The sequence below is a fragment of the Lissotriton vulgaris genome, chromosome 6, assembly GCF_964263255.1.
Source record: "Lissotriton vulgaris chromosome 6, aLisVul1.2, whole genome shotgun sequence".
NCBI classification, from domain to species: Eukaryota; Metazoa; Chordata; class Amphibia; order Caudata; family Salamandridae; genus Lissotriton; species Lissotriton vulgaris.
Window position 1 is genome coordinate 499109138 of NC_141694.1, and position 1153433 is coordinate 500262570.

At 44.5% G+C, this 1153433-nt stretch overlaps 1 protein-coding gene across 1 annotated transcript; it reads right to left on the minus strand.

Annotated features, from left to right (window-relative positions):
• Window positions 1-33993: 33993 nt before the first annotated feature.
• LOC147707490 (CD109 antigen-like) lies at window positions 33994-945066 on the minus strand. The gene is made up of 33 exons (XM_086926507.1): window positions 944752-945066; window positions 845679-845839; window positions 725492-725520; window positions 656253-656483; window positions 655982-656107; window positions 648554-648593; window positions 640242-640326; window positions 611364-611460; window positions 609286-609421; window positions 606681-606790; window positions 581880-582101; window positions 563551-563652; window positions 548900-548962; window positions 537997-538173; window positions 537252-537404; window positions 531858-531929; window positions 480287-480359; window positions 443818-443992; window positions 413380-413497; window positions 327134-327247; window positions 322155-322373; window positions 293324-293468; window positions 254283-254459; window positions 240260-240341; window positions 224487-224715; window positions 203540-203705; window positions 175616-175806; window positions 132197-132352; window positions 132031-132096; window positions 81569-81711; window positions 68544-68700; window positions 62590-62692; window positions 33994-34957 (listed from the first exon to the last, which is right to left on the minus strand). Exons 1-33 carry the CDS (start codon window positions 944814-944816, stop codon window positions 34788-34790), a joined length of 4353 nt encoding a protein of 1450 aa, XP_086782633.1. The 5' UTR covers window positions 944817-945066; the 3' UTR covers window positions 33994-34787.
• Between the last annotated feature and the right edge of the window lie 208367 nt (window positions 945067-1153433).

Genomic DNA, 1153433 nt, shown 5'->3' on the forward strand with positions numbered 1-1153433 from the left:
CTAAAGATGGAACATTGTGGCCGCCGTGACAAACCATCTTGGGCCTGGTAGCTTTATTTGCTATTCTGGCGGCCAGAAAGGGAGTGCTGTGTTGATAGCTGACACCTGGGAGATCAACAAATATAAGGTACCACAGTTATGTCCACTCTTTGTAGTCTGTGTGTCTACCCTGTTGTATTATTGGGATTCATACATTTACAATACTACATTTTTGCTCCCTTCAAGTAGTTTTATGTCCTGTTTTCAACTCGGTTTTGTCTGAATCTATATTTTTTCATCTCTTTATTGTATACCATGTAAGGAACATTTCTTGCCAGCACCTGTTATACTTGTGAGTGCTCTCAACTACTTCCTAAGCCTAGGCCAGTCCGTGTGCAAGAACAGCACGGTTCCTCTGTAGGTAATAAGCAAGATAGATAGAAAGAAAATGTGCAGCCGAGACTGCTGATCGGACAATCATGTAGTTTAGCTTTTTAGAATCTTAAATTAGGAGCACCTTCTTGCCAGAACGCTCAGAGCTTCTTGCTGCATATATGTAGAAAGGATAGAATGGCCTAGAATAAAATGTCCCTGAACTCTAGAACCTGTTTAAACTGTGAAAATCTCAAATACACTTACCCAGGAACTAAATGTGTAATTTCTGTGGTTTAAAAAAGTTAATTAAAAACCATGAACACACTATTTAACCTTGGGCAATTGTGCTTGGTTGCATTTCAACCCTTCTTTTTTCACCCACTGTGCCACACTAGACAGAGATCCCATTATACCCCCACACCCTCACCCCTCACTACCCCACACCCACCCTCACACCCTCTCACCCTCACACACCCTCTCACCCTCACACACACCCTCTCACCCCCTCACCTCACGCCTCACACTGCTGCACGCCACACACTGCTGCACGCCTCACACTGCTGCACGCTGCACTGCTGCATTACTCCTACTGCTGCCCGCCTCACACTGCTGCACACTACTGCAATACTCACACTGCTGCATGCTGCACACTGCTGCACGCCTCACACTGCTGCACGCCTCACACTGCTGCACGCCTCACACTGCTGCACACCTCACACTGCTGCACACCTCACACTGCTGCAAGCCTCACACTGCTGCACGCTGCACACTGCTGCACGCCTCACACTGCTGCATTACTCACACTGCTGCATGCTGGACACTGCTGCATGACACACTGCTGCATGACACACTGCTGCATGCCTCACACTGCTGCATGCCTCACACTGCTGCATGCCTCACACTGCTGCACGCCTCACACTGCTGTATGCCTCACACTGCTGCACGCCTCACACTGCTGCACGCCTCACACTGCTGCACGCCTAACACTGCTGCATGCCTCACACTGCTGAACGCCACACAACACCACCACATCACTCTAGGACACCACCACATCACTCTAGGACACCACCACATCACTCTAGGACACCACCACATCACTCTAAGACACCACCCAATCACTAACATCACTATAGGCACCACCACATCACTCTGGGATACCACCACATCACTCAGGGACACCACCACATCACTCAGGGGCACCACCACATCACTCAGAGACACCACCACATCGCTCTGGAACACCGCCACATCACTCAGGGACACAGCCACATCACTCAGGGTCACCGCCACATCACTCTGGTACACCACCACATCACTCTGGGACACCACCACATCACTCTGTGACACCACCACATCACTCTGGGACACCACCATATCACTCTGGGACACCACCACATCACTCTAATACACCACCACATCACTCAGGGACACCACCACATCACTCGGGGGCACCACCACATCACTCAGGGGCACCACCACATCACTCAGGGACAGCACCACATCACTCAGGGACAGCACCACATCACTCAGGGACAGCACCACATCACTGAGGGACACCACCACATCACTCAGGGACACCACCACATCACTCTAATACACCAGCACATCACTCTAATACACCACCACATCACTCAGCCAAACCACATCATCACTCAGCACCAAAACAGCATCACTCAGCACCCCAACAGCACTGTCCTTGCTTGCTACCAACAAGCATTCCCATAGCCAATAGGACTCGCATTAGGAAAGTGTAAGCTATTGGCTTTGTGAATAACAATGCTATTAATTTTTATTTATTTGTTTTTATCAACCAAACTGTTGGGAGGTTTTGTAATTCTCTGCTGAGGAACGCTGTCATTCTGTGCGCTCGCTTGACGTAAAGTTATAGTCCTATTTTTGTGAAATGTCCCGTTTTTTTCTTTAAAATTCTGGTCACCCTAGCAATGGGGGCACATGTAGTGCCACCCCCGCTGTTACTTCCCCTCTGCATGCACTGTTGCGCGTTCCCTGTGTGCCATGCGTGATATGGTGCATAGTAACAGTGCATGCACCATATCGCGGAGGCATCGCCTTCGGCCTCACATAGGCATGCCCTGCGTGGTTGTCATCGCATAATACAGATGCCGCCGGCTTCACACTACGGTTCTTATTCAGCCCCAAGGTCTCAACACCATGCAGACGTCTAATAACTCAGGAGCATTGCTTATTGTTGTGATTGACAGCCCTGCACTTGGCAACGAGGACTTCTATGTGTTTTTCTACCTCATACGGCCCATTTAATAAATATAATTAGTTCTTACTTAGAGCATCTGCATTGATGATTTTTTATATTTTTTTATTTCTAAGAGCTGTCGTTCACATTGTAAACCTGGGTCTGACAGTTCCTCTGCGCAAGAGACGCACTTTGGACCGCTCTTACCACAGAGGTGATAGTGGTGGAAACAAGTACCTGGCAGAAGGATCCGTAGATATAGTTTGGAGCTTTCAGATTCAAAGTTTGGAAGTTCAAAAACATTTTACACAGGTACGGGATGGACTGCCTTATCCAGTTTGAGGACTTTGTCAATTCCAACGCTTTCAGACTCCTAAACAAGTATTGCACTTCCTGAAACGAGGTCTGTGTGTGGCCGTGTTTGTGTTTATGAAGTCTTCTCCTTGCACTCTGGCTTTAGCTAGTGACATTAAGTGAGTTATGCAGCCTGAAACACCACTATGCCAAGATAAAACAAGCATTGGCCGCGCTGCAGTAAAGCTGCGCGGCCGTGGAAGCCATCATTTGCGGGGCAGCAGCGGAAGGGGGCATGGGCGATTTCCTTTCGGGAGAGTGCGACTATATGGTGCCACCATATGGCGCTGCGCGCTCCCGAAAGGAAATCGCCAAGATGTGCACGCATTGCTTTGCAAGCAAGGCAACACGTGCACTTCTTTGCTGCCAAGGCGCTGCCAATGCCATTAGGTCCCCTCCTAAGCAACGCATGCGCGTTGCGTAGGACGAGACCTAAAAAAGAGCCTATTTTTTCTTACACTTCCTATTTAAAAAAGCGAGACTTGTTGGCGTTGTCAATCCTTGTTATTAAACAGGTTTTACCCCGAACTCCTTGATTTAATGCTTGTTAATTATTCAAGATTGTTCCAGCTAGTTAATATTATTAAATTCGGAAAAACCAGTTTCTATAGTTTAATGGGAATGGAGATACCTTTATAGAAAAATCAATGTCTCTCACTTCCATACACCAACTGTCATTATCTGCCGAAGTCGCTTTCATATTTATACTCTTCACTTTCTAGTTCATTTGATATCCTGAGATGTCACCAAACAGTTTTACTCTATCAAGAATTACCAGGTCTGCAGTTGTTTTATCACTTGAATGAGCCTTTCACCAGCATTCAAAATTATAGTTGCGATGAAATGTTCCCTGCATGGTGTACATGTGTTTTTCCTGTCCCAAGCACCAAATTGTGGTATTTGGTAACCTTCTGTTTGATTTTGGACCCAGTCTGTCACTAATCTGGTGTGTACACAGAAACCTAGGTTTGTCCCTTGACATGAGTGAGGTTCTCTACATGTCCTTTTGATTGGAGGGATGCACCAAGGATGTACTTGTTTGCCTGACATTAGATCATTGCCTTTGGTATGGGTTTAGTGTAGAGAAGACTGGTGGCAGCATATCATGTTTTGAGAATTCGTAGTGTGACCAGACCACTTTATTTGAGTCACTGGAGTGGAGACCTATTGACCCACCTGTGTAAAGGTTCGCTTGTGTACGCTTATCTAGACCCTTGCTCTATCCTTCCATGTGCGTGTTAATCTGTGCAGCCTGTGTACAGATGCATGGCGTGCATGAGTGAGCCAGTGTAAAGGAGGCAAGTGGGATCCATTTTCTATAGCCATGGCCTGGCTGTGCACAAGATGAGTTGAGGGTTGTGTTACCAGACAGTTGAAGTGTATTGCTCACTGAGGCGAGTAGAGACTGGGCTTCTTTAGATATTCAGTGAGGCCTTTTGGTTAGTAAGGAGATGCTGATTGGTCTTCCTCAATACTAAGAATTGGTGCATAGTGGTAGCAGGACTGCAAATTCTGTTCTGCAAGGTTTGTACACCTTCAAGCGAGGCCTACCCTTTTGTCTTTCACTGATCACTCCTTCAGTTAGGCAGAATAAAGCTAGGTGCACAAACATCTCAGCTCTTTGTGCCTCTTTTGTAAGTGCTTCCGGTTAAAAGACACTCTACTGTGAGAAGAATCACTTTACAAACAAGCATTGGCATAGCCAATAGGTCTCGCTTTTGGGATCTTAAGTGTTTATTTAGAAGTCTGTGCTATGTTGTAGAGTATTGTGGTTGATGTTTTTTTTGTTAAAAAATTTGACCTAAAAGTGTTATATGTGGTAGTTAGTTGTATTATGCGTAGTGTATTTATGTTGCTTAGAGATGTTCTAGCTAATTATTGGAATTTCATCAGCTTCATAAAATAAACTTCCTACCTATCTATGTCTGTTGTGGGTTGCCCAAGAAGTCTTATTGCTTGCCAGTCCCATGTGGGATTTTCACAAAGTCTCCATAGAATTCTTCCGTACAGTCAATTTGAACAGCCCGTGAATAAACTAGAAATCTGCATGTATCTGGTGATTGTGGCCAAAAAATTGTTACCACAAATCCAACACACAATTACAAAAGTCTGCTTCAGGAGCTGGTGGGTGGGAATAAATTCCGCTTGAGCCCGAAGGGCGAGGGGGCAATCCTGGTGGGAGCGCGGGAACAAGAGGGCACCTTAGATCTGCTTCCGGGTCAAAGCAGGAGCCAGCACCAATCGGTGGTGGGGCACGCCCGCCACATCATCATGACGCGGCGGAGGGGACGCCCCACCACTGAGGATGCAAGGCGGGGGGGTGAGGGGGACGGCGCACCGCCATACGTGCAGGGGGCCGAGTGGCTCCCCCTTTCCATATGGTCAGGGACTACCGACAATCCCCCTCCCCCCACTTGGGCACCAACACAAATTGAAATACAATTAAAGCAATTGGACATGAGAGGAGTTTTTTTGGAAGGCGGGGGGTCCTGACCCCCCGGCCGTATTTATTAAAACATGAAAAGAAATAAAAAAATGAAAAAAACAATATTTACACACAAGCATTTATGCAGAAAAATGTAGACATTAGATTACAATCAATGTAGACAGGTCATCAAGATGCGGCGTAGGGGCATGCCCCACAACCGAGTGTGCAGGGGGGGCTAGGAGGCCGGCGTTTAAGCATTTATACAGAAAAATGTTGACATTAGATTACAATCTATGTAGACAGGTATCAAAGGGCTAACCTTAACAAATGTCTAATACAGCGTGTTCCTAACCAAATCTAACATCATACTTATAACTTTTTCTGCATATCCTAATTTTGGGTTTACGGCAAGGTCGCTAACCTGTGTCAGATCCTTATTAACCAGCTACGCCCTCACGTCTGAGTGCTCATGCGCAGAGGGCCCGTTTACTGAGAGGGTACTTCCCCCCCCCCCCTCCCGGTTACCCCGTACGCTCCATGAACTCCATTACCCAAAGGGAAGGGCCCTTGCACTCTGCGCCGTTTAATGACGTCCTAGTGCTCCTGGAGTTCTAGGAGAGACCACTTGCCCCCCCCCATTCAAGAATGGTGATGCCCCCTAAGGACCTTAAATTGACTGCTCACCGATCATGACCTTACCGCCACAGGCCAGCATAGTTGACCGACTATCTGGCCCCCCCAATCCTCCTCTCCTGAAAGGTCATGCCCACTTAGAACCCTCCGAGCAATGCCAAAATATTCTCCATAAACAGGTGGAAACCGTCTTGTATGTTCCCCCCAGATGCATCCATGTGGTATATTCTGCAATTGAGGTGACCAGAATAATTTCTCTATCTTGTTGTTGGTCCTCTTTACCGAGTGATTCAACGCCCTGACAGGGCCCCCCCCTCCAACTCAGCCTAGGGATCATCTGAGATCACACTATGATGCAGCCCTGCCGCAATTTGGCTAACCAGTTCATTACTGAGATTATCTCTTCCATCAGGACCCTCCTGCCCAGACTTACCAAATCGTTGCCACCCAGATGTAAAATAACAACTGAGGGCGGTGGGGTGTGTTTCTCGAGCAATTCCGTAAAAAAAACTAAACTGACTGAGCTAAAGACCACCCTTCCTATGAAAGGAAACCTTGAAACCTCCCTGTTCCGCCCTCTGTCTATAATCGCCTGAAAAGAAAACAGATTTAATGTGTTTTACATATGAGTGACCAACCACCCATACCACTTGTGTCTCCTTCCTATGTTCCTGGGTCGGCCGTGATGAAGATGCTTGGTGTCGGTGATCCGTTAATAGTTTCCGCCCTGCTGACAGGCTTGAGAAACTCAAATACAAGCAAACAAGAAGACAGGCATCAGCGTAACTTACTTGGTACCTCACAACATGTGCAGCCGCACAGAACGCTTGTAACAATTGGAAGACCATCTCCCAATCCTTTTTACACTGTTCACATGCAACCCTCTAGCCGTTGCTTCACTGGCTGCCCCTATCCGGAAAGAATGTGTCCCAAAATCTTTTGCATTTAGACCAGCCTTACCAATAGTGATTGCCAGTACTCTTTGGAACTGAAACCTGGTCAATGGGGTACCGTCTGCATGCATAAACAATGCTCCCTCCACTGCGCCAGCACGTTGTTTGATAAAGGCCTCTACATAGAAAACTGGGCAGCAGGGATTAGTCCGTGCACGATGTAGTACCAGACTATCCCCCCGGGCCTCTTGATCAGTTTTGGATTTACGTATGATAACCAACAGCGTATCGCCCAGTATCTTTGTGTGTTCCAGCTGAAGACCCCATAGCATGTCCTGCTTGCTGAAGCCACCAGCTCACTGACCCGTAATGCCCCATAAAAAGCTAATGAAAAGGCGGCTCTGAATAAGAGTAACTCCCCGGGTGAACTACAGGAGTCCGACAAGGCCTTCAATAATGATGCCAGCCGTTCTAGACCTATTGGTTGTCTGGAATCTGTGGCAGTTGCTTGCAGGCACCGCCACCCCCTCAGTGCCTTCCGCACAAGGAAACTATTAGTGGGAACTTTGGCCTCCTTAAGCTGCGCAAAGAAAGATACGGCCGCCATGTGTCTGCTAGCTGTCGCTGCTGAGCGCCCCTCTTTATGCAATGCATCTATGTACTGAGTGAAATTCCCCTTCTGATCCCATTTCTCTGCCCAGTCCTCTCCCAATAAGACTAAAAACGCCCCTTCGTAAGCTGTTCTGGTCCTGGGCGCTAGGCTAGCTGCCACGAGATTCTGTAGCTGGGGGCACCAATCTGCCAGAGTTTTTTTTTGGGGAAGTGTGCAGGAGTCGCCTCTGCGGATGGTAGATGCTCCCTGAATACCTGCATCTTAAAGCGAGAAAGTGCGTCAGCTGTGTTATTCAACACCCCTGGGACGTGTTTGGCCCTAAACTGTAGATTAAGTTTCATGCAAACCAGCACAATCTCTTTCAATAGGTGGAGTATAAACGTACACTGCGCCACCTGCTGGTTGATACATTCAACTACAGTCATGTTATCTGAACAGAAGATCACAGAACGATTACACAACAGATCAGGCCAAACTGTTAATGCCACCCAGATTGGAAATAGCTTCAAGAAGCCGATGTTAGCTGTCAAGCCGCTCTCCTCCCACCTAACCGGCCACCGTTGGGCCACCCACTATTTTCCAAGGATGGCGCCAAACCCCACACTGCCTGCAGGGTCAGTCTATAGGCCTAACTCAGCAGACGTAGTGGGGGGACCGCATCACACTACTCTGACGTTGAAATCCTCCAGGAATGCAATCCATATACGCATGTCCTGGCGAACCTCAGCCGACAATCTAGTGCAATGGTGTTTCTCCCGCAGGCCTATCATGGCCTGCGAGATTGAGCGTGAGAAGGGGCGTGCCATAGGTATTACTCTTAGCACGAAATTCAGCTGGGCCACAGTCTGCTGTAATTGCTGGAGGATCACCTTTTCCCTAACCAAACATTGCCAGAGAGCTGCTCTAAATTTCGTGATTATGTCTTTTGGTAGCCGGAATCACCGTTTTTCCAAGTGCCAGGGGGACCCCAAAAACCTGCATGAGCACGCAAAATTTCCTGCAATGCCCACCCACACTCCTGTGAGCCCGCCGAGCCCAGAAAGAGAAAGTCATCCAGGTAATGCATGACATGGTGGTGTCTCGTTGTTTGCCTGAAAGCCCATTCCAGAAAGGAACTAAATTTCTCAAAGTAGGCGCATGAAACAGAGCAACCCATGGGCATACACATGCCGATATAGAATTTTCCTTGAATAGCAAAACCTAGCAGGTGCTGATCTAGGGGATGGACCGGCAGTAGCCGAAAAGCAGATTAAATGTCTGACTTAGGCAAGCAAGGCTGCAGGTCCGAGAGTCCTCAACATTTCCACTGCCTGGTCAAAAGATGCATACTTAACACTACAAATGTCTTCATTTATAGCGTAGTTTAAAGAGGTGCCCCTAGGTGCTGATAGGTTATGAATGAGCCTGTACTTGACGTCCTCCTTCTTTGGGACCACGCCGAGGGGCGAGCACACAACATTAGGTACATGGATGTCATTAAAGGGACCCGCTATCCTACCCAAGCGCAGCTCTTTAGCAATTTTTGTCGCCACTACCTCTGGGTTGTGCCTAACTGCGAGCTGATTCCTACATTCTGGAGTCCCGGTATATCCCACTGCTGGGATCCTAAAGCCCTGCAAAAAACCTTTTTGCAGCATCCTCGCAGAGGCATGGTCTGGGTACCTGTTCAGCCAAGGAGTCATAACCAGAACATCAATGGGTGAATGAGCTACCAGCCGTCCTCCCCCCTTAATCTTGTTCCCTTCTTCCCCTTTTTCCAGAGGTGTTACCTTTAGAGCGGCAGGCTGTTTCTGGGTGGGAAGGGTGGCCACATATGGAACATGCGTGTTTAAACTTACAAGTGCCTTGTGTCCTGGTGCATGAACGCTTGTTAAAATCCCAGCACACCCCTTTTCGCACACCACTGCTCCCCGTCCTAGTGGCCATGTCACCCCCCCCTGTGTTGGCCAAAAGGACTGCTGGGGTTTGGAGGGGTAGTTTTTGTTCCAACTTGGGCCTACACTCCCTGGCTGCCCGGCCGTGAACTGGCCATACCATGAAATGGAATCCACCCTATCCCAGGATAGCGCTTTGTCAAACTCTTTTGCCTTCCTGAAGGTGATGTCGTACTCCTTCCACCACTCCCCTCCATATTTCTCACTGAAAGTAGTAATCCTATTCTGGTAACATGCCATTTCTGCCTGCAAATTTGCAAAACGCTCGGCTGTAACCGCCATAAACACAGAGAAGGCTCTAATCCAGTTGATCAATGTCTCCTCGGCCCTGAACCTTACCAGTTGTCCCCGCCATTCGCTTGGCAACATCCAGTCCTTCTGCTTCCTAGCATACTCCATTTCCCTGTTATCCGCTAACAGAGAAAAAAATATCGATATATTTTCCCGCCCAGATCAAATCCTTCACTTCTTGTGCTACGTGTTGGGCAAGATTTTCCCTCCTGGAGGGTATTGTGCCTTACCCCAGTACTGGTAATTCAACCTCCTTAACACTTTCTGCAACTGCCGTTGGTCCAACAGTCTTGTCTTTCGCAGAGTCACTTGCCGGACATGCTCCCTGTGGAGTCACAGGCGTGCTTGCCCTCCTGCCCCGCCACCCTGAGCACTCCTGATTCTTGCTACCATTCTTCAGGCCTCTGGAGCAGGGTCCTCTCCTACCTCCTTGGCGCCCACTGAAGGAGGTAACATCCCTCCTATCCCTAGCCAAGGGAGTACCGCCGCTATAAGCGCTGCCAGCTCTGGAGGTACCTGACCAACCACTGAAGGTGCTGAAACTGGTATGGGGGATCCCATGCCGGGTACTGGAATAGGTGTTGGGGTAAACACGGGTACCATCGGGACTAACACTGGAACTACCCGGGGCACTATGCTTGGTGCTGGTGCCGGCAAGGCCGGTGTTACCGGCACCCCAGTCGGGGTTATGGGAGTAGGCATGGAAGCCACCGGTGGCGTAAGCCCTCCCTCAGGGACCACCCCCGGAAGCCCCCCTCTCCCTATGACTTGGGTACCCGACCGCTACCCCTCTTGGCTCTGACCCGCTTGGGCAACGCATCCAAATCCCCCCTGGGCTGCGGGGGCACTATTACCCATTTGGGTCTCCCAGCTGGACCAGCCTGATCATCAAGCCTCTGTCTGAGCTCAGCCATGCTCCTACCTATCTGATCTACTTTCCCCCATCTCGTGTCCATTGTAGTCATCTTGCGCATCATGCCCTGCAGCATATGCTCCATGAGGGAACGCTTAGCGCCTCGCCCACTAGCCATTCTCCTTCTGCCTCGCAACAGGTAACCCACCTACACTTGTGCCCAACCTATTAGCACAATGTGTTCCTGTCCCCACCAGGGCCTGCCTGGCTTTTACATTTACTTAGTTGGGGGTACACAGACTTGCCGTAAGCACCACGCAACTGTGACCGCCAGCTAGCCTGGGTGTTGGGCAAGCACACTCTAACGCACTCTAGCCCGGCGGCCCAACAGAAGCAGTGAAATGCAGGCCTGCCTGTGTCCTCTCACAGCTTGTGTCCACCTCACCACTCTCAGTTGGTTCAGCCCGCAGTGCGCCTCAGTGAATGGCCTACGATGAAAAGGAAGTTAGCATACAGTAGTCGCACTTAAAAGAAATTGCTTCCTTTGCAGCCGAGTCCCCGCACCTCTTGCCTGGGCAGCAGTGCAACAACGCTCACATAAAACGACCATACACCAAGAAACCCTGTTCCTGTTCGCTGTTCCTCGTACACCAGCTCAATTACAAAGCAGGACTTCATTTATTCATGTAGATGGTAAATTCCGTAGCCTTACATGAATAAATGCTGTTCTGCTTTGTAATGGAAATGTTCAAAGCAAGACATATGAAACGTGACTAAAACGTTATAGGACTACTGTTACCAGCATGCAGCATTGTGTTGCAATGTAATGTGGCCAATTGAAGAGCTTTAAAAAGTCATGTGCTGGACATGCCTGCTTTAATAATCTGCCCCATTTCATGCCAATTTGCCTGTGATCAAGGGGACTGGAGCCCCGAAACGCGTAAGGCTACAGAATTTACCATCTACATGAATAAATGCAGTTCAGCTTTGTAATTGAGCTGGTGTACGAGTGCGCTTTCATTCGAAGGATGCTTTTGGACAAAAAAATGTTTTATGCGGCGGCATACCAGCCGCGAAAGCGCTGCCACCTCGTGTTTATGGGGGCCATCTGAAGACATAGGAAATGTTCGAAGTCTCTGGTTGATGGAATACTGGCTGGCTGTGTAAAAGACTGCAAATTCATGTTAAGGGCCCTCTGGAGGGTTACGAAAACAGATGAAATATTGCAATGGGACTGAGCCCACTAAAAGTAACACTGAAAGCAAGACATGTGAAACATGACTAAAACGTTATGGACTACTGTTACCATGCTGCAGCATTGTGTTGCAATTTAATGTGGTCAACTGAAGAGCTTTTAAAAAAGTCACGTGCTGGACATGCCTGCTTTAATAATCTGCCCCATTTCATGTCAATTTGCCTGTGATCAAGGGGACTGGAGCCCCAAAACGCATAAGGCTACGGATTTTACCATCTACATGAATAAATGCAGTTCTGCTTTGTAATTGAGCTGGTGTACGAGTGCGCTTTCATTCGAAGGATGCTTTTGGACAAAAATAAATATATATATATATATATATGTATATATATATATATATATACATACAGATACACACACACATATATATATATAATTTGAAGTTAATAAACATAATTAAAACAACTAAAAACAAGTAAATGTCATTAAAAACAATAAAAATTATTTGAACACAATTATCAACAAGTTTTATTCCATATCAAATAAAAAGGAAAATGTTAACGAAGGTTGGATTTGTTTAAAAATTTCTGAATTAGTTAATACACATTTAATTTGATGAATTAATGTGCGATAACATTTTATTAGTTCTAGATATATAATTTACTTAAAAATATTTGTAATTTTTTTTCCAAAGGATAATAACCTTTAATAATGTTCCCTATACTTTCACAAAGGTAGATCTCCACCACAGTGACAGCGATGGTGACAGAGATCTCCATGTATGTGTGCAAAGTTATTAGAAGTAACTTTATTCTTGCAAATCCTGTTTGTAGAAGGCTCCACCCCTGATTTAAGGAGGTGAAGACATGTAAGTCTTCAATTAGGCGTAGTATTAAATATACATGTGTACATTTAACTTTTCAAATAGGCTCCAAAGTTCCTGTTAGACCCAGTGAGATCTACAAACACTCCCACCAGATTCTTTGTTGTAGGAACCTTCCACTCGAACCCAGAGTGGATCTTAACATCCAGCTGGGGTTTCTTTATGACTACAGAGAAGTGCCCAGGCACTTGGTTGCTTTATAGTCATTCTACCTGGATCCTGACCAACATTTTTTTGTTAGGTGCCTCAGGTGGTCCTTGTATAAATTGTTCATGATGGAGTTTCATCAAGGCAGGCTCAACAGAACCCTTGGAGTCCTGGGAGAACATAGTTCATCTGGTGCTGAACAGTGGTGGGAGCATCCCTGAGCCCAAAATGGCATGACCCTAAACTGGTACAAACCATCTGGTGTGGAGAAAACAGTCTTGTCCTTGGCACTGTGTCCAGCTGTTCTACTAGCCCAGTAGTCTACAAAAAAGTGCAAGTCTGTGAATCCATGCTTTGGACACCAATGCCACTGGACCTTCCAAGTTATTATGAGGAAAGTCATTCACTAAGAAATGCAACATTTTATAAACTTTTATTTTGATGCATTCCTGGACTCATTTTGACATTTTATAAATCTTGCTCTTCACTGACAAGCTATCTCCAGCAAGTGTATCATGCAGGCAGACCAGTGCCAAACTTGGGTCTGAGAGGAGAGTTGGAGAAATCTCCAATCACCTCTCTGTACTCTTCTAGATGATTAGTTGTCAGTTCTGGAGCAAGATTTACCCGTTCCACATTGTATCCTTTTTATCACTGCAATAGGTCTACAAGGGGTAACCTCCTCAACTTCCTCTGTCATTGCTGGGATGTTTACTCTAAAATCTCTTCAAAGGTATGTCTTTAGGCAAGCCTTCTTGCTTGTGTGTGGCACCTATGTCCCCCAAGTAGTTTACCTTAGAAACTATCTGCTCTACTTTGTAGGGCCTAACCACGTGACTACTCAAGTTCTTGGATAAATGGGGTTCAGTACCAACAGCTCCAGATCCACCTGATACCCAGTTAATGTCACTTTCTGGTCATGCCATTCCTTCATCAGCTCTAGGCCTGCCTGAAGGTTTTTCACCACTTGAATTATATAGTCAACTTACTGAGGCCCATCACATATTCCACCCCATCCCACTGGGGTGACTGAAGTCCCTTACTACCCTTCTTTTACTAAGGTGAGTGGGCCACAGACTGTGTGCCTAACAAGAAGGTCAAAGGTTTGAACTCAAATAATTTCTTTGAAATAACTTTGCAGCCAAATAGCAGGGCCGTAGAAGATCCTACTACCGCCTTAGGCTCTCTGGCTCACTATAGACTTAAGTATCATATTAAACATTTCCAAAATCCCATCTTTCTGCATGAGGTATGCTGTACCCCAGCTTACTTCAACATTGCTCTCATACTGATGGCAATAAAGTTTGTCCCCAGTCGTAAATCACAGACTTAGGGAATCCAACCATTGAACAGATCCTCATGATTGCCCTGGCTACTACCCTTATCTTAGAGGTATCCCCCCTGGATATCTGGATGCATGAGCCACCACAGCCAATATGTACTCATGATGGTAGGGGGGGGGTTCAAATGGACCAACACTATGTCTACCAGCTTGAAAAGAACCCTTGCTACTGACACTAGCAGTAACAGTGGCTTGGTCTTACCTGCTTACACAGCAGTCCATTAGCACGTAGGGCAGGCTGCACAGAAGCTATGTGTGTCCCAGCAAATATGTGGCCAATAGAGCAAAAATTCGAACCTATATTGCACATTCTTAATGTCCAAGGAATCTGCTGAAGAAATTTCAAGGGACAGATAGTGCGGGGCATCAAATTGATCAACAATGTTGAAGCCCACCAGCTCTCAGGAAACACACGATCCCGATGGTGACACTAACTCCTATCCATCACTCATTTAGCAAGTAGGTCAGATCAGGTTGTGCAGATGCTCTCTGTTTCTCAGCACATCTCAGGCCAACAAAGCAATAGGTCCAACCAATCCAATGTCTAAGCAGAGTGCTAAAGGATCGGTTTGTGCTGTTGACAACAGGAAATTTGTGTGCGTTAGGTGAATTACTGTCCTTTGATAACACCTGTTACACAAATATAGGGAACCTAAATTGTGCCAGGCTCAATTACTGTATGTCCGCCAGAAGCTAATAAACCTTGCAGCTCTGACCGTGATCCAGACTCCAACACTTGGTCTGTTACAGATGCCTCATTTTCCCCTCCCTCTGAGCAGAGGTGATGGATACCAGAGTCTGGCCTGATCTGCTAACTACCTTTCTCTGGTTTTCCAAATCTGGGAAGATCCCAGTCTCTTCATGCTGGTTGTACTCTAGTTAACTGGTCCTAGGATGCTTGTTGTCAGTCCAGGAAGGACCAGGCCTGGCAGTTTGGGCTAGACTGTTCCCATTGGGCACAGGGTCAAGACTGATTTGCATATGGTTGAGTTCAAACTGGAATGGCATGGAGAGCAAATAAAACGATGGATTTAGGCCCAGATCTCTGTACTGGGGTGAATGTATGACATTGTTCTGTATTCTGTCCATCAATTGTTCTTTTTGCATTTGTCACCCCGAGTGGGACGGGAATGCCCAGACTTGGGTCCCGTGCTCTCCATGCCACTAGAGTCAAGCTATCCTGGCTGATGAGGGCTGAAAACCCAAAACCGGTCCTAGTATGCTTGTTTCCAGTCCAAGGAGGACCTGGCCAGGCAGTTCGGGTTGGACTGTTCCCATTGGGCACAGGGTCAAGACTGATTTGCATATGGCTAGGTTTAAACTGGAATGGCATGGGGAGCAAAAAAACTATGGATTTAGGCCCGGATCTCTGTAAGGGGGTGAATGTATGACAATGTTCTGCATTCTGTCCATCAATGGTTCTTTTTGCATCTGGCTAACATAGCTGGCATGGTCCCAGCCATGCAGGCTAATAGCCCTGGTATTACACTTCGGTCAGTGAACAAATTTTGCAAGACACATTCAGCACTTTGCTTCTCTCTCACCACTATGTCAACCATGGCTGCCTTGCTTTTGATTACAACCTCAAATCGGGCTATTGGGTACTCCATGTTTTCATCAATGGCTACCAAACCTTTGCCATTTGCTAGATGGAAAACATTCCCAGGTTTGAGATACTTGTCCTCAAGCATAGTCCTGTAAATACCTGTATCCTTTGGGGCAGGAGTCTTCCTAGAATGCTTGCAATGCAAATCACATGGTATTTGGATGGGTATTCTTCAGAGCATCTGGTCTCTTTCCCAAATATCCATTGCTAATGGATTGAATGCTATCAGACCTTTTCCGTTCTGCTCAACCAGAGTCAACACACTCGCTGCAATGGGTGTGGCTGGTAAAGGGGCTTCCACCTAAAAGTTCATTTTGTAGTGCCCTACTTGTAACACATATAACCAGTAATAACATTAGGCTCAGAAGAACCTTCATGTCTTCACTTTTCCTTGTGTTCCTGGCTTGGAATACAATTCCCTTTCTGCCTATGTCCTCTCTTGGACAGTTGGGATGTGCCCTACCTTGTGGTTTGGAACCATTCTGCTGAGACTTCCACTCTTCCTTTAGCTTAGAACCAATGTTAGATTTGGGGATCTCTAGTTGGCACAGTTAGGTACTTGTGACAAATAGGGACACTTGCCTCTAGTCAGGGTAAGGGGGTACACTCCTATAAAAAACCCTGCCCACCCCTTGGTAGCTTGGCACGAGCAGAAAGGCTCATCTCAGAGGCAGTGTGTAAAGCATTTGTGAACACCTACAGTAATCAAGTGATAACACTACAGATGGACACCACACAGGTTTTATATCAAACATAAGTATTCTTTATATAGACTTATCACAAGACCGCAAACAACAAAAATCCACAATACCGTACTTAAAATGTTAGTTCTAGCTTAGTTCTCTTTAGTTCTTAAAATGCAACACTTTGAGTCAATGTACCTTAAGATGCGACACGCAGGGCAATGAAAGTGTTGCAAAGATGGAAATGCGGCAAAGATCCGGTGCACAGAAATGAAGACGTCAAGTTCTTCCTGATGCGGCACGCTTTTCTGATGTTGCAAGAAGTCTCGACTCGATGCGTCAGCTGCAGCGGCAACACCCTCGTTCAGAGATGCGACAACAGCGGCTTTGGCGGCGACACTCTTCTCCCTCGATGCGAGACGCTTGCGCTCGTTGTGACATCTGCAGCGGCGACACCCTTGTTCAGTGATGCGACGACAGCGGCTCCGTCGGCGGCACGCTTCTCCGTGGATGCGAGGCGCTTTTCTCGATGCGGTGCAATTCGCAAGCTACAGCGGCGACACCCTTGTTCAGAGATGCGACGGCAGCAGCTGCAACACGCTTCTTCTTCGTTGCGAGAAGCTTCTCTCGATACGGTGCAATTGCCCACCTACAGTGGCGACACCCTTGTTCAGAGATGCAGCGAGGGCGACACGCTTCTTCTTCAGTGCGAGACGGTTCTCTCGATGCGATGCAAAGCGTCAACTACAGCGGCGACACCCTTTTTCAGAGATGCGACGGCACAGGCTGCAACAGGAAGTCGCTTCCTCCTCTTGAGTCACGCTTCCAGCTCCTTGCGACACGCAGTCCCTTAAAAGGCCCAAATCAGCAGCAGGCACTTTCAAAGAACTCTTGGGGAGCTGGTGGTTGAAGTCTGTTGTCCCTTAGACTTCAGCAGGAGGCAAGCTCTTCTCTCAAGCCCTCGGAGCTCCTTCACAAGTTGAACAAAGTGCCCACAAAGTCCTTTCTCCTTTCTTTGGCAGTCAGGCAACCACTGCAGGCCAATCCCCTAAGCATCACTTCAGCTTAGGAATAGTCTTTCCTCAGTTTCTTCAGGTTCCTCTCCTTATCAAAGGTTTCTTCTTGTAGTCCAAAAGTGATCTAAATTCTTGGGATCAGGGTCCCAATATTATACCCCAAAATCCGTTGTCCTCTGAGGACAAAGTGGCCTTTGTCTAGTACAAACCAGTTCTTGGGCACTCTGTTTACATGACACCTTCTTTCCTTTCACAGTGCAGGGCAGAAACATCAGACTCCCAACAGGAGGTGGAGCTAGCATTGTGGAGGAAAGGCACAGCCCTGGAGCACTCTGTTGACAAAGACTGCTTCTCTCCTTTCGCAATTCAGGGCAGAGACATCAAACGCACCACAGGCGGTGGAGCCGGCTTCGTCGAAGGCAGGCACAGTCCTATTCAGGTCCCAGTGCAACTCCTCCCACCCGTCTATATGCAGAGCTCTCTATTCAGCCCTGTGCTGACTCACCCTGTCCCCTGGAATCCCCCAGCTGTGTCACTCTAACTCCAGACAAGGAATACACAACCTAGTAGAGGCAGGCTTGGATAGTTAGACAAGAAAATACTTACTTTCTAAAAGGTATTTTCAAACACAGAATGCTAAAATCAACTTCACTAAAAGATGTATTTTATCATTCTGAGTTCAGGCATACTAAACTCAAATTTCTACCATGTTTCCCGAGTCAGTTAGGATTATAAAATGTAATAATCTAACTGCCCATTCTGGCCTATGGAGAACAGGTAGCCTTGCAATAGTGAAAAACAAAAATGGTTGTAATTCACTATTAGGACATGCCATGCACACCAGGGCATGTCCTACCTTATACTTAACATGCACCCTGCCCTTGGGCCTACCATAGGGGTGTCTGACATGAAAAGGGAGGGTTTAGGGACTGGCAAGTGGGTGCACTTGCCCAGTCAACATGGCAGTACCAGACTGCACACAGGCTCTGCAATGGCAGGCCTTAGACACACTTTTACAGGCTGCTTCTGTGGGTGGCACAGCCAGTGCTGCAAGCCCACTGGCAGCATTTGGATTATCAGCCTTGGGCATTCCTGGTGCACAGTACTAGGGTCTGACAGGTAAACCAAATCAGCCAAACATGGAATCACTAATCCATACATCAATTTACAATAGGGAAAGCATATGCACTTTAGTACTGATCAGCAGTGGTAAAGTGCCCAGAGTCATAAAACAGCCAACAACAGGTCAGAAAAAATAGAGGAGGAAGGCAAAAAGTTCAGGGATGACCCTGCAAAAAGGGCCAAGTCCAACAGCCATGCTGATCCAGCCCTTTGTTTACCATTTTAATTAACACCTTGACAGCCAACACTATGTTTGTCTGGATCCTTCTCTGTCAAATCATACAGGCTTTGTCTCCTACTTAAGTCACCCTTTACTAACAACTAGTGAAGGCCTTGATTAGCTACAGGCATTCTCACAACAACTGCTGTTCCTCCTATGAGCAAGGGATCCTTCAAGAAGCTGCCTTAGGCACATCAGTCAAAGCCTGTGCCTTACAGGCAGTCCTAAAACTGAGACTAATGCAAAATACCCTGGCCTTTCACATACATGTGCACAAGCTCGTTTGGAACCTTGCCAGGTACTTCTGCACACTGGCGTAGGGAAGAATCACCTGTGCCAGATGTAGCCGTCTCTGTTCCGAATTCCTGTGTCATGGAGTCTGTGGCTAGGGTGCAGTGTGAGACTGTTTCGAAGGATGCAGAGGGGTCCAGGAGAATGAGGGCCGCAGTCACTCCCTTGTCGAGGCTGGAGCAGATGTCGAGGCTGGAGCGGGTGAGAAGGGCAGTTTCGGTGCTGTTTTTCCTCCTGAAATGTGATTGGGAGTCGAGGATGTTGTTTTCATCTATGAAGGAGGCAAATTGGCTGTTGATGGCTTTTTAGATGACTTTCGCCTGGTTCGGGATTAAGGAGATCGGTCTGAAGTACTTGAGGTCGGTGGGATCCACATAGGGTTTTTTCAGCAGAGGGTTGATCTTGACGTGTTTCCAGTCATCGGGGAAGGAGGCTGTCTTGAAGAAGTGGGTGATGATTTGTCAAAGCTCGCAGATGTCTGCGGCTCCATGGTAGATGTGGTGGGGGCAGGGGTCTGTGGGGGCCCCAGAATGGATTGATTTCATAATCTTCAGTGTGTCATTGATGGTGAGGGTGGTCCAGTTGTCAAGTGTCGGCTGTCTGGTGTAGGGGACATGGGTATGGGTTCCAAATGTAGTTTGTCATTGTTAAAGTTGTCATAGATGGTCTTTATTTTGTGATGGGAGAAGGCACTGAGTCTGTCCCAGAGGTCCTGGCGGGTGGGATGTCGGCTGTCTCAATGTTGGGTTGGGAGAACTCTTTGTTGCTGTGTGCATGGGTGTTTTCTTCCTTATGGTGTCTGATGAGCTTGTGGTGGACAGCGGCAGCTGCTTTGAAGTTGTTGAGGTCTGCTGTGGGTTTGGAGGTCCTTCATAACTTTTCAAGGCGTCTGGGTGTCGGTGAGGGAGAAGGAGTGGTGGCAGTGTCAGCAGGAGAAGGGTCCGTGGGTGTCGCCAGGTTTATACAGTTTGCAGTTGTTGTTCTTGCCAGCATTGAGTGTGTGGAGGGCCGAGGAGCTGTTGTGCTGGTGGGTAGGAGGACCAGAGTTCCTGGCACTGGTCTCGGTCGGGTCAAGGACGGGCGCAGTAGGGCTTGCCCTTTGCGCCCCAGCGGTTGGCCAGCTGCATGCGTCCACTGCATAGCCGCCATTACGCAGGGGTCCAGGGAGGCCGGGACAGCTGGGAGGCGGAAGCACACAAGAGGAGGGAAGGGCTGTGGGGGCAGTAGTGGCAGGAAAGTGGGCAACAGGCAAAGGTGAAAAAATAAAGGGGAAGGCAAAGGGGAAACAAGGCAAACAGAATGAGGCAGAGGGAAAAATGGCAAACAAGCAAAAGCAAGACAGACAAGAGTGAAACAAGGCAATAGGAGAAAACAAACACACAAGAGGCAAACAAGGCAACAGGAGAAAAGCAAAAAAAGAGAAAGAAAGACAAAAAGGCAGGTCAAGAGCGAAGTGAGGTGCAGGAGCCTCGAACACTGATCATGGCAGCACTGGGGCAGAGGCACTCCCGGCAGAGCTGCGCGACGGGAGAGCAGTTTCCTGACCAAGATGTCATAGGATTTGCTCACTCTGTTGCGCAGTGGCCACCATTAAGTATAGGTCGGGGGAGGGTGGGAAAGCTGGGAGGTTGGAGCACTTGGGAGGGGGAGGGACTGCGGGGGCAGCAGCGGCAGGAAAGCGGGCAACAGGCAAAGGTGAAGAATAAAGGAGAAGGCAAAGGGGAAACAAGGCAAACAGGACAAGGCAAAGAGAACAAGGGCAAACAAGGCAAAAGGCAAGACACAACAGAGGCAAACAAGGCAACAGGAGAAAACAAATAGACAAGAGGCAAACAAGGCAACAGGAGAAAAGTAAAAAAAGAGAAAGAAAGGCAAAAAAGCAGGTCAAGAGCAAAGCGAGGCGCAGGAGCCTCGAACACCGGTTGGAGGCAGCACTGGGGCAGAAGCACTCACGGCAGAGCTGCGCGAGGGAAGAGCAGTTTCCTGACAAGGAGGTCAGAGGTCTTGCTCCTATCCTTTTTATTTCAATTTCTTTACTTGTCTTTTTCCTGGCTCTCTATTTCTTTCTCTTGCATTTCCGTTTCCTGCTTTTCTTTTTCCCTTTCTATTTCTTCTGTCTCACCACTTCTTCTTCTCAGGCTCATTCCTCTTGTTTCTTGCTCCTGGAGAGCTAAAGTTCAACCTCTCAGACTCCCTAACCATCTTTTCTTCCTCAGCTGTATCCTTCTGGAGAATCAACAAAAAGTTCAGGGTCCCATCAGCCTTAACTAACCATAGGGAATGACTACTGGAGTTATTGACACCTGTACCCTTGAGATCAGGGGAGGAGGAGACTGTATTGGGGAAACTGCAGAATTTCTTTTTTTGACACACTTAGGGAGTGTTTGGGGAAAACCAGTGTTAAGAGCCTACTACAGCCTGACACTACAGCATTCCCTCACTGGGTCCCTGTTGGACTTGGCACCATTGGTGTTACTCTCCCTTCCACTTTGTGCTGTTGTCTCATCTGTTTTTGCTGATCTAGATGCTTTGGGCACTTTGCCACTGCTGTTCAGTACCAAAGTGCAAGTTCTCCCTGTGTAAATTATTGTTATGGATTAGTGACTCCATGATTGGTTATTTGATTTACTTGTTAGACCCTAGTACAGTGCACCATGTGTTCGCAGGGCCTGTAAATCAAATGCTGCTAGTGAGCTTGCAGCACTGATTGTGCCACCCAGAGAATATAAACACACTTCAGCTACTCAAAAAAAATTAAGCAAAGGTTATATACACCCCAAACATTGCTCATATTCATCATTCATCCCTAATGCCCTATCATGTTCTATCAACTAGCTCACAGATCGATGTATTAATTGTCCATAACAATTCCTGACTCATTTAATGCTTCCCCCCTACATACCTATATGGCAGTAGGCCTCAAATCGGAAGGTCAACTTTCAGGATCTCTTTCGGGAAACGGCTGAGACTAACAGCCCTGCTCCAATTGCATGACCTTTTATATTCTTTTACATACGTTTGGACTTGTGGAGAAAGGAGAGCACCTTCACAGTTAAACACTGCATGTGGAAGAAGCAGTGTTGTATTATTTCCTTCCACCATCACAGAGCTTTGAAGAAGGTCACAAATGCAAGCAGATTCTTTAGGCATAGTGAAAAGCAAAATGGAAAAATCCCTTCACTAGCTTCCATTATCAAATGCAGCAGAAAATGCACTTGCATAATATGCAGCAATTAAGCACATATGAACCAGATTATCTAACTCAGAAATGTAGCTGTACATCTTATGTTAGCGGAGGTCTGCATCCAACCTAGCGGCCTAATTCACAAACTTGTTTCCTTTAGGCACACAAACGAGACCACATTAACGTATGCCAAGGCCTGTGAATTATATAAAAATATAAAATACATTGAAGAAGTGTGCATACATATATCAATAGCTGTTGGGGACCTAAATATACATAAACTAAAAATTAGTTAAAACCGCAAATCAAACTGGCTGCCTGAAAACTCATCATGATTATGCTTTCGAAACAGCAGACTTTTTATGCATTAAATAGCCTCTATTGTTTCTCGTCTCCAGCTGTCATGATGTTCAATATAAAGAAAAATGTGTGCCACAAACAAATAAGGAAGTACAAGTGCGTTTTTTTATGCCACTGAACTTGATAACATTTATAATTTTCCTACACTGAATTGAAAATGGTGCAAATGTACATGCCTAAATTGGTGAAAAAGGTGTCCTAGCTCACTGTAACATGTAAATGGCTACTCTGCTGTAGAATAACCCTATTCGCTGCTGGTAACAAGTATGAAAATGTGTTGCTTTTCAATGTGTACATGCAATGTGATGCCCAGGTTGAATATGGAGTTGAAATGGGAAAATTTAAGAATGACTTAGATCTATTGTATGAAAAGTACGAATCAGATTTGATTTTGTTGGTAGGAGATTTTAATAATAAACTTAACCCTAATCGGCTTGATTTCATGTATCTGGAAATTTTAGAATCAAACAATATAATGGAAGCAATGTTCCCCAAAAGTTCATGCTCTCTGAATGATGTAAACTTGGGTAACTATCTAGCGACCAAGAGCCTTTTCTGTTTGAATGGTAGGTTCCCACAAGACCGCCCGGCTAAGAAAACTTTTAAACAAGGGTCACAATATTGTCCCATAGATTATGCCAGCATGGAATTTCGATTTAATAAAGGGGTTCAGAGTCAACCATGCAGAAGATAGTGACCACAACACCTTAGAATTGGTGCTGGCCTATTCTAACGTAACTGTCACCGAGAAGGTAATTATACAACAGATGGATTATCCTAGGTGAATTTCAACACAGCTAACTGAAGAAATATATGAAAAGTTAACCAGGCTCCAACAAAAGATACCCCTAGGATTTGCAGCTGGTCTAGACTTGGCCTGGTATGTTGATAAGATAAACCAAGTGGTACAAAGCATTAAGGTTAAACTTAGAACAGACGTAAAGGGCAGCATGAGCAGTCAAATCACACAGGTTAAGAAAGGCAATTGGTTTAATACAGACTGTCTAAATAAGAAAAGAGAAATAAGGAGGGAAGAACGCAGTCTGTGTAAAAAATATGATAAGGCTAGAGCAGAAAGCCTCGCCAAATTAAAGAAAGATTATATATTGCTTCTTAATAGTACAAGAAGAGCCCATAAGATACCTTTTGGGGGAAACTGCTGGAGGCATTAGAATCCAAGAACATACGGCAGTTCTGGAAACTAGTCCGTTCAGTATCAGAGGCCTCAGCCGCTTCAATGATCTGTGTGGTAGAAGAGGGTGCTTGGGAGGTTTACCTGAAAGAACTATACCCAGCGGGGAGAGAAATTAAAGAGGAAGTGCAGGGGAACTGGAGAGGCCTAGTAGACGATCTAAAACCTGACTTCTCAGTAGAAAATTTACTGAATACAATAAAGACCCTTAACTTAACAAGAGCCGCTGGTCCAGATAACCTGCCAGCACTGATAATTTAGTCACGTACACCATGGTGGGCGGAATTTTTCTCTAACATGTTTTCAGTAATTCTAAAATCAGGAATAATACCTAGTAACTGGAAGGATACGATAATTAGACCGATCCATAAAAAAGGAGACGTCAATGCACCAAAGAACTATAGATTAATTAATCTACTCGATATTGGAGAGAACATTTTTGCTAAGATAATATTGGGTAGGTTAAAGATTTGGGCAGAAGAGAGAGCAATCATCCCAGTGGAACAAAGTGGCTTTAAAGAAGGCCACTCTACAATAGATCACTGCTTCGCCCTATGGGCCCTGGCCCAGAAATCGATAGAACAAAATGGGAAGCTACATTGTTGTTTTGTCGATTTTAGGGCAGCGTTTGACTCGATCGAAATAAACTTTGGGAAGATATGTTAAAGTATGGATTAACGGTTGGCTTGTTGGTGATCCTAAAAGAGCTTCACAGTGGAAACTGGGCCCAGGTAATTAGAGATATGCAGGGGGCACTAACTCACAAGATACCAGTAGGGAACGGTCTTAGACAGGGGTGCGTCTTGGCACCCCTGTTATTTTCAATCTTTTTAGCAGATCTCCCCGCGGCACTTGAAGTGGAAAGAAGTGCAAGTCCAAAAATGAATGGCCATAAAGTTCCTTGCCTTCTTTATGCTGATGACTTAGTGATCATGGATCAAACTGAAATAGGACTTCAAAGGAAATTAACTGCTTTTAACACTATTGTGATAGGAAAACACTGACTGTAAATTGGGAAGAGTAAGAAGAATTTCAATTGGTTTTTGGGTGATGACAAACTAGAGGCAGTTAAGGAATATAGATATTTAGGCCTCTGGTTTGATAGTGCACTAAAATGGCGCACCCATTTGGAGGCTCAAAAGGCAAAAGCATTTTCATCCACTTGTGGGCTACAAAAGTTTAACAAAGAATATGGAGACATGACACATAAACCAATGTTAAAGGCATATGAAGCAATGATCCCCCCCCCCAAGTATTGTATGGGGCAGAAGTGTTATACTTGAGCGGTAAATATGCGTGGGATCAGGAAGAGGGAACATTTTTTAAAATGTTATTGTCTTTACCTAATTGTACAATGGTTCAAGCAATTAGAATGGAACTAGGGTTTATTTCTTGGAGTGTACAATCTCAAATGGCCCTAGCAAGATTCTGGAAGCGCCAAGACCTAGGAGTGACACCTAAGGTCTCACAATAGTGTGGAGAGGAAATCCAGACAAGTAATCTTAGCTGGGCAAAGGAGGTGAGAAAGACTCTCCAGAAAGTATCAGGGCTTCTTAACTTGAAATCTACCCAGAACGCCCTGATAGGCGACTTTACAAAGAAAGCACTTAGGGAACAAGGCCAGTCGTTCTCAAGGGCACAGGACCTAGATTACATGCAGGAGAAAAAGTCGGTCCAGTGGCTGAAGATCTCATGGGTAAATAAAGGCTGGTTCCCTTATCTGGAAATATTGCCCAACCAAGGGTTACGACATGAAATACTAAGTACCCGGGTTGGGATCAACCCCTGGAAGATAGATTGGAAATTAAAATCTGTACTGATTGGCCCAGAAGGTAATTGTAATTGTGGGCGTGGACAAAGAAACGATATGCTGCACATATTGCTTGATTGCACATTTGTACAGGATTTAAGGAAATTGTTTTTACGTCCTATATTCCTATCACATAAGACAATTACACATGCCCATGCGGTATGCTTATTAACAGATATGCATTCACTAGAAATTGCAATTGCATTGGGCAAATTCCTGAAGGCCGTAAAAGATTTTGGAAGGGAGATATCAAAGGATGGGCACTGATTTTAAGTTCTTTTAAGCCTTTTTATAAAGTTTAAATCTGTCTTTTTATTCTTCCAGATATGTGAAAAGTTCGGTAAAATTTGGGTTTAATGAATTGTGTATCAGGGGGTGTTACCCTCTTTTAACCTTCTCTTTTTTCTTTTTAACAAGTAGGAATTTTAACTATTTATGATGTAGGAATATTTTGTCTGCTCGTACTTTGTCCGATTCTGTTTGCATTTTGTTTTGTATTGTTTAAAAGACTATGGTCTAAATAAACAAGTTTCTCTCTCTCAACAGATGCAAATACATTTATCAATTTCAAAATACTAATTTACCAATTTATGTTTTTTTATTATTTTTCTTTTTTTCTAATTTTATATCATCAAGAAAAAAGATTCCACCAGATTGGGATGGGAAGGTGGGATAATGATAGCCTTTTTGTCTTTAATGAAATTTAGATTCTCTTTGCGTTTTATTTGGTGAATCACTATTTCATTACAAGACCAAAGACTACCATTATGCATGTTGGTAGCCCTCTAATCAGACGTGTTGAACTGGCATTAGAACAATCTTTTCTCATACTGTCTTCCATACTTCCAACTCTTCAAAAGGTTTGAGTAGCCAAAGAGAATGAGGGTGAACCTTTTGCAAATTAAGACCAGTCTGCTGCATGGAACATTTCACCTATCTTGCGATAGAAACTATGGTAACTGCTTAAAAAGGTTTCAGAAATAAAATAAAAAATGTGTCAACACCATCAGGTCATAACTCACTTATTTGAGAATCATACTCTCATGCAATCCAGTACATACAATTTCTTGCACAAAATCAAACATTGGATAAAGTTATCCTGAATGGGTCACTGCACCTGTTACTTACCTCCAATGCCTAAACATCTGAACCTCAATGACAAGAGTTTAGGCATAAAAAAGAGGCTACTTTCTTAGTAAATATTTCTAATCCAAATATCGTTTACCTGGACATCTAGTAAATAAGAACAAGAACCAAATTGATATCCCACAGGGTTTTATATCTTGGTCTAGGAGGTTTTCTTAAAATGATGCTCTTATGGACTTTGTAAACCAAAACATAATGACCTACAATCTTGTCATTAATCAGACTGTGACCTGCAGAGACTGCTGATCTGTAGCTGCTAAAAGCTCTAAAACTAAGGCCCCTTACAAACTGATCTACCAGGAAGATATCTACTTCAAAGGACCTTCCATGGGATCCACATTCCTTTTATTGCACCAGGGTAACCGAATTCTTCAAATTGTATTATACACTAGTAAAGGGTTTCTGGGCCCTGACATCTGGGAAGGTCTACTAATACTTTTCATCCAAGATAGTTCAAAGCCCCTGACTGTACCAGAGGATGTTACTCTCCATCTACGTCTTTCAACAGACCCTCAATAGCAGGAAGAAGAAAAGTGGAATGTCACAAGTGAGTTCCAAAATCCAAGTCAAAAGCTTTTGTTCGGTTAAATAATCAACCATATAAGCACAGACATAAAAATAACAAATCAAATATACATCCATAATAAGTAAAAATATATGGATTCATTTACTTTAAAAGTGCTAAAATACAAGAATGTGCAAAAAAACTGCAAAACCACATGATGTACAGAATACACATTTTTAATATTATCATAATACATCATACATCCTGTAACAGTTAATCATAAGACACATCATATGGATAACGTGCAAATAAGCTGACCAGTACACTAAACACCCTCAATTATAAACAACAATAGATTTCCTGTCATCAATCGCTTTGAGGGTAAATGATGCTAAGTGAAAACACAATCCAAGATCTGCCAAGGAAATCAGAAACTTCAAAGCACATTTGGTGGTTCTAACCTTATATTTAAAAAAAATATAGGTCTCAAATAAAATTTCCTAAGATAATGGTAACATTTACAAAATCATTTGAAACCCCATTTGAGAAATCCAAGACTGGGTTATCAGTATAAATGAGCATCTCTCTTGTGTCACTTTTTTAAGGACGCTCTCAGTTTTTGGGGAGGGTTGGAATGGAATACTGTTTGTTCCCTTCCAACTCTGAATGAATGCATTCACTGCTAGGGCTCCTGGATCTGGCAACCAACCATAATACTGTTCAGCTGAAATGTCAGTCTGCTTACAAAAAGGGTCTACCTTCAGAGGACCCCATCACAATGCTAATTCCCTGAAACTAACCTTTTGCAGTCTTCACTCGCTGTAATCTCTTAAAATTATCACATTTCAGCCAGCAGATACATTTGCCTTTCCAGATTTTGGGTTCTAAGCCAAAAACTCCAAAGTTTCTTGGATAAACCTGAAAGATCTAAGGATTATGAGGCTCCTTAGCAATTTATATAAGCCACCGCACCAACATAGACCATTCAAAATAATACTGCTCTGCCTTGTAAACAATGTCTGAAACTCCAGAGAGAATAAAGACCTACTGTTAATTCCAAATAGTTTAGATGATACTATCTTTCTGAGTTTCACCATAATCCACAAGTTTTCTGTACACCCATTGCGTGCACCCCAACCAGTTAAACTTGCATCCGATTCCAGAATGAAGTCTGACGAACATCCAAAGACTGCCTGGCTATACCAGGCATCTAAAATCTCTAACCTCCAAACCAGTTCCTCCTTTTCCTTCTGATCTAGAGATATCCTGTCGCCATACAATAAACCTCCCCAAAGGGTTCTTGCCTTATCCTTTGCAAAGCGTAATAGTGTAACAAACCAAAAAATATTGCCTGAATTGAAGCATTTAGTAGATCTAGTAGCCTCACAAGCTCTCTCGAACTTGTAGCCTGAAGCAGAACCATGTTGACTGTACATATTGTGAACCCTAAAAATGTCTAGAGACTGTGAAGGGATGATGATCTATTTCTCTGTGTTCACTATGAACCCCAGACTTACTAGAAGGCTTTCGTCCAATAATTGAGATTGACACTGGGACAAAAACAGAATATCGTCAATTAAGAAAACCATGCCTACGCCCCTTTCTCCCTCAAATAAAGTTGGTGAAGCACCAGGGTGCTGAAGGAAGGCCAAATAGAAGTGAACAAAATTGGTGAAGCCCATTCAGCCTAGTCAACTGAAAATGAGGTTGGTAATCCTTCACAGTGGGGATTGTAAAAATAGGCATCCTTCAAATCCAATTTACCAACTAATTGTCTCTTCATCAACATGGTTCTTAAAAGCCTCCTTGTGTACTACTTTCTGTTTATCTGCATTCCAAACCAACTCCTGTGGAGGTGTATACTGAAATAGGTAGGGTTTCTGAGGCATCTAATCTGAAACCTTGGATGGTTTCTTAAAACCCATGGATCCTGAGTAATGGTTTCCCACACTTGGGTAAAATGTTTTTGGCAACCACCAAGTCTTCCCTGAGAAGAAGAATAATATTGAGAAAACGTAGTACTCTCCCTGTTATCTGGTCTAACCTTGGTCCCTCTCCCAGGGTATTCATCATGTCTTCACCGAAAACACGCTCCTTAGGGTTCTTTGTGGTCTCTTTCTCTGTTAAATCTCTCAACTTGGGGTTGATTTTGTTTAGAGCTGCCTTGTACTTTCAGCCTTTAGTCCTGCGTTGGCATTCCCGAGATAGGTCATAGCAGGCAAGAGCCCAAGCTCTAGCCTCCAAGTCTAATGGAAGCTATAAAAAATATGCCTCTTCGGACATATCAATGATCCTTGTCGGTGGGCCTACAACATCAACTAAGCAATCTTGACATTTGTTTAGGGATTTCGCAAGACCCTTACTGGAGTGCCTGCCGATTGGGTGTTAGACATACTTGTCATGGATGACTGGCTTAGAACATTCTGCCTTGAGGACATTCCCCCCTTCGTTCTCTAGTGGAAATCCAATCCACCTCTCAATGAATTTGCCCACATGTTCAGCCGGCTACTTATAAGTGGATCTGGGATGTTTAATACTGTAGGGCGAGAACATATTCTCTCCTAACGGGTTCCAAAGTTGCTTTGGAGATAGGAGGAACTTGATCTTGATCCCAACGGAAGAGGTCATCTCCATCAACATCCCCTTGGAGGAGATGGAGCAAGGATTCGCATGTAACGCGACTTGCTTGAATTCAGTCCTCTCGACATAAAGTTAATGCGCTAACCAACATGTTTGTCTTATTAATATTGCATTTCACGACATGTTAGGTATCTAGAAGAAGCTTGCTTATGTGTCTCTACTAACCATAATCCGCTTGCACTAAAATGGCCGCTGCTACGCGGGATTTCATACTGCGCATGCGTCTGTCATACTCATGTGACATGACAACTTTCTCGGCTTGGAGGGAAACTTTCACTTCTGCGCACCAGAACTAAGATGGCTGCTCTGTGTTACAGCATGCATGAAGCTTGCACTGCTGCTTTTGCTAAGATGTTCGTTCTGTTTAACTCTAATGCAATAGTTACATATAAAGGAATGGGAATAGAGTAGAGATAAGTGGTATACAGTGCATTTATTTATTCTGTGTTCTAAAACTGTTTCTTTTCTACTTTTCATGTATCGTAATCTTTGGGCCTGGGAGGTGCTATTACTCCATCTTGAAAAACCACACCGCACATGTCAAACTCCAGAAGGAGCTATGTCATTCGTCATTGAATCACAGCCAAGCTTACAGTACACTAGAAGATGTGCCTCGGAGCGTGAACTTTCAACCCCAGGAGAGGAAGCTGGACTGTTCAATACTGAACGCTATTGTTACTGATTGATACATTCATTGCCGGGTGGAATAAAAGTGCATGGGAAAATAAAGTAATGGCGGGAACGTTAATTTTAATATCATCAAGAAAAGTTTCATTTTGGTATGGTGTGATGACCTCTCCTCTCTTCTTGTCCAATCAAAATTGGGGATCCTTACAATTGCAACATTGGGGGGTGGTACACTGACCTGAAAAATAGTATAACTAGGGTAGAATTAGTTAGTTAATTTGTCCGATTTGTCCGAATAGCTGACCTGTCACTGACCCAACGCACTCAATAGGTGATCGGGAGCAGAGGTGCTGGCAGAGCCCTCTGTCAGAAGGTTTGAAACCCAGATCAGGGTTTGAGAGCTGAAGTGCTGGCGAAGCACTTTGTCTGAGAGATCAATAACTCTTACCGGGTTCTGGCTGTTAGCTGCAGAGAGGGAGTAACGCAGGCATTGTGGGTGCCGGTCTTAGCCTGTGGTGGTCCTGTCCTGATCCAATTTGGCTTTACCTGATTCTGATCTGCACCTGCTTGCTTTATGGTGCCTGCACTTTTGGGGTTCTGTCCTTTAAACTGACCCGTGGCCAGGGTTAGTTCTTCACACCATTCTAGGTAAATATTTAATGTGGGTATGTCATTGTATTGTTTCCTTCTCTCTTCCCACCCTTAAATGTTAAATGTGTAAAGATGACTTTATAAAAATTCTGCATATTTTCATTCTCATCGTTATTTTCCTAATTGAGAATTTTCTATTGTTCAATGTTTGGATTATGGCATTTAAAGCTTTTAGATAAAGAGTTTAAACCTTTCCCGAGTTGTGGTTATTTTAGGAGTGCAAATGTTCTATTTCTACCAATTATGCTAACACCCTGATCCATTAGGTTTTCAGGTACCGGTGACTAGGATTGGTAAGTCCAATGGTATAGGTCCTGAATGGTTAACACTTTTTGATATGAGTGTAAGTTTTACATGTTCAAATTGAATATGTATATATATGGGCCTAGGTGAGTATGGGAAAAAACGGGCAGGTGAACCTGCACTCTAGCAGAGGTTGCGTACATACTCCTCATAAAGTGCATCATCTCTGGAGCACCTCCTCCCCATACTCAATTTCTTGAATGCCCATGTCTTGTGTGTCGCTTAGGACACCCACCACCATTGTATTCATGTCTTGCGTGTCATTCATGACACTCATCTCCATTGGGCCGTATCAAACACCTTTGTGCCGCATAGAACACCATTCTTCCATTGTTCCGCATTGGACACCTCTTTTTTTCGTGCGACATAGGACACCATTCCTCTATTGTGCCTTATCGGACACTTCTCTTTTTCATGCCGCATAGGACACCATTCCTCCATTGACTCCCTCTAAAATTGACCATCATTCACTGTCAAAACCGCTCTTAGCTTTCTTCCTGAGCAGTATTTGCCAATGGTTTCGCATACACAGATACACTTCTCATGTTGGAATAATGACTTCAAGATCTCCTCATTAACTTTCTGCTCTGGGATCACAGGAATTGCCCTTTCCTTCTCGGGCATACTATAAATAAGGAGTAAGCTGATAGACTGTCCTTCTCTGGCATAATGTAAATAAGGTGCACATTTATAAAAAATAGGCTCAAGGCATAGGTTTAAGGTAAACCTAAATGAATAAACACTCCAACATAGAAAGGGGTTTTAACTTAAAGCTTAAAAGGATTAAGCCCTGTAACTTGGCTTTAATGAATATCTATGCACCATATCTAATCACCAATTTACTCTATGGAAGTAAAGAGAGATTAATCCCCTAGTGAAACAAATTTTCAGGTTGTCATCTGCGATGCTGCAGGATGATTAGCTACTTGCCGGAATTTCTGAAAGCTATGATTTTAAGGCACGTTTTTGGGTTTCCCAAGCTTTTCAGGTAATAGGTAAACATACGCTGTTGGAAGGTCACATATATCGGTCTATATTCGTAATTACACAAATAACTATTTCTCTAGCACTTACTAATAATTACTTATTAAAATATAAAGGAACAATTTTAGCAAATTTAGAATAAATAAAGATTAAAGAAAAAACGGTATGTTTCTACTTTTAAGCATTATAGTTTGCATGCAGATTTTTCATGCTGGTTCAGAACTTACTGAGCCATATTACAAGATTTATAACTTTTGACCAATAGGTAACACACAAATCTCTTCAGCAAAAGTTGCAGGCCACTGAGCTGTCTACATAAAATACAAATCTTTGACCTGCATGTTGCACATTGTGCTTTGTAATAGGCACATTAATGCTCAATGTTTATGTAATACCAAACCTACTGGCAATATAAATACCAAGATGACTTAGATTGTAGTTTTCATAGTTTGGAAACCACAGTAATGTTAAACCAATATGAAAAGCTTGTTAAGATAATGAATTACTAATCTGAGCAAGGAGCTACATTTAAAAGAGGAAGATTGTTCAGCCAATGGACTGCTAATACTGTGTGGATGTTCTATTCTAGATTGATTTTGTTTTATGATGTAATGTTTTTTCAGGTGCTATGTGGAGTGGCATTAAAGGATTAATGCATAATGATATGCCTCTGGTCTTGTAACGAAATGTGTATATTACCTAGCAAACCAAAACCTAACTATAAAATGCTTGCATTAGAACACATATTGTAAATATGAGCACATGGCAACAGCAAAAACTGCTCATACAAATCTGATGTTGCCACAATTTCTTGTCAAATTACATTACAGGTTCTCTGGAAAGCTCTATAGCATTGTTGTTGTGTATTCAGAAAGTAGTTCTAGGAACTAGGGCATTTACCTTGAGATCTAATGACACAGTGCCGCAGGATTTATTCGGTCTGGTTTCTATACATTGTGGTTCTCTCCAATATATGTCTAGAAACTACTGAGACTAAAATGTTTGAGATAATTTCTTCACTTATCAGTACACAGGTAGTACAGGTAGTTGTCAGATCACAATCGCCAAGTGTTGATATTGATGGCTTAGCCATTGTTCAAATGGTGGGTTGTGGTGGGGGCGTCACCCGTGTTGCAAGAAGATACTCATACCAGTTCTCGTAAGAAGCGCACAATCAAAGGTCTACCACATGCTCTAATTCACACGATAAACTTTACTAAAACCTTCTTCTGGATAACATCTAATTTCAATTATCTATTGTGTTCTTTTGTATCTATTTCCGACCATGAAATATATATTAAACTTATTTTACTGCACCATTAACAACTTTGTATACTTTTCGTTTTTCATAAAAATGCATACAACCATTCCTGCATCTGATAATAGCATTGCTTTTTTAGAGGGCTGACCAATTTATACTGCTCTTGCTGTAGAAACAACCATGGGTTCACTAGGCAGAGAATCCACAGAGCTGCTTTTTAATATCAGGCAATAATTTCGAGTGAGAACAAGGTATATATATTGATGGTCTGCATAGTTTAATAGCAGTATATTATGATTTATATAGAGGTGAAGAAATATATTTTTGTAGGTACCAGGATGTTTTTTTTGTAGATACGCTAAACACAAGTTTGACACACCCCTTATTAGCTCCCTTGAGCCATGACAAGGAAACTACATTACAGATGGAGAGACAATGAGGTGTACCTGACTTGATTCTTGATTTATTTGTATCAAGCATTATAGTCCATGGTTGATATATGATGTTGATTGTAGTGAGCATACAGAGTCTAACTCTATTGGGTACAGAGGTTTGAATAGACGATAATAATGAGTGGGGCAACATGGTACCTACCGAAAGAGTGTTGTTGTGGAGTCATTTCACATGTAACGGGAGAATCAGTTCAGTGACAAAAAAACAAAATTACAGACTGACATATGTATTCTACAATACCTTACATAACATTACATCATTTTATATTGTTATGGACTTTTATCTAATGCTATGTCATTTTGTGTTAAGATATGCGAACCTATTTTTTCCTAAATTAATAAAATGATACGCAGACACAGTTTAGATAAAATGTGTGTTATTATATCAATTTGAGGAATTAATGTGACCTTGTCTTCTCATTGAAGGTGTACTGTCTCTGCTATGTAACACTGTATTTTTTGTGTCTTATTTACAAAAAATAAAAATATTCTTTCACAGGATTTGAGGTTTTCAATAAACAAGGCAGCCCATCAAACCAAGGCAAGCTACAGATATCTTTTTTTAATCTAGCATAAAAACAATCTCCTAACAGTCACATTCACTATAAAAGGAAATGTATTACAAACAAGCTGATGAATAAACCAAGTAGTGGTGAATGATGAAGCAATTGAATGGAAATGTTTGAACAAAAATCACAGTCCTTTTTACAGAACACGCAGGGTGATAGATTCTGCATCACCTTTGAATTATAGCTTCTTGATGCTCTTCTTTCTGTTCAAAGAATAACACAACACATTTGGTAAGTACTGGCTTAATGCTAAGATTATTAAAACATGACATGGTTCCTAAAGTGAGCATTCATATACAGCATTGTTATTTTACTAATTCTCACTTCTAAACATCTTTAATTCCACTGTGTTAGTAAAGACTATACAGAGTAACAATACAAACTTTTCTGTCATACAACAATGCAGCACATATGTTCAAATACTATTTTCTGTTCTAATTCCAAGAAATTATCACAACTAATTCGGGACTGATTATCGGTGGAAAACATGTTCACTACAATATATCGATATATGAACATTCTTACTTTCCCATATAGACATATTTAGAAAGTACCTATCAGTATTTCCATACTACTCAAAACCCTTCATTTGGGACAAAGACTCACAATTAATTCAATATATTGAAATAATATGAAATTTTACAATTACATTAGTATTCAATGTATGCAAATCTTTGTCAAGTAATTAATAATAAGCATTACTAAAGTGCTGGCGTGGTAAAAAGTAAAGGAACATTTAACTGAAGATGATTTTAGCATCAAAGAATGCTTGTAAATTACATTAAAAGTATACATGTAATCAAGATGGAGATTTACCAACAATACAAGTAATTGGATAATTAAGCTATGTTCATATCTTGAAGTGTCTCATTTCTTCTATGAAAGCATCAAATACCAGAAACAGTAAAGGCTAATAGTTCCTGCATTAGTGCCCCGAGTGGTCTAAGGGACCTCACCCCAATTTACTGAAAAAATGGTATAAGACATGATGGAGATATAAGGAAGTAATCTTTTCCTGAAGTGCACAATTCACAGAACTAAGCTATGATTTTTTTTCTATAAATATAGAGAATAGCAAGGTACATAGCCTCATTTGTATTGCTGTCTCGCTAGGCAGCATTGTATGCTGTATCTTTCCATCCACTTTAGGCTCTGTGATTGGCTGTCTTTGTCATTGGTTGCCAATGTTCTACTTTCGATTTGCTGCTATGCTCACTACTGGAATTTTGACCCACCATTGGAGCATAGCTCGATCTCCGATGCCTTTACAGAGTGAAAGTGTATTCTTACACAGGTGTCATGCTGGGACTATTTTCTTTCTTCTTGCATTGCAGCTTTTTTCAATTATTACATTTACTGCATTTGTTCTCATTCCAAAGTATATGTTACACAATTTTGAATTTCAAATTTATGGAGATGATTTTGTGGTGAAAAGGGGATTAAAACAATAGTTTTCAGGATTGAAATGTGCTCCCAAGTCCCTGGACCATGCTGGTTGCCATTCATCTGTTTACTGTGTTCACTTACGACAAGACCATATAACATTGCACATAGGCACAGCAACGCCATTAATTTAGTCTGGTATGAAGAGCAGTACGCTTATGTTTATGTTCTTGTTTTCGAGTGCCTCGTATTAGCTAAGCTGTGTATGTCTGTCCCAGTTCCCACTTCCCATTCAAAGGTGCGCATAGCCCTTGCAAATAGACAAATCCCTGCTATATGGAGCATAAGCTGCGTCTACGAATGGACACTTCAGCAGGGCTAAACAGTGCCCAAATAAGCTCTTCAATATGTTTTTCATGACAGTCAACTGAATATAGAACAACAAAAGAGTACCAGAGGGTCTGAGAGAAAAGTAAGTTAACGGTGTGCAGGGAACAGGCAAACAACGGGAGACCCCTAAGCTGACCAATAAAGCATGGTAAACAATGACAACCCGATAGATGGTCAGAGTTACCCATCAGTCACCACTCGGAAAAGCCCTTCATCATTTGGGATTTGTCAAAACCATCTATGCAGATATGTTTTCCCAGACAGTAGGAGATCAGAATGTAGATAGATCTCCTCCGCTGAGCGAACAATAGTATGGTCTACCACTTCTTAAGAATGATGAGTGGTGAAGCGTGGTGTGACTGAGGGAGTGCAGTGCAAAAAAGGCTTTAGCGTGAAAAAGTAAAAATAAAGAAGTGTATATAAAATTGTATAAGGGGGCATAGAAAAAACTTTATTCGGGTGATGCTCGCTTCGCCAATGTTAAAAATTTGTTAAAGACAGTTTAAAAAATACGCTGTCTAGCGATGGAACCAGGTCGACATGTTTCAGCAATGGGTGGACATAGTTGTCCTTGCTTTCTTCAGGACCTCATAACAAATGAATGCTACTGCAAATGTAAAATAAATGATAAGTGACGACTAAAAAACAAAAGTGACAGACAAGTACACAAATCACCTGCAGTCTCCAGGTGAAGAGTCTCATCTTAAGCTTACAGCTAATGTCGTTCACATAGCTTGTAAGACGTGAAGACCTCACCTCACCTGGCAGTGGCTCAGGAGTAGAGTGAAGCACCGCTCTAACCGTCGATACTCCTTAGCTGGCGTCTGAACTGAGTTGGTTCAGACGCCGGCTAAGGAGTACTGACGGTTAGAGCGGTGCTTCACTCTACTCCTGAGCCACTGCCAGGTGGGGTGAGGTCTTCACGTCTTACAAGCTATGTGAACGACATTAGCTGTAAGCTTAAGACGAGACTCTTCACCTGGAGACTGCAGGTGATTTGTGTACTTGTCTGTCACTTTTGTTTTTTAGTCGTCATTTGTTATGAGGTCCTGAAGAAATCAAGGACAACTATGTCCACCCATTGCTGAAACATGTCGACCTGGTTCCATCTCTAGGCAGCGCATTTTTTAAACTGTCTTTAAATTTTTTTTAACATTGGCGAAGCGAGAATCACCCGAATAAAGTTTGTTCTATGCCCCCTTGTCCAATTTCATATACACTTCTTTATTTTTACTTTTTCACGCTAAAGCCTTTTTTGCACTGCACTCCCTCAGTCACACCACGCTTTACCACTCATCAGTCTTAAGGAGTGATAGACCATACTATTGTTCGCTCAGCGGAGGAGATCTATCTACATCCTGGTCTCCTACTGTCTGGGAAAACATATCTGCATAATTGGTTTTGACAAATCCCAAATGATGAAGGGCGGTTCCGAGTGGTGACTGATGGGTAACTCTGACCGTATATCGGGTTGTCATTGTTTACCATGCTTTATTGGTCAGCTTAGGGGTCTCCCGTTGTTTGCCTGTTCCCTGCACACCGTTAACTTACTTTTCTCTCAGACCCTCTGGTACTCTTTTGTTGTTCTGTATCTGTGGGGGCTGTTCCCAGAGACTGGTCTTTAAATATTCCCCCAGGTCCTACCTCACCATAGTGGTTTGGTTAGTCAACTGAATATATCCTAACCCAGATCAATGAATCTAGATTTGTAATATTTGCCATTCACCTCTTCCGCAAAATCAATGCCACCAAGACCAAGATAATAAACTCACTCCTTCTCTGAACACTATGCCAACTTACTCTGGCCAATCACACACATCTAAATGGTGTGACTTCACAGGTATAACTGCCTACTCAGTTAAGAAAGTGGTTGCTGGAAACAGACCTGCGCTTGACTTAGACAATATTATTACTATACATATTGAAAGCACATACATTGAGGGCCTCCCAGCGATAACATTATAAATACCTCCATTGAACAAAATGCGGTTTCCTGTCTTATAATAATAGGTCATATTCATCCATTACTAAAGAAACTGGATGTAGGACAATCACTAGTTGCCCATGACTTGCCAATTTGTTTGCAACATGTGTTGTGATTTATCCTAAGAGTGCATTGACAGAGTGCAAATCTTGACCCCTTTCATATCTAGCTTTTGGTTTTAGAAAGGTTGATGACACCCTTAATTTCTTTTTGACCATATCCCATAGCTTCCGCTGCTACTCAAAAAATTCCCCTGACAATACTACATGATGTGTGTAAAAAGGACAGTTCCTCCTCTGAGCTCTTTACAAAACCCTTTGCAGTTCCATGAGGCTCAAATCTGAACCCCTGTTTTTCAATCAACACGTTGAGCCATTAGATGAACCTCAACATAAACTTGCAGTATTGATCCAAAAATACATGTACAACATTCAGTTATATGTGAAATGATATAGAATGAATAACATCCATAACTTAACAACATATATATCTACGGTTCAATCATGGATATGATATATGAATCTGAACCCATAAAAAGCTAACTTTATGATCCTCTCTTCTAAATCTAGTATCCAGCATCTTCCAGAATGAGTAGCCATTCTGAATAAGATAGGCATCTCTCCAAAGATAGTTACTACAACTAAACCTCTTGGCATCACTCTGGACTCAAAACTTGAATTAGAAGGATATTACATTCTATAGCGAAGTCTGGTAACTACCACCTGAGGAGCATTAGGAAAACAGACGTTTCCAACAAATAGCAGACAAGAAGGCCATTGTAAATCAAGTGTGATTGTATTTATTTAACATTATCTCCCATATATTTGATGTCCAGTTGTGTGTCCAGTTGTGAAGTGCCATGCCGCTGAGAATGGGGTTTAAAAAGTACTATACCATGCTCTACATAAAAGCAATCTAAATAAAAACAAAACAGAAAGTATTACTGTTTTCATGACTCAAAAAATGCTGTGCACTAGAAAAAAGACTTAACACCAGTATTAAGTACTGTGTAGTCGGACTGATTACATATGACCATCCTAAGAAAATAAAAAGAGTATAAATGTCAATAAGGAGCATGGATTTACTTCACCAATACATGATTTAAGTCGCTGATTTGTTTTAGCGTATCAGCATGTTTCTGTATTACTAAAATTCCCAGGGCCAGGTTTATTTTTGAAAGGCAAAACTGAATGACCCTTAAGGAGTTGCGTATGAGGGGTTGGGCGGGGTTCCACCCAAGTTCCCAAATGCTATCTGAAACTACTGTTCTGCTTTTCTGCCCCATTACCAACCTTCAAAAGTAAGTATTGAATGTTCAACCTTGTTATCCCGAAATATTTATATCCTAAAAAGGACGAATGTGGCAGATCAGGGAGGTTTATGTAGTCATGTTGGGGTTCAACTTGCTACAAGGAGAGCGTAGATAAATCAGAGTTCCAGAGTTCATGGTGAACTGGCATGACGATACATAATAACAATGGGGTTGTTTACTATCAGGGAGGTTCAAGCAACAATGCAGACGAGAGAAAAGCTCAAATTGTCTGTGGTGTCACGTAGAAAATAATCCTTGGTTGATGTCTACTCGTCTACAATGTTTTGTTTCATATGGTGTCTCACCAGCCCTCATCCCTTTGATGAACCTGCACAAAGGTAAAGGAGTTCATGGAAGATGCATACATAATATAGTCCTCCCACAAAAATATATCTCTTTCCGGAACTCTTCTCTGGTCAATTCTCCCTCTAAACACTTTCCCACCTTTAATATGTGAAATAGTTAGCCAATAACCTGCTACATCCTCCATCTCACTTTGGACTTCTCTCTTGCTCCTTCCCTGTGATGGTAGCAGGCATCATTATTAGCAGACCAGATGTCGAATAAAGAGAAACAGGGAGACTGTTTGATAGGCCAGAGGTGACTCAACGTCATAACACATTAGCAAAGTCAAAGTAGACCCGTTAAGTGGTGAAATAGAAAGTTTAGCCTGATTACAATATTTTAGCTTCCGCAAAGAAGGGACCGAGTTCTTGAAAATATAGTGCAATATAACGACGCACGGCGGCAGGTGTATTTATATCAATGGCAAAATACGGAAACATCCCTGGCTGTGCTTTCATTGTAATACACATTTAAATGCAGTTGAATGGCTTGACACATTGAAAACATCCAAGACAACGAGCGCCCTGAAAGAGGATACAATAGCTCAAAAATTCAAATTATGAAGGACAAATACCTGGACTGAGGGAGAGATGATGAAGATGAGACAGGAGAAACTGAAATTAGAGAAGAGCGAATGGATCAAGACGAACAGAATGGCTAAAGAGGACTGTATAAACATGAAAAAGAGGGAATGGAGGACACAGTACAGAAAGAGTATGAAAAAGAGGCAAATGAGAGAAAGAAGGGCAGGTAGAACTAAAGAAAGAGGAAAAGAGAGAAGGAAGTTCTGACCAATTGAGGTATCCTGTCTCTAAGCACTTAAAACTATGTAACCCACACAGGTGTGTAATATGGCGGTGCTTTCGTATGATAATAATGCATGTTGGATGCAAGAAAGGTCTACCTGCACGTACCCAAGGCAGCATTTAATATTAAAGAATGTATGTTTAGACACACAGCCTAAAAATATGGACTGCTGAATGATACAGCCAACAAAAGTGTGCTCAATGACCATTGTTTCAGTTGAAAATCTCAATTTTCCCTGACACCATTCAAACTAACAAAGACAGAAAAGGGAAGCCTTTCCGTTTCTCTGGCACATACGTGGCAACTGCAGCTCTAGGGTAAGATGACCTCACAGAGATATGTCGGGGAATGAAGAAGGAAAAGTAGCATTAGCTTCCATATGCTTTGGCAACGGGGCATTGTTTGCTTCTTTTTGTAGCAAAGCAGGAGCTGAGCCTGAGTCACTAAGATAACACTGCATCAATCTATAAAACTCTTTTAGCCCCAAAAATATATGGTGTTCTAGTGAAGGTTCAGGGTTACATACAGGGACTAGTTTAAGAGAGGAGATGTAAAATGTCTGATTTCCGCCTACTGCTTAAGGTGTGCAGGGAACTATACATGATTTGGCATAATGGCCAAACTACTTAACAGTAAACTTCATTAGTCCGAGTCCAGATCTTCCAGTCACTGTCCTTACAAAGTAAGCATTAGTCTGCTTCACAGGACCATATTACCCAGCCAATCTTAAAAGTTCCTCCAAGATGGTCACCATATTCCAGGATGTAAAAAAGGAGGAACTTGATATGAAAACGTATCAATATCTCAACATATAAAAGAGAAACGTAATAACAAAGAATCTATCGCCCCTAGAATGGGTAGGGAGGGAGGGGCTTAGAACTCAGGACTATAACAAGTAGGCCTAGACTCGGAGTAATTAAGATTATCGTAACTGGGCCACTACCTTTTTGTCCGTCTTCCTGTCCCAGTCCTTATGAAGTAGGCCGATACCCAAGATAATGGTACTTGATTATTAATGTTCTACTCAAAGTCAAAATGAGATTTCGAACATACAATTCTGATGCTACTCCCAAGAATGTAATAACAGTTTGAAACAAACAGAGGTGATGAGAGAAAGACAGCTGGCAATGCACCCCCACCTCCCAAATTGGAGTCGATAATGTGACATAAAAGTATGTGATGAAGCCCTGGTGTCAGCACAACGAATGTCTTCAAATCTTCATCCCAGAGTCTCACCAGAAATATTTACAATTTGATTTCAAGGGTAATCCATTCACCTTCCCTCACCTCCAGTTTTCCCCATGCTTTTGGCTCCTAGTGAATATTTTTAATTCCGGAGGAATACAAGTATACCTATAATTTGATGACCGGCAAATTGCTTCTTCTTTTTGTAAGGCAAAAGAGCACGTTCAGCAAGTCGAGGTCCTGTTAAAGCAAAGATTTCTCCTGAATTACAAAAAATCCAATCTTCATGTGTTGCAATCACTGCAGTTCATCAGATCAGTGTTCTGAACAGACCTAGGAGCAGGTATTTCAGAGGAAAGGAAATTCAAGTTGGCATCCCATCCCTCCGGTTAAATGGCCTTGACATTTCTAATTCTTCTTTGTAGTTGCCTCCACCTTTATACTCGGTGCCTGGGTACACCTTACAGGTAATTAGTTGCACCACACAAATCTATATAACATAACAAAACAGTACAACGCCTTTTTTGACAGTGGGATCCAATGTCTCAGGATTATGAGGCAATGGTTCCCATTACTCTGGAGACTGGTCTGGGGGGTCCAGTGGTGGCTGCTTCCTGAAGTCATTAAAAGGGGTATCATCTGGTTCCTCCTCTGGTCACAATCATAACAGACTCCAGCAGCACTAGATTGGGTGGTTTGGGTGGATTTGAAAGCCCAAGGTATATGGGCCATGCTTGAGAGTTCTCAGTCAACCAACGAAGAGTGATGACAGAAAATCAGGCAGAATGGTCTGTGCCATCACCATTTTAAAAGATTTGTGCAGTATGTACTAGTTTACGCCATTGAGATATAAGGCAGGGCTAAAGTCTCTAGATGATTTCTGCATTAGAAAAAAAGGTGGAATTAAAACCTCAATGCCTCTGGTTGGGAGGGACAGGAAAGATTGCTGACTTTTGCAGATAGGCTGTATTCCCTGAGAAGTGCCTTTCAATTAAGAAGATCCCTTGGATGGATAAGTGTAACACGCTGCGATACATTGCTATGGATACGTCAGAAACCGCTGCTGAGGGACATACATGATCAGGAGACATCTGATAAAAATTAGACTCCTTAGTTACATTGTAGACAGTAAAGCAGAAATATCCACCCCTTCATTCATTGGAGTCTGCAAGAGTTCGAAAAATCCTTTGAAAGGGATTGAACCGTATACATCACATAGGGATTAGTTCTCACAGAAAGATTTGTCACAGCATATGCTCTTGTCACTGCTCCCTCCAGCTTTTAATCTGTCTCATCAGCGGGAAGGGCAACCCTTCTGGCAACAACTTACCCTGCAAGGATAATCTTCCAATGAGGTTGTGCACATTTACCATGTGCGGAAATCCCCCGGAAATTCCTTCCAGTGGATATCTTTTAGGCAGGAATCCAGGAAAGGATACCTTAACAATATCTTTCCATTCATGAACAAGTACACGGTGTATGGCGCTGTGCAGCAGTAAGGAGTTCAGATCCACCTGTTGGTACTGGGTGAAGAAATCATCTTCTTCAGCACTGAAAGGAGGAGGACGAAAGTCCAGATTGCCTCTCAGGTGTTGAAAACCTCAGAGAACACCACATCTTGCAAAAAATGGCCTTAGAACTGTACTGGTAGAGGCACCGACTCTAAAAGCCCTTGCTCTAAAAGCAGCCTCAGCTGCAGGCTGGTGTATGTGCTGCAGAGCTGCAATTGTAGTATACAAAAAAGTGAAGGATGGAATGCTTGATTTAATCTCCGCCACTTGTAATCACTCTGGGCCGCATCCCAGTCCATTGTTATTTTGCACAACATGACACCTCAGTTTGGATCCAGCCATATGCAAATCAGTCTTGATCCTGCTCCAATGTGAACAGTCCAGCCAGAACTGTCAAGCCATGTACGCCCTGAACCGAAACATAAGCAACTCTGGACCAGTTTCGTCCTGGTTAGTGCTCATCAGCCAGGTATAGCTTAATTCCAACTGCATAGTGTGTATGGGACCAAATTGAAGCCATTTCTGAGTAGGGGCCAGGCTGTATGTGCATTCTCTGATGTTTGCTCAAATCCATACTCTGGTAGAGTCAAGGACACTGCTAGCTTCCTTGTATTTCTAGAGACCAAAGTCATGTTGCTTCAAAATATCGCTGGAGCTGCCATTATGAAGTTAGTCGTTTTCCCCACTAACATAATATCGAGCTCACCCGAATCAGTAAATGTGTTAAAGAACACTCGCTGCTCATACCACCTCAAAATAGACTTAGTGCAGTGCTCCTCTAACTTAAAAATAGACCGCTTAGCAAATAAAACACCATACTGAACTCAGTCTTGTCTGCTTGGCAAGGCAGAGCAACCAATGCTAGATACTGAGGCTGCTCAATCAAGTCTCTGAAGGAGAGAAACCATCAAAATAAAAATAAACATTTAATATATCAAAAGTACAATTTTACTTAACTGAGATTCAGGAAGGCAATGGATCCATTCTGCAGAAAGTAATGAACAGGAAGTTGTTCTATCAAGTTCCTTATTTTCCTATATACTGGGATATACTGGCCATCTGGGATGAACTGTTAAGATTGGCTGGGTAATAGGGTTCTGAAACGCAGAACACTGCTCACTTCGTAAGGACTGGGAGAGGAAGAAGGATGAGAAGATAATAAAGCTTGAACATCTACTACAACCATTTAGGTTGGATGACTGCAATGGGATAGTTAATAGATGAATTGGGTAGCGAATAGACTGGTAAATTAGGATTACTAATGAAATAGGACTTGGGCTTTCTGAAACTTTCATCTAATTTGCATATTATGCGCTGAGTTGTTCCTAATGATTGTGATCATGCTGATCCACCCGCCATGTAGACACTGCATAACAAATAGTTATATAACTGGATTATCAATCACTCTGTGCATGTATTTATTTGGGGCATACGGGCGGGTTTCTACTTCACGTGCAGAGAAGAGCTTCTCTGAATGGATTGGCCCAACACTCCATAACTTGATATCGGTGGATTGAAAGACCCTGCCAGTTCTGCTTTTCTCTACAAAAGGTGTGAAAATATCAATGTGTCTGGCCTTTGAGGGCCCAGGACCCCCACAAATAAGTGGTAGACAAATCTAACCAGACATGCGCAGGGTTTTTTACGATCCTCATCAGTGAAAAGAAATACATCCCCTTATTCAACTCACGATTGTTAGGCGTTGTTGGATTTCTTACTGTGAATATGGATTCCTGCAGCATCAGTTGCTGCTGGGGCTTGGTTGCAGATGGTTGAATAAAGCTGTTTTCGACTTACCCGAGAGTCCTCTTAATTTCACTGCCAATAAGATGCCACCAGCACCAACCCTATCCTGTTGAATCGTATTGGATTTAATGGAGGTTAAATTCTTTGGGGAGAATTTCATAGCAGCTGTCCATTTTGTGCCTCCATGGTGGTAAGCTATGCCATCCTACCACTGAGTGCTTTCTCCTGACCCTTATTTTCTTGTTTGTGGCAATCATCTGGTATTGGCATTCAGTGGGTAGTTGCATGCACATCTCATATCAAAACAGGTCTACACATTTTCCATACAAGCCCCACTGCCTGTAGATAGTGGAATGTGTGACATTTTATAGTGGCCATTTTGAAGGGTAGAGATTTATCTCCAACTGACCACAGACCCTTCACATTGATGACGTTACTAGTGGCCATCTTAAGAATTGGGAAGTACTCCATTACTCATCATCGGAGGGCATGTTAAGTATGATCATTGATTTTACTTTGTCTGCAATGTCAATGACAGGCACCCCTGTACCAACAAATGAAAGTTTGCATTTCAAGACTCCACTTGTGGTGACAGACACTTCTCTCTAACCAATCAAGACTGTACTTTAAGTCTGCACACTTTAACAACAAACACAGTTTGTGACCACGTCTGGTAACTGGACACAATTTGTGACACACACACACACACACAGAATTTGATATATTCTTCTTCTGTGAGCGCAGCTTCTCACCCCCACAGGGCCACACCAAATAGAGACTCCTCCACTATTTTTTCCTGTTCCAAGCACCTCCCCACTAAATTGTGAACAGGGAAGTCTCTGAGGCTTATTTAAAAACAATTGATGGACAAACCTATGCTACCAAAAAGAAAAAAAGCACTTTAAGTATACCAACTGGGTCTGAAAGTTGGATGTATCTTGAAAACCCTTTTTTTCGAAGTAGTCATTGTCCACACTGCTATGGGTGAGAATGGTGACACTATGGATGTTATAGGTGAATACTCATCGATTATCAAAACTCTGCACAAAAGATTTAATCCTAGAAAGGATACCATTTTAGAGTGTCATACATTTTTACAACATTCCAAACTTCCTGGACAATTTCGGTGCTCCCTAATGGTCATTTGCGGACACATGCAATTTTTATTGGGATTTTAAAGCTCAAATGATTTGTGACCAACTGATAAAGAGGATCAACAATATGAAAATTCAGGAAAGACTTATCAACAGAGGGTCTAGATTTGCAAACTGCATTGGCGTTAGTGAGAGGCATTTAGGGCCAGATGTATCAAAGGGTTTTGCCCATTCTGTGTCAATGGGAAAAAGTGTTCAAGATTAAGCAAACTTCAAAATAGCCTCAAAGACAGTCAGCAAAAGTCGAAAGCAAAAAATAGTCCTTCTAACATTAAAGCCAGTCGTGAAAACAATGACCTGTTTTGTTTGCGCTCTGGAAGTAAATACCACTTAGGCAATTTGACATTTTTCACAGCTCTCAATCAAAATAGTTTTAAGTGTGGTAAAAAAGTATTTTTGCATGTGTGCACCCCAGGATTAACCCCTCGTAGTTTACAGGTTGTAAAGTAAATTGAAGAAGATGGTAACTCTCAGCATGATAATAATTGTATCCTAATGTTGTCTTCCTTTGAACTAGGTTGGGGTAAAGTAGTTGAAATATCTTCTGTGAATGGTCTTTGTTAAAGGTCTTCTGCCACTCCAAAGTGAAATCACAGTAAATAGTAAAGTGATGACATGTATTGTGGACTTAGGGTCTCCTTTCACAGTAATTAATAAAAAGTATTCCCTTAAATTTGAAGCTACACAATTAAACAAACCTCATATTGGAATTTTTGCATATGGTGGAGTAGAGGAAGATTCCTTGTCGCATTAGAATTTGAGGATAGTTTCACCATCTGACCTGTATATGTTGTTAAAGATGGTTACAACCTGTTAGCGTGGAACAAATAAGGCGAACTAAATATTGTAATGGGCTCAAATCATCCCGAAATGTTGGTGTCAAGACAGGATTTTCATTTACCCAATGGTGTGCACTCATGTGGCACACACATAAGTAATTAGTCCCACACATTTTTTGAGATTTTCAAAGAAAGGCTGGGCAAACTGAAAGGTTTCCAACATTGTATTGTATTAAAAGACAATGGCAGTCATACATTATCCACACAGGGTACTCTTGGGTTTATGTAGCAAATTAGGAACTGGAAACACTGTATTTTGGGAATAACTTAACCTTGATAAGTTTCAAAATGGTCTGTTCCTGTGGTATTGGTGAGCAAATCAGATAAATCATTAAGATTGTGTGTAGGTTTAAGGGATCTTAGTTCCAATATTTGGATTAATCGCTAACCATTACCCAAAATAAACACAATGTTAATAATACCCAAGAGAGCAGTGTTTTTTACATCTTTAGATAGGTCTGCGGCCTGAAATTAGGTTGAGTTGTGTCAGGAGTGAAGACATCATGACAGATGTAGGACATCATGTGTCTAGAAGAGGTGTTAAACCCAAAATCAAGATCTTGGAAGCGATATAAAGAGCACCTAAACCCACAGATAAGGATCAGCACTAATCTTGCATGGATTTAGTGGAGTATTAAGCCATGTTCATGAGACAGTTTGCTGGTGAGACAACATTTTTTTGTAAATGAATAAAAAAAAACACAAAGTATGTGGGAGAGGAAGAGTATCATAAAGAGTTTGAATCAATCAAATGTGAAACTATGTCTACTCACCCTCTCAAAGGTTTTGACAAAGGTGACTTGTTTATTATTTCCACTGATGAAAGCACTATGAGCCTAGGTGCTGTACTAATGTAAAGAAGAAGTAATGGGTGTGAGGAAGAGGTTAGAGACGTCTGAAGGCCACATATTCCACTGTAGAAAGGGAGGGTCTTGGCTTGTGGTGGAGAGTTCCGTATTTTAGAAAGTTTGTGTAGGGTAATAGGTTTGTATTGAGAGCAGACCACAGATCGTTGGTGGACTTGTTGATGAGTGGAGGAGGAAGGTAGCTACTGATGTTGCCATGAATTGAGCTTTGTCTGATGTTGAGTGGATAGGAGGATTAGCAGGTGACAGTGAAATACAAGATGTTTTAAATGTTGGTACCAGTAATTGAAATAATACCAAAAACATTCCGAAGAAGTGAAGCCCTTATGAAAAAAAGAACACCTGAGGAGTTATCTACTATAGATGGTATTGTGCGAAGATGTATCGAGTCTTTGTAGCAAAGTGTTGAATTTGGCTAAGGACAGTCATACGATGAAGCTCAGAGTGAAAGAATATTTTGGTGGGCTGGTATAGACATGACAGTGGAGTATTTCGTACTGGATTGTTGCACATGCCTCCTCAGTTACAAAACCCATGTGACATGCCTCAGTCTCTTCACTCTGATAGTCACAAATAACTCACCATGATGTAAATTCACACTTGACATTTCTGTGCAAACACAGGGAGATGATGGACGGAGTGCTGAACCTTTTCAGACACTCATGACCAGTCACAGATCTGGGTTGAAGCCATCATTGTTCTTTAGCTCACTACGCCACCCCAGTTCAGACCCAGCCATAAGAAAAACAGTCTTGAACCTTTCAGTCCAGTTGAAACTGCCAAGCCAGGTCTTCCCTGGACCGAAAACAAGCATCCTGGGACCGGTTTTGGGGTAACATCCCTCAAAACCGGCTAGCTTGAATCCAGTGGCAAAGTGAACAAGGGACCCACATCTGTGAATACCCTGCCAACTTAGGGCATTGAGGGCCTTACTGCTAAAGGTGCTGCGGTAGCATAAACACTTTTGTCTATTTCCTAAATAGTGAGAGTAGACTCTTAAAGCACTAGTAAGCAATCCCTGGATGTGGCCACCAGTGAATGGGGAATAACCCAGACCACATTACAAGGAAGAAGGTGGAACAGGGATTTGCCAGATAAAGACTAGAGCCCCGACCTTAAGGGGATTGATTTATTGTTCATGAATGCCCTGATACGTCTTTGAATGCACAGTTAGAAATGAAAGACTTCTTTTTAATATAAAAAAGTATCTGACTGGACGTGGATTAATTAATGAGTGAGTGAGCTTTGAGTCATGAGTCATGTTTACTCACTTGTATCTAAACTTTCCCCTTGAGACAGCTTTTGATTGCTCTTCCACAGCTACCACTGAGAGTTAAGTGCAAAAGTGATACTTTGCCCATGTGCTTGAGTTTCACAGCAGGTTGGGCCCCGGGCCATCAGGGGAAAAAAGTCTCAACCTTCTACGCCGATGACACCCAGCTGATCCTCTCCCTCATCAATGAACCCACAACTGCCAGACCAACTTCTATAGTGGAATGAAGGCCGTCGCCACCTGGATGAAAGACAGCTGCCTCAAGCTCAACTCAGAGAAGATCGAAGTACTCATCCTGGGTCCCACCCCTTCAGCCTGGGACAACTCCTGGTGGCCAGCTGATCTGGGACACCCTCCCCTTGGCACCATACTGAACTCATCGCTCTCAATGACCCACCAAATCAATTCAGTTTCCTCAGCCTGCTTCTACACACTCCCCCTGCTTCAAAAGACATTCAGATTTATCCCAACAGAATACAGAAAGACTGCCACCCAAGCACTTATCACCAGCAGACTTGACTACGGCAACACACTCAATGATGGCATCACCAAGAAACCTCCCAAGAAACTACAGAACATTCAAAACACTGCCGCCAGATTGATCTTCCAACAACTCTACTGGCTCCCAGTAAATAAGAGAATCACCTTCAAGCTCCTCACACATGCCTACAAAGCTCTCCACAACATAGGACCAGCAACCTGAACCACAGCCTCGCATTCCACATACCCGCCAGCCAACTCTGTTCCGCCCATCGCACCCTTGTCTCCATGCCCAGGATTCACAAGCCCAGAACCAGAGGAAGTTCCTTCTCCTACCTCACCGGCAAGACCTGGAACACCCTGACTCCACCTCAGGCAAACCGCATCGCTGACCCAATTCAAGAAGGACCTCAAGACCTGGCTCTTCGAATGATCCTCCACACTCAGAAGGACCAGCATCCCCCCAAGCGGGTGAGTAGTCACACTTTACAAACCCCTGATTGATTGATTGAACCACCATAATTGGGCCCAGTAGCTCCAACGTACCCCTTGGCACTCTGAAGGGGTTCCGATACTTGGCAGCAAGTGGTGGGCGTCTAACCTTTAGGAATCTGAATACAGATGTGGGTGGCAGTGACCATTTCCAATCTGTGCTAGTACAGCAATAAGTCATTTTATTTTCTTCTACGGAGAAGTTCGACACGCATATGCAATGGAGAAGAGGGTTGAGAATTAATCTCACATCCATGTCTATTAATCAGATGAAGGATTAATGTAGGGACAGAGGGTGAAAGATTCCCAGGAGTAAGGACAGAGAGGTCCTTGCTAATTTCAGGAGGGACCAGTTTGAGACACTGTGTGAAAGGGATGATGCTGTAGTTGACTTTAGGTAAGCAACCATGGTGGAAACCCAGGAAGAGAGCCCTGTGGAGTCAGGCTCTAGGCTCCCTTTAACCAGATATATCCTAGACACATGCAGAGGAGAAGCAGAAGGAAAAGGAAAGTGAACTGGAAAGGGATAAAAAAAAGTCCTTGAGAGAGAGAAACTTAATATGGCAGAAATGACAACTCCATCTGGGATGAGTCTATCTGGAATAGACCCATCTGGGATCAGTGACTATATCCAGTTCAGGCCAAGTTGTGGCATTCCACATACCCGCTGGCCAACTCTGTTCCACCCATCGCACCCTTGCCTCCATGCCCAGGATTCACAAGCCCAGAACCAGAGGAAGTTCCTTCTCCTACCTCATCGGCAAGACCTGGAACACCCTGACTCCACCTCAGGCAAACCGCATCGCTGACCCAATTCAAGAAGGACCTCAAGACCTGGCTCTTCGAATGATCCCCCACACCTAGAAGTACCAGCATCCCCCCCAAGCGGGTGAGTAGTCACACTTTACAAACCTCTGATTGATTGATTGCTCCAACGTACCCCTTGGTCCTCTTAAGGGGTTCCGATACTTGGCAGCAAGTGGTGGGGCATCTAACCTTTAGGAATCTGAATACAGAGGTGGGTGGCAGTGACCATTTCCAATCTGTACCAGTACAGCAATAAGTCATTTTGTTTTCTTCTACCGAGAAGTTCGACGTGCATATACAATGGAGAAAAGAGGGTTGGGAATTGATCTCACATCCATGTCCATTAATCAGATGAAGGGTTAATGTAGGGACAGAAGGTGAAAGATTCCCAGGAGTAAGGACAGAGAGGTCCTTGCTAATTTCAGGAGGGACCAGTTTGAGACACTGTCTGAAAGGGATGATGCTGTAGTTGACTTTAGGTAAACAACCATGGTAAAAACCCAGGAAGAGAGACCTGTGGAGTCAAGCTCTAGGCTCCCTTTAACCAGATATATCCTATAGACATGCAGAGGAGAAACAGAAGGAAAAGCACAGTGAACTGGAAAGGGATAAAAAGAAGTCCTTGAGAGAGAGTAACTTAAGATGGCAGAAATGACAACTCCATCTGGGATAAGTCCATCTGGAATAGGCCCATCTGGGATCTTTAACTATATCCAGTTCAGGCCAAGTTGTGGCCAACGTTTCAAAAGATCTTGTGCATGCGTATGTTGAAGGGCGGTATATTTTGGAATGGTTTATGTGCTGGTAAGGCGCATGTCTCAAATGAGGTATCTAAGGCAGCTGCCTCCAAGGGGTGCATGCCATTGGAAGGGACAAAATTGCAAAAAACACAGTTGATGGACAGAATGCAGAAAAATGTCTTACATTCACCCCAGTACAAAGATCTGGGCCTAAATCTATCTTTTTTTGCACTCCACACCACCCTGGGTTAGACAATGGCTATATGCAAATCAGCCTTGACCCTGTGCCTCGTGGGAACAGTCCAGCCCGAACTACCAAGCCATGTCTTTCCTAGACCGGAATCAAGCATCCAAGGACCGGTTTCTGGCTATCAGCCTTCTTCAGCCTGGATAGCTTGACTCCAGTGATGTGGAGAGCCTGGGACTCACGTCTGAGCATATCCAGCCCACTCGGGGTGAAAATTGCAAAAAACACAGTTGATGGACAGAATGCAGAACAATGTCTTACATTCACCCCAGTACAAAGATCTGGGCCTAAATCCATCGTTTTTTTGCACTCCACACCACCCTAGGTCAGACAATGGCTATATGCAAATCAGCCTTGACCCTGTGCCTCATGGGAACAGTCCAGCCGGAACTACCAAGCCATGTCTTTCCTAGACCGGAATCAAGCATCCAAGGACCGGTTTCTGGCTATCAGCCTTCCTCAGCCTGGATAGCTTGACTCCAGTGATGTGGAGAGCCTGGGACTCACGTCTGAGCATACCCAGCCCACTCGGGGTGAAAATTGCAAAAAACACAGTTGATGGACAAAATGCAGAACAATGTCTTACATTCACCCCAGTAGAAAGATCTGGGCCTAAATCCATCGTTTTTTGCACTCCACACCGCCCTAGGTCAGACAATGGCTATATGCAAATCAGCCTTGACCCTGTGCCTCATGGGAACAGTCCAGCCCGAACTACCAAGCCATGTCTTTCCTAGACCGGAATCAAGCATCCAAGGACCGGTTTCTGGCTATTAGCCTTCTTCAGCCTGGATAGCTTGACTCCAGTGATGTGGAGAGCCTGGGACTCACGTCTAGCATACCCAGCCCACTCGGGGTGAAAATTGCAAAAAACACAGTTGATGGACAGAATGCAGAACAATGTCTTACATTCACCCCAGTACAAAGATCTGGGCCTAAATCCATCGTTTTTTTGCACTCCACACCACCCTAGGTCAGACAATGGCTATATGCAAATCAGCCTTGACCCTTTGCCTCATGGGAACAGTCCAGCCCGAACTACCAAGCCATGTCTTTCCTAGACCGGAATCAAGCATCCAAGGACCGGTTTCTGGCTATCAGCCTTCTTCAGCCTGGATAGCTTGACTCCAGTGATGTGGAGAGCCTGGGACTCACGTCTGAGCATACCCAGCCCATGTGGGGTGAAAATTGCAAAAAACACAGTTGATGGACAGAATGCAATACAATGTCTTACATTCACCCCAGTACAAAGATCTGGCCCTAAATCCATCGTTTTTTTGCACTCCACACCACCCTAGGTCAGACAATGGCTATATGCAAATCAGCCTTGACCCTGTGCCTCATGGGAACCACTCGATTCAAGCAAACCGGGCTGAAGACGGCTGGAATGCCAGAAACCAGTCCTCGGAAGCTTGTTTCCGGTCCAGGGAAGGCATGGCTTGGAAGTTTGGGCTGAACTGTTCCCATGAGGCACAGGGTCAGACTGATTTGCATATGGCCATGTCTGAACTGGGGTGGTGTGGAGTGCAAAAAAACGATGGATTTAGGCCCAGATCTCTGTACTGGGGTGAATGTACGACATTGTTCTGCATTCTGTCCATCAGCTGTGGTTTTTGCATTTCTCACCCCGAGTGGGATAGGTATGCTTAGACGTGAGTCCCATGCTCTCCACACCACTGAATTCAAGCAAACCGGGCAGAAGACGGCTGGAATGCCAGAAACCGGTCCTCGGAAGCTTGTTTCCGGTCCAGGGAAGGCATGGCTTGGCAGTTCGAGCTGAACTGCTCCCATGAGGCACAGGGTCAGACTGATTTGCATATGGCCATGTCTGAACTGGGGTGGTGTGGAGTGCAAAATAACGATGGATTTAGGCCCAGATCTCTGTACTGGGGTGAATGTATGACATTGTTCTGCATTCTGTCGATCAGCTGTGGTTTTTGCATTTGTCACCCCGAGTGGGATGGGTATGCTCAGACGTGAGTCCCATGCTCTCCACACCACTGGATTCAAGCAAACCGGGCTGAAGAGGGCTGGAATGCCAGAAACCGGTCCTCGGAAGCTTGTTTCCGGTCCAGGGAAGGCATGGCTTGGCAGTTTGGGCTGAACTGTTCCCATGAGGCACAGGGTCTGACTGATTTGGATATGGCCATGTCAGAACTGGGGTGGGGTGGTGTGGAGTGCAAAAAAACGATGGATTTAGGCCCAGATCTCTGTAGTGGGGTGAATGTATGACATTGTTCTGCATTCTGTCCATCAGCTGTGGTTTTTGCATTGGAAGGGACAGTCATCATTGGGAGGATGCCTGTGACAGGCCAGATGGTCTATGAGTGAAAAAGGAAGCTCTCCTTAGGTGGTTTGGGCTGAAGCCAGCTCAATAACTGAAGAGATTCCATGACTGCAAGAGAGTGTATGGCGTTCCATTTAATTTTGGATTCATGTGGTATTGCTCGATTGGAACAAGTGTGCAAGTGTGATGGAGGCTATGGATTTTCAGTCCCTTAACAGGTTGATAGTGACAGAGTAACTCAAGAAGTAGTGCTCTACACCACTTAGGCAGTATATGTGTGATCGGACAGAGAGGGATCCAACAAAAACGTACATTGTTAGCTGTTAAGTGATTGGCTACCATGGTTCACAAAGGGTGGAGCAGCACAGTTCTAAGCTGAATGGGGGAAGAACACTCCACAGACTGGTTCCAAACTGGAGGGTAAGGGCCAGGGTAATTCTCATGAGATTCGAGTAGGGCCAGTGTAATATGGTAATGGTGTATCCTGGAAACAGCATCCTAAGAAGGGGAGGCAAGGAAGCCCTTTCAAGTCCATGTTGGTGACTATTTTTAAGTGCCACAAGGTGGGACATTTTAAAAGAGATTGTCAAGAGAAGAAACTTGACCAAGAGACATCTGTGATAGCAAGTATGTTACATGTGGGTGAATATACCAGAGAGTGACCGGTTGAGCTTAACCTAGTAGCTATGGACAATGGGGAATGGGACCCAGATGCTCTGAAGCACATTCATCCTAACAAAATTAGATTTCTGCAGGAATTAATTATCAATGGGAGGAAAGTGTCTGTCCTGAGGACTACATAAGCCTACCACCCTATGGTTGTGAGGAAGTATCCTAAGTCTAAAGCGATACTCCCTGGAACCAAGGATACATATATGGTAGCTAGTTTAGAGGACATGGAGCATCTGCTTGCCAGGGTTGAGATTGAGCTCAAATGGCAAGGTGGCCATAGTTGATGGTGTACAGAAAAAGCAAGGAGCTGGATGTCTCCTGGGCAATAATTTGATTGTACTCCTAGATATGGCAGGATGCACTCGGATTTGCTCCAAAGATTTCAATCAATTTTATCATGCTCAGAGGTGATAGATTTGGGGTGCAAAACCCCCAATATTGTGCTCTGTCCTAGCGGGTGAAGAATTTGTAAAACAAGAAAGCTGAAACCTAGGTAGATATTCAGTCCCGAGATGCACTACCTTGATAAGGAATTTCATGTACTAAACTATTTTGACTTTCTTTTGACAGTTTCCTCCATGCTTTTATTCCAATATCACAAACACAAGGAGATGATGGACAGAGCACTGAAATTTTTCAGATACTCACCCCAGTCACAGATCTGGCTTTAATCCATCATTGTTCTTTAGCTCCCTTTGCCACCCCATTTCGGACCCGTCCATGTACTAGTATAAAATTATTCACATGCACATTACATGAAATGAAGTGAATGTCCCTTGAATTCAAAATGTGCTTCATGCTAAAGAAGCTCCTTAGTGTGTTGTTGATCAACCGCTAAACTAAAAAACACTTAATTGACTCACCGAGGTTGAAAGCACCAAGACTCATTAGTCCATCGTAATGATTCAATTAGTTAAAATGCATGACAAGCGGTTTTAAACAATGCTAGTCAGTTGATCTATAACACAACGATAAAGCAGGTAGAGAGTTGGTAGCCTTCAGTGGTAGGGGATTACTACCCAAAGAGCAGAAGAGGGCAGTTATTGAAAAGGAGTGCTTTGCCATAGAGTGGGACTTGCATACGTTCTGCCTATATTTGTTTGGCACTAAGTTTGTGGTGGAAGCAGATTATAAGCCACTGAAATGGTTTATGGCTATAAATCTCAAGTTGTTGAGCTGGCCTATTTCTTTGAAGGGACTAGTTTTTTGTGGTGGAGCACAAAACCGGATTGAGTCACAGAAATGCTGATGAACTTTCCCACCGGTTTTACCGGTCTGACCACCAAATCTTAGGAGTTCTGATCTGAAAGTGGCGTGTGTTGGGATGGAAAAGTCCTCTGCATGGTTTAGGACATGTGCCCTTGTTCTGAGTTCCTAAATGTACTGTTGTCGGACAGTGGTGGGTTCTCAGTGGCCTGGTGTGCGGCAGAGGTGAAATACTTGGAGATTTATTTACACTGGTATAGAGAACAGATACTGCTGCTGAACTACAGCCCAGTGATACACCAGCTTGGCGCCAGGGTGGAGCAGTGGATTCGCCTCCCACTGTCCAAAGCAGGGCACAGAACCATTATCAAAATGGTGGTCTTCACCCAGCTTTTCTATTTGTTCAACAGCATCCCCATTCCCTGTAAATGTAAATGTATTGGCATTTATATAGCGCACTACTTACCCGTAGGGTCCCAAGGCGCTTCGACCGCTGCGAAACCCTTCCTGGCTTCCCTGAGAGATGGTCCCTTAATGGGTATCTCCAGGGTGAGACCAGGCATCCCCGGCGGTCTGGTGGGGCCGTTAGTGAAGATGAGGCAAGCTAATGCCCAGAGTTGCCGAGTGTGATCGCTGATCAGAGTGGGCACCGAGGCGAGAGAATTATCGAGTCCGCTGACCCTGGTCCAGAAACCTGCCGCGCCGGGAATCGAACCCTGGTCCCGGGCCGTCCTCTGCTCTCGGGTCTGCCGCCTCTAACCAGTGAGCCACACTACTTCACTGTTCCCTTGACAAATGCCTTTTTTTGGTCAAATATGCACGATTTTTACATGTCTCATTTTGGGTGGTAAACAGTCTTGTATCAGTTGGAACACTCTCGTCCTTCCCTATGAACAGGAGGTATTTGAAGTTCCGGACATACTACCTAGTGGCACAGTGTAATTACTCACAACACTAATACCACCCGGATGCCAGTATTCTCTATGCCAAGCCGAAGGAGGATCTAGTAGCCCCTATGAAGATGGTGGCCCTTCTGCCAGCTGGACTGCCACAGGACAGGAGTGATGTTAAAACTGTGTCCACTACATGCTGGACATGGACGATATTATTGCGAAAGACAGGTGGCATGCCAATTTATTCATCTGCACTTCCGTTGATGGTAAATCCATGGCTACCCATCACATTATGGATACGGTCTGGTTAGAATGTTCCACGTAAACCAAACTGGTGTCTTATAACCACTGACATAAGCTATTACACTACAAATTCCTGTGGAGAGCAAATACCACCCCTGCAGACTTTGCGCACATGTCCTGGACCTGTGATAGAATTGCTTCACACTGGAACACCATCTTTACAGAACTTGCAAGAATTACAAATTTGCAAATAACAAGTTCCCCACTGGTGGCACTTTTGGGACTGGTTGCCAGTGTACCTAAAGTGTCACACAAGTTTGTGGTAATGGCTCTGCTGCTGGCTAAGAGAAAAAATTGCCTTAAATTGGAGCAGCAAACAGAGTCCCACCTTGGAAAAATGGATCAAAGGCATGATATATTGTGATACTAATAGTGAAATATTTGCAGAATTCCCCCCACGTTTAGACCTAGGGATATATGGCAGCCCCTGCGAGACTACCAGAAGGAGCGTGAGGGCTGATACCCAATGATTAAACATACAATCAGCCTCCCAATGAACAGGGTGTAACACAATGGGAAAAAGGGGGCGTACTCTGAAAGTCACCAAGGATCAACTTGATGCCACATTAGCGCTACCGAATACTAGAACTTTCCACATCAGATTTACTTGTACTAACTGGGACATACTGTAGAACATGCGCAAATTATGTGATATCTCGTCTAAGAACTACTGCTATTTCCATTTCTGTTTTACAAAGTAACATGTATATACGACAGAGGAACGTTAAGCATGAAAAAAGTAAAAAAACAAAAACATCATCGATAAAGACCACTGATGTCCGTCTGAGTGCTCTCCTTGTCAGGGTCAAATCTAACCAAATCCTAATGTAAGTGAACAATATTCTGTCTGACGTTTTCTTAGCGCATCAATGTTATGTTTTATCAATATTTTCTGTTGGTGTACATCGTGGGGCTCCACCGTTTTTTGCCTGATAATTGACTAAGAATGAGTTCAATAAAGTCATGGCTGGTGGAGAAAAAAAAATATGTTCTGTTGTCTGGATCCCTAATGCTTTTGTAGTCATAGGCAAACACAGATCGCCATGACATAGGCCTGTCTCCCAGATTGCAATCTTGTTGGACTGGGAGTGTCACCAAAAGAACTACCCTCATAATGGTGGAAGGCTACTGACTTCACCAGGAGTTAAAAGTCACAAGCGCAGTTGTAGCAGCATACTGTGCAGTGATCAGTATGAGTGAATTGGCCCTTTTCATCATGTGTCACTAGAGCGAGGTCTACAGGCTCACTCATCTTTTAAATGTTATGCTGCTGTGTACTGAACTCACCCTTGGCCTAAGTCCGTTAGGGGTAAAGTGCTGCACAGCGCAACCATGGTAATTCTGCTTTGGATGTATGTGTTTCTTGGAAGGATGCAAACAGGGGTGTAGCTTTAAGGGGGGTGTTTGGGGTGTTAATAATTGTATTTTGTGATGAATAGTTGGGTACAGATGCTTTCAGCCTGGTATGGTGATGCGTCGGATGGATTTCACCTGGTATTTTCGCTTGAACCCATTGATAAAAGCACACACACACACTCTCTCTCATCCTGTTTTGAATGTTCTCAAAATGTTGGTTATTTTACAAATGTTGCGTTTCTCTCATTTAATGCACCTATGAATCCGCATTCATGTCTCCCTTTCCACTGCCCCTTCTGTCCCTCTCATGTGTCCTGATTGTTGTATAATCTATATTAACACTAAATGCCTGCATCATTGTTGGGAAATCTGAACGTCACACCCTCCAAATCTTACTGACAAAGCTAAGCCCCTGGGTGCAATGCAAGGATAGAGCAGTTCTGTGCAGTACATGAATGGTGAGTGCATACTGTGTTGATGTATACCTGCAAGAGGTGCGTTATATGAGGGATGTAGTGCAGTGAGTGCGCAGTGGAAGCAGGTGCTGGATATATATGTGTTTGTGAGAAGTACAACACATGAAGGGTTATTAAGCACACACATGATGATTGTGTGTAGTGGCAGTGTGTGTGTTTTCAATTAGCACGCCATAGTATAATACAGAAAGGCTACAGTACTGAACAGTGCACACAGAATAAATGTGAAGGCTGAATTTATATGTGGCTGTTATGGCACAATGCATGGAGGTAACAGTACTGGATAGTGTATATGATTTGGCCATACACAGCGTGCAAGTGTGCCAGCAATGGTACATTACATGAAGGATACTGTGTTTCATTTTGGAAAGCACAGACCTGTTTGGGGAAGACATGAGGAGTAGAGGAATCCTCCAGACAGATTTGTTTATTACTGAATTCTTGTTAGCGCAGTGGGACATACTGGAAGAAGAGAGGGAGAGAGAGAGGGAGAGAGGGGAGAGAGAGAGAGAGGGAGGGAGAGGGAGAGAGGGGAAAAGAGAGCGAGGGAGAGGGAGAGAGGGGGAGGGAGAGGGGGAGAGAGAGGGAGAAAGAGAGAGGGGGGGAGAGAGAGGGAGAGATAGAGAGAGCTGGAGAGAGAGGGGGAGAGAGACCCCTCCCTGCACATTTTAAAAGGGCTCTCTTTGGCTCATTGATAGGTAACAAGGAAAAGGCTTGGACACATTTCAGGAAGAAGTTGGGGCTGATAAGGGAATCATATGGAGCAAGGCTGGGAGATCACGGTTAAGCTTTTGATGCAGACATCAATGTGTCTGAGATCCATGTGTGAACTCTAGTTACTCCCATGGCCTAGGTTGTGGGACTATCAGCTTCAGAGTCTTTCCTGCTGTGACAGATAGTATTTCAAAAGGAAGAAAATAATAAAAAGTATTCACTTCAAAAGAAGCAGAACCCTAACATAAATCTTTAAAAACCTAGACTTTAAATCACATTTGGTGTCCGGAAATGGACTATAAGAAAGGGAGGTTGAGACCCCAAAATCTGACCAAGCAGCCAGACGGGCTATTTGGGGGCTGATAGCTCTGCAAGACTTCTGCCTGCGACCGGAAATGGGGTCCATGGCCTGCTAGTATCCTCCTGGTTGAAGGGATATCACAAAGGGAAATCAAGACCTGGCCTGGAGCACCAGCACCTGCCTGCTTGCCAAGTCCATGCCATGTGAGGAAGAGGAGAGCTTTGCTGGGAGCGACATTGATGGGAAGCCATGCAGAGAGGAATCCCAGTGCAAGGTATGCGGAGATGGCTGTGCAATGAGTGAATCATTGTCTTTATACAGGGTTGAATTGGTGACCCTGTATGCCAGGAGAGGGCTGCAGTGGACTTAGTTGTGTATCAAGTGCTGTGCAGGGAGTGCAAAGCCTGTACTGCCTCATAGCGGTAACTCCGTATGCCACAGTGATCCTCAGCAGAAGTGACTGAGCTGACAAAGTGGCAAGACTTGTGTGCACCTCAATGCGACCCTGTATGCCGGCGCGGTATAGTAGGCTGCCTAAGAGAGGTAAGCTCTTTCCCAGCGGGTACCGCAGTGGCCAAGTGTGCGAGGAGGGTCTGTTGGTACAGAGCATTGCCAAGTTCGGGCTGTAGGCCAGGAAAATTGGAGCTGCGACCTGCAGGTTTAAGTTGAACACGAAGACCTGCCCCATGGACTCCAGAGGACATTGAGAGGACTTTTCTCTGTCGCTGAGACACATTTGGGAGCACGAAGATCAACTCTCTCCCCAATGTGGGGAAAAGTTGAACCTACCATGCTTCTCAGGAGAAAGCCTGTGCCTGTCAGGTGCTGTCACCGGTCCCGCATGGAAACTGACTGGACCCAGCAGGACTGGAGCATTGCAAGTGCCTGCAGCCAGGGCTCCTGCTGAAATGATTCCATGCTGCTAGAGCAGGTAAGGCTTGATTCGGGCCTGTTGGACCCCTGGAGACTCGCTGTTAAAGGTTCTGCAGCAAAATAGGCACCTTTGACTCTTTCATACAGAGTCAGAGTGGACTTTTGAGTAAGGCCTACTAGTGAGCATTCACCGCATGCGGCCACCAGTGAATGTGAAATAACCCCAATTACATTACGGTAGTTGGTAGGACAGGGATTTGCTAGATAAACAGTAATGGCCTGACCTAAAGGGTATTGTGTTATTGCTTAGGAATGGCATACTACATCTTGAATGCATAAAGTAGCATACTTCTTTTTAATATAAAAACAGGTATTTTACTAAAAATTTATTCATTGCCATTACTGAGTTTGCTTGGAGTTTGAGTCGTGTTCACTAAGCCTTATCTACACTTTTCCCTCTGAGGGACTCTTTGACTACTCGCCCGCAGATGCCACTGAGAGTCAAGTGTAGAAGGGGTAGTTGGTTCAGTTGCTCAGGATCCATAGTAGATCAGGGCCTGCGACAGCTGAAGTAAAAAGCCTCCACCACCACTGGTGGTCCCAGTAGCCCCTGCGTGCACAATGGCCCTCTGAAAGGGGTCCTGATACCACCCATTCATGAGCAAACATGATGTCCACTCCATGATGTATAGATGCATTAATAACAATGCTGTCTGCAGTAGATAGCTAAAGATGTCTGTAGTTAGACTGCAAAAACAATAAGGTAAAGACATTTCATTAAGTTATTTATCATTCGAGAGGTGAGTGTGTAGAGACAGAAATTAAAAGATTTAGAAGACTGACAGAGGATTGAGGAGTAAAAAATAAGGAGATATAGAGAATTCTTTGAGTGAATGCGGTCTAGAGGTACAAGGAAAGTTTAATCACGAATGTGTAATTTTGTGCTTTACCTACTTGATTTGGTGGGAGGGGAGCATAAGTTATGGAATTTTCTAAACAAGCTGGATAAAAACCAAATCAGCATTGTTCACTTAACCTGTATTCCAGGGCGGTTCTGAAGAAACTCTTCCTCGCTTACAGACAGCACAAACATATCATTATGAAATGTGATTCTGGGGCAGAAAATCAGCAGTAATTTCACGAACAGTGATACGATTCCATAACACAGCAGAGGTCTTACGATTTATACTTACTCGGTTCATAGTAGTCAACTACAGACACTGAGGCATCTTGGGTGTACGCCACTTTTGAGTCTCTCACTGCTGGAACGGCCACACAAACCTTTGTTTGATTTAGCTGCGGGAAAATAAACAGCTTAGAATATATACTAAATTCCATATTATTCGCTGTAAACTAGATTCATCGATGGCAGGGTAACAATTTGAAATAGGCACCAACCACCACAGAAGCCAATGTCACACAAAGGAATAGTAGTTTGTTAAATTATGAATTAGAACTCCAGTACATAATTTTTATCTAAAGAAGTTTAATGAAATTAAAATGTGGGCTTTGAGAGGGTGTATTTATGTATGAACGCCTGTGTGTATTAAGGTCTTTAATTGATTTAGGGACACGTGTTAATTTTTTGCATATGGAAGCAAACTGTAGCAGTTAAGTAGTTTTCAAAGGGGATATTCCGGTCGTGGTACAACAGGAGTACTGTACTTTGCTCTTTGACATCCTTAGTGCACTGGTTTTGATATTTTAGGTTTAAGTAAATTCTAGTGGATATTACCTGTCCCTCTCTTTTTACTTATATGCCTTTATAAACAGAGGTGCATGATGCAGAACCATTGAGCGCAATATATTGGTTCTACATGGAAACAGGGCAGTCATCTTAGCAAATAGGTGCTGCTGTGAGATCACTTATATTTTTGCAATTTCTTCTCATGGGCTAAAGGAGGGTTGGTGGCGGATTCAAGCAAGAATGTTCATTTGTCTGGTGGGCATACAAATTGCACTTAGAACACTCTGGTAAGCAATTGCTAAATTTCCTATAACATTTACATAGTTTGTGTCTTCAGAGTTCAAGGCTACTAGAGCTCTGTTGGAGAGCTGAGGCTGCAAATGTGGCTCACTGATCTACAGCAGAGCCCTTAATGTCCATAGTTCAAATCCAGTGGCAGATGATACGTCACGTTAGCAGTGGGATTGACAGCGCACAACAAGTAATACAGTCAAGCAGCATGTAACTCAGGCTTTTGGGGGCGTTGGCTGTGCTGCAGGCTCTGCAGTGTCAATCACAATGCTAGTGTGTGCAACTTGAACTGTGAGACAAATGAGGGAGCATGATTTAGGTAATGAGATGTCGAAGGCAGGAAAAGTGGGCCACATCTTAGTGTTTGATGGTAATTGTGCAGATCAATTAAGTTCTGGTCCAAAGACTATCTAGAAAAAAATAACACATCAACCACAGTATTGTTGGAACCGACGAGTTGCAAGCCTTTTGCAAAACAGCTGACATGGAAATATTTCTAAGTTCTAGGGGGAGTGCGTTCCCTAAGTAGCAAGAAAGTACTGAAAAGAAATGGCATCCATGTCGGGATTTCTTTTAGTGAGGGATCACAAGTTTTAGTGGGCATACCAAAGAGAGTTCTGCTAGGCAGATATGCTATTGGCTTTTTGGCCAAAAAGTTATGCAGCCTGTCCTAATTCCTTTTAGTGCAGAAGACATGATGCTCACATTCTCAGCACTACCTTCATAGTTAGGAGTGGCAGCTAGGTTAATGTAGTGTTGGGGTAAGGGCGTTGGAGGCAATTACAAAAAAATAAGAAAGAAAGAAAGGAACCCTAACTTACCTCCTGGTCGTCACCTCTCCTCTGTCCTCTTTTGTAGTCTCCATGAAGCACACAGGCTTCCAGATTCCCTTACTTAATCATGACGCTGCTGTCACCAGCATGACAGCAGCGGCATGATTGGTCTGAGTGCCCTTGTTCGGCACTAAGGCACGGAGTGGGAGCCTGTGCATGTTCTCCCCCGGCCTTGCAATATAGCCGAGTTGAGAACATGCCGGCCAAACCGTCATACACACTTATAGTGCAGCAACCACTCCTCTTTCCTGTGAGGACTGCCAAACCCAGCCTCACCCTAACCTGGCTCGGGCTCAATACAAAAAAATAAAATAATAACGTAACGTTATTAACGTTGTATCATTATCATTGTATTTTCCCTGTGAACTCAGCGGGGAGACACTACACTGCCTTAGCGGAGAAGCCGCCGCTCTTTATAGTGCAGAGAGAAAATAGATCATATTCCCCCAGATAGGGCATAAAATTCCTCCTACGGTGCTTGCAACATAGGATTTATTTTTAGAGGCCCATCTTGAACTGCTGAGGAACAGCTGTCCAGCAGCTTAAGGCATTTTTGTTTGTAATGGAGGGGAGAAACTCTCCTCTTTCAACCGTACTTCGCCCTAGTCTGCCTGAGAATCCCTGCAGGAGGGCGATTCCCAAGAAAGATCCACCCACTAAGTACCAGGCAGCATTCCCCAAGCACCGTCTATTTTTACCCATAATGTACCCATTCCAGGCCAGTGGGAAGAAAGCCTCAAAAACACCAGGGCTGCTCTGTTTTTAAATCATTAGACTAGTGTGGGGTCTGTCGGAGAATGCACACAAGACAATAGGGGAGGGTTTTATGTGTTTCAACAAAAAAAAATGGAGTCGGGTTACCAGTCCTCACATTGGGCCACATTCACCCTCCTTAGAGCCTAAAAAGTGCCCCCCGGGGTACAACAAACATTTACTCACACTCATTGCGTCCCCAGGCAACTTTGATATTATAGGAGGAGATGCAGATGCTTGCAGGGTTCCATCTATAATAAGGCATACATCTTGTACCAGCACGATCACTAGGCAGTGTTCCCTCATTTGCATAGGGTATGTGAACAACAGAATCGCCCAACCCTCTCCACAAGGGACATCGAAGACCTGATAAGATTTTACAACTTAGAGTCACCCTACTCAGAAGACTCAAGAGGCTCCTCTATCCCTATCGCTATGAGCAGACAGGTGACTAATATTCCCACTAAGTGCATAGGAGACAACCTCAACAATCTCATTGAAGTTCAAACTGTCCCACATCCCAATTCCATGCAGCTTACATACCTGAAGTTACACATTAAACACAATAGTGAGATAGCAGAAATCACAAAATCAGACAACCTAGACCTTCCCTTCAATAGTGTCAAAGAGGGAATACCATATGCTGAATGCCTCTGAATGAGGGGTAATTGCAGTACAGAGGAGGGCCTTAGCAGATCTAATAATGAACTTTTCAGTAGATTGCACAGAAGGGTTTATAAAACAGACACTTGCTAAAGCCAAAACCAAAAGTGAATCAGCTGCCAGGGAAGACCTCCTGTTCAAAGCTATAGAACAAAGCAAGAAAAATACAGCGGGAACCCACGGGACTGATCACAGGTTTCAATGCCTATCACAACACAGTTAGAAAAATACTACACAGACATTGGAATGCAGTCAGGAGTGATCCAATACTAGGCCCGACCTGTCCAAATGCTCCAGCCATAAGCTTTAGAAGAGCGAGGTCCATGCGCCAATAGGTAGTACGCAATGCGCCTGCAAGAGCGAGTAACCAGACTTGGTTAAAATCCCCAAAAGGCTTTAGCAAGTGCAGCAAATGCAAGGCTTGCAAACACGGTATCTGTCAACATGCCATTTAGACAGACACCATACACCATACAGGGGAACTATAACTGCAAGACTGAGTTTGCAGTCTATGTCTTGAGATGCACATGCTCTAAAACCTATGTCGGCAGCACTATCCATCTGGTCCACGTTCGCATCCTCCAACATTTGAGGGCTATAGCGAACGATGACCAGACCTACCCAGTGGCACGTCACATCAATTCGCGCCATGGGGGGTTATGCCCAAGACCTCTCTTATTTTGTCATCGACAATGTGCTCAGGAACCCAAGGGGAGGAAATCGGCAATTGGCATCACGGAGGTTTGAATCGAGATATATCATTCTCTTCAACTCCAAGATCCCACAGGAGATGAATGCCGGTTAAGCGCTGAGTGTCCATCTGTAAAGTCAGTTTTTTTCTTTATTTTTCTTAGCTGGCATCCTCCCGCATGTCTTGTCCTCTCCCCGATAGTGTTACGGTTCTCTCTTTTATAAGTAAACCTTCTTAGTTTTATTTTCCACCCCTTATGTTATGTTTTTCCTTTCAATTACTTATTATATTTAATTTTCTAATTCTTTCGATATTGAAATTGGGGCTGTTCTCCACTATGGAGAATTGGGTATTGCCCACACTGTCTCCCAACTCATAGGAAATCGATATCCGCATGCCCACTTGGGCAGAATTTATGTTTGCGGAATGGCGATAGATAGCTTACATTTTAGTTCGACAGCCTCCCTTTCTTCACCCTTTGTACTTACTACACAAATTTTTCCAAACGATAATTCAGGTCAGTTTGTATTATTGTGGCGCTCCAGGATAACGTGATTTCACTAGTTCCCATGCACATGTATATTATTTTAGAGGAACTTCTATGTCCATTACTTGCAGCACACACAAGGGCAGAGCCAACAGGGACATCAGGACAGTTATTTAATTTAAAAGCCGATTGATCACTAAACTTGAGTGAATACCTTAACTCATGTCTTAGTGCAAAGGAAGACAATCTGCTGATTGTAATTTTACCTGTTTAAATGTTTATTCTTTTCATGCAATGAAAGTTTTCTCTTTTAAAAAATAATATTTTTTGCACTGTCATGGGTATTGAGCACCTTCTATGTCTATGATGTGTTTGGTAACCCAGGCAACGAAAAGGGAAATGGTGGTGGTGTATATATTTGAGTCACTTACAGAACTATTTATGCAGTGATCAAGGCGGTCCTGCCGCCGAAACGCGTCTGTCCTTGTTGAAATAAATGTCTTGTATGCCAAAACTACTCACGGAGTCAGTGCCTGCATGTGGAAGTGACTGTCAGGATGTATATATATATATATATATATATATATATATATATATATATATATATATATATATATATATATATATATATATATATAACTACCTATCTCAATTCATCATCAATGGACCATCCACTATCACTTCCATGCAGATGACCTTAAGCTCTATATGAAAGTATTATTTCCGGAAGACATCACCATAGCCTCACAAATTCTCAACAAGATTCACTCCTGGATGACCTGGCACCACCTCAAGGTAAATCTACTAAAACTGAATTCCTTTTTACCTCACCAACCAATAGCTGCACACCTGTGCTAAAATGACTTGAGGGGAGCTTTCTCCTCAACTGCATGGCAAACATCTTAAACAAACACCCCAGCCTCCAAAATTACTTCAATAACTTGACCTACGGAGCCTATTTCTAATTCAAACTCACACTGTAGGATTAGGTATTTCATTCCAGCCTACAATTTCAAACTAATCATCCAGGCACTTGTCCTTCTGAAATGAGATTATGGTAACTCCCTTCTAACACAGCTTCCCAAAACGCACCTCGCACCCACCAAAGCAATTAAACACCCTGTCACTATATTGATCACAGGATACAGAAAATTCATCCACATCCATTCAAGGTGACTAACTCCCTCTAGGTCATCATGGAAAGAATTTCCAGTCATGAACATTTCACCTACAAATCATTGTTATCAGGTGTGTCAGTCTAAATAGCTGAATAGCAGCAAATCAAGACTACAACACCCAGAATGTATTAGGCTGACACAAAAGCCCAGGACTGGAAATTGTGTCCATAATAATTGAGTGGCACACAGTATTGTAATGAAACATGGGTAAGATTATGCTGGCTTGCTTGGTTGTTACCCAGGGGTCGTGAACGTCATTTACACCTTAATGCCAGCCTGTCAGTAAGTTTATTAAACTGGGGATTTTCAATCTATTAGGCTTCTGTTATTTCATTTTAGGGCCCCCTTGGATCAAGTTTACAGTCTTCCTTAGAGTATTATCTTGGTACATGGATGACAAAGCTTTATTTAAGAGTAAAAGACTTCAGGAATATAGATGTCACTGACAAGAGCTGACAATCATGCAATATGCAAAAATGTATTGGGCATAGTAATCATAGAATCCAACATGTAAAAATGTATTTATTGCAACCCAAGTAATTGTTTTGTCTTCACTTTACTTACAGAATCAAAGTACAGGTTGACAATTCCATTGCCATTTTCCACTTTCTTGATCAAATTGTTCAATGAAACCGAATCAGGAGACGGGGCAAAGCCACTTAGTAAATCCACTTGCATAAGGACCATACCGCTCTCTGGAGATGTGTCTGTTCCTAAAAATCTTGACAGAAATGATAAAGAAACCTTCACATATTGCAGAAATATTATTTAACTCTTAATTTTTAAAGTAGATCACATGAATTCAGTGAACACTATTCAATATTATACCATATGGAGTTTAACAAATTGTAAACTGTATGTTATAAATGACGTGTGTCGATGTAGTATACTCTGCCACAAACTAGAATACCTCAATTCAAACTAGGGTGTTTTCCACCCACGGTAAAAACTATTAATCTGGAGTAGGGCAGTTACTACTTATGGTAAATACTAGCCATTTGGAGTTTGTCATAACAGAATGAGGAAGTTGTGTTTCTCAAACTGAGTACCGCTGAGTGAAATTTTAATTACGTCAGCTAAATTCCAGAATTTAACGTTATATGACATTCCCAACTTTTTTCAAACTTTCCTATTACATTACTTTGTGTAATAGGTGTCCTCTGGAGAATGGTTCAGTCAGAAAAAATTGGGGAGAGAGACATTTTCTGCGCAAACCAGTCTCATGATGGTATCATGTGAGGCTTTTCTACATAAGGTGCGTGTTCACCTGAAAACATCACATTTCAACACAAGAGTCTAATTTCATATAATTTTGTGAAATGTTCTTGAAATTTCACAACACATCATGCAATATTATGTTATAACTTTTATCTATCCAATCTTCCACTAATATATTCCGCCAGGATTTTTCTGGCCTATTTTTGTGGAAGGTCGTGTTTGCAGCAAAACAAAATTTAACTCACCATTTGGAAAGAGTACCAAAAAACTCTAAACTTGTTCGTGATAAATAAGTGATATGAAAGTGTTGGGATCTAGCTAGGATAAGCCTGAACAAAGTACAGTCCCTGGATGGAGTTGTTCAACTTTGACTAATGAACTTCTGTTGACATGAGACATGCTTTTCTGTTCCACAACATGACAACACGTCACAGCATTCGCTTACAATGCTGCAAGTGCATTAAAACATTCTACACAACATCAATCTGCTTTGTGGCATTGACTATTTCATACCAAATGTTCTAGGTTGTAATAAATGCAACACTGCAAGCAAACGTGGTAGATACCTTAATCTGAACAGCACCGGCATTAGTCAAGTTTTGACAATACAAATGCCTGAATCCAAAAACATTTATAGTTATAGGGTTAAAAGGCAATTAATGCATCAGACCGTACAGAAGATCTCAAGTAGCAAATTGCGACACTTGAGAATTGTATTCATTATTCGGAAATCCTGAGTACTTGCCTTTGTAATAGATTGTTCAGCGCAAAACAACCAATCAAATAACCGCAAATGATGTCCAAGACTATGTTATCATTTAAGATAACTGCTTTTTTAGATATATTCCAGGGAAAGAGCACGTAGAGGGGAAATGAGAAGGTTGGTACGAAGCCATTTATATTTTTTGTTAGTAGTCACTATTAGCAGAATATATGGCTACCCCAAGACAATTCTTGTTGCCTCTGTTTACATGTCCACGTGTACAGCTAAGGATATGTGTGCTAATAATGCACGGATGTATGAAACATATTAGAACACTATAACGTTGGAGGTACACTGAAGGCAAAGGAAATGCAGAGGGCAATAACTAATCGTGCAGACATTTGCTCCAATATTCCAATTTTTATCTTTTAGTTTCTCCCTGTACAATTGAGAACATTATACCCTTAGTAGATGAGCTGTTCTAACAGTAGAAGGCTATAATCCTGTAACATTACATATGGGTAAATATCAAAAAGGAATGCTTTCCATTTCCGAGTTCCAAGTGAAATCATACACGACTCAACTTTTCACCCACTGTCTATGCTGGAAACTCCTTGCTGGAAAAAAAATCTTTGTTGATGCTTACCTAAGTACAATTCTTTAGACCGACTACTGACGCCAAGGTAATGTACAACTAGATTTTTTCAGCAGAGGACTGCCAATGATATATAGACTTCTTTTTTTCAATACATTTCCCTATTGAGCATTTAAACACCTTGTACAAAGGATTAATCAAAGTATTGCTGCTGTGGAGTACGGACATAGCAAATCAAGCAGAAGAAACTGAGTTTGAGTAGAAACAAAATCAAATAAAATCCCTGCGGTCCCAGAACATCTGCGGAGATCAGTAGATTTCATCATAATTTATAATCTTGTTTCTTGCAATATCCATGGTCTTAGACAGATTGCCTCTTTGGATGAAAGGCACATTGCTTAAATTGATGGTGACAAAACCGAGGTTTGGATCGTGGGTAGAAACACTCAATCGTGGGGCCCAGAGTACTGACCTGCATCTTTAGGAATTGTTCCTACCCCTTCTACCAAAGTGAAAAGCCTGGGGTTCTTGTTAGATGATGCTTTGCCGATGCTCCCTCAAGCTGCTATAGTAGCATCTACCTGCCTTGCAGTCATGAAATGGGTGAGGAGAATTATTTGGATTATTCCTCACTAGGCACTGAGAATGCTAATTCAGGCCCTTATCCTTTCAAGACTGGATTATGGGAATGTTCTCTATCTGAGCGCTGACAAGGCAGCTGCCTGCCTTCTTCAGGTGGTGCAGAAACCTGCGGCTAGAGTACCTACTCGACTTCTGAGCAGTACCGCAGCCTCCCCCGTTCTCAGAGAGCTGGATTCGCTACCTATCAGTACAAATTAATGCTCCCTGCTTTATGTTTAATGCAAAAGCAGGATTTGGTCCGAACCATGTACAAGAGCTGGTCTCCCCTTATATCCCCTCCCGAGATTTGAGATCTGCCAGCCAGGTCCGATACTGTGTGCCCAGAATACACCGGGCTCACGTTCTTTTGCTTAATCACGGCCGAAACTATGCAACGCTTTGCCTCAGTATGTAAGAAACTGGACTTTGTCAATGCAGTTTTGCAAACTTTTAAAAACATTGCTCTTCTAAATATGGTGTCTTCACGATCTCCTTGCAGTTGCTCAGCTCTGGGAAACCAAATGGGTAGTTGTGCGCTTTACAAATGCAATTAATATTATTTTTAGTACTGCTTATTCCATGCTGTTAACTCTCTCTTTTCATAATGTTTGTAATGTATCTAACTATATTTGCAGAGTTGATGACTGTATCCTCTATTTGTATCATTCTGTGTCTTGGGTTATTCATCTATTGGAAATATGTTCATACTTGCTAAAGGATATAAAACTCACTAGTTTCTAAGCTGTGGCTTTCCAAATATGTTCTTAGAGTTGAAAATGTTAGTCTTGCTTTGATTGACACTTTGCACAGCGCATACTGCAAACTTGATTGCCACCAGAGGTGCTTCAAGCCTTAGAAAAGTATATTTATTAATTCTTTTGTGGGAGTAGAGAGTTGGGGGCTCTTGTAAAAAGCGGATCTAGTAATAGACACAGAAAGTTTGTGTATTCTTCACTCAAAGATCGATCAAAAGGAACACAGTAGCATACTGGCACTTCATTCACTGGAAACTGGTGACCAATCTAAGCACTACGATTACATTCAGGAGAGGTAAAAGATTATAATTGTCCAACTGGTTTTATTTTCTGAAAGGGAAGTAAGGAAGTGTAAATGATTAGTTGTTTTTACATTCTTATCAGAAACGGGATTTACATTGAATTTCAGAATTCCATAGAAGCCTCCAAAAGTAAGGCTATGAAAATTGTACAAGGAGCCTGGAAAGTTAAAATAATTGAAATTATTTTACTTTTACGCAGAGCCCAAAAATGATGTGTGTAAATCTAGGTTACATTTTCCCATAGTAGAATTTAGACAAAGAGTCAGCTTTCATTTCCTGAAGGTGGTCTAGGTATAATTTATTACTAGGTTAAGGTACATATGTGGGGACGGGTATGACAAACAACTCAGTAAGCTAACTCTTTCCAGAAAACAACACAGTTCTGCGAGAATCTCTTCTCACCCCTTGGTAGCTATAGCACAAGCAGCAGCACATTCCCATAACATTGAGTGTAAGGTGTAGCCAGTACCAACAATTTTAAAGTAAAGAATACATCACCAAATAGTTCTCAAATCAATTGGGAAAATTAGGCGAGTATTTAATGAATAAAAATGTCCTATTACTTACCGGTAATCTTCATTACTCCGGGTCCCGTTGTCCTCGTCCCCTTCATTAATAACAAGTGAGATATGTCCATCTCACGACAGAAAAAAGAAAGAAGGAATGCTGGTACGCCCCTCCCTCTCCCTATAGGGAGTACATAAGGGTACAGTACCCAGCATGCCTCCTGAACCACCAAGCCCAAGATGAGAGCCGGAAAGCCCGGGAGGGAGGGAGGGAGGGATGTAATGAAGGGGACGAGGACAACGGGACCCGGAGTAATGAAGATTACCGGTAAGTAATAGGACATTACCCCCAGGTCCTTTTTGTCCTCGTCCCCTTCATTAATAACAAGTGAGAATACCCAAGCAGCAACCGGCCATCATCAAACAACAAACCACCAGGACACAGCAGAACAGCAAAAACCCAGAAATTTATTGAAATAACAGCACAGCACAAAGGAAAACAAGGGGAATCAGGAACATACCGCCCGAAGAACCCCCAAACCAAAGTTAGTGTCATCCCCCAGAACATACTGGATACGGTAATGCGTAACAAAGGTATTAGCAGAAGCCCAAGTGGCGGCCCTACAAATTTCAGAAAGGGACACCCCACGAACCTCCGCCCATGAAGCAGCCATCCCCCTAGTAGAACGCCCCTGAGCCCCAGCCGGGGGAGGGGAACCAGAAAGGGAATAGGCCAGAACAATAACCTGCTTCAACCAACGTCCAATGGAAGAAGAGGAAGCACGGTTACCCCGGCAACCAGCACCAAAAGAGACAAACAGGGAGTCAGAAAGCCGAAAGGCACGGGTCCGCCCCACATAGACCCTCAAAGCCCGGCAAACATCAAGCAGTGACCATGGAAGATCACCCACGTCCACCTGATCAGAAACCAAAGCCGGAAGGACCAGCTCCTGAGAACGATGAAACTGAGAGGAGACCTTAGGCACAAAAAAGGAATCCAAACGAAGAACCACCCCATCAGCAGAAAAGGACAGAAAAGGCTCCCGAGCCATCAGGGCACCCAACTCCCCCAGGCGACGAGCCGAGGTGATAGCAACAAGAAAAACCACCTTCAGGGTGACAAACTTCATATCCACCTCCTCCAACGGCTCAAAGGGAGCAGCCACCAAAACCTTCAAAACCAAGGGAAGATCCCAGAGAGGAAAAGAAGGACGCACCACAGGGCGAGAAATCGCAAAACTGCACAACAAATGAGAAACCAACCCATCAACATCAGGAAGGTTACCCCAAGGCGCTCTAAAAGCCCTGATAGCAGCCCATTGAGCCCGGAGAGTGGAGACAGATAAACGCTTCTGGGAACCCATGCCAAAGGAACTGAAGAACATCCGGCAAAGGACAAACCAAGGGGGACAAAGCCAGGCCAAGACACCAACGCTCAAAGTTACCCCAATGCCTACCATAAGATTGAAGGGTAGAAGGCTTACGAGACCGTTGAATAGCCAAGGCTAAATGTTCAGGGAGGCCCCTATCACGCCACCCCTGCCTCTCAACCGCGAAAACCGACAGCCGAAGCCGACGTAGGGGCAACATCGGAGAGGACCTCAACGAGGATGGAGGGAAGGGGAAGAACCAAGGACCCTGAACGGCCAACAGCCTCAGAGTGGGAAACCACGACCTGCGGGGCCAGAAAGGCGACACCACCACCACCACCTCCCGATCCTCCACCAACAGGCGAGCCAGGAACCGAGAAATCAGAACCAGAGGGGGAAATGCGTAAAGCAGGCGAGCAGGCCACGGAAGGGACAGGGCATCCACCCCCCAACACCCCTCCTGAGGAATCCAGGAGAAGAACCGGGGAAGCTGCACATTGTGCCGGGAAGCAAAGAGGTCCAGAAAGGGATGACCAAACCTCCCGCACACCAGAAGAAAGGCCGCCGGAGTCAAGGCCAACTCCAGGGAGGCAGAAAAAAAACGACTGAGGGCATCCGCCACCCCATTGTCCACCCCCCGGACATGAACAGCCGCCAGGGACAAAAGATGGCCCTCCGCCCAGCAAAACAAGGGGGACACCACCGCGTTCAGGGACCGAGAACGGATACCTCCCTGGTGATTTAAGTAGGCCACCGTCACCGAGTTGTCCGACCGAACCAACACATGCTGGTCCAACAGAAGGAGCCGAAACCCCTGGACAGCCTGACACACAGCAGACAACTCCCGCCAGTTCGAAGACTGATGACCCTCTAAGAGGGACCACCGCCCCTGAAGGCACTCCTACCCCAAAGTCACCCCCCAGCCCAAAGCGCTGGCATCCGTCGTAAGGACCACCGGAGGAGGACACTGCAGAGGCAAGCCCCTGTCCAGACTGGACGGCAGAGTCCACCAGCGCAGGGCCGGAAGGATCGACAGAGACACAGGAACCAAAATGGACAAGTCCCCCGACAAGGAGTTCCACCGGGCCAACAGGTAGGACCAAAGAGGACAAAGATGGAAACGCGCCCAAGGCACCGTGAACACAGTCGCCGCCATCAACCCTAGAAGGCGCAACCAAAGACGGACCGGAAAGGACCGACCCAACAGAAACCGCCGAGCCAGCGCACACAGGGTCCCAGCCCGGGCTACGGGCAGGAACACACGATTCAAATCCGTGCGGAAACGGGCCCCTATGAACTGCAAGACCTGAGAGGGGAGAAGCTGACACTTGGGGATGTTGATCAGGAACCCATGGTCCCGCAAGAGCGCACACACCAACCCCTGATCCACCAACAACTGCTCCGCGGAGGGGGCATGCAGGAGCCAGTTGTCCAGATAAGGATAAACCAACATCCCCTGGAGGTGCAAGAAGGCCACCAATGGAGCCACCACCTTGGTGAACACCCTCGGAGCCGATCTCAGGCCGAAAGGAAGAACAACAAACTGGTAATGGACCCCCAGAAGACAAAAGCGAAGGTAGGGACTGGAGAGAGGATGTACAGGCAGTGGATAATACGCTTCCTGAAGATCCAGAGTGCACATGTAATGACCCTGGAGAACCAAGGGAACAATCCTCTGAAGAGTGTCCATCTTGAACGGAATCCGCGGCACAAATTTGTTCAGGGCCTTGAGATCCAGAACAAGGCGAAACCCCCCAGTCACCTTGGGCACCAGAAAAATGATGGAGTAAAACCCCTGGCCCCACTCCCCCAGAGGAACCACCCGAACCGCCCCTTTGTCCAACAGCGACTGAACCCCCCGAGAAAGTTCCGCACGTTTCGACGGGCAGGATGGCCAAGGAGTCGGACGGACCCCCGAGACTGGAGGCAGGCTTGAGAACTCCACACGGTATCCCAAGCGGATCACGTCCAGGACCCACAAGTCCAAACAGGAGGACATCCAGGCCGGAAGAAACAACCGAAGCCGACCACCTACTAAGGATCCGACCTCGGACCCCAGATAGTCAGGAACGAGGCTTCGCAGAAGGGGACTTCGCCTTCTTGTCCTGACCCCGACCAGGCTGAAAACGGCCACAAACACGGGAAAACTGCCTGTGAGAAGAGGGCCGAAAAAAGGGCTTAGGCTTAGAAAAAGCAGGAGCAGCTGAGGGCATCTTGAAAGAAGAGGAATGTTTCTTCTCCTTAAAAAGACGATGAAGCTTCCCCTCCAACTCCGCCCCAAACAACATGGAACCCTGAAATGGCAGACGCAGGGCAGCAGTCTTCTGGACAGAATCGGTCTTCCAATCCTTGAGGACCACATTCCGACGAGCCGCTATACAAGCACCCCCAGACATTGCAGAGGCACGAACCACATCAAAGGAAATGTCAGACAAAAACTCCACCTGACGTTCGATGTGTGCCAGAATGTCAGCGCAGTCAGTGGTATTATCCATAGAGCCATACAAAGTCTTCAAGTCAGACAGAAGAGACTGCGCCACATAGGTCCCATAAATAAATACCCGCCCTCAGGGCCAAATGGGAGCCAGAATAAACCTTACGAAGAGAGGCGTCAACCCTCTTATCCACAGGGTCACGAACCACAGCATCCTCGGCCAAAGAAGTGCGACCAACCAGACTAGCCACCACAGAATCCACAGGGACCGAGTCCGGCAAGTCCTTCTCCATATCCTGAAGAGGATACAGCTTCGCCATGAAGCGGGGCAGCAGAATGCGATCGGGATCCTTCCACTCCCGATCCAAAACCTCCCTCACACAAGGATGCACAGGCATGACCGCAGGAGCAGAATACTGGAACTGGCGAAGGAGAGAACCACCAGACGTACCAGGGACATCATCCGCAGGAAACCCCATATTCTCCTTGACATGGCTCAGCAAATCCGGTAACATGTCCTTGTCAACATACTTGCCCTTTACCAAATCAGCGTCCAAACCACCATCTTCAGAGCCAGAGGGCGAAGAAGAGGAGGGAGAAGGAGGAGGCACACCCCTGGACCGCGACTTGGACTTAGCCTTAGAACCCCCAGGCCTGGAACCACCCATCTCCAGCAAGGTCTCCTGGATGAGAGCCTTCAACTTTGCATCACCCCTCGAGCGACGCCTGGAGCGCCGGGGATCAGGAGAAGAGGAGGAGGAGGAAGCTGAGGAAGCGGAGGACTCCTCGACATGCTTGCGCTTACGTGAATGTTTCCCCATCTGAGAAAGCCCCAGCAAGCAGGACAAACGAGCAGGCAGGAAAACCAGCAAAAAATGAGGAGCCCAGGCAGCAGCAGGAGAAACAGCAACAAATCGCCTGCAGTAGCACAAACCAGCACAGCGACTGTCTCTCAAGAAAAAGGACGAAATGCAGGGAACAAAGAACACCCAGTCCATTTAAATGCCTCCAAACCGCTATGCGGTACTTACGCCAGGAACCGGCAAACAAGCCTCTCACCGCCCGCAGCCGGGAACCACAAACGCCTGACTTCCGCTTCCAAATCCAGGAAGCGCCCCAGCAACCACGGAGCCGCCGCACCTCCCGGAGCCACACACGAGAATGGCCGCGTCTCGCACAGCCCGGCAGCACAGAGACGCGGCCCGACACTGCCTCCATGCCTCCAGAGCCTCACCCCGCCGGAACAGACCTCGACTTCAACGAGCAGGGACAGAGGCAGCAGACAGCGTCACAGGAGACTCCCCAAGCCCGGCAGGAGGAGTCAGCCCGGAAGATTCAGCACCCACCCGAGGCCAAGCCACAGGTGAGACTCCAGGAGCCCACCGGCTCCTGGACCTAAAAACAGAAAAATGTCATCAGACAGAAAAAAGAACAGGAGGCATGCTGGGTACTGTACCCTTATGTACTCCCTATAGGGAGAGGGAGGGGCGTACCAGCATTCCTTCTTTCTTTTTTCTGTCGTGAGATGGACATATCTCACTTGTTATTAATGAAGGGGACGAGGACAGGAGGGACCTGGGGGTAATACATCAATCTCATTAAAACAGGTTAAGGGTACCGGAGATATGAATTTAACAATTTTTAAAACAAAAAGGGCCAAGAAAAAAGTAAAGCACCAATTATAATTCCCTATTCATAGTTTACCGGGACACAGATATGATTTCAGGTTGACCACAATGGTGTAGGGGTCGCATACACCACAGTGATACCTTTAGAGATCCAAAGAGTGAAAGTTAAAGGCTGTGGCCTGCATGGGCCCCTCGAAGTGGATAGGTAATTGTCGAGCTCCAGCTGAAGCGGTGATTTTTAGTAACCAAACCTCAGAGAAGGACAAGCATGAATTTCGTAGCTAAACTAGTCTTCCACACAACAAAAAGGTCAGAGTGGGATGAACGTATTTTTTCCCCACATCGGGAGCTACTTTCCTGAGCAAAACACCGTGACTTGCCCCAGTTCTCCAGAGAAGGGAAAAATAACTAAGTCCCAATTTCTTGCCAACTGCTGGGAAAGGTATTTCTAGTCAGCTATGCAGCCCACAGCTCCCCAGGACAAATTTCTAGGAACCAGAATACTCTCCAGCCACTAGGAATCCTAGAAGGTCAAGTCCTGTGGGGTCAGCTAGGACCTTCTTGGTGTCAGAACGCCTTCTGTTTTTTGTGTCTCTAAAGCAGGCAAACAGGAGGCCAACCACTTGACCCCTCATGAACAGTTCTAGTAAAAAGTTAGCAGGAGTCTTTCAGTGAGTCCTCTTCTTCAGACAAGAGTCAGGAATCTTCTTCCAGCAGGGCTTACATCTTCAGTTCGGGTCTTCCCAGGCCCATGAATGTTCCGAGGAGGAGGAGAGTTTAGGCTTTAACCTCTGCACTAGCCAGTGATCGAAGGATTCAATCCTAACAATTTTCTCGCAGCTCCCACACCACCTTTTGCAGCAATTCCTGTTTTTGTCTTACTGTTAAATGTTTCAACATGGGAAGACCCTTCTGCGACTGCGCCTATTTTCTACTTCCACATCCCTATTTAAATGAGCTCTCCTGCGATTCAACAAAGTCCAAACTGGTTCTCATGCCATGTGTCACTGCAGTGCATTTAAATTGCAGCCCAGCCATAGCATAGTGGCGCATTTGCAAGACCAATCTGTGATATACATACGTGTGTAGTATAAATAGGCACTACGGTCAACTTATGACATGTAACGTCTACAACCGTAGGTGTATTGTCTGTACCATCCAAATAAACAAAGGTATGGTGGCTTCTGCGATGTTATGTTTTTATCAGTGTTATGGTACAAATCACTGATCACACAGTCATCAAGAGGTATGCAATGCAGCAGGTACACAATACAGGAAGTACTCCTGCATGATGTACTCCTTGATGACTGTGTGACTACAAAGGGTATTGTGCCTCCCTCCTTAGACTGGATGGTGGGTATTACCTTAGTGAGGGTTTACAAGCACTAAGGCTAGGTAGGATTCACTCTGGTTCTTCTAGCGCATGGTTTTAACTTTTTACTATTGACTATTTAAAAGTCTAGGCCTTTAGGGATCCTTAGCCCTGACAAATGCCCCCAACTGATATAGGTGACCAAGAATAAGGTAGAAAAACGTTGGCGATAAGACGATGGCCATTGTGTTCTCATTCCAAAGTAGTAGTTGGCTTTAGATGCACCAGAGATCACCACTAATAAAGTTGAAAACCCGGTTACCTCTAGGTACCTTTAACTATACCTGGATCCCCCTGCTTTGTCCAGGAATTATCTTATTTAAGAACTCCCCCATCAAGTTTACAAGGAGGTTGAGCGCACCCTGGTGGTATTGCCCTACCAGAGTGGGTAGAGGTTGCCTATGATGAAGCATGTGACATTATGTGAGTGAGGCTGCCTCTTCCAATAAGGCTGGTCTTTCTTCTCTTCTTGGGCTTGCCCCTATCCTCACCAGAATCTTGGTAATTTAGATATGTGACTTGTACCATAACATTGATACAAACATCACTGCAGAAGTCACCATACCTTTATGTGTTTTGGCTCTTTACTTTGGGAGGGTGAGTGGTGGCATACACTCCCCCTCTCCTTTTGTGTTTTGAGTTTTCTGCACCACATACAATGGTCATGCAGGCCAGTTAAATAGACAAATTGGATGAGACCAATTTTACTACAACCATTTTAGGGACAGAGTACTTACTGTAGTACTAAATGGTATTGTTAGAGTTCCCTGAGGTCCTAATACCAACAAACATATAGTCCATTTTATTCATTTCAAAGTTCACCTGTTAAATCACCCTACCGAGATTTGCTTTAGAAATAGTATTGCTAGATGCAATTGACCTTTTAGATTTCTCAAATGCCCCTGAAGAAAATCATTAACGGTTATAAAGCAATTATCCTTAAGAAACTGCAGATGGCATCAACCAAATCATACACCTCCACAGGATGAAATGGTGCCAAATGCAGAGAGAAATAATTATACCCTGCGATGGGCAATTAAGCATGAATTCGAACATTTCACGTTTGGATTTCTGTCAACAGAGTTCAAGTTCAAGTTCAAAAATTTGTATAGCGCACTACTCACCCAGAGGGTCTCAAGGCGCTTGAGGGAGGGGGGGAACTTTACTTATCGAATATCCAAGTTTTTAGTTGCTTTCTGAAGGAGAGGTGGTTCTGTGTAAGGCGGAGGTGGGTGGGGAGAGAATTCCAGGTTTTGGCCGCTAAGTAGGAGAAGGATCTTCCCCGCCCCATGGTGGATCTATGGATGCGCGGAATTGCGGTGAGGGCTTGATTGGACAATCGTAGTTGGCGGGTGGGGGTGTAGAAGGACAGTCACGTGTTGAGGCATTCGGGTCCTAGGTCGTAGAGGGCTTTGTGTGCGTGGGTGAGGAGACGGAACGTTATTCTCTTGTTGACAGGGAGCCAGAGGAGGTCTTTCAGGTGACCGGAAATGTGAGCTTGACGGGGGATGTCCAGTATGAGTCTGGCTGAGGCGTTTTGGATGCGTTGGAGTTTTTTCTGTAGTTTGGCTGTGGTTCCGGCGTAAAGGGTGTTTCCGTAATCCAGTCGGCTAGTGACCAGTGCGTGGGTGACCGTCTTTCTTGTTTCGGTGGGGATCCAACGGAAGATTTTTTTGAGCAAGCATAGGATGTTGAAGCATGATGATGAGACGGCGTTGACTTGTCTGGTCATCGAGAGGGAGGAGTCCAGGATGAAGCCAAGGTTACGTGAGTGGTCCGTAGGTATGGGTGCGGTTCCCAGGGCCGGTGGCCACCATGAGTCGTCCCAGGCAGAGGGGGATGAACCTAAGATGAGGACTTCCGTTTTGTCCGAGTTCAGTTTTAAACGGCTGTTCTTCATCCACTCGGCTACTTCTTTCATTCCTTCGTGTAAGTTGGTTGGTTCGTGTAAACCTGACCTTGCTCTCTTGTATTACTAAAACACAAAAAAGCACTTGAGTTCCATTTTACTATTATTATTTGATATATTTATCAACAACTTAAACATTCATGCAGTAATAAAGTGAAAGGGAACCATTTACTCACCTTGTGCATACATTTAAAATCATATGATTAATGTCATTTTTGTTGTCTTGGACAGTAATCTCTAAATAAAAAGCCTCTTCAGTTTTACCAGGCTTGCTCCTCACAGCAATCATTTGTTCTTTTACAGTGTAGAAAATATTCAGCTACACAGAGACAAAAAGCAAAAACGTATTAATATGAAAAGAAATGCTGTTACACCCCTCTACTTTTTTTAGAGAAAGTCCTCTGATATCGTCAAACGTTTAGTGACTTGTAAATATATATTTGTATGGATCACCTTTTTTGGCTTGATTGCATTAAACTACAATAAGAGTTACAACAAATATAAATACAGAAAATTAGACAATGCCACTCAAAGAAAACAGACGACTTTTAGCATTATCAAATATGATCCTGCAAATATTTCTATAATTGTATCATTTTTCAATGTTTTTATTTCTTTTAGCAAATGATGACGGAATGGTCACTAGAACAATTTCATCACTATATGGAGGAATTTCAAACACACAATTACACTAGATTTTGTCAGATGAGATTTCAAGAGATGACAACAGACCTCTCCAAGTTTTTCAATTAGTGTAGCACCTAATTCTCAAAGTTTCTCAAGTGAGAATTTTGGATGGTAATTTTTATAACATCATCGTGCAACACCTATTCATAATTCAGAAACTGAGAACTGCCTAAGTACAGCATGAAGTGCAAGAGCTAAATGTTTGCAATACCTTCACAGTCGTAAGTTACCCATTAGAGACTAGTCCGCCCGCCACCCTAATGGAGATTGGGACCGCCCGCCATAAGGGCGGGGGTCCCATTGTGGGTATTAGGATGTGCCCGCCACAGTGGCGGGCACATCCTATATGTTTTACATTGTGGCGGGCAGTGCTCTCTGCACCGCCCGCCACAATGTAAAACATAAGTTGACGCATTCACACATGCAAAGCGGCAGGCACCGCACGGTGCCTGCCGCTTAGGACATGTACATGTGGGGGGTACCATAGGTACCCCCCCATGTGCCCCCCTGACAGTGGCGTCAACCTGGGGGCCCTGCAGGGGGGCCCCCTCAGCAATCTCCGCATGCCTTTCCTTGGCGGCAATGCCGCCGCGGAAAGGCCCACACATTTTGCCATTGTAATATGGCTGGCGGTGTACATTGGACACCGCCACCATATTCATCTATTACCGCCGGTAAAGTGGCGGATGGTCTTCCCGTCCGCCGCTGTCCCCTCCGCCTTCCTAATCTGGCGGAGGGGAAAACGAGAGTGGTTGTCGGGCGGAGGCAATCCGCCCATTATCCTAATGGACCCCTAAATGTGGATGTTCACAGAAGAGCGAACATCATAACTTTGTGGCTATTCAAAAGCATGGGTAATGCATTTCATGCACTTGTCTGCACATCTAAATTGATACCTAAATTATAAAAGTATACACTGAGTAAAAAATAAGGAAAAGTGCACTAATACCCACTACTTATACTATGAGTTTATTGGAAGACAGTCTCTATGTAAATATATTTTGGGCAACATAAAAAGGAATTAAATATCCTTAATTAGTATTTGACGTTATTTCTTAGCCCCGCACTTGAAATTTCAAAATGTGAAGATTCGTCATATGTAGGTTTAGGCAAACCATGCATATTCTAGAAATATTTTAGGATCTAAAGTACTTGTGGATGTTTACCTATTGAAACATATCTTCCTATACGTGTCTTGCTAGCATAAGTTATAAACCTTTGCAACAAGTACCTCAGGAGAACCTTGGAACTTTCTTTGTGACTTAGTGATTCATGAAGGCCCTATTCACTAAGCAGCTTTACTTCAACTTGGTGCTCCAGTTTCTGGAGAGGTTAAAGCAGAGAAAGGAACTGTTACTTGCCTGTAATCCTAGATCTCCTCAAGGGGAATCTTCATTATAGTCATTAAGACTGAATTGTCCTTCCCACATGAGGGATCCCAGAGCACTTTTTACATCAATATACATAAAATGTTTTTCTTTTGAAAAGCCTATTTTTAGGCTTTTTTAAATGAAAAAAACTAAGTATTTTTAGCAGCCTTTAAAATGGCTATATTGGACAATTTTCACCAACATGTTTTAAAGAACAATTCAATGTTAAATACTGTAAAAGAGTTACTATAAATAACATGGTCAAGAAAATCCTTTCACAGAACTTTTCAAAGGAAGGGTGAGAGGAAATAGGGACAATGTAGCCTAATAAGCTAGAAAAAAACACTGCTCAATTAGGGAATAACATACCACAAGTACTGCCAAGTACAGTTGAGCCAATACTATTTTTATGGGATCAAGGCTAATGATAGGACTAAGATCAGTTTATTTTGGTTGCTTATGACTAAAATGAAAATTCCTCTTGAGGAGAACTAGGATTATCAATATGTAACCATTCCTTCTCCTCCTTGGGATTTTCATTATTAGTAAGAAGCACTAAATAGAATAGCAAGACCATCCCTAACAAAGATGGAAAAAATGGTTTGAAAAATGTACTTCAGCAACCAAACAGATTCTGCAAAGCAATTTGTTCTACTATTTGGCATCAGCTCTGGAATCTGCGAAAACTCAATAATGTCTTGTAAAACTGTTTGTAGACAAGGTAGCCACATAACATATATCAGCAGTGGATATACTCCATAATAAGATATTTTTACTTTGGGGGACCGGGCTAGATGGAGTGATATACGGTGAGATTACCGTGGATTAGGGGCATATCATAGCCCATGTGCACTCTACTGTTGAATAGTACAAGGGCGTATTTTGGCCCTCATTTGTTGACAATCGCTAATATAGTGCTTTTCAACTAACTTTGTTGTTTGAATACAGACACTTCTTTCCCACTTATGGCTTGACAACTATCAGATAACAGTGGTTAACCTAGGAGGGGGAAACCATGGCGGCCGGCTAACGGGCGGGTCGCGGGTGAACTCAAGTGCGTCACAGAAATAGTAAATACAGTGACCATAGGAAAGCGAAACACAATCTGGAATCTGGGATTTGAAAAGTGGAAAATACCTTGAAGCTGATCGGATGTCCATGGGAGAATCGGGGGTTGAGGAGTGTCGCAGCGGCGAAGAGCGGGTGGAGTGTGGTGAGCAGAGCAGGGAGAGCACTGAAGTTTGGTTTTCAGATATATAAAGAGCTCCTGCAAGAGATGGTAAGTGAAGGGAGACAATAAAAGTAAAAGCGGAAAGAAAGAGAAAGCCCTTAAGGGGGGTGCAGGTATTACAGGACCTAGGGGAAAGAGAGTGGTGGAAGCGCCCTGGAGCTGTTTAATCTTGTTTTGGTAGACGAGGAAGGTGAAACAGTGAGGCAAAAAAGAGGTTAAGACCAAAGAAGTAAGCAGGTCTAGATCTACTATAGCTCATAATAAGATTCTAAAGAAGCCCATCCCTGATCATAAGATTGAGGTTACTCCTTCGCTCAGGACATTTTGAAGGTCTTGCCAAAAATTTTAATTTAGGACAAAGCGAAGGGAGGTTTTGAAGAGTTAAATAAAAATCTAGAAGGAGTAAGTGAAAGGATGGAGCAGACTAATATGGGCAACTGGTCCAGGCATTTGAGTCCAATCCGTTATCAGGTTTTGGCACCTGACGTAGATACTAGGACTAAAACAACCGACTTGGCAGGCTCAGGCACTAGTGAGAAAAGAAGCTGAAAGAGAAGCTGGGGGGAGTCTGGGTAATGTGGGGAGGGGAGACCAATCTGACCGGTCTGTAGGCGCACTTCTTACTACCCTCAAGCTTGAAATAAAGAGCAGATTTGAAACCTCAGAGTCTAATCAGAAGGAGATCAGAGCTGCTTGTGAAATTTTGGAAAAGAAAATTGATGACTTAAGTAACAGAACATAGACGTTAGAAGGTGAGGTTAAAGGCCTCAAAGAGATCATTAAAGCTATTATAGTTGAAATTGAGTGTTGCAAAACAAGGGAGAAAGAACTGCAGGAGAGGGTCGAAAGGTTAGAGACTATTCAAAGGAGGAATAACTTTAAGATCTTAAATATTCCGGAGGCCGAAGAAGAAGGTATTAAAACTTTTATAGTAGAGTTAATTAAGAGGGAAATGCAGCTGGAGAAAAGCGAAGAAGAGATTGCAAGAGACATTTAAAGGATTCATAGGGACCCTTACAGACTGAACACAAATCGAACTAAACCAAGGATTATCTTAGTTAATTTCCTAACCAACACACTGAAGGAGAACATCCTGGCCAAGGCATTGAGGAAAGAAAATCGATGGAGGTGGACAGGGCTAGGTTTGAAATTAGCTCTGATTTGTCTAGTGTCAATAGGCAGTGGGAATTGGGAAAAAGAATTGAGGCTTTGGTTCAGCTGAAATTCCCCGCCGTTTTTAAAGTGATGTTTGACAATAGAATGCTCTCTTTTCGATTTGTTGAGGAGGTGGACAAGTTTATTGAACCAATTCTGCCTGGGGGCTAGTGAGATGATATGGAATAAAGGGTCACTGTAGTGTTAAGATAGGTCACTGTAGTGTTAAGATTAAAGATAATTGAGTCCTACATAGTACATGTATAAGTTTTATTTATTTTAAGTTTATTTACTGAGACACACTTTGGGGGATGCCCATAGGGCTTAGGCCATGAAGAATCGGGTAGGGTTTTCCATGGGTGGAGGGTGTAAGGTGCACAGGGTGGGGAGCATACGGGATAAAATAAAAACAAAGTCCTCAGAAGTCTCGTTGATACTATGCCAGTGTGTGGAGTCTGATTTTGGCGATTATGGGTGAGAAAGGAATAAGGGAGATAAAAATTCTTTCATGGAACGTGAATGGGCTTCGGGTGAAAGGTAGGCGGGAGAGAATTTTACTATATCTAAGGGATTGTCCTGCGCAAATAGTTATTTTACAAGAGACACATCTAATGGAGGAAGAATGTAGAGAGATGTTCAAAGCTAGAAGATGGGTTTTTCAGGTTCTCCTTACAAAATAGACTATAGTTACAAAAGGAGCAGCTATCTTGTTTAAACAAGGAATGAATATTTCAGTTGAGAGTAACATCTCAAGTATAGCATGTAGATGGTTGTGGGGTAAAGTAAATACTTTTGCACAGAAACATACACTAGTAGGGTACTATGGTCCGAATCAGGATGATACTGGCCCGTTGGAGGATTTATATACTGAACTTTTACATTTTCCAGATCTAATCATTGAGTCAGGTGAGTTTAATGCAGTTTTAGATCATAAAATAGATACGTCCCTGAACAGCAGAAAAGTAGTTAACCCCAAGATGTCGAAATAAATAAGATTAATTTTGACCCAAATGGGACTTAGCGACATTTGGCGACTTAAGGCAGGAATACAGAAAGGCTTTACGTTTTACAACACAAAATATAGACATCACTCACGTATCGATTACTTTCTGATGGATGATAAATTAACGGATCAAGTTTTAGATGTAAAACATGTAGGAGTGCACCTGTCCGACCATACAGCAATTCTATTACATTTGAAGGGGTGTGAGGGGTCTGTTCAGTCTAGGTGGACATTAGATCATACGATATTACTAGAAGAAGGGGTTTTAGATATTCTGAAGGAAGAGGCAAAGGATTTTTTTTGTAATAATCAGGGTTCATCTATGATAGGGGTAGTATGGGATGCATACAAGGTCTTTCTAAGAGTTAGATTGGGTTCTTTTGCTGCCGAACAAAGGCAGGCATATCATAAAGGGGTGCTAGAGTTAGAGGAGCAAATCCGGAGTTTAGAAAAGAACTTGATTTCTTCATAGACTCCGATGGACCAGGAAAAGATCCTAGGTGAAATAACTAAGATAAAAATAAATCTAACCGGAATTTTGCAGGACAGGGTCAGAAGAAATGGGAGTCTAGTCGATTAGCTCATTTTTTTTGTGTTCAAATCGTTTTTATTAGTGAAAGAAAGAAAAGAAAAGCAAATAGTTATAAATCAATAATACATACAATCATGGTTCTTACATTGTTGAGTCAGATAGAAATAAAAATTAAGTTAAGTCAATATCGAGATTGATCCAGAACCATGCCTTCCTTGGAGGATAGGCAAGCAGTCATGAGGATGGTGCTTACTTGAGAGATGGTAATATATTGCAGTAAATATATTTGAATAGGGTATAAGAGCAAAAACATAGTTCTGTGACACAATATCAGGAAACAGCACCAAAGTGCAACTCGGTGTGGTCTTAAATAATAAGCGTTAATAAAGTATATACAATAAGTAAACAACTGTCGTTCATGCATCTGATTTCCATGGTACAGAAGTGAAACCACAGTGGAGCTCAACACCTACTGTCTAACATCTTGCTAGTAGTGTAGTGTAGTAGGAAAGTATAGCAGCGTACTCATTTGTGACTTGCATCTGGGTGGCTACGTGACTGGCCTTCTAAAGGGCATTCTAAAGGGCTTGGGGAGTATTGGACAGACTACGGTGGATCGAAGGAGAAGGAGGATGTATCAAGAGTGGACCAAAGTTTTTTGTTGGCAACTTGCCAAGGGGAAGAGTGTAGAGCAGGGTTGTCCACTCCTCTGATACAGGATAGCCAGGACAACTTTGCACGCTAGGGTAAGTAGCAGATCAAGGAGTTGGCGATCGTGATCCATTAATAATATCGGATCAATGGCTCCCAGAATTATATAAATAAATTCTCTCTTCGGTTTGATGTTGAATATGTGCTCAATATAGTCAAAGATGTTGGACCAATATTTGTGTAGCATAGGACACTGGAATAGCATGTGTGGCAGGTCGCCATCCGCTAGGGAGCAATTCCAACAAGTGGGGGTGTCTCTTAGTTTAAGTTTAAATAATTTCTGGGGGGTCCAGAATACCCTGTTGAGTATCATGTATTTGGTTTGCGAGAGGATTGGGGATACCTTGTGTGTGAGGGCTGAAGCGTGGATCTTACCCCAGTCAATGTCTATGCCCGTACTGTTAGGTTCTGCCTCCCATTTAAGTTCGTTCCGTCTCAGTGATTTTCCTAATGACAGTGAGAGCAATTTGTATACTTTCGAGACAAAGTGACCTGTAGATTGTAGGCGGGGGAGTGACGATTTTAACCAGGGGTCTGAGAATGTGAACAAGCGCGTGGACAAGGCTGACTTCAGTTTTAGAAATGCATAAAAGTCAATTGGTTGAAGGGAATGTTTAGACTGGATCTAGGAGAACGGTAATGGCATGTGCTCATCGTAAAGGTCCGAAACTATGTTTATGCCTTTATCCGACCAATGTTCCCAAGCAGGGACGTACCTTTGATCTTGATGAGCGGGTTACGCCATAGGGATGAGGAAGCCGACTTCTTCATCTGCAGGCCAGAGTTATGGGTTTGGTCTAGTCTGAGAAGAGCTCTCTTGGTGTTAAGCATAATGTACTTAGAATGTGCAAGGTGTGACAGGTCCATGGTGAGTATCGTTGGGAGAGGAGCTTTGCCTATGATGGATTTCTCTATATTGATCCACAGTGGTGTATAGCCAGAGTCGTCAGTGAACCAGCAAGCCCCCTGTTTGCACAGAAAAGCGGCTTGATAGTTCCTGAAATTGGGTAGGCCCAAACCACCTTTTACTTTTGGGAGTTGCAGTTTTTTCATAGATATTCTGGGTTTCTTCCCTTTTCACAGGAAGTTACTAAGTAACTTGTCCATTTTTTGTAGAAAGTCCTCTGAGAAGGTCATAGGGAGCCTGCTTGCCATATAAATAATTAAGGGGGTGACCATCATCTTTAATGTCTCTGCTCTTCCCCACCACAACAAGAATTTGGGAGACCAACCCTCCAGGAGGTTGTGTACATTCTTTAGAAGTAAATCCTCGTTAATTTTTAGTGTCATAATTAGGTACCTCTCAAACTCCAGGCCCAGGTATTTGAAGCTCTTCGGTTGCCAGGTAAGTCCTGAGTCGCCTCGGATATTTTTATCACTCATATTGTTTAGTATTTAACCTCGGTTTTGTCCTTGTTTAGGGAGGAGCCAGACACGCCAGAGAATTCCTTGATCGTGGAAAGCAAGGCAGGTATGGCTCTATCCGCCTGTTCACTTAGAACCAGAATGTCATCATCGTAGGCTGTGAGTTTAACGATGCAATCGTTAAATGGAATTCCCGGGAGGTTAGCATTCTCCCGAATTTGATACAGGAAGGGTTCGATTGCTAGGAGGAATAGGGATGGGGACAAGGGCATCCCTGTCTGGTGCCCTGTTCCAGTTTGAAAGGTGAGGAGTAAGCTCCACCAGCCCTCACTCTTGCAGTAGGACAGGCATATAGTGACATTACCATTTTAGTAAAGAGAGGACCCAGCTTGAATTTGTGTAGTACAGCTTCCAAGTATATCAAATCCACCTTGTCAAACGCTTTTTCTGCGTCCAGGGTTATCGCGGTGGTGGGCGTGGACAGGAGCTTAGCTTTTTCAATTACGTGGGCTAGGATTCTGGTATTGTCACTTGACAGTCTATTTTTTAGGAAGCCGGCTTGCGAGGGATTGATTAAGGACGGCAGGACTTTCTGGAAACGTTGTGCTAGAATTGAGGCCAAAAGCTTACAGTCTAAGTTTATTAACGAGATGGGTCTATAGTTTTTGGGGAGCTTAGAATCTTTCCCATCCTTTGGTATCACGGCGATCACCGCTTTTGCCAGCGTTCCCTTTACTTCGCCCGTTACACTGATCTCATGAAACATGTTCAGGAGTGGTGGTGTGAGCGTTTGCGCAAAACTTTTATAACATTTTGCCGTGAAGCCGTCTGGACCAGGGGCCTTTCCACATTTAAGTGACTTGATCGCACTTCTGACCTCTGCCTCGGATATTGGTTCGTTTAAGGATTCTTGATCTGAAGGGGTAAGTGCTAGTAATGCACACTTGGAGAGGTAGTCCTCCACTTTCTCCTTTTTCACATTTACATTCTTTGCATACAACTTCTCATAGAAGTCTTTGAATAATTTGGCAATTTTAATGGGGTCCGAATTGGGTGTGCCTTTGTCGGTTCGGTTCGGTTCAAAAAACTTTATTCGATTCGGAAAAGAATCATAAAAGTCAAACATTTTACAGACATGATTTAGAAATGTTTTTTAAAAGACAGTCTTAAAATTAAACATTGAACTGGTAAAGCACATTAATTAATATATTCACAAGTAGAAAAACATTGGAAGGGCGTACTGAAAATAGGGCCCAAACCGTTTACTTTCAATCAACTTATGTTAATTCATAAATTATTCGTACTAGGGTATACATCAGGGGGGGCAAAGGAAAAAAGTCACAATACAACATTATACATGGGCAATGACAGAGGTTCTTTAGGCCAAATTAACCATACCGTTTTCTAATTAAGAGTGACACTCGTATGAAGTTTAACATCGCACAACAAATGCCAGAGGATGACAAAGATAACAAGTAGTCATAACCCTCATTATAATTACATGGTTGCTTCTCCTTCAGAATAGGCTTAATAAACCTAATTCTCGGGTCCTTATATAAGGGACAAAAGAGAACAACATGCATAGTGCTTTGACTAGCTTTGTTGTTACAAGGACAAGGGGGCAGCCTCTCACGCCAACCCCCTTGTTTAGGAAACGCAAAAAGAAAGTGCAAGATGTTTAGCCTAAACCTTGTCAGATAGAATCGCCATTGCACATGAGTTGTGAAGGTTAAATAAAACTGATGCTGTAAATTAACCATAGGACCAAATTGCCTAGCCAGGGAATGTACATGTGAGGATTTCCAATAACTTGATTTAATGACAGTTTTTATGTCTCCCTGTATTTTTTCAGGGTTATCAAAGATGTCACCCAAACCTATTTTATGGAGCATTTCATTGACATATGATAACAAGGGAATCTGTTTCCCATTTTCCAGTTTTAGACAGTCACGGAGAATGTCTCTAGAGAGCTGTAGGTCCTCTGATAGCCATATTTTGCCCCATAATAGTAAGGGAGAAAGACGAATGGTATCGCTCACATAACTCAAACCTATTTCATCATGGGCAAATTTATTTGATGAACCTGATGGAATAGCCAATACACGCTTTATAAATTTGTTCTCCATAATTTGTATCGTGGCAGGGCTTTCAGTCCCCCAAACCCCAGCCCCATAAGTAGCTACCGACAAACATTTTGATTTGTACAGGGTTTTTAGATGTGTGACAGGTTTTTGACCTAGTTTGCCACAGAAGCGAAACAGACCTTCTATAGCTTCATTAACGGGGCCCAACTTAATTTATTATTAAAAAGGTTTCCCAGATAGTTAAAATGTTCTACCTTTTCAGTGGTAGAATTGTTTACTACAAAACTTTCTGGATTTGGTCCCCTTTGGGCCACAGACCATAACAAAGGATTTGGTGAAATTTACCTTCAGATCTAGGTCCAACATGAAGTTGTTAAAGGCATCAAGACAGATCTGCATGCTATTTCCTGTGAGTGTCATAAGTACCGTGTCGTCGGCATAAGAAAGCATTGGTATGCTCCTGCCGTTGACCTTTGGGAAGTCGTGACAATGGTCCAACAGGTACTTTTCCAGGCCATTTGTGTACACAAGGAACAAAAAAGGGGCTAATATGCATCCCTGTCGTACGCCCTCAGTTGAGAGGATAGATTTAGTTTTTTCCCCCCCTGGCCCGAACCTTATGGCTACAGTTGTTGATTCATGCAGTCTACGGAGCAAGGTGACCAAGGGTTCCTCAAAGCCCATATCCCCCATCATTTGCCAGAGCTTGCTCCGACACACAGTGTCGAATGCGCTTGAAAGGTCCATGAAGGCAAGGTGGATGGAGGAATTCCTTGCCTTCATGTACTTTCCAATAATTAGAGCCAAGTTCAGTCATTGTTCGACCGTCCCTTTACCCTTTCTGAACCCATATTGGGAATTCACAATAAGGCCCACCGAATCTGCCCATGTTTCCAGTCTGGCTAAAATGACCCTACCCAATAATTTACAAGATGCATCAATTAGTGAAATTGGGCAATAGCATCGGGGGTCAGATCTATCGCCCTTCTTAAAAATCGGCACCACTACTGCCTCCTTCCATGATGCCGGGATGCGGCCAATAACAACTGCTCTAAACACGTTTAACAGTAAAGGGGCCCAAACCTTGACATTATGCCTGAAGAAATCCAAAGGTACTAAATCGGGGCCGGGGGCTTTTAATAATATGCCTTTCCTCAAGGCATCTTCCACCTCTTGCAAAGTAAGCGATGAGCTCAGGGACAAAGATGTTTGTGAGACCACCAGCTCCCTAGCGTCTCCTGATGATGGTTCCTGGATTAAAATTCCATTTGGGTTAAAAATTTTCACAAAGTGTGATTCCCATGTTTCACCTGTAATCTGCATCACAATGTTATCCTTGCCATTACTCGTGAAGAGGGGACGATTAATGACTTCCCAAAAAAGCCTGCTATCTTTTAATTCCGAGGCCTTCTCTAGATCTTCCCAGGCTAGGTTTTTTAAATCCTGCTTCCTTGTTCTTATGGCCTCTTTATAGGCCAGTCTGGACGTTCTAACCAGCTCTTTATCCCTTGGTTTTTGTTTTAATGCTATTTTCAAGGATTTATGTGATGCAGAGCACGCGGCATCGAACCATCTAGGGCCCATCCATTTATTTTTCCCAATTGGTTTTTTGAGACGCTCAGCTACATGCCCACATAAAGATTCAAAATTCCCTATGACCTTTTCAGGGTTAGCTGTAGGTGTTAGACATGCCTCATATTCGGAACTATATCCATTTAGGATCTCTGCCTCAAGACCAGCAGCGTCTATTTTACCCCATTTGAGAGTAATGCCTTGATTCCTGTTATACTTTATAGATTGCTCCCAGACAAGATGTTTGAGTTTAACAGGACAAAGCAGGGATAACATTAGAGGGTTATGGTCACTGGCAGCATTTGCAATTACCTCCAACTTATCGACATAATGAAAATACCCACTAGACACAATTGCGAAGTCAATAAAACTCATCGTGCCTCTACTTCCCTGAAAGGTTGGTATCGGAGCCGAATTTGGACCAACCCAGGGCTCCACTATACATAGATCATTTAGGATGATGATATTATTTAAAGCATCCCCCTGGAGTGTGTGTTTGAAGTGTGTCAGAGGATGTTCATGGGAGTCTTTCAAACCACACACATTCGAGTCCCCATGGCTGCATAATGAGCAATTGAAATCTCCCACCCAGATGATAAAAAGTAGGGGTTGTTCACGACGTGCCCTGGCTATAGCCTCCTCCAGTTTCGATATTACAGTTGTCTCATTATCATCAAAGATATTATAATACCAATTAATCAATAACAGTGGTTCAGGGAACAAATTGTCCAACATTAGCAATTGAAACCATGGGGTGTCAGCTATCTTAGATGTTACAGGTTTACATAATTTTAGAGAAATCGCTGTCATTATTCCACCTTTTGCCCTACCCGCTTGTGAAGGCACCGCTAGGACGTTAAATGATTGAAAACCATCAATATTCTGAGGAGTTCGGCTCCATGTCTCCTGGAGACACAGAATGTCACGATCACCCACAAATTCTAACCAGGCCTCCTCCTCTAATCTAGTAGCAAGCCCAGCGATGTTCCAAAAAGTAGACACAACCTTAATTCACCTTGTTTGTTTCTGATTGGTTCAGGTATTGCTGCCAAATTTTGCCTTAAGGTAGTTAGATTTGATTCACTTTCTTGGGTAAAGCCAATCTCAGGGTCTTGAGGGTTAGTAGTACGATCGTCACCTACGGAAACAACCTCCAGTAAGTTATCGTTACAACTTTCCCCCTTCTCCCTCTGACTAGGCTCTCCTATTAACAAAACATCACCAGGAAAATTTTGTGATGGTCAATCCAGCTCCTCCATACCCACAAGTGGATCAAAACGATTTCTTAGGGGGATGTTACTAGGGAACCACCCTAGGTAATCATCTCCCTGAAATCTTGGTCTTGGGTCATTGTACGGGGGTTGCAAAAAATTGTTGTTGTTACATGTTGATCCCCTGAAGAAGCCATCACCCTGGTGCCATATTCCCCAGTTGTTTTGATTTGGCCAGGCGGCCATATTTCTCCGAGTCCACCCAGGGTATGTATCACTATGAAAGCTCAGCCCGGGATTCTTATGAAACAAAGTCGAAGGGACAAAATTCAAATTTGGATAAAAATATTCCAAACCTATACATTGGATATCCCCAACTCTAGCAAACCTTGGTTTACGGCAGATCATATCTTTTACCCAGGTGTCACTGAAGTTAATCAGAATACAGTCCCCCTCTAAATCCTTCTCACTTGGGCCCACCCAGGGGACTCTACGCACACTGAGTATTTTTGTTTTAGAATCAGGAGGAAGTGGCCTATTATTATTAAGCCAATATGTTACTTTATTTTTTAGCTCTTGGTTTGATTCCATTTTATTAGGCAAAACTGGGGGTACTCCTGTAAGAATTACCATAAAAGGGACAGAGTCTGGGGGCAAATTTACGGGTGGTAATTTCTTTTTATGTAGTCTGTCACTATCGGCTACAGGTCCCTGCGATGGTATTAGTTTGGGCCCAGAAGTAGCTCCCTGCTTAGAGATAGTTGCTTCCGATGTTAACGCCCGTTACACTGATCTCATGAAACATGTTCAGGAGTGGTGGTGTGAGCGTTTGCGCTAAACTTTTATAACATTTTGCCATGAAGCCGTCTGGACCAGGGGCCTTTCCACATTTAAGTGACTTGATCGCACTTCTGACCTCTGCCTCGGATATTGGTTCGTTTAAGGATTCTTGATCTGAAGGGGTAAGTGCTAGTAATGCACACTTGGAGAGGTAGTCCTCCACTTTCTCCTTTTTCACATTTACATTCTTTGCATATAACTTCTCATAGAAGTCTTTGAATAATTTGGCAATTTTAATTGGGTCCGAATTGGGTGTGCCTTTGTCATCTAGTAGGGAGTTGATCGTGTTTTTTTTTATTTTGAATTTAAGGTAGGCTGCTAGTCCTTTCCCCGCCTTATTAGACTCGCAGGTTTTAAAGCGTTTCCTCCTGTCCAGCCAGACTCCCGCTTTTTCACTTACTAGTTTGTTATAGGTATATTTTTGGTTAGTCAAGTCATTCAGAGATTTTGCACTTCTATTATTCAGGAAGTCGTTTTGGAGTTTGGAAATGTCTTTTTCTAGTTTTAAAAGGGCGGCGTTGTGGTTTTTATTTATTGCAGATGATATTTTTATGAGGAGACCCCTTATGGTGGTCTTCAGAGCTTCCCATCGGACAGAGTCAGAGGTGTCATCCTTTTTATTAATTGTTAAATATTCCTTAAGTGCGCTTTCTATGGTTCTCTGTGCTTCTCATCATTTAGGATGGTGTCATTAAGGCGCCACAATGATTGACGGACTATCGGTTTAACGTTAGATAAAGTCAGTGATATGCATGAATGGTCAGAGACGAGTCTTGGCTCAATGTTTGTGTCTTCTATTCTAGCTACGGCATTCCTAGTTATGAATATATAATCGATTCCTGAAAACGAATCATGTGGGGGGGGGGGGTAGAATGAGTATTCCCTACCATCGGGGTTCTGTATACGCCACGTGTCTATCATGTTAAATATGCTGCATAGTTTAGTGAATTCCTTATGGGCCTTGCCTGGTCGGAAGGTGCATCTAGAGTCCCTATCTAAGGCAGGATCAAATGGGAGGTTGAAATCACCTGCTAATATATGAACCGCTGAGTCTGGAATAGTATCGATCTGTTTCGCAAGTTCTAGCCAGAAAGATGGTTCATGTGTATTGGGGCCGTATATCGTTGTAATGTAAAATTCAGTGTCATCCTTGATTAATTTCACCGAGACCCATCTGCCTTTCGTGTCCACGGAGGAGGAAACAACTTCTACATTGGCCTTCCTTGCAAATAACATCACCACCCCGTTCTTCTTAGATATAGCCTCGGAACCCACCACCTCAGTAAAGAACTTGTTACGTAGGGTATGGAAGTGTTTCGCCTCTAGTTTTGTTTCTTGTAACAGGGCCTTGTCTCCCTTTTGCCTACGGAGGTAATCTAGTATTTTTTGTCGTTTAATCGGCTGGTTCAATCCCTTCACATTCAGTGAGAGTATTTTAAGGTTGTCTATGGTGGTCGTCCCTAATGGAGTGTCTACAGTATGAGCCATCTTGTGTCATGTATATAACATTCCGGTTTACTATTTGGGGCTGAAGCTCTATGAGTCGTCACAATAGGACCTTGGTACGATGGGTGCAGTAGTATGCAGGGCCTAGTGTTAGTGTAGGTAAGAGCAAAATTGGTTTCAAGAAGCACATTCAGTTGCAATATAGGATGTAAATTAAGAAAATTAAAACAGAACAGAACAAAATATGCAAAAACAATCCCCTCCCTCACCCCTTTCAACCTCCCACCACCCACCTCCCTCTGCCACAACCCTCCCCTCCTATCCCAATAGTAGAAAAAGAACATGGCGACTCGGGATCGACTGCGAGGCCGCCTCCAAGCAGCTTACTCAAAACTATTAGACGTATGAGCTGCAAAACACAATTTTGAGCAAAAATGTAACATGAACGTAGGCAAAAAGACACAATAATACTACACCAGTGATCTCTTCAATAGCCTCTAAAGTGTCTGTAACCGTGGAATTGAGTTATGACAATATCAACTAATGTGGTGCCCAATTGGTGTAGAAATCTGACACATGCATTTCAGAGCATAAGTATAACATATACGTCTGTACTGTAACTTAATAATACTAGAACAGTAATCTCTATAGTAGTCTTTACCATATTCTGTATAGTGACTGTAATGCTAGAGTCAAAGCATGGGAATAAAACTGGCGAAGTGCCCAACTGAGTCATTGAGCAAAGCGAGTGAATCATGAACATGCTAGTAGAACAGTAGCACCAAACATTCGTTTTTGGACATTATTAGGTCTCAGCCTGAATTAGAGCCATTGAGTAGATGTTAGGGCCATAGGCTCAAAGCATGTATAACAAAACCTATAGAACCAAGTGCAAAGCGGAACATCCGATAGTGAGGACCATGTTTAGAATGCTGCTGGTCCGCTGGTTGTACTATAAGACATCAGAAAGCAGGGTCAAAATAGTGTTGGGTAAACCCAGGGATCGAAGACAAATGCTCATTTGAAACCGGATGCAGTTGCGCCCATCAGGTCCGGAGGGGAAACTTCCATCTTGCCATCTCCTTGGCTGAATTAGTAGGCGTCGTAGTTTTTGTGGTCAGAAAACACATGGGTTACACCTTGTATTGTTACTTTGAATTTGGTCGGCCCGACAAAGCCGTATAGGTAGCCAAGTGACTTTAACTGTGGTCTCATTGCAAGAAAAGCTTTCCTGGTATCCATGGTTTCTTTACTTAAGTCCTGTGAGATAAAGATTTTGTGACCTTTCCATAACACGTGGTTATGTTTGCGGACGAAGGTGAGTATCTGTTCAGTATGTTAAAAACCTTAGCGGTTTGCAGACTATCGCTCTCGGGCCTTTCTGGTCTTTTGTTATTCTACCCGGAACTCTATGTGGCCTGTCGAACTCTAAAGGCCGTGCGAAGGTTAGATTTGTGGCCTGCGTAAACCATTGCTCGAGGAAGGGTATGCACGAGTCATAGGATTCCTCAGATTTTTCTGGCGTGCCAAAAATTCTTAGGTTTCCTCTTCTATTTCTGTCCTCCAACTCCGCAACTTTCTTTGAAAGACGATCAGAGTAGATGTTGAGGTTCTTGATGGCTTCACAGGTTTTAGTCTCAGAGTCTTCCAGTTTGCTTATCCTATTTTCAGATTCAGTTAGTCTCAAGTTAATATCTCAGATATCTTGTCTGACCACCACTACTTCTTCCTTTGTGGATTTGGCCAGGTTTCTAACCTCCTCTAGTCCGTTTAAAATAGTTTCCATTGCTTCAGCAAATTCTTTTTTCCCTTTAAAAGGAGAGATTGACGCTGGCAGGTCCGATTTCAAACGTTTGGAGGTTTTCCCATTCTCTTTGTCCCCCATTTTGAATGCAGATGTCAGGGGTTAACTAATGACTTTAAGTCTCTTGTGAATAGCTGGACCAAATGTATCTTGCGTCAAGCCTAGATCAATGTAGTGTCCATCAAGCGCGCCACTAATTATTTAGGAACGTTTCCTCAAGGTCTGCAGTGCACAAAGTTGCATTGAAGCCTGACTGGAAGTTGTGGGTATCGATCTGCGCCTTGTTTATGGGCTTGTTAATCTTCCCTGCGCGCTCGGTGCATTGGCGTAGAGAAGAGACAATTCAAAAATTCGTTAGAGTACATATGCTCATCTCTGTATTAATGTCTGTAATAAAAATGCTAGGCTGTATTCTTGAACGTTAGAACCAGTCGCAAAGCAACAGCTGCCGCCATTTTGTTTGTCGCATGGTTCGTGATCTTAACTGCCGTGCGTTGTATACAGAAAGCTACAGATTTCAGTCATTGTGTGTATAAGCCTTGCCTACAAGTATAGAAGGCCTCAGTAGCTTCATATTGGCGGCGCGGATCATAGAATAGGGAGGCAGGGTGCCTCGGGTGCAGTCGGGAGCACGATCATTCCGCCATTTAGACAGCCGTTTCTTCGCGCCTTTTTTTCCTTCTTTATTAGCCAGCATAAACGCGGTTAAGAAAGAGTCTCTTTACTCACGGCTCTGCTGCACTTCGTAACGCTGGATGGCAGTTCTGGGGGTCATTCTCGGCACCGTTTAGGCTCTGTCTTGATCTGCGGTGGAGCGGACCAAGTGTCCCGGGCAGCCGCGTGGTTACAGCCAGCGTCAGGCTCCGTCTCGTCCCGCAGTAATCATCGGTCGGAACGAAGATGTCTTTTTCCTCAGGATTCCGAGCTCGGAATCGGCTCAAATTTTCAGGTCGGGTTGGGATGAGGTTCCGACATTCAAATTTCCCCTTAGTTCGGGAAATTGGGTCGAATAGCAGCCTTGTATAAACAAAAGGGTTCAGCTGCCTGGAGGAATACAGAATTACGCCGCCATACTTCCCGGCGTCCAAGCCACGCCCCCTGAATAGCTCATTTTGAGTATGGGGAAGGTTGTGGCAAGCTGCTGGCCTAAAGGCTAAGAATGACCAAGTCAGGAATTTGATTAAAGGAATTAGGTGTGAACAATCGGGTAACCTTATTGAAGATAGTCAGGGTATCGGATAGTTTTTTTTAGTCAGTTTAAGAAAGTATATCAAGAGGATCTGAATGTGACGGAAGTAGAAGTACTGACTTGGCTAGGTCAAGAGCATTTCAACCCCTTATCAGTGGAAAAGAGGGTACTGCTGAACAATAGGATAAAATGTGCAGAGTTTGAAGAGGCAATTGGGGAGGGCAAGAAAGATAGGGCACCGAGACCAGATGGTCTTCCTCATGAAGTTTATAAAGCCCTAGTTAGTGTATTAAGCCCCGTATTATGCGATCTGTTTAACGCAATATTTCTGACAGATGCAGCAATGCCAGAATCCTGGAAAGAGGCCATTATAACCTTAATTCCCAAACCAGGAAAATGCCCTAAAAAGTGTGATGCTTATAGGCCTATATCACTGCTAAATTGTGACTATAAGCTTTTTGCAAATGTTTTAGCTGAAAGATTGAATGGGGTTGTCACAATTGGTACATGAGGACCAAAAGGGGTTCATTAGTGGCAGATCGTTAAAAGAGCTTACGTACGTTCTTATAGTGTCTATTGACTTGGCCTCTGTTTATGAGCTCCCCTTGGCAGTCATGGCCCTGGATGCTGCCAAGGCATTTGATCGGGTGAATTGGGTTTATTTGCAGGCAGTGGTAAAATCTCTTAATCTGGGCCCTAATGTTTGAAAATTTTTGAGGGGACTATATTCTGCACCCAAAACCAGGATTCTGGTCAATGGGGTATTGACAAAAGCGGTCCAGATTACAAGGGGTACAAGGCAAGGTTGCCCCCTGTCGCCTTTGTTCGATTTGTGCATTGAACCGCTGGACAGGAAAATTAGGAAGAATACGAATATCTCCCGCTTTGAATGTAATGGTTAGAGCAAGAAAGTAGGATTATATGCGGTTGATATTTTAATGTTCACGAACAAATTTAAAAGAATCCCTGAGTTCAGTTTTAACTTTAACAACAAATTTTGGAAAAGTCTCAGGATATGATATAAACAAGGAGAAAACGGAGGTTATGGCCTGGAGGTTGGAGAGACGAAGTGTAAGAAGGAAATGAGATACCTCGGTGTTAAAATTACCCAGGATATCACAAAACTGACTAAAGAAAACTTTAAAAAAGTTAGGAAAGAAGTGACGGGCCGGCTAAAGAGTTGGGCACACTTGCCGTTAACATTGTTTGGTTGAGTTAATCTCATAAAAATAATAATTCTTCTGAAGTTTACTTTCTTGTTTGACTCAATCCCTCTGCTATTTAAGAAAGAGTGGTTTGTCCAGATGCAAGGGCAAATTAGCACTTTTATTTGGGTATCCAAAGGAGCATGGATATCTTGGAAGAAATTTAGAAGGAGGATGTTAAAAGGGGGTGGGCTAGCTTTGCCAGATTTTCTTCTTTACTCCTGGGCTTTCTTACTGAAGAATGGCAGAATGTTACTGAATAGACCTACAAATACAGAGATTGGTCAAATGTTTGCTGTGATGTTAAAGAAAGATAAAGGAGCAGACTGTGGCTTCATGTATAAATATGCAGATCCTAAATATTTCCAAAAAGTCAGGTTGAAGATTTTAAGGGGTATGGCTGAGATATGGTATAAGATTAGCAAGGTAAAAAAACTGCCAGCTATTCAGCCCCTATATGGGAAGCTCCGGGCTCTCCGGAATGGACAAAAGACGTTTCGGCACTGCCATTGAAAGAGGCTGGTATATTGAGATGGAAACATTTATTCAAGGATGGGGACCTGATTACTTGGGAATGGTGTGTACAGGAAACGGCCTAAGACATTTCAAGAGTTCAGTTTTTGCAAATACAATGTTGGTATGAAGCGGAAAATATAAAAATAGGAGAATTCAGCAAATTTGAGGAGAAATTGCTGTTGGGGGTCATACCAAACAAAGAAATTGCAATGTGGCATTGGTTTATGGTGGAGATGGAGGATGTGGCTTTCACCCTGCCACAGGATCTTTGGGAAGGATGCTTGCCGCAGACTATGCTGGAAGACCAATGGCAAGTATCTATGTCTATGTTATACGATGTAGCCAAACCTGCATACCTGCGAAGGAACCATCTCTTTACCATTCATAGGGCTTATTGGATCCCGAAAGGTTATTTAAATTTGGGTCTCGGGTGATGTGGCTTGCCCAAAGTGCAGCAGTAAGAAGGAAGACGACTTGCACATGTTTGTATTGTCCGAAGATTCATCCATTTTGGGAGGCCGTGGGTGATGTGTTAAATGACGCTTTGAACCTACAAGTTAAGGTAAGCGTCTTATTGTTTGGTCCCAAACTACAGCTAATAATGATTATGCTAAACTGATTTTTATGCCATACTTTTGGCGCGTAGAGAGATTTGCAAACAATGGGTATCACAGACTCCTCCAAGCTGTGCTGATTGCTTAAAATCTGTGAAAAATGTGTCCATGTTAGACATCTCAGATAAGGGGAAAAAGAGGTATGAATTTTGGGCTCCCTTCTTACATTGGTGCGAGCAAAAAGTAAGAATGACGATCTAGGGTCCAAGGATTAAGCCTCTCGCCACCATGGCTGGCTCCATTCTTCATCGAGCAGTGAAGCTTGAGTAGTTTGGTGTATATTGGAAGCAAAGGAGGATGGATGTCGCTAACCAAGGGCGCTTTAGTTTCAAATAAAAGAGCGAATCCCATTCTCTTTCCTTTTCCCATATAAATCAGGCTTGGGATATCCAGTTCTGAAAATGTTGGCAGAAAGGTGTAAAGGAGGCAAATGAGGACATAAAAAAAATTGGTTAAACAACATAGATTGAATATTGGAATCTGAATTTACATCTTCTGGAATCCTCCCGGGACCAACCTTGTTTTCACGTGGATCTTTCAAACACATTTCTGCGATCCCGGTACTTTTTAACATAAGGGTCCCTTGAATATCTCATGACAAACTTATATAATGTTCATTATTTAGGATAGCGAGAATCATTAAGGACTTAAGCCTTGAAGAAGTTACAGTAAGTAACAAAACTTGTGTCGGCTACCATCAACCTTTGACACCGAGGAGGCCTCAGGAACAAGACCTCCATCTGTCCAATATTGTTCATCTTACTATGCTGCACTGATTCATACAAATCATTGAGACATGATTTCTTATTGTTAAGTGGAGCATTAACGATTGATAATTAAAACTATTTTGGAATGAATTATTAAGATTGATATTTCTTGTGAGTGACTATATTGCTACTTAGAGGATTATGTCTACTGGCTAAGAATAGAGAAAGGCCATTAAGAGTGCCGAGGCGCAGTGTTTTTCTATTCTCCATAATAATGCTGCAGTAGTGACCCTACATCTCGTTGAATGGATGCAAGGTTGAAAAAAATAAACAGAGAAATTAACTGTTTCCGATGGACTAACCCCACACTTACTGATCCATTGTTTATAAAAGGTGATCATTCTGTCTAATGATTCTTTTTTTCAAGGTAAAAGTTTATAACTCTCTTAACTTTTAGAGAAGGTAAAGCTCTTTCTGCTGGAGCAGGGCGATTCTGGAATAAGGTTGGAAGGGAACTAGTCTGAATGAAATTCTAATCAGAAACAAATTGACGGAGGAAACAGGGATGGGTACTAATCATAATCTTATCTTTGTGAAAAACAGTTTATTGCTCCTCACGGACAATTCCAGTGGGAAGAAGTTAAGCCACTAGAAATGTTGCCTTCATGTCTAATGTGATAAGAGCTAATGGATGTTGGGTAGTCTAGGCCCAGCGAACCAATATTGCAGCTAAGTTAGCGTATGTTGTTGTTCCTCTGGTACTAGGGGGAAACCAGAATTGCGATTAGTTTTACTTGGCTAAACCCAACTGTTATGATTCTTGGGAAGATTTTGTGATCTGCACCTAATAATGATATGGGTTCATAAGAGTCAATATACCTCGTACATATCTTTTTTTTTGTTTGTTTTTTAGAGAAGACCGTAAGTTGTGCATGAATCTAAGGTTCTGTTAGAGGTCCACATGACTCTTTAATTATCAAGAGAAAGAAAGGAACAAGTTCTATAATTAATGTCTGATATATTTCACTACTGGTTTCATCGGTAAGCTTTGCTCTTGGGGGCAATCTTAATCTATAACTTCATTGCAGAAGTACTTACATGCAAAGTTATTCATCTTGGAGTTTAGATAGTTGTGATAGTTTCCTCTACTGCAAGAACCTATTAAATGAGTCCCCCATTGAGTGATTATATTCAGAAGTATATAACTCCTCATAACATTTATACACCTCCTCAACCATGTCACTCTGAGCAATAATCCTTTTACCATCTTTAGTATTCATTGCCATCACAATCTAGGAAGCCCCTTGTTACTGGTTAGTGAAGCCAAAAAGGAGCTGATCTTATCTTCATACTAATAAAGAGTATATTTAGATTTCTGACTTTGACCTGCCTGTACCTTATTACTCGGTGCCTTCATTTGAGCTTTAATTTGCTACATTTTTGCTACATTATCAAGTGTTGAGAATCTGCGATTGCTACAAGTTGCATATTCAGCTGTTCTGCTCCTATCAACCTATCCCTTAGCAGAGTTCTCAGCGGTCATTCACCTAATAAATACTTTTTTCTTGTACGAGCTAGATGTTCTTGGGTAAATCTGCATGTAACAGCCTTTATTGTACCCACACTATGTTTGCAGCTCTGGTCTCCTGGTTAATACTTATAAACTCTTGAAGAAACTTTCTACGTTTTATAATATTCTTTTTATCTTGTAGGACAGCCTGGGGAAATTTCCATATTCTGTTTCTAAGTTGTCCTGGAAGCCCTTGTTGTAGTACTTGAGGTCCATGATCTGATACCCAACTAGGGTTGAATGTGACTTCAGTATCTTGCACCAGACCTTTACTAAGTAATAGTCTATCCTAAATTACTGGTGATACATCACTGAGAGGTATGTGTAGGCCCTTGTTTTAGGATTATGCCACCTTCAAGAATCAATTAGATCGAGGTTATCAGTTGATCATGAGATAACTTTAATAACAGTAAGCATTTGGACTCGGTTTGTAGTGTTAGTAGTATACATCAATAAATATGGAATGCAAATAAAGTCCCCAGAACTTCATAATACCCAGGTAGCTGCAACTGTTTGTCCAGGGCACAAATTGGGGGTACTCGCAGGTACACGGTGTCCACCACTATTTTCACAGGGTGGGCACCGTCCCTCCTGTCAAGGAGTTAGGCCGCACAGAAATATGTTGAACTTGTCCCAGTGTAAGACACCGGGACACGTTCAGCAGCGCCTGTACGTTGTCTGTTTTCCATTCCCAGCAGCAACGTGCAGGCAGCGAGGGAGCCTTTTTTCACCTCCAGCTGGGCCAAAGTTAAGGGGCAATCCAGCCTCCTCTTTTTTTGTATATGCTGACTGGGGGCCGCCTGGAACCGCACACAAATGTAAATGCCACAAAAGGAAACAAAGGCACACAGCTTGCTATCTCTTCACATGTAATTAAGAGAGTATGCTTTTGCCTTTGTTCTGTCCCTGTAAATAAATGCAGACACTGTAAGACTGTCAGATGTCTTAATCTGTCCCAGTATTTACACAAATAATTTAAATGGCACTATTTTATTTATTTATAGTGCTTCGTCGTGACGTCATGATGTCCTTTGCTTTTTATTGTACTTGATCAGTCCCCACACTTCGTTTTATAGGACCTGTGCCCTGGGTGCGTCCCTATCTTCCCAAAATATAGTTGGAACATCTTTTTTATGGCCATAAAAAGAGCAGACATATAAATATACAGTTAACTCAAGTTTGGAGTCCAATTATTATCCACCTCCCAACAGGGTTTGATCGGGTGAAATTAATCAAGAGATTAGAGTGCGTAAGTATTGTGGTACCTTTAATAGAGACTGTGGGTGAGAGTTTGTAAATTTCTCTGGCACCTACATTCTGATTTAAACGTTTATCTTTCTTTAGTATTCTTGTTTCTTGCAAACATGCTATATTAAGCTTTAGACAACCTAGTTATTGTCTAACCCACTTCTGTTTAGCTCTGCAATTCATCCCCTTAACATTTAACCTTATAATTCAGATTGAACTCATGCAGCCTGGTTTGATCATTCTTACTCTTCGACAAGATTCACCTGCCTTTTGCCACAGTTACCTTTTTCTCTTCTCCTACTACCCGGTCCCTCATATCTACCACCCCATTATGGCCCAGATAGCTGTAATGGGGGAGAGTGTTTGACATTGTTCGCCATTCTGTCCATCAGTTATTCTTTTTGCACTTGTCACCCCAAGTGGGATGGGGATACCAAGACGTGGGTCATGTCCTTACCATGCCACTGGAATCAAGCTATCCTGGCTGATGAGGGATGATACTCTAAAAACTGGTCCTAGAATGCCTGCTTCCGGTTCAGGGAGGACCGGACTTGGAAGTGCGCGCTAGGCTGTTCCAATGGGGGAAAGGGGGGGCAGGGTCAAGACTGATTTGCATATGGCTAGGACAAAACTGGAGCAGCGTGGTTAGCAAAAGAACTATGGATTTAGACCCAGATCTCCATACTGGGGGTGAGTGAGTGACATTGTTCAGCATTCAGCCCATAAATTGTTCTTTTTGCATTTGTCATCCCAAGTGAGATGGTGATGCCCAGACATGGGTCCTGTGGTTGTCATGCCACTGGATTCAAGCTATCCTGGCTGATGAGAAGTGTATCCCAAAAATGGTCCTAGGATGCTTGTTTCCTGCCTAGGGAGAACTTGGCTTGGAAGTTCAGAATGGACTGTTCCAATGGGGAGCAGGGTCAAGACTGATTTGCATATGCTAGGTCCAAACTGGGGTGGTGTGGTAAGCAAACAAATATGGATTTAAGCCCAGATCTCTGTAATGGGGGTGAGTGCTTGACATTGTTCCGCAATCCGTCCATCAATTGTTCTATTTGCACCTTGGAGTCATGGCATGGTATAAGAAACCCAAATTGTATATTTAGGAATAGATAGACATCAGATCATGTGGTTCCCAGTCTGGAATACTTATGGGCAAGACTCAACAAGATATAGTTAAGGGTAAGAGAGGCTAACTATGGCAGAAACCTAATAGCAATCCCAGAGATACACAAAAACAGGAGGCTTTGACATTCTCAAGATTGGGAACAGCCAATATCATCAAAATTTCTATTTTTCCTAAAATATATACCTGTTCAGGACTCTGCTAACCAATCTTATAGATATGCTAACCACCACATTTATATGGGAATTAAAACCCAGATGTACTCCTATTCCTATCGGGGTGGGGTTCGGAGGAGATGGGCTCTTCTAAACTTTCAAGGGTATTACTGGCCCACATTATGTCAAACATTTGCAGAGGTAATTCAAGAACAAAATAGGTATGTGCGTTTATCTAGGATAAATAAAACAAACCATCTAATGTACTATTGTTCTATTGCACAAAGCATAACACCCACCAAAAACAGGCCAGAGATAAAGGTCTGGCGGACCTAGGGAGATCATGGTTGAATATTAAAAAATACTTTACTACTCCAAAATCCATGGCCACACAGCACTTAAAGAGTGCTTTAGTAATATTATTTGAAGGATGCCCCTTTGGATAAAATCTGCTTTGCCTAGCTACTTTGGATGGATGATACTCTGAAATCTTAGAGATTATGGGAAGAATTTGGGATCTCTCCAAAATAATTCTTCCAATATCTAGAGTTAGGTCACATTTGATTTCCATGTCTAAAGAAATTATTTCTGAATGTATTCCTAAAATATACATTTTTCGGATTTAATATAGTCCACAGGGGCTATCACAATACTATTTATTATTCATAGAGCAAGGCAAAGATCAGTTAACAACGTGGGCACAGAAATGTGGGATGCAACCAACTCATTAGCCGATATTTAGTGAGTCATCAAAATTCAAGCAATATATAAAGAGGCCTTTAAATTCTGTATTTATCTTGTCACAGTTGCAGATTCAAATGTCAGGCTATGTCTCCTGACAAATTGCGGCATTTTTAATATGGGGATTGGTGTTTATAAACTCCTCTCACTTTGCTGTCAGAGAAAGAAAAGTAAAGTGAGATACAGTACTGGGGTAAAAGTGGTTGAAAGGAATGGCTGTAGGATGTAATTTTTTCTAACACATAAAATGTAAAAACCTGTAAATTAACGGAATACATTCAGCAGTGTCAGTCAGTCAAAAAACTTTTTCCGGCTAAATGAGAGCCATAAAAGAACAGATAAAACATTATTTTAGCAATAATACACATAATACGATTTTTACCAACTCAAATAATGCCCCGCAGTGTTAGGAAAGCCAAATGAAGCGCTGTTTGTTTGTAATTCTGAAGTGTGATGAATACGATTTTAAAAAGATCAAAACAAATCAAGGCACTTGCCTTGGTGGTGCATAAATGATAAATATTCACTGAAACATAATTCCCACACTTTATCATTTGTGTGAACTATAGTCTTATCATTAAATATGTATGTGTGTGCAGATTTAGTGACATTTCACTGGAAAATATGCTGCCCATAAAGGACAGTGCGCTACCACACAATGCTTTAGCTACGTAACAAAAAACACCTGCCTCATGTCAACTAAAGCTAGGTGAGTCGTGAAAGTTTGGTGTTCTACAAAGTGGGTCGTAGTTCTAAAAGGTTTGGGAACCACTGGTCTAGGTAGCTGGGTAATGATTTTCCCAAAGAAACATTTATCCAATCTATAATATGGGGTATTCAATTATTAGGATTGCTTAACTCTTGCTGCAAGATTACCACAATGTGTTGTATTTATGATTTACACCAGCTAAGCTGCATAGTTGAAACTATGATAAAATGCCAAATTATCAATACCCTTCTCATGGAATTGATATGGGTAAGGACCGAAGGAGGGGAGCCTGGCAAAACTACAACTGAAACCGGAGGAGGGGGGAATGCGGGCTCCTGACTTCCGAGCGTATTGCATGGCTAGCCAACTGCAATGGCTGTCGTATTGGCTGGCAGGACGCAATCTAAATGAAATTGGGTACACAACACAAAAATTAGAGTGAGGTACATTACACACACTACTATTGCAGGGCTCAAAATACCACCAGAGACTCCCTCTTTGCTCAATACAGCCCTCCTATACTAGGAGGCAGCCATTGCAATATACCAAACGAACTGGCGCATACTTTCCTAATGTTCCACTATTTGTAATACCTACTGCAACAAGACAAAGGATTTCCCAATGGGCACATGAGGGAGTGACAAAAGTATGAGCCTTATTTATAGATGTCACATTAGTGGACCATGACAATTTAATTCGCAAACAGGGAGTTCCCCACACATTATTTATGATGCACGCTACTATAGTTCATTATACAAAGAAACACTGGTCTCTGAATGGGAATGAACCCCCCACACACAGACTGGTACATGCAATATATCTGATGAGGGAGGGACGTCACCTAATATGCTGGCTGTACAGGGACGTTAGAACACACATTGGGTCCTCTCTAATGCCCTTACGGGAAAAATGGGTCAAGGATCTTAGTAGAGACTTGAAGGACAAAGAGTGAGAGTAGGCCCTCCCCCCCATCCTAGAGCGTTTAAATCTCGGAGTTACCAACAGAGTGTCGCCAGAGGAGCGAAGCTGCCTCCGAGGAAAAATACCAGGCAAACCTTTCTTGTAATGGCTCTGGACCCAATTCATGGATCGCTCTGTACACCAGGCAAAGAGACTTAAAGTGGACCCTTTCCTTGATTGGCAACCAGTGGAGATCTCTCAGGGAGTAAGTGGATGACTAGTTACGTTGCATATTCAGCACCAGTTTTGCTGCTGCGGACTGGACTTTCTGCAGACCCTGAAAGATGTACTGAGGGGCCCCCAGATACAAGGAGTTACAATAGTCCAGTCTGCTCAGTACTGTGCTGCTTACTACCAGGGAACACGTGTCCTTCGGTAGAATTGGAAGTATCCGACGCAGCAAGCGCGACAGACCAAAGCACACACTAGATGTCTTGTTTGCCTGTGACTCCATTTGGAGGTTCTTATCTATTAGGAGCCCCAGATTGCTTATCGTACTGGCCGGAGCTAGCGGATCCTCCTCGGGGGTAATCCTAAACTCCAAAGGAATATGCATAAGCAGCTTTGCCGATGAGCATTATAACACCTCAGTCTTCCCTCCGTTGACCTGCAGGGAATTCCTCCACAGCCAATCTGCGGTCTGTCGCATACACTCTTGGAACATATCCATGGAGACTGCATGTTTTCCTTCCATGGAAAATAAAAATTGCACGTTTGCGGGGATTCTGTTCAAGGATAGGAGGCATAATTCAAGACATGACATGTACCTCCATCTGGGATAGAGCGGATAGATGCCTATTAGGGCTACACTTCCGCCCGGAAAATGTGAGACTACAATACAAATTTGTAGATATGGCGATCCTGATAGCGAAACGAGCCATCACAATGAGGTGGCAATTAGCTTATTCCACATCAATACACACCTGTACACAGAGATGGTCCGATGGGGTGGGGCGGACAGTGCCATCGTCAGAACAAAGGAATTACGCGGAGTATGCAAAATTTCCATATCCATGGAGTGGGACCAGATGTTGGAGACAGAAAAGGCTAAGGACCAGGCGGAGCCCACTGGGTCTTAGCAAGAACCGCCCCCTACTCCACAAGACGCTGAGCCCATGTAACACAGTACCCCTATATAACACTCTATAATATGAGATAGAGGAATAAAACATTAGGTGTGACTAGACAACCCAAAGAGTATCTGTACAATTACACTATACGATGACAAGCAAGAAAGTGAGCCAGATAGGGGGTGGGATAATGGGAAGTTGGGGAAGGTTATTGTGTTCTAAGTTGGTAGCCTTGATTACAGAGTCATCAAAATGCGGCACAACATCTATGAGACTGGATATATTAATGCAAGCGAATGCAAATTGTTTATAGCAAATATAATAGAAGGATCAGTATGTTAATGATTATATTCACAGACAGTACACTGTATAATGTGCGATGAGTTCTGACATATAAAACTTTGCAAATACGGTCTGGATTGTTTATATCAACAAAATCAATAAATTATGTTTTAAAAAAAACTGACAAATTGTCCCAGGTGCAATGATTCAAAGGCGGATTGGGTACATATGTTTGCATCATGTACAGGATTTCAAGTGTTGTGGGAGAAGGTACTACATAACTTCTTCTATTGATTGTAGAATATTGTAGACATACTATCGAGATCACACAAAATTGTGACCATAATATCTAAGAAATAAGGTGCATAAAGGGAGGTCTAGATTTACTCCACGTGTGTATATGAAGGTGTATATATATATATATATATATATATATATATATATATTACCTACTGGCGGTCGCCAGTAGGTATATATAGTTAGGATTTTTTTTCTATGGAACTTTTGAAAATTCTATGTCTAATATCTTTGGCGTTTGTGGACGGAATCGGCTGAAATTTTCAGGAAAATGGCACATTTTGTTTCTGATCAGCCCCTGAAAATTTCGTCAAGGGGGGGCCGAGAAAAAAGGGGGGTTCCAAAACGCGTTTTTCCCATTCATTTTTCCATAGGGCCTTTGGCCTCACTTTGGGCTCGAACGGCTGAATGGATTTACACGAAAGTTGGCAAAATTGTAGGACTGTTAGCCGGATGTGCCTTTGCTGGGTCTCAATATATGTGCTCCAGTGGATTTTGAGAAATTAACGTTTAAAAAAACAGATATATCTGTGACAGCGTCCTAGATAGCGCACCAGATTGCGTACTTTTCGCGTAACGGAGCTTTGCGTAGCGAAGCTGATTGGCTCTCCGGTGTCTGTCAACATTCTAAACAGTCCGGTGCGGCCGCCATCTTGTCTCTCGGTAGGATCGAGAGACAAGAGGAGGAGAAAAACGAAGGGGGAATTTAATGAAAGGGGGCAAGGTAGATCCTTCTTGACCCCCTAGGAATGATGTTGGGGTTATTAAAGGGTCCCGTGGCGCAAATAATTAAAATTTGATTTTTCGCGGTAGAAGCTCTTCTCGGTTCGCGAACCGGGTCGCAAACTGTTAGCGAAACGTGAATTCGCCATTTTGTGTTTCGATTTAATTAAATTACTAGGTATAAGGGGGTACGGGAGACGTATCCTGACTCCTTATGTTTTCTGAGGGTGGCTGAGGAGGCTCATATATGTTGATGCATGTCTTCCAGCGGCTGTGCGTGAGCTTTTTTTTTTTTTGCTGCGTGACGTCTGTTAACGTTCGATTCGATGGAAATTAGGAACTGTTGACCGCCATTTTGTCACTGCGAGTTAATATTTTGTTAAAAATAATTGTTATAAATTATTCCTTATTGATAAACATTGTTTGCGCCATCTTGCCTTTTTTGCAATGCCACACTTTTGTTGAGCACGGCAGCCATTTTAGATGCCTTGACCAGACCTACTCTCTGCACGCCGCCGATCCTCAGCATGGCTCCCCACCCTCGCAAGCATCTCCCCCACGCACTGGTCACCCCCGCTCTCTCTCTCATGCATGGGCCAGAAACCTCCTCCCATCTGCGCTGTTCGTGAGCGTTTTTTTTTTTTGCTGCGTGCACCCCCGCTCTCTCTCTCATGCATGGGCAGAAACCTCCTCCCATCTGCGCTGTTCGTGAGCATTTTTTTTTTTTTTTTGCTGCGTGACGTCTGTTAACATTCGATTCAATGGAAATCAGGAACTGTTGACCGCTATTTTGTCACTGCGATTAAATATTTTGTTAAAAATAATTGTTATAAATTAATCCTTATTGATAAACATTGTCTGCGCCATCTTGCCTTTTTTGCAATGCCACACTTTTGTTGAGCACGGCAGCCATTTTAGATGCCTTGACCAGACCCACTCTCTGCACGCCGCTGATCCTCAGCATGGCTTCCCTCCCTCGCAAGCATCTCCCCCACGCACTGGTCACCCCCGCTCTCTCTCTCATGCATGGCCCAGAAACCTCCTCCCATCTGCGCTGTTCTTCTCTGAGAATCACACCCTGTGCCCGCCCGACACCTCCCTTTCACCCTATTCACTACCACACCCTCTGACACTCCTCTTCCTCTGTGTCCGATTGTCCAGGCCGGTCCCAGGCTATCACCTAGTCCTGCATGTGTAGTTTATGGCCCCAGCTGTAGAGAATCACCCCTCTTCAAAGGAGTTACAGTAGATCAAGGCCCCCACCTCATGAGATCCGTCACACCACATGCGTTCCTACTATCTGATAACCATCCTGTATTGTGCTTGGGGAGGGGATTCTCACTGTGAGGGTGTGTGGGTCCGAGCCTGAAGCGGAAGATTCCTGGGATGCCTTTTTGTACATCAAAGTCTTCACAATTATGTGTCACATTAAAAATATATAGCACTCCAACAAAGTTGTAGGATTATAACACTTTAATAACTTATAAATATTTACAATGCAACAAAAACAGTAAATACATTTAAACATTTTTTTAAAAAAGAAGCAACAATGGTCAGTAGCTGTGTTTTGTGCGAATAGTCCCAAGGCAGCACAACGTGCTGAGTTCTGGACGGCACCCAGGTGATGTTACCTGGGTGCCGCACTGGTTTTTGGTATCCTACAATGCAGCTCCGAAAAACGGCGTGGGGCGTCCCGGGTGGTGCGGGGGGAGGCCTCGTCAGTAGCGGTCTGTTGTGCGAATAGTCCCAAGGCAGCAGAACGCGCTGAGATGTGGATGGCAACCAGGTGATGTCCAGTAAGTTGCCGCACTGGTTTTGGCATCCTACAATGCTGCTCTGAAAAACGGCGTGGGGCGCCCCGGGGGGGGGGGAGGCGGCGTGAACAGGCCTCCCCAGGTGGAGGCTCGTCTGCTGTACTGGGGCGCCCCTTTACCGTTTCAGTTGCCATTCCGCCCGCTTTTGCTACACTGTGCCTCATCCTCCATTCAGCTGGTTATCGCCCGCTCTTGCGGCTACAGCGTCTCGCTCACCATGTAGTTGAGTTGCGCCCACTCTTGCGGTGCAGCGATAGGCGGCTGCCACAGGACTCTTAAAATGGCAGACGGCTCTTCGGATTTGGGCCTGGTCCACTAAAATGGCCCTGGGACACCTTGGAACTCGGATGTCCCCTGAGCCTTGAAGATTTTACAAAAGTCTTGAGGGCCCCCGACTCCTGCAGGCTTCCGGTGGGGAGCGGCTGCCATGATTGCTCGCGGAATGACCACAACGGAGCCACGAGATGGTGGTGCTCTCATGCTGATGCCAGCTTCAGTCTGAAACATCCAGAAACAAGGTTGGGCTTTCATCGTTTGGGAAAAAAAAAATGTTTTAATCCAATGAAAAGTGTTATTTTTAGGTCATATGATCAAGCCTTCTATCATTAGGAAACCAAAAGTAAAATGAACCAATGAAAAGTTTTATAAACAAGTCACATGACCTGTTATGCTTACGTTACGCGCTGGTATAAAAAGCGTAGAAAATCCGTTGGCACGTGAGGCGGCGTCAGTAGCGGACCGATGTGCGAATAGGCCGAAGGCAGCACAACGCGCCAAGATCCGGATGGCACCGAGGTGGTGTTCAGCAAGTTGCCGCACTGGTGTGGCCATCCTACAATGCTGCGCCGAAAGTCGGCGTGGGGCGCCCCGTTGGCCTGTGAGGTCGCGTCAGTCAGTGGGGGCTGTTTGAGAAAGCAATGTGATGCTGTGCGTCGCCCCCAAGATGGAGGCTCCTCGGCTGCAGTGGGGCGCCCCTTGGTGTTTCACTCGCTATCCAGCTGAGTTGCGTCCGCACTTGCGGCTACAGTAGACCGAAGACAGCACAACGCGCCGAGATCTGGATGGCACCGAGGTGGTGTCCAGCAAGTTGCCGCACTGGTGTGGCCATCCTACAATGCTGCGCCGAAAGTCGGCGTGGGGTGCCCCGTTGGCTTATGAGGTGGTGTCAGTAGCGGACCGATGTGTGAATAGGTCGGAACCAGCACAAGGCGCCAAGATCCGGATGGCAAGTCCTGGATGTTGGGTGCCATAGTTGAGAGCCAAGATCCGGATGGCAAGTCCTGGATGTTGGGTGCCATAGTTGAGAGTTCTGAGCAGTGCTTGTAACACTGTCTGAAGCTTATTTGCACCTGCTGCAGCTTCACTATTGCCCTGGTGTGGCTAAAGATCGCCCATGACATAGGCGGCCGGCTCCCATGGTCCGGCGGAACTTTTTTCCTTTTCCTTTCTGCATCTTGTCCCACAATCCGTTTGACCTGAAGACACGACCAGGTCCCTGAATGTGTGCAGGGGGACGCTATTGATTGAATAAAAATGGCGGCTTCACACAAAGCTGACTCAAGCGTTGCTGGTGATGCTATACAGACAAAAAATGGTTTTCAGTTTGTACATTCTTCAGGATTTTTCCATCCAAGTCTGCTTGAGAGTTTGTAGAACAATGGCTTTAGATCTTGCCCTCCCCTCTTTTGACTGTTGGTTCTTGTTGCCTATCTCTTCTGTTGTCATTTAACTGAACCTTTTTTGACTGCCGAAAGGGGTTCTGGTCCGACCGCTGGTTGGTGGAGACATTTTGACTATATCCTGGACCTGCCCGGCCTCGCCCAAAATGGCGCCGGTATAAATGGGACTCGTAACTCCTTGTTGTGTACTGGTTGAACAACCTTGATATCACGAGATACGTATGCAGTTTTGAAGCACATGGCGGGCGGGGACGAGTACTGATTGAACATTTGGACATCCTTATTGATATTAAGTTCTGATGTGTTATTGATTACTGTACTATTGTAAGTTCGAATTAACGTCACCCATGGTACTTGCCCGCAAATGTATATCTAGAAAATGTTATTGTAAGTGGCCCTGTCGTATTTTAATTACAAAATGTACGTCCACCGATTCCGCAACTGTTAGACACCTTAGTTCTTGCAACCTAATGGCCCGCTCGTTACGTTCCTCTACAGTGTAAATGTTTCCTCATCATATACGATTCCAGTTTGCTCCGTGGCCGGCCCACGTGGTTATAGGCCCGTATTTGTATACTGACATTTTCACAATAAAGGTTTTTAAAACAAAACATGGTAGTAGTATTTACATTGGTAAAGTTTTTCATTTTAGTCACTGTTTTCGAATTAGTAAAAGGCAAGTGAAATAAAGCAGTCCAATTATATGACGGATAAAAGGTATAATACGCAGGAACGCAGTTAAGATAAATGGTCAAGGGCTGTTGTGTTTTTTACTCCTGCAACATAAAGTGATTGATAAGAATCTGATATTCAGGCGTATCGGCGACTAAGCCAGCAGGCCGAGCATCTTTTGCTCAACGGCTCCGTCATGGGACGAAGAAACGCCCTTTTGCTAAAAAAGGAATATATTTTACTTGCAGGACAGTTGTAAATTTTCCGGGAAAGTACATTAGCCTGGAACATTATAACATATATGTTTAAGAAAAAATAATGTTCGAAAGCAATAAAAAGCGTAATTTTTAGGTCATATGACCAAGCCTTTCATCATTAGAATAACAAAAGTAAAATGAACCAATGAAAAGTTTTATAAACAAGTCACATGACCTGTTATACTTACGTTACGCGCCGCGCCCCGGATCGCTTCCGGGAAGCTGCGCTTCGCGCACCGGAGCACTTCCGGGTGCGCTAACGCGGCGTGTCATATAACGCATTACGCGACAACGTAGGTCGAGAATATAGTCAAAATGTCTCCACCAACCAGCGGTCGGAACACAACCCCTTTCAGTAGTCTAAAAAGTTCTGTTAAATGACAACAGAAGGGACAGGCAACAAGAACCATCAGTCAAAGAGGGGAGGGCAAGTTCTTCCCTACCGGGTCACGTTGGGGTGCTACCGGAACTGATCGAATTGGTAGTCTACAGTGTTTCTGGATGTTTCAGACTGAAGCTGGCGTTAGCATGAGAGCACCACCATCTCGTAGCTCAGTCGTGGCCATTCCACGAGCAATCATGGCAGCCGCTCCCCACCAGAAGCCTGCGGGAGTCGGGGGCCCCCAAGACTTTTGTAGAATCTTCAAGGCTCAGGGGACGCTTTCGAGAATGGGGCCCAAGCCCTAGCAGACAAGCGTCCGAGTTCCAAGGTGTCCCAGGGCCATTTTAGTGGATCACGCCCAAATCTGAAGAGCCGGCCGCCATTTTGAGAGTCTTGTGGCAGCCGCCTATCGCTGAATCGCAAGAGCGGGAGCAACTCAACTACATGGTGAGCGAGACGCTGTAGTCGCAAGAGCGGGCGGTAAACAGCTGAATGGCGGAAGAGGCACAGTGTAGCAAAAGCGGGCAGAATGGCAACTGAAACGGTAAAGGGGCGCCCCACTACAGCGTGTTTTCAGGTCAAACGGATTGTGGGACAAGGTCCAGAATGGAAGAGTCATCAAAAGGCAAAAAGTTCCGCCGGACCCCGGGAGCCGGCTGCCTATGTCGGGGGCGATCTTAGGCCACACCAGGGCAACACGACTTGGGGAGGGGGCCGGAGCCAAGCGCCCCCTCCCAGTCCGCGCCACCACACTGTATGTTGAAAATCTGAAGCTATCGTTCTACAAACTCTCAACCAGCCTTGGATGGAAAAATATTGATGAATGTACAAACTGAAAACCAGTTTTTGTCTGCATAGCATCAGCAGCAACGCTTGCTATCAGAGTTTATGAGTTTCATACTCGATCGATTGAGCTAGCCGGATCAGGCAACAAAAAGTATAAAATAGTTATGTAAATAGTTATTTAATAAAATGTTTTACCCTGTTACTTTGCTGGTGTGTTGTATATATTTATAATATTTGCATAGAGTTTATCGTTATTTTGGGCGGGGTGGGTGGCGGAGCCGAGCTGTCTTGCAGCCCTCATGGTGTGGAGCTCAGTTCATCTCACTATTTTCGTATTTCTCAAGAAGGGTTGTTCCTAATGTTTCTATTTTAGCGAGGTCAAAAAGAGATCCCATTAGTGTCCTACTGATTTTGCTCGATTACTTTTATTTTTTTACACGATTTTTCACTATCTGCAAACACTAAACAGAGTATTGCGACTTTGTGCTTGTTTGTAAATAGAGAATGAACCAAAGAGAATCAATTGTAAAACAGTAAATGCTTGGATAACAATCAATCAAATGGAGAGACAAGCAGGCACCATGGATTACAACGGGGGTAAAGGCCTGCGTTAACTACCCTTCACTATCTGCAAAGAGAGAGTACTACTAAGAGAAAAGAGGGGAGGGGGGGGCAGCGTTCAAAGCACATCAGCGTGCATAAACACGAAAAAGTTTTTACCTATCACGTACTTGACATTTGACAGCTTTTGATATTTGCTATTAAAAAACCATTGAAATTCACTGAAAAAATTATAGGTTTTAGCCCATATATAGTTAGGGATTAGCATTTACAAAACCTTAATTTACTCGCACAAAACCATAGAAATTCGCATATATAGTTAGATGCAATAACTATATATCGCGCACCCGCAACCCACAGCTGATGATGTCACATATTACATCATTCATGACATGGTCAGTGACATCACTGATGACATCACTGATGACATCTCAAATGACATCATTCATGACATGGTCAGTGACATCACTGATTACATCACTGATAATATTTCAAATGACATCACTTGTAAAATCACTGATAACATCTCATTTGTCATTACTGATCACATCACTGATGATATCATTCATGTGATAATACGATCAACCTCTTCAGACTCTAATATAACCTTAGATACAATCAGTGTAAACAGACTCTCACAGACTGTCACTCATCCATGGAGTTACTCACACACCTAGTCAGTCATGCAAAGAATCAATCACACCTCCATTTCCTCAACTATACAGTTATACACACCTTACTTAATCAAACATATACTAACACATATTTACTCTCTTATACAATCCCCGATACAAGTTCACAATGATCCATACAGTCACTCACACATTCACTGGCTCTTATGCACAGTTATTTATATATGTCAACTCTTACATGTACTGTGTTTTACATATGTTGTTACTTTGACATGTAGCACTGAGATATCCATTCACTCACCAATACACTCATGCACACAGTCAACCGCCCATACAGCTGTTTTCACATGCACTTTTGAACCCATACATCTACTGAATCAACTGCTCACACATCTATGCACAGAGTCACACACCTCTCAGCCACCCCCACACACACACTCAGTCTCCCATACAAATATTTGGACAACCAATCAATAACCCATATAGTTACTCATATAGCTACTGATCAACAAATGCAGCAGTTTACAGAACTACAGTAATAATGATGCACAAATTAAGACAGTTTAGTCACTAACCCATGCACTCAGTGAGACACATTTAATCATTCTCTCATACAGTCAGTCATGCACCTACTAAATCCTTCATCCAAACATTTATACATCCACTCATTCTTCAATATGTAAGACATATTTTAACTTTACAGAAACATACAGTCACTGGATGTTGTCATTTGAGATGTTATCAGTGATGTCATTTGAGATGTCATCAGTGATGTCATCAGTGATGTCACTGACCATGTCATGAATGATGTAATATGTGACATCATCAGCAGTGGGTTGCGGGTGCGCGATATATAGTTATTGCATCTAACTATATATGCGAATTTCTATGGTTTTGTGCGAGTAAATTAAGGTTTTGTAAATGCTAATCCCTAACTATATATGGGCTAAAACCTATGTTTTTTTCAGTGAATATATATATATATATATATATATATATATAGCACACTCCTCCGTTTTGACGAAAGAAATGGGCGCACACTCGCTGCCTTCCACAATTATTTTATTCGATCTGTTTCCAAGCTGTTAAAGATCGAATAAAATAATTGTGGAAGGCAGCGAGTGTGCGCCCATTTCTTTCGTCAAAACGGAGGAGTGTGCTATATTGAACGGCGAGGTTCCGCCGTAGGGAAACGCACCCACATTGAGCGCTCGAAGTGGCTGGGAAAGCAGGAACCGGCGTGTGAAGATATATATATATATATATATATATATATATATATATATATATATATATATATATATATATATATATATATATATACACATATACACATACACAGTGGTTACAGTTGCGGCTCCTCTACTATGGCGATCTAGAATCACCCCCCTGATTTTAAGCAGTGCACATAAAGGAAGCATAAAATGATAATAACTTTGAGTTGTTGCTTTGCGAGTGGGCCGGGCTGCTCTGCTCTTGGAGGTTTGCCCATTGCTAAGGGCACATGACTGTTTGGCCGGCAGTCATGTGCATATTCCCTGTTCTCCACGCAGGCTGCATTACAGCCTGTGTGGAGAACATGCCCAGGCCCCCATTCCCTGGCTGAGCGTCGAAGTATGACGCTCAGACAAAAAAAAAAACGCTGCATTGCAGCGTTGTGATTGGTAAGGGGAGCCTGGCTGTGCTTCCTGTTCCTGGAGACTGACAGAGGAGAGAGCAGGAGCAGAAACGTCGGACCCAGCTGTGCAAGGAAAGTGTTGATTAAAAAAAATATATACATTGCACCCCCCCTCCCATGCCACTGATTGTTAAGTTATAATATGTATGGATTTCGGTGTAGAAAATATATACATACTTACCTGTTGATATTTGGATCTTTGATATTGTGGTCACAATATTGTATGACCTCAATATTCCCTTGGGGTTTTTTTTCCCCAAGGTCCAATGATTACCCTGCTTGGCACCTTTTCTCACGTTTGACTATACCCAATAAAGTTGATATCGGTATAAGATGGATATATGAACGCAGCATGTGTCCCTGACGGTCGTTCCAAAGTAGCTTAGTTGGAGTTTGGCGTCACTTACTGAGGGGCAATTTGGGTGGCTCTTCTCAGAGCCCCTACCAGTCTATCTGTGACGGTAAGTTCATCTCCACATGCTACTAGTTGGTCACCAAGGGCGAAATATGAGGACACCAAAAAAATATATATATATTCCCTTCTGGATATTCTGAAACCACAACAATGGCATTTAATAAGAGGCCTGCAATAAATGTATTTTCTTAGTTGTCCTAGTGTCCCAAAAATGGTGGCATCCCAGCCAAACAGATCCTATGGAGTGTTCCAGCAGGTACTGGATATCCACATTGTCAATAAAGTAATGAATTCAGACAGAATAAGTGGGAGATATAAATAAATATGGGATAACATTCGGACAGTTTTCTGAGGGAACAATGCATTTCCAGGGAAGCACAGGTGGAATGGATAGTCCTGGGACTGGACTTTATTTACTAATGTCACGTTTTTGAAAACTTAATAGGGCTTCTGATTGCAACTTTGCCCTTGATTCCTCACAGATAAGTTGAAATGGGGGATAACATATTTTCAAAGGACCACATTAAGATTGCAAGGGGGAGAAACCTTAAGGGAGAAAACGCTTTCTTAATCCTTTTAAGAAGTCTTTCACTGCTGGGAGTTAGAAAAAATAGGTTTCTAAGGGACTTGTACTATAGACAGCAATAGCTGCCAGATACAACTTTTTAAAAGAAAACTGCAGCCTTAAGTACAGTTTCCTCTCAGCATCTGGTTGGACTACTGTTTTTCTGGATAAACCAAATACAGAATATCTTCCATTTGAAGGAATAAGCTCTTCTAGTGGATGTATGTTTTGCTTCTTTCAGAATTGTCATGTAATCTTGCAGAAAGTTTATGAGAACATATTGCATGAGTTCAGGAACTAAGCTGTCAAGTTTAGTTACAGAAGGCTGGCATGTAGGATCTGGCCCCCAAACTTCGACAGGAGAGTTGGTCTGCTCGGCTGTTTCTTGTGGGGACATGCAGATAGGTGCAGCAGATCAGTGTCCCGTTATAGCTGTGGCGACTTCAGAGCAATAAGGATCATCATTGCTCTGTTGCAAGTTAGTTTGAAGGTTACTGATGGAGTCAGCAGGATTGGAGGAATGTGTAGAAAAGTTTCTTTGACCAACTGATAAAAAGATTTTGCCCCAGACTGCCTAAGTGGAAATACCTGGAAGCATAGTTTCTGCATTTATGAGTCAGTCTGTGTTTGGAAATCCCCATTCGCAAATACCATCGCGTAACATCATCATCGTTTGATGTCCATTTGTGATTCTCCAGTAAGGCTCTGCTAACAGACTCTGCTTCTGCATGTTGTACACCAAGTAGATACACTACGCAATTCCTCACAATTATACATTTCCAAATTGCCTGTGCTCCTAAAGACTGAACTCTGGATCTTGTGATTTCCCCCTTGTTGATAAAATGCATCAACATTTTATTGTCTGTTGGAACAAGTTAGGATAGCCCTCAACTTCAGTGCTGCATAAACTGAATCCGCTGACTCAGCTTTACAAGGTTTGCTTTGACCACCACATGTGACATGAGAGCACATAGTTCAATGCACTACACTTGAATGTGAGAGATAGGTTTTTGTTGGCCCGCAGAACTCCACCCAACACATTGTTGAAGTGGCATCAATGCTTTGGGGTTATTAACAGTCCCTAAACATGGATCCAGTCACACCATAGTGATCAGAATCAACCCTTTTTAATTCTCATCAATCACACACGCAAGATGTGCAATGAGAAAGGCACTTCAACTAAGAAGTGCGTTTTTGCACCCTGCTGCTCAACACATCAAACATACCGACACAGAATACAATTAAAACAGAAGAAATACATATTGTGAACAAAATTAAAAATGTTTTTACATTTCTAACATGGTGAAAATGTCATCTGAAATCCTAACACCCTAAAACCTTTTATCTGTGCGCTACGGTAGTAGAGCATGGAAAGTAGATAACTAGCAGAAATATTTTCTTAGGGAAGATGAGCACAATACATACCTCGTTTACAGCATAATGCTATAATTATCAGGAGTCAGGGAAGTTGTGTTCCCTGAAAAAGATAAACATCATCAACTCCTCCCTGACTCAGTATCAACTTTCAGTACAAAAGTGCTATACAGCAGCTGCATATCTGCCAAGCAGGATCGTCTTCTGGTCTAGCAGTATCTTGTTTGCGATAATCTGGGGCAAAGGACCTCTCCTGACAGGTGGGTCAAGTGACTGTCTTTTTATACTGTATCTTATCTGAGATGGAATTTGCAATGTCACAGTAGAAATTTTTCTTTTAACCAACAAGCATCAAGGTGCTAGTCTAAGATGCATTCCTTTAAACATATAAAGAAATAGTACAACAATTCAGACTACACTATTTTGACTATTCTTTGTTTGACCTTACAATTAAGATAACAAGGCTCCAAACTGATGTTGCATCAGTAGTTCTGTTGATGTCTATATTTAAACGACATGACACTTTTTGGAAAGCTAAGGACAGATGACATCTGTGTCAAAGGCACACATGATGATTTTGCAAAAATGCAGAAAATGTAGATGCTGCATACTTAAAATGGAGTTGGGCCTTATTTCTTTAGGCCATCAGTAGGTTGGTGTGGTGAGTCTCCTGTTCATCAGACTACATTTCCATACCTCGTAGAGAAGCATCCATCACAATGGCTGGTTCAGATGAAAATAAACACCCTATTGGAGATTGGATGAATGGTACAATCAAGGAAGAGACTTGCATGCAACCTGAGAAAGGCATTTTGTTTTCTCAACTGCTTGAGAGCTGTCACTACTCGCATTCCAGGCATCATTGTAACAGTCCTATTTGTCATTAGGCACAGGGTACCAGAAATATGCAGAATGCCATTGAGTCCAGAAGTGATAAGATATGGCGGGCTGTCTGATGGCTCATCGTTCAAAGCCTCTGACACTTCAGATGCATACATCACAGTCTCTCCTCTGAAGGGTGCACAATTGGCACTTTGTGTCTAGAGTCACTCCTAGATAATGGATGATTGGACCAGGACAGCCAAACCATCTGAGTAATTTGCTCAGAGTCCCAAGCAGTAAAGAACGGTGACTTCTGTGTTGTAGTGATGTTGGGATTTCTGAATATCAAAAGCTTTATTAGCAAATTTGCTTGGTTGGGGGAGATGTTTATTTTCATCTTTCTGTGGTGTGACTACTGCTATGCACTTTGAACATGCTTGTAGAGCCGACAGAATACCAAAATGCATGACTCTGTATTGAAAGTTATGATTCCCACCAAAAACGTTATACATTTTCAATGACTTTATATATTGAGTGTGTGAAAAATACATCCTGTAAACATATCGCACACTTCTAATCCTGTTATGCGCTGTCTCCTACTGTAAGGACTCCTAGAATGTCTTCTTGGAGTTAAGGATCTTCTTCCTGTAGCATGGGCATTTCATTGGAACATAGGAGCCTGGAGACTCCTCAGGATGGTCAAAACATCCTGATGTATTCTGAATCCTGTGCACGCTGCACCCTCCTCTTCATCTTGTAGACCCAATGCACAGACAGATAGAAAGACCGACTGGGTGTTGTCTGTTGATGTTGAATGCCTCATCACATCAATGGAGTTTCCAGTGTCGGCTTCCCCTGTTCCTTTCAACAGTGAATGACTTCCTAAGGGGGAATCAGCGGTTGACGGTCAACATGGCTCTACCACTGAATGACTGTGCTCACATTTTTCCTAATGAGAGATTTCTTTGGGTTTCCCTTGCAAGGGGGCTTGGAAACAGTGAAATGAGCTGTAGTATAAGATCACACTCTCCGCATCACTCGGATATTCCTGATGTTGACTTATCACAATTGTGCTGGTCTTTCTGTAGTCCTTGTAAGCAGATTTTCTAGCTGCTCTTCAGCATTGTGTGGACATCTTCTGACAGGAAAAACAGGAGTCAGAATAATGAGAGCTGGTTAGGCACACCGAACAGACTTTAAGGGGCTTGTGTGTGCTTTGTGTCTCCCACAAGAAGGTCAGTACACAAAAAGGGAAACCATTTTGTGAAAAGAAAAATTGGTTTCCTGCTAGGAAACAGAATAAAATACATTATGTCTTTGAAGATGTCGAGTGAAGACGCTTTTTGAAGGGTTAGAAAAGTGTTCCAAGACATAAAAAAATCACAAAAAGCTCTAAATCAGTGCTCTAGGACTCTATCAGCTAAATACTAGCAGAGCTCAACAGATAAAATTATAGCTTCCATCACCAATTATTTTAATTTTATCATAACCAACTTTATTGAAGATTTTGCAACAAGACATATTATAACTGTTCAGGAAAGTTTGTTGTACATGCCCAATAGTACAACAAGCCCAGTCATTCACATTGCAAAACATTACAAGGTCAAATAGACAAACCATAATAGCTACACCATGTCCTGCATATTCAGCTATGCTTCTCAGGGCAGCTCAGGGTCTCAAAAATCATTTTCTTCTGGTGAGCGCACCAGTCCATCCCCATACAACAACAACCAACAGTCTGTGTTTTTGCGGTTTCCAGGCACGAGCTGCGTCCCGTTTGGTGACCAAACAGGCCACCCCTAAAAAGATTTGCTCAGTCCTGGTGCCATGAATCTTCTCCCTCAATCCCAACTGCACAATGCGGGGTGTAATTTCCAGAGTGCGGCCCAGGACAGGAGCAAACACTCATACTAATTATTTCTTAGTGAAAATAAACTAATGAGGGCAAGTTATTGCAACCTTAGTGATAATCGTTGTGTTTTACGCCCCTTTACGCAATGAAGGAAGGCTCTGAGTACCACATACTAGTGATATAGAAGAGGACATACTAGTTATTTTGGGAGGTCCAATTAACTGAATGAATTTATATGGATCACTGGAAGGAATAGTAAAGACTGCGCTTTGAATTTATTTCAGTTTTTGTGTTACACAATGTGTCTTATTATATTGGATATCATTTAACATATTAAATTATGTTCATTTCAGAAATAATTGTTTAATGTAACGGGACATCAAAAAGGTACAGTAAAAATGTCACAAAAGTAATTATGAGTAAATGTACTAGTATTCCTGCAGTCCTTCACATGTCAGAGTGCTTTACAATCGAACTAGTTACATTACATCAGGACTTCGTAAATTTGTACATTATGTAATGAATCACTTTTATTCTAACGCACGCTAAAACCTTTGGATAAGGTCTGCACTACATTAAAATACATGAATGAATAAAAAGGCAAATGAGATCGAAAGCTACAAATGAAGAAGGAGGCGCCCACAGAAGGATACGGGGGGTGGCAGCAGGAGTGAAAAGATTGCACAGAGAGATCGACATAGAGAGGATAGCAATTAGTGGGAGAGAAATGAGAACGTGGGGTTAAGCAAAGGAAGGTAGCTATAAAAGAGAAGGTGCAGTCAAAAGGAAAGGGGGAATTTAGAGACATGAAAAAATCATGTCATCGCGATCGCAGAAGAGCAATGTTTTACTTATGCTGAATGTATTATCTTGCTCTGTCCTCATTTAAGCTCACTGGCTACGCGTCGCCACTTCCAGTGGCTATCCGGTACACTAAACTTGCTATGCGCCGGCACAATCTTCCAGGCTCCAGTGCTCTCAATTTGCACCATAGTGGAGAAAAAGCACACCGTACTGTTCGAATCCTACTTCGCCAATCATAGAGACTCATGATGACTTTGATGGACCTAAAGCACAAAAATCACAGTAGACAAGGGCAGCGTCCAGCGAATGCTGTGTGCGGTGACAGTCAGCCACCATTGTCAAACTAAAAGCACACACACATGGCATACTGAATACATTTTTTTTTTTTAAATGAAAGCGCACCGAAAATGAAAACAAGAAGTGGCTGCTCTTGTAAATTAAAAAACATAAAGACGCATGGCTGCTAAAGTGAAAGCAGACCGTGTTGCAAATTTTAAAAACTCATTAGTAATAATAATATAAAAGTGGGCGATGTGCTGCCCCGTCGTGGGTGGAATAGGGGAAAGATCATTAAATAAAATAGTGCTCACCGATTAAATAAAGCAGGCCGAGTAACACCACAAGAAAAAGGTCCAGTATTCATGGGAGGTTACAAATGAAGACAAGGCGGTACTAAGGAGGGACTAACAAGCCTAATAATGAATGAGAAGCCAGCATTTAAGAAGGGACAATAATACAAGCCAATGACAAATATGTCCGGAGAGTGGGCGGGGCTTCAAGTAGATACTCCAATGAAGCATGGCTTGCAGAGCAGCGCATGCGCTGCCCAATCTAGACCTAAAAACAAGACAGAAGACTGTTTTCATGTATGCATCCTGGATGTGAAACACCATCCACTAGCCCATCAGAAGTGTCCCAGCTCTACTCCAATTTAGGAAAGAGTTGTAGGCACACATCTTTAAAGAACACTATATCACAATGCATTAACAGTCCATAAACCAGCAGCCTCTCTTATCTGCTCGTTGGCGTTATGCTTGTCTTTGACCCTTTTGGCTAGGTTCCAACAAAAGAAATTCCACATACAGACAACCATTCCAGGAAATACATTTTGTAGAATCTCTTAAACAGCACTTGCTTCCATGATGTCATCTTACCTATTTGATACTATTGATGCCACATGTGTAGATATGGAGTGTGAATGCTAGTTTGCTCAGCTATTTATGAAACCCACAAGCTGCATGTGATGGGACCACCGCGCCTTCAGCGCTAATACCACGTTGCCCATCCCGGTCACAACAACAGTACCCTGTTACCCGGACAACCATCACAACCAGGACTCCACCCCTTTCTCTTTTCCTACAGGAGCCAGTCCCGACGCGGAACACACAGGAAGTGCATCCCCGCGACCCCGGAAGTTCCTCCCCCTATCCGGAGGCGGACCACAGAAAAGCAGGAAGAGCCGACAACACTGCGTTCAAGCAGGAAGACTCGTGGCAGGAGACGGCGTGCGAAGAACCCCCGGAGTAAATGTACTAGTATTCCTGCAGTCCTTCACATGCTATTAAATTCCTTTGTGGTTTGTGAATTGGCTATTAAACACCTAAAATGATAATATTCACATACTATTAGTAGACACAGAAAGGAATGTGTTTTCTTTGTACTTTTACAAATAAAGAGTAGGACGTTTTGGAGACAATTCACAAAGGGATTCATGCGTATTTGTAATATTCCTGTAGTAATACTTCACTCATGAACTCCTTTGTGAAACAGCCCCACAATGCTTAGATTATGGCGGGCAATGTTCACGCACCTATGTCTTTACTTTTTAAAATAGTTGAGAGAAAAATTTTACTGGGAGGAACCCTCCAAATGATCACACTGTACTACAGAAGAAGCACCATTAGATAGACATTGCCTACAGGCAGTTTTATCATTCTTTTGTGCAGCTTACAAAATAGCACCAATTGAATAAGGTGATAGATAGTAGACGTTTGGAAGTAATTTAGTTACTTTTTCATACCAAATAGACATGTAGATGACACTTCATAGAAATGTTTACCCATTTCATAATTCCAAACTGGCAAGCTTATATTTTTAGGCTGCAAAAAATCTTTTTTTTAAATCAATTTTTTCCCCAAAAAAAGAATAATAAGAAAAATGTTACTAACACGGATTAACATATATGACCAAAACCACCACCATTTTCTTTACAACCAAAGGAAGCTCACATTCCTAGAACTAAGAAGTTTTTATAATTTGAGTCCGTACAACTCTGATATTAACCACAAGAGCAACTAAAATGTACTCTTTTTTACTTCACTGCAAAAACAGATTGTCTGTGTAAAGGTACTGATTTTCCATTCTCGGCAAAAATACTTTCTCTCAAGACACAATTAAGCCACTATGAATCCATGTATCTACATGGAGCAGTAATCCTTCCAGTTCATTAACCCTTTCACCTTTATAAGTTTGTTTTATGTGTCAGTTTACAAATTTCTAATTATTTAACTGTTTTTCGGGCATTAACTAGCTTTGCACCGTATTACTACCAATAATTAGCTCATTCTAAAACTCTTTACTCTCTGAGAAAATACGAGTTTTTGAACGGTAGTTAACAAAGATTTGAGAAGAAACATGTTCAAGGTGCTTACCATAACACACGAGGACAGTAATCTAGGGCATTCAAGCGCAACAAATGTGTCCTGGTACTGGCTCTTTCTTCTAATGAAAGTGAAACTGTGTATTCCAGAAAGTGAATCCAAAACTGCTATTCAATTGTTTCTTTAAGAAAGCTACTTCAGAACTGCTGACAAGCCCTCCTAATCTCGCATTGGGATGGTGGTAATGATCTGCTCCATCAACCCCCAGACTCCACACTGCCACCTATTAAGAGCCTCCCACACACATCTTATCCCGGGCCTGAAAAAATATGACTGCATCAACCCCATTGTAATGTAACTCAATTGGTTCCCCTTGCCGGCCCGCACCATGTTGAAAACGAGCATCATCATTTACAAAGCCATCACGACAAGAACTTTGTAAAAATGGTCAGCATCTTGCAGATAAGCTGACCACCTCTGGTGGTTCTCGTCTCACCTACAGCCGGGACACCATTAGACTAGACTAAAAAATGAAGAAAAACAGGCAATTGCAATGCAATAGGTCTAGCATTTGTTAGAGTTTGAGCTATTGGCATTGTAAATGACAATGTCTTTTATTTATGTATTTTTAAAAGCTGCAGGCAGATGCGTAAATACGCACATTTGCTGCCAGCCTTGCTTTTCATAAGCGAAGACTATAAGTCCAAAGTGCATGTTTACGCACTGCTTGCAGGTTTTCAAAGCACATAAATAAAAGGCATTGTCATTTACAATGGCAATAGCTCGAAATCTTGCAAATGTGAGACCTATTGCATTGCAAATGCTTTTTGTTTCAGGTTGTAGCAAGTGCAGAGTTTGAGAAACTGCAGATAACAAAAGGCTGTTTCCTGACCAATCGCAAACCACTGTACTATCTCCAAGTTCCCTAGAGCAAGTGAATGACGGGCAGAAACTTTTCTAGCCAATATACTGACATGATGAGGTCCCGCATCCAATCCAGGACCATCACGTTTTCTTCATCATAAAAAGTATATGGTGTTGCTTACTTGACAGGTTGTGAGTACCGTGTCACGCAATGGCTGTTCACCATAGCTTGGAAGCTTGGGAGTACGTTAATGGCAGAACAGCAAAGTTTTGTTATGACTGGATGCATGTGTAATTACTGTATTTTAGTCTGTGCTTATATATAATGATTCCTGTCTATGTGACATTCAATGTGATAGTGCCACCGACAACAGATTATCAAAAGTTGATCATCCCAAGTATCCCCATGTTAGGCATGAGAAACCAAAACATTTCTGGCTTTTACTTGCTTTTGCGTTTTGTCGGTCCTGCTTGTAAAAACAGCAATATTGTTCCCATGCTGCCAGTTAGACATGGATCGATGCGGCCCAAACCTTAGAATACCCCAATATTGAAAAGATCTCATTTTACAATTGCTGTATAAAGTGTCCTAATCAAAAGGTTGGATTTCTTCATAGTAAACCCCACGACGCTTAATGCAATTAGTATAACATCGGAGCTTCTGCATTTTTCCACCTTTAGACTGGGAGGAAGGGCACAGATGTGTGTGAGCGTCCATTATTCTCCGGGGTCGGGGGGAGGAGAATCCCAGCCATCTCCAGCTTGTTTATGGGAGGCACAGGTAAAGGAGCTTCTGGTGACAACGTCCACGACGATCAGAGAAATGACAGATATTGTGATAAACCTCCAGATGAGCCCCCGCCCTCCATACACACACACAATGCTGAAATAACGTGAAGGAAACATCAGCCTTAGTACCCTGAAACGTACACCCTTTATGGATTTGCCACGCATTTCACTACCAAGAAAAGTGCATTTGCAACAATATTTTTTGATTTATGCGTTTTTATATAGCGCTGACTTTACCCGAAGGTGTCAGAGTGCTTTACAATCGAACTAGTTACATTACATCAGGACTTCGTAAATTTGTACATTATGTAATGAATCACTTTTATTCTAACGCACGCTAAAACCTTTGGATAAGGTCTGCACTACATTAAAATACATAAATGAATAAAAAGGCAAATGAGATCGAAAGCTACAAATGAAGAAGGAGGCGCCCACAGAAGGATACGGGGGATGGCAGCAGGAGTGAAAAGATTGCACCGAGAGATCGACATAAAGAGGATAGCAATTAGTGGGAGAGAAATGAGAACGTGGGGTTAAGCAAAGGAAGGTAGATATAAAAGAGAAGGTGCAGTCAAAAGGAAAGGGGGAATTCAGAGACATGAAAAAATAATGTCATCGCGATCGCAGAAGAGCAATGTTTTACTTATGCTGAATGTATTATCTTGTTCTGTCCTGTTTTAAGCTCACTGGCTACGCGTCGCCACTTCCAGTGGCTATCCGGTACACTAAACTCGCTATGCGCCGGCACAATCTTCCAGGCTCCAGTGCTCTCAATTTGCACCATCGCGGAGAAAGCACACCGTACTGTTCGAATCCTACTTCGCCAATCATAGAGACTCATGATGACTTTGATGGACCTCAAGCACAAAAATCACAGTAGACAAGGGCAGCGTCCAGCGAATGCTGTGTGCTGTGTGCGGTGACAGCCACCATTGTCAAACTAAAAGCACACATGGCATACTGAATACATTTTTTATTAAATGAAAGCGCACCGAAATGAAAACAAGAAGTGGCTGCTCTTGTAAATTAAAAAACATAAAGACGCATGGCTGCTAAAGTGAAAGCAGACCGTGTTGCAAATTTAAAAAACTCATTAGTAATAATAATATAAAAATGGGCGGTGTTCTGCCCCGTCGTGGGTGGAATAGGGGAAAGATCATTAAATAAAATAGTGCTCACCGATTAAATAAAGCAGACCGAGTAACACCACAAGAAAAAAGTCCAGTACTCATGAGAGGTTACAAATGAAGACAAGGCGGTACTAAGGAGGGACTAACAAGCCTAATAATGAATGAGAAGCCAGCATTTAAGAAGGGACAATAACACAAGCCAATGACAAATATGTCCGGAGAGTGGGCGGGGCTTCAAGTGGATACTCCAATGAAGCATGGCTTGCAGAGCAGCGCATGCGCTGCCCAATCTAGACCTAAAAACAAGACAGAAGACTGTTTTCATGTATGCATCCTGGATGTGAAACACCATCCACTTGCCCATCAGAAGTGTCCCAGCTCTACTCCAATTTAGGAAAGAGTTGTAGGCACACATCTTTAAAGAACACTATATCACAATGCATTAACAGTCCATAAACCAGCAGCCTCTCTTATCTGCTCGTTGGCGTTATGCTTGTCTTTGACCCTTTTGGCTAGGTTCCAACAAAAGAAATTCCACATACAGACAACCATTCCAGGAAATACATTTTGTAGAATCTCTTCAACAGCACTTTGCTTCCATGAGGTCATCTTACCTATTTGATACTATTGATGCCACATGTGTAGATATGGAGTGTGAATGCTAGTTTGCTCAGCTATTTATGAAACCCACAAGCTGCATCACTGCGCCTGTTCATCTGAGCTGGAGAGCCTACTCCCGCTTAGTTGCTATATTGCAATTGATTGTGGTGTGAGTTACTCTTGCAAATGTATGTGGTAGCCATGGTTATATCAAGAACGTGGTTAAAATGACTTACCTGAAATACTGCCAAACCAACTCCGTGAGCAGACACATTAATTTCCAAAGGCTGTGTAACTTCAATCTATTACAAAATAAAATTACAGTTAAAGATTCATTAGTAAAACGTCAATGTCTTTAAAATCATTGTTGCTAAATATTATTTTTTCAATAACCCACTTCACCTGTTTTTTCTGAAAAAGGAACCGGTTTACATCATCCACTTTAAATCCCACAGTGTTGTTCGGATCTGTTCCACTCACAAAAACACTCATTTCTGTTGTCCCAACTGTTGCCAAAGAGGCTATGGTAGACAACGCCTCCAAAGCCAGTATTGTATCCTATGGACAAAACACAGTGTTAATAAACTTAAGCACGTGTTTTTTTTTTTAAATAATGAGTTATTTGAGGTTTCCAAAACCAAATAGGCAAGTAAAGACTCTGTGCAACTGGAAATGCATTTCCGAGTGCTCTGTGCAGCTAATATGGGGGTGAGATATTGCATTCGGAAGGGTTGGTGGGGCCTACGACTCCTCATAATGTTAATCTGTTACTCAAAATGCTCTCGCCTAAAGTTAAAATTTGATATTCATATTCCGCATAATATTTCAATCAAAAAATATCTATTTCGTCTGAAAAAGACCATAAAAGTGCAAAGAACATAGATACTCAGAGTACACCAATGAAACAAACATTTTATTGATGTATACTCTATGTATAGCAATTGAAACAAACAGGTAAAAATGGTTAAAAATTCAACGAATGCATATATTAATACAAAAATTAAAAACATGCATTAAGTAATGCAATATATAAAAAGTTTATGAACATCCCAAGTATACCTTATTTCTACTTCTACATTAAAATCTGTACACCCATATAAACCTTTTTAGCAGCAATCATAAACCTCCCTATGGCACACAGTATATCTAAGGTCCGCATATCAGTTATAAATTCCATAGCTTGGGGCCGATTTCTAATCTCATATTTTAAGAAGATTGGGCATAAAAACTGTTTCCGCCCAGTTAATACTTTAAAGCAACCCAATTGAATGTGCAATATATTGCTTTTAGTGTTTAGATCCCATGTACAATTTCCCTTCTTATCAATCATGACCATATTTATCTTTTCATTAGCATAATAAAAGTAAATTCCTATTCTTATTCTTAACACTTCTCTTCTCAGATGGCTATCTGGAAGTATATCCACGTACGGGTATCCTACTTCCTTTTTCCATGGATCAGACAAAGGGAACTGATTTTTTCTCATCAAGGTACTTTTTGTCACTGTCTCAGGATAATTCAGAGCCTATAGCTCTTGGCTCACCTTTTGTAGTCTCAATTTGTAGTTCTTCCATTCACAGCTTGATTCTCATCTTGCTTCAAACTTTTACCATAGTTTCCTTAATCTCCACCTTAGCCCATTTTAATTTACTCTGCAGTATTTCCTTTTTACACCACAAAGAGATCTTTTGCTCTTAACTCGAGGTTAGGCGCATCCAGTATGCTTATCAATGCCATACAGGCCATTATATTCCATAAAACCAGTTCCATCTCTGTCCTTATAGACTGGATCATGGACGATTTAGGTAGTGACAGTAAATGTTTTAGACATTTGACCTCTTCAATATCTCATCTGTTTTTTCCACTTAGATATAGCAGTTCACTTCCAAATTGGAATTGTGGTGGGAACATGACTACAAAGGCTTTCAGAGCGGGCCATTCTGACATCTCCCCATAGTCCTTATTACATTTCTTAAAGCCATTAACTGTATCTCAATGATTCCAGATGGGTTTCCCATTTTAGTGACTTATTGAACCAGACCCCTAAATACTTATATTACTTTACAGTCTCCAGTTTGGTGGGGCCTAGGTACCAGCTGAACTTTGTTTTTTATTACCAAAGCACACACCGTTTGTTTTTTCCATATTCACTACCAATTGTTTGTGCTTACAGTATTCCGTAAATCTTTCTAAGTTTCTTTGTAAGCCTATCTAAGTCTTGTCTAGAATTACCAGATCATCTGCATAAAGGAGGCAAGCAACATGTTTGCCATCCATTTTATGGCTGCCACCCTTAGTTTCCCTTAAGATTGATGGCAAATCGGCAATAAACAGGTAGAAGAGAATAGGAGCCAGGACACACCCATGTCTTAGTCCATTTCCAATTAATATTTTTTCTATTAGGGTTCCCTTGGTGTCCCTGATAATTTGTACCCAGTTGGAACTGTGTAGCTCCTCGACTATAGTGAGGAGATACGTTGGGATATGTTTATGTTTATGTTTATGCAATTTTTAAAGCGCACAACTACCCGGAGGTAAATTATAGTGTAGAGAACCAGGTTTTTAATTTTTTCCTAAAGCTGATGAGAGTAGGGGCAGTTTTGATGTGAAGGGGGAGTGTGTTCCAAAGTTTGGCCGTGGAAACTGTAAAGCACCTGTCACCCCAGTCGGCCTTCTTTGTTTGCGGGACTTTAAGAAAGTGAGCAGAGGAGGAGCGAAGAGTTCTAGAATGTACCAGGGGACAGAGGGCTCTTCTAAGGAACTGTGGGCCCAAGTTGTTGACTGCTTTATATGAAATGCAAAGTGCCTTGAATTTTGTCGGGCTCCTGACTGGGAGCCAGTGGAGTTGCCAGATATATGGGGAAATGGATATGAACTTGGGAACTCCCAGTAAAATTCTAGCAGAAGCGTTCTGGACTAGCTGCAGTCTGTTCATGACTTTTTCCTGGGCATTTAGAAGGAGGGCATTACAGTAATCTATTTTGGAAAAGACCAAAGTGCTGATTAGAGTTTTGCCGGCTGAGGAGGGAAGGTATGGCAACAGTTTTTTGATCCTTTTCAGGATAAAAAAAGATGAAGAGACCACGGAGTCGACGTGATGATGAAAGGTCATTTTATCATCAAATATAACTCCCAGGTTGCGAACCTTAGTGACTGGTTGGGGTGGAACTCCCATCTCCGGTGGCCACCATTGAGGGGGCCAAGCAGGTTCCAGTTTCCCGAATGTAATCACCTCTGTTTTGTCAGAGTTTAATTTGAGACAGTTTGATGACATCCAGATACTGATAGCCCGCATTCCCTCTTGGAAATTTGCAGCAACTGAAGTGCCATCACTATGTACAGATAGCACCAGTTGTGTATCGTTAGCGTAAGTTGTGAGGGCAATTCCGTAAGATTTTATTACCCTCGCTAAGTCCGAAACATAAATGTTAAACAGAGTCGGACTTAGCGAGGAGCCCTGTGGGACGCCACATGGAAGAGTGAAGATGTGGGAGGTGAAATGGCCCATTTTTACTGTTTGTGGACGGTCAGCTAGGAAGGATGCGAGAAGTTCTTTCGCTTTGTTCTTAATTCCTATAGCTGAGACACGGTCGATCAAGATAACATGATCGACTGTGTCGAAGGCTGCAGAGAGATCTAATAGTATTAATACAGCTGCTCCTCCTTTGTCCAATGTCATCCTTATTTCATCTGCAGCTTTTAATAACGCAGTCTCTGTTCCATGACCCTGTCTAAACCCAAATTGGGTATCGTCCAGTAGATTATTATTGTCTATAAATTTTGATAGTTGTATGTTCATTGTTTTTTCAAAGATTTTAGCTGGGAACGGGAGACATGCATTGGGTCGGTAACTAGCAGAGAGAAGGGGATCGAGAGTAGGTTTTTTAAGAAGTGGCTTAATGTAAGCCTCCTCCAGACTGAAGGGTAGGTGCCCGTTGTGAACATAGCGTTACAGATGGACGTCAGGGTGGGGGAGATAGCTTCGGGAATAAGATTGAGAATGGCAGGCGGGCAAAGGTCTAAAGGTGATCCTGATTTAGTACCCGAAACAAGTCGATAGACTTGTTCCTCCGTGACAGCTTCGAAGACAGAGAAGCTGGATGTATTAGAATGTGATGGTAGATTGGTAGTGACAGTGGGAGGAGCGTGGGTGAAGGCTGAAAAAATGGCAGTGACTTTATCTTTGAAGAAATTAGCAATAGAATCACAAAGGGATTGAGTTCCATCAAAGCTGGGAGCAGGGGGGTTGGAGAGGTGAGTGACCACCTGGAACAGTTTTTTAGATGAGTTTTTTGCCTGGTTGATTTGGGAGGTATAGTAAGATGTTTTTTCGGCGGTTATAAGATCTTTGTATTTGGAAAGGGCGCTTTTGTACAGTTTTGTCCGTAGGATTATAATAGCGGCGCCAGTGTCTTTCCAAGTTTCTGCAGTGCTGTCTCTGCAGTCGAAGGGATTCCGAGAACCAAGGGGCCGAGGGGAGTTTTCTTCTACGATGGGAGGTTTTGAGGGGAGCTAGGTTGAGACAAGCCGTATTTAGGCTGTTAAGATAGTTAGTGGAGGCCAGTGAAGGGTCCTGTTCGGTAGTAGTAATGCGATCAAGCAGCAAAGCAGCAAGGTGAGGAGGAATAATATTTTTCCAGTCTCTAAAAGTAAAAGAAGAAGAAGATATAGGGGAAAGTGAAAAGGAATTCAGTCTTATGGAAAAGCATACTGCTGAGTGATTGGTCCATATAAGAGGGATCACCTTGGAGACCAGAATGTGGGGGTTGCTGGTAAATAACCCATCTAGGGTGTGTCCGGCTTTATGGGTGGGCTGATTGACAATTTGCTGTAGGCCGGCGGCTGCAAGATCGTTAATTAGTACCACGGTATCAGGGTCACAGATGGCTTCAAGATGGAAATTGAAGTCTCCCAGTATGGTAAAATGTGGCGCTCCTGCTGAGACCTCGATGAGGTTATTAAGAATGTTAAGAAATTTCAATCTGGACCCTGGGGGGCGATAGAGAAGCATGATTGGTTACCGGAGAGGCTGATGGTAAAAGAGAAAGCCTCACACTCAGTGTATTTAGCATCTGCAATTTTGACTTTAAGGTGGTTCTTATAGATAATGGCTATTCCCCCTTCCTTTCTTTTGATTCTATCTAACCTGCATACGCAATAATTTTCTGGGTCAGCTGCTTTAAAATCTGGACCTGAGGAGTCATCACCCCAGGTTTCAGTAATAAACAGAAGGTCTAGGTTGTGTGACTCGATGAGATCTAAGATTTCGGTTTTGTGCTTAGGGACAGAGCGCGCATTGATAAGCGCTGCTAAGACCTGGGGAGTGGGATTGTAAAAGGGTAGCTAGACAACCAGTGACCAAAGACCCTTTTGTGTTGCCCGGCGGTGTCGCCTCTATTACCCACAAAATATTAATTAATGAAGAAGCAGGCGCTGGAGACTGAAAGGCAGGAAACGAGGGTTTATTCTCTCCGGAGGAGAACACATCAATTCGGACAGCAAGTATCGTCACGAGGTGCTCTAACCGCATCTCTGAGGCCTGGCCTCTTATACACAGGTTTATTGCTTTATTACATGAAACACATATTTGTCAATACTTTGATGTTCGGAAAGGCATCCTAGAAATCCCCGCTTCAAGCCTGTTCCCACACGTTTACAGTTGAAATTCCCCACCCGGTCACAACAGGTGATGATTATCGCGCAGCTGGACATTCCGCCGATTCACGGAATGTGTGGAGTTGATCGGATCTCATGGGGTGAAGGGTGTTCGATCGACTCGAGGGTCCTTTGATAGGGGGAAGCTTCCTACTGTACGGGGGTGTGATAAACAGTATTCGTAGGGCCAGGTGGCGGCCTGGGAACAAGGGAGACAAACGGGCACACACAGGAAAAGGGGTTTGTATCAAAGGACTTGGGACCATGAAAGAGATGAAGGGAGGTGTCACGCTGGGGACGGGATGGGATTCCTAGGCAGAGCTGCGCTGAAGAGGGGTTTATGACCCGAGGCATATGAGAGCGAGGGGGGTTGTCAGCATGCGGGGGATGCCTGCGGGGCTAAGAGAGAGAGAGAGACGCGCTGGCTATCAGCGAGGGCAGGGAGGCCATGGTGCTTAAAATGGCTGCCGCTTACGCGCACGACATGTGAGAGCGGGGGTGATCAGTGCGTGGGGGTGCTTGTGAGGGTGAAGAGCCGTGCTGGGGGTCAGGGGTGTGCAGAGGGTGGTTCTGATCAAGGCAGCTAAAGTGGAGGGGGTGTGCGACAAAGAGTGTGGCATCGGGGCAAAGGGAAGATGGCGCAGATAATGTTCACCAAACCGTATTAATTTTCCACAGTCCTCCCTTTAACATTTCTAAGACATCTTGCTGGCCTGTTTCCTATCTATGTCTACTGCGGTGGTCATAAGTAAGGAAGTGAAAAACCCAGGCGAAGGAACTGTACATAAACATCGCATTTTAAAATCTTTTCATCTTAGTGGCGGGCTCATCGTTAAGCTCGTTGCAGGAAAGTCATAGTAATGCAATATCAGACAAAAATTATGTAGTGAGAGCGTTGGGTACAGATCATAGATGCTTATAGTCATAGGAACTGATAGGTTACCACGTAAGTAAGTTCTTTTTGCACTCGGCTGGAGCATAGTCAATTCAATGGCGGTTGGGAGAGAAATGAGACATAGTAAAAACAATAATCAGGGTTTCCAGTGTCTTGTGGTCGTGGACCATTATTAGTGAGTTCTCAGCATTCTTTGTCATCTTCTGTTAGCACTGTTGAGCATCTGCATTACAATTCGTTCTTTAGTAGGAATGTCCATGTGGGTTGAGCCGTTGGAGGTCTGCGGGCAGGAGTGTGTCTTTGTTTTGTTTCGCCAGACCTCGTGGGAGAAATATGTTACGGTTTTTTGGAGCAGGTGCATTTTCTTCCATAATCCAGAGTGTGGCCATTAGAAGGAGACAGAAAAGGATTTGTGGTGAAGGGTGCAATTGTCTTTGAGTTGTGGAGTCTGTCTGTTCTTGGGTCTTTGTGGTGGGTATTTCCTGTTGCTTCCATCATCTTCAAGGTGCTCGGTAGCGGGCAGAACCACATACTTCGTTTAGCTTCTCTTTGGGGTGACCCTTGGTGGTGTTTAGGTTACCGTTCTGAGATTTAACACAGTTCGTGGTCTACTTAGTCGGAGCTCCCTCCCTTTTGACGCAGGAAATACCCTTCTCTGGATGGCACAGTAGGATTTAGAGGATGTTGAAAGTTCAGGTGGAGGGAGGGGGGTGTGCGAGTAGTCCTTATGGTAGGTCGGAGGAGGAGGGGATGGAGCAGGGCCAGATCGGGAACAGACCAGGGGGACGGAAAATTTAGACAGGCGGGTCCATAACCAGGTTCAGAAAGCGGGGACTTTTCGGCACATGTTGATCATAAAGCAGGGGCCTCAGTTCAGCCCTTTCCTTTCATTCTGCCAGAAACAGTGCCTCGTCCTGCGACTCCTTACTGCTGCGGTCTCGCCTTGGCCAATGTCGCTGATGTTCCACGATCTGCAGTCAGGCCGCGTGCTCCCACATCCGGTCTCTTTCTCCTCCGACAGTGGTACCCTTAAATGAATTTGGAAAGACAGTCCTTAGAGATTCGGCAGAGGAAGGTAATCACATAAATCTATTTCTCTCCCAACACTAAGCAACTGGGTAAGCATCCGTTACATTGAGGTTTTTTGCAGCCAACGTATAAATAATTGATGATAGGTTTGCTGGGTTCCCTACAGCTTTCCTTCGTTACTATTTCTTTGGCGTTTTGTTGGTATTACATTCATTGTCGTGGAACGAAGTCTGATACTTATTCATTGCATTTTATCACAGTCACGTCAATTCTTCTGGCAGAGACCCACTTTCCTAGTACGAGTCCTACGAAGCCTATGCCGTTCTTCAGGGCTTTGTATTTTACGAAAAAGTGCAACGTGCTATTCACCATAGTCTGATAGGTATCTTTCTGAGGAATGAACATAGGCTAAACAATTTTTCATTATATCAATGCATCCTATCTTTCGGCTAAACAGTTTACTTTCAACAGGGTTTATTTGCAACAAGTTCTTTCATTTTTGACTTAATTCTAACTTCGCAAACATTATTCTAAATTCTACATAGTTTCTTACAACCTGGCTACTTTATTAAAAAATTCGGGGCTTGCGATGACTATTCAACTCATCCTTGGGGTGAGCGAGGTCTAATGGAAAACAACTAGGAATATAGCGAACTGGGGCAAGGGACATTTTTCAAACTCTCGTCCAGGGCAGCTGATACAAAACTGGGGGCATTTTGGGAAAACGGGGATGTCTCGATCACTTTTACTGTTTGGGTATTGAGATAGTTTCGGGACGGGGAAGGTCGCGTTTACCAGAGACATTTTTATCATGGATGCCACTGACAAGTAGTTCCCTCAATATGGGTCAGATTAGGGAACCTTAGTCGTCTTACCTGTCCCTTTCTTTTCGGCCAATCTAGGTTTCATCAATATTTAGCAGAAAAGGAGAGGTAGCAATGTGGTATCGATGTAATTTTTATTTAGGACAAATTTGTGCAAATAATTGTGGTATTTTGGAGCCAATCAGGTAGTGCACCAGGGGTAGTGGTTCGCCACTTAGGTGCCAGTCGCTAGGAAGAGAGAAAGTGTGGAGGAGAGGGAGAGAGAGAGAGAGAGAGAGAGAGAGTGAGAGAGAGAGAGAGAGAGAGACAGATAGAGAGAGAGAGAGAGAGAGAGAGAGAGAGAGATCAACAATAGGCTAAACAGTACACGTGTGACATGGAGAGTGGCTGTGTACTATTTAGGCTATTCAGTGCATTACCCAACATGAGACATTTTGGGTTTGTGTTAGAATGTAGAAAGCATGCAGTTTGGGACGGAAGAGCATTAGGCCGGGTACATTAAGGACATGCATTGAGATGGGGGTCTTTAGGTGCCATCTTGCAGTGTAGGTCCGTTTCATGTATCAGACATGGCGTGGCTCCAGATCTTTACTATACCCTAGTCGTGATTCCAATTTAACCTGTAGAGGGAGAAAAAGGAAGAAAGGGAGGGGGAACAACATTCGAGCATATCAGATGTACGGGCACGAAAGTTCTTTACTTACCACATACTCGTCTTATCTCCTCGGGATATAATCCCTAGGGTCTTGGTTTCTGAAGTTAAGGGGGGGGGGGGGCAGTGTGATAGGTTGTTCATGGGGGTGGCATTATAGATCGTGTGTAGGGAAACGCTAAAAAGAAATCAGAGGCGCCTAGCGCGAGGTATCTGGTTTGTAGATGTATCTAGCTATCGGGATCCTTAAATCATTCCCAACGCTGTGATGTTCTAAGGCATATCAGTTCTTCGGCCAACCCTGTCCCTTAGTACCTTTGAGCATCATACCTTTATCACACCGCTTCACTTTACCCGTACTCAGAAGTCGAGGTCCTTCTTCATGCGTTAGTTCCTGAGCCTAGTCGCATATTTGGAGGCAGCGTATCATACCTTAGATTCGATCATCAATCTGGGGCCAAACAACCATTTTCTAATAACCTTAAAAAGAGAGCAAAACGGTTGCGCACAGAATAGCCCTCCCGCCAATTCCCACATTTACAAAAGTATGCGATACCTGTTCACAGTTTGGAAAACCTTTATTTGCATAATCGTTCAGTAAGTAAATATGTGAGTGCAATCGTATTTGGCCGGACACGACGATGGCTGAAGCACATACAGTAGGGGGGCTATTTTTGCAGTATTTTAAAAGCATTGAAAAACGTCTACTTAGTTATTTGTAAGAAACTAAAAATGTCTATTAATAATTGAGGGATCAGAGGGTATTTATTTCATAAATTGAAACACAGTCAGACTAATTGCAATCACATTTCCTAGATGTATACCGTGGGCGTGCGTCATAAGCTACGTTATGTATCGGTTACAATAAATATCATAATAAATCGTATATTGAAATCAACATTTTAACGGGATCCTTTCAAATGTTCGCCAAGTGAACCCTCCTCCCTTTTTCGTCAAGTGTACAAAGGTTCACATACATATCTCAGAACATCAAGTCTTGTTAGCTAAAGAACACCACGCGGTGTTCGTAAGTTCCTATTGATACCGGCGCCATTTTGGGCGATGCCGGGTTGGTTGCACCAGAGTCCCTTTCGGCAGTTCAAAAACCTGTGCTAACAGAGGGGCTGGTAATGTGGACCGTCAATCAAAAAGGGGAGGGAGGTAGAATCTTCCTTACCGGGTCACGTTGAGGTTCAGCCGGAACTTACTCAAATCCGTTAGCCCACAATATTTTTGGATGATTCAGACTGAAGCTGGTGCTGACACGAGAGCACCACCATCTTGTGGCTATGTCGTGGTCATTTCATTAGTGATCAAGGCAGTTGTTCCCCACCGGAAGCCTGTAGGGGCCGAGGGCTCCTAGGACTCTGGTAGAATCTTCAAAACTGTGGGGATGTTGTCGGAGGTGGGGGCTCGTGCCCAGGCAGGCAAGCGCCCGAGTTGCAATACCGGACAAAGTTACTCCAGCGGCCTAGACCCGCCTTCCAGGGGGCCCAGACGCCATTTTGAGACCCTGCAGCAGCCGCCCTTCGTCGTGTCTTCAAGAGTGGTAGAGACTTCTCTGGGGCGAGAAAAATGGAGCACCGTGCCGTTGGAGCAGGACATTGGCTCGGGGCGCTAGGATGCAGCTGTGGCGCCTCTACCTGGGGAGGTGAGGGAGACTCGTTCGCGCCGCCTCCCTCTCCCAGTGCACCCCACGCCGTTCCTTCGAATCAGGGGTGTACATGATGACCACCCTACACCCCTGACTCGGTGAGTACTCTGGAGGACCATTCTATGTCCGGTGCTGCGCAGGTATGCCCATCGGACATTGTATGTTCTGCGCTACGGAAATAGGTCCGTCGGACATTGGATGTTCTGTGCTGCGGAAATAGGTCCGTTGGACATTGTATGCTCGGTGCTGCGCAGGTGTATCCGTTGCCCGGCTGGAGGATTTCGGCGCCGGGCCGGGGCTGGGAAACCTCCTACCTGTGGAGGTGGAAGAGGCTCGTCCGCGTCGCCTCTTCCTCCCAGCCCACCCTGCACCAGTTCAGCGGAGGAATTTGCGATGGCCGGACCAGGAGATTCGAGGGAGGGGGTCATCTGCATCCGCCCCCTCCCTACTCGTGGCCCGGGGGACGCCGCCTGTATATTCTCGCCGGCGACCTATTTGGTCTATGGCTGTCGGCAGGCCCCGCCCCACACGTGCTGTGTGTTTCACCTTCCGGATGGGCGGGACCGTTGACCTGTTACATTTTGGGAACTTCCGGAGTGAGCGTAATATGTTTTGTATTGCTCCTATTAGTACAGTTTTACTTGAAAGAATGTTTTACTAGTTTTTCTATTTATCGTTGGTCGTGTGTTATTTTTACCGTAATTAAATCTTAAATTATATAACAGAGATTTGGCTTCCTTGAGTCCTTTTTTTCTAACGGGGCGTTGTCTACGCAGGCCTGTAATTGCTTTTGTTTTTCAGAGTGGGGGGGGGGGGCAGAGAATAATCAGTCCCAGAACTCAAACATGTCGTTGAAATTGGTCTGACGAAATCTGTGCCATTGGGCATAATCAAACGTTGTAGTTCTATCTGTCTTGTCCGTGTTAGTCTGATTCGTCTTTGTCTCGCGCCTTTTCCCTTTCTGCAGGCCTGTTATTTCTGTCGGCCCTCCGCTCTTACCTATGTTCCGTAGAGTCGGGCATTGGGCTTTCCAGTGCCCGAGTCTTTTACAAAAAGCAGATTGGTTCTGCCTTAAGTCTGTTCGTCCTGCGCGTAGTGTCGGGGGGTTACTTTCGGGTCGTTGTGTCTCGGGGTTGTCCTGTCGGTACGTCCCTTTACACTGTTCCCTTTTTGTGCCTAATCCTCGGAACTGTGTCGTCGCTGCCCCTTCCTTTGGCCTACCAGACGCTTGGAAGGTCGCCTGTCGCGTTTCTTTACCTACTCTGACTTCGCCTCTTTCCTTTCGTTGCGTTGCTTCTTTGCGCCACATACCGAGACTGTCGAGCATAATAGGCGTGGTCTTGCTACTACGAAGGGCTATTTCTAACGTTTCTATTTTGTCAAGATCGAAGGATCCTACCAGTGGCCACTGTTTCTCTTGATTTGCTTTGGTATACTTGTGCCATAGCTTGCTGTAGGCTATGGTAATTAATCCATACTTTGTGAACATTTCTTTATTAGGGGTGCCTTCCAGCAGAGCTAGATGGTCCACCTCTAATAAACGGTCCGGGCTGAACCAGCTATCAATCAGTGGGGAGAAGACAGGCATGACGGGTCACAATGGGGACAATAGTCAGCACTACCTATCTTATCACTGTGTGCAAAGACTAGACAGAATATTTCTATTCTACGTTGTTTGCAGGCAGTGAATACCTCAAGAACCAATATCAATCAAAAAATGGTCAATGGGGAGAATAAGTAGGCCCGCAAAAAGGTCTGCGTCACCTACCCTTTCACTATCTGCAAAGAGGGAACCTATTCTTTCCTGTTTGCAGACAGAGAATCTCCAGAAAATAATCCGTAACAGTTAATCAATGGGGGGGGCAATTAATCAGTGGGGGAGAAAGATAGGTACGACGGGTGCGTTACCTATCCTTCACTGTTTGCAAGGGGAGAGCCGGTTGTTTCTCCGTTTGCCGACAGCGAAACTCCAAAGAAATCAACAAAGGGTAATACTAGTATTTTTTTTTTACAATCAATCAAACAATTTCTTAATTCGTCGTGTCTACACGACCTTACCCGGACCGCATGGACAGTTTCTTGTCTTCCGAATCCAGTGCCCGATCGTCCTCTTTTCTTCGTAATCCTCGAGGCACTCCTGATGGTTCCCAGTCAGGACCGTAGATCACTCGAGAGAGGTCTGTTCGGAACCAGTGAAGTTCGGATGATCGGCTGTCAGACGAGGGTCTATCGGACAGGGTACCTCCCGATCGTTGCAGTCGTTCACTCTGTCGTCAGGACCTCTCCCACTGGATCCACGAGTCGCTGATGGGCCCCACGCTTGGGACGCCAATTGTAAAAGGGTAGCTAGACAACCAGTGACCAAAGACCCTTTTGTGTTGCCCGGCGGTGTCGCCTCTATTACCCACAAAATATTAATTAATGAAGAAGCAGGCGCTGGAGACTGAAAGGCAGGAAACGAGGGTTTATTCTCTCCGGAGGAGAACACATCAATTCGGACAGCAAGTATCGTCACGAGGTGCTCTAACCGCATCTCTGAGGCCTGGCCTCTTATACACAGGTTTATTGCTTTATTACATGAAACACATATTTGTCAATACTTTGATGTTCGGAAAGGCATCCTAGGAATCCCCGCTTCAAGCCCGTTCCCACACGTTTACAGTTGAAATTCCCCACCCCGGTCACAACAGGTGATGATTATCGCGCAGCTGGACATTCCGCCGATTCACGGAATGTGTGGAGTTGATCGGATCTCATGGGGTGAAGGGTGTTCGATCGACTCGAGGGTCCTTTGATAGGGGGAAGCTTCCTACTGTACGGGGGTGTGATAAACAGTATTCGTAGGGCCAGGTGGCGGCCAGGGAACAAGGGAGACAAACGGGCACACACAGGAAAAGGGGTTTGTATCAAAGGACTTGGGACCATGAAAGGGATGAAGGGAGGTGTCGCGCTGGCGACGGGATGGGATTCCTAGGCAGAGCTGCGCTGAAGAGGGGTTTATGACCCGAGGCATATGAGAGCGAGGGGGGTTGTCAGCATGCGGGGGATGCCTGCGGGGCTAAGAGAGAGAGAGAGACGCGCTGGCTATCAGCGAGGGCAGGGAGGCCATGGTGCTTAAAATGGCTGCCGCTTACGCGCACGACATGTGAGAGCGGGGGTGATCAGTGCGTGGGGGTGCTTGTGAGGGTGAAGAGCCGTGCTGGGGGTCAGGGGTGTGCAGAGGGTGGTTCTGATCAAGGCAGCTAAAGTGGAGGGGGTGTGCGACAAAGAGTGTGGCATCGGGGCAAAGGGAAGATGGTGCAGATAATGTTCACCAAACCGTATTAATTTTCCACAGGAGTGGTGGGGAGTGTAGAAGCTAAGCATGTAGGACATTTGTGAGGTCCTATGATAGGATTGGCGTATAGCAGATGTGGTAAAGGATGAGGCAGATCTGCTGAGGTGTTCAATTGCCGGAGTTGTTCAGCGGTATATTTGTATGTGCTCGATTTATGAGCAGTGTGTGGCACATCAGAGGCAGGGGGAATCACCCATGGCCTGGCCTCGGCGCGGACGAGCGCAGACGAGCTTGCAATCGTCGCGCCCGCTGCGCTCGTCCGCTGCGCTTCCGGTGAACACACATGTTATATGGAGGAAGAAGGGGAGGTGAAAAAGGGGGGCGTGGCCAGCGCGAGTGGGCGTGTCAGCTGGGCCCGGGATGGCGGCAGGAGTTCCTACCTTATTAAAGTCTAACATAGGTTGTTATGAGCCACCAGATCAAAAGCCACCCGGAAGTCAATGAAACAGCAGTATAGTTCGCCTCCCATTTCCACTGACTTCCGCGCGATGGCTCAATAGGCAAAACAGTGATCAATGGTAGAGTTCCCTTCTTTAAAGCCCATCTGCTCTGGGGGCACGATTTGATGTACTTCTGCCCATTATTTTACTTGTTCCAATATAATATTTAAAAATACTTTTCCCCTACATCCAACAGATTTATTAATTTATAGATCTTGGGAGTGATTATATTACCCCACTTGCGAATGGGTCCAATAATCGCCCCTCTCCAACTTTCCGGTATCTATCCAATCTCAAGTATATCCTTAAACATTTGGGAAAAGAAATCTGCCCACCAATCTGGCTGTGTCTTTATAATTACAGCTGGCAAATTATCTGGTCCCACTGCCCTGGTTAAGGTTACGTTTGCAATGATGCTTCTAATTTTGCTAGTTGTAAATAAGGAACACATTTCTTTATCATTCCAAGAATTAACCCTCTTTATTACAGATTCTCCCCTTATCAAATATATCTCTTCCAGGTGCTCCTCCCAATTTTTTTCTGTCACCTCACAATTGATTGCTCCCTGTAACTTACAAGGACTATTTTCCAAAACTTTTTGGAGTTTTTAGTTTCTATTGCCTCCAGGAGATTACCCCATTTCCCTTTATGATTTCTTTTTTAAACTCTAATTAACTTTTTATATTGTTTCTTTATCCTCTGTAGGCTATTATAATTCCTCAAATCATACCTTAGCTTAAGGCTTCCTTCCCCTTTTCTGATCTGTGATTTGGTTTCCGACATTCCTTATTAAACCAGTCATTTCCTTTAATCTGGGCTCTCTGGTTCCTATTACCACTATTTGTATTCCTTTTTACTTTGCTTCATAGACACTGCACAACCTTTCTGATATTTTCGTCATACCACCCTAAGTTTTTATCAGGGGGGCGGCTTAACCTTTGGCTCTATTGACATCTGGATAATTTTTCCATACTCTCTTCCGACATTCTCGCTGTGAGGCGTCTCAGATAATCCATTTGAACAGGAAGCACTTTTTCTCTTGGTCTCTTTTCCTCCCATTCTAGCTCGAGTTTTAGGGAGAAGTGATCACTTCCCTCAACTTGTACACCTCAAACCTTCTTAATGTATCAAAATTCCAGGCATGCATGAAGATATAATCTATTGGGCAGGGTTGTTGTCCCCTCTTTATGTTCGCCTAGCCGGACAGTCTACCTATAACCTACCATTCAAACAGAATGCCCCCTTGGACCACAAACACTTCCCTAAGGCCATATCTTGGGTGGACAATTTAATATTTGAGAATCTGGTATCATCTATCTCATATGCAATCAGTGTCTCTTTATTCCATAGGTCGACCCTACGCAGGTCCAATTTATGGTTGAAATCCCCCAACAGAATAAACAGCTTGCTGGGGTGTAGGTCACTAAGTTCCTCTATATCCTCTTTGAATTTCCTAACTCAACCCTATATCCTTCTCGCCTCCACCCGCATTTACACATTGACTATAGTCATGAAACAAATTTTGGGCCTGGGTCCAGGAGTTGCACTTTACATGCCACCAGCCAGCTACATTTCACATTTTGCGCTATTACGTTCTTTGTTATTTTGGTGGATGACAGGATTATTTGTCCACCAGATGGGCGCCCCCTGTTGGCTCATCTTAGCTGATCTATTTATCTTGACAAACCCATCAATCCTGAGGGTCTCGCCACACAGCCATGTGTGGCATCCCATCTATCTCACTCAACCACCCATCCTCTGCGTAATCAGGCGGTGCTATGGCTCTATATCTGTTTTCAAGGATTGGCCCACCCTTTTGTTTAATCAATCAATTTGTTCCACTGTGATTTCGAGGCTTTCCTTCTCTCTGTGTTCCTGTTCTATTAACTTAACCTGTCTAGGCCTAATATTTCACAGTCACTTTTACCTGTGCACATATAAGTACTGGGGGTTATGTTGTCTTCCCTTAAAGATGCTTAGAAATTTGATTATGGAAAGTGTTCTTGGCGGGGGCGGAGCTTGCCTGCAACGAAGATGGCCGCTTAGGTTTTTAGCTCCGTAACGCCATCCAATAATTCAACACGAATCCTGCATTAGAGAGGTTCCAGCTTCTGCAGGCTCACTTTCCTAGGGGTCGGAAGTCCGTCCCCACTCATTGGGAGCATTTTCAACTTAGGGGGCACCCGGAGACTGCAGCTATGTGGTGCGCATTTCGCAGCTGAAGGCCACGCTCTGAAGCCTGTGACACTGCTGGAGGAGAAGAACCGCCTAAGGACGTGGACCCGGGGCTGTACTGTCAGGGAGATGGACTCGCGGTTGCTGCAACTTCCCGTGGCTGTACAGGGCATATTAGTGCCGTTTGCCTTGATGCAGCGCTGATGCCGAGCAGCCGGTAAACGGTGGAGTCGCCCTTGGAGGTTTCCTGGTGTCCCCTGAAACTCTGGGCCGGCCGTGAAGCGAAGGCCTGGACGAACTACGGAGACATCCGGATTGCTATTGAGAAGCCACCCGTGAACGGTTAGTGGCTGCTGTGCTATGCCCCACGCTGATTGTGAGTGATCCATAGGACGCCCCTACCTCTGCACAAAGAATAGCTGTCTACCCCACCGCTGCTGCAGCTAGCACTGGGACATTACCCCAACTGAGGCCTACTTGCGGCCTATAAGCCATCCTGCCTAGCCTACTGGGACGTAAGCCCATGCATAGTTGGTGGAAGGCGCAGCTTTGGCGATCTTCCTCTCCGGTTGTGACTCGGATTCCCTGAACACGTAGGAGGCCACCTGGAAGATGGGAGGAACCGGGGCTGCTGCATACTGGTCATGAATGCACATCGTCAGGTGCCACAGCATAGATCCCTGGGGTGGCAGAGTGGGCTAAAAAACGGTGATGGATTAAACCCAGATCTTTTGACTGGGTGTGAGTGTTTGATTGATTCAGATGCTCTGTCCATCACCACCTCCTTTTGTACAGCATAGATCCCGGCACACCGGGGGTCCAAATTCCGCATAACAGACGCAGATACGCGGTGAAGATGAGAACCCCACCGCTGGACTGCAGCGGAGCAGGCATTTCAAGCGCCTACAACTAGTTAAAACCCCCACCCAAGGAAAGAGACAACACGCTGCTATTGCGCTGTCTTAGGGCAGGGGCCTTTTTCCGCAGTCCTACTCCTAGCGGGGGAAGCCCCGCTGAACTGTGCTTGCTGCCAGCCAAGATTCACAACACCTATATTATACTCTACTATGGGGAGGGTTGACAGGAATCAACCATGGCTCACCTTCGATCAGCAGAAGAAGAGCAAGACCAGTGATGACGACCCAGACTGGGCTCATGCGGCAAATGAAGACAGTCCGGAACAGGTGGAGGGTGATATATGAGCCATGCTCACTACCAGCCTACAAGCATGTCTATCTGCCATCGACTCCAAATTAGATTCTCTGTCGTAACGGATGGATATAATGACAGAGAGAATTGACAAGCAAGTGGAGAGGATGGATATGGCAGAGCGCAGAGTAACTGAAGTTGAAGCATTGCAAACGGCACTGGATAGTATGCAGAAATGGAGTAACACAGTGCCGCAAACACTACAGGATAAAGCAGAAGACCTTGAGGCCCGTTCTCGGGGATGCGAGATACGCATCACAGGCCTGCCAGAATCCACGCATGTAGGGAATATGGGTTTTTTTGTTGAAAAACTACTGCATACATTGCTGGGCCCTGAGCAATTTACCCATATGTTTGTAGTTGAAAGAGCCCACTATTCGCTGGGCCCTCGACCTGCCCGGTGTGCTGCACCGCATCCCATCAACTAAACTATAGGGATCGGGACACAGCTTTGAGACCTGCAAGAGAGAAAAAACCTTTACAGTATGAGGGTTCGACGATCTCGCTATACCCGGAATTCACCACCCGAGTGCAAGAAGCCCGCAAGCGAATGGCGCCGCTCAAGAAACCACTGCGTGACCAGAATTTGGACTATGCAATGCTATACCCGGCGAGGCTGCGTGTCAACAGACAGGGTCAATCCAGGATCTTCACTGATCCCAAAGCGCTACAGAGAGCTCTGAGAGAGTGGGCAAAAAAACATTAGCAGAGTCCAGAGCGCGCTGCAGTGGATGGTGCGATGGGAGGCAGCCTAGATGAACAGGACTAACAAGAAGCCCCTTCTTGCTACCAGATAAGATGGGAATATTTGGAGGGTGGCTGTCAGGGAAGATTGTGGTAACATGATATGCTATAAGGCTGGCTCCAAGTGAAGCAAGAGGACGAACTGGTTAGATGGGGCGGTCAGGTGTTATATGCAAGATATAGTTTTGACATATAGATGGCCCTGGGACAAGTGTTATTCAACTAGAAGAGAGGTGGGGATGGGCAGATGCAAGACTCAACACGCTTTACGCTAATATTGAACTGGATGGCGGCCGGTAACTAACGATTACCTTATGATAGATTACGTTTTGCAAGAACAGGCAACATCCGCCCACGTGTGTGCTCCACACTTTGTGTATCATTGCAGTATTACGTTCACAGAGTTGTTTGTTATGATAATCTGGGGGTTTGAGGGGGGATTACAGCCAATGCACAGTTGGGCATAGCTTGGCGTGGGTGGGGGTAGGGATGGCACAGAGATTCACATTGATTGTTTTTGTAGCTTTTGCAAAATATGTAAATGTGTTATGCACGCATAATAGACTGCCGGAACATGCAGTAAGGCAACTGTGTATAGAGCAACATCATGGCAGGTGAGGATAAACCTTGTAGAGTCACTGGCCCTGACACTGTTAGTGCACTTACATGGAACGTACATGGCCTTAATGACCACAGAAAAGTGCGCAAGATTCTGAGATACTTGAATAGGCATGATATTAACCTCGCACTGTTGCAGGAAACGCACTTCCCACTAGATAGTCCTATACTGCCCACTAGAGGACTGCAGGGCAACATCCACACGGCAGGTTTTACTACACATGCAAGAGGCATTCTGACGTGGGTGAATCCTAAAACGCTGCTTATATTGGAGCCTTTGGTGATGGACGAGGAGGGCAGGTTTACGATCATTAGATGTGGAGGAAAGGGTCTGGAGCTGCTTTTGGTTAATGTCTATGGCCAAGACTACGATACCCCAGACTTTTATAGACGGTTGGCTGACATGGTAGGATCGCAAGTGGGCGGACGATTTTTATGGAGAGGTGATTTTATCTTTGTTAGGGACCCCACATTGGACAGGTCAGGGGGACAGGAGGGACGCATTTCAGTGCAGGCAAGAGCTATGGATAGCGCACTAGTGCGCTTTGATCTGTATGATGTCTGGCAGCAGCAACAGCCGAAGCAAGGGGGATACACACACTATTCTGCATATTATGATCTACATGATAAAATTGATTACTGGTTTGTGGCTAGGCAAATGTTCACAAATATAAGTGCATGTAAGATCCTTCCCCGCACGTACTCTGATCATTTCCCATTATTATTGGTACTTGATGCCCCGAAGGCACGTATACCCACCTTTACCTGGAGGTTTCCGCCTTATTCATTGCTAGACACAGTTTTCAGGGAAGAAATGGCTGAAGCTATTGAAGTATTTTTTTAAAAGAATGTGGGTTCCGTTTACTCCTTTCAAACTGTGTGGGACACCTTTAAAGTGTATATACGAGGCGTAGTTATATCTAAACACGTGGGTATTCTTTCGTCAATCCAGATCCAACTTGCATCACTAGAACAAAAATTTGCGACTTTGGAAAAGGCTTTGTTGGCTCGGCTTACTGAAGTGATCTCTCAAGAAATTAAACAGACTTTTAAAGAGTATCATATAGATGCGGAGGTTAAATACTTGGGCAAATACGCTACTGCTCAGGTCTATGGGAGGGGGAACGCCTTGGGGTGGTACTTGCGCAAACTACTCTAACAATGAAGAGACAAGTCTTTAGTCGCGGAACTCACAGCGATAGACTGTGACACTTATTATTATTATTATTATTATGTATCTTATATAGCGCCAGAATCGACCCCCGAAGGGGTATCTCCGCGCTTGCCTTGGGAACCCGTCCTGGCTTTTCCCTGTGAGATAGCCCCTACCGGGCATCCCCAAGGTGAAAGCCAGGCATCCCGCCGCGGGGGGGCTGTTGTGGAGATTAAGCAAGCTTAATGCCCAGAGTTGCAGAGTGTAAACCCATGATTAGGTCAGGCACCGAAGAGAGAATTATCGAGTCCATGGACATTTGAGCTCAAGACCATGCCGCGTCGGGAATCGAACCCTGGTCCCGGGTCTGACCTCTGCATCAGGGTCTGCCTGCTCTAACCAGTGAGCCACACTTCTCCACTCTGATTACTGAGACAGAAGTAGCGGAGCAATTCCGGCAATATTATTCGGAGTCGTATGCCATTTGGGGTGGTAGTACAGAAGAGCACATACTTGACTACCTTGCCCATATGAAGTTACCGTGGCTAACTAACACTTACCGCAAATTTTTGATGCGACCCATTGAACGGGAAGAAATACTACTCGCAATATCCAATATGAAAGCAGGGAGTGGGCCGGGAGGGGATGGCCTAACAGTTGCCTTCTATAAGACATTTCTCGAGTTACTGTTGCCACAGTTGCTCACACTATATGAGGATTTGTGTGTTAGCAAAACAATGCCACCCTCTATGAGGGAAGCAACCATAGTTGCAATCCTAAAACCGGGTAAACCTCCAGACAACTGTGCATCGTATCAACCCCTATCCCTGTTGAACGTAGATACAAAAATGGTTGCAAAAATACTTGCAAACAGACTAATCCCACTGGTGCCTACCTTAGAAGCGCCGGAAGAAGCCAGTTTTATACCGGGCAGGTACCTGGCGTATAACCTCCGGACGGTATTCGCTGCCATACAACATAGTAGGCCGGAGATACCGGCTTGAGCATTTTTGATATGGAGAAGGCATTTGACTCCATCCAATGGCCCTTTTTAAAACAAGTCCTTATTAAGATGGGAGTTGGGTTGTTTTTATATAGTTTATTTATTTATTTATTTATACAGCACTAGAATCGACCCCCGAAGGGGTAACTCTGCGCTTAGGATGGACTGTGAGGATGTGAAGCAGCTCCAGCAAGGTTATCAGGTGCAGAAAAGAGTGGTCTTAAGCAGCTTCCTGAATTGCAGGTGATCTAAACACTGTCTCCAAGACAGGGGGAGCTTTTTCCAGTAATGAGGGGCGAGATGGGAAAGAGCTCTTCCTCCTAATGTTGCCTTTCTTACTCGAGACACCACCAGAAGGTGTTTGGCACTCAAGCGGAGGGATCTCGATGGTACATAGGGCATGAATTTCTCGGAGAGATAGGAAGGACCCAAGTTAAGCAGTGACTTATGAATAGTGCAGCAGATTTTAAATTTGACCCATTGGCGAATAGGGAGCCAGTGCAGCTTCATTAGAAGAGGGCGAGAGGGGGTATAGGAGGGAGCATTAAGGACCAACCATGCCGCCGTGTTCTGAACTACCTGCAGTCTGCTTAGTGAGGCATCATTAGCAGAGACCAGCAGGGCCTTACAGTAGTCCAGATGACTTAATACCAGTGCATGGACTAGAGTTTTCCGGGTAGAGTCAGGGAGCAGAGGGAAAACTCTGCGGAGCAGGCCAATTACATGGAAACAGGATCCAGCTGTCTGAGCAGCGTGCTCCTTCAGAATGAGGGCTTGATCTAGACAGATACCCAGGTCTTTGACTGTAAACTTGGAAGCGGGATGGGGACTTAGGTCAGTCGGCCACCAATCAGGTGTCCATAGGAGGGGGGCCTCTCCTTAGAGCATAATCTCTGTTTTTCCTACATGGGGAAACTGTGTTGAACGCTGTGGATAGGTCCAAAAGCACCAGAATCATAGAGTGGCCCTTATCTCGGGTCATCCTGATGTTATCTGTGACCGCTAGTAATGCTGATTCGGTGCTGTATTTGGGCCTAAAACCAGACTGGGAAGGATCTAAACATCCTGTCAGTTCGATATAGTGGGAGAGGGGAGTATTGACATGTTTTTCCATTTGTTTACTCAGGAACGGGAGGAGTGAAATAGGACGGAGGTTGGAGAGATCCATCCACGGAGTTTTAGTGCTCTTACGAATTGGTCTAACCTGAGCAATTTTCCACTGCAGCTACTTGGGGTGCTGTATTATTCCCCTACTCAGAGACCTAATGCCTCAGTTGGGCGTATTGCATTCCTGCCTCCAGTGGGATACGGAACTCCTCTCTGCATTGAAAAAATGTCTTGAGCTTGCCCCCCTCGTACAGATCGCTGATCACCCTTGCGCCCATTTAGCAAAGGCACGTGTGCGATGTGCCGGAGGGAATAACAGATTCCCTTCCAGTGGGGTATGCGGCGAGGGGAACGTCGTGAGACCTCTGCGCACAGCCACCTTGTCCCATATATCCAGGACCGTTTTAGTGGGCACCGCTATATAAGCGCTTCTGGAGTGTGCCGCCCGGTGGAGCCATGTGAGGTCCCAGATAGTACGCCCAGTCACCATCCAGTCCATATGCAGCCATACCTTCTCACTCTCAGTCGCTGTCCATTCCACCGCAAATCGGAGGTGTGAGGCCCAATAGTGATCCATTAGGTTGGGAGAGGCCAACCCTCCCCTGTCACACGCTAACATGAAGAGCTTGTGAGAAAAACGTGGCCGCCATCCGCCCCATATAAAAGTGGTAAGCTCACGATGGAGGCGTTGTATCTGATGCTGCGGAATAGGTGTGAAGAGGCATTGAAATAGATATAACATTTTAGGGAGGATCGACATCTTAATGGCATTAATTCTGCCCAACCATGACATCGTCAAGGGTTTCCATCCCCGCAGCTCTTCTAGGACAGCCTTCCTACACTCTTGCCAGTTTACTTGAGTCCATCTATCTAAGGAGGGAGTCAACTGAAGGCCGAGATAGCGGATGTGACTAGAGGTCCATTGACATGGGGTAAGCTTCTCCAGGAGTGGTATCTCCTTCTGCGGAATGGTAAGGTTGAGGGCCCAAGATTTGTCGTGATTTTCTGAATCGTTTTGTCCACCATAAGCGTGGAAGGGTATGCTCAGATGTGAGTCCCTTGCTCACTGTACCATCAGGATTCAAGCAAGCCGGGCCGAAGACGGCTGTAATGCCAGAAACCGGTCCCCGGAAGCTTGTTTCCTTTCCAGTAAAAGAATTGGCTTGGTAGTTTGGTCTGCCCTGTTCCCATGATGCACTGGGCCAGGGACAGACTAATTTGCATGTAGCCAGGTTCTGAGCTGGGATGGTGCAGTGAGCTAAAAAACGGTGATGGATCAAGCCCTTATCTGTTGACTGGGTAGGAGTGTTCTGCTTAATTCAGAGACTCTGTCCATCACCACCCCCTTTTCTGAATCGTGATTGATTTTAAGGCCTGAGGCCCGCTCAAAAACCTGTAGCAGAGAGTGAAGTGCTGGGAAGGACACTTGGGGACGCGATAGTGTAAGAATAAGGTCGTCTGCGAAGAGTGCCACCTTATTCTCCCGACCTCCAAGCAAAATACTGTGTATGTCCGTTGACTGACGGATCAGCTCCGCTAGGGGTTCAGCCACAGGGGCGAATAACAAGGGTGAGAGAGGGCAACCCTGTCTAATACCCCTATGGATGGAGAAGGGTTCTGTAAGCTGCCCATTCACCCTAATCTTGGCCTGTGGGGCGAGATATGGCGCCAGGATTCTAGAAACCATATTCTGACCTAGCCCGACTTTTTGCAGTCCAGTCCACACGGTCGAACGCCTTCTCCGCATCAAGCGACAGGAAGCAGGCCGGTATGTTCCAGTGGTGTGCCTTCCCCACCAAGTGTGCAATTCTACGCACATTATCTGCCCCCCTGGCGATTGCGGATGAAGCCAACTTGTCCCGGCTCCACCACTGCAGGCATATGGGGATCCAGACGTTTTGCGAGTAGTTTGGTATAAATTTTCAGGTCAGTATTTAACAGGGCTATGGGTCGGTAGGAAGCGCAAAGCGTGGGGTCCTTGCCCAGCTTTGGTATGAGTGCTTTCTCCCCCATACCAATGGAGGATGTTGGTCCGTCCGTGTCATTAAAGGAGTTGTACAGCCATAAAAGATAAGGCCGGAGTTGTGCTTGAAATATGCGGTAGAAGGACAGGGGCAAGCCGTCCAGGCCCGTCGTCTTCCCAAGAGGAAGGTCCCTTATGGCTGCTGTAAGTTCCTTAGCGGTGAGAGGACCTTCTAAGGTCCTAGCCTGGTGGGGGTGTATCAGAGTCCAGGTGCACTGGTTCAGCACATCCATTATCAGATCCGGCGACGGTGCCTCCGCCAAATAAAGTGCAGCGTAATAGTCCATGAATGCCTCGCTTTTATCCCTCTCTGAGGTAACTCTCGTAGCATCTGGCAGTTTAATATTGGCTATGTGGGCCTTAGATGCCCGTGCCCTCAGACGTCTCGCCAGCAACCTGCCGACCTTATCTCCCCATTCAAAATACTGTTGTTTCAAAGCCAACAGTGACTTTTCAGCCCTATTAGTACGCAGGAGTCGGAGTTGCCCCCGGAGGTTCGCGAGTTGCCGCCGAGGCGCCGGCGAGGATCGTTCCTGGTCCTGTTTTTCGACCAGCTTAATGTCCTTTGAGAGGACGTCTTCCAAGAGCCGGGCCTCCCGCGCCCGCGCAATCGAGAGAGAGGTGGTGTGCCCACGAATCGTAGCCTTGAGGCATCCCACACCACAGGCTATGGCGTCTCCAGAATATCATTACTAGCAAAGTAAGAGTCAATGGCAGCCCGTATGCTTTCCACGTTGGCTGAGTCCCGGAGAATACTCGGCGGCAGGCGCCACCACGTAGCACGGGTGGGGCAAGCGGCCGGGTCCTGCAGGATTAGCCTAACATGGGCATGGTCAGAGAGTGATATGTCAGACATGGAGGCCCCTAGCATGTCCCGTATCAGTGCATGAGTGATAAACAGGTAATCGATACGGGAATATGAGCAGTGTCAGAATCAGATCCCAGACCTGAGGCGGAAGCCGTGTTCTGGAGGTACGCGATTTTTTAAAAATTGTGATATTTTGTTTTTACTGTGTTGACTAATAACCTGCAAAACAGCTGACTGATACTTGCATCCTACCTTCTTGCCACGCAGCCGATTGAGCGCTGTCGCGGTAATTGTTTGCTTCACTTCCAGCGGCCGCCATCGCAGGCGTGCTCGCCAGCCACGCCCCCTTGAGGCCACGCCCCCTGCCCTATATAAAGCGCCGCTCTGAAACACACCTACAGAATCAGATCCCAGACCTGAGGCGGAAGCCGGGTTCTGGAGGTACGCGATCTTTTAAAAATTGTGATATTTTGTTTTTACTGTGTTGACTAATAACCTGCAAAACAGCTGACTGATACTTGCATCCTACCTTCTTGCCACGCAGCCGATTGAGCGCTGTCGCTGTAATTGTTTGCTTCACTTCCAGCGGCCGCCATCGCAGGCGTGCTCGCCAGCCACGCCCCCTTGAGGCCACGCCCCCTGCCCTATATAAAGCGCCGCTCTGAAACACACCTACAGAATCAGATCCCAGACCTGAGGCGGAAGCCGGGTTCTGGAGGTACGCGATCTTTTAAAAATTGTGATATTTTGTTTTTACTGTGTTGACTAATAACCTGCAAAACAGCTGACTGATACTTGCATCCTACCTTCTTGCCACGCAGCCGATTGAGCGCTGTCGCGGTAATTGTTTGCTTCACTTCCAGCGGCCGCCATCGCAGGCGTGCTCGCCAGCCACGCCCCCTTGAGGCCATGCCCCTTCCTCCTCCTTTATTATGTGCCAGGGCAGGAAGCGCAGCGGACGAGCGCAGCGGGAGCGCCGTTTGCGCGCCGAAGGCGCGCCTAAGGCAAGCCCGTCTGCGCCCGTCCGCGCCTGGACGGGCCCAGGGACCAGGCAGAATGATGAAATCATCAGATACTCCTCCCTAGAGTTACACTCTCTGCAAGATCCCGTTCCTCAACCACTCGATCCGTCCACGCACGCTTGCCTAAAGGCAAGTAGCATCCTCGCTCTTCATCACTCACAAGACCCGACTCACACTCTCCCCCTAAACTCAAATAATCTCATTCCCCCTAAACCCAATCTCAGGACTCTTCGCTGTCTCTACCTCAACACCAGATCCCTGGTCAAACACCAACTTGACATATTCCTACTTCTGAAAACGGATAGCCCCGACATACTCTTTGTCACTGAGACATGGCTCACCACAGACTCCTTGCCAGATATACTCTCGGCCTTGCCATCAGACTATTACATCTTGTCTGCAAATAGAAAATCAGGTAAAATTGGGGGAGGCGTGGCCGCTATTATTCATAAAGACCACACTTTTTCCTCCTTACCCCCTCTAGACCTACCAGACTCGGATAACCTAGTTATCAAATCTGACACCGAGACAGGCACCATGGTGCTAGTATTGCTATACCGTCCTCCCACATCCATGCCTTCCTTCCCTGCCTCCCTGTCTGAGCAAATTGCAGGCCTAGCCGTCGACCACGACAAAGTTATGGTCATAGGAGATTTCAATTACTGGTATAATAACGCTGATGCTGGACCTCACGCCACAGAACTGTTTGAACTCCTCTCCAACTTAAACTTCCACCAACATGTCGCGACCCCCACCCATGAAAAGGGACATACCCTAGACCATATTTGGTCTCACAACATCTCTACCTCCTGTCCCACGGCCTCACCATGCATATGGTCCGACCACCACTTACTGCAATTCTCTATTACCACTCAGGGTTATCAAAAAAACCATGCGCACCCTGGAGGATCAGTCAGGAAATGGAGATCTTTAAACCTCCAAGATTTTCTCTCCTCTCTGTCCAACTCCATCCCCACCCAGCTACCAGATATCAATCTGACGGACAAGTCGCATTCCGAGTGGCTCCTCTCCTCATGTAATGAACATGCCCCCCTGACCAAGTTCTCTCGCGCCCGCCGCATGGACGCCCACAAATGGTTCTCTGCTGAATTAAAAGAACAGAAACTAGAACTCCGCCAACTCGAACGGAAGTGGAGACATAGCTACCTAGACACTGACAGAGCACTGTATAAGACAGCCCGCAAAAACTACAAGGACTCAATCTTAGTGGCTAAATCTACCTTCTTTTCAGACAAAATTTCCAACGCCAAAAACAAATCACGGGAAATCTTCAGAGTCGTCAACGACCTTTGCAATGACACCAGAACTGCCCCCTCCCAACCCGCATCTCAAACGCTGTGTAACCAACTCAACAACTTCTTCAAGGAGAAGATTGACAACATAAAAAACAGCATCCAAACCAATCACCCTGCAGACGAGTCGGACATCTGCAGAAATCCCAACACCCTACAAGACTTCCCCCCCATTGACCCACCCAAACTATTGGAATTAATGAACCGAGTAAAATCGGGCTCATCCAACGATCCCTGCCCCCCGCACATTCTGAAAGAGGTCTACACCATACTTCCTCAGAGCATACTCCCCATCCTGAACACCTCCCTATCACAAGGTACAGTACCCGACTCCTTTAAAAACGCCACCCTGGTCCCTCTCATAAAAAAACCAGGCACCGATCCCTCCAACCTCGCTAACTATCGCCCCATCTCCCTCCTTCCCTACTGCGCAAAACTACTGAAAGCCTATGTAACCAGCCACTTATCCAACTTCATTGAGATATCTGACTATTTCGAACCTAACCAAGCTGGATTCCGCCAGGCACATTCCACCGAGGCGGTGATCCTCGCCGTGCAGAACACCCTAAGGACCAATGCCGATAACGGAATCCATCAGGCCCTCGTACTACTCGACCTATCGGCCGCGTTCGACACGGTGGACCACACCATTCTATTACACCGTGTCGAACAAGCCGGCCTCAGTGGCACGGCCCTCTCTTGGGTTAAATCCTTCCTGACGGACAGATATCAGGCGGTAAAGCTGGAGAACTTCACAGCCCCCACTCTCCCAACCACTTGCGGTGTCCCACAGGGCTCATCACTGTCTCCCCTACTTTTTAATCTTTATCTCAAACCCCTCCTGCACTCCTTGAAAAACAGAAAAGTAATCATTTTTAACTACGCTGACGATTTGCAGCTGATATTCCCCCTCAACTCCCCGGATTCCGTTGAGGAATTCCATAAGACCATGCTGCATATCCAGAGCTGGATGGATCGGAACCACCTTAAGCTAAACCCAGGAAAGACTGAGTTAGTACTCCCCTGTGACAGCGCACTCAGCTGGGGACCCCACTTCTGGCCACCTTCCATGGGCACACCCCCATCACCATCCCAGACAGCTAAAAGCCTTGGGGTCACTCTTAGCGCCGATCTCTCTCTGAAAACCCAGGTCGGAACAGTGATCTCCTCCTGCTTCTTTCAACTGAGAAAAATTAAAAAAATCGCTCATCTGTTGTCTCACTCTGCCCTCATCCAGGCAGTACTCGCACTAGTCCTCTCGCGATTAGATTTCTCTAACTCGACCTACCTCGGCCTTCCCCTCACCATCTCTAAACGCCTGCAGATTGTGCAAAATCAAGCTGCCAGATTAATCTTCAAGAGCAATCGCAGGAAGTCAGCCAAACCTCTGTTAGCCTCCCTCCACTGGCTCCCCATCACCCATCGGATCATCTTTAAGACAGGCTGCATAATTTTCAAGGCTCTTCACGGAAAAAGCCCTAGGTTTATCAACCAACTCATTATCAAACATATCCCGCCCCGCGAGCTTCGGTCTGCCCACCTATCCCATCTCAAGGCGCCGACTTTTAAAAAGAAAAGACTCGGCGGATCCAGTTTCGCACACCTCGCCCCAAAGACCTGGAACTCTCTGCCCTTGTCCATCCGGAGCTGCTCCAAGCTGATTGAGTTCAGACGTGCATTGAAGACCTGGCTATTTAAACAAGCGTACTGCTAGAACTCTACATCTTCTGAACCCTCTCTTCTGTTTCTCTAGCGCCATGAAACCCCTGGGTGTCCGCGCGCTTAACAAATTCCGCATAGAAATAGAAAAATAGAAATAGAGTGTACATGGGAATAGTACGATTAATCCCGCACCGCTGGGGAGTGATGCCGCCATGTGTCCAGCAGGCCTAGGCCTGTTATCTGTTTGCGGAGCGCTGAGGACATGGTCCCATCCCACTCAAGGATGCTTTACTACTTCAGGGTCCCATACCAGGTTAAAATCCCCCCCCAAAGATCAGTGAGGGGCTGCGGCACGTGATCCCGCAAGATTGACCGGAGGTAGCTGTCCTGCATCTGATTGGGCGCATATATATTACATAATGTGAAGAGGCGTCTTCCAATCCCAACACTTGCTCTAATAAAGCGTCCATCCCTGCTCCTAAAGGGCTGAGCTTCTCCCCGCCTAATGCCATTCGTGCACAAAATCGCCACCCCTGCCGTTTTGGTGTCCGCTGCAGCCCAAATTTGGAGGGGGTATTTAGGATGCGCCATGCGCTGCACATCAATTTTTAAGAGGTGAGTTTTCTGGAGGAAAATAAAGTCAGGGCTATGCTGGAGAAGATAGCGCCATGTTTGCCCACGCTTATTGGGAGAGTTTAGGCCCTTAACATTAAGAGTTAAGACTTTCAAGGGGCTAGGGAGAGTCGCAGTCATGGTTGAGTCCAAATTATCCCGCTCTGCTGCCCTATACTGTAGCTCAATGAGGGCGCACGAGCACGGGAAGGCCTATCCATTCCGGCCAGGAAAATGCGCCACAGGATCACCCGCCCACCACACCCAAGAGACAAGAAGGAGCAGGAAAGAAAAGCTAGAAAGAGGAGGAGGTAGAGCGAAACAGAGAATAAAATCAAACAGTGGCCAACTGGGCCATGAAATCCTGTTCCAGGCACAGGACATCCTACACCCAAGGTTCGGATAGTCCCAGAGATGTCACTCTCACAAGAACAGTTAGGGGAGATCGGCAACCGTTGACAAGTGCATCCAGGATAGGAGCCCCGGCACCCCCAACATTGCAATTAGGTGGCTAGTACAATGACTGGGTCGGTAATTCAATCCTCCCGCCCGATAGGGGGGGATATCAGCCCCCGAGTCAGGGCAATGAAGGCTATGTGGCTGCATGAGATGTTAATCAAGGGGTTGTTGGACGTTGAGTAGGCCCAGCTGTGTCACCCTCCAAAGACCTGATATGTTCTAAAATGTCCTGCTTGGCCTGCAATGCTGATTGCTCATCAATGGGCGGAGATCGCCGACGACGACGCACAGTAGAACACGCTGGTTTAGCAGGAATCCATGCCGTGGCTGGGGGCCGGGCGGGACTGGCCGGTGGTGAGGACGGAAGTCGGAGCAGTTGAGCCACCTCCCTGTAGGACCGCACCACCCTGCGCTTGGATTCCCACGCTAAGATGAGGGCAAATGGGTACTCCTATTCATAAGGGATGTTCATGCTCTGCAGCTTGTCAGTGACGGGTTTAAAGGCTCGCCTTCTCCCCAGAGTATTGGGTGCCAAATCCTGAAAAATCCTGATCTTGTGTCCATCATATGTGAGGTGCTGCTTGGCACGCACCGCTTTGAGAATGGCTTCCTTTTCTGTGAAAAAGTGGACTCTGGTGAGGATGTCCGGTAAAACTCCCGGCCTCCCAGCGGGCCCGACACCCGATGGGCCAGGTCCAGGGTCGTCAGCGAGGCATCGTCGTCCTCCCAGACTTCATGCAGGAGCTGAGTCACATACGTCAGTATGTCCTTCCCTCCGCTCCGAGAGGAACCCCCCGGATGCGGAGCTTGTTCCGACGACTCCGATTCTCTGGGTCTTCCTGTTGTAGTTGCAGTTCGATATATTGCTCTTCTAAGGTGGCCAAGTGCTTCCAAAGCTGCTCCTGGTCCTCTGTGCAGGCATCAACAGTCTTTTCCAGGCCATCTACCCGGTCACCCAGATCTGTTACTTCCTTTCTTAGCTCTCTGACGCCGGAGTGCACCTCAGAGTGCAGAGAGCCAATTTCCATTTTTAGCTCAGACATAAATGAGGTCATAAATGCTTGTGTGACCTGCGGCGAGTCCCCTCCAGGGGAAGGGCCCACCTCAATCGGAGCAGACGCACTCGTCTTGCCCCACAATGCTACAACTGAGTTGTCCTTGGAAGTCGCACCAGGGCATCCTTGCCCCCTTTAGAGCGTGTCATTATGAGTCAGGAAGCCCCCTGCAGCGTGCCGATGATCCTAAGCAGCTAGGGTCCACAACAGCATCCACAATATTGTTTAGCAAGCCGAAAGGGCTTGGGGTAACCACCTTAGGGGCCACCAGGAGGATTCACAGCATCCGCAGCATCTACTGTCCAGTCTCCCCACTAGGCCCAAACAGTCGTTCTTGCCAGGATTCCACTGCCCAGGGAGGGCACGACCCACCCCGCTCCTGCAAGGGGGGACATGACCGGAGTTCGGAGTCACAGTGGGTGTGCATCAGATCCCCATCACAAAAATGCGCACCACTCTTCCCCCAGGGGCTCAGGGAGCAGGCAGGAGCTCAGTTGTCAGATCCAGGAACCCAAGTACCCCCACGCACGTCACAAAGAGGGTCCACCACCGCTCAGACTGACCCCAGATCAGAGAGGGCCACGCAGCCTCCAAAGCCAGTCCACAACACTCACCGGCAGTGCCTTACCAGCCACCCCCCACCATCAGAGGCAGTCCTCCTTCTCCCCGGTTGGTCTGGTCACACCTGCGCCGAGGGCCTGGCCCCGCCACCCCCGCGGTATTCCAATGCGGCTTCTCTAGGCGTGAGGGCCTCTCCACAATTCCAGCTCACCACCTTCCCACTGCTGCTGCACCCCTGGCCTCTACCCCCCTCCCACCCAGGCCCCCACCAAACACCAGTCACAGTCTTTATGCAGGGAAATTAAGACAGAGCCACAAGTCCAGGATCCCCCCACCCCAAGGGCACAAGATGGCAGGCAGATGCACTCACTTCCCTCTGGGTGCCCTTCTGTCACGTGGATGACCTTACCCGTGACAGTCAGCAACAGGATGCTCAGCTGGCCAGGCCTGAGCAGGGAGTCCACAGGAGGCCCAGCAGCACGCGTCAAGCTGCAGGGCTAAAAAACAGAGGTGCAGTTCCCGCCTCCAGTGCCCCAGCCGAGTTAGGGGCCAGAGAAGTCCCACACAGGCCCAAAATGGCACTTGGGCAAGAAGCCAGCAAGGCAGGCCCGTCTCCGTATACGGCCGTAGCTCCCAGCTGCTCCCGACACCTCGTGTGCAGAGTGCGCCAGGAGATACCTAGAGACCCCCGCAGAATCAGGGCATCAATATCAGCTTTTGACGATGTCCGCCTCTTCTTGACAGCTGCGGCCCAGTGCGGGAAAATGGCTGGCTGCCGCGGCTCGGAGAGAGAAGATGGCGGGCGCGTCCTCAGACAACCAGGACTCCCCCAGCCTGCGTGTCACCCGCGAGCCTCTGTCAACTCCTCAGCCTCCGCCTCCGCACCTCCCGGCCCGGGATGGGCCGTCCGCAGCAGGTCTGCAACGATGCGGTTCGTGGGCTCGGTCGGGTGCCGCAGCTCTCAGCCTGGCCGCAGCCCACGCCTACCTCTGGCAGTGCTGGTCCCGCATCCTGTAGGCCTCCAGGGTGATCGAACCAAGCAATGGTATTCATGCAGCTCTCAAGTGCCGTCTGCGAGGCCCCCAGATGCTGCTGCCTGGAATCCACTGCTCCGTCCCAGCGGGTTTTCCAGAGCACCAGACATGAAATGAAATTAAATGAAATGAAAGCAGTCTTATATTGGGCAACTAAGCCCAATGGGCATCGAGGCGCCTAGCAAGGAAAATCATAAGGACTGGGAACCAGATTACGGGTATGACTTGGCAAAGAGCCATGTCTTTAATGCCTTCCTGAACGTCAGGACGGAGTGTTGAGTTTTGATTTCAGGGGGAAGGGTGTTCCACAATTTAGGGGCCAGAGACGAAAAAGCCCTTCCTCCCCATTTAGCTCTTCGAAAACGGGGAACTAACAGCAAGTTCTTACTGGATGAGTGGAGGTTTCTGCAAGGAGCATAAGGAACCAGCATAGCCTTCACCCCCCCTGCTCAGTCGCCGGACAAGGCCCCATAAGTCAGGCAAAGGGTCTTAAAAGAGATCCTGGCCTTAATCGGGAGCCAGTGCAGGCTCTTCCTAGCAGCTGTAGCGGAAGAGAGCCTAGGAACATCGAGCACAAATTTAGCCACCGCATTCTGGACAGTCTGCAGGCGTTGCACGAGGCCCTTATTTATGCCGGCATAGAAAGCGTTGCAATAGTCGAGCCGCGAGGTGACCAGTGCAACCACAATCTGTTTGCGAGCTTGCAGGGATAGGTAGTGTCTAATTTTCCTAAGGATCTTAATAATACTCCAGCAGGTAGCAACCGTCCTATTTACCTGCTGTGTCATGGAAAGAAAGGGGTCAATCATCACTCCCAGGTTGCGAGCAGAGTCTGTAGGTGTAGGGCAGACTCCTTATTTTCGCCGAAAACAAGGACCTCGGTTTTCTCTCCGTTCAGCTTCAGTGAATTGAGAATCATCCACTGGGAAACTGCCTCCATGCATTTCCTGAAGCTAAGAGCGGAGGTACTGACCGAGTGGGAGAGGGACACCATGATCTGGGTGTCATCAGCGTATGAAACCACCTCCATCCCATAAGATCTTACTAACCTGGCAGGTGGGGCCACATAGATATTGAAGAGGGTCGAGCTTAAAGCCGACCCCTGTGGAACCCCACATTGCACAGGAGTGGACGGAGATAAGTACTCTCCCAATTTGACATTCTGTTCCCTCTGATCAAGGAAGGAGGCGAGGAGACTCAATGCTGAGCCTTCCACCCCTATCTCCCTAAGACGAGATGTTAAAATAGAGGGAGATAGGGTATCAAGGGCGGCTGTCAGTTCGAGCAGAACCAGAAGAGTGGTATGGCCCTGGTCGACCTCAGTGCGGATGTTGTTTAGCACTACCGTGAGAGCTGACTCCGTGCTGTGACACCTCCGAAAGCCAAGTTGGGACAGATCCAAAAGACCCAAAGTGTCCAAGAAAGCCGCCAGATGCTGATTTAGATGAGTCTCTAGCATCTTTGCTGGTGCCGGGAGCAAAGAAATGGGGCGGAAATTCTTGAGAGTTTCAGGGTCTAAGGTTTTTTTTTTTTAGGGGAGGCTTAACCACAGCACTCTTCCAAGAAGATGGAAAAATACCCTCCAATATTGCCCGATTCATAATGTCCAGGAGAGGGGGCAATAGGACTTCCCTACAGTCTTTAAGAACTTAAGGAGGGCATGGATCCAATGGGGATCTCGACCTGGTCTTACTTAAAAGCAAATCCAGTTGCTGTAGGGTAAGAGGCGGAAAATTAGACAAACTCATCGCAGGGTCCGTTGTTCCAGATCCTATAGGAGATGTAATCGAAGGGAGAAGAGAGGGCAGCGATGCCCTTTGCAGTTCAAGGGCTGAGTAAATGTCGGCTATTCTGGAATAGAAGAATTGGGAAATCTTGTCACATAGCTCTTGGGAGCCAACAATGGGATCGGGAATTTTTCAGGGTGCACAGGGAATATACAATTTTGAAGAGTTCCCTGGGAGAAGTAAGAGAGGCAGTTAAGTTAGAAAAATAGGCCTGCTTTTCTTCGATTACCTCTGCTTTGTACCCTTTAAGAAGCAATTTGTGCTTATCCCTCTCTCGATTATCCCAACTCGCCCCCCAAAGCCTTTCCTGCAGCCCTGCCTTAAAAGTCTGAGAGACTCTGAAAACCAGGGGGCCGAAGGTCTTTTCCTGGCAGAATAGCGAGATGAAACAGGGGCCAGGAGATCCACTGCTGTGGCGATGGAACTGGTGAATTAAAGCGCCGCCGTACTAACATCCTTCGCTGCGGTAATTTCGGTATTGGAAATTAGAGGAGCAAGAGTGTCGTTAGAGATCTTCCTATAATTCCGCTTGGGTTCTTGTTTACTAGGACCACTCAACTTGATAGTGGCAGGAGGAACCCGAAGTTCCATGGGGACAGCTAAGTGATCAGACCAAACCAGCGGAATAGGCAAATCTGTCGTTAGCCTATGGTCATTTGAGAACACCTCATCCAGAGTGTGTCCCGCCCGATGAGTGGGGCTATTGACCAGCTGCCAAAGACCACAAGCGGCCAGCGACTCCAAGAGGGAGAGAGTTTCCCTAGAATCTGGGTTTTCAAGATGAAAATTCAGATCTCCCAAAAACGTCAAATGAGAACAGCCAAAATAAGGTTCTAGGATGTTCAGAAGAGTCTGGCTGAAATCAGATCGGGGCCCTGGAGGTCTATAAATTAATATGCCCATAAATGAGGAAGAGAGGGGAGAGGTTATTGAAAAATGTAAGGCCTGAAGAGTATCCTAGGGAGCGGATAGGGTATTAATACGACAGGTGTGGGATACCTTATATAGGATCCCCAACCCTCCAACTCTGCGTCCCACTCGGTCCATCCTAGCTAGCGTATAACCATCGGGTATGGCGTTCACCAGTTCAGGCCCAGAGGAATCAGAGGCCCAAGTTTCTGTAATAAAGCCCCAGGTAGGCTTTCTAACAGACACAAAATCACTGAAAGCAATATTGTTCTTCACCAGCGACCTAGCATAAATGAGGAAACCGTTTTCACTCATGACAGTGGGAGTAGGGAGTAGTTTAGTGGGGGGGGGGGCGCTGATTAGGGGTACGCACTGTTGTTGACGTACAATTCCTAAAATAGCAACAGCAGCGAGGGAGTCCAGAAAAGCATCTGGAGGGCAAGCGAAATGATAGGGTAAACGTAAAGGTCTGAGGGCAGTTAAGTCATAGTATGAGTAAATAAAACTTACATTACTAGCGCCACCACGTTCATATTCCTTCCCACATAACCCGTCCCCTAGCCCGTTCTTAGCGCGGACGTCGCAGACGGGCTGGACTCTGGCGTGACTCCGGCGCAAGTACGGCACGCCCGCTGCGCGCTTGCATTACTGGTTTAAGAAGGGGTCTAGCGTGTCCGCCTGACCACTAGACCGCTAGACCGCTACCCAAAATGGCGCCTGCCAGATGTCCCTTCCTACCCCCAAGATGGCGCCAAGTATCCGGTGCACAACGCTGGGGACCCGCTGAAGCCATGTTGTGCGTGACCTATTACAGTGCAGGTATGCGGGGAATAGGTCAATTAAAAGCAGGGGAAAAGTCTAAATTAAAAATAAACCAAATGCAGCAAAACAGGGTTAAATTTAAAATTGCAGAGTATGACGCGAGTTCAGCAGGAATTGAAGCGCACGATGCTTGAGCGCTTAGCGTAATGATAGTTGCCTTGTCCAAGGCTGACCCACCTGCTTCACCGCCTTTAATACAAATCTAGCGTGTCCACCTGACCACTAGACCGCTACCCAAAATGGCGCCCGCCAGACATCCCTTCCTACCCCCAAGATGGTGCCAAGTATCCGGTACACAACGCTGGGGACCTGCTGAAGCTGCGGTGTGCATGACCTATTACAGTGCAGGTATGCGGGGAATAGGTGAATTAAAAGCAGGGGAAAAGTCTAAATTAAAAATAAACAAATGCAGCAAAACGGGGTTAATTTAAAATTGCTGAGTATGACGCGAGTTCAGCAGGAATTGAAGCGCACAATGCCTGAGCGCTTAGCCCACTCGCACCAGGATGTAGGAGGCCTCGGTCACCAATATGGCGACCAGGGCCCGATAGGGCAGCACACTCGCCCGCTGGTCCCAATTTTGTCACCACTTGCCAGCTCCGGGGGCCAGGAAAGCTCAACTCTGTCTCCCAGGTTCTTCCGACGTTAGGGGAACCCGGTCGTAGCCCCCCCTTCCCCGCCGCTGTTAAGCTGCTAAAATTTGCTAAAGCTGCTGGTGGCGGGCCGCAGCTCCCACGACACGCGTCCTACTGCATTGTCAGTCAGGCCACGCCCCCCTACAATTTCTTTTAATTGACTTACATTACACTGATTGTAATATTTTGTGTAACTCATTATTAACTGCCTTTCGCTAGGTTTAATTTTGCACTACAAATTTTAATTTTGTTGCTCATATCTGAAAACATACCATCTCTTTCATATGATAGTAGGATACCAAGGATTTAATAAGTTTGTGAGAAGGGTGATGGCATAACCATGAATTATAAAGAATTAAATACCATCTGCCATAACACAAAAGGACATTGCAAACTTCTTCGATGTTTCAGGAGAAAATAAAGTAACTTGGCCTTACACCTCGTTTCGCCATATGGTCATGGAACTCCATGGAACAGATAGTAGTACTTTATCCCAAAGATAATGGTCTTTAATAAATAATGACATTCCATCCTCACTTTCCAATTCCCTCATTCTTGTTATTAGTAACAGATTTTGTGCTTCTCCTTGCAAAAGCATAATTACATTAACACTTTCTTAGCAAACTGATCATCAATCCCTTATTTGCTTTCAACAAAACTTTATTTGCCACCCTTAGTGTATCAAGTATTTTGTCTGTGATAGTGCACAGTGGTCATACAGTAGGCTCTCTGAAGTACATGGCAATTTTCTTTTAATGTCGAATCCTTCTGTTTCTCATCTTTCGATATGAAGTTTATCTTATAAAAATTATTCGATTTTATGCTTACCTCGAGCCCCACAATTAATTTACAAAATAGAGCTGTCAGTGCTGATCTCAATGAACTCGACTAGCCTATCCGGCATATAGCTTGTAAAAGGAAAAGCCTTGGAGGAGAGAACTTCTCAAGGTCAGCATCATTAGTTGACCGTTTCTTTGTATGATCATAAACAATTTATATCCATGCTTTATATTTAAGTAAGCAAATATATAAAGGCCTATTAGAGTTTGTTGGCACCAACTCTATATATGATCACATTTCAGACAATATTCTTTGAATAATGAATTTGTGTAATATTGTGCACCGATAGTACGGACAGAAGAACAATCGGCTGGTAAAACAAGAGAGTGGTTAAAAGCTGCAAATATAAAATATAGTGCTTGAAATGTAGCTAGTTCAGGAAATAAGACTGTCAATAATTTCTAATCATTGTTAATGGGTACATACCGAGATCAAAACTGAGCCTCTTAGTTTTGTAATTGTGATCTAACATTAACCAAATGCCCTGCTGGGTAAGCTACAACCCTTAAAACCTTTATGAAGGGGTTAATAAAATTATTACAGCAACTCCCCTGAAATGTGCACCCTGGAAGGTAACTCAAAATATCTTGGATCCCTAGTTGTGTAAGGTGCTCACCAGGAAAACTCCTTGGTCGGACCACATTCAGGCACAGCACAGCCCTTACACGTGCACACAGTTAACCGGTAATTAAAAGGGTAAATCCTAGTGCATAGTGAGGGAGGAGTACTTCGCTGCTTCCCTCTCAGTAACTGGACCTAAGCCACAAAAAATATCCTACATCGACTACAGCGATATGACAGGAGTGCAATGTCTGGAAAGTCCACAGAGTGTGGAGCCATCCTGACATCAAGCTAAGGCACAAAACCCCGTAATATTCTCATATTCTGAGGTAAACATTTAAAATAACATTGTATGCACCATTTTGTATGTATGCCATGATGAGTGTTTCTTGGGTTAAGGAAACTAAAAGCGAAAAAAAAATAGAATTTTCAGAGCATACAAAGGATACCACTAAGCTGAATTATAAAATAATCTGCGGTTGCAGTGGTGATCAGGAAACCTATGGCTCTTTAAACAAAAATACGACTATGTTAAACACTTTACAAAAACTGCAATCAAGTACTGATACGAATGTCACCCATACTGCACTTCATAACATCTCTATTGATAACACTGACAGCACAAGTGTGGGGCATAAGTAGCATACTTCAGGACAACTGGAATAATGTATGGTTCTAATGCAAAAACAAATGAAAATGTAAGGCAATAATACCGTATTTTTGACCTCAAGATAATGACAACCTAGCAATAGATGAGTTTGTACAAAATTATATTCTGCAGTTCTTTCCTCATCATCAAGACAATTCCATACTGCACATATTAAAAAGCGATTTGTCTCTTGTTGAAGGCACGAGGAGAACATTGCAACCTAATAGAGTTGGCACTGCACTTGACCAGAATATCCATTGACGAGGCAACCGACATTCTGGATGAGGTCATTTATGAAGAAACATTTAAAACATGATGGTAATGTAGCAACTCAGTCACTTTTACCAGGGCCGGACAGGGAACCCAAAGCAGCCCTGCTAAAGTTTTGTCAGACCTGCCCCCATTCAGTGCATAGCGATTGAGCGCAGTGAGCGAGGCAGACCACTACAAGCGGGCTTGGAGACTTTCTCCACTAAAGAAAATTTGAAAAAAAAGTGCACACATTTTTCTCATTATATATTCAATTGTATTCGTTTTTAATGTATGGCAAACGATGACCTTACAGTGAATCCAGGATACGACATTTTTTATTGGGGCTCTTCAGTTATTCCCTATTTCTATCATCCTCCAACAGTGCTTCTCATTCTCGAGCCCCCCTCTCTCACACGTGTTCAATTTTTTTTATAGCACTTCTCATAGGAGTGTAGGGTGTCAGATCATTTTACGTCACAGACAGATACAGAGACAATGAATCAAACGTGTGTAAATCAAAGTATAGAAAATGCTACATATGAAAAAGGGGACGACAAGGTGCAGGATTCACATGTCATCCGTTCTTGGAGGCATCTTTTAAGAGTGTTTGATCTGGGCAAGCTCAGACTCGGGATTTAGAACATAACGCAGTGGTTATTTACTAATAAGAATTTGTTTCTGCCCAAACAAATCCTTTTTAGCAAAATTAGGATGATGAAAGAATTTCACAAAAAAACCCATAACTTTCTAACCTAAATTACGAGTGTGAACTGCACAGTAACAAAAGGATCTCTGTGACAAAAGCAGTAACCCATTGAGCTATTCACATAAAATACTGTTCTGTGATTTTCATAGTAGACGCTATTTCCAGTAGGCATATAACCCTATGTGCTACCTTCGATAAGCCAACACTGCCACTAGACAAAACGCCCCTCTCTTATCTTGGCAAATGTATTGATGCCTGAAAAGTGCTGGATATACATGCAACTCTGCAGTGCTTTTAAAACTGCTGCACTGCTACAAACCCAGCCCCCAGTTACAAAAGCAGCCCCCAACCTTTCAGCCTCCCTGGGGTAAATGCCCGATGTCCAGTACAACCACTCTGATCTTGACTTTTACCCAAAATTAAACCAGAAATAACACATCCCAAAATCAACTCCTTTGTACATCAAGCCTCAGCTGCTTACCCTATTCTATCATTTATGACTAGGATGTGTAAAACATTAAATACTAAGGGAAAAAGGCCTACATAGGCAGTCTAACACCTGAAGTGCACCTTGAAGCAATTAGCACTCATTTAGTTGCCATTAACAAAAAAATTGAATCACAGCTGTCTATCATTCGCTGCAATTGCTCTGCTATAATTGATAAGCTGAACCACTTGCAAAGGTGTAAGCATCCACTTCAACACCTTTAGTGAAAGAACTCTTCATAGGTAATCTTTCTCAGGCATTATTATTTTTATCCAGTTTAGCTAGAAACAACTTTTTGTGTGAAATCGGAAAATATTGCAGCTTACACAGCAAATTTCGTGAGTATTTTAGAAAAGCAATAAGTATGTAGTAAATGCTACAGTCTTATATAATTCCATGGCCCTTATCATTGCTCATTGTTTTACTATTTTACTATCTTGCTCCAGCCTAAAGGTTTTTTAATTTCGTTGCCTAAAGTTTGGTCTACGGTCTCTACAAACAGAGTGCAAATACACACTCTCAGGTTTTTTAACCAGACTTTTTTTCTATTGTTACTAAATGACTCAGAGATCTCTGTTCAAGGTATTAATACCTGCAGGACGGGGAGGCAGAAGGAAGGTACATTTTTCGCCACAAGCTGGATATCAATATCACAGTCATAAGCAGGAATAAGGCAAATAAAACTTTCAGACATGTCAAGTGAACATTCTTTTACTGCTGATGTAAATTTTATTCAGAAAAAAAAGATCTCAACGTAGACTTTAGAGAACCATGTGTTTCCAGCTAAATATTTGCTATGCATACCTAGGCCCACATTCCATAGAAAACTTGTGTTATTTCGGATTGGGTTGTCAATAAAATGATGGAAATGTAAAGCTGGACATCCTTACAGAAGTATTAGTACAGCCATGAACCCAGACCTTATGAGTCATACTTTATTATTGCGTCCTATTATGTGTACTGCGAGAAAGAATTTTTTTCAACCACTTTTATCTGAAGCGGCAGGCAAACACAGAATTTCCTTTTTGCTTTGGCGTCAGAGTAAGTGGCCATAGGGACTGCTAGGGAGTGTTCAACTTTGTAAAATGAAGCCAACGTTATAAGCAACTTTAACCATCTCACCTGTCTCATTTAAAAAAGAATATAAAAAATAAATAATGTAAATAAAAAAATGCAAAAACAGATGCACAAAAAGAGGGGCTTTCGGTCAGCCTTCTTCAACCATAGGTCAGTTCACCCATCATTCACATTTCCTTTCCACCAATCACTGCAGATAGATTTTTTTTAATCGTCCTTGAGTGTGCAAAAGTTATATTTGGGTTACAATAATTCAAACTTAATAGTATCTCTTTTTCATGTATTGTATTGTAGAATTTATATAACACTTCTTCGCATTGGTAGAATGCTATGCTGTGCAGGGTGTGTTGTTGGGAGAAAGCTGTCTTAGTATGTAGAGTATGTGGGAAGTGTTTCCATGTTCGGAGTCATGGCCACCAAGGTGTGAACAACGTTTAATGGCAGGCAGCCCTTTGCAGTGTAATGATTGAAAGAAGTGTGTAGTACAGATGTAGGATTTACATTTTGAGATATATACTGGCAGCATAATTTAGGTCCTATGTTCCAACTGTGGCATTTGTAGATATTACAAGGGAGATGCAGCCTTTTATCAGTATTGTCTGCTTCATTAAGGCTGACCACACTTCTATCTTATGAGGCAGGACAGATATTAAGGGGAGGGAAGAGAGCATCAAAGATCTGTTTGGATCGACTGTGATATGGTGTTGCTATGTGATCAGCACAGTATCGACATAAGTGAAGGTCAGAGTATATAGATAGCAGGACCTGCAATGTCATACTCACGTAGAGTCCTCTGTCGAACAGAATTGTCTGACAGATATTTCTATATTATGTCTAGTTTGTAGTCTACCTATCCATGCTATAGGGCGGTTAGTTGTAGAGGTGTGAGAGGCATCAGCTCGTAGGGCTGTTCTAAAGCAATTGTATCTCATGTCTTTCTGTACTAAAATGGGATTGGTGTTTACCAATATAGTCTGTCTTAGTTACAAGTGGCTTGGAGGCCACTTGAGATTTAAAAGAGAAAGTGGAGGCTCCTCTGTTAAGGCGGAGGAGTGTCACCCCACCGCTGCTGTGCAGCAGTAAAAGAAAGGAAAAATAAAATGTTAATAACACAAGGTTATTGTCATTTTATTCTTCTCTGCTGCGGCAGCGTACGGGCTGGGCTGCTCTGCTGACAGAGCAGGGGAGGAGTGGTGGGCACACTAAAGTGCGCATGATGCTTTGACCCGCCCTCTCGGGATGGCCAAACAGTCATGCGCACTTTAGCATGTTCTCTTTGCAGGCTGTATTTGCATGTAGAACATACCGAGACTCCAGTCCCTGTCTGAGCGATGATTTCAGCGCTCAGATTAATCATGGCACTGCATTGCAGCTTTGTGATGGGTTTGGAGAGTTAATCACTGCGCTGGATTGCAGAGTTGTGATTGGCTCAGGGTAGCCTGGCTGCTTCCTGTTCGGCAGAAGAGAGACAACGTGGGTCAGAGAGGCGAGGAGGTAAGTGGATTTGTCTTTTCTTTTACAATTATACCTCGTTACCCCCACTGCCCCGGTCCACCACCCGAGATCCATGCTGAAAAGAAAAGAAAGCTAGAAGAGGGATAAGTGTCCTGGGTGATCAATCCATTTTGAGACAGGTTTGGTTGAAGACTGTAGGCATTAGCAGTTATTATCTGGTGGTTTATGATGTTCCAGGGCGTTGGATTGGCAATTAGGATTGGATATATTGGGAACAGTCAGTATGCTGCAGAACCTGATCGGTAGCGAGTCCAGAATTTGCTGCTTGGACCAAAAGAGAAGCTTCTTCTATAGATTTTGTATTGTAAGGCAGTACGACGATCCGAGGGACCAGTCTGCATGGGAGATGTCCTGTGATGTGCAAAAAAACGACATTGAGCATCTACCTGCTAGTAAGCACCTGTACTTTTTTCCTAAAAGTACTTGCATATATAAAGATTGGTTCAAACTCGTCACACCAGTGAATGCAAGATATTGGGGTATACTTTTGTGCATATGAAAGTGTACAATAAACTTTTCTTTTAACGATTACCAGACCTGAGTAGATGAAAACCCTCCAAGGTGATTTCTTTGCTGACTCAGCCATTTCATGATGGGCAAACCCTCACCAACACGTTTCTGTCGGGCGTGGGAGAGCAAGACATATGCCGCTACTTCAATATCTATAGAACTTGGCTGCCACCCATCAGACAGTTTAGAGGATGCTGTTCTCCAGAATCTCAAATCACCTGTAAATATAAACCACCAATTAGAAACGTCTTTGCTCTGTCAAAGGTTATACATAACAAAGCTTACTGCCACTGCTGCCCATGCACAAGTGGTGGTTGTTCTAGTTTTTTCAACTAGCCTGACTATACGATACGCACAAGTTGATGTATACGCCTGCTACCACAAAGATTAACAGTTATGGAGTAAATATAAGAAATTAATGCATTAGTTCTTCTGTACTTTGAACCTAACGTACAAATTTGATCTTCAATCCAGGATTATTACAATAATCTGAATACTACATTACATATGCTGTTCATTTATCACTGTATATTTCTTTGTGTTGACTACAGATGGCTTTAGCTGTCCGCCTTAGACCTGTTGTTCCCAACGCATCACCTGTGTTTATATTCGGCTTCAGGTCAGCCCATTGCTCATGACTGGATGCCATTGTTTTCTATCTCAGATCTCTGCTCCTGATTTAAAGGCGTTCATCCTTATTCGTGTTTATACTTTCCAGAAACATTAAATATTATTATTATTTATTGGATGAGTTGTCCTTACAATACTCATTGAGGCTTTATATGCCTTTTAGCACCCGGGAGCAAGTGTTTCCTTGTTTCTCCTCAGGTGACTGCACCACCATTCTTCTGTTATGCTTGCTTTGAGAAATTGATTCAGAAAAGGGGGTGGTGATGAACAGAGTGTCTGAATTAAGCAGACCACTCTTACCCAGTCCAAAGATCAGGGCTTGATCCATCACTGTTATTTAGCTCACTACACCATCCCAGCTCAGAACCTGGCAATATGCAAATTAATCTGTCCCTGGCCCAGTGCATCATGGGAACAGGGCAGACCAAACTACCAAGCCAATTCTTCACCAGAAAGGAGACAAGCTTCTGGTGACCAGTTTCTGGCATTTCAGCCGTCGTCGGCCAGGCTTGCTTGAATCCTGATGGTGCAGTGAGCAAGGGACTCATGTCTGAGTATACCCTGCCACACCTATAGTGGCCAAAAACGATTCAGAAAAGGGGGTGGTGATGAACAGAGTGTCTGAATTAAGCAGAACACTCTTACCCAGTCCAAAGATCAGGGCTTGATCCATCACCGTTATTTAGCTAACTACACCATCCCAGCTCAGAACCTGGCTCTATGCAAATTAATCTGTCCCTGGCCCAGTGCATCATGGGAACAGGGCAGACCAAACTACCAAGCCAATTCTTCACCAGAAAGGAGACAAGCTTCCGGGGACCGGTTTCTGGAATTTCAGCCGTCGTCGGCCCGGCTTGCTTGAATCCTGATGGTGCAGTGAGCAAGGGACTCATGTCTGAGTATACCCTGCCACACCTATAGTGGCCAAAAACGATTCAGAAAAGGGGGTGGTGATGAACAGAGTGTCTGAATTAAGCAGACCACTCTTACCCAGTCCAAAGATCAGGGCTTGATCCATCACTGTTATTTAGCTCACTACACCATCCCAGCTCAGAACCTGGCAATATGCAAATTAATCTGTCCCTGGCCCAGTGCATCATGGGAACAGGGCAGACCAAACTACCAAGCCAATTCTTCACCAGAAAGGAGACAAGCTTCTGGTGACCAGTTTCTGGCATTTCAGCCGTCGTCGGCCAGGCTTGCTTGAATCCTGATGGTGCAGTGAGCAAGGGACTCATGTCTGAGTATACCCTGCCACACCTATAGTGGCCAAAAACGATTCAGAAAAGGGGGTGGTGATGAACAGAGTGTCTGAATTAAGCAGAACACTCTTACCCAGTCCAAAGATCAGGGCTTGATCCATCACCGTTATTTAGCTAACTACACCATCCCAGCTCAGAACCTGGCTCTATGCAAATTAATCTGTCCCTGGCCCAGTGCATCATGGGAACAGGGCAGACCAAACTACCAAGCCAATTCTTCACCAGAAAGGAGACAAGCTTCCGGGGACCGGTTTCTGGAATTTCAGCCGTCGTCGGCCCGGCTTGCTTGAATCCTGATGGTGCAGTGAGCAAGGGACTCATGTCTGAGTATACCCTGCCACACCTATAGTGGCCAAAAACGATTCAGAAAAGGGGGTGGTGATGAACAGAGTGTCTGAATTAAGCAGACCACTCTTACCCAGTCCAAAGATCAGGGCTTGATCCATCACTGTTATTTAGCTCACTACACCATCCCAGCTCAGAACCTGGCAATATGCAAATTAATCTGTCCCTGGCCCAGTGCATCATGGGAACAGGGCAGACCAAACTACCAAGCCAATTCTTCACCAGAAAGGAGACAAGCTTCTGGTGACCAGTTTCTGGCATTTCAGCCGTCGTCGGCCAGGCTTGCTTGAATCCTGATGGTGCAGTGAGCAAGGGACTCATGTCTGAGTATACCCTGCCACACCTATAGTGGCCAAAAACGATTCAGAAAAGGGGGTGGTGATGAACAGAGTGTCTGAATTAAGCAGAACACTCTTACCCAGTCCAAAGATCAGGGCTTGATCCATCACCGTTATTTAGCTAACTACACCATCCCAGCTCAGAACCTGGCTCTATGCAAATTAATCTGTCCCTGGCCCAGTGCATCATGGGAACAGGGCAGACCAAACTACCAAGCCAATTCTTCACCAGAAAGGAGACAAGCTTCCGGGGACCGGTTTCTGGAATTTCAGCCGTCGTCGGCCCGGCTTGCTTGAATCCTGATGGTGCAGTGAGCAAGGGACTCATGTCTGAGTATACCCTGCCACACCTATAGTGGCCAAAAACGATTCAGAAAAGGGGGTGGTGATGAACAGAGTGTCTGAATTAAGCAGACCACTCTTACCCAGTCCAAAGATCAGGGCTTGATCCATCACCGTTATTTAGCTAACTACACCATCCCAGCTCAGAACCTGGCTATATGCAAATTAATCTGTCACTGGCCCAGTGCATCATGGGAACAGGGCAGACCAAACTACCAAGCAAATTCTTCACCAGAAAGGAAACAAGCTTCCGGGGACCAGTTTCTGGCATTTCAGCCGTCGTCGGCCCGGCTTGCTTGAATCCTGATGGTACAGTGAGCAAGGGACTCATGTCTGAGTATACCCTGCCACACCTATAGTGGCCAAAAACGATTCAGAAAAGGGGTGGTGATGAACAGAGTGTCTGAATTAAGCAGACCACTCTTACCCAGTCCAAAGATCAGGGCTTGATCCATCACCGTTATTTAGCTAACTACACCATCCCAGCTCAGAACCTGGCTATATGCAAATTAATCTGTCCCTGGCCCAGTGCATCATGGGAACAGATTCAGAAAAGGGGGTGGTGATGAACAGAGTGTCTGAATTAAGCAGACCACTCTTACCCAGTCCAAAGATCAGGGCTTGATCCATCACTGTTATTTAGCTCACTACACCATCCCAGCTCAGAACCTGGCAATATGCAAATTAATCTGTCCCTGGCCCAGTGCATCATGGGAACAGGGCAGACCAAACTACCAAGCCAATTCTTCACCAGAAAGGAGACAAGCTTCTGGTGACCAGTTTCTGGCATTTCAGCCGTCGTCGGCCAGGCTTGCTTGAATCCTGATGGTGCAGTGAGCAAGGGACTCATGTCTGAGTATACCCTGCCACACCTATAGTGGCCAAAAACGATTCAGAAAAGGGGGTGGTGATGAACAGAGTGTCTGAATTAAGCAGAACACTCTTACCCAGTCCAAAGATCAGGGCTTGATCCATCACCGTTATTTAGCTAACTACACCATCCCAGCTCAGAACCTGGCTCTATGCAAATTAATCTGTCCCTGGCCCAGTGCATCATGGGAACAGGGCAGACCAAACTACCAAGCCAATTCTTCACCAGAAAGGAGACAAGCTTCCGGGGACCGGTTTCTGGCATTTCAGCCGTCGTCGGCCCGGCTTGCTTGAATCCTGATGGTACAGTGAGCAAGGGACTCATGTCTGAGTATACCCTGCCACACCTATAGTGGCCAAAAACGATTCAGAAAAGGGGTGGTGATGAACAGAGTGTCTGAATTAAGCAGACCACTCTTACCCAGTCCAAAGATCAGGGCTTGATCCATCACCGTTATTTAGCTAACTACACCATCCCAGCTCAGAACCTGGCTATATGCAAATTAATCTGTCCCTGGCCCAGTGCATCATGGGAACAGATTCAGAAAAGGGGGTGGTGATGAACAGAGTGTCTGAATTAAGCAGACCACTCTTACCCAGTCCAAAGATCAGGGCTTGATCCATCACCGTTATTTAGCTCACTACACCATCCCAGCTCAGAACCTGGCTATATGCAAATTAATCTGTCCCTGGCCCAGTGCATCATGGGAACAGGGCAGACCAATCTACCAAGCCAATTCTTCACCAGAAAGGAGACAAGCTTCCGGGGACCGGTTTCTGGCATTTCAGCCGTCGTCGGCCCGGCTTGCTTGAATCCTGATGGTGCAGTGAGCAAGGGACTCATGTCTGAGTATACCCTGCCACACCTATAGTGGCCAAAAACGATTCAGAAAAGGGGGTGGTGATGAACAGAGTGTCTGAATTAAGCAGACCACTCTTAGCCAGTCCAAAGATCAGGGCTTGATCCATCACCGTTATTTAGCTCACTACACCATCCCAGTTCAGAACCTGGCGATATGCAAATTAATCTGTTCCTGGCCCAGTGCATCATGGGAACAGGGCAGACCAAAGAACCAAGCCAATTCTTCACCAGAAAGGAGACAAGCTTCCGGGGGCCGGTTTCTGGCATTTCAGCCGTCGTCGGCCCGGCTTGCTTGAATCCTGATGGTGCAGTGAGCAAGGGACTCATGTCTGAGTATACCCTGCCACACCTATAGTGGCCAAAAACGATTCAGAAAAGGGGTGGTGATGAACAGAGTGTCTGAATTAAGCAGACCACTCTTACCCAGTCCAAAGATCAGGGCTTGATCCATCACCGTTATTTAGCTCACTACACCATCCCAGCTCAGAACCTGGCTATATGCAAATTAATCTGTCCCTGGCCCAGTGCATCATGGGAACAGGGCAGACCAAACTACCAAGCCAATTCTTCACCAGAAAGGAGACAAGCTTCCGGGGACCGGTTTCTGGCATTTCAACCGTCGGCCCGGCTTGCTTGAATCATGATGGTGCAGTGAGCAAGGGACTCATGTCTGAGTATACCCTGCCACACCTATAGTGGCCAAAAACGATTCAGAAAAGGGGGTGGTGATGAACAGAGTGTCTGAATTAAGCAGACCACTCTTACCCAGTCCAAAGATCAGGGCATGATCCATCACCGTTATTTAGCTCACTACAACATCCCAGCTCAGAACCTGGCTATATGCAAATTAATCTGTCCCTGGCCCAGTGCATCATGGGAACGGGGCAGACCAAACTACCAAGCCAATTCTTCACCAGAAAGGAGACAAGCTTCCGGTGACCGGTTTCTGGCATTTCAGCCGTCGTCGGCCCGGCTTGCTTGAATCCTGATGGTGCAGTGAGCAAGGGACTCATGTCTGAGTATACCCTGCCACACCTATAGTGGCCAAAAACGATTCAGAAAAGGGGGTGGTGATGAACAGAGTGTCTGAATTAAGCAGACCACTCTTACCCAGTCCAAAGATCAGGGCTTGATCCATCACCGTTATTTAGCTAACTACACCATCCAAGCTCAGAACCTGGCTATATGCAAATTAATCTGTCCCTGGCCCAGTGCATCATGGGAACAGGACAGACCAAACTACCAAGCCAATTCTTCACCAGAAAGGAGACAAGCTTCCGGGGACCGGTTTCTGGAATTTCAGCCGTCTTCGGCCCAGCATGCTTGAATCCTGATGGTGCAGTGAGCAAGGGACTCGTGTCTGAGTATACCCTGCCACACCTATAGTGGCCAAAAACGATTCAGAAAAGGGGGTGGTGATGAACAGAGTGTCTGAATTAAGCAGACCACTCTTACCCAGTCCAAAGATAAGGGCTTGATCCATCACCGTTATTTAGCTAACTACACCATCCCAGCTCAGAACCTGGCTATATGCAAATTAATCTGTCCCTGACCCAGTGCATCATGGGAACAGGGCAGACCAAACTACCAAGCCAATTCTTCACCAGAAAGGAGACAAGCTTCCGGGGACCAGTTTCTGGCATTTCAGCCGTCGTCGGCCCGGCTTGCTTGAATCCTGATGGTGCAGTGAGCAAGGGACTCATGTCTGAGTATACCCTGCCACACCTATAGTGGCCAAAAACGATTCAGAAAAGGGGTGGTGATGAACAGAGTGTCTGAATTAAGCAGACCACTCTTACCCAGTCCAAAGATCAGGGCTTGATCCATCACCGTTATTTAGCTCACTACACCATCCCAGCTCAGAACCTGGCTATATGCAAATTAATCTGTCCCTGGCCCAGTGCATCATGGGAACAGATTCCGAAAAGGGGGTGGTGATGAACAGAGTGTCTGAATTAAGCAGACCACTCTTACCCAGTCCAAAGATCAGGGCTTGATCCATCACCGTTATTTAGCTCACTACACCATCCCAGCTCAGAACCTGGCTATATGCAAATTAATCTGTCCCTGGCCCAGTGCATCATGGGAACAGGGCAGACCAATCTACCAAGCCAATTCTTCACCAGAAAGGAGACAAGCTTCCGGGGACCGGTTTCTGGCATTTCAGCCGTCGTCGGCCCGGCTTGCTTGAATCCTGATGGTGCAGTGAGCAAGGGACTCATGTCTGAGTATACCCTGCCACACCTATAGTGGCCAAAAACGATTCAGAAAAGGGGGTGGTGATGAACAGAGTGTCTGAATTAAGCAGACCACTCTTACCCAGTCCAAAGATCAGGGCTTGATCCATCACCGTTATTTAGCTCACTACACCATCCCAGTTCAGAACCTGGCGATATGCAAATTAATCTGTTCCTGGCCCAGTGCATCATGGGAACAGGGCAGACCAAAGTACCAAGCCAATTCTTCACCAGAAAGGAGACAAGCTTCCGGGGACCGGTTTCTGGAATTTCAGCCGTCGTCGGCCCGGCTTGCTTGAATCCTGATGGTGTAGTGAGCAAGGGACTCATGTCTGAGTATACCCTGCCACACCTATAGTGGCCAAAAACGATTCAGAAAAGGGGTGGTGATGAACAGAGTGTCTGAATTAAGCAGACCACTCTTACCCAGTCCAAAGATCAGGGCTTGATCCATCACCGTTATTTAGCTCACTACACCATCCCAGCTCAGAACCTGGCTATATGCAAATTAATCTGTCCCTGGCCCAGTGCATCATGGGAACAGGGCAGACCAAACTACCAAGCCAATTCTTCACCAGAAAGGAGACAAGCTTCCGGGGACCGGTTTCTGGCATTTCAGCCGTCGGCCCGGCTTGCTTGAATCCTGATGGTGCAGTGAGCAAGGGACTCATGTCTGAGTATACCCTGCCACACCCATAGTGGCCAAAAACGATTCAGAAAAGGGGGTGGTGATGAACAGAGTGTCTGAATTAAGCAGACCACTCTTACCCAGTCCAAAGATCAGGGCTTGATCCATCACCGTTATTTAGCTCACTACACCATCCCAGCTCAGAACCTGGCTATATGCAAATTAATCTGTCCCTGGCCCAGTGCATCATGGGAACAGGGCAGACCAATCTACCAAGCCAATTCTTCACCAGAAAGGAGACAAGCTTCCGGGGACCGGTTTCTGGCATTTCAGCCGTCGTCGGCCCGGCTTGCTTGAATCCTGATGGTGCAGTGAGCAAGGGACTCATGTCTGAGTATACCCTGCCACACCTATAGTGGCCAAAAACGATTCAGAAAAGGGGGTGGTGATGAACAGAGTGTCTGAATTAAGCAGACCACTCTTACCCAGTCCAAAGATCAGGGCTTGATCCATCACCGTTATTTAGCTCACTACACCATCCCAGTTCAGAACCTGGCGATATGCAAATTAATCTGTTCCTGGCCCAGTGCATCATGGGAACAGGGCAGACCAAAGTACCAAGCCAATTCTTCACCAGAAAGGAGACAAGCTTCCGGGGACCGGTTTCTGGAATTTCAGCCGTCGTCGGCCCGGCTTGCTTGAATCCTGATGGTGCAGTGAGCAAGGGACTCATGTCTGAGTATACCCTGCCACACCTATAGTGGCCAAAAACGATTCAGAAAAGGGGTGGTGATGAACAGAGTGTCTGAATTAAGCAGACCACTCTTACCCAGTCCAAAGATCAGGGCTTGATCCATCACCGTTATTTAGCTCACTACACCATCCCAGCTCAGAACCTGGCTATATGCAAATTAATCTGTCCCTGGCCCAGTGCATCATGGGAACAGGGCAGACCAAACTACCAAGCCAATTCTTCACCAGAAAGGAGACAAGCTTCCGGGGACCGGTTTCTGGCATTTCAGCCGTCGGCCCGGCTTGCTTGAATCCTGATGGTGCAGTGAGCAAGGGACTCATGTCTGAGTATACCCTGCCACACCCATAGTGGCCAAAAACGATTCAGAAAAGGGGGTGGTGATGAACAGAGTGTCTGAATTAAGCAGACCACTCTTACCCAGTCCAAAGATCAGGGCTTGATCCATCACCGTTATTTAGCTAACTACACCATCCAAGCTCAGAACCTGGCTATATGCAAATTAATCTGTCCCTGGCCCAGTGCATCATGGGAACAGGACAGACCAAACTACCAAGCCAATTCTTCACCAGAAAGGAGACAAGCTTCCGGGGACCGGTTTCTGGAATTTCAGCCGTCGTCGGCCCGGCTTGCTTGAATCCTGATGGTGCAGTGAGCAAGGGACTCGTGTCTGAGTATACCCTGCCACACCTATAGTGGCCAAAAACGGTTCAGAAAAGGGGGTGGTGATGAACAGAGTGTCTGAATTAAGCAGACCACTCTTACCCAGTCCAAAGATCAGGGCTTGATCCATCACCGTTATTTAGCTAACGACACCATCCCAGCTCAGAACCTGGCTATATGCAAATTAATCTATCCCTGGCCCAGTGCATCATGGGAACAGGGCAGACTAAACTACCAAGCCAATTCTTCACCAGAAAGGAGACAAGCTTCCGGGGACAGGTTTCTGGAATTTCAGCCGTCGTCGGCCCGGCTTGCTTGAATCCTGATGGTGCAGTGAGCAAGGGACTCGTGTCTGAGTATACCCTGCCACACCTATAGTGGCCAAAAACGATTCAGAAAAGGGGGTGGTGATGAACAGAGTGTCTGAATTAAGCAGACCACTCTTACCCAGTCCAAAGATCATGGCTTGATCCAACACCGTTATTTAGCTCACTACACCATCCCAGCTCAGAACCTGGCTATATGCAAATTAATCTGTCCCTGGCCCAGTGCATCATGGGAACAGATTCAGAAAAGGGGGTGGTGATGAACAGAGTGTCTGAATTAAGCAGACCACTCTTACCCAGCCCAAAGATCAGGGCTTGATCCAACACCGTTATTTATCTCACTGCACCATCCCAGCTCAGAACCTGGCTATATGCAAATTAATCTGTCCCTGGCCCAGTGCATCATGGGAACAGACTCAGAAAAGGGGGTGGTGATGAACAGAGTGTCTGAATTAAGCAGACCACTCTTACCCAGTCCAAAGATCAGCGCTTGATCCATCAGCGTTATTTATCTCACTGCACCATCCCAGTTCAGAACCTGGCTATATGCAAATCAGTCTGTCCCTGGCCCAGTGCATCATGGGAACAGGGCAGACCAAACTACCAAGTCAATTCTTCACCAGAAGGGAGACAAGCTTCCGGGGACCGGTTTCTGGCATTTCAGCCGTCGTCGGCCCGGCTTGCTTGAATCCTGATGGTGCAGTGAGCAAGGGACTCATGTCTGAGTATACCCTGCCACACCTATAGTGGCCAAAAACGATTCAGAAAAGGGGGGGGTGATGAACAGAGTGTCTGAATTAGCCCTTTCGCTGCTGATGACGAGCTCAGCTCGTCATCACCCACGGGTGTCGTGTGCTGATGACGAGCTGAGCTCGTCATGGTGCCAGCAAAAGTGCAAAATCCAGCACAGGGCAAAAATCCCCGCAGCAGCCATGTGGTTAAGCAGACCACTCTTACCCAGTCCAAAGATCAGGGCTTGATCCATCACCGTTATTTAGCTCACTACACCATCCCAGCTCAGAACCTGGCTATATGCAAATTAATCTGTCCCTGGCCCAGTGCATCATGGGAACAGGGCAGACCAAACTACCAAGCCAATTCTTCACCAGAAAGGAGACAAGCTTCCGGTGACCGGTTTCTGGCATTTCAGCCGTCGTCGGCCCGGCTTGCTTGAATCCTGATGGTGCAGTGAGCAAGGGACTAATGTCTGAGTATACCCTGCCACACCTATAGTGGCCAAAAACGATACAGAAAAGGGGGTGGTGATGAACAAAGTGTCTGAATTAAGCAGACCACTCTTACCCAGTCCAAAGATCAGGGCTTGATCCATCACCGTTATTTAGCTCACTACACCATCCCAGCTCAGAACCTGGCTATATGCAAATTAATCTGTCCCTGGCCCAGTGCATCATGGGAACAGATTCAGAAAAGGGGGTGGTGATGAACAGAGTGTCTGAATTAAGCAGACCACTCTTAGCCAGTCCAAATATCAGGGCTTGATCCATCACCGTTATTTAGCTCACTACACCATCCCAGCTCAGAACCTGGCTATATGCAAATTAATCTGTCCCTGGCCCAGTGCATCATGGGAACAGGGCAGACCAAACTACAAAGCCAATTCTTCACCAGAAAGGAGACAAGCTTCCGGTGACCGGTTTCTGGCATTTCAGCCGTCATCGGCCCGGCTTGCTTGAATCCTGATGGTGCAGTGAGCAAGGGACTCATGTCTGAGTATACCCTGCCACACCTATAGTGGCCAAAAACGATTCAGATAAGGGGGTGGTGATGAACAGAGTGTCTGAATTAAGCAGACCACTCTTACCCAGTCCAAAGATCAGGGCTTGATCCATCACCGTTATTTAGCTCACTACACCATCCCAGCTCAGAACATGCCTATATGCAAATTAATCTGTCCCTGGCCCAGTGCATCATGGGAACAGGGCAGACCAAACTACCAAGCCAATTCTTCACCAGAAAGGAGACAAGCTTCCGGGGACCGGTTTCTGGCATTTCAGCCGTCGTCGGCCCGGCTTGCTTGAATCCTGATGGTGCAGTGAGCAAGGGACTCATGTCTGAGTATACCCTGCCACACCTATAGTGGCCAAAAACGATTCAGAAAAGGGGGTGGTGATGAGAACAGAGTGTCTGAATTAAGCAGACCACTCTTCCCCAGTCCAACGATCAGGGCTTGATCCATCACCGTTATTTAGCTAACTACACCATCCCAGCTCAGAACCTGGCTATATGCAAATTAATCTGTCCCTGGCCCAGTGCATCATGGGAACAGGGCAGACCAAACTACCAAGCCAATTCTTCACCAGAAAGGAGACAAGCTTCCGGGGACCAGTTTCTGGCATTTCAGCCGTCGTCGGCCCGGCTTGCTTGAATCCTGATGGTGCAGTGAGCAAGGGACTCGTGTCTGAGTATACCCTGCCACACCTATAGTGGCCAAAAACGATTCAGAAAAGGGGTGGTGATGAACAGAGTGTCTGAATTAAGCAGACCACTCTTACCCAGTCCAAAGATCAGGGCTTGATCCATTACCGTTATTTAGCTCACTACACCATCCCAGCTCAGAACCTGGCTATATGCAAATTAATCTGTCCCTGGCCCAGTGCATCATGGGAACAGATTCAGAAAAGGGGGTGGTGATGAACAGAGTGTCTGAATTAAGCAGACCACTCTTACCCAGCCCAAAGATCAGGGCTTGATCCAACACCGTTATTTATCTCACTGCACCATCTCAGCTCAGAACCTGGCTATATGCAAATTAATCTGTCCCTGGCCCAGTGCATCATGGGAACAGATTCAGAAAAGGGGGTGGTGATGAACAGAGTGTCTGAATTAAGCAGACCACTCTTACCCAGTCCAAAGATCAGCGCTTGATCCATCACCGGTATTTATCTCACTGCACCATCCCAGTTCAGAACCTGGCTATATGCAAATCAGTCTGTCCCTGGCCCAGTGCATCATGGGAACAGGGCAGTCCAAACTACCAAGTCAATTCTTCACCAGAAAGGAGACAAGCTTCCGGGGACCGGTTTCTGGCATTTCAGCCGTCGTCGGCCCGGCTTGCTTGAATCCTGATGGTGCAGTGAGCAAGGGACTCATGTCTGAGTATACCCTGCCACACCTATAGTGGCCAAAAACGATTCAGAAAAGGGGGTGGTGATGAACAGAGTGTCTGAATTAAGCAGACCACTCTTACCCAGTCCAAAGATCAGGGCTTGATCCATCACCGTTATTTAGCTCACTACACCATCCCAGCTCAGAACCTGGCTATATGCAAATTAATCTGTCCCTGGCCCAGTGCATCATGGGAACAGGGCAGACCAAACTACAAAGCCAATTCTTCACCAGAATGGAGACAAGCTTCCGGTGACCAGTTTCTGGCATTTCAGCCGTCGTCGGCCCGGCTTGCTTGAATCCTGATGGTGCAGTGAGCAAGGGACTCATGTCTGAGTATACCCTGCCACACCTATAGTGGCCAAAAACGATTCAGAAAAGGGGGTGGTGATGAACAGAGTGTCTGAATTAAGCAGACCACTCTTACCCAGTCCAAAGATCAGGGCTTGATCCATCACCGTTATTTAGCTCACTACACCATCCCAGCTCAGAACATGCCTATATGCAAATTAATCTGTCCCTGGCCCAGTGCATCATGGGAACAGGGCAGACCAAACTACCAAGCCAATTCTTCACCAGAAAGGAGACAAGCTTCCGGGGACCGGTTTCTGGCATTTCAGCCGTCGTCGGCCCGGCTTGCTTGAATCCTGATGGTGCAGTGAGCAAGGGACTCATGTCTGAGTATACCCTGCCACACCTATAGTGGCCAAAAACGATTCAGAAAAGGGGGTGGTGATGAACAGAGTGTCTGAATTAAGCAGACCACTCTTACCCAGTCCAAAGTTCAGGGCTTGATCCATCACCGTTATTTAGCTCACTACTCCATCCCAGCTCCGAACCTGGCTATATGCAAATTAATCTGTCCCTGGCCCAGTGCATCATGGGAACAGGACAGACCAAACTACCAAGCCAATTCTTCACCAGAAAGGAGACAAGCTTCCGGGGACCGGTTTCTGGCATTTCAGCCATCGTCGGCCCGGCTTGCTTGAATCCTGATGGTGCAGTGAGCAAGGGACTCATGTCTGAGTAAACCCTGCCACACCTATAGTGGCCAAAAACAATTCAGAAAAGGGGGTGATGATGAACAGAGTGTCTGAATTAAGCAGACCACTCTTAGCCAGTCCAAATATCAGGGCTTAATCCATCACCGTTATTTAGCTCACTACACCATCCCAGCTCAGAACCTGGCTATATGCAAATTAATCTGTCCCTGGCCCAGTGCATCATGGGAACGGGGCAGACCAAACTACCAAGCCAATTCTTCACCAGAAAGGAGACAAGCTTCCGGGGACCGGTTTCTGGCATTTCAGCCGTCGCCGGCCCGGCTTGCTTGAATCCTGATGGTGCAGTGAGCAAGGGACTCATGTCTGAGTATACCCTGCCACACCTATAGTGGCCAAAAACGATTCAGAAAAAGGGGTGGTGATGAACAGAGTGTCTGAATTAGGCAGACCACTCTTACCCAGTCCAAAGATCAGGGCTTGATCCATCACCGTTATTTAGCTCACTACACCATCCCAGCTCAGAACCTGGCTATATGCAAATTAATCTGACCCTGGCCCAGTGCGTCATGGGAACAGGGCAGACCAAACTACCAAGCCAATTCTTCACCAGAAAGGAGACAAGCTTCCGGTGACCGGTTTCTGGCATTTCAGCCGTCGTCGGCCCGGCTTGCTTGAATCCTGATGGTGCAGTGAGCAAGGGACTCATGTCTGAGTATACCCTGCCACACCTATAGTGGCCAAAAACGATTCAGAAAAGGGGGTGGTGATGAACAGAGTGTCTGAATTAAGCAGACCACTCTTACCCAGTCCAAAGTTCAGGGCTTGATCCATCACCGTTATTTAGCTCACTACTCCATCCCAGCTCAGAACCTGGCTATATGCAAATTAATCTGTCCCTGGCCCAGTGCATCATGGGAACAGGACAGACCAAACTACCAAGCCAATTCTTCACCAGAAAGGAGACAAGCTTCCGGGGACCGGTTTCTGGCATTTCAGCCATCGTCGGCCCGGCTTGCTTGAATCCTGATGGTGCAGTGAGCAAGGGACTCATGTCTGAGCAAACCCTGCCACACCTATAGTGGTCAAAAACAATTCAGAAAAGGGGGTGATGATGAACAGAGTGTCTGAATTAAGCAGACCACTCTTAGCCAGTCCAAAGATCAGGGCTTGATCCATCACCGTTATTTAGCTCACTACACCATCCCAGCTCAGAACCTGGCTATATGCAAATTAATCTGTCCCTGGCCCAGTGCATCATGGGAACAGATTCAGAAAAGGGGGTGGTGATGAACAGAGTGTCTGAATTAAGCAGACCACTCTTACCCAGCCCAAAGATCAGGGCTTGATCCAACACCGTTATTTATCTCACTGCACCATCCCAGCTCAGAACCTGGCTATATGCAAATTAATCTGTCCCTGGCCCAGTGCATCATGGGAACAGATTCAGAAAAGGGGGTGGTGATGAACAGAGTGTCTGAATTAAGCAGACCACTCTTACCCAGCCCAAAGATCAGGGCTTGATCCAACACCGTTATTTATCTCACTGCACCATCCCAGCTCAGAACCTGGCTATATGCAAATTAATCTGTCCCTGGCCCAGTGCATCATGGGAACAGATTCAGAAAAGGGGGTGGTGATGAACAGAGTGTCTGAATTAAGCAGACCACTCTTACCCAGTCCAAAGATCAGCGCTTGATCCATCACCGTTATTTATCTCACTGCACCATCCCAGTTCAGAACCTGGCTATATGCAAATCAGTCTGTCCCTGGCCCAGTGCATCATGGGAACAGGGCAGTCCAAACTACCAAGTCAATTCTTCACCAGAAAGGAGACAAGCTTCCGGGGACCGGTTTCTGGCATTTCAGCCGTCGTTGGCCCGGCTTGCTTGAATCCTGATGGTGCAGTGAGCAAGGGACTCATGTCTGAGTATACCCTGCCACACCTATAGTGGCCAAAAACGATTCAGAAAAGGGGGTGGTGATGAACAGAGTGTCTGAATTAAGCAGACCACTCTTACCCAGTCCAAAGATCAGGGCTTGATCCATCACCGTTATTTAGCTCACTACACCATCCCAGCTCAGAACCTGGCTATTTGCAAATTAATCTGTCCCTGGCCCAGTGCATCATGGGAACAGGGCAGACCAAACTACAAAGCCAATTCTTCACCAGAAAGGAGACAAGCTTCCGGTGACCGGTTTCTGGCATTTCAGCCGTCGTCAGCCCGGCTTGCTTGAATCCTGATGGTGCAGTGAGCAAGGGACTCATGTCTGAGTACACCCTGCCACACCTATAGTGGCCAAAAACGATTCAGAAAAGGGGGTGGTGATGAACAGAGTTTCTGAATTAAGCAGACCACTCTTACCCAGTCCAAAGATCAGGGCTTGATCCATCACCGTTATTTAGCTCACTACTCCATCCCAGCTCAGAACATGCCTATATGCAAATTAATCTGTCCCTGGCCCAGTGCATCATGGGAACAGGGCAGACCAAACTACCAAGCCAATTCTTCACCAGAAAGGAGACAAGCTTCGGGGGACCGGTTTCTGGCATTTCAGCCATCGTCGGCCCGGCTTGCTTGAATCCTGATGGTGCAGTGAGCAAGGGACTCATGTCTGAGTAAACCCTGCCACACCTATAGAGGCCAAAAACAATTCAGAAAAGGGGGTGATGATGAACAGAGTGTCTGAATTAAGCAGACCACTCTTAGCCAGTCCAAAGATCAGGGCTTGATCCATCACCGTTATTTAGCTCACTACACCATCCCAGCTCAGAACCTGGCTATATGCAAATTAATCTGTCCCTGGCCCAGTGCATCATGGGAACGGGGCAGACCAAACTACCAAGCCAATTCTTCACCAGAAAGGAGACAAGCTTCCGGGGACCGGTTTCTGGCATTTCAGCCGTCGCCGGCCCGGCTTGCTTGAATCCTGATGGTGCAGTGAGCAAGGGACTCATGTCTGAGTATACCCTGCCACACCTATAGTGGCCAAAAACGATTCAGAAAAAGGGGTGGTGATGAACAGAGTGTCTGAATTAGGCAGACCACTCTTACCCAGTCCAAAGATCAGGGCTTGATCCATCACCATTATTTAGCTCACTACACCATCCCAGCTCAGAACCTGGCTATATGCAAATTAATCTGACCCTGGCCCAGTGCGTCATGGGAACAGGGCAGACCAAACTACCAAGCCAATTCTTCACCAGAAAGGAGACAAGCTTCCGGTGACCGGTTTCTGGCATTTCAGCCGTCGTCGGCCCGGCTTGCTTGAATCCTGATGGTGCAGTGAGCAAGGGACTCATGTCTGAGTATACCCTGCCACACCTATAGTGGCCAAAAACGATTCAGAAAAGGGGGTGGTGATGAACAGAGTGTCTGAATTAAGCAGACCACTCTTACCCAGTCCAAAGTTCAGGGCTTGATCCATCACCGTTATTTAGCTCACTACTCCATCCCAGCTCAGAACCTGGCTATATGCAAATTAATCTGTCCCTGGCCCAGTGCATCATGGGAACAGGACAGACCAAACTACCAAGCCAATTCTTCACCAGAAAGGAGACAAGCTTCCGGGGACCGGTTTCTGGCATTTCAGCCATCGTCGGCCCGGCTTGCTTGAATCCTGATGGTGCAGTGAGCAAGGGACTCATGTCTGAGTAAACCCTGCCACACCTATAGTGGCCAAAAACAATTCAGAAAAGGGGGTGATGATGAACAGAGTGTCTGAATTAAGCAGACCACTCTTAGCCAGTCCAAATATCAGGGCTTAATCCATCACCGTTATTTAGCTCACTACACCATCCCAGCTCAGAACCTGGCTATATGCAAATTAATCTGTCCCTGGCCCAGTGCATCATGGGAACGGGGCAGACCAAACTACCAAGCCAATTCTTCACCAGAAAGGAGACAAGCTTCCGGGGACCGGTTTCTGGCATTTCAGCCGTCGCCGGCCCGGCTTGCTTGAATCCTGATGGTGCAGTGAGCAAGGGACTCATGTCTGAGTATACCCTGCCACACCTATAGTGGCCAAAAACGATTCAGAAAAAGGGGTGGTGATGAACAGAGTGTCTGAATTAGGCAGACCACTCTTACCCAGTCCAAAGATCAGGGCTTGATCCATCACCGTTATTTAGCTCACTACACCATCCCAGCTCAGAACCTGGCTATATGCAAATTAATCTGACCCTGGCCCAGTGCGTCATGGGAACAGGGCAGACCAAACTACCAAGCCAATTCTTCACCAGAAAGGAGACAAGCGTCCGGTGACCGGTTTCTGGCATTTCAGCCGTCGTCGGCCCGGCTTGCTTGAATCCTGATGGTGCAGTGAGCAAGGGACTCATGTCTGAGTATACCCTGCCACACCTATAGTGGCCAAAAACGATTCAGAAAAGGGGGTGGTGATGAACAGAGTGTCTGAATTAAGCAGACCACTCTTACCCAGTCCAAAGTTCAGGGCTTGATCCATCACCGTTATTTAGCTCACTACTCCATCCCAGCTCAGAACCTGGCTATATGCAAATTAATCTGTCCCTGGCCCAGTGCATCATGGGAACAGGACAGACCAAACTACCAAGCCAATTCTTCACCAGAAAGGAGACAAGCTTCCGGGGACCGGTTTCTGGCATTTCAGCCATCGTCGGCCCGGCTTGCTTGAATCCTGATGGTGCAGTGAGCAAGGGACTCATGTCTGAGCAAACCCTGCCACACCTATAGTGGCCAAAAACAATTCAGAAAAGGGGGTGATGATGAACAGAGTGTCTGAATTAAGCAGACCACTCTTAGCCAGTCCAAAGATCAGGGCTTGATCCATCACCGTTATTTAGCTCACTACACCATCCCAGCTCAGAACCTGGCTATATGCAAATTAATCTGTCCCTGGCCCAGTGCATCATGGGAACAGATTCAGAAAAGGGGGTGGTGATGAACAGAGTGTCTGAATTAAGCAGACCACTCTTACCCAGCCCAAAGATCAGGGCTTGATCCAACACCGTTATTTATCTCACTGCACCATCCCAGCTCAGAACCTGGCTATATGCAAATTAATCTGTCCCTGGCCCAGTGCATCATGGGAACAGATTCAGAAAAGGGGGTGGTGATGAACAGAGTGTCTGAATTAAGCAGACCACTCTTACCCAGCCCAAAGATCAGGGCTTGATCCAACACCGTTATTTATCTCACTGCACCATCCCAGCTCAGAACCTGGCTATATGCAAATTAATCTGTCCCTGGCCCAGTGCATCATGGGAACAGATTCAGAAAAGGGGGTGGTGATGAACAGAGTGTCTGAATTAAGCAGACCACTCTTACCCAGTCCAAAGATCAGCGCTTGATCCATCACCGTTATTTATCTCACTGCACCATCCCAGTTCAGAACCTGGCTATATGCAAATCAGTCTGTCCCTGGCCCAGTGCATCATGGGAACAGGGCAGTCCAAACTACCAAGTCAATTCTTCACCAGAAAGGAGACAAGCTTCCGGGGACCGGTTTCTGGCATTTCAGCCGTCGTCAGCCCGGCTTGCTTGAATCCTGATGGTGCAGTGAGCAAGGGACTCATGTCTGAGTACACCCTGCCACACCTATAGTGGCCAAAAACGATTCAGAAAAGGGGGTGGTGATGAACAGAGTTTCTGAATTAAGCAGACCACTCTTACCCAGTCCAAAGATCAGGGCTTGATCCATCACCGTTATTTAGCTCACTACTCCATCCCAGCTCAGAACATGCCTATATGCAAATTAATCTGTCCCTGGCCCAGTGCATCATGGGAACAGGGCAGACCAAACTACCAAGCCAATTCTTCACCAGAAAGGAGACAAGCTTCGGGGGACCGGTTTCTGGCATTTCAGCCATCGTCGGCCCGGCTTGCTTGAATCCTGATGGTGCAGTGAGCAAGGGACTCATGTCTGAGTAAACCCTGCCACACCTATAGAGGCCAAAAACAATTCAGAAAAGGGGGTGATGATGAACAGAGTGTCTGAATTAAGCAGACCACTCTTAGCCAGTCCAAAGATCAGGGCTTGATCCATCACCGTTATTTAGCTCACTACACCATCCCAGCTCAGAACCTGGCTATATGCAAATTATTCTGTCCCTGGCCCAGTGCATCATGGGAACGGGGCAGACCAAACTACCAAGCCAATTCTTCACCAGAAAGGAGACAAGCTTCCGGGGACCGGTTTCTGGCATTTCAGCCGTCGCCGGCCCGGCTTGCTTGAATCCTGATGGTGCAGTGAGCAAGGGACTCATGTCTGAGTATACCCTGCCACACCTATAGTGGCCAAAAACGATTCAGAAAAAGGGGTGGTGATGAACAGAGTGTCTGAATTAGGCAGACCACTCTTACCCAGTCCAAAGATCAGGGCTTGATCCATCACCGTTATTTAGCTCACTACACCATCCCAGCTCAGAACCTGGCTATATGCAAATTAATCTGACCCTGGCCCAGTGCGTCATGGGAACAGGGCAGACCAAACTACCAAGCCAATTCTTCACCAGAAAGGAGACAAGCTTCCGGTGACCGGTTTCTGGCATTTCAGCCGTCGTCGGCCCGGCTTGCTTGAATCCTGATGGTGCAGTGAGCAAGGGACTCATGTCTGAGTATACCCTGCCACACCTATAGTGGCCAAAAACGATTCAGAAAAGGGGGTGGTGATGAACAGAGTGTCTGAATTAAGCAGACCACTCTTACCCAGTCCAAAGTTCAGGGCTTGATCCATCACCGTTATTTAGCTCACTACTCCATCCCAGCTCAGAACCTGGCTATATGCAAATTAATCTGTCCCTGGCCCAGTGCATCATGGGAACAGGACAGACCAAACTACCAAGCCAATTCTTCACCAGAAAGGAGACAAGCTTCCGGGGACCGGTTTCTGGCATTTCAGCCATCGTCGGCCCGGCTTGCTTGAATCCTGATGGTGCAGTGAGCAAGGGACTCATGTCTGAGTAAACCCTGCCACACCTATAGTGGCCAAAAACAATTCAGAAAAGGGGGTGATGATGAACAGAGTGTCTGAATTAAGCAGACCACTCTTAGCCAGTCCAAATATCAGGGCTTAATCCATCACTGTTATTTAGCTCACTACACCATCCCAGCTCAGAACCTGGCTATATGCAAATTAATCTGTCCCTGGCCCAGTGCATCATGGGAACGGGGCAGACCAAACTACCAAGCCAATTCTTCACCAGAAAGGAGACAAGCTTCCGGGGACCGGTTTCTGGCATTTCAGCCGTCGCCGGCCCGGCTTGCTTGAATCCTGATGGTGCAGTGAGCAAGGGACTCATGTCTGAGTATACCCTGCCACACCTATAGTGGCCAAAAACGATTCAGAAAAAGGGGTGGTGATGAACAGAGTGTCTGAATTAGGCAGACCACTCTTACCCAGTCCAAAGATCAGGGCTTGATCCATCACCGTTATTTAGCTCACTACACCATCCCAGCTCAGAACCTGGCTATATGCAAATTAATCTGACCCTGGCCCAGTGCGTCATGGGAACAGGGCAGACCAAACTACCAAGCCAATTCTTCACCAGAAAGGAGACAAGCGTCCGGTGACCGGTTTCTGGCATTTCAGCCGTCGTCGGCCCGGCTTGCTTGAATCCTGATGGAGCAGTGAGCAAGGGACTCATGTCTGAGTATACCCTGCCACACCTATAGTGGCCAAAAACGATTCAGAAAAGGGGGTGGTGATGAACAGAGTGTCTGAATTAAGCAGACCACTCTTACCCAGTCCAAAGTTCAGGGCTTGATCCATCACCGTTATTTAGCTCACTACTCCATCCCAGCTCAGAACCTGGCTATATGCAAATTAATCTGTCCCTGGCCCAGTGCATCATGGGAACAGGACAGACCAAACTACCAAGCCAATTCTTCACCAGAAAGGAGACAAGCTTCCGGGGACCGGTTTCTGGCATTTCAGCCATCGTCGGCCCGGCTTGCTTGAATCCTGATGGTGCAGTGAGCAAGGGACTCATGTCTGAGCAAACCCTGCCACACCTATAGTGGCCAAAAACAATTCAGAAAAGGGGGTGATGATGAACAGAGTGTCTGAATTAAGCAGACCACTCTTAGCCAGTCCAAAGATCAGGGCTTGATCCATCACCGTTATTTAGCTCACTACACCATCCCAGCTCAGAACCTGGCTATATGCAAATTAATCTGTCCCTGGCCCAGTGCATCATGGGAACAGATTCAGAAAAGGGGGTGGTGATGAACAGAGTGTCTGAATTAAGCAGACCACTCTTACCCAGCCCAAAGATCAGGGCTTGATCCAACACCGTTATTTATCTCACTGCACCATCCCAGCTCAGAACCTGGCTATATGCAAATTAATCTGTCCCTGGCCCAGTGCATCATGGGAACAGATTCAGAAAAGGGGGTGGTGATGAACAGAGTGTCTGAATTAAGCAGACCACTCTTACCCAGCCCAAAGATCAGGGCTTGATCCAACACCGTTATTTATCTCACTGCACCATCCCAGCTCAGAACCTGGCTATATGCAAATTAATCTGTCCCTGGCCCAGTGCATCATGGGAACAGATTCAGAAAAGGGGGTGGTGATGAACAGAGTGTCTGAATTAAGCAGACCACTCTTACCCAGTCCAAAGATCAGCGCTTGATCCATCACCGTTATTTATCTCACTGCACCATCCCAGTTCAGAACCTGGCTATATGCAAATCAGTCTGTCCCTGGCCCAGTGCATCATGGGAACAGGGCAGTCCAAACTACCAAGTCAATTCTTCACCAGAAAGGAGACAAGCTTCCGGGGACCGGTTTCTGGCATTTCAGCCGTCGTTGGCCCGGCTTGCTTGAATCCTGATGGTGCAGTGAGCAAGGGACTCATGTCTGAGTATACCCTGCCACACCTATAGTGGCCAAAAACGATTCAGAAAAGGGGGTGGTGATGAACAGAGTGTCTGAATTAAGCAGACCACTCTTACCCAGTCCAAAGATCAGGGCTTGATCCATCACCGTTATTTAGCTCACTACACCATCCCAGCTCAGAACCTGGCTATATGCAAATTAATCTGTCCCTGGCCCAGTGCATCATGGGAACGGGGCAGACCAAACTACCAAGCCAATTCTTCACCAGAAAGGGGACAAGCTTCCGGGGACCGGTTTCTGGCATTTCAGCCGTCGCCGGCCCGGCTTGCTTGAATCCTGATGGTGCAGTGAGCAAGGGACTCATGTCTGAGTATACCCTGCCACACCTATAGTGGCCAAAAACGATTCAGAAAAAGGGGTGGTGATGAACAGAGTGTCTTAATTAGGCAGACCACTCTTACCCAGTCCAAAGATCAGGGCTTGATCCATCACCGTTATTTAGCTCACTACACCATCCCAGCTCAGAACCTGGCTATATGCAAATTAATCTGACCCTGGCCCAGTGCGTCATGGGAACAGGGCAGACCAAACTACCAAGCCAATTCTTCACCAGAAAGGAGACAAGCTTCCGGTGACCGGTTTCTGGCATTTCAGCCGTCGTCGGCCCGGCTTGCTTGAATCCTGATGGTGCAGTGAGCAAGGGACTCATGTCTGAGTATACCCTGCCACACCTATAGTGGCCAAAAACGATTCAGAAAAGGGGGTGGTGATGAACAGAGTGTCTGAATTAAGCAGACCACTCTTACCCAGTCCAAAGTTCAGGGCTTGATCCATCACCGTTATTTAGCTCACTACTCCATCCCAGCTCAGAACCTGGCTATATGCAAATTAATCTGTCCCTGGCCCAGTGCATCATGGGAACAGGACAGACCAAACTACCAAGCCAATTCTTCACCAGAAAGGAGACAAGCTTCCGGGGATCGGTTTCTGGCATTTCAGCCATCGTCGGCCCGGCTTGCTTGAATCCTGATGGTGCAGTGAGGAAGGGACTCATGTCTGAGTAAACCCTGCCACACCTATAGTGGCCAAAAACAATTCAGAAAAGGGGGTGATGATGAACAGAGTGTCTGAATTAAGCAGACCACTCTTAGCCAGTCCAAAGATCAGGGCTTGATCCATCACCGTTATTTAGCTCACTACACCATCCCAGCTCAGAACCTGGCTATATGCAAATTAATCTGTCCCTGGCCCAGTGCATCATGGGAACGGGGCAGACCAAACTACCAAGCCAATTCTTCACCAGAAAGGAGACAAGCTTCCGGAGACCGGTTTCTGGCATTTCATCCGTCGTTGGCCCGGCTTGCTTGAATCCTGATGGTGCAGTGAGCAAGGGACTCATGTCTGAGTATACCCTGCCACACCTATAGTGGCCAAAAACGATTCAGAAAAGGGGGTGGTGATGAACAGAGTGTCTGAATTAAGCAGACCACTCTTACCCAGTCCAAAGATCAGGGCTTGATCCATCACCGTTATTTAGCTCACTACACCACCCCAGCTTAGAACCTGGCTATATGCAAATTAATCTGTCCCTGGCCCAGTGCATCATGGGAACATGGCAGACCAAATTACCAAGCCAATTCTTCATCAGAAAGGAGACAAGCTTCCAGTGACCGGTTTCTGGCATTTCAGCCGTCGTCGGCCCGGCTTGCTTGAATCCTGATGGTGCAGTGAGCAAGGGACTCATGTCTGAGTATACCCTGCCACACCTATAGTCTCCAAAAACGATTCAGAAAAGGGGGTAGTGATGAACAGAGTGTCTGAATTAAGCAGACCACTCTTACCCAGTCCAAAGTTCAGGGCTTGATCCATCACCGTTATTTAGCTCACTACTCCATCCCAGCTCAGAACCTGGCTATATGCAAATTAATCTGTCCCTGGCCCAGTGCATCATGGGAACAGGACAGACCAAACTACCAAGCCAATTCTTCACCAGAAAGGAGACAAGCTTCCGGGGACCGGTTTCTGGCATTTCAGCCATCGTCGGCCCGGCTTGCTTGAATCCTGATGGTGCAGTGAGGAAGGGACTCATGTCTGAGTAAACCCTGCCACACCTATAGTGGCCAAAAACAATTCAGAAAAGGGGGTGATGATGAACAGAGTGTCTGAATTAAGCAGACCACTCTTAGCCAGTCCAAAGATCAGGGCTTGATCCATCACCGTTATTTAGCTCACTACACCATCCCAGCTCAGAACCTGGCTATATGCAAATTAATCTGTCCCTGGCCCAGTGCATCATGGGAACGGGGCAGACCAAACTACCAAGCCAATTCTTCACCAGAAAGGAGACAAGCTTCCGGAGACCGGTTTCTGGCATTTCATCCGTCGTTGGCCCGGCTTGCTTGAATCCTGATGGTGCAGTGAGCAAGGGACTCATGTCTGAGTATACCCTGCCACACCTATAGTGGCCAAAAACGATTCAGAAAAGGGGGTGGTGATGAACAGAGTGTCTGAATTAAGCAGACCACTCTTACCCAGTCCAAAGATCAGGGCTTGATCCATCACCGTTATTTAGCTCACTACACCACCCCAGCTTAGAACCTGGCTATATGCAAATTAATCTGTCCCTGGCCCAGTGCATCATGGGAACATGGCAGACCAAATTACCAAGCCAATTCTTCATCAGAAAGGAGACAAGCTTCCAGTGACCGGTTTCTGGCATTTCAGCCGTCGTCGGCCCGGCTTGCTTGAATCCTGATGGTGCAGTGAGCAAGGGACTCATGTCTGAGTATACCCTGCCACACCTATAGTCTCCAAAAACGATTCAGAAAAGGGGGTAGTGATGAACAGAGTGTCTGAATTAAGCAGACCACTCTTACCCAGTCCAAAGTTCAGGGCTTGATCCATCACAGTTATTTAGCTCACTACACCATCCCAGCTCAGAACCTGGCTATATGCAAATTAATCTGTCCCTGGCCCAGTGCATCATGGGAACAGGGCAGACCAAACTACCAAGCCAATTCTTCACCAGAAAGGAGACAAGCTTCCGGTGACCGGTTTCTGGCATTTCAGCCGTCGTCGGCCCGGCTTGCTTGAATCCTGATGGTGCAGTGAGCAAGGGACTCATGTCTGAGTATACCCTGCCACACCTATAGTGGCCAAAAACGATTCAGAAAAGGGGGTGGTGATGAACAGAGTGTCTGAATTAAGCAGACCACTCTTACCCAGTCCAAAGATCAGGGCTTGATCCATCACCGTTATTTAGCTCACTACACCATCCCAGCTCAGAACCTGGCTATATGCAAATTAATCTGTCCCTGGCCCAGTGCATCATGGGAACAGGGCAGACCAAACTACAAAGACAATTCTTCACCAGAAAGGAGACAAGCTTCCGGTGACCGGTTTCTGGCATTTCAGCCGTCGTCGGCCCGGCTTGCTTGAATCCTGATGGTGCAGTGAGCAAGGGACTTATGTCTGAGTATACCCTGCCACACCTATAGTGGCCAAAAACGATTCAGAAAAGGGGGTGGTGATGAACAGAGTGTCTGAATTAAGCAGACCACTCTTACCCAGTCCAAAGATCAGGGCTTGATCCATCACCGTTATTTAGCTCACTACACCATCCCAGCTCAGAACATGCCTATATGCAAATTAATCTGTCCCTGGCCCAGTGCATCATGGGAACAGGGCAGACCAAACTACCAAGCCAATTCTTCACCAGAAAGGAGACAAGCTTCCGGGGACCGGTTTCTGGCATTTCAGCCGTCGTCGGCCCGGCTTGCTTGAACCCCCTTTTCTGAATAGTTTTGTCCACCATAAGCGTGGTAGGGTATGCTCAGATGTGAGTCCCTTGCTCACTGCACCATCAGGATTCAAGCAAGCCGGGCCGAAGACGGCTGTAATGCCAGAAACCGGTCCCGGAAGCTTGTTTCCTTTCCAGTAAAAGAATTGGCTTGGTAGTTTGGTCTGCCCTGTTCCCGTGATGCACTGGGCCAGGGACAGACTCATTTGCATGTAGCCAGGTTCTGAGCTGGGATGGTGCAGTGAGCTAAAAAACGGTGATGGATCAAGCCCTGATCTGTTGACTGGGTAGGAGTGTTCTGCTTAATTCAGATACTCTGTCCATCACCACCCTCTTTTCTGAATCGTTTTGTCCACCATAAGCGTGGTAGGGTATGCTCCGATGTGAGTCCCTTGCTCACTGCACCATCAGGATTCAAGCAAGCCGGGCCGAAGACGGCTGTAATGCCAGAAACCGGTCCCCGGAAGCTTGTTTCCTTTCCAGTAAAAGAATTGGCTTGGTAGTTTGGTCTGCCCTGTTCCCATGATGCACTGGGCCAGGGACAGACTAATTTGCATGTAGCCAGGTTCTGAGCTGGGATGGTGCAGTGAGCTAAAAAACGGTGATGGATCAAGCCCTGATCTGTTGACTGGGTAGGAGTTTTCTGCTTAATTCAGATACTCTGTACATCACCACCCCCTTTTCTGAATCGTTTTGTCCACCATAAGCGTGGTAGGGTATGCTCATATGTGAGTCCCTTGCTCACTGCACCATCAGGATTCAGGCAAGCCGGGCCGAAGACGGCTGTAATGCCAGAAACCGGTCCCCGGAAGCTTGTTTCCTTTCCAGTAAAAGAATTGGCTTGGTAGTTTGGTCTGCCCCGTTCCCATGATGCACTGGGCCAGGGACAGACTAATTTGCATGTAGCCAGGTTCTGAGCTGGGATGGTGCAGTGAGCTAAAAAACGGTGATGGATCAAGCCCTGATCTGTTGACTGGGTAGGAGTGTTCTGCTTAATTCAGATACTCTGTCCATCACCACCCCCTTTTCTGAATTGCTTTGAGAAATTGGGTTGTTAGCTGAAAGAGGGGTGACCCCTGTTTAAGCAACAGCCACAATCCCTGTCAGGGTGAACCACAAGAGGCACTAAATTAAACTGTGCTTAACACTTTGGTAGCTTGGCACAGAAACAGTCAGGCTGAACTGAGAGGCAATGTGTAAAGTATTTATGCAGCACACAAATAGCAATACAGTGAAAACACTACTTAAGAAAAATCCGACACCAATTTAGAAAAATAGAGTGAATTTTAATAAATGTTTTATGAATTTTTAAGGTAAAAACTAGAGCCAAAAAGATCAAAGTGTCAACCATGGGCATCTAGTTGCATGTGACCGGGTCAAAGTATAAAAATATGACCGACCACGATGGAGGTCGGGTCGGATCCCAAGAAATTGACCAGCTGGTGATCCCCGTTGGATTGAGAGGCGATTCTTGTAGTAGTCATCGTGAAGAGACATTCCATTTTATAATACAACAGGGTGTTTGGCTGGACTATTTCAGTGATCAATAGTCTAGATTGTTTTCTGGACCTCGCTGAAGTCCACCCAGGCAAGCACTTTCCCGACAGCCACAGCGTACACGATGTGCTTCAGCTGTTTTTTTCATCATATTCTGCGCATGGGCTGATGTAAAACATTTGCATTATTTGACATGATATGCAAGTGATGCATAGCTATATAACTATACATAGGACGTCCACTGAGTAAAAATCAAATATATGACAAATGCATGTACATAAGATAAAATATGTTTTTAAAATTAAACCTATTACGAAAACGGAAACTATGGCTTGACTGATGAACTTATAATGTAATGCTTTTAATAGTTAAGTAGCACCTATAAATGGCATTAGTTCTGTTTGTCATTTGAAAAAAAGTTTCACATGCGTGGTGAATTTAATCTAATTATTACCTGTTTTTTCTGCTCTTCTGTTCAAAATGTTCAGTCCCTCTTTAGCTCTTGAGACATCACCCAGCGACAAGGCATATGTCACAATTGCAAGGGTGTAATTGTCTGCAATTCCTTCATCAATTTTACGTTCCAGATAGTGGATAGCATCTCGAAATTGAGAAGAGCCCTGGGAAAAAGCACATTGTCTTGAAACTTAGAGTAATTACATGAAAACAGAAATAACCCAATTGTTCAGACTTTTAGTGAGAAAATAAGTGTTGAAACCCCGTAACAACACAAAGTAAATTGCATGTTGAAGATTTGTATTTCTGCTTGAAAATACTTAGGTCTCTGTTTAGAGATCCTGGTAGAAACAGCACTAAAACCTGGCCTATGCTTCACGTCTCGTCATTCAGGAAAGAGTGCCTCATATGTAAATGTAAATGTAAATGTAGTATACTTGTAAAGCGCACAGCTGCCCCAGCAAAGGGGCATCCCGGCGCTGGATAACGCTGTCAAACCCTTCCTGGCTCTCCCTGTGAGATGCCCCTCCTGGGCACCCCCAAGGTGAAGTCAGGCATCCCAGTGTTGTTGGGGCCGTTGTGGAGATTAAGCAAGCTATTTCCCAGAGTTGCAGCGTGGGACCCATGATTAGAGTAGGCGCTGAGGCGAGAGAATTATTGAGTCTGCGGACATTGAGCTCAAGACCCTGCCGCGTCAGGAATTGAACCCTGGTCCTGGGCCTGATCTCTGCTTCAGGGTCTGCCGCTTCTAACCGGTGAGCCACATTCCTCCACAATATAGAGCTGGCTGCCAAATACCTGCATCTGCCTTGTGAAAGCAGATCTGCGAGGAAGAGTTCTTGCACCTCCAGGAAAGCACATTAGGTAGCAGGCTAGCACCTGTGCAGTGCTGGAGGAAATTACAACTCAGTCACCTCGCTAACGGTATCTCAGGGTGTTACCCAACCACATATGCATGGCTATGTGGAGGGATTTCTCGAGTACTTCATTTACTGGCAGGTTTGCTTGCTTCTCTGCTGCAAGTCCTGTCATCTATCTTTAAATCTTGCAAAGCTAGCTAAGTACATAGTGAAAGCAAACATCTTCTAGCCTATCTGGCAATTGCTCTGCCTGCACCTTGCAGTGTATCATGTGAGACGTTTATGTGCTCACAAAGACATCTTCCTGAAACAATGTATTGTAAATAAGCAATCCTCTGTAGCCAGGTGCAGTGTAGATAAATATAGAAGATTTATTGTTAAGTTAACAACATCAGTAAGTCACTGGAAGATGGTAAGTCCATGTGATGCCCCACCAGGAACAGCCTCTGTCCTGCTCAGCCTGCACACTCCAACTGACACTCACAACCTCACCAGGCACCCATAATTCCATGACATCATCACCCATCCAACATTCCAGACATCTCCAGGCACACCAACACTCATTCTGGCTGAGCAGTAAAGAAGAGATACATAGGCAAGGGGAATACAACAGTAGATTATAACACATCCCCCTCCCTAAGGAAACCAAACACAATAAAAGAATTGAAAGTACATAAGTCAATCAAAATAGTAAATCCATCAGATTATAAAAGATGCATGACAATACATAAGTAAAACAAAAAAGTCTAAAAAGACTCATAACCAGGTAAAACCCAAAGAAGCTTCAAGTCAAACATCCATAAGTAAGAAGCAGAGAAATTCCGCAAGAAAGTGTCTACTCCAACACAGTCTTATCAGGGATGACATTAAAGAGAAACTTACAGGAAAAACCATTCACCCACAAACCAAACAGTGAGTGTGCACGCAGAGAAACTTCATGAGAAGGTATTTTCTCATATGCAGTCCAAACAGCAATAACCAATCACTCACACAATCCAAACAGTGAGTGTGCACGGAGAGAAACTTCATTAGGAAGTGTTTTCTCCCACGCAGTCCAAACAGCAATGACCAAACACTCTTCAAACCATACAGTGAGTGTGCACGCAGAGAAACTTCATTAGAAAGTGTTTTCTCCTACTAATGCCACCCAATAACCACACAAGAGTGATTATAAAACAAACCACAAGTAAGTGGCAACCTAGAGAAGCTTCTTTAGAAGATGTCTTCTCTTCACACACACCAAAACAGTGAGTGTCAACCAAAAACAGTGAGATAAAACCTCTACTCTCACACACTAGGTGACATACTAATGCCAACCAGTAACCACAATAAGGTGATGATAAAACCAAAGGACAAAGAAAAACGAACCCAGTGGAGAATACCCAAATCACAACACAAAAACCACACAAACAACCCACACTCCCCTCCTCCCATTCATGTGGATACAATACAATGACAAATAAAATAAAAGAAGCTAACTTCTCCTAACTGCAACATCCCACCAGACACAGAGCGAGTCAACACATTTGTAGACACCCTCACAAAAAAAAACTTAAATAGACCCCAGTACACACAGACTAGACCAAAAATAAAGCAAAAGTCACCTTCCCTACACAAGGGTAAAAACTAATAAGCCAAAACAAAAGGATAGACTCTCTGTCGTGTGTAAAGTCCCCCCTTATATACAACTAGTGAGGTGAATATACAAGAAAATCAAAAGTCCACAAGAAAATAAAAAGTTAAAACAAAAAACGTAGTCACCGCCGACCATCGTTGGGGTGACATCCGATGACCTTCTTTTAATCGAGTATGACCTTCCTTTAAGCGAGTATGTCCTCACCCGAAATCTCCCAGCATAAAGTCCTCAACACATCCCCCTTCATTAATAAAGTTAGCTCCGGTGAGCGATCTCTCACCCGGATTCCCATCGACATCTCCTCTTGATAGTGACAAACAGCAAAAGTGCAGTGTAGATCGAAGGCTTGAAATGTTCAAAAACTGGATAGTCACAAAAAAACTGTGAAGTGGACAAACGAGTTCCATTTCTCACCAGGGGCTTGTCGCTGACCAACTAACCATGCTCCGTTGTGACGAAATCTTCCCCATCGGCATGCCACTGAAACAGACAAGAGACTGGCACAAAAAGTGTTGTCGTGGTAACTGAGCCGAAAACAAGATGGCCGCGACGTCGAGCGTAGCGGCGTAAACAGTGTGAGAGTCAAGCTTGGCATGTCTTCAGGCGTCACAAGGGTCACAGGAGCGAAGACCTTCACTAACACGCTGATGAATTCCAGCAACGTCATCAATTGGACGCTAGCAGAGGAACTGAGAAGAGCTCTGCTGACCAACCGTCACAAACACAACATACGGTGAGTTGACAAACATTGCAAGAGACATTGGCTCGTTTAAAAATGTAGAGGTTAATTGTTACTGCCAAAACACGCTGTAAGTGCGCAGAACACACTGAAATGTCCTTCACTCACCGGGAAAATACAGTTCGACTTCCACCAAGACGCTAGACATTTCAGAGACCGAGCGAAATACCAAAGTTCGTCTCTCACAAACAGCGCCAATCTCCCAAATTTCAGCAATTGGCGCACGGGCAGACACTTTAGTTCACAGGTCACAGGAAAGTCAACAAATGTCAAACGCTCTGGTCTGCAGGCTGTCCTGTTGACAAAGGACACTGGTGGGGCTTACCAGAGCGTAGTTTTTGTAATCCTCTTTCTTCTTCATGAGTTTCTGTAGTTAGTCAAATCCTTAGTTCCAGGGTAATCCAGGGTAATCCTTCAGCAACACGCAGTTTCTTTTACCTCGTCGCCAGTATTGTAAATAAGCAATCCTCTGTAGCCAGGATTAGTGTAGATAAATATAGAAGATTTATTGTTAAGTTAAGAACATCAGTAAGTCACTGGAAGATGGTAAGTCCATGTGATGCCCTACCAGGAACAGCCTCTGTCCTGCTCAGCCTGCACACTCCAACTGACACTCACAACCTCACCAGGCACCCATCATTCCATGACATCATCACCCATCCAACATTCCAGACATCTCCAGGCACACCAACACTCATTCTGGCTGAGCAGTAAAGAAGAGATACATAGGCAAGGGGAAATGCAACAGTAGATTATAACACAATGCTATTTGTTATTTCAGTGAAACGAAAATATTTCCAGAAGAGGGACGCTTTCATCCACTTAGAAACATTTTCTTTCAATACAATACCACTGAACGTGGGCTTTGGCTGGGTCATGAGAGTGACTCAGCTTAGTCTTGGATTGGGCCTGTTCATCAGCCCTGTCATATTGGACTTCTATGTGGCAACTAAAACAGTTTGATGGTATGGCATGTGAGGAATGTAGCTGGGCAGAACGGTGTCACTTTACGAAAACCACATGCACATATGCCGAGGCACTTCAAATTAGTACATATTGTAGTATAGGTAGTAACCCATGAAGTAATCAAAGGGAGTCCGTAAGATATTCCTTTCTCTTTATTTTTTTTCCCCTCAAAAATCAATATACAAAAACAAACTGGCAGCCAACCCGTGTTTCGTCCAACTTCTACATTTTTCTATTTCTTTATACAGTATCTTTCACAGTAGCATGAATATGGTGGTTTTGTTTTTCTAAGGTGACGCTATCTCACGGAATAGAATTTTCTTCTTTTTGTTACACTCTTTCTTATGGCGCTTGCGTTGTGGTGTTCGGCTGCATTGGGTAATGTCCAATTTTTGGGCATTCTCCAATGGCATTTTTAATTGTACATACATTTGTATAGGAGAGGTTTTAATTGTATAAAAATAGTTTGCAGCCTTGAAGAAGTCCGTTGGATGAAACACGTGTCGGCTGCCAGTGTGTTTTTGAATATGGATTTTTGAGAAGAAAATAAAATAAAGAGAAAGGAATATCTTACGGACTCCCTTTGATTACTACACTTGTTACCACCTATACGACAATATGGACTAATTTGGTGTGCCTCGGCAATTGTCCATGTCATTTGTGAACTCGAATGAGATGTTTTTCCTTAGAGTTTTTTTGTCTCCTGGAGGGTGGAGGGAGACCTATTGCTTTGAGAGCACCACATTGTACTGTACACTAATATTACTTTATGGTTGATTTACTGCAAAGATGTGCATTCGCAAATAGGCACTGCTATATCTGTGTTTCTGTGGAATTGTTTTACGAAACCCCACTGCGGACTTCCTATAGAAAGCACAGCAAGTGCCCATGCTATCTCCCATGTATTGCTAGTGTTGCGAATTACAACAAATCTGTTGTAGCAGATCTCTTCTTCAATGTGCATGTGGAGCCTTTGAGAATCTCGAAAACCTACTTGTACTATTTATATGAGGCCAGGGTGTTGTCTTGCTACAGAGTACCACAGAGTCAGCTAGCAGAATTTGGAAGTCCATAACCATATGGGTCATCTGGAAGGGCATACTGTTTATCAAGAACATATTACAGGTGACAATGCCTCTGGGGGAGGTAAATAGCTTGACCACTTTCAAAAGCTGTGATCTGATTGCAAAATGTAAATTGAAAGACTTAGTGGGACAGGTGCATTTTACTGCTCAATCAACTCAAAGCAAGTTTGTTCTAGACATGCACCTAGACAGAAGCCATGAGTCACAATGCCATCAGTATTTTGATAGAATGTATAGCTAGGCATCAATCTGTGGCAGCTCCATGAGAGCAGAAATGTCCAGGCACAATCCTAATCTATATGTCGCTGACTATATGATCATAGATTCTAGGTCAAGCTGGAATTGGAGCAGGGTGACCATATTCACTAGGAAACCGTTGGGAATACTTTCTTCTTATAAAGGGCAAATCAAGTCATCCTTCACTTTCTACTACATAAAGATGCATCCCCATGAAAGCTTGATGTCAGTGCCTAGACTGACTCACATGCCCACAACTAAAGCTGGGCTTTTGAGAGAAGGGATGGGCTTATCAATCTATACACTTAAACAAAGTACTACTAATTAAATGTGAGGATTGTATTTTTGCAGTAAGTTAAATAGGATTACATGTGGGGTGGGGGAAGAATGCCCGAGAGGTTACAGAACAGGGGATGGAGATATAATAATAAAAGTATAAAGCTTGCTTAATCTCCACAACGGCCCACCGCGGCGGGATGCCTGGCTTTCACCTCGGGGATGCCCTGTAGGGGCTATCCCACAGGGAAAAGCCAGGACGGGTTCCCAAGGCAAGCGCTTAGAGACCCCTGGGTGATAAGCGCTATATAAATCCAATATACAATACAATACAATACAATACAATATAGACACATGAAAGAAAAAAATGACCTTAAGGCAAGAAAAAATAGAAAATGTAAAGGAACAGTGAAAGAGGTATAGAAAATAGGTGATAGGGTGGGGGACAAAAGAGAAAACAAGGTTAGCTCAATAGGGGACTGCCGAAATTGAAGAGGAAGCATAAGAGAGCCGCAACAATCCAGGTTGGGTGGGGGGAAGAGATAGAATATGTACAAATCTAAAATCTAACACTAGTCTACAGTACACCGCTGCTTAGGCATCTTTTGAAACAGACTGCAATGGAGTGTGGTCAAGTACAGTTGGTTGTTTGGACCAGTCAAAGTGTTTACATTTTGTAGGTTGGAAATCTTCAGAGGCCAAGAATGGAAACTGTAGCTGATGTGTTTGCGAGGTGGTACCATATTAACCTTCACAATAGAAAGCTTTTAGCTGGAAAATCTGCAAAGATTAAGCCATTAGTGCTGCTTCTCTTATTAGATAAGACTGGCATCAACTATTATAACTTTGATTTTTAGGATTTCAAAGCATCTTCAAACTTTTAAGTAAGCATTATTAGACACCAATCCATGGCCTAAGTTGCCAGAAGGCTGCCTACAGCTCCACTTCAGCTCTACAGCAATATATCCAGTTACAAATGGTTCCTTGAATTTTCTGTAAAAGCATTTGTTTCCCTTTCTCCAAGGAACTTCCACACTCCACAGGTAGAGGGAAAAGGTTTCTCAGCGAAAAGGCATATTTAACGTCCAGTTGTATCTGGTCCAGTATTTTTTTTCTTGGTAGCCTCTAGTGGAATCGACTTCACTGGAATGCTTGCAGGTAATAAGGAACTTAGAATGCAGGCTAATCCTATACTTCATGTTCTTACAGAAGGGTCTTGCCAGGCAAGCTTTCAAAGCACAACGCTTCTCCCCCCTTTACAAATGACCAATGCATGGGGAAAAATATCAATACATATGAAACATGTTATTTACCTACAAAGATACAAACAAATGGATACCATAGCATCATATTCAAAGATGACACATTATTGATCATTATCTCTGAAGTATGCAGGTGGTTTGTGATTCCTAACACTTCTCAAGGTATTATTCTGGTCACTTGCCACACGAATTTTAAGCAAAGCATCGCCCGCACACCTCAATGGGGCATTACAAGGTCTTTCAAAGGACCTGTTCATATCTCCATCAACCATTAACATGAAATCACTGTTGTCCTGCTCCTCACCAGCCTGAATTTGATCACTTCTTTAGTATAAAGCCACATGTCTGTTATTCAAGCTCTAGCCATTGTCCAAGACCATGGAAAACCAACGAACATGCCCGACTTAGATAGGGACGTCTACATTTTGACAACCCTCCTCCTTGCTGAGCACAACACATCTTCACCCAATCACCCGCTTCAATGCATGGAATATGCTTCTTGTCCTGACTATAATCTTCCCTCTGTCAAAAAACACCTTCCCTCTTATCCAGGCAGAAACGAACTTGGTGCCTGCCAACCTTCCCTTCCTTAGCTCTAAAGGAGTTCTTTGATTGTGATAAGCAGCCACCATGCACATCATCATACCACCAACATCATGTCCTCCAGCAACAGCCATTTGAATTGGGCCTTTGACCATTCTGGTCACCCTATCCACAACACCATTCCTTTGTGGATTTCAAAACGAGATGCAATTATGTACAATGCCACATGACTCCCAAAAACTTTGCATCTCCCCAGGAATGAATTGTGTTACATTATAAGTTATAATGGTACTTGGAACACCTTACTCCAAGAAGACTTCCTTCAACAAAGTAGTGGTAGCCCTAGTGGTAATCTCAGGAATTTACAATTAACCACTACAAATGAACAACCACCACTACCATGGCATATTTCCAATCGCTTCTCAGCTCGGGCATAGGGCCAATAAAATCCCGACAATGTATGCCATGGTTTGCCTGGATCAGATATGTGAGCCATGTCTGATTTTACACCCACCTTTGATCTATTTTCTCCTTCTTTGCACACCTCGCTGTCAGGGGCGGCTGGTGGCATTTCAAAGTGATGGGCGTAAAAGTTGGGGATTCATTTTTTGCGTAGCAAGTGATTCCGGATGGCATAAGGGCATGCAACCCATTCATCATTCATTGAATTCCCCCCAGTAGTTAATCCAAGTTTCAAACATCCACTACATACATGTGTTTAAACATACATCCATCCATCTTTCTAGAGACTCTCCCAATCACTCATCCACCCTCCCATCTATCCATGTATCGATTCACTAGAAAATCATCGATTAATTTGTCCATCATATGGAGCATGCATCCATTCATTTATGTATACATCCACTCATCCTTTTGGACATACTCTCCTGTAATTCTTCGCCCACTCATCCATCTATGTATCCTTTCACCAATGGTGAATCACCAGAGCATCCAATCATCCATCCATCTTGATGAAAGTGGATTTGCTTGCCTGTATTTGAACCACGTTCTCAATCACTCTGTTAGAGTAATATTTTGCAGGCATGAATAATTATCAGGAATTGTCTCCGTCTACATCAAAGCTGGATGATGGAGGTGCCTTTCTTAAGATAAAGTAATTCAGGTTAGCAAGGGACAAATTAAATAGTTTTCTCTTCTTACACCCAGAATAGGTTAAACTTTGTCTGCAAGAGAACGACTGACTGTGATTGAATGCAGACGGTACCTTCTGAGCCTAACGCGGCACTGTGATTAATTCAGTTTTGCAATTAATCCACAGTTTACATTGATTAGATGACACGTGTTTCCTAATCTGCTCAAAAATATGTATGATTGATTTTTGTTGGGTTAGGGAGCACTCCGTTCTGCTATTTTACCTCTGTTGTACACAATGGTGCTACGGTTACTGGGTTTGTCAGTCCCTTGTAAATATAGCCTGTTTATGTTGGGTGGTTGGCCCAACTAACCGTGCACTGTTCACTTGGTGCTACGCACCTAAACTTATTTCATTATTTCAACCAATGATGAGCCTTATATAGTCTCTCTTTTTTCTTTTTATTTAAACTTTTTCATATATCTTTTGCTTATGTATTTTTAACCACCTTATTTTTGTACTGCGGTTATTCACATTGCATATGTTTTCAAATGACAGTCAAAATAACATTAACATTACTATTCATGTATAAATTTACAGTGCCATTAGATGCGCAATTTGTGAAAAAGCCCAATGCATTTCGGCACTACCAAAGTGCCTTCATCAGGGGCGAACCTGTAAAACATAAACAAAATAACCATATAATTGCAATCATGTGTGTGTTAAAGTATATACTATGTTAACTTTCATACCTTAATGCGATGTGCTTAATGCTCTAACCTGTGTAGACAAAAATGCGATATGTGTTGAGCACTCTCTGTCCAAAGTATTGCCAACTATTATTGCCTATTGCCAAGAGACTGTTCAAGTAAAAAAATAATCCATCGGCTTACCGCTGACATAGTAGCTTTAAACGAACTCCCTGAGTAATAAACAAGAATCAAGATCAATGTCCTGCGATACTTTTACTCCTTTAACAACTGCCACTACAAAAGCTTGCTAGAAATATGCGTACCTGATTATCCAGCACTATCTCTGTCTGTAAAATAAACAAACCGCAAATCCATTGTTAAGCACTCTGACCTTATGAACTGCAGAACGAGATTTATCATCTGGAGTAATGCGCTCCCGCATACCTGTTACTTCCAACTGTCAGGCTTTTCTCTCTGCAAAGATCACAAAAACAAAAGACACCCTCAATATCTCACGTTGCTGCCACTTATCCTCACGAAGATTTATTATACTCTATGTTGCTGAAAATGTGAGCTTACCTAGATTGCTGCGCTTTCTCTCCGTATTACAATCTGCTTGTGCTCCCGTACGAGTTACAACCGCTACTGCCGATACCTCTATTACAAACAAATTGCTTCCGCGTTTCAGCTAAAAGTCGCTACCACTGAAGACGGACTACTCTGTCCTTCACCGCAAAGTCACAAGCGCCATCTTAGAACGGTTCAAGCCTGCTTAATGTCCATTGCCTCAATGGAAACTAACAATTAAACGCAAATTCGTCAATGTTTCTGTGGTGTTTAATGTGATGTTAACACAATGTGTGAATGCCCCAGTATTGTATAGTATTCAACCATATCATAGATCACAAAACATAGAAAATTGTAAGTTATCACAGAACATTGTTTTTTGGGATTATCACCAGACATTATTTTTTAGCATGATCTAAACGTTATATTAGATGTAATTTTACTTCATATCAGATGTTCTCAACTGGTATATGCTAATTAATCAGAATATTCCGATTCTGATACAGAACCATTTTTTTACTATAACTCACCCTAAATATCATTGTTAATCTCTCTTTTAAATTCAATGTTCCGGATGTATGGTTTGGATTGCTATTCACTCAGTGACTGCTTGCTTGTCTTTACAGTATAATCATATTAGTGTGCTGAAGTGCCTGTTGGGACCAAATGGTTGTTTATTCTCCGTGTAGATATATCTTTATTTTGAATTATTGATCTCGCTATTATTTATTTGTTATGGTCTTAGTAACTGCGTGTCCAGTTGTACTACCTATATTGAGAAACTTAAAATTCTGTTCATAAGTAACACGATAAGTCGTATTTGTCATTGAGGCCAGTTGGAATTAGTGTTTGCAGAGATTTGATCCAGTATAATTCTCTCTGTAATAGTCTTTGTTGGTTGTTGATTCCTTGTTTTATTTGTACTTGTTCTACCACATAAAATCGTAGTTGAGAAATGGTGTGCGAATTATCCTTCCAGTGAGCTGCTAATGGTGATGTCATGTTCTGATTGCGAATCATGCTCTTATGTTCTGTAATTCGAACCTTAATCTTGCGTTCCGTCTTGCCTATGTAAAGTTTCCTGCAAGGGCATTTTTTAATGCCATATACTACATTTGTTGTCTTGCAGTCACTGTCATGTCTCAGGTTTATGACTTTACCTGTGGTAGGATGAGTGATGGTGTTGCCTGTTATCACGTTGTTACAGTTTGTACAATTCATACATTTACTCATTTTTTTATATTTCGCCATTAATGGTGTGCGTGTTTTCTGCTTCAATCGCTCTCGCAAATTTTGCCCTCTGGTATATGCATGCGTCGGTAATTCTCTAAATATTCCATGAAAGTCTGGTTCGTTCATTAAAAGTTCCCACCTGGTGTTGATTATCTTTTTAATTTCTTTAGATTGGGTGGTATATTTTGTTACAAACACTATTTTTTCTTTAGTTGCTTTATCTTTGGGTTTCAATAGACTTGTTCTGTCTAATGCCAGCACTTTTTCCATGTTCTCCTCAGGTTCCTTGTTAGGATATCCTCTTGCCTCATATTTGGTGACATGTTGCTTGATTGTATTAATACATGTTTGGCTATCTGAACATATTCTTCTGATCCTTATAAATTGGGATTTTGGAAGATTTTTGATCAGACTCCTGGGGTGGAAGCTGGTGTATTCCAAGGCATTGTTCCTATCTGTAGGTTTTGTGTACAGTTGAGTTGAAAAGCCTGATGCTTGTTTTGTTATTCTGACGTCCAAAAAATCTATTGTCTGTGTCTCAATCTTGTGTGTGAATTTGATCCTTGCATTGATTGTATTCAACTCCTGAATTACTGTCTCCAAGTGTTCCTTGGTGCTGTCCCAGATCAAAAAAATATTGTCGATAAAACGACAGTACATTTTCACATGTTTCCAGTCTGCTCTACTCATGATGTTTTCTGCTTTGAATTGGGCCATAAATATATTGGCGTAAGCTGGTGCTCCCGCAAAACCCATTGAGGTGCCAGTCAGCTGGACGTAATGATGTTCTTTCCACAAAAAATAACTGTTATGTAAACAGAACTTTAAGAGTTGTAACAAAAACACATTATGTGTTGTTAGTTCTCCCATTTTCAAGAGAGCCCATTCAGTTGATTCAAGCCCCGCTGCGTGGGGGATCGACGTATAAATAGCCACTACGTCTATAGTGCATAAAATCCATTCTGACTGAAAGCCCTGTTCTGTCCATGTTAATTTATTTAGAAAATCTGTCGTGTCACGTATGTATGAACCCCCGTTTTGTACAAATTGTTGTAAGAAGTGGTCTAGAAACCGGCCGAGGGGATCAAATAATGATCCACACCCCGACACGATTGGTCTAAACGGTGGGGTGGTGAGATGTTTGTGCACCTTGGGAATCATATATAACCTTGGTGTCCTTGGATGTTTGGTTGTCAAATATGCTCTCACTCTCTGGTCAATCCATTGGTTGTCTTCTGCTGTTTGTAAAATCTCCTCTAGCAATTTCTGTAGTTTGAAGATAGGATCAGATGTCAAAAGTAAGTTTCAGAAGCGGAATATTCTGATTAATTAGCATATACCAGTTGAGAACATCTGATATGAAGTAAAATTACATCTAATATAACGTTTAGATCATGCTAAAAAATAATGTCTGGTGATAATCCCAAAAAACAATGTTCTGTGATAACTTACAATTTTCTATGTTTTGTGATCTATGATATGGTTGAATACTATACAATACTGGGGCATTCACACATTGTGTTAACATCACATTAAACACCACAGAAACATTGACGAATTCGCGTTTAATTGTTAGTTTCCATTGAGGCGGATGGACATTAAGCAGGCTTGAACCGTTCTAAGATGGCGCTTGTGACTTTGCGGTGAAGGACAGAGTAGTCCGTCTTCAGTGGTAGCGACTTTTAGCTGAAACGCGGAAGCAATTTGTTTGTAATAGAGGTATCGGCAGTAGCGGTTGTAACTCGTACGGGAGCACAAGCAGATTGTAATACGGAGAGAAAGCGCAGCAATCTAGGTAAGCTCACATTTTCAGCAACATAGAGTATCATAAATCTTCGTGAGGATAAGTGGCGGCAACGTGAGATATTGAGGGTGTCTTTTGTTTTTGTGATCTTTGCAGAGAGAAAAGCGTGACAGTTGGAAGTAACAGGTATGCGGGAGCGCATTACTTCAGATGATAAATCTCGTTCTGCAGTTCATAAGGTCAGAGTGCTTAACAATGGATTTGCGGTTTGTTTATTTTACAGACAGAGATAGTGCTGGATAATCAGGTACGCATATTTCTAGCAAGCTTTTGTAGTGGCAGTTGTTAAAGGAGTAAAAGTATCGCAGGACATTGATCTTGATTCTTGTTTATTACTCAGGGAGTTCGTTTAAAGCTACTATGTCAGCGGTAAGCCGATGGATTATATTTTTACTTGAACAGTCTCTTGGCAATAGGCAATAATAGTTGGCAATACTTTGGACAGAGAGTGCTCAACACATATTGCATTTTTGTCTACACAGGTTAGAGCATTAAGCACATCGCATTAAGGTATGAAAGTTAACATAGTATATACTTTAACACACACATGGGCACCCAATGATTGCAATTATATGGTTATTTTGTTTATGTTTTACAGGTTCGCCCCTGATGAAGGCACTTTGGTAGTGCCGAAATGCATTGGGCTTTTTCACAAATTGCGCATCTAATGGCACTGTAAATTTATACATGAATAGTAATGTTAATGTTATTTTGACTGTCATTTGAAAACATATGCAATGTGAATAACCGCAGTACAAAAATAAGGTGGTAAAAAATACATAAGCAAAAGATATATGAAAAAGTTTAAATAAAAAGAAAAAAGAGAGACTATATAAGGCTCATCATTGGTTGAAATAATGAAATAAGTTTAGGTGCGTAGCACCAAGTGAACAGTGCACGGTTAGTTGGGCCAACCACCCAACATAAACAGGCAATCTAATTGCTCAGAAACAAGCTAACTCAAGCATGCTTGATATTTAACATATGTATACATGCCCAAGTGGATGATAAGAAATAGGTGCCTGTTGGAGGTACATTTCACGTTTTCATTTCCTCAGGTGCTTAGCACTTAAATCATACTGCCCATTAAAAACCGGCTCCCTAGGCAGAGACATTTTAGGAAATGGGAAAAGTGGGCCATGGCCTAGTGCCCCATGCTTTTAGGCGCTCCTAATAGAGGCAACTTGGTTCTGCAAATAGTCTTAACCTGATGACCTTCAATAATTCTAAGATTGTTTTAAATACCGTTTTTATTTAATATATTTTTAATGTGGATGGTGTATGGAATGGGAGGCTGCTGCAGACCGTTTGCAGAGAAATGTTTTATGCAACATTCATAAAGCAAGTTTCTTTGAGATCAAAACAGGACCTCACATTAGAGAATTGTGAGGAAGTCACAGATTCTGTTTCATTTTCACAGTAATTTTTTGCAGTAATATTAATGAGATGCAGCTGTTTCACTGAATATTAGATGTAAATGCATTACAAATTTGGACGAGTGCAACTGTGCATTGTCTGTGACCTGGCCACAGAAGGTACAAAAGAGCTGAAATTGGTTCAAACCTAATCAAAACTGGCGTTTTTTTTTTTTTTTACCTGCAAGTGCATTCTTTTCATTTATCCTGCTTATAGGCCCCCTCCCTCCATAATTCTTAATGACTCAACTTGCCCCCAGGGATATATGCTGACAGCCGTCCTTGAATCCGACCACCTCTGCTGCCTTGCCTTGGCACGGAGGAGGGGTTAGGTGACTTTTCAGACTGTGGCTTGGGCTGTAGCCTCCTTTTTACCTTCACACTGCTGCTCCTCTCACTGAAAGCTGGTTGCTTTTGTCAAGCAGAGATTACTTCGACAGCAAAGCTCTTGTGCACCGAAAATCTCTCTGCTCTTCCTAGAGTAGGGTGGTGTCATGGAGGCTTGTTCCCACCCTACCCTGTGAGGAAGTAGGTGGGCTGCAGCAGTACACAGCCTTGCTGATTGACAAACAGCCATGAAAACCCAGGGCTTTTGCTTAACGCACCCAGGTTGTTTTCAATCAGCAAGGCTGCTGTGCGTCATCAGAGGGCAGTGCCCTACAGTCTTGTACGCTGCCGGAGGCCAGGGCTAAGTTCAGGTAAGCCCTCTAACTCCTGCAACGGCCTTTTGAAAGTGCCTGGTTTTGCCAGACCCTCGCGCAGAGCGAGGGTCACACTCTTTGAAGTTATAATGAAATGAACATTCACAAGTTGGCAGCAATTGATGCAAAAATTGAAGGGAGGTCTGAACCCTTCCACTCTAATCAAGAAACTGTCACTGCTCGCTGTCCTCAACCCATTTATCTGCTTGTTCATCCATCCCAGGCCACCACCAATTCTCTCTCAACTGATTCCTAATTTTGGTTTGCCCAAGGTGCCTCCTGTGTGCCATTTCTTTCAAATGTGCCTGGATACCACCTTCAAATTTCTCCCCTCTCATCAACACCATGTCATCATAAAAAGAGAATTTCTCCAGGACTTTCAAACAGGGTCTGACAGACAATGATACAATACTTTCCCTTCTGCTGTCCAACGCCAACAACTATTTCAGCTCCTTGATTATGGGCCCCAACGCCATCACCTTGACCCATTCATCTTTTGTGATGACGTGCATACCTCCTAGTTCCAAACCATTCTGAATTGAAGCCACTGCACCTTCATTTTCTTTGGTTAAAACTGCCGTCCCATCCATTACCTGTGAATCCACTGACAGCCTGGACAAGAAGTCAACTACATAATTATTTCATCCTTGAATGTGTTCAAGGACATAACATTAATCTTTAAGTGTAGCTGCTAGTCTTGCCAATCTAGCCTATTCATTAGCTGCGCCCCACTCCAAGCAAAACCTTGACCAAAGGTTTGTGATCAGTGCAAAGGAGGATCTTGGTTTCCCACAAGGAAGTACTAAAATACTCTGTACCCCAAGCTTTGCGTTCAATCACTGAGTAATTCCTTTCTGAGGTGGTTAGAGTGTGGGAGGCAACTTCTACTGTATTTTCACCTTTGTTACCAGCATCACAAATATGATTCTAAACCATCTCAAAACTATCCTGTTGTTCCTGCCCCCAATTAAAGGCAATCTCCTTTTTTAACAGAAGCCTAAACACTCTGTTTTGTATGAAAAGTTCTCTACAAACTTGGCATAATACTCGATAATGCCTCGAAAGGACCTTAACATGTCTTTGTCTGTGGGTGAAGGATCCATTTTAATGGCACTCAACAAATTCTCTTTAGGTTTGACTCCACCTTCAGTAATACTCTAACCCAGGTAATCTGCTTGTTCAACTAAGAACTTACATTTCTCTTGGCATAGAGTCAAGTCACGAAAATACTAGTCACTCAGCACAGGGTCTCTTCCCTGAGGCTGAACAGGAGACTGGGTTGGGCTCTCCAACACCCTGTCGTCCCCTCTGGGGTCCTGTACTTTCTACTGTGGAGGTACGCTCAGACTCCAGAACTGTCAGGAAGCTTGAGTCGGCCATCCTGCACAGCTCTCCCACCAGTTCAGGGGTGCTATTCTGCTACTGGTCCCCCCACCTGGTCCCCCTAGGCCAGAGGTCTTCAATCTGTGGGGCGCGACCCCCACGGGGGCCATGGAGTCATGGGAAGGGGTTCGCGCATTCTCAGGCCTCACTTCTACACGGACTATCGAAAAATAAAAACATCCCCAGACAGTTCATTTTGAATTAAAATACTAAAAGCTGAAATTTCATTTAGGGAGTGTTGTCTTGTGATGTGAAACCGGAACTGATCAGACAGCTAAACAAGGTTTCCTTCCAGGAGGCCTGCTTGCCTGAAAGTAATGGAAATATGCGCTGTCAGTTAATCTGAAAATGTAAAAGGCAATTAGCAGCTGTAAAGAATGTTTGGGAGCTGGTACTGGCTTTCATTGATGGAATCACTGGAAGCTTTGTGATGAGCCGGGAAGTACGTGCTTCTGGTTGTAAATATATTTACATAGCACTTACTATCCCTGAGGAGGTATTGAAGGCCAGTAAGGAAGTAAGGAGCAAGATAAACAAGCATTTGCAATGCAATAGGTCTGGCAATTATGCTAGTTTGTTATTGACATAGTAAATACCAATGTATTTTATTTATGTGTTGGTTTTTAAAACTTAAATAAAAGGCATTGTCATTTACAATCCAATAGCTGGAACTCGTTTGAATGCAAGATTTATTGCATTGCAAATCTATTGTAAATTATTGCGCCAATTTTGAAGCACATTTCTGTCCAGGAATTCTCCCTGAGCATTTCGCTTGCCAACTGAAGCAGCTCTTAGAGTTTGAAATACCACATAAGTAAAATAAATAAAAGCACTCCCATTATTTCTGAAATCTGGTTGGGCGGCCAGAGCTATGGGTGGTTTGAAGTCTGCTGTCTAGGCTTAGGAAAGAGATGCGTGGTGTCTTGCATGTCCTCCAGTGCGTCACCCATCTTCTCTGCTCAACGTGGAGCATGGCATTGTGTCAGATGTCACAAATGGGGCGGAGCACTACCATATGTGTCAGTAGCAGGGATGCCTGGCAGTGAAGTTGTGCTCAGAGCTAGTACAACACTAAGGCCAGGGCCACTGGAAGTATGTGCTTATGCGGCAGCGGCGATTTTCATATAATTGTACATTTGCCACATAAGCCATCATCTACTGCATAATATGTAGATTTTAACAAAATTTGTTTTGAGCTCAAACGGTTCAAAAGTTATTAAAAACATAGTAAGAGGTGTTGCTGCGCAGTGGAAGATCCTTTTTAAAGGTTGACTGGTCATAATTCTGTAATTCATGGCTGAGTTTGGGTGTTAAAGTGGTACTAATGAGTTGCAGCTAATGCCCAGACCGTGTTAACAATTTAGAAATGTCAAAATAATGATGTGATACTTTCCCAAAATGTGCTGCATAATTTTCCTTTGCTTGCCACCTACATAATTTATCCAACCCTGCTGCATAATTTGGGCTTTCCCTGCTGCATAATTCCAGAGGCCCTGACTAAGGCCACTGAAAATAGGTGCCTTACGGCCTGCATAAACAAATAACCCAAAAAGAGAACCATTTAAAAAATAGTGTCCTCAAATGCCCTTGTTAGGGACAAATGAGCACTCAAACTGGAAATGTTTATTTTGCGTAGGGCTCCGCAGATCTGTGCAGCAAGGCTCCTTGTGTTTCTCTCAGTAAGGCAGATTTTATAGTCTATGTGTCACAAATACGATATCTGCTATGTAAAATATGAGGCAGATTAAGGGACCATTCACTACTGCTACAACACTGAATCAGTGACCGCCTTTTTACTAGACACGCAAACCTTCAAAATACTGGTTTGTAAACACTTGCAACCCCAGTGGGAGACACACAGTGCACGGGCACGGGAACTGATGAACATTGTATGCACACTGTAAAATTAGGTCTCTCCGAGCTGCCTACAAATTTGCAACCTCCTGCATGTTAAAAACCAAAGCCCAAGTGACTTAAACCACAAAGCTTCACTGCTGATGGTGCAGTAAGGGCTCTTTGCAAAGCGGGACTGGTCTTCGTTTTGTTGCTTATTGCTATATTTGGGTGTTAAACTGGTATTTATAAGGTGCCATTACAGATTGACTGTCCCTCTGGAGACAAACAAGCATACTCATCCCTTTAGATCAGGAAGGTGTTAAGATACAAATAAGTTTTGCCAAAATGTTTTATTTATGAAAAAGTACCATCGTGAATTTTTGGGAAATTCTTTTCGGAAACATTTTGTTTGAACTGTGTAAACATTTTGTTTGAACTGTGTAGTACCCCTCTGATACCAATCCACAGTCACGCACAAATGTTTAGTTTGCTAAACCTGTCTACTATTGTTTCCCCACCATGAAATTGATTTTCCGTGGGTATTGGGGGCGTTTATTGTTGTCGAGGATGAGGAGTACCAGGTTCCAGAAATCTTTGTCAGGAAGGGGTCCTTACAACCAAAAAAGTTTGACAGGAGGGTCTCGGCATCAAAAAGTTTGAAGACCTCTGCCTTAGGCTGAGCCTGTGCCTGGCAAGCCAGGACTTCTAGGGAAGTACAACTACCCCCATGCCCCAAGGGAAACACATACTGTCCCCTGTCCTGACAGAGCATGGAGTCCTCCCTAGCAAGCAGTGCAATCACCAGAGTCAGTCTTAGGATGCTTTGACCTTGGAGCTGGCAACCCCAGACCCATTGGTTCTCCCACTAGAGACTGTGGCACCCTCTCACTCCTCCATCAGGACTTCTGCACACTCCTCATTAGTGTGATGCTGCCAGACACCAGAACTGGTGGGATGATTATGGCAGCTGCCCCTCCCCCTAATTCGACTGACACAAGGGGGCGGCTCCCATCAGTGGATGGTCTACTGGTATAAGCCAGGCTCCCCTGTAGTGCCCCCTCTGAGAGCAATCCACGCATTGGGGCTGGAAATATTGTTTCCTGGGCCTCCGCCCACCCTTCACCCCTCTTCCTACTCTTGGAAAGGGCTACACTGGGACCTGTGTGAGTCACTGCAATCCTCCCTCTCACTCTGAAGTAGAAAACTTAAGCCACTCCCCTTTGGATTACAGGAAACAGGTGCCAGTCTTTTTTCTGTTTTAGGCCCCAGAGTCACCGAATTCTACTTACAAATTATTTTCTATTAGATTGTTGTGTAAAGGTCATGCTTGTTGCAATTAACTGTCCGGATTGTGGTTCTCAGCACCTGTAAGGCATAGGAGGCAGAGGAGGAGGATACTCCTTTTCGAGACATCGTGGAGGCAAAGATGATGGAAGAATCTGGAATTGTATTATCCATGAGAAGAAGGTCGACACCGCATACATTGGTAAGTCTTATTTTTGATTTGTTCGTAATCACTGGGAATGTATCTCTTGGACGTACTTTAGTTAGTCAGATAAGACATGTCTCGCTCACCTTTGCAGACAGACATCCTCTCTCTCTCTCTCTCTCTCTCTCTCTCTCTCTCGTTCTCTCTCTCTCTCTTTCTCTCGACGCATTGATCCGTACATTTCTGCTCATAAACTTACTTTCTAGTGCAAGTACATTTTTCCTTTTCCTGATTGGAACCTTCATTTTGTTCTTCGTCCGATTCTATATTTGCTGGCACCTACAGCTTCAGGAATTTCTAATTTACCCACAACCTTAGCTTAGCATTAGGTAGTTTCCCTTTATGGAAACGAAATATTTTCACTTTGGATATGCTGTCTTTATTAACTTCGATTTGAGACTGTAACTTTACTAACTTGAAAATAAACCTTCATAGTTTTCAAAATTACTTTTCTCTGTCGTTTCTGTGGGGCAAGTTCTGCTTCACTGTCATTTAAATGTTGTTGAACTTATGATTTTAGCCTCAGTACAAAATAAAGAGTCATCCCAGTGGACATAGCAGATATTTGAGTTTACACCGAGTTTGCACAGTGCAAACACCATCCTTATCTGTCAAGCTATCATCTCTGTATTTGCGGTGTATGTGCCAACATGATGTGTTACCAGATAGCTTAAGGTAACTGTGGTAAAATCTAAAAAGATTCTGTCCTTTTGGAGAAGGTCACATGTCCTAGTCTCACAAGTCCCAGGTAAATAGGTTAGTCGTCATTCTCTCAAAGAGGTATGCACTTTAGATGCTCTTCTCAATCTCTGACCACTGCACTGGGGTTTTAATCCAAATAAAAACCAATAACATTGCAAACTGGGCAGGCTCACTAGGAGAAAATGGCAAAAATTACAAAGATGTTGTAATAATGGAATACTGGCAGGGAAGCATGACTCTACAGGTCCCAACAACGCCCAAGGATTTTACGTATCTATCCACCCTTTAAAAGCTGGTCGGATCATAATGTGATACCCATGTTTATTTATACACACAGACACAATATATTCTACTGCAATAAATATTCAATATCAAATGAATGTCAAAGAACAATAATTCTACATCCTGTCCGCTGAAAAGATGTACCTCGTGTCCTGGATACTCCGCAATGGCTAATGTAATGTAGGCTGTGAGAGTGACAGGGCTTTGGTTGCCACCTTTCATTTCAGTGTCCAGCAATCTTCCTGGCTCCCAGAATTCACCATTCTTCTTCTGATGTTGAAAAATCCATGTTATTGTCTTCTGCAACACCGATGGATCAATATTTATAAAGGAACGTGCTTGAAGGAAACATCTTAGGACAAATGCGGACAACCTATGAAAAAAGTCAACAGAAAATATACAAATATATTTATAGAAGGGAAAGTCTATTGCATTGCCTTCTAATCATTTTTCCTGAATATGACCATTAATTTTTGTCCTTGATTTGCAATTTTTAAATATATGAATCTCATTAAATGCACGTGATGTTATTCAGAAACATTTGACCTAAACATGGATGCTTGCAACATAGTCAGCCATAAATCACGTATTACAGTGCAAAGTTTCATCATTCAACGGGTATAACATGAGAAATGTATTAAATGGCTATTGGAACCATTGGAAGGGTGAAACTAGATCTTATGACCGGTACCGTTTCTTTGAAATATTGAGGCCACCATTTCAAAAAAATTATATAGCATGGTTTAGTGGCAATGTGGATAAGCATGGTTTTTCTTCTGCAGCTGCCATTGTTTTGCTCATGGTTTAAGTCAGAAACATCTGAGTTATGTACAGAACTGCATATGCATATTTCTAAAAGAACAACCTATACTACTTCCGAAAAATAAAATGGTTATTTTTTCAAATAAGACAATGAATATTCTAAGCAGTAGTTTGCTTAGGAAGGGAGCGAATTCTTGCATCAGTACCAGATAAAACTTGTGAAGGAGGGGCCTGTTTCCGATGGTGGGTGGCTTCTGCCAACACAAATGGTCCGGCAGCTTGGGGGGATATAAGAATGAAAATATAACATTTACCTGCAGCTCCTGGTCCCGCTGCCGGCCTCCTCAGTGCTCCTTGGCTCTCGGTGGCCACACAAAACAGGCTCCCAGACTCCCCACCCGATCTAGACGCTGCACTCCTGCTATTGCCCAGCATGAGAGCAGCTCCAGGATTGGCCTGAGTGGGCTGGTTTAACACTTACTCAGGCACAGGGAGTCTGTGCCTTTTCTCCACCTGGCTTTACAACACAGCTGGGTTGAAGAAATCTAAGTGCGCATGCCGGTTTGGCCGTCCTAAAACAGCCAGCCAAACCGACATGCACACTTAGTGCCCACCACTGCTTCTCCCTGCTGTCTATGGAGGATGGCCGAGCCCGCCCCAAACCACACTTGCAGCATGGGATCACTCAGTCAGGGAATGAAAGATAAAATGATAATAAAATTGTTTTATTATCATTTTATTTTTCATTTGCTGTTGCTGAGCAGAGGGGCAATGCTCCACCGCCATTACGGAGGAGCAGCAGCTGCTATTTTCAAAGGCATTTTGCAAAATGTAAATTAGTACTCCTATACTGCTGTCATGTGGCTTTGTGCATTGGTCACTAAGCATCTAAAATGGAAAACAATGAATTGAAGCTGAATATTCATAGACAATTGGTAGAAATATAAAAGAATGTGCCCTCTTTGAATATTTACTATAAGGGATCTAGATGTTTCAGGGCGAATTCACAAAAGCATTTAAGACAACAATGTACTACTCATGTTTTCATAAATGCTTTTGTAAGTCAACCACAAATTTGTTTTGGGCTTTAGTAATTCCAGAATTTTGAGCAGAGATGGAACATTTTGCTAAGTAACCCCTGGTCTAAGACAACTAATAAGACTTTTTCAACTGAACGTTTTGTAAGAGAAACAAGTTACTCTGATTTGTATTTAATATTTTGTCAAATTGGATGAAAGTCATTTATTTATTCATTTTAAAAAACGTTTTACATTTTTGAAAAAGTTTAAGAAAAGTTTCATTGTTATAATTAAGTTTATAAATAAAAAAAATCATTATTTATCACTTTAAAATACATGCATGATATTTAATCTCAAACAAATTGTATTTATTAGAATTAGTTCCTTTGGGGTGTTATTTTAATACCCCAACTCCATTGTTTTCTATTAGAGCATGTTGCAGGACCAGTGATTGACCTTGTGCGATTCTTGACTCCAAGGCTGGGTATAATTGACCTTTCTTTAAACTGCAAAAGTCTTACAAAGTATTGCCATGTGTTATGCATTACCATGCCCCTCACAAACCTTTGCCTACATTTCGCAAAACATCTCCCATTTAGTATTAATCTTACACTTTCCCATCACTCCCTCCGGTTTATTTAACATTTACTACTAAAAGGTATATCTGCATGTGTGTAGATGCTCACACAGAAAAGTTACAAGATGCAGAAAGGGAGGGCTCTGGAGGTATGTTTGGAATAGATTTTGTGCTGCATGATTTGTACTACTGCATTACTATTTCACATACTACAAAATGCAGTTTTTGGACTAGGCTCATTGTGTTCAGACCATTTTCTACAGATCTATTTATTCTAGCTGTAAATTACCATTATTTTCATGAATTAAATATTTCCTATTGGAAGGCTATTTTGAGGCCTTCCAATAGAACACTGTATAATTCATATAGATGGCCATTTACCTGGGAATATGAAAATGGGTCATGGTATAAAATAGATCAGTAAGATGAATGAGGTACAGCCCGGAGGTGAGTAAGTAGAAGGAAGACAGTGTCTTCTGGGGTGTAAGGCGCATCAGTGAGGCAATTGTAGTACAAGTAGGACGAGAGGGTGGATTGAAGCACATGGTTCATGAGATATGAGTCAACGTACAAGACGTTTGAGAGAAGAGGATGAAGGTTTACGGTGTAAGTAAGAGGATGAGCACAAGGTGGTTGGACCTGGGCTACAAGCTTCTACATGGAAAAGAACGCCTTTCATAAATATCGATTAGGAGCACCTTAATGCCAGAGACAAGGGACTATACATTTCTATTTTTTTTTTCCGCATTGCATGAATCATCTAGATATGTTTCTGGGAATCAGAGGGACAGCCCAAATATTGATTACTTCATTTTTTACACAACCAAACTCAACAAGTCAAATGTGGCCCCTTCATGCCCAGAACCTGCAACATAATCTATGGTGTCCTCCAAGAGTATCCTCTCTCCCTGATGCTCTTCATCATCTACACTGGCACACAACATTGGAAACCACAACATCAGATTCCACATGTACTCAGATGATACACAGCTCCAGGAGACAGGCACCACGTAGTAGGTTGCCTGAGGCATGCACAGATTCAGATCTCAGAACTAGCCATTTATGAATGAAGAAATGCTGAAGTCTTACTAATGGGACAATCTATCTAAGCCTTTCATCAGCAACTGACCAACAACCTGAAGACCCTGCCAATACCCATCCAAAATTAAAGGTGTGATATTTGATGGAACTGTTTGATCAGGACCTGACTGTTAATGCTCAAGTTAACCAAGTAATCCAAAAAGTATTCCATTGCTTTCATTAGGTCCTTGCACTTCTACAACAACTTATAACTGTACTTATATATTAGTCGCCTGGACAACTGTGATGTTATTGGCATAGCACTATGTTCAGCAACAATTGCAGTTAACTCTATATCATGAAGTCCTTCTTGACTTCTGCTGCAAAGCCCATGCAACAGTCAAAAATAACTCTTATTTGGCTACCAAGTACAAAAGGCCACAGGTCAAGACTGGGCATAGTAAGTAAGTCCCTGCATGGCCAGTCATTAGGATAGATCTTCAAACTAGCCAGACAGTACTAAATGACCCACTGACCCTAATCTGCAACCCGTTACCTCATTTCCGAAAGGCAGTCAGATACAGAGTTCAGAGTAGGTCACAACATGTACTATGCTACAACATATCAAACTCACAGCATCATACCAGGAGACTTGAAGAAAGCAGTTTGCATATCCAAATAGGTCTCAAAATTAATTTGATCATTACTGTCTACAGACCCAGGTCAGCTTGATTACCTCCATGATCAACTCAGTCACCTGCTACAATGACTGCCCCCTTTCCACAGGCCAGTCAAAGCTTAATACTGTCCAGTCTACCTGCAAAAATCCAATGTACAAAATGAGGATGTTTCGCCATCAACAAGACTTTTTCATCATTATTATTATCACCATGAAGATCACACCAAGACTCTTCTGGGTAAAGGGGCTTGAATTCATAATGATACTTCAGAAAAACTGGGGCAGCCCTTGAGAATGACTCTCTCTGTAAAATATAGACTCATGTTAAGTACCTACAAAAGTAGACACTAAAATGCTTAGGGGGACAGGCATTAGTATTTCTTCAGTTGTAGCACAGTGCATGTCCTTGTATGGGACGTTAGTCCTTTCAGTAAAAAGAAAAACAACATTGTCGGTGACATTCATAAAGTCTATCAGGAACAACAGGCTAATTAGAACATACAAAGTTCCACCAGCCCTTTTGAATAGGACCATAAAATTACAAAACCTCAGACATGCAATGATGTTGTACCTGGCTTGCAGAAGCGTATGATTGGAGAAGCTAGTTCTCGCCTTTTCAGGCTTCCTGAAGCAAGATGTTGAGCCTGGACATGTCCGATAAGAGGGAGGAGAGATACGTGCAAGATCTGCTGGCATGCTATCTCTTAGAAGCAAATTGTATAACTCTACTGTGTTTTCCAATATGCCATTTTTTAGAGTTGTTGCACCACAGTTAAGTAGTGTGGATGACAGCATAACTACACACACATGTTCTTAATTGTATGGCATAAAGATTAATCAGTCAAACAATGCTATGCAAAAGACCTTGTGACATTATAACCTTGACGACATCGAAACATTGATATTTAGAGGTGATTCAGCTGACCATGTGTTTTTTAAAAAAAAAGACTCAACAGCTGTGATCTTGAAGCAAGTTTGACAGCACTCATTGTCCAGAATCGGAAAGTTGTGTTTTCTTAGACAGGGAAAAGGCAATCTTACGACAGGAACTTAATTAAGATTGTTGGAAAGTCGATTAGCAGTTGAAAAGGATGTGGGTCATCACCAAGTAATAATTACCATAATTCTGTATGGTCAAGTTAAACCTGAGCTCAACCCTTGATAGCTGTAGCACAGAGCAGACAGGATACACTTAGGAGATGGCAGTAAAGCATTTCTCAGTGCAAAAACCGCTACAGAGTATAAAAGCTACAGGATAAAAAATCCCATTCCAATTTATAAAAACAGAGTACATTTTCATGAGCAAATAGACATCAAAATAACAACAGAGGTTTTTTTTTTACAACAATTCAGTGTAGGGAACTGGAGATATGAGTTTTCAAACTTTTAGGTGTTTCTAGTGCCAAAAGGTGCTATGCGACAACCACTGGTATCTGGTTGCGCTATACTGGGTAAAATTCAAAAGTCAAGGCCGACCGTGATGGAGTGTGGGTCAGATACAAGGACCAGGTTCATACTGTTGGAAACTTTAGCTTCTGATTTAGTCTATTTTCTGGCGAAAATCCTCATTGACGAGATAGCTGGTAGGTCGGTGCCAGCTGGATCTGAAGAGGGAATCATCAACAGCAGCCAGCTGCAGTCCAAGAACTCAGTGGGTATCCTCTGAATTGGCTGGGAGTTTGATGCTCTTCACACTGAAGGTAGGAAAACTTTGTCCAGGCAAAGTCCGAAGATCAGGCCCAGGAAGGTATCGTAGGTGGTAGAGTGCTGCTTGGAGTTGTAACTAGTGGGTTTCTCTATGTTCGGACGTACAAACTTTTCTGGAAGCCAGGATCCTATCGGTGGCGTGAACCAGGTAGTGGAGTCTGACTGGCAGATTGACATCGGGTCGGTGGTAGCCTCTGGACCTTTTTGTGAAATGTTCAGAAAAAGTTTCCAAGTATCCTGCTTCACAACACTGGAGAGAAAAAGAGTACACTCTAACACCAACCAAGGTTCCAGGAACTTTTGGGCCCCATTTTGGGATTAGGACTAAATCTCTCAGAAGCCATCGGCATGGTCCAGGTCAAACTAGCTGGAACTGGTCATATGGGCTCAGCAGAGATTTAGGCATCTTGCAGCTTTGTTGGTCCTGCTGCTGAACAAGAGGCTATGCTGCTAGCCATTGAAGTCCACTCTTCTGTCCTGTATCCAAGTGGAGAGCAGGGCCAACCCTTGGGCCACAAGATAAACAGCAGCTGTAGTCCTTCATCTGTTTTTCTGCAGTTCTGGAGATGTTCTGAAGAGGGAACTGAGGAAGCTACTCTTATACCTAGTGCCAGCCTGTTGGTGAGAGAATTTCATTGCCACTCCCAAACCAATGGGGTAAAAGTTCCCTGGGGTGACCTCACCCTCATTTGCATAACTTGCTTTGCGTTTTACTTAACAGCTATCCTATTGCGCACCCTCTACATAAAATGAATATGGCAAAACTTTTCTTCCTTTGTGCAGAGCTCTGGCCACACTTCTGAGGTGTGTTTTAGAGAAGTCTAACCCCCCCTCTTCTGCAAACCTGTTCTGTACTGGAATAGGCCCCCGCCCCCATGGAGCACACAACTCCTATCTCTCATTGAATGCCCTTTTGTTCCCTTTCATGGGAGTCATTTGCCTCTCCCAACAGGTTGCCAGGTGACAATTGTGGATTAACTCTGAATAGGCTACCAGAGGCTTTATGCAGGAAAATGCCAACTTTCTAAAAGTGGAATTTTCAGAATAGCAACTTAAAATCTGACTTAACTATTTGATTGGATTCTAGATTACTGATAATTTGTGTCCTTAAATCATGGTTCTACCTATTCCCAAACTGAAGTTATGCATTATAATATAACTAGCGTTGGGGGGCGTGGCTTAGCACGCGAAGCAAATGGTCGCCTGCGGGTAGAGCTCCGTGCCGAGTTCCCCTTCCCGGCGCTGTTATCCGGGTCAGTTCTGCCCTGAGACTGCCGAAAACCACCGGCGAGTGCCCCACTAGATCCGACGCGGCGCCTGACCAATTTTGGCGCGGATCGGAATTCTGCAACTGCACCGGGAGGTGCCGGCCGCCCGCGGCCGCGAACGTTGCCACCAGCCCGGGCGCGGACCCAGGAAACCCCGGGGATCCGGCGGACGCGGCAGGCCCGAAAACGGGGCCGACGCTAATCACCAGCGGACCACACATCGATGCACCGGAGGCCACCCACCCCCCACGACGGTGAGGCACTGGGGTGAGGCGACCGCACTAGCTCGGCCGGACGCCGCACGCCCATACTCGGGCGGATCGGCGTGAGCGCCCTGGAACTGGCGGTGTCCGCTGGGCCTAGACGCGTCTCCCCTGCGACGGGAGCTACACAGTCCCACACGCACAGCGGTGCGGAGAGGTGAGCGGCTGGGCCCCGGACACCTGGGGAACGGAAGGTCAGCGGAGGTTGGGGCACGACACTCGGCACTCACCGGCAGCCACGCGAGCCACGACACACGGGACCCTGGTCACCGGCGGCACCCACTGGCTCCACGACGCAGTACGGCCTGCGACCCACCGGAGCCGCCCCGGGCACACACTGTGGGAATAGCGACGGCCTGAGGGAACGAAGACCCGCACCACCTGGGACCCGAAGGAAGCTGGACGCCGAACGGCTGCCACGCGAGCGGAATCAGTCACCACGCTGGCACAGCACACAGCCCACGTGGATCCACACGGAACCTGAGCCTCTTGCCACAAACAGCCGCGTGACTCGCAGGGGGCACATCGTGGAACCGCGCCGCACACCCGGCGACGCCCAGATACACCACACTGCACCGAGGAGCGAGGCGCCCGACAACTGTCTACCCTCCCAGGAGCGAACGAGTGCCACGCAATCACCACACAGGCAGAGTCCACCGACACCTGTTGCCGAGTCCCCACCGGCGGCCGACGACCCTCAACCACCCGCCCGACATTGACCAGGCCGGACAGGACTAAGCCGGCACAAGGAAAGCGGACTCCCCATCGGACGCCGATGTCTGGCGGGACTAGGGCGCGGACCGGCACTGGGGGCGCGAGGCCTAAAGGCGAAATGAATAAAACCGGCAAAACAGCGGACCAGGACCAAACTGCAGCGAAACTCGACACCATGCTAGCAGCCATGGAGCGGCTGGAAGAATCAATTCAGCTCACACGCACCTCCCTGGCCACTAAGATCGACAGTGTGGCCATAGACCTCACGCATCTCCGCGCCGACCACAAAAAGCTCGCTGACCGCACCTCGACGCTGGAGGGCACCGTGAGAGAGCTCCAACCCCAAGCCAGTCAGACACATACCCACATACAGGACTTGCTGAACCGAGTGGAGTTCCTAGAAGACCGGGCCGAGGATGCAGAAGGCAGGGCGCGGAGGAACAATGTACGCCTGGTCGGCGTTCCGGAGAAATGGGAAGGGAGAAAACCGGAGGAACACATGGAAAAATGGCTAACATCCATCCTGCCTGAGGGCTCACTCTCGCCTCAATTCGTGGTGGAGCGCGCCCACAGAGTGCCGACCACACCCCTGGCAACAGGCTCCAACCCAAGACCCATGCTCCTCCGTATCCTGAATTACAGAGACCGGGACTCCATACTGAGAGAAACGCGCAAACTTGGAGAGGTGAGAATCGAAAACGCCAAAGTAATGTTCTTCCCGGACTACACCATACAAGTACAGAGGCAGAGACAATCCTTTCTAGCGGCGAAGAAACGCCTGCGCCAGCAGGGCCTGCAGTACTCCTTACTATTCCCCGCGAAACTCAGAGTGATAGCCGGAGAGAAAACCTATTTCTTTACAGACCCAGATGAAGTGGAAGCATGGCTGGACAGTGGCACAGACACAGCCCCCAGGACCCCGGCAGCCAACACGAATGGACGCCAATCTGGCGGGAATAGGAGACGAAGGCGCCCGAAGCAGCGGACGCAGGGGCGCATGAACGGGCCAAGGAAGGTGTCTCCCCCTGCTGACGCTACGCAGCAAGAAAAATAAGAAGCCCTCCGACTTGTGCGGGAACTCAGCCACTCCCCAGCGCCCAGCGACCCAACTGGCAGCGGCACACAAGACCTCCCAAGCGACGACGAAGCAATCTACGGAATGTCAGACTCTCCTGTGACAGATCCTGGACCGGATGTCACCCCCCAAACGTCGGAATACATCGGCTAACTGTCTCCCAGAACATATCTACCAAGACTCCCACAAGAGCACTCGAAGGGCCATCCGCGAGGAGATCGCGGACCCAGACTGAATACACCTGGCCCGACGGGACCTCTGGAAAACCGAGAGCCACGACTTGCCCTGGTGATGACCCAACGGACGCTGAGCGGCCAGCCCCCCACTCCTGTGGCCAGCCATCCTGCTGCACGCTCATCAAGACACGTAATGTATGGCATTGAATGTTGATTTTACACTTATAACTCTTAAGGTTGAGGCTGCCTTAAGCCTCCACATACCCCCCGGGAAGGGGAGCAACCCCTATACGATGACTCTACAAACACTTAACCAGCTGCTACTGCTAGCACTGCACGGCCGCCCCCAGAACTGAACTAAACTTTGTTACTCTCCTTGAGAGCATGGACGGGAGCACGTTTGCCCACCGACCTTTTGGTATTTCGCATGTTTGCGATGTTCATTGGCTAACTGTTCTATTGGCCAAGTTAACTGCCTGTTTCCCCCCTTCACAATACTGCAATGGCGTGCGGGCCAAGCAACATTCCTCACGAACTGCGGGCGGGCGGGGGGTGGGGCGGGGAGGCCACTCTGGGGAGACCGTAAATGCAAAGCAATGTCTGTGATCAATATATGCACATGGAATGTGAGAGGGATGCACACACCGTCCAGACGGTATCAAATATTCTCATACCTCAAACGCCACAACGTACACATTGCTCTCTTACAGGAGACGCACCTCTGTGCGAAGGAAGTCACTACCTTACGCCGCAGATGGCGTGGTCACCTATATGCCACACACCACTCTTCCTACGCTAGGGGGGCACTGGTATGGATACGCCCGGGCACCCCATGGATAATGCAGGACACCTTGGTGGACCCCGGGGGGAGATATGTAGCGGCCAGGGGCAAGATAGACGGGAACCCAATAGTACTAGCCTCGATATATGCACCCAACACAGGGATACAGGATTTCTTAACACAACTGTCCAACACCCTGGCGCCATGGCATGGCATACAGTGGATACTGGGCGGGGACTATAACTGCACGCTGGACCCTTCCCTAGACCGCTCCCGTCCTCCACTCCCTAATTCCCCAGCTCTCCATGCAGCGCGAGCCCTCCTAGACTGGTCCGTGCAATGGGACCTACAAGACGCATGGCGCAGCCACAACCCAGACGCCAGGGCCTACTCCTTCCACTCGGGGGCACACGACCTGCATGTACGCCTAGATAGGTACATGGTATCTAGGGACCTACTGCCGGCGATAAGAGACACGCAATACATGGGCCGCACGCATTCGGACCATAATCCACACCTCATGACACTCGCCTGGGAACAGCCGAGACCGCCAATCCCCACCTGGCGACTACAACCAGACCTCTTGCTTGACGACACATTCAGAACCTCGATAGGGGCACAAACAGCACAGCACTTCGAAGATAACAACAACACTGCCTCCACACCCCAGCTAGAGTGGGACGCGTTCAAAGTGGTCCTGAGAGGGCTATGCCTCGGCACCCGAGCACACACCCGCCGACAGCTGGAAGCAGACCTGAAACGGCTAGAAAGGGATTTGCTGCACAAGGAACAGGAGGCGGCGGGAGGGGACGATACAGAGCTGCTTGAGGCTAGGACGGAACACGACAGACTGATAGGCAGATTAAAACAAGTCAATTTCACTGCACACTTGGCGCGCACACACCGCTACGGCGACAAGCCGGGCAAATTACTGGCCTGGCTGATAAGGCGAGAAGACCGCTCCGCCCCAGTAACGGCCATAAGCCCTACTGCAGACACCGTAGTATATACCCAGGCGGGCATACATGCAGCCTTCGTGGCACATTACAAGACACTATACCAGTCACAAATGGCCAATCCGCAACCAGACATCCAGGCATACCTGGAGGAACTCACACTCCCCGCCCCGACTGACAGCCAGCGAGATGAACTCGGAGCACCGTTGGTAGCGGAGGAATTACGTGAGGCCATATTTGCCCTCTCTAACGGGAAGGCCCCTGGCCCGGACGGACTGCCTGCAGAATACTACAAAGCATATTCTGACATCCTCATTCCCGAACTGCTCAGAACATATTCGGCAGCTCTAGACGATTCATCCTTACCAGCATCCATGAACGAAGCCATACTGGTATCGCTTCTCAAACCAAACAGGGAAGGGACGCTCCTTGGGTCGTATAGGCCGTTAGCCCTGCTCAACACGGACTACAAAATCCTGGCATCAGCATTGGCTCGCAGACTAGCGGCCCTGGTACCGGCCCTGGTACACAAGGACCAGAATGGGTTTGTCCCAACGAGATGCACCTCCCAGAATATCCGGAGGCTGTTCCGGGTGCAGGAATACGCAGCTCAGACGTGGCCAAGATCGGGCTGCCTGGTGCTGGACCTGGAGAAGGCGTTCGACTCTGTCGAATGGCCCTATTTATCGGCAGTGCTACGTAAGTTTGACCTGGGTGATGACTTTCTAGAACTGGTGGGCCTGCTATATGGGAAGCCTGAGGTGAGAGTGCGCACTGGGAAACTGATCTCAGAGTCCATAAAGGTCAGAAGAGGCACCAGACAAGGTTGCCCACTTTCCCCATTACTATTTTCCCTGGCGATCGAACCACTGGCTGAACGGCTGCGCGCCAGCGGAGCACGGTGGGGCATCCCGCTAGCAGACGGCACGCATGTCGTGTCACTATACGCAGACGACTTACTCTTGTATATCAAAGACCTGGATAATGTGCCGCCGGAACTGTCGGACATCTTCCGCACGTTCGAGTTGATGTCAGGCCTCAAAGTTAACTGGGCCAAGTCAGGGGCATATTCGTTTACCCCCGACGCTCCGGACCCGGTACTCCACATCAATAATGAACGACTGCCTTGGTACCAAACCATGTTCAAGTACCTGGGCATTCACATATACAGGACGCCCCCAGACATACTGGACGGCAACCTGACACGGGCCATAATGTCTGTTCGAACACAGGTCGCCTTCTGGAAAACTCTCCCCATTAATGTGCCAAGCAGGGTAACCTTAACGAAAATGATAATACTCCCCAGGCTCCTGTATTACTTTGCCAACCTCCCACTCTATATCCCTGTCCGCATATTCAGGGAACTGGAGTCCATGCTCAGAGATCTGATCTGGAACACCGGCAGGCCAAGAGTAGCACTGACGAAACTCTACAACCCGGTCACCGAAGGCGGCGCAGCGGTCCCGAACCTAGAGCTCTATTATCTAGCAGCACAGGTGCAATGGGCGGTAGCCTGGATTTCAGGCAGGAATCTCGAGGACACGGCTACGGCCACAGACATCCTTTCCCCACTGCAGGTACATACCCTATTCCACCCACTGACGAGCCCGAGGAAACACTCGCAACTACATGTGGCTGTAGCAACGAAATGTTACGACAGATGCTTACGCCTCACTAGAACCACCATACCGTACGCGCCAGCGTTGCCACTCCTGGGTACCCCCAAGGCCACGTCAGTAGTGACAGAGGCGGCACTGGCACAGTGGACACGCGCAGGCATAGAAACAATGACAGATTTGTACGCGGATGGCGCTTTACTTTCCTTCGAGGCATTGACTGCTGACACGGGGCTACCCGCGGGACAATTCCTGCAACATGCCTCAATACTGCGGACACTCACGCAGAAATGGGGGAACATAGCTGACGAACCGCCCACACACCAGCTAGTGCAGTGCATGCACGTGATGGGCAACGGGACGCATGTGGTGCACTGGCTGACGCAGGCGCTACTCTCGCACACTCAAAACACATTGCAACCTCTCCGGGACAAATGGGCGGTGGACAGAGGGAAGGCGTGGACGGACAAGGAGTGGGCAGCGATACTCTCGGGGCCCCGCAACATCCCCCGCAATGCACGCTTCAAACAGATCCAATTTTATGTCCTACACCGCGCATATCTAGCCCCGGACAAGATAAACTCGTATTTCCCGGGCACGGGAGCCAAATGCCCGAGATGTGACACGGAGGGAGCAGATCTCCTCCACATGCTGTGGCAATGCCCCCAGCTTCAGACATACTGGCACTCGATACTAACACTACTGAAGCGATGCACAGCGATGCCGATCCCATTTTCGTGGGAGGCGTGCCTCCTGGGCCTCTTCCATAGGACCAAACTAAACAGGGTTCCTTCCCGCTTCTGGGACCTTGGCCTCATCACGGCCAAAAGGCTCATTACGAAGCATTGGAAGCGGGCGACACCACCAGCGGCGGAACACTGGCGCGCTTCACTGGACAACTGGGCGAAAGCGGAAAGCATATCATTACATAATGAGGAGACGGCGGGATTGCGTAAATACCCCATAGCGGCGCTCTGGGACGATATGATCCGCTCCTTCCACAATGGACCCCAGGCACCAGGCACTCCTGAGAGACAGATACCCCCAGATGGGGAACATAGCGATGACCAACACACTCCAGGCGCCGCAGACGACAGGCATAACGCCCATACACCTGACCCCTAGGCACCCCCTCTTCTTCCCCCCCTCGGCCACGCTGACACGCCAGGATTACTGCCACCCTCCTGCATCGCCAGCATAGCTTCCGAACATGCAAGTACAGACACGAATCTGCTGAAGCACCATTACCGGGTCCTCCCCCCCTTTCTCCTCGGCCCCCCCCTACCGTAGGCCCCACCAACTGTTGCACCGCACACCGCACGACTCCAAGTTTGATACCCCTTTCCCGTTACGCTTTTATTGAAGTTGCTTGATTGGCAGGATTCAATAACTAAGACAGCATGATCACGCACTGTTTGAACGTTGCCTCCCCCAGCGAAATGTTGTGATATATTCTGCGATCTAATCCATGATCTATGTATGCATTACTTTGACTATTGAATCTTCATACATCGAGACTCAGTATGGCATATGCTTGTATTTTTTTTCTCCTTTGCACTGAATAAAAGATATATTTAAAAAAAAAAAATAATATAACTAGCGTTGTTCTATGGGAAAGCCAGCCTTAGCAAGTCAAAAAAGGACTTTGGAAATTTTTCACTGCCAGGACATGTAAACATGTACACTTGTCCTGCTTTTTAAATACCATGCACCCTGCCCTGTGGCTTATATGAGGGGTGATATGCAAGTATTACAAAACACAGTATAGACCTGCCAAAATATGTCTTTTGCCAGGTATAATATGCAGTTTTGAAAATTGCCTGCAGGGGCCGGACTGAAGAAAAGCTTTACCTTGTTACATTAGTGGTGGCACGATAGATGCTGTAGTTCACTAGTCACATTTAACTTACATGCCCTGGTTACCATATTCTAGGGATTTATAGTCCAGTTAAATGCAGCAATTAGTATTCTAACCAATTCAACATGTTGTTAGTGGTCAGAGCACATGCACAGGGGCCTTGTTAGCAGGGTCCCAGTGTACAGTATGTAAAAAACAAAAGTATTATTTCACACACATATGGGTGATCTTGCAAAAAGAGGCATTTTCTTAGGTCATTTCAAATCATGAGAGATAGACTTCCTCAAGGTACACATCTTCCAACGTCACAAAGCAAGAACAGAGGGAAACCTTGGTTTGTTTTACCTTCAGAGGGGAATGTGACCCATAACAATATGTTTTTTATTGCATATGCAGATTTATTTGAAGTAACCCTTTTCGCCCAGGTTACATCAACCTTCACTGATAAGAACAAGAGTGGTAGGTTAAATGGACAGATGGTATGGCAGTCCTATGCCAATTATGTGACTGCAAAACAAACATGCAAAACAGTTTCTGGTTCATTTGGGATCCTACATCAGGCGTGTTATAATGCACATCAGATGAGGCACAGATGTAGTTCTGGAATACTCTCTACAGGTCTTCAACCTGTTCGAAGATACAAATGCTCTTAGTTTGGTTCTCTGAGCTACAAAGTGCATGAGCAGCTCACTTCCTCCAAGAGACATCATGCAGCTCTTAATCTGCTGGGTATTGCTGTGGATCTTCATGACTTGAGTTTCCTTCTCTGAATGTGGCAGTAAAGCACCTCATTTTTTAAAGTACCAGCCACATGGCTTCAGTTCATTGCATCCATCTGCTGCCATCAGTATTTAGCATGAACACATCATAAAATCCAGGTCTGATGTCACTGACCCAGAGCTGCCTGTACCCTCAAGCTGTGAGATATCCACACATTTGAAGGGATCTGTTAAACAGAAATCGATAGGTAAACTCTGCCGCAACTTTTGATACTGCTGTAGGATCCCGTTTCTATCCTTTATAAATACCATCTTCTATGATCCACAGAGTCTACCCTGGTAGAGTTGCTGTTTCTTAGACAGCTCTTCTACGAGGGTGGCTGCAGGAAATACACTTTTCCAGGCTGAAGCCGTCATGGGTTGTGCATTACTCTGTCAGCACAATTAAACATTCCAAAGATGCTAATCTGGAGCAAAACAGTCCCAAATTATATTTTAAGGTGCGAAAATAGTATACAGCATGATAAGCAGTGTTCACAGAAAGTACATTTTTAAAAGTACATCCAGTGTACATTGTACTAGTGTGCGAACTTGGATGTGTTCAGAAATCACTGTGCAAATAAATATATAAATAAATGTTTAATGAAGTAGGTGTTATGGAAATTACACCAATAACATAATCTGCATTTAATGTCAGACAAAACCATAGGTTGTTGATAACACCTACCATGTGCTTCCAGAAAGGTCCGAGGCTCCAAATGCACTGAAAGAACCATCATCTCTTTGGAAGAGAAGCTCTCTTTGGTAACCTAATTAGAGAAAACAAGCAGGTAAAATGTCTAACCTCCATGGAATATAATGTTTGACTGGAAGGCATTATAATAAACAAGACAGAACATGTTCCTTTTTAACGGATTTATAGTACTCTTATTTCAACCATGTTAGAACTGTCCTAAGCTTCCAGAAACTTGGAGAGTGAGAAAGTTTGTAAGAGAATTGAGCCTTTTTTGTTGACCTAAAATTAGACTACCTGTTTATTCGAATGGGCGTTCGTATGGCACAAACCTAATGAGAGATCAACACATCAACGAACAATGGCAAGAGACCAGAGATCCAATGTAAGATCATTTACAAGAGGTAAATGCTTGTGGGGGGTGATTCATATAATGCAGAAAGATAGTGAACTCTGAAGTGTTGAGTAAAGAGCTCTTTCTGAATTACAAGAGGGTTGGTGCAGTTCTCATTTTGACTTGGATATTGTTTCGGATCCTCGGAGTATAAATTAAGATATAAAAAAAATCAGAAGAGGTAGGTAGAAGCATTTTGCTTGAGAAGCACTCTGCTTCCAATACATAACATGGGGGTGATCACAAGGCGTGCGCCCACACCATTCTCTGTTGATTAGAGTCTCTTCATTAAATTACAGTGATCCCTCTGTGACCACTTTCCAAAGTGTTATGTTTTCATCACTGGCGTACTTGCGGTCAGTTGCATCATCAGTCCTTTTCTCGACCAGGAGGTTGAGTCTCTGCCCTGAGATACATGATGGGATCTGTGCAAGGCAAGTTAATTAAAGTTGCTTACTGTCCCCTGGAGATAGTACTTTTAACTGTCAACAGAAACATAAAAAGGGGAGCAGTTGAAAGGTTAAAAATTAGAGGTATGTGAAATGGACCATTATGTCATCCTACACATTTTTTAATTGATCAAAAATAAGGGGTGGACATGTTCAGCCAACTTGCGACCGTAAGGGTCGGCAGCTTTCTTCAGGACCAAAACATCTCTCAGTTCCCAACTATCCCTAGAGGAACAAATTGTCCCCCTGGTGCTCGGCATTTTAGTGCTTTTTGCGGATTCATCTGGGGTTATTTTATGGTGTTCCCTTGTCAGCCATTGGTGCTCTATTAATTTGTATGTTGTCCCTACTCCGCCATCTAGAGTAGGACTCGGATGTGTCCAAGTTGTTTTTCTTCAAAGAAGTTTTTCGAGTCGCAAGGTATTGGGACTTCTCCTCTTGTTGAAAATACGCAAGGTCATCAACTCCATTGTTATATTGTTTTCCCGCACGGCAGGTGAGGCTGAAGGTGAAGCAAAGTGATTTATAGAAAGAGATGTCCAAGCAAGAGAGAGTATTAGGAAAATAGCATTTACTGAACAGCCACAGGCATCCAGGGAGATGGTTGACCTCATGAGAATCGGGAGATGGGTGACCTCATGAGAATCTACAGCATTACAAGCCATAAACAGATGCTTACAGGGTAAGTAACATTTTCTGTTTTAGGCATGTGTGGCTATAGATACACTTGCTGTGCATAGACTGTAAGCAGTTCTCCCCACAAATGCGATTGCTAGCCTGTGGGTGTTGCAGAGAATTGAAGCATCTTACAGGGTACTGCATTGACAATGCTGGCTTGTTGACCGGACGACACATCCACACAGTAGTGTTTTTTGAAGCTGTGGCTCATGTAACTGGCATACAAATGTTAGTTATGGGAATCTTTCCCAGGAAGACCATAGAGGCCCCCTTCTTTCATGAAGAGTGGGCTCTAAGAGGATTAGGCAAAGCTCTTTTGGCTTTTGCGAAGCATGCTTGGATACATTTGACTATCCATCTGGCTATGACTGATTTAGATAGAGCCTTCCGTTTATGGAGTTCGGAAAAAGCAACAAAGAGTTGCTGCATCTTTCTAAAAGATTTTGTTCTGTCTATTAAGTATATGAGGGCTTGTTTTCTATCTACAGTACGGAGACCCCATTGCACAACTGAGTCAGGTTGAGGAAAGAAAATGGAAGATCAATGGACTGATTCGATTAAAACAAAGAGACCACTTTTGGATGGAATTTAGGGTTGGTGCGGCAGACAACCCTATCGCTGTGTTCTTGAAAGAAAGGTGCTTCCAGTGTTAATGCCTGGAGCTCACTAACAAGCCAGAGTGAAGTGATGGCAACAAGAAAAGCCACCTTCCAGGAGAGATATTGGAGAGGGCAGGAGTGGAGGGGCTTAAAAGGTGGGCCCATAATTCTTGTGAGAACAGTGTTGAGAATCCACGCTGGGGCAGGGGGACCCGAGGTGGGATCTATCTCTTGAGGCGTTCCATGAAAGCCTTAATGACTGGTATTCTGAAGAGGGAGATGTGTTGCCTGTTCTGAAGATCTGCAGCCACTGCTGCTACGTGAATATTAATTGAAGTGAAGGGTAGACCATACATCTGCAGGTGATGCAGATAACAGACTATATCCTGGACCCTGGGTGTTAAAGTGTCGATTTGTTTGGAATGACAATAATGGACAAAATAATAATTCCATTTGTTAAGTGCCTGGTTACACCCAACGATGTGTCCCCATGCTAGGATAAATACCCCCATAGGAGTAGAAAGGAAAGCCTTTACCTAGACTAAGGGGAAATGGGATGATGAGAAAAACATACAGATAATCCTAAACTAGGGATGAAATAGTCAGGTTTTTAGTCCTTTGCAAAAGTTGCTTTGAATAGTGTCAGTGGTAAAGTGTTTCAGTTTTTGGCTGACCGATAGCCAAAAGATCGATCTCCCATCCTGGCTCTTCGGATTTTGGGCACCTTGACCAGGTGGGCTCCCGCAGATCTGAGATTGCGGGCAGGAGTGTAAAAGGTTATCATTGAGCGGAGGTTACTAGGGTATCTATATTCTACAGAATTCTGTGACAACAGCACATAGCTTTGTGGATAATCCTCTTTTTCACTGGCACCAGTGAAGAGTAGACACAGCTTTAGTAGTGGATTTTCTTCTAGGAAGGTTCAAAACCAATCGTGCAGCAGCATTTTGAATACGTTGCAGATTACTGAGGCTTTTTTTTGGAGACTCCTAGATGGAGAATGTTAACATAGTCTATCTGAGATGTGACAAGAGCGTGTACAGGTGTTTTTCTGGCCGCAATAGGTAGTAAATCTAAGAGTTATCTTTAAGAGTCCAGAAAGCATTTTCTGGCCACCTTCCTGATTTGACTCTCAAACGAGAGTTTGATATCAAACCATACTCCCAGATTTTATGTTTCCTCCTTATGGGCAGGAGTTTGCCCCAGGCTGATGACCAAATTGAAGGTGTTTTCCCAACTAGCATTACTTCGGTTTTATTGCCGTCAAGTTTAGGGAAATTGTTGGACATCCATGAGGCGAGCTCCCCTAGACAAGTGGAGAACTGATTAGCTACTGTGCCCGTGTTCTGAGATAGAGTGACAATAAGTTGTTTGTCATCTGCTTATGATACAATGGTTACATTGTATTTTTCTATAATTTCTGCAAACAGGCCAATATAAAGATTGAATAAAGTGGGGCTCAGTATAGAGCTCTGAGGGACCCCCTGCCTGAGAGGGATGCTTTTTAATGTATGCGGTGCTAAGCGACTTGAAAGCTGGAAGTGAGGAGGAAAGAGGTCAACCAACGAAGAGCTGGGCCCCTAACCCCACAAAGCCTTAGTCTTTGAAGAAGTATGTATTCTGATATGATATTGAATGCCATGCTTAAGCCCAACAGGACCATTGTTGCAGTATATCCTGTCAGCACATTTCCTCAAGGTGTCCGTTGCGAGGAGTAGGGCTGACTCCGTTGAGTAGGAGGCTCTAAAACCAGATTGTGAAGGGTGAAATAGATTATTTAGATTGATATGATTTACAAGTTGATTATTCACCACTTTCTCCGCAATAAGTGTTAAACTTAGTCCACTTCCTTTGGGTGATCATCTGATTAGGTTTAAAGAAAAGGGTGGGGAGGACTGCAGAAAGGTGTAGAAAAGGCCACCAAGTGGTGGCCTGATCAGGGAACTATTAGCGGGGTGTCCACTTCAATCTCTGGAAAGTTCGTAAATATCGGGTCTAGGATGCCCTAGTTGGTGGGTGGGGGTGTTCACTTTATGAGTTAAATTTATAGTTATAACTTCCTTACATGGAGATTGGGCTTCTAATATTGGAGTTATTTTCAAAGTGCAAACTAAGGTCACCTAAGATTTTCAGTTTATTATGGCGAAGTATCGGCTGGACAATATTCTCAGGGATACTGTGCCACAGGTCCTGATGGGCGATAGATCAAGAAGCCCACTAAAGAGTAGTCTTCTACTGTGGCAAGGGTGAAAAAGATGGCCTCACAGTTTTCAATGTTAACTCCATTTTATGGTGCATTTTAGGGACAGTATGTAGATTATTGCTTCTTTTAAGAGGGCGGTCCTGATTTAGTATTCTGTAGCCTTGTGGTAAGATAACTAAAATGTTGGGAATTGAAGACTCATAAAGCCAGGTTTCTGTCTGGAACATGGCATCAGGCTGTTTTTCCATGAGAATTTCGTTTTTGTGTTAAAACAGTGATTGGCAGTTATTTAGCTAAGACTGTACTTTGCGCTTGCTAGTGGGCGTCAGCTTTATGTGTTCCGGGTTGTAGTTACAATGAGTACAGTTAAGTGAGTCGGCATCTACAATTAGATTGTGCAAGCATGCTTCAGGGGTCTTCGGAACTAGGTCTCGGAGTTGGTTAGCGGAGTATGTTAAGGTTTGACAGGCAGTAGAACTGGCAGGGGTCCTGGCACCTGGCCCCGGCTGGACGCAGACAGGCGCAGACGGGCTTGCCTTTGGTGCACCTTGGACCGCCCAAAGGCATTTCCATTTGTAAGGTAATAGGCTTGTGTAGTATTCCTGCATACTTAGCTTTTGTCAGGATGCTCATACATTCAGGTGGTAGAGGAAGGTACACAAATTCTAGGACCTGAGGAAGTAGATGACTCTATTAAGTGACCTGGGTGCCTGGTTTCTCCATGGTTCTGCCTGCGAAAGTCTGGCCTGTTGGAGGACCTCTCGTGCAGAACCACCAAGAGTTCCAGCAGAGCCATGAACCAGGACTGGTGGGCCCAAGTGGGAATCACAAACGGAAGGAGTAGGAGAAACGGAAAAGCATAGTGAAGTAGTGTGGCTCACTGGTTAGAGGCGGCAGACCCGAGAGCAGAGGACGGCCCGGGACCAGGGTTCGATTCCCGGCGCGGCAGGTTTCTGGACCAGGGTCAGCGGACTCGATAATTCTCTCACATCGGTGCCCACTCTGATCAGCGATCACACTCGGCAACTCTGGGCATTAGCTTGCCTCATCTTCACTAACGGCCCCACCAGACTGCCGGGGATGCCTGGTTTCACCCTGGAGATACCCATTAAGGGACCATCTCTCAGGGAAGCCAGGAAGGGTTTCGCAGCGGTCGAAGCGCCTTGGGACCCTCCGGGTAAGTAGTGCGCTATATAAATGCCTATACATACATACATACATACATAGGCAAATATCCCGGACCAGTTCATCCATAGTGCGATGCCCATGCAGTTGTGGGTGTGGGCGCCTGGAGGCAAAGCTTGGGCATTTGGCATTTTTTGCAGTGGCGAAGAGGTAACAACATCATTGGAAGTAAAGGAGGAGGACTTCCGGGTGGAGTTCCCACTTGTGGACTTGTAGCTGCATCCTGCTGAGGAGGTTGGCAAAGTAATTGTCCACTCCCGTACTCTGCCAACAGGTGTATCTTGTGGCAGAGAGGCCACCACCAAATACTCTGGGTGAGCAGAGAGAGCTGGGAAGATTAAGTATCACCCTTTTTCCTGAAGGTAGTACATGGCCTTCATGTTGTAGGTCCAAATGAGGATAACCTTGCTGGTCATTCGGGGCAAAAAAAACTTCTGTGCTAGGTGGACGGCTAAGGGTACCATGTAGTTGATGTGGGGAACGGAATGTCTGGGTTCTTTTGGTCTCAGACAGTCAGGTCCTTTGAGTATGCTGACCACCCTGTAAGGGAGGCACTTGTGATGGTCATTTATGGAACTGGGTCGAGAAACAGGTTGTTGGTGTTCAATCAGTGTAGAGAGCCAAGTGTGCGGCCATCGATCAACATAAGATTGTCCCAATGACCTTCAGCGTTAGGCCATCAGTGCACTAAGCACTCCTGCAATGGACACATATGTAACCAGACTGTCCTGACCGTAACCTGTCGATCAGTTTGGAACAGAAGAAGAAAGTGCCTGGAAGGACTGGATTCACTGAGGGTTTGTTTAGGCTTTGCCTATTTCAGAGTTGAGGACTGCCTGTAGGGAAGGTTGGACCTGGAAAGGTGGGATGTGGGATTTGGTCACATTAATCATAAACCCTAGTTTGTGCACAAGGTTTATTGTGATCTGCGTGCATTTGCAACACTGTTTTGGAGTGGTGCTCTTACTCAGTCAATCAATCCAGGTAGGGTAAGACGTGGATGCCCTGTCTGTGCATGTGATTGGCCACAACTGCGAGGCATTAATGAACACTCGAAGTGTGGTAATAACCACCAAGGGAAGCACCTTGAACTGGCAATGTTTTCTGCTAGCCACAAGCCTGAAGCAGCGGTGATGCACCAGGTGGATTGCTTTGTGGAAGTAGGCATCTGTCAGGTCAAGAGCGCCATGAAGTCTCCTTGCTGTAACAGCTGAACAACATCCCGAAGAGTGGCCATGTGTAAGTGCTCTGATAGGATGTCTTCGTTGGGAGGACTGAGGTCTAGAATGAGGTGCAGGGCACCTTTCTTTTTGGGAATTAGGTAGTAAAGCGAGTAGACTCATGTGCCCTGCAGATGGTATGGGCCGAGATCTATGGCCCCTCCGAAGAGGAGAGCTGAAACCTCTACTTTGAGCAGACATTGGTGTTCTGGGCAGAGCCTGTGTTTATGGGATGGTATATTGGAAGGTGTGAAAGCAAGATCCAGACAATTACCATGTTGGATAATATCGAACTCCCACTGATCGGATGTGATATTCTGCCAGGTGGGGATGAAACTTTGTAGACACCTCCTGACAGGAGTTGTGTGAATAGTGGGAAGAGAAGGCAAGTCAGGGCTTAGTCGTTGTGGCGGCCCAGTTACGGCTCCACCTTTGCTGCCCTCAAATATTATGGCATGCCCTCTTTTTTGTGATCATCTGGGAAGTATTGGAGGAATCCTGCCATTTCATGCCCGTTGGCGTGGTCATAATGCAAGAGCAAACCAATGGGATTGGCGATACACCAATCATTAGCTGCCTGCTCTGCAACTCTTTTGCACGCGGCATCAATTCATTTACTCTCCTTACCCAGTGGAGGGCTGTCACTGGTGCCCTGAGAGTTGCGAGCATACAAGCGGTGTGTACCCAAATGTAGATGGGGTACATTTTATCTACCTGAGGAGTGATAACCCTAGCTTTGACTGGGTCCTGGAAGTTGTCAGGAGCTGTGCGTTGTATGCCCTTGAGCAAAGGCAGATATTGGGTAGAGCGGTGGCTGTTTGAGAGGATCTCAAAAAGGGAATCCTCTTCTATGGGGTCGACATGCATATCAACCTTGTGGTATGAGGCTGCCCTGGTTACCAACTCCTGTTGATTTTGAGTCAATGTGAGGGAACAGGTGGGCTGGGTACAAGTCAGGATGAGTGTCTCCTGGAATGTCCACATCCTTTAAATCCGAGGCATCTTCCTGGGGGGTGTTTCTTGAGTATCCCCCTGCATTCCTCTAAAGTGTATATGAGAGGTGGTCGGATGGTGAGTCAGGCGGTGACAGGGAACACTGTGGTCTAGGTGGAGAAGGGGTGGCTGAATGTCCGGCATGGGGCTGGGAGCATTGTCTGCCTTTTTTCTGTGTTTTGCTGGAATAGGGACATTGAGGACTTCTTCAAAGCTCAGCTGGAATTTGAGGGGCTTGTGGAGCATTCACTGGTGGGCAGGTGAGGATCCAGCCTGTGTGTGCATGTAACAAGAGATGCTGAAGCTGAGTGTTGATTTCGTCCTGTTGATTCTGCAGGATCGGTTTTACTGTAGTCGGCGCAGAGGGCTTCAGAGCCAACACAGGAGTCTTTGGGGCTGGTGCCGATTTCAGCTTTGATTTCAAGAGTTTTTGCTCCAATGGCGGATCAGCACCATTGCTGAAACAGGTTATGCAGACTTCGGTGGTCTTCCGCGTCAAGCCAAGGCCATCCTTGCCTCCAACGGGGAGGTTCGGTGCCGACCGTGGCCCAAAGGTAGTGGTAGCCGAGAAGAAGAGCTCTGGACGTCCCTTTGCTGAAGGCTGCTTAACAAGTGAGCAGTGTCGAGGGGATGGGAAAGGGCTGTCTCCCTAAGAACCAATTGGGCCGGAGAAATGTCCTCAATCTCCAACTCGGAGCCAGAGTTGGGGTCGGGCGAAAATACCTCCTCATCAACTGCAAATGGCTGCACATGTTGTACCCCCTTAGGGTTCTGGATGTCAAAGAGGTCTGGGGTGTCTTTTCCACTCCTACGCCACATCTCGAGGTGATGGGCCCTATGGTCGGAGAGGAGTTTCTTGAAAAAGAAAGGAGTGGCAGGAGTTGCAGGCAGCCGTTTGCTGATGGAGATCATCCAGGGGTATTTCACATGACTTTGAGCACAGTATCTGAAGGGCGTCCATTCCATCAAAGTTGAGGCATTCTTGAAAAGTCAGAGGAGACAAGACGGGGTAAGTCCCAAAGGGCAAGACCCCTCATGGGGCTGAGGATGACCAAGGAGTCACTCAGGATGATGAACGCATATGTCGACCCAAGATGGTAGTAGTAGGAACGTGAACAGAAACAATATCGAAGGTGGGAGAGGAACCTGTGAAGCCAGAGAAGATCACTGCAATGGTGTTGATCCAGAGCACAGGAGCACATGTCCAAACCTGACGGCAGAAAGAAAACAATCTACCAATGGAATCGATCCCCATATACATTGCCAACAAGAGGGAAAGTTACAATACATTATGACTTGGAGGACACATCTGGGCCCAACACTAGATGGCAAGAGTATGCACAACAAGTTTAGCTATCTACAGCCACATGCCTGAAACATAGTTTTCTCCTCTGTGGCTATTTCCTCCCCCATCTTTTTCAATAATTATGTGAGATGCCTGACTAACTCTTGCATCTGGTGCCACATAGCCCTATCAGAGTGGAAAATGAGGCAGGCAGAGTTGGCTATCCTCCAGTGGGTGGCAGGCCCTTTTACTGTTACCACCCTCGCCTTAACGGGCTACGTGAAGGGGGATGATTTGAGCATAGAAGGTTCTCTTGGACTTATGGTTTCCACAGGAAATTGTTTTCGTCATGGAGGATATGCATATCTACTTTGTGGAAATAGACCGCCCTTTAATTCACCTCGTGGTATGCTGTGCTGTCATCTGGCGGAGAGGCCCTAACAGGATAGTGATTGAGTGTAGATACCCCGGGGATCAACATCGTAGTTGTCCCATGAGTCATCTGTGGGCATTAGGCGGAGTAGTGCCTCGTAAGGATCGGCAAGACCGAATGGGTTCAATTCCTCATAGGAGGAGTGAGAGGACCCCTCTTGTGGTATTATGAGGCATTGGAGGTGGTGACATAGAAAGTGGTGTTAGTGATTTAGGAGTTGGAGAAGGAGGGGCAATATAAGGGCGAGGGCTGGTGCCTCTGTCTTTGTGTTTCTTATGGGAGGGCTCCAAAGCCAGTTGCTCCTCAAAAGTTAGCTTCCTCTTTTAAGGTAAAGTCTATAAAGGTGTTGTTGGGGGAAGCTTTGTCAAGATTTTGCCCATTTGGGGATGAATGAAAAGTCACTTTTGCCTTGAATTTAGCTCCTCCTGAAAACTCTGTAGGATCGGTTGCTCCAAGTCATTGGAGCCCACAGTCAATGAAATCCCCAGTGCCAATGGTGGCTTCGGCACCGATGGTGGTTTTTGAGAAGACAAAGGCCTGGTGGCAGAGGATGGCCTTGATGCCGGCATTGAAGACAGCTTCGCCATTGAAGATGCCCCAGACTTGTGGATGATTTTATAGCTCGACAGTTAGCAAGGTAGATGCCCAAAGTCAAGAGTGAAGTTGGTTCCAAAGCCTTTGGTCCATTTTGACCGGAGCCCAAAGTCAGCAGAGGCCCTGCAGGCAGTGAAGTGCTCGGAAGGCTAGATGCTTGAACCCCTGGAGAACAGTGCCCTGGCTCAGGGTGGATACCTTCCCGGAGGCTTGGTGTGTGAATCAAAGCAAGCCATGATGTACAACCATTGTAGAGATCTTGGGCGATGTCCGGAAGTTGTCGATGTAAGGAGAACCTCTTGGTCTTCTTCCTCCTGGTCTGACCTGCAGGAAAAGGTCACCTCATGACTGGGAGATGGCAGATTGGACAGAAAGCTTGAAGGGCTAGCGTCCTCAACTTCCCCAAGGTACAGCGGGGCTTGTTCTTCAAAGATGTCAGGGGTGTCGCTGGAGACAAGCCACTTCATCTTCTGATATCCCACCTTCTTTCCCATTGATACCAGAGGATATTCTTCCAGCAGAAGGTGAGCCACGCCTGACATGCATTGTTGTTGTGGTCATGGGAGAGGCAGAGTTCAAAAATCTTGTAGTGGTCAGACCACAGATATTGGGCATTGCACTAAAGACAGTATTGGAAAGGACATCCATTCTATCACCATGACTGCTTTCTTTGCTGGGAATTCTTTGAAAACGAGCGGCGCATGGTCCTGAGGAGGGCCAACGGCCCTAACAGTCAGAAGTCAAGTTTAAGGTCTCTTGAGTTTGTCCTCAAGGGATATGTGAATGACTTGTGCCGAGCGTTCTTGCAAAAACATGTCGAAACTCGAAGCCTTTGTAGTGCACCTCCCAACCTGATGGTGAAAAAAAAACAGTCTAGCATGGTGTTGTTGCCCATGTGCATTGCCAACTAAGGGAGTAGTCACAGTGCACCTCCTGTCTGCAAAGACTTTCTTAGAAGAAAAATATCTTGTGAATGCCTGAGCCTGACACTTGATGGCAGGAGTATGCAGAGCAAGTGTATCTACACTAACAGATGTTTCAAACAATATTATGATTTTTGCTATTAAGAGGTAGATCTTTTTGAGCATTGCAAAATATACATTCTGTTGTAAATGGAGCCTGAGTTGATCCAAACTTTGACATAATTTGGTGATTTGAAAATGTGCCTGAGTTCCTTGACTCTACTGTAATTAGAGAAAAGTTATGTGAAATTTGGGAAATACGATGTCTGTGCCTGAATTTCGCATATTAAGTGTTACAGCTTGTCAGAATTTAGAAGGCATTTCCTCCTCACCCCTAGGTTGTCCTAGTCCTTCCATCATGAGTCAGGCCGCATCCTATAGAAAAACACCTCTGTGCCTACCTAAATGCAGAAAAATATATAACTAATGCTTCTCCAGGTGAGCCTATAAATAACCACATGTACCCTGTGTTGTCTCGCTTCTTTGTGAGATAGACACCATGTGCTTCCTACTGATAGGTAGGAGTTTCTAATTATGTTGCAAGAAATGTTTAGGCTTTTCTGATTGATATTTCTTTCTACCATAATTTATGTTGGTATTTGTGTTGGCTTCCGGGACCCCTCGTGGGCTTGCACCCTGTTTTGAGTGTCCAGCCTTGAAGATACCTTTGCTGGAATACAGGTTAGTGTCTTCCACCTTCTTTCTGTCTGGGATGAGAGCGAAGAGTGGGCCACCCACTGAACTCTCCACCGGGCTTGCAACTTGTAGCATATTGACCTGTTTTCCTGTCTCATACGTATGTGCTATTTCTATATTTCAAACTTAGCTGAATAGCAGTGAAGCAGTGAACAGGGTCAAAGGGGATGATACATCCAACATCCAAAATAACCTGGAAACTACAGTGTATAAGAGGGAGTAGCAGCACTCATTCTTTTGAAACCAACACCACGCATAATGAATTCCTAATGAACAAACTAATTATATGGGTATCACAGGACATATCATTGACAGCAGCTCTTCGAGAAACATTTCTATTGCCTCCTCACTCCATCATCTATCTCCCTCCAAACCGAACAGCACTCGGAGTAGAGTATTTCAAAGATCAGTCATTACACTGCTTTTCTCCAGTTTAAATAAACCTCTCTCAAGACTCATCAATTCTTTCAACCTCACATGCTACAATTATGCTGACAATATCTAGAAATTCCTTAAATGGGATAAAGGAAACAACCTCTGGCATTTCGAAATTATATGACTATCCCAAAGTCACAGACTATGGATGATAGAGGGGTTGACTCAAGCAAAGCCTCAAAAACAGAAATCCTGAAATGTGGGTAAAGGAAAAGTACGGCCCATTAAGTGGACTGAAAACTGGGAATGCCAGCAAAAAACTGCTCTGAGGTACGGAATTTAGCAATTATCATCAATTCACCCCTATCCAAGATCCCACAAGTCAAAAGAAATTCAAATAGAAATTGAAGATGTAACATTTGACATGATATATTTGCACACTGATTCGGAGTTGCTTGTAATTTTCTGATCCCTGCACAAACCAATGTTTGCGTAAGGATCAGAATTCCAAGTTGGGTAAAAATTAACACAACCAGTAATTACTAAGTGTGTTTAATACCTCACACTTCGTTACAATTCCGCAAGTTGAACCTGCCAACATTTCTCAAGGTACCAAGTGAACAGTATTTACAATACTATGATGTTGATTTTGGTGCATATCAGGCGTGATGAATAACACCTATACTCAGAATCCAGGACTTGTGGACAGGGCCTGCCTGGGCTCTTAAGAACGGTTCCACTTTATACAGCAGAGGCTGCTTCACTATGGCGAAGGAGAGTCACCCCCCTCCCCCATCAGAAGCCACAAAACCTGGGAAAAAAATGATATTAACACAGGTTTATTGTCCTTTTAATTATAATACAAACGAATCTTGTAGCGGGGCCAGACAATGACAGGCTGGAGGGGGAGTGTTGGGCACTGCTGTCGGTGTGCTTGCCCGTTTGGCCGGCCATCTCAGGATGGCCAAACCGACAAGTGCACTGCGATGTCTCCAACCCGAGCTGAACCCAGGTTGGAGACAGCAGGCACCGGCTCCCACTTTCTCTGGGAGCGCATATCGACGGTGCTCAGGCCAATCCTGTTGCTGATCTCATGCATGAGATCAGCGTCAGGATTGACTACAGAGAAGTCCGAGAGGCTGAGTAGTGAAGCAGAAGAGCACAGAGATTGTGATGCGCAAGCAGAAGGTAAATAGTTGTATTTAATAGTTTTTTTAGCGCCGTCCGTCGTCCCCGCTCCCCGTCACTCTGGCCTGATAGCAGCCGCCAATTTCTTTATACCTCTATTAAGCTAAAGTCATGTGCATTACAGAAGAAGTAACTTATACAACATTACATAAAACAGACCTGGAACTGAATTTTACGACCCATTTTTAAATTCTCCTATTTTACCCAACTACATGTTTGGTGAATGGGGATGAGAAAGGGGGTGATGTGCAATCAGTTTTGAAGAGAATGCTTTGACATATTCTAATACTTCAGCCTGGCACAGTGTCCAGGAACTTTACTTTTCTACAGCAGCAACGTCTCTATATACTCAAAAGGAAATGGCTCCTACAGAGGTGGCAGATTTTAGAGCTGAGGATGTAGCGCAATCTCAGGTTAAGAATAAGAATGCTACCTACATTTCTTACTGGTGGATTACTAAGGTGATAACCATGGAGTTACGTTTCAGCAAACAAGTTTTTAAGTTTTGCATTGTAAAAGCAGCAAACATATATCTCAATTATTAGACAAGACATATGTTAATACAATTATAATTTGCTTTAAGAATCACCAACACATGGAAGGTTTCAGACTTTCAAATTAAAGCAGTAAAAGGAAATCCTAGCATCACACAGTATGCCAGGAATCTGTGAATTTACAGAAATAACTTTTAGACATGATACACCAGACACATCTAAAAACAGGACATGTAAATCAATGAAATACAGTTCAAGAAAATACCTACCTTCTTTCATAAATAGAATAGATTTTTGCTCAATCTCATTGGTCAGCTGATTTGTTTTAGTTAAGTAGTCCAATATATAAATAATGGGAGCAAAATTGATCATATTCTGTTCACCACAGCCATAAGGCATCTGAATTAATCTCTCCAAACCATTAATAGATGGCCCGAGGATATCGCCTATGGGAAAGAAGAAACATTTATTTTTAAGTTTAAAGAGCGATTTATTAAAATCATAAATGGAATACATTCATTGAAATACATATGAATACAACATTAGGGAATTGGAAAATAAAAAGCTTGATCAATTAAAAATAAAATATATTTATAACGGGGTGGGAGAAGGGAGAAGGACTGAAATACACATGAAACCACACTGTATAATGTCCAATTGCAACTACCAAGAAAAAAGTATAAATATCTAATCAACCGACAACAATAGGATAAGAAAAAACATCACAGATAGAAAGGTATTCAAGGGGGTTTAAAGACTTAAATTGCAGGAGAAAGTATAGGAAATAATTTGGCAGAGTTATCTAAAAACTGAGTAATTGGTGACCACAATTCTGCTGTTTCAAAACCAGAAACAAAAGATGCATGCATGCAGTATCTAATGTATAATTATTACAGACTGCATACCGCCATGCTTTTGACGATAACTGCATAAAATCTTTCCTATGCTTAGTGATTTGTTGAAAAGCAACTGCCAATAACAGTCTATTATGTGTACATTAAATGAAACATTAGCCCACACATCTGATACACTTCCTAGGAAAACTTTTAAAATAGAGTAGGGTATATTTAAACAAAATATGGAATTAATCTGATCCCAAACTTGAAGCCAGAAAGTGGAGACATAGGAACAGGTAAAAAGTAAATGTTTAAGGTCAGTATGTTGTGCAAAGCATGTATCTGGAGTATCGGAATGAATTCTTTGAAGAACAGACATTGTAAAAAGTTTATAATAGACAAAGAAATGGTTTGCGTAGTATTGGCTTCACAAGAAGATTTTCTAATCTTGTTCCAAATCTGTTTCAATTTAGAGACAGATATGGTAACTTGAAGATCAGCTTCCCAAGCAAGTTCGATTGGGGATTTAGGACGATCACTAATAGTATGTTGGAGGAGGGAATTTATAGAAGAGGCCTTTGGATTTGTAAGCAGAAGATTGGTCAAATTGATGGAAGACGATGAGTTAAAAAGAGCAGCCGACTGAAAGGAGTCGTATGCCTGAAATATGACACTTTGAAGAGCAGAAATCTATGAACAGAACCAGATGATAAACCAAACAATGCAGAATCCTCTGAGAAAGAAATAAAGGAATCATTTTCATACAATTGTTTGGCCCAAAATAACTCTAAGTTCTCCAAGAGGGGCATTAGGTAGATCTATCATTTAGTTGTATCAAACAATTATGCCAGGTAGGGAAATCCCAAAAGGTTTACAAGTTTATAGGGTGAGGCGGAATGACTTAACTTAGCAATTTAACTGTTTGGCGACTAATCTGAGTACATAATGCGCACGAACTTGATAAATTCAGGAAAAGGAAATGGAAAGATAAACTCTTTTTTTAAATTATTTTTTTTGTCCTCATTCGCCTTTAACCATAGTTAACAGACCGCCTGTTCATACCCCTACTCAACGACCTGATATGACATAGGCTCTTTTGATGGAATCTCTTGGTGCTTTCAGCCTGTAGGGGTATATTTCAAGACCAAAATGTTTTCACTTCCCCTCAAAATAAGAGGATAGGTTTCACTCCATCTTGATCTGTAAAGACCATATGGACTCTTTCGATGACTCGGGGGAGACGCAGCATAGCGCAAGGAGTATCCAAAAGGCATAATCTTCAGATCCGTCCTACATTATAACATAAATAAAATAAGAATAACAAACCATGGATAAAATGTACGGTTATTTCTTAGGTTATTTCCATTGAAACAGCAGGTCCCAATATGCAATCTTTTTTCTGCTACAAGTCCATCTTCAATGTTTCATATAATTAGGTCAACCAATCCGAATGGTTAGGAGAGACAGGGTCCATCCAATGTTTATATATTTGTCTCCTTGCCAGTAAGATTGAATAGAATAAAAGAGATCTGGTTGGTCCTACAATGTAGCTGTTAAGGCCAAAGATGATTAAAGTCAGTTCCATTTGAATTGGTACTCTCAGGATACTCTCCATCGTTGTCCGCATTTCTACCCAAAATGCACCAATGGAGGGTGTGGGGGGGGGGGTCAGTTTTTAAACATGTGTAAGTCTGAGGCTTCTACCAACCCACACTTTTAACAGTTGACTTTATACCCTTTTCGGATTTTAGATAGCCTGAGGGGGGATAGATACAGTGAATAGATGGTTCCTCTTCAACCATGCAGGTTTAACTAAACTAAAAAGATTTTTAAATGAATCCTGCCATAGGAGATCGTACTGTGCATTTGGCATCTGTTCACTCCATAGCTCGGAAAGATAAACTCTTGTTCCAAGTCAACCCATAATGGAGTGAATAAAGAAGAGGAGGAAATACAATGAAAAGATGGCTTTAAAGAAATGCTTTGTGGTACTTAGCAAATCCGGAACATTTATGTGTCCTGTCATATCAAATGCCCTTTTAATACTTATTATGTACACTACCTTATAATTAAACGTACTCCCGTATGACATTAAGTAATGGCCACAATTCTAGAATACCTGACGTTTGGGTCTTGTTCCAGAAGGTCCTTTTGGTGTCCTAAAGTGTCCACAACACCAATCCAAGGTTCCAGATGCTCTATGTTACTCCTTGGGAAGTTGGGACTACAAGATCCTCAATGCACCTGACCAAATCCTTCAAAGTCCAGGTGAAGCTGGTCAGCTGGGTTCATCTTGGTGGAGACGATGCAGGTATAGCTCTTTTAACGTGTTGCTTTGAGGGAGTCCCCTTCTTAAACCTTCAGAGAAAGTGCAAGTAATTATTTGGGTGAAGCCCAAAGTGTGCAGCAGATGCAATCCTTCAGAGTGCAGCCGTCTTGGTGCAGACCAGGGGTTCAGCAGGGCAGTCATTCTTCTGGTTTATTTTAGTCAGGGATCTGAGTTGACGGGCAGCTCTCCCATATTTATCCAGGTTTCTGCCCTGGCAAGAAGGGGCGTTACCCTGACCAATCGGGTGCAGGGTGCCACCCTCAGTGATGACCACTTCCCCTGAAGTGTGGCATTTTCTTCTCCCAGAAAGCATTGGTCCGCAAAACTCAAGACGGATAGAATCTCTCCTGAAGTTTCCATTCTGGCTAACCCAAACTACAGGTTTGGCTCCCTTTCCCTAACACTCCCATTCCAGACCCTCAGCTAATTCAATGACATGGACTCCCAGCTGGGTGGTGGTGCAGAAAGTGGGGGTGGGTCTTGTTCCTGTCCTGTCTTTCTTCCTTTGAATACCAGTTTTACTACATAGTCCCCTTCCTGCCCTTTTCTCTGCAGCTCTAGTTCTCCTCCCACTAGATGTCTCTTTGTTTCCTTTCAGGTCAATTCGCACCTCATCCGAGCAGTTTGGCTTAGTTTATCCCAGGCTGGCCAATCAGGAGAGGCTGTTAAAGAGCTGGATTCAGGCACATCGGGAAAGCAAGTTCTAGAACGTATTTTCGGTCACAGTTATAAGTCCAACCATGGATTTATTCTAACTTGAATTTTTCAACTTTGAATTATTTTAGCTCACTCCTGTCAATAGGTCGAATTTTTGATAGGTTAGTAAAGCCTTCCTATGTTAGCCTATGGAGCTAACGTATTACACAGGGGACAAAATTACACCCTACCCTTGGGGGACCTAGGGAGACTTCAGGGGTGGCTTAGACATAAGAGTAAGGTAGTTTAAGACTTTGGAAGTGCTTTTAATTTCAGCGTTGGATTTGGACATAGTTCTATTTAAAAAGCAGCCTGCAAGGCAGGGCTGGCTTTTAAACTGGCAGCAGACAGCACAGCAGGGCACTCAAGTTCATTAAATCTACTGGGCCTCTAAACCTACTATCCCTGCCATTACTAAGGGCTAACAGGTAGGACGCCATGCCAATTGAAAATTACTGTATACTTCTTAAACAGAGCACTGGCCGTGTCCTGTTTAATAGGGCACAGGGCATTATCAGTCAGTAACCACCAGTATCAGTCAAACATGAGATGTGATCAGGGCAAAAAGGAGGACTATCACAGTGAGGACATTGGTTTTGACCTTGACAGTTGCAACTGCAAGTGGAGCATTTCAACTGCTTGTCTGATGAGCACAGTGAGTGAGGCTATCTCTTCCATGGAGAACCCAGCACCGTGCAAGATAGTTGCCTCTTGCATGTACAAATACAACTTGTGATCACCATCAACTCGTCATTGCCAAAAACGGGTTGACCTTGAGCAAAATCTGATCCAAAATATTTTTGGAGCTTTGGAGAACGGTTCCTACATAAACAAACTATTTTGTCAGAGTCACAACGAACTGCAGCTGAGACCCTCAGAAAGGTTCTAGGGCACAGCTTCTTCAGAGGTTTAGACGGATCTGCTTCAGAATCGAACAGGACAATAGTTCACCGTCATTTTCCAGTGTCTGCAGCTGCGGGTCGGCATCAACATAGAAGGTACTGGTGTGGATCAAGGTGCTAGACTTTAAGGGGTGGCTTAGACATACAAATAAGATAGTTTAAAACTTTGGAAGTACTTTTAATTCTAAAGTCAAATTTGGATATAGTTTTCTTCAAAAAGCAGCCTGCAAGGCAGGGCTGGCTTTCAAAATGGCAGCAGCCAACACAACATTGTTCACCTAAGTGCATCAAATCTACTGGGCCTCTAAACCCACATGACCTAACATATACAAGGGGCTTACAGGTAGGTTTTCATACCAATTGTATTTACATCAATTACCATATACCTTTTAAACGGAGCATTGGCCCTGGGCCTGGGTAGTAGGGCCCAGGGCACAATCAGAGTCAGTAACCACCAGTATCAGGGAAAATGGATGACTGTCTAACAGTGCTGAACATGATACTTTCCCGTGTGGGGAGCTTAATCAGCAAATCTTTGATATAGCACAGCCTCCTAGAAATGCAAACAGCTGTAGTCATCCCTCACCCTAAGAAAGTGATGTTGTATCTTTATGTGCTTACAAATTAAAATCTAATTTGTAGTCTTTATTTTTTAGCAAGGTGTTGAAAGCTATTGTGTCATTCAACAATTCACACTGAAAAGATTATTCTGCCCTTCACCCTGGACATTAAACCAAATCTACCTTTTTCTACAAGAGACTGGCTGGGGTGAATTAGCCACTAAATTCACAATAATATTCCTGTACGCCACTTTGCATTAAAGGGCTGAAGTTGTTCCTCCGTTAGAATGAGAATAGAGGAGCCACACTGTTGAAGACATGGGCTTTGTCCTGGTGTTTCACCAGCTGAGGTGTTTGTCAGTGTGCTTAGGTACCTGAAGCTCATGGCAACTCTTTGAAAGATTGGCTTCCCTAGTTCTTAGTAACATCCAGGCTTTCCTGTTTTCAGTGTTTATTTTTTGTGGATTTCAATAGTGTTTTTTAGTGTTTTACAAACCTGTTGAAATCAGTGCTGATCAGTGTATTTTCAGCTGTCTAACCCCCAAAACAAGAAACAAATCTGTGTTTTTCCAGTGTGTAGAAGTAAGGTAGGATATGTAGTGACCCAATTGACCAATGGTAGGCTGTTTTAAGTAGGGGTGGGCAACACTCACTGAGTTTTGCTCTGCAGAATTTTGCGAAGTTACATAAAAAGTCTGTGCGATTTCACAGAATTCTGCCCACCCCTAGTTAACATACAGAGAGTGCACTGTACTTTGTGAAGTGGCGTGAATTTAAAGGATGACGAGCAGGTATATAAACTGTTGCAATGTCTAGCCAGAATTTCACGTTTCTGAGCAGCCAGCCAGAGCATGACATATCAAAAGATAATAAAATAAGCTACTGTGCAGCCCCTCATAAATAAACACAGGACTCAACAGCACACCACACTGAGTCAGTAGCAAAGGTTTCACGCCGTGCTGCCCTCATAGAGCAGGAAAGCAGGGCGGGGACTGGGGGTAGGCATATATGTGAATACTTAGTAGCAGGTATCACCATGCTGTACTCGACCTCTTTTAATTTGCTGAACCCTGATCCATCTGGCCTCTGGCTGAGCAAGCATAGTCTGTAAGGCACCTCATTTTGCTGTGTGACCGCTATATAAGAAAACACATTCAGCAACCAACTTAGTTTGATTTCTAAGGCACATTATAATTGGGATAACAGTGAATGAGGCTATCTTCAAAGAGTGTATTTATTTGTCTAGAATAACCCAACAGCTACAGGATCTATATATATATATTGATATATATATGAAAGAAAACCTACAAACTCTACTTGACATACTGACGCCCAGGACCAGAGCTCTACGCCTTGCACGACAAGCAATCAGTCACTTACGTCATGGTCACTCTGATAGTGTCACCAAAACAATATGCACAGAGAGTACTGGGGAAGAGGTACTCATCATTAGATTGGTGGCTATACAGCACCAATGTCTTGGGATGAAAAGAAAGAAAACTGAAGCTCTTAGAGTCCGTGGCAGAGTATGAGAGGGTGGAAATAGACTAAGAGGACAGAAGAAGGGATGTAAAATAAAGGAACCAACAGATTGAAAATAAAAGCCGAGTGCGGATCTAAGCAAAATAAGGCATGAGGGGAATATATGAAAGAATGAGAGAAAAAAAGTTGAAGGTATACCAAGAAAGAAGGGCACGAGGATGTGTGTGGGCACACTAAGAAAACAAGAATGGATCAGATGAGAATGGATGCAATATGAAACTGGGGATCAAATAACGTATTAAAGGAGCACTGCCTACGCCGAGTCTCATCAGTGGTCTTAAGAGCTATAAAAATGACAATGAAAAGGACATGAAAGACCCAACAATCCAATGCCCCTACTGCAGAACCATAACATTGTGGTTCCTACTAGTATTAACAATCACAGCTGTCAACTGCACCTTCAAATACACACCAGCCCATCTGGACATAGGATGGGGTCCCCTGACACAGGACTTACCTCATGTCTCTGAAATCAGGGTCTTATAGTCCCAATAGCCTCTTCACCCTTTTCAACTCTAACAGTAGTTCAAAAACTGAAGGCAAGAGCAACCAATCTGAAAGCTACTCTAATGCCACTAAGCGGCTGGGAGATACTAAGCTGGACCGTCAAACTGATACCAGCAGTGATCAGCACTCCATCGAGCTGGAAGGAGTTTCTGTAGTTAGACAGAAAGAGACAGCCTCAGCTGTCTTAGGCCCACTGGTCGAGGCTACGCTGAGACTCTCTAGAGAGCTGTATATTTGTGCTTGTCTAACATGTTCTATTCTTTTGAAATACGAAACTGTCAGTGCTAACAATTCTGTTCCTTTTGGCTGGACTAAAGTTCTCAAGCATTTGGGCATGGCGCTGACAAATTAATAACATGCAGTCACTGTAAACAGATGTGTCGCAGCGCTTATCCTAAAACCCAACATTGATTGTATGCTTAAACCACGAGTCAGGTGTGCAAGCCTACAGTTCATGTACATACTGTTTTCAGCAACTTTGCTTTAGGAACCACACACAATCCCATCTCAACAGTCCCACACAAAATATCTCTTGGGAACTGGCATTCGGGCAAGGGAGCCTACAAATGTAGGGGTGGGTACGGCCGCCACATAGGAGTTGGTGGAGGTTTTGACGAACTACGCACTACAAGTGGAGCATGCAGTGGCAAAACTCCACAAACTCTGCCAGAGGAGTGGAGTTTACTGCCTACCCCTAGTTTTAATCATGGAAATCTGGGTAGTACACTCTCACTCCCACTATCACCCTTTTGCACATTTCCTTACCTCTCACACTCACTCTGTAAGGACTCAGACTGTTAATTGATTACTAGAGTAAGACTACTCTATTCAAACAAATTTAATAAACACATTTCTGGAAACAGGTGCTGGTCATTTAACTACTTCTTAGTGAAGATTATGACATTGTTGGGGTCGACAACCCGGCCTACAACATACTAGATTGTGAAACCTTTAACATTATGAATTACACCAGACTAATTTGTGGCCACGCTTTCTAAGGCACCTAAAACATGATGCTTTAGACATGATCACCACTGCTTTTCTGAACTATTTGCCTGACTACCTTCAAGTGGGGTTGCTGTTGTTTGGACATTTCCAGTGTCAAAGTGTATCAAAGGCAACTTTCTCACTTTTAGTTAGTCCAGACCTTTTAACAGACATCCCCTTGTATTCTGGGACTTGAAGTGAAGCTGTTCACCATGGGCTCAAAAACCCCAGTATGACCCTCGAGGGTATCTTGGCACTGAGCAGGTGTGTGTGCCTTGCCCTGTCTATGGTAGGTTGGTTAATTGAAAAGCCAGATCTTCATATAGATTCTTGCGATATTCAAGAAGAGAGGATGAGGCTATGATGTAGAGTGGAAAGTCATTCCATGCTTTAGGTGCAATGTAAGGAAATGCCCATTCTCATGGTCGTTTTCTATATATGCGTGGGCTGTGTGCGAGTAGAAGTCCTGCAGAGTGGAGGTATCTGGGTGGTTGGTGGAAGGAGATGCGACTATTCAGATAGGTGGGACCAGAGTTGTGTAATGCCTTGAATGTGTGTGTGAGGAGTTTGAATTATGCGCATTTGTGTATTGGAAACCAGTGTAGTTCCCTGAGGTGTGGTATAATGTGGGTGGTAACTGGGAGCAGCAGCGTAGAAACCATACCATGAGGCCTGGTGCAAGCAAGGAAAATGGCCCATTTGACTTGAGTTGGGGTAGTGAAACAAAGCTATTACAAAAGTTCAAAGGCCCGCTCGATGCACTGTACCTGCAGCACCAATGGTAGCTACGCCATAGTCAGGGAGGTTTGAGAAGGAGTCTGGCTGCTGAGTTATGGATGTTTGTATTCTTATAAGTTATTCTGGTGTAGAGAGTGTTACCATAGACCATCTTGCTGGTGACTAGGGCATGAGTGACAGTTTTTTTAGTGTTGCTGGAAAGCCATTAGACGATCTTCCTCAGCATCTTCTAGGTGTGGAAGCAGGATGCAGTGACAACGTTGATTTGTGCAGTTTTGTCCAGTTTTCTTTTGATGATTATTCTGAGGATCCTGGTGTGGGTTTGGGGTGTGCCTGAGTTCAGTAAGCCACCAGCTGGAGTCCTATGGTGAGGTGTTCTTGCCAAAGATCACTACTTCAATCTTGTCGGTGTTGAGATTGAGACAGTTGGCTTTCATCCAGTTAGCAGCTTCGGTCATGCATGGAGTAAAGTTGTGTCTTGTGGGAGGGATCTTCTCTAGGAGGAAAAGTTCAAGTTGTGGCGGTCTGCGTAGGAGAGGTTGTTGATTTTATGTGCATGGATGACCTTTGCCAGTGGGGTCATGTATGTGTTGTAGAGGATGGGGCTGAGTGTGAGCCTTGAGGCACTCTGCAGATGAATTAGCAGGCTTTCGAGGAGTAAGGTGCCAGGCTGACAACTTGTGTTCTCTCTTTTAAGGAGGAACAGATCCAGCCATGAGCCATGAGCCGGTCCTTGGAAGCCAATTTTGTGCAGATGCCTGATAAGGATGGGGTGTGAGACCATGTCAAATGACACAGAGAGGTCCAAGAGAATGAAGGCTGCCAAGTCTTCTTTAGAAAGAACAAGGTTCACCCACAAAGGCAAAGAAGGAAAGTGTAATCTGCCAAGGATAGGTTCAAAGAGAGTAATAACGTCTCAAATGGATAGAAAAGCGGGATTCTCTGGGTTCAGGGGAGAACCAAATACATGGGATGAACGAAAAAACAAACAAGAATACAAAAAACAGGGGCATATATATATATATATATATATATATATACAAATGATGTAGATCAATTTATTTAAATTTTAAGAAATAATTTACAGAACAAACAACATATATAGCAACAAATTAAAGATATACAAACAAGACAAATATGTCTGGACTGATAAAGATATCTAAATATACAAATGAATGCTCTCTGTACCCACGAAAGAGCTCTAAACAAAAGTTAGGACCTAAAATACAAAAAACATAGACATATATTTCCATCAGTCTTACCATTCATACAATTCACACTCTCACAGTAAACAAAAAAAGTAGATTATATGCTGACAATATATACAGAAGACAGAAATCCGTAAAATGTACAGGGCACTAGTGCACCTAATAAGTGCTATCAGAAGTTGGAAGCCCAAAGGTTTCTCGCTTGCAAGGTGCCAACGCGCGTTTCGGTGCTGGGCTAACAATAGCCATCACCTTCCTCAGGGCACTGAAGACAATGAAAATCTGGGCAAGAGCACTAGGGTGGGAAAAATCAGGCAGAAGGGGAAAAGTTTGACACACTCAGACTGGGTGCAAAGAGTACACTTGTCATAGTGGAGGGGTCCTCGGAGTGCACCCGGCCTCATTTGGATCCACCCTGTTTCTTGGACTTAACGCAGGCGTTAAGATCTGCCTCCACTTTGACCTCTTGGCTATAGACATTGCCCTCTTCCAGGCATCATCAGTCTGTGCGTCTCCGGCATCCTGTTCTGTTCAATTCAATTCAAAATAGTCTTTATTCGATATTTTTCAATCATAAAAGACATTTTACAGTTAAAAAAAAACAAAAAATTTTGTTTTTGATACCCCACCCCCTGCCCCACAATAGAACAAGATCCACATTGAATTAATTTGATCTAAAAGAAAAGAAAAGGAATAAATATCACCCTAACTCATCCTATTTACATTTTTACATATTATCAAGTAAAAACTATTAAAAAGAAGCACAATTTTAAAAGCAGGTATAAAAACTAATTCATCAATGCAAAGATACAAAAATACACATGTTACTAGTACAGTATACGTAGTTGATCATTTGTTAATACAATGTACAAACATAACCAGCAGGAAGCAATAGCTATCCTTTAATTATTCCAGACTCATTTTACGTGCCCGAATTATCCACATCCAGTGGAAAAATTTTGACATGGCTATGACAACGGGCTGTGATGTATCATTTCTTAAAATCCTAACAGCCTCATTTGCAGTTCTAAGGCCTAACTGTACACAAATCGGTTTTAGCCATGATCGCCTGGGGGCACTATATTCGGGACAAGCAAACAACACATGACCAATATTTTCCTTATGATCAGTGCAGAAGGGGCACCTTGAAGTATGACTCTTATGCCATTTCTCAGTTAAAAAGTTTAACGGTAGAGTCCCCACCCTAAATTGGTGATACCTCTTCCGGTCCCCTGGTACAGTGATCCAGTCCCAATAAGGTTCTAGGGCCGGTGAATGTTTGAGTTCTAGAAAATCATAAGTAAAGGATCGAACAATACGATTTCCAAAACACTTGGTCTCAATCATTCTCCAATATAAATCTTGAAGTACCTTTTTGGGTGGAAAAACATTACTTACAGGATCATCCCACAATTGAGATAGTCCCATCGCCCTGTATATAGTTCTTACATCTCTCATCCAGGCTATTTTACAACTTTTATCCTGGGTTCTAACTTCTAAAAAACCTTGGGCATACTGGGAGAGTTCTGGGGTTACCCATAGCCTTCTCCAGTAGGCAACTGATCTATACCTTGCCATGTCCTCAAAGCTGTAGAATCCAAGGTCATAGTTTAAAGGTATCAAGGGGGTTGACATAGGTAAACCAGTAATGTTGCGGAGGAATTTATTCTGAGCTACCGTCAACTTTGTAAGATTACTGGGCCGCCAGAGTTCAGCCCCATATAGGACTGCCGTTCCTACCTTTGCATTGTAGATTTTTATTGCCGGTCTGATTGGTTTAGTATATGATGAGAAAAGTTCCTTGGTAAGGGATCCTGTTAGTTGAGCATGTCTTGTTACTAGCTCATTAGTATGTTGTTTCCAGTCTAGGTTATAGGACAAGTTAATTCCAAGATACTTGAAGACCTGGGTCTGTTCTAACTGGACCCCGTCCATAATAACCTTCCCTCTGATATGTCTTCGTTTGTGCAAAACCATGAATTTTGTTTTGCTTGTGTTAATGACAAGACCGTGGTCTGCGCAAAACGATTCAAAAACGCCAATGGCCCTCTGAAGTCCCTGTTGTGTCTTTGATATCAGCAGGGTATCGTCCGCAAACATCCACAGGGGGATCGGTCTTCCTGCCAACTTTGGGGCGTCTGTAGGTTGATGTTCAAAGTACCTGATCACCCTGTTGATGTATAGCGAAAAGAGCGTTGGAGCTAACACGCATCCTTGGCGTACTCCCTTCGCAATAGGGAATTTATCAGTGACACTACCCTGCTGATTCCACAGAACTTGTGCATAGTTGTTCTCATGCATTCTAATTAATAGGCAAAGAATTTCATTTGGAATACCCTGTTCTTGCAATATATTCCATAACTTGTGGCGGGGGACTAAATCAAAAGCTGATTTTAAGTCGACAAAAGCTGCAAAAAGCATCCCCCCCAAGTAAAACTACGCGCCAGTATAATAAAACAAATCTAAAAACTTGGTCAATGGTACTAGTATGGCTACGAAAGCCTGCCTGCAGAGGTTACAATATGTCCTGTTCGTCTATCCACCCATGGATTCGCTGCAATAGAAGTCTTGCCAATACTTTCTGTATACATGCGATCAGGCTAATAGGCCTATAGTTGCCTGGGTCCAAGCATGCCCCCTTTTTATCGATGGGGATGATCTCGGCTCCCTTCCAAGTCTCAGGGATAGGCGAGCCCTTCGCAATGCCATTGGCAAGCAAGTGAATATAGGTAGCCCATAAATCTTTGTCGGGCATGAATAGGTCTGCAGGGACAGAGTCAGGGCACTGGGCTCTGGCTTTAGGTATGGTATTCAGAGTTTTTAGAACATCAGCTTTGGTGAAGAGTAGGTAGCTCGTCGAAATATCTACTTGTACCAAGCACTCCTCTTCTTCACCATCCTCCGCAGCGAACTGAGTCGCATAATGGGATACCCATGCTTCTGGTGACACATGGTTTATGGGTTCACCTCTTATGGCCCCCCTTCCCCATTTGATAATGTTCCAGAAAGGCGTCATAGATCTTTCCCCACTAGCTTTAAGGAGATCCCTCCAGTAGCCTTCCTCCCAGTCCTTTTTTGCACTTGCTTGAACTATTTTATACATGACACGGGCATCCCTTATCTTGTTTTTATCTCTTGTCTTTACAGCTTCGGACAGTGCCTTGTAGGCAACCCTGCAGGATTTATCGTACCACTGATCTTCCTTTTTTGCTGGCCTACGCTGCTTCTTAGTAACTCTTTTAACAAAAAAAGATTTTAACTTATTAAAAAATTCATCATGGATCCTACTAATTTCAGATACTGAAGTATCCATAGTGGTTATACTCCTTACTTCACTAATGGCCTGAATTGTTAGGTCCCTCATAGCAGATATGCTTTCCTCATTGGCTGCACAAGTTGACCATCTAATACGTCTATTATCATTTGAGAGATTTATCTCAACATTTTCCCTCAGTTCATCTTTTTTCGATAGGTCAAACAGTTTAAATGTCAAGATTAAAGGGTCATGGTCACTTTCCACCCTTGGCTCAATCCACATGTCTACAACACTGGCCCAGTTCTCTTTGTTGACCAAAATGTAATCAATACGACTTTGTGAAGTGTCATTAGAAAAGGTGGGGGCACCCTGTTTATCCGAGCCCGTTCTTCCATTAGTGGCCCGTAACCCTGCCTCAACACACAAAACTTTTAGTTGTAAAGCAGCCTCAGACCATTTTTTGATGGGCAGTAAGGAAAGCTGGGGGATATCCCAGATATAGTCCTCTTCTATCATAAGATCTACATCATGGTTATCTAATGGTTCAAAACAACAATTAAAATCACCACCAACAATAAAATTAGCATTCAGGCAATGTTGTTTTAAGAGGGAATCTACCTGTTCTACAGCCTCGGTGCATTTACCCCCTGGCATAACCCTTGAATAGATATTGAAAATATAAAGGTCCTTACAGAATGGTCGCTGTAACTTAACCAACAATATATCGGGGCTATTAGTGACCAGTTGCAAAGCTGAGTAATCACTATTCTGTTTTACCCAGGTTACCAGGCCACCTTTGGGCCTTCCCCGTGGGCTAGGTGTGGCTTAGACAAAAAAATGTAAGTAACCTTGAACAGGATCTGGATGTAACTGCCAAGTTTCCTGTAAAAGGATTATGTCCTTTGAGTCCAGGAAAAGTTGCCAGTCCTGTGATGGTATTTTGCTTTTCAAACCTGCAATATTCCAGGACATTAAAGTATATTGTGCAAATGCATTATCATTAATAAATTCGATATTACTCGGTTGGCTGACCCTTTGTTGTTGAATGAAATCATTTACTCTTATGTTATTCATATTTGTGGCCATATTTGGCGATACATTTACATTTGAGTCACTAACGTCAGCATAGTCTAGTCGACTAATATGATGATAATCATTGGTTATATCGGCTAGATCACCCTGCATATTACTTACATTTGTCAATAAATCAATTATTACAGTATTTGATTGAACTACCAATTCCCCCGCTAGTTGTTCACCAGTGGGAGTGGTAAAATCAAGATTACTTCTGCCCAGTCAGTCGCAGTCATTTAGCCCTGATAAAGCTTCATATCTATTTCTCAAGCCAATGCCCCATTCATTAGGAGGAACCCTAAATCCTCTGTTGTTTCTTACAGTATCCCACAAAGGTCCCAGAGTATTTGGAAATGTTACATTCTGCTGTTCCCCATAAAAGAATTTAAAAGTGAGAGGAACAACAGACCCAGCTCTTCTTTGCGGGGGGAGGATATGATTTAAAACATTAGGTAGAACGGCTGCATGGCGGAAAGTCACTATAAACCTTTTCGGCCGATTCCCTATCCAAGCAACCCTTTTCGTGGACTTAATATCACATGCAAGCTGATGTTGACCTCTTGGTCCCATTCGCATGTTATTTGTTAACCAGTGCAGTGCTTTGCTAGACAAGGATGCTGGAGATTCCGCTTGTATATCCGTTGGCGGAGGAACGTTGGCCAGAACCAGTACCACTGGGGAAGCTTCTTCAATAAATTGGAGAGGGTCTGTTTCCTGGCGTGTTACTGGCGGGATACTTATTGTCAATGGTACTCCGTCAGTAGCCAGTGGCTGGTTAGTAGAATTTATCCCATTTTGGGCTGGACATACTGAGGCTGTCGGACCACTGTCTTTTTCTATGGAATTCCTCACCTTATTCTCAGCTGACTTTCCCAACTGTGTCACCAGAGTACTTAGCTTATCAACCTCATCCACTGCCTTGGACTGAAGACCACTCATTCTTTTTAGTTCTGCATTCAGTTTGTCAATCTTGGCAACTAGGGGCTTGATGATGGTTTTAATTTTTGAGTCAATGATGTCTGATATCTTCTGGAGCAGATCATCCTCATTGTAGCTTTTATCCAGATAGCTTTTTTCAAGAGCATCATTTTCTCCTTCTTCAATAGATTTTGCCTTATTTTTCCTTATAGGTGTAGCTTTTTTCCTCCTGTTTCCTGAACGTAAAACTGTCCGTTTTTGCTGAACTTTTCTGTCTCTTCTCGCAGGTCGAGTTTCCTGTTCGCGAGATGAAAGTTCGTCAGGTTTATGGGCCAAGATCTCGTGCTCAGGATCAGAGTTAATTTCTAATTCTGGTGGCACTGTATTTGCTTCACTGTCCAGTATGAGACTATTTTGGTCATCTGGATTTTGATTAGAGTGGACCGTAATGTCTATCAGGTCGGTGGTCACATCAGGTGCTATAGAAAACGACTGGTGGGGGCTTTGAGTTGGACTGAGTAGGTGTAAATTGGGCGACTGGCTTAGACCCAATGACTGCCTCCTTTTGTCGTTGATTTTAGTAACCACTTGGACCATATAATTTTCAATAGTCTTTGTATTAGGTGGGGGCTGTTTTCTAGACATATTTTTTGGCATATAAAGGCTGCGTTGTAGATTTCCCCGTTTGGAAGAGAATAATGCACGTAGACCCCTTCTGCACAATCCTATTGAGCCAACTGGGGTCACAGAAGATGGCAAATGAATGGAGTAACTTGTAGAAAAAATGCTTTGACTAGCGCAGTAGTATTCCTATATTTATATCATGCAAGGAAGTTAAGTGACTCCACTAGAAAACAGTCTTAGTAATGCATGGTATTAAAGTACTTTCTTACTTGATTACGGGCAGGTAGTAAGGGGGGTGGCCAAGTCCAGTCCCGGCCAGTCTAGGACTGATTAAGACTGTCCCGCCCTTGTCCCAGGCTTCTCCCGGGCGCTTCCCGCGCGCGACTCGCGAGGCGAGAGGGGGCGTCTCCCTTTCAGCGCCGCCTGGCGCTCCCTCCGCGTCACGAGCGCGTCGCCCCAGGTGCTGCTGGGGGCTGTAGTTCGCTTGTGGTCAGCGCGTTCTCCCGGTACTGCCGTTTACCTCACGGCTATGCTGCCCGATGTCTCTGCGTGTCCTCTCCACTCGGTACGCCCTGAATGCCTCAGAGTAATGGTGCTTGTTGTCCGCGAGGCTCCCGGTGGCGTCTCCCTTTCAGCGCCGCCTGGCGCTCCCTCCGCGTCACGAGTGCGTCGCCCCTGGTGCTGCTGGGGGCTGTAGTTCGCTTGTGGTCAGCGTGTTCTCCCGGTACTGCCGTTTACCTCACGGCTATGCTGCCCGATGTCTCTGCGTGTCCTCTCCACTCGGTACGCCCTGAATGCCTCAGAGTAATGGTGCTTGTTGTCCGCGAGGCTCCCGGCGGCGTCTCCCTTTCAGCGCCGCCTGGCGCTCCCTCCGCATCACGAGCGCGTCGCCCCTGGTGCTGCTGGGGGCTGTAGTTCGCTTGTGGTCAGCGCGTTCTCCCCGTACTGCCGTTTACCTCACGGCTATGCTGCCCGATGGCTCTGCGTGTCCTCTCCACTCGGTACGCCCTGAATGCCTCAGAGTAATGGTGCTTGTTGTCCGCGAGGCTCCCGGCGGCGTCTCCCTTTCAGCGCCGCCTGGCGCTCCCTCCGCGTCACCAGCGCGTCGCCCCTGGTGCTGCTGGGGGCTGTAGTTCGCTTGTGGTCAGCGCGTTCTCCCGGTACTGCCGTTTACCTCACGGCTATGCTGCTCGATGTCTCTGCGTGTCCTCTCCACTCGGTACGCCCTGAATGCCTCAGAGTAATGGTGCTTGTTGTCCGCGAGGCTCCCGGCGGCGTCTCCCTTTCAGCGCCGCCTGGCGCTCCCTCCGCGTCACGAGCGCGTCGCCCCTGGTGCTGCTGGGGGCTGTAGTTCGCTTGTGGTCAGCGCGTTCTCCCGGTACTGCCGTTTACCTCACGGCTATGCTGCCCAATGGCTCTGCGTGTCCTCTCCACTCGGTACGCCCTGAATGCCTCAGAGTAATAGTGCTTGTTGTCCGCGAGGCTCCCGGCGGCGTCTCCCTTTCAGCGCCGCCTGGCGCTCCCTCCGCGTCACGAGCGCGTCGCCCCTGGTGCTGCTGGGGGCTGTAGTCCGCTTGTGGTCAGCGCGTTCTCCCGGTACTGCCGTTTACCTCACGGCTATGCTGCCCGATGGCTCTGTGTGTCCTCTCCACTCGGTATGCCCTGAATGCCTCAGAGTAATGGTGCTTGTTGTCCTCGAGGCTCCCGGCGGCGTCTCCCTTTCAGCGCCGCCTGGCGCTCCCTCCGCGTCACAAGCGCGTCGCCCCTGGTGCTGCTGGGGGCTGTAGTTCGCTTGTGGTCAGCGCGTTCTCCCGGTACTGCCGTTTACCTCACGGCTATGCTGCCCGATGCTCTGCGTGTCCTCTCCACTCGGTACGCCCTGAATGCCTCAGAGTAATGGTGCTTGTTGTCCGCGAGGCTCCCGGCGGCGTCTCCCTTTCAGCGCCGCCTGGCGCTCCCTCCGCGTCACGAGCGCGTCGCCCCTGGTGCTGCTGGGGGCTGTATTTCGCTTGTGGTCAGGGCGTTCTCCCGGTACTGCCGTTTACCTCACGGCTATGCTGCCCGATGGCTCTGCGTGTCCTCTCCACTCGGTACGCCCTGAATGCCTCAGAGTAATGGTGCTTGTTGTCCGCGAGGCTCCCGGCGGCGTCTCCCTTTCAGCGCCGCCTGGCGCTCCCTCCGCGTCACGAGCGCGTCGCCCCTGGTGGTGCTGGGAGCTGTAGTTCGCTTGTGGTCAGCGCGTTCTCCCGGTACTGCCGTTTACCTCACGGCTATGCTGCCCGATGGCTCTGCGTGTCCTCTCCACTCGGTACGCCCTGAATGCCTCAGAGTAATGGTGCTTGTTGTCCGCGAGGCTCCCGGCGGCGTCTCCCTTTCAGCGCCGCCTGGCGCTCCCTCCGCGTCACGAGCGCGTCGCCCCTGGTGCTGCTGGGGGCTGTAGTTCGCTTGTGGTCAGCGCGTTCTCCCGGTACTGCCGTTTACCTCACGGCTATGCTGCCCGATGGCTCTGCGTGTCCTCTCCACTCGGTACGCCCTGAATGCCTCAGAGTAATGGTGCTTGTTGTCCCCTGTTCTTTTTTTCTAATTATTATCATCAGAGTACGGACTGGTGACCGGAACTGCACTTTTACGGAGCTGTTGTCTATGACAAGTGTACTCTTGGCACCCAGTCTGAGTGTCAGTAGAATTCAGATAAACAAGGTCAAAATATCTCAAAGGACGCAACAATGTGCATAGCCGTCACAGTGCAAAAGCTAGCGGGCTGGACTGGTGCAGTACATGGTCCAAAAGGAGTGGGAGGGAAACAACGTTGACCTCCAGAAGCAATGGCAGTATTCTGCATCCAGAACTTCTGCGTAAACGTCGGGCCTCGTCTTCGCAGAATATCGATGATGAAAGGTCATGTCTTCTCTGTGAAGGATCATGTGGATGTTGTCTATTACAGCAATGAGGGCTGTTTCTACACTGTGTTTGAGCTTGAACCTGGACAGCATGGAGTCGTGGAGCTGGTGGTTGCTGAGGTGTTCTATAAGGCATCGGTTGCTTATCATAAGAACTTTCTCGGGTATGGTAGGAGAGATATTTGTCTGTAGCTGGCAAGTGTGGAAGTGTCAGAAGACGGTTTCTTGTGTAGGGGCATGACAGCGGCATGTTTCCACATGTCAAGGAATGTGGGTGAGTCAGTGGAATACCTTAGTTTTCCCAACAGCTCAGAAAGGCAAAACTGGAATTGAGACAACTCGAACAGAAATAGTGAAATTCTTATAACTTGGAAAGCACAATTATTATTTTGGCATATTCTATTACACTTGGCATTTAGTACAGAATCAGTTGCTCAAGATTAACTACCCATTCTAGTAACATTAATGTAGTCATGACTTGAGGCTCAAATGTCAACTGTACCCAACTGAAGCCTCTTTAGTTTGCAAGGCCCAACCATTTGCCCCAGATACGTTTGTACTTGGCCAGGCATCCTCTAACCTCGTACACTGGTTTCTCCTGCATGGCACACCAATCAAGACCTCTACACCAGTGAGATATTGTTGTCTTTCCAGACAGTAGCTATATCTCTTTTCGCCACCATGGTGGCAGTCCCTAGGCAACGTCTGTCGGCCTGGGAGCCACACACACCTTCCATGACTCCCAGGAAAAGAGTCCGGGGGCTCAGGGGGACCTCTCTCCATCCCAGTATAGCAGTGATCGCACTCACCACTGTGGTCCAGTATCAAGTGAGTTCAGTACAGTACAGGACCAAACCATATGATGTTCTAATGCACACCGTGGGCAATTAGGGGGCTGGAAGAAGGCCAGCATGGTGTAATTGGTGGGGGTGAGGTAAGCACAGTGTAAGTAGTCAATCTGGATTAACCGGAGTTTGCCAGAGAGATATTTATCACTCGAGTGGCCATGAGGGTTTCTCTCCAAAATTTCTCCTCCAGGGTGCCCAGCCACTGCTCCCACTGGTCTCTCAGGCAAACCCCCCATCATCAGGGGAGTTGTTCACCAAGGAGGGATAGATTTTGGCTAGCCCTCCTTTCCCTAGATTTGCCATAAGGACTTTGGCTTCCATTGAGCTGAATCTGGAGGTGTGGTACCTGCGAGGAGATGGATGTCTAATGGCGTGACTGAGTTGCAGATACCTGTAAAATTGAGTGAGATGAAGAGAATAAATGTGTTGCAAGCCATGAAAAGAGTGTACGTGTTCCCCAACCATATATACCCCAAGTGTTTGATCCCAATCAGGTCCCATCTTCGAAACCATTCCAGCGCCGTCTGCAGTGTAAGTTTTGCATCCCATTGTGTAAAACGTAGTGCTCTGTCCTACATGAGCAGAACTGCCCGAGTCATCTCCAGGAGGGCCTGAGGCACCCGGGTACTGTAAAGCATCTCCTGGATCCAGGAGAACCCCAATTCTCCAAGCTCTAATCAGTATGCAGGTTGGTCCATCTGCCAGAGAACCAGCCATGTATCACCAGGAGATGGGTGGCTATGTAATACAAGAAGAGATTTGTCATGCCCATCCCTCTGTTGTAGGGGGCTCATTAGCAGTGTGTAAGGGCATGCACGGTCAGGACTTTCCCCAAGTAGAAGCTGTGGTCATTTTATCTAATTCATGGAACCATCTTCATGGGAGATGGAGCAGGAGGTTTTGGAGTATGTAAATGAACCAGGGAGGCACCATCATTTTGAACAGTGCAATTTTCCCCAAAGGATTCAGGGGGAGGGATTGACCCCTGCGAAGTCTTCCTTCATTCACTTTATCAGACAAGTGAGACTGAGTGACCAGATATGTTCTGGAAGGAGCACCACCCAGATTACTAGGTATTTAAAGGTGAGGAGTCGTATGGGGATGTCTGTTTGCCAGTCCACACAGTCTTGTGATGCATGGAGAGGTATATGTGTTGATTTGGCTGAATTTAGGCACAGGCCTGATGCAGCACCAAATAACTGGAGAATCTGGAGGCAACAAGAACTGTCTGTTGCTGGATCTGCAAGGAAAAGCAGGACGTGGCTGCAAAAAGGGCAATGCTGTCCTCATATGATCCCTACCATCGCCAGGCCAGTAATTGTGCATCGCATCTGATGAGCCAGTGAGCGGTTCTATTGTCAGGGCAAAGAGGATGGGAGAAAATGGGCAGCCCTGCCTTGGTCCCCGAAGAATTGGAAAAGGTCTGAGAGTGCACCATTTATTAGGACCCGACCTGAAGGGTTGGAGTAAAGTACTTGCACCAGTTTTTGAAAATATGGGCCAAATGCCGCCACGTCCATCATGCTGCCCAGATACCGCCAGTCAACCATATTGATGGCTTTTTTGAAGTCGATAAATAACAAAGCCCAGGGAGAGGAGGTGGTGATGGGCCAGAGCCATATGAAGGCGTCACAAGCAATGCCTCGTACTACGGTGGGGCATGAATCCACACTGGTCGGGATTTATTAGACAGGCAAGTGTTGGTTTGAGGCATGTAGCTAGGATATTAGTGTAGATTTTAACTTCAGTGTTGATGAGAGCGATCAGACGGTAGTCCAAACATGATGCATATGGGGGGGGGGTGCATTTTGGGATGACCACTACCGTAGCCATGTCGGTTTCGGGAGGGAAGGTGCCTGTCTCCACCACTTTTTCATATAGGGCATGGAGACATGGCACTAAAGTCTCCCAAAATGCAGTATAAAATTCCGCCAGGAAGCCATCTTGGCCTCATGTCTTCACGGACACTATAGACAAGATTGCCTCCTCAACCTCCTCTAAGGTGATAGCCTGGTCTAGTCAGTGTGTCTCCAGCTCAGTCAGTCACGGAAGAGGTGTGGCGCCGCGGCTAGGGCGACTGACTCAGGAATCTGGGGATCACGGTTCGATCCCCGGTGGCAGATTAGCCCAGCACCATGTGACTCTGGGCAATAGCTTACTTAATCTTCCCGACCGCACCCAGCGCCTAGAGACCCTTACGGGTGATTGTGCGCTTTACAAATGTGGATTATTATTTTAAGGGGAACGTCTTGTTAGAACTAGTGGTGGATGTAGTCTGGTCATTGTTCTAACGAATAAAGGGATGTGTAATAGCCTGCGAAGGCCTGTGCAATAGCTGCTGGAGAGTGATGTGTGCATCCTTTCATGTCAAGAATCTTTTGGACAATTCTGTTAGCGAGAGGGCAAGAGGCCAACCAGTGAAGCAACTCACCATTCTTATGGCCCCAACCATAGACCAGCACCATAGAGGACCTCCACATCTGGTTAGCCGACACAAGGGATAGGTGTTGTATTTCTTCCCGAAGTCATTCAAGATGACGACTGTCAGCCTCGTCATTCGCCAGGACCACTCTCTGCTCCAGGCGAAGGCTTGGGGTTCTAATTTGGAAAAGTGCTGTTCTTGCTTCAGGCATTTGCGCTTAAAGTAGGACTTGGCATAGCTCCTGATCGTAGCCTTGCCTGCTGCCCATAGTGTAACCCGAGTCAACTGTCCCCTCGTTGCACAGAAAATATTGCTTGAGTTCTTCCCCTATGACCAGTTTATAGTCAGTGTCCTGGAGAAACCAGGCGTTAAGTCTCCAGATGGGGCGCAAGGTGCACGTATTGCCTCCTATATGCAGGATGAGGGGAGAGTGGTCGGATATACCACAGGTAACAATATGAATATCAGTGACTATGTGACAGTCGGGAGCAGGCATAAATATTAAGTCAAAGCGGGAATGCGTGTAGTGTGTGGTGGAGGAGTGAGTGCATTGGAGCGTTCTGGGATTCCATATTCACCATTCGTCACATAGTCCTAGGTGGGATGTCCAGTCTATAAGGCGTTTAGTGCCAAGTCTCCCCTGGGGGGAGGGTGTCCCAGTTGCATCGGATGTGAAATCGAGGACCACATTAAAGTTGCCCCAAGCACAGTCAGACCCTGTAGAAGGGAAGACAAGAGGTCTTGAACGTCTCGGATGGTGGGCTCGAGGGTTGCCGGAGGCACATAAAGTGAAATTAGACTAAGGGTAGGGTTTCCCATTTTTCCGGGGAGAGCTACGAACCTGCCTGGAGGATCTCTAACCTCACAGGCAATTGTAAAAGGAAGGGAGCAACATAGGAGAATTGCCACCTGACGGGAGCCTCGGGCGAAGCCCGAGTGACAGACCTGTCATAGCCCTGGCACAAAAGAAAGGGACAGTGGTCTCCCAGGAGATGTGTCTCTTGGAGTAGGAGCACATCTGGGGTGAATCTTTGTGAATATTTTAGGACCGCTGTATGTTTGGTCTTATGAAGGAGTTCATTGGCATTCCTAGTGAGGACTCAAGGGGTTCTCCATCATAATATGATGTAGACATATCGGTCAGGTGTAGGTGAGAGGAAGCATCTACGTGTGTTCGTAAGCAGGTTGGGTCCCCTGGGCCTGGGAATGTCTGGAAGCGCCGCACTGTATCAAAGGGGTGACTTGTGTGTGACCCAAACGTAGGGTGCCATGTGGTGCAATTAAGCGTAAGAACTTTAACAACAATAGGCACTTCAGTTCCCACTTTCCCCAACCAACCCCTATACTTCTTGTTAGGAAGCATCTGTCACCCAATCCAAAGAACTGAAACAAGGCTAAACAGTCAAGGCTATTATAATTAGGCAAACTGAGTTAGGGGCAGAGTGGTCGACCCCTCCATAGTAAAGGATTTAGCATCTTTATGGATGAAGGGAAGAGCATGTCAAACAAGGGTGGTGGTTTGGGTGCAACAGCTCGGTGGCCTGTTCCATGACAAACCATGCAGAGAGGCCGTTGACTGGCATCCAGGGTCTGATCCAGGTCTCCACGAAGGCTGCTACTTGAGCTGGTTTTGCTCCTTCAGGGATGCCCATTAGTCGGAGGCTGTTTCGACATGAATGATTCTCTGCATCCTCCACAAGTCTGTGTAGTTCCTTTGTGTGGGACAGGAGTCTTGTGTCCTGATCTTTCATGTGGAGTACGTCATCTTCCACTGTAGACAGACAGGATTCGCTTCTGTTATGCAGGCTGTAGCATTGCAGAGGTCTTGTCGTATAAGGGCCAAGTCCACTCGCACTTCCCCTATTTTATTCACTGCAGAATCTCGTATAGCTTGTAGTATTGCGGCGAGATCGCCCTCAGGGAGGGGGGCCCTGACTGGGGTGGTCTCACCAGCACTGGTTCCACATGTAGTATATTGTTCCATACAGGTTTGCGTTGGGGGTGACTTTGCCCCTTTATCCTTCCTCATATCGAGTAAAAGCTGGGGGCGCTCCGAGCCAGAGGCTATGGTAACTCCGTTACTCCCAGGCGCCCTTTCTCAGAGACTTTCTCAAGGCTTAGTGATAAGATGCTAGGCCACTTCCTCCCTCGCATGCCCCCATCTCGTCCTTCAGGTTCCTAGGATGAACAGGGGGACACCGTACAGCCCATCAGGCTCAACGTGCCATCAACCCACCTGAGGTAGAGTTGGCGCCAACAGTAGATTCATCAGGCTCATCTGTCATTTGGGACAGTATTTCCTTGTGAATCCAGTTCCCATGGAGCTTGCCCAGCACCAGGTCCATTGCCCTCAAAAGTGGGTCGGTGCCAGGGGTGACTCCTTCAGGGATTTTCTTCCGAGTGTCGCATCAGGGTAACCGCAGTCCCAGCTGGGTTAGCAGAGGCATGAACCCTTGTGGCAGTTGATGCCCAAAACCCTTCCCCAGTGTTTCCTGCGATCGCTTCACCCCAACGGTTCATGTCAGATCACTATTGGGCGAGCTGGGTCGAATTGCAGTAGTCAGATACCCAAGAATCACAATGGGGCTTCACATCTAGTTGAGGGGGTAATCTGGTGTCACCTTCACGTACCCGGCTGAGCTCTGCAGCACTGTCCCGCCTCTTAGGTTCCTAGGATATCTCAATGGAGCCGGCCAAGTCCTGTCAGGCTCTGCATCTTCCCTGGTTGCCGGATCTGCCTTGTAGAAAAGGAACACCCTGCAGCAGCGTGCCCACTACTTCCCTATGTTGTTTAAGGCCTCCAGGAGGGTCCAAAGAGATCCTCTATCCATTGATCAATTGATCATCCCGTGCATGGCTGTCCAAGCCAGCCATGCACGGGATGGGATTAAGATAGAGGGCCTGGGCATGGTGAGCTCCTTCAAATTGTCGAGTATGTCCGGCCATTTAGAGGAGGGAGAGATGCTATTCCCGTTCTAGATGTGCTGCAGGCATTCCCAAATTGCCGACTCAGGCAACCTTAAGTGGGCCTCTCTATGCCTTTTCTCCCCCCAGGACGGACACAGCATTGACGGCCAGTTCAGACATGAGGTATCCCAACAGGAGTGCAACAGATTAGTATGGCTTCACTGGGGGGGCCCACCTACTGCACCGCCGATCCACGGCCCGAGCAGCTGATGCCCCCCTCCCCAGCCAGCAGTCCAGGGTACAGCTCTACCGACCTGGTTACTCAATTTCCAGGGAGAGCAGCACCTCTTCTTCACTTATCTGAGGGCTCTTCAATGTAGGCGGTGGGCTTAGCCTCTTGGAGGAGGGAGAAATGTTGTTCGCAGACCAGGTGCTCTGCAGGCCTCACCCCAACCCCAGGTTCGTGCAACCTTCACTGGGCCTCTGTGGTCTTTACCCCTCACCAGGCTGTAGGCAGTAGTGAAGGCCGCTCCGGGTGTGACTTGTGGCAGGTTGAGCCATGCAGCTCAGTCCGTGTCCGCAGGGGGGGCCCCGCCCACAGCACTGCCGATCTGCAGGCCAACTGGCTGACAGCCCTTCCCCATCCCTTGCCAGCTATCTAGGTTACACCTCCACTAACCTGACTACTCCTGTTCTGTGTGTGGGGCAGTCTCTCCTGCCCCTGTCTGGGAAGCTCCTCAACTTAGCCGGTGGGCCCAGTCTGCCGGCAGAAGGAGAGGTGTTTTGCGCGCTCCAGATGCACCACAAGCTCTCCTCTGCTCACCGGCTTATGCAGGTCTCAGTCGGTGTCTCCCCACTGGGCCACAGACAGCCCTTCAAGCCAGCTCAGGTGTGCCCCATGGCAGCAGGAGGGAATCCAGCCAGGACCGGTCTACGGGGGGACCGCCCATCGCACCACCGATGCACGGCCTCAGAGGCTGATGTCCCTGCCCACTCTTCCAGCCAGCAACTCAGGACACAGCTAATCCGGCCACTCTGGTTCCTCAAGAAGAGTCGCTGAGGGGTCTGCATGCCTCACTGGACCTCAAGGGGTACATGGTACACACAACGGGCAACCAGCATAAAGTCTCATCTGGGCACCACCATCTTGTCTGTGCGACGCTCAGGTCTGTCTCAGCAGTTGCCTCAGAGGTATTAGGAGTATCCTGCTCCCACCACCAGGTTAAAGATGAGCCGCTAAATTTCTCCCGGTCTGACTGCTATGTGTCTTGCTGCCAGAGAGTTGGTGGATCACCAGTGGATGACGGAGGGGACTGGAGCACTCAGAGTGCGCCAGCCATCTTGACGCTCTTGGCCACGCAAAATAATTTTTAGACTGCACTGATTAACTATAAGAAACTCATTGTGCAAGCTAAACAATGGTATTATTGGGATAGGATTAGTGATGCACAGAATTCCCAGAGAGTGATTTTCAAGAACATGAGTGACCGATTGTTTTCTGATAGAGGAGGTCAATCATTAGAGGCCACTCAAGCCCACTGTAATGATTTTAATTGGGATTTTTTGTGGACCAGAGGAAGTGTCAGAGGAAGAGGCTACTCTTGCTAATTGTAACCCGCTGAGAGGTGACACATTTTTCAGGCTCCTGAACAAAATGGAATGAGGTTCTCCAAAAGGACCCCATTGTTCCAAGAGTGATAAAATCTTTAGCTCCTACTATGTTGGAGGCTCTCAGTAAGTTGCTTAACACCTCTTTAGACAGATGTTGTTCCAAGCACTTTTAAATAGGTGATGATAGTCACCCTACTAGAAAGAAAATGTGTTAAATGATCTGTTTATACTAAATACCTGTAGGCTATTTCTTTACTCCCTTCTTGTGCTAAATTACTGGAAACAAGAGATATGTAATCATCTTCTAACTGGAAAATGTTTAGATTCTCAACAAGCCGGGTTTAGAACCAAGCACAACACTGAGACGGTTCTTCTATCAGCTGCTGGTGATTTGAGAATGGAACTAGGTGCGGTCTATGCTGCGGCCCTGATAAATGTATATCTGCTGCTTTTGACTCAGTAGATCATGGGCTTCTTCCACAGCATGTGAAAGCAGCAGGGTTCACATGAACAACATATACACAGATCAATTCTTTCCTAGGAGATAGAACTCAAGCTGCTCAATTCCATCCTTTCAAAGCCACTGAAGTAAATATTGACTGTGGAATCCCTCAAGATTCCACCATTTCACCCCATCTCTTTACCATCTATCTGCAACCTCTGATTAAGGAGCTAGTCAGCACAGGATATCAGACATTTAATTATGGTGACCACTCCCAGATCCTTCTCTGCCTGGAGGACCATCATAGATCGAATTCTTTGTTCCAAGAGTGTTTGTGCTTCATTTATGACTAGAAGAGGGCAAACTCTCCGAAGTTGAATGCTGAAAAGACTTACGTGGTCGTCTTTAATGGGAATCCAACAGTCTGGTCAAACCTTTAGTGGTCCACTGAATTAAGTCCTTTTTCTATACCCAACGGGGTAGCAAAAGATTTGACCAACATCTGTCACCGAAAACATGGAATTAACAGCGTGGTTTCTAAAGGAGTTTTCATGCTTTGCATCTTAAAGAAGCTCAATTGATAGCTATATCTTACTGCTGATGTCATGAAATAATCATGTCGGTGGTTATTGGGGGACTTTTAGATTATGTCAACAGCATCTGACTTGAGGCATCTTCAGCTTCTCGAAAATGGGGCAGCGAGGATGATGTATAAGGCTCCCTTAAGGACACACACATGCATGTTATTAGGAAAACTTTACTGACTCCCAGTTGGCCAACATATCCATTTTAAAGTTTGCTGCCTAGTATTCAAGTCCATGCATGGCTTAACACTGGAGTTGTTTGCTAAATGTCTAAAGAGACACACTTCTAAGAGGAATCTGCACTCCTCTAAGGCCCACATGCTGGTTGTCCCTTGGTTCTCGAAATCCATGAGGGGTGGACGCAGGATCTCGGTTCTGGCTCCACGATCATGAAACTCTTCCTGTGCATATCAATCATTGTCATCTTTGGATATTTTTAAGCGCTCATAGGAGATCTTTTGGCTCCGACTCATAGAACTCTGGTTATGTGGCCTTTTCTCATTTGAGTATCAGTGCCATGTTGCCTTCAGGTGATCATGCGCCCTACAAATTCCTAAACCATAAACTCAACTGAGCCAGAACACTCGACATGGTGGCCGCTATGATGGCTTGCTTCTGAGTTAAGTTGGAGGGATCCAATGGCTACAGCTAGCTAAGCAGAGAGTCCCTTGACTCAGACTTGCTCGCTGGAGAGAGATGGTTCCCTAGTCCAGAATATGGTGGGCATAGGTGAAGAGGTAAAACCAGAGTTTTAGCAACACCTGGGCTAGAGCTGAACACTTGTGCGTTCTTCCCATTTGATGCAGGATGGCAGGCCTGCATTAATAAGTAGCTCAGATCGACCATGTTAGAACTGGCTATTTCTGGTTGGCTAAGGCTGATGCCAAAGCTAGGCAGAAACCACCATTCTAGTCAGGGCAAGGGAGTCACACGCCAAGATAACCCCTGCTCACCCCCTTGGTAGCTTGGCACGAGCAGTAACGCTAAACTCTGAGGCAATGTGTAAAGCATTTGCGCCAGCACACAACAGCAACAACATACTAGGCACACCACAAAAGGAACTTCACACAAGGTTATTATAAAATAACGTTTGTATTGTAAAAAACACATCAGATAGTATCAAACAAAATACATGGTGCCAACTGGCACGGGCAATATTCACAAGGGATTATGTACACAAGACAGGGCCACGTGGGTCACTGTCAGAATCAGAAATAGCACTTCTAGAATAAATAATAAAGAATAAAAATCATAGTAGCACAAATTAGCAACTATGGCACACAACCAGTAACCACTGGTAACAGGACCCAGGACCTCACTAGGACCACCTGTAGTAAAAAGAACAACCACCTAAGTATCACACAGCACCTAGGGGTATAAACAAGAACACATTACCCATGATGCATGAAACACATTCAGAGGAGTAATAAAGGAAAAACACATGATGCCTAAAAACATTCAGAGGTGTAAGACAAGGGAAACACATGATGCATAAACCTACACATTCAGCAGTGTTCAGAACAAAGCACATGATGCAATAAAATACATTCAGAGGTGCAGCGCAAGAAGACACATGATGCCTAAAACATTCAGAGGTGCAGCGCAGGGAAAAGGAAGACACATGATGCCTAAAAACATTCAGAGGTGCCAGAACAACACAATAGCGCAAAAACACACAGTAGGCAATTACTATTAAAAACATAGAAATCACATTGCGCAGAAATCACATACCAGCCCCCATCTAACAAAGGGACTAAAAGAGCCCTGTGTCCAGAATGTCAGGGCGCGCTGCCATGCAGCGCCAGTCAGGGGTGCGCCACTGGCGCAAAACCTAAACGTAGCTGGTGCCCACTACTTGCTGGGCACCTGGGAACACTCACAAGGGCCTAAACGCTGCAGCTGCCCACTAATTGCTGGGCAGCTGTGAATCCAAACTGAGACAGGGTTCTCACTAGCCCTCAGGCAGACCCAAAACTGTGCCAGACTGAGCCATCTGGCTCTGTAAATACCTGTAGCACAGGGGAGCCATCTAGGCTCTCAAAACACAAGGGCTGCGCAAAACTGAACCCTCTGGCTCTAGAAACACAAGGCAAAACATGGGGACAAGAACCTGGGCCCTTCAGAGAAATATAGCCCGCGTTGGAGCTATGTGGCTCAAACAGATGTGCCCCCGGAGCCTCACGGGGCTCTAAAACAGTTATGCCCCTCCTAGAGCACTCATGACGCTGTGCCAGCACTGGCACCACAACAATCTATCTGTTCCTCCGTGGAACAAAAACAGAACTGTCCCCGTGAAACCCGGCCTCTCCCTGACTCACCGGGGCAACATGCGGGGCGCTTGCACGAGACTGCTCCTTCACCCGGGGCTTCAGTCATGCAGCGGGCAGGGCTCTCCCTCACGCTGGGGAGCCTCGCTGGTTGCTGCAGCATGTCTGTGCCTTTCAGGGACTTCTTCACACGCAGGGCTCTCACCGGACATGGGAGCCCTGCTTCGCCGGTGCTTCCTCCTCTCCCCGGGGCTCCCTCAGCATATGGGAGCCCGGCAAGCACCAGCAGCCTTCTTTCTTCCTCCTGCGGCCCAAGGGCGGGACTTCTCCTTCCGGGGCTCCCTCTGGTCATTGGATCCCCGCAACACGGCGGCAATCTTCTTCTGGCGGCACCGGGGCTCTCCCTCGCTCATGGGAGCCCCGGGCCGCAGCGACCCTCACTCGGCCAGCTTCTTCCGGGGGTAGTATCTCCGGTCTCCCTCTACACACGGGAGACCGGAAGGCCAGGCAATCGCTTCCCCCACGCCGCGCAGTCCACCACTTCCTCCTCAAAGGCAGGTCCCGCCCTCGTCACGGGCGGGTCTGCCTGACTTCCGCTTTCGCGATCTCTGGCACACAGGCCGTGGCGGTGAATGCGGGGACAAACGAGGGGTAGGCTCCCTCCTCAATTTCAATATAAAGCGGGTGGAGCACCCGCTAGGGCAACCATAAGCAGGGTGGCACCTGCAATTTAAAATATAAAAAAATAAAAGCACTACTAAGCGCTCGGGGGCAAGATAAAGCGCTCCAAGCGCTATAAGCCTCAGGCAGACCCCCAAGGAGCGCTCCCAGCGCTAGGGCAACCAAAGTCCAAAAAAGGGTCCTTCAGGGGTCCAGAACAAATCCATCAGGGGTCCAGGACAAGTCCAGCAGGTATCCAGGGGCTGGGCAGGGCCCAGGGATTCCCCTGGGCCCAAGCAGCAGCACGCCCCTGGTAGGATTCAAGTCAGAAACAAGAACAAATTGGAAGGGGACACAGCCCCTTCTTATACAGAGAAAAGTCTTTGAAGTCTTAGTGCAGGCAGTGTGATAACCAGCTAGAACTGGTTTTAGGGAACTCTTCAGTGTCAGGGACAGAGGTGACAGTCGCCCAGCGGGAGGTGGAGCCAGCATTTGTGGTAAGGCAGGCACAGCCCTAGTCACTCCCAGGTGCCATCTCCTCCCACATCCCTGGCAGCAGATGCAGCCTTTCATCCACGGGCTGACTCAGACAACCTCCTGGGGCTCCCCAGCCCCTGTCATCCTCAAACCAGACAGTCAATCCACAAGCAGGCCCAGGCACTCCTGGACCAGGCTCACCAGCCAATCACACGCCAGACACAAATTATACAAATATGCCAACTTCTAAAAGTGGCACTTCTAGACTAGACACAATCATGCCGCATATATCATTATGCAGCATTCAATCTCACGAGTTCGTACATATCAAACTCGACCCTGCACTCCCTACACATCAGGAACTACCATGGGCATACATATTCCCCATTCATTCCTATGGGAGGGCAGGTCACTCACCACACATACACAGAGAGCTCAAGCAGTTTACACTGTACCACAGTGAAAAAGTGCGCAGAGGCCTAATCACCAACACCAGGTCACAGAAACAGGCTAGGAAAAAGCAAAAAGTCTAGGGGTGAACCTGCCAAAAGGGCTGGGTCCAACACAACCCCCTTCCAGCCAAAACGCAGGGTAGACCAATCACTCCACTGATGGGCTTCCTTGCTTTGGGCGACAAAACACGGACACGGACCCGCACAGCAGGGACACCTTCCAGTTCTACGCCACTCTGAACCCACCTGGTTACCTCCAAACCAGAACTCTCTTCTCCTACCAGATCAGGACCTCACTCCCTCACTGGTCTACCACCTGGAAACTATTTCACTTCTGAGGTACAAAGCACACAGCACAGTTCCTCTTCAAGCAGGTGGGGGGACACAGCACACAGCAAAGTCCCCTTTCTTCTACCTTAGTGGAAACAACAAACTGCAGGTGAGCCCCAGATCACAAAGCAAGGGCAGCCCCCTCAGTCTCTTCAGCTGATCTACTTTGGTAGAGATTCCTCTTGACCTGGAAGCTTCCTAATCTCCCAACCTAGGATCTAAACCCTCAGGTTGCACCTGGGTCAGAAGTACACCATCCCTCTGCACCCCCTTCCAGAGTTCTGCACCCTCCCACCTTGGAGCAGTACCCCTAGAAGCCAAAAACCGGTCAGGACACTGAGTACAGATGCCCTTCCCTCCAGGTCAGGCTGAACCTGAACCTGGCCTCCCCCCTCCTCGGGGAACAACCTCCAGAGGCCCCACAAATGGTCAAGCACTCTAGACGGTCAAATGCTCAGTGAGCCAGGACTTCTGCACCCTCCACTTAGGAGCGGTACTGCCCAACACTAGGACAGCCGGAGTTCTGGTTACAGACACTCCCCGTCCTCTAGACACAGGAAGATCCCCCTCAAGTGACCAATGTACAGCTTAGGCCCCTGACCTGGCGCTCCCTTAGGGAACCCTCCAGGCCCTGAGATAGGGTTTCGGGCCAACATGGGACAAACCGTCCCACACTCACTCCGCCTCCACTGAGACAGGGCGTGAGCCCCTACACCCCTACCATCCTACTAGGACCTAGGTGGGTTATACATGAACCTCTTCCCCTTCACAGGATCATCAGATACACAAGCCACTCCTTTTAGAATCACTCCCTAATGCCTCTGCAAGACATCTAGCACACCGCCAGACATCCACCTTCTTGTCCAGTGCCTCTGCAGGACCTCCTGCACACCACCAGAGGTACACCTCACGTGCAAGCTCCATAAAAAAAAACCTCACACCAACTCCTCCAGTTCAAGACACCACTCATCCACAAACTCCCCCTCCAGACTGGTGAGACAGTTCCTCACTGCCCCTGACTCTCAACCTGTACCCCTCTTACTGAGCACCAGTCACCATACTCTGGGAACTGGGAATGGGACTTCACGCACTGGACACATTTAAGCTGCCACCACAGGATCCTACCATACTGGGGAATCCAGACACACACACACTACACTCAGGGGATAACCACCCTCCAGAGCTAGACATTCCTCCTCCACACCCCCTCTCTTCAATCTACCCACACAGGGACAGGAACAGGAACAGGGATTGGGCACTGGACCCAGCAAGGGATTCCTAATCTATGGGAACCTCCCCCTCTACTGGCGACCCGCCCTGTCAATTTCTCTCATCTGCCACTAAACATAAAGCGCAGAAACACATTTGAAAATGACACTCTTGAGGAAAAAACATAAAAATCAAAAACAATAATCCCAAACATGTGACAATCTAGAAAATGCAGAGTTTTGTAATGTAGCCAGCTGTCGCTGTGGCACTGCCCAAACCCAAGTCCTAATCCACACCGCTGACCAACAATGTTAGAACTGGCTATTTCTGGTTGGCTAAGACTGAAGCCAAAGCTAGGCAGAAACCACCATTCAAGTCAAGGCAAGGGAGTCACACGCCAAGATAACCCCTGCTCACCCCCTTGGTAGCTTGGCACGAGCAGTAAGGCTAAACTCCGAGGCAATGTGTAAAGCATTTGCGCCAGCACACAACAGCAACAACATACTAGGCACACCACAAAAGGAACTCCACACAAGGTTATTATAAAATAACTTTTGTATTGTAAAAAACACATCAGATAGTATCAAACAAAATGCATGGTGCCAACTGGCACGGGCAATATTCACAAGGGATTATGTACACAAGACAGGGCCACGTGGGCCACTGTCAGAATCAGAAATAGCACTTCTAGAATAAATAATAAAAAATAAAAATCATAGTAGCACAAATTAGCAACTATGGCACACAACCAGTAACCACTGGTAACAGGAACCAGGACCTCACTAGGACCACCTGTACTAAAAAGAACCACCACCTACGTATCACACAGCACCTAGGGGTATAAACAAGAGCACATTACCCATGATGCATGAAACACATTCAGAGGAGTAATAAAGGAAAAACACATGATGCCTAAAAACATTCAGAGGTGTAAGACAAGGGAAACACATGATGCATAAACCTACACATTCAGCGGTGTTCAGAACAAAGCACGATGCAATAAAATACATTCAGAGGTGCAGCGCAAGAAGACACATGATGCCTAAAACATTCAGAGGTGCAGCGCAGGGAAAACGAAGACACATGATGCCTAAAAACATTCAGAGGTGCCAGAACAACACAATAGCGCAAAAAACACACAGTAGGCAATTACTATTAAAAACATAGAAATCACATTGCGCAGAAATCACATACCAGCCCCCGTCTAATAAAGGGACTAAAAGAGCCCTGTGTCCAGAATGTCAGGGCGCGCTGCCATGCTGCGCCAGTCAGGGGTGCGCCACTGGCGCAAAACCTAAACGTAGCAGGTGCCCACTACTTGCTGGGCACCTGGGAACACTCACAAGGGCCTAAACGCTGCAGCTGCCCACTAATTGCTGGGCAGCTGTGAATCCAAACTGCGACAGGGTTCTCACTAGCCCTAAGGCAGACCCAAAACTGCACCAGACTGAGCCATCTGGCTCTGTAAATACCTGTAGCACAGGGGAGCCATCTAGGCTCTCAAAACACAAGGGCTGCGCAAAACTGAGCCCTCTGGCTCTAGAAACACAAGGCAAAACATGGGGACAAGAACCTGGGCCCTTCAGAGAAATATAGCCCGCGTTGGAGCCATGTGGCTCAAACAGATGTGCCCCCGGAGCCTCTCGGGGCTCTAAAACAGTTATGCCCCTCCTAGAGCACTCATGACGCTGTGCCAGCACTGGCACCACAACAGTCTATCTGTTCCTCCGTGGAACAAAAACAGAACTGTCCCCGCATAACCCGGCCTCTCCCTGACTCACCGGGGCAACATGCGGGGCGCTTGCACAAGACTGCTCCTTCACCCGGTGCTTCAGCCGTGCCGCGGACGGGGCTTTCTCTCACGATGGGGAGCCTCGCTGGTTGCTGCAGCACCTCTGTGCCTTTCAGGGACTTCTTCACATGCAGGGCTCTCACCGGACACGGGAGCCCTGCTTCGCCGGCGCTTACTCCTCTCCCAGGGGCTCCCTCAGCATACAGGAGCCCTGCAAGCACCAGCAGCCTTCTTTCTTCCTCCTGCGGCCCCGAGGGCGGGACTTCTCCTTCCGGGGCTAACTCTGGTCATTGGAGCCCCGCAACACGGCGGCAATCTTCTTCTGGCGGCCCCGGGGCTCTCCCTCGCTCATGGGAGCCCCGGGCCTCAGCGACCCTCACTGGGCCAGCTTCTTCCAGCGGCAGTATCTCCGGTCTACCTCTACACACGGGAGACCGGAAGACCAGTAATCGCTTCCCCCACACCGCACAGTCCACCACTTCCTCCTCGAAGGCAGGTCCCGCCCCCGTCACGGGCGGGTCTGCCTGACTTCAGCTTTCGCGATCTCTGGCACACGGGCCGCGGCGGTGAATGCGGGGACACATGAGGGGTAGGCTCCCTCCTCAATTTCAATATAAAGCGGGCGGAGCACCCGCTAGGGCAACCATAAGCAGGGTGGCACCTGCAATTTAAAATATCAAAAAATAAAAGCGCTACTAAGCGCTCGGGGGCAAGATAAAGCGCTCCAAGCGCTATAAGCCTCAGGCAGACCCCCAAGGAGCGCTCCTAGCGCTAGGGCAACCAAAGTCCAGAAAAGGGTCCTTCAGGGGTCCAGGACAAATCCATCAGGGGTCCAGGACAAGTCCATCTGGTAGGATTCAAGAACAAGAAGAATTTGGAAGGGGACACAGCCCCTTCTTATACAGAGAAAAGTCTTTGAAGTCTTTGTGCAGGCAGTGTGAGAACCAGCTAGAACTGGTTTTAGGGAACTCTCTTCAGTGTCAGGGACAGAGGTGACAGTCGCCCAGCGGGAGGTGGAGCCAGCATTGTGGTCAGGCAGGCATAGCCCTAGTCACTCCCAGGTGCCATCTCCTCCCACTTCCCTGGCAGCAGATGCAGCCTTTCATCCACGGGCTGACTCAGACAACCTCCTGGGGCTCCCCAGCCCCTGTCATCCTCAAACCAGACAGTCAAACCACAAGCAGGCCCAGGCACTCCTGGACCAGGCTCACCAGCCAATCATACATATTCCCCATTCATTCCTATGGGAGGGCAGGTCACTCACCACACATACACAGAGAGCTCAAGCACTTTACACTGTACCACAGTGAAAAAGTGCGCAGAGGCCTAAAATCACCAACACCAGGTCCCAGAAACAGGCTAGGAAAAAGCAAAAAGTCTCGGGTGAACCTGCCAAAAGATCCGGGTCCAACAGGCCACATGAGTGAAACGTTTTTGGGCTACATGACTTAACCAATCTGGGACAACCATGGCCCATTGTGCCTCATTTCATAGAGGTGGAAGTGAGCTGTGAGCTACAAGAAATTTGCAGAAAAGAGACATAGAACTTGTGCAAACAGGTGTGAGTATAGTCATGCAATGGTGGTATGGTAGATGTACAAACAGACGAGCAGCTGGAGGTCATCCTCATGGTAAATGAGAGATTGGTGAGTGTACATGAGCTAGTGTCCAGTCAATGCTGCACTGGGTAACTGGACCCAAAGGTCATAGTGTGCCTTCTTTGCTTGATCTCACACACTCAACTAAAGATAGGGAAAACTAAGCAATCGAAGGGTGCATTCCTGGTTCTGTAGCTTTCAACAGCAGCAGCAAGTGCAGCTTTATGGACTGCTGAGTGGAAACTGGAATATCTAGACCTGTGGACCCCTGACACCTACTAAAATAAACTTGATTTATTCTTGCTAGCCGGAGGTAAACCTGGGATTACCACTGAAGAGAAAAATCAACACTATGGGCTAAGCCTTGGCCACTGGCATATCGAAACTTGCGGGTCCCCCCTGCAACGTACTTGTAGGGGCCCCCATCTAGACTAATTCAGGAGCTTTATGGACAGAGAACTGTGCTAAAGGGGTGCCCTGGAGCTTGGGCCCAGGCACCATCGGGGCTGCGGGGGCCTGTGTTACGCCACTTGGCTTGGCCTCTTGTGTGTAGATTAGCAGAATCTAGCACATAGGGTAACTGAGACCGAGTTTTAATTGGTGATCCTTCAGCCTCAGACCACAGAGATGACTTACATGAATGGATGCGATTCTTGGAAGAAGATGCTGAAGGGCGTTCTCGCAACAACAACCTTCACATTACAGAACTACAAGAGTGGATTGAAGGACAAATCACAGGGCTCATTCTTGGAAACTGGTGCAGTACTGTGGTCACTCCCAAATGTTGCTCCTACTCGTTCATCATAGAACAGGCACATTGAGTTCTGAAAGCACTGTTGGTTCCTGGTATGCCACCCGACCAGTAGTGGATAGGCTTCTCAAAAGCCCAGATTGAGAACTACTTCTGCAATGGACAAGTAATAATGGAAATAGACTGCGCTAGGCTATCGCTGTTCCTAGTATTCACAGCAGTGATTTAGCAGCACCATAACTCTTGTAAGGCAGAGAGGGTGAAATTTAGTAGAACACACTCACTATTTGCTGATGTTCCCACCCAGCTGAAGCTAGTGAAATCAGATAATGCCATTTTTTTCAGGGACCCCAAATAAGCTTGGAAATAGAGGGAACGATGAACAACGGATAATGGAATGCAGATAAGCCAACACCCCAAGCTTCAGCTTCACAAGAGAATAAGACGGAGAATGGTAATACAAGACAAAGCTACAAAGGATAATATAATCATGGGACAGCAATGAGCATTTGGGTATGCATCCAGTATCATTTTCTTATCGTGCCCACATGGGCACAAACACCCTGGCACAGGAAACCGCGGAGTCTTTTGTTCTTGTCTTTGTTGTGGACCTTAAGTGGTTAAAAGGCAGCCCATTCTTCCACAGGGTTTGGGCTTACCCTGTCGGTAGAGATATACAGTTACAGTGGTGGATCACATTAGGTGTCAACTTCATGAAATTTAAATTACTGTGCAACTTATCAAAGGAGTACGGAATTAGTTCTGCCCTAACAAAATCACCTGTGATGCAAAGCTAGCCATACTGCCTCGTCCATCACACCACCTTTCCAATTCTGTGGTCAAGTGCAGGTTAGAAAAATATTTTTACCCTGTAGTTCATCCATACCCTTCTGTGCCCTTGAAATTGTTTTCCCAATTCTATTCCCCTTTCTGTGATCTCCAATTTTGCAGTACAGGCTGGCATACTTTTCTCGATTTGAGCAGTTCGGTCTTGGTTCCTATAGCTGCACACTCACACTGTACAGGCGTAGTAAGTAGAAGACACTTCTCATGCTCACTGCACATTCGGTGGGTTCTTTTTCAGCCCACGGCTAATGATAATCTGTGAGATATGGGAGACTCAGGGCTTCTCATCACATACTGCGGAGGGCGGACATCACTTCGCGTTGCGCCATTGGTCTACAGTGCTGGTTTGAAATGCCAAAACTACTCTAAAGGCCATTACCACATCTCTGTTCAGTGATATGTTGAGTAAGACTAGTGGCCTTTTATGATTTTGGGTAGAGGGTGTGCATCGCCAACTTCCAATGACCTAAAGGGGAGACATTTAGAGAGGTGCTATCTTCCCTTTTCCCTGTTGGCTTCGAGATCCATAATCTTTTTTTCTCTAATTTATTTTGTAGACATAAATACAAAAATCCACTGTGGTGAAAGAAGGGTGATTTCCATGGCACCTCTTCTTTCACCTGGATTTTGCAGCCTAAACTAGTACACACAGCATTGGCACGATAAACATCCACTGCGGTCGAAGTAAATGAATGATAGGGTTAAAAAGATGACGGACCATGTCTTTGGTGGATGAGCAGCTTTGGGAAATGGTTGCTCGTGGCATACAAAGTTCTGTTTAAAGTGTCCCTGCCTTAGGTTTCGTTATGTGCTGCCCATGTGTATTATCTAATGATGCAAGCATTAGTCAGTGAATATCTGAGTAACCACATTTTGTGTTTTGGATCAAAGAATAAAAATCCATGTGAATGACTGTAGGCTAGCCGTGGTGCAGAGTGATGTGTGTGTAAAGTGCGCCAGTGATAAATGAACATGTATTTGTTGTCAGAATTAAGCAAAGTAAATTCCCTGAAGAAGAAAACGAAAAGCGTTCTTACCAACAACAGCAATGTAGGCATTTTCACTCCCAGTTACTACATTTGAAGGAAATACAAAGTTCAGTGTTTCAGTAAATGAGGACTGTTTACTGGCAGTCAAATCCAAAAGTATGGACCTCGAAAAGAACTGTTCAATTCCTTCTGCCTGTCAAAATAAACATGGATTAGTTTAAATACTGTACAATTGTGGACAAAAAGGTACAAAATAAAGACATTACTCAAAAGCAAAAAGCTAGTGGTAGTCGAAATTCTATGCATGTTGTGCCGCCATTTAGTGTCAGTTGAGCGAGCAGCGCTGAAAATTCTACACAAGGTGGTGATTTTGCTGCCACTGGAGTAGAAAATCTACTTGAGTGACAGCAAATCCAATTGAGAAGCAGCCTTCTGACCACAACTGCGCTAGGGGACACCAAATCTCGCCCACCAGCCTGAATTTCTGGAGCTTGTGGATAAAGAAATACTGCCACTCAGCGATTGGCGGTATTTAGCTAGAACTCCGTATTACACGAGTAACGCAGTGTCAAGTCAAGTCAAGTCATAGAATTTATATAGCGCACTACATACCCAGAGGGTTTCAAGGCGCTTAGGAAGGGGAGGAGGATTACTTGTCAAATATCCACGTTTTAAGTTGCTTTCTGAATGCTAAGTGGTTCTGGGTAAGGCGAAGGTAAGCGGGGAGTGAGTTCCATGTTTTAGCCGCCAGGTATGAAAAGGATCTGCCTCCCATGGTGGTCTTGTTGATGCGAGGTACAGTGGCGAGGGCTTGGCTGGAAGAACGTAGTTGGCGGGAGGGGGTGTAGAAGGACAGTCGTGAGTTGAGGCATTCTGGACCGATGTCGTAGAGTGATTTGTGTGCGTGGGTAAGCAGTCGGAAAGTGATCCTCTTATTGACGGGTAGCCAGTGGAGGTCTTTAAGGTGGCCAGAGATGTGTTCGCTGCGTGGGATGTCTAATATGAGTCTGGCTGAGGCGTTTTGGATTCGTTGGAGTTTCTTCTGGAGTTTTGCGGTAGTACCTGCGTAGAGGGTGTTTCCGTAGTCCAGTCGGCTCGTGACCAGAGCGTGGGTGACTGTTTTCCTTGTTTCGGGGGGGATCCAGCGGAATGTTTTTCTGAGCATGCGAAGAATGTTGAAGCAGGAAGAGGATACGGCGCTGACTTGTCTGTTCATTGAGAGTGAAGAGTCCAGGATGTCGCCTAGGTTCCGTGCGTGGTCTGTCGGGATGGGTGCTTTTCCGAGGGCTTCCGGCCACCAGGAGTCGTCCCATGCGGAGGGGGATGTACCTAAGATGAGGACTTCTGTTTTGTCTGAGTTCAGTTTCAGACAGCTTTGTTTCATCCATTCGGCGACTTCTTTCATTCCTTCGTGTAGGTTAGTTTTGGCGGTGCTGGGGTCATTGGTGAGAGAAAGGATCAGTTGAGTGTCATCCGCGTAAGAGATGATGTTGAGGTTGTGTTGGCGTGCGATGGCCGCGAGGGGGCTCATGTATACGTTGAAGAGGGTGGGACTGAGAGAGGATCCTTGTGGTACGCCGCAGATGACTTCAGAGGCCTCGGACTTAAATGGTGGAAGGCGGACTCTCTGGGTTCTTCCGGAGAGGAACGAGGTGATCCAATCAAGTGCTTTTCCTTGGATTCCGATGTTATTGAGGCGTTGTAGAAGGGTGCTGTGGCAGACTGTGTCGAATGCTGCAGAGAGGTCAAGGAGGATGAGGGCGACTGTGTCTCCATTGTCCAGTAGAGTGCGAATGTCGTCTGTTGCTGCGACGAGGGCGGTCTCAGTGCTGTGTTTTGCTCGGAAGCCAGATTGTGAGGGGTCGAGGGATTTGCTGGCTTCGAGGAAGGCGGCGAGCTGGTTGTTGACTGCTTTCTCGATGACTTTGGCCGGGAATGGAAGCAGCGAGATGGGGCGGTAATTTTTGAGTTCGGTGGGGTCCGCTGTGGGTTTTTTCAGAAGGGCGGTGAGTTCAGCGTGTTTCCAGTCTTCCGGGAAGGTGGCGGAGTTGAAGGAGCAGTTGATGACGTCTCGGAGGTGCGGTGCTATGACGGAGTCTGCTTTGTTGAAGATGTGGTGAGGACATGGGTCTGTGGGGGATCCTGAGTGGATGGAATTCATCAGGCGGATGGTGTCCTCGGTGGAGATTGGGTTCCAGTCGTTGAGGGTGTTCACGGGGGGAAGATGATCAGCAAATGGTAGGGTGGGTTGGTTTCCGGGTTGGTTGTCAAAGCTGTTGTGGATGTCTGCAATCTTGTTGTGGAAAAATGAGGCTAGGGAGTCGCAGAGGGTTTGAGAGGGGGTGATGTCGTTGGAGTTGGCCGAGGGATTGGAAAATTCCTTGATGATGTTGAAAAGTTCCTTGCTGTTGTGAGCGTTGTTGTCAAGTCGATCCTTGAATGCTGTTTTCTTGGCTTTTCGGATTAGTTGGTGGTGAGAGCGGGTGGCGTTTTTGAAGGCGTCCTTGGTGCTGGTGGTTGGGTCTTTTTTCCAGGCCTTTTCAAGGGAGCGGCAGAGTTTCTTGGACTTCTTGAGATCATCGTTGAACCATGAGGCCTTCTTGCTGCCAGGTTTGTTTTGACGTTTTTTCAGTGGTGCTAAGGTGTCAGCGGTGTTGGATAACCAAAGGGTGAGGTTGGTGGCGGCTTCGTTAGCGTTAGAAGAGAGTGCTGGGGTGTTTTGAAGGAGTGATGCGGAGATTTGGTCCGTGGTGATTTTGTTCCAGTTTCTTTGCAGGGTAGGTTGGAGGTGGGTGCTGGGTTTTGGTTTGTTGTAGGAGAAGTGAACGCAGCTGTGGTCAGTCCAGAGGAGGTCCGTAGTGTGGCTGAAGGAGACATGGTTGCTGGATGTGAAGATGGGGTCGAGTGTGTGACCTGCGATGTGAGTGGGGGAAGTGACTAGTTGTTTAAGTCCGAGGTTGGCGAGGTTGTCCACGAGGATGGCGGTGTTGCGGTCGTTGATCTTTTCGAGGTGAAAGTTGAGGTCTCCCAGAAGGATGTAGTCTTTCGAGGGGAGCGCGTGTGGGGTGATGAAGTCCGGGATGTCTTCGCTGAATTTTGCGCGGGGTCCTGGTGGTCTGTAGAGGAGGGTGCCTCTGAGTGTGGTTTTGGGGTCGATGTGGATCTGGAAGTGAAGGTGTTCGGAGTTGGCGAGGTTGGCGTCAGAGCTGGTTGATATGCGGATTGATTTCTTATGGACGATAGCGATTCCTCCTCCTGTGTGGCCGGTACGGTCCTTGCGTGTGATCTTATATTCTTCAGGGATGGCAATGGTGATGTCTGGGGCGGAGGAAGCGTTCATCCATGTTTCCGTAAGGAAGGCGATGTCCGGAGAAATGGTGTCTAGTAGATTCCATAGGTCAATGGCGTGTCTGTGGACCGATCGGGTGTTGAGAAGGATGCATTGTAGGTGGTTGGGGTCGGGAATCTGTGGCGTGGTTGTAGCGGAGATGTTGTCGGTGCCGCTGAATTTGCAGGAGTAGCAGGAGAAAGGTCCATGGGTATGTCCAGGGGCGGCTTGGACGCAGGTGGGGGCGCGACCGGGGTTAAGGGCTAGGAGGGTGGCGGCATCGTAGATAATGCGGGAGGGCTGGGCAGCGCGAGGGGCAGGGGGTCTGGCGCTGGGCGCGGTCCAGGCGCGGACGGGCGTAGACGGGCTTACCTTTGGCGCACCTTCGGCGCGGGTTGGGCGCGAACGCTGCGCGTGAACGCTGCGCGCGGGAACTCCTGTCATATATGGATAGGGGGGGGAGGGGCGAGGGCTGCTCAGCTGGGAGGCGGGGCGGGTGTCCTTTGACCACAACAAACCACAAAATGGCAGCAGAGCGCTGGTGGATACGCGCGAGCACAGCCAAAGTTATAAACAATGCAGATTAAAAGCGGCAATGCAAGATATTACAATCACAAAGCGCTGAATGAGGCAGAATGCAGGCAAAGGCAAAGAGGCGCTGCACACGATACCAGGTGTCGTCAAGACGCTGGTGAGCGACCACTCGGCTCGGGAGAGTAGAGTGAGTCACAGTGTCGACAAAATCCATCCATTCTGCGTAATTCTTAAAATAGCAAGAAATGGAAGTCCAATATTATAGACCTAATTCACATGGAATTACATTTACTGTGCTTTATTCCTCTGGTGAAACTATTTTTTAGGTTTTGGCTACAGACAGCTGTTTGTTGACTGAAATACTATCTCCAATATTTATCATGTAGTTAGTGGCCTTTGGGTTAGCCCTATGGCCATTTCTGGAAACTCTGCTGTCCATCGGTGGTGTCTGCTCTTGATTTTATGTATTTTCTCCCTTTTCTTGGTTTGGTCACATCCAGGAGCATTTCTGTCTCACAGTGTTCTTACTGTATGACTTATATCCTTCTCTCTGCCACCATGAGGCAACTTTTTTTCTGTATGCATCAACACTCCATCAGAGTACATGTGCTTCTCTGCTCTTCAAGTTTCTTTTCTTTTTAATTTAGTTTCATGGAGACCAAGAGCTGCAAACTTCTACATGGCCCCTATGCTGTACACTGTGGTACATTCGTGTCTATAGAATATATTGAAAAGTTGCGGACCAGGGTCTGCAGGCTATAGAACAATGTGTTGTACTAGCATCTCTGGGCTGCAAATGTAGTCATTTAGTACAGTGCAATAAGGTGCAGATGTGTGCAGTATGTTTGATATACTGCCTCTAGAAAGTAGTCTGCTGTTTTAGTATCCATTCCATACAGAGAAGAATGCCTGATTCATGTTCCTATGATGCTGTAAAGTATCAGAATGGAGGGCTAGCATTTCTAGGATGCAGGGTGGTAGACTGTAGACACAGGATGAAGACTTGGAGTCCCTAGACTTTAGGGCAGTGGATTAGTTTCTTTAGCTCCCACGGATGTTTAGGTGGTTAGTGCTTTTGGGATGCAGTGCAGCATGGAGAAAGTCTACAGCAAATTAGTAAATCCTTTATTGTTTCACCTTAGATAAGTCTTACAATAAAAATACAATTTCATAAAAACAAATACATATCAAACATTTAAAAGTAGCTCTTCATTTAATGTGTGCATATTAAACTATTTAAACTGCAGCAATCAGGGTAGTATAAAAAGAAGCCAATAGTCACTTGCCTTACTTGCTTTGGACGACATTGACAGTTTTGGGGTCAGAACCTGCTGCATTTGCGCTGTTCAGCACTAGAGTCCACCTGTGCCCGTTGCTCCCCCCCGCTGCCGCCCAGGAAGATCTCGCGGTCGCCGAGCGGGGGGACTACTGCCCCCAGGCAACCATGCATCATCACCCCGCCCATCTCCGCGCCCAAAAGGCGCTTAAAACATCGGCGCCCCTTTGGTGGAGTGGGAACCTCCAACAGTCACTCGCCTTACTTGCTTTGGACGACATTGACAGTTTTGGGGTCAGAATCTGCTGCATTTGCTCTGTTCAGCGCTAGAGTCCACCTGTGCCCGTCGGTCCCCCCTGCTGCTGCCCAGGAAGATCTCGCGACCGCTGAGCGGGGGAGGGACTACAGCCCCCAATTAACCTTGCATCATCACCCCGCCCATCTCCACCCATCTCCGCGCCCGGAAGGCGCTTAAAACATCGGCGCTTGAAACATCGGCGCTCCTCCCGCGTCGCGGGACGCGCGCTCGACTAGCCGGACTAAGCCCGGACAAAGGGTGGGCCGTCTGTGGCCGTCCGGGGCTGGACGAGGCAGGGCAGGGCCAACTCCATAACATCTGATACCCCAAACATGCTGGTGGCCTGATGTAATCCGTGGGATTCGCAAAACAAAAGAGGACTGAGGACGTTTCACACAAGGTCTGGACTAAGTCTATTGTTACATTGCATATAGCTATCCTAAAATCACTGTTAGTACTATTGTGATCACTGAATAGGCTATACATATCAGTGGTATGGGGAAACGAAAATCCACAGAAGGGGGGGTGGGGATGGTAACCCCCCCAAAACATAGAAAGGGAAGGAAACCCAAAAAAGTGACTAGGTATGCCGCTGCAAATTGTGCAATTGATCGAATTAGTAATCTTGTGGAAGATTGTAGGGAGATTCTTGTGGCCGACCAAGGATACACTAATGGTGAGGATTCCAGGGAGAAGAGTAGAGCTCTATCAAGACCTGTAAATGATGCTATTGAAGTAACAATGAAAGTAGCAGCTGGAAAGCTCCAACGGGTGAGGCTCATGGTGATGAGGGCCACGATATGCTCCTTATCGCTCCTACTGAGAAATGCTCATCTCCCCCTGCCCCTTTGATACCCTGTGGTAATAGATTTGCAGTTTTGGCTGTTATACATGACGAGCCCCCTATCACACAAATGAAGCAGGCAGAAGGGGCTGAAGGGTCCAAAGCTGAAGGGTCATGTACCACCCCTGTGACACAATCTGCAGCCAGTTCGGCTACGGATTCTAATATTAATATTAACAGGGGAAAAATAGCATCTGAAGAAGTTAGTACTTTAATCTAGTTACGCTTTTACGAGACGAAATAAAATCATTAAAGTCACTAATTATAAACTTAACGAATATGATTGGTAGCGTGCCAGAGGGGGGGATCAAACACTCTTCCTAACAAGATACCAACTACACGTAACTTCTTTCCGACAAAACCACGTATAGTTAACAAGGTACACCAAGCACAAGTAGGGGATAAGCGCAGAGATTTAGACCAGGTACCTGCTACTGACAACATGAAAAGTTGCCATTCAGCCCAGAAAGCTTCAACTGATGGGCTATTAACACCAAGATGCAGAGTATTGTGCACCGATTTAGAACCAAGTCAGAAACCTGGTACCTCTAATATAGGAGGGAGAAATACTACACCTAGGGTACCTGTGAGTATGATAGCATCAGATGACAACGCCTCTAGAAAGAGGGGGGATACTTACGCCAATAATTTCTACTGCCCAAATAAAATATACATGACTAATTTCCCTAAATTAGCTAGAGGTACAAGTGGCAACAGAGAGTACGCAGATTCCCTAATTAATAAAGCAATTCACTGGCTGCGCCACGTTAGAGGCTGCCGTTCGGTGATTATGGAAGATATCCTGGAGGCATCAAGGTCAAGTTCCCCACACGATAAATGTGACTATCGAGTTAACTCTGAAGTCAGCGTCTCTTGCGGAAAATCTTTTTGCTTTGGAGTTTAGAACTAGAGCACCGGCACACTCAATGATTCAGCTAAGGAAGTCGTATTCTCCACCCAGCGACGGCCCGTGGAGGGAGTTACGGTGGGGCAGGAGGGCGGGGATGGGGAGGGGCAGGGTGGAGGTTGCTAAAAACCGGCATATGGATAATTGCAGGTAAGTAAACAATTTAATTAATAAAACGAATTTCGTAGCTCGCACTGCATTGCATTTTGCGATGCAAGGCGCACTACGAAATTCGTTTTATTAATTAAATTGTTTACTTACCTGCAATTATCCATATGCCGGTTTTTAGCAACCTCCGCCCTGCCCCTCCCCCTCCCCGCCCTCCTGCCCCACCGTAACTCCCTCCACGGGCCGTCGCTGTCTCCACCTCAGGAGTGTTCTCTTTACAGACTGAGTAGCGTGGGTGGGAGAAAGGGCTCCGGGTTGGATAATAACGATTGACGCACATCAGACCTGAACCAAGGCATTAGTGGTAATATGGCGGCCATCCTCGGGGAGAGAGTGACAGGGGTAATACTGACAGCTGGTGGTGAAACTATGCGTGTTGACTACCCTTCAAATTCTAATACGAAGATAAGTGAGGGAAGTAGGGAGAATCCTCCAACTTATTTATATCCAGGATCTAGTGGTGAGGTAGAGAGGGTGCCATGTAGTATCCCTGCCATTGCCCCTTCCTCAACCACAAATGCCAGCAATAGGGTTGGTGTGGGTAAGCTAATCTCATGGAATATTGCTGGCTTGCACTCTAGACAGCAGTCTCCGGAATGGTTAACATTCATTAACGAATTAGACGTGTGTATTTTCCAGGAGACTTGGCTGTGTGAACCTCATTTTGCCCAGGGCTATTTAAATTACTTTGTCCCGGCAACTAAAGGACCCAAGGGGCGACCAATGGGTGATTTGGTCATATGGGTCCGGCATAGTTTATCACTCCATATCAAAGAGGTAGCCACCAAAAGTAAAGACATCCAACTCATTAGAGCTGACTTGGGTCCCTTGGGATGGCTTGACATTTACATTGTTTATGTTAGGGGTAACAAGGGAGGGAGGTCAGAAGTTTTAGCGGCTTTGGATTCCCTCCTAGAAACTAACTCTGCAGTTACAGCTGGTGATCTAAATCGAACTTTCGAGCCTTTGATTACCTATGATGATTTTCCTGGAGACGAGGAGGATAGGCAATGGGGTGTTCCCAGATTGGATTTGAAACCGGTTATTCGCTGGTCTGAGGATGTTATATGTATAAATGCGATCTGCTATGAAAGGGAACTAAGGGCATTAAACGGGAGTACTGAGAGCGATAAGATAGGGGCAAATACTTTTGACAATGGGCGCTATAGCAGCAAAATTGATTATGTCCTCTGTAGCATGAAATTAAGGAATCTGGTTGGTGACATGAAGGTCAAATAGCGAATTGAATGGGACCATAATCCGCTGTGTGTAGTGCATAAATGGTGGAAATCTGAACAAGTAGAACCGAACCTGGACGTGGAATGCACACCTATAACTGTCCCGACAAAAGACCTGCGCAGGCTAAAATGGGTGCATGTCATTGCCAACCAACAGGTTTTGGATAGTATTGCTGAGGAGGCTGATAAAGCCATATTGGCCATTGAGCAAATGAATATATCTGATCTAGGTTCGGATGATGTAACCAAAATCCATGACAGCCTCTTTTCAAGCATTAGGGATCACTTACTAAAACCAGCTAAGAAGAATATTGGTGTAACCCCCAAGCCGGTTAAGTGGTACAATGCTGAATGTAGGAATGCTAGATTTGCCCTAGGCTCAGCTATCAAGGGGAGGCAATTGGAGACCGTTCACATCACCAGAAAGGAGTGTAGGAAGTGCATAATAAAAGCCAGGAAACTGTGGGACGAGCTCCATTGGCAAGATCTAAAGGAAGCCAGTGATAGAAAAGATTCCAGGTAATTCTGGAATATCGTCAAGTATGGTGGGGGGGTGTATCTGACCCTCCTAATAACAATGTATCACAGGAGGACTGGGTGAATTATTTTAAACCTCAGTACGCCCAAAATCAGCTTGATAACATGATGGATGGCTTCAGGCCTGTCTTTTATAAAGGAAATTCTTTTAGCATTGATGAAGTCACAATGGCTCTTAGCACAATGGCTAGCGGTAGAGCACCGGGTTTAGACGGGGTACCGGCGTACGTCTTTATTCATGATAAAGAGTGCTGGGGCAAGTATATTGTTCTCCTCGCCAATGCAGTGGCTCAGGGTGCTGCTGTCCCGATATCATGGCAGGGCGCTGTGATAATCCCTGTATTTAAGAAAGGAGACAAATCACAGCCTGGAAATTACAGGCCCATAAGCCTTATCGATACTATCCAAAAGGTGGCTGGAAGGATGGTAGTCAACAGGATACTTGATTGGGCCGAGGAGAAAAACGCTTTGTCGCCCTTCCAGGCGGGGTTTCGAAAGTTTACCAGCACGGTAGATCTGGTCTTCCGCTTCACTCTAGTGCAATGGAAGACTGTGTTACTGGGCAAGGGCAGCCTGTACGCGGCATTGGTCGATCTGCGGGCTGCCTTTGACCTAGTCGCTAGGTCTCAGTTGTGGCTAGTTCTGAAGAACCTGGGCCTACCCGTAGAACTGCTAACAATGCTGATGAGGCTCCATGAAGCAAACGTTGCTAAGATACAGTGGGGAGGGCAGGGTATGGTTACCTCAGACTTCCCAGTGCAGCGTGGTGTCCGCCAAGGATGCGCAATGGCTCCCTCGCTTTTTACGCTGTATATTAATGGTGTTGTTGCCCGTATGCTCTCTGCAAATGTGGATGCTCCCTCCTTGGCTGGCATTAAGACACCTATTTTAATGTTTGCAGATGATACTCTGATTTTATCAAAGACCCCGAGTGGCCTACAGAATGCCTTATCCATTTTTGAAAAATTCTGTGGGAATCATGGCTTAGAAGTTAATGTGGCCAAAACTAAGCTCATGATTTTTAACCCTCATTTTAGTTTCAAAAACAAACTTACCATGAATGGTCGCCCTCTAGAGGTGGTTAATGCCTTTGCGTACCTAGGGATTAATGTGGCAAAGGATTTTAGATGGGCCCAACACATAGACACTGCAGTACTAAGACATAGGCAAACAGCAGGAGCGATTGGTATAGAACATAGAAAATCTTTAACTAAACCAATAAAGTCAGCACTTCAGGTCTATGAGGCTAAAGTCCTCAGCTCAGCGCTTTACGGCGCTCAACTGTGGGGTTTTGAGAAATTACAGCCACTTCAAATTTCAGTAAACAAATTTTTCCAATCTATTACTGGTCTTCCCACAAGTACTTCCCTGCTGCCACTTAAGTACGATCTTGGCAGGAAGGCTATTGTAGATTCAGCTAGGCTTCGTCCAATCCTGCATTGGCGTAGGCTTTGGACTACTCCAGAACTTTCGCACTATGCGGTAGGATTCCTAGACATTATCAAGTCTGCCGTTTTCCATAAAGTTAGTTGGTTAAATGTACTCAGAGAAACGCTGGGTGGTCTAGGTCTCCAAATGCTGTGGGAACATCCAGAGACAGCACTATTTCCATCAAAAAAAGTCTTAAAAGATATTTATTGGGAGAAGGGGCCTATCGAAACTGGAGTTTTACCAGCGGCTGGAGGATTTTTAGAAGCAAAGCCCAACCCCAGCTTAAAGCTTTATTGGGATGCTATAACTATACCAAGGGATAGGAAGCTCCTCTTCCAACTTAGAGCAGGTGCCCTACCCCTTAGATATTTGACTGGTAGGTGGGGCGGTCTGTCTACCAGCAATTGTCCGGCATGTGGAGTACATAAGGAAACAACTGGCCTTTACTATTTGCTTGCTCGGCCTATGTAATACCAATACGCATTTGGTTAACTCCACTGTGTAAGTCTTTAGGTACTACTAGTAGTACTGAAGCCTTAAGAATCATACGCACTAGCACTTTACTCCCTATATCAATAGCTACTGCTAAATACTTAGGATGGGCATGGATTGTTAGACAGAAGCTCCTAGATCACTGAATCGGTCTTCTTTCTAAATTATCACTGATCTGGTAAGATAATGTATTACATGAGTATCTGCATTTTATATGTAATTTTTATGATGCAATTATACTATGTTTTTAAATTACTTGCTTGTACATCTAATTTTAACTAGTATTTTACTGTATCATAATGGAATTTCTATGCTGTTATGAGTGAACCTCGAATAAAGCAAATTTGACTTGATAAAAAGAAGGTCACAGATCAGCTAGGTTATCTGTCCCCACCCAAGTCAAGGTTCTGAGCCATGGCAAAAAGCTCCTTGGATAGTGATAAGCTAGATAACAACATTATATTGATACAACTGCTGAATGGAGATTGCCACTGTGTACAGCTGATGGTACAATCATATTAAATTCTTGCCCTGTTTGGTCTCAGATTTTGTAAAATGTGAAGGGAAGTGTCTATAGCTTGGGTGCAGAGTTGGTGGCTTACCATCACCAGTGTAAAGTGAAATGCAGCGGTTCAGCAATCCTCAAGAGCAGCAACATGTTAGTTGATGTTCTTTGGGTGCAGTGCAGCAATTTTGGTTAGCATACTAGGTGTAGGAAATGATAGTAGTTTTTGGGATGTACCGGAAGAATTTTGCCATAACTCATTTTGCTGGCTGTAGAACTTGGTGCTGCTTACTCCTGCTAAGGGGTAAAGTGTGTGTGCTCCCCCTCTCAACATGATGACATTGGCATACCCCTAACTGGCATATTTAACTTACACATAAGTACCTTGTATGTGATACAGAATGTGCCTAGGCCCTGTAAGTTACATGTCACTAGTGGACTGTAGCACCCATCGTCCCATCTACTACAGTGACAGTGCAAACATAACTGTAGGTCTACAACTTGTAGCTAGTTTTTAACTGTAAATTTGACCTGCCAAAGTAAACCCTTTTGACAGGCCCAAACCTTCCTCTTAAATATTAAGTCACTCTTAAGTATGCCTTACTGCCCAATAGCCAGGGTGCATGGTATTTAAAAGTAGGACATTCAAAAGCATAATGTTAAACATGTCCTTACAATGAAAAGCCCAAAAAGCTGTTTTCACTATAGCAAGCTGGCTGTTCAATAGAAAAAAAAAATGGCTTACCTTGTTTGTTTTAATAATCCTAATTTAGGTTAGGAAATAGCTTGAACAACTCGTTTTAATAGTCATTCAAAAGTAAATGTAATGGTAAAATCACATTTTAAATAACTATTAAGGAAAAGGTACATTTAGAAAGTTAACTTTTCCATGCCCAAAGCCTCTGCAGTCCTCTTTACATGAGCTACAATTGTCACCTGGCAGCTGAATAGCCCTCTTAATGAGGGGTGAAAACTGCGCCCAAAGCAAGACAAAGGCTTTGGGTGAGGAGGCAGGTCTTTCTTCCAGCAGGATGACCATGTGGGCTGTGCCCAGAAACTTGATTAGCTATAAAGAGGCCTACGCGGTGACAGGGGCCTCATTTGTTCCTCCAGTCAGGCAGGCACCAATCCCAGTTGGAGAAGAGCTGCCTCCAAAACAAGATTAAACTAACCACAGAGGAGGGGTTACTAATTTCCTTGCCACACCTCTGTGGTGGGTACACAGGTTCTGCACAAGGGGAGAAGGGGTTCATCATCTTGCATTTAGTTAGAGAGGGACACTGTGGGATTGTTTGCTGTAGAACATGCAGGAAGATTAGCAAAAATGGGTATGGGTACCACTGACAACTTTTGCCCTGTTGGTTAAAGGAGGGCCAGGAGTCACCCACAAGCTAGTGCCAGGCATAAACAATACCCTCCTCAGAACGCTACATGTGGAAGATTCGAAGAAGACTCCACCTGCTGTCTGAGACCTGAGAAGAGTCTAGAAAACTGGACCTGGTCTCCCTCTTGTACCCAGGACAAAGAAGCTGACTCCAAGTGTCATATTGCTGACGTCTACGAGACACAGGGACACAACAACTTACGAAAGGCCTTTTCTGGTACTGCCCAGATGGCCAGCTCCATCTGACCTGCCCTGGATCCTGCTGCTGGCCTCTGCTGGAGTGGTTCTTGACTCCAGCTGTGTCAACGTTTATTCCTCCTACTATTTCTTGAAGCCTGGGAATTCTTTTGACTCCGAAGACCTCCAGAGGACTGGGGCCAATCTACAAAGCCAAACCAACAAAGTTGTGTGGCTGCAGGGCTGAAGATTGAGTTTGCTCTCAGTCTGAGAGTTTCCACAGTAGCAAATTCAATTCAGCAAGACCTCAAACAGAATGTATCCAGCCTTGTGGTGCTCTCTTCAGCAACATCCTGCAACCTTGCCTCTCAGAAAGAATCAGAGATTCAGAAAAGTGACTTAAAATAGACATCTTGATCTGTCGAAGGCACCAAAAGTATCAGGCTGGTGAGGTTCCTTTTTTGGGCATTAAAATCAAATTTGATTCTCTCCAAAAACCAAGAGCTTTACCGGGACCTCCTCCAGCAAATGTCTGGACTGGTAGAGCCCTCTTCAAACACAACCTGCTGCCCTGCCCCACTAATCAATCAGAGCATTTATAAAGCGCACCACTCACCTGTGAGGGTTTCAAGGTGCTGGGAGGGGGTAGGGTGCTGATATTGCTTGAACAGCCAGGTACTGAGTAGCCTTCTGAAGGTAATTAGGTCCTGGGTTTGCCGCAGGTGAATGGGGAGGGTATTCCAGGTCTTCGCGGTGAGATGGGAGACCGATCTGCCGCCGGTGGTCGCTCTTCGGATGTGGGGATGGTTGCGAGTGCGAGGTCAGCGGAGCGGAGTTGGTGGTTCGGGGTGTAGAAGGTGAGTCGTCTGTTGAGGTATGCTGGTCCGGTGTTGTGAAGTGCCTTGTGTGCTAGGGTGAGGAGCTTGAAGGTGATCCTCTTGTTGACAGGGAGCCAGTGCAGGTTTCTTAGGTGGGGTGTGATGTGGCTGTGGTGAGAGATGTCGAGGATCAGGCGTGCAGAGGCGTTCTGTATTCGTTGTAGTTGTTTCAGGAGTTTAGCTGAGGTTCCTGCGTAGAGGGCGTTTCCGTAGTCCAGTTGGCTGCTGACGAGGGCCTGGGTAACCGCTCTTCTTGTTCCGATAGGGATCCATCTGTAGGTCTTGCGGAGCATTCAGAGGGTGTTGAAACAGGAGGATGAGACGGAGTTGACTTGCTTGGTCATAGAGAGTGTGGAGTCGAGGATAAACCTCATGTTGCGTGCATGGTCAGTGGGTGTCGGTGCTGCTCCCAGAGAGGTCGGCCACAGGAGTCGTCCCAAGCTGAGGGGATGGAGCCATTGATACGGACCTCCGTCTTGACAGAGTTCAGCTTCAGTCAGCTGTTCTTCATCCATTCGGCGACGGCCTTCATTCCTTTGTGGAGGTTGGTTTTGGCGGTGGCGGGGTCCTTGGTGAGGGAGAGGATCAGCTGGGTGTCGTCGTCTTAGGAGATGATGTTGAGGTTGTGCTGTCGGACTACGTGGCCCAGAGGTGCCATGTAGACATTGAACAGTGTTGGGCTGAGCGAGGATCTCTGCGGTACGCCGCAGATGATCTCAGAGGCCTTGGATAGGAAAGGTGGGAGGCGGACACTCTAGGTTCTGTCGGAGAGGAAGAAGGTGGTCCATTCCAGAGTCTTGTTTCGGATCCCTGCATTGTGGAGGCGGGTGCGTAGGGTGCGGTGGCAAACTGTGTCAAAAGCGGCTGAGTGGTCCAGGAGGATGAGGGCCGCTGTTTCACCATTGTCTAGCAGGGCCCTGATGTCGTCAGTGGCGACTTTTTACTTCCATTTCAGAGACTAAGGGCCTGATTTCGATCTCAGCGGAGGGGTTACTCTGTCATAACAGTGACAGATCTCCTGTTTACCGAGAAAATAAATCCCATTCTATCCTATGTGATTTATATTTCGGTGGACGGGATATCCGTCTCCGTTGTGACAGAGTAACCCTTCGTCGAGATTTAAATCAGCCCATAAGTCTGAAGATGAAGGTTTCAACAAGGTTGAGCCTGGTTGCTGCATCTGCCTCGCGCCCCGTTGCAGTTGATCCGATGTACCAGTCAAGAAAACCATAATTTTTTTTTGTAAGACCTTTATTAACATTAGTTGGTGATACACAGCCACGAGCCTACAGCCCGGGGGCCGGCTGCAACGTATGAGCAGTGAGTTCACAAATGACAATAAATAAAAAATTATTATCAGCATATCAATTTATACCGCCCCCTGTCCAACCTCTTTAGAGCTTGTGGTGTAATGCATTACCTTGAGTCTTACATTTTGTAATTTTGTAGATAGAAACAGTAGAGAAATAACTCAACTTATTGACCTAATATGGAGATCATCAACATAGGGATCTGCGATCATCGCAACTGGCCCGGTCCCCCCCCCCAGTACAATCAAATAGATATGCTCGACCTGTACATGAAGCTATCCTGCACTTGACTGCACTGATAAATAGTCTATACTGTTGTGTCCTCATCCAGTGAATTGATATAGTCTGTTAGGAAGCACCAATAGTTCCTGGGCCTAGATTTTGCAGGGAGGTTTTCCTTGTATGTCATTAGCTTATCTCGACAGACGGACATGTCATGGAGCCATGTAGATTTCTTGGGTACCTTTCTACTGTGCCAGCATTGCGCAACCTGTAGTTTGGCCAATAATAAAGATATCACACAGAATTTACGTTTGAGTGCCCGGAATTGTGGTACAATACCAAGAAGACATGTTTTTATTGTGCATTCCACCTCCGCCTCCAGCATGATAGTGAGCGTGGCAGTAATGTCCACCCAGTAGTCTAATATCTTAGTGCAGTACCAGGCTAGATGCGTAAAGTCCGCACCTTCATTGCTACATCTTTTGCATATATCTTCATCTTGAAGTCCGAATTTAAGCATTTTTGTAGGTGTATAGTATGCCTGGTGAATGAATTTATAGTGTATAATCCTTAAGTTCCCATTAGGGGTGAGTATTTGTGTCAATGCACAGGTCTGTTGCCATTCCACATCCGATGACGGATTCTCTAGTGCCATGTCCCATCGTGTCCTAGCCTTCTCAGGGGTTGGCGCTATCTCTGTCTGTGCTGTTGTGTATAACCTCGACACTAAGTGCGATAAGTCCTGTGTTGTGATGATCAGTTGTAGTGGGGCCAAGCTATCTGGTTCCGTGGGGAATGTGGGATAGTGTTCTTTTAACGTGCGCGTCCATCTATAATATGTGAAACGGAACAGGGGGGTCTTGTTCTGAATATATGTTAAGTGTTCGATGTCCAAAAATGCGCCCTCTTGAAACAGATCCCCCATTTTGTCTATGCCAGCTTTCTGCAGGAGAGACATGCCTACCTTTTCGCCTGTGACTGACAGTGCCTGATGGTGGTGCAAAGGCATTGCTGGTGCATATAACGGGAGCTTGTGGGCCAATTGACCAAGTTTACGCCAGGCTTTCACTGTGGTGTCTATGGTGTTGATGTCTTTCGCATGTAGCGGTGGTCTGGCATGTGATATGATTGCTGTCAAGGGAATGGGATCCGCGTCTCCCTCTTCTATGGCTGTGTGAGTGAGGTATGGTATCTCGTGATACCAATAAGCTGCATACTGCGCTTGAGCGCATAAGTAATACAGGAGAAAATCCGGTACCCCGAATCCTCCACGTATATATGGGAGAGTCAATGTCTGAAGATCTATGCGGGCCTGTTTGCCTGCCCATATTAGTTTCAGTACCAGTGATTTTATAGGGCGAAATATCTCTCCGGAGGGCGTGATGGGAATGTTGTTAAAGAGGTACAACAGTTTGGGTAAGATATTCATAAAATATTCATAAAATTCATATTCATAAAATTCATAAAATATTCATAAAATAAAGCAGGTGCGAGCACCTGCTTTATTTTATCTATTAGAGCTTCCTGTTGAAGCTAACTTAGTAACTATTTTAGGATGGCGCTGGCAGCTTGCCGGCGCCATCGTAAAATAGTTACAAGTTGACAGGCCAGCCAAGCTTCAACGTTTGCCCCCGGAATCCGCCGCTCGCGGACTTGCGAATTCGCGGTAAATTCGCGGGAGTTCGCGGATCGCAAATTTACCAAAAATTCACAAAATCCGCGAGCGGAACAGATTTTGCGCTCACACTTAATAGTTAGATCTTATGACTTCCTCTGGATCCCTATGGTACATGACCCCCAGATATCGAATGGGATCCTGCTGCCATTCCAGTGGGAAGTCAGTGTCAAAGGGGGTGGTGGTATCTGTTAAAGGAATTATAAAAGATTTGGTCCAGTTGATTGCCAGTCCTGAATGTCCACCAAATTTAATGTATTCTCAGAGCAAGCTGTTCAGATGTGTGTTGGGATCGCGCACGTATAGCAGCATATCGTCTGCATACAGCGATATATGCAGTGGTCTTGCCGTGAACCGTAAAGCAGATTGTTTGTAATTTTGCCGCACTATGCAGGCCAGGGGTTCTAGCGCTAGTGCGAAAAGTAACGGTGATAGAGGGCACCCTTGTCTGGTGCCGCGTTCCACGTTAAAGGGCTCAGATACGTAACCATTAATTTGGACTCTAGCGCACGGTTGGGTGTATAGTAGGGAAACCCACTTGACGAAGCGTTTTGGAAAACCCATCTTGTTTAAAATAGTAATCATGTAACTCCATTCAATGGAGTCAAACGCCTTGAAGGCATCAATCATGACCGCCACGGCTTTTACGGATGGCTGAAGGTAGTGGGACAGAGCAAATAAGGACCTCGTATTTTGGGACGTCGATCTAGTGGGGATGAATCCAGTCTGATCTGGAAGGACCAGTTGTGTCATCAGTGGGGATAAACAAACCGCCAGTAATTTCGCGAGTATTTTTGAATCCACATTAATGAGTGATAGTGGTCTGTAGGAGTCACACTCCTCCGAGTCTTTGGAGGGTTTTAAAAGGGCAATGATCATCGCCTCACGGAGTGTAGGTGGGAATATGGACTTCTCGAAGGAGGTACCAAACATGTCTACCATGTAAGGTGCAAGAATATCGGAAAAATGTTTATAGAATTCATTAGTGTACCCTTCGGGACCCGGTGCCTGCCGTTGGGAAGTGATTTAATCACTGCAGTCACCTCTTCCACTGTAATGGGCATCGCTAAATGTTCTCTCTGTTCATCCGACAGCCAGCCTATTGCTACATTCTCCACATATTTAAGAATCTCGTCTGTCGACGCTATGGGTTGTGATTTGTAAAGTGTGCCAAATGTGTCTACGAAGTTATGTAGGATGTCTGCAGATCGTGTCTGCGGCTCACCGTCTTTCGATTTAACGCGAAGTATGGCCGAGTGACCCCTTCCTTCTCGTATTTTCCTTGCCAGAGTCCCCCCTGGTCTGCCCCCTTCCCCAAAGGTTCTAGCAATGTTCTTGCGATCTAAATATTTTATTTCATCGTCCACGAAAGTTTGATGTTCAGTGTGTAAGTGGCGCAACTCTGCTAATAGTGCGAAATCCTGCGTGACTTCAAAAGCCAGTTCTATTTCCCTCATGCGTGTTTCGCAGCGCTTAATCTGACGTCTAATGTCTTTTAAAATTCCTATAGTAGTGCTTATGCATACGCCCCTTGTTGTGGCTTTGAAGGCTTCCCATAATAGGGCTGGGTCCTCAATGACTGGTGAGTTAATTTTGAAATATTCCTTGATCGCCTTTGTTATTGTGTCTGCATAGACAGTATCAGAAAGGGCTCGTGAATTGAACCTCCATTGAAATGGGGGTGGTGTGTAATGTGGTAGTATGAGTTGTAGTAAGACAGGATTGTGGTCTGACAGCGTGCGCGGTAAGACCTGCACTTCCTGTGTCCATAAAGCAATACTATTCGTGCCTAACCAGTAGTCCAGGCGAGACCAACTGCCGTGAATCGCTGAGATGTGAGTGGCACCTGGTGCGTTAGCATCCCGATGCCTCCAAATGTCAGCTAATGACAGATCTTTCAACATATGTCCCAGCATCGTCCTTGCTGTTCCGAGGAATTTGGGGGGCGATCTAGCCCGTCCACCAGAGTCACGTTCCAATCCCCCCCACATATGATATGCATGTTCGTGAATGATTGCAAGTGTCCCATAATTCACGGAAAAACTCAGGTGTATCTGTATTTGGACCATAGACATTAAGGAGTGTTATGTGCTGTCCACGTAATGTGCCGGACACTATCACATATCTGCCATTGGGGTCTTGTACAACTTTATGCGATGTGAAGTTTACTCCCTTACGAATCAGTATGAGTACCCCCCTCGAATAAGAGGAATAGGAAGCCCTATAAGACGATTCCGCCCACCGTGTGCCCATATGTAGGTGTGTGTTAGGTGCAAAGTGAGTCTCCTGCAATAATGCAATATCGATGTCCCATCTGTTTAAATAGGCAAAAACCTGCCGGATTTTCTTTGGTTGAGCGAAGCCCCTAATTTTCCACGTGAGGAAGTTTAGGTGTGTTCTACCTGTATATCCAGTGCCCTGAGTCATCTAAAAGGCCCTAGTGAGCTATCCAGAAGTAAACAATAATCAGAGGTAAAATCTGAACCCATTGCATGGTAATCACATACAACAGAGTTAACAGTCCCCTGCCATAAATGACCTAGTGTCATGACACGTCTCAAGGCTTGTGGTCGCTCTATACAAACAAAACCCTCAGTCCCACCCATCCCACCCACTCCAGCAACCCAAACCTGCCGAAGCCATATTCCCTTTGAAGACATACCCCTCAAACCAGAACTATACAAACCATTACCCATACAATAGAACTTGTGGTGGGTGTTACCCTTGTGGAGGACTGCACGGGGCACAACTCTGCACTCAACGTATCGGGTGTGGGCGACACCCTCAATAGATGTCATAAATGTGTTTAGAGTGTCTGTACACCCGCCACCCCCCACCCCGCCAACAACATCTGTAGCACAGACCGTAAGCAAGTACTATAGCAGTCATCTAGTTTTTGTCACATATACAGTAGTATGTTAAGCAAAACTTGGGGCTACTCTCCAGCGTCAGTGATAAACAGTACATCGCCCCCATAGAGCTAATTATACAACATATATATAGCAACATACATTTTCGGGTGCACAGATGCGCGTGAGTAAATCATGTGATAGAACAGCATATTTCTGTTGCCCTCCTCAGTTGTGCGACTGCGCCCTCTATAACTCACAGTTAAGGCGCGAACAGGGTGCGCCAGTGACCGGATTGAGAATGGGCCCCGAGCATACCATGGCTCTGTACAGTTCAAAAAAGAGGCTAACGATGATTACTAGAGCAGTGCGCCTGGCACTAGTGTTTGTGGCCTGCAATATCAAGTTGAGGTGTGGAATAATGTGCGATACGGTCTCCCGTCAGCCACCCCAAGTCTATATATCTGCAATCTTACTGAAAGTCAGGAGGTGACCCGGGTTGTTGCCCCGGTCATGCAATGTTCGCCGCAGCAGTTAGTTCGTCACACCCTCAAGCATATAACAAACCATAGTCCACTGTTAGCGACGATCCCCAGGATCGCTCACAGCTAGCCCGCAACCATGAAGAGTCTTACCGCAAATCTCTGGTGGGTCTTACCGGTACAGTTAGTCCGAGTCTTGGTGCTGGACCTCATGATCATTGTTTCTTCGTTCTTGTATAACTTTTTTGACGAATTCCTGAGCTGCTTTGGGTGGGTAACAGCACCGCCTTGTCCTTCCATGTAACGCGTAGCCTGGCCCGGTACAGCATGGAATAACTGATGTTAAGATCCCTGAGTTTGGCCTTGACGGACGTGAATTCCTTTCTAGCCTGTTGCACTGCGACGGTATGGTCCGGATAAAATTCCAGAGAGTTACCTTGGTGGGTGATTTTCCCATTTTCACGTGCAAGCCTGAGGATGGTATCTCTGTCGCGATAATTTAATATCCTCGCCACTATTGGCCTTGGCGTCGCTCCAGGTGGTGGACGAGGCGCCAGGGATCTGTGTGCACGTTCTACAATAAATACTGGCGATAGCGCTTCTGCTCCGAAAAGATCCTTGCATAGGTTTTCCACGTAGAGCTCCATACGCCCGGTGTTGGTCGTCTCCGGTAAACCTGTAATGCGCACATTATTGCGCCTCGAGCGCGCTTCCAATTCCTCCTCCTTCGCCTTAATTACCTCTAGGATGCGTTCCATACCGGTACATTTGGTGGTCGAAGTACGTGCTTCATCTTCTACAGCTGATAGGCGTGTTTCGGCTTCGTACAGGCGCTCTCTGTGTTTCACTTGTCTTGCAGCCATACCATCCATTCTGCATGTTAGGTTATCTAGTTTGCCGTTAATGTCTTGTAAATTCGCCTGGATGGCCAACAATATTTTCTCCATGTTGCTGTTCGGTGCCAGATCGGCTGCTCCATCGGTGTTCGCCATGTTCTCTGAAGGTTTGGTTGCTTTCTTGTTGTCAAAAGATAGCTTTTGCTGTTGTTTGTCCGGCTTCCCCATTGCCACTGCCTGAGGGGTAGTTGCCTTCGACGCGGGGCCCGATGCCCTGGTGGTTCTTGCTGCCGCCGCCGCTTTGTCCCCGAGGGTGAAGGACACCGCCGATGTCTCCGTGCGCGTGTGAAATACCAGGTACCTCGAGCTCTTCAGATCAGACGTGCCCGCAATACCCAGTGTCTTCTGTGCTTCGTCTAGAGGGGCACGTTGTTTCTGCAGGTATCCGACCAGTGAAGGAGATGTGAAAGTCACCCCTATGTAGCCCAATGGGGGACCGGGGGGGGCTTGTCGCCTCTAGTGGCTGATCCTGCACAGGAGCGAAGGCAAAGTATGTCCCCAATCCTCCTCACCGTTCCCACAGGGTCAGGGGAGCACAGTCACAAGCGTGATTATTGCCAGTAGTTCGCGCCATTTCGTGCCTGTCCGTTATGTCCCCCGTGTGCTAGCATCCTGCAGCGCCAAACTGTACACTGTGAGTCAGCCGGGATATGTTCGAAACTACTGCAATCGCCGCCAGTGGTGCACAATAGGCAGGCAAGGCACCTCAGCAATTAACTACTCGTGCCCCTAGTATCGCTCGGCGCCAAAGATTGGACTCATCGGGGTTCGGCTCCGTGGGCGCCGCCATCTTGCCTACCGCGCGGCCGGGATCAGCGGGTTAAAAAGAGAATGCCTCCTTCGTTCCAGCTTGCGGGAAAGGACAGTCTGCAGCAGCTGTGTTCGCGTCTTACCACTTCCAGCCCGCACCCCAGCCGCAAGCGATCCAGGGTTCACTCGGCCTCCGCGGATGCAATCAGGTCGGCGATCCGGCATTCCGCCATCTTGTCCGCTGCGCCTGCCCGCCGATGCTCGGTACCCTCCCATACCTGAAAATCAGCTTAGCAGGCGGAATGGGGGGGTTAATAGCGGGGACAGACCATATCGTTTGTCGTTATATGGTGTACAATGTTCCCCAGGAGTACCTCACTGTACTTTGTGCCTGTCCAGGCAAGACAGGCCAGTGGTTCCATTGCCAGGGCAAACAACAGCGGGGAGAGGGGGCATCCCTGTCTTGTACCTCACTCCACACTGCATTGTTCTGGGATGGTGATGCCCATTCTGATCCTAGCCAAAGGGCTTGTGTAGAGCAGCTTGACCCATTTCAAGAAGCCTTGTTTCAGCCGCATTCTTCTCATGACCCCACACAAAAATTCCCATTCAAGGCTATCAAAGGCCTTTTCAATTTCGACAGAAAAGACCACTCCCTCCTCCCCTATCTTGCCATATGCTTCCATAAATGCCAGGAGGCACAATATATTGAGCGCAGTATTTTGGCATAGGACGAATCCTGCTTGATCTGGGTGCATGAGGTCAGTAACTAAAGGCTGGAGCCTAGCTGCTAGTATCCTGCTGAGAATCTTAAAGTCTAGGTTGATCATGGATAGGGGTCTGTAAACCCCACACTCCATGGGTGATTAACCTGGTTTGAGGAGAGGAACAATCAGTACCTCCCAGGTGGTATTGGGGAGGTGATCTTCATCCATTGCCCCTCTAAACAAGTCTGCCAATCTGGGGGACAGTTCCTTGGCATAGGCATAGGCAGCGTAAAACTCTACAGGGAACCCGTCCGTGCCAGGTGTTTTGCCTCCAGCAAGTCCCTTAATAGCTGCTCGTACCTCCTGCATATCTATATCCTAAGGCTTCCGTCTCCTCTGCCCCTAGTGTGGGAAGTGGAATGGCAGCTAAATATTCCCTGATAGTTCCCTCATCCTTACTCAGCCAGCTACTGTAGAGGTTGGCATAGAACTCCACGAATCTCTGGTTTATTTCATCTTGCCAGTATAATATACTTCCTTTTCCATTCCCAACTTCGAGTATTGGGGTACCCCTCCGGGCCGGGTTAGCCAACCAAGCTAGTAAGGATCCTGCACTGTCCCTTTCTGCATGAGTGCCCTTCATGTATTTCTTATAGTCGAAGCGCCTCAGTCATTCTGTATGCTTAGACACTTCTTCCTTGGAATCCAGCTCAGGGTGCCCTGGTCGTTGTACTGGTAGTGTATGGATTGCCTGATCTGCAGTCTCTAGGTTTGTTTCGAGTGAGCGCCTGACTCCCACAGAGGTTGCCATGCATCCCACTCAGTTAGTCTAGATGAGGTCATATTTGCGTTCTCAGCAAAACAGTTTGCAATGTACCCCCCAACATCTTCAATGAATACCAGATCCTCTAATGCTTCAGTTTTAAGTCCCCAGGTTGGTATACGTTGGTGCGAGTGGGCCCTACGGATATGAAGGAGGGCCAGATTGTGTCAGATAGTGTTCGTGTTAAGTGCTCCACAGCATGAGTATTGGCATGAATGTCCGGGGAGCGCTGGAACATGCCTCTGCCATCTAGTCTGGCTGTGATTGCAACGTATCGGCAATCTGGGTCTATCAATTCCCCAGTACTCTGGAATGGGACTCCTGCCCTGATCCAAATTATAACCCCCCAGGCGAATGTAGAATACAATGTATAGTATGCTTGACCTTGCCGTCCCTTCCTTAGTTAATAAGTGGGTCTCCACTCCAGTAGGAGTGCTTTATGAATTCCACATTTATTCAAATGGGAGAACATTTTGTAGCGTTTGGACGTGGTATGCATCCCCCTGAAAGAGGATGCTTTGCTGTGTCGGGTGATAAGCTGGTTGTGGGGCTAGCCGTTAGTGCAGGTTGGGAGTAGTCCAAGGATATCCTCCCAGCATCGTGCTCTCCGTATATCATGGAGAGGGAGTACAGCTTTGTCATCCAGTGTATCGCTTTCTGGCATAGGATGTCTGCATCCCCGGAAATATTAAACCTAAACGATACCAACTCCCCCTCCCAGGACAAGTGAGCAAACCCCCCTCATTCAAATGTATGCAAACAATGCAATAACAGTAAACTCTTGGGGTAGAGCACGCCTCCTTCGCACCGGTATCATCTAGTTCCTACAGCCCCCTTGGCTTCTCATCCATCCAGTGAGTGATTCAGGCTCTAATGATCACATCCCCAAGGGGCCCCTCCTAAGCCCTTCCAGATTCATCTCAGAGTGCCTTTTTGGGAGGCATCCACCCCCCTTCTCTCAGTGCCCCTTTATACTTGCGGAAATGGGATGAAGTTAGATAATCTCATCTTCCATTCTGGGGGTGACAGTTGGCATATCCTGCCTAGGTTTCCCCATCGTGCTAGATCTGGGGTCTGAATCAGAGTCTCTTCCGTCATCCCCTGTGAAAGAGGATGGTTCGCCAGTGTTGGGTGCACTCAGCGATGTAACTGCCACCACCACTCTCTCGGGCCCTGTAGCGTTTCGGCTCCGGAGGGGGCCGCAAGCGATCTGTTTCGGTCTTCACTTCGTTGGGTGCCTCCCCTCTTTCTCTAGTCTAGAGGGGTGCATTCAGTTGATCAATTCAGTCCCATTCCTCCAGGGGCATGCTAAAGAATCTGGTACCAGTTGAGCTAATCACTCTAAGCTGTGCCGGAAAGAGCATCGCATATTGAACTTCAATATGATGTCTTTTTTTATTTACTGCTTGATAAGATGATTGTTGCCGTTGGACCACTCTAAAGAAATCAGGGGAAATTCTGACAGTGCTGTTGTCTTCCATTAGGTGGTCTTTCTGCAGGACCTGTTGAAGTATTAGATCTCTCTCTTTGTAAAATAGAAGGCATGCCGCCACTGGTCTCGACAGGCTTCCGAGCGTGTGGAGGCCTCGCAGGCACCCTATGGGCCCTCTCCAGGGCATAATAGAGGGAAAGGCCTGCCATCGCCATCTCTTCTTTAAGCCTCTTCTCTAGAAAGTCCACCATGCTTTCCCCTTCAAATCTCTCTGGTAGCCCAATCATTTGCACATGGTTGCAGTGGGAGCCGTTTTCAGCATCTTCTGCCCTCATTGCTGTGGCCCTTTTTCCCTATATGGACAACACCTGCTCAGGACTCATATTCAATAAAGTGGGTACTAGATGCCCATATTGGAGCCCCCCGTGAAGGCATAATTGCCAGCAATGTTGGCTCCCGTATTAAAGCAGTGCAGTTCCTTTTTGCTGTTTTCCTCCTCCAGGTGTATAGTCTGCTGTCAAGGCCCCCTCCAGAGTCTTCTGCTCTGTAATCTGGGTGGCTCAGCTATGGTCATCATGCAAATGTTAGCGTGGCGGGCCTTTTGATAGGACTGGCCCTGGTCAGGCTGCTGTATTGTCTTTAGTGGAATACTGCAGTAAATATTCAAGTAAGCATGTACCATGAACTGCATTTACCATAATGCTGAGGGGTGAAGTAGTGTGCTCCCACCCCTTTGTGTTTGAAAAGGCTCCCTTGAGCCATTAAGCTGACGTGCTTGTGGAGATGCACAAGTGCGCCAGTGAGAGTTACTGAGACCTGAAAGGATTGTGGAAGCCTGCTTAACAACCCCGGATTAAATTAGTTTTTATCTCTACTGATGACGGATGATATCCAGAAACACGTGTCTAGAGATTTACAGCACTAACCTGCACCAACTTTGGTGGAATACTCCAGTAAATATTCAAGTAAGCATGTACCATGAACTGCATTTACCACAATGCTAAGGGGCAAACTGTGCTGGGAGGTGAAGCAGTGTGCTCCCACCCTTTCTGTCTGCAAAGGCTCCCTTGAACCATTGAGCTGACAAGCTTGTGGAGATGCACCTGTGCAACTGTGAGAGGTGCAGAGACCTGAAAGGATTGTGGTAGCCTGCTCAGCAACCCCCGATTAAATTGGTTTTTATCTCTACTGATGACGGATGATATCCAGAAACATGTTTCTAGAGATTTACAGCACTAACCTGCACCAACTTTGGTGGACTACTCCAGTAAATATTCAAGTAAGCATGTACCATGAACTCCATTTACTATAATTCAAAATGATGAAAACAGGGTTGGAACAAATACAACCATGTAACCTGTATCAGTAGGTTTTCAAATCCTATCCAGGTCACATCCCCTACGGCTCTGGACAAGCCAGAGGTACCGACGGATAGAGCGGTGCCTCATTTTCCTGAGTTGTTGCCAGGTGAGGTGAGGTGTCTTCCTCACATTATACGGATGCTATCAGCATTCCTTATACAGATGAGGATATGAAAACCTACTGATACAGGTTACATGGTTGTATTTGTTACAACCCTGTTTTTATCATTTTGAATTTCACTTATGGCACATTTTACGCAGTTGCAATATATTTTGTGCATGGTCCTGAAGAAAGCCAAGGATTAATTTAATCCAAGTGGCTGAAACATGTAGACCTGTTTTTATTTCAATTCCTGACAGTTATTATGTTAAAACTGTTACTGCACTGTTTTAAACTCGGGCATTAGGAGATACCCATTATAGTGGTTTTCTCCTTCTGTTCATTTTTAATTGACTCTTTTCACTTTTGTGCACTGCGTCCATCACTCTAACAAAACACCTCTTCACATCTATGATATATCGTGCTATCGCACAATAAGTATTTGTGAAAACATCTGTGAGCTCCCGTTCACATTGAAAGGGTTGTAGCCCTAGGCGCCACTATCATGTCGCTAGGAGGAGACCTAGATGATGAAGCATGTCACCTTGGTGAGCGATGTGAATCCGTCCTCCTGAAAGGATTGTCTAGGTCTGTATACTGGTCATTCTGAACAGTGTCACGTACCTTTAAGCCTAGTGTAGCTCTAAGTCTGACTAGACTTGTGGATACTTTAATACGTCGTCTGTGCTAAGGGACCATCGTTCGCTCCTAGGGTCTTCCTATTTGGGGCAGGCAGCCCGCCGCTCGCCATTCAGGGAGGGAGCCCAGCCCACACCCGGTGCCTCACCTCGGGTTCTTCGCTCCATGCGGTCCATACTGCGTCCTGCAAGCAGTCCAGGATCTCGTTCCAATTTGCTCTGCACCTGCAGGATCGCCAGAGAGGAGTCGGTCCGCTCGCCTCTCAGCTTTTGAGACATAGGTTCTGGTCGCTGCAGTCTTTCTTCACCTTTCCAACGGTAGCTGCCGGTAGTCAGCCTTGTCTGCCCTCTCTATGGCCAGTATTCTGAGGGGATCTCACCACTCACCAGTGGGCTAGGGAGGGTCAACTCTGCAAGGCAGCCACCAGTTTAAGTACCCCCCTAGTTTCATTAGCCGGTGGCAGCCGCCAACTTGATACTGGGCAGCATCTTCTCTCCAGGCACTTGTATTAGTTGTTTTCAGCCTTGTTTTCTGTATTGTGGTGGGTGCTGGGGGAGCAATTGGGACCCCCCGGGTCAGTTTTAATCCGTAGGATGACACTGAATGGGGATTGGCCAGCCGGAGCAACTCGAGAAAGCTTCCTATGCAATCAGCTGTTGGCCACGCCCCATGCTGGAACAGATACTTGTCATTCTTTTTAAGAAATGAAATAAATTATGGAGTAAGAGAGACACAAACGAGGGATGTTTAGAGATGTGACTGGTCATGTGTATGAAGGATTCTCTTCAGGCCCTCTGGTCTAAACCTTTGGCACTGGCTTTTAGCCAAGCCCTTTTGATTTTACTGAAATTATGCATATAACATACATACTTACAGAATATTCTGGCTAACTGTCCTCATCTTTGGTTTGCAATTGTGTCATTGTCATTTTCCATCCACCCACTACAGCATCGGGCAGTGAGTCAACCCATTTCGGTCATTGGCCAACTTCACCGTGAGTGACAGCAGTCTGCTCGTTCACAAGAGTCACATCAACACACAAATTAGTTCCTTTAAGTACCAGTGACTACTATGACAATGTGTGTTTTTGAGAACAAAAAACATTTTTTCTTTTATCCAATTTTCATTTTAGCTTGAAGAGGGCTCAGCAGCGTCCCCAACTATAAAGGTTTGCATACCTAAGATAAACCAAAACAATTAGTGGCTGTGTCAAAAGGCTGGCAACCAACAACAGACCTAACTACTTAGCCAAAGATTGTTTCCAACATGGAAGCACACACTGTTTTTATACCAATCACGAGCCTGCACATTTTTTAAAAGAAGGTTATAGTACAGGAGAGATGTAAGAGTAGTGTTCAGTAAAGTCTGCAGATTTCCATGCATGTTCTTGTTACATCTGGTTCTACAACACATTTTATGATTTGCTTAAAGGAGAAATTTGCTGGTATGTTTTCTGATTTAGTAGGGAAATAATTTTACAGCACAGTATTTTTAAACATTCTAATACATACATTTCTAAAGGCTATGGTAGTTTTAAAATGTGTAAAAAGAAGATAGATTTTTAAAACCACTCTACATTCACTTTTAATACCACTAATGAATGAGACATTGACTGGTACAGAAACAAGTACAGTACCTTAACTATCACTTTCTGTGTTATTGCATCAGAGGCAGTAGCTGATGATGCTTTAACTGTGATTTCAATCTCACCAAGCTGGTTTGGTTTAACTGGGAAAAAGACAGTCCTTCCATCTTCACATGGCAGAGATACAGTGTGGGTGCCTGTTGTAGCACTGATATCGTTTGCGGTATATATAAAATCAAATGCGTCACTCGGGTCAAGGGTTATGGTGACCTATGAATAGATAAGATGGCAAGACATTGCTTTGCTTTAAGGTGAAGGCATCATTGAAATATAATGACACTTAATAAATATATTGTGCTCTATATAATAATAATAACAATAACAAGAGAACAATAATAATAATAATACAATAAATTCAGGGGCAAAGCTTAGTCAGTAAGTTTTGTCGTGGGGGTGAATCTCAAATTTCCCAACAAAAAAAAAGCTGTGGACCACGGGTGAATGGATGAGGTGACCAGGTACTCCATTGAAATGTTGACAAGGTATCCTGTCTGCAAAACTGAAGGTTAACCGTTGGGTGGACCACACATTTTATGTCGACGAGGAACATTTACTCCATTGTTGTAAAACTCCCTTTGATGGCCCAACTGAGTAGGTGCTGTTAGAGGGAAGCTGTCTGACCATTCACCCTATTTAGAGTGGGTGATCAGATGTTTTAATTTTTTACTGTCCTTCGCCGCCAGGTATATCCTAGTAGTGAGGGACTGTACAACAAGAACAATTGCCCCCTACAGCATGTTAAAAAACTCCAGCTTTGAGAATTTGTTTTTGAAAAATAAAAAAACATTGGAAATGTTTGACGGTCAGCTGTTATGTTTAATGGAGTCATCGGCCAAACGTTTGGTACATTAAGAGGATATGATGATGTATAGAGATGTCCATGGGGCTGGTGGACATCTCTAAATTTGGAGGTCAGAGTAAAGTCCTCCACCACCATGTCTGCCTTTACTCCATCAGCCAAACTCTAAATCAGGTACTCTTTCTAAAGTGGCACAATCGGCAAAAAATGATAGTTTGGAATACTAACCCGAGGGATTGTAAGTGGGCAGCTCATTTGCAATTCACTTGTAATCCTGTGAAAATAACGCTCATGAGAATGCTCAGGGAAGATCACATTTTACTGAGGGAATATCTTAATTCATGTAGATGAATACACTTTGCAATTCTCTTTGTTTTATCATGACTATTTTTATTTGAATTTTAGCTGGATAAGAGTGTTTTACTATATTCTGTGACGTTTAGAGGTTTTTGTAACTACTTATAAACATAAACAGTATAACTATGTTAAATATATCCGCAAATTAAATGGACGTGGAACGAAGTTAATGTAAAATTACGTGAGTATGCAAATGTCAAGTGTTCAATAAATTAATCTATATAACATAAAAGAGGTGCCACCTGGCCTTCACACGGGCTTTGATTTGGTGCTGAGCATGGACAGGATGGGAAATGTAAACTTTAGATTTGAAAACATCATGAACTGCAACATGGACTTTGACAACAGTTGTTTGGGGAACTAACTTCCGTGTGGGGAATTGCATTCCATAGTCACAGCTTTTTAAACAATTTCATCTAAACTGACTTCGGCATGTTCATAATCAGGATTTTACCCTTAATCTTTACAGATAGAAACACATTAAACCAGCCTTTAATTGGCTTTCGGCAGAAGCCAGAATCAACTTCAGGTACTGTGCATCACTGATGCAAAATGCAAGCATTCCTTCCATCATTTTGTTGCTTTTGCTTTATTGCTCCTTGCAGAGCCTTCCAGTTGCTCACTTTCAAAAATGTTCACAGCTATGCAGCTACAAAATACATGAAAGTAGTAACTGTGCTATTTAATGCCACTCATGATAGATTATCTAATGAGAGCGGTGCTGACTATACTTGAGACCCAAGAGATATTTGGTAATTAATGTTATTCAGAATTATAATCTTCCTGATTTCAAGTATAAAATGCTGCTGAGTAAGACAAAGACACTAAAGACGATCTGGTACGCACTCCGAATGATCAACCTGTATCTTAACGTTGCATCTGTGAAACTACACATTGAACTTCATAATGAATTTAATTAATTTTTTAATATTGTTTTGGTACTCCTGGAATCATGGTAAGCTAGTAACCGGCGCATTTTACATTTTTTTTTTACCTGTTACTTCTCTGTACTTTTATGGAATAAAGTTTTTCTGAGTCTGAGAGCAGTGCTGACTATACTTTGAGACCCAAGAGATATTTGGTACTTAATTTTACTCTGAATTATAATCTTCCTGATTGCAAGTATAAAATGCTTCTGAGTAAGACAGACACTACTGACGATCTGGCAAGCACTCCGAATGATCATTAAAGGGTAAAATTCCACTCGTAAAAATGTCAATATTACCTGTTTTAATGTTTATGTTTTTTGCTGTTAATTGTTTTCAATAAATTGACCATTTGGTTTCAAGTTGCATTTGCACAATCCACCAGCCTTGCATCAGTCTATTGTGGTTGCTTCTATCAGGATCTGTGGCCTGCACCTACCCTTCTGTGCTCAGTAGGCAGACGAGCAATATAACCAGAACTTTAGGTTTTAATTGTATTCCGACGAAAGGAAGGCTTCCAGTGCACTCTGAATGTTGATGATGCTTTTACAAAAGTATTCTGTCTTGGAAGGCACACTACATAAATCATCTGGCTGTACTTCAGTAAACTACGTTTATCATGAAACCACAGCACTCATGGGGGCGTAATACATTATCACTGTTTGCGCCCGGTGCGCTTGCAAAAGTTGCGCCGGGCGCAACAGTGATAATGCGCCCCATTATGGTGTATGCGCTGCTCCCAGGGTAGCTGCGAACTTGCACTGCTCTGGGGGCAGAGCATTCATGTGAAAAAACAGCCCTCCATGTTTTCACAGTGCTGGCAGCACCTGCCTTCACTTTCAAAGGGGTTCAGAGAAATCCTTGCAGGCAGGTGCAGTCATTGACTGCACCGCGTGCAAGGGGATGTTTGGGGGTCCATGGGACCCCCTTTACCCCTGCAAAGGGCTGCTCTTAGGAGGCGCACTGTCAGTGCGCCACCTTTTAAATGGCGCACTGTCAGTGCTCCTCCTAAGGGCTTCTTTGACCCTCACTTGCATAGGGCATGCCCCTTTGCAAGTGAGGGAACACCCTCTGTTGATAGCGCTGGCCCTTTAAGTGCGCCAGCGCTATCTGTATTATAGAAGGGGAGGAACAAGCGTCTGCGTGCCCTTCTATAATATCAAAGTGCGGGGCGGGGGGGGGGGCGGGGGGGGAAAGTGGGCGCAAACGCCCGTGGCGCCCCCGGGCACCATCTGTAATACGGCCCTTGATGTTGGGGGCAGGCAATTTGAAGTTATCAATTAGAAGTTTCCTCGTGGTCCAGACTGTCCTTACTAGGCAATCAAGATACTTTGTTCTGGCAGCTAAAACTTTGTTATCAAAGTGAGTGAAAACATTTGTGGTTTGTTTTAGTTTTGGAAGCGTGTTTAGAGTCATAGCTGAATACAGATACATTTTTATAGGAATTCAAAAATATTTTGGAAACAAACTTCCATTGTTAAAAGTGCTGTTTCAGGGATATTTTTAATGGAGTACAAACTCATATTTTCTTTTACACTTTTAGGCCCTTATATATCAATGCATTTGGCCTCAGTAAAAAAAAGGGAAAACCCTATTGATACTTTAGGATTTCAGTGCTAAGCTATGAGAGGAACAGGAAGGATTATCATGGTAACAATAACTGTGTAGGTAATTGACTTATTTTGGTGAGGCGGGACTAAGCCCAATGTTATCATACACAAGCAGAACTACCCACCCACATGACATACTCCTATGGCACAGAGGACATGGAAGACTACCTTCTGCCTGCCCACAGGCTGAGATCCTTAGCATCCCCCATGTCCTTTCTAGCGCTATGAGCAAATGAACAGCAGCCATTGGTTGAAAAGTATAAATCACAAAACTTTGCACAAACAAACCGCTGTGAGAAGATGGAGGTAGATGTAATTGATGCTTTGTAATCAAAGACTCTGCAGGGGTCTCCAAACCAGTCCTTGAGGGCCGGATCCATGCCAGATTTTTTGGATATCCCCATTGAGATACATGTAGTTATTTTAAAAATCTGGCATGGATCCGGCCCACCAGGACCGGTTTGGAGACCCCTGCTCTAGGGTATAGTTTGATGAAGAGAGTCATTAGTGTTAAGCAGATATTACACATGTTCTAGTGTCCAACAAATGACCATGGAAAAAAGTGGAATCTTCACAAACACCTTCCATCGGTTGCCACATTTCTAAGGTATCGATAAAATAAAAATTGGAAGGACAGTTAGTTGAAAGGTTGTACAAAAACCTCTTAACAGAATATTGTTTTTAATCAACAATCCTCATTTCTTTCAAGCGCAAAATTTGAATGTACACATCGGAAATGGTTTGTGCATCACCACAATAGTCACAAAGAACATGTATTCTGCGCATGTTTTCAACCTTGTGACCGCAACTTGTGTATAAATAGAGTTTGTATTTAAGAATGTCACCAGGCTTTCACTTTTACATTACAGAAAATGTTAACAAAATTCACAACAGACGCATGTAATATGCGTTAACAGCCTGGAGTGAGGACATGGATATTTTCATTAGAAAACGTTATTTTAACAATATAGGGTGTATATTTTAAAAAACACCAAATACAAATACTGTTACTCCATAACAGATTTTCGCCTTTTCAACTAATATATCGATCCACTGTTTATTTTCCAAGTAGTTGGAAAATTGACGGACACAAGACAGTGAAAGAAATTTCTCAAAAAAAGTAAACTTACAGTTGGTGAATTGTATTTTTCTGTTATGTATATATGCATCTCCTTGAAATTACTTAAATTATTGACACTTGCACAAAGCAGTAGTTCTAGAAGGCAACATTATTACAAGGTATTAAAAGAATGCCAGCGTGTTACTTATTCATATTACCTCAGTAGTTTCTGCCAAGTAATTAAAGATGGTAACTTCCAAAATGAACTGTTCTCCTCTCGTCACAGAGTAGGGGAGATTCAAAGAAATAAAAAATGGCTGGAAGGCTTGTAGCTGAAGAAACACAATTTTAAAGAAGAGCATTTCAAACAGTTGTTCGGCATTAGATTGTAGTTATTACAAATAGCAATACAATGATCAAGAAACTATGCAGAAAATCCTTACTCAAGAGCAGGACCAATAATATATTACAGTGTTATGCTTTTGATCTATTTTAGTACTCATTTTCTATCTGTAAATTCCTGGTTTATTGCCAACATTTGCCATCTGTGTTTCCTTAACTTGCATCCTCATCTGATGGATGCAAGTGGCAGGAGGGTTTCTAAATCAGGCTCCTGATCACTTCCCTTCCACTCTCCACCTTTGCCGGATGTACGTTGTTACAACGCATGCTTTTACCACGCATGCCTTTACAACGCAGGTTTTTTAGCGCAAGTCGTTACAACGACTTGCGTTGGGGGGTGCTGGATAGTGAATAGTTTAATTTACTATTCCAACTCCAGTCCCCGTGGATAGTAGGGAAGGTGTTGGATAGTAAATTAAACTATTACCTATCCTACAGTGCCCCCCAGCGCAATTCGTTGTAATGACTTGCCTTGAAAAACCTGCTTTGTAAAGGCACTGCGTTGTAAAAGTTGTGTCGTAAAGGATGTTTTCCCCTTTGCCTCTTCCCATTGTGTTGAAATGATACACTGGCTCAATTTAAGTAGTAACCAATCAAATATCTGAGGAGCAAGGAAGGACACAACTACCAATCCCAGTGTCCTTCCTTCAACTGCCCCAAGGATCACTCAAGGTTGAACATGAACATTCCACGAAAGCTCACTAGTCAAGCATTCCTGATAACTAAGCAACACAACACATTGCTCTCTGCCATCATGGGGTGTGTGAGGATAGTATGTAGTTGGCTGTCTCTTGGGTAATGCTCGTCTGCTCAGATAGGGATATATTTGGATCAGGAGCATGCCTATGCAATGTGTGTGAAGGTGGTGTACCAAAGGCACACCACTGCCAAGGATGCCTGCGCCCGTCTGTGACTAGGCAGCAAGCGCCTTGCACTAGACACGCTGCCCATGAGCACTCAATGCTCTGCTATGTCCATGACAAACTATTGGCTCTTCAAAACCTCCTAGGGTAAGCTATGTTTTTGCTTATTTTTCGGATAATACATCGCTAGTCTTAACATTAGAAGTGCTCATTGCCAACATGATTAGAATTTTGTTTGTGATTAAATGTGCATTCTCTCCCCCATCATGATACTGAAATTGCCTTATTTATTGATTCTTTCAAGTTTGATATTATATTTTCAGAGGAAACTTGCCTCCATTATTCTTGTGGAACAAGCTTCGCTATGGTTACGGCCCAGGGATATCAAAATATTCAGGCAGGCTTGTTTAGACCATAGGAGCAGCAACCTTGTGATCATTGTCCGATCCATGCCATTTCTATTCGGCCCTGTTTGTCATATTCTCTGACAAGACTCTTCTCTTCTGTATTAATGCATCTCATCCTTATTCTGCTGTGGAGCTCCTCTGAGATCGTTCCCTGAACCAGTCGGTAACATCGGGACAGCCGGCCTGGGAACCAAAACCGGCCCTGGCAAAGCTATGCTGCAAAAACGGCCCTGCAACAAAATCGGCCCCCAGGGGCTCAAAACCGGCACCCACCCTTGCGGCGCACAGGTGGGATTGCCTAATGCCCGCTATGGTCAGTCCGGGCCTGATTAGCTATATTGTCTCTGGTTCCTAAAGGTTCTAATTTACTTGTGCTTGGAAACTCCAATGACTGGTTTTAGACTACTGAGAAGTCTGATGCAACTGTACAATTAGACTCTGGCCCTGATTACGATTAAGTCCGCCCAATGCCGTATCGGTCTGGACATCACCCGACCATAGGTCGGCCGTTCTGACCAAGGAATTAGGATGTGACCACTCATAGGATCATCAGAAACATTCATTTTGCTGTGGCAGCTTGTGCAGCGGGCGGAAAAGGCCCATTGCACAAGCTGCCATAGAAAAATGTATGTTTTTGAACATCCCTGCACCGTGTGACAGGCACCTCGTCCAATAGCCAAGGGCCTGGGGAAGTGGGGGCCCTGCTAGGGGCCCAAAGGGGCGCTTTCCGACAGCCTTGCCATGTCGGAAAGGCCGAATGGAATGGCTGTCAGAAACTGACATCATAATCCCGATGGCGGAGTCACAGTCATTAAGGGATTATGTTGTCTTCCCAACGCACTCACAGGCTCCTTGGGCCTGTCGGATGCGCAGCGGACGGTCCCTCTGCCCGATGCCTCTGCCTGACACATTATGCTATTTCAGATGTTGGTGGGTCCAACACAGAAGTGCTGTCCGTGTCAGACCCACTGACATCATAATCCTGGCCTCTAGGTCACCTTGTAATCTCCCTGACATACAAAGTGGGTCATATTTAGTCTCTCCTCCCTACAGCTTTAACTCATCGCTATATGATGCCATTCTCTCTTCAAGTAAACTCTTTGCTCATTCCTGTCTATCTTGTGGTTAGGAACATGCCTGCACACTGCTCATTGAATGTCACAGTTGCACTGCCCTCTGAGATTCCCTACCTATACTTTGACTAGTTCTGATGTGTGATGCAAAGCAGAGGACTATATTGTTTGTTCCATTGCCTTCTATGATCCTGGAAAGGGAATTCAAAGAAGAGCTATGAGCATACCGAGAAGAGAACAAACTGCTGCACCAAGTTCCAGCAGGTTTCTGACCACTACATGCCACAGATGTTGCTCTCCTAATCATATCTGATGACATCAGTATGTTGCTATATAGAGAAAGCAGTCTGGCTCTGATGTTGCAGCTCCCAATACCATCACCAATCCTAGTCTATCTGCAGATACTTCACATCATAACTGTGATCTAGGTAATCATCCAACCACAGATGGATAATGGCATTTGCCTATATCTGGACCTCTGGAAATAGACCCAACAACGGAATCAGCATATTCAAAACCTGCAACTGTGCACTTGAAAATGCTGTTCCGGCTTTCAAAACTGATAGATTGACTCAATATAGCCCTATGCGCACCCTTCATTTTGCAGATGTTTGCCTATGCAATGGTCTCCAAATTCGTCAGGCAAACCTGAGAAGGCCTGTCATCTCCTATCTCGCTCCCAAATATTGGAACACTCTTTCTTTTCACTTATTTCACGTACCTCAATATCTTTGTTTGGTAAAAAAAAGTTTGAAAACCTGGCTGATCTGTCTCCCTTTCACTACGTTTTCTAACTGCACTTTGTAAGTGACAGGTAGCCAGTTTTGGGTAGCTGTTTCACTTTCTAAATTTCTTTTATAATTATTAGTGTTATTAGAATATACGAGCTTGCAGCAAGAAAATGCCTTCCTTGGTCACTGTTATGCAATCTGTGTTCCCCATCGTATCCATATTGATGTATGTAGGGCAGTGATATCTTAAAAGGGCCTAACTCCCCTCATGCCTTGTCACAGTCTGATAATTCATAGGAGGCTCATATTTCTTTTACTTGAATAGTATTTGGACAAAATACGGAGTTTAAAATATTGTCACACATAAATATCGAGTTTTTACAATGGTAATACACAAATATTGTGAAGCTGAAATATCATTGACAAAAAAATTGATTTTCTAAGGTAAGTAATATCGATGTCAAAAATATCTATGTTGTTAATATCATTTACAAAAATATAGTGGCACAAAATATAGTTTTTTATTATCTTTATGCATATATTTTAAATGTATATATTATAAATTGTATAATTGCTGTCAATGTTTTTAAATATAGTTTTCAAGTTTAGTTGTTTTTAAATGTAATTTAATAAATGTCGTTTTTAGTGTTGCAGCTAGTTCTGCGGTTTGTACGGGTGCAGGGTGGGAAGTAAATTAATTATAAGTAATAATATTAAATGTTAATTACAATTAAATATTTAATTGATAATTATGTAACATGTGTAATTAATATTTCTTTCAAGTTTTACTTTATGTGCCGGTTGTGGGATTTGTAGGGGTAAAGTGTGGGGAATAAATAATTATAAATATTTAATAATTCCTTTTAATTAACGTTAATTGTTTAAATGATAATTATGTAAATTATGTGAACATTATGATTTTTGAGATAACTTTTAGGTGCGGTTTGTTGAGATGTTAAAGGTTCACGATGGGAAGTTATGTTGATTTGTTTGTACAGGAAGAGGGTGGGAAGATAAATACGTAATAATTAATTGCTAATTAATTATTAATTTTAAATTAAATATTTAATTTATTGATACTTTTGTAAAACTATTTTAAAATATTTTATGTTATATATTAGGTGTGTTTTGCTGTGTTTGTAGCAGTCTAGGGTGGGAAGTTGTTGAAGTAATATTAAATACAAAATTATTTATTCATTTATTACAAATCGTTTTAATTATTACTTACCATGTTAATTGTGTTATCATTTTTTACTTCAATTTCATTTTACTTGTTGGTTGTGATGTTTGTGGGAATATAGGGGCCCATTAGGATGTCGGGCGGTGGCACCACCGGGGTGGTGGCGGGGCGGAAAAACAGCTTTTTCCGCCCGCGAGCAGTGGAACTCTTGTCCTCCACATTAGGATAGCAAAACATAGGTCATTTCCCAGAACACTTGGTAACCCAGGTAGGGTGGCGCTCTGCAAGTAAGGGTAAGTGAGGTTCTCAAATATATGCTTTGGTGCTCAAAGGAAGGGTGTGGTCACCAACACCCCACACAACCTACAAGTAGGTCTACTAACACATTGATTCTCCCGAGCACTCACAATTTATACAAAATAAAATAATGGCACAATTTGCAAAAGTCTTTCCAATGTATCCAAAGCAGTTCCAGGTGGGTAATCCCAAAAATTGTATCAGAAAAGTTCTTCAAATCATAAGTCTTTATTTTTACTTCTCTTCAAATAGACCCCTAACGCCGGCTGGGACGCGTTCGTGGATAGACGAACACGGATTGGAACCAAGATCACTGGTAAACTGAAAAGATTGAAAATATAGGAAGACTCCTGTCTTATGGATACTTCTTTAAAAGAAACAGGGGTCTTAGAAATCATTATTTGGAGTACGGAGAAGAGAGATTATTTCGACTTGTGAAATTTCATAAATACTGAAGAATACGCCCTGAGGAAGTCGTTGTGTAGATAGTATACGAGACGAAACACGTGTTGGCTGAATAAATCCTATGATACCTGTACATGGAATGTGGAGAAGCTTTATTTGAAGAGAAGTAAAAATAAAGACTTATGATTTGAAGAACTTTTCTGATACAATTTTTGGGATTACCCACCTGGAACTGCTTTGGATACATTGGAAAGACTTTTGCAAATTGTGCCATTATTTTATTTTGTATAAATTGTGAGTGCTCGGGAGAATCAATGTGATAGGTCATTTCCCGTCCGCCATGGAGCCCCGCGCACCGCCATCAAAGTGCACCCGCCACCGCGGGGGTGTGAGCCAATCGAGACTCTCCGCCGTGCGGAATGACTTCCGACCGCTCAACAAATTAGGATGGTCCAAACAAGTCGACGCACCGCAGCGGAGACACCGCCCAGTTTAGGCAGGCGGAAACTCGACAGCGGAGCAAGATAGCCGAGACCCGGACCCGAACGCCATGAACCCAGCCCTCCATATGCACCCGGTGATTTTCCTCCTACAACACTATCGTCAGATGGGCCGCCGCGGACGCCGCCGCAGGTACTCAACTACACAAATGCAACACACAACACACAGGCCGACACAGGGTCCAATCACCACACAGACAACCTGCTGGGGGTCACAACACATCCACAAGGGCACCCACACATCACCCACCTGACAACATGGCACCCCTCAGCATCCGGGACATACATCGTCCGCCAACCAGCAGCAACGTCCTGCTCCCGGTCACGTCACCGCCGCTGTCGACACATGCGCACTATTCAGAAGGCAGGGCCACTCCTAGGCATGGTCAGGGCACAAACACCACAGGGCCACACCACCACAAACCACACTACAACACACCCTATCAAGTCACAGGCCAGGTGCCCATCCCGTGCATTCCCTTGCACACCAACAAGCACTGCAACAAGCAAGCCCAATACACACCCTGCACCACACAACACACAACCAGGGAGGACAGCCACTGCAGCAGTGGCTGACAAGGAACATACAACACCAGTGCCACACACACTACAGGCTCACAATACATTCCAGCACATACACAGACAAACAAACACATACCCTGGGTGTAGCCACAAACACAACACACACACAGGGATGCCTCAACAAATGCCTGCACAAGAACAACACGTAAACACTACAGAAACACATACTGAACTCCAACTGAAACAGACATACCCTGTACTCCTTACTGGGGAAAAGCAATGGGAGGACAGACACAACAGGAGTACACAACATCATCACTCAGGAACAACATACACACCTCATAACACAAATCACACAAGAATGCATGTGGACAAACACACACTGCCACCTCAAACCTAGCACAGATGTACATCAAACACCAATCAACAAACACCACAAGGCATCAGGGGATGCACATCAGGCAATGCCTAGGCCACATACACACAGCACTGCATGCTCAACAAGCAGTGTGTGCAGAACAAGCAAAACAGCCACACACACACATGATCAACACAACCACATCACACACACCACAATTCACCATTGCACAAATACTACAGCACACCCAGGAACTGAACCAATACCACATCCAACACCAACACATCCAACACAACAACTACACATGCACCACTCCGGGACACAAGAACCAATCTACCTCCACCAGAGCACTGGGCAGCACACACAGCTGACCACCACAGAATGACTAATAGCACAAGGACAGCACACATACACCATTGTGGCAATGTCCAGAGTGGAACAACACTTATGGCCCAAGAACTGCACCACAAAGCACAAGCTCACAAATGAAGTGATGGGGAGGCACACACACATGGAAACAATGGGGACAGCTGACATCAAAGTGAAATACCCTGCATGTCAGTAGCAGACATGTAATGGATGTCCCACACACAAATAGAGGGAGGGAAGACACACAATGGCAATGCACAAGTGGCACACATAGAGGATGGCGTAACACCACACACACCATGCCATACAGGAGGAGAAAAACCACCATGTGCCTGCAATGCAACACAAACACAATGCCAGTGTGGAGCAGCAGGGCCACACAGTCTACACAAACACACCCAAGACACATTGCGAATTACTCAAACACAACACTGATGTGCAACTCACACACTTTGCACACTTCAAACTCACAAAAACAACTAGGAGTAGTCACACACAACTGCATGGACACACCAACACACAGCACAGTGCACTACAAACAGCTCACACAAGTGCATACAATCTTCTACACAGGGCAAGACAAAACAAACAACAGGCATACAACTCCTGGGTGACACATGTGTCTCTCACAATACAGGAGCACACATACATCCACTACAAACTTACACCCTTCACACTGCACACCTCTGCTACACCCAAGACCACGCATCTCATGTAGGCGATGGTACCAGGACTAAGGGCCAACACAAGATGACCATACACATACACGGCTGTGCACACATAAAGGAATCCACACACATACATCATGACATATCCCAACCTGCTCGAAAACCTTAGCACAGCATCCCACCCTGTGCTGGCAGTGTCCCACAACCTGACATGTGAACAGTGTATCCAACAACAGCAAATCACTAAGAAGATAACAGCATGGCAGGTAAAATAGCCATCACAGATTACACCATAATCAGGGACAGAATGGACTGAAGACCCTGTCACCCCTGTATAAAAATATGATGCCTGCAAAGAGCCTTGCAATGTAGATGTGATACATAGAACATGGGGCACAGCCGATCTAATGCAAACTCAAAAAGAACTTTAATCAGCAAGGACACTGACAAAACACACAACAGAAGTAACTGTATTTATTCACATATTGCACATATGTAGCAGTAGAACAATAGTAGACAACAGCAAGGCACAAAATGATGTACACAGTCAAGATAATATGCACAGGTGTAACACGAACAGGAAGGCCAGTGTCCATAGCACAAGCCAGAGTCCAGCACAGCAGAGCAACAGGGCCAGTGTCCGTGGCAGGTGAGAGGCCAACACAGCAGAGCAACAGGGCCAGTGTCCATGGCAGGGGAGAGTATAGCACAGCAGAGCAACAGGGCCAGTGTCCATGGAAGGGGAGAGTACAGCACAGCAGAGCAACAGGGCCAGTGTCCATGGCAGGTGAGAGGCCAACACAGCAGCGCAACGGGGCCAGTGTCCATGGCAGGTGAGCCAGCAAGTACATGAGAGGCTGCATAGGGGAGAGTACAGCGCAGCAGAGCAACAGGGCCAGTGTCCATGGCAGGGGAGAGGCCAACACAGCAGAGCAACAGGGCCAGTGACCATGGCAGGTGAGAGGCCAACACAGCAGAGCAACAGGGCCAGTGTCCATGGCAGGGGAGAGGCCAACACAGCAGAGCAACAGGGCCAGTGCCCATGGCAGGTGAGAGGCCAACACAGCAAAGAGCAACAGGGCCAGTGTCCATGGCAGGGGAGAGTACAGCACAGCAGAGCAACAGGGCCAGTGTCCATGGCAGGGGAGAGTACAGCACAGCAGAGCAACATGGCCAGTGTCCATGGCAGGGGAGAGGCCAACAGGGCCGGTGTCCATGGCAGGGGAGAGTACAGCACAGCAGAGCAACAGGGCCAGTGTCCATGGGAGGGGATAGTACCGCACAGCAGAGCAACAGGGCCAGTGTCCATGGCAGGGGAGAGGCCAACACAGCAGAGCAACAGGGACAGTGTCCATGTCAGGTGAGAGGCCAACACAGCAGATAAACAGGACCAGTGTCCATGGCAGGGGAGAGGCCAACACAGGAGAGCAACAGGGACAGTGTCCATGTCAGGTGAGAGGCCAACACAGCAGAGCAACAGGGCCAGTGTCCATGCCAGGGGAGAGGCCAACACAGCATAGCAACAGGGCCAGTGTCCATGGCAGGGGAGAGGCCAAAACAGCAGAGCAACAGGGCCAGCAACACACCCATATACAAAACAATGTTCAGGACTAGCACACCTGTATGAGGCACAGGCGTATGAGGGGGATGTCAACTCACTCCTGGCTGTCATGCAGACTTGTACCTGGCTGTGTGTTGGGGACAGCAGGCCAACTTGACTGTGTTGACAGAGCCCCAGGTGATGTGGTGCTAACAGTGGCTTTGCAAGCTGGAGGGCTGTGTGGACCAGGTGGCATAGTGGCACGTGGAGGTGGAGTCATGCAGACCTCTGACACAGTGTGGGTGGGAGAGGTGGGAATGGTGCCCTTCCACTTTTTGGGAATATGAAATGGCTTCCCTGTCTTGGGGTTGATCGAAGTGGTGATGACACACCTGGCAAACACCCCAACTGTCCCACATCAGGTGCAGATACTGGCACCACCTCTGGAGATGTGCTGGATCCCGCGGAACACTTAGTCTGGCTACGCCTCTGGACCACCTTCACCTCTTTGCCAGGTGTACCCCCTACAGTGCCCACCTTCGACTTCTTGCCAAGGCTGGTCACTACAGTGCCCTCCTTTGCCTTCTTGCTAGGTGTATCCCCTACAGTGCCCTCCTTTGCCTTCTTGCTAGGTGTATCCCCTACAGTGCCCTCCTTTGCCTTCTTGCTAGGTGTATCCCCTACAGTGCCCATCCTCGACTTCTTGCCAGGGTTGGTCACTACAGTGCCCTCCTTTGCCTTTCTGCCAGGTGTACCCCCTACAGTGCCCTCCTTTGATTTCTTGCCAGGGGTGGTCTCCACAGTGCCCTCCTCCACCTGCAGCAATGGTTGTGGAATTGGAGTAGATGTGGTGGGTGGATGTTGTGCTCTTCCTAGGTGTACACCTGATATGCAACACCTCCTCGGTGGGCACAGACACTGCATGGGTAGGTTTGTGTGAAGTTCTAGTGACAGGAGAGTCTATTGCTGGTGATGGCTCTGCGGCATGTGAGCCTGATGTCTGCCTGATGGCTCTTCTGGCCTTGCTCTTCCCTGACTGGCTCTTGTCTGTGCATTCGGGGGTGGACATGCTCTTCAGTGGGGATGGTGTCTGTGGGCGGGAGTGTTTGGCTTGTGTCTGTTGTGTGCTCCTTGTGCTGTACCTTTTCGTTGACGCAGGCGAACCGTGGTTACTGTCACCTGATGTGGCCACTGACTGGGGGGTGGTCAAAGGCACCTGAGCTACAATGGGAGCATGTGCCTGTTGAAGGGCTGACGTGACTGTGGATGACAACGCCTGGACTGTACGGTGTAGCGTACCCACGTCAGAGTGTATTCCCTCCATGTATGCAACCACCTGGCCTAATTTCTTGTCATGGTCACTGAAGGCACTGAGCAGGGCGATCTGGCCCACACAAAGCTGGCGCAGGAGCTTAACACACTCTGCACTGAGTGCAGCAGGGGGGACAGGTGCAGGGGCAGTGGTGCCAGGTGTGAATGTGACTCGTCCCCTCTTAGTGACACGGATACGGGCAGCCCCAGAGGAAGTGTATGGGAGGCTGGGCAATGGCCGCTGGGTGGTAGATGATGATGCAGACTCCCCATCCCCTGTGCCTGCCAACATGGATGCATCCCCGCTGGCATCAGATGATGTGCTACTCTGTGTCTCAGCCACGGATTCCTCCTGCATACTTCGGTCCCCCTCAGATGCGCTGGTGGGCTCTGTGTCACTTGCCTCCGCTGCAGCTGTAGTGCTACTCTCGCCACCACTGGTTTCTGGCTCATGTTCCTCCATGGTATCTTGTGAATCTGCATGAGAGAGAGATACAGGGTTGTGTAAGTGTCATCATCTGGTCATACAAATTCTAATCAATGCAGTACAGGAGAGGCCCAAATCTACATGGTAACCACCACTCCCTGCAATCTCTGTGCAGCAACACACAACATAGACCACAACAGTGCCTGTAACGCTGAATAACTGCCAGGAGTGAGGCATGTTGATGCCACACAGCACTACACCCTTCCCGTAGATGGAGTGCCAGCCCCCAACTTGACCTGCCCTAGGGACATGATGTGGGTACAACACTTATTACCACTGACAGACCTTCAGGGAACAAGAGTGGACAACACACACACCTATTATGACATTACATGCCACAATGCCAAGTAGGCCATAGCAAGCTCCATGTGGTAATCTCAGACACATTGTTGTCAGATGTGTTGGCCTCAACCATCATGGTGCATGCAGAGTAGGCATACCTGAACTCACACTCATGAAGTTGACACTGCAGTTCACCACAATATAGATTCCCCACACTATCCCAATGATGAATGACCATGTGGAGCCTAACACATCTGGCAATGCGAAAGAACAGCAGGGAGGATCATCTCAGTAAGGCCAGTGTGGCCCAATGCCTCATACAAGCACACATCACAGTAGCTACTCACATCACACAGCACAGCATAGCAACACACGCACATCACATGGGTCACCGCTGCCACAGGCCCTGTACACATGCATCCACTCCCAGCTAAAGTCACCCTCCCCAGATACTCACCACCCCTGTCTTGCTGCTGATGCTCCTTCAGACGTGTATCCAGGTCTGGATGAGTCACTGCCAGTATGCGGCCCATCAGTGGAGTCGTGCCAATTGCCCTGTGCGTGGTAGCATCCCCAAGGTCATCTCTGCCACTTGCTTTGCCAGCCGGCTGATGTCGTCCCACCTCTTGTGACAGTGGGTGCGTCGTCTGTTGGAAACCCCCAGGGCTTGCACCTTTACTGCAATGGCCCTCCACAGGGCCTTACGCTGGTGTACTTTGAGCTGCAGGTATGAGAGAAAAGAAGGGTAAACGAACAGTCACACAATGTGAGATAACAACATCTATCAGTACAGTGGCAAGACCCAGACTCAGGACTCATTGTAACCTCCCTCCCTCCAAAACTGGGTGACCCCTCACAATGGCACTCTGCATGGCCAAAACATTTGTGATTGCCGGCACACATTTGGGCAGGTAGGCTCCATGATAATCTCACAAATGCAGGATGCCTCAACACAATATGCATTGACAGAAAAGTTTAAGTCTGGAAATATACAGGGCACAGATGGGGCATATCTACTATTCAGTGTGAAGGAACAGGAGCATGTGAGTCTGGTGATGTTTTATCGTTTAGGTGGGCAGCCACTGAACCTACTCTGTGCGTCACACTGACTCTGACTACAGGGGCACACTGAAACATTCACACACGCAATTACTGTCCTGGCACCTACATGGCTAACATACGGTGGCTCTGTATGGCTGACAATGTAACACAACCCACTCACACATACAAGTACAGGCATGGAAAAGAGTGAAATTGGGACACACACACACACTCCCTCGCCCTGGAGACAGCTTGTCTGTCGGTGTCGTACACAACCCCTCAGACATAGACTGCAGATGCACAACTACACGTCTGACACCCCCATGCCCTACAGCTACCTTCATGGAGACTTACCACTACATTGGGACCACCAAACAGCCTTGGGTACTGTGCCAGCACCTCGTCCACAAGGACCTCCAGCTCCTCACTTGTAAATGGACTGGCATGGATCTTCTCTGTCCTTGCCATCCCTGTGGACATGGAACACCTGTGGTGAAAGTGATTGGTGAGGGGTCCCAGGCAGCAGGCTCTTCATGCAGCAGCAGGAGAGGGTCCCAGGCAGAAGGCTCTTCAGGCAGCAGCAGGAGAAGGGTCCCAGGCAGCAGGCTTTTCAGGAGAGGGTCCCAGGCAGCAGGCTCTGTGAGCAGTGGATATGTGAGGCTCACTCCCACAGATGTATAGCCCCCTGGGGTAGTTTGGAAGCTGAAAAGCTGCTACAATTGGTTGTCCAGGTCTGCCTCTTTCAAAACCATCCAATGACCGCCTCAGCGGTGGCGGTGCACACCTTCCGCGATTTTCAAATCTGCATCATGCCACCGCGATCATCGCTGCCATTGGCTGTAGGCAATGCTCCATGGTGGAGACGCACCGCGGGTGCCCAGGGTGCGCTGCCACGATGGTGCATCATTCAAATGTATCCAATGACCGCCCCCGCGGTGGCGGTGCACACCTTCCGCGATTTTCAAATCTGCATCATGTCACCGCGATCATCGCTTCCATTGGCTGTAGGTAATGCTCCATGGCGGAGATGCACCGCGGGTGCCCGGGGTGCGCTAACGCGATGGTGCATCATTCACATGTATCCAATGACCGCCTCCGCGGTGGCGGTGCATGCCCACTGCCATCTACACATGTCTCCATGCCAATGGCTACTGCACTTGTGAAGGGGGTGGTGCTTGTGCCACCGCAATCTACACATGTCTCCATGCCAATGGCTACCACACTTGTGAAGGGGTTGGTGCTGGTGTCACACCACCGGGGCCAGGTGGTAGCTACCGCGATTCATGCGACGGAGCATGCCCACTGCAATCTACACATGTCTCCATGCCAATGGCTACCGCACTTGTGAAGGGGCTGGGGCTGATGTCACACCGCCGGGGCCAGGCGGTAGCTACCGCCATTTTCGTTACTTTAAATGACTATGTCCATCGTGAACACTGTATCAGTACCCAGCAGCAACATGGTGAAGGGCACATTCTTGTACACACAATGCCAATCTTCCATGTCATCCACAGGTGGGCGCACGTTCTGTGTGACACGCTTTGGTCTGTGTTCCCTGCCATGTTAATTATGCATTCGATGGTTGATGATGCTTGACACTCTTGAGCTGGTGTCAATGATGTTGAAGAAATCAATGTGTTGTGTGTGGGTCAGTGCTGACCTTGACAAGGCTTGTGTCACTGTATGGTTTCGTACCAGACTGGTGCTTTCACATCAGCTCATGCACACAACTGTAGGTTTTCCTGCTACTGTGATGAATGTGTGGATGGATGTGGGCAAACTTTACATGAGGTATTGATGTGCGACAGGTACAGCATATGGGTATGATACAGTCATGGTAGTTTCAGACACATTAACAGATGTCACAGCACCTGGCGTGCACAAGTGACATGTGTGGTTCAGTATGTGTGCATTCACATTCACCAATGTGTTTGTGGCACTCGTGTATTGTTAGTGTAGAGGTGTGCCCTCTGTGTGTATCAAAAGGCCACCCATGTAACCTGGTGTGCTATGCATCTCTCGGCAGTCTTTGTATTTTCATGACATCGTTGGTGGTATGTGCTGTGGCCATCTCATGATGGTTGTCACTGACCTTTTCAAATTTACATCTCAACTAGGAGGAGGCCAAATCTCCTACGTCACCTGACAGTGCTGGAGGACATGGAGAATGTTGCAATAATTCGGAAATTCCGCCTGGACAGACCAACACTGAAGATCCTGTGTGATCTTTTGGAGCCCCACCTGCAGCCTCGCCATCACTACCCAACTGCATTCACACCCACCTACAAGGTGATGGCAGCCCTATACATTTTTGCAACTGGTTCCTCCCAGAAGACCGTGGCCAGTGCTGGAGGGATGTCACAGCCCATGTTCAGCCAGGTGCTGAGGGATGTTCTTGCAGCCATGATTCTCCATAGGAATCGCTACATTCATTTTCCTAGGGGAGCTGAATTGGCCGGTGTAAAGGGTGACTTCTATCCCCTTGGGCGCATTCCACATGTTGTTGGTGCCATCAATTGCACCCATGTAGATCTGGTGCCACCACAGGCAACAGAGCACATTTATAGAAATCGTAAACATTATCATTCTATCAATGTGCAGGTGGTGTGCCTGGCTCTGCACATGATTCGTACGTCATGAAGAATAGCATGGTGCCCCGGATGATGGAAAATCTGCATCCCGAGCGTGCTTGGATTGTGGGTGAGTATGTCTACTGATGTTGCGTGCTGTGTGTTACCTGCTGCACTCTGGCTGAGCAACATTGCAATTGGTGCTTGTCATTCACAGGTGACTCTGCATATCCCAGTAGGCCATGGCTGTTGAGCCCACTGAGGAATCAACTTTGAGGGCCCCTAGCAGGGCCCCTGGCTAGTTTGCCTCTGCTATGGGGCTTAGCAGGCACATGTGGATCCCCCCCAAACATCAATGGACGCTGTAAATCATGTCTATTTATATTGGAGCTCGTGCTGTGGCCCTTTCTGGGCAGCTGCACAAGCTGCAAAAAAGAACGGGAAGAGTGATTACGGTGATGATGGTGCCCACCCACTGATCATCACCATGAATTTGTATCTTTAGAATGCAATATTTTTGGTTATTTTATAGAGTTTAAATATGTTATTTGATTGATTTTTACCCCTCTGGAGTACAATGCTTTCCTTACTGTTGCACACACTGGAGTGGAATAGTAAACTTTCCTCCTCGTGAGACCAAAGCTTTCCCTACCCTTAAAAAAAAAAAAGTTTAAATATGTTTTACATATTGAAGAATGAGTGGATGTATAAGTGTCTGGATGAAGGATTTAGTAGGTGCGTGACTGACTGTATGAGTGAGTGATGAAATGTGTCTTACTGAATGCATAGGTTAGTGACTAAACTGTGAATGTGTGCACGAGGGATTTCACACACCTGCGCCGGCAGAGGGGAAGACTGCGGCCACGCCCACCACCCTCAGGCCACGCCCCCTCTACAAGGTAAAAAAGACATGTGCTTTCCCCGGAAGCGCAGCGGACGGGCGCAGCGGGCGCGCCGGCTGCGCGCCAAAGGCGCGCCTAAGGCAAGCCCGTCTGCGCCCGTCCGCGACCGCACGGGACCAGGGGCCACAACCCCTGGCCAAAATGAGACTCTGACATGTTGGAGCGCCCAACAACTCCATGACCTATGTCCTGAGTATGCCAAAGCCTGTCTCCACAGCCTGAACGTGGAAGATACCATCAGCTGTAAGGTGTGTCAGTATAACTGGCAAACTAAACCTCCTGCCAGGACTGAACACACTAAGCTTACGTGTGGGCTGCTTAACACCAGATCCATGAGGAAACATTGTCTTGATATTTATGATCTGCTCTCTGACATGAAATTCAATCTACTATTTCTTACGGAGATGTGGCTTGATTCCAATTCAGAGCCAGACATTGTCGCCTCTCTTCCTGCTGGTTATACTCTGGCTCATCTGAACAGACCGCTAGGTAGAGGTGGGGGGATAGGGATAATATCTAAACAGCCATTGAGCTGTCAAATAGAACCTCTCGCTATCGCTGACAGCGAGATAGGAGCTTTCTCCATTAAGGTTAACACGGGGAACACTGTGAATGGCTTACTGATATATCGTCCACCTGGTCCCTCCACCCAGTTTATCTCCAGCCTGACTGAAGGCATTACGGAGACAGCCCTGCGTAGGGATAAGTTTCTGCTCTTGGGTGATCTTAACATCCATCTGGACAATCTAGCAGACAAAGATATTATTGATTTCTACCAGCAACTTCAATCCCTCCAACTATCGATTGTATCTAAAGCCCCTACCCATCTTAAAGGTCATTTGCTGGATCCCATCTTTGCCAATTGGGCAGGTGTAGAAGCCCAGGCTCCAGTACCTCTCCCCTGGTCTGACCACTTTTTAGTACCTTTTACAATAACTATTCCTGCCAGCAATGCCCAAAAGTTTTCCAACACTAAATATCTGAGTCGCAGATGGACTGCTTTCTCTAAGGCTGGGTTTGATTCCGCCCTCACCAATAGTGGCAGCCCAGGAGGGGAGGATGTTGCTACTGCATCCGATAGACTTGATGAGCGCATTACCAACGCCTTAGACAGCATAGCCCCTCTGTGCTACAAGAAACCCGGGAGTAGACCTCTCAAATCTGCCCCTTGGTTTAATGCTGAACTTCGCCTAGCCAAAACTGAATGTAAGCAATTAGAAAGGCAATGGAGGATGGCCTACCTCGACCAAGCTAAATTGAGATATATAGGCAAACGCAGGGAATACCACAATCTAATTAGGCGCGCAAAAACTAACTATTTCTCAGGTAGGATTGGTGAAGCTCATAACTCCACTAAGGAGCTTTTTAAAATCTATAAAGAAATTTCTTTATGCAGCTCATCTGTTGATCCCTCCTTGGTTTCAGTGGAATCCTGTAACCGCATTGCTACCTACTTCTTCGACAAAGTGGCCACTATCTATTCGGCCTTCACAGGGGGAAAGGAGAAGGCAATAGAGTTCAGTGAAAACTCATCATTAGATGAGGGCGTAAATAGGCTAGGCAAATTTGTCACTCCACCATCTAATGAGCTTCAGCAAATCTGCCGCTCGATTAAGTCAGGTTCCCCCCGTGATCCGGCCTCACCGAAACTCCTTGGAGGGAGTATGGAAGCTTTGGAGCCTTACATCAGAGATGCTCTGGATCTTTCTTTTAAAACCAGCACCGTACCCAAAAAGTGGAAGCAAGCGATTGTGCTCCCGCTCCAAAAAAAACCTAATCTCAGTTGGGATAGGCTAGACAATCTTCGGCCTATTTCCCTTCTTCCCTACATGGCCAAAGTGGCAGAGAAGGTGGCCAATCTCCAACTTATGACTTTTGTGGAAGAAGCCAACCTTCTCCATCCGACTCAGTTTGGATTTCGAGCACGCCACTCAACGGAGTCTGCGATGCTTCTGGCAACTGAGACCATTAGGCAAGGAGTAGATGAGGGGCATACCATGGCTCTCATCTTACTCGACCTAAGTGCCGCATTCGACACTGTAGCACACTCCACCTTGCTACAGTGTCTTAACAATGGTGGAGTAAATGGGGTGGCACTCAGTTGGATGCATTCCTTCCTGAGTGAGAGGGGCTTTCAGGTCAGACAGGGAGAACACTACTCCCGTGTGTTCAATCTCGATCAAGGGGTTCCCCAGGGCTCTGCCCTCAGCCCCACCCTGTTTAACCTTTACGCCTCCCCTGTTGCCACCATTGTAGAAAGTTATGGTATCCAACTGGTATCATACGCGGACGACACACAGCTGGTCATCTCTCTGTCACGGGCACCCGAAACCGCGGCACTCAACTTCAGTGCGTGCATGCAGGAGCTTGCCTCCTGGATGTCTAACAACTGCCTGAAGATGAATGGGTCCAAAACGGAAGTGCTCGTGATGGGGGGGGGCCGTCTGTGTGGTCCTCAGCATGGTGGCCTGACTGTCTAGGCTCAACCCCCGTGCCGGGTCAACAGGCGAAAAATCTTGGGGTTCTATTCGACTCTGATCTGTCTTTCGCTCCCCAGGTAAATCGGGTGGTTGGTATGTGTTTCGGCATACTTAAGAGCCTACGAAAGGTCCTTGACCTACTGCCGGTCGGTGCTAGACAAACTCTTGTGCATGCCTTGGTTACATCGAGACTTGACTATGCCAACCTATTATATCTGGGTATTACGGCTAAAAGTCTCAACCGTCTCCAAGTACTGCAAAACGCCACAGCCCGGCTGGTGCTGAGGCTTCCTAGGAGAGCACCCTCTAAAGCCGCCTTGAGGTCCCTTCACTGGCTACCAATCCGTGAAAGGATTACCTTCAAAGCTTTATGCATGTGCCATCGCATCTTTGGAGGTAGAGCACCCGGCTCTTTGAATAGCCTCATCACCCCCTATAGACCAGAGCGGATGCTCAGATCCTCTGGCATGGGTCTGGCTGTTGTCCCCAGAATCCGTAAAGCTCGGATGGGGGGCAGATCTTTCAGGCTCCTTGCAGCCAAGCACTGGAACCTGCTTCCAGCTGAATTGCGCCTCGAACCCTCTGAGACCAAATTTCGTAAAGCCCTCAAAACCCACCTTTTCCGCCTAGCACTACTGTAACTTCCTATCCCTCTTACAGGCTCTCTCTCAGCGCGGGGACACGCCGGAGCGCGTAACCATGCGCTTTACAAAATTCCAAAATAAATAAGTATGTCTGTTGTTGTGTAAGCTGCTGCATGCGTTGATCAGTAGCTATATGAGTGGCTATATGGGTTATTGATTGGTTGCCCAAACATTTGTATGGGAGACTGAGTGTGTGTGAGGCTGAATGGGAGGTGTGTGACTCTGTGCAGATCAATGTGTACTTGTATCAGTGATTGTATAAGAGAGCAAGTATGTGTTAGTATATGTTTGAATAAGTAAGGTGTTGTGTGTATAACTATATAGATGAGGAAATGGAAGTGTGATTGATTCTTTCATGACTGACTAGGCGTGTGAGTAACTCCATGGATGAGTGGCAGTGTGTGAGTGTCTGCATAGGTGTATGAGTGCATATGATAGTGTTGCATTGATGAGTGACTGTATGTATGAGTGATTGTATGGGTGAATGAGTGAATGTGTGAGTAGACCTAGGAATCAGTGAGTGCCTATGTAGTAACTGGTATTGGTGTGTCAATAGTTTCAAGAATGGTAGTCTGTATTTAACACTGGGTGTATCAAAGGTTATATTAGAGTGTGAGGAGGTGCATCGTATTATCACATGAATGATGTAATCAGTGATGTCATCAGTGATGTCATTTGAGATGTCACTGACCATGTCATGAATGATGTGACATCATCAGCAGTGGATTGCGGGTGCGCCATATATAGTTAGTCCAACTAACTATATAGGAGCAATTTCAATGGTTTTTTATATGTTAATTGCTAACTATGTAAGGCCTGAAACCTATGGTTTTTTCAGTGAATTTTCAAGGTTTTTTAAATGCTAATTCCTAACTATATAAGGCCTAAAACCTATGGTTTTTTTCAGTGAATTTCAAAGGTTTTTTAAATGCTAATTCCTAACTATATAAGGCCTGAAACCTATGGTTTTTTAAGTGAATTTACAAGGTTTTTTCAATGCTAATCCCTAACTAAATAACGCCTGAAACCTATGTTTTTTTCAGTGAATTTTCACTCTCTGCAGCTGCATAAAGTGATTGACCCTTTGAGGCTCATGGTTTATGGCAGCAGAAGCCCTTGAGTGAAATATAGCCATGTCTTGCATGACAGATCTCGCATTATCCCCTATTTGGGTATGGATGGACGGATACTAAAACCTGTTTATTCACGCAAGCACAATGTATTTCATCCTCTGCCTCTTAATATTCAGATCCTGTGTTTTGTTTCTTGATCTGACACACTTACGCATGGCTCTTTTTTGTGGCGAAAAACCATGCTCGCACCATTTTCTAAATCCTAATGGGCACTCATGAGGGAGATTATTTGACTATCATTGTACCCTCCTGGTATGGCCTGATGCTCTTCATACTTCACCACTGAACTTCAACCGTAAGCTACGTTTGAAGCGAATTTTAACAGCGTTTACATTGCTTTGAAATGACACGTCAAAAAAATAATTCGGGGACAAAACAAATAGCTTTTGTGCTTTCCCTAATTGCTGTTCTGAGAGATATGTTTCACGTGAGAAACACCCACTTCATTTGCCCATATGTGCACTACGCCAATAATCAATTTAGGCCTGGCGTTTCTGAAGTTGCGAACAATAAATAACTCACGTTCTCTTGACTAAATGTAAGCTCTTGAAATGTTGCCTAACTCATTCACTTGTAATACGTGCACTGGGATTTGTATTTTGAACCCTCGCCTAGCTTTCTTTGTGCTTCCTTGGAAATGGGCACAGGCCCGACCTGTTAGTGTGTTGATGTCAGATTTTAGAGTATGGTTTGATGTGTGAATTTCAGTCTATTATATAGCTTTTATATAGCGATTGTAATGAAAAAAAATCGAAATGGTGAGACTAGCAGATCCTTCCTGTTACCTTTAGTGGTTCACTGGGATAAAATGGTGGGATTGTACCTACTGCTTTAAAAAGGATTGTGATGTGATATGAGAGGTGATTTATAATGCGCGTAGAACTCCCAGGAGTGTCCCCGCGCAGATGGATGACAGTTAGATTTGCGCAAAGAGACAGGTTTTCAGTTTCTTCCTCAACAACAATGACTTACCAACAGAGCGTAGCTCCATCGGGAGCTGGTTCCGTGCTGAGCCGCCCACTAAACTTACAATAAATACAAAAACACTTAAATAGCTGCAATAATGGTGGCATATTACTCTTTCAATACAACTCAGATATTGCAGTTAGCATTTCAATGCTTCATCTGAAAGTACAATCTATTCAAATATTGTTGTCATAGTTCACACTTCTAGTAGCCGCCATTTTGTCCGCCCTGGCAGTGTAACACTAAATGATGCTCCCTCTACAAATTATAGGACGGAACCTCAGATAATCTCGTTTCCAACAGCCAGCACTCAGTGAAACCACACTAAATAAATACCAAGGCATTGAGCAAGAGCACCATCTCTCTTTTCCTTGGCGAACATTGTCCTGCACCGCAAGGGACTACGAACACCTCTGTTCCTGAGGCCATCAAACCATGAACTTCTCAATCTATACATGAAGATAATGCAGAAACAAAAAGGCATACCCTATCTGCAACACAAGCAGTACCCCTTGTGGGTGTGCGCACACGCATGTTGGCTATCAAAGGGGCAGATATTCAATTCCAAATCTGTGTTGTCGCTTATTTTTTATGTTGCCTAATTTGAAGGAATTTTCCAATCGTTAATGGAACTCACCTAATTATCGTTTACAATGAATCGCCTTTCTCTCATGACCACAATACGTCAACAAAATGTGCAACCCCAAACAACATTAAAACAGTATGGTGCCTCTGAACAAACTATTTCACATTAGAGGCTGACTTTAACATTCTACTTTATGGAAACCCAATGCAGCACTACTTTGCAGTAAAGTTCGTGAAATATGGTGTAAACCGGCCTAAAACTGTCTTGAGCACTCCTAATTCGTGATTGCAACGTGATTAGACATTTCTGTAATCGTGACATGACTTTCAATTCAAAGAAGCATACCCTTAGTGGGACCGAAGAGCTTACATTTTTTTTAAAAACACAAGAAACCCGTAGTGATAGGATTTAAGGGGAAAGTGAAGATTTTATTTCTTATATCAATTGCATGACCAGATGTTGCAAGAAATGAAAATATTTTTACATTCTGGCTCTTAACACGGCACTGTTTTCATAAAGTAAATATGTTTTTTTTTCAACATAGACATATTTTTCATGAAAGAGCTACTGCGCTGACTGGAAATGTTTTGCCTGTAGACTGTCTGTTTCTGTGATATTATATATCGTGCTTTATGTAGGTTTTTCATTTATGTGGAGAGTTTTTCTAATCGTCCAGCAGGGAGAGTGCTTATCTTGCTTTCAAGATTTGCACTAACGGTATATGGGGTTAATTACAGCGCATGCAATGTTGACGGTATATGGGGTTAATTACAGCGCATGCAATGTTGTTCATTGACATGTTTTGCAGTACGAAGATGGCGTCGAGGTCAGTTCTAACAGTGCAACGCAGCCTGCCCTATTTTTTAGTAGAGCAGCACAATGTTTTTGACCCCAGACTGTATATATTGTATTCCTATTTGGAGCTGGCAATAAACACAAACCAATGATACATACAGATGCTACACGTGTGCTGCACAAGCGTGCTATGATAATTTATTTAAGTTTTTTCAGTATAGACAAGGTAAACTTAAAAAAAACCACTTTATAAAACCGAAAGTGACTAATTAATGTACTCACAATCTGTATCTGCCTACGAATTGCTTTCTCGCATTAAACTGTTCCTCTATTAACTCGGTAATCAGTGCTAGTTCAGTTCGATGAACCAGAGGCGAATTACATGGCCGTAGGGTGCTTATCAAAATGTGTTTAGCTGAACGTCGCCTAGAAAAACACGCCACTGCTCTCCCAACACCACGGGGGCCCGCTGGCGGCGTCTCCTTTTCTCCCGGGGCTCCCTCAGCACACGGGAGCCCCGCACCAGCCCACACTTCTTCCTCGGGCCAGCATCACCGGTCTCCCCCTCGGCACAGGAGACCGGACATCGAAGGCTTCCCCCAGGCAGGGGGAAGCGGAAACCACGTCCTACCGGCCCCGCCCACAACCAGGCGGCGGCCATCTTCAGGCGGCTCGGGCCGCGGCGGTGATCTTGGGGGGCAAAACGAGGGGTGGGCACCCTCGATATTAAAATAAAAAGATTAAAATAAAAGAGAGAAGCCCCCCAAGGCCCCCCCGCCCCCAATTTTTTTTTCTGAAAAATCGCGGGGTGCGCGCATGGTGCACGCTTACAGATATATAATTTGTTTCTCTTTTTAATTTTCTCCGGAACTACTGGAGGGATTTACACTATTTAACCAAAAGCGTGATCTGCGTACCAGACACTACTATTTTGACAAGTTTGGTGTAATTCCCTTCAGCGGTTCAAGCTGTAGCTGTGTCTAAAGGTCCTATGGAAATTAACATGGGGAAAACACGTTTTGGGACCCCCATTTTTTCTCAGCCCCCACTTGACTAATCCCCCCAAACTTTCAGGGAAGGAGAGGAGCGGAGCGAGCCATCTTCTTTGAGAAATTTGCGAAGATTCATCAACCAGCGCCAATAGAATGTTGGGGATTTCCTATGGAAACTAGGTCCTAACTATATATACCTACTGGCTACCGCCGAGTCGAGCGTTTCCGAGGAGGAGTTACGCTGTGCACCGTTGTAGCCGCTGGACGATAACTTAAGGAGTATAACGAATCCGGCAAGGGCGCCGACGTAAGGAGAGCGCTGGATTGTCTCTGGAGTCCCTGGCGGAAGATGCGCTAGCCAGTGAGCCGATTCGCTTTTCCTTCTTTTACGTATGAGCGTAGAAACAAAGCGGTATTGACAACAGAACGTTCGTAGCACTGAAAGGTTTCAAGGTGTAAGGGAACTATGCACTAAGTTTGCTAAACAATAAACGTGCAACTGCTACAAATAAACAGCATGTTTTCCGATACAGAGCGCATTAATGCAGCAAAAGATATGTTCAAGCGTAAGGGAATGCCCACGCAGGCGGCAACCACAATAACGCCGGAAGAAGCACCACAGGATCGAAAACTGAAAGAGACACTCGCGAAGTTGGAGAGACTCCATGAGCGCGAGGTGCGCAAATGGTGGGAGGCCACAAGCTTAACAAACTACGTGGAAGAGAAGAGAGTACCGAGGGGCCTGAGAGTCCATACGGTACCCTCCTATGAACCTCCGGATCCCCAATTGCTCACGGACTGGTTTGAGCACACTGCCTCCTACTGCGAAGGCACTCTAAAATCCTTGTAAAGTATGCCTGGAGCGACAGGGGGAAAGCGTTGGCAGAAATTGACTTGATTAATGAGGAGCTGGAGAAAGAAGTGGATCCTGGGAAGAAAGTACTAATATCCCAGATGAAAGACCAGATGAAGGCCAGGCTCGCAAAATACGAACATAAAATAAGAACGCGCAAGCAAGAGAAATACGAGCGCGATGCCAACGATTATCACACGGAACGCGTATTAACGTACGCCAAAAAATATGACGCTCCCCGCAAGGCTCTCCAGAAAGTGACTGTGATCACCACCGCAGGTGTAACGCCAGAAACAGAGCCTGCCACCCCAGAGTCTGATCTCACTGAGAATGAGTCTGGAGACGAACAACGAAGACAGAGTGACCCGGAAACTCAAGATGCATTGTTTGCCACACAAGGGGCCGACCCAAGAGAACTCCTTTTCAGGAGGAGTACGAAGTCATCAAAAAGTCCTGGCTGCGTGGCGGCAAGAACAAACCGCCAGATGTAGATGCCACATCGACAGCAACCAGAGGAGGAGGACGAGGAGGGCAGGCGGCGGGAAGAGGAGGCAGAGGGAATGCGAGAACCTCCTGTTGGTCCAACCGCCAGGCGAACAAGAAACAATAAGTATTGACCACCGAGATCCCAGTGGCCAAGCCAGTCTGACAGTAGTCAACCTAACATCTAAGAAATTGACTGATGCAGAAATTGAAGTTCTGAGCCTGGGTCTCACATTCTGTCCAACTAATGATCTTGAATACACACAGACAAGAATAGATCTGTTCCGCTTTACCAGGAAGTTGAAGCTCCATAAACACTTCAAACTACGTCCATATCTCAAAAACAGCAACAAATAAGGCACTAGAGTGACTGAAACAGACTCTCTCAGTAGCAAAGATCTATCAGCTATTGAGATACTTGAAGACCTTCGATTAGAACAAGAACATGATCAAGAACATGACATTGAAAATCTAACTATCGCACAACGAGCTGTCCTCCAAGGAGTTGAGCAAGAAAGAGAGGAAAGCATGTTCAAACCTGTATCAACTTTTGTGCCACAATCACCATGGGACGCTGTGGATGTATTCACAGAGGCCATGAAGAAAGACCTTGTAACATACAGAAAAGCGGAACATCGTACTTCAGCGAGTACCATCACTGAATGCCAACGCCAAGCGCTGAGGGGTTTAATCAACGATAAATCCTTGGTGATCAAGCCCTCTGATAAGGGGGGAAACGTGGTCTTAATGAGCAGAGATCAATACAAAGAAGAAGCATTGAGACAACTTGCAGATAGGAACTTCTATATGGAATGCACAGATGCAGTGTACCAAACTAGTATCACTAAATATGAGACACTAATACAAAAGTGGTACAACCTCAATATGCTTGGTAAAGATGAACATCTCTTCTTAAGAAACCACACTCCCATGATACCCACCTTCTACCATCTCCCCAAGCTACATAAGAACATGGAACACCCCCCTGGCCGTCCAATTATCTCTTCCATCTGCAGTTTAACAGAGAAAATGTCACGTTTTGTTGATAACATTCTGTTCCCTCTGGTGATAAAGTTAAAATCTTACATAAGGGACACCAAAGACTTTTTGACAAAAATACAGGAGTTAATATGGGATCCTGGATATCTGCTGATGGTTTTAGACATTACCAGCCTATACACATGTATAGATCACATGCAAGGTCTAGAAGCTGTTAAGTATGCTTTGGAACAACGCCAAATGAGGTTCGCTAGACATAATGAAATGATCACAGAGTTCATAGAGTTCTGTCTGACGCACAATATTTTCCTCTTTGAGGATCAGCTATATATTCAAACATCAGGGACGACGGCCCCCAGCTATGCGAACTTGTTCGTTGGCTGGTGGGAGGAGCGGGTGTCCAGGAGCTGCACAGTGGGTTCAGACACAGGGCATGTGATATGCTGGTATCGTTATATTGACGATTTGTTTATCGTCTGGAACGGAGGGATGAATACAGCGGAGCAGTTTATCAGAGTTCTTAACATCAATGACCTCAACCTACACTTCTCGGGTTCGGTTAGTCCGGTGGCAGCGGAGTACCTGGATCTGAGGGTGTACGTTGAGGGGAATCATCTCCATACGACCCTGTATAGAAAAGAAACTGCTGGCAATTTGACACTCTTTGCCAGCAGCAGTCACCCTACCCAGCTAAAAAACAGCATTCCCTACGGAGAATTACTAAGACTCCAGAGGAATTGCTCCAAGGACTCTGATTTCGAGGCGGCTGCCTCGGAATGTCTAGCGAGATTTTCCATAAGGGGTTATGGTGATACATTATTGAAAAACACACTCAAGAAGGTGAGAAAGGTACAAAGGACAACACTCTTGGCCACAGAAGATCCTACTGTGGGAAGAGACAAAAAAGCAAACAAAAACAATGGGAAATTCAGACTTATCACCCCATACTCATCGGGTGCCAAGGATCTGAGAACTATGCTGAATAAGAACTGGCATATACTGAAGACGGACAGCGTACCTAAGGATGACTTACCTTCTCATCCTTTAATTACGTTCAGCAGAGCTAGATCACTAGGTGACATGCTGGTCTCCAGTCATCTGGAGAAACCAACTCCCAAAACTAACATTTTGAAACAACTATCGGGGTTCTTTCCTTGTGGGCACTGCAAGGCTTGTACTGGTAGTAGAAGAGTGCTATCATACAATATACCTGACACTGGTAACCAAGTGCCCATCAAGCAGTTCATAACATGCAGTTCCCAGTTTGTAGTTTGTTGCTTGATCTGCCCGTGTGGCTTACGCTACATTGGCAGCACTATCAAGGAACTCAAACTGAGGATCCTGGAACACCTGCGGGCAATCGAGAGAGTAGACATCGCATACCCGGTTGCCCGGCATTTTGCCGAAGTACATGGTAAAGATCGTACCAAACTCCGATTCTTTGGATTGGACATTGTTCCACCCAATGCAAGAGGAGGTGATCGGCTAAGGAGACTCCGTAGGTTGGAATCGAGGTATATTGTAGACCTCTCTACAAAATACCCAGGAGGACTCAATAGTGGAGAGGAACTGTCATGCCATCTAGGTAAATGAAATTACAACTACCATATATTCTCTTATGAGGATCTGCTCGTATACTGTCTTTCAAGTAACATGAATTGTATATATGCCATTTCTGAACACTGTATCTCTTTCCATTGACGTTGGGACAAACTGAGGACATTCCCCTACGCACAATATTCCCTCTCCCCTCTCTACCCTTCCTGAATCCCCTTGTCCATGCCCTTCGTACCCTTCACCCCCCCACACTACCCTCCTAACCCTTTCACTCCAAAGCCTCCCACCCCCCCTTCCCCCTTGTACTATATTCATCACTTATATAGTGCGTGTGGGGCTCACGACATGTAAATATGTATATAGATAGAATCTGTTATCAAGGGACAGTGATTTTGCTTAGCAATTATTTTCAACAGGATTCCAAATAAGTGAAGCTATCTTTGACAAGCCTGATGAATTTTGACATCCCTTTGATATTTCGGACACTCTCTATAATTTGAAAATTTATGACACATGTCAGGACATATCTTTTTGATGAACTGCTTTTTGATGAATTGCTATGCTATTCTTATTCTTTTTCTTTTTGCCTGTATTGGTTTGTTAATTATGCTTTGACCACTTGTACATAGGACACTAGCCGATCCACGGCTTTATTGTAATGTTACACCTTACGGATTTTATATGAATTATATCCTTGTAATGGACAGAACGCCTTTCCAAAATGGCGCCCACAGTGGTACACAGGGGTGAAGTCCTATGACAGTGTCAATGCTTGTCAACAACTATACTTAACTTGCTGTTTGTAAGTCACGAGTGACACACTGACGAAGGCTTACGCCGAAACGCGTCTGTGCTTTCTTGTTTCCCGATTAAATTCACCCTGATACCTTTCAGTCTACGAGTGCTGCCTCTTTCTTGAAAGGTAAGAAGAGTTTCAAGCACAATATATATATATATATATATATATATATATATATATATATATATATATATATATTACCTACTGGCGGTCGCCAGTAGGTATATATAGTTAGGATTTTTTCTCTATGGGATTTTTGAAAATTCTATGTCTAATAACTTTGGCGTTTGTGGACGGAATTGGCTGAAATTTTCAGGAAAATGGAACATTTTGTTTCTGAGCAGCACCTGACAATTTGGGGGGGTTTCATCAAGGGGGGGTTGAGAAAAAAGGGGGGTCCCAAAACGCTTTTTTCCCATGTTAATTTCCATAGGGCGGTTGGCCTCACTTTTAGCTCGAACGGCTGAATGGATTTGCACGAAACTTGGCAAAATTGTAGGGACTGTTAGCCCGATGTGCCTTTGCTAGGTCTCAATATATGTGCTCCAGTGGATTTTGAGTAATTTAGGTTCAAAAAAAGATATATATCTGGGCGGAGCCTAACCACACATCTGATCTGATTGGCTGTCAGCACTTCATCGAAGAAGTGTTGGCAACCATCTTGGGACCAATATACATGATAGCACCTCATTAAAAAGCATTGTAGTTAATAGAGGGTTTTAGGACTTTAGTTACATTATAAATCATTTGTTGATGGTACCATACTCGTTTTAGGAATTGTGGTGGGTTCTAAGGTGATTTTACCATGTGAAAAAACCTTCTGCTGTGATATCATGAATATTGTTTGAAAGAAAACTAATATATCATGATTTTCCCACAGTGGTTTGGAAGGGGATCTATAAGCTAAACTGAAAGCATATTTTCTGTAAATTCACATTATCTTTCTCAGTCATGTGAAAATGAAGTCTGACATTCTCAGTAAAACATGTACATCCAACAAGGACAGAGACTGTCAGTTGATTCCTTTGTGTTCTACTGCAGCCTCCTAGAGTGTTCTAAAGAACAACTAGAGCGCTAACAGTCCTACTTATTACAAAGGTATGGCACACCTGAAGCCATCTTGATTGGAATAAAGTGGTAACTCTTAAAACATTTAATTTAAAAAGAAACAACATGAGGGGGTATATTTTGCCATAGAAAGTATGATTAGTGCTGCAGAATGAAAAATTAGGGCACATTTTGAGTGACTTCTCAAATCCTTTTCTATTTCATTAAAACATTCTGACATGCAGTCTCCCAAAATGGCCACCAGAGACAAAAGAGCCCAAATGTAGCCCAAATATCACCCAGATGTAGCCCAAGTATAGCCCAATGACAGAATGTCCCAGAGTGTTCTAAAGAACAACTAGAGCGCTAACAGTCCTACTTATTACAAAGGTATGGCACACCTGAAGCCATCTTGATTGGAATAAAGTGGTAACTCTTAAAACATTTAATTTAAAGAGAAACAACATGAGGGGGTATATTTTGCCATAGAAAGTATGATTAGTGCTGCAGAATGAAAAATTAGGGCACATTTTGAGTGACTTCTCAAATCCTTTTCTATTTCATTAAAACATTCTGACATGCAGTCTCCCAAAATGGCCACCAGAGACAAAAGAGCCCAAATGTAGCCCAAATATCACCCAGATGTAGCCCAAGTATAGCCCAATGACAGAATGTCCCAGAGTGTTCTAAAGAACAACTAGAGCGCTAACAGTCCTACTTATTACAAAGGTATAGCACACCTGGAGCCATCGTGATGGGAATAAAGTGGTAACTCTTAAAACATTTAATTTAAAAAGGAACAAAATGAGGGGGTATATTATGGAATAGAAGGTATTATTAGTGCTGCAGAAAGAAAAATTAGGGCACATTTTGAGTGACTTTTCAAATCCTCTTCTATTTCATTAAAAAATTCTGACATGCAGTCTCCCAAAATGGCCACCAGAGACAAAAGAGCCCAAATGTAGCCCAAATATCACCCAGATGTAGCCCAAGTATAGCCCAATGACAGAATGTCCCAGAGTGTTCTAAAGAACAACTAGAGCGCTAACAGTCCTACTTATTACAAAGGTATGGCACACCTGAAGCCATCTTGATTGGAATAAAGTGGTAACTCTTAAAACATTTAATTTAAAAAGGAACAAAATGAGGGGGTATATTTTGCCATATGAATTATGATTAGTGCTGCAGAAAGAAAAATTAGGGCACATTTTGAGTGACTTCTCAAACCCTCTTCAATTTCATTAAAAACTTCTGACATACAGTCTCCCAAGATGGCCACCAGAGACAAAAGAGCCTAAATGTAGCCCAAATATCACCCAGATGTACCCCAAGTATAGCCCAATGACAGAATGTCCCAGAGTGTTCTAAAGAACAACTAGAGCGCTAACAGTCTTACTTATGACAAAAGTATGGCACACCAGAAGCCATCTTGATTGGAATGAAGTGGTAAGTCTGAAAACACTCAATTTAAAAAGGAACAACATGAGGGGGTTAATTTTGCCATAGAAAGTATGATTAGTGCTTCAGAAAGAAAAATTAGGGATCATTTTGAGTGACTTCTCAAATCCTCTTCTATTTCATTAAAATAATTCTGACATGCAGACTGAAACATGCACTTTGAATACCAGCAGCAGACGTCCCTGGTGAGCAGTAGCTTTACTACAGTGATCTAATGTGCAACTAGAGTGCTAACATTCAGAATTTATGGCAAATGTGTGACACATCTGAATGCCTTCTTGATGGAACCAAAGTAAACAAGCATTGAAAATGCAATAGATCTCGCCCTCGTTTAAGTTAAAGCCATTCTGTTTGTAATGAGGTGGCTTTTTTGCTTTGCTTTTATTAGTGTTTTTTCAACTTTCATGTAAATAACATGCATCTGTATGCATATAAGTATATGTATGCATGCATTTATGTTTGTATTTATATAGATATACAGATGATATATGTTTATATATGTATGTATATATATATATTCACTGAAAAAACCATAGGCTATAGACCATATATAGTTAGGAATTAGCATTTACAAAACCTTGAAAATTCACTGAAAAAACCATAGGTTATAGACCATATATAGTTAGGAATTAGCATTTACAAAACCTTGAAAATTCACAGAAAAAACCATAGGTTATAGACCATATATACTTAGGAATTCGCATTTACAAAACCTTATTTTACTCACACAAAACCATTGAAATTCCATATATAGTTAGTTGCACTAACTATATATCGCGCACCCGCAATCCAGTGCTGATGATGTCACATATTACATCAATTAATCAAGGGAGGGATTTAGGGATCAGAGTCTCCGTTTCATTCCCCAAGGTTAATTAGTGTTTATCAGACAGAAAAACGGACACTAGTTACACCTTATGACCATTGGCATAAGGAATGAAAATCAAAATAGCCTCAAAAAACTCTATGTTATGGTTGGAAGGTGCGGTATATTTGGTTCATCCGCCCCACATTAGAGTTATGGCAGTTATCATTGGCTACTTCGAAGTTGTGAAAGTGCCAGCCTCACCCGAGGCGCCTCTGGTCTGGGGTGCAGTGTCCAGAGATTATTAGTGAAAAAAGGTGTAAAGAAAAATGTGCAGAAAAAGAGTAAAATTTAAAAAGGGCAAACAATCCTAAAGTTCTTTAATGAGGGTTGTTTTTACCACATTTAAAAGTGGGTGGTACGATCTTTAGACCGAGTTACTGGGTCTGATAGTATAGTAAGTAAAATGCGTCATTTACTTTTACTTACTATACTATCAGACCCAGTAACTCGGTCTAAAGATCGTACCACCCACTTTTAAATGTGGTAAAAACAACCCTCATTAAAGAACTTTAGGATTGTTTGCCCTTTTTAAATTTTACTCTTTTTCTGCACATTTTTCTTTACACCTTTTTTCACTAATAATCTCTGGACACTGCACCCCAGACCAGAGGCGCCTCGGGTGAGGCTGGCACTTTCACAACTTCGAAGTAGCCAATGATAACTGCCATAACTCTAATGTGGGGCGGATGAACCAAATATACCGCACCTTCCAACCATAACATAGAGTTTTTTGAGGCTATTTTGATTTTCATTCCTTATGCCAATGGTCATAAGGTGTAACTAGTGTCCGTTTTTCTGTCTGATAAACACATATTACATCATTCATGACATGGTCAGTGACATCACTGATGACATCACTGATGACATCTCAAATGACATTACGGATGACATCTCAAATGACATCACTGATGACATCACTGATGACATCTCATTTGACATTACTGATCACATCACTGATGATATCATTCATGTGATAATACGATTAACCTCTTCAGACTCTAATATAACCTTAGATACAATCAGTGTAAACAGACACTCACAGACTGTCACTCATCCATGGAGTTACTCACACACCTAGTCAGTCATGCAAAGAATCAATCACACCTCCATTTCCTCAACTATACAGTTATACAAACTTTACTTATTCAAACATATACTAACACATATTTACTCTCTTATACAATCCCTGATACAAGTTCACAATGATCCATACAGCCACTCACACATTCACTGGCTCTTATGCACAGTTATTTATATATGTCAACTCTCACATGTACTGTGTTTTACATATGTACTTACTTTGACATGTAGCACTGAGATATCCATTCACTCACCAATACACTCATGCACACAGTCAACCGCCCATACAGCTGTTTCCACATGCACTTTTGAAACCATACATCTAGTGAATCAACTGCTCACACATCTATGCACAGAGTCATACACCTCCCAGCCACCCACACACACACTCAGTCTCCCATACAAATACTTGGGCAACCAATCAATAACCCATATAGTTACTCATATAGCTACTTATCAACACATGCAACAGTTTACAGAACAACAGACATAATGATGCACAAATTAAGACAGTTTAGTCACTAACCCATGCATTCAGTGAGACACATTTAATCACTCACTCAAACAGTCAGTCATGCACCTACTAAATCCTTCATCCAGACACTTATACATCCACTCATTCTTCAATATATAAGACATATTTTAACTTTACAGAAACATACAGTCACTGGATGTTGTCATCAGTGATGTCATCAGTGATGTCATTTGAGATGTCATCAGTGATGTCATCAGTGATGTCACTGACCATGTCATGAATGATGTAATATGTGACATCATCAGCAGTGGATTGCGGGTGCGCGATATATAGTTAGTGCAACTAACTATATATGGAATTTCAATGGTTTTGTGTGAGTAAAATAAGGTTTTGTAAATGCGAATTCCTAACTATATATGGTCTATAACCTATGGTTTTTTCTGTGAATATATATATATATATATATATATATATATATCTATATATATCTATATATATATATTACCTACTGGCTATCGCCAGTAGGTATATATAGTTAGGATTATTTGTCTATGGAACTTTTGAAAATTCTATGTCTAATAACTTTGGCGTTTGTGGACGGAATCGGCTGAAACTTTCAGGAAAATGGCACATTTTGTTTCTGAGCAGCCCCTGAAAATTTGGTGGGGTTTCGTCAAGGGGGGGCTGAGAAAAAAGGGGGGTCCCAAAACGCGTTTTTAACATTGAGTTTTCCATAGGGCGGTTGGACTCACTTTTAGCTCGAACGGCTGAATGGATTTGCACGAAACTTGGCAAAATTGTAGGGACTGTTAGCCCGATGTGCCTTTGCTAGGTCTCAATATATGTGCTTCAGTGGATTTTGAGAAATTAACGTTTAAATCAAGATATATATCTGTAACAGCGCTCCGGGCAGCGATCCGGTCCGCTTACTTTTCGCGTTTCGGAACTTTGCGCGCAGAAAGCTGATTGGCTCTCCGGTGTCTGTCAACATTCTAAACAGTCCGGAGCGGCCGCCATCTTATCTCTCGGTAGGATCGAGAGAGAAGAAGAGGTGAAAAACGAAGGGGGAATTTAATGAAAGGGGGCAAGGTATTCCCCTCTTGACCCCCTAGGAATGTTGTTGGGGTTATTAAAGGGCCCGTGGGGAAAATAAAAAAAAAAAATGATTTTTCACGGTAGAAGCGCTTCACGGGCCGCGAACTGGGCCGCAAACTGGTAGCGAAACGGGAATTCGCCATTTTGTGCTTCGTTAATTAAATTACTAGGTATAAGGGGGTGCGGGAGACGTATCCTAATCCCCTATGTTTCCTGAGGGTGGCTGAGGAGGCTGATATATGTTGATACATCTCTTCCAGCGGCTGTGCGTGAGCTTTTTTTTTTTTTGCTGCGTGACAGTCCGGAGCGGCCGCCATCTTATCTCTCGGTAGGATCGAGAGAGAAGAAGAGGTGAAAAACGAAGGGGGAATTTAATGAAAGGGGGCAAGGTATCCCCGTCTTGACCCCCTAGGAATGTTGTTGGGGTTATTAAAGGGTCCCGTGGGGAAAATTAAAAAAAAAATGATTTTTCACGGTAGAAGCGCTTCACGGGCCGCGAACTGGGCCGCAAACTGGTAGCGAAACGGGAATTCGCCATTTTGTGCTTCGTTAATTAAATTACTAGGTATAAGGGGGTGCAGGAGATGTATCCTAATCCCCTATGTTTCCTGAGGGTGGGTGAGGAGGCTCATATATGTTGATACATCTCTTCCAGCGGCTGCGCCATCTTGCCTTTTTTCCAATGCCACAATTTTGTCGTGCACGGCAGCCATTTTAGATGCCAGGCTGGTCCCAGGCTATCACCTACCCCTGCGGATGTAGTTTATGGCCCCAGCTGTAGAGAATTCAGACATGCCAACCCTCCCGATTCAGGCGTGAGACTACTGATTTCAGTGCTAGTCTCCCACCTCCCGATTTCTGCAAGCAAAAACCCGGGGGCATATTACGAACAACTAGCGATAATTTTTGTCTCTAACTTGTTTAGAGACAAAAATTATCGCCGCACATCGGCGATTTTTATCGCAGATAAACCTTGCTATTATCGCAGAAAAGTCAGCGATATTCATGTATTATCGAGCAAATGCTCTTAGCCATGTTATCCACCTCCCATTGGATAACATGGCTAAGAACTGCTCAGGGCAGGTGTTAGATTTTGGAGATATTCGCGCTTAGCGCGAATATCTCCAAAAGTTGGTAATAGGAGATAGCGATGTTAGGGACTGTTTCCAGTCGCGAACCTCTTGGCACGCCCACTTTGCATGTCATTAGTGATAAGTATCACTGACATGCAAAGCGGGGCCCAAGATGGTCGCTATCTCCTTTTAGCTGTCACTAACTGGTGTTAGCGACAGCTTGGTAATAGGGAGATAATTTTATCTCCGCTTTCATGGCTTTTAAAGCCAAAAAAGCGGAGATAAACCCCCTTGATAATATGCCCCACGATTCCTTGGGGGTTTCAGCTGACAGGGCTTGGTATTGTGTTACATGGTAATTTTTCCAGGAAACGTCAGAGGGTCGATGCAGGGGTTCTAGAAGAGGTGATAAACCATTTAAGCCTCATGAACAAGCGCATGGTCTTTTAAAGATTTGTGAAGTACTCGGGGCGGCGGTGTGTGTGTGCCCTCTTTCAGGAGCGGGCGGGGGGGCACTGCCAGCAACTTGCCAGGTCAGGTAGTGTTCAACACGTGCATCACCCTTTCTCTGCCTGCTATTGCGCTCCATGCTTCGGAAAGGTAAGAAAAAGAACGTGCATTTGAGTTTGAAATGTCCGATCCTGCAGCAGCACACTTCCAAAGCCCACACATAACAATAACCCGATTCAAGGCCCCATTCACCCGTTTTAAAAAAAATAGATAACACTCCAACAAAGTAAGATTATAAAACTTTATTAACTTTTAACTATAATGAACGGAACAAAAACTGTAAAAACATTTAAACATTTTTCACCCAAAAAAGCAACAATGGTTAGAAGCTGTCTTTTGTGCGAATAGTCCCAAGGCAGCACAACGTGCAGAGTTCTGGACGGCACCCAGGTGATGTCGCCTGGGTGCCGCACTGGTTTTGGGATCCTACAATGCAGCACAGAAAAACAGCGTGGGGCGTCCCGGGTGGTGCGGGGGGAGGCCTCGTCAGTAGCGGTCTGTTGTGCGAATAGTCCCAAGGCAGCAGAACGCGTTGAGATGTTGATGGCACTGTGTCCAGTGTCCCATGGCTGACACAACATGTACGACAGGCACCCAGGTGATGTCCAGTAAACTGCCGCACTGGTTTTGGTATCCTACAATGCTGCTCCGAAAATTGGCGTGCGGCGGCCCGGGGGGGGGGGGGGCGTGGGGGAGGCGGCGTGAACGGGCCTCCCCAGGTGGCGGCCATCCAGCTGAGTTGCGCCCGCTCTTGCGGCTACAGCGTCTCGCTCACCATGTTGTTGAGTTGCTCCCGCTCTTGCAGTGCAGCGATAGGCGGCTGCCACATGACTCTTAAAATGGCGGACGGCTCCTCGGTTTTGGGCCTGGTCCACTGAAATGGCCCTGGGACACCTTGGAACTCGGACGCTTGCCTGCTAGGGCTTGGGCTCCATTCTCGAAAAGCGTCCCCTCAGCCGTGAAGATTCTACAAAAGTCTTGGGGGCCCCCGACTCCCGCAGGCTTCCGGTGGGGAGCGGCTGCCATGATTGCTCGCGGAATGACCACGACGGAGCCACGAGATGGTGGTGCTCTCATGCTGACGCCAGCTTCAGTCTGAATGATCCAGAAACAAGGTGGGGCTTTCATCGTTTGGGAAAAAAAATATTCTAAACCAATGAAAAGTGTTATTTTTAGGTCATATGACCAAGCCTTCCATCTTTAGGAAACCAAAAGTAAAATGAACCAATGAAAAGTTTTATAAACAAGTCACATGACCTGTTATGCAGCATAGGGCTACAAAAAGCGTAGAAAATCCGTTGGCACGTGAGGCGGCGTCAGTAGCGGATGGCACCGAGGTGGTGTCCAGCAAATTGCGGCACTGGTGTGGCCATCCTACAATGCTGCGCCGAAAGACGGCGTGTCCAGCTGAGTTGCGGTCACTGTTGCGGTACAGTGACTCGAACGCGCCGAGATCCGGATGGCACCGAGGTGGTGTCCAGCAAATTGCCGCACTGGTGTGGCCATCCTACAATGCTGCGCCGAAAGACAGCGTGTCCAGCTGAGTTGCGGTCACTGTTGCGGTTCAGTGACTCGAACGCGCCGAGATCTGGATGGCACCGAGGTGGTGTCCAGCAAATTGCCGCACTGGTGTGGCCATCCTACAATGCTGCGCCGAAAGTCGGCGTGGGGTGCCCCGTTGGCTTATGAGGTGATGTTAGTAGTGGACCGATGTGTGAATAGGTCGGAACCAGCACAAGGCGCCAAGATCCAAATGGCAAGTCCTGGATGTTGAGTGCCTCAGTTGAGAGTTCTGAGCAGTGCTTGTAAGACTGTCTGAAGCTTATTTGCACCTGCTGCAGCTTCACTATTGCCCTGGTGTGGCCAAAGGTCGCACATGACATAGGCGGCCGGCTCCCGAGGTCCGGCGGAACTATTTTCCTTTTCCTTTCTGCTTCTTTTCCTACAATCCGTTTCATCTGAAGACACGACCAGGTCCCTGAATGTGTGCAGGGGGACGCTATTGATTGAATGAAAATGGCGGCTTGACACAAAGCTGACTCAAGCGTTACTGTTGATGCTATACAGACAAAAATTGGTTTTCAGTTTGTACATTCTTCAGGATTTTTTTTTCCATCCAAGTCTGATTGAGAGTTTGTAGAAAAATGGCTTCAGATTTTCCACATACTACTCTTCAACATTCTTCCTAAATGTAACAATGTGAAACTCACTAGGAGAACGGCTGTTTCTGTTTCCTTTCAAAATGCTGCCAACAATATTTTCTGAATGGAAGACACCATCTTGTAGCATAAAGGGCCGAAAGGGGTTCTGGTCTGGCCGATGGTTGGTGGAGACATTTTGACTATATCTTGGACCTGCCCGGCCTCGCCCAAAATGGCGCCGGTATAAATGGGACTCGTAACTCCTTGCCCGCAAATGTATATCTAGAAAATGTTATTGTAAGTGGCCCTGTCTTATTTTAATTACAAAATGTACGTCCACCGATTCCGCAACTGTTAGACACCTTTGTTCTTGCAACCTAATGGCCCGCTCGTTACGTTCTTCTACAGTGTAAATGTCTCCTCATCATATACGATTTCAGTTTGCTCCGTGGCCGGCCCACGTGGTTATAGGCCCGTATTTGTATACTGACATTTTCACAATAAAGGTTTTTAAAACAAAACACGGTAGTAGTATTTACATTGGTAAAGTTTTTACTTTTAGTCACTGTTTTCGAATCAGTAAAAGGCAAGTGAAATAAAGCAGTCCAATTACATGACGGATAAAAGGTATAATATGTAGGAACGCAGTAAAGATAAATGGTCAAGGGCAGTTGTGTTTTTCATGTCTGCAACATAAAGTGATCGATAAGAATCTGATAATCAGGCGTATCGGCGACTAAGACAGCAGGCCGAATCTCTTTTACTCAACGGCTCCGTCATGGAAGGAAGAAACGCCCTTTTTCTCGAAAAAGGAATATATTTTACTTGCAAGACAGTTGTAAATTTTCCGGGAAAGTACATTACCCTGGAATATTATAACATATGTTTGAAAAAAAAATATTGTTCGAAAACAATAAAAAGCGTAATTTTTAGGTCATATGACCAAGCTTTTCATCATTAAATTAACAAAAGTAAAATGAACCAATGAAAAGTTTTATTAACAAGTCACATGACCTGTTATGCTTACGTTACGCGCTGCGCGCCGCGCCTCGGATCACTTCCGGGTGCGCTAACGCGGCGTGTCATATAACGCATTACGCGACAACGTAGGTCAAGAATATAGTCAAAATGTCTCCACCAACCAGCGTTCGGAACACAACCCCTTTCAGCAGTCCAAAAAGTTCTGTTAAATGACAACAGAGGGGACAGGCAACAAGAACCATCAGTCAAAGAGGGGAGGGCAAGTTCTTTTCTTCCGGGTCATGTTGGGGCGCTACCGGAACTGATCGAATTGGTAGTCTACAGTGTTTCTGGATGTTTCAGACTAAAGCTGGCGTCAGCATGAGACCACTACCATCTCGTAGCTCCGTCGTGGCCATTCCACGAGCAATCATGGCAGCCGCTCCCCACCAGAAGCCTGCGGGAGTCGGAGGCCCCCAAGACTTTTGTAGAATCTTCACGGCTGAGGGGACGCTTTTCGAGAATGGGACCCAAGCCCTATCAGGGAAGCGTCCGAGTTCAAAGGTGTCCCAGGGCCATTTTAGTGGACCAGGCCCAAAACCGAAGAGCCGGCCGCCATTTTGAGAGTCCTGTGGCAGCCGCCTATCGCTGCACCGCAAGAGCGGGAGCAACTCAACTACATGATGAGCGAGACGCTGTAGCCGCAAGAGCGGGCGGTAAACAGCTGAATGGCGGAAGAGGCACAGTGTAGCAAAAGCGGGCGGAATCACACCGCCCCTCAGGGGCCTCCGTCAAGCTGTTTAGGAAGGTAACATATCACATTGTTTTCTAATGCAGTCAGGTCCACAAACGACACTCACTTACTTTGAGAATAGTGAAGCTGCAGTAGGTGGAAATAAGCTTCAGACAGTGTTACAAGCACTGCTCAGAACTCTTAACTATGTCACCCAACATCCAGAACTTATGCCATTTGAGAATGGCAGTGACATCGAAGCAACTCAGGGACCAAAACCATTAACGTACTTTCACGTATGAAAATCTTACTTGGGGAGGGGGCAGGAGCGAAGCGCCCCCTCCCAGTCAGCGCCACCACACCGTATGTTGAAAATTTGAAGCCATCGTTCTACAAAGTCAACCAAACTTGGATTGAAAAATCTAGAAAAATGTACAAACTGAAAACCAGTTTTGGTCTGCATAGCATCAGTAGCAACGCTTGAGTCAGCTTTGTGTCAAGCCGCCATTTTGATTCAACAAAGCACAGGCATTGAAAAAGGCTCAAACTCAGAACTCTGAACTATGGCACCCAACATCCAGGAGCTTGCCATCCGGATCTTGGAGCCTTGTGCTGCTTTCGACCTATTCACACATCGGTCCACTACTGACATCATCTTATAAACCAACGTTATGTAAATAGTTTTTTAATAAAATGTTTTACCCTGTTTCTTTGCTGGTGTGTTGCATAGGGTTTGTCGTTATTTTGTGCGGGATGGGTGACGGAGCCGAGCTGTCTTGCAGCCCTCATGGTGTGGAGCTCAGTTCATCTCACTATTTTCGTATTTCTCATGAAGGGTTGTTCCTAATATTTCTATTTTAGCGAGGTCAAAAAGAGATCCAATTAGTGGCCTACTGATTTTGCTCGATTACTTTTATTTTTTTACACGATTTTTCACTATCTGCAAAGACTAAACAGAGTATTGCGACTTTGTGCTTGTTTGTAAATAGAGAATGATCCAAAGAGAACCAATTCTAAAACAGTAAATGCTTGGACAACAATCAATCAAATGGAGAGACAAGCAGGCACGACGGATTACAACGGGGGCAAAGGCCTGCGTTAACTACCGTTCACTATCTGCAAAGAGAGAGTACTACTAAGACAAAAGAGGGGAGGGGGGGGGTGCAGCGTTCAAAGCACATCAGCGTGCATAAACACAAAAATGTTTTTATCTATCACGTACTTGACATTTTAAAGCTTTTCATATTTGCTATTAAAAAACCAATGAAATTCACAGAAAAAACCATAGGTTATAGTGGATATATAGTTAGGAATTTGCATTTACAAAACCTTGAAAATTCAATGAAAAAACCATTGGTTTTAGGCCATATATAGTTAGGGATTTGCATTTACAAAACCTTATTTTACTCGCATAAAACCATTGAAATTCCATATATAGTTAGATGCGCTAACTATATATCGTGCACCCGCAATCCACTGCTGATGATGTCACATATTACATCATTCATGACATGGTCAGTGACATCACTGATGACATCACTGATGACATCTCAAATGACATCACTGATGACATCTCAAATGACATCACTGATGACATCACTGATGACATCTCTTTTGACATTACTGATCACATCACTGATGATATCATTCATGTGATAATACGATGAACCTCTTCAGACTCTAATATAACCTTAGATACAATCAGTGTAAACAGACACTCACAGACTGTCACTCATCCATGGAGTTACTCACACACCTAGTCAGTCATGCAAAGAATCAATCACACCTCCATTTCCTCAACTATACAGTTATACAAACTTTACTTATTCAAACATATACTAACACATATTTACTCTCTTATACAATCCCTGATACAAGTTCACAATGATCCATACAGCCACTCACACATTCACTGGCTCTTATGCACAGTTATTTATATATGTCAACTCTCACATGTACTGTGTTTTACATATGTACTTACTTTGACATGTAGCACTGAGATATCCATTCACTCACCAATACACTCATGCATACAGTCAACCGCCCATACAGCTGTTTCCACATGCACTTTTGAAACCATACATCTAGTGAATCAACTGCTCACACATCTATGCACAGAGTCATACACCTCCCAGCCACCCACACACACACTCAGTCTCCCATACAAATACTTGTGCAACCAATCAATAACCCATATAGTTACTCATATAGCTACTTATCAACACATGCAACAGTTTACAGAACAACAGACATAATGATGCACAAATTAAGACAGTTTAGTCACTAACCCATGCACTCAGTGAGACACATTTAATCACTCTCTCATACAGTCAGTCACGCACCTACTAAATCCTTCATCCAGACACTTATACATCCACTCATTCTTCAATATGTAAGACATATTTTAACTTTACAGAAACATACAGTCACTGGGTGTTGTCATCAGTGATGTCATCAGTGATGTCATTTGAGATGTCATCAGTGATGTCATCAGTGATGTCACTGACCATGTCATGAATGATGTAATATGTGACATCATCAGCAGTGGATTACGGGTGCGCGATATATAGTTAGCGCATCTAACTATATATGGAATTTCAATGGTTTTATGCGAGTAAAATAAGGTTTTGTAAATGCAAATCCCTAACTATATATGGCCTAAAACCAATGGTTTTTTCATTGAATTTTCAAGGTTTTGTAAATGCAAATTCCTAACTATATATCCACTATAACCTATGGTTTTTTCTGTGAATATATATATATATATATATATATATATATATATATATCGTTTCCAACTCCTGCATCTCGGCCTTGGATACCAACGTGATGTCACTGACCATGAGTGATGTAATATAGGATATCATCAGCAGTGCATTATGGGCGCACGAGTTATAGTTAGCTCAACTTACTAGAACAGGTGAATTTCTCTTGTTTTTTAGGAGTCAAATGTCCAACTAACTATAACATCCCTGAAACCTATGCTTTTTTGGGGGGAATTTCAAAGGTTTTTTAAATGCTAATTCCCAACTATAACATCTGCAATACCTACGTTTTTTTCAGTGAGTTTCGAAGGTTTTTTAAATGTTAATTTCATATTTTAATATTTATGAAACCTATATTTTTTTCTTTTTCTTGTAATATTTTGGAACTCCATTATCGTTTTTTTTTACTTAAAAAATTATGTAATGTTTAATATCTTCCCCCAAAAATATGTATATCTTTTTTTTTTTTTTGAGAAAGCTGCAGTCCCATACCGGTAGTGTACCAAGCTCCATCACCACGCAAATCTTATCCGCCATATTGCTAAACATGTAAATGATGCACATATTGTATCAGACAGGTTTTTGGCACTGCGTCCCGCGTAACATCATATACTGCGCCAGCTGCTACTTTGGTATCCGACGGGTATGCAGTACCAAGCCACAGGTTACTCATGTACGTATGGGGTCGCGCCCGCTGCGCATTGCGTATGCGACGAGTGCACGCAGCCGAGCCCTGTGTTACGTAATAGACGTATGGTGTCGTACCGGGTACGCCATTCCCTCATTGTTTTTTATTTCTCATAACTATATCTAAATACCTTTAAAGTGTATATGAGAGCAAGTAATAATCTAAAATATTTTAAACATTTATATATTTCTAACTGTAATAAACTTATATTATGATAAATATATTTTCTAAATATCGCGACGGGTGCGGCCTCCTTTGCAGGCTCGGTGTGCAATTGCCATGTGACCTTAAAGAAAGCATTTGATTAGTTTATAACATTTCCCATTATAACAGTTGGAGGGCCTCACCCATTTTAGTCATTCTCTCTGCAGCGTTTGATGAGACACACCCCTTCTGCTTAGAGAGCTTTTTTGAAAAGTTTTTGTTGCTGTGTACACATATCTTATACTAAATACAACATGCAACAATCAACTTGATCAATATTCATGGTCTGTACATTAGCCTTCCACGTGTGATGGCAATGCATCTGAAACATTACATCAAACAAAAAATGTGTGTTACATGATGCCCCTGGTGTGTGTGTGTGTGTGTGCGCATTATTGTGCTGCCTTTCGACCTGGGCATTGGTGGCTCGAAGGGGTATCATCAGCCACAGGCAGAGTGAACATCCTAGATCACATGTGACAAACAGTAAAGAATAATGTGCAGATTTGTGTTGCAGTATGCTCTGTTGTCAGGCTTTGCCAGTATAGTAGTGTGTCATATGTGTGACTTTCAGATTCACGTTTGACATGCATTGCTTGACTGTAATGAGCGTTATCACTATGTATGACGTAGCCTCACTGCTGATCCTCCCTCCATCGAGCACATTCACATGTGTGCGCTTCACGATAGCAACACTTTCAATAGTAACACACACCATTGACATGCGTGTCCGCGCATATCCACAATTTTGACAACGACATGTGATGTTGTCCATTCAATGTTTTCGAACAGCCTCTCATTAGCGATAGTTGCCGCCCTCCTGGTACATGCTACATTATTGTAAATTTCAGATTGTGCGATGTCAAAACTGCAACAGGGACACACACATAAGTACACTTCCTGGCCAGGCAGAAACTGAACAACGCCCTGGTCCCCAGAATAATTATTCACACCCCTAAGCTGGCCTGGCATACGCAAGCCCAGCCCACTTTGAGTACGTATAAATAGGATAACGAAGACGCCACATGTCCCAGTTCTTTCACACATCCTCAGGTGATATGGCCGCATCCACCTCGCATATCACAACGCGCAATGAAAAAAGTAATCCATGAGTTGTACACCATCCCGGCAATCAAAACTCCATCTGAATTGTGAACACTTCTAGACATAGTGTTTGGACACACAACAATGACAGCAGATGAGCAGTGGTACCTGGGTGCACAGGGGCTTCAATTGAGCGTAGTGCTCCAGGAGGGGTGGGGTGCATCAGCCTGGGAGCGCAGATCGAACAAGCGATGTGGCCGTGCGTAATGATGTAATCTCTGAACTCATTCAGTCAGTCAGTCAGTCAAACAAAACTTTATTTGATTTGTTAAAACCTTAAAAGTACATTCCACATTCCGTGATAAGAGAAAGGACAACAGCAAAACATGGTAATATTCAACAAGAAAAAGAGCAGCAGCATAACAAGATAATATTAAAACCACAATTACACCTCAAGATACTTGAAATTAACTTCTCTTGTTCCTTTTAAAACGGAGTATTATAACATTTATTTGTTAAAATCGCTAAAATTTCCTATACATAATTTCTTCAGAATGCAGTTTTTACTACTATTGTCCCTTAGTATCTCTACCTTTATTCAGGGATAAGGGCTACACTATACATGTTCTTCTGCGCATTTGAGGAACCACCTAACTTTATTCATATATTTCCCCAACGCGCAGGCTATATCTAAAGTCTCCATTTCCACCAAAAGAGTGGCAGCTTGCATTTTGTGCGTAATCTTATATTTTTTAAAAATCGGACATAAAAACTCCTTTCGAAGGTCTAAAAATCTCGTACAATCTAATAAAATATGGGACATATCACAGGTGGTTCCTAAAGTGCAAGTGCATTTCCCATTACTTCCTATCATTAAATTCCGAACCCCGTTATTTGCATAGCATGGGTTTATGCCAATTCGCATTTTCAGGACTTCTCGCCTCAGACTATGGCTGGGTAACCGGTCCACGTAAGGGAAGTGTTGACTGCTCTCCCAAGCCACTTTCATGTGTGCTACCGAGGTCTTTTGAGCAAGGTATTCCCGGTCATAACTACGGGACATATTGACCCCCTGAGTCTTTAATTCTTTTTTCCCAAATATTATGGGGTCTTGCGGCAAACATACCTTCAGATCTAGCACCCCATAAGCCTTGCTTATTGAGGCTCTTACCTCTTTTGCCCAGGGGAGCTCACTATTGATAATTTCCTCCTTAGCCCATTGGGAGATTTTAGCAATTTCCCCTACTCCCAACCGCTGCCAGAAGCGTAAAAGGCTCATACAAACTGTAATAGCCCAGGAGGTTATTCCCAGCTCCAGTCGTGCTGCCAGCACCATAGAGGATTTTGGCAGAGCGAATAAGCTTTTTAATATATTTCCCTCTTCACTATCCCAGGAGGTCTTGCCACTGAGATAAATAATCTCGGCTCCATACAGAAATTGTGGGGGGACCATTGCTTGATAAGCTTTTAAGACCGGTCTATCTGACCTTTCACCATAGGTATTATTAAAGCTTTTTAGGCCTTTGACCGATGCCAGTGCCCTTATTTTTAATGCTTGCAGGTGTGTATGCCATTTCAGGTTACCTGAGAACCACATTCCCAAATATCTGTAGTTGGTCACCCTCTCAAGCAAGGTTGTGCCAAGATACCACGAGAACTTCACTTTCCTTCTCCCAAAACATACTATTTTGGTTTTATCCATATTTACCACTAGTTTTTTACTCGTACAGTAATCTTTAAACCTATTGAGTTTTCTCTGGAGGCCTATCTCCGTTTGATCCATTATTACTAGGTCATCGGCATAAAGGAGGCACGATATGTGCCTTCCTCCCAACTTCGGGTTCGCCCCTCTGACATCTCTTAATACTTGGGGTAGGTCTGCTAAAAACAGGGCGAACAGCAGGGGGGCTAGAACGCACCCCTGTCTTAAGCCGTTTCCAATAGGGATTCTCCTGGTCAGTCCTCCATCCGTGTCCAATATTATCTGTGCCCAATTTTCTGTATTTAATGCTTGGACAAGGGCCAGCAGGTCATCCTGTAGTTCATACCCTGTTAGTGTTGACCACAGCTAATCCCTGTCCACAAGATCAAAGGCTGCACGGAAGTCAACGAAACAGCAGAATAGATTACTCCTCTGATCAATTGACTTCCGTGCGATGGACCACAGAGCAAAACAATGGTCAATCGTTGAGGGGCCTTCTTTGAACCCCCCCTGCTCTGGGGGTATTATCTGTTTGTCTTCCACCCACTCCTATAGAATCCCTAGGATTACCTTAGAAAAAACCTTTTCGCCTATATCCAAGAGGTTTATTAAGCGGTAATTTTTAGGGGTGTTTACATCACCCTTTTTATGGATTGGCCTGACAATAGCCCCTTTCCAATTTGCAGGGAATTCACCTGAATTTAGGATCCATAAAAACATATTTGAAAGGAACTCTGCCCACCATTCTATATTTGTTTTTATTATGACAGCTGGCAGGTTGTCAGGGCCTGCTGCCCGTGTTAGGTTTAGTCTAGATATTATGGTTCTAATTTGATCTGGGAGAAAATGGGTTTTTAATTCTTCACTTATTCCTGGCCAGGCATTTACCATTATTCCCTCCCTCATTGGCCATTTCCCGTAAATTTCTTCTAGATAGGCCAGCCACTTGTCCTCTGGTACTGCGCACTGCATGGTCCCTTGTGCTTTCCCCATACAGTCCTGTATTAGCCTCCAAAAGCCTTTCACATTTTTGTCTTCAATTGTCACGAGTAAATTATCCCAACATTTGTCCTTAAAACACCTTTTTTTATCTCTAATAACTGACTTATATTTTAACTTCATTTTTTTGAGATCTGATACCACTTTCTCACTATAGTTACCTCTGAGTCGTCTTTCTTGTTTCCTAATACCGGCCTTTAATTTCCGGCATTCGGCATCAAACCAGTGTTTGTTATTATTAGGGTATAATGTCGCATTATTTACTGGTTTTTGGTTATTGCATTTTAACTTAATCCGGAGGCATTCCACCAATTGCCTTATTATGCCCTCATACCAGGCTATACTTCCTTCTGGTACAAGGTTACCCAAATTCACAGTTAGCTGATATGCACTTAGTTTCTGTATATATTCCTCGGTGATTCGTGTTGTTAACCGCTTGGGGTATTCTACATCTACTGATAACACTTTTTGTCTTTGCGGGTGGCTATTTACCTGAAGTTCAACCTGCAGTGGATAGTGATCACTACCCTCCACCCCCAAAATTTCGAACTGCTTGATAAGGTGGAAATGCCAGGCCTGTATGAATACATAGTCTATGGGGCACATTTGTTGCCCTACCTTAAAGGTACGCTTCGCAGGCCTGTCTGCTTCCTTTCTACCGTTGGTACATACAAATCCCATAACCCCCAATAGTTGCCCGAGCTTATCATCTTTACTTGAGGTTTCACAGCTGGGGAATTGTGCCTGCTCTATTTTATATGCATCCAACAAGTCCTTCAACCAAGAATCCATTGATTTAGGATTCAATTTATGGTTGAAGTCTCCCAATATTACGAGCACATCCTTTGGAAACCGGTTACACACCCCATCTAGGTCAGTTTTTAAGTGTTCCAAGTCTGCCTTATATTCATTTACTTTCCCTTCCTGAATATATACATTTATAATGCATAGGCTTTCACCCCCCAACATGTTGTTTGTTGTTCGCACTCTATTGCCCAGTGCCCAGTTACACTGTAGTTCCAGGGGTTCAATGTCCTTGGCAATCCTTGTAGAAATCAGCGTCATCAAACCCCCTGAAGGTCTACCCACCGTGTTCCTTTTAGCGGCTTTTACATAATGAGTGAAACCTACCATAGCTGGGATTTCGCCACACAGCCAAGTTTCCTGGAGGCAAACGATATCGTTTTTCCTCAAGATATTTTTAAAATCTTCCTGTATCGCTATTCTATTGTACCCATTTATGTTCCAGGTCATTATTGATAGGCTGTGCGGCGCTCCTGCTTCCTAGTCGATCTCACTCATAAAACCATCTTCCTCACTACTCATATATGCCAGCTCTCTGTATCTGTTCCCAGCAAGTACTTCTTCCATGTCCCACCTTTGGTCATTGGGTTTTATCGTGATTTCTAGGGCGTCGTTGGTACCTCTCCCCAGATTGATCATTTTTATTTGTCTGTCCCCTAGAGCTGCGTGATTTCTAAGGAAAGGAGTCCCTAACTTATCCGAGAATACATCCTTCCTTTTTAGTATTCTAATGCCTTCCCTTAGCATCTCGGACTCTGCCTTTTCTATAGCATCCTTTATTAGGGCTGAGTGGAGTAAAACCTTAGTTATTTCCTCCCCCTTACTGTTTACTATGAACCCCACTTCTTTTAGATCTTCAGTGCTAACATTTCTTAGACTGGGGCACTTTCCAAATGAGGATAGTAGCTGGGAGCGATTCAAGGGGTTTAATTTCTTAGTTCTTTTCCCCCCTTTCGCCTGTCCTATTGACTCTACAAATATCCAAGTGTCAGTGGGTAATACTGTCTGTTGATGTTGGCGATTCCCTCCTATTGTTACTCCCCTTGGGTGCCTACTAGCTTCTTCTCCTCCCCCTTTTTTGACCCCTTTCCAGTTACTTGGGTGGGGTCCCTCCGCACTTGGGGACATCTCCCTCTCCCGCTCTACTCTTACACTCTTTTTCACCCCTGGGGGATTTCTCCTATTAACCTTTTTGTTCTCTCCCATATCCCTCCTCATTATCCCCTTACGTTGTACCTCATGTCGGCTGCTATTTGCCCCTTTCTCTACGAAATCTAACTTTTTAGGTCCTTGCCTTGCTATCTTATTTATTGACTTATATATTGGCGTTTCCCCCCCCCCCCCCTGTGATCCTGGTACTTTTTAGGGTAGCAGCTGGGTCGGGCCTTAATCCCTTTCCTTCCCCTTGGTATATTAGACCTTCTATATCTCTCATCCCCATACCTCTTTATAAGCATGGGGCGTAGGATACATATTCTGTTGGTTCATTCTCTGGGGGGCTAGTCACCTCTTCCACTTCTTCCCCCCTATCCACTTTATTATCCTCCTTTGTTTCTACAGGTCTTACAATTGAGGGCATCAAGTTTTTAATCTGTGCTAATTCCCCATTTATGCCCTTAAATTGATCACCATGTCTTTTCAGAATGTCATTATTTAATACTGTAACCTCCAGAATGCCCTGCAGAGTCTTCTGGAGCATTAGCATTACTTCGAGCATGGATTGGCCGTTAGAACCCGTCACCTCCAGGCTACATAAGGATATGCCGGATGCATCTACTCCAACTGTTTTTGGGGATCCTAGACTCTCATGATCCTTTTGACAGTGAGCCTCCCCAGTAATGTTCCCTTCTCCCAAGGAGTCACTACAGACTACTCGTTCTTCATTCACCATATCTGCACCTAAGTCCTGGGTGCAAATCGACTGAAACATCCTTGGGGAAGATGATAGACGCGGTTCCATTGGTATCTCAGCGATATTAAAGTCAGTCTGATTCAAGGCCTCTGTGCTTGATGCGGCCGGATCCTCGATAGATTGCGTGGTCTCAATTTCAATTGTGTCCTTTTCTGTTCTCTCTTTCCCCATAAAATGTTTACGGATAAAATCCTTAATGGTTTTTGATACCACCGACCCCCCTTTTGCGCCTGTTGACCTGGCAGATGCCGGCGCTGGCTGCGGGGTTGTGCTTGAGGAAGGGGTTGCTCTGATGGATATTGTTCTGCCAGCAATTGGTGTTACCATCTCATTATTTACCATCTCATTATTTACGTCGGCCAAGCCTTTGGGTGAGCCGGTCGCGTCCACTGTTCCCGATTTATTTGCAGTTTTTTTTACTATTTCTTACCACTCTGCGTGGTTTAGTTTTCCCTAGGGCCATTGTTTTCCTGTGTTCTTACTTTGCGTTCTTCTTCTCAGCTTCCCGCAGGTTACGGAGGGGTTTCCTTCCCCTTAGGCCTTTCACCACTTATTTGGTGCACAGCAATCCCCACTCCGCATAAGCTTCCCCTGGATAATTATTATTTATATATCTATATGTTTATAAGGGGAAGTACAATGTTAACTTCACTTACCTCTGTTTCTATGAGCCAGCACTCTTTCCTCCTCCTCCCCACTTAGGCTCCCATTGGTTGTTCCATAATGTTGCCAATTTGCAGCAGCAGCAGCTTTATATTAAATCATATGCTCCTCTCTGCTCCACTCTCAGTTCTGGTCCAGACGTTGACCCTTCTTGATGGAGGCACCCAATTACTTTCCTGGATACTGTTCTGGGCACTCTCCTGGGGTCACCACAACTTATACGCGAGTCCTCACGCTGGCCTGGGCCACACACAGCCTCTAGACGGCCGCTGGAGGTGCAGCGCTGCGCTCCCTCGGACCCTCGGCAACCACCTTTCGCAACTCCGAAACTTGCCGCCTCCCGAGGAATCCGACAGTCTGCCAGGGCTCCAGCTGTGCCCCAAATGAACCCAGCACCACTCCAGCACCGGCCGCGGCGACGATGGCGGTCACAGCAGCGGCCGAAAAACGGCTGGTAAACGCGCCCGCGGCAACCCGGAATCGGAAGTCCTGGAGCGCCACCTGCTGGTGATCGGAAGTCCTGGAGCGCCACCTGCTGGTGGCATTCAGTCACATCTGTCTAATTTTGAGGACCGGCTGGACAGTACTGTAGGCCTGAGCCAGCGGGCACCGCTGCCCTACAGACCCGTGGCGTTGGCTTTTGCAACACTGTAGTGAGATAATTACTAAGTGTACATGCACACAGGCTTGCGCCACTGCATTACACGTGCACATTATGCTTCTACCATGCGCTCAGTTCCTTTGTATGTGAACATTGGCATAACATTTTATTATTTAACCTGGTCTATTCTCGTGTTCTCCAACTCCTTTTTTAACCACGATTACTACTAACAGTTGGTAGATCGTACTTCAAGAACAAAAGATGCACTCAACTGGTGTTCTCTATTAAGCTTGAAATAAACCTTCATTTACCTCAAGACGTTTCCAGCATTATATTATTTCTCCCTTTTCAGACACTGAGTTGCTTGTGCCAAAATGGGCGGAGTGGGTGCTCACCCCGTGACGATGCCCTGGGCATTCTGATGCTTTCCATTGTGGTATCAAGACACCGTCCCCGACTGGAGACCTGCTGTGCCACCCTGAGAGAGGCACCCCGGCGTCGGAGCTTGCACCGACACGTCGTTGGACACACTGATGGTGGCAGGTGAACAGTGAAGCCTCGGTGCGCAGGAGCTGAAATTGAGCACAGTGTAGGACGAAGGTGCTGGGGTGCATCAGCCTGGGTGCACAGGTGCAGGCAAGCGATGTTGCTGTAGATGATAATGTAATCTCTGGCCTCATTCATATCTCTGTTTCATTTTAAGGACTTGCTGGACTGCACTCTTTTCCACGGACCCCACCGTCCTAGACACTCAGGTGACAGGAGGTGAACACTGAGGACTGGGTGCAGTAGGCCGACGCTCTGTCTCCTCCTCCCACTTTTCTTTTTACTCTCCCTCCCCTTCTCCCGTCCACCCACTTGCTCTCTGTCCCATTCTCACTTTCTTCCTTTCATTCTGATTACCTTTCTTTTTCTCTTGGACATGGCACACATACTTATGTTTTTTTTGTCTTGCAGGTTTTGTACGCTGCTTCCGAAGGAGTCCCACCCACTTATTTTGTTATACTGTTTGTTCGAAAAAAGTTCTGTTTCCATTTATATGTGTTGGTTTAATAAAGGTTCTTTTTTTAACCAATAAATAAATGAGTGTATGGGTCTTCTTTTGCTGACAATACTTATCTATAGTTGTGAAAATCGGCTGTTTATAGGAGGTTATGAGGGAAAACATTTGTAATTTTGCGGGCCACCTACCAAATATAAACCAACAGACTATTACATAAATGAAGCCTGCGTAATTCTACAACTGCAAGGGTTCGATAAGTGTATCACTTTATAACACCATGAGTGCTGCCCGTGTGATTACAGAACTAATAAGGCATTGCCCAGGGCCACCGAGGCTTCAGGCACTGGCGAGGCCCATCCTGCATATTTAAGTAAAGCCCCGGAGAGTGGTGATCCCCGAACCTGAGTTGGCCTCGAAGCCCCCGAACAATTAGGAAACAATACCCGGGGACGTGGCGATTCCCAAGGCTGCAAAACGTCTGTGCCCTCCTGCGCCTAATTTACATGTGAGATTAAGGTCCCCAGTGCTGCAGAGACCCCGCAATATAATAATAGGATTGGCCTGGAACATTACCCACCAGGGACTCATTTAAATGAAAGGGTGAGACCCCGCGTAATTCTTTTTCCATCCAGATCCGCTCTGTGAAAGCAATAAAAGGTTTTCCTCCTCTCGTTTCAACTAGGCAAACAAGGATTTGCTTTCACAGGGTTGAAGCCATGTACCTGCCCTGTAATAGCAAACATAAATGTCCTGCTGATGCACACCCCAGGACATTGTATGAGCTGCGCCTGGAAAGTGGCGCTCCCTAGAACCATGATGCATTGGTAACTGCATAACTACAGAATTAGTATAAACACATACTAACACTACTTGCACACGTGTAGTACAGTGACCAGAGTGTAGTGAAGAGGCAGAGGAAGCCCAAAATCTAAAAATCTAAATCCTACCAGATGTCGGATGGCATAGTTCAATGAGCCGATGACCCTGGGATGAGTAAAAACAGCTTCATGAACAAAACGGGTCTTCAGCACAATGCAAGCAAGTTCGAAATATTGGTGAGTGCTGCCTCCTTTTTACGTTCTCCCGCTCGTAGCCACATTTATGCAGTGAAGAGGCAGACAGTAGTGGATCTGATAAGTAGATTTATTGCAGGAAAACAAGGCAGCTGAAACAGCCACCAACAAGAGCAGACAGCAACTCAACCATCTTCTCCAGCACCGTGTACAAACTCCTCAAGGTTCCCCTCATGACAGCCCTACATTCTAACATTACATACTTACATTCTACTAGCATTACATACTAACATTTTACTATGACTTACATTAGAATACTACACAGAACACATGACTTTACAGCAATGATCTCATGGTTTCAGCCACGAGTCTAGAAACCGGTAGGGGTGAGTAGTGCGTTTCCCACTCCCTGTATTGTATAAACACCAATTAACACTACTTCCACAGGTATGCTACCCCGCCCAGAGCCCATCCCTTTACAGCAATGGGCTCCCGATTTAGGCTCACAGTTTAATCACCGAGTCTTCAGACCAGTAGGGGTGAGTAGTTCACTTCCCACTCCCTGTATAGTATAAACGCATACTAACACTACTTACACAGTTATACTACAGCGGTCAGTATGCTACAGCACCAGAGCCCATCACTTTACAGCAATCAGCTTTGTTTGATCCTCGAGTCTTCACACCGGTATAGTATACACACACGGTAGGGGTCAGTAGTTCCCTTCCCACTCCCTGTATGGTATGTACGCCTACTAACACTACTTGCACACATATGCTAAAAAGACCAGAGCACATAGAGCACATCACTTTACAGCAATGAGCTCACTGTTTAGGCTCTCGGTTTCATACCCGAGTGTAGCAGCATCTCATCTCAGCACCATGTCACTCTGAGCAACACTGCACTTTCAGACCGGTAGAAGTGACTACTTCGCTTAACACTCCCCCACAGAGGTTAATGTGGTCCTATCCTCCACTTTCCTACTCTTTTCTCCCTTTTTTCCCCTTACCCGTTTCAACGGAATCACAAAATGGCTGCCAACACTTCCTAGTTGCAATCGCTCACACCGCTCGCAGCCAATAAGTAGCAAGCTTGTGCTCATAACGCCTCAACCAATCAGATGGCAGAATTTCCAAATATCGATATCTGTAAATTTTGATATTTCTCCAAAACTACTGAACGGGTTGACACCAAATAAACAAAAGCGTGGACCAAGACCCTTCTCCCTGCTAATTTTGCGGTAATTCCGTTCACCCATTCGACCTGTAGCCTTGTCTAAAGTTTACTATGGAAATTGCATGGAGAAAACATGTTTTGGGACCCCCGTTTTTCTCAGCCTGCCCTTGACGAATCACCCCCAAACTTTCAACATAGGGCCAGATATGAACAAATAATTAGTTTGGAAAATTGCCAAAGTTAAAAGCAAAAAAAAAAATCTTCCAATAGAAACTTGGTCTATAACTACCTACAGGCGACCGCCAGTAAGATGGAGATATATATATATATGGCGGCATGGGATGCAGGGCAGAAACACTAAATAAATAAGCACGAAGAAACTTTGGGTCCGCGTGTCTATCCTAATCCGTTGTGTGCCATTGGATTATTGGTGGATGGAGTACTGCAATATATATATATATATATATATATATATATATATATATATATATATATATATATATATATATATATATATATATATATATATATATATATATATATATATATATATATATATATATATATATATATATATATATATATATATATATATATATATATATATATATATATATATATATATATATATATATATACATATACACGATGGGGAGGCAGAAGCTTCATTTCTGGAGCTTCCACCGCCTGGAATGCCCTGCCCTTGAAGCGAAGCACGGACCTGATGGCCATTATCAATGTGCAATACTATATTCATTAGTGATTTAGCACTTTAGCACTTTCCCGCTAATAAGTATTCAATGTTTTATTAAGCACCATCATGTATTTTTACTAATAGATTTATGCAAATCATTTATGATTAAGTATTATTGATTTACATGAATAATCTCGAGCACTATGCTATAATTTCTTTTCTTGTGTCATCTCGCCATCGAATTTGTTCGAATATTTACTTTGATGCTGGTTTTGTATTCTTGTTCACCCATGCGTCCTGTTTCTTTAGGCGCATGGGCTTTTATTTTCCATCAATTACTCTGCCTACTCCTGACGCGTCATGTGACCAAGCTCCGTCCATGGAGCGAAACGCGTCAGGGAGGGCACTTGCTCTGACACTAACAGAAATAAATTCTGCACTGCTGACACTTCATCGGTGTGATGGCGTTTATGATTTTTGATTAAATCATTTGTGGAGAGGAGGTCTGCGCCCGTTCATGACCGCAGCAAGAGGCGGTCGGGATTCTTTTGATTGATATATATATATACATATATATATATATATATATATATATATATATATATATTCACAGAAAAAACCATAGGTTATAGTGGATATATAGTTAGGAATTTGCATTTACAAAACCTTGAAAATTCAATGAAAAAACCATTGGTTTTAGGCCATATATAGTTAGGGATTTGCATTTACAAAACCTTATTTTACTCGCATAAAACCATTGAAATTCCATATATAGTTATAAGCGCTAACTATATATCGCGCATGTCATTTGAGATGTCATCAGTGATGTCATCAGTGATGTCACTAACCATGTCATGAATGATGTAATATGTGACATCATCAGCAGTGGATTGCGGGTGCGCGATATATAGTTAGCGCTTATAACTATATATGGAATTTCAATGGTTTTATGCGAGTAAAATAAGGTTTTGTAAATGCAAATCCCTAACTATATACCTATGGTTTTTTCTGTGAATTTCATTGGTTTTTTAATAGCAAATATGAAAAGCTTTAAAATGTCAAGTACGTGATAGATAAAAACATTTTCGTATTTATGCACGCTGATGTGCTTTGAACGCTGAACCCCCCCCTCCCCTCTTTTGTCTTAGTAGTACTCTCTCTTTGCAGATACTGAAGGGTAGTTAACGCAGGCCTTTACCCCCGTTGTAATCCGTCGTGCCTGCTTGTCTCTCCATTTGATTGATTGTTGTCCAAGCATTTACTGTTTTAGAATTGGTTCTCTTTGGATCATTCTCTATTTACAAACAAGCACAAAGTCGCAATACTCTGTTTAGTCTTTGCAGATAGTGAAAAATCGTGTAAAAAAATAAAAGTAATCGAGCAAAATCAGTAGGCCACTAATTGGATCTCTTTTTGACCTCGCTAAAATAGAAATATTAGGAACAACCCTTCATGAGAAATACGAAAATAGTGAGATGAACTGAGCTCCACACCATGAGGGCTGCAAGACAGCTCGGCTCCATCACCCATCCCGCACAAAATAACGACAAACCCTATGCAAATATTAAAAATATAGACAACACACCAGCAAAGAAACAGGGTAAAACATTTTATAAAAAAACTATTTACATAACGTTGGTTTATAAGATGATGTCAGTAGTGGACCGATGTGTGAATAGGTCGAAAGCAGCACAAGGCTCCAAGATCCGGATGGCAACCTCCTGGATGTTGGGTGCCATAGTTCAGAGTTCTGAGTTTGAGCCTTTTTCAATGCCTGTGCTTTGTTGAATCAAAATGGCGGCTTGACACAAAGCTGACTCAAGCGTTGCTACTGATGCTATGCAGACCAAAACTGGTTTTCAGTTTGTACATTTTTCTAGATTTTTCAATCCAAGTTTGGTTGACTTTGTAGAACGATGGCTTCAAATTTTCAACATACGGTGTGGTGGCGCTGACTGGGAGGGGGCGCTTCGCTCCTGCCCCCTCCCCAAGTAAGATTTTCATACGTGAAGTACGTTAATGGTTTTGGTCCCTGAGTTGCTTCGATGTCACTGCCATTCTCAAATGGCATAAGTTCTGGATGTTGGGTGCCATAGTTAAGAGTTCTGAGCAGTGCTTGTAACACTGTCTGAAGCTTATTTCCACCTACTGCAGCTTCACTATTCTCAAAGTAAGTGAGTGTCGTTTGTGGACCTGACTGCATTAGAAAACAATGTGATATGTTACCTTCCTAAACAGCTTGACGGAGGCCCCTTAGGGGCGGTGTGATGGCCATGGACTCGGAGAAGACGCTTGGCTCCGACACCCTCCCCAAGTCTTATAGCACTGGTGTAGCCTGAGATCGCCCCCGACATAGGCGGCCGGCAGAACTTTTTGCCTTTTGATGACTCTTCAATTCTGAACCTTGTCCCACAATCCGTTTGACCTGAAGACACGCTGTAGTGGGGCGCCCCTTTACCGTTTCAGTTGCCATTCCACCCGCTTTTGCTACACTGTGCCTCTTCCGCCATTCAGCTGTTTACCGCCCGCTCTTGCGACTACAGCGTCTCGCTCATCATGTAGTTGAGTTGCTCCCGCTCTTGCGGTGCAGCGATAGGCGGCTGCCACAGGACTCTCAAAATGGCGGCCGGCTCTTCGGTTTTGGGCCTGGTCCACTAAAATGGCCCTGGGACACCTTTGAACTCGGACGCTTCCCTGATAGGGCTTGGGTCCCATTCTCGAAAAGCGTCCCCTCAGCCGTGAAGATTCTACAAAAGTCTTGGGGGCCTCCGACTCCCGCAGGCTTCTGGTGGGGAGCGGCTGCCATGATTGCTCGTGGAATGGCCACGACGGAGCTACGAGATGGTAGTGGTCTCATGCTGACGCCAGCTTTAGTCTGAAACATCCAGAAACACTGTAGACTACCAATTCGATCAGTTCCGGTAGCGCCCCAACATGACCCGGAAGAGAAGAACTTGCCCTCCCCTCTTTGACTGATGGTTCTTGTTGCCTGTCCCCTCTGTTGTCATTTAACAGAACTTTTTGGACTGCTGAAAGGGGTTGTGTTCCGAACGCTGGTTGGTGGAGACATTTTGACTATATTCTTGACCTACGTTGTCGCGTAATGCGTTATATGACACGCCGCGTTAGCGCACCCGGAAGTGATCCGAGGCGCGGCGCGCAGCGCGTAACGTAAGCATAACAGGTCATGTGACTTGTTAATAAAACTTTTCATTGGTTCATTTTACTTTTGTTAATTTAATGATAAAAAGCTTGATCATATGACCTAAAAATTACGCTTTTTATTGTTTTCGAACAATATTTTTTTTTCAAACATATGTTATAATATTCCAGGCTAATGTACTTTCCCGGAAAATTTACAACTGTCTTGCAAGTAAAATATATTTCTTTTTCGAGAAAAAGGGCGTTTCTTCCTTCCATGACGGAGCCGTTGAGTAAAAGAGATCCGGCCTGCTGTCTTAGTCGCCGATACGCCTGATTATCAGATTCTTATCGATCACTTTATGTTGCAGACATGAAAAACACAACTGCCCTTGACCATTTATCTTTACTGCGTTCCTACATATTATACCTTTTATCCGTCATGTAATTGGACTGCTTTATTTCACTTGCCTTTTACTGATTCGAAAACAGTGACTAAAAGTAAAAACTTTACCAATGTAAATACTACTACCGTGTTTTGTTTTAAAAACCTTTATTGTGAAAATGTCAGTATACAAATACGGGCCTATAACCACGTGGGCCGGCCACGGAGCAAACTGAAATCGTATATGATGAGGAGACATTTACACTGTAGAAGAACGTAACGAGCGGGCCATTAGGTTGCAAGAACAAAGGTGTCTAACAGTTGCGGAATCGGTGGACGTACATTTTGTAATTAAAATACAACAGGGCCACTTACAATAACATTTTCTAGATATACATTTGCGGGCAAGGAGTTACGAGTCCCATTTATACCGGCGCCATTTTGGGCGAGGCCGGGCAGGTCCAAGATATAGTCAAAATGTCTCCACCAACCATCGGCCAGACCAGAACCCCTTTCGGCCCTTTATGCTACAAGATGGTGTCTTCCATTCAGAAAATATTGTTGGCAGCATTTTGAAAGGAAACAGAAACAGCCGTTCTCCTAGTGAGTTTCACATTGTTACATTTAGGAAGAATGTTGAAGAGTAGTATGTGGAAAATCTGAAGCCATTTTTCTACAAACTCTCAATCAGACTTGGATGGAAAAAAAAAACATGAAGAATGTACAAACTGAAAACCAATTTTTGTCTGTATAGCATCAACAGTAACGCTTGAGTCAGCTTTGTGTCAAGCCGCCATTTTCATTCAATCAATAGCGTCCCCCTACACACATTCAGGGACCTGGTCGTGTCTTCAGATGAAACGGATTGTAGGAAAAGAAGCAGAAAGGAAAAGGAAAAAAGTTCCGCCGGACCTCGGGAGCCGGCCGCCTATGTCATGTGCGACCTTTGGCCACACCAGGGCAATAGTGAAGCTGCAGCAGGTACAAATAAGCTTCAGACAGTCTTACAAGCACTGCTCAGAACTCTCAACTGAGGCACTCAACATCCAGGACTTGCCATTCGGATCTTGGCGCCTTGTGCTGGTTCCGACCTATTCACACATCGGTCCACTACTGACATCACCTCATAAGCCAACGGGGCACCCTACACTGACTTTCGGCGCAGCATTGTAGGATGGCCACACCAGTGCGGCAACTTGCTGGACACGACCTCGGTGCCATCCGGATCTCGGCGCGTTCGAGTCACTGTACCGCAAGAGTGACCGGAACTCAGCTGAACACGCCGTCTTTCGGCGCAGCATTGTAGGATGGCCACACCAGTGCAGCAATTTGCTGGACACCACCTTGGGCAATAGTGAAGCTGCAAAAGGTGCAAATAAGCTTCAGACAGTCTTCAACTTACTCTGATTCTTATAATAAACTTCAGATAGTCTTACAAGCACTGCTCAGAACTCTCAACTATGGCACTCAACATCCAGAACTTGCCATTCGGATCTTGGCGCCTTGTGCTGGTTCCAGCCTATTCACACATCGGTCCACTACTGACATCACCTCATAAGCCAACGGGGCACCCCACGCCGACTTTCGGCGCAGCATTGTAGGATGGCCACACCAGTGCGGCAACTTGCTGGACACAACATCGGGGCCATCCAGATCTCGGCGCGTTCGACTCACTGTACCGCAAGAGTGACCGCAACTCAGCTGGACACGCCATCTTTCGGCGCAGCATTGTAGGATGGCCACACCAGTGCGGCAATTTGCTGGACACCACCTCGGTGCCATCCGGATCTCGGCGCGTTCGAGTCACTGTACCGCAACAGTGACCGCAACTCAGCTGGACACGCCGTCTTTCGGCGCAGCATTGTAGGATGGCCACACCAGTGCGGCAATTTGCTGGACACCACCTCGGTGCCATCCGGATCTCGGCGCGTTCGAGTCACTGTACCGCAACAGTGACCGCAACTCAGCTGGACACGCCGTCTTTCGGCGCAGCATTGTAGGATGGCCACACCAGTGCGGCAATTTGCTGGACACCACCTCGGTGCCATCCGGATCTCGGCGCGTTGTGCTGCCTTCGGCCTATTCGCACATCGGTCCGCTACTGACGCCGCCTCACGTGCCAACGGATTTTCTACGCTTTTTGTAGCCCTATGCCGCATAACAGGTCATGTGACTTGTTTATAAAACTTTTCATTGGTTCATTTTACTTTTGGTTTCCTAAAGATGGAAGTCTTGGTCATATGACCTAAAAATAACACTTTTCATTGGTTTAGAACATTTTTTTTTCCCAAACGATGAAAGCCCCACCTTGTTTCTGGATCATTCAGACTGAAGCTGGCGTCAGCATGAGAGCACCACCATCTCGTGGCTCCGTCGTGGTCATTCCGCGAGCAATCATGGCAGCCGCTCCCCACCGGAAGCCTGCGGGAGTCGGGGGCCCCCAAGACTGTTGTAGAATCTTCACGGCTGAGGGGACGCTTTTCGAGAATGGAGCCCAAGCCCTAACAGGCAAGCGTCCGAGTTCCAAGGTGTCCCAGGGCCATTTCAGTGGACCAGGCCCAAAACCGAGGAGCCGTCCGCCATTTTAAGAGCCATGTGGCAGCCGCCTATCGCTGCACTGCAAGAGTGGGAGCAACTCAACAACATGGTGAGCGAGACGCTGTAGCCGCAAGAGCGGGCGCAACTCAGCTAGATGGCCGCCACCTGGGGAGGCCCGTTCACGCCGCCTCCCCCACGCCCCCCCCCCCCCCCCGGGCCGCCGCACGCCAATTTTCGGAGCAGCATTGTAGGATACCAAAACCAGTGCGGCAGTTTACTGGACATCACCTGGGTGCCTGTCGTACATGTTGTGTCAGCCATGGGACACTGGACACAGTCCCATCAACATCTCAACGCGTTCTGCTGCCTTGGGACTATTCGCACAACAGACCGCTACTGACGAGGCCTCCCCCCGCACCACCCGGGACGCCCCACGCTGTTTTTCTGTGCTGCATTGTAGGATCCCAAAACCAGTGCGGCACCCAGGCGACATCACCTGGGTGCCGTCCAGAACTCTGCACGTTGTGCTGCCTTGGGACTATTCGCACAAAAGACAGCTTCTAACCATTGTTGCTTTTTGAGTTGAAAAATGTTTAAATGTTTTTAGTTTTTGTTCCGTTCATTATAGTTAAAAGTTAATAAAGTTTTATTATCTTACTTTGTTGGAGTGTTATCTATTTTTTTAAAAACGGGTGAATAGGGCCTTGAATCGGGTTATTGTCATGTGTGGGCTTTGGAAGTGTGCTGCTGCAGGATCGGACATTTCAAACTCAAATGCACGTTCTTTTTCTTACCTTTCCGAAGCATGGAGCGCAATAGCAGGCAGAGAAAGGGTGATGCACGTGTTGAACACTACCTGACCTGGCAAGTTGCTGGCAGTCCCCCCCGCCCGCTCCTGAAAGAGGGCACACACACACCGCCGCCCCGAGTACTTCACAAATCTTTAAAAGACCATGTGCTTGTTCATGAGGCTTAAATGGTTTATCACCTCTTCTAGAACCCCTGCATCGACCCTCTGACGTTTCCTGGAAAAATTACCATGTAACACAATACCAAGCCCTGTCAGCTGAAACCCCCAAGGAATCGTGGGGCATATTATCAAGGGGGTTTATCTCCGCTTTTTTGGCTTTAAAAGCCATGAAAGCGGAGATAAAATTATCTCCCTATTACCAAGCTGTCGCTAACACCAGTTAGTGACAGCTAAAAGGAGATAGCGACCATCTTGGGCCCCGCTTTGCATGTCAGTGATACTTATCACTAATGACATGCAAAGTGGCGTGCCAAGATGTTAGCGACTGGAAACAGTCCCTAACATCGCTATCTCCTATTACCAACTTTTGGAGATATTCGCGCTAAGCGCGAATATCTCCAAAATCTAACACCTGCCCTGAGCAGTTCTTAGCCATGTTATCCAATGGGAGGTGGATAACATGGCTAAGAGCATTTGCTCGATAATACATGAATATCGCTGACTTTTCTGCGATAATAGCAAGGTTTATCTGCGATAAAAATCGCCGATGTGCGGCGATAATTTTTGTCTCTAAACAAGTTAGAGACAAAAATTATCGCTAGGTGTTCGTAATATGCCCCCGGGTTTTTGCTTGCAGAAATCGGGAGGCGGGAGACTAGCACTGAAATCAGTAGTCACACGCCTGAATCGGGAGGGTTGGCATGTCTGAATTCTCTACAGCTGGGGCCATAAACTACATCCGCAGGGGTAGGTGATAGCCTGGGACCAGCCTGGCATCTAAAATGGCTGCCGTGCACGACAAAATTGTGGCATTGGAAAAAAGGCAAGATGGCGCAGCCGCTGGAAGAGATGTATCAACATATATCAGCCTCCTCAGCCACCCTCAGGAAACATAGGGGATTAGGATACGTCTCCCGCACCCCCTTATACCTAGTAATTCATTTAACGAAGCACAAAATGGCGAATTCCCGTTTCGCTACCAGTTTGCGGCCCGTGAAGCGCTTCTACCGTGAAAAATCATTTTTTTTTTATTTTCCCCACGGGACCCTTTAATAACCCCAACAACATTCCTAGGGGGTCAAGAGGGTGATACCTTGCCCCCTTTCATTAAATTCCCCCTTCGTTTTTCACCTCTTCTTCTCTCTCGATCCTACCGAGAGACAAGATGGCGGCCGCTCCGGACTGTCACGCAGCAAAAAAAAAAAAAGCTCACGCACAGCCGCTGGAAGAGATGTATCAACATATATCAGCCTCCTCAGCCACCCTCAGGAAACATAGGGGATTAGGATACGTCTCCCGCACCCCCTTATACCTAGTAATTTAATTAACGAAGCACAAAATGGCGAATTCCCGTTTCGCTACCAGTTTGCGGCCCAGTTCGCGGCCCGTGAAGCGCTTCTACCGTGAAAAATCATTTTTTTTTCTTTTCCCCACGGGACCCTTTAATAACCCCAACAACATTCTTAGGGGGTCAAGAGGGGGATACCTTGCCCCCTTTCATTAAATTCCCCCTTCGTTTTTCACCTCTTCTTCTCTCTCGATCCTACCGAGAGACAAGATGGCGGCCGCTCCGGACTGTTTAGAATGTTGACAGACACCGGAGAGCCAATCAGCTTTCTGCGCGCAAAGTTCCGAAACGCGAAAAGTAAGCGGACCGGATCGCTGCCCGGAGCGCTGTTACAGATATATATCTTGATTTAAACGTTAATTTCTCAAAATCCACTGAAGCACATATATTGAGACCTAGCAAAGGCACATCGGGCTAACAGTCCCTACAATTTTGCCAAGTTTCGTGCAAATCCATTCAGCCGTTCGAGCTAAAAGTGAGTCCAACCGCCCTATGGAAATTAACATGGGAAAAACGTGTTTTGGGACCCCCCTTTTTTCTCGGCCCCCCCTTGACGAAACCCCACCAAATTTTCAGGGGCTGCTCAGAAACAAAGTGTGCCATTTTCCTGAACATTTCAGCCGATTCCGTCCACAAACGCCAAAGTTATTAGACATAGAATTTTCAGAAATGCCATAGGGAATTAATCCTAACTATATATACCTACTGGCGATAGCCAGTAGGTAATATATATATATATATATATATATATATATATATATATATATATATATATATATATATATATATAAGCACGATGGGGAGGCAGAAGCTTCATCTCTGTAGTTTCCACTGCCTGGAATGCCCTGCCCTTGGCCTTGAAGCAAAGCACGAACCTCATGGCCTTCAGGAAAAATATTAAAACCTGGCTTTTTGGCCTTTAGAAAACGACTGTCACCTTGGGGAGATATCACTTCAGCGCCAGGACACCGTTCGGTAACAGCGCGCTTTATAAATGGTATAAATAAATAAATAAATAATGTGTGGTTAAACATGTCATAAACTTGTTGATTCTCTTTTTCTCTTTTAATCCCTTGATGTAATATGACAGAACCCTCTTGCTGAATGCGCACGCTTTACACTTACACAGGGATAAAATCCCTTCATATCATTCAGGGATCCCTGTCTAGATGGTAGTTTCTCCAAATGGCTGCTAACAAGGCTATCTCTTAAGGAGCGTGCCTTTCTTTACGTTATTAGTGGGCCTGCTGGAATGTCGGCTCCAATGATATTATCGTTTTTTTGGAATGTGCCAGTTTTTTGCCATGATGTTACTAAGGGTTCCAGCATCCTCGGAATAGGTGGTAATAATTCTAAATTGGACATTTTTCTTATCAGGTTTGTTAGATTTCAATAGATCTTTCCTGGATTGTGTTTTAACTCTAGACAGAGTGCTCTTGAGAACACTAGCATCGTAACCCCTAGCCAGGAATCGATCAATGCTACCCTGAACAGCTGAGTCAAAATCACACTCCCAGGAGCAGTTCTGTTTGAGTATAAGGAACTCTCCGTAGGGGATGCTGTTCACTAATTTTCTTGGGTGCCCGCTAGACGCATGAAGCGTGCTGTTACCAGCGGTCGGTTTTCTGAACAGGGAAGTTGTGAGTTTACCATCAATCACCTCCACCCTCAGGTCCAAATAGTTCGCTGCCACCAAACTAATTCTTCCTGTTAAGTGAAGGTTTACTTCATTCTTATTCAAGAGTGAAACATATTCCTCTGCCTCACTGACGGTGCCCCCCCACACCAGTAACAGGTTGTCTATATATCTGTACCACAACACTACTTTGGCGGTCCATTGCTCGTTCTTTGGGGACCAGGCCACCTGCTCCTCCCACCAGTCCACGAACAAGTTTGCGTAACTGGGGGTGAAGCAGGTGCCCATTGCGGTCCCAGAGACCTGCTGAACAATTCTCCCCAAAAAACAAAAATATTATTAAACAGGCAGAATTCAATGAGTTCTAATAACATGATGTTATGTGTGGCATACTTCAAAGGTCTCTTACTTAAGAAGTACTTTACAGCGTTCAGGCCTTATCTGTGTTCAATGCAGATATATAGACTGGTGATGTCTAAACACACCAAACAGTATGATGACTGCTATTCTAAGGATTCCATGTGCACCATAAAGTCCGTTGTGTCCCTGATGTAGGATTTTAATCCAAGCACAGCGTCAGATAGGAAATGATCCAGAAATCTTGATAGATTCTCTGTTAGGCTCCCCATGGACGAGACAATCGGTCTACCTGGTGGTAAAGTACTGTCTTTGTAGATATATATATATATATATACACATATACAAATTGAAAAAACATAAGTTTTACAGATGTTATATTTAGGAATTAGCATTTTAAAAACCTTTGAAATTCACAAAAAAGACATAGGTTTCAGGGACGTTCTAGTTAGTTGGACATTTGACTCATATAAAACCAGAGAAATTCTCCTGTTACAATTAGTTGAGCTAACAATAACTTGCGCACCCGCAATGCACTGCTGATGTCACATATTACATCACTCATGACATGGTCAGTGACATCAGTGATGTCATTTGAGATGTCATCAGTGACAGCACTGATGACATCTCAAATGACATCACTGATGACATCATCTAGTGAATGTGTGTTTCTGTAAAGTTTAATTTTTTTATATATATCTATGCCAAGGTGTATTGAAGAACGAATGCCTTTACAGGTGTCTAAAGAAATTATTTGGTAGGTGTGTGACTGAATGTATAAGTGAGTGACTGAACGTGTCTTACTGAATGCATGGGTTAGTGACTAAACTGTGTGAAAGTCTGTATTATTCTCTCAGTTGGTGTGTAAGCAACTGCATGGGTTGCTGAATAGCTACATGAGTGTCTATATGGGTTATTGATTTGTTGTCTGAGTATCTGTATGGGTCCCTGTGTGTCTGTGTGGGGGGGTGGGGGGTGTATGAGTCTGTGCATAGATGTCTGAGTGGGTGATTCACTGGTTGTATGGATTAAAACGTGCATCTGGGAACAGTTGTATGGGTGAGTTAGTGTGTGTATGAGTGTATTGGTGAGTGAATTAATGTCTCAGTGGTATATCTGTAACTAACTACATAAGTTTTAAAGCACTATATGGGAGTGTTGGAGTATATAAATGAGTATACATCAGACTAACTTATTTGAAGAGTGGGTGTATAAATAAGTGTCTGCTTCTATCAGAGATTATATAAGACAGTAAATATGTGTTACTATCTATATAAATAAGTGATGTGGTATGTCTAAAAATAACGGAGTTGGTGTGTATAACTGTATACATGAGTAAATGGGTATGTGATTGATTCTATGAATTACTGACTAAGTGTTCGAGTAACTCTATGGATGAGTGACAGAGTGTGACTGCATGTATAGATGTATGAGTGCATATTATAGTCCTGTATCGATGAGTAACTACATGTATAAGTGACAGGATGTGTGTGTAGACATAGGAAATAGTGAGTGGTATATAGTATATGGCATTCTTGTGTGTATCGTTTTAGAAATAGTACTCTACATTTTAGAATGGGTGTATCAAAGTTTATATTAGGGCATCAGTATGTGCATCAGATTATCACGTGGATGATATCATACCAAGCCAGCTTTGCGGGCAAAGGAGTTACCGCCTAGCCTCTGGCGATTGAACTGAGGATTCTGCATTAGCAACTGATCCGATGAACGCAGATGTCGAGAAGGTTTATAGAAGGCACATCGCTTCTGCAAATAGCTAGGACCTAGCCCATACAGAGCGTGATGAACAATAGATAATGTTTTAAATTTAATGCGAGACTCCACAGGGAGCCATTGCAGGGTTCGTAAATGAATACAAACACTCTGTTTAAAAGGCAGTCCCAGTAGCAGTCCAGCGGCCGCATTTTGGACCACATGGAGTTTCCTAGTCAAATAAGCAGGATGCCAACCAAAAGGGCATTGGCATAGTCTAAGCGGGACAAAATCAGCGCCCTGACCACCGTCTCCTTAGCACTGACTGGCAGAAGAGGAAGAAATTTCTTTAACATTTTCAGGGTCCCAAAACATGTCCCTGTCAACTTTTTTTTATCTGAGTTGAGAAATTCAGGTCTTCATCAAACCATACTCCAAGGTTTTTGGCAGAGCCCTTGCTCGCAGTAGGGCGTGGAAAATCTGAAGGCCATATCCTATCCCTGAAATCCTCTGGGAATGAGCCATACAGGAGTACCTCCGATTTTTCTTCATTGCACTTCAACTGTGCGCCTGCCAGCCAATGAAACACAGAGGCTAGGCAATGCTGCACAGCCTCCACCGAGTCCTCTCCCTTCTTCCAAGAGAACAGGACTCGTATGTCATCTCCATAGGCCATCACCTTAGCCCCAGGCACTCCGCAAGGTAAACCAGCGGAGTCACATAGATGTTAAAGAGAAGAGGGCTAAGGGATGACCCCTGCAGAACACCAGTAGACAAATGCATCGGCGCAGACGCACAGGGAGGCAGCCAGACCTGCTGTGATCTGCCCTCCAAAAAAGATCGAATCCAGCTCAGAGCCGAACCCGAGATACCAATTGCCATTAGGCGATCCAGGATTAAAGAATGGGGCACCGAATCGAATGCCGCCGAGAGATCAAGCATAACCAGAGCGACTCCCCGGCCGGCATCCAGGCACTCACGGATCGACTCTGTCACCTCCAAAAGCGCAGACTCCGTGCTATGGGCAGCACGGAACCCCGATTGTGCTGGGGGTAATAGGCCAGCCACCACTACAAAGTTGGTAGCTGAGATGTCACGACCTTCGCACAAACTTTGGCCAAACTTGGCAAGAGCGAGATAGGCCGATAGTTGGCAGGTGACAGTGGATCAAGGGACGGCTTCTTAAGGAGGTGCAGGATTAGTGCTTGCTTCCATGGAAGCGGAACACTGGCCTCGCGAAGCGACTGATTGATCACTAAGTTGACCTCAAAATTAATTGTGTCAGCCACCTCCGCTAGGAGCCTAGCGGCACAAGGGTCTTTCGGCTAGCCTGATTTAAGTGCTTTCAGAATTCTAAGCGACGTACTTAAATCCAGTGGACTAAATACAGAAAAGGTGCCACCCCGCTACTTCTCCTGTAACCCCAAAGGAGCAGCCAAAACTGTCTTGGGCCCATTCAAAAAAGATTGCTGGATACCGGCTATTTTTTCCTGAAAGAAATTAACCAAGGTATTACACCAGGTAACAGAGGATGGTATCACCACCGCCTGGGCACTAGGAGCCACAAAGCTCTGCACAATGGCAAATATTTCTTTGGAGTTATTATTGGCCCGCTCAATACGAGATGAAAAATAACAGCCCTTGGCTCGGCCAATAGATGAATGGTAAAGCTTCTGTTTAGCTCTAAGTGCCTGTTTGGCAATGGGGCAATAGCCACTAGAACACCAGGCTCTTTCAAGGACCTTACAGGCGTGTTTCAGTGTTCTCAACTCCGAGGTAAACCATGGCTTAGATGGAGACTCTCTCCTGAGCTTACTATGCACAGGGATGGAGAGGGCACTGACCGAGTCAGAAATCCAATCAGCAAAACTAGTCACATTCTCTTCCAAGCTGCCCAGAAGGAGAGACCGCCCTGCAGCTAGACAGCCGCTGAGTTGCCCTGCGTCCAGTTTCCTAGCAGTAGGGGGACGATGGTAACTGGCAGCCCGCAACGGGCGTTGCGCCGCCCACTAAAAAAATATGGGGAAATGGTGCGACCAAACGACCTGTAGAGGCTTCACCACAGATATAGGGAAATTAGCGCAGATGGGATCAAGAATATTCCCCCCTTGGTGGGTCGGATGTTCCACCCATTGGGAGAGCTGGGCCATCTGTAGAGTCTCAAGGAAAGCGGCCGAGTCTGGGACATCCAGATGCAAGTTAAAATCTCCCAGAAGCAAGTCATTCGAAAAGCGTAGTGATCTATCTGCCAAAGCGTCCCCATAAGAATCCAGAAAAGCCTTAGCTGGCCCCAGAGGTCGATATAATAAAGATCCCCCTAAAGTGAAATGCAGAGATAATTTCAGGCTAAAGTCAAGAGCCGCACAACCCCCCCACAAGGCGGAGGTTTTGCTGTGCAGAGACCAACAGTCTCTGTATAGGATGGCCAAACCCCCGCCACAACCAAGTGGGCGGTCCAGGCGATGAATTTTATAGCCGGTCGGGGTAGCCAACGCAACAATCGGATTGGAAAAAGTATCGAGCCAGGTCTCCGTGATGAATAGGAGAGCTAACTGATTATCGGTAATCAAGTCTGTTATGTCATTAAAATGCTTCATCATAGATCTTACATTCATGAGACAAGCATTAATGATATCCTGAGAACCCGATACAGTGATCACAGTGTCCGGGGGAAGAATCGTGGTGGGAAGGTACCCACAATCAATACAACCAATGCTGCTGACAGCCCCTAACTGGTTGATCTTATGCGATGGACAAGTGCGAATTCTGTATGACTTGAGCACAGCGCTCGAATACTGGATAAACCTTCTATTACTATTATCGTGGGTAGAACCGGCAGAGTGGCTCGCCCTGAGCCCTGCCTTAGCGCTGACGGGCGCAGACGGGCTTGCCTTAGGCGCGCCCGCTGCGGGTTCTACCTAAGCACATTTATATAGGGTATGGACAATGCTGGTATACTGCGTGAGAACTGGACCGCTGACCGCTAGAGACGCGTGCCATGTCCAAAATGGCCGATGCCCGACTGCAACTGTGCCGGGATACGCAGCAGTGGAGTGGAGTCAGCCCACACGAGGAGCCGTGCAAAAAGTACCCCAACACAACACAATTCCCAAGATTACAGGTAACAATTTCGATTTGATGCCATTTTAAAAAAAATCATTCCCCCCCAATTCCCCATTAAGTACATAAAAGACGCTAAAACATTCAGCATTCGGAGCGTGTTAAAAAAATAACCTTTCACAAGCAGTGTCCGGTCCCAATAGGCTCCGTTAAATACCAAGGTAGCCCAATGCCGGTATGCTGCGTGAGAACAACTGGACCACTGACCGCGAGAAACGCGTGTCACGTCCAAAATGGCCGCTGCCCGACTGCAACTGTGCCGGGATACGCAGCAGTGGCGTGGAGTCAGCCCACACAAGGAGCCGTGCAAAAAGTACCCCAATACAACCCAATTCCCAAGATTACAGGTAACAATTTCGATTTGATGCCAATTCATTCCCCCCCCAATTCCCCATTAAGTACATAAAAGACGCTAAAATATTCAGCATTCGGAGTGTGTTAAAAAAATAACCTTTGACCATCAGCAGTGCATTGCCGGCGTGCGAGTTATAGTAGGCTCAACTAACTAGAACAGGCAAATTTCTCTGGTTTTCTATGAGTCAAATGTCCAAATAACTATAACGTCCCTGAAACCTATTTTTTTAGTGCATTTTAAAGGTTTTTTAAATGCTAATTCCTAACTATAACGTCTGTAAAACCAATGGTTTTTCCAGTGAATTTGAAAGGTTTTTTAAATGTTAATTTCATATTTTAATGTTTATACCACATACAGTTGTCTATTTTGTTTTGTAATATTTTGGAACTCTATTATCCTTCCTTTTTTAACTTTAAAGATGATCTAATGTTTTATATCTTCCCCCAAAAATATGTATATATATATATATATTTTTTTTTTTAGAAAACTGCAGTCCCATACCGTAGTATACCAAGCTCCATCACCAGCAAATCCTATCTGCCATTTTGCTAAACTCGTAAATGATGTGCATTTTGTATCAGACAGGTTCGTGGCACCGCGTCCCTTGTAACGTCATCTACGTATGAGGTCGCGCCAGCTGCTACTTTGGTATCCAACGGGTACGCAATACCAAGCCACGTGTTATGTCATGTAGATATGAGGTCACGCCCGCTGCGCATTGCATATGCGACGAGTACACCCTGCCAGGCCCTGTGTTACGTCATAGACGTATGGTGTCGCGCCGGGTACGCCATTCCCTCATTTTTTTGTCTCAAAACTATATCTAAATAACTTTAAACTGTATATGACAGCAAGTGATAATCAAAAACATTTTAAACATTTATATATTTCTAACTGTAATAAACTGATATTATGATAAATATATTTTCACAAAATCATGTCGGGTACGTCCTCCTTGCGCCCTCGACGCACGATTGCCATGTGACCTTTAAAAAAAAGCATTTGATTGGTTCAAAACATTTCCCATTGTAACAGTTGGAGGACAACACCCATTTTAGTAATTCTCTGTACAGCTTCTGATGAGACACACCCCTTCTGCTTGGAGAGCTTTTTAAAAAGTTTTTTGCTGTGTACACATATCTCATACTACACACAGCATGCAACGATTATCTTGATCAATATTCATGGTCTGTACATTAGCCTTCCACGTGTGATGGCTATGCATCTGAAACGTTACATCAAAAAATAAATGTGTGTTACATAATGCCCCTGGTGTGTGTGTGTGTACACATAATTGTACTGCCTTTCGGCCTGGGTATTGGTGGCTCGAAGGAGTATCATCAGACACAGGCAGAGTGCACATCCTAGATCACATGTGACAAACAGTAAAGAGTAATGTGTACATTTGTGTTGCTGTATGCTCTGTTGTCAGGCTTTACCAGTAGTAGTGAGTCATATGTGAGACTTTCAGATTCACGTTTGACATGCATTGATTGACTGTAATGAACTTTATCACTATGTATGACCTAGCCTCACTGCTGATCCTCCCTCCATTCGAGCACATTCACATGTGGGCGCTTCCCGATAGCAACACTTTCAATAATACCGCACACCAATTACATGCGTGTCTGCGCATATCCACAAGCTTGACAATGACGTGAACAGCATCTCATTAGCGATAGTTACCACCCTCCAGGTACATGCTACATTAATTTAAATTGCGCATTCTGCAACGTCAAAACTGCAACAGGGACACACATAAGTACACTTCCTGGCCAGGCAGGAACTAAACAATGCCCAGTACCACGGAACAATTATTCCCATAATATGCGACGTCATCTGCAGTGCATTGCGGGCGTGCGAGTTATAGTTAGCTGAACTAACTATAACGGGGGAATTTCAATGGTTTTGCACAAGTGAAATTTCCAGCTTACTATAACGCCCCTGAAACCTATGTTTTTTTCAGTGAATTTCTAAGGCTTTTTAAATGCTAATTCCTAACCATAACGTGCCTGAAATCTATGTTTTTTTTCAGTGAATTTCACAGGTTGTTTAAATGCTAATTTCTAACTTTAACATAACTCAAACCTAGTTTCTAACTATGCCTACAGAGGTAGGACATGTGAAGAAAGAAGAAAAAACGCACATAAAGAAAAAAAAGAAAAGCAGAAAGAAGCAACAGAAGTCCTCAAAGATGAAGAAAAGTGCAGGAAGAATCAAGACATGTGCACAAAGAACCAACAGAGGAGCAGAAAGAGGCCTTGTAACAAAACCATCCTGTGCCCACAACTTTTTCAGACGTGCACTGGTGTTAACTGACTCTGACTAACCAGGCCTAGAGCCAGTGGTATGCTAAAAGACACTTCGAATACAGTGAAAACACCTACATACACAAGTGAACACTATGCGTTGGTGTACCCCTGTGATTAGCATGACTTCCTCTGTAAGCCCATAGTACATAATAGGGCAGGGGGATTGAAACTACCTCTTAAAATGCGCCACGGGGTGCGTTTGCACACTGATGGATGGAGGGGGAGAGCCTTAGTTGAAATGTGTGCCCTGTGGGTGTTTTAAGTTGGGGGATGAAGTCCCCTTGAATCCTGAGGGTCCCTGGGGTCCAACCAGCCCACTAGGTACCTCCAGTAAGCACCACAGAGCTGCGTTGCAGAGAGGTGTAAAAAGGGGTACGGCCTAGACCATCTCTCTGCAACGCAGTGCAGTGGTGCTTACTGGAAGCACCTGGTGGGCTAGTTGGCCCCCAGGGTCCCTCAGGATTGAAGTGGAGTTATTTCCCCAACTTCAAATGCGCCACAGGGCGTGTTTGCACATGTTACCTCAGGCCCTGTCCCCTCCCTTCCCCACTGTGTAAACACGCCTTGTGGTCGTTTTAAGTTGGGAGAATAAGTCCCCTTGAATCCTAAGGGTCCCTAGGGGCAAATTAGCCCACTAGGTACCTCCAGTAAGCACCATTGCAGAGAGGTGTAAAAAGGGGCACAGCCTGCACCACCTCTCTGCAACGCAGCGCAGTGGCGCCTACTGGAAGCACCTGTCTGCAACGCAACTTCCTGGCGCATACTGGAGATACCTGTTGGGCTAGTTTGCCCTCTCAGATGTAAGGCTTGCCCCCTGTAACAGCCTGTTATTGACCTGCTTATTTCATTACTTGCTGTGTACCACCTGCCTGTGATTATTGTGACTGTAACTGTTTGGTATTCTTATATGATATTGTTACTGGAGCTGTATTCTCCCTCTCTTCTTGTTGTGTATCACTTGTATGTGATTTTCGTGACAACAACTGTTTTGCATTCTTTACTGGAGTAGTACTCTACCTTTCATCCTTTTGTAAAGCGCTCTGATATCCCTCGGGATCTGGTTTGCGCTATATAAAACTTTAGAAAACAAAATAAAATTAAAAATAATTGTATGTGATAACATCAACCTGCGCTGGGTGCACATTACATCCCTTTCCACTTTCAAAACAAAGATAGAAAGACAAGTAAAAAGATAAACACATGCAGGCCTTTAGAAGGATCAAAGTATCTCATGCGATGGGAAGGCCTTGGATTCCTGTAGGCATCATGCATAGTCCTCTGGCCTTGGGTAAAATATATGCCTCCCATTTTATTCTCCTGGGACATCAGAGACCTTGGTATTCTGACCTCTTGGGCGTCAGTAGCTTTTGTTATCTTCTCGGCATCTGCACGGTCATCACCTTTTCACTGTATGCATTTCTCTCCCTCCTCCTCCGATTCTTTCAAATCTCTCACCCTCACCACTTGTGTAATTCTTTTAACCAGGTATACATTCTGTGTGACAGTCTCAGTACCTCGCTGTACAGTAATCGTTATCTTTATTCTAGTCACCACCCACTCTGACCCTTTATATTGTAGTCTAAACTGGCTGCCTGGGGGTCTGTCCTTAATTAACACATGATCTACATTATGAATACCAGCCCCCATGGAATTCTACTTCCACTTTTGCCTCTGTAAGCTGTGCTTAAGGTCAGTTGGGATAGAACCCATCCTGATGCATTTTGGATAGTCGCTCTGGGGGCTTTACAAATATCTTTAAAAGACGAAAATTACAAAATTCACATTATATACAAACTATTAAAAATGAAAAGAAAACAAGGCGATCAGTTAGACAACCATAATAATACTAGGCATGTACCACATCTTAAACCTCCTAATTCCATCACATATTAAAAAAAAACGCAATATGCAAAACTGTTCACCCCATTTTTCTTACACCGACAGACAGTGTTCTTAGAGGTACCACTCGGTGTGTCGGCCAGTCGAAAGGGAATGTATTAAATGATTTAAACAATAAAATAAGGGAAATGCATTAGCAGGACCTCTTTTGCATAAAATTACGGTATGCTTGCTGAATAAAAATTGTTAATCCTACATTTAAATCTGTATTTTCATAGTTCAGAGCTGCAATGATGGCTTGCCTACAGGTCCGAACACCCAGCCTGTTCCATTCTGCTTTGAGTTTGCACCTGCGTTGGAAATTAAGGGCTGACAAAGGCAGACCACGTGCAACAGAGTTTCAGCTGTCTTGCCGCACCCTCTACAGGTTAGGTTTTTGACCGTACGTCGTCAGGGGGGCAGACCTTGCAAAAATCGCCAATCACCCATTCTAATGGCCATAAGGCTACGTTTTAAATACAGTAAATATGTGCAAGACAGGTAGGTGGCGGGGGCTAACCGTCTGTAAGAATTTACAAGAGTCCAAGCATGGCTGCGTTTGGAAAAGAGGGCTTTGTCCATAATGAGTGAGCTCATTCTCACACATTTTTTAATACCGGTTTTGAACGCTGTCTGGCTGGGGTTAAGGGCCCATAAGTCACTCGCTGACATTTGATGGATAGAGTCCTTAAAAAAGCAACCAAACGCATCTCCTGGGTTTTTCTGGGTGATTTCTAGCCAGACTAAGGATTCTAATGTACCTAAGTCCGCTTGTCTCAGTTTATGACAGAGGTTTAGGTATGCGCCGATGTTAGAGGCCTCATAATTTAATAGGCCCAGCTCTAGTCTTGTCTGGGCTGCAGATGCCGAATTTGGCAGATGGAGAACTTTTTTATAGATTTTAGTCGTATGTTGATTTAAAGCAGTTTTCAGTTTGCCCCTAAATATCTCTATGCCGTACAATAGAGTGGGGCCAATTTTTGCTCTCAGGACTTCCAAAAGTGGCAAGAGAGTTGGGCCAGAGAGATTTTTCGTCAGCTTGGCTAGTGACACCCCAAGGGTCATGGCTTTAACAGCGATCTTGTTGCGCTGTTTGTTGAAATTACCCCAAGAGTCCAAGTGAACACCTAGATATTTGTATCAGTGACCCATAACGAGGCTTGTGTTGTTATATGACAATCCACCACCAACATGTTGTTTCCTTCCAAAGGGGACAACTTGAGTTTTCTTTAAATTAACTTCTAGTTGGTTCGTGATCGTATAGCTAAGTAATTTGTCAAGAAGCCTTTGCAGCCCGACCCTTGTGAGGCTAAAAAGAACCAGGTCATCGGCATATAAAAGGTTACTTAGTGCCGTGCCTCCCACCTTTGGGGGATGACTGTTTGTCTCATCCAGTGTCATAGACAAATCTGCTATAAACAGGTTAAAAAGGAGGGGGGCCAGCACGCATCCCTGTTTCACACCTCTAGTTGTCATGATTTTCCGTGAGAGATGCGTGCCGGACCCCAACTTCACCCGGACCCAGGTACGAGAATGGAGTTGAATAATTGCCTCCAGTGATTTATCAGGGATCCCCATTTTCTTAGCTTTTCCCATAGAGCCGCCCTTGGGACCCTATCACATGCGGCTTTGAAGTCGACAAAGCAACAAAGCACTGACCTAGATGTTGAGAGTGCTTTGTCGACAATAGTTGACAGTGCTAATAGGTTGGTCCTAGTCCCGGAGTTGGCAATAAAACCTGTTTGGTTCATCGGTATCAGTTTGTGTTCCTCTGCCCATATCCTCAACTCCTCCAAGAGGAGACCTGCATAATGCTTAGCCTCAATGTCCAAAAGAGCAATAAGTCTGTAATTGTTGGGGGAGGCACGGGATCCTGATTTATAGATAGGGTGGATTATTGCGCCCCGCCATGAGTCCAGGATTGTTGCAGTTCTTAGAGCATAATTAAAAAGATTTGTTAGCGGCCCTGACCAGAGAGCTATGTCAGATTTAAACAGGCTCTGTGGTAAGCCATTTAGGCCTGGTGCTCCGTCTGATCTTGCTTTTAACACAGCTGAGGCAACCCTGTCTTGCGGCATCTGGACATCATCGCTGACGGAGTGTAAGCACTCGGTGGGAATGCTCCGCATGTTACTTAAATCAGTCTCTATCTCTCTTAGGGGACTGCTTCCTGTGGCTCCTATATTTTCTGGTGACCTAAAATGGTCAGTGAGAAAAGTTACCCAGTCTGATTCTTGAATGTTTGCAGATCCGAAGCTCGATGTACTCGAGTTAGAGTTGTTAATTAGGGCCCACAATTTTCTTGAATTTCGGCTCTTGCTCTCCCACACTAATTTACACCAAAATTGATTTTCGTGCGTCAGTTTGTCTTTAGTAATCGCCAACCTGAGTGACTTTTGGGCCATTTGATAAAGTTTTAGGAGCTCACTGTTCCCTGGAGATTTTGCAAGTAGCCGGAGGGCGTTGTTTCTGCTTTCTTAAGTGACTTTGACTGTTTTGAAAGTGTGAACTGGCGAGGCGGGATTGTCCTTTGAACCTGCTGTTTTGCTGGGAAAAGATTGATCAGGTGTAAGCAAAGCATCATCCATGCCACAGTCGGAGAGGCATCCTGATCGATTCCACCTCTTATAAAGTCCGTGCTTACATGTAGAATAGTCCAACTAATGTTCTCTCTCCATCTGAGGCGCTTTAGATTTTCAGTGTATGTTCCCCTACAGGTTGGAGGTGCAGGTTTATGGGACACTGGGTTTGATATAAGGGATATGACCTAGGGCCGATGGTCACTTTCGGTTCGTGGGCGAATACAAAAGCTGACAAGACAGTGGAGCAGGGCTGAGTTACAGATGGTATAATCCAAATAGGATTGTTTATTACCGTTTGTCCAGGACCAGTTTGGGGGGGTATCGCCCACCGACCTACCGTTCATTACCAGATAGCCTGCACTATAGAACCGCATCACACAAAGTTCGCCCAGACCGCAATGGGCTTGGTTGCGGGGTTTGGTTTGTGTCTTAGCCTCAGTCAAAGAAAATAAGAAAGGCCCTTCGGTTTCCGCTAGTTTTCCTTGGAATAAGTTGGTATTGAAATCCCCCGTGACAATACAATCTGAGTTGGGTTGTTCCGCGGCTAAGTCACTCATAATTTCCGTTAGACGTACCAGGTGATCTTTTTTTGTACGTGTGCTTGGATTGATGTACACGTTTAAGAGGAAAAGTGAACGTTGTTTCCGCCATGAGTTGATTTTGACCCCAAGTAGCCAGTCTTCATCAAAATGTAATCGTGTGATTGGGCCTTTTAGGTTGTTAGATATGTATATTGACAGGCCACCTTTGGAATGACAATAGCGTCTGTCCCTGAGTGCTGGTTTCCATAGTTCAGTAAAACCGATGATAGGGCAGCCTTGTGTGTCCCATGTTTCCTGCAGGGCTATAACTGCATGCTCACATATAAAGGAATAGGTGTCTGGGTCCCTAATTTTATGCTGAAGGCCGCTGATGTTCCAAGAACACATTAAAAAGGTAGAATCTGCTTGTGAATTAAACACAGAAGCTGATGAGGCTACTTGAGGACTTATCTTTGCCAATGATTTGCTGTTTTGGTCCACACACTCTACTCTATGTGGTCATTCTAATTTCTTGGTTGACAGGATAGCTGGGAGCCAGCCCCAGCCTTGACTAATGTCGGCATTGGAGACCACTATTGGAGAGATTGTATTCTGTTCTTCAGATCCTGACTCATTTTTTAAAATTGAGTACGGTCTAATGTAGGGCAGAGATCTGAGCGTTCCTGGTTTTGTGGGTGGTGTTGGCTGGTTTAGTAAAGCTGTGGGGTAACCTGGGGTGGAATATGGATAAACTCGAATGCCCCAATCCCGCAAAGTAGCCTTGTGATCCAGAAATACTCCTGCCCAATAGGCCGTCTTGAATGACACCAGGGTTACCTCAGACAGTTGTGTGCCTCTTGGTGGGAGGAATATGATAGATTCTATATCGTCCCATACCAGACCTGCAAACTCCGGAATACCGTCCACTAGTTTTATTATATTCGATCTGTTAAGGATATCGTGCCAACCTTTTGATTTGTAGTCAGGTGCTAGTAGAATGTCGGAGTGTTGCAAATCACTTTTGATCTCTTTGCTACATAAACTTGGAACAGACTTATTGATTTTATTAGATGATGCGCCTGCATCCAGTTCCTGCTCCTGTTGTGGCGGATATTGGGGGGCCTTCCGCAAACACTGACTATTTTTATGTGAAGTTGTTTTATGATTATAAATTGTTTTTGTGAGGTTCATTCTTGTTATTGGGATGTCCGACCGAGATAAAGTTGAGATTAAGGCTGATTCGGGTTTTACTGAAGTCACTATGGGACCTACTAAGCTTGGTTCGTTGATTTTAGTCCTTGACTTTTCTATGACAGTGCTGGGCTCTTCTGTCGCTATTCCCGCAGATGGCTCAGTAAGATCTTGGTTACTGCCCGGGGTCAGTTGGATAACGGTTACGGATTAGTCCCCATTTGGTTGAATAGCACTGGGGTTTGCTAAGGGCGATGGTGCATCAGTCTCACTTAACACTTTTTTGTTGGTTGCCATTTCAAAAAGGGGAAAGAATTTCGAGGGGACAGCTGTTCCTTTTGCTCTTGTTTTGTTTCTCTGTTTGCGCTGACGTTTGCGCTCTCTCTTACTAGAAAGTGGTAGAGGAACTGACAGCACTTCCAGATTAGAGGGTGCCTGGGCCACTGAACTGTCCACCAGCCCTGCCTCGATGTGGTTGGTACGAATTGTGCACCCGCTTGGAGACCGGGCATCTTTGATCGTTGCTTCAGTCGGCTCCAAAACCGTTGCTGCAAATTGAGGTTGGCCGGATTTTAACTGCTCGCTTGACTGATTTGGACGGGGGACAAATCCCCCACTCAACTTAGTGCCTTTTTTGTGGTAGTCCAGGAATTAGCTGTATCTTGGGTCAAAGTTGGAGATTTTTGTGGTTGCGGGCGGAGAATTGCCTCCCTTTAGCATTTTGACTTCATTTATAACGTCGGATAGAAAAGCTGGAAGCGAAGAAAGTGAGTCTATGATAGGGGAGCAGCAACAAACCGACTGTATGAGCTTTGCGGAGGATTGTGCTCCTAGTATTAAATTGTTCAGTTTGTCCAGTTTGTTGTCGATCCCTGATGTAAACAATGCTAAGGTGTTCAAAAGGTCAACCTGCGCATCCAGTTTGTCCGAATGGTAATTCAAAGCGTTAACTGTTTGTTAGAAGGTTTGAAGGAGTTGAGGCCAAGCGCCAGTTGCTATGGGCTCTTCTTGATTAGACTTTGCGTTTGACAGATGATTAGGGGAGTTTTGAGTGCTTTTGAAGAAAAACGACAAGTCTGCTAAAAGCTGGTCATTTGGGTCTAGTTTTTTGGGCGATTTTTGTGTTGATGTCGTTATTGGTGCTGGAGGTGAAGATGCGATATGCTATGGACTTGACGCGTCCAAATGATCCTTGGGTGTACTTATGGTTTGAGATGAAAGAGAAGTATGTAAAATATTATTGCAAGAGTGAACATTTTGCACGTGAATTTGTGGAAAAGTTAATTGACGATGGGGGACCATTGTAGACTCCTTTGGTGCAGCGAGGTCTTGTCGTAACAATATTGCTGGTGATTCTGGTTTCTGAATTTGGTCTATGAGGGGACTTAAGTTATACGAAGGACTCATTGGAGGGGGTTGCATCAGACATGCTTCTTGCTTGTACGCAGCAGTGGGTGAAAAATGCTGACCTAATTGCAGCTGTGGTAGGTAATTAAATGAAGGGTTTTGTTGGAAGCTTACACCCCCCCGACCAGGCTGGGGTCGGGTCGTTTGCAGATCCAAAAATATAAGCTTCTGGAAATTGAGCCAAGTTTTTAGTTTTCATAGACAACTGTTGTAGAGATAGCGGATTTAAAGGGGGCATACTTGTTTCGACTGTTTGGTCCAAAACGTCAAGCCGGACTGCCTCCGGGGACTGACAATGTGGGAGAGTGTTATTCATAGTTGGGATTTTTTTGAAGTAGTCCAACAGGTTCGAGGATTTTAGGGTATTCAAGGTATCCATGCTCTTGTCATTATGGGTGGGATTGCGATTACCATTTAGCGTTGATTTTGCCGCATTCGCTGTGTCCTGGCAGGCCCGGAGACTCTTATGGCTACCCGGTTGGAGCTTCTCATCGTGTGCCAGCTGTTTTGATTTCCTCCGTTTTGATACCGCTATGGTTTTTCTTACTTTCCCAGATCTCATGATTTCTATTAATTGGAATAATTGTTCGGGGTCAGCTGGTACAGACACCCTCCTTCAGAGACTACACTGGGGTAGCTCTACCAGATCCGTGGGCAGTCTGGAAAGGGTTACGGTAGGCCTTGGAACTCTGATGGTGCTGATGATTCTAATCATGCTGATGTCTCAGGCTGGCTAATATTGTGCTGGTTTTTATGTTCTGCGCTATCTTGAAATTTTGGTTGGTCTTCGCAGAGCTGCCAGGTCTGTTGATGGGTGGCGTTTTAAGAGGCGCTTTTTTAGCGCTTCAATAGTTTGTGTCGGTGCTTTGTCGGTGTCTTAAGTGATGGCACCCCCGCTCTTTTGCTTTCCCAACCCCGATCCTCCTGCTTGCGCATGCTCGCTCGCCGCACTGCTCAGGCCAGAGGCTGGGAGTCAAGATCTCACCTCCGTTTTACCCCCCTAAGGTGTAGTGCCCCCGCCAGATGGGGTCACACAAATGCTAGAATGGTGGGGTGGTAAAGTGGAGTCGCCTGGAGTTGCCTCAACCAATCACCAGTCATCAACCTGAGCAGGCAGCGAGACCAGCGGTCGTTAAGCGGATTCAGGGGGTGCGGGGGGAGCAGCCCCAGAACTAGGTAGAGCCGCCAGGCGCCCCACGTGACTAACCAGTTAGGCAGGTAGGTGGAGTGGAGCGGGGGAAATGGATGAGCCGGACCAAAGGAGAGCACCCTGCAGGCTTACGCGGCAGACACTGGGAATACAGGGGGGTTTAGACAAGCAGCATTAGCGACACCGTGCGATTCAGGGGGATGGGGGGAGGGGGCTAGGCAGAAGGGCAAGGTCTTACACGTCTTCACCCAGCCAGCCGAGTGGAACCTGCCCACTGCCCACTACCAACAGTGGCAGAGACGGCCCCTTACGCCCCCCCTCACTCCTCACCTCCTCACCCTCACACCCGTTTGTCGACTCACCGGTACGCCGATTACGCCGCTGCGGTCCCGATCCTGGTCCCAATGCCGACAATGCAATGGCAAAGCTCTAATGCAGCTCCCTGCACGGCCTGGCTCAACCTTGCTGCGCGGCCTCCGCCCAACTCCGCCTGCCTCCAAACCACACCTGACCCCACTCATCAGCACGTCCGGACGCACAGCAACTCTTCCGTCAATGGGGCGCGGCCTCAGACTTCCGACTCAGGAACTCGTGAAGTGTTCTTGTATGCTGGCAAGAAATTCTGAGTTTCCATTCAATGTTTTCACCCCTCTCCACTGCAATGCCCATTTTCTCATTCAGGGTGCACATGAGGCATTCAACCTCTCCATTTGGCTGTGTCCAATGAGGTGTTATTTTATGATGGTGGATACCAAACGCCTGCAGTTATTTGCTGTAATCTTGGCCACAGAAAGGTGGTTCATTATCAGTCTTGAATAGGGTTGAAGTAAGTCTATTACAATTTTTTTTCCTTGTTTAGGTTTTATTTTGTCAAACATAGTAGACTCCACTGTTTAAACTACAGGGTATTTTAAGCAGTTGTCCATGAGAACAAGCAATCGCTGTCCACCCGGCAGGCTGCAGAGATCTGCACTCTTGCATTGTTCCCTCTGGGCACCTTTTGTCATGATGGTTGCTGGAGAGTGTTGTGCAACTGCTGCTTGCATTGGAATGCATGATAAGATTGCTGATTTGGCGAGCCTGTCCATATGGAGAAACCACACTTTCTCTAGCATGCAGGATTTTTTTCTTTGCTATCCCCTGATGTCCTTGGTTGACTAGCAATATGGAGCAGTTCTGAAGGCCAAAGGGAAAAATGATTTTGCTCCCTTTCAGGAGGGCTAGGAGGGTGGCGTTTTCTGAAAAGCGTAATTTGTTTCTTAATTTCCACAGCTCCGACAGTTTATTTCGGGTGCCTTAATCCCTTGCCTGGTCAGAAAAGAAATGTCTTACACTTCTTCTCCAACATTAATGCCTTTATCAGTTTTAAACACACATTTGCGGCACAACTAATTTAATCGAGGGAGAGGACTTTCAAGCAAGCAGTCTGTGATTTGAGGTGTATATGCTCTTTAGTTGATTTCCTCACTTTAGAGTGCCCTGAAAAGTAATCACCAAATTAGCCAGAAATAAATGAAAAAAAATCTGATTATAGGTAAAAGAAAATCATTATTTTGATCCAAGTTGGATTGAATCACTAAATTCATTTGAGCCTTTCACAGAAATATTTCTAGCTTAAATTATTGTTAGCATACACAAGAGCCAACACAATTACAAGAAAACATCATTAGTGACAAGTTGACCACTACAAATGTATAACACTGAAACAACGCAATGGAAAAACATATATGTGCACTATAATTAGTGATAATTCATCAGAAAAGAAATATTTGGATTACCTTAAAATTCAGACAGTACAGAGAATTTTAGCAAACTGTCCATGTAAATACCACTTCAGTGGTTTGTGTACCAGTTGAGTCTTTTCTATATGCAAAGACAGTACACCATTACTTTCAACAGTTTTTACATTTTTTGACTTGACTTAATCCAAAAAAGAAAAAGAAAGAAAGGGCAGGGAAAGTCCTTATGCAGAAGTGAAGAAGTATTACTCCTTAGTTAAATAGGCTTTACATAGGACATTGGCTGGTGTCCCCGCTTTCCCTTTTACCAGTTGTATTGATGCGTTTTAACCCTCTGTGCTTCTGGTTTCTCCACAGTACAAAGGAGCAGGTACTGGTGATATGGAAATGGAATTACCATTTGGATAACAGTGGGGCCACCCAAGTGCTGATTTTGAGTGTAAAAAGAGGGGAAATGTCCTTCTTTCCCTTGGACGTGATCTACACCCTGCAAAGTATTATGCTGATGACACCCAGCTCTTCTCACTCTCCACCAATGAGATCTCAGAGTCACCCTCACTTCAGCTGGGACTAAACAAGATTGCTGACTGGATGCTTGCTAATAAATAAAAACTAAATGGTGAGAAAACTGAACTCCTCCTTTTTGCGAAAAATAAACACCTTTGGGGCCCCCATCATTGGCCATCTCAAATGGCCGTTCCTCCCCTCCCGTCATAGTCGGCACACAACCTGGGCTTCATCATAGACGACTTATTGTCGATGAAGCAACAAGTTATCAAAGTCGCTTCTACCTATTTCGCTATTCTCAAATGGCTGAGGAAAATTCTTTGGATGCTCCCTCTCCCCACGCAAAAGACTGTCATCCAGACTCTAGTAGTGTCCAGACTGGACTATGGCAATGTGCTTTATCTTGGTGCTTGCAAGGAAGTGCTCCACAAGTTGCAAGTAGTCCAGAACTCTGCAGCTAGACTGCTTTGCCAACTTCCCAGAATGGCCTCCACATCAGGCTCACTCCGGGAATTTCCCTGGCTAAGAATTGACAACTGAGCCAAATTCAAAGCACTCTGCATTATGCACAGAATTAACTCAGGCTTAGCCCCCAAATATCTTTGCTCCTTAGTGCACCATCAATTCCCACCACGTCTACTATGCTCGTCTAATCAATTTAAATTTCAGGTGCCCAGAATTAAACGAGCTAGAATGGGAGGCCGGTCCTTTGCGTATCTGGCTCCCTCCCTCTGGAACTCCCTACCTATTAACTTACGTTTAGAAAATCACTACCTCAATTTTCGCAAGGGCGTAAAAACATGGCTGTTTAACCAATAGTATCTTTTCCCTCTACTTGTATCTCTTGTCTCACGCGTTCACAGGCGCCGGGAAACCTTCGGGTAGCTGCGCGCCATACAAATTTTAAATAACATAACATAACAAAGAGAGGGATTAAGAATAAGTGACAAGTTTGTTTAAGTAGACAACCACTAGACCCGAAAATGGGGTGGGCAAAAGGGCTCTTACCATTTACTTGTCATGGATAACAATGGACACACTCAACTGGGCAAAGTGAGTTTGACATGTCTAACTATCTGTTATATAGTAAACCTGTCATCCCATCAACAAGAGGCAGTGCTAAGGGAGGCTTGTAACTGTAAAATGATTTCCCAAAAATGATAATTTTGGAGTTAACTATTGTTTATAGTGATTATAACTTTGATATTTTTGCTTTGTAATATTAGTTTTCCCTGGGTACATGTGGCCTTGCTAGATGCTTGGATGTCAATATTTTCTAAATTATAAACAAGAGTAAGAAAAAACGGTCCAGGAAAGTACCTTCGCAATTAGCATACCCTTGGGTTTTCATTTATGAGGAAGAAATCCCTCACCCACCATAGTTGGCAGCCCTGTTTACAAAAAATGATGGAGCAAGTGAAAACACAAGCAATCATGTAAAGTGCCCTCAGACAAAGAAAAAAGATTTTCTGAAAGCATTTGCCACAGGTAATGGGGACGGAACAACTCACGAAAAGCAAAATAGGAAAGATTGACCACTTGGAAGAAAGGCTTTGTAAAAGACACTCAAAGAAGCAAGAAAAGCAATGGGTGGGTCATAAGCCCACAAGGAGTATACAACATGTCTCGATGAGACAGTGTAAGTGATGTCTAGGTGAGACCTAAAAAGAAAGTAAGCAACAAAAAGGCAGAATAGGCTCATTCTGTCTTCTAACATGTAATAAAAATAATCCTCCTTCTAGCAACTTTGAAGCAGAGGCTTGTGTTTGGGCTCTATGTACAAATTGTCTGAAGAAAAGTGGAAGTGTGCTTTCAGCAGTAACTCAACTCATCCACTACAAACAAAACTGAATGAGACGAGAGTGGAGGTTTCTGTCTGTCTATAATGAGTATGTTCATGTGAAAAAATCTAAGGAAGCTTAATGAGACAGGACTGAGCTTAGAGATAGCATGCCAAGGTGCTGGTATGGCTTTGTTTGCTGCTTGTTTCAGTTATGTGTATGTGCCTGGCCCCTTCACTAATAGCATAGGTGCTGTGCTTGTCAAAGATTGTAACTAGTGAACGCCCCCATCGTTCCTGCTTCATGCCTTACCTCCATCCTTGACACATTTACCCTGTGACGATTTTACCAAACAGACAAGATTTTACAGGCATTGGACAATCCTCAAGAATAAATGTTTTTACATCCCAGGTAACTGGTAAAGTACAAACTAAGGATCTCAATAACACCATTTCGAGAATAAAATATTTGTTGATTCTTAAGTATCTAATTTAAAAAACAAGTGGTGCCACTGAGAGAGAAGAATCTTTGCTTCTTTTCTCAGCTTTGCGTGCACTAGATGCAGGTGCACCCCCTACCAACTGATGATTGCCACATATTCCCTGCTTTGTACATTTTATCAATCACATTTTATCAGTGTGTAGCTAGGAGATTACAGCTTTGTTATACAACAGAGACATTTTGTTTAAAAGATCTCAAAAGGGATTTAAATAGATAATTTTCACCAAACAAAATGCAATATAAAAATCAGCATGTCAAATACAAAAAAAAAACAATGAGGCACAAACTTATGTAATAATTATGATATAATGTACATCTAGATCCTTTTCAAGAATAATTCTTTATAAAGAGCATAATGCTACTGGGTGCTTCAGGAATTTAAGATGAACTTTAAACAATATACATAACAATATGTCGATAAACAGTTACCTTTGCAGGAGCTTCTGCTATTCCGAGTCCTAAATTTTCTGATATTACAAAAGCGCTTGCTACCCAAGTTGTGATCGTATCAGGAACAGTCACTTCCATAGATGCATCTATTTCACGGCTACAAAAAGGGACAAATCACACAGAATGAACATTTTACATAATAGTAATATCAAAATGTATTAAGACAGTACCCATCATATTGCTACATTTATTGTGTACTCATGTAGACACTTGCTCATCACTTAAATTTTTGGAAAAGAGGTTCCTTCAATCTGAATTGTTCAAGTGTCTTGTTGCACACCGATTAACAATGCATCATTTCCTAACCAATGTGGCAAAACGTCCTGAATTTGTTAAAAAACACAGAGCTGAATCTTATGTTTTGCTATCTTCTCACTATACCCTGCAGCAGCATGTACTACAATTTCCAAGATAGCCACGGAAGAACAATAACCAACAAACAATGGCATATCCAATAGGTCTGGGATCGTCAGCCATTCTTGTACTTTTTGTCATGCCTTATTTTGTAAAACTTTGTTTGGGAAGCTGCTGGGAGTTTGTCAACCTAAAAAAATAATGACTTAAGACAAACATGTTTTTGGGTCTCAAAAAAACATACATTACCAAAGCAATTCCTGGCGAGTACTACTTTGTGTGTGAATGTGAAAGGGCAGCATACTGTAACTCATAGTGAAGTCAGCCAATGGCTTAAGTTGGGTGACATGTTGCCCTTTGGTGCATGCTCAAGTGGGTAGGAGAAAAATGTGAATCACACATCCACAGAAAAAAAATGGATGAAGTGTGACTGAAAACCCCTATATGTAACTATGGACCTATCTTTAGTAAAATCAAATGGTCTTGGCTAACACAGACCTAAACAATTGCATTGTTGTGCCATTGGCTGCCAGCCTCATGCTTTTGAGAAATAAAGAAGGAAAGAAAGAAAAAGAAAGAAAGGAAGGAATAAGGTAAGAAAGAAAGAAAGAAAGAAGGAAAGAAAGGAAGAAGGAAAGGGAGAAAGAAGGTAAGAAGGAAAAAAGAAGGAAGGCAAGAAATAAAGTGAGAAAGACAAGAAAGAAGGAAAGAAAAAAGGCAAGAAAGAAGGAAAGAAGGATAGATAGACCAAAAGAAGGAAGAACAAAATATAGAATAAAGGATAGAAAGAAAGAAGGAAAGAAGGAGAAAAATAAAGAAAGGGAAAGAAAAAGAAAGTGAGAAAGAGGCAAAGTAAAAAAATAAAAAGAATAGAAAATAGAAAAAGAGAGAAGATAAGGAAGAAAAAAGGGAGGAGAGATGGAAGGGGATAAGCAACTAAGAAGTTAAAGTGAGAAAGGAGGAATACAAGTAAGAAAGAAGAAAGGCGTATAAGTCAAAAGAAAGAAGGAAAGAAGGAATGAAGGAATGAAAGAGAAGGAAATCAAGAAAGAAGAAAAGAATTAAGGAAAGAAGGAATGAAAGAGAAAGGAAAATGGGAATGAATAAGGATAGAAGGAAGGAAAGAAAAATGAAAAAAGAAAGCAAGAAAGAAGGAAACAAAGAAAAAAGAAAAAGAAACAAAGAAAGGCAAGACGGAAATAAACAAAAGTGGTACAAGCGATGCAATTAAACATGATAAAGGCTGGTTTTCTTACTGGGCATAATATACTAAAGAACTACAGGTGAAATTGATTCCAGGATAAACATATTCTGAAGAATTGTCTTCACATATATAATATTGAAGTTTTCGATAAGTTAATGCAAAACAGTTTCAAGTGAACATAAACTTTTATGTGGTGAAATACCAACAGTCACATAAAGGACACTCCAAAAAGAATTTTAAAAAGCATTTGCAGGAGAGAGGAGCTGATGAATTACGAAGTAGTGTCCTGCTGTCACATAAGACTCCAAACACAAAGGGAACATCAAGGTAATACATTAAAAACAAAAACACTGCCACAGAAGGGAACTAGCTTGTGTGTGGATGTGCTCCTTGTGAAAGAGCAAAATGCAGTCCCTCAAAGTGAAGTTATCCAGTGACTGAAATGGGCTGTCCCCCTGCTCCGTGCGGTATGCTGTAGTGGGTGGAAAGAAAACGTGCATGACACAGCAACAGACCAATGGATACAGAAAGCAGACTGAAAGCCCCTTTAAATAAGTATAATATACATATTTTTTTAATTGAAAGGACTTTGCCAACGAAAGATATAAAAAACATGTTGGGTAAAAATGATTAATTGCCAGTAAATAAAGCTCATAAAAAGTTTCCTCCAGGGTCAGCCAGTGCTTTTTTTCATTTATAAATTTGGAAAGTCATAAATCGTTAAATGAAGAACAGTATATCAAAAACATTGAGATGGAAAAATAATATGTATTCCAGGGCCACACAATTGTTTTATTACCTTTCAGTCACTAAAGATGATATAAAAGATGCTGCAATTACAGACAATTTTGAGACTAAACAATATGTACACATATCCTGAGGAGGAATAATATTGAGAGAGCGACATGTTACTTTAAGAATTGTAGGGGTGCATTATAATTGTGGGTAGTCAGCACCCGCATATTCAGAGGAAATACTAATATGGGTTTTACAAATATAACAGCAGATTGGGAATTAGTGCAATGTGTAAAGATATATTCATAATGTTGCAGATTAATGTAGAGCCTTATTAGGAGAGTGATGCTTTGTATAACTTAGAAATGCTATTAAACGTGTGTATTGTAGGATTGGTAAACGTGCCATATTAAGAGTTGCACGTGTAGGAGACAAAACGCGATGCTTTAACATGGAAATTAGCTTATTTTTAGAATTGAAATGAATGTTACTTTTGCAATGGGACAGAGTATTGCTTATAATGTAGAATCATTTAGAAATGCATTTAAACGTGTAAAGGCCTGGGAATTAGGGAAGCCAGTAGAAGCCTAAATGTGATTTCATTAGTTGGCTTTGGTTATCCTTGTGAAATGATTTATTGATGGGAAGGGTGCTGTTTTCAGAGAATATTGAATTGTAACTTTGAATGTGCACAAGATTGCTTCTCACGTATTTCAGTTGCAGGTGCAAGGCCACAGACCTAATTAGGTACAATGATCCATTGTTTAGAAGTTAGGCCGGTAGGAGTGCGGACGAGTAAATGCCAGAGGAATGTCCATCTGCAACATTTGGCAGAGAAGGAGCCTGGGAACCAAGGACACCTCAACGGACGCTGGATGGAAGAATATTTCAAATATAACAAATTCCTAGGCAACTAAAACACTGCAGGATGGCAGGTACAACAACACAAAAGATAATAACAGAAGCTACAGTGTACTAAACTAATAACGACAAAATATATAAGAAAATATTATTCATTTATTATTGTTTAAAAATATACATAAAAGAAACAAGTAAAAAACAATCTTGTTGTCAAACATTTAAATGATCACAATACATGCCAGATAATGTGGGGCATGAAATGATAAAAACAATATATAAGGATCAAATATACATTCGATGATAAAATACAATACAAAAAATTGAAACAACAAAGTTATTGGATGCCTAATGATTCTTGAACTGACTTTGCTTTTTATTCTGAGTCGTCTGAGACTCCTTCAGAGGATTATGTTTGTATTAGTGCCAGTTTATTTCTTGAACCTCTTGCTGAGGTGTTTGTATGCCCAATTATTTTTGGCTTTATAATAAATTCCTAAACTTTAGTTCGTAGTCAGTGGTTCTTTAAATTGGATTTGATTGCTGATTTACAAAGCTGTTTTTGCTATGAATTTGGAAACCTCCCCTCTTCACTTCTTAGCAGACAAAAAGGTCCAGTCGACCTGTCCAGGGATTCTAAAGAATGGATTAGGAAAAAAATCTAGATGAGAATCCCAGCTCCTTCAGTTGGTAGAAGAGTGGGATGGTTGTCTCTAGAGTGAGGGGAGATCTAGATTAGGATAAGAGTTTCTAAAGCCCATAGAAATTAGGTGATGATTGCCCAGTGGATTGTCTGCGGAAGACGGCGTTTCATGGAGATCGATGGAGAGTGACGGTGCAGCAAAAGCAGCAGTTCGTGGGAGAGTGAGTATGAATAGGGGTTTATGTTGTTAGATTGCGGCGTTTGTGTTGTGTTGTGATGTCTTGCAGAGTTGCAATGCCTGTTGTATGAAACTGGATCAGGCTGTGAGCGCGCGCAGCCCGGGAAAATCTTAGGCTCAAGGAGTAGCTTAAGTGGGTCGGGTGTACGGTACACCCAGAGTAATTGTCAACCATTGTTAAGGGAATCGGGAGATACAATTGATCGCCCGCTGGACCAAGATAGGGGGATCGAGTGTGTGAGTGGGTGAGTAACTGACGCTGGTCGTGGGTTGCTGAGTGGTTGTAACCTATCAGTTGAGGTGATTGTCCGGTCGTTTTGTGGACAGACAGTTGCCAGTTCGGTGACAATTACGTGAAAGTGGAGGTACAGTCAGACTGTGGACGTACAGTCAGCGAAGTGATTGCTTGGTCGTGAGTGATCATTTCAGTGTGTGAATGGGACATATACGTGAGTGAGAGCGGAGTTGTAAAGGAGGGGAACTGCTGCGAAGGCGAGTGACATCAGAAGGTGCCGCTCTGTGATAGGGCGGTTGGTATAAAGCTGCGCTGGGATTGATGGATTGTCAACAGGAAGTAGAGGAGTGCTGCGAAAAGTTGGTTTTCATCATGAAATGTTTTAAAGTGTTGCGAGAAATGTTGAAAAGAGAAAAGAAATTAGAACCCCGGGGGGGAGAAGACGTTCCACCCGAGGATACTCCAGCTCATTATGTGGCTACGAATGTAGGGTTGCATACTATATTGTGGCTTGAAAATTGGGCTAAGATGACTGATGGAAAGGAAGAATTGACTTTTCCCAGATTCGGAACCTTTAGATTGTAAGGGTTATACCAGTTGAAATTGATTATGGCTTCTTTGCGTCCTTTGCCTAGACCAAAACAGTTCGAAGCATTACATGTATGGATTAGGGCGGCACATGAGCGAAACAGGGACAGGAGGTAGGAAAGAGTAAAACGGTCAGTCAGAGCATTTCAGGATGCAAGGTGGGATGCATTGGCGAAGAGATGGAGAGTAAAGACTATTGAGGGGGACAGGTTGTATCCGCTGTTGCTAAAGACGGAACGGCAAGAAAAATAATTCTGAAGAAGACGATAGTGACACAGATGATAGCTTGATAGAAAGGATGTTATCAGAGAGGCCACCTCCATACAATCCAGAGTCAGAAGGGGAGAAGTCAGCCCTGATAGAAGGAGTTCGAGAACCTCAAGTTCCACCTAGTACGGAAGTAGTGGGAAAGCTCTCATCAGGGGAGATGCAGAATGCATGAGGCATTAGTCCTCAGAGGTTGCCGGATGCCCTTAAGGTACCGGTTACCATTGGTCCCTTAGTGTCAGTGTACAATCCAGAGCCGGTGAGAAATGGAACTCCATCACAGAAGGGAATGGAAGGGAGCATCAGCAATGTAAAGAACGGTGTAGTGGGTGGGTTGAGCCAAATGCCAAGGCCTGTGAAATCGAGTACTCCGCTGCCAGCTACTGCAGATTCGTCCAGAGGACTGATGGATCTGAGGGGCCAAGACAAAAATCTCTTGGCGAATTGAGGCCAGATTTAAGAACATGGACGACTGTCGAAGGGGCTCAAAGCGAGGGGCCAAAAGAGGATTGGGACCAGGGGAGTTCGGTGAACAGCATGGCTTTTAGAGAGACACCCGAAGCGAATAGGTGCTGAGAACAGGACAGTGCTTGCAGGGAATCGAGTAGAGGCACCCTGTCAGCAGCAGTGAAAGTGAAAAGGCTGGACGTAATGCGACTAAAAGCAGAAGTGGATGAGATAATTGAGGGAAATTTACCCTTAGAGAGAGTGGAACTCTTTGAGCCAGATGAGTTGCTGTTTGTAGCAAAGGAGGTGACTCGCAAAGCGAGGTCGATACATGAGAAACTGACTGAATTGGCAAATAAATATGATGTGGTCTTGTCCAGGACAAAAATGTTGCAGGGATATCATAGGTTGCAATATTTATTTATTTATTGGCATTTATAAAGCGCAGCATATACCCGAGGGTGTCTTGGCGCTGATTAATTTGCCAGCTAGATGTTAAGCTTCCTTGCTCAGACCACTATTCTGTACCGGGAACTTATTTATTGAACAGCCAAGTTTTCAATTTTTTGCGTAATTGGAGTAGTGTGGGACATGCTCTGATGTCCTGGGGTAGAGTATTCCACAGTTTGGAAGCTGCTACCACGAACCGTCGGTCTCCCCACATCACAGTTTTGGTGCGGGGTACCATTAGTTGGTTGCTGTTGGTAGAACGCAAAAGGCGTATAGGTTGATAAGGACGTAGATGGTCTTTAAGGAACTGCGGGCCCTGTTTATTTAGTGCTTTGTAAATAATGCACTGTGATTTAAATCTGGCTCTATTCTGAATCGTCAGCCAGTGTAGTTTAGGAATGGCGTCAGAGAGAGGAGCAAACTTAGGAATTCCCAGAATAAGACGTGCTGCTGCATTCTGTACGGTCTGCAGTTTTTTTATAACTCTAGCTTGGGAGTTGATAAAAAGCCCATTGCAGTAGTCTAGGGATGTCAGGACTAGTGAGCTCACCAGAGTTTTAATGGCGGTAGTAGAAAGATAAGGACTTATCTTTCGGATCATGCGTAGTTTGTGATGGGCTATAGAGGCCACTTTGCTAGCATGGTCGATGAAGTTTAGATGGTTATCAAAAAGTATTCCTAAGTTCCTTACTTTAGTCACCGGATTGGGGGGGCCACCAAAAGTTTGGGGCCACCACGAGGCAGGCCATTCTGGTGAGAGTTGTCCAAAAATCATTACCTCGGTTTTTTCCGAGTTAAGTTTTAGGCAATTCGCTGCCATTCACTCACTTAATTCCGTCAGTCCTCTCTGGAATCTTTTAGCTACCTCCTCCCCATCACCTCTTATAGCCATCACCAATTGAGTGTCGTCCGCGTAGGAGGTTAGGCTCATCCCATGTGCCTTGATGACATTGGCCAGGTCCGACACATAGATATTAAAAAGTGTCGGACTCAGGGATGAGCCTTGAGGTACCCCACACGGTTGTGACAGTTTAGCAGATTGGTAAGGGCCAAGAGTGACGGCCTGCGTTCTCTCAGAGAGAAAGGAAGCGAGGAGAGCTCTTGCCGTGGAGGAGATGCCCATTTTCCCGACACAGTCGACCAAAATACTATGGTCGACCGTGTTGAAAGCTGCTGAAAGGTCCAGCAGTACCAACACCGCTGTACCGCCTTGGTCTCTTATTATTCTTATGTCTTCGGATGCTTCAATACACTGATCAAGACTTAAAAGAGAAGAAGGTAATTGGCTTAAAGACCCACATTAAGGAGCTGATTATAGGAATAAGAGCCAGGAGCGGACTCGACAAATGGGAAAAATGGTGGTCAAAGAAAAAGAGTGTCACAAGGAGTGTGGTAGAGACACCCAATACAGGAGGGGGAATGGCAGGAATTGGGGCATACCCTTTACGGGAAGTGGCCAATGGAGGATATGTGCATGTGCCTTGGAGTTTGGGAGATTTGGCAGCATTCACGAACGATTTTCCAAAGTTGAGAGAGAACGCAGTTGAGCGGCACAAGCAGGTTGAGAGGTTTGTTAAGATCTCTAAGGTGTTGTTTGACATTGTGTTTCTGGGAGATTTTTGTTTTGCATGTAAGGTTGCGATTAAATAGCCAACTGCTGAACCAGACCGAGAAGTTGTCACAAACGGGCCATCGCCTTTGGTTATGAGAAAGTACGAACAGGTGATCACATGGCAAAAAGCTAAGGTACCCCCACAGGACGTTCACTGGGTGAAGGTAGATCGGACAGTTCAGGAACCAAAGGAGACAGTGCATGAATATTACGAAAGACTTATGCAAGTCTGTAAGCAGTACAGTGGGTTGGATGCAATGGATCCTAAGGATATGGGACAGTTTGTTTCGAAGTTTGTTTTGGGATTGAAGCCTGATATATGTCTTATGATCCAGCAGCATTCAATTTGTTGGCAGAACAAGCCGTTGGATGAAATCTTGAGGTATGTTAGGTATTGTAGTGATGAAATAGACTTGAAAAACAAAAAGCTTAAGGACAAGTCGATGCTGGTCCAGATGTAGGCGGCTGACAAAGGAGGTCAGGTGCAGTCGGGAGGAGGTACGCTGGGAAGGAAACAGAATGATCAGAACAAGGCAAAGGGAAATGTAGAGGAATCCAAGCCAAGAGTAGGCCTAGCCACGTTGAAAAGGACTACTGCTAGCCACCAGCGACATCAGATTGGACACTGGACACGTGAGTGTTCTTTGAATCCAGCAAATCAGGTCCAGCAGGAGAAGAGGTAGAGCAGGTACAGGTGACTCAGGTGATGATGACCGTGTCCAAGCCAAAAACTGCCAAAGGGGGGGACTTTGGCTCTGCGAGTACAGGTACCCCAGCCACTGAGGATCCCGTCAGGGACTCGGACTTACCAGCAGATGCCTCTTTGATGAGTGATGATTATTACTTAGACCCATTGGCATGATGGTGCCTGAGAGGGGAGGAAGACTGCACTCTTGGGGCAGTCTTGGAGGTAGACAAGAGGGGACCGTTTGTGGAAGCGGAGGTTGATGGTCACCCCACCACCTTTCTGGTTGATACTGGTGCTACCTGTTCTACTGTGAAATCTGCAGTAGTCCCCAACCTACCCCTCTCGGGACAGACAATCAAAGTTGTAGGTGTTGCGAATAGGAAGATGACTAATCCCTTGACAGAACCGATTCCTGTGAAAATAGGATGGTTTTGTGACAGACATCAGTTTGTGGTGTGCAATTTGAATCCTGTTTGTTTACTAGGGAGGAATCTCCTGTGTAAGCTTAATTGTACCATCTATTGTACCCCCAAAGGAGTGGAACTGCAAACAAATGATGATGATGCTACCTTTAAGGTTGCAAATCAGCATGTGTGTAAAGAGATGTATCCTGTTTTGACAGTGGAAGAGCTTCCACTTGACTTAAGAGATTTAGTCTTGCAGGAGGTGTGGGACTTTACTGGAGAAGACATAGGATTGATCAAAGGAGTTGAACCAGTTAAGATTCAGGTTAAGCAGAATGCTAAATTCCCAAGAACGCCTCAATACAATTTGACTCCAGAAACAATTGCAGGGATGAAGCCTGTGATTGAATCCATGATTAAGCAATGAATTCTGAAGGAAGTAATAGGCAGTCCATGTAACTTGCCTATTATGGGATTGCAGAAACCGAGTCAGATGTTCAGGATTGTGCAGGATTTGTGCCGGATCAACAATATAGTTGTTCTCTTTTGTCCAGTGGTACTGAATCCATCTGTGATACTGTTTCAGATTCTGTGTCAAGCTGAGTGGTTTACCATGATTGATCTGTGTCAGGCTTTCTTCTCGATCCCTCTGCATGAAGAGACAATTTATTTTTGCTTTTAAGCTGGAAAACCGTGTCTTAACATGGTGTTGTATCCCTCAAGGGTACACAGAGAGTCCATCAATTTTTAATCAGATCTTGAAGAAGAATCTTGGGAGTCTTGTACTACCGCAGAACTCTGTACTCGTACAGTACATTGACGACCTCCTTGTAGCTTCAGAGACTGAGGATGTATGCAGGATTGATACCATTGCCTTACTGAATCATTTGGCAGAGATTGGACACATGGTGTCGACAAACAAGTTACAGCACTGTTTGAATGAGGTGCAGTACTTGGGTCACCTAATAGAAAAAGGCAAGAGGAAGGTGTCACCTGACAGGATAGAGGCGATCATGGGTATGTTGGTGCCTTCTACTCAGAGAGAGGTTAGGATGTTCCTAGGGATGATTGGCTACTGTCGCCAGTGAATTGCCAACTTCTCCTTGAAGGCAAAGCCTTTGCAGAGACTGACGTACAAGGATGTGAGTGACCCGGTACCATGGGACAATGAATGTATGAAGGCTTTCCTTGAGTTGCGAGAGGATCTCTGTTGTGCTCCGGCACTGGGAATGCCTGATTACAATAAGCTTTTTTCACTATTTTGCTGTGAACGAGAAGGTTGCACTTTAGCAGTCCTAGTGCAGGATCATGGAGGTATCCGTAGACCAGTTGCCTACTTCACAGCTACTTTAGATCCAGTAGCATCAGCATTGACCGGATGTCTCAAATTCATTGCTGCAACAGGTGTCGGCATTGAAAGATGTGAAAGCATTGTCATGGGTCATCAGCTTACGGTACACGTACCACATTCTGTTGAACTTTTGATGACCAGGACCAAGACACAGCACCTGACAAACAATAGGCTCACACGCTACGAGCAGGTCATACTTGCTGTGGATAATGTGACCTTTAAGAGGTGTTCTGTTTTGAATCCTGCTACCTTGATAACGTTGCCAAATACACTTGATGAAGATTGTGCGGTTCATGATTGTCTTGACGTGACTGAACTTTGCACCAAACTGAGACCCGACATTGTTGATGAACCATTTGTTGACCCTGATGAAATTTTCTTCGTTGATGGTTCATGTTTAAGGGACAGTGTTGGTCAATTGAAAGCAGCATTTACTGTATGTACCATTACCGGAGTAGTTGAAGCTGCGTGCCTGGAAGGAGTATACTCCGCTCAGGTGGCTGAGATTATTGCTTTGACTCGTGCCTGCTTAGCAGCAGATCAGATTCGGATTACCATTTACACTGACAGCCAGTATGGGTTTGGTGTGGTTCATGACTTCGGACAGTTATGGTCCCAGAGAGGTTACATGACATTGTCAGGATCACCCATCCGCAATGGGGAGTTCTGAGGTTGCTTCTAGAGGCCTTCCAACATCCCAAAGAAATTGCTGTTGTAAAGTGTAAAGTGCACAGCTCATGGAAAAGGGACAGATTTCGTGTCACTTGGAAACCGCTATGCGGATGAAGTTGCACGATTTTGTGCTGAACAAGGTTATTTCTTCACTGAGAACCATGTTGTAGGGGAAGAAGAAAGAACTGATTTTAACATGATGCTGGCTATGGCAGATACTTCGGAAGTGGAGAAGTGTGGCTCAATGCTTAGAGCGGCAGACCTTGATGCAGAACGCTGGCCAGGGACCAGGGTTCGATTCCCGCCTCGGTGGGTTTCGGGCTTAAATTCCTCTGACCGGTTATTCTCGCCTCAGTGCCGATTCTAAGCATGGGTCCCACGCTGCAACTCTGGGCAATAGCTTGCTTAGTCTCCACAAAGGCCCCCTGATACACAAGGGATGCCTGGTTTCACCATGGGATGCCCAGGAGTGGACACCCCACAAGGAAAAGCCAGGAGGGGTTCCCTTGTGGTAGGAGTACAAGCGCCGGGATGCCTCCGGGTCACTGTTCGCGCTATACAAATATGCCACATTTACATTTACATTTACATTCGGATGAGCTCAAGTGTTTGCAAGAACAGGTGAGAAGAATGTGTGGATTAATTCAGGCTGTGTGAAAGGCGATGTGGACATTTGGGTCTCTGGTGATGGAAGACCAGTGTTGCCGGGTGAGTTGCTGAGTCCGATGGCAAGACAGATTCATGGTGCAGTGCATTTAGGAAGGGATGTGATGGTGCGAGTGTTCCGACAGACATGGTACAATCCACAGTTTTGTGCGGTGGCAGAAGCTGTGTGTCACAGGTGTGTTATGTGCCAACAAATGAATGTCGGAAAGAGGACTGCAGTTACCATGAGTCACATTGGGAGGTCAGGGGGGCCCTTCAACGGAATGCAATCGGATTTCATTGAGAAGCCTAGTTGCAACCGCTTGAGGTACATCTTGGTAGTGGTGTGCATGATTTCAAGGTGGGTGGAGGCATACCCGACCCGCAGGTGCGACACACTCACAGTAGCTAAGCTGTTGTTGAGGGAGCTTGTCCCTCGATTCGGGAATTCAAACCTCTTTGGAATTGGACAGAGGAATGCATTTTCATAGTGAAATCATGAAGATGCTTTGCACAGCACTGAATATTGATCAGAGACTTCACTGTAGTTATCGTCCGGAGGCTTCTGGAATAGTGGAGCAGATCAATGGGACTCTGAAAGCTCGAATGGCGAAAGTGTGTTCATCTACGTCTCTGAAGTGGCCTGATGTTTTGCCCTTGGTGTTGATGTGTATGTGCAGTACCTCAGACAGGAGACCAGGTCTTTCCCCTCATGACGTGCTGATGGGAAGGGTTATGAGGTTGCCAACAGTGCCAGCAGCGGCTTAGATTAATATCACAGACGATTTGATCCTCGATTATTGCAAAGGACTCGCTGATGTCGTCCATTCTGAGTCTCATGAGGTGCAGGCTACTGTGGTCCTGGCATCCAGTGATCTCTGTCACGACCTGAGTCCGGGGGACTGGATGTTGGTTCAGAAGCACGTGCGAAAGAGCTGTTTAGATGTTCGGAGGAGATGCCCTTACCAAGTCATCCTAGTCACGAACACTGCTGTGAAGTGTGGGGGCTGCCACACTGGAAACATGCTTCCCATAGACGTTGAGTTTCAGCACCCTTGGAAGAAACAGCTCCTCTCCCGAATGAAAATCCAGCTGATGTGGCAGGGCCACAGGAGGGGACAAACCAAGCTGTGAGGCGGTCTGATGCAGCTGTTTGCTCACTAGATCAGGTTGAGAAGGGTCACAACAGCAGCGACTCCGAAACCGACTCCGAAAGGGGAAGTTGCTGTGAAAGTGGTCCAGAGTCAAACTCAGCTGAAGAAAGTCATGAGCAGGGCAAGCAAGAAGAAGGAAGAGGAGCCAGCAGAGGAACAGTGGCCGGAGAGACAAAGGCGACTGAACTTGAGACTGGTTTCTGAAAGAGATCTTGCTCCTGTGTCTGAGGAATTTGAATCAGACGAAGGCGAAGAAGGGCAAGCTCGTGGAGGTCTGAGGAGATCAAGACGAACGAGGGTGCCTTGCCGGAGGTACGTGACTCCTGAGTGGACTTACCTTGTGACTGATGCCAGGAGTACTGAGATCGGGGAGGGTGAGAGCAGTGACAGTGATCAGTACCAGTCCTAACATCAAGTTGGATGTGCTGTTGTTGGTACCAGGACTTGAAATTGAAGGTGTACTGACCATCACAGTCCCGAATCCACTGATACTGAGCGCAATTCGTACTCTGATTTTGAGTAGACTGATCTTTTCTACGTTTGGTCCTGAAATACCAATCATGAATCTATTATTCTTCGTCTTGAACTGTTGGAATATGTGCTAGAAACGGTCAGAACAATTCTTATTATGGATGAATGAGACTTTTCCTGTAAATAAATTGAGTTTGACAACCTAGGTCCGAGCGGAAGGAGAAGAAATTTAGGGACTTCCTATAGAGGAAAGAGATGGATTAGGGTTGTCTTTGAAAAACTGTAAATAAGGAACTGAATTGGTTCGAGCAACTAAAGTCGGAGAGAAGAGACTGTGAAAATTGTTGCTGAACAAGAAAAGCTGTAAATTGTTCTGAGACCATGGAGGCTGGAAACCCGAATCGTAGAACTAGGTGCATTGTAGGCACACTCGTAGGAGGAGTGATACTGTTCATTATCCTAGTAGTTGTAGTTTCGTATTTAGTACCACATGAGCAGGCAGTGGAGGTAGAGGGAAAACCTACACCTACTACTCCTAGCAAGAAAGAGGTCGAAATAGGAGACGAAAGAGCTTTGCTACTAGCGGAGAGTCGTAGGTTACATGCAGTTCTGTCTAAAGGCAATTTCAGGCTTAATGCGTATGCGAAGTTGTTGTATGAGTACATTGAGGCCATGGATGCGAAATATTGTTGTGTGTGTATGCAATTGCCTGCTTCTGTAGATGAGGGTATTAGATACCATCACCTTCCATTGACTTATGGAATTTCATGTAGTTTGCTGCTTAGCATTTTCCATGGACTCAATCATTTTGAGTATTTCTTTTCAAATTATGATACTGTACTTCCTGAAGTACCTGCCTATAAGCATTTGAATAAGTATGATTATTACAAATCAGAAGACAGACTTGGGACATATTTTATTCTGACTCAAGAGTTTGATAAGTCTAATGCTCATCGCCATAATCTGACATGTTTGCTGTCAGATACAGAGAAGAAATTCATAGAACAAGTAGAAGATAGGTACCGGAAACAAAAGCAGTTGCGAGATTCAGGACAGGGTAAAGTGGATTGGACAGATGAAGAAAAGCTGCACAAGTCGAAGGGAAGTTATGGTCCAATAGCTCTAGATGAAGTGCAGACAGGGAAGTTGTGCATTCATAGACCACAGACATACTATGAGAATGTGTACATAGGTCATACCACGTGTGAGCATACTTTCACTTTGGAGTATTATGCTAAGGACTTTTTGCAGGGTGTGGTGCTGGTCATTCCGACTGTGTATTTTATTTGTGGGAGGAATGCATATGTGCGACTGCCTGGGAAATGGTATGGAACTTGTTATTTAGCAATCATTTTTCCCAAGATTTACCATACGGAAGATTTTGAACTTTTAGAAGGAGGACAACGTGTGAGAGTGAAGCGAAGTGAAAGTGCAGGAGCCATAGTTGGAGACATTTTTGGAGCAACGATACAGACTTTGGGAATGATCTTGAATGATGTGAAAATTAGAAGATTGGCAACTGTTGTGGATGAGTTGTCAATGAATGCAGCTAAGTCGTTGGGGTTGGTTGAAGGTGAAATGTTATCGATAAGGACTATGGTTTTACAAAATCGTCTTGCTTTAGACGTCCTTCTAGCGAAAGAGGGAGGAGTCTGTAAACTTTTGAAGGTCCAAGAATGTTGTAATTATATACCAGACAACAGCAAAGATCTGGAGAAATATATAAGCAACATTACTGCAATTCATAGTGAGATTGAGAATCTGACTGAGGAAACTGTGTGGGAAAAGGTTAGCAAAGGCTTTGGCAAAGTAGGGAGTTGGTTTGCAAACCTTGGAAAGGGTTTTCTTGGTTTTGTGTTGAAACCCCTTATTATAGTTGTGGCATGTGTGATTGGATTATGGGGTTTGATTAGAGCCTACAAATGGTACAGTTCGAGCAGACTGGAGAGATCGTTGAGAGTGCATGAAAGACGAATGGAGAGACTGCAGGACAGTCAATATCGCAATCATAAGAACATGGAGTTGCTCAAGAGAGGAAAAGTGGCAACAAGCTCTGTTTAACTCCGTTCTTTCCTTAAGGGTGGTGTATTATGTGATGACACAGATCATCAAAGGGGGGAACTGAGATAGCGCCATGTTACATTAAAAATTGTTGGGGTGCATTATAATCGTGGGTAGGTTGGGAATTAGTGCAATGTGTAATGTTATATTCATAACGTTGCAGATTAATGGAGAGCCTTAATAGGAGTGTGATGCTATGTATAACGTAAAAATGCTATTAAACGTGTGTATTGTAGGACTGGTAAACGTGCCATATTAAGAGTTGCACGTGTAGGAGACAAAACGTGATGCTTTAACATGGAAAGGAGCCTACTTTTATAATTGAAATGAATGTTTATTTTGTAATGGGACAGAGCATTGCTTATAATGTAGAATCATTTAGAAATGCATTTAAACGTGTAAAGGCCTAGGACATAGGGAAGCCAGTAGAGGCCTAAATGTGATTTCTTTAGTTAGCTTTGGTTATCCTTGTGAAATAATTTCTTGCTGGGAAGGGTGCTGTTCTCAGAGAATATTGAATTATAACTTTGAATGTGCACAAGATTGCCCCTCACGTATTTCAGTTGCAGGTGCAAGGACACGGACCTCGTTAGGTAGAATGATCCATTGTTTAGAAGTTAGGCCGGTAGGAGTGCGGACGAGTAACCGCCAGAGGAATGTCTATCTGCAACATTTGGCAGAGAAGGTGCCTGGGATCCAAGGACACCTCAACGGACGCTGGATGGAAGAATATTTCAAATATAACAAATTCCTAGGCAACTAAAACCCTGCAGGATGGCAGGTACAACAACACAAAAGATAATAACAGAAGCTACAGTGTACTAAACTAATAACGACAAAATATATAAGAAAATATTATTCATTTATTATTGTTTAAAAATATATATATAAAAGATGGATGGAAGAATGCCATGCTGGAAAAATCCAAGAACCGATACCTGCCCAGAGGGGTGTGCCTTGGGGGGTACCTTCGATTTTGGGAGTTTTGTATTAGAGACAGTACCCGAGGATGGAGAGCAGATTTTGTTAGGAGGTTGCCAGAGCAGGATGTACGAAATCCTAGATAGCACAACAAGCTCAGTAGTTTAGGCTGCTTACCTAAGAAAAGTAAATGTACTTCTTTGGAAGTCTTCACTGCTGACACCTTTACTCTTGCCTGAAGGGAATTGTTAAGTAGGAATGTCACCTTAGAGTTAGTGTAGGGACAGACTAACCACCGGGGAGTTCAGAGAACAGCATGGCTTTTAGAGAGACACCCGAAGCGAATAGGTGCTGAGAACAGGACAGTGCTTGCAGGGAATCGAGTAGAGGTACCCTGTCAGCAGCAGTGAAAGTGAAAAGGCTGGACGTAATGCGACTAAAAGCAGAAGTGGATGAGATAATTGAGGGAAATTTACCCTTAGAGAGAGTGGAACTCTTTGAGCCAGATGAGTTGCTGTTTGTAGCAAAGGAGGTGACTCACAAAGCGAGGTCGATACATGAGAAACTGACTGAATTGGCAAATAAATATGATGTGGTCTTGTCCAGGACAAAAATGTTGCAGGGATATCATAGGTTGCAATACACTGATCATGACCTAAAAGAGAAGAAGGTAATTGGCTTAAAGACCCACATTAAGGGGCTGATTATAGGAATAAGAGCCTGGAGCAAACTCGACAAATGGTAAAAACGGTGGTCAAAGAAAAAGAGTGTCAGAAGGAGTGTGGTAGAGACACCCAATACAGGAGGGGGAATGGCAGGAATTGGGGCATACTAAGCATGGGCGGAAAATCCGTTTCGCTCGCGGATTTTGCGGATTTTCGGTAAATTCGCAATCCGCGAGATTTGCGAATCTCCCGCAAAATCCGCAAATCCGCGAGCAGCGGATTTTGCTCGCACTGTTCGCGTGAGTTTGCGGCTTCCCAGTACAACTTCGCGCCCCGCGAATAAGTGCAAAATTGCAGAAATACGATCTTAGCAAAACTGAAACTACTTACCAGGTTCAAAAGTTCAGGCTCATCATTAGTAGCCATTTCCTGTAGTGCTTCCTGAGGGGCCCCTCCAGAGTTCAGTTGCCAGTTGCAACTATTATGTGACCCTGCTCTGAACCTCAGAATAGTTACACATATGCCACAAAGGTCCTGAATTACAGCTAAGGGAGACAAGCAGGAGCCAGGCTGGAAGTTCAAATCCATTAATCAGCCCCTAATTCATTATTGTCAGTTGGGGCAGGGCAGGTGTTGTAACTAATTTTGCAACAATGAAAGCACTTAGCAAGTGCAAAAGATCACTAATCAGGAAGCACTAAGGAAGCAGGTGCCAGCTAAAAAAATATTCTGTGACACATTAATCAGCCCCAAATTAATTCAGGTCACTTGAGGCAGGGAAGGTGTGCTTGCGTTGCCACAATAATGTACACTGACTGGACAACCAGAGGGTGCTGTGATGAAACAGAGGGTGGCATGGGTGGGCCAGAGGGTGGCATGAGTAGTCAGAGAGTGGCAGTGGTGACAGAGAATGGCAGTGATGAAGAAGAGTGTCCCAAACAGGCTGGACACGTAGAAACAACAAGTTCGCGAAACTTGCGACCCGACAGGTAAGTTCGCAATTTGCGAAATTGTACAAAACCCTCGCGAACTGGCAGAAACCCGCGCAAACACACAAAAAAAAAATCCGCAAATTCGCGAGAATTCGCGGATTTTGCGGATTGCGAGTTCGCACATCCGCAAAATTCGCGAACGCGAGATTCGCAAAATTCGCCCATGCTTAGGGCATACCCTTTACGGGAAGTGGCCAATGGAGGATATGTGCCTTGGAGTCTGGGAGATTTGGCAGCATTCACGAACGATTTTCCAAAGTTGAGAGTGAACGCAGTTGAGCGGTACAAGCAGGTTGAGAGGTTTGTTAAGATCTCTAAGGTGTTGTTTGACATTGTGTTTCTGGGAGATTTTTGTTTTGCATGTAAGGTTGCGATTAAATAGCCAACTGCTGAACCAGACCGAGAAGTTGTCACAAACGGGCCATCGCCTTTGGTTATGAGAAAGTACGAACAGGTGATCACATGGCAAAAAGCTAAGGTACCCCCACAGGACGTTGAGTGGGTGAAGGTAGATCGGACAGTTCAGGAACCAAAGGAGACAGTGCATGAATATTACGAAAGACTTATGCAAGTCTGTAAGCAGTACAGTGGGTTGGATGTAATAGATCCTAAGGATATGGGACAGTTTGTTTCGAAGTTTGTTTTGGGATTGAAGCCTGATATATGTCTTATGATCCCGGAGCATTCAATTTGTTGGCAGAACAAGCCGTTGGATGAAATCTTGAGGTATGCTAGGTATTGTAGTGATGAAATAGACTTGAAAAACAAAAAGCTTAAGGACAAGTCGATGCTGGTCCAGATGCAGGTGGCTGACAAAGGAGGTCAGGTGCAGTCGGGAGGAGGTACGCTGGGAAGGAAACAGAATGATCAGAACAAGACAAAGGGAAATGTAGAGGAATCCAAGCCAAGAGTAGACCTAGCCACGTTGAAAAGGACTACTGCTAGCCACCAGCGACATCAGATTGGACACTGGAGACGTGAGTGTTCTTTGAATCCAGCAAATCAGGTCCAGCAGGAGAAGAGGTAGAGCAGGTACAGGTGACTCAGGTGATGATGACCGTGTCCAAGCCAAAAACTGCCAAAGGGGGGGACTTTGGCTCTGCGAGTACAGGTACCCCAGCCACCGAGGATCCCGTCAGGGACTCGGACTTACCAGCAGATGCCTCTTTTGATGAGTGATGATTGTTACTTAGACCCATTGGCATAATGGTGCCTGAGAGGGGAGGAAGACTGCACTCTTGGGGCAGTCTTGGAGGTAGACAAGAGGGGACCGTTTGTGGAAGCGGATGTTGATGGTCACCCCACCACCTTTCTGGTTGATACTGGTGCTACCTGTTCTACTGTGAAATCTGCAGTAGTCCCCAACCTACCCCTCTCGGGACAGACAATCGAAGTTGTAGGTGTTGCGAATAGGAAGATGACTAATCCCTTGACAGAACCGATTCCTGTGAAAATAGGATTGTTTCGTGACAGACATCAGTTTGTGGTGTGCGATTTGAATCCTGTTTGTTTACTAGGGAGGAATCTCCTGTGTAAGCTTAATTGTACCATCTATTGTACCCCCAAAGGAGTGGAACTGCAAACAAATGGTGATGATGCTACCTTTAAGGTTGCAAATCAGCATGTGTGTAAAGAGATGTATCCTGTTTTGACAGTGGAAGAGATTCCACTTGACTTAAGAGATTTAGTCTTGCAGGAAGTGTGGGACTTTACTGGAGAAGACATAGGATTGATCAAAGGAGTTGAACTAGTTAAGATTCAGGTTAAGCAGAATGCTAAATTCCCAAGAACGCCTCAATACAATTTGACTCCAGAAACAATTGCAGGGATGAAGCCTGTGATTGAATCCATGATTAAGCAATGAATTCTGAAGGAAGTAATAGGCAGTCCATGTAACTTGCCTATTATGGGATTGCAGAAACCGAGTCAGAAGTTCAGGATTGTGCAGGATTTGTGCAATATAGTTGTTCTCTTTTGTCCAGTGGTACTGAATCCATCTGTGATACTGTTTCAGATTCTGTGTCAAGCTGAGTGGTTTACCATGATTGATCTGTGTCAGGCTTTCTTCTCGATCCTTCTGCATGAAGAGAGACAATTTATTTTTGCTTTTAAGCTGGAAAACCGTGTCTTAACATGGTGTCGTATCCCTCAAGGGTACACAATGGAGAGCCTTAATAGGAGTGTGATGCTATGTATAACGTAAAAATGCTATTAAACGTGTGTATTGTAGGACTGGTAAACGTGCCATATTAAGAGTTGCACGTGTAGGAGACAAAACGTGATGCTTTAACATGGAAAGGAGCCTACTTTTATAATTGAAATGAATGTTTATTTTGTAATGGGACAGAGCATTGCTTATAATGTAGAATCATTTAGAAATGCATTTAAACGTGTAAAGGCCTAGGACATAGGGAAGCCAGTAGAGGCCTAAATGTGATTTCTTTAGTTAGCTTTGGTTATCCTTGTGAAATAATTTCTTGCTGGGAAGGGTGCTGTTCTCAGAGAATATTGAATTGTAACTATGAATGTGCACAAGATTGCTCCTCACGTATTTCAGTTGCAGGTGCAAGGACACGGACCTCGTTAGGTAGAATGATCCATTGTTTAGAAGTTAGGCCGGTAGGAGTGCGGACGAGTAACTGCCATAGGAATGTCCATCTGCAACATTTGGCAGAGAAGGTGCCTGGGATCCAAGGACACCTCAACGGACGCTGGATGGAAGAATATTTCAAATATAACAAATTCCTAGGCAACTAAAACACTGCAGGATGGCAGGTACAACAACACAAAAGATAATAACAGAAGCTACAGTGCACTAAACTAATAACGACAAAATATATAAGAAAATATTATTCATTTATTATTGTTTAAAAATATATATAAAAGATGGATGGAAGAATGCCATGCTGGAAAAATCCAAGAACCGATACCTGCCCAGAGGGGTGTGCCTTGAGGGGTACCTTCGATTTTGGGAGTTTTGTATTAGAGACAGTACCCGAGGATGGAGAGCAGATTTTGTTAGGAGGTTGCCAGAGCAGGATGTAGGAAATCCTAGATAGCACAACGAGCTCAGTAGTTTAGGCTGCTTACCTAAGAAAAGTAAATGTACTTCTTTGGAAGTCTTCACTGCTGACACCTTTACTCTTGCCTGAAGGGAATTGTTAAGTAGGAATGTCACCTTAGAGTTAGTGTAGGGACAGACTAACCATTTTCTTTTTCCTTCTGTAAATGCAGTCCAGACTTCAAGTAGGGACTGTTATTGGATGCCTAATGATTCTTGAACTGACTTTGCTTTTTATTCTGAGTTGTCTGAGACTCCTTTGGAGGATTATGTTTGTATTAGTGCCAGTTTATTTCTTGAACCTCTTGCTGAGGTGTTTGTATATCCAATTATTTTTGGCTTTGTAATAAATTCCTAAACTTTAGTTTGTAGTCAGTGGCTCTTTAAATTGGATTTGATTGCTTATTTACAAAGCTGTTTTTGCTATGAATTTGGAAACCTCCCCTCTACACTTCTTAGCAGACAAAAAGGTCCAGTCGACCTGTCCAGGGATTCTGAAGAATTGATAAGGAAAAAAATCCAGATGAGAATCCCAGCTCCTTAAGTATCTGTGTCTGTGTGTCTTTCAAAACTCAGGCCTCTCCATCAAGTTCGTTCTGAAAAAATGCATTTATGTGTGGACTGACATTACTAATAATTTGTGTTAAAACATATACATAACAAACAAAGCAGGGGGAGCCTTGGAGTTCCCAGGCCAATGAGCAACTCAAAGTCAAGCCTTTTTACTATTTCATCACTTACTTGGCACACAGGTTTTGGAAAGATGAGGGCAACACATAATATATTTTCTTAATTAAAAGAAACATTTGGGACAAGAGCAACTATAAAGAGCTGCTGTGCGGCTCTCATACTCCATGAAACAATGTACTGTACACAACTTGGTAACTTGATAATTGACTCACCAAGACTTTATTTTCACTTTTCTGGAATTCTTAAAGGACGCTACTGATAGACGGAGAACCCTACCTGTAATACCCATAACTCTTACTTACCATAATTCTCACATTCAAAACTTATTGAAAGGAAACACAGCTTTCCAGAAAGTAGATTGAGAAGAAAATTAACATTATTAGGTGAGGCCATTAAAGAAATTGAAGACTATGGTAACGTCAAAGGATGACATTTTTTGACAAATGTCCCCTGTTGCACTGGGTTCTGCCCCAGTAGTAAACCCAGATTTCTTGCTTCTCTGATCACCCAGTTTTTGGACATTATGCTGTGGGTGCGCCTCACTACCAGTGTCTCAAACATGGTAGCATTTGGTAAACGGAATGCATGTGTTTACCACCAATGTCCACCCTTTAATGTAAGGCCACTGCAATACATCAAGGGTAAAGGGCACTTGGCTGCTTACACTGGATTTCGTGTGCACATGTGTGTGCAGGCTGTACATGTGAGACTACAGTTGTGCACACCCAGGAAACAAATCACAGGTTGCCTGGCTCAATGGGGACTGTGCAGGGTTAGGTATTCACCTGGGATAAGTTTCATGAGGTGAGTGTACACTATTAGAAAAAGTCTGTGTGCTTCACTGTTCAACTATAGTGACAATTTATTACACGCATAGGGAGGGAACTACCTTAGAATTGTATATTCCTGGCTCAGTTCAGAATCAGTGCCCAGGCCTTGTGTCACCCTGCTGTGCCCAGTAATTGTATATTCTCCAGCAGCAGGAACCAAGGCTGCTTCCATACAAAAGGAGCACCTCTTGCACAAGGGGGAAGACTTTTTCTTGCCTGCAAATTTTCTACCTGCCTCGATGCTGGATCCTGGGACTGCCCTGAAGACCCGGAAGGAGGAACCCCTCACCCCCACTCAGGACTTGAGACTCTGTCCCGTTGACCCCAGGACCAGTGAGGGTGGCCCTTTAATCCCACTAAGGAATAGTTGGGTGAAGCCCTGTAGTTTTCTGGGCCCACTAACAAAGCCACAAAAGGAGAACTGGCACAGGGCGCAAGGAGGACTCGCATTTTGGAAGACAGCACAACTCTGAAGGGGAGAAGGTTTATTGCAACTACCCCTGGTAGATAGAGCTCGCCTCCAGGAGTAAACAAGCCAGGGATCAGACAAATTGGTTCAATTGGACCCAAGTTATGCTCTTTCAAAGTTGGCAACCTTTTCCCTTTCCTCACACAGAGCGGGTGTGGCTCCACCACCATTTGATCAGATTCCCCAGGAGTGGACCAGTGTCCTGTGGACAATGCAAGAATGTTGCCTTGGCAACATTGGAGGAGAGTGCATGCATACAGCCCCCTCCACTTTGTCTCCAACTTGCCCTGTGGCCCGAATCCCCTGTGCGGATTTATGCTTAAGGGGGCCAGGACCCCACCCCTGGACTCCCATGCGCTCCCTGGTGCAAGGAAGCACCGTTGTGCTTCCCTGAGATTCTGAAGATTGGCGGGGCGCCGTCGTGCTTCCCTCCACTGAAGGCATGAGGGGCCCATGACTTCATCCTAGGATGGGCCTATGACTTCATCCTAGGATGGGGAAGTGCCGCGAAACCCCTCGCTTGGGCCACCCTCCTTGTGTCTGAGGGGAGTGGGAGATGATGACAGAAGAGTACACATCTGTCCACAGGAGAAGGTAGACCCCAGGAAAGGCTTCCAGGTTCACTGCAGCTCATGATAGTGCTTCAGGCATGGGAACCTGGTCTGAGCAGCCGGGGGGTGTGCTCTCTGCACTGTCCCCCATTTTTGGTAATATCTGGAGTGCCCGAGTGGGACCAACCCCCATCAAACCCTGACGAAGCACAGCGCATGGCCGCCTTCCCAAAGGAAAACCAAGGCAAAACCTCATGGCGGCTCTCCCCAGCACAGCAGCAAAAATGCTACTTTAATATTCACTACACTAAGAAACTCACCCCATACTACTTTGCAGGGTCTTTTATTAAAAAAGGCAGGTTTGCTCATAATTCAGCCTGCGGTGGTCCTAGGATGATGAGACCACCTCCAACTACTTCAGCACAATGTGGTCTGGCTTTGCAGGTCATCTTCTGGGTCCGCACTTTAAGTTGGGGAGGACCCTAAAATTCATCACCCTTCCCAATGGTAGTACATACTCTCTAGGGGCTGATTGTATGGTTTCATTGCAATGTTTTTGCCCATTATGTTGGTCGATTGCAATGCTCTCTAGGGACTGATTTAACCATTACAGTTTTTGCAAAGTATATAGAGAATAAATGCACAAACACAAAGGTTATTCCTGCTAAAGGTTTTTATTGGGCTTTTATGATGACTGCATATGTTTTATTAATTCATCATTATTGCAATTATGACAATGATTCCTACCAAAGTATTATCTTGTGACAGGTAATGACTGTTGAAACTCACTTGGTATATTGGGATCTCCAGTGATTAAACAATGTCATCTATGGTAGCATTTAGTACTGTGTGTGTACTAAATGTACTTTTACTTTTTCTAAAGAAAAAGTTCTGACTGGACAGTCAGTTGAGTGTTATTATTGCATGTAATTATTGGTGATTCCTAGCCAACAGTATCTCCCTTGAGTAGGACGTAGATAGCTCCGCATCACTACCCTGTGAGAGTCAAGCGCTACAATAGGGTGTTTGGTTCCCACTGAGGACAATTGAGGAATTATTACTTGTGCTGGCCACACAACTAATAAAACAATTTTCAATGTCCCCTCTGGAGTGTTTCATGACCTGCAAATATCCGACATAATCATGGCCTTTGAAATGGCAGTTATGGCCATATTAAATAAAGTACATGCTTTTTTGCAGCAGTAAGTACACTACGGACAGCTGAAGGAAAACTGAGACTCATTGCCATGCCCACAAAGATTAGGCTGATCAGGAAATGTTGTTGTTTTAGGGCCCAAACCTCTCTGTGGAGCAAACATGCCTTTCATCATCATGAAGCTTTGAAGGACTCCAAGAGATCCATGTAATATTCCAGGTCATGAGACTCAGGAATTATTTTATTAGAAATGGATGTTGCTCACAATAAGGATAGGCTAAGAGGAATGAAAATCGTGAAATGAATGAATGAATGAATAAGGTATTTATAGAGCGCACGGTGGCCAAACGGCTTCCTGGCGCTGAGATCTACTGAACAGAACAAACAGGGCCGAGGAAGTTAAGCGGGGTAGGCCTGGGCAAACAAGAATGTTTTTAGCGCTTTACGGAAGTGTGAAAAAATGGGGATAGAGCGCATGGAGAGAGGGAGGGAATTCCAGAAGCGGGGGGCAAGGACAGAGAATCTGGTTCCACCAGTGCGGGATTTACGGAAGCGGGGAACAGTGAGGAGGGCAGAGGAAGATGAACGGAGGGTACGGGCAGGGGTGTGAGAGGAGATCAGGGAAGTGATGAACACCGGAGCAGAGCGATCAACAGCCCGGAAGACTAGGCAACCTAGTTTAAACAGGGATCGCTGCAAAACAGGTAGCCAGATTTGAGGACAGGAGTGATATGGTGAGTTTTGGGAAGGTGGAAAATAAGTCGGGCAGCCTGATTTTGGATTGCTTGAAGGCGACGGGTTTTGTAGGCAGGGATACCCACGAACAAGCTGTTTCCATAATCAAGGCGGGAAGTGATGAGGGCCGAAATAATAATTTTAAGAGAATCAAGGGAAAAGAAACAAAAGATTTTTCGAATAAGACGGAGGGAAAGAAAGCAAGAAGACACCACAGAACTGACCTGGCCGTGCATAGACAGGTCATGGCTGACCTTAATGCCCAACGTTTTGACAGAGGGGACAGGGGTAGGAGGGGGACCAAAAATAGGGGGCCAGAAAGCAGAGGACCAAGGGCTGGATGAGATGCCGGTCAGGACAAGCTCAGTCTTGTCTCGATTGAGCTTGAGGTGATTGCCGCCCATCCACCCCGAAATGAAAACCAGAGTAGAGCGAAAAAAAGATAGAGAATGGGAAGAAGAGGAAAGATCGAAGACGAGCTGGAGGTCATCTGCGTAGTTATACACAGAGACCCCCTGATCGAGAAGAGAGACAATAAGGGGACGAATGTAAAGATTAAAAAGAAGAGGGGAAAGGGAGGAACCCTTGGGAACCCCACAGGACACCGGAAGGGGAGGGGCAGAGAAACCAGGGAGGTGAACAGCTTGTGAGCGTCCCGTAAGAAAGGAAGTGATCCAGGAGAGAGCGGGCCCCCGAATGCCCGCTGCGCTGACACAGTCAAGAAGGATGGTATGATCGACCGTGTCAAACGCAGCGGACAGGTCGAGGAGGAAGTATTTTCTTCTATACGCTCGAAAACAACTGAAAACTTTGTTAGTAGCAGAATGGAGTGAGTAAAATGATGTATTCTCCCTGATGCCAATGCTAAAAAACATATTCTTGAATTCATAATATGGAGACCAGATTCACAGGTGAAGCACAGCTGTGTAAGAGATTACTCACATCTAAATGAGCAATGCAGCAGATCACTCCTTTTAGACAAACCTCTGAAGCCTAAATCTTTAAGCCCCCCTTAATTACCATTACAAGTTGTGAAAGACTTGTGAATTCCTGACACCATGACTGATTGCATTGGTAATTGAATTGTGAAATCAAAACCATATACTATGAACTTGCCTCATTCGAGTCAAGGCTGGAAACAACTGAAAAAAGGCTAGATGCAATTGAAGATAAAATGCTAAATACACCTATGGAGTTTGCATATCAAAGTATGAGACTTTGGGAATAGGAAGAGTAGGGACAATATACACATATTTGGGGCACCTGAAAAGGAGGAAGGTAAAGACCTAGAGGCATTCCTAACTGCATTTATACCAACAATTCTAGAACTTGCAATGCCCCTTCCTCTTGAATTCCAAATGGTCCACACAATTCGCTCCAGGACCTCAAAAGAGCAATGTACCTAGGTCTGCAATTGCATAACTGCTCAGTCACCATCAGGTGAGTATCATCATGCAGTCAGCTAAACGCATTTTCCATAGAAGCATAAGAGCCACAAGATCTCATTCTCAGTTGACTTTTCCTTAGAAACTAATGTCTGCCACAAAACATTCATAACACTTGGAATGCTTCTCAAAAAATGGAACAAATCATTTGGCCTCCTAGAGCCTGCACCCATATTATTTATTAGTGATGGGAACTAAAGAGAATATTATGATCTTGACAATATAGAGAGTTGTCTCACATCATTTTAAGACTAGACAATGAACACAAAGCCCCACCCAAAGTAAACTAGAAAGTTTCTCATTGCGATGCACAAGACTGCTGAAATCTACCTTGACATTGTTCTGTACACAATGGCAATTATATTTCTATAGGGACAATGTGGAGAGAGAGCATGCAAAGGAGGGAGCTACATCATAGGGAAAGGACAAGTCTGGATCCTGACAATATCTCTTGAGGGGGCTCTTGCTGTTTCAAACCAAATAACAGGTGGGCAGCACATTTTACAGTTTAGAGAGAGAAAGACATTAAGGAGGTCCATGTATAAGTGGTTGCCAAATTTGGGTCAGGACAAGACCATGGCAAGGATTTGAGAGATTTTGTGCGAGCAGTAGGCAATGTTAGAAACCCTTTTTGCAGATGTAGATGGTGTAATGCAGTCTTGGAGCGCATGTTTAGGTTGTGTGGTGTCAATTAATGCCCACAAAGAGTACTCACAATTAGTAAGCTTAGAATGACTATCATGCTGGCTGTCACTGTAGAAGTTGATTTGCTAGTAAGCCCCCCAGGGTAGCTGTTAGAACCTACTAAGCTGAGGCACAGGTCTAGACTAAGGACTCCTCATTTTAAGTGTTTCTTGACCAATTGGTAAAGCCCAGGGTACCCATGTCTTTTTTAATGTTTTGATTGTAGGTATTACAGGTGTAATTGGTGGGAGTAGGATTTTTGACAATGTCAGATCTAGAGCGTCTCCCTCCTATACGATGGAGACATTTACCCACCCCTCAGTGGAGGACACTTTGGTAGCGATTAAGTCTTTGAGATCTGGTGCCCCTGGCGATATTTGCCCGGCTCGGGTGTTGGCTTTAGTGGCAGAATCAGTGGCAAGGGAGGTCTTGCAAATAATGGGTCTTTCCTTTAAGACATCTAAGGTTCCCGAGGAATGGAAACAGGCAAAGCTTCTTCCTTTGTTAAAGAAGACTGGAGCTGATCCTGCTGTGCCGGGCAATTATAGACCTATTTCCCTACTTCCAGCCATGGCGAAAATTGGAGAGAAACTTGCTTTTCGTCAGTTGAATGCCTTTGTTGAATCTTCTGAGGCTCTCCACCCTGCTCAGTCCGGTTTTCGTGCAGCACATAGCACGGAGTCAGCTCTGGTGGAGATCACAGAGGCTGTTAGGGAGTGTTTGGACAGTGGCGGCAGAGCGGCTCTAATTTTATTGGACCTCTCTGCCGCGTTTGACACTGTCCCGCACTCTCTCCTTCTGACTCGATTGGCTGAGATAGGTGTGGTGGGTTCAGCACTGGAATGGGCGAAATATTTTCTGTCCGACAGGTCCCAGCAGGTTTGGATCCCGCCTTTTTCTTCCTCGGCTAAGCCTTTTACTAACGGGGTACCTCAGGGGTCTACATTGAGCCCCCTGCTTTTTAATGTTTACCTTACCCCGCTTATAGTGATGGATGAACAAATGGGGGCCAAAATTATAGCGTACGCAGATGATACACAACTATTATTTACATGGCCTGGGACAGAACTAGGCACTGAGGTTATCCGTTACTGTCTTTCTTCGGTTTTCAGCTGGTTAGCAGCGGCACAGCTGAAATGTAACGAAGATAAAACAGAAATTCTATTGTATCGCCAATATCCCCCTAATTTTAGAGAACTCCTGTGGCCTTCGGATTTTCCCCAGCCAAGTTCACTTACCATACCTGCAAAAAATTTGGGAGTTTGGTTTGGGGAGGATCTGAGGTTCGAGGCACACATAAAGAAACTTACAGGGGTGTGCTTCGGGTCTCTTAAGGCTATGAGAAAGTTCTTTCCATATCTCCCTTCTTCGGCAAGAGAATCGATCGCGAGGGCCTTAATACTATCACGGCTCGATTATGCCAACTCTCTTTTCAGCGGAACCCCAGCTTTTCTAGTCGCCAGATTACAGATCATTCAAAATGCGACGGCGAGACTTCTCTGTAATGTGCCCAGTAGAGAGAGTGTACGAATTCATCTGAAAGAACTACATTGGCTGCCAGTATCACAAAGGATTACTTTTAAAATCCTGACACTAGCATTTAAAGCAGTCAATGACCTTGGGCCTTCCTATCTGAAGAAAAGATTTAGCCGCTATACCCCCACTCGATCTCTACGTTCTGCGGATCGTAATTTGTTGAGCGTACCTCGCTTTCGGCGAGTGCGCCTTGAAGGCCAGTCGATTGCTGTCCTTGCGGCTTCTGCTTAGAACACTCTGCCATTGTTTGCAAGATCAATCCAGAATTGTGTACCTTTTAAGAAGGCACTGAAAACTCATCTTTTTAGATCTGCTAACTAGATTTTTTTTTCTGCTTCTCCTTGGCCACCTGCTTGTTTTCTCCTTCCGCGCCAGGATACTCTGGTAGTAACAGAGCGCGTTATAAAACAGCTAAAATAAATAAAATAAATAAATAATTTGCCCAATGTTCAAGTCATTCAGAATTAGGGCACAGCCTGAGATGGTGTGTTGAACAAGGCCAAGGAGAAGTAAGTGAAATAAAGCTAGACACTTCTTGTGTGGGATGATTGGCTACACTTAACAATTGGTCAGTACATGCAATCTGGGTTTTAGACATGTACCAGGGACTGGAATATTAAAAGGGTTTAACAGTCCCCTGTATGCATTTTTACTGTGTGGTCAAGTGAACTGTGTGTGTGGGCTCATATCCATCTTGTTTCTTATAAGGGGCTGACATAATAATCAGCACAGGGTGAAAGATTGTTGTTTGGAATTTGATCTTTGATTTTTTTAAAATGATGATGATGAAGGCAAAGCAGATTGAGATAAGCATTTCAGTTAGGCTGTCATGGTTGCTTACATGAGGAGCCTCCTATTCCCCTGCAATAGCACAGCACCCTACTGAAGTTGCCTAGCTTTAGGAATCATACACCCCATAGGAACTAGATTGTGTAACTGGTCCTTTTTTCCTTCCACAAATCCTGAGGAGGATATTAATGTGATGTATATTTGGGGTACAGGAAGAAGGTTTTTTTGTGTTGATGCAAATTTTTGAGTGGGGGATTTCCTGTATTCCTTTTTCCTCTAAGCTCCTTTTTTGAAGTAATGGGAAGTAGATGGTGACAAGCACAAGGTAAGTGCTTTAACTCATGACCTGCTTGGATCGGAAATATTAGAAAGTCATTGGATGAGCTATGAGTCTTCTTGAGCGGGACATGAATCAAAAAAGACTGCAGCAATCTTACCTCCTCTACCTTGGTCTCAATTTTTTTGTCATAATGTAGGATAGAAGTTCGGGGAAATTTGACTGGTTACATTTGGAGCTGAATATTTATTGAACTAAGTCTCTGTGCAGACCAGTGAGAAGAAGCCATTTAGCGGACCATAACCAAGTAAAATCCAAGTTACAGGAAAGTGCTCATGAAAGTGAGTGATGAATTTTCTATAGCATTTGAAAATAATTATGCTAACAATATTGCACAACAAATCTTGACAGAAAGTATAGGACTCTGGGAAATATGGGCAAAGCAGATAGTCACTAACCAATGTCGAATATAGCTGTTGTTTAAAATAATGCTAATGTATATAAATAGATGAAAGTAAGTGATAAAAATATAAATTTACCCAGTTTTCCTATCCATCCATATCCAAGTTTCAGGAAAGAATACACGAATAGCTGGGTTACTGGTATCCGGAAATTCTCTTGTAAGAGGCATTTCATCAACACTGTTTTCAAATGGTGTGGCCCTCTCTGAAGTCAATGGAAAATCAACCATGCGACCCATAACATAAGGAACATCTGTAAAAATGAAAATAATTTTATTTTTAGAAAGTCGATTGTGTTGCAAAATACTATTTCCTTTGTTATGTTATGTTATTTTTATTTTTACCGCGCACAGCTGCCCCAGCAAAGGGGCGTCCTGGCGCTTTCTATTGTCTATAGTGATTTAGATAGCATTGAAGGCACAGTCCCTGTTTTGCCCTTTTCAAAAGGGCCAGCTACAAGATAATAAATATACAAATGATTTGTTGGCCCCTGCCCTTCTTACAAGACTTGGTTTTGGAAATGGACAATACTTATGTGATGTTCTTTATAATAGTGCACACTATAAAAAAAAATAGGGGCTCGGCCACTTGAACAACAGAAATTGAAAATTAAGAGCACAAAACCATTAGAATTTAGAAATCAGAAGTCGCTTTGCTATACTGGGGTTAAAAATTATATTTTTCGTTATGTCTATGGCAGGTAGCAATATGCCTTGGGACCATTATAGATGTTTGTTCTTCTGAGTAACATGGAAATTAGAACACGTTGGGGCTTCTTGTGTAGACTAAGACTTCTCAGTTGCAAAACATTTTATTATTAAAATTAGATTTTTTAACTAAGCACACAGTCATTGATGTCAGCTGTGCCAAAACTCTCCGCACGATTGCATAGGTAACAGATCCTAAATTACCACAGTTGTCAAATATAACTTCTTTACATACAGCTACATATCAATGCAATGTGAATAGCATTCCATGTGAAAGATACATTGGAATACAGAAAAAAAACAATTAAAAAATGCATAATATAAAAAGCTGAAAGTGGAGATGCAGGTTTGATACTAAACCTTTTCACTATGGATAAACAAATGAACAGAGGCACTTTTATTGATATTGTTCCAACAAAGCACGTCCGATGTTGACCATCCATTGGGCCTGATTAACAAAGGGCCTCCGCACTTATGGCAAAGGCCCCACAGTCATGGGGGAGTCTCCGCACTTAGGGCACAATCTCTGGAATGAGAACTCTCATTGCGGAGAACGCGCCCAGGGTGCAGAGAATCCCCCACGACTGCTGGGGCCTTCGCCATAAGTGCGGAGGCCCCTTTGTGAATCAGGCGCATAGTGAATAGGATTAAGGCCCAGATGTATGACCATTTTGTGAGTGCAATATCGGCGGCAAACTGATTTGTGTATGCAAAATTGGTTGTGCGCAATGTACGAAAGCCATTCGCAAAACATAACTTTGCAATGCGAGTGAAAGCCGACTCGCAATAAATGCAACCTTTTTTTGCATTTACAAAATACCGACTCACAATTTGCGAGTCGCTAATTCTAATGTACAAACCATTCGCAATTAGCGAAAATGTGCAAAAAGGCCCCGTTGCGCATGCAGTTTAGCACTAACCAGAACCAGGTGGTAACCAGTCCCAACCTATAAAGACACACCCAGAATGCATCAGAAATCTTTCCACAATGGCTGCCCTGTACGTGATAGCAGGAAAGATGCAGATACTGGCTGCTCAGCAGAGTAGGTGGAGACAGGAGAGGATATTCATAGTCAGGCTAACATTGTTCGAGTAGACAGAGGAAGAGATCTATGACCAGTGCAGGCTGAGTAGCACTGTCATCCAAGACCTTATAGACACCTTGAAGCCACAATTGGAAAGCAGAACCCTGTGTAGGAATGCAATCCCTACACACATGCAGGTTTTGTGCTCCCTGCACCTAATGGCCACTGGTAGCTACCAAGATGTCATTGCAGTGGCGAGAGGTGTGACGCAGAGGGTGCTTTTGCATTTCTTTAGCAATTTCCTAGATGCCATGCCTCACCACATCCATCAGCACATCTACCTGCCCAGGGACGATGAGGACCTTGAAAATACATAACTGCAATTTTACAGAATAGCAAGGTTTCCACTGGTCATAGGGTGCATAGAAGGGGCCCAAGTGGCCATATGTCCACCCAACCGGCATAGAATACATATTCCATAACAGGAAAAGCACACATTCCCTCAACATCCAAGTTGTCTGTGATGCAAACAACATCATCACAAATGTTACCAAATATCCTGGAAGCACCCATGAGCCATACATCTTCAGACACAGTGGCATATACCCAAAATTAGAAAGAGGTGACTTTCATGGAGGATACTTACTAGGTACTGAATTTACGTGTCCACAGTGATATGTATTTGCACTGTAATGTCTGTCTGCATGTTGTCTCACCTGTGGCCATGGATCCTCACACCGTACCTGTCTCTCTACAATGCACATGAAAGGCGGTAGGACAGGGTACATCGGCGCACCAGGGCCGTGATCGAGCCCACAATTGGCATCCTAAAACCACGCTTCAGGTGCCTCCTCAAGAGTGGCGGATCCCTGCAGTATGCACCCGAGACAGTCTGCAAAATAGTGGCAACATGTGCCATGCTCCACAGCATAGCCTGCAGGGGTGGATTGCCCATGGATGTGACTCATTCAGAATCGGAGGATGGGGACCCCGGACCACCTGCCCGACAGCAGTGGGATGGTAGGTCTGTAGAAGAAGGGAGAAGGCGCAGGGACCAGATAGCAAACCATTATTTTTAAAGGTACGTCCAAAGTAATGACAAACTACCCTCTGCATAAGACAGTACAAATTGTGAATTCAACCTTGAATTTGTGCTTTATTGTGCAAGCTTGCACAAACAAAATCAGGGCAACCTGTCCATCACGAAAAGCCTGCTAACATTAATGTGAAACTGTATTGTGTTTACATCACCACTGATTTTGAATAAGATGTGGGGCAATGACTGTGCAGGAACTACACAATTCACTTCCTGCCTCCGTCCAGCCTGGTTAGAGCTGCCACTTGAAACCTCAGTCTGGCGGCTACAGCTCATATGCATAGTTGGTGTTTCCGCAGCAGAGATGCTACTGCAGCTGGAAACCTCACTGTCAGCGCCCTCTATAGCACCACCACTGGCAAACATATTAATCTGCAGTGTTGCCACTGCTGCAGTAATTTGTTGCAGGCAACATGCCACATCACCACTGTAGTGGCCCATCTCCATCTGGAGACATAGGGTGCGCTTCGTGTATTGGGTAGTTGCATAAGGTAGCCTCCCAACTGACCTGTTCAAAGCGTCCCTCTTGTGTCCCCTGCTGCACTTATTGCGTCTGTGCTGCCCCCTCTCCTCAGCCAATTATTTGCACAGAATTCCAATGGCACCTGTTAGGGCATCAAATTTAGCTTCCAACCCGCACTGGTTATCAGTGATCTTTTGTGTGATGTTCCTGAATCACTGGGTAAGCTTAATGTTTATCGGCCTCTGTTGTTGTTGCTGCAGGCACTGGATCCTGAGTATCGCCTGTTGCACGCCTCCAAACAAAACCTGATTGGGTGATCCAGAAGGGGGATGAGTGTGCAGATTGGCTTGCATACGGCGTACAGACTGCTGGGTTAGACGCATTAGACAGACCCTGGTGACAGGAGTGGGTCTTGATGCTGCTGTCTGCCGTGATTCAACGTGTCACACTGGCTGTAGCCTCTGATGAGGTCGATGCAGCAGTGTTTCTTGGACTTGGTCCACTTGATGCTCCCCATCCTGCCCTTCCTCCATCTGGACCTGATCCGGGCTTCCCTCGGTGTCATCTGCACTATGCTCTCCTCCCAGTGGTGTATCTATGTGGCAAAGATGTAAGAAAAAAAAATAATTTAATGTGAATTACTACCACAGTCATGTTGCAATGTTTATCAGCTCATGTCATTCCGTTACTACACTGTATAAGTCACTGACTATGTTTCCCATAATGCACCCTTTGGGTTTATTTTGTGCGGCCGAGGAATTTTGGATGTGGATGATTAGTATGCATGCCCAGAACGCGATTTAGTGGGGAATTAAACATTTCTTACACAATTCACACTTACCAGGGTTTGGTGGTAGCTGTGGTGTGTTAAGGGCCCCAAATCCGACAACAGCCACCCTTTCCAGTGTACTTTCCACCATGGCCTTTGCTGAAGATGGTTCCGATGCGGTAGATAGCCCTCCACTTGCCCCTTGCCCCTCTCACAGACATGCTGCCACCCTCTTTGGCCCTGGAGTGCAGATCAAACCATATTTTCTTGATATCGTCCAGAGACCTGTGTGCCACCTTCAGGGCATTAATGCGCTGCTGCATTCCTCTCCAGATCTTAAGTTTGTCGGCCTCATGGACACTGTGCAATGCCCTCCAAAACAGCTCCTCATGATTATTGCAGCAGTCCTATATTAGGATTTCTAGCTCCTTTTCAGAGAATTTGAGTTTCCTCAGCCACTCCTTTCCACACTTGTCACCGGCCTTGCTGCTCGTGGTTTTTCAGAGAGCCTACCTGCAGTGTTGAACTATGCTGCTGCACCAAACCAAGTGCTGATTAATCTGCTCAGGAATCTCCTAGGACACCACTTCCTGTTTTGGGGTCCTTCAGCTCTACCAGGAAGTGTTTTCAAATGGTTTTTTTTGCATTCGTGTGCGCAAAATGGGCTTGTTTCTGGCGCTCTCGCTATTTGCGCATGCAAAATAACCTTTTCAAACGACAACGCTATTTGCAAGCGCTTACCAACTTAAAATAGCTGCGGAGCAAGATAGCGATGTGAGTCATTAGCAACTCACAATCATGAGACCACTTTGGTTCGTAGGTATCGTTTTGCGACTTGCAAATTGCGAGTGCAATTTGACGCAATTTGCACACCACCATTTTTATCGGTCGTACATCTGGCCCTAAAAGCCTCATTATGAGTAGGGCGGTCCATCAGACTGCTATAGTCGTGGTAGCGGTCCATGGACCGCTAGACAGGCTGTCCACCTGCCGTATTACAGATTTGGCGGTTGGACCGCCACTAGACCGCTGCAACTGATGGGGAACTCAGATCCCGCGGTGGTGGCTCAGCGGTCTGACACTAGTGGTGCCACCTTGACACTGCCAAGCATATTATGAGTTGCCTCACCACAACCCTATCTATGGCGGTGACCCTGCCATGGAAAGGGTGATGGAGAGAGGCCTAGGGGGGTCTTAAAGGGACCCATGTTGCCTCTGTGCTTGGCCGTGCTTGCAGGCGGGGTCATGTTGTGCCCCCTGTATTTCTGCACCCCCAGTTCCTGGAGGGATAGAAATGCACGATAGGGTGCATTTCTTCCCATACAGCAATGTGCTTCTGCAATCATATGGCACTTCCTTCCTATGGATCTCCTTTGAGCCTTAGCAAGGAACTGCCATGGGACTGCAGCAGCACACACTGCCCGCCAGGATTAAACTCGGCGGGCAGTCTGACTGAGTGTTGAGGTCTTCCTGTGGGACGCTGGCATGACGGCCCGCAGAAAGACTACCAAACATATAATCAGGCTCTAAGTGTAGTGGCGGCAGTATAGGGGATAGTATGGCTTTATCTGATTAATCCTCCGCAAACAGTCTGTTCTTCTGGGCAGCATCTCTTTTGGGCTCGGCAGTTGCGCATCTCCTTCTTTGGACAGTAAGTCTAGTAGGGCTTCTCAGCAGGTCAGGCAGGCTTCCAGGACACAGGCAGGCCCATAGCTCTTGTAGGAAGATATTTAAATTTCAGGTGATGTCTCTTCACTTCTGGACTGTGAAAGTTGGGGTCCCATGTTAAAACACAATTCACAGACCGGGGAGTTGATCACAGTGTCAGTGCCCAGGAACTTATTTGGTCTTTGTAAAAGGTGATAGCTCTCACAGCATGTAGTGGCAATGCTTTTTCCATGCAGTAGTAGCCAAAACATGAGGATAATTATGTTTGAAACTTCTTCCTTGGCTGTGATCAGATGTTCTGAAAAAGTACTTGGGTAAAGAGAAAAGGGGCATGTACCACTGAGGGCCTTCCAGAGAGCAACTTTAGAACTGGTGTTTAAACCCTCCTATTCTTGCACGTGGATCATGGTAACACACTGATCTATGACCTCCCAGACTCCATACTAGCACTGCTTTAGTGCATGCTACACACTGTAACAAGTCTAATCCAAGACTATGAAGAAATATGATCACATCACCCCAAACCTGATGGAAATTCATTGTCTCCCTTTGCCGACCCACACCATTTTCAAAACCAGCTGCATCATTTACAAAGCTATCATCACTAGCGCTCTGCTTATCTTGCAGACAGGTTCACAATCTCTGGTGGCTCACAGCACATCTGCTTCCAGAACATCATCAGATTGCAGGCTAAAAAGTGTAAAAAAGAAAAACAAGACAGTAGCCCTTTTCTGCACCCATGATCTGGAACAACATCACTGTATCCATCAGGACTGCCCAAAGCTACTCCAATTTAACAAACAGCTGAAGACTCATTGCTTTAAAGAACACATCATCACAATACATTGACGGTCCACAACTGAGCTAACTCTCCTGTCACTCAGTAACGTTATGCTTGTCTTTGACCCTGTACAGTGTTCTATTACCTTTTGTACTGCCTTAAATACACTTCGAAGTTTGGTAAAGCTCTAAAAGTGTCAAAATGGGCTTAAATGTACTCCAGCTCAGTCACAGAGTAAGTCAAGCACCACACTTGACCAATCACTGGCACTGCTGCAGCACACTCCTAATGAACCAAGGCAAGAAATTAAAATAACCACTGTAGCTATTATTAAACAAATTAATATTAGTTTCACATTTCAAGTAGGCACTTGAAGTATGGGACAATATATGCTGACCTTTCACATTTGGATTTATTTGGGAACTGCAGAAGCTGCTAGCACATTTACTGGATAACACAACAAGCTTTCTGTGAAATGAACACGCATAACCTATTACCCAACTAACTGTCCCTCTAGAGATACATAACGAGGTTACCAATAATCTGAAGCAAATACTATGGAATTATATAGCAGAATTATATAGCAGCTTACAAATATGCTAGCTAAATCCACCCGTGTGGTGTGTCATAAGGAACAACACCAGAAAGCTATTGAAGGTAGAAGCAACTTTCACATGAACCTGGAAACCAGACAGGAGAGGAGGGTACCAAAGAGTTGACCGTCATATGTGAGATAAGAACACTGAAGTGTACATAGAATTTCAAGCAAGTGGCAAACAAGGTGGTTATGATTTTAAAAAGTGACATTCAATGTTACACAGTGGGATGAATATTTTTTGTTTTTTTTATAAGATTAATACATTTGATCAAAATGAATTCAACTTTTAATAAAAAATGTCAGTGAGGGTGGATGTTTTAAAATTTGTGTTTACCAATTCAGATGTATAATTTAAATTAGTATATTACATTATTTTATTATTTAATAATCATATAAGTTGATGAGCTAATGTGAGGTAATTCATGTTATTAGTTACAGATTAATAATAACTATTTTAAATTATTTTTCATTGATATTATACCTTAAAGTATCTTTATTTCTTTCAATGAAAAACGTTATTACATTTACCAGTGTTCAACCATAGGGAGGTCTCCACCCCAGTGACTGAGATCCTTACCAACAGGCGAAAAGGTACTAGTAGTTCCATTACACTAGTAAATTCAGCCATAGAAGGCTCAACCCCCTCATTTGAGGTGTGTAGACATATAAGTCCATGCATAGGTGTATCCACCTTAAAATGGTGAACAATAAAGCGTAGTGAAAGACCTTCTCAGGTCCTCACCCACAGTTAAGATTCTGCAGAACCACTTTCCAGCCAACACTTCAAGCTTCTCTGAATCCTATTCTGTCAAGTCAAACAGTTATTGATGCAGTGGGACAGAGCACTCATCTCTGCAGCACTCTCTTACCATCAATTGGTTAAGAGTGAGAAAATCCTTTACTTTCATTCCTTTCAGCCACTTATTCCAATCACATGACACATGAGGAATCCAATTTTCATATGGAGCGCCATCCACTTTCTTCATTGACCTGGCTTCAGCTGAACCCATCTTATCAAAGTGTCCTTCAATCCCTTCAAATTCATTTGATCAGCCATAGGCATTCTCCCAATGACAGCTGTATCTTCCATTGACAAGTGACTCATTAAAGCAGCTGTCTTAGACATATCATTCAAAGTCTGTGCCCTACAAGCTGTCTGGAAGGGTGGAATTTATTCCAAAATATCATAGCTTACATGTGCACAAGCTCTTTTGCAACTTTCATAGGAAGTCCTGGAGGGTTGAAGGGGAATTACATTTTACATAAGTAGCTGTCTCTACTGCCATCCTAAATTTCTTTTCCTCTAAAACTATTCTTTCTCTGTAATCCTCACTCCTTTCTTTCTCTTATCTGTCCTTTGCAATTTTCCTCTCCTCTCGCTCTCTCTTATTCTTTCCGCTTCAACCCATTCCTTCTGCCGCTCCCACATCCTTACCTCTTATTATGGCAGCACATTCAAAGTTGCAAACTAAATGACCTTATCATCTTCTGCAGTCATAGCTTTCTGAAGGGCCAACTGTGGAGTAAGCATCTTAAGTAAATCACAGAAAGTAAATTTGGAGACACACTTGGGATGTGTTTGTGATAGCCAGTTCCTAGAGACTAAGGCAGCCTGACACCACAGGATTCCCTCCCTCAGTTCCAGTTCCTAACATGATACCTTCCTAAGAGCCCATCACAGTATCTTCTCTACTGACCAGTTGTTATGACTGGTCCACATCAAAACCTACAAGGATCATCCTATCCTTGCTCTTGGGAGCCCTTCATCCTCTCCCCAAAAACAGATCCCTTATTGATCTAAGGACATGGCAGAAAGGTGTACTCCTGCCAAGCTTAAACCTACCAACACCTTGTGCAAATAATTATTTGTTCAAACTGAACCTATTGACGGCAAGCAGTGAAATGATTCTTAGAGAGGTAGTATTGGTGCTAAGAATCCAGATCCCTGAGCCGAAAAGAGGAATGAGACTGGGCGATAAGGTAAATACCAAGTCTCGATGTTAGAATGGATGCATGGGTAAACAAGATGGACCAAACTCACTTTTATACAGTAGGGTCCACTTTCCATATGGGGTAGAAAGACTAGTGGGAATATCCAGTATATGTGCATAATCAATGTGTGACACAAGCTACTCAATATTTGCTTACATCATCAATAACTCACTATTAATATTCACAGTTGAACAGCAGTAGTGCACTGGATACCTTCCACAGATGGCCTTGTAACAGTCATTATGACAGTTAAAGTGTCTCTTTACTTTAACATTTTCACAATACCTTTATGATAGAGACTGCTTTCAGCTTAGACTGTACATATTGCATGCATGGCCAGGTGCCTCTGTCACACTTAAATAAGAAAAACATGATATTGTTGCGGCTCCCTGCTACCTTCTTCAGAAAATTAGTGATTGCAAGTAGAAAGTTAGGGGAGGCAATGACTGTGGGGGCACATTTAGCATAAATACCATAACTCATAGCCCACAGTTCTTTCCTCATATAGGTTTGCTCCTCTGAAAATACTGCTCACACCGTGCTCAGGCTGTTTATCTGCTCAGGTAGGGCCCACGGTTGAAAGGCTATATTGCCCCCTCTGAACTGCCTTGATGAGGATCCTATGTCTTACTCAAAGTTATCATGAAAACTACTGTTCTCTGAAGCCCTATGAGGAGAGAAGTCACACTCCAATCACCATCAGTTTGTAGTTTTGTAAAGTGCACAGCTACCCCTAAAGGATTTCCGGCACTTAGCATGATGAAACAGAAGAACTATCTAATTAGAATAGTCATGTCTTCAAACCTTTGCGGAAAGCAAGTAGAGATATTTAGGAAGGGAATTCAACAGTTTTGGACCAAGCACTGCAAAAAAACATCCTTCCATTAAGACCCAATGGAATCTCGGTACCATGCAGAGAACCAGGTTGGAGGATATCAGGGGACAAGATGGGATGTAAGTTGTCACCAGATCTTGGATGTAATATGGCCCTGTTCTGGATTTTGCCTTAAACATGTAGCAAAGAGCCTTAAATTGGGTTCACTTAGGGAATGTCAGCCCATGCAGTTCACAAAGGAGGTGTGAAACTGAGGCATGGATATAAAAAAGGCCTGGATTCATGGTCTTCATAACGGATTGGGGGATCATCCAGATGATCTTTCTCTCCAATTTCTACACCATGAAACAGGTGGCAGTAACCGGAGGTTTCATTGTTAGTTTCTCATCAAGAACAAAACAAAGTATCTTAGCCTTGGAAGAATGAGTCGGAATAGGTCCCAATGAGTGGGGCCAGTGTTGAGGGCCCCAAAGCTGGGCATGTTTACCCAGGATCATGATCTCCATCTTATCACCATGAAGCCTAAGAGAGTTAGCACTCATCCTGGTGGCCACTCAACTCAAGCCCACATTAAGGTCTGAGGGCCCATGATCCTGGGTAGATGACAAAGATAATATAATTTGTGGGTCATCTGCGTATGAAAAAATAGTCAGACCACAACTTTCTACCTATGTTTGCCAAAGGCCTGAGATAAATATTAAACATGAGAGGGCTTAGCACAGTGCCTTGAGGGTACCCCAGAAGCTAAAGCTTGAATTTCAAATCTGGCAGTGGCTGAGCAGAGGTGAAATGTACGGTCCTTAAGAAATGAAGTTAGCCAGGCAAGGACGTTTCCCTCCAGGCCCAAAGAAGATAGGCGTTAAAGCAAGATGGAGTGTGACACAGGATCAAATGCTGCACTAAGATAAGTGCAGCAGTACTGTCCTCATCCAGGGGCCGTCTAAGATGTTCGGTGACTCCAAGGAGGGTGGATACCATAGTGTGTCTTGCCATGAACCCTGACTGTGAAGTATGAAAAACTTCTTGGGCCTCCATGTAGGATGTGAGATGAGCATTAAGATGCTTCTCCAAAATTTTGGAAAGCACCGGTAGACGAGAGATTGGTCTGAAGTTCAACCAGATTGAGGGCTCCAGATTCTTTTTTTTTTAAGAGTGGAATCACCAGCGTGTGCTTCCAACTTCGAGGGACGAGGCCTTCACGTCATGAGGTGTTCAGGAAATCAACCATCATATGTAATGGTACTGGATCCAAAAGACAAAGGTTGGATGTTGGTAGAGGATCCAATGGAGAGGCTGATTATATAGCTTGCAGAATAGTGAGAAAGGTGAAGAGGTCAGGAGTAGGCCAGAGTGACATAGTGGGTGTTAAATCAAGACTCTTCACACTGTTACAAAGTTTTTGTTGAGGCTGGTACATTCGCTGATTAGGAAGGTCTGAAACTCCAAGTTAGAAGTAGTTCTTGATGTCTATGGATAGCTGAAGATTGATGTCTTTGGACAGTTATTTATTTATTTAGGAGTTTATAAAGCGCACAGCTACATCCAACGAGGGTTTCCCGGCGCTGAGGTAGACGGACTACAGATGACAGGCTCGGATAAGAGAACTAGAGGTTGGTGAACAGCCAGATTTTCAAGGCACGTTGACAAATAGGTTCTGACCCTGATGTGCGGATGGAGAGTGGCAGGGCATTCCAGAGTTTAGAGGTTGAAGATGGATGTCAGCCACTTTTTTAATAAAGAATTGGGCAAACTCGTCGCATTGACTTTTGGAAAGCGAGGGTGCAGGAGACACATTACAAGGATCAGCAAGTTCCTTAACCACCTTAAAAAGTGTCTTGGGGCAGTTATATGCCAATACAATTTTATCAGAATTGAATGAGGCCTCCAGAGACTGGAAGACAAACACCATATGGCCCCCTCAGATGATACTAGACACCGCCTGAAGCTCAAGCAAGAAGAATATAAGATATTAGCTAGAGAAAAGATACAGGCCAAACTCCTTCTCACCACACATAGACTATACGAACTAGGGGACAGCGCCGGGAAATTACTAGCGTGGCTGGAGAGGAGGGAGTAAGGGGAGAGATGGGTGCCTCAGTTGACTCTCGGGGATGGGTCGCACAACACGAACCCGCGAGACATAGCCAACGCCTTCGCGAACCACCTAGAACAAGTTTACACCCCAACCACTTCATACACTTCAGAGGACTCACACCGGCTCCTGGAGGACAGTGACATACTGGTATTGTCGAACGAAGACAGAGAGGCATTGGAGGGAGATTTGACAGATGTGGAGATTCAACAAGCAATAAGCAAAATTCAATCCGGCAAAACGATGGGCCCCAACTGGATCCCCATAGAGTTTTTGAAGGTAGTATCCACGCAGGTGATGCCTCATTTACGGGCTATGTTTGAAGAAAGCTATGAGAAGGGTCTCCTACCGGAAGACGACTAGCATCCATTGTAGTGCTTAGGAAGCCGGGTAAGCCGGCTGATGCATGTGGCTCCTACCGGCCGATTTCCCTAATCAATGTGGAAGCAAAGATCTTAGCTAAAGTACTAGCCCTACGCCTAATAGCGGTCATTTCATCACTGGTCCACCCGGACCAGTCGGGCTTCATGCCCGGGAGGTACACAGCATTAAACATTAGACGCCTCCATAACGTAATAGCATGTAGTGAGTTTCTTGAAGAAGACGCTGTGATCCTCTCCCTGAACGCTTCAATAGCATTTGATTCCACGACTGGCCCTATTTATTTCAAGTCTTGAGGTGTATGGGTTTTGGTCCTAAATGTATGGGTTGGGTGAGATTACTGTATACAGATATTTGGGGACAGGTCCGAGTCAATAATCATACATCCAGACTCTTCCCACTGAATAGGGGTATTAGGCAATGTTGCCCTCTCTCCCCCCTGCTATTCGCTCTGATGCTGGAGCCACTCGCAGCATGGATTAGGCGAGATGTTATGGTGAGGGGTTTGAAATGGGCAGAGGGGCACGATGATAGAATATCATTATATGCAGATGATATATTGCTCTACCTGGCATCCCCCTATAAATCCCTTCATGGGGTTTACAATATATTCACAAACTTTGGAAAATACTCAGGATATGCCATCAATTGGCCCAAATCAGTGTTGTTCATCCTGAAGGGCCAGGCTCCCCGATTGCCATCGGGCTGCACAGTGGAGATCACCACCGAAGGCTTCCGATATTTGGGGATCTTTGTGACTCCGTACCCCCAACTTTTCTACGACCTTCATCATGCGGCCCCTCTAACCCGGCTGCGGGCTGACGTTAAACACTGTTGCTCCCTGCCTCTATCCCTGGTGGGGTGAGCAGCCCTTTTTAAGATGCTTCCCCGGTTCTTGTACATCATTCAAAACAGCCCCCATAGGGTCCCAGACTCAAATTTTGCCGGGGTGGAGAGCGAAATACGAACATTGCTATGGGATGGTGGATTCCCTCGAATCGCCATGCACAAGCGGACTAAAGGGTGGTATGATGGGGGGGTGGCCCTCCCCGATCTCCGTCTTTACTATGAGGGAATGCAGGTGGTGGTGGTTAATCACTGGATCTACAGATCCCCAGTGGATACAGCATACATGTTAGATAGATATCAGATGGGACGGACAGGATACCTGGAGGCACTATACTCGAAGACTCAAAAGGGTTGTTATGTTGGCCCCACTGCTCACACAGTGATGATATGGCACCTGGCAAACTCCCATCTAGGATGGGCAAACACCCTCACCAAGGCCACGCCCCTGTGGTGTACCCAGAGACTGGGGGTTCTTGGCAGTCACCCCGTGTTCGATAAGTGGGACATGATCGGAATCTCAACAATAGGAGACTTGTTAAAAAAGGGGACACTTCTCAAACTCGAGGACTTACAGAGGACGTATGAAATGGCCCATGGGGAGGTGTTCATATATCTGCAGATAGCTATCCCTGACATGGCGGATATCCCAGACTTGTCCCTTTTGGAAGCCAGGCTTCTTGACGGTCCACTGCTTACTAAGGCCATATCACTCGCATACAAAAAACTATGTAATAATCTACCAGACACTTTTCACAAACTCCAGGAGAGATGGCAGTTGGACTTAGGTCCAATAGACGACGATGACTGGCAGGCGGCACTGATGTCCCCTCGCGAGGCAGCTATAACAATGCGGCATAGACTTATCCAATTAAAAATCCTACACAGATCTTACCTCACAGGAAAAACCCTTACAAAGATAGGCTCCAGGACTAGTGCAATATGCCTTAGAGGGTGTCAACAAGACGCATCTTTTTACCATATGATATGGGACTGCCCAGGAGTGAGACCTCTTTGGCAGGGGTCTACAGAGAGTATCCTAGAAGCCTTGGAGAAAGGTCACACCCTTACACATTGGCTGGGTCTCTTAAATATATGGGGGCCGACTGACCTGACGGAAACTGAACAACAATGTATGACACTGGGTTACACATTGGTCAAGAGGAAGATAGCAAGGAAATGGGGAGTGGCGGACAGATCCTCGCTCCGGATGTGGACCATGGAATTTGACAAGAGGTGGATTGCGGAAAAAGAGGTGTTCAAAGTAAGAGGGTGCCCCAAAAAATGGGACAAAAAGTGGGGCAAATGGAATGCCTATCAAGATGATTTGTATGTGTCCCCAACAACAGAATTGGAATTGCAACGTACAAAATGAAGATGGCAAGTTACACCCTGATCGCCCTGCATATATTAAATAAGAAGACTTATGTATGATGAAATATGCCAATTATCTCTTGATTGTATACGTGATTTGTTATTGTTCAAACTCAATAAAAAGATTTTTTTTTAAAGAATTGAATGAGGCACATGCTGTCCTACATGTTTTATGATATTTTTTGTAATACATCAGACGAAAATGTCTGAAATGAAACTTGATGCTATCAAGAAGGAGATCTCAGCAGTTGGCGTGAAGTTAAGCACATGTGAATCTACCTTATTTGAGCGGTCTTCAGAGAATGTAATCTGAATTTGCCTCCTTCCACAGGCACAGATATTCTACTGATAGAAAGCTGAGGATCTGGCTCACCAAATGAATATGCAGCCGGACTGGGGAACGGAACTACGTTAGCTGGAAGCACGCCGAACTTAGCGCTCTACTCAAGAAACCATCGGCTGACCCCACCGACCTCAAGAACTACCGCCCCATCTCGCTGCTCCTGTTTCCTGCAAAAGTCATCAAGAAGACCGTCAACAAGCAGCTGGCCGCCTTCCTCGAGACGAGCGAATCCCTCGACCCCTTGCAGTCTGGCTTCCGGCCCAACCACAGCACCGAGACCGCCCTGATCGCAGTCACCGATGACATCCGAGCGCTGCTCGACAACGGAGAAACAGCGGCCCTCATCCTCCTAGACCTCTCCGCGGCCTTCAACACTGTCTGCCATCGTACCCTAGTACAACGCCTCAGCAACGTCGGAGTCCAGGAGAAGGCACTGGAGTGGATCATCTCCTTCCTCGCCGGGAGGACACAGAGAGTTCGCCTCCCCCCGTTCAGATCTGAAGCCACCAAAGTCATCTGCGGCGTCCCTCAGGGCTCCTCGCTCAGCCCAACCCTCTTCAACATCTACATGAGCCCACTCGCAGACATCGCACGCCAGCACAACCTCAACATCATCTCCTACGCCGACGACAACCAGCTGATCCTCTCCCTTACCAACGACCCCGCCAGAGCCAACCTTCACGAAGGGATGAAAGAGGTAGCCGAATGGATGAAGAACAGCCGCCTGAAACTGAACTCGGACAAGACGGAAGTCCTCATCCTGGGATCCTCACCCTCCACCTGGGACGACTCCTGGTGGCCCCCCGCCCTAGGCAGCGCACCCAAACCAACAGACCACGCACGAAACCTGGGCTTCATCCTGGACTCCTCCCTCTCCATGACCAGACAAGTCAACGCCGTCTCCTCGTCGTGCTTCAGCATCCTGCGCATGCTACGCAAGATCTTCCGGTGGATCCCCACCGAGACCAGGAAGATGGTCACCCAGGCCCTCGTCACCAGCCGTCTGGACTACGGCAACACCCTCTACGCCGGAACCACCGCCAAACTCCAGAAGAGACTCCAGCGGATCCAGAACGCCTCAGCACGACTCATCCTGGACATCCCCCGTCGCAGCCACATCTCCGGACACTTGAGAGATCTGCACTGGCTCCCGGTCAACAAAAGAATCACCTTCCGTCTCCTCACCCACGCACACAAAGCCCTACACAGCCAAGGCCCAGGATACCTCAACAGCCGCCTCAACTTCTACGCTCCCAAACGCCAGCTTCGCTCGACCAGCCACGCCCTCGCCGCCGTCCCCCGCATCCGTAGAACCACCACAGGGGGACGGTCCTTCTCCTACCTCGCCGCCAAGAATTGGAACTCCCTCCCCACCCACCTTCGCCTGACCCAGGACCACCTCGCCTTCAGGAAGCAACTCAAGACCTGGCTGTTCGAGCAGTAACAGACCCCCCCAGCGCCTTGAGACCCTCTGGGTAAGTAGTGCGCTATATAAATTCGATGATTGATTGATTGATTGTGGTGCAAAGTCACATTCTTTGAGGACTGCTTGATAAGGAACAACATTCAATTGTATTGGGTTCTAGAGAAGGGAAAGCAAGGCAATATGATTACATTTCAGAAGGACTGAATGCCTTACTTGATGGACCTTTTATTTCCTGGAATCTCTTGAGTTTCAAAGAGCTTGTACAAATTGATCAAGGAAGCAACAAGCTTCAACCAACCAACAATCATTATTGCATGTTTACTGTGCCACTAGCACAATCAAACCATTTTCTAGGTCTCGAATAAAGGAAGGCCCTTTCCTAAAGGATGGCGACAGATTCATGTGATGACTGATTACTTACACAATATTGCAGTTAAGTGAAAGAAATTCTTAGTAAGCATGGGCGAATTTTGCGAATCTCGCGTTCGCGAATTTTGCGGATTTGCGAACTCGCAATCCGCAAAATCCGCGAATTCTCGCGAATTTGCGGATTTTTTTTTGTGTGTTTGCGCGGGTTTCTGCCAGTTCGCGAGGGTTTTGTACAATTTCGCAAATTGCGAACTTACCTGTCGGGTCGCAAGTTTCGCGAACTTGTTGTTTCTACGTGTCCAGCCTGTTTGGGACACTCTTCTTCATCACTGCCACTCTCTGTCACCACTGCCACTCTCTGACTACTCATGCCACCCTCTGGCCCACCCATGCCACCCTCTGTTTCATCACAGCACCCTCTGGTTGTCCAGTCAGTGTACATTATTGTGGCAACGCAAGCACACCTTCCCTGCCTCAAGTGACCTGAATTAATTTGGGGCTGATTAATGTGTCACAGAATATTTTTTTAGCTGGCACCTGCTTCCTTAGTGCTTCCTGATTAGTGATCTTTTGCACTTGCTAAGTGCTTTCATTGTTGCAAAATTAGTTACAACACCTGCCCTGCCCCAACTGACAATAATGAATTAGGGGCTGATTAATGGATTTGAACTTCCAGCCTGGCTCCTGCTTGTCTCCCTTAGCTGTAATTCAGGACCTTTGTGGCATATGTGTAACTATTCTGAGGTTCAGAGCAGGGTCACATAATAGTTTCAACTGGCAACTGAACTCTGGAGGGGCCCCTCAGGAAGCACTACAGGAAATGGCTACTAATGATGAGCCTGAACTTTTGAACCTGGTAAGTAGTTTCAGTTTTGCTAAGATCGTATTTCTGCAATTTTGCACTTATTCGCGGGGCGCGAACTCACGCGAACAGTGCGAACAGTGCGAGCAAAATCCGCTGCTCGCGGATTTGCGGATTTTGCGGGAGATTCGCAAATCTCGCGGATTGCGAATTTACCGAAAATCCGCAAAATCCGCGAGCGAAACGGATTTTCCGCCCATGCTTAATTCTTAGGGCTCTGCCTTAGAATGTAACAGATTATTAAATTCAGACTGAAAGACCTTTGAGTTCTCTGAATCAAAAGCCTTAGCTGACTTCCTGTACTCCATTGACTTACTTCCAATGGAGGAATCATTGATTAAACAGGTGCAGGAGGTCATGGTTCAGTTTTTGAGGTGCCTGGTTGCGCATGAAACACGGGTCATGCGGAAAAGCGATCCTCCTCACTTCCGGGTTCTCTACCGGTTAGCGGTCCAGCCTGAACCGCTATGATATCACAGGTACTTCCGCGGAAATCCGCATTTCAGCAGCGGCGTTCCCCCGGATCGGCGCTTTGCTTAGATGCCTGTCCTTACCTGAGGCTTGCCCAGTTCCAGGCCGTTCCTCCAGGTAACCTGCTTGCCTGCGCTGAAATGTGTGCCTGCCGAGACGTGCATTTCCGCTGCTGGAGCGCTGAGCACTCATTATCGTGCCCGCATTGCAGTGCTGGAGCGCTGTTACATGTGCCTGCCGAGACCTGCCTTTCCGCTGCTGGAGCGCTGAGCGCTCATTATTGTGTCCGCACTGCCCGCGCAGGAGCGCTGATGTTTGTATGCCTGCCTGTGACTCTGCCTACCTGTGCTGGAGCGCTAGTTCTGGTTTCCTTGCCCTACAGTATTTAGGCGCTTGTTTTGCCTCTGCCATTACCTTGCCACCTTGCGCAGGAGCGCTTGTATTTGTGTTTTTCCTTTGCCTTGGCTACAGTACTGGAGTACTTTATTTTTGGGTTTTTGTTTCATCGCACAGGAGCGCTTGTGACTGTAGCAGCTTTCCTTCATCACAATGCGCTGGAGCGCTAGTACTGTGGCAGCTTTTCCTTTGCACTATTATGGCAGCAGACCCAATGATGTCCAAATTTGAGGTAACTGCTGATTCCGCATGAGTGTGTGTTAGTGGCTGAGAGCAGGTTTGGGTGCATTGATTGTAACTGATATTCCTGTGTTTCCCTATCCAGCTGGTGCCCACGGTTCAACCAAACAGAGGGACATCCTCTACTACCTTCCTGACATCATCCTGCCATTTTTAACTACCTTCCCCACTCCCATCTTTATCCTAGTTTGTTGTTTAATCAAGAGCGGGGTAAGGTGGGCGGGGGGGCGATAGATCATGTTGTCTCTGCGGGATCTCTCTTCAAGATCTCTCTTCAAGAAACAGGTAACTTGTGGGGTATGTGACATTATGCGAAGCCCAAGTTGAATATCTCGCCCTACCGACATGAGCGATCCCTGAGATTACACTGCAAGACAAAGAAGCTATGCTTGAAAACATACAAGCAGAAAACCTCAGCCTGCGCCAAGACATGACGGCCTTACAGGGTCAGGTAGCGGCTGGGGTTACGGGTCCCTGGGGTCCTTCTCCTTATGCTAGAGAGAGGCAGGAAGGACTGCTACTTCCTTACTTATTTACCTATGGGAGCACCTCCTCCACTACACAACAGGACAATGCCATACATGTTATAGCTCCCCACCCCGTGCAACTAGCTCCTCTCGAACGCTTTTACGGCGATAGCACCAAGTACAGTGTCTTTCTTCACCAGTGACACCTACACTTCATGGCCAGAGCTACTGCCTTTCCAGACGACGCTTCCAAGATCGCATTCATCCTCTCCTACATGGGTGGAGACGCCGCACAATGGTCCATCTCTCTGGTGGAAAATGACGACCCCATGCTTTACAACCTGCCGATTTTCAAGGAAGCACTGCAGTGCATGCTCGCTCGTCACACCTTTGTCCAAGCCGCGGACAACGAACTGCTTAATTTGAAACAAGGCAACACCGACCTGCTCCATTACATCACAACCTTCAGTAGGTTAGTCAAAGAAGCCCGCTGGCCCGAGACCAAAAAAATATCCGTATTCTACAGGGGTCTACGTGATGACCTAAAGGACCTGATTTCTCAAATGCCTGATCCCCCGGTTGAGATAGGTCATTTCATCGATCTGGTGGTCAAGGTTAACTACAGACTACAGGAGTGAAGAAATGAGAGAACCAAAGGAGGCGACAATCGTTTGCTGTCCTTCAAGGATAAATCCAAGGATGAGCCATCCCTTTCTTTGACATGCCTGAACCAATGCAGATAGGTGGTATACAAGGACCTCTCACCAACGAGGAAAGAGAGAAAAGAAGAAGACAGAACCAGTGCCTATACTGCGGTAAAAACGGGCACTTCATCAGGGAATGCCCAGTAAAGCCTGCTCGAGCTAAAGCAGGGGTCTCCAAACCGGTCCTGGAGGGCCGGATCCATGGCAGATTTTTAAAATAACTACATGTATCTCAATGGGGATATCCAAAAAATCTGGCATGGATCCAGCCCTCCAGGATCGGTTTGGAGACCCCTGAGCTAAAGGAAGAAGGCTCTTGCATTGCCTGTATCTTAGATGGAAAACTGAGAAACCCAGTAGGTAGCGGGGTCCAGCTACTGGGTTCTTCGTCCAGCAAGATAACGACCCCTGCCTTTTTCAGTGGTAGCCACCACCTGGGTGTGGAGGTGGTCCTACCAGCTTGGACAGGGCAGGTATGGCAGGTAACCACCCTTCTTGATTCAGGAGCAACTGGCAACATCATTGACACCCAGTTTATGGTGAATCTGGGTATGGCCACAGTAAAGAAGACGAAACTGGAGACTGTAAAGGCAGTGGACGGTACTGACCTCACCATCCGGTACCAAACTGAGGACTTGAGTATGGTGTTCGGGAACAAACACACGGAACCATTGCTTTCGACGTGATCGACGCCCCTCAGTTCTGAGTTATTTTGGGCCTGCCATGGCTGGTGCGCCACAACCCACGAATAGACAGGGCATCCGGAATCCTAGTCTTGGATTCACCCTACTGCAGCACCTCTTGTTACAATCCTGCTAATTCCTCTGGTGTGCGTACCACACAGGCTCACACTCTATCCATGACAGGAACCGGCATGACCACACAGGACAACATACCAGAAGCATACCTTGACCTGGCTGACGTGTTCGACAAGTAAGGAGCCAACACCCTTTCGCCTCACTGTCCTTTCGACTGCAGGATAGATCTGATTCCTGGGTCCACACTTCCTTGTAGCCAGATATACTCCCTCACCGAAAAGGAGAACGAGCACCTCTGCTCCTACCTAGATGAATACCTAAGTAATGGGTTCATACGCCATTCTAGGTCCCCTGTGTCCTCTCCTCTTTTGTTCGTGGCCAAGAAGGAGGGGGATCTCAGGACATGTATTGACTTCAGGGCTATGAACGCCATCACCATCAAAAACAGGTACCCACTACCGCTGATTTCTAACCTACTAGACCAGGTGAAAAACGCCTCAATTTTTACCAAACTAGACCTCAGGGGGGCCTACCATCTAGTCAGATTCTGGAAAGGTGATGAATGGATAACAGCATTTCGGACCAAATTCGGCCTCTTCGGATACCAGGTCATGCCTTTCGGACTCTGCAATGCCCCCGTGGCCTTCCAGTTCTTCATTGATGAAGCATTGAGGGACTACATTGATGTATTCTGTATCGTGTATATCGATGATATACTGCTCTATTCCCAGACCATGACAGACCACGTCCAACACGTACGCGCCATCCTCCAACAGCTGGGGCGACATGGGTTGTACGTCAAACTGGAGAAAAGCATCTTTCACACAGAGTCTGTTGAATTCCTGGGACATGTCATCACTCCAGCTGGTATCCAAATGGATAACAAGAAAGTAGAGGCTATCTTGCACTGGCCATCTCCCTCCACAGTGAAGCACATCCAGAGGTTTTTGGGATTTGCCAATTACTACTGCCGCTTCATCACAGGCTTCTCCAAGATTGTTACCCCCATCACTCGTTTGCTACGTAAGGGGGTCCAGTTCAGATGGGACACTCAGGCCGAGAACTCCTTTCAGGAGCTAAAAAAGAGATTCACCACAGCCCCCGTTCTGAGGCACACCGATTCCGAACAACCATTCACTGTGGAGGCAGATGCCTCACAGGACGCTCTAGGAGGTGTGGTATCGCAAAGGGATGGGGAGACGGGTCTTCTATACCCTGTGGCTTTCTATTCCAGGAAAATGTTACCAGCTGAATGCAATTACACCATCTCAGACCGAGAGCTCCTGGCCATCAAGACAGCCTTCGAAGAGTGGCGCCATTACCTGAAAGACGCCAAACATCCCGTGGCCATCTCCACAGATCACGGGAACCTGCAATTCCTTCGTTCGGCCCGTACCCTCACATCCAGGCAATTACGATGGACTCTGTTTTTTAATGAGTATGATTTCCGCATCACATACCGACCGGGAAAACAGAACGCCAAGGCTAGCGCGCTATCTCGCCTTGAGGACACCAACGACCCTGTTTACCCACTGAGCCAATGTCCATCATACACGAACGATGTATTCAGGGGGTTGTACTGTCTTCAGATTTCCTCTACCAACTCCAGGATGACATCAAATGGATCAATCCGTCGGTAGAGAACCATGAGGGTGTTACCACACAGAATGGATTCTTGTATAAAGAAGGAAAGTATTACCTTCCTATGGTAGCCCAAAAAACAGCAGGCCCTGTACATGTGTCATGACCATGTTCTGTCCAACCATCCAGGATATCACAAGACCGTGGACCTTTTACAGAGATATTTCTGGTGGCCGACGCTGGAAGAAGACACCAGGGCCCATATAGCGCGTTGTGTCATGTGTGCCCAGGGAAAGAACATGTCTGGACCATCCGTTAGCCTGTTACATCCCAATTCCGACCCTCCTCATCCCTGGCACACCATTTCCATGGATTTTGTAGTGGAATTGCCAGCCACCACGTTAGGGTACACTACTGTTCTTACCATAGTAGACCGCCTCACGAAAATGGCTAATTTTGTACAACTGAAGAAACTAAATGGCAGTGATCTTCCTGCAGAATGTGGTTAGACTGCATGGCATACGTCGGTGGTGATAACAGCCCGGGGTTCGCAGTTGGTGTCTCGTTTCTGGAATGAGGTGTGCAAGGCCATGGATCTGGATGTTCGTTTGTCATCTGCATACCACCCTCAGACCGATGGTCAAGCCGAGAGAACAAACCACACCATGGAGCAGTATCTCTGTTGCTTACTTCTGTCAGCAGAAAGGGAATGGGCAGAAGTGCTGTGGATGGTGGAAGTCGCTTATAACAACAACAAATATTCTGCCATCGGTAAGTCTCCATTCTACTGCCTGAAGGGCAAGCATCCCAGAACTATGCCAAGGGAAGAACCACAGAACAGTCCTTTGCCCACGGTTCAGGTATACCATGCTAGGCTCTGAACTCTCTGGCAACAGGCCCGGTTTGAACTAGCCAAGGCCAAGGAGTACTACAAACAGTATGTGGACAACTGCAGGAAGGAGGAACCCACCTACAAGAAAGGAGATAGGGTGTGGCTCTCCATTGGGAAACTCAATGTGAACGGCCCAAAGAAACTGTTACCCAGTTTTGTGGGTCCTTATGCGATTGAGAAGGTGATCAACCATGTGTCCATGAAGCTCTTGTTGCCTCCTCAGATGAAAATACTGCCCTGTCTTCCATGGCTCCCTTCTTCGTCCTGTCCACCTGAATGCACTGTGTCCTCCCCTCCTGCTCCGGTTCTTAGGGATGATCACATTGAATACGAGGTCAGGGCTATACTTGGTTCCCGTCGTACCCGGGAAAGGCTCTTTTACCTTGTTGACTGGAAAGGTTATGGTCCGGAAGATAGGTCCTGGTAGCCCCTGTCACATGTACGCCACGCCTCCCGGTTGGTTCGCGCCTTTCTGTCCGTCACCCGCTCGGCCCTCGTCCTGCTCCCCCTGTATGATTCTGCTGTGGCGGGCGGGGGTTCTGTTTTGGGCGGGGGTACTGTCATGGTTCGGTTGTTGAGTTGCCTGGTTGCGCATGAAACGCGGCTCATGCGGAAAAGCAATCCTCCTCACTTCCGGGTTCTCTCCCGGTTAGCGGTCCAGCCTTCGCCGGAACCGCTATGATGTCACAGGTACTTCTGGGGGAATCCGCATTTCAGCAGTGGCGTTCCCCCAGATTGGTGCTTCGCATAAACGCCTGTCCTTACCTGAGGCTTGCCCAGTTCCAGGACGCACCTCCAGGTAACCTGCTTGCCCGCGCTGGAGCGCTGTTACGTGTGCCTGTCGAGACCTGCCTTTCCGCTGCTGGAGCGCTGAGCGCTCATTAACCTGCCAGCATTGCCGCGTTGGAGCGCTGTTAGGTGTGCCTGCCGAGACCTGCGATCCCGCTACTGGAGCGCTGAACGCTCATTGTCGTGCCCGCACTGTTCGCGCTGGAGCGCTGTTGCCTGTGTGCCTGCCATAACTTTGCCTTTCTGCCTTTTGAGCGCTGTGTGCTCTATATAGTGCCTCACTGCCCACGCTGGAGCGCTGATGTTTGAATACCTGCCTGTGACTCTGCCTGACTGTGCTGGGGCGCTAGTTCTAGTTTTGTTGTCCTACAATATTGAGGTGCTTTTTTTGCCTCTGCCATTACCTTACCAACTTGCGCAGGAGTTCTTGTATTTGTGTTTTTCCTTTGCCTTGGCTACAGTACCGGAGTACTTTATTTTGGGGTTTTTGTTTCATCGGCAGGAGCGCTTGTGATTTGGTTATACATTGCACAGGAGCACTTGTGACTGTAGCAGCTTTTCCTTTCCACTATTATGGCAGCAGACCCAGTGATGTCCACATTTGAGGTAACTGCTGATTTCGCATCAATGTGTGTTAGTGACTGGGAGTAGGTTTGGGTGCATTGATTGTAACTGAGATTCCCTTGTTTCCCTATCCAGCTGGTGCCCACGGTTCATCCAAACAGAGGGACGTCCTCTACTACCTTCCTGACATCATCCTGCCATTTTTTAACTACCTTCCCCACTCCCATCTTCATCCTAGTTTGTGGTTTAATCTAGAGCGGGGTAAGGTGGGCGTGGGGGCGATAGCTCATGTCGTCTCTGTGAGATCTCTCCGCAAGAAACAGGTAACTTGTGGGGTACGTGACACAGGACAAGACTGATACAATATCTAATATAGAAGAAGGACACAATACACATGTGTATCTATCAACTTCAGGCAGCAAAGGACTCTGAAAGAATGCTCCTCAGAAACCACGACCCCTTCACAGGTGATGGAATGAACTTATTGACATCAATGAAGTAGAAGAGATGGGCTGCAAGGGGATGAGGATAATAATTGATCTGATGATAATTAGCTCCAGGTGTCCATGGTCCCCACTGTGCTCTGAGCCCATTTATAAATTATTTGATAAGAACTTGAATTGGGCGAACTTACAGGAATCCAAACAGGGGCATAATCTCATCCATGTGTGATGCTTACCATCCATTAGAAAAGGACTACGCATTCCTCTCACAGGTTCACAGTACCTGATACCGCACCGATTATTCCCTGTTTCAAGGCACATTATTCTAATAACTATACACAATGACATTACCCAGGGAATTATCGGACAATTCAGGAATCCTAGTTGACATCCACTAAGGCCCCATCTCACTGCCCAGACTATTTTGGAGGATATCATAATTGAAATTTAGACTAATGTATGAAAAAAACCCTCTTCAATTCACATGCCTTCCTTTATATGGAAGGGAATTATTGATCATTAGACTAAACACAAACCTTATTGCCAGGTAGAAAGGCAACCTGACAGGGTTTAATAATAAGGGATTCTTCTAGAGTACGAAAAATAAATTCATAGAAAGACTTAGGTTAGAAAATAACATTGCAGTTATGATGGTAGACTACAATTCCCATCTCACACTGCACCAAAGCCACTGCTTGGAAGCCGACATATCACACTTAATATCACCGAAAAATTGGGTTAGCCGTGCACCATCCTGTATCACAGTAGTCAAATTGCATCCTTCGCGTGGGACACCGTTTCTTTTACTAGAGTTTCCTGGTGTTGGACGCAACCACCTGGAACTTAACGGGGCCCTGGAATACTTTGACTTGAGCGGCGTATACACCTCGCCACTCTGCTGCGCAGTGGACTTTTCTCTACAATCTGATAGCAATCGTCTGGACCCTATGGACGTCTAACTTACAATTATCAATTATTTGACGCCACTATTCTTGGTGTTACCATGGACCTAATGTCGTGAAGATTTGTGATGATACATTTTAGCTTCTTTGGAATAGGACGACACTTACCATTGTCTCGCCAACTCTTCTTCACTTCAATTATTATCTAATTTCAGCCTTGAGAAGGTTATGGTACTTATTTAGTACTTACGAAACACGTGTCAGCTGTTTTCATTGTGACGATTTGAAGAATAAAATGAAATGAAGATTCTCAGACTCTGAAGGATATCGACTAATTCTTTCTGTCTTGTACTATTTATTGCTACAAAACATATGCTTTATGGTGATTATTAGATCCCTCATTTTGACTACTGTGATACAGGATGGTGCACGCCTAACCCAATTTTCTGTGATATTTACATGCTGAGTTCTTTCTCAACATTTGGTCACCCCTGGTAGTGAGTAACGTGGGGTTTTGTTGCACTCCGCTAGTCTTACTATACTAGTTTAATATTTAAGGTCCTCTTATTGTCTTCATCCGTACATGCTTTTGTGATAGTGCGGATACTCCTCTTTGAGGGACACCACTACCTTCCTCTTCCTTTTGCTTTAATATCACACTTAATACTCATGATATTAGGGCAGCAGAGAAGGCCTTTGTGAAGATCAAGTGAAGACAGTACAAAAGGGGAGAAATGGCTGCAGGATGCTAGCTTTTCAAATAAAACAGAAGGAGTCCCAATTGGCCACACCTGCCACTTAAGACAGATTGGGTACTCTCCTTACACATTCTGATGAGCTCTTGAAGACTTTTGTATCTTTCTCCAACCAGTTATATACACATCCCATCATGAGTATCGAGCTCGAGAAGAAAAACCTTCCCTCTCTGAGTGAACAAGGCCAAGCTTTACTCAACGGTGAAATCACCCTAGACTAAATTAGTGAGGCCATGGCATACCCACCAACATGTAAAAATAGAGGAGAGGAGGGCATACCCAGTGAAATTCTTTAAAACTTGCAATTACAGGTATCCCAGGTGTGTACAACGTTTTTACGGAAAGCAGATACCAAGAAATTGCTGGACCCCATTTCCAACAAAGTCATCATAACTTTTCTAACTAAAAGAAAACCTTGCCAGACCATGGGAGTTATAAGCCATTTATAAATGTTAACGTCAAAATCTTGGCAACAATCTTAGCACCCAGGCTGCATAAGTTTACCCACTCAATGATTCATCATTGCCATGTGGGATGTTTATCTTGGATGTTGCCAAGGATTCACTTATGGACTCTTGCACATCTACTAAGAGAAGTTAGAGAGTCATATGATAATATATTAGCCATCTCCCTCAATGCCAATTGGGTTTAGTGGGGATATTTGTATCAAGCGCTGGAAAGATTTAACCTGGGTCAGGAATTTTTCTCTAGGGTTAACTGGCTTACACATCCTAATTGTGTAATTAACTGTGGTGGGGTTTCTTGTTGCACACAATCCGCATTGAGGCATGAGAAAGTGATGTTCTCTATTACCCCCATGCTCCGCATGGTCTTAGACCTCCTTGTTGTCCACATCAGAGCTACTCCACAGGGTGTTCCTTCCCGGGTAGGCCCTCTTAAATGATTTTTAGATGCTGACAATATTCTTAAAGAAGTATACAAAAAAAGTGATTGATGGAAGGCTTCAATTAATCTCAGCCACTAGTAATTACTCTGGGCCGCATCATACTCCATCATTATTTAGTACACTGTGCCATCTCACGTAGGACCCAGCCAGATGCAAATCAGTCTTGACTTTGGTCCAATGGAAACAGTCCAGCTCAAAAATCCTGGCCAGGCCCTTCCTGAATTGGAACACAAGCAAGCAACTGAAGATCTATTTGAACCTGATACTCTTATGACCACCATGAAATCGAATGCCTGCATGCCCTGATATTGCTACTGGAATCTTTCTCCCCGGTCTCCAGATATAATTTTAATTGGGAGAAATGCGACGTGATACCTACATCTTACTCTACGACTAAAGCCAGCATTTTGGGCTACACAATGAAGTAGGCCCCCAAGGGTATGCGTTAATTGGGAATTCTTCTCAATAGAAGCTTTGACCATATCGTTGAATGCACTCTACCATTGATGATCAAACCCCAAGCAAATTCGGAAAACAATGATCCAAACCACAACTATCTCTGTGGAGCAGGGTCTTGGCAGTAAACATGGGGTGTTACCAGTAATAATGGACTGATAAATCCTCTACCATATAAATGCTGTTATTAAGGTTTTTATACAGGGAAACAGAGATCAAGACTTTAGCCCAGGACATTACATGCACACACAGAATCTGGAGACCTGCGCCTACTAATTATAGTTTATACTATCTTGCAAATCAAATATCCCAACTGAAAAACAGGTGTAGACAAAGAGACATTTATCATGGATGCAATAAGTAAAGTAACAGCACCATCTTCTGAAAGCCCAATAATAATAGCTATGGTTTTGGCATAGAAAACATCACACAAACTCCTGGGTGTACACCCATGGCTTCATACCTTGGCTCCCCTTTGGTACAATATTGAACTACCTACAGGTGGTGTTTCTGTGCAGTGGACTATTTGGAAGATGACCCATATTGAACAGCTAGAACAACTGGCAGTTGCAGAGACATTAAAACTGCTCCAAGATCTCCATCTGAATTTGGGATTAGACCGACAACTATGGAAAGACGTACAATTGACCAACTAATCTTACTATCCTCCCCTATTCAAAAGTTCATTGGGGCACTAGGGGATTTTAAGCAGTGATGTTAGGCATACACAGGCAGCTAATAAATCATATTCATTCAGAACACATTCAGGAAAAGGCAGGGAGAGGCCTAGCAATCAGCATTACAACATGAATATTGACTGGAAGATTGATCAACCTTGCTTTTCTCTCACAACTAGCTTCTTATCAAAGACAGATTGAAATGTGCCTAATGTAAAATCCTCCATGTAAGACAATGGCTTATTTATTGAGGTGGATAAGACCACAAACTTGTTAAGATAAAACACTGTTTAAACCTTGGCTCATCCCCTTGGTAGCTAGGGCATGCAGGTTTAACTTCAGAAAATATGTGAAGTATTTCACAGTAACAAAACAGTTAAAAAGGCAAAACACAACACAAAATCCCACAACTGATTTAGAAAAATAGAGAAAGATTTAATTGGTAAAATGACAATGAAATGACAAAAATCCAATAAGGGGAACTGAACATATTAATTTTTAAACCTTTAAGGCAAAACATGCCAGGCAAAAATAAAGCTCCCATAAATAGCCACTGTTTGTGGTTGACTGGAACCGAGGCGCAATTTCAGGCGGATGGATATGGAGGACAGGTCGGATACACTAAGTGGGTTCGGTCCAAAGAGTTTACCTTGTGGCTTGTCTCAGAAATGGAGGTCAAAATCCTCTAGTAGGACAAAGTTGCCGGCTGTTTCCAATGAAGTCTTCTTGAAGGCAGCTAGCCACTTAACATGGTCCTGCTGACACTGTTGGGTTTGGTGGGAAACGTTCAGAGCATGAGAAATTCAACTTTCACAGCTGCTTAAGTCCTCGCATCGGACATAAATGCCTGGCCATGATTTATACTTTGGGACTTAGTCTTCTTTATGGAGCACAAAATCCACCAGCGGTGCAAGCCTGGAGCGGTATCCCACAAAGCCCTTTTGAAATTGGCCACTGTTTCAGCAAGGTCCTGCCGAAGTATTGGTGACCTTGGAAGTCCAAAAATGTTTGAAGTCCAAACACAATGTAGCAAAGCTGGATTTATAAAACTGAAGTTGAAATTGGTTGGAAAAGTTTCCTTCTAGCCTGCTAAAGGTCTTAAGGGGCAGTTTAGATTTTATGTCCCACATCTTTCAAATTTGTTCCAAGATTATGATGGTGAAGGTTGCTGGGTATTGGTCAACTTAAAATTAGATACATTATCTTTGACTCAATTCAATGTTTAAGGACTAGTTAAACAAGATCATCCTTCTGGAATCATAAAGAGGCTATTGTAGTTAATATTTTGAATCCTAAAATTATTTTTGGAGAACATTTTAATCAAATACTAGACCTATTTCTAAAAAGCAAATCTGAATTTAAATTTCAGCTTTGCATAAAGAGTTTGAAAAAACACTTCTATCTTCATCATTATTTAATGTATGGAGAAGCTATAACCCAGAATCTTTTGAATTTTGATATATTCTAATACTCACAGCTCCCTTTCCAGGATCAACTTTTTCTATACCTTTACTACAATGTTCACAATCTGCCAAAATGCGTACCATCCTTTTGTCTGATCATACCCACCTTTTCATCCTATGACATCCCTAATGTTAATGCATAGTCAAATAGATGAGTATTTTAAAATTGCCTTTTGTTAGACAATTGAAGCATTCATAGTTTCAATGACTTTGTTAAATATTTTGTTTTATAAAACCATTGATACCTTCTTACCTAATAATTTGGATGCTTTTAAAGTCTCTCTCCGAGCTTATATGATCTCATGAGTTGCTCATACAAAGACAAAAACAAACCCTCAATAAAGGTACTTAATAAAATTAAAATAATTGAACACAATTATTTCACCTCAAAATCAAATACTTTGCTGAAGACCTTGGCATAGCTTAAATTGAGCTGAGCAAACTTTCGAACATTGATGCTGCGAACATCCAAATGTGCGTCACACCTAAATTTCTTGTTGTTCGTCGTAATTAGTATGGTAAAATGCTAGCTAACTAGCTGACACTTAAGAAGGAGCACAAACCGGCTGTATTATTAATTAATCTGATAATTTCATTGCTATTGCTAATACTGAAATATCCTCCGTGTTTGAAAAATACAGATGATGTTAATCCATTATGTCAAGATTTTCTCTGATCTCTAAACCAGTCTTATGGGATACTCACCGTAAAGCCATTGAAACAGATCTTCGTCTCCGGGAAACCTTAACTGACCCTGATTAGAAATTCAATTGAGTTTTTTTCTGATGTCTAATCTACTTTTATTCACAAACTGTTAAATCTGTATAGTTCATTCCGTCGAGGGAGCGACCCTCGACCCTGTTCACAGGCCAGGTCGCACCCCCACCGCGTCAGCATCCCCCTTGCTGCCTCTGTTAGGATTCCTGCCTTTTCCCACCGTTTTCACGCTTTCTAGCTCCTGCCACTGCCTCCCCTGCGGCCCCGCCCCGCGCCTGATTAGCCACCCACTCCCCCTCCCAGCTGCTCCTCCCTCCCTCGCACCCTTCTTAATGGAGGCCGCTGCGCACTAAGGGAGCAACCCTTGACCCTGTTCACAGGCCAGGTCGCTTCCCCACCGCGTCAGCGTCCCCCTTGCTGCCTCTGTTTGGATTCCTGCCTTTTCCCGCTGTTTTTGCGCGTTCCAGCTCCCGCCGCTGTCTCCCCTGCGTCCCCGCCCCCTGCGCCTGATTAGCCACCTGCGCCTCCCTCCCCCGCACCCTTCTTAATGGAGGCTGCTGGGAAGCGGGCGCGCGCAGCGGGCACGCCGCTGGCGCGCCGCTGGCGCACTGAAGGCGCAGCTAAGGCAAGCCCGTCTGTGCCCGTCCGCGCCTGAACTGCGCCCTGCGCCAGACCCCCTGGACCCCACGCTCACCACGACGCCAGACTCAGATACGACGCCGAATCCCTCCACGCACTCAATGCCGGCCGACACAACACCTGCTTCCAGGCCGCCCCGAAACGGACCGACGAACCCTTCTCCTGCCGCACCTGCAGCTTCACCTGCGACAGACCCACCAAACCTCCTAGAACTTGACCCAACCACCTCCGCTGCATTCTGCTCAACACCCACTCCGCACACAAACAAGCGCTGGAGCTCTGGGACCTGCTCTACACTTTCGCCCCAGTCGTTGCCTTCCTCACCGAGACTTGGTGGAACGACTCCTCGGCACCCGACATCGCCATAGCCATCCCGGACGGCTACAAGATCACCCGCAGGGACCGCACCAATGGAATCGGAGGAGGAATAGCCATTGTTTACAAGTCCACCCTCAAGGTCACCACCCACGCAGACGACACCCTCAACACCGCCGAAAACCTGCACTTCCGGATCCACACCAACCCCAACACCACCCTCAGAGGAACACTTATCTACACACCCCCCGGACCCCGGGCTCAGTTCACTAACTCCATCGCCGACCTCGCCAGCCCACACGCTGGACGCCGTCTTCTCCACAAGCACCCATGTCACCTTCAACCACACCTTCGAACCCCACTGGACCAACCACCGCTGCATCCACTTCACCTTCTAAAAACCAACCACGCACCATCGCACCCAACAGCAGCCGCGCTGCCACTGGAACAAAGTCACCGAAGACCAGCTGACCACCACCCTCGCCCAGAACCCACCTATCGACCCCACCTGCCCTGACGCCGCAGCCCGCAACCTCAGACAGCGGATCAATGACTGTGCCAACACCCTCGCCCCACTCAGGAGACCATCCAACAACGCCAGCAGGAGAGCCACCTGGTTCACCGACGACCTCCTGACCTCCAAACGCGCCTGACGCAAGCTGAAGAAAAAATGGCTCCACAAACAAACGCCAGAAAACCACGCAGCCCACAAGGACGCCACCCGCAGACATCACCACCTCATCAGTCTAGCCAAGAGATCCTCCTTCAAAGACCGCCTGGATAACAACGCACATGACAGCAAAGAGCTCTTCCGCATTGTGAAAGAACTCTCCAATCCCGACGCCAGCGCCAACGACATCCCGCCCTCACAAGAACTGTGCGACTCACTGGCCATCTTCTTCCACCGCAAGATCGCCGACATCCACAACAGCTTCAACTCCACGACCGCACCAACGATGCCCGACCCCACCACCCCCGCGATCACCAACAGCGCCAACCACCTGACCTCCTGGACCAACACAAACGACGAAGAGACACGCAAGATCATGAACTCCATCCACTCAGGATCTCCGTCAGACCCCTGCCCACACCACGTATTCAACAAAGCAGACGCGGCCATCGCACCCCAACTACGGAAGGTCATCAACATCTCCTTCGAAAAAGCGACATTTCCAGAAAGCTGGAAGCACGCCAAAATCAACGCCCTCCTCAAAAAGCCCAAGGCGGACCCCAAGGACCTCAAGAACTTCCGACCCATCTCCCTGCTCCCGTTCCCGGCAAAAGTCATCGAGAAAATCGCCAACATTCAACTGACCCGCCACCTCGAAGACAACAACATCCTGGACCCGTCCAAATCCGGATTCAGACGAAACCACAGCACCGAGACAGCTCTCATCGCCGCCACAGACGACATCAGACGGCAACTGGACAACGGCGAAACAACAGCCCTCATCCTCCTGGACCTGTTAGCTGCATTTTACATGGTCTGCCACCGCACCCTAAAGGCGCGCCTCCAAAAAAGCCGGAATCCAAGAGAAGGCCCTTTACTGGACCACGTCCTTCCTCTCCTTGCCTCAAATTTATTTTTAAAACCACTAAAATTAAAGGACAGCTGAAAGAGAGTGGGAGCCTCTGACATGTTAACATGCAAAAACCGCATCCTACTAATGTAAAAAAATGGAAGGTTTCCCATCTTGAACATGTTATTGTGTTCACATCCATAATGCATAGTATCTATATTATAGATGTTCTCAGTGTGAACTAGGTGGTAGACAGTTTTGAAGCATCTTGTACCCATATTTCCAAAATCTGACTCTGTACACCATTGACATTATGTTTCCAAATAAGCCAAAATGTTAACAAAAATGTATGTATACCCACCACTAATTATGCAATGCACTATGTTAAAAGATTTACAGTTATGGTAGTAATACTTTCTTTCTGGCATAATAATAAATCAAGACCCCGCCTCCATTATTAGGCTTTGCACCTTTGCTCAATGGACAACAACCTATTACATTTGACCCTGTTGCAGGGATTCTGCTCGGGAACAGAAATATTCTTGGGATCATAGAACATCTGCAAGTAGGGACTGAATCACCATACCACCTCAGCATCTATGAGCCCGAGTCCGACTAGCTATAATACCTCCTAACCTAACCAGAGAGACAAGTGGGTTGGCACCCCAGAACACAACACTATCGACCCTCTGAGGGATCGCAGTAACAGAACACTTTCTTTCACTCTCTCACTCGAACCTGACCACAATAAGATAAACCAGATACACAATTTATTTGTTTTATTTATTTGAAACATTTATAAAGCGCGAACGAAGGCCCGAGGGCATCTCGGCGCTAAAGAACTGCTGTGTTAACCCAGGGAGACAGAAAATACGAAGGTTAAAAAGGATCAGAGGTTAAAAAGCCAGGTTTTAAGATTTTTTCGAAAGGACCTAAGAGAGGTGCTGGCCTTAATTGAATATGGAAGTGTATTCCACAATTTCGGTGCAGCTACTAAGAACCGCCTATCACCCCAATTGACAGTTTTGGTTCGGGGGACCGCCAGATCAGAAGAATTGGAGGAGCGCAGTGTTCTAGATGGGCAGTAGGGAATTAAATTTTGAGTGAAAAACACTGGTCCGACATTATGTAAGGCCTTGTATGTCAAACATAGTGCCTTGAACTTTATCCTCTTTTTCACTGGGAGCCAGTGAAGTTGCCTTAGAGTTGGTGAGACCGATTGGTATTTAGTAATTCGCCCTAGGAGCCTTGCAGCAGCATTCTGGATGGCCTGCATTTTAGCTAGCACTCTCTCCTGGGCACCTAGAAACAGGGCGTTACAGTAATCTAGGGTGGAGAGGACCAGGGCGCTTACCAATGTTTTGGCATGATGCTCAGGTAAAAAGGGCAGAATTTTTTTTATAAGCCGAAGTTTGTAAAAGGCAGAGGAAGAGATCTGGTTAACATGAGGCAGGAAGTTCAGACGGTTGTCAAACAGTACACCCAAGTTCCTGACCTTGTCGACCGGGTCTGGAGGCTGGCCTATAAATGGAAGTTTATAACATTTATTTAAACTATTGTGCTGTAAAATGCTGTATTTTGTGTCACCATAAGAAGACAAATTCACATCAAAAATATTGGTAGCATGGTTAGCAAACCAAATACCATGAAAAGCCCTTTCATGTTATAAGACAGATTAGTCTAACCGCCCTCCCTTCCTAATGAAGATAAATGATTATATATCAAAGATCTCTTGGATTATTGGCGAACCCTATTACTTATCATACATAGGTGGATGTTCTACATCTCAGCAGATGCAGCAGTCTTGTCTCAAGAACTTTGTTCTCAGAGTGGGTTTTTAGAACTCCTGTCCTCAGTTATATGAAAAGACATGTTTTCTCACAAACAGCAGCTGCAATCTCCTATTATTTTTAGATGCTAGCGCCAGACCAGAGAACATAACAAGGGGCATTGTTGTTTGACCTCTCTGCTGTGTTTAGACTAAATCCCAGGAAAAGAAAAGAACACAAAAACATATGCAGGTTCTGTGTGACAATGCAATGTGCCAAAAAGTCAAGCATGTTTATATAGCAACAGGTGCAAAGAAATTTGGTCTACAATGTGCAAACCTAGGCTAACACAGGCAAAACGACAATGGGGAACGCAGGAAATGCACAACAACCCCTGTTCCTTGTAGAGTAACATGGCAAGAATTTTATGATTTCTTCCCGTTATATTTTTAATGTATGATGTTTTATTTATGTTTACATTGAAGATATGAATATGTGTCAAGCAAGAAAAGAAACTTTTTTTCATTTTTATATTTGGTTAAAGTATGTATAAAGGAACTATTCTGAACCAAGAGGCACTTTAAAGGACAGATGTCCTCTATGTCCATGGACTTTGTTGTCTGACAACATGAGGGATGCACTTGTTTCAGTCTAGCTGGAGTTATGTTATACAGGGATCTGTGCACAGTTCTACAAATTGGTAGCATATGCAATGAAGCTACCAGCCGTTTAATAAAATATTGCAGTTATAATATTTGCCTGTTCTGATGGACAAACTATTATCATACTTATTTTTCACCTTTAGTATTCTAGGCTAGTGTATAATAAAGATTTGTAAGTACACCACTGTTGTAATGCTTTATTTGGCTTTTAAGGACCAAGTTGGGAAGCCACTTAAACATCACGTTGCAGGGGGCTCTGACCGGTCTACAACAGTCTCTGTAATGACCAATTCCATAACATAGCCCACAAATGGTTCAACAAAACTCATCAGTTTTCCCAATCTCAGGATCGACAAGCTGTCTATAATGATCAGATAGTTAAGGAAAATCTCCCTGAGGGAAGACTATGCATGTGCTTTCATTCAACATGGAAAGACTCATATGGAGAGTTTACTAGAGTCCACAGACCAAGATGCAGGATTTATGAATAATATGCATAATAACAGCTTATATCCCTGAAACACAATTTGCCCACCAGATCAGGAGAGGAGCATTCTCCTGTATGGGTTTTAGACAAATTCTGTGCTCACTAAAAAGTTTATATTGCATTTTATAGGACACAATGGCCTTGATCACCTGATATCTAAAGTAATACAACAAACAGAGGAATTGAAAGACGTTTGACTTATAAACATTCATGTGTCCTAGCTGTGATTTTATCCAATCAGCAACTTAGCTACATTTTATGGAACATATGCTTGCCGGAGCTGTTGCTTTAACTTTATTGCAACATATGTCTATATATTATTTATTAACCCAACCACAATACTTACAGTCTCGTTCAAATAGATGCCACATGTCTTCTTTTTCAAGGTTTGCATCAGTTAACACCGCAAGGTGACATTTCTGTAGACAAAAAGGACCAGTAATTGATTTTGCAACGTGTGTACTAAGGTTGTAGATACCATCAGACTAAAAATCATTTGGGTCACTATTAAAGACTAGTCTACAATCTTCATCTGTGATGATTATCAGTTTGTTTCCCATAGGAGTTGTGTGGAAGAATGCACATATATCTTCAGAACTAAATATCCAGCATTTTTACCAGCTAAGTCTAAAGTTAGAAGACTGAGGCGATAAGAAAATCTTATATATTGTATTGAAATCTATTTACAACATAAAATAGCTCTAACAGTGTTTTGTTTTGGCTGAAAAAATGAACATTAATTTCCTGACCTGAACAATAATTTATTAGCTATGTACTAATTACTATATTAATTACACCAAACATTTTAACTATATACAAAATCAAAAGAAAAAACAAAAACACAAGCACTTGAACCTGCCAGACATTCGGATGGATGCTGCACCGCCTGAGTAGCCTCTCGCCACTTCCAAGCACCACAGGCCCCTCACAATTCACTACAACATTAGGCAGTATGGTGGGTGTCCGAGATGCGGCAAAGGTGAGAGCAGAGCACAGAGTGTTGAAGTCTTGCTGGCCATGCTGATTGACATTGATAGGGCCGAGTATTCTACACTACGCTGGCAAGTCGAGGGTCCCCCCCATTGAAAGAAAAATGCTGTGGTGTGGCTCAAGAGGATGAGCATATTGAGGAGTGGCCGAGCCAGATAGCCAAAGCTGAATTTGTTTTGTGAAGCTGGTACAGTGTCGCCATAGAGGAGGATGGAGTGAGATTGATGCCAGCAGCAGTTGTGTGCCTCCCACTGCCATTGTTTTGGTGGCTCTTTTGGAAGGGTCAAGAATTTAATAGGTGCCTCAAGTGCCCCAAGAGACATTAAGTAGACATTAAATAGGCAAATTGAGATGCACTTGATGTCTTTGGGGGGCATTAGAAGTGAATTATGGGTGAATCTATGAGGTCATCATCTAGCATAGCCTTACCTCAGAGAGGTTTAGAGTCGGTTATGCCAGCTTAAGGGGCCTAAAATTAGATGTATGCAGAATGGGAAGCAGCAGGTGGCTATCTCCAAGTCTGCCTCAAGTGTTTTTAATAATACAGCACCACTTAATGGGGAGATCGCAGCTCCCCCACTAGCCGCTCCTACCACAGTTATCCGCTGAACTGGCCTTGCAGTTGCCACAGCACTAAGGAAAAGATAAATCATGTATTACCTGCAAAATAGTGGAAGGCAACAGGGCTGCGTCCAGTGTTCTCCTAGATGAAGCTGCTGATAAAGGTGTGGGGTGGGGGAGAGGCTGGTAGCACCCTTGCCGCACAGCGACCGATTGTTCTGACAGACTGCCAGGTTTCATGGAAGAACACCTTGTGTAGTCTAGGATTGATCAAAGCAATGATGCTGCCAACAATAATGACAAATCTCCATTAATTCTCGGGGGCCAAAAGAATCAGGCATCAAGGTTGATCAGGTCAGTCTCAATGCCTGAGGTTGGTGGGGAGACTATCATTAATTTGGTAGATACCACTTATTGCCAGACCGGAACCTCAGAGAGTGTTAATGTTACTTTGAAACACAAGATGGGGGCAGATCCATGTGTATGCCAAGCAATGGTGTTTGGGGGAAGTATGTGTTCAGGAAAAGACAGTACTACTGACTGTACGACCTTTACTTTGTGAGACTCTAGCTTAATAAACAAACAATGAGAGAAGCCTGTCCGCACAATACATTTAACTACTGTTCACAGTTGGATGCCTCTAGTTCCATGTTGCTGTTGTTCAAAGAGTTTCTGGGAGAGGTTAAAAGACTTAGGCAACAGCAAGTTGATTTTGAAAATGAGATAAAGCAGTGCCTGGGAATGATAGAGGGTCAAATGACTCAGATTGCGAATCGCTGTGAAAAACTGGAACAGCAGATTTCAAGTTGTGCGGGTAAATTATAAACAGCTCCTACGTTGAATTTAAGACTGGCGAATGAAACCAAATCTCTGTACAAAAAGCAGGAATATTTAGAGAACCCCTTAAGGTGATCAAATTTGAGAATTTTAGGGTTGCTTGAAGGGAAAGAAGATACTATGGGCATGGGTGCGTTTGTAGATTGAGTGCTATAATCTTTTGACCTTCCCAGATCTTCCCACAATTTGATCACATTGTGGGCACACAGGGTTCCTTCTCATATTCCATGTAAGGATTATTACCCTTATATGATTTTGGTTATCTTCTCTGATTACAGGGTTAAAGAGAAGGTGCAGGACAAGGCAATTAAGGGAAAGACTTTTTCGTAGGCCAAATTAATTAACTTTTAAAACATTTTCAGATATGACTATTGATACAGCATGGAGGTGTAGAGAGTTCAAGAACATGTTTGCATAATTTCAGGCAGCTGCTTTGCAGGCACCCTTGATACACATGTCCCAGCTTAAAGTGTTGTTTAAAGGACACATTTATTTTCTCAGATAGTAGAAGCACAATCATTCATAGCAGACATAAAATGGGGGTTGAGGATTGCTATATGGAACTGATTTTGTGTAACTGTTAAGCCTCCATTTAAGCTACCCAGATTAGCTGGATGGGGAGGGTGAAGGCGAGGGGGCTGAGTAGGTCTCAGAGAAAACAACACCATATCATTGGGTTGGTCACCTACAGGCTGGGAGGGTGTGTGCTTGTGCTGAAGGAAGGGAGGAGCTCCCGCTACAGCCAAGAAGCGAGCAGGGTAAATTGGGTGTGAACTATGGTGATGTTGGGTTTCATTGAGAAATATCAGGTTCAGTGCCAAGGGTTCATTATAAATACGTTGTACATGGTTTTAGGGATTTCTGACGTTTGGCTAGGTGCTGTCAAAATAGGTATGGAAAGACACCAACTACAGTTTCTTATGCTGGTATATGCAATGAACTTTACTAAGGAATATGCTATGCTCTATGATAAAGTTTGCATTTTGGATGAGTTTTTTAGGTGGGATGTATACATTGAACGTATTTTATGAAGCTGCTGCCGAGACTTATAACTTTTCACTTAGCAATTTGCACTTTTGGGTACGCTACAGGCCAGTCCTGTAGCTTTAAGTATTTGCGATTTCTGTTGATATAATGGAGGGGAGCATATGTTGTTCTATGACTTTATTCGATAGAATGTATCATAAAAGTGTACAAGTTCAAACATCAAGTTAAAATCAGAGATACCTCCCCCTTTTTCCCCATTGATAGAAAAAACAATGTCGCATTGCCATACATACAGTACAAAAATAGAATTTAAAAAACAATGTGTTTTAAAAACAGTTAAAAACACTTAAAAACACAAATTTTAAACATTTATCGAACACTAAAACCCACAACAAAACAGAGGGCATTGCCAGAACTCCACAATCTGCAACTGATGCGCCTATAGGAGCTTGGATCTAACTAACCAAGCCCATCCCAGGTATTTAGCTCTCCCACATACTACACTGGGAACAGAGGTGTCTGATGTAAGAATGCGTAATGCCACCCTATGATGCTTAGTCCCTAAGTTGGAGCACACAGGTTTCAACCATCTCCGCCTCGCCTGGCCATATGCTCGACAGGCGAAGAGGAAGTGGGGGATAGATTCTGAGGGGGAAGCGCAACTAGGGCAATATCCTACCCTCTCTCCCAAGGGTTTCCACCCTGCAGTGAAAGCATTCAGAGGTAGTGTGCCGAGCCTAAGCTTCAAATACAATGCCCTATCTCTAGGGGATTCATTGCAGTCTAGGAAGGTATCCAATTTGGGAATGGGCTTGGAGTCTAGGAACTTCTCCGTCAGGGAACCATGCTTCCATGGAGGGGAGCATATGTGTAACGAGCTGAATCATGTTTTTGTATTTTGACCGAAGGGTGGTAGTTTATTGACACAGACTTAACTGGCTGCTGTTGCAGGGATGTGGGGTTTTTTTGTTTTTAGAAAGAAGTAATGGTGAAGGTGTTTTCCTTTAATGTTAATGGGTTGAACAATGCCTGAAAAAAATGCAAGCAGTTGAAATTTGAATAAAAAGCCATAACCCTACAGTGCTTTTATTGCAGGTAAGTCATATTCCCCTTAGCAGGTCGACCAAGTTTGATATGTTTAAAACGTGGGACAGTTTTAAATGTTTCTCCTCGGTGGGTGCAGCACACAGAAGAGTAGCTATTCAAACGAGTAAGGGAGCTAAAGTGCAAATTCACAGATGGCAGTCAGGTACGGAAGGACTGTGGTGTTGGGTGGCCTGCACGATCGACTTCTCGTGGGTAACATTAGTTAATTTGTATGCTCCTGTTGAGGATGACCCTGCCCCATTTATTAAACTCTTCTTATCATTAGCAGCAGCTGATGGACCACTGATTGCTGGAGGTGATTCACCTTCCTCTAACAATCAGACCGTAATACTTCTTCTGTAAAAAGATACAGCCAAAACCTAAAAGTCCAAATATTCTTGGGGAATATCGGAGAATTTTTGGGCTGATTGATCTCTGGAGTACAGCTAATACTTTGAGAATATTAATGTTTTTAAACTAGATATAAAACAGAGGTTTGTATAGATTTTATAATTTTCTAATTTACTCCAAAGTGGGGTTTAAGAACTTACCTAATGTTTTCTTTTTAAATATTCCGCTGTGTAGTTAGAAATTGCTTCCGAGGACTTGGGCACTAGACATCAGAGATTATTGTTCAATAAGTGTTACTTAGAAGATGAGAAGTTGGTTGGTTCACGTAAAATGGAGATTGAGAGTGCTTGATACAAACAAGAGTTCTGCTTTAATGATATGGTGTTGGATGCCATTACAGCGCACCCGCAAGCATTTGTGATTTCTAGGGCTAAAGCCCCGTTTAATAACCTAAGGGAAGAAGAAATCAGTTTGTAGAATAGTGTCAACTGTGAGCATGGAAGGTTTCTCCAGAATAGCTCTGAAAGAAATAGGAAAGCATTGGGTGATGCAAAAGCTGATCATTGGGACCATTCTTATGCAAAGAACTATGTACAAAATGCAACTTATTTACAAAAGATGTACAAAGAAAGACATTTTTGCGTGAAGTTTCTGGCCTGGCAAGCGTGCAAACGGCCTTTGTGCTATAAAGTTGATGCTGTGAAGTGTCCCAAAACAGGGAGATCTTGAAGATCAGATGAAGAGATTAATGCAACTTTTGAGAAAATGTTAGCAATATTTATAATACCTCTCTCAATGTAAATTTATCTGAATTGAAATGCTTCCTGGACTGCCTTCTAATGGCAGTTCTTTCAGAGAAAGATAGAAGATTTATGGATAGCCCCTTTTCTTTGGGTGAGTTGGAGAAGGTCTGTCCGGATAAAACGTTTTTGGCCCTGATGGATTGCCTGCCAAATTGTATAGGACCTTTTCAGCAGTTTAAAACACATTTATTGGAAGTTGCCAATTTTATTTATAAGGGGAGTTCACCTCCACATCCTTCAGGTTAGGGAGTGTAGTCAGCTCCCTCAGAAAGGGAAAGAACCCTGCCGAAACACATTCCTATTGTCTGATCATGTTTTTAAATTCGGACAATATAATTATAATGAAGCTGACACAAAATAGAATTAACAAACTGGCAATCCATGGGGATCAAAATGGTTTCATTGCCAGGGGGCAATTGAGCACCAACACTAATTATTTAATAGAGGCTTTGGATATGTTTGCAATTATCCAGATCCCTGTGGCAATCATTTTGTTAGGCGCAGGAAAGGCACTTCATCTTGTAATCTGGGAATCCCTTTTGGTATACTAAGAAATCTTGGATTATCTTCCCAGACTACAGGTTTTATAAAAAAGGATCTATTCAAACGTGGAAGCTGGGTTAATTTTAAACTTTACTGAAATAGGTACTGTTAAGGTTCAGCATGAAATAAGGCAAGGCTGTCCACTTTCGCCAGTTCTTTCTGGCTTTTTATTGAGCCTTTGGCCTTAGCAATTTAGAGCGACAGAATAATACGAGAGCCTATACCTTCAATGGCAAAAATTAAGGTATACTCTGATGATGTCATGCTTTTATTGGGCCCTAAGCAAGTGCAGGAACGAGTGTCTGATATTCTTTTAGCTTTCCAAACACTGGGAGGATATAAGGTGCATAAACCAAAACCCAATGCCATTTTGAGTATTTGTACAGCAGAGGAGCTCTTGCCAGAGCTTAGAGGTTGTGTGCAGTCTCGGCCTACGCATTATTTCGGGGTATATTTTACGAATTATATGATTTGAATTATAGACCGCTTTTAACCAAAGGCAAAGGTTTATTAACCAGATGGGTGCCGCTTCCTCTCCAACGCTTAGGGTGGGTTGCTTACATAAAAATGGCAGTTCTCCCATTATTTAATTTTTTATTGTAGCTGACCCATGCACAATCAGTTGTAAAGTGTTTGCAAATGTAAATTCGATGATCTATTCTTTCCTGTGGAAGAAAGCCAACCCAAGAATAGGACTGAGCACTTTATTTGGGATTACAGAGAAAGTGGGGGTTAGTCCTCCCTAGTTTTAAGATTTATTATTTTGCACACTTTGCACAGTATATGCTTAGGTGAATTTCTGAAACTGGATGATTTTCTGCAGAATGATCGATTAAAAACTTGGTGTGAGATCGAGCCACACATAACCAGTGAGAAGATGTGGCTGCACTGGTCCTACAGGACCCTGATTGGGGTATTACATAGCACAAATCCCACGGTTTTGTCAGACAAGTAGGAGCTTGTGCTAAATCTAACTGATGATTCAGACATGAAGAAAATAGGCCTTTGGAATTGATATTTACTCTCCTGTACAAAAGTGGATATGTATGATCAGATTTCGATGTAATAGATCAGGTGGGAGAACGTGGTAATACCGAAAGATGTTGGTTAGTTAATTATTTAAATTTTTCTGCTTTAAGGGGCTAACTTTTGTAAAATTCAATTGTTTGCAAAATGGTTGATCCATAGGACATCACAGTTTTTAAATAAAATAAATCGGATTCTCATAACCAATATTTTAGGTATGACATGATAGATGGCGGGGCTCACATAATATGGTACTGTGGTAAACTGGGTAATTTTTGGTAGGGTATCTATAAATTATTAGAAAATCCGCTGAAAATCCAAATACCACACCCCACGCTGGCACTTGTGGGCCCTTTTTTAATGAGTAATTCCCTCCCCCGCCGCTGCTGCCCCGCCACCCTGCCACCTTTTATTGTCAGCAGCGGTGACTGAAATAGTGCTGAGATTTAGGATGAAGGTTGTGCGGAGATGCAGCATAACACATTTCTGTGCCTACTTCTATTTGTAGGTGTTAAAATATAAAAGCCATAACTACTGATTTTGCCATTTAATTTCTTTTTTGCTTATCCACAGAGCTCCAATAGAATGGCAGAAAATACTATATATAAGAAATGATTCGTTTAATTGTTGTTTTAAAATAATATTACTATTTGTTTTTGCACTTTTAAGATTACAGAAAATACTATACATAAAGAGCTTGAGAAACACGGTTGAATGTGCAAATATCTAGGACACGAGTGTGAGCTCTTCGATACTGCTTAAAACAGGACTTCAATACAAGCTCAAAAGTCTCACGTTGGGTCCACATTAACCAGGTGTATTATGTTTTGAATATAAAATTATCATTTTAACAACTTTTATGGAGGATTAGCAGTACCATTTATTTGAAGAGAAACACGGATGTGTTCATGTATTTATTTGGAGTAATAAATTTCCCTTTATGTAGTTGCTGTTCAGCATTCATTCATGATCTTGGCTCAAGGTGGCAGAGCACATTAAGCAGTGCCACCTTATTCCTCAACTTCAGCTTGCATGAAACTCCACAGCTACGAAAGTGGCAGAGCTTCTCCTATATATATATATAAGAAGAAGGCATGGAGCCGAAATGCATCCGCCGCCACTTTTTGTTGAAATAAACATGCGGTTTCCCATGGAATCCTCTCAGGCCTCTGATCTCTTCTTTCCGGAGCGATTTTCCTCATGTTTTCTGCACCGGCCAGAGGTGCAACACAGAGGCCCTACTGCGCAAAGTGACACCGAACTGTTACTGGCATCATGCTGTTTTGCGGCTATTTTGAAGTTCGGGGTACCGAGAAGTCCGGTGTCTGCCAAAACCGTCTGGATAGCTAAAGCAGTTGGAGGTATTTTACCACCAGTTGGGAGTTATGGCGTACATGGCTATCCCTGCTCACTCGCTTACCTGATGGGACAGGCTGCTGCAGTACGAGAGGACCCAAGGGAGCTGTATGCGGACTTCGGCATTGTTTGGGGACTCATCCGCCATGACCTGCAACAGACCAACAAGCTCGCTGGCAAAGACACTTGCTCCCACATACACCGCTGACCCAGTTGCAGCCACATTGTGCACTCTGGGAATTGTAGTTCCGTTCACTTGATCACGAACATGCAATAGGTGAGCAATATTAACTAGGGGGAGGAGCCTGTTGAACTCAACCTCAAGGGGAGCAGGTGTGGGATACCGGAATGAATGACTCTTTTAAGTGTTGGGCGTGGAGCCGAAATGCATCCGCCGCCACTTTTTGTTGAAATAAACATGCTGTTTCCCATGGAATCCTCTCAGGCCTTTGATCTCTTCTTTCCGGAGCGATTTTCCATATATAGATTTCACACATGTTATAGTTAAATATTAGCATTTAAAAAACCTAAGAAATTCAATGAAAAACCATAGGTTTCACACATGTTATAGTTAGCTGGACATTTCACTAATACAAAAGCATTGAAATTCCCCCGTTATAGTTAACTATAACTCGCGCACCCGCAATGCACTGCTGAGGACATCACATATTACATCACTCATGACATGGTCAGTGACATAACTCATGACACACGCCCCGGGGACCCCCACCTCCCCGGGGCACTAATATGCAAATAGGGGGGTCCGTTACTGTCTTTGTCCCGGGGGTGGCGGTCCCTGGGGCTGTGGGGGGGCCGTTTGCCCCCGCGCTACCATAATAACTTTGCCCCGGGGATGGATTGGGCCCCCCCACACTTTTTTAAATATGCCCCCGGGATTTGGTCCCCCCGGGGGCTAATTTAAAAAAAATAACACCGCTTTTTTTTTTTTTTACGGGGTACTGTGATTTAAAAAAAAAATAATAATAATAATTTTTGGGCCTTGGGGGTCCTTGTGGGACCCCCTGAGCAGGCCTAGGGGGTCAGGGTGTATCTACCCTGCCCCCTTTGCGTGTTTTGCACGCTTGTTTTCAGCTTTCTTGTGCCTCGGTTCTGCCAATGCTTCCTGGTTGGGAGTGTTGACAGACAGTTGACATCCAATCAGCATGCAGCTCGTGCTCTGGAAGCTTACCGTAACACCTCCAATATATACTCATGATTTTACTTATGATTTTCGCAGGAACTACTGAAAGGATTTACACCATTTAACAAAAAGGCCCATCTGCGAACAGAACTCTACCTTTTTACCAAGTTTGGTTAATTCCGTTCAGCCGTTCGGGCTGTAGCCCCGGCTAAAGGTCCTATGGAAAATTGCATGGGGAAAACACGTTTTGGGACCCCCCTTTTTTCTCGGCCCCTGCTTCATGAATCACCCCCAAACTTCAGGGAAGGAGCGGAGCAGGCCATTCACTTAGAGAAATTTGCGAAGATTCGTCCACCGGCGCCAAAGTTATTCCAAATAGAATGTTGCGGGTTTTCTATGGAAACTAGGTTTTAACTATAACTACGCGACAGCCAGTATATATATATATATAAATAAATATATATATATATATATATATATATATATATATATATATATATATATATATATATATATATATATATATATATATATATATATATATATATTTATCCCAACAAACAGTAGCCTGCTATGATGGAGCCAAACACAGGTACATTTCTATAGCCAACTTTAAATGGAGGGGCACAATGTGCAGCTACAGCAGAAGCGCCTCGTGAAGAGTAATGTCCTGCCCAACGCGTTTCATGCTGGATAGCCCTTTCTCAAGGGCTGCGGGCATCTTCATGAATGCAAGACATAGCAGTTTTTTCGGCATCATTTTCAAGAGTTCACTCCCCCCGCCCAAAGGGAGTGGCCACCCGCATGGCCTGATGGTTGCTGTAGCGCCAAAGTATTGCTCATGTGAGTCGTCGTGCTTTGCTTCAAATTATGAATATTTAAAATCCTCAGTGGGTTACGAGCAGTCTCCCACTGTCTGTCATGTTCGTGAATCCTCCACCGGCATACCTGTCCCTAGGCTACAGTGCCGTTTGACACTGCAGCGGGACTACTCCGAAGCGCAACGGGGCTCTTATCGCGGCCCAGGCTGTGCCGCTTCAAATCCCAACAAACAGTTGCCTGCTATGATGGAGCCACACACAGGTACGTTTCTGTAGCCAACTTTTAATGGAGGGGTACAATGTTCAGCTACAGCAGAAGCGCCTCGTGAAGAGTAATGTCCTGCCACACACGTTTCATGCTCGATAGCACTTTCTCAAGGGCTGCGGGCATTTTCATGAATGCAAGACACAGCAGTTTTTTCAGCACCATTTTCAAGAGTTCACTCCCCCCGCCCAAAGGGCGTGGCCACCCACATGGCCTGATGGTTGCCACTAAGGCGGAGGACCGTCACAGTAAAAAAAGGAAAAAATTAAATGATAACGTAATGTTATTATCATTTTATTGTTTCCTCCTGCTGCGGCAGCTTTGCGTGAGGGGGCGGGGCTGCAGAGCAAGCGGGGAGTGGTAGAACCCTTCTAAGTGTGCAATGACTGTTTGGTTTGCCCTCTCTGGCCACCCAAAACAGTCATGCGCACTTTCCCTGTTCTCCATGCAGGCTGAATTACAACCTGGCCCCAAGTCCCTGGCTGAGTGCCGAACCACAGCGCTCAGACTAATCACAACGCTACATTGCAGCGTTGTGATTGGTCAGGGGTGCCTGGGTGCTTATCAATCACAATGCTGCATTGCAGCAGTTCATATGAGCGCCACATTATGTTACCCAGGTAAAGGTTAATTTTTTAATGCACAGAGATATTCATTGACTTGATTGTTTTTAATGACAAGATGTCAAACCGTTCAAAAGTCAGCAGTTTTGGCAGTTAGGCCGCACCTCCTCCTTTTTATGAAATTCAATGAAAATAAAATGTATAAAGCACGACAATCTACCGGGGGTATTAAGGCACTTAGCAGAATCTGACAGGCTGAAGAGGATCCAGAAGATGGCAGAATTATTTGGAAAAAAGCCACGTTTTTAGATCTTTCCTGAATTTTAGTTCTGCCAGAAGAGAATTCCATAATCTTGATATGCATAAGATGAAGCCTCTTCCCCACCCCCCAGTTGGCTTTCTTAAATCTGGTGATTACTAGGTTTCCACTTGTGGATGATCCCAGTGAGCGCGTTGGGATATATTGATGAAAATGCTGTATAAAGTAGTCTGGGCCGACAGCTTTTTGTGCCCTGAAGGCAATGCAGAGTGTCTGAATCTGTGTATGATTGTCAATGGAGAGCCAGTGTAGTTGAATGAGTGCTTGAGAAACAGATGAATGTTTTGGAATGTCCAGCAGTAAAGGCCCCTACAGCACCAAAGGCTCCCGCTGCACAGAAACCCATGCCTAAGGTCCTTACAATTCCCCCGCAGAGCAATGTCGCACCAAATACACCTAAAGAAAACACGCCAACCATAAACACACCGGCCCCTAAAACTCCTGCCACTAAAAAAACAAATCTCCCAAACAACAAAGGAGGTATGAGAGGGACCACTGATAACAGGCTCCCGCTAAACATGCCACCTGAGGCATGCCCATATGTGGTAGTGATGACGGGGGTTCCTGAACTAACGGGAGAGGGTACGGAACCCAACTGGTCATTGAAAAACAAAGTACAGTATTGGTTGAACACAAATCGACCTGTTCCGCCAACCTGGACAAGCAGGATAACATCAGTTTGTAGGACCCCTTGGGTGGGACACAGGAAAAAAAGTATACAGGGAGATTGTATAGTGATCACCTTCGAGGACCCTAGCATAGTCGAGTATATCTGTTCCTGGGACTATAATAATACAACTGGAGGGATCGCTACAAGATCCCTTTCATTTTTTTACCCAAAAAGATATCATATTATCTATTCGAATGAATCTGATAATATCTGGCGAAAAGCAGTCCCACAACCATGGGAACTAGACTTCGCTGGGCCTAAAACATTTCAGCGACATAGTGATCCTGACAATTCTTGGTGGACAGTAAACCAGAATTATCAACAGCAAGAGGGCCCGTGGCAGACTGTGGGACCACAGAACAGAGGCAGAAATTGGGAACAGTGGGACAGACCGCGCTACCGATCATTTAGACCTATCTATAGAGATACCCCACATTGGCAAAATTGGCGAGGCATACCGACCATGAACCGGTTTAGCAGCCTGGAAATGGTCGACTGACCACGAGTCGAAACTCCGAAGCCCCTACAGGCCAGCCCGGTCCTATACGAAGATCCCCCAGATCCACCAGAACCTAAAACGGCAGATCCAGAGAAGGAAACCTTACAGCTCTCGGTGATTTTCTGGAACATTGCAGGCCTCCGACCAAAAATAGAGGATGGTTCTGCTGCCCGATTTTTGGAGGAAGGTAAAATTATATGCTTACAGGAGACATGGGCCACGACGCCCCTACATCTTGTAGGATATAAGACATACTCATCCCCCGCCCTTTCAAGCAGTTCAGGTAGAGGGGGGGCTGGTAACTTACATAGCCAACACAATAACTGACTTGAAGGTATTAGAGGCAGATTATTTTCCAAACTTTCAATTGTTTACACTCAAAATAGGGAAAAAACATATTATTATACTAATCAACTTATACAATAACTTAGAGGATGACAATTTCTTAAACATCCTCTCCATAATTCAAGAAAAAATCACCCATCATAGACACCTTTATGAGAGAAAGGGTAACGTCCATATAATATGGGGAGGGGACTTCAACTTACACCCCTGCCCTTTGACGAACAACCAGACCTGTGGATTGGTGGACGAACACGAGAACCCCCTCGTGCACTTCCTCCATTCACGAACGGGGTTAGCTATGAACAAGATCCTCTCAGATCTGGAACTGCTAATAATAAATCCAATTCTACCACCAAAGAATCAACTAGAACCTACCTATCGAGGAAGGGGGCACGAGACCACAGTTGACTATATAATCATCACAGAAGGTCTAAACGATCTAAGTAAGAACTTTAAAATTTTGGAAAACATCCTAAGCGACCACTCCGCTCTAAGGTTGAATTTACAGCTGAACCAACCAAGATCTTTTATGGCAACAATAGCAAATACCTTATCACAAAATAGGCTTGAACTGGGCAAAAAAACGGATACACTATAAAATGGGAAAAAGTGGATCCTAACAAGCTCACTGACACATTAATAAAGACTGCTTATAACAATATAATGATATGCCTGGATCCTCAAGCAGATGCCAAGCTAATCCTGGAAAATTTTAAGATGATACTAGAACAAGTAAAAACACTGTTGACCAGATTACCCAAACAAAACAATCCAAGTACTACAGGTTGGTTTAATCATGATTGTACTAAGGCGCAGACCAACTTAAGAAAGGCACTTGGAAAATCAAACAGAGACCATCTAGAGATCCAACACCTCCGGCGAGAGTATAATAACGCCAGAAAGTCAAGGAAAAAAGAGCTGAAACTGTCTTTGTGGAACGCTCTGCATAAAAGCGCACTCATGAAAGATAGTCAGTCCTTTTGGCGAATAGTTAAGGCACCCCTGCTATCGGACTCTAATATTCCTCAGATCGACGTTGCTATCAATGAGGAAACCTGGGTGAACCATTTCTCAAAAATCTTTGAACTAACATCGTTAATAGAAAAACGCCATCTCAATCTTCCCCCGGTAGTATTCCCAATATCGATAGACTTTGAACTACAAGACGTCGAAATGGCACTATTGATGAGTAAGAGTGGCAAAGCACCCGGCCCGACGGGGTCCCAGTGGACTTATTTAAACACCTTCCTGATCTTTGGACACCAATACTCACAAGAGTCTGTACAGCAGCAGCGAAACTAGGACTGTTGGAGTCATGGTCATGTTCCATCATGGTCCCTATCTTTAAAAAGGGGGACCGCCAAGATACGAAATGTTACCGACCTATTTCGCTGCTTGACTCCCTAGGCAAAGTAGTCGGCAGAGTTGTCCTGGAAAAACTTCAGCAATGGGCAAAATATAAAAATTTCCTTTCGGATCTCCAGTTTGGATTTAGGGTAGGCTTTGGAACAGTGGAACAGGCCCTTAACTTAAGCATGCTAGTTTCGAAATACATTCATGCAAAGCCAGGGACAATTTACATGGTCTACGTGGATTTGTCCTCCGCGTTTGACTGTGTGTCGCATGCGAAGCTCTGGTCTCTGCTGGGTACACTAGGGGTTGATCCTCCCCTCCTGGATTTTCTAAGGGAGCTATACGGTGAAGCCTCTGCAAGAGTGAGATATGGAACAAAAGGAGAGCTAACTGCACCGTTTAGGGTAGAGCGAGGAGTAAGGCAAGGATGCGTCCTAGCCCCCTTCCTCTTCTCCCTGTATACCAACGGACTGGAGGAGACCATGTTGAGGGGGGGCAGGACCTGCCCAGACTGAAACACCGCCTGATCCCTGCACTGCTCTATGCGGATGACGCAGTTATTTTAGCACGCACTCCTATCGAGCTTCAGAAATCTTTATCCAAGTATGCTGACTTCATGGGTGCCCTGGACTTACATATTAATGTAAAAAAAACATTTGTCATGGTAGCGGGTGGACAACGAAAAGCCACAAAGACCATCTATTTAAAAGACCAAAAAATCGAAAAGACCTCACAGTATCCTTACTTGGGCATCATGATTGATGACAGCCTAAATTGGAAGGCTGCTGTTGAGGCCAGGAGACATCTGTTCAAACGAGCAATTCTATCACTGATGAACTTCTCAAAAAGACTTGGAAAAAAACCATCAGTAGAATTGTTACAGATTTATGCTGCAAAATGCCAAGCCATCGCCCTTTACGGGGCAGGGATTTGGGGACACACAGCTACGGGTTCACTGCAAAAAGAAGAAACATTTTCATGAGATTCCTCTTGTCCACGCCAAAAGGCTCTTCCATCTATGCCTCGCATATGGAATTGGGAATCCCATATATTGAAGACTTAATAAAGATCCAGCCACTATTACTTTGGAGGCGCGTCTGGTTGTCGGACAAAAACCTGCTGACCAAAAACATCTTACAGGACTCCATGGAATTGGATCATGTACATAAAATAGCATGGCTCTCCTATATCAGACACTTCTTTTCCGATCTGGGATTACAAAAGTATTACTTCACCCCAGAAAAACTAAATGAAATATCTAAGAAAGATCTGAAACAAACTGCGCTGAGCCATCTAGAGTCCTTGAGACTGACCTTGCTGTCGACCAAAAAATCTGTGACCCATGCGAATATGATACAGCACTCCCCGAAAATCCAGCTTTATCTGACTCTAGAATTTACAACATACGATAGGATGCTCCTAACAAGGTTCAGACTGAATCTTTTTTACAGACTAGTGACTTTTCCTGAAAAAAACAATTGGAACTTAAACTTGGCCCCTTGTCCATGTGACGATTTGTCCCAACAGTCAACCATTCATACAATTTTGTTTTGTAAATTTTTTCACACCCCTAGAAAAATCTGGATAATCCCTTTATTAAAAAGTTGGGGTTATAGACAGTGTCGCCCAGCCATGTTAGCACTACAGATGTTGGATTCTGAATGTACCTGTTACCACATACTCAACTTCCTAAAGTGCATTATGAGCAGTGTTCCCAATAAGCCGCGCGGCCACGCGGCCGCGCACTACTGTACCTCCGAGCGCGCAGTGCCATGTGTGGAGCGCGCACAGCCCGTGAGAGTATTCGCACTGCCGCTTTTGAGGCGTGCGGCGCGAAAAACGGGCATTTGCAGAACTTTAGTTTCCAACCGCAGCAGCGAGATCTGCCACGTGTGCTTTTGAATTGGACCTGGAACACACGCACTGTTTGCAGACTTGCTGTATTGTTTCATGAGTAAAGCGAGGCTGCGGGGTGGGGAGATTGAGTGCTGGTATTTAAGTATTTATGTTAATCGCAGCTTGCGAAGGGGGCTACAATTACAATGAATACTTAAATAACAGCAATCAATCTCCCCCCCCCGCTCCACCCCGCAGCCTCGCTTTACTTACAAAACAATACAGCAAGTCTGCAAACAAGGAAGATTCACCTGAAAACCACACGCCGTGTTGGCGGTGGTAAAAGTAATAGCAGCTGATAACCACCTGCCCTTATTCTGACGCACAACGTCATGGCCGGGGAAGTGAGGTTGAAGAAAGCATTCGTTTTTTCGTGTCCTCTCCGGCTGAGAGTGCAAGCTTCCAGGGCCAGGTGAATGGTCGTTTTTTAATTGCGAGAATTACTCTGAAAGCATAGCGAGATCACGCAGCACACTGGCACAGCTAGATCTTACATAATGTATGTATACCTTTTTTTTAATGAAAATTAGGGAAAGAGTTATGGTGAACATTTTGTTAACTGCGTAGTGCGCGTGCTGTAGAACTGACTGGGTAATTCTGAAGAGGAGTGGAAGTGCATGGTCGGGACATTATCAAAAACATCTAGAATAATGTAGATTCAGTTATCTATGAATTCAATGTGGTTTTTCTTACGGTAATCCAATTCATAGTTTCCACCCTTGCATTACCGCGCCTGAGTTTAAAATTTTGTAACACTAGGGCGAATGCAATGCATTTGTATAAATATTCGCTGTTACTTTACAGCTTTTTTTTATCACAGCAATTATGTCTGGGGTTTGTGGAATTTACAAGCCCAAAGAAGCGGTGCAGGAGCCAAGATAATAAAATATCACGATATTTTACACTGCCATTACTGAGAAGGTGACTGGGGCTCAGCCACAGATACTGTGACTCCGGCATGAACTCAGTTTTATACACGATTGGAAATACGCAAAATGTCTCAAAAAAATGTTAGGCCGAGGAGTTCATTGGCACCCCTCAATTTGGCGAGCTTTTGTATATCAGCTGAGGGTGATAGCATGGCATCAATTTATTATGTGTGCGCAAATGGAGCCATGTTTACTCTGACTGGCACAGAGAAGTGCTAGTGCGGCTACTGAAGACAGGGAAAGAATCAGAAACTCTACAAAGTGCCTTCCTGGTGCGCACACTAACTGCTGGAATGCTTTTCAGCATAATAAAGTAAGGCCTGCTAGATTTACTGAAGGTCGTGCTGTGTGCAAATCTGCAGGGCTAGAGTGCACAAACGGGAAAATTGTGCATACATTAAAAGCTCGGAGAACCGAACGCCAAATCATTTAGTAACAAACGTGTGGCACAAAAATACCCTCTGCACATGAAACCTCATTGCGCTGCTTTTGCTAACAATGTACTTTGTCAGGCACCACTTACTGTCCCAATATCGTGCCCAAAAAAACCATAGTGAATCTGGTCTAACTGCATCTTTTCTCTTCTTGTAGCATTTGTGCCCTGCTTCATACGAACTAGCGCTGCCTGAAGCTATGTGCTGGGCATTTGTCTTTTTGCTGTGTCAGCTCTGTAATCTCACCATTCTTGCTACGAAAGACACTGATACCTTCCGGCCTAGCAGCAGTGGTGCAGTTTAAATAACTGACTTGAAACAGTGGCAGTGCAGATGTAAATTGAGAGAATGCTTTAAGGAACATGTAAAAATGGCTATAAAACATTGGTGGACTGCTAGACAGAAGTGGTGCACAAAATTCAGGGCTCCTACCTTGTACCCACAGTTTGAGGAAGATTTAAATTTTTTAGACTTGGCTGGAATATGACTTATTACAAATGCTTTAAAATATACATGTAGCGGGCTTTGGCTCCTCTTGGAGCTGCATTTATCCCCCACCTTGTACTATTGGCTACTTTGTTAACAAGTGGCCATTGAGTCACTGGCAATATTCACATGTTCTAGGTTCTACTAAAATGTATAGATAAGTTATTGAGGTATAGGATCACACAAAGTGCCAAAGTGAAGCAGCACCTTTCCATGCAAAAATAGCTGTTTGTGATATTAACCTTCATGCTATTTGATATTTGCTTTAAAATGCACCATTTGCCTACTATTTTTTAAACATTTCTTTGGGGGAAACCTGCCAACTCCCACTTATGGAGTGATTCAGTTCCCTTATCTGCAAGGACTGAGAGCGCTTGGAGACCAGCTAAACTTAAATCATAGACAATATAAAAACACTGGGCCATTTCCATAATCCATTTTCCTCCTATGCAGTCAATACCCAAGCGCTGTAATTGGCTGCAGCAGTGCCATGGAGGTGACATTCAAGCTTGTCTCTTACAAATATGCTCTTTCCTCACCCAATCTGATGGTAGTCGGTTTTGCATAAAAGGATTGCATCTTCTGAATATGCTTTAATCCATAAACTAAACCCTGAGGTGTAACATGAATTGCTTTAAGGTAGCCTAACTTAGTGCTCAGTGCTAACCATGCACCCTTCCCAGCCACTTTTACTGCTGTTGTTATTCTGTACCCCAGCACGTTTTTTTCTTCCCTGCCCCCTTGCACCAAAGTTTTCCATTTCTGCCACCTCCTGATCTGTGAGTGCACTACTCCCCTACCCACTTGCAGCAATGATGCCCGTCCTGTCAACCCCTGGTCTGTCACTGAACTTTGTCCCTGCCTACCTGCAGCAATGTGTTGTTTTCCTGCCAGCTTTCATTTTTTAGCTGAAAGCCTTGCGCTGTTTGGTTTGCTAAAGACATTTTGGAGACATTCAGAAAGCTGACCTAGGAATCCATTCTGCCCGTTGCTTACCGTTGGCATGGGGTTTTTAACTCACGTTTTCATGCTTTCTATTTGCTGGCTTTATTTGCTTTAGGTTGTCCAGCTTGAGTTTGTCCCTCCCGTTGCCCAAACTTTGATTACTGTATTATTCCGCAAACTCACTTTCTGTAAACAGGCCTTTACATCTTGGTCTTTATCTTGTCCCCTTTGCTGTGCATTCAAAGACAGAGGTCAAATGTTAAGTACTTTCTTCAGAGGGGGCTTGGTGTTTACTTTTCTTTCTCTAACTTCAAAGTGAGACAATGTATTTGACAATCCTGCTGAGCATCCATGTAAGAGGAGAGGGTGTAGGATTTTTTTTCCTGGCACCTAAAAAAATTTACTGTGCTGATTTTATAAAAATAGATTAATATCAGTACAAATCAAGCAATTTTTTTTGTAACTCTAAAGTGTGCTGGAAACAAATATGTGAATATGAGAAAAACATATCAGTGCACTAGGTGATGACTTATGCACACATTGTGTGGAGTTTTACCCTATTTCGGTATGAATGTAATGCTTATTTCAATTGAAAATGTGTTGTCTGTAATGGTAGTGATGGAGCAAGGATTCGCACGTAAAGCGCCTTGCCCCAGTGCAAGAACCTCGCCCAATGTATAATACTACTAAAATCATTGTTTGTCATTTATTATACGTTTTCCCATACACGCGGGTGTCCCCAGGATGCTTGCTCGTATGTCTTTTCCATATTAACGAAGCTTGCACTAAAGAATCGGCTGCTTTGCTGCCATTCAGTCTGCGCATGCGTCGGTCATACCCATGTGATGTGACGCACTCGCATTCTGGAGGGAATTTGTGCTCATGCGCACTGTTGCAAAAATGGCCGCTTGACTCTCACCACGCTCTCCGCTTGCTACTGCTGCTTCAGCCTATCTGTCTTTTCGCACTAAACATTAATGCTATAGTCATTATAAAGTAAGGGTTGGTTAGAATTTTCTCATGGTATACAGTGTGATCATTTTGTATGTGATTTTAATTTGTTCTCGCTTACTTTTCATGTACCACGTCTCTGGGGGCTGGGAGTGCTTAAGCTACGCCATATTTGAAGCTCCTCTGGGTATTTCCATGTGACCTGGGAGAAACTCGACTGCGCAGACGCTGAAATCAGCCAGCTGGCTCCCGAAGCCAAATGCGCCTGAGAAAACCAGCACATGATGAGGACACTCACCTTGAGAATAACTGATTTTGTTGCGATGTCCTGTGCACTCAGATTTTCTATTGTATTCTATGGATGGGAACGTGAACCTAATGGGCGGATGGAAAAATTTAAATTTCATGGTGGGAACGTTGAATTTTAGGAGGTGGTAATGACCGCACCACCTCTTCTGACCAATCAAAATGTGGGAAACTGTCACTTGCAACATTAGTGGGTGGTCTGAGGGACCCCAAAATGGTATAACTACCCTAGTTTAGCTTAGGAAAATTGTCCGACTTGTCCGAGTAGCAGACCTGTCACTGACCCTACGATCTCAATAGGTGCTCAATCTGAAAGTGCTGCGGAGCACTTTGTCCATACTTTCCACAAACTCCTAAGGGGTGGAAAATCCTAAGTGCTGGCGAAGCACTTTGCTGGGGAATTCGAAAATCCAATCGGGGTTTCTGGCGGATTACTTGCAGAAGGGGGTAACGCAGGCGTTGCTGTCCGGAGCTGTGGGTGTTGGTCGTACCCTGGGAGGCCCAGTCATTTGACCCGAACCTGAGGGGTATCCTGTCCTGATCTGTCCGTGGGCTGTACCTGTTCGCATTCTGGTATTTCCTTTTCTGAGGGTCCTAGTCCCCGTCCTTCCAACTGACCCGTGGCCAGGGTTAGTCTTCTCTCAGACCTAGGTAAATATTAACCTGTGGGTTTGCGTCTCTCTCTCTCTCTCTGTTTTTTTTATAAAGCACTCTTGCCTGTGATATTGCTCTATCACCTTGAGAACAAGTTATATGCAATTGTTGTAGAATTGTTCCACTTCTCTCCCCACCTTTAGAAAATTGCCAAACTGTTATATTTTATTAGTATGTTCCAATTTTTCCCTATCCTTTAGCTGATTGCAGTGAATTTAGTAAGAACAGTTTAAGCGTTTAGGTTAAATATATGTTCTAGGTCCCAATCCCGTCCTATTGTTCCTAGCATAAAGTTGCAGTGACTAGTACTGTTCTAAAATTCCTACCTTTAGTTTTCCCATATATTCTAATGGTTATAATTCTAATACAAAGTTACTTATTGGTGTTGATTCTGATGTTTGATATATTATTCTGCATATCGCTTATTGTCTTGGCATCTTCTCTTTGAACCTTTATATAAAGTTTTAAACTTCATCAGGTGTCTGTGGTCATTTTACAGAAATTGTGGATAAGTATGTATTGAAGTATAAAGAATATATCTTTCTAGGTTCCCTGTCTACTATTTTCCCTTATAGCTCCAGGTCCGTCGGAAAGTTGTAATTGTGGTAAGTCAGGTACATGGTAAGCAGAGGTGTAACCCAAACCCTAATTACTCATAGAAGCGTGTAGCAGAAGCCATCACCCAGTTCACCCAAATGTCAATGGTGTATTAAATTTTATGCACGCCAGGGCCCAGTGCGTGTAGGTAATTGGTGAATACGGTGACCCGGGTGAACTGCGCGCTCTATCAGTAATTTTCTGGCAACCAGAGGATGGTTTGGACTAGTTAGATTAGGTAGACAGGATAAACAAACCGTGAAAACAAAGTGTGCTGCTGATTTTCTACTATATTGGTTTAAATGTTTTGAAATGTTTAAGGATTTATATGTAAATGTATATGATTTTGCATTGCTGCTATAGATATTACATGTTGAATTAACCCAGAACTGTTTGTAAGTGTTCAGTGTAGTCCGAATCCCCGGGGAAGTATTTGGCTAACGGTGAGCAGAATCCGGTTAGCTGTTGAAGTCACTAGGGTTTGAGTCATTAGTGCAGGGTTAGGAATAACTGGAAGCACTAATTAGGATCTTTTGTTGTATCTGAATAAATGATAGCTACGAGTCCGGTATAAAACTTTCATTGCGATATCACCTAGTAAGGGTCGCATACGGAAGGAGTAGTAGGGTCTCCGAGGCTTGACTGGTAAGTAAAATAAGTTCACTGGTGAAATCCCGGCTCAGTACATATCCCTGACGAAAGTGGATGAGTCGGAAGAATAACGGGTTCTATATTACTCGCGTGTGAGGTTAGGCAAAGAAGTCTATCCAGAGTGAATGAGAAGTAGACAGAAGTGGTTTACTTGCAGTGAAAGAAAGTTTTTCTATCTCTTTAGAACGCTCAGACATAGTGGCAGACGTTGTGTGTTAGTAACTAAGTTTTACATTTGCACTTTAGGAAAAGTTAAAAGTTTCCGTTACCTTGTGAAGGAGGGAGTCAGTCGGAGAGCTGCTCTGACGTCACTCCGTGCCGCGCTGGTATTGGTCAAGACAGCGGGTGTGTAGCGGAGCTGAATTTGTGAAGGAGGGGTGAGTGCCGAAGCGTGAGACTCTGTCTCGCGAAAAGGCCGCGCACCCATTGGCTAAGGATTTTGTATTCTCTGACCTGATTGGGTAGTGCGAAAAATAAGTCGCGCTAGCATTGGAAGCACAAAGGTAAACAAAATTAATCAAGCCGAGCTAGAAGCGAGTCTGGAGAGTTGTATGTGGTATCCAGATTTCATACCGAACCCAAAGTACCTAGGATTTCATAAGGATCAGCTTATACGAGGTAGACCGCACATGATGTACGGAGTAAAGAGGAAATTGTCATTTACTGACAAAGTAAAGAATTTTTTCAAAACCGACAAGCCCATTAGAACGAGGGAAGGCGTTCTCATTCCCCCGCCAAACACCCCTGCTTCTTTCATGTTGTTTGATAAAGGGTATCACACTTGTGTCTGGTTAGAAAATTGGGCAAAGTATACTGCCGAGGACGGAGTCTTAGCATTCCCTGTCGAAGGTACATTTAATGGTCGGATTTTGTTTAACTTAAGGACCCGCATGAATGAATTACACCCTAGACCTAGGCTGACCCAGTACGAAGCTCTGGAGGAATGGGAAATTGAGGCTGCAGAGCGAGATAAACCCCGGATGGATAAGGGAGTGAGTAAATGGTATCCTAGGCTTCCAACGCCAACCAAAGAGCAGAAAATGAAACAGTGGAGGCAATCTATGTTGACTGAAGGATTATTTCCCATGATGGGGGTATTAGAAGAAAAGACAGGAAAATGTAAAGAAAAGACCCATCACATAATGCCCGCAGGGGAATCAGAAGATGAGCACCTGGAAGATTTGTTAATGAAAAATCCACCTCCCTATGTTGCAGAGTCAGAACCTGTGCATTCTCCAAACCCTTTTTCAAAATATCCCAGATGTAGGAGGGATAGTGATACAGATGGAACAGGTACAGACAGTAAAACCAGTGACAGGGATGGGTTTTGCAGACCTAAATCTGCGGTCCCAAATTATCAGCCGTTCGGAGAAGGTCCACCTCGATTGGTCACTCCGACTGCTCCAAGTATTTACCCTCCCTTGGTACCTCAGGTATTGCACGACAATTCAGCAGAAAGGGCTCTAAGAGAAAAGGAAAAGGAAGCTCTGGCTAGACAGCGAGAGGATTTGGTTCGAACTATTGCCCAGATACATCCCCATCCTGATTCTCTGACTATTCCAGTAACTATTGGCCCAGCTATCCCACTGTATAGAAATGACCTGACTAGTCCCCGTCCTCCTGTTATCACCCCAATGCTGCCTACTCCTAGCGTCCCTTCCCCGAGGAAAGAAGTATTCATAGATGAAGATCAAGAAAGTGAATGTGAGTCTGTGGTATTGATGGATTTGCCCATTAGAGAGCCTAGGGCTAGTACTGCGGGGGCAAAAAGTCAGACTAGATCCAAAGAGGTGTCGATTGAAGGTGCATCTGGGGCTAGGAGCGCTACTGTAGTATCCCCAGAAGAGTTAGACAGATGGACCAAGGAACTGGAAAAAGAGACCACTCCCCAACCCAAAGCATTAGAAATATATAAATTAAGAATAGAAATCGAAGAAATGATGGCTGGAAATGTGGGGGTGGAACGCCTGAGCTCCTACAATGAAGAGGAATTATTGTTTATCAGCAAAAATCTTACCCGAAATGCTAGAATGCTTCATGAAAGGATAATGGATACAGCCACAGAAATGGGAATTGATGTTAGTCGCTCCAAAATTCTTCAGAAACCCTACCGAGTAGACTTTTCAGACAAAGATTTAGAAAACCTAAATGTGATGGGAAAACAGATCCAAGTAAAGGAGTTGTTAAAGCTTTTGCAAAAGTGGGGAGAGGTGGGAAAATGGAGAACCCGGTGGGCAAAGAAAAAGGAAGACAGTAGAGCAAAATCACAAGCGTCAGAATATATGCTGAAAGAAGTAACTCCCGCAGAAAAATTGTGTCCCATGTGAGAGGTCCCGGGAGGGAAATATGTCCATGTCCCTTGGTCCCGACAGGATATTGTGTCATTTACAGATGACTTCCCGAAATTACGGGAGAAGCCTGTTGATTGGTACAGGCAGGTAGAACGCTTCATAAAAGTTCAGAAATGTCTGCTGAAAGACCTGGATGGGTTTTTCGACATTGTGGTCCCCGTAGATCTGTGGACCGACTGTAAAATTGAAATTGATTGGCCCAGTGAGGAATTCCCCAGAGATGAGAAAACAGGAGCGCCTGCACCTGAAGTAATGAGGAAGTATGAACAAGTCATACAATATCTCAAGAAAAAGGTTCCCGCAAAAGAAACAGATTGGACCCGAATAGATAGAACCACCCAAGAACGTGATGAAACTGTTCTCTCCTATTATGAAAGGCTACTGCAAGTGTTTAAAACATACAGCGGTATCGATAATGTGGACATGAAAGACATGACACATTTCAGTTACAGATTTGTGCTAGGATTAAGGCCCGAAATCTCCCAATGGATTAGAGACAATAAAATCAGTTGGCAGGGAAAACCAATAGATGATGTCCTGAAATATGCAAAATACTGTGAAGATGAAATCGAAAACAAAAGGAAGGCCCTCAAGGAAAAGGTAATGTGGGCACAGGTGAAGTTGGCTGAACAACAAGAACAGCAGTTAAGTAACTTGAATTCTAATAAGAACTCACAGAATACCACTGGTGGGGGAGGAGGAGGAAAGCCCCGAACTAAAATGAGTAGAGAAGAGGCTATGAAAAAATTCCCTTGTCACGGGTGCGGCCAGATAGGGCATTGGAGAGACGAGTGTCCACACCTGCAGGCCGGTAATGCCCCTGTAAATGGTTTAAACCCACAGGTGCAGAAAGAGGGGACGAGGAAGAACCAGCAACAGGTAAAGCTACCGCCAGTACCTCGCGCTCCTAGACAAAATTTTAAGAATCAGGGTCAGCAGAATGAGAGGGCGGAAGTATGGGAAGTCGAGAATGAAAGAGATGCAGTCATTCCACAGTACTTGTTAAATGACACCTTCCTCTATGAAAATCAAGATTGACGGGGCCTGAGAGGGGAGGATGAGGAGTGCGTGCTTGGCGCCTCCTTACCGGTAGACCAGACTGGACCATACATTGAAGGAAAGGTTGAGGGAAAAGACGTCACCTTTCTGTTGGACACTGGTGCTACCAGATCTACTGTAAGGACAGTGGATGTTCCTAACCCACCCCTCTCGGGAGAAGCGATCCAAGTAGTGGGCGTCTCAAATCAAATAATAAGTACTCCCGTAACCGAACCAATGGAAATTTCCATAGGTAATTTCAAAGAAATGCACAGATTTGTGGTCTGTGATTCTAGTCCTGTGAATCTGCTAGGACGAGATTTGTTGTGCAAGATGCGTTGTACCATTTACTGCACACCAAATGGCGTCGAAATTCAGACCCCCGATGAAGATGGCCTGTACAAACTGATGTTAGTCAGACAAGATGCTGATATCAAACCGTTAACAGTTGAGGATTTGCCTGAAGAACTCCAGTTAAGAGTAGTCCCAGAAGTGTGGGATTTCACAGGAAAGGATGTTGGCTTGATGGCGAATGTAGACCCAGTTAAAATATCGGTAAAAACGAATGCTGTATATCCCAAAACCAGACAGTACAAAATGAGTGCCGAAGTGAAAGCAGGAGTAGCGACTGAAATTACCAGGCTGCTTGAAGCGGAAATAATAGAAGAAGTGATGAGCAGCCCCTGTAATTCGCCTATCATTGGGATCAAAAAGCCTAGTGGAAAGTACCGGGTAGTGCAAGATTTGCGTAAGGTAAACCAGATTGTCGTGCCTTGCTGTCCTATTGTGCCCAACCCTGCTGTGATACTATATCAGATTCCCTGGAATGCAGAATGGTTCACTGTCATCGACCTGTGTCATGCATTCTTTTCCATCCCATTGCATCCAGAAAGCAAGTTCCTTTTCAGTTTTGAATTTGACAGTCATATCTATGTCTGGAATCGTGTCCCTCAGGGGTACACTGAAAGTCCATCGATTTTCAACCAGATACTAAAGAAGTGCCTTGAAACTCTAGTGCTGCCGAGAGAGTCTGTTTTAGTACAGTACATAGATGACCTATTGGTGGCATCTAAAACCCAGACCGACTGTGTCACCGACACCATTGCGTTACTGAATCACCTAGGAAAGGGAGGACATAAAGTGTCACCTGACAAGTTACAATTTTGCAAAAACTCAGTGAAGTATCTGGGGCATCAGATAGAAAAGGGAATCAGGAAAGTTACTACAGAAAGAATAAAAATAATTAAAGCAATGGAACTGCCCAGAACTCAGAAAGAGGTGAGAATGTTCCTAGGAGTTGTGGGTTACTGCAGACAATGGATTGTAGGATTTGCCGCGCTAGCAAGACCCCTGATAAAATTGACCAAGAAAGGAGTAGAAGACCCCGTCAGCTGGGACAGTGAAAGCATGAATGCTTGGGTAACATTGAGGAATTGTCTATGTACCTCTCCTGCATTGGGTATGCCTGACTACTCTAAATCTTTTGAGCTTTTCTGTGACACAAGAGAGAATTGTGCTCTTTCAGTCCTGACCCAGGAGCACGGATCAATTAGGAGACCGGTGGCCTATTTTTCAGCCACCCTAGATCCGGTGGCTGCTGGATTACCGGGGTGTCTGAAAGCAGTTGCTGCTACTTGCGTCAGTCTGGAACAGAGTGAGAACATTGTCATGGGACATCACGTCACTGTATATGTTCCTCATTCTGTTGTAATCCTGCTGACTAGAACCAAGACCCAGTACCTCACACCTAGTCGGCTGACTAAGTATGAAAGAATTTTGATTGGTGCTGAAAACGTAACCATCTCGCGGTGCAATGTCCTAAACCCAGCGACCCTGTTACCTGTCCCTCTGGATGTAGACCTAGAAGAGGAAGGGGAACATAATTGCATCGATTTGACTGAGTTCAGTACAAAGCCCCGTCCAGACATTCGTGAAATAGCACTACTCGATGGGGATAAGACAATGTTCGTGGATGGCTCGTGTTTAAGACATGAGAGTGGGGGCCTGAGTGCTGCCTATGCTGTGGTTACGTTGACAGAAACCATAGAAGCATCTTACCTGAGCGAGGTGAAATCTGCACAAGTGGCAGAGCTCGTCGCGTTAACTAGAGCATGTAAGAGGGGTAAGAACAAGAGAATAACTGTTTACACAGACAGCCAGTATTGTTTCGGGGTTGTTCATGACTTCGGCCAATTGTGGTTGCAAAGAGAATTCATGACTTCCTCAGGCACCCCTATCAGAAACGGAAAGGTGGTGCATAACTTACTGGAAGCTATCCAATTGCCCAAAGAATTGGCTGTGGTCAAGTGCGCGGCTCACAGATCTGGAAATGATGATGTGACTGCCGGTAATAGGTACGCTGACCAAATTGCCCAGTTCTGTGCCCGACATCACATGTCACTCCAAATTGCGTTGTGGAGTGGAACCAGCTGCCAACTTATGTTGTTTGAGAATGTGTCAACGTGGGAAGAATTAAAAGATTTGCAACAGGCAACAGACAGACAAGAAAAAGGAAGGTGGGCCGCAAATGGATGCAAGTTGAGAGATGATGGTGTGGTGGTAAATCCGACTGGGGTGCCTGTACTGCCTGATAGCTTGATCGACCCCATGATCAGAATGATACATGAACCAACACATATGGGAAGAGACGCGATGTGTCGAGTGTTTGACAAGGTGTTCTGTAATTCAAAATTCAGGAACCAGGCGGAAAGGCTTTGCCAGAGGTGCCTAGTGTGTCAGCAGTTCAATGCAGGGAAAAAGACTGTGGTAGAACAAAGTACGGTTGGAAAGGCAATAGGTCCCTTTGTCAGAATGCAGGCAGACTTTGTAACCATGCCTAGGTGCAAAGGGTATAGATACATCCTGGTCATAGTCTGTCTATTCTCCCGGTGGGTGGAGGCCTATCCCGCAAAGAAAAATGATGCCATAACCACTGCCAAATTATTGCTCAGGGAGTTGATACCTAGATTCGGAATCCCAGAGACAATCGAAACGGACCAAGGTGGGCATTTTGCCAACGATGTCCTAGAAGAACTCTGTAAAGCATTCAAAATGAAGCAAAGACTGCATTGTGCCTACCGTCCAGAGGCTTCTGGGGTAGTGGAACAAATAAACGGCACCCTGAAATCCAGATTGGCAAAAATGTGTGATTCCACAAAAATGAACTGGATAGAGGCTTTACCCCTTGTGCTGATGAGTTTGAGGAGTATCCCGAACAGAAAAACTGGCCTGAGCCCCCATGAAGTATTGATGGGAAGAGTGATGCGACAGGCATGGGTACCCGGACACAAACTGCTAAGCATTTCTGATGATATGGTACTAGAATACTGCAAGCAGCTGGGTGACCAAGTGCGTTCTCTCTCTCAGCAGATTGGAGAGACAGAAGACGAGTGGCCAAAGACTCCAGCACACAACTTGCAACCAGGAGATTGGGTGGCGTTAAAGAAACACACCCGGAGCAGTTGCCTGAAACCCAGGTGGGGAAAGCCACGACAAGTGATCCTCGTCACCACAACTGCTGTAAAGTGTGCGGGCGTACCGAAGTGGATCCACGCCAGCCACACCAAGCGGGTAACTGGAGAAAATGCGACTGAAGCTGAAGGCAGCACAGCTGAGGAAGCTCCCGAGGAGGAGAGTCCAGAACTAGCTGACATCGAACTGCCGAGCACAAGTCGAGACGTTGAGTGGTTCCCTGCCGACGACCAGGTTCATGATCCAATACGAACTAGGAAATATTCCTACTTAGACAGTGAGTGGGATAGTCCAGGTGAGCTAGAAATAGACGAAGCAGATCAGGTCAACGAGAATCACATCACACCTGATCAGGAATTAGGCCAAGTAGGGTCAGATAAGGACACCGAAACTCCTCCTGAGACTCCAGAAAGTGGAGAGGGACAGTTAGAAACTAGAGCTGACGTTCATGCAGAAGAAAGCGAAGAGATCGAAGAGCATGAACAGGAACAGATAGAACTAGATCAAAGTGCTCAGACAACGGAAACGACAGTAACCGGAAATAGAAAGCAAGTGCGATTTGAATCTGAGCAGGGTCAGAATAGGGACCAGGCAGAAGACATAGATGAAAGACCTGGAACTAGTCAGACAGGCAGGAAACCAGAGGTGCCACAACAAAAAGTAAAGAGAGTGCACGAAGAAGGGCAAGTTTCCTCAACTACTGGGAGGAAAGGAGGCAGAAGTGCACCCCGATACGTCAAAAGACTAAGGCTCAGACTAAAGACAGTCGAAGAGAAACTGAAAGACCGGAAAAGGGCTGAAAGTGAAAGAAGGGCAGCCCAAGGAAAATCGCTGAGAAAAAGCGACAGACTAAAGAAACAGAACCGACTGTATCGGAGCCCTGAGTGGACTTACTTTGTGTTGGAGGAAATAGACGAACCACACCACAGTGGCAACAGTGACGACGAGTCCATTGCTGATCGGAGTTCGGACGAAGACCCTCCTTGAGAGAGCCCTGAAGTGAGCCTTTGGTGCAAAGAAACGAAGAGGGGTAGCAAAAGCCACCTGTAAGCTAAAAATGTCTGATCCGAGTGTCTCTGGAAGGTCCCGATGTGGGTGTCTTAAAACTTGCTGTAAAATATGCTTGTGTAGTATAGCAATGCTAATAATAATGTGGATAGCACTAACAGTTTTTCTACCTTTTTGATAAGCAAAAATCCAAACTTGTCCCCTACTGAACCAGAAGCAGTAGACGTAGGGGTTGTACCGACTGTAGAAACACCACGAAAATTAGAAAGACGCGACAAACAAGTAGGCTTGACACACACACGACCTAATTTAGAAGCATCAAATGAGGATGGACTACACTTCCACAAAATGAGAAACAGGACACATTTGAATGTTTTTGCTAACTTATTAGTGCATTACGTAGAAGCTATGGAAATAGAAGACTGTTATGTCTGCATGAAGCTACCTACCTCAGTGGCTGAAGGCGTGACATACCATCATCTACCTTTAACCTATGGAATTTCCTGCAGTATCTTAGCTAGCTTGTTCTATAGAAGCACATTACAGTACTATTATTCAAATGATGACGTAGTATTTTCTGAACTTCCCATTAGAGGACATTTGAACCGTGTACATACTACCAGTGACGTGACCCGTTATATGGGAGAATATTTTCTGACTATAGGGAATATAGATTTAGATGAAGCTAGACAATCTAATCTGACCTGTTCTCTGCAAGAGCAGGAAAAGATGTTTATAAAGATGGCAGACAGAAGGAGAGAAAAGTTTCAGAAAAAGGCAAATGACGAAAAGGATAGAGTCCCTAGGTGGGCTGAGCACATGGATAACACCTCGCAAAGCGAAGCTAATCCTGCCTTGTTGCTGGATTTTGAACGAAAAGGGAAACTTTGTATCCATAGGGAAAAGACAGAGTACTATAACAATGTATTCATCGGTTCCAGCGAGTGTGAACATAATTACAAGGTAATTGGAGGTTGGGGTTTCAAAAATGGGTCAGAACCTGTGTTTCCCGGAATATATTATATATGTGGGAACAGGGCTTATTTCAAATTGCCGGATCACTGGTATGGAAGCTGCTACTTTGGCATTGTTTTCCCGAAAATATACCATGTGAATAATGCAGCTGGAAGCGATGAAGAAACTAATGGCTTAGTGCGTAGTAAACGTGAAAGTGTAGGTGAAATTATAGGTGATATTTTTAGTGCACTGATACCTGGAATGGGGGTAGTTCTGAACACCCATAGAATCTGCAAGTTGTCTACAGTAGTGGACCGGCTCTCAACGGACACTGCTGCTGGATTCCTGATGGTCAACACTGAAATGGTTGCGATCAGATCAATGGTTTTACAAAACCGTCTTGCCCTTGACACCCTATTAGCAAAAGAGGGCGGAGTCTGTAGAATGCTGAAAGCGCAACATTGTTGCACTTACATTCCAGATAAAAGTATCGAATTAAAACAATATGTGAAGAACATAACTAATTTGGAGAAAGAACTCAAACCATTGGAGGTTGACAGTGCCTGGACGAGACTGACTGGAGGTCTCTCCTCTATAGGTAGTTGGTTTACTAACCTAGGTAGAAATCTTTTGTGGAAAATACTGATGCCAATAGTTGTAATAGGTATAATTGTATTGATCATTTTTATCTGCTGCAAATGCCAGAAGTGCAGAAAGAAATATACAGTGAATCAGAGGGGGGTGAAAAGAAACATTGATGAACTAGAATTAGAAGAATTAAAGAGTGCAATTTACAAAAAGGCGAAAAATCACCACTCTCATAGAGAAGCTGAAAGGAAACTCAACAATAAATTTGTTGAAATTGAAATGAGTGATGTGGATGAATGAGAAAAGTTGGCATCTGTTTCCTTTATGTGGTGATGATAGTAAATATCATCAAAGAGGGGATTGATGGAGCAAGGATTCGCACGTAAAGCGCCTTGCCCCAGTGCAAGAACCTCGCCCAATGTATAATACTACTAAAATCATTGTTTGTCATTTATTATACGTTTTCCCATACACGCGGGTGTCCCCAGGATGCTTGCTCGTATGTCTTTTCCATATTAACGAAGCTTGCACTAAAGAATCGTCTGCTTTGCTGCCATTCAGTCTGCGCATGCGTCGGTCATACCCATGTGATGTGACGCACTCGCATTCTGGAGGGAATTTGTGCTCATGCGCACTGTTGCAAAAATGGCCGCTTGACTCTCACCACGCTCTCCGCTTGCTACTGCTGCTTCAGCCTATCTGTCTTTTCGCACTAAACATTAATGCTATAGTCATTATAAAGTAAGGGTTGGTTAGAATTTTCTCATGGTATACAGTGTGATCATTTTGTATGTGATTTTAATTTGTTCTCGCTTACTTTTCATGTACCACGTCTCTGGGGGCTGGGAGTGCTTAAGCTATGCCATATTTGAAGCTCCTCTGGGTATTTCCATGTGACCTGGGAGAAACTCGACTGCGCAGACGCTGAAATCAGCCAGCTGGCTCCCGAAGCCAAATGCGCCTGAGAAAACCAGCACATGATGAGGACACTCACCTTGAGAATAACTGATTTTGTTGCGATGTCCTGTGCACTCAGATTTTCTATTGTATTCTATGGATGGGAACGTGAACCTAATGGGCGGATGGAAAAATTTAAATTTCATGGTGGGAACGTTGAATTTTAGGAGGTGCTAATGACCGCACCACCTCTTCTGACCAATCAAAATGTGGGAAACTGTCACTTGCAACATTAGTGGGTGGTCTGAGGGACCCCAAAATGGTATAACTACCCTAGTTTAGCTTAGGAAAATTGTCCGACTTGTCCGAGTAGCAGACCTGTCACTGACCCTACGATCTCAATAGGTGCTCAATCTGAAAGTGCTGCGGAGCACTTTGTCCATACTTTCCACAAACTCCTAAGGGGTGGAAAATCCTAAGTGCTGGCGAAGCACTTTGCTGGGGAATTCGAAAATCCAATCGGGGTTTCTGGCGGATTACTTGCAGAAGGGGGTAACGCAGGCGTTGCTGTCCGGAGCTGTGGGTGTTGGTCGTACCCTGGGAGGCCCAGTCATTTGACCCGAACCTGAGGGGTATCCTGTCCTGATCTGTCCGTGGGCTGTACCTGTTCGCATTCTGGTATTTCCTTTTCTGAGGGTCCTAGTCCCCGTCCTTCCAACTGACCCGTGGCCAGGGTTAGTCTTCTCTCAGACCTAGGTAAATATTAACCTGTGGGTTTGCGTCTCTCTCTCTCTCTCTGTTTTTTTTATAAAGCACTCTTGCCTGTGATATGGCTCTATCACCTTGAGAACAAGTTATATGCAATTGTTGTAGAATTGTTCCACTTCTCTCCCCACCTTTAGAAAATTGCCAAACTGTTATATTTTATTAGTATGTTCCAATTTTTCCCTATCCTTTAGCTGATTGCAGTGAATTTAGTAAGAACAGTTTAAGCGTTTAGGTTAAATATATGTTCTAGGTCCCAATCCCGTCCTATTGTTCCTAGCATAAAGTTGCAGTGACTAGTACTGTTCTAAAATTCCTACCTTTAGTTTTCCCATATATTCTAATGGTTATAATTCTAATACAAAGTTACTTATTGGTGTTGATTCTGATGTTTGATATATTATTCTGCATATCGCTTATTGTCTTGGCATCTTCTCTTTGAACCTTTATATAAAGTTTTAAACTTCATCAGGTGTCTGTGGTCATTTTACAGAAATTGTGGATAAGTATGTATTGAAGTATAAAGAATATATCTTTCTAGGTTCCCTGTCTACTATTTTCCCTTATAGCTCCAGGTCCAGCGGAAAGTTGTACTTGTGGTAAGTCAGGTACATGGTAAGCAGAGGTGTAACCCAAACCCTAATTACTCATAGAAGCGTGTAGCAGAAGCCATCACCCAGTTCACCCAAATGTCAATGGTGTATTAAATTTTATGCACGCCAGGGCCCAGTGCGTGTAGGTAATTGGTGAATACGGTGACCCGGGTGAACTGCGCGCTCTATCAGTAGTGCGCTGCCACACCATGCATACTCCACTTTACACCACTTCACTCTATGCCCTTACACTCTGACACACCACTCCATTCTACGCCACTCAACTGTACAACATGCTACTCCACTCCAAGGCACTCCACAACATGCCATGACACTCCACTCCCCTCCGCACCACTTACCCCACACTACTCTACCCCACTCCACCCCAATCTATTACACTCCAATCTACCCCACTCCACCCCAATCTACCTAACCCCACTTCATAATGCTCTAATCTATACCTTGCAGTTTGTATGCAGCTCTTTGATAGTTAATAGCTCACATTTCTATATTAGGATTTAAACTTATAAACTGCAAGTAACAAAAGGGGCTCTCTGACAGAAGCAGTATTATAGTGATCTATTTACATTGCATGCAATTTGTGATCTGCATGGTTCACCTGCTTTGCATCTGCCGTTTTGACCTCCTCTGCTACTTTATAATGAGTCAAAATGTCCACTAGACAAAACGCAGATCTCTCTGCAACTGGTCTATCAATCTTCCGAGTTATCCAGCCAAAGTGAAGTGGAGAAGCCAGTATTGAGCCCAAGTTTTCTGGCACCATATTGTTCAGCCACTAAATGTACATACTTCTCCAAATCCACCTTAACACCTCCCAAGTCCCTGGCCACTACTCTGGACGCATCAATGCAACCCTCTGTCACATCACAACCACATATTTTTGGCCCCTTGGGAAAATATTTGTGAGTATCCATGGTCTATTGTAATTGTGATTACATGCAAATGTGTGTGAATGAGATGCACAGCTGTTAAAACATTGACATGGCAAAAGGTAAAGAAAATGCAGGAGAGTGGCTGGATTGTGTGGGGAGGTTGGTGTAGTAAAGGTGATACAAGAAAATAAAAGTTGGAGAAGTAACTTATTTTCAAGTAGAAAGTCTTTATAACATGTTATGCTTGCCACTTGCTGCGTCATCTTTCGGTGGGATCTTTTGATGGGTTGTGTGCTGCTCAGTCCTCCTTGTGAATTTCCTTGTTCACCCAACCTCTGAATGGGAAAGTTGACCTCAATAGAGTTTATCAGCACTGGAAAAATGGCAAGGATCGGAGTGAGAAGCAACCCTGTCACTCATCGAGTAATTCCACTTGACGTGTCTGAACGGCCCTCTCCCACAGTCCATGTTTGCCTGGATGTGTCACTTTAACAAACTATCCCTGGCGGGATAGCCCAACATTACTCAGTAGCTTTCACGTCAAATTGTAAATATGTTATGCAATTTTGTAACTTATTGTGTATATGTGATATTGTATAGGCTCTCAACATTTCCCCACCTAATCAACAGTGCTCCAATTAAGAATATTTAGTAAAATCCTATGATGCTACCACCGTTGGAGTCTTGTTCTTTTCTAAACCTGAAGTGTACTTGCCTGTGTAACCAATTCATGTCATGGTGTGTTATTCAATTTGCAAACTGGCCTTAAGACCCTTAACGTGGCGCTGTATGTGTGAAAATGAACCATCTTTTCACTTTTTTTAAGTAAACGTTTGGAGTGACATTTGACTCTGAACACGCGCGCGGTCTGGTTCCTGGCGCACCTAGCCATGGTTGCAGCGCACAGAGACCCTCCACTGCCGCACACAGAGGAAAAAAATTAGAGGGAACATTGATTATGAGACATAGGAATAACCTTTGAAATAGAAGAAGAAACTCAGAGAGTTACTATTGTCCTATCATTTACTCAATTTGCACGGAACCTGGTCATATGTTTTAAAAAAATGTGTGTAATAACTGTTTTTATATAAATACTCATGTATTTTGTATGTTGTGATAACTTTTAGGGTTTTGCATTGCTAAAAACCGAATAAAGATTATTATTATTATTATTATTATGTCCAGCAGTAGCCTAGCTGCAGCATTCTGTAGTGTTTGTAACATATGTAGAAATCGTTTTTAAATGTTAATAAAAAGTGCATTGCCTGCCTTAATCTACTTTGGACAAAATCAGAGTTGTGACTACCCTCTTTTACAGGCTAGGTGGAATAAAAGGTAAAACTTTCCTTAAGGTTTTCAAAATGAGGAAACACAAAGAAGTGATATGATTTATTAGTCCTTCAAAAGATAGCTTAGTATCAATAATCACCCTCAGGTTTTTTGCTTTTTCCCTGGGGTTAGGTAGATTCCCCAGTTCCTGTGGCCACCACTTGTTTGACCAACAAGAAGGGTTATTAGCAAACAGTGGGACCTCTATTTTTGAGGGGTTCAATTTCAAGTAGTTGCTGCTCTGCCAGTTACCGATATGGAGCATTTAGTTGTGGAACTGGACAGCCGTGGATCCCGGATTGTTGGTGACAGAGACAATGATCTGGGTTTCATCAGCCTATGAAATCAGGGAAAAACCAAATGATTTAATTAAGGCTGCATGTGGGGTAACATAAAGATTGAAAAAAGTGGGGCTCAAGGATGAGCCCTGAGGGACTCCACAGGGTAAAGAGAAAGCTGGTGAGGTGAAATCACCTAAGGAGACTGTTTGAATGCGGTCTGTCAGAAAAGAAGTCATGAACTTGAGTGTGTTATCTTTGATCCCAATTGATTCAAGGCAATCAATGAGAAGAGCATGGTTGACTGTATCATATGCTTCGGATAGATCCAGAAGGATCAGAGCCACATATTCCGCACTGTCTATCATTTGCCTAATTTTTTAAGTGGCTGTAATAAGCGCCAGTTTGGTACTGTGGTGACTTCAAAAACCTAACTGTGTAGAATCCAAACTCTTGATTTTTTCTAAGAAGAAGGTCAAGTCAATATTGATGATTTTCCCAACCAGTTTGGCAGGAAATGGTAATCGAGTTATTGTTCGATAGTTGTTGGGGTTACCAGTGTCTAAGTAAGCCTTTTTTAATAATGGCAGAATAGAATCTACCTTCCAATCATTTGCAAAAGAACCTACTTCAAAGAGATTGTTAAAAATGGCCATGAGGTGTGAGGCTATCACCTTTGGGGCTAAGTGAATTATTCTGGCCGGACAAGGGTCCTGTGGAGAATCTGATTTAATCTGCATCAGTATTTTTTGCGTCTGATCCACCATCAGAGGTCTAAAGTGGGATAAAACACTGATATTGGTTGTGCATTTCAGAGATCTAGAATCAGAGTCAGCCGTTTGGCTCAAGTGGAGGAAGGAATTATAGAAAGACTTAACTTTATCCTGAAATTGAAGTGCTAGTTTGTTACAGAATTGTTGATTGATATTTGGGTTTTTAGGGTCAGGAGGTTTGTTGCAAATAGTTCCTTGGAGGAGTTCAATGCTCCTTCTATTTTGATCACAAAATATTCTATTTTCGCAATTAAAATCCTCTTTTTGTAAATCTACAGATTGGTTGACTATATATCTTTGTCTGCTGGTTTAGGCTGAGATCTCCATCTGTGTTCTGATCTCCTACATTCCTGCCTTTTCCCCCTGAGATTGTCATTGAACCAGGGTTCGGAAGGATTAGTTTTATCACTAAGAGATTTTTTTGCTGGAGCTAACTAGGTTAGCGACAGGTCCAGCCATTGATGGTAGTTACGAATGGCTATGTCCAAATGAGAGGAGACTAATGGAGTTGATTGGGCAACTGAGGCATTGAGCTGATCAGCATCAATAGCACTCCATGGGCGCCGAGTAATACTACCGATTTGTGGGTTAATTTGTTCTACCCCAGGTAGCCCATTTATCTCAAACAGAATAGCTTTGCAGTCCGACCAGGTCAGAGGGAGCGAGGAACCAGTGGAGCTGTTGATTTTCCGTGAAAATGCCATCCAAAAGAGGACCAATTTTGTGTGAGGACCCATTAACGATTTGTGTTAGACCTGCGCCCGACATATGATCCAGTAGATTTTTTGAGTCTGGATCAAGCAAATTCTCCATTTGGAAATTAAAATCGCCTAAAATAGTGAAATCTGCTGATTCCACTTTTTGTTCTAACAGACTACCAATGGATTGAGTGAAAGCTGATCTGGATCGTGTTGGTCTATACATAAGAAGTCCAATAAAGGAATAATGACTGTTGAGTTAAATTTTAAGATGGATGGTTTCACAAAGTGGTATATTAGGAAGAACTTTAAAAATAGTTTTAAAATGATCTCTAAATATAACTGCAAGGCCACCGCCCTTTTTTTGTGAGCGGTCATATCTGAATGTCCTGAAACCTACTGGTAGCGCTGATAGTAGGTCTGGGTCCGATATTAAGTCTGCACTAGTTTCAGTGAAAAAGGCCAGGTCAATATTCAGGTTTTCCAGGAAGACCAGAAAATCTAGTGCATGCTTAATAAGCGATCAGGCGTTGATAAGTTTGCAATTGCATCTAGCTATGGTTTGTTTTGGTGATTTCTCTATTAATTTGGTGGCAGCGCAGGATGTACAATGAAGATTATTAAGGGAGAAGTCACATACTGGACATTTTATATCGTCATTTCAGCTATAAAGGTCTAGCTGTGGAGCAGTACAGGGCTTCCGTAAGGAATTAAAATATAATAAGGTATCTCTAGAATAGGTGATAGGAACGCTAGTTTCTGAGCCCAAAGTGACTGGGGGACTGGCGCTGAGAGCGTTCCGAAGGCGGATGGGCCCAGACGAGCTTGTCTTTGGCACACCAGCATTGGAATAGGAAGCCTCCAGGGCAAGAAGTGCAAAAAAGTGGACCATCGCCTGCCTAAAATGATGGCCATTAAGGACAGGAAATGGAGAAAGGACTCTTTCCGCACAATCAGGAGACCTGCAGGGGACCTAAGAGACCAGCAGAATGTAGGGAATCAGAGTAAGTTAGGGGAGTAAGTAAGTAACAATCAGCCCCTTCAAGGATTTAAAAGTGTACACAGCATTAAAAATGAGCACGTCTTACTAGTGTCAATGTCCGCTGCGTGCACAGACCGGCATCTGCATAAAAAGCCCCCAAGACAGATAGTGCAAAAAAGCTAGAGTGTCGCCTGCCCAAAATTGCGGCCAGCAAGAACAGAAAATGGAGAAAGGACTCTTTCCGCACAATCGGGAGACCCACGGCAGACCAAAGAGTCCAGCAGAATGCAGGGAATCAGAGTAAGTTAGTGGAGTAGGTAAGTAACAATCAGCCCCATCAAAGATTTAAAAGAATAGAAGCGTACACAGCATTAAAAATTAGCGTGTCTAACTGGTGTAAGTGTCCACTTACTGCTTGAAAGGTACCAGATAGACTTATGGAAACTTGCCTGGTTTTTGTCAACATTATAGACATTGATTTCTAGGTACAATCAGAAAAAAAGCGGCAAAAAAGAAGAAAAGCTATTAAAAAAACAGAACCAAAAGACGAGGGGTTGATAACAATAAAACAAGAAGCGCTTCCTAGAACTATTAGAAATTCATGGGCTTTATGAATAAAAACAAATTAAAAGTGAAATGTGTAGAGGTCCAAAACAGGTGGAGAGACTGACAACAATGGATACCAACAAGAGAGGCAGACTCCAGTGGGCCCTAATAAGTAAAGGGCGCACTTTCCCTGTTTGCGCATGCCGCACCTTATAACAGGTGTGCTGGGCATCTGTTACATGGAATGTGATGCCCTCAGGGCAGCCTCAAACTTGTGCTGTCCAGGGGGCAGTGCATTCAGGTGAAATAGGGAGTGGCTGCTTTGAAGCCGCTCTCTGTTTCACAGTGCAGGTGGCAATCTGCCTGCATTTTTAAAGGGGATTAGAGATCCTCTTGCAGGCAGATGGATTGAGTGACTGCACTCGCCTGCAATGGGATGTCTGGGGAATGCATTGGACACCCTCCACCCACTCCGGCAGTGCGCCACCATTTAGGTACAAGTGTTGCCCCTTCTGTGATACCAAAGTGCCCTGGGGAAACGTAAAGCACGCGAAAACACCAGTTGCACCCTCGGGGCACGTCCATAATATGGCCCCTGATGGAGATAAGATTGTGTCTTTGCTCTGCGCTCTTGGGTTCGACAGGCAGGGTCAAGGTGACTTGGCTAAGGTGCTAAATAAGAAAGGTAGTGACTCGACAGTGATAGTTGCTACTTGGTATTACTTTCCCAGCGGGATGACCCCTGCCTTCTTTGGGAGGTTCCTGCCATCCAGATCAGCAAGTGGTATTTGGTTCAGCTCGTTCTATCTTGTGGAAGCGGGGCAACTTGGTCAAGTAGTGCAATGGGTCACTCTACTGTCGGCTGTGTGTGCACAGATCAGGCATCACTGGTGCACATTGCCTCCCTTTGGAGAGGGCACTGGTGGAGCTGATTGATGTCTTCAGAAGCAGCAAGATGACCATAACACGGTCACAGAAAGTGTTGGTGCCAGATTACAGTATTAGATCAACTGAAACAAAAGAAGGCACCCTGCTTTCTTTGAAGAAAACACAAAAAATGTGGCCACCATCCAATATTCCCTCTAATTTCTTTCCTCTGTGTGCGGCAGTGGAGGGTCTCTGTGCGCTGCAACCATGGCTAGGTGCGCCAGGAACCAGACCGCGCGCGTGTTCAGAGTCAAATGTCACTCCAAACGTTTACTTAAAAAAAGTGAAAAGATGGTTCATTTTCACACATACAGCGCCACGTTAAGGGTCCTAAGGCCAGTTTGCAAATTGGATAACACACCATGACATGAATTGGTTACACAGGCAAGTACACTTCAGGTTTAGAAAAGAACAAGACTCCAACGGTGGTACCATCATAGGATTTTACTAAATATTCTTAATTGGAGCACTGTTGATTAGGTGGGGAAATGTTGAGAGCCTATACAATATCACATATACACAATAAGTTACAAAATTGCATAACATATTTACAATTTGACGTGAAAGCTACTGAGTAATGTTGGGCTATCCCGCCAGAGATAGTTTGTTAAAGTGACACATCCAGGCAAACATGGACTGTGGGAGAGGGCCGTTCAGACACGTCAAGTGGAATTACTAGATGAGTGACAGGGTTGCTTCTCACTCCGATCCTTGCCATTTTTCCAGTGCTGATAAACTCTATTGAGGTCAACTTTCCCATTCAAAGGTTGGGTGAACAAGGAAATTCACAATGAGGACTGAGCAGCACACAACCCATCAAAAGATCCCACCGAAAGACGACGCAGCAAGTGGCAAGCATAACATGTTATAAAGACTTTCTACTTGAAAATAAGTTACTTCTCCAACTTTTATTTTCTTGTATCACCTTTACTACACCAACCTCCCCACACAATCCAGCCACTCTCCTGCATTTTCTTTACCTTTTGCCATGTCAATGTTTTAACAGCTGTGCATCTCATTCACACACATTTGCATGTAATCACAATTACAATAGACCATGGATACTCGCTAATATTTTCCCAAGGGGCCAAAAATATGTGGTTGTGATGTGACAGAGGGTTGCATTGATGCGTCCAGAGTAGTGGTCAGGGACTTGGGAGGTGTTAAGGTGGATTTGGAGAAGTATGTACATTTAGTGGCTGAACAATATGGTGCCAGAAAACTTGGGCTCAATACTGGCTTCTCCACTTCACTTTGGCTGGATAACTCTGAAGATTGATAGACCGGTTGCAGAGAGATCTGCGTTTTGTCTAGTGGACATTTTGACTCATTATAAAGTAGCAGAGGAGGTCAAAACGGCAGATGCAAAGCAGGTGAACCATGCAGATCACAAATTGCATGCAATGTAAATAGATCACTATAATACTGCTTCTGTCAGAGAGCCCCTTTTGTTACTTGCAGTTTATAAGTTTAAATCCTAATATAGAAATGTGAGCTATTAACTATCAAAGAGCTGCATACAAACTGCAAGGTATAGATTAGAGCATTATGAAGTGGGGTTAGGTAGATTGGGGTGGAGTGGGGTAGATTGGAGTGTAATAGATTGGGGTGGAGTGGGGTAGAGTAGTGTGGGGTAAGTGGTGCGGAGGGGAGTGGAGTGTCATGGCATGTTGTGGAGTGCCTTGGAGTGGAGTAGCATGTTGTACAGTTGAGTGGCGTAGAATGGAGTGGTGTGTCAGAGTGTAAGGGCATAGAGTGAAGTGGTGTAAAGTGGAGTATGCATGGTGTGGCAGCGCACTACCATTACAGACAACACATTTTCAATTGAAATAAGCATTACATTCATACCGAAATAGGGTAAAACTCCACACAATGTGTGCATAAGTCATCACCTAGTGCACTGATATGTTTTTCTCATATTCACATATTTGTTTCCAGCACACTTTAGAGTTACAAAAAAAATTGCTTGATTTGTACTGATATTAATCTATTTTTATAAAATCAGCACAGTAAATTTTTTTAGGTGCCAGGAAAAAAAATCCTACACCCTCTCCTCTTACATGGATGCTCAGCAGGATTGTCAAATACATTGTCTCACTTTGAAGTTAGAGAAAGAAAAGTAAACACCAAGCCCCCTCTGAAGAAAGTACTTAACATTTGACCTCTGTCTTTGAATGCACAGCAAAGGGGACAAGATAAAGACCAAGATGTAAAGGCCTGTTTACAGAAAGTGAGTTTGCGGAATAATACAGTAATCAAAGTTTGGGCAACGGGAGGGACAAACTCAAGCTGGACAACCTAAAGCAAATAAAGCCAGCAAATAGAAAGCATGAAAATGTGAGTTAAAAACCCCATGCCAACGGTAAGCAACGGGCAGAATGGATTCCTAGGTCAGCTTTCTGAATGTCTCCAAAATGTCTTTAGCAAACCAAACAGCGCAAGGCTTTCAGCTAAAAAATGAAAGCTGGCAGGAAAACAACACATTGCTGCAGGTAGGCAGGGACGAAGTTCAGTGACAGACCAGGGGTTGACAGGACGGGCAACATTGCTGCAAGTGGGTAGGGGAGTAGTGCACTCACAGATCAGGAGGTGGCAGAAATGGAAAACTTTGGTGCAAGGGGGCAGGGAAGAAAAAAACGTGCTGGGGTACAGAATAACAACAGCAGTAAAAGTGGCTGGGAAGGGTGCATGGTTAGCACTGAGCACTAAGTTAGGCTACCTTAAAGCAATTCATGTTACACCTCAGGGTTTAGTTTATGGATTAAAGCATATTCAGAAGATGCAATCCTTTTATGCAAAACCGACTACCATCAGATTGGGTGAGGAAAGAGCATATTTGTAAGAGACAAGCTTGAATGTCACCTCCATGGCACTGCTGCAGCCAATTACAGCGCTTGGGTATTGACTGCATAGGAGGAAACTGGATTATGGAAATGGCCCAGTGTTTTTATATTGTCTATGATTTAAGTTTAGCTGGTCTCCAAGCGCTCTCAGTCCTTGCAGATAAGGGAACTGAATCACTCCATAAGTGGGAGTTGGCATGTTTCCCCCAAAGAAATGTTTAAAAAATAGTAGGCAAATGGTGCATTTTAAAGCAAATATCAAATAGCATGAAGGTTAATATCACAAACAGCTATTTTTGCATGGAAAGGTGCTGCTTCACTTTGGCACTTTGTGTGATCCTATACCTCAATAACTTATCTATACATTTTAGTAGAACCTAGAACATGTGAATATTGCCAGTGACTCAATGGCCACTTGTTAACAAAGTAGCCAATAGTACAAGGTGGGGGATAAATGCAGCTCCAAGAGGAGCCAAAGCCCGCTACATGTATATTTTAAAGCATTTGTAATAAGTCATATTCCAGCCAAGTCTAAAAAATTTAAATCTTCCTCAAACTGTGGGTACAAGGTAGGAGCCCTGAATTTTGTGCACCACTTCTGTCTAGCAGTCCACCAATGTTTTATAGCCATTTTTACATGTTCTTTAAAGCATTCTCTCAATTTACATCTGCACTGCCACTGTTTCAAGTCAGTTATTTAAACTGCACCACTGCTGCTAGGCCGGAAGGTATCAGTGTCTTTCGTAGCAAGAATGGTGAGATTACAGAGCTGACACAGCAAAAACACAAATGCCCAGCACATAGCTTCAGGCAGCGCTAGTTCGTATGAAGCAGGGCACAAATGCTACAAGAAGAGAAAAGATGCAGTTAGACCAGATTCACTATGGTTTTTTTGGGCACGATATTGGGACAGTAAGTGGTGCCTGACAAAGTACATTGTTAGCAAAAGCAGCGCAATGAGGTTTCATGTGCAGAGGGTATTTTGGTGCCACACGTTTGTTACTAAATGATTTGGCGTTCGGTTCTCCGAGCTTTTAATGTATGCACAATTTTCCCGTTTGTGCACTCTAGCCCTGCAGATTTGCACACAGCACGACCTTCAGTAAATCTAGCAGGCCTTACTTTATTATGCTGAAAAGCATTCCAGCAGTTAGTGTGCGCACCAGGAAGGCACTTTGTAGAGTTTCTGATTCTTTCCCTGTCTTCAGTAGCCGCACTAGCATTTCTCTGTGCCAGTCAGAGTAAACATGGCTCCATTTGCGCACACATAATAAATTGATGCCATGCTATCACCCTCAGCTGATATACAAAAGCTCGCCAAATTGAGGGGTGCCAATGAACTCCTCGGCCTAACATTTTTTTGAGACATTTTGCGTATTTCCAATCGTGTATAAAACTGAGTTCATGCCGGAGTCACAGTATCTGTGGCTGAGCCCCAGTCACCTTCTCAGTAATGGCAGTGTAAAATATCGTGAGATTTTATTATCTTGGCTCCTGCACCGCTTCTTTGGGCTTGTAAATTCCACGAACCCCAGACATAATTGCTGTGATAAAAAAAAGCTGTAAAGTAACAGCGAATATTTATACAAACGCATTGCATTCGCCCTAGGGTTACAAAATGTTAAACTCAGGCGCGGTAATGCAAGGGTGGAAACTATGAATTGGATTACCGTAAGAAAAACCACATTAAATTCATAGATAACTGAATCTACATTATTCTAGATGTTTTTGATAATGTCCCGACCATGCACTTCCACTCCTCTTCAGAATTACTCAGTCAGTTCTACAGCACGCGCACTACGCAGTTAACAAAATGTTCACCATAACTCTTTCCCTAATTTTCATTAAAAAAAAGGTATACATACATTATGTAAGATCTAGCTGTGCCAGTGTGCTGCGTGATCTCGCTATGCTTTCAGAGTAATTCTCGCAATTAAAAAACGACCATTCACCTGGCCCTGGAAGCTTGCACTCTCAGCCGGAGAGGACACGAAAAAACGAATACTTTCTTCAACCTCACTTCCCCGGCCATGACGTTGTGCGTCAGAATAAGGGCAGGTGGTTATCAGCTGCTATTACTTTTACCACCGCCAACACGGCGTGTGGTTTTCAGGTGAATCTTCCTTGTTTGCAGACTTGCTGTATTGTTTTGTAAGTAAAGCGAGGCTGCGTGGTGGAGCGGGGATGGGGGGGAGATTGAGTGCTGTTATTTAAGTATTCATTGTAATTGTAGCCCCCTTCACAAGCTGCGATTAACATAAATACTTAAATACCAGCACTCAATCTCCCCACCCCGCAGCCTCGCTTTACTCATGAAACAATACAGCAAGTCTGCAAACAGTGCGTGAGTTCCAGGTCCAATTCAAAAGCACACGTGGCAGATCTCGCTGCTGCGGTTGGAAGCTAAAGTTCTGCAAATGCCCGTTTTTAGCGCCGCACGCCTCAAAAGCGGCAGTGCGAATACTCTCACGGGCTGTGCGCGCTCCACACATGGCACTGCGCGCTCGGAGGTACAGTAGTGCGCGGCCGCGCGGCTTATTGGGAACACTGCCACCATCTAAGAATGGAGTTCTCAGTATAGGATTGTCCTCAGCAATGAACTGCATGACCGCAAGTACACCAATCCTAGGAGGCAGGAGGTAATTCACCCAAACGTGAGCACACATTAGGGAAGTGTACAGCTCTGTGTGTAACACTGGCTAACTCATACGATTTTAGCAAAACTTAACAAGAGGTAGCTGAGGTTGTCGCTCAAGGAGCTTGTGTGACCTGTTTTAAAGCCTACATCTTTAATTTTAACACCGATTTCACCTCCAGGCATGGCTTTCCAAATACACTAAATTGAGGCCAGAGTACCCGCTCATTTGAGCAGGGGGTTAGGGCAACTAGTTAAGCTTTCCAGCTGGGAACAGTTGAGTTACAGTGGAGGTTTGGCTTTGATGGATTTTGCTTGGACAGGTGCACCAAATGTTGCAGATGGCCACAGACATGCAAGCTGGTAAGGAAGAAAGAATGTGTCAGGACGGGGAAGTGGGAGCACCAAGAAAGCTACCCACCAATCATCTGAGTGGGTACAGCAGCTGAAACTGGGTGCTGTGATTGTAGCTCTACGTGTCATCTGAAAGTGTCAAAATAAAAAGATCCAGGCGCCGATCTTTGAAAGGGCCATTGCCCTGGGATTAATGGCTCCTTTAGTAGTCAGCAACAATTATAAGCCAGTGCAGTGCAGTGGGCCTCGGAGTTTGAGTGCAGTTGCGTTTATCTGCAGAAAATATATCTAGAGTTACGGGTACATTGCAGGAGGAATAACCAGTGACTGGGGCACAACGCAGGCCCCCCGTCAGCCCCGGAGATGCAGGGGCCCCCAACTCTTTAGGAGGAGCCCCTTTCAGTCCAAAGCCAATGAATATCTGTATGATAAGGGAGACTCAGGGGCCCCTCTTCACATTCGGCAGGTGGGAGGGGAGGCATCATTTTGAGTTACACCACTAACCAGTGGAGAATACTGGGGCTGAGGCCATGGCAGAAAGCAAAGAGTACAAGAGCAAGAGCGCATATCGCATCTTCTCTACCATGGGAGTCAGTTTTGAAACAGACATCTGGTGAGGCTATCTCCTGTGGCAATCTGAGGGCAACAGTAAATCTGGTGCTGAAAGCACTGGGAAGTGTAGAACTAATTGGGAATGACGAATGGAAGAGGTGAATAAAAACTGGACAAATGAAGTACCTGAGTGACAATATTGGGGTGAAGAGTCAAATATACAGTGAGGCAAATGAGGTTCCAAAGACAGGGTGGTATCAGTGCAAAACACGACAGTCAATATTCAAAGAATGAATTAGAGGCTCCAAAAAAGAAATTATAGGAAACAGGACCAAGGTAGAGGCGTCTGGAAGCTGGGCTTCCTTAAAAAGACGAAGGAGAAGATCTATGTGGGTTTGTGGGAGGCTCACTGATGGGGGTGCTGTGGATCTAAGAGTAAGTAATTTATGTAACTGTCTCAAGAATGAAGAGATCGGCCTTTCCTGGATGCAGATCGATGCATCATTATAACAAGCATTTGCAATGCAATAGGTCTCGCATTAGGAAAGTTTGAGCTATTGGAATTGTAAATGACAATATTTTTTTATGTGTTGGTTTTGAAAATGGATAAATTAATAGCATTGTTATTTACAATGCCAATAGCTTATACTTTCGCAAATGTGACACCTATTGCATTTGTAATGCAATATGTGTATTGTTGAGAGTGGGAGAGCGGGACAGTGGGAGAGTCAGCCCCTACTGAAATCGAATTCAGGAAAGCCCTGAAAACCTGGATTTTTTATCTACCAGACACGGTTAGTAAACAGTTAGTCTAGGCTCAAATAAACCTTCAGGTATTTTGAAACTGATGTGAGTAGTATTTCCGGCCCACCATTCTAGGCTACGGAATTACAGCGCCAAGATGCTCCTTGGAGCGATAGTATGCGCTCTATAAAAACAAAAAAATAAAAAAAATAAAAAAAAAAAAAAAGTGGGTGGGTGGGAGAGTGGGTGGGAGAGTCAGTGAGTGGGTGGGTGGGAGAGTCAGTGAGTGGGTGGGAGAGTCATTGAGTGGGTGGGAGAGTCAGTGAGTGGGTGGGAGAGTCAGTGAGTGGGTGGGAGAGTCAGTGGGTGGGTGGGAGAGTGAGTGGGTGGGAGGGATAGTGAGTGGGAGGGATAGTGAGTGGGAGGTAGAGTGAGTGGGAGGGAGAGTCAGTGAATGGGAGGGAGAGTCAGTGAGTGGGTGGGAGAGTCAGTGCGTGGGTGGGAGAGTCAGTGCGTGGGTGGGAGAGTCAGTGCGTGGGTGGGAGAGTCAGTGAGCTGGTGAGAGAGTCAGTGAGCCGGTGGGAGAGTCAGTGAGTGGGTGGGAGAGTCAGTGAGTGGGTGGGAGAGTCAGTGAGTGGGTGGGAGAGTTAGTGAGTAGGTGGGAGAGTCAGTGAGTGGGTGGGAGAGTCAGTGAGTGGGTGGGAGAGTCAGTGAGTGGGTGGGAGAGTCAGTGAGTGGGTGGGAGAGTTAGTGAGTGGGTGGGAGAGTCAGTGAGTGGGTGGGAGAGTCTGTGAGTGGGTGGGAGAGTCAGTGAGTGGGAGGGAGAGTCAGTGAGTTGTAGGGCTGCATTACATTCCATGGCTTCCAATTAAAATTACCATCGGGCAATGAATCCAGCAAATAAGGACTTTGGCTAAACAGCTCCCCCATTACCTGTTAAGAAATTTTTCATCAAGTATCACTTGGACGCTCATGGACTGTGTGCTTGTGGCAGCTGTATGGGGCATTTGTTATTAGCATGCATAAGCTACTGCTGAAGGTCTTCGAGCAGTTTCCGGTTTTGCTTTATTATGCCTGAACATAAGTATACAAACTACTAAAGACATTTAAATGTGATTCTCTCAAGGCTCGTTTGTCCCTTATCACATCCCCAAATTCTCCTACAGACTTTACAGACTTTAACCTAGAGATTACTCTCCAGGTTAAGAGGGAAAAAAAACTAAACATACACGGCGTTCCTGGCGATCAGAATCACGGCAGTAATGGTAACTGCTTTTGCTACTCGAAATGCGAGCCTTAGCGATTTTATTTAGGAGTGGCTATAATTAAACATAATGAATGTTATTTTTCTTGACTGCTTTATTGACCTTTGAACAAAAGAAACTAATTCTGACTGCCAGAAGAGAGCATCATAGCTGCATCCCAGAATCATGCAAGGTCAATAGCCACTGCACAGTATGCTTTTTACAGTAAAATAACAAGCAAACTCACCGCCGCAGCCCGGCTTCAACAGGAAGCCAGGCAACCTTTGTTGGGACGGGGGCGGGGCCGGACACGCGACCGGAGCTTCCCAGGAGGCAGGCTGCAGTGGCTGGCGCATGGCTCCGGTGCAGAGAGGAGAGCCCTGCGTGCAGCCGGCGTCCGCCCGGGAAGCCAAGGAGCGGAGTGCCAGTGTCCCTGTGCCCGTTGACCTCGGAGTGAGCAGCCCCGGAGCGGGACCTGACTGGGCACGTTGTCTCCCCGGAAGAGTCCTGCGGAGTAGAAGTCCCGGTGAGTGGGGCTCCGTGCTTGCGTGTCTGTGTGTATACAGGGGGGTGGGGGGCGGCAGCGTGTGTATGTGTGTGTGTGTGTGCGCGCGCGCCTGTGTGTGTGTGCGTGCATGCAGAGGGGTGGGGGCTGGCTGTGTCCCGGTGAGTGGGGCTCCGTGCTTGCATGTCTGTGTGTATGCAGGGGGGTGGGGGGCGGCAGCGTGTGTATGTGTGTGTGTGTGTGCGTGCATGCAGAGGGGTGGGGGCTGGCTGTGTCTGTGTGTGAGCAGGGGCTGTGAGTTACTCTGCGCAAGCGCGGCTCAGACGCGCGCTCCCGCGGTCAAAACTGAGACTGCAAAAGTGCGCGTCTGAGTCGTGTCCACTTTCCTAAATACGGGCCACATTAGGTCTGTAGCAGACACTCTCAATGCTCACGCATTGAGAGTACGTCTGCTCGACCTAAAGTTTCATGGACTTAAAAGACAAAGGCCGATATATAATTCTGACAGGAGAAAAAATAGAGTGCTTTCCTTTGAAGGGTGTCCCTTTGCTCCAGGACCTTGCACTGCAGTCTATTTGGCAGTCTATAATTCATCTTAAGGGGAAGGTGACAGGAGGTTATAAAGTTGCACTTAACATGTGACATTTGTCTGGATAATTATTATTCTGACAAACAAAAAAACGTTCATTCAAAGCAGAGAGAATCATCATGTGATAGGTATTATGACGTTCTAGTTTACCCTGAGCAATACATAGGTTAATGGTTACCCTGAGGATAATATTTATGATGCCTTCGTGTGTGGAAAGAATATATTTCCACACCGATCAAAACGATCTACTGCAAACTGACACATAGTAACAAAGTATGACAACTACTAATCGTACGTTTATTGCAATAATTATTTAGAGAATTCTGACATTCAGAGGATTCACAAATTTCCCCAGGAGCACCCACGGAAATCTACACTAACTATACTCCCCTCTCCTCTTCTATATATGTCTTCTAAATCTGTACTTCTTCGAATTGTTCATTGGGTGATCAATTCACAGCAGTTAGTATGGTTGATTCTGGATTAGTACACACAAAGTTTCTTTTTTCACCACAGGGAAAATACTTTTCAGCAAGGGGAAATCAAGGAACGATATTTTCTTGGGGCACATCTAAACGTGTTTCCAAGATGGTTGTAGGTACACAACGTTTGTAAATAAAGTCAAACTTACAATCTTATAACTGGTGCATGCTTTTTGCATGACTCTTCCCTTCCCACCAAAACACCCTTTTCCTGCCTCAAACCATAAATTTACAAATTTGCAAAAGAGCGAAAATACTTGCAGATTTTAATTTTGAAAAAATCATCCTGGAGAAACATGGGTCAACATTTTCCTGGTTTATATATAAACGTGCTCACAGAATGGTTGTAGTCACACAAAATGTTTGTTAATAAAGTCTACCTTACAGGTTTGTAGCTGGTGCATGTATCTTGCATGTCCATTTCCATCCCAACAATATACCCATTTCCTACCTCTAACCATAACCTTCCAAATTTGGAAAAGAGCTACCATACTTGCAGATTTTATTAAGACAAAAATTCCACCTGGTGTAAATTTCTGCAGACCTGATACCATGGAACGTTTTCAGTGGAGTTATATCAAAACAATTCCTGCAGATTTAATTAGATTGCAAAAGTGTCTCAAAATTGGCGTATTGGGATCATGTCAGTCAAAATATTCCCTTCTTTCTATCGATAAACCATACACACTAATCAATGGGATGTGAGTATTTTGGAATTACCAACTACTGATATGAGGAGATATGTATTCCCTTTTCGTCTCTGCTCATATCAGGAGCTTATTCGGCGTGTGCCCATAGGTTGTTCATCCTTACAGATATAACCACCGTTTTCGTGAGACAAGCAGATAAAATAGAACTTTGGCTTGCACAAGACCTCATCATTTTAGGCATACTCTACCAATGCTGGGGGTGAGCTGCCAGGAGTAAAATCTTCAGGGGATATGAAACGTAGGTAGTTGCCAAGGATATGAATCATACGGTCTAATGTTCGTTACCCCAGTAATGGTGGTCTAAGTCATTTCTCTGCCCAAGCCCATTGTTCAGTGAAAGAAACGATCTGTTTTGTGAGCAGAGCTAATCAAATGCATGATTATTAAGAGGATCTTGATACATGTACCGCCACCATAGAAAACAATGACGTAACTACACACTTTGCCGCCAGTGGTGGTCCCTGCCTTTAGCGCCCGCGGTGGAAACATGGAAGAGCGGGGTGGGGGTGCTAGCGATTCCTGAGTTTGACACTCCGCAGCACATGCATGTAAGAGCAGGGGGGAGGCTCCTGCCCCCAAAACCCATGCCGCCCGGGACGGACACCCCCCTTCTTGGTACACCACTGATTGAAAACCATGGCAAGAAGACAAACATATCCATGCTATCAATTAAAGTTTTTTAGGCGCTCAGTGACATCTCAGCAGTAATATTAGCATCCAACTGAAATAACAAAAAAGAAGCAATCAATCTACAATTTAAAAACACGAGTTGTATTGAAGCACAAAACCAATAACCATACCTCAAAAACGTCAAGAGAATTACTGATCAAACCCTGAAAGTGGTCACTGATGTGCTTCAGTTCTTGGATCACCTACAATAAAAAATTAATAACGTTTTTTATCTACAACATTTGTTGTCAGTCCGTATCATCTTTATTCAATTATTAAAAATAATCATAAGTGAACAATCATCACATAAAATACACAATAAAACAGCAGATAAGTTAATTAACGTAACAGACAATAGTATTAAAAATTCAGAGTTATGCCATGGTATTGCGATTTTTAAGAAAGCCCCACAGAAAAACATACATTAGGATCAGATACCATACAAAGATAATAAAATGCTGGCCTGCATTGTTGAAAGCCCAGGGCTTTTAAAATAGGTAACAAATATCTGCGTCTAAAAGGTTCAAGATAAGTACAAAAAAGGGTAAAGATCACCAGTGTCTGGAAGGAGGTACCATCACAAAGGCACACAATAATATATTTTGTGTCATACTGTCCCAAAAGTACACACAGATTGCATCTGCTAGAGACCAGCCAGAACCTGGTCAAGAGTGATCTTTCCCAAACATTCTTGAACTGTGTGAGATAAAGTTCAGCACCCTGACATAATATAAACTCTCAAAGATGATTTCCCAAGTTCCTTCGTCTCTCTAGCTGCAGATGCAAATCTCAAAACCCCTTATTACCAAACCAGCCTCTCTTTTCCTCAACAGATGTGGGGAAAAATAACAGCTCCGGCCTTCCCAAACTTTCAGCGATGCTCCAAATATGACTTAGCCATTGGATTTTCTGCCCCAGATCACATGCCACACAGTCAGAAATGATCTCCCTATTAAATTCAGTGCGTTTCTTTCCCCAAAGCACAATCCAGACAAGAAGTGGCGCAAGATTTATATGATCGTCTACAAAACTCAGGCCCAATTCCTTGTGTGAAAAGAAATGGGGACTACCTGGTCCTACCCCGAACATTGCCAACTAAATCAATTCTCTTCCTGTTGTAAACTTGGGAAGTCCAGATACACCCCTATAGATGCCCTTAAGGTAATAATCAGTAAACACGTACGTTTCTACACCTCCAGTAAGGGCAAGATCGGTTTGTTACAGACTCTAGAAACTAACCCCAAAACAGCCCCCATGGAGGTATGTTTCATAAACATGGCAGCCAATTGCCCCTAGAGTCAAAAGTTACCTCCAGGTAGGAGAACTCATTAACACGCCTACTAATTTGCCCCTTTATCACCATGGGTCCTGTTTTGGTTGGGGCTTACTACACACCATATAATAGGTTTTAGATATATTCACTTCTAGATCATCCATATATTTGACAAACACATCAATAAGACACCGTAAACCATTTGGTTTTCTTAAAAGCAAAATCGCGCCATCGGCAAAACGTAAAGCCGGCACGTACTTAGCTTTCCGGCTTCCAGAAGATCCTTCCCCAGTGAAACCCCCTCTCCCCAAAAAAATAATACAGCCCGTCAATATATAAAATAAATAAAATGGGGGCTAAAACACATCCCTGGCTAACACCACTAAAAAGGTGAAAGGATTTAGTTCACTCCCCCTCCATGCAAACCTGATGCACCGCCTTCCTCATGTAATGTGTATTGAAATTCAACTTTCGTGTGAGGCCAAACAAATTTAGGTAAAATACCCCAGAGTTTAGAGCTATTTACCTGATCAAAGGCACTGCTAAACCCATAAAATGATATAATGATCCCTTTTAGCAATCATCTTTCGCTATCAAAAGTTGTAAGTTCAGACATTGGTCTTGAATCCCAATCCCTTCACAAAACCAAACTACAAAAAACTGAGGATATAATTTGCTAGGATCCAACCCTCAGTTCTATGTAGAATAATATTCCCCACAATCTTAACTATTGAATCCAGCAAAGAAATTGGTCTCTAACACTGTGGATCCTTCCTGTTACCTTTCTTAAAACTAGGTACTCTCCAAGCCGTTTGCCATGAGGCACTTATTTTCTGGGAGGCAGTGGCTTTAAGAACTTTGGTGAGGATAGGTGCCCACAGGGGGATACCGTCTCTTTGCAGAGGTCTATCTGTACTCTAAAAGGGCCAGTGCCTTGTTAAACAGACCATCTTCAATGCCGCTACAACTTCATCAAGGTGAAATGTGATCACTAAGGGAAATGAAGTACAATAACCATCTCATCCTTCCCCAGATTTTACCCAAAGGAGTAAATCCTCCTGTAATTATCTTGCCTGCGTTTGGGAGCAATATTGATCCCTAACCCTTCTGTAGTTACATTACTGTGATTCCCTCTATTTACAATGTCCCAAAATATCATAGTGTCCTTTACTTTACATGTTCACACAAGATGCTCCCACATTTCTGCCTTGATCCCAGGTTTCCCATTTCTAATAGATTGCTTGTATTCCATCCTGTCAGTGGCCATCAATATCTTCTTCCTGGGTTCACAGTTAAGTGCTAGGCGTACCTTTATTTGCAGCTTTACATGAGCTGTCAAACTATCCTGGATAGGGACTCCTTGCAGGTTTATCGCTGCCATTGACAAGATCCCTAACAGAGTTTTTCAGTTTCTCAAAGGCAAATAACATTTCAAATGAAGGTGGGTTATCTGACCAACAGACAATCTGTAATCAGCCTGCGGTTGGATCTCAGCAGAGCAGTCAGCACAGTTGGAAAATTGGCTTTTTGCCAACTAATCTTAAGCCAATTATCCTTTATGACCACGTCTGTTGGCCCTAAGGGTTTGTGGGATCACATGCAATCAGGTACATCAAGTGCCAGTTCTATAGGGTTATGATCACCATACTTCTGTTCCTTAACTCCTCCAGCAAAAACAAATCGGCCCTAATCCTCTGTAATAAAAATATAACCAATTATGGTACTCTGGCCCACCTAAGCCACAAAAGTGGGGTTCTGCATGAACAAATCACCCACCTTCTCAATTACATTTAGCATGCAAAAATTTAAAAGGGGCTGTAAAAGTTTCATCCCTCTGCAATCAGCGGCCTGGGCATACAACTGGTTGTCCCCCATCGCAAATGGATCTTGTGAGTGGTATTTGTTCCTATATTGGCTTTAAAATCTACTCCTCCTATGGCATGAAATTCAATTAAGTGGCTGATCTGTGTTTTAAGGTAGACGAGACAGAAAATAGGGAATCAAAATGATTGCAAAAATGAATGAGAAAAAAATGTAACTTGTTAATGATGATCACCCATAGAAATAATATCCTACTGATGATTGCAAAGAACTTGAACAGTCTTATACAACTTTGAAATACGAATCATAGTCATCAATCCCTCCCCTCCATGCTCTATGCCATGGAACAGCAAAACCAGGACAGAAAAACTCTAATAACTATCTCAAGTGATATTTTCCAAAGGCCAAGTCCCTTGCATAATCAAATCAGAAATGTATTCGAACCAATCCAGGTCAGTTTAGACTGATAGCCTGCAACATTCCAACACACAAGATGGAACAAAGAGTCTACCCTGTTAGGAATATCCAAAGGTAGAGAACTTACAGCACCAGTATCTGATGTAGCCTGGGTCTCACAGTACTCCAATGAGTGACAAGGAAGTGATAGTCAATCAATGCCTATAAGGCTGAATGGACGGAAAACCTTTTGCTTGTCAGAAGAGATGGACGGCAATTAGCTGTCTTGGCATTAAGCAGGAAGTGTGTGGTGGAGGCTCCATCCTAGGCTGCTACTGTTTGTAGATGAACCTTAGTGGTGCTAAATTAATGCCATAGGTCATCTGTCTTTGTCGGTTATTGGAAAAGATCAAACGTCAAGCTAACCCAGAGATGACAACATAATCTCCCCTCCGCTGCTTGGCCGAAGAGCCAATCCATCCAATCGTCCTAAGAAATAGGATGCATTTATATTTTGTGGGATTAAAGTAAGAGTTTTGGCTTAACCAAAGGCAAACCTTATTCTTCAGATGAGTAGTAGATTCATCAGCGGATGGCGCAAAAGTGGCACATTTTTTAGAACAGCAACATATGGACAGCATTCAGGGGGAAGGTTTAAGCGTGAATGATTCACCTTATACAATACCGTGCCTGGCCCTTCTCACTAAATACTAATGCTAGTGCGTGCACTTATAAATTCAGAGATGCACAAATAACCACTGCTTATAAACTCTATATCTTGTGCCCATTTCAGACATAAATAGGTTTCCTTGATACCCATTTTTCACAAAGTAGAAGCAGGTGGAGAACACAAAAAAATTGGGCTACCTCTTTGAAAGATGCAGGAACTGTGGTAAAAAAATAGATTTTATTCAGCTGTGCATGTTTGTGAAAGCTGGGAAGATGGTGACTTTAGCACAGTAAACCGTTGGTTAATGCCATTTCTGTGAAAAAAAACAGACATTTTTATTCAGAGCACTTTTTTCCTATTTTTCCTCAAAAACTGAAAATGTTGCTATATTTTATCTATTTCAAGGTCCCCTCCTGGAGATTCCGCAAATCTTGGACACCTTTAAGCTGCCCAGGATATTGGAAAAAAAAGGATGCAAATTTAGCCAGCAGTTAGTTAAATCTAAACCTCTTTGATCCTCATTTGCATTCAAAGGTGGGTGATAGTAGCTTCTGGGCTGTCTTGCTCCGTTTCCTTCCCACTAAATCAGCATTACTCAGGTACTGTTGAAATTGAATACTACAGTATTGGTGCTTATTCATCAAATTTAGCGGATCCGTGATTATGTCCTTTATGTTTCTTGTTTTTAAAAGGAGGGTCGTCCAGGGCTGGCCGGCACAGCTTTTGGATGGGGAGCCGTGCATGCAGGGGGAGAGAAGAGGCAGTGCGGGCTACATTAAAAAAATAATATTAATAACTATTACCTTGCCACCGCCGCCGGGTCCCACGTCTTCTCTCCTGCTCGCATGTGTCCAATTCCAGGTCGGAACAGGAAGCAGGCAGCCAGGCTGCCACCCTTAAGCCAGTTACAACGCTGCAATGCAGCGTTGTGATTGGTCTGAGCCCAGTGACACGGGGCTCATCCAGGGGCTGAAGGGATGGACATGTTCTCCATGCAGGCTGTAATGCAGACTGCATGGAGAAGGGGGAAAGTGTGCATGACTGTTTTGGGCGGCCCGAGAGGGCCGACCAAACAGTCCTTACGCACAGGAGTGTTCTACCACCCCTCCACGGCAGCGCTGCCCCACCCCCAACAAAACAGTCCCTACGCACAGGAGTGTTCTACCACTCCTCCACTGCAGCGCCGCCCCACCCCCTCACACACTGCCGCAGTAGGAGGACAAAATAAAACGATTATAAGATTCTGTTATTTTATTTTTTCCTTTCTTGTGCTGCTTTCTGGCAGTGGGGCGATGCTCCTCCACTTTAGCAGAGGAGTTGCTACTGGGTTTGTCTACAAACAATAAAAGAGATAGCTCAACTTACATTACTTGCGGTTATGTCATTCTGGTCTCCCAGGAGTTTCACACTTTTGTCGGCCACTGACAGTCCAATTAAAGAGTTTGGTTCTGATGCGATCATGTGAAGAGAAACTTTTTCAGAAGGTCTTGCTACAGCTTTACTCCAAGATAACGACACCTGAGAATGAAAAGAGTTACGTTAAAAGGATGCCTAAAATGTTTCAAATTAAATCACGGCTTCTAGCAGGTTTCTGAATTACTTTTATTAACTGATTTGGACAACTCATGAACTAATAATAATTTGCCATTATCAAAATGTACTTTGAATTCAGTATTAAAATGTAAACAATTCTGAATTTTTGCATGTCATTTTATTAAATATACACAAATCATTTATATGAGACACGTACATAGTTACAAGACGACACCCTAGAGCAAAGATGGCAAAATGGTTTAATAGACCAGTAGTGGAGGTGATTGTTGATGAATGGCTCAAAAGAATCACAACACATCAAATATGATTTCAAAGGCACATAGATTTTTCATATTTCCTTACAAATAATTACAATTTCAGAACTATGTAGAGGAAGCAAGTTGCATTTAGTTCTGTGCCCAGGTCCAAGCTTTGATGCTTCCCGGTTACTAGGTCAGCAAATTTGCACTTATTATGGAGACTTAGAGATTACCTTATCTCTGCAAATGGAGTATAACATTGAACATGAATAATGTCACAACTAAAAACTTATAGAAAGAGTTTATAAAAATAACACCTTGTTTTCAAAGACAGGTTTGATGGGTAAAGACAGAACATCAGTAATAACTTCTCCATCATCTTGAATGTAGTAGACAATGAGCAAAGCCACTGGTGTCCATGAAGATTCAGGAGTCACTGTAAAGGCAGACGAATTATTCTTGCCAACAGCTACAATCTGACCTCTAGATACAACCTGAAAACAAAAAATAGACATGCTTAAAAAAAAAACTTACGTAGGGTCTAAAAACTATTATAATTAGAAAATGAAACAATTTTGATCAAACAGTCTTCCCGTTCCCAACAGTATGGTGCACCTACGGTCTGTATTTCCAAGGACTCACAACGTATCCAACAATCCCTGATATCTAATGGTTATCTATTACATCAGGCGGGGAGTGAAATAACATCGAATGCAATTGGTAATCTTTTCAATGGGGCTGACTGAAAAGTCTCAATTTATAAAAATAGTCTTCTGTTTAAAATGTGTTTTCTATAGATATAAATTGTTAGTGGTCCAAATTAGCAATTATACTCTGAGCCACCGGTGCAATGTAAAAACAGTTTAATTAGGACAAAGAAGAAAAACACGCCAACACACGGTTTGATAAAGACAACCTATGGTATGGAAGCTTTCAATAAGTTTTGTTAACCAAAGCATAGGAACCCGAACCATAGCGAACAATTTTCTATTTAAAGGTTTTTAAAAATCTGAATTAGAAGGAATAAACGTTCATCCTAATATAATAACGCAATAAAATTAAAGCAAAGTAAGGTAGATACCCTGCTAAATGAAAATAAGAAGACAATTTCCTGTCTATCTATTCACGGAACAAACTAGTACCCACAGCTTTAACAGAATCGACTTCGTGAAAATTGTTGCTCTTAAACTGCATTGTTTATTGATACATATATATGCGTGACATTTCTCATTTCAACTCTCATACGATTATTTGTGTCCTCTATTGAAAAATAAAAACTTTATGAAATTACACTAAACTTACAATACAAGTACAACTGTTCTGAAAGAAGTGCCTTTACTTGTCTGGTGTATATTTCCATTAAGTAGTTTTTGAGAAATTAGTGTTACGAAAATGTGTTAGTGGGCTTGAAAGGGTGAGAAAGTTGCAGATATCTGGATCATTAGAGAAAAGTGAGTTGCAACTGTATTGTCATAAAGGGTTAAAAAGACCAACCCTGTTCCCCACGTATGGGGCCCAAAAGGGATATATAAAAAAAGTACATTTTGACATGGGGTACACAGACCAGCAGCAAGGCTCCAAGGTTCCTGAACCCTGCATTGGGGTATTGGAACCTCGCAGCAATGGTTGTTTGACTCTTATTGGATCCCACATCAAGTTTGCAGAACTGGGTCACAAACCCTGAAAGTGGGTTAAACAATGGCCCATGGTACTCTTAGGGTACACACATTGAACCCACATTGGAGTCTGCGAACAAACTGCCCCCATGGGCCTACCTCAGAACCAAGAATGAAGGAGACATTCATACTATGGACTTAGAAAATGAAAATATATGCTGGCAGATAATGTAATGTAAGAAATGTCATCTTTAAAAGAGGAGATTGAGTGCTTGTCAAACAACACAGAAAAAGAAAGTCTGATGCTCCCTTTGAGGCTGAACCGTTTATCATCACTAATACAAAAGGACACATGGTGACTGCTCAGGATCCTAGGAAGTCCCTTACGAGAGACTTCTCTCACTTTCGACATGTAGCCATCACTCCCCAAACATGATTTCAATGTAGAGACTGGGTTCAGACAGACTGTTGATGACTCTGTATCTGCTAATGATTCCACCTCATGTGTGCAAATTACCAACACTTCGACTGCCAGGTCCCGGTTTCCAGTGACCTGATCAGGACGTGTGATTCAGGCACCACGACGATTAATTGAACAATTTTATTTGGCTGTATATCTATAATCATCTGTGCATTTTTTCATTTATTTATTTATTTATTTATTTAGAGAGTTTTATATAGCGCGGACAAGATCTTTGCAGATATCAGAGCGCTTTACATAGAGGGGTACATGAGGGAGAAAAGTCAGACAGATAAATCAATAAGTCAAACAGTACAAATAGGTGGCTGCAAAGCCAATCATGTGAATAATAAGACACTCATACAAATAAGCATAGGGGTCAAACATGTGTTACCGATTGGTGCAGAGTATTACGAGAGTTCGAGATAATAGTTCAAGTGTATATAGCCATGAGGATAGCTTTTACTTCATTTTTAAAGAGTATAGTGGAGGAGATGAGCCTGGTTTCGGGAGGGAGTGAGTTCCAGATCCTAGGCGCCATTCCTGAGAAGGAGCGCTTATATGTTTTTTCCTTCCGGAATCTTCGAGGTTTCAATGGGTGGGAGCCAACTTTTTTTTAAAAATAGGGCAGATAAAATAAACGGTTACATTTTTGGCCTTAGACACCTCACCAGACCTAACAAGTGAAGGGTATCATTACGATGCCCCCTATATGTTTTGTACGTTTTTTTGACTGGAAATATGAGGGAGTCCTCAAGTTGTAAAATGGCTGCCGCCACATCTTTGGTGATTTGGTTGCAGCCAATCAGATCAAATCTTTTGATCTGTTGCATTACGGACCCTTGGTAGCATGATATACACACTTATTTTTTAGCCTTAAATTCTTAAAAATTACTGAAAAAATGTACACTAAATCAGTTTCCAGATCAAGAGCTAGGTTTTGGCCAAATGTGGTGTAATTCGGTTCCGCAGGTTTTGCTGTATCACGGTTCAATTTTCCTATGGAAAGATAAAATGGGAAAATGTGTTTTAGGGCCTCCCTTTTTCTCTTTCTGCGTCTCCCCTTTTTCTCTTTCCCCCTTGACGGATTACCCCAAAACTTTCCAGGAAGGAAAGGACCTCAACCAATGAATGTGACAGTTTGGTATATGATTATTCTGTTGGGAGGAATTCAGCAAGATACACCTAGACCTAATTTTCTAGAACTTATTTCCTGTTGATGGATTTAAGACTTTGCAACATGATTGGAATCCTTATGGGTCTTGGATGTGTGAAGGGAGTGAGTTCTCCATGAATGGTTGTGCACTGGGTGAACACCGTGCACTTGTTGATTGCCCACAAGAGGTCTTCTATCTGTAAAAGGTTTGCTACAGGGTGAAGATTGTATGTTGTAGGTCCTTACTCTTCTAATGGGCTTTGATTGTCTGGAGGGAGTGGGCTCTGCTTGAGTAGTTGTTCATAGGAGTGAAGACTGTACGCACCAGGTACTTACCCACCCTTGTTTGCTTGATTACCCACAAGAGTCGGCTATCTGCAAAATGTTCAGTACAGGAATGACGACTGTGTGCAGGAGGTCCTTCACCGCACAAAGGGCCTAGGGGGTCCAGAGGGAGTGGGCATTCCATGGAAGGGTTCTGTACAGGCTGAAGATCGTTCGCAATAGGTAATTTCCTACCCATGTCTGGTTTATTGCCCATGAGAGGTCGGCTATCAATTAAGGGTTTGGTACAGGGAATGGCTGTGCATAGGAGGAGCTTGGTTAACCTTCGGGGGCTTATATGCCATGTATTACATGACTCTTTAGCAATTAGCAATCACTTTCACATATGAACTGCTGTAATGGTTTATAGAGTCACCCGAAAAGGAGTATGTTGGGTCATGTTATCAGTGATGTCATCAAATATGTGATTTGAGATTTCATCAGTAATGTCATCAAATATGTCATTGAAGGGGCGTGGCTTGGCCATGAACAGGAATCGCCACGCTGTAGCTGAGCTCTGACTTCATCGGAGCATAACCTCATGATCCACTCCATAATCTGTCTGAGAAGCTGGGTGTGAGTTAGGCACACCACCGTCGAGGTCCTTCTATATCGACAGATCTGAGGGAAAAACTTTGGAGGGCTCCGTTTTGTGGATAGCCGCAGAGCCCTAGATCGGACAGGTTGACGCAATTGCCAGAAACCGTGGAAAAGCGTTGGCTCTGAACAAAGTTGAGGCCTAGAATGGCTTGCAAGAGACATCGAGCCATGGATCGGAGCCGACGAGAAGACTGGTTTGCCTAGGGGCATGGCGGCAGAGCCTGCGCTAACCCCGGGCGGTGGAGGGCTCCGTCAGCGGGGTCTGATGCTTGGCCTTCGGGCGGACTGACTGGTGCCTTTGCCGGAAGCTGTAGAACAGGGACGAGCGGCTGGAGCCCGGGTTGCACCCGAGGGCTGCCCCTGGTGAGGAAGATGAGAGAGGCAAAGGGGGGTCCTGTGGTGCCCGGCAGGGAGCTCCCTATTCTAACGAGAGGAGGCTCTGCTCCAAATAACACTGAGGCCTAGAGCAGCCTGCAAGGTCTACCCGGCTATGGATTGAGAGCCTGGAAGACGTAGGTGGTGCAGCGATATAGTGCACCCATTACAAGATAAAACCAGAGGTGGGGGGACCGGCTGGCTGTGCTGGTGGAGCAGTGCTGGGGCCAACAGGTAGAGAGGATTGGAGGGATCGTACCCACCCCAGACAAGAAGGGTGGAACCCAGAGGCACTGATAGAGGCGAAGAACTGGCCTGAGGGGACATCGGGGGATCAGCGCCTGCAGTCACTCTTTGTATATTCTATGGTGCAGCAGGGTGCTGGCCAGGCGGGCCGCTCCCTGGTGTTGTCTGGCGGAGGTCCATACCCTTTGCGAAGAGGGCCTAGAAAACATACCTGGGGCCCCAGAGTGGTGTCTGGGGAGAGAGTGAGCGGGGTCCCCTGGACGACCACAGGCTCCCTATTGGCCCAGCTAGTGGAGAACACATATGGCAACAATTAATAAAGGCTACATATTGGAATGGCGGGGCGCCCCCCCTCTTCCGAACAACAACAGTACTGTGCACTGGCGCTGCCCTCTGGACTGGTCAATTTTGGAGCACATGCTGAACTATTATAACTTCCAATGAACTCCGGTAAAATGGTGAAGCCCAAGAGTGTAATGACCCTCCAAGCTAACAAAATAGACAGCTACACCGTCCCAAAACACTGATGACCCTGGAGGTTAACTTAATCCGAGCAGACTTGTCCAAGTTAAGAGAGAAGGTCACAGGGACTGAAACCAAACTCCGGTCCAGTACAAAACAAATAGAAGATCAGGTACAATCCCTTACTCAACAAACTACAACCATGGCTGCTAAGCTGGAAGACCAGGGAGATAGAGCGAGGAGAAATAATATTAGAGTGGTGGGGGTCCAGGAGGGAGCAGAGGGCCCCAGCGTGGACCTTTTCCTGGAGAGCTTAATACTAAATACACTGAAACCCAAGAGTCTCTTTACTTTTTTCTCCGTTGAGATGGCCCACAGGGCACCAATCCCCCCGGGTGCTCCACTGCGGACAATAATTACAAGAATCCTCAATGGAGTTTTTGTAACGTGGGGCAAGATGGCGGCCGCTTAGGAGGTCATTAGTGGTGCTAGCTGGCAGCGGTCTGTATGTTTGTATGAGACCCGACTACGGAAGTGAGAAAATGCACCCTGTTTTTTTTTTTTTAATCCCCACCCCTCCAGCCTCGGATGCTGTTCTCCCGTAAGTGCTCGTGGATTCATCAGTCTGGAACGACGCCTCTGCTAATTAGGTGCTACGTGGAGAGTTACCTGCGGCGTCTGGTGTATTGACTGGCAAGAGAAGGTCTTGGGATGACCCCGTAGGTTGCGTCGGGCGGAGCGGCTTCTAAGGCTACCGAGGCAGCAGCCGCCCGTAAGGCGCGTGGTGAGGCCGCATCTGCGTCCGTGCCCGTGGCAGACCCTGCTCCTGTAGGAGGCTCCCCCGGACGCCCGCAACAACTGTGTTTGCCGGACCCACCGAGGAGAGGAAGAGGCAGAGTTTCTGGTATGGGAGCCGCAAAGAATCGTCCGGTGGGTCCCTCTGTGGTGAAGCTGCTGCAGCGAGCTAAGGCACTGTCTGCTGATGGAAAAGCAGGCGCTGGAGCCATAAATGCTGAAGACGGTGAGAACAGTACCTGTAGAAGGGACGGAGATAAGCAGGTGAGTCCGGCATCTTTCGGAGTAGTGATCCAAGCTGTCCCAGAGGGAGCGAATTTGATGGGTACATGTTTGACTTATGCCTCCGGAGACAAGTGTGGCAATGGGGGGACCGTGGTGTTGCCGGATGCTATAGATTCAACTCGGAATATATTACCTATGGTTACCCCTTCTGAACAACCGGCTAATGCAGGATCACCTGAGGACTCTGGAAAAAACAACAGCAAGGTGACCGGGGGTAAGGAAGACGGGACACTTACTAAGCAAGTGGTTGGTCCATCCCCGCCTCCAGAAGAAGAAGAGACTGAGAATCAGACTGATAGGCAGTTTATGACCGCTGCATCAGAGAGTAATAAAACCATGGTTGCAGGAGATAAATTTAGGGTTGAAGCTGAGAAAGAGCCCAGCGATTGCTTCTTTTCTCTCTCGGAGGGGGCAGAATGGTCAGATGACATTTTGAGTACATCTCAGGGGGCTAGTAGCCCGGAGTCAGACCCTGAGGATAGTGAGGAGGATCACCCCCAACAGCTAAAAAATCTATGGGGCAAAATGGTGTGAAAAGCAGAGGCAGGAGAGATCTATTGTGGGACTATTCTCAGCTACTCCACTTTCGGGGTCCTCTGTAGGAGAAACTCTGGTGCTAGTGGATGGTACTCTCCCCATGCTGGATACTATACATTGGCTATTTTGGCTCATAGAGTGGAAACCCGTGAAGATAGCCAGAAAGCTCAGGCAGGGATGAGGAAAATTCAGGGGGTGGTGAGGAAGCTCTCTGAGGCATTTTCAAACATGGGAAAAAGAGTGGCGAATTTGGAAGAGAGTGATGGCCACGGAGGCGGATGCAACTAATGCTGTAACTCTGGTAGATGCTCATGATGCCCAAATTAAAGACATTCAATGGAAATTAGAAGAGTCTGAAAATAGACAAAGAAGGAATAATCTCAGAGTCTTGAGGGTTCAAGAGGGCCTGGAAGGGTCAGACGCCAGGAGTTACATAATTGACCTTTTTAAGGCAGCTTTTCCTGAACTCTGAGTGGAATTGGGCATCGGAAATCCAAAGAGCGCAACGTATTCCGTTTAAACTGTGAGCACCAGCGAAGGAGGATGATAGACCCCGGACTATACTTGTTTTCTTTGGAAACTTACTCCTGCAGCAAGCAATTTCTGATAAAGCAAGACCTAATGCGAAAAGATCAAGTGGGGGGTCTCATTTTTTGTAAGACCCGATTTCTGCCATATAACGGTAGAATGGCGTTGGAGGTTAAGGCAGCTTTTGAAACCTTTTCAGGACAAAAAGATTCAGGCGTATCTGGTTAATCTCTCTGGGCAAATGTTCTGCTTGCTGTTTGTCACTGTGGGGGGGGGCGAGGGGGTGGTTTTTTCGGGCCATTGGTCTATATAAGGAAAGGTGGGGTGGAGGGATAGGAAATGGGAAGAAAGTCTTAGCTTTCCGAAAGATGGAGTAGCTTTGAGAATGTATTTCTTTTCTCTAGGTATAAGGGTCTATTGTAAGTTAAGTATGGATTTGTTTGAAGGATCCACTGTGCATTAGCATGGCGCACATCACATGCACAGACCAAGGTCTGAGCGTCCTTATGGAGTGGTGGGGCGAATCAAGCTAGGGGGTAGGGTGGAAGGGGATCACAATGGGAGGGGGGTGGCAGGGAAGGGGCGAGCGGGATGGGCCATCACAATGAAGGGTGGGACAAAAAGGGGGAAAAATTAGATTGTACCTGCTGCATTGTCGTCTTTGGTTTGGTAATTGTATTGATTTGTAATTATTTTGGTTTTTGTTGAGTCATGGGTTAGGGGTTTCCTTTCAACAGAATCATGGGGAAGCTTAAGATTTGTTCTAGAAATACAGATGGCTTGAATGACTGGAACAAGAGGCAAAAACTGGGGAATTTCGGCAGGGCAAATAAGTTGCATGTGATTTGTCTGCAGGAGACCCATCTACCCTTGGCTAAAACACATTTATTAAATATCAAAGGGTTTAATTTACTGGTTTGTTCCACACAGACATCCAATGTTAGAGGGGTGGCAATCTTGGCCAAAACTGTCTTGGGTGGCGCTAGACGCTCCCTGGCAGATACTCTGGGCAGGTGGGCAATTGTGGAACTTGAGGTTGGGTGTACACTATGTACAATGTATGGCTGCAACCAGGATGAACCCGAAGTGTTCGATAAACTGGAGGTAGAATTACTAAACTGGCCATGTCCCCTCATAGTGTGTGGGGATTTCAATATATCTGCAAACCTTGCAGGTGTTATTAATAATACAAATTATGCCGGTCGAAAACCCAAGGTTTTTAGAGACTTGTCCTCTTTATTTAATTCATTTAGTTTGGTGAATGTGTGGGGGCATAAGGAACTGCATAATCCAGGCTTTACCTATTTTTCTTGCCCCTTAAAGAAATATGCTAAATTGGATTATTTTCTTATATCATCTTCGGAGGTGGGGAGAGTAGGTATTTTAAAACTACCAAAAGTAATCTCCACCCATAGTCCATTAATTTTAGTTTTTGAAAGTGATAAGGTCACTAGTTCTTGCTATGGATGGAGTTTTGAGAGGAGACTGCTAGTGGATCCTAAATTTGGGGACCATCTAAAGAGCTGGGCCCAAAATTATTTCGAAATAAATAGGTACAGCGCCTCCCGAAACAGTTTTTGAGATTCTTTTAAGGCATTAAGAGAAGAGACGATTAGCTTCTCCGCTAGCCTGAGGACAGAAGCTCGAGGGGAGCATGAGAAACTGATGGCTGAGCTAGTTTAGGCGGAGGAGCAACATATGAGGAATATCATCTGTGGGAAAGAGGCCGATGATAGCCGGTATGAGATACTGGCTCTTAAGGTGGAAGTATATAAGGCTGGAGCACAGAGAAGTGCTGATGATTACCAGACATATAGGGGTAGGATGTATGAGACAGGAGAGCAGGCAGGCAAGCTCCTAGCTTTAAGGATTAGGCAGGGTTTTAGCAGAAATACAATAGTGAAAGTTCAAGAGAGCAACCAGGAGTATTCGGAGCCAGAAGATATTAGAAAGGTCTTTAAGAACTTGTATCAAAATTTGTATCAAGAATATGACAGGGCAGAGTTTGCCAGTCTAGCTTTTGAAGATTTCGGCCATATTTTGGCTGAGCAGGATAGAGCAGTACTAGATAGTGACTTGGTACTGAATGAAGTGGTAGTAGCACTGCAGGATTTAGCTGCAGGGAAGGCCACAGGGCCAGATAGTATTCCACTCAAAGTATATAAATGCCTACAGGCAGTGATAGCTCCCTTTTTGTTGGACTTATTTAAGGGCATAATCTGTTCCGGCGAAATCCCAGACTCCTGGAAGGAAACAAATATTATTGTCTTCCATAAGAAGGGCAAACCTAAGGAGGATCCGGGGTCATACCGTCCAATATCCCTCAAAAATTCGGACACTAAAATCTACGCTAAGGTCTTGGCTAATAGAGACCCACTTAATGAGTAAACCAATGCAAAGCTCTGAATAGATATTGTTATACCCCGTTATCACATGCAGGATACACCACAGGGTCCAGGGGAACTGGCATTTTGGGAAAAAATCCCTCCCCTTCATGCAAGATGGCCCATGGACCGACCTAGACCTAGTTGGGGAGGTTTACAGTGATAAGTGGGCTTTGGGAAGGTAGGAGCCTGAATTTATATTCTCTGTATGCAACCCCGGAACTGCAACCTGCAGCACTGGATGTGGTGGGCTCAATGTTGGTCGAATTACTGGAAGGAAAGAGGGTAATCGGGATTGACATGAACGCTGTCATGTCACTCAACATAGATGTCCTAGGCGGGTCAGTGATGGGACGACAAACAGGACTGTTGAGGGAATTCCTTCGCACTATGGGCCTGGGGGACATATAGCGTCATCAACACCCATATACTAGACGTATACACACAGCGCGACCTCGCATAAAAATCTTTCTAGGCTAGATCACATATTAACCCAGACACACAATCTAGGGGAATTTCACGAGGCAACACACATCGCAAGAGGCGTGCCAGATCATTCCCCGGAAGAGGTGGTTTTAGGGGGCCCCTCACAGATCCTAAAATAATAAAGCTGTTAAGGCATGGACCGGACAATTCTTCCAGGAGAATAAGGGCTTGGTGACATCGGCACTTATTCTCTGGGAAGCCTATAAGGTGGTAATCAGAGGCCAGACCCAGGCATTAACTGGGGTGGCGAAAAATGCAGAGCTAAGACACCTAGTAGAGCTCTGGCAGAGGGATGAAGTCCCCTTGCCTCTTGAGGGTCCCTGGGGTCCAACTAGCACTCCTGTTATGTCCAGTAAGTTCCAAACAGCAGGATTGCTGAGTTCTGATAGCAGGCCATGCCCCCTTTGGGCACCAGTCTGTAAACGCGCCTCCTGGCAGGCTCTTGCTTGGGGGATGAAGTCCCCTTCACTGCTGGGGGTCCTTAGGAGCCAACTAGCCTATCTGTTTCCTCAGTAAGCCTCACATAGTGGGATTGCTTAGAGGTGGTCAGTCGGAGGCCACCTCTCATTTTATCATTGTCCCGAGGCTGGCTCCCACACTTTATTTTAAAAAAAAAATTCAACCAAACCCCAACAATTTATATATTTTTTTAAAGGCTTTTTTGGTGCAGGCATGTGGGCTTAGGGTGTTTCCACCCTAAACCCTTTTCTTATATAAATGTACTAGTATATCCTGTAGACAAGTCAGGACCTAAAACCCCTATAACCCGTATGTGTCCAAATATGCAGTGCACAACCTCTGATTATATGATGTGCAGACAACTTTGTTGTTTGCGATGGTACTCGCCACAATTACTATGTGATACTGTTATGGTTGAAAGGTTTGTTAAACCATTTAAACATCATATGGGAGACAATACAGTTAAGAAACATTACTATAATTAATGGTACATTCTTTCCTTCTTACCTGATAGTTTACTTCAATTAAGGGTTTATTCGAATTTATGATCAACTCAAAAGGGATTCCAACCTAGAGAAAAAAAGTCACAGTTTACATATATATTTTTAACACAAAGTTGCAATATTAGTACTTTAGAAAGATTAAAGGAATTAGAGATTCATACAGAACAGGTTTACATATACACAAAAAGGACAAGCACTTTTCTTAGGTTCATAAACAAAAATGTCACCCATTTTCAGCTCTTAAATCTTACTTGCAAGCTCCATTTACTTTCCAAGATTATACTACAGGAAAGTAAGGCAGAGATAAATAAATGTTATTATTTTCAAATTCCAATACAACTAGGAAGACTGTGCCGAATATATCCCACTGGGGTGGACGAAATATATATGCATTCTGCATTGCTGAAAGTAACGATAGCATCAAAGTACAAGCATTGGTAAACACATTAGGTTTCGCCTCTGTGATTATTATTAAGCAGTTTTTTGCTTTAAGTTGTAGCTTGCTGAGTAGTTGTATAGTATATGTTACAGAAAGTTTGTTAAAGTGTTACAACTTGTTTATGTACAAAAAGGCAAAATATTGAGCTGTTACAAGTGGTACAGTGCGGGTGATTAATTAAAAAAGATATATATATTTTTATTGTCACTCAGTTCAGAGCATAGACAGAACAAATACAATCACTTATAAAAATCAATCCATTGGCTAGCATGTTTAAGGATACAGTAAGTAACAATATGAGCAAGCTTATATGTCAAAAAGCAAACCAAAAATAATTGAACAATAAATCGAACAGCTATTCTAGGCTTCCCAAATGATCAATCATAGGCTGCCAGATTTTAATCCCAAATTACTTTTTTCTCATGGATTTAAAACGATACAAATTATATTCTAAATAAAACAAATTATAGAACTTTGCCCGCCACATCTCATATGAGGGTGCTTCGGGCTTCAACCACATAGAGGCAATACATAAGCGGGCAACTGACATAGCCATAAAAAAAAAATATTGATTTGAATAATACAATGGCTGAGTATCCATATCTTTACATACTCCAAAAATCATCATCTCTCTGGATATCAGCACTTCAAAGTTGGAAATATTTGACAGAAATTGTGCAATAGATACCAAAAAAGATTTCAATACAATACAGTCAAAAAATATATGCAGAATGTCCGCGTTATCAGCTTGACACCTATAGCATTTCCCATTATGGATATTACCCCACTTCATCATCTTAACCGCTGTGTGGTATAAATTGGCCCTATTGCCTTAGTTGTTTGGGAGGGCCACTTGGGTGGGGGGTGGGGATGTGTGGGATGGGGGAGGGTTCCTGGGGAGGGCTCACAGGGTGTAGGGGGGGGTAGCTTTCGGGGTAAGGGTGTCAAGGGTTTAAAGGGAAAAACACCAGTTCAAAGCATACGTTGTAAGACTGTTGGAGCAAGCTTATTCTTTATGTTATATATTAAGGGTTTTTGTCAACTTAAGGCTCAGCTTAGGGTGAATGGTTTGTAATAGTTTACGCATATGTTCCTTTAATGTGTGTGGATTGAACAATGCTGTTAAACTTAAACGTGTGATGCGGGAAGTGCGATTAATTAACCCTGATATTATATGCCTTCGGGAAACCCATGTGCCATGGGGGAATCGGAGGATATTAAGTGAATTGGGCTATACATTATTTGTTGCATCACGGCAGACTACTATGAATCGTGGGGTTGCTATTCTGGGGCGGCAAATGATAGCCACTACGGGCAAAACTAAAGCTGATACTTAAGGGCGTTGGGCAATTGTGGAGTGTATTATTTGGGGGGAGGTTACTGTTACAATATGTTCGGTATATGGCTCGAACTTGGACGAAACTCAGACTCGTGAATTTCTGAATGTTGAACTGGCATTGTGGGGTACCCCCTTATTATTATTGAGTGATTTTAACATACATGGGGAGTCTTTTACTTGGGATTCGCAGTTTACTAGCTACGCTGGCCGTAAGCCGCATGTTTTTAGAGCATTTCGGCAATCATTGCTCCAGCATGGTTTAGTGGATGGTTGGCCAGCGGCTAACCCAGGTGAACCTGGGTATACTTTTCTTTCTTCTTCGCATGAAAAACTGGTTCGCCTAGATTATATTTTTCTACCTAGGTCTTTCATGAGTGGTGCTCGTATGCAGGTAATGCCACAAATCACATCGGATCATGGCCCTGTCGTTCTAGACTTGCCTCCTTTTAAGATATAGCGGGTACAGCGATCAATTTCTTTTAATAAGAAATTACTACTTGATGAAGAATATGTACACCATGTTCAAGTTTGGGCTCAGCAATTTCTTGACTGTAATAGAGGTACAGCATCCCAGGAGATGGTATGGGACAGCTTTAAGGCGGGGCTGCGGGGTGAAACTTGTAGTTATGGATGGTTTCAACAGCGGCAACAGAAAACTGAAATGGATAAATTGTTGGTTGATTTAAAAAATGAAGAACAGCAACTTATTTTGGATATTAGAGCACATCGTGATAGTGAGCTGACACAGTCTAAGGATGTAGGTCTTAAGGCAAAGATTAATGGTGCCTGGAGTCGTGATATAGCATGCCAATATCAAGCTCATCGAGCAGAGAGATATGAGTATGGTGAGGCTGTTGGAAGGTGTCTAGCCCAAAGACTTCGTGGGCGACAGACACTTCAATGTATAGAGGCCTTAGAGAACCATCAGGGTGACTTGGTTGAGTCGATGGATGGTATACTGCAGGTTTTTGAACCGTATTATACTGAGTTGTATATCCAAGAACATCTTCCTCATGATCAGATTGAACAGTTTGTGGCTAGATTTGATCTATTTACAGTGGAGTCTACTATTAGAGAGGAGTTAGAAACACCAATAACGATGTTAGAGCTCGAGATGGCACTTAAGGACCTTGCGCTTGGGAAAGCTGCCGGTCCGGAAGAATTGCCTCTCGAGCTATATCGCTTGTTATTTTCTATTATTAAAGACGATATGCTGGCTATGTTGATCGCTGCTCAAACTGGCAAACCCCCTCCATCGTGGGATGATGCGAGTATAGTGGTCTTCAAAAAGAAAGATAAGCCCCTATATCTTCCGGGGTCTTACAGACCCATTTCTTTAATTAATGTCGGTGCTTAGATTTATTCCAAAATTCTTGCTGCCGTGTAATCCAAGCAGTACCATCATTGGTGTCTCATCATCAGCATGGTTTTCTTCCAGGCAGAAGCACAGTTAATCACCTACATTGTGTGATTGCTGTTTTGGATTATGCATCTGCGCTTCATAAAAATGTTGGTTTGGTGTTTTTAGACGCTGAAAAAGCATTTGACCGTGTGGCGTGGGCATTTTTATGGTCTATTATGGGTAAAATGGGGTTTGGACCCCAATTTCAATCTGCTCTACAAACTATGTATAAACGACCAAGGGATAAGATCTGTCTGATGGGGCAGGAGTCATCATTCGTCAATATTACTCGTGGTACGCGGCAGGGATGCCCATGCTCGCCATTATTGTTTGCTATTTATATCGAGCCACTGCTGCAGATGCTAGCGGCCTCTCAGCGTATACAATCAATGGTTGTGGGTGATAGCTATGTACGTGTGTTAGCCTATGCTGACGACATTGCGGTTATTACATCTGATCCTGAACAGGTCTTATCGGAAATTGAAAATATAACACAAGAATTTGGTAGAGTGTCTGGGTATAAACTGAACATTACTAAAACTCAAGTAGTATGTACAGCCGGGCTATGCCTTAACGATGCACGTGCTACCCAGGAGGCTAAATATCTAGGTATCAAAATTAGGTTATCCCTCCAAGAGTTAGTTACGGTTAATTGCACTGATATATTACAATCAGTTAAACATCAGCTGGAAAAGTTTGAATGTCTTCATTTATCACTAGTGGGGCGACGCAATGTTTTAAAGATGTCTATCTTGCCTAAGGTACTTTATTATTTTCGTACTGTGCCGCTGGAGCTGCCACGAGTACAATTGACGAAGTTGCAATCTATTGCTGATCGATTTTTATGAGGTTCGAAATCTCCTTGTCGGGCGTCTAAATTTATGACACTCCGGCCTTTAAGAGGTGGATGGGGCATTCCAAATTTTGCTTTTTACTATTTAGCTTGCCTTCTCCAGAATATTAAAATTATGGTGACTGGGGAGGAACCTCCGACATTTGAAAGCCCTAATATTTATTTGATGCTATTGGGTAGCCAATCTCGACAAATGCGGTTGCGTTTTCTTGAACCAAGTTATTACAAAAGAACTAGGTTCAAGGTTATATTAACAGCATTCAAAGGCTGGGGGTGGGTACGCAAAATTATTTCTCTTAAACATATTAATTTTTATACCACCTGTGACTCAATAGAACTACTCCCTCCTATATTTAGGGACAGCAAGATGCGGACATGGGCGGGTAAGGGCATTGTTTGTTTAGGCAGTATGTTTGATGCTGGCACTATGGCTACATTAGAAGATTTAAAAACAAAATATGCGGTTCTCAGCATGATTTATTCAAATATTTACAGCTCCGGGACTTTATCTTTAAACATCCAAATATAGTATCTTTAGGCACTAATGATCTTCTTGAAATTTTGAATAAATCCTTCAGGATTGGGACTTTATATAATAGCCTATTGAGCACACAGAGCGATGATATTGAGGTACAAGAGCGGAAGTGGAGCACTAGACTTGGTATTTCTGATTTATTTGTTCAAGAATCAATCAATATGGCTGCAAAAATTATGTTGACCGCCAATTTACGTTCTCAACATTATAAAACTTCATGTAATTTATACCACAGTGCTGGTAATTAATAGCGAGTTTTCGAAAAATGAAGTGAAAGAGGGAAATAATAGAATTAATTGGTGTAAGAGCAATATTGTGTGTTTAGAGGAGTTCCAACAACTTTTGGGCCTGGTGCCATTGTACCTGATGAGCCATTCAAATCATGACCCTATTGCCTGTAAGGTAACTGCATTTGTGACTGCTTGTTTAGTAGTAAATTATAGCAATTTTTGGTGTTGAGATGAGTTATAACATTTTTTGGCCCTGGTGCCACTGCACCTACTACACATTCAAATCATGACCCTATTGCCTGTAAGGTAACTGCACTTGCGATTGCCTGTTCAGTTGTAAAATATTGCAATATTTGGTGTTTAGAGGGGTGCATAGAGATTGGGCCCCCTGTGTCACTGCGCTTGCTGCACCATTAAAATCATGTCTCTAGTGCTTGCAAGATAACCACACTAGTGACTGCTTATTTAGTAGTTAAATACAGTAATATTTGGTATTTAGAGGAGCTCTGATAACGTTTGACCCAGTGCCACTGCACCTGCAGCACCATTCAAATCATGACCCTGCACTTGTGACTGCCTGTTTAGTCATAAAACATAGCAATATTAGGTGTTTAGTGGGGCTCTTAAAGCTTTTGGTCCTGCTGCTACTGCACCTGCAGCACCATTCAAATCAGGACCCTGTTGTCTGCAAGGTAACTGCGCCTGTGACTGCCTGTTTAGTAGTAAAAGACAGCATAGTACTTGTATATTAACTTTATTTTTAACTTGCAATGTTTATTTCAACATAGAATCTGATCATAATGACCAAATAGATTAATCTCTTTAGCCTCTTTCTGCACCTTTCCTGCTTGTTCCTGTACCCCTCTTGCCTCTTTATGCACCCTTCTTCCCCCTTTCTGTAACTCTCTTGCCGCTTTCTGCACCTCTTCTGCCGGTTTCTGCAAGTCTCTTGCCTCTTTCTATACTTCACTTGCCTCTTTCTGCACCTCTGTTGCTTCTTTCTGTATTTCTCTTGCCTCTTTCTGCGCCCCTGTGGCCTCTTTCTACACTTCTCTTCCTTCTTTCTGCCCCTCTTGTCTCTTTCTGCACCACTCTTCCCTCTTTCTGCACCCCTCTTCCCTCTTTCTGCACTTCTCTCGTCTCAGTCTGCCCAGCTGTTCCCTTTTTCTGCACCCCCTTTGCCTGTTTCTGCTACTCTCTTGCTTCTTTCTGCAGTTCTCTTTCCTCCTTCTGCACCTCTCTTGCCTCTTTCTACATTTCTCTTGCCTGTTTCGGCACATTTCTTGCCTCTTTCTGCACCTCACTTGCTTCTTTCTGCAACACTCTTGCCTCTTTCAGTACCTCTGTTTCTTCTTTCTTTACTTCTTTTGCTTCTTTCTGTTGCCCTCTTGCCTCTTTCTGTACCCCTCTTGCCTCTTTCTGTACCTCTCCTGCCTAATTCTGTAACTCTTGACTGTTCTGCAGTTCTCTTGCCCTTTTCTGCAGTTATCTTGCCTCTTTCGTTAGATATCACGCTCCTGAGGCAGAAGCCGGGAGTTAGGACACTTCATTCCGAATTTGTGCTTCAATTTCTTTTAATATTGCCGTTTTTTAATACCACCTATTTGTCCATCTCAGCACAACTGCCCCATTCTTACCTGCCACATTACATCCTGTTTGCTTGCTTTCCCCCCGTGGGACCTCTGTAGTCTTCTCTGAGCCAATTTAGGGCTTGTTTGATTGACGATCCTCTCACCCCCCAGGCACAGACAGCGGGCACTATCTTGGGTGAGGAGGACAGCGTTCTAGTGCCACGGCCGATTTGGGGCCTTGCACTATAAATTGGACGCAGGGAGGAGATAGGTAACTCGCTAGTTTTCACGCTCCTGAGGCGGAAGCCGGGAGTTAGGACACTTCATTCCGAATTTGTGCTTCAATTTCTTTTAATATCGCCGTTTTTTAATACCACCTATTTGTCCATCTCAGCACAACTGCCCCATTCTTACCTGCCACATTACATCCTGTTTGCTTGCTTTCCCCCGTGGGACCTCTGTAGTCTTCTCTGAGCCGATTTAGGGCTTGTTTGATTGACGATCCTCTCACCCCTAGGCACAGGCAGGGGGCGCCATCTTGGGTGAGGAGGACAGCGTTTTAGTGCCATGGCCGATTTGGGGCCTTGCACTATAAAATGAACGGCATTCCCCGTCCGCGCAGCGGGTGGGCGCAGCGGGCGCACCGATGGCGCGCCAGAGGCAAGCCAGTCTGTGCCAGTCGCTGCCCAGCCGGGCCTCGGGCCAGAACCTATGCCCGCTTTTTCTAACGGCTATATCCGTTACACACGGAAGGACCTTCTTCTATTGAGACCCAGTAAAAATACGTTCTGCCATTATGTGCATAAGCAGGAAAACACCTATACTCACTATAGTCTCTGTAGCTCCTATTTACGGGGATTTAATCCTGACTCTCCAGCCCCCACGGATTTGCACATGGTCCTTTTGAATTGTAGGTCCCTCCCCAAGCACTCTCTGGAGATTAATTTTATGCTACAGGACCACAAATTAGATATATTATTCCTTACAGAAACATGGCTAACCGCCAACTTAGAGGCTGACATTGTCCGGGCTCTCCCCCCGGGGTTTCTAATTCACTCTCAGACTAGTCCTTCTGGTAGAGGGGGTGGACTGGCCATACTTTACAAAGATCACTTCGTTTGTAGAGTGAAGGATGGCGGCATTTCGGAGTCTGAAAGCTGCCATTTTTCTTTCCAACTATCTCCTACAATCTCTTTTACAGGCCTTTTAGTGTACCACCCCCCTGGGAACTCTAGCCACTTTGTTAACTCCCTCTTAGAAACAGTTACTGTCCTGGCATCATCCTCCACCAATTTTACCATCCTTGGGGATCTTAATCTTCATTTTAATGACCCCCTAGACGCAGTGGCGGAGGACCTCCAACTCGATCTTAGATCATACGAGATGTTACTAGTTAATACGGGCACTACACATAACAAAGGCCACCTTCTTGACCCGGTTTTCACCAATATTCGGTCACTAGAGGCTAGCTCCCCCTTCCCCCTCCCCTGGTCAGACCATTTCTTGATCCCTTTCTCCTGGCAGGGTGAGTTTGAAATATCACAAACCCCTAGGATTTATACTTTGGAAAGGGCTTGGTCTAAGCTCTCCGTTGAGAACTGGACTCACTTACTCGAACACTCCATCCCTCCCCATGATCCGGACCCCGTGATTGCTGACACTAACTTAAATAATTGGCTCACGAGCTCATTAGACCTAATCCTACCAAAAAAAAGAGTGGGGAAAAAGACTGGGAGAGTAGGCTCTGCCCCCTGGTATTCTCCTGAGCTCAGAATCCTAAGAAAAGACTGTAAGAAGCTCGAGCGTACTTGGAGGAAAGACTGGAGCAATACAAATAAAGATATATACCGTGCTGCTATTAGATCATACAAAATCGCCCTTAGAGATGCCAAGTCAATGTTCTTCGACGAAAGAATCAAAAATTCCTCTAATTCCACCAGAGAATCCTATCAGATTATTAAAGAACTTCTGAAGGTCCCTGACTAAGCATGGGTGAATTTTGCGAATTCGGGATCCGCTAATTTGCGGATTTGCGAATTCGCGATCCGCAAAATTCGCGAATTTGTGCGGATTTTTGTTTTTTTGCGTGTTCGCTGGGTTTTTTGCGTGTTCGCGGGATTTTTTGCGTGTTCGCGGGGATTTTTGCGTCTTCGCGAGCCGCTTGCATAGCGAAGTTACCCATGCAGTCGTTTATGGGAGAGGGAGAGAGAGATAGATAGATAGATAGATAGATAGAAAGATAGATAGATAGAAAGAGAGAGAAAGAGAGGGAAAGAGAGAGGGAGAGAGAGAACGAGAGAAAGAAAGAGAGGCCGGATCTCTGAAGGGCCAGATTCCTGAGTTGCCCCTACAGAACATACAGCTTTTTATTTTTAGCAAAATGCATATGAAAATTGTGCTGTAAAGGTCTCTTTTAGTTTAACCCCTCCTGACAACTCAAAATGAGTGTATTTGCCATCCTCTCCCTTCTTCCTGTTTTTTATATCTGTAAGGGCTTCCTGATGAGGTTTAATTCCTTGGACAGGTGCCTCGTTGCCTACTTGTAACTATTCTCTGACCCTGCTTCAAGGGTCAGAGCAGGGTCAGAGAATAGTTGCAAGTAGGCAACGAGGCGCCAGGAAGCAATTAGCAGCAGGTGTCCAAGTTGAAGTTAATTTGTTTGTAACCCTTTTGTAAAAGGTTACAAAGAAATTAGGTTCAACTTTTGCACCTGCTGCTGTAACCCTTGCTTGGCTGAAAATTTGTCCCCGCTGATTCGCGCGATTTTACCGCGATTTTGCGAGATTCGCGGATCGCGAAATCCCGGAAAATCCGCAAATTCGCCCGCAAAACGGATTTTACGCCTACCCTTATGCCTGACCCCCCATTGTCTCAAGATTTGTCAGGAGCCAAGTGCGATGAATTAGCAAACTATTTTGACTTAAAAATCAAAAATATCTCAATTACCCTGCCTCAACTGGTCAGCCATGCTAACGCCGACAGCCTGCTCCCTGCCGTTGGCCCTCAGCTTAACGCTTTTAATCCAGTCTCAGGTGAGGAATTCCGTAAAATCCTAGCAGCCATGAAAAGCGGCTCCCCTAGTGACCCGGTCCCTATGCGGTTTCTTAAACAGATCGCCACTACCATTGCTACTCCAGCAACTGAGCTCATTAACAACTCACTTTCCCAGGGCATTGTTCCGCCCAGTTGGAAAGGGGCCATTGTAAAGGCCCTGTTAAAGAAACCACATCTTGACCCATTGGAGATGGCAAATTTTAGACCCATCTCACTACTCCCAGGATTTAGTAAGATCACAGAAAGATTGGTGAATTTCCAACTTTCCCACTTTCTGGAGTCAAGCAAACTTTTGCGGAGCTCTCAAACCGGATTACGCCCAGGCCAGGGCACAGACACGGCCCTCCTCTTTGTCATCGAGGAGGCATGGTGCATCTTGGACTCAGGGGGATCAGTGGCAGTGATCCTCCTGGATCTGAGTGCAGCCTTTGACACGGTTAATCACCGTGTCCTGATTCAGCGCCTGGCTGAGGTGGGTGTAAGGGGCTCCGCCCTGGCTAGGCTAACATCTTACCTGAACAACCGCACTTTTCAGGTCTGGGAAGGCAACTCACGATCTGCCTCAATCCCCCTCCAATGTGGCATGCCTCAGGGCTCTTCTTTAAGCCCCACATTGTTTAATGTGTACATGGCCCCCTGGAGGATGTGGTTGTCCCGTTTGGGTTTAAAATTGTAAGCTACGCAGACGACACTCAATTGGTCGTCTCACTCTCCCAACTTCATCAATGCCCGGACAACTTTCATTCTTGCTTGATGAAAATACATGCCTGGATGTGTGATTCCTCTCTCAAATTGAATGGGTCAAAAACCAAAATCATGGTACAAGGTCATAAGGGCACTTTTATACCTACTACTATCTGGCCTGCTTGCCTAGGGGATCCCCCCAGCCCAAAAAAAGATATTAAAAGCTTAAGGGTCTGGTTGGAACAAGACCTCTCGCTTAAAACACAAGCAAAAAAAACAGCAGGAACCTGCTTTGGCCTTCTACGGTCTGCTCGTAAAGTTCTTCCTCTCCTTCCCCAGCATTCTACGAAGCTGTTAGTGCAAGGACTAGTTTTGTCCAGACTGGACTACAGTAATGCCATCTTTTTGGGGCCCCCTGAAGCCACCATCAATAAACTTCAAAAGACACAAAATGCCGCAGCTTGGCTATTAACGGGTACTTCAGTTAGGACGTCAGCAAAACCTGCACTTAAATCGCTTCATTGGCTCCCCATCCGTGAAGGGATTACGTTTAAATCTTTATGTATCGTTCATAAACTGCTTCAAGGTAAGGGACCCGCTATCATGAAGAGTCTAGTTACACCCTACAAGGCTAGTAGGCCCTGCGCTCTGACAACGAGTGCCTTGCGAGAGTGCCAAGATTCAAGAAGGCACGCACAGGAGGCAGCCGTTTTTCGGTTAATGCGGCGTCACTGTGGAACTCCCTTCCTTCTAAATTGCGCATGGAACCCTGTCATCTGTATTTCCAGAAGTTCTTGAAAAGCTTCCTTTTCCCCAAGTGGCCTTTTGTCTTCCATTCTCCCCCTTGAGCCGGACTCTAGTGCAGCGCTGGGATGCCTCCGGGTAACCATGCGCTTTATAAAACTGCTTACTACTACTACTACTTACTACTTTCTGTACCCCTTTTGCTTGGTTCTGCACTGCTATTGCTTCTTTCAGCAACTCTGTTCCAAATTTCTGCATCCCTGTTGCCTCTTTCTATACCCCTTGTACCTCTTTCTGCACCTTTCTTGCGTCCGTCTGCACTCCTGTTCCCTGTTTCTGTACCTCTTTTGCCTGTTTCTGCACCTGTTGCTTCTTTCTGCAATTTGCTTGCCTCCTTCTGCACCTGTTGCTTCTTTCTGAACTTCTCTTGCCTCTTTCTACACTCCTGTTGTTTCATTCTGCACTTCTCATGCTTCTTCTGCACCTGTCCTGCTTCTTTCTGCACCCATGCTCTCTTTCTGCACTCGTCTTCCTTCTTTCTGCACTTCTCTTGCCACTTTCTGCACCTCACTTGACTCTTTCTGCACCTCTCTTGCTTCTTTCATCTATTCTCTTGCCTCTTTCTGCACTTCTCTTGCCTGTGTCTATACCTCTTTTACCTCTTTCTCTATCTCTCTTTTTGTACCTCACGTGCTTCTTTCTGAACCCCTCTTACCTCTTTGTATACCCCTCTTCCCTCTTTGTACAATCCTCTGGCCTCTTTCTACATCATTCTTCCCTCTTTCTGCAAAGCTATTGCCTCTTTCTGTTCTTATTTTGCTTCTTTCTGCACTTCTCCTACCTCTTTCTGTACCCTTTTGGGCCTCTTTTGGCACCTCTGTTGCTTCTTTCGACACTTCTTTCTGTACTCCTGCTTCTTTCTGTCCCTCTCTTGCTTCTTTGTGCACCTCTCTTACCCCTTTCTGCATCTCTCTTGCCTCTTTTACACCTCTGTTGGTTCTTTCTGCACTGCTCTTGGTTCTTTCTGTACCTCTTTGTGAATCTCTGCATCCTCTTTTGCCTCTGTCCAGACCCCGTTCCCTCCTTCTGCACCTCTCTTGCTTCTTTCTGAACTTCGCTCGCCTCTTTCTGTACTCAAATGGGAAGTGCAAGCTGTCAAGTTTAAAGGTCTGCGTGCTCTGGTGACTGAGGTACATGTCTACTTGTATATGTATTCTTACATGTGTTATGCATCTGAAGATGGTAGCTTAAAAAGTGGCTAACTTCTCCTAAAGGTGGTTAAGTCTTCTCAGTTCTGCTCTGCCATTCGGTTGCACAGGCAGACATGTCTTATGTATATCTGTGTTATAGAGCCTCTCAAATATACCATTGAATAACCATGTGCCCTGTATTGTGAGCAGAAAGAAATGCATACACCTTTTTTATACAAATTTACAGAGTATGCTGTTTGAAACGCAGGTATTTAAGTGTTTGTATCTTTATTTTCATTCAACATGTCACTAGGTAAAAGCATAGACACGCATGCATACCTTCACAAACTTGGTCAGACTTACAACAGTTATATGATTAGGATTGCTGTTTTATATTTGTTAGGCCTAACATTCTGAGCAGTCGATTAATATGGAAACTTCAAGAGAAAAGTGATTTTTAAGACATCTCCGGAGAAGGTTTAGTGATTAGGGTACTTTGTATGAGTCTGTTGTAAGGTACAGTCAAACTAGGCCTCTTTCTCCACCTCTGTTGGTTCTTTCTGCACATCTCTTGCTTCTTTCTGACCCTTTCTTCCTCTTTCAGGACTTCTGTTTCCTCTTTCTGCATTGCTCTTGCTTCTTTCTGCACCTTTCTTCTTTCTGCATATCTCTTGCCTCTTTCTGTACTTCTCTTGCCTCTTTCTGTGCCGTTCTTCCTCTTTCTGCACATGTCCTACCTATGTAGGCATAGTTAAAAATTACCATTTAAAAAAACCTTAAAAATTCACTAAAAAAACACTGGTTTCAGGGACGTTATAGGTGTACAATTGTCTGAGTGGGAGTGTATGGGTGCGTGAGTGTCTGAGTGGGTGCATGAGTGGGTCTGTGAGTGGATGCGTAAATGTCTGAGTGTGTGTGTGTGTCTCAGTGGGTCTGTGAGTGGGTGTGATAGTGTCAGTGTGTGTGTGAGTGTTTGTATGGGTCAGTGAGTGGATATGAGACTGCCTGAGTGGGTCTGTGAGTGGGTGTGAGAGTTTCTCAATAGGTCTGTGAGTAGGTGTGAGAGGGTCTAAGTGAGTCTACCTATGGGTATGTGAGTGTCTGAGTGGGTCTGTGAGTGGTTGACAGATTGTCAGAGTGGGTGTGTGAGTGGGTATATGAGTGTCTGAGTTGGTGTGTGAGTTGGTATGACAGTGTCTGAGTGGGTATATAAGTGGCTATGATAGTGTCTAAGTGGGTCTATGACCTGGTGTGTGAGTGGCTGAGTGGGTCAGTGAGTGGGTGTAAGATTGTCAGAGTGGGACTTTGAGTGGGTATATGAGTGTCTGAACAGGTCAGTGAGAGGGTGTAAGAGTGTCTTAGTGGGTTTGTGAGTAGGTGTATGAGAGAGTGTATTTTTCAAAAGAATTCACAGAATCTGCTGTGATGGTACATGGGGCCCCACTTGGCATCACAGCAGGTTTGCAAAACCTTGCACTTGAAAAGAAAATACAGTGCCTCTACCATGACCCCTTCGACTACATTATAGCTAAATGTTTGCAACCTGGGACAGTTCCCCAATCTCTAAAATGGTGGCAACAACTTTCTACTCAGGTTGTGATAGGCCAATCATGGCATTGCTGTTGGTGCATGAATTCGTGAATCGTCACAATGGATTTTTACCTCTAGATATCTATAATTATTTTTCCATTATTATCTCAGAAAGTATTGAACGTATTAACACTAAATCAGAAAAAGGGCTCTTTCTGGACCAAGATCTAGCTTTCTGCCAAATTTGGTGTAATTCTGCTCAGGGATTCAGGGTGCCGTTTTGTGTCTAAAATCTCTATGGGAATTAACATTGGACACACACTCTTTTTGTCCCCCCTTTTCTTGGCCACTGCTTTAACAGATCACCCAGAAACATTCCATGCACTAGACAAAGTGGGACACATTTTTTTTGTGAAGATCCATCAAACGGCGCCAAAGTTATAAGCAAGTCAAAAAAACACTTTTCCTAGGGAAACTAGGTCCTAACTATAACTATCTACTGGTGAACGCCAGTAGGTATTATGTATGTGTGTATGTATGTATGCACGTATATACACTCACACACACACACACATATGTATATATATTCACTGAAATAAACATAGGTTTCAGGGGCATTATAGTTAGCTGGACATTTCGCTCATACAAAACCATTTAAATTCCCTTGTTATAGTTAGTTCATCTATCATGTGTGATAGGTGACTTTCACATACATACACTGGTACGCAAGAGTTTGATTTATTTATAATCAGGTAGCTCAAGGTTTTGTGACTGGCTCTCTATCGGTCACCAACATGGTCACATGTTAATAGAATGCTTAAACCAGATATAGGCTACTATTCACAACAGTTTTAAGGTTTTAGATGTGCTGAAGCTTTCTTAAGTTTAGCCTGGAATTCTCCTTATTTTTCACATATTGTGTTGTATTAAAAGAAGAAAAGAAAAAAGGCTTAGCCCACAGGTGGAGGGGGTGGAGCGATGGGACTTTTTTTTATAAAGAAAGTTTCCAAGGCACATTGCAGATCATGAAAAAATGACTCATTTAAATACAATACTGGTAAATGGAATGTAGAAAAATCATTACCTTAAGCTCCTGTGCTTGCTTTGCAATCTGAATATAAGCCCTACTAGGGGAGGAAAATACATGCTTGATATGTAGATGTTGAACAGTGCCCAGGAAACTGGCCTGAAATGTAATGACAATGGAATTAAAATGCAGCTTGACACCTCAACAAAGTATTAAATTCAATATTTAAAGTAAGCATGCAATATTATTGTTATGAGGATGGGTGCTTAATATATTGTGTCCAAATATCTTGAGAGTAATCCTAGGGCCTCCTGTTTCTGCACAAAGCAATGGAGGCCAAAACATGTTCATGACAGACATAAAACATAAATCAACAAGTCACGACTTTTAGAAATGGCAATGATTACATTTTTAGGTTGAGCCTATCAGACAGCGCAAGATGTCTGCTTGAACAATACCTATTGTGATCTTACCAAAATCTTACAGTGGGCTTAGAGCCCACCCATTGCTTAACATTGGATGTCTTTATTGCCATCTCTTTATCATCACCTCTTGAAGGATGGCTTGCATCCTTCCCTGGATAACAACAGGTAACTACTTTGTAGGTCTTGCTGAACATCGTACATGCACTGTTGCTGAGAGGGATATGGTATACAGTAAAGGGCTAGGAACCTGCCCATTACTTACCAGTTGCTGGCTTGATTGGCATTCGTTTTTGTTGTCTCGTAATGGGCCACCATATGCCTCATTGACCAAGTACTAATTGGTTTGATTTGATTAGTGTCCTTCCGCTGCTCGCTGGTGGATTCAGGGTGTTTTTTTATTTTTTCTGTCCATCATTTCCACTTTTATGCTACTCTTTTGGCTTGCCTTTAACTTCCGGTCGAAAGCTTTGTTTGCTGTTGCCTTAGTTTTGCACTGCTATATTTACAACAAGGGGTGGTGAGGGACAGAGTCTCTGAATAAAGCAGAAAACTCTCACCCAGTCAAGAGATCAGGGCTAGATCCAACACCGTTTTTTAGCTCACTGCACCATCCCAGTTTCAGAACCTGGCTGTATGCAAATTAGTCTGTTCCTGTCCCAGTGCATGATGGGAACAGGGCAAACCAAACTACAAAAGCCAATTCTTACACTGGGAAGGAAACAAGCTCCCGGGGACCGGTTTCTGGCATTACAGCCGTCTTCGGCCCGGTTTACTTGAATCCTGATGGTGCAATGAGCAAGGGACTCATGTCTGAGTATACCCTTCCACGCTTAGGGTGGACAAAAATATTTACAACAAGGGGTGGTGAGGGACAGAGTCTCTGAATAAAGCAGAAAACTCTCACCCAGTCAAGAGATCAGGGCTAGATCCAACACCGTTTTTTAGCTCACTGCACCATCCCAGTTTCAGAACCTGGCTGTATGCAAATTAGTCTGTTCCTGTCCCAGTGCATGATGGGAACAGGGCAAACCAAACTACAAAAGCCAATTCTTACACTGGGAAGGAAACAAGCTCCCGGGGACCGGTTTCTGGCATTATAGCCGTCTTCGGCCCGGTTTGCTTGAATCCTGGTGGTGCAATGAGCAAGGGACTCATGTCTGAGTATACCCTTCCACGCTTAGGGTGGACAAAAATATTTACAACGAGGGGTGGTGAGGGACAGAGTCTCTGAATAAAGCAGAAAACTCTCACCCAGTCAAGAGATCAGGGCTAGATCCAACACCGTTTTTTAGCTCACTGCACCATCCCAGTTTCAGAACCTGGCTGTATGCAAATTAGTCTGTTCCTGTCCCAGTGCATGATGGGAACAGGGCAAACCAAACTACAAAAGCCAATTCTTACACTGGGAAGGAAACAAGCTCCCGGGGACCGGTTTCTGGCATTACAGCCGTCTTCGGCCCGGTTTGCTTGAATCCTGATGGTGCAATGAGCAAGGGACTCATGTCTGAGTATACCCTTCCACGCTTAGGGTGGACAAAAATATTTACAACAAGGGGTGGTGAGGGACAGAGTCTCTGAATAAAGCAGAAAACTCTCACCCAGTCAAGAGATCAGGGCTAGATCCAACACCGTTTTTTAGCTCACTGCACCATCCCAGTTTCAGAACCTGGCTGTATGCAAATTAGTCTGTTCCTGTCCCAGTGCATGATGGGAACAGGGCAAACCAAACTACAAAAGCCAATTCTTACACTGGGAAGGAAACAAGCTCCCGGGGACCGGTTTCTGGCATTACAGCCGTCTTCGGCCCGGTTTGCTTGAATCCTGATGGTGCAATGAGCAAGGGACTCATGTCTGAGTATACCCTTCCACGCTTAGGGTGGACAAAAATATTTACAACAAGGGGTGGTGAGGGACAGAGTCTCTGAATAAAGCAGAAAACTCTCACCCAGTCAAGAGATCAGGGCTAGATCCAAAACCGTTTTTTAGCTCACTGCACCATCCCAGTTTCAGAACCTGGCTGTATGCAAATTAGTCTGTTCCTGTCCCAGTGCATGATGGGACCAGGGCAAACCAAACTACAAAAGCCAATTCTTACACTGGGAAGGAAACAAGCTCCCGGGGACCGGTTTCTGGCATTACAGCCGTCTTCGGCCCGGTTTGCTTGAATCCTGATGGTGCAATGAGCAAGGGACTCATGTCTGAGTATACCCTTCCACGCTTAGGGTGGACAAAAATATTTACAACAAGGGGTGGTTAGGGACAGCTTGTTTCCTTCCCAGTATAAGAATTGGCTTGGTAGTTTGGTCTGCCCTGTTCCCATGATGCACTGGGCCAGGGTCAGACTAATTTGCATATAGCCAAGTTCTGCGCTGGGATGGTGCAGTGAGCTAAAAAATGGTGATGGATCAAGCCCTGATCTTTGGACTGGGTAAGAGTGGTCTGCTTAATTCAGACACTCTGTTCATCACCACCCCCTTTTCTGAATTAGTTTTGCACTGCAGCACTTCCTTGTATAGCACCAAACAAATGGTATTGAATAGTGACTTTATAAAGTGCCTCACTTCTTGGCAGAGCCATAGTTAATCCATTTATCCTTAAAACCTATGTCCTCAGTCTTAAATGGTTTCCCTACTCTTCTCTGTGCATACAAAGTATGTGTCAGTTTGAAGTGCTCCAGTTTTGTGCAGCACCGCAAATGCAACTATTTCTCGTTAAAGCCTGTGCCTAAATCCTTATTCTGATATGTCATTCCAATAAAAGCGCTTTGAGGCATCCTATATTTATATCCACTTAGGTGCAAGAGATGTAGCCTAACTGCCACAGCTACTCTCCACTCCAATCTATCCCACTCAACAACAATGTACCCCACTCCACTACATTATACCCCAATCCACTCTGCTCTACCCAAATCTACCCCACTCCACCCCAATCTTCCCCACTCCTCTCCAATCCACCCCAATTTACATCACTCCAATCTACCCCACTCCAATCCACTTCAATCGACCTCACTAAAATCTATCCCTCTCCACTCTAATCTACCCACTTCACTCTCCACCAAAATCTGACCTATTCCATTGCAATCTACCCCACGCCACTCATATCTACTCCACTGAATTCTACCCCACTCCAATCCACCCCACTCCAATCCAATCCACCCCACTCCAATCCAATCCAATCCACCCCACTCCAATCCAATCCAATCCAATCCACCCCACTCCAATCCAATCCACTCCACCCCACTCCAATCCAATCCACCCCACTCCAATCCAATCCACCCCACTCCAATCCAATCCACCCCACTCCAATCCAATCCAATCCACCCCACTCCAATCCAATCCAATCCACCCACTCCAATCCAATCCAAACCACTCCACCCCACTCCAATCCAATCCAATCCACCCCACTCCAATCCAATCCACCCCACTCCAATCCAATCCAATCCAATCCACCCCACTCCAATCCACCCCACTTCAATCTACCTCACTCCACTCTAATCTACCCACTCCACTCTAATCTACCCACTCCACTCTAATCTACCCACTCAACTCTAATCTACCCACTCCACTATCCACCAAAATCTAACCTATTCCACTCCAATCTACCCCACGCCACTCAATCAAATCTACCCTAATCTTCCCCACTTCACTCCAATCTACCCCAGTCTATCCCATTCCACTCCAATCTGGCTCATTCAACTCATATCTACTCCACTCTAATCTTCCACACTCCACTGTACCCCAATGTATCTGACCCCACTCCAATCTACACCACTCCGCTCTAGCCCCAGTTCACCCCACATCACTTCAATCTGCTCCAATCCAATCTAGGCCAATCTACCTCACTCCCCTCCAGTCCATCCCAATCTACCCCAAACTATCCCACTCCACTTCAAACAATCTACCCCATTCCACTCCACTCTACCCCACTCCAATCTACCCTACTCCAGTGTACCAGATCCCACTCCAATCTACCCCATTACAATCTATAATCTACCCACCCCCTCCACTCCAATCCACCAAACTACACTATACCCCATCTATCCCACTCCACTACAATCTACCCCACTCCATTCCATCCCATCCCACTCCATTCCAATCTAAGTCAAACTGCCCAAAGGTACCCCAATCCACTCCACTCTACCCCAATCTACCCCACTCTAATCTACACCTTGTCACTCCAATCTACCCCACTCCACCCCAATCTACCCCACTCTACAATACTCCAGTCTACCCCACTTTACTCTAATCTACCCCAATCTACCCAACTCCACTCCAATGTACCCCACTCCAATCCACCCCAATCTACTAACGACAATCTCCATTCCACCCCATCTACCCCACTCCAATCTACTCCTCTCCACTCATTCCTATCTACTCCAATCTACCCCACACCAGTAAAATCTACCCCATTCCCCTGTACCCTACTCCACCCGAACTTACCCCACTACACTCATACCAGTCTACCCCAATTTACCTCACCCCCTCCCAATCTACACCACCGCACTCCACCCCAATTTACTCTACCCACTCCCTCCAATCTACCCCAATCTACCCCACTCCACTCCAATCTACCCCACTCCATTCTACTCCACTCCACTCTACCCCACTCTACCTCACCACACTCCAGTCTACCCACTTTACTCAAATTTACCCCACTCCAGTCTAATCTCCCCCACTCTAATCTACCCCAATCTATCCCACTCTTCCCCACTCCATAATTCCCCAATCTACCACACTCCACTCTACTCTACCACACTACGCTCCAATCTAATCTACCCCAATCTATCACACTCCACTCCAAAATACCCCAATCGACCACACTCCACTGACTCCAATCTACCCACATCTGTTCCACTCCGCCTCAATCTACCCTACTCCCTTCAATATACCCCAATCTACCCCACTCCATTCTACTCCACTCAACCGCAATCTACCTAATACCACTCCAATATATCCAAATCTGCCCCACTCCACTATTTACCCCCACTTTAATCAAACCCACTTCACTCCAATATACCCCACTTCATTCTATTCCACTCCAATCTACCTCACTACATTCCAATCCACCCCACTCCACTCAAATCTACTCCACTACAAACCACCCCTCCACCCTCCCCACTACAATCTTATCCAATGTACCGAACTTCACTCTACACCGCACCACTTGAATCTATCCCACTTCACTCCAATATACTCCATCTAACTCAAACCACTCCAATCCACCCCAATCTACCTTGATCTATCGCACTCCACTTCACTTCACCCAATCTACACAACTCCACTCTAATCCAATCTGCCCCACTCCACTCATCTACCCACTCCAATCTACCTCACTCCACTCCACTCCACTCCACTCCACTCTCCAATCTACCCCACGGCACTCTCCTCCACTCCAATCCAATCCACCAAACTACATTTTATCCCAATATATCCCACACCACTCAAATCTGCCCCACTCCATACCAATCTACCCCACTCTACACCAATCTACTCAATCTACCCCAATCTACCCCAATCCACCCATCTACCCTAATCAAACCATTTCACTCCACTCTACCCCACTCCACTGCAGTCTACTTCACTACTCTCTCTCCACTGCAATCTACCCCACTCCATTCCAAGCAACCCCACTCCAATCTACCCCAATCCACCCCACTCCACTTTAATCTACCCCAATCCAACCCACCTCACTCCAATCTACCCAGTACACCCCAATCACTCCAATCTACCCCTCCAGTCAAATCTACCCCACTCCATATAAATCTACCACACTCACCCCCACTACATTGTAGAGAGGGCATGTGGCCCCGCTCCGAGCGGGTGGGAGCATTTTTGAAGCTTCCGCCCTATGGGAGCGGACTTGGTGTTTGCTCCCAATTGGTGGCAGATTTCAAAATGCTTTTGCCAAGTGAGAGCAAGCGCAGATCTCCCTCGCTTAAAGGAATCGGCCCTAGGGGTGGGCTCCCCAGGGCCTCTCGAGGCACATGGAAGGGGACTGTGTGGCCCCCCTACTCATACAAAGACTATTCTGCACTGGGGGTAGACTCCCGGGGGCTTCTTGAGGACAGGGGAGGGGAGCCACTTGGCCCCCTCCCCATACAAATTAATGTTGGCCCCAGGGGTGGGCTCCTCGGAGCCCCTGGTAGCTATTTTTTTTGGTTTCAGTCAGGGTCCCTCTGGGTTTTCCCCATGGGGCCTAGGGAATCCCTTCCCTGCCCCCATATATCTTTATTTTTTACAACTTCAGGACGGGAGCTAAGTGCCAGAGTCCTAATTGGGCTGCCAACAACATTTTTCCAATGTTTTCTGACAGCCAATCAGATCGCTCACTCTCACAGAAGGCTGACACCTATGGAAGTGAAATGGCCCTAGGGAAATAAAGCTCCCTGGGCCAATCAAAATGCTCCATTTTTAAGTTATCACTCCCATGAGAGGCTGTGACATTTTCATTAGCCCAACCATCCAAATATGTATTTTTTTAACCCTTAATATCTAAAATCTGAACAGATTTACAGTAAATCACAAAAAGCACAATCTACGGATGGACCTAGATCTGGCTTCCTGCGAAATTTTGTTCATTCCATTCAGCAGTTTTTGCTGTAGCCTTGTCTAAAGAAGTCTGTGGAAAATGCATGTTGATTTTATCTTTCTCAGCCCCTGCTTGACATATCACCCAAACCTTTCCAAGAAGGAGTGGAGGTTAAAAAGGTTTTTTGGGAAAAGTTTTGTTAAGATTCATCAAATAGGTCCAAAGTTATTAGCAAACCAAAAAATGCTCTTTCTATGGAAAGGTCAACCTATCTATAGCTACCTAGTGGTACATATTGTAAAAAAATATACGTAAGGAGCAAAGACTTGCGTTCTAAAGACAGTAATTGTTACATTAAATGAAACTACAGAGTAAAGACATAAAAAGTAAAGTCTGAGGAGTAAAGGCATGAGGACTAAAAGTTTGTGAACTATCTAATATTCTGGGGGAGTTTTGGTGCCCTGAAGGGAGCGCCACAGTTTGGTAGCTAGGAAAGAGAACCAACATCTCTGAAAATATGGGTGACCAGATGTCTAGATAAAGTACACAGAGAAGCTGAAGGAAAGCATGGGAACAAACTGTCCTTAAAGTATGCAGGTCCTTGCAGAGAACCAGAAGAGTGAGGAAGAGGTGTCAAAGTTAGATCGGCTGCGACAATTTGAATAATTTGCAATCTGTGGACTAGGTAAGCTGGCTATCCAAATTAAGAAAATAATTGGGTCTGTATGTAATCAGGGTTTGGGCTATGGTACGACAAACTTCAAGGGGAAGGTATGCAAAGAGGTTTTATTTAACATCCTGATTAATGAGAAGCAGTTTCCGTTAACCTGATTGTTCCCCCTCTTTCTCTTGTCAAATCAATCAAGTAAGAGATCTCAACAATCATGGCATCTGGTTTCAGGGTTAGGGCGCAAGCATCTAATTCACCAGGCCCCAACCGGGAGACCAAGGAGAGGATTGTTTTCTAAAGGAAATGATCTCAGTCGTATTTTTTTTATAACTCTTTTTATAGGGTTCAATACTTGTACAACAACATCAGCATACACAGAAAAATGAAGCTGCACAGTACTTGAATATACCCACTTCAGCAAGTTCTCATTACATGCAATCACATCAGACATCTTAACCAAAGTTTATGATGTTTTTCTGGGCAGCTGTGGAATTTGTATACACATTTTTCTGCCATGGCACATTCCACACTCCCCTTTCAGCTATCAGAAGTTTTTGCTCAGATCTCCAATGACGTGCTATGTCCCTTTTGGTGATAAGAAACACCAAAGCTACAAGAATTCTTGTATATGGGCTCCCACCTCACTCATCCATCAGCCCTAGAAAAATCAATTTTAGTTCTCACTCCACTGATCTACCCATAACCTGCATCCGTGTGTGGCACTTGTTTTTCCAGTATCGTATTGCATGGTATTCCTATATCATATGAAAAAAGGTGCCTTGGTGTTGTTGACATCTTATGCACAGTGGGTCTAGACCTCTCTTTATTTTATTTAGCCATGTGGGGCTGTAGTATATTCTGTGTAGGTATTTAAGTTAAATTTGCCCAGTCTCATATATATTGCAAGCGTCCTAGGTGCAATTTTGGCCTCTACCCAGCCTTCCTCTTCTAAGGGGGCACACATCGCCTTCCCTTCATTCCCTCCGTTGCACCATGGGGTCAGGGGTAATATTTACCAGGGTGCTACAGAGGAGATTCTATTCTTCCCTATTTGTGATTCAACGATATGTGCCTCTAAGGGGTAGTCTCAGTATTATTGTTGTTCATCCTCAAATAGTTGAAGGTCATCCACTCTGCTACAGATGACATACAAGTTTTAAAAGTCTCTTGAACTGAAAGAGTTTCAGCTGAGAAGTTAAGGATGATTTGTGTATCATCAGCATAAACCATGCTGTCAAAGGAGGAGAGTAAAGAGGTTAGATGAGCCATGTAGACCGTAAACAGGATTAGACAAAGGGAGGAGCCTTTGGGACCAGAAATCTCTAGATTGTGCTTTGGGGCACTGTTAAGCAGAATACATGTGTGGGTTTGGTCGAGGGTAGTGGGTGTGTGCTACACAAACTTGCTTTGCAAATTATTAACATGAGGCGAGTTAAATAATGAGAATTCACAGCAGTGGCATAACAAAAAGCCTTTGAATGTGTAGGATGGCCGAAGTAAAATCGGAAAGTTCTTCATTTGCAGCATGTGCAGAATATCTAGGGAATAGGTGATAGCTCCTGGAGAGTGCAGGGGTCAAAGAGTAGGATTTAGGGCTCTGGGTACGGATGGGCATAGATGGCTTTCTTAGGCACACCTTTGGTGTACCTGCTGCACGGACATACAGTTGTGTCCCTTAAATAAGATGGCATTTGGCTAGGAGGCATGTTGAGTCTAGACTAGAGTGCTGACCTAGTGTCATATAAATAAAATGGTGGACAGAATAAAAACACCATTCTGGACCCCAGTTGTTCGAATACCATGCTGGAACCTCCCTTCCTTGCTGTATTGAGCACACTAATTGTCAAACATGGACCCAGGCTCCTCCAAACCAAGCACAAGGTAACCAAGCCGTACTGTAAAGAAGGTAAAATAGTCCAGGTAACAAGGTGTCCTTACCAGAGGAGCACCCTCTATAGGAGTGCTTCCAGGGCTAGATGTGCAGCAGCTTCAAGTTAAGGCTGGAGTGCTGACTTGAGAGCGATGTAAATTAAATGATGAACATAACAAACATCAAATCGGTGCCCATCCACTCCAATACCATTCAGGAAGCTTCCTTCCTGGTGGTATTTACTCCAAAAAGAAATCAAGTTAAAACAACAACGCAAAACAATAAACACGCATGCAGAAATGCCTAAAGGGCTTTGTCTAACGCTATAAGGGCAGGTTCCACGCAGGAGGTAAGGAAACAGATCTTAATATAAGGCCACACAATTACAGGCAAAGAAGGCCCATGATGAAAATAGATGGAGGGATTTGTTGGTTGCATGTAATGGGAAAAACTGGTGTTGATTCTGGCACTTAATTAAGTGGCGTGGCGATAATGTCGATCCGGCACCTGTTAACAATGTCCCCTCAGAAGCCTGGGTTGCTCATTATCAGACCAAATTTACTTCACATGTTAATGATCCAGAGTCAACACTAACATTTACTCTAATGGAAATAGAGCGTGCTTTTGATGGGGAGCTGCAGGTAGAGCCGACATATTTAAATTTGACCGAGAGAATTGGCTGAAATATATTTTCCTATTCCAGAATCCTGGCATGGGGCTGAAATTATCCCCATATATAAAAAAAAGGGGACCGAGCCTGTCCATCCAATTACCGGCCTAATAGTCTTATAGACACTATGAAAAATTTGGTGGCTAGATTAGTGATAAGCAGGGTAAATAGGTGGATTGATGATAATGAGACACTATCCACCTATCAAGCAGGATTTCGCTCCCATGTTAGTACCATCAACCAAGTTTTTAGATTTATGATGTTATATTGGAACACCGTGGTCTTAGCTGGTGGAACCCTCTATGCAGCAATTGTAGATCTTAAATCTGCATTTGATCTAGTGCCCCGTAACAAACTTTGGGACACTCTCAAAGAAGCTGGGATGCCCGCTGAGATCCTTTCATTCATCATAAAACTACATGATTTCACCTATGCCAAGTCAGGTGGGGCCTACAGGGGGAGACAACAGAACATTTCCCGGTGAACAAGGGAGTGCGGCAGGGGTGTGCGTTAGCCCCTACCCTTTTCTCTTTGTTCATTAATAATGTTATCTCATACTACTCTGAATACCCCACAGACGCTCCTACTCTCGCTGGTTCGAGGGTTCCTTTATTAATGTTTGCAGACAACACTTTAATTTTGTTTGAAACACAAGCTAGTCTGCAAAGAGCCCTTGACAGATTTAATCTTTTTTGTGATAACCATGATCTTGTAGTCAATGTTGACAAGACAAAGTTAATGGTTTTGCATAAAAACAAAACAGTGAAAGCCAGAGTAGAAATGAATACTGCGTCCCTTGCGGCCCTCCTAAAAGAACATTGTTTATCCCAAACCAAACCAGTGGCACCGGTTTTGGCAATTTACCAAGGAAAGGTTAAAACCTCAATAATCTATGGAGCCGAACTCTGGGGCTTCGAAAATGTAGTTCCTTTAGTCCTAGCTCAGAAAAAGTTTTTTAAGGGCATTGACCGGCCTTCCCCAGTTGACACCACTTAGACCCTTACTGTTAGACCTGGGGTGTATTTCCTTTGAGGAGGAAGCTTGTTATAGACCTCTCGCGTATTGGCGACGGCTTTGGCTTAGTTATTGCTATGGCTACATTTTGGAGCTGGACGTAGGCCATAAGAAGGAATAGGATGCAGGGCAGTATGTAACAATGTAACTATGTAATTGATTTCAATAAGCTATGGTGTCTTTAGTCTCTTCCAATCTAACCTGTTTATAAGCTTATAAGATTGTGAACTTTTAAAAACTTTTTTTAACCTAAACCTGCGTAATTATGGTTATTCCTTTCCTTCAAGGAATTCTTATCTAGTCTTAAAACAAAAGGTTTTATGGCATGTATTATCAGTTTGATATGTTTTAATAGAATGTTATTGAATTTTATTATGTGACACTTTAATTGTTTAAAAAAAGTAATTTCTTGTGTTTTTATTTATTTTGTTTATATGTGTCTTTTATGATTGTTTATGATCGAATATAGACTAATTGATGATGATTGATCAATAAACACAAACTTAATAAAAAAGCAGATTAAGCTACCCAAGAGAGGCTCATCTAATGGGGTGCTCCAAGTGTCAGACCTAGAGCCAGGCACCTCCAAGCCAAGTACAAGGAAAACAAACAGGACTGTAAAGATGTAAAATGTAGTCCAGGCAACAAGCAGCATCCCTCACAGTAGTGCTATCTGGACCAGACGTGCAGCAGTATCCTTGAAATAAAGTGGCATTTAGCCTGAGGCTCACTGAGTGAAGAAGAGAGCGCTGACCGAAGCAAGATGCAAAATAAAATGGCTTCATAACATAAACCTCAAAATGGAACCCAGACAAAGTTCACTTCCTGGTGGATTCACACAGATACAAAATCAAGTAAAAATAAGAGTGAGAAACAAACACATAACCTAAACAAAGGAGCACTGCCAGTGCCTAATATGGAACCAGGCACCTCCAAACCAAATACAAAAAAAAAAACAAGCTGGACTGTAAATGACTGGTAAGTCCAGGTGACAAGTGGTCTTGACCAGAGAGAAGCCCTTCAAAGTAGTGTTTCCTCTCCCTCTATTATTCATATAGATTTCACACTTGAAAATATGTAACTAACATTTACTTTATTCCATTGATAAAACACAATTCTCCAACATCTTTTATTAACCTAGCTATCACTGAAAATGTGTGCAAATTTGTGCACAAGAACGTTGTGCAAAGCAATGATCTAAGAATGCTAGCACCAAAGTCTCTGTTGAATTCTTGAGCACAACTGTATCAACAGAAACAAGCATTGGTAAATGCCTTCGGTTTCGCCTATGTGAATAAGAATAAGCTGTTTTTTGTTTGTAAGTTGTAGCTTGGTGAGCAGTTGTGCAACAGAAGTTACTGAAACGTCATTAAAGTGTTATGACTTACAATTACAATAGCCTAATGGAAATAACAGGCAGCTAGTAGGCTGCCATACAATTTACTGTGTTTAACAAGAGAAGCGCACACAATTTAATGCATAGTATGTAATGCATAGATGACAGATGAAGCAGGGACAGTGCATACAAGACTGAGTTTATAAGGATACAAATATATTGAAATACCGAACTTACCACCAAAAACTTATTTTTAAGTCACTCCTAAACCATTAGTGCCTTGTCTTACGGAATCTAACTGCAGAGTACAAAAAAGTCACACAGCTCATTGAATAACACTCACGCTATTTCCCCAATTCATCCACCATCCTTACCATATAATAAGAATTTAGTACAAATAGTGCTATTGCTAACTTTACTATGCACCATGTAGCTGTGTTTTGTTTGCTCTTATCTAGTGCAGAACTGAAGCAGACCAGGACACATAAATATATTATATCTGGTGTTTAACGCCATCAATGAAATCCAGTTTATGTTGCATGTTTCCTAACCCAGTTTCTATGTTTGCTATAAGAAGTGAATATAATTAATAGAAGAATAAAAAAAGGACAGCATGCATCAGCCAGCTGAGAATAACAAACAATTCAAAAAGTAAATGGAACAGCATTGTCTCACACATAAAAGAAGTACAGAGTTATCGAACAGGCAGAAATCAATACAGCATAGCCAAAGGAGCAACATGTGTGGTGTGGCTGAGGAGTGGGCAGACAGTCTCAGATTAAATAAGTAATCTGTGTAGTCTTGATTTCACCACATGCCTCTCTTTTACCATCCCACACTTCAGCTCTACCTCATATTAACAATATATATCTATATGTATATCTATTTCTATATATATTACCTACTCGTTTTGCCAATAACTTTGAAGCAATTTGAAGCAATCACCCTCCCCTCCTCTTTCCCGCCTTCATTATCTGTCTACTTCCCCTGCTCAAACCCCCCTCACCTGAATCTCTCACCTTGCCTGCTTTTTCCCTTATGTATTTGTGCTTATTGTTTATCTCGACCTTACAAGTAAATATGTTGCCATGCTCTAAGAACTGTGTAACCTTTGTAACGATGTAACCTGTAACTATGATCTGATGCTCATGTAAAGCGTTCTGATACCTCCGGGTCTAGCCAGCGCTGTATAAAACTTTTAAAATAAATAAATAATAAATAAATAAATTAGTACACCACTCCCTTCAGCTGCTGTGTTGAAATTTTAGGGTGATTTGTCAAGTGGGGACTGAAAAAAAGGGGGGGCCCAAAACGCATTTTCCCCATGTAATTTCCTATAGGGGTTTTAAACGTGTCTACAGCCCGAACCCCTGGACGGAATTATATAAAATTGGGCAGAAAGGTAGCTTTTGGTTCAGCGTGCTTTTTGTTATTTGGTGTAAATCTTTTCAGTATGAGGCGCTGACCCTCTGCAGATCCATCTGTGTATCCGTGTGTCCACTTGCTAAAGCAAGGTACTGATGGGCTGGTCACAACTTGATAGAAAAGTTTCAGCCGACCATTTTATATATCGGGAAATGGTCCCTAGGGCTAAAAAGTAGCATGCAAAGTAAATGAAGGGGTCAGGTTAGAGCTTTCCTGTCCCCATGTGTGTGTAATAGATATGTGAAAAGAATGTGCAATGGGCAGAAAAAAAGGCAGATTTTTTTTTGCCACACGTGAGATCTGCAGAGCCATCGATGATAGTGGGCCCCGTGTAAATCTGCGACAGATTCGTAGACCTCGCAGTGAATGGAAAAAAAATATTCATACTCACACACCCACTCTGACACCCAAACAGACATTCTCACACTCACTGTGACACACAAACAGAAACTCTCACATCTAGACAGACAGTTTCATTCTCCGTGATACCCAGACACTCTCAGACCTACTCTGACGCCCATACAAACAATCTCAAACCCACTCGCATGCAGTCCTAGATCCCGTGCGTACTCGTGAATCCACCACAAAGTTACTCACGAGGTCCGCATTTAGCATTGTTGGGGCTTTGCGAATTTGTGGAAAAAAATAAAGAAATTGGGCTTTTTTGCAGAAAAATGGTACAAAAATGCTGGCCATTTATATTTACAAAAGGAAAGATGAAAGGAAGCCTGTGATTTGTTAACTCGAGCAGCATAAACAAGAGAACATTGTGGGGAGTAGCCATTTTAGCTGCTTTTATATTGAGAGGGGAGGTGGTTTTCAGGAGTTCTGACTGGAGATTTCAAACAAAAACAGATGTTACCCGACATAGAAATAAAACTAAGAGCCCAGCAAAGAGCTTTTAAAAGTATGCTGAATATGTTGAAATATATAACGTATATCTAGATAAAAATAGGGAGTGTATGTAAGATGAAAGAAAATGTGTAGCTTCTAGAAACAATCCTAGAAAGTAAAACAGAAGGATGTTTAGAAGAGAATATGAAGTAAAAACACAGTGAGCAGAAAGGCAGAAAGAGGAAGTGGTATACTGTATATATATATATATATATATATATATATATATATATATATATATATATATATATATATATATATATATATATTAATTTCATCCTGCCAGTATGAATCAATGTGTTAGAAATTAGATGTGGGTGCTTGCTTTTAGCATTTAATTTAATATTATATAATTTGCACATGCACACACTGTCAGGCAGGCACTTACACTCCCACAAAAGGACTTGTGTACCCATCACACCCATAAAACCATTTACACACCCATTTCCTCACCTTTACATCCAAGTTTGAGTCCTAGTTCACCCTTACAGCCTGGGAGGACATCCGCAGAATGCAATCTGCACCACAGGAAGAGTTTTAGGGGAGTTTTTAGAGGACTAGATCAGCACTCTTGTGAAGGGAGAATCTTGATTGTAGTTGACCTTAGAATTAGGGCCCCTAAGGGCAGTGGCTCGGAGAAGATGAGAAAGGAGCAGAGAAATGACTGGGGAAAGGCTCCAGAGGAGAGAGAGTATTCTTCACAGAAAAAGAGTTCCCTATCGGATTTGATACAGAAAGTAGTGTCTCCTCCCAAACCCAGTCCGCTGAGGAGCCAAAGGCAGACAAGCTGAGAGGGGCTAAAGGCTCAGGCTGGGCCAGCTAGCTGCTGAGGAGAGAAAAGCTGAGGCTGAGAGCGGCTTGAAGGAGAAAAGGGTCTTGTTGGCTCATGAAGTGACTGTCAAGAAGATAGACTTAAAGGCCAAGTAGCTGTTAGAATCTAGCAAAAATGGTGGGAGCAAAACTAATGTGTCCAGTGCAGAAGAAAGAGTCCATATACCCAGAGACTTGGGGGCATATTTACAAGGAGTTAATGCCACTAGAACGTCACTTTATCAGACATTCTGGTGCCGTTAATTCCTTTGCCTTATTTACAAGTCAGCTTTAAGCCCCTTAACATGGCTTAACGCTGCCTTGTAAATAATTGCCCCTATTCATGCAGCATTTAGCATACAGGGGGCGGGCAATGGGAGTTGCAGTGGGTGTACTGCCGCAACACCCATTGCTTTTTTACGCTGCCCCATATTTGGAAGGTATGGGGCAGCACCAAAAATATCGCCAGAGGCTACCTGGTCTTAAGAAGGCGATACGAGCAGAAATGTTTCATTTCTCTTCTTATTTTGCTCTTTCCATGTGTGCTGCAATCAGCATAGAAATAGCAAATCGCCTGAAAAGATTGCTTATATGCAGGAAGCTGTCCCTTCCTGCACATAAACAGCCGCAAGGCAGCAACATTGCGCAAGGGTGCCTAGGCTGGCACTAGGCAGCTTTGTTAGAACCAGCACTAAGGAAAACACAGGTGTGCGCAGCATTCTTCTAAATAAGGTGCAACCCTGCATTTTGAAACTGAAGGAACACAGTGTTACCAATCTTGGCATAACACTGCACTCTGCCAGTTTCTAGTAAATATGCCCCTTGGTGTCTGACTGTAAGGAGGGGGCTTATATAGACAGGTTGTTTCAGACATATGAAGCAGTTCTAGATGTACAGAGGATTTCTAAGGAGGATAGGGGAGCATGCCTTTGGAGTCACATTCCTGGTGATGGAAGGGACATGCCTACTGGCCCTAGAGAATGGCAAGAGGTTGAGGTATCTCATCCTGAAAGAGACTGTTGTTGGCAAGTATGAATTCTCCCCAGACAAGTGCAGGTTGAAATACAGGGGCAGTCAGAAACAGTGTGAGCAGTCCGGGGAGAGTTTTGTGGGTTAGTTTTGAAATGTTTTTTAAAAGTTTGATTGTTTTCTAAGAAGATTTATGTAACCGTTTTATGCTTTTTTTTCTTTCCAAACAGAACTGGGAAGAAGGAACTGCCTTCAGACTGTGAAAAACATGCAAAAACATAGTACTTACTGTTGTATCCTTTTTTCTACAGTGTCTTTTGGAACGCTCCATGTAATATACTATTCTATGAAAGAAAATACAGGTTCATCTGTGTCTGTTCCAAATTTAGTTGCACCTTTTACCCAGAACAGCATATGAATATAACAAGCAACTCTTGCTTGGTACTCTTTTTGCAAAATGAAATCAGCGAGTTCTCTAAGAAGTAGATTTTTTTGTCGCAGATGAAGGCCAGTATAATTTCAAAGCTGTGCTTAACGTACCTGCCAAAATTTGACAGATGCTACAGCAAAGTTCTCATGGTGTCTTGAATTTAAGTGTTTAATGTTACAGTTTGAGTGGAAAAGTTATTTAAATTATCCCATATATATTCTGCACAGCTCTTAGTTAGAAACCAATTTTTTGTATAATCTTTATGGTTGTTTTTCCCCACTGTCCATTGATGACTGTTACAACAGTAGATCACTTTTGGTGTATGAGTATAGAACCTGAGAACAGTAAAAAAAAAAAAAGGGAAAATGCATCCACAGTTCCCATGAGGAAGCAGGGTCTAGACTGATTTGCATACGTCTAGGTCCAGACTGGGGTGACGTGGTAAGCAAACTAACAATGGATTAAACCCAGATCTAGGACTGGGAGTAAATTGATTTGTTCAGAATACTGTCCCTCACCTGGTCTTTTTGCTTTGTAGTCCCAAGGGGGAAGGGTATGCCCAGACGTGGGTCTCATGCTCACTGTCCCACTGGATTAAAGCTAGCCTGCTAATGAGGGGTGATACCCTGAAACTAGTCCCAGGATGCTGGATTCCGCTCAAGGGAGGACCTGGCCTGGCAGTTCGAATTTGACGGTTCCCTTGGGGAGCAGGGTCAAGACTGTCTGCATATGGCTGGGTCCAAACTGGGGTCGCGTGATGAGCAAAATAACAATGATTTAAACCTAGATCTATGACTGGAGGTGAATGTTTGATTTGTTCAGCATTTCGTCCATCATCTTTTCTTTTTGCTAAAGTTTTAGGCAATTTAAAAAACACTTTTCCTATGGAAACATGGCCCTAACTATAACTATATACTGGTGTAATTATTTTTTTAATACACTAAAATCTCTTACAATACAATTCCTAAAGCATTGGATATTGTACACATAAGAATGGGCACATCATCACCCAGAAGCAAAGGAAGTAAAGTACAGTTAAGTAGGGAAAAGAGAGTTGGGGCCAGCAAAAGAGTAGGAAATAGGGGGAAGTGGAGATGAGAAGGATTCATCATTCCAGGGATCGGGGGAATGTAGAAGAGGAAAGAAGAAATAGGGATGACTGATAATTTGACTCCCATAAACAGCAAAAAAGATTCATAGACGCAGAGGAGGAGGAAGGGGAAGCAGGAGGGGGACACCCCTATTCCGGTTAGGAAGAGAAGGAAGATGCAGACAAAGTGCAAAAAGCAATTATGTATAATTTCTACTTGACACTTCTAATTCTATGATCTGGTGGCACAGATACCTTAATTTGCAACTTTTGTGTTGTCGCCAATAATGGAACGTGAACCTGAACAATACCATTCTCAGGAACTGTATAATGAGCAGGAGCAGTCTTCTCCCTCTTACTTTCATTTATCCTCCATCTTTGAATCTGGCGATAAGTTGACTGCTCAACTGTGACTTGAACAGTATTTGCTCTCTCTTCTGTGGTCAGCAACATGTTGTCATGTCTCTTTATCATTATCTAAGAAAATATAAGAACATGTATAAGAGCAAGGGCACTCATATTACATTTGCAGTAACATAGTGTAAAGCAGAGGTTCTCAAAATGTATTGCTCTAAGCAAAATCTTTTGAAGTCGGGCCAACACCAAAACGTTAAGGCAAGCATTGAGATGGGAGCGAGAGGGGGGCACGGGGTGCAAATCACAAGGGCGATCATTATATAGCCCTTTCAGGAATGTTGTTCTTTAGCTCATATGACATACGAAATAAGATTTATAAAAGAGCAAATGCATAAAACAAAAACAGCATTGACCAAAAACACTACTTCTCATAATTGGGGTACTGTAAGTCCCTGCCAACCAGGGCCCCACTGCAACTGCACCTGCTGCACGATTAATAGCTGAGGCCCGGAGAAGCAGGCTATCTTCTCTTCTTGTGTATCCAACAAAAGAGAGAGTGAGGGATTCTTCACCGTAGGGAAGGGAGGTTACTCGTAGTCCCCGGGACTGAAATCTAGTATAAACAAAAGAGGAGTAACCCCAAAAGCAACACGAAAGGTTCTTAATGGGATGTCAAAAGAGGTAGCAAAAGGACAATATCCTTTTGTTAAGAAACCCCTCACTCACCAACCTGGTTGGTGACATGCTTCATCATTGGGGTCCACCCAGATGGCCGAGTGCCACCCGGGTGTGCTGCGACACCTGACTACAGTGGAGCTGGTTATTAGTGTGGAGTGCAAGAAAAGTGATGTTAAAAATTGTCCTGGTATGACTTGTAAAAAAGACTTTATTCAGAAGCTACTGGACAATAATAAAAACAAGGTGTAGATACTGATAGGTTATAATGACCAGTAGTATCTATGTGTGTGTTATATAAAAAAGTGTCTACATGTTTCAACCTGTAGATGGAAATCCCAGGTTTTCGTCAGGACCAAATAGGAAAATGGGTGGTGTACACACACTAACGTGTACCCAGTCCTAAATTCCTTCTACCTTACTGCAAAATAGTGCAGCAGGCTGCCTCAAAAACCTAAATAGGTGAGGAAAAAACAGAGAAACCTGTGGAAGGAAATGGAAACAATCACAAACAGATAATATACATGCCTGTAACGTAGTGTAGGTTCTCAAAATTCTGCATGCTTCATGCGAATCCCATTTGTAAATGAATTGTATTTAATAATGTGCCAGGGACGTGGATACTAGAGTGGGTAATTGCTGGTATCTGGTGCAGTAGTGCTTACTGGCCGTATATCGTTCATTGGATATTGTCCTTTTGCTACCTCTTTTGACATCTCATTAAGAACCTTTCGTGTTCCTTTTGGGGTTACGCCTCTTTTGCCTATCTAATCTTCTTGCCTTTTTAAAGCAAGGATGTGCACTACCCTAATGCTAGCAGAGAGAACGAAGCCCCATGCCCACCTTTTTAAAGTAAGCCATTCACCCTCAGACCCTGGGCCCCAGTGTCGCTGCACCTGCTTCACTAATCATAGCTACTGCCTCGAGAAGTTCTGTATTAACAACGTAGGGACCCAGGAGCACCTTGCTCATTAATGGCGACAACAATCTGGATATCTACTTCACCTGCTCTCTCATGGTCAGAGGCCTGTAAAAATGCACACCTTTCTTAGACTAACCATAGGTTGTCATCAGCCCAGTTGGTGACTAAGACGGCACAACTGCCTTACAGAGACAATACTAGTAATACTCGTAAAACCAGTGAGTCCAGTAGCCATAAAAATCACATTTCAGCATGTATTTACACTAAAAGACTTCAGAGCAAATCCTGGCCAATTTCTATCAAATCTCTTCACTGATTTAAAACCTAGACTGGACATACTTGACCCCGTAAATATAAAGCAAGCATTGACAATGCCAACAGTTCTGGCTTTAATGGAATGTTGTATGGCAATGTGAGGCATTACAAGTAAATATGGGAATGGATTTGTATATGTGTGGAAGGAAAGAAATGCAGAACAATATTAGTGTAGTTTAAAAGGTCAGGTGACAATTACACTGCCCAGCAGGACCTAAACATTCATGTAGGTTAATGACTACCCTTCTCCCATCTGCCAGAGAAAAGCACCATAAATTATCTAGTTATCTAAGACACTCTAATTACATTCCAATGTCATGTGTCTATCCCTGAAAGTTCAAGCTCAGGCAGCTGGATAAATACAGAAAATGACCACCGCTGTGTGGATGGCAAACACTACAAAACATCTACTCCTGGCTTCAAAAATATGGGTGGAGCCAAACTCCCTCTCCAGTGTTGCTCACGTAATTGTCTGGTGACAGCTGCCTGGACAAGCCAGACCATATGAAGAAAAAATAGGCAAGCCGCAAAAACAGATGGTTTAATCATACTATTATGATGCTGAAACGCAAGTGCCTGAAAACTGGAAGTGAACCAACAATTCTAATTTCTAAGAAAATGCATCTGTAGTTTCGCAGAGCGTTAAAGTAGTAGCCAGGCATCTCTCACGGCCTATACCACATGTCCCTGCTTTTTACTTTGCTGCGATTCCTGCGAAACTAATAAACATCACTGAAAAAGTCACTGAGAGCTCTCTGTGATTTCAAAGTACTTCACTTCTCCTCAAAAAACACAGTGGTAATGGGTACAAGTTGTTTGCGGCACATTTTTAGAAGACCCTCTCAATCCATCAATTAATGTACCAGAGACCAGATGTTTCGAGGTAATGAAAGTACAAAACCAAATATGAAGCTAAAATGATATGCAAGACAGAAACTCCAAAACAAGCCATTCCTCCCTGAACAACGAACACAGAGGTGAATAACTCAGGCAGAAAGAAGGTGCTTAGCAATTGAACACATTAACAAACATTTTGGAGAAGACCACACTTCAAAAGCTATAGGAACAGAACATGCGATGTTGCATTGGATAGACAAGTACATTCACCACACTAGTCCAGCCCAGTATCAACTCTATAGCACAGATTTGCAAAATGAGCAAATCCGCTGACACTGGACTAAGAAAATGCTGACCTTCATTGTAATCTAACCCTATTATCATGAAAGAAATTGAACTGTAGGATGCTCAAGGACTAAAATGCATTCTGGAGTTGTTGAACTCATAAATGAATAATGGCTCAACAAAGCCGAATTGTAAATTCAATTTCAAGTGCTTTCTCAAAGTAAACTAAGTAATATGCATACAGCTATCTGGAACAATGGCCCGTGTTTCATGCAGAAGCTTGCCACATGCTTCATTTCGGATAGGAAATATCGCTAATCAAATACACAGACCCTTTGCCAAATAAAGAAGTCCAAATGACGAAAACACTGAGGCAGAAGCTAAGAGTTGAGAGCACCTTGCTTTCTACTATAAAGGCGGCTTTGCAGCAGTGAAATAAAGGGGAAAAATGATAATAACTTGATATTATTATTTTATTTGTTCTTGCTGCAGCAGCTTTGCAGGGTAGGGTGAGGCTGCTCTCCGATGACAAAGAAGCAGAGGGAATGGTGAGCACACTCTATAATGCGCAATGACTGTTTGGCTGGCCCTCTCAGGCCGGCCTAACAGCCATGTGTACTTTGCATGTTCTCCACCCAGGCTGTATTACAGTCTGAGTGGAGAACAAGGCCAGGCTCCCATTCCCTGGCTGAGCGCCGAACCATGGCGCTCAGTCCAATCACAACGCTGCATTGCAGCATTTTGATTGGTCAGGAAAGCCTGGGTGTTTCCTGTTCCTGGCAGAGAGAGATGCGGCAAGAAGACAGTGAAAAGACGCAGAAAGAGACTTCTTTTTAACACCCTTCCTTCTCACCACACCTCCCGCAGCATGATGATAGTGAATGTAACAATATTTGAATCAAAATCAATGCCGGTTAACAGAAAATCACACTTAACAACTCTCTCCCACTAACACCATAGGAGTTTAATCCATGGGACACTGTTCGTTCACTGTCTAAGAAAATTTGAAATTTATTAGTATTTCATTGAGCTGTACTGCAGACTTTTATAGTGATTTGGATAAATGACAGGTCCAAAGAGAGCTTCGATGTAACATTTCGTTCATGGGATGCCTTTCCTGACTGCATGGTTATAATTATCCCTATCTCTCTTTTTGTTGTTAAATGGTTATAATTTGTGTCAGGTTAAAGTTGGCCTATACAGAAAGTGTTATGTACCTACCATCTTTTTAACTTTTGTTCTGTGTCATGCGAATGATTGAATAGGAAAATCCAGGTCCTATGACTCAAATTCGAGGTGGTTGTCAATTATTCTTATACTTGCAAGAATGTAGATATCTTTTTTTTATTTACAAGAATTAATAGCCGCACAAACATTTTATAACCACACTTTAAATGTATAATAATTTCCTGCATCATTTGTTCAATCTAGATTTAGTTAAGCAGGTAGTGAAGAAATATGCATTCTATCCAGGTTCAGATAGCATACTAAGACTATGACTGACCTTTTGTGTAAAAAACGTCCTGTGCTCTTTACAGAAAGTGGATTATTAACTGAAGTGGATGGTAGTCCTCTTCAAGTAATATTGGCACTATTCTATTTATACTTCCCATAGCTGGATCCTATCCAGGAGTATCCTCCCAAACACCTTCTGTGGGATATCTATAAGGCTGATAGGCCTGCAGTTTGAGGGTTGAAGGGGACAGCCTTTTTTGAAAATGGAAACTATCTCAGAACCCCTCCATGTCTCGGGTGGGTCTGTGCCCGATAGTATTGTATTGAACAGGACACAGAGGTATGGGGCCCATATTTTAGGTTCTGACCGAAACAAGTCCCCGGGGATTTTATCAAGCCCCAGGGCTTTGTTGGGTAGTAGCTTGTTGATGGTAGTCTCTACTTCCAGAGTAAAAATCTCCGGAGCCCCCCTAGTTGGTGCTTATGGAGGAGGGTCAGGGTCTACAAATCGGAATCATCATTGCTTTGCCTAGCGTAGAGACCGCCAAAGTGTTCTTCCCATACTATTGGGGCTATATTTGTACTTATAGCGTTCCTCTCATCCCTGCCCTCATTACTGACAATTGCCCAGAAAGATTTGAGGTCTCTGCTTTGTAGTGTCTCCCTCAAATCTCCATTGTTCCACCTCCCAGCACTTTCTTTCCCTTTCTATAACCTGCTTATACAGCACCCTTAGGGCCTTAATGCGTAGTTTGCCTTTTTCTTTAATGGCATTAATCAACTCTCCTTTCAGCTTGCGGCATTCAGCAGTATAACATGGGTGACTCTTGGCCACTTTATCCCTGATTGTCTGGGGTGGGAAAAAGACCTCCAACATTATTTAGGCTAGCTGTTTGTGAATTTCGATGGGTCTACTATTTTTCCCAACAACTGCCCCCTCAGAGGCCACCTCTGCCATATCACTAAGGAGGGGCAACACTTGAAGGTAGATTTGGGATTGCCGTTCAGAAGAGCCCATGATAGATGGCCATTTTACTCTCCTCCTGTTGTTGTGCAGGAGGAGAGGCTGTGAAGGGGGATTAAGCTCTGGCATACTGTTTCTCAGTCCCCAGCTCCCTGGCTTCAGGGACATTACCAGGGCATTATGGTCGCTATCCGACTGAAAATGGATCTTAAAGTCCTGGACCTTGTCCCACGATCTAGATTTGATCAAAATGTAATCGATGATCGAAGATTGGCCAACTCTGTTAAACGTCACATTACCAGGCCTATCGGATTTTAATCGGCCATTACAGGGTCTTATTGATAGTGCCTGTGTAAGGGACGTAATTTGGAGTACCAAAGGTGTCCATGCTTTTACTATAGGAATTGATGGTTCCAGTATATTCCAATATTGGTTTCCTTCATCAGGGTCCTCCACACTTGGGTTACTGAGGGGTTAGCAAAAAACATAAGTGGCCACATGCATCATTGTTGCCATTTGCGATTCCTTAATTGCGAAAATTAAGGAATCGCAATTAAGAAATCACAAACGGCTATGCACCAAGAAATCGCAATTTTTTTTGCGATTTCTTAAATTTCCATAATTGCGATTCACAATTTGCGAATCGCAATTAAGGAATCCCTTCCCATTGATTCCTATGGGCCTAGAGGCCCGTAGGAATGAATGGGAAGTCATTTTCAATTTGCGATTAGCAATTTGCGATTAGCAAATTGAAAATGCAATTTCAAGGGTGCGGGGGGGGTTCAAAGGACCCCCCCTGCACCCATGAAATATAACTTTAAGTGCATTTTTCACATACAAATGCTCCAAGGGCATGTGTGTTTGTAAAATGAAACTTTCAAAAATGCACTTTTGTGCATTTTTGGAAGTTTTCACAAATTACCATGAAGGTCAACTCCACGGTAATTTACCTCTCCCTATTTGCGAATTCGCAAATTTAAAATGTTCATGCATTGCATTTAAGAAATCTCAAATTGCGATTTCTTAAATGCAATCGCAATTTTAGAAATCGCAACGTGATTGGGATTTCTAAAATTGCGAAAAACATGATGCATCCCAATTTTGTCAATTGCATTCGCAAACGGCCGAAAATTGCGATTTGCACTGTTTGCGAATGCAATTGACAATGATGCATGTGTCCGGAGATGTCTGGGGAGTTAACTGACACCAGTTTCGCCTTAACGCCCAGGTGAGTGGCTACCCACATACTAAGCCCTCCTGACTGTCTGCTTATACCCCCTTTTATTGCAGGGACATTGAATGTTGCAAACCCACTCCGCTGATAATCGTCCAGGGCCCAAGTCTCCTGCATAAGGCAGATATCGTGTTTATCCATGAACAGACCCCAATCTTCTGATGTCAGTTTCTTTTTCAGGCCTGCAACATTCCAGGAAAGTATTTTGACACTCCCATATTCTGTCTTTTGTTTTGGGCTTCTATTTACACCATGGTCCGATGATCTAGAAAGACACTCACCTGGCTGTGTCGATCCCTCCCTTTCGCTCACGGAGCGGTCTCCAATTCTCCCTGTATCTCTAGCCTTAATACATCCGCTTTCCATATCGCATCCTATCCCACTCAATGAATTACTTCTGGTATGACTTTTTCTATCCCCCACCATGCCTTCCACTGCCACAGTTCCTGACACAAAAAGGAGGTGCTTCATTTCACTAAAGATAGCTTTTGCTGCCTGCAAATTCTTACATTCGGATTTGTAGCAAGGTGGCTTCCTTGGTTCCATTAGTCAGTCTACCGCTTCCAGGTTACTGTATCTGTTATGGTGGTAAAACATGTCAAGTGGCATTGGGCTATTTAAAGGGCCGTTCCTATTAATGTTACCTGGGATACAGCTGCCTTCCTGGTAGTCAACACCCGTCCAGTTTTTCCCCTCCCACTTAGGCTCAGAACGGTTATTGCTGTATGTACCCGGGTAGAAATAAGTTAGTGGCAATGTTCTAATAGGCATATCTGGACTACCAGACTCCGAGTTGCAAATATACCTGACTGTCCAGCTATTCCTAAAATTTATCACAATGCAGTGCCCTTCTATGTTCTCCTCTCTGGCGCCCACCCAAACTACTTGTCTAGCAAATAGGAGTTCACTAGTTCCCCCAATCGGCAGTGGTCTATAGTGGTTCAACCAGTAAATGCATTTATTTTTTAGGTCCCTGCAATTCTCGACCTTTCCCGGGCTCAGTGAGGGTACCCCCACAAGAACCACTACAGAGGGGACTGACTCCGGGGGCAAGGCTAGGCGGGGCAATTCTGCCTGCCAGGACCCAGAGGTCCAGCCCCCTTGACCGGATTCAATGCCTGTTTGTGACCTTGGCCATGGTTGCTGCCTCCTGTCGCCCCACTACCCCCCATATTCCTTGTGTTAACTAGGGGACTTTGTGGTACTGTTGCTAGCTGGGTAGATTGATGCATATCTACTATGACACTTTGGGCAGATGGCACACTCTCTATGGTTGTAGCCACTGGGGTTATATTTTGAGTGAAAGGAAAAAACAAAACACTGTTGTAGGGCTAGAGGGATATTTTGAGACCAAGCCTAAGTATTATCCCCCGCTGAAACCAGATTAATATACAACAAACTTAGGGGTCTAATTTAGAAAAACAAATTGTAATTCTATGGTCTTGTCATCATGTCAAATGTACGTGTGACAACCAAAGTAAAGCTAACAGACCATATCACCAAAATGTGAGGCACCAGTAAACGCAAGTCACCCCTGGTTGAGGATTCCCATCAAAAGTCATGTATGAATCAATATTCTCATTTGGTAATCCTTATCGGGTATTGTGTCTCTTGATCATTGAGACCGCTAGCATACCCTGATGATCAGTTCGGGGTAGCGACCCACAATCACTAGGTACTACCACATGGTGTTGATACGATGGGAATGTGCAGTGCAAAAAATAATAAATGTGGTGGTTAAAAAAGGATAGGGAACTTAACAAAAACCAGTTTTAATAGACGTTAGCCCCTTCCTTATTAAAAACAAGAACAGTGTAACATAATCATCGCAGTCCACACAAATAGCTGCGAAGAGACCAACATGTTTCAGCCAAACCGGGAGGTTCCCCAGGCTTTCGTCAGGGTCTCTGTTCTTAATAAATGCTACTGCTTCTGAGTGAAGAAAGTGTGAAAATATTATACAAAAACACACGAGTGAAAAACCAATAAAGGATATATTATTCCTTCATCTGTGTCAATTCCTCTCATCGACATCTGGTGACTTAGTAATGTCTGTTGGGGACAAACGTACAAGTAAAACACAATCAGCTATCATGGTCTGTTGCAAGAGATACATAGATTCTCAGACATACACAGTTTAATTACTCACCCAGAATGTCCGGGGAGTGGACCTCACCTCTTCCTGGACCTGGCTCAGGATATGTGAGACCCCGCTCTACAAGAATAGAAACCGACTTCATAAATACAAAGAACAGAGGGATCAGTCATTGATCTGCTCTGGCCATGTACAAAATGCGAAGTCAATAGGTCTTCTATGCAGGGAGTTAACTAACATCTACTAGCAGGTTTCCATTTTCCCTCCTCTCCCTGCCATTCTCAGCTATGGACTAAATTTACGCTTGCAATCATGTGGCTTAGTCAAAGATCACAAAGTACTCGAAATCAACCTTAGTATAAAATTGTTGTTAAGGGAAAGGTGGGGCTGCATCCTACCTGTCCGTCGTTGTCTCAGGCTCTGACTGAGTCAGGGGGAGGCACCGAATTTCCTTAGTTCCTTCCATATCACCAGTCAGATCTGGAAGCTCCAACCAATCGGGACCTCAGGAGGAGGGGCTGTACCGAAGGGTAGGGACGACTGTTCCTATCAGTCGCATTGTCTCTCCTCAATTAACTGAAGTATGGGATTAATTAGTAAAAGGGGAGTCAAGTTTGTACCTTAGTCTGCACTCGGTAGGTACATAATGCCGAAATGGGCTCTGGCGCGTAGTCTCGCGAGATTGTCAAGAGGCGGACTACAAAATGATGTCACTTTCGGGACTCGTGTAGTTTATAGGGCAGCTTGCGCTCTGAGTAGCGATAATATTTGCTCATGAGTCCAGGACTCCACAGAACTGAAATCAGGGTTTACATTAATGACCCAGGGCTCAAATAAGTGTCATTGAACTGCATTCGGAATACTCGTAATACCGAATGAAGCTCAGGCGCGAAATCTCGCGGGACTATCAAAAAACGGACTACAGAGTGATGTCACAACGGGGACTTGTGTAGTCTCTGGTCCAGTTTTCGCTCTCAGTATCTAAGGTGTTTGCTCCGGGTACAAGAATGCACAGAACCCGGGCGATGTAAATGGACCAACAAATAAGAGGCGAGATTATGGGCTGATGAGAGGGCTATCAAATAGCGTGGTGTTGTTATGCCCAGTGGTTTATAAAGGGATGCAGTCATGACGATATCTCCCTGCAAGTCCTCACAAAATGTGTAGATAAATTATACCTCACGCCAAATTCGCAGAGCCTACATGGTCATCACACCAGTGGGTTTGAGTGGTTTGCGTGAATCTCAATAACTCTATTGGGCCCACTATCAGAAAAGCGTATGTGACTGTCCATTTATAGATTACTGGTTATAGTGAAATGTGTACCAATGCAAACACCACAATTGCTCAGCAGGTACAGAACAAATCTAATAAAGATAGTGACCCTCGCAGTTATCTTCATATATGTTCAAGATAGATTGAACCAGGGTATTTCGTCATTCAATCCATGTCTATCCGTGCCCAGTTTAAAAACCCACTTTTGTTCTCGCAGGAACAGAAATCTAGACACATCACTAACATGTGGTGGAATGAATGGTTTCTCCAGGACATGCCACTTAAAATCAGTTTCTGTATGGTTGTGTGTTATAAAATGTTTTGTGAGTTTCGAGATGTCTTTTTTACACCGAAAAGTGCTTCTGTGTTCCTGCATCCTCAGGCGCACCTTTCTCGTGGTCATTCCCACATAACGCTCATTGCATGTACACGTTATAAGGTAGATCAGGTTGGAACTATTACAGTTAGAAAACTGTCGCAGTTCCCAAGGCTGATCAGTGCCAATATCCACGCTAGTGGTTTTTGATGTCAGAGGGCACACAGAACATGCTCCACATGGGTGGTGACCCACCACAGGAGGCAGGTCCCACAGGGTGCCCACCTCTCTTCTGGGTGTGGCTCGGGGGCAAGTGTGTATCAGGCAGTCCCTTAGGTTTCTGGAGCGTTTGAAGGCAAAGAGTGGAAGATCAATTTTATCTTTGCCACTGTTCAGAATACGCCAGTGTTTTTTTATGATTTGCTGAACATGATTTGCCTTGGTGTTGAAGGTGGTCACTAATGTCAAGTGATCCAAAGGAGGTTTCTCTGGTCGAGGTTCAAGCAGTGCAGCTCGATGGTTATTGGCTGCACGTTTGTATGACCGCTGGACTAGTTTTTTAGGATAGTGTCTGGCGGTCAACTGCTTGGAGAGGTCGCCTGCATGGCGTTTGAAAGTTTCTGGGGTAGAACAATTCCGGCGTACTCGGAGAAACTGTCCGAAGGGCAGATTATCCCTCAAGACTTGGGATGTTGACTTTCATACAATAGGAGGGAATTTCTAGCCATGGGCTTCCGATATAGTTCACTCTCTAAGCCTGTCTCGGTGCTATAGATCGAAAGATCCGGGAAAGGCAGTCTTTCTTCGCTCAGTTCTATAGTAAAGCGGAGGTAGTTATTCTGACTATTAAGCCATTGATGGAACATAAGGGCCGATTCACTGGTCCCTCTCCAAACCATAAGAATATCATCTATGTATCTTTTCCACCAAATTATAGATGGAAAGAAGGGGTTGGTGGGATGCAATACTATGGTTTGTTCGAACTTATGAACATATAGGTTCGCTAGGGAAGGGGCAAAAATACTGCCCATGCTGGTCCCGGAGATTTGATGGTATATCTGGTCCTCGTACATGAAGAAATTTTCTTTCATGGCTATGGTAGCTAGGGCCATAAGGAAAGGCACAGGGGTGATTGAGTCAAGTTCCGTTTCCTCCAGGATGGATCTGATGGTATCTAAAGTCGCATCCTGGGGAATGGAGGTGTATAAAGACTCTACATCGAGAGTGACTAAGGCCCAGATGTAGGTAAAATAGATTTACCGATTTTTAATTACCGAATTCTACCGATTCGGTAATTAAAAATCGGTAAATCTAAGGGGTGGATATGTAGGAACATCCAGATGTTCCTTTTACCGAATCGGTAAATATCTGTATTTACCGATTCGGTAAATACCGACCGGTAATGCCCCATTCATTCCTATGGGCTTTGAAGCCCATAGGAATGAATGGGACATTACCGGTCGGAATTTACCGAATCGGTAAATACCGATTTTGACAAGGGTGCAGGGGGTGTCACTTTGACACCCTCTAGCACCCCCAAAAAAGATTCGGGGGCCATGTGGCAGGCATACCTGCCCTAAGGGCAGGTCTGCCTGTCATATGGCACAGGTGTGCATGCACACATGTGCATGCACACCGGATTCGGTATTTTACCATGAAGTTGTACTTCATGGTAAAATACCGATTCTGTAAGGCTTGTGGGACTCAGAAGAGTCCCACCTACATCTCATTGTTACCGAATCGGTAAAAATACCGATTCGGTATTTTACAGATTCGGTATTTACCGATTCGGTAAATTTACCGAATCTGTAAAATATGTGGCCCTACATACCATTTTGTGAATCTCGGTCGGTAACGGCCGAAAATACCGATTTTCGGCCGTTACCGACCGACCTACATCCCGCCCTAAATAGTCAGTTTCTCGATCAAAGGCTATGTCAGGGATTACTCTCAGGACATCAGTGGTGTCCTTGAGGTAGGTGGGCATTGCGTGTACCAAGGGTTTGAGGAAGTAGTCCGCAAACGCAGAGAGTGGTTCTAAAAGTGAACCCTGGCCAGATATTATGGGCCTGCCCGGTGGAGGTCTCTGTGGTTTGTGCACCTTCGGGAGGGTGTAGAAATAAGGCATAGTGGGATGTTTAGCTTGTAAAAATTGTGCCTCAAGAGCGGTTATCCAACCCTCAGCTAGGGCCTCTTCAACCAGGACTTGGATTTCACACGTCAATCTGGGAGTGGGATCAGTAGGTAAGAGTTGATACGCATTGTTGTTACTCAGCTGGCGGAGACAATCAGTCCTATATGTTTCCACATCTTGGACAACGGTGGAACCCCCTTTATCAGCGGGCTTCACAATTATAGTCCCATCTTGGGTCAGCGTTTTTAAAGCCTGTCTCTCAGCTGAGGTCAAATTGTTATAGCCAGATCTAGAACAGTATTGTAATTGTTCCATATCGTGTTTGACTGCCAATTCGAAGGTAAGGATTTGGGGTGGTATGGCATGTGCTGGAGGTAAAAAAGTAGTGTGTTCGTATCTGTCTCTTGCTCTGATTCGTCACTAATCTTGTCCTTAAAGAAATAATGAAGCCTTAGTTTGCGGAAGAACTGTGCTAGTTCAATTTGAAGTGCGTGGGGGCCTGCAGTGTCCTCCCATTGGACCTGAGGTTGTTCGCAGGAACTCGGAGTCACACGAGAAGGAGTGCCCAGGAATAGGAAACACATCTGAAGAAAGCTTGGTAGTCAACCTAAGTCAAAGAACTCTATCAGACATTGAGGAAGCTGTACTGAATAAGGGCCTAGGATTCATGACGACAGATGAGGGTGATCCATTTGCACTTCAAATTGAACTAGCACAGTTCTTCCGCAAACTAAGGCTTCATTATTTCTTTAAGGACAAGATTAGTGACGAATCAGAGCAAGAGACAGATACGAACACAGGCTTGAGGACCAAATCTACTTTTTGACCTCCAGCACATGCCATACCACCCCAAATCCTTACCTTCAAATTGGCAGTCAAACACGATATGGAACAATTACAATACTGTTCTAGATCTGGCTATAACAATTTGACCTCAGCTGAGAGACAGGCTTTAAAAACGCTGACCCAAGATGGGACTATAATTGTGAAGCCCGCTGATAAAGGGGGTTCCACCGTTGTCCAAGATGTGGAAACATATAGGACTGAGTGTCTCCGCCAGCTGAGTAACAACAATGCGTATCAACTCTTACCTACTGATCCCACTCCCAGATTGACGTGTGAAATCCAAGTCCTGGTTGAAGAGGCCCTAGCTGAGGGTTGGATAACCGCTCTTGAGGCACAATTTTTACAAGCTAAACATCCCACTATGCCCTATTTCTACACCCTCCCGAAGGTGCACAAACCACAGAGACCTCCACCGGGCAGGCCCATAATATCTGGCCAGGGTTCACTTTTAGAACCACTCTCTGCGTTTGCGGACTACTTCCTCAAACCCTTGGTAAACGCAATGCCCACCTACCTCAAGGACACCAATGATGTCCTGAGAGTAATCCCTGACATAGCCTTTGATCGAGAAACTGACTATTTAGTCACTCTCGATGTAGAGTCTTTATACACCTCCATTCCCCAGGATGCGACTTTAGCTACCATCAGATCCATCCTGGAGGAAACGGAACTTGACTCAATCACCCCTGTGCCTTTCATTATGGCCCTAGCTACCATAGCCATGAAAGAAAATTTCTTCATGTACGAGGACCAGATATACCATCAAATCTCCGGGACCAGCATGGGCAGTATTTTTGCCCCTTCCCTAGCGAACCTATATGTTCATAAGTTCGAACAAACCATAGTATTGCATCCCACCAACCCCTTCTTTCCATCTATAATTTGGTGGAAAAGATACATAGATGATATTCTTATGGTTTGGAGAGGGACCAGTGAATCGGCCCTCATGTTCCATCAATGGCTTAATAGTCAGAATAACTACCTCCGCTTTACTATAGAACTGAGCGAAGAAAGACTGCCTTCCCTGGATCTTTCGATCTATAGCACCGAGACAGGCTTAGAGAGTGAACTATATCGGAAGCCCATGGCTAGAAATTCCCTCCTATTGTATGAAAGTCAACATCCCAAGTCTTGAGGGATAATCTGCCCTTCGGACAGTTTCTCAGAGTATGCCGGAATTGTTCTACCCCAGAAACTTTCAAACGCCATGCAGGCGACCTCTCCAAGCAGTTGACCGCCAGACACTATCCTAAAAAACTAGTCCAGCGGTCATACAAACGTGCAGCCAATAACCATCGAGCTGCACTGCTTGAACCTCGACCAGAGAAACCTCCTTTGGATCGCTTGACATTAGTGACCACCTTCAACACCAAGGCAAATCATGTTCAGCAAATCATAAAAAAACACTGGCGTATTCTGAACAGTGGCAAAGATAAAATTGATCTTCCACTCTTTGCCTTCAAACGCTCCAGAAACCTAAGGGACTGCCTGATACACACTCGCCCCCGAGCCACACCCAGAAGAGAGGTGGGCACCCTGTGGGACCTGCCTCCTGTGGTGGGTCACCACCCATGTGGAGCATGTTCTGTGTGCCCTCTGACATCAAAAACCACTAGCGTGGATATTGGCACTGATCGGCCTTGGGAACTGCGACAGTTTTCTAACTGTAATAGTTCCAACCTGATCTACCTTATAACGTGTACATGCAATGAGCGTTATGTGGGAATGACCACGAGAAAGGTGCGCCTGAGGATGCAGGAACACAGAAGCACTTTTCGGTGTAAAAAAGACATCTCGAAACTCACAAAAATTTTTATAACACACAACCATACAGAAACTGATTTTAAGTGGCATGTCCTGGAGAAACCATTCATTCCACCACATGTTAGTGATGTGTCTAGATTTCTGTTCCTGCGAGAACAAAAGTGGGTTTTTAAACTGGCCACGGATAGACATGGATTGAATGACGAAATACCCTGGTTCAATCTATCTTGAACATATATGAAGATAACTGCGAGGGTCACTATCTTTATTAGATTTGTTCTGTACCTGCTGAGCAATTGTGGTGTTTGCATTGGTACACATTTCACTATAACCAGTAATCTATAAATGGACAGTCACATACGCTTTTCTGATAGTGGGCCCAATAGAGTTATTGAGATTCACGCAAACCACTCGAACCCACTGGTGTGATGACCATGTAGGCTCTGCGAATTTGGCGTGAGGTATAATTTATCTACACATTTTGTGAGGACTTGCAGGGAGATATCGTCATGACTGCATCCCTTTATAAACCACTGGGCATAACAACACCACGCTATTTGATAGCCCTCTCATCAGCCCATAATCTCGCCTCTTATTTGTTGGTCCATTTACATCGCCCGGGTTCTGTGCATTCCTGTACCCGGAGCAAACACCTTAGATACTGAGAGCGAAAACTGGACCAGAGACTACACAAGTCCCCGTTGTGACATCACTCTGTAGTCCGTTTTTTGATAGTCCCGCGAGATTTCGCGCCTGAGCTTCATTCGGTATTACGAGTATTCCGAATGCAGTTCAATGACACTTATTTGAGCCCTGGGTCATTAATGTAAACCCTGATTTCAGTTCTGTGGAGTCCTGGACTCATGAGCAAATATTATCGCTACTCACAGCGCAAGCTGCCCTATAAACTACACGAGTCCCGAAAGTGACATCATTTTGTAGTCCGCCTCTTGACAATCTCGCGAGACTACGCGCCAGAGCCCATTTCGGCATTATGTACCTACCGAGTGCAGACTAAGGTACAAACTTGACTCCCCTTTTACTAATCAATCCCATACTTCAGTTAATTGAGGAGAGACAATGCGACTGATAGGAACAGTCGTCCCTACCCTTCGGTACAGCCCCTCCTCCTGAGGTCCCGATTGGTTGGAGCTTCCAGACCTGACTGGTGATATGGAAGGAACTAAGGAAATTCGGTGCCTCCCCCTGACTCAGTCAGAGCCTGAGACAACGACGGACAGGTAGGATGCAGCCCCACCTTTCCCTTAACAACAATTTTATACTAAGGTTGATTTCGAGTACTTTGTGATCTTTGACTAAGCCACATGATTGCAAGCGTAAATTTAGTCCATAGCTGAGAATGGCAGGGAGAGGAGGGAAAATGGAAACCTGCTAGTAGATGTTAGTACACTCCCTGCATAGAAGACCTTTTGACTTCGCATTTTGTACATGGCCAGAGCAGATCAATGACTGATCCCTCTGTTCTTTGTATTTATGAAGTCGGTTTCTATTCTTGTAGAGCGGGGTCTCACATATCCTGAGCCAGGTCCAGGAAGAGGTGAGGTCCACTCCCCGGACATTCTGGGTGAGTAATTAAACTGTGTATGTCTGAGAATCTATGTATCTCTTGCAACAGACCATGATAGCTGATTGTGTTTTACTTGTACGTTTGTCCCCAACAGACATTACTAAGTCACCAGATGTCGATGAGAGGAATTGACACAGATGAAGGAATAATATATCCTTTATTGGTTTTTCACTCGTGTGTTTTTGTATAATATTTTCACACTTTCTTCACTCAGAAGCAGTAGCATTTATTAAGAACAGAGACCCTGACGAAAGCCTGGGGAACCTCCCGGTTTGGCTGAAACATGTTGGTCTCTTCGCAGCTATTTGTGTGGACTGCGATGATTATGTTACACTGTTCTTGTTTTTAATAAGGAAGGGGCTAACGTCTAATAAAACTGGTTTCTGTTAAGTTCCCAATCCTTTTTTAACCACCACATTTATTATTTTTTGCACTGCACATTCCCATCGTATCAACACCATGTGGTAGTACCTAGTGATTGTGGGTCGCTACCCCGAACTGATCATCAGGGTATGCTAGCGGTCTCAATGATCAAGAGACACAATACCCGATAAGGATTACCAAATGAGAATATTGATTCATACATGACTTTTGATGGGAATCCTCAACCAGGGGTGACTTGCGTTTACTGGTGCCTCACATTTTGGTGATATGGTCTGTTAGCTTTACTTTGCTTGTCACACGTACATTTGACATGATGACAAGACCATAGAATTACAATTTGTTTTTCTAAATTAGACCCCTAAGTTTGTTGTATATTAGTTATATTTTGAGTACCTGCTGTTCTTGTACCATTACCGACCATATCCATGGGGCCCCTAACCGTCCCTCCCGTTTTCGGTATACAGAGTGATTCAAGATAAGACAGTCTTTTCTCAATGGAGTCCGGTCTTTTGTGGATCGGGAGACAAGACTCTATAAATATCCGTTCCATTTTGGCCCAGAAGTCCCCTCCTCTCTCTGATGGCGATGTTGCTTCGTCGACTTCAATAAGTGACTTGTCTACTCCAAAGTGCTGACCCTCTAACTCAGCCAGAGGAGGTTCTGGCTCCTTGGTAAAACGTTTTTGCCTTTTAGTGTTCTTGTTTATTAGGGCAGCACCCACACGCTTCCTTTTAGCGGCTTGGTCCAGTGCTTTACTTGACACCCCTGGATTGGTATCCAAGGCCAATTGGGTGGACTTGCCAGATCTACTGAGTCATAAATGTTGGGGGGTATTACTAGGACAGCCTCTGACGTGGCCCTATTCACTGGTGGGCTGTGCAGCATCACCACTACCTCTTTTGAGCTGTTAGCCTCCCCCGCCAGTCTAGCCGGCAAAGTATTATAATCTTGCAGTGCAACCGGTAGTAACAATGGCGGTGGGAGTGTAGGATCAGGAGCTGGGGATAGGACTGTAGCTATTGGTCCCAGTGAAGACCGCTTGTCCAGAATTTGGTCCATAGATAGTCTTTTCTCCGTAAGTTCAATCTCCCTTTGTAGGGCAGACGATTCCCGAATTAGAAACTGATCTATGGTCCCCACGACACTTCCTGTAATTGACTTCCGCCCCTTCCCTGCTCCATTTACAGCCATACCCTCGTGACTTAAGGCATACTTATCTCAGGGCACTGACCTTTCTGGGGAGATCCGTAGCAAGGGTCAAAGAGAGGGGCCCCGTCCCGTCCTCGTTCGGCCTCGGACGGCCGCAGATGGTCCCGCCCTTGTCCAGGGCTGCTCCCGCGCAGCGGAGGAAGTAACTGATTATATAGTAGCTAAGTCGGTAGGCGGGGCTCACTAGCAGGTACAGGTGAGGGCAGCCGTGGCCTCCTGGGACATGCAGTCCCTGACTGCAGGAAGGTCGAGCATTGGTCTAAGCGCCCCTGGTCCCCTTCAGCGTGGACAAGGAGATGACTCTTGGCCCCCAAAGTGCTCCCGTTCATAAAGCACACAACATCAAAGTGCACAAATTTTCAAAATGGTGTAATTCCGGTGGCGATAATCTTTCGAAACTCAGAGGTCAAATAGATGGACATCAGAAGTCTTTATACAAGTGGGTGTGGCATAGAACTTTCTAGAGGTGAGACAGGCTGGGTTGGTAAATCGAGTGAGAGAGAGAGGCGATGGATGATCTATTTTAGGAGACACTGATGTGGATAGACGTGATGATGTAGCTTTTTTGTTCAGTCAATTCTGAGGTAGGGAGGAATTACACATAGATTGATTACTTATGGACACCCATTTGTTGTGGATTGCTGTCCTACTCGTACACTAAGCTCTTCTTTTCCATTACACTGCTATTAGGAAGGGGGAATAGGCTGTTCATAATTGGAGGGACAGACGGGGGAGTTGGGTATTGAGTCAACTGACGTAGGGCCTTGAAGGGCTTCAGGTTCATTCAGCACATCCAGCCACTGGGAGGCAAAGTTCACTCCATCAGCTAGTATGCACTGTTACCTCTAAGTTCGGCATTCCTCTGGTTTCTGTCTTGAACATTGTACCGTTAATGCCTGCATTTGAGGAGGTCACTGGCACATAAAGGATGTCATGGGTTAGCAAACGGCTAGCTTCAGTGGGGTCTGTTGGGCCTGTAACACTCATTGGTCTATTTACTGCCACACCTGATGCACTAACGATGATGGCACCTCAAGCCTCCCTCCTCCACTTAATTCTTTAAAACTGTTGGGCCCTGTACCCTCCATGTCTTAGAACTCTGGCTCCCTTTGCATTAGTGTTGTTAAGGGTGCCATCATGGACCCTACTGGAAGCAAGCAAAATGGCTCCTGTATCCTCTCTTTGGTAGTAAAACAGCCACAAGTGGCGTGCATTGGTGCCATCACAACACCGGTGCTGGCCCCTCTGACACTAACGTAGAACAAGGGACCCTGGACTAGGTCTGTGCTTCTGACATCTCTTGTACTTTTGTCTGGTGCTTTTATGGGGCCGGAACCTTCCCACAAGTAGCCAGAAAGCCCCTTTGCAGTTCAGCTGCTTCTTTTACTTAGCACTGATTTTGTATTGAAAAATGGTAACGTGATTTTCTTTGTTCATTTAACGTTTGGATTGTTCTGCACACTGTGGTGCCTTGAGAATAAATAATAGTTCAATCCGAGGTACACTTTTCTACGTGTGCTGTCAACACACGTGGATAATAAAGGCATTTAAAAAAATTAGAGTGTCCTTTTTCACTCTGCTGCATGAGGAGTAGGTGAACATTTGGAGACAGGCTGATATGACAGGATAAGTGTCAGCACATGCATGTCGGTCACCAGACCTACGTGCTGCTCGCTCATCTTCACTTTTGCCCATTTGTAGCTAATTCCTTTCATTGCGCAGTCGCAGCAGCCCTAGATAGAGGCCTATTACCCTAAATTCGTATTGGATTCAAAGGTGTTTGTGTTATGTCGGCAGGGTATGGTTGGGAGAGGTACATGTCTGCAAGTGTTCAGTTAAATCAGGGAAGGGCTGCCCGATTTACCCAAGGGGCATTTCCACTGTGGGCTAGAGGCACCCCTAAAGAGACTGCTACTGCCTGCTGTAGAAAGGCAATCATCTAAAAACATGTGACCAGCATTACAAAGAAATACTAGCAATGGTTGGCCAATTTATGGTGAACACCTCCTTACTTCGGTGTCACTGAAATTATCCCGAACTGCATTGACCGGAATGCAATGGGGACCTTATGCTAAGATGCCACCTGTGTGCTCCCTGCTCCTGCACTGTTAAGGCTCCTCCTGGAGTGGTTTGCCCGACAAGCCTTGTGTCGCCCCTGTGCACTTTGCAGTAGCACTGCCCGATAAAATACAAGCAACATCTCAAGCATCCTTGAAGAAGGGCAATCACCCGGAAACACGTGTCCAGCAATTGTCAAAAAAAGCAGCAGTGAGACACCAACTGATGGTGAACACTTTCTTATCTGGAGTTGCTGGAAATATCACGAAGTGCATTAATCGGAATACAATGGGGGATCAGCAGCTGGGAGCTTCCTCCCCCTGCACTAATAACAAATATATTTACATATGAACATCGGCAGAGTCGATGACCCACGCCTGTCCCCCGTCAGCATGCATTGATGCTCAGCTTGGCTTGTTGTTCTTTCTACAATACATAACCATACAACAAGAGCAGACAAGGTCTGGAAAATGGTGTGTAGCTATACTAGCCAGGGTGCAGTACCAGGATACGTAGAATAAAACATGATGGTGAAGATCACTGACTATATGAATCCCATCAGACCACCTTTGTGGTGGAGTTTGCGTCATGTGGGATGTTTACTGATCATTCCAAGACGCAACCGACCTTATAGTGCTGATGCAGAAATGGATGTCAGGAGGATAGTCGTGATAATCATCATAGGGTGATATTTGACTAAAGTGCAGTGCCTAGAAAAAAGTAGTGAAAGATAAAATCGACTACATAGGCGTTGTAAAATATTCAAAACGCACTCAATGTGTCAGAGATTAAAAACACGCCGGGTAACAAGATTACCCTATGGCGCTGTGAAGAACGGTCGACATGTTTCAGCTATAGGGGCTTTCCCCCAGCTTTCTTCAGGACCATAAAGAAAGGCTACTACAACCCAGAGTGAGATGTTAAATCAAAACCTAAATATGTACTACAAAATAGGTACATATCTACCAGGAACCATCACAGTCGAATGTCCACTGGAAGAAAAGGAGATCGTCTTCTTCCTAGAAAATAGAGTTTGATTTACATCAACATCATGTATCAAGTACGCATCCAAATACATACACACAAGCCGCACAGGCAAAACACACTTGCAAGAATAATTGACATTCTGCATATTTAGAAGAAAGCTTAATAGCTCAAACAACATGAGGCATTTCCGCATGATGCTACTCACCCAGCTTTATGTGGGTGAAGACCTCACCTCACCCGGCAACCGCTCGGGAGTGTGAGACCCCGCTCTATAGTGTAGATAAAAGGAAACAATGAGTGACAACCCTATAGTTTCCAAGCCAATCGCTCTACACAGAAACCCAACATACGTGTGAAAGTGACCCTACTGCTAAAACCCCACAGACCTTACTTTGATGTGCGATTTCATATGCAATGGACCCAACTAATGCAATACCCCTACTACCGTCGGGCACAAGGACATACTCATGTTCAACTAAGTGGGTAATTACAGTGGGTTATAGCGCATATATACCTATAAGGCACAATATGTGATTATGTGTGACTTAGAACTAGTAATTGAAGATTACCATGATCCAGAATACAGCATTTGCCCAACGACCTTAAACTTCAAAGCCCTTGGTAATGACCTGAAGATTCTTAGGCTTAACAGGCCGTCATACCTAGACAACCCAGAGTTCCTCAACTAACAAGCCTCCATAGTGCGAGATAACTGTTCCTACTCTAAAAACACATTGACTACAGTGAGACAAACAGAGGACTGACCTGTCCGTCGGTGACTCGGATAGTGACCCGAGCGGGAATGGAGGTGTCGGGGAGGCCATTACTCGCACTTATATAGCTCCCATTCATTAGAAGAAGTGGCCACTATCGCCATTGGCAAACCGCAAACTGCAGCGTTAACGGAGAGACACTACTCTAATGCGCATGCGCCTTAGCGCGATCCAGGTAGAAAGCGTCAGTGTGTGCAAAGGGACACTGCTCTTGCCAGCATGCGCCGTGACGTTAGGCTGTCAGACAATAGCGTGTGATTCGTTATTGTCTATGTGCTAGTTAAAGCAAAGCCTGACACTCAATTCGGACATTAATCTCTAGGGTGTAAGTAGATTGCACGAGCCCCACGCGCAAAAGTAGCGCTTTTTCAAGAAGTGGGGTTAGAATTCCTCCATCCCATAAGGTTTCCACTCGAGAGACCCCAGCGTCACCCTTTCCTATTTAAACAAACATTAGGCGTAGGACATTCACATATGGCTCTACCTGCAGGCATATACGAAGTTTTAGGGTGCTCTCTTTACCTGAGCAACCATTCACTACGAGCTCTTCGAGTATGAAAAGCGCTACTTTTGCGCGTGGGGCTCGTGCAATCTACTTACACCCTAGAGATTAATGTCCGAATTGAGTGTCAGGCTTTGCTTTAACTAGCACATAGACAATAACGAATCACACGCTATTGTCTGACAGCCTAACGTCATGGCGCATGCTGGCAAGAGCAGTGTCCCTTTGCACACACTGACGCTTTCTACCTGGATCGCGCTAAGGCGCATGCGCATTAGAGTAGTGTCTCTCCGTTAACGCTGCAGTTTGCGGTTTGCCAATGGCGATAGTGGCCACTTCTTCTAATGAATGGGAGCTATATAAGTGCGAGTAATGGCCTCCCCGACACCTCCATTCCCGCTCGGGTCACTATCCGAGTCACCGACGGACAGGTCAGTCCTCTGTTTGTCTCACTGTAGTCAATGTGTTTTTAGAGTAGGAACAGTTATCTCGCACTATGGAGGCTTGTTAGTTGAGGAACTCTGGGTTGTCTAGGTATGACGGCCTGTTAAGCCTAAGAATCTTCAGGTCATTACCAAGGGCTTTGAAGTTTAAGGTCGTTGGGCAAATGCTGTATTCTGGATCATGGTAATCTTCAATTACTAGTTCTAAGTCACACATAATCACATATTGTGCCTTATAGGTATATATGCGCTATAACCCACTGTAATTACCCACTTAGTTGAACATGAGTATGTCCTTGTGCCCGACGGTAGTAGGGGTATTGCATTAGTTGGGTCCATTGCATATGAAAATGCACATCAAAGTAAGGTCTGTGGGGTTTTAGCAGTAGGGTCACTTTCACACGTATGTTGGGTTTCTGTGTAGAGCGATTGGCTTGGAAACTATAGGGTTGTCACTCATTGTTTCCTTTTATCTACACTATAGAGCGGGGTCTCACACTCCCGAGCGGTTGCCGGGTGAGGTGAGGTCTTCACCCACATAAAGCTGGGTGAGTAGCATCATGCGGAAATGCCTCATGTTGTTTGAGCTATTAAGCTTTCTTCTAAATATGCAGAATGTCAATTATTCTTGCAAGTGTGTTTTGCCTGTGCGGCTTGTGTGTATGTATTTGGATGCGTACTTGATACATGATGTTGATGTAAATCAAACTCTATTTTCTAGGAAGAAGACGATCTCCTTTTCTTCCAGTGGACATTCGACTGTGATGGTTCCTGGTAGATATGTACCTATTTTGTAGTACATATTTAGGTTTTGATTTAACATCTCACTCTGGGTTGTAGTAGCCTTTCTTTATGGTCCTGAAGAAAGCTGGGGGAAAGCCCCTATAGCTGAAACATGTCGACCGTTCTTCACAGCGCCATAGGGTAATCTTGTTACCCGGCGTGTTTTTAATCTCTGACACATTGAGTGCGTTTTGAATATTTTACAACGCCTATGTAGTCGATTTTATCTTTCACTACTTTTTTCTAGGCACTGCACTTTAGTCAAATATCACCCTATGATGATTATCACGACTATCCTCCTGACATCCATTTCTGCATCGGCACTATAAGGTCGGTTGCGTCTTGGAATGATCAGTAAACATCCCACATGACGCAAACTCCACCACAAAGGTGGTCTGATGGGATTCATATAGTCAGTGATCTTCACCATCATGTTTTATTCTACGTATCCTGGTACTGCACCCTGGCTAGTATAGCTACACACCATTTTCCAGACCTTGTCTGCTATTGTTGTATGGTTATGTATTGTAGTAAGGGGTATGAGCAGAAAGGTCATTAAATATCCCCTTGACCCTCCACACACCTGTTTTGTTTTTTTGTTGTTCTTTCTAGCAGCCAGCATGGACTGAAGGCAGGATAGGAGGGCATGCGACCAATCAGGCGAGAGGCCATGATACGAAATAGCCTGCTCAGGCACTACGTAGCACTTAAGACAATGTACATCTATAAAGCAAAGTAAGTTTTCAATATAGTGCAAAGTGCACAGTGTTTTTGCAAGGTCAGAGAAGTTCCCCTGACAATTAATTGAGCACAACCAATATGGCCTTTGCTGAACAGAATGTAAAACAGTCTTACCTTGGTTGTGAAGTTTAGCGAGGGTTTCAGCACTGCTGGATAGTCAGAAAATTCAATGATGTAATCGTGCTCAGTAAACATGATTTGGCTACTTGTATTCTGCGAAATTCCTGTTTCGACAAATCAGATAACGTAAAAAAAAGTTAAGAAAAGTTTTAAAAACGACATGTGGCAAAGATTTTACATCAGATTACATGCATGTTCTATTTTTTTGGTGTTTATTTAAGCAGGTAGGTTGCCAAACAATATACTGGAGTCCTGAACAGAAACAATGTGCCTGGTCTTCCTGCTTCTAAGTGAAGCAAGATTCTATACAGTAGTGGTTCTCAACCTTTTGACTTCTGGGAAGTAATCTTTACTGGAACCCGGGGACCCCCCCTTGAATCATTATTGGAATCGAGGACCCCTCATTGAGTCATGAGTGCTAGCCGAATGCCCCAGCCTAAGCATTGATTTGAACCGCAAAACAATACACAAAAGTACTGAAAAACATTCAAACAAATATACAAATATTATGTTCCAGTGATTTCTAATGAGCACGGCTACTTAGGAGTGTCCCATCGCTGTGTCCAGGCACATTTTATTTAATTGACAAACACATAAATAAAAAATAAATAAATAAATCACAATTTATTTTAACATGAAGGTTGGAGCTTTTCTAAATTCAATTGAGGCCAAGCATCAATAATCTATTCTGTTTGATGTACTTGCACTGCTCCGACAAATCAATCTGAGGATACAAATTAAATTTTTAGTCTCCAATTTTAAATTCCTTCACATTTACAGTACATTAAAAAAAATTCTATTGTAAATTTACCTTCTTAATTTAAATAAACTTTATTAATCTGCTAATATTATTTCATTTTCTAAGTAGTCGTGGACCGACAGTTTGGGAACCACTGCCGTACAGGAATAGCGTTTTGCACAACTTTCAATTAGGACCGTAGCTGAAAGTGGAACACTGAGTAAGATTCAGAAGAAGGCGTTCCAGCTGGATTTTTAATCATGCTATACAAACCTATCAATTCACAAAATTCAATTCAGTAGCATTCATATCTATTCAGGTACAGCCAAATTTAGCGTGGTGACATAAATATGTATAACACTATGTATTATAAGCCAAGGGTTTCTTAAAGATCATCTTAATTTCACGCAGACTTGCCAATAAATGTCGAAATAGTAGAATATTCTAAAAAGAAATTATTTTAAAAAGTAGTGCCCAACAATGCACTTTACACTCCAATTTTGTAAACAAATTGACCTTTGGCTTTACATGTGGTTTTGTAGGAACATTAATGAAGTATTCAAATACTTCAAAGTATGCCATTGTACTCAGGAGCATTATAGTGCCCCAGGCAAATACTGCCCGCATCTCACTTGGCTGCCTTTACAAAATCCACGGGATCCTCATGCAACATGTTATTGTTTCGCAAGCTCATCACTCTCTGTCCACATGCCGCAAGTTCTTTACCTGTCCATGTGTTTTGGCCTCTCACTGTCTGACATTATTCCCACACACCCTGTGCTGTTTGCCCATGGTACTAACTTACTCACTTGCTCTGCCACGGCCATTGCCATTGACACAATCTGTTTATGTGGCAAGGAGTATTTAAACACACTAACTATATGCCACATCCTAATAACCTAATATGCAAGTCAAGCATTCAAAGAATTGAGAGAAAGTAATTGTTAGGCACCAGCGCTTGGAATGCAAGACTATAATCTAACTTTCTTCCTATTCTTTCATGAAAGTGGTGGATTGCACTTTCATTTCTTACCTAGAAGCATGGCGGTTGATGTGACCAGTGGCAATCTTATCAGCAGTATTGGATCCCGAAGTTGGAAGACTTCTAGGTTGTTTGAAATCATTTGCAATTGTTTGTGCTACCATTAAACAAACTTAAAGGAATAGTGATGGGTCATACTTTAATTGTATAAGTCACACACTCAGTGGAGAGTCAGTTGACCTGAACGAGAACTCAGCACATGACAAACAGTAGGCTGACTTGTTATGAGCAAGTTATATCTCCAGATGAGAGCATTGCCATTAAGAAGAGCAATGAGGATGTTACCCACTAAATCACCCTAAGTAGAAAAACCTGTCACTGTGAGGTCAAATACACGGATGAGGGTCTTGAATGAAGTACTCTACACTCTTTCCTATGCTTTGGTTCACTTACATTGATTATGTATAATGGTTGGCAAAACCCACGAACATAATTGTAACTGTTTACTAAATAATCACTACTGTTAAAAGTAACAAAATAATTATAGCACAAGCCATCAATCCCATCTTTTAGAGGAGTATACGTCATGGCTTAATTGGCTTCTTTGGAAGTTTTTACTTTGAAAATTGTTAACCTGCAAAACTTCATTTGTAATTGTAATCCCTACTTGCTCACATTTTTTAAAACCTTTTCCAAAACGAAGGGAATGTATGCAATTAACTCACATTTTGGGCAAAACAGATTTGTGTAATTCTCTACATCACTAATTGTGTGGCATGCTTCAAATATTGTATAGCCACACTAGATTTTTCTAATTTTTGATACCTTGCACATCCACTGCTCAAAACAAAAGAAGTGTAATATTTCATAGAAAATACCTGTAAGTGTTTCAGTTACCACAGCTACAATATCCAAATACATCGTAGAAAAGCTGACACCACGCCTCTCTTTATAAAAATTGATTAATTCATTTATCTCTGCAGTGCCAAAGGAGAACTTTGTGGATCCGTTTATCTAGAACAAATAAAAAGTTTTGTTTTAGTTCTCTTTGTGTAAAAAATACTATTCGTTAATATAAATAAACTATTTCAACAGGCCAGCATTTGGTATACCAAATGTTTACACATGTGAATATGGATTTTTGCCTATCACCGTAGCTTTGCAATAGCCTCTACCTATAGAACATTGGAATAAGCACATGCAACGGCCATAAAGAACATTCTAAACTGCATTGGGAGTAACATTTATTTTGCCATTGGTCCTGTTGCACCACTCAGGGTCACATATGTTAAAAAGGCTACAAGTGAGGTCTACAGATATTCGGCAGAATATAATTTGTCCCATGAACTTGAAGCAGATATCACATTTTGTTTCCACAACAGTAATAGTTCTTAAATTGCAGTGCTGTGTACAACGGAAGATACTCTTTCTCAATTCAGGTGCAGGTAGCTATAATGCTTTAGGCAGAGGAACGAACTAGAGGAACTAGAGAAACTGGGAACGCACTAGAATCATCTTCTTTATGCCTAATGAGATCAAATTTACAGAGGAATGATCTTAAAACCAGAAATATCGTTGGAGATTTGATGCCCCCACTATATAAATTGCCAAAGGGTCATATACCTTCTTTATGGCGGGAGTGTGTGCCCAATTATAGAAATCTAAGCAGTGAGGAGTGAGGACTGCCAATGGTGGGCTAGCTTCTCATTTGTGTAGGGAGAAAATCAATATGGTGTTATGGTGACCGTATTATCAGGGCAGTGATCTTCCACATTGTTGTAGAATTTTGCTGATCAACCAAGAATGGAGTGGGAATTATTGCATTTCCTTGAAACCTATATATTTCCAAGGGAGCTTCATGGGACTAAATCCTCTCTTGGCGAGGGGGCTACAGAAGTCTCCACCCATGATCGCCCTCAACCAGCAGAGACCTACATTCCTGTGTAGCTCCAGGTGAAATGTTCCTTTTCATTGTCTGGGAGATAGTGATTCCCCCTTGTAACGTCGCTCCAGCAATACAATACTGTCTGGCACAGTGACCCTACCATTCATTAAGAAGTGGAGGAATTATAAATAATGGTGACTCAGAGTTCCAAAAATATATGAAGCATAACACAGACCTGTTTTGCTGCTTCCTATTTTGCATGAACTTTGTCATACAAAAAAGCAACTAAGACTAAAGAGAATCTATATTCAGAGTCGACCACTGTTAAAAACAATGAATAGCTTTTGAGGAAATAAATAATGAATGCAATAGCCAACTGTAAAAAACGTTTTTCCTATCAATTACTTTCAAGTGGGTCAAACAGCATATTTAAGAGTACAGGATATCACAATATTTTATTTCCATAAGGTGTGGTACAGTGGGTAACCGTAGCTATTTCAAAAGGTCAATGTTATGATAACTTCCTGGGGCATGGATATGTACAGAGGTGCTTTAAGTTATAGGGCAGTTATGTGGTCTATCTAAATAAAAGAGCCCCAAAATATTGAAAAACATTCAATACCTATACATTCAAGTATATAAAGTGCCACAAAATGCCAAATATATCGCAAAAAAGATGCATATGAAAGAATTCGGTAACACCATTCTTACATTAAAATATAAATACATTTCTAGTCACTATTTCCCTCTAATGATAGGTTTTTTGAATATGCATTCTTACTTCCCAATTGCAGAGGAGAATTAAGACGAAGTTGCCTCATAGCATGAAAATATTGTGATATCTATGTGACTGGAATAAACCAGAATACAGTAGGGTCTCACTGAAAGCTAGCAAATGACTACTATAATTGTTGAATCTGCATTATCTCAGTGAATCCTCCCTCACCTGCTCTCCAAATAGCTTCTTCTCGTTTAAATCTTAACAAAATTGGAATTTTACTTGAAAAAAGCTGCAATAATATACTCATTATAGAGCATTTTTTTGTACTGAAAACAGTGAGAAAAATTTACCTTATATGTTTTTTTGATGTTACTTCTCAAATGCTCGGCTGATTCAGGAAACAGAGTTACCACAGCATTTCCTTTCACAGGTTTTCCGTAGGTGTATCTGAAACGTTCAATTCAATGTCAATGGCCATTTCTTATCAGCATCAGCCCGTTGTTATAAGAATTTTAATACTAAGCAAAGAAAAAAATTACACACAGACACCACAAATTATAATCATGAATGAGAATGAAATACAATTTTGAACCAGTTAGTGAAAAAAAAACTAATGTTGATTACCACTAGTAACATAAGCACTTTCTGCTTCGCAAATCTTTTTTCAGCTATCAGTCTGGTATAGTCTTGGAAATAAAATGCCACTAAGCAGTTGTACTTCATATGCCCCAGCCACAAAGAATGAAAAAATGCATAACATCATGAAGTACATCTGAGAGTGGTGTATGTCTTCGTGCATACACTATGTTTATTCATTTTTGTGCTTTAGACAATGATGATTTCACTGTAGAGGGTCACGCCAGTTTAAAATTTAAGGGTATATGCAAGCACTATGCAAAGCATCGTTAATGCATTTCTTTGGTGTCAAATGCAGAGGCTTCAAAGTGCTTCTCTCAATGGACCAAGAGCAGTGTAAATGGCCCAAGGATTTTGGTACTCCATACCTCAGCCCAGGCAACGAATACATTACGTTGATTTGTACGTGTAGCACACTAGGGCCCCACAAAAAAGATAGAGAACATTTTAGTAATGAACAATTTAGTGAAAGTTAATGCTTCATAGAAAATTAGCAGTAGTTATGCAGAAGCATCAAATAATATGCAGGTCGGATTGCATCTTATAAAACAGAGGACAATCTAATATGGGGTACCTTTGAAGGGTAAATGGAAATAACAGAAAACAGTAATCAGTCCTCTCTCTTGGAGAGCATGCTAAATGTCTGTTGTCTGAAAACAGAAATACATCTAACATTTAGCAAAACTGCATGCAGTTCTCAAGGTTCTATTCACTCTACAAGCTTCTCTCTGCGTCTTTCAAGCTTGCACCATCTGTAACTAGATAGGATCCATGGGCTAGTCTGCACAATGCAGGTGAATCTTTGAATGTGGTTTTCATTAAAACATGTGTAACAGTGCAATAATGTCTCAACTGGGGATCATTTAGCAAAGGCAGTTAAATAAATAGTATACATCATAAGTACCGGGAGAAAAGGGAACAAGCATTTGCAATGCAATAGGTCTCGCATTATTAAAGTTTGAGCTATTGGCATTGCTAAATGATGCAACACCAATAGCTCAAACTTTAATAATGTGAGACCTATTGCATTGCAAATGCTATCAATCAATCAATCAGAGTACTTGTAAAGCACGCTACTTACCCATGAGGGTCTCAAGGCGAGGGGGGTGAGGGGGGTGCTGCTACTGCTTGAAGAGCCAGGTCTTGAGGAGTCTTCTGAAGTTGAGTAGGTCGTGGGCCTGCTGTAGGTGGGTAGGGAGGGTGTTCTAGGTCTTGGCGGCGAGGAAGGAGAAGGACCTGCTGCCGGAGGTCGTTCGTTGGTTGCAGAGGACAGCGGCGAGGGCGACGCTGGTGGGTGGGGGTGTAGAAGCGGAGTCTGCTGTTCAGGTAGGCTGGTCCCGCTTTGTGGAGTGTTTTGTGTGCGTGGGTGAGGAGCTTGAAGGTGATCCTCTTGTCGACGGGGAGCCAGTGTAGGTCTCAGGTGGGGGGTGATGTGGCTGCGGCGGGGGACATTGACGATCAGTCGGGCGGAGGCGTTTTGGATGCATTGTAGTTGTCGTAGGTGTTTGGCTGAGATTCCTGCGTAGAGTGGGTTGCCGTAGTCCAGTCTGCTGCTGACGAGGGCCTGTGTCACTGTTCTTCTCGTTTCGGTAGAGATCCACTTGCAGATCCTGTGGAGCATGCGGAGGGTGTTGTAGCAGGAGGAGGAGACAGCGTTGACCTGCTTAGACATGGAGAGGGAGGAGTCTAGGAAGAATCCTAGGGTGCGTGCATGGTCGGTGGGTGTCGGTGCTGTTCCAAGTGTTGTCGGCCACCAGGACTCGTCTCAGGGTGAGGGGGTTATTGTTATTGTTAGCTTCGGTTTGTATGGCGCCAACTCACCGACAGGTCTCAAGGCGCTCAAGGGGTGGGTCCGAGGATGAGGACCTCCGTCTTGCCCGAGTTCTCCATCTTGCCCGAGTCCAGCTTCAGACGGCTGCTCCTCATCCAGTCGGTGATGGCTTTCAGTCCCTCGTGGAGGTTGGTTTTGGAGGTGTGTGGGTCCTTGGTGAGGGAGAGGATGAGCTGGGTGTCGTCAGCGTAGGAGACGATGTTGAGGTCGTGATGGCGGGCCACTTGTGCGAGGGAGGCCATGTAGATGTTGAACAGCGTCGGGCAGAGGGATGAGCCTTGGGGGATGCCGCAGAAGATGTCGGTGGCTTGGGATTGGAAGGGTGGGAGGCGGACGCTCTGGGTTCTGCCGGAGAGGAAGGACGTGGTCCAGTCAAGGGCCTTCTCTTGGATTCCGGCTTCTAGGAGGTGTGTCTTTATAGTGTGATGGCGGACCGTGTTGAAGGCAGCTGACAGGTCCAGGAGGATGAGGGCTGATGTTTTGCTGTGGTCTAGTTGGCGCCTGATGTCGTCTGTGGCGGCGATGAGGGCTGTCTCGGTGCTGTGGTTTTGTCTTCGAGGTGGCGGGCCAATTGCATGTTGACGATTTTCTTGATGACCTTTGCCGGGAACAGGAGCAGGGAGATGGGCCGGAAGTTCTTGAGGTCCTTGGGGTCCGCCTTGTGCTTCTTGAGGAGGGCGTTGATTTTGGTGTGCTTCCAGCTTTCCGGGAATGTCGCTGTTTCGAAGGAGATGTTGATGACCTTCCGTAGTTGGGGTGCGATGGCTGCGTCTGCTTTGTTGAATACGTGGTTTAGGCACGGGTCTAACGGAGATCCTGAGTGGATGGAGTTTATGACCTTGGGTGTCTCGTCATTGTTGACGTTGTACCAGGAGGTCAGGCGGTTGGCGCTGGTGGTGTTCACAGGGCAGGTGTAGTCTGGCGTAGTCGGGCGGTCGTGGTGTTGAATCTGTTGTGAATGTCAGCGATCCTGTGGTGGAAGAAGATGGCTAGTGAGTCGCACAGGTCATGTTAGGGCGGGATGTCAGCTGTGTTGGCGCTGGGGTTGGAGAGTTCCTTTATGATGCCGAGGAGCTCTTTGCTGTCGTGTGCGTTGTTATCCAGGCGGTCTTTGAAGGAGGATCTCTTGGCTAATCTGATGAGGTGGTAATGTCTGCAGGTGGCGTCCTTGTGGGCTGGGTGGTTGTCCGGTGTGCGTTTGTGGAGCCATATCTTCTCCAGTTTCCGGCATGCGCGTTTGGAGGTCTGGAGTTCGTCGGTGAACCAGGTGGCTCTCTTGCTGGTGTGGCTGTTGGAGGGTCTCTTGAGCGGGGCGAGGGTGATGGCGCAGTCGTCGATCCACAGTCTGAGGTTGCGGGCTGCGGTGTCTGGGTTGCTTGTTTGTATTTGTGGGGAGTGCTGTCAAACAAATGCTAGGCTAATCCAGCCAATGGTTGATCCAATGTACCCTTTTCTACAATTGCCAAAGAAGCACAGGGAGAAGCTTTCTCAGTATTTTGGGCCTACAGTTGCGTTGTCAATGTATTATCCACAGTCAATAATTTCTGAACTTGGTCCAAATTGACAATGAAAAACATTGCCAAAGTTCTGCATAAAAAAAAAATACATCTGTATGGCCAAGAGTTAATCATGGCTCTGAATCACAGGTGTAAATCAACAGTGAGGCCACGACCTAACGTCACCTGCATTGATATAAAGTAGAGAACAAAAAAGAATTGCTTAAATGGGACACCCAAGCCCCTCTATCCTTCCCCAGTGTGGAGTTAAGGGCCACTGCTGGATGGACCTAACTGCTGGTCAAGAGCCTGGAACCCCATTCCATACACTTAAAAAACAAATACACTGCAACTGAGAGATGACGGCTTGAGAACAACAGCATTGACAGGGTGTGAAAGAAAGCTTTAACACGAAGCCGACAAATCACAGCTGCTTCCTGAAAGGAACCACTCACAGCAAGTGTCAGCGGGGCTGACTTGCAGGCGAAAGTGGTGTTCCCTTACCCTGCTCCAGGGCGGAAGTGGTGTTCCAGAGGGCCGTCTCCTAGGTGATGGAGTTCGGATAGGAGTCTCTGGTCACAGGGTCATGTTCCGAGCAGTACACAGCAGTACCATGCCTGCATGCTGGCTGGCTGGCGCAATGATAAAAAGTCAACATTTCTACTAGGCTCGGTGTGGTGTACCAAGAGAAGACCAAACCACTCCCAATGCAGTTATAAAAGAAGGATTTCAAGGTAGGGTGTTCTATAAACAGAACAGTCTTATTGCAATGTTACACAACCGTGATGTAAGAATATTTTCCTCAATGATTGAGAACATTCTACCCATATACCTGCAGTCCCTAACCCGATAGCAGTTGTGATTGGGTCTTACTGACAGACAAGGCAGGGCAGGAAGTGCGAAGGAATGGCATTAAGGAGGTCAGCCGTGCTCCGTCTCAGGTTTTATTAATTCATTCATGACACTATGTTCAAAAAACAGCACAGAGAGGTGAAGATCATGGACAACGAGCCACCACACACTTTAGCACTAATTTTCCAGGGGTTATTATGAGATCCATCGGGGGTTGTGAGGTAACTACGAACCTGTCTTGTTCCTACCAGAAATGTAGACATTCTCTGAGATTATCTATTGGGGGGAGGAGGGGGCATGGTGGAGACAAGAAATGGTTAGTTGGAACCGGTTACAGAATTATGGATTACCGCTTTTTCCGCATTACTTGGGTAAGTCTCTGGATTCAGGCCGTTATCCCTGTTAATTCTACACTCTCAGGTCATTATCTTCTCAGTATCATTGTCTCCAGGGGTGCAGAATGAACACCCCCAGACACACTAATATGGAGGACTTCGGACTATATAACTGCACTAAATGTGTCATATTGCATTAGCATTTTAAAAAATACCTTTATTAGGGGTTCAAATGATTCAAATAATCGTTAAAGCGCTACACACAATGAAAAGGGATGTGGGTATGATTGTAAAGTCCTGTGAAACTACTGTGAGAGCGATTTAACTTCCCACAAGAGGAAGAAAAAAAAATCCGCGAGTGGTGCGCGCACGCGTCACAGCGAGCAATATGTTTTCAATTATCGCGCCAGTGTCTGGACATGATAATTGAAAACATAAGGGCTTTGGTGCGCATAACAGACACCAATAGGCCATGGCGGAGCAATTCGCCCGCCTTTGGCCTATTGCATGCTCTGTTTAAAAAAAAAACACGCACTCAAAGCACAATAACGGAACCCAAAAGGAAAAGCAAACGCACGAGCATGTGCGATCCCAGGGTCCGTTTTGAAACTCCGGACAAAAGGGCTCTTGCTTGCGGCAGTACTGCTGCGCAGTGCAATGCAGGGCGCAAGCCCTAAAAAGGAGACCACATTGGGAGAATTGAGGTAAAGCTAATGTTATTGTAGGTAGTTATAACTGCAGTACTATACAAATAAAGTGAATGGTGACCATAACACACAAGTGGGCACTGGGCGTGCTAGTGACAAGTGACGGCGCAGTGACACAATATGAAAGAATAATAACAGCGTGAAGGGCGATACAGTATAGGAAAAGTGGTCAATACAAAACAATTATATACAATAGGTACTTGTAAATTGGGTAAAGGCAATTGACCACTACAGCACCAAAATTCTGTGCTGGGTAGTCGACAGCGTTTCAACCTATTTGATTTCATTCATCATCAGGACATATGGTCACTTATTTTCAACAATAGTGCTGAGGACTGCAAGAAAACAATTTAAAGGGGGGGGGCAAGTGTCCACCTGTTGAAGAGAGGTAGTCTCCATAGTATTACGAGATAAAGCAAGGAATGTCAATGCGGAAGTCAATCAAGGAACAACTGAGAGACTGAGGAGGGGAGCAAGAGTTTAGGAGGAAGGAGGTCCGGGGGGGGTCCAGGAGGTATCCGAGTGCAGGGTCTTGTCTGGCCAACCTGTAAGAGGCCTTGAAGAGAACCGGAGTCAAGCTGGGGTGGTGAACGTGCGGGCGCGTGTAAGCTCTGTCACGAGCGAGCCGATGAGTCGGGAGGGGGAAGCAATCCTGTCAGTGTAAGAAGCCTGCTGAATATCAATTAATCGTTAGTACAGCCCAAGGGACACGAACACGGGTTGTTGCTATCATGGAACGGAAAGGGTTAGCTAAGTTTCCAAGAATAAGCACTGACATTATGGGGGGATGGGCTATTGTTCAATGTGTTATGAATGCTTGCTCATTTACTTTAGGCTCTTTGTATGGATCTGTATTAGATGATCCTGCTTTGTATGATTGGATGAGTACCAAATTAGTTTGCTGGCCTCTGCCTCGTCATTCGTGGTGACTTTAATATAAATATAAAACCACAAGCACCTCCAGTCTCTGGTTGGACTTTTGAGGGGGCCCTGCTGTCGGATAGTGGATATATACAGTATATGAAGGCCTGGATTCCCAGATTTATTATGGAAAATAAGAGGAGCGCTTGACCAGACATCGTGTGGGACTCTCTCAAGGCAGGGATAAGGGGGGAGACATCCAGTTACGGTTGGGCGGAGCAGAGAAAGAATAAGACATTAGAACAGGTTTTATATACAGAGTTATTGGATGCCGAAGGTCAATTAGTCATGGCAAGGACGACCAGTGGGGATATTGAGAAAGCACAAGCCAGAGTAGCTGTCGGGAAATCTGCATTAACAGAGATTTCGGCTAAAAAGGAAGCCAGTAAATATATCGCTTGGCGAAGTAAGCTCTATGAGAATGATGAAAGTGTTGGACAACTATTAGCTAGACACACAAGAGAGAGGATAGTTCAAGGGAACATCTTAGAAATAAGGGATCCTAACTTAGGTACAATTATCAATCCTTTAGCTATCCGCTCGGCCTTCCACAGATTTTATCAGTATTTATACAATGAAGACTCATTTTGACGATTTGGAATTTATGGATTACAGCTCGGATTTATCTTTTGAAGAACTCACCTCGGAGGAGGCGGAGGCTCTTCAGGCCCCAATTTAGGAGGAGGAATTAAGGAGGGCGATCAACTCATTGCCAAGTAGAAAAGCGGCCTGAACGGACTCAATCCTAGGGGAATTTTATAAATTCTGTTTTACATGTTTTAATGATCTGTTGAAAGAGATAGTTATGAATGCCCAATTGGTTGGGCAGCTGCAGGCACTGATGGAATTCTCATGGCACTCCCATCAACACTTTGTGTGGAGAAAGTCTGGTCACTTGACTGAGTAGAGGTGGCAGAGTTAATTCGAGAGTGTATGGATGCTGGCGTGAGGGCAGCATTGGTGATGCTTGACCTCTCGGCGACATTTGACAGTGCCTCATTCGCTGCTCCTTAATCACCTCTCGGAAATTGACGTTGCAGGTTCCATCTGGGGGTTGTTCCTCGAAGCCCGAACGCAGCAGGTCTGGCTCCCTCCATGTACTTCGGAGCCTCAGCAGTTGGCTACTGGTGTTGCTCAGGGGTCATCACTTAGTCCCGTTTCATTCAACATCTATGTTACTCCGCTGGTGTTTCTAGCGGAATCATTGGGGGCTAAGGTGATGGCCTATGCCAACAACACCCAGCTCTTGTTTTCTTGGGGAAGGGACGATGAATCTGTCCAGTCGGCACAAAACTGTCTTGCCTCTGTTTTCCAGTGGCTTGTCCAAGCCCAGTTGAAGTGCAACAAAGGGAAGTCTGAGGTTCTCTGGTATGGGACCTTTCCAGTCGACTTCAGAGTGAAGTTGTGGCCCCCTGGTTTTTCCATGCCTAGTGCAGGGAACAATACTGCGAAAAATCTGAGGATATGACTTTCTGAGAATCTGAATTTCTCTACACAAGTTAAGAAACTTGTTGGGACGTGTTACAGCACTTTGAAAGCCCTGAGAAAATTCCTTCCCTTTCTTCCAAGACCCGCTAAAGAAACAGTTGTCCGCGCTTTAATTCTATCTCGCCTGGACTACGTGAATGCCCTGCATGTGGGCATCCCTGGTTACCTTTTAGGCAAATTGCAGGTTGTTCAAAACTCTGCCGCTAGACTCCTGCTTGGTTTGTCTAAACAGTGTAGTGTGTGTACGCATTTGCGATCCCTGCACTGGCTCCCTGTGGAGGCTCGAATTCAATTCAAGATGCTTTCCATTGCCCATAGGGCCCTTTACGACATAGGCCCTAACTATCTTTAGAAAATATTTGTCTTCTACACTGCAGCTTGACAGCTGCGATCCTCTTCGCAACTTTTGTTGCAGACCCCAAAATTCAATTGTCACAGGCTGGGTGGTTGCTCACTTGTCAGGAAAGCTAGTCTGGCTTGGAATGCCCTACCTTTGGCATTTCGGAGTACCCAGGACCATGCGATGTTTAGAAAAAAGTTAAAAATGTTCCTCTTTTACATGATTCTCTGGCACCTTCTGCCTTTACCTTTGCACGCGCCAGGACACTCTGTTGAGTAGCTGAGCACGATACAAATTTATTTAACATAACATTTAACATAACAATGTGGTAAAAGCACACACCTTGCTTTCTTGGATTTCAGAGTGCCATTAAATTGTTCCACTATCTCTGAAGCTTCAGATCTGTAACTGCATTGGAATATCTGGCTGAATTTCAAAGCTACACACAACAGTTTCATTACTTTGCTCTTAAAATGTGTGCTACGATCTGAATCCAGAGAAATCGGTACAATGAATTGCGGGATATAATAATAATAGTTTCACAATAGTGAGACTGTCACACCTACTGGTTGGGAATGCTTCCACCCAACAGGAGAAGAGACAAACTATCACTAAAATATAACAAAATCCATTACGGATGGGCATTTCTAAAACGTCCAACACTATGCGATTAGAGGGGGTATCAGATTTCCATATGTAACTCGAGGGTGCAACTGTTCTTTAGTCTGCATTTAACTGCTGATAAATGACATACGTTTGACACAAATTCTCAGTAAGGACATGGAAATGAGGATTAAACTATTTCGGAAAGGTGCAGACCATGGCACCTTTTTTCTACGTGGATGGAACCATGGAAGAGTCTGGCCTTTGGAGAAAGCATATTCTCAGGTAAAACAGGTCCCTTGAAACCCATATCTCACTCTGCTTCTTTGCACATTCAGCCCTTGCTCACTTTTCCTTCTCTATTTCAGCTACTTCATTCTGCAACTCTTAATTCTTCATAAGGGTTGAAGGAATTCATTAGCATGTTTCAAACGGGGCTTTTGTCAAGTTCACATTGTTCTTCTCGATTAAATGTACAGGACACAAGAGTACAATAACTGGCCATTTCATCTGCACAGTGGACTCCTGAAGTAACAAAATCACGAACTACGGAGCAGCACGGAGGTATGATGCTGGCGAGGGATTACCAGCTTTCACAATGGATAAATACTAATTTATAAAAGGAACCCTCCCCCCGGCGCTAGCTCATGTGGCACATCGATCGGAACAAAGTGTACCAATTTGGTAATTTTTAGGGGCCATTCAACCCCTATTTTCAAACTAATCAGCTTATTTTTGTGGTCAGTCAATGTGAGATAATAGGCATACTGTATATCCACATTAGAACCGTAGAGTGCAGTAGGGATCATATTTAGGTCCTGATGAGAAAAGTAGCGGGGACTGCTTTTGAAACATGTCGACCAAGTAGGGAGTAAGAGCTACCCCTTACTTATTTCTTTCCCCATTTTTAATGTTTCCAGCTAGGGAACTGAATAAAATGTATTTTTTCAACTAGCCAGGACATTTTAAAACCCTTTTTTGTAATCCGCACTTTCCCTACCACTCTCATAAGCCATCACACACATAGTCTATTCATATAAAAACAAGTGCTCCCGCGTAGTCGTAGGTCATAGCACGCCCCGCCCCGTAGAGGGACGTGAAGACCCATATGGTGAAGCATGACACTATGGGATTCATAGTGTGTGAGGGGTATTTTAAAAACACATAGTGCTTTTCCCTTACATCTCTAGGGACGAGCTTTTTCACAGACCACAGAAAAATAAAAAAATAAAATAAACAGGATAGGATCTCATTGTTTGTATACAGTCTGACCGGAGGTAGATTCTATTCATTAGTTACTCTTGTGTGACTCAACACCACACAAAGATGTTCCCTAAAAATGGGAAATAGAAAATAAATTGGCTATCTTCATGTGGAAAAGATTATTTGACAGAGATCAATGACAGAAAACCATTCAGCATCACATGGAACCTAAAAGAGTATGTCACATCAGGATTAAGCACTGTGGGACAACACAGGACTACGATTTGACTCAGCTTCCCAAGGTCCTGAACTATCCTCCATTTCTTGTTTGGTTTTTGCAAAGCCATCACTGGTGAGTTCAAAGGACTCCCTAGCACTTCCTTAAAGATGCACTGCATGGATTCGATCACCAGCATGATTCAGGTGTGAGGTTATATTGGAACGTTCAGGGGTACTCTGCATTAGGTTTCACTGCAATTCTCACAAGGTCTGTAATCCAATACCTTTACTTATGACTTCCTTATTCACCGTACATCTTAAGTCAGGAGGTAAGTCTTCCTTAGTTAGGGCTGGGAACATCCTAACTGCTGCTTCTAATGATTTCATCTTGAAGTCTACATCCTCTTAGTGTGTCTGAAGTTCGTGCGTGCAACAAATCACAATTTATTTTGCAGAGTAAACTCCCGCCCAACAGATTAACTGGAATAAAGTCATGCATTACAAACTGATGGTCATTTTCAAGGGGACCTATCTTTACAGGGACCTTACATGAAATCACGTCTGTATGCTGTTTGTTGGATATGCCTACAACTTGGACCTGTTTTCCAGAGAGAGTTAGGTTACGGGCCTCCGCTGTTCTCACAGTAGAGTGGCTAGCTCTAGTATAGATTAGAAATTAATTGGGGTGGCCATTCCCTACTCCTTCCACATATGGCCCACTCTGGCCTAACTCTAGAACTGCTCGGAGCATGCAATCCTCCTCCGCTCTCAGACATTGTGACGGATTAGGGTCCAGTCCCATGGGACTCTCCAAAACCAGTAATTGTTGGAGGTTATCATTGATTATGAAAGGGTAATGCGAATCTTCAAGGTTGGATTTAAACTAAAAACACAAATACACATCACACTGGATGGAACACAAGCCAAGTGCATCTTGATTAAGACTAATCTCTAGTTTTAGGATGAAAATCCTCACCCACCCTTAGGTGGCATACTTTGTGATAGGGTCCTCTTAACTCCACTTCTCAAAAGGTCAGTGATGGGGGCTACAACGTCCCTGATCGAGGAGGAGCGCTTACAATCTTTTATGCAGGGCGGGCCCTATGTGAGCTGTAAAGTGTGGGTGAGTGTGGTTAATTGTATAGTGAGAGCAGTGCAAACACATTAAGAACACTCCTTGGCAGACCAAGTCAAGACTTTATTGTATGCCCCCAAGGGATAAGTTTAAAATAAGGGGAGTGTAACTTCAACCCAGTAGTAAGGATGGGGTCCACACCTGGTAACCCCTACATGGCATCCATTCTGGAAATGAACCAAATATTATTTAAATGGTTTCTAAGGCAGGGCTACCACTGACAATGAAATAGTTGAAAGCATTAAGTATCATAACTGTTCCCCTAATATTACTAAAGCAGAAGTCAGAAATATGTTACAGGACCTAAAAGAGGCTGGTAAGAGCTCACACATATCAACAGGAATGATATATCAACATAATATACCAAACTTTCCTGAACAAGCAATAAACCCACCCCCTATCATAGCAACTTAAAAAGATAAAGGGCCTTATAATGAGTTTGGTGGTCCTTCTGCTGTCCTGCCACCGCCACACCAAAAGGAGGACTGCCGAGCCTGTAGTGCGCCAACACGCTGGATTACGAGTGTAGTCCATGTCAGGAGGGCGGGGCTGCACTGGGCTGTTAGGCTCAAAGGAAAGTCTAACATGCAGCCTGCCACCATAACACCACCTGCAGTATGTTCCAGCATGGTGTGGCATGCATGCCACACCATGCAGGAATTGAGGTGTAATTACAAGGGGGTGCAACAATTGCCCTCCGCATGCACCCACCAGACCCAGATCCAGCAGGGGGCCATAGTTGCCTTTCCAACACAATTTTCATGACGGAAAGGCCACCATGAAATGGGCGGTTTAAAAGGCAACTCGCAATATAATCGACAGTGCCAGCAGTGGCACTGCCAGCATATTCAGCCCGGTTTTAAACTGCCGGCCCAACGGGATCCCTGATCCCGGCAGAGCCAGTAGTCTTGTGGCGGTCCAACCGCCACACTCAGACTATTGCAAGCGGACCTGCAGTTTGGCGGTGGTCAGACCACCACCACAAGTACTGCGGTCCTGAGGACTGCCATACTCGTAATAAGGCCCTAATTTCCAGAACATGTAGAACAAACAGGAACCCCTGTAGAATCTAAAAAATATGCAGCTACAGGCACATCCCCAACAAGTATTTATCAGACAGGAAAAAAACACCCTTTTCTATGTGATAACCATAATAAAAAATAAAAAAATTAAAATGTATGCTAATAGTAATAATTCACTAACCTTAACTCCATATAAAACATGGATGATGAATGGCGCATTTACATTGTGCACCCCTCCATTTAGTCATATATACCCAACACATGGTTAATATCAAAACACCATTAATGTACACATTTTTAGCAAACAAAGTGTAGCTCACAATAAGACGCTAACAAAAAAAAGAACAAACAAACAACTATAACCCACAAAAAATCATCATAGATTTTGAACAGGCAATGATTTCGACCATTTCCAAACACTGCAATTCAGGGGTGCTGCTATTATTTTAAGCAGAACGTATAGAGGCACTTCATAAAACCCACCGAAACATTAAATGTGCAACTAAACCAGAATTTTAGCACAAAATAAAAAAAATGAATAGCTTTAGCATTTGTACAAGTAATCATGAACGAAAAAGGGAAGTCAAATAATGGGGGTGGCACAATTCCTTCCAAGAAAAACTTGGAAGAAGACAAAGTACACTCTACCAATTCTTAGAAATATCATATCTAGACTCAATAGCAAGAACCCTACTTTAAAAAAGACACACTACATTCCAACACAATTTAATCAGCCTAAAATGCAAACACTCATACGCTATGAAGATTTATTTCTAAATATCATTAAAGCAAATATAAAATACCAACCTGAATAAAAATTCTTCAAAAGACAAAAATGTTGATTTAAAGTTAAAATGTACTATAATAAATATTTAAAAGTACATAAACACTTTTCTATCACCTATGAAAAAAGTCATATATATTGACAATAAATAAAGGAACATAACATACAAAAAATACATGAAAGGCATTCCCAAAAATATTATACTTTTACATGTAGAAAATAACGGATACCATAAATTAATATTATACATTACACTAAAAAGAATACTTTACAAATTATCAAATAACACAAATAAAACAAATTGACATAACTACCAAAATATTAAATAACCAATAATTTGCCAAAATGTAAAAAATATTAATTGTTTTTTATCAAAACGTTTCACAAAGTTAATAAATGACATACATTTAAGTTTCAATGTTAAAAAAACACCATCACTAACAAGTAATACATCAATTATATTTATTTATTTAAATTATTATCAAACATAAATATAGTTTATATCACCAAGAACCAATAATAGGATAAACATTTTAAACAAAATATCACAATTTTAAATTACATTTTAAAAATAAACAAAATAGGATAGAACGTTATCATAAAGAATATATGAGAAAACAATGCAATCCTAACATTCTGTTATTTGAATTAATATACCAAAAATCGCAAATAATGTAAAAACTAATTCAGTACACTAAAAACAAAACTTACAATGATATATAAAACACAATGATATTCTTAACAACAATTAAAAGTCCATGTTGTGCATGAACCTTGTGAGGCGTTGCCTTGTTAATGTTTTAGGATTTATAAAGCACATAGCTGCCAGGGGGCTTCCCAGCACTGAGAGTGAGATACTGTACATAGAGAGTGGGGATTATTTAGTAGTACTCTTGAAAGATGCATGTCTTCAGCTTTTTTCTGAAAATTGATTCCGCTTCCAGGGATCTTAGTTCACGAGGTAGTGCATTCTATAACTTAGGTGCAAGATGAAAGAAAGATCTGCCTCCCCATCTTGATCTTTTAAATCTACTACTTCTTAATAGGTGTTCAGATTGAGATCTTGACGTCTGTTGGGGACATATAACACCACCAAGTCTTTTTCGGGAGCCCCTGTTGTTTAAACCTTTGTGTGTCAGACAAAGTGCCTTGCATTTTATTCTAGCCTCAATCGGTAACCAGTGGAGTGCTTGCAGATGCTTTCCCACTGGTTCGTGGATTGGCACCTTACACAGAAAGCCTAAGTGTAGCATTCTGCACAACTTGGAGTTGTTTAATAACAATTTGGGGCCCCTAAATAAAGGGAATTTCCATGGTCAATACGTGAGGTAACCAATGTTTGTATTACTGATTTTCTTTGAAATCAATTCCAAAACCTTTCAGAGCATTCTGAGTAGACCATAGCATGAACCTGCTAGTTTGTTAGCTTGAATCTTCATTGTCAGAGTCCGAGATTCTTAATCGAAGAACTTGGGGCTGGCGGGTTACCCATACAGCTTGGCCAACTAGACAGAGGCCTAGGGACCGATTTATTTCCAAGGACCATCAGATCTGTCTTGTCCCCATTCAGCTTAAGACAGCTGCTTGTCATCCACTCCACCACCCTTTCCAAATATGGCATCAGTTGATCAGATTCAACATTAGTTCCAGGCTCAAATAAGACCACCAGCTGTGTATCATCTGCATACATACCATGGAGATGCTGAACTCCTGGTCCATGTCAACCAGCGAACGCATGTATATATTGAACAATGTTGGACTGAGTGAGGAGCCCTGTGGCACCCCACAAATCAGTGGCATCTTGTCCGTAAGGAAGCTAGATTCCATGACTTGGAAATATCTGTCTTCAAAAAGTATATCAGCCAATCCAAGGCTTTATCCTCTGTACCAGTTTCCCTGAGTCTGTTTTGCAAAATGCCGTAATTCAAGGTGTCAAATGCCACACTTAGATATGAAATCAGTATAGCAGCTAAGTTGCCTTGGTCAAGAGTGTTTTTCGGAAACTGCTAAAAGAGCGAATTCGATGTTATGCGGTGCACAAAGGCCAATCTGCATGGGGTGAAGGCAAAGGTTGTTTCTAGCTACTCAGACAGTGCCCCATTTACATGTTTCTCTAAAAGCTTTCTAATGAATGGTAGTGAAATGGGCCAATAATTATTGGGTTGTGAAGGATCTAAATTGGGTTTCTTTAAAAGTGGTCTGATTATTGTGTGTTTCCATAGTTTGGGGACTTCGCCTGCCTCTAAAGACTGATCAACGGGAGCAACTCCTCCAAAACTTTGTAAAATACGTGAGGTGGAGCAGGATCTATGGAGAGCCAGATCTGATCTTACTCATCAGAGTTTGCACAGTGTTTTTGTTAATTGGAGGAAAGCAAGAGAGGGCATGAATGGTAGGGACCGACAGATGGTCACTTTCATGTCTTATTGATATCCCAGTCCCTTCCTGAAGGGAGCTTTATATGTTCATAACTGTAATAACTATGTTATTACATTTTTCCTCAAAGAACTGTGAGGTGGGATTGTCTTGATTTAAGGTTCTTAAGGATTTCACCACTCTGACCCTGATTAATCTTCTTTTCAGAAAACTTCACCTAGCCTTCTTTAATGTTGTTGTGGTAAAGTCTGATAGCCACCTTATAGCTAGCTTTAAGCTGCAAGTTATAGTCCTTCCTCCATTTCCTATCAAACTTTTTACAAAATGTATTCTTAGGGACGCTAGGTGAACATTAAACCAGGGTGCCTTTTTAACATTAGTTTTTGACTTAGGAATCGTCTCCGGGATTACCCTGTCTAGCGATTGGCTGATCCAACTTTACCAACTGTTGTATCCTTTATCTACATTTCCCTTTAGGCTTGGAGCCAAAGTTTCCATTATTTCCACTCAAGATTCCATGTTAAGCTTAGCCCAGTTCCTCAACTGATTGTTGGTAGCAGGTTGAATTATATTTTCTTTTTATTGAACACCCTTATTGCCCAATGCAAGCAATATAAGATGGTGATCTGACCATGGCACAGGTACTGGGGGTTATGCTGAGATTTTCAGGTCATTGGAGATTAAAGGGTCAAGTATGTGTCCTTTGACATGAGTAGCGGAGGTTATAAATTGGGTTAAGTGTAGCCCCTCTTGTTCCTGCAACAGTCTCTTGACATGAGGGAGATTCAGGTCATCCAGGTGAAAATTAAAACCCCCCAGAATGGTATATGTGCTTTCCTCACTATTAAAATAGCCAAGGTATCTGTCATACTGTCCAGAAAGTCTGCACTAGATACTGATGTTCTATATATTAACAGTCCTGAGAAGGTATATGTTGGGGTAAAAGTGATGGCAAATTGAAAGTTCGCACAATCCGAGATGGGGAGGGGTTCATAACACATTTATATTCCGCTCTTATCAAGATGACCATTCCACCTCCCGCCTTTCCAATGTGATCCTGTCTATATAGCCTAAACTCAGGAGGAGGGCCATTAGAATGTCTGGGTTAGAGCTATTATTAAGCCAGCTTTCCGTAATAAACAAGGCATCAAGGTATTGCCCCTCTGGTGAAAGACGAATTTCTATTTTACGTTTAGGGAGAGAACGACTGTTAATTAGGCCCAATTTCCATGCATTGATTTCTTGTTGAGGTGTTTGGTTCAGTGTGTTATGCCTATCAGGTATTTTTAACTCATAGTTTCAATGAGAGCATACCTGAAGTCTCTCTTCGAAGATATAGACTTGCCATCCGTGGTCGCAACGTGATTCAAACAGTGGTCTAAGTATTAACAGTTGCTCCACTGTACACTGCAACCGTTTCCACGGAATTTAAACAGGGTTCCTGGTCCCTCGTCCTGTTCGGGAGTGGACCGGCACAGACAGGCTTGCCTTTTGCGCACCCAATGCCGGCATCAGCTGCGTGCCCGTTGCCCAGCGCCATTTAGGCAGAAGGCTTCTGCAAAATAGCATGCCAACCTCTGGCTGCAAAGGGTGCACTCTAGGGTAGAAACGGGTAACACTACCTCTCTACGACTCTATGGTTATTGATCCTGACCTGCCGAGAACTAGGAGAGGCTATTGCTAACTATGCGGTAAGAACTGTTGTACGTTAGAAAGCTAAAAACCTGCCTAATAAAAGATTGTGACACTTTAATGATTTAAAACTCGCCTGCTCAAAAACGTGAAACAATTAGGCATGGCAACTCTAACCACTGCCAAGCGCACCCTATTCGGTGCCTTTTTAAAAGGCACTGCCACCTTTTAAAGTGCACCGCAGGGAGAACAACCACGCTGCCCACCTGCCAGACTATAAACAAGTTGTTATCTGGCAGGCGGGCAGTGCAAGCTTTGTCAATGCGGTGGCCCTGCGGTTTGCACAGCCGCACCACTGCTCTGCCAAAATCTCGTAATAGGGCACTAAGTGCTCTTGTCTGCTTGGCCGGCCATTTTGGCCCAATCAAGCAGTCATGTGCACTTTGCATATTCCCCACCATGCTGTTATGGACATCCTGGTGGGGAACATGCACAGGCTCCCTGTCCCAAACACTGCATGGTAGCATTTTGATTGTCTGAGGGTAGCCTGTGGGCCGGGTGCTACCTGAAGCTTCTTCTGGAAAGAACTGGAGAAGAGAAGCAGAGATGGAGAGGTGGCCGAAAAGGTGAGTTTTCTTTTTTTAATATTTTCAACCCCCGTCACCCTGCCTCACCACCCCTGTTACCTACCAGCCGCCACTGCTGGGGTGGTCTGGTTTGTAAATTGTCCACAATTAGCTCCAATGGCACACAATAGGACAGAACAAAACTAATGTGAGCGCTCTCAGTGTCCGTCCGCCACCAGCCCTCCAGAAGCAATCAGTCAGATTGCTTGGCGGACGGACAAGGGGCCATAACATGGCAGCGGTACCTAGCAGGCACAGCTCATCAGATTACAATACTGGTGTCAGCCAGCCTTTCCATGGCGGTGGAACTGTCATGGAAAGGCTGGCGGAGGCTGGATTCAGGGGCCCGTTCCGGGCCCCCTCTGTGTTGGGGGTGTTTGCACTGGGGAGGGTACCATTTCCAAGCACTAAGTGACGGGCATTGCCTGCCACTTAGTGCATGGAAATGCCACGTAGTGCAGGGAAATGCAGTGCATGTCATATTAACATTGCGTATGGTGCTGCAGCCAGCAGCACCGTCCGCAATGTTAAGTGGCCTGGATGCGCCCGCCAATCTAGCGGGCGCATCCTAATTGCAGTGGTGGGACCGCCGCATGTCTGGCGGGCGGTCCTGAACACTGCAACGATTGCGGGCGGACTCAAGTCCACCTGCCATCGTAATGAGCCCCTAAGTGAGCATGATTGACTCATCCAAAAGTACTATACTGTTTCCACGATCCCTGAAGGGTTGTCATGTTCAATGGTTGCCAGACACTATCCGCTCCATGGCAAGGTTCGGGAGCTTATACTGGCACTGTGAGCTAGCTGGTCTATAGGCTGATATAGCCTATGGGGCTGTCCAGAATCAGTCTAGACACCAATCCCTTAGTTTATGTTGTACAATAACTGCGCAGATCCTATGTATTTTTAGAAACTACACAACAACATGACCAAAGTCAGTACGACTGATCCTAAACGAAACTGAGATGAAATGCAAAAATGACTTTGCTATACGTAAAATGCCAACGCACAAGCCTACCACCAAGATATTTGTTGTCAAACGCGATCCCCAAGTTCTTTATTGAATCTTCATGGGTATTTGATGGAGACAGACCTACTTGCCAGTGGACAGCCAAATTAAGTACAAAATTGTGCTTAAAACTGAACACCCCAGTCTTTTTGGTGTTGCACTTAAGATGGTATAGGCCATCCACCGAAAGACTGCAGAGAGACCGGGTTGAATGGCGTCCTGTTCAGTGGGCATCCCTTTACCAAAAGCTATTTTGATCTGGGGGGTCATCCACGTAAAAATGAATGTTAACCCCAAATGATTACACCACCTTAGCCGGGGGACATATAAATATTAAAAATTGGGGGGCTAAGTGCTGAACCCTGAGGATCTTCCACTGAGACCCTTTGACTATCCAAAGAGTAAGGAGGAAGCCAGAGTTTGTGACTTCCTCCTTCAACCATTTCTAAGCCTTAGCCCCAATACCAACCTCCTGAACGTCTCATCAATATGTTTATTTACAAAAAGAGGAAGAAATTTTAAATGTATTATATCATGGTATTCTTGGTAACAGAATAAAGTGCAATCAAAAGCAGAACAAATATAATTTCACTATACAAGTGTGGTTAAAAGCAAACATGACTCCATATAATCACACAGCTCAATATATGAAGTGCGTATGCGCCTAAATATAAAAAAATCTTTACCCACCCAATTTCAGATTTATGCAAAACTTCAAAAGACTTCATCCCTTTGAATATCCAAACATCCTCCTTTATACAGTTCAAATAGCTTTAAAAACAGTTTACAATTAAATCAAAGATATGCTAAGCAGTGAGGACCCTTTTCCTATCAGATCTTAAACATGATGTGGGGCATGGCCAAATAGCACTTGGCTACACATCCTGCCCTGGAATTCAGATTATAATGTACAAAAATGATCTACCAATCAAAATTGTATTTGGCATACTGAATCTTAAACTCCTATCTAAAAAATATTGAAACATTGTTTGAAAAAGCTAAAGGTTTTAGCACTAATTCAGAGGGGGGGGCAAATAAACAATTCCAAGCCTCCTCTGCGCTAGTGATATTATACTTTAAAAATACAGGTCTAAATAAGTAACATGGTTCAAATCTTGTACCTAATTTCCACATAATCCACATAAATCACAAATTCTTTCCTCCGTAGGTAATCCCTTCCAGGCCCCCGTTATCATTCGCAAGGGGAGCAGATTCATCTTTAGCAGCAAAATTGTTCTACCCACTTCATGGGGGAGGTTGGGGTTTTTTAAACATACAACACACCCCTATTATATCGTTTCTGAAGTGCCATGAACACAAAGATATATCTCTCTTACGACTGACTTCGTAAATAGTTTTCTTGATTAAAGCTTTCACTGCATATTTTGGTTGGGAACATGTAACACTCCCCTTGATTTCAAATAAGACCAAAGCTTTCCCATAATTTCTAAAAATGATACTTTTCCCTTTCAGACAGTCAAAGATTTCATGTCTTAGTGCAGCCCGAATAGAAGTTGCATTGTTTTCCAATAAGACATTTCCCCTCCTTAAACATGCTGCCACAGCAAACACGAGTCGAGAGAAGCCAAAACTCAAGCCGAAGTGCCGCTATGCTTGCTGCACAATTCAGATTACAGATTAGGCGCCGAAAGTGCTCTTCCACTTTTTCAAAAGAAACCCATTGCTGAGCTCGACAGATTCACAAGCATAACTCAACAATGGAGTGATTTTGATTTTATGAACAGATAGAACATGTGCAAAAATGTCTTTGCCCACAGCATTTATACAATCTGCCAAGTGTGGAGGCCTGGGAAATAACTTTACTTCTGTACTGGTCAATGTGGTCATTGCTGGAGCACTTACTCGAGAAAATTCTACCCAGATATGTGTATTGCATCACAACCTGAAGTTTATTTTTACCTAAAAAACTATTAATATTTTTCCTGATCCTACATCCCGAGACCTTAAAACCATGATTTTACTGTGTAAAATATTTATTTTTAGGAAGTTATCATCAGAATACTGACCAAGCTCATTAGGTCATCTATGCAAACCTATTGGAATTAAAACCAGTAGGATGGCATTGTCTGCATAAAGCAGACAGCTCAATTCCACAGGACTTGTTTTGGCAATCACCTCTACAGAGCCCAACCCGACTCGGGAGATCATTGATGTACAAGGAAAAGAGGAGAGAGGCTAAAAGACACCCCTGGTTCAACCCATTGTGGGTTTCCACTTTGCTTGACAGACCCTTATTACCACCCATTACAAGCCTCCTGAAAGCATGATAGCAATCTGGCAAGTGAAACCTTGTTGAAAGCAGCCGAAAGGTCCAGCAATAACAGGACTGCCCTACTGCCTGCATCTATAGTGCTTTTAATCAGTTCAGAGACCTCCAACAAGGCAGTGTCAGTACTGTACCTTGGCCTAAAGCCTGATTGGCTAGGATGAAGTAGCCTGATGGTCTCGAAGTAGTTAAAAAGCTGACGGTTCACACATTTTTCCACTATCTTCGAAGGCTCATGTAGAATGGAAATGGGCCTATAGTAGCCTGGAAAATCAAGATCACAAGAGGGACAATTTTAGCCCTCTTCTAGCAGGAAGGCACAGTAGCAGTGACTAACGATGTATTCAGCAGCGTATTCATGATTAGGTTGATGACATCAACTCCCAACACCAAAATAGATGGGGGGGGGCACAGATCATCATAGAAACGAGACTTAAGATTTAGAATAGCACATCTAGAATCTTCTAAGGAGATTGTGTTAACTCAAGCAGACAGCAAGATGTGGTAGTGGAATGCAGATTAATGTCACCATCATCCACTTCTGCAGTCAAGGTGGCCGATAGACTCTTCTTGATGTACAGAATTTTTGTACAGAATTTGTATGTGAAAAAATGCACTAAGTTGCTTGCACCACTCAACCGATGGAGCCTTACTACTAGGGTAGGCAGCCAGGTCGGCAAAGTCCTATGCAATCTTAAACGTTTCTTTAGATTAATCCCCTGTCCTTTCTATCCAGCCTTCGTAGTACTCTCTCTTTGTGGAGGTTATCATGCCTACATATTTCTTCAAAGCCTTTTTATTCAGTTCTTTGGATTCTGAACTCTAGTTTTTTCCTCAATGCCCTTTCTATTCTTTTGCATATTTTTTTCTCATGTAGAGGGGCCTCACTGATCCAGGGACTAGAGATGTTTTTCCTGCTTGACACAAGAGTTGGGAGAGGAGCACCTTTCTCCCCTGAAGAACTCAGTCAGCATTCATTTTCATGCATATCAGAATCAATGAAGCCCAGAAGAGGTGGTATTTTGTTTATCATAGTGAACTGTAGGTTGTTATGAGAAAGGTCTTTTATGGTGAGGAGTTTCACAATTGCTTGAGGGACCTTGATGGGAAGAAGTCCAATTAAACTGGACTAAATGATGATCCTTCCAGACCAAGGGAGTGGGGTCCAGCATTGATAAATTAAGGTTGGAGAACACTAGGTCAATTTAATGAACCGCACAATGAGTGCCTTTCATCATCCATTGAGAAAGCCCTAGCGTGGACATGATGTGTTTTAGAGCGCCAGTGACTGTTTCAGAAAATATGTCCCAGTTAATATTGAAATGACCGAGAACAATACAGTGGATAAAATGTAAAGAAGCTTGAGAAATAGTTTCATTAAGTGAATTCAGGACGGACCTTGCTGGATGAACCCTACCAACTGTGCATTCAGAAAGAGAAACATTTCATGTCCTTCTGCTTCTAGAATGTCAGTGGCTGCAGAAGAGGAACAGGCATAATCCTATTTATATATGATAGTGATGATTCAGCCCCTCCTGAAGGCCTGGTCTAAATTCAGCATTTTAATCCAATTGATATCATTTTGAATAGTTGTTTTACCACAGTTTAAAACAGGCTGAACACAAATTGAAGAACAGTGAACACTGTTCATTTTCCACAAAGATGATAGCATAAGCACCTCTTCTTTTAATATAAAATCACAATATTGGCTGCATCACTTTTAATGATTATATTGTTTTATTGTATGCTATGGTTTTTATTACCTATGGTAGGTGCCATACAAGAAATACATGTTTAAAAAGGGGAGTCTACAGAAGATCCTACAGGTAATTATATATGTGAGTGTATTATTGCTAAGCCCAAACCAATTATTTTCTCACTCACTTTTGAAGAGAATTTTATGGGAATTTAGTTAGAGATAGTCCAATAAAGCTGGATAATTACTTTAAAAAAAAATATCCCTCTCAGTCCTTCAATGTGTTAGTTGAGTCAGGTGATATGGTTGGACTGACCCTACGCCAACAGCGTCAATTCACAGTACAGTAATCTACTAATCACCCTCTTTAGAACCAATAACTAATTACTTTCCACAACCCTTCTCTTTAATGTAAGGAGCTGAACATCATTTACTAAATAAATTTTCATCTGCAGAGTGAACTATTGCTTACTTTTCAAAAAAAGTATTCTCATATTTGTGGCTCTAATCAAATATAATAAATGACCAAGTAAGAGGGTTTCTTATATTTATGTTATTCTCTTTTCAAAACTGTGATTTTTTTTACTAACCAAACCAGGTATTCTATTGAAAGATTAACAGCTGCAGGTTCTCTCATTAAAAATTTATTTTGAACTAATTTAAATGAGTTATTGGACTTCTTAACAACAGCATTATATCAAGGTAGAACACAACTGGTTTCTACTTAACTTCCAGTTACACTCTGTTAAAGACAAACCACTCCTAAACAAATAGGACATTTAGAGGATCAGAGCCAAGTTGGAGGTAGGTTAAGTGCGCTAGTATGTAGCTGATGTAGCGCGGGGACACGCCGAGATGGCGTCACCAGGCGCTTTATAAAATCCTTTATTATTATTATTATAAATATCGGTCACAGACTTGACATAACAGAGAGTTAAAAAGAGAGGTGTAAGTTTGGTAAGTGATACAAGATTCAAATGTTTGATAGTATGTGTGAATCCCAAAAAATCTGGGAGATCGTGCTTTTGCAAGTAATCACAAATGAATTCTGTGCATGCATTGGACTCATTTCTCCACTTTAATATATATGTGACCATCTCACCATGCCCACAACACTTAATTCATGAGGTTACAAAGGCTACATCGTTCCATCTTTGACTGGAGCAAGTTGTAGAGTATATAAATGATCACTGGATGAAACAGAATGCTGGTAAAATGAAGAACTTGGCGGTGGTTGAAGTTGTAAACCACTGGGCCAAACAGTACTTGCCTATTGAGATGGGTCTTTTTTAATTTGTTTTTATTGATTTTAATACATTATTCCCAGGGAAGGCTCATTCATTACAAGATACAATACCAACTCATGAACTGAAAGGCAATTGCTATAACCCAATTTCAATCCCAATCAATTTATTATAATACAATTCTCTAAACCCCCATACATTCAAACCAATATAATGTCTGTACAAATCTCCCTTGTTCATCCGAGTCAACATCATAGTGCAAAAAGCGACAAATTCAGATCCTAGCTCTAATAGTGACCATGCCCCACATTAGACTCTTTTTAAATACTTATACGTTCCCTGGAAGACACCACCAGAGTTTCTCTTATTTCTATCTCTCATATATAGAGCTTAAGGTGACCGTTCATCCCATATCCTGAGATACTTATATATATCTTGATAGTTAATTTCGTCCAAGTGCTTTAGAATCAATAAAGTGACATTGCTTTTTGCCCTTCCCTTCTCTCCCTTAAATTCCAAACAGCATGATCTCTGCTACTCCCATGTCCAGGATTTTCATTTCCAAAAGTACTGAGGCATGCAATTGACTTTGGCATGATACCATGATTCCCTCTGACTAACCTTCTGCATTTTACCTTCCCAGTCACCGCTCCTGGGGCATTGGAACATTTCCAATAAGAAGTAATCAGAGAGAGAGCCAAAAGCATGGCTATAAATATAAAGAGCACTGTTCTCTCAACATCTGCTAATCTGATAAGCGCCATCCTTAACAGGGGGTCATTTTCAATCCAATTCTATTTCCTACTAACTGGAACATCCCTCTCCAAAACGACTCTATACATGACAGGACAAGAACATGTGGTCCCTTCCTGATCACATTTCGGGCAGTTTATTGATACTGCAACTTTTGTTTATAAAATGAGGTGTAAAATACAGCATCCCACCTTTAAAGAAGGCAATAGGATGAAAATTGGCCCTCTAAGCCTTGAACAACTGACATTGAAATACCTTTTTTACTGCTTTTCATTATAATTTACTCCAAAATTCCTTTGCCATTTCCCCCATATCTTCTCAACATTCTCTTCTAATCCCGAATCCAAGTACAGTCCTTTATACAAATAACTCAAAGTTGTTTTTATTTTATGTTCCCTAAACATTTTTCTGACTTGATTCCATTAAGAATCAATATCCACAAAGTTTTTTCCTGAAAACAAGGCTGGGGGAGATTTTAATGTAGCACAATAATACAAAATTCCTACCTTAAAAATGGACGAATCTGCCAATTTACTTATAATAGCTTTAACATGCGAGGAGAGAGAAATTTGCAATATCTCAGTGGAGTCTCGGCATTAACAGTGGGAATTCTACATTGTCTTTTAAAAACCAGATGAAGTTTAATGATTTGCATCTTACTTGGTTAGATGATTTTTCTGGACTACATTAGGACCTGAGTCTCTAAGGCGGAACTATTGAAACAGTGAGATCGGGCATGTCCAGCTTCAATTACCTATTCTAACAATTTCGAAATTCATTCTGTTTAAAGCTGGTTTTACCTTGTCAAGTTAAATTCAGATCAGTCAATGGGGGACATAATGATTTGGGGAGGTCAATCTGTACCAAATAACACTGGGATTTGAGCTGAATTACATTAAATTTGGACTATGGGTAGCATATTACTTGATTAGCATTTCATTGTGGTTTGGTGTGAATAAGTTCAGAACCTTTTGAGACATCTGCAATATAGAAAGTATTATGTGGCATTTGAAGTGTTACTCCTTTGTGCACATCCACTACTATATTTGCTTTTGATACTCTAGGATGGGCCTATCTCCTGTTGGTGCTGGAAAGCTAGGGGCTAGGTCCTGAGTTCCTGGGCTGGATCAAATTGCTGTACATGGCCCCCACAATACAGAGTAAAGACGGGTCACCAGCTCTCGTGTAAGTTCGCAATAGTACGGGGCACTGGACAGGGTTGCTCCATATCACCCATTATATTTGCCCTAGCGATGGAACCACCAGTATGCCTGCTGAGGACAAGAGGTCCAGATTGGGGTGTGCACATGGTGATAGATTGGCATATAATATCCCTGTACACAGTTGACGCCCATATATACATCAGAAATCACCGACATTTAATACTGGGTTTGTTCAAACTACTGGAGCAATTTGGGAAAATCACTGGCCTCAAGATCAATTGAGATAAATCTTGCTTGTTTCCCTTGTAGAACAAACAGAATGGGCGGGGTTGCAGACCGAGCATCTACCCTGGAGTATGGAAAAAGTTTGCTACCTTGGGGTCAGTGTCTATCATTTGGACAGCGGCATGCCATTCCCTGGCCTTCTGGTTCTGTCTCGTTTCCTGTACCTATTCATGGCCCTAACAATAGTGCCAATGTGTTCAAGAGTTACGGGGTCTCTTGTCGGAACTGGTTTGGGGAGGAGGGTTGTCAAAGAGTTTCAACAGCCATGCACCAGAGTCCCTTGACGGCACAGATTCTGGGTGTGCAGGACCTTGAACTTGATTATGCTGCGGCCCAACTGCATTGGCCAATGAAATGGTTGGCTGACAATACGATGGCTGAGAGTAAGGCTATTTGAGGCTAGCTGCGGGGAACTAAGATATTGGATTGGTTGCTGGATAGGCACAGCACACAGCGAGGACTTGGGTTAGCGTGCGTAGGAAGACTCTTCGGGAACAGATATATTCAATCCCGGCCCCACTGGGCACTGTAATCCCGCAGTAGTGACTCTGGAGTGTACCAAGTGTAAGAACCCTGTTAGCAACACATGACCCCACACCATTACGGGAGACCAAGCTTAGCAGGGTGGAAGACCTATATGCAGAGGGGTTCTCAGTCCCTTCCCTGACTTGAAGACTTCTCAGGGCCTGGGAGCGGGCCTTTCTCTGGCACATAATATGTTTATTTGGAGGAGCGTGACACTTGGAGGATGGGGTAGCAGGAACCAGTAAATCATGAGGAGCTCCAATGTGTCCTTACCCACGGGATGGACAGAAAAGCTGTAACCATGTTATATGGGGCACTGTCAAATGCACCTAATACACAGCCCTTGCACAGTAAGACTAAATGGGAGGAGGATATGGGAGTAGTTTTCTCCACCAAGCAGTGAGAGGTGGCACTTGGGTATGTTAAGTGATTGTGGCGCAATACCAGCCTGGAGTTCATTCAATTTAACTACCTACACAGGGCCTACCTCACCAAGTGCATAAGATGTTCCAACGCTTGTCTACTGAATGCCTGTGCTGCAGAAACCCTGACACAACGTTTCTCCACATAGTGTGGGGGTGCCTGGTGCTAGCACAGATGTGCGTGAAAGTAATGGAGGTTATATCTCAAGTAGTTGGGACACCGTTGGCCTCTAACTGTGTTTATTGGGGGTAACTGTTAGGACACAAAAAGGCATTTCATGAAGTTCGTGGATTTAGACATGATTTGATTTAAACGCCAGATAACAATGTCTTGGAAGTCGGCCACAAATGGGCAGTGGCGGAGGATGATGTCATGTACCAGGATGTTCACAGGCGAGGCGAACGAGATTGGCGCTGCCACGTTGTGGCATAAGTATGTACTAAAGCTACAGAACAGACATGGTGCCCCAGATGCTGGGGGCCAGTCCTAGGCAGAGGGTAGAGCATCCAGTTATTGGTGAAGCCTTTGGGACCCCTAGTCACCCCCTCCCTTTCCACCACTCTGACGCAAGCCCAGGGCCATTGTCAAATTGGTATGGTCCCCCGGCAACAGTGATGTTGCTCCAACTGCAAAAGTTCTTTGCTGAGGTTGTATTATCGATAATATGTCTGGATGCCTTTCACGACCCCCAAAGGTACCTGGACTCTTGCAGGGCAACCTAGTTGACGTTTATTGGTATAGTCAGGCCATGCCGATATGTGAGTTGTGTGCCACTGTTTCTCGATGCATGCCATGTAACGTTTTATGTTACGGTGAAAACTCTTAGTTTTTTTATGGTGATGTTCTATCCATGAAAATGCAATAAAGAAATATTATAAAATACAAAAATGCACCAATATGTTTGGGCATAGTTGAACATGTAGTTTTAGAAGGGGTTTGAGACCCGACACAACCTGATTTTCGTGACAAAGATTTTGCACTGGCCACCATTAGTCAGTGTAAGGAGTTCAACAACCATTTACAAATCTTGACTGTTCTTCGAGGCCACATAAGGGGAAAGGCAACACTTCTTAACCCTGGGATTTAGGTGACATCCCAGAACTGTGAAACGTGTTTTCTATTTGCATAAAAGGTTACATTAGCATGCTGCGTTTAAGAACCAAAAACAGGTTAAAAAACTGCCAAAAAATAAGAAAGCAGAACATAACCTATTTAAGATAAAACAGAAAGATCTCGCGAAGTTATGTTCGTATGATGGCTGTGTGCAATACATCTTTGCATACCCTTCTGCACATGGCCAAAGGGAAATGGGGGTTGGGATCAGGGCATGGCTAGAAGGAAAGCTTGTGGTACCAAGAGCCCGCTAAAAACTGTCAGAAGCGGGGAGACTCAATTTCTCTGGGTTCAGGGCTCGCCACTGCTCACCATTTCAGTGGTTTCTAGGTTTTGTAACGTCACCATAATGTTACAATTTAACCATGAGGAATTTGTTTTAATCCAGTAAGGAATGTGTGTGCCCCCAAACTACAGACGCACACATTGACACTAATGTTAGGTGTGCACAAAGACGAATTTACTTTCATGTACACATTAGACTAAAAATACGAGAGCATTTACTTTGCCAATTAAATATTTACTTTGCAGTGATGGTCCCCGTTAATTCACGTTTGTTCACCGAAAGATGAGAGGATGTTGCTAAAATAACTTCAAACTTTGGCAACACTGAAAAAGATCAAACAGAAATGAAAATATATATACATTTCGCATTTAAAAATATAGTTATGTTCATTTAACATTTTGTAGCTAAATCATTGTTCAACGTTGTTACAAAATATGGGCAGGAAAAAAATGATTGCTTGAAACAGAAATAAAGTAAAGATGCACAGAGTAATTAAGGTGAACACCATCTGTGAAAACTGTGAAAAACGACAGCATGAAAACAAGCAAAACAATTTTAACTCAGAAAGGAGAATAATTATTTGAAGATAGTACATGGATTGGGGGGATATACACTTCCTTCCTAGAACGTCAGGTATTAGATGTAATGCAAATAAACTACTAGGTGTGGTAGAGAGGTACTTTTCATATTTTGTACTGGGCTAGGTCACTGTGGTATATTGAAATATTTTATATAAAAGTCTTTCTACTCTGCAGATCTATTAATTTATATTGACATTTTAAAATCCTTTGGTCAGAAGTCTTTCTCATTTATCAATGACAAATTTCTTGCTTCACACCCCTTACATCTTTGTAGGTTTTCAGGTACTACATTTTTCTTATTCGATTTTATGTATAACACCATTCTCCAGCAATATGTACATGTCATTAATATCTATGATATACTTGCCCATAATATTTTATGAAGGGCGAAACTTTGTGTAACCATGGCAAATGTATGAAAACGGGTTCTAAAAGTGTGAGGGAGAGAACTTAGGGGCTGATTAAGAGTCTGGCGGTCCATGGACAGCCAGACTCGCAGTGGCAGTGGTCCGACCGCCGGATTACAACTTTCTGCTTCGTTCCAGCGATGGACCACCGGTGATCCGGCGCTGCTACTCTGAAGACGCCTGCCTAAACCTGCGGGGTTGACTTTTTTGTCCGCTCCGATTTGAGGCGCGGCACTCTTGAAGTTGGGGGCCACTGTCTCTTCTGGAATCCGTTACCCTGCGTATCCGAATAGAGGGCAAGACTTTTTTATTTGTCATGAAGGTTCAAAGTGGCAGAACATCAACTAAGCCGCTTAGGCTGTGATTTAAGCTTTTTCCATTTATTGTGGCTCCCCCTTTCCCCTTTAGTAGAAGGGTCTCTCGTTGGGAGGGTTTTCACTGGTTACTGACTTGACCTTTGAAGGAGGGGGAGTGGGTCTTTGATGTTTGGATTTCTTCTTCGGGGGCTGAGGGGAGGGGTAAGAGGGCAACAGTAACTGTCTCTTCCCCTGTGTTTCTCCTTTTTTGTTGTTTCTATGCTAACATCCTCTTTTTTTCTCATGCTTTATAGTTTTACAGGGGTTTTTCGTACTCTTATCTTTTTTCATTTCTTATAGCTTTTTTGGCTGGCAGCTACATCTTAGTGCATTGGGGGGGGGGGTCTAGACCAAGGTTGACCTGTGCTAGGGAGCATAGTTTTATGCTTGCCCGGGGGCATAGGGGGAGAGAGAGTGTTGGCTCTTTTCTTTTTAGGGCATTGCTCAGAGGAGTAGGGTTGGGTCACCATCATGGGAGCCACCAGGAGTGTAAGGTGGCGGAAGTTGGGGTTTCCAGGAGGCATTAACTTGGGTTGGGTTGTGAAGACACAATGTTTTGGGTGGAAGCAATGAAAATTCTAGATTGAGTAACCTGGAGTGCAGGGGAACAAAGGTGTTTATCAGTACCTAGCAATTTCTTCATGGGGTGTGATTGCAGCAAAAGCTATGGATGAGGGGTATCTCGCAGAGTCTGAGTATCAATAATGGTGACTGGCGATAGCAGGTGTCCTGGCCAGCAATTGCATATTCTGTTGTGGAACCTTAATGGAATGAAGTCACCAATAAGCGAGTACGGTCATCTAGTCTAAGGCTCCAACAATTTAGAACAACCTGCATGTTATACTAAACCCCTGAAAGAATTTCCAAATGGTCTTCTAATACTTCCTACAGCGATCGCACAAAATGCCCCAAATGCTTCGCCGACGCAGCCGATTTGGCACACATGCTGTTTTCCTGTCCTAATCTTAAGGTATTCTGGTGCGATATTCAGAAGGTTTTGAAAATGAAGCAGATCCAGCTGCCTACACTCACGGCTGCTTCTGTTTTGTTAGACACCTATCCCGTCTTTTTCCCCACATGCAGCCTTGGTTACAATACTTATGTCTTGTGCCAAGTTAACTTTGGCCAGAGCCTGGACCTGCTCCGAATCACCCACGGTCTGGGACTGGTGGGCACTTGTAACTGAGATTCATTCAATGGAATTAGCCTTAGCAAATATTAGGGGAACACGCACATTGAGTAAACATGAAAAAAATTGGGAACTTTTGTGGAACGATGATGCTCTATTTCTTTATTGGGTATAGGCAAATATTATGCTTTAATGAATTGATCATCAGCGTCTCTAGGACAACATATTTTGTACGATTATTGAAAGAAACTGTTATAACTTTTAAATTTGTATTAGTGAATTAATTTATTATTCTATTTTCTTTTGTATTTTTCCTTTCTTATCTCATGTCCTATTTGCTTTATCGTATCATATATTCATGTCCGTTAACATACGTATTAATGATTTAATGTATTTCTTCCTTCTCAGCCTGTTAACAATAAAAAGTAAAAAAAAAAAAAAAGGAATGAAGTCACCACACAAGCAGAAGATGGTAAGGGAGGAGTTGAACACACTCAAGCCACAAATTATCTGTCTCCAGGAGACCACCTTGCCCAGGCAGAAGGTTTGCTGCTAAAGGACCTGGGCTATAGAGTACTGTCCACTTCATGTTTTATATCTGCACAGAGGGGTGTTGAGTTACTGGCTTGGGATGGTAAATAGGGAGTGTAAGGCCAAAGGGTGGATACGGCTGGGGGGGGGGTTGATTGCTCCTGTGGACTATCCAAAGGACAGAATTTGCTTTAACATCTGTGCTGTCTATGGCCTGAACATGGACAATACGAGGACCTTAGTTTTTTTGTTGACTGAGCTCCACCTTTGAATCCCAACCTTTAACGTGTGTAGTGACATGACGCTATGACTTAATAGAGATTCTTTGTCTCAGATTTAGGCCCCACATTCTAGTGGAGTTTTCTGGGGCAAATATAGACGTAGGGGGGCTTTACACCAGTTCATCTCCTCATATGCATTGATTGACCTTTGAGCGACCTAAGGAACCAAGCTTCACGCTCCAAACGAATTTCCTTAAAAATAAGGCAGTTTTGAAATAATGAAATGTTACAAAAATGATGGAAATGTATAGAATAGAGCAAAAACAAGCCATTCCGGTGTGGTTGGCTAGGCCATAGACAGCGTCCATGGCTGACTGATGATATTGAGGGAGAGGTTGAATACTGGCTATTGGGTCTGTGCATTCATGTTTTATGGAGGAACAGAGCTATCACACTCATTCCACCTGACTCCTGTTTCGGTGAGGTCAGCAAAGGATCAGTGGTTCATTCCAATAGAAGGTTATACCTTTACATTTGGAAACTAATCTGGAGGTCGAAAATCATTAGTCGGTAAGGATGGTAGTCAAGGTTGACCAGGCTCCACAAGACTGACCTGTGATAGCTTCTACATTGTGTTGAAAATATGCAAAAAAACGAAATCATTAAAAATATATCCTCTGCAGATACATTTTCTTCTGGTAAGTTTGGCATCTTGTTACTGTCACCCGAGATAAGAATTCTCAAAGGGCCAGATGTAGGTAAATCTAATTTACCGACTCTTAAATACCGAATCATACCGATTCGGTATTTATGAATCGGTAAATTAGAAGGAGGGAGATGTAGATAAATTATTATTTTGAATTACCGATTCTGTAACATTCGGTATTTACAGATTCGGTAAATACCGAATCGGTATTCCCCATTGATTCCTATGGGCTTTGGAGCCCATAGGAATCAAAGGGAAATACCGATTCGGTATTTACCGAATCGGTAAATACAGAATCTAGCAAGGGTGCAGGGGGTGTCACTTTGACACCCTCTAGCACCCCAAGTGCAGGCTTGTGTGCCATGTGGCACATATACATGCCCTAAGGGCATGTCTGTGTGTCACATGGCACAGGTGTGCATGCACAGATGTGCATGCACACCTGGATTCGGTATTTTACCACCCAATAGGATTGGGTGGTAAAATACCGACTCTTAAGGGCCTGTGGCACTCTGTGGAGTGCCACCTACATCTTGATTTACCGAATTCGGTAAAATTACTGATTCGGTATTTTACAGAATCGGTAAATTTACCGATTCTGTAAAATGAAGGGCCCTACATCTCAAAATCCAAATACCGGTCGGTAACGGCCGAATTAGGCCGTTACCGACCGGTAATTGGCGACCTACATCTGGCCCAAAGTTCCATATTTTCTAAAAAGTTTCAAACATCTTCCCCGGTTTTGCTTCAAGTGCCCCTACTCTATGAGGCGAGGTTTCATTGACACAAAGGACATATACATCTAAGAAATACCAAGAAAAACAGCCTTTTGCCACTTCCATTTGCCAGAAGTGGAGCTAAAAGTTCAATCACCATGGGTTGTTTTCATTTTCTTCCAAGCAGATGCAGCTGTCGCTCTACCTAGAATCTTCCACATTTTTCTAGCCTTCGGAGAACATTTCTGTAACAAGCAGGGTCACTATAGTCATGATGTGAACACCTTTGTAACTGAAGGTCAGAATGCAGCTAGTTTCTGTAGCCCTCCGTAAAATCTTCAAGTCCACAGATTCCAGTAGAAATAAAGGATCCATGCCGCAGTCCTTTACCAGGAAGATGGGAATTTATCTACTCTCTTTTCAATCCTGTTCAGCTTTCTCTCACAACTCTTTTCAAAGCAGCACACTCCAGTTCCAATTGGATCAAAATAAAATACCACACTTTGTTAGGCAATGCTCTAGAGTGGGTCAATTGCTCACCTCTTCCTTGAGAAAATAAGGTGTAAGACAACTGCATTTTCTGGTCAAAGAGAGAACGGTTCAACCAACTGGATTGAAGGGATTAGCTAATAGAAGTGTTTGGTTAAAAGTTAATGAAAAAGTGTGCTACTATTACAAAGGGCTTTTGGCATTTTATGTTCCATTAAATGAAATGTGTTCATTGGTTTCTATTTCATTTGATGTTCTATAGATGGCGAGAATTACATCCTTAGCTATTTCTGAATGGACGTTAGCATAAATTGTTTTTTGTAAAAATATAAGTTTAAAGCTGCCACTCGCTAGGAGTATAGGAGCTGAGGACGTTTGTCTTTGGGTAGCATGTACAGCCCATGATGCAGGTTTTGCCCCAAATGTGCATGTGGAAAACCTGTGTTAGCTGCGCAGATGTGGGATTGTTCCTTTAAATAGCCGGCACTATAGGTGTAACATCACAGCTGAGTTACAAAAAAGGTTTCAAGTGTACAAACTTAACTGTAAAAACTGTTTTCATGTTGATGGAAGTTGTCAGAGCTCCCCTAAACACATAATAGTGCTATAATAGACTACTAAGAATGCAGTCACAACTGCAGTTACCTTGCAGTTTAAAGGTACTTGATTTGAATGGTGCAGCAGGGGCAGTGGCACTGGGGCCAAAAGCTCTATGGACCCCACCAAACCCAGAATGTTGCTAAATTTTACTACAAAATAAGGCAGTCACAAGTTTATTTATCTAGCATGCAATAGGGTCATGATTTCACTGGTGCAGCAGGTGCAATGGCACCGGGGCTCAAAGCTCTAGGATCCCCTCTAAGTACCAAATATTGCAATATTTTACTCCTAAACAGGCAGTAACAAGTGCAGTTACTTTACAGGCAATATAGTCATGATTTGAATGGTGCAGGAGGTGCAGTGGCACCGGGGCAAAAAGTTGTCAAGACTCTGTTAAACATCAAATATTGCTATATTTTACTACTAAGCAGGCAGCCACAAATGCAGTTTTTTTGCAGGCATGATTTGAATGGTGCAACAGAAGCAGTAACACCAGGACCAAAAGTTGTCAAAATTCCTCTAAACGCATAATATTGCTATTACATCAATTAATTCTATTGTTTCCCTCTTTCATTTAATTTTTCAAATGTTTGCTATTACATATTTGCACTATACCACTAGTAACAGCACAATATATTGCCTTTTTGTACATAAACAAGGCATAACACTTTAACAGACTCTCTGTAACTTACATTGTTCAAGTACTCAGCAAGCTACAACTTACAAGAAGCTCATTTTTAATCACATAGGCGAAACCTAATTCATTTACCAATGCTTGCTTTAATAGGGTTGTTCAGTTGTACATAATGTCTTCAAGGTTAAATATAAGGTAACAAAAATGCTTATAACACCTTTTTTATTATAATTCTTTAACAGGCTGCACAGCAGTCACAATGCTCTACAGTATAGTTCAAAGAAATTGACCAAGCCAATAGCTCTGGCTAAACACTGACAAGGTCCCGAAAGCGAGACCTATTAGCTATACCAATGCTTCTTTCTACTGTAATCAGGTGGGACTGTAGCCGTGAAAAAATGTATATTGTGGTCTCATGCTTCTTGTATCAGAATTTGTGCTTTCGTTCCGTTCAGGCAAATAAAGTGTTTTTCTTTATTACAGCGATAGATGCTATAATTTCTGAATGTTTATCTGCGTTCTGGGTGAATTTGCGCAGTCACAATATATTTGGAATTGGACCGGATGATGGTATAGCATATGTGCCAATGGAAGAATGTGCACAGTGAACAGCAGTGAGACACTGGACTGCTATTGACCACAACACACTTCTCTTCAGATTGATGATTCTTCTGACTTCATAAACTAATTCTAGGTTTGGATGCAGAGGAAAGAATGTATACATTTCAACCATCCACGGTGAGCAGACAGTACTCCTAAAGGAGATAAATATCCACTGGACATGCTCCATGTAGGGGAATATTATTCCACACAATGCTGTACAATTGTTTGAAAATAATATACTCTAAATAGCAATGAGCCAAGTCCAGTGGCCCCTTGCTGTGTGGGTGCAGCAAACGGAATACTACTCAGGGCCCTAGTGCCCGGAAAGGTAGAGGTTGGGTGTTTTGGTCATCCTTGAAATCACACTTGCACACCTAGTTAAGGTCAAAGAGAAATCTCTAACATGCTTTTCAATGTGGTTGTATAACAGAGGCACGCATGGCTAAACCACGTGAGCCTCTGCTAAGGGGCCCCAACAACAAATGTGTATAACAACGCATTCCTTTACCAAGCTTGCTTTTACAAAGCATGCCTTTACCATGCATGCCATTACCATGCATTTTTGAGTGAAAGGCATGACTTGTAAAGGGATGCATGGAAAATATCACACCCCAACCTCCCCACCCTGAGCCCTAATCACTACCCCAACCCTCGAGCCCTAAACACTACCTGACCCCCTCTGAGCCCTGAACACTAACCCCGACACCCCAAGCACTAAACACTATCCTGACCCCACTGAGCCCTAAACACTACCCTGAACCCCCAAGCCCTAAAAACTACCCTCACCCCCAAGGAAACTCAGCCCCACTTACCTCATCACAACCTCACCCGTTCCTTTCTGCTCCTGGGATGGCCCATCTCCGCATTTATACCAGGCACTGCCTTAATCACACTTGTGTGTGGTTAAGGCATATGCATGGTTGAGGCTTATGCGTGGTTGAGATTTTGGGGAAACGGCATGCGTGGCTCTGACCAATCCTACCACTCCCCTAGTGTCCATGCCCGTGTCTCCCTTCCACCTTCTTGTTTGTGGGTTCAGTGTCCTTATTACCCTCCATCTTTTCAGGGCCTCCAATAGATGTAAATCTTCAGAGGACAAATATATTTTGAGCAGTCCTTTTCATCTATGTAGAAAGAACCCCTCTCACTTCCATTTACCTCCCATATGGTGATTTTACAGTTAGATTACTATAGAAGTTCTTTGTAATGCAGATGAAATATATGAGAATCCATGTAAGACCTTCACCAAGCAAGCAAAAATAATCAGCATATACTCCTTGTTAAAAAACAATATTTATGGTCAAGGAGCCTGACCACTTTCAAGACTGTCTACACACTTTACCCTGTGCTGTATTGTTTATTTTTGTCTGACTGTAAATGGTTTTACCTAGTTTTACACGAATGTTTGATTGATATGGAATAACAGAATACTATAATACACAATATTGTCAACCAGCAATGACTTCATACTTATTTGTAATTTTCCGTGGAACTACATTGAAGTTCAATGCTTCACAAATGCCAGTCTTTAGAATTTTGAAATCATTAAAAAAAATTGTAAATCAGTAAATACTTGCCATATTCCATCACTGTAAATGTTTGATAGTGATTTTGTTTCTGGGGGGAAAAAAGGAGAACAGAGTATTAATGACAATTTGAATAGTCTAACACATAAGGTCAAAGCCCTATACCAACCGTATGAATGTCAATAAGAACTAAATAATGTTGTTAATCATTGCATACTAGAGCAAACTTTCAAGAAATAACTAATTAATTGAAAAGGAAAAGTTAGGAGTTGACTGTATTCACATAAAAGGCATAAAGAAAGGAACTGATGTCAACATGCTTAGGAGAGGCTTATATGTAACTGAATGAATGAATGAGTACAGATTTGTATAGCGCTGGCTACCCGGGGGCATCCCAGCGCTTTAGACCCATCTCAGACAAATCACTCAGCAGAACAGGAAGGTCTTCAGCCGCTTTCTAAACTGTAAATGATTAGGCTCAAGCCGCAGGTAATCGGGCAGCTGATTCCAACTTTTTTGCTGCCTGTACTGCAAAACGTCGGCCCCCTGTACGAGAACGCTTGATCCTCGGGACAGAAAGCAAATTGCGGTGGTTGGATCTAAGAGCTCTGGGCCCTTGATGGTGCCTCAGGAGAGGGCACAGAATGGCAGGGCCCTTGTTGATTATTGATTTATGGGCCATACACAAGGCCTTAAACTGGATCCTTTCCTGAACAGGTAACCAGTGTAGAGCCCGGATGGCCGTCTTCGCCGAGCTGTGTTTAGGGACATCCATAAGCATTCGGGCTGCGCAGTTCTAGACTGACTGGAGTATTTAATGGTCCCTAATGGTGCCCCCAAGTAGACCGCGTTCGCATAGTCAAGCCGCGAGAGGATCAAGGACTGAACCAGGATCCGTCTTGCCTCGAACGGAAGAAGGGTCAGGACCTTCCGTAGGATCTTCAGAAGGCCGTAACAGGTAGCGGCGACCTTACGGGCTTGAACTTGAAAACTAAAGGTGGGATCAAGCCACACCCCCAGACTTTTAATTTGCTCCTTCGGGGGAGGGGGCGGACCCAAACATATGAGCCACCAAGCTTCAAGATTGATGGGGGCCTTATATCCCAGCATCATAATCTCTGTTTTTGAACCGTTCAGTTTCAGAAAAGAGGCGCCCATCCAATCGAGGACCTTGGTGAGACACGGGGAAAGGTTATTGACCCCGGAATCCACAGCATCTGCCCTAGCCAGGGAAACCACCAACTGCGTATCGTCGGCGTAGGTGACCAATTGGATTCCCCAGGGAAGGACCTCATTAGCCAGGGGCCTCATATAGGTATTAAATAGGGTCAGGCTCAATGAGGATCCCTGGGGAACGCCGTAATGCAGTGGGAATTGTTTGGATGCTGATTCCTCCTCAAAAACTGCAAAGGATATGTTAGCAAGGAAGGACCGAAACCAATTAAGGGCGGTCCCCACAATGCCAATCTCCCGCAACCGCTGGAGAAGGAGTGTGTGGTTTACAGTATCGAAGGCTGCGCTGAGGTCCAAAAGGACCACCGCAGCGCAGCCTCCTCCATGCACAATTTTCCTTGCCTCCTCCACTACTGCGACCAGAGCAGTCTCAGTTCCATGCCTCGTTCTAAAACCCGTTTGGGTGACATGCAAGGCGCCCTCATCCTCAATAAATGTTGATAGTATGCGGTTGACATATTTCTCTGCAATTTTACTAACCCCTGGCAGGAGAGAGATAGGTCTATAATTGGACCGTTCTTCTGGATCAAGGCTAGGTTTATTTAGCAGAGCTTTGACACTGGCCTGCTTCCACCGAGGGGGAACTACACCTGCCGCCAGAGAGGAGTTAATAACATCCTTGGTAACAGGAACAACCATGTCAGAGGCCTGTTTTAAAACTGAAGGAGGGGCAATGTCAGAGGGGGAGCCAGATTTAAGGTTCCTGAGGAGCCCTTCAGCCGTAGGTAGATCTAGTGGCGGAAAGGACTCGAGTTTCGTGAGGGAGGTTGGTCCAGAGGGAGGGATCGTGGACTCGGTGACACGTGGGGGTGGAAAAGCTGAGTATATGTTGGCAACCTTCTTGGCGAAGAAGTGGGCCAATTCGGTGCACCGTTTCTGGGGATCATTTACCTCAATTGACGGACATGGTGGAGTAACTAGAGATTTAAAGATTTTAAAAATTTCCCTGGGTGAATTGGCGGCATCAGCAATTTTTCCTTGGTAATAGGATGATTGTGCCATTTTAAGGTGCTTCTTATAATCCCTGAGAACCATCCTATACTCATTTTTATTCTCGAGGGAGAAGTTCTTTCTCCACTTTCTTTCCGCCCTCTTGCAGCTCCGTTTAAGATCCTTCAGATCAGTGGAGTACCAAGGCAGTTTATTCCCGCCGGTGCGATGATTAATCTCATTTACAGGCAGGATGGGATCGAGAGAGGTCTCTAGCCACCTGTTGAGCGCCTCATTCGCTGCGATAGGATCGGCACAGAAGGGAGGGGGAGATTTATTTAATATGGATAGCCATTCCTCTAAGGGGAGTCTCGACCAAATACGCCCCAATCTCTTAGAGGTTGTGGTCGGACGGCTGACATCGGCCGGGGTCCAAGTGAAAGATAGCAGCGTCATGGTCTGACCAAGGGACAAAGAGTGACTCATCCCAAATAATCTCATCCAGATTAGTAAAGAAATGATCAATTAGATGCCCTGCCAAATGGGTAGGTCCCGCTACAATTTGTTTGAGTTGCAGCATCCCCAGTCCTTCCAATAAAGCTTGCGAAGAAGGGGCAGATGGATCGTCTAAATGTATGTTAAAATCTCCCACGATTGAGAAATTGGGGGCGCTACTGATCATATGGGTGATTTTATCATGAAGATTGTCGCAGAAACTCGTGTGTGTTCCAGGAGGCCTGTACACCACAATCCCTGAAAGGGAACATGTGGAGGAAAAGGTTAATACAAACGAGAGGCTCTCGCAGTCAGCGAGCGGGCTCCCAGAGATACGGCACCTAAAAGAGTTTCGATACATAATTGCCACCCCACCTCCTTGCCCAATCTGCCGGTCATTCCTACAGATTATGAAACCCGGGGGGAGGGCACAGACTAAGTCTGGGTCAGAGGCCTCGGTTAACCACGTTTCTGTGAGGAACAGGACATCTGGCTCAAGCTCCTCCAATATCATGCGGATTTCATGTGCATGTTTTGGGAGTGAACGGCAATTAATGAGAAGTAAAGAGTATTTTTTGGGCTTAGGGAGTAACGAAGTACCCAGTTCCTGCGGGCCCAGCAAACCTTTACAGAGAGGACAGGGAATCATTACCTCCAAGGGGAGTAACACATGGGGACAGGGAACTGCGGGGTCATCTCGGAACCTCAATAGCTGGTCTCTACAAAACGTGATTCTACCTGCTCCCAAACCAGGAGTCGCTTCCATCCTCCCGGCCCCTGGGCCCGTCCTGGCACGGACGGGCACAGACGGGCTTTCCTTAGGCGCTCCTTCGGCGCGACCGCTAACGCGTCTGCTGCGCGGAGGGAAGGACTTCTCGAATTTATGCGCTACAGCGCGTGTCACTAACTTGCTCCCCCGAGTCTAGAGCACCAACCAGCCTCCAATCCAACCCAAGATGGCCGCTCTAATTTGCCAGCCACCTCCAAGCCCCCATCTCCCTCAGCAGCCTAATGGGCTAAAAAGGGTCAGAAAAGAATGAAAATACGGCGAAAATGCTCGTGGGTGTCAGCAGAGGTGAAATACAATGTAAAATAACATTTTTAAAAATCGAATTCGGCGAGTGTATTAAAATGGGCAGAGCTGTGTAACTCCCGGCTACAGCCTAAGGAGTAAAGTGTAGGGTGCAAGGTCTCCAGCTGTCACTTCTGTGGCAGAGCAGAGTCGAAGCAGAGCCACATGATGCCATCTACCAGTGGGAAGCTCCTTTGCCGAGAAATCATCCACATCCAATCTGGCACCTGGGGATAATATAAAGGTGGAGAATCTGCAGTTCGGGCTGGACTGTTCCCAAGGGGAATAGTCAAGACTGACAAACAAACAATGGATGTAGGCGCAGATCTCTGTACTGGGGTGAATGTTTGACATTGTGGAGCATTCTGTCCCTCAATTATTCTTTCTGCATTTGTCACCCCGAGTGAGACGGGTATGCCCAGACGTGGATCCCGTTCTCTCCATGCCACTGGAGTCAAGCTAGCCTTGCTAATGAGAGGGTGATTGATGCCCCTACCAGTCACAGGATGCTTGTTTCCAGTCCAGGGACGACCTGACCTGGCAGTTCGGGTTGGACTGTTCCATGTGGAACACGGTCAAGACTAATTTGCATATGGCTGGGTGTGAACTGAAACGGCATGGCATGGGGAGCAAAAAAACGATGGATTTAGGCCCACATCTCTGTACTGGGATGAATGTTTGACATTTTGCAGCATTCTGTCCATCAATTGTTCTTTTTGCATCTACCAATGGTAAGCGCCTATGCTGAGAAATCATCCATATCCAGTCTGGCACCTGGGGATAATCTAAAGGATCGGGAATCTGCAGGGAAAATTATCAATCAGAACAATTACCAAGCCCAAGGTTCATGCAGGATGGGTACAGTGCTTAATTTGACCCAGTGGTGTCCGGTGCTCGGCACAGGCACTTAATTGTCAAAATCTGCACCGGTGAGAGTCTGCCCCAAGGTAGCACTGTCTGGCTAGTTTATAGATGACCACAACAGTAAATTATGAGTTCAATATGCATTACAAATGACTATTTTCTTCTTAAGCTATGCAAAATGAATGCTCTAAAAATCGACAAAAATATAAAATAAAGATACGCTATATTCCCGAGGGGTATAAATGACTTCTTTTGATGTTAGGCAAAGTAATATATCCATCTCCCCCACTTTAACACAAAGGTTCAATATAGGCTGACATTGCTTCAGCTTCTGCTAAGTTACATGACATTGTTACAACAAAAGGGTAAACCCAATGAGTGTCGCTGGGACCTGGGTGCTTTTCAGTACAAAGGGAAGGGGTCCCAGAACACTGTTAATATGCAATAGATATAACTTAGTGTAAAAATAGAAAACAAATGAGATCAACTTGAAGGGACATTGTTATTTAATCACAATGCACCAAAACACAGTGTATTGTACACACAATGCATGCTGTGATCATAAAAAGTAGTAGTGCCCCATAGGATGAGGGGAGGAGGGTGTCGGTGAAAAGAAATAGTGCAGGGTTAGGGAAGTGGTACAGTGAAGGTCAAGTGACCTTAATCAAAACAATTTTTAATACTGGCTTCAAAACAGAGCCAGACAAATAAACAATAAATGTTCATAAATTGTGATAAACCATGCTTCTAAAATTGCAGTAAAAATCATGCTCGGGGTAGAAGCTGGCAGGCGGACCAGTTGTCGACGTTTCGACCCCACAACACGAAAGGGAGTAGTAGGACCTTACAGGAGGATCTCCCTCAGGACAGGGGAAGGAAGCGGGCATACTTCCTAAGGCATGAAAAAATAAAAGGAATCAAACTCAATACTGGTCCCAAAGGATCCAAAATTTTAAAGTAAGTGGCAGTGGAAAAGTATATAAATTAATGAAGTTACCGTGAGTCACGAAGTTACAAATGGGTCATGAGGCAGGGAAACCAAGTCAAACACGACTTCAGGGGGTAAGCACATCAATGTATGCATCTGGGAATTCAATAAACAGAAATTAAAAGCAGCATTCAAAGAAAGGGAAACTCAGGCTATGAGTGCGCAGTGGGCCGAAATCAAACCAAAAGGATGAATCAACTCACGGAGGATGGGCTGAAAAATCACCGTCCTCGTTTCAACAACTTCATTGCAAAACAGCAGTTATCTTTAGATGTCTGCTAGATGACTCAAAGAGATTAGCACTTTACATACACTTTCTTCATTAGGAAATAAGTACATAGAGAATATCGAAAGGTTTTGGTTACTTACTTTGTGAAGTATATATATCAGTGAGCAGCTAGCTGTGGAAAGCTTTACATAAATGCAGTGATATGGACTATCAGCATATATGATTAGCAAATGTCAAAACCACAACTAACTTCTACCATTTCCAGGTGGAATCAGATTTGACAAAGATGAAAGTTGTCATAGACTTCAATTTTTATTTTTAATAGTCCAGAACACATAGTCTGTCAATTTTGAAAGAAAGAGCAACTGAAAGATTGGGCCACAGGAAGAGAATAAACTGGCTTCCAGATGGGACTGGTTTAGTACAGGGACAAGCATTGCCTCATTCTAAACCATTGGCACTGGCACTGTGATCAACATGGCATTCATCATATCTACAGATGTTAAAAGTTTTCAGTACTATGGCCAGTCATAGATCATGTGAGTAGTCGAAGGGGGCAAACTATCCTCTAGTTTTTGGTAACTGCACAGATCCAGCAAATCAAAGTAATTGTGATTTACTGACAGATTATAAATTGAAGAAGTTCGAACTTCAGGTCAAAATGTGCCATTTTCAAGATTTAAATAAAATGAAATCACTTAACAACTCACACTATTCCTTTAGGGCATGATATACATCGATCAGAGTACATCAATGAGCAGTTGATGATTGAGAGGTTTAGCAAGACAAATGAATTGACACCGACTATCAACCTCTAGGATTATCAATAGTTAAAATCATAACTAACTGTTTCTAGTCCCAGGTGGAATCCTGTCTGACCGTGACGCAATTTGTCATAGGTTTCAATGATTTTCTTTTAAATAGCCCAGATATCAGCTTCCTGTCAATTTTGAAAGATAGAGAAATTGGGAAATTAGGCATTTGACCCATCTTGTAAAGTGGCATCTGTATGTAACTAATCAGGACACAAGTGCATTCATTTGTTAGGTATGGGGGTGCTTTGGGAAGGGCATTAATCCAGGTGGAATGAGGAAAAAAATGAAGGTCAAATATCTAAATTTGAGAGATCTTTAATTGTAACTGCAATAGATTTTCTGAGAGTCATGGCTAACCAACCCCTACATCTGCCCACCCTGTGTTCAAATAATATTTTCTACCATTGTGGAATATGGTTTACTAGTAGAGGCCTGGAACCCCGAGTCAACACTGTATCATTTAAGTATAGAAGATGGCTTCACTCGTAGATGGGAAGAACATGTGAAATAGCATGGTATAATATGTTTAATGAGCAAAGTTATGAACTTTGGGACTCGAATGAGGATTTGCTGTGGTTTGAGTTCTTCAGACTGATCGCTGACAGTGAGAGGTGGATATAACCCATTTGAAGACAAGAGACAGAATATTCTGGTGGAAATTTTCTATATATTTATATTTGGTGGGCTCATCCAGGCATGGGTTGTTTCCGTTTGGGTGAAAAAAGGGCTTGCATTGTCTGCATCTACTGTATGGACTTGCTACTGACTCACCCATTGCAAAACCAAATGTTTTTTGTGGTTTATAAAACTGTGTACAAATTACGAAAACATAAAAAAAAGTATTAAAACTTACATTTACTTGTACATCTATGGACCAATCGCCGAGTGGCGGATGTTCAGATAATTGAAAGGCTTGAGAAACAACACCCAAATCAGTTTGCTCTTCCAACCACTGCTCAATAAGATTTCCTCGTGGATCCTGGAAAAGAAATAGATTGAGTGCACCGCCTCATAAAATACAGGTGCTTGGTTTCATACATCTAGGGATTGTCATACATCAATCACACACAATTTTGAATCAGATATGAGCATAAATGCATAGACCATTTCTACCGCCAACCTACCCGAATATGTATATTTAAAGAAGTTTCATACGGTTTCAAATCCAACAACACCGTTAGGATTCGCATCTTCACTTCTTGTCCTGGTTTATACTTGGACTTGTCAGTCTGGATGAAGACAAAGCAGCCTTTGCTTTGGAATTCCAGTGAGGCACTGTTAGAGAATACAATCTGGTCTTTCACATATCCTTTCACATGCAATGCATGCCCACCAGCAACAGTGTTCATTGGCAGCTGAAAAACAAACAACCGTCAACAATCACCTTCAATCATCTACCAGTGTGTCTGTCCCATGTTTGATAGTTAAATAATCTGAAAATATGATCTTTACGTTACAAAGCAATACATTCCCAAATGCTAGATTTCAGACAGGTGCATGGAAACGAAGCATCGCTCAATATCAAAACCTTAAACCCACATGATGAGCTTATTCTAGAATACAATTCAAACTGAGGAAAGGTTTAGATTAGAATCTCCGAGAATTCATAGATTAAAAAATATCAACTACTTCGAAACTCAAATGCACAACAGTTGTATGTATTTAACACAAAACTCACGGATTGGATTGTTATTTTTAGAATTATTAAAAATTATAGTTTAAGTAAAAAAAAAAAAATATATATATATATATATATATATATATATATATTCACTGAAAAAACTATAGGTTTCAGGGACGTAATAGTTAGTTGGACATTTGACTCATATAAAACCAGAGAGTTTTAGTTAGTTGAGCTAACTATAACTCGCACGCCCGCAATGCACTGCTGATGACGTCACATATTACATCACTAATGACATGGTCAGTGACATCACCGATGATATCACTGATGACATCTCAAATGACATCACTGATGACATCATCCACATGATAATTTGATGCACATACTGATGCCCTAATATAAACTATGATACACGCACTTTAAAATATAGACTACTATTTTTGAAACCATACACACAAGAATGCCAGATACTAAATAGCACAGACTATTTCCTAGGTCTATACACACATCCACTGTCTTACACATAAGTTAATCATCAATACAGTACTTTAATATGTACTGATACACCTATACATACAGTCACACTCTACCACTCATTCATAGAGTTAGTCACACACCTAGTCAGTCATGCAAAGAATGAATTACATGCTCATATATACAGTTATATACACCAACTGAGTTATTTATACATACACCACATCACTTATTTATGCAGATGCTAAGAAATACTTATTGTCTTATACAATCACTGATACAAGCAGACACTCATTTATACACCCACTCTTCAAATAACTTACCCTGACATATAGTCAATTATATACTCCAACACTCAAATATACTGCCGTAAAACATATGTGGTTAGTCACAGATATACCACTGAGACATTCATTCACTAAGCAACACACCCATACAGCCCTTCCCAAATGCACTTTTGAATGCATACAACCATTGAATTACCCACTCAGACATCTGTGCACAGAGTCACACCCCCCTCCACCGACCCACACAGACACTCAGGCATTCATGCAGATACTCAGACAAGAAATCAATAACCCATATAGACACCTATGTAGGTACTTACCATCCCATGCAGCCGCTTACACACCAACTGAGAGACTAATACAGACTTTCACACAGTTTAGTCACTAACCCATGCATTCAGTAAGACACGTTCAATCACTCACTTATACAGTCAGTCATGTGCCTACTAAATAATCCCTTCAGGCACTTGTAAATCCACTCACTCTTCAATACACCTTGGCATAGCTATACATGAAAAATATTTAAAGTTTACAGAAACACACATCCACTGGATGATGGCATCAGTGATGTCATTTAAGATGTCATCAGTGATGTCACTGACCATGTCATGAGTGATGTAATATGTGATGTCATCAGAAGTGAATTGCCGGCGCGCAAGTTATAGTTAGCTCAACTAACTATAACAGGCGAATTTCTCTTGTTTTGTATGAGTCAAATGTCCAACTAACTATACCTTCCCTGAAACATATGGTTTTTCAGTATATATATATATATATTACCTACTGGCGGTCGCCAGTAGGTAGTTATAGTTAGGACCTAGATTCCATAGGAAATCCGCAACATTCTATTGGGAATACCTTTGGCGCCGGTTGATGAATCTTTGCGAATTTCTCAAAGAAGATGGCCTGCTCCGCTCTGCTCCTTCCCTGAAAGTTTTGGGGGGATTCGTCAAGTGGGGGCTGAGCAAAAAAGGGGGTCCCAAAACGTGTTTTCCCCATGTTGTTTTCCATAGGACGATTAGGCACGGCTACAGCCCGAACGGCTAAACGGAATTACACCAAATTTGGCAGAGAGGTAGAGTTCGGTTCGCAGATTACCCTTTTTCTTAAATGGTGTAAATCCCTCCAGTAGCTCCTGAGAAAATCAAAAGACAAAAAATATATATATCTATAAGCGCGCTCAGTACGCGCACGGGTCCGCGTACCGTTCGCGCACCATACGCGTACCGTACGCGTACGTGCGCGGACATTTGCACGCTCGAGCTGCATGCTGATTGGCTACCCATGTCTGTCAACACTCCAAAACAGAAATTGTTGGCAGCCATCTTGTGCCTCGGTAGACTCAGGCACAAGTAAGCAGAAAAACAAATGTGTAGAATTCGAAAAGGGGGCAGGGTAGAAGCACCCTGACCCCCTAGGCCTGCTCAGAAGGTCCCACAAGGACACCCAAGCCAAAAAAAAAATCTTTTATTTTTTTCAAAAAATCACGGGATGCGCGTACCGTGCGCGCACGGGTCCGCATGCGCACGGTACGCGTACGGTGCGCTTACATTTCAGAGAAAGCTGCATGCTCATTGGCTGTCAACACTCCAAACCAGGAAGTGTTGGCAGCCATCTTGTGCTCAGTAGACAGAGGCACAAGAAAGCAGAAAAACAAATGTGTAGAACACAAAAAGGGGGCAGGGTAGAAACACCCTGACCCCCTAGGCCTGCCAAGGTGATCCCACATGGACCCCCAAGGACCAATTTTTTTTCTTAAACCTGGTATGTTTTTCTTTAAATTACCCCCCCAGGGGGACCAAATCGTGGGGGCATAGTGATAAAGAAGTGTGGGGGGTGCCCAATCCCCCCCCCACACTGCCCCGGAGACCGCCGCCCTCTGGGGCAAAGCAACCCAGCCCCCTGGTGCATACTGGAGGCTCCTGGTGGGCTAGTTGGCCCGCAGGGACCGCCAGTATGCAAGGGGAATTAGTTCCCCCTCTACAAACGCGCCAGGGGCTGCGTTGCAGAGAGGTGTAAAAAGGGGCATAGACTTATTACTCCTCTCTGCAATGCAGCCCCCTGGCGCATACTGGAGGTTCCAGGTGGGCTAGTTGGACCCCAGGGACCCCCGGTATGCAAGGGGAATTAGTTCCCCCTCTGCAAACATGCCCGGGGGCTGCATTGCAGAGAGGTTTAAAAAAGGGTGTGGCCTCATTACACCTCTCTGCAATGCAGCCCACTGGCGCATACTGGAGGTTCCAGGTGGGCTAGTTGGCGCACAGGGACCCCCAATATGCAAGGGGAATTAGTTCCCCCTCTGCAAACGCACCCGGGGGCTGCATTGCAGAGAGGTGTAAAAAAGGGTGTGGCCTCATTACAACTCTCTGCAATGCAGCTCCCTGGCGCATACTGGAGGTTCCAGGTGGGCTAGTTGGCCCCCAGGGACCCCCAGTATGCAAGGGGAATTAGTTCCCCCTCTGCAAAAACGCCAGGGGGCTGCGTTGCAGAGAGGTGTAAATACATTTTTTTTTCAATTTATATTAAAAATATGTCATGTGATTTAACAAATAATATATCTACAAATAAATAATTTATAATAATGTAGTAAATCAGTATAAAAAATATAACAATTATTACAGTTAAAAATTATTTACAAAACCATTGAAATTCACTGAAAAAAACATAGGTTTCAGACACGTTATAGTTAGGAATTACCATTTAAAAAAACCTTGCAAATTCACTGAAAAAACTATAGGTTTCAGCCATGTTATAGTTAGGAATTAGCATTTAAAAAACCTTGCAAATTCACTGAAAAAACCATAGGTTTCACACCAGTTATAGTTACCTGGTCATTTTACTAATACAAAACCTTTGAAATTCCCCTGTTATAGTTAGTTCAGCTAACTATAACTCGTGCGCCCGCAATGCACTGCTGATGACGTCACATATTACATCACTCGTAACATGGTCAGTGACATCACTCATGTCCATCAAGAGCGCCAGCAATCACCCGCAAATGGACCATCTGTGCAGAAGTGGAAACACGTAGGGTGTTTGGTGCCGCCAGGGACTGGACCTTGGTTTGGACGCCTGGAAATGTTTGAAAGTGCATTTATCTGGGGATTTCGGTGTTGTACTAATGGAGCACAAACATCAAAGCAGCGCCCACTGGAGGGTTAACAATAATGAGGTGACAGCGCACTACATGAACCAGCATGCCTAACAAATTTGCCTAACGAGGCGCCCACCAAGGGGCAGAATACTGAAAATTGTAAAGGCAATTTTCGTGTGGGTGGGTTGTTTTCGCCTCGGTTTGCTGTGGCTCCTCAATGATGAAGGTCGAGATGCGACCGAAATGCATTCGAAAATGAAAATGCCACTTTGGGAATAAAACCTTTAACCAACTGGGATGTGTGTGGCTCAATCCTTTTCCTGCAAAGAGGTTCGAGAGAATTTAAAGTGGCTTGGTCCAGCCCAGAGCGACGCACCGTCCATCAAGAGCGCCAGCAATCACCCGCAAACGGACCATCTGTGGAGAAGTGGAAACACGTAGGGAGTTTGGTGCCACCAGGGACTGGACCTTGGTTTGGACGCCTGGAAATGTTTGAAAGTGCATACATCTGGGGATTCCGGCGTGGTACAAATGGAGCACAAACATCAAAGCAGCGCCCACTGGAGGGTTAACAATAATGAGGTGAGAGTGCACTACATGAACCAGCATGCCTAACAAATTTGCCTAACAAGGCGCCCACCAGGGGGCAGAACACTGAAAATTATAAAGGCAATTGTCGTGTGGGTGGGTTATTTTCGCCTCGGTTTGCTGTGGCTCCTCTCTGATGAAGGTCGAGATGCAACCGAAATGCATTAGAAAATGAAAATGCCACTTTGGAAATAAAACCTTTAACCAACCGGGATGTGTGTGGCTCAATCCTTTTCCTGCAAAGAGGTTCGAGAGAAAATATATATATATATAACTATATATATATATATATATATATATATATATATATATCTATATATATATATATATATATATATAAATCAAACACAACGTCTTCAAAGAGACAATACAATTAAGCCGCAACTCCAGCTGATTTTTCTTGAAGGTTAATTTATTCTTAAATCCATTTAACACTCGCACAGGCTTGACCCACGCGTTTCGGTAGCCATGTCTACCTTGTTCACGATCAGTTACTCATGTGACTTGGTTTAAAAACATTTCTTTACAGGAAGCCATGATTACACAGTTTCCTGTTTGTCACTCAAGAATAAAAAAACTACCACCGATGATTCTGGGCTCTGTAGTTTTTTCCTTACTATATGAATTAAATCAATTATGAATGCAATAGTTGGTGATGGTTTTTACACATTATGTCTCATCCAGCAAAGCAACAAAACAATATTATCGATATTTAACTTATTGTTATAAGACATTTGGGATTTCACTATATGCATTTATGCATGTGATTATACATCCATTGTCAATAAAGTTTTATTCTTTAATTTATTCCATTTTGAACCCTCCAGTGGGTAGTCGCTGTTTTTCACTTAGTCATTCTTTGTTTTTGTGATCCCATGTTTTAGGCCCTCCAGTGGGCATGTGTTATGTGTTCTCTCTTCTTGTTTTCGCTGAGCAATGTTAAACCCTTCCTTCAGCTCCCTGATGCATTCATACTAAACTAAGCTATTTTTTTAAATTCACAAATGTATGTACAAACTTGGGCGTCATGTTTGACGACAACTTGAATTTTATGGCTCATGCCAACCAAACGGCCGCCACAGCGTTTTACAAACTACGCTTGGTCAAGAAGATTCTTCCTTTTCTCCCTAAACATGTAGGCAAGACATTGGTTAGCACCCTTGTCCTGTCAGCATTAGATTATTGCAATGGCCTGTTCGCCAATGCCCAAATTAGAGTCATCAAGAAAATGCAGACAGTTCAGAACGCAGCAGCGAGACTTCTCTCAGACGTCCCCAAATTCAAACCTATAACCGAGACCTTGAGAAGCTTTCACTGGCTTCCTATCAGGAACAGAATCAAATTCAAAACCCTGTGTATTGTTTACAAAGCGTTACATCAACAAGCACCTCAATTCCTGAGAGACCACCTGGTTCCATATGTTCCTTCTCGGCCACTCCGTTCTGCTCAGCTGAATGATCGGATTGTTCCACGGACTAAGTTAGTCAACTGGGGAGACAGACGATTCCTGGTTGCCGCCCCAAAACTATGGAACACACTTCCTCAATCCATAAGATCCAGCCCAAATCTCCTGTCATTCAGAAAGAAACTGAAAACATGGTTGTTCAATCTCTAAGAACCGGACGCCAAGCATAGGAGAGTTATCAATAGTACAGCGCTGAGACGCCTGGGGGCATTTGTTCGCGCTTACGAAATGTTAAAAAATAAATAAAATAAATAAATACAGTTCTTCCGACTGATTCAGTCCGAAAGGTATCATGGTCCGGAAGTTCAGAATATGTTGTGACTCCTTTTGTCATAAAGTTTTTTCTCGGTTGCCACCTCTGTCTGATGAAGGTATCGTTTCTAGTCCATAGAATTTGAGAAGTTTCCAGTTTCCATTATGATGGGTTTCCATGTGCTTGGCTACCCCATTGTTCCGCATTGTTTTTATCTTTGTTTTTTGTGGCACGAACATGTTCGAGTATGCGTTTAAGTTTGCATATGGTGCTCCCTACATATTTTAACTTGCAGGGGCATTCAATGATGTAAATTGTGTACTGACTCTTGCATGTGATCAATTCTTTTATCTGCCAGACTTTGTTGTTTGCCATAGTTTTTTCTATTGTGGATTTCGCAATTTCACAAACTTTACAGTTATGGCACTTTATGAAACCCTTTGTTTTCAACCAAGTTGTTTTCACATTTTTGTTTTTAAAATGGCTTTGGACCAACTGATCTTTTAAGTTTCTAGCTCTTCGATAAGTTATTACCGGGTGTGGCCCCATTTTTTCACCAATTGTGGTGTCCAATTGTAGAAATTTCCAATTTCTTCTCATAATTTGTGCTAATTCCTTAGACTATTGACTGTAATCTAGGATTAGCCTTATGGGTTTCTCCTTGGGGTCTTCTTGCACATTTTTGGGAGTGAGACATTCCATTCTTGATTTGTCATTAGCTCTGTTCCAGCATTTATTTATGATTCCCTTGCCATATTTCCTTTGTTCAAAGCACTTTATTGTTCCCGCGCTGTGTTTCTTCCATTAATTTTCCTCACTGCAAATTATTCGCAGACAAAGGAATTTCCCATAAGGGATGCTTGAGATCAATGATGGCTGATGGAAACTTGTTGCTTCCAAAGATGCGTTGGTTGCTCTGACTTTTCGATGAAGGGTCGTTTCCAAGCAATTGTCTTTTATATAAACTTCCACATCCAGGAGTACAACTTTGCTCTTGCTTTTTTGGTGGCTAAGGGAAGGTGACGCATATATACTGACGCATCACTTGCTTGTAGATATGCCCCCTAGTCACTTACTCATACAGCCAATCAGACACCCACTCGCCTACTATAACGTTCCTGCAACCTTTGTTTTTTTCAGTGAATATATATATATATATATATATATATATATATATATATGCGTTCTGAACTGTCTGCATTTTCTTGATGACTCTAATTTGGGCATTGGCGAACAGGCCATTGCAATAATCTAATGCTGACAGGACAAGGGTGCTAACCAATGTCTTGCCTACATGTTTAGGGAGAAAAGGAAGAATCTTCTTGACCAAGCGTAGTTTGTAAAACGCTGTGGCGGCCGTTTGGTTGGCATGAGCCAACCAAACTCAATTATATATATATTCAATTATATATATATATATATATATATATATATATATATATATATAATATATATCCATGCCAAAACGCTCCAATGGGAGATCCCTCACCTTTTTCTGGGGTTGCTTGATGCCGGCGGAGCAGCCGGTAATCAATATCAGCAAAAGAACGGAGTTCCAGCGAGCACTCCGGTCATAAAAAACACACACCAGGGTCAAGTCCTTAAATCAGCATAACCAGGTTTATTATCTCCATAAACCCGTCATGACACGTTTCGCACTTCACAGAGCGTTTGTTCACAGTTGAAATGTCAACTGAACATGAAACTTGGGGTGCATGTATGAGGTACTCAAAGCTATAGTGTTATATAAGAATCCTAATTTCATGAAAAGTTGTTGCTTCCTCTAAATAACATCATTTAGTTTTGTAAGACTTAATATGCATGTATGCCATGTGCATGCAATCGGATTATGAATCCAAATGTGTATTTAACGCTTTCTGCAAAGCTATCCTGTGCCGGCACCCCCAACACTTTTGTGTACTGGTACTGGTACTGGTGTTAACTGACTCTGACTGGCCCTGGGCTCTGCCTAACCAGGCCCAGGGTCACTGCTATGCTGAAAACACTCAGAATAGAGTGAAGACACCTACATACACTAGGGTACACTATGGGTTAGGGTACCCCTATGATTGGTATGACCTCCCCTATAAGGCCCTAGAACATATTCAGGCAGGGGGATTGAAACTACTTTTAAGTCCCTACTATATAATAGGTCATGGCAGCTTGCATGTGTGCACTGCTGAAGGCTGAGGTCAGTTTAAAAGCAGCCTTCTGTTGCAGGACTGTTTTTAAAATGCAAATAGTCCCAAACTCAACTTTGGTGTTTGAGGCACTTAAAAATTGATAAACTACAATGTTTGGGTATATTAGGTACCCAAAGTCATTTTTACCATTGCAAATCCCCAGCCACGTAACATGACAAGAAGTTATTAAATAATAAATAATGTCAAGGAGGTGATAAAATATAATTCAAGGACGTCCTAGAATAGTATTGATAAATCCAACAATAAGGTATTGCTGAATTTATCCTAAAATGTACAGACAAGATGTTATAAGCCAAAATTCAACCTTCCAGTGGTCTGTCCTGATTGGTCAGAGTTCAGTGGATTGGCCAAGCTGCTTTGAAGGGGTGATAAAATTATCCCTGGGGTTAGGGATCCCTTCTGGGAGAAGATTGCTGGGCATTGGAATGCCAGGGGGAGGGGTAGTAAATAATGTTCCTAACCCCTTCCGTGCTCATGACGAGCTCAGCTCGTCATGAGGCACAGTGGAGCTGTGCTCATGACGAGCTCAGCTCGTCATCAAGCCACCCATTTCCATTATGGCCCAGCACAGGGGAAGAATGAATCTAGCAGCCAAGGTGTTAAACGGAAGGAGGGAACAGACTGGAGAAACCAGTTTAATTTACACCTCTACCCTTTTCCCCCAAGCCAGTTGGCCAGATTAAGGAAGTAATGGACAGGTGTAAGGGGGAGGGACAGTATGGAGATGGACCATCCTGAAGGAGGGCTTAGCCAGCCCTTGTCTGTCTGCTATAAAATCAGCCATGATAAATTGGAGACATGGTGCTCTCTCGGAGAATATAGTGCCACACTTTGAATGAAGTGGTCATACCCTGTCGTGTTGACCTGCACCTCATTGGACAGGAGTGCCCTCCTGCTTGACCCAGAGAACCTGGAATAAATATCTGAGAGGAGCAGAGCCTCTCAGATGCGCTGCTTAAAATTCAAGAAGGAAGGAGGGTCCATGCTGAGAAATTTGATTTCCACCAACCAGACCCTGCATTCTGAAGACTGCACCTCATGCACAATCTAGAACTACAGCACTGTGGACTACCTTGCTTCAGAAAGATTGAAGAGTGGACTCTCTGCAAGCTACAGGTTAACAGATCTCACCTGGATTATCACCAACAAGAATCCTCAGCCTGTACTACCAGTGGATTTGTAAGGGCATTGTCCAAGTGGATTATGGGAACTGAAGTCCCAAACTTTCAAGGATTATCTTGGAGCTTTCAGACCATTGAAGTAATTTTTTAATACTTTGGTACACTTTGGGGAACTTCATGAAGAAGTTTCAGACGTTTGGAGCAACTTTGTAAAAAGCTCCATACGTGCAATGACTCGACCTGGACAGCCAAGCCGCAACCCTAAACAGCAAGCCGGCCTGCCATCTAGGTTCGTCCCGCTGCAAAGCTACAGCGGTCCGACTTCCAGAGTTTGACCGGGATTGAGATGAAACCCAAGCTGGCAAACCCTCACCAAATCTGGCCTGGTGAAGAGCATTGAGGGACCATGCAGGAAAAAGCTCAGTAAAAGTTTCCAAGTCAGAACATATAAAAGGTGACCGGGACCAACTGCAAGAGTCATGCCACCCACCTTCAACAGCGTGCCGGCCTGGATTTCTTGTTTGTCCTGCTGGAAAGCTCTGGAAGTCTTCCACTAGTTTGACCGGGAGGTCGTCGCAAGGCAAGCCGGACTGGCTAAGAGCTTCGAGGGACCCTGGGAAGAAAATCTCCAGAAAAGTTTCTAAGTCAGAAGGTAAAAACTTTGACCGAGAACTACCGCTAGGGGTATTCGTGCAGGGCTCTTGCACAGTCAGCCTGAAACTTTGACTTTATCCCGGTCTAGAGTAACCAGATGTCCCAATAGGTGCTATAGGTTTCTATGTGCCATATAGTGCAAAATCTTTCAAAAATCCTATCTCCAGTTTCCTGCATTGAATGTTTTCATTTTGGTGTCATATTAAAGACAAAAAAAATATTTTCTATTTTTATAAATTAGTGTTAGATTGTTATTGTGTGTTGTGTCTTATTTACTGAATTGGTGTTTTTAAATGCTTTACATCTTTGAAGTTAAGCCTGCCTGCATGCAGCCAAGCTACCAAGGGCTGAGCATGGGAATAATTTTCTAAGACCTGTATTGATCCCTATATTGTGTTAGTGGCCTTACAGCCAGTGGTAAATGCCTATCTGCCACTACTAATAATCCACTTTTCAACAACACTCAAATTCGAAATTTGCTGATTCTTAACTTACTTTTAGACGCAGAATAAATAGCTGTGTTTCTATTATAAACAAGTGGCAATTCACTTTAGTGTATTCCTATTAAGTAAAGTGATATAAGACAATGTAAAGCTGTCTGTCAATGACAGACGTTATACATTACTTGCAATGTATGATATTTGTGTTACATGGCTATCATTGCTATTCCAAAAGCTTCTGTTACCATTTGAGGAAACACATCCCATAACAAACGTTTCTGACATACCGTGAAAACCTACATTGACCATATATTAATCCCGAAGTATGTTTTATAAATTTATCAAGATAAAATACAAATGCACTGTAGCTGAAAATATATGTGGTATTTTATTACTGTTTTTCACCAGCTTCAATTTCATAATACAATAATTTATGTTCATGTCTTTTACCAGCTTTACACTGTTGAAACTGATGACTTCGCAAAAAGAACTTCAAAAGACAACAAAAACTGCTGTTTAGGTGGCCCATTCACAAATGCAGTTGCAGGTGGTGTAACTGTAAGTTTATCTTACACGTGGAACGACTTCATTTATTAGTGTATGTTGGTTTTGCAATTCACAAAAAGTGAACTTGAACTATCAAATCAACTAATATCAATTGTGTATAGTGTAACAACTGATATCAATTGTGCATAGTGTAACATTAACTGAGAGAACAGCTTCTCCTTTGGGCAGAGAGTGGAGCTTACAGGAATATGTGATGTTACAACGCATGCCATTACATCGTATGCCATTGCAACGCAAACCTTTACTCCGACTTTCTGTCGGGGGAGCTGGAAGTTGGAATAGAATAATTTTCTATTCCAACTCCAGTGTCTGCAACAGTAGGGAAAGTGTTGGAATTAAATCCAACACCTTGTACCCACTGCTGCACACCTTTTGCATTGCAACAACATGCGATGTAATGGCATGCATTATAATAGTTGCGCTGTGAAGGTTGTTTCCCGCTTACAGACCTGAGATGCCTGGGATATTTTGTGCACTCACTTAAATTTGTGAGTTTGAAAGGAGATATTTCATTAAGAGAGTGACAACACGCAGGGATCACCCAAAGACTTTATGGTTGGGTTGTGAGAAGAGGATTTCATGGGGAGTAAAAATACATAAAAGTACATTTGCAAGAAAGTAAAATGATTTTCTTGTGCGCAGTTGCGCCAGGTGAAGAATTACACATGCTACAATGGTGATGAATGGGAATTCACAAATGATTCCACAAGCCAACCTCTAAAAAGTCTGCATTGTTGTACTAAAACCTGCATACCTCATCATCAGGTTTGGTTCCATCTAAGCTGGGACTCACAGTCTGCCATTATAATATCAAAACCTTTTATCTACAAATGTGGCCCATTGTTTCTGTGTACTGTCAAAGATTTCCAGGAAAAACCCTTTAAACAGTTGTGAATTTCAAACAATTTGAAAATCTACACTGCAATATAAAAGCAAACATACATATTGTAGGCTCAACAAACTTTCGGAGGGAGCCGGGATTCTTTCGCAAGGAGCACATCTGCACACCACAGAAAAGACTAAATAATGTGTGCTTTTTGAGAGTACTTTTTTTTTTCTTTTAGCCAATGGTTTGTGAATATTGATGAAATCTGCTTCTCAAACAATATCTTACAAAACATGACAAAACAAAAGAAGCATTGACAAATCGAAATCCATGGAAGCCAAAACCAGATTGCCAATTGCCTAGGACGATGAATGTTTAGTATCCTGTTGAGTGTAATTTTTCCATACTCTGACAAGCTAACATTTGTGACAAGTTCATAAATACTTTTGGTATTTTTCGGAGTAAATACCAGCCATACTAGCCATTCTAACGGAGCTGCTGTACAATTTGTGTATAAAATTATTTCATGATATGAAGGCTGGGTAGGTGATAAAAAGACACAATCCGTGAAATCCTTAAGAGGGTTTATTCCGATGCAACCACCAACAGGTAGTCCAGTCTCAACAACAGCCCTTCCGCAGCTGGAATGTCCCACAACAATCTATGAGGTAATACTTCTATAGTCTATGACTACTACAGATAAGCTAATTACAACACATCCCCTTTACAAATTCATATGAAATAACAGGATAAATAAAATAGTTATCTCCAATTATGACCTAAAACATAAGAAAACATAAAAACAGAAAGTAATTATGGAAAATATACACAGGCAAGGTAAATAATACTTCAGTACAAAATATAATCTTTGACTCTCCCAGGCACACACCTGTATCTGTTTAAATGACCAGTGTTTTTGTCTCTGTTCAAAGGAACAAAACCACGACTAATAGCATTCATCCCAATGTTTCGGCCAAAGGCTTCACATTCAAATATTTTCATCATATATGGGTTCGTAGGGGAATTGGTGGTTGCCTGCATTTGTCCCCAATCAAGCTCCTCGTCACCAGTGATAAAAAGACACAATCCGTGAAATCCTTAAGAGAGTTTATTTCGATGCAAACACCGACAGGTAGTTCAGTCCCAACAACAGCCCTTCCTCAGCTGGAATGTCCCACAACAATCTATGAGGTAATACATTCTACATTCTATGACTACTACAGATAGGCTAAGTACAACAGTAGGGATTCAGTGATTAGTTGGAGCCAAAGCTCCAGATAAGGACGCTTGCGATGCAGCAGATCAGCACTGTATTTGAGTAGATGGATCTTAAGTTCCGGACAGAGGTGTGACTTCCACAAAACAACAATTTATCAATGACAGTGAAGTACATTAGGATCTGCAATGATGAGCGAGAATAGTAGATTTGCAAACCAAGCAGTTAGTAAAGTTTAATATTTAAATCATTTATGGTTAACAAAGGTCGACAGTCCCAATATGAATATATCCATTATATATTTTAAATTTAATTCAAAATGCAAAGAGTTGTCAAAGAGCAAAATCAATGAAGAAAAAATTCACCAATTTGCCAAACTAGAGACAAATCAAAAGATTTGCAGGAGAAGTTCAGGCTGGAGATGTCAACAAGTAAAGCGTTGATAGGCAGAATCAAGTTAAGATTCAGTCGGGTAAGTGAGAATTGATTTGCTCAGGAGTCAAACTCTTTGAGAAGGGGTGAAGAAGAGCCTCCAATCTCAAGAGAGTAGAAAGAGGTATTTAATATAACTAGCACAGCAATACATTAACAAAATACACATTTTCAACAAAATGCAACTCTTCCTATGATTCCCACATGGGGAATGCCAATCTGGATCGAACATTTCACAATATCTTGGTTTGGGCCCTCTTCCTAGCCATCGCACAATGGTAACCTCAGAGGCACGACCTCATAGTAGTCTGATGCAACTTGGTGAGTGTGTTCTTAGCAAAGGTGCAGTGATTTATTATTCAGCTCTCAATGAAATGCATACAGATGAACATTCACAGGGAAACATTAAACATGAAAAACATTTTGTTCGAAAGTTGGCGGTTATAGCTTGGCTCCCGAAACAAGAAAAAGAAAGAAAGAAAGGACCCAGTGCCAAAGCACATTTTCATATTAATGTGAATTATCTAAACTGAGGTCCGCATTTACTATGGTCAACTTTTAATATGAACATCACACTTTACATGTATATAGGTGGGTAATGCAAATTAATGTAAGTTGTGCAAAACGTAAGATAGTGAGAGCTTCACTACCGGTTTTGGCTCGATAAGGAGAGGAAGGCTTGCTGAGCATAGGAAGTGCTACAAGTTTTGAAAACTTAGTGAGGTTCAGTGTTGGGGACTGCCCCAAATATCTTGTTCTATACCTTGTCTTTGGCAGATGGCCGCTTATCTTGGCGCTGATTTAGAGAAAAGTGTGATCACCAGGTACCGTTACTGATGAAGCGAGTTTCAGAAATTAAATAGGTTTAACTTCCATAATGAATTAATTATATTAATACGTTTTTGCACAATTTTGTATGAATCAACCTACTTTAAAATGCATTCACGAACATAAGGGTTAACATTATGTGTTCATTGTTGCATTTGCGAGTACGTTGAAAAATAATAAACTAACTTTGTCTATTTGTCTTGTCAACATTAATTGCGGCTGTTTAAATAATGGCATGTGCTTATTTTTAAATGTGTTTTTGTCTATGTCATGTCTTTTATGTGGCAATGGCTCGTGAAGAATCCTGAGGCCCTTGTGAAGAAGGTTTTCATAAATGCCGCTTTCTTGTGCTTAAAGCTAGGTAACATAACCTAGTGGGTTAATATCTAGCAAGGGGGTGGGTAACAGAATATTCTTCATTACTCGAATTAATTATTGTTTTGTGTTTCTTTGCATAATAGTTATCGAGAAAGAGGCCTGAGGCCTAGCTTTTAAAATGGGTGTTTGGAATCAGTGTTTGGAATCCTGTCGTGATGAGCTGAGCACAGTTAAAGAATGGAAAAGTTTGTCACATTTCGTTCATCAGTAAACAAATAATTGGAACTGTGCAAGATGTGCTCCGAGTTCTTTAACTCCAAGGACAGGAAGCGGCAGAACAGCTAAGCTGAGGAAGCAGTAAACTGTTATTTAATAAGATGTTGCAAAATCCTGGGAAGCTAATGTCGCTTGTGGACAATGGACAAAGACGTTTTAGAAAAGCACAATTTTTGGATTGAAAAGGCAATGAGCTCATATAGACTGACGGCTGTCAGCCAATCAAAATGCTGTATGTCAAAGAAAAAGTATTCTTTTAGTTAGTTTTAGATAGAGAAAAGGTATACAACTTGGCCCCTTGGGAGGAGGGCTGCTGGCTCGTTCCTGAATCATGAAGGGCGTGAGATGCTGACGGACTTTTGACTCACGTAAGGAAAGCAGAACTAATGACTTTTCTTTAGGTTTCTAGAAAGTTAGACAGGGAAATAGAATTTAGGGAATGAGACCTTATCAGCTTTAATACTTCTCATGCTGATCCGTTTGAAATGACAGACTAATGTGCCTTTGCTTAATTAAAAGATGCTTTCGAATTGCTAATAAAAAGATTTTCTTTACTAAAATGCTCTTTATTTGAAAATAAAGTTAATAAATAGATTTTGAAATGACAAGCTGGTCTTGTTTATTCTGAGTCTAGTTACCATCAGTTGATCCATTACCTAGGTGACTTAATTAAATGTTTCCATTTCATAACAATGATGATGAAAAACTACAGTTGTACATAAAGTGTAAATAGTTATAGAATAGTTCCGATTAATTAGGTCACATGATTCAGTTGGCCAATATTTATCACAGTTGTTTATGGGCCTTGTGAAGAGTTTTTGATTAATGGTGAGTATCATGGTGTTGGGTAGTGTTGTTGAGACAGATTTTCTGTAGGGCGGCTGGATCAATTTTCTGGTAGCAGAGTTACGGTTACTATGGTAACTGCCATGCTACATGTAGATACATAGGATACATATCTAAAACATGTTAAGTTTGTTCAGTTGTTACATGTAGTCGAAAGGTCTTTTCCAGCTGTGTGAAAATTCCTGGTTCGTTGCCGGCAGAGTAGTGTAACAGGTGAAGTTACACAGTTCATTTGTTCTGTTTCAGAATAGTGATATTAATATATCGCTAGTGTTGTGGACGTACAATACATGTTTAGGGATTTTAGGTGTGAAAGGTTGAATGTATAGTGAGGATTGCCTATGAAATTGTAGATTTGAGTATGAGGACTAGGAGCCTGTTTTAAAACTCATTGTGAAAAAAGTAATAGGATTTATTCAAACTTGAGTGAAGGGTAAGGAAGCGTTGTCTATTCTTACTGGCGAATGAGGATATTCTATTGGCAGGTTAAAGTCCTATCAAAGTTAATTACGCATACATGGTCAGGGTTTTCCATTTGAATGTGTATAAATGATTTTGGGAGAATAGCGTAGTCTATTTCACGAGAGAGATTGATAAAAACTATCACTTTATTTAGCAAAACAGACAAATGGTTTGTTTTTCTGTAGTTACTAACTGAATTTCTTTGAAAAGAATTGTTTTAAAATGGCGCTGGGAAAATATTTTGTAAAGGAGGGGTGTGTTTGCGGAGCGGAGACACTGAAGCTGCAGCGGCAGCATACGTCACAGGGTTCGCGCTGCGATTAGTTAACATACGTCACAGCGAGTGCACGGATTGGTTCACGTGACAAAAACGAGCTGATAGCGGATTGGTCGTTTCTGAAAACAGTGCTACCATTGGTTGAGCAGGTAGTGACGTGGCTTAACCTGATTGGCTTGTTAGTGATTTTCGCGCACGGATTGGCTAGAGTAGCGGAACAACAAAGGAATACTTACGATCTTTTCCAAATTAAGCGAAATAGTTTTAAATATGAGTTATTGGTAGGAAAAGAGGAAAATAATTTTTCATGGTTTCAGAAATAGAAAAATATATTCAGCCCCGATAAGAAAATTGAAACGCGTGGTGGAAAATTACTTCATAAGTATAAAACACCCGCAGCATATATGGATGGTGAATATGGTTATAATACTGTCCTTTGGTTTGAAAATTGGATGCAATATACCAAACATTATGGTGTATTAGCGTGGCCAGAAGATGGGTCATTTAATATGAAAGTTTTGGAAAAAATGATGGCTCTTGTGCCAAAGCCTAGACCTACTCAATTTGAGGCTTTAGTTGAATGGGAGGTTGAAATGATGGAACTCGAACGAGAAACCAGAGGTTTAACAAGAGGCCCCAAATTAAACATAAATTGGGAAACTCATGAAGATAGAGTACGACGCTGGAGATAAGCAGATATGTATGATGGTTTGTACCCAGTAAGAGAGATGATTACTGAAACACCAGGTCAAAAGAATACCCGAAAGAGAGGTCATTTTGATGAAGAATTAGATGATGCAGTTTTAGAAGAAATTTATATAACAAATCGTAATCCGCCACCCTATCAGCCAGACTGTTCACAGTCTACCCCAAGAGTTTCTACAGGAACCTCTCCTAGTGCACCTCCTAGAGAATCTAATGAAAATTCACCCAGATTTTTAAAATTACCTGAAAGAGTAGGGTCAAGAAGTAATTTTAATACTCCAAGAGAAAACAGAAATTATCCTGAGATTCCAGAACAGAGAAATGAATTCCCGAGGAATGTAAAGAGAACAGAGGGACTTAGGAATATACCAGATAATTCAGAATATTTAAGAGCAAAAGGGGAATTAATACAGCAATTAACAAAAGGGATGGAAGCAGTAGCAGTACCAGTAACAATTGGTCCTGTTGTACCGGTTTTTGACCGAGGAGAAAATAGACACTCAGCTCTGACTGTTCCATTAAATGCGGATATTCAGAAAGTCGCTGAAAAATTTTATTCAGAATTATCAGAAATACATCGCGAAAAACAATGCCAGATTTAACTTTTAATCAAAGTTTGTCAAATGTTCAGACACCATCTGTTGCAGGTTCAGATTCTGGATCTCCAGAAAAGAGCATGAATAAAACAGATTTAATACAGACTCCATTAACCCCACAGGTCCCTAAATTTAAACAACTTGGTGTCGCAAAATTGAAAGCAGATTTGGAGGAATTAATTATTGGCACCATTGAAACTGACAGTTTGAAACAATATCAGGATGAATTGTTGTTTATTTGTAAGAATATACAATTTGAATTTAATTTGAATTTAAAAATACTTATAGAGCGCACGTACACTGAGTCAGTTTCATGGCGCTGGTAAGGTCCCTGAGTGAGAGCAGATAGGAGAGCTAGGTACCAAAGGCCTGCTGGAATAATAACGTTTTTAGTGACCTCCGAAACTCCATGTAGGAGGAAGAGAGTCTTAAAGGTAGGGGGAGGTCATTCCAAAAGGTGGGTGCAAGTACGGCAAACTTCTGCCCCCCTGCCCGCTTCTTTTTGAACCGGGGTGTAGTTAGTAAGGCTAGGCTAGAGCAGCGAAGGTCCCTGAAGGGAACATAGGGAGAGATTGCCGAGTTGATAAAGGCAGGGGCTGTGCCCGCTCTTGCTTGAAAAGTCAAGCACCCTAACTTGAACCTGGCTCGTTGTTTTATGGGGAGCCAATGTAAGCTCCTAAGCAAAGGGGTCGAATGATGGGACCTAGACAGGCCAAAGACCAGGCGGGCAGCCTGGTTTTGTACTAATTGTAGGCGCTGCAAAGCATAAGCAGGAGCTCCGTTATAGATAATGTTGCCATAGTCAATCTTTGACAGGACCATGGCCATCAGGATCAGCTTTAGTGCAGAGGTGGAAAAGAATCTGGCAACTTTCCGAATAACTTGTAGTGTAAAAAAACAAGAAGAGACCACCGAGTTGATGTGTGAGTGGAGAGTTAATTGGTTATTAAGCATAATCCCGAGGGTTTTAACTGAACAAGAGGGGAGAGGAGGGGGTCCAAGTGAAGAGGGCCAAAAAGAAGGGGACCAGGGGTTGGCAGCACCGCCCGTCGCCACAAGTTCTGTTTTATCCGGATTGAGTTTTAACTGATTGATGTTCATCCAGTCTCGGATAAATAGCATGACGGACTGGAAACTGCCAACCCCTGAAGGGGAAGAAAGATCAATAAGTTGAAGATCATCTGCATAGTTATATACAGTGACCTCCATATTCTGTAAAGCAAATACCAGTGGGAAAATATAAAGATTGAAAAGTAAAGGGGAAAGAGCAGAACCCTGGGGGACACCACAGTTGACATTACGTAGAGGGGCCGAGAAGGTGCCTAGATGGACTGTCTGAGTGCGGTCCTTCAGGAAAGACTCGACCCAGGCTAATGCTATACCCCCTATCCCCCTATCCCCCCTACAATGGAAAACGAAAAACAAGTATAATCAATTTGAAGAAGTGGCTGCTGAATTAGACAGATTTGAGTAGACAAACAATTGCAAAAGCATTGCAGAGTGGATTTTTCTGAAAAAGACATTGAAACTTTGAACACCACAGGTAGGATAACACATGTAAAAGAATTGATTGTGTTCCTAAAAAGATTAGGTGAACTAAGTAAATGGAGAGTAAAATGGACAAAGAAAAGAGAAGAAGAAAAAAGAGAAAGAGGGGAAGTTGCAAATGAATTTCCTATGAGAGAAATAGCTGGCGGTGGTTATGTTCATGTTCCATGGACAAGGCAGGACATTTTACTCTTTACAAATGATTTTCCTCGGCTAAGAGAAAAGCCAGTAGAATGGTATCGTCAGGTAGACAGATTCATTAAAGTTTCAAAAGTTCGGTGGATTGATCTTGATGGATTTTTTGACATTGTTGTCCCATCAGATCTTTGGACAGAATGCAAAATTTCTGTAGGTTGGCCCAAAGAAGAACTAGCTTGAGATAAAATAACAGGTGCTCCTTCAGCAGATGTCATGGATTTTTATGACAAGGTAATTGTGTGGCTGAAAAACAAAATTGCTCCAAAAGAAGTAGATTGGGTTAAAATTGACAGAAAAAATCAAGAACCAAAAGAGTCAGTACATTCATTTTATGAAAGATTACTGCTGGTATTTAAACAATACAGTGGTTACAAAAAAGTGAAAAAGACATGAGCCATTTCATATACAGGTTTGTTTATGGCTTGAGACCTGAAATTGGTGAGATGATTAGAAACAGAATTGTCGGCTGGCAATCACTTACAGTTGATGACATTCTGAGAAAAGCAAAATACTGCAGTGATGAGATAGATGCTTAACAGAAAAAGCATAAGGAAAAAGAAATGTGGGCACAGGTGAAGGTAGCTGAACAGCAAATAGCGACCTTAGAAAATAAAAATGTTCAGCAGAATCAAGGCAAATTTAAAGGGAACTTTAACAAACCAAAATTTTATGTAAATATTGAAGAGCTCAAGCAGAAACTCCCATGTTTTAATTGTGGTGAAATTGGACACTGGAAGCGTGAATGTAAGAATCCACCCAGAAATTTTAAAAATTCATCATTAAATCCACAGATGCAGAGTGAGATAAATCAGCAGCAACAGCTACAGCGACAGTTAAATGAAATAAGTCAGCAGCAACAGCTACAGCGACAGTTAGCGAATCAGCAGAGTCAATTGAATCAGCAGAGCCAAATTCCACAACCGCCACTTCCAAATTGTGTGAATGCGCAGATTCAGTCCTGAAACAGGATTCTGCGGAGGAGAACAGGTAAATAGATCGTCAAGAGTGAATGTGTCAAATGTTTCTCAGCAATTTTGGTTGTAAGAAAACGAAAGCAGTGATTCAGAGGATTACTCATGACGGTGCCTGAGAGAGGAAGAAGAGTGTGTGCTTGGAGCCACTCTTGAGGTAGATCAGTCCGGTCCATTTGTAAATGGTAAAGTGAACGATGTAGAAATCACTTTTCTTGTGGACACTGGTGCTACCCGTTCTACTGTTAGATCAGTAGAAATTGAAAACCTTCCTCTCTCTGGTGAGTCCATCCAAGTAGTTGGTGTAGCAAATCAACAGATTAACACAGATTTAACAGAACCAGTTAAAATTGAGATTGGAAATTACAAAGATAAACACAGATTTGTAGTTTGTAACAGCAGTCCTGTAAACCTGTTAGGGAGGGACATTTTGTGCAAGATGAATTGCAAAATATATTGCTCACCGGATGGTATTGAGCTCCAAACTTTAGAAGAAGATGGTCTGTACAAATTAACAATGTTGATGGTTGAAGAAGAAAATAAATTGTTCCCTGCTTTTGATAAAAACAATTTACCTCAAGAACTGAAAGAGACAGTTAATCCAAAAATGTGGGATTTAACTGGAGATGAAATGGGTTTTAATGAAACATGTAGACCCAGTGCAAATTACTGTAAAGCAAGGAATAGATTTCCCAAACATTCCTCAGTATAAAATGAAAGCTGAAACTATTGAAGGTGTCATTCCTGTGATTGAGAAATTTATAAAACAAGGAGTTTTAAAAGAAATTGAGAGCAGCCCATGTAATTCACCGATTATGGGAATCAAAAAGCCAAACGGAACTTATAGAATAGTTCAGGACCGGAGAAAAATTAATCAAATAGTTGTTCCATGTTGCCCAGTTGTACCAAACCCAGTGGTAATTCTATATCAGATTCCGCACAATGCAGAATGGTACACAGTCATAGACCTGTGTAATGCCTTCTTTACGGTTCCACTGCATCCAGAGAGCCAACAAATGTTTCCATTCAGATTCCAAGATCGTATCTTAGCATGGTGTCGTATCCCTCAAGGGTATACTGAGAGTCCATCTATCTTTGACTGACTGACTGACTGAATTATTTTTAGAGCGCTCTTATGCCGAGGCACTTGGCGCTGTATGACGGAGAGATAGAGGTGGCAGAGTTAGGGCAGCACAAAGAGCCAGGTCTTCAGCACTTTTCTAAACTTGGCTATGCTCTTTTCGGAACGTAGTGAGGATGGTAGACTGTTCCAGAGCTTTGGGACTTGATGGGAGAAGGATCTGCCGCCCCAACGGGCTCTCTTAATCCTAGGGATATGAAGTAGATTTTGGGAGCTGGATCTAAGTGAGCGCTCAGGTGCATAGGGGGAGAGGAGATTGGAGAGCTGTTTAGAGGTCTGCCCATATAGGGATTTGTGGGCCAGGCACAAGACCTTGAATTGGATTCTTCTCCTGACTGGGAGCCAATGTAGTTCGCTTATTGCTTTGGAGGTGGGGTGTCGTTTAGGGAGATTAAGCAGAACTCTGGCTGCCGCGATTTGAATGGACTGGAGTCGGTTAAGTTGTTTTTCGCCGGCACCTATGTATAGGGCGTTACAGTAGTCTACCCTAGACATAATCAGAGCTCCCACAACTGTTTTCCTCAAGGCGAAAGGGATGTAAGGCAGGATTTTCCGAAGGACCTTCAGTGTGAAGAAACAGGACGAAGTGACCTGGTTGATTTGGGCTGTGCAGGAGACGTCCTTGTCCATTATGAAACAAAGGTTTCTGACCTTGTTGGCCGGGGTGGGACATACGCCGGCTTCTGGAGGCCACCAGAGATCGTTCCAGATGGAGGGTTTTTGGCCAAACTCAATCACCTCCGTTTTTTCGGTGTTAAGTTTGAGGAAGTGAGAGTTCATCCATGCCTTTACGTCTGACAGACAGTTCCTAAAACTGGTGGCAGTGGCTTCTACTGTCTGAGCCAGTGAGACCACCAGTTGGGTGTCGTCAGCGTACAATACTAAATGTAGGCCGTGGGATTTTATCAGTGCGGCTAGGGGTATAACATAAAGATTAAAAAGGGTTGGTGACAGAGCCGACCCCTGGGGGACTCCGCATGGTAGGAGGAACTCCTCGGACAGGAGCCCATCCCAGTGGATTTGGTAAATGCGTGCCTGCAGAAAGATCTGGAGCAGTTTTAGGGCGGTATGGGAGATGCCCAACGTTGTTAGTCTGTTTAAAAGGACGTCATGGTTCACGGTGTCAAACGCCGCTGTCAAATCTAGTAAGATCAGAGCGGCTCTGCCTCCTTTATCCATAGATTGACAAATGTTATCAGATGCAATGATCAGAGCACTTTCCGTTGAGTGACAGGCCCTGAAGCCATGCTGCGTGGGGTCTAGTAGGTGGTTGTCCTCAAGGTGTTTTTTAGCTCCTGATTCATTGCATTTTCAAGAATTTTGGCAGGTAGGGATAAGCATGATATAGGGCGGTAATGCTTGGTTTCCTTGGGGTCGAAGGTCTCCTTTTTGAGTATGGGCCTGATGCACGCCTTCCTCCAACTGCTGGGGAATTGTCCGGAGTTTATTGCTGTATTAAGAAGGGGGGTTAGGGCTTGACTAATGATTTCGGGGATCATATGTAGGACATGAGGGGGGCATGGGTCCAACAGCGAGCCAGACTTAGTCTGAAGGAGCAGCGTGGCAACTTGGTCACAGCTGAGCTGGGAAAATCTGGAGAGTTCCGAAATTGGTGTCTGTGGATCTGATTCATGGGGGACCGCTTCGCACGGGTTAGCGATACACTGTCTGAACTTTCTGTTGAAATAATTCGGCTATGTTTTCCACAAATTCTTGGTGAGGCTGGAATGTGATTTCTCTAGGACTTCTGGCTAAGTGAGTGATGGTCTTAAACAGTTCCTTAGAGGAGTTTGAGGACTCTTGAATTTTCTTAGTGTAGAATATGGTCTTAGCTTGCTCTATAGCAAGCTTGTATTCATGTAGGGCAGCCGTGTACTCCTTTCTGGACTGAGGGTTATAATCATTTCGCCAAAGTCTCTCGGTCCTCCTGCATTTCAATTTTATCAATTTAACCTCTGGAATGCAGTTAAATGCAAAGGTTTGAAAAGGTGGGTACATGCGAGTCACACCATTTGTGTACCACCTCCTGATAATCCTGAAGAGGATAGTGACACAACAACAGATTCAGACTCTGAAGAAGAACCTGAAGAGAATCTAGATTCTGAAGATCGACAAGAAGGTTGACATCTGGAAGATTCAGATGCAGAACAGGCATCACAAGAAAAAGATCTAGAGATTGTGATTCTAGATTCAGAAAATGATGAAAATATTCTAGAAAAAGAAGCAGAAAAAGAATCTGAGTCAGAAGAGAATCAAGATCAGGAGAGTATTGAAAAGCAGATTGAAAGCTCTGAAAGCAGGAGCAAGAATTCTGAAACTGGGAAGTTAGAAGTAATTCCAGAAGAAGAAGAAGACGAATTACCGAGTGCCAGCTACAAGGATGATGTTCCTAACGGAGTGAAGCTGCCGAGTGAAGAAGATCCTAAATATAAGTTTGAAATCTCTGAGACTGATTCAGATGAGAGTGATGAAGAATCTGAGATAAGAAAATTCAGAAAAAGAGCTTGGAAAGCTGAATGTAATGAATCTGAGCCAAAGAAGAAATTTATAAGAAAAGGAGATAATTGGCCAAAAGAAAATTCAAAATTCAAATTGGTGAACAAATCAAAGGAGCAAGTTAATGAGATATCGAGTCAAAAAGGTGACTCTGAAGAAAAATCAAGCAGGGAAGAAAATTGAAGTGATTAGCAGTAGGGGAAAAAGACCATTAAAGCCAAACCAAAAGTATAAGTCCCCTGAATGGACTTACATTATAATACCACCAGTTGTGGAAATCAGTAGTAGTAGTCAGGAGGACTTGGAAGAAACCAGTGACAATGATTAGGGTCATTTTCTTTTAGGTCAAGATTTATTTTTGGCATAAGGCTGAAGAAATTGTGTTAGGTGACACAAGGTCGAAGAAATTGTGTTAGCTGGAAAAACACATTGTTGTAAAACGCAAGGTCGAAGAAAAGCTGTTAGAGGGTTACTAAAAAAAAAAATGTTAAAGGGGAGGTGTATATAAGTACTAATTTATACTTTAAATTTTTGTTTTTGATTTAAGTAAAAAACTAAAACTATTGTAAAAAAAAAAAGATACCAAACACTGACAAAGCGCCTTGAGACCCTCTGGGTGAGTAGTGCGCTATATAAATGCCTTGATTGATTGATTGATTGACAATTCAAGGTGTGCTATTTTTAGAAGATGCTGTAAAATGTCTTCTATTTGTGTGATTCTAATAATCCTGGTTTGGTTAATTTTGGCAGTCATCTTTCCTTTTGGCATAGACAAAGAAGATTTCAAAGCTAACATGACAAGTAAAGCTGAAACTAAACAAGCTGTTCATGAGGTAGCAGGCAAAACTAATTGAATCATTGAGCACAAACCAGAGATCCACCAAGATAGATCTGTTGGTGATTTTTCTACTAATTCTTTCTCAAGACTCTTGTCAGAATATGTAAAAGTCATGGATGTGAAGGATTGTTATGTCTGTGTGAAACTTCCTGCTTCTGTTTCAGAGGGGGTCAAATATAACATGCTGCCCCTTACTTATGGCATTACATGCAGTGTTATAGCTAGCTTGTTCTATCAAACAGGTCGTCTGGAGTACTATTACTCGGACTATGATGAAATTTTTGCTAATCTGAAAGTTGTAAATAGCTTGAACAAAGTTAGACCTGCCAAACAGATGAGGGAATTCTTTTTGGTGACTAATGAACTTACCCATGAATATGCTTATAAAAACAATTTTAAATCCAAGTGTAAGAAGAAGCTCCTAGTCGCTACTTCCAAAACAGACCACTCTTTCAGTCAAAATTTCTGGTAGAAAAATTTGAACTTTTTATTTTATTCTTTGTAAATTTAGTTTGTTTTTTATGTATATTTTTTCAAAAAGAAAGATTTTTCACATATAAATGTGTAAACATGTAATTACAACATCAAACAATCGTCATGCATAAACAATGGAGGAGTACAAATTCTTTGAAACAAGGGGGATTGATGGATTGTGAAGACACTAAAGACACATATAGACACAAGACACGTGTACACACGACAATAAATAAACAACTGACATTTCTGGGGCACGGTGGTAATTGGTAGTATAGTTTTGTACAAAAATCATCAATTTATTCAGTTGCTGCAATTAGGAGCTGAATCCTAATCCTATTAACAGTCATAGGAGTGGTGGCATACAGTACACAGGCTCCAAAAAATCTCAACAGTAACCAAGATCAAACACTATTTTCCAATATTTTTCGGCCGACAACTTGGCCCAAACACAACTACCACCTCGGTCGACGCGTTTCGAATCCTTAAATTATTCTAAAGGATTCTCTTCAGGACCATACAAAATCAATCTGGAAAACACAATAAGTGAAAGCGTTCTGTGAGTGAAAACATACATATAAAAGAAAGACTCTCAACTCTCATATCAGCCACCACATACTCTCAGGAAGCTTACCTGTCACAGAGTTTCAATAAAGATTTGAAGTAGCTAAAAAAGATTAAAAACCATAGGTCAGAACGAGGCCATAGAGTAGCCATACTCCATCAATATATATGGAGAGGGGATTTTTGGAAAATACTCACTTAGCAAGTAGCTATGTCAAATTCAATTAAGGGTTGAAGTCATATCGCACATCAGTGTGGATCTATGGCATTCCTCAGTGCTCCGTCAATTCGGGTTGTGATACCTCGAGACCAATTCTGAAACATGATGGAAGTTGCTATATCTATCATGCCAAGGTGATGGTATCTTATGATATAATAAAGCGTGGTCACTTGGTTAGCCATGGGGGGGGTTGTTCGGGAGGTTTGGTCATTATGGATTCAAAAGCGGCTTGTTTTACACGAAGCGTTACGTCTGAGGTGTAGCCTCGCTTTTCGTGCTAGCATGTGCTGCCATACGATTCTTAAAACTATAGTGCGCAGTTTAAGTTCTCTACGAGATGCGCTATAAAAGAGTTACTCGTGCCCTCTTTCCTTACTTGCAATCCGCCGTCCGTCTCCTCCAGGTTAATTCGCCATTATGGGGTGACGCGATGCTGATTAGATCCGGGTTAGCTTTGTTTAAATGGGCGGTGTTTCCGGGTTAACTCGCATGCCTCATGGGAATTGTAGTCTCGATTCAAATATGACGCGAAGCCCTCATTATAATACTGCGTTGTGATGCTGTTGTTGTCAAATCATTTCTGTTACGAGACCATTCAAGACACTGGAAATGTGCTTTGAAAAAACCGAGTGGTGTACTTTTTTGCTGGAGGGCATTAGGTGTCATGTAGCGGAAGGGGGACAGTGTCATCCGTGAATTGTCAAAAAGCTACTCACGATGTCTATGAAGTATGGATCCATAGTGAATATAATTTGGAGGTGTGTCACATGGGGCTGGAAGTCCAAAGTGGACGATGTAAAAGAGGGTGCCGATAGATCGATGAATGTGCTGAGTATAGCCATTTGCTTAAAGAAGCGGTATTTTATAATTTATACAGTTCAGACATTTCGTTAAGACCTTGTGTTGTGGTATTGAACTTCAGTATTAGCATAGCCTCGCGTTGTCGCAGCTTGGCCTCTACGTCTCCGCCTCTAGGGTCAGTGTCAATCTTAGAAATTATTGTCCGTTTGAACTCATGTTCGCTGTGTGTTTTCTCTATCCAGTGTTGTACCAATGGAGCTGTGAGGACTTTTTTCTTAATCCTGGACTTGTGTTGGGACATTCTCTGTCTCACTTCTTGGGATGTCTTGCCTATATATAATTTGTCACACGGACAGAGTATCCCATAGACCACATTTTTCGTTTTACAGTTGGTGAACTGATCATGTTTCCAATATATCCCTGCATGCTGGAAAAGATTGCCTTCAATAGTTGATGTACAACAAAGACATGTGCCACATTTATGATGGCCTGTTATGGGCGGCAAGCTCAAATAATCACGCAATGATGGAGTTTTGGGTTTGGGGATCGCCGCTCGAACGATATGGTTAGCAATACTTTTATCCTTTTTGTATGCAAAAAGGGGGACGTCTGTCAATTGGTCGTCAAGGTCCTTAACTAGATGCCAATTCTGGTGGATCAATTTTTTGAGGATGTTAGATGAAGGGCAATATGTGGATACACAAACTGTGCGTTGTTGGTGGGTTTTTTGTTTTTTGGTCAATAGTTCTTCACGAGGTGTCCACCACGCTCTCTTAATCGCTTGTTTGAGAAGTTTGGCTGGATAGCCACGAGCTAACAGTTTCCCTTTCAAGACATCAGCATGTTCCATAAATTCATCTTTAAAGGTACAGTTTCTGCGAATGCGCAAAAACTGACCTATGGGAAGGTTTTGTTTTAAACTTCTTGGGTGACTGCTAGTGAAATCCAATGCTTTATTGCGGTCAGTTTTCTTTTTAAATAGAGTAGTGACCAGTTGTCCGTTAGAACAGTAAACCTCCACATCTAAGAAAGACATCCTTGTTTCAGAAGTCTGGAGGGTGAATTTGATATCTTCTGTCCTGTTATTGATCCAATCGTGGAACTGAGTCAGTTGTTCTGAGGTCCCCGACCAGGTGAAAAAGACGTCATCTATGTATCGCACCCATCCACCAATCCATTGGTGGAATGGGTTGCCATTGTGGATAAAGGTGTCTTCATATTGGCTCATAAAAAGGATCGCTAATTCTGGGGCAAAAGGACAGCCCATAGCGACCCCCTTTATCTGGAAGAAGAAATCTTCACCAAACTTGAAGTAGTTTTTTGTAAGTGCAAGTTTGGCCAGTCTGAGAATAAATTCTGTGGGAATTTTACATGGGCTCTCACGTCTATTTAGAAAGATTTCTAGTACCTCCAGTGCTTGATCTTGTGGTATCTGGATATATAGTGAAACAATGTCCATGCTTACCAAGAGGTCATGGTGCTCTGTAAATGATAACCGGTCTAATTTTGTCAAAAAATCCGTGGTGTCCAATATGAAGGATTTGACTGTCTGAATGAATGGTTTTAAGAAAAAATCTATGAATTTCGAGACTGGTTCAAATAAAGAGTCACATCCAGAAATTATAGGTCGTCCAGGTGGTGTTGTCTCGTTTTTGTGTACTTTCGGAAGTACGTAAAATAATGGGATTCGTGGATGTTTATTAAGTAAAAAATTATATTCATTTTTACCAAGGAATCCTTGTTCAAGGCCATCATTCAGGATAGCGCTGAGTTCTTTCTGTAATTCCGCGGTCGGGTCTATATTGATTTTGCGGTAACACTTAGAGTCAGAATGCTGTTTAGTGGCTTCAAGAATATAGTCCTCTGTTCCCCAGACTACAATTGATCCGCCTTTATCGGCTTGCTTGATGATAATATTTTCGTCCTGTTTGAGTGATTGCAACGCCAATTTCTGTTGTTGGGAGAGATTTGGTTTTGTATATCCTTTCTTTTTCTTTTCTTGAGCTGCCAAAGCAGAAAGGATGGTCTTCTCAAAATGTACAACTTCTTTTGGTATTTTATTCGCCGGCGGGCAGAAATTAGATTTTCTCTTAAATCCAGTTGTTTCGAGTTGTGGTTGTGTTTCCTTATCAGCAAAGAATGTGACCAGACGTATTTTCCGACAGAATTCTATAAATTCAAGTTTTAATCGGACAAAGTCCGTGAATTTAGCTGGTACAAACGATAATCCCTTTTCTAGGACACTCATTTCCACGGAAGTTAGGACTTTTTTTGAGAGGTTATAGATGGGAGATTTTACATTTGTTGTTAATTCTTGTAATTGTGTCTCCGTGTTGACATCTCCCATGGTTGGTTGTACCTTGTTTTTCCTCGGGGCTTTTGCTGGCCCTGTCCTAAAAAAGGTTGTTGTTGTTGGTTTTGGTAGTTTGGTTGGTAATTAGTTTGGTATTGTTGCTGGTAATTTCTTTGGAAACCTCTTTGGTTGAATTGGGGGCGGGAGGGCCCTTGTTCCGGTTCGCTTCCTCCTGAAGATGAAGTATCAGAGAAGGTTAAGTATTTAGTCCTTGATCTACCCTGGTTGTCAGACAGAAACCGTCGTGCTTCAGGTCTAGTATAAAATTCTTGTTGAAGGTAAGGATAAGCTCTCTCGAAGGTGAAGTTACGTTTGTCTCTCTCAAAGTTGTTCTCTTTTTGTTGCACAGTGAAGTCCTTAAATTCAAGTATTTCTTTCTCTACTTTATCAAGCAAGATCTTTGAGTCTTGTATTAGAGGGTTGACTTTTATTTCCGCCTCTAATTTCTCAATTTCTTCCAGTTGGATTTTAGACAGACGTTGGGCTGTTTCTATAGTTAGGACCATAAGGTCCCGACTACATTTAGTCTCTATGAAACTAAAACCTTTTTTGTACACACTGTCTTCTGTAAATATCACCGGTATGTTTTTAACAATCAATCCAGTCGGTATGGTACCTGACCTAAGATGTTGGAGTAAGTAGTGGCCATGTAAATCAGTCCGTATCTGCTTCTTTTTCAGTCGGATTAATTTATCTGATTCATTGTTTACCTGGGCAGAGTTGCTGAGAGTAGCTGAGCTAAATGAAGGAGGGTCTCTCAGTAAATTTTTAATGTGATCTTCGCTATAGGCAAATGTTTGCTCCTCTGACATTATCTCGGATTTGAAATAATAAGAGTATATCAAAAATCCTTTTCAAAGAGAACGCTTGAAAATCATCCATACAAAACATACACAATCAAAATTATCTGTGAAAGAATAGATAGTGAATGAGGCAAGAAGATGGTGAGTTAAGAAGGAACAATGCCACAGTGGAAGGTGCCCACAATCCACAGCAGGTGGACAATAATAAATTCAAGACCAGAGACTACCTTGAATGTCTCACAAGGAACCTCGCGGGCCAGCGCCCGCTATATAAGCCACGAAACTAAACGGGTTTGGCGATGAGCACAGTAAGGCTGCGCCACAATGTAATGAACAAAAAAGTTGCCAGTACTGTGCACTAGTTTAAATCCAAGTGTAAGAAGAAGCTCCTAGTCGCTACTTCCAAATCAGACCACTCTTTCAGTCAAAATTTCTGGTAGAAAAATGAGAACTTTTTATTTTATTCTTTGTAAATTTAGTTTGTTTTTTATGTATATTTTTTCAAAAAGAAAGATTTTTCACATATAAATGTGTAAACATGTAATTACAACATCAAACAATTGTCATGCATAAACAATGGAGGAGTACAAATTCTTTGAAACAAGGGGGATTGATGGATTGTGAAGACACTAAAGACACATATAGACACAAGACACATGTACACACGACAATAAATAAACAACTGACATTTCTGGGGCACGGTGGTAATTGGTAGTATAGTTTTGTACAAAAATCATCAATTTATTCAGTTGCTGCAATTAGGAGCTGAATCCTAATCCTATTAACAGTCATAGGAGTGGTGGCATACAGTACACAGGCTCCAAAAAATCTCAACAGTAACCAAGATCAAACACTATTTTCCAATATTTTTCGGCCGACAACTTGGCCCAAACACAACTACCACCTCGGTCGACGCGTTTCGAATCCTTAAATTATTCTAAAGGATTCTCTTCAGGACCATACAAAATCAATCTGGAAAACACAATAAGTGAAAGCGTTCTGTGAGTGAAAACATACATATAAAAGAAAGACTCTCAACTCTCATATCAGCCACCACATACTCTCAGGAAGCTTACCTGTCACAGAGTTTCAATAAAGATTTGAAGTAGCTAAAAAAGATTAAAAACCATAGGTCAGAACGAGGCCATAGAGTAGCCATACTCCATCAATATATATGGAGAGGGGATTTTTGGAAAATACTCACTTAGCAAGTAGCTATGTCAAATTCAATTAAGGGTTGAAGTCATATCGCACATCAGTGTGGATCTATGGCATTCCTCAGTGCTCCGTCAATTCGGGTTGTGATACCTCGAGAACAATTCTGAAACATGATGGAAGTTGCTATTACTATCATGCCAAGGTGATGGTATCTTATGATATAATAAAGCGTGGTCACTTGGTTAGCCATGGGGGGGGTTGTTAGGGAGGTTTGGTCATTATGGATTCAAAAGCGGCTTGTTTTACACGAAGCGTTACGTCTGAGGTGTAGCCTCGCTTTTCGTGCTAGCACGTGCTGCCATACGATTCTTAAAACTATAGTGCGCAGTTTAAGTTCTCTACGAGATGCGCTATAAAAGAATTACTCGTGCCCTCTTTCCTTACTTGCAATCCGCCGTCCGTCTCCTCCAGGTTAATTCGCCATTATGGGTTGACGCGATGCTGATTAGATCCGGGTTAGCTTTGTTTAAATGGGCGGTGTTTCCGGGTTAACTCGCATGCCTCATGGGAATTGTAGTCTCGATTCAAATATGACGCGAAGCCCTCATTATAATACTGCGTTGTGATGCTGTTGTTGTCAAATCGTTTCTGTTACGAGACCATTCAAGACACTGGAAATGTGCTTTGAAAAAACCGAGTGGTGTACTTTTTTGCTGGAGGGCATTAGGTGTCATGTAGCGGAATGGGGACAGTGTCATCCGTGAATTGTCAAAAAGCTACTCATGATGTCTATGAAGTATGGATCCATAGTGAATATAATTTGGAGGTGTGTCACATGGGGCTGGAAGTCCAAAGTGGACGATGTAAAAGAGGGTGCCGATAGATCGATGAATGTGCTGAGTATAGCCATTTGCTTAAAGAAGCAGTATTTTATAATTTATACAGTTCAGACATTTTGTTAAGACCTTGTGTTGTGGTATTGAACTTCAGTATTAGCATAGCCTCGCGTTGTCGCAGCTTGGCCTCTACGTCTCCGCCTCTAGGGTCAGTGTCAATCTTAGAAATTATTGTCCATTTGAACTCATGTTCGCTGTGTGTTTTCTCTATCCAGTGTTGTACCAATGGAGCTGTGAGGACTTTTTTCTTAATCCTGGACTTGTGTTGGGACGTTCTTTGTCTCACTTCTTGGGATGTCTTGCCTATATATAATTTGTCACACGGACAGAGTATCCCATAGACCACATTTTCCGTTTTACAGTTGGTGAACTGATCATGTTTCCAATATATCTCTGCATGCTGGAAAAGATTGCCTTCAATAGTTGATGTACAACAAAGACATGTGCCACATTTATGATGGCCTGTTATGGGCGGCAAGCTCAAATAATCACGCAATGATGGAGTTTTGGGTTTGGGGATCGCCGCTCGAACGATATGGTTAGCAATACTTTTATCCTTTTTGTATGCAAAAAGGGGGACGTCTGTCAATTGGTCGTCAAGGTCCTTAACTAGATGCCAATTCTGGTGGATCAATTTTTTGAGGATGTTAGATGAAGGGCAATATCTGGATACACAAACTGTGCGTTGTTGGTGGGTTTTTTGTTTTTTGGTCAATAGTTCTTCACGAGGTGTCCACCACGCTCTCTTAATCGCTTGTTTGAGAAGTTTGGCTGGATAGCCACGAGCTAACAGTTTCCCTTTCAAGACATCAGCATGTTCCATAAATTCATCTTTAAAGGTACAGTTTCGTTCGAGTGGCGATCCCCAAACCCAAAACTCCATCATTGCGTGATTATTTGAGCTTGCCGCCCATAACAGGCCATCATAAATGTGGCATGAAAAATGTGGTCTATGGGATACTCTGTCCGTGTGACAAATTATATATAGGCAAGACATCCCAAGAAGTGAGACATAGAATGTCCCAACACAAGTCCAGGATTAAGAAAAAAGTCCTCACAGCTCCATTGGTACAAAACTGGATAGAGAAAACACACAGCGAACATGAGTTCAAATGGACAAGAATTTCTAAGATTGACACTGACCCTAGAGGCGGAGACGTAGAGGCCAAGCTGCGACAACGCGAGGCTATGCTAATACTGAAGTTCAATACCACAACACAAGGTCTTAACGAAATGTCTGAACTGTATAAATTATAAAATACTGCTTCTTTAAGCAAATGGCTATACTCAGCACATTCATCGATCTATCGGCACCCTCTTTTACATCGTCCACTTTGGACTTCCAGCCCCATGTGACACACCTCCAAATTATATTCACTATGGATCCATACTTCATAGACATCGTGAGTAGCTTTTTGACAATTCACGGATGACACTGTCCCCCTTCCGCTACATGACACCTAATGCCCTCCAGCAAAAAAGTACACCACTCGGTTTTTTCAAAGCACATTTCCAGTGTCTTGAATGGTCTCGTAACAGAAACGAATTGACAACAACAGCATCACAACGCAGTATTATAATGAGGGCTTCGCGTCATATTTGAATCGAGACTACAATTCCCATGAGGCATGCGAGTTAACCCGGAAACACCGCCCATTTAAACAAAGCTAACCCGGATCTAATCAGCATCGCGTCAACCCATAATGGCGAATTAACCTGGAGGAGACGGACGGCGGATTGCAAGTAAGGAAAGAGGGCACGAGTAATTCTTTTATAGCGCATCTCGTAGAGAACTTAAACTGCGCACTATAGTTTTAAGAATCGTATGGCAGCACGTGCTAACACGAAAAGCGAGGCTACACCTCAGACGTAACGCTTCGTGTAAAACAAGCCGCTTTTAAATCCATAATGACCAAACCTCCCGAACAACCCCCCCCATGGCTAACCAAGTGACCACGCTTTATTATATCATAAGATACCATCACCTTGGCATGATAGTAATAGCAACTTCCATCATGTTTCAGAATTGTTCTCGAGGTATCACAACCCGAATTGACGGAGCACTGAGGAATGCCATAGATCCACACTGATGTGCGATATGACTTCAACCCTTAATTGAATTTGACATAGCTACTTGCTAAGTGAGTATTTTCCAAAAATCCCCTCTCCATATATATTGATGGAGTATGGCTACTCTATGGCCTCGTTCTGACCTATGGTTTTTAATCTTTTTTAGCTACTTCAAATCTTTATTGAAACTCTGTGACAGGTAAGCTTCCTGAGAGTATGTGGTGGCTGATATGAGAGTTGAGAGTCTTTCTTTTATATGTATGTTTTCACTCACAGAACGCTTTCACTTATTGTGTTTTCCAGATTGATTTTGTATGGTCCTGAAGAGAATCCTTTAGAATAATTTAAGGATTCGAAACGCGTCGACCGAGGTGGTAGTTGTGTTTGGGCCAAGTTGTCGGCCGAAAAATATTGGAAAATAGTGTTTGATCTTGGTTACTGTTGAGATTTTTTGGAGCCTGTGTACTGTATGCCACCACTCCTATGACTGTTAATAGGATTAGGATTCAGCTCCTAATTGCAGCAACTGAATAAATTGATGATTTTTGTACAAAACTATACTACCAATTACCACCGTGCCCCAGAAATGTCAGTTGTTTATTTATTGTCGTGTGTACACGTGTCTTGTGTCTATATGTGTCTTTAGTGTCTTCACAATCCATCAATCCCCCTTGTTTCAAAGAATTTGTACTCCTCCATTGTTTATGCATGACGATTGTTTGATGTTGTAATTACATGTTTACACATTTATATGTGAAAAATCTTTCTTTTTGAAAAAATATACATAAAAAACAAACTAAATTTACAAAGAATAAAATAAAAAGTTCAAATTTTTCTACCAGAAATTTTGACTGAAAGAGTGGTCTGTTTTGGAAGTAGCGACTAGGAGCTTCTTCTTACACTTGGATTTAAACTAGTGCACAGTACTGGCAACTTTTTTGTTCATTACATTGTGGCGCAGCCTTACTGTGCTCATCGCCAAACCCGTTTAGTTTCGTGGCTTATATAGCGGGCGCTGGCCCGCGAGGTTCCTTGTGAGACATTCAAGGTAGTCTCTGGTCTTGAATGTATTATTGTCCACCTGCTGTGGATTGTGGGCACCTTCCACTGTGGCATTGTTCCTTCTTAACTCACCATCTTCTTGCCTCATTCACTATCTATTCTTTCACAGATAATTTTGATTGTGTATGTTTTGTATGGATGATTTTCAAGCGTTCTCTTTGAAAAGGATTTTTGAAAGACTCTTATTATTTCAAATCCGAGATAATGTCAGAGGAGCAAATATTTGCCTATAGCGAAGATCACATTAAAAATTTACTGAGAGACCCTCCTTCATTTAGCTCAGCTACTCTCAGCAACTCTGCCCAGGTAAACAATGAATCAGATAAATTAATCCGACTGAAAAAGAAGCAGATACGGACTGATTTACATGGCCACTACTTACTCCAACATCTTAGGTCAGGTACCATACCGACTGGATTGATTGTTAAAAACATACCGGTGATATTTACAGAAGACAGTGTGTACAAAAAAGGTTTTAGTTTCATAGAGACTAAATGTAGTCGGGACCTTATGGTCCTAACTATAGAAACAGCCCAACGTCTGTCTAAAATCCAACTGGAAGAAATTGAGAAATTAGAGGCGGAAATAAAAGTCAACCCTCTAATACAAGACTCAAAGATCTTGCTTAATAAAGTAGAGAAAGAAATACTTGAATTTAAGGACTTCACTGTGCAACAAAAAGAGAACAACTTTGAGAGAGACAAACGTAACTTCACCTTCGAGAGAGCTTATCCTTACCTTCAACAAGAATTTTATACTAGACCTGAAGCACGACGGTTTCTGTCTGACAACCAGGGTAGATCAAGGACTAAATACTTAACCTTCTCTGATACTTCATCTTCAGGAGGAAGCGAACCGGAACAAGGGCCCTCCCGCCCCCAATTTAACCAAAGAGGAGGTTTCCAAAGAAATTACCAGCAACAATACCAAACTAATTACCAACCAAACTACCAAAACCAACAACAACAACCTTTTTTAGGACAGGGCCAGCAAAAGCCCCGAGGAAAAACAAGGTACAACCAACCATGGGAGATGTCAACACGGAGACACAATTACAAGAATTAACAACAAATGTAAAATCTCCCATCTATAACCTCTCAAAAAAAGTCCTAACTTCCGTGGAAATGAGTGTCCTAGAAAAGGGATTATCGTTTGTACCAGCTAAATTCACGGACTTTGTCCGATTAAAACTTGAATTTATAGAATTCTGTCGGAAAATACGTCTGGTCACATTCTTTGCTGATAAGGAAACACAACCACAACTCGAAACAACTGGATTTAAGAGAAAATCTCATTTCTGCCCGCCGGCGAATAAAATACCAAAAGAAGTTGTACATTTTGAGAAGACCATCCTTTCTGCTTTGGCAGCTCAAGAAAAGAAAAAGAAAGGATATACAAAACCAAATCTCTCCCAACAACAGAAATTGGCGTTGCAATCACTCAAACAGGACGAAAATATTATCATCAAGCAAGCCGATAAAGGCGGATCAATTGTAGTCTGGGGAACAGAGGACTATATTCTTGAAGCCACTAAACAGCTTTCTGACTCTAAGTGTTACCGCAAAATCAATATAGACCCAACCGCGGAATTACAGAAAGAACTCAGCGCTATCCTGAATGATGGCCTTGAACAAGGATTCCTTGGTAAAAATGAATATAATTTTTTACTTAATAAACATCCACGAATCCCATTATTTTACGTACTTCCGAAAGTACACAAAAACGAGACAACACCACCTGGACGACCTATAATTTCTGGATGTGACTCTTTATTTGAACCAGTCTCGAAATTCATAGATTTTTTCTTAAAACCATTCATTCAGACAGTCAAATCCTTCATATTGGACACCACGGATTTTTTGACAAAATTAGACCGGTTATCATTTACAGAGCACCATGACCTCTTGGTAAGCATGGACATTGTTTCACTATATACCCAGATACCACAAGATCAAGCACTGGAGGTACTAGAAATCTTTCTAAATAGACATGAGAGCCCATGTAAAATTCCCACAGAATTTATTCTCAGACTGGCCAAACTTGCACTTACAAAAAACTACTTCAAGTTTGGTGAAGATTTCTTCTTCCAGATAAAGGGGGTCGCTATGGGCTGTCCTTTTGCCCCAGAATTAGCGATCCTTTTTATGAGCCAATATGAAGACACCTTTATCCACAATGGCAACCCATTCCACCAATGGATTGGTGGATGGGTGCGATACATAGATGACGTCTTTTTCACCTGGTCGAGGACCTCAGAACAACTGACTCAGTTCCACGATTGGATCAATAACAGGACAGAAGATATCAAATTCACCCTCCAGACTTCTGAAACACGGATGTCTTTCTTAGATGTGGAAGTTTACTGTTCTAACGGACAACTGGTCACTACTCTATTTAAAAAGAAAACTGACCGCAATAAAGCATTGGATTTCACTAGCAGTCACCCAAGAAGTTTAAAACAAAACCTTCCCATAGGTCAGTTTTTGCGCATTCGCAGAAACTGTACCTTTAAAGATGAATTTATGGAACATGCTGATGTCTTGAAAGGGAAACTGTTAGCTCGTGGCTATCCAGCCAAACTTCTCAAACAAGCGATTAAGAGAGCGTGGTGGACACCTCGTGAAGAACTATTGACCAAAAAACAAAAAACCCACCAACAACGCACAGTTTGTGTATCCACATATTGCCCTTCATCTAACATCCTCAAAAAAATTGATCCACCAGAATTGGCATCCAGTTAAGGACCTTGACGACCAATTGACAGACGTCCCCCTTTTTGCATACAAAAAGGATAAAAGTATTGCTAACCATATCGTTCGAGCGGCGATCCCCAAACCCAAAACTCCATCATTGCGTGATTATTTGAGCTTGCCGCCCATAACAGGCCATCATAAATGTGGCACATGTCTTTGTTGTACATCAACTATTGAAGGCAATCTTTTCCAGCATGCAGGGATATATTGGAAACATGATCAGTTCACCAACTGTAAAACGAAAAATGTGGTCTATGGGATACTCTGTCCGTGTGACAAATTATATATAGGCAAGACATCCCAAGAAGTGAGACAGAGAATGTCCCAACACAAGTCCAGGATTAAGAAAAAAGTCCTCACAGCTCCATTGGTACAACACTGGATAGAGAAAACACACAGCGAACATGAGTTCAAATGGACAATAATTTCTAAGATTGACACTGACCCTAGAGGCGGAGACGTAGAGGCCAAGCTGCGACAACGCGAGGCTATGCTAATACTGAAGTTCAATACCACAACACAAGGTCTTAACGAAATGTCTGAACTGTATAAATTATAAAATACTGCTTCTTTAAGCAAATGGCTATACTCAGCACATTCATCGATCTATCGGCACCCTCTCTTACATCGTCCACTTTGGACCTCCAGCCCCATGTGACACACCTCCAAATTATATTCACTATGGATCCATACTTCATAGACATTGTGAGTAGCTTTTTGACAATTCACGGATGACACTGTCCCCCTTCCGCTACATGACACCTAATGCCCTCCAGCAAAAAAGTACACCACTCGGTTTTTTCAAAGCACATTTCCAGTGTCTCGAATGGTCTCGTAACAGAAACGATTTGACAACAACAGCATCACAACGCAGTATTATAATGAGGGCTTCGCGTCATATTTGAATCGAGACTACAATTCCCATGAGGCATGAGAGTTAACCCGGAAACACCGCCCATTTAAACAAAGCTAACCCGGATCTAATCAGCATCGCGTCAACCCATAATGGCGAATTAACCTGGAGGAGACGGACGGCGGATTGCAAGTAAGGAAAGAGGGCACGAGTAATTCTTTTATAGCGCATCTCGTAGAGAACTTAAACTGTGCACTATAGTTTTAAGAATCGTATGGCAGCACGTGCTAGCACGAAAAGCGAGGCTACACCTCAGACGTAACGCTTCGTGTAAAACAAGCCGCTTTTGAATCCATAATGACCAAACCTCCCGAACAACCCCCCCCATGGCTAACCAAGTGACCACGCTTTATTATATCATAAGATACCATCCCCTTGGCATGATAGTAATAGCAACTTCCATCATGTTTCAGAATTGTTCTCGAGGTATCACAACCCCAATTGACGGAGCACTGAGGAATGCCATAGATCCACACTGATGTGCGATATGACTTCAACCCTTAATTGAATTTGACATAGCTACTTGCTAAGTGAGTATTTTCCAAAAATCCCCTCTCCATATATATTGATGGAGTATGGCTACTCTATGGCCTCGTTCTGACCTATGGTTTTTAATCTTTTTTAGCTACTTCAAATCTTTATTGAAACTCTGTGACAGGTAAGCTTCCTGAGAGTATGTGGTGGCTGATATGAGAGTTGAGAGTCTTTCTTTTATATGTATGTTTTCACTCACAGAACGCTTTCACTTATTGTGTTTTCCAGATTGATTTTGTATGGTCCTGAAGAGAATCCTTTAGAATAATTTAAGGATTCGAAACGCGTCGACCGAGGTGGTAGTTGTGTTTGGGCCAAGTTGTCGGCCGAAAAATATTGGAAAATAGTGTTTGATCTTGGTTACTGTTGAGATTTTTTGGAGCCTGTGTACTGTATGCCACCACTCCTATGACTGTTAATAGGATTAGGATTCAGCTCCTAATTGCAGCAACTGAATAAATTGATGATTTTTGTACAAAACTATACTACCAATTACCACCGTGCCCCAGAAATGTCAGTTGTTTATTTATTGTCGTGTGTACACGTGTCTTGTGTCTATATGTGTCTTTAGTGTCTTCACAATCCATCAATCCCCCTTGTTTCAAAGAATTTGTACTCCTCCATTGTTTATGCATGACGATTGTTTGATGTTGTAATTACATGTTTACACATTTATATGTGAAAAATCTTTCTTTTTGAAAAAATATACATAAAAAACAAACTACATTTACAAAGAATAAAATAAAAAGTTCTAATTTTTCTACCAGAAATTTTGACTGAAAGAGTGGTCTGTTTTGGAAGTAGCGACTAGGAGCTTCTTCTTACACTTGGATTTAAACTAGTGCACAGTACTGGCAACTTTTTTGTTCATTACATTGTGGCGCAGCCTTACTGTGCTCATCGCCAAACCCGTTTAGTTTCGTGGCTTATAAAAACAATTTAACATGCAAAATGAGAGATGAAGAAAAATCTTTTCTGAAATTGGTTGAGGAGAGAAGGGCGATTTACAAGAGAAATGAGATGCTGAAACAAACTAAATCCAAATTTTAGCAACCCGAGGATGAGAAGCTTAATGGTGGAAATAGATATGCTGCTATTCACATAGATGATCCTGTTAATGGAAAATCTGCCTTAGGAGAGACAACACATTATATGACAATTATTTTGTTGGAGCAACTCAATGCGAGGATACTTATCGTATCATAGGGGGATGGGGATTTAAAGGTGGCAAAGACCCAATTTTCCCTGGAATTTATTTTGTCTGTGGGAATAAAGCTTACTTTAGCCTCCCAGACCATTAGTATGGGACGAGCTATCTTGGTTTGGTCTTTCCAAATTTTTTTCATGCAGACAGAAATGCAGAAGGTTCATTCGAAATTGGCAAACACCTGAACAGGTACAGAAGGGAAAGTTTTTCAGAAATCGAGGGTGACATATTTGGTGCAATAATTCCTATGGTGGGAATAACCCTGAATGCAATCAAAATCAGAAAGGTTTCCACAATTGTAGATGGGTTGTCCACAGACACCGCAAGTGGTTTCCAATTAGTTAACACAGAACTTGTTGCCACGAGAAGCATGGTTATGCAGAACCATCTTGCATTAGACATTCTGCTAGCAAAAGAAGGAGGAGTTTGTGGGATTTTGCATGTCCAGCATTGCTGTACATATATCCCAGATAAGAGCCAGAATATAGAGATGCTTGTCAAAAATATCACTGAATTTCATTCTGAAATAGAACCCCTGGAAGATGACAATTTTTCAGAACGTTTGAGTAAAAGATTTGCAGCAATTGGAAACTGGTTTCGAGAGATTGGCAGTTCAATCATTGGCAAAATACTTTATCATGTAATAATCATAGTTATGGTCACTCTTTTGTTAAAAATTAGTTGCATGATTCACAAGAGAAAGAAGCATGTGAGAGAAAAGAGAAGGATTTCCAAACTCAGAAAGGAACAGGAGAAGGAGATAGAAATGGAAGAGTTTCGTAGAGCGCAATATGAGAGTTGCAGACAAACTGCTGAGACAGGAGTTTAGAAATACTAACACAAAGAGTGTTCAAAACATGATGTCTTCAAAAGTTACAATTTTTGGTAAAATTTTTGGTATTGTTTGGTGATTTTAAAAATCACCAGATGAGGCAGTTGATGAAGCGAGTTTCGAAAATTAAATAAGTTTTCACTCGCGCAGTTAAACTTCCATAATGAATTAATTATATTAATACGTTTTTGCACGATTTTGCATTAATCAACCTAGTTTAAAATGCATTCACGAACATAAGGGTTAACATTATGTGCTCTTTGTTGCATTTGCGAGTACGTTGAAAAATCATAAACTAACTTTGTCTATTTGTCTTGTCAACATTAATTGCGGCTGTTTAAATAATGGCATGTGCTTATTTTTAAATGTGCTTTTGTCTATGTCGTGTCTTTTATGTGGCAATGGCTTGTGAAGAATCCTGAGGCCCTTGTGAAGAAGGTTTTTATAAATGCCGCTTTCTTGTGCTTAAAGCTAGGTAACAGAAACTAATGGGTTAATATTTAGCAAGGGGGTGGGTAACAGAATATTCTTCATTACTCAAATTAATTATTGTTTTGTGTTTCTTTGCATAATAGTTATCGAGAAAGAGGCCTGAGGCCTAGCTTTTAAAATGGGTGTTTGGAATCGGTGTTTGGAATCCTGTCGTGATGAGCTGAGCACAGTTAAAGAATGGAAAAGTTTGTCACATTTCGTTCATCAGTAAACAAATAATTGGAACTGTGCAAGATGTGCTCCGAGTTGTTTAACTCCAAGGACAGGAAGCGGCAGAACAGCGAAGCTGAGGAAGCAGCGAACTGTTATTTAATAAGATGTGGCTTGTGGACAATGGACAAAGACGTTTTAGAAAAGCACAATTTTTGGATTGAAAAGGCAATGAGATCATATAGACTGACGGCTGTCAGCCAATCAAAATGCTGTATGTCAAAGAAAAAGTATTCTTTTAGTTAGTTTTAGATAGAGAAAAGGTATAAAACTTGGCCCCTTGGGAGGAGGGCTGCAGGCTCGTTCCTGAATCCTGAAGGGCATGAGATGCTGACAGACTTTTGACTTGCGTAAGGAAAGCAGAACTTATGACTTTTCTTTAGGTTTCTAGAAAGTTAGACAGGGAAATAGAATTTAGGGAATGAGACCTTTTCAGCTTTAATACTTCTCATGCTGATCCGTTTGAAATGACAGACTAATGTGCCTTTGCTTAATTAAAAGATGCTTTCGAATTGCTAATAAAAAGATTTTCTTTACTAAAATGCTCTTTATTTGAAAATAAAGTTAATAAATAGATTTTGAAATGACAAGCTGGTCTTGTTTATTCTGAGTCTAGTTACCATCAGTTGATCCATTACCTAGGTGACTTAATTAAATGTTTCCATTTAATAACAATGATGATGAAAAACTGCAGTTGTATATAAAGTGTAAATAGTTATAGAATAGTTCCGATTAATTAGGTCACATGATTCAGTTGGCCAATATTTATCACAGTCGTTTATGGGCCTTGTGAAGAGTTTTTGATTAATGGTGAGTATCATGGTGTTGGGTAGTGTTGTTGAGACAGATTTTCTGTAGGGCCGCTGGATCATTACATAGTGCTAGTTTAGCAAAGTTGATGATGTCTTCATAGGGTAGAACACATGTTGGAAAGTTACCAGTAAGCTGTTACTATAGTCAAGCATTCTCCCAACCAGTAGGTTCATTAGGAACTAGACAGACTCATAGAGGAGATGGCGGTGGAATGTTTTGATTAAGTAATTAATAACTAGTAGTTGTGGAAGTGTGTGTTATAACAGACCGCCATTTCTCTTGCTGAAGGTTTAATGAAAGTATTAGATTGTCCAGAAAAAAAACCATCCAGAGAATACCCAGTCAAAGGGATTCACTAGGTAGAAAAGCACATGATTATCATTTACAACGAGATGAGAGTAAGGCAGGTAATCACTGTATAACTAGATTCCGACAGTCAAAGGTTTTCTATTTTTTTTGGATGGAGGGGTATGTGGGATGTGAGATGACTATTTTAATTTTATTAGCATAGAGAAAAATGAGAAACCAAGAGGAGAAACAAATCGCCCAAGAAGGTCGTACAAAGAAAAATGGGTGTTCTCAACATTAAGCCTTGAATCAAACTGAGGAGAACATTGAGACAGAGAACACATAGTTGGAGATATAGAACAAAGTCTAAATATTTGCTGCAAGGATGAAAATGAACAGTATCACCTTGACCTTTACCCAATTCTCTCCTTTACAGTCCTTTCAATTTGCATCCAAAAGTACTGCCTGTCAGATGCCTAAGACCAGATTATTATTTTTTTATTTTTTATTTGTAAAGTTTTATTGCATAGATACACAAAAGCATACAGTGGCTCTACATTACACGTTCACAGCTCTCAATCCCATGGAGCACGCACTGTAGATATCTCACACAGCTTTTTAGCCAACAACCCAGTTCGGGCAGGCAGCGATATATGATTAGTACCTGGTGTTTGTTCATTCTCGTATCCTGCTTAATGCTCCCAGTAGCGGTGTCCGCGATGTAGACTGCACCCTCGCAGTAACACTAGCAGTGGCAGTAAAGATTCTAGCACAGGGCGTCTCTACTCTCCTCTCAATTGTGCCACAAAGGAGGGGAAGAACACTTGGTGGACTGCCTGCAGGTCCCTCCATTTACTTCTGGGGTTCTTTCACTATCTGCTCACCCCCATGCTCCTGCCTGTCAGCTGGGGGTGCTGCGGGCCCTGCAGGGGCTATGGGCTATAGGTGCCTGGAGGCCTGGGGGCCTGCACGCTCGCTTGCTCACCCCACCCCGATGCCCAACTCATAGACACTGAGGCAGTGAGGGGCGTCCAGTTCAGAGGCACCGAGGCTGAAAATAAAGAACAGAGCGGCAGTGTCCTCCTTCGGCGTTCAGCGCTTTTCCTCACACAGCCTCACTCAGCCCAGCCTAGCACAGCCTGGAAAGACGTGGAACGAAATCACCGTCTCAGCAGCTCACGTGCACAACCCACTTAAAACCGCAGGTTGTCAAATGGGAGTCAGACAGTCAGTCAAAAGTCAGTAAAAAGTCTAACCAGCTTAAGCAGCGCGAGGGCGGCTTTCATATATAAGAACTGGTAAGTGTTTCACATTACCACTGTGTGGTTCCTGCTGCGTTTTAAGAAGTGAAGATCCGGTGCCACTGGCAAGAGGGGTTCAACCCTGGCCCTGCCCTGCCTCCCACCTCGGTTGCTGCAGCTTGGTGGCTCAGCATTTTCCTTGGCATCTACAGTGCTCCGGCCAGCCGCCTGCCTGCCTGCTCGCAGCTGCTCTCAACTCTGCTCCGTGCTACTCCTCCGCTCCTCGCAAAACGTGGAATGGACTCTCCACTCAAATGTGGTGGTCTTTTAATCATTATATGCAGGAATCTTACATGTGCTGTGGAACATCTGTGTTACCACAACCCACATATGTTTTTTGATATAAACTGCAGAAGGTCATTACTTCAATCTTCAGGCTTGTGTGCCAGTAATGGTCGAAACATGTTGGCTGACACAAGTGTTCCCTTTTGCCTTTGATTTACAATAATTGGAATACTGAAATGTATACTGAATAAGTGACTCAACACAGTATACAAGAATTTGTTCTGAAATTTGTGTACTCTGTGTCTTCTGAGTTTTCGAAATAAATTACTTTATGATTTTGGTTATTTTCATTTCATATGTTTAAGTGTACTATTCCCTGGGACTGAGGGCCCTACTAGGGAGGCAATGAGAATGAATCATGACACAAACCAAAGCAAACCAATAGTTATATTTGGCTATGCACACGGAACACATGGATTTGGGGCCCTTTTCCTTTATGATAACCTTCATTGCAGCCATCCATTTATCTATCCATTTATGAGTGCCCAGGCGGGCTGGAGTCAGAGCCACCTGCCTCCATTGTTGTGGGAGTAGGAGGATTGTGGTGCAGTACAATATGTGGTTATATGACCCAACCATGTAATATATTCACATAACCATTTAGGTTTAGTCAGGCTCGTTTGTAAAACGATAGCTCAACCCTGGGTAGCTGTAGTTTCGAGGAGTAGGGCTTAAAGAAAGGAACTAGTGTAAAGCATTTAGACACATCTAACAACGAAATAAGGAGGTTACACAACACGAAATAAATCTGACACCAAGCTGTAAAAGTAGATTATATTTTTATGAATGTTTAGACATCAAGATGAGCAACATGTACCAGAGGATTTTCGAGATGTAGATTCTTAAATAAAAAGTAATTCTCAGCCTTTTAGTCCCAACAACAAAGAAGCATTGGTAACTGTAAAGTTTGTTAACTTTGAAAAAGTTGTAGAGTTGTGTTTGACTAGACTGGCCTACCAGTTCCTACAGGGAGAAGGTAAGAGGGCAATAAGGAGTATTTGGACAGTTACCTGGTTACAAAAGACGTTCTAGACCAGTTGCAAACTTTATGCAAGAACTGCCATAGACTTCAATAGAGTGGTCAAGATCCTGAGGATATTGCCTGCTGAGGATGCTGAGAGATGCTGTGGGTGATGTGCGGCTGACAGAGGCCTTCCTGGGATTACTTCTTAGTCCATGGTTTGGCTGGAGTGACTTTGGCCACAGGGTTGGTGTCCCCCAAAGTAATTTTTGGTCCAGCAGAAATCCAGTTATGTGTGGTTTAATGGTGACCACAGTCAAAGCAGATGTAGTTGTTTCCTTTGGTGACGTGTAGTGTCCATCTTTGATGACCAATCTGCACTCTGACGACTATCCTGAGATCGCTGGACTCTGGTACTACTTTTAAGCATCAAGGTGTGATCTTTTTAGCAGCACGCCAGTGATGATTTGATGAAACGGACTACTGACAAGACAGAGGGGATTACCGCAGGTTTTATGGTCTTGTAGCTGGAACAGGGAGTCTGCCAACCGACTCTTGGAGTTCACCTTTTCTTTCTTGGGCGCAGGAGCACATTTGCCACGAGACAGGCACCACAGGCACAATCACTTCTTTTCTAGCCCAAGGAGCAGCAGGTGCAGTCTAGTGGTTGATGCAGCCTCTCTTGCCAGCTCCAGAGGTCAGCAGGGCAATCCCTCTCTATCCTCTCTTCAGTCCAGAAGTCAGCTAAAGTTCAGGGTGCCAGGAGTGCAATATTTAAGTCCAGAAAGTGAACTGGGGGTTGGTTAACAGGTTTCCTAACGTCTTATGATGACTTCCAGCTATCTGTGGCTTCTTAGCAATCACAGAGTGCACCAATGATTCCCACTTTTCAGAAATCTGAACCCCTCTCTCAGTGTGAGGAACTTGGTAGCCCACCTTAGAGGTGCAGCTACCTGTGGGCTACACGCCCATGAAACAAACAGTTGAAAGAGTGGTCTCTACCACCCTGTTCAATACCTCCAGCCAGTCTACCTGAACAAACTAGCAGCCCCTCTTCAGTATGTTTGCCATTTGCCCATCAAAGGTGGATTCTTCTTTGAAGCTCACCTTTAGGGTCAACACAGTGTGGTATCTTGTGAGGGCAGGTAATGCCTCCATCTGTGACAGGCCTCAATTGTTCCTCTGATTTGGAGTCTTTCACATTACTCCCCAGGTGGGCAGAAGTCTGTCTGGTGGCCAGCATATGTGATGAGTTACCGGACAAACTGGGCAACAATTTTCTAAAAGTTGCTCTTCCTTAAAAGTGACATCAAATTTGACTTGGGCATTATGTTGGGTTTAGTGTCACAATTAATTTGATACCTTGAAGTACCCATTTTAGTAGTCCCATTCAGACGTTATCAGGGCTGAACTGTCATCCTGCAACTCTGTACTTGCCACTTGGACCTCTTACCTTACAACATTAAAAAAGACAATTTGGGGATTTTCCTGTTAGGACATCTGAAAGTACACACTCCACTTAATAATATGCAACTCCCTGTTTCAGGACTCAATATGTCTTCTTTCGGTATGTGTGTATATATATATATATCATATGTTTTAAGGGATATGTGGGCTTTAACATTAGTTTAAATGGCAAAGATGTACTAGCAGTTTAAAACTGCTCTCCCGGGCTGCAGTGGTCGGCTGGAAGCCAGGTTGTACTTTGTCACACTCAGGGTGGACACTTCAAGTTACATGCCCTTGGTACCATATACTAGGGATTTATAAGCAGATTAACTTATGCCAATTGGGGCTAGCCAAGTAGACATGCGTTTTGTAAAGGGTTAGAGTACTGACCCTCTAGCTAGCAGGCATCAGTGCACTCTCAGTTGTAAAATCAGCAGCATCAGTTCAAAACTTTTGGGGTGATCATGCAAAAAGTGGTGTTTATGTGGTATTTTATGGTTGGTATGCTTCCTTCCCCTTCTTGTTCACTCTCTTAGTTTATCATTTATTATAGAATGTGAAATAGAATGTTTGTTTTTATAAAGAAGAGGGTGGTAGGAGCTGAGCAGGAGTAGAGCTGTACTGGCGGAAGGAGTTTATTTTTGCCCAATAAACATGTCTATCTCATCTTGGACCATTCTTTTTGGCATTGTTACAGAGAGAACATTGCTACGTTTTCCTTCCAGGGAGCAAGACACCCACCTGGGGCTTCTAGGTGAGGATCCTGGGCTGCGCACCAGAAAACATAAAAATAAACATTTCCTGGACCAACTTCCCAAAGCTGGAAGCATCATGAGGCACTATGCTTTCTCACTGCTCACTGCCTGCTATCTAGTGAAACCATAGCCAAGGGTCTGTGTTTGGCAGAGGTAGCAGGGAAACAATATCCTGTTGAGCTTGACTCTAGTCTGAGACTGTGAAGAGACATGAGAGATGTTGGATACGTGGAAAGTTTCTGGCCAACCTGAGCTAGGTAAGTTTCCCCTACTGATGATGTGTTGTTACATTAGTAATACTGCTCGGTATGAGGGAAGCTGAAGGTGAGAACATTTGAATGGCCAGACTACCAACTATGAAAATATGATTGAATGCCTCTATGTCAGAATCCTCCTTCAACCATATGAGGATGCAACGCTGTGGAGCCACAATTTACCTTGGATAGCCAACCTCAGGCCCAGTGATTATAGTCACTCACTTGTGAAATACAACATGGATGGAAGATGGGTGCCTCCAACACTCATAGTGTGCATGTTGGTGACGGGCCTAGTGCTAAATCATTCATAGACTTTGGTTCAGGGTTTAAGTAGCACAGGAGATACCTCACTGTGATCTACTGAGGCCAAGCTTTTGTCTCCGTAGGTGCCAGGGTCTTTCTATCACTGTCGGGGGGGACAGGGCATAGGCTTGATGGAGGCCACCTCTGCAGGTGAAGTAACATTTTGTGGTGTAGGGTTGAGTGAAACATACACTTGCAGATTATCTGGACAACAAGATGGTCTGAGCAGGCACTACTGCAGGTGCTAAGTAGTAATCCAGTTGGTGGCTCCAAGTAGAGCCTTTACGTCTACTGACAGCAGGCCTCAGTGTGCATTGGGCACTCTAATTGGTGCCTCCATGCATCGGGCCATCTGATCACCAGTTGACCTGGGCCATATGTTGAGCATCTAGTCAGCAGGTGGCCAGTATCATTTGGTCAGCAGGTTGCCCTACCATTCGGTCAGCAGTTGACCTGGGCCATCCATTCCACAGCTGGTCTGGATTATCAAGTCAGCAGTTGGTCTTGGCCATCTGGTTGGCAGTTAACCTGGCCATCCAGTCAGTCATTGGCCTGGGCCATGCAGTCAGTTGTTGGCCTGGGCCATCCAATTCCAAAAAAGCTTTATTCGACTGATTAGGTCATAAAAGCACAAAATATACATATAAAACGTTTACACATGATTTCCAGATAAAATGAATTATAAAATCATTGCAAAATCAGTGTACACTTTCTGGGATAGAATTATAAGTATTTCTTAAAACTATATACAATTTAAAATGTTATATAAAATGAGTTAATTAAAATTCCATAGATAATTTAGGCATTCTATCCAGTTAAGTGGGAAGCGAATGACTACCCTTACATGGGATACAGCAGGACAAGTGTAATTAGTGGGCTGTTCTCTCTTTGAGGGACCGTGCTCTAATAATCCATACCCACCCTAAGAATTTCGCCATGGCAACAACTAACATTTCAGCTGTGTCACTTCCTAGGATTCTTTCTGCCTCCTGTGCCCTTCTTATCCCTAGAAGTTTGCATATTGGGGACAGCCAGATTCGCCGCAGGGCTCTGTAACCGTTGCATTCAAATAGTACATGGGATAAAGATTATTTTTTGAACTGGCACACAAACACAAATCATCACAGGATGTATACCATTTGTTAGTGAAGGCTTTTATAGGCAGTATACCCACACTGAATTGGAAATATAATTTCCCCTCGAAGGGCTTTGTAATGGTATCCCAGTAACAATCTAACTCAGGTACAGATTTGCCGCATAGGAAGCGGGCAGTAAGAGAGGCTGACTCACAGTTCCTCACCAAATCAGTGTGAGCCATTTCCCAGTACTGAGTTTTCAGGATCTGTTTTTGGGGGAAGATAGCATTCTCCGGATCTTCCCACAGTGAGCTCATACCCATTCATGATAAGGTGTCTCTAAGCTGTTTTATATATATATATATCAATAAGGACTAGCTAGTTTAAGGGAAGTAGAAGACTCAGGTATGTACGTCATCAAATAAGGAAAAACACTGTTTTCCTTATAAAGCCTTCACCCACCAACCTAGTCGGTGGCATGCATCATCATCGGGCCCACCACAGTGGCACCGAATGTGCCCCGGGTGCACTTCAACGCCCGGTGACTGCGGAGCTGGTATGTTGCTGAGTGTGCATTGAATAGGGTGAGAAAGGTGAAGTTTAAAAGCTATACAGTAGGTCCCAGCACCCGAGGGTTACTTAATTTTAATGAACTGGGCCTCTGTTAGCAGATAAAAGGCAGGAAGACGTAGATTGGAGTGCTAGTTATGACCTCCAAGGTCTAGTGTGGTCTACATGTTTCAGCCAGTGCCTTGTGGATTTTAAGCTGGTTTTCCTCAGGACCGTTTAGATATGTGAAAAACGTGCAGATTAAATAATAAAATTAAAATTAAATTTAAGTGGTTGTGTTGTCTTTTGGCTATGTGTAGCGCACACTAAGGCGCTATGACTGTTAGAGGGGGATTCCCTCAAGCTTGACTACAGATAACACAAAGGACAAAGACAAGACGTACATGGTAGAGTCATATTAGTTTGGTATATTGTTATACCACAACATGCCATCTTATAAGGTGGTGTGCGACCTATAATCGTCTATAGTGAGTTCATGCCATAGGCATGAAGATGGTGAGGATTTTAAACGAAACCGTTAGTGTTGGTGGTGGGCTAGAGAGCGTATTTACAAGGTGAGGTACAGGTAAGTATAATACTAAGTCCTCACTCTGTTTTATCTTGTAAAAAGCTTCATGGGTCGCCTGGCAGAGAAAGAGACCCTGTTGGAATAATAAATTGTTCATAATATGTCCAACCTGTATGGAGGAAGAGTGGTAGCTTACCCCATTTGTAGCTGTAGCGGTTCTATTGTACTCACGAGTATTGCAGTCTGGTTCCTCCTTGGACCTATTCGTCCTTCCACGACGCCCGTTATGAGAGGTGAGGGCCGCCCGGTCTCTTATTTATAGTTCCTAGTTGATTGTTTTCACCTGTGTAAGGTGGAAAGAGAGGGAGGGGTGCGCGCTGTTCGCCATGTCATGGTTGCCCTAATCGTGCATGCGCTGGTGAGTAGCGGAAGTTCTGCGTATGCGCGGCTATGTGGAGCATGCGTGTTGCGCAGAATGAAGCTTACTTATTGGCAAAGGTATGGGCAGTATCTAGCGGCTCAGGGTGTGCTTTGTAATGTCATATAGTATGACACATTCGAATCATGATGATTTATCAACAAGACAGAGGTGAATATTGTCAAAATGGGTAATAATCCCAACATGGAATTTAGCCAAACACGGGGGTAAGAGATGGCTATTCATGAGTGCACGAAGTGCACAGGGGACATGCAGTAGAAAGGCACCCATAAGGGGTACACTAAGGAGGGGAGAAAAAGAGAAGAGATGGGGACGCTCATGCAGTGATGTCCTGGCACAGATATCGCTGCGGTGTGTGGGTTATCTTCTGCTTCAGAGGGAGAGATTACACAGCTAAAGAGTTCCATGGCATGGCATCGTTAAGGCCATGGATATGTGTGGATAAGCGATATATCCAACGCTGTTCCTTTTGTAGGAGAAGTTTTTCATTGATAGTGGTATCAAATTGTTCTATGACAGTCCAGGAGAAGTCATTGGGGGTGTGGTTGTGGGTTAGGAAGTGGTCTGTAAGTTTACTAATGTTTTTTCCACACCTTATGGTACTCCTGTGCTCTGTCATTCTTGTCCGGACTTTCCGGGTGGTCATACCAATGTATCTTAGACCACATCGGCAGGTTATCAAATACACCAAGTTTGCAGAGTTGCAGTTCGTGAATTGCTGTTGTGTCCAGGTTTTTCCTGGTTCTAGGTTCAGTGTTTTTGAAGGTGATGTCAGGTGGCACACACTGCAATTGTTGCAAGGTTGGTGGCCAGTGATTTTAGGTGGGCCCCATGCGTTAAGAATGGTGTTGTCAGTACTGCGTGCAGTTGGCCGGGGCCTGGTGTTCACTAGTTGGTCTTTGAGGTTAGTTGCTCTTTTGTAAGCAAAACGTGGTTTGTCCCATTTCCTTGTTCCGGAGTTGATGATTTTCCAATTTCGTTGTATGATGTTGGCTACCTGGTTAGATGCCGTGTTGTAAGTGGTCACACAGGTCAGGGTAGGTTCTTCCTGTGGTTTCTCAAAAGTTTCCAAGAGTGCCTCTCTGTTCTGGTTCCTTGCTCTTTTACAAGTTTTGTTTATTATTTTCGATGGGTAGCCACGGTCCTTAAGTTTGTGTATCAGGTCGTTAGATTGCAGTTTCTAGTCCTGAATATTGCTGCAGTTACGTCTAATGCGTAAGAATTGCCCATAGGGCAGATTTTCCCTCAGGTGTCGGGTGAAAACTGTCAAATCTTAGCAGGGAGTTCCTTGCTGGGTGCTTGTAGAAAGTGGTAGTAGTGAGACTTCCATTGTCTGGTTTGATATTCAGGTCAAGGAAAGCTAGTTCGGTGGAAATGCTAGTACTTGTAAAACGTAAGTAGGAGTCTTGTTGGTTGATCCACAGCATGAAGTTGTCCAGTTGTTCTTGGTTGCCTTCCCATATGAGGAGGATGTCGTCAATATATCGACACCACATTTTTATATTGGCAGAGTAAGGATTGTTGGGTTGCTATATGTAGGTATGTTCAAAGTGTGCCACGTACAGGCCTGCCACGCTGGGGGCAAAAACGCTGCCCATGGATGTACCATTGGTCTGCAGGTAGTAGGTTCCTTCGTATTCGAAGTAGTTCTCCTTGAGAGCTAGGGTAGCACAGTCCAATATGAAACTGCGGGGGGTGTTATATTCCCAAGGGCTTGCCATAAGGACATCGTGTAGTGCCTTTAGTGTCGCTTCCTGTGGTAAGCTGGTATAGAGGCTCTCTATGTCTAGTCCTACTAGTAATTCAGTGGTAGGATTGAAGTTGATGTCTTTGATTACACTCAAGAGGTGTTTGGTATCCTTGATGTAGGAAGGAGTTTTTTGAACCAAAGGGTTGAGGAAGAAGTCACAGAAACGCGACAGGGGTTCTAATAGTGACTTTATCCCAGACACGATGGGTCTGCCGGGTGGTGGGGTGATACCCTTGCGTATCTTTGGGACTGTATAAAAATACGGAGTCTTTGCATTTTTAGGACATAGGTAGTCCGCCTCTTGTTTGGAGATCTTTTCTGTGTCTTTGGCATTTTTGACCAGGAGATTAATAGTGTTTTGTAGTTGCTCAGTTGGGTCCTTGTTGAGGCGTTTGTAGTTCCTAGTATCACTTAAGAGTCTTTTGCACTCTTGGTCATAGTCAGTTTTGTTCATGAGGACTATGCCGCCCCCTTTGTCCGCGGGTTTGATGACGAGGTTTGGGTCATTTTGTAGACGTTGGATGGTGGTCCTGTCTTTGTTAGATAGGTTGTTGAATGTCTCCTTGTGTTGTAGTTGTTCTACTTCTGTATATACTGCCTGTTCAAATGTTAGAATTTCAACCGGGATACTTCCCGGTGGAGGAATAAAAGTGGATTTTGGTCTGAGGCCTGTCTCGTTAGGGGTGTCCTCACTGTCATTATTGGTGTTGTCTTTTTTCTCAAAAAATGCTTTTAATTTGAGTTTCCTAAAGAACTCAGCGAGTTCTACATGTAATCTTAAGGTGTCCAGTCTGGTGGTGGGGACGAACGAGAGGCCTTTATTGAGTACTTCTGTTTCCTCCGTGGTTAATTGTATGTCAGACAAGTTGAATACAAGTGGACATGGGGGTTTTATTTGCTTGTTCCCGGTTGATCCCTTGTTTAGTTCCTGGTGTTGAAACTCACTGGTTCTTCTTCCGGTGCCCATTGAACGTGCCCCGGGTTCCGCCTTTTCCCCCGTCCTCTCCTGCCCTGGGATAAAAAAGGATATCTTTGGTTCTGGTTTCCTGGAAAAAGGGCATGTTTCCTGGAGAGTACATTTGGGGGTAGCCAAAGTATGGAGGTGGTAGATGACCGAAATGGGGTGGTGGTGGGGCAAAATTATGGTTTTGGGGCGGACCTTGCCATGGTTGTTGCCAGTGTTGTCCTCGTCGACCCCTGCCTCTGGATTTTTTTGATCCTGAGCTGGAGTTGCTTGAGATAGAGCTATTATCAGAGTTCTCAGAGGATTTCTTGGGTGGGGTGTAGTCATCATCTGCATATGGGTAGGTTGTGGAGTAGCTAAATCTTTTCAGATCCTTTTCAAATTTTTTGATTTTGGTCTGGGATAGGTAATCTTTATATTCGGCTATTTCGCGATTTTGGTCATCAAGTTTTTTCTTAAAGCCCGTCAGGGTAGTTTTGAAGTGTGACTGTTGCTTGGATCTCTATCATGATGGCATCTGATAGGCGTTTCGCGGTTTTTATAATGAGGACTAACCAGTCCCTGGTACAGTGCCAGGCGATCTGGGCCCAATCTTTATGGAATGCTGCGTCGTCCAGGAAAATCCTAGGGGCATTATAGCTGTTTTAGCCATCTTATTTTACATGAGCTATCTACCCTGACTACATCTAGGAAACCAGCCGCATACTCTGCTAGCTCTGGGGTTGTCCATAGCCTCCGCCAGTACAGCAAAGGGTGCAATTTTGCAATTTCTGCGATTGGATTCCGCCCCAGATCAATCAATAATGGCCGTGTCTGGGTACTCTGGGGCAATCTCGCTATGTTTCTCAGAATCTTATTTTCCGAAATTGTTAGTTTGGCCAAGTTCTCATCACCCCAGAGTTCAGCACCATATAAGGCAGAACTAATTACCTTCATGTTGAATATCTCCATGGCGGGGTTAATTTTCTTAGTAAGGTGTTATATTCTTTTAACAGTATCCCTGCCAGTTGTCTATGTTTCAATGATACTAAATCAACTTGATGTGACCATCTTACCCCCTCCTGCATATTAACCCCTGGGTAAGTGAACTCTTTGACCTGATCAAGCATGATGTTATTTAATCTAATGCCCCCTTTGAACACCCTATGTGGGTTAAAAGTCATCAGTTTTGTTTTGGACACCTTGACCTCCAATCCCCGTTGAGCACAAAACTCTTTAAAGATTGAGAGGGCCCTTTGAAGCCCGCTCTGTGTTTTTGAGAGGATCATAGTGTTGTCCACAAACATCAGGATGGGTACCTTTTCACCTGCCAATGTCGGTGCATCAGTGTTAGTTAATTTCATGCAGTTCACTATCCCGTTTATATACAAATAGCAGCCCGCCCCGACGTTGTCCGGGTATAAATTGCTGCCGGCCAGTAGTAATTGTTTTGTAGGATTTCGTTTAGATAGCATTTCTTATCTGTGACAGGCCTGTGAAACGCTCCGATTCACAGTGCACTGCTGATGCACTTAAGAGTGCACATTCAGTAGTGTGTGAACTTGAGTTTCCCTACTTTATTTTTCCTTGCAATATTATATAGCGCAAACTTGACAACATGGCATGAGCACAATTTACATTACAGAAGAACACATTCATTTGTGGTAGGCACGGGGAGACAACGCGATTTGCCTGGAATCACAGGATGTTGAGCTGATGCCGAGATTCGTACTGAGAGGAAGGAGTCCCAGTGTCTGTGTAAGTTAATGTTAAACAATCAAAACAAATAATTAACAACACATTAAATGAGTCCACATTGTTTTAATCACAACGAGACTGGGTATATTGAATATACACAAGAATAAATCAATAGGTACAATTGGTTGTACAGTGCCCCAAGGAGGATAGGGAAAGGTGGTGGTAGGTGATCAGGTGAGGATGAGGTAGTGAAGAAGAATAAGTGACAGTAAAATCAACGAATCAAGAACACTGTATTTGTGAATCGTATACAGTATGGTGGACCAGTGGTTCATGACAATTAGGTTAAGGGATCATACTTCACATAAAACAATAAATGAAACAATTGATGGCGTGAAGTTGATAGACCAATGGGCGGTTGTCAACGTTTCAACCCTCTAAGTGATGCAGGGGTTAGTTGAGCCCTTGCTGTGGGGTCTTCATCAGGACAGAAAAGAGGGGCAGGCAACCTATTTAGGTATATAAAGTACAGAATTATAATTCAAAGTAGTGGGATGTGCCTCATGATAACTCATTAACGCACACTTATTAAGGCAATTTGAATGGAATTAATCTCAGAATATCATCAAACTAATATTAAGAGCCCTAAACAGGAACTTAATTAATTAAAAACAAATGATTACAGAATTATGATTCAAAGTAGTGGGATATACCTCATGATAACAGATTAACGCACATTTATTCAGGCTACTTGGATGGAATTGATCTAAGGATATCATCAAAATAATATTTGAAGCCCTAAACAGGAACTTGATTAGTTAAAACAGGTTTAAGGGAGAATTTAATCTATTATGAAGGAGTCAAGATCACATTGGCATGAGCGAGCGTAAAGAGCCAGAAAACGGCCCGGAGGTTGACATCAGCTTATTCGCTAATACGATAGTGCAGGGAGGAATACCTTGATATGCGATATACAATGGCGTGGTCTCAAGCCATCAATCGGTTGGATCCTATCATGCAGGTAGTGTCTAAAATAGAACATATAGATCGAGGCTTGGTGGGTCACAATGAACCATGATTTGGCATTTAAAACAATCACGGTAAAGATGAATTACAAAGTAACTTACCCTGTGGTAATTATCAACATTTTCACTGAATTGCAGCGAAGGGTTAATGAGGTGACTGTGGTTCCTGTGGGTACAAGGGCGGGAAAAAGCAATCACTCTCTATCCCTACAATAATGAATGAGAAGAGGTGCTGGACAGAAGGATTGACTGCTTACCCGGGACTGGGAAAACGCGTCAGGGACCGGCCATTAATCAGGAATCCGGAAGTTCTAAAAAGAAGATTAAGTGGGCATTACTATCTCAGATATCGGATATCAATGGCCGGATAGTAACCTAGAAGAGCGGAAATGTCCCACGACGGAAGAAATTTGTTGACATTTGGGAGATTTAGGAGATTCAAATTAACCTATTTATAAAATCAATTGTCATCATTAAGATACAAAGAATTGTAGAATATTAGGACATATTAGGAGACCTTGAATGTTAAACGCCCCGCGAGAGAGCCATTAGTACTGGTATACAAATGATGTTGTGCATATCGTCATTTACAGGTTGACGCAAGTTAGTAAAAAGTTATAGAATGATAACGTACACCATTTCTGACCAATACTACCATCACATGCACGGTCAGAGTAAGTAATTAAAGCGAACAGTTATTCGGACTGACCCTACTAACAATAACATCGATCATTACTTAACAACAAATTCTGTCAAGGCTCAGGTACATCAGAATGGGGTCAAGGCATTATATCTTACCCAGTCAAGGCCTAGAGAGGAAAGTACACATCCGACATGCAGTACCATTGAAATGAAAAGTTCATCAAAAATTGTTATGGTGAATGTTCTAAAACGTCCCGTGACAAACTGGCCAGAGGGTGAGGATTCCCTAATAAACAAACCAATTCACTGGATAAGGCATGTGAGAGGGTGCTGGTCGGTGATTAGGGAAGATGTAGTTAGAGCCCGTAGGTTAGTAGCATCAGCAAATTTCCTGGATAGTACTGAGCTCACGATGGCTAGGGCACATATAGCGGAAAACCTCTTTGCCCTAGAATTTCGCACTAGCGCACCAGGACCATCAAATATACAGTTTAGGTGCCCATTGAGCGAAGGTGATAATGTTCGCCAACATGGGTTCGAGTCTCCCAGACCTATTTGGAGAATCATCACTAAAAAATATTGATTGACTTGTGTGTAATCTGGATAAGGGGCAGCAGGGCAAACTGGTTATGGATGTGGCCCCCTAAACTATTCCATCTGGGTATGATTGCCAATTAGTAGAGCTGGAACAAGTCATGGGAGTGGAACCCTTGTCAAGCATTCGAAAAGTAGGGAATAGGCAGGATAGTACGCTAAGTCTAAGCATACCAGTTGCAAACATCAAATCGGCAGACATAGGATCCCCAAACCTTTGTGGCGGGTAATCTCAGGAACCACAGCACCAATCACAACACCCAATACAGCGTTGGAAAGGGCAGTTGCAGCAGAAGGACATAGGCTATGCAGACGCCCACCATATACATTTAAAAGGTAAAAGAACGGTGCCAGCAAAGTAGTCCCTTGTGGGCGTGTCTGCGTTGTGCTGTGGGCGTGTGCTGGGGGCATGACAAACGGTGGAAGCGTGTGGTACGTTCCGCCCTTCATGCCATGTCTCATATTGTGTGGTAATCCTACCCTGCTCCCTTTAAATACCCCTGCACCCCATAATCATAACCCACCCTTACTCCTTAAAATACCCCAACACCCTTAAACACTAACCCATCTTAACCCTATAAATATTCCCTGTACCCCAAAACCCAAACCTATCCCTAAACCCTAAAAATACCCCTGTACCTCAAAACCCAAACCTAGCCCTGAACCCTTTAATACCCCTGTACCTCAAAACCCAAACCTACCCCTGCAACCTAAAAATAACCCTGTACCTCAAAACCCAACCTACCCCTGCAACCAAAAAATACTCCTGTACCCCAAAACCCAAACCTTGCCCTTAACCCTAAAAATACCACTGTACCCCAAAACCCAAACCTACCCCGGAACCCTAAAATAAGCCTGTACCCCAAACCTAGCCCTGAACCCTTTAAATACCCATGTACCCCAAACCCCAAACCTACTCCTGAACCCTAAAAATACCCCTGTACCCCAAAACCCAAACCCACCCCTGAACCCTAAAAAGACCCCTGTACCCCAAAACCCATGCCTATCCCTAAACCCTAAAACTACCCCTGTACCCCATAACCCAAAACTATATCTCAACCCTTAAAATACCCAAACACCCCAACACATATACCTCAGTACCCCCAAAACATATACCAATATACCCATACTTACCTTATCCAAACATTTAAAAAAAACATGCTTTTAGCATTCATGCATTTACAACAATTTTCGTTGTAAATGTATGCATGGTAAAAGCATATAAAATGTAATGCCATGCATTATAATGGCATTGCGGAGTCATGGTACTTTCGTAATGAAAGTATGCGGAGTCATGGTATGCGGAAAGAAAGTTGCGGAATAATAGATGTTTACCCTTCCCCGGTAAGTACATTGGTGGCACGGCGGCCCACATCTCCAGCAACATACTCGTATTTTTTCAACACCCATTTGAAAAATGCACAGGTCTCTCAAATTGATGGCCAGCACCGACATACACTTTTAGACACACCTCCCACCACACGTTCTAGATTTCCGAACTTTAGAGCCGGGGAGCTACGTTCAAATCTCGGCATCAGCTCAACATCCTGTGATTCCAGGCAAATCGCTTTGTCTCCCCGTGCCTACCACAAATGAATGTGTTCTTCTGCAATGTAAATTGTGCTCATGCCATGTTGTCGAGTTCGCGCTATATAATATTGCAAGGTAAAATGAAGTAGGGAAACTCGAGTTCACACACTACTGAACGCGCAATCTTAAGTCCATCAGCAGTGCACTGTGAATGGGAGCGTTTCACAGGCCTGTCACAGATAAGAAATGCTATCTAAACGAAATCCTACAAAACAATATACTACTGGCCAGCAGCAATTCATACCCGGACAACGTCGGGACGGACTGCTAGTGGTTATATAGTTTACTAGCTTCCCATTTCTTCCTCACTTTATTCTCTAGGATATCTGTAAGTATTTCTTTATGTTTTTGCCTTTCCTTCTCTAGTTCTTCTTTATTTGTTATTATATGCTCTGCTGCTATTTGTGTATCAAGTTGTTTTATAGCGTTTTCCACGTCTCTTATTTCTTGCTTTAAAATTTTTGATCTGTCTGCCCCCATGCTTAGCAATTTACCACTGATTACTGCCTTGTAAGTGTCCCAGGTAATTTGTTTTGAGGTCCCAAATGTATTATTCTCAAAAAAATTATCTGTCTCCGTCCTAAATTCTTGTATTATTTGTGGATCTAATAATATAGAGCGGTCAACAGTCCATCTAGCTTGTGAGTTGTTTTTTGTCGTTTGTATTCTAAGTTGGACTGCTGAATGATTGGACAGGTGAGCTGGCAGGTGCTCTATTCTCGTGACATTTTCTTGTAAACTTCTGTTTATTAGGAAGTAATCAATTCTTGATTTGTGTCCTAATTTTTGGTTGTGAAAAGTGAAGGTCTGCCTTTTGTCACCTTTCTCTTTCCACATATCCACCAGATCCAAATCTTTTGTTCAATGTCCCAGCCACTCCGTCATTTTTGGTAAGTTTGCTTGTCTTCCCGGGGGGGGGGATCTGTCTACTTTAGGATCTATGATTATGTTATAATCACCCCCTAATATTATTGGGGAGGTTGCTGATAGCAGCTGTGTGTAAAGCTTTTGAAGGGGGATTGGGTCGTCTGTATTTGGACCATAATAGCCTGCTACAGTATACAGATTATTATACATTCTTACCCTAGTTATTGCCCATCTACCCTTGTTTTCCACTTCTGTGTATTCTATCTTGACTTTGAGCGATTTCTTAAAAATTATTGCTATGCCCTTAATATTGGTTTGTGCATACATAGGCATCAACCCAGCTCAGGTTTTTCATAATTTGATCCCATTCCGATTTTAGAAGGTGCGTCTCCTGCAATATAATGACCTCACTATCTGTTGTCTTCAGATATTCAAGGATTCTCCTTCTTCTACTTTTGGTTCTTAGACCATTTACATTTCAAGAGAGTATACTGAATTCTTTAGAGATTGTCTTTATCTTTCTATGTTTCCTTTGGGTGACTCGTATTAGTGTTCATGTTTACAGGCACCGTAGACTCCTTCTTTTTTTGCGATGAGGAAATGTTTTCTGTTTTTTTCCCTAATTTGCTCCCCACCCGTGTTCTTTTTTTGTTTTGTTTTTCTGCTTTTCTGTGTACATTTCCGTTACCCTCCCTGGGGAAGCCTCCCTTCTTTTTTTTGGGCTGTATTCTTCGCCCTCTTTGAGCTCCATACTACGCCTATTTCGAGCGCTTCACCTTTCTTGTTCATGTTGCATCAGTCCGCATTTGATCCTTAATTTTCTCCAGGAAGTTTTCGACCTCCTTGGGGTCAATGATGTTGTACATTTTGTTCCTCCACATGATCCTGAGGGCTGCAGGGAACTTCATTTGCACTGTAGCTCCGAGAGATTTTAGTTCCTGCATATGCTGCCCCAACTCCCATTGCCTGCCCTGAGTTGCCTTAGACATATCTGAGCGGATTCTGAAAGACCATTCGCCCTTATTGAAAGTACCCTTCCTTAGGGCCTCACTTAAGATTCTTTCTTTCAGAGTGTATGTTTTAAAATTAATTAGGATTTTCCTTGGTGTTTTCCTTTCTTTATTTTTGCCGAAAGGATCCCGATGTACCCCCTGTATGTCTTCTTCCAGTTCTGCTGCTTTTACCCAGGGGAAATATTCATCAAGGAGTGACACTGTGAATTTTTTTATGTCTATCCCTTCCTGATTCTCTGGAACGTTTAGGATTCTGAGATTATTTCTTCTTGCCTGATTTTCTAGAGATTTGAGTTTCTCTTTCATGGTTTTGCCGCTTTCTCTTAATGCTCTAATCTCCTTTTGGTTGGTCTCCCCCTTCTTGCTGAGAGCTCCTACCTCTGCTTCTACTGCAGTCACTATTTCCCCTAGCGCATTTAGTTTGGAATCTAGCGTCTCGCACACTTCCCGGATCTTGCTCTGGTTGGACTCTTATACTGCGAATTTCTCTCTCATTTCCCCCAGCATCTTTTCTAGGAACTTCTCTGTTTGACTTACAGCAAGTTGTACTTGCGGGTCTTTTGGGGTGTGATCTGTGGTTTCTTCCACCGAATTGCTTACTGTCTGTGCTCCCGTAGATTCAGCAGATCGTGCCATAGTGGAGCCCCCAGGTACCTCAGCTTGCGATTGTGTAGACGTCTCTATCTCTTTATTCATATCTGGTCTGTTGTTTCTTATTAGATCAGTGTTATGATCTGCTTTAGGGCAGGGGTTTGAAGTAGAGTCAACGTTAATTTCTACAGGGGGTGAAAGTTTGCTATTTTCTTGTAGTGAAGGATGATTTTCCTGCGCCCCTTGAGCTCCCTGAACTTGCTGTTGTACCTTGAAAAAGGACCTTAGGGAGGGGGTCACTCTGATTTTTGTTTCTGTCTGTCCTTTTTCCAGATCTTTCCCCTTTGCTAATTTACTTTTTATTTTGGGGGTTTGAAACTCTAAATTAGGTTTCCCTTTGAATTTCCTTTTTGTGCTGCTAGGGGCCACACCCTGCTTTAGGGGAGAAAGTTGATTGTGTTTAAGGAACTGTCTGTTCCTGAGGCAGTAGCTTGATCTTATGCTTTTGCCCTGCTCAGCTTCTACTGCTTTTGCTAATTTAGGACAGATTAAGGAGGTTTGAGTTTCCCCACCCCCCCTCGGCTCCCAAAATGTGCAAAGAGCTACAACCTTTGTTGCCTTTCCTTCCTCCTTATACTGGCTCCCTCTGCACCCCTCGAGTGATTCCTCCCCCTCTCCTCTCCCCTCCAGATAGCTTCTTCATAGGGGGCTGTATTGCCCTCCAGTCCAGTCCCGCTGTATTTCGATGCTTCCTAGGGTCTCCAAGGATCCTCAGCTTCACCGGGAGCGTTATAGGGGTGGTAGCCTCAGTTGCAGCCTCTGGTGCCGATGTGGTGGTGCCCTTGCGTCTCCCTGCCTCTCTGTCTCCAGCCTCGGCAGTGTTAGTGTCTGTTGTAGGAGTCGCACTACCGCTTTTCCCCTGGAACAGGAAGGGAGAGCTACCAACGTCCTTCTTTCGCTTCTCGGCAGACACAGTCGTGTCCGCGCTCATGGTGAAGGTCGCGCTTCCACTTTTCCCCCAGAACAGGAAGGGGATTCTTCCAGCGGCCCTTCTGCAGCCTCTACTCGCCTCTGAGGCAGCCGCCCATAGTCCAGAGTATGCTCTCAGGGCGCAGTGAAGAGCGTCTTTCACCGTGGCTCCGCTCGAGTTAACTCCCGCTGGAAACCGATTTTGCATTCCGTTTTTTCTTGATTATTGCAATCTTAGTGCGCTGGAGCCCATATTAGAGAATCTTTCCTTTACAAATGCGGCTTTGCGATGTGTAGGTGTATATTCCATGATTTATTACGCAGCGAGCATGGAGCTCCCGACCGGACCTCTTACCTGGCCTCCATCTTCCCCCCTTACACCAGGGTTAAATCTTGTTGGACCTTACATGGGTTTGGCCCACCCTGGTTCAGAGTGTTCGTGGATGACTGGTGTACTTTTTCCCCCCATCACCTCCTGATTCATTACTAACAATATCTTAAAATGGGAGATACCTATTTGTGCACTGCAACACTGTGGTAATTTGGTCTATATTGGCTATATCCTCATTAGACAATACTCCCTCCTTTAGGCTTTTATCTACTTTTCTTGCATTTGTTCTCTGGAACATAGCCGGGATGGTAGTAATGTGTGTCTTATCCACGCTTGCCAACTTATTAGTAGATGAATCACTAGGTGCTTCCCTCTCTGGCTCTAGCTCAAGGATACCCTCACACTCTTCTATCAGGGTGCTTGGTTCCTGTCACTCCGCCGGACGGCGGCTTTCAAATCGACCAACCAGATCGTTCCTCGAGGCTTATCGAGCAGCCTTGCCAACCATGGGATCCACGCCCGAGATGGAATAATTATTGAGCAGCACCACCGATCCTTTTCAAGAATATATTCAGGATCAACACCGCATATATAACTCTTCACCAACAGCACACTCGAGGTGTTTGTTTATCTCGTATTTACTAACGTTTTAATCGAACTTCGGTCCTTTATTCAAATGGCAGATGGAGACCCGTCCCCAAAGTTTGGCTCGACAGCCACTTCAGTCCATTCTTGGTTATTATAAAATTAAGTTTGCGAATTTGCTTCGCAGCGGATATTCTACTACGACTGAGTTGGATACCCGAGTTCCTACAGCAGAGCCCCCTGTGGCCTGTTGCTCATGATATCAGCGCCCCCCCCCCCTCTTTTCACCTTTTCGTTTTGGTCCTGATGAAGACCCCACCTAAGGACTCAATTTGACCTACAATACAGGGATCGAAACGTCGACGGCTTGTGTTTTCTCGACATCCGGTTTCAAGTCCTCGATACTTTCCATTGATGTGGTTTATACCGATGAATGTCTTCCTCATCAGTGCATCAATTTTGTCCTCCAACTTTGGATGTTGCATTTGAAATGTTTAAATGTAGTACATGAATTTGGTGATTTGTTTGACTCAATATGATCTCTACTTTCCTGTAATTTCCTCTAATGAGCACCCCCCTTTTCTTTTCCTTTTTCCAACCCTCCTCGGGGCCTCACTATCCTGTTGATTGAATATCTAGTAGTTGTCATTACTTGATCTATCCAGTTTTGTTAATAAATTACAATACTGTGTTATAAAATTTCATAACAGTGCGTAAATGTTTCCATTTTTTACAAATTTTATTTTGTAATTCTTTCTAAGAAAGACAGCACGCAATTGGCCCAAGGCGGGTGCATGTCCCGCCTTTTGTGTCCTGTGGCCTAGGGTCCACGTGAGCGAGCAGCAGCGTGGCCGGGTGCCAGCTGCATACCTCGCATTCCTGCAGTGTGCGCACACCGCGCTTGTTGAGATTGCGGGTGCTAAAGCTTTGATTTTTGCCCTTGAATGAGGTAGTGGACTGCACGTTACTGTCTTTGGATTCGCATTCATTTGACAGAATTGCCATGTTGATTTCCACTTCATTTACTTCGACTGTCGAAACTGGGAGCTCTGAGAAATAGGACAATCCTCATTTGAACACCTATTTTAGTATTGCAGTATAATGGAGGGATTTAACATGGTTCCTCCAAATGAATTGCTGTTAATAGCACTGCTATTAGTGTGGTAACCTAGTGCCTTGGGATTACTTTCCAAGTGACATGCTGACGGGCTTCTGAAGGTTTCGCAGATTAGCTGCCCCTTTTTACGTGCAATAGCTGGAATGCTGACTCCTATCACAATATTTGGAAGCGCAGGGTGCCATTTTTCCTGCAGAACCGCTTCACAAGTGTGGAGCACTTCAGGCGCTCTGGGCCGGCATTTGTAGAGGCAGATAGACTGAAAGCAGTGCTTTCAATAACAGCGTGCCAGAGCCTTGTGATCCTGGGGACATGGTGCCCAGGACTTTGAATTATAATATTTACTCCGTACACAGTGCACATCAGAAACTGAATCGTTTTGTGAGCAAGTAAAGGCATTTTAATACTAACCTTTGTGATGCTTTTTATATTAACCTCGAAATGATGACAGGCCGATTCAGCATGCACTTAGCTATCTTAGAATCTGCGCCCCATGTACAAGACTTGTACAGCATGGGTCCCTACAGGGGCGTGACTATGAATAGTGCTGTAGGTGCAGTGGCACCGAGGCCAATGTAATCTAAGCTGCCTTCTAGACCCCAGTCATGACTTAACTTTCATACCCAGCCATAGGACAAAGGGCCTGAGTCCCTTGCGTGCATTAGTGTCCATGGCACCCTTGCCACGTCACTGTGTCCTTGAGGGCCAGATCAAAGCCATATTTAGTTTCGTCATGTTGTTCACATTAGCATAGCCAGGGCTCGAGTCGGGGTACCACGTGGGTGGACGGCGTCCCCCCACTTATTTTACCGGGTGGACGCCGTCCCCCCTGCCAAACAGCTAGACTTCACTCTTTGTCCTCTCTGGGACGAGATCGGAGCTCACAGCATGCTGCGCTCGTTACGCCACTGGTTTGCGCGATGCCGTGTTCATGCTGCTCAGATAATCCAGCTACCCGTCCATGCGTCATGATCACCCGAGGTGTACTGCGAGGCACCTGGGCCTCAGTCTTTCTCAAAGTCTGGGTTCGAGTTTAAACCCCCGTGTGCCCGCGCTGTAGCTGCATCCTCTGCTGTGACACGAGTGCATGCTGCCTTCTATTGAAATCAGCATAGAACCCTTGGGATCTTCGGTGCCAGCTCTAAAGGCCTGCACAGCGTGAGCGAGAGTAGGCAATGAGCCCGATTGTGCAAGCCACCTTTCGTGACGTCACTCCAGGTGACAGCGTCCCCCCACTTCTTTTTTTAGGACTTGTGCCCTGAGCATAGCATTCAGTGTGGCTATGGTAAGGTGCAGCAGCGATTTTTTGTAGTTCTAGGGTGACCTTGCAGGCTGTTTGGAGATTTGAACGAACGATCAGACGCTGCTCAAGTTCTCTCAACAGTGTGACGTGTGTTATGTCTCCCTCAATGACTTCACTAGTACCATATATGCTGTGTTGAGGCGTGCGTTGATTGAAAATGCTGAAGTAAACACAGTGACGACCATTTACATGTACGTTGCATGCCTGTGCTGCGTAACATGGTTGGAAACGCTTGTTTTTGTTGGTACAAGGTATAGCTGTACGTCAGGCCTGTGCTTTGCTTCAGGATAGCTGTAGATACGCCTCATCTTCTGTTCAGCCTTCCGGGCTAGTGTTTGCGGGGAGCAGCTCTGACTGTCTCGGAGAGAAAAATACACAAGGCGTTACCAATACACAGAGGGGGCTCCCTGTAATGAACTCTGATGCTGGCATTTACTAGATTTGTGCTTAAGTCAGATGATTGCTGTATAAAGGCATGTGTTTTTTACTTGCTGGCGATAAAAAACCAAATACCCTTCAAAGGGCAGCTTAAATGAACTGCACTCAAAGCTTCTGAGAGGCCATTGCTTCTGATAGGGCAGTTTGACACACGCAAGCCAACGGTTGCGAAAGGGTTAAAGCATGTCAGCTACTCCGGTCATCGACCTCTGCAGGATCGAAGGCTCAGCCAGCCTGCTGGGATTGGACCCGGTTGTCTGCAGATTACATACAGATCCCAGCATCAGCCCCTGCATCCATTACATTTTCTCGTCCTATGCATCTGTGGCACCTTACTCCAAGCTGTGCTCCACTGGCACATTTAGATGTAGTTGTACGCAGGCACAACACAACAACAGCTTACTCTAAACACAACTCCTCCTGTTGTGTATCATCATGTGCACTACAAGGTTGCAAGCTATAGAGTTGGCTAAACGTTTGCTACCTCAAAAGCAAATTCAACAACTCATACGAACAGTAAACCCTGTAACCACAGACCAAGTTACGAACAACTCTTGGCACCACAAACGCGAAATCTGGCTCTATGACATCTAACTTGCTAAGCAATTACTGTCACAACCGCAGATCAATGTCAAATTAAACTAAACGTAAACAAAACAGACCCATATAAATACAGAATGGCAGCAGGTCCACAAAATTGTCAACAATGAACAGACATTTAATGACTACCACTGTGGCACATATTTATACGCCACATAATTATCCTCTACTTAATGCAACAAATACACCCCACATACCACTCAGTACCACATGATTACAAGCCACATAATTACACTCTACTCAATGCAACATAAATACACTCCATATAATACCACTCAGTGCCACATAATTACATGGCACAAATTTACACTCTACTCAATGCAACATAATTATATTCCACATAATATCACTCAGTACCACGTAATTACACATCACATAATTACACTCTACTCAATGCAACATAAATACACTCCACATAATACTACTGTGGCACATAATTACACGCCACATAATTACTCTATTCAATTCAACATAAATACACTCCACATAATACCATTCAGTGCCACATAATTACACGCCTCATAATTGCACTGTACTCAATGCAACATACATACACGCCACATAAATGCACTCTATACCACATACCACCAATCAACATAAATGCACTCCATACCATGACATAATTTCACTAAGCATAATTTCACTCAACACCACAGTTCCATGCCACACAATTCAACTCCATACATTTCCAATACACACCACATAATTACTAGGGGTGGGCGGAAGTCGCGTAAGGTACGCGTAAGGTACTTACGCGCAGAGGTACGGATATTGAACCAATCTCCTGCCTCTCCACATATTTCCGATTTGCGCCGCCCGCCCGCCGGCCGCCTTCCGCCCGCAATATTAAATGAGATTAAAAAGTCTAAAATAATATTTAAATAAAACTTACCTTGTCGCGGGGTCATCCTCGTCCATCTTCTTGGAACTCCGCATGCGCAGGAGCCTGCGCATTCCTCGCCAGCCTATACATTCACTTCTATTCTTCGACAGACATGACCGTCAACTGCTTCTAAGTTTTAACACTGAATACTTGCTTACAGTCAAGTAAAAAAATGCATACTAATCTAGTGGGAAAAATATTGCAAAGGAGAATATAGATTCTAAAAGAAGCTCTCAAGAGGACAATAAGCACTTTAGTGCAATTTAAGACAATGACAAGTTTAACTGTTCGGAATTTACAGTTTTAGGATATAGCACATATTTCATACTTACTGCTGGTAGTATGAGTGTTCCAAAAGAACCTAAATGAAAAAAAAAAATTGGTTTTGAACTACAAGCACACAATGAGGGCACATAAAAACACAAACAACATTTAGGCTAGGAATTAATTGTATAGTGATGGTCATTGGACACATTATTAGTATTACCACATATGATTTCACAGTCTCGTTGATGTTCCTATTTTTAATAAAAATTAGCAGTCTCTGGTAACTCAGCATAAAAATTCATAACACACACGTGTAGTGCATTGAAACAGCACATTCGTAAAATGGAAATAATTTACAAACTTGTCAGTTAGGTATCTTAGAAGGAGGAAAGGAAATCTATATCACACTTTCAAAAATATTTCGATTTAAAAATTCAATAGAAACCAAACTGGGCGGCATATTTATGTAACTTTCACGGAGCGCAGCAAGTCACCTTGGTGCGCTGCGTGATAGGGAAATGGCAGGAATGCGCTGAATTTAACATAATATGACACATTTCTTTTCTTTCCTTTTCACTGCCTTGAGCCGACGCAGGCAACCTTGCACTACGGTGCAAGCGTGCCTGCATTGCAAGCAGGGCTGTTTTTGTGCAGGAAGGAAGGAGCACCTTCTGCATAAACACAATCCTCTGATGTATTTTCCTCTTTCCATGTGTCCTGCAGAAGGCAGCACACACAGAAAGAAGAAGAAAACAAATAAGGAAAGATATTTCTGATCCTTACACCTCAGGCGTAGGATTTTGATGCATTCTCAGGTTCTCAGTAATGGTAAATCTGGAAGTGTGCCAAAATCTATGGGTGGAGGCTTTGGAACATCCACACTCCACCAATGGAATGCCTTCCTGGGGCAGAGTAATGCAACGCTGTGATTTGATCTGCGTTACTCTGGATTTATGACGACATGCAGGGCCGTGCAAGGTGACCATGCATGGCTTGGTAAATCCGACTTAGGCTTTGCATTGACCTTGCGTGGCACAAGGGCGACCAAAACCTTCATAAATATGCCACTTGGTTGCTTGATAATGTGAGCGTTTAGACAAGAGAGGGAATATCTTAGGTGACTAGATAAATATCTTCATCCACTTTTGCATGTCTCCAAAGGAACATTATTGGGCTGAAGAAAAAAGTACAACTCAATAAGAGTAGTAAAATCTATTGATAGTTAATTAAAACAATGTGGATAACCAGAAAAAAAGGGTAACATTCTTTGAAAGACCGACAAGGTACTGAAAAACAGAAGCTAATAAAGTTAATCCGACTGCCAGTGAAGAAACAACTAATACAACAATTACAAAGCAAGTACAAAAAATACTGATTTTGTTAAAATAAGTCGACAGTTTTAAAAATGAAGTCAGCCAAAGGTCAGAACATTTATCATGATTAAATACACTTTAACATTGAGGAGTATTCAATCTCTATCATAAACCTAACAAAGAGGCGCACACATTTTCTATTGCCTCCCATGCCCCCAAATAGAGCTCAGAGGTTAGCAAGAAGTTGAAGGCAGGTCTGATTGGCGGAAGGTTGGTCCAGAATCTTGAAACAGGGCTCCTGGGTATTTTTACATTCAGACTGTACTGAAAAAGGGTGTGGGGGCCTGCAGACAATTATTTGGGTTGAGCATTAGAATTCCTCCAATCACTTTTTAGTGCACAGGACACCTCCATCACCACGTTCTCTGAAAATTCGGGCACCCGGGAGACTAGATCTGAAGTAGACAGTCCTGCTCAAAGAATCCGGACGTCTGATTCATGCTATGGAAATAACACACACAAGGAAACGAGGACTCAAGGATCACTGAATCCTGCTGGCACCCAGGTGCTGGAATTACTCTCCCAGGGCCAATTAACTGGTCTCCTATTTACATGCTTCAGGGACACAACCGAAGGACGTCTGTCTACAAGAGGGTCCAGCTGGCTTAAGATGACTAGACCCTGCAGGAGACCTGGTTGGAGAAAAATCTGGTGTACTGGTGTACAGACTACTGTCCTGAGGCGCTAGGGGCTGCAGGAATAACCAGAAGATTCTTTCCCAGCAAATGCAGAACAAAGGCCTGTTCCAGAGTTTGGCAGACAAGTTACTTCATTACAAATGAAGTTGATAAACTGTACAGCTTATATGAAGTGCATTATGGTCTTTGGCACTTGTAATAAGGTGTCTAGGATATCGGCCATGTTTGTGGCGCAGTACCCTTCTGCTCAACTCTAAATCAGGCCCTATGTCTGAAGGTTAAACCTCTGACAGGGTCAATCTGCTTAGTTTATCTCGCTGCTGCTCTATTGCAGTCAGCCTGAAATTGCAGCCAAGTCCCAGTCGATCGCATGATGCTGCTTTCCCCTAATGCTGGTCCAAAATCCTAAATAGGCAAAATGATACAATAAGCAAGTTGGACACTCTAAACTAGACATAATTTTGTATGCAGGAAATTAGGAAGTCCCTGTATGTTAGGCTTCAATTAGGCATAAATTATAAAACCACATTATGGGGCAGATTACGATGTCCGGCAGAAAGCCTCTTCCCGACAATTGAAATTTCCTCGAAATTGTTGGAGCACTTCCGACCGATTCGGTCAGTTTACATCGCGACAGACCGATTACGATTTTCACGGTCAGGATGTGAACCGTGCGGTCATTCCGAATCAGTTCTGACTGGCTCTCGGAGTATCCGTGTCGGTTGTGCAAAAAACACAGTTGATGGACAGAATGCAGAACAATGTCTTACATTCACCCCAGTACAAAGATCTGGGCCTAAATCCATCGTTTTTTTGCACTCCACACCACCCCAGTTCAGACATGGCTATATGCAAATCAGCCTTGACCCTGTGCCTCATGGGAACAGTCCAGCCCGAACTACCAAGCCATGTCTTTCCTAGACCGGAATCATGCATCCAAGGACCTCAGCCTTGACCCTGTGCCTCATGGAAACAGTCCAGCCCGAACTACCAAGCCATGTCTTTCCTAGACCGGAATCAAGCATCCAAGGACCGGTTTCTGGCTATCAGCCTTCTTCAGCCTGGATAGCTTGACTCCAGTGATGTGGAGAGCCTTGGACTCACGTCTGAGCATACCCAGCCCACTGGGGGTGAAAATTGCAAAAAAACACAGTTGATGGACAGAATGCAGAACAATGCCTTACATTCACCCCAGAACAAAGATCTAGGCCTAAATCCATCGTTTTTTTGCACTCCACACCACCCTAGGTCAGACAATGGCTGTATGCAAATCTGCCCTGACCCTGTGCCTCATGGGAACAGTCCAGCCCGAACTACCAAGCCATGTCTTTCCTAGACCAGAATCAAGCATCCAAGGACCGGTTTCTGGCTATCAGCCTTCTTCAGCCTGGATAGCTTGACTCCAGTGATGTGGAGAGCCTGGGACTCACGTCTGAGCATACCCAGCCCACTCGGGGTGAAAATTGCAAAAAACACATTTGATGAACAGAGTGCAGAACAATGTCTTACATTCACCCAGTACAAAGATCTGGGTCTAAATCCATCGTTTTTTTGCACTCCACACCACACTAGGTCAGACAATGGCTATATGCAAATCAGCCTTGACCCTGTGCCTCATGGGAACAGTCCAGCCCGAACTTTCAACCACATCGTACACCCCCATGGACAGCGTTTCCGTCATCATGATTACAAGGTTGGTTTCCAACAGCCTTTCTGTGCCGGCCTTTCCTACACAAAAAGGCTGTCAGAAAGTGACTTTGGGGTCCCCAGCAGGGCCCCCTCCATCCTTGGTGCTCTGGTTGGGGGCATAGGGGGTACCTAAGGGATCCCCCCCCTTTAAAACCATGCAGTGGGAGGCAGGCACAATGGGGTGCCTGCAACAGGGTACAGGGTTTTACACACACACCCTGTTTCCCCATAATAGCCTGTGTTATGGCCGGTTGTCGGGCGGAACACGAACTCCCATAAGGAGCAATGGGAATCCGACCGAACAGTGTTCGGTCGTATCGTAATCGGAGAGGCGGAACCGGCGTCCGTGAGTCAGTCGGTCCCGATTCTGAGTCGGAGTTGGGCAGAGACTTTCCGCCCGACATCGTAATGAGCCTCTGTGTGTTTTGTGAGCATTGACAGGATGGTTAATGCTGTTTTAGTGACAGGCAGACATTCACTATAAGAATGGTGCCGTTCGTGCTCAAGTGATTGTTCTGCTGCTCGGACTATTCTTAAGCCCTCACCTTTGCTTCAGTGGGAACTGCTGCCGTTTCTTGCCCTGTGTTCGTTCTTCCCCAGGACACACTGCTGATTGGAGTTTGGGTTGCTGAGGGGGAGCGGGACTGCGAGGACCAGAGTTACTAGCGCTTTGAGACCACGCGCACCTGGTGCCTCTTCCCGCCCCCTCCTCCCTGCCTCTTCCTGCCCCCTCCTCCCTGCAGACTATTAAATCACGCCTCACAGCCCCCGCTTCGCGGGTGCCGTTCGTGCTCAAGGGATTGTTCTGCTGCTCGGACTATTCTGAAGCCCTCACCTTTGCTTCAGTGGGAACTGCTGCCATTTCTTGCCCTGTGTTCGTTCTTCCCCAGGAAACACTGCTGATTGGAGTTTGGGTTGCTGAGGGGGAGCGGGACTGCGAGGACCAGAGTTACTAGCGCTTTGAGACCACGCGCACCTGGTGCCTCTTCCTGCCCCCTCCTCCCTCTACTTAGCGACGCGGGCGGGCGCCGGGCGAAGTCCGGGCCCGTTTTTGCCCATTCTTGACCAGTCGAGACCGGACCGGGCCCACCCTCTTGATTTGGTCTTCGGACTTCATCTACTAACTCTGTAAACCATGGCTGGTCGCGAACTGAGGAGTAAGTCTTCGACAGCTGGAGGGTCAACAGTGGGAGTTATGGAATTTTTTTTTAATCAGAGCCAACTCCCTAATTGATACTGAAATATCTGTTTTGGAAAAACATCTATCACAGGAAATTTCAGCAAATAAAAGATCTTCCCTGGGAACTATTGCTAACGCCAAATCGCCAGAGAGGAATCTGGATACTGTTTTTACAGTGCCCTGTGCGGCTGGCCAAGACATTATTCCCGAAGGGGATGAGCATGTTATGCAGGACTTGGATATTTTAGTCAATGAAATCTTGCCTGAAATTAATCAAATTCTAGATAATCATGCAACTACACCACCTGACCCTGGGGTTAACACTAATAATATCTTGTCTCAGGGAGTCAAAGAAGGGGCTATCCCTAAAAGAAAGAGGGCTTATAATAAGAAAGATGGAAGTAAGGTAAAATTAGCAAAGTTACAACATGTTAGTAAATCCCCATCCACACCAACGGGGGGGCAAAAAGCTTTTACAAATGGGTCAGTTGTTCTAACTACGCCCCCTCCAGTTATGCAGTCCAGTAATGTCCTGTCAATTGAAAGCTTGGGTGCGTTATTTAAATCTATTTTATTCCCCCTAGAAGCTAAAATGGAGCAAATTGAACTCAGATTGTCTAATATTGAGAAGGTTACATCTGCCCTATTAGTGAATTCAAGTATGACCAACAAGCCGAGTGTAGCCTTAATCCCTGTATCCCAAACCGAGGGTTTCCCACCTTAGTAGACGGAGGGGCGTCTATCCATAACTGTAGACCCCCTGGTCTATCAGGCTCTAACCCTGTGAACCAGGTACCACCAAAGCAGACACCTACTCCCTTGCCAGGGGGTAGTAGTGTCCAGGGGAAAACTGATGACTGTCATCTGGGACCGCCAGTATCAGCAAAAGAGTGTAGAGTTAACAGATCACGCTTACCAGACTTTCCACCCGAAGCAAATCGGTTTATGGTGGTCCAGGCAGGAGCTCCCGCTTTGGAAGAGGGGGAAGAAGAAACTTTTAGTTCGCTAAAAAGCAAGGTAGTCAGGTGGCTAAACTGGAACAGACCCCTGCCGGCCCATTTACACAATGAAATCATCATGTAAATGTAAATGTAAATGTAAATGTAAATGTATGTAAATGTATTGGCATTTATATAGCGCACTACTTACCCGTAGGGTCCCAAGGCGCTTCGACCGCTGCGAAACCCTTCCTGGCTTCCCTGAGAGATGGTCCCTTAATGGGTATCTCCAGGGTGAGACCAGGCATCCCCGGCGGTCTGGTGGGGCCGTTAGTGAAGATGAGGCAAGCTAATGCCAAGAGTTGCCGAGTGTGATCGCTGATCAGAGTGGGCACCGAGACGAGAGAATTATCGAGTCCGCTGACCCTGGTCCAGAAACCTGCCGCGCCGGGAATCGAACCCTGGTCCCGGGCCGTCCTCTGCTCTCGGGTCTGCCGCCTCTAACCAGTGAGCCACACTACATCATGTTAAGAAGGGTGCCCTGGTTGGGTAAGACAGTTAAGACGATAAATGGGGATTGTAGAACAGTCAATTATAGAGACCCCAGAACTGTCTCCCATATCTGTGCTGGGTTCAACAGATCATTTGACTCTACTATCCAGACCCTACCACTATCCTTCTTTTTTCCACCTAATCGTATGGCCTATGCTAGAGGAAGGGATGACTGGATAAGGGTTGAGCGGAGGGGAAGAAATAGAAGATTTGAAGCAAGACCAGTCCCTATGCCTATGAATGCTCCCCACTGTGACTATAACCGGTTTAGTTGTCTCGATGCAGTAGAAGGACTACCCCCTGCTGCCCAGTTATCACCAATGGGGGAACTCTTGATATGAGCAAAGAAATACTGGTTGGAAGTGTAGAGCCTCCAGGAAATGACCCTGTGGAGTGCTTGCCAGCGGCTGTAGTTCCCCCATGTATAATTCATCTATCGGCCCCTACCCCTACTAATTCTGTGGAGCATCTGCCAGCGGTTGCAGTTCAACTGGGTATAAATCACCCATTGGTCCACACCACTACTGACTCTAGGAAGCACTTGCCAGTAAAATCAGTACCCCTGGTCATGGAGGATGTCCTTTGTGGAAGCGGATATAAACTAGCGAGTTGGAATATCGCCGGCTGGCGACAAAAGGAAGAGACTCTTGGTTGGCCTTTTACTAATTATGACATACTCTGCCTCCAAGAGACGTGGTCCACGGTCGAGATACATTTTGACGGGTATGTGTCCTACAATTGTTTAGCGCAAGAATCTACCATGGGCAGGGCAAAAGGCGGGTTGGTGATTTTACTGTCTGTTAATTTCCCGGTCCGAGTAAGATCTCATACCACCATCGGATTCCACTCACAAGTATTATGGCTGGAGCAATATGGGGGTCGAGATATTTTGCTAATTAACCACTATAATTAACCACTATAACAATGTGTTTGATTCCTCTAGCTTCAGTGTTGTTTATGATTTGGAGACTGCTGTTATGAAAATTGAAAGGGCTATTCATACCCCATTTGACATCATATTGGGAGGGGATTTCAATATTCGTACATGCCCCTATTCATTTACAAATGCATGTGGTTTTGATGGGGCAAATGGGGAGGACCGGGTTCATTTTGTTCACACTACATATGGTAACTCCCTCAATACACTCATGCTCAAACTAGACCTGTTAATCCACCAGCCAGCAGACAACAGTGAGGGCAATATAGTTCTGACTTTCGTAGGGAGGAATTCAGCTTCTGTTATTGATTATTTGTTGGTCTCATCCAAAACTAGCCCCCTTTGTGCCACACCGGTAATAGTTGATCTAGGCCTTAGTGACCATAATGCCATTACTATGCTTACTTTAATTTGGGGGATGAAGGCACCAGTTAACCAGTTAACCACGGGACTGTTGCTGAAATAATACCCTGCAGACAGAATGGCATCAGGATCAAATGGTGTGGTGCTAAAAATTGCTGCGTAAAATCGTGGTAGCTATTTTTCAATAGCTGCAACGTTGCTTAGACGATGATGCAGTTGCATCATGTACTGTTGCTGAATTTGAGAAACTCAATGATATCATTAAAAGGACTTTAACCATTACCAATGCTAATAATAAGAGGGCTACCGTAGGCTGGTTTGACAGGGCTTGCACGAAGTCCCTACAAGAGTTAAAGAAAGCTCTCTCTAACAGCCCTAGGGACAGGGAAGTAGTTAAACATCTTAGGGCAACTTATAATCACCATCTGAAATGTAGAAAGCAGGAGTTAAGGGAGGAGGCGTGGACAGTAAGCTTTTTTGGAGTACCGTTAATAGTCCTTTCCTCCAAAAAGAGAAATTCCCTGCATTATCTGCCCAGGTTAGCGAGGAAAGCTGGGTTTTGTACTTCACCGGAATCTTTGACCCGGGCGGTGAGGATTCTATATGTTCCGGTGATGTAGCTATTGGCCCAAAGTTACCCCTCAACATTACAATGCTAGAGGTAGATAACGCTATCCGGAATAGTAAGGGAGGGAAGGCCCCAGGACCAGACGGGGTCCCAGTTGACCTGTACAAAACGGACCTATTGTTATGGAGCCCCCTTCTGACACAGGTCTTTAACGCGTCAGTCAAGGAAAGCACTCCATCCACATGGGGTGAGTCCATAATCTTACCAATCTATAAGAAGGGAGATAGAGGTGAAGCTAAGAACTACCGCCCTATCTCCCTTCTCGATTCATCCCTAAAAATAATGAGCAGGGAGCTCCTCCTGCGTCTGGAAGAGTGGGCAGAGGATAATGGTATCCTTGCGGATTCCCAATTCGGGTTCCGCAAGGGCCTTGGTACAATTGAGCAGTGTATTAATTTAGATTTAATCATTGGTAAATACACCAGAGCCAAGCAGGGCTCTTTATTCCTCTGCTTCGCGGATCTTACCAGCGCATTTGATCTTGTGGATCATGCCCTTCTATGGTCCACATTATTTTACTTGGGCGCCCCTGCTGCAATTATCTATTTCCTGGCCAGATTATACAATAAGCTGTCGGCCCAGATTCGTTTCGGCCAAATGGGGGAATGTACCAATAAGATCAAGGTCAAATCAGGGATTAGGCAAGGCTGTGTTTTAGCCCCGTTGCTTTTTTCCCTTTTTATAAATGCTATGGACTCCGAGCTGAAAATGGTCAACGCTGATGCACCGTTAGTTGAGGGCCAAGGGATTCCGGTACTGCTTTACGCAGACGACACCGTTCTATTATCTAGAACACCAGTAGGTCTGCAGAGGCTAATGAACAGTTTTTTTAAATTTATAAAGGGGAGGAAATTAAAAATTAATAATTCTAAAACTTTTATTATGGCATGTGGAAATAAGGTGAAAAAGTTGAGATCATTCCAGTTTAAGGATCAAAAATTGAAGTGGTGGATAAATTCTGCTACTTAGGAATTACCTTCAGTAGCAGTGGTACTTGGGCACCAGAGATACTTAATGTTAAGGCTAAGATGGGCAAGGGGGCCCCAGGGGTCTTTAGATTTGCTTCTAAATTAGGAAGTCGCCGTACACCTGATATGTTAAATGTTTACCGACATAGATGTGCCTCAGTGGCACTCTATGGTTCGGGCGTCTGGGGACATTGTCATCATGGGGATCTGCAGGTAGCCGAAAATGACTTTTTAAAGAGGCTTCTTTGCCTCCCAACTTCGGCCTCGAATGAGTTGGTTCATCAAGAGGTAGGGTTGGAATATTTGACTGATTTAACAGGATTGAGGCCCTTAATGGCATGGAGGTCTATCTGGGCTAAGGACGAAACAGGCTTTACCAGGAGAATAATTAATGACTGCCTCCGCCTGGATAAATTTAATCAGATCCCATGGCTTAAATATGTTTTGGCTTCATATAGAGACGTGTTTGATCTGGATGTTTTTGTGGACCCAGTAAGCGCCATTAATATATCTAAACAGGAGCTCAAACATGTCTATCTGGGGGTCAAAGCAAAATTGCGTAGCGGAGCAAGTCGCCAGTTTACAACACATATATTTTACCATTGTAATAACTTGGCAGGCTATGGCTTTTCAAAGTACCTAAAAGTGGTCAGCAAGCATTCTCACCAGTATGTCCTCACAAGATCGAGATTAGGCATTGTTCATAACCTGGTGGCTTTCCCCCTGATGAAAAAGCATACGTCATTCCCCTGTCCATGTGACCGAACTTCCAAACAGAGCACTGTGCACTTTTTGCTTCTCTGCCCCCTGTATTTGAATCTCCGTATTGCTTATCTTAAACCCCTTTTTAAGAAATACTCTGTGTCTACTGTTAAAACTGCTATGAGGTTTTTATTTGCACTTGATGTATCGGATGTCTGTTTTTTTACTGCGACTTTTATCCTGAAGTCTGTGTCCGCCAGGAAAAGTATGGAATTTATAACCTAACTGTGAATATACTCCTTCCTGTATATATTGCTGCTATGCCGATCGTTATTCCTCCCCTTGTTGTGATTGTACTGAATCTCTCACTTTTTAAAACGTTTTAACAATTTTATTCTCTGGATATGTATGTAATATTTTATGTGCTTTTATGATTGTTTTTTGAATGATCGAATAAAGCTTTTGAACTGAACTGAACACTATGAGATCTAGACCTGGACTCCGAGGACCTGATTTCATGACACATACAGTACATCTGCAATATATACAATATTGTTTCATCCTTTTTTTCGCAAAGATGTTAAAACAATAAAACTCTACAGGAGCATCACATGATGCAGACAGTAAGGTGATGCAATCTTTTGCCACTACTGCTGCAGAATTCAGAGGAACTTGGGTAGGAGATATATATCTGTTTCAAACACAGCCAAGATAACAGTTACTTTTTCATCACTTAAGAACAAATCATCTCTGTGGAATATATAACATCCCATTGCCCAACCTTATTTGCCTCTATCTAAAAAACAGTCAGACCGATTCAAGTCAGATCTGCGACTGTTCTAAATTAGATAACTTTTAGATTTATATGATGGAAAACCTTAACTTTGAGGCATTTCCAAGTCACTAGCTCTAGAAGCCACACTAATGGTTTTTAGTTTTGACTCGCAACAATCTCTCAGAAATAAACAATGGTGATCGTTTACAATGTAGCATACATAGATGTATTTATAAAGGTGTTTCAATGGACAATCCTTGCACTGACATACTAGAAAATACAAAATAAAATTTCAAGGATATTATTTTTTGAAAGCTTTACATTTAAATGTTATTTAACACAATTCTGTGAAAGTAAAACTTGTTTGAGGAAACAGTTTAACGAAGTAATTAGATATTTGGATTCTGTAACAAAGAGTGAGGGAACCCTTTATTACATCCTTGCTTCGACACCCACAGTTCAGAATCTCCCATAACTTATTGCACATTTAGCATACAGTGATTACTGTGCTTCTGAGCAGCGCAAAAAAGGAAAAATAAAATAACATGTTATTACCAGTTTATTTTTCCGCACTGGCTCGGTCTGCTCGTTGTAGGTGCGGGCAGGGAAAAATCGGTCCAGGGCACGGGAGGAGTGGTTGGTACACTTTCTAAGTGCGCATGACAGTTTAGCTGGCAATCTTGGCCTGGCCCGGCCAAACCATCATGCGCACTTAACATGTCCTCCACCCGGCTGTATTGAAAGGCCAGGTGAAGAACATGCACAGGCTCCCAGTCCCTGTCTGAGCACCAAAACACAGCGCTCAGACCAATCACAACGCTGCTGTCGTCCTGGTGAGAGCAGCGTCATGATTAGCTTAGGGGATTTTGGGAGCCTGTATGCTTCAGCGACTCGAAGACAGGAAGTGACCGAGGACAGAAGAGAGGCAGCATACCAATAAAGGTAAGTGAACTTTTTTTATCCCCCCTCTTCCCTGCCACCCCCATTCTATAGCAGCCACCACTGTTGTCCCAGCCAAGTTATCTCTGCAATTAAACCACTTTTTTCCCCAGAGTTTTACATAGCGCAAACTTGACCCAAAGGTATCAGACCACTTTGCATGAGCACCAGTTGTGCTACACAAGGACACATTCATTTTTGTTAGGCACAGGGAGATTACGTGATTTGCCCAGAATCACAGGATGTTGATGTTGTTGCCAAGACTCCAACCCGGTTCCCCAGATTTGAGATCGACCACCCTAACCGGTAGACCACATCCCGCCCCCGTCCTCCCAAAGTATTTTTTTTCAATAAATAGCCACCTTGTATTCAGGTGCACCTGCGGCAGCCATCTTTGAATAAATTGCTCAACCATCGGAAATACATACAACTATTGCAGCCATGGAAGTGTGCACAATGATGGAAGTAATCTTTATATGCATTTGCAATATCAACACAAACCTATTCAAAGTTGGCCATATTGGACCAGGGTAGGAGCAATATCTTGATCTGTTTCCCTGCCCGCGTCGGTGTGGGCAGGGAAACAGATCAAAAGTCTGCTCACATCACTCATGACGAGTTCTATGACATCATTTATAACATCACTGATGGTATCTCTGATGACATCACTGATGACATGACATCATCCAATGAGTGTGTTAGTTTGTTTTACAGTTTACATAGTAGCGGGTAACTACCATAGTACTTTGCCTAATTTTGTACAGCCTGTGTCCAGCTAATGGATGCATTTACAAAACACATGTCGGTCTAATAAAGAATAGCTGTGTAAAGGCTTCAAACACATTATACATCTTTTAATTGAAGATTAACCCAGTTGACGACTAAAGTTCAGCCTGTTCCACACAAGATTTTTGGCTGTGCAGAAGAAGTTTGCATCAGGGAAAATAATCCATATACTAAATACTATGTTTTGTGAGCAGCCTCAAATTACCAGACAATGTCGCTGTCAACAAACAGTGTGGTACAGAGTAAACTCTCTCCAGAGAGTGAACACGGTTTACAGTACCCACTTTTTAAACTAAATTCAACTTAATTTTTCAATGTAGGCTAGGTGACTGTCTGGGGTTTGATACAGATAAACGGAGAGCATTAATTATGGAACAGACGTTGAATACTTTAAAGAACTTGGCTTTCGCTGAAAAGTTGTATACATATTGTACACTGTGTGCAATGAGGGTTTCCCATATATCCGTGGATGATTATTAATTTAACTAGGCTACCTATGAATTGTATGGTATAGGGAAAATGTTGAACATAACACACGCTTGCTACACCCAACGGAGTTGTAGCTGTGATGGCATTAATATTACTTCATATTATTCTGAGCTATTTTGCAGTTACTCTCATAGCTCTAATGCCATACTTGTTTATACAGCAATGTGTGCAAAAGATGTTTGGATGCTGTGATCAGTGAAGTCATTTGAGATATAATCAGTGGTGTCATAAATGATGTCACAGAACATGTCATAAGTGATGTAATATGGGAGGTCATTAGCAGTGAATGGCAGAGGTGCAAGTTATAGTTAGCGCTCCTAACTGTAACTGGTGATTTTCTGTGTTTTTTTATTACAAAATGGTAACGATATCAGTGACATATTCACCTAACTAAAACGTTACTTTAACCTTTGTTTTTTTCAGTGGTAATATACATACATAGAACTAGAGCAATAGATATAGGTAAAGAGATATATAACTATAGATATAGAATTAATTTACTTTGACGTGTTGTGTGGTATACAGTGTGATAAAAAAAATCAAAATATAGGCAGTTAAGTGACATACAACAAAAAGAATATTTTTGTTCGCACTGCTTTTCATTGGCGTTTCTCGATAAAGGAAAGTTCAGAGAAGCTGCACTTATACCATTTTTCTCTTAAAGTTCTGGCAAGTGAAATTGTGCTTTTCCTTTGACAGACTATTTAGGTCTGCCTTGGAAGGGCTGCTGTCTGCAAGTGGTAACCAATAGTTAAACATACACGAAGAGTGGACTTTGACTCCTCGGCAGAGAAATAGTACCCCTTCGCCTCATGTTATTGAATCTTTAGAGTATCGATCGGCTGCTTATGGGGTGCTTGCATTGAAATGCATGGTATACTATTTTACATCTTGTAAGGAGCTTGTGTTTGTATATTTAGCTTGTTGAGCCCATCCCACACTCCTCTTATTCTCCTTCTTGGTGCCTATGTTTTCAGGCAGATGGGTAGAAATTTAAACATAAGCATGAACAAACACTCAGCTGATGATCTATTAACTGCATGGCTCCAATATGGCGCCTGCTGTGGTGTTGGGCCTCAGGCCGGCATTACATAAATAGTAAGCAAAAACACCAGGCAAGGCAGTGTACTAACTTGCCACGAGCACGTGCACCTGGGCCCTTTTATTTGCGGGGTGACGTCACTCGTGACACCCGTGATGGATGGGTGTGTGGGTGTAGTGTGTCCAGCCCTCAAAGGAGTGGCTGGAAGTCCGACTTCCTGCGGAACACTAGAACGTGTCCTGCAGGACATTACATTCCTCCCCAACTTTATTTAGTAACAAAGAACGTGCTAGTCCAACCTGTGAGGACAAAACAAACAGTTAACTAAATACCACAGGGTCCATCAGTCTCTAGAGTCAGGTGGCAGGACGACAGCAGACCTGGGCTGGTGACTTTGCTTGCAGCTTAACCTTTGACGGGCACCCATAGTTTAACCTGAGGGGCTCAGGACACGACCGCTGGGTTTGGAGACATCCGATGCATACCGTCAGTTCGCTGACAATGACATGTTGTGCTGTCTTGCCTGGCTTCCACTTTACTGATGCCGCTGATGGTCTGTGGTGGGTTCTAACAGTTCCTTGTAGTCGGTTGTGCCGTGAACATGGATGGAGTCCCAAATGAGAATTCACAGAGGTGTTGCTGGACAGACTGTCCCTGTTGAACTGCTTGGCTGTGAACGGTAACCTGTCGGTGGGGCAAAGTCTCTTTTCGCTCTCCCGCCTGGGGAGCGCCGTTGTTGGGGTTGCTGCGGGACTGCAGGAGGGCTGCACTGGGGGGGCGCTTGTGTGCCATCTGGGGGCAGCTGCAGGACCGCTGAAGAGCCGTTTCTTAGTCGCACGTACAACACTTCCGGGTGGATGAGTCTTGACCGGGACTTGCGCTCGCTACCACGGCTCCGGTGTAGGCCAGGTTCACAGGTGGCCTCTGGTTTCTTTTGTTGCCTGATGTGGCAACAGTGCATGACTGAAGTCCGACAATCTTCAGGGAGTGGTTTTGTTTGACGCAGGTGCTGATGGCTGCCGTGATGGCGGTTGCCAGCCATGTGGTGACTTGGGATGACAGGTGGTGTTGACTTGCTGGGAGTGTTGGATGTAGGGAGGGACTTGGGGCAGCCATGTGCCTCCGCCTTGCAGAGGTGGAGTATCTGTGGCAGCTTGACACGTAGAGTGTGGGGATGCTCTCTTGCCTGGCTTGGGGCCACTGCTGACTCCATCTTGAGGCGGTGTGAGGACAGACACTCTGTGCTGATCTTCACCCGTGGCATCTGCGGACAGGAGCAGGAATGCCGCTTGACTTAGACTGCCGACGCTCGGGGACGGACGGTCGCCTGGGGAAGCGTTAGGATGAGACGCGGTTGGCGCTTGCTACGGCTTACGTTTGTTTCACCCATGAGGCTGTATCCAGGGACGTCGGTCCGCCTTGATGGCTGTCTAGTGTGTCAGGGTGTGCTCTTGGCTTGCTGTGAGTCGTCGGTCTTCACCTTTTGTTGGTATGTTCAGCCCACCTGTGCTCATCCGGTTTTCGGGGTGACAGGCTGTGACTCTCTTAAGTTCTTCGAGGGCGTTGCGCTTGGACCTTGAGGCGACGCTGTCATTGCGCCGGCTTCTGCCTTAGCTCCGGCGTGCTTGTCTGGACTGGTCACTTTATGACGTGCTCCTTGCCTACTGGGCGATGGGACGTCTGGTCGCGTGTCACAGGTTGCTGGAGTGCATGTAGCTTTAGGGGCTTGCCACGTGGGGTGTGCGACTCCTCTATTGCCTGTCTTGGGTCGCATCCGGCTCTGTCTTGAGGCAGTGTAAGGGAAAACACTGTGTGTGGTCTTCGGCCCACTGTGGGGCTTCGCTGGGGCAGTGGAGATGGGGGTGCTCTCCTACCTGCGTTCAGCAATGCTTCTTTGTGGAGAGGTCTCCTGGGTGCTGTCTGTGCAGTCAGATTCACTGGCGCGGCTTTCTGAGCACTTCTGGCTTTGCGTGCTCGGTCTCGTTCTTGGACGCTTTCTTCTGGCACTTGAGGTGCCTGTGGTGTGGCTGGCGGTTGTGCCCGTTCACCAGTGGGGAGCGGGTGATGCGACTTCTTCACTGGTGGTGGCGTTGGGCAACCACGTGTGGTGTGTGCTCTGTACCAGTCTTTCTTGTGCTTGTAGTGGGGTGGCGATTGCCTTGAGACGTTGCTGTCTGGCTGGTCTTCCACTCTTGCTAGTGGGGGTTGTCTTTGGCGTTGTTGCTTGATCTTGGACTTCAAAGAGAACAAAAGGTCCTGAGCCTAGAACAATATTTGAAAGCAATAATATAAAGGCCACAATCGGACAATATATGCACTTTTCTTATACCCAGCCGGGCAAAGAATTTATTTGAAAAATATATGACAGAATGTCAATTCATACGTTGCATTATAACATCAAACATTCATTGTTTGAAGTGAGGCACAAGCCTGTGCCGTACTAAGCAATAGAGAAAAGGTTGTGAAAAAGGGTGCAAGAGAGAGGACAGTATACATCAGGCAAAGGGGAGGTTTGAGCAAAAGCCTGGTACTGCTTAAGAATTTAAATTTGCAGTATTCCCTGGGGTAGACCATACAAATACGAATAACAATGAAACAACTGTATGTCTACAAATTAAAGTCGACGGCGTTTCGATCCTGTGCTCAATATACTAGGATCATCATCAGGACTTAATAATTGCCTGGAATAACATGAAACAATATGCCCAAAAGCTGGAGGAATTATCTGTTCAGTTATATTGGCAAGGGCCGTTCAATGCGGGGCCACTCGTTGCCGGAGGAAAAGTACTTCTAAAACCCACGGGGTTCAGTAATCCGCTGTGGGGGGTTGAGTGAGCGATTGGATGCCAGTACACCGGTTCCTCGCTGGCGAGATTGCTTCGCCAGCGAGGAACCGGTGTACTGGCATCCAATCCGGCCTTTTGAGCGGATTGTGTATTTTACTGACCGCCACGACAGATTAAAGTCTCCAGATAGCATTGTGAGAACGCCGACACTGAGGCGCTCACTCAACCCCCCACAGCGGATTACTGAACCCCGTGGACCGCTTTCTTTGGTCATTGATCGTCCTTTAAGATTTCACTTCTATATGAAGACCATACCAGACGGAGTTCGCATATCGGGCGACTCAACTAAGTCTACAACCATTAGTGCTTATAACGTGGCTCCAAAAGTACCTTTCCTCACGGAACGAGTGGCCCCCCACTGAGCAGACTCAAGCGTTATTATTCATAACTGGGTTTTAGAAGTACTTTTCCTCCGGCAACGAGTGGCCCCGCATTGAACGGCCCTTGCCAATATAACTGAACAGATAATTCCTCCAGCTTTTGGGCATATTGTTTCATGTTATTCCAGGCAATTATTAAGTCCTGATGATGATCCTAGTATATTGAGCACAGGATCGAAACGCCGTCGACTTTAATTTGTAGACATACAGTTGTTTCATTGTTATTCGTATTTGTATGCTCTACCCCAGGGAATACTGCAAATTTAAATTCTTAAGCAGTACCAGGCTTTTGCTCAAACCTCCCCTTTGCCTGATGTATACTGTCCTCTCTCTTGCACCCTTTTTCACAACCTTTTCTCTATTGCTTAGTACGGCACAGGCTTGTGCCTCACTTCAAACAATGAATGTTTGATGTTATAATGCAACGTATGAATTGACATTCTGTCATATATTTTTCAAATAAATTCTTTGCCCGGCTGGGTATAAGAAAAGTGCATATATTGTCCGATTGTGGCCTTTATATTATTGCTTTCAAATATTGTTCTAGGCTCAGGACCTTTTGTTCTCTTTGAAATACTTGATACCCATGGTCCCAAGCCATTAAGTGGGTCCCCCTTGTTTACATAAAAAGCTTGATCTTGGACAGCGTTTGCCTGGGCTGGAGAAGCTTTTCTGGTGGCCCTTGGTGATGTGCCATAGTTTTTTCTCCTTTGAAAGTCTAGGTGTGGGTTTCTCGTGTGGGCATTCATTTGGCACATTGGGCTTGCTGCATAGGGACAGAGACACTGTAGACCTCTCATGTGCGCTTCTCTTGCAGGGCAGCTGGGTGCAGTCAGTTCTGGTACTGGCTGTGCTTTGCAACCTCAGTTTCCATTAAGTGAGGGCGGTGCAGAGCTGTAGATATCCTTGTTTTCGCTTGTTAGTTGAGGTGGGGTTGGGTGCTCTCTCCTGTTGGCGTGCTTCCTTTCTTCTTCCTGGGTGTTGCGTGCTCAGGCTGTGCTGCCTTTGGGATCCCTGTTGTGGCTGGACTTCTCCTCTTGCTAGTAAGGGCTTGTGTTGCAGTGGCCTTGTTTGAGGTGGAGTCGTGCATCCACCGGTGGTGTGCGCTTGGTGCTAGTTTTCCTCGTGACATACTTGTCCCATTCTATGTGCTACTTCATGCACTCCCTTGCTGCTCGGGCACTTGGCAGCGTTTATGTGCTTGCTGGGGGTCTGCTTAAACACGCTTGTGGCTGCAAGCAGGGTGCTTGAGTCACCCAGACATATCTTTGCGATCTGGCTGCCTCTTTCCCGGGATGACAACTGGCACGGGATGTCATGGGCTTACTTGTTGGGGTGGAGTACCACTAGTGGCCACCGGGTGGCATTGTAGCGTTCGTGTTCATGGTAGGCTCCAACAGTCTTTTCTGACACTGCATACTGTTTGGCTTCTAATGCAGATAAGAGGTCACTCTCCCTTCTGTGGGATTCCAAAAGGTATGTTAGGGGGCTGCAGGCTATTTCGGGATTGGTGCTGGGCGGCTGGGGAACTTCTCTTTACCCATTTAGTTCCTTTTCTCTTTTGTTTTCAGCACAACGGTGCTATGTGCAGGGTCGGATTGGGATCACAATTCGGCCCGGGCACTGACGAAAATAGTGGCCCACATTCAAGAGGCGTGGCCCATATTTAAGGGGCGTGGCCCACATTCATGGGCGTGCCCTTTCATGAAACACCATTTGCACAGACAAGGAATGAAAGTGGGAGGATACTGTTCTTGCACAGGACACAGGGCCAAGGTGACAATGGCCTACATGCTGAGCAACTAAAAAAAATAGCAAGGCCCCTTTTTGTCACAAATTTATTCCAGCCCTCCAGCACAGGAGCACCTGAAAAGCAGCAAAGCCCCTGCTATTACTAACCTACTCAGCCCTCCCCAGACCTTCAGCTCAGGAGCACATGAACAGAGGTAAGGCCCCTGCAATTAGTAAATTAATCAACCCTCCAGTCCTTGGGAAAAGGTCCTGGCAGGGGAGCACAAAACACAGCTTTCTGGGTCATCCAAGGTAGCCAGGTAGCCAGGGGGAGGCTGGGGTGAAGCTGGTGCATGGGAAGTGCCTTCCCAGTGTGTTCTTGTGGTTGGAGTATTTACCATTTACTGTAGTATTACCCTTGTACCTGTGTATGGTACCCTTTTGTAACTTGCACACGTCACTTTTCTCTTGTAACACACTGTTTGCTACTTTTCACTTTTGTTTGCTTTAGATACTTGCACAAGTGCCACCATTGCCTACGTAACGTTTGTTCTTGTGCTGGAGTGTCTGCCATTAATTGCAGTATTATACATCTACTTGTATTTTGTACGCTTTTGTAACTTGCACACATATCACTTTTTCCTCCTGTAATGTATCGTTTGCTCCTCTTGTATTTTGGTTGCTCACTATTGTCACTTTTGATTCATGTAATTTAACGTTTGCTTTTGTAATTTGTCCACTTATAATTTTCTCCTCATGTATTATTGCTGTTCCTAGTGTGAAGCGCTGTGACACCTTCGGGTAAAGTCCGCGCTATATAAAATCGCATAAATAAATAAATAAAACAAAAAAATTCCAAACATCACCAGGCCTCCACAGCAGGACCCATTCTTCCTCGCCCACTATGCCCTGAATGTGAAGGGCTGTGGGCGAGGTGTTAAGACTAACACCGTTTCTGGGCTGCATGGGCGCCAGGGGGCCTAGGTGCAAATGGCTCAAAGGCCTGAGAAACACCTGGCCCCCAGGGAGGCCGATTATTGCAAACAATCACCCCTCCCCAGCCCAGCCTCAGCTTGATTGCTTGGCAGGGTAGGGGTGAAGGAGAGCCCACAGCTGACAATCGCTGTCCGGCCGAGGCTGCTTTCATTTTCTCAGTCTCTGTCTCCGTGCACTCTGTGGGCCGTTTTTTTTTCTCCCCTTTCCTAGTCCACTCTCTGTGGACTGGGACAGGGGAGAAAAAAAACGGCCCACAGAGGGCACTGAGACAGAGACTGAGAAAATGAAAGCAGCCTCGGCCGGACAGCGATTGTCCCGCCTTGCCAATCCGCCCCTGGCTATGTGTGGTGCAGGCACTTTTCTCAGGAGTAGTGGAAGTTGATCCACCCTCCTCTTCCATCCTGGGGGCAGAGCGATACAGCTATAGCACGAGTTTTGCTTTCCTGGCCCTGCCCTCTACTCTCTCGCATCGCAGCAGCTTTGGGCAGGGTGCGTTACTTCTCAGGGCAGTTTTCCTATGCCTCGGTGCGGTACAGCGATCTTGCAACTGGGTGGGGCCGCAATGACTTTCCATGAGTTATGGCAGCTTCACAGTTGCTGTGGGGCAGTCCTCTGGGCAAGCCAATGACTTCCTACATGTGGAGAGAGTCTGGTTTGAGAACCTGCAGTTAGTGACTCTTAGACTTCCGTTCTGAGCAGGGGCTGTGTCTCACAACTCTCTCACTGGGTAGGGAAGCCGGTGCGGTGCAGGCCCAGCAGGTGATCAGCCGCAACGTTCGGCTCTCCGATGGCGGGCGTTCTAGGCGGGTCTTTTTAGTGATGGGCCGCCTCTGTGCAGGAGGTAGAAGCACTCTTTTTCTGAAGGCCAGTCGCTGCATGTGGGCAGAGTCTGGGAGACTTCGCTTCTATTCGCGGGGCAGCCGGTGTCGGGAGAGACAGCTTTCAGATGCCCGAACAGGTATGGGGTGCATTGCCTGTTCTCAGCGCCTCTCCCTTTGCTTAGCTGCCCCCAGTCGCTCGTGTGGTAGTTCTGTGTGGTGGCGCACCCTTTGTGTGCCGGGCAATTCCACAGGGTCATGTGGATGCCGGGTGGGCTTCGCCACGGACCTCACACGTGGAAAGTTAGGGGCCTGTGTATGTGTCACTTGTGGTGCGCTTAGGATGTTCAGAGCTGGTATGCGCTCAGTCGCTGCACTGACAAATGGGCTTGCAGGCAATGTGGGTCGGCAGTGCTAAGTGGTGCTGGCTCGGACGCTTCGTTGGTTCAGCCGATGCCTCGGGCTGGTCCGGTGAGTGTCAGGGAGGCAGGGATCTCGCTTGGCTGTACTGCACCCTGTTCAGAAGTGGCAGGACGGCTCTCCCTATTGCCCCACTGTGAGGGTCACGGAGCCTCTTGACTGCAGCACTCCAAGTCCGCACGTTAGCGGGTGCATTGCTGGTATCGCGGGGGCTCTCGCTCTCACCAGAGTGGATCGTTGCTGCGCTATAGTTGGTGCCACACGGGGAGTGCTTTTCTCTCTTGCATCAGGCAGAACCGATGGGCAGCACAGTGAAGGATGCTGCAGCTTCAGGCATGTTTGCTCCCCCTCTAAGGGATGACGCAGTGCCGAGCTGCGGGCACGCAGGGTCAATCCCGCCCTCGTCGCCAATGTGGTGTTGGGCCTCAGGCCCACATTACATAACTAGTAAACACAGACACCAGACAAGGTAGTGTACTAACTGGCCATGAGCACATGCACCCGCCCCCTTTTATTTGCGGGTCACGTCACTCGTGACACCCGTGATGGATGGGTGTGTGGCTGTAGTGTGTCCAGCCCTCAAAGGAGTGGCTGGAAGTCCAACTTCCTGCGGAACACTAGAACGTGTCCCGCAGGACATTACACCTGCTTCGTATGTGAGACTGCTAGTAATCGGAAGCACACTATATTTACTTTATAGTTTATGGATTACTAATAGTTTACGTAAAAGCATTCCAGAGAGAAGCTAGGAGCAATGAGCTCTTTGAAATATGGACTCTGTACAGAATAGTGTCCTCAATCAAGGTCAGGCTGCAGTACACTCTCATATGCTTTCCTACACATACATGCACCCCATCCATTCAAAGGCGTCACCAGTTAGGTGACCCTGCTAATAAGGGGTGTTTATCACACGTGCACTCACTCCACTAACCTTCAGTGCCAGTTTCTCAGTATGTTCATTTTCCAACGACGATGGCCTAGGGTTCACAACATCACACACAGCCAAAATATACACATTTGACAAATTTGTTTGACTTTTGACCTTTTTCAGTTTTTATTGAATACTAATATGCACACAGTCTTTCCTGCTAGGAGCAAATGTTCAATTTATTTGCTATGGTGCAGTACTGTAGTTCATTACTAGAAGTATACTAGGACTACTGATGCTTGCTGAACACACATGATATTTCATTATTAAAAATTATTGTACATAGTGCATGATGAATAAGGAACCAAGGAGGTACAGCTCATCGATCCAACATTGGTGAGAGATTTTATGCCAAGTAGCTCCATGTCGTACGATACCGTCACCATGTCCTGGCTTTTCACCCAATAACCTGCTGCACTTTGGGGCTTGTAGTTTTGCCTTTACACTGTCATTTTGGTCTCAAATATTCAGAAAAGAAAAGTAATGTGGGCTAAAAGGCAGGGTAGGCTGAATGTGTCACGCAGGAAATGAAGCCAATGGACAGCTATGTTCTAAACCTTTAATAAAGAGTCTACCCACATGTGAAAATCGTGACTGCTTGTTTCAAATCTAAAACCAAAAGTAAGTTCTGTCCACATATTTTGTCAGATACTCTCATGTTCCTCACGTTAAGACAAGCACTGGAGTTTGTGTTTGTATGGGATTTATAAAGCGCCGGATCACCCCCGTAGGGGTATCTCCACGCTGCAAGAGAAGAGTATACTAAAGCAGAGCGATCAGTAACAAAAGAATTATGTCTTTAGGAGTTTCCTAAAGAGAAGAAGGTTGGTGCACCTACGCAGCTCAACGGGAAGTGAGTTCCAGTATTTCAGAGCCAAGTAGGCAAAGGTTCTGCCCCCAGTGCGAAGTTTTCTATAGTGGGGGACAGGAAGCAGACCTTTTCCCTAAGAGCGGATAGATCTGCCTGGACCATAGAATTTAAGTTTATCCACCAGATAGCTAGGGCTTCTGCCATGAAGTGCTTTGTGGGCTAAGCAGAAAACCTTGAACTTAATTCTCTGGCGGATGGGAAGCCAATGCAGCTTGCTCAGCAATGGCTGAGAGGAAGTTCTAGGAGGCATGTTGAGAGCGAGGCGAGCTGCTGTATTCTGAATCACCTGCATTCTATTCAGAAGGGATTCATTGGCCAGGGCAAGGAGAGCATTGCAATAATCAAGATGGCTAACACCAAGGCCTGAATCAGAGTTCTACAGGCTGATAAAGGAAGCATCTGGAACACTCTACAGAGAAGACTCAGCGTATGGTAAATGGTGCCTGAGGTGGCCATGACCTGATCTTTCATAGAAGGCGAGTCGTCCAGGTTTTTAGCCATCCGCTTTGGAATAGGAACTGGACCCAACGCAGCAGGCCACCAGTCAGAAGACCAATCGTTTGAGCGGTTCCAAATAGCAGAATCTCAGTTTTGGTAGCATTCAGCTGGAGGAACTTTTTCGTTATCCAACCAGACATAGCTAGCATGCCCTCAGTGAAGAGACTTTTGGTCGAATCTATCTCATTATCGAAGGAGAGGGGCAGTTGGGTGTCATCTGCATGGGAATAGGTAGTGAACCCATATTCTCTGATGATTTTTGCAAGGAGGGCCACATAAATATTGAACAGGGTGGGGCTAAGGCAGTGGCCTTGGGGGACCCATTTAGTGAGCTTCAGCGTGCAAGACCAGAAGTCACCCAGGTTGACAGTTTGAGTGCCCTGAAGCAGAAAGTTGGAAAGCCACTTCAGTGCCTGACCCTGTATGCCAATCTCTCTCAGTCTGTGGATAAGCTTCTGGTGAGAGACAGTATCAAAGGCAGCTGTCAGGTCCAACAGAACAAGCAGCACTGCCTTGTTATTATCCAGGGCCAATTTTGATGTAGTCTAACACCTATGAGTGTGCTTTCAGTGAAGTGGTAAAGTCTGAAACCCAACTGAGAGGGATCACGTTTGCCTTGAGATTCGATATCCCATAAGCTCAAGAGGAACAGTCCCTCCACTCAGAGGCGTTTAAGATGGAGCAGATGGAGGGGGCTAGTAGTGAAGAGAGTGAGGCAAACAAATATGCTGGCAAGATGTTGAGGGGAGAACCTGATTTAGCTGTTCCCAGCATTGCTTCAACTTGAGGTATCTGCAGAGTATGAAAATGCTCAAGGCAGGCCTCCTTCGTTCTCAGGGAGGATGGCAGTAGGTTGGGGCCCTCCAAGGGTATAGGATCTTTGGGAAATCGACCATATATTAAATAGATTTTTTCTTTGAAATCATTGGTGATATTGTCACAAAGCACCTGGGAGGGAGGAGTTTGCTGGGTACAGGCAGCAGGATAAGTAAAAGAGTTTAGAACTTTGCAAAGTTCCTTTGATGAGTTGCCAGCCTGATTTAGACTTAAAATAATGTTGGCTTTCCGCGCCTTTTTAATATTCTTGTGATAGCTTGCAAGGGCTGCTTTATAGGTGGATTTTTCTTTCCCAATTTGAGTTTTACGCCATATTTTTCCAATGGTTTCCAATTCGATGTTTCTCTTCGCAAATCAGGAGAGTAACAGGCAGCATGTTTCTTCTGAGTATAAACATGTTGTTGCTTGAGCAGTGCTAATGTGTTAGTAACTGAAGTGATGGCATCATAGAAAACCCTAAGCCTCTTGTCCATATCCATAGCTTCTTCAAATGAGGGGGGTACAAAACTTTTTCCAAAGGAATCAGGCGTTATCTTGTGCCATTGCCTTCTAAAGTTACGTGGGCGATAGGAGGGGGGCAACTCATCTGGAGACCATTAATCTGAAAATATATCAGAGAGTGATCTGACCAGATCACTGGGCAGGGAGGAACGGCGGTTATTCGTGGTGAATTAGTAAGAATAATGTCCAAGGTATGGTCGGCTGAGTGGGTAGGTCCTGCATTATTCTTTACTAGACCTAGGGAGGTCATATCAGCAAGAAAGTTAACCGCATCGGTATCCGCACTGTCTTAACTGTGAAAGTGGAAATCCCCTAGCAACAGAAAGTGTCTAGAAGAAATGGTGTGACGGGGAATTTTCTCCATAATTTTGAGAGTAAAATCTTTGAAAGGGCCTGGGGGCTATAGAAAAGTGCACCCTTTAGGCAATCCTGGGGGAGTAAGTTCAATCTTAAAAATACATAGTTCCATGTCTATGTCAGAGGTGGAGTCAATGATGGATGCTTTCAATGCTTTTTTGTATATAATAGCAATACCACCACCCACTTTACTTTCCATGTTCAGTCTGAGTATACAGTACTTTTCTGAGAGGGCTAAGGTTATATTGCTGGTGTAGAGAAGTGTTTGAGCCAAGCCTCCATAAGGAAGCCTAAATCAGGAGAATCAAAGTGCATTAGGTCCCAAAAATCAGTAGCATGCCTAGGCAGGGAAATAACATTAGCTATAAAACTTCTCCCAGTAGAGTAGAATTTGAGGTTTTAGGACTAATAAGGTGATGGGGAGGAGTGTCCTTGAATACCTGCTTGTTGTGACTATTGTGGCAGGCCCTTAAGTGAACTGACTTTCCAGACAACTCTGGAAGTGGCAGCGTTTACAAGACAATGGCCCCTCGAGATTTACAAAGAGATTCGTTGTATGGCATGGGACAAGCCTGGAAGTGACCAACTGCCCGACCTGTTTGAGTTGAACAGCTGAGTATGTAAGCCTGCAAATGCAGCTGTAGCCCGATGGGCAGGGTTCCTGGCGACGGCTGGGCGCAGACAGGCTTACATTTGGAGCGCCTTCGGCATGCCAGCGGTGCGCCGGCTGCGCATGGCCGCGGAGTCATCCCCCTTAATTAAGGGAGACTCCGGGACAACTAGCTCATCAACCCAGCTGGTTTCCGTGGCAACCAGAAGCAGAGAAGACTTCAGTTGAGGTGCTCCCCCTCTCCTCTCAATCGGGAAGGAAAACCCGTGGTGGACAGGAGAGTGAGTCTGCAGCGAAAATGAGAGGCGCCTAGACCAGGTTGATCGTTGACGAATAAACAGAAAGCCAGCAGTAAAAAAAAAAATAAAAAAAAAATTATGGCAATATGCCAGCAAACAAGTTAAAAACCAACAAGGTCAGAGCTTACTGACGCAGTTAGATAAAATACTAAATAATATACTTAAACTCCGAGTGGGCAGCGAGAACACTAAAAACATGTGGCAGTGGTGCGCGTCTGCTGAGTCATCTCTCTTAAGTAAGGAGGACTCCGGGACGACTAGCCCGTCAACCCAGCAAGTTTCCGCGGCAACCAGAAGCAGAGAAGACTTCCGTTGACGTGCTCACTCTCCATTCAAACGGGAAGAAAAACATTTTGACGCCAAGACCCCCTTGTCAAACTTTTTTGGCGTAAGGACACCCTTATTTCTAGAACATGGTACTCCTCATCATCGACAACTATTGACAACCATAAATGCCCCAAATTCCTACAACAAATAATTTTTATGATGGGGAAATAATATTAAACAGTGTTTAGCAAACCAAAGGTCAGTGAGAGTGGGGTTGTAGTCAAATGTGTAGCTAAAAACGAAGGGCCTAATTTATGAGGAATTGGCGAAGGGCATCGATGCAAGTCTTCGTGCTGTCCTGCCCTATGCCAATGCAAAAGGGTTGGAATGTCCCGTATTTATGAAATAAGGTGCGTTCCTGTCCTTTTCCCTTGCGTTGATGCACAAATTGTTGCGTAGCACAAACATAGGCAGGATTGTTTTTGTACATGAAGGGGCATCTTCATAAAAACAATCCCAGAAGGTATGTTCCTCTTTCTACTTGAGCTGCAGAATGAGGCGCACATGGAAAGAGGAATGAACGAGGAGAAATTAAAAGATTTATCCTTGTTATGCCTCCGCTGGGTAGGTGTCCATTTACTTGATTTTGTAAATATGGGGCTAAATCCATCGGTGTTGCGTGGTAACCCCACACAAAGCCCATGGAACACATGTTTGACATAGAGTAAGGCAATGCTGTAACTTGCGCTGCTATGCCTTACTCCATATCTTTGAGGCCATGTAAAGCCATGCAGGGTGACTTTGCACCGCCTCATATGTATGGTTGAGACACTTGCACAGTCGGAGCGTCAAAAAAAGAGATGCTGTTTGCGATGCAGGCCTCTCATAAATGAGCCCCAAAATATTCTGTACGTTTTTGAGGTCTTACACCATCAGGTATTTACATATAAAATAATGGGCAGCGTAATGAAAAATAAACTTTAAAAGTTGTTACTCAGTGGGAAATGCACTGTAGTACATTATGAAACCTCTATAAGTTAATGCACTGCAGAGGTCTATGTGTAACCAGAGAGCCACAGAATTAAATCTTGATTGGTGCAGTGGAAAATAGTAACGTGTATTTTTGGTGCTACAAGGTCACAGACTATGACAGAAAGCACTGTGAATATGTAAGTCATTATTTTATACTTGCATTACTCACAGTGTAAGATAGGGTGCTGAAAAACGTGCAAATAGTTTTACAATAAAATAGTGCTTCCAAAATGTGGATTTTAGTAATACCAGAGCATATATAAAGCAATTTCTTTTTACATAAATGTCCCTTCGACACCTCTTTAGGGGTACTAAGGGTTGTGCAAATGCAGTAAAAATTTAAAGCAAGCACTTCACAGTCCAGTTGTTACCTCTTTGCACTATCATTCAAAAAAACACAAATCTTTGTCATCACACAGCTTGGAGTTATATGATCAATTAAAGCCAGAGCCAGCTGCCAAGCACCCTTTTACCCTTACAGATTAACTGATAGGCACATTTGCATTTCATTCAGGTAGTCAGGCAAACTGGCACAAAAGCTTTTCATAGCACTAACGACTCAATTGCTAAAACTTCAGCTGGAGGAGTGAGCCAATGCCAAGCGGCAGGCGGGATTACACTCCGAATACTGTTTACTACAGGTCCTGCAAGAGCGCATGCGCTGCATAGGCTCAACCTAAAAAGGAGAAGCTAGAAAATAAGATGTACTTGTTGGCCTGACGATACAGTACACAGAGAAAAGAGTTGGAGTTCAATTTAACAACAATTTTACTTAAAAGAAGATGCTTTATTCAGATTCCGTTAAAGAGATGGATCTTTAGAAAGTACATGTGTATTTGTATTACTCCACAGCACAGAGTTGAAAGACATCAAGAAAAGAGCAAAACGTGCAAATGAAAAAGAACTTAGTTTCGGCAATATATTTCACCTGCATTGCAACAGTAGATTGCGAAAACTACAGGGGAGTTTCTTTTAAAAACATTATAATTTTATAAATATTCTAGTGAATCCTTCTCAAGAAAAAATGTTTAAAAGAGCAAGGCAGAAGAATCAACCATCGACAGAATACATAGCATATTAATTCTACAGCTTTTAATTGGACAGGCTGATAGGGAATCCCTCACAAACAATATGAATAATGTATACTGACCAAAATCCTAACAGAAATGTTAGCCAACAGTCTAAAAACAGTGACGTCCTGACTCATCCATAGATTCTCCTAAAACAAGCCATCGAGAGATCAAGTAAGAACCTTATTACATTTATTATGATAAATAAAAGATGATGACAAACCAAACACTGTGCGTGTATGGGATGCAGAGAATGCATTCAACTACGTCAAATGGACCAATTCATTCTCCCTATGACAAGATTTTGAATTGGTCAAGGAGTCACCAACACGGAGAAACTGCTCTACTGGAATTGAAATACAAGAGTCATCAATGGGGACTTCATATTCAAATTATTTGCAATTCAATGCTAAACCGGGTAGGATCATTTGCTCTTACCACTGTTTTTAATCCTATTTCTAAGGCCACTGTTTGGAAAAATTAGTGAATTAAGAGATACAAATCCTAGGCCCTAGAAATCAAAAGCATTTTATGTGCCTGTGATAGAAAAATTGTTATATCTGGATTAGAAACATTTGTGCAGTCCCATAGGCAAACCTTTAACAAATGCAAGAAAAGACTGATTAAAAATCAAGCACCGGTAAAACCAATAGGTAGGGTTTTATTGTGCTTTTGAATGTGAACATCATTTGCATGTGCTATGTTTGAATGTTTTACTACATTAATATCCTTGGACAATTTTGTTAAGCAATGTATGTGTTGTAGTATCCAAAATCCCTTTGCATAATGTCTAGTTTAGTGTGATTTTCGAATGAATACCATGAGAAAGATTTGCCTAACTTTTTCTAACTTCACAGGCCTAACTCAGAAGAAGCATTTGCAATACAATAGGTCTCACATTTGGGAGAATTTGAGCTATTGGCATTGTAAATAACAATGCCTTTTATTTATGTGTTTTGAAAACCTGCAAGCGGTGCTTAAACACGCACTTTGTACTTATAGTCCTTGCTTACGAGAAGCATAGCTGGCATTAAAAGAGGCACAGTTACTGACAATTCTGAAATGATGAGACTATAAAAGAACTACAACGAGTCCCTTTGGAGTTACATCAAACGCAGCAAAGGACCCGATAGGGACTCGTCTCAGCACCTGCTTTTTAGAACTGCTGGTGCTAAGCACTTAAAGCCCTGTCCTGCACTAAACATGGCTTGACAAAAAGCCTTTTAAAAATGTAATTGTGGATTTCTTGTGTGCACCCTTGTGACGAAATGGTGTTAGAACTTACCACAACAATAAAATAATATGTCTGACAGTCTGTCATTGTTATGTGCTCGATAAGCAATATCTCTAGGTAAGCTGAATCTGGATATGTGTGTCAAGATGTGTCTGTTCCTTCTGTTCAGATTGGTCATGTTGGTTCAGACTTGTGCTTGGCAAAGAGACTAGACGGATCTACCAACTCGTGTTTATATAATGTACCTAAAAGCGATCACTCAGTGCAAGGCCCAGCTCTCTCCTTCACTGCTACTCAGCAGTATCAGTGCTGTTCTGTTCCCTGTCCTCTCAGTGTCGCAGCTAGGCTCGTCATCTCTTCCCACATAGCCGCTTGCGCTATGCCCACTGATGCTGGTATTATGACCAGCCCCCTCATTGTGGGAAAGGTAGTCCCCGCCCCTTCTAACATTGCTCATTTACGCCCATGGGTATCATTGCTAGGCTGTTCCAGAGGTGCCTGCCTGACCAGGGTGGAGGTGATGTAGCTGGTAAAATGTGCATCTCTCTGGCATTGGGGTCTTGGCGTTGACAAATGAGGCACCTTTTATCTGGTTGGCAGAATTATGTGTTTTTGATGGCGGTGCCAATACACTGAGTGGCAGATTTACAATTCCTGGTGCATCCCTGCAAACCAGCAGGGATGCGCCAGGAAACTTGTGACACGCATTAGAATCCTTGTGCCACCACGGATGCACCGCATTTACAATGCGGAGTTCAATGGCGCAAGGAAATGCAGATGCGTGTCGCATCTGCCGGGATAAGGTTGGCGCAGTGCTGGAATCATGTCGCGGGTGCGACGCAAGTCCAGCACTGTTTCAAACCAGCCAATCTGCAACATGGTGCGTCACACCTTATACCTGCTTCAAACAGGCGCACGGTTTTGACGCAACGGGTTGGAAAAGTGACTGAGTGAAATCATGTAGATTTCACTCAGGCATTTTTCCGAGGAGTTCCTGCACGGGAACGCCCACCCTGTGCCGGAACGTCCACATGAAACCTTCTGACATAGGTTTCATGTGGCGCAGGGCTTTGCAACGTGACCCATCTCCCTAGATGCGCCACGTTGTAATTCCCTCGCAGCAGGGCGCTAGCTTTACGCCGCTGCTGCGTCACAGAAGTGACATACCGGCTGTGCAAAAGTGGCGCAAGGGGCTTGTAAGTCTGCCCCTGAGGCTTTGTTAAGCACCTAGGAACCATTTTACTGTTTCAGGATGTGGTCTGTCAAATTCAGCTATGGAGCATTTAATGCAAGCGCTTCCGGTGTTGCTGCTATGTCTGCACACAGGTTGGAAAGACACATTCACTCCTACATCACTTCTAAACAAAGGAGTTCATTGGGCACTTTCAGTGCACGATTTAAGGCAAAGTTTTAAAACCCTAGCCAAAATGCAACCCTGACATTCAAAGTGGTCGACAAGGACAGCGCGTGGTCTTCAGCCTTCCTGAAGAAACATTTAAGCATTAAAAAACATACTCTGTCTTTCTGTTGCCAGTTAACAAGGTACTGGGCAGTAGCATTTGTGCCCTGTACTGTTAGAGGTGGCTTTGCAACGAGGGTGCAAAACACCCATTTTTGTTTTTACTTTGTTCATTCCTGCTACTTTTAAGTTGTCATATCAGTCGTTTTGTTTATATAACTTCTTGACATACCTGAACACACCTGACACTCAGAAATAAAGACGAACATAGGGCCAAGCACATTGAAAGGCATGCAACCAAACAGATACACACCCGGCAAAATACATACCAAAAAAACAACCATGCGCGATTCATTTACTGCGTACTACTTCAATGTGGCCATTTTACACAGCTGTAAATACCTGCTCTAGTCCAGATGATGCTACCAAACGCCATAATCATGAATGCTTTTATAAAGATGGTTATACAGCTTTGACAAGATTTCCCTGTATTATTTTTACAGCGAGTATACCCAATAACCTGCCTGATCTCCACTCACCCTGACATTTGTAACTGATATTTTATGTTCTCGAACTATTCCTCATCTGCTTTTCACCACCAGTGACACAGCCGTAAACTGTTTATTACAATTTAGCCAGCTCAGCGCTGTGCGAGAAACAAAATTGACATCTTTGACATCAGGTGCAAGCGCTTCGAAGCTGTGGCAGGGGCTGCCTCTTCCAGAGTACCCTGAAAAGAGGGAGTCCTCGTGCTGGTAGACACGTGTGTGTATCTGGTGGGGGGAGATGTCTCTGGAGCAAATCAAAGACTTCTTGGCATTAACGTTTGACTGGCATGGGTACACAGTGTTAGATACCCCCTAGCACACTTATAGTTTTGCGTGGCCCTGATTGGCGTTTTAGGTACATGCCTATGCCCCAGGTCCCACATGACTGTGTTCCCTGCAACTTCATGTGTTGGTAAGTTTAAATTATGATAGGGCTGCAGCAGTACCGGTGGACAGAGAACAAAGATGAATGGGCTGTCCTACAGCCTGTACAGATGTCTGGCATAACACCTGGAAAGCACGCGTTCCGACGTTGCGTCTGTGTAGCACTTGATAATTATTACACAAATACAGGGCACTCGTGTATCGACCTCGGAAGGGTAAAGGCTGAGGGGGCCCGCCGCGATTCGAACCTTTGACCATTAGGTCAAACACTTCTGAAACTGATGCATTAGTCCGCCGAGCCATCGTGCACACACACCTACTGACAGCAGGTGAGATTAACCAGTGTCCCACAGCCTGCTGATCACCACAGTCTGTGCTTGGTCGCCAGCTCTTTGTTTGCCCTCTTGGTATGAACAGTGCACGGAGTTGTCCCGGGCTATTTAAGTGCTGCCACCTGTTTATCTTTTCCATGATGCTAGTTCAAAGTTCACTTATCACAGACTTTTGCTGTGACAATCGCCATGAATTTACACTGCCTGTTGGTGCCTGCATGCATTACTTATTCAGCAATGGAGCATCACTTCCTCTTTTTTAGCGTTGATTACAAAGCGTAGTTTACAAACATGGTGGTGTTTATATATATTATAGAAAGGTAAAAGGCAGATAACAAAATATGTTGGTGGGATACAAAATAAACGTCGCTATGAAAGAGGGTGTGAGGAATATACGGAGAGCTAAAGAGACAGGGAAGGAACAGAGAGATGCAGAGAGAAAACAATGAGATGCGTAGAGCGTGTCTGTGTGAATGTGTGAAAGAGGGAGGGAGAGAAAAAGAAAAAGACTGAAGACAAGACCAGAAAGGGAGAAGGCGAGAAAGAGAGAGAGAGAGAGAGAGAGAGAGAGAGAGAGAGAGACCAGGAGAGGGCAGAATAATTAGTGGGAGAGAGAGATATCAACTGGCAATATGCTGCACGTAAATAGCGAGGGGAATACATGTGGGATATGCAGGGCTGATCTTCGTCATAAACACACGCTGACACACAGCACACTGCATGCTGGCTGGTGGAAGACAACAGCTGTATTACGCGATCCTGAGGACATGGATGGGCATTATGTAGTGTCTGGTTCCAAAATTAAGAAGTCATGAACAAGGTTGATTGCAGAGCAAGCTTTAATTATAACCTCAGCCACAGGTCTAGCTCCCAACTGACAACAGGAACTTCCATGTATTCCAGAATCTCACACGAGATCGGAATACACAGAGAAGGATGTTCCAGCACATTAAAGGTACAGTTAAAGGAATGAATGTACACCATCACACATCTCCCTTCTAAACAAAGGAATTAAATGATAAACTTAACAAAAAGAAACATAAGGGAGAAAATACTCACAATGAATAATCTCTTAAATAAACAGGAGGTCTACGTACCCTTTGACTTCTGAGGGAAGGTGAAGATACATTAGAACCATTGACAAAATGGGAAGAAGATGGATGATGTAACTCTTGAGCAGGAATTTTTGACCTAAACACAACTGCTCTACTCCTATTCCATATCCTCCCATCCTCTGTTTTAATGGCATTCCTAAAAACTTTCACCACAGTTCTTGCATCAGTATACTTCGACCAGGATCTACAACCAACAGGAGCTTTTATTCTCACAAGATCACCCACTAAAATCTTCTGCACATCCACGCATTTTCTTTTATCATAATACTGCTTCCTTTCATCCAGTTTCCTTTCTTCCTTAGAACGCCACTCACCAATCGCATTATCCACCAAACCTTTGTTAACTTTCATCCACCCAGGACACAACCAAGTGTTGGGAGCCCTCCCTTTAAACAACTCAAATGGAGATCTCCCAGTTGTTGAATGTGGTGCAAAGCGATAAGCATTAATTCTCTCTTGAAGAACAGACTTCCAGTTCAACCCTGATGATCTAGCTAACTGTATAGCCTCTTTCAGCGTTTTATTGACTCTCTCAACAGCCCTATTCGACTCAGGATGATACAATGAACATCTCTTATGTACCACACCACACTTCCTCAAGAACTCCTCAAACACCCTTGAACAAAATTGTGGCCCATTATCCGAAAGAAGACTATTAGGAAAACTCTCCTTCCTAAAAAGTGTATCCAGAAACTTAATCACCTCCTCTGAGGTAATCTCCCTAACAGCAGAAACCTCAATCCACCTCGAATACAAGTCCATTAACACCAAAAGATAAGGCGTATCACACACACCTGACAAAGGACCAACTATATCTATTGCCAATTCATCCCAAGGATGTCTTGGTAACAATCTCTTCACCATGGGCATCTGCTTCGTCTTTAAGATCTTATCACTAGCACAGCACTCAGGACAATCCCTCACTAATCTCTCGATCTCTAGGTCCATTCCAGGCCACCAAAATCGCATTCGTAGAATCTCCTTTGTTTTAACAATACCAAGATGTCCTGAATGTGCATGATTCAATAATTTCCTTCTAATACCCAAAGGTGGAACCATTTTTGTACCACGAGTCAAAAAACCACCATTCATCGAAAGCTCATCAGAAACTAATATCCAAGGCTTCTCCAAGCGTGAATTACTACCCAGTGACAGCATTACTTTTTTAATCTCCTCGTCCTTTTCCAACTCATCTCTCCACTCTTTCTCTTCAATTGCCCCCTCCGTAATCTCACATACACTTATACAATCATCACACTCACCAAAATCATCTTCGTCATCAACATTTTCCTTACTTACCATCCTCGACAAACAATCCGCCGATTTATTTGACACACCCGGAATGTAATCAACAACAAAGTCAAACTCTTGTAAAGAAACTACCCATCTCCTAATCCTTGACGAAATTGCATCCAAGCCCTTTTTATCAAAAATCTCTTTCAATGGTTTATGATCCGAAAAAATAAACACCTTCGTGCCCCAAATCAAATTCTTCAACTTCCTCAAAGCCCAGTAAATAGCGAGAGACTCTTCTTCTATAACAGAATAATTCAATTCTGATCCCCTTAAACACCTTGATGAACAACAAATCAGAAAGTCTTTACAATTTCTTTTCTGAACCAGGACAGCACCAAGTCCTTTCTCACTCGCATCTGTAAATAAAATCGTAGGCAAACCCGGTACAAATGCCTGAAGAGAGGGTGCTTTATTCAACTCAGACTTAATGCATTCAAATTCTCTTTTACAGTCATCCGTCCATACAAACTCAACATTCTTAGAGGTCAATCTCCTCAAACACTGAGTTTTATCTGCAAAATTACAAATGAATTTACCATAAAACTCTACCATGCCAAGAAAGGATATTAATTCCTCCTTGTTCTCTGGTTCCTTCACTTTGTTAATAGTGTCCACTAACTCCTTTTTGGAATAAATTCCTTCCCCAGTTATTCTATGTCCCAAGTAATTTACTTCTTGTACACCAAACTTACATTTACTTCTCTTGAGGGTCATGCCCGCATCCTCCAAACGTTTCAGAACCGCACACACACGACTAAAATTTTCCTGAACACTGTTCCCATAAATCAGTAAGTCATCCTGATAGCATCTCACTCCAGTCATCCCTCTTAAAATTCTAGCCATTATCCTTTGAAATACTGATGCCGCAGACACGAGCCCAAAAGGCATCCTTTTATACCTATAAGTGCCCATGGGAGTGATAAATGCTGTCAGATCCTGAGAAGACTCATCCAACTCTACCTGATGATAAGCGGAAGCCAGATCTAAAGTAGTGAAAAACTTGGCCCCCTCCAACGTACTCACCATCTCATCAATATTTGGTAGAGGAAATCTATCCACTGCCACCTCTTTATTTAACGATCTCAGGTCAATACAAAGCCTAATCTCAACAGTTGGTTTTTTAACGACAACTACTGGAGCTAACCATTCAGTAGCTTCCACCTGCTCAATCACTCCACTCTTCAACAACTTATCTATTTCCTCCTTCACTTTCTCTTGCTCCATCAGGGGTATTCTCCTTACTTTCGCTATTACAGGAACAGCATTCTCCTTCAATCTAATGTGATGTTTATACCCCTTCAAACATCCTAATCCTTCCTTGAAAACTTTCGGGAATTTTCCTGCTAATTCTCCTCCCAGATCCACTTCACCCTCTTTCATTTCATTTACATCTACTTGTTGAATCTGAACCTGGGGATTATCATTCGGATTCAAGCTCACTCCAAGTTGACCCTGATGCACCCAGCCCAGTAATGTATCACCCTTCTTTGCAACATAAATCTTACCAACTATAATCTTACTCCCAAGTTCTATCTCAGCCATAAAACAACCAAGCATCTTAACTGGTTTATCACCATATCCAAGTGGTCTCAAATCAGATCTCATCAGTTTTACTTTTCCCGCAAAATGTGTTTTAAACAACTCCTCATCAATCAATGTTATGCGTGAACACGAATCAAACTTAAAGTTTATCATTACATTTTCCACCTTTACTAAATGCGATGGATGATCAGCCACTTCACATTTTATTTCAAAAGTAATTGTTCTAACTTGTGGCTGACTCCATCTCTTCTTTGTTATTTCAGACCTAAACACTTTGGTTCTACAAAGCTTTGCATAGTGACCTTTCTTACCACACGAGTTACACACAATCCTCAATGCAGGACATATAGATGAATTCGCCAAATGACCTATTTGTCCACATCTAAAACAGGCAAATTTGTTACTTTGCCCTGCAAACAAATTCTGACTTGCAAGATTAGATCCTGTATTTTCCTTCTCAAAACTATTTGAAGTCTCATTTTTCTTCACTTGACAAACCACATCTTCTACTTTTGTTTCTTCTTTTTTTTCATTTAAAGATACTTTTTCTTTCTCCTTATTCAATTCACCAACACACTTAGTCATATGTTCTACTTGTTTTGCTATTACCAACACTTCCTCAAGGGGCGGTTCATCCTTCAACCATAGTTCCTTTCTGATGTCATCATGTGCGCACCTCAGTACAAATTAATCCCTAATCCGTTCATATATATATATATATATATATATATATATATATATATATATATATATATATATATATAAATATTCTGTTTCTCTACTTATCTCTTTTAATTAGAAATACTTTCATATATATATATATATATATATATATATATATATATATATATATATATATATATATACATTCCTATTGTATCAAAATGCCTCTTGTCTTCTTTTCTTTCTTCTTTCTTTTTATTTTTTTATTTTTACATCACAATGTAGTTATTTAGAGTACTCAAAGCTTCCCTTCTTTATTCCAGACTTAAACAAAGGGGCTTACACGCTTTGTGATGTAATATTAAGTCTTTGGAGCGCAGCGTACAATTCTACATTCCAATTCTAAAACACCGCGCTTGTGACATTTGAAACGAAGACGTAGCTTTATGTCTGGAACGCAGCGCTTCCGACGCTTGTGACCTTTGAAACGCAGACGTAAGACATCTGAAACGCAGCGCTTCTGACGCTTGGCTCAGCGTCAGCTGTTCACGAGTCTCCTTCTTTTCACAAGACTCAGCGCGAGAGTCTAACATTTTCCAAATCTTTATTCCCTTTTTTTTTTTTATCAACTCCTGACTGACACAGTTCCGATTTTCGCTACCCACCAAACTCCTCACCGCATTTTCTTTTCCTTTGAAATTTCAGCCGCGGGGAAGATTCCGCTTCCTTTTCATTTAAACAGCCGCTGGAGGAGCAGGGGCGTCGTTCTTCTTTTCTGCCTGTGTTGAGGTAGGGTTCACCCGATCGTCGCCAAATAATGTAGTGTCTGGTTCCAAAATTAAGAAGTCAGGAACAAGGTTGATTGCAGAGCAAGCTTTAATTATAACCTCAGCCACAGGTCTAGCTCTCAACTGACAACAGGAACTTCCATGTATTCCAGAATCTCACACGAGATCGGAATACACAGAGAAGGATGTTCCAGCACATTAAAGGTACATTAAAGGTACAGTTAAAGGAATGAATGTACACCATCACACATTACAAGATGACTAAGAACATTATAAGGCCCTAGTCTGGCTGAGGTGCACACTGAGGGTGCACACCGTGAGCGAGGAGAGCGCTGGTAGCAGTCTAACAGGATGGGAACAAATGGGCTCACACAAACAACGCTTTCTCTGTAGGCGCCAAGTTAGTTTCCCGCTGCTTGAGGGTGCCCTTTGCCAGATTGGACGACTCCAGTCTAATGACACCAGGCTAAGTATCTGTGAGCCGAGGCTTTGCTAGTGCAGCTCCTCCCCTCTTAATAATGCATTAACCTTTCAAGAAAGCGGGTTTGGGATCAGTTATTTTCATCGCAAAATGTGAATACTTTCTACATAACTATAAACATGCGCAAGATAGTCAAAGAGGAGTTGCCAATGAGAAGGCGCGGACAACAGGAGGGGGACGGGGTAGAGAAGGTGCGGACAACCGGAGGGGGGGCAGGTAGAAAAGGCAAAAATACCAATAAGGGGGGGCGGGGTAGAGAATGCCCGGACAACGGGAGGGGGGTAGAGAAGGCAGGGACAGCGTGAAAAACAGATGGCACACTGCACTTCAATTAAAAGACGTGCAAACAGAGCGGACTTAAACTGTAGTTAGGCGCTGCTGAATCAGGACTACACAGAAGTTAGCAGATGACCAACAGCCAACAGAAAGAGAGATAACGAGAACAGTACCACAAGTAAGCCGATAGCAAGCGGAAAAACAGATTACATGAAGTTTAAGCCAATATACAGATGTAGGTCTCGCTGAGACAGCGCATGCAATGCATGTGCTGTCAAGGCGAGACCTAAAAAAAATGAAACTGCCACAAAAATGGGAAGTCTGAGACTTCTTGTTACCCAAGCTTTATATAGCAGATGCCATACTTACAGCACAACTCTGGTTATATAATGAGGAAAAGAAAATCAAGGCAAAATAATTATCTCTCATTCTCTAAAGGAACAAATGAATTTCAACAACCATCTAATACTAAAAGGAATGGACTGCGATGTGAATAAAATATATTTCCGAAAGTGAATACCTCTTACAAACAGAGGAGCCCTTTAGGGTTATTGCGAAAAGGAAAATGGGAGGAAAATGCCTAACTGGAACGAATGGGTTGAAAAGTGTCTTAGAAATGTAAGCAACATTTTATAAAAAGACAAGATAATGGGCCTTCAATAATTGAAAGACAAGTCGAGCAAGTTAAACAGAAATCCCTCTAACCTTCTTTCTTACAATCTGGCTTATTGTCTTAAGGGAGTGTTGAAAAGCCAACTGTAGATGACGTTTTAAGTAATGTGTGATAACATGTAGTATTGGTATCAGTAATTGTACAATCACCACACAAGTTTAGGACATAGCCCCATAGGAGAAACAGACATTCGGAATGGAAGAACAACTGAAAGATAAATGAAGAAAGCGTAGAAACAAGACAATAGAAAAGCAATAAGCAAAGGTACAACTAGTGTATAGTGGTTCAAAAATATCAATGTTCCAACAAAAAAACGCATAAATCAATGTCAGTGACAGAAGCTTAATACTGGTGAAGTACGGACAATGTGACACGTTCTGCATCTTATGGGGGAACCCAATGATATAGGAATAATAATCTGTATTCTGATGGAAACAACAACTATAAAAGGAATTTAAAAAGTGCACGCTATGTATGAACCATACAACCTTTACAAGAAGGTTGTTGAAAACAGTTATTTTGCTGGCTGGGCCATGACAATTGAAAACAACTTAACATTGCTGGTGTCTCATAATGTGAAAAAAGGCTAGAAGCAATAAAAAGTATCCAGAACTAGAAAAAAAATAAACCTACTGATTGGACGGTCTGGAAGAATCGTATGACAGGACAGGGGATCAGCTTCCGAGAAATAAAAAAATAGATAGACTAACAAAAATATGAAATGGAAGTCATTGTGAGAAATAGGAAATACAACAAATGTAATAGGTATACAAATATTGATACTTAAGAACAAACAAAATATATACCAAACAAGGGAAACAAAGAGGAATTCTGGTGTGGCACAACCACTCTTAGCGGCATATGTCCATGGCATCAATAATAATTACCACTTTGTGAATATGTGACTGTAAAAACTGGGACCACCAGTTCTCCAGGGGGTAGCTTGGCTCGAGCAGGAAGGCAGCCAGGGGCTTGCGTGTAAAGCAGCTACTTAACACACTCATCCACTGAGACAAGAAGTGGGCGTAATAAGGGAGACCACACCAGTATTCGTGTTTAAGGATCAAGATCTCTTATATAGGCTTTAGATCAAAGCAATTAATGCATTAGTAAATCATGAGCATTTCATTAAAGTACCTCATTAAAGCATTTCATGGAAGCCTTTCAAAGTGCATTTTCTGTAAAATGGTAAAACATTTCATTAAATACTTTCAGCAAAGCAGAAAACTTCAAATAACACAGCCTGTCGCGTTATACTATTCAGCAGGCTAAAAGGGTACTTTCATAAACCATGGACTCGCATTCAGGAAGCAATTATAAACATTTGCTCTTGTAGATATCAACAGTTTAGTAGCCAAAGTCATAACATCAAAATAGCACTGGCATAAATCACTAAGGATCAGAATTCGACCCCATCAGGAACTGTAGAGGCCTGCCCCTGCAAGAAATTCTGCACAGTGAAAAAGATCACCATTCCATTAGCAGACATGAACAATACAGGCATGAACAATGCAGGCCACGTAGACGGCCACCAAACCCCAACAGTCACTGGAGTATCAATTCAATTTCAAGCTTTATTCGACTATTAAAAACAATCACAAAAGCGTACAATAAAACACAATACAAACGTTATAATAAAACAATAGCTCAGAAATGAAGAATTTAGGAAGATTTAAAACACCAAACTTTTCCTATGAGAAATGGCTTTAAGTAAAAAAGTAGCAGTAAAAAAACAGGTGTCTGCAGAGTCAAGTGCAAATAACAATTCCATGGCTTGGGTAATAGTATACACTGATAATCTTAAAAACATAGGTCTGAGATAGAGACGGCGAAGATGCATATAGAGTGGACAAATAAGCATAAAGTGCCGAGTACTTTGCCTAGTCTGACCATCGCAAGGACAGGGGGAATGGCTAGGAACTTTCATCTCAGGGAAGGCAACTAAATTATGTACTATACCAAGTCTGAGACGTGTCAGAACAAACTGATGAGACTGCTTGGTTATGAATTTTAAGTACATAGGCATGCCCTTTCCTTCGAATTTAGTGGTGTGATAAAATACATAGGTAGACATGGTAGAACACTTTACACTGCGCATATCAGACTTAGTTTGGATGAAAACATCTTTAAGTTCCTTTTTCGATACAGTAACGGCACAATAGGGGTCCTTAATGATGTCAAAATTAAATACCTTGTCATAAGTATAAGAGACATAACTTAGCCAGGGAATCTTAAGGACTTTGTCCAACTTCAAACAATCAGTAATAATCTTCCTAGAAAAAGTAGTCTCTTCTTTAGCCCATATTGACCTCCATACCATGAGGGGTCTTAAACCCGTAAGATCAGTCAGATAGTTTAAACAAACTTCGCTATGGCACAGTACAGTAGGAGCCGAGGGAGGTAGGCAAAGCAATCTTCTAAGGAACCCATTCTCGGTATTTTGCAGTGTCCTATGCTGACTGTAGCCCCATATACCGGAACCGTACAGAGCAATAGACGCACATCTATGCCTGTAAATGTCTACCATATCAGGTATACGGCGGCTTCCTAGCTTTGCAGCGAATCGAAAAATACGAGATGAGCTTTTGGCCATTCTACCATTAACATTTAAGATCTCCTGGGACCATGTCCCCTTGTTGTTAAAGGTAACACCGAGGTAGCAGAACCTATCCACTACCTCAATAGTATGATTGTTAAAATGGAACGGCATAACAGATTTCATCCGTTTACCACAGGCCATAATAAAAGTCTTGGAGTTATTTATTTTCAATTTCCTCGCATTAATAAAATCATAAAAAGTGTTCATAAGTTTCTGTAGCCCATTTGGAGTACGCGAAAGGAGCACCGTATCGTCGGCATAAAGCAGAACTGGTACGGGAAGTCCACCGACTTGAGGGGAATCCGCCTGGACCTTTTTGAGTTCAGATTCGATGGAATTGATAAAGAGGGAAAATAACAGGGGGGCCAGTACACAGCCCTGCCTTATGCCTGACTTAACCCTGATTTTCTCGGTACATTCACCCGACGGACCAAAACGTATCTGGGCCGACAGCTTATTATAGAGACGGGCCAGGAAGTGAATGATTGCCTGGGGGGCGCCCATGGCCAATAAAGTGCACCACAAGAGTTCATGGTCCACAAGGTCGAAGGCGCTCGAAAGATCGGCAAAACAGAGAAATAGGGACCCTTGTTTCGCTCTCGTATATTTCCCTATAAGGAGATCAAGGTTAAGGCACTGCTCCCGTAGTCCCTAAGCCTTTGCGAAAACCAAATTGGGATTCAGCCATGATATTATTTTCTTCAACCCACTCCTCGAGCCTTATAAGGAGAACCCTACTCATAATCTTCAGGGAGGAATCAAGAAGGGAGATAGGGCGATAGTTCTTAGCCTCGCCTCTATCTCCCTTCTTGTAAATAGGTAGAATCAGGGATTCACTCCAAGTAGGAGGGGTGTTCTCCAGGACTGATGCATTAAACACCTGGGTCAGGAGTGGGCACCAGAGACTGGGGTTAGATTTGTACAGATCTACCGGTACCCCATCGGGTCCCGGTGCCTTTCCACCTTTACTCTGGCTTAGGGAGATAACCACCTCTGGTAGGGTAATATCCAAAGGTATCCTAGTCTCAGACATCGGGATAGTAGGACCGTTAGAGTCTCCCCCGGGTGGATTAAAAATACCCGAAAAATGGGAGACCCAATTGGCTTCGCTAACCTGCGCTGATAGTTTGGGGAACTCTTCATTGGCAAGGAAAGGACTATTAACCGTAGACCAGAACAGCCTACTGTCCCGTAGTACCGAAGCTTGGTTCAGGGCATCCCAGGCAAGTTCCCTTAGTTCCTGCTTCCTACGTACAAGATTGCTTTTATAGGTAAGCCTAAGTAATTTGACGGCCTCCCTATCTCTCGGGTGTTTTGTTAAGGCCAGCTTGAGTTCCCGCAGGGATTGAGTACATAGGCTATCAAACCAGCCCACATTTTGGTTCCTAATTCGGGCTTTAGTAGTGGTAAGGCACCTTTTTACAGCATCACCGAGTGCCACAAAATTAGTTATAATACACCCGTTAGGGGCCTCAGGATTAAGGCAACTATAAATTTCAGCAAACCCCTCTTTAATAATTCTAGCTTGCAGTTTATCGGAGTTGTCCAATTTCCACTTTATACGGAAACCATTCTGTCTGCATGGGGTAGCATCTTCTAATACCAAATAATCACTCCTAGCACTAGGCCCCCATGCAGAAATAAGCATGGTGATTGCTTGGTGATCACTACCTCCCAGATCAGTAACAACGGGGACTGTACAGTGAGGAGTGAAATGCGTAGAAACCAGTATGTGATCAATGGCAGAGGGCGAATTGGGTCCTACAAAAGTTGGAACAGGCATACCATCTACATCTAGGGCCGGGGAGTGGATCATAAGATCCAGGTTCAGCACAAGGGAATTAAAGGAGTCACCATGGGGGGAGTGTACAAAATGTGCTCTGTTTTCCCCGTTGTCTCCATCAAAACCACAGGTTCTAGAAAAGGAATGTGGGCAAGTACGAAGGTTAAAATCCCCACCCCAGATGATCTCAACTGGCTTACTAACATCGTTTCGTAGGTTCTTCAAAAAAGGACCCAGCTCCTCTGCCACCGAGGTATCTGAGCCATTAAACAAATTGTTATAGTGGTTGACCACCACTAGGACATGGCCCTTAGGATGTTCTAGTATTAAAATTTGGGAGTGGTGTCCCACAGGGAGGTAGGAAATCAAACATAGTGGAAGTTTGACTGAAGTAAAAATCACTAATCCCCCTTTAGCCCTACCCATACCTGTCCTTATTGCCTGGTTGTTATAAGACACAAACCCATCGAGTTCAATATCAGCAGTTGCCCAGGTCTCTTGAAAGCATAAAATATCAAAATCCGAGAGGATCTCTTTCCACCCCAATGAGGCCGATTGCCTGCTCCACCCTGCAACATTCCAGGTAACAAACTTCAGCCCTGGGGAACAAATGGGGGGTTGAATGGACACTGGTTCCGTGGTGATTAAAGCATTATTGGCAGGTAGAGGGTCCAGTAATATTGGATAAGTCACAGGGATTATCGGGGCAGTTTGGGACATTGTAAGGTCTTGGATGGGAATAGGGCTACTGTCGGGCAATACCGTAGGCTCTTTATCAGAAGAAATAGTGGGGTCTACAGCAGTGGGCAGTCAATCAACACCATTAAGGCCGCTCAGACAATTAAAACGATTATAATTATGGAAGGGTGTCATAGGTGGTTGAAAAACAGGTTGTGCTGGATACCCACAGAGTCTACCCCTCCGAGCAACCCTTGTCCATTTGTCCTGAACTTGATCACGATGCATTTGTACAGGAGGGAAGAAAAAAGATACGGGCAGGGTCTGGATGGTGGATTCAGATGATCTATTCGACCCCGAACAGATGTGATGAACAGTCCTTGGGTCTCTAAAGCTCACCAAAATACAGTCCCCAACTATTGACTTCCTGGTCTTGCCCAGCCAGGGTACCCTCCTTACCATCACAATTTCATTATTAAAATATGCAGGAAGGGGTCTATTCCAGTTCAACCATTTAATTACTTGATTTTTTAGTGAGAAAAAATTCTCGCCTTCCCCCATCTCCAGGGGAGGAACCCCGGCCATAACTACCATAAGATCGTTCGCTTCGGGGGGAAGGTCGGGTCTCCGAACTCTAGGGGCAGGTTTCTCCGGTAAAGGGGGTGGAATACCATCACCATTTACAAGCCCATTGGGATTTATAACAGGGGGAGTAATACCTGCTGGTAGTAGTGGGGGAATAATAGTTTTACTATGGCATGGAGGAACTGGTATGGCCATGAGGGGTTGCAAAATAGGGGTGGCAGAAGTCACCACAGTTGATTCTGGAATAGCTGGAGGGGGTTAAAAATTAATTAATTAATTGCAGGTTTATATAGCGCTAGGATCGACTCCCGGAGGAGTATCTCCGCGCTTCGACCGCTGCGAAACCCTTCCTGGCTTCCCTGAGAGATGGTCCCTTAATGGGTATCTCCAGGGTGAGACCAGGCATCCCCGGCGGTCTGGTGGGGCCGTTAGTGAAGATGAGGCAAGCTAATGCCCAGAGTTGCCGAGTGTGATTGCTGATCAGAGTGGGCACCGAGGCGAGAGAATTATCAAGTCCGCTAACCCTGGTCCAGAAACCTGCCGCGTCGGGAATCGAACCCTAGTCCCGGGCCGTCCTCTGCTCTCGGGTCTGCCGCCTCTAACCAGTGAGGTGGGGGGTAAGGTGGGGAGGGACATAGTCTCTGGGGGTCTTCCAAGGGTATTGACCTGCGAATTCGAACTGCTTAATGTAGCCTCAAGAATAGTTAGACGGATCTCCACTCTCTTAATACTCTCGGTGATAGGCTGCAGCAGAGATCTGAGTAAGAATTCTAGGTTCCCCTGGGGGGCAACTGGGGGCAGTAAAATAGGCAAGCTATTCATAGGGGGGGGAACAGTACCCGTATCTTCATTAGACTTACCGGGAACAGGAACAGACTTAGTAGATTTTCCAAAATCGGTATGGGAAAGTTTGGATTTACCCTTACATGTCCTCGACTTCCTTCTACGCTTATTAGGAGGAGGGCCGTGTAGCTCGGCCACAGTAACTAATTTAGGCTTAGCTTTCCTTGATTTAGAGGTCAGGGTAGGTTGGGATATAAGGTCAATAGCCGTACAGCAGAGGCTAGGGGAGGAGCTGGGCACCGGTACCTGACTGGGACTAACAGTACATTCCCTCAGCAAAAGAGGGACTCCTTCCTGTGAAAGAGATTCCTCACTAGCAATCAGCGATGTGCCACCATCTACAATATCTACCAGGGGTCTACGTTTCAGATTCTCAATAGAGCGTCGGCGCTCAGCCCTGCGTTCGGCAAGGGCAGTATCCAAGTCTCCCTCGTCCTCCGCCATGGAGCGTGGAAAATATGTATCCAGGGTTCTAATCTTAGACCCCCCCCAGTTTCACTATGGATTTGTCCAGAACTGGTGAAGGCATGATAGGTAAAAGGTATATCTTGGGCAACAAGGGCTAAGTAGAAACCAGTACCAAAGAACAAAGGGACAGGAAAGTAGGCCCGGCCCGGCCTACTGTGGCCTATGAGGGCCTAAGAGGGTCCGCCCTTAGTCCGGGCTTTGTCCCGGGTGATGTCCCGCACACGCGTCCCGCTGACGCGTAATGACTTCAGGTATTAAGCCAAATGAAGATAGAGGGGGCGGAGCCACGGGAAGAGGCGGCAGGTGTGCTGGCTGGTACACGCACAGCCTGCTGGCCCTCGCAGTCCCGTGCTCTTCGTGAGCAGCTCCCCTCGTGATGATAATGCCCAGCGGCGCTCCTGGCACAATGAAGAAATGCCCTACGGGGCTCCTGGCAACAGCAGCAAGCAGGGATCAAGGACTCCTCCACGAGCGGCACCCGCGGAGCGGGGGCCACGAGGAGTTTTCAAGCAGGCAGGCAGGCAGGGGGCGGAGCCACGGGAAGAGGCGGCAGGTGTGCTGGCTGGTACACGCACAGCCTGCTGGCCCTCGCAGTCCCGTGCTCTTCGTGAGCAGCTCCCCTCGTGATGATAATGCCCAGCGGCGCTCCTGGCACAATGAAGAAATGCCCTACGGGGCTCCTGGCAACAGCAGCAAGCAGGGATCAAGGACTCCTCCACGAGCGGCACTGGAGTAGATTATATGATAGCCGAGTGTAAACCCACAGTTCCATTGTCAGACTTCAGGCCTAAAACTGGCAGCCAGAACAATGCAGTAGGGAAAGTGCTTGTACCCAGCCTCCCAACTCTCGAGGCACATTGAAGGGGGGTGGCCAACGGGGCCCAGTCTCAGTTCTCCCCAGAGGAGGGGCGACCTCTGGGCCTTACCCGGCCTACCGCCCTCCTCCCCGGGGGTTACCTTGAGTTTTCGGCCCTCTGGGGCCCTTGCGCAGATGCTGGTGGAGGAGAGGGGTTTCCGACCCTCCCGGGGCCTCACTCGGCCCGGCGCGGTGCAGGTGCGGCTTTTGGGAACCAGCGCCGGGCCTGGGGCGAGACCAACATGTGGGGCTGAACGGAGGGGGCTTCTGGGCTCCACGGTCCCCTCCGCAATGGATCCGGGCCTTCTCCGGGCCCACCGGTAAAGCTCCGGGCTGGGGCCTATCAGGACCGGGGCCGGGGCTGCTCCAGCCAATCGAGTCACCCGCCTCGAGGGCGCGCCTACCTTAGCCAATGGCAGCGCGGCGCCCGGGGGCGGGGCGCAGGAGCTCCCCGGTCACGTGGGGCCCGCTCTGGCTTCAGGCCTACCGTGGCCTGATTTACGGGATGCGGCGGCCCTCACCTCACATAAGGGGCCGCCGAGGGGGAGAACGAAGTTGGCGCAGGTCACCACGCGACGGCTGGCCGCCGCGCGGCAGGACGGCCGCAGCTCAGGGGTGTAGCGTGGGCGGCGCTGACGCCGCAATGGGGACAAGGCCTCCTCAGGTGCCTCGGACGTCACAATCAGCTCCGGGCTGCGGCGGTGAGTAGGGGAATCAATAGCACCTCGTGGAGGTGGTGTCCAGGCGCAGCAGCACTACTCGTGGGGCCAGATGAGTTAGTTCAGGAGAGCGCGGGGTAGTGGAGGTCGATAATGAACCAGCGCTCAACAGTGAGGTGGGTCAGGCTACAGCACTGGTACCGAATTCCAGTCAGGAATGCCACTTGCTCAGTCAGAACAGAGCGCTGGGGCACGGAAGGAGCAGAGTTGTTCAGTCAAGGGGAGACAAGTGGAGCAAGGAGGGCCCACTGCAGGCAGGGGATGCGCAGGGCAGCACAGTCCAGTACCTGGTCGATCCCCCAGCAGTCTCTGGTCAAAGGAAAGCAGTCTTCTTGGCGCTTGGATGGTTCTGCGCCCTTAGATGTTTTTTCTTGAAGAGGGGGGGTTGAGTTGAAGGCTTGGTGAGTTTTCCTCAGTCACTGCAGATGGACCATGGGGTTCCCTACCACTGGGCCAGATCAGGGTGCTAGTCCAGAACACCTCACCCAGCTTAAGAGGCAGCACCTAAACCCTGTCACTCCCAGTAGCATAGGTTCCTAACTAGGCCCTCCCGCCTAAAACTCCTGTGTGGGTTCCCGAGGTCAGTGATGCCCAAACTGACTAGAAAAAGTTCCCGCCCTTGCTTAAGTATGCCCAGGTCAGGTGACCACTCTCTAAGGTGGCAAAAATAGGCTCCGCCTTTCTTCTGGAAGGTTCCAGGAGCGTCCCAACTCTACCTATGGACAGGGGATGGGTGGCTGGCATTGCTACATTGTATGGGGATCCTGCCTGCTCCTGGCAGCTAGGGTGCTACACTAAAAGACCACGCTGCAGTAGCAGGGGCCAGTGGCAGCCATGTTTGAAGTAGAGAGCACCTGCACCCTAACACAGTTTAGCCATGATAAGGTGCCCGAAGACCTAAGGGCCAACAAAAAGAAGGTGGGAAAAATGAGGCAAGGGGAAAAAAACACAGGGAAAGACCACCCTAGGACTGGCAGGTCTAACAGTGACCCTTTGGTTTTATTTATCATGTGCTCTTAATGTACCTCAGAGTCGGAGAATAGGAGGAGAAATAACCAGTCGCTCAAGTTTTTTTTTTTCTAGGCCTCAATTAGACATGGTGGGTGGCTTGTTGTCCCTCTAGTTCAGTGGAGGATAAAGGCACTGGAGTCTTGCAATGTGGGTGACATGTTTAAGCGCCCACTTCGGAAACGTTTTTGTTTTTCAATAATTATCTTCCAAATCAAGGAAATCTATTATTCAAATGCAAATTAATGGCCATAACTTGCTGGGAGTTTTTATTAGAGGGTCCCAAACTGAAAACAATGTACATCAGAATGACTAAGGGCAGGCGTTCAGATGTACATTGACGTGCTATCTTCGAAAGTTTCACGGGTCGAGTCTGCTGATGGAAATCTAGCACTTCCCCACGACTCTAAAGAGAGTAGGGAACCAAGAGCTTGGCTGGGCAGGAGCAATGACGACGTAAGGCAGTTCTTCTGCTTCACCAGACTTTAAATGAGGCACTGTGTCATTAAATAGAGTAAAAAACTATACTTCTCAATATTGACACAGACTCTTGCTATTTGCTACGGAATAAATGTCATAATCTGTGAAAACATATTTAATAAAGTACTATAGTAGTGTTAAAAATGAAAACTTTATATAGTGCCAGTACAGATTTATAGCACATTGATCCCTTTCATGGATTTATTTTAAAGTTGTATGCACAAAGAAAAGTAAATAATAACGTGCTTCAACTGGAACATTTTATTAAAGTCACCCATGTCCCATGAACAGAATCCTTTCACATGCTTCTGTCATTTATCGCTGTCCTCACTAAACTTGGAGTTTGCAGAGTTGCACAACGCAAAGTGCAAAAAAAACTCTGTTGCACTACGTGGAGCTTCGCAAGCAGCGGCCTACGGTAAAAAAATGCCGTTCACGATGATTGCACAGTGCCGGATGCTTGTCTGCACGATGCAATCATTGCGAACAGCACCATGCACAGCGCAAGCTTACCCTTTCTGCCGCTCGAGTAGATTTTTACTTGAGCAGAAGCTTTCTCAACGCGAACGGGCAGTTTCTGAATGGAAGCCGTTGCGAGCATACGTGACCACTCTCAATGAGAAACCTCTCTAAGAGGTTTATTTTCCACGCTCGCGCTCGCCAAATTGTTGTTGGTGATCGAGAACGAGGAAAAATCTAGCCGGGAGGTGGATTTTCCTCGCTCGCCAACTTGACGCTGGGGGACGCTGGGGAACGCTGGGGAACGAGAGCGAGGAAAAAACTCAGCTTCTATGTGCGAAGCAGAGTTTTTTCAGAACTCCGCGAGCTTTGCGTAACGCATAGTGTGGGAAACTCTGCAAACTCGGCGAGCAGAGTGGAGTTCACCGCCCAGGGTTAGTCCTCACTCTCTTTTCCTTTTCTCTCTCCTACCTTATGATCAAGACAACCAAACAACCTGCACTTAGCAAAACAAAAAAACACATAGGATGATTGACAGAAATGGCGTTATTAATTTAGCAAGAGGCACCCAAGCCAATACAATAAACCCACTCTGGATAAGTCAAAACACAGTTCTGAAAGAATCTCTGCTCAAACACTGATAGCCATGGCTCAACCAACAGGCAATTCCAAGAGAAGTGCATTCCAATTTCCGGCAGTACCAACATATTTTAAGTAAAGAACACATAACAATAAAACTCCCAAACCTCAAGTACTATGGAAAGACAACAGTTCACGGTGGACCAGGATTTTGATACAATGGATCAGAGGCCGGATACAACAGGAGGATTGTCCTGGCCAAAGGTTTTACCTTCAGACTTCAAGTGACGGAAAAGTGTCTCTGTCAGTCCTGCCAATCCAGCTCCTCAGGGCAGGCTTTAGGACACAAGTCTCTGTACAGGTAGGTCTTGCACAGGGACTAGTCCTCTTTAATTAGATGGGCCCTCCTGGAGTGAGGAGTCCTTCTATGTTTGTGTTCCTGACGCAGGTAATCAGGAGGCCAACCACTTGTCCCTTGGAAAGCAGTCACAGTCTCTGACTGCCAGCAGGATTCATGAGGCCTTTAGTCCTCTGTGAGTCCTCTCTGTTCAGCAGAAGTCAGAAGTCAGGATTCTTTTTCCAGCAGGGCCGCCTTCTTCAGATGCTGAATTCTCAGGTCCAGGAATTTTCTAAGGAGGTGGTGGTGTCAAATTCATCCTGTGCACTAGCCAGAGAGTGAAGCAATTTTACCACCCAATCGAAACAATTTTCTTACAGTCCTCCCACTTCTTTTTGCAGTACTTCCTCTGTGCCTTAATGTAAAATTACCCAGGAGCCCCTGATTCATGATAATGGGATCCAGCGGCCACCAGAATAGTCTGTTTTCAGCTTCTTGGTCACTCCTATACATGAAAGTGTATAGGACTGATTTTAACTTCTGCAATGGCTGGAGCCTAACTGTCTAAGAGGTTCCTGGGAATAAATTGAAGAATCCCTCCTTGACCGTTCCAAGTCAAAAGAGGTAGTGTGAAAGCTGCCTTTTATTCTACTATTTCTGGTTTTAAACCTGCTCGGACTGAGGCAGCATAAGATTTCTTTTTGCAAATTTACTTTCTGCTTAAATTATCAAAAATCTGAATTCACCATTGCAGGAAATTCGGTCTCTAGTTGAAGGGGTAAGCACCCTGCCAAAGTAGGAACCACATTCTTATTCAGGGTAAGAATATTATACACCTAAGTAAACCTATTCTCAGCCTCTGGTAGCTTGCCACAGAGCAGTCAGGCTTAACATAAGAGGCAATGTATAAAGTATTTGTGCAAAACACACACACACACACGCTAACACAGTGAATACACCAGAAAAATACTCCACACATATTTATAAAAAAATAGGGTAATATAACAGACTACTCCCAATACGACAACAATCCAATAAGTACTTGTCAAGTTAATCAATTTTCAAAGATTGCAGGTAAAACAGTGTTCACACAATTCAAAGCTCAATGTTTATTGGCGGTCACGCTAGACTGAGGAGAAGTGACAAAATCCTAACTGGGGTACTCTACGGAGGTTGCTGCCCTGTATTAAGAACAAATACTGCCCCCTAAATAACTAGTGAGTTGGACGGGGCTTGAGGGCCACTTAGGCCACAATTCCAGGTTAGTAGAGCTGCCTGCGAGGTAGCGCTGTTCAATTACACACACCCCCCTGGCCATGCGGGGACACCGCACTTTGCGGGGAGGGGTCAACGATGCTGGAAAACCAGCAGTGTTAGTGTAAATGCAGAAGCAAGGCTATGAGGGTGCCAGCAGGCCTCGTAAGTGGGGACTGAGTCATTGTGCTTGTTTCTTTCTGAAAGCGACTGCTGACACAGAGCACACCTCGTTGCTCCTGTGGGCATAGATGGCTGAAGAGCCTCGAGTCTCTGGCATGCCTTTGGTCACCAGGATAACACAGCCACGAGAAAGGCAGTGATCGGAAAACGCCATCTCGGAGGGGTGCAGCACAAGTTAAAGGTGAAGCTCTGAACCTGAGCACAACAAAGTGCTCAATCTCCTAGGCAAGTTGTAGCACGATGTAAAAGTGAAGCACTGATCCTGAGAACAAGAAAGCGCTTTATCTGTTGCAAGGTAAGGCGCTCAATCTTTCCACAAAATAAACTGGTTAACAGGCATGCTCTGATCCTTTGATATAACAATTAGGACGGACCCAGAGTAGACTGGGATTTTCCGACTGAGTTTAGTGCTTCAGAACCCCAAAAAAATCTTCTGGATTTTTAAAAAGAACCCTAATCCACCAACCTAGTTAGTGGCATGCTTCATCATCGGGTTCCCAGCTGAGCTGCGGAGTGCCACCCAGATGTACTGCGACGCCTGGATTAGAGCAGAGCGGGATTTTTTTAATTGTAAATGTGAAAAAAGTGCTCAAATAGTGGTGCTGGTTAAAAGTATCTCTAGGATGCCTAATCTAGTACGGATTTATTCACAGGTTCCCAGGATACATTAAAAAACAAGATGAGATATTGTAAAGATAAAATTGCTCTTCTATATTTCCTAATTACTAGTCAACATGTTTCAGCCTATCAAAAATTGGTGAGTCTTTCTTCAGGACCAAAAAGTGGTGATGTGGCTATGAAAATTGGAAGTAGCCATGTGTGTATTAGTGATATTCAGCACACGTGCTAATTTGTGCTGTGCTTGTAGTGGAGGGACCGTAATTACGGACCCACGGTTTGATAAAATCTGCAAGACAAAGGGGAGGACATATAACATGAAAGACAAGCACAAAAAATAAAATTACATGCTGTTAAGTTTCACAGTCCTTTGGTACACTTGGTGCTCACAGAAATTCTCTCTTGCACTTGTGTGGTCGGAAAACATTCAGCTATGTGCAAAAATCAAGTGTCATTCATACATAGACATATGTCAAGTAGCCCAATGCCGTGCATGGTGAGGTGTCAGCATGCAGGTACATTGGTGCATTATGCTGCTTGCGTGCTCACAAGTATGCATCTTAGTGACAAAAATTGACATCATACTGAATATTGCTAATGAAGCGAATGTGCTGCTTCAGAATACACTGATAATAAATTGCTGCTGCCGGGGAGTCACCGGTGGCGTGTTGTATTAAGTGAGCATTATGCATGTTTTCTGAGACTGCCATGTTACACAGTATCTCATAAAACATTTATAAGTATAGCCAGCTTGTTGGAAGACTCTTTCACGTTTAGGATTGTCCAGCAACATTATTTATCATTGTGTTTCTCTGCTCTGCGGATGTTGCTCAGTGGCAGTGTACACGGATCATGCCTCGGGTTAAATTCTCCGAGCCCCCAGTTATCCCTACTTCCCACAGAGATTAAACAATTTTAGAATTTTACTTGTGCACCTTATCCAGTGTGAACACAAGACTAAACCCAGCTTCACGAGTCCAGTTTCACAGCAGTCTGCCTCTGATGATGCCATCATTGCAGGAAAGACAATTGTGCATGCAACGTGTGGCGTTATAAAGTTCTTTAAAGACAGAGAATATATTCAAACGTTTGCTCTATATGTATAGTTATGATTTGTTCACAAGAGTTTAGCAGGAGAATTTGAGCACACCTTGAATGTGGCATACAGCCACATGCCACCCTGGTCGTTCAAGAACGCCCACCTGTATGCCTCTATCTTCTGGTAGGACCTTAAAGCACCTGCCACTCCCCATATAACCACTTCCCCCAATGTTTATTAGATTAGAAGTTAGAAATGTTAACCCTCCCCATGTATGCTTACCCACATATTTGTAGGATTTACTTAGTGTTTATATTGATTAATAATTATTTTTCAATGTATTTAAAAAAAAATTAGAATTGGATTTAATTTACAACATATTCATTTGCACTGACTTTGTCAGATTTTTTATTAATATCTCATTTAAATGACACATTTTTCAATATTAATTTATTTGCCGGTTACTGCTGTACGTGTTTTACCTGCGCAGCAGGCTTGTGACCAACAAAGAAATAACGTTTTCAACGTTGTTTAAATCACCACCATTTTGTGTCACATGTGAACTACTCATTAAATAAAACTGAAAACATACACGTAGTTTTCTCACGGAATACATGTCAACCGCAAGTTTTAAACAGTTTCTACAGACATTATTATGTGCATTTAAAATAAATAATAGATACAATATCGCTAAAATAGCATACTTAATATTATTATTATTATTATTATTATTAAGGCTTTTATATCGCGCTCTATTACTAAAAAAATAGTATCCTGGCGCGTAGAAGGCAGAGCAGAGTAGGTGAGCGTAAATATCAAGGAATACCGGGAGTGGGGAAGTTTAGGCTCTAATATTAAAAAGATGGGTTTTTAGACTCTTCTTAAAAGAACAGAGAGTCGGTGCCGTTTTTAAATGAAGAGGTAAAGTATTCCAGGATTTCGCTGCTCTCACTGAAATCGATTGACCGCCAAGTCTGCAATATTTAAATTTGGGGACAGCCATTTGGCACAAATTGGCCGAGCGCAGAGGGCGATTGGGGACATACAGGGAGAACCTATTTCTCAGGTAGACAGGCCCAGTGTGATGTATGGCTCGATACGCCAACACTAGGATTTTAAACAAAATCCTGTGGGCAACAGGAAGCCAGTGCAAAGCACGGAGAAGAGGTCGAGCCCTGGAACGCCTTGGGACATTGAACAAAAGTCTGGCGGCGGCGTTCTGAATAACCTGAAGGCGGTGAATCAGGTAAGCCGGTAGGCCAGAAAATAGTCCATTAGCGTAGTCTAACCGAGAGAGTACTAATGCCCGAATGACAGTCTCTTTAGCTTCTTTCGGTAATAGAGGGAAAAACCTGCGCACAGTTTTTAAAGTGAAAAAACAGACTCCAGTAATTTTATTTATATGGTCTTCAAACTTAAGGTTCTTACCGAACCAAACCCCCAAATTCTTCACTGGGCCCGAGGCAGCTTTTGGAGGGGGTAGGTCGGTAGGCCAAAGACGATCATTAAAATCCTCAGGGAAAGAACCATATAGCAGGATCTCGGATTTGCTTTCATTACATTTTAGCTGGGCATTAGCTAACCATTGGAAGACAGAAGATAGGCATAATTGGGCCGCCGACGTATCTAAATTATCTTTGGGCCAAGTGAACAGCAATTGCGTATCGTCGGCGTACGCCATAATTTTTGCCCCTAACTGTTCAGCCAGGTAGATCAGAGGGGTAAGATAAATATTGAAAAGCAAAGGGCTTAACATAGACCCCTGAGGAACACCAGTCGAAAGCAATTTAGGAGTGGAAGCAAAAGGGGGCAACCAAACTTGTTGCGTGCGATTATTTAAAAATGAGGTCAGCCAGTCAAATGCGGAGCCAGTAATACCTATATCGGCTAGTCTGGAGAGTAGAAGGGAGTGAGGCACCGTATCGAAGGCAGCAGAGAGGTCCAATAAAATCAGAGCCGCTCTGCCACCCCCGTCAAGACACTCCCGAATAGCCTCCGATATTTCGACTAAAGCCGTCTCTGTACTGTAGGCTGCCCTAAAGCCAGACTGAGCTGGGTGTAGGGCCTCCGTGGATTCCACAAATTTCTCTAGTTGACTAAAAACAATCTTTTCGCATACCTTTGCAAGCGCTGGCAGCAAAGATATTGGGCGAAAATTAGACGGGGTGGCCGGATCAAGTCCATTTTTTTTTAATAATGGGAGCAGTTTTGCTTGTTTCCAGCAGTCAGGGACGGTAGCTGAATGGAGCGAGAGGTTAATAATTTGGGTTACCTCATTTCCCACCGATTCCGCTACACCCGCAAGTACTCTGGCCGGGCATGGGTCCGAGGGAGATCCGGATTTTAAGGCAGCAACAATGGCAGTGATATCCGAATCTAGTTGAGGAGTAAAATTGGCCAATTGGGCGGTGCGGCTTGGCATTAAAGGAAGCAAAGTTGTTAAAGGAGAAGAAGGGCCATTACAAACATTTTGCAAGTCCACCTGAATTTTGGCAATTTTTTCTACAAAGAACTCAGATAATTCTTCGCACCATTCCTCTGATGCGGACAGCAGAGGTTTTGAAGCACAGGGGGATACAAAGCTATTGACAATCGCAAATATTTCCTTGCTATTGTTGTTAGCTTTGCTGATGCGCCCTGCGTAGTAGCTGCTTTTAGCAGATCTGATGGCTGCATAGTACTTTTTCTGTGCAGACCGCAACTCCTTTTTCGCCTCAGGCAGGTAAGCTAGTCTCCATAGCCTTTCCAGCTTTTTACAGCCTGATTTAAGGTCTCGGAGAGCGGGACAAAACCAAGGTTTAGAAGGGGTAGAACGAAGCCTACAGACCCGGCTGCTCTTAATTGTTGCGGCAGTCGCACGCTCCACCCATAGGTTAAATGCGCTGGCTGCAGCATCAATGTCAGGAGGAAGCAATGGGCGAGAAGCAGCAAGACCAGCTGAAAGAGTATTTAAATTGATCTTCGGTGTGTGGGCAATTTGAGGCTGGATCGCAGTAGAGAGCAGCAGAGGCCAAGCGAATCTGATAAGCTCATGGTCAGACCAAGGTACTGGCTCAGGATGGGCCATGCTGATGTCAAAATTTGTGCATACCAGATCCAAAATATGGCCGCCCGAATGGGTTGGGGCGACCACCCATTGTTTTAGTTGGGCCATGGAGAGAACTTCTGCAAGGCGAACTGCCTCTGGTAGGTCCGGGCTGTCAACATGGATATTAAAATCCCCCAGAAGGAGGTACCGGGAATGACGCAAAATCCTAGGAACTATAACTTCTTCCAGGACCTGTACAAAATTGCCGATATGGCCAGGAGGCCGGTAAACCAGCGTGCCACCAATGGATGAGTGGGCATTGAATATCAGAGAGTAAGTGTAGGAACTCCGCCTCAGCCAGTTGTTCTTGGGGGTCAAAGGAGAAAATCCACTGATCTCTGAAAACAACCGCGGTACCGCCTCCTCTACCCAAAAGGCGGTCAGACCTAAAAATTTTAAAACCACGTGGAATAGCAAGTTCCACCGAAGGGGCACATGTGTCCTTGAGCCAAGTTTCCGTGATAAATAATAAATCCAACTGATTGTCACTCAGCAGCTCAAAAATATCTGCTGCGTGTTTGACCAATGATCTCGCATTGATCAAACCGGCCTTCACCAGTGAGGTATCAGTGGGATACAGAGGCGGGAGGGTAAGGCTGGGCCGAAAACAGAAATTGCACACCTGACAGATCCGGGACGCACTGTTAGTCACGTCCCATGCAACACCGCACATACAAGAGGCGCCTTTCAGCGACATTAGATGCCCGCGTAATATATTACATGCATCAGAAGAAATTGCTGAATTGGTTTTCGTCTTTATTTGCAGTTTCGCAAGACGGTTCTAAAGTATAAAATACCCTACATTTGGTTATAGAGAGATGGTAACATTTTGACTAAAGGCTATTTTATTTCCCCTTTTGTGAAAGCCCACTGGGGCAGTATTGTAGGGTATTTTGATAGTATACTTTAGAACCGTCCATGCGGCCCCCGTATTTAATTTAAAGGAGTTGCCCCCGGGAGATGGTGGTCCCCGGGGTCCATAATGTACCCCATTCATTACTGTATTTGTGCCCCGGAAGGTGGTGGTCCGTGGGCTGCATGGGGTGGGGCCAGAGTCCCCCACACATTATCATTTATTGTAGGCCCAGGGAAGTATTAGTCCCCAGGACAGTGGGGGAGGCCATAGGGGCGTCCCCTGCCCCTGCATTTCATTAACAAATCAGTGTGCTCCCGGGCTGCGGGGGACCGAGCGAGCCCCTGCATTTTTATTGTCTGTAGCCCCAGGGGGCTTTGCATAAGTGCAAGGCGGTGGCCCTATGAGCCCCCCTCTTTCATTCACCCGGGATTTGGCTCATCTGGAGCTGGGGGCTTTAATAAAGATGCACTGGAGCCCAGACGCTCTTTTTTTAATTGTGTTGCATATTCGTGGATCCACCCGTGAGTCCACATCAACATTTTTTGTTAAACTGCTTGTCCTTGGGAGAGCCCCCCCCACCTTATCTGGGGTGTCAAGGTATTTCTACCCTGCCCCCGTATCTTTATTTCTTACTTTTTTTCTGAGACTCAGCTTCAAGCGAGTTCCAAGATGGCTGTCAACATTTCCTGGTTTAAGTGTTGGCAGCCAATCGAATTTGAGTAGGATCCACAAGTCTATTACAAGGACTCCGATCCCTGATATCTATGTATTTTTTTACTTTGATTTCTCTGGAACTACATATTTACACAAAACCAACACTTTCTAAATCAAACTTTAGCTTTCTGCCAATTTTGGTGTAGTTCATTCAGCAGTTACGGCTGTAGAACCCCCCTTTTTTCTCAGCCCCCGCTTGACTGATGACCCCAAAACTTTCAAAACAGAAGCTGAACCAAAGAAGGGGAAGTTTTGTGAAAATGTATTGGCAAATATGAAAACACTTTTCTATGGGAACTTTGGTCCTAACTGTAACTACCTAATGGCGACCACTAGTAGATAATATATACACGTATATTTGTAATATTAATACATGTTGAAAAAGTACTTAATATTATTTTAAAATTATAATAATGCTAATTACAGTTCAAGATAAATTCTTATGGTTATAAATGTTGATGTTTTGGACCACAATATTTCTGGCCTTAATATTTTTGTACTTTACATTATAATTATGTAAAGTCAATAGTTTTGTGGTTGTCGTTACAACAGTATTTTTTTACTAAATTAACTAAGATAGCCTGTCACATCAAGAATTAGGCTACATGTACTGGTACAGCTTGTTGTTGATGCTATGGCTGCAGATGCAAATTTCTTTACAAGGATAGATGTGCTGTCCTTGGCTAGCAATGCAATTTCTGTGTTCACGTTCACAGTCTTTGCAAGCCCTCTGAAACTGATAGGTAAATATCCTGTGGGAATCATGATTGGCAATCACAAGCAACCCTTTTACAATGAGAGAGCAATTACAATCTCCAAATCTAGCACAATTAAACTTGAGACAAGAATAGAGACCTCCAGTCATTACCATTTCTCAAGCAGACAGCACTCAAGCATGTTCAGCAAATTACATCTCACTAAACACTATCATCAACTTGAAAAATATGCCTTGATACATCCTTATGTTCAGTGTTACACTCAAACTGAACATTTACAAAAGGTGTTAAAATATTTCAGCATTATCAGGTCTCATCTCCTTCATACACTTGCTATTCCATCAAAGTTGAATGACTGCCTTTAAAAAGATATGGGCAACAATTAAGCTAGATGACGTTTAATTGGGATAGATGATGCAGAGCCAAATCACATCCTATGCAATATACAGGCATAGGGCCCGATTCTCAAACTGCATTTTGGAGTAGTTCTGAAGAAGTACTATTTACCTACTACAAAATGATTTTCACAAACCTATGGCTGGACATCTATGCCTCTGTCTCTGCTAGCTTTACTATGCAGTGATTACTGCACACATAGATATATGATTTTGTAGTAAATGTGGAGGACAGCAGAGGGAGTGGTTAATGGAGAATACTTACAACTAAATGGGTGAGGTTACCAGAAGATTAGGTTGGGATTTAGGGAGGGACATGCTAATCCTAAATAAAAATCCACATAGAACATGGCTATTATAATTCAGAAAATACACTTGTACATTTGATACAGCAATGACAGTATCAAAACAGGCTTACATGTTCTGCCGCACAGCCTCGGAGTAGGTTGAGCACAACACACAACTAACGATAAGAACAGCAACATAGTCCCATAGAAAAGAATGCAGTCAGGGGGTTACATTAATACTAATCAACATGGCTCATAGTGGGGATGTTTGTTTTCATTTTCCTCATGATCTTGCTGAATTCTAATGGTGATGGTCACAGTTTTATCTTGAGAAAGGTTTCTTTGCAGGCAACATGGGTAGACTAGAACTGCAAAATAAAAGGTGTTGCTCTCTACGGAGTGTCGCTTTTTTTCTGGTATTATGCTGGGCACACACACATCAGACTTAGTGGGGCTGATTATGATGTCAGTGAGTCTGACACGGACGTGCCGTCGGTGTCGGACCCACCGACATCTACCCCTGAGGTGCGTCCGTCGGATTACAATGCGGTGGACGGATTGACTGTTTGCGGTGCTTCCGAAGGGCTCAAGGAGCCTGTTGGTGCATGGAAAAGACAGCATAATCCCTTAATGACAGCAGCTCCGCCGTTGGGATTAGGATGTCGGTTTCCAACAGCCATTTCATGTCAGCCTTTCCGACATGGAAAGGCTGTTGGAAAGCAACATTGGGCCCCTGGCCCTCCACTATAGGGCCTGGGGGGCATCTATGGTGCCCCTAAACATCTCTGCACCAGGTGGCAAGTATCATGATGTTTCAATCATCCATTTCACTATGGCAGCTTGTGCTGTGGGCCAACTGCACAAGCTGCCATAATGAAATGGATGTTTCTGACCGTCGCATCCAAATTGGGATGTCAGAACCGCCGGCCTATGGTCAGGCGGTTCCAGACCGATGCAGTGTTTCCCCCGACATTGTGATTAGGCCTAATATCGATAATTAAAAAACATAGTATAAATATTGACTATAGTATTTATTTATATAAATACAAATTTCTTCAAAAAAAACTTTAAATGTATTTAAAATAAGTAAAGTACTTGAGTTAAATAAATAATTTGTAACCACGTTTGCTACAAATTAATAAAACTAAGTGAGGGTAGGTTATATTGTTTTGTACTATTGTTTAACAAATAATATTCATAATTTAAAGAAACATATTCAAATTATTGTACAGTCTAATGCACATTGAAGGTGATGAGATGCAGTGTTTTAGCTTATTTTTTTTGTTCTAGGTCAATAACAATTTTAGATTATTTTGCATTAATTTAATATTTATTTTTTACATTAGAGATCTCCACCAATAAGTGAAGTCACAACACTTGTAAATTTAGTCGCAGGAGTGTCCACCCGTTTGTTGAAGAGGGTGGAGCTATGCAAGTTAGCACTTAGGTGTACAGGTCTACTCAAACATTGTGAAAAGAAAAAAGTGGTTAGTTGCACCTAGGTCTAGAAGTAGATCTACATGTGATAAGAACTACAAATGTATTTTTATCAATGTGAATCAGGTCCATGGTTCCGCATAAAAGACCAGCATCCAATGAGTCAATTTTCATTTTGGTTCTTGACCTTTTCTAGTCATCCAGTCTAGGAAATGTGATCACTGTTATACAAGATAGGAAGAGCTTGAGACTCAATTTCTCCTTGCTCTCCTGACATGGATTTTGACCCTCTCTCTCCACCTTTCCTTTATGTCATATAAAATCAACATATTTTATGTCCATTAGATGGCACCTTCTATTCACTACCAAGATTTGTTTCAAGACTGTAATGTCTTCCAGGATAGTGCCATCATGTATACCCCATTTGTACATATATTGCCCCATCCACACCACAAAGAAAAAACCCTGGAGTGAACACTTTAGTATAAGAAACCCTCACTCCACTCTACAAATTAGAGGACAATTCCTTTCAGGCTGACACAAGGGTGTGCATGCAGAACCTTCGACACACAGCGGTCTGACATCCCTTGCTGGTTGTCACCCTTGACGCAGAGACGGGGTCCTTCTTTCTAAACCATCAGGTAAGGGGCTGGTTCTTCCCTGGGGGTTTCTTGGCTATAGATACATATAGCTATACACCCATACACCTACACATCCAGGTTAGGCTAGGTACATTTTAGCCAAATTACTTGGGGCGCGCAATTTAGCAATATGCAAGTGGTTCTGTTTTGATCTGAAATGTTTCCTTTCATCTTATTAGCACCATAGTAGAAAGGTATCTACTATTTACTATATTGGTACTAGTAATCTCTTTTGTATGCTTCTGTCTCCTAATTGTCGCAGCACATATGTTTTACACAAGGCTGTCACTAGACCAATAAATACTTATTGAAACATCCTAATCGCCATTCTGTGCACTTTCTGAGAGAAACCAAGCACAAGTATCTGAGCAAATGTACTGTACTGTTTTCCACGATCCCGGAGGAATCAGAGTTGTCATGTTAAGTGGTTGCCGAGACTACCTACACCACTGTAGAATACAGGGGTGTGGTAGTGGCACTGGAGAGCTAGCTGGTCTTACGGCTGACATATACTGTGGGGGTGACCGAAAGGGGTTGGGACACCAAGCCCTCAGTTTAGGTCATCCAAAACGTGCAGGTCCTGGGGGACTCCTAGGAACTACACGACAAGACCATTTCTGGTGGATGGAGAAAGAATTGCATGATGGGTTCTCTAGGCATACTATAAAGTAATCAACAATGCTCAGTCCCTCATGGATTATGTTCTATTCATGTTATTCACTTTCAAAGGAAAGAGAACTCATTCCTTTACAACTCATGTGCTTCATAGTTTTGTGTAACTATATGAACCTGAGCCTTTGTTTATAAACCGACTTACAGCTAACTACTATTAGAAAAAAAACATCCTTCCTCCAACCCACCTGATATTCCTGAGACTTTTTGTAAAATCTTCAAATGTACCTACAAGTATAAAATAACATCTGAAGTTTGAGCGGGGTACGTTTTTATGGGATACAACAGCCTAGCAGCTGTATACACCTTTCATATATTGTTCTATTTCAATTTAAATAATATACATAGAGAATAAAGAACCCATTGTCATATAATTTAAGGATGTTGCAACTCAGGTGGAGTTCCATAACCGTATAGAAAAACGAGGCTGAAGACTAAGTTCCTTGATAAATGTATTGATCTCCCGAAGTGACTTGCTATATTCTTATACCGTAAAGCAGGTGTTGATTTATTCTTTATAATACCCGGTCACAGCATCCCTCTTCCTACACCACTTAAAACTTGCTCTTTCATAAAAGCAACAGGATGTTTGCAGATATGAAGGATAAAGGTATAATCTGTGTGCGAAATTTAATACACAGGAAGCTAAAAAAGATATTCAAATCAGTTGGATAAAAGTTGTTTTAAAAATGCTGTAGCTTAGAATGTCTAAAAACCTGCAGATCTTATCTTTCCATTAATGATCTATGCAGCAGTCACAAAATAAGCACGTAGCCTTAAATATCTCCCTAAATAGCTCCATTCTGATAATCACTGTTCATTTGAAAAACCGATCAAAAAGACAGTTTTAATTTTCATTGTTTAAATTGCAGCTGTATTTATGTTCTGTGACCCACCTTTCACATTGAACTTGGCAGCAGGCATTGTGACATCAGTACTCAGGTGTAATACCTTATTAAAGTGGAGCTGGAACATAATTTTTTAAAGATGTATCAGGTTGCATGTATTAAGGAAATTAGAAACTTGATTTTTTTACTGGGATTGCAGGCTCCCACGTATTATACTCCTTTTATAAAGTGGAATCACCCTTTGCAAATCACCAAGAATGTGTCATCATCCCTCGGGGCTGCCCCACCCACTTTCTTTTTGCAGTTTTTTTTCTAAATGCTTAAATTACTAATTTTCCGACCGCCAATATGATCTGTTAATGAGCCACTCCTTGATTTCGGAGGAAAATTGTATTGTATCCTCCATATGAAGACATGTTATGTAATGTCACTATGGTAAATAAAATTCTTTCCAAATTTGTGAAAAAATAAAAAATAAAATTGCTTTCTTTCTCAACATTTAAGGCCTGGTTTCACAGCGAATGGTAAGTGACTATACCAACAAATGCTTTTTTCAGGGATTCGGCGTTTCAGCAACCAACACAAGAACTGCACTGTAGCAACTTGGGAAAGTAATTAAATGATTTTGAAACATACCTCCTATTTAATCAATCAATAATTACAATAAGGAAAACAATAACAAGAAAACCAAGAACTATAAGTGCACTACATACAAAACGCTAAAATACCTTGTAGTATCGAGTCCACCGCCTAAACTTACAAACTACACTAACGTGTTCGTGAATCCTTAAGGAGCAGATACAAAATATTCTTCGCTTTATTATTCGAAAAACATTATACTAGGAGTATATAGATGGGGAAAGCACCACTGCTTACCCAGGACAGTCACAAAATACATGCAAGTAAGGATAGTTGCACAATAATGTCCAGCAACAATGCTTGTATTATAGCACACCAGAACGCAAAAAATGTTAGAGACCGCTGTACAACTAACAGCCGTTGAGTTCACCCAATCATTTCTTTCATAGATCATGGAAAAGGGTGGGCGGACCAGTAGTGTGTGCCCACTGATTACGCTAAATTTTGTCCTTGCCTTCCCTTCCAAATTTAGCACTGATGGTCTTTTGTTTGCCTGCTGAAAGTGGTTGAGGGGAGTAAAAACTTCAAGATTATACTTACAATTTAGTCACCTTTAAAAGACCATAGACTCCAAATTCCAGTTTATGGGTTTTATTATAAGGCCAAAAATAATTGAATATACACGCCTCTTAAAATTAGAGAATATAGGTACATAAAAATCAATACAGAGCTCAACCTACGCATATAATTAATTCGGCACAGAAGGCACAATGTGATCAATTCCAGAATCAAAATACACCCCAAGATGGAGGCGGAATCTAATTCCTTTTTCATTAGGAAAAAAAGCATAAATTATCTTTCCCTACACTACTCTTATTGATGCTCCTTCTATTTCCACTATCTCATTTCCCAAAGGTGTCAGCATGTGTTGACTTCCTAAGAAGTACTCAAGTCAAATGGGTCAAATTAGCTGAGGGCTATGGAGCTCGCTCTTAGGATGCTCCTTCTCCTCCGAAAATGTAGAAGTCTGATTTTCTGTCCCTGCACATCAAACAAAACGACCAAATTCAGCCCCCCTCCTAAAGGTATCACATAACAAATTGTTTTCACTTGTAAGGTTTCCCAGTAGTTTTCCGTTACTTATTTTAATTAAGTTCTTATTGTCTTCCAGTGGCCTGAGGTTCAGATAGGCCAGCCACAGAAGGTATCCTCCCCTCTCGCTTCTCACACTCTTCAAAGACATTCCGGTTATCTTCTTAAACTAAGAATAATGTGGTAGAATTCTTGTACCTGCAGTGGGATGAGAGGATACTGTGCTGGCACACACTAAAGATTAATTTAATTGATTCTTTAGCAACCAGGGACTTCGAAACTGTCAACAACATGCAGCTCTGGACCTACAGTGCAGGCAACTTAAACACACACAATTACATGGATATGAATATAATGGAATCCTGCACATTATGCGTACAGAAATGATAATGTCTCTAATACATATAAATCCTACTTAAAGGTGTAAGGGATATTCTACTTACCAGTATGCATCTGTTCTTGGCATGTAGGGCTGCTGACATTCATATCTGTGCATAGATTGCCGCCTAGTGTTGGGTCCGGATGATTGCACTTTGTTGTCTTGGAAGAGTCTTCGAAGTATCACGAGATAGGTGACTCCTCCCCTGGACTACAGTGCGCATGGGCATCTTCTCCATCCTCAGATTGTTTTTCGCCATTGGGGCAGAGATGGAGATAGTAAAGTAAGAGATGGCCATGCCAGAGATAATGCTGCAGCTGCGACAGGCACCGGGGAGGAGGGCGGGCGATATGAATGTCAGGATCCCTACATGCCAAGAACAGATGCATACTGGTAAGTAGCATATTCCGTTCGAGGCATGTGGGCTGCTGAATTCATATCTGTGCATAGACTGAATAGCAGTATCTTCTCTAGCCGTGGCTACCTGTGCCAGCTGCAGCAGTTTGGAAAAGAGTTTTAAGGACAGCCTGGCCTACAGCAGCTTGCTGTTTAGCTTGCACGTCTACACAGTAGTGTTTTGTGAAAGTGTGTATGGTGGTCCATGTGACTGCCTTACAGATGTCTTCAAGAGGAATATTTCCCAGGAAAGCCATGGATGCCCCCATTTTCCTTGTAAAGCGTGCTCTTGGGGGGACGGTTAAAGTGTGTTTTGCCTTTTGATAACAAATTTGAATGCATTTAACTATCCATCTGGCTATTCCTGACTTTGAAATAGGATTTCCTTTGTGTTGTGGTGCAAAAGCAATGAATAGTTGTTTTGTTTTCCTAAATGATTTAGTTCTGTCCACATAATAAAGTAGAGCTCTTTTTACATCTAATGTGTGTAGGGCTCTTTCAGCTACTGACTGTGGGTTTTGAAAGAAAACTGGCAGTTTTATTGATTGGTTGATATGGAAATTGGATACAACCTTAAGCATGAACTTAGGGTTGGTTCTAAGAACCACCCTGTTGGCATGCACTTGCATGAAAGGTTCTTGAATTGTTAGTGCCTGTAATTCGCTCACTCTTCTGAGTGAGGTAATGGCAACCAGAAATGCAACCTTCCACGTTAAGAATTGTAGTTCGCATGAGTGTGGAGGCTCGAAAGGAGGGCCCATAAGCCTGGTCAGTACTATATTTAGATTCCAGACTGGGGAAGGGGGGTGTCTTGGGGGGATCACCTTTTTTTGACCTTCCATGAAGGCTTTGATTGCTGGTACCCTAAACAGTGAAAGGTGTTGCCTGTTTTGAAGGTATGCTGCTATAGCAGCGAGGTGTAGTCGTATAGAAGAGTATGCTAAGTTACATCTTTGTAGATGCAGCAGGTAACATATTATGTTTTGTATGGAAGTGCCTAAAGGGTTGATTTGCTGAGTTTGGATATGCCTTCGTCACTGAGGTGTTTATAGTGGCTCCCAGGTATTGCTGTACGTGGGATGGTTGCAGATGCGATTTTGTGTAGTTGATTGAAAAGCCTAGGCTGTGTAGCAACTGAATTGTTTGAGACGTGTGTGCTGCACATTGTTGGTACGATTTTGCTTGTATTAGCCAATCGTCCAGGTAAAGGTACACATGGACGTGTTGCCTCCTGAGATGTGCTGCCACTGTCGCTAAGCATTTTGTAAACACCCTTGGAGCCGTGGTAACCCCGAAGGGCAAAACCTTGAATTGGTAGTGTTGACTTTCTATTGTGAACCTGAGGTATTTTCTGTGGGCTGGATGGATGGGTATGTGAAAATACGCATCTTTGAGGTCCAGTGTTGCTAGGAAATCTCCTTGTTGTAGCAACGGGAGCACTTGTTGTAGTGTGATCATATGGAAGTGCTCCGATAGTATATATTGATTTAGGAGTCTGAGATCCAATATTGGTCTGAGGGAACCGTCCTTCTTAGGAATAAGGACGTATAGGGAATATTCTCCTGTCCCTTGTTCGTGGAAAGGGACTTGCTCTATGGCCTCCTTTTCCAGCATGCTTGTCACCTCTTGTTGTAGCAGGGTGATGTGTTCCGTGGACATAGGACTATGTCTGGGTGGTATGTTTGGTGGTGTAGAAGTCAGTTCTAGGCAATAACCAGACTGGATAATTTCTCTCACTCACCTGTCCGTGGTAATTGCGTGCCAGACAGGTAGGAACTGTTGGAGTCTGCCTCCGACTGGTGTTAAGTGGTCTGGAGGTAGCGTAATGAAGTCACTGTTTTGTGGGAGTGGAGGCTCTGGTGTTATTGCTTCCACGTCGTCTTCCCTTATTATTGTTACCTCTGTAACCTCCTCTGGTTGTGTTTTTATTGATGGAACCTTGTGTGTTACTTTTGTATGAGGCAGATGTTTGCGAGGTATTTCCTCGTGTATTTCCTCTGTATGAGGAGCGACGAAAGGAGCCCCTATGTTGCAGAAATTGCAATGCACCCATTGATTTTGCGGTTTCTGTGTCTTTTTTCATTTTATCCAAAATGGTGTCGACAGCAGGGCCAAATAGAAAGTCCTGATTGACAGGTTGGTTAAGAATGGTGGACTGCACCTCATTTTTAAAACCGGAGATACGCAGACATGCATGTCTCCGTAGTAGGACGCTAGTGTTAATTGACCTAGCTGCGGTGTCTGCTGTGTCAAGCGCACATTTGATGGAGGCGTTTGATATGAATTTTCCCTCTTGTATGAGATCATTAGCTTGTGCTTTAAAATGCTCAGGTAAGTGCTGCATTAGGCTTTCGAGCTGATCATAGTGCGCCCTGTCGTAACGAGCCAGTAGGGCTTGTGTATTAGCAATCCTCCATGAGTTGGAGGCTTGTGCTGCTACCCTTTTGCCTGATGCCTCCAGTATTTTTGACTCTTTGTCAGGGGGAGGTGCTTCCCCTGTTGTCTGGGAGTTGGCTCTTTTACGTGTGTTAGCCACTACCAGTGAGTCTAGTGGCAACTGCCCTTTGATGTAAGTAGGGTCTGTAGGAGCCGCCCTATACTTTTTTTCTATTCTGGGATTGATGACCTGTGCCCTGGCTGTATCCTTAAAGATGTCAGGTGCGTTTTTTAGAACTCCCTTTAACATGGGAAGTGTTCTGACACTTTTTTCTGCAGTAGGGAATGTGTCAAATAAGAAGTCTTCCTCCACAGGGTCATAATGCATGTCCACATTGTGGAATTGTGCTGCCCTGTCTATGAGTTGATTAAAGACTACGGTGACATCAGTGGGTGACGGCTTAGTAGGATAAGTGGGTACATCAGGGATGGGATGGGTGTTGTAAGGGTCTGTTGCTCTTCCCAAGGTTCCTCTTGTGGTTCAGGATCCTGTGGGAAATCATATAGAGGCTGTGGCTCATCCTGTGTGTTCCCCTCATTGTCCTCATGGTGAGAAGGAGAGTAAGGAGCAAAAGGTGTAGTAGGCATGATAGGTTGAAAAGGGATGAAGGGTCTAGAGGGAGAAGCCCCAAAGTCCTTTTTCTTTAATGGAATAGGGGAATGAGGTTCAAAGTCCAAAGGCCTCTTTTTCCTATGCAGGATGGTAACTTTACCAGTCTCTGGATTAATATATATCTTTGCCTGGTCGTCTGATGGAACTGGGTGGAATAGTTCTTCCTCTACAGTCCTGGGTTGTGTGTTAGAATTTTTTGGGTCGGTAACACCTGTTTTTTTGACGACTTTTGGTGTTTTGTTGGATTTTTTCGGCTCGGGCCCTTTTTTCGGGTCGACGGGTGTGTTCTGGTCGACCGGAACTTTTGGGTCGATACGTTTCTTGTGCTCCGTAGGCTTCTTTGGATGAGTGTCCTTTTCCGAGTCGATGTTCTTTTTCGGAACGACTGGTGTCTTTGGAGCAGTTATCTTTGGGTCGACAGGTTTTTCCGGCCTTGGTACAGGCTTCGGTACAGTACCGTTTGCCAGGTCGACGGATTTCGGACCAGTAGGCTTGTTCGGGTCGGCGACCTTCTTTGGTTCGGCGCTCTTCGGCTGTGTGCCTTTGCTTGGTTCAACCACTTTTTGGGGGTCGACAGCTTTTGGCTGAACGGCCTTTTTGGGGTTGACAGTCTTCTTTGGCTCGACGCTCTTTGGCTGTACGGCCTTTTTTGGATCGACGCCCTTCGGGTCGACGACCTTCTTTGGCTCTGGAGCCTTCTTCGGGACGATGGTACTGGGCCCTGGTGTCTCTGAAGGTTTCGGTTTCGATTTCGGAGCCAAGCCGGATGGCGGGGCTTGCGAAACTTTTTTATGATCTTGGCTAAGGCTTTTGGCAATGCCTCGACCAAAGCCTTTGGTGACGGGCTAATTGGTGTCGGGGGCAGGGTACTCACGATTTGCCCCGGTGGGATGTCGTCATCGGAGTGTGAGTAGTCCTCGACAGTGACGATTTCTAGGTCTGAGTCTGGAGCTTCCGGTAGATCCTGGTCATCGTCGAAGATGTTGTCCGGATCGGGTGCCTGTCGCTGCATTTCTTGCCTAGCGGCCGTCGGTTTCAAATAGTTTTCTTGGATCGAAACTGGGCGCAGGTTTCTTCACTATGGTCTGGGGAAAGGCACTTGTTGCATACTGAGTGTTTATCAGTATGTGGGAACTTGGAGTGGCATTGTGGGCACCTTTTAAATGGGCTTCTTTCCATTGACAGTCGGCTCACGTGGCGTCCAAAAGGCCCAACGGCCCACGTTGATGACCGGTTCAAGATGGAAGGTTGGATCGAGTAGAGAGGTACCGAACGAGAACAACACCGTCGAAGGCCTTTTGGCCTTTAGAAAAGTTTTGTTTCGATTCCGAAGTTGGAGTATAGGAGTTAGCATCTGAACCCAATAGCGGAAAAAAACAATCTGAGGATGGAGAAGATGCCCATGCGCACTGTAGTCCAGGGGAGGAGTCACCTATCTTGTGATACTTCGAAGACTCTTCCAAGACAACAAAGTGCAATCATCCGGACCCAACACTAGGCGGCGATCTATGCACAGATATGAATTCAGCAGCCCACATGCCACGAACATTACTTTTCAATGCTGTGAATGCTGAATAAATGCATTTAATAAACATAGTACACTGCAAACGATAAAAATATCTGTGAGAACGTTTAGGCTATGAGTATAATGCACCCATACAATGTAGAGTGCTGTAAACGCTCTATCAGTTCCCCCTCTTATGACTAGTGTCATAACACCAACATCTTACTCTCTTACAGTTTTCTTCTTGCAGAAGGGATCGACCTAAACAGAAGTGGTAGCTTGCGGTCCCTGTCTGAATTTTTTTAACCACTTAAGGTGCAGATAATGACTGTCCTGCAGTCATTCTAATTGCTGCTCTAGTTTCTTCAAGGAGTGTTCATTATAACGTGCCTTTTGCCATTTGTAAGCTTTGACGGCTCCCAGTAACACAATTTTACAAATGACTGCTATTATGATGGATTTCAAGATGAATACCATTATTTCTTGTTCCAGACTTCCAAACCAGCTTCCAAACTTCCATCTACAGCCAAATCACGTAAGTCTTGATGTATCTCTGAAATATTAATGATACATTTCTGTATATTCGGACTGTTGTCAGGAATATACGTGCAACACTGTTGAACTTTCAATAATTTACAGACTTCTCTGGCTTTTGCTAATAGGACATTTAAAGCAAGACGATTTTGAAGAGCATAGCCATTATCGAGACGATCTCCCCATCAACGAATAACAATATTTGGGCCGTATTCACAGAGAGTTTATTCCCTATTGTTGCCAGCTTTCGAATATTCACATCATTCAAACTCACATCCTCCCTTGGTATCATAGCTCCAAAAACATCCCCAACAATTTCTCCAGCACTTGCATCATGTTTTCCTCTGCAAACGCTTTTTCCCTCCAAGGGCCATAGATCATCTACATGAAAGATTTTAGGAAATACCACTGCTAAGTAGCATGTACCGTACAAATTCTTGGGTAAGTTTACATAAGATCTTTTCCCACACACAAAATACTATGGTTATTTTGTCCAATAATGCTTTTCTTATCGCCTCCTCAATTAAGAAAATGTGTACACAATCACTCTCACCCACAAATATTTTGTCATAGTAAGTGGACAGGTGTCTAATGCATAACTTCCCTTTTTGCTGAAAGTCCAAAGCTATTGGACCAGAGCTTCCCTTTGGCTTATGATCTAATTCTTCCTGTGTCCATGGGATAACCTTATGCTTTGGGTCCAGTCTAAATAAGGCATGTCTATGTTGATCTTCTATTGGATCCACACATTTCTTTTTGACGTCAGTCAACATGCATGTCAAATTATGTCTGTGAGCATATGATGTATCTAAAGTAATAGTAGGCATAAAATACATAGACACCCTCTCTACCTCCCTATAGTAATCATACTTATTCATGTACTTCAGGACTGGAACTTTAGTGAGTACCACCACATCATAATTTGAGAAATAGTACTGAAAATGAGCCTTACTATAAAACATGCTCAGCAACACACTACATGTGATGCCATAAGTCAAAGGTAAGTAATGATATTAGATGCCCTCTTCTACTGATGCTGGTATTTGCATACCCACATGACAATCTTTCGCTTCCATTGTGTCCACATATTCATACAACAAACAAGCATATGCATTCAGTGTAAAATCTCCTTTTGACAAATCTACGTGTAGCATCCGACTAGTTTCCCTAATCATATCTCTATCTTTAGCTGATGCACCCTCTCCTACGTCTGCGGTAGATGGGGTAGGTGTCATTTCATTCTTTTCGGTATCGTGAGACCCAACCAATGATGTAACAATCATCACAGCTATGACAATAAGCACCACAACGATAAGGGTACCAATTATGCATTTCTGCTTGCGTCCTGACTTTTTAGACTCCATTTTGAATCTCGGCTTTGAATTGAAACGCAACTGAATTCAACAAAGTCTCTGTTCTTCTTCACTTTGCTTAATTTGGTCATTTGCTATGTCTTTTATTTTCCTTTTTTTCCATTTGATTTTTGTACTGTTCAGTTCAATGATACTAAACCTATTGAAGAAACGTAGTCAGCCCTAACCCTCAATTCTTCTCTCTATTGAAAGGCCCAAATTTTAAATCTTCTTACTCTTGGGGCTAGTTTATCTTCTTTCCAAGGCTAATAAGATTTCTTTACAGTTCACTCTTCATCATTTATGATAGGTGATCCAAGAATAGCAAGAACAAGCTGTAGTATTTCAGCACAAATTTCTCCCATTTCTTGTGCAGTTGGCTGTCGACCAAAAGTAGGGGAAGCAACCTCGTTGAGGATTGTTGGACTTGGCCCTTTTTGCAGGGTCATTCTTGAACTTTTTGCCTTCCTCCTGCATTTTGCCTGACCTGTTTTTGTTGGTTTTATGACTCTGGGAACTTATCCACTGCTGATCAGTGCTAAAGTGCATATGCTCTCCTTATTATAAATTGATGTATGGATTAGTGACTCCATGATCGGCCTTTTTGATTTACTGTCAGACTCTAGTACAGTGCACTGCGGATGCCCAGGGCTGGTAAACCAAATGCTGCTGGTGGGCTTGCAGCACTGGTTGTGCCACCCACAGAAGCAGCCTGTAAAAGTGTGTCTTAGTACTGCCATTGCAGAGCCTATGTGCAGTCTGGTACTGCCATGTTGACTGGGCTAGTGCACCCACTTGCCAGTCCCTAAATCTTCCCTTTTCTGCATATTAGTCACCCCTATGGTAGGGCCAAGGGCAGGGTACATTGTAGGTAAAAGGCAGGACATGCCCTGGTGTGTGTGGCATGTCCGAATACTGAATTACAGCCATTTTTGTTTTTCACTATTGCAAGGCTACCTGTTCTCCATAGGCCAGAATGGGCAATTTGATTATAGCATCTTATAATCCTGACTGACTCAGGGAACTAGGTAGAAATTTGAGTTTAGTATGCCTAAACTCAGAATGGTAAAATACATCTTTTAGTGAAGTTGGTTTTAACATTGTGTTTGAAAATACCACTTTTAGAAAGTAGGTATTTTCTTGCCTAAACATTCCAAGTCTGCCTCTGCTAGGTTGTGTATTCCTTGTCTGGAATTTGAGTGACAGGGGCTGGGGGATTCCAGGAGACAGGGTGAGTCAGCACAGGGCTGAATAGAGCTGAATAGAGCTTACGAAGTACCCTTGAAGAAGGGTTAACACAACCCGAAATGCATTGGGTGTCATTTTGAAATTTTTGATCGTATTAGAACCTTGTGTTAGTGAGATATAGCACAATGTTACAGAAATTTGTATCTGTCATTCTCAATTGATTTATATTTTTGATGTTCAAATTGAATTTCTGAAGTCATGAGAAATATATGTTTTCGCAATTAACAAAAAATTTACAAAATAAGATAAAAACGCGAAACCTTAGGGACTTAAGCTGTGCATTACGCAGGTTTAGTTGATTCCAAGCCTCTACACATGCAAATGTCACACAGAGGTTAGGGTTGCACCCCACAGCATGATAGCACGCAGACACAACATATGTGATTCAGATTAACCTAAATCTCTTTCAACATAAGAATTGATTAACTAGGTGTGCAGGTCCATCCACATACAAGGTAGTGAGGGAACTCCTAACATCCCCTCAGGTGTGTCAGCTTTCCTCAGTACATCATGAATGTATTCAAATACTAAATGATGGCTATACATGTATGCAAAAGCACTGCAAAGGGGCATTTTCTGCTCCATAATAAATAGGTTGCCTTAAAGACGAATCAGGCCTTACATCTCTATCCAGTAAATTGGGCATGCTGGTCTTGCCAACTCATTGGGTGCAATTCGGGGTTTAAATGTATGCATTAGTATTCAGAAAGTTGTAGCTCTGAGGTAATTCCTAAATTGTGCCATTTGTTTCTCAAGTTGTCATCTTGGTCAGTAGCCACTTGATGTTTTCCTCTGATCTGCATGCCATTTCATTTCATGTCATGTGATGTGATGATGTTTTGTGACATCAATATCATATAAAGCTCATATGACAACATACATGGTGATATCAATAGTATACTACCTCTTTATGGTCACCGAATGTTGGCACGTATCATGCACGGAGCAGCACTTTCTGGACATAACAGGCACTTCTGCCATCTTATTGTTAGTCAGTTCATGGTCCAGGTCATGTGGCACGATATGATGCAGAGTAAAGACTGAATGTTAATGGTTTAAGCTGTGTTTCACGATGGGATAAGGAGCCGGATCACAATGCATTAATTAAGGGAGTAGCCAGGATACTACAATGTTTTACTTCTCTCTGAAAGAAAATTGCACTAGGATGTTCAGGAATGTTTGAAATGTATAGCAATACCATTGAATTATTTTGGCGAACATAACATTCATCATGAAGTCACTTGTGCATGGTGATTGACTGAGCCAAAAGCAGCCCGCAAGAAGTTCGCACAATATAAAACTTTATAAATAAATAAGGAGAAATAGAAAAATGGCTTTATCTGTAGTTATGTACGTGGTGTTAACACAGACCATGAGCATCATTTAGAGTTTGGCAGAGTGAGAGCAACACAGTAAATCGATGGGGTTCTGTACCATGTGCTTCACTCGCCAAATGTAGGTCATCAAAGTGCAGGGTTTCCATCAACAGAGGAAACCCTTGACTTGACCTCACAGTGAAAGTCACTTCACTCTATTTAGGGAGAGGCGCCCATTGTTAGATCCAGCTTTCCAGGACCACTATGCAAAGCCTGGTGGTACCAGGCAGAGAAATCTGTCAACAGACCAGACACACGGGGAGCAACTCCATTTGCATCAGGGCCATTGATTGCATGTTTTACACAAACGTTTCCCTTTGCTTCTTGTGCAAAACAAACAGAAATATTGAGCAGGCTGCCAACTAACTGGTGCCCACTGAGTATTTCAATGAGCCTACTCTGGAGAGGCTGGTGAAGCCGCTCCAATGTAGGGTTAGAGATCTCTGCACAGAACGCTGCGATCTCTCAAACTGGAGGGTGTTGTTCCACCATCAGAAAGGAAAACATGGCATCCAAAGACCTGTCAGGCTGCCCACCAGGGTATTAACGATCCTGTATGTTTATGTGACCACATTGAACACACTACTGTAAGCTCAAACTCTGACCTGGCCACAATTGATGTTCGTTAACACACCCCTAAAAGGGCAAACTGTTGCTCATCACATCAGTGATAGCATCATCAGCTTGACTCTATTTTCCTTACTTGCTTAGTATTTCCCCACTGGAAATATTGGGCATCTTTCTGCCTCCCTTCATGCACAAGAGAAGTTCTCGGCAGCCACCTTTACTAAAGATGGATTGCTCCGACAAAATAACAATTGGTTGCAGATCCAGTTTAAAGCAGATTTTGAATATTGATTGATTGAAACTATTTGTAAAGTGCAAACAATGGTTAGCCTTCACAGTAAACTATGACTTGGGGACTTTAGCTATTAACTACCCTTTCCTTAATTTATCCAGATTACTCTATTTCTGTATGCTAACAACCAGTTACCTGATGAATATCTTCTTACCAGAAGTTCTCAATTGGTCATTTCCTCATTCACATGTGTAGTGACCTGGCAAGTAGGGACCGAGGACAATAGGACCCTGTGGGTCATGAGGGAGGTGACCAGGTCACCGGACACCACATCCGGTCAGGGGACAGAAAGAGGACAGTATAGCAATGACCAAGGAAGAGGACAGACGTGCCATGACCCGCTCCCCACTCGGCAAATAAAAGAAGATATAATCACATACCTGTTGTCCTGTGTTCTATGCACTATAGGCGACCAGCAACAACACGACAACATGTACCCTAAAACTCCTCTGAAGAGTCGGACTCCTAGAGATGTCAATGTTATATTTGCCGATTTATCTTGTACTGTGACAGCACAGCGAGTAAATTCTTTACTTAAGAACAAGAGTTCATTTACTTGATACATATGTAAATATTTTGTGTCCAAATGTCCTTTAATAAGTTAATTAAATACCACATCTAAATTTCTCTAGTCTAACAGATTTATTGGAATTTCCTTGGTGGTCTCTGTTTTTCCACTCCTCAGGGACCTTTCCTCTGATCCGAACCTTGCTCCTAGGTTCAAAAACCCAGTAGCGCCAAGAGCAATTGGTGTCAAAATAAATAAAGTCAGTTATGAAGCTACAGCTCCAGTAAATGGATTAAGAGTCCATTTAACTACTTGTGAGTTCCTAGTTTTGGGGTCCTTTGTGGTAAAGGGAATTCTGGCAGATAAGTGTGAGACTACAAGAGTTGGGGCTACTCGCCTTGATGTAGTTACAGCGTGACAGTAAGTGTTTCAGCCACTTTGATACAGGCAGTTTTTTCTGGGGGCTGGTATAACTGGAACCATGGTAATAGGAATTGTCATAAAAGAAGCCGTCTGGGTTAGGATGGTCACAACTGGGTTGTCCGAGTAGATCCTCCTGTCTAGTTGTAGCACAGTCAACTGGAGCAGTTGTACTGTTGCCACAATCTGGGGACCACCAACAGCATCTTGAACAATGTTATACAGCAGTGGTCTGGAAGACCGCAAATCCTCCAGAAAATCATCACTAGAATAGTTTCAGTACTATACTTAATCAGAGCACCAGTATCCTTCTCGTCCTGTGCTTTTCTTTTTTTGGGTCTCCCATTCATCAGTATGTGCTGCTCAGCATCCCTTTTAGCATCCACCCAACTAAAACTGTCCTTTGATGGGTACTCTGATACTTCTCCTTATTACTAGCACATGCAGCCCATACCCTAGCACTCAGGGCCACCTCTTGTGCTGGCCTAGGAGGGGGTATAACACTTGTATCAAGTTCTCGATTATGTTCTTATGTTCAGATTAAAAGTACCATATCGAGGAAACTGCAAGGGTCCTTCTTTTCCAGTGACTTTCCAATGGTTAAGACAAATGCTAGTGTGAAACCCAACATTATTGACCATGCATTAACCAGGAGCTCCTTCCGGAGGAGCTTCCTCGCCCCCTCTTGGTCAGGACCTCTCAATAACATAAAACATTTCATTTTTGTAATCATTCCCTGTAAGAAATTGAGTTTTTGGTTGAAAGGGGGAAACTCTACTCAAGCAACAGCCACAATACTTGTCAGGGTGAACTACAAGCAAATCCCTAATTTAACCTGTACCCAACCCTCTGGTAGCTTGACAAGAAAGCAGTCAGACGATATGGAAGGCTTTTATGCAGCAAACAAACAGTATTAAAGTGAAAACACAATACAAGACAAATTCCATACTAGTTTGGAAAAATAGAGTAAAACCTAATAAATTATTTGACACCAAACCAACAAACATCCACTCAGTAGAACCAGAGGTATGCCATTTCAAAGATTTCAGGTAAGCATAGAACCTAAAAGCACGAAGCGCCACTTGTTGCTATCTAGTTGTGCAAGCAGTGCTTAATTTGTGAATAAATAAGTGTTGGTTCCTCTTCAGGAGGCCACTGCAGCAATTCAATTCAAAAGTGCTTTATTTGAGTGTATACTCATAAAAGCAAACATACACAAAATATTGACAGTATTAAAATAGAATTAAATTTACAATCAGGCACATTTACAAAGCACTACTAAATACATTCAATACATTTGGTTAAAACGAAGTCTCGCAGTATTTACAAAAGATTGAAAAAGAATTCATAAGAGGTTTGATTTATGCATTAAAGAAGTATATACAATTTAAAGAACGAGCGGTGTCAATTTCATCGAAACAGATTTTACATACAGAGAATAGTCAAATAACTAGCAGTCTCTGAGTATCTACCAAGTTCAATGTTATTCTAAAAACTAAAGAGGTTTTATAAAAACAGATTATACAGGCAGAGAATAGTTAAATACTAGCAGTCTCTGCCTGATCACCCAGAGAATAGTTAATTGACTGGCAGTCTATGACGGATCGCCCATGCCCAGCCAATGTATTTAGCTGTCGCTAATAATATCCATGTTAATGGGCTTGTACATATAATGCGCAGAGCAACGGAACTGCAAGTGGTACCAAGATTCCTACACATAGGTGCTAGCCAAGCGCGTCTAGGGACACAATATGCTCTACAGGAGAACAGAAAATGTCCAAGAGTCTCCTTCCTCGTTCCACAGGCTGGGCAGATGTCACTCCCCCCTGGGCCCCATTTGGCTGTCAATGATCTTATGGGGAGGGCTCCAGCTCTCAGTTGGAATAGGAGCTTCCTGTCACCCGGTTTTGAAATAAAATCCCAGTACGACTCCAAAACCGGGTACAGTTTTACCTCAAGGAATCCAGCGGACATAGACCCATTACTCAAATTACTCAAACTCTTATTAGCAACATGTTCCCAGAATATAATTTTTAGGGCAGACTTGGTAGGGAATGATGCACCTGTTGGATCAAGCCATATAGAACTTAACCCAAGCTCGAACAGTATAGCCTTCAGTGAATTGAGCCAACTAATTCTATGAAAACAGTCCGCCTTTATGACGTCAATAAAACCTTCGGCACAATGCGCAAGCTCGGGGGTAGTCCAAAGTCTACGCCAATATAGGATTGGTCGTAGTCTGGCTAGATCCTTGATTTGCTTCATACCAAGCTCGTATCTTAAAGGCAGGAGAGGAGTGCTTTTCGGGGTACCAGTAATTAATCTTAAGAATTTATTCTCCGACCCCTGTAAAGAATTCAAATTTTCAAAGCCCCATATCTCCGCACTATAAAGTGCCGACCCTATAGCCTTTGCTTCATAAACCAGTAAAGCTGGCTTAACAGGTTTGGTCAAGGATTTCCTATGTTCCATATTAATGGCACCCGACAATTGCTTATGTCGCAGAGTGGCAATATTTATATGCTGGCTCCATCTATTATTATCTGCAATGAGAATTCCTAGGTATGAGAATGAGTTTACCACCTCAAGAGGCCGCCCACTCATGATGATGTTAGGCTTACAGCTTCGATGTGGTTTAAAAGCCATGAGTTTGGTTTTAGTGGCGTTCACCTCTAACCCATGCTCCCCACAGAAATTCTCAAAAATACACAGAGCACGCTGCAAACCACTAGGCGTTTTTGACATAATAAGCGTGTCGTCTGCAAACATTAATATAGGGATTTTTAACCCTGAGAGAGATGGAGCGTTGTGAGAAGTTGGCCTGGTATATAATGCTCACTAGTTCTAGTGATCACTTTGTACCATGCCAAGCAACCCTTATGATGATGGTTGTAATTCAACCTTGTAGACCAGTTATCCTAGTGGTAACGTGGACAAAGCAGTCTTAGGCTAAACTCTGAAAGGCATGTGAAGCCAGCTGTTATACCATACACAACCCCCTTGAATACCAAATGAAAGGGACACCACACAGATATATATTGAAAATATATATTGATTTATTAACTATTAAAATCCCCTGGACTCTTTATGAGCACAGAAGCACAAGCGTTAAATCACAAGACAGTTTAAAATACACAAAAGTTGCACAATATGGATGAGCCCTAGGGGCCACCTAAACCATATACTAAGAAAGTGGTATAAGAGATACCAATAGGAAAGTGAAGAGGCCTAGGGCCTTGGGAATCGCTGGAGCTATTCGAGACTGGAAATAACTAAGTCGGGAAAGGCCCACGGGACTCGGGTGCAGTGTTCAAAGTGCACGCACTTTCCAATGTAACGGCTATGGTGCGTAAAAAGTACACAAAGTTAGTTTAAGGGCACTTCCGCTGAACCTAGAGGAACAAAACTTAAGACACAGACCCTAGAGGTGTGTACCAGTGTAGGGACACCGGCTTTGCAATGTTACCTCACCCACAGGAAGTGGGTGCACAGGGTCGAAGTGGCGTCGGGTTCTGACACGCAGGTTCTTGGCGCTTGAAGCTGAAGATGCTGCAGGCGATGTGAAGGAGAAGTGTCCGGTGGATCCAAGGGTGGATCTGAAGTGGTGAAGACCTGAAAGCAGAGGGGACAATGTTCAAAGTCACTGACCAGTGACCACCGTGGAACCAGATTGGAACCAGGCAAAGTCGGGTGCAAACAGGTGATCAGGGGTTGCTTCTCTCTGCAGCCACGTGGACACGAAGAGGTCAAAGACGTCCAGGAGTCGATCACGAGCTGTCCCTCGAAGGCTCTAGCTGATGGCGGTGTCGGCAACTCAATTGAAGCAAACAAGCCTTGGCTAACGCAAGCCACGGGGAAAGTGAAAAAGGCTTATTACTCGGACCAGCAAGGTCAGAGCGGGTACTCCTTTCTACAGGAGCGAGGGCAGGTCTGGAGCAACCAGACCCACAGTGTAAATTGTAGGTTTCGTCGCCAAGATGGCCGCTGACCACGTGACAAGCGGCCGGGATGGCGAGTCGAGTGGCAAAAAGCAAAAGGGCCCCACGCAGATCGTGGAGATGCTGGAGGGCTGATCTTTGGTGCAAATGCTGCTCGGTTGTGGGGCTTCTCAAACCCCAAAGCACAGAGTCGAGGGTGCCTCGGGTGCTGCGCAGTCAGCGTCTCGGGGGTCTTTCAAGATGGCCGCTCCCACGTCTCTCGGTGCCTCCACGGGTCCCTTCTTTGCAGGGACTGTGGATCGGGCTAGGAGAAGTCTGGGAAGCTGTGTCTTGTCAGGCTCTGCACTCAGGCTCCGGCGGGAGGCGGCGGCAAAGCAGACGTCGAGGTGCTGGGTGATACCTGTGTTCACAGGGTGGCCCCTCCTAGGCCACAAGGGAGATTCTCTTCAGTCTTCTGTGCAGCAGAATGTCGAAGTCCAGTCTTCTTCTTGTTTAAAGTTGATTTCAGGATGATCTGCTGTGCAATGGCACTGCTCCCCCTCTTATTCCAATCTAGGGGGTGGATCACCTACTAGGTCCCTCCTCTGGGAGGAACCAGGAAGGGGGGCGGTTACACCCCCTTTCCTTTGTCCAGCTCCGCGCCAGGACTGGGGCTGGAAGGCCCCAGAACCGGTTTGGGCTGGCCTATGCACGGGGACACCTTGTGTGCCCCGGGCATGTCTGATTCTATTCAGCCCTGTCCTACCCAATACACAAAATCCTGTCTGGGGTGGTGCTCGCACCTCCCAAGGCAGGAAACCCTTTGTCCAGGCCCTCCTCGCTGGAAGGACTCCCAGCAGCAGGAGGTCAGACATGTGTCTGTGGTGGCAGCATCCATTTTGTGATGCTGAGGCTCTGTTTAACTTTAACCGGGGTTAAGGCTACACACATGTCGTGTCCCTCTAGAAGGGTGGAATGCTATCCCCGTCGCCAGAACTGGCGAGGGGATAGTATTCCAATTCGTATGACACCTTACTCGACATGTTTTGATAAAGCCAAACCAAAGATAGCATTTAACCGCGAGGATTATAATGCACTTAAGAGTATATGGTATGGCGATATCCCGGAACAGCTTAGGGAGTGGTTCCCGACAGCTGCAGACAGGCTCAGCTCATGCTAGAGCACCATCTCACATATTTCCAAGCACTCTGCCTCCAGGATTGATGAGGCCTTCCATAGGAGTGGCTGATAGGAACATATGTGTCCAGTTTAGGGTTAGGCACAGGCATACTGTACCTAAGTAAGAGGTGATTACACCAACTTACCCCAGCTGAGTGATCAGCCAGTTGTGTCAAATATGGAGGCCAGGCCAGGGGTGGCACAATACATGCTGCAGCCCCTGGTAGGCCTTGGCTACACCTATGCCCTGGGTACCTATGGTACACTGTTACAGGGGCCTATAAGGTGAACCAATTCCAATTGTGTTATGCACCTAAGGTACATGGAGTCCATTTTAAGGAGAGAGCAATCAGCCTGGGGCCCTGAATAGCAGGATCCCAGGCCAACTAAGTCAAAAACCAGCTAAACACCAGGCAAAAAGTTTGGGGGTAACCATAGTCAGATATCCACCTTCCTACATAACCCCCCCCCAAACGAAAGGAGATAAGGCTATCCTTGACCAGGTAAGCCTATATTGCCTAAGTGGCCATATAAGGAAGTACCAGCTCTGGCTTGGTAACCCCCTGTCTCATGGTCCACTAAGCAATCCCTCACCCTAAGGGTATCTGAGGGTCTCCACCATAGGGAATCTCTACCTGTGGTGTGTCTTTGCAAAGTCAAAGGCTGGTGTTGGGATGGAGTACTGAAGTGAGTTTCCTCTGTAGGGCTCAGCTTCCTCCAATCACTCTCCACCATGTGTGCCTTTCTTTCTCTGACTGAGTTGCACTGTGCTCTCAGGGTCAACCTCTGGCTACCTAAAGCTGGAGGCTGGGTCCCTCTGTTTGGCTTACTGGAGGGACAGTTCAGGTTTGGGCCCTTAGGGTCCCAGGTTTGGCTGTGCCCAACAATATCCATCTGGGGGAGGTCCCTAACTACTTTTAAGGGGGATCCCTCAGGAGTTTTTAAAGTTTTCACCTCACTAGGGCTACTAGTTTCGGTGCCCCTAATCTGTTGATGGGGGTGCTTTATTTGACAGGGGGCCCTTTGGGTCTCACTGTCCTTCTTGTCCTCTGCAGCCCTGGGCTGAGTAAGGCAAGGTAGAGAGGGGCAGGTTACCTGCTCCAGACTGGGTCCCTCCTGAGAAGGGTCCACTGCCATCAGAGGCTCTGTCAGGCCAGGCCTAACAACCTCTGGGTCAGTTCCTTCATCAGGGGTAAGATCAGTTCCCTGAGGAGGCTGATCCTTTCCTAAAGTCTGGTGGGAGGGAGATTTCTCTTCCTCCTCAATGCTCTCTGTTTGGGCGGAGTGATCCATCATTTCAGGCTTCACTACCCAGGTATCTGTTTGAGTTTGGGCTGTGGCCATCACAGCCCCTCCAACCTTTTCAGGAGGAGACTCAGTTTGGGTATGGGCTGTTACCAGTACAGCCCTGCTACTCTCTTCAGGAGGGAAGTTATCTAAAGATGGGGCTGAGGTTTGCTCAGCCCTCCCAACCATTTCAGGAAGGACATCTTGAATTGGGGCTGTAGCCATCACAGCCCCACTAACCTTTCCATGGAGATTTACCATTCTAGAATGGGTTTGCTGTTCAACCTCAGCCCAGGCTGAGATTTCCAAATCATTTCCCAGTAGGCAATCTACAGGCAAGTTTGCTGACACTGCCACTCTCTTTGGGCCAGTGACACCTCCCCAGCTAAGATTGACTACTGCCATGGGATGATTGGATTCTATACCATCAATGTTTGTCACCTGATATTTGGCATCAGGTAAAAGTTGCCTTGAGGGGACTAGACATTCAGCCACCATGGTGACGCTAGCCCCTGTGTCTCTGAAGGCCTCAACTTTCAAGCCATTGATGAGGGGCTCCTGTCTATACTTGCTCAAAGTGTTTGGGCAAGCAGTGAAATTGGCAAACCCCATGCCAGTCTCATAGACAAGAGTATCTGAGTTAGGGGACCTGGATAGGCCAGAGTCCACCTGTCCTCCAAAAGTAAACCCACCCAAATTCTTGGGGGTGCTCCCACCACCTGGGGGACCACTGCTAACAGTGACAGGAGGTGTTGGAGCCTTACCTGGAGGTATATTCTCCTTATTGCCATTCTTGGGACAACAGCTATCTGTTTTGTAATGCCCCACCTGTTTACAGGTATGACAATAAGGCTTTTTCTGGGATGTAGAAGTGTCTTGGGACCCACCCCCATTCTTGGAGTTTTGGGGCCCTGGGGAAGTCTTTTCCTTACTTTTATCCCCACCCTTCTCTTGAGGCTTGGTAGTCTCTTTCTTTTGGTCACCACCCTGGTTCTTAGGCCTGATCCTGGTTCTGACCCATTTGTCTGCCCTCCTACCCAATTCTTGTGGGGAGGTCAGATCAGAGTCAACCAGGTGCTGATGTAGAAGCTGATTTTGACAATTACTTAAGATTTGCTCTCTCATAATTAAATTATACAATCCTGTATAGTCAGTAACCTTACTTCCCAGCAACCAGCCCTCCAGAGCCTTAGTGGCACACTCAACAAATTCAGACCAGTCCTGAGTCTGTGTCTTCTGGGTATCTCTGAACATTAACCTGTACTGTTCAGTGGTTAAGCCTAACCCATCAATCAGAGCACTCTTCAGGACCATGTAGTTTCTAGAATCCTCATCACTAACTGTGAGGAGTCTGTCTCTGCCTCTACCTTCAAAGGAGAGCCACAAGATTGCTGCCCACTGCTCCTGAGGGATCTGCTGTACTCTGCAGGCTCTCTCCATTGCAGTGATCCATTTATGGATATCATCCCCAGCTTTGTAGGGGGGCACAATCTTACTCAGGTTTCTTGTATCAAAGGACCTGTCTTTATCCTTGTGGATATTGCTGCCACCAGTGGGTTCTATTACCCCACTCTCTCTAGGCTGTCTTGCTCTAGCAAGTTTCTCCTTAGCCAGGGCAACCTCTAATTCTTGCCTCTGGATCCTAAGCTCAGCCTCTCTCATCTTGGCCTCATGTTCCCTTCTCTGAGGGCTAGTCATCTCCTTTCTGGAGTGACCATGAGAGCCTCTAGAGACATGGGAGGTATTGGATTCACCTGAGTGATGCCTCCTCCCCCTATGGCTCTGGTTAAGTCCACCTGAGGGTCTGAATGGGTTGTTACCTGATTCATTCCCAAGTTGACTTAAGTTAGCCTGGTTCAGTCTACTGACCAGCACCTGACTATCTCTGTCATCATCTGACTCACTGCTCTCCACCTCCTCCCCCTCTTCTTCTTCTTCCTCTACATCTACTTGAGGAGCTCCAGTGGTGGAGGCTTCCTCATCTTCTAGGATGATAGGGGCAGGGGTGTCTACAGTGTCATCCTCTGAAGGATGGCCTCCTTCAGCATTCCCTGTGGGGTTTGCTTTAGAGGTCTTTAGAGCTTCAGACTGATCCAAAAGCTCTCTTAGGTGGTCTGCAGTAGGGGAAGGCCCTGTCTTCAGACCCCTTAAGACACAAAGCTGTCTTAGTTCCTTAAAAGGAAAAATAGCAAACTGGGATGGTGCCCTTGGAGGGTCACTCTCAACAGGAGTAAGTCCACTGGACCCCTCTGTTCCAGACATTGCTCTAGTGTGGGTGGATGTGTTGCAATCTACCTACACTGGTGTTTACCTACTAAACCTATCTAGTAGTTGTAGCTAGGGTGTGCTACTCCCTTTGCTCTACAACAACTAAGTTCAGTAGAACTTAAGTATACTAGTCTTGTTTTATATGTACCTAGCAGGTACCTGTATGATCTTTCAAATGATAATCTCAAAGATTGTAATGGTAAAACAACAGCAAGCTCAGATCCCAATCCGCTGCTCACCAATGTGAGAAGTTGGCCTGGTATATAATGCTCACTAGTTCTAGTGATCACTTTGTACCATGCCAAGCAACCCTTATGATGATGGTTGTAATTCAACCTTGTAGACCAGTTATCCTAGTGGTAACGTGGACAAAGCAGTCTTAGGCTAAACTCTGAAAGGCATGTGAAGCCAGCTGTTATACCATACACAACCCCCTTGAATACCAAATGAAAGGGACACCACACAGATATATATTGAAAATATATATTGATTTATTAACTATTAAAATCCCCTGGACTCTTTATGAGCACAGAAGCACAAGCGTTAAATCACAAGACAGTTTAAAATACACAAAAGTTGCACAATATGGATGAGCCCTAGGGGCCACCTAAACCATATACTAAGAAAGTGGTATAAGAGATACCAATAGGAAAGTGAAGAGGCCTAGGGCCTTGGGAATCGCTGGAGCTATTCGAGACTGGAAATAACTAAGTCGGGAAAGGCCCACGGGACTCGGGTGCAGTGTTCAAAGTGCACGCACTTTCCAATGTAACGGCTATGGTGCGTAAAAAGTACACAAAGTTAGTTTAAGGGCACTTCCGCTGAACCTAGAGGAACAAAACTTAAGACACAGACCCTAGAGGTGTGTACCAGTGTAGGGACACCGGCTTTGCAATGTTACCTCACCCACAGGAAGTGGGTGCACAGGGTCGAAGTGGCGTCGGGTTCTGACACGCAGGTTCTTGGCGCTTGAAGCTGAAGATGCTGCAGGCGATGTGAAGGAGAAGTGTCCGGTGGATCCAAGGGTGGATCTGAAGTGGTGAAGACCTGAAAGCAGAGGGGACAATGTTCAAAGTCACTGACCAGTGACCACCGTGGAACCAGATTGGAACCAGGCAAAGTCGGGTGCAAACAGGTGATCAGGGGTTGCTTCTCTCTGCAGCCACGTGGACACGAAGAGGTCAAAGACGTCCAGGAGTCGATCACGAGCTGTCCCTCGAAGGCTCTAGCTGATGGCGGTGTCGGCAACTCAATTGAAGCAAACAAGCCTTGGCTAACGCAAGCCACGGGGAAAGTGAAAAAGGCTTATTACTCGGACCAGCAAGGTCAGAGCGGGTACTCCTTTCTACAGGAGCGAGGGCAGGTCTGGAGCAACCAGACCCACAGTGTAAATTGTAGGTTTCGTCGCCAAGATGGCCGCTGACCACGTGACAAGCGGCCGGGATGGCGAGTCGAGTGGCAAAAAGCAAAAGGGCCCCACGCAGATCGTGGAGATGCTGGAGGGCTGATCTTTGGTGCAAATGCTGCTCGGTTGTGGGGCTTCTCAAACCCCAAAGCACAGAGTCGAGGGTGCCTCGGGTGCTGCGCAGTCAGCGTCTCGGGGGTCTTTCAAGATGGCCGCTCCCACGTCTCTCGGTGCCTCCACGGGTCCCTTCTTTGCAGGGACTGTGGATCGGGCTAGGAGAAGTCTGGGAAGCTGTGTCTTGTCAGGCTCTGCACTCAGGCTCCGGCGGGAGGCGGCGGCAAAGCAGACGTCGAGGTGCTGGGTGATACCTGTGTTCACAGGGTGGCCCCTCCTAGGCCACAAGGGAGATTCTCTTCAGTCTTCTGTGCAGCAGAATGTCGAAGTCCAGTCTTCTTCTTGTTTAAAGTTGATTTCAGGATGATCTGCTGTGCAATGGCACTGCTCCCCCTCTTATTCCAATCTAGGGGGTGGATCACCTACTAGGTCCCTCCTCTGGGAGGAACCAGGAAGGGGGGCGGTTACACCCCCTTTCCTTTGTCCAGCTCCGCGCCAGGACTGGGGCTGGAAGGCCCCAGAACCGGTTTGGGCTGGCCTATGCACGGGGACACCTTGTGTGCCCCGGGCATGTCTGATTCTATTCAGCCCTGTCCTACCCAATACACAAAATCCTGTCTGGGGTGGTGCTCGCACCTCCCAAGGCAGGAAACCCTTTGTCCAGGCCCTCCTCGCTGGAAGGACTCCCAGCAGCAGGAGGTCAGACATGTGTCTGTGGTGGCAGCATCCATTTTGTGATGCTGAGGCTCTGTTTAACTTTAACCGGGGTTAAGGCTACACACATGTCGTGTCCCTCTAGAAGGGTGGAATGCTATCCCCGTCGCCAGAACTGGCGAGGGGATAGTATTCCAATTCGTATGACACCTTACTCGACATGTTTTGATAAAGCCAAACCAAAGATAGCATTTAACCGCGAGGATTATAATGCACTTAAGAGTATATGGTATGGCGATATCCCGGAACAGCTTAGGGAGTGGTTCCCGACAGCTGCAGACAGGCTCAGCTCATGCTAGAGCACCATCTCACATATTTCCAAGCACTCTGCCTCCAGGATTGATGAGGCCTTCCATAGGAGTGGCTGATAGGAACATATGTGTCCAGTTTAGGGTTAGGCACAGGCATACTGTACCTAAGTAAGAGGTGATTACACCAACTTACCCCAGCTGAGTGATCAGCCAGTTGTGTCAAATATGGAGGCCAGGCCAGGGGTGGCACAATACATGCTGCAGCCCCTGGTAGGCCTTGGCTACACCTATGCCCTGGGTACCTATGGTACACTGTTACAGGGGCCTATAAGGTGAACCAATTCCAATTGTGTTATGCACCTAAGGTACATGGAGTCCATTTTAAGGAGAGAGCAATCAGCCTGGGGCCCTGAATAGCAGGATCCCAGGCCAACTAAGTCAAAAACCAGCTAAACACCAGGCAAAAAGTTTGGGGGTAACCATAGTCAGATATCCACCTTCCTACAAGCGTCTACAGGGGCTGTTACCATACGGGGAACAACGCCATTTATGTACAGAGTGCACAAGGTTGGGGCCATTGAACACCCCTGTCGAACCCCCCTTTCAACTGGAATTTCATCTGTGACCATGACATGCCCTCCCCACTGTATTTTAGCAAAAGTGATCTCGTGTAATCGCATTACCAAGGTCAGTAATTCCTCAGGGACCCCCAAACTCTGTAGAACTTGCCACAATTTTGCCCGTGGGACCAGGTCGAAGGCAGCCCTCAAATCAACAAATGCCGCATAAAGGCTGCCTCCTCCCAGCACCACAGTCTTCCACTGAAGCAGTTGGAAACGGAACACTTGGTCAACCGTGCTAGTTGCCCTTCGAAATCCTGCTTGGTACGGTGATAGAATATTGTTGTCCTCTGCCCAATCTAGGAGCCTATTTACCACCACACGGCCGACTATTTTTTGTACAGTGTCGATAAGGCTTATTGGCCTATAATTACCCGGCTGCGCACGGTCTCCCTTTTTAAACACAGGGATAATCACAGCTCCTCTCCAAGAGGTTGGGACCTCAGCACCCTTAGCAATAAAATTGATAAGTAAATAGATATATTTACACCTCCGCTCTTTATCATTTAAAAAGATATCAGCTGGAACGCCATCTGATCCAGGGGCGCGTCCTCTGTTCACAGCATTTATAGCAATCAAAATCTCTTTATCATTAAAAAGATTACCCTGAGAAAAAGACATAGTGATACTGTCCTCCTCTGTAATCTGTGTATTAAGAGCATACTGCGAGCTAAAAAATTCTACCCAGGCTTCCTGAGGTACATTATTATTAGGGGATTCCTCTCCTCTCTCACTACCCCATTTAACGATATTCCAGAACGCTCTGGCATCCTTTCTGTCACTTGCTTTTTTCAGTTTACACCAGTGTAGCTCATCCCAGGCTCTTTTAGCTTTCACTATGCAGGCTTTATAATTCTTTCTGGCTAGACAAGTGTTTTCGGCCACCCTCCTTTTAATTGCCTGCCCTAGAGCCAGACGTGCAGCCCTACATTCGGCGTTATACCATTTAGCATCTTTACTAGCTCTAACCCCATTTTGCCTAACAGGTTTCAGGAAATGTTTTTTAATCTTGGCGAACAGGGTATCATGAATATTGACCACTTCCTTCAGGCCAGAGGGGGAAACACTAGTTGTTTCCAAAGCAGCAATGGCTTGGTCAGTTTCATAATTAATATTATCAATAGCCTGCTGATTGGTCACAACACTAGCCCATTTAAGCCTACGCATGTTATTTTCTGGGATGAGCAAGGGCGGAGCAAGAGTATTTAAACAAGTAGGATTTGTCCCAATGGCCCACCATTTGTGCTCCACACATAAAGGATTGTGATCGCTCTCAGGTCTCATAACGACCTCCATATCACGGACAGATGACCACAGCAATAAGCTGCAAATAACATAATCTATCCTACTTTTATGTCTTCCATTATCAAAGGTCATGGAGCCTTTTCTATCCAAAGCTGTACGTCCGTTCAGAGCTCTCAGACCTTTTTCTAAGCACAATGCATTCAAATCTATAATTTCCTCAGTCCAACGGGTAACTGGCTTCAGATCTAACGCAGGAATGTCCCATTGTGAGTCCTCTTCTGCTCCAATGGAGACCTCACATAAGACCAGGGGCTCAAACGTCCTATTAAAATCGCCTGCTATCACCACCTTATTATCAGGGGAAAGTTTATCCAGGAGGTTACCCAATGCGATTAAAACATCAGATCTAACACCCTTAACATTCCTAGCATATATGTTATATATATCTAATGACCCTGTTTCCTCACTGGTTACCCTAATTAACTAGATGTCATTATGACTAGTCTCGATATTTTTTATCTTAAGTTTGAGGGTTTGTCGGACCCAGATTGTAAGACCCCCCATCGGTCTCCCTTTCGGGCCCTTTACTGCTGGCACTGAAAAATTTAAATATCCTAGCACAAATACAGGTTCACATGCCCAAGTCTCTTGATACATACATACATCATGTGAATTAACAAAGCCAAGCCTGTCCCCACAATCTAGTTTGGAGCATAGCCCAGCCAAATTCCAAGAGATTAGATTCCCCACCCCGGTTGCACAATCAAGTTGAACATCAGGAGTTATAATCAAAGAAGAGGGTACTACCACCGCTGATATCGCTGAACTTGTCTGCGCTAAAGTGCCTATAGGATTCAAATGGGCAGCCTCATTACCATTGTGGACATTCAGGGAGCATATTCTCTGTGCTTTTACAGCTGATGGTACTGAACATTTACCCCCTGGAAGTCAATCACAGTCATTCAAATTGGAGAGGGCTGAGAACCTATTCTCAAGATTTATTCCCCACTCAGAGGATTTAGCAACATTCTTCCCCTTTGCAGAAACCACATTCCATTTTGTTCTTAATGTACACCGATTAGAAACTCCCCCTTTCCGGTAGTAGAAAAAGTCTAAGGTAAGGGGGATAATATCAGTGGACCTTCGCTGTGGTGGTAGGAGATTGGGCAAGATGTTAATTAACACCTCAGGGTCTGAAAAATTCAAAACAACACAGTCACCCCTGAATCTTTTTGGACTGCTACCTATCCACTCCACCCTCCTAGCCATAACTAATTCCTCTGCCAGTTGTTGCTTACCCCAGGGGGTTATTACCATATTGTTGGTTAGCCAGTGTAAGGCTTTAGACAGCAATGAAGATGTAGTTTCATCCTGTCCTGGCGCCAGTTTAGGAACGTTAGCTAGAACAAGGACTAAGGGGGAAGCCTCAACTATTAGCTCAACCGAGCCTTTCGCATGTTCTTGTTCTGGAAGAACAACAGGAGGGACAACTACCCCTTGCACACCCTCCCCTAATACTACCTGTGGAACCACAGGATGATTAGACAGGGGGAATGCTCCTCCCTCACCCTCACCCTCAGAACTTGGTGTTCCATTCTTTAACTCAATCTTATTTATCATTTCTGCAGGCAATTTTTCCACTTCTTCCAAAGTTTTACTCAGAAGGCCCCCTAATCGTTTAACTTCATTAGTGAGCTTATCTATCTTTCCCACCAGCGGCTTTACAATTCCCTGGATCTTATTGTCTATCATAGCCAGCAACTTCCTAAACTGCTCATTAGTTAAAGACACACCGACTTCATCAGGTAACCCTTCTTCCTCCACCACAGTGTTGCTTGGTGGGGAGGCAGGCTTCTTGCGACTTGAACGGAGCCCTCCCCGTTTTTGCTGACCCTTTTTTGCTCCTCTGGTAGTGCGTGGCGCAGGTACTGGGGTAGGGGCTTTTACCTCTAGGGGGTGTAAGTCAGCCTCATTTTCACTATCACTAACCTCAAGTGGACAATTGGTCTGGTCCAAGAGAGCATTGTCGTCATAATCAGGTATTACAACCGGACAACTACTATTAGCTATGTTAGGGGATTGAACAGGGTCAGGTACTGAAAGAATTGATGTAGGAGACTTAGGAGATAAACCCAACCCAAGTGAGGATCTCCTCTCACTAATAATTTTAGCAACTACCTGCACTAAGTAGTTGTCCATAGTGTTTTTTACCGGGGAAAGTTTTTTACTAGGCATAGCACACCAGAAAGACAGAAAACAGAACCCTCCCAGAAACACAGTGTAAATACGCTGGAAGTGTGTACCTCAGTCTCTCAAATCAGATTAGGCACAATGCATATAAAGTCAATGCCTGATAATGTCCAAGATCCTCCTCGAGCAATGGAACGGTCTCACCTGAAAATAATGAGCAAAGTAACTGGCCCAGCCCAGTCTCTGCCTGTCTCGGACTGTCTTAGACTGTCCGCCCTTAGTCCGGGCTTCGTCCGGCGAGTCCCGCGCGCGTCCTCGCGGGACGAAGGCTCTGCCGGTGCTTTATGCGCCTCCTGGCGCGCTCGTTACAGGCGTCGTCACTGGCCCCAAAGGCTGCTGGGGGTTGTGGTCCGGCCGGCGGAGCCAAGCCCGGCCAGTCGGTTGCTGTTCAAGAATGGCCGAGCCAAGCCCGGCCGCAGTTCAGGGAGGACAAGAAGCTCAGGCGAAACAGCAAGCTTGAGGAAAAGAAAGGCCACTGCAGCTTGCACCAGCACATTGCCCCTGACAGCATGGCCATGCCAGCACCAATACAACTACTAAGCGTCACACCCCTCCAAGTGTCACAATTCAGAATGTTCCAGGCCCCCAAAGCTATATGAATGCCAAGGAAGATAGGCATTACCCATTTTTTAAGGCATACTGAATTTGTAATTGTTCTCCTCTCTAAATTGGACAAACAGCATCATCATGTGGCAGACTGTCATGAGTGCCAGCATTGACAAATAACTTCTGGTGCTGAGCACCGGAAACCATTGGTTAAAAATAAATACTGCGTGCAAGTCTCAAGTTCAGGCCAACCGGGATGGGTAGCCGGCCGGGTAGAGGGACCAGATTGGTCCTACCGAAAAAGTTAAGTTCTGAAGTCTGGCATGGGGAGTACAGTTCGCAGTGGAGAAAGCCACTAGGAGCAGGAAGAGTGTCACAGAGTCATCGCTGCAGCGAGAATAGTAGGCTGGGTATTGCAGATTGACGTTGCTGTTGTGCGTAAATCAGTCGGGCACCATCGACTGTCTTTGCGGAAGCTTCACTGCGGAGCTCCCCACAGGAAATGTTGTAGTGCAAGCTACACATCTCGCTTTGCCAGTCGTCACTGGCAGTCAATGTAGCGCAATTAGTGAGGTTAATCAGAGAAGCGATTTGGTGGTAGATGAGGGCTGCAAAATCTTGGCGTAAACATAACAAACTGCAGGCGCATATGCGCCATTTTAACTGGGAATATACATAATGTAGCACTTTGGCTCTCTGTCCAGCTTCGCCACCTTCTTGGAACTCTAACATACATTACACTGCAAGACGCATATTGTCAACACAAACAGGAAATATTTGACATAGACAATTTGCGATGTGCAACCCTTTTTATCCTCACTCCTTGGATACCACAACCACCTTCAGAACTGCAAGAACTCTGTCGATATTCCAAACTGGGTTATGATTTTAGGGACATGGGCTGGTCTTGAGAAAATACTGGATCTTTTCAGGACTGATCTAGCTCCCAATATTACAGTGACAAACCATCCTCTTTCTCCAACCACTTGATGCTGCAGATTTCTCTGTACCTACATATTTTAGTGTGGTGGTTGTACAAAACCCTCCACTGGTGGTATAGACCTTTGGTTGCCGACTGAAAGTGTATGAAAGGAGCTAACATCAGCAAAGCATTTAAGTTTCATTAGCAGACTTTGTGAAATTTACAAATCAATAAATTAGTAAATTAATTACTCCAAAATGCATGAATATAATGATGCAGTTTGAATTTGATTAGGATACATATCCTGTTAAGGTTAAGCCACTCAAAACAAAGTATCTGTGAAGTAAAAGACTGAAACCTTTTATGCGATGTAAAGTCTCCCAATGTAGTTCCTGTGATAAAATGACTCCCAATATAGAGCATGTGCAGTAAAGGCTACTCCGCGAATTATCCATATATCTATCTGTAAAATTTGCCTGCTGATGTAACCTGCCCATACATCAGTCCCTCCTGCCACGCTGAGCAAACATTCGGGACTCCTGGATGAACAGCTTTGCTCCAGCAGTGATGCTTTTGCTGAGGGCGTGGAGACGGGCGACTGAGTTGGAGCCCGGAGCGACTGCTTCTTCTGTGCTAGCTCCCTGGTCTTCACATGGCCCTGGGCCTGCAGCAACCCGAAAATTATTTGGGGGCTCTCCACGAGGTACTGTTCTACTGCCTGCCTTGCTTTCCGCCTGCTACGCTGGAAACTAGCAAATACTGAGGTGAGCCTGAATCGGCGGGGTGGCATAGACTGAAACATCTTCCCGGGCTTTCCCCCTTGGGTGGCGCAGTGACTTGGCGCATCGGACTAATCGGAGTCACGCGACTCGTGGATGCCATGTTGCTGGGGGCGGATGCAGCTCCTGATTGTCCCCCCTATACGGACCCAACACAGGATGCATATACAGACCAAAACCTTTGATTCTCCCCGCTACCTCTGATCAGCGCTGAGCTTATGCCCAGTGGAGTGCCGAATGCTCGGGGGTGGAGACATTGGCCGCGCTGGGGAGGCCCTGCGGAGCACATCTGCCTCTGCACAGACAACCCGCAAAGAAAGCCGCACTGCTGGGACTTCGGTTATGCCCCGCGTGGACGTAGCCCACCTATAAAACCTGTGCTGGCAATTCCACGTGTCCTCCATCCCATGCACGGAGGCATTTAACCCTGCATCGACTGGACCACGCTGTGCCTATATGCCAGGAACCGCCCGAGGCCTGCGTGAATAACTCGTGGCTATGCTGTTGAGCCCCGGAATGCCAGGTCACCTGCATGCTGCACACTACTTCTGCATGACGAGAGGAAACTGATCCTGTGCACTTAGATACTGCTCCCTTCCTCTTACCTGAAACCTGCACAGGGGGGACTTCACGCATGGTGCTAAAGAACTCCATACTTCAGAGCTGCCTCTGCTGATTTATTCTCTGGTATGCACATGAGGCCTGAAAACTTCCTCACAGGACCGCCACACGCTGCCAACTCCATTAGGCAGTTTACTCCTGGGAACCTCTCCGCTGGTGGTCTGTTAACTTGGATGCTGCCTCCCGTCTGGAAGCATGTCCTGGCCCGGTCGGGTCTCATTCCCCATCTGAGGTGCCAGCAAGTATAGACTCTACATCCTCCAACAGTCTAACGGTCATTGCTATTTACTTGGGGCAATATTTTTTTTATTTTTTTCTCACATGGTGTCCTTATATACTTCTTTAGAAGCCTGGTGTTCCTAAAACATGACATTCTTTTCCCGCTGTACTGCTGTGTGTCGTGAAGCCATGGGGAAGTCTGACAACCGACAGCCCAGGCTGACGTTTGACACCAAGAAAGCTGCGACGCGCTCCATTTCTGTAGACTCTGAATCAGCGGACATGGACCATAGTCAATCATCCTCCCAACCTCCCGGGGATTACGTCAAAACACTCCTTTTGGTAGTCTAGTATAGTCTTTAGGACCTGTCCGGGAAGGTGGATACCATGAATAATCGCCTTGACTTCCTAGTGCACCAGGTTGACTAGCACGATGGACAGCTCAAGGAGGCTGAGCGTCGCATCTCTGAGAACGGGGATACCACCTCTCAGCTGCAGGATCAGGTCACAAACATGGACAAAAATTATTAAAAGTCATAGTGGCTGAAAATGAGAACATCGAAGCTCGAAGTCGCCGCAACAACATCCGCTTAGTGGGCATAACAGAAAGTACCAACACAGGGCACATGGAGGACTACATTGAGTGTCTTCTGAAAGGATCACATGGTACAGCCTCCTTCTCACTTCATCTTGTAGTGAAGCATGCACACCGCTTCCTGGGGCTGCGTCCCCCGCCAGGAGCCCCCCGGAGACCCATTATTGCCAGACTTCTTAATTACAGGGACCGGGACATTGCGCTACAAAAAGCCAGTGAAATCAAGCCACTGCAATTTGAAGGCAACTCGTTCTCCATATACCTTGATTTTACTCTTGCAGTTCAGGAGGCGAGTCGGAAACTTCTCCCAGCAAAGCAAAAACTCTGTAAGGCCAACATAGAATACGCTCTTTTATACCCTGCAAAGCTCCGGATTACACATGAAGACAAACACATCATCTGTACAAACCCGCAGCAAGTAGAGAACTTCCTGAAAAAAAATTTGAAATGTTCGTCGAGACGAGAACGGGACTCTAGATCTATCTCGCCATCTGGCAGATAACCTACACCACGATGTCATTTTTTTGATTGCTCAATTGACCGTAACAAGACATCACGAGATGTGAACTTTCTGTCTGACTCTGTTGCTGCCTCCGTGGTCCCATCGTTAATATGCTGTTGGAGGGCCCACTGCTACTGCCGACTGACCCTGTACAGCTAAGTGCCGTAGTGGCTTTGAATACTACAAACGATATTGATGCATGTTGGAAATTGCACTAATACATAATTGGTAGATACCTTTGATACCTCACTGAGCACCCCCCATGTGGTGCTCGAACCCCCCGTTTGGTTCTTAACCGGGGGGCTACTGGAGCTCACTTGGCGTCCTCCTTATGGGAGCTTCCCCTGGTATGTTTGTTTTATTGGTTATTGTTAGCTGGCACACCTTGTCCTTTGTTCTGCCTTATTGAGTCCATGGACAGTTCTTAAAACACTGGGAATTAATGGGTGGGCGGCTGAATACCGGCACAATTGAGGTGCTGTTGTGGGAGGGGGTGGTTTCGAGATTTGACACGTGTTTCAACGTCTGCTCGATTGGGTTTTTTTCTTGCTGGAGGGTGGGAAGGGGTGGGACTGTTTTTTATTGTTCCGTCCGATGTAGGATACATGTCTTTCACCACGTGAAATTATGCATGAATAATGGCAATGACTGGACACGAACATATCCTCATCAGCTACATCATTTCTTATGACAGCACAATTTGATCACCTAAGCATTAAACTTCTCACGTGGAATGTAAGGGGATGTTTTTGGCGTATTTAGATCGTCACCGTGTACATATTTCCCTACTTCAAGAGACCCACATTGATCCCCATTGACCTTCGTGCAATGGCAGTAGATGGGCCTTCACACGTGCATTCTCCTCCTACTCAACGTACTGCCAAGGCACGCTCATCTTAGTTAAAAAGGATACACCATTTATACTGGGAGGCACATATAGTGACACTTCTGGCCATAGCTGCATAATGTGGGGTACATTAGGTACGCAATCTGTTACTTTGGCTGTAGCTATGGCTCTAATCAAGATGATCCTAAAGATTTCACCACTCTTTGGAGACGCATATTGGAAATAGGCTCCACACATGTGTTTTGGGGAGGAGATTTCAACACGACTCTACGTCCAACAGCTGACCGATCTAACCCCCAACCACACCACTACACTAACACGCGGGAGGTTCTCCCGGGGACACTTGATGAACATTGACTGGTAGATACATGGAGGTACATGCATCCTACTGAGAGAGAGGGCACATTTTATACTGCTGGTCATGCTACGTGGTCTCGCCTTGACTACTGGCTTTGTTCGAGAGGAGCGACCCCCTGGATCCGTTCGGTTGCCCATTTGGCCCGCACATACTCGGACTACGCTCCTGTGTGTCTTGAGATAGTTCCCCCTGACTCTGTTGCCACCCCTCATTGCTGGAGATTATTGCCCGAGACTCTACAAGACGCGGTCTTTCAGGCTGCACTGAGGGACGAGATCGCCGATTTCTTCGTCAGAAGTAAAGGCTCTGTGGATCATATGGGGACACGGTGGGAGGCCTTTAAGGTCACTGTTTGCGGCATAGGTATGTCCAAGAGCTTTGGTGCGCTTCGTGACATTAGGAGGAATCTGCAGCGTTTAGAGGTTGAGATTAAATTGGAAGCCAACATGTGGAATGATGCTTCTGGTACACACAGGGCTTTGCTCCGTGTAAAACGTACTTACTATACAACTACTGCAGACCGGGAAGTGAAGTTCCGCAGCAAATATTTCACTACTCGGTGCTATGGGGAGGGTGAAAGACCTGGGCGCGCCTTAGCAAATGCTGTTAAGCAACTTTGTTTTTCTAACTATGTGCTTGATGTTGTTGATGATGAGGGCGTGCGACATAGGGACAGTCAAGATATACTCAAAACATTCGCCGCATTCTACGCAAATCTGTATAGCTCACAACGTACCTTCCCCCCCAGATTTTACTCCCTTTTTCGGAGACATCACCCTAGGCTGGCTAGGTGACACGCAGCGCAAATTCCTTGCCGTGCCATTTGAGGATGATGAGCTACGGGAAGCCATCATGCAGATGAAATAGGGCAAAACTCCAGGATCTGATGGACTGCCCATATATTTTTATAAATCCTACATTGATCAGCTACTCCCAATACTGAAGGAGGTTTTTCTTGAGGCTCATGAGACACACATTCTCCCGGCCTCAAGGAGGGAGGCCCTTATCGCGTCATTATTTAAGCCAGGCAAACCTGCAAACCGTTGTGAATCTTACAGACCCCTTTCCCTTATAAACACGGACACTAAATTTCTTGCTAAATTATTGGCCAACCACCTGTGTCTCCTTCTAGATAAATTAGTCCTTCCCGACCAGGCGGGATTTAGTCCTGGAAGAGCGACATCCCATAACCTTAGAACCAAATTCTCCATTTTACAAAAGGAGGATCCCAAATTGGCACTAGTGGCAGTTTTTCTAGACGCCTCCAAGGCTTTTGACTCGGTAGAGCGGGGTTACCTCTTTACTGTCTTCCAATGTATGGGACTTCCCATCGGCTTCCTGTCCTGGGTCCGATTATTATATACCTCACCGACGGCAAGAGTTTTGATCAATGGGCACACTTCACCCTCTTTTTCACTATCCTGTGGCACCCGTCAGGGATGTCCCCTCTCTTCTATCCTTTTTGCCATGGTTATGGAGCCCTTGGCAGTGAAGAGCAGGCAACACTACAACCATGTAGGCTTTCGTTGTCTCCTGCGCCCTAGTCTCATTTCCCTATATGCGAACGATGTCACCCTCAATAAAAAAAAAGCCCGTCAGAATTTAAACCCACTCATGCGTGAGTTTGTTAAATTTGGCGGCTACTCTGGAATTAATATCAACTGGGCCAAATCACAAATATTCCCACTGACCACCGCAGCAACCCCCTTTGAAACAGATTATCCCATTGTGTGGTGCGAAGACGAGGTTAAATACTTGGGGATTCTCGTTACAACAGACCGGGAGGAGCGTATGCGTCTTAACTACGGTTATGCGAAGGAACATGTTAGTGGCTGTATTGCTCGATGGATAGCGTTCCCCTGGACTATGGCTGGTCGTATATCCCTCATTAAAATGGTTTTTCTTAACATCCCCTATGACCCCGGATGTCACTTCTTTAGTACTCTTCGTTCCGAACTGATTGGATTGGTATGGGGCGGTAAACAGCCATGCATTCAATGGGACACGCTTGTACGGCCGAACACACAGGGAGGTTTTGACATTCCAAATTTTGAACTTTACTATACAAGCGCACAGGCACACTTCGCTCACTACTGGTTTCATTTGCCTCGCTATACTCCTCATGTCGCCACTGAACATTGGCTTGCGGACCCTTTGCCGCTGGATGGCATTTTACTCTCCAGTGTTGAGCCTCATTCGCCTCGCTATACTCCTCATGTCGCCACTGAACATTGGCTTGCGGACCCTTTGCCGCTGGATGGCATTTTACTCTCCAGTGTTGAGCCTCGGGGTGTGCCCCCAACTCTGTAGACTGCACGAAAAAAGCTTGAGCTCGCATTTTAGGACATACATCCGAATCTTGCCTCTATTCCCTTCTCCTCCCACTCACCTATCACCCAGACGCAGCATTAATGCAAGAGGGCATATTTAGGAAGATGGCGCGCACACGGAATATTCAATACTGGGGAGACCTATATGTCAATGGTAAATTCCGTACCCTCCAGCAAATGTGTCAAGACCCCCCTCAATGTGTCAAGACCCCCCTCAATCTACTATGGACACATTTCTCTATGCTCGTCTGCGTCATGGCATACAGGCATGCCACTCCTCATTCCTTTCCGAACCGAGCACTTTGACGCCACTGTACCAAATTTTACGCGCAGAATCCGCTTCACATTTAGTATCCACATTATATCACACCTTGTACCTGGATAATGATTACTTGCCGTGCGCCTCTCGCGCTAAATGGGAGGCAGAGCTAGACCAGGAGCTAACTGATGAGCAGTGGGAGTACTGCTGCAGGCAGACGGAACAGGTCTCCTCTAACAGCAGGCTCCGTGTAATACATTATAGATTTCTCCATCGTAGCTATTATACCCTGGTCCGGCTTCACAAATTTGGTGTGCGCGACTCTGATATTTGCGATAGATGTCGGGCGGTAAAATGCAGATTTTTTACACCTAGCGTGGGGATGTCCGGGGGTGCTTCGCTATTGTCGCCGGGTTCCTGCGGCCCTGGATTCTATGTCTTCCACACCTGTCTCCAGATCACCTCTTATTACACTCCTAGGGTATACTGAACATATCCCTGTTACATATAGGAAATTCGTGTCCTTTTGTTTAGTGTTGGCTAAGCGACGAGTGGCCTGTAGATGGGGCTGTGGCCGAGCACCCAAGTTTAAGGATTGGATATGCGACATGATTCTTTGGCAAGATCAACTTTGCACATACGCTGAACTACTCCCCCACTCCTCACGTCCCCATGACATCTGGGTCCCACTGCAGTCATATCTACTAGAGCACCCTACCATTGCTACTGATGAGCCATGAGCCCTACTCGCTTGATACGTTTGGACATGGCATATCCCCTTCTGTCAGGAGACATGCTGTGGGTGCCCTCTTCCGTTATTGTCCTCTATATTCCAGGGCGTTCCCCCCCTTTTGGACTCCCTATGTGTGCTTGTGTGTATTGTGCCGACTGGAAAAAAATACCCTGACATTGCTATGTATAGTATTATTATCTGACTGTAATGTATTTTGATGCCCATTGCCATTCCTGTGTCCTAATTCTTTTTTGATGAACACTTCTTGATGCTGCTTATAACATGATTGCATTTCCACTGTATAAGCTGATGTATTGACTGCATCTTACTGACGGACGTTTAAATAATAAAAAAATAAAATAAAAAAATAGATTATTTGCAATCAGAAGGTATGCTCGGATTGAAAGATGTTAAGTGAATATTCATATTGGGAGTTGCATCAGTGTATACTATAAAGAGGGATTTGCAATGATGTCTTTTTATTTAATTTCCACTAAGTGTGTTTCAAAAGAAGGTTTGCAAGGCTTCAAATAAGAGCAATTAGCAAAATGCTAGTGCCTACTTTTCACTGTGGCATAGTGTTAGCATTTCCGTCTTGCCAAGGAGGGCACACATGGCACGTCCTAACTAGCTACTGGGCAAAAACCATGCTGCTCTGACCGAACCATACAATAACTTTTCAGTCATATCACAAATAATGTGATGTAGCTCCAACTGTCACAGCTTCTGGTCTGTGTGTGCAGTAGCATCAGAGAAGAGTGTGCATTCCTGTGGACTATTGTGTCCCAGCCACTATAAAGAACTGTGGGGGAACACTTTATTAGCTTGGAGGATTACTGACCCTCATGAATGTATCAGCACCATCTAAAAGGGAAGTGGTCACTTCTGGTCTTGCAGAGTCATGCCATGTATTTTAATGAGGATGTCTGAACCCTCTAAGGATGATTTCTAGTGGCCCACTTTTAAAGCGTAGCGGACACCAGCATTTGCGCAACCCCCATTTTCACGTTTCTACACTCTTTCTGCATGACTTAAAATCATCCCAGTTACAGTCTTTGCTGATAATTGTCAGGATTTGCCGGTGAAATCTCTTCCCCCAAGAGCAAGGCATGGCTGGGCTTTCAAAAGGAACCAATAATTTCAACATGCAACTTCCTTCAACTGTTGTACAATTCCATAGCAACCAGCTAACAAATATGAACGGTCTCTTCAATTTCATTGGGTATTGATCCTGTCAGCCTCTGCCTGGTCAGAGACTTTTGCAGCGATCTTATCTTGCTGCTCTGGATACAGGATGTGGAAGATGGGCATCTATTCTGTTAAGGTGTGCATTAATGGGCATACCTTCAATCACTGTTGGTACAGTGTAACTTTGTGCTTTGAGTTCTTAAGCACTTTAAATATTAAATATATATTACCAATGTTATTTGCTGTGCATCATATTAATCAAATAGCAGTATGTGGCTGCATTTACTGCTAGTATGAGTCACACATATACAATCATATTGTAATCAATGTATTCACACAATCTAATTGTACTCTTATATTGCCAAATTGTTTGTTTTCTTAAAGTTGACATGACTTGTACCTAGGCCTCAGATACTTACAGCCAGATTCATGAACGAAAAATCAGCTCGCAAAGGGCCAGATTCTCAGAATCTGGCCCTTTGCGAGCGCAATTTTTGCATTTGGGATTCATCATCCCAAATGCAAAAATCGCTATTTGCGAAATCGCATATTTGCGAGGAATTGCATTTAAGGAATCTCTATTAGAGATTCCTTAAATGCAATTCATTAACCAATTTTAAATTGCGAATTCGCAATATTTGGCCGCTATTTACCACGAAGTCTGACTTCGTGGTAAATAGCGAAAAAATAGAAAAAAGCATTTTAGTGAATTTTTCTCAGTTGCATGTTACACACACACATGTCCTTTGGACATGTGTGTGCGCAACACCTGTGTAAATTTGCATTTCAGGGGTGCTACAGGGTGTCCTTTGGACACCCCTGGCACCCTTGAAATCGCTATCTTATTTGCGATTAGCTAATTGCTAATCGCAAATAAGGAATGAGTAGGAATCGCAATTTATTTAGCGATTCCTACATGAATCCCGTTTTGCAAGTCCTTAATAGCGATTCCTTAATAATCGCTATTAAGGACTCGCAAAACGGCTCTTTCCTGAATCTAGCTGTTAATTAGTTCTTAAATAAATGCATTGCAAGTTTCATGTTTTCTCTCCTCTCCAGCTGCGGTCACAAGAAGTGCGAATTCATTATAATAAAGCATTGATTATTGTATAGACCTGTTAACATTTACTTGTCTAATTGAAATTTAGTTGTGGACTTATAGTGCGTGGGAATGGGAAAAAGATTCCGGTCCAATAAGACCAAATTGTTGCTAAACTAGAAGCGGTACAGCAGCACACTTCTTTGTCTGACCGTAGGATCCTGGGGAGTTTACTTGCTCCAAAGAATGTTTTGGCCTGATTTGACAATCCAGAGTGAGTTGATGGGAAGATATTTCCAGGACTTTCTATTGGGTATTAATTGTGTGTTCCTTAGAATAGTTTAGCAGATCCTATCCTGACCACACGAAGAGCTTTCACATCTCTGCTGATTTACCCATTCTTGAATGTTGCGCTTTATGCTTGTCTACCCACCACCATTTTGGCCTGGCAAAATAAACCTTTTGCCTGGCCTAAACATTCTGTTTTAATACATACAAGTATTCCCTAGTGTAGACCTTAAACAGCACATAGGGCAGGGTGCGTTGTATTTAAAATGGTGGAATGTACTTTTAAGGTTTACATGCCCTGGTAGTGAAAAACTTCCAAATTCATTTTTCACTATTGCAAAGCCTACCTTTGCCAAAGGATAACATTGTGATATCTTATGACTGAATGATCAGATTTGATATAGTACATAGCTACTAAGACTAGAGTGTCCTCTGACACTCATTTAATAATGGATATTTTTTGATTGGGAGCAGGTGGGAAAGCAATATTTGGTGTTTGAGGAATGGTAAATTAAATCCCTCTTTAAAGGTGTAGTTGGATTTTAAGTCACAATTCTGAAAATGCCACTTTTAGAAAGTTTACATGTTCTTGTCCCAGTCATTTGACATCTGCAGCCTGTTTCCTAGGTCATATGACTAAGCGTAGTTGGCCTTTGTTTATTCCTTCTAAACAGTATCACAATAGAGGGTCTGGGTGTTGGCAGAATGGGCCATCTTGAGCAAGATGGTGAGGCGGAGCTATCATCTCCAATCCTGAACTTCAAAGGCACTGGCTCAGCTCACACACAAATAACTTAACACTAGCCTATTGTGCTACCAGACAGACTAGAACCAGGGAAGGGAGGCAGGAAATCCCAGACACAACTGTAGGGGGGAAATCTAGAAGCTTATCCCACTTCAAAGTGGGTACCAGGTATAAAATGGGTACCCTCAGATCCACTCTTCAGTACACTCCTGGACGTGTAGACACTACAGAAGAAGGATGCCCAACTGCCCTGTTGCTTGGGGCTGGTCGTTCTTGCTGTGAAGGAAGACTGGACCTGCACCCTTCTTCCAAGGCTAAATTGACACCAAGGGCCAGCTGCCTGACCTACGGTTCTGAAGTAAATGGACACAACAAGCTCCAGAGCACTCCCTGGAACTGCCCAGCAGATCTGCCGGGACCTGCAACCAGACCTGCCTGAGCCCTGCTGGCCTCTGCTGAACTGAAATTCTGATCCTCAGGAGGTGCCCCTCAGGTCGTGGATCCTTGGTGTGGCATAATTTGAACATCTCTTGGAAGAAAAGAAGAAATGCTGAGGTTTTGGGCTCTTCACAACCATAAACGGGCCTGTTCGTGCCAAGATATTGCCGCCTGCACCGACGACCAATGTGAAGCTGTGGTTATCCTGACTCTTTGCAATACAGTGACCACCAGCAACACAAGATCTGCACTTAGCACTACAGCATTGACAGCCTGTTGAGAGCGCCAATGTGAAGCTCCAGCAACAACCAACTGTGATGGCTGACGGATCTTCTCACTGCAGCAACGACCATCCACGTTTCTGCATTATCCGTCCTGCTCTTCATGCTACAGCGACAACCTTCTGCGACTCAGTCCATGCTCCTCACCGTCCTCTCCCTCGGGAACTGGACTCCTCGCCCCAGACTTTAGAAACAACTTTTTTAGTGTGACCAACCTGGTCCCTCTACCCGGCCCGCACTCAATCGTAGTCAACCCGAAATTATGACTTTCACCCAGTCTTGCATGCAGTGCTTAATTTAAGCTGGTACTTTCCGGTGCTTGGCACCAGAACCTAATTGTCAGCACTAGCACTTATGACAGTCCCCTACATGGTGGCGCGGTTTGTCTAACAGAGAGAAATACAACAGTTGTTTATTAATATAGAATAACTTGAAAATGGCTAAAACCTGCCTTGCAAGCCATTCCAATTGCTTTGGGGGCCTGAAATAGTCTGAGTTATCACACTTGAAGGGGTGTGATGCTTAATAGTTGTGTTGGCACTGACATTGGCTGGTAGGGGCAATGGGATGGTGCAAGCTGCAATGTTCTCCCGACGAGGGCCCAACTAGGTAGCCGCAAATTACACTTGGTGATTTTAGGTGTAATACTTAGATGAAAGCTTTGAAATTCCATATTTACGGTGCTGATTCTATTTTTGTCATTTTGATGTCAAATAATGTATTAAATGTTACTCTATTTTTCTAAATGAGTGTAGGATTTTTCTTGTATTGTGTTTTCACTTTAATTCTGTTTGTGTGATGCATAAATACTTTACACATCACCACCAGGTTAACCCTACCTGCTTTTGTATGAAGCTACAATAGGGTTAAGAAAAGGTAAAATTAAGGACTTTCTTGTTGTACACCTTCACAGTGATTGCGGCTGTTGCTTGAATAGGGTTTCACTCAAGAAATAACCCAGTTTCTCACAAAGAATGAATAAAAAAATGAAATGTTTTAGAGTATTGAGAGATATTGTGAGTGGCAATGTGGCAGTTCCTGCCTGAAGGGGCGAGGAAGCTCCTCCGGAACGAACTCTAGATCAATACATAGTCATTAATGTTGCTCTTCACACCTGCATTTGCCTTAACCAATAGAAGAACATTACTAAGAAAGAAGGACCCTTCCTGTTTTCTTGATATGGTACTTTTAAACTAAACATAATCAAAATCTTGAAACAAATGTTATAGGGCATCAAACCCCCGTCTAGCCCAGCACAGTACAAGGCTTAGCATATGCTAATGTTGAGGAAAGGTTTTAGAGTAAGGAAAAAAGGACAGTTGTAGTTGGGTTTTATTAGGCCGGACAGTCTTAGGCTGGTCTTCCCCCACCTTTTTGTCTGCCTGTCTGCCTCCCTCAATTTTTCTGCCTTGTATTTTATGGCTTTAGGACTCTGCACACTTTGCCACTGCTAATCGATGCTGATATGCTTGTGCTCTCTCCCCTACAAATGGTAATATTGATTCCTCCACAATTGACATGTTTAATGTTCTTATAAGCCCCTACTAAAGGGCACTACATGTGCCCTGGGCCTGTAACTGAAACGGTCCCAGGATGCTTGTCTCCAGTACAGGGAGGACCTGGCTTGGCAGTTCCGTATGGACTGATCCTATGTGGAGCAGGGTCAAGACTGATTTGCATATGGCTGGGTCCAAACTGGGAAGGTGTGGTGAGCAAAAAATCGATGGATTAAACCCAGATCTGTGACTGGACATGAATGTTTGATTTGTTCAGCTTTCCATCCATCATTCATTCTTTTTGCTTTTGTTGCCCTAAGTGGGAAGGGTATGCCCAGGTGCATGCTTATTATGAGTGTTTGTAGTAGGTGTTTTGACAGCATAGTGGTGCCAACTTTCGTGAAACTATGATGTGAGCAATTATGTGTCACAGTATGTTCTTGAGTTGCATATGAAGATTAGCTTGCATATTCAGCAGAATGTGATATGTTGGCAAAGTAAGCATTTGGATACTTCGATATGCTAAGCTCAGCAGAAAAGAGCAGGAGATGAAACAGAAAAGGCTTAATGAAAAGTTCACACTTGCTCATACTAAGCTTGCACAGAAATAATTTCAAAATGGCTCCTTTGTGGGAAATGGTGCTGGTAGTGGAAGTCAGGGAGTTGGGTTTCAAGGCAATGGAGAGATGATGCAGCGTAGAAATGATTTTCCATAGGATAGAGGTTGGGGTGTTCCAAGTGACTCAGGCACTGGAATAGATTTGGCAATGATGAAGCGGTTACATCCCTGTAATTTTTGCAATAAATTAGTACCACTGAAAGAAGGAATGTATTCTCAACACAAGTCAAATGACTGGTGATGGTCAGATGAAAAATGTTAATCCTATACAGATGCAAAGTGTACCAATGCAGAGGCCTCATAATCCCAACAGGTCACAAGTCCTGATGATGCAAGTTCCCAAAACCTCGATGGCCCTCCAGAATGTGGGTAACCCAAGGTTCTATGTGGACCAGGTTCCTAGAACTAATAAGAATCCCTTAGTGAATCAAGCACTTTCCAACATTTCTCGGTCTTCAATACCTCCTAACAAATGTTATAGGGCATCAAACCCCATCTAGGCCAGCACAGTGCAAGGCATAGCATATGTTAATGTTGAGGAAAGGTTTTAAAGTAAGGAAAAAAGGACAGTTGTAGTTGGGTTTTGTTAGACCGGAGAGTCTTGGGGTGGTCTTCCCCCACCTTTTTGCCTGCCAGTCTGCCTCCCTAAATTTTTCTGCCTTGTATTTTATGGCTTTAGGACTCTGCACACTTTGCCACTGCTAATCAGTGGTGATGTGCTTGTGCTCTCTCCCCTAGAAATGGTAATATTGATTCCTCCACAATTGGCATGTTTAATTTACTTATAAGCCCCTACTAAAGGGCACTACATGTGCCCTGGGCCTGTAACTGAAACGGTCCCAGGATGCTTGTCTCCGCTACAGGGAGGACCTGGCTTGGCAGTTCCGTATGGACTGATCCTATGTGGAGCAGGGTCAAGACTGATTTGCATATGGCTGGGTCCAAACTGGGAAGGTGTGGTGAGCAAAAAAACGATGGATTAAACCCAGATCTGTGACTGGACATGAATGTTTGATTTATTCAGCTTTCCATCCATAATTCATTCTTTTTGCTTTTGTTGCCCTAAGTGGGAAGGGTATGCTCAGGTGCATGCTTATTATTAGTGTTTATAGTAGGTGTTTTGAGAGCATAGCGATGCCAACTTTCGTGAAACTATGATGTGAGCAATTTTGTGTCACAGTTTGTTCTTGAGTTGCATATGAAGATTAGCTTGCATATTCAGCAGAATGTGATATGTTGGCAAAGTAAGCATGTGGATACTTCGATATGCTAAGCTCAGCAACAAAGAGCAGGAGATGAAACAGAAAAGGCTTCATGAAAAGTTCACACTTGCTCATACTAAGCTTGCACAGAAATAATTTCAAAATGGCTCCTTTGTGGGAAATGGTGCTGGTAGTGGAAGTCAGGGAGTTGGGTTTCAAGGCAAAGGAGAAATGATGCAGCGTAGAAATGATTTTCCACAGGATAGAGGTTTGGGTGTTCCAAGTGATTTAGGCACTGGAAAAGATTTGGCAACGATGAAGCTGTTAAATCCCTGTAATTTTTGCAATAATTTAGCACCACTGAAAGAAGGAATGTATTCTCAACACAAGTCAAATGACTGGTGATGGTCAGATGAAAAATGTTAATCCTACACAGATGCAAAGTGTACCAATGCAGAGGCCTCATAATCCCAACAGGTCACAAGTCCTGATGATGCAAGTTCCCAAAACCTCGATGGCCCTCCAGAATGTGGGTAACCCAAGGTTCTATGTGGACCAGGTTCCTAGAACTAATAAGAATCCCTTTGTGAATCAAGCACTTTCCAACATTTCTCGGTCTTCAATACCTCCTAAGACAATGGGTCTGACCAAACACAATGACTGTGCCTGAGGGGGAGGAAGATTGTCTACTTGGTGCAGTCTTGGATGTAGACCAAAGTGACCCATCTGTAGAAGGTGAGGTGATCAACACTGGCGCTACTTGTTCCATTGTTATAACTAAGAAAGGAAGTCCCAAACTTACCCCTCTCTGGAAAATGATTGTAGATGTAGCAGGTGTTGTAGGTGAGTCAGTAAACATTCCAGTTAAAACAGGTTCCTTTGGGGCAGACCACCAATTCATGGTATGCGATTTCAGTCCAATCAGGCTGTTAGGCAAAGACCTATTGTCCAAGTTAAATTGTACAATTTACTGTACACCGGAGAGTGTTGCGTTCCAGACTCATAATGAAGATTTTGATTCCAAACTGCCAAGCATGGAACAGCTATTGGACTGGTTCCCCTGATGAATGGGAAAGATTTGCTGGTATTTGTAAAGCACAAACTAATCAGCCATAGGGGTCTCAAGGAGCTGGGGGCCTTCGGGGAGATTAAGTGAGCTATTGCCCAGAGTCACACAATGCTGAGCTAATCTGCTTCCGACACTGGGGATCGAATCGCGAGCCCCGCGCTCCATAGTCCGCCACCCTGGCCACTGTGCCACACCTCTCCCACCACAGGCAAACTCTTGATTACCCTGAAGTTGCAGAGGGAGGGGGATCAAAGAAAAGTGTGCAAAACCTCCTTGATTAAGGCTATAACAGGGAGACATTTAAATCCCTTAGTTGATCACAATCATCATAACATAACGAACTGTGTCTAAGAACTGAACTTTGTTGAATAACTGAAGATTCCCTAAGGCCAAGGCTTCAAAAGAAAAGTTGTGTTGTTCTTCTAGAAGAAGATGGAGTAGGGCACAAAGGATGCTGTGCATAATTGATCTCACTTCAAGCTGTTCCCAATTTGAGGTCTGACTCTAGAGAAGCAATGGTTAGCCTTTCAAAGAATCAGAGTAGAGTGGTTGTAGCTGTAGAACTGATTGTCATTATCACGCACCGGGTGCTTTACTGATTGCTTTAAGATCCCCCGTAGATGATAGTCCTGTTAAGATAACCCTGCTACCATTACTACTACATCCCAGCTGGCAAAACAGGATAACTTTGATTTTAAGCACTTGCATAAGGGTGCTTCGGAGGGAGATTTCTCATTAAACTTTTATTTTATAAAGCTGCATGAATATTTGAATGTAATGCAGGCTAAAGATTTATGTTGGCACACATTTACCCACATCTGTAGATTAGGGCATGCACTACCTTCACCTTGCCCTCACTTGTGGCACTTCCCATACCATAATTATCAGTTTATTGTATCATCAAGACCATTTGGAGTATTACTTCTCAAACTATGATTTGGCCCCATCAGACATGCCCTTTTTTTTTTAATACCTTTTTATTTGTGGGTATCACAGGCAGATTTAAACAGAATAATCAGAATTTTGTTATGTTATGTTATGTTATGTTATGTTATGTTATTAAAATTTCTATAGCGCACAGCTGCCCCAGCAAAGTTGTACATAACTTCCAGTGTCTACAGAAATATTACAAAAAGCAGTTTACCAAAACTTGTAAATAATAAACAACACTCAGACGGGCAAATAAATACCATACAGGAAGGATTTACGTATTTGTATTGCATCAGACATGCCCATGTATAAACATTGAACCTACATGTTAATGCAAACGAGATGGACATTGTGTGGCATTTCTTTAGATCTAGAGAGAAAATTGACACTGCCCATAAACAGAACCCAACATGTTTGATGGATCTGATTGAGAAGACATTAATTGGCGATTTGAACAACAGGAGAGCAGTTATTGAAGAGAGAACTGAGGTGGAAACCCATATTCGGAAAGATAAATGGGGAAAGGAAGAGGAGAGGCATATAGATTTGGGAACACAGCCCAAGCTGAGTTGAGATTGGAAACCAAATGTGACATTATGCTTTATGAAGAGAGAAGAAAATATTCCAAACCTCCCAAGAAAGGTATGGAGTGATTGTCATCCCCCGTTTTACCTGCTAAGTTGCACAGATCATATATTTGCAGGAAACCGTCCTAATATTCCAGGAGATCATTAGGAGTGTGGACCAAATGCTATTTTAAACTCCCCGCTAATTGAGTGGAAAGATAGTATGTAGTGTTAGCTAAGCTATATCATGTAGATGATTTGGATAGTCAAGCTGTTGGATTTCTTGTTAGGCTTAATGTAGTAGTAGTAGTAGTGCTGTATAAATAGCAGGAGATCTTTTTGGTGTTATGATCTGCTCAATGCTTCTCATTTTAAATGATATAACGTTTAGAAAACTATCAACACTAGTAGATAAACTTGCAACAAGCACAGCTGGAGCTTTGGTGACTATTGATACTGAGATGATAGCTATTAAATCTATGGTTATTCAGAACCAACTTGCCTTAGATATTTAGATTGCAAAATAAAGTTGTCAGATGTTCAAAGCTCACCAATTCTGCACTTACATCCCTGAAAAGACTAAGGAGATCAGATAATATGTGAAGAACATTACTGGAGATTCACCGGAGCTGATGGAATTAGAATCTACAGGAGCTTTGGCTGCAATTGGGAAAGGGTTTTCTGGAGTAGGCAGTTGGCTTAGCAATTTTGGTAGTGCACTAGGTGCCATGTTAAAGTCTATTTTGATCATTAGTGTTTGTTTCATTTTCATATTTGGAATGTGAAAGAGATTTAGATATCTGCAGACCAAAAACAAATCAGTAGAGGAGGGAAGGGAAACTGGGAGAAAGAAAAAATAGGTTGAATTTGAGAGTGAAAATGTTAAATCTATGATGAGATGAAGAAGTTGGTAGAGTTTAGATGGTAGCAGTAAAAGACAGCATGCTTTTGAAGCCGGTCGCAGAAATGTTGATTCTTTTGTGTGATAGCTATTTTAGTCATCAGAGGGGGTTTTAAGTCAGCATATGTTAGTGCTTTGTGCACTTATGCACCATGTATTCTTTATTATAGGATAACAATCATTTATTAGCATCTATTTTACTTTTCCTAAAGTTGACATGCTTTGTGCTTAGGACCTAACCACTCTAATTATTTCTTAAATAAATTAATTGCAAGTTTTATCTTTTCTCCGTTCTGCAGGTACTGTCTCAAGAAACACTTGTTAATTATAATAAGGCATTATTTATGGCAGTGAACTGCTAAGTTTTCCTAATTGGAATTTGGCCGTGGGCATGAAGTGTGTGGTGATGGCTTATAGCCTTCTTCCTGTACTAGTCAGACCGACTGTTGCTTACTTACAGCTGCACCCTTCTTTTTCAGACCCAGGGAACCTGGCGAGTCTGCCTCCTCCCAGAGATAGTCATGATTGAACCATACAGAGGGAGTCGATGGGAGGATGTTCCCACAACCTCCTATTTGTATTAATTGTGTGTGCCTTACAATAGTGCAGCAGATCCTGTCCTCACCTTGCAAAGAGAAGACCATTTGCATGTCTGCTGATTTACCCTGCCACGGATGTTGAGTTTATGCTTGACTGTTGGTGTGGAAACTGAATTAAAGAAACACAGACAGTGTTGATGACCAAAAGATACAGGAATCGCATAAGCATTAAGCATACTGCCAATAATATCTTGTGATACAAGCATGATACTAGATGGCATCAAACGTGAAAGCCACATGCTGACAGTTGAGACATCCAGTTCGTCACCAGACATATTTTGCACAATACCGGTCCAATCAAATGCAGGCATTTGGCTCTAGCTGTACGTGGCCATCAATATGGGTGGCTGTTGCTGGGTGAGCACAGAACTTCTTATCACAAGAGGTGTCCTTGAGCAAGCCTTGCTTTACAAGCTGTTCAGTAGGGTACCTTAGTGTGAGAGGCTGGCCTGGTATATAATGTCCACTAATGTAAGTGGGCACTTTGCACCAGTCCAGACAACCCTTATGGTGATTTAAGAGGTCTCAGATTACTTTAGAAATCTATCCAAGTGGTAGTTGTGGAGAGCAGCCTTCAGGCTTAGTCTTGAATAAGTGCAAAGCAGCTTGTTTTACCAGAATGCAATCTTATAGTATAGATCAAATGAAAGGAGAACCACACAGTAGTTATAAAAATATGTATTTAATATAGAACACTATCTAGTACATTACAGTATCTCCCACATGGGGATAGACACAAAGCATGCAATACTTTAGCATAGAAGTGACAGTAAATAGCTCAAATACACAGTGAGCCCCAGGAGGGGCAAACCATATACTAAGAAAGTGGTATAAGAACCACGACTCGAATCAGGACAGTGTCGAGAAAACGTAGAATTGCTGGGACGCCAAGGAACCACCCAAGGTGAATAGATAGGGACCCCATGGAGTGCATATGCAGTGTTTGAACACAACCACATGCTCTGTACACGTCTGTGCAAGTCGCAGTTGGAATTTAATAGATTAGGGACCCTTCTCGGTGGACCCTGAAGAAACCTTGTGGAAGACAACAGGTTAGAGAGCCACCCCACAAGTGGATACCGAAGTACCCAAGGAACCTATCCCAGGTAAGCCGGGTTCATAGATGTGAAGTGGTGTTTGGAACCACAGTCGAACCCAGTGGAGGACTTCAGGACAGTGCCACTGCTGGAAGAGGAGAAAGTGTCCGCCGGAATCCTCAATGAAGAGTACCTGAAAGCAGAGGTGACAGTATCTATATCACTCGGGAGCAACCAGGAGACTTGGAAGCCGAATGTCCTCCGATGTCGGGTGCTTCAGGATAGTGGACGGTGACCTTGACTCTGCAGCTGTGGGGACCAGGTGATGCTGAGGATGACCAGGAGCTCGATACAAGCTTTCTTACGAAGGATGCTGAGAGCTGAGGGGTCGGTGGCCGGCTGGAGCACCAACAAGCCTTGGCAAATGCAACCCACACAGGAAGACAAGAAAGTGTATGGTTCGGACCAGTAAGGTCCAGGAAACTCACCACAAGCTAGGGAGTCAGAGCAGACCCCAGGCAATCAGGGGAGCCCAAGGAAAACAAAGATGACCCTAAATTGGACCCACAGGCCGTAGGCACAGGTGTCACGGGAGGACCTTGAGCAACTTCACAAAACAACAGGTGCAATGTAGTTGAAGATCGTTGCAGGATAAGTTGCCAGAGGTTGGGGCTACTTGAAGCCCAATGCAAATGTACGTGGTGCACAGGGGTTTGGGTGTTGCAGCCGCCACAAGGGATTCTGGCCTCAAAGTGAGTGAGAGGTCAGCTCAGGCCGCGAGGGACATAGAAACCCACCTCCTGTGTTGCTAAACTCTTCGGAGTCCGTAGGAGCTCGGGATCAGTAGACCGGTCAGCAGTGTTGCGGTGCCTGTAAATGCAGGGAAGTGACTCCTTCACTTCAAGAGAGTTTATCTTCAGGTGTCTTGGATGCTCCACAGGTCCTGCACAGATCCTGTATGGTGCACAGGCACAAATGATACAGCAGACTGAGAGTGAGACAAAGTCAGACCCAAACGAAGTCCAGAGTGATACAGCAGACTGAGAGGGAGACAAAGTCAGACCCAAACGAAGTCCAGAGTGCCCAGATGGTCGAAGTGCAGAGGTTTCAGTTCTGAATCTTGTCCACAACAAATCTAAGATCCTACATGCCAGGTAAGCTCTTAAGTACCCATGGAAGATGGTTGGAAAGATTCAGGGGACCCTCCCAGGGGAAGGTCTAGACAGGGGAAAGGTTACTGCCATGTCCGTTGTCCAGTTTTGCACCATAGTGGGAGCCAAAGTCTCCGAGAACTATTTTGAACTGGACTATGCACAGGGGCACCAAATGTGCCCCTCATGCAGAGTTTCAGGTGCTGGCAAGCACGCCCACCCAGTCCTAATACACTAAATCCTGTCTGGGAAGCGGTCACACCTCCCTGTGACAGGATGCCTATTGTTCTGCCTTCCCCTGCTTGAGCTTGGCTCAGCAGCAGGAGGGCAGAAATATGTCTCTGGTCGGCAGCAACCATTTTGTGCTGTCCGGGGTTAGAAGGCTGGTACCGGGAACACTGAGAGCCCCATGGAGGGCTCTCCTGGTGGATGTAACCATACCTCCCAGACCGGTAACGGTGTGGGGTATAATTCCAACATGTTTGACACCAAACACAATAGGGTTAGTTCCAGCTGTTTTTGAGGTGGTCTTCGCGTAGTCACATAATGCCCCTCTATATTAGTATATTGCTGCATAACTGACACTCCGAGAGAATGGACTCGGAAGGCTGTAGTGGTGAACTGCTCATGCAGGGGCACCCTCTCACTTAGAACCAGGCACCCTTCTTTCAGGACTTATAGGTTTGAAGTGCAGTGACCCTTAGATATAGTAAACCTATATCTTTAGTAAGTGGTGCATTCACACACTTACACAAGCTGCAATGGCTGGCTTGTATGTCCATTTTGCATGGTCCCTCATGGGTGGCATAATACTTGGTTCAGCCCATGGGAGACCTCTGGGGTACCTATGCCCTGGGGACCTGAGTACCATATACTAGGGACTGACCGGGGTACCCCAGTATCCAATATGGAGTGTACCCAAGTACATAGCATAAAAGTTTAGGGAGAATGCAGATAGACTGGGGTTCTTATTGGCAGGATCCCAGTCAGACTAGTCAAAACACAGCTTAGTACCAGGCAAAAAGTGGGGGTACCCATGCAGAAGGATCCTACCTTCCTACAGTTAGTTTACCTGAGTTCATCCGGCCTCTGCTCACATTTTGCAGACTCATCATCACTTGAGTATCATAGGATGAGAGAAAGACAAGATGGACCCCAAACAAAAATAAAACTGCTTCCACACCTGTTTCTATCCACAGAATCTTAATTTATTTTTTCTGATGCCGACACCTTCCTGTTCGAGCTTCCTCTTGCCCGAAATCAATGCTTTGATTATAATAGGGAAATTCCTTTATAGAACCAATCTACTTTATATGTTGTGCTCTGTATGTAGTTATATTATGCATCTTCTTCATAATATACAAATTCAGACTATATATTTATATGGATTTTCCTGCTAATAAAACCTTCATGGTTTGGATTCCATCCTCTCTGTTGTTTTTGTGGAGCCGCATTGGTTTTACAGTAAGTAAAATGCTTTGCCAATGTTAGATCCTTTCATATGCTTTCAGTCTACAATCAAAGGTCCATAAGTCGATTGGAGGATTTTGTACGACGACCACACTAAATATTTAGGTACAGAGAAATACACTGTCATTGTTATAAGTATTGCTCTTCTCAGACAACAGGAAGACCTGCTGGAACTGTCCTCACCCAGGGAAAGTTAAAACAAAGTGGCCTGTTATGTGAAGCATAACCATGCGCTTGGCTTTATAATGACTTCAGTGGAGGAGTGATGGGGTCATACCGGCAAAGGAATAGGAGAGTGTATTTCTGATTATCACTTAACATATGGCGCACCCTAAGACGTTACAAATATACAGGGTCCCAACAGCCAAATATAATCTAGCCATCTGTTGATAAGTGCAGAATCAATTTGAACACCTCTCATGGGACTTATGATCCAGGTCTCCTGCACAGGAAAACACAATGGCTCAGTTAGTTTGAGAAAAGGAGGAGCAACGTGGCTACAGACATTTGACCCTATAGCAGCTATCTTTAAAGCCTCCAAAGAGAAAATTAAAACAGGACCGTGGGATCCTTAAACACAAAAATAAACTACTATTTTGTAAGTCATCGAAGGAAATTAAATAAAGCTTAAGGAGACAAACTCACGGGGAAAAAATGGTGGTAGGGATCCCCTTCACTTATGTCCTGTGGGAAGTCGTGGTGTATATTCTAATTCAAGTTCATTGATGGCTTCAGTACGAAGTGGGAAATTGAAGAGTTGCATTTTATGGGGTAATTATGACAGGCAAGCTAATATTGTCATATATTTTTTTGTTTACGAACTTAGATTCTATTACAGTAATTATTACCTTTGCTATCACTGTTATTTTGTAATAAAGCAGAATCCCTGGGATCTGTATGGACATAGTCTATGGAGTTTCAGGAGGAAGTCCCTTACTGCTCATCATTCATAAAATTAAACAGTAAGCCTTTGTTTATACCTCAGATCTGTTTTACCAACATTTGAAACAAATGACTTTGCTTAGTGTTAGTATGAATTCTCTAAATATCTCGTTATGCAATTGAAACGTTGGCATATTTTACAGCTGTGAGGAATTGCGGGGAATTCGGAATAAACAGATGTACACACAAAATACACAATGTTAGCACAAGTCCTCATTTTTAAGTCTCACTAGAGAAAGATTTTTGTTTATCAGACACAAGGCATATGATAGAGAAAGGGACAACATGTTAGCCTCCTTTAGCTATCATTGCTATAAGAGTCATTAACCTACTGCTCAGTCCACATTCATCAGCAATTGGTTGATATGAGTCACTTACGATGTGCATAGTTACGTCATTTACTAACATTCACACATTTCATTGGTGGAGCAGACAGACGAAGCTTCAGAGGGATGGGAGTCATTTTTAGGTCTCGCTCGAGTCAGCCTGCATGCGCTGTCCTTGCGAGAAATTTAGTAGCTGTTTTGAAAAGTGCTACTCAGGCCGGCCACCAGCTTCCTAGAACACGCACAGGCACGCGCGAAGTGCACAGCACTTTTTCACGTCGGCCGCGGCCAAGAGCAACACTCAAGTCACCACTCGCGTTTTTTTATTTTTTTTATTTTGCGCACGCCACACAACTCCCGTCCGGGTCGCGCGGCCAATGCTTGTTACAGCTTATGGTCTCTCGTGTTGACGTATGTTTGTTTGGACTGCATGGCTTGATCATTTGCTGCGCCCAAGAGCCCGTATTGACGCAGCTCGCAAACAACAACTACAGTACAATAACAAGTCGCTTAAATGTTTGTGAACTTGGCTAGTGTCCTGCATTTTGTAACCTGTCCTGGACACCCCAATAAAAAAATACTCGGAAAATAATAACAAGCGCTGATTGGTCTATTTGTGTCACCATCTCATTCCAGCATTTCCTTTCTATTAACCTTATCATGTAGCTATCCACATTTCTCTGAAGAGCCCTTTTATGAGCACAGAACAAACCCCAGCTTGATTAATGGCCACGTGTAGCCAGGAAGCTCTGCTGACTTTTTGTCGTCATGACCGCACACCACTTTGCGTCCGCCGAGAGGGTGGAAGGGAGCCGATCCCTAGACATGCATCTTCCAACAAACAGGTTTACGTCACACGAGTAAAGATACCTGCCCGAAAACTATTTAAAACAGCAGCTTTATTTCAAAGCTCTTTATTAGTTTATTTGTGCTTAACTCGTGTAAACAGGGATAATGCACTGATTTCCACTTAAACCTAATATATTAAATCCTTTTACAAGAACCACTGTGAGGTAAACAAGCTCCGGGAGCGGTAGAGGAGTGACGCTTCTCAGGACAACTCCACTACCCCCTTCCCTGACCCCCTTTCCCCCAACCGGTCGAAGTCCCCTGCCTCGGTCACCACTCTGCGCGAGACTCCATCTCTTGAGCAGCTGGAATTGGAGCGGTTGATTCTGTTCCCAAGAACAGTTGTTCATTTTACGTTTGCATCCATGCAATATGTAAGATGGCCAGCGTATTAAAAAAAACACACATTTTGCTATACTGGAAGGACCAAGTGCGGCTAGCTGTATTTTTTTTTATTAAACTCACAGGAATATTTTGTGCCATGGCAACTAACCCTATCTGTTTTATTAATCATTTAAATATTATTTAGACAGCTGAGCTCTCGAGCGATGTATTCATGTGGTTTGCTCTTCTAGGTTTAGATTTCAAAAGGTACAAAAATAACAGTTTGACTGCATTTCCCAATTTCTTTACAGACGGTAAATAACTGGGCCAGATGGCAACCCTAGTAACCTGAATGCATTCTTACTGAGGTATACAGGGGCAGTCCTAGAACTTTTGTTGCCCTGGGTGAAAATTCCCAAGTAAATGTATCTTAAAAGGAAGGCCTGTTATAAACAAAGACTAAATAGACTGCTCGAAATGGCAAACATATTTATGTGACTGACATTTATATTTCGAACCGGTGAGAAAGTGAATTTTTAATTGGGGTAAATGGTAGCCCCACACCTAAAAGGACAAGGCACCATACACGACTTATAAAGTCAAAGAAATCAGCCATTCAATCATTCACACCTGTCGCCTCCGTATCTCATTCAATCATACCCAATCATACCCCAAATGCAGCCAAAACCCAGTGCCACAACCATATAGAATTGGTAAGAGCTTTAATATTGCATCTACCAAAAATACATCACAGTTAAACATTCCTATAACTACTTCATTAGATCATACATAACCCGAAAGCACTAACAGTTTTTATGTAGCATCAATATAAAACCCCACAATATACAGTGCGTTTAAAAACAAACACAATGAAAAACAAGCATTGCCATAGCCAACAGGTCCCACTTTTGGGACCTTATAAGCGTTTAGTTATGCAGCACAATATCCTTAGTGCAACAACATAAACTGTTGCATGGCTAAACACTTATAAGGTCCCAAAGGCGAGACCTATTGGCTATGCCAATGCTTGTTTAAGTTTTGGCTTCCACTGTAATGCAGGTATATTGAATAAACTATGGAGCACAATCCTCCATATTCCGCAATGGTCTTGTGAATAGCAGACGGAGTGTCCATAAAAAGCATGAAATGTGGAGTTGCTGTTGCAAAAACAGATGCTACAAGGTAATGATGGAATCAGATGGGCATTAACATAGACTCCAGGTACGACTGGTCCTTGAGATAACTTTTTCCACTTTTCCCGTCCACTTGCCTGCGTCCCATTCTTCCACATGTCTCATGCTACCAACTGCGTGCCCACCTCCCACCTAATAGCATGGACCCCAATTACCCAGCTTCCATCGCAGCCTCCCTGTACCCATCACCATTATGCTGTGAACAGCATCAGTGTAGAACAGTTTTGAAAAGCTACAGCCATGAAAGATTACGTGTCCTAGATCACACCATGCATGTGCCAGGTTTCAAACAGAACATTGTCCACCAGGTCAGGCATTCCGGAAAGGTGTTTATCGTCACTTTAAAGCCCATGTCGCAGTCTGAAGTACTCACTTGTTAGCGCCAGATCAAGGGAATCAACCCTGTACATCGCAGGGCTGGGTCGATCCCTTCCTCATAATATGCGATTATAAAATTACCTTAGAACACTGTAAACTGTTAAATAAGTATACTGGTATGTGTGGTCCCTTCATGCATTCTCACCGTCCTCCGTCCAGCAAGCATCCATCTATGCACTCATTCACACTCACTCATTCATCTACGCAGTCAATCCCTTTACCAGCCACTACCATTCTTGCTTTCACCCACTCACCAAGCCTTATACACAAACTCCACGATCGAGAAAAACACGTTTACCTATAAAACAGTGTGACTTATTTTCTTTTAGTCTGTTTGCTTCGCTGCAAATTTGCATAGTGTAATGTGTAAACATTTTATACCCTTCCTTTTAGTTAACAATATTTTGTGTCAGGTGGCTTCAAAACCCCTCAGTGCTACAAAAAAGATTCATAAAAAGTCCGAGAATTCAACCTGATGTTGGTTAAAAAGTTAGAAGTAGTTGACTTGGTCAATATAGCAGCTGTGTCTGCACAAGAATACGGCATGGTATATGATAGACGGCCATCTTACCGGTCATAAACAGCCCTTCACCACGCAGGACAGTGTCATTGTTGTGCGTTATTTCCGCAGTCACTCGGATCTCAGACTGATTACCCGCAAGCAATGAAATTCCGAGGGTTATATTTCGGCCAGGACGAATTTCTGCAGGCGTCGTGATAAAGTACGTCGGCCTAAAAAGTAAAATATTAGACACAAATCAGTAAGTCAAGACTTGTAGATAAGCAGAGCAGCTAAGATTATCAGTGAATCCCCATTTCATATATAGAATGTATTTTAACTCTCACTCTGTTGCCTGTGAGAATTCACAAACAACCAGGTCAGCTCATGCAAGTTTGCATTTCTCTATCTTTTCAACATCCTTTTTCATTCTTTTCATGGCAGAGGTGTGCACCTCCTATCCTTTCAGTTTCTATCATGTGTATTCTTGCGTGAAGTACATATGCAGAAAACTCATAAAAAGTTACACAAATTGAAGGCAGCATTAGATGCTCATAGCTAATGTATGGGGAAATGCCGATGCTTTGCCTAGTGATTTCACATTTTGCCTATTTTGCTGAATTCAATTAGCAGAATTTATATAACCACATTTAAATGTCTGCCTCTTGAAACGAGAAATTTCTGCTTAGCTTACTCAACAGCAAGAGTTTATATTGCTGTATTTGTTTTAAGGTTATTTGCTTACTTTCTCATGGGTTCAGAATCCTACACCTCGGTCACTCCTATGTTTCAGTTTCATCACTTGATTTCCAATTAAGTACTGTATATAAGAAAGTCTATTATTTGTGTCTGTTTGTGCAACTTATGCTCATTGGCGATCCACTTGTTGCCCATTTCCGTGACCAGGGCCGGACTGGGAACCAAAACCGGCCCTGGCAAAGTGCTCGGCCGGGCCCCCCTCCCCTCCACCCGGGGGGAGGGGGGGCCGGCCGCGCTCTTTGCCAGGGCCGGTTTTCGGCCGATTTTGTTACAGGGCCGTTTTTGCAGCTATGCTGCAAAAACGGCCCTGTAACAAAAACGGCCCCCAGGGGCCCCAAACCGGCCCCCATCCGTGCGGCCCACCGGGGAATTTCCCGGTGCCCGCAACGGCCAGTCCGGGCCTGTCCGTGACTGACGGACCTGTTTCTTTTGTACAATAATTGAAAAGAATAACTTCTAGTTGGCATGTGGGCAGATTTATCTAAACAAACCGGACGCACGGACAGGGAAACAGTGGCAGAAAAGTTACAACTAGAGAAAGACCCTGCTAAAGGGACTCCTGCCCAGGTGGTATCCCGCTAGTATGGACAAAGCATGTGCAGCCCAGGTCCATAGAGCAGCCAGTTACACTCATTACGATGGCAAAAGAATACTCTCTGGTTTAAACTTAGATTTATTTTTTAGACCACTAGTACTGTTCTGTTGGATACTATCCCGCTCTAGAAAGAAAGCCTTTAGTCTTGTCTTACTTTTCTCAAAAAAACCTAGCACCTCTGTTTTTTTATCAATCGGGTCTTGTAACCTAGCTGGAACAAAGGTCAGTCCTTTAGCCAAAATAGATAGTTCATCTTTAGTGGGGGTGTAGTTAGACAAGTTATAAATGGGAATAGTTTCTATTTGTCTTTGAGGGTTTTCACCTTGATTTACTGTCTGTAGGTCTTCTTTCGTGTGCGGAAGGGTTCTGCCTCTTGATTTTGGTATTGTTCCGTTTGTTGGTATAGGCCCTGTGGTGGAAACAGTCCCTCCGGGTAATTGTACCCTCTCCATCTTGGCCGCCCACCCCATGGTCTGAACCTTCCTCTGTGGGTATGGATAATATCCACTATTTTATAGTGCAGCCCAGGTCCATAGAGCAGCCAGTTACACTCATTACGATGGTGGGAAGAAGTCCAAAAGCACATGCTGGGGGGAAAGGGATAACACATGACTTCTCCTACTACCTAGCCATACCTTCTCCTTTTTTTTCTTTTCTTTTTCCCTGTTTATTCTGCGCCTGTATCACCGGTTTTATTGGTTGTGAGGGGTGGGGGCTGGGCGGGGGGATCTTGATTAATTAATCTTTATGTGACTTGACATTGTTTTGTGGAATACATTTTTTTTAAAAAATATAAAAAATGAAATTCGGTCAGTTGAGAACTACCTCCATTCCAAATCATGAAAATATCATCTATATAGCGACATGAAAACTCCACGTGAAGTTTAAATGGGTTGGTGTCGCTATATATCCACTTCAGTTCAAATTGTGACATAACCAGGTTGGCTATTTCTGGTGAAAAAACTACACCCCATTGCCACTCCAGATATTTTGAGGAATAGATTGTTTTTAAAGTTAAAGAAATTATTCTTAAGACACAATTTGGAAAGGGCTAGAATAAACCTTGTGGGAACTTGGTGTGGGCGATCTCTTGAATCTAGGACATGTTCCATTACTCCTAGTGCCTCATCCTGAGGTATGTTGGTCTATAATGATTCGATATCAAAAGGTGGTGAGTAGTTGTTTCTCTGGGTTGTATACTAAGCCCTCCACCTTTGATATCAAATCCATCGTGTCACGGACAAATGCCGGTGTTTTCTTGACTAAAGGAAGCAAAAAGATGTCTACGTATTGTGCTAGTGGCTCTAAGATCGAGCCACAGGAAGCCACAATTGGTCTTCCTGGTGGGTTGGTAAGAGACTTATGTACTTTTGGAAGTACATAGATGTTGGGGATTTTATTTTTGTCACTATTCAAAGAATCAAGTTCATTTTTACATAACCATCCAGCATCTAGTCCTTCCTGGGTGATCGTTAAAATCTGTACTTTAAGTCTAGGAGTTTGATCGTTTTCTAATGGTCTATAATGTTGTAAATTGGACAGTTGATTGTTGACTTCTAAATCATATCTTGAAGTATCCCACAGGACAATTCCCCCTCTTTTGTCTGCCGGCTTTACTGTTATCGCTGGATTGTCAGAAAGATTTTTTAACGCTGTCATCACTGTTTTACTACAATTAGCAATAAATAAACATCATTTACTTTGTAGTTCATCTAGTTCTCGTAACACGTGGTTTTCAAAAATTTGTTCCTCCGGTGGCAAAAGAATACTCACTGGTTTAAACTTAGATTTATTTTTTAGACCACTAGTACTGTTCTGTTGGATACTATCCCGCTCTAGAAAGAAAGCCTTTAGTCTTGTCTTACTTTTCTCAAAAAAACCTAGCACCTCTGTTTTTTTATCAATCGGGTCTTGTAACCTAGCTGGAACAAAGGTCAGTCCTTTAGCCAAAATAGATAGTTCATCTTTAGTGGGGGTGTAGTTAGACAAGTTATAAATGGGAATAGTTTCTATTTGTCTTTGAGGGTTTTCACCTTGATTTACTGTCTGTAGGTCTTCTTTCGTGTGCGGAAGGGTTCTGCCTCTTGATTTTGGTATTGTTCCGTTTGTTGGTATAGGCCCTGTGGTGGAAACAGTCCCTCCGGGTAATTGTACCCTCTCCATCTTGGCCGCCCACCCCATGGTCTGAACCTTCCTCTGTGGGTATGGATAATATCCACTATTTTATCCCTGACTTGAATCTGAAGATGTATCGGAGAACGTAATGAATTGGTTCCTAGATCTTCCCCAAAATTGTAAATTTAATGAATTAGGATTGTTATTTACAAAAAAGTTGCCTTTCAAAAAGGGATAAACCTCGTCCAATTTAAAGTTTTTGATGTCTCTAGCAACTTTAGTAATTTTTAAGTTGGTATTGTGGATTGCGAAATCCGCAATCGTTTTTTCTGCTGCTTCTAACAATTTTTTAGAATCTTTAATTGTAGTATCTCCAAGAATTTCTTGTTCCAATTTTTCTATTTCTCTTAGTTCTTCTTCATTCAATCGTAGCGCTGTCTCAACAGAGAGGGCCATCCAATCGATGGAGCATTTTGTACTGACTCCCCCAAATCGATTTAAATATGTTTTATTGGTTATGAAGATCACCGGAATTTTTTTGACCTGTAGGCCAACCGGACTCGTATTATTTTTTAGGTGTTCTGAAAGTACTTGAGCATGCATCTGTGTTCTGATGTTCTTCTTTTTAAGCTGTTTTAATTTCTCTATTGTATCTACATTGGTAGCCTGGGCTACTACCTTATCCCCACTAAGCAGTGATGGGGTTTTGGATAGTAGTGCACTTATCTCTTCTTCGCTATAAGTAACCGAAATAGGTTCTGACATTTCTATTAAGTGATATGATTTCTCCAATTTGCTGTTGTATGTATTCACAATAGTATCCATATATAGTAAAAGACAACACTTGGGTTTTTCAAAAAAAGTGGATAGCTATGCAGGAACAAAGTAAGACCAATCTTTAGATCCCAAAGGCGGATCTTCCAAATTATTAATAACCAAATAAACCCTCACACTTAACCAAGTGTAATGAAATTATCAATATAAACAGGGGGAACCCAATAACCCAAAGGCATCTGGGAATAAAGCAAAAAGTAGGAACAATGATGCCCACGGTGCAGTTTTTATGTATATATTAATTGTAGGACAGATACCACTAATTATCTTCCCTTGATACAATATGTTATCTTCTGAATTAAATCAATTTTGAATTCTGAATAAACTTCATTCCTATACATGCATGTCCATCAAATTAATAACTCAGAAAAAGTATTGATTTGTATATTATATTTATCTTTCTCTTTTTTCTCTTATTTTTGAAAACACATATATAAATATATATATATATATATATATATATATATATATATATATATATATATATACACAAACAATTAACAAATATATATACACATATATACAATATTTATACAAAATCACAAATTACAAACATAGAAAAAATTCAAACATAAATCTAGAACCTTACTTCTAGTTCAAATGCCCACAATCAATTCAAGTAAGGGATGTTAACCTAAGATTATGTCAATACATTCCCTGTACTTAGGTCACCAACAAAAAGTATAATGGAGCTTATGAAGGTCTTATAATTTCTCCCTCCATTTGTATCCAGCTCCTTTCCTGTAATTTCATATGTTTAATATCAATTATCTTATGTTGATGCCGTAAACAAGCAGTCGACGCGTTTCAGCCTCTCTTTTATTCCAGGCCTCTTCAGGACTTAGGGCAATTCAAACAAATACTTCCTAAGGAATCAAATATACCTAATTAATTGTACTGCCATTATTTAAATAACTATACAAACACATACAACACAACCAGAGACACAAATATATACAGCAATAGAAGTAGTGTATAGGACCTCGAGGTGTATGGCAACGAGATTTTTTTATCATCAATTCTAACACCCATTTTGCCAAAAACTAATTAACTAAAGAAATGGTAAATATGTAATAAAAGAAGCGAGTGTCATCCATTATCACCTCTCTTCCGGCCGTTTAAACCAAAGGCCCTACTCAAGATCCCGTGGCTACGGCCGAGGGTACCAGCAATACAACATGCCACAAGTCTACCCCCAAAGAGGGAGAGGTCACCTCAGAAGAGGATTTAGATCCCACGGAAGTTCTAACTCTAAGATCGCTACAAGTGAGTACTCTTTCCCACTCATCTTCCCCTTCTTTCCCTCAAAAAGTGGGTGGCAGACTCAAACATTTTATTCACAATTGGAGACAGATCACCCAAGACCCTTGGGTTCTGGATACCGTCAAGGGGTTTATGATAAATTTCACTCATACACCTATTCAAATCTCTTTTCCGAGAGACTTACCTCTCTCCCAAGATCACCAAAAATTTGCAGAGGAGGAGATGTCCTCCATGCTTCAGAAAGGACACTCTTTCTTGTGGAAAAAAAGGACAAGGGCTGGAGAACTGTCATAAACTTGAAGTGAACTAAACAAGTATTTGGTCTACATGCACTTCAAGATGGAGGGTATCCACCTCCTGAGGGATCTCTTTCTGTCCTGTGGTACGGAGATTGAATAACTTTCAATCAGGAAGCTCAATCGGAACTAACCTGGTGGCTCGAAAACCTATATGCATGGAAAGCAACCTTTGGGTCAAAACCAGAAGTTGTTTTAGAATCAGACGGGAGCCTTTATGGCTGGGGAAATTGCCTTCTCAATCAAAACACTGGTGGTATTTGGTCGCAAGAGGAATCCTCTCACCACATAAAGTATTTAGAACTAACAGCTGGACTTCACACCTTGATGAGCTTCAAACATTCTCTCCAAGACAGGTCTGTTATCCTAAAGATGGGCAACATGTCTGCGGTAGCCTATATAAATCGTCCGGGTAGCACCGAATCTGCGGACCTCTCGAATTTAGCCAAGAAACTTTGGATGTTCTGTCTGGAACAGAAGAACGTTCTCAAAGCAGAATACCTCCCAGAGAAATCTAACATCTCTGAGGACTGGAACTCCAGATTCTTGTTAGATCACAGCGACTGGAAACTCAATTCTCCCATTTTCAATATCCTGAACAAGATTTGTGGTCCCCTAGAAATAGACGTATTTACGAGCAGATTAACTTCTCAATTGAAGAAATACTTCAGTTGGATGCCCGACCCAGGTGCTCTAACAGTCAATGCCTTTCTTCAGTCTTGGAAAGGAGTCAACGAGTAAGCTTTCCCTCCCTTTGCCATGATTCAGAGAGTTCTTCAGAAAGTGAGACAGGATCAGTGCGTCCTTGTCCTGATATCTCCCTTTTGGTCATCTCAGGCAAGGTTCCTCACCACTCTGGATCTAGCTTGCAACCCCCCCTTTTTAATTCCTACCCTGGACAATCTTCTAAGAGACGTAGACGGAGAATTTCACCCCTTAATTAGGAGCGGGAATTTAACCCTTCTTGCCTGGAGAGTGTCAGGAGATCCAATGAAATCTCAGGCCTTTCGGCAATGGTTGCAACTCTCCTCGGAGAGTCTTGGGCCCCAGGCACTCACTACAGATATAACAACATATGGAGAACCTGGGTACTTTGGTGCCTGGAAAGGAACCTGGATTCCTTGGAAGCACCTATTGTCGATATAGTTAACTTCCTTGTCGAACAATTTGAAAGAGGTCTCAGCTATAGAACCATCAATTGCTATAGATTGGCTATCTCTGCTGGCCATGTCCTTGTCAATGGTAAAATGGTAGGTAAAAATGTCATAGTCTGCAAAGTGATGAAAAGCATTCATTTAAAACGGCCTCCTAAACGTAAATATGAAAGTCTCTGGAATGTCAAGCTAATCCTTGATCTTTTCAGTAACTGGCCTGGTAATACTCTCCTTAATAGAAAAAAACCTTTCAATTAAGTTGGCTACTCTATTACGTCTAATTTCATGCTTAAGGGTCTCTGATGTCAAAGACGTGGAGATTACCAATAGATCCTATAACATGTTTGGTGTCAAGTTTGACATTTATAGAAGAACAAAGACTATGGCATAGATTCATGAAGGTAAAATCTGCTCGCAAAGGGGCAGAGTCTCAGAATCTGTCCTTTTGCGACCAGTATTTTTGCATTTGGGATGCATCAGCCCAAATGCAAAAATCGCAAATTAAGAATTCGCTAAATTGCGATTACTTGCATTTAAGGAATCTCAAATTGAGATTCCTTAAATGCAATGCATCAAAGTTAGAAAATTAGCAATTTCGCTAATAGGAGTAGCAAATTACCATGAAGTTCAACTTCATGGTAATTTGCAAAAACTTTGAAAAATGCACTGTTGTGCATTTTTCAAAGTTTCATTTTGCACACACACATGCCCTAAGAGCATGTGTGTGCGCAACATATGTGCACAGATCAATTTCAGGGGTGCAACAGGGTGTCCTTTGGACACCCCTGCACCCTTGAAATCGCATTCTCAATTTGCGATTCGCGAATTGCGATTCGCAAATTGAGAATGTCTTCCCATTCATTCCTTTGGGCCTCTATGCCCATAGGAATGAATGGGGAGGTATTCCTTAATTGCGACTCGCAATTTGCGAGTAGCAATTAAGGAATTTTAAGAAATTGCTATTTTTTGAGCGAGTTCTTCTTGCATACATAGCATTTTGCTATTCCTTATTAGCGATTCCTTATTTTTCGCTAATAGGGAATCGCAAAAAAGATGCTTGATGCATCTGGGGTATGTCTGATTCAATCTTTTATCCACGCTTTGATTTATGGCCAAAACTTTGCGTAGTGGACTGCATGAGAGAGTTCAATTGCAGAATGTTTGTTCTTCACCCCCAAGGCGTGAACCAATTACTTATATCCTTTGTTAAACCATACAAAGGCATAACATCGACCTCTATTGCTAGATGGGTTAAAACTGTTATGAGTTTAGCAGATATTGATGTAAAGAAATGTCAAGCTCACTCCCTTAGAGGTGCTATGGCCAGTAAATCTCTCTGGCCTGTAGGTAAGCTGGATGACATTTTCAAAGCTGCTGATTGGTCTAATGCTAGTACATTTGCACATCACTACTGTAACTTATGTCTGATGTGTAGTTTTACAAGGCTACCAACAAGCATAATGTAGCCTCCGTTCTTGCGAAGAAATTGTGATTCTCCTATTACCATGACCAGAGAATCTGGTTTTCATTAAAGACACGGAGTCTGACTTTATCCCAACCATCCCGCCCCTTGCTTGGTGGTCTTACAGTTAATAACAGTGTTTAAATGTTCTTTTGAATAACTGTGTTTAATTGTTCTTTATTTTAACAGTATTAGCTTTATCTCTTCCTCTCCTATAAACGTATTAAATTTTATAGTATTTGTTACTTTCTGGAGGTATTTACTTCTCTTAACTACGGGACGTCTGACCTTTGGTTTTATCCTCGTTGTTCCTTCTCCTTCATTTGGTTCACCCGAGGATCGTTTACTAGTTTGAAGTTTCAAGTTTTATGAACTTAATCTCTCCTCCACATTTAAAAGAGGCAGATTGTTAATGGATCATGCCTTTTATATGTTGATAATGTTCTGGTCTGGAACCCTTATTATAGTGATGTATGCAGCTGCTTGGACAGCATTAAAAAGAATATGCATAATGTCAGCCTCCGTGTCTTTAATGAAATCCAGATTCTCTGGTCATGGTAATAGGAGAATCACAATTGTTCCACCCACATGAGCAGCCTGTAAATGTAACTCGGACCTGCCACTGCAGTATCTGTGCGCAGGTTGGTACTGCCATGTCGACCTGGCAGGTGCACCCATTTGCCAGGCCCTAACCTTCCCTTACATGTAAGACACCCCTAAGGTAGCCCAATGGGAGGGGTGCAATGTATGTGATAGGTAGGACATGTGCTGAGGTATGTGACATGTCCTCATAGTGAAATACAGTGCATTTCATGTTTCAATATTGAAAGGCATTCAGTCCCTTAGGATAGAATGAGATTTTATTTATATCATGCTATAAATACAACTTCCCATTGGGACATGATAAGAAAATGGAGTTTAGTATGCCTGAACTCAGAATATAAAAATGCGTTCTTTTAGTAAAGAGGATTTTTATATTGTGTGTTTGAAAATACCACTTTTAGAAAGTGGATATTTTGTTGCAGAACCATCCTGTGTACCTCTGCTGGTTTGTGGATTGACTGCCTGGCTTTGGAGTGAGAGGGGCTGGGGATGTGCATTCTCCCAGGCAGCCACTAGGGGGGTTGATGCGTATCCTGCCTTTCCTGAATGAGTCAGGGCTGGCCTGAGTAGACCTGGGCTGCATTTAGAGGTGGAGATTTCCTTGCACCTGAATAGGCCTGTTCTGCCTTACACAATGCTTTCTCCATCTCCTGCCAGGCAGATGCACCAGAGAGGACAAAACTGTATTTGGCTGGGCAAAGAGCTTCTCTGCCACCAGAGAACAAAGGAATGTGTGCCATAAAAAGTGGAGCCCAGACCACTGAACTTTAGATCATTTCTAGAATTCAGGAGGAACCTTTGCCAAGGAGAAGAGCTGGAGAAACTGAAGGAGAAGTACTGCCCCTTTGCTGTGTGCTTTCTGGGGTTGCCCTGCAAGGGCTGTTTCTGCCAAGGAAAGGACAGAGACTCTGCTGTGTGATGTGTCCCCTGCTTGAGGAAGATCTCCAAGGGCTTGAGGTAGAGCTTGTCTCCTGTTCTGAAGTCTCAGGGACACAAAGACTTTACCCCCATCTCTCCTGAACTTCCTTGCTGGGAGTTCTGATCTGCCAAGAGAGGCCAGTTGCTATTCTGGGCCTCCAGAGGTTGTTCCTGCTGTTGGCAGCTGGAAAAGAGATACAATTAAGAGAAGGGCAATGCATTCGCACCCGTTTCCGTTGCATCGCTGCCATGGGGGAAGAAGTTCTACGCATCGTCATCGTGCCGCTGAAGAAACCAACACATCACCTGCCCGCGACTGGAGAAATCGCTGCATGCCACATCAAGTGCACTGATCTATGAAGTGCCTGATCACAGCACTGATTCCAACGCAGGCCCTGCTGTAAGAACCAATGCATCATGGGACCACACCTGGAGAAATCAACACAGAGTCCTAGCCCCTGCCACATTGAGAACCAAAGCATTGCACCAGGGCACCAAGTCTACAAGGACACCGGGGTGCTGTAAGAAACCGACGCATCACCTCCCTGCTCACTAAGAAACTGAGGCATCACCTCTCCTTCAGTAAGGAATTGAAACATCACCTCCCCAGTGTGGGAGGAAGGAACAAACACATCACCTCCCCTGTAGTAAGGAACTGACGCATCACCTTCCCTGCACGTAAGGAACCGACGCTTCACCTTCCCCGTGGCTGTTCTTGTTTATGATTTTGACGCATCCAAGGGAATTTGTGTTGAAAGTGTTGCATCTATAGTTTGCTATGGACAGAACAGTTTTTACCTTCTAAGAAGTTCATTTTGATTACTGTATTTTGGATTTTTGTCATTTTGGTCTAGTTTGGTTTAGATAAAGATGATGTATTTTTCTAAACTGGTGTGGTGTTGATTTCCAGTGTTTTTACTGTATTACTGTACGTGTGCAGAAATGTTTTACACACTTTCTCTGCTCATGCCAAGCTACCAAGGGGGTGAACAGGGGTTATTTTAGAAGTGTATCCCCCTTACCCTGACTAGGAATAAGGGTTCCTACTTTGACAAAGGTGCAAACCATTGCCAACTAGAAACCCCCATTTCTAACATTGGTGGTCAGCGGGAAGGATCGGGTCTTGCATTTGTGCCTTATATACAGTGACTGGTGTGCACTAGTATAATACAGACCATTACACAACCACATACTACTTTTTCCAGCTTCCCTTTGGAATTTGGTTGTTGGATCTCTGGTTAATTTGTTGCCCCTGTGGGGCCCTGGAAAAATGTAAGTTAACTTTTGGTACCTGTACATCTACAAGATGAGGAAACTAAAAGTCATTGGCCAAGAGAGGGGGCTACCTGTGAAGAGGAGATCTGCAAGACAGGATCTTGAGGCAGCCCTGCATAGCTATGAGGTGCTACACTGAGAGGCAGCACTATCAGATGATTCAGAGGAGGAATCTAAGGGGGATGATCCCCAGCCATAATACCAAGAGGGCAGTGGCCCTGAGGAAGAAACATTATGGGAAAGATTGGCTCGTGGGGAGAGGAATCTGATTCATGCTTGTGACCGGAGGCTGAGGCAGCTAGACCGGGAGTTCGGGGAGATAGAGCGAGCCTTAGCTGAATAGGAAATGTGTGTTGCTCAGAAAAGAGCTTGGCTGGGCTGAAGGTGGAGTCCAGCTCAGATGGTAGCAGCAAAAATGTGTTATCTAGTGATGAGGGAGCAGTATACACACCCAGAGATGTATCTCCTGACTTGAAGGAGGGGGTTGACACACACCAGAGAGTTCAGGTTTATGACATAGCTCCAGTGGTGTGCAGTGTCCCCGAAGTGGATTGGGGAACAGGCACAGGGGATCATATTCCCAGTGGTGGGGGGACACTCTACTGACTCTAGATGAGAGGTGCAGGGAGAGGGGTTCCCCCATGGTAGAAGCACCTCTCTAGTTGGGAGAAGGCAGGAGTCCAAGAGAGAGGGGTGAGGGAGGACGCAGACCCCATTGGAAGGACCAGTGTGTCAGGGGTTGCCAGCTCTGAGGTCAGAGCACCCCAGAACTGACCCTGGTGAGGTCACCTCTGGCCTGGGGTATCTCCATGCTCTGTCAGATGGACAGGAGGCTGGAGAGCTGTGCCAGGCAGACTCTTGCATAACTCCAGAGAAGAGGGTTCCCCTTCAGAGGGATTAGTATCTCCCCCAGAAGTCCTGGGTTGCCAGTCACAGGTCCAGCCCAAGGGTACAGACCCTGGGATAGAGGTCCATATTCAAGGGACAACTGCTAACAGTGCCCCTACCGGTTTGTTTTCTGGGGGCACTGCTCCAGGTGGGAGGGTGCAGGGCCCTAGTAGGGTGGGTGGGTGGGTGGGGAGAGGGCAGCCTCACCCCTGACCCCTGCCCAGTCTAAGGGTACAGACGCTAGGCTGGGATCCCAGTTGCAGGATACAACCCCTGAATTGGTGGAAGAATTGGGCAGGACACTTGCCACAGGTGCCCTGACAATTCTGGAAAGTGTACCGTTCCAGGTGGGAGGGTGCATAGCCCCAAGAAGGAGGACCGGGTGTGGGAGAGCCCACCCCAGTCCCCTGTTCAATCTCACGGTACAGATCCTGGGATGGTGGGTCAGTGTCAGTATATCATCCCTGACCTGACAGGAGGGAGAGTGGACAAAGTGTTCCAGGCACCTCGGGCTACTGCCCCCACTCTTTGATGCCACATAGTTTTGAGAGCGTTTTTTTTGCTAGAGGTATGTACACTGTTGGACACCTTACTCACCTGGTCCATCCTTACCACACTTGTACTGATATTCGCATATATCTACAGATAACCCCACAAAGAAATCATTGTAAGGGTGTCGGCTGACACCCCGCCCTCACGGGCTACTGAAGAATCCTTCAGTCCTTCAAAGTCACCAGGTGAGCAGGCCAAACTGGCATTGCCTCCTTTTTTCTACCACATTACACACACCTACTTTTAAAAATCCTCCCTTTTCGATTGCAGGTTGTCCTATATTCCCTTGTTCTGATGAAGACCCAATCCGGTTGCAATTAAGTCTGCACTATATCTTAGGGTCAATACGTCGACGTTGTGTTATCAATCCGTCCACATTAAGTCACAACAGAAAAAAGAATAGTTGTGTTTGTTGAGACTATTAAATTCAAATAATGGACTGATGTCAATTCATGTTTTCATATATTATTATGTCATCCTCCCTTATCACTGTATAGCACGGTCATCACTTGTCACTACCAGTCACTGAATCATTTCACTTTGTTTGTGATTCTATGTCACTGTTGTTTTGGACAGCCTCCTTCTAATTGATTTATTCATGCAAGAAATCTATAATAAGAACATTCTGCTAAAATAAGAACTGTGTTGTGTGTTTTTGCATACTGTATTTTCATTATTGATGATGTGAAATGCGTAAAGAATATCGAATATATTTTAGCATAACATAGAAATTGCCTTGTATCAGACAGAACCACTATTTTTTGTCTAAACTTTAATACCCAGGTTCTAAGGGTCACTGGGTCACCCCATTATAATTAATGGAGTTCTGACTTGCCAAGAGGGGCCCGTTGCTATCCTGGTACTCCATAGGTTGTTCCTGTTTTTTGGGAGCTGGAAAAGAAACACAACTAAGAGAAGCCCGATGCATCTGATCCTGTTTCCAAAGCATCGCCGCCGTATGGGAAGAATTTCCACACAACGTCATTGTGCCACTGAAGAAACTGATGCATCACCTGCCCGCGGCTAGAGAAATCGCTGCACGCCGCATCAAGTGCACTTATCTACGGAGTCCAAGATCACCACACCGATTCTGACACAGGCCCTGGTGTGTGGCTGCAAGAACCAACACATCATGGGACAGCGGCTGCAGAAACCAACACAACACCGTTGCCGCTGTTGCATCAAGAACCAACGCATCACCGATCCCCACGCATCGCACAGGGGCACCAAGTTACAAGGACACCTGGCCGCAATAAGAAACCGATACATCACCTCCCTGCGCAGTAAGAAACCAACGCATCACCACCCCTCCAGTAAGGAATCAACGCATTACCTCCCCTGCGTGGCAGCAAGAAACCAACGCATCACCTCCCCTGGAGTAAGGAACTGACGCATCACCTTCCCTGCATATAAGGAACCAAAGCACCACCTTCCCTGTGGCTGTTTTGTTTGTGATTGTGATTCATCCAAGGTCCTATGTGTTGAAAATCTTGCATCTATAGTCTGCTATGGACAGAACTATTTCTACCTTTTAAAAGTCATATTTTGATTATGGTATTGGAGATTTTTCTTATTTTGGTCTAGTTTGGTTTAGATAAAGATTACTTATTTTTCTAACCTGGCGTGGTGTCCATTTGTAGTGTTTTCAGTGTATTACTGTATGTATACACAAATGCTTTACACTGCCTTTGAGATAAGCCTGCCTGCTTGTGCCAAGCTACCAAGGGTGTGAGCAGGGGTTATAGAAGGGTCCCTACTTGGAAAAAGGTGCAAACCATAAATAACTAGAGACCTCCTTCTAACTAGCACCAGTTGAGTTACACAAGGACACATTCATTTTTAGGTTGAGTCTGGGCAGCACATGCGCTGCTCTGCGAACCATGATGTATTGGAGTATGCACATGAAACCCCGCTCACTCTCCGCTCATATTGGTCATTGATTTGTGTCATTGTTGTTTGGAAATGCTGGCTTCTGATTGGTTATTAGGCTTGTTAGTCCCTCCTTAGTACCGCCTTTTCTTCATTTGTAACCTCCCATGAGGACTGGCCCTTTTAATTCATTTGTTACATGGTACATTTTCTTTAATCTGTAAGCACTATTTTCTTTAATGAGTTTCTCTTACTGCAGGAGGGTCTCTCCTGCGCAGTTATGACCACCAGCTTGTTTATTTAACTCGTACAAAATGGGGAGCTCTTCAGGGGCCATGGAAGACAGAAGGGGGCAACTCAGCTGATGCTTTCAAGCATTGAGTGCAGTAGGTCACACATTTGAGAGAGTTTAAGCTATTGGCATAGGAAATAACAATGCCTTTTATTTATGTTTTTAAAATCAAAACAAAAAAGGCATTGTCATTTACAATGCAAATAGCTCAAACACGCGTAAATGTGAGAACTATTGCATTGCAGATGCTTGTTTTTAAGGCAGGGGGAGATTAAGTGATTTGCCCAAATTCACAGGATGTTGAGCCTCGTTGCAGAGACTCGAGCCCGGTTCCTCAGATTTTAGGTTGACTGCCCTAGCTGTTAGGCCACATCCTATTTCCAATGGCATGTCAGCATTGCACAGGATTCAGAATAAGGCCATTCCTAGGGTGCGTATCACAGTTATCTGGGCATCCCTCAAAAAGTAACATGGGGCCATATTAGATTACTGGGTCAGGAGGGCACTGTAGAAGATGCCCAATTTGGTCATGGAAGGGGATATGCAGCAGAAGTCATACAGGCATCAAAGAGAATATGAACTTCAGGGCATGTGGGTATCTGTAGGTTGCATGCAGTGCCAGGAATGTTAGAATAAATCAGTTCAATAATGCAATCATTCCGTAACCCGAAATGGCCCCATGTTCATAGCAGAGTGTAGGGTATGTGAACAGTGTCTTCTAAACAGCAAATATACACAACTATGAATGTCTGGGAACAAAAAACCAGGAGGAGAAAAGAGGGATACGCAGGGGGACATCTTACATTGAGTCCTTCCGGGGTCACACCAGAAAATGAAAGCAAAGTGTTTCCTATCAGGTCCCTTGTATCTCCAGGGCAGAAAAATATTAATTCCCACAGAATTTTAAGTGGAGTGTGGTTGTATGTTTACTATCTTCCATTACGCCGTCACTTGGGAATCAGGCAGACTCCTCCTGATGTGTGCTGTTTGCGGCTGCTTGAGGGCATGTGGCAGGCTCAAGACCTCGGATGCAGGTGCCTGCAAACTCCAACCCAGTTGCTAAACTACTGCTGGTGAGATGCACCCGCACTCTGGGACCCTGACTTGCCAGCCTGAAATGACCAACAATGTTAAAGGGTAGGCAGTTGTCAAAGTTCCTGCCAGTCCAGGGCTTTCATTCTTTTTTATCATCTAGTGGCCTCTGGAAAATAGCAGCCAGGCAGGAACAGATGTTATTATAGGACTGTTCCACACACACATAAAAACACACACGCACACACATACACACACACACACACACACATATGCAGCACGAGAAATGTTATTACAGAGAAAAAGAGAAAGTCACTGAGTTGCCTTGCGCTTGACACAAGAGGCAGGAATAGGCAAATCGTAGCGTGACCGTCTAATCATGTGAACTGGAGACGCAGGGACAATATCACAAGAAATACGGCAGATTGCAGAACGCTTGAGCTACCAGTGATGAAAAAGCTGCCTCTCTGCTGTGCCTTGTTTCTGTACAGCTAAGGCACTGCTTTAGAAAACATTAGTTGGCCTCTTCTGCTGCTTTCGCACTAGAGTAAATCCCTGCTTTGGCCCTAGGGCACTGGTGAGTGTGCGTTGCCCCTGGGGGCTGGTACGTGCCGTTGCGATCGAAGTGTGCAGCTCCTGGTCTCAGAGTGGCTTTTACTCTAGTACAGCCACGGGGAGATTATGAGGGCTGAACAAACAGGATGTGTTATGCAGTCGAGGTGCACACTGGAAAGCAAAAACTCTAGAACACTGACCTTTGTCAACATCAAGAAAGCAGCCTCACAAAGAATTTCGGTAGATGAAAACGCGTGCTTGGGACTTGGAACTCTGATAAGAGCAATCACACATGGAACAACAGGAAATAATGTGCAACGATAATGGAAATGGAGGAAAAGTAAGTGGCAAGTGTAATGGCTAACAATCCATGTTCCCCATGTCTGTGCTTCTATTTAGAATACAGATTTCTGTGTAACTAAGGTTCTTGGCATCCAGAATGTAGAACCTTGCATCGAGAATGTTTTATGTAAATTGATGTCAGCTGGAGTTGGAGCTGTTTGTGGATGAGGCGAATAAACCTTATCTGAACCACATCGTAACTTGTTCTCTTTTTTTCGTGTGGTAAACACCACATTTAATTGGCGACGATCAACTAACCTCTTCCGCCTCAACACAAAGCCTGATCTCCTGACCCGTCACTCCTCCAGCGGCAGAAAAATGATTTAAGGAAGCGTTGTCTTCCCAGCGGCAGAAGTGCTTCTTTACCCGATTCAACAAACTATGCGGTGCGGAGTATGGCGGGAGGACAAAAAAGAAAAAAGGATTTAATGATTAAATCAATTTGAACGCAGCGCGTGCTCATAACGTTAAAGGAGCACTCGCTCATGCGTAGAAAGAACTCTGACGCATAGCCTGTCATAACGTATGCGTGTCAGTGACTCATTGCATGCGTGTCAGTGACGCGCTACGCTATCCTTTTGTTGACGTCCTCCAGTTCTAACAGAACAAACCAGTTTAAGGATCTAGAATCAGATTCACCACGCCATTTCCTCTCAAGCTTTATGACGTAGACTAATAGGAACAAGCATTGGAAATGCAATAGGTCTCGCATTAGGAAAGTTTGAGCGATTGGTATTGTAAATGACACTTTTTTTTATTTGTGTTGGTTTTAAAAATAGCAAAATTAATAGCTTTGTCAGTTACAATGTCAATAGTTTTACCTTTCGCAAATGTGACACCTATAGCATTTGTAATGCAATGTGTGTTGTATTTACGTGACTTAGATATTACAAATAACAATGGCTTTTAATTTTGTAAATAATTAATACTTAAATAAAAGTTATTGTAATTTATAATGGCAATAGCTTAAACGTTTGTAAATAACTTTTGTGAAGATTATGTTCAGTGTATTTTATTGTGACGAAAATCCAAGAACATTGCATTTGCACCTACACACACACAGAGCCACACACACACATATAGATGTGGTGATGGTGGATCTGGGGGATGTGGTGGTGGTGGATGTGGTGGTGGTGGTGGTGATTGTGGATGTGGTGGTGGTGATTGTGGATGTGGTGGTGATGGTGGTGGATGTGGTGGTGGATGTGTTGCTGGTGATTGTGGATGTGGAGGTGGTGGATGTGGAGGTGGTGGATGTGGAGGTGGTGGATGTGGAGGTGATGGAGGTTGTGGTGGTGGATGTGGTGGTGGTGGATGTGGTGGTGGTGGTGGATGTGGTGGTGGTGGTGGATGTGGTGGTGGTGGTGGTGGATGTGGTGGTGGTGGATGTGGTGGTGGTGGTGGATGTGAAGGTGGTGGGTGTGGAGGTGGTGGGTGTGGAGGTGGTGGGTGTGGAGGTGGTGGATGTGGAGGTGGTGGATGTGGAGGTGGTGGTGGATGTGGTGGTGGTGGTGGTGGAGGTGTTGGATGTGGATGTGGTGGAGGTGGTGGATGTGGTGGTGGATGTGGAGGTGGTGGTGGTGGATGTGGTGGTGGTGGATGTGGTGGTGGTGGATGTGGTGGTGGTGGATGTGGTGGTGGTGGATGTGGAGGTGGTGGTGGTGGATGTGGAGGTGGTGGATGTGGAGGTGGTGGATGTGGTGGTGGATGTGGAGGTGGTGGTTGTGGAGGTGGTGGTTGTGGAGGTGGTGGTTGTGGAGGTGGTGGTTGTGGATGTGGTGGTGGTGGATGTGGTGGTGGTGGATGTGGGGGTGGTGGATGCGGGGTGGTGGATGTGGGGGGGGTGGATGTGGGGATGGTGGTGGTGGTGGATGTGGTGGTGGTGGATGTGGTGGTGGATGTGGTGGTGGTGGTGGATGTGGTGGTGGTGGTGGATGTGGTGGTGGATGTGATGGAAGTGGTGGTGGTGGAGGTGGTGGATGTGGAGGTGGTGGATGTGGAGGTGGTGGATGTGGTGGTGGTGGTGGATGTGGATGTGGTGGTGGTGGATGTGGTGGTGGTGGTGGATGTGGAGGTGGTGGATGTGGAGGTGGTGGATGTGGAGGTGGTGGATGTGGAGGTGGTGGATGTGGAGCTTGTGGAGGTGGTGGATGTGGAGGTGGTGGATGTGGAGGTGGTGGATGTGGATGTGGTGGATGTAGAGGTGGAGGATGTAGAGGTGGTGGTGGATGTGGAGGTGGTGGATGTGGAGGTGGTGGATGTGGAGGTGGTGGTGGTGGTGGATGCGGTGGATGTGGTGGTGGTGGATGCGGTGGATGTGGTGGTGGTGGATGTGGTGGATGTGGTGGTGGATGTGGTGGTGGTGGATGTGGTGGTGGTGGATGTGGTGGATGTGGTGGTGGTGGATGTGGTGGTGGTGTGTGTGGTGGTGGTGGATGTGGTGGTGGTGTGTGTGGTGGTGGATGCGGTGGTGGATGAGGTGGTGGTGGTGTGTGTGGTGGTGGATGCGGTGGTGGTGGATGCGGTGGTGGATGTGGTGGATGCGGTGGTGGTGGATGCGGTGGTGGTGGTGGATGCGGTGGTGGTGGTGGATGCGGTGGTGGTGGATGTGGAGGTGGTGGATGTGGAGGTGGTGGAGGCGGTGGATGTGGAGGTGGTGGATGCGGTGGATGTGGTGGTGGTGGATGTGGTGGTGGATGTGGTGGTGGTGGATGTGGTGGTGGTGGATGTGGTGGTGGTGTGTGCGGTGGTGGATGAGGTGGTGGTGGTGGATGTGGTGGTGGTGGTGGATGCGGTGGTGGTGGTGGATGCGGTGGTGGTGGATGTGTTGGATGTGGTGGTGGATGCGGTGGTGGTGGATGTGTTGGATGTGGTGGTGGATGTGGTGTTGGTGGGTATGGATGGATGTGGTGGTGGATGGATGTGGTGGTGGATGGATGTGGTGGTGGATGGATGTGGTGGTGGATGTGGTGGTGGATGTGGTGATGGTGGGTGTGGATGGATGTGGTGGTTGATGGATGTGGTGGTGGATGGATGTGGTGGTGGATGTGGTGGTGGATGTATGTGGTAGTGGATGTGGTGGTGGTGGTGGATGCGGTGGTGGTGGATGTCCCACATAGGATCAAAAGCAAGACAACCTCCATCCACCCAGTGCTTGCTCCTAACTAATGTAGCTAGGCACTTCAGTGCCCCAGAAAGGGGTGGTAAGCGCTATATAAGCGTTACTTTACCGTCTGAAACGCACCCAAGGATGAATAGACTATGCAAATGAGGAAACAGACCCTTTTCTTGCAAGTTTCTCAAAAGGACGTTTTCCAGATTTATGGCGCTTAAGTTAAACTGGTAGAAAGTGAAAGAGTGAGGGAGGGGGTAAAGACGGAGACGGGGGGCGAGAGGGGTCGCCCAAGAGTGAGGGAACATTGAGTGAGTGGAAAGAAGAAAGGGGGTGAAAGCGATCAGCCAAGTGGGGAGACCCAGAGGGCAGAGCGCATGCAAGAATGCGGCCCCACTGGGGGGCTGCTGGGAGAGGAGGAATGGACAGGACAGCCTGACAATAGCGCGGGGAGGGGGCAGGATGCAGGGCGTAAGGGGCAGAGCGAGGGGCGCGGCGTGGCGGAGGAGACAAATGATGGTAAATCACAAACTCAGATCCACGCTGATCATAACCTCATGAGGAGACCAACGGGCTGGAGCGGAAAGACAATCACTCTTTATCCAAGTGGACGACACCTCTACTTTCGAAACTCCACCAAGTGACAAGAGAAACCAGGGAGTTTACATGTTGTTCGTGCTCTCTAGGACGCCGAGTAAGATTAGTCTCTTGCTTTCGAATTATGAAGACTTAGTTCAGTCTTGATATTCAGTTCTTCTTTTAGTGGAAATTCTGAGTTGACGCATCAAAAACAAAGTGTAAGATCACAACTCACCCACGTGAGGATGTAAAACACTGCTCGGGAAACTCTGACTGCTTGAGCCTCTCTTACTCAACTTTAGAAAGAACCCTGAGAGCGTCTTCCTCATAACACCAGTCTGGTTTCTAGTCACCAAAAAACCAACAAGTACCCACCAGACACAAGTTCCTATGCTCCGTCACCAACGAACAATCCACCACATATCGCATGCGATCTAACAGTGCTATTTACAGCAAGGAGGCCAAAGCAGATTAAAATACCATGAAAGGAATATCACCCACAAAAACCTTATTTAAATGATCTCAAATACCCCAGAGTCCCAGATACACACTTTACAAAAAGTATGAACAAAGTCTGACAAAAACTTGAGATAGAATCAGTCTACCCTGATATAAATCAACACCGAACTCACGGAAACCATACACGGGGGACTTTGAAATGTATGCGTGTGGCTCCAGATTGTCACAACACACATGATTGAAGTGAGAGACACCTTGGAGGAATGCTTGTAGGTGTGTGTGTAGGCAATGAGGGTGTGAAGCAGCAGGAAAAGACAGCACCAACCCTAACGAAAACGAGTCAAAAGATACACGAGAAAAGTGAAAGTACGGCCGGCGGAGGGCATTGCTGTGGGGAGGAGAAATGCGACACGGCGGGCAGGGGAGGGGGCGGAGCGGGGAGAGCGGCATGAGGGTGTGAAGCAGCAGGGGAGGACTGCTGCTGGCGATTGACTGGCGATTTGATGATGTGCACGCGCATTTTGGGTCAATGTGCTTGCGCATTGACCTAAAAGCGCACGGGCACAGCATCAAATCGCCAGTAAATCGCCAGTCTAGGTAAAGCTTATTTAAGCCGCCATATATCGAGCTCCCACTCAATGCTCATGCGCATTGAGATAGGTCGCTCGACCTAAAAATAGGCAGAAGGAAAAAGAAGACATTAATCACAATATACAATCAAATTTTTTATAAGAAAAAATTCTTTGTGACAATTCTTCTTGAAAGAAAGTTCTTTCTCTTTATTTTTGTATGTGGAGCATTCTAATTGTTCATTAAAGTCATTATATCAACAAGGATTAAATAAAATAAGAGAATATATTGATATACAAAAAATATATATATTAATTAAGCAGAAATATACACGAAGAAACATATAAGAAGGTGAAAAAGGAATATTCATATAAAAAAATATAATAAACAATATGCAGAACGTAACACAGCCAGCATTTTTTTTAACAAGCCCTGGAGAGCCACATTTAAAGTGGCAAAAATGGAAAAAAATATTTGCTAACTATAAGTTCAGGTTCAAGTTCATGGATTTGTATAGCGCACTACTCACCCAGAGGGTCTCAAGGCGCTTGGGGAAGGGGGGTTCAATTTTTGTCGAATAGCCAGGTTTTAAGTTCTTTTCTGAAGGAGATGTGATTTTGAGTAAGGCGGAGGTGGGTGGGGAGTGAGTTCCAGGTCTTGGCCGCCAGGAAGGAGAAGGATCTGCCACCCATGGTGGATTTTCGGATGCGCGGGACTGTGGCTAGGGCTTGATTGGACGATCTGAGTTGGCGGGTGGGTGTGTAGAAGGTCAGTCGAGTGTTGAGGCATTCGGGTCCTAGTTTGCAGAGGGCCTTGTGTGCGTGGGTAAGAAGACGGAATGTAATTCTCTTGTTGACGGGAAGCCAGTGGAGGTTTTTTAGGTGTCTGGTGATGTGATCTTGGCGAGGGATGTCCAGTAAGAGTCTCGCTGATGCGTTTTGGATGCGTTGGAGTTTTTTCTGTAATTTTGCTGTGATTCCGGCGTATAGTGTGTTACCATAATCCAGTCGACTCATGACCAGTGCGTGGGTGACAGTCTTTCTTGTTTCGAGGGGGATCCAGCGGAAGATCTTTTTGAGAATACGAAGTACGTTGAAGCAGGAGAATGAGACGGCGTTGACTTGTCTGGACATCGAGAGAGAGGAGTCTAGGATGAAGCCCAGGTTGCGTGCGTGGTCTGTGGGTGTGGGTGCTGTGCCCAGAGCGGAAGGCCACCAGGTGTCGTCCCAGGCAGAGGGGGAGGATCCTAGGATGAGCACCTCCGTTTTGTCTGAGTTGAGTTTTAGGCGGCTATGTTTCATCCATTTGGCTACTTCTTTCATGCCTTCGTGAAGATTGGTTTTGGCGGTGTTAGGGTCTTTGGTGAGGGAAAGGATTAACTGGGTGTCGTCGGCGTAAGAGATGATGTTAAGGTTGTGTTGACGCGCGATGGGGGCAAGTGGGCTCATGTAAACGTTGAAGAGGGTGGGACTGAGTGATGATCCTTGTGGTACTCCACAGATGACTTCAGTGGCCTCGGAGTTGAATGGGGGAAGTCGGACTCTAAGTTCTCCCAGCGAGGAATGAGATGATCCAGTCCAAGGCTTTTCCTTGTATGCCGATGTTGCTGAGGCGTTGTACAAGGGTGCTGTGGCAGACTGTGTCGAAAGCGGCGGAAAGGTCGAGTAGAATGAGGGCCACTGTTTCTCCGTTATCCAGTAGTGTTCGGATGTCGTCAGTCGCTGCAATGAGGGCGGTTTCGGTGCTTTGTTTGGCTCGAAATCCGGACTGGGAGGGATCGAGGGAGTTGTTGGATTCAAGGAAGGCGGCGAGCTGGCTGTTGACGGCTTTCTCAATGACTTTGGCGGGGAAGGGGAGGAGGGATATGGGTCGTTAGTTTTTAAGTTCAGAGGGGTCTGCTGTGGGTTTCTTCAAGAGGGCGCTAGGTTCAGCGTGTTTCCAGCTTTCTGGGAAGGTGGCAGAGTTGAACGAGCAGTTGATGACATCACGGAGATGGGGTGCGATGATGGAGTCAGCTTTGTTGAAGATGTGGTGGGGCCAGGGGTCGGTTGGCGATCCAGAGTGGATTGAGTTCATTAGGCGGATGGTGTCTTCGGTGGTGATTGGTTTCCAGGTGCTGAGGTTGTTAGTTGGCAGTGTAAGATCTGAGGGGGGTGGGGAGGGTTGTTCGTGGGGAGTGTTCTTGAAGCTGTTGTGAATGTCGGCAATTTTGTTGTAGAAGAAGGAGGATAGCGCATCGCAGAGGTCTTGGGAGGGAGTGATGTCGTTAGATGCTGCGGCGGGGTTGGTGAATTCTTTGACGATGTTGAAAAGTTCCTTGCTGTTGTGGGCGTTGTTGTCGAGAGGATCCTTGAATGCTGATTTCTTGGTGGATCGAATCAGTTGGTGGTGTTTGCGGATGGCTGCCTTGAGGGTGGCCATGTTGTCGGTGGTTGGGTTTTTTCTCCATGTTTTCTCTAGGGTGCGGCATAGCTTCTTGGATTTTTTTTAGGTCATCATTGAACCGGGGAGCCTTTTTGCTGCCTGAATTGATCTGGTGCTTTTTCAGGGGTGCTAATTTGTCAGCGCTGTGGGTGATCCATTGCTTGAGTTTGGTGGCCACTTGGTTTGGGTCCAATGAGAGGGTGGGAGGGTTTTGGTTGAGTGATGTGAGGAGTTGGTCGGATGTGATTTTGTTCCAGTTTCTCAGAGGAATAGGTTGTGGGGGGTTGTGGGTCAACGTGGTTTTGTAGCTGAAGTGAACACAGCTGTGGTCCGTCCAATGGAGAGCTGTGGTACGGTCGAAGGAAATGTGCTTGCTGGAGGTGAAGATAGGGTCAAGCGTGTGTCCGGCTACATGGGTGGGGGTGTCAACAAGTTGTTTGAGTCCGAGATTGGCCAGGTGTCCAGAAGGGAGTTGGTGTTGCTGTCGTGTTTGTTTTCAAGGTGGAAGTTGAGGTCTCCTAATAGAATGTAGTTCTCGGAGGCGAGGGCATGTGGGCTGACGAAGTCAGTGATGTCATCGCTGAATTGAGTGCGGGTTCCCGGAGGCCTGTAGATGAGGGTGCCTCTAAGTGTGGTCCTAGGGTCGGTGTGGATCTGGAAGTGGAGATGTTCGGCGGTTGCAAGATTATCGTCGAAGCTGGTCGTGATTTTGATGGAGTTCCTGTGGATGATGGCGATGCCTCCTCCTGTTTGGTTGGTGCGGTCTTTTCGGATGATCTTGTAGGCGTCCAGTATGGCTATAGCGATGTCGGGTGCTGATGATGTGTTCATCCATGTTTCCGTAAGGAAGGCGATGTCCGGTGATGCAGTGTCGAGTAGGTCCCAGAGTTCAGTGGCGTGTCTGTGGACCGAGCGAGTGTTCAGCAGGATGCACTTCAGGTGGTTAGAGTCAGAGCTATGTTTGGAGGAAGTGGATTTGGTGAGGGTCCTGAAGCATGTGAACTTGCAGATGTGGCAGGTGAATGGGCCGTGGGTACGTCCTGGGGTGGCTTTGCAGCATTGTGGTGTGCGTCCGGGGTTGAGGGCGAGGAGAGTTGCGGCATCATATGTGAATATAATGGGCTGGGAACAGCGGGGGGCAGGGGGTCTGGCGCTGGGCGCGGTCCAGGCGCGGACGGGCGTAGACGGGCTTACCTTTGGCGCTAATTCGGCACGCATGGGGCGCGTCCGCTGCGCGTGAACGCTGCGCGTCAGCTGTTCTGACATAAGTTGAAAGTGGGGGGCGGAGCGAGGGAGTAGCAGCTGGGAGGCGGGGGCGGGGTGTAGAGGACGGGCTCCGAGGCACAACAAACAAAATGGATGGTAGCAAGAGTGAAACCCAAGCAGGCTGGGGGCACAGAGTGGGATCACGCTGTGCACAACAAGGCAACACTAATTAAATGCGCAGATGATGTTAAAAAGCTAATGAGCGAACGAGCGCTACACGGCAATAGGGCGATATATATCTAAATCAGGCAGCACTAGTAACGAGCAGCAGGCAATGCGCAATGGTATTAAAATGCTAATGAGCCAATCGAGCGCTACACGGTAATAAGGCGCTATGTGTCTAGATCAGGCAGCACAAGTATCAAGCAGCAGGCAAAGTGCAAATGAGATTCAACGATACCCAACACGACCAGGGAGCGTGGGGAGCGACCGCCTCCGATGAGATCAGGACGGTCACAGCGCTGGTGAGGACGGAGTTAACCTTAGGAGTCCGTGGGAGGGAGGAGCAGCTGGGAGGCGGGGGCGGGATGTAGAGGACGGGCTCCGAGGCACAACAAACAAAATGGATGGTAGCAAGAGTGAAACCCAAGCAGGCTGGGGGCACAGAGTGGGATCACGCTGTGCACAACAAGGCAACACTAATTAAATGCGCAGATGATGTTAAAAAGCTAATGAGCGAACGAGCGCTACACGGCAATAGAGCGATATATATCTAAATCAGGCAGCACTAGTAACGAGCAGCAGGCAATGCGCAATGGTATTAAAATGCTAATGAGCCAATCGAGCGCTACACTGTAATAAGGCGCCATGTGTCTAGATCAGGCAGCACAAGTATCGAGCAGCAGGCAAAGCGCAAATGAGATTCAACGATACCCAACACGACCAGGGAGCATGGGGAGCGACCGCCTCCGATGAGATCAGGACGGTCACAGCGCTGGTGAGGACGGAGTTAACCTTAGGAGTCCGTGGGAGGGAGGAGCAGCTGGGAGGCGGGGGCGGGGTGTAGAGGACGGGCTCCGAGGCACAACAAACAAAATGGATGGTAGCAAGCGTGAAACCCAAGCAGGCTGGGGGCACAGAGTGGGATCACGCTGTGCACAACAAGGCAACACTAATTAAATGCACAGATAATGTTAAAAAGCTAATGAGCGAACGAGCGCTACACGGAAATAGGGCGATATATATCTAAATCAGGCAGCACTAGTAACGAGCAGCAGGCAATGCGCAATGGTATTAAAATGCTAATGAGCCAATCGAGCGCTACACGGTAATAAGGCGCTATGTGTCTAGATCAGGCAGCACAAGTATCGAGCAGCAGGCAAAGCGCAAATGAGATTCAACAATACCCAACACGACCAGGGAGCGTGGGGAGCGACCGCCTCCGATGAGATCAGGACGATCTGCGAGGGTTTGTGGCACAAACTTGAATGCAGAAAGAAAACACTCTTTATTATTACATTGCTTAGGAGGAGAAGGCCAAGACGTTTTAGAACATTTACCGGAACTCACTGCCTCTGAACAAAGGAACTTAAATGAGTATGAAATTGCTATTGAACAGTTAGATCGACATTATCTTCCCAGACTAAGCACTATAATGGAAAGATACCATTTTGGTTTAAGAGGTCAAAAAAAGGATGAGTCCGTAGAAGAGTATGTTTCCGCGTTAAGAAAATTGGCATCATCTTGTATATTTGGTCAGACCTTGGAAGAAAGGATAAGGGATCAATTTGTTTTAAAATGTGCACATGACAGTATTCGGAAAGAACTGTGGCTAAAGGATGAACCACCTTAGGAAGAAGTATTGGTAATAGCAAAACAGGTTGAACATATGACAAAGTGTGTGGATGAATTAAAAGGAAAAAAAGAAAAGATGACGGAAACGGAAAAAAAGAATGAACCTAAAGTTGAAGAAGTAGTCTGTCAAGTAAAAAAAGAAGAGAAAACAGCTATGGAAATAAATGATACTGGAATGAACAGTTTCAATGCAAATCTCCACAATGTTAATACATTTTCTTGTTTTAGATGTGGGAATATTGGTCATCTGGCTAACTCTCCCAATTGTCCTGCTGTAAAATCCATATGTAATAATTGTGGTAGGAGGGGACATTTTTCAAAATGCTGTAGAACTAAAATTAATAAGAGGGAGAATATGAATAGGAAATGGTCTCAACCCCAGGTGAAGACTGTGACTTTCCAAAATCGATGGAGGTCCATTGGAACATCCTTCACATTTAGTAAAAGTTGATAATAGTATGATTGAATTCAAATTTGCTTCATGCTCCCAGATTACCATGATTGATTAGGCATTGTTACATAAGAATTTTGGAAAAAATGTTAAACTGTTTAAAAGTGATATTTTACCCTTAGGTTATGGAAAGAAACCTATAAAAATATTAGGTTACTTTATGGCTACTATTGAGTTGGGAAGTCGCATCATTGCAGGTAAAATATATGTGACTAATCAAGGTGATTCTTTACTTAGTTGGAGACATCAACATGATCTTGGTGTTAAGCTCAATCCCAATGCGTCACCTCAAGTACAGATACAAGAGGTAGGAGATTTGTCAGAAATGTTTGCAGAGAAATTTCCAAGTGTATTTAATGAAAAGTTGGGTCGTCTAAAAGGTTACAAACACTGTATAAGATTGATCAAAAATGCTGTTCCCATAATAGCTAAAGTAAGAAGAGTTCCTTTAGCTGAACAAGAAAAAGTGCAAAAAGAGATTGACAAGCTTATAGAGAACAAGATTATATAACCTGTAGAGGCCACTGAATGGTTAGCACCCATTGTTATAGCTAAGAAGCCCACTGGCGAAATTCGCTTATGTATTGATTTAAGAGCCCTGAATAAGGAGGTGGTGGTTGACAGGTTTCCTTTACCCAATATTGATGAAATAGTAGGAACTTTTGAAGGTGCTAGGTACTTTACCACCTTAGACTTAGCTTCTGCCTACCACCAGGTGGAACTAGATACATCTTGCCAAGATTTGACAGCTTTTATAACCCCCATGGGAACATTTAAATTTAAAAGGATGCCTTTTGGATTAACATCAGCTGCTTCTGTATTTCAACGCATAATGGCTTCTATTCTTAAAGGTCTTCGAGGTGTAAAATGTTATCAGGATGATTTGTTAATTTATGGAGCTAACATGCCACAGCATAATGAACGTGTGTGTTCTGTGTTGAAAAGGTTAAGTGAAGCTGGTCTCTCACTTAAGAAAGAGAAGTGTAAATTTGGTTTAGAGGAGGTGAACTACCTTGGACACTGTATAAGGAGTGAAGGTGTTTTTCCCAAATTGGATTTAGTTACATCTATTGACAATATGGCTGAGCCAATTAATAAAGAGGAGTTGCTCTCGTTTCTTGGCATGGTGGAGTTTTACGGAAAGTTTATTTTACATTTTGCAGATAAAACTAAAAATATGAGAAGACTTACTGCGAAGAGTGTTATTTTTGAGTGGTCAAATGAGTGTAGGAAGGAATTTGAGGAGATTAAAGAGGAATTAAAAAAAGCTCCATGTCTTCAGGCATTTGTTCCAGGTTTGCCTACGTATGTATTTACTGATGCGAGTGATAAAGGCCTTGGGGAGATTTTAGTACAAAATAAGCATGGTAAGGATTTGCTTATTGCTTGTGCTTCAAGATGTCTTAGAGGACCAGAAATTAATTACTCAGTTATTGAGAAAGAGTCGTTGGCTATTTTCTGGGCTCTAAAAAAGTTTAAAAATCTAATTTGGGGGACCAAATTTACTGTAAAGTCAGATCATAAACCATTGAAGGAGGTTTTTTGCAAGAAGGGTTTAGATTCTATCTCTTCTAGGATTAGGAGATGGATTATCTCTTTGCAGGAGCTTGATTTTGAGGTACAGTACTTACCAGGTGTTTCTAATAAGGCTGCAGATTGTTTTTCAAGACTATTGAAAAGTGATAATCTATCTTCTGAGGATGTGTTTGTAGAGGAGGATGACTTTCTCAACGTTTGTGAAGTTACAGAGGGTGTTGTTGGAAAAGATGAGTGGAAGAATGAACTACTGAAAGATGTTGAGTTGGTTAAAGTGATGTCCATGCTGAGGGAAAACAAGCGTTTGGATAAGCCTTGGTCTCTTGTCTCTGAAGAATTATCTATAACTGATGACATGCTGACACGAGGTTTGAGACTTATACCACCCTCTACTTTAAGGGAAAAATTATTAGTACATGCACACACTGGTCATTTAGGAATTGTAAAAACTAAGGAGATGTTACATACTCAATTTTGGTGGCCTGGAATGGACTTGGAGATTGAACGTATGGTCAGAGATTGTGCTGAATGTTGTGCCAGTGACAAGATTCTTAAAACCAAACAAATGCCCATGGTTTGCAGAGGACTACCAAATCATCCGTGGGATGAGTTAGCTATTGATATTTTGGGTCCACTTACCGGTGTCTCTGACACCCCTTATTTGATTGTATTGATTGATTTATATTCACATTGGATTGAAGTGAGTGCTGTAAGTGACATAACATCAGATTCTGTTATAAAGTTCTTGTCTGAAATTTTCAAGAGGGAAAGCTTTCCCAACAGTATTTTATCGGACAATGGTCCTCAATTTTGTTCTGGTGTATTTGACTCATATCTTAGTAAATGTGGCATTGTCCACAAACGTTCCTCGTTATATCATCCAGAAACTAATGGTGCTGTTGAGAGGGTCAATAGAACGTTAAAAGAGTGTATTCAGCTTGCAAGAGCAAATGGTTTAAATTGGAAAGAAGCTCTCAAGGAAAGGATTGATGCTTATCGATGTTCCCCTCACTCTACCACTGGAAGATCTCCCTTTGAATTATTGAAGGGCAGAATTCCGAACACCATGTGGTGTCCTGGTTGGATGAATTTGAATAAAGGGTTCGTGGATAACCACATTGGTGCTTGGAGGGAGAGGGAACTAGAAAAACAAGTTTGCAGGAAAATGTATTTTGATGACAAAAAATGTGTTCAGTTTCAGGAAGTTAGGGTAGGTGATTTGGTCAAAATAAAAGCACCCGTTGGAAGGAAATCTTGGTCTAAATACACCAATGTTAGACCTGTCATCAAAGTTTTTGGTAATGCTATAAAAACACAAGATGGGAGGATTTGGAATAAAAGTTGGGTGGTTGTTGTTAAATCGAAGAAGTTTGTTCAAAATGATTTAGACACTGATGGGGATATCTCTGGCACTGTCAATATCCCTATTTCTCATTCTAGCAATCCATCCACTGTTCGTGTGAGGAGACAAAGGTTACGCATGGCTCCTTCTTATATGAAAGACTATGTCTAAACTTTCCATATTTCTGTTTTCTTAGTGACATTAAATTCTTCTCTTATTTCTTTTCTTGTTTTTTTTATTTTCGTTCTCTGCAGTTGTAAAGAAGGTAGATGTGTAATGGCTAACAATCCATATTCTCTATGTCTGTGCTTCTATTTAGAATACAGATTTCTGTGTAACTAAGGTTCTTGGCATCGAGAATGTTGAACCTTGCATCGAGAATGTTTTATGTAAATTGATGTCAGTTGGAGATGGAGCTGTTTGTGGATGAGGCAAATAAACCTTATCTGAACCACATCGTAACTTGTTCTCTTTTCTTCATGTGGTAAACACCACAGCAAGCACATAAACCAATAAAAAGTAAGGGCGGGATGTAAGTCCCTTTTAAGATTGATATTAAACACAATAAATTTCACAAGCACAGTGCAAGCAAAACCTAAAAGTGATATTGAATAACAGGTTCTTTGAGCATTGAAACCCGCCTTTCAAACAAAAACAATAAAACATACATAATTTGTGCAGGTAAAGACCAAAATGAGTCAAATACAAACAAAAGAGTCACACATAGTCACAAGTGTGGTGCTTCAGGCACTTGCACGTCATTTATGCACGCTATAGGATAATCATACTTCAATAATAATAGGTGGCTGTCTCTACTTAATTCTAGTGCGAGCCACACATATATTGAACATGTAATCAATATTGTTTAATTAGGCTAACTGTATTTGCCTGGAAGCCATGTTTTCTAAATGTTGCCTAAATTGAAAGGCCCGAGTTGCATGCATTTCACATTTCTAAGATGTTCTGTAAGTGTCTTGTTTTTCCCTCCTCTGCAGGTGCCTTATCTGCACACTCGTCAGCTAGAATAGGCTCATTGTTTATTGTCTTGGAATAATAGGTAGCTGTAATGTGTAGAAGTTGGCTTCGGAAACAGAGATTGAGATAGTGGGAGAGATTCTCCTGTCCCTGGCAGAACAGACTGCGGTTACATCAAAAGTCACACAGATGTGTACTGAAGTGTCCAGCAATAGGAAACTAGGAAGCTTGTCTGCTCGCAGAGAATGATTGTGCTTGATTGATCCATTTGGTGGAAACTGATATGGAAAAGCCTCCTAGAATCTTCTTTCATGTTTAATTATGTGTACTTTAAAATAGTTTTGCCGACCCTGTCCTGACTTTGGTGAGAGAAGACCTCTTGAATTCTACTGATTTTCACTGCCAGAGTGCTGAACTTCATGATTGTTCTCTTATATTTTGCCCTGAACCTTAAAAGTGGTTCATCTGATACAGTCACCTTCCTGCTAGAATTTCCCCTTACCACTTCTGATGCTTTATTTAGAATAGGGAAGACTCTAAATGGATTGTGCCTTCATGATATTTTTCGTGCTTTGTGTATTTTTATTTAGCATTTTATTCCTTATAAGATACAAAATAAGATTGCAATATCGTATTAATATGCAACCTTCTACAATATAATTGCTACAAGTTTACTGATTGATTTAACTTTTACCTTTTATTAAATAATTATTTTAATTAGTTTTAAACAAAAAGTACAAAAGAAAAGAACTTCAAATTAAGTAACAGGAAAAAATTAATACAATCAGTACATACACGTGCATTACACTTATACATTGGAATTACTATAATGGTAGAAAGAGAGAAGAGAGACAAACAGCAAATAGTGATAAAGAGAAATAAATCAGTTTTAAGTCTTAATCTAGTATATAGAATCAAACTAATCTGTTCCATATGCGGTCCAATTACAGAGGTGAACGCGTACCTCTGGTTTTAGCTAATGCACGCTCCTTCATTATTGCCCACCATTCTAAAGCAACAGGAGCATTCGGCAAGATACATGCTCTTGCAATACAGAGGCGGGCTGCCACTAAAATAAACCCCTGTAATCTCCCTCTTTGTGACCTAGCATAATTTCTTTGGGAGTGAGAGAGGAATCAAACCCCAAACGACTAATTTGAGTAAGTTCCTACCAAAAAGTATTAATCTTAGAGCAGGTGCAAAACATATGTACGATATTAGCTGCAGCCATTCCGCATTTACGGCAGAACGTCCCATCTCCCCATACCGTTGGTGCCCATTTTGTGATCTTTTCAGGAGTATAATACAACATACAGATAGCGCTAAATTGCTGCAGTTTAAACTGGCAGAGTCAATGACCCCATCCAAAGTATCTAAAGTGGAAGTTATTTCTACAGGAGTAATGGCTATGTCTAAAGCTTGACTCTAGTTGCTGGCCAGTTGCTGACTATCATCCCTCCTATATTGGCAAAGGTGTAGATACATTGTACTAATTCGTGATTTTTGATAAGTATGTAATACGCATTCCATTAAGTCAGAATTATGCAGTATTCGAATCATTTGTCATCTTAAAAAATAGTCTCTTAACTGTAAGTACTTTAAAAAAAAATTGTTGCTGGAGATTATGCGCATATTGTAAACCCACGAAAGTACGGAAACTGTTAAAATCGTATAGTTGCCCAAGGTGTTCAATCCCATAGCCTGCCCAATGTCATCAACAGAATCATGGAATACTTCCAGGAAGATAGAATTATCCCATAGAGGGAGGTTAGAGTTGCACATTCAGTCATTTGAGGGCAGCCAGCAATAGTTTAAAATGTTCATGCCATATGCGCACTACATCTCTAATTGTCTTGAATCGAACTCTTTAAAATAGTTCAGGTCATTAATTTTGTACAAAAACATATTGGTATCGAGTCCAAGGTCAAGATAAAAACAAAAATAGTGATTCTTAGTAAAAAAAAGGCTTTGGAGGCGTCCAGTGAATGCCGCCCAATAATATCATTTAAAATCAGGACGTTGAAGCCCTCCTTGATTATAGGGAAACTTAAGTGATCAAATAGCTCGGCATGCCTGATTATATCCCCATAAAAAGCTATTAATCGCTCCTTCCAATTTCGTAAAATAAAAGTTGGGAATGCGTAAGGGGATAGTACAAAATAAATATACACACTTAGGTAGAATAGTCATTTTAATAATATTACATCTGCCAATTATTGTAATTGGAAGTTTATTCCAATTTTTAAAGCTTCGGATGACAGACTGCAACAATGGCTCATAATTAAGCCTTCATATCTGTTCAGCCTGAGACAAGATACGTACCCCAAGATAAGTTGTGGTTGTGCAACCCCCTGCTATTGGTGCAGCCAGGTGAAAGTTAAGAAGAACTTGGGTATTATGAGCATTACGTTTGAAACCTGAAAAGTGGCTGAATTTTCCCGCCTCCTCTTGAATTGAGGCAAGTGCCATCGCCGGGTCAGATGAGAAAACTGCGATGTCGTCAGCATAGGTGGGAACCTTTAATTCATGTGACCCAACAATAAATAGAGGAATGCAGATATTTAGGTTGAGTAGATCACAGCTTGATATACAGTGCAAATAGCAATGGGGAAAATGCGCACCCCTGCTGAGTGGTGCAGTGTATGTGAAAAAGAGCAGAACGCTGGTTGGTATATATTTATTTGGCTTGTGAGCTACTGTATAAAGCACAAACCCATTTGCTATATCGGCCATCAACCCATTAGCCATTAGTGTGGCCCATAAACTTTCACATACCACACGGTCAAATGCTTTCTCAGGATCTAGTAACACCTTCCCTAAGTGTGGTCTTATTGGCAACATCAAAGGCAGTAATTGCTGTATTAACATCGGCAGTAGTATCTCTACCTATTTTAAAACCATGTTGCCGATCCAAAACTAAGCCGGTTATAAGAGATGCTAGCCGATTAGCCAAAACTTTAGGAAAAATTTTAGCATCAGAGTTGATAAGAGATATAGGGTGGTATGACCTGCAGACATCAGCTGGTTTCCTCTTTTTTTTAAAGAAAACTCTGACAGTCATATGCCAATAGGTAGGCACTTCCATTAGAATCCCAATCTGGTGTATTACCTTACTAATCAGCAGTAAGATAATGTTCTTGAAAGTTTTATACAACACAGTTGACAAAGCATCATCCCCTGCAGGTTTGCCCAGGGGCAGGGCAGCCAAGGCTGTCAAAATCTCTTCATATGTGATATCGCTATGAAGAAGAGCAGCTTCTTCATCAATCAAGCTTAGAAGATTGCAGCTTTTTAAATAGATATCGAGCTCTGTTTTATCAGGTGAGCAGGACAGAGTATAAAGTCTCTAATAGAATTGGGAGAATTGATCTATTATTAGATGAGGGAATGTATACACATTTCCTTCCTCTGCTCTTATGACTTTTATCTGTCCTTTAGATTTCTTATCTGCTAATTGGTATGCCAATACTTTCCCAACCCGATTCCTGTATTGATATTGCATAGAACGATTTTTATTAAAAACAACTGCAATCCTTTCTTTTTTTGCGTCCTGCTCATAAGTGAGCGTTTATCTATTAATGATACGTATAACTGCTCTCGATTTGGGCCCCCAAGCCTGATCTCCTCAGCGTGAAGAATTTCTAGCTGTGATAATGCCTGGCAAGCTACCTTCATATCGTTCTTGTTTATTTTATTTTGATGGAAAATGTACTGCTGGGTAACACCTCGCAAATAGGCCTTCATTGTATGCCAAACAACAAAGGAAGAGGCAGAACCTATGTTAGAGCGGAAAGACTCAGTTAAAGAGGTTCGAATAAACAAGTTAACCCCCCCTCCGTCAAGCAGCAAGTCCCTGGGAAATGAGAAGGGCCGTTTGCTCTTATCTACCGTCCCCAGTTCAAATAGTTTTGCCGACCCTGTCCTGACTTTGGTGAGAGAAGACCTCTTGAATTCTACTGATTTTCACTGCCAGAGTGCTGAACTTCATGATTGTTCTCTTATATTTTGCCCTGAACCTTAAAAGTGGTTCATCTGATACAGTCACCTTCCTGCTAGAATTTCCCCTTACCACTTCTGATGCTTTATTTAGAATAGGGAAGACTCTAAATGGATTGTGCCTTCATGATATTTTTCGTGCTTTGTGTATTTTTATTTAGCATTTTATTCCTTATAAGATACAAAATAAGATTGCAATATCGTATTAATATGCAACCTTCTACAATATAATTGCTACAAGTTTACTGATTGATTTAACTTTTACCTTTTATTAAATAATTATTTTAATTAGTTTTAAACAAAAAGTACAAAAGAAAAGAACTTCAAATTAAGTAACAGGAAAAAATTAATACAATCAGTACATACACGTGCATTACACTTATACATTGGAATTACTATAATGGTAGAAAGAGAGAAGAGAGACAAACAGCAAATAGTGATAAAGAGAAATAAATCAGTTTTAAGTCTTAATCTAGTATATAGAATCAAACTAATCTGTTCCATATGCGGTCCAATTACAGAGGTGAACGCGTACCTCTGGTTTTAGCTAATGCACGCTCCTTCATTATTGCCCACCATTCTAAAGCAACAGGAGCATTCGGCAAGATACATGCTCTTGCAATACAGAGGCGGGCTGCCACTAAAATAAACCCCTGTAATCTCCCTCTTTGTGACCTAGCATAATTTCTTTGGGAGTGAGAGAGGAATCAAACCCCAAACGACTAATTTGAGTAAGTTCCTACCAAAAAGTATTAATCTTAGAGCAGGTGCAAAACATATGTACGATATTAGCTGCAGCCATTCCGCATTTACGGCAGAACGTCCCATCTCCCCATACCGTTGGTGCCCATTTTGTGATCTTTTCAGGAGTATAATACAACATACAGATAGCGCTAAATTGCTGCAGTTTAAACTGGCAGAGTCAATGACCCCATCCAAAGTATCTAAAGTGGAAGTTATTTCTACAGGAGTAATGGCTATGTCTAAAGCTTGACTCTAGTTGCTGGCCAGTTGCTGACTATCATCCCTCCTATATTGGCAAAGGTGTAGATACATTGTACTAATTCGTGATTTTTGATAAGTATGTAATACGCATTCCATTAAGTCAGAATTATGCAGTATTCGAATCATTTGTCATCTTAAAAAATAGTCTCTTAACTGTAAGTACTTTAAAAAAAAATTGTTGCTGGAGATTATGCGCATATTGTAAACCCACGAAAGTACGGAAACTGTTAAAATCGTATAGTTGCCCAAGGTGTTCAATCCCATAGCCTGCCCAATGTCATCAACAGAATCATGGAATACTTCCAGGAAGATAGAATTATCCCATAGAGGGAGGTTAGAGTTGCACATTCAGTCATTTGAGGGCAGCCAGCAATAGTTTAAAATGTTCATGCCATATGCGCACTACATCTCTAATTGTCTTGAATCGAACTCTTTAAAATAGTTCAGGTCATTAATTTTGTACAAAAACATATTGGTATCGAGTCCAAGGTCAAGATAAAAACAAAAATAGTGATTCTTAGTAAAAAAAAGGCTTTGGAGGCGTCCAGTGAATGCCGCCCAATAATATCATTTAAAATCAGGACGTTGAAGCCCTCCTTGATTATAGGGAAACTTAAGTGATCAAATAGCTCGGCATGCCTGATTATATCCCCATAAAAAGCTATTAATCGCTCCTTCCAATTTCGTAAAATAAAAGTTGGGAATGCGTAAGGGGATAGTACAAAATAAATATACACACTTAGGTAGAATAGTCATTTTAATAATATTACATCTGCCAATTATTGTAATTGGAAGTTTATTCCAATTTTTAAAGCTTCGGATGACAGACTGCAACAATGGCTCATAATTAAGCCTTCATATCTGTTCAGCCTGAGACAAGATACGTACCCCAAGATAAGTTGTGGTTGTGCAACCCCCTGCTATTGGTGCAGCCAGGTGAAAGTTAAGAAGAACTTGGGTATTATGAGCATTACGTTTGAAACCTGAAAAGTGGCTGAATTTTCCCGCCTCCTCTTGAATTGAGGCAAGTGCCATCGCCGGGTCAGATGAGAAAACTGCGATGTCGTCAGCATAGGTGGGAACCTTTAATTCATGTGACCCAACAATAAATAGAGGAATGCAGATATTTAGGTTGAGTAGATCACAGCTTGATATACAGTGCAAATAGCAATGGGGAAAATGCGCACCCCTGCTGAGTGGTGCAGTGTATGTGAAAAAGAGCAGAACGCTGGTTGGTATATATTTATTTGGCTTGTGAGCTACTGTATAAAGCACAAACCCATTTGCTATATCGGCCATCAACCCATTAGCCATTAGTGTGGCCCATAAACTTTCACATACCACACGGTCAAATGCTTTCTCAGGATCTAGTAACACCTTCCCTAAGTGTGGTCTTATTGGCAACATCAAAGGCAGTAATTGCTGTATTAACATCGGCAGTAGTATCTCTACCTATTTTAAAACCATGTTGCCGATCCAAAACTAAGCCGGTTATAAGAGATGCTAGCCGATTAGCCAAAACTTTAGGAAAAATTTTAGCATCAGAGTTGATAAGAGATATAGGGTGGTATGACCTGCAGACATCAGCTGGTTTCCTCTTTTTTTTAAAGAAAACTCTGACAGTCATATGCCAATAGGTAGGCACTTCCATTAGAATCCCAATCTGGTGTATTACCTTACTAATCAGCAGTAAGATAATGTTCTTGAAAGTTTTATACAACACAGTTGACAAAGCATCATCCCCTGCAGGTTTGCCCAGGGGCAGGGCAGCCAAGGCTGTCAAAATCTCTTCATATGTGATATCGCTATGAAGAAGAGCAGCTTCTTCATCAATCAAGCTTAGAAGATTGCAGCTTTTTAAATAGATATCGAGCTCTGTTTTATCAGGTGAGCAGGACAGAGTATAAAGTCTCTAATAGAATTGGGAGAATTGATCTATTATTAGATGAGGGAATGTATACACATTTCCTTCCTCTGCTCTTATGACTTTTATCTGTCCTTTAGATTTCTTATCTGCTAATTGGTATGCCAATACTTTCCCAACCCGATTCCTGTATTGATATTGCATAGAACGATTTTTATTAAAAACAACTGCAATCCTTTCTTTTTTTGCGTCCTGCTCATAAGTGAGCGTTTATCTATTAATGATACGTATAACTGCTCTCGATTTGGGCCCCCAAGCCTGATCTCCTCAGCGTGAAGAATTTCTAGCTGTGATAATGCCTGGCAAGCTACCTTCATATCGTTCTTGTTTATTTTATTTTGATGGAAAATGTACTGCTGGGTAACACCTCGCAAATAGGCCTTCATTGTATGCCAAACAACAAAGGAAGAGGCAGAACCTATGTTAGAGCGGAAAGACTCAGTTAAAGAGGTTCGAATAAACAAGTTAACCCCCCCTCCGTCAAGCAGCAAGTCCCTGGGAAATGAGAAGGGCCGTTTGCTCTTATCTACCGTCCCCAGTTCAAATAGTTTTGCAGACCCTGTTCTGACTTTGCTGAGAGAAGACATCTTTTGAATTCTACGGATTCTCACTACCAGAGTGCTGAACTTCATGGTTGAACACTTATATTTTGCCCTGAACCTTAAAAGTGGGTTATTTGATACAAACACCTTCCTTCTGGAATTTCCCCTTGCCACTATTGATACTTTATTTAGAATAGGGAAGACTCTTCATGCAACATGCCTTCATGATATGTTGTCTGCTTTATTTAGTTTTATTTTTGCCTTTCTTGTCTTTTCTGTAGATCCACATTAGATTTACAGTAATAGAAGTGTGTTTCAGATGTGAACTCCTTATTTTCTGTTTGGGGCGAGGGAGTGTTGCTGAAGCCCTGCCCTTCTACCACGGAAGGAACCTCTTGACATTTTCTGGATTTACACCTACTCCTCGCGGCCCCCGCTCCACGGGAGCCGCTCGTGCTCATTCCAGGGAGGGAGTGCTTCTCTCATCAGCTTTTCACGGAGCAGCGCCGAACCTCGGACCAGAACATCGTCAACTAGGCTCAAAGCGGGACTGCGAGGACCAGCGTGCAGTGCGGCTTGATCTGCCGCAGCTGGTCCACTTCCCACCCCCACCCTCCACTTCTCCTGATTAGACTTACCCGCGCACTCGGGACGCGCGCGGGTGGGCGCCGGCCAAGGGCGGGCCCGTTTTAGCCCGTTAGAGACCGATTGAGAACGGACCGGGCGCCCCCTCTAAGCTCTGTAAGTGTAAGATTTGCATGTATGTACGACTTCCCCTGAAACTATTTTTTTTAACTATTAATTTATTAACAGTTCTGTTGTATGTTTGTATATAGTGTTAAATGTATCATTATGACCACTCGAGGAAGTCGGAGTAAAACAGCTGCGGGAGGGGGATCTTTAATTGGCCCATTAGATAATTTTATCTTAAGGGCAAATTCGGTCATAGACCAAGGGATTTCCCTCATGGAACGCAGAGTGTCCCAAGATTTAGCGTTAACAAAAAGATCGTCCTAGGGACTCCTTGCATCTGCTAAAACCCCTGAGCAGGCCAGGAAAATAGGCTCTTCGGAAGTACGTGCTGATGTACACAGTGTCCCTAATGTGGTAGACCTATCAGCATCTCAACTTGTAACTGACTCACAACTAAGCCTGGCACTGGAAAAGTCCCCTGAACTGGTCTTGAATCTAACACCAGATGACCGTAATAGAAGACAGTCTAGGGGTAGGAGGGAGGGCGCCATTCCGAAACAAACGACTGATATTAAAACACATAAGGTCGGGGAGCCTCAAGAACCATCTAATAAGCAAAGGGAGGAACTCGATCAACACTCACATAAAGGGTTTAGACAATCATACGCAGATGTGATAACTGGGGCCCAGAATTTTATTAATGTTGAGGACTCGCCATTCTAGTTGGAGATACTAACGATGAAGAAGCCGACGGGCTACTCCTGACAAGAATGGGGGAGCTTTTCAAAACTCACTTCTCCCCGATACTGATTAGACTAGAAAATATAGAAAAACAGTTAGCTGAACTGAGTGTTGTCCCCAAAAATCCATTGAACCACACGGTTCCTAAAGCCGGGGCTAGCAAACCTAATAAATCAAATAATATTAAACTTGTAGGCCCTCCAGCCAAAAAAGACCCCTATAGCCCCAGAGAGGAGAACGCTAGATAAATCTAAAAATCCCAGCGCCCAGCCCAGACAGGAAGATAAATCTTTTAGGGCTCCCATTCTGCCCCTCACAAGGGAATGGAACAGGGGAGCAACAGAGGGTAGACTCGCTGTTAATCTGCCCCCTGAGGCAAGCCCTTATGTGGTGGTTATGACGGGGGTTCCGGAATCGGTAGATCATATAGAGGAACTGAGCTGGTCATTAAAGAGTAAGGTGCAATACTGGCTCAATAAAAACAGACCACTCCCTCCAAATCGGTCTAGTAAGATTCTAACTGTGCGCAGGGTGCCTTGGGTAGGGTACGAGAGGAAAACAATTCAGGGCGACTGCATCCTGGTAAATTTTGAGGATCCCCGCACGGTTGACCATATTTGCTCATGGGGAATGCAAGGTAGCAATGAAGGTATTGAAACCAAAACGACTTTCCTTTTTCTACCCCTTTAGGCTGTGGTTCCCAAAGTGTGCGCCGCGGCGCCCTGGTGCGCCGTGATGAGAAGCCAGGGGCGCCGCAACGCCGTGCAGGATGTGGGTCGTGAAAACTGCAGCCACAAGTCCTCTCCCTCCTTTGTGCTGCCAGGTTGATCCCAGCCCTCGCCGTCTGCATATGAATGGCTCCAGGGCTGTGCTCATCAGCCCCAGCGCCTTGCCTGCTTCTGCCGCCTCATTAACGAGCTGCTAATTACTGGACTCCATTGACTGTGCAGATAAGGCCGGCCAGGGCGGGGGCTCTGTGATAACAGCTAATGTCAGGTGTGCATTTTACATAGCTGCCAAGGTTTCAGATTGTTATGTGTGACATTTTCATGATTTCATTATAATTATGAGTGAATTTGAACGACTATGAGTGACACTTTCACCCAATCAAAATCAAGCAATGAAGAAAACTAGGCAAACATATAAATATCAGAAATTACAGCCGTCTGAGCAATAAGAAACTACAAGATCATCTTTAAACTGCTCCGAAGAACCAGAAATGGAGGCGCACTAAACTAATGCCCTTGTAAGTTCGTACTGTTATATAAATGTGCAATCATGATATTAAACAAGTCTTTTCGAGGAAGTATTTTATTATAGTCCTGTGCACATTTGCAGACATGCAGTTAAATAGGAAAGGTAATACTAAATCAATAAAGTCAGCTGACTCGCGAACACTGACAGGCACTGGACATTAATTGGGCAAGCCTCAGCTGAGGCACACACAGTCACATAACTCACAGCGGGCACCGAGGGTGCGCTGATGTAGTGTATTATACTCTCCCAATTCATTAATTCCCTAAATCAGTCCCGTCTGCCCTGGTTGGCGCACAGCTACCTGCCAGCCCCTCAGCTACTCTATGATGGTGTTGTATGCATTGCGATGTACTTTATAGGATCTTTGTGATTGCAAATAAAGTTTTAAATGGTGATGGCTACTCTGAATCCTTCATCACGTCTAGGCTTGATTCTTCATGTAGACCAGTGGTTCCCAAAGTGTGCGCCGCGGTGCGCCGGTAAAAAAATGGTGGGGAGCCACGGCCAACTGCCAATTAGGTCAAGGGAGCCACGGGTCAAAAAAGTTTGGGAACCACTGCCTTTAGGAGTCGATCGGGCCCTGTTTTTGAGGGAAACTGGCGAACAGTAGGCCATCGCGATTGGGGTGGTGATTGGGGTGAAAACTTTGATAGGGATTTCATCCCCAGGGACATATTGAGAGGTATCCAGATTGCCAACAGGTACAGTTGCCTGGAGATGGTAGACTGACTGCCATCGACTATGGAACCCTTGAATAGATGCTGGGAGGGACACAGTAAGCCTAATAGGAGACTTAAACAGAAGCCCAATAGTAAGCCAAAAATTACTCCAAAGTTAAAGGATAACGATAAAGTTGCTATGCCCCAATACCCCACAGGTAAGGGGTTAATCCCTCTCGCCGATCTAGCGGAGCGAGTTGGTCTAGAACTAATGACCTATGCGGATGATTCGCAGATTATTTTTTCTCTCACTAATTCGGATCCTTCATCCCCTCTGCGCTGAAACTAGGTCTTCATGAAGTCTTCAGCTGGATGTCAACGAACCAGCTGAAGCTCAATGGGGAGAAGACTGAGATCCTTCTCTTAGGTAAAAACAAAGACCTTTGGCAGGATACTCACTGGCAGCCATCCCTGGGCGCTTTCCCTATTCCAGCTACCCAGGTTAGAAACTTAGGGGTGCAAATCGATGACACACTATCGATGAAACAACAGGTCAACAAAGTGGCGGGTACTTGCTTCACTATCCTCAAATGGCTGCGGAAGATTATCTGGATGCTGCCTGTTGATACCCAGAAGACCGTGGTCAATGCCCTCGTTACATCACGGCTTGACTACGGTAACATCCTTTACCTGGGTTCCAACTTAGCCGTGATCAGACGGTTGCAGCTTGTCCAGAACTCCGCAGCCAGGTTGCTGTGTAAAATCCCCAGGACAGCGAGGATTTCTAAGTACCTTAAGGACCTGCATTGGCTCAGGGTGGAGAACCGGGTTCGGTTCAAAGCCCTGAGCTATATGTTTAAAATAAAGGCAGGAACCGCACCAAAGTATTTGGAAAAATTAGTTAGGCCCTACTTTCCTGCACGTAATCTCCGCTCTCTGAATGCAGCAAACTTTGTGGTACCCAGATTTAAACTGGCCAGAGTGGGAGGGAGATCCTTTTCCTATCTGGGGCCAGTCCTCTGGAACTCCCTTCCTCCAGCTATACGAAAGGAGGAAAACTTTGCCAGCTTTAAAAAAAGCGTTAAAACCTGGCTTTTCAATAAATAATTGTGGTATCTGGCCGCCTTGCTTTCTGTGATGTTTGGTTCTTAGTCCTGGCGCCGGGAAACCCTTTGTGGGTAACTGTGCGCACTACAAATGCAAAAAATAAATAAATAATAAATAAAATAAATTAATTAGGCCAGGAATCCTAGAGACTACACAGCTAGATGGTGGTGAAAACAGTGTGCGAACCAGACGGAGATAGAATAATTTCCACACCCCAGCCAAGTCATACCTATGATGACATTGTACTACCTACAGGGACCTTCTCTAACGATCAAAGGGGCAGGTTGGGCCTTTTATCCTGGAACATAGCGGGTCTGTCAAACAAGGCAAAGGACCCTATCTTCCTGGAATTTATAGATAAGTTTGACGTAATTTGCCTTAAGGAATGTTGGGAGAAGTCCGAGATACATCTAGACGGCTACCGCACTTTCTTCTCAGCAGCGCAGCTGACTAGTAGTGGCCGATTCTCTGGCGGTCTCCATACTTTTATATCTAACAAAGTTAATATGAATGCTAAATGCCTAACTATGGGGGGGGATCTAACTTCTATCAGGTACTCTCACTTAAAATGGGAGAAAATCAGTCCTTAATTCTGATTAACCTGTATAATAACATCCCAAAGACAGATCAAAACAGGGTTTTAGAAGAATTAAATGATGCCTTACGCAGGGGATCGGGACCTGAACAGAAGGATGCATCATAGTGACTGGTGATTTTAATTGCCACTTATGCCCCTATAGCGATACAGAGAAATGCGGCATGGTGAACCTTAAGGGGGACCCTTGTACCCACTTCGAGCATTCAATGCTCGGGAACTTGTTTAATAACTTACTATTTGAGTGGGACTTAGGTTTTGTAAATGAACTTTGTAATCCACAGGTCAACTTCCAATCTACCTTCTCGGGGCGTGGACTACGGTCAGTTATTGACTTTACGCTGGTTTCTATAAGTTACCATCGAAGCGTCCTCTTATTTAAAACAGAGGATCTTGCGCTCAGTGATAATTTTCCTATCAGTTCAACTTTTGACACTGGGCCACGCGGCAGGCAAATATCTAATGTTGCTGAAAATCTGTACTCCCACGGGATTTCATTGACTAGAACAAACGGATACGTAAATAAATGGAACAAGGTAAACCCTACAAATTTCCTGCAGAACCTAGTTGAAGGTCAGCTACAGGATTTTATGACTTGCCTCGAGGAAAATCCCAACCCAACTGAGGTTATCAAAGCATTTCATAAGATCTCTGCCCATATTAACAGTAAATTGACAGGTACCTCAGGAGAAGGGGATAGGCGTAGGGTCAATGGTTGGTTCAATTCTGAATGTAGTAAAGCACACTCTTAACTAATCCAAACCTTAAAAAAGGAACCAAAAAACATTGTAGATATTATATTAGCCAGGGCATCCTATAAATCCACCCTACAGAAATGGAGAAGGGACTTGAAGAAGGCAGCCTGGGGAGCCTTAGTAAAGGCGTGTACTCTTAAAGATAATACCGCTTTCTGGAAATCAGTCAATGCCCCCTTCTTTGTTGAAAGGAATTCTGATCAGGTAGAGATTGCCATAGAGGAAGATGTCTGGGTTGAACATTTTACTGAGTTATACAAGAAAGATGACCTGACTAGATTAAAAAGTTCAACCCCTGACAAGTTGATAACAACAGAGCCTGTTTCTACAGACTTCTTCCCACTAGATGTAGTCTTTTCCTTACAAGAGGTGGAAATAGCATTACCAGAAAGCACTAATAGTAAAGCCCAAGGACCAGATGGGATACCAATAGACATTTTTAAGGACCAAGTCACCCTGTCGGCACCGCTACTGACCAATGTGCTTAATAGTTGCAACAATAAAGGCTTTCCAACAACATGGCAGGAAGCAATTGTAGTGCCCATATTTAAAAAGGGAGATCAAAATTACCCTAAATGCTGTAGGCCCATCTCACTCCTCGACTCTTTGATGAAGGTCGCAGGTAGAAGTATATTAAGTAGACTGCAGACATGGGCTGAGGATGAAGACATTCTCTCTAAATATCAGTATGGCTTCAGATCAGGGTTAGGCACCGTTGAACAAGGCCTAAATTTGGCCTTGCTTATAGGTAAATATACAGTGGCAAAGAAGGGAAATCTGTTCATTACGTTTGTAGACCTCAGCTTAGCTTTCGACTGCCTGAGTCATGATATCCTGTGGGACACCCTAGTAGACCTTGACATTGATCTTAACATCCTTAATTTCCTTAATGAGTTATATCGAGGTGCGGGGGCAAAGGTCCGTTATGGCAAGAAAGGTGAATGTACGTCCAAATTCCCAATTATGAAGGGCGTTCGCCAGGGCTGCATCTTGGCACCATTCCTCTTCAATTTGTATATTAATAGTGTGGCAGACTATTTACTTAAAATAGAGGTGGACTCCCCCCAAATTGATGGAGAGGCAGTGCCTATTTTACTGTATGCAGACGACGCGGTTATAATGTCAAGAACCCAAGTCGGCCTACAGAAGGCGTTAACCTGCTTCTCAGTATATATGGGAGATAGGGGACATAAGATTAACATTGGGAAAACCTTTACTATGTCTTGTTCATCACATGTTAAGATCACTTGCCATACCTTTTTAGAAAAGTCAAAGATAGGTGTAACCGACACATTTTCATATCTTGGGATTGTTTTTAACAAAAGGGGAACCTGGACTACAGCTATTACGACCAGGACGTTAGCTTTCTCGTGCGCCATTGGCGCACTTAGGCAGTTCGCCAATAAACTAGGGGGCAGGCCTGTAGGCGTTTTGCTCGATATATATAGGGCCAAATGCATATCCACTGCTACATATGGAGCTGGTATTTAGGGGTCGCACAGATTGCCGTGAAATCCAAGTAAAGGAAAATGCTTTCCTTCGGTATCTGCTAGCTGTCCCCAAATCTACCTCCAGTTATGTCTGCCACAAGGAGCTGGCCCTAGTCTATATCTCAGACCTAATAAGATAAGCCCGGTGCTGTTATGGCACAAGATATGGACCTCAACCGAAACCGCTTATAATAGGGCGATTATTACGGATTGCATAAAACTCGAGGGGTCCAAACAGATTCAGTGGCTTTCCTTTGTACAGAATTTCTTTATAAACATAGGCTGCCCAGACTTTTATAATAAACCATCATTACTGTCTTCAATTTCAAGAAAAGCTTTAAAGGAATCTTGCCTTGCCTTCTTGGAATAACAACGTTGGCATGTCGAGGGGCTGAAGGCTTCTGTCATCCAACATCAATCTTTGCTGCAGGGTCCTGGCTTACAGCTTTATTTATCCCCCGACCAGACAAGCTATAATAGAATGCTCCTAGCGCGCCTGAGAACAGGTAGCTTTTTCAGGATGGTAACTTTCCCTAAATCAAACGATTGGTCGAACAACCTAATCAAATGCACGTGTGATGACTCCTCCACACAATCTACAATTCACTGCATTCTGTTTTGTAAATATTATTCATGGGGGCGGAAGGCATTTTTATTACCTCTTTTGAAGTCCTGGAAATTGAGACAGTGCAGAATCGCTTTATTTAAATTAGTTACATTACCTGATGAAATAACCATTACTGCTGTATCAAAGTATTTGAAATTTGTAATCAGATGCAGATCTACAATGGACTAACTGCAACCAGGACTTGAACGTTAATGAACTCTCTATTTTATATTATAGTATGACAATTATGTTAACTGTTGTATAGAAATGCCCCTAGATGAAATCCCGGCATGAAATAACTATACTTAAATGTTTTTTATAATGTATAAAGTGAGTCTCTTTTAATTGAATGTATGTACCTTTTATGTGTTGCTTTTATGGTTTTATACTAAAATCGAATAAAGCTATCTTTGACACTTTGAACTCCTTATTTACACTTCAAGTCGAGAATTAAATGCCCACATTACCAGCAGAGGAAAAAGAGAGCCAGCATGAAGATGGTCACCTATGTTGTGAGCTCCAACAGCCACAGAGACAAATAGCAGCTCCTGCGCCATTCTGCATGCAATCCGATCCCATCCACTACAGTTCTGATGCCAGAGTGGATCTGCGAGTCCTTTAAAACCTGAAACCTGTAAACTTGACACACAATTGCTAGTGCAGTCAGGAGTGCGACGCCGACTGAAACTGCGGCCTACTCTTCTCAAGGGGTGTGCTGGTGCCTGATTGCAGAATGGTGGTTCAGTGGACCTGGAGCAGCACAGATCCAAGAGGGTACACACCATTCACAGGGCGAATTGTATGCTGAGCTCTGAATGGGTGAAGATGAGAGCGCTGCTACCATACCTAACTAGGCCAAACAGCACCGCGGTCAGTGTCTGGGCCTTACATAGCTGTCAAATGGCAAGCTGACTGTGCACGCCTGTACACCTTGATATCCCTGGTTTGGAGGACACATCAGTGGAAGCCTGGAGTGATCTCCAGTTTCCCTCTCTCCCTCAACCTCTGTGAGGAGAATCTAGTACTTGACTTCCAGCACTAAGGAGGATCTCTTGGGCCCTTGAGGCTGGGGCCTGTTGAGGATGGTTACAGCTGTCATGGGGCTGGCTGGTCATCGCTGCCCTACCCCGAAGGGTACTACTGCAATTTCAGTACATGGCCCTTTGTTAGTGATGAAGAACCATTGCACTGTCATGATAAGAGGCAGGAGCTGTCGTGTGGAGCAAGGGAGCAACTAAATGCTCGTAATTGGTTGCTACTGGGCAATGCGCTGCTGTTGTGCAATTAGACAGGTGATAGGCCATTAAGATACATACGGGACCCCTGCTGCATAGATGTGCTGGAGTGGAGGTGGACGGAGTGATGAGATTGCACTTCTGATGTCTCTCCCTATTGAAGAACCAAGGGAGCCTCTTTGTTGATCTGCAGGGTGGAGTGGCTATCTGAACTGATTTAGGAAATACACCTATTAAGCACTTTGCCGCTAGGTTTACTCAGTGCTTTGCCGTTGCCCCAATGGGACTCTTACAGAGACACATAGCAACACCTATACTGCAAATTACCCGTTATTAGCTGTGCACTTCCCTATTTGAACCTCTACAAAACTGGACATCGGCCACCACCCACCCCACGATGGGCAAGTCAAATCATCAGTAGATTAAATTTCAATTTGAGAAGAGGTACTCTATGGCAACAAGCCATCATCTAGTAGTGGCCCCTCCAGATACACTGGAAGCTGACGTAGCAACCATGTTTAAAAAGGCCCAAGAAATTCTTATGACTATTTATAGTCAAATGGACTTGCTTACACTAGACTTGAAATCTTCCAGATGCTTGTTGATAAGCAACATATCTAACTGCGGTACCCTGAGGCTCACATCTCAGATTTTGAAGACACATAGAATGTGATTTGGTGTCGTTTAAGTACTGTTATGTGCGAGTTGAAAGCAGTCAAAGCCAAAAATGAGGACCTTAAAGGTAGATCTTGCCAGAAAAAAATACAAATGTTGGAGGTGCCTGAAACAATCACAGGTAACAATATGGAAACCTTTGTAGAAAAGCTCCTAGACACCCTCTTTGGATGAAGCAACCTCTTCTTTGTATTTATTGTTGAATGGGCACACCATATGATGGCACCTAAACCTAAGCTGGGTCAGTACCCTTGACCAATCATTGCATGGCTGCTTAACTACAGAGATAAAAACACCATACTAAGACTGAATAGAGAAATCCCGACCTGCAACTTGAAGGATCCCAAACCTCCATCTACCCAGACTTCAGCCCTTTGGAGCAGGAGACGATGATTCTTTGGAGATGTGAAGAAGGCCCTTCGAGCCAGAGCGGTGAAATACTCTATGCTGTTCCTGCCTCGTCTGCAGACTCAGTGACTGTTGACAAGATTGCTGGCAGAGACTGAAATAGGTTATGATTACTGCACAGGCGGTGGGCTCCTGTCCCTCTAACCTATCGTCCATGGTGTATGGTAAAAATTGCTATATTTTGTATATATCTTTGTGATTCCAGAGGTACAAGACACTGTCGTCCTCCATGGTCTCCCGTGCGTAGATCGCACTTTTTCTGTTTGTGGGTTGCACAAGCCTGACTTAAGAATGCCAGACTGTGGTACGTGGGGTGTTCGCTAATGTTTGGGGATTGGCGGGGTTGGTGGTGGGAGAGGAGTAATGTTTTATACTAATGTTCTTGTTTGTTGGAACAGTCATAGTTATCATTGGTATCATGATTAGACTATATACACTTTACCACTCACAAGTTACAACGCACAATTCCTGCTGGCACTCCATACTCAGGGGTCTACAACACTTAGTACCCTGGTTACCTTAATAATCTAGTCCGGGAATAGCATAACCTATGTAAGGATCATTAGGTACTCACGTACCGGGACTTGTATAAGATTGATGTAGCTATGCTTCACGAAACTCTGCTCTCCAATAAGTCACCCAGCATTTATATCGTCTTGGGGCACATATCGCTACTTTTCCTACCTATTCTTGGGGAGTATTTACAATGATTAGAAAATCTGTAAACTTCCTTTTGATAGAAAACATTGCAGAAGGGAGAGGGCTGGCTATGGTGGGTATAGTAAAGGGATAGTGTTATCTACTAATCAGTATATATGTGGCAAATGTAGTTGATCCAACTTTTTTTCATGACACCCTGCAGATGTGTGTCAAACATAAGGAATGGCCAGTGTTATGGGGTTGAGATTTTAATCTTATGTTACCGACGCAATATTATAGATTGTCGAAGGCAGCCTGATCGGTCCTAAAGGCCACTCCAGCGCTTCACCAAATAATGCAGCTCACTGATTTGAGACACGCTTGGAGAGAACTGAACAGTATTCAGTACATGACATGTTTCAGGCTGGATATTTAGCCAGTCTCGAGTAAATTGATGCAGCAGGTGGAAATACTAATGCGGTAACTAGAAGATCATTCCCCAGTTCAGATGATACTACAGGGTCCTGCACCCCCACCATCTTTTCGTAGCTGGAGACTATTGGGCACCGAACTGCATGATGCGGTGTTCTGGGGGGAGGTCCAGGAGGCCATACAAAAATACTACTGACTAAACAAACACACTGTTGATCAGGTCTTAACATTATGGAGGCCTCACGAAAGGCTCTGGGGTGCTTAAGTCAATTCGCACCCGTCTTTTTGTCTGGAAAGGGAGATTCAGCAACTAAAAACTAGCTATGCCGTCTCTAGTAGTGTGACCCTTCTGACCTGACTCCAAGAGGCTTTATTGGAATACGGAGTTGTATCTGAGTTGATGAGCAGGTGCGCAAACATTTGTGGAGCAAGGCAGGCCGAGCAAAACATATGCCTGGATTGATAATAGTGAAAGCTCTTTCAGTCAAGTCACAAATCTTAACTGTGAAGGGGAGGGTATCACAACCGACCCAGTCTCTACCCTGGAAGAATTTAGGAAATATTATGAATGCCTATACACACCCAAGGTCCTTAGGGCAAGGTCCAAGGTCCTTAGGGCGGGCTCCTAGTTATCAGAATATTTGGATAAAGTGGCACTGGCTTGGCTGGAAGGTGGGGCGTGAGAAATCCTGAACTCCACTATACCTTTAGAGCATATTACACCAGCTAGTATGAGCCTCCCTAGTGGCAAGGCTCCAGAGAGCGATAGCTACCAACCAAATTCTAGAAAACATATATTGATACCCTTGCTCCGAAATGCTTGGACATGCATAGTAAGGGAATTAGGATTGAGTAGCTTCCCCACCACCATACAGGCAGTTATTACATTAATATTAAAACCTCACAGGGAATATGCTGAATGCTCCTCCTGTAAACCTTTGTCTTTACTTAACACAGATGAAATATTTGCAAATTCTTGGCACAGCGTTTGCAGCCTCTAATTCACTATCTTGGACACCTGGACAAATCTGGCTTTATACATCCTGTGCCACAACATTCAATCTTTGAACGTTAAAGACTGTCCTTCATAGAGTGGACCCACAACCCCCATTGTTTCCTAGTCTTCATTGACACAGAGAAAGCATTTGATTTTTTGGAGTGGCCTGGCATGATGGAAGCACTTTGCAGAATCGGACTGGGAGAACTGCTTCCTGTCAATAATTAAACTGCTATATAATAATCCAACAGCTAGAGTCCGGGTGAATAGATCTAATTACCAGGTATTTAAAATTGGCAGGTTTCCGGTTCTCGCAAACACCCCAAAGGAAGACGCGGGAGAGGGAGCCAGGTAAATTGCAGCTTTATTCTATCCCCGTCTCTGCACAACTCCCCTTCCTGTCCCAGCCTCTTCCTCTTCCTCCATAATGCCTGCCCTGTCTTGAAGCCAGGGTCAGGCAATGACGATATGACATCTCCTCCTTTTGTATTTTAAGTGTCCACCTTACTTCAGATTTCTTCGATGAGCTGAACAGGCCTCCGAATTGTTCTTCGTGGTCCGCAGGCTTGTATCTGGTCTGGCTCTTGTTTCTCAGGTCGTCAGGCTCCAGTGCCCAGCGATGTTCACGGTCACTGCTTCTCTCTTGACTTGATGAGTCTGTGTCGCAGTCAGGTTCTCAAACTCGACTACAGACAGATGGGTTGCACCTTTTGAAGTGTGATTTGTTTCTGGTCGTCTGCTTGCCTTCAGACTCTGCAGTGACCATGGTCCCTTTTCTTCTTGTGACTTGCAGCGGGTGTGCAAGGTAGCAACTGTCTGCTTTGGTTCTCTTGTCCTGCTTTACCAATACCCAGTCCCTTTCTCGGATGTCAGACATCTTGGCATGTCTGGGTGATCAGCATATTCCTTCATTTTGGCTTTCTTGGCGTGATCAAGTTCTACTAGAGAGTCCTGGTCTGTGGTCACAGTTCAGGATTGCGTGATAGCATCTGTAGTTGGGAGCCGTGTACGTGGAACTCGCCCAAGCATTAGAGTGGCGGGGCATTGATTTGTGGTGCTGTGCGGTGTGGTCCAAAAGGCTCGCAGTACTTCATTTAGTGCCGGTTGAATGTCGCGGTGAGCCAGTTCAGCCTGCTACATGGCCTTTTTGATCGTTCCCATAAAACGTACTACCATCCCGTTAGCCTTGGGCCACAAAGGAGTGATCTTCCGATGTTTGAAGTTCAGGCGTTTTGCAAATTCTGCGAATTCTTGTCCATTGTATGGTGGCCCGTTCTCTGTCTTCACCATCGTAGGTATTCCCCATGCTGCGAATGCTTCGTCGATGACAGGTATGACGGCCATCGCTTTAGTGGAAGAGATTTGATGAGCAATGGGAAACCGGGAGTATTCATCCATGATGACAACAATGTATTTCCCTGTTTTCAACGGGCCGAAGAAGTCAATGGCTACTTGTTGCCAAACGCTGTCTAGGAGGTCCGACATCTGCAGTGGCGCGGGTGGTTCCTCTCGTCCCACTAATTGGCAGAATGTACAATCTTGGAGCGCCCCTTTGCACTCCTGTGCAGTCGAGCAGCCCTGTGGCAGAGGGCCTGCGCGCGCTGGGCGCTGTGTTTTCCTTTTAAATACCTTTCTCTCTGCTGATTGAGAGCAGCTTCCTTTTGTCCCGCTGACCACTAGCGCTGGACGCCATTCACTCAATTTTTACCCCTCCCATCCCACCCTGCTGACTCCTCCCACCTCCGTCGTCACTCGCCTATTTAGGCTCCGCCCCTTTGCACTCCTGTGCAGTCGAGCAGCCCTGTGGCAGAGGGCCTGCGCGCGCTGGGCGCTGTGTTTTCCTTTTAAATACCTTTTTCTCTGCTGATTGAGAGCAGCTTCCTTTTGTCCCGCTGACCACTAGCGCTGGACGCCATTCACTCAATTTTTACCCCTCCCATCCCACCCTGCTGACTCCTCCCACCTCCGTCGTCACTCGCCTATTTAGGCTCCGCCCCTTTGCACTCCTGTGCAGTCGAGCAGCCCTGTGGCAGAGGGCCTGCGCGCGCTGGGCGCTGTGTTTTCCTTTTAAATACCTTTTTCTCTGCTGATTGAGAGCAGCTTCCTTTAGTCCCGCTGACCACTAGCGCTGGACGCCATTCACTCAATTTTTACCCCTCCCATCCCACCCTGCTGACTCCTCCCACCTCCGTCGTCACTCGCCTATTTAGGCTCCGCCCCTTTGCACTCCTGTGCAGTCGAGCAGCCCTGTGGCAGAGGGCCTGCGCGCGCTGGGCGCTGTGTTTTCCTTTTAAATACCTTTTTCTCTGCTGATTGAGAGCAGCTTCCTTTTGTCCCGCTGACCACTAGCGCTGGACGCCATTCACTCAATTTTTACCCCTCCCATCCCACCCTGCTGACTCCTCCCACCTCCGTCGTCACTCGCCTATTTAAACGTCCCCCATGCGTCAGCGCAGCGGACGAGCGCAGCGGGCGCGCCGTAGACGCGCCGGAGTTGCGCCAGAGTTAAGCCCGTCTGCGCCCGTCCGCGGCCGGACGGGCGCAGGGGCCAGGGACGCTGCCTCTGCCATCTCTTATTCCCGCTCCACTCTAATGAGACTACAAACCTTTGCTTGCCCTCTATCTCCCGCGACCTGGACCAGGATCTCCTCACTGGGGATCCCAGGTCACTCTTCCCCTTTGCTGGACCGTCGTCATTTTCCCACCCTTCCTGTCCCTGCCGAGTCGCAGCTTCGGGTATTATACCTCAACACTCGCTCCATGGTCAGGCATCAAGCCGATATTTTCCATCTTCTTATGACAGAGAAGCCAGAGGTCCTTTTACTATCTGAGACCTGGCTCACTGACGACTCCCTCCCCGACATCCTTGCTGCACTACCTCCTGACTACTTTCTGCTGAACACCAACCGCCCTGGAGGCCGCTCCGGTGGAGGGGTGGCAGCGGTAATACGGAAGAATCTTAAGATCATTGCCTCTGCCAATCTGACCCTCCCCGATGTGGATAATCTGGTCCTCCGTCTTGGGACCGAGGTAGGCGCAGTTACCCTTATGGTACTCTACCGTCCTCCTTACCCCATGCCTTCCTTCCCTTCCTCCTTTACTGAACAGTTAACCAACCCTTGCCACCTCTTCCCCCCGTACTATCATTATCGGGGATTTTAATTACTGGTTCCAGAATGAGGATGCCGGCCCCCATGCCATCGAACTGTTCGAGGCCCTTTCGAGCTTGGATTTTACACAACTAGTCAGGTCTGCCACTCATAGCGGGGGCCATATTCTTGACCACATTTGGGTTCACGGGGTCAAGTCCTCCAACCCACTTATAACACCCTGTGTGTGGTCCGATCATTCCCTAATTGACACCACCTTTTCGGCCGTTGGCCAGATCAGGACCCCACTGCAGGAGGGTGGCACCGCACGCAAGTGGAGAGTTTCCGACTCCTCCAAACTCTTATCTCATCTCTCTCTTACCCGTCCCTTGTTTCCCACAGACTCAAGTACCGACGAGCTTCAGGGACAAGTCTCTGATTGGCTCACTATAGCCAGCGATACTTTCGCACCTTTAACCAAGTTTCCCCGATCCCGACACTGTCATTCCCATAAATGGTTTACCCCTCACCTTAAGACTTTGCAGTTAGAACTCCGCCGACTCGAACGCAGGTGGAGGAGAGACTACTGCTTATCTAGCAGAAGTGCATATGTGGCTGCACGGAATAAGTACAAAATAGCCATTTCCGCCGCCAAAAAAGCTTATGCCTCAGACAAAATTTCATCTGCTCCCTGCAAGTCCAAGGAGATTTTTAAAATCCTCAATGAATTTACCTCCGATCCTAGGACTCTTCCGACTCAGGCCTTCACACAAGAATCATGTAACGCGCTGAGCACTTTCTTTGTTCAAAAAATTGCCTCAATCAAGGATACCATTCCGACTATCCCCCCTGGTGCTGGCTCTGCCTCTCCCCCCCATAATGCTCTTTCTTTTACTCTCTTCCCGCTCATAGACCCTGCCGCCTTGGCCACACTGGCCACCCGCGTTAAATCTGGATCCCCAGACGACTGTTGTCCCCCCATCATATTACGAAATATCTGCCACTCTTTACCTGATTGTATCCTTCCCCTGCTGAATTCTTCTCTGACGTCCGGTACGGTACCCCGTTCCTTCAAGGAGGCCGTGTTGGTGCCTCTACTGAAGAAGCCTGGGGCTGATCCCGCCGTCCCGGCGAATTACCGCCCTATCTCTCTTCTGCCTTTTTTCTCCAAAATTTTGGAAGCCCATGTCACCACCTGCCTCTCACAGTTTATTGAGAACTCCACCTTTCTTGAGACCAACCAGGCCGGCTTCAGACCCGGCCACTCTACGGAGACTGTCATCTTGGCTGTGATGGATGCCTTGAGAGACGGTGCCGACAAGGGTACCCCCCAGGCCCTGGTTTTATTAGATCTGTCGGCTGCCTTCGACACGGTGGACCACAACATCCTTCTCCACCGTGTCGAGCAAGCTGGCATCCAGGGCCTGGCGTTGGCATGGGTCAAATCCTTCCTGACCGGGCGGTCTCAGACCCTCAGCCTGGGCACTTTCAGAGCTCCTCGGGAGCACTTGCCCTGTGGGGTCCCTCAGGGCTCCTCTCTATCCCCCCTTCTTTTCAATCTTTATCTTCGACCCCTTCTTTTTTCCTTGAGGCAGTGGGACGTCACCGTTTTCAATTACGCGGACGACCTGCAACTCATTTTCCCTCTTGATTCCCCCTCTGCTATTCCCAACTTTCAGGCAGTTATGTCCCACATTCTATCGTGGATGTGCCAAAATCAGCTTAAGCTGAATCCCGGAAAGACGGAGCTTCTCCTCCCGGGTAGGAGCTCTACCCACTGGGGTCCGCATTTTTGGCCGGCAGAACTTGGCCTTCCCCCTCACCCCTGTGGCCTCGGTAAAAAGCCTTGGGATCACTATTGACTCCGGTCTCTCCCTCGGGCCTCAGGTGGGGACAGTTGTCTCCTCCTGCATGTTCCAGCTGCGCAGGATCAGGAAGGTGGCTTATCTCCTCACCCCTGAAGCTCTCCTGCAAGTAATCATGGCCCTCGTCCTCTCCCGCTTAGATTTTTCGAATGCTATCTATCATGGTCTGCCCAAAACATCTCTTTGCAGACTGCAATTCGTTCAGAATCAAGCGGCGAGATTGGCCTTTGGGAGTCCGAAATGGCAATCCGCCAAACCCCTCCTTCATAAACTGCATTGGCTCCCCGTCACCTCGAGGGCAGCCTTTAAGATCGGCTGCCTCACCTTTAAATCCTTATCTGGTTCCTGTCCTGTCTTTTTGAAATCTCTCATCAGGACTTATAGCCCCTCTCGGAACCTGAGATCTTCTCATCTGCACCTCTTACTCATTCCCCCTGTCAAACTCTGCAGATCTGGAGGCCGGAGATTTGCATTTCTGGCCCCCAAACTTTGGAATTCTTTCCCCATCTCTCTCAAAACCTCCAATTCCCTCACCCTCTTCCGTAAATCCCTAAAAACTTGGCTCTTCCCTCAATCTGGCTAATTCCTCCCAGTCCCCCCCCCCCAGCAGTCTGCCAGCGCCAGGAAACCCATGGTGTCAGCGCGCTTTATAAATGTCCCTTACAATACAATACAATACAATACCATCTGGTCGAGGGACGGGAACCAGATGCGTTCTCGTAACTCTTTCTTCGTGGCCACCACTCCTCGGTGTACTTCGTGTGCCAGGTTGACAATTCCTTGTCTTAACTTTTGAGGGATCACAAATCTTCTGTCTCTCAGTAGTAGTCCGTCCGTACTGATAGATAGTTCTTCCTGGATGTGTTTGAACGCGGCAAGTTCTTGAGTGTTGGCGGCGTCCTTTCTGTGAGCGGCGTTCAAGTGTCTCCACAAATTGGTGTGGATTCGTAGCATAATGTTTTGAATTGTGGGATCTTGAGCTGATGCTTCCTGGATGGTTTCCAACGGGACCGCGGGTGGACAGGCATGGTCGATGACAAAGTGGAGGTATTCCTCCGCCACAGAGCGTCGCACTTGTGTTTGGGTCTGTGGGTGTGGCGACATGTAGGCTGCTGGGTTTTCCGCCTTCCCCGGTTTGTGGATAATAGTGTGGGTGTAGTCTTGTAGGCGCATTTCCCCACTGTTCAATCTGTGGGGGCATCTTCGCCCGCAGGTTACCAAAGATGGTTGTCAGCACCTTGTGGTCCGTGATGAGCATAAAGTGTTTACCGTAGATGAAAAGATGAAAGTGTTCACATGCCCACACAACCGCAAGGCTTTCCTTTTCTGGTTGAGAGTAAGCTTTTTCTGTGTCGGTGAGACTGTGACTGGCGTATGCGACAATGTGGCGTTGGTAGGCTTCATCATCATACTGTGCCAGGATTGCACCGAATCCCACTGGGCTAGCATCCACAGTGATTTTGGTCTTCCGTTTGGTGTTGAAATAGGCTAGGTTGATCGCAGTGCTCACCGCCTCTTTGATTTTGTTGAAAGCATGTTCGCAATTATCGGACCACAGGAATTGCTGCCCTAGATGTGTCAGTTCTCTGAGTGGATAGCTGATGGTGGCATAATCTTTGATGTAACGCGCACAGTAGCTGGGCATCCCTAGAAATGATCGGAGGTCACTGACCTCTCGTGGTTGTGGAGTGTCCGAAAGGGTAGATACTTTCTCCGGGTCAGGTCTCATGCCGTCCTTAGAGAAGATGTGGCCGTAGAATTTAAGTGTTGACTTACAAAATTCACACTTATCTTGATTGAGTGTGAGGTTGGCATTAAGGAGGGCATGACATACCCGATCAAGTGCTTTGTCGTGTTCTTTCTGGTTTTCCCCAAAAACCAGGATGTCGTCGCTATAGTTGAAAGCGTTTGGAATGTCTTGAATCACCCGCCGTACGGCCTCCTGAAAGATATAAGATCTCGACCAGCTTCAGACGTTCTGCTGTTGGCAGGCTAAGGAGGCAGTCTGCTGCTTCAGGGCCTTCGATCACATGAATATGTGCTTGAATTTGTCAATCTTTGTTCGTCAGCGTGGTACGGGACTGCCCCAGGCACGGCAGTGGCTTCCTGGACAGCCACGTGTAGACTTTCACTGCTGCTGGTTCAAGTTTCGGTTTGGGATTCATGCTCTGGTATTCTGTGGTACAGATGTAATTAAGTGATACGCCTGTGTCTAGTACAAACTTGGCGGAATGGCTTCCTATTTGGATATCCAGTCGTAGATATTTCTTTAGTCTGTCGGAGTCTGCCACCATGCACACGTATTCATCACTGTCCTGGGATATAGGAGTGAGGGAAGATGATTCTCTGGATGTCAACCGCTGGGATTTGTAGGACTTTACTGATTGAGCGCTCGACCTTGATGAGCAATCTCTCCCTCCCCGTACAGCTCTGGCATGGCGACGTGATTCCGTGCTCTGTCTGGTCGGTTTCACTCTTCCGCATCAATGACACTGTTGACCAACTGCAGGGCATTGGCCCGTGTGAGGGTAGTCTTGGCCACACCGATAGCATTGCAATGATTTTCTCCTAGGTTGGCTGTTGTGGGTCCTGCTGCGAGGAGAGCTTACCCGATGTGTTCTTGCGGGCCTACCAGATTTGTGACGGTCAGGGCAACGCCTCGAGTCGGTGTGGGACTGTACCCGAAGAGCTTGTTCTCTTTTTTTAGTCTTGCTAGCTTCCATCTTTTTTGCGTGTTCTTCTGCTTGGTGATTGATGTGAGTGAGTTCTTCTATCTCCTCTAGAGTGGAATTTTTTTTAGCAGTCGTCGACGTAGTGATTCAGATTGGCAGCCTTTAATGATGCGCAGACGGAGTGCATCCTCAGTGTTGAAATTGTCGAATTTGCAGTATCGGGCGAGACATCTGATGCGTGCGATGAAGTCACTCATTGACTCCTCCTTTTCTTGCGCGGCGAGGTTGAACTTATAGCGTTCATATTCTAGGTTTCGCTTGTGTAAGAATTTCATATCTAGGGCTTCTACACATCTTCGTAGGATGCAGAGTTAGACGCCGGTAGTTCCTTGATTATTTGCGCAATGTCTTTTCCCACTAAATTCCGCAAGGCTATAAGTTTCTGATTGGGATCACAAACTTGCGACCCCGTCATGAAATCCTCAAAATCTTTAGCCCAGCTTTTCCATTTGGGCCCCATGCTGTTCCCTGTCGTCAGTGTCAGGGACTCAGGGGGGTGCAGAAAAGGTACTCCCAGGAGCATCTGTCCCAGTTGCAGGGCATTTTGGGTGGACCCAGAGGGTGTGGGCTGCGAGGAGGTGGCTTCTCCAGACATGGTGGGCGGAAAAGTGTCTCCAGTAGACTGTGGGGGCCTCTAAATTCACGAATTGTGAGTTTTTATGCTGATTTTGGGATCTGCCTGACCCCAAGATGGCCACGTGGTAGGGTACAGTATTTAAAATTGGCCACCGTGGTAGGGTACAGTGTTTAAAATTGGCAGGTTTCCTGTTCTCACAAACCCCCAAAAGGAAGATGCGGGAGACGGAGCCAGGTAAATTACAGCTTTATTCTATCCCAGTGACTGCACAACTTCCCTTCCTGTCCCCGCCTCTTCCTCCGTAATGCCTGACCTGTCTTGAAGCCAGGGTCAGGCAATGACGATACGACAGCAGGGATGTGTGTCAGGGCTGGTGCCTTTCTCCACTTATTTTCGCGCTTGCCATAGAACCCCTGGCTCACTACAGAGGGAACTGCACTTGCACCGTGGATTATTCCCTGCAGTGGAGTCCTGTCATCATGGGTTACCTGGAATTGTGGGTCACCTGTGATTATTATGATTTCATAATGAGCAACTTTGGCACAACGCTGGTAAAAACGAAAACATGCACAGATTGCTGGGATCGCCTACTGCTCTCCTATGGCTAAGAGACAGGCTGCCCTGTTCTAAATGTAGAGGAGAACTCCAATGATAAAACATTGGCTCTGCGATGCTGCATATTGGCAGGATATGACTAAGAAGTACTCTGAGACGCTACATCTTTAAGCTCGCTTCAAAGACATCTGGGCTCCATTTTGGCCCTACCTCTGAGCTACGGACAATCCCTCCTCTCTTGTCCGCCAAGCTCTGTACTTACAAACGTAGCTTAGGGAGTGATGTAGTAATATAAACTGAACGTAGAATACTAACAGACTGATTGGAGGGTGGTGCGCCCATGCAATCATCTCAATAGTCCTCCCACTACATTTAGTTTATCATCTTTGTGTTGCAACTATTGTTAGGTTAATTAGCAAAGTCTATAAAAAAATGAAGTCTGCATTACTAGAAGGGTAGTCTTTTTGAAGATAAATACTAAAAGGTTGACGTTCAAGGAACCCCTCTTCAAGTGTGTAGTGAGCATGTCTGCCTTGCGCGCCCCGTGTGCGACGCGCGAGGCATAGGTCTCGTGCTGCCCGTTGGCACGTAAGGAGTGGTGACAGTTGGTGGCTCGGGGACACGCCATTTTGTATGTACCTGGCCAGGGCTATGACGTGCTGGCGGGAGCTGTGAATAAAGATTATTCTTTATCAATTGAATTGTGCCTTCGAGTCATTACAAAGTGCCTTACAGACAGAGGCTTTATGACATGAAGGAATTTTCATTCAGGTGTTTGGCAAGTGTGTGCGCACTTCAGGGGATGCACACGAAGGTGAAACTCATCTCTTGCAATGTGGGAATGCTGAACACACCCAGTAAAGAACGAAACACTAAGCCCTATAAAAGTTAGAAGGGGACTTATGATTTACCCAAGAAACTCACCTAATACTTCAGGACAGCTGGAGACTCTGATCTTGCTAATTTCCTGTGCAATAGTTAGCCTCACAAGACCAAGTCTAAAGGAGTGGGAAAACAGCTTGCGTATTATTATACAGAACACACACTCATAAGGAATGCAAGTAGCCAGACTCCCTTGAAACTGTATATGCCCCTAACCAAATCTTTCCTCTGTAAGACATTGTGCAGAATACTAGACAATGTCACAAAAATCCTGCCCTGCTGATAACCAAGACAAATTATTTGGGGTCAAAGACAACAAGTTTTCATGTGCATTTTGTTCTTGGGACAAGTAGGCCCAACCCCCTGCAGCAAAAACCCTTTGGCTGCTAGCTTTCAGTGCCACATTATGGATCAGGGAAGGGCATTGTTTTCTGTTAAGGTAATTTGTGTGTGCATATGTTAATGCTGTTTGAACTTGTATTTATGTTTCATTAATTCAAAGCCTTTATTATTAGGGTGAGCATTCTAAGGACATGTTGTAAACTCGGACTGCACTATTGACAGCTGTTCCAGTATAAACATGATTACACACGTTTTCAAAGTTTAGCAGTATAAGGCTGTGTATAATGCTCCGAGAATGCTCTCTTATCAGATACAAATATTTGTAGAAGCTTGAAAGCAAGATGGATGATTTTTTGCTTTCAAAATAAAATGTTCACAAAAATGCAGCTGGGAAAACAAAACATTTTGCTAAACTACTGTAAAATTTGACGTACCATTTCTTTGAAGTATCATTTAGAAAATGTGATGATGCATGCCAGTATTTCCCAAACCAATTCCGAATGGAAAAATCGGTGGAAACAGTTTTAACAAGATTATGGGAAACATAAAAATAAAAAGCATTGGCAAAGTTAGTATGTCAAATTGGTGGTCAGCCTTTTGGTTTTGTCAATGCACGTGTTGTTTTGGAATGGTTGTTGTAAATCCTTATTTGTGTAGGAGCTGCTGGGCCCTCATCATTATAACAAACATTTATAAAAAGAAGCAAAAACATTTTGTGGTCTCAAAAAATCACACATTGCCATATTAGTTCCTGGCAGTGAACAAAACTACTTTGTGTGCCGATATGCCCCTTATGAAAGAGATGAATGCTGTTGCTCATAGTGATGCCAACCGATAGACGTAAAGAGAGACAGAATTTGAATACACACAAAAGGTCTTGGTTAATGCCAGGCCTAATTAGGGGTATAATTATTAAAGAAATATCAAAAGTGCACCCATGGTTTATGTCCTTGCATTAGTGCAGATTTATGGCTTTCATGGATTCACAAGAATTTACAGAGGAAGGTCAAGAAACCATAGTCCTAGAAAATATTTGTGAACTGCATTTTAGCACGTGCAAACATGCTTGTGTAGATTTGCTCATGTGAGAATCTGCTGAGCGTTTGCAAGTTCACTTTCCATCCAACCACTTTTTCCCAACCGCTGAAGAGGTTTTACGTCTGCCATTGTCAGGAGTACATTTCCAACTTTTCTCAGTATAGGAAAAGATTAGATAAGAGCTGGTGAAAACCCTTCAAACATGCACGTTAGTAGATTTGCACAGACTCAAAAGGGCATTCCAATCCTGGAACTAATGCCTACCACTACCTTCAACCCCAATTTGTAGATCTGCTGAAAGGTGGCAAAATAGGAGAATTGCTAGTATTCCAACCCTATTATGGTATGAGCTCTGGCATAATCAAGACAGGCTATATCAGAGTTCGTATATAGTGAGATTGCTGCCATCATTTGTCACTACACTACATGGCACGAAAGGGACAAGTGGACTTTGTTACATAGCAAGTAAATTAATGAGGAACCTGCCCCATGGACAAGTAGATACTTTATTAAATTCCATACCCCCTGGGACTACCTTAGGGGTGACTTATAGGAATGCTTATGCCTGGAAAACTAGGCCAAAATTGTAGTTTAAAACTACACTTCAGACTACAGTGGGAGTCCTGGGGCATTTTTAAAAGGCTACTTTAGAGGGTGGCACATGAGTGCTTCAGATCCACTAGTGGCATTTAATTTACAGGCCATGGGCACACATGGAGTGGTCTAAAAGTGACTCCGGCAAATCCTACTCAGAGACAGAGTGGCTAGGAGGGCCATCCATAGTCAAATAAAAGAACAAATGCCAATCAATGACACAAGCGACTGCAGCCTAGAGATCGTCTGGGGCTCTCTAAAAGTGGTAGGTAGGAGACGTGAATCATAGAGGAATCTAGTGTATGCATCATCAGAGAACAAACATTGCAGACCCTTCAGGAAGGCATCCATTGATTGGAACTTGACATAAGTGAACTCTCTTTCGAAAGATCGAGAAGCAAATCCTAGCAGTTAGAAAACAGGTATGTTTGTTGGAACTTAAAGTGCAATACTCACAAGCTAAATTCAAAATAATATCAAGGAGGAAACAGGGCCTGTAGATTATCGTCTGGCAAAGTAAAAAAGAGACAAGCCCAATCACATATACGAATCGTCAGTGTAGTGAGCCACTCGGCCATTATCGGGGTTGACTGCCAGGTATGTAACTTGCAATGCACCCTCTGGCCAGGCATGGCAAGATGCTATAAATAATAGAGCAAGGGACCGCACAAGGTCTTCCATCTTCACAGTGACGCCAGTGTAGTGTGCCTTATTTCCAGCTGGAACCAGGTCCAAGCATCAGCCACGTGTCGGCCTGCTGGTACATTTGGCGATGAGGAGTCACCCATGCAGAGGAGCCACTTTGCCACAGCAGTGTCGGCTGCTGTACTCCAGTGACCCACCCTGATGTCCTGCTCTATTGCAGAGCTTTAATTATAGTAGCCAGCCTACACAACATGTCAGCACGTCATGCCTGGGAGATGTACTGATGCTGACTGCCTGTCTGGCTCCAATACAGGAAATTATTGGGATGCTTCCAGACCCCAGTGGCACCCTGCCACCACACCCTAATTATCAAAGGCTGTGCCTGGAATGAGGTGAGCTTGCCGAAGACCATGGCCCATCCCTGCGGCCCATATTGGCATGCCTTAGTTGCTGGGCAGGCTGATCTGAAGCCAAGGAGGGCCCTGCTCTGCTCATAACGACAGGAGCACCCAGCATATGGACTGCTTTGGGACAGTGAGGTACTTGATATACAGCACAAGCAATTACAGCGAGAGGCAGTGGCTATTTAGGCTTTTGGGGTGTGCTGGACAGGACCCACATCTTCAGTGCAATGGTAGATGACCCCAATACTGAGTGAGCCCAAGGCCTGCCTCTGTGGTCTGCGCCCCAACAACATACCCTTGTGAGAGTTCTTCAGCCACTTAGTGAATTGATTGATCCAGCCACGGCTCTACCCAGTTGGAAGACACAGATGGGAAGGCTGAACAACTACTTCATAGCCACCGCTCAAGAATGATGGTGCAGTCAAGCAATCCATGCTAGTCCATTATGTGGGAGAGGAGATCATTAAACCGTTTGAGTATCTCCCTAACAGAGGAGCAGAGGATGACTACAGTGCAGCGGTGCAGGCCCTCTATACTCATTTTGACCAGCAGCTGAATCCCGAGTTCGAACACTTTAAGCTCCACTAGGCACGGGAATGTGAAGAAGACTCAATTGACACTTTCTATGCCTGCCTCCGTGAGATGGCCAGCACATGTACGGCGGATGATCAGCCCAAGGAGATCAGGGTGCAGATCACCCAAGAGTGCCGGAACAAGACCCTGCTGTCCTAACACTACAACAGCCCAAAATCAGTTTGGATGACATCCTCATCATAGCGAGGTCACATGACCTATTGTCCTCGAAGGAAACGGAGATGGAGAAGGCTATGATACAAACATCCGATAAGTTGCACCGTGTAAAAGTAGTTCATACCCAAGAAAAAACAATGTATACAAATTGTAATTAGTTTGCAACTTTGAATTGAAATTTTTATGTCATCTATTTGAATTACATAATGAGGTGTTTTGAGCTGTTGCTCCAAGGTAAGTGAAAAGGCAAGTGTTTGATAGAGTGCTCATGAACAGATGAAAAAATAAGAGGAGAGTAGGAATATAATGAATATATACAATTTGGTTATTTACAGACCATAGATATGAAATCTGTCTGAAAATATGGAACACATTTGATAATCGAGAATTCAAAAATACATTATAAAATTCTTGTTATCTAAATGTGGATATGATTTAAGTACAGGTCAGTGTGTTTTAGAAATGTTGAAGTTTTGACCCCTGGTTGTTGTAAAGGCCAATTGCTGCTTAGAATGGAGTATTCATCAAGAAGGAAGTAGTAGCACACTACAAGGTAAGTGGAAAGATACCAATGATTTACTAGCTAAGATATGAGAGAAAGCTGGGTATAATTGTAGGCTGTGGTATAGCTCACATAGCGATCACTGTACTACGATCAGTCAAAAGGTATCAGAGAATGGGCCTGTAGGCTCCCGGTCAGGAGGAAGTCTTCCTCATCTCATTCACAGACCATTTCAAACAGCACAGGAGGCTGCAACCCACCTGCGTGGTCAAAATAGCCCTTGTTGACATGGGGGCGACTGCTAATGTAAATAAATAAATAAATAAATAAATAAATAAATAAATAGGCACCCTGCTGGGGTGTCCCACATCAGAAGAAAGGGGTTTAGTCTTATTTTCCCAGAATGTGCAAGGATGCCATGTTGATGAACTGCTGGACCAATTCCCTGGACTGTTCAAGGGGTTAGGTTGCCTGCGAGGCCTGCCAATTTACCTACACATTGACAAGGCTGTTAAGCCAGTGGCACTATGTCATCAAAGGGTGTCATTCCACCTGCGGCCACTGGTGGAAACATAGTTGGACAAACTGGAGAGTTTTGGGGGAGATCAAAAAGGTCTCCGGCCCAATACCATGGGTGTCACCAATGGTGATCGCAAAGAAGCTAAAATAAACCAATAAGGTAAGCCTATGTATTGACATGCACCTCCCGAACAAGGCCATTAAGAGGGAAAGGCACATCACTTTCGTAATGAACAGTATTATAGTGGATCTCAATGGGGCACGTGGTTATCAAAATTAGACCTAAACACTGGATATCACTTGCTCCAGCTGGAGGAGGGTAGTAAGTATAATACCATTTTATCTTCTTCTGGGCCGGCCTGCAGTGCTACAAGCCGCTATGTTTTGGAATATTGTCTGCCAAGGATGTATTTCAGAACTCAATCAGCAGTGTCAGGCTTCCAAGGCGCAATGAAGTTCAAGCGATTACATCTTAATATGCTAAGTGACAGCAGAGGAACGTCATCAGTGTCTGAGGGCCACCCTGTAGTGTCTGTGTGAGCATGGAATCGCTCTTCATCAGGAGGAGTGCTCCCTCTTTCAGATGAGCATTGAGGTCTTTAGCTAGGTTTTCACATAGGATGGAGTGCGAGTGGACCCTAGGAAGTTGCATGCAATCAAACAAGCCTCAGCACCATGCACTGCCTCAGAGGTGAGCAGTTTTTTTTAGGGAGGGCCACCTACTGTGGCTGGTTCATCCCTAATCTGGTGACCATGAGGGCACTGATGACAACGGATGCTCAATGGGTGTGGGGCTCTAGTGAAGAGGAAGTATTCCAAAAAGTGAAGCTGGCACTTCTCAGTAAGGTGGCCATGCCCTACTTTGATACTAAGTAAAGAATTGAGCTGGATGTGCCCCCGGTGGGCCTGGGGTGGTGTTCACGTAAGAAGTCAAGCCTCGAAGGTGGGCATCCCAGTCGTTCGCAAGCAGAGCATTAACGCCAATGGAAGAGAGATATGCCCAGATTGAGAGGGAGGCCCTCGTCATAAAGTGGGCATGTGGATATTTTCACCTATATCCCATATCTATGTGGGCATTCCTTCCATGTGGTCACTGATCTGCTGCTGGTGCTGTTGTTCACCCCATCCACCACCCTGGATTGAACAGTAGGCCATAGAGCTGCAGCACTACCAGTTTGAAGTGGTATACAGGCAATGGTCCAAGAATCCTGCTGATTTCTTGTTATAGCACGCTCCCCAAGTAGATGGTGAGAAGAAATAGAAGACTAGGCACAGGGAGGAATATGTCTGACTAGGAAGACCAGGGGTCTGTCCAAGGGCATTAAATCCTCCAAAGATTGGTGAATCAGCTGCTGGCGACGGTACTCAAGAAGGTTTTGGAAACTCAGCAACAAGGATCATGGCGCTCGTTTCTGTAGGATGCGAACATTTGGTTAGGCTGGACAAAGAGTGGCTCACGCAATTTTGGAGCGTCCTGAATAAACTCAGTGCCACTCAAGAGGGCTTCGTCCTGTGGTGCCACAGACTGGTCATCCTGGAAAGACTGACATGGCAGGTGGCCTTTCTCACCCTTAACAGACACCAGGGGACACCAAAAACAATGTTTCGCCTGTGAGGGAATGTGTGGTTCCCAGGGTTGGAGGTGCAGGTGAATACCCTGGTATGGCAATGTGAAGCATGTCAAGTCACCAGATGCCCTGAGGCACCTGCACTCATCCTAACGGAGGAGCCTTGCTACACTCCATGGTCAAAGTTAGCCTGGGTGTTGGCAGTTATCTGGATAGAAGAACTATCATGGTCCTCGTGGATAGCCACTCAAACTACCCCATCATAGAACTTATCGAGTCAACAGAGAAGGTAATGGCCCTGTTGTTCATTCCAGAAAAAAACAAGGAAGATAATGGGCCGCCGTTTCAGGGGAGGTAGTTCCAAGACCTGTTACACCAACTGGGAATACGGAACTGCTGAATTATACGGCAGTGGGCACAAACAAACAATGAGGTTGAGCGGTTTATGCAGAAACTAAACAAGACCTTACAAATTGCCACACATGAAGGGGTAAACCCGGAGCTCAGTATCCTCAGTTTCTTGCGCGAGTACTGACTTGGTATTTAAGGCTGGACTGTCCCATGAGGAGCAGGGTCAAGACTGATTGATTATGACTGGGTTCAAACTGAGGAGACATGGTGAGGAAAAGAATAATGGTTGGGGTGGTACCCTGAGCAATTGCCTGTAGTTAGACTTATTGCAAGCAGACTCCCACCACCTTTGTGTGTTTCATGTACAGCACTAAGTGGCATGGGTATGCCCAAACATGGGGCCCATGCTCACTGTGTCACTGCAACCAAACTGTACCCAGCTGATGAGCCCATAACTAGGGAGAAACCAGTCTTGGATTGCTTGTGTTCCGGTTCAGGGAGGACCTGGCTTGGCAGTTCAGGCTGGACTGTGTCCATGAGGAACAGTGTCAGACTGATTTACATAAGGCTGGGTCCTAACTGAGGTGGCATGGGGAGCAAAAGTATAATGAGTTGGGATGCTAACCGAGCAATTGCCAGTGGTTAGACTTATTGCACAAGGGGATCTTGGCCCTAGAGGACAAGTGGAGAGGCTGGGCCTAAGTATATGAACAATCAAAGAAGAGTGCCCCACCACTTACATTTGCACCCACATTTACGGGAAGTTGAACACGCTGCTTGTCGTTATCAACTGGGTATTTTTATTTATACCACAAACCTTTTTGGGTTTAAACTCTGTCTATAATATTTTGTTTCTGACAAACAAAGACATATGTACAACGTAAATTTAAACCAAAGTCTAATAACTTTTCTACACAACAAAGTATTACAAACTGAATATCGTCATTAATCACGGAAATGAAAAACAATGTAAAACAGACAGTGACATTCGATATGCATGACAATGAATGATACACACACTTTCAAATGAGTAGAGAATTGATTGAAGCAAAGGAGAGTAGAAAAAAATGGGAAATTAGGAAAGGAGCGCGAAAATGAATTCAGGATTCTTTATAGACCAGCGAATGCTGCTATACAAGTGTTCCTTTCTAATTGGCCGACGCGTTTCGAATCCAGGGGCTTGATTTCCGGATTCTCATCAGGGCACAATTACTCTGTCTGTAGAAGTTGAAAGGAAGAAAACTGTTTTAAGTATTTTGGGTGGAACAAGGCAAGACTCCCTATGTTATGGCACTCAGCGAAGGGACCTACCGATTCTTTGGCGAAACAAATTCAGAGAAGAAATGTCAGTGCAGACTCGATGAGCTCCAAGAGAAGTCCAAGGGACAAGGCTTCCTAAAACAAGGGGAGTTTACATTAGCACAGTTTGAGCATGTTACTGCCATAGTGTGCAGTGTTGCCAAATAGAATGAAGACAAACATACCGTCTACTGTTTCTGAACTTGACGGTGGCGGTTGCCTTTTACATGTAGAAATTGAATTCTTCTACGGGCTCTCGCTGGGATGAGGCCAATGGCGCTGTGTGCAGAAAATAAGCATTGGTATTGGGAAGCTGGGGTATGAGTTATCGTGAAGTTCTATGCTAGGAAGCAAGGAACGTACCTTTTTAGTGTTTTGGCAGAGTCGGTGCTAAGGGGTCTCTTAATATCCGATCAAACTTTTAAAGGATTTCGGCGTGTAATTTTCAAACGTGCTCCGTATCCGCTGATGGAAAACGGAAAAGATTTTGGTTAGATTTAGCGTTGACCGTGGGTGAAACAAAGACCAGCGGTGAGGTGACACGAGCAACACGGAGGTAAGCAATGCTCCTGTGGCACCTCGCCGCTGGTCCTTGTTTCACCCGCGGTCAACGCTAAATCTAACCAAAATCTTTTCCGTTTTCCATCAGCGGATACGGAGCACGTTTGAAAATTACACGCCGAAATCCTTTAAAAGTTTGATCGGATATTAAGAGACCCCTTCGCACCGACTCTGCCAAAACACTAAAAAGGTACGTTCCTTGCTTCCTGGCATAGAACTTCACGATAACTCATACCCCAGCTTCCCAATACCAATGCTTATTTTCTGCACACAGCGCCATTGGCCTCATCCCAGCGAGAGCCCGTAGAAGAATTCAATTTCTACATATAAAAGGCAACCGCCACCGTCAAGTTCAGAAACAGTAGACGGTATGTTTGTCTTCATTCTATTTGGCAACACTGCACACTATGGCAGTAACATGCTCAAACTGTGCTAATGTAAACTCACCTTGTTTTAGGAAGCCTTGTCCCTTGGACTCCTCTTGGAGCTCATCGAGTCTGCACTGACATTTCTTCTCTGAATTTGTTTCGCCAAAGAATCGGTAGGTCCCTTCGCTGAGTGACATAACATAGGGAGTCTTGCCTTGTTCCACACAAAATACTTAAAACAGTTTTCTTCCTTTCAACTTCTACAGACAGAGTAATTGTGCCCTGATGAGAATCCGAAAATCAAGCCCCTGGATTCGAAACGCGTCGGCCAATTAGAAAGGAACACTTGTATAGCAGCATTCGCTGGTCTATAAAGAATCCTGAATTCATTTTCGCGCTCCTTTCCTAATTTCCCCCTTTTTTCTACTCTCCTTTGCTTCAATCAATTCTCTACTCATTTGAAAGTGTGTGTATCATTCATTGTCATGCATATCGAATGTCACTGTCTGTTTTACATTGTTTTTCATTTCCGTGATTAATGACGATATTCAGTTTGTAATACTTTGTTGTGTAGAAAAGTTATTAGACTTTGGTTTAAATTTACGTTGTACATATGTCTTTGTCTGTCTATAATATTTTGTTTCTGACAAACAGAGTTTAAACCCAAAAAGGTTTGTGGTATAAATAAAAATACCCAGTTGATAACGACAAGCAGCGTGTTCAACTTCCCGTAAATGTGGGTGCAAATGTAAGTGGTGGGGCACTCTTCTTTGATTGTTCATAGACTTATTGCAAGCAGCCTGTCATCACGTTTTGTAGGTTTCAAGGAACCTTAAAACCCTGCAGATTTCAGATGCTAAATCAATTGTGAGGTTCATTGAATCTTGGAGAAAATGAAACGGTGATAGAGAATATTTTACACCATCGTGAAGAGAGTCAAACATTGAATGGTGAGATTTCAGGTGCAGTCCTGCAACCATTTCCAAAATCAAGTGCCACCCCTGCCTTTAACAACATCATTCTGTTCCATGTTTCAAATAAAAGCCAAGCTACTCTGAATTATCATGCACTTTCTTCAACGCCCAATTTTGTCTTTTTTTTTAAACCTGAAAAAATGAAATGAATTGCAATCTAGGTAAAGCGGTGAAATAGCAGGTCTGACAGTGAAGAAAGGGCGGAGAGGAATGCACCGCAGCTCCTCCCAGACAAAATAATCTCTCGGACTACAAACAGAAGCAGGCCAGCTGCAGGTGGCATGCAGCCCAGTGCCAGAATATTCTTCTTCCAGATTACTTGCTGGATTTTGGGGAGGGGGGGTATTCTTTCAGAAGACAATGCTTTGCCCTGTACAGAAGGCAGGTGCAGGGATAACCAGATAAATGTCTTCTCAAGCCTCTCAAATCTCACATAAAGCACCCCATACATTATAAAGCAGACCGCCAAGGCTCACTGTTGTAGCAGTGTTTCCCTGCTTGCCTGACAGCAACCTGATCCTGGGTTGTTGCAAAAATCTCTCCACAGTACATTCACCCGCATTGCGATATTTTGCATGTGAAAAATTAATCTTACTTCCTAATAAAAGATTCCAATAGAGTTGTGCATAGTAGATTGCTTTTTTCGTTAAAGATGAGAAGTTCATGCTTAAGAACCATTTATTTTAATAGGAGATGTGTAGGGACTCGGAATATGGCTACATATGCACATTAAAAAAGAGCAGCTGCCTTATACGTTGATTGTAATACTAGCACAAACAATATTACAACATTACATTAGTGCATCATTTAGTTCACCTATGTGTGCAAACAGTAAAAGAGGTTGTTATGATCAATGAATGGAAAGCAGATCCCTGCCTTTCTGCAAATCACTTTTCTAACTTTTCATCACCATCTTTGTGATGGAATGCATGCAAAAAAAGACTAATTTGAGGACATTAACCCCGTGAGAACAGCAGATGTTTGGACTGTTCTCTTCGCCTTCATTCTTCTAAGCACAAAGAACAGACGCGGAATTATGCTCCTTTCAAGCATGTAAACGTTCTGCACTGGGTAAAGTAGCTTGACCATATATATGTGCATCTGATGGTTTAGCTAAATTTACTTTTAGATTCATTTGCTCATAACGAAGGCGAAAAACGAATTAAGTAAATGTTTTCAAATTCCTACCTTAAATTACAGCAGATAGAAAAACTAAAATCTTAGCATCAGGTAATTTTGTAATATAATCTTCAACTTATTTGTACGTTAGCCTTTATAAATTCTACTTGGAGAATTCGCCTGGCATGTTATTTAGGAGGTATAATAAGAATAAAGGACATGGGTAGGGCTCCCTGCAATTGCGGACTTTGGGCCATATGTATCAACATTCCGTTTTGCGATTCCTAAACAGCGATTTTTAAGGAATCGCTATTTAGAAATCGCAAAATGGTATGTATGTAGAAATTAGCTTCTTTTTAGCGATTTCTTAAAATTCCTTAATTGCGATTAGCAAATTGGTAATCGCAATTAAGGAATAATTTCCCATTCATTTCTATGGGCCAGGAGGCCCATAGGAATGAAGGGGAAATTTGCGATTCGCAATTTGCTAATCGCAAATTGTGAATATTTTCAAGGGTGCAGGGGTGTCCAAAGGACACCCTGTTGCACCCCTGAAATCGGCATGGGTGGACATGTGTCGCACATACATGCCCTAAGGGCACGTATGTGCGTCAAATGGCACTTATAAAATAGAAAAAATATGCATTTTGAAAGGAATTCGCAACTTACCACCAACTAGAAGTTGGTGGTAAATTGCGATTCCTTAAGGCCAATTTGCTTTTTTTCTGTCTTCTTACATTGCATCTAAGCGCCAAGATGCTCCTTGGAGTGACAGCCGCGCTATATAAGTGCACACTTACATTACATTACAAGGAATCGCAAAATTTGCGATTCCTTAAATGCAATCACAAGATAAGGAATCGCATATTTTGCGATTCCTTATTTTGAAAGAAGATTTCCTTGATGCATACCAATCCTCCAAGTTGCATTCGCAAACGCCGACATTCTGAGAATTTCGGCGTTTGCGAATTCAATTCGGCTTGATACATATGGCCCTTTGTGATTGCTTGAGAGAGAGGAACGGCAAGTGTCATGCTTTAGGAATGGAGTTTAGCTCTTTCAACATGGATGTGAGTGTTTCTCTGGTAAACCGCTAGAAAGTAATGCAGTCTGCACAGAAATCGTTTGTCATGTGTCTGAAAGCGCCAAGGGATTTTATGCAGGTAAGCCTGTGTGCCTGTATTTGAGTTGTCTGCACGTGTATTCATCTCTTTATTAGGTTTACATTGATGCAGGTAGAAAGCAGGATATTTAAAATTGGAGATATACCTGCAATATGTTTCCTGCTTCCATAAGTAAAACCGTCAAATGTATTAGAAACAAAGTACAACAATCTTGGGCAAAGTCAACATATAGCGCCTATTATAACTAGGCCTGGGCGAAATAGTCAATCCCGGTGGAATCTGCGGTATTTGATAATTCCGCATTCATTCTGCAATGCGGAATTACTGAAAAACTCTGCCCACAGAGTTGTGTCCACCATTGTACTTCACCCTGTGCCTATTGAAACTGGGTCTCATACAACATATAACTAAGTGCACCATATTTTTATTTATTTATTTAGAGTGTTTTATAAAGTGCGAACATCACCCAAGGATATCAGAGTGTTGTACATAGAGTCGATTGAAGAAAAAGATCGGTATACACCAGAACATCATAAGTAAAAAGGCACAATAGACTGTTGCAACAGATATCACAATAAAAATCTGTTATTCCATTAATATTTCATTAATAGGAACGGATTCAGCTTCTTGATGGTGGGTATTTTGCTGCTGCTCAGAAATTCAGATCCAGGTACCCAGCAGAGCAAAGTTTTAGTGGGGTTCTCCTGTAAAGGAAGTGCTTCTGACCAAAATAGAAATTGCTGACAATGTGATGTTCGATGCTCACTGGGAAGGGTCTCTCCAAAAGTCTATGAAAGGAATCTATTCATTGGGTTATTTTTCCATCTCTTTTTTAAAACGTGGGTTAATGGGTTAGAGTGGTGTGGCTCACTGGTTAGAGGCGGCAGACCCGGAAGCAGAGAACGGCCCGGGACCAGGGTTCAATTCCCGACGCAGCGGGGTCGTGGACCAGGGTCAGCGGACTCGATAATTCTCGCCTCGGTGCCTACTCTAACCAGGGATAACTCTGGGCATTAGCTTGCCTCATCTCTACAACGGCCCCCCACATTCGCCGGGGATGCCTGGTTTCACCTTGGAGATACCCAGTAGGGACCATCTCACAGGGATAGCCAGGACGGGTTCCCCAGCGGTCTACAGCGCCACGACGCCTCAGGGCAGCAGTGCGCTTTACAAGACACATACATTTACATTTACATTTACATGGGTTTGAACACACTTTGGGTGGTAAGGAGTTCCAGATCCTTTGGGCCAACCCAGAGAAGGAGCATGTGTCATAATCAGCACAGTCTTTTGTGCCATTACTGAACATCACCCAGTGGGCTGTATTGTACATCATACAGTTCTCTGATGGTAAACAGACCCAGTGCTCTTGTCATGCAAATTTAGAATGTAACCCTGATGCAAATTACCTAGTGCTTTACTGATGTTCATCACTAATATTACCCAGAGTTATCCTAGCCTGTGCTTCCCTGATGAACCTTATTCTATAATTGACACCATTCCATAAAGTATGGATGTGCATCAACATACGTCACCTGATGGTCAGGGTTGTGTAGGACTTCATTGACGCCTATATGTTTGTTGGGATATCTGTAGACCTGTTGGATGTTATGAAAATAAATGTCTGAGGGGAGGCTCATCTGAGTGAAAGAGTGCATTATCGCTGTTAGTCCTCAATGTTGTCCATCTGGGTGTTCATGAATGTGAGAAGTTGGCCTGGTATATAATGCTCACTAGTTCTAGTGATCACTTTGTACCATGCCAAGCAACCCTTATGATGATGGTTGTAATTCAACCTTGTAGACCAGTTATCCTAGTGGTAACGTGGACAAAGCAGTCTTAGGCTAAACTCTGAAAGGCATGTGAAGCCAGCTGTTATACCATACACAACCCCCTTGAATACCAAATGAAAGGGACACCACACAGATATATATTGAAAATATATATTGATTTATTAACTATAAAATCCCCTGGACTCTTTATGAGCACAGAAGCACAAGCGTTAAATCACAAGACAGTTTAAAATACACAAAAGTTGCACAATATGGATGAGCCCTAGGGGCCACCTAAACCATATACTAAGAAAGTGGTATAAGAGATACCAGGAGGAAAGTGAAGAGGCCTAGGGCCTTGGGAATCGCTGGAGCTATTCGAGACTGGAGCTAACTAAGTCGGAAAAGGCCCACGGGACTCGGGTGCAGTGTTCAAAGTGCACGCACTTCTCAATGCAAAGTCTATGGTGCGTAAAAGGCACAAAGTTAGAAAGTTAGGAACCTTCCGAGTGACCTACGGAGCTGAAACTTAAAACACAGGCCCTTGGGATGTGTACCAGTGCAGGAGCACCGGCGGAGCTGAGTTACCTCATCCACAGGAAGCGGGTGCACAGGGTCGAAGATGTGTCGGGTTTCGTCACGCTGGTCGATGGTGCTTGGAGCTGAAGATGCTGCAGGCGGCTCGATGAGAAGAGTTCCGGTGGATCCAAGGGTGGATCTGAAGATGTGAAGACCTGAAAGCAGAGGGGACAGTGTTCAAAGTCACTAGCCAGTGACTGCCGTGGAACCAGAGTGGAACCAGGTGATGTCGGGTGCAAACAGGCGTTGTCGGGTAGCTTCTTTCTGCAGCCACGTGGATACCCGGGGTCGAGGACGTCCAGGAGTCGGTCACGAGCTGTCCCACGTAGGCTTCTCGCTGTTGGCGGTGTCGGCGACCTGATCCGAGCAAACAGGCCTTGGCAAATGCAAGCCACGCAGAAGTTGAAAGATGCTGTTCACTCGGACCAGCAAGGTCAGAGCGGGTGCTCCTTTTCACAGGAGCTTGGGTAGGTCTGGAGCAACCAGACCTGCTGTTTAAATCTTCGGGTTCGTCGCCAAGATGGCCGCTGACCACGTGGCTAGTGGCCGGGATGGCGCGTCGAGTGGCACAATGCAAAAGGGCCCCACGCAGATCGTGGAGATGCTGGAGGGCTGATCTTCGGTGCAAGGGCTGCTCGGTGGTGGGGGTTCTCAATCCCCAAAGCACAACGTCGAGGATGCCTCAGAAGCTGCGCAGTCAGCTTTTCGGGTGTCTTTCAAGAGGTCCGGTCCCACGTCACTCGGTGCCTCCACGGGTCCCTTCTTCGCAGGGACTGTGGATCGGGCTCTGAGAGGTCTGGGAGTCTGGTTCTTGTCGGGCTCTGGGCTCGGTCTCCGGTGGGAGGCGGCGGCAAAGCAGACGTCGAGTTGCTGGTTGGTACCTGTGTTCACAGGGTGGTCACTCCTTGGCCACAAGGGAGATTCTTCTTCAGTCTTCTGTGCAGCAGAATGTCGAAGTCCAGTCTTCTTCTTAGTTTTAAGTTGATTTCGGGATGATCTGCTGTGCAATGGCACTGCTCCCCCTCTTATTCCAATCTAGGGGGGTGGATCACCTACTAGGTCCCTCCTCTGGGAGGAACCAGGAAGGGGGCGGTTACACCCCCTTTCCTTTGTCCAGCTCCGCGCCAGGACTGGGGCTGGAAGGCCCCAGAACCGGTTTGGGCTGGCCCATGCACGGGGACACCTTGTGTGCCCCGGGCATGTCTGATTCTATTCAGCCCTGTCCTACCCAATACACAAAATCCTGTCTGGGGTGGTGCTCGCACCTCCCAAGGCAGGAAACCCTTTGTCCAGGCCACCATCTGCCGAGTTTCGGTCAGCAGCAGGAGGCCAGACTTGTGTCTGTGGTGGCAGCGTCCATTTTGTGAAGCTGAGGCTCTGTTTAACTTTAACCGGGGTTAAGGCTACACACATGTCGTGTCCCTCTAGAAGGGTGGAATGCTATCCCCGTCGCCAGAATTGGCGAGGGGATAGTATTCCAATTCGTATGACACCTTACTCGACATGTTTTGATAAAGCCAAACCAAAGATAGCATTTAACCGCGAGGATTATAATGCACTTAAGAGTATATGGTATGGCAATATCCCGGAACGGCTTAGGGAGTTGTTCCCGACAGCTGCAGACAGGCTCAGCTCATGCTAGAGCACTATCTCACATATTTCCAAGCACTCTGCCTCCAGGATTGATGAGGCCTTCCATAGGAGTGGCTGATAGGGACATATGTGTCCAGTTTAGGGTTAGGCACAGGCATACTGTACCTAAGTAAGAGGTGATTACACCAACTTACCCCAGCTGAGTGATCAGCCAGTTGTGTCAAATATGGAGGCCAGGCCAGGGGTGGCACAATACATGCTGCAGCCCCTGGTAGGCCTTGGCTACACCTATGCCCTGGGTACCTATGGTACACTGTTACAGGGGCCTATAAGGTGAACCAATTCCAATTGTGTTATGCACCTAAGGTACATGGAGTCCATTTTAAGGAGAGAGCAATCAGCCTGGGGCCCTGAATAGCAGGATCCCAGGCCAACTAAGTCAAAAACCAGCTAAACACCAGGCAAAAAGTTTGGGGGTAACCATAGTCAGATATCCACCTTCCTACATAACTCCCCCCCAAACGAAAGGAGATAAGGCTATCCTTGACCAGGTAAGCCTATATTGCCTAAGTGGCCATATAAGGAAGTACCAGCTCTGGCTTGGTAACCCCCTGTCTCATGGTCCACTAAGCAATCCCTCACCCTAAGGGCATCTGAGGGTCTCCACCATAGGGAATCTCTACCTGTGGTGTGTCTTTGCAAAGTCAAAGGCTGGTGTTGGGATGGAGTACTGAAGTGAGTTTCCTCTGTAGGGCTCAGCTTCCTCCAATCACTCTCCACCATGTGTGCCTTTCTTTCTCTGACTGAGTTGCACTGTGCTCTCAGGGTCAACCTCTGGCTACCTAAAGCTGGAGGCTGGGTCCCTCTGTTTGGCTTACTGGAGGGACAGGTCAGGTTTGGGGCCTTTTGGTCCCAGGTTTGGCTGTGCCCAACAATATCCATCTGGGGGAGGTCCCTAACTACTTTTAAGGGGGATCCCTCAGGAGTTTTTAAAGTTTTCACCTCACTAGGGCTACTAGTTTCGGTGCCCCTAATCTGTTGATGGGGGTGCTTTATTTGACAGGGGGCCCTTTGGGTCTCACTGTCCTTCTTGTCCTCTGCAGCCCTGGGCTGAGTAAGGCAAGGTAGAGAGGGGCAGGTTACCTGCTCCAGACTGGGTCCCTCCTGAGAAGGGTCCACTGCCATCAGAGGTTCTGTCAGGCCAGGCCTAACAACCTCTGGGACAGTTCCTTCATCAGGGGTAAGATCAGTTCCCTGAGGAGGCTGATCCTTTCCTAAAGTCTGGTGAGGGGGAGATTTCTCTTCCTCCTCCATGCTCTCTGTTTGGGTGGAGTGATCCATCATTTAAGGCTTCACTACCCATGTATCTGTTTGAGTTTGGGCTGTGGCCATCACAGCCCCTCCAACCTTTTCAGGAGGAGACTCAGTTTGGGTATGGGCTGTTACCAGTACAGCCCTGCTACTCTTTCCAGGAGGGAAGTTATCTAAAGATGGGGCTGAGGTTTGCTCAGCCCTCCCAACCTTTTCAGGAAGGACATCTTGAATTGGGGCTGTAGCCATTACAGCCCCACTAACCTTTCCATGGAGATTTACCATTCTAGAATGGGTTTGCTGTTCAACCTCAGCCCAGGCTGAGATTTCCAAATCATTACCCAGTAGGCAATCTACAGGCAAGTTTGCTGACACTGCCACTCTCTTTGGGCCAGTGACACCTCCCCAGCTAAGATTGACTACTGCCATGGGATGATTGGTTTCTATGCCATCAATGTTTGTCACCTGATATCTGGCATCAGGTAAAAGTTGCCTTGAGGGGACTAGACATTCAGCCACCATGGTGATGCTAGCCCCTGTGTCTCTGAAGGCCTCAACTTTCAAACCATTGATGAGGGGCTCCTGTCTATACTTGCTCAAAGTGTTTGGGCAAGCTGTGAAATTGGCAAACCCCATGCCAGTCTCATAGACAAGAGTATCTGAGTTAGGGGACCTGGATAGGCCAGAGTCCACCTGTCCTCCAAAAGTAAACCCACCCAAATTCTTGGGGGTGTTCCCACCACCTGGGGGACCACTGCTAACAGTGACAGGAGGTGTTGGAGCCTTACCTGGAGGTATATTCTCCTTATTGCCATTCTTGGGACAACAGCTATCTGTTTTGTAATGCCCCACCTGTTTACAGGTATGACAATAAGGCTTTTTCTGGGTTGTAGAAGTGTCTTGGGACCCACCCCCATTCTTGGAGTTTTGGGGCCCTGGGGAAGTCTTTTCCTTACTTTTATCCCCACCCTTCTCTTGAGGCTTGGTAGTCTCTTTCTTTTGGTCACCACCCTGGTTCTTAGGCCTGATCCTGGTTCTGACCCATTTGTCTGCCCTCCTACCCAATTCTTGTGGGGAGGTCAGATCAGAGTCAACCAGGTGCTGATGTAGAAGCTGATTTTGACAATTACTTAAGATTTGCTCTCTCATAATTAAATTATACAATCCTGTATAGTCAGTAACCTTACTTCCCAGCAACCAGCCCTCCAGAGCCTTAGTGGCACACTCAACAAATTCAGACCAGTCCTGAGTCTGTGTCTTCTGGGTATCTCTGAACATTAACCTGTACTGTTCAGTGGTTAAGCCTAACCCATCAATCAGAGCACTCTTCAGGACCATGTAGTTTCTAGAATCCTCATCACTAACTGTGAGGAGTCTGTCTCTGCCTCTACCTTCAAAGGAGAGCCACAAGATTGCTGCCCACTGCTCCTGAGGGATCTGCTGTACCATGCAGGCTCTCTCAAGTGCAGTCATCCATTTGTGGATATCATCCCCAGCTTTGTAGGGGGGCACAATCTTACTCAGGTTTCTTGTATCAAAGGACCTGTCTTTATCCTTCTGGATATTGCTGCCACCAGTGGATCCTAATCCACTCTCTCTAGGCTGTCTTGCTCTAGCAAGTTTCTCTTGGGCCAGGGCAATCTCTAACTCTTGTCTCTGGACTCTCAATTCAGCCTCTCTAATTTGAGATTCTCTCAATTTGGTCTCATGTTCCCTTCTCTGAGGGCTAGTCATCCTCCTTCTGGAGTGACCATGAGAACCTCTAGAAGCATGGGAGTTGTCAGAGTCACCTGAGTGAATCCTTCTCCTCCTAGGCTCCTGGTTAAGTCCACCTGGGGGTCTGAATGGGTTGTTACCTGATTCATTCCCAAGTAAGCTTAAGTTAGCCTGGTTCAGTCTACTGACCAGCACCTGACTATTTCTGTCATCATCTGACTCACTGCTTTCCACCTCCTCCTCTTCCTCCTCTTCCTCTACATCTACCTGAGGAGCTCCAGTGGTGGAGGCTTCCTCATCTACCAGGATGATAGGGGCAGGGGTGTCTACAGTGTCATCCTCTGAAGGATGGCCTCCTTCAGCATCCCCTGTGGGGTTTGCTTTAGAGGGCTTTAGAGTCTCAGACTGGTCTAAGAGCTCTCTTAGGTGGTCTGTAGTAGGGGAAGGCCCTGTCTTCAGACCCCTTAAGACACAAAGCTGTCTTAATTCCTTAAAGGAAAATATAGCAAATTTGGATGGTGCCCTTGGAGGGTCACTCTCAACAGGAGTAAGTCCACTGGACCCCTCTGCTCCAGACATTGCTCTAGTGTGGGTGGATGTGTTGCAATCTACCTACACTGGTGTTTACCTACTAAACCTATCTAGTAGTTGTAGCTAGGGTGTGCTACTCCCTTTACTCTACAACAACTAAGTTCAGTAGAACTTAAGTATACTAGTCTTGTTTTATATGTACCTAGCAGGTACCTGTATGATCTTTCAAATGATAATCTCAAAGATTGTAATGGTAAAACAACAGCAAGCTCAGATCCCAATCCGCTGCTCACCAATGTGAGAAGTTGGCCTGGTATATAATGCTCACTAGTTCTAGTGATCACTTTGTACCATGCCAAGCAACCCTTATGATGATGGTTGTAATTCAACCTTGTAGACCAGTTATCCTAGTGGTAACGTGGACAAAGCAGTCTTAGGCTAAACTCTGAAAGGCATGTGAAGCCAGCTGTTATACCATACACAACCCCCTTGAATACCAAATGAAAGGGACACCACACAGATATATATTGAAAATATATATTGATTTATTAACTATAAAATCCCCTGGACTCTTTATGAGCACAGAAGCACAAGCGTTAAATCACAAGACAGTTTAAAATACACAAAAGTTGCACAATATGGATGAGCCCTAGGGGCCACCTAAACCATATACTAAGAAAGTGGTATAAGAGATACCAGGAGGAAAGTGAAGAGGCCTAGGGCCTTGGGAATCGCTGGAGCTATTCGAGACTGGAGCTAACTAAGTCGGAAAAGGCCCACGGGACTCGGGTGCAGTGTTCAAAGTGCACGCACTTCTCAATGCAAAGTCTATGGTGCGTAAAAGGCACAAAGTTAGAAAGTTAGGAACCTTCCGAGTGACCTACGGAGCTGAAACTTAAAACACAGGCCCTTGGGATGTGTACCAGTGCAGGAGCACCGGCGGAGCTGAGTTACCTCACCCACAGGAAGCGGGTGCACAGGGTCGAAGATGTGTCGGGTTTCGTCACGCTGGTCGATGGTGCTTGGAGCTGAAGATGCTGCAGGCGGCTCGATGAGAAGAGTTCCGGTGGATCCAAGGGTGGATCTGAAGATGTGAAGACCTGAAAGCAGAGGGGACAGTGTTCAAAGTCACTAGCCAGTGACTGCCGTGGAACCAGAGTGGAACCAGGTGATGTCGGGTGCAAACAGGCGTTGTCGGGTAGCTTCTTTCTGCAGCCACGTGGATACCCGGGGTCGAGGACGTCCAGGAGTCGGTCACGAGCTGTCCCACGTAGGCTTCTCGCTGTTGGCGGTGTCGGCGACCTGATCGGAGCAAACAGGCCTTGGCAAATGCAAGCCACGCAGAAGTTGAAAGATGCTGTTCACTCGGACCAGCAAGGTCAGAGCGGGTGCTCCTTTTCACAGGAGCTTGGGTAGGTCTGGAGCAACCAGACCTGCTGTTTAAATCTTCGGGTTCGTCGCCAAGATGGCCGCTGACCACGTGGCTAGTGGCCGGGATGGCGCGTCGAGTGGCACAATGCAAAAGGGCCCCACGCAGATCGTGGAGATGCTGGAGGGCTGATCTTCGGTGCAAGGGCTGCTCGGTGGTGGGGGTTCTCAATCCCCAAAGCACAACGTCGAGGATGCCTCAGAAGCTGCGCAGTCAGCTTTTCGGGTGTCTTTCAAGAGGTCCGGTCCCACGTCACTCGGTGCCTCCACGGGTCCCTTCTTCGCAGGGACTGTGGATCGGGCTCTGAGAGGTCTGGGAGTCTGGTTCTTGTCGGGCTCTGGGCTCGGTCTCCGGCGGGAGGCGGCGGCAAAGCAGACGTCGAGTTGCTGGTTGGTACCTGTGTTCACAGGGTGGTCACTCCTTGGCCACAAGGGAGATTCTTCTTCAGTCTTCTGTGCAGCAGAATGTCGAAGTCCAGTCTTCTTCTTAGTTTTAAGTTGATTTCGGGATGATCTGCTGTGCAATGGCACTGCTCCCCCTCTTATTCCAATCTAGGGGGGTGGATCACCTACTAGGTCCCTCCTCTGGGAGGAACCAGGAAGGGGGGCGGTTACACCCCCTTTCCTTTGTCCAGCTCCGCGCCAGGACTGGGGCTGGAAGGCCCCAAACCGGTTTGGGCTGGCCCATGCACGGGGACACCTTGTGTGCCCCGGGCATGTCTGATTCTATTCAGCCCTGTCCTACCCAATATACAAAATCCTGTCTGGGGTGGTGCTCGCACCTCCCAAGGCAGGAAACCCTTTGTCCAGGCCACCATCTGCCGAGTTTCGGTCAGCAGCAGGAGGCCAGACTTGTGTCTGTGGTGGCAGCGTCCATTTTGTGAAGCTGAGGCTCTGTTTAACTTTAACCGGGGTTAAGGCTACACACATGTCGTGTCCCTCTAGAAGGGTGGAATGCTATCCCCGTCGCCAGAATTGGCGAGGGGATAGTATTCCAATTCGTATGACACCTTACTCGACATGTTTTGATAAAGCCAAACCAAAGATAGCATTTAACCGCGAGGATTATAATGCACTTAAGAGTATATGGTATGGCAATATCCCGGAACGGCTTAGGGAGTTGTTCCCGACAGCTGCAGACAGGCTCAGCTCATGCTAGAGCACTATCTCACATATTTCCAAGCACTCTGCCTCCAGGATTGATGAGGCCTTCCATAGGAGTGGCTGATAGGGACATATGTGTCCAGTTTAGGGTTAGGCACAGGCATACTGTACCTAAGTAAGAGGTGATTACACCAACTTACCCCAGCTGAGTGATCAGCCAGTTGTGTCAAATATGGAGGCCAGGCCAGGGGTGGCACAATACATGCTGCAGCCCCTGGTAGGCCTTGGCTACACCTATGCCCTGGGTACCTATGGTACACTGTTACAGGGGCCTATAAGGTGAACCAATTCCAATTGTGTTATGCACCTAAGGTACATGGAGTCCATTTTAAGGAGAGAGCAATCAGCCTGGGGCCCTGAATAGCAGGATCCCAGGCCAACTAAGTCAAAAACCAGCTAAACACCAGGCAAAAAGTTTGGGGGTAACCATAGTCAGATATCCACCTTCCTACAATGAACTATACAAAAGCTGAACCTCGTATTACTCAGTTGTCCATATATTTCAAATTATCTTAAGCAATAAGCAGTCACATTTGAAAATAAATAAAAAAGTTAATCGTCTTGTAACTGCAAAATATCAGACTATAATACATAGATTACCCTAATCGCCTTTGAAATTCAAATGGATACTGGAGCTTGTGCCTTCTTGATATAACTACTTAGTTTTGGCTTGACAGTGCAACATTATGTGATCCACCTAAAAAGGGCTTTAAGAAGCACTACCAAGAGAGGGCATTTGGCTTCACCCATATGGTGGTAGCTAAGAGCATACGTTTTGATTGAGCAGAAGTTGTGTGCTTCCACAAAAAAGTGCTTGCCCTCATTGTAGCGGTGATGATTTTGTTTATTCATCATGCGTCCTGAGGTTGAATTTTCAGGGGTACACATATGGCATTATAATTCTATTAGAGTGTCTTTGATAACTAAATAATGCAAATGTTTATATTTCTCTGGCATCTTCATTGAGAGCCCAGGATTGCATTAATCCACATGGATTTTTAGGTCTGGCTTGACAGTGTACGTGTCGCCTGACCTTAAGTGATCAACAAAAAGAGCTTTCAGATTCCTACTGAGAGAAAGTCTTAGGCTCCAACTATATGTTGGTTCCACTGAATCCAGGTTTTGATTGAGCCAAATGTGTGTGCTGCCCCTAAAATTACTGCTTGTACTGCAGGTTTTGCCTTGTGAAAAGTTTTTCTTTAATTTATAGATCAGGACTAAGTAGGTTATAGTGGTGTTAGAAATGGGTCTCTAGGCCGAGGCATGTGCCCTGTTCAAGTAGGGACCACCACTCTAGTCAGGGTAAGTCAGATACAAAACCTAAATTAACCTGTACTCACCCTATGGTAGCTTGGCACAGAGCAGTCAGGCTTAACTTAAGATGCAATGTGTAAAGTATTTGTGCACACTTTAATTATAGCAACACAGTAAAAATACTATGAAAAGACTCTAGATCAGTTTAAAAACAGAGAATATTTGTCTGATTAAAACAAGACCAAAACAACAATAATACGATCAGTGGTGGCCAGTACAGTATGGGGGTGGAGGGGTGGGAGTGTGGGGACGGGAAAATAATTTCACTTACCTGATCGTCGCGTCTCTGCTCCATCTCTCGCACTTTGTCTCTCCTCTGCTTCTTAACCATGAAGCACCCATGTTCCCCAAAGCCAATCACAAAGCTGCAATGCATTGTTGTAATTTGTCTGATTGCCATTGTTTGGCATACAGATGGGGAATGAGAGCCTGGGCATGTTCTCCACCCAGGCTGTAATGAAGCCTGGGTGGAGAACATCAAAGTGCGCATGATGGATTAGCCGGGCAAAGAGGGCCTGCCAAACCGGTATGCACACTTTAGAGTGCAGCAACCACTCCTCCACCCCATGTCACGGGAGCCAAGCCCCACCCTAACTTGGCGATACTAAAAAATAAAATGATATTAACTTCTAATGATCCATAACATTGGATTCAGTGGCAGCATAGCGCAGAGGCCACCACTGAATCGAATACGTAGAAGTCAAGATATGAATTTTTAGAGATTAAATTAAAAAACAGTGCTTAGAAGTCAGGAGCACTAAAGGGTTACTTGAGGTCGCGTTATATCGGGCCATATCTCAAGAGGTAAACCGACTGCAATGGTGTGCGGGTTGGATATAGTTCCATTTAGGTTCCGCTGAAGTTTTACCTTCTCAAGTTGAGCCAAGAGTCCTGTTCACAGGGAAAGAGTTTGCTGGGAGCATGGTGAGCATCACTGGTGATGGTCTGTGAAACGTGATGAGCTGGCAGGCATCGCAGACAGATGGCTAGGGCCTCGCGGTCACGATCGGCGATACTCCTGTGTGAAGAGACAAACTTGTGCCCGTTCGCACTGATCCTTTGAGTAACCAACACTGTTCCAGATCAAATGGGCTCGTTCGCGAGGAGCTCAAAAGCTTGATTTAATGGGACTGTAGAGCTGGAAACCCACTTCTGAGGCACAGGACTGGAAGGGGGCACCTCACGCAAGGGTAGGATTCACAGATGCCAGAGGCCAGCAGCACCAGCAGAGTTTCAAGACGTCTTTTGTGACCCTGAGGATTTAGAGAACAGGAGGCAAGCTAGCGAGCCCTTGGAGAATCTTGGAATCAAGGATGTAGAGAGCCGGTCCAGCCCATCTCATTATCAGGCAAGAAGCAGCAGGCATGAGGCAAACACAGCAGTGCAAGTTGCAAAGTGGCATTACCTCCTGTAGCACAGCAATCCGCAGGCCAACACAGCAGAGCAAGTGGCAAAGTTGCAGTCCCTCCAACAGCCCACAGCTCTTCTTCCTGGCAGAATGTCCTTGGTTCCAGTAGAGTTCTGATTTGGTGGTGTCAAGTGCCCAGTATTTATACCCAAATGTGCATTGAAGTGACGGAAACTCAAAGAGGCCTTTGAAGATCACAAGGTCACTACCTTTCCTGCCCTGGCTCCAGTCACACTACACGGGGGTATGTAGCTCTTTGTGTGGGGACAAGCAAAGCCCAATTCAGAAGCGTCAGCTCCTCCCTCCCAATCTACCTCAAGAAGGCCCATCAGCCTGATGATAGGCCATCAGGATGCAAATGTCACACCCATGCTCCATTTATATGACTGTCTAGAGGAAAAGCACAAAGCCCAGCTATCACCCCACAAGAACACAGAAGTGTGGAACGCATCGGAGAAACGAGGCCGGTCCCCTGCCATATGGGCTCACAAGAAAGTATCCAAACAAGGGGTATCAAATAAAGACATCCAATATTGGACCACGCTGGCCAATACATTTTCAGTGCTAATAAGACCAGTGCTCCAATCTGCAATCTTTTCCATAACAGAGTATAATCAAAGTTATCAAATTAACACTTTTCCAACGTGGAATAACCAAGAGATCCATGGTTGGAGTAGAGATTGGCTAATCTCCCCCAAGCTTTGTTTCAGTTTGAGGTGCTGAAGAGTACCCCCCCACCCCCCAAAAGGAATTTAGGGGTTCAAAATGTGTAGAACTAATTTCATGTAATCTGTAGCAGTTTAGTCACTTCTTTTTGTATTCATGTTCTTAAATACATTGACAATTATCTAATTGAATTACCTAGGTTTAACTGGATACCACACTGTTTGGCTTTGCCCAGACGTGGGTTGTAGTAAAAAGGATACAGGTATTTTTGGAGAAAAAAAAACATCACAACCTCTCTGGTTGCGCTTTTCCACGGTTTTTTGTTCTGATTATTTTTTTCACGTGTATGTAGTTATTATCATTTTCTAATTGTGTGTGGAATCCTAACTCCCAAATTGGTTTTGTATTTAATGTTGAATTTTGTTAAAATTTTATGTGTACACATTACATGTAATTGGTAACATGTGTGAGTTGAGTTGTGTTGTGGTCCATGAAATCATTGAATAGATTTGTTAAGAAAAATATTGTCAAAAAATTTTAAAATACGTTTTCAATTCTCTTTTCAGAATTCACTTAAAAAGGAAATAAACTAGCTCTTTTCAATCACAATGAGTGTCGAGTGTGGTTTGAAGAATTTAATTGATTATAAATTGTTGATTCAGTACTGGCATGCATGTTGTTGATAGTTTATAACTTTTTCAAAAGTGGCATTTTCAGACCTACAATTTACAAACCAACTTAACTAAAAGATGTGTTTTTAAATTGTGAATCCAGAGGCATAAAACTCAAATGTTTTATCTACTCCCAATGGAAAATTACAATTTAAAGATGTTTACCTATTTGAGAAACAGGCCTTGCAGTAGTGAAAAACAAATGTACTTGTATTCGCCTCCATGACACATAAAACTAATGGGTACATGTCCTAACTTTTAAATACACTGCACTCTGCCCATGTGGCTACCTTTGGCCTACCATAGGGGTGATTTACATGTAATAAAAAGGAAGGGTTGGGCCTGGCAAGTAAGTTAACTTGGCATGTCGAAATGGAATTTTAAAACTGCAAACACCTGCTGTGCAATGGCAGGCTGGATCATGTTTAAAGGGCTACTGAGAGGGTGGCACAATCAGTGCTGCAGGTCTACTAATAAACACAAGGAAATGATGGATAGAGTGCGGAAACTTTTCAGACTCTCACCCCAGCCACAGATTTGGGTTGAATCCATCATCATTCTTTAGCTCACTTTGCCACCCCAGTTCAGACCCAGCCATATGCAAATCAGTCTTGATCCTGTGCCTCGTGGGAATAGCCCAGACCGAACTGCCAAGCCAGGATGCTTGTTTCTGATCCAGGGAGAACCTGGACTGGCAGTTGGCTGGACTGTTCCCATGGGGGACAGGGTGAAGACTGATTTGTAGATGGCTAGGTTTAAACTGGAATTCCATGGGGAGCAAAAAAATTATGTATTTATGCACAGATCTCTGTACTGGGGTGAATATTTGACATTGATCAGCATTCTGTTTATCAATTGTTCTTTTAACATTTGTCACCCGAGTGGGAAGGGTATGCCTAGATGTGACTCCTGTGCTCTCCATGCCACTGAATCAAGCTAGCCTGGCTGATGAGGGGTGAAACCCCGAAACCGGTCCTAGGATGCTTGTTTCTGGTCCAAGCAGAACCTGGCCTGGCAGTTCAGGCTGGACTCTTCCTATGGGGAATAGGGTAAAAACTGATTTGCATATGGCTGGGTTTCAACTGGAATTGCATGGGGAGCAAGAAACTGATGGATGTAGACTCAGATCTCTGTACTGGGGAGACAGTTTGACATTGATCAGCATTCGGTCCGTCAATTGTTCTTTTTGCAGCAGGTCAAGTAGTAGCATTTAATTTATAGGCCCCGATTACATATAGAGCACTTTACTAGGGACGTATAAATAAATTAAATATGCCAACTGTGGATAAGCCAATGTTACTATGGTGAAAGCATAGAGCAAATGGACTTAACACTGGTTTGCAGTGCTAAAGTCCCCACAATCATAATGCCAGCAAAAACTTAGTTCAGCAAAAAGGAGAGGAAGAAGGCAAAAGGTATAGGGGTGACCCTGCTGAAAGGCCAATGTCCAACAGGTGTCAAGCCAATGACCATGGATCTAGGCCTGATCTTTTGACTGGGAAATGTTATGATAAAAGTGCTAGGCCCAATGTATTTATTAATTTATTAGGAAGCGCATATGTTAAAGTTGATAGGTATTTAAGTGTGCAATATTATTACTCTATATGAAAGCCTAAATATTGGTATTTTGTTACATGGAATTTCACAGCTTACCGTAGCGGGCAATGATTTTGGTGTTGATCACCTGACATAGAAGGTTTGCTCTGTGAGAATGATAGGTTGTTTTAGGAGAAACAGTATTTTGCTTAGCCAACTGTCAATTGTAGACCTTTCTAATGGTATGACTGTGTGTCTGATTGTTGCTGTAAGAAATTGGGTTCTTGGTTGACTTGGGGTGTGAGCCCTGGCCAAGCAGCAACCACATTCCTTGTCAGAGAGAGGCCCAAGCCAACCCAAAATTAGCCTCTGCTCAACCCTCTGGTGGCTTGGCACAGAGGGGCCAGGCTTAAATCAGAGGATATGTGTATAGTATTTGTACAACATTTCACACAGTAATAAAGTGAAAAATACCACATAAAAAGGATCCGAAACCAAGTATGAAATATTGATTGATTTTAAATAGATAGAACAAAAACAAAATGACAAAAATTAAAATTCACAAAAACAGAGGTATGTAATTTAAACGTTTTGGTGAAAATAGTTCCAAAAAGCACAAAGCCCCAACTGTCAATATCTGGTCACGCCGGACTGGGTCAAAGTCACAAGTTCAGGCTGGCTACAGGAACCCACTTAGGCCTGCTGAACAAAGTACCTTAAATCCTGGTTTACAGAAAGTTGGAAGGGTCTATGTCAAAGATGTGTCACTCTGCTGAATCGATGCATCAGTGCTGAGTTGCAGCGAGGCTGCAATGTGAGGTCTTGCATCGTCATCAAGGATCCCGGCGATGAGGGCTTACGAAGTCCAGCTTTGAGGATGCGTCAGTTCCAAGGAACTGTGAGGCTGCGATGCACAGTCTGACTTTGTCATCAAGGCTGCCGTCGATGAAGCATCCCAGGGCCTACACCGAGGATGCGTTGCGCAGTTCTGGTTCAAATGAGGCATTCGATTTGAATCTTTGCGACAGGGAAGACCGAAGCAGTGGCGGTGATATGTTGGTTCTGCTTGGGACTGTGCCATGCAGCAGACAAGATGTTTCGGTTCTGCTGGATCCACAGATGCTGGTACAGCACCTTAAGCCAGCTTCTAAGGAAATAGAACTGGGGAGGCACAACTGGGGAGGCGCCACTTGGTAGAATAGGCTCACAGATGACAGAGTCCATGTGCTGAAGTTAAGGTTGTTGGAGCCTACTGTCTCTGATGCCCAAGTCAAGGGGCAAGCAAACTAGCCCTTAAAGTCACACTGGGGTCCTAGGTTCAACAGATCCAAGCCCAGCCCTTCCACCCAGGCAAGATGGCAACAAGGAACAGGCAAGCACAGCAGGGCAGCAGTCCTTCAGAGCAGCGGTCGAGCAAAGTGGCAGTCTTTTCAGCAGCACAGCTGTCCTTCCTGGCAGAGTATCCATAGGTCCAGAAGTATACTGAAGTAGGGGTGTCTGAGGTCCTTCTTTGTTTACACAGTTGAGCCTCTGGAGAGGGGAGGAGCTTCTAGAGGCTTGCCTTTGAAGTATATAGATGCCCTGCCTCTCTGGCCCTGGCTCCAGATTAACTACATAGGGTATGCAGTCTTTTGTGTGGAGACAGGATACAGCTTATTCAAGTCTAAGTGGGGTTCTGCCCAGGTCCTTCCTCCCATCCTGCCAGTGATGGCCCAAACAGACACACCTGAGCTCTCTATTTTGTGTTGCTGTCTAGGGGGAATACACAAAACCAAACTATCAACAACACCCAGTCATGTGACCCAGCGACAAGCTGCAGGCACCAAATGGCTACGGCAGGGTAAATCCAACTTTCTAAAAGTGATTGTTTCAAAATTGTAATTTAAAATGTGACTTTACCATAAGTCAGGATTTTTCATTACAGTTCCAAAGACACCAAATATGAACTGGTTACCTTTTCCATTTTGGAAATTACAGCTTATTAAATGTTATAATGTAACTCCAATGTTATCCTATGGGAGAAGTAGGCCTTGCAGTAGTGAAAAACGAATTTGAGAGTTTATCACTACCAGGGTATGCAAAACTAAAAATGGCATGTCCTGCATTTTAAATACAGAACATCCTGCACTCTAGGATGTCCAGGGCCTGCCCTAGGGGTGTATGAATTAGAACGGAAGGGTTGGGCAGGCAAAAGTTTCATTTTACCAGGTTGAAATGGCAGTTTCAAACGGCATACACAGGAAGCATTGGCAGGCCTAAAATGTGCTTGAAGTGCTACTTAAGTGGATGGCATAATCAGTGCTGCAGGTGGTGTCCCAATGCAGATTTTGAAAGTGCCCAGATGTAGATTAATATATTTACCCGAGTTGTAGAGCGCATTGGTACTGGAGTGCTTTGGGTACAGAGAGAAATCCATTTAAGTGTTTCTTGATAAGCATTTTCCAAAACTGAGTATTATGATGGTCTCGGGGACCCTGTGGCCATAAGAGACCGAAACTTTGACGGGTTCATCTCTATGAACAGAATTAAATTATTGCGTCACTCTACAGTTCACATAATTTCTGGAATTAATATACAATCATATGCAATTCAAGATTTACTAACCTAGCTGGATACGAGGACTTTACACTTTCCAATGATCCCTGGATTTAATTCATTCGAGTAATATTTGTGTAAACATGTGGGTGGCATCAGTATTGTTTTTGTCCATGTAATATGTTGTATTTACTGTGTACAATTCATTATATATTTAATACATAAGTAACTTTGTGATCGCAATACCCCGGCTTCTTACTTTGTTTTGTATGGTTTGATCAAGTAACCAACATATGTTGTAACTGAGCAGAGATAATTCCTCCAGAACAGATTTTTTCTGTGTTGTGATTATCTAGTTCCCTGGGGGAATATTGGGTTGCCCAGTTGTGTAACTAGCAGGCCCACTAGTAGCATTTCATTTACAGGCCCTGTGCACAGGTATTGGAACTTTACTAGGGACTCACAATTAAATAAATATGTTGAATAGGTATAAGCCAAGTCTACCATGTTTTAATGATACAGCACAAACACTTTACCACTGGTTACCAAGTCCTAAGGCCAGCAAAAATGAAGTCAGCAAGGCAGGAGATCTGAAGTTAAAATGTTAAGGGGTAAACCACACCAATGATGCCAGGTCTTACAGTTTCCTTGTGGAAAAGCTTACTCTCAAATCTGTTGGCCCAATTTTGATATTGTGACATGCTATAAGCCTGCTTGAAGTGCTGAAAACATTATGTCTGATGCAATAGGTCTGGTCTGCTAATAATCAAAGATTATAACAAAGGTTTACTAACTGTAAAACACATGTGTTAACACCAGTAAGCCTTTAACAGTAAACCTTTAACAGCTGGTTGTTGCCAATCTGTTTTAGAGGCTACATAAATGTGTCTGTTACATGTAATATCACTCATTACTATAGTTGGCAAGGGTTTTGGCATTGGCCAAACACTCTTAAGACCCCTGTGGTTATTCTTGTTAGGCCCTGTTGAGATGGATTGTCTCTTGTTTTGCAAACTGTATTTTTCCATATATTGGTAGATGTATGCATTGTGGTTGCCAGTTTATGTGCATTTGAATAGGCTGGCGTTGGGTAAGGTATAAAGTCAATGCTAAAGCTTAAAGGCTTCTTTGGTTAATTTGGAAAAGTCATGCCAAATTTCATGGGTTTGATCTTTGTTATTATGAAACGTTATGACAAAGCCACTATGCACAGCCTAATTATTGTAAAAATCATGCATTTAAAACAATAGACTTAAGAATGGATTGTAATTAAACTGTGCTACAGCCGGTAGGAAGGGATTTTGTTATATAGGATTTCACAGATTACGGTATTAGGCAAGGGTGTTGGTTTAGTGATTCACCCAAATAAATTATGGGGTAGAAGATTTGCATTACAATAATCCTTGTTAGGCTGTCTTAGGATAGGCAGTATTTTGTTTTGCCTACTGTAATGTTGTATACATTTGTACCATTATGACCATATGCCGATGGTTGCCATGTGGGAAGCTTGTGCTCAGTATGATTGGACTTAAATTGGTTGTAGTAATAAGCCAATGATAAAGCCTATATTCCTAATTGTTTATTATGAAAAGTTATTATAAAGGCTACAAGTCTGACATATAGATTGTGAAAAGCATTTGGTAAAGCCATTTGGCATTTGCATGAATGAATGATTAAATGAATGAAGTATTTTGTAAAGCACACAGCAACTCCTAGGAGTGTAACACTGCTAAGGATTAATGGAAATTAACCAGGCCCAGCAACATCAAAGAGAAAACAGTCATGTCTTCAGCTTCTTGTGAAACAAAGTTCGCCAAACCAAGGGTCCGTAGCTCTGGGGGGAGCTGCTTCCAAGCCTTGGCTGCCAGAAGTGAGAAGGAGCGTCCCCCCTTTCTCACCCACATGGCCCTTGTTGTATTAGAGTGGATTGTTATTACTCTGAACTAAAGCTTAGGGATGGGTTGTTTGTTATATTGTATCTCACAGATTACTTAAATAGGCATAGAGCTTGGTGTTGGTTTCCCTGCTGACAAATCATGAGTATAGAAGATTTGCACTGTGAGAATCCTTGTTAAGCCCCGTTAGGAGAGTTAGTATTTTTCACTGCCAACTATACTTTTTTGTATACATTTGCAATTTTATGACTGTTTGCCTGATGATAGCCTTGTGGGAAAACTTAAGCTCAGTACAGTAGGCCTAGGGTGGTGATGGTGACATGCCAATTATAACAGTTATAGGCTTGATTGGTGAGCAAGGAAATGTTATGCCTTATGTCATAGATATGGCCTGTTTATTATGAAATGTTATTTCAAAGGCAGTAGGCCTGGTTTATTTATTGTGAAAAGCATATGGTAAATCCAATGGACCTCTAACTTTAGAATGATGTCACATTCTGTTTCAGTCATGAAGTCTCACAGATTACTATAGTAAGCAAGGATTTTGGTTGTCCACTCTGGCACACGAAGGGAGCAGAATTTCACCATGCTGATTCTTATAAAGTCCTATTAGAGGGATTGTATTTTTTTTTTACCAACTGTCATATTTTACATATGTGCAACTGTACGCCTGATTATTGCCAGTTTATGTATTTACCAGTAGTCCTGTGTTGTATATAATCTTCAGACATTGGTAAAGTCTAGTAGCCTTATCAATTCACTGGGAAAAGGTTTGTCAGATTCCTTAGGTGGGATCTGTTTATGAGAAAAGTTATGACCATGCAAGTAGGACTTATTTATAGCAGAGAGCATGTGTTAAAAGCAATAGGCGATCGAGGGCAAATGGATATTACATTGTGCTAAAGAATATGGGCAAGGATTTTGTTACATAGGATTTTACAGATTATCATAGTAGGCAAGAGTTTTGATTTTGGTGATCCACCTAAACAAACTATGGGGATAGAAAATGTACACTACAATAATCCTTATTAAGCTCTCTTATCAGAGACAGTATTTTGCTTTGCCTAATATTTTGTATACATTTGTCCTTTTGTGATTTTGCTACATAGTTGCCATGTGGAAAACTTGTGCTCAGTACAACAGGCTTGAGTTGGCTATGGTGACAATCCACAATAAAGGCAATATGCAGGATTGTTTATTATGAAAAATGTATGATAAAGGCAGTTGCCCTGGCATTTGATTGTGTAAAGCATCAGTTAAAGTCATAACGCATTTGAATCAATCAATTAATGCATTTATTAGTTAGAGTGTTTTTTTAAGCAGAGAGCTATTCTCTTAAATATGCCAGTGTTAAGGATTTATGGAAATTAAACATGCCCAGCCATATCAAACATGAGGAGAACAGCCATGTTTTCCGTTTTTGCAAGATAAAGTTCTGATCCAAGGAGCTGAAGTTCTAGAGGGACCTGTTTCCAAGCCTTGGCTTCCTGAAATAAGGAAGAGCTTGACCCCTTTCTCGCCAGCAAGACCATTGCCATTTAAGGGTGGATTATTATTACTCTGAATTATAGCCTACAGATAGGCTTTTTGTTATATTGAATCTCACATTACCTTAGTACTCAAATAGTTTGGTGTTGGTTACCCTCCCTGACAAATTATGAGTATACAATTCTTGCACTCAGAGAATACTTGTTAAGCCCTGTTTCAAGAGATAGTATTTTGCTTGGCTAGCTGTAATTTTGCATACATTTGCATATTCATGACTGTGTGCCTAATGCTTGCCTTGTTTAAAACCTTATGCTCAGTAAAGAAAGCATGAGCTTGTTATTGTGACAAGCAATTTCAACAGCTATATGCTTGCTTGGTAGGCAGGGAAATGTTATGCCCAATGCCATAGGTATGGCCTGTTTATTATGAAAAGTTATCTGAATGTTAACTGATAATAATAACATATGTTCTATAATTGTGTATTCCTAAATGTCTTCAGATAAAAAGGGTACCTCACTTGTGTGGCTGGACCCATCGCCTGCAACAGGAATAGCCCAAAAACCAACATGAGATTCCTTCACATTTTGGTGCAGGAAAGTTCCGTAATATGCGGAGATCCATAAAATTCCTACCATCCAACATTATCACACTACTCCTGAGAAAAATAGTACTCCATTGTGTGTCTGGGCGTCTCGCCCACAGTAGAAGCCGGTCAGAAGCAGACTGTGTGAAGTCAATGTGGTGTCAATGAGGTCTTCACATGATTATGCTTTTGGTCCATTCCAATGTTGTGTGTTAGGTAAATGCACACATAGGAGGCAGTGTTTCATTGGGAAAAGTGTGGGAACATGGGGTGGTAAGCATTTGACCATTAGCTGGAAGTGCCTAAGTTTTATGTCACATAGTATGGAAAAGTAACCTTTAGACCTATACTTCAACATTTATAGAGTGCTCAAGGCAAGAAAACATGCTGGTACCCTTGCTAGTTTTAACATATGGGATGGCACAGAGGAGGTAAAACCCCCATTCTGCCTCTACTTCGGGGCAGAAATATTGCCTGGTGTAGGGGGAGACCAATGCTAGGATGGAAGTGCAGCCCACTCAATAAATGTTCTACCTTTGTATCCTCTGCTGGTCTGGTGCACTCTTAGCCAGAAAAAGAAGTTACAGTGAAGTTGTGCCGGCTGTACATAGCCTATGGTTGTTTAGCACGATACGTCATGCACTCTGGTTCCAGATTCTACTGATCTCGAGCCATACGTTTCCTTTGTCAACCGTGACCTTCCTGAGAAATTAATCCTTTTCTGAGATCGGAGCTCCTTTATTTTACTGGGCGAATACCCTACAGGATTCTTTTGGATCATTACTCACCCTGAAGAAGCCCTCATGGGCGAAACGCGTTTGCTGTGTTGCACAATCTACCTGTATAAACCCAAATCATTAAATAAAAGGATGGATGACGACATGAAGATTGACTTGCCTCCGACATCGTGACCTCACTCTGGCTTATGAACTAACCAATGAATTGTGTCTGGATGTCTCCATATATGTGCCTCTCTTACTGTGTGTGCATTTATTTTATTAAGGACCACCAACAGTGGCTGGGCACGTCTTATGAGACCGATTAGGAAACATCGATTGAGTTTCCATTACAGTGTGTAGAACATAGGTTTTGGTGCAGCATTGCATACCCTGCCACCGTAAATCAGAGCGTCTGCACTCTTAGCCACCCTGGGTAGTCAGATTGAGGTGTTTACCACTTATCTGTCTGTCCAAGGAGGGTGAGGGGTCAGAAAGCCCAGCAGTCCATCAGGGGTGCAGGGTTGGGTTTAACCATATCTGTCATCCTCTATGAAGCTATTAGTGAAATATCAGCTAAGGGGACTAAGTTTAGGCCTAATTCCCCTGATGGCATAGAAGTAAGGACGGAGGTGTATGGCAGATATGCCTTCTCAGTGTCGTTTTTGCAGCAATGGGATGAAAATGTAATACACGTTTTGTGCATCTGTAGAATCCTACTCCCCTTTCGAATTTTCTGGTTGTGCCCCATCTGGAGAACTCTCAATGTGCGGACATGTCAAGGAGCCCTAGAGGAGTGCATGAAGGGGGACTCAGCTCAGATGGCTGCCCGATTTGTAAAATTCAAGACCAAGATAAACTCAATTTTTCAGTAGATGTCCCCCACGAACCTCTGCTGTGTTAGCTATGAACTTCTTTTTTTTTTGAACATGTACTTTTTAATTGAGAGAGGAAAGTGCTTTTTATGTCCTTTTTGTATGAATTGCAATGATTTTAATGAATTGTGCAAATAAACATATCTATCTTACCAATTTTGACAGTGCACCATCCATCCTTGGATAGATTAGTCTTACCGCCACCACAGAGTGACCGAATGGGGTTCATATGTCAAAACTCACCCAAAAGAATCCAAATTTCCTGCTTGACATGTGGATGCTCTAAGCCCCCAAAAGTAAACACTCCTGCTGCTTTCGGGATAGTGCAGCTCAATGCCATGAAAGGATGGCCCTGACTCGTTCTTTTTTCAAAACAAAAATGTATCCTTGGCATCCAGCACACTTTCTGCTCCCCGGGGACTGTTCAAATGTAACTATACCTATGTGCATCCCTGGATGGTGCAGAAAGACTATTGAAGCTTTCGGAGTGGGGTCAAGCACCCTGCTCATTCTTTTTGTCAAACAAAATAATCACTGGTGTTCTGCTGTGCTTTCTGCCCTACAAGGGACAGCAAATTGGGATAACCCACCAATCTGTCCCCCCAGGGAAGGTGCTAAGACACATCCTGAGGACAATTACCCTCCCCAGAGGTGCGGAAAGGATGTATTTTTGGAAGGGGGTACGTGCCATCCTTATAGGCTAGGTTCCAACACAGGGCTGGGGCTCAGAGCAGTAAGGCCAAGCCTCACTTAACTAACCAACAAAATAACTGCCAGTACTGTCACTCTATTCAGTTTCTTTTAAAAGTGGGACGTATTGACCTCGAACAATATATACCATAGACCTCTTTTTCAATCTCGAATAAATCAATTACTTTTATTTACTTTTCACATATCAAAAACATGTTTTTCTTTTTGTATAAGCCCCTCAAAGGTGTTCAATGGTTGGATCCCTGCTTGCATATCACCCTGCTGCATGAACCCCAAGCAGGGATCCATTAGGGGAGGTACCACTGGTGAGTTAATATCCTCCCCTTCCTAACTGTACTATCCCCCTTGGATCAGTGCTCTGGGGGTGGTGGGATGAGATATACACCGTGAGCGCTAATCAAAGGGAAAGCAGACAGCGCTTATTTTCACCAACTGAGCTCACTTTCACACCGTGCGATGTCAGCGCTGTTCGTGCGTGCTGCCTTCCAAACTGTGAGAAAACAAGTAAAAACAATCTCTGAACATGAGGGAAGCTTTTTACTGGCATCTCAAGATTTAAAAAAAAAAGAAAATTCATCTGATGCAAGCCTCGAAAGGAGTTTCACTGCACTGAAGAGATTATTCATGAGACATACAAGTTTCCTCCTCCGCATTCAACATTTTACGGACAACTTACGGACAACGGGGTAGGTACCATGTTGGGAAAGAAAAGAAAAGGCCCTCCCCACATGGACTTTACCAATCCTTCTCACCTCCGCGAATCAGATTTACTGGGTATGGTAAATACCTCACTCTTATCCCGCCCACATGTAAATACTTTAAGTGGGGCGGGATCTGCCGAGTCTTATATCTGGCAGTATTAAAAACTAACTTTGAATCACGCCCCAATCAGACAGCTGACATGTTTAAGCCACGTTCTTAATAACATCGACCACGCCTCTTGGAAACGATCCTTAGTTCCAATGTTTGGCCACACCCCTTTTCTATACCTCTCCACTGCACCCCCTAATCCCACACCAAAGTTTTTAATTCCATTTGAAGCACCTTCATTTATAATCTGGACCTTTCCAATATTTGAAACCCTGACCTGAACATAACTGGCGATGACAGCAGAGAGCGCTTTAAATAATTAGCCTATGTTTCTACGACTAACTTTAGTAGCAATACATCACAGGCGAGTCTTTCTTCGCTTCTTCCTAAATTTGGAGGACTTAATTAAAAGGATCCATATATCAATCCCCCCCCCATCCCTCCTCTTCTTCTCTCTTCTTTTCTTCTCTCTCGGGCTCCACTAAGCCAACAGCACACATTTGTCGGAACTGCCAAGAAATATGACAAACGGTTTGTTTTTGTATATGTAAAAATTATTTTCAATAAAAATATTTTGAAATAAAAAAAAAGGATTCATGTACATCAGAATACACACGTATGATGTGCGCTGTGCTTCTCGGTACGGACCCCAGCTATGCAAGATGCCAATAAACACAAGGATGCTGTTTACTTGAAAGGGCTATCTGAATACGACACAGATCAGTGTAACTGTCAGGAGGCAGAACTACTGAGAGAGGGCGTTTGCTCAGCTGTTGTGGATGATGAGAAGGGTTAAGTCGCTGAGTACACCCGCGGGAGAGTGTTTAGAGACGTTATAACACCCGCTATTCACGTTCCCAAATATCTCCGATACACCCCTGAAGTCCCCATATTCTGGAGACCGAGCTGTGCCTACCGTGCTGCTGCAGCGGCAACCCAAGTTGCTAGCAAGAGGACGCGGTGGCCTGCGAGGGATGTCATCTTGCCAGTAAAGTCCCTGTTCTTGACGAGTAGAATTGGACGGCAGAAATCTTCTTCCGCGATGCGGTCCCGTTGGGTAAGGGCTGCAAGGATGGAGGCAGGGAACGGGCGCTCTGGGGAAAATGAGCGAGTCGTTTTGAGGCGCAGCCCGAAAACGTAGAAACGCTGTGCCCCTCAGCGCAGCTGCAACAGTCTGACGGGTATGCAGCGCAGAGGAGGGGTAGGAGGGAATACACTGCTTTTCCAAAGCACATACCGGCGACTGCCCCTCCCCTCTCGGTCTCCTTGTCAATCATAACTATAATCCCACTGAATAGAGGATACCATTTTCTCACATCCCAACCTTGTTTTAAAGCATGAAACTGGTGTATTCTGGACAGATTACATGGTGACGTGTTGAGTAGTGAGTTGTGTGCAGATACACGTTTTCCAACTTTTTTTATTTTGTACTAGTCAAAGGAAAGATCTTTATTTCTTTTACAGCAGAGGATACGGTTGAATTGAGGCTAGTCAAAAGGCCAAATCCCATGTCATCGTCCGACTCTTCAGATTCCTCTTTCTTCTCCTCCTTAGGAGCTGCTGCGGGAGCCGCAGCAACCACAAAGGCAGACGGGTCAGCCAGGAAAGCCTTGACCTTATCTGCCAGAGGGAAGCTGTAGTCCGTCTCTACTGCCACAGCCAGGACTCGCTTGTACCCGTTAATGATGGTATGAGGCACAGAGGCAATTGTGGGGTGCCGAATCTGCAGACAGACGCTGGCAACATTGCGGACACCCTCCAACAAGCATTTACAATGCAATGGTTTTGCCTTTGTTAAAGTTAGAGCTATTGGCATTGCTCTTGACACTCTGAAGCTCCACTCTGCATTCTGAAGCTCCACTCTGCACTCTGAAGCTCCACTTTGCACTCTGAAGCTCCACTCTGCACTCTGAAGCTCCACTCTGAAGCTCCACTCTGAAGCTCCACTCTGAAGCTCCACTCTGAAGCTGCACTCTGAAGCTGCACTCTGAAGCTCCACTCTGCACTCTGAAGCTCCACTCTGCACTCTGAATCTGCACTCTGAATCTCCACTCTGCACTCTGAATCTCCACTCTGCACTCTGAAGCTCCACTCTGCACTCTGAAGCTCCACTCTGAATCTCCACTCTGCACTCTGAATCTCCACTCTGCACTCTGAAGCTCCACTCTGCACTCTGAAGCTCCACTCTGCACTCTGAAGCTCCACTCTGAATCTCCACTCTGAATCTGCACTCTGAAGCTCCACTCTGCACTCTGAATCTCCACTCTGAATCTGCACTCTGAAGCTCCACTCTGCACTCTGAAGCTCCACTCTGAATCTGCACTCTGCACTCTGAATCTGCACTCTGAATCTCCACTCTGCACTCTGAATCTCCACTCTGCACTCTGAAGCTCCACTCTGCACTCTGAAGCTCCACTCTGAATCTCCACTCTGCACTCTGAAGCTCCACTCTGCACTCTGAAGCTCCACTCTGAATCTGCACTCTGAAGCTCCACTCTGAATCTGCACTCTGAAGCTCCACTCTGCACTCTGAATCTCCACTCTGCACTCTGAAGCTCCACTCTGCACTCTGAAGCTCCACTCTGAATCTCCACTCTGAAGCTCCACTCTGAATCTCCACTCTGAAGCTCCACTCTGCACTCTGAAGCTCCACTCTGCACTCTGAAGCTCCACTCTGCACTCTGAAGCTCCACTCTGAATCTCCACTCTGAAGCTCCACTCTCCACTCTGAAGCTCCACTCTGAAGCTCCACTCCGAAGCTCCACTCTCCACTCTGAATCTGCACTCTGAATCTCCACTCTGCACTCTGAATCTCCACTCTGCACTCTGAAGCTCCACTCTGCACTCTGAAGCTCCACTCTGAATCTCCACTCTGCACTCTGAAGCTCCACTCTGCACTCTGAAGCTCCACTCTGCACTCTGAAGCTCCACTCTGAATCTCCACTCTGAATCTGCACTCTGAAGTTCCACTCTGCACTCTGAAGCTCCACTCTGAATCTGCACTCTGAAGCTCCACTCTGAATCTGCACTCTGAAGCTCCACTCTGCACTCTGAATCTCCACTCTGCACTCTGAAGCTCCACTCTGCACTCTGAAGCTCCACTCTGAATCTCCACTCTGAAGCTCCACTCTGAATCTCCACTCTGAAGCTCCACTCTGCACTCTGAAGCTCCACTCTGCACTCTGAAGCTCCACTCTGAATCTCCACTCTGAAGCTCCACTCTCCACTCTGAAGCTCCACTCTGAAGCTCCACTCTGAAGCTCCACTCTGAAGCTCCACTCTGAAGCTCCACTCTCCACTCAGAATCTCCACTCTGAAGCTCCACTCTCCACTCTGAATCTCCACTCTGAAGCTCCACTCTCCACTCTGAATCTCCACTCTCCACTCTGAAGCTCCACTCTGAAGCTCCACTCTGAAGCTCCACTCTGAAGCTCCACTCTGAAGCTCCACTCTGCACTCTGAATCTGCACTCTGAAGCTCCACTCTCCACTCTGAATCTGCACTCTGAAGCTCCACTCTGAAGCTCCACTCTGAAGCTCCACTCTGAAGCTCCACTCTGAAGCTCCACTCTGCACTCTGAATCTGCACTCTGAATCTCCACTCTGCACTCTGAATCTCCACTCTGCACTCTGAAGCTCCACTCTGCACTCTGAAGCTCCACTCTGAATCTCCACTCTGCACTCTGAAGCTCCACTCTGAATCTCCACTCTGCACTCTGAAGCTCCACTCTGCACTCTGAAGCTCCACTCTGAATCTCCACTCTGCACTCTGAATCTCCACTCTGCACTCTGAATCTCCACTCTGCACTCAGAATCTCCACTCTGAATCTGCACTCTGAAGCTCCACTCTGCACTCTGAATCTCCACTCTGAATCTGCACTCTGAAGCTCCACTCTGCACTCTGAATCTCCACTCTGACTCTGCACTCTGAAGCTCCACTCTGCACTCTGAAGCTCCACTCTGAATCTGCACTCTGAAGCTCCACTCTGCACTCTGAAGCTCCACTCGGAATCTGCACTCTGAAGCTCCACTCTGCACTCTGAAGCTCCACTCTGCACTCTGAAGCTCCACTCTGAATCTGCACTCTGAAGCTCCACTCTGCACTCTGAAGCTCCACTCTGAATCTGCACTCTGAAGCTCCACTCTGCACTCTGAAGCTCCACTCTGAATCTGCACTCTGAAGCTCCACTCTGCACTCTGAAGCTCCACTCTGAATCTGCACTCTGAAGCTCCACTCTGCACTCTGAATCTGCACTCTGAAGCTCCACTCTGAATCTGCAGCTCCACTCTGAATCTGCAGCTCCACTCTGCACTCTGAAGCTCCACTCTGAATCTGCACTCTGAAGCTCCACTCTGCACTCCGAAGCTCCACTCTGAATCTGCACTCTGAAGCTCCACTCTGAATCTGCACTCTGAAGCTCCACTCTGCACTCTGAAGCTCCACTCTGCACTCTGAAGCTCCACTCTGAAGCTCCACTCTGAAGCTCCACTCTGAATCTGCACTCTGAATCTGCACTCTGAATCTGCACTCTGAAGCTCCACTCTGAATCTGCACTCTGAAGCTCCACTCTGAAGCTCCACTCTGAAGCTCCACTCTGAAGCTCCACTCTGAAGCTCCACTCTGAAGCTCCACTCTGCACTCTGAAGCTCCACTCTGAATCTGCACTCTGAAGCTCCACTCTGCAGCTCCACTCTGAATCTGCACTCTGAAGCTCCACTCTGCACTCTGAATCTGCACTCTGAAGCTCCACTCTGAATCTGCAGCTCCACTCTGAATCTGCAGCTCCACTCTGCACTCTGAAGCTCCACTCTGAATCTGCACTCTGAAGCTCCACTCTGCACTCTGAAGCTCCACTCTGAATCTGCACTCTGAAGCTCCACTCTGAATCTGCACTCTGAAGCTCCACTCTGCACTCTGAAGCTCCACTCTGCACTCTGAAGCTCCACTCTGAATCTGCACTCTGAATCTGCACTCTGAATCTGCACTCTGAAGCTCCACTCTGAATCTGCACTCTGAATCTGCACTCTGAAGCTCCACTCTGAAGCTGCACTCTGAAGCTCCACTCTGAAGCTCCACTCTGAAGCTCCACTCTGAAGCTCCACTCTGAAGCTCCACTCTGCACTCTGAATCTGCACTCTGAAGCTCCACTCTGCACTCTGAATCTGCACTCTGAAGCTCCACTCTGAATCTGCAGCTCCACTCTGCACTCTGAAGCTCCACTCTGAAGCTCCACTCTGAAGCTCCACTCTGAATCTGCACTCTGAATCTGCACTCTGAATATGCACTCTGAAGCTCCACTCTGAAGCTCCACTCTGAAGCTCCACTCTGAAGCTCCACTCTGAAGCTCCACTCTGCACTCTGAAGCTCCACTCTGAATCTGCACTCTGAAGCTCCACTCTGCACTCTGAAGCTCCACTCTGAATCTGCACTCTGAAGCTCCACTCTGAATCTGCACTCTGAAGCTCCACTCTGAATCTGCACTCTGAAGCTCCACTCTGCACTCTGAAGCTCCACTCTGAATCTGCACTCTGAAGCTCCACTCTGCACTCTGAAGCTCCACTATGCACTCTGAAGCTCCACTCTGAAGCTCCACTCTGAATCTGCACTCTGAATCTGCACTCTGAAGCTCCACTCTGAAGCTCCACTCTGAAGCTCCACTCTGAAGCTCCACTCTGCACTCTGAAGCTCCACTCTGAAGCTCCACTCTGAAGCTCCACTCTGCACTCTGAAGCTCCACTCTGAAGCTCCACTCTGCACTCTGAAGCTCCACTCTGAAACTCCACTCTGAAGCTCCACTCTGCGCTCTGAAGCTCCACTCTGCACTCTGAAGCTCCACTCTGCACTCTGAAGCTCCACTCTGCACTCTGAAGCTCCACTCTGAAGCTCCACTCTGCACTCTGAAGCTCCACTCTGAAGCTCCACTCTGAAGCTCCACTCTGCACTCTGAAGCTCCACTCTGAAGCTCCACTCTGCACTCTGAAGCTCCACTCTGAAGCTCCACGCTCCACTCTGAAGCTCCACTCTGAAGCTCCACTCTGAAGCTCCACTCTGAATCTGCACTCTGAATCTGCACTCTGAATCTGCACTCTGAAGCTCCACTCTGAAGCTCCACTCTGAAGCTCCACTCTGCACTCTGAAGCTCCACTCTGAAGCTCCACTCTGCACTCTGAAGCTCCACTCTGAAGCTCCACTCTGCACTCTGAAGCTCCACTCTGAAGCTCCACTCTGAAGCTCCACTCTGCACTCTGAAGCTCCACTCTGAAGCTCCACTCTGCACTCTGAAGCTCCACTCTGAAGCTCCACTCTGCACTCTGAAGCTCCACTCTGAAGCTCCACGCTCCACTCTGAAGCTCCACTCTGCACTCTGAAGCTCCACTCTGAAGCTCCACTCTGAAGCTCCACTCTGAAGCTCCACTCTGAAGCTCCACTCTGCACTCTGAAGCTCCAATCTGCACTCTGAAGCTCCACTCTGAAGCTCCACTCTGAAGCTCCACTCTGCACTCTGAAGCTCCACTCTGAAGCTCCACTCTGAAGCTCCACTCTGCACTCTGAAGCTCCACTCTGAAGCTCCACTCTGCACTCTGAAGCTCCACTCTGAAGCTCCACTCTGAAGCTCCACTCTGCACTCTGAAGCTCCAATCTGCAGCTCCACTCTGAAGCTCCACTCTGAAGCTCCACTCTGCACTCTGAAGCTCCACTCTGAAGCTCCGCTCTGAAGCTCCACTCTGAAGCTCCACTCTGAAGCTACACTCTGAAGCTCCACTCTGCACTCTGAAGCTCCACTCTGAAGCTCCACTCTGCACTCTGAAGCTCCACCCTGAAGCTCCACTCTGCACTCTGAAGCTCCACTCTGAAGCTCCACTCTGCACTCTGAAGCTCCACTCTGAATCTGCACTCTGAAGCTCCACTCTGACTCTGCACTCTGAAGCTCCACTCTGCACTCTGAAGCTCCACTCTGAATCTGCACTCTGAATCTGCACTCTGAAGCTCCACTCTGAAGCTCCACTCTGCACTCTGAAGCTCCACTCTGCACTCTGAAGCTCCACTCTGAAGCTCCACTCTGCACTCTGAAGCTCCACTCTGAAGCTCCACTCTGAAGCTCCACTCTAAACACTGAAGCTCCACTCTGAAGCTCCACTCTGAAGCTCCACTCTGCACTCTGAAGCTCCACTCTGAAGCTCCACTCTGAAGCTCCACTCTAAACACTGAAGCTCCACTCTGAAGCTCCACTCTGAAGCTCCACTCTGCACTCTGAAGCTCCACTCTGAAGCTCCACTCTGAAGCTCCACTCTGCACTCTGAAGCTCCACTCTGAAGCTCCACTCTGAAGCTCCACTCTGAAGCTCCACTCTGAAGCTCCACTCTGAAGCTCCACTCTGAAGCTCCACTCCGAAGCTCCACTCTGAAGCTCCACTCTGCACTCTGAAGCTCCACTCTGAAGCTCCACTCTGCACTCTGAAGCTCCACTCTGAAGCTCCACTCTGCACTCTGAAGCTCCACTCTGAAGCTCCACTCTGCACTCCGAAGCTCCACTCTGAAGCTCCACTCTGCACTCTGAAGCTCCACTCTGAATCTGCACTCTGAAGCTCCACTCTGAAGCTCCACTCTGAAGCTCCACTCTGAAGCTCCACTCTGAAGGGCCACTCTGCACTCTGAAGCTCCACTCTGCACTCTGAAGCTCCACTCTGCACTCTGAAGCTCCACTCTGAAGCTCCACTCTGAAGCTCCACTCTGCACTCTGAAGCTCCACTCTGAAGCTCCACTCTGAAGCTCCACTCTGCACGCTGAAGCTCCACTCTGAAGCTCCACTCTGAAGCTCCACTCTGCACTCTGAAGCTCCACTCTGAAGCTCCACTCTGAAGCTCCACTCTGAAGCTCCACTCTCCACTCTGAAGCTCCACTCTGAAGCTCCACTCTGAAGCTCCACTCTGCACTCTGAAGCTCCACTCTGAAGCTCCACTCTGAAGCTCCACTCTGCACTCTGAAGCTCCACTCTGAAGCTCCACTCTGAAGCTCCACTCTGAAGCTCCACTCTGAAGCTCCACTCTGAAGCTCCAATCTGAAGCTCCAATCTGCAGCTCCACTCTGAAGCTCCGCTCTGAAGCTCCACTCTGAAGCTCCACTCTGAAGCTCCACTCCGCACTCTGAAGCTCCGCTCTGAAGCTCCGGTCTGAAGCTCCGCTCTGAAGCTCTGCTCTGAAGCTCCACTCTGAAGCTCCACTCTGCACTCTGAAGCTCCACTCTGAAGCTCCACTCTGCACTCTGAAGCTCCACTCTGAAGCTCCACTCTGCACTCTGAAGCTCCACTCTGAATCTGCACTCTGAAGCTCCACTCTGAATCTGCACTCTGAAGCTCCACTCTGAAGCTCCACTCTGCACTCTGAAGCTCCACTCTGAAGCTCCACTCTGAAGCTCCACTCTGCACTCTGAAGCTCCACTCTGAAGCTCCACTCTGCACTCTGAAGCTCCACTCTGAATCTGCACTCTGAAGCTCCACTCTGAAGCTCCACTCTAAAGCTCCACTCTAAAGCTCCACTCTGAAGCTCCACTCTGAAGCTCCACTCTGCACTCTGAAGCTGCACTCTGAAGCTCCACTCTGAAGCTCCACTCTGCACTCTGAAGCTCCACTCTGAAGCTCCACTCTGAAGCTCCACTCTGCACTCTGAAGCTCCACTCTGAAGCTCCACTCTGAATCTGCACTCTGAAGCTCCACTCGGAAGCTCCACTCGGAAGCTCCACTCGGAAGCTCCACTCGGAAGCTCCACTCTGCACTCTGAAGCTCCACTCTGAAGCTCCACTCTGCACTCTGAAGCTCCACTCTGAAGCTCCACTCTGCACTCTGAAGCTCCACTCTGAAGCTCCACTCTGCACTCTGAAGCTCCACTCTGAAGCTCCACTCTGAAGCTCCACTCTGAAGCTCCACTCTGAAGCTCCACTCTGCACTCTGAAGCTCCACTCTGAAGCTCCACTCTGAAGCTCCACTCTGAAGCTCCACTCTGAAGCTCCACTCTGCACTCTGAAGCTCCACTCTGCACTCTGAAGCTCCACTCTGCACTCTGAAGCTCCACTCTGAAGCTCCACTCTAAAGCTCCACTCTGAAGCTCCACTCTGAAGCTCCACTCTGAAGCTCCGCTCTGAAGCTCCACTCTGAAGCTCCACTCTGAAGCTCCACTCTGCACTCTGAAGCTCCACTCTGAAGCTCCGCTCTGAAGCTCCGCTCTGAAGCTCCGCTCTGAAGCTCCGCTCTGAAGCTCCACTCTGAAGCTCCACTCTGAAGCTCCACTCTGCACTCTGAAGCTCCACTCTGAAGCTCCACTCTGCACTCTGAAGCTCCACTCTGAAGCTCCACTCTGCACTCTGAAGCTCCACTCTGAAGCTCCACTCTGCACTCTGAAGCTGCACTCTGAAGCTCCACTCTGAAGCTCCACTCTGAAGCTCCACTCTGAAGCTCCACTCTGAAGCTCCACTCTGCACTCTGAAGCTGCACTCTGAAGCTCCACTCTGAAGCTCCACTCTGCACTCTGAAGCTCCACTCTGCACTCTGAAGCTCCACTCTGAAGCTCCAATCTGCACTCTGAAGCTCCACTCCGCACTCTGAAGCTCCACTCTGAAGCTCCACTTTGAAGCTCCACTTTGAAGCTCCACTCTGAAGCTCCACTCTGAAGCTGCACTCTGAAGCTCCACTCTGCACTCTGAAGCTCCACTCTGAAGCTCCACTCTGAAGCTCCACTCTGCACTCTGAAGCTCCACTCTGCACTCTGAAGCTCCACTCTGAAGCTCCAATCTGCACTCTGAAGCTCCACTCCGCACTCTGAAGCTCCACTCTGAAGCTCCACTCTGAAGCTCCACTTTGAAGCTCCACTCTGAAGCTCCACTCTGAAGCTGCACTCTGAAGCTCCACTCTGCACTCTGAAGCTCCACTCTGAAGCTCCACTCTGAAGCTCCACTCTGAAGCTCCACTCTGAAGCTTCACTCTGCACTCTGAAGCTCCACTCTGAAGCTCCACTCTGCACTCTGAAGCTCCACTCTGAAGCTCCACTCTGCACTCTGAAGCTCCACTCTGAAGCTCCACTCTGAAGCTCCACTCTGCACTCTGAAGCTCCACTCTGAAGCTCCACTCTGCACTCTGAAGCTCCACTCTGAAGCTCCACTCTGCACTCTGAAGCTCCACTCTGAAGCTCCACTCTGAAGCTCCACTTTGAAGCTCCACTCTGAAGCTCCACTCTGCACTCTGCACTCTGCACTCTGGAATCTGAATCTCCACTCTGCACTCTGAATCTCCACTCTGCACTCCGCACACGCAATTTTGGGTGGGCGACAGGTAAAACAAAGGCATTTTAGCTTAACAAATGAGAGTCTCCCACCCAAATCGGGTATGGTGGTATGTATGCTATTACCAAGGCTGTCTAACCTTGATTCCACCTCATATCTCTTTCATGAACCACCATACATGTCCTGCCCATTTATTTCACTCATGCATGTTTTTTTTTAATCCCTGCTTTCTCCCTTTGTCAGTGTTTTACCGTCATTTTCTTTATCAGTCTTCACCCCGTTTCTCTCTCTTATTTTGGATGGAGGCTGGTGTTAAAACAATAATAAGTGCGGGTTTTCAAATACGAGCGCTGGTGGACCCCTGCAACCAGCTCAGCTGCTCAAAGTAAGCACGGTATAATCTTCATGCCTCCTACTTTCCCTGCAGCCAACCATCTCCTCGGATGACGGGCTGCCGGCGATACCTCCCTGCAGCTTGGTTTGACCTTCATGCCCTTTCCCGGCGGGTGCCCTCAATCCCGGACCAGATTCGGGGGCGTTCCCGAGAAGAGGCTTTCGGCTGACGTAGCCAAAAGCCAAAGATTCTCGGGAACGCCCCCGAATCTGGTCCGAGATTGACGGACGGAGCCCTCTCCCAATGGCTAGCCTCCATTTATGGAGCTAGCCAATCAGAGGAGGGGGCGTATCCCGACCCACACACACAACTCAAGAGGTTTTTTGGCACATGCGCAAAGCGCATGGCCAGTCAAAACCTAAAAAGCGGACATGCAGGGCCTCTTCTGTGATATCAAGAACCTCTGGATTGTAGATGTTAACGGAAACAAGCCTGTCTTAGTTTCCGCCTACTTTGCATCATTTTTGACTGCAGTATCTCTTGTTGGATTACGTTTTGTGATTCCCGAAAACCGTATTTTCAGCCTCATGTTCCACCAGAGCATTGGAGTTTTCCAAGGACCGGAATACAAAGAATAAACTTGGACGGCATGAGCTACTCATGCCGTCCAAGTTTATACTTTGTATTCCGGGACTTGGTACAAACAGAACTGCAAATCCCAGAATACAAAGTAAAGATCTGGACAGGCTAAACTACTCACGCATGGACATGGGGAGCTATGAATACAACTCGCCTACCTCATAGTAATTGTCTTGGCATAAGGTAACACCATTTTTTGCAGTTTTATATAGCGCGAACTCGGTATTGCGGCGCTTTAGATGAGCACCACTTACTTTACAGAAAGGCACACTCCCTGTTTTAATTTTTAAGGCACAGGGACATTGTGATTTGACAGGAATCACAAGCCGTTGAGCCGACACCGAAACCCGAACCCTGTTCCCCAGTTGGAAAGTTGGCAGTTTCAGACGGTCTTGGCTTTATAGCAAACAGCATTTGCATACAGATACTTTGGGGCTTATTTACAAGCCCCTTGCACCACCCATAGTCACTTTTCCCATGTTAAAAATGTCGCGAAAGTGGCGCAAGGGGCTTGTAAATAAGCCCCTAAGGGCGCAGATTTATGATGCCCTTGCGCCGCAATTGCGTCACTTTATTTGACGCAACTGTGGCGCAAACAATGCACCCTATTTACAACGTGACGCATCTAGGAGATGCGTCACGTTGTAAACCCCTGCGCCATAAGGAGGCGTTCCTGCGCAGGGGGGGGGCGTTCCTGCGCAGGAACGCCTCCTGAAAGTGGCTGAGTGAAATCTATGAGATTTCACTCAGTCACTTTCAAGGCAATGCTGCGTCAAAACCCTGCGCCTGCTTGAAGCAGGCGTAGGTCTTGATGCAGCATTGAGTAGATGCGGCACCCCCCGAGCCTTGCTGGAGCTGCGTCGCGCTTGCGACGCAACTCCAGCAATGCGCCACATTTCCGGCACAGATGCGTCACGCATCTGTGCCGTTTTTGCACCATGGTGCGCCGCATTATAAATGCGGCGCACCATGGGTGGCGGAGCTGTGGCGCACTGTGGCGCACGTTAATTGGAGCATCCCTGGCGATGCGCCAGTTAACATAAATCTGCCACTTAGTGTTTAACTTTTAACATTTCAACTACAAACCCAAAAATCTTAGCCGCAAAGCGCAGTTGGCTGAAACGTCAACACATTCTGAAGATGTTACAATTTCCTTGTTTCCCTGATGTTATGTCTACGGCAAACGTCTGTGGTGAGATATTTGCGAAGTTCCTCATTTTCCCCAGTGAAGAATAAATCCTCTCTTTTCTGTTCATTTCAGTGAGAGATTGACAAAGCACTGAGCTGGATTAAATAGAATGCACTGATCGAATGCAATTTTGTGCTAAAACTTAAGCCCCATGACAAATTCGAAATCTACATTTTAGATCAGTCATTGTACACTGTGATGAAAAACTGCCGTCAATCGCTATATTTTACCAATTAAAGGCACCCTGTACTCTAAGTAATCCAATTTCGGATTTACTCTTAGCACCATGATCACTCTCACTGGAGTGATCAGATGCTGGAAAGTCTGACATCTCCTAGTTGTTTGTTTAGGTTTGAATTTGTGGTGAATGAAGTAACTGTGGAAAAGCGACACACCCTTTGCATGCACACAGGGCTGCCCAGACGTGTTCAAGACGAATTAATGCTTACTTTTCCACTAGCAAGAAAGCCCATAGAAATTAAAACCAAAAATACATCGCAGAACACATGGGAAGCCAGCATTTTATTGAGCTATATGTTTGACTTTTGTATAGTGTCTTAGGCAGTAATGCATCAATTACTCACCAGTAATTACATTACGTTGAGTCCTACTCCTTCACTTCAGTTCCTTACATTATGAGAGGTACCCATGTCTCTTCAGGCAACTCTTCAAACTCACCAGTTAAAAAAATGAAGAACCCCCCTCCCCCTCGAACCTTGTCCTATTAATGCCAATCTAGGCCACATTTAGGGGAACTGTCTCGCCTCTTAATTCAAAATACAATTGTCATGGGGGGATGGGGAAGTATGTTTCTCAGTTAATGTATAAAAACATTAACCTTAAATCCTTTTCAAGGAAGAGATATCTTATAATCTGATGTACTATGGTGAAGCGACTCCATGTGGTACATAAATACACTTCTTTTGAAAATGAATGGCACAGTAGCATATTCTAACATGATCTCTGTTACATTATTTACATGCCAAATATTGCCTCGGCTCCTGCACAGGCTCCTAGAGCCAAACCATCCAGTGACTTGGCTCTGACTGGGCTCTCCCTGTTAAGTTGTTGGCTCCCCCACCTCAAGGCCAAAGTGCAAACCCTTCCTACTTACAGTGGGAAACAGCACCACTCCTTCAATAAAAATAAATGAGCTCTTAAATAGCAAAACCTATAACACACACACACTTTATGGAAGCTTTCACAATAGCCCATTGATACACACTATTTCCTAAATGTGCATGCTAGGAACCAGGAATACAATTCACCCAGTTTTTCCTGATACAAATTGGATCACAAGTACTGCACAGAAGGCTCATGATATGACAGAACAGAAGTGCAAGAACTGCAGCTCGGGGGCACTGCAGACAGGGTGTCACTTAACTCCTTTTGTGCATGTATTGAGAGTAGTCTTGGGTATTGGACTTTCTCATCCCATCAATAATACATAAAGCAGAATCCTCTATATGGTAGCACTCAAAAAAGGACTGGCAGTAACTTACATCATTGAGCTATGTTTTTAAAGTGAAACTCAACTTGGTAGCCCTCCCAGTGCATTCTGATCAATGTGGTCCCTCTTATGCAAAGCTACTGTTCATCCAGTGAATCAAAACTTGATAACTATTCATTTCTTCCAATATTTCATTTTCTTAGCCCCTGATATGTGTTTCACTCTTCATGAGCTCTTTGGTTGAACACCAGAGCGAATTAACAATGTTCACAAGGAACTCAATTATCAAAACAATACTGTTTCTGCAAGAGAGTATAACTTGCTTGAATTAATCAAGGGCACAAACAATCAAAATGAGAACCGTAATGAGTCAGGTTAATGCAATAATACCAAAAATTGTAATAATAGTGTTTTATTAAAAATCTCTTAAAAAAGCCCACACAACAATTTTATCAAAGTAATGCTCACTTCAGCCGTAGTGAGTTGGTTTTATTTCGTAGTTGCAATAGTTACCACAAAAGTATTTCCTAATGTACGCAGTATTTACACTATACGTCAGAAAAAAACTCCCTTTGGGATTTCTCAATAGCATACCCAACTTCACACCATCACATTCACACTCACAATCATTCAGCAAAGGAAATGGTTAAAGCCCCAAAAAATAAATAAATAAATATATATATATATATATATATATATATATATATATATATATATATATATATATATATATATACCAGTATACAAATGTTTATTCAATACATTACAATCTGTTAAAATCTTTCCTATGACCAATACAAATGATAAACTGTATGAGTTCATTGCATATCATACATATATTCAAGAAAGAACAACACAGTGTTCATTACCACATGATTATAATAATTCCAACCACTATTAACATTATGGTTTTACCAAACCATATATTCTTTTTCATGGAAACCTCTAAATAGTGGTAGGGCAACAATAAACCAAAAAGCGATGCGTTTCGGTTGTATCAAAGGGTCCAACCACCTTCTTCAGGCTTAAAAAGTGATGTCTCCCAGTAGTCTTTATCTAATTCAGAGACCAGGATATTGAAGTGGGGTGCCTGTTCCTCCACCTGATCTATCTTTGTGCTCCTCTCAATGCTTATTAGAGGAGGACTGGCATTGATTCCTGATGCTACCCCTATTTTACATGAGTGTTAAAGGTGGACAGTCTCTTGAGGATACACTGATCTCCCACAAATCTTTAGAAACTATGGTGCTCACCTCCTGTTATCCCTACGCTCCGGAATAACTTCAGAAAATCGGTATGCAGAGATATCCTGGTTAAGTAAAATGACACTTCTGCACCTTCCAAGCGGTTCACCTCAGACTCGGTGTCACCCGTGTATACAATCTCTCAATACAATAAAATATGTGCCCCTCAGGCTTCTTGCGCAGTTTGCCGCCGGGACTAATTAGTTTCCTGGCGTTCTCCATTCACAGCTTGAATAATCTGAGGCAAACCCCTTGGAAGGGGCAGAAGAAAGACTGTCCACCTTTAACACTCAAGAAACGTAGGGGTTACATCAGGAATCAATGTCAGACCTGCTCTAATTAGCATTGAGAGGAGCACAGAGATAGCTAGAGTGGAGGAACAAGCACCCCACTTCAATATCCTGGTCTCTGAATTAGATAAAGACTACTGGGAGGCCTCACTTTTTAAGCCTGAAGAAGATGGTTAGACCATTTGATACCACCGAAATGCATCGCTTTTTGGTCCATTGTTGCCCTTCCACTATTTAGAGGTTTAGAGGTTTCCATGAAAAAACAATATAAGGTTTGGTTAACCATAATGTTAATTGTGGTTAGAAATATTATAATCATGTGTTAATGAACACTGTGTTGTTCTTTCTTGAGTATATGTATGATATGCGATGAACTCATATAGATTGTCATTTTTATTGGTCATAGGAAAGATTTTAATGTATTGAATAGATCTATTGAATAAACATTTGTATACTGGTAGATATATATATATTTTTTTGGTTTTAACCATTTCCTTTGCTGAATGATTGTGAGTGTGAATGTGATAGTGTGAAGTTGGGTATGCTATTGAGAAATCGCAAAGGGAATTTATTTTTGACTTACTGTCATTTGGTGTCCTGTCCCTTTTGACGAGAAGGACCCCTTTCACTTTTTTTGGTATTTACACTATAAAAGTATCACAGTGATTTTGTGAGCCCCAGTGAAGTGACCATAACCTAACATGGTAAAACACTAAGTGAAAAAGAAACCGGGAGAACAGGTTATTAGTAGTAATCAAAAGGAGGAGCTTTACATAATGGACAATGTTTGTTTTTTCAGGCTCTCTTTTGTTAATGTCGACGATGTTTCGACCCTCTCCTGTTACGAGGTCCCTCAGGACAGCAATTCTGTGGACATTGTCAGCACAAGGCATGAATCTTCTAGGGAAATCCTGGCAGTGTGGATGGGTACCGGGTGCAATGAAGTTCATTAATAAGTCAGAGCCTTTGTTGATTTCCTTGAGGATTAACCGGTGCAGCAGCCTCAATGGGACCGTGATTGGATGTGTTCGTTAGAATAGCGAGTTATATCATTGTTCCAGGCAATCCAATCGGGGAACGATGGTGAATAAATCAATTACTCAAATAAGTTCAGTGACACATTTTACATTGGGCAGGGGTGCGCCTACGGGGTCCGTCCATCTGGAACACAGCAGGTACCGAATGCTAAACTTGTATGCAGCATAACAGTTAAAGACCAGTGCCTTTTGAACTGTTAAGCAAAAAGCATGTTACTGCAGGGTTCATCTCCCTCTGGTGCACAGTCATTGGCCAGGGGAAATATTTTATACAAAAAGAAGAAACCTCCATTTAGCAGCTCTCAAAACAGGACTGGCATGCACCAATAGCCTTCAGCTGTGGGCTTCCAGTGAAACACAACTCAGTGGCCTTCCAAGTGCATTCTGGTCAATATTTTGCAAATTTGCAGTTCATCCAGTTGAATATGTTTTTTAAATTTGTATTTTAAATTTGTAATATAACATTTGTATTATTTACATTTATTATTCTTTTTTCATATTGAACAAATACATGTTTTTTCCATATGTTTTAACTTATTTTTGGTTTAATGTTTTATTTAAACAAATAATTAGGAATGGTAAATCTAACACAGCCGAATTCCAGAACTTTTCCTACTGTTATTTCAGCTAGAGAGGGAATAGTAAATATAGCCCCTCCAAAGTACAACTTTTCCCCTACTTTTGCTTATGTTAGAGTGGGAATAGTAAACCTGCACCCCCAAAGTCCAACACTTTCTCTACTGTTGCAAAGATTGAAGTGTGAATAGTAAATCTGACTCATGCAAAGTCCAACTCTTTTCCTGTTTTTGCCAAGATTGGAGCGAGAATAGTAAATCTGGCTCCTTCAAACTCCGATGCTTCCCCTACTATTACTCAGTTGTGCTTTTTAACATTACATTTTATTTGCTTTTTAAATATATTTTATTTATCTATAAATGTAACTAATTTGTATTTTTTTATTTTATATATTTTTGGGAATATTCCTCATTCAATTTTATTTTCTTATATAATTTCAGACATGTCTTTGTATATGTTTACTATTTTTTCATATTGTTACTATTAGCAATTTTACTGTAATTAATTTTTTACTTAATTCTTTATATAATTTTTATTTATTAAAATTGTTTTAAATGTTCTATATACTTTTAACTATACTATTACTCAAACTTCAGTTCTTGCATTCAAATAATATAAAGCTATTTAAAGTAAATTCAATATTTTTACATTTGTTTTTATTATATTCTGGTCCACAATATTTTCGTCTCAATATTTTTGTAGCTTACATACAAAGTATGTAACAACAATATTTTGGTGTTTATGGGAATAATGTAACATGTATTTGAACCTGTTGCTTTATTGCAACGTTTCTAAGTAACCACACAATTAACTAATAAACATAAACATATTTTAGTATAAGTATTTAAAATGTGACGGTTTATGCCCATAATTCAAGGAGACTAGTGCTGTCTGGGAGCAAAAATGCATCCACTATTACTCATATTGTGCTGTATTCATAAATTCAGTGACAACTTTCTCTCTCATCAATTACGAGAGAGGAGTTCTTCCCAATGGTATCAGGAGGGAGATAATGTAAATGGCATCAGCTTTTTGACCATCTCCCTCTTAGCTCAACAATTAGTTGTAACCGTTTTCACTACTGCTGATGTACTCTGTGCTCTGTGGGATAGTACTGTATGTTACCCGCCATCTGCCACTTGCTCCTTCTGAACAATCAAATCTGGAAATTTGGTGAATGAACAAAATCAATGTATGGTGAAATGAATATGAGTTGCAAAGAAATACACATACAGATCCAGTACCACAAACTCTCCACTCGCTTCAATTCTTCCCATCAGATTCATGGATTCCCCAAATTAGAGGGATAATTATAGCCTGTAGAATGGAGTAGAAGGACTTGTTCAGTGGAATGGGAATATTAACAAAAAGATATAAAAGTTTTGACATAACTACCATGACATGCAATTGTACCCACCATCTAAATGCCAACCTTAACCATCTATCCATCTGCCCACTAAGCTTTTCTATCAACAACCATAATTCTATCTAATATCAACATAGCATGCTCTATGTACTTATGACCATATGCATCAAGGTATTTAGGAATCGCAAACGGTGCGATTCGGTAAAATCGTCCGTTTGCGATTTCTAAATACCTTTTTAGTATGCATCAATCATTTTTGGAAAAATCGCTATTTTTAGCGATTTCCAAAAATGCGATTGCTTCTAAGGAATCGCAAATTTGCGATTCCTTAAAAGCAATGCATGATTGTTTTTAAAATTGCGAATTCGCAATTAGGGGGGGCAAATTACTACGAGGGTGAACCTCGTGGTAATTTGCGAAAAAGGTTTAAAATGCTCAAATTAGCATTTGAAACACTGTCATGTTACAGACACACATGTCCTTAGGACATGTGTGTGTGAAACATCCATTTTAAAATACATTTCAGGGCTGCAGGGGGGTCCTTTGGACCCCCCCCTGCACTCATGGAATGCATCAACATTTTGCGAATTCGAATTTGCGAATTTGCAATTCCCATTGATTCCTATGGGCCTTTTGGCCCATAGGAATCAATGGGAATTGCGAAATCGCAAATTGGAATTTGCATAATATTTCCGATTCAGTAAAAAATTCGATTTTTACCGAATCGCAAATTAGGAATCGCAAAATCGGACTTTGATGCATGTGGCCATTTGTTCCCAAGTATTTATTAGTTTCTGGGCACCACCGAAACAGACACTCATGACTCATGATCTGCTGGAATGGTCTTTGATGTAAGTGGGAAGATTTCTTATTTCTCCCAATTTTTGGGAATATAAGTGTATCCCCAAAAGCATATCATTTTCTGAATTATGGGGAAGTGGTTTAAAGTTGGACACTTGATAAAACGAACAATATCATCCACAAACATAAATATAGGGATTGTATCTTTTGGAAATGTCAACGCTCCATGTATTTGATATTTTTCTATTCAACCAGCTAATGGCTTCATAGAAATACTAAACATTAATGGGGAAGTGGGTTACCACTGCCTGATCCCTCTGTGAATATCAAAGGGATCTGTAATTAGCCAATTAATCAGGACTCTGACTTTTGGGCTAGCATTAAGGAGCAATTTCACCTATCACCTCCAGCATAGATACCTAAACCAGGTTGGTGAATTGTGGACACCAGTAGTGGCCATTCTTGGGGGCCTACAGCTTCTTCAGCATCCAAGAACACCAAGGTTGCCTCAAGCACTGGCATCAGTGGATGTAGCACAATGAGTAGCTTACATATTTTGCAGTGGCTCTGTCTGGATAAACCACAATCTATCTGGCAGGAACAGCTCCTTCTTCAGTGGGTTCAAGAGAGAAACAATAATTTTGGTTAGAATTGTGTTGTCTACATTTAGAGAGATAGAGCTGACTAGGACTAATATTATGTTATGTTATGTTATTGGTGTTTTATAAGGCGCATGCATCACCCGGGGGCATCTCCGCGATACCTAGACCAATTGCCGAGAACAACGAAACCGGAAAGAGACATCAATATATAAAGGCTTTCAGGTGTTTCCTGAAAGCCAGATGAGATGAGATGGTGACTTACGCAGAACTTCTGGTAGTGAATTCCAATATTTGGGGCCTACAAAAGAAAAAGCTTTACCTCCCTGACGAGTCGGTTGGATGCGTGGAATCCCTAGAAGAGCCTTTCCATTAGATCTTAAGTTACAGCAAGATGTTAATTTGCAGAGTTTATTTTGTAAGTACTTTGGGCCGGTTTCCCTCATAGCTTTAAAAACTAGACAACATGTCTTAAAAAAGGATCTCTTTTTGACTGGAAGCCAATGTAGTTCCCTCAGTAAAGGGAGAGATGGTGTGCCAGGGGGACGATTTAAGACCATCCGGGCGGCAGTGTTTTGGATAACTTCGAGCTTTGCTAACTTTCCCCTATTTCTGCCAGCAAAGCATTACCATAGTCCATCCGGCTGTTTACTAGAGCCTGGATCACCGTCCTATGGTGGCCCAGCGGAAGGTATGGGATAATTTTCCGCAACAGCCGGAGGCTATAATAACAGGAGCTCATATATTACTGACATTTTTCTTCATCGACAGATTCTGATCCTACTGTATTCCTAGGCTTTTTACTGAATCCGAGGGAGCTGGCGCAAATGCCCACCTCAACCGGCCACCAGTTGTCCAATATCATATCCTGTCTTTTCCCCAGGAACATTAGTTCTGTCTTTCCTGGGTTCAATTGGAGGCAGGAATCTGCCATCCACTTTGCAATAGCGAGCATTCCTTGTGAGAAGCGAACTTTTTCCTCCGCCAAATTCCTCCCAATAGGGAAAATCAGTTGAGTGTCGTCTGCATATGAGACGACCTTAAACCCATAATGCCGTACTATTCTGGCTAGCGGGGGCATATAAACATTGAAGAGGGTAGGGCTTAGGCATGAGCCCTGTGGGACCCCCTGTACCGACCAGATTTTTCGGACCAGATGGAACCAGCTCCTAGGAGCTCCTCTAACCCAGCCGGAACGTAAACAACTCCCTCCTTAGAACGTATTTACAATGGATATGGATATATATGTATGGACATCTCGTACCTAAGGATGGGGAAAGTAGCAATAAACAAGCATTGGTGTTCTACAATATCCTATTCACACCTATTAGTCTCGCGGCCACGTAGGCCCAGACTAGTCTACCCTAGGGCAGGTCTGATAATGTACCATTACGCACTGTGTTCACTCGACACGCAATCCGGCGCGTCTACACACATGGGCCTGCAGTCCCAGTGTCCTCATTTATACCTGGTCTACAATCCGGCAGACCTACACACCCCTTTATCTTGGGTGCTCTCACTTACACACGGCCTACAATCCGGGTGGCCTCCACACCGTGTCCCTCCGGTGCTCTCATTCACACACGGTCCACAATCCGGCACCTACACACCATCTACCTTAGGTGCTCTCATTAACGCCGTATACCAACGACGATCACTTTCCTATGAACCCTTAGGGATGAAGTCTGTGGTTATCTATTCAGGATAGAACTATGGCAATAGAAATTGGTATGGTTTTCCGAATTACAATATGTACCTTCTGCTCTTGGCATCAAATGTTCCCTATCTCCCTATTTATTCAGTCACTCCTTACCTGATCGGGATTCACATCCGTTCATGCAAACAACGTCTGACTAGAAGAATTAGATTACCATGATTGAACAAGAATACAAGGCACATGTCGGTTAACTAAGAACTGGGGCATTTATTAGAGTAAAAATAAACACAATACTACACAATATATATATATGCTGCAAAGAAAAGTAAAGGTTAAGATGCGCGCTTCACAAGGAAAGGGCAGAGGTCACCTTGTTAATATGAAGTCGGGGCTCGGCAGTCATCTAGGTTCCCGTCTCGTCTCTCTGTGTCTTGGCTCGTCTCGGACTCACACCTCAGCAGTCACGGGTACACGTCTGCACCGCTATGCTCAATCTCCTCTGCTTCCCTCCAAGCCACTGGAACCTTGCTCGCTATTAGCTACCGTCTCTCTCTCTTTCTCGGACTTCAAAATGGCGATTGTCTGCCTTGAAAATAATTAATGGCATAGATGCTAACGGCTAGCTGCCGTCTACAGACTGACTGACTCATTGCCTAACACTTTCGCTAATATGGAAGCTGTCCCTTCATGGAAAGTTACGGCCAGTAACCTGCCGCCCACCAAATTCTTGTACCTCCCCGTACCAAGGACACGTTCCCAGCTGGCCAGCCTGGTGTTGTGTCTTCGGAGTGGAGAAAAATACAGTCTTTCGATAAGGGCCAGCCTGAACCGGTTCTCTCCAAGTGAACAACACCTTGAAACTAAAACATTACACTTGACCTAGAAAGCCTCTCAAGCTACCAGGCAGAGGGCAAGATGGAGTCTGTCACGTTTAAGGCCTACAAGGCCCAAAATATGCATAACTCCATAGAAGATATACTAATACTCTTGCAAAAGGACGGATCATCACTAATACTTATATATCTATCCCCTAGCTTAAGTTTATAAGCCCTGATCTAAAGAAAAGGGTACGAAAATGCACTACTGTGCCTTATGGATAGGTCCTACTTATAGTCCTAATCCCTATACTACAAGGGTAATAGGCTGGAGTCATTCTCCATCATCCTCCCTCTAAAAGAGGGTCGAAAAAGTCGGCTATTACATTTCACCCTTGACTCCAGTCTATTAGCTATGTCTCATATAGAACTAACATCAGTGGAAGAATAATAGGAAACAAAATTAACTGACCTACTCTTTCTACCAAATCTACAAAATTGTAATAAAGAAGGAATGCACTGAATAAAGCAGCAAATGGCTACTAAAATACAAATAGAGATAATAACACCCCCTAAAATCTGTCGTAAAGAATGTAAGTCAGGTAACCAATTAAAGAGCCAGTCGAACCAGCCCTGGTCGATATGTTTTCTAACTTCTGCAGTCAAGTCGTGAAGTTTGTCAATATGGGCCTGAATCGATTTAGAATGGTCAGAGAGGTTAAAACAACAAAGACCCTCAAAGTCAGAACAGTCATGACCATGTTTTAACAGGAGATAATCAATCGCTGCGCGGTTTTGGAGAATAGCTCGACGTTCACCCTGGGCATCTAATAACAGGTCAGATAAAACAGTAGAAGTCTGATTAATGGATTTAACCATCCAGCAGGCCATCTTGCCAATTGTTTTCGCATTATAAACGGCTAATGCCGGGACACCAATAATAGAAAAAGCTAAACTAAGGTATTCAGATTTAGAGTAAAGGTGTACAGAGGAATCACAGTCTTCATTTAACATCATAGAGTCTCGTACTACACGGGAATGGGAACCAGGGTGTGAGGAAAACATTAACAAACTTAATCTAGTGATAGCGCATGGACCTCCAGAAATATTAGCGGGAATATAGGGCCAAGAGGTATTCCCACACGAGAAAAGCCATCCAGAAGGCAATAACATTGGACGGTAATAACTAGGAACAACTAATAAACTTTTACATGTCATATTGTTCTTAACGGAAATACATGAACTTGGAAGTCTTCGTAAACACAGCAATCGTTGATGAGCTGAAAAAGAAGTGGCAGCTCGCAATTTCAATATCAGACATTCAGAGATGGCCTTTGGATCACATGTAAAAATAAAGCATAAATCACCCTGCGTAATGTTATATGTAGTAATCTGGGAATGAATCGGGGGAGCAGAGTCAGAAAGGGCAGAACACAAAGGGCAAAATTCGTGAGCCGCAAAATCGCCCAGAATATCATTAGGTCGGGCACTCGAAATATTGAAAATGTGCCGCAACGTTTCAGTGGAGGCAGGGACAGCAACCAAGCAGGTCGCTAGGATATCAGTCACAGACCTCATAGGAGTGAGGCAAAAATGCGGGGAGTTTGTAACTCTTTTAGCAAGGGTAATCCAAAAATTTGACGAAGAGTCCCATGCAGCGAAGGAACGCGGAACTCGGGTTCTCCAATCAACCGAAGTCGGTGGGTTCTCTCCTCTCCCGGCGTAGCAGACCAAAAGGAGTCCAACGCCGGCACATCCTGCAGCAGCAGTCCAGAGAATGATCTGAAGAATACAAACACAGGCCTTAATCATTCTCGTAAATAACATTTGTCAGCTGGGACAGCTTCCTAGCTATCTTTCCCTGGCTTCATCACCAAAATGGTGTTGTCATGACCGGTCGCAATAACCACAGCCTGTTCAGGGGAATGTTTAGGCGATTGCACCCATATTTTTGCACCTGGGTTGTCCGTGGAACCGAACCCTTTTTGGCCTCGTATCGTTAGCAAAGTCGGGGCAGTGCCTTTCTTAATCTCACCACTGAAAACAGGCATAATCAGCAACTGAGCAACACGGTCAGATTTTTTGATCGAGAAATCAATCTCATTGCTATTAAGCAGAAGAACCTTAATCTCACACTGATAATCGCTGTCAATTACACCTCCGAGAACTTGAATACCTTTCATGGCAAGGCCCGATCTAGGGGCAATCAGTCCAAAGCTACCGGCTGGTATACAGACACCAATGCCAGTCTCAACAATGATCTGGTCTCTACTTTTCAGAATTGTATCATTCATAGCATGCAGGTCCAAACCTGGGGAACCTGGGGTCGCTCTGCATGGAGCCAAAGCTCCGGGGGTAATTTCCCAGTACATAACAGTATTGGACATCGAATTAGGTTTTGCATCAACAGTTGGAGGAAACAACCGCATTAAAGGAGATTCAGCATGCAACAAAGGGCGGTTACTTAAAATCAACAATGCTTGGAGCAAAAAGTCTCTCCAGTTTTTGTAATGCTCATCAGTCAAGTTACGCAGCTGTTCTTTCAGCAAGCCATTCATGCGTTCAATGAGGCCCGAGGCCTGTGGATAATATGGAATATGAAAAATCCATTCAATGTTATTTTCCACACAGAATTCCTGCACCAATCTTCCACGGAAGTGGGATGCGTTATCAGATTGAATTTGGAATGGGACACCATAATACAATATGAGTAATTCAAGAGTCTTAATGGTATTGACTTGGGTAGCTTGTTTGCAAGGGAAAGCGACCAATAGGCCACTATAAGTATCAACAGCTGAGCAATTTTTGCTCATAGGGAGCGGGCCAATATAATCAATCTGCCAAATTTGAGCGGGCATTTTTCCTCGATGTAAATGGCCTTTAACAATATGAGGCACTGTTCGTTTTCTAGCATACTGACAGATAGGACAATGCAGAATGACATCTTGAATCAAATTTAAGGGAATATGAATTCCTCGATCGGAAGCCCACCTGCTAGTGGCTCTTTCTCCAAAATGTCCTGCTTTTTGGTGGGCCCATTTCGCCAATCCCGCCAAATCAGAGTCCTGCATGTCCACCACTGCCTCAGAAATTTTAGACTTTTCATCTGCAATGTTATGAAATAATTTGTCAAGGGAGTCAATCGGGGTATGAGCATCCACATGAAAGATTGTCACAGTACTCTGTGGGAGTAATTCCCAAATTTCTTGCCATAATTCTTTTCCCCACAGTTCTTTTGAATGCAATTCCCAATTATGAGAATGCCAAGTTGGTAACCATATCGCCAGTCCATTAGCAGTGGACCAGGAATCAGTGAAAATATGACATGTGCCAGGTAGTTCCCGTTTCAAAACTTGGTAAACTGCATATAATTCAGCATATTGACTACTCTTTCCATCACCAGTTGTACTCAATAATTTTTGCGTGATCGGATTATATGATACTGCTTTCCAATGCCGTTTTTCACCAATGAATTTCGCTGAACCATCTGTAAACCACACATGTTTTCTGTCCTCCGCGGACAAATCATCAAATGGCTTACCCCACCTGACAGGAGATTCCTGAACTACAGGCACAGAACATTCATTTCCAGTCTCATTCGAGGGCGCCTGCGCCACTCGTTCATGCAACACAGCCACACCTTTCGGACCCACACGCGCTCTGTCCTGAATGTACCATTTCCATTTAATCACACTAGCCTCTTGAGCATGTCCAATTCGATGGGATTTCGGCGAACTCAAAACCCACTGCATGATAGGAATTTCAGGTATCAAAATCACAGTATGACCTAGGGTCAATTGCTCGGTATCCACCAGAGCCCAATAACATGCAAGCAGTTGTTTTTCAAATGGTGTATAACGCTCACCAGCCTCAGGTAATTTCTTGGTCCAAAAACCTAACAGTACTTTCTGTCTGCCTTGCTTTTGCCATAGACTCCAATTGGCATACAGACCACCCACAGAAACATTCAAATCAACATCACCCTCGCCCACAGGCCACACATCCAAGGCATACTGAATTGCTTCTTTCGCCAAATTAAAAGCACTTTGTTGTGGTTCACCCCATTCAAACGCATTCTTTTTACGGGTCACTCGATACAATGGAGCTAAAATCTGACTCAAATGGGGAATATGCTGACGCCAAAAACCAAACAGGCCAATGAAGCTTTGAGCCTCTTTTCTGTTCCTCGGAACAGCAAAATCCAAAATTTTCCGCTTCACCTGCGGGATCACTTCTCTGTGACCTTCATGCCAATTAATTCCTAAAAATTTAACATTCTGGGAAGGGCCCTGTAATTTATCGGCATTAATTTCCCAACCTTTAGCACGTAAACAGTCAAGAATCTGATCTAAATGGGATTGGACCTGGTCTTGCGTCTCACCTTGAATCAAAACGTCATCAATATAGTGACACACCTGAATTTGGGGATGTACGGGCACTTCAGATAAATGTTCCGCCACCAGCCGGTGACAGATCGTAGGACTATGTACATAACCTTGAGGAAGACTCCTAAACGTCATTTGACGTCCATGCCAGGTAAAACTGAATTGTTCCTGACACTCGGGGGCAATTGGGATTGAAAAGAAAGCATTAGCAATATCAATGGATGCATACCATGTACCTGGATGCTTCTGAATTCTCTGAATCAAAGTAACCATGTCTGGCACTGCAACAGCTAAACGTGGAGTGTGTTTGTTCAATTCTCGATAATCAACAGACATGCGCCAAGAATTATCACTTTTGGGCACAGGCCACACAGGATTATTCCAAGCAGAAGTAATTGGAGTAATAACTCCAGCATCAACCAAATCCTGAATTGTGGCACTAATTTCCTCATGACCACCAGGAATACGATATTGCTTTTGGGAAACCACTTTCGTAGCCTGGGGAATTTTAATGGGGGGCATTCGCAAACGACCAACCCGTACGGGTCTGGACGAAATATAATGCTTCGTTCCAAATTGATAGCAACCATCATCTAAATGCAAAGTCATTCCTTTCAAAATGTCAATTCCAATTATGTATTCCAGGAGTGGCACAACTAACACAGAATATTCTTTGCGGGGAATTCTGCCAATTTTCATCTCAAGTGTAGTTTGCACTGCGGGGGTCTCTTTTCCACCTAAACCAGTAATTGTGAAAAATTGTCCTTTAAATTTCTTTGATTTACCATGAATTAAAGTGGCCTCCGCCCCAGTATCTACCAATGCTCGGGCCCTTTGGATATTATGATGTTTCCAAAAAATGTCAATATCTACATAGGGTCTATTGTCTTTGTGAGCCCACCTGCGTACTGGAGCTTGACCTATTTCCTAGTCATTTTTGCTGTGGTCAGCCAACCAGGACAAATCAGGGTAAATGCTTTCAACTTTCCTTGGGATCAGAACATCTTGTTCGTATCCATCTCTATTATGAAATGGATTATTGTCATGTTCAAAGAATTGTGAATTGCGGTCAGAAAGCTTGTGACGATCCTCCCGTCGTCTAATGTCAGGGGAATAACTCCTCTCATCTCTGCGTCTATTAGAGACACGATCATCTCTCCCTCTGTCTCTCTCTCCCTCTCTCACCCTTGTATTATCTCGGCGGGGGAAACATCGCGTTCATAGCGCCGGTCATCACGGCGATCAGCATCCACACGACATCTCTCATCACCACTGTCATCGGACCCACGATCACAATCATTCTTTCGTACACGACGGGCACCCTCCTTCCGATCTAATCCACGCTTACGAAGTATTTCCCGCAAGCGATTATTAGGTTCACCGTCAATGTCCTCCCTTTTCACACCATCAGCCAAAAGTGCAAGAAAGATATCACGTCTAGAGAATTTATAATCCCCAGCGGTACGACCCTCGGGTCGAGATTGCCTCTCAGGTTTAAACCATTCACCCAACTCACCAAGCTGACGAACAGATTCAAGCACCATAGACAAAGGATTGCCAGTTTGATTGATCAACAAAGTCATCATAACCTGCTTATAAGCAACAGGCGAAGAACGGATAATACGATTACGCACAGAAGATGTTAAAAGACCATCCAACAATCTGTCAGAAGTACTGAGAAAAATCGCAGTTTTCATCACTTCCTCTTTCAAACGTTGCGACGCATCGCGCAAAGTGTACCATGGCTTGTCATTGACAGGCCAATCAGATTCAGTAGGGTATTTATGGTTACAGCCATCATTCGCAAGCTGGAGCAAAGTAATTTGGCCAGCACCATTATAATTCCGAAAATGATCTTGTACAGTAGAATCGGAACTCAAAGAGCAAAAACGTAAACAATCACCAGCATCAAGCATAATACCGGCAGCACCTAGTTCATAAAGGCGCACCATCCATGTAAGCAAAGTTTCACCGGGCCGTTGACGAAATCGTTGTAAAATGTCACTAACCTCCTGTTGAGTAAAATCTTCAATACTATCCATTTGAATACCATTCGGCATACCAGGAGTCTGTTGTAATTTGCGTTGAAATACAGGGTGAGCAGAAACCTCTGGAAGAGCTTCCGAGGAAGCCTGATCCTTAGATTTAGAGGAACAATCAGGGCGTGATACGCCATCAGAATGGGTAGAGCGACCACGGTCGCCAGAAATGTCATCTTTGTCACAAGAAGCAGACTTACAATCACGTCCGGAGCGAGAAGACTCGCGCTTGTCACCCTCCTCAGCCGAGGAGCCAGAATCATTCGAATCCCAGATATTACCATTCCACTCGTCGGGGTTCCAATCCAGTCCGGCTTTCGCCACGACCAGACGCACCTTCCGTGTAGACACACGACTACAACGGTGTCTGTATTTATATTTCGCAATGCGTACTGCAGCCCTTTCGGCTATAGTTTGATAAGTCTCAAGTTTGTCGGCAAGCTATTTATTTTGACATCGCAAAAGAGTGTGCGCATTCTGCACTTCAACAAACTTTTCTTCCATATCAACAAACCGCTTCTGCAATTTAGCGAACCTCTCATGCAGCACTCTGTACGCAGTTAGCACAATCCAACCTCTGCGTCCTAAAATAGGAAGCTCATCCCCCTTCACTACTGGCGCTTTTTGCAAGCAAGAAACCACATTAGCGGGCTCCGCCTGCTCCAAACAAGAAGTCCAATTCTCACTCAAACCAGTAGAATCGGCCCACTCACGGGCCAAAGCCTCGTAAGGCGTTGATTCCCAGCCGGAATTATCAACAGGCAATTTGAAAGTAGATTTCGATTTTTTCGAAAACATTTTGACACACAAAAAATATATACACAATTATTAACAAAGAAAATACGTACGAGCCGAGCGCAAACCAACAAGATGAAAACAATACAGCGCACACAGGCTTCGTAAACAGTTCGTGACGCCAGATGTACCGACCAGATTTTTCAGACCAGATGGAACCAGCTCCTAGGAGCTCCTCTAACCCAGCCGGAACGTAAACAACTCCCTCCTTAGAACGTATTTACAATGGATATGGATATATATGTATGGACATCTCGTACCTAAGGATGGGGAAAGTAGCAATAAACAAGCATTGGTGTTCTACAATATCCTATTCACACCTATTAGTCTCGCGGCCACGTAGGCCCAGACTAGTCTACCCTAGGGCAGGTCTGATAATGTACCATTACGCACTGTGTTCACTCGACACGCAATCCAGCGCGTCTACATACATGGGCCTGCAGTCCCAGTGTCCTCATTTATACCTGGTCTGCAATCCGGCAGACCTACACACCCCTCTATCTTGGGTGCTCTCACTTACACACGGCCTACAATCCGGCAGGCCTCCACACCGTGTCCCTCCGGTGCTCTCATTCACACACGGTCCACAATCCGGCGGACCTACACACCATCTACCTTAGGTGCTCTCACTAACGCCGTATACCAACGACGATCACTTTCCTATGAACCCTTAGGGATGAAGTCTGTGGTTATCTATTCAGGATAGAACTACGGCAATAGAAATTGGTATGGTTTTCCGAATTACAATATGTACCTTCTGCTCTTGGCATCAAATGTTCCCTATCTCCCTATTTATTCAGTCACTCCTTACCTGATCGGGATTCACATCCGTTCATGCAAACAACGTCTGACTAGAAGAATTAGATTACCATGATTGAACAAGAATACAAGGCACATGTCGGTTCACTAAGAACTGGGGCATTTATTACAGTAAAAATAAACACAATACTACACAATATATATATATGCTGCAAAGAAAAGTAAAGGTTAAGATGCGCGCTTCAAAAGGAAAGGGCAGAGGTCACCTTGTTAATATGAAGTCGGGGCTCGGCAGTCATCTAGATTCCCGTCTCGTCTCTCTGTGTCTTGGCTCGGACTCACACCTCAGCAGTCACGGGTACACGTCTGCACCGCTATGCTCAATCTCCTCTGCTTCCCTCCAAGCCACTGGAACCTTGCTCGCTATTAGCTACCGTCTCTCTCTCTCTCTGACTTTGTGCGCTCCACACTATTTCTCCTTCAGTCTTTCTCAGAGAGTCTCGGTTTCGGAATCTTTCTCGGACTTCAAAATGGCGATTGTCTGCCTTGAAAATAATTAATGGCATAGATGCTAACGGCTAGCTGCCGTCTACAGACTGACTGACTCATTGCCTAACACTTTCGCTAATATGGAAGCTGTCCCTTCATGGAAAGTTACGGCCAGTAACCTGCCGCCCACCAAATTCTTGTACCTCCCCATACCAAGGACACGTTCCCAGCTGGCCAGCCTGGAGTTGTGTCTTCGGAGTGGAGAAAAATACAGTCTTTCGATAAGTGCCAGCCTGAACCGGTTCTCTCCAAGCGAACAACACCTTGAAACTAAAACATTACACTTGACCTAGAAGGCCTCTCAAGCTACCAGGCAGAGGGCAAGATGGAGTCTGTCCCGTTTAAGGCCTACAAGGCCCAAAATATGCATAACTCCATAGAAGATATACTAATACTCTTGCAAAAGGACGGATCATCACTAATACTTATATATCTATCCCCTAGCTTAAGTTTATAAGCCCTGATCTAAAGAAAAGGGTACGAAAATGCACTACTGTGCCTTATGGATAGGTCCTACTTATAGTCCTAATCCCTATACTACAAGGGTAATAGGCTGGAGTCATTCTCCATCATCCTCCCTCTAAAAGAGGGTCACAAAAGTCGGCTATTACACCCCCCTCTCCAACAAAGACTTGTTTGACCTGAAAGGGTCCATCATGACCTGTTGTGTCCTATCAGTCAAAAAATGGATCAGCCACTTCAAGGTCAGGTCACTGATCCCACAGTCCTATGTCCTCTCCGCCAGCAGTCGATGTGAAACAGTATCGAATGCTGCAGAGAGGTCCAGAAGGATAAGCATCACCGATCCCCCTACATCCAGCGTCTGCCTGATGGAGTCAGTGACTGCTAAAATGGCCGTCTCTGTGCTAAATCCCGGCCGAAAGCTGGACTGCGATATGTCAAGGATGTTGTTGGATTCAAGATACTGGCTCAATTGTGAGTTAATATGAGCCTCCAGTATCTTCGCTAGGAGAGGGAGTAATGATATTGGTCTGTAATATCCTAGGACTGCGGGGTCTGCTGATGGTTTCTTAAGAATAGAGCGCACATGGGCTTCTTTCCATGCCATGGGAATATAGCCACCGGCAATTTAGGAATTATAAATCTCCTGGATGGCCGGGGCAGCTCGTTGCAATCAAGGCCATGACATAGGGCGGGCAAATGTCCCTCCGGGATTCCGATTTAGATGTTTGAAGATGACGAATAACATCCAGCCGCGTGATGGAATCGAACCGATTGAGACTATTCTCAGGCGCCATCTTATTAGCACAAGGTTCAGCTAAGCTGGTAGTTTTATTTTTAGGAAAGTTCTCGTAAATCAGGGAGATATTATCTTGAAAGTAGGTGGCTAGTGCTTCTTAGAGCTCCTGTGTTTCCACCGGTAATTGTTTGCAGGTCTGCGGGGAAGAAAAACCCTTCACAATATCAAACAATATCTTTGAAGAATTGCCTGCCTGTTCTATTTGCCCCTGGATGTAGACACATCTGGCATTTTTGATATTGTGGTATTATGTTATCTGTTATGTTATCTTTTGGTTAAGCGCAACAGCTGCCCCAGCAACGAGGCGTCCCGGCGCTGAAGAACCACAGAAGCTGTACTAAAGAAGGAAAGGGAAGGAAGAGAGGGAATCCTAAGAAGAGGGGAACAGATGGGTCTTAATAGCCTTCCGGAAGGCAGACAGATTTTCCAAGGAACGAATGTTTAGTGGCAAGGACTTCCAGAGCTTAGCTCCCAGAACCCTAAAGGAGCGGCCACCAATACGGCAGAGCTTAGTACGGGGTACAATCACTAGGTGCTGGCCTAATGAGCGCAAGTTGCGCTGTGGCGCATAAGGTGTTAGGAGCGGGCGCAAGAGTTCTGGACATCCGGATTTGAGGATCTTGAAAGCTATAGTGAGGGTTCTGAATTGAATGCGAGATTCAATGGGCAGCCAATGCAATTTTCGAATGGTAGCTCTGACTGAACACCTGCGGGGGAGACCTACCAAGGCTCTAGCCGCAGAGTTCTGTACGCGTTGCAATCGAGCTATCTCCGCTTTATTGGCGCCCAGAAGTAGAACACTAGCATAGTCCAATCGTGAGAGGATGATGGATTGAACAATGAGCTGGCGGATTTTAGAGTAAAAAAAAAACGAGTATCGGGTTAAGGCTCCTCAGCAGGCCCACACAAGTAGCAGCCACTTTTTTCGGGTGGGTCTGGAAACTAAGCGAGGAGTCTATCCAGACGCCCAGATTTTTGACCAAGGATTTGGGTGGTGGAATGGTGCCCAACGAAGAGGTAGTGTGGCTCACTGGTTAGAGGCGGCAGACCTGAGAGCAGAGGACGGCCCGGGACCAGGGTTCGATTCCCGGCGCGGCAGGTTTCTGGACCAGGGTCAGCGGACTCGATAATTCTCTCGCCTCGGTGCCCACTCTGATCAGCGATCACACTCGGCAACTCTGGGCATTAGCTTGCCTCATCCTCACTAACGGCCCCACCAGACCGCCGGGGATGCCTGGTCTCACCCTGGAGATACCCATTAAGGGACCATCTCTCAGGGAAGCCAGGAAGGGTTTCGCAGCGGTCGAAGCGCCTTGGGACCCTCCGGGTAAGTAGTGCGCTATATAAATGCCTATACATTTACATACATTTACAATGCTCATTCCAATAGCTGGTATTCCTCCCGAGGAGCAGCACCTCCGTCTTGCCTGCATTAAGCTGCAGGCAGTTGTCCGTCATCCACTGGGCTACTGCAGCCAGGCCATCCCTAAATCTCGAGGCCGAGATAGAAGAGCCTTCGGTGAGAGTGATGACCAGCTGCGTGTCGTCTGCTTATGACACCAGCGTTAGGTCCCACTCCTTAGTCACTGCCACAAGTGGCTGCACATAAAGATTAAAAAGGGATGGACTAAGTGCAGAGCCCTGAGGAACTCCCTGGCCGATGGAATGGGACTGGGAGAGAAACGGGGGAGCTGATACCCGGAAGGATCTGTTCTTCAGAAATGATCGGAACCATTCCAGGGCAATACCAGTGATCCCTATTGTCTCCAGACGATTTAACAAGATGTTATGGGAAACCGTATCAAAGGCTGCGCTGAGATCTAACAAAATCAGCGCAGCACTCTGACCGGCGTTGAGGATAGTCCGGAGGTGTTCGGTAGTGGACAGGAGGGCAGACTCAGTACTATGTCCCGGCCTGAACCCATTTTGAGATGGGTCCAAGATGTTGTTTTGAACCATATGGTGGGTCAGCACATTGTTTACATAGGCCATACATAGGTTACATAGGTGGTTACCTGCTAAGGCCTTTTTGTAGGTCCTTTTATCTCACTCTTTTTTGGATCGTCTCCATCGTCTCTCCAGAGTTTTACACGAGAATTTTACAATTTTTAGAGCCCCTGAATACCAAGTTGCTGAGTCCCGGCGAAGCCCTCGCTTCGTGTTCTTTTCCGGGATAATAATGTCCAAGGTCTGCATCAGAGCCCAATTGAAATTTGCCAATAACACCTCCGTGTCTTGATTCCTTGGCCTGATTCTCAAGGATCTGAAACTTTCCCTCAAATGCTTCTGCAGTAAGCTTCTGCCAGGATCTGGCTCTCTGAGGTTTTATTAATGTGGGCAGTTGTTCATGTCCACGTTTAATTGCCTCAGGACAGACAAAGGAGATCAAGTAATGATCTGTCCAGGTCAGAAGCTGAGCATCTAGAAACTGTAGGCTTTCTATATTTGCGAATAGCATATCCAATGTGTGGCCTGCCATATGCGTCGGGCCAAGGACATCCTGTACCAGTCCCATGTCTGATAATCCTGAAAGCAAGTGAACAACTTCCAGATCATGAAGGGCTTCTCCGTGATAGTTAAAATCCCCCAGCAGTATAAAACTACTAGAGGCCACAACCTGTGCGGCTATAAACTCAGTCAAAAAATTGACAAAGTTCAGCTTAGGACCAGATGGACGGTACAAAAGTGCGCCTGCCCTGTCTCTGCCTGGTTCTTTTGGTGCTCTTATGGTTAGTTTCAATGGATAGATGGGATTCCGTCTTCTAGTGCTTCATTATAAATTTCAAGAAGCTGCGAGCCAGTACGTCCCCATAGCCCTTATAAAATTCATTTGGTGGCCATTTGCCGCAGTTTTACATCTACCCAGACTATCTATTGCAGTCTTTATTTTGGATAGTAAGGGGGGGCTGGCATTAAAATTCTGTCTGCATCCTCTTACCACGCAAGTGCAATTCTGTCTAAACATTGTTCAATTTATGTGTGTGAAAGGTTCTCTCTATAGGCATACAATTCACATAATAAGTCGAAAATGGCTCTAATATTATATGACTATCTAGGACGCTTGCATCTCAAATTTCTGTTACAATATTCTGGTTCTTGTGTAGTACCTTCAGTACCACTGCCAGTGCTTTGGCTGGGCTCTTGCTTTCTGTGCAGTATTGTTCTAGGAAGTATTTGTCTATATAGTTTACCTTTTATTCTGCCATCGGTTGATAGCTCTAAGATAAGGAATTCATCTCAATAACGCATTTACAATAAGCTGATTTCTGTGATGTTTTTTCAGCATTTCAATTTCTAAGTTAGGTTTTATAATTGTGTGAGCGCAGCTTTCTGAAACTTGGCATGTTTGGAAATCGTCACTCCACTTGTAAAAACGTTATGGTTTTCCCAGACAATGATATACTTGATTTCAGATCCTACATCAAAGAATTCTGCTGCGGATTAATGTTTTGTTACAAAATACAGAATCTAATAGCGCATCTGAGGGAACTCACCGGTATTCAGTCTGATGGTCTCAATATGGGATTTTCAGTTGTAGAATAACAGGATAAGGGCCAGAAAGGGTGCAGGATAAATATTCTACATGAGTGATGCAAGTTATTATATCTCAAGAGAGAAACCAGTGGTCAATAAGTGAAAGAGTGTCCTGTACTGAAAAGAAAGTTAGGAACCCTTTCCCGCAGCCATTTTTGAGTCTCCAAATATTGGTCATCCACAGTATCTCCATATATGCAAGATCCTTTCACATCTGACTCCTGACACCCCAAAGTGCAGAAGACAAGGCTAAGGTCCTACTCCCAAGATAATAATGTTAGGACTCACCTTCCTGTATGCATCAAATAGCCATAGCAGTATTCTGACATATGTTTGGATAAGGTGAACTGGTGTGTCCACCCACGTCTGTCACTACCACATAACTGCCTTGATATGAATGAATAAATTAAATAAATGAATGAATAAATGAAAAATGTATTGTTCAGTTAGTAAATACTTACAATTAAAAACACCTTTATACAATTCTGCTTACATTTCATGCATAATCAATTAAATATCCTTATTAAAAGAACCACATAATTAAAAATACATAAAACAATCCTTATTGTCCACAGTTAATCAGTTTCTTCTCCACTATTTCTATAAACTTCAACAGTCTGCCTGTGAATTGCAAACTTTCTCCTTGTAAACTGGCCATAACTGCTTGTCGACGTGTTCGTATCATTTGACTATTAAAGTCTGACCTCAGCAGCCTCCTATGTTCAACTATTAAAGCGGGACAGCTACAAATTATATGACAGATATCTTCTCTCTTGTTGCTACAGAGGCAACTCGTCCTCTCATTACTCATCTTTTTCCACGCAGGGGAATCTCCAAGAAATTGACTATTTCCAAATCGGAGATTCATAAACTTTAACTTTGCCCTTTGGCTATTTAAGTCTCCTAGATAGCTCTGAGGTTTTAACATACCATAGGAAGCAATAACTGTTCACACATGGGATCTCTTTGCCATTACTGCTTTATCCCATAACGAGGACAATTTTTTACTGCACCCATTTCTTACTTTATTAAAAGCCACCTGTGAGAGGGGTAAAGCCCATAATTGTTCTGCCTTAAACGTGTCTATCTCCACTGTCATAAGCGAGGAATTATTATCCCTTTTAAGTTTATTGCAGAATTCTAAATATGCTCCAAAACTGTTTAGGTTCTGTCGTTTGAGTCCGAACTCAAGTTGGATTTGCGCTGGTGAAGTCTGCCTAGGAAGATTAAACAGGCGTCGGTAGTTCCCTGTCACTAGTTTGTCTATGGTGTTATTAGCACATCCTTTTAGAGTCTCTACTCCATATGCAAGAGTTGGAACGTGTTTAACTGTCATGACTTGTAATAATGGATTGAGGGAAAGCCCGTTTAAATTCTTCTGGAGTGTGGCAAATGCTGCAATTAATGAATTGTTTCTTCTCTGTAGTGCAGCACCCTCATTTCTACCCGTACCCCTAGCATCAATTATAACACCCAGGTATCTATACTCAGTTACAGATTCTAAGACAGTACCTTCCATTCTTATTATGAGTCTTGTAGCCAACACCCTTGTCACCAGAATTGCTTTTGTCTTTTTTAAGTTAATCTTTAACCCATGAGTAAAAGCATAATGAGCACTTTCACTAATTAATCTCTGCAACCCCACCTTTGTGTACCTTATTAATACAATATCATCTGCGTACAGAATGTGCGAAACTTTAAAACCTGCCGCAGTTGGGGAGTGAGAATTAATATGATTCAGCCCTGATGAAATATCAGCTAAATACAAGTTAAATAAGGTAGGGGCCAAAACAGATCTTTGCTTCAACCCGTCCCTTATCATATTTTTGACAGTACTGTAGCCTGTCCCAACCTTACTTTCATCCAGGTATTGATATACAACAATTGTATCGCTCTCAGCAAACTAGAAGCGATCCCCATTTTCGATAATTTATTCCAAAGAATATTTCTTTGCACAGTGTCGAAAGCCAAACTAAAATCAATAAAACACAAATGAAGATTCACCCCACGGCGCCTGGCCATTTCCATTATGAGAACCAGCATTTGAATGTTAATAATCGTCCCCATGCCTTTAATAAACCATGTTTGATTCCTTGCCATAGCTGCCTTATAGATCTGAGGGCATCTGTCCAAGTCCTAGTTTGATATTGTTTTATGGATTGATATGGATATCTCTCCAGCTGAATGATGTAAATAAACTATATGCCGCTCATTTTGTGGTGAATTGCAGCCAAGGCCACATTCAATACCGCCTAGCTACAAATAGGACAATATGTTTGTCTTTTTGAGAGTTTTTTCAACCCTAAATGTTCAAAGATAGTAATGAAAGTTTTCGTCTAATTTTTATATTCAGAATCTAGCCATGCATTTGTGATTGGATAAATTAACAAAACATAGGGTTTTCTGTGTATGCCCTGATTAGATATGGGAGGCATACAATATTCTCATTGCAATTCTCTGTGGAAAAATGTAAATTAAATTGTAGTATAATCTGCCTATTATTTACAGATACACAATACTATTGTTTATTTGATACCACATTCATAATAAAAAATTCTCTTGGATGGACACTGTTGTGCTTTACAAAACTAGTATTATACTAAATAATATCCACAAAAAGCTAATTTTATTTGTCTGCAGTTCTGGACTCAATGACATTTTTCATACAAAATTAAAATCATAATTCTAATCACAAAAGAGGAAAATCCTTTATCTTGTTTTGTCCAGCTCTAATCTTAACATTTTGATTATAAGCTGCTGTATTGAGGCAAATACATTTAAGCAGTTCACACTTGTTTTATATGATGAAGTTCATCCATTACCTGTATATATTATCTTATGACTTTCTTTCCTTGAATCACTGTCTCATGTTAGTGTCAATGCATTCCGGCCTCTGTCATAGTAATTTAAAACGGCTCCTCAGGACAGAAACCGGAACCTATTTGCAATGTATCTGTCATGTAGTTGTTTATTAAGTATTTCTCTGTAAAGAACTAGTACCCCTTCACTTAGTATTGCAGGATTAGAAAACATATACATCAATCTTATGTCTCACACATGAAGGCACAGTGGGTCAAAAGGAACTTGTTATCTTCTTTGAGAACTTTGGGTCTGGATAGGCGAATGTGGCAGTAATATTGCCAGAAGTCCGTAAGGCTGTCATAGCCGTATTCTTTCCCATGTCATTTAGAGTGTGGTCGGCTTTTCATTTGCCAATTTTAAGATGGCTACATTCTTTAACGATGATTTCTAAAAGACTCAATCCTGGTTGGTGAAGCTGCATCCTCTGAGATATTTCTTCCTTTAGTTCTACTTTCAGTTAGTTAAACACTAAAAATGGAAGAACAAATCAGAATTGGCCCGTAATGCTTTCAAATACTTATTTTGTTTCCGTTTTAGGGCCTCCAAATTGGTGTTTTTGTTCCTTGTTTCTGTACTTTTTCACTATTTAGTACAACTTTCTTATGGATTTCCTCTGTATCCTTCCCCTGCGCAGCCCCATTCTTGTGTCTGTTCAAGTCCTGGTTTCTCTCCATCAACACTCTTTTTACCTGTAGGGTTTTCCCATTTTGCCCTTTCCCTCTGTTGTGATCTTTTCTAGCAGTCACTTGTTATTTCCACATAAAGTTGAATCGCGGTTAGACTACCTGAATCCTTTTATGGAGCCTGAGAAAGAAGAAAGGTTCAATTCTGGACTTTGCCTCTAGTGTGGAGATCCATGAGACTTTCTGAGACAATGTCCAATAAGGCACAGAAGACTTCAGGAAATGGCAGATAGAGTCCACCCTGTCCAGGAGAGGACACAATAGGTGTATGACAGATTTCTGATGTGTACTCCTTTGAAAAAGATGGCAAAAGATTTTTTTCCATTGCATGTGTTACTCTTCAATTTCTAGTTGGAACTTTTCTTTCGAGTTGATAATCTTTTAGAATGTAGTGTCATCAAAATGTATATTAATAACGCATGGGCCAAAATGCATGAAATACAACCCAAACAAACACCAGAACAATTGGAAAAGGTTGATGGAACATTTGGGACCCCATAAAGAATTCCTGTCCTTTGATGTATTTGCAGCATTGAACTACGCCATGGCTTGAGAGACATAACCCGTCCATTAACTGGACTACTCGTACCATGCCTCGATTCTCTTAGTGCTGTCTAGACCACTGATATACTTTTGGAGATTATAGCCCAAAAGTTTGTCAAAGTGAAAGTTCAATGGTAGCAATGCTTGCCCTAATGCCTAGCTATTATCCGGAGTATGCAGATGAATTCATGAAACCGGTAGTCCTCTGTCTACCTCCAAAATGAGAGATTACTGCATAATTCCTGTACTGTGGCTGGATGTTGCCATTCCCTTTTTTTTACATGTAATCCTTGTCTGAACATGAAAAACAAAAATTGAAGGACTACCTAAAAGACAATCAGGAAAATTATCTTATAATTGGTACAACCATTTTTTTGTTACAAAGCAGACTCATGATTTATGACCAAAAACGAGCTATTATGGGCTAATTGAAGTCACTATCGATCTACTACCTTGCATTGAGGATATCTTAAAGTCAGTTCACGAAGCAACCATTTTTAGAAAGTTGAGGCCTTATTCACAAACTGCACTTTGTAGTAGGTTTTTTGGTATTACAAAACCCACTACAAAGTGTGCATTTTGCCTATGCTTCTATGTGAGGAGATCTCCACCCAGTTGTGGTGTCTCTGCACATGTAAGTATAGATTTTATCCTGTGTCCATGCTAAATGTAGCATGGACACAGGATAGTGGGTGGGAAAAGGGGCAGACGTCATACTAAAGGGATGAGATTAGGCAGAAGTCAGAGTGGTTCAGCCAGGGCAAAGGAGTGATTTTTGGATGGACGTTACCCACCCACAAAAGACTAAGCCAATCGCATTACTGTGGGGGTGGAGACATATAACTTACACTTTTGTAATATGTTTTCTCTCGGAGTTTGTGTATACCAAAAGTAATAAACTAACTACAAAGGGTACGGTTATCAAGGAAGGCGGGTTAATAGTACTGGAGTTAGTCTGACTAATATTGCCTCATTGGTAGTATTCATTTCTTACCATATGAGGGCAACACCTCTATGTCCACAACAATGAAATATGTTTCACTCCGTGTAGCTGCGGCAGTTAGCAGCAGGTCGCGATGAGGAAGCGGTTTGTAGCCCCAGGGTGATGTTTTTGCAGGGATTACGGCAACCTGTGGACAGGACTTCATGAACAAAGTTACCGGCGATAAAATATGATTGACTTGACTTGTGATTAATGATTGATTGACTTGTGTGCAGCGTCTCCGGGAGATTCTTTTCCGGGCTCTGGCGCAGGCTGCGACGGCTCACGCTCCCTGCCGCTGGCGTTCCACGAGCATCGGTTAGCGGGGCATGCGAGTGAGGCAGTGGAGCAGAGCGGAGTTCTTTGCTGAGTCGAAGCACAGGAGCGGAGTCTGGAGTCACGGCCGGGATTTGGGCGGCGGCAATTCCTGGAACCTGACGTGCCCGACGAGCCTGAGAAGGATTAGGAGAGGAGGCTGCCTGCTGCATTCAGGAGCTATGGCCCCCAAACCAAACAACTCCAAAGCAGCAATATCCAAGAAAAAAGGAGGGGCAGAGGGGGGAACAGCGGTGTTGGCTGCGCAGGATAAAGGAGACCCCTGGCTGAAACAGCAATCACCCACTGCAAGGAAACATCAGCAGCTGGCAGTTAAGACACGCCAGGCAACTGCCACAATTACGGATATGTTTTCCAAAAACAGTAAGGTAAAAGGAGTAAAGAAGATCCCACCTCAGGCAGTAGACGGGGTAACACAGGATACGGGGGACCAAGATGCATTATCCACCAGTCTAATCGGCATAGAAGAAGGTGCTGAATGTACGGCTGCCCAGCAAGTATCCGCTGAAGCTCTTCAGAGTGACAGCGTGCAAGTGATTGTATCCGCCCCAGCGGTCGATATAAGTGGGTACCCCGCAATGGGAAACACTGTAAAGGACCGAGAGATTCTGGACAATACTGCAGGCACTTCTCCCAATGCAGGCCAATATACCAGCAGTGGTCCTCCCCAGGTGGCGGTAGCCTCGGGTCCCCGCGATCTCGACCCAGCATCTATGGAGGATACCACTGAGCCTACCCCAGGTGGAGCATCGGGGGGCCAGGTAGAGAAAGTCCCAAGTGAGTGTTTTTTCTCGGTGTCCGAAAATGCAGAATGGTCAGACGAGGACGAGCACAGCTCTAACTGGAAGGTAGTATTCAGGACTCAGAAAGTGATCTGGAGCAAGAACCCCCTACTACAGCGGTCAGGCCAAGGGCAGCATCGAAGGGGCAAGAACACTATGAACTAAGTTGGGATCATTCATCGGCCTTGCCATTACAAGGTAGTCCAAATATGGAGGTATCCCAGATGTCGCTCCTGGAATTGATTCACCAGGAAATTATCTCCCATCGTGAGGAGACTCGCCAAGACAGTAGGAAATCACAAGCCGCAGTGAGGAAGATGCAGGGGGTGGTGAGGAAATTGTCTAAAGCGTGCACAAACCTGGGGGACACAGTCTCAAATTTGGAGGAGCGAGTTGTCTCAACTGAGGTCGAGGCAGTAGCTGCTGTAACTAAAGTGGATGCCCACTGCGCACAAGTGGTAGATATTCAATGGAAACTCGAGGACATGGAAAATAGAATGAGACGTAACAACCTTAGGGTCATCGGGATTTCATAAGGGGTCGAAGGGTCAGACATCAGAGCATATACCATCAAGCTATTCGATCAAGCATTTCCGGAGCTATCCGGCTGGAACTGGCCCTCCGAAATTCAGAGGGTACATCGTACCCCTTTCAAAGTTCGGAAAAACGCAAGGGAAGGGGATAAGCGAAGGGCCATTCTAATCTTCCTCAGCAATTTTGTACTGAAGCAACTAATTGCAGAGAAGGCAAGACCGGATGCAAGGAGGACTAGTGATGGGATCTCATTCTTCGTTCGGCCGGATTTCTGCCATGTGACGGTGGAAAGGAGATGGAGGTTGTGGCAGCTCATTAAACCCTTTCAGGAAAAAAAACTCAAGGCCTTTTTGATAAACCCTGCCCAGCTAAAGGTTATTAATGAAGGGAGGACCCATTACTTTGCTTCCGAGATAAAGGCGAAGGAATACCTACCTTGACTCTTTGTGCAACTAGGCTCTAGTTGAAAGTGCATGAGTTGGGCATTGTGTTTATTAAGGATATCTTCCAGATAAATACCAGGATGCCGCATTCCCATCCTATTTTCCAGGTACTCAGGTTGTGTACTGGATCTCACAGTGATTAGGTGTGTTTATTTTGTGGGGTGGGATGTTAGGTTGACATTATTTTGTATCTTTTTTCTATTCCTCATTGCGACTACTGCTTTACATCACACGCACAGACAAGGTCTGAGCGCCTCGAATGAGGGAATGCAGGGGGGGTGGGTGGGTCTGAGGAGTTTGTGGAGGGGGCAGAGGGTGGGGCTGGGGGTTGGGGGTGTTGAGGGGGGAGTGGGGAGGGGCAACGGGGTGAGGGGTGAAAAGGAAAAAAACTAGATAATCTGGTGTTGTGTTGAGATTGGTATTCACGAGTCCGGCTCTTTAAGTGACATAGTTATGTTGTTTGAAATAATGCTATTGAATATTTGGAGAAAAATAGAGCAGGCAGTGGTAAGGATGATCAGTAAACTACTTAATGCTGAACATTAGAATTTGCACAGTCAACGTCAGCGGTCTGAATGACTGGAAGAAATGACAAAAGTTGGACTATTTCGTTAATTATAACGGGATTGATATACTTTGTCTGCAAGAGACTCACCTCCCTTGGGCCAAACCGAATCTATTATTTATCAAGGGTTTTGACCTGATAGCTTGCACATCACAGACAGCAACAACCAGGGGGGTTGCAATTTTAGGCAGATCATGTTTAGGGGGGGCGAAGCGGGTTAAAAGCGATAGCTTGGGAAGGTGGGTCATTGCAGAGTTATGCTTAGGGTATACAATCTGTTCAATCTACGGGTCAAACTGTGATGATCCTGACGTTTTTGATTTTCTGGAAGAGGAGTTAGCGGGCTGGCTAACCCCAATGATAGTCTGTGGAGATTTAAACATATCTACCGATTGGCATAATGTGCATAAGTATTCAGGGCGGAAACCCAGGGTGTTCCCGGGCTATATCCTCTTTAATGAGCTCACACAGGCTAAAGGATGTTTGGGGGGAAAAGGAGCCTCTGAATCCTGGGTTTACTTACTTTTCGCACCCGTTTCAAAAATATTCAAAATTAAATTACTTCTTTATTTCTTCTCCTGAATTAAATAGAGTCAGTATCAGGAAAATACCTAGAATAATCTCGGATCATAATCCGCTGATTTTAACCTGTGAAGTAATTAAAGCAGAGAAACGGCATTCCAGATGGACCTTTTGAAAGGAGGTTATTATTGGATCAAAGATTTTTAGAACATATTAAAAAATGGACAGGGGAGTTCTTTGACGCAAATCGCTATAGTACATCCAGGAATGGCGTCTGGGATGCGTTTAAGGCGGAAACCATTAGTTGCACGGCGAGACTTAGGAAAGCGGATAGGGGAGAGCTAGATAGACTTCTGGGCGAACTAGCAAAGGCGGAAGAACTGCATATTAGTGACATAGGTAGGGGTGTTGATGGGACAGAGAGCCAAAGAGGCCTGGCAATTATCAAAGCGGAGCTCCAAAAATTGGTTACGCAGAAGGCTGTAGGGGATTATCAGGCGTCTAGGGCAAAGAGATATGAGACAGGGGAACAGGCAGGCAGGGTGCTGGCGCTTCGTATCAGACAGGATAGAACCAGGAATATCATAGAGAGCATACAAGAGGATGGTAAGAACTACTCAGAGTCAAAGGAAATTTTAAAGGTCTTCAAAAATTTCTATCAAAACTGTATGATTAGCCATCAAGAACAGCAAGAGAGTGGGGACAGGGGCCCAACGCTGGACGCACTATCTAGAGATGAGTTGGAAAGGGACATAACTAGAAGTGAGATTCAGGCTACCCTAATGGATCTTGCTGCCGGAAAAGCAGCAGGTCCGTATGGAATTCCCCTGGAAGTATATAAAACATTGCATCTGAGACAGTTCCAATTTTACAAGATCTTTTCAATGGGATACTGTGTACAGGGGACATCCCCGATTCTTGGAAAGAGACCAATGTTATTATCTTTCACAAGAAGGGCAAACCCAAGGAGAACCCGGGCTCTTACCGCCCCATTTCGCTTATTAACGCGGATACCAAGCTATACTCGAAAATCTGGGCCAAAAGGTTGGGGAGGATCATTGGCGGTCTCGTCTCTCCCTGGCAGCATGGGTTTGTGCCGGGTCGAGGCACGACCGACCATTCTCGACGAGCTATAACACTGTTTGATGCCCATGCCGCCAGGGGGGGAGGGATGGCCATGATCCACCCCAACGCGGAGAAAGCATTCTACCGCGTGGTCTGGGAGTACTTGTGGGGAATCCTGGTAGGTAGGGGTTTTGGCCCTAAGACCATTAGAGCTGTTAGAGCAATGTATAAAGACCCGGTGGCACGAGTGTCAGTAATGTGAGAGAGCTCGGAGAAAATTGTGATCAAGAGGGAACTCGCCAGGGATGCCCCTGTTCTCCGATCCTCTTCTCATTATATATAGACACCCTGATACAAAAAATCTTGGGATGCCCACAGATTAATCCTGTGATGCTGAATGGGTTTACAAATAAACTGCTAGCATACGCTGACGATTTGGCGGTTTTTACCACCGATCCACAGCAGGCGATGCCGGTACTTGCCGAGCTGGCGAAGGATTTTGGAAGTAGATCTGGGTATCTGCTAAATGAGGGGAAAACCCAGATTATGGGATGCAGAGATCAGACCCGGGACCAGGGTTCAATTCCCGACGCAGCAGAGTCTTGAGCTCAAAATGTCCACGGACTTGATAATTCTCGCCTCGTGCCTACTCGAATCATGGGATCACACTCTGTAACTCTGGGCAATAGCTTGTTTAATCTCCACTAAGGCCCTACCGCGATGGGATGCCTGGTCTTCACCTTGGGGATGCCCAGTAGGGGTTATCTCGCAGGGAAAGCCAGGACGGGTTCCCAAAGCAAGCGCTAAGAGACCTGTCGGTGATTTGGCGCTATATAAATCGAAATTAACATAACATAACATAACATTATTTGCACCCAGAACATCTTTAAGTCAGACAGCAGATACACAGACTCAGCAGTTTATTTGGGGGTAAGAATTAATGCCTCAGTGGATAAGATCGTCACTGATAACTACTGCCCCCTTATGGGATCGATTGAAACAGAATTAAAAAGGCTGGATGTATTACACCTCTCTCTGGTAGGGAGGGTTAATGTCCTCAAAATGTCAATATTTCCCAAGGTCCTATACCTGTTTCAAGCCATCCCATTATTGCTGGATGAAAAACTAATAAGAAATCTGGAATCAATCTTCAACAAGTTTATCTGGCAATATGGGAAGACTAGGCGTTCCATGAAGCTTATGTCGCTCCCGTTCGAAAGGGGGGGCATGGCCCTACCAAACCTCTGCTTATATCATCTGTCTTGCCTTTTGGCTCAAATGTCTATACTGTTTCAATCAGTCCCAAGCCCGCAAGAGGTTCGGGGAGATAGGCAGGATCCACCATCCATTTTTGAGCTCTTACTAGGGAACAAGGCTGTTGGTTTACTTTTGAGTGAGGTAGACCGGAGATACTATAAGAAGGCCCGGTATAAGATTCTGGATGGGGTTTGGGGGACATGGAAAGCTACCCAAAAAATGCTAGAAATCCCTAAGATCAATGCTCATCATCTCCTTTGGAACTCTAACGTGTTCCCCTATTTGGGTTCGGATAGGAATTGCCAGTTCTGGAAAGAACATGGAATAAGGACCATAGGGGACATGATGGCAGGAGGGGATGTACTTAGATTTGAAGCGATTCAACACAAGTTTGGGATCCCATCTAATTACTGGTTTCTCTATAGACAACTGGTTCAAACAGTGATGGCATTTAGGCCGAGGATTTCAATAATGAATCGTATCCCCTTAATTGATTATTTATGGAATGGGGGTAATAAAATTAAACTAGTTTATAACCATTTATTTTATATCTACTGCTGTACTTTGCATCCTTATTTCAGCAGGTTGGAAAGATCCCCCCCCCCCCCACCTTTCAAATGTGGATCTCAAGATTGCTAGGATTGCATAATATCGAGGCGTGCCTCTATGAGCTAAAAGGTAAAAAAAATACAGAGAATTAGAACTAAATATTTGGGCACCACTTGCTAGGTGGAGAAATTTGAGTGGCTAAGTACGGTTTTAAATTGTATCCCGATTATGTATTGTTTATTGAACTACTGTCTGAATATTTTAATAGCACAGTTTTTGATAACATATATTTATTACTGAATTGTTATTAAGCTGTATCATCAACTTCTTCTTAAAGTCTAATTGGAATAAGGATATAATGAATTTGTATATATCTCTCTTTTGTATGACATCAACTATCTCAAAAAAAAAAAAAATGAAAAAAAATATGTTTCACTCCTTGAATGCGTCGGATGGCCGGGAGCCATCCGATCTGTATATGTGCGGAATTTTGCTGGACCGCGGCAAAATTCCGGCCGTGCACAAGGGGTTAAGTATGGTAGAGTAAGCAATTCTTATTAATAATAATAATAATAATAATAAACACGTGGTTTGGTATTCCTTGAGTAAAATAGTGCTCAGAGATTACACACTAATTGTCACATACCTTTGTTTTAATGCAGTTGAAACCAATTGAAAGCCTCTATTCCATTGCAAAGCAGCAGAGAACTTAGACCAGCCAACACATGTTTTGCCCCTAATGGTGTGCAGGACTGGTGCTTTTTCAAGGTTAAGATTGTTTGCATGTCAAAAAGAGCGTTAAGGTTGGTTTCACAAGAATTGTGGGTATGTTGGCTGGCCTAAATTCTCTGCTCCCTTCCAATGGAATAAACACTGTTATTTGTTTTCAACTACATTAAAATAAACACATGTGAATATTAGAATGTAATCTCTGACCATTATTTCACTAATGGAATATCAAACCACACATTTAATATTATGATTATTGAGAACTATTTACTCTATCTTTCTTAAATACCCTCAAGGTGTAAACTTATTCAAAAGTGCAAATACCCTTGTGAATTAGGTCTAAAAGTCTTAGAGGGACTTCTTTTCATTAGGCATCGAGATGACTGAAAGATAAAATTTAGCATACCCTCAACCAGTATGTGGTATTCTATATTAATGGTATCATGGTGTACTCTAAACACCTGGATGAACACTGAGGACATGTAGCTTCTTTAGTGGATTGGCTACACCAGCACAATAGATCTTTCAAACCCAAGAAATGTGAATTTGAAAAATAAAACCTCATTTATCCGTGGTATCATCTGCCTGCCTACCACCCAATCTAAACGCTTTAATATATCAACTAAGCGAAAAGTAGAACAACAGATTATACTATGTGTCATGTACTAGAAAAATGTCTGCTTTATCATAAAATGCTGGAACTTAGATATTTGTAGGATCAAGTTCTATGAAGAATCTTTGTTGATTATAACACTTGGGGTAAAAGAATCAAGAGCGTAAAAAATTAAGTTCTATTGTATGTTTTAGTAACTGTATTAATGTAAGGCACATGCTCAATAAGAAACTTATGTCAACTATGTAGATACTGTCTGTTTGAAATGCAGGGGGCGTTGTAAACTGTATATGCTAACTCTATGACATGAATATCAGGTCAGGGTTATATATATATAACAATATCAAAGAATATCGCTATGTTGAGTTGGTAAGTAAATTGTGAACCGTTCCCAATCTAAGATGGCCGCTATTCTGAGAACGAGTTAAATATAACTCGAAAAAGCGTCTAAAATGCATTTAATAGAACAACGCGTATGAATACAAATTGTTGCAGGCTACGTTATCACCTTACTCATATAAATGGAAATAAGAAACTGAGCAATGTAAATACTTCGAATCTCCCTAAATCCAAGATGGCCGCCATTTTGTGAACGAGTGAAATATAACTCCGAAAAACGTTCAAAATGCACCTTATTTGACATCGCTTGCTACTGAAAATTGATGTAGGCTGCAATATTAATATTCGCATTGAGGCATAGAAGATTCCAAGCAAAATTATCGTTTCGGCACTATAACTTCCGGTTTTCGGAAAATGCCAAATAAAGTAAATTATGCATTTTAAATGGACTTATTTTGGCCCGAAATCGGCATAAATTGCCCTAAGACTGTAGAATGATTAAATTATTACATAATAAAAATAAAAATATATACTCTTTAAAAACACTGGTTACCCAGTCCACTTCCGGGTTAAAGAGGGAAAAGGCAGTATTTAAACAGCCCTCGCGTCCCGATAATCACTTATTCGGATGACGCAGAACACGGAGGAGCAGGGAGGCCGACCAAAAACTACCAGGTATGTGAACTAGAGTATGCGTGAAGTAGTTTTGAGTCAATGCTATTACAACATTAGTCCCTTTAGCCAGGAAATGCTAACCATGTTGCTAAACCTGTAAAATAGAAATGTGGCTTTAAGTAAACTATGCCTGCAGGACTGCCATCAGCAACAATTTAAACTCTATTTTTACATAAATAGCGCTAAGATGAAAATGAACAGAAACATGTGGGACATAATTTTAACGCCTGAAAAGATAACTTGTCCCTAACATTAAGCCTTATATCTGCCAAATAAACTTGGAGTAAATAGCACAAGTTATTATAAATCGTAATACATCCATTCTGTCCAGTATGACATCTAAATACGCTCGCTTTATCCAAATAGGTGATGAAGCACTGCCATTCAAACAAACACAGCGTTTGAAAAAGGATATATAAGTGTGGTAAGTGAATGACACCTTTATGTCCTTCTTAAAAGGTAGTGTTAGCATGGAATCATATTATACATATTCATATATATGTTTTAATACGCATGGATCTTAAATTCAGAAAAGGACCAAAGACTGCATCACATAGACCCAAACTGAGAGAGAAGTCCGGTGGCTCCTCCGTTGTTTCTTTGCCTTGTACCTTGAATTGACAACAGGTAACTTTTAAGCAAATACCATTCGAAACTGCACAAATAAAACATAGACCAAAGCCTACGGTTCATAAAATATTCTGTCAATTTCCCCCGTTAAGGTCACAGGGCAAATTGAAGGAACTGATGATGCACATATATCTGGTTGATTAAGAGGTCTTCTTAATGGTTAAAAGAGAAACTTCAATAAATATCAGGTACTCCTTCACATTGTAGTTGAGACAATTTTATAGAAATGAATGATCATATGTTGAATGAATATATATCTAAAAAATGTTTTCTCAATTCCTAAATTAATTTTGAACCGTCAAACACCGAAACGCAGCGTCGACCTTTGTACTTTGACCCCTTTTTTTAGCTTTTTTTAGATTTATTTCACTTTTGTGAATCTTTTATTGGATTTTATTTAGATTGTAACCCTTAAAGGGAGGCATTTTAATAAATTGTGTTTATACCTTTCAATTTTACTGTTGTGTGTTTACCTGTTGATTATTAACTACAATGTCTTGTGGAGTTATACAAATGGACAGTGCTTGATAATCATAATTCCATTATATCATGTTGTGACTACTTAAGGACCTTTCGAAATTAGTTTTGCCCTAGGATAATCTAGTTCCAGTCAGCATTCCTGTACTAGTACTCTACCCCTACCTGTGTTTAATCACCAGGGGAACCTTCCATATATTTTGTTGTTTGTTGATCATCTGCCTGTGGCCATGGATTTCTAAGGGATCATTGTATTGTATTGTATTGTAAGGGGTGCTTATAGAGCGCACTGACACCATGGGTTTCCTGGCGCTGGTTGGATGCAGAGGGGACAGGGGGACTTAGCTAGATTGGGGGAAGAGCCAGGTTTTTAAGGATTTACGAAAAAGAATCAGAGAATTGGAGGTTTTAAGAGAAAGAGGAAAAGAGTTCCAAAGTTTGGGGGCCAGGTATGCAAATCTCCAGCCTCTGGATCTGCAGAGTTTAAAAGAGGGGATGATCAAGAAGTGAAGATGGGAGGATCTCAGGTTCCGAGATGGGCAGTAGGGCCTGATGAGAGATTTCAGGAAGGCGGGACAGGGCCCAGCTAGCGACTTGAAAGTGAGGCAGCCGATCTTAATGGCCGCCCTTGAAGTGACAGGGAGCCAGTGCAGTTTGGAAAGAAGGGGCCTGGCGGATTGCCGCTTCGAGATCCCAAGGGCCAGTCTCGCCGCTTGATTTTGAACAGCTTGCAGTCTGGCCAAAGATGTTTTAGGCAGACCGTGATAGATCGCGTTCGAAAAATCTAAGCGGGAGAGGACGAGGGCCATGATGACTTGCAGGAGGGCGTCAGGTGTAAGGAGGTAAGCCACTTTCCTGATCCTGCGCAGCTGGTAAATGCAGGAAGAGACCACTGTCCCCACCTGAGGCCCAAGGGATAAACCGGAGTCAATAGTGACCCCGAGACTCTTCACCGAGGCCACGGGATGGGAGAGGGGCCAAGTTCCGCCGGCCAGAAGTGCGGCCCCCAGAAGGTGGCACTCCTACCGGGAAGGAGAAGCTCCGTCTTACCGGGGTTCAATTTTAGCTGGTTTTGTCCCATCCACTGGAGAATGTGGGACATGGCTGCCTGTAAGTTGGGAATAGCAGAAGGGGAGTTGAGAGAAAAGATGAGTTGCAGGTCGTCCGCATAGTTGAAAACGGTGACGTCCCACTGCCTCAGAGAAAAAAGAAGGGGTCGAAGATAGAGATTAAAGAGAAGAGGGGATAAGGAGGAGCCCTGGGGGACCCCGCAGGGCGAGTGTTCCCTAGGAGCCCTGAAAGTGCCCAGGCTAAGGGTCTGAGACCTCCCGGTCAGGAAGGATTTGACCCAAGCCAGCGCCAGGCCTTGGATGCCAGCCTGCTCGGCACAGTGGAGAAGGATGTTATGATCCACCGTGTCGAAGGCGGCTGACAGGTCTAATAGTACCAAGGCCTGGGGGGTACCCTTGTCAACGCCGTCTCTCAGAGCGTCCAGCACGGCCACGATCACTGTCTCCGTAGAGTGGCCGGGTCTAAAGCCGGCCTGGTTAGCCTCGAGAAAGTTGGAGCTCTCGATAAACTGTGAGAGACAGGCGGTGACGTGGGCTTCCAGGATTTTAGAAAAGAAGGGCAAGAGGGAGATGGGGCGGTAGTTCGCCGGGACGGCGGGGTCAGCCCCAGGTTTCTTCAAAAGAGGCACCAGCACGGCCTCCTTGAAGGAGCTAGGCACCGTACCGGAAGAAAGAGAAGAGTTTACCAGGGGGAGGATGCAGTCGGGTAGAGAATGGCAGATGTCCCGGAGTATGGAAGGGGGACAGCAGTCGTCAGGAGATCCAGACTTAGTACGGGAGGCCAGAGTGGCCAGAGATGTAGGATCTAGAAGAGGGAATTGTGTGAGCAAAAGGGTGTTGTGAGGGGGGAGACAGATCCAGCGCCAGGGGGAGTGACTGGAATGGTGTCCTTGATCAATACAATTTTCTGAATAAAAAAAGTGCTAAGAGTGTTACACGCTTCCTGTGTGGGGGCCTGAGTCGGGAGCGTCCTGGGATCGGAGGTAAATTCGTTGAGGACTTTGAAAATTTCTTTGGACTTACAGGGGGCTGATAAAATTTTTCCTGAAGCATAGGCTTTTTTGGCTGCGGAGATGGCAAGTTTATACCTATTGCGAGCGGCCACATAGGCATCTCTACTTAATTAGCAGTAGTCTCTCCTCCACTTGCGCTTGAGTTGACGGAGTTCCAAATGGAGGGTTTTAAGTTCGGGGGTGAACCATTTATGGGAATTGCTGTGTCGGGATCAGGGGAACTTGGTTAGGGGAGCAAAGATGTCGCTGGCTGTCGTGAGCCAGTCAGCCACATGCCCATAAAGCTCATTGGTGCCGATGTCATTGGGAAGCAAGGGGCGGGTTTGGGACAGGTGAGACAGCAATTTAGGGGAATCGGCAGCCCTCCACTTATGGGCAATGCCACCCTCCCGCGGGGGGGATCCTAGATTTGCTCTCCCGACTATTATTGTCAGCTTCCTGAAAAATGTTCTCACAAAACTAGTTACAATTCTAATGTCGTAAATAGTGAAAACCTTCAGATGGGTATAAATGGACTTTACTAGCTGAAAGAGAATTTCTAGAGTTTGAGTTTGAGTTCAAAAAAATTTCTAAAGCGCGCGTACACCAAGCGGTTTCAGGGCGCTGATTTGATCTGAACCCCTGAAGCTAAAAGATGGGAGGATGGTGGGGGGAAATTTAGGAGGGAAAGGCTTGTGTAAAAAGAAAAGTTTTCAAAGCCTTTCGAAAAGGAGTGGATTGGGGGCAGGATCTCAAGTAGGACGGGAGAGAATTCCAAAAAGTAGGTACGAGTGTGGAAAATTTGGATCCGCCCCACTTTTTTCGTTTGAATCGGGGTACTAGAAACAGATGTTGGGTGGAGGAACGCAGCTCCCTGGAGGGGACATAGGAGTGGATTTCGGAGGTGATAAAGGCGGGGGCTGAGTCGGAACGGGCATTGAAAATGATGCATCCCAGTTTAAACTGGGCTCGTTCACGAATGGGGAGCCAGTGGAGAGTCTTGAGGAGGGGAGTAACATGGTGAGACTTGGATAAATTAAAAACCAGGCGAGCCGCCTGGTTTTGGACTAATTGAAGGCGTCGCAAGCTGTACGCGGGCATGCCACAGTAAAGGGCATTGCCGTAGTCCAGGCGGGAAATCACCATAGCAAGGACTATGAGTTTAAGAGCCGGGTAGGAAAAAAATCGAGAGACTTTACGGATGGTACGAAGGGAGTGAAAAGATGAGGACACCACAGAACTAACTTGGGAGTGAAGTGTGAGTTGTTGGTCTAGTTTGAAACCGAGGGTTTTTACAGAGGAGGAAGGGGTTGGGGGAAAACCCAAAGATGGGGGCCAGAAAGAGGAGGACCACGGACTGGAGCAACCGCCTGTCAGCACTAGCTCCGTTTTGTCGGGGTTGAGCTTCAGGTGGTTGTGGTTTATCCAGTCCCGGATGAAAGTCATAACAGATTGAAAATTAGATATAGACTCAGTAGAGGAAGAAAGGGAGAATATAAGCTGGAGGTCGTCCGCATAATTAAAGACGGAGACCTCCAGCTGTTGAAGGGCGAAGATAAGAGGAGCAATGTACAGGTTGAATAATAGAGGGGATAGGGAAGAGCCCTGGGGAACCCCGCAGTCAACCGGCTGGAAGTCTGCTGAGAAATCTCCCAGGTGCACTGCTTGGGTGCGGCCGCTCAGAAAGGAGGACAGCCAGACCAAGGCCGCCCCTCCGATACCCCCCGCCTTGACACGGGACAACAAGATGGAGTGATCAACCGTATCAAAGGCGGCAGAGAGATCGAGGAGGACCAGGGCCTGGGGATGGTTGGTGTCCATACCCTCCCTGAGGTTGTCAAGAACAGAGAGTACCACAGCCTCCGTTGAGTGTGAGGGGTGGAACCCTGCCTGCCGAGGGGCTAATATCATATTCTCCTCCACAAAGGTGCTGAGCGTCCTGGTTACGTGGCGCTCAAGTGCTTTCGCCAGAAAGGGTAGGAGAGAGATGGGGCGATAGTTGACAAGTGCCGAGGGGTCTGCTCCAGGTTTTTTTAAGATGGGTAGGATGACGGCCGTTTTGAGAGATGGAATAACAGTGCCCTGCGCTAGCGAGCTATTGAGAAGAGTGAAGGGGGGGCAAGGTGCAGGCAGAATAGATCTGTTTCAGAATGGGTGCAGGGCAAGGATCTAGAGGGGAGCCGGACTTGATCATCGGTAAAAGGGAAAGAAAGGATTCTTCTGCAAGGGGAGGAATAGAGTCAAGACGAGCTGTGTTGGGGGGACACTGGGGATTAACAAAGGAAGGGGGAGAAGGGGGAATATTTGCTTTAATAGTAGATATTTTATCGAGGAAGAAGGTATTGAGGGAGTCGCAGAGAAGTTGGGAAGGGGGAGGTTTAAGGGAGGTCCTGTCAGAGTAGGCGAGGTCATGTACGATGGTAAAGATTTCTTTGGATTGATTTTCGGCAGCTAAGATTTTAGAAGAAAAGTAGGTGTTCTTGGTTGCTAAGATGGATTTTTTATACTGGGCCAAAAGAGAGATAAACTGTTTCCTAAGTGTTGGACAGTAGCCATGCCTCCAAGAGCGTTCTGCCTGACGGACTTTAAGTTTTAGTCTAGTTGAAGGAAGAATTAACTCAAGCTCCCATTTCTAGGCACCTAGACCCACTAAAACATCCTAATGTAAAACCAGTGTAAAACCAGTGCCTCTGAAAAAAACAGAATGATAATGGTTCAGAACACTCATTTTTCTACCTGTCTCATATACTAAATTCCAGTGAATGGTACCGTTCTGTTCTTAAAAACTTATATCCATGAAAAGTGACGAATGGAGACATACTTTAATGGATTTATTCACTCCCATTTGAATAGGAACCGTCATGACGTGTCGCCCACACTTACGTCCACACGCTGGTCTTCTGCGGAGGCATGATACTCCAAACTGCTTGACTGTGTACACCTTCAAAAGCTTGAAAGGCAAGCTGTATGCATGATGAACACGCTACACAAGACACAAGTGAAGTCAAGGAACACTACATGAAGCCACAGAACTCTCACCAAAGGGTGATGGCTGTGGTGTTGCCCATTGGTCCTCTGCCGCTCCATGCTACTATTTAGAATGGCCTCATGAGAGAATGTGAAGGGTAGCGCCAGAGTGGTAGCACATAAGCGTTGTGTGCGAGCGAGAGCTGGAAAGCAAGCAAGCAGCAATGGTTGATAAGAACAGGGGGGGCGACACAGCTCTGTTTATTTATTAATAAAGACTCCAACTTTACCTGTACCATTTTCCACAGTCTTTCATGCCGATATCTCAATACTGGTGATTAGCAGGAGTAACATATGTGGAGCCCTGTGGTTGCTGAAATTCATTTGTGGATGGTTTACTTCACATGAAGTACGGTCCTTAATACAAATGGACGTTTTGAGATGAGCATAGCAGTGGAAGCTGTAAACTTTCAGAGGAGGAGCTATGTTTTGTGCCTATTAGCTATTACTGTCTTTCAAGTATTGCTAATACATCCTATAAAAATCCAAACCATTATTTAGAGGCCATTATGTCAATTTGGGATATCTCAGCACAGAATAGACTCAACCATACAGGGAAAATGTGTGACTTTGCACAAGTGGCAGCAATTTTGCCAAACTGGCATTATCTCATTTCTTCTGAAGCAGAGCTACGTGCTATTTCTCCTAACACATATTCTGTTGATGAATATTAATACATTTTAGTTACCAGCAGTGTCAGGCCACTTAGATATATAACAATGTCTTATTTTAAGGCACATTGCCCCCCGATCAGAGATTCGCCACTATAGTTGTTATCCATAAAGACGGTAAACCAAAAATGGACTGCTCCTCCTACCTTCCTATTTCCCGTCTCAATGCAGAATTCAAAATTTTAGCCAAGATTCTAGCTAACAGAATGATTAAAGTAATTGGGGAATTAGTTCACCCTGACCAATCGGGTTTTATGCCAGGAAGGAACACAGTCCTAAACCTGCGCAGACTGCACGGTGTGCTGGGCAGGTCCTCTACCATAAGGGAGGATGCGGTCATAGCCTCTTTAGATGCCACTATGGCATTTGATATGCTTGAGTGGCCTTACCTCTTCGCAGTGCTCGAGAAGATGGGATTCAGTCCGGTCTTCTGTCAGCGCCTACTCTATGACAGTGACACATTTGGGCTTAGCCGAGGTACCCGTGAGGGATGCCCCCTCTCCCCGTTGCTCTTTGCCCTTGCCCTCGAACCCCTTGCTGCATGGATCCGAAAGGACGTCATGATCCGAGGGATGCAATGGTCGGCGGACTGGGAAGACCGCATCTCCTTGTACGCAGACGACATTCTTCTTTATCTGACGTCCCCTAAAAGATCTCTTATTGCCATATTTGATATTCTTGCTGCCTTCAATAAGTGTTCCGGATTCCGCGTTAACTGGCAGAAATCCCTCCTCTATGTTCTTCATGGAGGTCCCCCTCCTCTACCCAACAAATGTCCTATACCCATCATCTCTGACTGCTTTAAATACCTGGGTATATACATCTCACTAGACCTGCTGATTAGACATGACCGTAACCTCCCCCCCCCCCTTGCAGCGTCTCTGCAGCGACAATGCACACTGGAAGACACTTCCTCTCTCTTTGTTGGGTAACGCAGCACTTTTCAAAATGATGTCCCTCCCTCGGTTTCTCTATGTCCTCCAAAACTCTGCTGATCCTGTCCCAAACACATGTTTCAAAAAGATCGAGGGACTCCAGAGAAGGTCTATGGAGCGCTGAATCCTCCAAAATAGATCCTTTGCTTGTGCATTATACTCCAAGTCGGATAGATTTCCACTTACCGGCCCTACACGACATACGTTCAAAATCTGGCATGCTGCAACCAAATTTCTTGGCTGGAATGATAGGTTGACTCTTGCCACTCTGTTGTGGAACTCCCAATAACTTGGAGACCTGCGACAAATCAGGGGTTTCGACAAATAGGATCTAATTGGTATCTCTCATATCAAAGACCTTTGGAGCACCGAGGGCGTGAAGTCATTTGACTTACTGCAGAACCAATACTCCTTCGCGAACTCGGAGCGCTTCCGCTACCTCCAAGTCCGACACGCACTAACCACAACACTACCCCATGGTACAACCCCTCTGGACAGCTCCCCTTTAGAGGACAGACTATTAGACGGCCCTCTGCCTGAGAAAGCCATCTCCCTTACTTACCGTAAACTAATAAACAATATGGAAGACCCCCTACTGGTGCTCCGTGAGAAATGGACCAATGACGAGATCGAACTGGATGATGAGGACTGTCAAACGGCGGTATCGTCTCCCAGGACGGTCGCTATTCCGGCGCGACTCCGCCTAGTGCAACTAAAAATCCTTCACAGGATATATATGACGGGGCCCCAACTAGTGCACGTAAATGGACTGACTGATGACACATGTAGACGTGGATGCACACACACAGGTACTTTAATGCACATCCTCTGGCACTGTGACCCGATCCAAGAATACTGGCGTGCAATCCATGCTGTCATGAGCGAAGCATTGGGTGTCAAAATCAAACCGCTAGCATCCCGTTGTCTCCTCAATATCTGTCAGCCTACCAATCTCAACACATATACAACACAATGGGTCACTCTCGCCTGCATGCTTGCTAAGAGAAACATAGCTCAACTCTGGGGGTCCACATATACGCATACTGTAACTAACTGGGAAAAAGACCTCGACTGGAGTATGTTGTGGGAAAAAACTGTATATGTAGCACGGGGATGTCCCCGGAAATGGTCTAAAATATGGGCCCATTGGAACGCTTACTGAGGTGATATCTGTTCCCCCCCTCAAGAATTAGACAATGTAGATTCTCCCTCCCCGTGATTTCCATCAAACTCTCTCACTGTAAATCTACGCTATTTCATTTGTAACTTACTGTACCCTATCTACTGATTACTGCGACTATGTACCATCATGTTGAGATTGTTTAATAAAAAGATTTATACAAAAAAAACAATGACTTATTTAAGTTTATTATTTTAATTAATTAATTTGCGAACTGCAACCAGATAGACAATGATGACTACTTTAATTGTTGTATTTTTTTTTCTGCAACTATTTGTCATGCTAGAATCTAGATTCCACCATATGTTTTATTATCACCAGGAGAACCATTAACTACGTAGGCGATTTAGCCAAAGGAAATTGTCTCTTCTAAAGAACTCATTGGGTGGTGAATGCTTAAGGCAATTTAAGTTATTACCTCCTCTACAAAATGCATGTAATTGAAATGACTTGAGTATGCAGCAAAACAATTAGAGATAAGGTCTGGCAAGAAAACTAACACTTTATTTATTTATTTGAGTTTTATATAGAGCTGGCTAGACTCTGAGGTATCAGAGGGCTTCACATGAGGATCCGAGTTACAGGTTACAAGTTACATTTGTTACAAGAGCAAAATCAAACATAGGAAAAAAGAAAGCAATGTTACGGAAATTCGTCAGGGGAGGGAAGGGGAAAAAATAGGGAGACGGGGAGAAACTGTGCCCAATGTCTGGCTGGGTAGGTGAAGGGCGAGGGAATGAACCAGCGCCGATCTCCTCAAATAGCTGTACCGAGCAGCTCCACCGGGCATCGGACAAAGCGCTTGGACTCCGCTGTCAGGATAATGATCAAGTGCAATCAGTGAAAGTCATATTAAAGCGGGGGAGTTGGAGAAATGAGATACCGCAGTCCGAACAAAATCCAGACGCCATCTTGAGGTCAGGCACTGTCCTGAGAGGGCTGTGTAAGGAATATTTCGGCTGAGAATAAAGTGTGTGGGGAGACCCCAGGCACATCCATGGTGAGGATGCTCCACCACTTCCCGGGGGCTGTTCCTACTTCTCCAAAAGAAACAATCCTGTGCCCCTCCCCAACACTGGGGACCAGGTTCAGCACCTCCAAAATCCGAAGCTGGCCCCCATTCCCACCTTTGCACCTCTCAATAACTCGTATCTTAGCCCGCTGTGCAGGGGGAACACTTTTGTGTTCTCCTCTCAATGTTGTTAATGCCTCAGGTCAGGGAAATCCACTGGGGGGATGTCTCAAGGACTCACACAAGTATTCAGCAAAACCTTATGGTATTGGCAGGCATGTCCAGGTCAGGCAAAACCTCTCGTTCACCTCAACAGTCTAGCGTGGCCCAGAACCTCAGTATTCAGGTTGCCCCGAACACCCATTCGGTTACTATGTGCCGTTAGGAGACCTCCCCTGCTCACCTCTACATGAGGGGTCCGCTTCTCCTGCTGCCTTCCTTTGTCCCACAGCGTTGCGGCTTCAATCTCCAGGCAGCTTACTCTTCAACACTTCTAACTGCACTCCACCTCCCTCAATTGCGGTGGTGTTGAAGAGGGGATGGGCCCCCTGTACCACCCAAGCTGTAAGGGGAGGACACCCCGCTGCTCAGTGTTGTCTGTGCAACCCGCAGGTGGTGGCCGCCATTTTGTTGAGCTCCGTGATCGCGACTCTGGACCCTGGTGATCTTAGGCACGGCACTCTGCCATCTGCACACCACTTCAGTGGGAGGCATGAAGAGGGGGTGGGCACCCCTGCACCCGTCCGGCCGCAAAACTGTTATAGAGAGGTACATATTTTGTTTGAGGAAACAAGAAACTTATGAAAGTATGGAGAAGTATGTAGCGGCACTAAGATCTTTAGCAGTAACGTATCAATTCAAGACCAGCAATGACCAAGTGCTAAGGGACCAAATATTGATGAAAACGATTTAATAAGAAAATCCAGGAGAGGCTATAGGCCTCGCTCAATTTAATGTTAGAAGGTGCAGTTGATTTTGCCAAGAGTATGGAGCAGTCGAAAATCTGTAGAGTAGATAAGGAGTAAACACACTAAGGAGATACATTTTATCAGAAAATAGAACACTGGTGGAAGAAACAAGAAAAGAACAAGTTATAATTTTGACCAAACACCAAGGAAAGAACTGAATTGCTAGAGATGTGATTGTAATAACAATCTAGGGAATTATAAACAGTCCTGCTATTGAGTAATTTTGCAATAATTGCAACAAAAGTGCATTTCAGCGGAGTGTGCAAAGGAGGGAAAATCAACATGATCTCCAATGAGGTGGATGACTTAAAGGATGATCTTGACCCAAATGTAGTGTTGAGTATAGATTCTGATACACAACTCAAAGGTTTACCTAAATATGTATTAGTGGCTGAAAAAGTGGAAGTAATGGTGGACTCGTGTGCTTGGTTCACTTTAATAAGTCAAGAACTTTTCAAACAGTTGTGGCATCAGAGAGAATTGTTCAAAACTGACATTAAACCAGGCAGACATACTGGTTATAAACTAAACAGCTTTGGATACTTTTGGAGTAATCAAATAAAAAAAAAATGCAGAACCAGAGGTAAAGTATGTGTGGTAGAGGAAGTTAATGCAATTTTAGGATGGCCACAAAAAGAGGACCTGGGACTTAAACTGGATCTCTGGGCAAGATCTTCAGTCTATGTAATTAAATCAGAAAAGAAGGAAAATAAACCTAATAACCCAGGTACGTGTAGAACAATTTTTTCAGATCTTGAAGGAGTATTTGGTAACACGTTCAAAGATGTAATGGGGAAATACAAAGCATTTGAACATAAGATAATTTTGATGGGAAAATGCTACTCCTGTAACACATAGTGTGAAAAATGTGCCATGGTCCTACAAAGGCAAACTGAAATGCATTTTGGAGGAGGTGGTTAAAAAAGATATCATTGAGCCTATTGAATCATCTTCTTGGGTGGCTCCTATAGTAATTTCTCTCAAAAGTTCTGGTGATTTAGGACATTTTGAAGATCTCCATAGTCTTAATGATGCTATATGGATTGAATAACATAACCTACCTAATATGCATGATTTGATCTCAACTTTGGAGGGAGCAGAAGTATTTTGGAAACTTTATCTTGCTTGCGCCTATTGGGTGGTTTTGGCACAGAGTTCGCAGCATCTTACTGCTTTTCTAACACCCAAAGAATGTATCAATGTAAAAGGAAGCCCTTTGGTCTGATGAGTGCGGCCTCTGTATTTCAATGTACAATAATGGAGACATTAATAGGTCTAGAAGGTGCGATAGCCTTTCAAGGCAACATTTTTGTGTTTGGTAAAGACTATTATCAACATGATATGACACAACGCGAAGTTCTTCATGCATTATCAGATACGTTTGATTCTTAAACTGAAGAAGTATTATTTCCGGTGTGATAGTGTAGAATATTTAGATCACAGAATATCCAAATAGGGAATCATACCCAAAAACTGTAATGTAAAGGTTATTTTGGAGGCTCCCGATCCTGAATCTAAAGAAGTATTGGTTTCCTTCCTAGGTTTAATAGAAATGTTATGCAAAGTATGTCGAGACCTATTCTGCATAAGTAGAACCTAAGTGGCGATTGCTGAAGAAGAATATTGTATCTGTGTGGGGTAACATGCTTACAAAAAAAAGACCTTCTCTGATTTAAAAAAGATGTATTTCAAGCATGTTTCTTCAAGCCTTTCATTGTAGGGAAACGTGTTTTGGCTTTAGATGCTAGTCAATTCAAAGATCTTTATTCAATTCACAGAATCATCAAAGCATTATTTGAATACTATAAAAAATTTCTAAAAAACACATACAACACATTAATCGTCCTTTTACTTACAATTAGCACCATAATAATTTTGAGGTGGTACACTATAATTACACAATTGCAAATCTTCAATTCATTTTGTCTCTGAGACTTAGTTCCCTGTTTACAATTTTTTATGAAACATCCCAGAAAGTGCAAAGTGCAGATTTACAGAGGCTTCTTTAAAAAATACACAATCAATAAAATATTACAAATACTTCAATGATATCGATGGATACATACTAATTAAAACTGCAATCAAGTCTACAATGAGGGTTCACATTTTATATTACAAATACAAATGACACTAATGCAAAGATCAGCCCCTATGTTAAGATGTTAAGATGATATATATATATATATATATATATATATATATATATATATATATATATATATATATATATATATATTCTATTTTTTTTTTATTTCGCCCTCTCTTTTTCTTTATGAAATTGGTGACCAGTAGGAATCTGCTAACGCTGAATACAATGCGTTTAGAGCTATCCGTTTTTAATATTCGCAACATATCGTTGTATTTTGTGGCATTCAAACTTCTGCCCAATTGTTTTATCCATTTTCTTCTAGCAATTGCATATGCAGGGCATAATAATAAAACATGTGCAATATCCTCCTCAACTCCTAAATGGCATGACATGCACTTACAATCTTTATCCCATCCTGTGGCATTCCCCATCTTGATGTCAAAGCCTCTATCTGAAGTGTACCATATCTGAACTTCAGATGTAATATCTTTGCCAGCTGGGGTTCAATTTCATCCAAAAATTACTCAAAACAAGAAGTCGTTTTAAACATTAGGAATAGTGTTGTTAGAGTTCCTGATGTACTATTTAAAGTGACTGTGTGCCAAATAAAATTCCAGTAAATTGTCCTAATATCACGCTTTGAGTCAGGCGTCAGCAGACTTGGATTTACCCAAAATTTGCTCAAACCTAAGTCAAAAAGCCACTTACAGATAAGAGCCAAACAAGGAAAAGTGGCATGAGTGTCAAGTGACAGCAACTTACTCAGTGTTTCTAGTTGTCTAGTTCCACAGTGGTCCAGATTCTAACCCAGTATGACAGGGTCATCCAGATCGCCTTATGTTCTATTCGTTTTATACCCAGGTCATACATTTAAGGGATCACAGGGGTGTTTTGGGGAAGGGCCACAAACCTTCTTAAAACCTTATTTTTCCCCCACAATTAAAGGGGAAAGTGTTTCCACACCCCACAACTCTGAGCCATACAGAGCAGCAGTTTGGGCTCTGGACTTATAAACTTCCAGAGCCGGAGTAATAGCCTTTGTCATATTCACGTATTTCTTCTTTACAATCGGTGCTGAATTTTGCAATAAAATAGATTTTGATCTCGTTATCTGTGGGTTCCATGAGAGTTTTGAATCAATGGTTACCCCCAGATATACGAAGTTGGAGACGCACTCTAGAGTCACTCCGTTCAGTACTATATTGTTTTTAAAACATTTATGCGGTCTCATGGACATGTATTTTGTTTTAACAGGATTTATTTCCAATCCTTTTAACTTACAGTACAAATTAAGAGTATTTAAAAGATTTTGCCTGCCCTTTGGGGTTGAGGACATCAAAATAATAATAATACGGCTAATAATAATAATAAGGAAGCTTATAAAGCGCCTGGTTACGCCCACCAGCGTGTCCACGCGCTGTAGTAAGTGAGAGGTCCTAGAGCCCCATGCCCAGACTAAGACGCCCAGGCCTATCAATGAAGGAACAAGTATGTTTTAAGCTCTTTTCTAAACCTGGTCTCAGCGGGTTCCAACCGAAGCTCGAGAGGGAGTTTATTCCAGCTCCTGGCCGCCAAGAGCCGGAAGGATCTGCCACCCATCCTGGCCCTCAAGACTTTAGGGACAACCAGTAGGCCAGTCCCAGTAGATCTAAGGGACCGTATGGGCCTGTAGACAGTGAAGAGATTCTGCAGGTACCTAGGACCAGTGCCTTGGGTGATGCAGTGACAAGTACAAAGGGCCTTAAACACAATTCTCTTCCTGAAAGCCAGTGAAGAGCATCCAAGGCCCTTTTGGAAGCAGCCCTTCTCGGTTGCCTAAGAACCAACCGAGCCGCCGCATTTTGCATCACCTGAAGCCGGTTAAGACTTTTGACCGTGGCACCCAGATACACTAAATTACCATAATCTAAACGTGAGGTAACAAGTGCATGCACTAGCTTCTTCCTGGCTTCTATCGGAAGGAGGTCCATATTTTTGCGTAGACCTTTCAGGACACCAAAGCAAGTCCCCACCACACGTCTGATATAAGGTTCAAATGTGAGATCAGAATCCACCCATACACCCAGGTTCTTAGCCTGGGAGCACGGCATAGGGGCTGGACCTAAGCAGGACGGCCACCATGCCTATGACCACACAGACGCCCCACCCCCCCACCACGAGCACCTCTGTCTTGCTACCGTTCAACTTCAGGCAGTTGTTGACCATCCAGGAGGCAAGCTGCTGCATGCACGCTCTGAAGTTGGATGCCGCCAGACCCAGTGCCCATGTTAGTGAGATAACCAGCTGCATGTCATCGGCATATGGCACAATCCTGATTCCAGAACCCACTACTATACTCACCACTGGAGATACATATAGGTTAAATAGGGTGGGGCTCAGGGCAGAGCCCTGAGGCACACCCTGATCCAGTTTCATAGCTTTGGAGTAGTGGGCGCCCGACCTGAAAGCTCCGTTCCATCAGAAATTATTGTATCCATTTTAGCGCCGCGCCTGAGACACCGCCCTTGTTCAGACACTGCAGCAAGGTGTAGTGTGCTACAGTGTCAAAGGCGGCGTTCAGGTCCAAAAGGATGAGAGCCATTGTTTGCCCCTCATCTGCTCCCTGCCTAATGGCCTCCATGGCCATTAGGAGAGCTGACTCCGTAGAGTGAAGTGACCAAAATCCAAATTGCATGGGGTGGAGAAGATTGGTTTCTTCCACATGGGCCAAGAGCTGTAAATTTACAACCTTCTCTGCCACTTTCGCCAGATAGGGTAACAGCGAGATAGGGCGGAGATTATCCAATTTCTAAGCGCTAATATTAGGTTTCTTCTGAAGTGGAAGAACCACAGCCTTTTTCCAGTTATCAGGCACTGTGTGCATACTAAATGATACATCTAAAAGGTGCCTGATATAAGGCTCAAGAATGGCAATACTCTCCCCAAGCAATTTTGAGTCTCTGGGTGAGACAGACTTTATAGAACTGAATATTTTGTAGAGCAACTCTGGGGGGAGGGGTGATAAAACTATCCAGCCTCTGATTTTCCCCAACACCTCCGATTGGTTCCACAAACTCTGCACCCGTTTTTTTGGCTCACGGAAAGGAAGAGTATATTTTCTCCACTTTCTCTGAGAAGAAAACTGCGATATGGTCGCAAGATTCCACTGAGCCTTCCAAGGGAATAACAGACTCTGTTAGTGAGGAAATCTCCTTATAGATCTTAAATAATTCCTTAGAGGAGTTTCCTGCTGCTCCAATTCTCTCTGCATAGTAAGCGCCTTGGCCCGTCTGATATGCCCATGGTACTTTCTCCGCTTTTTTTGATATTCCAACTTGGCCAGACTAAGAAAGCCTTTCCTCCATTGTCTCTCCAGACGTTTACACTCTGTCCTAGCCAGGTGCAAATCGTCATTGTACCAAGGTGCAGATTTCTGTGGTCTATTCAACATTTTATTCTGACGTAGCTGGGCTACACTGTCTAGGGCTTCTCTTATGCCCCTTTCTAGATTAAAGCAGGCTGTTTCGACATTGGTGCCCCCCCCTGTGACCCTCCTCAGACCAGAGCTTCATTTTACTTCGTCTGTGAGAAGCCTGCCCATTTGCGACACGGGTGGTTTAGCACAGATTGCTCGGGCGCTCTAGGTTACTGGGATCTTTACCACAAAGGGAACAAAGAAGTGGTCGGACCAGGGGCTAGGGATGGGAGTGGTCACTTCAACTCCCTCCCAATTAGCGAATACTGGATCCAATAGATGGCCATGCTGATGGGTAGGGGCATAGGAATTCAGACCTAATTACAGTGACTGTGGTTCCTGACACAAGTCTACAGCCCCCCCTATTGAGGGAATTCTCCAGATGAATATTAAGGTCCCCCAACAATAGGAATTTGTCATTCCGTAGAGCTGAGTCCGTAATTCCTTCCAACAGGCTAAACACAAACCGTTCATGTGGACCAGGAGGTCTATAGACCAGGAGTCCTTTCACCTTAAGGTGTGAGCTGACCCCAATTATAAATGAGCCTGCCTCACTATCAGCTATGGTCGTTGGTTCCAGTGAGCAGCTTAATGGATGTTTAAAAACAATGGCTACCCCACCGCCTCTACCAGACGTCCTATCCATCCTGACTATCATGTACCCAGGGAGGAGGGCCTCGATAATTTCTGGCTCGGAATCGGAGTCCAGCCATGTCTCCGTGAGGAACACAAGGTCAAGTTTTCTATCTGCGAGTAAATCAAAGATGTCCAATTTATGTTTACACATAGATCTACAATTCAGCAGACCGCAAGACAGCCCTGTCGCCCCTCGCTTTATCTTACCTACAGTGCTGTAGATAAACAGGCAGTGATCACATCCAACATCCTGATAGTCCTTCATACTGTGGCTACACGCGCTAGGTATCCTGAGGCGGAGATCGTAAAGTTGTCCAAAACTCCACTGAACTCGAGCATTAATTTGGCCAGGGGTTATGTCCCCGGTCCCTGAACGGCCGCAGACGGGCACAGACGGGCTTGCCTTTGGCGCGCTGGCGGCTTGCGCGCGGCCGCTCACGCATGTACCTTTTATCCTGTGCTGCAACCACTAGAGCGCTGACCGCAACCGGAAGTGCCTGAGCTCTCCCTTCCACGCCCTCCGCGCAACGGGGCTATTTGCTGTGTCGGACTGGGGCGGAAAGGATGGACAGTCAAGCAAAGGCCCACGAAGCGTCCTGCCAGCCCCACCCTCCTACTGGCAAGCTTCTGGACCCAAGGTACGTTGTGGCAACACAATTTAAAACCGAGTATAACAATTTAAAAACAAAGTGAGACAAGTGCAAAGTTTAAGAATATCACAAGTCTGAGGGTCTGAGCAGCAGCAGCAGCTTGTGGGCTCTACCACCACCCACTTACTACCTGCAAATGTTAACACACAGATATGGGTCCCTCCAAGTTTTGGACAATCGTGTTGGGATTTTTGGAGGAACTGAACCATGTCATTAACATAAAAAAGGAACAAGGTTGGCGCCAGGACACAGCATGCCTCTCCTGACTGGCATCTCCTCCATGAGTCCCCCCCCCTTTGCCCCAGTGGACCTTTGCAAAATTGCCCTCATGGAGCCATATAAGTCGGGCTAGAAACTATTTAGGTACCCCCTGATGCAGCAAGTTTATCCATAGTAGATACCTAGGATTTGAGGTAAATGCTGCCTTTAAATCAATAAAGGCAACACATAAATGGCCGTTTCTCAACTTTGTGTATTTCCAGGCTATAGTTACAAGTCTATACACTTGATCTATCGTGCTAGTTTTCCTTCTGAAACCTGCCTGGCATGGTGAAAGTGCATCCTTTTCAATCATCCAATCATTTAACGTATCCAAGATTTGCTTGGCATAAACCTTTTGCATTATATCTATCAGACTTGTAGGTCTGTAATTAGCAGGATCATCCCGGCTACCCTTCTTATGAATCAAGACAATCATAACACCCTTCCATGATTCTGGAATGGGTTGTCCCCTGGCAATTGCATTGCATAAAAGATTTATATATGGTGCCCAAACGTCTGGAGCATGTTTATAAGGGCCCCTTGGTATCTTAGATGCCTTAATGGCAGCTATAGCAAGTGTGATATCTTCCATGTTAAAGTATAAAGGCACAATCTCAGTTAATGACAGGTTCCCCTCAATACTACTTAAGGGCTCTCTATCCAACACATTCGGATTGGATTGTATAGTTGAATAGGTCAGGAACCAATTCCCTGTTAGATCTAAACATAGTAGGAAGTGGTCACTTTCCCTTCTATCGTAAACCTTAAAATCCTGTACTTAGGCCCAGTGGGCTGCACCTATCATAACATAGTCTATTCAGGATGATGAATTACCTCTCGAAAAAGAATTTGAGCATTCAAGGTCCGAGAGGAACCTGCCATTAAATACCCTTAGGCCTTTCTCTATGGTGAAGTGGAATAGTTGCATTGCTGAAACAGAACACCTCAACGTTTTTTCTACCCTGAGAAGCGGGATCCCCATTGCTAAATCTTCTTTCTCAAAAATTGTATCTAATCCCGACAGGGGTTTGTAGCAACAATAAAAGTGACCCCAGTTATAATGGGCCCATTTGGTTCGATGGAATCAAGGACTTTTTCTAATTGTTGCTTTAGCGGTGGTTCTTTCGAACACTCCCTTGGTCTTATATATATATTTAAAAGGTGCATCCGGGACATGTTTGGGACCTTACATTTTAAACCCAGGATATCTTTTGATCCAGAGGGCACAATTTCTATAGTTGCATTAATATGGTTTTTTATCCAGATTAGAAGACCACCTGATGGTCTCCCTCTATTTGACTGGTGGATCTCTATACTAAATGTTCTATGACCTACTTTGTATAATGGCTCCTTCACCCAGGTCTCCTAAAAGAGACAAAGATTTAAATTGCCAACATAATCCTGCCAATCTGATTCATTACATTTTTTAGCGAGCCGGGCTACACTCGAAGAGACCATCTTCATACATTTTGGTGTTGGGTGTATTGGTGTGTTTGATGATCGGTCATGAATAGTTATACAATCAGGCCCCTCTGACTCAGAAATATTAATTACCTCACTTCCTTCAAGGTCTTTTCTCTCTCGAAGTACATCCAGGATGTGTTGAGCATCCAATTCGGTTATACCTTGGTTCCTAACGATTGGGCTCGATGTACCCCCGCTATTGGGTTCAATCTTGCTTGCTCATTCAGTCAATCTACGGCTTTTAGATTATTTGACCCCTCCAAAGCTTATGGGGCACTGTTGCATCTATCTGTACAGGTTTTATTCTGCCTAAAGCTAATATTAGAATCAAAGAAGTAGTGTGTTCGTAGATTAATAGCTATTAAATTATCAGCGATAGTTTTTGAGTGCAATGTTAGTTTTATATCGTCCATGACCCCCTTTTCTTGCTGGATCCAATATAAAAAATGCTGAATGGATCTTATTATAGAGAGGCACTGTTGTTTGGTTCTAATCCAGTGTGTTACTTTGTTTATTAGTGAGTCCTTGTCTTCTCTAATACCTTGCTTTAGTCTGGGAACATTTGTAAAGAAGATATTATAAGAATTCGACTTCCCCAGGTTCAGATGGTGAAATAATAAGTGAGGTTCCTGTATCCGTTGGGGACCCCTATTCTCCCACCCAATTCTTGAATTCAAACCAAAATTTACTTGGGTAGCTTGTACAGGTCTATTTGTAGATTGGTTATGATGGGATAGAATCTCATCTAGTTGACCAATTAAATTGTTGATTACACATTGTATTATGAATACAAAATGGATTATTTGGCAATTGATTTGAAGAGAATCAGATTATGATATTAAATAACTGATTGATTACAGTACACAGACATTGTATAATCATTTAAGGTGTAGGATGACACCAGGTGAACTGTGCGCAACTAGATGAGATTCTATCCCATCATAACTAGTATTTCTACCACAGGCGTGACACACCTGATTAGTTGCAGCACCGTTTGATTAGATTGTTAGATTTTTGTTTAACAGGAGTGCTCCTCACATCCCCAGAACTATTTGTAGATTGGACATCTGGGTATGTGTTTTTATGTGACAAGTGATGTCACAGGAGGAACAATCCAGGATGGTCATGTGACTTAATCACATGATTCCCTGACCTAGATGGGAAATGAGATGTAGAGGTGGTATGTTCACTCTGGTTTGCTACTTGGTTTGAAAAGTGTTTTGGTGCTGCTCTAGGTGGCATTCTAGCTAGAGTATTCTCTGCCTGAGTATGATGAGGTTTCCTCCCTGTATGTTCTCTATTCTCCGATGCACTGGTCTCAGCTACTGGATTTATAGGTGATTGTGTTGTTAAAACCTCAATCATCCTTTTGAGTACCAAGCAAAGATCCAACACAAGTGTATGGGTATCCAAAGGTTGTGTTTGAGTGTCTGCTGCTCTCTTATTAACTGTAGACTGTCTGTTACATTCTATTTCTTTTATGTGCTCTTCCTGTGCTTCCTCCGGATTATCTGTTTGGGGTAAATATCTATTAGAGCACTTTATATTTGCAATCCCCCTATGTATAAAGCTTTCCTGGTTCCTATCTGTGTTATCCAATCTAGGGGAAGCTAGCTTAAAGTGACTAGGCATTATCTTTGGTTGGGGTGTGGTTAATGATTGTGAAGTTGTCGTGTTATGAGCTTGATGGACAATAATTGATCTTACACCAGTCGATTTATCCTTTTTACTATAATAGGATGAGATTTTATTTTTACCCTTAGTTCTGAGTTTCTTGTTATTAGCCAACATAGTTTCCACTTCTCCCATTAAGTCATCGATAGCTGCTAGAGTACAGTTTTCAGCTGCGGATTTAGCTGGTTTATTAATCCTTGCTATGTTTTGACTTCCCGGCATTGCCTCTGCTGCCTTCCTTTTCCCCATTATCACCGAAACAAGTTCTAGTGAAACAGATTGCTTAGTGTTAAATCTATTGGTATTGGGGTGTGGGGGCGTAAGTTGGAGTATAGGCTTAAGTGAGCAAATGGTAAATAGCAGCAATTATATACAACTTGTAGACCAAACTAAAAACAATACTGATACAACACAAGTCCTGTGCACACGTTATAATGAGTAAATCAAGCAAGTTTTTATCCTTTTGGATGAACAGAAAAGAGCGTTATTCTTAGGTAATGAGACAAGGTAGACACAAGTGGAAAGTTTGTTTCCGGGGTGCGGGAGAACCCCGGAAGCACATCGCGATCACCACACGGCTTCTGCATACAGATAGCCTTTCAAGACGGATGTACCCGCCCGTTTTATCCTTCCCTTTTGAGATCCTTCACTTACAACTTTTCTATTTTACCCGTAAATGCAGGGTTGGAATTATCACCGGCCATACAATATTGGTTTACTCATACCGCCCACAGCCCTGAGGAGTCACAAGCTTTTGGCTTGCTTGACGAAACACATGACGGCTGGTTTTTTTGTGTTGATATCACCCTTCCAGAACAGAAAGGCTCAATACATCTGAAAGAAACTTTCCACTTGTGTCTACCTTGTCTCATTACCTAAGACTAACGCTCTTTTCTGTTCATCCAAAAGGATAAAAACTTGCTTGATTTACTCATTATAACGTGTGCACAGGACTTATGTTGTATCTTTATTGTTGGGCCCTTGCCAACCCCTACAGAGGTGTTCGGGTCTTCTCTGCCCCTGTTGCACCGTTCCTACTTTGTTAATTTTACCCACACCTTCTACTACCAGCACAGGCGCCACCATTTCTTGTACACTCCAAATCCCTGCATCGAACCTATAAACAATACTGTACATACAATGTACACCAATGACCGGGACTCTTTCCATGTGTATTGGCCTCTAGCATTAAGGCCTGAGTTTGTCCTTTGTCTAGGTCGATGGGGCTTATGCAATGGGTCCGAGGGTCTCAGTGGACTCTTTCCAGTGATGACTCGCTATAGTACGTGATTTATAGTATATGTGAAGACAAGAATCAATTGGCAAATAGTGTCTAAAAAAGTTCACGACCAGTCACTACACACAAATAGGAGGTCTTAACACTATGACCCACCTCCGACAAGAATCAATGGGAGTGGCCCAGGTCAGCCTTTTCCGGGCTGAGACGGGCACAGACAGGCCCGCCCTTGGCCCCGGCGCGGCCCGGGCACACCCGCCTGTGCTGCAGGAATGACCGTCCGCTCATGACAGGTGCTCCAGGAGCAGGAAACAGCAGTGGCAGCAACTCTGTTGCTAGGCAGGCTGGGACTCGTAGTCCCCTGGTCCGGCTGGTCCTGGTGATAACAAGGGCGGCTAGTAATTATGGTCTAGGAGCTGTATTACAACAATCAGATGGGCATACTGAGTGGGTGATATCTTATAGATCAAGAGCTTTATGTGAATAAGAGAACAATTACTCTGTTAAAGAGAACGAGCTTTTAGCTTGCACATGGGTTGTGGAACACTTTTGAATGTTTGTGTGGCATGACTGATTCCCTTTGAGGACAGATCATAAACTGCTAGTGAATATGCTTGCTCCAGGGGGTGGCAGGGTAACGACAGCAAGGTTGGTTATGCTGGCTGCAAAACTAAGATATTATCAATTCAGAATAGAGCATGTTTCGGGAAAAATGAATGTTCAAGTTGACTGAATGTCTTGATTGCCATTACCTTCATTAAAGTATATGTTGGATGAGGAAGAAAAGGAAGTGGTCTTCACTGTAAATTATGTTTATGTTTTGGAGCTGGGATGTGAGAAAATTTGCAGTGAGAAGTATTGGGAAGAAATGTGCAATAGTTACAATGTTTACAGATTGGTCAAGCATTACATAGAACAGGGTTTGGCATTAACATACAGTTCTGCAATGAGAGGTTAATTCTTTTGCCATGTTCCAGGAAGAATTAGCATGGACGAAAATGTGTTCTTATGCATGGAGACAAGGTACATCTCCCTTTCAAGGCTAGACAGAAAATAATTGATTTGAGTCATTTAGGGTAGGTGGACATGTCTGCCACCAAAAGAAAAATCTGAGAATATTTTTGGTGGACTGGATTGAATTACATGGTGGATGCAGGTATTTGTAAGTGTGAATTATGCAACAGAAGTGGCATGGGAAGTGCATTCTGACAAATTCCTGTTCAGATAATCATTCCAAACTGAGCAATAGGTTCCAAAACCACTGTGTCCCAAATCTTAGATGCAGTGACCAAGCTTCGACAGGAGGTCAGTTAGGTGAGATTAAAAAAAGTGAACCTTACAATTAGAGTGAATTCTAGTTAAACAAGAAATACGTTCCCTATCAACATCTGAAAAAGTTGCAGTTAAATACCATTATCTTTGAAATCAAAAACCCCTGATCCCTGAGTTTACCACCTCCAAAATAAGACTATACAATAGGCATTCATGCACACATTTAATTTTATAAAATCCCTAGCACCTCCTGATGAAGTTACTGTAGAACCTAAGAAACTCGCATTATTCCTTAATAAGTGTCAAATGTATTTCCTATCTAAAATGATCATACTTCTGGATGACCAAACTAGACTACCCTTTGTTTAATCTCACTATTGGAGTTCTGGCAAATTGAGTATTCCATTAGCGGAATATAAATATCCATTACTGTTTATTTTTCTTACATTTGTGGACACATTCAGAATTTTTTTGATAAGGAAGTCACATACTGTCACCAAATAAACATTTCTTGAATTTAGAACATGGTCATAGACAACAATGGTGTGATTTGTTTGCACCCAATTTATTTTATTCTGTACTTTGGTTCCAAACTTTCAGGCTCTTCCTAGATATTTCTTTTTATCTCCCCAGGGTTATAAATTCCTCCCAGAATAATTATCTCTCCCTTTTTATCAAAGAAATGGGGTATTTTCTGATTAATTCAGATGACAAAATATACGCAAAATTTTAGCCAATCGCTTGGCACCTATAATGCCTAACATAGTCTCCCCTCATCAACATGGGTTCATCCAAGGGAGGGACACTACAGCTCATATAAACTTGACCATATGTGCATTTGATTTTGCAAATGTCAGACCCACCCCACTTGGTATGATTTTATTAGATGCAGAGAAAGCATTTGACTGCGTGGGGTGGGAATTTTTGTGGGCCGCGATAGTAGCTTTTGGGATGAAGGGCCAATTTTTAAAACTGATACAAGCATTATACGACAAACCATGTGCTAAACTGGATTTTTTGGGGCTGCAGTCATCTATTTTTCCTGTGTTGTGTGGTACTCGCCAGGGATGCTCTCTTTCACCTTTATTATTTGCTCTATATATAGAGCAATTTATTTCAGTTTTGTAGAATGAGGTTCGAATAAGGGATTTTAAGTCCGGTGCGAATTCTCTGAAAGTTGTTGCTTATGCGGATGGCATAGCGGTTTTTTCAACAGAACCAGGGGAAGCACTGAATATTATAACGGAAAAAGCAGGACAGTTTGACCTAATTTCAGGTTATAAATTTAATGCTAATAAGACGCAAGTTCTTCTTAACTATAAATCTGTGATACCAGTACCTGGAAATTGCCAACAGCTATTTATTTGGGCGTTAAGTTAACAACGCAGGTCGATCGTATTATGTCACTAAATTATGATGTATTAGTAGAAAAGACGAAAAGGATTCTGAAAAAATGGCATAAGCTACCGATTGGGATTATTGGCAGAATCAATATTATTAAAATGAAAATTCTGCCTAAGTTTCTATATCTTTTCCGCTCCATTCCATTACGTGTCAAATATATTTTTCAAAAAGTTAGATGGAATACTAAGTAGTTATTGGAAGGCACGACGAGCAATAGATCGTTTAAAACTTCCCCTCAGCCAAGGGGGTTTAGAGTTCCCAGATTTTAAAACATATTTTTGGGCAGCTTGTTTTACTTCATTTACATAGCCTTATTAACCCAGCCAGCACAATTTTCAACCATAAGTTTATAGTGGGGGATGAGAGTTATTTGTTTTTGTACAGACTTAAGGATCCTAATTACTTTAAAAGAGTTAAGTTTAAGACTATAAGAGATGATGCATGTGTCTGGTGCGCAATTTTGTTAAGCAAGAACATTTCTTGCTATCATAGGGAGTTACCTCTCTGGCAGAATCCGGGATCACCCGAGATATTCCATGATTTGGTAGGAAGGAATTGGGCTAGAAATTGAGTTAATTGTCGGGGAGACTTTTATGACTATAGCAGCTTTGTCTCGTTTGAGAGCTTTCAGAATAAATATAAGCTACCACGGTCTATGCTTTTTAAATATTATCAGATACAAGATTTTTTTTTGAGAAATATAAAACTGGAAAATATAAATGATTCAGAAATATGGGGTCTTAATACAACTGAACCAAAATTTATGATAAGCAGAGCTTATCAATGGCTTAGTATTGGGAGACCCGAAGATTGTGGTAGATTGGCGGAACGATGGAGTGGTGTAGTGGGGGCTCCAGTAGCGGCAGGTATTATATTGCAGGCTTTGAGTGCTATAGGTAAAGCAGTACATGCAATAATTTAAGATTGCAACAATATCGAATGATCTGCTTTTTATATTATCCTTCAGATGGAATTGTTAAATGGTCATCGGGTAATAATGTTAATAATGCTAACAGTGAACGTACAAAATGTGGATTATATGCGTCAGACATTAAACACATATTTTTAACATGCCCAGAACTATTAATATTCTGGCAGAAAGTCGGGGATGTTCTACATCAAAAACTGGAGATAGGACTACCTTTGTTGACTTTGGAGGTTATGATGGGATACAGCTCTAGGAATCCAAATGGTAATAATTTGTTTTCTATTTTATTAGTTGTAGCAAGATTCGTTATAGCTAGGGTGTGGACATCACCAAAACCGCCAACCGTGATGGATTGGTGGCTTTTAGTAAAAGAAATTTATGATATTGAATCATTCCTGGCTGGGTCAAGAGGGACTCGCTCTATGGTAAAATGAACCGCAATTTGGGGACTTACTTTTTTCTTGAATGAAACTGTATTTTCTCCATTAATTAGTGGCTTTTTGTAGTACTTTTTCTTATCGGATGATTGGTTTATTTGTTTCCATTATCATATGATATGTATTGTAAGATGCTTTTTTTCTCGATCAATAAAAAATATAAAAAATAAAAAAAAAGAAGAAATGGGGTATTTTCCTTAAAAGTCTTTCCTTCCAAAAGTAAATCATCCATGGCTAAATTGGTGTATTAGAATTGGCACTCCTCAGGAAAAAATACAGCAAGCAGCAGTCGGGGGGGAAAACCCCACACCTTCAACCTGTGAAGGAGGCTTTATAAATGACAGAAAGGAGACTAACTATCCTAGTAGCCCTACATCTCCTCTCCCGTTGGCTTGGTTGTCACTTTGGAGAAGTTTGGTTTCAACTTTTGGAATCAAATTGTATCTATGGATTGAGGCCTTGGTTCCTTCCCCAGTCTCAGCCATGTTGTTAATTCATCTTGGCCTTTTGAAGTCAGCTTCCCTTTCTGTCCCCCACCTTAATTCTGTTGAAACCATCTTTCCATAACAGGAAAGGTGTCAGCTCCCCTTATCTTCATTCATCTCCTCCTCTCCCCACACTCAGAGGCACATTAGGAGAGCTGCAACTCCAGTGGCGGCATGTACGGCGCTGATGCAGTGGTAAATCGCTTTAGGGTCTTGGACCTTTTGTGGAATGAATATAAGACCTGTGACTGTTTGTGTAGGAGGACCCCTAAAGGGCCTCAAGTGACCTATTCTAATCTGCAACGAACCTATGACAGAATTTCGACAGACAGAATTTCGACCTACACAAATATCGGCGTAATTATATCGATAGCAAAAATATCGACGCCCTATGTACAACATGGTAAGTACCAAAATATCGAAAAAATAATATCGATGTTAAAAATATCGTTGTCAAATATATCGATTTTTTTTAAATTTAAAATAACATAAAAAATACTGTAAATAATACTTATTAATTACTTAAACATATTTAAATATATGTAATAATGGTAAAAAAATTAATAATACATATTTAATAAAAATAAAAAATTCATATATAATATATACTTACTTAAAAATAATTACTATTCCCACTCCAGTGGGTGCAACAGTAGGGAAAACTGACCCTGAACCCTAAAAATACCCCTTTACCCAAAAACCGAAAACTGACCCTGAACCCTAAAAATACCCCTTTACCCAAAAACTGAAAACTGACCCTGAACTCAAAAAATACCCCTTTACCCAAGAACTGAAAACTGACCCTGAACCCAAAAAATACCCCTTTACCCAAAAACTGAAAACTGACCCTGAACCCTAAAAATACCCCTTTACCCAAAAACTGAAAACTGACCCTGAACCCTAAAAATACCCCTTTACCCAAAAACTGAAAACTGACCCTGAACCCTAAAAATACCCCTTTACCCAAAAACTAAAAACTGACCCTGAACCCTAAAAATACCCCTTTACCCAAAAAATGAAAACTGACCCTGAACCCATAAAATACCCCTTTACCCAAAAACTGAAAACTGACCCTGAACCCTAAAAATACCCCTTTACCCAAAAACTGAAAACTGACCCAAAACCCTAAAAATACCCCTTTGCCCAAAAACTGAAAACTGACCCTGAACCCTAAAAATACCCCTGTACCCAAAAACTGAAAACTGACCCTGAACCCTAAAAATACCCCTTTACCCAAAATTAATTAATATTACAAATAAATTACTTCCCACCCTATTCCCCTATAAACCCACAACCCGCTCCAGTAGTAAAACATATAATTTAGTTAAAAATATACATAAATTAACAATTAATTATTCAATTAATCAATTAAAATAATTCATTGCCAATTAATATTTAATAGCAAAATAAATTAATCGTTAAAAAATAATTATTTAATTACAAATAAATTACTTCCCACCCTATTCCCCTATAAACCCACAACCCGCTCCAGTAGTAAAACATATAATTTACTTAAAAATATACATAAATTATCAATTAATTAATCAATTAATCAATTAAAATAATTCATTGCCAATTAATATTTAATTGCAAAATAAATTAATCATTAAAAAATAATTATTTAATTACAAATAAATTACTTCCCACCCTATTCCCCAATAAACCCACAACCCGCTCCAGTAGTAAAACATATAATTTACTTAAAAATATACATAAGTTATCAATTAATTAATCAATTATTCAATTAAAATAATCCATTGCCAATTAATATGTAATTGCAAAATAAATTAATCATTAAAAAATAATTATTTAATTACAAATAAATTACTTCCCACCCTATTCCCCTAAAAACCCACAACCCGCTCTGGTAGTAAAACATATTATTTACTTTTATATATTTTTTATTTATAGAAACATATTAAACACATATTATAACAATTAATTGAAATACTTAACTAAAATTTCTAACACATATTAGTAAATCGAAATTACTTACATCGATATATATGCTATCGATATAAGTAATTTCGATATTACTTACCTTAGGGTCGATATTCTGGCCATCGATATTCTGGACATCGATATTCTGTCCCATCGATATTAGCAACTCGATATAAGTGTAAGTCGAAATTAAAAATTCGATATTTTGACTGTGAACCAATCTGCAACACATGCCTGCATTGGTGTGACATTTGAGCAGGCTGCTGCTGGTATGTAGGAATTCTTTTGTTGACTTACATATCACTGAAAGAAAGGGAAAGGGCTAGCAACCATTGGAGCTCTCTTGAGTTGGTGTGTATATGTCTGGAGAACCAAATGAGAGTCCTTTGATCTTTGTATATCTCGAAATGTTGACCTAATAAATAGGACTGCAATGCCTTTGTAATGGGGTGCCAGATATGACATGGAAGCAATGTGTAGTTAGACTATGAGGCAGTTTTATTGAGAACAGTCTTTTCAGGAGGTAGATTAACACTACAGTGTGGTTTCTGGGTTTGTGAAGGTTTCTCTCCATCTGTTTTCTTCTCTGGTCTCCTCCTGTGGTTCCTAGACTCTTCTCTGGCTTGTGATTTCCCTTGGGGAAACAAAGACATGCCTTAGTGGTTAGGTCTCAATATGCGAGGTGATCTGTCAGTGACACCCTGGTGAACAACCCTATAACGCATGGTGTCCAACACCTGTGGCTTTCAGCTTTACTGAGATACAAATTCCCTTCAAATGTGATTCCAGTGACATCGTTTTTTAGAATGGACAATTTACCATGTTATAATGAATGAGCCAGCAATCCTACATACTTTTCCACTCGTAATGCATACATATCTGGTTCTAGTAGTCAAGACAACCCATGCGTGCTCCCCATCACCATTTCACAGTCTCACAAGATACTCTTGTGACCATGGCCACCACACAACGGCTCGAGAGCTTTGTTCAGCAGTTGACCTGAAGCTGCGACTCTGGAGTAGAGCCACAGTGGGCTGGTTCTTAACGCCTTTCCTGGGGCTAGAGCACACTGGCTGCCTCCGTCAATGTCAGTGGGCTGGTGTTGTTCCTCTCCCATAGCTGCATCGTCTCCTTCACTGCTTGGTTGTTCCCACCGCAGTTCTCCGTATTCTCCGTACTCCTTCTTCAGGTCTGGCCGTACGCCACCTTCATCTGGCTGTGCAGTCGCCTCCTATAGGTTTCCCCTTGGCGTAACAAAACTTGATGGGGCCTCCCTGCAAGGCACATGGAGGGGCCCCCTCAAGGCTCAATCAGGAGCTTTGCAGCCAGAGTGCTGTGCTGAGGGCCCCCCGCACCCCAGGGGCTGCGGAGGGGCCTGTGCTACACCCTGAGTCATATTAACGGGTCCGGCTGCATCACAGGGTGTGTCCGTATTGATTATTGGAATGCTAATCGGTGAATCAGAAGAACCCCTTTGTCCTGGACAGGCATTACCTGAGCTGTCTCCACAACAGTCCACTCACAGCACTTAATAGCCACCTTAAAGCCATACATTCTTTATCAACTGTGGCATGAGCAATTTGATGGGTCAACAATTTTATCCTGATATAAAGGATAGGATGAATCCCATCTTCAAATTCGTCTGAATGAACTGCACCTAATTATGTATGTCCCAGAGGCAACCATTTATAGGATGAAAGGAGAGTGGAAATCGAGGCTACTAAGTACAGGTTGAATGGCGAGGGCACTTGTAGTTTCTTAGGATTGCCTTTTGAAACAGACTTCCAAGAGGAGCCAAGGGTTGAAAAAAAATAAAGCAAATTTGCCATAGTATCTTATAAAACTGCAGGAAAGCCTGTATATCTACAGGTACAGACAATTGAGGCAAGGTTTCAAAATTTTCCATTTGGGGCTTGATAACTCCATTCACTAACACATATTGCAGATACATTACTTGTTGTGTTGCTATTGTTTATTTCACTGAATTAGCAGTAAGAAAGGCCTGTCGTAGGGATGACAATATACCTTGCAAATGTTTTAGATGGTCTGGCCAAGATGTTTTGAACACAATAATGTCATCCAGGTAAGCAGCAGCATTGAGATTGAGATCACAAAACGTTGTCCATAAGTCTGTGAACCATGGCTAGTTTTTCATGCTGTTGAGATGGAAGGATCTTGTACTGGAAGAGCCCTTTGGGAGTGGAGAATGTTGTTTCATTTTTATCTGCTGCTTTCAAGAGTGCTTATCAGTATCCCTTTGGCAAGTCTGTGTGCTGAAGTGAGCGGCTTTCTCTAATCTCCCAATGAGTTCATCAATCAGAGGTATGGAGTATGGGTTAAAATCGGAGACACTGTTTACTTAACAAATATCCATACAGAATAAAATCGATCAGTCATCCATGGGAATCAGAACTGTAAGTGATGACTAATCATTGTGCAATGGTTAAATTATATTCAAGGCTAGCATAGTCTTGTTCTAGAGCCTTTCTCCGTGTGTTCCAGAGTGCTATGGGGTTTACCTTTGACACATGTTTATTTCCTTAGACACAAGAGATGAATTTATGGTTATTACCACCCGATTCTAACAATTTTCTCAGAGTTCGCCCACCCCCTTTTGCAGCACTAACTCTTTGTTATGTTGTACAATTGACCAGGAAATAGTGAAACTCAGCTGCCATGATGCAGATCCTAAACCACTCCCCTATTCAGATTAGCACTCCTACCACCTCCTAGGGTCAAATCAAACTTTCACTTCTACTCTGACTGGAGACTTACGGTCTTGCATAGTCCTGTGAATGAATATGAGAAGTCGTTCTTTGACATTTCCAAGTCAAAAGAGGTAGCATTGAAGCTGCCCTTTTTCTGCAAATGTTTATTGTTCACTGTTGGCTAGCTAACTTCTGCTAAGTGGTCACCAGTTAACATCCCTTGCCCTTTTCTGGACTCAGAAGCAGGCAACTGTCCTCAGAGCCAGGGTGATTAGCTCTCCCAGCCAAAGATGTGTATTGCAGCGCTGGAGGTGTGAAGAGTGGTGGAACTGATTTTAAGTCGCTTCAGGTTCAGATAGACTAAACTACATTTTTCTAAAGTTACACTTACATTATCACAAATCTGATTGCACTGTTTAATCCCATTTCTAACCCTAATTAGGAAATAACTATGAGACAGCTTTTGACATTTTCCCAAACTGAGATAGAGAACTAAGATTTTTATGTCATCTAAACTTAATCAGGGAAAAGTCTACAGGGCCTACACACTGAATATCCTTTGGCTTTTATTTCACTGTGTGGGCACACCAACCCCAAAATGTTGTGTGCCATTTTCTAAAATAAAATTAGCACCCTGCCCTGTGGGTTTACCAGGCACTTTAGATGTGAATTATGATTGTTGAAAAATAGGCTATTTCTCCACGGCAAAGGCATTTTCCCCTTCCATGTGTCACTACAGTGCTGCATTTCAGCTTTGTTGTCACATATGTCAGTAGTGTGAATATACACTGTAGGGAAGGTACAGCATATGTTTTAGATGGGAGAAACAGGCACTTAATTACTGTATGGCATTGGCAAAGGGCACATAGTTATAACGCCAGCAAATAAAAGTCCAGAAAAAGTCCCAAAATTTGAAGTCACAATGCAGAAAAGGCAGATATTCAACACATACCCCTCCAGCTGAGAGGTAGTGTAGTCTAACCAATTCCTTGCTGAACTTCCCTACTCAGGAAATAGAACAAGGGCAATTAATTGACTCTGGAATGGCACTTATGTTCTCTATGCTCCTCTGAACCAACCAGTACTGCTTTGTCAAAATCTGAGTTAGCCACTAACACTGTCCATGGGGAGCCCTTCTCCTCATCTGGTGACCCCACGAGTGTGTACACTAACCCTAGCCTACTCAGAGATACATCCAATTGTGGTAAATAATTAATTACCCTGTCATAATTTCTATACATTAATAAGGATTATTCATATAATGAGAGGCAGAGTCCGTGGTGTCCGATTCAGAAGGGCTTTAATACAATAACTCGAGTTACTGGAGAATCGGGTTCCATCACCACTAAGGTTCAGGAAGGATCGTCATCTGGATCTTTATTCGCAAAACACATTATATATAGTTAAAATATACATTGAATTGGATAGAGAAGGCGGAACACTCCAGGCGGAGCAAGCGAAAGAGAGATAAGGAGCACATGGGCGTGAAAGAGGCGGGTATGAAGGCGTACTCATGGGTGTTCACTTGATGAGTCATAGGTGTGTCATAGGTGGGTGGATGCATAGAGGGGGTCTGCATGGTCAGCAGGAACCTTTACCCTACTTGTGCGCGCAAACTGGTCATGACGTGGAATTGACGTGTAACTGAGGGAAGCTGGGGGGAGCTGACTTTAGCGCTAGTAGAAGAGTCTGGGATGTCAGAACGACCTGCACCTTTGGCATATCTGATATCTTGTGTTTGGAGGATGTATTGTCTGAAGTAAAGGTCGCTCGAGCAAAGGCTGCTCATCACTAAATGCTAATGTGTGCATATATTTCTACGTGCATTACGTGGGGCCATGGGCCTTCTATGGAAACGGGTTCTGTAAATCACTTGGATGGGGATAGAAAGTCTAGGCCCTATCTTCTGCAGGCGGAATATGTTTACCCCTTTCGTTAGTCAGGAATGTGTTTCTGTGGAGCGGAGCAGATAACTGTAGGCAAAATACCGTCTTGGCAGGCCAGGCTGGGCACCTCTCGGCTGAGCAGGAAGTAAGTGAGAGGTCAGGGATACATAACTATTCTGCAGCTTTCGGAGTCAGAGGAGGCTTGGAGCCTGAATTCGGGTCCTGGCTCGGCTGAGCCACAAAACGAGTGCATCTCTACTTTTAAACGTGTACCATGTAAATGCATTGGCAACATAGGCCTCAGTGCAGAATTAACGTTTCATTCATGGAGGGCCTAATAACTGACATGCTGACATTGGACGGAAATGCAGAAGCATTATTATTATAGGCATGAGAAGGGAATTGCATGATGACATGGACATACATAGGGTGCATGTAGGGGATACACTGGCCACGTAAAATTTCTATTTCCTCATTCCCTCCTTGTCCCCTACTGTGCCCTTCAGGACACATCTATATTCATGATACCGTATATCTGATCATACAGCATCATTTGCTCGTCTTTCTTCTTTTTTACACGTGGACGTGGACGGGGAATACAGGCAGTGGCACACAAGCCGCAAATCGCTGGGCCACATTGCAGACAGAGACAGCAACTGAATATCACGAGCAGAACCAGTCCTAGAAAGGACAACACTGTCCAACCCCATCCTGATATTACATTCCAGAGCCAACCGGACCAAGACCATGGGTCTTGATGCATTTCATGAGCTATCTTGTGGAGCCTGGTTATTGCTGAGTATACGGATGGTGCGTTATTAGGAATAAACACACAACAACTGGAGCCGATCACTCTATAAGCCCCGCCCCTATCTGTCAAGATGACGTCAAGAACAAGGCGGTTCTGAAGAACAACAAGTCTCATAGCAGACTGCTCCTCGGTCAAGTTACCTAAAGCAGAAGTAGTCTCATTCACTACTGCTTCCAAAGTTCTTGTTAACCTGCGTATGAGTTTACTGTTTTGGACGGGACCTACGAACCAGAAATATCCCTTAATGAAATCCTTATATTGTTCCCAAGCTGTCTCAGTCTGATCAACTACTGGGGAATCGGTCTCCCTCTTGTGTCTAACATGTACTAGTCGTGAATCTCGATGATAATGGGATGGGGCTAGAAAAACAGGTGGCAATAGGAACGCTACATAACACGTCCCACCCCAGTCTAATGGCAGACGTACATAGGCTGTCTGACCACAAATGAAATAGGAATGGCGGGAAGCTTTGAAAGTAGACTTGCCTTTATCATTGAACTTGACCACAGTATTACAATCACTGTGTCCTAAGTGTACTGAACCTTTCTTTCTAACGCATAATTCTCCTTTTACTGGTAAGACTGTTATGAACGGTGAACCTGTATTTGTTTCGGACTGGACATTCAGAATCATAAGGTTAAGGGAAACATTTCCTTGTTCATACACCTCATTTTCTAGATCAGTTCCTTTCCTTTGGGGAAAACCATCTTTGTCTGGGAAACATGCCTTCTTCATTACTATATTCAAATCTCCCCAAATCCATTCACTCTGGGAATCTGTGAACTTTCTGTCTTGTGATGATATTAAAGCAAACCATGCTCCGCACGAACCATTGTGCGAAAACGGAAAAGGAAAGAGGGGCAGAACTCCCTTCATTTTCTGATAGGGTGGGAGTCAGCCACATGCCCAGCAATTTGTTACATTGCTGGTCTGTTGAGAATGGTGCAACATGCTAATAAAAATATTGTTGCGCAGTGCTAGTCGATATGACAATTCATGAGGTGGCAGATCACTGAATGTGTGCTCTACAGTGTCGTTAAAGGAAGAATGTATATGTGAACCAAGAGGAGGAAAGAAAACATGTAGCGTCAAGCTTATACATATAACCAATATACTTAGAAAAAACATTATGATCAGAGTTACTATGCATCTACTGCGTAAGTTTTTGCAGTACTTCTCTTTCTTATCTCTCTGTCTATCATTCGGGTCTACGATCTTATACATGTCAGGGACCTGTCTAACCGATTCACCCAAGGGGGACTTAAACAATTAAACGCTGTCTGACTTACTAGACCGTAGCTTTAACTTATACTCCTGTTGCGGAGTTTTTTCTAACAAAGGGAGTTTTGAGTCACTGATATCTGGACAGTCCTTAGTTTCGTTTTTTGTTCCGTGTCCATGGAATCGTTTAACGTGGTGGGCATGGATCCAGCCCTTCCTCCCCTCGACCTTGACGGCGGTCCTCGTCGTGAGCAGTACTAGCTTTGGTGCTCGCCAGCGGGGCTCGAGAGGACTTGAACGATCAAAGTTCCGAATGAAAACAGTGTCACCAGGAACGATGCAATGTTCTTTAACCTCGGTGTTGTCTGGGAAGGCGGCTGCAACCTGTGAACGACAAGAAAGGAGTGCAGACATCAAGGAAGCCAGGTAATCTGTCAGCATATTACTGTCAACATCGGTTATTCTTTTTGGCATAGGCGTACCCCACATATTCGGCGGTCTACTAAAAACCACCACGTAAGGGGACAATCCTGTTCTGGAATGAGCTACCATACGCATGTAAAAGAGGGCAACCGGCAAGGCTACCATCCAATCCACGCCTTTTTCTGCACAGACTTTCGCTAATTTTGTCTTAAGTGTTTGGTTATGTCTCTCGACGAGTCCGGCTGCCTCTGGGTGTCGTACACAGTGGAACTTCCACTGGTACCCTAACAGAAGAGATACTTGTTTCATTAATTCAGAGGAGAATGGCTGACCGTTATCTGAGTACACGACTCGGGGCAAGCCGTACCGCGGAAAAAATTCTCGAACCAACTGCCTGGCAGTGGTCACAGCAGTGTAATCTGGGACTGGGTACGCTTCTGTCCATCGAGATAGTGCACATACAACTACGAGGACATATTTGTATCCTCAACATCTGTCCATCTGAATGTAATCCATCTGGAGGACTTCAAAAGGGTGGTCAGGAGGATGAAATCCACCATGTTCCACTGGAATGCCTTTGCCTGGATTGAACTGGCAACAGATCATGCAGGTACGCACTTTCTGTTTTGCTGCTGCACGCAGGTGCTTGTTGAACCAAATATTCTGTAAACTGTCTAGCATAGCCTTCTCTCCTAAGTGTGCAGGACTATGTGCTGTATTTATGATGACTTGTACCATGGAGTCAGGAAGAAACCATGTAGCTTTGCCTTTTGTCATCCAACCCTGGTCTGTCTGGACCCCTCCTTGTTCAATCCATTTCTTTATTTCGTCTGGAGTGGCATGTGTCTGTATGTCGAGTACATCTTGTGAGGGATCCCTGACTGACATGCAATTTGTCAGTGATGGTACTTTTGTCTTTGTCGTGTCCGTTGGAGTCTCTGTGGAGTCTGGGCTGTAAGTTTAGCTATCCGATCGGCCAGGTCGTTACCCTGGGAAATGGTGTCTGTGACTTTAGTATGTGCTTTGCACTTCATGATGGCTATGGCTGTAGGCAAGTGTATAGCTTCTAACAGAGCCTGAATGAGGGGACCATGCTGAATTTTGGCTCCATGAGAGGTCAGGAAACCTCTCTCCTGCCATAACACTCCGAAGTCGTGAACGACTCCGAAGGCATACTGTGAATCTGTGTATATATTTACTTTCAAGCTCTTGGCTCGTACACAGGCTTGCGTCAGAGCGATGAGCTCTGCTGCTTGGGCTGACAATGTGTCAATTCGATGTGTCTCTACAACTTCAGTATCAGTGGTCACTGCATATGCGGCCACTAACTCTCCTGTGCTTGTTCTCATGCATGACCCATCCACATAAAGTGTCAGGTCTGGGTCTGGTAGTGCAATGTCTGTCAAGTCTTGTCTTGGCTTCGTCACTGTATTAATTACTTCCACACAGTCATGTGGTGCAGTGTCTGCTGTGCTTGAGGGCAATAGTGTAGCAGGGTTCAGAGTATTGCATCGTCTGATCTCTATGTGTGGCTGGAACAATGTCAGTTCATATCCTGTCAGTCTTGCTATAGTCAGGTGTTGTGTCTGAGTCCTGTTCAAGAGAACTTCCACTGAGTGTGGAACCTGTACTGTCAGGGGGTGTCCTAACACTATAGAATCACTCTGTCGTATTGCTAAGGCTGTTGCTGCAACTGATTTCAGGCACGCAGGCAGAGCCTGGGCCACTGGATCCAATGTACTGGAAAAATAAGCACAAGGCTTGTGTTTTCCTGCTTGATCTTGTGTAAGAACAGACGATGCTGTACCTTCGCGTTCAGTGACAAAAAGTGTAAAAGATTTGCTGTAACATGGAGTCGCTAAAACTGGTGCTTGACATAGAGCTTTTTTCAGTTCATCAAATGCAAGTGTATGTTCTTGTGTCCAAGGGAGGACAGTCGAAGATGCTGCCTCCTGTGTTGTTAACTGTATGAGTGGTTTGGCTAGATATGCATACTGGGGAATCCATTGTCTGCAGTAAGAAGTGAGGCCAATGAAGGCCCGTACCTCCTTTTGTGTCTTGGGCTGTGAAAGATTTGCTATTAACTGAATGCGGTCTGGTGTCAGCTGTCTACCCCTCTTGGACAGCAAGTGTCCAAGGTACACCACTTGCTGTGTACAGAATTGTAACTTTGAAGGGGACACTTTGTGCCCCTTGTCTGCCAGAAAATATAAGACTATCAGTGATGCACGTTCGCAGTCTTTTTCTGTTCGTGCTGTGATCAGGATATCGTCCGCGTATTGGAGCAGTGTGGTGTCGGCAGGCATGTGAATACTGTCTAGTTGTCTTTTCAATGCTTGACTGTAAATAATAGGACTTTCTGTGAATCCTTGAGGAGCCCTCGTAAATTTAAAGCTGCCTCCATTTAAACAGAATCCGAAGAGATATTGGCTCTCTGGATGTATCGGGACACTAAAGAAGGCGTTCTTGAGATCGATTACAGTAAAGAACGTTGCTTCGGAATCAATTGCAGTCAATAATGAAGAAATGTCTGGGACCACTGGGTACTGGGGTATTATGCATTTGTTCAGTTCTCGAAGGTCAATAACTAGTCTGTAGACTGGTGGTGCATTTGGGTCAGTTCGTTTAAGAATAGGAATGATAGGTGAATTACATACATTTGAGTCAGTTTCTACTACCACTCCTTGTGCAATGAGTTCGTCAACAATTTTCAGTAATGCTACTACGGCATCAGGTGGTAACTTGTATTGTCGGATTCGTGGCAGTACTACTCCTGGTTTGAGAGTGACACAGTGTGGCGTAATGTGCATGTAACCTACGTCAGTTGGACCTTGCGCCCATAAATGCTGTGGTACATTCTGGAGTCTGGGATCAAAATCTCTCAACACATAATGTCCTTTGAAATCACGTAAAAACAATCGCACTCCCTCCGGAGAACAACAAATCACTGCTCCTAGTTCTTTCAATGTCTTTATACCAAGCAAATTCTCTGGGCATGACTTAGTAAGTAACAAGTCTGTGGTACGGGACAATGGACCAACTCCTAAGGAAACTGGCTTTGACACTTCGTTAACAATAGGCTTTCCTGAAAATCCCAGGGAAATATTCTGTGAGCCTGAGAGGGGTGCCCCCGGAACCTCTTCATGACTGATGGTAGTTCTGCTCGCCCCTGTGTCAATCAGAAATTTTCTGTCTTTTCCCAATACACGACTATGTACATAGGGACCCTCTTGGTCTACAGGAACCTCAATAAGGGGCAAGCCAACCCCCCTCTCTAGGCTGTTTCATGAGTACTGTTGATATTCTGGATAGTCTGACTGTGCGTACTGGTACATTTGTTGCGTGACGTGTTGCGTAGCAGCTATTGGTTGCGGTGTAGCTACTGTCTGTTGCGTGTTCTGTGGCGTTTGCGTATTCTGTGGGGTGCTATCCTGTCTGAAAGGATGCGGTCTTTCTTTTGTCTTGCCTGTGGCTATATTGTGTTTCAGGACAGCACATTCATTTACATAATGACCTGGTTGCTTGCAATAATTACAGTTCCCTTTAACAGGTGCCATGCCCTTTTTATTCCCATTAGCTGGTACTGATTGTGCAACCAGCACTTTCATTTTTGTATCTTTCATGCGTCTCTTTTCATGTTCCTGTTCCTCTCTAATTCTGTTCTGGTGATATTGTAACATTTGCAACATTTGGGAAGGGCTATTTGCTTGCCAGGTACTCTCAACCTTCAGTACTCTATTTTTGATCGGGGGTAGGGAATTCTCTACTAGTTTGCTCACAAAAAGATGTGGGTATGATTCACTACTTGGTTTAAGGCCACTATTAATAGTAAAACATTTTTCGAATCTAGAATAAAAATCACTGGTGTCTTCATCTGGTTTCTGTTTACAGGCCGAAATAGCATCCCAATCTTCCTTTTAAGTAACCAATAATCTCGGCAGGACCTGTATCAATAGTTCAGGTAGCGCTTTAGCTTTATCCCCAAGACCAACACCAGGTCCTCGGAGTTTATCCTCATCTTCCAATTCTGTCCAATTTATCTTTTTCTCTCCCACCTCCCAGTCTTTTTCTTTAAGCTTTTCGTAAATGCCGGCTGGCAACAGTACTTTTAATAATTTAATGATGTCAGCGTATGTGTAATCCCCTATACGGAGAATGTCTTTTAATTCACGGTGGAATCCCCCTGGGTCTTTATCATGGCAGCATCTTTTTCATTTCCAGTATTTCTATTTTCGTTAAGGGTGTGTAAACATATACTCGTTGAAGCTCATTCGTTGCATTTCTAACGGGATGCACCTCTCGTAGGGGGTTCTGTCTGTCTATGTGTAAGGTCTTTCTGTCATGGTGGGGGGCAGGAATCAAGTGCGTGGTCAGAAAAGTCAAGTACTTATGTCGTTGGTCTAGAATGACATTAATTAATTCGGTACCTAGGCCTCTCCATCTCTCTAGGAGTAGATTGTCCAATAATTTATATAAAGGACCGGGATCAGCACGTTGACTCTTGTACAATGTGATCAGATGTTGAACCATATAAATACCAGCTAAACGCTGTTCTTCCGGGGGAAGGCTCAAAAAGGTCTGAGCCACTACGTCACTGTTATATATGTTAGAATTAGACGCCCATTGAACGGCTGACCGGGCTAGTTCCTGTTCGTGTATGGTGTGTGGTCTATCGCACTCTACTCATCTTTTCAGTGCGTTCTCAGTAGCTTGGAACAGATGTTCAAGGGAATATCTTTCTGGTATGGGAGGTCCATGTTTACTGTAATAGAGGCCCTTGGGCCTGTCAAACTGTCTTGCCCTGCCTACATAATTCATTTTATCCACTTCCTCTGGTTCGGACTCAGCATCGTCTGATGCTAAGTCGTCCTCTTTCTCGTCTGGCTCTTTCCTGTGTAAGTGTAGAATTTCTTTACGAATTTTCCTGTACATGCATTCTATCTTTGACATTGTATCATGTTTACAGGCAGCTATATTGTCACTCCACTCTACCATACCTCTAGTTACTCCTTTACCTGGCTGGTCTTGTTCCCTGATCAGACAATTAATCAAAAAGCGTAAAAGTGCACGTTGAACCTCCACCTTTCTTTGTGCCATGGCCTCATGAATACTCTCGGGTCCCTCCCCCGTTCTAATGAAGTGGTATATTCTGTCTAAATTGTCCTTCATGCCTGGTAATGTGATCAGATAGTCTGCAACGCGTCTTAATCGTAGTGAGGACATGAGCATTGGACCTACACCTGGTACCGGATCGTAGATACAATGTGAAATCGTTACATTTTGTTTATGAGGTGATGCTGTCATTTTTGGCGTTCGTTGTAATGCTAATTCTTGCAGTGCTAATTCTTGTAGTGCTCGTGATGGTGGCAGTGTTTGCGGTATGTCAGTGGTGGGCCCCCCTCCCATTGCCCCTTGGCCTGAATCGTCTTTCACTGTCATTGTCACTGCTGGTGCGGGTTGATCCTGTGATGCGGGCGGAGGGTGAAAAGGATTGTTAGGATTGTTGCCAGGAGAAGGAGGAAGAGGAAAACCTGCATTAACATAATCCGGAGCTGCATCCTCTAAATAAGAGGAAAGAAAAGCCTCAGCTTCTGTCTGTTTATGCCTACGTACTTTAGTCGGAATCAGTGGTGGCGGCAAATTACTGGGTACTTCCGGGGTCATTTTAACTAGCCCTTCAGCGAGGACGGGATACATGCCTTTAATAAGGGCATTTCTTTGTCTATCTGCTTGTTCTGCCTTAACCCGTTCACCTTCTTCCTTTAGTTCTTTTTCTCTGGCTTTTTCTGCTGCTTCTTTACTTCTCTCTGCTCTGTGGAATTCTTTCTCTGCTCTCCTATGTGCTTCTTTACGCCATAGCTCAATGGCATCTTTCTGGGTCATCTAGCTTTCTTTTTCCATAGTGCTTCCTCTACTCCCATGATGCAATCAGCATCCCATGTTCCTGAGGCAGGCCATCTATATTTCTCGTCCAGATCCTTCGTGTAATCTACCCATAGATCTAAAAACAGTATGGCATCTAGCGCGTGCTTCTGGTACATAAAATGGCCAGGAGTGTCTCTAGGCGGGACGGGAATTGCCTCTTCAAGTATCCCTTTCCTGGTCCCTATCTGACGTAATTTCGAGAACAGTGGCATGTTGAAACTAACTTGAACGATAACACAATACGCACAAGAATAGACTGAAAACAACCATTCACACTACAACATTAAAACATTGAAACAGATACATCCTAACTAGTACATGGAAATAAAAGCATGATCCTGAGAAACTGTTTACTTTATGTACTGCAAAACAGTACAACCATACCGGTCTCGTAAAGAGACACGTCTTTACCGCATCCACCGAAATGGACACGTCTCTACCGTACCTGTGTACCCAGATACGTCTTTACCGGGCTCAAATATATAAACCCGTCTCTATGCGTTCCCAATAACGGTACTCACCGGGAAGCAGAACTGAAGGCCTCGGAAACTCGATACTGGACTGCTACTGCTGCGGCGGCTTCTGCTGCGCATGCGCCTCGGAACAGGTGGGCCTCGGGATACCTCGGACCTTGCTCTCTCGGCTTGGGCTCTGGTCGGGATGGTCTGCAATCCTCACCGCCTCGTGTGGATGCCTGGTCGCAGTCTCCGTCTCCTCCGTGGGCCTGAGGGAGTAGGCAGGAAGTCCCGCTGTCGTGTACACTTGAAGTCCGTCACGGCTGTAGAAGGGGTCAGGGGGCTGGACCTATATCGCCGGCGCGTGGGGAAGGGGACTGGTGCCTATTCGGGCGCCAGATTAATGTGGTAAATAGTTAATTACCCTGTCATCATTTCTATACATTAATAAGGATTATTCATATAATGAGAGGCAGAGTCCGTGGTGTCGGATTCAGAAGGGCTTTAATACAATAACTCGAGTTACTGGAGAATCGGGTTCCATCACCACTAAGGTTCAGGAAGGATCGTCATCTGGATCTTTATTCGCAAAACACATTATATATAGTTAAAACATACATTGAATTGGATAGAGAAGGCGGAGCACTCCAGACGGAGCAAGCGAAAGAGAGATAAGGAGCACATGGGCGTGAAAGAGGCGGGTATGAAGGCGTACTCGTGGGTGTTCACTTGATGAGTCATAGGTGTGTCATAGGTGGGTGGATGCATAGAGGGGGTCTGCATGGTCAGCAGGAACCTTTACCCTACTTGTGCGCGCAAACTGGTCATGACGTGGAATTGATGTGTAACTGAGGGAAGCTGGGGGGAGCTGACTTTAGCGCTAGTAGAAGAGTCTGGGATGTCAGAACGACCTGCACCTTTGGCATATCTGATATCTTGGGTTTGGAGGATGTATTGTCTGAAGTAAAGGTCGCTCGAGCAAAGGCTGCTCATCACTAAATGCTAATGTGTGCATATATTTCTACGTGCATTACGTGGGGCCATGGGCCTTCTATGGAAACGGGTTCTGTAAATCACTTGGATAGGGATAGAAAGGCTAGGCCCTATCTTCTGCAGGCGGAATATGTTTACCCCTTTCGTTAGTCAGGAATGTGTTTCTGTGGAGCAGAGCAGATAACTGTAGGCAAAATACCGTCTTGGCAGGCCAGGCTGGGCACCTCTCGGCTGAGCAGGAAGTAAGTGAGAGGTCAGGGATACATAACTATTCTGCAGCTTTCGGAGTCAGAGGAGGCTTGGAGCCTGAATTCGGGTCCTGGCTCGGCTGAGCCACAAAACGAGTGCATCTCGACTTTTAAACGTGTACCATGTAAATGCATTGGCAACATAGGCCTCAGTGCAGAATTAACGTTTCATTCATGGAGGGCCTAATAACTGACATGCTGACATTGGACGGAAATGCAGAAGCATTATTAATATAGGCATGAGAAGGGAATTGTATGATGACATGGACATACATAGGGTGCATGTAGGGGATACACTGGCCACGTAAAATTTCTATTTCCTCAATTATGTAAAAGTACCATTATGACTAACAAAGTTATATAGATCATTCTGCCTCTCATCTCAGATTTCTGCTCCAAGCCTAGGGCCAGTCCTGTCCAAAAGGCAAGCAAAGAGCAGATATCTGCAAGTTTATTGAACAAGACCGTTGGCTTTCCACTTACAGGTGAATGCTCATATCCAGTCCTTATGTAGGCCCCACTTCCAGTCTCTGTTCTGGAAAGCAGTCACCTATGGGTCCTTCGGCCTATCTGGATACAGTGTAGGCTCTTTCCGCACATTGAGACCTAGGGGAAACACACGCCCCAGTGCCAGCCTTCCTGACCAGAGTCAGGTGCAGGACCTAAGACTTCCTTCTTGCCTGTCATCTTCGGGCCTGCACAAGGCTCTCTGTGAATATTTTCCAGGAAGGCAATACAGGTGATCCCTGACATCTCTTCCCTTGGACATCTCTCCTGTCCCTAAGTCAGTGATAGTGGATCCTCCTTGAAACCTATCAGTCCTCCAAAGGCGTTCAGAGTAGGGGTTACAGCCTCAGCCTACAGAAACCCTCCTTCTACTTTCACTATCACTAACTCAGGTGTGACACCCTAAGACTGACCCTTCAGCTTGTAGAACCAAGAAAAGCCCTCCTCAAGGAGATGTGGGGGCTTGGTGGTGCGGGAATCACCTGAGTCTACTCGTACCCTCCTTATATAATATTATATTATAAAGTAGTCCCGGAAACCTTCGTCTGCAGATAGAACCACCTTTATTACAATAGCCCGGGCTATGGAACAGAGTCCCAAGCTGGTCAGAGACACCACCCAGGAGGCTGCTGCTTTACTCCACAGGGAACAAGCCTTATATACATTTTTACTCCACTCTTTTGGCATTCAGTCCATTGTTCAATCAGGGCGGCGTTTGTAGTTGATGACCTGATCAAGGCAGTGTTTGTAGTTGATTACCTGATCAAGGTCGGCATTCAGACCATTGTTCAATCAGCTTGATCAAGGCTCGGCATTCAGACCTTTGTTCAATCAGCTTTATCAAGGCTCGGTCAGTCAGACCATTGTCCAGATAACCTGATCACAATGTCAAGGATGTTTACCAAGCAGGGAGCAGAAGATGAAAAAACAAGCTTGTTTACACAGGGCGTAGGTGTCTCATGGCTTTCTGTTGATGAATTGGCTAACTGCAAAGATCAGGGAGGCTTGGGTATGTGATAGTTTTGAGCATCAGCAGAAATGGAGGCTGTACGCAGAGTTTTGCCACAAGATGGCAAGGAATATAGGAGTGTAAGGAAATTAATAGGACCTAGTGAAAACTCGTTTTCTTCAGACCCTCGTTTTGCAATTGAGTGGCAAAACATGTTCTTAGGAAATGGCTATCTGCATTAGGTCGCCAATCTCTTGTTGAAGCATTATCCTTATGTTGGTGTCACATGTACAGACAGGGGAACTTTTAAGGGCATGTGTACACATAGCACAAAGCATAGGCAAACACTGGATACACAGGCAGCATGAGATTATGACTGCTATTCCCAAGGCAAAAAAAATGAGGATCCCTCATCCCCATCCAGAAAGGAGCCCCCAAATCCAGCCAATGACGGACCAGTCGTCTTGTTGTTGATGAATCTCAGAGGAAAGTTTATGCATACGTTGGATAGCTTGATAGACTGAAGAAGCTGGAGCCGATTAATTTACATACACCATCATGGTCAGCAAGGATGATGTCAAGCACCATTCGATGTTGTAGTGTCATCAGGCGGCCCGCCTGAAGCTCTGCAGTGATGTTGCCCAATGCCCCTGCTGTTTCATTAATGGTTGCCTCCACCACTCGGGTAAGGTGTCGTATGTTGCGGCTGTTGACCTTAGGACCCAAGAACAGCAGGAAACCTTTGAAGAAGTCCCCCGCCTCCTGTCCTGTAGTGTCATCTGCTTCAATTACTCCCCTAGGCATATAATGGTGAAGGTGGGGATTGGTCAAGTGATGTGTCCCAACAGCAGTAAAGGTAGGGGGAGGAAGAAAGGCCAAATAACACACACCTGACCAATTTCCTGGAAGCCAGGTATAAGCAGACTGTCCACAAACAAAATAGGTATTTGGAGAAGTGATTAGGAGTGGTGGTGAGAAAATATTCAGTGTACTGACTATTGCGCAACCTCCCGGGTCCCCAGTCCTTTCATGCACACCTGGCCATGCGTGTTGATCACATTGAAAGCCTGCATTTTGGTGGGAACTTTGCGTCTGGACCGAAAGCGGGAGAATATTATTCTACTTGAGGTGTTGAACACATCCATCTCATTGCGTTCAGCATGAGAGATGTTCAAGATGTCAGATGTCGTAGTAGGGCAGAAAGGATTACTGACATTGCCTGTTCTGTTTCGGGTGAAAGTGTCATAAAAATCGCCAATGATGGAGCTCGTTGTTCCATTGATCGTATATGCATCGGTGACGAGCATCCTCCAAGCCAGTCAGGACCCAAAAACAGAACATGGATAGACGAAATAGGGGACAGTGTGTGTCATAGAGTGTGGCATGAGCCCACATACCCAACAGTTCGAAGTATTAATCACAAGCTGATGCTGGTGCAATAATTGTACAAAAGTATTGTTCATAAATTCCAGGGGTCGTGGTAGTTCATGGAGTTACAAGGTGGCATGTAGATGTTCTGCAGGTGTCGGTGTTGTAGCCAGAGGAGAAGGGGGGAGAGGTCAGCAACAGAAGCCATCCCACAACCAGCAGGATGAGGAGAGCAAAAAGTATAACTATCGTGGCAAGGAAGCATTCATTGTTCAGAAGTTTGACATATTTCTTGTGCGCTTCAGACCCTCTGACCGCTGCCATTGTGCTCAGCCTGTTGTCACTAGCGGCTGCTTGTGATTGGTGGTTGCTTCACTAGATGTGGATACCAAGAGTCCTATGGACTTCCCATTGGACCAGCATACCAACACAGGTCTCAGCCGGAGATATCACAGCTCTACAGCCTATTAGACACCAGACAGAGTCAAGGGCCAGCCCCTTTCCTTGGTCTCAAGTTGTAGTGAGTGGAAGAAGGTATGGAGTGGATTTTCTATAGACTCTTCACAATTCATCGATCAGCTGGCTTGGGGGATAGAAATAATCCAAGGAAAGTGTTTGAATGACTCCCATCTCCTCGGAAGATATCCATCCCAGGATGTGCTGGACCGCCCTCCTGTCCCTAAAGTTAATCAAAACACAGACTCCTAGAATTTCCTTACGGCTCTGTCCCAGCCAGCCCTCCGTACAAATAGAATTTCACTGTGTTGAGAGGGGGAGTGGTCTGTGTTTATTAAGCCAATATGTAAGTTTATTTTTCAGTTCTGGGTAGGGCCCCGCTGGCCATTTTCCAGCACTGGCACTCCAGCTAATATAACAACATACGGTGCAGATGCTGGGGGCAGGTCTATACACAGGAGTGTTGACCTCTTGTCTCTCACCCTGGGATAATATGTAATCAGAGTAGCTGTATTAGAGGTTCTTTATGGCTGGTATCCTGTTGTCAGATCTGGAGTAGTTGCCATAGGCCTAAACTCTTGCCTGTGATCGATTGAGTGGGGCGGCCTATTTTGGGGAATAGCTAGGACCTGGTTTTGTTGGGGGGGGGGGGCAGTCCCTGTACGCTCTTGCATATTGGCAGGTTTGTCCAGTTCCCCTGGAGGGGGTAGAAGTAGAGAGGTAGATGGAATTTTCAGGGTTCATAGGGAGGCTATACTAGGATTTTGTGGTTGACTCAATTCCGTTGTTTGACAGATAACATCAATTTCTGACCCCCACAAGACCATCACTGTAGTTGACTTATTGATGCGTCTCATTGCCACTTCAAACTCTGATTTTATGAGATGTTTGAAGTGGTCCTTTAGCTCTGTAGCCAGGTATTGTATCCATACTGGGGGCTCTAGAGATTTGGGGCTACTTTCAGCGACATCTTGACCTCCCGCCAGGTTATCTGAAGCCACCACGAGTGTAGTTTTCACCTGTCACCCACTTTTTTGAACAGTTTGTTTCCTTGGTCCTCCTCTATTTTTTACACCCCCACCCAAGCCAGTCCTATTGTTAATTTCTCCAACTGGGGGTTCTTGAGTACAGGATAATTCTGGCATGGTGGGAACCACCAGTATTTGAGGGGAGTGGGATAGCTCTGAGACCTTAGTTGGGGAAGTGCTTAATATCACCAGGGTCAATGAAAGGCGTCTCTCAGTGCGTTCAATTCCACTTGAGACGGCTCCTATTGCCTGCTGCAACATTTTATCAATAGCAGTTGGTTTGGCAATTGGCGTGGGTAGTGCAGCTTTCTGCCTAGTTGTTGGCCTAGAGGGCGGGGGGTTTGCTTTAATAATAATAATAAAGAGGTTTATAAAGCGCCTGGTGACGCCATCTCGGCGTGTCCTCGCGCTGTGGAGATAGAATACGTACAAAGGCAATGGTAGGCTCCTCTGCCCAGTTGTGTATTAAAGATTGTACAGGTGGGTTTTTAAGAGTTTTATGAATTTGACTTCAGATCCTTCCAGTCTGAGGCTAATCGGGAGTCTGTTCCAGTTGCTAGCCGCTACCAGTCTGAAAGAGCAACCTCCCAATTTTGCTCTTTTTACGCGGGGAATCTTCAGTAAGCCCGCTCCTACTGAGCGTAGTGCTCTGTTTGGCTCATAAATGTGTACCAGGTCTTGAAGATAGGATGGTGCTTTATGCCATATAATCCTGTGGCATATTAGGAGCGCTTTATACATCACTCTCTTTCTGAGAGGTAGCCAGTGTAGCACTGCAAGAGCTGGTTTAGAGGCTGCTCTTTTAGGGAGTCTCAGCACCAGGCGGGCGGACGTATTTTGAAGGACTTGCAATCGCCCCATGCTTTTTTCTGTGGTGCCTAAGAGCAGGACATTTCCGTAAACCATACAGGAAGTTAGCAGTGCTTGTGTCATGGTGCGTCTGGCCTCCAGCGGGAGTAAATCTTAGGTGTGATTGAGTTTTTAGTATCCCAAAACACTTTCCCACTAGTCGGTGCACGTGGCCCTCATAAGATAGTGTGGGATCAACCCATATTCCCAGGTTCTTTGCCTCCTCACAGGGAATGGGCGTGGGGCCCAGGCATGGTGGCCACCAGTCCGCCGTCCAGCTCGAATTGCTCCCTCCAATCACCATTACCTCCGTCTTGGAGCCGTTAAGCTTTAGACAGTGAGAGTTCATCCATCCTGCCAAAGCCTGCATAGAGGCCTTGAAGTTAGATGCCGCTGTAGAAGGAGCTTGGGACAGGGAGATCAGCGGTTGGGTGTCGTCGGCGTAGGAGACTAACTCCACTCCATACACTTGCACCACTTCTGCCAAGGGGGCCATATACAGATTAAACAAACTTGGGCTCAGGGCTGAGCCCTGAGGCACCCCTTGTTCTAACGCTATAGCAGATGATTTAAAGGAGACCCGTTGGACCTGGAAGCTACGGTCAGTGAGGAATGCTTTCAGCCAACTTAGCGCGGACTCAGTGACACCTGCTTTGTTTAGACACTGTAGCAAGATTGAATGAGCTACAGTGTCAAACGCCGCACTGAGGTCCAGCATTATCAGTGCCATGGGGGACTACAGGCATTTGGGGGCTTACCTTTACCTTCACCAGCCCACAGGAACCAGCGCACCTCAATCGCTCCCCTCCGCCGTCGCATATCCAGACCAGCGACCGCAGTGCGAGGGGAGCGTTTTGGGTCTACAAACTACACTACCCAGACGCCCTAGCGGCGGAACACGCCGCCACCCCTAATTCCAGCGCAAGGAGGCGCTTCAAAAGGACTCCAGCATCGGTGGAGCAGGGGGACTACAGGCATTTGGGGGCTTACCTTTACCTTCACCAGCCCACAGGAACCAGCGCACCTCCATCGCTCCCCTCCGCCGTCGCATATCCAGACCAGCGACCGCAGTGCGAGGGGGGCGTTCTGGGTCTACAAACTACACTACCCAGACGCCCTAGCGGCGGAACACGCCACCACCCCTAATTTCAGCGCAAGGAGGCGCTTCAAAAGGACTCCAGCATCCGCGTCGCGGGATCGCGCACGGGACGGCCCCGGGCGAAGCCCGGGCAAAGGGCGGGCCCTCTGTGGCCCTCCGTGGACCGATTAGGACTGGACGGGCCACCCCCCTTGTAACTTCTGCAAAAGGAGGTATAGTGTACATACTTTTAACTTAACATTTGATCGTAACACTATTGCTGCCATTGTGATCATGTCCTGTAAGGGGGGAACAAGCCCAGCTGCGCAGGGGTGTCATGCGGTGCAAATGCACCAAACACTTATCACAAGCTCCCGGCCGACTGTGCATGTTACAGACATAATCTGCCCCTGTTACTCCCCATCTAGTACACTATCTCCTCCACTAAACTCCCCAAGAATGCAGAACCTGTCCCCGTGGGGTGAGCTAAATAGACTATGTAAAACAAAATATGTCAGTGTGGACTCACCCTTCTTCGCCAAAGGCACCCGCACTACAAATACTAAAGGCAGTATACAGGAAACGCCCTCTTCATTGAACAAAGCCAACACACAAGCCTCTGTACTTTCATGGTTACTACCTGTAAATAGAGATAACACTGAGGACAATGCCGAAAGGACTCAATCAAAACCTCATATACCAACTGTAACTCCCGCGACGTCCGTTCATAATCTCCCTACCACCATGGAGACTGATGTCAAACTGGACGAACCAATATCTTATTCCCAGATCTCTCTTCTGACTCAGATTGAACAACTTGTTAAAACCATCATTTCCCCACTAACAGAACAAATCAACGCTAAAGGGGAAAGGCTCTTGGGTCTCGAGAACAAAATCATGGCCATCCTGAAACCCATCGATAATCCTGTAAACTCGAACCGATCCCAGCCAACCACCACTTTCCCACCAGCTAAGCTCCCTGCCATCCTTAAAAGCAAGCAAGTCACTCCATTATCTCCCATAATTCCAGGTTCAACTACTTTCAAAGCTCCTTCCAAACCTCTTATATCAAGGCCCCCAGAGGCCAAGTCAGTACGCAATGCACCAAACATACACCTCCCGCCACAAGCAGCGCCATATGTGTCCGTCCTCACAGGAGTGCCACCACTTGCTCTGGGAAAAGCTGAAAGCCAGCTGGACCTAATGAACAAAGTTATATTCTGGTTGGGAAGGAATAGACCCCTACCACCGGACAAAGACGGCGGAATCCAGAGTGTGAGAAGGGTGGGCTGGTTGGGCCCTCTACCAAAAAACAATTCAGGGGACTTGGTACTGGTCAGATTCAGGAATCGGAATATCGCACCATATTTAAGATGTTGTCCAGTCCAAGAAGGGGACGGCCCAATACAGACTTGGGACTTACATGATTTCTATCCCTGTATGCCAAATATCCCCCGATTAGGAACAACAATAGCCTACCACCACCCGCTGGGTGGGGAAGTCCAGGTACCCAGTGGTATTAGTTTCCCTGTTGCCAACAGATTTGTTTCATTGCACAATTGCCGCAACTTTTGAGCCCACTCACTCTAAAGGACAAACTCATGCATCTTTATTCAAGATAGGGATAAACCTCTTGAAAAATATGTCTCACCACCGAATCCTGAGGCTGGGGCTATGTCTTTTTTGAATGTGAAGTTATGTATTTGTTGAATGTATATATTTATTTTTAATTACTGTTATTTTTTGTATGCTTTCATGATTTAAAAAAAAAAATCGAATAAAGCTTCTATTCATTCAGTGCCATGGTGTGTCCGGAATCTGCCTCTTGACGCAGGGTCTCTGTCGCTCTCAAAAGGGCCGTCTCTGTAGAGAAGCCCGGTCGGAAACCTGATTGAGAGGAGTGTAGGAGGTTGTTCTTCTCTAAGTGTGCCATTAGTTGAATATTGGCCACTTTCTCCACCACTTTGGCCACGTACGGTAGTAGGGAGATCGGTCTTAAGTTTTCGAGTACTTCATGACTAACATTGGGTTTCTTTTTAATGGGAAGAACTACCGCTTTTTTCCAGTCTTCCGGGAGTGTTCCGGAGGCAAATGAGACCTGAAGCACATGCCTAATTTAAGGTTCCAGCACCGTGAGGCTCTTCCCCAACACCCGAGTTGGTGCTGGGTCCCGAGGGGAGCCAGATTTAATACCCTGACAGATGCTACTTAGTGTCTCTGGAGGGGGTACCGAGAAGACCTTTAGACAGTTCTCCACCTTACTTGCCCCCGCCTTTTCCTCAAAGTCCCGTCCACATATCGTGTTGCCCGAGAAGGTCGCATAAATATCTTTAACCTTTCGTGCAAAGTAGTTGGCTATTCTATTAAATTCTTCGACTGAGTCATTTTCTGGTGTATTGGTGTTTACTACCACTGAGATCTCTTTAAAAATTTTAAACAGTTCTCTCGAGGAATTTTCTGCCTCCCCAATACGGTTTTTATAGTGCATGGCCTTAGTTCCTCGCAATTTAGTTTGATATCTTCTCTGTGCTTCCTTGTATGTAGTTTTAGTTTGAGGGCAAAAGTCTATCCGCCATTTCCGCTCTAGTTTTTTGCATTCTGATTTAGCAGCCTGCAGCTCGGGAGTAAACCAAGGGGCAGTCTTTTTGCCTCTGCTTCCTATCTCTGATAAGCACATCGGGGCCGACGCATCTAGGGCATTTAGAATACGCCTCTCTAGTTTGCTATTTGCGCTTTCACAGTCAACACCTCCCGGTGGACCCCCTTGTTCTAATAGTTGATTGAAGGTGTCTTGTGAGAAGTGGTTCCATTTGCGTTGTGGGTAACTATTTTTATTCCCTCTGTGGGTTGCTGTATCTGGACTGTGGATTTTAAATGGGATTAAAAAATGATCTGACCAGGGTACAGGTAAGGGCGGATTCACCCTCACTCCGTTCCAGCTGCAGAAAACGGGATCCAGTAAGTGGCCGTGTTTATGGGTAGGGACATTGTTTTTTAATTCTAGTTGTAAGGCCTGCAGTTCTTGCCTTATGTCTATCGCTTCCTTGGCTTGTTCATCTTCAAGATGGATATTAAAGTCTCCTAATATCAGGAGTCTACTCTTCCTAATGGCTAAATGAGCTACAGCCTCCATTAGGTTGGAACTGAAGTCATTAAGCTTTCCTGGGGGTCTGTAGACGAGGATTCCCGACACAGAGTGTTGGGGCCCAAGCTTAAGAGTGAAAAGGCCGGCCTCGCAGCTGTCTATTTGCAAGGGCGCTAGAGTGCATTCAAGCGGAGCCTTTATGGCAATGGCAATTCCTCCGCCCCTCCCCCCGCTCCTATCTAATCTGGTGGTTATTCGCTTACTAAACCACCCCAACCCGCAATAGTTCCTAAGGCATCTGCTATTAGTTTGGGGGGGGGAGTATTAGAATTTAGTAAGACTGGGAACTTCAACTTTTATTCTGCGGTGACCCCCAGCTCAACTTATGATAAGGTCTTGTATACATATGGCATTAATAGTACCTTTAGTCATCAGCCAAAAGATATGGCCTAGCCCAGCCTCATACAGTCTCGGACGGGCTTAGACGGGCCTGCCCTTGGCCCGGGCTTTGCCCAGGCATGGCACGCACGCATCCCACGCCTCGTGGGTGTTGCGAGGCTCTTATCGCGCCTCCTGGTGCGCGACGCGCTGGGCCTTGTGGGGGATGAAGTTCAAAGTGTAGCCGTTCCCCTCACCGCGTGATTTGGCAGAGCAAGTGGCAGTGGCTGGCCGTTTCCCTCACGGCAGAGAGCAGGTGGAGCAACAGGTGAGCTTTTTTGGCCGTTTCCCTCACGGCAGCAGTTGTTACTGCTGGCAGGTTCCCAAGGCCACTGGGTGGCTGCCCGACTCTTATCGTGCCTCCAGGCGCGCTGTCAGCGTCACTGGTGTACGACGCTCTGGGCCTTATGGGGGATGAAGTTCCAAGTGTAGTCGTTCCCCTCACAGCGCGATTTGGCAGAGCAAGTGGCGGTGGCTGTCCGTTCCCCTCACGGCAGAGAGCAGGTGGAGCAACAGGTGTGCTTTTTTGGCCATTTCCCTCACGGCGGCAGTTGTTACTGCTGGCAGGCTTCCCCTTACAATATCACATGTATGACGATGATGCTCAACTATACTTAAAAATCTCATCACCAAATGATAACCAAAACCATTAGCTCTGCTCTTTTGAAAACTCAACATTGGCTAACTCATGATCATCTTATGCTAAATATGCTCAAGACGGAATTCCTCCTGATTGCTCCCCCAATCCCTCTACCCTCATTCAAGACTGCCTCAAACAACTAACGGTGCTCAACTGCGCTCCTGGCGTTGTGGATTCAAACTCCCTCATTAGGCATAACTCTGGGCAAACACCTGAATAGGCAAGACCACATCAGTGCAACCCCAGAGGAGCCAATCGTCAACTCAACACATTAAGGAATTTCAAACCATTTCTGCCCCCTGATGATATACAGCGAGCAATCCAATTCCTAGTTATTTCCTGCCTAGACTGTGGAATTATGACCTTGGCTGGGCTACCAGAAGCCCGATTGGCCCCTCTAAGGGCTATTCTGAACTCATCGGCCTGACTCGTCACAGGGTCAAGAAAACGTGATCATATCAAACCGGATCTAGGCCAACTCAGTTGTCTCTCTTTCTCAAAGCACGGATCCGGTTCAAGATAGCCTGCCAGACGCACAAAGCACTTCATTATAACACTCCAAATGACGTGGCAAAAAACACAAACTATATGGTTTGAACCGGACCCTAAAAATATCTAACACTCAACTATTGAAGCTATAAAAGTTCAAGAAGAAGAAAGCCGTGCCTTCTTTGGTCTTGCTCCAAGAATATAGAACGCTCTTCCTCCCGAAATCAGAGCTAACTCTTCGAACACCTCATTCAAGAAAGAAGGCAAAGGGTTGTTCATGAAAAGCTTCCTGCAACTATAGATTTGAAGTCACCAAACTTTTATTTCATGTTTACATCTCAGATCTACATTTCAACTATGCAATGCTTTGACTCTTTATATCTGATATGATCACCTAATGTTTGTTTAACTTCTTTTATGGTTTGGTTATATGTACAGCACTCTGATACCCTGTTCGCTCATGTTCGCGCTTTATAGAATATAAATGAAATACATTTATATTACTACATCATTTAAGGATTCGATGTTAGGACAGTGCATTGTTTGAGCTTGTATAATAAGACATTATCACCACCTTATTATAACCAGATGACTACCATGCGTGATTGTCTTTTATGGGTAGAAATTAGTTCTTACAAATGTAGTGGGTTATGAGTATTCAAGTTGAGATATTAAGTATTGAAAGCTGAGATGTTAAACTGTAGAAGTAGTGGGCATATATATCAAATTATTTCTTTCGGGAGTTTTAGCGCAAACTTGACCTGAAGTTATCGGGTATCAGAGAGCTTTACATGAGCACCAGTTTCATTACAGACAGACAGATTTATTTTTGTTAGGCACAGGGAGATTAAGTGATTTACTCAGAATTACAGGATGTTGAGGATAGTTACCAAGACTCGAAACCTGTTCCCCAGAGGTCGACCCGCCTAACCGTTAGGCTACATTCACTCCCTAATTAAATGTTAAAATTAAAAAATAATTAAATGTTCTCTAGCTCTTTTAGGGATAGGAGGGTGTCAGTGGCTGCTGTGAGAAAAAGAGTACATTTTCTCTTGAGCTTCGTCCGATCCCATATCTCATGGCTTTCACAAAAAAAATGAAACTTTATTTATTAGATCCCCTTAACTTAATACATTTCTGTTTTATTTTATTTTTTCTCCATTGTTGTTGTGCTAACTTCTAATGTGCCAAGAAATCCTGATGTACTTGTACTATTAAAATAATCAATAACATGATGAATTTTAGCTTTGCGATATCACCAAGCTCAATGAACTACATGTGATGCAACACGCATTATAACAACAAAAGAGAGGTTTACATATGTCTCAGAAACCACAGAGACGGAGTCAAATAAAGAATGTACCAACCAGCCCAATTTGGGAGGATAGGAAAGCCCTCACACACTGACCTAGTCAGTCTCATGCTTCATCATAGGGCCCCACCTCGGAGGTCGAGTACCTCCTTGGTGTGCTACGACGCCAGGAGACTGCGGAGCAGGTTTGTGTGATTAGGCGTGTAGTGAAAGATAAATTAAAAGTGTCTAGTGGGTATCTCAAAAAACTTTATTGATAGATCCCTTTAGCACGATTTAAAAAAGGACTTATGTGATTGAATTTAAAGCCAAGAGTAATGGGTTGGTTTAATTCAAGTTTAGATAGTCAGTCAACATGTTTCAGCTTTTAATTCGTTTGAATTTACCTCGGCATTCGTCAGGACTAGTGTAACCCCGGTGGTATGGATTCTCTAATCATCCACCCTACCTGAGGACGTGAAAGTGAAAAAGAAAAAAGGTGAAAAATTGCAAACAAAAAAGGGGTGGACATTTGTCACATCCCAAAAATCCTGAATTAGGATATATCTGCACCTGCGGGAGAGAAAAGACAGACGCACACTGACATACAAAGATGGACATTTTGTCAATAAAGGGTATGAATTCAATGATCTGTCTTAAGGTGCTCCGTAAAGTGGCGATGCAGTGTCTATTTAATTAACACTCAAGTTAACACCATCCATATAACCCCAAGGAGGATTATACCACTAACAGTAGGAAGTGAGGTGCCAAACAGTGCTGTACAGCAGTAAAAGACTGTGTAAAAATACACATAGGGAATGGGGGAGGTTAAAAATGGCTAGGTGATGGTTAACACTATGAGAAATCAATGGACCAAAGGTCGGGTGACATACTCAAGTGTATAAAGCCATATTAGAAGTTATTCTCACTTTAAAATTTGGCTCTAAATGCACCATGGGTCTCGGGAGGGGGGTACAAACGTCCCTGGCACATCCTGTAAACAGAAAATGAATCAGATAGAAGAGCCGTCAGTTAGCTTGTTACTTAGCTCAGATCTTCTAGTTGCGTCTTCCACAAGTAAATTGGCGCGTTGCACGGGCAGATGTAGCTGACTTACGCCCTCAGCATTTGCTACCCTCTTCAGCACCTAGCTTTAGCTCTCGACCGGACCCCGACGATCTAGGGCCCGGTCGATCAATGTTTTTTAAAGGGCAGTTGTGTAATTGAGCCCGCTTTCTGGTGGGCATGGCCTGGTTGGAAGCGAGGTCGGAGCGCATAAGATGCGTCCTGCGCATGCGCTAACCTAGCGGAAAAGAAGCTTGGATCACAGGTCCAATCCGAAGTGGTAATTGGATGTTGCCATGGATATCTGTTGCGAAGCGGCTGATAGTGTTGTCGAGCCCGCTTCCTGGTTCAGATAGAGGCTTGGAGTGCGTGAGAGGTCTCACGCATGCGTTACCATGGTAGGAACGAGGCTTGGAAGATGACGTACCTGGTATCGATAGTCATTGAGTAGTGGGGACGTTGTACATTTTGGTTCGCTTTGCTAGTCTTCAGATATCTGTACACTGCATAATTTTTCTTTACTGCTGCACACCACTTTCCCAATTTATATGCGCTTATTTACTTCCGCAATTGATAATATATGCTGATTTCTGCAGCATTTGACATCCGGTAAATCCGTTTGCTAATAGTGTCCTGTAATTCAACAGGTTTCCATAGCAACACTCTTTCGCCCTACTCGGATTGGTTCTATCTTCCAAGCCTCGTTCCTACCATGGTAACGCATGCGTGAGACCTCTCACGCACTCCAAGCCTCTATCTGAACCAGAAAACGGGCTCGACAACACTATCAGCCGCTTCGCAACAGATATCCATGGCAACATCCAATTACCACTTCGGATTGGACCTGTGATCCAAGCCTCTTTTCCGCTAGGTTAGCGCATGCGCAGGACGCATCTTATGCGCTCCGAGCCTCGCTTCCAACCAGGCCATGCCCACCAGAAAGCGGGCTCAATTACACAACTGCCCTTTAAAAAACATCGATCGACTGGGCTCTAGATCGTCAGGGTCCGGTCCAGAGCTAAAGCTAGGTGCTGAAGAGGGTAGCAAATGCTGAGGGCGTAAGTCAGCTACATCTGCCCGTGCAACGCGCCAATTTACTTGTGGAAGACGCAACTAGAAGATCTGAGCTAAGTAACAAGCTAACTGACGGCTCTTCTATCTGATTCATTTTCTGTTTACAGGATGTGCCAGGGACGTTTCTACCCCCCTCCCGAGACCCATGGTGCATTTAGCGCCAAATTTTAAAGTGAGAATAACTTCTAATATGGCTTTATACACTTGAGTATGTCACCCGACCTTTGGTCCATTGATTTCTCATAGTGTTAACCATCACCTAGCCGTTTTTAACCTCCCCCATTCCCTATGTGTATTTTTACACATTCTTTTACTGCTGTACAGCACTGTTTGACACCTCACTTCCTACTGTTAGTGGTATAATCCTCCTTGGGGTTATATGGATGGTGTTAACTTGAGTGTTAATTAAATAGACACTGCATCGCCACTTTACGGAGCACCTTAAGACAGATCATTGAATTCATACCTTTTATTGACAAAATGTCCATCTTTGTATGTCTGTGTGTGTCTGTCTTTTCTCTCCCGCAGGTGCAGATATATCCTAATTCAGGATTTTTGGGATGTGACAAATGTCCACCCCTTTTTTGTTTGCACTTTTTCACCTTTTTTCTTTTTCACTTTCACGTCCTCAGGTAGGGTGGATGATTAGAGAATCCATACCACGGGGTTACACTAGTCCTGACGAATGCCGAGGTAAATTCAAACCAATTAAAGGCTGAAACATGTTGACTGACTATCTAAACTTGAATTAAACCAACCCATTACTCTTGGCTTTAAATTCAATCACATAAGTCCTATTTTAAATCGTGCTAAAGGGATCTATCAATAAAGTTTTTTGAGATACCCACTAGACACTTTTAATTTATCTTCCACTACACGCCTAATTACACAAACCTGCTCCGCAGTCTCCTGGCGTCGTAGCACACCAAGGAGGTACTCAACCTCCGAGGTGGGGCCCTATGATGAAGCATGACACTGACTAGGTCAGTGTGTGAGGGCTTTCCTATCCTCCCAAATTGGGCTGGTTGATACATTCTTTATTTGACTCCGTCTCTGTGGCTTCTGAGACATATGTAAACCTCTCTTTTGTTGTTATATAGCCTTAAACCGGGGAATAAGAGAGAGTTTCTCAATCTCCCTATCTCTCTATTTGTTTCTATGCAACACGCATTGTCAAAAATATAAAATCTTCAGAAGAAGGCTGTATGCTAATGTCTGAAGAAATCATATATAATTAGAATAATCAATGCTTTTGATAAGGATTGGATTGATTTATTGATAAACCACTCGAAGCATTAGGGTTCATGGTAGTAACTAAGGATGTTGCTCATGACCTACAGTGCCTTTTGCCTCCGCCATTCGCATTCAACAATGTGGACAGAGCTCACGTATAGGGAAATGTACAATAACTGGATGATAAATGCTGTCTTCTAAATGTTGTAGTGGAATAATTACTCATAGCGCAAGTATGGATGGTTTAGCAATGGAAATATCTTATCACAATAAAAAATATTTACATACCATTGCCATCATTATAAACCAGTTGGGAATGGTTTTGAGAAGGACTAAAAGACAATAATCCGTTTACAGACATTTTTCCTACTCCACATCAATAACAAACATTATGCATATCACCAGACAAAGCAATGGTCATAAAGGGTGATGACCTAAGTGAAACTGTGCATCTTCCAAAAATGTCAAAGTTGTGTCTAGGAGCTTTTTGCTGCTAAAGTAGCTGTGCGGTAATGATAAGCAAAAACAATGTTTCAACAGTTACTGCCTTCTTGACCGTTTTCCTGCCACAGTCCTGAGTTACCTCGGTTACACAGAATAACATTACCTCGCCCAATTCGAAAAAAGTTCCTCTGAGATGGTCCCCATTTCCCATCATGCCAAAAAGGAGGAATTTGGTATGACCCTTCCTTTATTTCCCCCTTCAGCTATTTCGACTCCAAATCGGAATTGTTTACCTAGTGAAAATTAGTGTTTTTACATGTTTCTGTTTCTATGTATTTATTTATTTGCATATATTCCTTATGAAACTTGCTTTAGTAGTCTCTAAACATAACCTAAGGCCTTGCTCAGCAGGCTGAGGCTGGTTAGAAACTAAGCCTTAGTATAGTGCTCGATATTGAAATGATTATGCATTCCACTTTGATTACCACGAGAAAGCCCAATGCGCTTGCAGGCGAGCTGGATATTTTATTTACAAAGCACAGAGAGCTCATATAGTTACTCTCCCTTCTGAAAGCCGAATCAGGACACCAGCGAGAATCCAGGAGCTGCTTTGTACATTCTCTCAGTAACAGGGAGAAGAAAGAAATGGCAGGGCCCTGTGATACTTTGCTGTATAAGTGAATATCGAGGAGCAAGTGGGCCCTTTCAAGCTCCTTCAGTGACAGCCCTACAGCAAATTATTAAGGCTGCAGTAAAAGCTGCCATTAAGGTTTAGGAGAGATCTTGGGCCCTCCACCTAAAGTTTCAAGGTTCCAAAACAAGGACATTTCTCCGGATGAACCTGATGAGGAGGAGGATAAAAGGGGTTGCTTTGTTCAACTGACAGAACTATCAGAGCTCTACCAACACATAAGAGAGAATTTGGGTTTTAATTTTTCAATTTTAGGCTCTGATGAGGAAGATTTCTTTACTAATAACCAACAACAGGATCCAGAATCTTTGTCCCTTCCCATGCTGTTCGTATAGAACTAGTTCATGAATGGAACAACATTGATAAAACTTGTTTTCCAAGATTTTTTTAAATCAAAGTATTAACCTCTAGAGGGATTTTCAGCTGAATTTCCACCCTCAGTCAAGGTGGATAACCTCATGGTGGTTCCATCCTGTCACGGAATGGTCATTTTAAGAGATGCCTTAACCTCAGACAAGGTAGTCAAAAAAGTGGAGGGTGCAATCAAATTAGAATATTCTGCAGCCAGCCTTTCTATGAGGGCCACTGCCGCTATGATTTAGCCACTTTCAAAGGATTTCCAAGCTTTGGCAGATCAAATGTATTAGGGGTGGATACCTCTGCACTCTTAGCGATGATGGAATCTTAGGTCCGTTTTTTTTGCATATTTCCTTTGACAATTTATGCGCTTCGACTGCAGCTTCAGGAATGGCGATAGCAGTGCATCGTCATTTTTGGATGAGCTCTTGGAAAGAAAGACGCTGCCCAAAAAACAGTCCCCATATTATTTCCATTTGAAGATTCCAAGATCTTCAAACCTCAACTTGAAGAGATGGTGAGAAAATCAGTTGAATATAAAAAGCTAGTGACCCCGGCTCGCCCAGCCCCAAGACACAGAGGCTTTGGATACCAGTGAGTCTTTGGTACAAACTCATCAAGAGGGAGCCAACAGCCCTATCGGGATGAGGGTTAAGGCCAGAAGGCCCCTGCCAATGACAGGTCCTGGTGTCAACCCCAGCTCCTTCAGCTGGGGGTTGTCACCAGGACCTGCCTAAATGCATGACTATGCCAACTTTCCAGTGGGGGGGGGGCTGCTTCTTTTTAGTCAGGAGTGGCAACTGGCAGTGACAGATGCCTTGGCACATCAGACGGTAACAGATGGCTATCACATAGATATTTCCAGCCACCCAAGTGTCTGCTTCTGTCAAACCCCTCTGCCATAGAATCCGGTACATCTCCAAGCCTCCTCTCAGGAATCCAACTGCTGCTAGAGAAGTGAGCTGTTATTCTGGTCCTAAACAATTAGGAGAGTTTGAGATACTCATCTTTCCTCTTTCTAGTAAAGAAGATATTTGGGGATTACCATCCTGTCCTAGACATCAAGTGTGTGAACCACTATGTTCCTCACAAGCCATTTAAGAATGTGGCTTAGCAGAGCTTTATTTAACTGATCCGTGAAGGAGATTTTCTCCGTTCTCGAATATGCTAGATGCATACCTTCACATTCAATCTATAAACCACACCAGAAATATCTTTGTTCTGTTGGCTAAGGGAATCATTTACAGTTCTGGCTGCTTCTATTCGGTCTTTCCTCAGTGCCAAGGGTTTTTTTTTAATCAAACTCTTGGTGCCATGGTGGGTATTTTACATTCCAGAGAAATTCAAGTATATCAATATCTTAACAACTGGTTAATTTTTAAGGCGGAGGAGCATGTTAAGCAAGTCTGTGACATCCAAATAAAAAGGCAGTTTCCTCCTCAATTACAAGAAGTCCAGTCTCAATCTATCTGAAACAATTAAAGTTAATTGGAGCTTTGCCTCTGACAGACTTAGCATGGTGTTCCTAAAAACTAAAGGAAACTCAAGTTAAAGTCTCTCTTTGCTTCTCTCCTATTAAGATACCATGTTTCAGGATGTATTTGGCTGTGAAGCTAGGGAAGATGGCCTTATTAATAGCAGTCCTACCCTGGGCCGCCTCGATCTTTATCCCTTAGTCTACCATCCTCTCCAACTTTGGAACCCTCTATTTTAAGATTACGAAGCATTTGTTCCTGTCACTCCAGATGTTTATCGAGATCTCCCCTGGTGGCTAACACCAGAGAATCTGAACAGGGTTGAATGTCTGAATCCTTTCACTGTCATGGTTCTTACTACGGATGCCAGCAGCATTCAATATTGGGGGGGGGGGGCAATATGGGTGGAAGGAAAGCCCAAAACAAATGGAATGCACTACAGAGTTCCCAATCTTCTAAATGGAGGAAACTAGCTTCCGTACAAAAGGCTTTTCTCTGGTTCTATACCTTCCTTCCCTTCAGAGGTTCTTCTTATGGTATTGAAGTGGCCCTGAATGCCCTGAATTTCTTTTTGTTGGTACTGGAGAAGTGTTCTCACTGGCAATTCCCAATTCTTCAATCCCCATTGAGAGCTCTGCTTCTGGAGCCTGACTCCCTCAAGTGTCTCAGTCTGGGGGTTTGGCTTTTGAAAAGTTGACTATGCTAGCAAAGGGTTGCTTAGCTGAGGTAGGGGAATCAATAAAACATTTGAATAAGCCCTCCATCTTAAAGCTTATTCTTGCCACTGGTAGAATTTTGAAAATTGGTGCAGCGACAATGATTTGTCTCTAGAGACTGTAAGTTTTTAAAGAAATGTTTTTTCTCTTGGGGCTAGCAGTATCTACAATCGGTGACCAAGGGGCATCAATTCAAGCTTTCTGGGGTTCAAATGTGTCCATGGTCACTCCTCTCGCCTCTCTTGGCTTTTGAAGAGTTTCTTTTGCAAAGACCCCTTACCTACTGTCTCGTCTCTTCCTTGGACCTCCCTTCGGTTCTTCATGCTTTGATGAAATACCCCTTTGAGCCATTACTTTCTGCCAAGCTGAAATTCCATTCTACTAAAGACCTTTTTGCATTGGCAATTCGTCCAGGGCATAGGATTGGGAAAATAAGAGCGCTTCAATCATCTCCTCCGTTCTTGAGGCTTTGTTCTTGTTCACAAGGTTCCCTTTGAGTTCCAATGTGATATAGACATTGTGCTGCCATTGTTTTATCCCAATCCTGCATCTTTAGAGAAGCAAAAGCTTCACACACTTGATGTGCACAGAGCAGTTTCTATCCACTTAGACAGGACAAGCTCTCTCAATAGGGCTGATTCGTTGTTTATCATTCACATCCTATCATGTATGGGCCAATATCCCTCAACATCCACTCTTTCAAGACGAGTAAGCAATCATTAAGTCCTGTGAAACATCCAAGGTTAATCAGACTTCTACTGTTCAGAGTAAATCAAAAGGAGGTATGGCTTTCTTTGGGCAGTGTTCAGGGGGCCTCCTTGAGAGACATTTGTAATGCCTCCACATGGCCTCACCATATCCTTTCGTGTTGCATTACTGACTTCAATTGGGCGCTGGAGCAACACTGAAGTTTGGCGCTCACGTCTTGTTTTCTGTTCAGTACCTTTTACTTTGTTAATACCTTTATTAAGTTCATGAGTATAGCACCAGCATTATCATTGTGCAACTTTTTTTAAAATCTAAAACCAATTATTCAATCATTTCTAGCTTGGGAATCGGCTCAATTCATAAGGACTGAGGCAGGAAGACAGATGAGGAGGTAAGAACCTGGTTACCTATGGGTAACCTTTAATACTCTCAGTCTAGGCCTTCTTGCCACTCTCCTGAGCCCTCTTATCTGTATGATGATTTTTCTTTTCTTAGTTTTAACTTACTTACACCAGAAAGTGATCATACCAAGTTCCTCTTTTTCTGCATGATGAGAAACGGGGGCCATCTTGGAGGAACTTTTCACTTTGAGCTATGTAATGGTATTCATTGGAGCTGAGAGACTGCTCACTTCATAAGGACTGTGATACAGTGGAACTCTTTTGCTCAGGTTCACTAACTGCAGCATCAACACTGGGCCCATACTCCTTTTCAACTGAATTTCTTCTGATCACAAATTTACTCTACACCCACAGAGGCATTGGTACTCTGATGAATCTTTTTCTGTCATTGCGAGGGGTGAGACTTCAGGACGTCCAAAACAGTAAGCCACTCAATGAGAACCATGAATTAGTGGCCAACTCACTAGATTAAAATAATATTGAGGGCCATTCGGTAGAAATAAAGTATTGCAATTGGAAGACCCAACCTCCTGAAGATGTTTAGTCTAAACAAAATGATACAAACCAATAGCTCTGCTGTTGCCACGCAAAATAAAAACGACATGACTTGATTTTCTGAAAGCAATCTATTAAGCATTTAGAATCAAACTATTAGCACAGTTTAAAGAAAGAACATCAGGACACAATACCAGACTTGGGCAATTTCGAAAGTTTAGTTATTTTAATAGTGATCCAAAATCAATGCATACAACCAACATTTTAATTAGCTCAGTTAAAAGGCAAATAGCATGCAATATAAAACCATACATTTAATCAAAGAATCTCAAAGAAGATGTTTTAAACATTACCGATTCCTATCACCAATGAAGGCAGGAGGATAGTTAAAAAAAGGGGAAAACTCACTCAATAAAGGGACAAAAGATCAAGTTAAAGTCCATCAAGGAAATGTCCACAAATATGGGAAATGGGAAAATTGTGCAAAATCAGAAAAGTTCAGATTTGGTATCTCACCAAACAGTCCAAAGGAGTTTAGTAAGCAGGTTCATTGCAAAAGAAAAATCAAAGCATTGACTTCTGGTTGTTGGCAAGGAAAGGAGTTGGAATTTATCTGCGATTACAGCAGCAGCTGCAAAGGCATCCCAAGTTGCTGAGCTACAAGGGCCAAAACGTTAGAGAGCACTCGGATACCTCTCCTTTGTGGAGTTCGTCTTCATAGTACAAATTATGCAGTGTGACATCAGTGATAGGACCACAGTGGTCTGTCCATTGTGAGGTCATCTTCTGTTCGTCAGGTACTATTTGCTACTTCAGCATTGTTTCCCAAGCAAGTCATGAGAAACCACCGTCTTTGCCATCCTAAATGGCTAGTTACAAAAGGCACAAGCATTTGCAATGCAAATTGGTCTCGCATTTGTGAGAGTTGGAGGCATTGGCGTTTTAAATGACAATGTATTTTACCTACCAAAGGAAAGAAAGAGGAAATAAAATGGAAACAGGAAGGATGCCAGAGAATGGAGGAAACTGAAAAGGAGATGGAACGAATCCGAGGAAAGGAGACAACTGGGGTGAAAAGAAAATAGATTGGAAAATGGAAACAGCACAATAAAGATAGAATGATCAAAAATAGAAGTAAAGAAAGCAGAAAAGTCCAAATATTAATGAAGAAAAGAATGCAGGAGATAGATTTGAACAAATAGAAACAGAAGAAGGAAATAACAAATGAAAGAAGAGCGAAGGAGAAAAAAGCAAGGCGGATGACATGGAGCAGAAAACCGTGGATTGCCAATCCATGTTTCTAATTTCCATGAAATCCCCCCTCACAGATCAATGAAACATTTCATTTCTTAAGATTTGTGCAAGCTCTAGGAAACGCAACATCATAACATCAGCATAATAGAAAATCATTTGAAACTTAAAGTATTAAAATGTATCCAGTTCCCCATCCCTTTGGTTATTCACTGCAATCACTGAGTCAGGTGTGGAGCTTCCAGCTAGTAGCACAAAAAAGTAAACTGCAAAGCGCCTGATGTGTCATCTATTGAGTTTCATCCTGCACATTAAGCCATGCAGGTAGGTGAGTCATGTCTGTGGTGATGGCATTTCAGAGTCGTACAACGCACGATTTGGCAAAATTCCTCTGGCACCCGTTCAAAACTAAAGCATTTTAAAAACTGCTGGGGTTGTTCATCTCTAAGGAGCCTTTCCCTTATTATGCTAGCTCAGTAGAGGGGCAGGGCAGAGAAGAGAGTGAGAGAAGTGGTGTTGGAATGAGCAGAGAAAGTGAGAGTGAGAGATAGGTAGTCAGAGAGGTGCAGTGAGACTAAAAGAGTTGGAGAGACACAGCGAAAAAAATGGCAAAGAAAGAAAAGGACAACAGCACAGAAAGGGAGAGACAGGAGGAAAAAAGATAAACAAAGATGGAAAAATAATGCAAGCGAGGAAGAGAAAGAGAAAGAGAAATTGGCACTGAGATTAATAGAGTCTGAGATACTCACAGAATAAAAATAAGTGAAAAGAGAGACAAGGGCTGAGACAATGAGATTTTTACTGATAGGTACAAAGAGAAATGCAAAAAGATCAGGAAAGCTGAAGAATGCAAAGTAGTCCATGTGTCTGTGATGTGGGCTTGCAATCGAGGGAACCTCTTAAACGTACTCTACACTGGTGCTGCTAGTAGGGAGGGGTGCAGACAAACGCTTTGAAACAGGATTGTGACAAATCCAAATGTTGAAAATAAAGTGTACAAATAAAAACATTTAGGCCCAGATGTATCAAGATACCCTTTAGCGATTCTCAAATAGCGATTTTCAAGGAATCGCTATTTGAGAATTGCTAAATGGTATGTACCTAGAAATTCGCAATTTTTTACCGATTTCTTAAAATTCCTTAATTGCGATTCGCAAATTTCTAATTGCTAACCCCTGAAATTGACATGTGTGCGCATATGGCGCACATACATGAGCCTCACATGGCACCTTTAGAAATTTCAAAAAGTGCTTTTTTAAAAGAATTCGCAAATTACCACCAACTACAAGTTGGTGGTAATTTGTGATTTCTTAGCCTAAATTCGCAAAGCTTAAATGCTACATACATAGCATCTAAGGAATAGCAATTTGTGATTCCTTAAATGCTTGCGCAAAATTAAGGAATTGCAAATTTAGCGATTCCTTAATTTTGCGGTGCAATTTTTTGATACATCGCATTTGCCGATTTTTTTGTCGCAAACGCTGCTTTTTTGCGATTCGCAGCGTTTGCGACACAAAAAACGGATGATACATCTGCCCCATAATCATTCTTTTTTAATACACACGCCATGATATTGCACCTTTACTGTGCTGTGTAATACACTCCACTGTCTTACATGGCTAGATCTGTGCTACACAAATACTGCAAATAAAATCCAATGCAAGCTTCTGTGCACTGTCATTGACCTGGCCAAAGAAGGCATGAAAGAACTGAAACTGGATCATAAATTCAAAGCTGTTCAGACCAAGGGCTCCCAAAATACATTTTCCTCCAGGCCCCCTTAATTACGTTTGGCCCAGGGCCCCCACAATCCCTAAAATGTCCCTGTTAAAGAGGGATATTTTAAGTGGAGCAAAATTCTCCACCAGACTTGTTTCATGGAGTTGCACATGTGCTAGTAGCACACCTACAGTACTTCTGTTCATTGCCATCAATGTGAAAATGCTGTATACTCTTGAGTTTTTATTTATGGACGTTGTTCATTCGTTAATAGTTCTCCATTTGCATTACATTTGTAATTCACAAAATGCTCATGAAAATGTTCAGCACCTTTTGTCATTTTTTGATACCATAGTATACTTTGCTTTCATCGCTGATGCCGTGAATCTAATTACACACCCTGCGGTGGTGGTAGAGAGTTTGTGGGTAAACAGCAGGAGAGAGGATATGGCCCTTCAGAGCTGCCGACTGGGGAACAAGTTAGAGTCTCAGCATCGGCCCAACACCTACTGATTCTTGGCAAATGAATTAATCTCCCAGTGCCTAAAAACATTAATGTAACTGGTGCTCATGTAAAAGCTCTCCGATACCTTTGGGTTTGAGCTACATAAAACTGTAAAAAAGGACATGGGAGTGGCAGAAAACATGAAAGAAATTGAGCACTTGTTTGGTAAGGACACAGAGGAACAAGGGTGGAAAGTGATGGCAGAAAAGTGAAGCAACGGGCAGGGCGGGAGAGGGTGGACGTAATGGAGCAGGAAGTTAAAACAAGACTTGGCACCAATAGCGGCTGCTACCGGACGGGGGTGGTAAGGCAGGGGTTGGGGAGAGGAGAGGAATGTAATAAAAAAGGACATACCTTTATGGGCGGCCGCCACCTCTCCTCCATTCTCGTCCTCTTCTTCTTCCTGTCCCAGCCGGCAGCAGGAAGCACCCAGGCACACAGGCTCCCCTAAGCCAATCAGCATTGTGATAGGTCTGGCGCTCAGCTCGGCGCTCAGCTCGGCGCTCAGACTGGAACAGGGACCCTGTGCATGTTCCTCAGCAGGATGTGTAATGAAGCATGGTAGGAACATGCAAAGGGCGCATGAACTGTTTGGTCAGTCCAAGAGGGCCGGCCAAACAGTTCATGCACACTTAGGAAGTGCACACCACTCCTTCCCTGTTCTGGCCAGCCCCACCTGCCTCACCACTGACTGCAATAGGAAAAATAAGATGATAATAATGATACGTTATTATCATTTTATTTTTCCTTTTGGGCAGTGGGACGATGCTCCTCCGCCTTAGCAGAGGAGCCGCCATTGCTTGGCACGCACCTCTGCAGCAGGAAACTACCATGCAAAGCATGTCAACAGGGCCGGACTGGGAACCACAACCGGCCCTGGCAAAGTGCTCGGCCGCCCCTCCCCACTCGAGGGGGTTGGAGGTGCCGCCGAGCTCTTTGTCGGGCCGGTTTTCGGACGATTTTGTGGCAGGGGGGATTTTGCAGCTATGCTGCCAAAAATGGCCCCCAGGGGCACAAAACCGGCCCCCACCCATGCGGCCCACCAGGGGATTGCCCTGTGCCCACTATGGCTGGTCCGGCCCTGCATGTCCAGATGGGAGGTAGCCATTGCATGCTATGAAGGAATGCTGTGGCCGACCAAAAGAAACCATTAGTGCATTCTATGAAGGAGCATTGCAACTGACCAAAGGAAACCATTAGTGAAATCGCCACGGGGAGGAACAGACATAGAAAGGACGGACCAACACTGACAAACACCAATAACAAGCCAGCATTTCTGAATGCCACAGATAATAACCAATGGCAATAGGTGGGTGTGTGAAAAACGCACGGAAGTGGATACAGCAGGTCGGGGCTCGACCTAAAAATTTGTTTGTAGCTCCTTCATGGGTACAGTCCAAGGATCAGTTCCAACCAATTCACATGCACAAGGAATAAGGCTTGATTCATATTTGAATTGTTACATTAGGCAGGAACAGTTGAAGCAACATTTGGAAAAACATGTCAACGTTCATTTCACTAAGCCAGGAAATAATGCAGTGTAAGCAAAATAATTTCAATGCATTAACATAATCTTTCTTTTACTAATCAACTCATTAATAATATTCAAAACATAAAGTAGATCAAACATTCCATATTAAGAAATAATATTAGTATTGTCAGTGATTATTGTGTAGAAATGAATGATCCTAAATATGGCCTACTCACACAATTTTCAAAAATAGCAACATGCAAAGTAATTCTAAAAGTAATTAAAACTAAATAATTGTCATTAATATACGCTCTTTATGGTGTTAAGTACTTATTCCGAAAGTTTTAAACATGCACCCGTCCTCATCAGCCCCGTTTTTATCCCCTGAGGCGCTCAAACAATCGATGGTCGCCCTGGTGTTATCCAGGATCGACTACTGCAACGCCCTCTACTGTGGGATTAATCAGAAGGAGATCTACAAACTCCAGGTTATCCAAAACGCTGCCGCGCGACTGGTCTTAAATCTCCTGAGACGATCATCAGCGACGGCAGCAAGAAAAGAACTTCATTGGTTGCCCGTTCAGGCAAGAATCTCATTTAAGATTCTTTGCCTCGCGCACAGTGTCTTCTTTGGATCGGGTCCAGAAGGGGTTAAAGGCCTGTTGAAGACCTATACCCCTAACAGATCTCTTTGATCTGCATCAAAAAATATGCTGCTGGTTCCGAGAATTAACAAGGCGAGATGGGGCGTTAGAGCCTTCTCCTGGCTTGCTCCCAGACTTTGGAATTCGCTCCCGCTCGAATTGGCCAGACAATCGTCTCTGCCAAATTTTCGCAAATTGTTAAAAACGTGGCTGTTTTCCTCGTCGCATTAGCTCCTACGGAATTTAGTTCTGTCATTCTCTTCAGACTCTACAAACTGGTCTTTTCTGTATGCTCTTTCCATCTTTTAGCGCCTTGATGCCCTATGAGGGTTTAAGTGTCCTACTGTATCATCCTCTACTCTTGCGCCTAATTGTCATGACACCTTGTTTTATTATAAGGTAAATAGTGCCAACACATCTTATCTTTATTATTTCGCTAATCCTACTGTTTCCAGCTAATCAAGCACACTTTTACAGTGCTGATAAATCAATGTTTTCTCTGTTTCTGTGATGTTTACTGTCAACGTGTATAAAGTGCGCATCATGATTTCAGTGTAAAATCTAGTATTTATGTTGTGTAAGGAATAATTGATATCTACGCTATCACAACTGCGCAGGAGGAACTGGACTTGGAGTAATGAAAATCACCAGTAAGTAACAGTTCATTCCCTGAATCTCTGGGCCTCCTTCTTAATAAAGTTGTAATGGCTGCTGGTAATACAATCACTGGCAAAGCCATTACTGCCTTTTTCACTGGGCAGCTTCCTAATAAGAGCTAGTGACCTTAAACAGGGATGCCTATACCACACATTCCAGCCCCTCTTGATTCCATCCATAGGGCCAGTTGCATCTTCCTGTCTACATTGATTTGTGCATCTATAAGTTTCATAAATAGTACATTCTCTCACAAAACTATACAAACCGTATCGTAGATCAACAATTAACCCAGGGGCATGTTTATCAGAATGTCACGCAATGCAGCACAGCAAAATACCTTGCTGCATTGCGATACAGAAAAAGGGTAGAAGTGCGCCATATTTAACAGTATACAGTGCATTCTTACCTGTTCCTTGTGTTGCCAGAATGCAGCACAGATAAAAAGAGGAAAAAGCTAAGAGAAATAGTGTTTTACCCTCGTTACATCTCCCCTGGGAAGGCTTAATGTGGAGAAATCCCCTGGAAAGGCATAGCATTTTGACACTTACCAGGTCTACCACTCATGGTAAATCTGGGAATGGGCATAATCCATGGGTGGATGCATGGGAACACCCGCACTACACGCATGGAGTGCATCCATGGGGGAGAGTGATGCAAGGCAGTGACTTGCACTGCCTTGCATTAGTCCATATATACCAAGCACTGCAGGACCACACAAGATGGCCTTGCATATCTCGGTAAATCTCATCTAGGTTTTGCCTTGTGCTTGTGTTACCTTGCGTGGCACAAGGGCGATACAAAACTTTAATAAATATGGGCCCTAGTTCTAACTGTTTGTGCTAAGCTGTAATGACCACTGTTGCAAGACACAGCAGCCATCTGTGGGAAGGTAAAGATTAACCTGTACACCTTAGTGCCACAGCTTGTGTCTGTGCAATGCTCGATCACAAGCCTATGTTAAAGCTGAAATGGGTTTTGTTATTCGGACTGAATTAAAGTTACTTGGCCAAGTATTCTGCAAGAATTGGTTAGAGATGCATTCTATCATGCTTATCCAAATGGCTTGTGGCCCAGATATTTAGAGGCATATTTATAAAATATTCATGCGACGCAGCAAGCCACCTTGCTGCACTGCACTGCATGAAAGGGAGAGGGCAGGAATGTGCAGTATTTAACAATATACAGTGCATTACTGCTCTCTGCCTGTGCTGGCACAAAAACTGCTGGGTAGAGCCATTGCAGGCCCCCTTGCACTATGGTGCTAGGGTGCCTGCCTATTGGCAGGATTGTTTTCATCCAGGAAGTGACACCTTCCTGCAGAAAAACAATCCTCTGAGCGTTTTCCTCTTTCAATGTAAGCTGCAAAATGAAGATCATTAGTAAGTAACCTGGTCATTCCCTGAATCTCTGGGCCACCTTCTTAATACAGCTGTTGTGGCTGCTGGTAGTACTTTTACAGGCAAAGCCATTACTGCAGAATGCAGCACACGTAGGAAGAAACTAGGAAAAATAAGCACATTTCTCCTCATTACACCTCCCCTGGCATTTTAACTCATTCCTAGGTCTACCACTAATGATAAATGTGGGAATGGACCACAATCCATAGGTGGATGCGTGGAAACACTTATGCTCCACCCATGGAACACCTCCCGGGCACAATAACGCAAGGCAGTGACTTGCACTACCTTGCGTTACTCCACATTTACTATTCACGCAGGGCCACTTAAGGTGCCCTGACATGGCTTGGCAAATGTCCTTCTAGGATTTGCATTGCCCTTGAGCCCCTTTGCATGGCGCAGCGACGATGCAAACCATGATAAATATGCCCCTCAATGCAGTTTTTGGCTAAGTGCAGTAAACAAACGTATTGGACACAAGTCATTTTTTCAGTTATTTCGAAGGAACTATAAGTAGTGTAGGCAGTTACTGGCACTCTCTTTGTGTGAAAGGATATACAACAACTGAGAATTACAGAATATTTTGAAAACTCAGTTAATTATTGTAAGATAGGATCCCCCTGTGCTTACCCAGAAGCCAGGCCTCAGCCGTCTCGTTAGTCATGATACCGACCAGTAAAACGCCCCCGGACTCACTCTTCAATATGCATGAACAGTCAGGGCACATGCATTGAACCCAGAGCAAAGATGCATGAACATAGTTTTGTATTTTTGGATATATATCAGCATGTGTATGTGCTGAATATTAGTAATGCTGCAAATCTGAACATGCACTTATGATTACTGGGTGTTGGGGCAAATCTGAGAATGCACTAGGAATTCCAAATGACGGTGAAAATCTGAACATATGTTTGGAATTATTGAGCTGTAGTTTAAATTTGGCCATTTTGCCAAGAACTTTAAGTGATGGTGCAAATCTGGACTAAAAATATCTGCGAGAAATCTGAATATGTATTTATTACTAGCTAGGTGATGGTGCAAATTTGATTATGCACAGAGGATTCCTGAGTGATGAGGAACAATTAAACGCACTAAGAACCAGGCTTCCAACGCCTAGAGGGCAGAGAGGCCTTAAGTTCCCAGTTAGCCCTCATGGCTTCGCCAGCATTAAGTTCAGTTACATCCAAAATATTCTGTTAGTTCTCCCAGAAACATTTCCAGCTAGACCGAACCTCCTTTTTTGCTTTGTAGGTCTTGCACAGCCAAGACATTTTGTGAAGAGTACACAGAGAATGTGCATTGAGTCAGCACCTTTTAGCTATTGGCTTGTTTGGGCCAGCCCCTTCAGCCAATGCTAATTTGAAAAGTATTAGATGTCATCTATAGGCCCACAGGAATAGTGCCCACTGCACAGTTTTACCTTTTGTAGAGGTTGGCAAAACAAATTAGTCAGTCTCTGGAACGGTGGCAGAGCACCTCCATGGCCCCTGATTTTAGTGAAGCTGCCATGCATGCAGTGGCAGCTGAACCCCACCCTACCTATGTACTGCTGCTGTTTGAGGGGAGCAGAGAGCAGTCACTGGCGAAAGGCTGCCTAGATCCATGCACTCTGGTGATGCAAGCTACATAAATACAGTAAAGAAAACCCCACCTAAGATGAGCACTATTTACCCATCTAACTATTGATCACTAAGAGTGCCAGGGTGCAAGGAGACAGTCGACCTCCAACCCCCAAGGGTAAAGAAGCTGAAGGCTTCTTCTCAATGCTTCACCTGCAAATCAATGCGCAGGGCCTTTGGTATGATGTGGCTCCACCCACTAATGCTTGCATTATTGGAGTGAAGCAATGAAGAGGGTGGGAACTGGTAGACACTGGAGGAGCACCTATCAGTCATTTCTTGCTCTTCTATGATGTTTAGCAATCTGCTATAACAATCCTCGTCAAAGCATGGTAGCACGCTATGCTCCCTTTCAAAACCAGCATTTACGTAAACGGCATGGCTCGGCACGGTGATTGACATTGCTAGGAGCGGCACGCCAAGGAAACATTGACTGTCCACTACATGAACGGCAATTCTTGTGGAAGTTAGAATAATGCACCACAACTGAGAAAATGTGCTAGTAACTTCTTAATGTGCCGGAGCGCCGGGACTCGCGACCTATCTCCTAGCGGTTCGGCGCCTCTAACAAAGATGGCCGCCTTCCGCTTCCTCCCGCTCCCCTTCCTGTTCCGGCTACGGAACAACTAGAGCGCTACCACATATCTCCCCCCTTTTAACCAATGCAAACAATTGTAACATAAAGTTCTTACTTCCAGTTCATTTCAAAGTCCTTGAACTTCTCCGGTACCTTTACAGTCCTTCCCGCTCTGGTTTTCACCCCTTCAATACCAACTTCTCCCGGTTCCTTCCTGTTCATACTTCCTTCACCACTTTCTTCCTCTCTACCAATCACTTCCTCCTTGCTTTCTACTTTGCACCAGCTTCTCTTGCCCTCGTTCGTTCCTCCTTCACCTTCGCTATTCTCCACTTGCTGCATTCCTTCTTTGATCTCCTCATTTCGCCTTCTGTCACATCTTTCTTCATCCTCTTCTCCTACATACTCTGCGCCTTCCTCTTCTTCGTTACTCCATTTAATGATCTTGCTACACCTTGCCATTCTGTCCTGTGACCATACTTTCCCGTCACTGAGCAAGGCTGAACGTGAGTAGGGTTCCAGTACCTGCAAGGGCGGTGAGAATTTGCTCTCTCCCTTCTTCTTGAGAACGGCCAGTTTTACCCTTACCCAATCACCCTTTTCCAGCACTGCACTCTGCACGTTGCGTCTCTTGTTGAAGTGTGTAGTGTATGTTTCTTGAACCTTTTCCAGATTTCTTCTGACCACTGCAGGTGACCATTTGCTCTGCACTACTAGTTTTCTCCATGCCACGTTGTCTCTAGTGAATGCGTCTCTTCCTCTTAGAACTTTAAACGGGCTGTATCCTGTGCTCCCTGGGGTGATTCGATAGGCCCAAATCATTTTCTCCAGTTCCTTCTCCCAGTCCAACCCATCATTGATCGCAGCTTGAATGGTGCCCATGATCACTCGGTTGAAACGCTCTACCTGGCCGTTACCGGCCGGGTGGTAGATGGGTGTGTGTTTGACTTCTATCCCATTCCTGGCGGTGAAGGCTTCCCATTTGGTCGAGGTGAATTGCGGTCCATTGTCGCTTGTGATTACCTTCGGAATTCCTTCCCTGACAAACGTGGAGCGCAGGAAACTCACCACGGCTTCCGTGTCGATGTTCTCCGTCACCTCCACCTCTGGCCACTTTGAAAATCTGTCAACAAGAACAATGACGTACTTCGGTGTACCCGCACTGTTGAGGACGGGGCCCATAATGTCCACCGACAACATTTCCCAAGGACCATCCGGGACTGGGAACTTTCCCAATGGTGGTCGCAGCATGCTCTGTGATTTGTCCGCTTTGGCACAAGATTCGCACTGTCGCACATATCGTTCTAATTGAGCATCGATGGCCGGCCACCAGTACGCTTGTCTAGCAAGGGCCTTAGTCTTCGTGATGCCCTGATGTCCTTCATGCATTAAGGCCATTAGATGATTTAGAATGCCTCGGGGTGGGACCACTTTGTCGCCTCGCAATAGAAATATCGGGTTCTCTGCCAACGACAGTTCTTCCCTAACTTCCCAGAATTTCCTGAGATCCTCCCTGAGGTGCCTCTTTTCTGGCCACCCATGGATTACATATCCTTTGATGGCTTCCAAGTCGTCGTCCTCTTTGTAGGCTTTTTCCCATTCCTGAGCGCTGATTACGTTTTCTGTCTCCTGTATGGTGGCCACCACAAATCCTTCCCACTTATGTTGTTCCAGGTTATTCGCCTCTTCCATGGCCGCTGCTCTGCTAAGGAAATCCGCCACTTTGTTTTGTGGCCCTGGGATGTGTTCTACGTCATACACATAGTCCAAAAGTCTGAGTGTCATTTTTGCGATTCTAGGTGTCGCGTGGGCATGGCCACTGGAGGTCAGCACCTTGACCAAGGGTTTGTGATCTGTTTTCACCAGGAATTTTGCTCCCCACAAGTACTGCCTGAATCTTTCCATGGCCCAAACAATGGGCAGCATTTCTTTTTCCACCACGCTAAACTTTTCTTCGTTGGGCGCAAGCGATCTAGAGGCAAAGCTGACTGTGGACAAGTCTCCGTTGTCGGATTTCTGCATCAGCACCGCTCCCAAACCTCGGTCACTGGCGTCTGTCGTAAGGATCGATGCTGCAGTAGGGTCAAAACCTTTAAGTGGAATGGCGGCTCCCATTTCTCTCTTGAGGGTGTCAAATTCCGCCTGCTCTTCCTGACTCCATACAAACTTGTTCTTTTCCTTCAGTAGTTGACGCAGGAGATGAGTTTTCGTAGCAAAGTGAGGAATGAACTTGCTGTAGTATTTGGCCATTCCCAGGAATGACCGAACGTCCTCTTTCTTGCTCGGGGTGGGAGCGTGTAGGATGGCTTCCATGTTGGCTTTCTTCGGCTCAATCCCCCTTTCACTCACCTCGTGGCCCAGGTAGGTGACAGATTTCACTCCGAACTTGCACTTGGTCCATTCCGCTGTCAGTCCATTGTCCTGTAATGTGCGCAGCACTTTGTGAAGCTTCTCATTGTGGTCCTGTTTCGTTCTACCCATGATTAAGATGTCGTCTTGAAAAAACTGTACATCTTCAACGTTCCTTAGGATTCTGTGCATCATCTTCTGAAATACAGCCGCTGCAGAGGCCAGGCCAAAGGGCATTCTCACAAACTCGTAGCAGCCGAAGGACGTGATGAAGGACGTGAGATGACAACATGATGGGTGCAGTTTCACTTGGTGGTAGGCCGACGATAAATCCACTGTGGAAAACCACTTGATGTTCTTTGTCTTCGCCAACATCTCATTGATGCGAGGCAGAGGGAATTTGTCGATTACAATGTTCTTGTTCAACTCCCTGAGGTCGACACACAGCCGCACTTTACCGTTGGGTTTCTGGGCTACCACCAGTGGTGAAAGCCATTCTGCGCTCTCTATGGCTCTGATCACTCCTTCCTTTTCTAGCCTGTCCAGTTCCAACTGTACTGCTTCCCTACAACGGAACGGGATGTTCCTCTCCTTGTGAACTACGGGTTTGGCCCCTTCCTTGAGTTTTATTAGGTGTTTGTACTTCGACAGTTCTCCGATTTGTCCATTGAAGACTTTGGGGTATGCTCTGTGCCATGATTCTGCATCATCTTTCTCTTCCCAATCCATTAGCAGGATTTTCTCGATGCCTCCTGGGTTGAGCTGTATCCCCAACGCTCCCTGGTCCTTCCAGCTCAATACTGAGGGTCCCTTCTCTGCAATGTATAGCTTGCACTGTGCGTGACGACCCCCGAACTCGAACAGGAGGGGGCAGTATCCCAACATGGGGATCTTTTGTCCCGTGTATGTGACCGGCCTCAGGTCCATCGGGCGTAGATCCTCCTCTATGTTGGAGACAAATTTTTATTCCCACACTCGCCTCCGTATGATGGAGATGGGGGCACCGCTGTCTGCAATCATTTCTATGGGAATCCCTCCTATGTGCATGTCCAGCCGGGGTTTGTCTGACTCTGAGCCATCCATCTCTAGCACTTGTACGTCAATGTAGAGAACCTCTTCTAGGTCATCCTCTTCGTCTTGGTCGTCCACGTTCTCTTGTTGCTCTTTGTCGACGTACCGGACCATAGCTCCCTTTGGCTTCCGCCGGCACACTTTCTCGTAGTGTCCGAACACGTTGCAGAAGGAGCATCTCGCTCTGAATGCCGGACACGCTTTGTCATTTCCTAAATGTGCTGTGCTCCCACACCTGTAGCAGTTTAGTCGCCCTCCTTTACTCGTTCTCTGGTCTGCTTGATTGGTTGGGGCTTGACGTCGTCCCTCTTGATTCTTCTGTGGGTCTCTTGGCTTTGGCCGCTCGCTCTTCCCCGGTGTCATTATCTTGCACACGGTTGGCGATCCTCCAGTTTCTTTCTTGGCTGCTTGTGCACATCGTTTGGATAATTCAGCCTTCTTCACCATCGCCCAGATTTCTTTGAGAGGGGCGTCCCCGTTCACCCACAGCTTCTCTTGGACGTGAGTGCTTGATGTGTGCATGATGATTTGGTCTCTGATTAGTTCGTCATGTAGGGTGCCAAATTTACATGATAGGGCCAACTTTTGGAGGGCTACCACATACTCGTCCACTGACTCACCGCTCTTTTGCTTCCTTTGAAAGAAGTTGTGTCTGTCAATGGCGACACACACTACCGGCCGGTAATGCGCGTCGAGATCAGCAATGGCGTGGCTGAATACGTCTGTGTCGTTGGCGTCCCTCACTTCTTTTACTATGGTGTTGTATACTCTAATTCCTTCCGGGCCCAAGTTGTGTAGTAGAATTTTCTTCCGTCTCTTGCTAGCGAACTGGGCACCCCCTCCCTCTTCGAGAGCGTCAAGGTAGTTCAAAAAGTACCTCTTCCAGTCTTCCCATTGTCTTTCTGGCTCCCCGCTGTTCGTTAGGAATGGCACCAGCTGGGTGAGGGAGGAGGACTGGACCGCCATTTTGGGAATACCTCTCTGGCCTACGGTAGCAGGGATCGCCCGAATGGGTGGACTCCCAGGCGTAGTCTGCTCGGTTGCGTCCCTCTCGCTGCGATCGCCGTCGCTATCTTCCCCACTCTCCCTTTCGGTGGGGCTTGGTGATGCATGCAGTCTACCCCTCCTGTCAGGGTCGGAAAAGCCAGGTGCTTCCGTGCCTGATTGCTGCTCCGCCAGCTTGCCGGGTGTAACTCTGCGTGGCCTGGGATGGGGCTCTCCTGTGGATGGGACCAAGCTTCCCCTCAATACTCCCTATGCTGCCCCCGTCTGAGCTTGCAGCCTTCCTGCTGTGACAGTGTGCCAGGGTGAGGAGCACCAATAATCAGGGCTTAGCAGTGTGTCCAGTGTCTTCTATTTAATTTCCTGTGCACCAAACATATGAATTCTCCCTTTTGGCCTTACTGTCTCCTGCAGAGCCCAGTTCCGCTTACTTGGAGGCCTCGTGGTGCTTTCTGGAGGGCCGGCGCCGATTCGCGCCCTTTTGCTTGTTCAGGTCGGGACCTCTGCCACGCTCCGGCGATGTCCCCTGATGGTGGCGCTGCACTGGGAAGTACGTGTAGCGCGGGGTTCATACACTACACCTTGTCGCCATTGTGGAAGTTAGAATAATGCACCACAACTGAGAAAATGTGGTAGTAACTTCTTTATTTGCCGGAGCGCCGGGACTCGCGACCTATCTCCTAGCGGTTCGGCGCCTCTAACAAAGATGGCCGCCTTCCGCTTCCTCCCGCTCCCCTTCCTGTTCCGGCTACGGAACAACTAGAGCGCTACCACAATTCTGTTGTTTATTTCCAGTCTCTGAACTCACCGTCGATCTGCGAATCCTGCTGTGTGTTCGATCATTAGAACACTCTACTGCTTTCATTCAAGAAGGCTGCACGGCTATTCTAGCGAATTTCGGTGACGCACACACCTCCGATACTTCGGTGACGCGCACACCATCATCACGTTGTTTTCGTCATTACGCTACTGGCGGCCATTTTGGGTAACCTTTGTAACTCATTCACAATCTTTTATTCCCTATCCAGGCAATTTTAGAAGGTTTATTTCATCATATTTGGTAATTAGTATTTTGAATTGTTATTTATATATGTGACTTGTGACATTTTATATGTTTTAGTGCCATTTCTTTTGTTTCTTCAAGCATATATACATATATTTTAACACTATGAGCACAGTGTGTGGTACTCCCCCACCTCCTTTTTATTCAGGACCAAACCAATCTAGCATGAAATGGGAAAAATGGTATAGGCAATTTAATAACTATTTATTAGCTATTGATGGTGACAAGTTTAGTGCTTCAAGAAAAAAAGCTATTTTATTGAATACTTTAGGGGGTTATGCTGAGGATGGTTTTATACACTTACCACCATCTCCTACTCCTTCTGGAATGGAAAGTGGTGATTACGATTGCTTTTCAGAGGCAATTGACAGACTCAAAGAGATTTACTGAACAACCACACATTGTTATGGAAAGATATAATTTTTATACAAGACATCAACTGCTTAATGAGCTAGTTGATACTTATGTGGAGTGTCTTAGAGTGTTAGCTGCTGAAAGTGATTCTGGGGATCAAGTTGATAAATATATTTGAGATCAATTAATTATTCACTGTTCCAATAAGAAGATTCAAGAGCAACTACTTAGACAACGTAATCCAACTTTGCAGGAAAATATTCAAATTGCAAAAAGTGTTGAACAGTCTGTTATATCATTTAATACCATTAATGTTGATAAAATTACCACAGGTGTTGCTGCAGTTAACCTAAAAGACTCTAATGTCAAATCTCAAACTTATTTCAAAAATAAAACATCAAGGAAAATTTGACATGACCTTACGTCCTAATGCAAAAACACAGGTGTGTTTTGTTGAAGACTTATGCACTGCCAAAGATGAATGCAAAGTTAATGACACTATTTTGCTAAATATTATTGACAAGCATAAAAATGTTTTAAAAAAGAACTTGGAAAAGTTAAAGGATTTTCACATAAAATAGTTTTTTAAAAAGATGCTGTACCCTCTAAGCATAAGTTAAGAAATGTTCCATTATCCGTTAGGAATGAGTTGTCTGAGATCGAAAAGTTATGCGTAGAAGGGGTTATTGAACCTGTTAATGCATCGGAATATATTTCTCCCATAGTTTTGGTTAAAAAAAACGGAATGGAGAACTTAGGATGTGCACAGATTTAAGGTATGTGAATAAACAAATTGTCATGGAATGTCACCCTTTACCTAAGATACAGGACTTATTAGCAAAAGTTGATGGTGCAAATATTTTTAGCACCATAGATCTCAAGTCCGCTTATCATCAGGTGGAACTGGTTGAAGATTCTAGGGATATTACAACTTTTTTCACACCTGATGGTACCTTTAGATACATTAGGATGCCTTTTGGGCTTTCTTCTGCAGCTTCAGTGTTTCAAAAATTAATGAATTGTTTATTCAAAGACACTGAGAACGTAGTTGCATTTCAGGATGACATATTCGTTTTCTCTGACTCTGTGGGGAAACATCAGGAAACTCTTGATAAAGTTTTATCCATTTTGGATGATGAAGGTATGACAATTCATTTGGATAAATGCAAATTCTTTCCATCTGAAGTTGAGTATCTTGGATGCTGTTCTGACCTGTGTGTTGGAGGAGACTTGAGACACTGCCCTTTTTGCTGCCACAGCGCAGCGCCTCGTGGAACCCGCTTCGCGGGTCCTGCTTCGAGTGCTGTTTATCGCGGGATATTGGACCTTTGCTGCTACTTTGTCCGGGACCAACGGTGCTTGCTGTTGGTGAGGAAGTGCGTGGGCAGGGCTGCGAGCTGCGGGACTACCTCTCCCAGGAGGCCTCGCCAGACCCAATTACCATCAGCTGGGCCGCTCTCCCTGCCTGCCTGACACGCCCCCCACCATCGGGATTTAATTCTTGGCGTCCTTACTGCTCCTTGGGATGCTGTTCTGACCTGTGTGTTGGAGGAGACTTGAGACACTGCCCTTTTCGCTGCCACAGCGCAGCGCCTCGCGGAACCCGCTTCGTGGGTCCCTCTTCGAGTGCTGTTTATCGCGGGATATTGGACCTTTGCTGCTACTTTGTCCGGGACCAACGGAGCTGGCTGTGGGTGAGGAAGTGCGTTGGAAGGGCTGCGAGCTGCGGGACTACCTCTCCCAGGAGGCCTCGCCAGACCCAATCACCATCAGCTGGGCCGCTCTCCCTGCCTGCCTGACACGCCCCCCACCATCGGGATTTAATTCTTGGCGTCCTTACTGCTCCTTGGGATGCTGTTCTGACCTGTGTGTTGGAGGAGACTTGAGACACTGCCCTTTTCGCTGCCACAGCACAGCGCCTCGCGGAACCCGCTTCGCGGGTCCCGCTTCGAGTGCTGTTTATCGCGGGATATTGGACCTTTGCTGCTACTTTGTCTGGGACCAACGGAGCTTGCTGTGGGTGAGGAAGTGCGTGGGCAGGGCTGCGAGCTGCGGGACTACCTCTCCTAGGAGGCCTCGCCAGACCCAATCACCATCAGCTGGGCCGCTCTCCCTGCCTGCCTGACACGCCCCCCACCATCTGGATTTAATTCTTGGCGTCCTTACTGCACCTTGGGATGCTGTTCTGACCTGTGTGTTGGAGGAGACTTGAGACACTGCCCTTTTCGCTGCCACAGCGCAGCGCCTCGTGGAACCCGCTTCGCGGGTCCCGCTTCGAGTGCTGTTTATCGCGGGATATTGGACCTTTGCTGCTACTTTGTCTGGGACCAACGGAGCTTGCTGTGGGTGAGGAAGTGCGTGGGCAGGGCTGCGAGCTGCGGGACTACCTCTCCTAGGAGGCCTCGCCAGACCCAATCACCATCAGCTTGGCCGTTCTCCCTGCCTGCCTGACACGCCCCCCACCATCGGGATTTAATTCTTGGCGTCCTTACTGCACCTTGGGATGCTGTTCTGACCTGTGTGTTGGAGGAGACTTGAGACACTGCCCTTTTCGCTGCCACAGCGCAGCGCCTCGCGGAACACGCTTCGCGGGTCCCGCTTCGAGTGCTGTTTATCGCGGGATATTGGACCTTTGCTGCTACTTCGTCCGGGACCAACGGAGCTTGCTGTGGGTGAGGAAGTGCGTGGGCAGGGCTGCGAGCTGCAGGACTACCTCTCCCAGGAGGCCTCTCCAGACCCAATAACCATCAGCTGGGCCGCTCTCCCTGCCTGCCTGACACGCCCCCCACTATCGGGAGCAACTATAAAAAAAACTTGCGTCCCCGGCTGCGCGGGAGAGCGCCGGGAGAAGCCCGGGACAAGGGCGGGACCGTCTGTTGCCGTCAGGGGCCGAAGGAGGCCGGGCTGGGCCTACTCCCTTTCGCCTGCACTTCTTTGTTTGTTTGTGGACCTTGATATGTTATGTTATGTTATAAACCGTTTTGTAACGCGCTCTGTTACTGGTGAGTATCCTGGCGCGGGGAAAGGGACAAATCGGCAGAGAACAAGACATCGGGGATCCTCCTAGCCTACACTCGTGAATAGGTGAGTTTTCAGGTGTTTTTTGAAAACAGTCACTGTCGGCGTGGAGCGAAGATGGAGAGGGAGGGCATTCCAGGCCCGAGCCACCACAACAGACAGTGACTGACCACCCAGTCTGGCACGTTTAAAACGGGGAAGGGACAGTTTAAACAGAGAGGCAGATCTCAGAGTGCGTGCCGGAATGTACCTTGTGAATCTCTTTCTCAGGTACGAGGGGCCTTGGTCATGAATTGCCCGAAACGCCAACACCAAAGATTTAAACAGAATACGTTGCGCTACGGGTAGCCAGTAAAGCGAGCGCAGCTCCGTGCGAACGCTCTTCCACCTGGGGATGTTAAATAATAAGCGAACCGCCGCATTCTGAATAATTTGGAGGCGTTTGACCAGGTATGCCGGAATGCCACTGAACAGTGCATTCGCGTAGTCGAGGCGGGCCAATATGAGCGCTCTGGCAACCGACTCTCTGGCCTCCCTAGGGAGCAAGGGGAAAAATTTGCAGAGCATTTTCAGAGTGGCAAAGCAGGTGCCTGTGAGTTTTTTGATGTGATGCTCAAATCTGAGGTCCTCCGTAAACCAAATGCCCAGATTTTTTGCTGGTCTCCCCATCTCTATTGGGCAAGGAATGTTAGAGGGCCAAAGTGTGCTCTTAAATGAGGGGGGGAAGGAGCCATAAAAGAGCACTTCGGACTTGTCCTCATTGCACTTCAGCTGGGCCTGTGTTAGCCAGCGAAATACTGAGGACAGACACAGGTGGACTGTAGACGTGTCCAGATTGTCGTCAGGCCAGGTAAACAACAATTGGGTGTCATCAGCATACCCTAAGATTTTAGCCCCAAACTGTTCAGCTAGGTATACCAAAGGTGTAATGTACACATTGAACAGTAAGGGGCTAAGTGTGGACCCCTGCTGGACCCCTGTAGGCAAAGGCTTTTGCTCCGAGGCATGCGGAGGCATCCAGACCTGCTGGGTCATATCAGATAAAAAAGAGGACAGCCATTCCAGCACCACTCCCCCAATACCAATATCAGACAGCCGACCGAGAAGGAGATCATAAGGGACAGTATCGAAAGCGGCAGAGAGGTCCAATAAAATTAGGACCGCTCTGCCACCTCCGTCTAAACATTCCCGAATAGCCTCGGTCATCTCCACCAGGGCCGTCTCGGTGCTATAAGCAGCCCTAAAGCCCGATTGGGCAGGGTGGAGGGCATTAGATGTTTCGACAAAGCTCTCCACTTGTTGAAGAACTGCCTTCTCACAGATTTTCGTGAGAGCAGGTAGAAGGGAGATGGGTCGGTAGTATAGGTATTGGACATGCCATCACCAGCTACGGAGGGAACACCAGCGAAGTTGGGAGGAGTCAGAAATGGGACTCTGGATGACTATTTTACACGGGCACAGGGTGATGGGGATAAAGAAACTTCCTTGGCGGAGCGCAGGGCGGATCGCCGCCGCTCTATTGAGAATATGAAAAATAGGCCTCTTAGTGATATCATTCCTTATCCTATCTCCCAAGAGGGAGGCTCCTTTAACATTAGCCAGGATCTATTATCCCAAGAAGGGGTCCCTCTTCTATTACGGGATGGTATTACCAACCTTTGCTTATCCACTGAGCAGACTTCTGATGTCACCCCCCCCCCAGTCTCAGCAGTATGGCTGTTGACTTAGTCACACAAACGCCCCCAGCAGTTAAAATAAGGAAAACTAAGCCGAAGCAAATAGTTGTGGCAGAGGTGCATGGCCCACCACCAAACAAGCGTAGAAGGAAGTTGAGGGGAGGGCAGGGCAAGGCCAAAATCCCGCATTCCGACTTCGGAAAAGCACCTAAGCTCCCTTCCATTTCTGATGGGTTAATATTGGATGTGCATAATGTTGCTCCTGTTAAGGGTACTAATATCACTGATCCTGTTAGCGTCCCAGGGGATAATCCACCTAATATATCACCCCCCGTTACCTCTATGGGGAATATAGAATTTTTGCTTAGATCTCTGCTTCTGCCCATCAGTGAGAGCTTGAAGAAAGTGGAGATCAGACTTACTATCTTGGAGGCAACTATAAGTAGCCTGAAAACCTCGGCTATTAAACAGGGCATACCCCTTGAGCCTAATCCCCCTCTTAAATGTCCCCCTAACACCCAAAACCTTTCAGTTAATGCGGGACTTCCCTTGGTTACTGCTGCTGCTCCCCTTCCGCAACTACTCATGGCCAACTTAGCTCCAACACCACTTAGCAAACCTAATATTCCATCTCTACAACCAGTAGGCCCAGTTCCCCCTGTGACTACCTTTGGGGCTATACCAAATGATAGCATTGCTCCCCTACTTCCTTAGAAGCCTGCCCCCAGACCACGGAGACCCGACTTGCCGCCTGAGGCTAATAGCTTTACGGTGGTTATGGTGGGTGCTCCTCCTCTTGAAGTGGGCGAAGGTGAGAACTTCCACTCACTTAAAAGAAAAATTATCAAATGGTTGAATTGGAACAGACCCCTTCCGGCCCATCTCAACAATGAAATTATCATGGTGAGAAGGGTACCTTGGCTGGGGAAAACTAGAAAATCAATAATAGGGGACTGTATCATGGTGAGTTTTCAAGATCCCAGGACAGTTTCACACATATGTGCTGGGTCAAACAGATCTCCTGACTCTACCATACAGACTTTGCCAGTGTCCTTTTTCTTCCCCCCTACCCGTATACATCATGATTTATCACAAGGCAACTGGACGAGGGTTGAACGGAGAGCTAGAAACCGGGGGTATTCTGCACGTCATGTTTCCCGACCTCCGGAGACACCTTTTTATGACTACAACCGATTTAATTGTCTCAATGGACTGGACGGGGTTGATTGACTGCCCTCAGCCCTTGATTCAAACCCAGTCACTTTTGACAATGGAATTGGTGTATCATCTGATTCAAACCCAGTCACTTCTGACAATGGTCTTGGCGTAACATCTGGCATCAGTTCTCCTCTTATTCCCACTCTTGTAATTCCCCCCACTGTTGCCCCGGCGTATCCATCCTCCCAGGGAATGGGAACCATTATTATTAATAACCCAGTTGTAGATATGGGCCAATGCTTAGCAGTGAATTCACTAAACAGGGAAACTGTTAGCATAATGTTCTGGAATGTGGCAGGGCTCAGGTCCAAATCATCGAATCCCATCTGGTTAAAAACAATAGAAGAGATTGGGATTCTCTGTCTACAGGAAACTTGGACCTTAGAACCCCTCCATCTTCCAGGCTATAAAACACTGTTTACACCTGCAGTAGAGGTTCACCACGGTAGGGCTAAAGGGGGAGTAACGACGTTTGTATCTAACACCTTAAATTGTAAGAAGATCCACTTTTCTGGCTACAACCCATATTACCAGTTAGTGTGGATTGATGCAAGTAAGGAACTGTGTCTTTTAATTATACATTTTTATAATAATATCCCTCCTGCTGACCTGGAACCGACTCTTAAGATGCTAGGTAATGATCTGGGTAAAGAAACAGATAAAAATGCTAGGGATGTTTGGGTTGTTTGGGGGTTGATTTTAACTGTACCATATGTAAAAGAAGCCAGAAAGGAGTATGTGGGCTTATGTTGGACCCGGATACCGACTTAACACACTTTAAACATTCCATCTGTGGAGACCTATTAAATTAGATTCTTCACTCTGAAGATCTAGGGTACGCAAATGAAATCGGCCAAACAGAGCTCCCCTTTGTCCCTACGTTTAATGGCAGGGGTGTTTTGTCTATAATAGATTTTGTAATAACTTCCGTTAGGCATAGACATATGGTCAAAAGGTGTTGGACCCTTGATACCCCTCTTAGCGATCACTACCCGATAATTATGGAGATTATAAATCCCTTTCAGGCAGTGGCTATAGAGGGGAGATCCGTGCAGAACATCTCTGATATTAGTATGGCAAAACAAAATGGCTACGCATTAAAGTGGGACAGAGTGGTCCCAAGTGATTTTCTGCGCAACCAGGTAACCGAATGCTTGCCTAGCTTCCTGACCATTCTGGATGAAAGTGCGACTAGTCAGGAGATCCTTAAACAGTTTGAGGTTATTGCTTCTCAAATTAAGGGTAACCTCTGGGTGGTTTCTAAATCAAGTAAGAAAAAAACGAGAAAATGGTTTGACCACACGTGTACAAAGGCCCACTCTGAGCTTAAGAGAGCTTTACATGCTGTCCCCCGTAATCCTTTAAGGGTTAGGGTGGCACGGAATTCTTATCAGAATGCATTGAAAAGAAGGAAGTTGGCAATTAAAACTGAAGCCCGGGAGAAGCTCTGTGAGGCCTCATTGAGTAAGGATGTCTGTGGTTTTTGGAAAGCAGTAAATGCCCCCTTCTTTGATTCAGGAAAAGCACGCATTGAAATTGCCATTACTGAGGACTCCTGGGTGGGCCATTATTCCAGCCTGTATAGTACCTCCACCGATGAGCAGATTCCTCCGGTGCAATTACCAATACTTGATCAGGGGGTAATGAGAGCGAATGGTTTGGAATAAAAATTTACCCTAGAAGAAATAACTGAGAGCCTCAAAGCAACACAGGGCGGCAAAGCCCCAGGTCCAGATGGCATACCTCCAGACCTGTTTAAAAATAATATTGACCTGTGGGGCCCACTCTTAGTGCAACTTTTTAATGCATCCCTAAAGATGAGCCTACTTCCATCATGGTTTATGTCTGTTATTGTGCCTATTTTTAAAAAAGGGGACAGGCAAAACCCTATGTGCTATCGCCCCATCTCCCTATTGGACAGCACTGTAAAGATATTAGGAAGAGTAATACTAGGTAGGCTACAAAAATGGTCGGAAGACAACTCTATAATCAGTGACCTTCAATACCGGTTTCAAAAGGGGCAGGGGACAGTAGATCAGGGCCTAAACTTATTTATCCTCCAGCAGAAATATACCAAGGCACGACGTGAGCCCATTTACTTCACCCTTGTTGACTTGACGTCAGCGTTTGACTGTGTCTCACACAGCAAATTATGGGACATTATGGAATCTCTTGGTGTAGAAGGAAATATAATCGCCTTTCATAAGGACTTGTATTCGGGTGCCATCGCAACAGTGCGTTATGGCAAAAAAGGTGAATGCACTAGATCTTTTGATATTGGACGTGGGGTACGCCAGGGTTGCGTTTTAGCACTTTTCCTATTCCTGGTATATATAAATGGAGTAGAGAACGCTCTAGTGGAAACAGCTTGTGATATGCCCAGGGTAGCTAAAAGACCAATTCCTGTGTTACTATACGCAGATGATGCGGTCTTAATGGCTCGCACCCCGGTGGCTCTGCAACGTCTTGTAACATCTTTTAATGCATTCATGGCTAATCTGGACTTGAAAATCAACTGCTCCAAGACATTCTCTATGAACTGTGGCCCTGGAGCTAGCAGAAGAAGGAGGCGGATGTTTATTAATGCAACCCCCATAGACTATACTGCCACCTTCTCTTACCTTGGTATTCTATTTCACGAAGCAGGGAACTGGACAGAAGCGATAAAAGTAAGGAAAGCCCTGTTCTGCAAATCTATCACTGCCCTTAAGAATTTCGCAAAAAAGATGGGGAAAAAAACAACTGTAGAACTTTTAAAAATTTACAATGCCACCTGTGTCTCTATTGCTGTCTATGGTGCTGGACTGTGGGGGTATGAAAATGTCAAATCTATACAAGTGGCCGAAAACAAATTTCTGAGACACATCTTAGCTGTACCTGAGAGTGCCTCTAGTTACATTTGTCATACAGAATTGGGCCAATGTTATATTGAAGACATTATCAGAATCCAACCAATACTGCTGTGGCATAGGGCTTGGACTAGTGATGGATGTGTATTGAACCGTGCTATCCTAACTGATGGACTAAGTTTGGATTTTGCTGGGAGGATAAGGTGGTTCATATACATTAGGGACTTCCTTGGGGGTATTGGCTGTATGGGCTATTATGACAATCCCTTGTCCATGTGTAACATCACGCGAAAGGCACTAAAAAGAAAGTGTATGAAACACCTGGAAGAACGTAGGATGACAGTGGAACATGAGAAGAAAACTGTCTTAGCCCATCTATCTTTATCAACACAAGGAAAAATCCAACCATACTTAACCCTTTCTTTGACAGAATTTTCGCGGTTAATTTTGACCCGATTTAGGTTAGGCATCCTCTTTAGGGCCCTAAGCTTCCCCGCAATGAATTGTTGGTCCTGCAATCTCATCAAATGCCCATGTGATGACCAATCGGAACAATCTGACATCCATGTCACTTTTTTCTGTAAATATTATACGTTACACAGGAAAAGATTGATTATTCCAATTCTAAGGGAAATGGGCGTAAGACGTTGTAGGGTTGCCTTCCTGGAACTCCAGAAATTAGATGTTATTTTTAATGTTGCCTGTATCTCGGAAATTTTTAGCAATGTTTTTAGATTACGTAAATCAATTTGCACTCAAATTTAATTAATGTTTAAATTGTATATTTCTACCTGTTTGTATGAAATATTGAGTATGACATTGTATTATTATGAACAGCTTTTTTATGTACTTTTATGGTTATTATTCTTTTAACCGAATAAAGTCAAATTGAAATTGAATTGAAATTGAGTATCTTGTACACATGATTAATGCTAAAGGTATTTTTCCAAAATACCTTCTTTCCTCTATTAAAAATATGAACAATCCCCAAGACAAGGATCAGCTTAAATCCTTCTTAGGATTGTGTGAATATTATTCTAGATTTGTTCAACATTTTTCTGACATTGTCCTGCCCTTAAGATTGTTGCTTAAAAAAGGATGCAACTTTTTATGTACAAATGAACATTCTCAAGCTGTTTCACCTATAAAATCTGCCATTGTTGACTGTAAACCTCTATCTCCTTTTTCTCCTTCAGCGCCTAATGTGATTACTGTGGATGCAAGCGCTACTGGGATTGGTGCTGTGTTAAGTCAAATCAAAGCTAACAATGAGGTTACCATTGCTTATCCATCAAGACCTTTATCGCAAGCTGGGTCTAAATACTCGACTATTGAAAGGGAAGCTTTAGGTTGTTCTTGGGCAGTTGAACACTTTAAAACTTATCTGTTGGGAAAATCTTTTAAAATCAGAACGGATCATAAACCTTTAATTTCCTTAATGTCCAACAATGGAGTAGGGAAAGCATCTGCCAGATTCGTCTGGATTCTTTCTAAACTTTATGAATATAATTTTGAAATTGCTTATATTCCTGGCTCCCAAAATATAAGAGCAGATTGTTTATCTCGAATATTACCTGAGGTAAATTTCACTAATCATTCTGAATATTTTGATGAGTGTGTTGTGGCATCAGTGGATGATGTGGTTCTTTCTATGTCAGATCTTATTTCAAAAGATTAGTGGTCAAAAGCGATGGATTTAGATGAAGATCTCACATTGGTTCGTAAATATATTATGGATGGTTGGCCACTTGAGAAGAATCTTTCAAAAGATCTTGCTGTCTTTTGGAAAATGAAAGACCAACTTGTGGTTAACGAAAATTTGATTTTAAAAGGTGATTGTTTTGTTCCTCCAAATACCCTTAGACAAAAGATTATTTCCATTGCTCATTTAGCTCATTTAGGCCAATCTAGTACGATAAAAAAAGTCAGAGATATTTTTTGGTGGCCTTATATGGATAATTGTATAATTCTTTTTGTTAAAAAGTGTTCTCTGTGTGCCAATTCTGACAAAGTTTTGAAACCTCAACATTCTAATTTAGTGAAAGTTGAAATTCCTGACACTCCTTGGAAAAAATAGTGTTTGACATCTTGGGTCCTTATGAAGGAATTGCTTCACAAACGTTGTATATTGTTGTAGCTATAGATTACTTCTCAAAGTGGGTTGAATATAAATGGTTAGCACAAACTGATTCTATCTCTGTTGTTGAATTTCTTAAAGAGATCTTTAAAAGAGGTTTACCTGACACTATTGTTCCTTCAAGGAATTCTACCTTACATGTAGGTGATAAAGGGAAAATCAAATTACCTGTTTTTGTTAAAAAAGGTCAATCCAAGTTTTCTGATATTTGTATTGTTCTTAAAGTTGGAAAAAATTCTGTTCTTTTGGATAATGGATCTTGGTGGAATATTCCTAAATTGCTAAAGTTAATGCATCTGTTCAGAAAATATTTGCATGTTCCTCTGATCCAGATTTTTCAAGGGATTTTGTTATTTTAGAAAAAGAAATAGGATCTGATGTTTCTGTTTCTGATGTTATTGATTCAAATGTTTCAGATGCTTCTATTTCTCCTTCAAGTCAGTTACATCCTAATTCTCCTGTTAGTTCTAAGAGACAGAAACGTGTACCAAAGAAATTTGATGATTTCGTTTTATTCCAGTAATTGTTTGTTATTAATGCATTTCTTTTGTTTTATTCATAAAGGAAGGAGATGTGTAGTAGTAAGATAGATTGTATTTTATTTAGAATGTTAATTGTTTGGGAATTCTTCTTGGAATTCTACCTGTTAATTCCTTCCTGGAATGTTCCCTGAAATGCATCTTGTACTTGCTTTGTATCTCTTTGAATATGTTTGTTTATTCCATATTCTGAAGATCAGCTAGTTTCAGTTACATTGCTGATCTTCAGAAGGTGGATGCTCCATTAAAAAACCTCTTCAACTTTTACTGCGTTGCTTCTGGATTTATTTATATTACTACTATCCTACTACACTTGATTACGTGCTTTGCTGTTTGTTAGTCCATATTAAAATGGAGGCAACTGCAAAGCCAATAGGTACAGCTTTAATATAACACAGACAGGCTTTAATGCAAACACAGACAGCCACAAATGCTGTTGTGTGCATTAGCAAACTAAAGCCAAACCTATAGGCTTTGCCAGTGCTTCTGTAACCTCTAAATCTGCCTCAACATTTTACTTCTAAGATAACAGTGACTTAATTTCTTAAAATGCTCAGGGGGCTGGTGGGAAAATAGCAAAGGTGAATGCTGCTGTTTTAACACCCATCATCAACTACAAATAAACAGGTTGTTGCTGCAACATTTGTGAAAAAGAATAGTGCCCAATCACAACACAATTTAAAGAGAGAGCAGTTTGCACGAATAATTCTATGCAACATATTGCGTTAGAACTGTGTATATTACGATGTACATCTTCGTAGTGATTTGTTTTATTTTCTTAGTGCTGTGAGACCACTCGTAATATGGGCACTAATAGAGCCTCAACTGCACAAAGGAAATACTGCATCCTAAATCTAGAGTAATTAAATACTGTTTTATTGATCATTCTAGCTAAAGTACACGATCTGCATCTGTAAAAAGGTGTGCGCATGATTGGTCTTTGCGAACATAAGTGCAACTTACTTTTGAAATCTATCAGGGGCATTTCAGCAGTTCACCCTGCGGACACTGTTAAAAAATGGGTTTCACTGAGAAACTGCAAGCAGTTAAACTGGTGCAAAACAGCAAAAACTACTGTAGAAAGTGCTGGAGATAACACCATTTTGTTAACGAAAATATAACAAAACAAAGGATACAATGAATGTTACGTTTACACATTGTTATTTATAACAACACAAAATAGGCATCAAGTGAAACGAAAAAAAACCTATGTAAAGTCCTGTTTAAAGTCATCGCACTGAACAAATATATGAACTCATTCTGAATGATGCACAGAGTAGTGTTATGTGCTGTGGAGTAATGCTGGTGATTCAGAAATAGCTAAGGGTTCTGTCTAGCACTATTGCGGTTTATTCAAAAGCACTGTAAGTGATGTATTCCAAACATTTGTGATGTGTAATTTGTTGTTGTTGTTGACTGCAACCAGCCTACCCTTAGCTCTTGTTGAAAAATGTGGTATGCATGATTTTCAGTGGATTCTGTCTATGTGCATTCACTGGTCTAAAAATGCATTCAATGGCGAGGTTGCACATTAATCAGTTCACATGTATTTTGTTGATGCAAATGTCCATTGGTTAGAATGCATTTGCATTCCTTTGCCTGAATGTACAAATGCATATCTAATTAGGTTCATTTCGGTATGTTACAGAGTGTATGTATTGTATTGTATTGCTTGCTTTGTATAAATTGTATCGCATTGCTCTGGTATATACCGTAATATCCGTGACGACACCTCAAAGTGCTCCAAAAGGTGAGCAGCATTCTACTGCACAGACTGTGTTTTTTAGAACAGTGTGGGTTTATAGTTTGGCCTATGTGGTAAAAGTACAGGTGGCACCCTTGAAGACTGAGGGGTGCTCTTATATTGATGCGGGGTATGTATAGGGCTTAAATATGGAGAGGAATAAGATGGTGGCCTATAGTGACGAGGGGTATACGCAGTTGTGTTTAAATGTGGAGTAGAGCACAGAGACATTTGTTACCTCACTAATCAAACACAGTTCTCTTTCAATCATTAGCATGTATACCATTGTGTCGAGACGAAACTCGTTGGTAGGTGGTTCGGGCATGAGGAGACCTTGAGGGGTATCAGTGTGTTGAAACCTTCGGAGAACCAGTGGTAGAGTGCTTCACTTTTCTTATGTGCTTGGGTGGGGAGAGATGGAGAAGGAAGACATGAGTGTGATCAAGTTGAGTTTGTTCCATTGTCTGGGAATGTCTTGCTGGTCTTTAATAACAAAAAAGTGGTACTTTTGTGCAGGGTAAGACTGAAAAAGATGGGGTTGTGGCTGGTCAGATGATGAGATTTTCATTAACAGTGATGAGTCCCAGTGGGAAAAGGTTGTGTCCTTAATGTTGAGGTGGTTGTGAGTTACATTAAAGTCCATGATGGTGTTGCAGAACGTCTTTGATGGTTAGGCTTCTGTATCAGCAGGAATGAGCAAGTCATGTTTGGGATAAAAGAAGTGAAGTGAAATGTGGCATTGTTGCATAAATACTTTCCACCCTCATCTGGCGATTGTATTGTTACCAAACATTGGTCACAGGAAGCAGTCGGTTAGGGGTCGTACGGAGATGTCTCTGTCCTTTATCCAACAAGGCAACCCTTTTAAACTGTGCACCGGCCCACCTTATGATAAAATGTCGGACAAGCTTCCTTATATAATGCCACAAACAAATGATCAATTGAAATTCCAGAATTATACTAAAAGGGCACCCAGATTATGAAAGTGTTTTATGCCATCCTAGTAGTTGAAGGCTCTACACCAGCGTTTCCCAAACTGTGGTCCACGGACTACAGGGGTCCGTGAGACATTCCCAGGGGATCCGCAGGACTTGAGTGCCTATCGTTGTAGTGAAAAATGAAACGCCCATGCGTCCTCACAGCAAACAAGAGCTGTGAATGTTGGCGCAGGGGTGGCGAGACCACAACAATACAATCGGGAGGCGGGGGCAGCGAATGGTCAGTGGGCAGTCAGGGGGTGAGGCCGCAGGGGGCACTGCGTCTGGGGAAACGAGTGGAACAGAAGGCAATAAGGGCACAAAAACAAGGAAAAAACGAGTGGCACAGAAGGCAGAGGGCACAAACAAACGAGTGGAACAGACGGCAGAAGGGCACAAAAAATGAGGTAAAAATTTGTGGAACAGAGGGCAGAAAGGCACAAAAAACGAGTGGAACAGAGGGCAGAAAGGCACAGAAAACGATGGAAAAACAAGTGGAACAGAAGGCAGAAAGGCACAAAAAACGAGTGGGACAGAGGACAGAAAGGCACAAAAAACGAGTGAAACAGAGGGCAGAAAGGCACAAAAAACGAGTGGAACAGAAGGCGGAAGGGACCAAAAAACTAGGGAAAAACAAGTGGAACAGAAGGCAGAAAGGCACAAAAAACGAAGGAAAAACAAGTGGCACAGAGGGCAGAAAGGGACAACAAACGAGGGAAAAACGAGTGGCACAGAGGGAAGAAACGCAAAAAAAGAGGGAAAAACAAGTGGCACAGAGGGCAGAAAGGCACAAAAAAACTAGGGAAAAACGAGTGGAACAGAAGGCAGAAGGGCACAAAAACGAGTGGAACAGAGGGCAGAAAGGCACAAAAACGAGGGAAAAACGAGTGGAGCAGAAGGGCACAAAAAACGAGTCGAACAGAAGGCAAAGGGGAACAAAAATGACGGAAAAACAAGTGGCACAGAGGGCAGACGGGCACAAAAAACAAGTGGCACAGAGGCAAAATACAGAATACAGAAATATTGGGGCAGCAAGGGGAACAGAAGGGAAAACCGGGCAGAGACACAGGGCAGCGAGAGGTACAGAAGGAAAGACCTGGCAGAGAGAGCACGGGGTTTTTAAAAAGAAATTTAAATTGTGCAAATTGCTTGGGGGTCCCCGGCTTCCAGGAGTGATTCAGTGGGGGACCTCAGGAGTCAAAAGTTTGGGAACCACTGATCTACACCCATGCTGATAACATTTCAATACATTTTTTACCGGTTATGAACAAGACTTACACAACTCGCATTCATGACGTTTTTGTGGATTACTGTGCACCAACATTGTAGATAAAAAAAGAATATATGCAACATGTTTTTTCCTTAAATTCCTGGGGTAACTGTTTCCATTTTGAAATGTACACATGAGCCTAGTAGATTATATGATCATGTTAAAGTTGTTAAAAATGGATACAGTTTTGAAAATGATGGGCTTTAAAGAACTGTAAAACCACTTTAAAATAGTGCTCAGGATAACACACCATGTCCAGTATAATCTCTTTCTTTTCTGATACATGGTAAATGAAGAGGGAGGCTATTTCGTGGAATATAATGGGGACGAGTGTAATAGGGATTACATATGTGTAAGGACTTAATATGCCTAGTCAATATCTTCTGTGAACTAATCTCTCTTTTTTTAACTTTGTTACAGTGCTACAGGCAAACATTGACGGATGAGAGAGAGAGAGAGAGAGAGAGAGGTGAGAGAGAGCAAGAGCAAGTACCAGAGAGACAGACAAGAAAGAGTAACAGAGATAGAGCTCGTTCAAGAGAGAAGCAGAAGGAGAGAGAGACTTGAAAAGAGAGACATATGAGCGTGTCCCAGAAAGAGCATGAGGGCCCAGAGAGAGAGAGAGAGCGAGAGAGAGAGAGAGAGCGAGAGAGAGAGATAAGAAATGCAGTAGTGTTTTGGCATAAAGAGAGTGCTAGTTTATGACTATGTTACAAACGTACTTTAATTGCAGGCTCTGACTTTCGGGAGAAGCTATGTTGTCACCTCAAAGTATTGTGGGAGGGACATGGAAAAAAGGGACAAGTGGAGGCAATGAGGAAGAAACCTTGTGGATAGAGAATGCATTCTAGTCAGAGCAGCAGTGCTATATGGTTAGCCAGCCATAGAAATCTGACCATCAGGAAGGGACAGGAGAGCAAATGGAAATAATGGGATGGGAGTGATCAGGAGTTGAAAGAAAGAAGCAGTCAGGATAAGCTGTGGTAGTGAGCAGAATGAGGAAAAATCACAGAATTAGAAAAAGGGTGAACTGATCGACACATACTTGAAAATGCTCAAGTGAGTCCCGTCTCATATTTAGCCTTGTGCTCACAGCTGAAGAGGGAGCGGGAGAGAGAATGCTGGAGGGAGAGACCATCAGTTTTAGAGATTTCAAGTATTGAGTTGTTTAGGGAATGAGGAAGATGGCAAGGCTAGCAGGAGGTGCATTACTTGAAAAGGTATTCATTTAATATCATTTACACCTTCTGGTTATTAAGAGCCAGTGCTCTACCTTTGAAGTTCAGATTAGTTTGGGATTAGGATGGGAGGGTATATCCATTGCGCCCTATTTCTTGCCTGGTGCATAAACGTAGACACTAGTTTGTCTGTAACCCACTAATTTTCCAACTCTCAAAACATCTCTCAATTGTTCAAATTCAGCACCATTACTACTGGAAGAAGCCATGCATTTGCCAACGTGTTTACAAATACTTATTATACTACAGAACATTCCTCCAAGAAGTCTTATTTCATGCTGCCTTCAAACAATGGAATTCTTTTGAAACGTACTCATCATGCCAGTGTAAAACATATCCAGAAACTGCAGATACTGCAATGGACTTCCATGGTGGCAGTCTGCTGTGGTGTCTAATATCTGACAAACCCTAATACTATTTAATAATCTGCCGTTGCTCCTTGCCCCTTGATAATGATTACTGAGCGATGGGGTAAACGTGGATAATCGTGCTAATTCCTAACATAAAGTGGGAACTCATGACGCACTGTTGCACTCTCGTATATGCTTGCACTTGACTAATGATGTTAAATCTGGGTCTTTGTTATAATAATATCAGCCTCCTTCCTGTTCCAGCCCCAGCCAGTAGGATTCCAACCATTCATGCACCCAACCATCCCTGCACTCACTTATTCAGCTAGTCATCCATGTGCTCACAACATCATCTGTCCATCAGTTCTCATATTCACCCACTCACCCATCTGCACAGGAAAACTCATCAATCAATAAAGACGCGATTTTGCTAATAAAATAGCAGGACAAATTGTCGTTGTCAATGCTTGCTTGTGTATGATATTGTAACTGTTTCATATAACTACATACTAGGCGTCTATTTTTGATTGTAGAGTCGGTACTCACATACCTTGGTGTTTTGTGCATTCATTGGGTTTGCCTTTGCATCTCCACTGTATCCTCTACAAATTCTAAACCTAGGCCCAGGCCTGGTGTTTTAGAAAGCGCGTCAGTGGGTGCATAAGCGAAGCTCGTTGCTTCCCACAGCCCTGAGACCGCAAGAATTTGCTGAAACGGAACCAGGGCGTGGTAAATGTCTGTTTTGCCAACAGATCATTAACATTGAGAGTGCTGTTAAATGTGCCAGTAATGCCGATCCCTGGAGGGAGACGAAAGAAACGCACTGCTCAAAATAGGATGTTTGGAATGGATCCAAACATCCCTGCAAATTGTGAAGCTCTCCTTGAAGGGTGTGGGAAAAGGATGCCATTGCATAGTCCAGAGACATCCTTTTTCGTATACATTAATGACTAACTAAAGCACTGAAAACGTACGGTAAAAGATTCTGTTCTTGTTTAAAGGAAGGCATGGAGAATTTGCTCAAGTTACTCACGCACTTTTGAAAGTGCAGGACGTATTTTAATGAATAACTTAATTGTAGAAGCCTCTCCCTTGCACAGACTCATCCTGGACACACGATGTAATTGACAAGCGGCTCCTTATTGCTTGTCACATATACAGCCATTCCTTGCTTTTTAGCCAACAAAATCTGCCACAGCACAGCGCCTCGCGGAACCCGCTTCGAGTGCTGTTTATCGCGGGATATTGGACCTTTGCTGCTACTTTGTCTGGGACCAACGGAGCTTGCTGTGGGTGAGGAAGTGCGTGGGCAGGGCTGCGAGCTGCGGGACTACCTCTCCTAGGAGGCCTCGCCAGACCCAATCACCATCAGCTGGGCCGTTCTCCCTGCCTGCCTGACACGCCCCCCACCATCGGGATTTAATTCTTGGCGTCCTTACTGCACCTTGGGATGCTGTTCTGACCTGTGTGTTGGAGGAGACTTGAGACACTGCCCTTTTCGCTGCCACGGCGCAGCGCCTCGCGGAACACGCTTCGCGGGTCCCGCTTCGAGTGCTGTTTATCGCGGGATATTGGACCTTTGCTGCTACTTCGTCCGGGACCAACGGAGCTTGCTGTGGGTGAGGAAGTGCGTGGGCAGGGCTGCGAGCTGCAGGACTACCTCTCCCAGGAGGCCTCTCCAGACCCAATCACCATCAGCTGGGCCGCTCTCCCTGCCTGCCTGACACGCCCCCCACTATCGGGAGCAACTATAAAAAAAACTCGCGTCCCCGGCTGCGTGGGAGAGCGCCGGGAGAAGCCCGGGACAAGGGCGGGACCGTCTGTTGCCGTCAGGGGCCGAAGGAGGCCGGGCTGGGCCTACTCCCTTTCGCCTGCACTTCTTTGTTTGTTTGTGGACCTTGATATAGGTATTGGACATGCCATCACCAGCTACGGCGGGAACACCAGCGAAGTTGGGAGGAGTCAGAAATGGGACTCTGGATGACTATTTTACACGGGCACAGGGTGATGGGGATAAAGAAACTTCCTTGGCGGAGCGCAGGGCGGATCGCCGCCGCTCTATTGAGAATATGAAAAATAGGCCTCTTAGTGATATCATTCCTTATCCTATCTCCCAAGAGGGAGGCTCCTTTAACATTAGCCAAGATCTATTATCCCAAGAAGGGGTCCCTCTTCTATTGCGGGATGGTATTACTAACCTTTGCTTATCCACTGAGCAGACTTCTGATGTCACCCCCCCCCCCCCAGTCTCAGCAGTATGGCTGTTGACTTAGTCACACAAACGCCCCCAGCAGTTAAAATAAGGAAAACTAAGCCGAAGCAAATAGTTGTGGCAGAGGTGCATGGCCCACCACCAAACAAGCGTAGAAGGAAGTTGAGGGGAGGGCAGGGCAAGGCCAAAATCCCGCATTCCGACTTCGGAAAAGCACCTAAGCTCCCTTCCATTTCTGATGGGTTAATATTGGATGTACATAATGTTGCTCCTGTTAAGGGTACTAATATCACTGATCCTGTTAGCGTCCCAGGGGATAATCCACCTAATATATCACCCCCCGTTACCTCTATGGGGAATATAGAATTTTTGCTTAGATCTCTGCTTCTGCCCATCAGTGAGAGCTTGAAGAAAGTGGAGATCAGACTTACTATCTTGGAGGCAACTATAAGTAGCCTGAAAACCTCGGCTATTAAACAGGGCATACCCCTTGAGCCCAATCCCCCTCCTAAATGTCCCCCTAACACCCAAAACCTTTCAGTTAATGCGGGACTTCCCTTGGTTACTGCTGCTGCTCCCCTTCCGCAAATACTCATGGCCAACTTAGCTCCAACACCACTTAGCAAACCTAATATTCCATCTCTACAACCAGTAGGCCCAGTTCCCCCTGTGACTACCTTTGGGGCTATACCAAATGATAGCATTGCTCCCCTACTTCCTTAGAAGCCTGCCCCCAGACCACGGAGACCCGACTTGCCGCCTGAGGCTAATAGCTTTACGGTGGTTATGGCGGGTGCTCCTCCTCTTGAAGTGGGCGAAGGTGAGAACTTCCACTCACTTAAAAGAAAAATTATCAAATGGTTGAATTGGAACAGACCCCTTCCGGCCCATCTCAACAATGAAATTATCATGGTGAGAAGGGTACCTTGGCTGGGGAAAACTAGAAAATCAATAATAGGGGACTGTATCATGGTGAGTTTTCAAGATCCCAGGACAGTTTCACACATATGTGCTGGGTCAAACAGATCTCCTGACTCTACCATACAGACTTTGCCAGTGTCCTTTTTCTTCCCCCCTACCCGTATACATCATGATTTATCACAAGGCAACTGGACGAGGGTTGAACGGAGAGCTAGATACCGGGGGTATTCTGCACGTCATGTTTCCCGACCTCCGGAGACACCTTTTTATGACTACAACCGATTTAATTGTCTCAATGGACTGGACGGGGTTGATTGACTGCCCTCAGCCCTTGATTCAAACCCAGTCACTTTTGACAATGGAATTGGTGTATCATCTGATTCAAACCCAGTCACTTCTGACAATGGTCTTGGCGTAACATCTGGCATCAGTTCTCCTCTTATTCCCACTCTTGTAATTCCCCCCACTGTTGCCCCGGCGTATCCATCCTCCCAGGGAATGGGAACCATTATTATTAATAACCCAGTTGTAGATATGGGCCAATGCTTAGCAGTGAATTCACTAAACAGGGAAACTGTTAGCATAATGTTCTGGAATGTGGCAGGGCTCAGGTCCAAATCATCGAATCCCATCTGGTTAAAAACAATAGAAGAGATTGGGATTCTCTGTCTACAGGAAACTTGGACCTTAGAACCCCTCCATCTTCCAGGCTATAAAACACTGTTTAAACCTGCAGTAGAGGTTCACCACGGTAGGGCTAAAGGGGGACTAACGACGTTTGTATCTAACACCTTAAATTGTAAGAAGATCCACTTTTCTGGCTACAACCCATATTACCAGTTAGTGTGGATTGATGCAAGTAAGGAACTGTGTCTTTTAATTATACATTTTTATAATAATATCCCTCCTGCTGACCTGGAACCGACTCTTAAGATGCTAGGTAATGATCTGGGTAAAGAAACAGATAAAAATGCTAGGGATGTTTGGGTTGTTTGGGGGTTGATTTTAACTGTATCATATGTAAAAGAAGCCAGAAAGGAGTATGTGGGCTTATGTTGGACCCGGATACCGACTTAACACACTTTAAACATTCCATCTGTGGAGACCTATTAAATTAGATTCTTCACTCTGAAGATCTAGGGTACGCAAATGAAATCGGCCAAACAGAGCTCCCCTTTGTCCCTACGTTTAATGGCAGGGGTGTTTTGTCTATAATAGATTTTGTAATAACTTCCGTTAGGCATAGACATATGGTCAAAAGGTGTTGGACCCTTGATACCCCTCTTAGCGATCACTACCCGATAATTATGGAGATTATAAATCCCTTTCAGGCAGTGGCTATAGAGGGGAGATCCGTGCAGAACATCTCTGATATTAGTATGGCAATACAAAATGGCTACGCATTAAAGTGGAACAGAGTGGTCCCAAGTGATTTTCTGCGCAACCAGGTAACCGAATGCTTGCCTAGCTTCCTGACCATTCTGGATGAAAGTGCGACTAGTCAGGAGATCCTTAAACAGTTTGAGGTTATTGCTTCTCAAATTAAGGGTAACCTCTGGGTGGTTTCTAAATCAAGTAAGAAAAAAACGAGAAAATGGTTTGACCACACGTGTACAAAGGCCCACTCTGAGCTTAAGAGAGCTTTACATGCTGTCCCCCATAATCCTTTAAGGGTTAGGGTGGCACGGAATTCTTATCAGAATGCATTGAAAAGAAGGAAGTTGGCAATTAAAACTGAAGCCCGGGAGAAGCTCTGTGAGGCCTCATTGAGTAAGGATGTCTGTGCTTTTTGGAAAGCAGTAAATGCCCCCTTCTTTGATTCAGGAAAAGCAGGCATTGAAATTGCCATTACTGAGGACTCCTGGGTGGGCCATTATTCCAGCCTGTATAGTACCTCCACCAATGAGCAGATTCCTCCGGTGCAATTACCAATACTTGATCAGGGGGTAATGAGAGCGAATGGTTTGGAATTAAAATTTACCCTAGAAGAAATAACTGAGAGCCTCAAAGCAACACAGGGCGGCAAAGCCCCAGGTCCAGATGGCATACCTCCAGACCTGTTTAAAAATAATATTGACCTGAGGGGCCCACTCTTAGTGCAACTTTTTAATGCATCCCTAAAGATGAGCCTACTTCCATCATGGTTTATGTCTGTTATTGTGCCTATTTTTAAAAAAGGGGACAGGCAAAACCCTATGTGCTATCGCCCCATCTCCCTATTGGACAGCACTGTAAAGATATTAGGAAGAGTAATACTAGGTAGGCTACAAAAATGGTCGGAAGACAACTCTATAATCAGTGACCTTCAATACCGGTTTCAAAAGGGGCAGGGGACAGTAGATCAGGGCCTAAACTTATTTATCCTCCAGCAGAAATATACCAAGGCACGACGTGAGCCCATTTACTTCACCCTTGTTGACTTGACGTCAGCGTTTGACTGTGTCTCACACAGCAAATTATGGGACATTATGGAATCTCTTGGTGTAGAAGGAAATATAATCGCCTTTCATAAGGACTTGTATTCGAGTGCCATCGCAACAGTGCGTTATGGCAAAAAAGGTGAATGCACTAGATCTTTTGATATTGGACGTGGGGTACGCCAGGGTTGCGTTTTAGCACTTTTCCTATTCCTGGTATATACACATGGAATAGAGAACGCTCTAGTGGAAACAGCTTGTGATATGCCCAGGGTAGCTAAAAGACCAATTCCTGTGTTACTATACGCAGATGATGCGGTCTTAATGGCTCGCACCCCGGTGGCTCTGCAACGTCTTGTAACATCTTTTAATGCATTCATGACTAATCTGGACTTGAAAATCAACTGCTCCAAGACATTCTCTATGAACTGTGGCCCTGGAGCTAGCAGAAGAAGGAGGCGGATGTTTATTAATGCAACCCCCATAGACTATACTGCCACCTTCTCTTACCTTGGTATTCTATTTCACGAAGCAGGGAACTGGACAGAAGCGATAAAAGTAAGGAAAGCCCTGTTCTGCAAATCTATCACTGCCCTTAAGAATTTTGCAAAAAAGATGGGGAAAAAACCAACTGTAGAACTTTTAAAAATTCACAATGCCACCTGTGTCTCTATTGCTGTCTATGGTGCTGGACTGTGGGGGTATGAAAATGTCAAATCTATACAAGTGGCCGAAAACAAATTTCTGAGACACATCTTGGCTGTACCTGAGAGTGCCTCTAGTTACATTTGTCATACAGAATTGGGCCAATGTTATATTGAAGACATTATCAGAATCCAACCAATACTGCTGTGGCATAGGGCTTGGACTAGTGATGGATGTGTATTGAACCGTGCTATCCTAACCGATGGACTAAGTTTGGATTTTGCTGGGAGGATAAGGTGCTTCATATACATTAGGAACTTCCTTGGGGGTATTGGCTGTATGGGCTATTATGACAATCCCTTGTCCATGTGTAACATCACGCGAAAGGCACTAAAAAGAAAGTGTATGAAACACCTGGAAGAACGTAGGATGACAGTGGAACATGAGAAGAAAACTGTCTTAGCCCATCTATCTTTATCAACACAAGGAAAAATCCAACCATACTTAACCCTTTCTTTGACAGAATTTTCGCGGTTAATTTTGACCCGATTTAGGTTAGGCATCCTCTTTAGAGCCCTAAGCTTCCCCGCAATGAATTGTTGGTCCTGCAATCTCATCAAATGCCCATGTGATGACCAATCGGAACAATCTGACATCCATGTCACTTTTTTCTGTAAATATTATACGTTACCCAGGAAAAGATTGATTATTCCAATTCTAAGGGAAATGGGCGTAAGACGTTGTAGGGTTGCCTTCCTGGAACTCCAGAAATTAGATGTTATTTTTAATGTTGCCTGTATCTCGGAAATTTTTAGCAATGTTTTTAGATTACGTAAATCAATTTGCACTCAAATTTAATTCATGTTTAAATTGTATATTTCTACCTGTTTGTATGAAATATTGAGTATGACATTGTATTATTATGAACAGCTTTTTTATGTACTTTTATGGTTATTATTCTTTTAACCGAATAAAGTCAAATTGAAATTGAATTGAAATTGAGTATCTTGTACACATGATTAATGCTAAAGGTATTTTTCCAAAATACCTTCTTTCCTCTATTAAAAATATGAACAATCCCCAAGACAAGGATCAGCTTAAATCCTTCTTAGGATTGTGTGAATATTATTCTAGATTTGTTCAACATTTTTCTGACATTGTCCTGCCCTTAAGATTGTTGCTTAAAAAAGGATGCAACTTTTTATGTACAAATGAACATTCTCAAGCTGTTTCATCTATAAAATCTGCCATTGTTGACTGTAAACCTCTATCTCCTTTTTCTCCTTCAGCGCCTAATGTGATTACTGTGGATGCAAGCGCTACTGGGATTGGTGCTGTGTTAAGTCAAATCAAAGCTAACAATGAGGTTACCATTGCTTATCCATCAAGACCTTTATCGCAAGCTGGGTCTAAATACTCGACTATTGAAAGGGAAGCTTTAGGTTGTTCTTGGGCAGTTGAACACTTTAAAACTTATCTGTGGGGAAAATCTTTTAAAATCAGAACGAATCATAAACCTTTAATTTCCTTGTTGTCCAACAATGGAGTAGGGAAAGCATCTGCCAGATTCGTCTGGATTCTTTCTAAACTTTATTAATATAATTTTGAAATTGCTTATATTCCTGGCTCCCAAAATACAAGAGCAGATTGTTTATCTTGAATATTACCTGAGGTAAATTTCACTAATCATTCTGAATATTTTGATGAGTGTGTTGTGGCATCAGTGGATGATGTGGTTCTTTCTATGTCAGATCTTATTTCAAAAGATTAGTGGTCAAAAGCGATGGATTTAGATGAAGATCTCACATTGGTTCGTAAATATATTATGGATGGTTGGCCACTTGAGAAGAATCTTTCAAAAGATCTTGCTGTCTTTTGGAAAATGAAAGACCAACTTGTGGTTAACGAAAATTTGATTTTAAAAGGTGATTGTTTTGTTCCTCCAAATACCCTTAGACAAAAGATTATTTCCATTGCTCATTTAGCTCATTTAGGCCAATCTAGTACGATAAAAAAAGTCAGAGATATTTTTTGGTGGCCTTATATGGATAATTGTATAATTCTTTTTGTTAAAAAGTGTTCTCTGTGTGCCAATTCTGACAAAGTTTTGAAACCTCAACATTCTAATTTAGTGAAAGTTGAAATTCCTGACACTCCTTGGAAAAAATAGTGTTTGACATCTTGGGTCCTTATGAAGGAATTGCTTCACAAACGTTGTATATTGTTGTAGCTATAGATTACTTCTCAAAGTGGGTTGAATATAAATGGTTAGCACAAACTGATTCTATCTCTGTTGTTGAATTTCTTAAAGAGATCTTTAAAAGAGGTTTACCTTCAATTCTTGTCTCTGATAATGGAACACAATCTACTTCACATATTTTTTATTCTTTTATTAAAAAAGCTAACATCAAGCATATCAAGACTGCTTTATATTCTCCTAACATGAATGGTCTTGTAGAGAGATTTAACAAAACTTTAGTTGAAGGTATACAATTGGCAATTAGAGCTCGCATTGATGTAAAAGCTCATGTGGCAGATTTGGTTTGGTCATATTTATGTACTCCTCATTGTACCACAACATTTTCACCTTTTCTTTTACTTAAAGGCAGGAAACCACCACAAGAACTTTCTCTTACTTGGGCAAAAAATATTGATTCAAATACAGATATGAATGCTATTTATAAATTAGCTAAACAACATTCTGATTTTTCTGACACTATTGTTCCTTCAAGGAATTCTACCTTACATGTAGGTGATAAAGGGAAAATCAAATTACCTGTTTTTGTTAAAAAAGGTCAATCCAAGTTTTCTGATATTTGTATTGTTCTTAAAGTTGGAAAAAATTCTGTTCTTTTGGATAATGGATCTTGGTAGAATATTCCTAAATTGCTAAAGTTAATGCATCTGTTCAGAAAATATTTGCATGTTCCTCTGATCCAGATTTTTCAAGGGATTTTGTTATTTTAGAAAAAGAAATAGGATCTGATGTTTCTGATTCTGATGTTATTGATTCAAATGTTTCAGATGCTTCTATTTCTCCTTCAAGTCAGTTACATCTTAATTATCCTGTTAGTTCTAAGAGACAGAAACGTGTACCAAAGAAATGTGATGATTTCGTTTTATTCCAGTAATTGTTTGTTATTAATGCATTTCTTTTGTTTTATTCATAAAGGAAGGAGATGTGTAGTAGTAAGATAGATTGTATTTTATTTAGAATGTTAATTGTTTGGGAATTCTTCTTGGAATTCTACCTGTTAATTCCTTCCTGGAATGTTCCCTGAAATGCATCTTGTACTTGCTTTGTATCTCTTTGAATATGTTTGTTTATTCCATATTCTGAAGATCAGCTAGTTTCAGTTACATTGCTGATCTTCAGAAGGTGGATGCTCCATTAAAAAACCTCTTCAACTTTTACTGCGTTGCTTCTGGATTTATTTATATTACTACTATCCTACTACACTTGATTATGTGCTTTGCTGTTTGTTAGTCCATATTAAAATGGAGGCAACTGCAAAGCCAATAGGTACAGCTTTAATATAACACAGACAGGCTTTAATGCAAACACAGACAGCCACAAATGCTGTTGTGTGCATTAGCAAACTAAAGCCAAACCTATAGGCTTTGCCAGTGCTTCTGTAACCTCTAAATCTGCCTCAACATTTTACTTCTAAGATAACAGTGACTTAATTTCTTAAAATGCTCAGGGGGCTGGTGGGAAAATAGCAAAGGTGAATGCTGCTGTTTTAACACCCATCATCAACTACAAATAAACAGGCTGTTGCTGCAACATTTGTGAAAAAGAATAGTGCCCAATCACAACACAATTTAAAGAGAGAGCAGTTTGCACGAATAATTCTATGCAACATATTGCGTTAGAACTGTGTATATTACGATGTACATCTTCGTAGTGATTTGTTTTATTTTTTTAGTGCTGTGAGACCACTCGTAATATGGGCACTAATAGAGCCTCAACTGCACAAAGGAAATACTGCATCCTAAATCTAGAGTAATTAAATACTGTTTTATTGATCATTCTAGCTAAAGTACACGATCTGCATCTGTAAAAAGGTGTGCGCATGATTCGTCTTTGCGAACATAAGTGCAACTTACTTTTGAAATCTATCAGGGGCATTTCAGCAGTTCACCCTGCGGACACTGTTAAAAAATGGGTTTCACCGAGTAAACTACAAGCAGTTAAACTGGTGCAAAACAGCAAAAACTACTGTAGAAAGTGCTGGAGATAACACCATTTTGTTAACGAAAATAAAACAAAACAAAGGATACAATGAATGTTACGTTTACACATTGTTATTTATAACAACACAAAATAGGCATCAAGTGAAACGAAAAAAAACCTATGTAAAGTCCTGTTTAAAGTCATCGCACTGAACAAATATATGAACTCATTCTGAATGATGCACAGAGTAGTGTTATGTGCTGTGGAGTAATGCTGGTGATTCAGAAATAGCTAAGGGTTCTGTCTAGCACTATTGCGGTTTATTCAAAAGCACTGTAAGTGATGTATTCCAAACATTTGTGATGTGTAATTTGTTGTTGTTGTTGACTGCAACCAGCCTACCCTTAGCTCTTGTTGAAAAATGTGGTATGCATGATTTTCAGTGGATTCTGTCTATGTGCATTCACTGGTCTAAAAATGCATTCAATTACGAGATTGCACATTAATCAGTTAACATGTATTTTGTTGATGCAAATGTCCATTGGTTAGAATGCATTTGCATTCCTTTGCCTGAATGTACAAATGCATATCTAATTAGGTTCATTTCGGTATGTTACAGAGTGTATGCATTGTATTGTATTGCTTGCTTTGTATAAATTGTATCGCATTGCTCTGGTATATACCGTAATATCCGTGACGACACCTCAAAGTGCTCCAAAAGGTGAGCAGCATTCTACTGCACAGACTGTGTTTTTTAGAACAGTGTGGGTTTATAGTTTGGCCTATGTGGCAAAAGTACAGGTGGCACCCTTGAAGACTGAGGGGTGCTCTTATATTGATGCGGGGTATGTATAGGGCTTAAATATGGAGAGGAATAAGATGGTGGCCTATAGTGACGAGGGGTATACGCAGTTGTGTTTAAATGTGGAGTAGAGCACAGAGACATTTGTTACCTCACTAATCAAACACAGTTCTCTTTCAATCATTAGCATGTATACCATTGTGTTGAGACGAAACTCGTTGGTAGGTGGTTCGGGCATGAGGAGACCTTGAGGGGTATCAGTGTGTTGAAACCTTCGGAGAACCAGTGGTAGAGTGCTTCACTTTTCTCATGTGCTTGGGTGGGGAGAGATGGAGAAGGAAGACATGAGTGTGATCAAGTTGAGTTTGTTCCATTGTCTGGGAATGTCTTGCTGGTCTTTAATAACAAAGAAGTTGTACTTTTGTGCAGGGTAAGACTGAAAAAGATGGGGTTGTGGCTGGTCAGATGATGAGATTTTCATTAACAGTGATGAGTCCCAGTGGGAAAAGGTTGTGTCCTTAATGTTGAGGTGGTTGTGAGTTACATTAAAGTCCATGATGGTGTTGCAGAACGTCTTTGATGGTTAGGCTTCTGTATCAGCAGGAATGAGCAAGTCATGTTTGGGATAAAAGAAGTGAAGTGAAATGTGGCATTGTTGCATAAATACTTTCCACCCTCATCTGGCGATTGTATTGTTACCAAACATTGGTCACAGGAAGCAGTCGGTTAGGGGTCGTACGGAGATGTCTCTGTCCTTCATCCAACAAGGCAACCCTTTTAAACTGTGCACCGGCCCACCTTATGATAAAATGTCGGACAAGCTTCCTTATATAATGCCCACAAACAAATGATCAATTGAAATTCCAGAATTATACTAAAAGGGCACCCAGATTATGAAAGTGTTTTATGCCATCCTAGTAGTTGAAGGCTCTACACCAGCGTTTCCCAAACTGTGGTCCACGGACCACAGGGGTCCGTGAGACATTCCCAGGGGATCCGCAGGACTTGAGTGCCTATCGTTGTAGTGAAAAATGAAACGCCCATGCGTCCTCACAGCAAACAAGAGCTGTGAATGTTGGCGCAGGGGTGGCGAGACCACAACAATACAATCGGGAGGCGGGGGCAGCGAATGGTCAGTGGGCAGTCAGGGGGTGAGGCCGCAGGGGGCACTGCGTCTGGGGAAACGAGTGGAACAGAAGGCAATAAGGGCACAAAAACAAGGAAAAAACGAGTGGCACAGAAGGCAGAGGGCACAAAAAAACGAGTGGAACAGACGGCAGAAGGGCACAAAAAATGAGGTAAAAATTTGTGGAACAGAGGGCAGGAAGGCACAAAAAACGAGTGGAACAGAGGGAAGAAAGGCACAGAAAACGATGGAAAAACAAGTGGAACAGAAGGCAGAAAGGCACAAAAAACGAGTGGGACAGAGGACAGAAAGGCACAAAAAACGAGTGAAACAGAGGGCAGAAAGGCACAAAAAACGAGTGGAACAGAAGGCGGAAGGGACCAAAAAACTAGGGAAAAACAAGTGGAACAGAGGGCAGAAAGGCACAAAAATCGAAGGAAAAACAAGTGGCACAGAGGGCAGAAAGGGACAAAAAACGAGGGAAAAACGAGTGGCACAGAGGGAAGAAACGCAAAAAAAGAGGGAAAAACAAGTGGCACAGAGGGCAGAAAGGCACAAAAAAAACTAGGGAAAAACGAGTGGAACAGAAGGCAGAAGGGCACAAAAACGAGTGGAACAGAGGGCAGAAAGGCACAAAAACGAGGGAAAAACGAGTGGAGCAGAAGGGCACAAAAAACGAGTGGAACAGAAGGCAAAGGGGGAACAAAAATGACGAAAAAACAAGTGGCACAGAGGGCAGACGGGCACAAAAAACAAGTGGCACAGAGGCAAAATGCAGAATACAGAAATATTGGGGCAGCTAAGAACAGAAGGCAGAACGGGCAGAGAGGCACAGAGGCAGCAAGGGGAACAGAAGGGAAAACCGGGCAGAGACACGGGGCAGCGAGAGGTACAGAAGGAAAGACCGGGCAGAGAGAGCACGGGGTTTTTAAAAAGAAATTTAAATTGTACAAATTGCTTGGGGGTCCCCGGCTTCCAGGAGTGATTCAGTGGGGGTCCTCAGGAGTCAAAAGTTTGGGAACCACTGATCTACACCCATGCTGATAACATTTCAATACATTTTTTACCGGTTATGAACAAGACTTACACAACTCGCATTCATGACGTTTTTGTGGATTACTGTGCACCAACATTGTAGATAAAAAAATAATATATGCAACATGTTTTTTCCTTAAATTCCTGGGGTAACTGTTTCCATTTTGAAATATACACATGAGCCTAGTAGATTATATGATCATGTTAAAGTTGTTAAAAATGGATACAGTTTTGAAAATGATGGGCTTTAAAGAACTGTAAAACCACTTTAAAATAGTGCTCAGGATAACACACCATGTCCAGTATAATCTCTTTCTTTTCTGATACATGGTAAATGAAGAGGGAGGCTATTTCGTGGAATATAATGGGGACGAGTGTAATAGGGATTACATATGTGTAAGGACTTAATATGCCTAGTCAATATCTTCTGTGAACTAATCTCTCTTTTTTTAACTTTGTTACAGTGCTACAGGCAAACATTGACGGATGAGAGAGAGAGAGAGAGGTGATAGAGAGCAAGAGCGAGTACCAGAGAGACAGACAAGAAAGAGTAACAGAGATAGAGCTCGTTCAAGAGAGAAGCAGAAGGAGAGAGAGACTTGAAAAGAGAGACATATGAGCGTGTCCCAGAAAGAGCATGAGGGCCCAGAGAGAGAGAGAGAGCGAGAGAGAGAGAGCGAGAGAGAGAGATAAGAAATGCAGTAGTGTTTTAGCATAAAGAGAGTGCTAGTTTATGACTATGTTACAAACGTACTTTAATTGCAGGCTCTGACTTTCGGGAGAAGCTATGTTGTCACCTCAAAGTATTGTGGGAGGGACATGGAAAAAAGGGACAAGTGGAGGCAATGCGGAAGAAACCTTGTGGATAGAGAATGCATTCTAGTCAGAGCAGCAGTGCTATATGGTTAGCCAGCCATAGAAATCTGACCATCAGGAAGGGACAGGAGAACAAATGGAAATAATGGGATGGGAGTGATCAGGAGTTGAAAGAACGAAGCAGTCAGGATAAGCTGTGGTAGTGAGCAGAATGAGGAAAAATCACAGAATTAGAAAAAGGGTGAACTGATCGACACATACTTGAAAATGCTCAAGTGAGTCCCGTCTCATATTTAGCCTTGTGCTCACAGCTGAAGAGGGAGCGGGAGAGAGAATGCTGGAGGGAGAGACCATCAGTTTTAGAGATTTCAAGTATTGAGTTGTTTAGGGAATGAGGAAGATGGCAAGGCTAGCAGGAGGTGCATTACTTGAAAAGGTATTCATTTAATATCATTTACACCTTCTGGTTATTAAGAGCCAGTGCTCTACCTTTGAAGTTCAGATTAGTTTGGGATTAGGATGGGAGGGTATATCCATTGCGCCCTATTTCTTGCCTGGTGCATAAACGTAGACACTAGTTTGTCTGTAACCCACTAATTTTCCAACTCTCAAAACATCTCTCAATTGTTCAAATTCAGCACCATTACTACTGGAAGAAGCCATGCATTTGCCAACGTGTTTACAAATACTTATTATACTACAGAATATTCCTCCAAGAAGTCTTATTTCATGCTGCCTTCAAACAATGGAATTCTTTTGAAACGTACTCATCATGCCATGGTAAAACATATCCAGAAACTGCAGATACTGCAATGGACTTCCATGGTGGCAGTCTGCTGTGGTGTCTAATATCTGACAAACCCTAATACTATTTAATAATCTGCCGTTGCTCCTTGCCCCTTGATAATGATTACTGAGCGATGGGGTAAACGTGGATAATCGTGCTAATTCCTAACATAAAGTGGGAACTCATGACGCAATGTTGCACTCTCGTATATGCTTGCACTTGACTAATGATGTTAAATCTGGGTCTTTGTTATAATAATATCAGCCTCCTTCCTGTTCCAGCCCCAGCCAGTAGGATTCCAACCATTCATGCACCCAACCATCCCTGCACTCACTTATTCAGCTAGTCATCCATGTGCTCACAACATCATCTGTCCATCAGTTCTCATATTCACCCACTCACCCATCTGCACAGGAAAACTCATCAATCAATAAAGACGCGATTTTGCTAATAAAATAGCAGGACAAATTGTCGTTGTCAATGCTTGCTTGTGTATGATATTGTAACTGTTTCATATAACTACATACTAGGCGTCTATTTTTGATTGTAGAGTCGGTACTCACATACCTTGGTGTTTTGTGCATTCATTGGGTTTGCCTTTGCATCTCCACTGTATCCTCTACAAATTCTAAACCTAGGCCCAGGCCTGGTGTTTTAGAAAGCGCGTCAGTGGGATGCATAAGCGAAGCTCGTTGCTTCCCACAGCCCTGAGACCGCAAGAATTTGCTGAAACGGAACCAGGGCGTGGTAAATGTCTGTTTTGCCAACAGATCATTTATTTATTTTATTTTTATTTTATTTTTAGAGTTTTCTATAGCGCGAACTTGAACCGATTAGGTTATCAGAGCGCTTTACATAGCACAAGTTTCGTTACATGTTAACACAGCAGTTTACATAGAATCAGTTACGTTGCACATTACAGTAACTTGAACCGAATAGGTTATCAAAGCGCTTTAAATAAGACAGCATTCGATGTCCAGTGCCCTCCTCCGCCGTGTAGCGGGGGACCACTTCAAGCCCTCCGAAGTCGTCGAGCTGTCGGGACTAGGCTCCTGGAATGTCCAGTGCCCTCCTCCACCGTGTAGCGGGGGACCTCTTCCAGCCCTTCGAAATCGTCGACCTGTCGGGACTAGGCTCCTGGAATTTCAGCTGTCCCTTTACAACTACTTTGTTTGAAGTCATGACGGAGGTCTCAATCCCAGCAGCAACCAGGTAAGCTCTCTGTCTCCAAGTTTCTCTCCGCGCTTGATGATAGTCTAGTATTATGGATTTAGGTGGCTCGCACTGGTCATGTCACGTGACAAACTTCAGGAAACCTCGTTGTTTTGAAAGATTTTCTCAAGGCCATAAATTCCCCCAGCACAATTTTTCCATCTTAATTCTAATGCATGGAAATAGCAGGATTGGTTAACCCTGTAAGTCCTGTGGAGGGAGGATGTGTGCTTTAATCCCCTCTATCTCCCAGGCAGATAGGGAATACAGAGTCTCCCAGGCAGATAGGGAATACAGAGATGTTTTTTTCAGTGCGGTGACCCAACTTGGGCGCCATTTGGGGGTCAGGCAGAATGATGTTCGTCTGGGTCCGTGTTGGTTCGGCTGCTTTTCCCATTTCTGACCTCGTTCTGCTCTTGGTGCTGGGTCCAGGGCGATGCGGGGGGCTCCGCCGTCCTTAGTGGGGATCTCGTAGGGCCCTCAGCAGGAGATTTCGCGCTAAATGGCAAAAGTCCGTCCTGTCCCGGGCGCCGCCATCTTAGGGTCAGGCAGCTGGGGGGATACAGATGTCGCTGGGTGGCCCCCGCCCGCCGGCATGCGATACCTCCTCACCGCTATCGTGAACGGGAGCAGCAATCTTTCTTCCGGTCCCAGCGGCTGGGTTCCAGCTTCCCCAGTGCTGCCGCCAGCCTCGAAGGGTCCCCTTACTGCCTGACGCCAGCCTCGACAGTCGCGGGCGCCATCTTGTCGCCTGCAGATCTCACGAGCAGGGAGAGGGGTAAGAACCCCAATTTTCGGCCCTTCTAGGCCCTTCTAGGCTCCGTCGACCCTCTTAAAAGGGGCACCGGACCTTCATGCGCAGACTCTGGCACTGGGTTCCAGGATTGCTGGCCAGGATCGATGTTTATCATTAACATCATTCACATTGAGAGTGCTGTTAAATGTGCCAGTAATGCCGATCCCTGGAGGGAGACGAAAGAAACGCACTGCTCAAAATAGGATGTTTGGAATGGATCCAAACATCCCTGCAAATTGTGAAGCTCTCCTTGAAGGGTGTGGGAAAAGGATGCCATTGCATAGTCCAGAGACATCCTTTTCCGTATACATTAATGACTAACTAAAGCACTGAAAACGTACGGTAAAAGATTCTGTTCTTGTTTAAAGGAAGGCATGGAGAATTTGCTCAAGTTTTAATGAATAACTTAATTGTAGAAGCCTCTCCCTTGCACAGACTCATCCTGGAAACACGATGTAATTGACAAGCGGCTCCTTATTGCTTGTCACATATACAGCCATTCCTTGCTTTTTAGCCAACAAAATCTGCCATTTGCCGAAAGGGCACGACATTCCATCTATCGATAAGACCCTTGCAGAAAGTACTCCCAGACCGGTCCCTGGGCCCTCTCCTACAGGTATTAAAAGCTCGTTTACAGCCCATGCTCACCTACGGCAGCGAGGCCATGAGAGGAAAAGACGCCACAACACTAGACAATACCATCAGCCGAGCATACAGGGCAATATTCTATCTCCCCAACAACTCATCACCAGCACAAATTCGACTAGAATTCGGCCTGCAGAAACAAGCGGTCGAGAGAAGAGGCGCATACCTAAAAAGCTGGCGGAAAATCAGAGATGCGGACCAAGGGTCCTTAAACGCCCAACTATGGACGGAACTATCGATTAGAGACAACTCACCTGCAAGGACCTACTTAATGGATTCACTGAAGGTCTTAGGACTTACAGACCTATGGGAGTCGGCAACCAACCCTCGTACCTTCAAAAAAGTGGTGTCAAAAGTCACTAAGATGGTTTCATTAATCGAGGACAAAGCCACCCTAGCTAAGAGAGCGCACGGTTGGGTGGTGCTGAAAGGTTAAAGTGCTCTAAAACCACAAGACTACCTAACGATGGGCCTCACACAAAAGACAAAAAAGAAGTTTCTTAACATGCGCATGGGCAGAATTCCTATAGCTCCGCACCTGGCACCATGGGCAAGGGAAAACCCCGCAAATCAATGCCGCCTCTGTCTTTCTGCAAAAGAGGACCTTACACACATAATCTGCATTTGCACAAACCTCCTGGACATAAGGCACTCCCTGCTACGAGCATTATGGAACCAGAAGGGCATAACGAGCTGCAGGCAGGCCGTGATGCTCTGTTTCAACCCCGATGAAACTCAGCTAAACTGCAGAATAACAAAATACTTTGAGATAGTGGCCAAAAGGCTAAATGAAAAAACCAGAGGGTCTTCCCTAGCAGAAGTCAAATATTAACAAAACAAATACCCCTGGCTATCATGGTCAACGAAGTGGACGTATTAAGGCCACGAAAACTCCACACACTCCTATACAACTAAAGCTGAGACTTGTAACATTTGAGCTACTGCACTTTACTTGTTTTAAAGAAGATGTTGAATTTTTAAAATTTGTACGCTTTATAATTGTGAGTTTTTATGAACTGTACAATAAACAAACCAAATCATGTCTGGGGATACTAGTAGGAAATATTTTTTTCCGACCACATGTTATGCCCCCACTTAAATCAGCATTATTTGTAATTGAAGCTTAAGACTAAGCACTCTTCCCAATTTGCTTGAATGTCATTTTAATTTCTTCAATGTCTCGAAAGTTCTTAAAACTCGGCTTGTCGTTGGTTTGCTTTACTTCAGTTTGCTTCCAAAATGGTTCATCTAGAAAAGTGTATGCCCAAGGATATGGTGTGCACACTATTACCGCACATTATTACCAAGCAAAAGACAAAAAAGCAACACAGTTTACTTATTCTTCATATAGTGTGCCTGCCTAACGTGAAAGTGAGTGCTTTATATGTTAACGTGTTGGGAATAACATTGAGATAAGGAGAAAGTTTAAACAACTTAATTCATAATATATACATACGGAGCAGATTTGCTTTGGAGTTCTAAGTTAGCTTTAAAGATCTTGCACTAGAATTTGCTGGAAAAGGTGAGCTTTGAAATGTGCAATATTATGAGGAGATCAGCATTCTGAAATAAGGAGATAATGAGAAGCAGTGGTTGTTCTCGAGGATTCATTCCTAACAGTAGATGTCCTTGAGTTAGGAGGTGCGATGAACAGGGCTGTGACTTGTGAGATAATTTAAATTAGTTAGTAGTTTTGCTAAGTAGGAAATGGCATTTCGTGCATGGCTCTCTTGCGAAAGGCAGCAAATGTTGGAAAGTATAGAGGTTGTGATGGGTACCCATTGAAAGGTGAGACATATTGATGTCCCATGGTTGTTATCTGCTTCCAGATAGAGGTGATGTGTTTGTAAATGCTCAAGGTTGCTAAAATACTTTGGGATAAGTTATGTCCAATATGGATGGCTATCAAGATTTAATTGTGACCTAGGAAATGATTTTGAGATCTGTCTGATATGGGTAAAGCTTGAGTTTGGTAAGAGAGAAGAAGAGTAGGAACATTCACTGAATGGAATGGTTCAAAGCAATAATAATGTAGATGTGTAGAACCTTAAAACCATCTCAAAGGTATACAGCTCAATTACAAGTGAGGCGGGAGGAGGTGAAGTACTTACCACAAGGGCCAGGTATAGTGTTGGCCGCGCCTGTGACAATCTTTGTTGTCCCTCCATGACCTCCTACTCTATGCATTCCCTCATTACCACCCTCCAAAGATTACCGTTATCTCTCTGAAGACCCTGTGTACATTTATTGAATTTCTATTATAGCGCTACTCATCCCATTGTAGGGCATCAGACCGCTTTACATACCACACACACACGTTGTACAGTGACAATTATACAAGTGTTTAAATCAGAGTATATGGGAGATGTTACAGAAAACAAAGAAGGCTATAAGATGTATAAGTCATGCCATCCATACTGGTCAGCAATATATGTTAATAGTGATTGGTCTGGAGAAATACAAACTTAGGATTTAAAACATTACATGGTGGTTGGAGCTGTTCATCCTGATAAGAATGTATTAATACGCAAATGATTTTTTTTAGCAACCTTAGAATAAAGGGAGATTTAGAAAAAATATGTTTCTAGACTTATGTCCTGCAATTTGCATGCAGGTCTTTGGTGTCGGCTCATAGCTCACTCTGCTACATTAGAAGGATTGCAACTTATGAACTGCAAATAACAAAAGGATATCTGAGAAGCAGTAACCTACGGAGATATCTACATAAAATACAAATATGCAGTGGCATGACGAAACTTGAGGAGAGGCCCCCCTGCAATTTACTTGTAGGAGGGCCCTACCCTCCAGACCCAATCAAGAGCGCTCAGGCCAGGGGCCCGCTGGAGCTCGGGGGCTGCGGGGGGGCTCTGGTTAGGCGACTGCAAATATGTGATCTGCATTTTACATGTTGTGCTTTTCAGCAGGCACATTAACCATCTGCGCTGCTTTTGGATCACTCAAACCTCTGGCTAGAATAAATAAAGATCTCTCCAGCAAGTACAGTAACCACCCGAGTTATATTGCTGTTACTAATATTCCCTAAAAAATTGCTGGCCACACAAAGACCTTTGTAATTGGTGCCTGTAACCTCATGAGATATTTTGAGGTGTAGCTATTGTGTTCTGTCTCACGGTCGAGTGGCTCACTTAGGGCTGGTCATCACTGTGGCACATTAGAGAAGCTAACTGTGTGAGGGCCTGTGCAGGTTCACAGGTGGGCGCCACTAAAGTAATTGATGGTAGTGTGTGGCAGGATGTTGTGCAGGTAAAGTACAGGGTAGACCACAATCTGACTCACCTGTTTTGAGAGGCAAAGGCAGACCTGGCCCAAGCATTGCATCTTCATGCTCCTTCTTCTACTCTGATGATCTGGTGTCCTCTGTGAGTGACTTCTTTCCTGTGTGAAATATTCTGTGTGCCTGTCACTGGTCTGGTTGAGGGATCACCTAGAGTCAAGTCTGTTATTGTCAGTTGTGACTCCTCCGCTAAGGCGGAGGAGAGCCGACCAACTGCTCTGTGAGCAGGTCAAAAAATAAAAATAAAATTATAATCATTGTTATTTTCGTTTTATTTTTCCATCTCAGCTCAACTAGTTACGGGCAGGGCTGGGCTGTTACAGAGCAGCAGAGGGACAAGTAGTGAGCACTCTCTTAAGTGAGCATGACAGTTTGGCTGGCTGTTTCATGCCGGCCACACAGTGGCGGTTGGTGACATTTCCAAGTGGTGGGGTCAAAGTTGGGGATAGGTTTTACTTAATAAATGAAGTGAGGGAACCTGACAAGATAAGGTGGACTTGGAGGGGTTCTCCACCCAAGAAATTCTTTTTAAAAAGAGGGGCAAATGGCCTATTTTAACGAAAATGTCAATAAAGAGTTTTGTGAGAAAGCAAGGTGCATAAACCAATTCTGAACGTGTAGGTTTGAAATATTTAAAGACTAAGGCTGCACCATATCTTTATGCAATATATATGCTCAAAAGTTCCTGCTCCAACATGTTTATCTGGGTGAGTTCGGGCTGTTGGGGGGTGTTTCTGACAAGACAGTAGTGAGAGCTTTCAAGCTGAGCACATATCAGTAAATCATTAAGGTGTTCACACTACAGGCACATTGTTGTGTTCTGTATGTTTGTAGTGTGCTGTATCGCCCGGCAGGGTAGCCTGTTGCTGAAACAGAAGCAGTCTGGCCCACGCAGAGAACAACTCCAATTAAAGAACCATGTCTTCAACTACTTTCGAATATCAATAACTGAGAAAGCTGCCCTGATGTGCAGTAGCAGGTTGCTCCAGGCTTTAGGATCGAGGAAGGAGAGTGCAAGACAGTGTGTTCTGGTTGGAGACGTGTGGCTCAATGATTAGAGCGGCAGACCCTGATGCAGAGGTCTAGCCCGGGACCAGGGTTTAATTCCCCGCCTCGGCGGGTCTTGGGCCCAAAATTCCACGGACCTGATAATTCTCGCCTCTGTGCCTATTCCAATCATGGAGTCCCACTCTGCAACTCTGGGCAATTGCTTGCTTAATCTCCAAAACGGCCCCCACAACGCTAAGGATGCCTGGCCTCCACCTTGGGGGTGCCCAGGAGTGGACGCCTCACAGGGATAGCCAGGATGGGTTCCACAGCGGTATTCATACAAGCGCCTTGAGACCCTTGCGGGTGAGTAGTGCGCTATACAAGTATCAATTTACATTTTTCTGGTTCTGCCTATGCAGGGGATGTATGTAACTAAGAGTCCGGCTGAGCGGATATGTTTTGTAGGTTGGTGGGAACTGATGCGGTTCTTGAGGTTTGTGGGGGTCTATGTTTTGTAAGGCTTTCAATTGCTGGCCTCTGGAGAGCACCTTGAAAATGGTTAACAATGTTAATAATAGAGGGGATTGCCAGCTCTACATCTTTAGAAAAAATAAGGATATCATCTGCATCTGCAGTAGTTTTAAATACAAATTGTCCAAATTGAAAGCCCTCCATTTCTGGGTCTCGATTAAGTAACCTAAGTAATGGATCGATGGTAAGTAGGAAAAACATGGGAGATAAGGGACATCTTGTCTCGTCCCTTGATGTACATCAAAGTATGCAGTGGTAGAACCATTAATACTAATGTTCAAGTTCAAGTTTAAAATTTGTATAGCGCACTACTCACCCAGAGGGTCTCAAGGCGCTTGAGGGAGGGGGGTGCTTTACTTATCGAATATCCAAGTTTTTAGTTGTTTTCTGAAGGAGAGGTGGTTCTGTGTAAGGCGGAGGTGGGTGGGGAGAGAATTCCAGGTCTTGGCCACTAAGTAGGAGAAGGATCTTCCCCCCATGGTGGATCTTTGGATGCGTGGAATTGCGGCGAGGGCTATATTGGACGATCGAAGTTGGTGGGTGGGGGTGTAAAAGGACAGGCGCGTGTTGAGGTATTCGGGTCCTAGGTCGTAGAGGGCTTTGTGTGCGTGGGTGAGGAGACGGAACGTTATTCTCTTGTTGACGGGGAGTCAGTGGAGGTCTTTCAGGTGTCCGGAAATGTGAGCTTGGCGGGGGATGCCTAGGATGAGTCTGGCTGAAGCGTTTTGGATGCGTTGGAGTTTTTTCTGTAGTTTGGTTGTGGTTCCAACTAAAGGGTGTTTCCGTAGTCCAGTCGGCTTGTGACCAGTGCATGGGTGACCGTCTTTCTTGTTTCGGTGGGGATCCAGCGGAAGATTTTTTTGAGCATACGTAGGATGTTGAAGCATGATGATGAGACGGCGTTGACTTGTCTGGTCATTGAGAGGGAGGAGTCGAGGATGAAGCCCAGGTTACGTGCGTTTCCCAAGGCCGGTGGCCACCATGAGTCGTCCCAGGCGGAGGGGGATGATCCTAAGATGAGGACTTCCGTTTTGTCCGAGTTCAGTTTTAAACAGCTGTTCTTCATCCACTCGGCTACTTCTTTCATCCCTTCGTGTAGGTTGGTTTTGGCGGTGTTTGGGTCTTTGGTGAGGGAGAGGATCAGCTGGGTGTCGTCTGCGTAGGAGATTATGTTGAGGTTGTGTTGGCGCGCGATGGATGCGAGGGGACTCATGTATACGTTGAAGAGGGTGGGACTGAGTGATGATCTTTGTGGTACGCCGCAGATGACTTCGGTGGCCTCTGATCTAAAAGGGGGAGGCGGACTCTCTGGGTTCTTTCGGCGAGGAACGAGATGATCCAGTCAAATGCTTTTCCTTGAATTCCGACGTTGCTGAGGCGTTGTATAAGAGTGCTATGACAGACTGTGTCAAAGGCCGCCGAAAGGTCAAGTAGGATGAGGGCAGTTGTTTCCCAGTTGTCCAGTAGAGCTAAAATGTTGTCTGTTGCTGCGATGAGGGCGGTCTCGGTGCTGTGTTTGGCTCGGAAGCCGGACTGTGAAGGGTCGAGGGATTTGTTGGATTCGAGGAAGGCGGCTAGCTTACTGTTGACGGCTTTCTCAATGACTTTGGCAGGGAATGGGAGGAGCGAAATGGGGCGGTAGTTCTTAAGTTCAGTGAGGTCTGCTGTGGGTTTCTTCAGGAGGGCGCTGAGTTCGGCATGTTTCCAGCTTTCCGGGAAGGTAGCGGAGTAACAGGAGCAGTTGATGACGTCTCGGAGATGGGGTGCGATAATGGAGTCTGCTTTGTTGAAGATGTGGTGGGGACATGGGTCAGTTGGCGATCCTGAGTGGATGGAGTTCATCAGGCGGATGGTGTCTTCAGTGGTGATTGGGTTCCAGGCGCAAAGGTTGTTGGAGGGGGGTTTTAGTTCGGAGGTGGGAGGGGTGGACTGGTCGTCGAAGCTGTTATGTAAGTCAGCGATTTTGTTGTGGAAGAACGAGGCTAGAGAGTCGCAGAGGTCTTGGGATGGAGTGATGTCGTTGGTGCCGGCGGTGGGGTTGGTAAACTCTTTGACAATGTTGAATAGTTTTTTGCTGTTGTGGGAGTTGTTGTCGAGTCGATCCTTGAATGCTGATTTCTTTGTGGATCGGATCAGTTGGTGGTGCTTGCGGGTGGCGTTCTTGAATGTGGCCAGGTTGTCAGTGGTTGGGTTTTTTTGCCAGGCTTTTTCGAGGGTGCGACAGATTTTCTTGGATTTCTTGAGGTCATCATTGAACCAGGGGGCTTTGTTTGCTACCTTGCTTGATTTGATGGTTTTTCAAGGGTGCTAATTCGTCAGCGCTGTGGGTGATCCATTGTGTGAGGTTGGTGGCTGCTTGGTTTGGGTCCGAGGATTTGGCAGGGGGGTTTTGTTGAAGCGATGAGAAGAGCTGGTCGGTGATAAGTTTGTTCCAGTTTCTGCGGGGAATTGGTTGTGGGTGGTTGTGGGTCGTAGTCTTTTTGTAGTTGAAGTGAACGCAGCTATGGTCCGTCCAATGGAGAGCTGTGGTGTGATTGAAGGAGATGTGCTTGCTGGAGGTGAAGATTGGGTCGAGCGTGTGTCCGGCATAGTGGGTGGGGGTGTCAACGAGTTGTTTGAGTCCGAGATTGGCAAAGTTGTCCAGAAGGGGGGTGGTGTTACTGTCGTTGTTCTTTTCCAGGTGGAAGTTGAGGTCTCCCAGTAGAATGTAGTCCTCAGAGGGGAGGGCGTGTGGGCTGATAAAGTCAGTGATGTCTTCGCTGAATTGTGTCTGGGGTCCTGGTGGCCTGTAGATGAGGGTGCCTCTGAGTGTGGTCTTGGGGTCTGTGTGGATCTGGAAGTGAAGGTGTTCGGCGGCTACTAGGTTATCGTCGGAACTGGTCGTGATGCGGATGGTGTTCTTATGTACGATGGCGACGCCTCCTCCTGTTTGGTTGTTGCGGTCCTTTCGGATGATCTTGTAGCCATCCGGGATGGCTATGGTGATGTCGGGCGAAAAAGGCCAATATACTTTATCAAAAGCCTTTTCCACGTCAAGATAAATTGCAGCCAAAGGGAGCACGGATAGTCAAGCTTTTTCTAGAAAGTGATAAAAAGTAGGGATATTTTCCCTTGCAATACAGCCTTTGACAAAGCCAGTTTGTGAGTTATAGTTATGTTTGGGAATGAAGATTTCAATCTATGTGCTAGAATTTTCGCAAAGATTTCGGCTTTCATGTTTAAAAGGGAGATAAGACTTTTTTGGGGGGTCAGAGTGATCCTTGCCTACCTTCGGAATGACCACTATGGAAGCCTCAGAGGCCATACCTGAGACCTTGCCCAACAAGGCATGCTGATCGAAGATGTTTTTCAGGTGAGTGATGATGGATTGTATAAACGTCTTTTAGAAGATGAAAGGGAAGCCATTCAGACCCAGTGCTCTGCCGGATCGCATGGTTTATTCAAGTGCTTTCAGCTTCAGACAATTGTCGACAAAGAAAGACGGCTAACATTTTATTTTATCACATGACAATTGAGGAGTATACATCCTATTGTAGAAGACTTCAAATACTTCAATAATGTCTTGATTGGGGGAGTGGCCATGCAGCGCAGGGAGATGTCGGCTTAATCCAGTAGCTCAGTCAACACTGTCTCCCCCACCTCTATCTGACCCACAAATCCGACACCCAAGATGAAAAAAAGCTTATCGGAAGGCGAGCGGAACCCTACCCAAGTACTCCCAGGTTCAGTGGCTGCACATTGCCGGAGTTATGGGTCCCGTTCGCCTGAGGCCTGTGTCATTGCCTGCGCCGGGGCCTGGCATGACGGCTGATGCCGCGGAGGGAGATGGAAGTGCGGCTAAAATCAAATGCGGGCCCTAGGTCTTGGCATATGCACTCGGCAGTGACGTCATTGGGCCGGCGACACCTGGCAGTCCTGCTATGCGCCACAAAGGCTGAGGGAGTGGCAGAGGCACAGCCACAAGTGGAGCTCGGCCGGTACCTGGCCAACAAATGCAGAGGGAGAAGGGCCAGTAAATAAGCGTGAAGGTGCTCGAGCCTTCAGTGCGAACTGACAAACTTGAGAGGCGGTGAGGAGGGGCAAACTGTCAGTGTTGGGGTCGGGGAACAAGACAACCCCGCCCCGTCTTTTCCGACCCTCTCTGCCTTCAACCACATTAAAGCGGCGGGGAACTGGTGACAATCCCCCTCCCATGGTGAAGGCGTCCAACGGAGTGTGACAGAGCCAGTACCAGCTGAGAGGCCCTGACAGATGATTGAGGGAGACTTGGACTCCATTAAGTGACCCAGTCTTGGAACCATCGGGGTGAGAGACCTTGAATACCCATATCAGCCTGCAGTGAGAGCCGGTACCTACTCCCCAGGACTATCCATTAACTAAGAGGGCACACGCTTGAGGGTGAGCCTCTCGCACCCTCCCCTCCCCCCGCTCCTTCATCCCACAGACCTGCAAGCTCAGCGGAAGGGGTACGACTGTCAGCCAGGAAAAGGGGTACGACTCCACACCAAATGGCGCATCAATGGGGTTGGAGAGACAGAGAGGCCACGGCGCAGCGTCCTGTGCCTACTGGGATGCAACTATGGAAAACACCAAAACAACAGGGATGAAGGGCCCTAAAACTGTCCAAACCAACAAACTAGGCCACTACGCCCTCCCTAAAGACGCTCTACAAGAACTGTACGCCAAAGGCAAATCTGTCAGCAAACCGGGAGGGGAGAGCCAGGCGCTGACATTGAAAGACGTCATGGAGGCGATAATGGGGGTCAAGACCTCGTTGGAGCATAAGATGGACTCAATCTCGATCGAAGTGAACCTTATTCGCGCTGACCTCACCAAAATCAATGAATAAGTTCAACAAGTAGAAATCGCTACAGCGAGCTTAGTGGATGACAACACGCAAACCCAAGGGGATATTCAAGACCTATAAACCTTTCGCAAGTTTGCTGAACACAAGCTGGATGATTATGAGGGCGCCTTCGGTGGAACAATGGACACATACGGGCAGTGCCTGGGAGGGCAGAGGGGCAAGCACCGGACCTCTTTGTGGAGGATCTTATTCTGAACCATCTGCAGCCCAAAGGCCTCAGCAAATTTTTTGTCGTAGAAAGGGCACACAGGGTCCCGGCAGGGCATCCGTAGCCAGGGGCTCCCCCACGCCCGATGCTAGCGAGACTGTTGAATTTCAGGGACAGAGATGTGATCCTTCAGAACCCCAGAACAGCTCCCCCACTCCGCTACAACAACACCAAAATCCCCTTTTTCCCGGACTTCACACGGATGGTGCAGAGGCAGAGGAGGACCTTTCTGATGGTCAAACGGAAGCTCCGGGAGAGAGGGTTTAAATATGCAATGCTGTTCCCGGCACAACTTTGTGTGGAGGCTGAGGGACGAGCCTGGTTCTTCGAACAACCGGAAGCGGTCTCCGACTGGCTGGAGAGCCGGACAGATCAAGTGTATAACCATCGGGACCGTGGAGACACGTCAGACTCCCAGCCAAGGGATGAGGGGGCCTAAGAAGAAGATGGAGATTCTTCTGACCAAACTGCCTCCTCCACTGTGTTGGGACAGGTACCTGGGACCCATAAATGCCGAAATCTGATGAGGGTCTTCCTACAGTAACTTAAATTCAGACCAGTAGGATATGAGACATTGAAGTGAACCGGGGTGGACGGGGGGGCAGAGGGATGGAGTACTGTGCCCCATATATTTCTTCTTTTAGTTCACTAACAGGGTGACAGGCACTCTGCAAGTTCTAAAATGGCCAGTTCCACGCCCAGAGTGCAGGGAAGGGGTAGTTGGGATGGGGGTTCATGGTTGTTTAATGTCACAGTTTTGCATCGACAAGACTCATTGGCATCGATACAGAGGACACAAAAACTTACTCTAGACTCAATGAATACACAGTGGGGCAAACATGCTAAAATACTGAGCTGGAATGCCAATGGGTTTGGGAACAAGATCAAACGCAGTTTCGTCCTGCAGTACATTAAACAACAGGCCCCTGACATTGTCATACTTCAGGAAACGCATCTGGTTGGAAACTCCTGTAAGGCGATGCATAGATGGGAATACAAAATGGTGGCACACACAGGGTTTACAACTAGCTCACGAGTCATTGGCATTATGATGAAAAACTCATTCCCCCTCACTGCGAGTTCCACATGGACGGACTGTCGGGTCAGATATATAGGAGTCACAGGTCTATGGGAAGGACACACAAAAACCACTCATGTCAGGGTACATACTTCCTGGCCTGCAGAATACCACATTTAAAGACCTGAGCGCTATCTTACTCTCACTACCAGAAGGTCTTCTAGTACTTGAAGGCGACTTCAACTCGGTGGTCTCGGGCACATTAGACCACCATCCTCCACGTGAGATAGGACCAACTTCTCTTTGGCTGCCAGACTTCCTTGAGGCTCTGGGACTAGCTGACGGGTGGAGAACATACAACCCATAAAAAAATTCAACACACTTTCTACTCAGGGGCCCACCACAGATTTTCCCGCATAGACTATATCCTAGTCCCCGCCTCACAAGTCGCTTACATCCGAGAAATCAGGCACTTAGCCAGGGGCATCTCCAATGATTCTCCGGTGTGGGTGCACATAGTACTTCGCCAAGCAAGGGTGGGGAAAATTGCCCCCATAAGCCTGTGGTATTTCCGGGACACCTGTAATCTATAAAGACCTTGTCAAAGTCATAGATAACTACTTTCATGAAAACGAGGGGACAGTTGACTCCTCCCAGACTCTGTGGGAAACATTTAAGTCAGTAATACTGGGCCAAGCCCTGTCCCTAATAACTGGGCTGAAGAAAGATAGACAGAAGGAGATCTCAGAAGCTGAGACAGAAATCTATCGGCTGGAAGGGGAATTGGAAACTGAGATTACACTAGGGGCGCTATACTCGCTGTGACTCAAATAAGAAGATATAAGGCACTAGTAATTGACAGCGCCAAAAGTCTGGGTTGTCTAGATAAAAAAGAGTGGGCAAGCAGACTGGTTCCAGAACTCAGGGGTACGGATAGTATTTCCTTAACTGACCCACAGGATATCACAAACCGGTTTGCCAGCCACTTCAGTGCTGTGTACACGACCATTGCGCCCAATACTGAGGATGATTCCCATGAGTTACTCCGAGACATAGTGCTCCAAACATTATCTGATGAAGACCGTAACTTTTTGAAAAGAAATAGCGCAGGCCATTAGATCATTAAACTCAGGGAAGGCCCTTGGTCCCAATGGCATACCCATAGAATTGTACAAACTCAGGCCCGACAAATTAGCCCCATATTTAAAAGCCATGTTTTATGAAAGCAAGGAGCTGGGGATATTGCCGAAGGACCAAAGGGTGGCTACACTAGTCACCATCCATTAAGGAGGTAAATCCAAAACTGATTGTGCCTCATACAGACCGGTCTCACTCCGCAGAGCCCAAAATTCTAGCCAAGCTCCTTGCCAATCGCCTTGTCAAAATAATTCGGGGCCTCAGGCTTCATTCCACACCGCAACACAGCGCTGAACTTGGGCAGAGTCCATGGGGTTCTGGGAAGAGCAGCCACGATCCAAGAAGCAGCTGTAATTGTGTCCTTGGATGTGACCATGGCATTTGATACCGTCGAATGGCCATATCTCTTTGCAGTGCTCGCGAAAATGGGTTTTGGTCCAGGCTTCACTCAGTGGATACGCCTCTTGTACTCTGAACCCATTGCGCAAGTTGTGGTCAACAATAAAAAATCAGATACATTTGCATTGAGTCGTGGAGCCTGTCAGGGGTGTCCGCTTTCCCCCCTTCTGTTTGCCCTAGCTTTGGAACCATTGGCAGCATGGATTAGAAGGGACCCAGTAGTACAAGGTTTGCGTTGGTCCCCCTGATTGGGAGGACCGCATCTCACTTTACGCAGATGATATACAATTGTACCTGGCCTTCCCCAGGAAGTCCCTCGTGGTGGTCCTGGACATCCTGGCAATCTCTGGCAGATACTCTGGGTTCTCCATCAATTGGAATAAGTCACTTCTGTACGTCCAAAAGGGAGATCCTCCTTCTCCACCACAGGACTGCCCAATACAAATGAGCTCAGTGGGCTTCAAATATCTTGGGATCTTTATCTCCTTGGACCAAATACTCAGTTTCAATCGCAATCTTCTCCCTCCGCTACAGAGGCTCAAACGAGATATAGACAGTTTGAAAATGCTTCCTCTCTCGCCACTGGGCAATGTGGCCCTCTTTAAGATCATGTTGTTATCCTGTCTTTTATATGCCTTGTGGAATTCACTAGACCAGGTCACGATGGCATATTTTAAAGAAATCGAGGGCCTCCAGAGGGATTTGTTATGGGGCAGAAAGCCTTGTATTGCACTGAACAAGCTCACATTGAACTGGTATATAGGGGAATTGTCCTCCCGGATATAAAAAAATACTACTGGGCAGCTCATCTTGCAGCCATCAATCATGGTACCTATGGTCGCTCCCACAATCTCGGGTATTTCTTGGACAGGTGGCTTCTCCCGGGGGGAAGGGAGGGGTGGGGAATTATAACAGGGCACTCTATTCAAAACCTAACCGATACCCACTGATGGGCCCAACTAAACACTCAGTTCACGTCTAGCATACCCTCACTGATACCCTAGGGTGGGGGCAGAAACTTATCTTAGCAACTCCCTTATGGGACTCCGAAAAGCTGGGTGATCTATGGAAGTCGAAGGGATTCAATAGGTGGGAACTCATTGGGATCTCACAAATTAAAGATTTGTGGGAGAAGGGCGAAGTGAAGAAGTTTGCCTCTCTACAACAACAGCATGAGTTAGCCGACACAGAGCAATTTCAATACACACAAGTCCGCCACACACTGCAATCCCACCTTCTGAGAGGGTCCTCCCCCCCTGACTCTTCCCCGTTGGAAGATAGAATAATGGATGGTCACCTGCCCGAGAAAACTATTTCATTAACATATAGGTCAAAGTCAAAGTCAAATTTATTGTTTATAATTATTAAAAATTATTACAAAATACATTAGAGAATCATTCCTTAAAAAAAAAAAAATAATGTGCTTAAGTTTTAGCAAGTTCGGTTATGTAGTCCGTACAATTAATAAGTTCTCAATTATTTCATTTTGGTTGTATACTTCTTACTTTTCAAGTATGCACTTTATCTTCACTGGATTCCCCTGGTTCCGCTTGTTGTAGGAGAGATTGTACTTTCCACATGTATTTAACCCCCCTGCAAGCCAACATAGGGGACGATCCATCTAGCCATCGAATTACAGCTTGTCTGCAAGTTCGAATGTTCAGTCTATTAAAAGTGTTCTTTAAAAGTCGTCTCCTTAATTCCATAAGAGCTGGGTAAGCACATTACAGGTAGGTTAATGTTTCATTTTGATACCCGCATAGACGACAATAAGGGTCCGTGTGACTACCTTTCCAGGATGGTAACAAGTCCTTTAAAAACTGTAGGCCCAGCCGGTGTTCTATATATCTTTGTTTTAGTGGCATATCAAAAGGACTTTCTAAATAAGGCTGCGGCTTTATCCCGGAATATGAATTTATTACTGTCCACCTGTCTCTTCGTTTTGCGATTCTTGATTTGTCTTCCAGATAGGATTTCCATTTGACAGCGTTGTTTGTAATTTTATCGAAGCTGTTTCTATCTGGTATCAAATCCCATGTTGTTTCGATTCCTATACAACTCAAGGACTGGGACAAGAAATCTCCCCAACTGTGAGGCATATGCTGTTTCTGCTGGATTTCGATTTCTTTCCAACACAGGTTGTCCAGTGAGCCTTCTTCTGACAGACATATTTTATGACAGAGTTTCACAAAAGTACCCATACTACGAAACTTCTGATTCAGCAGGCCAAATTCTAGACGAACCTGCGCCAGTGATGCTGATTTTAGGAGGTTTCAAACCGCCTTGTATACCTTTGTTTGTAGGCTGTTTAACAACCCCGCCTCTTTGCCACACCAGGTGACCAATGCGTATGACAAGGTGGGTAAGGTTTGCGCTTTTATCACGTTCAGCAGGTGTGTATAGTTTGGACAACTTCGTTTTTTCTGTAATTGCCGGTAAGAGTAGATCAAGGAGTGTGCTTTTGCCTTTAGATCTAATTTGTGCTCCTTGTTCGCTGGGCCTCGCCCCAGTTTCAGACCTAGGTACTTGTATGATACTTCCTCCTTTATTGTGGTGCTATTTGCGTACCATTTAAATGTCGTTTTTTTCGGGTCTACGATGCGGACCACTTTGGTTTTGTCTTTATTTAGTTCCAAGCTTTCGTGTTCCAAGTAAGTTACCAGATTATTGATCATCCTTTGCAGGCCTATCGGGGTTTGACTCAGAACAACAATGTCGTCAGCGTACTGCAGGAAGGGGATTGGGGTTTTTGACAGGTACAGTGGATGTCTTTCCCCGATCTGCATGTGGCTGACGATATCTGCCATATAAAGATTAAATAAGCTTGGGGCCAGTACACAGCCTTGTTAAGCCCTGTTGTATGCTAATTTCGGCTGGAATACTGCTACTGTCTCCCAATTTAACTCGTGCCCAGGTGTCACTATGCAAGCTTAATATTGCCTCCTGTAGGTTTTTCAGAAGGCCCCATGAATTACATTTTTCCCATAATCTGGTTTGGTTCACTCTGTCAAAAGCAGCTCGCAGGTCTATAAAACAAGCATACAATCTGGTATTCTTTGTTTCCGCTTTTTCCTTCAGGAGAGCCAGGGTTATCAAGTTTGTTAGTGTACCCGTCCTTGGCCAGAAATCCGTTTGGAACATAGGTATTATCTTTGTGTCTTTCATCCAGTCTTGAAGGTGTAACAATAAGCATGACCCGTATAGTTTCGCCTCCACGTCCATCAGCGATATCAGCCTATAATTCCCCGGCTCATTATGACCGCTGTGTTTGAAAATGGGGTCTATTATACTCCCGTTCCAAGACTTGGGCAGTTTGTTCTGATTGTAAATTGAAATAAAAAGTGGTGTTAAGTATTCTGCCCAGAACTCGGGGGAAGATTTAAAAATGGCATTTGGAAGCCCATTAGGACCTGCTGCACCCTCTTTTTTCAGGCAATTTATTATTACATTTAGCTGTTCGGTTGTTACGAGGGTGTCAGGGGCTGGTACTGTATCTTCTGATTTTTCTGATATTATAATGGGTCTGTTAACAGTTTTCTCTTTTTTCCAATTTTCGCAGTCCGCAAGTGGATTCCTCTTATCTTCCGGCTGAATATTCCGTGTTCCAAGAATATTTTCCACGTGTTCAGAGTTTCTGGTGCATATTTCGCACTCTATTTTACAATGCCACTTTTGTCCGTCCTCCCTGTCAATAAACATGTTTTTGACATGCTGAATCCACTTACTTTCTTCAATACCTGCCTCCTTTCTTAGGTAGTTGCCCTTCGTCAGTTTATTAATAATACCCCAAAATGTTCGGGTATTTTTGTGTTTCCCAGCAATTAATAAATTTGTCCAGTTTTCTTCTTGGTATGATTTTTTTGCATTACTCAGCATGATCTTGTATCTTTTTCACATGACTTTTAATTTCGCCTTATCCATTATTTTTCCACTTTTCATCGTTATTACCTGCTTCCGAACTTCGCGTGTGATTTTTCTTTTTTCCTCCCACAAGGTATTATTATACCATGGCTTCTTCCCGGTATTAATTCTTCCATCATTCTGTTTTATGGTTGGGGGGTTTCTGGTTAGGGCCTCACATAGATATTCCCATATTTTTATGGGGTTTTCTTTTTCTTCCAGTGTTAGTCTGAGCAATTCTTTTTTGAATATATCCATTGTTGGTTTTATATCCTTTCCACCCCATTTCAGTTTACGCAGATTGAATTTTTCAGTATACTGAATGACGGTGTTTAATTTTTCGGTCTTTTTGGCCAAAATTTTTATTTTGGTGATTAATGGGAAATGATCGCTTTCTGTGTGTTGCCCAACCGAGAACGAGTTCACCATCGATGTCAAGTTATTGCTCATTATTGTGTAATCTATTGATGACTTCCGATTGCCGCTTAAAAAGGTTATCGGTATGACTCTGTCCCCTTTTTCATTCCTATTCAAAATGGAAAGGCCCAGGTCTCCGAGATCTCGAGTTATGTTGTCGTCTTTTATTAGGTTGCTATTAAAATATCCTGAGATGATCATGGAATGTGATTCATGAGAGCTTTGTAATGCACTGATCAGGGTCATTAGTGTTATCAATTTTTCATTTTTCTGTTCCTTTTCCGGGTGTATGTAGACATTAAGCACTAATAGATTGTGAATGCGTGAATTTGAGTCCAGCCTCTCTGTGAGTTTTATTGCTTGTACCCAATTTACCCCAGTATCTACTTCTTCCACTTGCCATCTGTACTGCTGGGTGATGTACGTTGCTAAGCCTCCTCTCGGATGTCCAAATTTTGAGAATTTTTTGGCAAGGACATGAAACTCTATGTAACCGGGGATGGATACTGGGCTCAAATTCCAGGTTTCTTGTAATAGTATTAGGTCATGTTGTTCCAAGAAATTTGCAGTTTCATGGTCTTGACCCATACTGTTAAAGCCATGGACGTTCCAAGAGCAGATGCAAATCATATGTTGGTTCAAAGCAATGGATTGGATATTATATGTTAGTTTTTCTCCCAAATCCTTTTGGTTACCAAATGTTATCCATGGTTGTAATTTATTATTCTCTTTTGACTTTTTGGACTGGTTAGGAGCATTTATTGCTCAAAACCTTTGCAACCCAGGACCAGTCGGTGCTCTGTTCCTGAGTGCGTCCTTGTTCCGCTACTTTTACCTGTCTTCTTATATTTTGTGATGTTTTTTGTGGAGTTACTGAACATGCACTCTTTAGGCATGATTTCTGGATGTTTCCCTCTTCCATTTCCGTTTTTTCTGTTATAATGCTTTTTAAGAGGGGAAATGGATATTTATTCCATTGATGACGCCTCAGCTCTATGCCCCATGCTTCAAAGGAGATGATTGTAGCAAATATTCTGTCTACTATGGCCTTAGACAACCAGGTAGTTAAGGACTCCTCTACCTCTGGATTGTTTTTAATACATTTAAATTCTACAGACAGAAGATCTTGGGATGATATGTCGTCCAGGTCTGGAATTTCTCTCAGCAGTCGCATTATGTTTCCTCTGTTCAAAAAGTCTTGTCCCCCTGTTGTCTGATATTCCGGTATAAATGACAATTTTTCGGTAGTTTCTCCTTTTGTTTGGAGTACCAATTTTGCTTCTTTTTCTTCTTGCCTTTGTGTATCTTTTATTGTTTCACCCTTTGCGTTTGTTATACTAACTAGCCTCTGAGTTTTTGTTGTTCTTTCTCCAATTGCATCATCTAATCTTTTTGGATGAGAGATGGGTACATTAATCCTACCTGTACTCAGCTTGTTATCTTTGGTTTTTTATTTTCGACGTTGTCATTATTTGTATTTATGGATATCTGAGTACACACTGTGTGTTGGTCTGTTTGTTGAAGGCTGCAAGTTCGTCCATAATTGTTTGAATTTATTTTTATTGGCGTTCTTGTTTTTTCCTTTTTGTCAGCGATATTTATGAATTGCCTTTGGCTAGTTTTGTCGCTTACATTTTCTTTTATATCCTCGTTGTCCGGGCAATTTAAGTCTGCATGTCTCGTTTTGCTTTTTTGACCTCAGGTATTTGGGTTTCGTCTGCCTGGTGAATCATTACTACCCAATTTACACAGTCCTCTTGGCCTAGAACACTTTTATCACCCTCAACTTGAGTCTTGTCTTTGTCCTGTAGTTGTATAGTTTTTTGATTTTGAGTGTTCACATTTTTTCTTCCTTGTGTATGGTTTGACTTTGCGGAGGTAGGGCAGATTGATGATTCATTAATTGAGCTGTACCCATTCTCTACGCTTGACTGAGAGGATTCGTCTTGGGTCTTGTCTATATGTTTTGATACATTTACTTCAGTGGGTAGTTTCACTTTCTTTGAGGTGATATGGTGGAAGATAGGAAACGTATGGATGTTTGTCGAAGGTGGGACCTTGAGCTGGGCCCTCCCTTTCCTGGCGCGCTTTCTTTGTTTTTTTGTTAACTTTATTTTTGTATTGACCGTTGCGCTTTGTGTCTAATCGATTTGGCGAACTATATGATCTGAATGTTCCTCATTTTTGTCTTACTTGTCTCTTGTTCTAGATCACTGTTTTGGTTAAGGTCTCTGACTTCATTTGGACTCTCAATTTCCACTTCAACCTTCTTTACCCCACTAGGGCTCATGTTTTTTTGTTTTTTTTTTATTACGACTGACGATTGAACTGCCCCTAGTATATCCTTTAGTATGTCCGGTAGATTTGACAAGTTGTCCACTAGTTTGCCACATACACAACTTGGCTGGATGAACTCTGCGTGGGGTCCCTTATCTACCCTCCTCGGGAGCAGGGTTGCCATGTGGTCCAGCCTGGTATTTATACCTGAAATGTGCCCAGCAATAAGGTTTATTAGATCGATTTGGACATCCATTTTGTCAGACTGGAAATTCAAGGCCTTAATTGCCTGATCCAGGGTGTTTAATAGTGTTTCGCTCCATGGGGGCCTGTAAACCTCTCTGGGCAGGATTTCCAGGACATCTGACTCTTCTTCTAACCTACTCATGGAGGATATCGTTATTGGAGACGCTAAGTTTAGTTTTTTTGAACATCTTTTAGTTTTTTCTTGCTTCTTGTCCCGTTTATTAGGGTTGTTGTCTGAATGTAATGGTGTAGATTCCAACCTTTTTTACCACTCAGTTCCTTTTCCTGATCTTGTACTGGTCTGTGTCTTGTTTGCAGACCTTGGTTGTTCTTTAGATCTTCTTCTAACTGGGATTGGGTGTGTTTTTCTATTTCTATTTGTCTGTCCAGACTTATGTCGTCAGGTAGTGAAAAGGAGGTTGGCCATGTGTCCTCTTGTGTGGCAATGTGCTCAGCCCCCATTTTATTTTCCATTATTATTGCTTCGTCCTTGCCCTTGTCCTTATCCCTATCCAAGATCTTTGTTTCCTTGTCTTTTTCTCGAACTTGGGAAATGTTCTTGTTTATTTGGGCTAGTACCACAACAGACTTACAAGTGCCAGTATTACTATTTAACTTGGCAAAGGTCTAAGAAGTTTGTGGCTGGTCTATTGGATTGTTTGTTGGACTGTTCTCAATATAGATTTTTTGCACTTCTTTTTTTTTCCTCCTTCTTGCTATTTAGTTGCAGCTGCTCGTTCTCTTTTGTCCTTGATGCTGGTATGATTGGACTGGGTAGGTGGGCTTGTTCCTGCGTTTGACCGTAAATGGCCGCCATGGGGTCCTTAGGAAAAAAAAAATTTGAATCCCAATTATGTTTTGGACTAGTTATTGATAGTTCAGGTACAGACACTAGTCTCTCTCTTTGTTGTACAACCTTCTTCATTTTTCTTCCAATCTTTTGTGTGCCCTGGTTTTTATCTTCTTCGTTTTTTTGTGTCTCTTCACTTATCTCCTGTCGCACTTTCCCGGATCTCATTCTTTCCAGCTTGCTTAATAAGAACCTTCACTGTTATTTATTCGCTGTTCTCCGGGTTTAACTCTTCTGGTTAGGAGGCTAGTCGTATTTTTATTATTTTTTCTTTTTTGTTTCTTTTCCATGCTGCTCCTCCGGTCTGCTTTAATTACCGGGCCATCCCAAGACCCTCCACACCCTCCATAGCACTGAGGTGGCCGGAATCCTGAAACTTCCGCTCCGTGTCCTGCTCTTCCCGATTTTTACCACTTAAACCTGTGGACATAGGTCCCCACCACCTCCCGCACAACCTCCTGCACAACCTCCCAAGCCTGTCTGCTCCCTCCGTGTCCTTCAGTGTAACCACTCCCTGCCGAGCCACCACCACAGCTACCAATGACCTTAAGCTGGAATATGGCACTAGGTGCTGTGGGGCGGCTGGGACAGGACACACAGAGAATTGGAGCAACTGCCGTCAGAGAGGGGCAGCGTAGTGGCGTTGCGGTATGTGGCGGTGTGACGACTCTAACCTTCTCAGAGTTAAGTGCTCTGTATTCTGTGGTCTCTGTTATACTTTTATACCGGTCAGATGCGACTTCCCATGACTACATGCAAGCAAACAGTTTTTTTTTGGCAAGAGCTGCTTTTGCGGGGGGCTTACTGTCCAGGCAGGCAAGGATATTACCACCGCTTTGTTCCGCTCACGGCTCCCGGTCACCAGGTCACCTGATCTTGTGTGCCTGCTCGCTCTCACCAGTGCCCGTTAGTTCTCAATTAAGTCACAAGTCCCAAACAACTCCCAGGTAATTCTCAAGTTCCGGGCTTTCTACTCCATCGAGGAGGCCTCCTCACTCATGCTGCTTGTGCCGCTCAGCTCTGCTATGCTCCGGGCTCCGAGCTCCAAGCTCTGCTGCTCCTCTCTGCTCCAGCTCCACTCTGCTGAGTTCACGTGCCAAATAAAAACCCCACAGAGGCTCGGTTTTGGCTTGGCAGGGACCGGGTTCGACCAGATTCGATCAGTCTCCAAGGCTGCTTTCAGCTTTAAGCTGCTCTCGCCTGTTCTCGCCTCTGTTTCCGACCTCCGTTCCGGCACCAGCTGCACACAATCGCAGCACAATCGCAACACAAGCTCCCTTCAGGCGGCTGCGACTCAGATGCGGCTCTCTAAGCCAGTTTGGCTAAAACGGGGCTGAAAGCTGAGAGCGGGCTGTGACAGCGGGCCACGGAGGGCCAGAGTGAGCCCTGCGTTCTTGTGAGCTCTACGTGCCTCTGCGGGCCTCAAGCACACTCCACTGCCCGTGACCGCTGCTCCGCACTGCACCGCAACACTCCACTCTCCACTTCACTCCCGTTCGCTTGTGTCGTGACTCCTCCTCTCTCTCTGTGTACCGGAAACCAACATGTGAGAAATTAATCAATAATATGGCAGATCCCCTCCAACCACTGCGGGAGAAATGGGTAAGGGATGACATCGAGTTGGACTTGGACGATGAAGAATGGCAAGAGGCATTATCTTCCCCAAGGGTGGTGGCAATCTCAGTTCGACTCAGGCTAGTGCAGCTCAAAATTCTTCACAGAGTGTATATTACAGGGCCTCGACTGGTACAAATGGGAAGGGCTGAGGGAGGAGAATGTAGGTGACGGTGAGGTCAAGTAGGCACATTCATGCACATAATATGGGAATGCAAACACATACAATCCTGTTGGCGAAAAATACACAGCATCCTAAGTGATGTACTTGCCTTAGCCCTCTCCCTGAAGTGCTTAGGCACCTCCTGAATATATGAGAACCTACTGATCTGAATAATTACCAAAAACAGTGGGCTACACTGGGATTAATGTTGGCAAAGAGAAATATTGCAAAACTATGGGGAGCGGCACAACCACCTGCAGTAGAGGCCTGGGAAAGAGACCTCCACTAGTGCATGTATAGAGAAAAGACGGTTTATGCAGCCCGGGGTTGCCCTAAAAAATGGTCCAGAATCTGGAGCCTGTGTAACTCCTACAGAGGGGATATATGTAGCCCACCATGCAGCATTGATCGGGATGAATCACCTACCCTGTAATCCGCCCTCACAATGTAATGTAGCTAAGAGCTGTTATTCGTTGTCTTCACCACGTAAGATTGCACTGATTCTTCTGTACTGTGTATTTTATGTTGATGAATGTTAATAAGGAGAATAAAAAATAAAAAAAGAATGTCTTGATTGAGGAATTTTTTTGAGCCATTCGTTTTTTTTTTTTAAAAACTTCATTGGAATTTTTATATTACTCATCTATACACTCTCCGGAATATTCCATTCAGTTTCTTTTCATCAGAGAATACTTTGATAACCTGCAATGCAACGTTCTAGCATGCAGTACGAAGTATTAGACAGTCAATTATCCCGCTTTTTCAAAACTATTCTCCATATTCCAGTCTTGCATATTTCTCCAACTCTAGGTTTCTCATCTCTATCTCCTCACGAGGGGGTCCTTAAGTCATTAATCATTGCTGTCCATGCTTGCAGGTCATCTTCTAGCTTGTTGTCTCTACGAACTTGTTTCATCCTAACTTTCTCGTCTGTTGCCCATTCACACTTATCATTTAACCTCCTTTCGTATTTCGGGGGTATCGAACTCCGCCATGCAATCGCAATTCGGCGTTTCGCTAAAATTAATCCCAACATTACAAATTTCCTGTCAGCTTCCTGTTTCTTAGGCGTGGGTAGAAGTCCTAATAATACTGAACGGATCTCCCTAGGGACCTCTCTTCCCGAGGCCACTCGTAGTTTCAGTATAATATCCGCCCTGAGTGAGACCACCAGTGGGCAGGTCCATACCATTTGCAAGAAGTCAGTCTCTGCCTCCCCGCATCGGGGGCAAACACTGGTCTACTCTGGATATATTTCACTCAGTACTTTGGGAGTGAGGTACGCTTGATGCACAAAATTATATTGGATTAGCTTGAATCGAGCGTTAGAGCTCACCAATTTAACACCTTTGTGTATTCTGCACCATTCTTACAAAGGCGTGTTCTCCCGTCGCCTCATCCCATCTTGCCAGAATATGGAGTGTTTTCCTCGGCAAATCATCGCGTATCACACAACATAAGTGAGTTATCAAGTGTCAGCCTTGGGCCATATACAGCATTACTTGCAGTGTTTTTGTTATGGGGTCTCATCATGGAAGAACGGCCAGAGCTCTCCAGCCACCCGGGTAGATCTTTGCATATTGCCAAAATTGTCCTCTCCCCAAATCAAAGGAGGGATCTGTACAGTAATGGCCCTGGCCATTACTGTACAGATCCCCCCTTATCAGGCAACCCCTGCACCTTTCATTTTCAAACTGACATTGAGTCAGCAATCCTGGTAAATGGCGGCATCACCAATAAAGGCATGCCGGTGCATATGGTGATTGTCTTACCACCTTCCGTACTGTGGTCTCTCATACCTCTGCTACATGACAGATGATGTAGGGGCATACCCTGGGGCCTCCTTTGCCACACATTAGTCATTCCGGCAAGTGTCTTCCCCATGGGTCCCCACCAATATTCTTTTTCCCCGTTCTCCTGGTTATCTTGCCAGTGAATTGTGAGCTGCAACTGTGCAGCTATATAGTAAAATTCAATACATGGGACCTCCCCCCGCCCCCTTGCCAGGGTCTCTGTAACGTACATAAGCAAATGCACTAAGGAGAGGCACAACCAAAGCCAGGAAGCCAACCTTCGCACAGTTATGGACGAGTGCGAAGATGAATAAAGAGACTTAGTCCCACATGCATCAAGCATTTTTGGAGTCGCAAACTGTGCGATTCCTTAAAATCGGCCGTTTGCGATTCCAAAAATGCATTTTGGAATGCATCAAGCATTTTTAGAAATCGCAACATTTTTGCGATTTCTAAAAATGCGATTGCTTTTAAGAAATCGCAAATTTGCGATTTCTTAAAAGCAATGCATGAATACTTTTTAAATTGCAAATTCGCAATTAGAGGGACAAATTTACTGAGTAGTTGAACTACTCGGTAAATTTGCAAAAACTGTAAATAATGCAGAAAATGCATTTTTAAAACATTCATGTTACGGGCACACATGTCCTTAGGACATGTGTGTGTGCAACATGATGCGAAAAATACATTTCAGGGGTGCATGGGGGGGTCATTTAGACCCCCCTCTCTACCCTTGAAATGGATTGAGGAATTGCGATTTTCAAATTGCGAATTCGCAATTCCCATTCATTCCTACGGGCCTTTTGGCCCATAGGAATGAATGGGAATTGCGAATGCGCAATTTGAAAATTGCATTTTTTATGCGATTCGGTAAAAATAGCAATTTCTACCGAATTGCATAAAAATGGAAAAAATAATCATGCATAGGCTTTTGCGATTTCTAAATTGCGAATCCCTATTTATCGCAATTTAGAAATCGCAAAAGCTGAGATTGATGCATGTGGGCCTTAGTGATGAGCGCCGGCTGAGAACCCCTCTAAGGAATTCCGTCTCTGCCCCACATCAGTAGGATAGAGTAAAGTGTCAGCTCCCTGCTCCCTACTTCAGTGTTGTGAACCAACACCGCCAGCTGCAAACGAGTTGCATAATCGGAATACGCAGGTTCCAAGCACACCTCCGGTAGCCCAGTGTTCCTCCGCCTATATGTGTAATTATATCTGCATTCGAGGCGTCCCGGATAGCACTCTGCGCTGACGAGGTTATGGAGCTCAGCCACAAGCAGCCATTTTAGCTACGTGCTTGGCCATGCCCCCTTGTATTAATTATATATATTTTAAATAACATCTTCTTTATTTTTATTTAAAAGATAATATTACTGGTTGTATTGTGCTGATACATGTACTGTTTAAAGTTAATTGCCCACTCCACAACTAACCTTGACTTTGTTACCTCAAGAAAGTAAAACGCTCAAATAAACGATTGACAATTCAGTGAACTTTCAGTCGTGACTAGCTTATTTCCTGGTCGTAGTGCACGTTGTTTGACTTTCCTTTTTACAGGGCTCAGACGTTTCTTTAGGGGATGGGGGTGTAACCCGCCCACATTTCTGGGCCTCCAGGGGGACTAGAAACAGTGTTAGTCTTAACACCTCGCCCACAGCCCTTCACATTCAGGGTATAGTGGACGAGGAAGAATGGGTCTCCCTGTGGGGGCCAGGTGTTTGGAAATCGCACCATCTTCACCTCAGCCTCCCCCTGGCTACCGTGGATGACCCATCAGCTGTGTTTTGTGCTCCCCTACGAGGACATTGCCCTGAGGCCGGGAGGGCTGATTAATTTACTAATTGCAGGGTCCTTACCTCTGCTGTTCATGTGCTCCTGAGCTGAAGGTCTTGGGAGGGCTAAATAGGTTAGTAATAGCAGGGGCTTTGCTGCTTTTCAGGTGCTCCTGCCTGGAGGACTCGAATAGTTTTGTGACAGAAAGGGGCCTTGCTGTTTTTTTTATTTGCTCAGCATGTAGGCCATTGTCACTTTGGTCCTGTGTCCTGCATAAGAACAGAATCCTCCCACTTTTATGCCTTGTCTGTGCAAATCATGTTTCATGAAAGGGCTAGCCCCTTAAATGTGGGCCACGCCTCATGAATGTGGGGCACTTTTTTCATCAATGCCTGGGCCAAATTGTGATCCCAATCCGACCCTGACTGGAGGTGCTGCAGTACCATCAAAATATTCATGCTGGAGTCCAGAAGGTAAATGAGCTATAAAGATGCCTTTAAATTTAGTTTCTATCTTATCACATTTGCTGTTCATACAAAGGCAATGGTCAAATGTCAGGCTATGTAGTCTGACACATTGCTGATTATTATTTTTACATGGAGATTGGTGTTTGCTTTTTTTTCTCTGACTGAAATGAAATGAAATGAAAATGTGACTTGTAGAGCGCTGCAGCTGCCCTGAGGCGTCCAGGCGCTAAAACAGAAGAAGCACTCTTGAGGTTACTTTTATGCATTGAATAGCAGGGTTTTTAGATGTTTCCGGAACGTAGTCAGGTTGGGGTTGTTCCTCAGCTGCAGAGGGAGGGAGTTCCAGAGTTTGGAAACATTATACGAGAAGGAGCGTCCTCCTGCTCTGGCTCTGCGTATTCTGGGGATTTCGGCCAAAAATGCTGCTGAAGAGCGAAGAGATTTGTTGGGCCTGTAGGGAGAAATCAGGGGGCGATTGATGTCTGGGCCCGTTTCCCAGAATGTCTGGTGGGCGATACAGAGTGATTTAAATTTTACTCTGTCCCTGACAGGTAACCAGTGCAGGGTCTTTAAACCGGTTCTTACTGAAGTCCTCCGGGGGATTCCCAGCAGCGCTCTGGCAGCACAATTCTGGGTGCGTTGGAGCTTCTGTAGGGTATAGTCTGGTGCTCCCAAATAAAGGGCGTTATTGAAGTCCAAACGAGATTGGATGAGGCCCTGTATAATTATCTGTTTGGCCTCAGAACAGAGATGGGGAAGGACTTTCTTAATCACCCTAAGGAGGCCAAAGCAGGTAGCTGAGATCTTAGTGGCCTGTGTGTTAAGGCTCAGAGACTTGTCGAGCCAGACGCCCAAGCTTTTAATGTTGTCTCTGGGGGGTGGGGCCATTCCCATGCTTGATGGCCAGATCAGCTCTATGGAGGCGGGGGAGGCTGGGCCAAGGATCATCAGCTCAGTTTTATCGTCGTTTAGCTTTAGGCATGAGCTCATCATCCACTTCTTTACATCCTCCAAACAGGCCAATAGGTCTGGTGGCGACTGGAGGCCGCTCTTCTCAGTAAGGGAGACCACCAGCTGGGTGTCGTCCGCATAGGAGATGATCTTGACACCATGCGGACGAACTACCTCAGCCAGTGGCTTCATGTATGCGTTGAAGAGCGTAGGACTTAAAGAGGAGCCCTGGGGAACTCGGCATCCCAGGGGGCGAGTTGATGAGCGGGATGTGCCGTCGAAGACCTGAAAGGTTCTGTCAGATAAAAAAGAGTTGAACCATGTCAGGGCGTCTCCGGTCACTCCTAAGTCGGCAAGGCGGGTTAGCAAGATTTTGTGATGTACCGTGTCAAATGCGGCACTTAGATCGAGGAGGATCACTGCCACTGATCCTCCTCGATCCAGGAGCCGTCTTGCCTCCTCAGTCACTGCCAATAAAGCGGTCTCTGTCCCATGTTTGGTACGAAAACCTGTTTGGGAGGAGTCGAGGAGGTGGTTTTCCTCAAAAAATGTTGTCAGAGTGGTGTTGACATGTTTCTCCAGAATTTTCAACGCCCAGGGGAGTAACGAGATCGGGCGATAATTACTGGGGTTGGCCGGGTCAAGGGAAGGTTTCTTCAATAGAGCCCGTACCATAGCGTGCTTCCATGTTGAAGGGACCGTCCTACTGGTTATAGAGGAGTTCATGAGATCCAGGAGCGTAGAAAAAATAGCAACACTGGCAAGATTTAGTGAGCCTGGGGGGGCAGGGTCACACGGGGAGCCGGATTTTATTTGTTGTGCCAGTTTCTGTACGGTTTCCAATGTTATAAGGGGGAGAGACTCCAACCACTTGGTCGGAATTACTGTCAAGTGCGGGTGTTGACCAGGGGAATCAGTAGATGGATTAGGGAAGGAGAGATAAATTTTATTAATTTTTTGGAAGAAGAATTCCGCCAGATCATTGCACTTGATCGGTGAGTTATTGTTGTCTGTGACCGGAGATGGGGGTTTGATCAGGGAGTTGACTATGCGAAAGATTTCTTTAGATTTGGATTTTGCCATGGTGATTTTAAAATTGTAGAAGGCAGCTTGCGAGGATTTAATTGCAAGCTTATAGTTCCTGATCATTTCCCTATAGGTGGCTTTTTCTTCAGGATTGTATGAAGTGCGCCACTTTCTCTCCTGTCTTTTACAGAGGCGTTTATGGTTCCTGAGCTCTTCTGTGTACCAGGGAGCAGTTTTGCTATGTCTCTTGGACTTTGGTGCGTGTTCTGGGAGGACCCAGTCCAGAGAGGTGGTTATCCATTCCTCGTATTTTTTATTGTTAAGGGTTGGGTCTTGGGAGAGGGAAGGTCTCGTAGTACATAAAGCTTGAACCCAGTTGTCAGTGGGGAGTTTGGACCAGTTACAAGTTTTCCTCGTGGTAAATAAGGAAGAGGGTTGTTTACTCATGGTCCAATTGAAAGCTATTAAAAAATGATCTGACCAAGGAAGTCTGGTTATGCTGCCCACTTTGAGCTGGTCGCAGTTGCTGAAGATCGGATCTAGCAAGTGCCCCTTTTCGTGTGTAGCAGATGGCACTCGTTGCTCGAGTTGACATGCGGCCAAGCTTGACTGGGTTTCTTGTGCCGAGGGGTCTAGTGGGTTGTCAAAATGAATGTTGAAATCTCCGAGTAGGGAGAAATTGGAGGGAGAGATAACCGACTGGGAGGTCACCGAGAGTAAAGATGTATTAAATTGTCCTATGGGACCGGGGGGGCGGTAAATGAGAATACCGGTAAAGCAGGCATTGGGAGAAAATTCGATAGAGAAGGAGAGATTCTCACAATCTTCAATATCTTCCGATAAGTGGCGACAAGTGTAGCTTTCTTTATATATGATCGCGAGGCCGCCACCTCTGCCCAGTGGTCGGTCGGCTCGCGCTATCTGGTATCCTGGGATGATAGCTTGAGCAAGGTCTGGCTGAGAGTCTTGGTTCAGCCATGTCTCGGTCAGGAACATTGCATCTGGGGAGTGTTCCTCTAATAATAGGGAGATCTCTAGGCAGTGTTTTACAAGAGACCTACAATTGAGGAGAAGCATGCGGTAGTTCTTTAGCTCGACTGTGGGTTTGTTGGTTATAGTGCATAGATCTAAGTTGCAGTACTTACAGTGTCGCGGGATCTCCAGGGGGTGTAAGAGGGATCTGCACTTGGGAGAAGTAGGTGGCCGCAGCTTCCATAGGAGGTCAGGGCTATATACCAGTCTGTCACCTCTGGGGGAACCAGGGGACGTGGCCCTTGGGCCCGGCCGGGCGCGGACGAGCGCAGACGAGCTTGCCTTAAGCGCGCCTTCGGCGCGCAAACGGCGCTCTCGCTGCGCTCGTCCGCTGCGCTTCCTGGGAACGCACATGATTTAAAGCTGGAGAGGGGAGGGCCAGGGGAAGTGGGCGTGGCCTGCGGGCGAGGCAAAGTGCTCGTAGAAGCGTCCTGCGCCTTGAGCTATCAGCGATAAATCCGCAGTAAAGTGCAAGCTGGTACTGGTGACTACAAAGTTAGAGGATTGTGTAAAGTACACTGTGAGACAATCATGCTGGGGTACAGTAAGTGTGAAAGGAAAGGCTGTAGAATGTCTGTTTTTTCATAACAAACAACAACATTTAAATACCTGTAGATGAACTGTACAATTATTTCAAATTATATTAACATGAAAACAAAACAAGAGATTATACTTGGTGATGCACAGATGAGAAATATTCTCTAAAACTCCAAACAGTGTCTATTGTATGTGGCCTATAGAGTTTTATCACTGAACTGCTTGTCTGTGCAAATTTCGTAGCACGTTTAATTGAAATGTGATGTCTATGAACGATAATGGGCTATCATACCATGCTTTAGTAATATAGTTGTGACTGTGTGCTCCAAACTGTACCACCTTTACCACTCTCCTGATGAGAACTGCACTTATTCTTTTTAGGACTTAAGTGATATACACTTTAAGAAGGCACCCTCACTCTGAAAGTTTTTCCAACATCACTGCTGCTCAGTGAGACGTCTTGATGCAGTATGATATGAGCTGTGAACATTAGAGGCTAGCCGTTGTTTACCTTGTATTCTGCATTTTTTAATGTACGTAATTTATTTTGCAGGAACCAAAGTGACAAGATTGTACACCTCAAAGGTGATGAAAGAAAGCTCATCGTGTGATTTTTGTGGAGATGACTGCACTTCATGCAGGTCAAATGTTGTTACAGAAAATGTCAGTGGAAGCAATAATGGACCTTCTAGCGCAGCCTGTACGTTGTCACACAGTGTGCAGCTTAGTTTTATTCTTCTTCCCTATCTTGTATACATGTGTACTATTGCATAACAATATTCTTCTATAACATGGTCACCGAAAATCAGGCATTATCAATGTTTAGATAAAGCAGATTAATGAGACAGGTGAATTTAGGCACCACTCTCCAGTTAGTCAAGTCAAGTCAAGTCAAAGGATTTATATAGCGCACTACATACCCAGAGGGTCTCAAGGCGCTTAAGGAGGGGTGGGGAATTACTTGTCAAATATCCACGTTTTAAGTTGCTTTCTGAATGCTAGGTGGTTCTGGGTAAGGCGAAGGACAGTGGGAAGTGAGTTCCAGGTTTTAGCTGCCAGGTAGGAGAAGGATCTACCTCCCATGGTGGTCTTGTTGATGCGAGGTACCGTGGCAAGGGCTTGGTTGGAAGAACGAAGCTGGCGGGAGGGGGTGTAGAAGGACAGTCGTGTGTTGAGGCATTCTGGTCCGATTTCGTAGAGTGCTTTGTGTGCGTGGGTTAGGAGCCGGAAAGTGATCCTCTTATTGACGGGAAGCCAGTGGAGGTTTTTCAGGTGACCAGGGATATGTTCTCTACGCGGGATGTCTAATATGAGCCTGGCTGAGGCGTTTTGGATTTGTTGGAGTTTTTTCTGGAGTTTAGTGGTAGTCCCGGCGTAGAGGGTGTTTCCATAGTCCAGTCGGCTCGTGACCAGAGCGTGGGTGACCGTTTTCCTAGTTTCGGTGGGGATCCAACGAAATGTTTTTTTGAGCATGCGAAGAATGTTGAAGCAGGATGAGGAGACGGCGTTGACTTGTCTGTTCATTGAAAGTGAGGATTCCAGGATGACGCTCAGGTTCCGTGCGTGGTCCGTCGGGATGGGTGCTTTTCCAAGGGCTTCTGGCCACCAAGAGTCGTCCCATGCGGAGGGGGAGGTACCTAAGATGAGGACTTCTGTTTTATCAGAGTTCAGTTTCAGGCGGCTGTGTTTCATCCATTCGGCTACTTCTTTCATTCCTTTGTGTAGGTTAGTTTTGGCGGTGCTAGGGTCATTGGTGAGTGAAAGGATCAGTTGAGTGTCATCCGCGTAGGAGATGATGTTGAGGTTGTGTTGGCGGGCGATGGCTGCGAGGGGGCTCATGTATACGTTGAAAAGTGTGGGGCTGAGTGAAGATCCTTGTGGTATGCCGCAGATGACTTCAGTGGCCTCTGACTTGAATGGTGGGAGGCGGACTTTCTGGGTTCTTCCGGTGAGGAACGAGGTGATCCATTCCAGTGCTTTTCCTTGGATTCCGATGTTTCTGAGGCGCTGTAGAAGGGTGCTATGGCAGACTGTGTCAAAGGCTGCGGAGAGGTCGAGGAGGATGAGGGCGACTGTGTCTCCATTGTCCAGTAGAGTTCGGATGTCGTCTGTGGCTGCGATGAGGGCGGTCTCAGTGCTGTGTTTTGCTCGGAAGCCGGACTGTGAGGAGTCGAGGGATTTGTTGGCTTCGAGGAAGGCGGCAAGCTGGTTGTTGACAGCTTTCTCGATGACTTTGGCCGGGAATGGAAGGAGCGAGATGGGGCGGTAATTTTTGAGTTCGGTGGGGTCCGCTGTGGGTTTCTTCAGAAGGGCACTAAGTTCAGCGTGTTTCCAGCTTTCCGGGAAGGTGGCGGATTTGAAGGAGCAGTTGATGACGTCACGGAGGTGCGGTGCTATGATGGAGTCTGCTTTGTTGAAGATGTGGTGAGGGCATGGGTCTGTGGGGGATCCTGAGTGGATGGAGTTCATCAGGCGGATGGTGTCCTCAGTGGAGATTGTGTTCCAGTCATTAAGGATGTTTGAGGGGGGTGAAGGTCCAGTAGATGGTTGGGTGGGTTGGTCTCCGGGTTGGTTGTCGAAGCTGTTGTGGATGTCTGCAATTTTGTTGTGGAAGAATGAGGCTAGGGAGTCGCAGAGGGCTTGAGAGGGGGTGATGTCGTTAGAGTTGGCCGAGGGATTGGTAAATTCCTTGACGATGTTGAAAAGTTCCTTGCTGTTGTGGGCGTTGTTATCTAGTCGTTCCTTGAAGGCGGTTTTCTTGGCCTTTCGGATCAGTTGGTGGTGTATGCGGGTGGCGTTTTTGAAGGCGTCCTTGGTGCTGGTGGTTGGGTCTTTTTTCCAGGCTTTCTCAAGGGAGCGGCAGAGATTCTTGGATTTCTTAAGATCATCGTTGAACCATGAGGCCTTTTTGCTGCCAAGTTTGCTTTGTCGTTTTTTCAGTGGTGCTAGGGTGTCGGCGCTGTTGGATAGCCATAGGGTGAGGTTGGTGGCGGCTTGGTCGGGGTTTGAGGAGTGGGCTGGGGGGTTTAGGAGAAGCGATGAGGAGATCTGGTCGATGGTGATTTTGTTCCAGTTTCTTTGCAGAGTTGGTTGGGGGTGGTTGTTAGGTTTGGGCTTGTTGTAGGTAAAGTGAACGCAGCTGTGGTCAGTCCAAAGGAGATTCGTGGTGTGGCTGAAGGAGACATGATTGCTGGAGGTGAAGATAGGGTCGAGAGTGTGACCTCATACAGTGTGCTATGAATCAATCTCTTCGCCAAAATCTACAGACTTCAACCAGTGCTGAGACTGCAGGAAGCAGATGTCAGTTACTCACCCTCACAAAAGGTGTCTTTGATGCCTGGTAACTAGCCATGACTCTAAGCCATGCAACAAGTGTGCCCTCATGAGCCCAAAGGTGAGCCAGGAAAAGGAGGTGAGGCTTTACATCACCAAACACAAGAAGAGGTCACACTTGAAGTGCAGACCTCACACCCACAACAAGTCACAGGACTGTCCTCAGTCCCAGTCACCAGGCTGTTCCTATGAATGATACCCTTTTCACTTGAAGTCTTCAGGTGTGTCAAAGTCCAAGCGCAAACACGAAAATACACTGCAGGACTCGATCTCATCCGGCCACGATAGCACAAAAGAGAAGGTGCAAGCCTCTCAAGATGAACATTGCTTCCCTTTGGAGTCCCCAGTTCCAGAACAGATTCCTCAGCTGGCCACGGCATGCCTCAAGTTCCCTAGTTCATCATTAACCCTGTAGCAGATAGCATCATTCAAGGAGACACTGCTTCAAATTGTTGTTGTAATTCAGACTCTCTCTGGTGTGCCTTCAGGCCCATGGTGCCAGACTGCAGTACGGGCCACAAGATCCACAATCGTTCCTGCTGCTTCGAAACTGACCTCTCCATAGCCGATAGAATGTCGAGTGTCAGTGTCCAGCTCGACCGATGTTGCTATGAAATTGCAAAAGGGAAACCAGTTATTGGAGGGCTTGACTATAACCCAACACTTTTATGACATCACAACTACTAGCAGACTCTCCATTCTCTTTTTTGGCTTCTGACCTTATATAGGAACACATAGGATCCCTCTGAACATTGATGAGGAGGGGCATGGGCTATTCCTTCTCTACTATACTGATGATGGACTTTAATTGGATTTATAAAATACGTGTGGGCTCCACACCTCCCCAGAAATGAAACTTGATTTACCGCATGGGCCACAAATGGAAAAGAAAAACGCCTTGTGTGCAGGGGTGGTCTGGGGCAGAAGCTGAGGTGCAATATGTGCAATTGCCGTACATTTTGACAGTGACAAACATTCTGACAGAAATTCGCTTTCCAGGGCCAAAGTCATCTGAGCCTTTAGTACTATATAATGATGCCCTCACTAATTCCTTGATGGCTACATGGTCCAAGCCTTGTTCTTGGCCACAAGTCAGCTAACCAGTAGCCAGGCTAAATAGACCTGCAGCCGGTGTTCCAGACTTTCTAAGCAAGCACCTTATTCCTCTGTGCCTTATTGTGCAGTCTTCAACCTGGAATCCCAATCCTAATTCCTTTATGAACAATCCTGGAGATGGGGTATACAATTGGTGTGACACATTTGGTAAAAGAAGATTTGGCCCTTGGATCAATAAATGCAGTTTGTTAACCTGGCAGTTAAAAGTATGTGCTTTTGGACATATCCAGCAAGATCTTGCAGGTGATTGCAGATGGCCTCAGAGATTCTCTGGCTCAGGTGATACATGATGGACAAAATGCCGCTAGATTTGTAATCTGTGGTGGCATTTGAGTTACAGATTGCATTGGCAGGTCTTTTGACTCAGTGTTGTGCTTAAATTGTACATATGGATGAGGATGACTAGATTACTAGATTTTCTGGTGATGTGTAAGCATCCTAAATGAATAGGATCCAGTGTCTTGTATTCAGGGGAAAAAGGACTCTGTACTGGAAAGATTTAAAGACATATTCAGCAAAACAATCTTCCCAACAATTCAGAATATGTAGAGGCTTTTCTAGAGGGCTAACCTATAGGGAGTGTCAACCTTTCCTAGCAGTGCTACAACAGATAGTCTGGTACTTTTGTTCCATGGAATTAACACCGGCAGACACAGCACAGGACCACAGCCAAACTGGTGTAGTGATACCCTTATTATTAAGTTCCTCCTCTTCTACAGCAGCGGCTAACAAGCTGGTTTATTTTGTCTTCAGTGACTCATGCCATGCTGTTGGAAGGCAGACTGTCACGTTTCGTTCCTGGCTGGAGATCCATTACATCAGATAAATGGGTTTTACACATCATTCAAAGGGGCTATGCTGTACCCTTTGTTTCTTACCCCTCCCATCTTCCCCCACACCAGAATACATTTGGCAGAGAACTTGAAGACCCTAATGTAGGATCTTTTATATTTCAAGGGTGTCATCAATAGGTACAGGACTCTGGGAAAGACAATGGAAGCTACTTCCTTGTCTTGAAAAAGGATGAGGGACATAAGGGTATACTGGACCATCGCCCATTGAAAGCCTTCATGTGAAAGGGCAAATTCAACATGCTCATGCTGGCTCAAATTCTATCTGGTCTGGACCCGGGAGAATGGATATTGTTCTTCGATTTTCAGGATGCGTATATTCATATAACCCTCCTGCAGTCTAATAGCAATTACCTGCATTTTGTGCTCCCCTTCAGGCTCACTTAACCCCTGTGGTGTTCACAAAAGTAAGGGCCGTGCCCATCTTTGGAAGTTGGGAGTACATGTATTGAGGGTCAGACTGGCCTATAGGCAATCAACCTGATTGGTTGGTCTCACAGATCAGTGTGTAGGCTGCTTTTTTAGCAGTTTGTTAATCCTGTTTTATAGTCAAGCTGGCCAGTTTTTACAGTTGATTTCTCTGATAATAAAACAACCGTTGCCTGCAGCAAACACAAATGCTTGGAATCTCCCAAAACTTTCAAAATACTCAGACAGCATGTCTTTACAAGTTCAAAAGTGGCCTACTTTGAAAACGTGGACAAACTTTTTAGTTATCTGGTACGCTAACAAGATCCACTTTTACTTTGGTGCCCGGACCTATTTTTCCTCCACTCCGACCCTGCATGCACTCCCGTACCTGAATGACTAGCTGCTGAAGGTAGGCTTGCAACAGCCAGTCTTGTACCATGTTCAGGCGACGACCAACCTCTTCACATCATTGAGGATCTCCATCAATGAGCCAAAGTCACATAAGGAAATCTTGTAGAGGATTCCATTAATTAAAGAGGAACTGTACTTTAAAGCAGCACTTTCTTGACAACTATGTCCAGCAGTACAACACTTTGGCTGCTCGGTTCTGCAGAATTGTTTTATTTGAGTCTCCTCTGTAGACCCGCCACCTTTGGTAGGTACTGCTTTGGTACCTATTCAAAAGGTGAAAAATCTGTGGTTAGAAGTATCCATCAAAAGACCATTACCTATATTTATCATTTTTTCATGCAGCACAGTGCAGCAAGGCACTTTGCTGTGCTGAGTGAAAGGGAAAGGGCAGGAATGTACCATATTTAACATTATACTGTGCATTCCCGGCCTCCCTATCGCTGGCACACGGTTGGCTGCTTAGTGCCAACTCAGGCACCCTTGAATCATGGTGAAGGGTCCCTGCGTTGTAGGCAGGATTGTTTTTGAGCAGGAACGGACACCTTAATGCACAAAAACTATTCTCAGAAGCATTTTCCTCTTTCCAGATGTGCTGCAGAATACAGCACACAAAGAAAGAGGAAAGAATTAGAAGAAATCTCCCCTGTTTTTCTCACTTGGGGATGCATAGCATTTTTACGTATTCTCAGGTGTATCACTCAAGGTATATATGGGAATGTGCCAAAATCCATGGGTGGATGCACGAGGAACAACCCTCACCACCCATGGAACGCCTTTCTGGGGCAGAGTAACACAGGCCAAAGATATGCGCTGCCTTGTGTTACTCCAGATATATCAGGCCATGCATTGTGGCCTTGCATGGCTTGATAAATCTCACTTAAGTTTTGTGTCACCCTTATTTCCCCTTGTGTGGTGTTAGGGCGATGCAAATCCTGGATAAATCTGATCAAACACTTGATTTGTAATAAACAATTGATAGTGAGTTTGTCACTGGGAGGAGAGGAAGCAACCTCAAGGATGATTCATGGGACGAACTATCTGGACCACAGAATATCAACGCTGTAACTGTCCAAGGTTTAATGTCTGAAAGCCTATTGTGCTCCTATGAGAAAATGGAGTTTGTTTATTCCCAGGAATTTTCTGATATTCTATTGGAGGATGAAAGAAAATGATGTTGCAGCATAGAATTTGTTTGTTTATATTAGTGCATGCTCATAGAGTAGCGAGCTGGATTGTGGATTCCTTCCCCAACATTCTGGAAGAAGTCTCAATGAGTTTCTTAGACTTCTCTACACAAGAAGTTATTTAGCTTATTTTTTATATCTGTTGATTTTTGACTAAATGTTTTCCATTCTGAAATGCAAAGGCTTTATGCTTGTGCATTGAATCTCTCTTCAGAATTCCTTATTGGGTATTTGAAATGACACCTTTTCCCTCTTTAGCCCAAATTAATGTAGATTAGCGGATTTCCTTTATGGAACACACTTGCTGTATTATTACTATATTAACTGTGATTCTAATGAGCATGTTCTTCTATTTTATAATTGAAATCAATTGATGGATTATATTTACTTTTAATGGTGAATTTTAAAGATTAAAACCTAATGGATAAACTGATGAAAGACTAAAGAATTGAAAATAAAAACTATTTTAACTCACACTAACTCTCTTCATTGACTGAACTAAAAGTCTTTAATGATTTATTGTTATGTAGATGATTGCTCCTTATTTCTCTTTGTTGACGAGCAAAGGTCCATTCGTCCAGTGGGGAGGGTTATGCAATGATTGTACCAGAAGACTGAGATACTGCTCCCTCACTAAGCGATTGCGGTATAACAATCTTTTGCTTTATTATAACCTATAAAAGTGACTGGATAATTACTAAGCCTTATCCACGTGCTAACTGGATCCAACAGGTAAATCCCAAATTAAAATTCTAGAGTGAGCCTTACTATTAACTCATGGTACTCACTGAAAGCCAAAGCCTGTGCAATAGGCATTTCTATAAACTCTCAGTGATATCATGATGCTGTGGTTCCAAGAACAACAGGCTTTACTTGTCACAAGGACTGAACACTGCATGGCCCAAAGAACTGAACTGACGGATAGCAGGCAGTATTTCATTGAATCGAGCTGCCTCATTCCACTACCCTCCAGAAGAAATGCCACTCCTTTGTGTTCAAGACACACGGTTTTACTACCACCAGAGGTAAAACCAACAGTGTGGCCCTTTTATGTCTAAATTGTTGTGAGGTTTCTTTGGTGCACACACTGTTATCAACGTACCCATTGACAAACATTACCATTTAAGACTTTCAGAAATTTACACGTTAGCAAACGCCACACGTAAGATGCACATCTTTAAAAATTAGCGTTTCCATGGCGTGCAAAGGTGACAGACATGATGCAACTAGCGTCTGTCTCAAAGTAACACAAGTACTGATTAAGATTTATGAAATCAAACACATTACCAAAGGATACAAACTGGATCATTCTCAAGATCGGTCCACGGGGCAGAACTTGGAGTATGTGTGTTCATCCAGAGCTCCGATGATCAGTTGTCAGCTGGTGCTGACTGTCCTGACGACTCAAATGGATACAAGTTTGAGTCCCTCTTGAAGAATGAGTTGTTCCAGTGCATGATTCTAAGGTGAGCAATGCTCTCAAGTAAATGTACAGCGTTATACATGTCTACACCACAAATGTGTTCCTCCTTGGTTCTTCCTCAAGTTAGACTGACTGATCAATTCTGCATTACTGCACCTGAGGCTATGGCAGGCAGTATAGAGTTTGTTAATCAAGACATACAAAGAGATATTGAAGCCCTTTTCCTCCCAAAGTATTTATAGAGGTGGCACATTACTATTAATGTTATTCTTTGCTCCACTAGTAGCCTGTCAGAGGTGTGTTGCTGCAAGCAGAGAAAGCAAATACGCTACAATGACCCCAGTTATAATAGCATTAAAACCACAATGGCACACAATGTAGCAATAACCTAACCGCCTGTGACAACGGAGTGTGGGAAACAACACTGCCTAGCTGAGGGCCATGTCATCTGATCGCTTCTGAAGTACTGGGAGGACATGAGCAAATGGGCAGGGTCACAAAAGGGCCAACTCCTGAGAGGAATGAGAGCCTGCACAGTAGATATGACTAGTGTGCAATAGTTGAATATGGTAGGCAAGAGTAAGGAGGAACCATATTGAGTAATTAGCAAATGGCTGCATTCTGTAGACGAGTACTGGCAGCAAAGCCCATTCACTGGAATGGAGACAAAGCATATGGCATGCACAGTAGCAACATTTACCCCTAGCTGTCAGCGTGCGGGAGGGGGCATGGTGATCAGGCTCACTGCATGTACATATGTAGGTTCTTGAGGCTACTATGAAGATGAATTGAAATAATACATTAAGGTATTTATTTAAATTACACTTAGCTGACCTGGTGCTTCATGAGCAAATGTGAAAGGATAGGCGCATTCAGATGGTGCACTGCTGCACTATAGCCACACTGCCCTGCTATCCACAAAGAATTCTGCCAAAGGTACCAAGAGCTACAACCCGCTTCTCTTAGAACCATGGAACCAGGTGTTGTGTTAAATAAGAAAAAAAATGTAAAAGTACTTTCATAGGTATCCACCAACCTCTTGTATAAAGTGGTCAGTTACGATTAGGAAATCTCCATAAATGTAATTTCACAATGTATCAATCACAGTGGAAGAACGGACATCAAATAGACAGGTGCTTATGACTAATTCACTGTCTGCTGCGTAGAGGTATCCTTTCTGTGACATCCTAGCATTCTTCAGCTCTTCAGGTGTTATCCCAGCAGATAATCTGTGGTGGTGCAGAGGGTAGAACTTGCTCAGAAGGTTTTCGATGCAGGAACCCATCTCTGTCCATACAGAACTCTGCACTTCTGCCAGCACACAAAGATACTGCAATCCAGTGGGCAGAAATTCAGCCGGCCAGTCTTACATGCAATGCACATACAGGGTCCATCAAAAAGGCAATGCCCTGAACATATATGGTAGGCCACAGGGTGGCAGGAGAGGCGGAGCTCAGTGATGTTATTGGGCCGAGAAAATAGCCCTTCGTTGAGAGTGGCATGTTATTTTCGCAGTTTAATTACTACAGGATTGTGGAATGTCATGGTATTTATTTGGAAAATTCAAAATAATTGTATGAAATTGGGTAGAGGGTGCAGGTAAATATCAAGCATTGGCAACGTTAGTAGGTCTAGCCTCAACAACCTGCAAACAACGGGGCAGATTTACAAGCGCCTTGCACAACTTTTGCGCCACTTTTCCCATGTTAAAAATCATGCAAAAGGTGCGCATGGGCCTTGTAAATAAGCCCCAACATTTGTACATGCCTTTATTTACATACATTTTTCCTTTATTGTGAACCATTGAATTTTCGGAGAGACAGGTAGGGACTGGAGGCCGTCAGAACGTATTGCTCGACCCTGGAAAGAATGTTTTGAAGTAATGTTTGATTGGGAAGGGAATATACACTAGGATTGGGAGCTGCTGATTCGTGGACAGAAGAATCACAGGAAATTATTTCTATATTGTCTCATTTACTATTGAAACTTAAAAATCCACTTCAAGCAGTTTCTTCGAACCCTCCATTTTGGATCACTTGCAGCAAATGATCCAAAATGGATGGTTTGAGGAAATTGCTTGAAGTGGATTTTTAAGTTTCAATCGTAAATGGGACAATCTAGAAATAATTACCTGTGACCAGCAAATTGCTGCTTTTGTTAAAATCAGCAAAAATTTCATTCAAAAGATATATTCAACTTAAAGAGACCCACACCAGTACTGTAAACTTCATGTATAATAGGCTGCTAACAGGCTGGCTACTTAGGGGGCTATTACGATGGTAGGCGGACAAAGTCCGCCCGCCTACGCAATGGCAAAAGGGATCGCCTGCCATAGGTGCTGCGGCCCGCCATTCAAATTAGGATCCGCCTGCCACACTGGTGGGCGCATCCCGCATTTTTTACATTGCGGCGGGCGAAGCTGTAAGCAGCACCCGCCACAATGTAAAAAATGCATGTTGTGGATTTGCATGTACAACGTGACAGGCACTGCGTTGTGCCTGCCACCTTGTGCATGCAAATGTAGGGGGGTACCATAGGTACCCCCCATGTGCACCCCCCCAACATCTTGGCCCCCAAAAGCAGAAACTGCATGCCTTTCCATGGCGGCAACACCACCATGGAAAGTCTGCTCTCAGCCATCATCATAATATGAATGGCGGTGTCTTGCAGACACCGCCACCATCTTATCCTCGTCTTCCATCCGGTCGACGAGTCGACCGGCGGAAAGGCGGCATACGGTTTTTCCGTGCGCAGTGGACCCCCCAGCCATACTAATATGGCAGGGGGGGGTCAATCAGGCATTGATGGTGGGCAGATCGCCCTGGCCGGGCCAGCGGAGGCTACCACCGGCCTGGTGGGGCCAATCCACCCGCCATCATAAAAGACCCCTTTGTGCCAAAACCAAGCATATACAAATGCCTAGCTATCATTCAATAACATGAAATTATGAAAGTGCACCTGAGCTCTACAGGAAAAAGCATCTAATAGTGGAATCTGCGAATAATTATTGTCAGGGGGTACACATTCTATGGATTTTCATGAATCTAAAATGCAAATATATGAAATATAAATTATCCAAAGCCCATATCTATGTGTTTTTCATTGGGGGTTGTTTATTTGATGAAGAATTTTAGAAACACCATGTGAGTGTCTGTTGGTGATGTTTCTTGTCATACCTGCCAACTTGTAGAACAATCTCACAGTGTGAGGAGGGGCAGGGCCTTGTAGCTGGCGGTCCTCCTGACTTGAAGTACCTAGGAGGCGCTTTTGAACCTCCCCCCGCTCCCAAGCCCACTCCTCCCTAAAAAAAAGAAAAATCTTGCCAACGCTGGTACCAATGTCCTGGTGTGTTTTCACATCCCGTAATGGACGTCGGCAGTTCAAAGCCTCTTGAAAACGAGCTGGAAAACCACCATGTACAGTGATTATCAGCTTGTTTTCCCCACCACTGTGTGATATCAGCTCCTCACCCGATGACCATGTGATGGGAGCTGATATTGTGTGTCACACCGTGACACCTTGTGGGTTGGCAGGTATGAGTTGTGTCCATGTCAGCTGTTTTATGTACCAACGTGAAAACAGGTTTGTCTGGGTAATGTTGGTGAGAGACTCTTATTTCTTAAAATGTCTGAGGTAGTGAATAGATATTAGGAGTACGTTGTTCATAATATCCATGCACTGTGCATACTGGACAAGTGCATGTTGTGCGTACATGTACCCTCATCGAAGCCAAAGAAGAGAACTTCCAGTAGTAAACAACTTTTAGTTGCCTAACTTTTATTCCCTCCCTCGCACAGTGCTCCAATGCTTTACAGCTAGGTTTGTGCTATGTAGATTCCTATACATTCATATATGCATGAGTCCACCATGGAGTACAGTGCATGCCAGCTCTCTTGTGATTGTAATTATTTTCCTTTTTAAATAAGCTGTCCACATGGGTGCAGGGCATTCTTGCACAGGGTGATTCTGCCCCTTGCAAGGTTTCTTATTTCGGAATGCCGACTGGTGTTAAGATTGGTCCCTGCCTGCTTTACCTCTTCTTCTGCTCTCGTCTGACTAGATAAATAGGATTGTATGCTGTGGAAAGGGGAGAAGGGGTGAGGCATGTACTCAGCAGTCACCTGTTTCTGAGTTAAGCACTCACATTTTTTAAAGATACAGATAGCATTTTCAGCCCTTAAGGTTCCAGCACGGGTTCCAGTGGCAGCCACGCTACCACTCACACAGGAGCACTACCGCGGATGCATTGCGAAAAACATTGTGGATCCAGCCTTTAGTAGGGCACTGGCAACCTCATAGAAGAACAAGTTACTTACCTATGGTAACGCTTTTTTTGGTAAAGACGCTATCTAACTGCAGATTCCTCCTCTTTTTAGTATTCCCCAGGCAGGAGTCTGTATCCAGAGTGCAATACCTCTGTTTCTCGTTAGATGGCGCCATGTGACTCCACTGGGACACTGTTTCACTACAAAAATGAGGTGCAGAGCCAATATAGGCGCTACATTCATGTACTGGTGTCAGTTGCTTTCAAGGCTGTCCTCAAACCTCCGATGCAGAGCCCAATAGAAAATTTTCTGACCACTGTGCAAATTCCTACACTTGGGATCATATTAATGGATAGAGTCAAATTCACAGAACAGTATGGGTCGGTGAGGAATCTGCGGTTAGATAGCCAGTACCAGAAAGAGCATTACCTTAGTTAAGTAACTTGTTCTTTTGACAGAGACTTCTAACTGCTGATTCCTCACCTTTTGGATAGATACCAGAGCAGTAACTATTTGGAGGTGGATCTGCGAATGGACTCAAACCAAAAGGTCCTGCAAGACCGATTAGGTAAAATGCCCCTTTTGGTGAACCGGACTGTCCAAACAGTAATGCTTTGTGAATGTACAGAGTGACACCCACGTAATCTGGTGGATCTCCAGGAAAGCAACTCTGCATGCCAATGCAGTGGTAGCAGCTTTGGCACTGATGGAATGAGCTCACAGTCCTTCTGGAGGGTGTTATTCTGCCAGGGCATAGAAGATTTTAATGCAGATCCCGATCTAGCGCGAGCAGGTCCTTTTCTGCACAGCGTTGCCCTTTTTCTCTCTAGTGAAGCCCCACAAAGAACTGATCATCTGTGATCACTGTAAAAGCACAGTGGTCTTTAGGAGTCCAAGCAATCACGTCTGTTCTCCCCCTTAGAGGGGTGAGGCGGAGCAAAGCACATCAGTAGGATGATACTTTGACTAATATGAAACAATGTCACAAGATTTTGCAAGGAGTATGCTTGTGTCCACAGAACCAACATGTCTGGGGAAAAGGTGTTGTACTGCGGGCTGGCAGAGAGAGCTTGCAGCTCAATTACTTGTGGTGCAGAGGTTATGGCAACAAGGAACACTGTCTTGAGGGTGAGAAATCGCAAAAGACAGCTGTGAAGCTTCTCAGAGGTAGTGCCCATCAAATATGTGAGGACCAAGTTAAGGTCCCACTGTGGGATGGTAAAGGAAGAGCGAGGAAACAGATATTGGAGGATATTCTCAAAAACGTGTGATAATCAGTGCAAAATAGGCATAACTCAACATTGCACATCGCAGTCTATAGTGGGAAAACAACACCATGTTAACGGCATATACACAACACAGCCCCATCATGCGATAGGCTCACGAAAGGATACAGCAAGATTCCACACATATGTGCGTTCTCACACAGACGAGCTACCAGATACCAGACGCCAGATACATCGCCATCGTCCAGCTTTGAGGAGATTAATGAGAACGCACATATGTGTGGAATCTTGCTGAATCCTTTCTAATAAAGCAACGCAAAGTTTCAACCGGACAGCATATTCAATCTGCCAAAGACCTCCACTGGCTACCCGTCAATAAGAGGATCACTTTCCGACTGCTTACCCACGCACACAAATCACTCTACGACATCGGACCAGATTGCCTCAACTCTCAACTGTCCTTCTACACCCCCTCCCGCCAACTACGGTCTTCCAGCCAAGCCCTCGCCACTGTACCTCGCATCAACAAGACCACCATGGGAGGCAGATCCTTTTCATACCTGGCTGCTAAAACATGGAACTCACTCCCCGCTTACCTGCGCCTCACCCAGAACCACCTAGCGTTCAGAAAGCAGCTTAAAACGTGGATATTTGACAAATAATCCTCCTCCCCTTCCTAAGCGCCTTGAAACCCTCTGGGTATGTAGTGCGCTATACAAATTTTATGACTTGACTTGACTTACTATCAGGTCAGCAGAAGAACAGACCCTGCTCCCTGACCTGATTTACTTGGCGAATGTTGCTAGGAGTCTTTTTGTTATACCTCCAAATGTGTGACTCATCTGGAGAACGGTGCAAGTGAGATGTGATTTTAAGACCCAAATAGAACTTGTATAATTTTCTGCATCAACTAGGGGATTCCATGAATGTTTTACGTGAACCAAAATGTCCGAGACTGACAGCCGCTTCATTTGGAAGGTGTCCCCTACAAACACTGTATGTTTTAAAAGACGCGCTATGAAGGTTGTGTAAAGATAAGAAAAGGGCTTTGGATGGGCCTCTGAAAGACTCGTATCGCCAAAATCCCCTTCCCCAGCGCGTAATCCTACTTCCGCTTTCAATACTAAAGCTATAGAGATAAATTCCTGATCCATGAATCTGGATTTTAAATACCCAGACACCAACTTCCAAATCTAAGAATTTTGCTGAAATTGTCCTGATGAAGACACACTGCATGTGTCGAAACGCGTTGACAGATATCAGCTTCCTCTACTAACTTTGGGAAACACCAATGCTTTAACAGCTCCCTGAATATTGTACATCAAACTGATAGAAAAATTGTGTTTTTTTAAGAATTTTTAAATATTTGTATAATTGAATATGTTCATATCAATTTTTATACATTTAATTAAATCTTTCATGCTATCATAGCCATTTGTGTTTTCTCCTCATGTTGTTCTTCTCTACTGTACCTTGCTTTGCCAGATAATTTGTTTTAATTTGCCTGGGTTTTTACCTTTGCTTCATATTGCTTTACTCTGACCCAGGAAATTTTTCCCACTCTGGGGGTCCTTGTTTGCTTCCACAAACGTGCCATGTCCATGGTCAAACAATAATGAAAGCATAGACTAATGTAGGGGCAGTCACTCCCCCTTACGTACATGCTGCCCATGTCGTGGGACTTGAGTCACAGGGTGCATCCCTGCATCATGGCTGCACATATCAGAGCCCAAAAGAAGCCCTGTTGTCACATGTAGGCCACAAATGACAGCCAAAATGGAATGAATTGGGACACATGTGAAACGCCGAAGAGTGGGATACCGTACCAACTGTGACACACAGACCTGGCAGTGACACCCTAAACAGCCTCAATGCACAGAGGTGACACACCCACCATTCATTAACAAATTCCAAAAATGCTAGCAACTACATGTCAACCCCACAGTTGTCTGTGTGAAGTGCCTGTACAGATGAGTGACATGCATGCAGGGAATGTGTCTTGGAATGCATTTATTTGCACATGCTGTGCCTGTGGTCATTCGTCGTACTATCCCATGATTGCTAAGGACCGTCACAATGTGACGTCAACATGAGAAGAAATTGTCAATGATGGTGATCCTACGAGCTAT

What these genes read in the sequence shown, in the direction of transcription:
- LOC147707490 (XM_086926507.1), bottom strand. Translation starts at nt 944,816, where the DNA reads ATGACATCCCTCGCAGGCCACCGCGTCCTCTTGCTAGCAACTTGGGTT. An exon ending in TATTCTATTTATGAAAGAAG is followed by an intron (nt 240,342 to 254,282) that starts GTAGGTATTTTC and finishes TTCTCTAATTAG; the next exon opens with GTTACCAAAGAGAGCTTCTC. An exon ending in CGGAGTATCCAGGACACGAG is followed by an intron (nt 203,706 to 224,486) that starts GTACATCTTTTC and finishes GCTTTTTCCCAG; the next exon opens with GGCTCTTCTCAATTTCGAGA.